Source organism: Schistocerca americana, chromosome 1, assembly GCF_021461395.2.
Source record: "Schistocerca americana isolate TAMUIC-IGC-003095 chromosome 1, iqSchAmer2.1, whole genome shotgun sequence".
NCBI classification, from domain to species: domain Eukaryota; kingdom Metazoa; phylum Arthropoda; class Insecta; order Orthoptera; family Acrididae; genus Schistocerca; species Schistocerca americana.
This window is the reverse complement of record NC_060119.1, coordinates 563,381,748-564,446,490: the sequence shown is the minus strand read 5'-3', so window position 1 is coordinate 564,446,490 and position 1,064,743 is coordinate 563,381,748. Positions and strand designations below refer to the sequence as shown.

General features: G+C 43.0%; 3 protein-coding genes, 1 non-coding gene and 1 pseudogene across 5 annotated transcripts in view; 3 read left to right on the top strand and 2 right to left on the bottom strand.

The window, feature by feature from the left end:
* Window positions 1-252,163: 252,163 nt before the first annotated feature.
* Window positions 252,164-252,281, top strand: LOC124554687 (annotated as a pseudogene).
* A 1,424-nt stretch (window positions 252,282-253,705) lies between these two features.
* Window positions 253,706-786,138, top strand: LOC124606469 (unextended protein). Of its 2 annotated transcripts, XM_047138462.1 has the most exons (14): window positions 253,706-254,251; window positions 619,333-619,687; window positions 626,882-627,183; window positions 638,228-638,582; window positions 740,564-740,735; window positions 741,028-741,219; window positions 741,350-741,496; window positions 745,186-745,320; window positions 751,105-751,241; window positions 754,284-754,422; window positions 766,540-766,769; window positions 774,557-774,631; window positions 777,561-777,637; window positions 783,583-783,719. In XM_047138462.1, the coding sequence occupies exons 1-13, from the start codon at window positions 253,707-253,709 to the stop codon at window positions 777,591-777,593; spliced, it is 2,817 nt and encodes a 938-aa protein (XP_046994418.1). In that variant the 5' UTR covers window position 253,706; the 3' UTR covers window positions 777,594-777,637; window positions 783,583-783,719. The 2 variants fall into 2 exon arrangements, with proteins under 2 accessions (XP_046994418.1, XP_046994410.1); XM_047138454.1 differs by lacking the exon at window positions 777,561-777,637 and having other exon boundaries at window positions 783,583-786,138.
* Window positions 750,045-750,119, bottom strand: Trnas-uga. The gene has a single exon. It is a non-coding gene; the product is annotated as a tRNA-Ser (tRNA).
* A 23,936-nt stretch (window positions 786,139-810,074) lies between the features above and the next one.
* LOC124624898 (heat shock protein 70 B2-like) lies at window positions 810,075-948,569 on the top strand. The gene is made up of 7 exons (XM_047149137.1): window positions 810,075-810,251; window positions 846,502-846,795; window positions 880,329-880,712; window positions 891,004-891,282; window positions 909,162-909,356; window positions 917,112-917,285; window positions 948,192-948,569. Exons 1-7 carry the CDS (start codon window positions 810,075-810,077, stop codon window positions 948,567-948,569), a joined length of 1,881 nt encoding a protein of 626 aa, XP_047005093.1.
* An 83,397-nt stretch (window positions 948,570-1,031,966) lies between these two features.
* Window positions 1,031,967-1,064,743, bottom strand: part of LOC124606458 (guanine nucleotide-binding protein-like 3 homolog) — an 87,380-nt gene continuing 54,603 nt past the window's right edge. The window contains exons 7-11 of the mRNA XM_047138443.1: window positions 1,059,009-1,059,192; window positions 1,055,116-1,055,258; window positions 1,052,494-1,052,740; window positions 1,052,024-1,052,201; window positions 1,031,967-1,032,146 (exon numbers count right to left, since the gene is read on the bottom strand). Coding sequence (XP_046994399.1) covers window positions 1,032,058-1,032,146; window positions 1,052,024-1,052,201; window positions 1,052,494-1,052,740; window positions 1,055,116-1,055,258; window positions 1,059,009-1,059,192 — 841 coding nt within the window. The 3' untranslated portion in view covers window positions 1,031,967-1,032,057. The remainder of the gene's footprint in view (window positions 1,032,147-1,052,023; window positions 1,052,202-1,052,493; window positions 1,052,741-1,055,115; window positions 1,055,259-1,059,008; window positions 1,059,193-1,064,743) is intronic.

Genomic DNA, 1,064,743 nt, shown 5'->3' with positions numbered 1-1,064,743 from the left:
CGTCGAAATGTCGCAGTTTGAAGACACCGCCACTAGGCTGGAAGCCCAAGAACTCTTCACAAGCTGTATAGCCGGGAAAACATACATTCACATTCAATTATCTTCATTTATATCTTGTTCTTACACAGTAGTTGTGTATCACATTTGCAGAAATTTATAATTAAGTAAATTAAGATTGTGTTCCTATTTCTATTCCTCAGATTACAGCGCCATCTGTGGCGAAATGAAGGAAATGCTTCAGACAAAACATATGTACATTTTGCCATAGAATCAAAATCTGCACTAAAAAATGGGGCTCCCATTGAAGATTTCAAAATTGCCAGCCAAGCACAGGGTGGGGTGATGGGTTGCGTGCAGTATTGTTGGATGTCCCCCACTGACACAAACAAGTTGGAAATATAACTTTTTAATCCGACGTGTAAGTTTCAAGGTATTTCAATGCTTTCAGTTAAAATGAAAACCTGAATATAATTTGTTTAACAGAAACCAATGATAATATAACTAAGTTCACCGTTATGGACTGTATATACCTCCGAAGGTTTCAACTGAAGGCTTTTTTATCTTTTTACCCTGCAGAGAAGTGCAGGGTGTATCAAAAACAATCATCTGATTCAAAAAAATCACAATTGTTCTGTTATTGGCGATATTTGTGTGAATAATTTATTGTTAGAAAGGGCAGTCTCTAAGAGTTCTACAACATTCCCACTAGGTAGGAGCAGTGCACACTCCCTTCAGTTCTAGTAAAAATTGTTTCGGAACAACAGAAACCATTTTGTGTTGTATGTTTTGCACAATGCGGGTTAGTAATAACTGTCCAGCGTGGCTTTCGTACTAGGTATCGTGTGGATCCTCCTACAGCACAGAGCATTAGATGATGGGATGAATATTTCCGAGAAACAGATTGTTTGTGTAAAGGCAAATGTCTGACACAGAGGTCTAACGCATAAGCCATTGTTTCACAAGGAGTCCACAGAAATCTGTTCACTATACAGCTCAACGTGCCCCCGATGTCCATCTGACATGTGTTCCGTCGAGGTTTACACATGAAACCATACAAAATTCAGCTACTGCAAGCTCTTTGTGAAGGTGACAAACAACAATGTGTGGAATTCTTTTATTTCGTTCTTGGCAAGGTGGAGGATGACAGTTTTCTTCCGCACTTAGTGTGTATTAGTGATGAGCCAACATTCCATTGTCATGATGAACCATCATAATATGAGAATATGGGGTGCAGAACAACTACATGAAGTTGTACAACATGAGAGGGACTCTCAAAAAATTTAATGTGTTTTGTGCAGTTTCACTGGAAAAGGTGTATGATCTCTCTCTCACTCTCACACTCTCTTTTTCCTGAAGCACATATCTTGATATGCTTGGCTGGGCACTGGCATCTGGAAGTGTGGGCGTTTTTAAATCGAAGGATTGCTGAGCAATGGATCGGTCACACTGGACCGAATGATTCAGCTTTACATTACTGGAGTTCAAGACCACTGGACTTGACTATATATGATTATTCCTTGTGGGGGATTAATAAAAGACTGTTCGTGCGCCTCTGTTACCAGCAACAATGAATGAACTGAGACTGTGGAAGCTGCAGTGTGCTGTGCTCACTGCAGTGCGTGAACAGTTTGAATAATGCATTGACATATGCTGTGCATCTCAAGGGGGCCGATTGAACACCTATGAAGAGGTATACAAAAAAGCTTTTTGAGCTTCCTGTTCATCAAAAAACAAAATTCATTGTATATGTTTATTGGTTTCAGAAACATAGACATGCCAGATAGTGATTCTTTTTGATACACATTGTATATTTTCCTGACCAGCCTTTATTCTTAAAGTTCAATATGTTTTGCCATTGGCACTAATCTCATAATAAATGCAAATTGTCGCAATAAAAATTGAAAAACATATAATGCCCTTGTATAGAAAACTAAATGGGTAGTTCTTAAAAAAAGAAAAGTAGAAAGAGCTTATGGTGTTGATCTTAAGTTGTTGCACCCTAGCTCCTAATGAGAGCGTCCCCCCTTCCCCACTACTCCTGTTTCCATCAGTAACAAAATCCTTGTAATTCACATGGACATAGAAGTGAATATGTGAATCTTCCAGATCATAAATGCTTGAGAAGAAATTGATGTTGAAGAGCTGGCAGCTTTTTTCCACGGTGCAAAATATGTATGTTGCATAATATATTCTATGGCTAGGGCTAGTCAAACAAAGAGGAAATTAATGTGGAATATGCTAGGACTCCTAGTAGCCTGCTCAGAATAAGTTTTCCACCACCCTCATGACTTGCTTAGTTTGTGTTTACATTCGTGACTGGAACAGTGCGGCTTGCTGTTGGGTTCTGTCTTCACAATTTTACTTTTTGATCCACATATTTAACCGAACACACCACGAGCGTGAAGTGCTGTGGATTTGCTCGGTAGGTGAATGTTAGTCAAAAGTTACACATCACTACCATTCCATTTTTTAAAGAAATAAGGCAGGGGAACTAAATGCTGGTTCTTAATAAAGAGTGCTGGCTAGTTTTCACTTGTTGAAGTAGATGTATTGTGTAATGCCACCGGTATTATTGTGTCGAGCATTAAAATTGCTGTGCTCTTTTTACCAAGACACTCACATGATTGCTTCTGTAAATAACAATATTTTATAAAGTAAACCCACTTAGCCTGCAAAAATGCACCTCCCATTTTTAAAGTAGAGATTATTACTGATGTCTAAATGGAGTGATTCTTCTGTTAGAAAAGATTCATTTTTTTATGAACTTCAATCTTGCAGTAAATTAACTAACTTTTCATTTTCTTTAATATTTAATCTTAAATAGTCTAATAATGAAAATAACATTAAATTATCTTGTTATTTAATATCAGATTGAGACTAAAAGGTTACTACCAGGTCACATTGCTTAAGGAATCATGGTTAAAATTGATAATGGTTGCTATCTATTTATTAGAAACTAGCAACCTGCCTGCACTTTGCATGTTGAGCACTAAGTATATACAGCTGGGTGACTTGTCTGCGTAGTGGTAATTTTGTTTACGGGTCAATGCATAGTTGTAAATATTAGGAGATGATATGAGTATCCTGCAAGTATCAGGTATCCAACCTAATTTTGCTGTCTAGCAAGATATTGGATAATATGTCAATGTCTATACTGAATTGTCATTAAAATATGAACATTTCGTAAAATTGACTAATTCACTTGTAAGATATACTCTTGTGTGCTGAGGGGTATAGGCAAAATGCCTGTTTTGAGTGAGATAGTCTTAAACGCACATAAAGCCACAATATCTTCAAATAAAAACACCATTTATTCTTCATTTTAACAATAAATAAATAAATAAATTAGTACTCTTGTGAACTAGAGACATATTATGATGAATGAACACCAATTTCTCTGCAGTAGGAGGTAATACGCATTTTTGCATGTGTTCATAAATGAGTCCACCTTCAGAAAAAAGTTGTTCACTACATACACCACTGCAGTGTGCTGAAAGATAAATTCTGGCAATCTGTGTCAAATTTGGGTGCTGTGTCACACTGGCTGACAACCAAATACAAGGGTTACAATTGCATTCAACTTGAACCGTCTTCAGATAATAGTCGGTCCTTCTTGCAGTCGTGTTTGTCTGTTTGTTTGATCACCGCACTGACTATTGTTATTTTCATTTGACACTTCATTAAAGCAATCCCTAAAAGTGTAGTGAGTTTCATGAGGCACAGTTGATTGAATATTGTCTCCTGTACTTCTATTAGTAGGCATTGATAGCAGAGATTACTAAAGATGTAGGCACGGCAGTGGCTCTACCTTTAATAATTGCACAGAATTTGTGTGGATATGTTGTTCTGAAAGGATTTTTCATAACTCATGTATCCATTAAACAAAGTAATATTACATCGAACTTAAGGTAGACAATAATACTAATAATAATAATAACAAAACCCGTGGAGGCCCGGGAAAAGAATAGGCCTCCGGTATGTTCTGCCAGTCGTAAAAGGCGACGAAAAGAACAAACCACTAATAGGGCTAACCCCCCTTTTAGATGTGATTAGTTGGTTCAGGACAGTACTAATTAAGCCTCGGACAAGTGCTGTCATGGTTGGGGACGACGCTTGAACCCTATGCCCGTCCACAATGGTAACGACACTGCTAGCCACATGGCAAATGATTTAAATCCAAATAGAGGTGTTTTGCAGGATATGCTTCCTGCAACCACTCTAGAGGGAAAACAAAGACAGAGGATGAGATGGTCGGATGAAGTTAACCGACACCTCATGTTCTGTTATTACCAAGCAACAAACTTAGGAACCAACACAACTGGATACAGATCACAAGTATACACAACATTTATTACCAGATATCCAGAATTAAATACAGTAATGGACTCAAACATCCCAGACCAAACAAAGAAAGAACAACACGCATCAATTGAACAATCAGAGGAAAACGAAATTTTAAGACAGCCACCAGAACAAGCACAAATAGAACATGAAGTAACACACATGTTAGATATAGAAGAAAAATTTCAGTTGACATATATAGAATACAAAGACACACATACAGACGTTAGACCATTCTTGCATAGACCACCAAATAACCCACAAGTTGAAACTACAATAACAACTATCAACACAATCATACACAACAAAATCAATGAAAATACAACTATGAAAGAGTTACAACTACTGGTTTATGTAGGAGCACTCACTACACTAAATATACACACGAGGCAGAGATCAGAACCAACCAACACACAGAAGAAACCCACCAAACCAGCATGGCAACACAGGCTACAGATCAGAATAGGAAAAACTGAGAAAAGACATCGGACAGCTAACACAATTTATAGGAAATGAAATATCAGACAAAAAATGAAAAAGGTTAGGTAAAATCACACAAAAAGAAGCGATAGAGCAATTAGATGAAAAGAAGCAGAAATTACAAGCATTGGCCAAACGACTTAGAAGATACAAAAAAAGTCTACCCAATCCTATTCAATACTTCCTCATTAGTTATGTGATCTACCCATCTAATCTTCAGCATTCTTCTGTAGCACCACATTTCGAAAGCTTCTATTCTCTTCTTGTCCAAACTACTTATCGTCCATGTTTCACTTCCATACATGGCTACACTCCATACAAATACTTTCAGAAACGACTTTCTGACACTTAAATCTATACTCGATGTTAACAAATTTCTCTTCTTCAGAAATGCTTTCCTTGCCATTGCCAGTCCACATTTTATATCCTCTCTACTTCGACCATCATCAGTTATTTTACTCCCTAAATAGCAAAACTCCTTTACTACTTTAAGTGTCTGATTTCCTAATCTAATTCCCTCAGCATTACCTTTCTTAATTCGACTACATTCCATTATCCTTGTTTTGCTTCTGTTGATGTTCATCTTATATCCTCCTTTGAAGACACTATCCATTCCGTTCAACTGCTCTTCCAAGTCCTTTGCTGTCTCTGACAGAATTACGATGTCATCGGCAAACCTCAAAGTTTTTATTTCTTCTCGATGGATTTTAATACCTACTCCGAATTTTTCTTTTGTTTCTTTCACTGCTTGCTCAATATACAGATTGAATAACATCGGGGAGAGACTACAACCCTGTCTCACTCCCTTCCCAACCACTGCTTCCCTTTGATGTCCCTCGACTCTTATAACTGCCATCTGGTTTCTGTACAGCTTGTAAATAGCCTTTCTCTACCTGTATTTTACCCCTGCCACCTTCAGAATTTGAAAGAGTATTCCAGTCAACATTGTCAAAAGCTTTCTCTAAGTCTACAAATTCTAGAAACATAGATTTGCCCTTCCTTAATCTAGCTTCTAAGATAAGTCGTACGGTCAGTACTGCCTCACGTGTTCCAACAGTTCCCCGAGGTCGGTTTCTACTAGTTTTTCCATTCGTCTGCAAAGATTTGCGTTAGTATTTTGTAGCTGTGACTTATTAAACTGATAGTTCGGTAATTTTCACATCTGTCAGCACCTGCTTTCTTTGGGATTGGAATTATTAGGTTGGTTGGTTGTTTTGGGGAAGGAGACCAGACAGCGTGGTCATCGGTCTCATCGGATTAGGGAAGGATGGGGAGGGAAGTCGGCCGTGCCCTGTCAGGGGAACCATCCCGGCATTTGCCTGGAGTAATTCAGGGAAATCACGTAAAACCTAAATCAGGATGGCCGGACGCGGGATTGAACCGTCGTCCTCCCGAATGCGAGTCCAGTGTCTAACCACTGCGCCACCTCACTCGGTTTGGAATTATTATATTCTTCTTGAAGTCTGAGGGTATTTCGCCTGTTTCATACATCTTGCTCACCAGACGGTAGAGTTTTGTCAGGACTGGCTCTCCCAAGGCCGTCAGTAGTTCCAATGGAATGTTGTCTACTCCAGGGGCCTTGTTTCGACTCAGGTCTTTCAGTGCTCTGTCAAACTCTTCACGCAGTATCGTATCTCCCATTTCATCTTCATCTACATCCTCTTCCATTTCCATAATATTGTCCTCAAGTACATCGCCCTTGTATAGACCCTCTATATACCCCTTCCATCTTTCTGCTTTCCCTTCTTTGTTTAGAACTGGGTTTCCATCTGAGTTCTTGATGTTCATACAAGTGGTTCTCTTATCTCCTAAGGTCTCTTTAATTTTCCTGTAGGCAGTATCTATCTTGCCCCTAGTGAGATAAGCCTCTACATTTTTACATTTGTCCTCTAGCCATCCCTGCTTAGCCATTTTGCACTTCCTGTCGATCTCATTTTTGAGACGTTTGTATTCCTTTTTGCCTGCTTCATTTCCTGCATTTTTATATTTTCTCCTTTCATTAATTAAATTCAATATTTCTTCTGTTACCCAAGGATTTCTACTAGCCCTCATCTTTTTACCAACTTGATCCTCTGCTGCCTTCACTACTTCATCCCTCAAAGCTACCCATTCTTCTTCTACTGTATTTCTTTCCCCTATTCCTGTCAATTGTTCCCTTATGCTCTCCCTGAAACTCTGTACAACCTCTGGTTCTCTCAGTTTATCCAGGTCCCATCTCCTTAAATTCCCACCTTTTGCAGTTTCTTCAGTTTTAATCTACAGTTCATAACCAAATACACACATTAAAATAGACAGTCCACCAAACATAACAGACATGGAACACTTCTGGAGCAACATATGGTCAAACCCGGTACAACATAACAGACACGCACGGTGGATACAAGCACAAACATACTCATACAAGATGATACCACAAATGCCTCAAGTGATAATTTTGCAACATGAAGTCACCCGAGCAATTAATTCTACACACAATTGGAAAGCCCCTGGACATAGCAAATTTCTGGCTAAAGTAGTTCACCTCATCACATTCACATCTAACTAAATTATTTAACAATTAAATTGCAGACCCATACACAGTCCCTGATACACTTACACAAGGAATAACTTATCAGAAACCTAAAGATCAAGCAGACACAGAAAACCCAGCAAAATATCGCCTCATAACATGCCTACCAACAATATACAAAATATTAACTTCAGTCATACACAGAAATTAATGACACATACAACACAGAACAAAATTATAAATGAAGAACAAAAAGGCTGCTGCAAAGGAGCACGAGGATGTAAAGAGCAACTGATAATAGATGCAGAGGTGACATATCAAGCTAAAACTAAACAAAGGTCGCTGCACTATGCATACATTGATTACCAAAAAGCTTTTGATAGTGTGCCCCACTCATGGTTACTACAGGTATTGGAAATATACAAAGTAGATCCTAAATTAATACAGTTCCTAAACATAGTAATGAAAAATTGGAAAACCACACTTAATATACAAACAAATTCAAATAATATCGCATCACAGCCAATACAGATTAAGCGTGGAATATACCGAGGAGACTCATTAAGTCCTTTCTGGTTCTGCCTTGCTCTGAACCCACTATCCAACATGCTAAATAATACAAATTATGGATATAATGTTACTGGAACATACCCACACAAAATCACATATTTGCTATACATGGATGATCTAAAACTACTGGCAGCAACAACTCAACCAATTACTAAAGATAACAGAAGTATTCAGCAATGATACAGGCTGTTTCAAAAATGACCGGTATATTTGAAGCGGCAATAAAAACTAAACGAGCAGCGATAGAAATACACCGTTCGTTGCAATATGCTTGGGACAACAGTACATTTGCAGGCGGACAAACTTTCGAAATTACAGTAGTTACAATTTTCAACAACAGATGGCGCTGCAAGTGATGTGAAAGATATAGAAGACAACGCAGTCTGTGGGTGCGCCATTCTGTACGTCGTCTTTCTGCTGTAAGCGTGTGCTGTAGACAACATGGTTTATTCCTTAGAACAGAGGATCTTTCTGGTGTTGGAATTCCACTGCCTAGAACACAGTGTTGTTGCAACAAGACGAAGTTTTCAACGGAGTTTTAATGTACCCAAAGGACCGAAAAGCGATACAATAAAGGATCTGTTTGAAAAATTTCAACGGACTGGGAACGTGACGGATGAACGTGCTGGAAACGTAGGGCGACCGCGTACGGCAACCACAGAGGGCAACGCGCAGCTAGTGCAGCAGGTGATCCAACAGCGGCCTCGGGTTTCCGTTCGCCATGTTGCAGCTGCGGTCCAAATGACGCCAACGTCCACGTATCGTCTCATGCGCCAGAGTTTACACCTCTATCCATACAAAATTCAAACGCGGCAACCCCTCAGCGCCGCTACCATTGCTGCATGAGAGACATTCGCTAACGATACAGTGCACAGAATTGATGACGGCGATATGCATGTGGGCAGCGTTTGGTTTACTGACGAAGCTTATTTTTACCTGGACGGCTTCGTCAATAAACAGAACTGGCGCATATGGGGAACCGAAAAGCCCCATGTAGCAGTCCCATCGTCCCTGCATCCTCAAAAAGTACTGGTCTGGGCTGCCATTTCTTCCAAAGGAATCATTGGCCCATTTTTCAGATCCGAAACGATTACTGCATCACGCTATCTGGATATTCTTCGTGAATTTGTGGCGGTACAAACTGCCTTAGACGACACTGCGAACACCTCGTGGTTTATGCAAGATGGTGCCCGGCCACATCGCACGGCCGACGTCTTTAATTTCCTGAATGAATATTTCGATGATCGTGTGATTGCTTTGGGCTACCCGAAACATACAGGAGGCGGCGTGGATTGGCCTCCCTATTCGCCAGACATGAACCCCTGTGACTTCTTTCTGTGGGGACACTTGAAAGACCAGGTGTACCGCCAGAATCCAGAAACAATTGAACAGGTGAAGCAGTACATCTCATCTGCATGTGAAGCCATTCCGCCAGACACGTTGTCAAGGGTTTCGGGTAATTTCATTCAGAGACTACGCCATATTATTGCTACGCATGGTGGATATGTGGAAAATATCCTACTATAGAGTTTCCCAGACCACAGCACCACCTGTTGTTGAAAATTGTAACTACTGTAATTTCGAAAGTTTGTCTGCCTGGAAATGTACTGTTGTCCCAAGCATATTGCAACAAACGGTGTATTTCTATCGCTGCTCGTTTAGTTTTTATTGCCATTTCAAATATACCGGTCATTTTTGAAACACCCTGTATAAATATGGCTTTTGGGACAGACAAATGTAAGAAAAATAGCATAGTCAAGGGAAAACACACTAAACAAGATGATTACATATTGGATAACCACAGCGACTGCATAGAAGTGATGGAAAAAACAGATGCCTATAAATATCTAGGATACGGACAAAAAATAGGAATAGATAATGCAAATATTAAAGAAGAACTAAAAGAAAAATATAGACAAAGACTAACAAAAATACTGAAAACGGAATTGACAGCAAGAAACCAGACAAAAGCTATAAATACGTATGCTATACCAATATTGACCTACTCATTTGGAGTAGTGAAATGGAGTAACACAGACCTAGAAGCACTCAGTACACTTACACGATCACAATGCCACAAATATAGAATACATCACGTACATTCAGCAACAGAAAGATTCACATTAAGCAGAAAGGAAGGAGGAAGGGGATTTATAGACATAAAAGACCTACATTATGGACAGGTAGACAATTTAAGAAAATTCCGTATAGAACGAGCAGAAACTAGCAAAATACGCAAAGCAGTCACTCATATAAATACATCTGCCACACCACTGCAATTTCATAACCACTTCTACAACCCTTTAGATCACATAACATCAACAGATATGAAGAAAGTAAATTGGAAAAAGGAAACACCCGTATCATCTAACACAGCCACACATCGATCAAGACGCATCCAACACTTGGCTAAGAAAAGGCAATATATACAGTGAGACGGAAGGATTCATGATCGCAATACAGGATCAAACAATAAACACCAGATATTACAGCAAGCATATTATTAAAGATCCCAATACCACAACAGATAAATGCAGACTTTGCAAACAACAAATAGAAACAGTAGATCACATCACAAGCGGATGTACAATACTAGCAAATACAGAATACCCCAGAAGACATGACAATGTAGCAAAAATAATACATCAACAACTTGCCATACAACATAAACTAATAAAACAACACGTTCCCACATACAAGTATGCACCACAAAATGTACTGGAGAATGATGAATACAAATTATACTGGAACAGAACCATTATAACAGATAAAACACCACCACATAACAAACCTGACATCATACTCACCAATAAAAAGAAGAAATTAACACAACTAATAGAAATATCCATACCCAATACAACAAATATACAGAAGAAAACAGGAGGAAAAATTGAAAAATACATCCAACTGGCTGAGGAAGTCAAGGACATGTGGCATCAGGGTAAAGTTGATATTATACCAATTATACTTTCAACTACAAGAGTCATACCACGCAATATCCACCAGTACATCAATGCAATACAGCTATATCCAAACTTGTATATACAACTACAGAAATCTGTAATTATTGATACATGTTCAGTTACCTGAAAGCTCCTAAATGCAATGTAACACATACTGTACAGTTAAAAGGAAGTCACGCTTGATCAAGGTCCACGTCACTTTCCATTTTTAACCAGACGTAACGTCTGAGAAAAGAATGATAATAATAATAACAGTAACAGTTTCACAGAAATGTCTGACATCTGCAACAACTTTAATTAAACAGAGTTTTTGGTAAATAGGTACCTACTTAATGATACCGTGTTGATCAATGTAATAGAACAATTCTAAGCAAAAGAAGAAAAGACATGCTAAGACTTTGGAACATACCTCCTTTTTCTTTTTCTCCACCACAGTCAGTTTGAACTCAGTACAGCAAAGAGCAAACTTACTGTTGTCACTGTTTATATCAAAATATTACCTAATGGCATTTTTGGTAATTTATCCTGCAGTTGTCAAATCATGTTCAGTAGTAGCCTCAAATAACGAGAAGTGAAAGTTCGCAACTCAAAATATGCAAGTAAGTCAATCAGTATGTCATTTGTTTGATTAACTCATGAACTGTGATGCCTATATCTGCCTGATGGTCTTCACCTGACCTCCATGGATTATCTCAGATGTTACAATGTGCTTCACGGCAATCTTCAGCCAAATATCCGGCTTATAGGATGGTCAGACTGTGGTATCCAGCCAAACAGCTGTCCGGTTCTTCTGTAATTTAAATTCAGAGAATAGCATCAGGTAACTGGATATCATCACATTCATATAATATAAACAGTTAAGTAGCGTGTGCCAGGAAAGTTCTATGAAAGAATGAATGTCATCTGTGTTTCAAGTAATTTCTCATGACAATGGTGGCAGCTGCAAACTACAGTGCCTCCTGGTCACTCTAACTACAGAACCAGTTGAGTGTGAGCTACAGCCACTTCCTGGCTGCCTGCTTGCAATGCCAATCCAGTGCAAGCAACAGATGTTTGCCTGACCTTTTCCCACATTTCCCTTCAACATAAGCTACATACTGAAAAATCTGTTCTTATCAGCTGAAAATCTGATGAACATTGCAGGTCACTTAAGAAGTTGGCAGTAGCTCACACTGGCCTGGCACTGCAGTCTGGTGGTCATAAGCCTATCTTGTGCACCACTTGATGGCAGTGGCATCGTTTCTCAGTGGTGAGGGACTGTAGTTTATCATAGTTCAGCCAATTTGCACAAGATATTGATAAATTATATACACAAACATTCCTCGTGAATGATCTGTCTGTTAGTAAAATCCGTACAGTAGCACCTGAGATAAGCCGAACATACAAATAGAGCCCGCAGTGGGAACTTTAATTTATATATGTAGGAATAGAAGATTCAGTTTTGCTACTTTAAATACTGCATTTATTAGTGCTTTCACCTGAAGCTACTGTGTAGCACTCTGAGTGATAAAATAATTCTGTTCCCACTACTACCTATGGCCTGTGCCTCATAGCTGCCCTACAAAATAATATAGGCTAACAAAAATTATCACAAATTGAAGGTGTTACATTTCTCTACCAAACGAAATTTTACTTTTGCACTTCTGGTGCGATGTGCCTACTCAAATCTTATCCCAAATATGCACTAAAAAATTAATCAGCTCAGTTGCTAACATTCAAATATCGGACAGACAGAAAACAATGTTGTGGTGTCCAGATTCCTGGAAAACAGTGCTAAGTCAGAGAATTATTTTGTTGTGGAAAACTCACTCAGAATTTTTGGATTTTGCCTAAAAATCCAGGAAGAGGCATGATAAAGTGATTTGACTTTTGGCAGAGGCGTTTGCTTGGCTTGATGCATTCGCCGTCAGCTTGGTGCTGTGCAACCACCCTCCACTGGTGCTTTGGCCTCCCCCAGTCCCTCCCCTCGGTCAGCCAGCAGCGCACCAGTCAAGCCCAGGTAAGCTGTGTGGCGATTTGTTGTTATGGAACAGTCACACGCCTGTCACTGCAACATTGCTGTGCTAACCTGGTTTGTTGCTGTGCCTTGGTTTTGTGTGTTTGTGATTTGATGTAACTAGCAAGGATCTGTGAAAAATATTTGGTGTTGTTTGCATTTACATCATTTCAGATTTATTCGTAAATATTGCATTGTTTGTTAACACCATTTGATCACAAAGACACGCTTTTATGGGATTTTGTATCCTATTCAAACCCATTTGTTTAGAACCTAGGATACAAATAAGATTGATTGTAAATCTGTAGTGGTAGGCTTAAAAGTGTAATTAGAGTACTGACAAGCAGTCATTGGGCTTTTGGCATGCAGTTGTTGATTTAATTAACATTGAGCTAAAGCCTGCAATGGGAACAGTGCAGTCCGGGTGGCCAGAGGTTGAGTGGTTGAATGGGGACCATTAGAGTAGGTGGGTGGGACACATGCGGGGGGGGGGGGGGGGGGGGGCTACTTTATATTGTCATTTCTGTCATTGGTGGCTAACACTTCAGATGTTGCTGTGCATCTTAGTCAACATATACTAATTTCGGTTACATGCAAGCAACGAAGATTTTATTGTCTTTCTTTGTGGATCCAGTCAAGCAGAAATGTAGGTGAGAGGGTGGGAATGAAGTTGCTCAGAAGACGGAAGGAAGGAAAGAAAGAAGTACAGGTCATGAGAATTTTTAGTGGCACTCCGTCTTTGTAAACTTTTGATTTGCTCACATCTCATTATATTGTTTAGGCACAATCCTGTCTTATGCATATGGTAACTCACGGCTAACTGGAACAAACTGAAAATGTATGTTCAACCCCCGCTGGACTGATGATCCATAATTTTGGTGAGCTACAGAGCACACATATGAAAAGTTCATTGTTTGGTTCATGCTCTGCAAATAAAACTCCTCAATCAACAATAGAGGCAAGGCAGTCATGAAGAGGAAAGAAGCATACTGGGCTCATGCTGCCAGGAATGTTACAGTGTTTATATCTATACTAATCGCTGCAAATAGCCATGGCTCTAATACTACTGCATCAGCCATAGATGGGGGAGTCGTGTATTGACCTGTGTGTGCTTTCTGTCCATTTGTGCCATTCGTTGAGGAACTTTGTTCCCTGCAATTCATCAGCTGTCAGGAAATGCATTACACCCCCTTGCATTTCTTTTGAAGCCTCAACTCCACTGTTCTCAACAGGACCGAGTGTAGTGGATGGTCGATGTGTACGCATGTAGCTTGTGTAGCTCTGTGTGTTTAGTAGCAAGTTTAGGACCACAGCACTCTTATAGGGCTTTTAGAACACGAACTTTTTCATGTTTTTGAATGCTCGTAATAATTAATTTGAAAGTGTTTTATAATTGTCCTACATATTTTTAATGTTATAAATAACTAAATTTTCTGTGTGTTAATGAAAACGAGAAAACGTTTCTTAAATATACCTACTGGAAAACGAAGTACAACGATGCAAAGATGATTAACTCAGTGTTTCAGAAATGAAATTCCAAGCAATATGAGAGAAGTTTCTTATGTAGTAAAGCCTCCAACCAGATAGTGTTTTGACTCATTTCAATTCAATGTATTGCTACGAATTTTTGAAATGTTATATGGAAACTCCAAACAGGTGTCTGTTACTCATGGTAACATACAGCGTTTCACGGTGTGTATGTGTAGTAGTAAATCATGTTAACAGCGACAAGCGGTAATATTAATGTAGAAATAAAACAAACCCTCTGAAAAATAAGAATCAACTAAAAAAATAAAATGAAGGGAATTAACTCAAGCTCCAACTTCCATCTTATGTTACTACATAGGTCGATCACGAATTAACAGTTCCAAAGGAACAGTTCACCAAGATGAACGGAAGGAGCGAAGAATGAATTCTAACGAATGGCCTTTCATAGTTCACTTCGGTCGCTGCTTCCTACTTCTAGTTCCTGGGAACGGGAAACAGTTGGTCTCGTTCCTGCAACGGCAAGTCGGCTGGTCTCATTCCAGGGTGCCTATTCTGTATCTTTCCGCGTTTCGGTACTCAAGAGCACCGAACGGTGCAGTACTCGAATTAGAGGCCCTGCGTTACTCAGTATGCATTTCGGTAGCGATACCTTTCGGGTCTAGAGAACCGGAGGGCTCGGTTCATGTCGCGCAAGCCAAGCAAAAGCAAGCGGCCCCAGATCCCCGCATGCGCACTGCAGCGCGCACAGCGCCACGAACACACAGCGGCTAGCAGACGACACAGGCGCGCTATTCTTCCAAGTACCGAAAACTGCGTTTACGTTGCCACAACGCATGAGGCCGCATTCCATCGAGCTTACGTGCTTCCATCATCGCTCTTGTCTCCTCCTTAACAGTGCAAGGCGCATTATTTCCATTTCCATGATTCTCGGCTGAAATGCATAGAAATTTTTACAGTTTCCCTGACTACATGTTTCCATGCATGCATAATAACGATAGCGTATTTGACTGCATTCTGCAGATTGTCGTAAATGCCGCGTTATGTCATCTTATTCTCATTCACACTGACATCGTGTTTTGGATTTTCCCTTTCGGAAAATGAGTTAGGAATAGTGTGTAGTACCGAATTGTACTAATACATCTATAAAAACACCCGAAAAAATTGATTCTGAGAATTTCAAAGAATAAGAAGATAAACAGAATGTGGTTATAACTCGCTCCTAGATATCCAAATTATTAAGTAGCCCACTTCCCTATACGATACGTCAACGATTTGGGTCTTAAAAACAAAATTGAAAAAACGCATTTTCGAGAGCTCGTGCAGTTCGTCGAAGTTTATAACATGCATCTCATGAATGAAAATGTTTCATATATGGTGCTACAGTCTAAAAATATTATGGCGGAGATCTTTCATCTCTGTTTACTGTTGTTGAGGATTCGATTGCAGAGAAATAGTTGTGACAAGCAAGATTATGAAGATGACTGCTGCTAGTTTCATTCCCAGTAATTTAAGTTGTGCTGTTAGATTCGTGTCTAACCGCATACTCGGAAATCGCTACATATTCGGAAAAAATGGTGAATTATTTCTGACAAAATATATAAATGTCACTGTCGGTTGTTTCACTCACAGCAGTTCATCTCCTGTATTTTCAGATTTCATTATTTAAACACACGAAATCATTATTTAGGAAGTGCGCTCTTACATGTAAGTAATAACGAATGTTGCAGAAAAATCTTAACTTACACGAATAACCATGCCTCAGAACGTGTTGCATATATGGAGAGGAAAAAAATTTTTTTGCACCCATCTTTTTTTTGTAACCATATATATTTATTTAAATTATTTAACAACGATACATTTTTAAAAAATATTTCTTTGTATTTACCTATTATATTCCTAGAGTTGGTTAACATCACTGTCGTTTTAAAGGTTTTCGTTTGTATATTCTTTTCTTTTTCGTTTTTCTGTTGTTGTTACTTGGACCCTTTTACATGGCGATTTGTCGTCTTTTTTGGGGGAGGGGGTAAAACATTGCAGGACAGGCATAATAATTTATAAGTAGCATCGACACACTGATTTTGAGTTCAAATTTGTGTATGTCATGCACTTGTGATGCCACAGGCACATTGTGCATGTTGGTTTGAGCTCTTCCTCTAGTTAGCACTGGTGGGACAGTATGAGGGAAAACATGAGCGTGACAGATGGAGCAGAAGTGTAAGATAACTTCTTTACATATGCTACAGATTATACACAAATTGACGAAGAAAAAAAAACTTGTCATATTATATAAGAGAAGCAGGGAGGAAACTGTGAGTAAATAGTATAATTTTGTAGGGCACGTAGTAAGAAAATCATTTTAAAAAATTATGAGTAGATCGCACTCTTCACTAAATAATGCTTGTATCTTAGACAATATATCACAAATAATGGAATAAAAAACACTTAGTATTATTGGGCATACTTTTGACTCTGATTTGGCTGTGAGCATGATAGAGATTTAGTGGGAAGCACTTTGTATTACTGATTTCACTATGAAGAAACACTTTAGAGTACAATACTTCACTATTTGAGGCGATAGGAGAAAACACTATTCTTTTTTTTTTGTTGCGCTTATTCACTATCACTGCACACTTTCTTCGTGTGGTGAGGTGGCTGGTGGCTGTGCTGAGGGTCACAGGCTGGGGAGGACTCTGGCGATCGCTGTCTGCAGTGGAATCTGCAAGAAGTTTCTGAAGTCCTCGCGGTAGCGCATGTGCTGCTGGGCCTTCTTGTTCTCCTCCCAGAGGTCCATGACGAATGCCAGTTGGTCGGTTTGCCTCCTCGCTACGATGGCGTGTGCCGTCATGGCGAAGATCCAGAGAGTCGCCAGTCGCGTGGGTCGTGGAAGTGGGTTGCAGTCTGGGGCGGTGATTGCTTCCACTGCGATGTTTCCCCACGCCGTTCTGTTGATGTGGGCCATCATCTGCTGGCCCGCGTCCCATATGTTCGTGGCATTCCCGCAGGTGAAACGGTGCTCGAGGATGTCGGTCATGGCAGGTAAGTCGCACTTGTCACTTGCGACGAGTTTTATCTCCGCCAGTCTTTGATTGGTTGGTACCGTTCTGTTAACTATTTTGTACCATGTCTCCTTTTCATGTTTAGGCAACACGTTTTCTGAGACATTTCCTCATATTTGTTTCCAATTGTATTGCTGGAGTATGTTTTCAATTTTGTTTTTTGGCGGCTTCCCCCTGAGGGCCCAGTATATTCTCTTGGCTGTTCTGTGACTGGTGTCTGCCACGGTTTCCAGAGCGTAACTTTAGTTGATGTAGTGCAGCGTGACGTGTCGCATTCTGAAGGGGATGTGCCTCGTGCGCCAACCCGTGTCCTTTCGTATCGTCGCGCGCGCTAACCACTTGGCCACGCCAAACAACACAAAAGCAGTGCTCAGTTCTTGTACTATTGCGTAGAGGAACGTAGGCTGACTTCATTGCCAAACGGTGCTGTATATGTCATAAATGCGTGATAGTTTGGAATGTTTCCAGTATCAGACTTCACCTAATTGCATTCCATTGTTACTTGAAAGTTGTAAACACGTTTCGATAATTACAAATGAAACCATTTGTGGGAAAAATACACAAAGTCACTAGTAACTTCAGTTCACACTCGGGTAACACATGTAAGCAAAGCCGATGTCTTGATACTTAATGATCTTTAAACTCTTATTTGCATAAAAAACACGTATTTTGAGAGAATATTGACCGAAAACGTTTATTTTTTATGTAATCATTCACAGTAACAACCTAACTTTACCATATTTCTAACAAAGGAAAATAGTCTATTATGAACTATAGATGCGTCCTTTGGTGATTCTTTAGTAACACAATCCCTGAATCCAAAGCTAAAACTGCTAGATATGTTAAATAACAAATTATAGGTGTACATAAACCACAGCTCACCGATCGACAGGGCCACACCGAAATCCAAAACCTCTCGGTACAATTGTTGTAAAATCGGTGGGAGGACCGTTCGGTAACAGGTCTCAGAAGCTTACTGAATAGGATATATGGATAAAGAACCGAAAATGACGTCACTACCGAGACTAACCTACTACACCGATCGGTATGGGCGATACTGAATAGCGCCCCAGCCTTGGTCCCGTTCCCGTCTCTGCCTCAGTCTCCCTCGGCCAAACTCGTCCTCCTTTGCATGGCCACTCGTCGCAGTTCCACTGCCGACTTACCCTAGTTAATTCAGTATCGAGTTGTTGTTCATTTCATTTGCTGCGCAGGCGCATTCTAGATCTGTTTCAAACCTGTTTAGAACTCTGGACTTCTGGTGCTTTTCGTATTCTATTCAGTGTCCACGACCAGTAATTAGAATATATTTTGTAATTACGAAAATTATATAAAAATTACGTTTTATGTAATGCAGGCAGCTTTTCAGGTAACACAAGTGCATATCAGCTTACTTCACTATTTCGATAAACAGCAGAAGACACACTTATAAAAAGACAAGTTTCTTTTGTTATTACACATGCACAGGAAATCGACACAGCACAGACGAGTGACCATTTTCCGACTTTTTTTGATCCAAGGTGAAACAGCATGTTAATTTTTATGGAAGGCAGACCGACTTACATCTGAATGAAGCCCATGTTCCACAATCGAGTGTCTTCTGTCACATTTTGTAAAGAGAACATGATGAATTCTGCAATACTGTCTCAGTGGTACAGGGTGACGTACGAAAAATCATCCTGAGCCCTAGACTGCTCATTGTCGCCCACCAATCGTCATCTATTGTTTCGAAGTTGTTGTTTGCATTACCTTGTTTGTTATTTCTTTACTGCCGGAGTATTACATGTTTATATATTCTGCTCGTAGTAGCGCTCATCAAATCGTGCGTAATTGGCGAGCACTCTGTACACGGGACCAGTTTCTGGTGCGCCACCTTATATTATTTCACTGCGATCAGCCACATTACGCTGCGGTTGGCTAAACGAGAGATTTTGCAGAATCACGAAAATTACTTCTACAAGTGTGTGGGAATTCTGTAATGAATAAAAACGCTGTACTCCAGGGGGGAGGCAAGCGCCCCCTATTGGCGCCTTCCATCTTCAGCCACCTATGCTACTAATTTTCAGTTTTTCACAAGAACCATATACTATGCACAAATGAACTGTGAACAAGTAAAATGAACGGTTCCCAAAAAAGAGCGTTCACCAGTGAACTAGTTCCCAAGGATGTGAACGAGTTGGCTCATCTCTACTATATACAATGAAGTGCAAAAACATTATGACTACCTGCTTAATAGCTTGTTGGGTCATCTGTATAACACTGTACAAATCAATTGTACAGTTTCTCGATAGATTAATGGAGCTATGTGGGACCAAGTATCTACACACGTCAGATAATTCCCGTAAATAATTGGCTGCTGTTTTGTGTACGCAGTGCGGTCGTGTACGCGCTGATGGCGCTCGATAACGACCCAGATGGGAACCATCGGATTCCTATCAGCTGAATTTGGTGGCCAAGACATTAACATGAATTAACCATCATGCTCCTCAAACCACCGTAGCATAATTCTGGCTTCAAGACACGGACAATTATACTCCTCAAAGATGACATCATCGTCAGGAAAGATATCGACCACATTTAGCAAAAATATGATCCACTCGAGGAGCTGACAAGTTTCCAGTGATACTAGGTCCGCCGGCCGCGGTGGCCGAGCAGTTCTAGGCGCTTCAGTCCGGAACCGCGCGACTGCTACGGTCGCAGGTTCGAATCCTGTCTCGGGCATGGATGTGTGTGATGTCCTTAGGTTAGTTAGGTTTAAGTAGTTCTAAGTTCTAGGGAACTGATGACCTCAGATGTTAAGTCCCATAGTGCACAGAGCCATTTCAACCATTTTTGATGGTAGGTCCAATCTAGATGATACCGAGTCCACTACAATCATTATTGACAATGTCATTGGGCCAACATGTGAACACACAGTTGTCGTCTACTGCGGGGTCCGTTGTTAAACAATGTGCACTGAATGGCATATCCTTGTGGGTGGCCATAGCATTCTTTTTTTTCCTATATATACAAGTTTCTGTTAATAAAATTTATATGTGCATATCATTATCTATAATTTAGGAAACACTTCTTATGACCTGTTGGTATTATTTTGATATTCAGTGTGTCCACTGATCTTATATACTGAAAGTTAAGTAATTGCCTATTAGATATCTGATGTGCTATCATATTGACTTTAGTCCACAAATTTTGCAAACTTAACGATTGTTTGCAGATCGCAGTCTAATTTTCTGCAGTCTCTGTCTACCTGAAAAAGGGGGTATCTGAGAACGACATGATCAGTGGGACCTTCCTCTCCACATTCACAGATTGGTGTGTTACTGCATACCACACTCTCGATGCAGATGTTTGGGATATAGACCTTGACCTTTTAATAGGTGCACCGTACCTGGAATAGGGATAATGTTGCACAGTTTGAGCCCGTTCTTGATGCTCAGGAATATGCTGTAACCATGCGTTGTACTGCTCCTAGTGTCCCAGTAAGACTGCCATTTGTAATGCTATGCGATCATCACTGCCTTTTTTTTTTTAACTAATTTGTGCCTGATTTTATTCTAAGTTCTAGGGGACTGATGACCTCAGAAGTTAAGTCCCATAGTGCTCAGAGCCATTTGAACCATTTTTGATAGTTGAGTGGTCAGCATGACGGGTTGCCGTCCTACGGGCCTGGGTTCGATTCCTGGCTGGGTCGAGGGTTTTCTCCGCTCTGGGACTGGGTGTTGTGCTGTCTTCATCATTATTTCATCCCCATCCAGCGCGCAGGTCGGCCAATGTGGCGTCGAATGTAATAAGACGTGCACCAAGGCGGCCAGACCTGCCCCGCAAGGGGCCTCCCGGACAATGACGCCAAATACTCATTTCCATTTTTCCTCATCCTTCAGCTTTATGACAGCCTGAACCCTGCTGAGGACACTTTCAATGTGGTATCTGCAAGTCTGTGGAGAAGGGGCAGCCCATTCTTCCTCTGAAGACGAAACCAGAGAAAGTACTGGTGTTGGATGCTGGAGTCTGGAGCGAAATCAATGTTCCATTGGGTTCAGATCGGGACTCTAAACAGGCAAGTCCATTTCAAGGATATTATTGTCCACAAACCACTGGCTCGCAGGTAAGACAGGGTGCATTGTCCTGCTGATACAAATAATCATCATCTCTGAACTTCCCCTAATATAAGCAGTACACAATGTTGTAAAATGTGTTTGTATCTTTACACATTAAGCATTGTCTCAAATGCAGTAAAAGGACCACTCCTTAACAAAGGAAAACAGTGCCATATCGTACCACCAACTCTTCTGTTCTACTCGTACAATGTCGAGTGTATGCGTGATAGCAGGTAAAAGTCTTCAGGCATTCCCAGAACACTCCATCAAATTGCCACAGCGTATAGTGTTATTGGTCACTCTATATCATTCAATTACAGTTGCCCGCTGTCCAGTGGCATCACTTGTTACACCTCCTTAGATGTCCCTGGCACTGAGTACAGAAATGTGTGGCATACGTGGAGTTGCTTGGCCATTGTGCCCCCTTCCTTTTAACTCCCTATGCACAATATTGCACTAGCTAGACTTCTGGTAACTCTTAGGAACACAAGTGATTCCTTCCGATGATTTCATGTGATTTTTTTTACACTCATCCTTCGCAATGCTTCACAGTCGCTGTTAGTCTGTACATGAGGTCTGCCTGGTCTTGGTTTATCTGTGGTAGTTCCTTTGCATTTACCCTTCACAGTCACATGACCAACAGTTGACTTCGGCAGTTTTAGAAAGGTTGAAATTCACTGATGGATTTGCACTCAGGTGACATCCAATAAGTAGCTCGCTTTCGAAGTCTCTGAACTCTACTGACCGATCCATTCTGCTGTTGCTGCCTCTATACTAACAACGTTACACTCCTTTTATTCTGGCGGGTCCACCTTTCATCACATCCAGTGGTCAATTCGCGTTACTAGATGGAGTGGGGGGTCTGCATACTTTTCATCAGACTATGTGTGTCTAACCCATTCGACCAAAGTCTGCAGGAATAAAGTGACAATGTTGGCACATGAATGATCCATCCGGCTGCATCCCCAAAAGACTTTCAAGCATGAATAAAATCATTGCGAATCAAAAACTCGCCCGACAAATTAAAAAATTTCCATTGTCAAATGATATAGTAGATAGATGTAATTTGGAAATTACCTACAACCAGTGTGCGCAACTTACTACAAGAACTAAAGGAAGATCGAAATGATGCTTGAAGTTTCACCCAACTGTTGGAATAACTAGTACGCTTATGCTGAGTGGGTGCACCAAGATTTACTATTTATTCGGCTGTTTGTGGGGATACTTGTCAAAACTGAGCGAATGTTTTGAATAAATGGCCTCAGAATGGAATAAATGTGTTGATATATGTGGCTATATTGTAGTAGCAACGAAAGGAAGAATGGACGGATTTCATCATAGAGGTAAATTTGTGAACTATCGTCCTCACTTTCCCTTTTTAGGATTCATCTAGAGGCTCTAGTGACACAACAATTTTGCTGATCTGAATGCTGTATCAGAATGTAATTAGAGTCATCAATCCAATCGTCAGTCATCTCTGATAAAAGAGCATCGAATTTGAGTGCATTTTTACTGCTTAAGGGCATCCAGTGGCTGTCAAGGGGATGTGCTCTGTAATAGCTTTCAGAGATTAAAAAAATAGAATGTTATTATTGTATCTAAATGTGAATTTCTTTTGTAGTGTAAACTGATTATTCGAGTTATGATATCAAGCAGTTGTACTTTAGGAAAACAAGTTAAGTATATCTCTCCAAGGAGAAAACACAAATGTATTTACATAAAATAAAATGGAAATGTCGTGTGGCTAGGGCCTCCCGTCGGGTAGACCGTTCGCCTGGTGCAGGTCTTTCGATTTGACGCCACTTCGGCGACCTGCGTGTCGATGGGGATGAAATGATGATGATTAGGACAACACAACACCCAGTCCCTGAGCGGAGAAAATTTCTGACCCAGCCGGGAATCGAACCCGGGCCCTTAGGATTGACAGTCTGTCACGCTGACCACTCAGCTACCGGGGCGGACATGTATTTACATGGAAACATAACATTCAGGCGTTTAGGAAGGACTTAAACTTTGGTAAGAATGAAGTGGAAAATAACTCTTCTTAAACCATTTCAAGTACTGACAACTTTTTTGGATAGTAAGTTCAATTTGGATTTAGATAAGCAGATCGAAACTAATTATTTTGTATATCTGGAAAACAATTTCCATATGTATGTACAACCTGAACTAAATAATCAGATAGACTGGACTCAGAATCACTTTTCTATAGGAATGAAACATGTGAAACATTTCTTGCTGAAATCTCAGAAAGAAGTTCTGTTGTGTGACTCAAATCACAAACTTGAAATCTGAAGAGAAGGAGATCAATGTTTAACGACCTGTTGACAACTAGATAACTAGAGATGGAATACAAGCTCGGATTAGGAAAGGAAACTGGCTGTGCCATTTCAAATGAACCATGCCGGCATTTGCCTGAAGCGATTTAGGGAAATCACAGAAAACCTATATCAGGGTGGCTGGATGAAGGTTGGAACAGTCGTGCTCGTGAATGCGAGTCCAGTGTGCTAACCACTGCACTACCTCGCTCAGTCTGAAATAGGAATTAAAATTTCAATTTTGGCATGGTGTTTAGCAATGAATGTTGTTCTGCCATCTATAGCTTATTTGCGTTTATCGTCATTTTAAACAGTTACTCCTAACAGGCCTCTGAAGACCCAACAATACCGATCGACAGCTATGTCATTCTCAGGCGATAGTCATACGGAAGGGTAAGTGGTCAGCGCACTGCTCTCCCGGCTGTTGTCAGTTTTCGTGACCAGAGCCGCTGCTTGTCAGTAAAGAAGCTCGTCAGTTGGCCTCACAAGGGCTGAAGTCACCCCTCTTGTCAACAGCAGTTGGCAGACCCAGACGGTCGGTCACGTATCCAGTTGCTAGACAAATCAAACAACGATTAACTTAAGTGAAGTGCCGGGAGCTGGTAGTACCACTGCGTCAAGGCCACCGGCATTTTAATCAGTGGTGACTAATGAATCAATATAGTGCTCAAGTCTTAATAACATCAAGAGTGTAATTAAAGCAGCAGTGATGGACACACTGGTAAGAGGAGGATTCAAGAATCTGGTGAACGATAGCAGAAGCTACTGGGGAGCTGATGTCAACAGCGACCACACTCTAGTTATGATGCGCTGTGAAGTTCAAAAGATTAAAGGTGAAATAAAGTAAACAGTGGGAGGTATCTAAGCTTAAAAGTAAGTTTACCAAAAATCAGTAAGCTGAGTGAGTGTAGAGGATGTTCCTGCACAACATGTGCCGGATTAGAGCCCCATCTACGACTGCAGTCATGTCACCCTGCAAAGCAGAATGTGCTTTGTCCATCCGAAGAATATTTCCCAGCCACATTTCATCCATTTCTTTGCATGCCAGAAAATAAAGCGTAAAGTCACGACGTTGTAGCCTATCTTGGGGTTTCATTTGATAAATATTCTGAATGTTGTAGGGATACCTATATAAAATTCACAGCAAAATCTGTTGAACCTTTGCCCATGGGAGAGGCAATTTCCGTGACAAAGCTCGAGAACTGGCTGGAGAATTTGAGGCATATGTTGCACAGTCGGCTATAGCTGTAGCAACAGCAACTGCTATGGAAGTGTGCCGCCTTCCCTCTCCCTGCTGCACCACCTTCTTCACCTGTTTCTTCAAATTTCCTTGTCATATCAGAACAGGGAAGAACGGATAAGTGAGGTAGTTGTGAATATGATAAAGGAAAGACGAGAGTACAAAAACTTGAAGGATGAAGAAGGAATGCAGAAACACAAGAGCTTAAGGAACAAGATTAATAAGAGGGCAAAACAAATTTGTGAACACATGGGAATAGCACAAAGGTGGAACAAACTAATATGGCGTACAGAGATGTAAAGGAGTTACTCGAAACAAGAAAGGCAGAAACAATGAATATGAAGGGCAAAGACTGGTTGTTAATATATGATGATGGAATTACAGTGAACCGATGGAAGGAATAACAGTCATACAGAAGAGACAACAGCAACCTATCAAGGAGGAAGAAGTATATCTACAAATTTTCCAGCGCAGCGATTGATGATATTCACATCGGGTCTCCAGCTAGGCTATAACTTCATCTTGACTCAATATTTAGGCGGTACACCTGGCCGCCATTTTCAGGTAAGTAAGTTGTTGTAAAAACTCGCCAGAACTGAAATCAAACCGTAGCGGCGGCTCCTTTATACACAGGCTGCAGGTCCGCTGTGCGTACGCGAACATAACCGCCCTCTAATGCAAAGCACGACATCGCAACTATGGTGAAAACTCGCGGAAATGATAAATCGATATCAAACAATGTTGACACCATTTGAAGACCGAAATAAAGACCATTGTTTTTTGAGGTCTAACAAAAGAGGGTCCAAAATCTTACTTAAAGGATACACCTTATCTCCGTTTATAATATTCTCAGATAGCCAGATTTCAATAACTTCTTTCACCACTCCGTCCCAATAATGTGACTCAGGGGCAACCACCTGTGTTTCATCATACAACATTGCATGTCCTTTAGTAAGACAATGTTGCAAAACTGCAGATTTTTCTGGCTGAAATAGATGCACATTGCGATGGTGCTCCAAACATTGATCCTGGACCGTACCTGTACGAATCGTTTGTCCAATATAGGCTGTCCTGCAGTGGCAGGGAATTTTGTCGACACCGGGCTGCCTCAAACTGGAATCATCATTCACTGAGCCCAGCTGCATCCTAGTCTTAGCTAACCGACGGAATATACTTTTAACATCAAATTTCTTTAAAATTCTTACTATTTTTGAAGATATGTTTCCTGTGAACGATAGGAACAACACTGATTCCCTTGTACCTTCCGTTGGTTCCCACAAAGGTCCAATCTGTAAAGTACAACGGATCTGATTGTCTTTATAAACGTTCTACTTGAACACTGCTTTCCTTACGATAAACACTGTGTCCTAATGCCCCATCATCGGAATTACAGACTATTAAAATGATCTAGAAAACGATGCAGAGCATCCCTCCCACGTGGCGTATCTCCATAAACAAGTTGGTTTTAAGAACGCCATCTTCAGTGCAGTGCCCTCAAAATCACCCATAAACAAATTGGTGACTATGGGGGATAATAGACTCCTAATAACAACTCCGACAATTTGTTCGAAGTATTTGTCATTAAATAAAATATATGGCGACATCAATACACGGGAGCAAAGCTTACTTGTTTCTTTGTCCATGTTTTCACCAATTAACTGCAAAGAATCTTCAAGAGGACCTTTTGTAAACAGTGACATAACAAACTAATGGGCAAATCCATGGGACAGACACAAAGACTTCAAACGCTGAATAAAAACAAGTGAATTGGAAATATGATGATCACATTTTCCGACATGTTGACTAAGAATTGGTGCTAAATACTCATCCAAGTTGTAAGTAAGAACACCCAAATTGCTAACAATAGGCCATAGAAGAACCCCTTACGTGTGTACCTTAGGCAAACCATGTAATGTCGTCAGGACCGCAGCACCAGATCGAAGTTTTTTAAGAATGTCATCAGATAATAAACTCTTCTTCAAAAGTGAAAGCGTCTTTCGTTTTATACATTCAGCTGGATCATTCTGTAATCTTCCGTATACCTAGTCTGCAATTAAAAGATCAGTTTTACCCAAATAATAGTCCCGCAAAACAAGAACTGTTACATTTCCCTTGACTGTTTGTAGAATTACTAAATCCTGGTCTTCTCTATTCGACCAGATCACAGATCTTTCAAGTGAGGAGGTATTTCTTCACAGGGGTGACACCCGGAGCAATGTATGCAAGACCTATTGCCTAACTTAATCAGCTAGATCCTTGGTAAACCTTGACACACTTGTTCAACCGCGGAAATGACTTACGTATGGGGGACATTCCTGGGTCTAGGGAAAAACTTTAATCCATTTTCCAATCCCGCCAGCATAGTTCCATGATGCTACTCCAGGCGGATGTAAACTGAATGTGCGCAACGGAAAATAATAAACTCAAAAATGTAGATTTGGCCCTGTCTGACTACCCCCTGAAACAGATCTTAGGATCTCTTAATTCTATAAACCACAATCTAAACATAAATGAATGATGAAGGCAACTTTGTCCCTGCTTATATTTTTATTGTAGATTAAAAAAAGCCTTTATATTACAAAGTTTACATTTCCTAAGTGAAATTACTAATCAGTTGCCCAACTGCGCGATCTAATATCAATAACGCGAAATGACTGACATCGTCTACGTACCAAACACTAGCAGACACTACTTTCAAAGATGATCTACGGTGGTGTGGAAACTCAGTGAAAATACACTAACGTGATCACCACTGTTTAGCTTTATAGCCCTAATAAGCCGAAGCAATTTGCAATATCACCGTAGGTACTGCGTCTGGTGCGTCGGCGTGCTGGTTCTCATACACATCTGCGTCAATGGAAGAACGCCAGCCACAAAAAAAAAAAAAAAAAAAACTCTTTCAAACACTAGAACAGCAGAAGGTGATCCTCTGACCAATATACTCTAATACTGTCTTCTCCTCTCTGTGTTCTACAGACAGAAGCGCGAACTCCCAGCCACAAGGACGGAATTCAGATAACGTCTCAACGTAAGTATAGGCAGAGGAAGTGCTCTCAATTACTGGACGCTGCATACTCAACGACGACTTCCAACCCGGACGTGAAGTCCAGAATCGTATAGGTTCGCAACAGTACAGGGCCTAACTGTTCTAACTACAAACTCTCCGGAGAGGAAAGACAGCAAGTCTGTCTGTACCACCAAAAGCTGATATCGAGCGACCGTCACACACGGGCGCTCACACCGGAAGACCCTCTTCTCTCCACCGCTGGTCTCCCAGCAAGGCTCGGCTCCCCACCATCGTAATTCCAAAAACGAATCATATTCCCGAAACCACGAAATATTCTTCCGAACGCCGACCAACCATATTTTAGTCTTTTGTCGTCCAGCGCGGAAAGTTTGCGAGGGAAAACCTATGCTCGTACAATGGTACGCTTCTGAATAAAAATCCTTGGAAATAACCCAACCTGCGTGGTTTCCGAGGTGCTGCTTCTTCGTTCCTCTCACCTGCGTCCAAGATTTCCGTAGTTTCCGAAGTATAATCGTTCCGGTTCGGCTACCCCACCGGCTGGTCGCGACTCTATTGCGCTCCAGCGCTTAGGTGCTACGACGTCCGTCTTGCTATTTCCTGTGTTTAAGCAGGACCATCACACCTGTGTGGGCCTTCCGTCCAGGACTTGAGTTCCGTCTGCCCTTTCATTTCCACTGTCATTCCAGCCTCTACTAGTATGATAATAAAGACACTCCATCACCTTTCATGCATAAGCGTTAACAATTATTTACAAGGCGTACGTGACAATGTCAGTCTCCTTTAAATATTCATATATACGAAGTACTACCTATCAAATAACACCTAATGTGGTTGTAGATCACGGCAAAGTATGTGGATGAGTACTTGTAAGGTGCGAAATTAGAGACACCTTACATAGTATCGTCCAGTTGTCTTGCTGTGAGATTAATCGCAACATGTCGATGGATGTCATCATCCATTATTGTAGACTGAGAAGAAAGCTGCTGAAATTTCGAAGATTGCCTACTGACGACGTTTGCATGGGCCCTGTCTGATACTGCCCAGGATGAACTGTCAACCATTCCCAGGATGCAGCAGACAGCAACACTGATACATCCAAATCCAAATAAAATAAATTCTTGGATATTAATTCCAGTTGTGTGCATGTAAAACGAATGTGCTCCCTTTCTAAGGCAAAAGTAGCACGCTTCTTAATGTATTTTTGTCCCAGTGTAATAGTTCTTGCAAATTTGTGTATAATACCTTCATTCTGACACCTCAGCAGAAAAGTGAGGGTCTCAGCAACTTCCCCTTCTTCTTAAGAAGTTTATCAAACTTCCTTACAGTTTCAAACATAACCTCCCCCTAGAGGCTATTTATGTGTCCCATAAACTTACAGTGTCAAGATGACACTATATTCCGGCTAGAGACCTGATACGAATTATCATCAATCACTATGCTGGGAAAGTTTAAGGAGAGACATCAAGAGCCTCTACAGGGAGAAGATGTTTGAACTTGTAAGGAAGTTTGATAAACTTCATAATAAGAAGGGAATGTTGCTGAGTGCCTTTGCTTTTGTGCTGAGGTGCCAGAATGAAGGTGTAATACATATATTTGCCACAATTGTTCATTAAATTGGGACCAAAATGCCCAACAACATTAACAAGCGTGCTAGTTTTGCCTTAGAAAGGCAGGGCATTCGTTTTACATGCAAGCAACTGGACGTCATATCCAAGGATTTATTTTATTTGCATTTGGAAGTATCGACGTTGATGTCTCTGCATCCTGGGAATCGGTTGACAGTTTGTCCTGGTTACATCAGACTGTATCCATGCAAAACCCACTAGTAGGCAAATTTCGAAATTTCAATAACATTCTTCTTAGTCTACAGTAATGGATGATGACGCCTGTCAACACATTATGAATAAGCTCACAACAAAACAACTGGACGATGCTATGCTGGTGGTATTGGAAAAGGCTTTAAAGTTTGCTAGCAATGTTATCATTACTAAATTCATTTCTCCAGTTGAACAAGCGGTGTCAAGGTTTCCCGAGGATCTAGCTGACGGAGTGAGGCAAGAGGTTTTGCATACACTGCTTTGACTGCCACCCCTGTGAAGTAACTTCTCAGATTGAAAGGCCCATGATCTGGTCCACCAGAGAAGACTAGGATATAATAACTCTACCAGCAGACAAGGGCAATGCAACAGTTCTTCTTTTGCAGGACGATTATTTTGGTAAAATTGGTCTTTTACTTGCCGACTAGGCATACTGAAGATTACAGAACGATCCAGCTGAACGTATAAAACACAAGTCGCTTTCACTTTTGAAGAAGAGTTCATTGTCTGACAATGTTCTTAAAAAACCTCGACCTGGTGCTGCAGCCCTGATGAGATTAAACGGTTTGCCTGAGGTACAAAAGCAGCCTATTGTTAGCAATTTGGGTACTCCTACTTACAGCTTGGCCACATCTCCAGCATCCATTCTCAGTCCCCATGTAGGAAAATGAGAACATCATATTTCCAATTCTCTAATTTTTAGTTAGCATTTGAAGTCTTAGTGTCTCAGAATCCCTGACATGAGCCTTGGTTTTGATGATGTCACTTTTTACCAGATTCCTCTCAAAGATTCTTTGCAGTTAACTGGAGAAAAATTGGACGAAGAAACACCTAAGCTTTGTCCCCATGTGTTGATGTATTTTTTATTTAATGAAAAATACTTTGAACAAACTGATGGGGGTTGCTATGGGGACTCCATTATCCCCCATAGTCGCCAGTTTGTTAATGGAGAACCAGCTTGTTTTTGGAGATATGTCGACGATGCATAAATGGTATGGCCACGTGGGAGGGATGCTCTGGATCATTTCCTAGATCATTTTAATTGTCTGCATCCCAATATTGAGTTCACGATGGACGTTGAAATGGATGGAAAACTTCTTTTTTTTATATGTCATGTTCTACAGGAGGGGTGATGCGACGTTAGGACACAGAGTTTATGGTAAACTCACGCCTACAGACCGATATCTTCACGCATCAAGTTGTCATCCATCGTGCCCACACAGAGGGGTCCTACATACACAGGTCAAAAGAGCTTACGCCATGTTGGATGCAGATAGTTTGACACGAGAACTGGATCATTTAAAAGCAGTGTTCAAGCAGAATGTTTATACAGACAATCAGATCCGTCATGCTCTATAGATTTGACTTTCATGGGAACCAATAGAAGAATTTTGAAGAGATTTGACATTTAAAGTGTATTCTGTCCGCCAGCTGAAACTAGAATGCAGCTGTGCTCCGTATAGGATGACTTCGGTTTGAGGAAGCCCTGTATCAACAAAATTCTCTACCATTGAGGGGAAACCTATATTGGTAAAACGACTCGTGCAGTCCAGGGTCAATGTATGGAGCACCATCGCTACATGCATTTATTGCAGCCAGAAAAATGTGCAGCTGCGGAACATTGTCTTACTGAAGGACATAAAATGTTGTACGATGAAACACTGGTGGTTGCCTCTGTGTCGCATTATTGTGACTTTGTATTGAAAGAAACTATTGAAATCTGGCTATCTGACAATATTATAAACAGAGATACAGGGTATCCTTTAAGTAAGATTTCGAACCCTCTTTTGTTGGACATTAAAAAACAATGGTCTCTGTTTCGGTCTTCAAAAGGTGTCAACAGTGTTTGATATCGATTTATCATTTCCGCGAGTTTTCACAACAGGTGCGCCATTGTGCTTTGCGCTAGAGGAGAGCTATGTTACCTCACATGTGGTGGACCTACAGGTGGTTTATGAAGAAGGCGCCGCTTTGGTTTGATTTCAGTTACGGTGAGTTAGTGGACAACTTTCTCACCTGAAAACGGCGGCCAGGTGTATCACCGCAATAGTATGTCAAGATTAAGTATGTTCCAGGTGGAGGCCCAGCATGAATATAAAGAAGTGGAGCTGACTGATATAGAGGCTCCTACCATGAAAGAAGAATATGAGAAAGTACTAAAGGACCTTAGAGAAAGGAAGGTTCCAGGAGCAGATGGGATACAAGAAGAACTACGCACATCAAAATACGTTTTGCATCACCCCAGTTCCCAGAACTCCTGAAGACAGACGTTGACTGTGGATATTGTCTCACAGACACAGACCCTTTGACTGTTCAGAGATGTCACTAAACCCGCCCAAAGATGTAAACAACCATGCATGAGCAGCGCCTATTAGACGGAGGGGGTCCGACAGCGATCAGTTCCAGTCACTCCACCAGGAAGGAGGTACACTGCTCGTGTTGGCTGTAGCTCAACCATGCCTAGACGGTCAATAGCGCTGTTAGATCGCGTCTACATTGTTACTTTGTGCCAGGAAGGGCTCTCAGCAATGGAAGTGTCCAGGTGTCTCGGAATGAACCAAAGCTATGTTGTTCGGAGATGGAGGAGAGATGCAGAGACAGGAACTGACAATGACATGCATCGCTCAGGCTGCCCAGTTGCTACTGCTGTAGTGGATGACAGCTAGCTGGCTCGGAGAAACCCTGAGAGAAACGCCACCATGTTGAATAACGCTTTTCGTGCAGCCACAGGACGTCGTGTTACAACTCAAACTGTGTGCAATAGGCTGCATGATGCGCAACTTCACTCCCGACGTCCATGGCGAGGACCATCTTTGCAACCACGACATCATGCAGCGCGGCACAGATGGGCCCAACAACATGCCGAATGGACTGCTCAGGACTGGCATCACATTCTCTTCACTGATGAGTGTTGTGTGTGCCTTCAACCAGACAATCGTCGGAGACGTGTTTGGAGGCAACCCGGTCAGGTTGAACGCCTTAAACACACTGTCCAGAGAGTGCAGCAAGGTTGTACGGGGTTCACCACCCTGCTGGAGCGAATGTAATTTCAATGTATTGCTCACGCGCTGCCTGCGACAGAAAATATCTTTGCTGCAATACAGTCGCCGGTCAGAGCAGTCTCGGCAGTTGTTGCAGTCTCTTGCTGCTACTGTGCAGTTGTAGTCTGTTGCTGGTACAGCGGAGTTCATAGTCATATATTGTAAGGTAAATTTTATTATTGTTATTGGCATGCTCGTAGTTAAGTCACTTGGCTGAGGTGTTAATATCAATTTTTTCTATCCTTCATGAATGTGATCACATATACTTTCCTTATTTGATAACCTTGCTGCAGCTGACTCATGACGAATGATAAATGATGTTAATCATTTTATTTCCAGCAGTAAATCAACATGCAATTAACCATTAATCCTAAAGCAATGCATTGCTAGTCCAAAATATAAGCAAAATTCCGTTCTTGTCTTATGTATAGATTCCATTACCTGATTGTATCATTAGGCTAGGCACCTTGATCACTAGGTTAAATGTCATACATTTTAGGTATCTCTTATGTTACTTGTACAATATTATATGTTCTTACTAGCAGCTCAATGCTACATGTAATAACAGCTGTTTCTGGATAATGATTTGTATAGCATCTATATCAGTTAATGACATTTTGACAGGCCACTGAGTGCCAACATTTCTCCAGCTAAGAATATATAAGATTACTACTGATGATTTCTATGTTACACTTATTTAGTTTTAATTTTATTGTTCGGCTTTTGAATGATACAACATTTTGTAAAATAGCCATGAAAACCTTCTTAAAAGCCACATAAATAACACAAAATTTTTTTTCTTGCTCTACTTATTATGTGAAATCAAGTATATACATATGTAACACCAGCAATGGAACGCTCATGTGAGCTTACCTTACATATGTTATGGGACAGAAACTCGGCTTATACTTTGTAACTTTGGATTGATGTCAATAACGTAATTTTCACGAAATGTGATAAGATCAAATGTATCCTTCAACCTCTGACCCACTTATCACTAATTAATGAGACTTTCCTATATTTTGCCCATCCTCATGGTCATGGAGCACTCTATTTGGGCTTTTTGCACTAATTCTACGTTGATGTACAGATTATGGATTCTACAAGAATGTGGTATTGTCATATCAACCTGTCCACCACACTGTCCAACAGAGATGCTATTATGGGCCTACTGCTTGGTGTACCTAATGTACTACCAAAAGGGCAACATACAATATTAATACTACACTTCAGTGCCTTGGCTACACTGATAAATGCTTCGGAAAAGAGACCTTCAGATTATCACACCTGGTGTTGTCTTCTGTGAAAAGGTATGGACTTTTCAATGCATCTATGTGCACCCCACTGTGCTACAACCATGATGCTATCCTTTCCATTCCTCACCTCCTTCTTATAAAAGATACTAAAGACTTATACAGTGCTTGTGCACTTTATCTGATTCTTAATATTCATAACTACTTTTGTATGTTCAGTACTTACTTAATTTGTCAATGATTTCATATATACTCTGTAATTATGTAAAACATATGTATATTAATTACCAAAACTCATTTTGTAGCCTTAGTAAACTAAATATTTCATATCCATTTGCAATAGAAAAATTTGTTGCTCATGGCAAGTCCAATTGACTCACCATCTCTGCCAAATTTTTACCCCCACTGGAGGGTTATGTAAGGGATTCACCACCCTGCTGGAGCAAATGTAATTTCGATATATTGGTTCAAATGGCTCTGAGCACTATGGGACTTAACTGCTGAGGTTATCAGTCCCCTAGAACTTGGAACTACTTAAACCCAACTAATCTAAGGACATCACACACATCCATACCCGAGGCAGGATTCGAACCTGCGACCGTAGCGGTCGCACGGTTCCAGACTGTAGCTCCTAGAACCGCTCGGCCACTCCGGCCGGCTCGATATATTGCTCATGCGCTGCCTGTGACAGAAAATATCTTTGCTGCCATAGACTCGCGGGTCAGAGCAGTCTCGGCAGTAGTTGTAGTCGATCAGTGCTACAGGGCAGTTGTAGTCTGTCGCTGGTACAGCACAGTTCAGAGGCATGTACTGTAAGGTAAATTTTATCATTTATATTGGCATGCGCGTAGTTAAGTCACTTGTCTGAGATGTTAATATGAATTTGTTTCAATCTTTTTTTGTGATTCGTCAGCACCAGTTGACCCAGATTTGTAATATTCAATTTTTCATATAATGGATGGCACATCTTTATCAACAATGTAAAAGATTTTCAGAATATAATTTTTACCAGTCAGCAAGAAAAGAAGGAATAATTGTGCCTTAAGTCATTGCCAGTTGCGATCCAGTCATTTATTTAAATTTAAATATTTCAGAAATATTCTCAGATCATAGTCATGTGTTCTTTAGTAATTAGACGACCAGCTGTGCAGCTGTGTCAATAAGCAAAGTCAGTTTTTCTAATAATTCAGATCTCAGACAAATGTTATCCAGTATTAGTAGATAGGCCAGCATTTCACCAAGCTGTGCCATTCAAGAGCAGATATATAGACGGCGTTATCCGGCGACACCACCACGAGGTAAGAATTTTTCAGTTTATACAGATTGATTTCACAGGGCCCTGGCGTAGCGCTCCTTCGTCAGAATTTATCAGTTTTCATGAGTTAAGACATTAAAAAAGTTATAATTTTGTACGGGAAGGTTACAAGGTGGAGGTTCCCGGATGTTTTGGGGTGGCATTATGTGGGGCCGACACACACTGCTGGTGGTCATGGAAGGCGCCATAATGGCTGTACGATATGTGAATGCCATCCTCAGACCGATAGTGCAACCATATCGGCAACATATTGGCGAGCCATTCACCTTCATGGACCACCTTTCACGCTCCCCATCATGCACATCTTGTGAATGACTTCCTTCAGGATAATGACATCGCTCGACTAGAGTGGCCAACATGTTCTCCAGACATGCCTGGGATGGATTGAGAAGGACTGTTTATGGACGACGTGACCCACCAACCACTCTGAGGGATCTACTCTGAATCGCCGTTGAGGAGTGGGACAATCCAGACCAACAGTGCCTTGATGAACTTGTTGATAGTATGCCAGGATGAATAGAGGCTTGCATCAATGCAAGAGGATGTGCTACTGGTTATTAGAGGTACCGGTGTGTACAGCAATCTGGACCACCACTTCTGAAGGTGGTACAACATGCAATGTGTGGTTTCCATGAGCAATAAAAAGTGCATGTTGATGTCTATTCCAGTTTACTGTACAGGTTCCAGAACTCTCGGAACCGAGGTGACGCAAAGCTTTTTTTGATGTGTGCATTTAAAAGGTTGGGTAATAAATCGGAGATGGCACTTTAGGACCTGGTAGGTGATATTTACAGGTCTGGAGAGTTATTAGAAAACTTTGTTAAATGCGTAATAGCACCATTACCTAAAAAACATATGCAAGGACGTGTGGGCAACATCAAACATTGAGCCTGGTGTGCCATGCACCGAGAGTAATCTCCAAAATTGCTCCCAGAAGAATGGAAAAAGAAATAGGGCAGTTATCTGAAGACCAGCATGGTTTTACAAAATATGTGGTAACAAGAGAAGCAACGTTGGCACTGAGGCAAGTGATAGCGAAACAGCTGAAGAAGCGTAAGGGTACATTCATAGCACTTATAGACCTTGAGAAAGCATTTGATGATGTCAACTGAAATGTATTATTCGATATTCCTTGTGAATCAGGAATCAGCTTTAGAGAGAAGACAGTTATATAATACTTACAAACATTAAATTGGAGCAGTTGACTACAGTAATAATGAAGAATCAGCTACCATTCAAAAGGCGGTATAGCAAGGTTGCTCCCTATCCCCATACTTATTCAATCTCTACATAATGAAGGCAATGAGAGAACCAGTAAACATATGTGTAATAATTAATGGAGATAATGTACGAGTAGATATGCTGAGATGTCGATGATATAACACTAGTTGCAGAAAGTGGAGGAGATATACAAAAAATCCTGAACACAATAGGTAGAATAATGGTGGACGAACTCCATACGGCAGGAAACACACATAAAACAGAAGCTCTAGTCCGCAGTAGAAACAAAGAAAACGAGACAGTGGTAAAGTTGAAAAAAAAAAAAAAACAACTGAGCAAGTGAACGAATTTAAGTACCTGGAAAGTAAAATCGTTTCACTACAAAGACCGGATGTATACATGGGCAAGAAACAAACATTCTGGATTTCCCAGTTAAAAATATACTTTCTCCCAGAAGAAAATACCCAACACCCTGGGTGAAAGTTCATTTTCTCCATGCTAAGTGACAAGACATTTTTCATTGGAGTTGTAAAGCTTATTAATCTTTTGATCGATAACCAAGATGGCAACTGTGTTGGAAGTGGGTTAACGTCCACTCCGGTTACACGAAGTGTTTATGGTGGAAAGCGGGAGCCGATAAAGTTTGCAATCAGTTAGCGAGTACAGGTAGTGCCATCAGTTCCACTGTGAGTGAGTACAATCCATGGAGATAAAATTCTAGTCACAAAAGACGTGTAAAGACTGTTAATGAATTTCGCCTGCATGTAACAATCATTCCCTGTGGCCTGGGTCGAGGGGTGGCATGTCGCTACAGACTGTTAAATGTCAGCAAAGCGTAAATCAGCAACAGCGCCGGCGTACCAGCTGACACGCCGTCAGCCACTGGGACATCTCATCCCCTTTTGGTGACAGACTCGGTTTGCGACGTCAGCGACTGTGGAAACAGCAGACACCCTGTGACTCCTGATTGAACTATGGTGGCAGTGTTGACATTAATTGATTCAGAATTGATCCCTTTTAATTAAACAGGGGTGCACATTGATGTTATATTCAGCTATTGAACACCAGATGCAAATGTTGAACATAAAATTAATTAAGAAAGTGACTTGGGAATTCAACTACTTGATTGAAAACAGATGCAGTCGATTAGCACAAATTTATTTTAACTCACGACCTTCAGTCATCACATTACATGACTCTCCTAACAGGCAGTGGGAATAAATTGCGTTTACGTGGAGTAAAGCGTGATAAATCAAAATTGATTCCTAGCGACTGACCCAGGCATAATGCAAAGTGCGAGAAGAATTCTACAATACATGGGCCATGAAACCCTTGTGCAAACTTTGCCGACGTGATCCAACAAATTAATCAGTGGCCTAACTCAAGCTGGAGTGGGTGGAATATCACCGAATTCAGTGTGGCGGGGCGTCATCGTCATGTGGACGTCGGCTGGCCTCGTGGTGCTGCAAGGCTGTGCTTGTCTATTCACTCCTAGCTATTTTGCTCAGTACATAGCTGAATGAAAACTTTCTATCTCCAAGCTCAATTGTTCCATTTGCTAAGTCCTAAACTGCAGAGATGCTCTCTCTCTCTTTCAGGCAAGCTGAGTAAAAAGCGCCACGTCCACATTCTGGGCAAGCTGGTAACGGAAAAAAAAAACCTCTACGGAGACTTTTGCCAGTCTGCTCTTCGCCTCATTTTCCCCTCCAGCAAAATCACTTACGCCAATTGCAGCGCAAGTCACGTTAATTATGCGTCGCTTCCCAGCAGCGACCAATGTCTGCTCTGGGAAGTGAACAAATTCTCACAAAATTTCCCTTCCTATCAACTTCTGCTATTTAGCTCCTCTCAGGCCACCCATCAGGGTTAGCATCTGCATAAAACACAAATTTTTCCAAAATTCTGACTCCCAGGAGAGTACTTCAAATTCCTCGGTCCTACGTTCCCATCGGAGGCTGGCACATTTCATTCTGTCGCTCTTCACCTGATTTACTTCAGACTCTGTGGACCGTAAATTCAGCGTGAAGTTGCTATAGTCACGAACATGCGTATTTCAGTCTCTGTTGACCGCTCCACCATAGCTTTCCGCGGCTTTCTCGCATGTTTCACTGAAAACGGGACAACAGACGTTTATCAATAGGTGTACAAGTTCTTCATCTGCTTCCCAGTACATCAGCATGGGGTCAACCCTCCCCCCTCACTGTCACTTATCTTAAGGCAGCTGGAGGCTGCACGCCGTTACCGATTTCTCAGAGTTTGAACCACCCTAAGCTGCCTATTGTCGCTTCCCTTCGCCGCTCCCCAGCCACGCGCCACCACCATGCCGCGGTCAACTCTGAATACTTCCCTGCGATAAACTAGCCTCCAGTAAATCGACGCATTTCCGCAAAGTTTTCATGCCGTGTGAATTACTTTAAAACCATCACCCAACGTTAATTATTCCAATACATCCATACTGTACCCTCTACAAGATGCATTGTACCTTGTCAGTCATTTTTGTTCAGCCCTACTGTTCGCTCAATGTGAGTTCGGTGACCTTTAATGACTTTATGTAAGGGGCATAGTTCTTGCCATCTTACATAAAAAATTGACTTCATGTAAGGGGCATAGTTCTTGCCATCTTACAAAGAAACTAGAAAAGATGTGGCCATTTATAACTGTATGGACACTGTTTTAAGTAATAGAGCTGTCGTAACAGAGACCTGGAGCAAACTCATAAAATCTCATATTTTGTAATACTTAGGAAGCGTGCAATAGGTTCTCAAATGGTCAACATCTTCTTGTTTGCATAAACAATGCAAACACTAAGAGCGACAAAAACCACAAAAGCTGGCTTTTGCAGCCATGAGCTTTGTAAATGTGAATAATACCCCCACTGGGGGCCGCAGGAACAGTCTAGATAATACCCCATCGGGCAGATTAACACGAGGGACACCACATAGACGTTCTTGTGGGGGATCTAATACTTAAACGAAGAGCCGGCCGGAGTGGCCGTGCGGTTCTAGGCGCTACAGTCTGGTACCGAGCGACCGCTATGGTCGCAGGTTCGAATCCTGCCTCGGGCATGGATGTGTGTGATGTCCTTAGGTTAGTTAGCTTTAATTAGTTCTACGTTCTAGGCGACTGATGACCTCAGAAGTTAGGTCGCATAGTGCTCAGAGCCATTTGAACCATTTGAACTTAAATGAAGAATCATGGAGATGCAAATGACAAAGGCTGTAGATGAGATATTGGCACAGTTGAGGAAAACACTTAAAGACAAGAGAGTGTCATTGATTATGCCTGCACCAATTAAGGACAAATTATGGGTATTGGCTCTAGGACATGCGAAGTTTTATGGACAGAATGAAGAACTGTGAGCAGAAAATGACAGGTTATGGAGAGAAACAGCCGCCACAAAAGACCCTGTGCTAGATCGCATACAGCGTCTGGAGGCCGAACTGAAAGCTGAAAGTAAAAAAATTGCATACAGAGACCAAACATACTACTACATCGTCTGCAGCAGTCGCTGCAACAGCCAATGCAGGAAAACCAAAAAGCAAGGTAGAGCAACGCATTCTACAAAGTAGAGCAAAACAAACCATTGTACAGTTCTTAAAATCAGAAAGTACCCAAAAATTCATAAATAATGAGACATAATTACTAAGATCTTAAATGGAAGAGACAACAAAATTAAGGTCAAAGCAATCAGAAAGACAACTAGTACCGTAATTTTGGAAACTGAAACTCAGGAAGACAAAACAAAAGTTATGGAAGAAACGGGAAACCCCTGGGACATCAATGTATAACGTTCCAACAACCTTAACAGATGATGACTTCTTGGAGGAACTGAACTAAATTAATCTTAGCAACCACACATCCAAGGGAAAAGTCGCAGAAGAGGTAACAATCAAATTCAAAACGGGTTCAAGGGTAAAACGAGCGGTAAATGACGTAACTGAGGTCACCCCAAGAGTCACCAGCAGTTATTACAAAGGGACAGAACCTACATCCAATCTGAATAACTTAGTGTTAAAGAGTTTGTGGCGGTTCAGAAATGCTTTAACTGTTTGGATATGGTCACCCAACGAAATGGTGTTACAAAGAGCAAGTGTGTGGTAAATGTGAAAAGCCTGATTACAAAATGGCTGGCTGCACAGAAGGTATCACTGTTGACTGTATACTATGCAAACAGCGCAACAGAACACGCAATAAAGCTGGGGACGAGATAGTCCTACATACAGGTAAATCTACGAGACACAGATAGTTAGAACCGACTATGGCTTCCTATAAAATGTTTCACAATATAACAAATACGAAACAGATGGAACAACATCCCACCCTGCCATTACACAGACAGTCCAGCACAGCTGTAACAGGAAATACAATACAGGAAATTTCAAATACAGGGAGACAAGCATGGAGGGGCGCAGTAGCCTGGAGATAATACTTAGGGTTATCACAAGCAATTGATTGAGTGGAACGTAGATCCACTTTCCTCATGAGTGCCATGGTAGAAGATAAATATTTTCGCATCGCAGATTACATTGACGATGCATGCACACAAGGAGCCATGGACTATTACGTAGCTTGGCAAATCAAACGTGAACTCTTTCAGTGGGCAACATTCCAATATGTAACGCTGTTACGAACTGAGGAACTAGAAGTAGATGATATGAGTGTAAATGAAGTAACATGTAGAAATATACACACTATAGATAAAATGAAAGTAATATACATCCGAGTCATGCAGAGAATGACATACGGCGCCACAGTGGCACACATGCCACCCATCTGTGTAACAACAGGAAAGCTCAAATGAGGAACACACGGGCTACAAGCACGCAATACGAAAATGTAGAAAATAAAATAGAATATGACACAACAAAACGTAAAAACAGAATAAAACCAATACGGTTTATATACTGAGACAGCATACACAGCCCAGACACGCTAAAGACAGGAAGCAAAGACGACCAACACAACACACGAGATACTCCAACACTCAGATTAAACACAAATGCTGTCAATGAAGACAATACCTCTAAAACAGCTAACAGTAAAACAAACCTGGCACAAGAACGAAAAGGTAACACAGCCACTATAGGAATACAAGCAGATACGAGGGTGGTTTGGAAAGTTCTCGGAATGGAATGGAAGAAAAGTACTTACATCACTGAAACTTTTTTTATTTTTCAGTGTAGTCTCCTTGTAGATTAATGCGCTTGGTCCAACGATGTTCCAGTGCCTTGATTCCCTCTCGAAAATGAGTTTCCTCCAGGCCTGCAAAATAGTTGTCAACTCTGGCTATTAATTCTTCATTTGAACTAAATCTTCGTCCACCAAGAAAAAAATTTCAGTTTTGGGAAGATATGGAAGTCTGACGGAGGCATATCAGGTGAATAAGGCGGGTGTGGCAACAATTCATACCTTGGTTCGTATAATTTTGCCATGGCGACGGCACATGTTTTTGACCCGTCTTGCAGATCTAGTTCTTCAGTTAAAATGTGATATACAGACCCACCGTGACCATTTTGTGCACTTTTGCAATGATTTCTGGAGTAGTGATACATCTTGGTCGCCGCTACGGTCGCAGGTTCGAATCCTGCCTCGGGCATGGATGTTTGTGATGTCCTTAGGTTAGTTAGGTTTAACTAGTTCTAAGTTCTAGGGGACTAATGACCTCAGCAGTTGAGTCCCATAGTGCTCAGAGCCATTTGAACCATATTGGTCGACCACTGCACGGATAATCATATCTACATCTACATTTATACTCCGCAAGCCACCCAACGGTGTGTAGCGGAGGACACTTTACATGCCACTGTTATTACTTCCATTTCCTGTTCCAGTCGCGTATGGTTCGCGGGAAGAACAACTGCCGGAAAGCCTCCGTGCGCGCTCGAATCTCTCTAATTTTACATTCGTGATATCCTCGGGAGGTATAAGTAGGGGGAAGCAATATATTCGATACCTCATCCAGAAACGCACCCTCTCGAAACCTGGACAGCAAGCTACACCGCGATGCAGAGCGCCTCTCTTGCAGAGTCTGCCACTTGAGTTTGCTAACATCTCCGTAACGCTATCACGCTTACCAAATAACCCTGTGACGAAACGCGCCGCTCTTCTTTGGGTCTTCTCTATCTCCTCCGTCAACCCGACCTGCCACGGATACCATACTGATGAGCAATACTCAAGTATAGGTCGAACGAGTGTTTTGTAAGCCACCTCCTTTGTTGATGGACTACATTTTCTAAGGATCTCCCAATGAATCTCAACCTGGTACCCGCCTTACCAACAATTAGTTTTATATGATCGTTCCACTTCAAATCGTTCTGCACGCATACTCCCAGATATTTTACAGAAGTAACTGCTATCAGTGTTTGTTCCGCTATCATATAATCATACAATAAAGGATCCTTCTTTCTATGTATTCGCATTACATTACATTTGTCTATGTTAAGGGTCAGTTGCCACTCCCTGTACCAAGTGCCTATCCGCTGCAGATCTTCCTGCATTTCGCTACAATTTTCTAATGCTGCAACTTCTCTGTATACTGCAGCATCATCCGCGAAAAGCCGCATGGAACTTCCGACACATCTACTAGGTCACTTATATATATTGTGAAAAGCAATGGACCCATAACACTCCCCTGTGGCACGCCAGAGGTTACTTTAACGTATGTAGACGCCTCTCCATTGGGAACAACATGCTGTGTTCTGTTTGCTAAAAACTCTTCGATCCAGCCACACAGCTGGTCTGATATTCCGTAGGCTCTTACTTTGTTTATCAGGCGGAACTGTATCGAACGCTTTCCGGAAGTCAAGGAAAATGGCATCTACTTTGGAACCTGTATCTAATATTTTCTGGGTCTCATGAACAAATAAAGCGAGTGGGGGGTCAGACGATCGCTGTTTCCAGAATCCATGTTGACTCCTACAGAGTAGATTATGTGTTTCCAGAAATGACATGATATGGACTAAAAAACATATTCTAAAATTCTACAACAGATCGATGTCCGAGATGTAGGCCTATAATTTTGCGCATCTGCTCGACGACCCTTCTTGAAGACTGGGACTACATGTGCTCTTTTCCAATCATTTGGAACCTCCCGTTCCTCTAGAGACTTGCGGTACACGGCTGTTAGAAGGGGGGCAAGTTCTTTCGCGTACTCTGTGTAGAATCGAATTGGTATCCCTTCAGGTCCAATGGACTTTCCTCTGTTGAGTGATTTCAGTTGCTTTTCTATTCCTTGGACACTTATTTCGGTGTCATCCATTTTTTCGTTTGTGCAAGGATTTAGAGAAGGAACTGCAGTGCGGTCTTCCTCTGTGAAACAGCTTTCGAAAAAGGTGTTTAGTATTTCAGCTTTACGCGTGTCATCCTCTGTTTCAGTGCCACCATCATCCCGGAGTGTCTAGATATGCTGTTTCGAGCCACTTACTGATTTAACGTAAGACCAGAACTTCCTAGGATTTTGTATCAAGTCGGTACATAGAATTTTACTTTCGAATTCACTGAACGCCTCACGCATAGCCCTCCTTACGCTAACTTTGACATCGTTTAGCTTCTGTTTGTCTGAGAGGTTTTGGCTGCGTTTAAACTTGGAGTGGAGCTCTCTTTGCTTTCGCAGTAATTTCCTAACTTTGTTGTTGAACCACGGTGGGTTTTTCCCGTCCCTCACAGTTTTATTCGGCACGTACATGTCTAAAACGCATTTTACGATTGCCTTGAACTTTTTCCATAAACACTCAACATTGTGTGTGTCGGAACAGAAATTTTCGTATTGACCTGTTAGGTAGTCTGAAATATGCCTCCTATTACTCTTGTTAAACAGATAAACCTCCCTCCCTTTTTTTATATTCCTCTTTACTTCCATATTCAGAGATGCTTCAACGGACTTGTGACCACTGATTCCCTGTTCTGCGCTTACAGAGTCGAAAAGTTCGGGTCTGTTTGTTATCAACTCTCCTGAACAAATTTAGATTCATTTGTCCACTTGGCAACAGTTGATATGAAGGAGCAGAGCCCCCAGTGTATTCTGGAAATCGTCATGAATGTCCTTTGATTTCATACCTTTCCTTACAAAGTACTTAATCACTGCTCGAATCTCGATTTTTCTCCATCTTCGCAAATCACTACGCAGGAACAACAACAGAGCCATATCACCGCCACAGCTCTCTTTCAGAGCACTGACGTGGCACGTGTTTACAGGCACACACACACACACACACACACACACACACACACACACACACACACACAAAACAAATAGCAACGCAACAAGCAACGAAGCATCAAGTAATAAACATGACAAACGAAGTACAACAGACAACAGCGAGCTAATATACGAAGAATTTGAAAGTAACCTGTCTCTCAGTAGACGAGAAAATAGACATTTTCCAGACAGCTCTAAATTTTAATACATTTCAAATATCCAGAAGGGGATAAAATGTTCTCCAACCACTGCACAATCAGATAGAATGATACTCTACCAACAGACCACCCCATCTTAATCAAACTCATTGGACAGGCATGCTCAAGAAGGGGTGGAGGAACAGACTGTACACGGATGTACAAGGATTTCTTATGTGCGCATGCACTTGTCTCCTGTGACCCTACAGAGTTAGGTCAGAGAAGCTACATCTGTAAAAATATCCACCAACAAAATGAAACTTTACCAACTAAACTGTATGGGATGTGATGTAGTGGGAACAGAGCTAATTAAACTAATAACACAGTAATAACAGGTTCCAAACATGCACAGGCGGCAATCGTGGTGGCAAAAGCACAGATAATGTCACAAATTACACAGCTGAAGATGGAACATATGGTAACAAAAAATGACACAGGAAAATCTCCTCCATATATGGTCAATACTCACTCGAAATAGAAGCATTCACAAATAAAATAAGAAAGGTAACACAGCTTGCCAGAGGCAGACGCTTCCTAATACACATCGACATCCATGCACGCTCGCCCCTCTGGCGTGCTGACAGAACGGGTGCCAGGGTGCCTATTCTGTATCTTTCCGCCATTGTGACGATCGTTTCGATACTCAATAGCACCGAACGGTCTAGTACTCGATTCAGAGTCTCTGCGTTATTCAGTATGCATTTCGGTAGCGATACCTTTCGGGTCTAGAGAACCAGAGGGCTCGGTTCATGTCGCGCAAGCCAAGCGGCTCCAGATCCCTGCATGCGCGCTGTAGAGCGCACAGCGCCACGAACACAAAGCGGCTAACAGACGACACAGGCGCGCTATTCTTCCAAGTACCGAAAACTGCGTTTATGTTGCCACAACGCATGAGGCCGCATTCCATCGAGCTGACGTGCCCGCCTTCATCGTCCTTGCCTCCTCCTTAACAATATCAGGCGCAGTACATCCATTTCCATGATTCTCAGCTGAAATACATAAAAAGTTTTAGTTTCTCTGACCACATGTTTCCATGGATGCATAATAACGATAGTGTATTTGACTGTATTCTGCAGATTGTCGTAAATGCCGCATTATGTCATCTTATTCTCATTCACACTGACATCGCGTTTTGGATTTTACCTTTCGGAAAGTGAGTTAGGAATAGTGTGTAGTACCACATTGTACTAATACATCTATAAAAGCACCCGAAAAAATTGATTCTAAGAGTTTCAAAGAATAAGAAGATAAACAGAAAGTGTTATAACACGCTCCTAGAGATCCAAATGATTAAGTAGCCCACTTCCCTATATGATGCGTCAACGATTTGGCTGTTAAAAACAAAATTGAAAAAAAAAAACGCATTTTCGAGAGCTCGTGCAGTTCGTCGAAGTTTATATCATGCATCTCATGAATGAAAATGTTTCAAATATGGTGCTACAGTCTAAAAATATTACGGCGGAAATCTTTCATCTCTCTGTGGTTGTGGATTCGACCGCAGACAAATAGTTGCGACAAGCAAGATTATGAAGATGACTGCTGCTAGTTACATTCCCAGTAATTTAAGTTGTGCTCTTAGATTCCTGTCTAACCACATACTCGGAAATCGCTACATATTCGGAAAAAATGGTGAACTATTTCTGCCAAAAAAAAGATATAAAGTTCACTGTCGGTTGTTTCACTCACAGCAATTTCATCTTCAGCAATTTCATATTTGAAACACATAGAAATCACGAAATCGTTATTGAGGAAGTGCACTCTTACATGTAAGTAATAACGAACATTGTAGAAAAATCTTAACTTACACGAACAACAATTTCTCAGAACGTGTTGCATATATGAAGAGGAAAAAAAAAAAAAATTCGCATCCACCCATGTGCGAACCCATGACCTTTAGTAACGCATTCCCGCGCGTTAACCACTTTTTTTTTATTCCACAAAAACAGTAACAAAAATGGCTACAATGAAATGACATAATGGCCACGCTAAACAACAGACACGCACTCCTCATTTGTTGTAGTATTGTGTAGAGGAACATAGGCTGACTTCATTGCCAAATGGTGCTCCGTAAGTAATAAATGCGTGATAGTTTGGAAGGTTTCCAATATCAGGCTTCACATAATTGCTTTCCATTGTTACTTGAAAGCTGTAAACACGTTTCGATAGTTACTAACCAACCTATTTGTGGGAAAAAGTGCACAGAGACACTAGTAACGTCAGTTCACACTCATGTAATATACGTAAGCAGAGCTGATGCCTTGATATTTAATGATCTTTAAACTCTTATTTTCATAAAAATAACACGTATTTTGGGAGAATATTCACCAAAAACGTTTTTTTTATGTAATCATTCACTGTAACTACCTAACCTAACCATATTTCTAACAAAGGAAAATAGTCTATTACGAACTTACTTTCTAACTGGATACGTTCTCTGGTGATTCTTTAGTAACACAATCACTAAATCCAAAGTTAAAACCGCTAAATATGTTTAAAATAACAAATTATAGGTGTACATAAACCGCAGCTTACCGATCGACAGGGCCAGACCGAAATCTAAAACATCTCGGTACAATTGTCGTAAAATCGGTCGGAGGACCAGCGGTCACAGGTCTCAGAAGCTTACTAAACAGGATATTTCGATAAATAACCAAAAATGACGTCACTACCGAGACTAACCAACTACACCGATCGGTATGAACGATACAGAATAGGGCCCCAGGGGCAGGATGTACAATAAACGAATGTAACGTTTTCGTACTGAATAAACCAGGACAGCCGCGGACCTTCTGTGGGCATCATACTGTGGGCATCATATCTGCAGCAGTACAATTTTTCGATAGAATATATCCCCGGCAGTCAGAACATTACTGCAGACGCCCTATCACGGTCACCGATCGGATTTGACCACAACATGGAAGAAGATCTGGAGGAAAACCACTACTGCCTTTTCTATATGCAAAAAGTAGCCTTTGAAAATTTTATTACCTGAAGTATGCAGGACATCAAGAAGGAGCAAGACAAGGACCCTGGCCTAGTGTTATTGAGACAGAAATGGATAGACAGAAGACACGCCACCGTCGGGCAGTTCTACCTCTTGCGGAAAGGCATAATCTTCCACCGAAATTATGCCAATGACACTGAATGGGGATATGCATCCCTGAACACCTAGTAAACAAGGTTATATGGCATACTCACCTCAGCTATGGACACTTCGGACCACGCAAGTGCAGTCTCAAGCTAAGGACCATGTGTTACTTTCGAAACATGGAGCGTCGAATTCGGAGGGTACTATCGGTGTGTAAAGATTGCCAAAAGGCTAAGCACACCACTGTGAGTATGCAGGCACCATTATACCCAATCGTACCGACCAAATTAAGACAGTTAGCGGCAACAGATTTGATGGGGCCTTTGCCAAGAACAAGAAGAGGATATACTTACGTATTAGTCTTTGTTGAACTAACGTCCAAATACGTTACCATTACGGCACTGAAGAAGGCGACAGGACGAGCTGTATCACGAGCCCTAATCCGGGATTTCCTACCACAGGTTGGTCATGTAAGTAGAATTATTTCTGATAACGGGCCACAGTTTAAGTCAAAAACATGAAAGGAGACGTTGCGTCGATGTAAAATTGATCCAATTTTTATATCATCACACCATCCGAGCTCGAATGCTGCAGAACGGGTTATTAAGGAACTCGGAAACTTGTGCCGGTTGTACTGTAAAAAACAGCACACGACATGGGACGTTTTCCTTAAAGACTTCCAGGAGGTGATCAATGAGCCACCCCATGGGATAACAAAATTGGCACTCATTACAGTACTGAAAAACCGGATTCCTAAGGACTTGATAACCGAGATCGTAAACTTCCCACCAAGGGCGCCGACACAGCACCGAGCTGTAGTGGATTTAGCTTCCAAGAGGATACGTGCTGCAGCAGAGATCAGGTAGAGACGTGCCGACAGGGGAGCTCGTGTACGACACTTCCAAATTGGACAAAGGGTGCTCGTGAAGTCTTTCCGACTCTCGAACAAACAAAAAATGAAATGCCAAAAATTCTATTCTGTTTACAACGGGTCGTACCATACAAGGAGAGCAGCTCACCACAATGCTTATGAATTGGGGACGCTGAAAGGAAATAAGTCCATAGGACTCCACCACATCTCTCACATAAAGGAGTTCGTGGAATAGTAGTGGTGTAAGTGGTGTACACAGTAGAATGGCCAAATACATGAACCTTGCTATAGTAGTAGTGTAAGTGGTGAACATAGCAGAATGGACAAATACATGAACCTTGCTACAGGTAACAATGATACTTGCGTTAATAGATTAAGATTGTTAAAAATGTATTAACACACTGTTTTGTCTTGTAAGAGAATTTACTGTTGCTAGCTTTTTTATTTATTTATTTATTTTTTTTTTTTTATGTTCGCGACTTCCAATGTCGATGGAGTAGGAGGCACTAACATTCCATGAGCAATGTTTTTGTCCTTTCCTTTCTGGTGTCCATGTTGAGGGATAATGATGAGCGACGAGATGTCGCACAAACGGGCGCATACAAGAACGTGCTCCTAGAAGCCTTCTGGGAAGTCGTGATACGCTTCATAGCGGCCACAACCAGTTCGCGAGACGTTAATACCAATGCTTGCAGGCACGCGTCAGTGCACTGCAAGATTGTGGTATATTGCGTGATTTCGAGGATGAATATGTGCAGTATTGTTTTGACAGTGATGCGCCAGCATCGTTGTCTTGCAAGTCGGGGTGAACCTGTGAGCATTTGACTCCAATGGAGCCCTAGACGGTAGAAATGCGGGCATAAAGCCTACTGTGTCAATGTGCTGGTTGGGGATATAGCGTGCTGCTCGTGACTGTCACAGATGAATAACCAAGGAATTATATTTGGAGATTCGTGACACTGTGTAGCTGGCGTGTGGTGGGCGACTGAATCCTCAACAGGAACCAGTTCTGACTTGGTCACATTACATTGCCTCTGGAAAGGTGCGCTTTGATCGCTAAAACTGCATCACGTACAAAAGGAAGCTGCAACTATAAATTTATTGTCTTGTATAGCCATGGCTAACCCAGTCTCTGGAGTTTCAGTGAGGCGTAGTGAGAACTCGGAGGCCGTGTCGTACATCACTATCGTCGTCAATAGAGGCGAGCAACGAGACGTCTCAGCGTAACAGGAATTATGTAAGAGTATTGTATAAGGTTAAAAAAACGTAACATATACTAGGATAAGTTAAACTTTAGGATTAAGCAGTAACTAGAGCCTTACTATTGTGGGGGTTTTCTACCACAAGTAGGAATGTTTGGCGCGCGCCTGTTGGAATGCTATTTTTCAGGTCACCAAACCACAGACCCGAGATGGAGGGACGACGGGCGAGCGAACGTAGAATAGTTGCATGTTCTTTATAGCTCAGTAAAACTTCAACCTGCATAATAACATAATTTATTCAAAAGACATAGAATATAGATCGTTGGCAAATGGTAGTTAATTCTTGAGCATGTCTACTGTCGATCTATATAAGAAATAGTGATATTAGTGTGGGCCCGCGCATTTAGTTGTTCATCCAATACATAGCGTCACACACCATGTACAGTACTGAGATCGGTCTCTACATAAATATCAAGATAAATTATTTCCATGTGTAGATTAGATACACCAAGATTTTGTTGTAATGATAGCCATAGATTAATAACTATGAAATTAAAATAAGAGTGTCTGAAATGACAAACCATCAATGTATCTGTGGTGTCACCGCCAGACACCACACTTGCTAGGTGGAAGTTGTAAATCGGCCGCGGTCCATTAGTACATGTCGGACCCGCGTGTCGCCACTGTGTGATCGCAGACTGAGCGCCACCACAAGGCAGGTCTCGAGAGACGGACTAGCACTCGCCCCAGTTGTACGGACGACTTTGCTAGCGACTACACTGACGAAGCCTCGCTCCTTTGCCGAGCAGATACTTAGAATAGCCTTCAGCTAAGTCCATGGCTACGACCTAGCAAGGCGCCATTAGCCTTACATAGCAATTGATACTTATCGTATAAAGCATGTCTCATCAAGAACGATGTATACAACAAGGATGGATTAAAGTTAAGTATTCCAAAAGCTACGTACTTTTCTTTATAGCATTCATTACGTATCCTGTTTCAGACCTCACGCCATCCTTCGTGTGTTTATAGCGTGCATTGCGGTCCCCTCAAATCACACTGTGTCGGCACTTCTGTCGACACATCAGTATCGTTATGTAGATTTATTATAACATAGAAGGTCATGGGAAAAAGTTAGGCATAAGATTTTTGTCAGAACTGTGCAGAGGACGGGAATCGTGGAAATGCAGAGCCCGGCCAGAGCAAAAATCAAGAGGTCATCGGCTATCTGCAAGTAGGGGAGCGTCGGCGCGCCACCTGACGAGAAGGGTGCGGCAGCGTCCGGTCCTACAAGCTGACAGTCACCGGGCCGTATACCTGAGGGATTAGGCGGCAGATAGCACTCGCCGGGCCACAAGCGAAAGTGTGGCTGGCCGTTGACACTGACACGCGACCAGCACACAACAGCCAGCTAGCTCTCCGGACGCGGCAGCCGTTTGGAGGGATTTCCTGCGGCAGACCACGTTGTCGTGAGTACACAAAGATCACATAAGGTGTCAGAACCCGCGGCTCATGTGCCTCAGGACAGAAAGGGACGCTATATACTCACCTGTTTGAGTTTTTACAATTCACTAGCATTGGCCGATCTGCATACACAAAGCAGTATCGTACCACAAACTCTGTAACTAACCTGTTACTACGGGTTATTACGTTATTATTGGGAATGTAAATACTTATTGCTTGTGAAGTTAACTTGAGAAGATTACGGTCGCCACTGACTCTAACCATACAACTAATCGAAGGTTTGGTCGACTCGGAAAAAAATTAATTTGATCACAGACCAAAACTCACAAAAATGCATACGTTGTGATGTCGCTCATAGCCCGCGCACTGTTCACGACAATCAAACATTTAAAATAAAATAGAAAATGCATGAACACTGCATAAGATCAGCTCCCAGAACACACCTGAAAATAAGACTTAATCTAAAGCACTTGTTTTAAAATTAAAAAGGAAACTAATCACTGGACCTGTGCATAAGGAAACGTGTTGGATGTGCTAACGGGAAAGCTATGAGGTGAGTGGCTTAGGTGCAAAAACGTAACCTCGGAACACAAGAGAAAATTGTGGATAAAATCATTTATTCCTAAGACATTAAGGAAAAGCATCGATACATTCGCCGTTATAATCTACTCCTAAAATCGTTGGTGTGAATCATTCATACCACTGCTGTTGTCTGATCGCAATAACCCGTAAAGCGGTACATGTTTTGCAGTACACCTGCGTGCCCACGTGGTTTGTGGAGACGCACTTCGTAGGTATTGTGCCCAAGTTGCAACAATATCACATCACACAATCATGAGCGGTTAACGTTCTTTAAAACAAACATGAGACCGGACAGTTAGTAATGACAGTAGCCCAACAAAACTTTAATGTTCAACCACGTGGTCGGCTCCACACGGACGAAAGACACATAAAGCAAGGAAAATTTATGAAAAGGCAAAGCTATTAATATTTAGAAAAATGAAAGCTTATACAGGCACAGCTGAAGGCAAACAGACATTCATACAGAAGCGAGCGCTCACTTCTTATCGACACCTTTGTGTGGCGCTCTTCCGGTGGATCCAAGTCTGCTATAGAAATTTACTAAGTGAAACATCTGCCAAAGTTTTGCATTCCTTGCTGCGACAAGGCAAAGCAATCTTTCAGAGTTGAAAAGCGAGACCAAAAGCTAACAGCTCTCCCCTCGCCAAGTGACAACTCACCCTTCTTCGACTGGAGCACAGCTGTGGACGCTTCCCGTACCGGCGGCAGACTGCCCTCCCGCTTCTTCCCCAGCCTCTTCCACGCTCCGCGTGGCCCGGAAAACCCAAAGGTGCCATTTCCGCCACCGACCTAACGCAGGTGGATTTCTCACAAGTAGCAAAAACCTCTTTGCCTACTTGACCACTACGCGAGTTGGCTATTCTGTACAACTGCTGCTGAATCTGTACGACTATCGCAGACTTTCTGCAGCAGACTACGCCACCGTCTAGCAACGTGACACACAACCACATTCATTCAATCACGCCACTATGAGAGTAAAGAGAAAAGAGAAACAAGGAAAAGGAAGAGAAATGGTAATGAAAATGGGCTACCGGACTAATGAAAGGTGGCTGCAGGATCCTTTCAACTCTAAAAAATGAATTGTCTCATTTCTAACTTCTCCTCTCACTTAGAGAGCAGTTGTAGCAATCGTCGCTCCTAGTTCGATCCTGTATGGATGACCTCACACACTTGTGGAGTCACTCCACGTGCCATCATCCCTCGTCTAACTGCAATATTGGAAAACGTAAAGTACTGTCCAGGGAGAGAAGAGATCTGGACTAGTGATGCATACCAACTAGTAGACCTCAGAGACAATTAATCAACGTGAGGAGGCCTATCACTGTGTCTTCCTACCGTACTGCCATGATCATATGCGTGGGTCTTGCTGCAATCTCAACAGTGTACTGCAGATGTTCCAGCTCACCCTATTGCTGTGGCAACAACGTAGCAACAACACCTGACGTTTAGCACTATGTGATGTCAGTACAGTGGTCCCACTCCAAAAGCCCCCTCCGATTCTCAAGACATGGAACCACGTGCATCAATGCATATGACTCAATAGACCAACCCCCTCAGAGAAACCAACGAAATTGTGAAATGCTTCGAATATTTCTAACAATGTGATTTAGTGCCTCATTATCAGCACAGACGTGAACATTGTGCAATGTGCAAGCACAACTTGACACCCCATGAACCTTGGTTTTTCTTAAATTTCTTTCTCTAGTGTTGTTTTTGTAATGTATGTTATACCTTGTATGTGTTTGTGTTTTTCATTGTAATTCTTATGTAAGTGATAGAGTAGGGCGCACAAATTACTGTATTGTTCTCTACACCATGTTTTTTTTGTATTCTGTATTTATTGTTGTATGTATGCAAACAGTGTGCCTGAAGTCCCCGTAAACTGAAGCAGATACCACCACTGTCATTGTGAATGGACCATCAGTTCAGGGAACATTTTGTAAAGGTTATTCTTGCTGCAGGGAGACAGAGCGAATTGGGGGTTGTAATTAGATTCTGAAAGCTCACAAAGAGATTGTTAACTTAAATAGTATCATGTGTGATTGAGTTCAGGTTAGTTTAATGATTGAAATTGTTGGAACATCTTGGGCATTTAATTGCGGAGCACTCCAACTCTGATTGTAAAGAATAAACTGCTCCAGATTTGGCTCGCATGCCCGGGCCCTATGTAGAGTGTGAATGTCTGTGTGAATCGGTGTTTGGAAGGATGTGTGATGTGAGTGTTAGATTTCCATATTAAGGAGGTGAAGTTGGCTACGTCATAATCAATCCTCCCTCTATGAGCTGCATCTTCTGTTGCAGTGATTTTTTTTTTTATAGAGTGCGGCATGTGGAGTCAGTCAGCAAGATTGTTCTTGGGCGATTGACTCACTACCTTGCACCTAAGTGAGCCAACCACGTACCAATTACAATCTAAAATGGCGTAGGGGCTATGAGAGGTGGCATGCTTTAGATGCACACAGTGACTTGCCCCCTCTCATATTTATATCTTACTCTGAGTAATTCGATTTGGGGAAGTATGGCCGAGTATTGCCATTACAAGGCTAGTACTGAGAACTCAGAAGATATGAATTTATTCCTCTCTAATTGCATGTGGTGAAAAGTTGCTATTGCTTCACATGCGGACTTCCCACGCAGCGTCTCTCGTCACTCGGGTGGTCCGGTGACAGGCGGGTACTGCTGATCTTGAATAGGTTATGCCGACGGGTGTGAGGGAGTCGAGTGGACGCTTTGCAGACGCAAACATTGTCAAAAGTGCGGGGGCGACACGCCCACAGAGGCCTGAAGGAGCGGCTGGGGCTAGAGATTCCGTTACTTCGCAGAAACGTAGCGAAAACACTTTCTGACGGGCTACCAGCGAGGTGTGGGAATGACTTGTGTTCCCAGGCAGTCTTGGTGGGCAAATTCCCGCGTTTTCTGCAAAATCATAACTGTGATTGGCTCGCTCAGGGGATAGTTCCGTGACGTAGCAAAATCGGCGCAGAAATTGGTGCCAAGTATCTCCATTGGTGGAATAGTAGTGCTTCGGCAATAGAGTGGGATTTTCCGCCGGTTTTCGAGTTGCTGATTGGAACGTTTAACCACGGCCACTGTCATGGGGGCGGGAATGTTCTGTGTTCGGCCTGTACGTGTGCTCTTGAGAGAGTCAGCTCTCGCCTTTCAGTCAGAGTTGGTTACAAGACTGAGCTCTCGCTGCTCTGGACAACCTACCTTCCGTTGGCTGTCTAATATACTTTCATTTAATTGTAACTGTTTGACGAAGTTGCTGAAGTTTCGACTTCAACATAACTTTCCGAGTACAGTTGGCAATTGAGAGTTCTGCGTACAAGTGGCCTATGTTGTCCGTCTTGAACAGTTTTGGCTAAAGTTGACTGTATCAGAGTTACTGTGTGACTTCGCTTGTTAATATCAATCACTGCACCGTCAGTGATTGTGTGGCGAGCCTTCTTCGTCTCCCTCAGAGGCGCATTTGTGTTGCTAGGAAGTCTTTAGTGTGGAACAACCAGACCAGGATAATTTGTTTCGGGCTATACTCGCGACATTATCATCACCACGACTGGACGTAGAAGCAGCCAGCCATCGCTTCCGGTACGCCAGATCGTGTCCTTGCAGTTAAGAAGACAGCTTGGTAATGTATGTCTGCAGCACCGGCAGATTAGGGAATTCAGCTATGTGACAATCAGAGCTCAGCAGAGCGCGCCTATTCCCGTCTTTTCTAACGTGGTTCTGTCTTGGGTGTTGATTGTCTGAGTTCTCACTACAGTAGCAGCAATTAATGTTGGGTTGGCTGGGTATTTCTCTTAAGATTTGAGTTGAAAGGAATTGGCTCCACATACTACTTGGTCATAAATGTCACAATCTAGTTTATCGACAACTTCACCTTCACAGCATTTATTTGAGTATCCAATTTGATGTATTGTAAATGTTTCATGTGTTTTGTTTATTATTTTGGAGTTTAGTCATAATAAATCAAATTGTTATTTTGGACAGAACTTTCATTCTGTTGATCGGTAGAGCAATCCTTTCATTTCTCACTACGTTAATGAAACTTTCCTTTAACAAATTAATTTCTATCAAATTAAATTATTGCAGGTGCCAAACTCTTTTCTACTCCACTTGCAGGGTCGGTTACAGTCAGTTCGCGTTTCTTCTTAGTCCATGTGCAACAACAAAAGTCGGAGATAGAAAACGAGGGGCTTAAAGCATCATTCCCATTTGAAGATTCTAGAAGAATTTAGTGTTAAATACACTGCTAGCCCCGGCACCTCGCAAGGTGAATATAGTCTGGGTATTAGTGAGCAGTGAGTTACGCTTCCTCAAGACATACATGCGGCTTCCAACTTTAAAACTTGTTTTATTTTGTTAAGCCTACAACGTAAGAAAATACACCGACCAGCCAAAACATTATGGCCACCTGCTCAATAGCTTGTTTGCCCGTCTTTGTAACGAAATACATCACTGATTCTGCGTGTCAGGGATCCGATAGTTTGTTGGTAGGTTTGTGGAGGTATGGAGGTATGAGGCATTGGACCTCTACGCACAGGTCACACAATTCGCGTAAATAGCTGGTTGCTGGTTTGTGTCGCGGTGATGGCGCTCGATAACGACCCAGATGGGAAGCGTCGGATTCACATCAGGTGAATTTGGTGGCCAAGACATTAACGTGATTTTACTACCATGAACCTCGAACCACTGTCGCACGATTCTGGCTGCGAGACATGGGCAGTTATACTGCTGAAACATGAAATCGTCGTCAGGGAAGACATCAAGTGTGACGGGAAGCAGTTGGTTCGCAGCTGAAAAAAAAAAAAAATGTGTGTAAAATCTTATAGGACTTAACTGCTAAGGTCATCAGTCCCTAAACTTACACACTACTTAACCCAAATTATCCTAAGGACAAACACACACACCCATGCCCGAGGGAGGGCTCGAACCTCTGCCGGCATCAGCTGCACAGTCCATGACTGCAGCGCCTTAGACCGCTCGGCTAATGTTCGCAGCTGACCTGGTGTCTTTGATTACTACCACAGGTCCCATGCAAGTGCAACAGAATATCTACCATAATATAATACTGTTCCCACCAGGCTGAGTCCGTGGTGCGGTGCACGTTTCGAGCAGCCATTCGCATGGGCGACTGGGTTTATGGAGACGACCATCGACCTACCGTAGCAAAAACGTGATTCACTCGACGAACCGACACGGTTCCACTGATACACGGTCCAGTCTAGACGATCCCGAGTCCACCACAGTCGTTACTGACGATATCGCTGGGCCAACATGTGAACACGAAGAGTCGTCTGGTGTGGAGCCCGTTGTTCAACAACGTGCGCTGAATGGTGTGCTCCAAAACACATGTGCGTGCGCCGGCATTGTTGTCTTTCTCCGGAGGTGCTACAGATCGCCATCTATCCTACTTTAGAGAGCAGACAAGCCTCCAAACCCCAGGCTGTGTGAAGAGTCGTGGACGCCCAATCACTTAGCACCTAGTGGTAGTTTCACGGCCCGTCTACCACTTTCTGTAGATGCTCACGACAGTAGCGTGTGAACCTGCGAACAGCTTCGCCGTTTTCGAGATACTCGTTCACAGGCTCTGCGTAATAATAGTCTGCCGTTTGACAAAGTCGCTTATCTCAGTGATTTCTCCATTTGCAGCCCATGTCTTCGCAAAGCTAATTCCCCATTCTCTTTGCTCAGCTTACATACTTTTCTTACTGGGTCACGTGCTCGCAACGCCACCAGAAGGCATCTAACCTTACAGAGGGCAGTGGTCATAACGTTTTGGTTTATCAGTGTATACGTACATCATTTTTCTAACATGACTCGATTCTTTCGCAAAGTGACTGACATTAATTTCATCAGTTAGTCCTGACGTAAGAACCTTATGACATCTGAGGAAAAATTCTTGATGCAATAATTTACCAACAGCCGTATGTATTGTAGAAATTTATTTTATGAACTTCTTATGTGCTACCAGTTTGGCATTACATTGATGCCATCTTCAGGCCCCACACTTCATAGTCGTAAAATCGCTATACACGGAAGGAGCCATAGAACTGGATCCGTGAATCAAATCGTTGTGCAACAGCTCTTGGTGACCAGGCGACACAGAAGTTTGATGATGTGTCTTTGTCGCCTGGCCACCAAGAACTGTTGCATAACGATTTGATTCACGGATCCAGTTATATGGCTCCTTCCGTGTATAGCGATTTTACGACTATGAAGTGTGGGGCCTGAAGATGGCATCAATGTAATGCCGAAACTGGTAGCACATAAAAAGTTCATAAAATAAATTTCTGCAATCCATACGGCTGTTGGTAAATTATTGCATCAAGAATACATGCCAGCCGTTGTCCCATGGTCCATAATGGATCAACGAAGATCTGAGGAAAAATGCTCTGCTGGCCACAAAAACTGAGACATCATTTCAGTGTAACTGCAAAAAGTGAGTGATAGCAATGCCATCTACCAGGGCCTGCTGGATAGTAATGCCTCCGAATTTTTTATTGTGTTCTCAATATCAGGTAAGGTATTACGTGTCATGCATATTACTCGGTCGACTTTCCCACCTCGCTGACGTGAGTGGCAATCCTCTGGCGCTAGAGGGCTCCTTCTGTAGCATGTATGGAATATGGCGGTGTACAGAGTAGCTGTGTCGGTGCGTGAGAAAAAGCATGCTATAATCGAGTTTGTAACGTCACGCACATGGGGCACCCTTTCCTTCAATACGGCGATGCCAGACCACACACGAGCGCTACAGGAATCCAACGCCTGGTGTTGACTGTCATCGACCGTCCTCCGTACAGTCTCGACGTAGCCCCATCCTATTTTCATCTGTCTCCAAAACTTATCGTACACCTTCAATGATGCCATTTTTATAGTGAGGAAGTGGTGCAAGCAGAGATGAGGTCGTCTCTAATTGAGAGAAATGTATTCGTCACCAGGATGATTAAGTTGTGAAACAAATATTTACACATGAAGAATAAAGATGTAAACTGTTGATAAAGTTTGTAAGGCACACATGTTGTGCTGTTGGGCGATCTGTGTGGTTGGAAATGAAGAACACAGTTGTATGCGGCGATCGCAGTGTAGGCAGTTTCATTGTTCCAAGATCACCAGTTTGAACAGTCTTATACTGTCATCATCTGATCTTATGGAACTTATTATAAAATTGCCATGTTACGTTACATTAAGCCAAAGCATAAAAAGCCCCGCCACACGTATACATATCTTGATAAAACCCAGTTGATAAAATCCACACAGTTGATAAGACACAAGCAGGTAATGAAATCCTCCTGCCATCCATTCATATCGGCGGCGAACGTAACTCCCCCAAGTTTGCCGTACAGCCGGCGTCTTCTGGTCGTAAATGGCGTACACGCATGAACCAGACAAACCAATGTGTATGCCTAACCACATAATCAGCTCGAGGAAGAGTACCACTCTGCGTGCATCTGTCATCTTACTCCTGCAGCACTGTGAACTTTGCGGCAAAGGTACAGGCAAAACTATGCTTCTCTAATCGATAGCAAAATTGTAGCGTAATCCAAAAAAAGTATAGTAGTGACATGAACCGCGAAACCTCTGGTTTGATCCCGTGAAACTTAAAATCGCATTTTCCTTCACATGAAACTCCGAATGGTATTGATCAAGGCAGTCGGGCAGATGCAGTATTTCTCGTTTTCGGAAAAGCATTTCACTCAGTACTACACCTACACTTATAAAGAAAAGTATGATCCTATAAGATATCAAACTTTACGACTGGAATGAACATTTCTTGTTAGGAAGGACTCAGCGTGTTATCTTATATGGAGAGTCATCGAGATGTGTGGAATAGAGATGGGCAAACTCGTTCATTCTTGGGAACTAGTTCACTGGTGATCGCTCAGTTTTGGGAACCGTTCGTTTTTACTCGTTCACCATTCATTTGTGCTTGGTATACGGTTCTTATGAAAAACTGAAAATTAGTAGCATAGGTGACTGAAGATGGAAGGTGCCAAGAGGGGGCACTTGCCTCCGCCCTGGAGTACAGAGTTCAGAGTTTTAATTCGTAACAGAATTCTCACACACTTGCAATTTTCGTGATTCTGAAAACATCTCATTTAGCCAACTGTAGAATTTTGTGGCTGATCGCAGTGAAATAATACGAGGTGGCACACGAGAAACCGGCCTCGAGTACAGACTGCTCGCCAATTACGCACGATTTTCTGACCGCCATGAGCAGAACAGATAAACATGTAATAATTAGGCAGTCAATAAATAACAAATAAGCTAATGCAAACAACTTCGAAACAATAGATGACGATTGGTTTGCTATGATGAGCAGTCTAGTACTCGGGGCCGATTTTTCGTGCGCCACCCTGTACCACTGAAATAATATTGTAGAAGTTATCATATTCTCTTTACAAAATGTGACTCCAGACACTCGATTATGGAACGCGGACTTATTCGGTTGTAAGCCTTCCATAACAATGAACATGCTCTTTCACCTTGGATCAAAAACAGACGGAAAATGGACACTCGTGTGTGCCATGCCGATTTCCTTTGCATGTGTAATAACAAAAAAAATCTTGCCATTTTACGGGTATTTCTTCTGCTGTTTATCGAAATAGTGAAGTAAGCTGATATGCCGTTTTATTACTTGAAAAGATGTATGTATTATATACCACGTAATTTTATGTAATTTACGTAATTATAAAATACATTTCAATTACCGGTTGGGGACGCTGAATAGAATACGAAAAGAACCCGAAATTCACAGTTCAAAAAAGGCTTGAAACAGACCTAGAATGGGCGTGCGCAGCGAACTAAACGAACAACTCTATACTGAACTATGAGCAGTCGGCATTGGAACTGCGACGAGTGGCCACGCGAAGATGGAAGAGTCCGGCCGAGGGCGACCGAGACAGAGGGGAACGGGACCGAGGCTGGAACGAGACCGACCGACGTGCCGTTGCGGGAACGAGACCGACCGTCTCCCGTTCCCGGGAACGATAATTAGAATGCCGAGACCGAGGTGAACTATGAAAGATCGTTCCTCAGGATTCGTTCATCGCTCGTTTCGTTCATCTTGACGAACCGTTCCTTTGGACCCGTTTGTTCGCGAACGACCCATCTCTAGTGTGGAAGTAACTTCAGGCGTGCCCAAGGAAAGCGTGCTGCGACCCTTGCTGGTCATATTCATTAATGACTTTGCAGAAAATATTAAGAGTAGCTCCAGACTTTTCGCTGATGATACGCTTCATAAAATGAAAAAAAAAAGGTGATATCTTAAGACCGCAGAATCAACGAGACGTTATTGGAATCGATGATCTCATACAAATACCTGAATATATAGCAGTTTGTAAAGACATGAAATGGTCGGATGACATAGGTTCAGTCGTACTTAAAGCAGGTGATAGGCTTCGGTTCGTTGGTAGAATACTAGGGAAATGCAATAAGTCTACAGAGGAGATTGCTCACAGAACAGTCTTGGGCGTATGGAAGAATATTGCTCATGTATGTGGGACTCGCCCAAATAGAAGTAGCAGAGGATAAGGAACGTATACAGAGAAGGGCTGTACGAATGGTCACATGTTTGTTTGACGCGTGGGAGAATGTCACAGAGGCGCCGAAGAAAGTGAAGTGGCTAACACCTCAATATTATTGCATACTATCCCGAAAAAGCCCACTTACAAGCCTACCTACCAAGTTTTAAGGACCAGCTTGAATCTAGGAATATATTACAACCAACCCACGTGTGATTCCTGTAGAGATGGCGAGGACCAGGTAAGGTTAATTACAGCGCGCAATGAGGCGTTTCGACAGCCATTCTTCCTGCGCTCCATACGTGAACGCATCGAGAAGAGGCCCTAATAACTGCTACAGTGGGAAGTACCCTGTACCATGCACTTCACAGTGGTTTTCAGAGTAGACTATAGATGTAGAAACTAAACTGCTTCCTCTGTCTGGTGATCTTACACAAGATACAATATTCTTTTAATTGTACAATAACTGAAAAGGAAAGCATTTCTCGACATGCTTCAATTCCCTGTACGAATATTCATATTTAGTTTTTCCTCAGGTATCCTAAATAGGTTAAAGCAAATGCTGGAGTATTTCCATTGAAGAGAAATCGACTGATTTCCATCCTCGTCCTTCCCAGTCTAAGCATGTGGTCCGTCTCTAATGACGTCGACGAGACGTTTAACCATAATCTCCTTTCCTTTCGTCAACCTTTAGGAACGAAAGCTGTTATCAAAACTACCCAGTATATTATTTTTGCTCTTGCATAAGGCTCTTAAACTACACTGGGAAGTAAAATGTTGCAGCCTTACGTAACTCAGAAGGATTTATGATGCGTGGCCCTTCCTGTATTTCCCCCCAACATTCGCCGAAGCAAAAACCTAGGACCTTGCTCTTCAGAAAGCGTGCAGCAACCATGTCTGTAATATTCCGCGTAAGCTGTCTTCTGTAATGACGTAATATTCGAAGTTAAATATTTGCTCGTATGCTCCTCTAGATAACAACTCGATTGCACGACTGAGTTACGGGCGTAATATACCGTGGCAAAAATGATGATAAGCAATCCTTCCCCAGACGGGGGATTACGTTGCATTACGCAACTCATGACAATCAGATATTTGACATCCACTGCTGGATAGTGATTTTCTCTAGATTTATCCATGAATTAAGGTCATCATGTTGACTGATTCTTCCGTCGTTTCTTGGTAGGAAACTTCATCATTGCAAATGAGAAGCACAATATTGTGCATGTTCTACAGAATTAATTTATTTGGTCAAATTATTATTGGGCTTACAAGGCAATCATCACAGTTTAACTAACTATCGTCATCAAGAAAGGTATAATATTCATGAACAACAGTGGTGGTGGTGGTTTTGGGGAAGGAGACCAGACAGCGTGGTCATCGGTCTCATCGGATTAGGGAAGGATTGGGAAGGAAGTCGGCCGTGCCCTTTCAGAGGAACCATCCCGGCATTTACCTGGAGTGATTTAGGGAAATCACGGAAAACCTAAATCAGGATGGCCGGACGCGGAATTGAACCGTCGTCCTCCCGAATGCGAGTCCAGTGTCTAACCACTGCGCCACCTCGCTCGGTCATGAACAACATTGAAAAAGATGTTACTGATCAAGAATAAGGTGGCAACTCAGAATAAATGTCATCTTTCTCATCATTGCCAGTGCAGTTGGAATGCGAGTAAAAAGTTGAAAGTTACGAAATATGTTCAAATGTGTGTGAGTTCCCAAGGGACCAAACTGCTGAGGACACCGGTCCCTAGACTTACACACTACTTAACCTATCTTAAACTAACTTACGCTAAGGACAAACACACACACACACACACACACACACACACACACACACATGCCCGAAGGAGGACTCGAACCTCCGGGGGGAGGGGCCGCGCAATCCGTGACATGGCGCCTCAAACCACGCAACCACTCCGCGAGGCTGGAAGTTACGCAGTAAAAAAATATAAAGGGGCCAAAGCACAAAAAAATTAACACTGAAGTCGAAAGAAGAACAGCGCCTATATAACAATTTCAGTTAAATTAATAGTCGCAATAATATGAAGAAGAATAGCTTGAAGAGGTATTACGTATGAAAAGTGGTACAGAAAAAGAGTAAAAGATAGAATTAATAATTGTAACAACTGACTATACCCATATGTTCTAATGTTACAATTGTCAATTCTACCTTTTACTCTGTTGCTGTACCACTTTCCATATTTAATAGCCTACATATCAAGCTTTTCTTCAATACTCCGCCGGCCGGTGTGGCCGAGCGGTTCTAGGCACTTCAATCTGGAACCCCGCGACCGCTACGGTCGCAGGTTCGAATCTTGCCTCGGGCATGGATGTGTGTGATGTTCTTAGGTTGGTTAGGTTTAAGTAGTTCTAAGTTCTAGGGGACTGATGACCTCAGATGTTAAGTCCCATAGTGTTCAGAGCCATTTGAACCTTTTTTTTCAGTGTTCCTGTCAGGTACAAATTTTCTTTTATTGGGGTTGTTAATTCAAATGAAATTGCTATATAGGCGCTGTTCTTTCAAGTTTAATGTTAATGTTTTTATCTGGTTTGGTGCCTGTACATTTATTTACTGTTTAACTTTTTGCTTTTTAATTACATTGCAACTGCACTGCTAAAGATGACATTTACTCTGCGTTCCTGCTTCTCTTTTGATGAGTAACGTCTATTTAATTGTTTTTGACGAATATTGTATCTTCTTTGACGACGATAGCCGGTTAAACTCTATTGATGCCCTTGTAAGGGGAAATCTGTCGAAAAAATATACTAATACTGTAGAACATAGACAATATTGCACTTTTTATTTATAATTAAGTTCGTCAGCTACACAAGGAGGTGACAAAAGTCATGCGTTAGCGATATGTACACAGATGGCGGCAGTATCACGTACACAAGGTATAAAAGGACAGTGCATTACTGGAGCTGTTATTTCTACTCAGGTGAGTCATATGGAAAGGTTTCCAATGTGATTATCGCCGCACGATAGGAATTGACAAACTTTGAAGACAGAGTTAGAGTTGGAACTGGACGCACAGGACATTCCATTTCGCAAATCGTTATGGAATTCAATATTCCGACATCCACAGTATCAAGAGTGTGCCGAAAATAATAAATTTCAGACATTACCTCCCACCATAGACAACGCAGTGGCCGACGGCCTTCACTTTTCTTGAAGAAAAAGACCTTTTTCCACAAAGAGCCCAGTATTCAGCGCACGTTTGTCTATCGATTATGGATATGATTTTGAAACGCATCCCTGTTGGTTTTTGAACATTTTTGAATACATTCCAAGTTGATTTCTCAACGGATCATTAACTGATTTTTGAATGCGTGCATAGTGTACGTAATGTCTCTGCCAGGGGAATTCCCATCGCATCTACAAATAAAAAACTTTCCAATGGGATTGGTTACTAAAAAGTTGGACCAGATTAAGATCAAAGACTTGTGTGGGGTTCAGAGGAGGAAACTTCTTAGAGAACAAAAGCTAAAGGAAGAAAATAGTAGCTTCCTAAACATAAGTGGAGCGAACTGAAAGGACCTCCAAGAAAAGACTGTCTCAGGGTGAAGGGGGTGTACAAGCCCCTCCTACATTGAGGGCAAGCAGTAAGAAAACAAGGGAGGAATCTAAGACTCCCACTTCTCAGGACAAGTGTATCCAGAAAAAGCCGAGGCAAGAAACAGGGAAACAGACCTATAGTACTGCAGTCTCGGTTTTTAGGATGGCGGTTATCCAGCAAGTCTACCCACTGGTCAAGATCACCTCGCAGCAGGAGGAGCTCATGCAGATGGCTCTCTTTGAGAAGATTTGGGGGAGGGGGGGGGGGGAGACGCTGGTCTAGGACCGAAATTCAGGAGAGTCTATCTAGATCATAGTGCTCTTATCTTTGTCTCTGAAGGCTTTGGTACAGTGGACTGTCTGAAGGAAAAGGTGCCACTAATATCACTGTGGGAGGATTTGAAGCTGCTGGTAAAGACAGCAGCTGAGCTCTTCAAGACCGCAAAGATATTAATTTGGGTACCGAAGGTCCTTAAGGATACCTCTCCAGAGACTCTGACTGAGAAAATAGGGTCTCAAAATCTGAGAGTCTCGACAGAGGATTGGAAGGTAATCAACTGGAAGGTTGCACCAAATGGCCAAACCCTTGTGGTGGAAGTTGGAGAGAAGTCCCTGAAGGCAATGCAGGAACAGGACCTCAGACTATTCTTGAGGTTCTTGCAGGTTGCTGTCAGTGTATTCAAAGACGTGAGAAGGGACAATGGCGGCATGATGGAGACTGAATGTGTTGCTGATAAATCTGCAACACAATAAAGGGGCCACTGCTGCCCTAAGTCGTCTTCTGTGAAGACAAGAAGTGGATGTGGCCCTGATTCAAGAACCCTATTTATATGAAGTGGGTGCATCGGGCCTCGGCGGCACTGGAGGTAAGCTGGATTATGCTACAAATATATGAAACTCCAGAACGCGCATTTATGTAAAAAATGGAATCCCCTTCATGCCGATGACGAATATTTGTTCTGGGGACTTAGTGACCACCAGGATGCAGCAATGTGAGGAAGGTATCACGAGGGATATGTAATGGCCTTGGCATTTCTTCCTTACAAGGACAGTGCTCCTCCTTCTCAGGAGGTGCGGAGACTGATGGAAGCGGGTGACCAACTACTTGGTTGGATGCATTTCTAATGCCCAGAACTTAGTGAGGGGCAGCACCGACACCAACAGTAGAGGTGAGTACTTTCTAGAATTTCTTCTAGCTAATAACTTAGAGATCCTCAATAGGGGCAAGGAACCTACATTTAGGAATATAAGAAGGGAACAGGTAATTGACATAACCTTTACTTCCACTTTAAAGGGTAGTTATGTCAAACAATGGCATGTGGCTTTAGAGCCATCCTTATCAGACCACATGTATAATTAGTTCGAGGTTGAAATGGGCATTAGACAGACCATGTCCTATAGGAATCCCAGGAAAACAGACTGGTAAGCGTATAGGAGGAACTTCAACTGAAGCCTACCAGAAGTCAGTACTTCGATAAGGAATACAGTAGAGTTTGAGGAGGTAGCAGAGGCAGTGAGTGACCTATGCCATCATGTCATACCATGACAACTGCTCAATCACCAAGAGGTGCACGTACGGAAGAATAACCTGGAATCACAGAAGAAACAGGTACGAAGACTGTTCAACCTTGTGGGAATGAAAGGACACTGGGCAGAATATCGGGAGGCCCTTGTCAAATACAATCTTGCAACTAAGCAAGCAAAGCTGGTCTCCTAGATGGTATTCTGTGAGAAGGTAGAGAGTACGGCTGTTCAGGCCAGACTTCACAAAACCCTCACTAGGATATCAACTATTACAGGAGGAACTTTAAGGAAAAAGAGTGGGGTGTATACAAGAACAGCACATGAAACGCTGGAACTACTCCTTCAAATGGTTCAAATGGCTCTGAGCACTATGGGACTCAACTGCTGAGGTCATAAGTCCCCTAGAACTTAGAACTACTTAAACCTAATTAACCTAAGGACAACACACACATCCATGCCCGAGGCAGGGTTCGAACCTGCGACCGTAGCGGTCGCGCGGTTCCAGACTGTAGCGCCAGAACCGCTCGGCCACCAGCGGCCGGCTGGGACTACTCCTCAAGACTCATTTTCCTCAATGTACTCTGACAGACAACATAGACCAGGACGAGATCCCTGTGAGATATCGGTTTTCAGGTATTCGAAGGAAGAACTGGGAATATGCCAGAGAATGTGTTGACCATAGTAAAATCCAATTGGCGGTGGGAAAATTCCAACCATTCAGGTCATCTGGCCTCGATGTAATTTTTCCAGAACTCCCGCAACAAGCAGGAGTGAACTTAATCAGATTCCTATACAGGTTGTTTAGGGTTAGCCTAGCAGTAGGAATCATTCTTAACGTCTGGAGGGCAGTGAAGGTTGTCTTCATTCCAAAGCCAAGGGGAATTGATCATACCAAGGCCAAAGATATGAGACCAATCAGTCTGTTCTTCTTTCCTCTTAAAGCTGAAATGCAGTAGGGAGCTGGTTTTGAGTGGAAAGGTACTGAGCCTTAACGAATTTATTAAAGTTTCTAAAAACACTAATGAATTTATTTTTAAAAGCAAACATCCAAGAATAACATTAATTGAACAGACTAATTTCAATAACCAACTGATGAAAAACACCTCAAAAGCCCTTCTTTTTCGTAAAGAATATTAAATGAAGTAAAAAGAAATACATTTACATTACAAACAGCAAAACATATGATCAAACGATTGTGTGACAAATATGACGATAGAAGTGGTGGCAGAGGCGACGCTAGTAGCAATAATTCCTCCTCCTCTACTAACATAGGCCGGCGATTGCCACTACCACAGTACTAAAAAGCTTCATTAAAAATTTCAGTCATGGTACCCAGGCATCTTTAACAAGATCACAGTTAACGAGAGATACAGTCAACTATCTTGTAACACAGAGACAACTCGTTAATTGCCGCGAGGGGTCTTTTCACAGTCTGCGCGGCTGCCTCCGTCGGAGGTTCGAGTCCTCCCTCGGGCATGGGTGTGTGTGTTGTGCAAAGCGTAAGTTAGCTGAAGTTATATTAGGTAGTGTGTAGGCTTAGGGACCGATGACCTAAGCAGTTTGGTCCCATAAGATCTTACCACAAATTTTTTTTTTTGCTCGTTGATTATTTAGTAAAAATTTACATACTACAAACATAGAATTTTTTTTGCAGATGCACACAATTTAGTAAACAGTTCGAGCTCTGATACTAGCGAACAGGTAACTATAGACATGCCTCAGAAATAAGGTAGCTAGATTCAACCATTTTCACTGGCTATAAAGTACAGTTCCTAAACCAGAAGAATTACATCTGCATTGTATAAAAATTGATTCAAATGGCTCTGAGCACTATGGGACTTAACATCTGAGATCATCAGTCCCCTAGAACTTAGAACTACTTAAACCTAACTAACCTAAGGACATCACACACATCCATGCCCGAGGCAGGATTCGAACCTGCGACCGTAGCGTTCGCGCGGTTCCAGACTGAAGCGCCTAGAACCGCTCGGTCACACCAGCCGGCTGCATTCTACACCCTTAGATTCTAAAATCATTTTGAGGTAGTGACAGCCACAAGCCCATACACATTGACAGAACTGGATTCACGTAGTACCAGGCAAAACCTTCATAAATAACACATTGATCTACATAACAACGAGCAACCAGGATCCGGAGTCAAAATAGCCACCTGAAGACACCAAGTGACGTGCACATTAATCGGATGCTCACCGTGATTTCTCGTAAAATCCAGCGCCCATTGCCAAACGCTTGCTTAGAGAGCGCGGAGAGAAGGATGTAACGAAGATTACTCGCAGTTGAAAACCCACGGCTATCATCCAGCAGACGCCACCGCGTACAGTACTTGCAAAGGTCACACCGGACTCCAACCCAGCACCACAATGGACACACAGCTTGCAACTTCAATAGCAGAGTACACGCCGAATACTGTGTGTCCTGCCGAAGTAGCTTTCAACGAGCCATGTTCTTGGCTGCGACCAACACTCGCCTCCGCCAAACGTGCAGTCAGCAAAGGCACCACTCTTGCTAACGGACCATGGCAGACGCTTGGCCTCACCAACACGCCGCCTCCCTTGCGCTCTTCGTCGCCTGTGTCACACTCTCCTTTTCTCTAGGTCGTCGTAGCTCTTAACTACCTTCTCCTCCGACCTGCCCTCTACCGGCGGTAATCCCACTCCACTCGCTCTTGCAGCCAGAGGGATTTCAGATCCTCGGGAATTACGCGAAATTAAACGCTGGCGCATTGCACAAAAACATTAGATAAACTGACCAACGTGCATTTCAGGGAAAGGAGGTTAACTAGTGTCCCTCTACACACAAACCAACATGCATACCAACCAGGAAAATCGTGTGAAAGTGCACTCCACCAACTTGTTGGGAAGGTGCAGAAAGCACTACACTTTCAGGAAATAGCCCTCTGCATCTTCTGGGACATGGAAAGGGCTTTTAGCAACACGACCTTCGAATCCATGGTTAAGGCAGCAGAGGTGCATGGCTTGGAGACCACCATTAAGAGATGGATTAGAGCCATGCAAAGTGGTAATAAAGGTAGAGGCCACCATGATGCAATGAAAAATGGTAATCAACACCACCAGAAGCTGTTCACAAGGAGGGGTCCTGTCCCCTCTACTGTGGAACCTTGTGGTGAATGAGCTCATTGTAGAATTAAACTCTAGACAGTACTTTTGCCAGGGATACGCAGACGATCTTGTCACAGTAACACTTGACACATTTTCAAGTACAGTCAGAGCCATGGCACAAGGAGCATTGGACATTGTGCAAAATTTGTGCAGGAAACAGGATCTAACGGTCAGTCGTAAGAAGACTGTTGTAGTACCACTTACGAGGAAGCAGATCAAACACACATATTGGACTCTCAAGCTTCTCGATGAAACTTTATCAGTGAAGGGGATAGCGCAATATCTAGGGGTAACCCTGGATGAGACACTATCATGGACCCCTCACGTAATGAGCAACTGTTCCAAGGCGAAAGGTACTCTAATGCGTACCAGGACAGATTGTGGTAAAGATTGAGGCTTAAGCCCCAAGAGTATGTACTGAATATACACCATGGTAGTAAGACCTATGGTCACTTATGGGGTTAAAGTATGGTGGAAAAAGTAGAACAGCAGGTAGCTGCGAAGGAGCTTGCTAAGGTGCAGAGATTGGCCTGCTTAGCCATTACAGGCGGAATTAGCAGCACACCCACTGCTGGGATGGAAACCATGCTAGACATGCCCCCATTACACCTGTGGTTAAAGATGGAGGCAGCAGCTGGACCACACAAGTTAAAGACTGGCAAAGTCTGGAACTCACTGGGGTATCCAGGATCTCACACTAAAATAAAATACGTATGGTTGGAGAAATGCCGACCAACTGTATAATAACTCCCGGCTGCTTCAACAAGTCTTTCAACGTAGTAACTGGAAGTAGAGAGCGCTGCGAGAACAAATGTCGACATAGTACTGAGGACATAGCTTGGTTCAGTGACAGTTGGAAAACAGACCAAGGTGTTGGGGCCAGGGTATACGGGGTGCAACCAAGGCTGCAAAGTGCAATCTCTCTAGGGAAGATGGCCACTGTGCTTCAAGCAGAAATATCTGCTATGAGGGCGTGCGAGGAGGAGAATTTGCGGAGGTGCTACAGAGGTTGTAGAATTTTCATTTATTCAGACAGCCAAACAGCCCTGTAAGCGCTGACAGCCTCTGCAAGCGTTTCTCCACCGGGCATTTTCTCTGATATTATGATCCACGCTTCATCAGCAGAGTTTAGTAGATGTGTTTTTGCAGCACACACGTGACAAAACAATCTAACTTCTTCCCTATCCCAGTATTCCTCTGTTAATCCCAGTTTTCGTATTTTCTTCCACAGACATTGGTTGAAGTGAAAAGTGCAACGAGAAAGGAATGTTTCTGAGAACACTGTTTTCATAACTTTAATTGCAGTCATTTCGAAGTCCAGTGCTGCAGTTTTCGGTGACCAACCTTGCATCTTGTTTTCCTGTCCAAAGAAAAGTCTTCCACATGTATTTTGACTTTTCTCTGGAAGCAAAACAAAGAAACCAGGAAACACCTTCATCTCTGCTGTGCTTCCAATGTTTCAGATATCTGTGAAATGTACCGTCCGTAAGCACAGTTCCATTTTCACACGGCTTTTCTCTGCTTCTTCACATCCAAATACCAGGATTCTTTTGTCAGGAACAGACCCAAATTCAGTTTTCAAACATCTACATCTACATCTACATTGATACTCCGCAAGCCACCCAACGGTGTCTGGCGGAGGGCACTTTACGTGCCACTGTCATTACCTCCCTTTCCTGTTCCAGTCGCGTATGGTTCGCGGGAAGAACGACTGTCTGAAAGCCTCCGTGCGCGCTCTAATCTCTCTAATTTTACATTCGTGATCTCCTCGGGAGGTATAAGTAGGGGGAAGCAATGTATTCGATACCTCATCCAGAAACGCACCCTCTCGAAACCTGGCGAGCAAGCTACACCGCGATGCAGAGCGCCTCTCTTGCAGAGTCTGCCACTTGAGTTTATTAAACAACTCCGTAACGCTATCACGGTTACCAAATAACCCTGTGACGAAACGCGCCGCTCTTCTTTGGATCTTCTCTATCTCCTCCGTCAACCCGATCTGGTACGGATCCCACACTGATGAGCAATACTCAAGTATAGGTCGAACGAGTGTTTTGTAAGCCACCTCCTTTGTTGATGGACTACATTTTCTAAGCACTCTCCCAATGAATCTCAACCTGGTACTCGCCTTACCAACAATTAATTTTATATGATCATTCCACTTCAAATCGTTCCGCACGCATACTCCCAGATATTTTACAGAAGTAACTGCTACCAGTGTTTGTTCCACTATCATATAATCATACAATAAAGGATCCTTCTTTCTATGTATTCGCAATACATTACATTTGTCTATGTTAAGGGACAGTTGCCACTCCCTGCACCAAGTGCCTATCCGCTGCAGATCTTCCTGCATTTCCCTACAATTTTCTAATGCTGCATCTTCTCTGTATACTACAGCATCATCCGCGAAAAGCCGCATGGAACTTCCGACACTATCTACTACGTCATTTATATATATTGTGAAAAGCAATGGTCCCATAACACTCCCCTGTGGCACGCCAGAGGTTACTTTAACGTCTGTAGACGTCTCTCCATTGATAACAACATGCTGTGTTCTGTTTGCTAAAAACTCTTCAATCCAGCCACACAGCTGGTCTGATATTCCGTAGGCTCTTACTTTCTTTATCACGCGACAGTGCGGAACTGTATCGAACGCCTTCCGAAAGTCAAGAAAAATAGCATCTACCTGGGAGCCTGTATCTAATATTTTCTGGGTCTCATGAACAAATAAAGCGAGTTGGGTCTCACACGATCGCTGTTTCCGAAATCCATGTTGATTCCTACGTAGTAGATTCTGGGTTTCCAGAAACGACATGATACTCGAGCAAAAAACATGTTCTAAAATTCTACAACAGATCGACGTCAGAGATATAGGTCTATAGTTTTGCACAACTGCTCGACGACCCTTCTTGAAGACTGGGACTACCTGTGCTCTTTTCCAATCATTTGGAACCCTCCGTTCCTCTAGAGACTTGCGGTACACGGCTGTTAGAAGGGGGGCAAGTTCTTTCGCGTACTCTGTGTAGAATCGAATTGGTATCCCTTCAGGTCCAGTGGACTTTCCTCTATTGAGTGATTCCAGTTGCTTTTCTATTCCTTGGACACTTATTTCGATGTCAGCCATTTTTTCGTTTGTGCGAGGATTTAGAGAAGGAATTGCAGTGCGGTCTTCCTCTGTGAAACAGCTTTGGAAAAAGGTGTTTAGTATTTCAGCTTTACGCGTGTCATCCTCTGTTTCAATGCCATCATCATCCCGGAGTGTCTGGATATGCTGTTTCGAGCCACTTACTGATTTAACGTAAGACCAGAACTTCCTAGGATTTTCTGTCAAGTCGGTACATAGAATTTTACTTTCGAATTCACTGAATGCTTCACGCGTAGCCATCCTTACGCTAACTTTGACATCGTTTAGCTTCTGTTTGTCTGAGAGGTTTTGGCTGCGTTTAAACTTGGAGTGAAGCTCTCTTTGCTTTCGCAGTAGTTTCCTAACTTTGTTGTTGTACCACGGTGGGTTTTTCCCATCCCTCACAGTTTTACTGGGCACGTACCTGTCTAAAACGCATTTTACGATTGCCTTGAACTTTTTCCATAAACACTCAACATTGTCAGTGTCGGAACAGAAATTTTCGTTTTGATCTGTTAGGTAGTCTGAAATCTGCCTTCTATTACTCTTGCTAAACAGATAAACCTTCCTCCCTTTTTTTATATTCCTATTAACTTCCATATTCAGGGATGCTGCAACAGCCTTATGATCACTGATTCCCTGTTCTGTACATACAGAGTCGAAAAGTTCGGGTCTGTTTGTTATCAGTAGGTCCAAGATGTTATCTCCACGAGTCGGTTCTCTGTTTAATTGATCGAGGTAATTTTCGGATAGTGCACTCAGTATAATGTCACTCGATGCTCTGTCCCTACCACCCGTCCTAAACATCTGAGTGTCCCAGTCTGTATCTGGTAAATTGAAATCTCCACCTAAGACTATAACATGCTGAGAAAATTTATGTGAAATGTATTCCAAATTTTCTCTCAGTTGTTTTGCCACTAATGCTGCTGAGTCGGGAAGTCGGTAAAAGGAGCCAATTATTAACCTAGCTCGGTTGTTGAGTGTAGCCTCCACCCATAATAATTCACAGGAACTATCCACTTCTACTTCACTACAGGATAAACTACTACTAACAGCGACGAACACTCCACCACCGGTTGCATGCAATCTATCCTTTCTAAACACCGTCTGTACCTTTGTAAAAATTTCGGCAGAATTTATCTCTGGCTTAAGCCAGCTTTCTGTACCTATAACGATTTCAGCTTCGGTGCTTTCTATCAGCGCTTGAAGTTCTGGTACTTTACCAACGCAGCTTCGACAGTTGACAATTACAATTACAATTGCTGCTTGGTCCCCGCATGTCCTGACTTTGCCCCGCACCCGTTGAGGCTGGTGCCCTTTCTGTACTTGCCCAAGGCCATCTAACCTAAAAAAACGCCCAGCCCACGCCACACAACTCCTGCTACCCCTGTAGCCGCTTGTTGCGTGTAGTGGACTCCTGACCTATCCAGCGGAACCCGAAACCCCACCACCCTATGGCGCAAGTCGAGGAATCTGCAGCCCACACGGTCGCAGAACCGTCTCAGCCTCTGATTCAGACCCTCCACTCGGCTCTGTACCAAAGGTCTGCAGTCAGTCCTGTCGACGATGCTGCAGATGGTGAGCTCTGCTTTCATCCCGCTAGCGAGACTGGCAGTCTTCACCAAATCAGATAGCCTCCGGAAGCCAGAGAGGATTTCCTCCGATCCATAGCGACACACATCATTGGTGCCGACATGAGCGACCACCTGCAGATGGGTGCACCCTGTACCCTTCATGGCATCCGGAAGGACCCTTTCCACATCTGGAATGACTCCCCCCGGTATGCACACGGAGTGCACATTGGTTTTCTTCCCCTCTCTTGCTGCCATTTCCCTAAGGGGCCCCATTACGCGCCTGACGTTGGAGCTCCCAACTACCAGTAAGCCCACCCTCTGCGACTGCCCCGATCTTGCAGACTGAGGGGCAACCTCTGGAACAGGACAAGCAGCCATGTCAGGCCGAAGATCAGTATCAGCCTGAGACAGAGCCTGAAACCGGTTCGTCAGACAAACTGGAGAGGCCTTCCGTTCAGCCCTCCAGAATGTCTTTCGCCCCCTGCCACACCTTGAGACGACCTCCCACTCAACCACAGGTGAGGGATCAGCCTCAATGCGGGCAGTATCCCAGGCAACCACAGTGGTAGTCCGATCGGGGGATGCGTGGGACGAGCTGGCCGTCCCCGACAAACTCCCATCCGGACCCCCACAGTGATGCCCATTGGCAACAGCCTCAAGCTGTGTGATCGAAGCCAACACTGCCTGAAGCTGGGAGCGAAGGGATGCCAACTCAGCCTGCATCCGAGCACAGCAGTTGCAGTCCCTATCCATGCTAAAAACTGTTTTGCAAAGAACGTCTGAACTAATCTACAGAGAGCGCAAACAAATCGACAAAATTTAAACGGTTATTAAAATACAAGATTGCCTAGTAAATGCAGTAATGCTGCTACTTGCGCACTGCTGACACTGCTCGGCGGCGGAAGGAGACTACGCGAATTTACACTATTCAGGTACTAAAACGCGATGCTACAACTCTCAAATACTATAATACGCCCGAAATTTACGAATTAAACAATGCAAGTACCAAAAACACGCAAAGAAATTAAGAATTAAACTATGTAACAAATGAGTGAGCTAGGAGTATACGACTTGCTGCTGCAGCTGCTTATCCAACGGCGGCAGGGAGCACACTGACTGTGACCAACCGACACTGGCCGTTCAAAACAAAAACAGAAGACAAACGACTACGCGAATTTACACTATTCAGGTACTAAAACGCGATGCTACAACTCTCAAATACTATAATACGCCCGAAATTTATGAATTAAACAATGCAAGTACCAAAAACACGCAAAGAAATTAAGAATTAAACTATGTAACAAATGAGTGAGCTAGGAGTATACGACTTGCTGCTGCAGCTGCTTATCCAACGGCGGCAGGGAGCACACTCAAGCTTCTCGATGAAACTTTATCAGTGAAGGGGATAGCGCAATATCTAGGGGTAACCCTGGATGAGACACTATCATGGACCCCTCACGTAATGAGCAACTGTTCCAAGGCGAAAGGTACTCTAATGCGTACCAGGACAGATTGTGGTAAAGATTGAGGCTTAAGCCCCAAGAGTATGTACTGGATATACACCATGGTAGTAAGACCTATGATCACTTATGGGGTTACAGTATGGTGGAAAAAGTAGAACAGCAGGTAGCTGCTAAGGAGCTTGCTAAGGTGCAGAGATTGGCCTGCTTAGCCATTACGGGCGGAATTAGCAGCACACCCACTGCTGGGATGGAAACCATGCTAGACATGCCCCCATTACACCTGTGGTTAAAGATGGAGGCAGCAGCTGGACCACACAAGTTAAAGACTGGCAAAGTCTGGAACTCACTGGGGTATCCAGGATCTCACACTAAAATAAAATACGTATGGTTGGAGAAATGCCGACCAACTGTATAATAACTCCCGGCTGCTTCAACAAGTCTTTCAACGTAGTAACTGGAAGTAGAGAGCGCTGCGAGAACAAATGTCGACATAGTACTGAGGACATAGCTTGGTTCAGTGACAGTTGGAAAACAGACCAAGGTGTTGGGGCCAGGGTATACGGGGTGCAACCAAGGCTGCAAAGTGCAATCTCTCTAGGGAAGATGGCCACTGTGCTTCAAGCAGAAATATCTGCTATGAGGGCGTGCGAGGAGGAGAATTTGCGGAGGTGCTACAGAGGTTGTAGAATTTTCATTTATTCAGACAGCCAAACAGCCCTGTAAGCGCTGACAGCCTCTGCAAGCGTTTCTCCACCGGGCATTTTCTCTGATATTATGATCTACACTTCATCAGCAGAGTTTAGTAGATGTGTTTTTGCAGCACACACGTGACAAAACAATCTAACTTCTTCCCTATCCCGGTATTCCTCTGTTAATCCCAGTTTTCGTATTTTCTTCCACAGACATTGGTTGAAGTGAAAAGTGCAACGAGAAAGAAATGTTTCTGAGAACACTGTTTTCATAACTTTAATTGCAGTCATTTCGAAGTCCAGTGCTGCAGTTTTCGGTGACCAACCTTACATCTTGTTTTCCTGTCCAAAGAAAAGTCTTCCACATGTATTTTGACTTTTCTCTGGAAGCAAAACAAAGAAACCAGGAAACACCTTCATCTCTGCTGTGCTTCCAATGTTTCAGATATCTGTGAAATGTACCGTCCGTAAGCACGGTTCCATTTTCACACGGCTTTTCTCTGCTTCTTCACATCCAAATACCAGGATTCTTTTGTCAGGAACAGACCCAATTCAGTTTTCAAACATCTGCTACCTTCAATTACTCCTAAGACGTCTTCTCTCAGCGGAATCTCCGATATAGTGCCACAGTTCTGGGCCGTCCCGGTAGCTTCTCTTCTTATTTCACACAATGTAGTCTTGGAGATCTCATAATTTGGCACATCTGCGATGAAATCTAAAGCTTTATCTTTCAAATCTTGAAATTTATCTTAAATATTTGGAAAACAGGCATTACCTTCGTGGACTCTTTTCGTGCAGTTCTGCATTCGTTTCTTAACTTGTTCATCTGCTTCGTCAGGTGGGCAAGAACGTTGCCGACATTTGCAATTTTTAAATAGACTCACTCCATTCGGAATTCATGTACAACTAGTTCGTACATTCATCACATTTTCTGTGTACCTGGTACCAATGACCATCCTTGAAAAGACACCGATTCCCTTCCCGTGTAATTATTTCCATGAATCACAGCGTGAAGAAATGAAGTAGCATAGGACTACAAAACTATGTGTTAACGAACGCTGTCGGCAAGGGTACTGCCTGACTAACGATAACAACACATCCGCTGCTACAGTAATGGTGCAGATCGAAGCAATGAGTTAAAATTTATTCCAGCATTGGGTTTCGAACCTTGGTGGCTAGCTTCTTAGGGAGATGCGTTATTCTCTGCGCCACATTGACATGATGGCTACCAGAACTACACACAATACTCTAGTACGTCTCCCTCGTCGATACAAATTGTAATGCACGCCTAACCCATTGCTATTCCCCTTCTAAACTCTCGTCAGTAGAGCAGAGTTTCTCCAGCATCGGAATAGAACCTTAGCGATGAACGAAATTGGGTTAATCTTGCCTGTACCTCAGTCGTAGCTGATATATTAAACATTTACCTTGGATGTTCCTGAGACGTATCAGTCATTTCCTCCATTAGTACCATCCATGTTTCAACAACACTGGCGTAAAGCAGCAGTAGACTCGATCAGAAAACCATGGCGAAAATCTGATTGGTCAGAAGCCCCCAGTACCTGCGACAACCCTAAAATCGTGGCAAACACCAAGGTCAGAAAGCCTATTTAGCCGGCACACCAGCCCCTGTAGTTAACCCGATTACCCTGGAGTTCAATCCGGGACTGGTGCGTCTCTCCAAATCCCGGAAGCAGCGGCTAACGCGCTTGTCGAGAAGCGGACGCAAATCGGCGCAATGAGCAACGCTCCAGCTCATTCAGGAGACAAAGCAGTGTTTACGGTCTGGCGGTAGTTAACCTTGTAGCTGTTTGCACAAGTTGCCGTAACAATCGGAGAACGGATGCGTATCGGAGCAGATGTAAACTTGTGACGTTGTTGTAATGTCTAATGTCTCGTTCCATTCAGTGTATTAGATGATGGTGTTAAATATGTTTAATTATATTCCTTACATTAGATTACCCCCCCCATGAACCATGGACCTTGCCGTTGGTGGGGAGGCTTGCATGCCTCAGCGATACAGATGGCCATACCGTAGGTGCAACCACAACGGAGGGGTATCTGTTGAGAGGCCAGACAAACATGTGGTTCCTGAAGAGGGGCAGCAGCCTTGTCAGTAGTTGCAGGGGCAACAGTCTGGATGATTGACTGATCTGGCCTTGTAACATTAACCAAAACGGCCTTGCTGTGCTGGTACTGCGAACGGCTGAAAGCAAGGGGAAACTACAGCCGTAATTTTTCCCGAGGGCATGCAGCTTTACTGTATGATTAAATGATGATGGCGTCCTCTTGGGTAAAATATTCCGGAGGTAAAATAGTCCCCCATTCGGATCTCCGGGCGGGGACTACTCAAGAGGACTTCGTTATCAGGAGAAAGAAAACTGGCGTTCTACGGATCGGAGCGTGGAATGTCAGATCCCTTAATCGGGCAGGTAGGTTAGAAAATTTAAAAAGGGACTGGATAGGTTAAAGTTAGATATAGTTGGAATTCGTGAAGTTTGGTGGCAGGAGGAACAAGACTTTTGGTCAGGTGATTACAGGGTTATAAATACAAAATCAAATAGGGGTAATGCAGGAGTAGGTTTAATAATGAATAAAAAAATAGGAGTGCGGGTTAGCTACTACAAACAGCATAATGAACGCATTATTGTGGCCAAGATAGACACAAAGCCCATGCCTACTACAGTAATATAAGTTTATATGCCAACTAGCTCTGCAGATGATGAAGAAATTGATGAAATGCATGACGAGATAAAAGAAATTATTCAGGTAGTGAAGGGAGACGAAAATTTAATAGTCATGGGTGACTGGAATTCGTCAGTAGGAAAAGGGAGAGAAGGAAACATAGTAGGTGAATATGAATTGGGGGGAAGAAACGAAAGAGGAAGCCGCCTTGTAGAATTTTGCACACAGCATAACTTAATCATATCTAACACTTGGTTCAAGAATCATGAAAGAAGGTTGTATACCTGGAAGAATCCTGGAGATACTAAAAGGTTTCAGATAGATTATATAATGGTAAGACAGACTTTTAGGAACCAGGTTTTAAATTGTAAGACATTTCCAGGGGCGGATGTGGATTCTGACCACAATATATTGGTTATGAACTGCAGATTGAAACTGAAGAAACTGCAAAAAGGTGGGAATTTAAGGAGATGGGACCTGGATAAACTGAAAGAACCAGAGGTTGTAGAGAGTTTCAGGGAGAGCATAAGGAAACAATTGACAGGGATGGGGGAAAGAAATACAGTAGAAGAAGAATGGGTAGCTCTGAGGGATGAAGTAGTGAAGGCAGCAGAGGATCAAGTAGGTAAAAAGACGAGGGCTAATAGAAATCCTTGGGTAACAGAAGAAATATTGAATTTAATTGATGAAAGGAGAAAATATAAAAATGCAGTAAATGAAGCAGGCAAAAAGGAATACAAACGTCTCAAAAATGCGATCGACAGGAAGTGCAAAATGGCTAAGCAGGGATGGCTAGAGGACAAATGTAAGGATGTAGAGGCTTGTCTCACTAGGGGTAAGATAGATACTGCCTACAGGAAAATTAAAGAGACCTTTGGAGAGAAGAGAACCACTTGTATGAATATCAAGAGCTCAGATGGCAACCCATTTCTAAGCAAAGAAGGGAAGGCAGAAAGGTGGAAGGAGTATATAGAGGGTTTCTACAAGGGTGATGTACTTGAAGACAATATTATGGAAATGGAAGAGGATGTAGATGAAGATGAAATGGGAGATAAGATACTGCGTGAAGAGTTTGACAGAGCACTAAAAGACCTGAGTCGAAACAAGGCCCCGGGAGTAGACAACATTCCATTAGAACTACTGATGGCCTTGGGAGAGCCAGTCATGACAAAACTCTACCATCTGGTGAGTAAGATGTATGAGACAGGCGAAATACCCGCAGACTTCAAGAAGAATGTAATAATTCCAATCCCAAAGAAAGCAGGTGTTGACAGATGTGAAAATTACCGAACTATCAGTTTAATAAGTCACAGCTGCAAAATACTAACGCGAATTCTTTACAGACGAATAGAAAAACTCGTAGAAGCGGACCTCGGGGAAGATCGGTTTGGATTCCGTAGAAATGTTGGAACACGTGAGGCAATACTGACCTTACGACTTATCTTAGAAGCTAGATTAAGAAAAAACAAACCTACGTTTCTAGCATTTGTAGGCTTAGAGAAAGCTTTTGACAATGTTGACTGGAATACTCTCTTTCAAATTCTGAAGGTAGCAGGGGTAAAATACAGGGAGCGAAAGGCTATTTACAATTTGTACAGAAACCAGATGGCAGTTATAAGAGTCGAGGGGCATGAAAGGGAAGCAGTGGTTGGGAAAGGAGTGAGACAGGGTTGTAGCCTCTCCCCGATGTTATTCAATCTGTATATTGAGCAAGCAGTAAAGGAAACAAAAGAAAAATTCGGAGTAGGTATTAAAATTCATGGGGAAGAAGTAAAAACTTTGAGGTTCGCCGATGACATTGTAATTCTGTCAGAGACAGCAAAGGACTTGGAAGAGCAGTTGAACGGAATGGACAGTGTCTTGAAAGGAGGATATAAGATGAACATCAACAAAAGCAAAACGAGGATAATGGTATGTAGTCAAATTAAATCGGGTGATGCTGAGGGAATTAGATTAGGAAATGAGACACTTAAAGTAGTAAAGGAGTTTTGCTATTTAGGGAGTAAAATAACTGATGATGGTCGAAGTAGAGAGGATATAAAATGTAGACTGGCAATGGCAAGGAAATCGTTTCTGAAGAAGAGAAATTTGTTAACATCGAGTATAGATTTAAGTGTCAGGAAATCGTTTCTGAAAGTATTTGTATGGAGTGTAGCCATGTATGGAAGTGAAACATGGACGATAACTAGTTTGGACAAGAAGAGAATAGAAGCTTTCGAAATGTGGTGCTACAGAAGAATGCTGAAGATAAGGTGGGTAGATCACGTAACTAATGAGGAGGTATTGAATAGGATTGGGGAGAAGAGAAGTTTGTGGCACAACTTGACTAGAAGAAGGGATCGGTTGGTAGGGCATGTTTTGAGGCATCAAGGGATCACAAATTTAGCATTGGAGGGCAGCATGGAGGGTAAAAATCGTAGAGGGAGACCAAGAGATGAATACACTAAGCAGATTCAGAAGGATGTAGGTTGCAGTAGGTACTGGGAGATGAAGAAGCTTGCACAGGATAGAGTAGCATGGAGAGCTGCATCAAACCAGTCTCAGGACTGAAGACCACAACAACAACAACATTAGATTATGCATAGGAAACAGAAGTAATTACTTTGACATCTGATAACTAAATATTCCTTTGACTATTACCTGTAGCCATTAAATTCAGTAGGTCAACCTAAAAGTTTATCTAGAATACAACATAACCAATGATCGACAAAATAACTGTAGGTTACTCACAAAAATAATTAAATGAATAAATATAAGTCATCATAAAAACACACAGGCTTGTGTGTTCTTATATATCTGAAACGTCATTCAGCAGATGATGTGGAGGTGTGCGTCTCTTTTTCACTGAAGAGTGTGAGTTGTATTTGTTGCGATCGATCTCGCAATTCGCAGAACTGCAGAGAGATGTGCGTCAGTAAGAGTGGCTGTTCTTGGAGATCTATTTATATTCGTTAGAGAGAGCAGTTTTTCACATAGACGTGTTTTGCCGAACACTCATAGCAGTTTGGCAGCCATTTTGGACATACTGGGAAATATTTTTGCGAAAAGTGTTCCTAAAAATGTGATAGGCTTGTTCGTGATTCATATTTAGTCTTCAATTCACTATCACATCGCCACAACCTCCGCGTTTGGTACAGCAAAGTAGTGTTCGATCCCGAGGACAAATGATGTGCCCTACACTGCAATCCAAGTCGGATTGTCACCTCATGACGATGAAAGAGCCATTTTGATGACAGGATCGGAATCCTCCCATACTTACACTGTGTACTTGAAGCGCCAAAGGGGTTGGAGGACTCTGATGGCGTGAATGGGAGAGAAAGTAAGTGACTGACTGAGGGAGAGCTTGTGCCGAATAGTATGGCTGTGTTATCATAGCATAAATATTGTACGTGTGTGATGTATGGTGTGCCAGCATGTGTGGGTTCTTATGTGTGTGTGTGTGTCTGTATGCTTGTGAGCATGTTTGAGTGTGGATGTCTGGTTAAATATGTATGCCTGCGTGTTAATATATTGCGTTTATTTTTTCTGAATATATGCAAGAGCATGTTAGCAGCATGTGCTGAGAAAAAATTATAAAAAATGATAAAATTAAAAATTGGACCAAAATCATCAAAAAGTTAAAAAATTGTAACTGAAGGAAAAAAATAATTAACTGTATTTCTCTCTTTTGTACTTCATGTGGGTGAGTGCTTGAGTGAGTGCCTGTTTAAACAGATTAGTTTTTAAATATCCTTCCCTCTAGCTGTCCAATTCATATTAGTTTTGAATGTCAGTTCCACCCACTTCATTTTAGAGCAGCTCTTTGGGTCGAACATTTTAGGGCCCTCCGCTTCATTGTATTATTAAATTATTTCAGCTGCTTGAAGTGGAAAATGTTTCGGGCCACCCAGCTGAACGTACAAATAAGTCTTCTATTTGGGTGGAATTTCACTAGTAACAGTAATAGCATTAGTGTAAGAGGAAGTGTGCATCTGCAACAGCTATAATCAGTACTGCAATGTAAAGTAAAAAACTTCTTCAACCACTAGCACTATTCGTAAAACCAAGAACTGTGAAGAAAAAAAAATTCAAGCAGTAACAAGAACTGTGAACTTAAAAGTAATGTTACTTAGTGTATTGTAAAAACAACAAGATTTGTGGATGTAAAGCTGTATTGCTACTGTGAATATTTATGTCTGAATAAAAAATTGTTATTCTTTGTTCTTATTTCACTAATCCCTACCATTACAAATGTATACAAAGGCTGTGAAAGATGCACAAGGTATTAGTTCGAATCATGAGGGAGGTGACGTTTAAGATAGAGGAAAACAAAATATATGTAATGAGAGCATGGGATTTCGCCTATCGTGCTACACATATAGGTTTTTGGGAACAGGCAGCACGTGATCGTGTCCGCTTCCAAAGGCATATAGGAAACATGGCTGAAATTTCTTGAACACAGCCTCAGACGTAGTATCTGGGCAAAGCGACGTACTATGTGACTAGAAGCTAGGTAGAAAGAAAGAAAACTACAGAATGTGAGGTAGAAAATTCATTTATTTCCATTAATCTGATTTAAAAGTAATAATACATTTTTATAAGAAGACGCAACAGTATTTTCACACATCTTCTTCTTGTTGAACTGATGGATAGTAGGACGCCCGTAGAGTTTCAGGTCTTGAATAGAAGCAAACTTGAAGATTCGCTGCATTCTTATGATATTCCCCTCGCCTTTGACGTAGCTGATGGTCTCAGGATGATCGAATATTCGAAGTTACTTCATAATGACTTTAAAAGGTATACCAGAACCGTCCCAGTGGAGTGCATGGAAGTAATGTGTGAATCACCATCCCTGAAAGGCCTCGGTGATGCAATTCTTGCTGAGAATGTCTCTATTATACCAGCATCTCCTGTGTATTCTATGAATGCAACATCTTTAAATATGAATTTTCTACACCCGTCATCATAGAAACCTTGAATGTCGGCCAAGACGTTCACACTGCAAGTTGTCATTGTGAAATTCTCTGGGTACGCCACCGCAGTTGATCATTTATACAGCACGCTGCACAATACCAGGAAGTGTGCAATAGTTGATCACACAGTCATGTAGAACTAGACCATATGCTGCAGTATATCCTGGGAAATTTGATGAGGATTCAAATTCGATTCGTATACCTAATGGTCCTGATTTAATTGTCTCATTCTGCTTAGAACAGTCTACTACGATGATTGATGCCAGCCACTCGAATTTTCGTGGACTGAGTAGGCATCCTTTTTCCTCTTCAACACCTTCAGAGTAAGAAGCACGGAAACTTGCATACATATCAAATGCTGAATTGTATACTTTCTGGTCCCACTGTAGCAGTAAATTGTCATACGGATAGAATTCTGAATTCAGGTAGATACTGGACTTACGGTTGACAGATACGGTGGAACCATTTACTAAATTCACTCTTCTATTGATCTGAAATGGAAGTATGATGAATCTCGGTGTTTCCAGCTGCACCGGATACTCAAAAATCTCCATGAGCGGAAAGTTAGTGGCAGATATGAACCGGTATTCAGAACTTTTAAAAGCTTCAAACGCTCCTCGTCTACCACAGTGATGTGCGGCATTTCCCGTATATATTTTACTAAGATGGTATCTGTTCTTTCGGACATGTTCGAAAGTACAAATACCATCTTAGTAAAATATATAGTTAAGGCTCACCGGCCACTTGACCATCTTCTTCTTCTGTGCGAATGCACAAACAGTGCCCGAACTCACACGAGAATCGGCAACGCGCCGCGAGTAATGAGTATAATGGGCGGGGGCACTACGAATGTAGTGCGGGACAATACATTGAGAATGTGGGTTTCGTGGGAGGCGTGCCAGAGATAAATCCCTGCAGTCGCGCTATCCTCTGTGTCCTCGGTGGCTCAGATGGATAGAGCGTCTGCCATGTAAGCAGGAGATCACAGGTTCGAATCCCGGTCGGGGCACACGTTTTCATCTGTCACCGTTGACGTACGTCAACGCCTGTAAGCAGCTAAGGGTGTTCATTTGATTGTAATTTTCCATATAACTTTACTGATGATAATCTGATCTCCTCTTTAGCTCCTTGAATGTATGAGTTGCTAACTGCTGCACTCCGTACCGGAATAAGTTCCTGTTTAGCATTCATAGTAATTCGCTGTACGTCCTCAAAGTACCCCATAAACATTTTTAGAGGTGCGCATGCAGTAAATCGGCGGTACTCTTCTGCTGTTCTGCCTACAGGCAATTCAGGTCCGAGGATGATGATTAGACAGATGTTTTAAGGGTTGATGCTATGCCAACATTACGTGTACAATCAACCACTACCCCATTAAGTTCATATCGTATTTCCTGGAACAGAAATGCCAAAGCATTGTGTGTAGGCTTTGATCCCGCTGTATGACTACCATCCTTTTTCTTAAATGATCCATCCAAATATACATACAGGGTGGTCCATTGATTGTGACCGGGCCAAATATCTCACGAAATAAGCGTCAAACTAAAAAACTACAAAGAACGAAACTTGTCTAGCTTGAAGGGGGGAACCAGATGGCGCTATGGTTGGCCCGCTAGATGGCGCTGCCATAGATCAAACGGATATCAACTGCATTTTTTTAAAAATAGGAACCCCCATTTTTTATTACATATTCGTGTAGTATGTAAAGAAATATGAATGTTTTAGTTGGACCACTTTTTTCGCTTTGTGATTGATGGCGCTGTAATAGTCACAAACATATGGCTCACAATTTTAGACGAACAGTTGGTAACGGGTAGGTTTTTTAAATTAAAATACGGAACGTAGGTTCGTTTGAACATTTTATTTCAGTTGTTCCAATGTGATACATGTACGTTTGTGAACTTATCATTTCTGAAAACGCATGCTGTTACAGCGTGATTACCTGCAAATACTACATTAATGCAATAAATGCTCAAAATGATGTCCGTCAACAATGCGTTTGGCAATACGTGTAACGACATTCCTCTCAACAGCGAGTGGTTCGCCTTCCGTAATGTTCGCACATGTATTGACAATGCACTGACGCATGTTGTCAGGCGTTGCCCGTGGATAGTAAATATCCTTCAACTTTTCCCACAGAAGGAAATCCGGGGACGTCGGATCCGGTGAACGTGCGGGCCATGGTATGTATCTTCGACAGCCAATCTACCTGTCATGAAATATGCTATTCAATACCACTTCAAACGCACGCGAGCTATTTGCCGGACATCCATCGTGTTGGAAGTACATCGCCATTCTGTCATGCAGTGAAACATCTTGTAGTAACATCGGTACAACATTACGTAGGAAATCAGCATACATTGCACCACTTAGATTGCCATCGATAAAATGGGGGCCAATTATCCTTCTTCCATAATGCCGCACCATACATTAACCTGCCAAGGTCACTGATGTTCCACTTGTCGCAGCCATCATGTATTTTCCGTTGCCAAATAGTTCATATTATGCCGGTTTGCGTTACTGCTGTTGGTGAATGACGCTTCGTCGCTAAATAGAATGGGTGCAAAAAATCTGTCATCGTCCCATAATTTCTCTTGTGCCCAGTGGCAGAATTGTACATGGCATTCAAATTCGTCTGCATGCAATTCCTGGTAAAAAAAAAAAAAAAAAAAAAGCACTCCGTCTTCAGGCCTACCGTGAACATCCGACCGCCGTGTCATCCTCCAAAGAGGATGCAGATAGGAGGGGTGTGAGGTCGGCACACCGTTCTCCCGGTCGTTATGATGGTATTCTTGACCGAAGCCGCTACTTTTCGTCGAGTAGCTCCTAAATTGGCATCACGAGGCTGAGTGCACCCCGAAAAATGGCAACAGCGCATGGCAGCTGGATGGTCACCCTTCCAAGTGCCGGCCACGCCCAACAGCGCTTAACCTTGGTGATCTCGCGGGAACCGGTGTATCCACTGCGGCAAGGCCGCAATTCCTGGTCCATAGAAATATGGTACGGGTGCAATCGATGTTGATGTAGCATTCTCAACACCGACGTTTTTGAGATTCCCGTTTCTCGCGCAATTTGTGTGCTACTACTTGGGCATCATCATCGTCGTGGTTGACGTCAAATGTGGCTGTTTCCTTAAATAACGTAACTATCCAGCGAACGGTTCGGACACTTGGATGATGTCGTGCAGGACACCGAGCAGCATACATAGTACATGCCCGTTGGGCATTTTGATCACAATAGCCATACATGAACACGATATCGACCTTTTCTGCAATTGGTAAACTGTCCATTTTAACACGGGTAATGTATCACGAAGCAAATACCGTCCGCACTGGCGGAATGTTACGTGATACGACGTACTTATACGTTTGTGATTATTACAGCGCCATCTATCACAAAGCGAAAAAAGTGGTCCAATTAAAACATTCCTGTTTCTTTACGTACTACACGAATATGTAATAAAAATGGGGGTTCCTATTTTTAAAAAAAACGCAGTCGATATCAGTTTGACCTATGGCAGCGCCATCTAGCAGGCCAACCATAGCGCCATCTGATTTCAGCCTTCAAGCTAGACGAGTTTCGTTCGTTGTAGTTTTTTCGTTTGATGCTTATTTCGTGAGATATTTGGCCCGGTCACTATCAATGGACCACCCTATATAATGTGGGAGTCGATTGCTCACTCTTTTGTGCTGAATGTCAGTACCATCACCATTGCTATTTCTTGCACCATTCAATAGAGGTCTTATATCCGATTTGTATTTCACATTGCTTCGGCTTTTTGCATTATTATGGAGATCATTTAAAAACAATATTTCATGATACATTTCCAGATCTTTAGGCGAATAATTTACAGTTTTTGTGGGTCTTAAGGAAAATAAATTTCAGTAGACCGGGTGTTCTTTGAAACTGTCTATCACCGATCTGCATTTTTTTAAATTTAAAGTTATAGGCTGCGCCCCCAACTTGTATGGTTTTCCACCACTGACATCGAATATTTTGTCTGTCCTAATGTCGCTGTGACGCTTAATGAAATCAGAAATAGCGTCATCGTTGTCGCTGTGAAATTTTGCTGGGATCATTGAACGACATATCTGTTCGTACATGAGCCTGTTAAAGGTGTTTTAATTTCAGATTGTCCTGTTTGAGTGCTATAATTAGATTTGCTTTATCCCTCAGCAGCTGTTTTGGGATTCTGGAATAAGTCTCACTCAGATAAAATACATCAACAGCCGTATGGCGACCGAAATAGAAATGTCGTCGAGTTTCACCTTAGTTTTCCACAGCAACGTCGTGAAATATGAACACTGTGTTTGACTCAACTTTTTCCGGTGGAGGGACATCACTGTTCTCACAATATGTCGTGTATGCCATACCATTTACACTCTGCAATATCTCTTTTAATAGTTGGTATTCCGGCTGAAACAGTGTTTCTGAAAATACACATACATGCTGAAAGCGGACTCCATCCGGATGTGTCAGCAGCGACATGAGAACATTTGTCTTGCCATAGTTGGATGGACCTACAGTTATCGCATGTATGATGTCGGGAAGGAGTGCGCCATTCTTCTTCTTCAGCTCTTCTTGCGCACCGTCACATCTCCAGTCGGTTACAAAAAAGTCGAGATGCTTCACCCACCTTGCCTTGATACCTACTATGTCAGGTACTCGCGTGCAATGGGTTTTTATAGACATTAATGAATACTATGCAATAATTTTTTGCTGTTGCATGTTTTCAGTGAAAATTCTGGGGTAATAGCTTTAGTACTTGCAATATAATAAGAGGTAAGAAATAAAAAACACATACATGGTTATATGCATTTTTTAATTCAGTAATCTCACACAGGATGCACTACGTCAACCAGTTTTTTCTTTATCTTAACGCCAGTAGAGAATACAGAAAATACGGCCTTCTTGTAAGCACAGAATTCAGCATGTATTTCTCTCAGACTTATTGGCAGTACATTAGTTTTCGCCGGCACCATACTGACCCACTGTTCGAAACCGTCTACATGTACACTGTTCATACTTAGATACTCTGCAATGTCTCTATACACAGCTTTAACACTAGGCAGCCATCTGTCCAGTCTTCCCAACACAACAGAGAGCATCGTCTGTATAATGGACAAGGTTGTAATGGTGGAGTGCTGCACATAAATGGATGTGTCAGCCGATTTCACACAAAGTGCAGAGTCATCGTATACTGTTGTAATGGATAGAATTAGAGCAGCACAGTAAACGTCCAGAGGAGGACGGCTCGAATGATACTCGCTGGTCAGCCGCTTTTGCAGGACATGGTTCACCCCATTCCACCTCCATAAATCGCCCTTTAACACTTTTAACTGCATTCTCGATCTCCATCACAACACGCCTGTCTCTGTCTGCAGTTGCTTCTATACCAATTTGTAAACGCTTCAAACCTGTAGTGGCTAAATTATACACTGAAGTGAACAGTAGCGGTGCTCAGACCTTAATTGATATCTTCTCATCCACTGCATCCTCACTTTGTCCATGCAGTATCACTGGAATACGGGGTCCAGTAAGACCTGTGTCATGCTGATCAGGACCCCTGGTACACTTCAGCGAGTCAGGGGCTGGCTCGGTGTCTTCAACCGACAAGAACAGCTGATTGTCGTGCTCCATCAAGCTGACCAGGTGCACGACAGGATCCCAGGATGCTGCCGCTGGTGCGGGTCCCGACTGGCTGGGACACGTCGCTGCTGCAGACCCCAACAGGCTGGAGGACGTCGCATACACTGATGAGCAAAGAAGAAAAACCGTTACATGTGATAATAGCAGCACTTGACTCATCTTCCTCCACAGCAGTTAACACAGACATTGAGCAAGGGGTACTTACTCTTCCATGGCTTCTTGCTATTCTGCTGCTGCTGCAGCTGGGCAGTGCAAGACGATCTCTGTTGGCGCTTCATGTTGACTGACTGACTGCAACTGAGGCTCCAGAGCTTTTGAGCCCGTCTTATATCTGCAGTGTGATTGGATGCTATGCTCATATTGGCGGCTGGCAATTTCAAAAGCCTCTGGTGGTGTAATTGTGTTGAGAATGGGCGGAGGTTGCGCTTGGGCTTTCCATCCAGAAGGACCAGGGTTTGAGTCCCAGAAAGAACACCACCATTTTAAATTTACTGTTGGAGGGGTAGGTGCGGGATGTCAGCACAAGACTGAGGCAAATAAATTCCCGCAAAAACTCAAAATTCATGCCAACACTCGTAACAGGGTAGCCAGGAGAGGAGGAGGGGGAAGGAGGGGGAGGGGACTGGGACCCACGTGCAGTCTGTGAAAACTCATGACGTCATCTGGGGATGGGGGTTGGGGGCACAGGGGATAATCAATTGTTTAATTTAATTAATTCACATATCAATTTGATATCAAATGTGGACTCGCACTGCCCTTACCCTACTACTTACCTCTACTTTAGTTTCTTCATCGTGTAGATTATTAAGAAGATTAAATTGTTTTTAATCCTCTACACATCCATACTGGTTGAAGTGACGTATTCTCTAGTGGCATTCTAAATTGCACTTTTTTATGCCTATGTTTTACCACATACCAAACATTGTGCTCCCCCTTCGCTTTCAGTGTACAAGTAATCCAACTCCCAACTATAGTTCAACTGCAAAGTAGAACGCCCCTTTACCGCATTGCTTTGACTAGCGATTTCAGCTACACAACACACTGTACCATAACATAATATACTCAGCCAGACACATTGCTGTGGCTATGCTTGGGCCTTGACTGCGCATATTGCCTTCTAGTCTTTACAGCACAAATCATTAGACAGACGTCAGCTGCTCTTGACTCCAAGGCTCTGCCCGAGCTCATGTAGGCGGCAATGTGAGCGCGGCTCCCTCTTTACCCGACTATGTGCTAGCCCATCTGGGCTCATTTCCCGTCTGACAATGTCAGCTACCATAATCAGGCCTTTTATTCCACTTTGATTCCTGTTCCATTAGTCTTTTTTCTTCTCTCGCCTCGTCATTCCCGACGTTTCTCACTTAGCAACCCTCAGTTTTCACTTTAATAGTTCGTGTCTCACTGCTGTAAGTCAAAGCTGGCAACATGCACTGTCTCGGACACATCTGTACCTGTACTCTGCAAGTCACAACTGTGTGTCGTGTGGGAGGGTACTTCTGAGACGACTACCGTCTCTCCCCTCTCCAGTTCCTTTCGCTAACGGTGTATGGGGAGAGCAACTGTCAGTATGCCCCTGTGGTAATCCGTAATTTCTCTCATTTTCTTGCCGTAATTGTTTCGCGAGATATATGTGCGTGACTCTTCTTGGAACGTACGAGGGCTATTCAGAAAGTAGGGGACGTTTCCGTCTGACGCCGCTAGGCGCGCGCCAATCGCGTATATTTCGGTATGTGCGTGCTCGGCAGCTCAGTTGGCATCCATCGGTGACAGCGGGAACGTCTCTGGGCGTCTGGTTTTCTCGATATTCGAATTTGAAATGTGTGCTGCATTCGAAAATCCCGCCAATTGTGACGTACGGTCTATAATACGGTTTTGTTGGCAAAAAACCTAAAACCTACAGAAATTTATCGTGAACTGTCGAAGTGTATAGAAACAACGTAATGAGTGAATGATCTTTCCGAAAATGGTGCATTCGGTTAAAAAATGGCCGAACCAACATTCATGATGAAGGGAAGAGTGGACGCCAGAGCATTGTGACTGTCGATTTTGTCGCTAAAGTTGATGAAACGTTTCGTGAAAACCGTCGCTTCACAATAACGGAGCTTTCGCTTTCTTTTCCACAAGTTTCACGGACTTTGTTGTTTGAAATCGTCACTCAAAAGCTAGGCTACCACAAATTTTGTGCACAATGGGTACCCAAAATGCTTACAGAGCACCAGAAAGGACAGTGGATGGGGGCAATGTTGACATTTCTGGAAGCCTACCACAAACATGGTGATTCATTACTGGATCCAGTCGTAACTGGTGACGAGACTTGGGTGAAACACGTCAATTGCGAGACAAAATTACAGTCCATGGAGTGGGGGCGCACGAGGTACCCCCAAAACCCAAGAAAATGTTTTCAAATCTTATAAGCAAGGAAGTTGATGGCGACAGTGTTTTGGGATAGGCAAGGTGTGCTTCTTATTGATTTTCTCGAACGTAGAGCAACCATAAATTCTGCCCCGTACTGTCAAACTTTGTTCAGCCTTAGAAGAGCAGTTCAAAACAAACCCCGAAGAAAGCTGACGTCGAAAATTTTGTTTTGCACGACAATGTCCGACCTCACACGACAAACTGCACTAAAGAACGCCTTAATTCATTCAAATGGGAAAATTTCCCTCAGTCGCCCTACAGCCCCAGTCTTGCACCAAGCGACTTCCACTTGTTTCCCAAGATGAAGAACTGGCCTACAACACAGCGCTTTGATGACGTCGCGGAACTCCAGGCGGGCATGACTCACTGGCTGAAGCCTCAGGCGGCAGAATTTTACGACGAAGGTCTTTCAAAGGTATGGCAAGTGCCTCAATGTGTTTGGTGGCTATGTGGAAAAGTAGAATGTCAGTCGCTTCCCTACTTTCTGAATAGTCCTCGTGCATTCTCGTAATTTCAAGTGTAAACTTCTCCTTAATGTACAGTACCTCTCTTTATTGTCTGCCACTATAGCATGATGAGCTTCTCTGTAATTCTCTCGTGCTTTCTAAACGAACAGTCCTCTACCTCCTCTATTTATCCTACCTCGTAAGTCACTTCCTTTGTGGACGAGTTGCATTGTTTTAGAATTTTTCCAAAGGTTCTCAGCCTGGCACCTGCCTTTACTGCAACTAATTTTATTCATCCATTCCACTTCTCATCACTCTAGTATTTTTCAGTTTTTTTATTAGCAGTGATTTATCATCACTGCTTCAATCTAACAGTAATGGGTCTGTCCACTTACGTACATGTGAAACATTACATTTATGTATGGTCAGAATCACCCACCAGTCCCTTCACAGATTGTTGATCCTTTGCAGGTGTTCCTTTCGCTAGTGTCATTTGGCGCTGCAGCCTTTCTTTCTACAACAGCATTCTTTGCGAACAATCTCACAGAAATTTGACTTTTACGAGAGTTATTCAGAAACTAAGGTCCGATGGGCCGCGAAATGGAAACGACAGTGAAAATCCGATTAAGCTTTGCACAGATGTACTGGTCAGTGTCTCTAGTATGCCTGTTCATGTTCGTCGCTCTTTTCAGTTCTGAGCAAACAATGAGCACATAGTGTCTAGAACAATTGTGTCTCCCGCCAAGCATGGGTGCTCACTGCGATTTCATGCAACCCCACATAACGCAACTGTCATACATTTCCTTTTTTATGACAGTTCTCGGCCACACACTGCAGGGTCAGTGACGACTCCCCTGCAGCATTTTCCGTGGGAATGTTTGATCACCCACCACACAGCGCGGACTTGGTTCCTCCTGATTTTCATTTCTGCTCGTATGAATCGCTGGCTATGCAGACAACATTTTGGTACAGATAACTAACGAGGGTATTGGAAAGTTGGTACAACGCTACGATAAATGTCTGGAGCGTCGATTTTATAGAGAACTGGCTGGAAACTGAAGCAAACTGCAGCAAACGAAACATTTTTGATTTTCACTTTGGTTTCCATTTCGCGACCGATCGGACCTTATTTTCCGAACAGTCCTCGTACATCTATCGATTTTCTCCCGTTAAAATCAACGTATGGAGTTCTATCTACTAGAAAGCTCTGAATCACTCACAAACCGAGCGAGGTGGTGCAGTGGTTAGCACACTGGACTCACATTCGGGAAGACGACGGTGCAAACCCGTGTCTGGCCATCCAAATTTAGGTTTTCCGTGATTTCCCTAAATCGCTCCAGGCAAATAGCGGGATAGTTTCCTGGCACGGCCGATTTCCTTCCACATGATTCACACAATTTCAGCTTGTGCTCCGTCTCTAATAAACTCGATGTCGATGGGACCTTAAACCCAATCTTGTTTCTTCCTGAATCAGTCACAATTCAGATGGAGTACTCGGTATCGTATTTTATTCACCAAGCGCCCAGTGGACTTGTATCGAAAGCGTTCCGGAAGTCAAGGACCATGATATCATCCCAGACACAGTCGTGTGTGAACTGTGAAATAACATGTCGACAAACAGAACGAGCTGAGTCTTAGATCTCCGTTTGTGGTAGCAACGTCAGGGGGATGTGCCTTCCTGCTGGACCGGTTCCATACATGCACATCTAGCTACATCTGTGGAACAGTCCAAGCCTCCCATGTCTTCGTGGGAATAGATACTTTAATATTCAAAAGGATCTGATTCCCGTGGGCTACCAGAGGCTTGCATAAATCCGTGGATATACGCAGTCAGGTGGATGCAATATTTCTTGACATCCGAAAAACATTTGATGCAGAACCAAGACTAATGTTTGCTGATGAAAATATGAAGATGTGGAGCACCAAACGAAATTTCTGACTGGCTTGAGCATTTACTTATGAGAAGGATGCTTCACGTTCATTTGAATGGAGAGTCATGGGTAGGTGTAGAAGTAGCTTCAGGTGTGTCCCAGGAATGTGTGTTGGGAACGTTGCTGTTCATCTTGTGCATCAATGAGCTGGCAGCCAAATTATTACTAATCTAATAAATTTTTGCGTATGATGCAGTTATAAAAAATGTTGCAGAATATTCAGAGCGGTATAAAACTGGCAATGTGTTTCAAATATTCAGAAATGTGAAGCTCTACACTTTGCAAAACGTAAAGCCGTAGTACCCTATCACTACAATATCAGTGTGTCACAACCGGAACCATTCAACCAGAGTGGAACAATTCACCGGGATATGAAACGGAAAACGGAATATTTACATACGCTCAGATCTATGTGACAGTCCCTTCGGTCATTGGTAGTATATTGGTAGAATTACTTATATGTCGTATGATGAGAGGAGAAATTACTGGATAACTATGTATAAAAAACTTACGTATTTCTACACAGGTAGACACACTCTCAAGTTCATAATGACTTCAAAGCTGTAAGTCCAGGTTTGAAATCCAGTCAGAAGTTTCTGCAAACAAACTGTGGACTTTCATTGCCCCTTTGAAAGCTATGAGGCAACTGTCAAATGTTATATGATGTACAGTTTGCTACTCTTCGTTCCAGTTATAGTGAGAGGAGTGCTTCCATCCCCACTGCTGCAGCAGTACACCGCATCTCTCCCAGTCAGCTATGATCCGATTCAGTAGGCACCAGTGTCGATGGGACAGGTGAAAACCTGCTGCTCACTCTCAGGGAGTTGCAGTTAGTTGGTGATGTGTCAAGAAGGTTTATGCATGCTATCCATTGTTTCAGGCATCTTGAATGTTGAAATTATGGTTCTGCAGACTGATTGTTAAGCGCCACAGTGGCTTTCTAGACCTCAGTCACTGCTTCTGATAATGAAAACTCTGAATGAACTGATACCTCTGGGTTGTTTTTGATTCCTTTCCACACGTTCAGCAACGATTGTAATCTCTTAGATGGTGGTGGAATATTGTTAAGAACCAGTAACCAGTGTGTGTTTGTGGGACAGATACACCCTGTGATGAGGCTCACTGTTCGACTGAGCTGTTTGACAATTATTTTAGTATGAACACTGTGTAGCCCGATGGAACAAGTAGTATTCTGCGACTGAGCATGAAAGGGCAAATGCTGATGATCTGACTGTTACAATGGCACTCCAGGCGGTACCTGTCAACTTCTGGACTACATGGTTCTGAGTTTTGATTTTAGCTGCCACATTCTGGAGATGGCTTTCTTAAGTCTGTGAGCTGACTTAGGTCACACCTAGTATTTTAGGGTGTTGCAATATTTTAGAGTCTGATCTGTAAATGTGATGTTTAGTTTGTAGTTTGCTTTTTCATTCGGTAGGTGGGAAGCTGATACAATGATATTTTGAGAATTCAGTCGGAGAATATTGTGTCCGAAGTATTTATCCAACATATTCAGGTCTGATGTTAGTGTTACGTCATCTTCCCTAAAGCTAAGCTGAGTGATCAAAGCATATATACATTTTCTTGACTTTGTTTCTGGAAGGTCGCATGTCCACACGCTAAGAAGGAGTGGGGCCAAAACAAAATCTTGTGTGATACTATAATTCATTTTGTAAACTCCACTTTTAGGGTTCTATGAGAACACCTGGATGTGTGTGTTGTTCAGAATGCTCAGTTTCCAATACAGAATAATAATGATGAATCTGAAGAGGAGTCTGTCATGCCAGACAGTATCATAGGCTGCAATTATGGCTAAGGAGACATCCCATGTTTATCTTCAACTTCTCTGAGCCATTTTCAATATGAATTTCTTCTAAGTAGGGAGAATGCAATGTTTCTACGAAGGAGATTACTTACAAAACATTTGTGTGACCGACCCCCAGAATACTGCTCAAATTTGTGGGTCCCACACCAAATAGGAATAAGTGAGGACCTGAACATAACAGAGAAGAGCAGTTTGAAAGGTTACAGGTATGTCTGAACTGTGGGAGATGTCATAGAAATTCTGTAAAATTTAAGCTGGCAGATGCTTGAATATAGAGGGCGGGCGAAACGCTTGCATGGAGGTCTGGCAACAGTGCGAGAAAGCACCACAGCTGGTGAGATGGGTGCGCGCAAAAGCAATGATTAACGGATAGAGTGTGACGCCGAGTCTGAGCGTCAGTCAGCCTCAGCGGATCAGTGAGCAGTTACCAATGGATTAATGGAAATGAAATGAGCGTTTGGCGTCATTGGCCGGGAGGCCCCTTACGGGGCAGGTCCGGCCGCCTTGGTGCAGGTCTTATTACATTCGACGCCACATTGGGCGACCTGAGCACCGGATGGGGATGAAATGATGATGAAGACAACACAACACCCAGTCCCTGAGCGGAGAAAATCCCCGACCCAGCCGAGAATCGAACCCGGGCCCGTAGGACGGCAATCTGTCACGCTGACCACTTAGTGCTTGGGGCGGACAATGAATTAATGGAGGCGGGAAAATAATTAGAGTTTACCTCGAGGTTTGGGGATTGCAACCGGCTGGCGTCGACTTCACCCGACCGTAAGCCCGAAACCTCTTGGAATAATCATTAAGCTGGGAGACTTCTAGATAGCCGGCCGCAGTGGCGAGCGATTCTAGGCGCTTCAGTCTGGAACCGCGCGACCGCTACGGTCGCAGGTTCGAATCCTGCCTCGGGCATGGATGTGTGTGATGTCCTTAGGTTAGTTTGGTTTAAGTAGTTCTAAGTTCTAGGGGACTGATGTCCTCAGATGTTAGGTCCCATAGAGCTCAGAGCCATTTGAATCATTTTTGACTTCTAGATACATAAATACATTTATGTAAAAGGAATAGTCACTTACTTTAAAGTAGAGGCTCATATACACATCCATTAAAGTAACTTACATTCCAAAGGTAGGCGTGAGGGACGCGAAGGAAGATAAAACCTGAACCTACCTACTAAAGTCTCCCAGACAACCTTGACATACGACTTTAGTTTTTCTAACGAGCAACATAATTAGCAATTTAGATGATAAACAATGGTAAAACTATACCAAGAGTCAGAATTGTGTTTGTGTTTGTGTGTGTGTGTGTGTGTGTGTGTGTGTGTGTGTGTGTGTGTGTTTGTGTGCATTGTACAACACTCGCATACTGATCGAGTCCGCCAGTAACAAATCTAGTAACTCGCTTCCGAATTGCTTCGAAGTCCTCCTTCAAACGGATCCGGTGAACATCCCAAACGCTCCACCAGTAATCGACAGTGGGCCGCACCAGTGTTCTGTACGCTGTCTTCTTTATAAGTGCGCTACACTTTCCCAGAACGCTCCCAATAAACAGTAGTCGGACATTCGACTTGCCTACAAAACTGAATTTATTTGATTGTTTCATTTCGTGTCGCTTCACAAATTTACTCCTACAGATATAATGAATGCGATTGTGTCAAGCAGCATATCAGTAATACCGTATTCGAACGTTGCAGGACTGCTCCTCCTACGCGCCCGCATTAGTTTACCACTTATGGCCGCATGCAAAGTACAACCTATGTAATATTTGACGAATACTTCAGTCACGTCGAAACTTTGCTGCAGATCGTTCACTTTTTATTTTCCACTAGTATGTAGTTTAGGTCTGTCCTTTGAGCGGTCTAAGAGTACTCACTCTCGTGTTAGTGTGGTCGTCTTAACGTTGTGATCATTCGTGTAAAGCGAAGTCTTTGGTACACTTAGTGCTTCAGTTAAAAGTTGACGCTTAGCCAGCAGGATACCCTGTTTATTTTCTCTTTCCCTTTGTATACGATACGTAATACAAAATAAGATATTAAAGAGGCAACCGATAACAATTGGATCACAGGAGTTTTGGCAACAAATTCAAATGAATCCCGACAGTATTGGTAATAATCTCTCCATTTCTCACCGTTTACGCTTGCCACACGAAACTCACCTCGTAGGATCGACTACTCCACTCATAAAATAATGTACCGGCTCCCGTTGTACTTGATAAGATTAGATTAGATACATTGCTCGTTTAACACAACCAAATAGTGAGGAGATACTAGCAGCTGTGGAATCCATACATATTATAATAATGTGTGTATTCATGTATGAATGTAAGTGTACGTATGTACGCTGTGTCCTCAAAGGTATCCGAACACCTGACTGGAAATAACTTGCAAGTTCGTGGCGCCCTCCATCGGTAATGCTGGATTTTAATATGGTGTTGGCCCACCCTTCGCTTCCACTCTCGCAGGCATACGTTCAATCAGGTATTGAAAAGTTTCTTGGGGAATGGCAGGCCATTCTTCACGGAATGCTGCACTGAGGAGAGGTATCGATGTCGGTCGGTGGGGCCTGGCACGAAGTCGGCGTTCAAAAACATCCCAAAGCTGTAATGTAGGATTCAGGTTAGGACTCTGTGCAGGCCAGTCCGTTACAGGGATGTTATTGTCGAGTAAACACTCCGCCACAGGCCGTGCATTATGAACAGATGCTCGATAGTGTTGAAAGATGCAATCGCCATCCCCGAATTGCTGCTCTCCAACAGTGGGAAGCAAGAAGGTGCTTGAAACATCAATATAGGCCTGTGCTGTGATAGTGCCACGCAAAACAACAAGGGGTGCAAGCACCCTCCATGAAAAACGCGACCACACTATAACACCACCGCCTCCCAATTTTACTGTTGGCTCTACACACGCTGGCAGATGACGTTCACCGGGCATTCGCCATACCCATACACTGCCATCGGATCGCACATTGTGTACCGTGATTTGTCACACCATACAACATTTTTCCACCGTTCAATCGTCGAATGTTTACGCTACATACACCGAGCGAGGCATCGTTTGGCATTTACTGGTGTGATGTGTGACTCATGAGCAGCCGCTCGACCATGAAATCCAAATTTTCTCACCTCCCGCCTAACTGTCATAGTACTTGCGGTGGATCCTGATGCAGTTTGGAATTCATGTGTGGTGGTCTGGATAGATGTCTGCCTATTACACATTACGACCCTCTTCAAATGTTGACGGTCTCTTGTCAGTCAACAGACGAGGTCGGCCTGTACGCTTTTGTGCTGTACGTGTCCCGTCACGTTTCCACTTCATTATAACACCCTATGGATGTTCAGGAGTGTGGAAATCTCGCGTACAGACGTATGATACAAGTGGCATCCAATCACCTGACCACTTTCGAAGTCTGTGAGTTCTGCAGAGCGCCTCATTCTGCTTTCTCTCGACGTCTAATGATAATGACTACTGCGGACGCTGATAAGGAGTACATGGCAGTAGGTGGAAGCACAAGGCACATTATACGAAAAGTGTATGTTTTTAGGGGGTGTCCGGATACATTTGATCACATAGTGTATGTATGTTCCTCATGTTATCATAAACCGGCGGACGGTTGTCAGCCAGACTCGATGCACCTATCCCTTACTGTCAAGTAAACATCACTGTAGGGGTAAGAACCACCTACCTATCACAGTTCAGTTCAGGCCATATCACGTCACACGCAATGAGATGCTGCGTCATTTAAATTTATTACTTCCGTCTTACTAACTCTCTTCGCAATAAATTTTTCAGACAGTATCCACATATTCGGCTAAATGCACCTACCAAATTATATCATGGTAGCATACATAGTTCAGCAGAGATGGCGCGCGGCGTAGCCTCGTGATCTGAGGCGCATTGTCACGGTCCGCAAGGCTCCCCCCCCCCCCCCCCCCCCCCCGTCGCAGGTTCGACTCCTCCCTGGGAGGGTGTGTGTGTTGTCCTCAGCGTAAGTTAGTTAGGTTAAGCAGTGTGACCTCAGCGGTTTGGTCCCATGGGATCTTACCACCAATTTCCGATTTCAGGAGATATGACGTCATAAACACTAAGATGAGTAAAAAACTGCGGCATTGAGCATAAAGTTTCGATTTATTTTTCCTTGGCTACTAACTCTATTCGCAGCATATTTCGCTGGCAGTATCCACATATGTCGCTGAATTTATCTACACAAATACATCATTATACGACACGTAGTTCAAGAGATATGACGTCATAAACACTGAGACATGTGAAAAATTCCGCATCATGCATGAAGTTTCAATGCATTTTTTATTCTGTACTAATAAGACACTGCTGCAGTCGAGTCTGAGCTGTGGCGAAATTGAGTTAGAAGTCTGTTCTGTCTGGGGCCACTGGCTCAAGTGTAGTATCGACTATATCTCTTGCAGCTCCATTGACGATATCTATGAGGAAGAGTTGGTCTCTGTGGGTTGTGTCCTTAGAAGGCCTTTGGTTGCCAATATATGTATGGGGTTCACTGGTCCGAGAGCGAGGCAAGAAGTTTGGGGATTGGTGGTAACTTCGCGACAAGGGGTGATCACGAGGTCCGAGCGGCCGAACCCACGAGCTGCGCAAGGAGGGCCTGCGCAGAGCGAAGATACCCGAGTACTTCGCCGGGATCAGTGTCGACTACAAGCAGCAGGCCGACATCCCTCCGGTTGGTTGCCAACATTCGTGTCGGACGACCGCTCGTGGCCTGGCTGCCCTCTTCTACCTGGCTTTCATCGGCTCCACTCAGTAGCCGCTGCGACGCACCGTGGATCCATGGAACTGCTTGCTGATAAAGGGGAGTAACATTCCGTAATCCTCGTGGTGATTTGTTTCATTGTCTACCTGCCCTTCTTATTATTCTCTGGTTTGTACCGGACCCTCAGAGTTTTACTCGGTCGGCTCTTCGCTCGTAAATACAGGCAGTAGTAGTACTAAGACACTAGTCGTTTGAAAATTTGTCCCGCTATTATATTGCCTTTCCTTTCTGGATGTACCCGATCATTAATGTTGTAATTAATCAGCTCTTGGTCGTAAATACAGCCAGAACAATTGTACTAAGGCACAGGTTGCCACTAAACAAAAGATATAGCATAATGTGCTTAGATATAGCTGTTAATCGGTTCAATTCTTTGATTGTAATTGCATTTCTCAGTCATTAGTTATAATCTGAGCAACTTGTACTAAGCTGTTCCGTTTCTGTGTTGCAAACATCAAATCAGAGAAATTCTGGCGTGTAGCAATTTTTAAATTGTCACGTTAGATGAATAATATTTGCATTAGTAAACCAATTTCTGTAAGTTCAGTGTTTGTAAGTACAGTGTACAGTACCTTTACTTCGGCCCGCCAGTAGCTATTTCACTTTCTGAACACTTGCTTGGACATTCTCTGTATCCATAGACCGCTGGAGAGGGCGCTTTGCACATTTTTGACGAGATGGAACTGATGCTAGCCGTAGCAACATTATGAGCAGAGTACAGGTTACACAGGAGTTTACTAAAGCAGAGGAAACGAAAGGAATAACAAAGAATGTTGTCTGTTTCGAGTGTGCTTCAGTTCCATTTCTGAGCACTCACGTTATCAAGCCCACAACTGCGCACGTTTGAACGCCTCGTAGTGGTCGTCACACTTTATCGACGCCTTAGATTAACGCTACTTCCCCACTTCAACTAAATGCCTGATTTCGTATTTTATGACTGTGAGACCGATAATACGAGTACAAAGATCACTCTAGAAGTTTTGAGACTTCCTGAGTTATTACTGATTGTTTTATTTCCATAACAGGCGGGTGACAGGGCTACACATTGTATTAGCCCGCTTCAGTTTAAACTTTCTCGGCCTTCTGGCTCAGCTCTTCATTTGTTTCGGTAAGCGCCTCGCAGCAATGAAGATGAAAGGAGAGCCTTTCCGCGCGATGAATTTTTATTATTTTTGAGCGGGTCTGAATGTAAATTAGTGTTTCAAGCATTTGCAGCAGGATTTTCGCCTTTCTACTCCTTGCAAAACAACAGTTTTCCGCTGGTTTCATGAGTTCCGACCCGAGAGGAACTCTATTTTTCTGTACAACCGGTAACAGTATAATCGCACTTACCGTTTAGTAAGCAGTTAGTAATTGTAGTGATGTAATCTAACAGTCAGATTATAAGGACGAGAAATGAATGACGTAAATCGGTGAAGCCTGTGTTGTAGGCCTATCTTTAATATGACGATACATGACCATGGAAAGATGATTAATCAGTTTTGTGCGTCAGAACCAAATTTGCAACAAAATGACGCTTATAAACCGGCAGCGGGATTCGTTCTCAAGTAATAAAATGGCGATAGTTTCGTTTTCTGGCCAACGGCCTTGCCGCAGTGGTACCACCAATTCCCATCAGATCACCGAATTTAAGCGTTGTCGGGCTTGGCTAATACTTGGGTGGGTGACCGTCCAGTCCGCCAAGCGCTGTTGGCAAGCGGGGTGCACTCAGCCCTTGTGGGGCCAGTTGAGGAGCTACTTGATTGAGAAGCAGCGGCTCTGGTCACAAAAACTGACAACGGCCGGGAGAGCGGTGTACCGACCACATGCCCCTCCATATCAGTATCAAGAGACGCCTGTGGGCTCGGGATGACGCTGCAGTCGGTCGATACCGTTGGGCCTTCGAGGCTTGTTCGGACGGAGTTGAGTTTTCGTTATGTTTTCTGGAACATGCTGTGAGCAATTAATACTATTACAATGGCGGCCGATCCATTGTATCGTCGCATTAAAACGATCACCAACGAATATTTGCCGAAAAACATGAAAAATTATTAGAGGGAAACAAGATGACATAGTAATAGTAAGTGGGACGGAAGAAGACGTAAAGACACAACTCGAAAACTTAAGTAAGGTAGCCAGAAAGGTGGGACTGAGGATCGCCTATAACAAGACAAAGACATTAAACACCACTGCAGACTGGGAAACATCGGAAGGCACTGTGCAAACGGTGGACAAATTTAAATACCCGGGAGAATTTATAACAGGAAGGAACAGGAGCAAGGAGGGAATAACAGAGAGGATAAAGAAGATGAGGTCATCCTTCTGCATGACGAGAGAGATATACAATAAAAATAATATATCCACAGAGGCAAAGATAAGCCACTACAAGGCAACAGTGAGGAATGCAGTATTATATGCTGCTGAGATGATGACACTAGGAAGAAATGGGGCAGAACAACTAGAGAAAGAAGAGAGAAAATACTGAGAAAAATACTAGGTCCCAAAAGAGGCGGAGAGAGGTGGATGTGAAGACCTAGGGAAGAATTGTACCGGAACATGAGAACAATATCCGGGGAAATCAGACTCAAAAGGGCATGGTTTGCTGGGCATGTAGTTAAGATGAGAATGGACAGAATGACGAAGAGAGTGTGGGAAACAACAGGGAGGACAAGGGGAAAGGCAGGAACCAAGTGGGTTGTTGAACTTCGGAAGGACTGGTTAGAATTGGGGATCAAGGTCGAAGGAAAGGAAAATTGGAGGAACAAATATACACCGACAAATGTGCCGGAGATCAATGACAGAAAAGAATACAGCAAAAGATTAGAATGTCACCAGTGGAGCCGCCAGGAGAAACGGAAACTGAATATCTCGGGAGAAGAGCGAGAGAGAAGAAGAGAAAGAATGAAGAGGTTCTGGCAGAAGAAGAGGAAAATGCAGTCCACGAAGGGGCTACCCGTGGTCCTACAGAGGCCGTAACGCAAGAAGAAGAAGAAGAAGAAGAAGAAGAAGGAAGACAAGGAGTAAATTAAATAATACAACTAAATAAAGTAAATAATAATTTTATTCCAATTCAGCTTATCTAAATTAACATCGTAAGACACAGCCTTTTATTACATCCTCTCACTGGGACGGCTACGACAAGAGAGAGAGTAGAAGATAGTAATGAGACACTAGCACTTTTCACAAAACAAAACACTTCGTAAATAACTCACAGAACATCTCTGAGATCGGGAGGCTGTGTTACCAACTGTGGGATTACACAGCCCGCTTGAATGGTGTTGGCACAATTCTCGACAATGAAACTGACAAGGCCATTAAGCAAATCACTACGTAACGTCTATTCATTCCTCCTTTCCATTGAACACTCAGTATATTTTATCAATACACAAACCAACAGATATAAGGATTTCATGTACATAGGTAGAAATTGTTCGCATAGATGGGAAAATGTTTTCTTTATTTTGCATAATTTTATCACTGATCGATGAAAATGTAGGCCACATGCTCGAGGATGTCTGGTGACCGGAGCCGACAAAGGTTGGCGAGCTGTTCCACTTAGAGGAATGGGATGCAGGAGTTTAGTTTCTTGTCCGTACTGTTCCTGTACGTCACACGATCAGGACGTCACTTAGGTAGTCGTCAAATCTTCCACAGAGGCTAGGATCGTGAGACAACTTGTATGACAGAATCAACGATGCTTTTGCACAAATAAAGACGTTTGTGCTGAAATAAAGATTTTAAAATACGAATGGTACACTATTTCCATTTCTAAAACAGCACGTAGATACGTATACACACATTTATATATACATTTTGATTAATCCTAGGACATCCGCTCAGTTTTATTCACACAGTACAAGAGGTGCCCGGATAATATAACATGTTACGAAAATTTACTTTGGACGAAGTTCATGTCTATATTAAGTTTGCACTTGTTGCTCATTTTATGAATTTCATTTGAATTTTCATAACTTCGCTGCGTATCCAATAGTCTGTCTCGACAACCAAGTCTGTATTGCATAGTGAGGATTGTCGTATAAAAAGTCAATATGTCATTTATTTCTCAGTCTTCTCCTTGTCCTGTACAAAAATATTTACATTCGACTTTCAATATTAATGAACAAACGTTCAGGTGAGGTTAAGCAAATGGCTCTAAGGACTATGGGTCTTACCATGTGAGGTCATCAGTCCCCTACACTTAGAACTATTTAAACCTAACTAACCTAAGGACATCACAGACACCCATGTCCCGAGGCAGGATTTGAGCCTGCGACCGTAGCAGCCGTGTAGTTCCGGACTGAAGCGCCTAGAACCGCTCGGCCACAACTCCGGCGAGGTTAAGCCGATTTTGCTTTAAAGTTTTCTACTAAGCGGGTTCGTCACTATTAACGGTTTGGGCAGCAGGCACTCCCTATACTACGAAGTAGAAAATATGCACACAGCAGAACAAGACACATACGTGCGAAAATATAGGTAAAGTACACCGTAAATAGAGAACAGGTCAAACTAACGAGCATTGCGCCTCAGCATATGTATAGTTTCAAAGTGAAATTTCCATCCATTCCTCATTATTAGCTTCAATGAATCAGTGTCTAATCTAAGCTCAAGGATTTCATTTTTTGAAAGCAGTTGGTAGAATATACTTCATCTACTTTTTAAGATACATATTCCATCAGAAATATTTACATTTAACTGTTGGTGCTCTTCTCTGTTCGTATTAGTTTCAATCAGTACAAGATCATGCTTAAGGGACCATTCTTCTGTATAACAGAACTTAAAGCCTTATATATACACCTACTTGTACTAACTGTCGACTAATGGATCAATAGTAACTAAGTAAAAAAATTAGGATTACTTATTACAGTTTGCCTACAGAGAACGTTAGTCCTTTCATAAATACACATTCTAGCTTGAGACTCCAATGCTTTTTCTCTCTATTCTTTGTTAATTTCAACATTTAAGCACACTGTACCTACAATAAGAAGAATGGTAAAATAATTTCTTTACAAATATAGCGTTTCATGTAATGATTCATAGCACCTCTGGACCCATAGTAATTTGTTCAGTAAGTAAAAGCAGTATTTGATGCATTCAACAGTACTTATTACAGCAGTATTACTTTAAGTAGTGATCTATTCCTTTGTACTTTTCTTGCACGTATTTGATTAATCTAAAATTCATAGCATAAAAGCATAGGTTTCGTTCTTTGTTTACTTCAGTTTTCTCACATGACATTTGTAAAAGATGTTAGTGCACCTAATGCTTTCTCAAATCAGAGAACAAAATCATTACTGTTACACATGCAAATGTCTTTTCAGATCCTGGTGACGATAATGGTCTTTAATTTTAGTAGGTTTAGGAAAGGCCAGAAGATAATTACTTGGATGTGGCATGTTGACTATTCGATAGGGTCCTGTATAGAGTAATTGCCTTTGATATCTCCTTTATGTAAAACAGACGATTTCAGATTAGATTTAAGTAGCTCTGTTTCTCCAGTTAAATATTTCTGAACATTTTTTGATTCTTGCATTATCAGTGGGTGCAACAGATAGGTTCCTTACCTTTTCTTCTAGAGCGGTTTCTTCTTTAGGCAGGCGTGGCAATTGGTTTATCCATTAGTTGGTCTCTTTACGAGGATAAAGTAATCCTGCAGGTGTGCATAGCGTTGTGTAAATGGGTAAATTATTTACAACATTTCCAACTGCTCAATAAATGCTATTCATCGTGTATGTTGTGAACTAGCATAAGTTCTTATAAATCGATCGAATTTTCTGAAAATGCGTTTAACCGTGTTACTTTGAGGATGGTACCGGGATTTCAAAATGTACTTAACACTACTGTCTTGTAGAAAATCTTTCGATTTCTTGCACGTAAAATTCGAAGCATTGTCCGTGAGTAGACTTGGCCACTGTTTCTATGTTTCGATACAGTGTATCGATACGTGGAACTGTTTCAGTGTTTCGGAACGGCTGTGGTTCACTGTTTCGAAACAGTGGTGTTTCATTCCGCCCCTGTCTCGGATATCCGGACCAGATTCGATCTCGAGCCAGACACAGAAACTGTATCGTTGTTTCAAAATAAAGCTGTTTCAGTCCACCTGTGCTTGGAACGGACTGATTGTATCGAAACAGTGATATTTCATTCCGCCCTGTGTCGGACGAGATTCGGGCTCGGCACAGGTACTGAAACACAACATACCACTTCGTGAAACACTTTCAAGAGTGTCGAAATCGTTTTGACAAGCAATAGCATGAAACTTAAGATATCCGAAAATAAAGCTTCGTTTCTAGGTGACTGTCCTATTCCGAAATGGCGTAACATTTGCTTTATAAACATTAACCAAACAATAAAACAACGCATACATTCAAAATAATAAATATGTGAAAATCATTCAGTTAAATTACACTTTTTTTTATAACATACATTTCTCTGTTCAAGTATAGTAATCATATTAAGAAACGCAAGTAAGCCTAGAACATTTTGAATAAAAAAAGGCGTAGAGTGACAGTTATTATACATACACATAAATTTAATGTAGGTATAATTGCAAGCAATCTGTTTGACATATCACTGATAGTGTAATGGTGAACGGGAATGGCTGGAAAGCATGGTGAATTTACAGTTACGGTTCGAAACACCTTGAAAGACAAAAATTTTCTGTTATATTTTGTTATTTATTCGAATTATTTGGCATTATTTGTGAGTCTATAGTCACTGTGCCTATTATCCACAATGATTCGCTTTGTGTGCATGGGAATTAGCAGGATGGGTATATTCCCATACTAGCGGAATGTGGGAATCCCAGTACCATATCCGTTGTTTCTGCAGTTCGCTCCCACCTCCAGTTCCGTTCGTGGTGGTTCTTCTGTCTTCAGCTATGGCTGTCCTCAGCCAATTGAAAAGTATGAAAGTCACACGACACGAAAGCAGCGCATTTGCTGCATGAAATACGAAACTGCTAAGACGCCTAAGTGATAGTTTCATACTTTCTGCGATATGATTAGCAATCTCGCACCTCATTTGTGTTTATATGGACATACCTATACAGTAGACATTCAAGATGATAAAATGTCTAGGTTTATTAGATTACAACACACAAACTGTTTCACTGTTTCGAAACAGCGTATCGAAACATTACATTGTACTGTTTCGAAACAGTTACGTATTTCAGTTTGCCCATCTCTATCCGTGAGGAATGTGACAGGCTTGCCAACAGTTGGTGCGTAATGTTTGTGAATCGTCCTAACAATAGCAGATGCTGATGTCGATCCTGAAGCGTACAACTTGACATATTTCGAAAAATGGTCAAACAAAGCTACTGAATACTTAACACCACCTCGTCCGGAGGGTACTGGTCCGCTGACATCAAGAGACACAGTTTGTAGTGGCTGTGTTAAGATATAGTGCTATTCTGTGTAGCGGCGCATTTTAGTAGCCTTTGCTTCTTGACACAGTAGGCAAGACAGCTGTTCAATATTCACATATTCAGAAGGTAGCAATATAAATTCAGTTTCCTTAAATATTTTGTGGCACTATAATGACCAAAAACGTAATGGGTATACCATACTAAGTTTTCTACACAAGTATCTGGAATGAAAATACGTCAGTTGTCGCCATAAACATTGTGTCTATAGAATAAAACGTTGTTTTGAGATTTGTAATGCTGTAAAATTGTCTCAGGTGGGTTTTTGTGTAAGAAGAGTCTTTATTTATGCCACTTAGGATCTGCATCTTGCAATGTAGCTATGTTGTTACACATACCGAAATGGTATTGTTTGTAATGGGTGTCTTTCATTCACAAAATTCAGTAATTAGGTATTTGTCCTGTTAAATTCGAAAGGTCAGTCTGTCGTTGCGGTGGACGAGGCAAAACGTCAGCTACATTGTTCTTACTTTTTACATGCATTGTCTCGAATCTTTATTCCTACAGAAAAGCTGTCTACCTCGCGATCCTAGGATGTAGTAGCTTACAGGTTAATAAAAAGCACCGAGCATGGTGCTCACAAAACACATTAACGTTCTTTCTGTTAACGTAATAACTGAACTTCTTAAACGCACACATTACGGCCAGAGGTCTAACTCAGTAGCCGAATATTTACATTCGCATCTGAAATGTTTCTACCAGCAAAATTAATCACGTTAACTTCAATCTTTCCATCATTTTTAGGCATTTGAGATAGACATGCACCGATTTCCGAAAAGGATGCGTCCATGGCAACGCAAAAATCTAAGTTCATGACAGGATGACATTAGATTACAGAATCTACTAAAGTCAGTGCCAAACCATGGTCTTGCTTAATAGACTCAGCAGTGCAGGACTTTTAAGTCAATTGTCCAGAAAGAAAACGATGGAAAAACGAACAAAGACCATGAAAAGATTTCAAATGTCATTTTTTGCTCTGAGCTGGAAAATTTTTCACTGCACTTATCTTATCAGGATCAGATGTTATTCCTGTAGGAGGTATAATACGACCAAAAAATTGTATTTCCTCTCGACCAAACTTTGATTTCTGCAAGTTAACTGTGACACCAGCCTGTGAAATTTACATAATGTTTGGTCTAATAATTCAAGGTGTTCTTCCCATGTATCAGTTGCAATCAAGACATAAACAACATACAGTGTTACTTTGTTAAGAAGATCTGGTCTGAGAACTGTATCTAGTGTCATAATGAATACACTAGAACTTACATTGTAAGAGGTCCGTGCAGATGTAATTTTATGCAAGACGTCCGAGCAGATGTAATACAGATGTAATTTTATGTAAGAGGTCCGAGCAGATGTAATTTCGATGTATTGCTCATGCGCTGCCTGCGATACGCAAGGTATAAGAGAATCGCTGACCAGAGAGCAGTGTTGACTCAGTACGAACTGTGTAGCTGTAGCAGTAAGTAGTTGCTAGTCTGCGCTGGTCTGGTCTGGAGTCTGCTCTGGTCTGGTATTATGTATCGTGTTGGCTGGTCGGTCGCGGTGCAGCGATGCCGGAGCCTGAGTATTATTGTATAAGGTAAAAAGCAGACTCGCGCATATCTAGTAATGTTATGTGAACTCCCATGCAAATCCTTTAAAAATGTCCTAATAATAATCTTTGTCATATAAAGTAATTTGCAACAAGCATTCATTTCAGTTTAAAGAATTTACTAATTTCTCCAATCCATGATCATTCCGATTGTTGCAAAAGAAAAATCAGTTGCTTCCTTTAATAAATGACAAATCTATCGGCCAGCATTGCACAGAGCTGTGCCGGAAAAAGTTATTGTAAGAGCAGATAGTTGGTGACTTTATTGAGGTAAGAATTTTTGCTTTTTATTCAGAATGATCTTACAGGGCCATGACGCATCACTGCTGTCGTCCAAAATTTACCAGGTTACTGAATTTATTTTTTATTACGAGGTTTAGGAATTTTTCTGTTTCGTGCTTACATTAAATGAGAAAAAATTTTGTTCTGAGGTTATACTAAAATTAGAATCATATTCATTATTATTATTTATTTAATAAAATTTTTTGTGGGGAGGTTACACTTGGCGACAACCGACCAGGATCGTATTTCTTTGTGAATCTCTGAGAAGTAGTCATATATCTGCTCTTATTTACTTAAATGTAGTTTGCATCTGGCGCAACGCATTTACTAATTTGTCACTCTTTCTTTCACATATCATCGGCAATTTATTGCTCTTTGTTGTAATTGTGTTTGTTCCATTTCTTGCTTTGTCTTTGTTTCATTTTGTGCTTAATTTTGATTTGTGAAAAATCCCGCGAAAAACTCTTTACAGTACATCGCGATGTGCAATGAGTGAAATAGCCGACTCGAATAATTTGACCGATAATACTTGCGACGCTCAGTGTCTTAATGATAGTCCTCCATTTACAGACAATCAGTGCGTACCGATCACTAGTAATGATTTTAATTCTAATGATGAGCAAACAAATTCAACTATGTCCACAGTAAATGTAACAATTGATGACGCGGCACGTTCCGATACAATGAACGCTGCTCAGTTTGACATACCCGGTTTGCAAAATTTGAATTGTGAACAAATAATTGTTTCTATCGAAGGTAAACAATATTCACAAAACACGTCAGATTTATTTGATTCCGATTTAGCGACCAACAGTGCTCATCCGATGGGCAAACCTTTTTGTGAATCACAGAATGACCAAATGGTTATACAAAACGTGACACACACAGATACATCATTACACAGCACAGAGAATACAGTAGCCAATTTTGGCATGGATCGAGTTATAGCATTAATGCTACAACTTAATGAAAATCTCAAACAGTCTAAAAAGAACAAGACAACAATTACAAACAACTTAATGAAAAACTAGACAACAATTCCAAACAGTCGAATGAAAAACAAGACAGGTCGATCGAACAAATTAATGAGAACTTTAAACAGATTGGTTGGTTGGTTTGGGGGATTAAAGGGACCAGACTGCCATGGTCATCGGTCCCATCTTTAAACAGATTAATGAACAAATTGCAGCCGTTGCCGTGCAATGTCATGATACTAAAGAACAATTACGTGAGGAAATTAAGGCTTGTGCTAGGAATAGTAGTGAAGAAATTAGATCTGTGGCTCAAGAATTAAATAATACACATGCAGGCACAACTAAATTACTTAGAGATGAAATTAATGCAGTCGCTAAACAATGTTCTGAAAACGCAACACAGTTACGTGACGAGTTTAAATTAATGTCAGCAGAACTTTCACGCACACTGGATGCGAAAGTAGACACGAAATTTAACCAACAGAACAGCCAAATTGACGAACGTTTTCATCACCACCTACAAAACAGTGAAACGCGTTACCGTTAATTTATACAGGAACAGAATAAAGTAAAGCAACAAGTGATGGAAACAATTACTGCACAGAGACAGGAAGATAAGCGTAAATTGTTTACGAAAGCAAAAACATACGTAGACAACAATATTGCTACAGTATCAGACGAAATTAATACTGTCAAACAGTTGAACACCGAATTACATGATGAAATCTCTGACCTTAAAACAAAAACAGACACACACACAGTAGACTTTCAGACAGTGACCGACAGACTTGAACAATTAGAACTAATACAGGATCCTGATGCCATCAAAGCAGACGTTAAGAAATTAAACAAAACCGCATGTAAAACAGAAGAACAAATTAATGCTTGCGATACTAAAAACGATGATCAGGTAAAAGTACTGACTGAAAAATATGATGAATTGGCCAGTCGTATTGATGTTATCGAAAGTAATAATGACACCAAATCAGACGATACTTCACCAATTTCGTTTAATCGAACACCTGAATTCCAAAATTTACAGCAGACGATCAGTGAGATAGGTTCGTCCAATAATACATTACGTAGAAAATTGTCAGCTTTACAGCAAGAAGTGACAGAGATGAAAAATGTTTCAGCCTTTAACACATCACAGCATACGCCACCTTGCCAACATTTGTCAGACTCACACAGCCAGTATAATTTAGGCAATTTACAGAGAATACGTGAGTTAGATTCCGAACAGTCACAGACAAATAGATTCTCATACAATCCTGAATCTGTTCAGACATACAGAGACAATAATTTTGATTACAAGCACTTTCTATCCATGAGAAAATTTAAGGTATTTAAAAATGACAGAGCACAGGTACACGCTTTGGACTGGATACGACAATTTGTTTTTGAATTTTCACCGGCATTGCCTGTAATGCAGAAACTAAAATTTATTTGCAGTGCATAAGTGACCTCGGGGGATTCATTACACTTTGATGAATATGTGCCGTAGCGTGCACAGGGCCCCGAGCCGTAGTAGTGCTATTTCCTCTTTAGTTTTCTGCACTGCTGCCTTCTCTTCTACTATCCTTTATATCTATCAAAACAACTCTTCAACTATCGATCTATCTAGAATTAAGAATGAGTAAAGAAAACCTGATACGACAAGTTTTACCCGAAAGTGACAGTTTTCATTCGACGCTCCAGGAATGACAATCACCAGCATTTCAATAACAGACAAATTTTAATCAGCAGTTCCCTCATAATTATCAGCAACAGCAAACACATTTGGCAACGATAGAGGTTTTTCCCCACAACATCAACAAAACCAGCCGGTTAGCATACCTAACCAACAATGTAGCCTGCAAGGTCAACCAAGCTTTAATGTTTCGCCGCCCACACGTATAGCGTCGGCTCCACCAAATAGTAACGCACAGAAGCAAGGAAATCACTACGTACAGAAGACACATCATTTCAACTCGTATCGCAATGATTATTATGACAGACGTAAAAGTAATGAGCACAGTTTTCAGCGTAACAGTCGGTCTTATCAACAGCAGAATCATCCGCAACAACAGTTTATCATGAATGAACCAGACAGTAGGTATCATCCCGAACCTAATACATCAGGAAGAAATAACAGAACAGTACAAATAGATGAAATGCCACAGCATCCTCCCGCAAATAATAGCACGTCGGATAGAATTTGACTAGATACAGTACAGGTTGCATCTTCCAGCAACGCAAGCAATACTTTTGACACAGAGAATTTTGTTCACGAAAATGTTATTACTTTGGACGACATCCGAGACACTCTTTTGAGGAAAAACCAGTTATTCAAAAAACCATTTCACACCCTGTCATTGAAGTAAAGATTGGATCATCCACATTTTCAGCAGTAATCGATTCTGGATCACCTATGTCAGTTATAAATGAGGAAACTTTCAACGAATGTAACAAAGAGAATACCTATCCTACATTACCATTAGGCAAAACTAAAGTAAAAGGTGCAGTATCTGGTAAAGGAGTAGATGTAAAATTACAGACACACTTATCATTTTGTATTGCATGTCATACTTTTCACTCAAATTTTTGGATTGTTCCCATATTGACAACAGGCGTTATTTTAGGTACGAATTTTCTGGTACAACACGACGCAATTATTGACTTTCAAAATTCCTATTTAATGTTAAAGGATGAAAATGTACAACTGGCTTTAGAATTTCAGCACTCTTTATCTGCAGAAGAACAAACAATTAATCGTACAGAGGTCATTTCCGCATCACGTAACATAGGCTGTCATTCCACATTGTTCACAGATACGTACATACACAACTATAATCTACATCTACATCTACATCTATACTCCGCGAGCCACCTTACGGTGTGTGGCGGAGGGTACTTATTGTACCACTATCTGATCCCCCCTTCCCTGTTCCATTCACGAATTGTGCGTGGAAAGAACGACTGCTTGTAAGTCTCCGTATTTGCTCTAATTTCTCGGATCTTTTCGTTGTGATCATTACGCGAGATATATGTGGGCGGTAGTAATATGTTGCCCATCTCTTCCCGGAATGTGCTCTCTCGTAATTTCGATAATTTCGTAATTTCCAGACGAAGCCGACTATGACGTTATGCAAATGATTTCTGATAAAGTTAAACAGAGCAGTGCAAATACAGACGACGAACGCACGCAACTACGCAAAATTCTTTTACAGCAAGCTCCAGTTTTTGACAACGTCCCTGGTACTATGTCCGGTTTTATGTATGGATTTCAAGTTAAACAGCACGACACGTTTAAAGCCAAACATTATCCCTTTCCGCATATTCACAGAGAACAAGTTAAGAAAGACTTGCAAGCTATGCTTGACCAAGGAATTATTGAACCGGCATTTAGTCCGTACATAAACCCACTCCATATTGTTAAGAAAAAGGATGGTTCACTTCGTCTCGTACTTGATTCGCATCACATCAACGACATTATTATTAATGAAACAGATCGCCCACAGACACTAGAAGAACTTCTACAGAAATTTCATGGTACTGCTATTTATTCCACATTAGATTTGAAATCGGGATTTTGGCAAATTCAGCTCCATCCGGACTGCAGAAAGTACACGGCTTTTCTCTGTTTTGGTGACTGTTATCAATTTTGTAAATTACCGTTCGGTTTAACTATTTCTTCAGCAGCATTTATTCGCGGTTTGAATACTATACTTCCGACAGAATTAAAAGACAGAATCACAGCGTATGTAGACGACATTCTTATTGCAGAAGCTAACTGGTGTGAACACAATCTGATTCTTGAACAACTGTTACGAACTTTTCGTGCACAAGGACTCACAGTTAATCTTAGTAAATCGCACTTTGGCAAAACTTCCATAAAATTTCTTGGACATGTAATTTCAGAAGAAGGCATTGCGCCTGACACGGAAAAACTTCAAGCCTTACGTGACATTACTGTACCTACGACGAAGAAACAACTGTGCAGCTTTTTGGGTTTAATTAACTTTTTTCGTAAATTTATTCATTACTCTGCTTTAGACACCCCTAGATTATGTCAATTGACGGGTAAAAACACTATTTGGTCCTGGGATAGCCAAGCACATTCTGAATTTGTCAATCTAAAACAAGCTTTGTTGAATGCACCACTTTTATCACATCCAGATCTTACTAGAAATTTTTCCATTGCCACCGACAGTTCTAACACCGCTTTAGGCGTACACATTTTTCAGGAAATTGAAGAAGATGGTTGTACAGTAATTAAAAACATCGCCTTTGCGAGTCGAATTCTGTCACCTGCTGAACGCAATTATTCTGTTACAGAACTTGAAACATTATGTGTTGTATGGGCATTTACGAGATTTAGGCATTTTCTTTATGGAAGACACACTACCGTTTACACAGATCATAGAGGTATACAGTTTTTACTTTCCGCTAAATTTACACACAACAGATTGAGCAGATGGAAGTTTTATTTACAAGAATTTAATTTTACAATTGTTCACATTCCCGGTACACAAAATATTGTAGCAGACGCACTATCCCGTTCTCTCAGCAACAATCAGCAAGACATCGCAACCAACTTCTGCAAAGCAAATTTCAGCGTCACGTATAGTCAACAAGTTGCATTTGAAAATTTCATTTCGTCGTCATTACGAGACATAGCACAAGAGCAGAGTAAACACAACGTATGGAAAGAAATTAAACACCTTTGGCAAGATAGGAATAATGTTACCATCAGAAACCATTACACTGTGCGCAATAACATTCTGTTTCGCCGCTCTCACCCTGACAGCAACAAATAGTTACTATGCATTCCTGACGACCTTGTTAACAAATTAATTTGGTATACTCATTTAAGTTACGCACGTTACGGAGCCAGAAAATGTTTTATTATACTGAAACAGAACCGTTATTTTGTCAACATGGAGAAACGTATTCGACGAGTTTTGGCGTCATGTAAAATCTGCCAGAAAGACAAGTCAGACACGACTTCACATATTCCTCCATTACATCCCATTGTACCTGTTAAATTGAGACACATGGCCGCTGTAGACATTTTTGGTCCGCTTCCCAGAACTAATAGAGGTTTTTGCTACATCGTTGTCGCAGTTGAACTCACTTCGACATTTATTACCTTCACAACTGCTAAATCTGTTTCGAAAGCATTTATAAAACATTTTCTGTTTCATGTAGGACATGTATTGAAAGTAATTTCCGACAATGGATCTCAGTTTCGATCTGCTCTATGGACATGTATGTTACGAACAAGAAACATTTCTCCGATTTATATATCCAAGTATCACGCTTCTTCGAACCCTTGGGAACGAGTAATGAAAGAAATTGGTAAACTGTGTAGAATATACTGCCATAAAAAACATATTGATTGGGACACACAAATACTCTCATTCCAGGATGTAATTAATTCCATACCAAATGAATCTACTATGCTATCTCCGACTGTTATACTGAAAAATGTTGAACCACCTAACAAAATTAAAGAATTAGTATCCTTTCCTGCATCTCGTCGACTACGACACCATGAAATAATTGACATTGCGCTGAACAACATCAAACGTGCCGCAGAGCGCTGGAGAAGACAGCAAAAACAGGTTTGTACACGCCGTGACTTTCACATTGGACAGAAGATATTAGTACGTACACACTATTTATCCAACAGAGGAAAGAATAGATGCAGTAAATTTGAGCTTCTATACGCAGGTCCATATCGAATCCGCAGCATTCCTCACCCCAATGTAGTACACGTCGAAATTTTGAGAACCAGAAAAAGCAAAGGCAATCACCATGTCTCCAATATTAAACCCTTTATTGAATGAACATATTTTATGATTTATCACACTGTAATGCCATTTCCTGATTTTTATATGACCACTTATGCAATTATATTTATATGAACACTTACTGATGATTATCGTATTTTTTCTTGGCAAGTGCCCGGCAAGGTAAGGTTAGCAGGTCGCTTTTCTTGTCGTTACACATCAGACCGTGCACATTTTTGCAGAAAAACTTACATATTTTATGACCACTTAAGCAATTATATTTATGTGACTACTTACTGATGATTATCATATTTTTTCTTGCCAAGTGCCCGGCAAGGTAAGGTTAGCAGGTCGCTTTTCTTGTCATTATATATCAGACCGTGCACATTTTCCATTTTTCATGTATGTATGATTGTTTTCCTGTTTTGTTTGTATGCACTACGAAATCTTTAAGATGTAACAAACACCAGTTGACTTTAACATTTTGCCTTATGATATCTCAACATCGTGACTATTTTACATTTTTTTTGCTACTACATTATGATATTCTGTGTACTTTTTTTTTTTTTTTTTGCACCTGAACACTCTCTGTGTTTTTGACATAATACGTTTTCTGTCATGCTATGCTGTATGCTTAATTATATCACTAGAAACCAGTTTTTATTTAATGGGTATATGATTTAAATGCAAAATATTAATCCTTATTCATCATTTTCAGAAAGCAATAACGTGTAAAAGAAATAAATTAAACAAACCACAGTGGATTACTATGAAATGGGAATTTCACCTTCGGAATGAACAAAAGAAGATGCAATACCATGTTGTGAAGAGTAAATGGATCAGAATTAACAAGCATTAACAAGAATATATTATACACATCGTATGATAGCAGTCTTAACTAATTATTTTTCTTTCAGAATAAGAGGCGATTGATGCAGGCTGTCAGACAGAACTACACACCTTAGTTTTAGTGATGAAATATGCTAGAAATAAGAAACTCTGTACTATGAATAGTTGTATGAAGTAAATGGTGATATGAATAATGAAGTGTCCTTTTTGCAGATGATAATGAATGGTGATGAATAGTTATATGAAGAATATGCAAATACGAATAATGAAGTTTTTCTTTGCAGGTGATGATAGTAATGAAGTTATGGTAATATGAATAATGAAGTTTTTCCTTGCAGATGAGAATAATGATGAAGTTTATATATTTACTATTAGTTAAGAGATGCTATGTAGTTATTTAAGTATTTGTTGCAGTTCGTTTTGACCGTATGTCTTATGTCGCATGGTATAATGACTGAATGTTTTGGAAAGGACAGCTAGAGTACATACATATTGAGTACATGTTTCATTACCTGTTAATTCGAAGTTCACTACTTTTCAGCATAATATGCGTTTCTTCAGAAGCTATTCATGAAATTAATGTGCTATAAGCAGTTAGTCATTAAACCTGATCTAGTACTTGCATTTTTTTTTACCCATTTGTGTGTGTCATTCATGAATGTGATCACATATACTCTACTTGTTTCATAACCTTGCTACAGCTGACTCATGACGAATGATGTTGCTAATCCTTATTTGCAGCAATAAGTCAAAAGCAAATATTTTCATGCCCCAGCAATTAATTATCGATCCCAACACATTGCATTGCTAGCAAAAAAAAATGTATTACCAGTCCCAAATAATGCTACCAGTTCAAGAGAGTTCTGAGTAATACTGAATGATGTTTTCTAATCACAGACCTTGTGTAATAGTTGCAGTGTGTTACATTTTTAAATATGTCTTATGTCACTTGAATGAAGAGTTCTGAGTAATACTGAGTGATGTTTTGTAACAATGTATAAATGCTTTGCCAATAATTTCTGTAAATAATATTTTTGTTATACTCTATAAATGCTATGCCAATAATTAACTCTCAATTTGAATGATGACATCTGAATAATACTGAATAATGTTTTATAAAAGTATATGAATACTTTGTAACTGACCAATGAGTGCCAATAATTATTTTAAATATGTCGTATGTCACTTGAAAGATGAAAAATGTTTTGTAATATTCAATACTTGCTACATGTTTAGTAACTGGCGAATGGATGCCACTGTTTCTTATATTTTAAATTTGTCTTATGTCACTTACATGCTATTATATATGAATACCAGTAGCTTGATGCTACACTCATTAGCTCCTGTTTTGAATGATGACTTCTGATGGTTTGTAACTGGCCAATGAGTGCCAATGATTACTATAACTAGATGAATTATGTTAATGTTATGCCATTAATTAACTCCTGTTTTGAATGATGACTTCTGATGGTTTGTAACTGGCCAATGAGTGCCAATAATTACCACAATCAGATGAGTTATGAATAGTGTTTTGTAATATTCAATACTTGCTACATGTTTAGTAACTGGCCAATGAATGCCAATGATTAGTATAAGTAGATGAATTATGTAACTGGTATGCCTATAATTAACTCTTGTTTTGAATGATCACTTTTGGATAATGCATAAAAATGGTTTGTAACTGGCCAATGAGTGCCAATGTTCACTGTAATCAGATGACTTATGAATATTATTCTGTAATACTTCATACATAGTACAGAAATGTTTAGTAACTAGGCAATGAGTGCCACCAATTACTCAAATTAGTTGATAGACTAGTGTAATTCTCAATCATGACTAGCATAAGACTTAATGTCCTTCACCTTCTGACCTAATTACCAGAAATTACTGCAATATCCGTTTGTCCTGTCCATCCTTATGATCATGGAGCACCACATTTGGTCTTTGCTCTAATTCTACGTTGGTGAAAGAGTGTGGTGTTGACACATCATGCTGTCCACCACCTTGAACAATGGAGATGTTATTATGGTCCCATTGTTTGGTGTACCTAATGTACTACCAAAATGATAACATTGAATATTAATATGACATTTCAGTGTCTTGGCTACATTGATTAATACTTCAGGGAAGAGAACTTCAGATTGTCTCACTTGGTGTTGTGCTTCTATAGAAAGATATGGACTTTCAGTGCAGCTACGTGCAACCTACTGTGCTACAACCATGATGCAATCCTTCCCTTTCCTATCCTAGTTCTTGTAAAATGGTAAAAAAATACTACAGTGCGTATGCACTTTATGTCATTTGTTAATATGTTTTGTACGCATTGCGTATACATTTTTTCATTGCTAGATATGATCTATACTACAGTGCGTATGCACTTTATGTCATTTTTAATATGTTTTGTACTCATTGCATATACACTTTGTAATTTCGTGATATGTTCTTTACTTAGTGCATGTGCACTCTATTTCATTTCATGTTCTGCACTTATATATATATATGTGTATACTCTGTGACTGTAAACTTAGTTAATTAAGAAAAATTTGTTGCTCATGGCAAGTCCAATTGACTCACCATCGCTGCCAAATTTTTGCCCCCCCAGTGGAGGGTTATGTAAGAGGTCCGTGCAGATGTAATTTTATGCAAGACGTCCGAGCAGATGTAATACAGATGTAATTTTATGTAAGAGGTCCGAGCAGATGTAATTTCGATGTATTGCTCATGCGCTGCCTGCGATATGCAAGGTATAAGAGAATCGCTGACCAGAGGGCAGTGTTGACTCAGTACGAACTGTGTAGCTGTAGCAGCAAGTTGTTGCTAGTCTGCGCTAGTCTGGTCTGGAGTCTGCTCTGGTCTAGTATTGTGTATCGTGTTGGCTGGTCGGTCGCGGTGCAGCGATGCCAGAGCCTGAGTATTATTGTATAAGGTAAAAAGCAGACTCACGCATATCTAGTAATGTTATGTGAACTCCCATGTAAATCCTTTAAAAATGTCCTAATAATAATCTTTGTCATATAAAGTAATTTCCAACAAGCATTCATTTCAATTTAAAGAATTTACTAATTTCTCCAATCCATGATCATTCCGATTGTTGCAAAAGAAAAATCAGGTGCTTCCTTTAATAAATGACAAATCTATCAGCCAGCATTGCACAGAGCTGTGCCGGAAAAAGCTATTGTAAGAGCAGATAGTTGGTGACTTTATTGAGGTAAGAATTTTTGCTTTTTATTCAGAATGATCTTACAGGGCCATGACGCATCACTGCTGTCGTCCAAAATTTACCAGGTTACTGAATTTATTTTTTATTATGAGGTTTAGGAATTTTTCTGTTTCGTGTTTACATTAAATGAGAAAAGAATTTTGTCCTGAGGTTATACTAAAATTAGAATCATATTCATTATTATTATTTATTTAATAAAATGTTTTGTGGGGAAGTTACAACTTTAAGTCGTAAAGGTAAAACACGTACCTGATAACTGCCACCAGCATGAGCAAAAGCTGTGTATTTCCCAAACTCTTTTGACAATAAGACCTGCCAATAGGAACACTGGAGATCCAGGCTAGTCAAATAGCATACTGCATGAAACTTTTGTAATTGCTTTTCTAGATTTTCTGGTTGCGTGCGGTCTGAAAAAATATTATTTTATTAATAACATGCGCATCCAGAACAAAGTATACTTGGCCATTAGGTTCATTTACTGCTAGTAATGATGAATGTGACGGTTCAGCTACTTTCCACTGAAGCATTCGTCTTATTTCTCTATCAACAGCCTCCCGTTTCCTCCATCTCCCTGCTACACAGGGCGATACCGGTTATTATTAAACGTTCTTCTGTTACTATTACCCGATTTACGTGCACGTGAATCTGTGCAACGCACAACATAGCAGGATGACGCAGAAGGTGACGTCTCAGGAGCGGCACAGTACTAGTTAGAACAGCCGTGTTACGATCCTTGCTGCGCGGCTGACTTGAATGCAGGGCGTTATTGTGGTCAGTAGTATTAGGGTTATTGACCTTCACGTCCTCGAGAATAAGGTCATCAGACTCTAGAGCAGGCATAAAATGTTCTAGATCCTCTTCTGGTACGTGTACAAGTTTCTCGCGAATATCGAAGGGCAACTTCGCCTTCAGAATTCTTAATACGTCTTTGTGAGAAATGGGCTCGTCCCAATAACGAGTTTTGTTTAAATATTTCTCAAAGTAGCAGGGAGACTACCCCGCTTAGTATGGAAAAGCTCTGTCGAAAACCTGTTTCTGCAATCTCTCTTGATAGCCTCTTGACCGATACTTAGATAGAAATGCTCTTTGAAACTGCTTATAAGCTTGACAGATTTCAGCTGTCTTTGCGGCCCACGGGGCTTCATCACCTTGTATGTACCCTGTAATGAAACGGGTCTTTTGCTGCTCAGTCTAAGACTGTGGTAACACACCTACGACCGCGCGGAGTGTCCGCACGGTTTGAGGCGCCATGTAAGGGATTGCGCTGCCCCTCGGGCATGGGTGTGTGTGTTGTTCTTAGAGTAAGATAGATTAAGAAGTGTGTAAGTCTAGGGACCGATGACCTCAGCAGTTTGATCCCTTAGTAATTCACATACATTTGAACACACCTTTGAATGCTCATATAAACACAATTGGATGCGAAGTATTTTTCTCTGATATGAAAACTTGGAATTGTATGTGCTTGAGCCAACTTTCTTCAAGCAAAACAGAAGAGAGTTACGATGCAGTTGCTATTTCATATGGTATACTAGCTGGCGATAGGTTGTTAGAATTTATGTCATTATAGTTTGCTGTCTGATTTGCTGCAGTAGGACTGACGTAATAATCACATACTTTATTGACTGTCAGTGGGGTGCCTTTGAACTATGCCCCTAACTGCAGACAATTCCTGTTTAATGGCCGTAATTTGGGCAGTTATTTATTCACACCATTGTGTCAAATGCTTTATTTAAAGTAACTTTTACTTGTTTTAATTCGGATTTTACGGATTTGCAAGAATTGTCTCGCTGGGACATAGCGGCCGTTACCGTTTCACCCTTGATGCGTTCTAGTTTTCGGTTTGTCATTAATTTCTACATCTTTGTGCGTAAGCCACTGTGAAAAATCGTCAATAATGTGCTTGCACTGATCACGGAACTGTTTATGTACTTTCATACCTTGTCCTTCTACGAAATTATCGACTTTTTCTTACTGCGCAACGGTATCTTTTAATTGTTTTTAATCTTTACACAAGTCCTTAACAGCCGACGAAATACCTCGATAAGCTTTCTTTAACTGCGAAACATCATTTGCTAGGGTATCGTACTGTAATGATAATATGTTCAAATTAGCAGTCAGTGTCTCTATGTTACTACATTTTTTTTTTAATCTTTGGATAGGCTTTGTAATTATTTAGATTGATTCACAAATTGCTTGGTCATATCATTACTCATTACCTTAAAATTTTGTAACAATAGAGCAATGTGGTCATTTTGTTCACCGGCTGTTTGTACGTTCGTTCCACGTGAAATACCACTCATCGGAACATTTACTTCACGTGAAACATTATCTCAAATTGATGACTTACATAATGTGAAAGATCACCTGATTGACCATAATTTTCACATACTAAGTAATCTGTCATAATATTTGCATGCACCAATTTCAGAGTGCGACCCCAGATAGGGTTCGAAACTCGCGCATTTGCAACTTCGATGTTGGCAGACTCGTTCTGCTCAGCGTTAAGCTCTAAGCTGCTATCTGCCTGTTTAGTCATTTTGGTCATTTTGGAAATCTTGCGTATTTTCAACATAACAGTAACAAAAAATAAAATTATTTTTGCAAAACTTTGATCTGAAAAAAACAACAACTATGGATAACGATATGCTACTCAGGAATGCTGGTACAACAACGTAATGCAGCACACGCCATTGCTGATGTAACATTATAGAGTTAGTTAGCCTTCACAAAGCTATTCACAAAGCCAAAATTTAACATAGAAAATGTTGGTATTGAATGACGTGGACCAAAATTTCAATACTACACGTTACACACAGCATGTAAGGCTAAAATTACACGTTGCAGATTGCCCTTCCCTCAAACTGTGATGCGGTGACGTTCTGAAAATGATTCCTAGATTTGACGTATGCCGCGCAGGATTAGCCGAGTGGTCTACGGCACTGCAGTCATGGACTATGCGGCTGGTTCCGGCGGAGGTTCGAGTCCTCCCTCGGGCATGGGTGTGTGTGTTTGTCCTGAGGATAACTTAGATTAAGTAGAATGAAAGCTTAGGGACTGTTGACCTTAGCAGTTAAGTCCCATAAGATTTCACACATTTGACGAATGGACTTCTCTGATGATTTTTCCTCCTTTTCTTTATCAATGTTTTTGTTTTTAAATGTGAATTCCCCTTCGATATGTGATATATGCAACAAATAAAAATAAACAATTTTAGATTATTATAAGTTCTTTCGCGATCTTGCCATTTATTGTCGCCCTTTCCGTTTAGTAAATTGTTAATATAGTTTGTAGTGAATATAAAAGTCAGAAGAGAGAAAGGGCTATTGTAAAGATGAGATAAATGATGAAAATCGGCGATGCCTGTATGTTGTAGGTCACGGAAAGATGATTAATCAGTTTTGTGCGTCAACACTTACTTTGCAATACAATGACATTTATAAATCAGCATCGGACTTCATTCTCATGTATTAAAATGAAGATAGGGTAGGTTTCTGGGACACGCTGTGAGCACTTAAGGCTGCGACAATGGCGACCGATCCATTGCATCATCGTATTAAGACGACCAACAACGAATATTTTCTGAAAAACTTTAAAAATCAATAGATGAGGACGCGGAGTAAATTAAATAATACAAATGAATAAAGTAAATATCATATTATTCCAATTCAGTTTATCTAAATTAACATCGTAAGGCACTATCTCTTATTACATCCGTTCACTGACTCGACTTGGACAGAAGAGAGGGAATACAAGACAGTGTTGGGACAAGTCTATGGTTGGGACAACAGCCGCTTTCAGAAAACAAAATCTCATCGCAAATAAGCCACAGATCATCTCTGAGATCAGGGAGCTGCGATACGAACTGTGGGATTACAGCGGCCGCCACTGAAGGAACTGAGCTTCGATTCTGGATAATGATTGCATGCGATCACCACTTCACTTACCAACACATTTACTGCACTCTTATGATCAGAGCTGCAGTGGTTTGTAAGATCCTGTATGACAAACGCGAGGTTAAAAACTGCAGTCGATAGTTACCACTTTTTCTAACACCAGAGCAAAAATTTCTACTGCCTGAATTATACGAGAAACGGCAAGATAAATTCTGTTTCGGACGATCGGAACCAGAGTCAGATATCGTAACTGTTGATGAAACGTGACTTTACCTATTCAACTGTGGACCTAAGTGACATTCATGTTTCTGTCTTCCCAGAGCAGCTTCGTCCAGCAAAAACAAAAGAATGCGAATTGTGTGGAAAAGAATGGTGTGGACGTACTTTGCAGCAAATGAAGGCAAAGAAGAAACTTCAGGTCGGTATTCCGGGTTAGCCTGTCCAAACTTTTTGAATGGACCTCAGGACCTCAGGTGTATCAGGTTTACTCTCTCTCTCTCTTTTTTTTTTCTAATCGCACTAACTCAACTCGAGACGACAGTGAAATATCTGCTTGACAAGTCACGGCTGCAGACACTTTCTCAGCCACCCTGTATGCCGTATGCCATATCTACCTGTACCTCCGAGCGACTTTGTTCTCTTCCAAAATGTGAATTCAGCTATTCGTAATCATCAATATAAGTCTCCGGAAGCAATCGTCCCAGCATTTGTGAGGTAGCTTTCCCTAATAGTTATAAGTAGGCTGTTTATGTTTTCTTATTGGCAACGTTACGTAGCGCTCTGTATGAAAATCACTGGCTGTGCTGTGTGCAGTATGTGCCTAGTTTGAATTGTGGTATGCCATTGTAGTGTTGGGCAGCTGGCTGTTAACAGCAGGTAGCGTTGCGCAGTTGGAGGTGAGCCGCCAGCAGTGGTGGATGTGGGGAGAGAGATGGCGGAGTTTTGAAATTTGTAAGACTGGATGTCATGAACTGCTAAATATATTATGACTATTAAGGTAAATACATCATTTGTTCTCTATCAAAATCTTTCATTTGCTAATTATGCCTATCAGTAGTTAGTGCCTTCAGTAGTTTGAATCTTGTATTTAGCTGGCAGTAGTGGCGCTCGCTGTATTGCAGTAGTTCGAGTAACGAAGATTTTTGTGAGGTAAGCGATTTGTGAAACGCATAGGTTAATGTTAGTCAGTGCCATTTTTTTTGTAGGGATTTTTGAAAGTCAGATTGCGTTGCGCTAAAAATATTGTGTGTCAGTTTAAGCACAGTCTTGTATAATTGTTGTACGGGGGCGTTTCATATGCCGACCCTTAGCCGAGGATACCTCACTGGAATCTTCTGATTTTTTCTTGTAGTTTGTGTAATTAGTGTAAATTTTGTTTATTGCTAGCGCGTAATTGTAGAGAGAATCTCCTTTGTAGTTGCAGTCTTTCATTGTTGTACACAGTTGTGGCATGCATGTAGATTTGCACCAAGTATTTCGCAGCTGCGCTTGCAATTAACTAGATATTATTTTCAGCGCTATGTTAATGTGTTCTCTTATTTTCTGTGTTATCGTGTGAAATATTGTGACAATAAAGGCGTGTGAAAAACGTAATACTAGGCTCCAAAGTAAACTGAGAAATGACAGTGAAGACGAAAGCAGTGTGTTAGCGCCACCATGTAATGAATTAACTAATATTCAAAGTAGTAATTTGGTAACTGTGCATAGGGAAATGGAGCGGGCGTCAAATAATGGTGTAGACAGTGAAACAGGTAGCGAACAGGGAACCGTTATCGATCGATCGGTCGGCAACAGCTCCCCTCAGGAATCGGGAATGACAGAACACAATATTGCAAATACTGTAGACTCAGGTTTTGGGTTCTCACCGATTTCTCAAATGAGTCAAGACACATTTTCCGCTTGTCAAAATGTGAATGTTGCCGGTGCAAATTCACTGCCGTAAAGCACTGAGGAACATGTTTCAGACACCAGTGCATTGTTATTACAATTAATGCAACAAATGGGACAATAGCTTCAAAAGTTAGACACAATGGAACAAAATCAGAGACAAACACAGCAAAAGCTTCAAAAGTTAGACGCAATGGAACAAAATCTTCACACCATGCTTGAACAAACACGCGAAGATTTAACTACTGAGTTACATAAAATCGAATCGAAATGTCAAAAAGTCTGTAACGGGTTAAAAACACAAATTTGTGAGCATTTTCAACCTATTTTTTCGCGGCATGAAAATGCATTACAGAATCACGAAGCAGCCATAAAAGAACTGCAAGTTATTGTTCATGAAAATCATGAGACCTTGCAAGCTAAAATTGACTCAGTTGCATCTACCGATTCGGTTACGCAACTTGCAAAAACTCAGGAAAACTTAAAGGACACAGTAGAAAGACACATGGAGGAAATTAGTTCATTATCAGAGAAAGTAGTTGAACTTTCGGATCAGCTAAATAATTTATCTACGAAGGTAGATGATAATCTGAATGACACAAAACTGGTAGTCTTTAATGACACAGAGGAGTGCGAACAAATTAGGAAATTCAAACAAAATCAGAATCAAATTAATACGCAACACCAAAGAGAAATCCGGGAAGTACAAGATCAGCTGACACAGGTAATACAATAATTACGTATTTCAGAGGCCACTCGCGCTCCAACACGGGAAGAGGGACTTAGAAATACGGAACAACCACAAAATAATAACACATGACACTTCGGAAATTATGAAAGAAATTGGCAAGGTACACCGAATTTTGAGATGGAACCGCCGAAACGACGTAACAATGACCGACATGTGACTCGCCGACGTGATGATTGTGACTATAAGCTGTTCATTACTACACGTAAATTCAAAACATTTAAGAATTCTGGCAACGACATTCATCCACAAGCATGGCTCCATTAATTCTCTCATTGTTTTCCTCCCAACTGGTCATTGCAGCACAGATTAGAATTTATGTGTGGCTATTCAGAGAATGAACCAGCTGTAAGAATGCGATCGATCATTCACGATTGTCACAGTGAAGGAGAATTTTATTATGCCTTCCTCTCAGCGTATTGGTCTCAAGCTACACAAGACAGAGTAAAACATAGCATCATGATGATGAAACACTTTGAACAATCTGAATTTTCCAGTCTTGTCAAATATTTTGAAGACATGTTGCATAAGAATCAATATCTTTCAAATCCATACAGCCCTTCAGAACTCATCCGCATTTGCTTACTGAAATTGCCTGAACATTTAAGAAATATTATTTTGGCAGGACGTTGCAAAGACGACATGAAGCTTTTCGGGGACTCTTACAAGAATTAGAAATTGACACAGACAGTCGCGGGATGCGAAAACAGGAAAACAATCACTACAGCTCACATCCGTCACAATTCCGTGACGACAGAAACAATAACTGGACACGACAAGTCTATTTTTACAACGCAAATCGTGACCAAAACAGACACCACTCATATGACAACCGTTGACAAAGTAGTAATAATTACAGAGAAAGATCGCATTTTCGTAGTAATGAATGTGACAGAGACAACCATAGAAACAGACAAGATGGGAACCAAAATAATTACTATCAAGGGAGACAGAATATCTTCAGACGCAACGGTCCACCATGCAGTTACGATTCCGGGAGAAATTCTCCACCACATGACCGACTAGAAAGAAACTACAGGAACTACCGACATGACGACAGACGATATAATCATAACGACAGACGTGAATTTCATCAGAACTGGCGGGATTCTAACAGAGCTGGGCCCTCTCGGCAAGGCGAATTTGTAGAAGTTAGGTCTCCTAACCCTAATAACGACGCGTGCCAACAAAGAGACAGACAATGACTCGCACAGCAGGCAGCCGCGTGCGCCAGCTGGCTCAGAGAAAAATAACATAGATGCTAACCTTGAGAAAAATTCCAGTATTCTTTACCGACATATACCACATGGTAATTGCGTTGAAGTTGAAACTCTGCGTACTAGGAAGAGTAAAGGTTTACACCACATTTCACGTGTAAAACCGTTTATTGAAAGATAATCTGCTTTTTAACTTTGTCTTTGCCATATAACTTTTCACTTTACATTACCAGTATGCTTTGTCAGACTTAGAATCTGTTAACATGCAACAATGATTTAAAGTTAACTATCCAGTCAAGAAACTGGGCAACTTATTTAGACGAGTATTACAAATGCATTATTATAGTGAACAGATGACACAGTGTTGTTATGGTTACATTCTTGCTTGTTAGTTGCACGATTACGTAACGACTATAAGGCTCACACACTTAGAACATTTACCAGTACTGCTAATGAGACTTTAATGCAACATTTTGGTTTACTTGAAAATACATTCTGGATTTAAAGTACGTTCTGTGAGACACCAGATGACACAGTGGTTACTTTATGTGACAGCTACACGATTATATCACGACGCTACTAATGAGTGACAATTTACAATGTTGCTTTTGCGGTGTATCTGTTTTATATCTGCACAGTTTTTCTGAATTCTTCTGTAAAGTAAAACGTGTTTTAATAGTTTTCCGTAGCACAACAATATGTTACGGCACAGCACTTTCTTCATCACGGCAATAAGCGTAATAACTAAGATATCTATACACAAAGCATTTCACTTTTGTTTATCATGAGGTAAGTACATTGACTTCTGCAGAACTTAGCTTTCGGAGGACGATAACTACGACACTTCCACAGAGATTATCTTGCAACAAGACGCACAGTTTAGCGCTACAGTGCACGTATTTGAGTGATTAATTTTATACTTAAAACATTTATTTTTAAAGATTTTTGAATTACAAAGAAAATTTTCCGTGATATATTTCATTCCATTGCTGTAATCTATAACACCTGAGGGTATAATTACATTAATCCTCAGGGGGGTACACGCTTACTTTGTGTACCACATGTTTGGCAAGCACAAGGAGCCCTAGCTAATATGGTATTTGCTTATGCAACTTTACACTTCGGTACCATATTTCTCTAACACATAAATTACACAGCTATCTGATCATTTAACTGAGAGACAAACATTTTTTTTTACTACATCAGTGACACATGTTACACAATTACACAGTTGGATAACTTCACACTTATGAAATTGTATTTTGCCTGTACTTTGTGAACTGTTCATATTTTTTTGGAATCATTGTGATACCATGAGAGCTTTGAATGATGTATTTGGTAAGGGAGCATGATTTTAAAGTATGTTTGAGGTAGATGACACTATTGAAATGAGCAGAGAATTATTTTTAAGTTTTGAAATTATTGCAGAAAACTACGACGTTTTTGAGATTTGACTGGGGTGTTATGACATTATTACGACGACGATGTGTATTATGCTGTTGAGGTATGTTTATGATCAATAAGCTGATGTTTCATGAAGAATTTGATTATGCTATGTATTTGTTAAGATGAAATATTGAAGAAGTGTCGACGAATATGTATATGTGCAATAAGGTAAGGAGTAATGAATAGTGGTTAGGGACTCCAACTTCTGAAAAAGGATGTTGGAAACCAAGAATCGTACTTTAAGAGTTATGAAATGTGTGTAAATGCGTGAATGTATCACAATGCCGGCGAAAATTTTTTGGACACTGTTATATTCATAAGATTTTGTTTCTACACATTTGCAACGCAAATTAAATTTTTTTGGACACTGTTATATCAATAGGATTTTGTTTCTACAGATTTGTAACGCAAGTTCTTGACCTGTGAAATATTTTTATATGAGACTGTCACTGTAGCGGAAACTGCAGTCGTAAATATTTCGGTAAGAAAGTTAAGTGACCACCTTCACGTAATGCGTCATAGGCACCCAGCTGCACGACAGACGCCTGGAAAAAAGCCATTAGTGTGTGCCTTTCAGAGGCTCAGGTGGAGAAAAAAAAAGAAAAAAAAAGGAGGCCATTATCCTCGCTATTGACATTCCTTTGTAGAAAGCATCGTAAATACGACACCTTCAAACTTGAAAACATGATTACACTGTAGAGTTCTTAATTTATGATATTTACTGAAATGAAATGATGAGAAAAATTTCGTGTCTATTATCTTGCTAGTTGAAAGATTGTTTATTGCATTATGAAATGCCATATGGCTAGTGAATGACGTTTCACGCCTTGCTTTGCCCATTTTATTTAATATCTAGTTCCTAGCTGCACTGCAGCATTGGTTAAAATAAAATTTTATAGATGTACTAATATAAATATTTTATGCCTACAGATCCAGTAAAAAATAACTTTATGATGGATTACTCCAAAAAAATGAGGGAGCACAAAAAGACATTTCCACTTCACAGGAATTGCATACATAATTTTTGTCAGTGACTTGGTAACCTGTCTGCTAGAGCAAGTTACAGTGATGCATCACTCTAGTGTTAAGATGTGACATAGGTATTAAACATGGCCATTCTTTTTACTGTAGTACTTTTTCTGCTTGAGCTTCGTCATGTTTAGGTATAAGTTATTGCATTTGCTGCTGCTGTTTGCCAGACATAATGTTACTGAATTTAACTTTGTATTACGCTGCTAAGCCAGTTTACTACTGATTTATTTTTCTTGTTTGCTGCTCATTGCCTTATATTAGTTGTAATATTGTTGCTTACTTTGCGAATTTGTATTTTTTTGTCCTTGCTGTTTGTGTTAATTTGTTATGTGCTGCTGCATTGCCTCATCCCTTGGTATATATATCTGAGCTCAGTAGATTTAAGTTAGCTTAAGAGGGGGTAGACTATATAAGAAACTAACTATGATGAATTGAAATAAATGCATTGAGAAGTTATAAGAAAATGGTTTGGCCAAAAAAGTAGTGCACAGTGGAGATAAACTATTTTTGAAAGAGGATGTGAACAGAATACAGAAAGCATGCTTGGATAGGATTTTTTTTTGGCTGGAGCAAATGTTGAAATAAGAGAGACGATATATGGAATGAAGTTTTGGGTTGGACTGCAGTACCAAATGTTACACTGAAAACGAACCCTGTCCTTTCGATTGTGTTATCCCCCTATGTGTTTGTGTACTCTTGTATATTTGTGTTTTTCCTGTCTTTATGTGTTTAGCTAATAAGAGTTATGTTGTAGAATTTTTCTGATAATATGTTATTTTCTTTGTAAAGATGTTTAGACATTATTTATTCTGTTTTGTTTTAATGCTCATGTGTGAAGTTGATGTTTCAAAAGTTATTCTGATCTTTTCTGTATTTACTTATGTCATAATTCCTGTAACACTGATGTATATGTTTATTTCTTTTCTTTTGTAAAGCCCCTATTACTACAAATGTTATCTGTATTATTATGTTTTAATGATGTATTTTGTACCTATGTAATTGTATTGTTATGTTATAAAATTGTAATTGACACCAGTTCATCATATTATTAACTTGTAAGTTCCATTTCACTGCACACATTTCTGTTGGTCATAGTATATGGACAATATGTGAGAAGTAGGGACTGTTAGTGTTTGCACGTGTGTTAATAATTCAGCAAGGGACTGGATAACAGCATTGCTGGTTCTAAGGACAATTCCAAAAACTTTGTGAGTGCACAAGTGGTGGCTAAGGACTTGCTATATTGACCGCAACACTCTTTGATGGTGATTGTGCACCTGCACAGTCGCAGCAGATGGCTGCTGGCCATTTCTACAAGGACTGCAGTGGGTCTACACCTTTGATGATCCATCAATACCATTATTTCTACAAGGACTGCAGTGGGTCTGCACCTTTGGTGGCCCACCAATACCATACTCTCTATCAAGACTATACTGGGTCTGCTCTGTGATGACCTACCTACCAATATTCTTGAACTTGGACTGACTCTGCTGTGGGTTTGCTCTGTTGTGGACCAATACCTGTCTGCATGTCAAGAGTCAGCACCGTCTTTCCGTTGGAAGGACAACACTACTTCTTCAAGATTGCATGGAAATCCACTACTTCCGTGTGCTTTTTCTTTTACTGCTCAGACTTTGAGAAAAACACTGCAATCTTACTGTGATGAATGATCAGGACTGTCTTTATGGACTGTGAGAAAATTTTAGCCTTTGACCAACATTGTATCAATAAGTGGGTGCATTTGATATCTTTGTTATTGTAATTATGAAAAATTTTATCAAATCATTATTGGCCACTGCCCACATCAATTTGTAAAATTTTTTGTGGGGAGCATGGGGGCTATGTAAGTATGCTGTTTATGTTTTCTTATTGGCAACGTTACATAGCGCTCTGTATGAAAACCACTGGCTGTACTGTGTGCAGTCTGTGGCTAGTTTGCATTGTTGTCTGCCATTGTAGTGTTGGGCAGCTGGCTGTTAATAGCAGGTAGCGTTACACAGTTGGAGGTGAGCCGCCAGCAGTGGTGGATGTGGGGAGAGAGATGGCGGAGTTTTGAAATTTGTAAGACTGGATGTCATGAACTTCTATATATATTATGACTATTAAGGTAAATACATCATTTGTTCTCTATCAAAATCTTTCATTTGCTAACTATGCCTATCAGTAGTTAGTGCCTTTCGTAGTTTGAATCTTGTATTTAGCTGGCAGTAGTGGCGCTCGCTGTATTGCAGTAGTTCGAGTAACGAAGATTTTTGTGAGGTAAGCGATTTGTGAAACGCAGAGGTTAATGTTAGTCAGGGCCATTTTTTTGTAGGGATTTTCGAAAGTCAGATTGCGTTGCGCTAAAAATATTGTGTGTCAGTTTAAGCACAGTCTTGTACAATCTTTCGAAGGGGGACGTTTCATAGTCACTGAGCTGCTTCAACTGATGCTGTGGTGGGTATTAGAAGAATACCATTCAGACTGCAGTGCCATGTGACCCTTTCAGATATGTAAACAAACCGCACCTGTCATCCTAGTCTCTTCCCCATCTCCCAATAGGTTGGAATTCTTTGTTTATTTAGGGTCTAGGCCAAGACGTTGTGGTATTATGCTATTGGCTGGACGGTAGATGTCAGTGTGCACTTAGGATTTAATTTATTACTCAATTACTATTATTATTATTATCATCGAATGCATCAACAACAGTATTACACATTTAGCAAAATAAAGAAATATATATAAAAATGAACATGTGAAATTATATATAGTACACAAGTTTTAAAACGGCTCAGACTACACTCGTATGTTGATGGACTCGATCCAACGGAGTGCCTCGTGGGATGCTTGATGGAGCTTCTCATGTCACCAGGGAAGCGTCTGATTGGACAGTCATTCACAATGTGGCTTATTGTTTGGGTGTCACCACAGTCACGCACACTGTCACTTGAAAAGCCCCACCCTCTTCAGTCCAATATCTGTTTAACTGCACCCACACCTCCCTTGGTTGGTGGAAGCCTGGAACTGGAACTGTTGGACTGTCTACAAGTTCGTGGTTTCGGGTTCTCGTAGCTTGCCACTCACGTTTCCATTTTGCGTCCTGGTCGAATCCTGTGGATAGCATTTGGACTCCCATTTCATATGCTGGTGTTCTAGATTTGAGGCATTTCCTGGGCAGTGATAGCTAATCCTCATGAAGAGGGATTAAGTTGTTTTCAGATACTTGCTGACAGAGGTTGTAAAGAGCAGCCTTTCGACGGAGGTCTGGTGGACAGATGTTTGAAAGCACTGGTAGCCAGCAAGGAGGTGTAGACCAGACTGTACCACTAATTACTCTCATACTCAATTAAACATCCTTATCGCCACCGAGATAGCTACCTGCATATTTGTGGCACTCTTATCTTTATCGCTTTGATTTGTGATCCAATATGGCCACTGGATGTTTGATCTTAAGTATAATTTAGGATCCCAGTCCAAAATAGTCGTTGCAGTTTCCATGCCGCTGCAGTTACCTACCCCCTCCTCCCCCCACCAAGCACTCATCTGCAGCGTCCAGGCACGCTAGCTGTCAGGTGGACTTCGTGCTCATGCTCTGTAGGCGATAGTGAAAGGTCGATTATCATGAAGCATGAGAAGATTTGCGATCTCCAGACAGAATAAAAAACTGACTTACATAGTCGAATGTACATATTATTATTAATCCTTTCCTCTCTCTCTCTCTCTCTCTCTGCTCATAATTATTATTCTCTGTGTAAATGTTTTACACTTAGTATTTCACCAGGAGTTCCCTGACGGAGTGGAGTAGAAATGTGCACTACCTGGTATATCGGAACAGTATATACAACTACTCCCAGGCATTAAGTTTCCATTGTCTGCACCAGTGGTCATTGAGCCGCTGCTAACTATATTCAGTATACTATCCTTCGTCACTGTTTGTCAGTTGACTACCTGCGGTTCGAAATATGTGAATATAGGCATAGCACCAGAGAGTGACTGCGAAGTAATAATCGAAATCCAGAATGTTCAAAGTGGTGCTAAATTGCAGTTAACCGAGATGGAATGGGATCATCTACGTACGAGGGTTGAATGAAAAGTAATGCCTACATCTTCGTTAATTCGGTTTGGGTGGGAATATATTAATAAATCAAACGCAGAAATAATCCTTAGAATGTGATCTTTAATTACCAATATTCACTTTTCCACATAATCACCAGCCAATTGGTACATTTCTGCCAACGATGAACTTTTTTTCTGAGGCCGTCACGATAGAAGTCGACGCTCTGAATCCACAACCACAGTCTCACAGTTGTCTCAACGTCTTCATCAGAAGCATAATGATGTCCCCGCAGATCGTCTTTCATTATCGGGAACAGATGGAAGTCAGACAGTGCTACATATGGACTGTATGGAGGATGCCGTACGGTGGTGAGATTCAGTCTCTAAAGTTCTGCTGTGGTGGCACGTGAAGTGTGTGGTTTGGCATTGTCATGCTGTAGGAAAACATTTCCCTTTTTCCTTTTGGACCTTGTTAGCCGTCGTTTAAGCGTTCGCAGCGTTGTGATGTAACGCTCTGAATTTATTGTTGTTCCACGATTAAGGAAATCAACATGGATAACACCATATGCGCCCCAGAACACTGTGGCCATGATTTTTCCATCTCAGGGCTGTGTCTTGAATTTCTTTTTTCGGCGCGATATTCCATAGACTGACGTTTCGTCTCCGGGTGTACCCACGTTTCGTCTCCTGTCACAACTGAATGGAAAAAGGCGTAACCTTCATTCTCGTAATGCGAGAGGAGTTCCTGGCAAATTTCAAGTCTGTGTGCTTTCATTTCAGGAGTCAGCATCCGGGGTACCCATCATGCACAGACGATCCGATAGCCAAACAAAGTAATAATGTGACCCACACGTTCTTGTGAAATGCCGACTGTGCTTGCAGTTTCTCTGAGTGATACGACTATCGTCCTGAATCAATCTGTCAACATTTCGCTTGTGAAACGGGGTGGTTGCTGTCACAGGACGTCCAACTCTTTGTTTGTCACGCAGGTCAGATGTTCCCACCTCAACATCTTTAATCTTACTCACCCAATGACGCACAGTACTCACATCAACACAATCACCATAAACTGCTTTCATTCTGCGATGAATCTCTTTTGGGATGAGACCATCTGCTGTGAAGAATTCAATGACTACACGCTGCTTGAATCGCATTGACCGACCGTCTGCTCAGGGTTCCATACTTTACACTGTAACAACAAAACCGTTCAATGCTAAGGCTTCCTGGCAACTGGAGCTGTAGAGAAGAGGCTACAGAACAAGCCAGTATCTGCTGCATACCAATGCTGCCAACTGTTGAAGAGTTACGAAGTTGGAGGCATTACTTTTCAGTCAACCCTCGTAAAATGATGAAATACATCGAGAGACAGATAACGGCTGTAAGTAGGCTGTTTAAGTTTTTTTTTATTGGTAACGCCACGTAGCGCTCTATATGAAAATCACTGACTGTGCTGTGTGCAGTCTGAGGCTGGTCGGCATTGTTGCAATAATCGCTATTGTAGCGTTGGGCAGTTGGCTGTTAACAGCGTGTAGCATTGTGCAGTTGGAGGTGAGCCGCTAGCAGTGGTGGATGTGGGGAGAGAGATGGGGGAGTTTTAAGAGCGGATGATCTGGACGTGTGTCCATCAGAGACAGTAAATTTGTAAGACTGGATCTCATGAACTGATATATATTATGACTTTTGCACACTGTTAAGGTAAATACAGTGTTTGTTCTTTATCAAAATCTTTCATTTGCTAACTATGCCTATCAGTAGTTAGTGCCTTCAGTAGCTTGTATCTTTTATTTAGCTGGCATTAGTGGCGATGTGTATTATGCTGTTGAGATATGTTTATGATCAATAAGCTGATGCTATATGAGCAATTTGATTATGCTACATATTTATAATGACGAAATATTGAAGAATGTCGACGAATATGTATATGTGTAATAAGGTAAGGAGTAATGAATAGTGGTTAGGGACTCTGGTATGTGAAAAAGGATGTTGGAAACCAAGAATCGTACTTTGAGAGTTATGAAATGTGTGTAAATGCGTGAATGTATTACAATGCTGACGAAAATTTTTTGGACACTGTTATATTTATAGGATTTTGTTTCTACACATTTGTAACGCAAATTCTCGACCTGTGAAATTTTTTATATAGGACTGTCGCTGTAGTGCAAAATGCTGTCGTAAATATTTCGGTAAGAAAGCCAAGTGACCTTGACGTAATGTGTTGTGAGCGGCCAGCCGCCTGGAGAAAAAGCCATTAGGTGGAGAAAAAAGAGGCCATTAACCTTGCTAGTGACATTCCTTTGTAGAATGCATCGCAAATGTAACACGCTATTACTTGGAAACATATGATTATACTGTAGAGCACGTACTTTGTGCTACTTGCTGATATGCTTATGAGTTGATAGGAAATATTCTTACATCTGCACACCTGATTATGACAAGTGTCTTTCTAAGAGACTTGAGAGAATTTCTACTAACTTACGAAATGCCACATGACTATTGAATGATATTGTTATGCTTCGCTTTACATAGTTGGTTATTTCATTTGATATCTGTTTTCCAGCTGTGTTGCAGCATTGGTTTTATAAAATAAAATTAAATGAATTTGCTAATGTGAACACTTTCTGTCAACAGATCTATTAAATAATAATTTTATGATCCACATTCTTCAAAAAAGGAGCACTTGGAAAGTAAAGAACAACAAGAAGGGACTAATAACAGTAACTGCATATATAATTTTCTTTTTCAAGTACTAGGTAATTTTTTGTAGAACAATTTTTTGTGGTGCACCACATCAATTACATAGACATTGAGATGTGAATATACATTTCCCTTATCTGCTTTGTTGTCTTTAGTGTACTATTTTTTCTGCTTGTGGGTTTGTCATGTTTAGATATAAGTTATTACATTTGCTGCTGCTGTTTTCCAGGCATAGTGCTACTGAATTTCACTTTTGTATTCCTCTGTTAAGCCAGTTTTACTACTGATTTTTTTTCTTATTTGCTGCACATTGCCTTATATTAGTTTTAATGTATCTTTTGTTTTGCTAACTTAGATATACTGCTGCTTCCTTTACCAATTTCCATTTTTTTTGTCATTGCTGTTGGTGTTAATTGTTTTGTGCTGCTGTATTGCCTCATCGCTTAGTTTAGCATCTGAGCTCAGTAGATTTACGTTAGCTTAAGATGAGGTAGGCTATATAAGAGAACGAGTTGTGATGAATTGGAAGAAATGCATTGAGAAGCTACAAGAAAATGGTTTGGCCAAAAAAGTATTTTGAAAGAGGATATCAACAAAAAAGTAGGGTTTAGGGACAACAGGTTTAGGTAGGATTTTCTTGGAAATAAATGATGAGGTAAGATAATGGAAAATAAATAATGAGGTAAGAAATATGTGAACATATAAATACAGAAAGCATGCCTGGATAGGACTTTTTTGGTGGAAACAAATGTTGAAATACGACGAAAGATCTATGGAATGAAGTTTTGGGTTGGACTGCAGTACCAAATGTTACACTGAAAACAAACCCTGTCCTTTCCTCCTGTGTTATTCTGCTATGTGTTTGTGTACTCTTGTGTATTTGTGTTCTTCCTGTCTTTATGTGTTTAGCTAATACGATTTATGTTGTAGCATTTTTCTAGTACTAAGCTACATTCACTATGATGAGGAATACTGTTATACTCAAATATAATTTGCATTAATAATATGTTATTTTCTTTGTAAAGATGTTTACAGACATTATTAATTCTGTTCTGTTTCAATGCTCATGTGTGAAATTAATGTTTCGAAAACTATTCTCATTATTTTATATATTTACTTATGTCATAATTCCTGTAACACTGATGTATATGTTTATTTCTATTCTTTTGCAAAGCCTGTATAACTACAAATTTTATCTGTATTATTATGTTTTTAATGATGTTTTCTGTATCTTTGTAATTGTATTCTCATGTTATAAAATTGTAATGGACACCAGTTCAGCAAATTCAGTAACTTGTAAGCATTCATTTCAGTGCACACATTTCTGTTGGTCATAGTATATGCACAATATGTGAGAAGTTGGGACCATTAGTGTTTGCACGTGTGTTGATAATTCAGCAAGGGACTGGTTAACAGCATTGCTGGTTCTAAGGACAATTCCAAAAACTTTGTGAGTGCACAAGTGGTGGTTTATGGACTTGCTATATTGTCCGCAAGACTCTTCAATGGTGATTGTGCACCTGAACAGTCGCAACAGATGGCGGCTGGCCGTCTCTACAAGGACTACAGTGGGTCTGCATCTTTGATGACCACCAATACCATTATTTCTACAAGGACTGCAGTGGGTCTGCACCAAGTATGACCCATCTCGTCATCCTCCTGAAAACTACATCGTTACCAAGAAGGGGAGTCATCATCGACATGAATGAAGCTATGACACTGAAGCTAATATCTGAAGACACTTCACAGTTCATTTATTTACATCACCCAAGTGTTGCGAATTTAATGGGCCGGTACTGTACATTGTGGATTGTTACATACAGGCTGAGTTGGTGGCAATTATATGTTACGCAGTGGATTGTTAACCAAAGGGGTTGGCTTCGATTCCTGGACAGGTCAGAAATTTTCTACGCTGGGGGAGTGGCTCTGATGTTATCCTTATGTTCATATAATAATACTGGATATTACACTATTGTGATGGTTGTATCGGCCTGTGCCAGAAGCCGATAAATTAAAAAGTACTGTATATTAAGAATTATTCAGTGATTTTGTGAGCCATATGCAGAAACATATTAGCAGTGGTAGAAGTGTGGCACTGCTAGATCTGGGTAGAAAAATTCTGACATCAGCATCAGCAATTTCTTATCCCAGTGTCATGTTACAGCTGAGACAACTGCACAAGTCATTGTACGAGTCATATTTAAATGAAGTCTGCATAAGCACTTCCTTACCCCTAAAGTCATTCCAGGAATCATGACAGCCTGATACATGCCAAGGTCGGGGAGGGAACACCTCTCCACCCCACTACACTCCTGCAAATTTTGCATTAAGCACACTCAACCCCATGTCCCACTCATTAGCTCTGCAGCCAATGGTATGTAAGCTCAGCTTCCTATCCCTTGAGCAGTTTTTTATGATAATTTGACAGCTTGCACATCATTATTTTCTCCTCAGAATGGAGCTCTGCCAGCAACAGCATACAGTTGGCATGAAGAAGAAGAATATCAGTAGGTATTAAGTCAATTCATCTCTAATTATTATTATTAAGTGTTTGTGCTTAATTTCAATTAGCTTTTTTTCTATAACTGTTACAGACTCCCAGTGGCAGCTGCAACCCACCGGATACTGAGTATTGTTAGATTAAGCCATAGCATGAGCACAGTAGCTGAACACTGACACTCAGTCCCAGCCCACAGTATGCCTTCTCGACCTTGCAGAACTAGCACTCCTGAAAGAAAGGATATTGCGGATACATGGCTTAGCCACAGCCTTGGGGATGTTTCCAGAATGAGATTTTCACTCTGCAGCGGAGTGTGCGCTGATAGGAAACTTCCTGGCAGATTAAAACTGTGTGTCGGACCGAGACTCGAACTCGCAGGAGAGCTTTTGTAAAGTTTGGAAGGTAGGAGACGAGGTACTGGCAGAAGTAAAACTGTGAGGACGGGGCGTGAGTCGTTCTTGGGTAGCTCAGTTGGTAGAGCACTTGCCCACGAAAGGCAAAGGTCCCGAGTTCGAGTCTCGGTCCGGCACACAGTTTTAATCTGCCAGGAAGTTTCAAGGCTTGTATAGTTTTTAACATGGATATCGTTAGCGATACTTGTGTGCCATCGTGTTTTTAACATCTGGTGGCTTGTGAGACAATTATGTCTTTCTTTCTAAGACACAGTGGTACCACTCGCAAGAAAAACTTATGAGACATATCCACCCATCGCTGATTTTCCCTCAGTATTGTTTGGTATCGCCAGCATTCGCTTATTGGCGAAGTATTATACTTAGTCGTAGGGAATTCGTGATAGATTCGCTGTGATCAGCGGGTTTGTAAAGAATGTGCATGTTCCGACGTGTGCAAAGAAAATGGTTTTGGTCGGTCATAAGGGAAGGTATGGATTTGACGTGAAAAACTGGGATAGCTGTAAGGGAAATGAAATATTTTTTTGTGTGTGGAATGTTATGTCCAGTCATAAGACTGCTGCAGAGTTTGATATTTTCAGGGCCGACGTCGTCAGGAGGGGTATTTCCGACACTTCGCTCATTGTCGAATATCGTCAGATTGAGTGATATTGCACGTTAAGTGTAATGCCTTCACTTTCCTGTTTCAAGAAATAAAATACAAAGTGAATGTAGGTAAAACTGACCATGCAAGAAAATTGGAATCATATCAACCCTTATCATACATTTCCACATAAATTTCTGATGTGAATGGTTTACAAAATCGACATGGACCATAGATGAATCAGTAAACGAGTACAGATGCCTCAGCACATGTATACCACTCAAGATGGTGATTTGATACAATGAGGACTTGAAATGCATTATCAAGAATGCAATCCAGGAACTAATCCTAGTAGAAAGTGCAACAGATACATCCAGGGATGGCAGTGTGAGCCCAAAGAAAATAAAACAATGCTTGAGAAATTAGTTAGGACATTTCCAAATATTTCTTAACCAGTGGGAAGTGTTTGAAATATTTAAAGGCGTAGGTGGAATACTGGTATTCAACTGTCATTAACTTTCTTTTCATGGAAACTGTTTGAATATACCATACTATCGACTGTTTGCAGGCAGACATGGACTATTAAAATAGCTGTTCAGTTAGAAAAAGGACAGTTCATTATACTGGTGCTGTAAATAAAGGGAATGAGAGCCTGAAATGTGACTGGAGTGAATGGTAACCTAACCATTGCTTAAGCCGACTGTAATTCAGAATTCTGCCAATATGACGATTTATAGTTGGAGTTAGGTGACAACGTTATAGCCTGTTGGTTGATATTTATGCAATGTTTCTCCTTCTTACTTTGAAGTAGTTAAAGAAGATGAAGTTGTATGTGTACTCATTCCACAAAAATTTAAGCAATTAACACCGTTTGTCATGATAAGATGCTCAAAACAAGAACGAAACTATGAAATCAAGGACAGTAAATATTCATATAGAATTTGCACAATTAGAAAATTTCACTGCTCATGGAAGTTGTGCAATGAATTGTATAAATGAAAAGGAGATGCTTCACATCTAAAAAATTTAATGATGACATCTCAAAGTGCAAACATCATTATAGATACTCAAGGCATTTACAATGAATATGGACAATTTGTACTTAAGGATATCGCTTTCTTTGCATTCAAAATGTTCGATGTGTTTTCACCAGATTCTCCTAAAATGTAACATTACCAAAACTATGATCCTGGGATAGCTCAGGAAGATATGCTGACATTGCTTCAAATTTTTGGCCACGCAGATATGATCGTGTATTTTAAAGGCACTGACAAGGATTCATGGACATATAATACGTATTTGCAAGCATTTTTCAATTTGGAATCATACAGTTTCCATGTCTCCAGAGGCTCAAGCAAAAGTATTGAGAAGAAGAAAGTAATGTTATGTGTACTGCAGATAATGTAAAATTACTTTGAATCTGGGTGACAAATAAATAACTTTTTTAAAATCTGGTTGTAACTTTCTCCATTCACAGTCATCAACCACTTGAACAGCTGCCTGCTCCCATGGAACAGTATGTCCTGCACTGTAGGCAAATTCCCATTTTGTTATGTTGTGAACTGAGTTACACTTCTTATCTGCAAACTGCACTTTCTTTGCACTCATGACAAACACTTTTCTTTTTACCGTGTGGTTTCAAATCCTTATACATCAGTTGCTCCTTTCCTACAGAGCGGTTACCACTCAGAGCTTACATATGTATGTGTGATTGGGCTTGGGAATCGAAGTATGGTCTTTTTGTAAATAAGGACGACAGCGATGTATGATAGAGAATTATTTTTGTTTTGTGCATATTATGTAATACTTTCTTTGGTAACAATTTTTTGTCCAATACGTTCTTGAGAATTCTTTAAAAATGTGGAAATATTAGAGATGATTTATACTGCTCATGAAAACTAATAATGACTAGTGACATGAACGAGTACCTCCAAAAGAACAGATGCTATTCATTCATATACAGAATGCAAGTCTCTGTTTGCAGTAGACAAAATTTTTATGTTTCTCATCTGAAGAGCGGATTATAACATGATACTTATTCCAAACATTTCTCCTCCTCTAATGGAACACATTTGTAATTGTGTGCACTGCATCAGTTAATTTTTGTCTTACACTCTCCACAGTCTCACAAAATCAGCTTTGTTAAAAGCTATCTTCAGTGCTATTCCGCAGCAGCGTTATCATGTACTTATCCTCCATACTAACAATAAGTTTTGCATACCCTTACACTCCTGCGTGTTGACGAGTGGGAAGTGACTGCAGCGCCGCAGTTCTCAGACCCATCATACTCGATGAACTACACATATCAAAAAAAGTTTTGCATCACCCCAATTACCAGAATTCCTAAAGACAGACGTTGACTGTGGATATTGTATCACAGACACAGTCCCATTGACTGTTCAGAGATGTCACTAAACATGCCCAAAGATGTAAACAACCATGCATGAGAAGCGCCTGTTAAATGGAGGGAGTCCGACAGCCGATCAGTTCGAGTCATTCCACCAAGAAGGAGGTACACGGCTCGTGTTGTCTGTAGTTCAACCATGTCTAGACAGTCAATATCCCGATTCGATCGCGTCCGCATTGTTACTTTGAGCCAGGAAGGGCTCTAAACAAGGCAAGTGTCCAGCATCTCGAAGTGAACCAAAGCGATGTTGTTCGGACATGGAGGAGAGACAGAGACAGGAACTGTCGATGACATGCCTCGCTCAGGTCGCCCAAGGGCTACTACTCAGTGGATGCCAGTAACTACGGATTATGGCTCGGAGGAACCCTGACAGCATCGCCACCATGTTGAATAATGCTTTTCGTGCAACCACAGGACGTCGTGTGACTCAAACTGTGAGCAATAGGCTGCATGATGCGCAACTTCACTCCCAACGTCCATAGCGAGGTCTATCTTTGCAACCACGATACCATGCAGTGCGATACAGGTGGGCCCAACAACATACCAAATGGACTGCTCTGGATTGGCATCACGTTCTCTTCACTGATGAGTGTCTCATATGCCTTCAACCAGACAATCGTTGAAGACGTGCTTAGAGGCAACCCGGCCAGGCTGAATGCCTTAGACACACTGTCCAGCGAGTGCAGCAAGGTGGAGGTTCCCTGCTGTTTTGGGGTGGTATTATGTGGGGCTGACGTACGCCAATGGTCATGGGAAGCACCGTAATGGCTGTACGATGCTTGAATGCCATCCTCCCAGGGATAGTGCAACTACATCGGCAGCATGTTGGCGAGGCATTCGTCTTCATGGATGACAATTCCAGTCCCCATTGTGCACATCTTGTGAATGACTTCCTTCACAAAAACGACATAGCTCCACTAGAGTGGCCAGCATGTTCTCCAGACATGAACCATATTGAACATGCCTGGGATAGATTGAAAAGGGCTGTTTATGTACGACGTGACCCACCAACCACTCTGAGGGATCTACGCCGAATCGCCATTGAGGAGTGGGACAATCTGGACCAACAGTGCCTTGCTGTACTTGTGGATAGTATGCCACGACGAATACAGGCATTCATCAATGCAAGAGGACGTGCTACTGAGTATTAGAGGTACTGGTGTATGCAGCAGTCTGTACCACCACCTCTGAAGCTATCGCTGTATGGTGATACAACATGCAATGTGTGGTTTTCATGAGCAATAAAAATGGTGGAAATGATGTTTATGTTGATCTCTATTCCAATTTTCTGTACTGGTTCCGGAGCTCTCAGAAACGAGGTGATGTAAAACTTTTTTTGATGTGTATATATTGGGAACGAAGGAAGGCTGTTAGCACTGATTTCACAGCGGCGCCTTAGTCTGTGAAGTACGCAACCCGCAACATTAGATTCGTATTCGCTCCACTTCTGATCTCTACCAGCTAGTGTGGAGGAGATCCACCATGAAACTACTAGTTCAAGATCTGAGTGTAAAAGAAATTCTCACCTTAAGTTTTGAGCGGCAAGAAGGAAAGATAGGGCGGCGACAATTTTTGATCACCAGGCTGTTGACAGTAGCACAGGCCTTGGAGGGCTCGGACTCTCTTCCAAATTGAGCAGTGGGACCCCGAACACCATGACAACTATCTCGATGGATTTAAATAGATTACAAATAGGGTAAACCTTGGTAAGTTCGTGGCATTGCTTATTTCGTGATACTTTGTTGATCCCTCTTCAAGGATTTATCAACCACGCTAGAAGTGCAGTCACTGACCCACAGATAGCAGCACATGTTCCCTCCCTGCAGCGGCATTTCACGCCACGCTACCAGCGACCTTGGCAACACAGTGAGTTGTTTTCTTCCGTTGGGGGTAGTTGTCTTTATCTTTCGCGCTGCAGAATCCCATGTGTTTTCAAAGTGCTGATTACACCTCATCTTAACAAGGTAACATTTTTAGATTTTGCACAGTTGTTTATATGATATAAATAATTTTTCCTGATTAAGGTTTGTGTTTTTGCGTTCGTTAGTTTACACGTAATAGCCATAGCTGCACTAGTAAAAATCTTAGCATTTTAACTGGCATCTTGCGCCACCCTAGACAGTCTTCACAAATACTGGTTAATAAACGTATTTAAAAGCGGGTATTTAACTATTTGTAGTAGCATGCCCGTGGTATAGATAGAACACTTCATTTTAAACCAGATAATATATTAAATTTACATATCACGAATTAATCAAGCTATCAGGAACTTAACCAGTTTTTGTTCTTCTGCATGTTAGATGCCTCCAAACTATCGCAAATATACCCACCAAAATATTATTACAGCAGCAAGGTTGGTAAACGAGGAGTACTCCATTTATAAGGCATCAAAGCAATGTGAAGTGCCATGTTCTACCCTGAAAGACTTTCTTAGCAGGACTGAAGGTGAATGTGTATGCCTACCTAAATTAGGGAAACCGTTTGTTTTATCTGTACAATTGGAACAAAGAATATGCAATTACATACTTTCCATCAGGAACTAGGATTCGGATTGACTGTAATTCAGATTCGAAAACTGGCATATAAGCTAGCTACAGCAGCTGGTAGGAAACATGCCTTCAATGAAGAAGTACAAGCTGCTGGGGACTGGTGGTGGAAAGATTTTAAAACATGTTATGGGCTTACCTTAAGAGTGCCTGAAAATATAGCTGCTTATAAGTCTTCAATGGGAAATAGGTCAATATTTACTGACTTTTATCAAAAATTAGAAGCATTAATCACAGATCTAAGAGTTCAAGACCGTCCAGATCTAGTATGGGATTGCGATGGGACAGGCTTTCATATGTGGTGAAAGCATCCAGGATCGTTACAGCAATTGGCAAAAAGTACGTATATAGCAGAACGTTTGCTGATCGAGGTGAAAATCACACATTGCTTGCCTGTGTCAATGCTATTGGTCACTGGATACCACCTATGGTGATATTTAAGGGTGTTCAAATGTCAGAAGATCTTCTGAAAGACGTAATTCCTGGCACCATTGTGAAACTATCACCAAAAGGGTGGATAAATGGAGAACTTTTGCTGGAATGGATCAATCATTTCATACAATTTATACCTCCTGCAAGACCTATAATTTTACTAATGGATTCCCATGGACCTCATATTATAGAGGAGGTCATTGATCTATGCAAGAAGAACCATATCTTTCTTCTGACATTTCCTTCTCGCACTACTCACATTCTGCAACCATTGGATGCAGGGGTATATAGGAAACTTAAAAGATCATGAGGAAAATCGTTAAATAGCTACATGATCAAGAATCCAGGTCTCAGCCCCAACAGATCTGATTTCCACAAATTGTTGAAACCTGCTTACTACAGTGCTTTCAGTCCTGAGACCATCATATCAGCTTTTAGGAAGACTGGGATATGTCCATTTAATCCTGCCGCTGTGACTGATGAGGCAATAGCAACATCGAAGCTGACAGACAAACCCGCAGAAAGCAATCTGGAACCAGCATTAGATGATTCAGAAAGTCATTCAGAGGTGAATGAACTTCTTGCTCTGCCTGTCTTAACAGGTGATGGGAACAAATGCAAGTGGAGGAGAAAGACAGATAGCAAGCCAAAATGTTTGACTTCAATTTAAGAAGCAACTCCCAAAAGAACCAGAGGTAGGCCTATGCATTTTCTAAAATATTATCTCACGTGCATCATTGAGAGAGTCGACAGTTGTTCCTTTGAGAAGATGTTTACTTATTTTAATGAAATTTATTGATTTATAGGTAGGCCACGAAAGGAAGATACATTAAATCCACAACCCAGCACCTCTGGAGTTACAAAGAAGAGGACGAAGGATGACAATAAATGTGGATCCTGTGGCCATGGTTATTTAGAAAACGTGAAGAAAAGATCAGGGGCATTATGGATTCAGTGCACTTTTTGTTTAATGTGGTACTATTCGAAGTGTCAACATACTTTTGAAGAGAGTGAGTACGTTTTTATATGCAACAAGTGTCAAAACCTTTCCGGTGAAGGCTAAAATGAGGCTTTCATTTAATCAGTAAAGTCAATTCAGTGTTTTTACTCATTACTTCGTCAGTAATTTATCATTATTATCATAAATAAGCCTCAATGTAATAAAATGTCAAAATAAAATCTTTTATAGAAATACAATGCTTTCATTATTTAATTAATGCATTATCAGAAAATTACCCAAGTAATGTCACAAACTTATCAAGGGGTATCACGAAATAACCTACAAGATTCTTAGTTGATGAAATCATAAGGGAGAGAATGTAGAATCAACTGATCATAACATTGTGCATATTGAGTAATGCGTTTAAGGACAGGCTTACATGTGTAATTCAGCAGGCTTTCAAAATATTTTTTATGTACTTTAACTTAATACAGAAATCCTCACGAAATTACCGAGGTTTACCCTACACCTCATTTCTATAATCGCTTTTTACTTCAGCAGGTTTGTGACTAAGATGAGAATAAAAGCTGATTAATCACTGATAATATTTTTTGAAGAAGCTTGTGGAGAACTCAGGTTGCTCTTTTCTAGCATGATGTCTTGTGAACTGTGAATGAAGCGCAACAGGCAGAGCCCATGTTCCTAGGTTTCTGAAAACCATTGGACACAGCGTGCAGTAGAGCAGATAGGGTTGACAGCAGTCTGTGACTGTGTTTGCTGACGACGCTGTAGTGTATGGGAAAGTGTCGTTGGTGAGAGACTGAAGGAATATGTGGAATAGCTTCGACAGATTGTCTATTTGGTGTGATTGACGGTAGCTTACGTTAAATGTAGAAAAAAATAAGGTAACGCAGATGAGTAGGAGAAGGGTCCTCTAATTTTCCAATACAGTGTAAGAGGTGTGCTGCTTGACAGAGTCATGTCAATTAAATACCTAGATGTAAAGTTGCAGAGTGATATGGGATGGAATGAGCACGTAAGGTCGGTGGTAGGAAAGGTGAATTGTCGACTTCGATTTATTGGAAGAATTTTAAGAAAGTTTATCTCATCTCTAAAGGAGATAGCGTGTAGAACATTAGTGCAACCCGTTTTTGGGTACTGCATGAGCGTTTGGGACCCCCATTAGGTTGGATTAAAGTACGATATCAAAGTAATTCAGAGTGTAACGTTAAGAGTATGTGGGTGAGTTATTCGTCCACCTAGGGCTGGTACTGAGGAGAACTGAGTTCGCTTGCATGGCTGCGTGCGAGTCGGTGGGGTGAGGACGTCACGCGGCCGCCCCAGTTGAGGTCAGCTGAAGAGGAGACGGGGACCGTGTGGCCGGAAATCTGTAAATTCCTGTACAGCCAACTTTGATGCTTAAGAGGACAGACAAAGCTCCAAGAAATGGTGGGGAGGCAGACTAACTGAAAGACGGCTTTTTCCAGCTCTTCAAGGATCTGCAAAATTTTATAGTCAAGTATTAAAGCAAATCTGCACACATTTGCAATCCCGGAAAAGTGAGGCATGGCAATATTTCAATGTCTTTGAAACTGCAGACGTTAATATTTCACAGTGAATAAGCATTTTCACTATGAACATGTCAATTAACAGCTATTAAATACTTCATGCGATTTCAGTGTACGATACCTCGGAAGTTAGCATTGCACTATAGGTATCATCTCTGAAAGCTATGTAACTGTATTAATTTTATTTCTTGATTTATTAGGTTTTTTGTGTCTTTTCATTATGCAAATCTTTGTCAGAACATCGTGCCCCTCACAATTACACAGAAAATTAGTGCGGCATTAATACTTCATATTTTGTCGTACTTGTGTATTTATTCAATGAACAGTGTATTATTTTTCCAGTAACTTTGTTTCAATATTAACTACAATTGACAATTAAAAAATCGTGATAATTTAAGAAGTGGTCAATCACGTGTGTTAGTTGACACCATCTTCCTGAAGGAGTGCCAAAAGACGCTTCTTTCAAGCAGACCTAAATAACTGTTTAGACATTGTTAATGACAATCTGTTATCATTTATAGTGAGCACATTTGTGCAAGAATATTGGCTTATTCAGTTATGGGCAAACCTTAAGTTGTATTTACTTGAGTCGTTTGAGTGTGGATGAATGTTAATAACACTCATTTATTTAAATATTGTTGTAATATATTAGTTTAGTCCGGGAAATGGTCATGTTGAGTCAAATCATGTCTGTAGAGCTTAAGAATGGAGCACTGTTCACTGAGACTGCAGACGTGTGTGCACGTTGTGTTTGCGTGAGTGTGTGTGGGTGCGTGTGTGTATGTGTGTCTACTGCTGACAAAGGCCTTAATGGCCGAAAGCTATAATTGCGTGAATCTTTTTGTTGTGCCTATCGCGACTCTGCATCTCCGCTATACGGTGAGTAGCAACTTTCCTTCTCTGGTACTGTTACATGCCATCCTGGATTTTCTATTGTTTGATAATGTACCTTCCGTATTTATAGGTGACGAAGGTTTTGCTCTTGATAAACACTTGATGCGGTCTTTTGCTAGATGTTTATTCCAATTCTCTGTACAGGTTCCGAAACTCTCGGAACCGAGGTGAAGCAAAACTCTTTTTGATGTGTGTGTATCACATTACACACATTTGCACATTATGAAATGGTACATGGGTTTTTCCAAAAATGTTTCTTTTAACTTTAGGACCTCAGGATATGAATGATGCCTTTAACTATGAGGATGATGAAGCGGAAAAGCATAATGAAGACATTGCACCGCCACCTAACACTGCTTTTAAGCCTTCCGCTCCTAAAGCAAACAGAGAAAAAAAAGAAGCTTCAGGACCCAACTGAAAGAGACTTGATAAGAGTTCTGACACCCAGTTGAACTTGTGCTGTTCCACAAGAGCAACGTGAGGAGCTTTTCGACATCTCGTTTGCTTTACTTAAAACAAACGACTATCCACGATAAACTAGACTTCCAAATAAAAACGTTAAAATGAATAAAATATTACAGCCGAAAGACTGTAGACAGCAGCACTACTACTGACTCCTTCATAATTACTGCGCTGTCAGGTACTGTACTTCGACATCGACAAGCACACAGAGCCTTACACCTGTGAATCCAGTCACTTGTTTTTCAGCAATTACTGGAGTGGCGGGTGAAGACTCGATATCATCATTTGAAGAATATTACAAGTGATTAGGCAGTTTACGTGAAGTTGTTTCATAAACTCCTTTAATGCAACCTAGTTTATATTAGTGTTATGTTAAATATATGTTCACGTTAATAAATTACCTACTTTAATTAAAGAAACATTCCTCAATGTTACTGCAAGTTTTTTCTTCGGCACCAACACTCTCACGTAACTTAGTATCCTTCTTTTGTAAGTTAGTTTCAATTTTCGACAGCGTTAGCCCGAAAGATGCTACAGATATGCGGTAATAGTCAGAGAATTTCTCCGGATAGCTCGTAAGTTTCTTGTGTAACAATACGAACTTTCCTTTACTTGCACAATTCATAGTAATTGGATGAATCCACCATTTTCGTTGGCGGTTACGCCTTCTGCGACGACGAACTACGTGTAATGCTACTGCAGCTAAATATTTATGTTTTGAGCGACAGCTCATCGTGCATGGTGTCTCTCGTGGTTGGTTGAAAAACAGCTGCAGTACCCACCGGTTTTTGTCGCTGATGCGGCGCTTCTCTTGGCGCGACTTCATCCGCCGCGACTGTAATCGTTAGAAGTGTGGCACCCTAGGTGACTAGCTCAGCCGCGATTACTATCGAGGGAAGAAAATCGCCTAGAGTGGCATTAGCCGAAGCAGGTTAAACTGGATACTCGTTACAATAGCTTCACAGAGACTAAGCGGCTTGAACTGGACAGTCTAGTGTGGAAAGCTGCATCAAACCAAATTCGAACTGAAGACAACAGTTACAACGTAACACACACCTGAAATTAGCTTTACGTCTGAACATTTCGCTTTGTTAAGAATGATCCTTCAGTCCAGTGACGAAGCTGGTCTGATATTCTCCACGCTCGTATTTAAATTAGGTGACAGTGCAGAAAAGTATAGAAGCATTTTCGAAGTCAAGGAACACGGCATCATTTTGGGCATCGGTATCTACCGCCCCATGGGTCTCGTGGACGAACGGATCTAGTCGGTTTTCAGACAACCGTTTTTTGTGGAATCCAAGTAGATTCCTAGGGAGGTGATTTTTAGTCTCCAAAAATGTCACACACAGCACTCGATCATAAAACGAGTTTTAAAACTCTATAACAGACTAATGTCAGCAAATTAATTTCCATTCGGATTCTTCATCTTCTTTTTCCCGTGTCTTCACGGCGTCGCCATGTTAATTATTGGATTTGGTATTGACAGTGGTAGAGGGTGGTCAGATTCCCCCCCTCCTGACGGAGATTGTGTATCACATGTATCTGCGTCTAGTGTTATCCCACATGAAAATGCACGAACGTTTTCTAAATGCCTGAGAATCATATAACTGAGGCGGGTCTAGGTTTCGTTCATTTTATTTCTGCATCTACATCTACATCTGCGTGGTTACTCTGCTATTCACAATAAAGTGTCTGGCAGAGGGTTCAATGAACCACCTTCAAGCTGTCTCTCTACCGTTCCACTCTCGAACGGCACGCGGGAAAAACGAGCACTTAAATTTTTCTGTGCGGGCCCTGATTTCTCTTATTTTATCGTGATGATCATTTCTCCCTATGTAGGTTGGTGCCAACAGAATGTTTTCGCAATCGGAGGAGAAAACTGGTGATTGAAATTTCATCAGAAGATCCCGTCGCAACGAAAAACGCATTTGTTTTAATGATTGCCACTCCAGTTCACGTATCATGTCTGCGAAACTATCTCCCCTATTTCGCGATAATACAAAACGAGCTGCCCTTCTTTGTACTTTTCCGATGTCATCCGTCAGTACCACCTGATGCGGATCCCACACCGCACAGCAATACTCCAGAATAGGGCGGACAAGAGTGATGTAAGCAGTCTCTTTAGTAGACCTGTTGCACCTTCTGCCAATGAATCGCAGTCTTTGGTTTGCTCTACCCACAGTATTATCTATGTGATCGTTCCAATTTACGTTATTTGTAATTGTAGTCCCTAAGTCTTTGGTTGAATTTACAGCCTTCAGATTTGTGTGACTTATCGCGTAATCGAAATTTAGCTGATTTCTTTTAGTACTCATGTGAAAAACTTCACACTTTTCCTTATTCAGGGTCAATTGCCACTTTTCACACCATACAGATATCTTATCTAAATCATTTTGCAAGTCGCTTTGATCATCTGATGACTTTACAAGACGGTAAATTACAGTATAATCTGCAACCAATCTAAGACGGCTACTCTGATTGTCTCCTATGTCGTTAATATAGATTAGGAACAACAGAGGGCCTCTAACACTTCCTTGGGGAACGCCGGATATTACTTCTGTTTTACTTGATGACTTTCTGTCTATTACTACGAACTGTGACCTTTCTGACAGGAAATCACGAATCCAGTCACACAACTGAGGCGATACTCCGTAGGCACGCAGTTCGATTAGAAGACGCTTGTGAGGAACGGTGTAGAAAGCCTTCTGAAAATCTAGAAATATGGAATGAATTTGACATCCCCTGTCGATAGCACTTATTACTTCATGAGTATAAAGAGCTGGAGAGCTGGCTGTGTTTCACAAGAACGATATTTTCTGAATCCGTGCTGACTATATGTCAATAAATCGTTTTCTTCGAGGTACTTCATAATTTTCGAATACAGTGTATGTTCCAAAACCCTACTGCAAATCGACGTTAGTGATATAGGCCTGTAATTCAGCGGATTACTCCTACTTCCCTTTTTGGGTATTGGTGTGACTTGAGCAATTTTCCAGTCTTTAGGAACGGATCTTTCTGTGAGCGAGTGGTGGTATATAACTGCTAAATATGGAGCTATTTTATCAGAATACTCTGAGAGGAACATGACTACTATACAATGTGGACCGGAGTCCTTGCCCTTATTAAGTGATTTAAGCTGCTTCGTTACTGCGAGGATATCTACTTCTATGTTTCTCTGGCAGTTGTTCTTGATTGGAATTCAGGAATATTTACTTCGTCTTCTTTGGTGAAGGAGTTTCGGAAAACCGTGTTTTATAACTCTGCTTTGGTGGCACTGTCATCAGTGACTCCACCATTGTTATCGCACAGTGAAGGTATTGATTGCGTCTTGCCTCTGGTGTGCTTTATATATGACCAGTATCTCTTTGGGTTTCCTGCCAGATTTAGAGACAGAATTTCGTTGTGGAAAAAATCACAGACCGCCTTTAGCCGCGGAGCAGCTCGGACTTGTTTACGTCCCGGCTGCGAACGATCGCGGAAAAAGCGGTGTTTACACCGTCGTCACTCGCGTGTGTTACTGTTTGAATCGAACGCAATGGCACACAATTTCCGAAAAACCACGATACAGTTCACGTTCTGTAACGAGTATGCACGACCGAAGGCTTTCGAAATCGAACGTTTCTTGAGGGACGAAGTGCAACTTGATTACACGGAGAATATTGGAATTCATTTATCGATCGTGAGCAGCACTCTTTACGTAAAGATGATTGACGACGCAGCATGCGATAGGATCATTGAAGCCACCAAACGAGGATTCCAGTTCCGACACTCCGATGGTCATATTGGCGAAGTTTTAGTCGCTCATTCGGGCCTGGGCGTGCGTACGATTCGAGTCTTCGAGCTGCCTTTCGAGGTGCCAGAATCATTGGTCACTGAATCACTCCAGCCATATGGCAGAGTTATTAGTCATACGGCCGAACGTTGGGCAAGTTTTAGCACGTATACAGTGCTCAATGGTGTCCGACAGGTGCGAATTGCCCTTACGAAACATGTGCCATCGTACATCAACATCGGCGGCTGTCGAGTTATCATCTATGATGGACAGCCCCGGACATGCTCCGGGTGTGGTGGTGAAGGACATCTTCGATCTGCGTGTGTGCAGAGGAGACTCCCCAGCGGAAACCTCCAGAATCCGACTACACCAACGTCACTGCCGATGATTTACGTGGCGGCGCTTCGCGGGGAGGTGACGCCGAGGTCGGAGCGCACTGTCGAACCGACGCCGCAGTTGATTGAGGCGCCTTCGGACCCCACTGAAGAAGGAATGGCTCCGACCAACCTCTGATCCCAGACATTACAGGTGGTGCAGAAAGAGGATGATAGCATCACAATAGGCATGGAAGCTGAAGTGGAACGGCCCCAGGGCGTTGTGGCGGCGGAGAGAACGCAGGTGATGCAAGATTCGCCAACACCAAAGGCCGAGGTCAGGGCCCGCAAACAACGCCCGCCAAAGCGCCGCAAGAAGCGCCGACTAAAGTCTGCGGAGACGCTCCCTTCTCTTCTTGGGAGCCCAGATGAGTCTAACACTATGGACCTGTCTGACTTGGAACCACAAGCTTCGGATGTCGCAGACCATATGAATTCGGACAGTGAAAAGATGTCATGTCGTTCAGACGACGCATCCCCTCAGGGACCTGCTACCCCTTCTGCGGTGGAGTCTAAAGCTGGGAAAGAACAACAGATGTCACACATCAATGCCGCACAGGAAATTTTGGAGCACCCCAATAATATCAGCTGGTATGAGCAGGACGACGGAATCACCGATGCGGACCATTCTACTGGTGGGGACTCGCATCCGTCCGCATCTCAAGGAACCTAATGCCGCAGGGACACGTCCGTCGGGCGACCCTCGGCGGATGTGCAAAGGGACTATCTATACGGCGAAACTTTGTCATTTTAACATCATGTGGAGATGACAGCTACTCGACCCCAGGCATACAGAATAGAGACAGTGAATGTAAATACCATTAGATCGCCCGTGAAACAGCAGTTGTTTAGGGACATGATATACGCGTCGGATGTGGATATACTGATGGTGCAGGAAATTTACATTCCTGAGTTCCAGGAAGTCCATGGATACATCTCCTACACCTCGCCGCACTCGAACAACGACAGTGGAACGGCGATATTGGTCCGGGACGGGATTCCGGTTCGCGACCTGGCTTATCTACCTTCGGCACGAGGACTGGCGATAACTGTTAATGGAATTCGCATTCCCAATGTTTATGCCCCTTCCGGCACAGACAACAGACGGGCGCGTGCGAGATATTATTCGGAAGAGATTGTGCCCTTATTTACCGGCAGATTCGATCATTTCATTATAGGTGGTGACTTCAATTGTGTTTTAGCCCAAAAAGACCAGACTCCACATTACAATACCTGTCGTGAATTGCATGTGCTATGCCGGGATCTGGAGTTAAGCGACACCTGGGACACGATTCATAGGAACCGTGAGGGATATACTTTTTATACCAGTCACTCGGCGAGCAGACTCGATCGCATATATGTTTCGGTTGGCCTACAGGATAAGGTGGTCGACGCGGAACGATGGCCTGCGGCATTTACTGATCATCTGGCTTACATTTGTACCATATCACTCCGTAGGCAAAGTGTGTGGAGAAGCTGCGGGACATGGAAGCTCAATTCGTCACTTTTGGCGGACCCCGAATGTCGTCAAAGAGTCGAGGAGGTATGGGCCACATGTCAACGCCGTCTGTCAACCTCCGTGCTTCAATGGTGGCTCGAGTGTACTAATCCGGCAATAAGAAGAGCTCTCATACAGTGTGGTCGGGATAAGACGAGATGGCAAAGAGACACTCTTGATTATTATTACACCATGCTTCGTGAGCTGTCCTTCCAGGTGCCGTCTGCAGAACATCATGCGGAAGTTCATCGTGTCAAGGCACAAATCCTATCGATCACGCGACGACGACTGGGTGGCATCCCAATACGGGCATGCTGTCTCGACACCATCACTGGGGAACGTACCTCGATGCACCCTGTGTCGCGGGAACATAAACGTTACTGCCGGGCATTGGTAACAGTGCTCCACGGTTTAGATGGCCGTCAACTGACAACACAACAGGACATTGCAAATGAATTTTTAGAGCATTTCCGCCACCTCTATGTCGGTACACCGACGGACCGTCTGGTGGGGGAAGAGATACTGCAACATCTGCAAACGACACTGACAGAGACGGATAAGGCAGCGCTTATGGAGCCACTCACAGAAGACGATATAAAGGTGACACTCACAAAAGGAGCGGCCCATAAATCACCAGGGCCAGATGGGATTACGCTAGAGTTTTATCGCTAATTCGTGGACATGATGATGCCACAGTTGGTGTCGATGTACAATGAGGCGATGCGTCCGGACATGCGCCTACCGCCGGATTTTGTGACGGGCTTTCTTCTTCCCATCCCGAAGATGGCGGGGAGTCGCAGTGTTAATCAATATCGGCCTCTCACTGTGCTAAACACTGACTATAAAATCTTTGCACGACTACTAGCGTCTCGTCTCAAGCTGGCGACATCCAGGACAATATCCCCTGATTAGGCTTGCCTAGGGGTGCGAAGCAACATCTCCTCGGCGTTAAGTGAATACCGTGACGTTATCGCCCTTGCGGAAACGTGTAAAATGCGAGCAGCGATGATATCTGTGGACTTCGATCGTGCGTTCGACAGGATAAACCATGACTTCTTGGCGTCAGTCATGAGCCGAATGGCGATTCCACCTGTTTTCATCTCCATCGTTATGTGGCTAATACGAGGGGCTACATCGAAGGTGATTGTAAACGGTCGGGAAGCGGGCTCGATTCCTATTAACAGCTCAGTCCGACAAGGGTGCCCACTCTCCATGATGCTGTTTGCGATAGCGCTTGAGCCGCTGATGTGTGTTATGAGGCGCTCACTTACTGGGATAGCGCTTAATGAGAACTCTTCCGTTTCTCGCGCATATGCGGACGACCTGATCCTTCTTGTCAGATCAGGACATGAAGTGCGTCAGGCTGTTGAACATCTAGACTCATACGGGACGGCGGCAGGCAGTGTCGTTAACATGACGAAATCCAAAATTACGCACATTGGACGGGGTCTGGAAGACGTACCGGGACCGTTTCAGACGGAGGAATCGCTGAGGTGTCTGGGGATTACATTTACCCGTTCACTACGGCGGTCAGCGGAGGCGAGTTCTCGGCGGCTTCTGCAGAATGTTCGTCTGACGATACGCAACAACTCACTGAGAGCCTTTGACATGATCCAACGTGTGGCATACACCAACGTTCACATAGCGTCACGACTGCCCCATTTAGCACAGATCACACCAATACCGAAGGGTTTTGCAGACCGCCTCATGGCTGTCTTTGGTTACTATGTTAGTACTGGGATGTTATTTAAGATCAAATATGATACGTTAACGCTACAGTTCCGGAACGGTGGCCTCAACCTCACAAATGTGCGAAACAAAGCTCTGCCGCTTTACATGCGAGCGATGATACGAAATTGGCAACAAAGAAAGCATACCATAACGTGAGCTCTGATAGAAGTACTTGTTCAGCCTTCGTACGAACCCCCTATTGCGGTGGGCAATATTTCTCCTTCTCTTGCACACACTGCCTCATTTCTTGTTGATTACAGTTATGTTCATCTGAAAGTACCTTCGACGAGAATACCCAAGATTCGGGAGATCTATAGATGCTTGATGGATCACCATGGCCGCAACATAATGGAATTCAAATACCCGTCGAGAACGTGGAACCACATTTGGTGTGCAGTGCATACTTCATTACTGTCAACAGCAGCGAGATCGATGTGGTATATTCTTATAAACCGTAAACTTGTGACCAGGAGTCGATTATATACAATTCATATGGTCGATTCTCCTCTTTGCACAAACTGTGGACTGTTAGCAACGGAAGAACATAGTTTAGTGTGTGGTGCAGCGAGGGACGTCTGGTGCTGACGCGTCGAATATTGGCCTTCCTTCGGCGCACTAACTACACAGAGATCACATCGGATGTACTTTTTCTACCGGACAAGACATTTTTTCCCAAACAAAAGACGTATGCGGTCAATTGGATCGCTGGACATGCGACGAAATATTTGTATTCGTACGATATTAAGTCCGTGATGGATTATTGGATGTATTTACAAGAACAACACGAGCTCATACGGAATCATACGAAATACAGGACTTACTTTTCCAATTTTTTAAGAAGTGTTTTTCACAATCCGCCCGACAGCTGGAGTGTCCCAGAACTGAGAAGACTCCTGCAGCGGAACGACTAGAGACAGTACTGCGCGGTTCAATTATATTGGCATATAGCACACTGAGAAGAAAACTGGCCCCTACCTGTTGGCGCCAGTTATGACTGGATTATGTTAACGTGAAAAAAACACACACACACACAACGATGGTAAACACCGAAACCGCCTCAGATAATGGTCATTCGAATGGTCGAGCAGGAGAAATACATACCGCCCACACTGGCGCAAATGGTCAAGATTATTTGGCTTTCTGCCACGTTTATGATGCGACACCGCGTGCTGCAGGGATTGTGATGCAGACGATAACTTCATTTTCACTCCCGCCCGTGACTAGGATTGTCATTTACTTTATTCCTGTTACAAAAAAAAGAAAAAAAAGAGGGCGGCCTTTGCGTTGATTTTATGGTTTCCAAATTGTTTTTGCTGTCTCGATACTTTTCTTATCCCTAGGACAGCACAATTGTACGAATAAAGATTGTTTGTTTACCCTGCCTTCCTGTTCCCAAAAAAAAGAAGTGGTCGCGTTGTTGGACCATAAAGCGGAGGAACCGCGTTTTTTTCTTACATCATAAAAAAAGAGAAAAAAGAAAAAAAAATTTAAAAAAAGTGGTCAGCGTGACAGACTGTCAATCCTAAGGGCCCGGGTTCGATTCCCGGCTGGGTCGGAGATTTTCTCCGCCCAGGGACTGGGTGGTGTGTTGTCCTGATCATCATCATTTCATCCCCATCGACGCGCAGGTCGCCGAAGTGGCGTCAACTCGAAAGACTTGCACCAGGCGAGCGGTCTACCCGACGGGAGGCCCTCGTCATACGCCATCATCATCATCATTTTAATCAATGACTGATGAGCGTAAACATGGTCCCTGCCAACCAGCCCTCGCTACTGGAGGAATGTATTGGGTTGGTGCATAAGTTCGTAGCGTTTTTCCATAAATTTAATAAACACAACAGACACACGTAACAGAGACTTAATTCATCAATAATATATTCTCCTTTACTATTTACAACAGACTGTCAATACTGGGCTAACTTTTAGATTCCGCAACTGTAGAAATCACATGGTCGTGAGGCTAGGCACTCGTCGAGCCATGTTTGGAGCGCATTTTCAACAGGAAAGGAAGTTCCTTGAGGGCTGTTCGATGGAGTGCGGAAAAGGTGAAAATCTGAGGCCGCAAGGTTGGGTGAAGAAGGTGGATGCGGAATGATTTCCCAACCCAACTCCTGTATAGTGTTTCTTGTCAGTCCAGCAGAATGCGGGTGGTCGCTGTTGTGGAGTAACGTCACTTTGCGCAGTCTTCCTGGTCGTGGTTCTTGGAATGCGTCTGCATGACGTTTCAGTTGTTGACAATAAATATCAGTAGTAATGCTTACACCCCGGGGAACCAATTCGTAGTATACCACACCATCGTTGTTGCACCGGATGCATAACGTTATTTTTGTAGATACGCGCAGGTCTTTTTATGGGGAGTTGCTGCTTTGTTTGTGCTCAGCCATTCCTTTCTTTTTCCTATGTTAGCACAAAGACACCATTTCTCGTCACCAGTAACGATACGGGATAATAATCGTCGTTGTTGTTCACGAGCCAATTGATGACGAGCAAGCAGAGATGCACATACGGCCAACCGCTGATTTTTGTGATTTTGACTTCGAGCATGCAGTAACCATACATATTTTTTATTTATTTATTGAGATATTCGTCTACAGAAAGGTTTTTCTCCAACATAACAAATATCCGGAAATTATTACATCTGTTACATTAGATCTTAATTTATCCCCTCAGCATGTCCCTACAGATGTTCTCATCTTGCATATCTTATTTCTTTGCTCCAAGTCTTATCATTGGTAATCGTACATTTTGGAGCCACGTGGTCATAGGGCGTTCTCTTCTCTTTTTTCCCTCCGGATCCCATTCCAGGATCATTTTACGAAATCTGGCTTCCTCCATTCTTCTTACATGCCCGTACCATTGTAGCTTCCTTTTATCCATCACGTCATGTATTCTTTCTCTTACTTCGATTATCTTTATTATTTCGTCGTTTCTTACGTTCTCTGTTCAGGAAATTCTTGTCGATCTTCTCCAGACGTCCATTTCTACTGCTTGCAGTATTTTATGTGTTTCAGATCCGTAGTCCAAGTCTCCACTCCAAACGTAATTATGCTCTCTAGTATCTATTTAAGTATGCATAATACTTTTAGTTCGGTTTATTGTACTTCTGCTCCAAAGAATGAGTTGAGCATCCCAATGACCTTCCTTCCACTGCTAATTGTTTTATTAATTTCTGCCTCTAATTTTCCCTCCATCGCTATAATGGATCCCAAATAACAGAAAGTATTGACCTTCCTAATCTTCTTTCCTTCTATGTGTAAGTCATCTGGATCTTTAGTGAGATATTGTATTTTCTGGTAATTAATCTTCAATCCCCAGTATCTGTATTCCATCGCTAATTGGTTACATATAGAATTTGCATCCTCCCTGTCTTGTGCTATAACTACTTTATCATCACCAAATAGTAGGTTATGTAAATAAACTCCATCTTTAATTTCTAGGCCCATCCCATTGTATTTACGAGACTATGTCTTAAGATTGATGTCTACATATATTTTAAATAATTTTGATGACATAGGGCTGCCTTGTTCTAAATTTCTGTGAAAGTGTACTACCAATTTTCACTTGACGTTTGTTATCTTTATATACTTCTTCTATTATTTTAATTAAAAATGGTTCAGATGGCTCTGAGCACTATGGGACTTAACCTCTGAGGTCATCAGTCCCCTAGAACTTAGAACTACTTAAACCTAACTAACCTAAGGACATCACACACATCCATGTCCGAGGCAGGATTCGAACCTGCGACCGTAGCGGTCTCGTGGTTCCAGACTGAAGCGCCTAGAACCGCTCGGCCACATCGGCCGGCCTATTTTAATTAAAGGACCTTTTATGTTTGCCATATGTAATGCTCCCCAACGTAGTTTTCTCGGAACAGTATCACGTCCTTTTCTAAATCTGTGTATGGGTACGATTTAGAAAAAGTACCCGTACATTCGATTTTTGAACCTTCCGCACTGCATGAAAATGCCGCGTGTTGGTGGAATGATCACAGTTCATCATATTTAGCACTTCTAGATTACTCTGACGAGGATTATTGTGGATTAATGAGTTCATTACATTACATTTATCGTTTTCCATGGATCCCTTGGAGAGGAGTCTCTGGGATGTGGAAAGAGTCAAAGTTAATATTTTTTTTTTTTTACTCAGATACATGGATATCGCACAATTCTAATGCAGACAGAGTTATGAACTATAATCCTTGTGAAGATATTCATCGATGGAGTAGGAGTTGGCCAATCGGAAGTTCTTTAATTCACTCTGAAACCGATCTTTATCACTTACGAGACCTTTGATATGATTTGGTAAGTTATTGAATATATGAGCACCCGTATATTTGACTCCTTTTTGTACTAATGTTAAGCTTTTATAGTCCTTATACAGATTGTTTTTGGTTCTGGTATTATAATCATGTTTTGCTCTATTTTGCGTAAAAAGAGACATGTTGGAAATGACAAAGGACAAAAGGACAAATGACAAACGATCTTCATCAGACCCCGAAGCTCTTCCTGAAGGTGGAGAGTCACTGATGTCAAAAGGATCCTGCTTAAGACGAGAAACCCATTTTCTTGCCTTGCCCTATCCAACGCCATTATCTACCTCCACGGTGCAAATGCTGCTGGCTGCCTGCACTGCTCTCGGCCCTCTACTGGACTTAATCAGAAGAATATGTCGGAAATGTTCCGATTTTTCCACTTGGCACTCCATTTTCAACCGTCCACATCTCCTCTCGCCATCTCCAAGTGACAATGAGTTAACTCAAATAGCAAAATAAAGCGTGACAAAATAAATAACTCCATGCAAAAAAAAAAAAACAAGCTACGAACTTGCGCACAAACCTAATATACCGTATAACAGTTTTTTTTATAATTCTCTTTTTGGCACATACATGCAGTCGTCATGAACTACCGTGATTTTTCCGCAGAATCAATTAAATTTTTGACTCGTATATTCGTTCTTTCCTGCTCCCAGGAGCCTGAAACTGACTAATTTGTGTACTTATGTCACCTGGCACTCTTCAGCGATAAGGCCGTAGCTCGTTCGGACTGGGGAATCGCGCCTCAAACCAGTTTTTGAGGGTGACGTGTAATCGGCGGAGTGCACCTGTCCAGTGCTAACTGGTGCATCGACCGCCGAGTCGCCAATTTTTGCCCAACCCGCTTCTCAAACGATGTCATTTGGTAGGCAGGGCAGTGTGGACTTTTAAAGAGTGTACAACAACCATCTACCAAAAGTGTGGTCCGCACATCACAGGATTATCCTGTTGTTTCTGCTGTGGTCTGACTTCATCTCATCTCACAACGGGAGGCCACGGCATTCGGATTACGGATTTACGTCAGACTCCCTATTGTTTTAGTAGTCCATTAGGACAAGACGATGGACAAGAAGTAAGGCGTTCTGGTTAGGCAGTTTGGAGAAAGTCACAAGAGAACTTTCACGCTTCGAATATGTACCTGTGCGTTACCAACTGTAAAAGGTGGTCACATGGTGAGCGTTAAAGTTTCGTAATCACTATATCGCTGCGTGGAATCCCGAAATTTTTAAAGGTGTATTTTTTAACACTGGTCATATTATTTCATACATACGACATTTGAAACGAAATGTAACGAAAAACATACGTATTTACATGAACTCTTATTGAATTTTCAATGGCATTTCACTGCTTACTAATTTCTGTTATTACAACCGATTTTATATTTATAATTACGACATGTAAACGACCAAACGCATAAAGTTTTCCTGATAATGTATGTCGGCCGCGATTTACAAAATCCCTTATTCCTGCAATCGGTTGAGGTACCCAGAACTGGTCTGCACCTGGAGGCTTCGACACGCAGTCACAGGTTTCAAGGACGAGGAACAGGCTTGGAAAGCCGAAGTCAGACGTCGATAAATAAAGCTGTAAATAACTTTATTGAATAACACGATGAGTTACAATACGCCAAAATATAAGGGTAATGTACAAATAATCGTCGGATGTCCTTTCAAGAATAAGTAGTGTACGTGCGATTTTTTTGAAACTCACAAAATTTACATTTTCACTGCAAAAATGAAGGTTACTTGCGATTCTTCGACTACTGCGGATGATGAATGTCATGAAGATTCAAAGCGTAATGCGCTTTCAAAAACTCGGTTAAAAGATGCATCTGTGTACCATCGTAGTCTTCTTCAAGAAGGCGACCTTATTCACAAATCACGACGGACGTACATTTTCAGGAGAAATTTGTGCGTTTTGTAATTTACTTGTCGATAGTTATAAATATGATAGTTGTTCTAATAATTACAGTTAGTAAACAGCCAAATAACACTGCAAACACTTGTAAGGGCTTCACGACGCTGCCGGAGCAAATGTAATTTCGATGTATTGCTCACGTGCTGCCTGTGACAGAAAATATCTTTGCTGCAATAGAGTCACAGGTCAGAGCAATCTCGGCAGTTGTTGCAGTCGCTCGCTGCTACAGGGCAGTTGTAGTCTGTCGCTGGTACAGCGCAGTTCATAGCCATGTATTGTAAGGTAAATTTTATAATTTCTGTTGGCATGCGCGTAGTTAAGTCACTTGTCTGAGATGTTAATATGAATTTGCTTCAATCTTTTTTGTGGTTCGTCAGCACCAGTTGACCCAGATTTGTAATATTCAATTTTTCATATAATGGATTGTAGATCTTTAATAATGATGTAAAAGATTTTCAGAATATAATTTTTACCAGTCAACAAAAAAAAGGAAGGGATAATTTTGCTCTAATTCATTACCAGTCCCGATCCAGTCATTTATTTAAATTTAAATATTTCAGAAATATTTTCAGATCGTATTCATGTGTGCTTTGGTAATCAGACGACCAGCTGTGCAGCTGTGTCAATAAGCAAAGTCAGTTTTTCTGATGATTCAGATCTCAGACAAACGTTATCCAGTATTAGTAGATAGGCCAGCATTGCACTAAGCTGTGCCATTCACGAGCAGATATATAGACGGCGCTATCCGGCGACACCACCACGAGGTAAGAATTTTTCAGTTTATTCAGATTGATTTCACAGGGCCCTGGCGTAGCGCTGCTTACTTCAAAATTTATCAGTTTTCATGAGTTAAGGTATTAACAAAAACAAATTATCATTTTTATTATTTCATACAGGAAGGTTAATCACTGCTATTCTCTCATTACGGTAGCTTGCACATTATGTTGTCCTAATGGACTACTAAATACGCACGAAGTCTGAAGTAAACCCGTGTTTGGAACGTCGTGGCCTCCCCCCGTCAGATCAGCACCACTCACATGGGATAAGACGAAAAGGGAATGGTGGAGAAGGAGGTTGCGAAAATATGTCGGAACTTCAAAAATAAGTTACAAAAGTCGTCCTATACTAAGAACATTACGCTATAGCACATTGTAAAAAGTGAGTACGTGTCCGTGTGTAACCTCCCCCTCACTTATCGACCTTAATGACAGTGAAAAATTAAACCGCGTGTACCTAATGGAAATTTGGGAAAAAGCAATCGTCACCGAAGTTAATCTGTCGGTAAAGAGGGAGGAAAGGGTTACATCTAAATGAAAGGAAAAATGCAAAGTTAATTTAGTGACTGAAATTAATAAGAAGCTTTCTTTCTTAAGCACATCGAAATTCAGTAAAATACGGTTAGTCTTGGACTACCTCAACAATCATTTCAAAAGCTACTTGAATCTACGCAATTTAGAAATAAGAGATTTAGCTTTGAACTTGAATTAAATGATTCTGAACAATAAACAATAGTAAAATTTTGTACGTACCAAGCTGAGCTGCAGTCACATGTAAGCTAAAATACGGTAACAAAATTCGCACTCTTAATTTGTGCTTGCGTAATCTAAATATTGTAGCCAGCTATGAATACTTAAGCTGAACTTTGAGATTAAAGCAGTGAAAATGAATTATATTATTTTAATGCTGGCGTTTGAATTTCAACGACACTCGGGTTCATTTCGGAAAAGGAAGGGACCCTGCTTGGTAATGCACTTGGGACAATGAGCAACAAAGGTTAATGCTAAGTAGCTGTAATTTTGTGATGCAACAATTTTAAAAATTTGAAAAGCTGAGGTCTGCCATACAGTTCTAAAACTTTACGTGCATCCAGTCTTCCTTGTTGGTTGATTGAAGGTTTGAAGCCGTCGATCGAGGATGTGGCGACAGTCACTCATTGTCGGCCGTCGCTGTTGCAGAAGCTGGATGTTGGCGCGCCTTCTTCTCGGCACGGTCACCAGACGAAACGGGCTCTGGATGTGCGCCAGCTAATGCTTCCCGTCCGCGACACCATGTCAGAAACTATCATCGCAAGTCGAGCGCAATTACATGCTGCCAAACCCCGAAAGCGCGGCAACTCGCGGGAGCTTCACACCACACACCTGCTCCACTCGCTACTCCAGCCAGACCCTCTCTGCTCTGCCCGCGCTCCTCGCGGCAGAGTTAACACTACCAAAGATCCTACACACTTTGATTCTTCACACGACCCATCGATGTAATCGTTCGATAGCAGTTTTCCCTAGGCAAGACCCAGCGTAAAAATACAAATAATATTTACGAAACAAACCAATTATACATCGACATAAGTGCATAAATATATATATATACAAACAGTAAAACAATTACAATATATAAAGAGACAGAAATGTCATATCTTGAGGTAACAAAACAAGGAAAAAAAATAATAGTACAATAGATGGAAATAGGAGGATATGCATTTCCGGCGTTACACGTGATACCTGCAGACGCAGTTCTTTCATTGTACGCATAATAGGTGCACTTCTTTTCCCTTTTCTTTTGCCTTACCCGGTATCGTCGCGGGGTCGGCTTGCTAAATCTGGATCTGGCATCGTGAGTGGAAAAGGGTAGCCAGATGCTCTTCTTGTCACCGCCACCCCCCCTCCCACCGGACTTAATTTGCGTGCGCCACCTGCTTGTGTCTCGTGTCATTGTTATTCGCGTGGAAGCTTAAGAACTCCTTGCAATTTTTTTTTTTTTTTTTTTTTTTTTTTTTTTTTTTTTTTTTTTTGCACCGTCTCTGTTCCTACGAAAGAACAAACACCACGCAGATCCAAAAGCTGTGAAATACTATATGTAAATTGAAGGGGGATGACCGCTATCAGCTTCAGCGGAACTTTGGACTGTGTCAGCGGCGACTAACGAAAATATGTACCGGACCGGGATTCGAACCCGGGATCTCCTAGTTACTAGGCAGGTGCGGCAACCACTGCGCCATCGGGAACACAGTGTTATCGCTACTGCGTGCACTATCTCGGTACGCCACACGGGCGATCCACACTCCCATCGAGCGCCATCTACCCGCAGTCTGTCCATTATACTCCAATTCGCTATTTACAGATTCCCACAGGAGGTCGGACGTAATTGTACATTCGCACTGAACGAAGTGGACCCATTGCCCAGCCAGGCTTATCAATTACACTGCTGGCCACCGTAAATGCAACACCAAGAAAGACAAGAGGTAGCACAACAAAATTTATTTTGTAGATAACATGTTGACCAAGTATCAAATGATTACGTTTACAGACGTCTGTGACATGTGGTTCCTGCCAGAATCAGTAGCCAGAGTAGCCGCCATTGTTGGAGATCACCGCTGCCACACGTCTCGGCATTGAGTCAAAGAGACGTTGGATGTGTCCTGGGGTACAGCAGCCGAAGCAGCTTCCACACGTTGCCAAAGATCATCTGGTGTGGCAGCTGGGGATGTAATCTGGGTCACTCGTTGAGCAACCATGGACCACATGTTTTCTATCGGCGAAAGATCCGGAGAGCGAGCCGGCCAGGGAAGCAATTCAATCTGGTTATTGACGAAGAACCTTTGGACAATGCGTGCCACGTGTGGTCGCGCATTATCCTGTTGAAATATGGCTGTGGCCGAACCCTGAAGGTAAGGAAGGACAACTGGCTCCAGCACCTCGGATATGTAGCGCCGGCTATTTAAAGTACCGGCGATGCGTACTAGAGGCGTGCGAGAGTAATATCCAATACCGCCCCATACCATAATACCCGGTGCAAGACCAGTGTGGCGGTGCATAATGCAGCTGTCCAGCATCCTCTCTGCACGGTGTCTCCACACTCGAATCCGACCATCGTGGTGCTGCAGACAGAAGCGTGCCTCGTCAGTAAAGACAACGTCATTCCATTCTGCCGTCCACATCCGTCTGTCATCACACCATTGGCGACGGAGACGTCTGTGGTTCTGCGTCAATGGTAGACGAAGCAATGGACGTCTTGCGGACAGACCACTCTGCTGTAAACGGCGTCGAATGGTACGCGCAGACACTGGATGATGCGTTACAGACGCAATGTGCTGTGCTATGGTTCGGGATGTCACTGAGCGATCCGTCACTGCCATGCGCACAATTTGCCTATCAGCACGTGCAGTGGTGCACCGAGGTGAATGCGATCGACCACGTCGGTCCGTCGTACCCTCCTGCATCCAACGGTCGCATATACGCATTACAGTTGTTTGGTTTCGTCCAACACGACTAGCGATTTCTCTGTATGATAATCCACAATCTCGGTAAGCCACTATCCTTCCTCTGTCGAACTCGGATACTTGATCAAACGATGTTCGCTGTTGTCCACGAGGCATAACTGACCGTCTTGTGAAACAACCACAAGGTAAACACACGTGCCGAACGTACACTCGTCGAAATCGCCAAACCTCAAAAGGCGCTATGAGGTGGCGCCACAGGCGCGCGTGATGTGCGTCTGCGCTGAAATTCTAATCAGTTGCATATCTCATCGCTGCAAACCCAAGATTTGCTCCAAGTATTTCGCAGCTGCAATTAACTAGATATTATTTTCAGTGCTATGTCAATGTGTTCTCTTAATTTTGCTCTTCAAATTGTGTTTTCTGTGTTGTCGTGTGAAATATTGTGACAATAATGGTGTGTGAAAAACGTAACACTAGGCTCCAAAGTAAACTGAGAAATGACAGTGAAGACGAAAGCAGTGTGTTAGCGCCGCAGAGTAATGAATTAACTAATGTTCAAAGTAGTAATTTGGTAATTGCGCATAGGGAAATGGAGCGGGTTGCAAATAATGGTGTACACAGTGAAACAATTAGTGAACAGGGAAGCATTATCGATCGATCGCTCGGCAACAGCTCGCCTCAGGAATCCGAAATGACAGGACACAATCTTGCAAATACTGCAGATTCAGGTTTTGGGTCCTCACCGCTTTCTCAAATAAGTCAAGACACATTTTCTGCTTGTCAAAATGTCAATGTTGCCGGTGCAAATTCACTGCCGAAAAGCACTGAGGAACATGTTTCAGACACCAGTGCATTGTTATTACAGTTAATGCAACAAATGGGACAAAAGCTACAAAAGTTAGACACAACACTTGAACAAAATCAGAAACAAATGGGACAAAATCTTCAAAAGTTAGACACGATGGAACAAAATCAGAGACAAACACAGCAACAGCTTCAAAAGTTAGACTCATTGGAAAAAACTTTTGAACAAACACGTGAAGACTTAACTACTGAGTTACATAACATCGAATCGAAATGTCAAAAAGTCTGTAATGACGTAAAAACTCAAATTTGTGAGCATTTCCAACCTATTTTTTTCACGGCACGAAAATGCATTACAGAATCACGAAGCAGCCATAGACGAACTGCAAACTATTGTTCATGAAAATCATGAGACCTTGCAAGCTAAATTTGACTCAGTTGCATCTACCGATTCGGTTATGCAACTTGCAAAAACTCAAGAAAACTTAAAGGACACAGTAGATACTCTGAAAATTGGTTCAGAAAGACACATGGAGGAAATTAGTTCATTATCAGAGAAAGTAGTTGAACTTTCGGATCAGCTAAATAATTTATCTACGAAGGTAGATGATAATCTGAATGACACAAAACCGGCAGTCTTTAATGACACAGAAGAGAGCGAACAAATTAATCTGAATCAAATTAATACGCAACACCAAAGAGAAATCCGGGAAGTACAAGATCAGTTGGCACAAGTAATACAAAAATTACGAATTTCAGAGGACACTCGCGCTCCAACACGGGAAGAGGGACTTAGAAATACGGAAAAGCCGCAAAATAATAACACAGGGCATTTCGGAAATTATGAAAGAAATTGGCAATGTGCACCGAATTTTGAGATGGAACGGCAGACACGACCTAACAATGACCGATACGCGACTCGCCGACATGATGATTTTGACTATAAGCTGTTCATTACTACACGTAAATTCAAAACATTTAAGAATTCTGGCAACGACATTCATCCACAAGCATGGCTCCATCAATTCTCTCATTGTTTTCCTCCCAACTGGTCGTTAGAACACAGATTAGAATTTATGTGTGGCTACTTAGAGAATGAACCAGCTGTAAGAATGCGATCGGTCATTCACGATTGCCACAGTGATGGAGAATTTTACCATGCCTTCCTCTCAGCATATTGGTCTCAGGCTACACAAGACCGAGTAAAACATAGCATCATGATGATGAAACACTTTGGACAATCTGAATTTTCCAGTCTTGTCAAATATTTTGAAGACATGTTGCATAAGAATCAGTATCTTTCAAAGCCATACAGCCCCTCAGATCTCATCCGCATTTGCTTACTCAAATTGCCTGAACATTTACGACATATTATTTTAGCAGGACGTTGCAAAGAAGACATTGAGGCTTTTCAGGGACTGTTACAAGAATTAGAAATTGACACAGGCAGTCGCCGGATGCGAAAACAAGAAAACAATCACTACAGGTCACATACGTCACAATTCCGCGATGACAGAAACAATAACTGGACACGACAGGTCTATTCTTACAACGCAAATCGTGACCAAAATAGACACCACCCGTATGACAACCACTGGCAGAGTAATAATTACAGGGAAAGATCACCTCTCCGCAGTAATGAATATGACAAAGACAATCATAGAAACAGACAATTTGGGAATCAGAACTATCATTATCACGGGAGACAGAACAACTTTAGATGCAATGGTCCAGCGCGCAGTTACGATTCAGGGAGAAATTCTCCACCACATGACCGACAAACAAGAAACTATGTAAACTACCGACAAAACGACAGACGTGAATTTCATCAGAACTGGCGGGATTCTAACAGAGCTGGGCCTTCTCGGCAAGGCGAATTTGTAGAAGTTAGGGCTCCTAATCCCAATAACAACGCGCGCCAACAAAGAGACAGACAATGACTCGCGCCGCAGGCACCCACGTGCGCCGGCTGGCTCAGAGAAAAATAATATAGAAGAATATTGAGAAAAATTCCAGTATTCTTTACCGACGTATACTGCATGATAATTGCGTTCAAGCTGAAACTCTGAGTACTTTGAAGAGTAAAGGCTTGCACCACATTTCACATGTAAAACCGTTTATTGAAAGATAATCTGCTTTTTAACTTAGTCTTTGGTATAAAACTTTTCACTTCACATTTCTAGTATGCTTTGTCTTAAACAGAAATTACGAATGCATTATTATTGTGAACAGACGACACAGTGTTATTGTGTGTGTACATTCTTGCTTGTTAGTTGCACGTTTACGTAATGACTATAAGGCTCACATACTTAGAACATTTACCAGTACTGCTAATAAGATTTTAATGCAACATTTTGATTTACTTGAAATTTGGTGTATCATGAGGTAAGTACACTGGCTTCTGCAGAACTTAGCTTTCGGAGGACGATAACTACGACACTTCCACAGAGACTATCTTACAGCAAAACGCACATTTAGCGCCACAGGACACGTATTTGAGTGATTAATTTTGTACTTAAAACATTTATTTTTAAAGATATTTGAAGTACAATGATACAAAGAAAGTTTTCCATGATACATTTCATTCCATTGCTGTAATCTGTAACACCTGAGGGTATAATTACATTAATCCTCAGGGGGGTACACGCTTACTTTGCGTACCATGTGTTTGGCAAGCACAAGGAGCCCTAGCTAATATGGTATTTGCTTATACAACTTTACACATCGGTACCATATTTCTCTAACACAGAATTACACAGCTATCTGATTATTTGACAGAGAGACAAACATTCTTTTTACTACATCAGTGACAGATGTTTACGTAATTACACAGTTGGATAACTTCACACTTACGAAATTGTATTTTGTCTGCACTTTGTGAAATGCTCATATTTTTCGGAACCATTGTGATATTATGAGAGCTTTGAATGATGTGTTTGGTATGAGATCATTATTTTTAAAGTACATTTGAGGTAGATGACACTATTGAAATGAGCAGAGATTTTTTTAGGTTTTGAAATTATTGGAGGAAGCTACGACGATTTTGAGAGTTGACTGAGGTGTTATGATGTTATTATTACGATGACTATGTGTATTATGCTGTTGCGGTATGTTTATGATCAATAAGCTGATGCTATATGAGTTATTTGAGTATGCTACGTGAGTTATGAAATGTATGTAAATGCGTGAATGTATCAGAATGCCGACGAAAATTTTTTGGACACTGTTATATCAATAGGATTTTGTTTCTACAGATTTGTAACCCAAATTCTCGACCTGTGAATTTTTTTATGTGAGACTGTCACTGTAGCGGAAACAGGTGCATCAACGGATGAGAGTGCAGTGACGCGGCAGCTGGTAATTTCTTCCAAAACCGAAGTACGGTGGACAGTACGATCCTTGCTGGCAAAACGGCTAAATTGCACACAAATTCACTGAGAAGGGCATCGACATCGACCACAGGCGACGATGTCCAAGCAATCGACGAATTGATCCACATCAGCTACGGGTTTGTCAATAGTAAGAATGTTCACAAAGCGGCTCTCAGATTGTTCTGAAACTAAGGAGCGGATTTCTATCGGCGAGGAACTGAACGATTGTTAGAACGTTTCGACCGTTGCTGACAAAGACTTCGGGAGTATGTTACAAAACAGTACCATGTATCTGAGTCACTTTTAAGTGTAGTGCAGCCTTAAATGAAAATGTGTAATTTGTTTCTTTGAAGTCCGCTCGTATTTTCTCTTAACATGCAAGCTACACTAAAATCGGTTTCTGATATTAGAGATTTGTCTTCCGCATAGTGAATCGTGTGTGAAAGCAGTGACTGATAATTTGCTTGGGACCAGGAGTCTTACTTGACTTGCCATTATAATGTGCAACCCACTGTTTGAATCCCCCTCGTATTTAAACTACAATGTGTTTCAAAAAGATTCATCCGATTGCATATGACTGTAGAGGTTTGGCACACGTTGGGATACACCGCAAGGGATGCATACTTGAAGATAACTGCGGATTCCAGCCAAGCCTGCAGGTTGCGCAGTCTACTGGCCATTAAAATTGCTACACCACGAAGATGACGTGCTACAGACGCGAAAATTAATCGACAGGAAGAAGATGCTGTGATATGCAAATGATTAGCTTTTCAGAGCATTCACACAAGGTTGGTGCCGGTGACGACACCTACAACGTGCTGACATGAGGAAAGTTTCCAATCGATTTCTCATACACAAACAGCAGTTGATCGGCGTTGCCTGGTGAAACGTTGTTGTCATGTCTCGTGTAAGGAGGAGAAATGTGTACCATCACGTTTCCGACTTTGATAAAGGTCGGACTGCAGCCTATCGCGATTGCGCTTTATGGTATCGCGACATTGCTGCTCACGTTGGTCGAGATCCAATGAATGTTAGCAGAATATGGAATCGGTGGGTTCAGGAGGGTAATACGGAACGCCGTGCTGTATCCCAACGGCCTCGTATCATTAGCAGTCGAGATGACTGGCATCTTATCTGCATGGCTGTAACGGATCTTGCAGCCACGTCTCGATCCCTGAGTCAACAGATGGGAACGTTTGCAAGACAACAACCATCTGCACGAACAGTTCGACGACGTTTGCAGCAGCATGGACTATCAGCTCGGAGACCGTGGCTGCGGTTACCCTTGACGCTGCATCACAGACAGGAGCACCTGTGACAGTGTACTCAACGACGAACCTGGGTGCACGAATGGCAAAACGTCATTTTTTCGGATGAATCCAGGTTCTCTTTACAGCATCGTGATGGTCGCATCCGTGTTTGGCGACATTGCGGTGAACGCACATTGGAAATGTGTATTCGTCATCGCCATACTGGAGTATCACCCAGCGTGACAGTATGGGGTGCCATTGATTACACGTCTCGGTCACCTCTTGTTCGCATTGACGGCACTTTGAACAGTGGACGTTACATTTCAGATGTGTTACGACCCGTGGCTCTACCCTTCATTCGATCCTCGGAAACCCTACATTTCAGCAGGATAATGCACGACCGAATGTCGCAGGTCCTGTACGGGCCTTTCTGGATACAGAAAATGTTTGACTGCTGCCCTGGCCAGCACATTCTCCAGATCTTTCACCAATTGGAAACGTCTGGTCAATGGTGACCCAGCAACTGGCTCGTCACAATACACCAGTCACTACTCTTGATGAACTGTGGTATGGTGTTGAAGCTGCATGGGCAGCTGTACCTGTACACGCCATCCAACCTCTGATTGACTCAATGCCCAGGTGTATCAAGGCCGTTATTACGGCCAGAGGTGGTTGTTCTGGGTACTGATTTCTCCGGATCTACGCATCCAAATCGCGTGAAAATGTAATCACATGTCAGTTCTAGTATAATATATTTGTCCAATAAATACCTGTTTATCATCTGCATTTCTTCTTGGTGTAGCAGTTTTAATGGCCAGCAGTGTAATTGATCGCGAACGACGCCTGAACAATCTCGTCAATACGTTGCAGGTGTCAGTCGTGGTCAGAGCAGAATTCTGTGTCGTTGCGAATGCGTTATGTAGGAACTAAGTGAATTCGACCATGGGTAAATTGCTGGTGCTCGTATGGTGTGTTATTCCATTACCAGGGGAGCCGGTGTGTTCGGAATTTCAAGATCAACCGTTTCGAAATTTTATACAGCATACAAGGTAAGCGGAAATATTATTCGCTAAGTTACAACGAGGACGAAAGTGTGTGTTGAGTGATCGTGAGACGATTGTTGAAGAGGATTTTGACGAAAAATAAGACGACAAAAGTTGAGAAAGCCACTTCAGAAGTCGATGTCGCCGTTGCGAACCCTGTCAGCACCGGATCAACACGAAGAGCGATCCAGAAGCAAGGAACTGCAGGGCGAGATGGCATTCCGAAACCAATGGTCAGGGATGCAAACGCACGTCACAGGAAGACGTGGTGACGAAGTCATGACACCTAGACCTTGCAGCAATGGGAGGATGTCATTTGGTTAAATTGGCTCTGAGCACTATGGGACTTATCTGCTGTGGTCATCGGTCCCCTAGAACTTAGAACTACTTAAACCTAACTAACCTAAGGACATCACAAACATCCATGCCCGAGGCAGGATTCGAACCTGGGACCGTAGCAGCATTGCGGTTCCGGACTTAAGTGCCTAGAACCGCTCGGCCATAGCGGCCGGCCTCGTGGCATGGAAGCAACGAGACCTTTGTAGGTCGCTGGAGGGAGTTTGCACCACATTAGCACACACATCACCCAACTGGTCGAGTTTACATCCCAAGAGTGACACATTTCGGAGCTTCGGTGGTGATTTGGGCACACGTATCGTGGTATTTCATGTGTCCCATTCTGCAAGGTCGCATCACTGCCAAGGATTACGTGACCATTTTGGCTGATCTGGGCCATCCCATGGTACAATGTTTGTTCTGCGCTGGTAATGCTGCATTCCAAGATGACAAGGTCCCTGCTCACACAGCTCCCATCATCCACGGCTGTTTTTGTGCACACCGGGATGAATTATCGCATCTTGTCTGGCCAGTACAGTCACGAGATCTCAATGTTACTCAGCCTTTGTGGTCTCCTTTGGAGAGAAGGGTGCGTGATCGCTATCCACCTACATCATCGTTACCTGAACTTTCCACACTTTTGCTGGACGGATGGTATAAGATTGCCTTGAAAATCGTACAGGATCTGTATTTATCCGTTCCGAGACGACTGAAAGCTGTTTTGAATACCAACAGTTTTCCTGCGCCGTTTTACGCATAGTAATAAGTTGTGTTCCTAGTGTTTCAGAATTGTAGTCCACCCTTTGTGTATCTTCAGCAGTAATGAATTTAGGAACTTGAAGTAAATTGTAACTAACGCATAGAAATTAATAGTTTATTTTGGCGCTAGTTGATGCAACTAGCATGCTTCTACGTTGAGTCCAGACGTCCTTAATGGAGCAACAAAAGGCGTTTTGCCTTCTTACATCCTATTCAGTTACCTCTGGGGGGCGTAGTTTTCGAGTGTGAGTTCGGAAGGGGCGTATGGACAGCGAACTCCGTCATTGGCCTCAAGCTTGTAGAAAAAGAATGGGTAGCTTTTAGGGATGAAGTAATGAAGGCAGCGGAGGATCTAGTAGGTAAAAAGAAGAGGGCTAGTAGAAATCCTTGGGTAACAGAAGAGATATTGAATTTACTTGATGAAAGGAGAAAATACAAAAATGCAGTAAATGAAGCAGACAAAGAGGAATACACACGTCTCAAAATTGAGGTCGACAGGAACTGCAAAATGGCTAAGCAGGGATGGCTCGAGGCAAATGTAAGGATGTAGAGGCGCATATCACTAGGGGTAAGATAGATACTGCCTACAGGAAAATTAAAGAGACATTTGGAGAAAAGAGAACCACTTGCATGAATATCAAGAGCTCAGATGGAAACCCAGTTCTAAGCAAAGAAGGGAAAGCAGAAAGGTGGAAGGAGCATATAGAGTGTCTATACAAGGGCGAATGACTTGAGGACAATATTATACAAATGGATATAGATGAAGATGAAATAGGAGATATGATACTGCGTGAAGAGTTTGACAGAGCACTGAAAGGTCTAAGTCGAAACAAGGCCCTGGGAGTAGAAACATTCCATTAGAACTACTCACAGCCTTGGGAGAGCCAGCCCTGACAAAACTCTACCATCTGGTGAGCAAGATGTATGAGACAGGAGAAATATTCAGACTTCAAGAAGAACAAAATAATTCCAAATCACAAAGAAAGCAGGTGTTGACAGATGTGAAAATTACCGAACTATCAGTTAATAAGTCACAGCTGCCAAATACTAACACGAATTCTTTACAGACGAATAGAAAAAAGATAGAAGCCGACCTCGGAGAAGATCAGTTTGGATTCTGCAGATATGTTGGAACACGTGAGGCAATACTCGCCCTACGACTTATCTTAGAAGATAGATTAAGGAAAGGCAAACCTACGTTTCTAGCAATTGTAGGCTTAGAGAAATCTTTTGGCAATGTTGACTGGAATACTTTCTTTCAAATTCTGAAGGTGGCAGGGTTAAAATACAGGGAGCGAAAGGCTATTTACAATTTGTACAGAAACCAGATGGCAGTTATAAGAGTCGAGGGACATCAAAGGGAAACAGTGGTTGGGAAGGGAGTGAGACAGGGCTGTAGCCTATCCCCGATGTTATTCAATCTGTATATTGAGCAGTAGGTAAAGGAAACAAAAGAAGAATTTGGAGTAGGAATTAAAGTTCAGAGAGAATAAATAAAATCTTTGTTTCCTAATGATACTGTACTACTATTAGAGGCAGCAAAGGACTTGGAAGAGCAGTTGAACGGAATGGACAGTGTCTTGAAGGAGGATATAAGATGAACATCAACAAGAGTAAAACTAGGATAATGGAATGTAGTCGAATTAAATCAGATGATACTGAGGGAATTAGATTAGGAAATGAGACACTTAAAGTAGTAGATGAGTTTTGCTATCTAGGGAAGCAAAATAACTGGTGATGGTCGAAGTAGAGAGGATATAAAATATAGACTGGCTATGACAAGGAAAGCGTTTCTGAAGAAGAGAATTTTGGTTAGATCGAGTGTAGATTTGAGTATAAGGAAGTCGTTTCTGAAAGTATCTGTATGGAATGTAGCCATGTATGGAAGTGAAACATGGACGATAAATAGTTTAGACAAGAAGAGAACAGAAGCTTTTGAAATGTGGTGCTACAGAAGAATGCTGAAGATTCGATGGATAGATCACGTGACTAATGAGGAGGTACTGAACAGAATTGTGGAGAAGAGGAATTCGTGGTACAACTTGTGCAGAAGAAGGGTTCGGTTGGTAGGACACGTTTTGAGGCATCAAGGGATCACCAATTTAGTACTGGAGGGAAGCGTGGAGGGTAAAAATCGTAGAGGGATACAGAGAGATGAATACACTAAGCAGATTCAGAAGGATGTAGGCTGCAGTAGTTACACGGCGATGAATAAGCTTGCACAGGATAGAGTAGCACGGAGAGCTGCATCCAACCAGTCTCTGGACTGAAGATCACAACAACAGCCATGAAAGTAAGCAGACAACGAAAAAGCCCCGTTTATAACTGAATGGAAGAGTTATTGAGAGTGTGCAACATTTTCCGTATTTGGGTCGTGGGATAGATTATAAAAACCTAGTTCGAAGTGAAGTTATAAACCGCACACATAAAGCTCTGCAGTCTTGTAATCAAGTAAGACATCTCCTTTGGGACAACTAGATACCATGTATGGCAGAACTAACAGTCTTCAGTAGCTACTGTTTTCCCATTCTGATCTACTCATCGGAGACCCGTGCTCTGACGGAGAATGCGAGGATAAGTTTGTGAAATGAAGTTTTTTAGGGAAGTAGCGACACAGGCAGAGTAAGATTGTCCAGCCACCCGAGAATATACTTACACATTATTCTCAAATTACTAATGACAAAAATAACCTTTCTCCGTCACAGAACAGTGAGATGTATCACTCAAGAGCCAAATAAACTGGTACACCTGCCTTATGTCGTGTAGGCCTAGCACCCCTTCGAGCACGCAGAAGTGCCGCAACGCGACGTGGCATGGACTCGACAAATGTCTGAATAGTGCTGGAGGGAACTGACACCATGAATCCTGCACCATAAATCCGTAAAGAGTACGAGAGAGTGGAGATCTCTTCTGAACAGCACGTTGCAAGGTATCTCAGATATGCTCAATAAGCTCAATAAGCACTTGCCCGCGAAAGGCAAAGGTCCCGAGTTCGAGTCTCGGTCGGGCACACAGTTTTAATCTGCCAGGAAGTTTCATGCTCAATAAGGTTTACGTCAGGGAAGTCTAGTGGTCAGCGGAAATGTTTAAGCTCAGAAGAGTGTTTCTGGAGCCACTCTGTAGCAATACTGAATGTGTGGGGTGTCGCATTGTCCTGTTGGAATTTTGCCCAAGTCCTTCGGAATGCACAGTGGACAAGAATGGATGCAGTTGATCAGACAGGATGTTTACATACGTGTCACCTGTCAGAGTCGTATCTAGACGTTTCAGGGGTCCCATATCACTCCAACTGCACATACCCCACACCATTACAGAGCCTCCACCATTCTGAACAGCCCCACGCTGACACGCAGAGCCCATGGATTCATGAGGTTGTCTCCATACTCGTAAACGTCCATCCGCTCGATACAATCTGAACGAGGACTCATCCGACCAGGCTACATGTTTCCAGTCACCAACAGTCCAATGTCGGTATTGACGGGCCCAGGCAAGGCGTAAAGCTTTGTATCGTGCAGTCATCAGGGGTACACGAATGGGTCTTCCGTTCGGAAAGCCCATATCGATGATGTTCCGTTGAATGGTTCGCACGCTGACACTTGTTGATGGCCCAGCATTGAAGTCTGCAGCAATTTTTGGGAAAGGTTGCACTTCTGTCATGTTCAACGATTCTCTTCAGTCGTCGTTGGTCCCGTTCTTGTAGGATCATTTTCCGGCCGCAGCGATGTCGGAGATTTGATGTTTTACCGGATTCCTGATATTCATGGTACACTCGTGAAATGGTCGTACGGGAAAATCCCTACTTCATCGCTACCTTGGAGATGCTGTGTCCCATCGCTCGAGTGCGCCGACTGTAACACCACATTCAAACTCACTTAAATCTTAATAATTTGTCATTGTAGTAGCAGTAACCGATCTAATAACTGCACCAGACACTTGTTTTCTATAGGCGTTGCCGACCGCAGCGCCGTATTGTGGCTGCTTACATATATCTGTGTTTCAATACGCATGCTATACCAATTTCTTTGGTGCTTCAGTGTAGTTCAAATCTTCTACGTCTACATCTACATTTATACTCCGCAAGCTACCCAACGGTGTGTGGCTGAGGGCACTTTACGTGTCACTGTCATTACCTCACTTTCCTGTTCCAGTCGCATATGGTTCGCGGGAAGAACGACTGCCGGAAAGTCTCCGTGCGCGCTCGAATCTTTCTAATTTTACATTCGTGATCTCCTCGGGAGATGTAAGTAGGGGAAGCAATATATTCGATACCTCATCCAGAAACGCACCCTCTCGAAACCTGGACAGCAAGTTACATCGCGATGCAGAGCGCCTCTCATGCAGAGTCTGCCACTTGAGTTTGCTAAACATCTCCGTAACGCTATCACGCTTACCAAATAACCCTGTGACGAAACGCGCCGCTCTTCTTTGGATCTTCTCTATCTCCTCTGTCAACCCGTCCTGGTACGGATCCCACACTGATGAGCAATACTCAAATATAGGTCGAACGAGTGTTGTGTAAGCTACCGCCTTTGTTGATGGACTACGTTTTCTAAGGACTCTCCCAATGAATCTCAACCTGGCACCCACCTTACCAACAATTAATTTTGTATGATCATTCCACTTCAAATCGTTCCGTACGCATACTCCCAGATATTTTACAGAAGTAACTGCTACCAGTGTTTGTTCCGCTATAATATAATCATACAATAAAGGATTTTAACAACGAACGGGACGACCTAGGCCAATACGCGCGCTTCTCTGAGGACCGATGTCCTTCGGCGCATTTGCAGCTGGTGACCAGCCACTCGGCACAGCTCGGTCTTTGAAGACGTCACGTGTTCTCCTGGTGATCACCAAATACATGAAACAAAAAGCACACAATTTTTTGTAGTTAGAAGAGAACTATACGTCTACTTTAAAACATAATAAATCTACATCTACATGGATACTCTGAAAATCACTCTCAAGTGCCTGGATGAGATTCCATCGAACCTCCTTCACACTAAATCTCTATGGAAAAAGGAACTCCTACACCCTTCCGTGCGAGTTTTGATTTCCCTTATTTTATTTTTTGATGATGACCATTTCTCCCTGTGTAGGTCGGCGTCAAGAAAATATTTACGCATTCGGAGGAGAACGTTGGTAACTGAAATTTCGTGAGAAAATCCAACCGCAACGAAAAAGTCTTGGTTTTAATGACTTCCGTCCCAAATCCTGTATCATGTCCATGACATTCTCTCCCCTGTTCCTCAATAATAGAAAACATGCTGCCCTTCTTTGAACACTCTCGGTGTACACCGTTAATCGTATTTCGTAAGGATCTGACACCACGCAGCAGCACTGCATAAGGCGACGGTTAAGCGTAGTGTAGGCAGGCTCTTTAGTAGACCTGTTGCATCTTCTAAGTGTTCTGCAATAAAACGCAGTCTTTGATTCGCCTTCCCCACAACATTTGCTGTGTGTTCTTTCCAAATAAAGTTGTTCGTAATTGTAATTTCTAAGTATTTAGTTGAATTTACGGCCTTGATTGATTTATTGTGTGATGAAAGTGTAAGGGATTCCTTTTAGCACTCATGTGGATGACCTCAAACTTTTCATTATTTAGGGTCAATTCACAACGTTCGCACCATACAGATATCTAAATAATTTTGCAATTGTTTTTTATCTTCTGATGACTTAACTAGACGCTAAACGACAGCATCAACTGCAAACAACCTAAGATGGCTACTGAGATTGTCTCCTTAATCGTTTATAAAGATAAGGAACAGCAGAGGGCCTATGGCACTACCTTGGGGAACGCCAGAAATCACTTCTGTTTTATTGGATGACGTTCCGTTAGCTACTACGGACTGTGCCCTCTCAAAGAGCAAATCACGAATCTGGTAGCATAACTGAGACGATATTACACAAGCACGCAATTTGGTTACAAGCCGCTTGTGAGGTAAGGCGTCAAAAGCTTTCTGTAAATATAGAAATATGAAATCAATTTGAAATTCCTTGTGGAAAGCACTCAACACTTCGTTTGAGTAAAGAGATAGTTGTGTTTCACAAGAACTATGTTTTCTAAATCAGTGTTGATTATATGTCAACAGACTGTACTCTTCGAGGTAATTCAAAATGTTCGAACACAATATATGTTCCAAAATCGTGCTGCATATCAACGTTGATGATATGGGCCTGTAATTTAGTGGATTACTCTTACTGCCTATCATGAATATTGGTGTCACCTGTGCAACAGTCCAGTCTTTGGGCTCGGATCTTTCGTCGAGAGAGTGGTTGTATATGACTGTTTGCATCAGTGTACTCTGAGAGGAACTTAACTGGTACACAATCTGGACCGGAAGGCTTGCTTCTATTAAGTGATTTAAGTTGCTTCACTACTCCGTAGACATCCACTTCTAAGATACTCACGTCGGCAGCTTTACGTCGACGTGCTCGACGTTACGTCGAGCGTTTCTTGATTCTAATTATGGAATATTTGCTTCGTCTTCTCTGGTGAAGGAATTTCTGAAGGCTTTGTTTAGTAACTCTGCCTTAGCAGCACTATCATCGACAGTATTTCCATTGTTATCTCGCAGAGAAGGCACTGATTGTGTCTTGCCGCAGGCATATTTTACATACGACTGGAATCCCTTTGGATTTTCTGCCAGGTTTCGAGACAATATTTGATCAAATGCATAGTACATACATTTTTTCGGTTGCTGCGGAAGAAAATTGTTACAAATGACTTTCTGACACTACAGAGGAACATTCTAAAGGTAAATAACTTCTTGCTCTGCGGAGTCACACACTTCTCTCCCCACCTCCACCTCCCTGTCATAGAATTTCCTGATCCTTGCGGCCAGTATGACACAGCGAGTAGGAACGGTCGTTTACTGATCAATTATGCTGTCTTAATAATGTGTGACAAAATTAACGAGCTGGACAAGTGTTAGATTCGTACTGTAATTCGGCTTTTGAATGCAGAAAAACCCATCTAACCTTACAGACAGATAACAGAAGTTTAGCGAAATGTGATGTATGAAGCTTCAGTTCGAAAGTAGTACTGTGGTGTCACGTATCGATACCACCCTCTTGGAATCACAGGGTTGGTAATGGAATTGCAGGCTTCTGTCTGATGCAGACAGTGGTTGCCTGGGACCTGGTGGACCCAATGGTGCGCACCCACTGAGCCATGGCTGCAGCGGCTCCGTACAACGAGTGCTCTCTGCCACCGCGATCTAGGATGGGCGGAGGCAGGCACTCAGCCCACTTGCATTTGGAACCTCAATTCTACGTCACCATCATTCGTGCTCAGCACAGCGAGCCTTATTCCAGTTGCTATTGTATGAGCTGGTCTTTATCTATTGCTGTATTATTTGTAATGAGTCTTCATGCGCCTGGAGAAATACAAGTTAAGTAATTCTTCTGTTTGCTGTGTTACTTATTCGATAATCATTTCTGCTCCTGTCAAGCTTTCAGCTTCCCTACGACAGCAGTTGCAGCAACAATCTGAAGCCCACCTCTCCCTACCACTGTATATGAACTTGTACTGTGCACAACAAGTGGATCATGTTTAATTGTGAACGAACGAGTGTTCATGATGAGGAACAATCACGTCATGCTTAAGTTGTGACTGACGAACTCAAATCAAGGACTGACGAAAACTTTAAACGCAATAGACATTTCACTCCTCACGTTTTCACGTTGTGCTTTCCTGAACTTTCACGATCGCTTCTTTATCAAACTGTTAGTGGCAATTTGGGCTACAGAAAAATGTGTCCCAAGTGGGTTCCTCGACTTTTGACAAATAGACCGGCGTGACAAGGGTGGTGAGGAGTTCTTAAACCTTATTGTTACTGGTGACGAGACCTGGGATTAGCATTAAAATTCAGGAGCAAATCGCCAGACACTGGAATGGCATTATTCACAATCCTCAACAAAAAAGCCAAACAAATTCTGAGAACCAACACTGTTATGGCTATAGTGGTCTAGGGTCGAAGGCGTCCTATTCTTCAACACTACAACAAGAGAAGAGACCATAAATGCAGCAGCCTACTGTCAGAACCTCACTGCACTGTTCAAAACAAACAGCTGTCCAGCGGCGTTGCGTTTCTCCAGTATAATGCTCGCTCGCATTCTTTGCGTTAACGAGGGATTTGCATCTGCAGTTTGCAAACGTTTCAAGTGGCTCTGAGTACTATGGGACTTAACATCTGAGCTCATCGTCCCATAGAACTTAGAACTGCTTAAATATAACTAACCGAAGGACATCACACACATCCATGCCCGAGGCAGGATTCGTACCTGCGACCGTAGCGGTCGCTCGGTTCCAGACTGAAGCCCCTAGAACCCGCTCGGCCACACCGGCCGGCCGGCAGTTTGAATGGGAATTTTTCGAACATCCACCTTATAGCCCCGGCTTGGTCCCGAGTGATTACCAGCTTTTTTCGAAAACTGATGGACTTCTTTAAGGCGCAAAGCACCATGGAAGTGACAGCAAATTGAAAGAGGACGTTAGCGACGACTGATTCAACAACTTGGCGGCAGCTGAGTGTGTGGAAGGCATAGAAAAGCTTATGGAATGCTACGACAAAAGGTTAAATCTGAATGACGTGTATGTAGAAAAATAACTAAGATATCAAAATATGTTGTAAAATAATTCTTCTGTAACCAAGAATAAAAGTTTCTGGAAGAAAACTTTATTAATTTTTAGAATGCTTTCCTATATCTTACGCTGGTGCAGCAGACCTTAACCCATTGACTTACAATATTTTTCCCCGTAGTCTACTCTGCATTGTCCGCTCGCTCCATAGGCTGAGTGGTCAGCGCGACGGAATGCTGCGCCAAGGGGCCCGGGTTCGGGTCCCAGCTGGATCGAGGATTTTTCTCCGCTCAGGGACTGGGTGTTGTGCTGTTTTCATCATCATCTCATCCATCGGGGTGGCGACCGGAAGAGCATCCGGCCACCCATTCAATTAACCTTGCTAAATCAGACGATAACAGTGCCGACCCTGCGTAATGCGGGACGCAGGCACAAGGGAAGAGAGGGAGAATCTGTTTTATTACTCAAATTTACAAAAATCAACATAATTTGTCACAGATACTTTTCTGAATATTAAATAATTTTTTGGTAGGAATTCTTGATAAATCTGTCCTTACTACAGGGTGTTTCAAAAAAGATCGGTATATTTGAAACGGCAATAAAAACTAAACGAGCAGCGATAGAAATACACCGTTTGTTGCAATATGCTTGGGACAACAGTACATTTTCAGGCAGACAAACTTTCGAAATTACAGTAGTTACAATTTTCAACAACAGATGGCGCTGCGGTGTGGGAAACACTATAGTACGATATTTTCCACATATCCACCATGCGTAGCAATAATATGGCGTAGTCTCTGAATGAAATTACCCGAAACCTTTGACAATGTGTCTGGCGGAATGGCTTCACATGCAGATGAGATGTACTGCTTCAGCTGTTCAATTGTTTCTGGATTCTGGCGGTACACCTGGTCTTTCAAGTGTCCCCACAGAAAGAAGTCACAGGGGTTCATGTCTGGCGAATAGGGAGGCCAATCCACGCCGACTCCTGTATGTTTCGGATAGCCCAAAGCAATCACACGATCATCGAAATATTCATTCAGGAAATTAAAGACGTCGGCCGTGCGATGTGGCAAGGCACCATCTTGCATAAACCACGAGGTGTTCGCAGTGTCGTCTAAGGCAGTTTGTACCGCCACAAATTCACGAAGAATGTCCAGATAGCGTGATGCAGTAATCGTTTCGGATCTGAAAAATGGGCTAATGATTCCTTTGGAAGAAATGGCAGCCCAGACCAGTACTTTTTGAGGATGCAGGGACGATGGGACTGCAACATGGGGCTTTTCGGTTCCCCATATGCGCCAGTTCTGTTTATTGACGAAGCCATCCAGGTAAAAATAAGCTTCGTCAGTAAACCAAATGCTGTCCACATGCATATCGCCGTCATCAATCCTGTGCACTATATCGTTAGCGAATGTCTCTCGTGCAGCAATGGTAGCGGCGCTGAGGGCTTGCCGCGTTTGAATTTTGTATGGATAGAGGTGTAAACTCTGGTGCATGAGACGATACGTGGACGTTGGCGTCATTTGGACCGCAGCTGCAACATGGCGAACGGAAAACCGAGGCCGCTGTTGGATCACCTTCTGCACTAGCTGTGCGTTGCCCTCTGTGGTTGCCGTACGCGGTCGCCCTACCTTTCCAGCACGTTCATCCGTCACGTTCCCAGTCCGTTGAAATTTTTCAAACAGATCCTTTATTGTATCGCTTTTCGGTCCTTTGGTTACATTAAACCTCCGTTGAAAACTTCGTCTTGTTGCAACAACACTGTGTTCTAGGCGGTGGAATTTCAACACCAGAAAAATCCTCTGTTCTAAGGAATAAACCATGTTGTCTACAGCATACTTGCACGTTGTGAACAGCACACGCTTACAGCAGAAAGACGACGTACAGAATGGCGCACCCACAGACTGCGTTGTCTTCTATATCTTTCACATCACTTGCAGCGCCATCTGTTGTTGAAAATTGTAACTACTGTAATTTCGAAAGTTTGTCCGCCTGAAAATGTACTGTTGTCCCAAGCATATTGCAACAAACGGTGTATTTCTATCGCTGCTCGTTTAGTTTTTATTGCCGTTTCAAATATACCGGTCATTTTTGAAACACCCTGTATTTATTTAAGTGATGAGGTGTGAAAATAATACTATTTTAGAACATTTTGTTAGTGTGATATACCCGAAAATATACAGGCATGTGCAACGCCACCAGAAATTTCTCACACTCATACCGTGTATCACTTTTCTTCTTCCTTGCTTTGCACACTACAAAATTTAGGGGGATAAATCTATCAAAACCTGAAAACGATCGCTTATAAGTCGCAAAATATCGAAAGAAATAGAGTGTGTTATAATCACTAAATAGATCGATTTCTCAGCTTTCCAATGGTATATAACATGTGATGCCATCTGTTATCAGAGAAGAAGAATACTGGGATGAATAGAGCAGCTCGGCTCGTGTCACAACCGGCATTGTAATAACGGGTTTGAAACCTAAGACTGGCTGTCAGCCGGCTGTATAAGCCAACAGGTTAACTGCCTCTAACAGGAGGACAACGTCTTACAAGACAGGATATGTCTTGCGTATGAGTAAGTCAAAAAATATTACACATATTTTACTGAAAAGGTTAGAACGAACTTGCCACAAAACATGTATATGTACAATACTCTGAAATGGAAATGGTAATACTTAGCGTATTGCAATACGCATCATCAAAGGGAAAATAAGTTTACAACACTTAGAAACACCAATCACATTACTGCGCTAAGTATATTCACTGTGTGATCAAAAGTATCCGGACACCCTCAAATATATATGTTTTTCATATTACGTGCATTGTGCTGCCACCTATACCAGTTACTCCATATCAACCACCTCAGTAGTCATCATCAGACATCGCGAGAGAGCAGAATGGGGCGCTCCCCGGAACTCACGGTCTTCGAACGTGGTCAGGTGGTTGGGTGTCACCTGTGTCATACGTCTGTAAGCGAGATTTCCACTCTCCTAAACATGCCTAGATCCACTGTTTCCGATGTGTTAGTGCAGTGGAAACGTGAAGGGACACGTACAGCACAAAAGCGTACAGGCCGACCTCATCTGTTGATTGACACAGACCGCCGACAGTTGAAGAGGGTCGTAATGTGTAATAGGTAGACATCTATCCAGACCATCACACAGGAATTCCAAGCTGCATCACGATCCACTGCAAGTACTATTACAGGCAGGAGGTGAGAAAACTTTGATTTCATTGTCGAGTGGCTGCTCATAAGCCACACATCACGCAGGTAAATGCCAAACGACGCCTCACTTGGTGTAAGGAGCATAAACATTGGACGATTGAACATTGGAAAAACGTTGTGTGGAGTGACGAATCACAGTATGTGGCGATCAGATGGCAGGGTATGAGTATGGCGAATTCGCAGTGAACGTCATCTGCCAGCGTGTGTAGTGCCAACAGTGAAATTTGGAGGCGGTGGTGTTATGGTGTGGTCGTGTTTTTCATGGAGGGGGCTTGCACCCTTGTTGTTTTGCGTGGCACAATCACAGCACAGGTCTACATTGATGTTTTAAGCGCCTTCTTGCTTCCCACTGTTGAAGAGCAATTCGGGGATGGCGACTGCATCTTTCAATACGATGGAGCACCTATTCATAATGCACTATCTGTGGCGGAGTGGCTACACGACAATAACATCCCTGTAATGGACTGGCCTGCACAGAGTCGTGACCTGAATCCTATACAACACGTTTGGGATGTTTTGCGACGTCGACGTCCTGCCAGGCGTTACTTACCAACATCGATACCTCTCCTCAGTGCAGCACTCGGTGAAAAATGCGCTGCCATTCCCCAAGAAACATTCCAGCACCTTACTAAACGGTGCCTGCGAGAGTGGAAGCTGTCATCAAGACTAAGGGTGGGCCAACACCATATTGAATTCCAGCATTACCGATGGAGGACGCCACGAACTTGTGAGTAATTTTCAGCCAGGTGTCCGAATACTTTTGATCACATGGTGTATGAAAGTCAGATTTTACATAATACTTTATCTGATATTATGAATAATATCTATACACATAAGTCGGTTCTACTACGAAATTCATTGATCAATTAGAAAGAGTAGGCCTCTAAAAATTTCGCTCGCATCTCGTGGTCGTGCGGTAGTGTTCTCGCTTCCCACGCCCGGGTTCCCGGGTTCGATTCCCGGCGGGGTCAGGGATTTTCTCTGCCTCGTGATGGCTGGGTGTTGTGTGCTGTCCTTAGGTTAGTTAGGTTTAAGTAGTTCTAAGTTCTAGGGGACTGATGACCATAGATGTTAAGTCCCATAGTGCTCAGAGCCATTTCTAAAAATTCCATAGGTTCGCCTTAAAGTGAACGGTATTAGTTGTTAAACCTTTTATGTCTGCTGGAAAGTCATTTAAAATGTGTAATGCTGCAAAACAGAAACCTTTCTGGACCACGGAAGTGGATTTAAATCTTTATGTAGCTTATTCTTACTTCTAGTTTTGATTCTATGAACTCAGCTGCTGGTTTGAAAAAGGGATTTATTATGTACAAAAAATTTCATTAAAGAATCAATATTGGGAAGCAGTAACTTGTACTCGTATCTGCTTTGTTAAGCGAACGTTTCTTTGGAATCAGTCCCATAACATACTCGTATGCAAAATCCTAACGAAGGACACATTAGATCAGATATTTAAACGAATGTGATACATAACAGTACTAACGATTGTCGGTAGCTGCCTGATGTAACTTACTATTCATTTACTCTCTTACTCGGATTTGCATGCTGTATATAAACGAGACAACGCCGAAAGCAAATTTGGGACAGTGCAGAAGTAGCGGGGCTGCCAGGGGAGTAAAGTAGGGCGCTACACGTGGAGTCGTTTAGCAGAAAGAGATGCTGGGAGACGCGTGGGCTTGCAGGCCACTGGACAGCCTTTTGTTATGTCGCACTGGGGTACTCGGAGTGTCGTGGACAAACACAGTGCAAAAAATGGTTCAAATGGCTCTGAGCACTATGGACTTCACATCTGAGGTCATCAGTACCCTAGAACTTAGAACTACTTAAACCTAAATAACCTAAGGACATCACACACATTCATGCCCGAGGCAGGATTCGAACCTGCGACCGTAGCGGTCGCGCGGTTCCAGACTGAAGCACCTAGAACCGCTCGGCCACTCCGGCCGGCTGTTAGGGAATGCGAAGGATTACTAGAGCAAAGGCTCGAAGTTTAGAACGAATGAGCGCGGTAGAGACGGAAATTACAAATAACTCAGAAACACTAAACAGAGGTTCAGATACGGAAGTACTGCAAGATAAGATTCAGGAGATAGCTAATAGCGAGCAGTGTGAATGAGCATCTCAGGACAAAATCGACATGATTAACGAGCAATACGAGGAACAAAGTAGTGACGAAATACAGGAGACAGAAATTAGGGGAGTAGAGGAGCGTAAAACTACAAGTGCGGGGGAAAATCTGAGATTACAGGATGTGAAAGTGTAGCGCAGAGTGATGCCCATCGAGAGCACGCACCGCCACCACTTGGAGCATTCGACCTGCAGAGCTTCGTGATTTAAAAATTTGAGAGAAATGATTAACAGCTTAAGAAAATCGAAAATTTGCTTAAGCAAAGTCAAGACAAGAATGACCAACACTTTAGGAATAACACAGAACTCTTCAAGAAGAGCAAAGGAAAGAATGGTCAATTTTTCAAGAAAAATGAGGCACAATTCAAAAAACTAGAGGAACGACTTGAAAAGAGCGAGAATTTTCTAAAGTACTGTGAGGATACTTTTAAGAAAAGTGACCAAATATGGGATACACAATCTGGGAAAAAATCAGCAACAATTCAAAAACTTAAATGGAAAAGTAGATGAACAGATAGAAGCCCTAAACCAGGAAGAAGAAGATCACATAAAGAAATGCGAAGAGCAGGGAAAAATTCTAAACAAGAAGCTAGATAACAAGATGCCAGAAGTAAATTCAGAAGTAAATACGTTAGTGCAGGACACTAAAGGAACAATACGAAAATTGAGGAAAGACGTCAACTCCAATGCTACACAAACTCACAAAAAGATACGATAGAGGAGGTGGTAGAGAAAGTGTAAGTACTAACCACCACTGTGGAGTAGTTATCGAATCTTAATTTACAGCGTACCAACAAATCTCAGTGAACATGCCGAAATAAGAGATTCAGAGCAATTTAAGAGTGTGCAGGAAACCATAATCCACAGGCACAGAGAAACGTTAGACGGGCTCACGAAAGAGAAGAAGGGTAGCAGATTTTCGACAAGCAGTGTCGGGATTGAGAACATGACGATTCAGAGCGAAGAAGATCGCAACAGAGAAGAACAAGAGACTCACGATCTGACCAAAAGACTATGCCGCACTAGGGGAGGCGTCACATTCTGATCCGCCAGTACTTACCAGCGTGACTGCCGCCACAATGCCACGTGACATGGCCGAGGAGGAGCTTAGGAAGCAGTTTCCACTGGGCCCAGACGCTGCGTACCACCTACACCCGAAGTTAAGCGCCGAAGAATTCCGTGAGACGTTATTGAAATGTAGGCTAATGTTTTGAAAATCAGATTCGTATGTCCTCACTTCAGAGAGAAGGCAGCGACAGAAATTCGAGAAACTGAGAGCAATGCAAGACTTCCACGAAGTTATGCATGCCTTTTTAGAAGAAAACTCAACGAGGTGCTGGGCTGGAGAAGTGTGCATAATACCTGGATTCAACTGGATTTCCATGATAGCTGCTCATACACTAAATTCTCCCCCCCCCCCCCCGTTAACTACCACCTTAATTTGTGCACAATGGAGAAATGAACGTTAAGACAATTAATAAAATGCCCCTGTAGATGATTAGTAAAAGGGCTCCACACAAACTATAAATTAATAAAGTTACTCATTAATCTCTAGTCTCAATAGTTATAAAGATGAACAGGAAATGAAATTTATCATCTGACTCCAAAATATGATAAACAAATTATCACAAAGGGATTCATTTTGCCTAATAAACATGTAAATATGCAATTCACCGAACAATGCTTTAATAGAACAAGGGCACAAAATAAAGGTGTTGAGAATAAGTAGTCGGCACTTCTTTTAAAGGGGCACCTATTCTGAAATACTGAATACTGTAACTTATTACTAGTGAGTCAATCAACAGTGATAAACTCCAACTCTGCGACGGAATGCCGATCGGAAATGAGAACGCTGCGAAAAATTCAGAACAAAATCGTAGTCACCGTAGCGCGAAAACGAGAGCAGACGCTGCCGAGAGTGTCAGACAAGAATTACAGGTCAGCATTAGGCCTGTGCTAATTACTTTATCACCAGGATCTCAGGCAGTATGTAGACAGCCAAACAGCAGTCGGATGGTGCAGCCGTTGACCTCTGTGCTGCTGGGCTCGGGCTGATGATCGCTACCTGCAGATACAAACCCGAAGATATAAATTCCGGAAAGAATTTACATTTCGGCCCAGATCGCCGAGACATTCTTACTCCTAGGTCTGCGCAGGCGTATCTCCAGGAGGAGACAGTATAGTACACCTACTCTCCCAAGAAGTCCAGAGGAGGCTCCCCATCTCGTGTTCAGAGCAACGACACCGAAAACTAGTGCTCTGCGACCCCACCGCTCTCGAACGTTTCCAATCGCAGGAGGCGGTGGAAGAAAGCGCCTGTCATGTGTGTTCAGTGCGCTCTGCAAAATCCCAGCTGGATAGCAACATAGCAACATTTCTTGTACCCTTCGTGGTCATTGACGTCAGTTTACAGTAGGACTCTCTGATGTCACGTCATGTCTTCTTGAATTGCCCAACCAACTTCTCGCATTTTGGTGGATGCGTGAAAGCAGCCGTGAAATCGCCGCCAAAAGCGAGCGAAATACCGCCTGGACGCTAGGCGCTGGTGCGCCAGGTGTCCCATGGCCGCAGTCCTCAGATTCTGAGAACCACTGAAAACAATACTAACACCGGGCGTCGGCCAAGATGGCAAACAGCAATAAAACGTTTAGCGCTGGCTCCAGAAAGTCACGCTCGTCGTCACTTCGTGGCTGGTACATTGGCTCGGAGCTGTAGCAGGTCGGCCGCTCTGAAGGGCCGCCACACGCTATTGCTCACTCCCCGTTATATTCATAGAAAAGCCGACCTGGCTCAGCCTCACATTTTTCTGTCACACTCAACACAGTTGGTGCTCGTCCAACCCCAGCTCACCCACACAAGGACAGAAGAGCAAGTACTCTCCCAATACCAGTTAAAATATTACAAATAAAATTCAGCGTCCTCATTACTGGTTTAGAGGAGCGGTGAGTAGCAAGAGTGTCAAGATAAAAGAGCAGGTGCGAGTTGGTTTCAAGTGCCAGAATCGTGTTACGGTAATTTTATGGTGATTCAGGGATTGACAATAGCGGCGATAATAGGGCTTGATTTCTTAAGAAGGTACGAGATGGTTCTGCACTTCAGACAAAATTTCGTCACGGGAAAAGTAGCAGATAAAAATGTCATTTTGCATTTCAATAATTATGTGGAGAAGGACAGAAGAGAAGTAGTCATGGCATTGAGATTATTAGAAACCCAGTGAGAAGAAATTGTGGCAATTTTTGGGGAGATAGACGCGAAACTTCAACAGATCAAATCCAAATATGCAAGAAACAGAACTGGAGCATGGTTTGAAGTCGTATGTAAGAGTGTTTTCACACGTGCCAGGGACCATTCAGACCATATTGTATAAATTTGAGGTTAAGGAACATAGCAAATTTTTTGTTAAGCCCCAAAAACTGCCACACATTAATAAGGAAAAGATACAGAACTAGTTGAAGGTGTTGAAGTAAGAGACCATAGAAGAGGCCATCAGCTCTTATAACAACCTGATGTGGTGTGTCAAGAAGAAGGATGAAACCATGAGGCTTGTACTTCGATTCCTGCAGACAAATACCAAATGGAACCAGAGGCAGATAGACCAGAGACGTTAGAAGAGCTACTTTAGTGTTTCCACAAAGTGCATGTCTTGACATCAGTTGATTCGTGGACTGGCTACTGGTAAATAGAACTACAATCATATTGTCATACGTACACAGCATTCTTGTGCTACGGACATTGCTTCCAGTTTAAGAAATTACCGGTTGAGTTGTACTTTTCACCATCAGCATTTATTAGAGGACTTGGATCCATAATCCCAGAGTTACTAAAGGATAAGGGTGTGCCGTATGGTGACAACATAATGATTGCAGGGAAAACGTGGGAAGAACACGACAAAATATTGTCAGTTACATGAAGCTGTCGATAAACATGGAGTTACCATCAATGTGGAGAAGTCAGAATTTGGATGTAAGGAAGTAGACCTTTAGGACTTGTAATATCTGCAGACAGAATCCGGCAACATCCACAGAAATCAGAGGCCATTGAAAAATATTCATCACTCAGGAAAAAGTTAAAAGTATGTGCATTTTAAGGACTCACAAATTTCTCAAGCAATTCGTAAAGGACACTGTAACCACACCTAGTCTTTGCTGTTTATCAGGAAAGAACGTCACCTGAAAGTGGACTGAAATAGAGCAATATGTGTTTGAAAGTTTGAAGGGAGCATTAATGAGATCGCAGTATTGTTCCTTCCCAACTGAGCAAAGTCTTTTGTGTGTGCACTGATGTGTCAAGATCAAGCCTCAGGTTGAATGTATTTCAGGGAATAGAACAAGATAGAGAGATAGCAAAGAGAACTATAGCAGTTGGAAGCCAAGTCCTGCGAAAAGCAGAGAAGAGCTACACCATGACAGAGCTGGAACCACTAACTGCTGTTTGGGGACTAAGCAAATTTATGTCCTCCCTGACAGGGAATTCTTAATACCAGACAAACTGACACATGGACGACCCTCGCTCTGGGCAACTTGTTTGGAAGATGTTCATGGTAAACAAATATGCCAGAGTTGTAAAATGTTTTATTGACCGAAGTCTTGCACAAGAGAAGTCGCTGCACACTACTGCAGTTTCGAGGTCTTAGCCCCATCAGCAGGTGTATCTGAAATCTGAAGTAAAACAATAATTTCAACCTACTCTATGAAGCAATTAAGTAATTTTTAAACAATTACAGATTGATGTTTAGAAACAGAAAAGCAGATAAAATGATTGAACAATAGCCTACCTAGCAGTAGTAGGACGTAATGTCCATGCCCAAACAACTGATAGGCAAACATCTACCGAAGTTGGACCGTTAAATAACTCCAACTTTCAGTCGCGGCCTGAGAAATTTTTTTTTGTCCCACAATTGCCACCGGAAATGCATGCAGTCTATAACAATAAAGCCACCATAGGACAGTAGGTGGAAGTCATGCGCTAAACCAATGTTAAACTAAATAACGACACTGTGTTGCAGAAGTAACATTGCGGGCAGTACTCATGGTAAACACCACGAAGAGGCGCATAACACGGCACGGAGAAGAACTAAGGTACAAGCACGTACAAATGCCGAGAAAATGCAGAAGCAATTTAGGTAATAACCGAAAGTAATGGCGGTCCATTACGAGAGATGTTCGCCTTAACAACCAAATAAGAAAAAGTAGCATGACTACCAGCAGAATAAGTGCAACAAAGCAACATACATATGGCATGGAAGGCGATTGAAAGTTGGAGTTCTTCGTGGCCACAGTTTGGGATGTTATTTGACGGTTCACCTACGGTAGAGGTTTGCCTATCAGTCCTACTACTGCTAGGGGGGCTATTGTTCAATCTTTTATCTGCTTTTCAGTTTCTAAATATCAATCTTTAATTGTTTAAAGATTTCTTAATTGCTTAATGCAGTAAGTTACAACTGTCATTTTATTTCAGATTTCAGATAAACCCGATGATGGGGCTAAGACAACGAAACTGTGCTAGTTTATAGCCACTTTTGTTGTGCAAGAGTTTGGTCAATAAAATATTTTACAACTGTGACGGATTTGTTTGCCATGAACACGTTACATAGCAGTTGTGGCTGTACCACAAATAAAAGTTTATGTTATTTGCAAGGGTTTCGTTTTTATGTGGTATACTTTGCCAGGAAGGAAAAGGTTGTGGCAGACGCACAGTCATTAGAACGCATGGGACCAACAGTGGAGGATGATAACGAGGTTAAAGATGCAAATTTTAATGCAGTTTACCTGAAGAATATTACGTTTTATGGAAACCATTCTTATCAACACTGAAAACGAATAGGATAAAGACCCGGTCTTAAGAGCACCAGAACAGAAATGCCGAGATTGATCTTCCGTAAGTATCAGATAGTTTTATTTCATAAGGATTGGCGTTTTGTACAAGTGCAGAAGCCAAACACTATATAACTAGCTAGTATGCATCCCGGAAGAGCCCATACACAAATTGTTTGTTACGTACTCTTGAGATGCGCACACTTTGTACCCTGCAAATTTATGCTAAGTCGGTACACTTCAAGAACCTGGGAAGACGAATAAGGAAGGTACTGAGCAAATACACACCCTGTCAGAAAGCTAAACCAATTACCGTTACACATCAGTCCCTCATACTTTTGGTAATGCCGAAGGGATTGAGAGACATAGTGTAAGTTATTGAGAGGATGATGTACTGATTTTATGCATCTCCAGGAACTAATGATATGACATACAGCTGAATGATCAACGACAACCATGTAAAAATTTGAAAAGAAGAGATGAAAGAGTTCACGACTCATATTCAAGGATGGAGTGTTTATAAATTTTGGATCTACTGCTAAACATGGAGACAGACACAGAATAATACCAAAATGTGGTTCAAGACAAAATGTAAAAATGAAGAGAGGTGAGGAAAGGGAACACCGTAATGTAAGGGTGTATAAAATAAAATGAAGTGACATAAAGTAAATTTCGTATGTGTTGAGAGTCAAATTATGGGTGTGATCTTATGTTACAGATTGGCAATTTTCCAGTTTGAAAAAATCCACAATGAGTACAGAAGGAAGTGAGATGATGGACAGACGTCACATAATAAATGGATGGACTGAGACAACTGGAACGAGCAAGTTTGGAGTAAACTACAGTGTGGCCACAGTAGTTCTGAAGTGAAGGATATTATATGGCAATGTGCGGATAATTGATAGAGTTTTGCAAAAATAGACGTAATCTCTTATGGGATAACAGCAATCAGTGATTTTATAATGTTACTTAAAATCCGTCTTGATTGCAGTTTTTTAAGCATGTTTTGTTAAATTTTATTTTCAAATTTTCTTTCATTATCTTTCTCCTAATACGTAAGAACTTCGTAATGTATCCCGAGGCCTGACGTGGCGCAAACTTTGCAAAAATAGACATAATGTCTTATGGGATAACAGACGGATTTTAAGTAACATTATAATTGATAGAGGACTGCTAAGTATCAATGGACCTTCCTGGCATAAATTGTAGCACATGAAGGTGAAAGACAACTGCGTGGACCACCAGTCACTAACACACTCACCCCTGAGCTTCCCCAACGAAAGTGATATTATACAATCTTTTCAAAATTTTTGTAGAGAGAAATATTTCGCATAAAAATTTGTCAGGATAGAAACTGCCAGTAATTAGAGATTGAGAAGAATATAATTTTATTAGGTGAAAAGTTAACTGGTAAAAGGACAAGAGTTAATTAGTATGTGATATATAACTAAACTGTAATTGAATGGTCAGTCAATTTCATTAAAAATTACCTTGACTCAATTTGAAGTAAAATTGGAATAGTAGTATGAACAAACGTGATTGAATCTTCACATAAAGAAAAATTATAGTAATAATTTAAAAATACTGATTGAGAACAATGTTAATGTTAATGGTAAATGTCTGTGAGAAATCATTGTAAGGTCAAGTTGTATAGTATTTGTATTTACATTTTTAATCCAGAACATTATGATCACCGATCTACTACCGATATAAACCCATCCAGGCGATAGCAGCATCATCTGACGAGGAATGGACGCTAGTCACATAGTATTAGTGAACTTGCTGTCCCTGTGTAGAATGGGGAAAGTGCGCGATCTGTCTGAGCTTGACCGAGGGCAGATTGTGATGGCCCGGAGGCTCGGCACGGGCATTTCGGAAACTGCACGACTTGTCGGATGTACGAGGGGTGCTGTGGTGAGTGCCTCCCGCATGTGGCGAGACCAAGGTGAAGCCACGTCCAGACGTCGTGGGGTTGGGCGCCCACCCCTCGTTACAGATGGACGTCGTGGGCTGATCTGACTAGTGAAACAGGACAGGCGGCGAACTGTGGCGGAACTAACATCTGACTTTCATGGTGGGCAGAGTGGAAGTGTGTCTGAACACACAGTGCACCGAGCACTCCAAACGATGGGCCACTGCAGCGGACGGCCAATGCATGTGCCAATGTTAACACCACGACATCGGCATGGACTAAGAAGGACACGTGAACATCGGCGCTGCACGTTGGCGCAGTGGTACCGTGTTCATAGTCTGATGAATCCAAATACCATCTTCACCATGTCGATGGGAGGGGGCGAAACTGCCTTCTTTCAGTGTAAACAGCTCCTTGACATCTGTACTGCAGACGGAGACGATCTGACGGCGGCTTCATTACGCTCTGGCGAACATTCACGTGGACATCCATGGGTCCAGTGGAGCTCGTGCAAGGCACCACGACGGCCAGGAAGTATCGTACACTGGCTGCAAACCACATACACCATAATAACCATGTTTGCAGTTTTCAACAAGGTAATGCGCCCTATCACAAGACCAGGAGTGTGATGGAATCGTTCGAGGAACACAGTGGCGAGTTCCAATTGATGTACTGGCCCTCCAACTGGCTAGATGTGAACCCGATAGCACACATCTGGGACGTGAATGAATGTGGCGTCGGAGCTCATCGCCCCTCCCATGAGTTTACAGGAATTAGGTGATGTGTGTGCAGATGTGGTGTCAACTCCCTCCAGCGACCTACTAGGGTCTCGTTGCTTCCATGCCACGACGCATTGCCGCTGTTATCCGTGCCAATGGCGGACATGCCAGGTATTAGGTAGGTGGTCATAATGTTCTGGCTAATCAGTATATACAAACTGTATTACTAATGAATGTTTTGTAAACTTGCTTGGATGGCGAACAAATCATACAGGAGCCAGAGGTATGAGAGAAATGCGGATGAGTGATGGCACAAATTAATGGATGGCCACTGAGCCGTGGGCAGATGCCAGTTGCCGGTAAGTAGCTCACCAGAAAGGAGTCAGCAAGCAGCACAACTGTGGCGCTTGGCAGAGTCATGGCTTGACAGTCGGTGGCGCTACTCACTTACTGGGGGGTTTCGGGTGTCAACAGGGGTAGGGGAGGCCCGGGACACCAGCTGCCTGCCCCGCACGAGCCTCCCTACAGCGGGCCTTGCCGCCTCGCCACTGGCCATACAATCGAGCAACAGCAGCGTCATTTGCATACACACTGTTTTCGACGCCATGGGAAACTTCAAGTGGCCTGTCGACTAACTGGTGAATGCTACCCAGACCCTATGACTGTGTATTTCATGCTGAAGGAACAATACGGGTACGTGATGCCACATTGATGAACTTATAAACTGTTGTGATTTGAGAGCAGATGCCTGATCACTTACTTTGCATTCACACTGGTCGCAGCCTGTAACCTTGAGCGCAGGAGGACATTAACCTCTCAGTATTAAAAAACAGTTTTGAATTCATTCCAAGACCAACAATTAAAATTTTAGTTAGCTAGGAATCATTTACTAATGTCCATGAATATTTTATTAACGGTCTTTCCAAAACTATATTTGGTTTGCTATTGACTGCAATCTTTCTGTCGTCTGAAAAAAAAAAACAGGCTTGACATCTGATTATGTTACTGATGACAGCTTATTGATATACGCAAGAAAAAGTAAGGTTCTTAAAATGGAACCTTGTGGTACAGTACATGTATTTAGTTGGATGATGCCTAACAGCTTAATACAGGTCTGTTTCCCGTATACAAGCTTTGTTCCCTGGCAGAGAGCTACGATTTGAACTATTCTGTAACACTTCCTGTTACTCTGAAATATTCAAGCTCAAAGGATATTGTGATTTACGCACCAAATGACTTTGATAGATAGCATAATCTACCAGAAACTTGTACTTTATTGTGCATTGAATTAAGTATATCCTTGCTGCATGTGTAAGTAGCCTTCCAAATATTAGAAACCTTCAGAAGCCCGAACTGTGACTTTCATAATATAAAATTTGTAATCAAAGGGTTAAGAAGCCGATAGAGTATTATCTTTTCTAAAACTCTTTATAATGGCGGCAAAAATTAAAATGGGCGGAAATTTGACGATATTTCTTTATCTCCTTCCTTAAAAAAAGTACAGCATGTTTCATACATTTGGGTAATGTTACAGAAATAACTTAATACGTTACTGAACTTAAAAGAACACTGTTTAATTAACTTCGTTTGTATTTCATGACTACCACTGAATAATTTTCAGTTTAATGATCTTTCTAGTAGACTTTACTTTACTGGTACAGTGAGGATCATTGTCATATCGCTGAAGTTATTTTCAATTACTGGTCTCAGATACTTCGTGGCAGTGTCTATCGATCATGACAGTCCCCTCTTTTCAGTAACAGTTATAAAATGCTCGTTAAAAAGTTTTGCAACACTACACACATCTGTTAACAACGTCTCATTTACTATTATGCTACCCTTTCTTCTTCATCTCTGCTACTACCAGTCTCCTTTTTCACTACACCTCATTTTTATTTTGAAAAAAATTCTTCAGTATGTCTTGCAGTGAGCTTTAGCATTAACATTGGAGCTGTTTCTGACTTATAGATACAATTTCATTTTTTTCTTAGAAGATACCTTTATTCCTCAACTAATCCATGGGTTCTTTGTAGACTTTTATCTAATCTGGGTTACTTTAGCAGAATAACAGCTTTCAACTAATATAAAGACTTTACTAATAAAAATGTTGTATTTTACACTCATACTATGGGCACGGTACAGGTCACGCCAGTTCATATGTTTTGAACTTTCCTAAGGTAATCAATTTTTGGCTTGCCGATCACCCTCTTGAACTCATAGTTGAATTTTCTATTCCGATCGTTATAATATTCATCAGAAGGAACTGGATATCAACGTCAACGAGACCATTGGGTATTAGTTTTCTGATATAATTTTGATCATTAGATCTTAATTTGAAACTATTATTAATGGCGTTTGTACACCAACAACCTAATCTGGCTGGGAAATTTACAGGAGGAATTGAGTGATAATGTGACTGACTGTAATAAATTCTTACTGCAAGAATTTTTTTAGAAAATCTCATCTCAACTGCAGTCTGTTATCTTTACGAGTTGTAGATAACTCATCGCTCCATCATAACTTCAGAATTTCAAAGAATTTCTTGCAATCAGTATTATCAAAACATATGTCTAAATCTATAAATCATATAAATGTATATTTGTTTTTCTTCAGTGTATCTCCTGGGGTCAGTATTGCTTCGTGGGAATGCTACATTTCTACTAGAACACAGGGTTTCCTTCCCTGAAGTCGGCTTCTACCAATTTTTCCATCCATCTGTAGATAATTCGTGTTAGTATTTAGCAGCTGTGGCATATTAAACTGTTGGTCCCGTAATATTGGAACCTGTCAGCACCTACCACCTTTCTTGAAGAGATATTATGTCCTCCTTGAAGTCTAAGGGTATTTCGCGTGCCTAATATGTACTCTAAGCAAAGTGGAACAGTTTTGTCGTGGTTGATTCTTCAAAAAAAAAAAAAAATGAAAGGTGTTTTTAGTTAGAACTTATATAATTTGTCTGCTACGGTGTGTCCATGATGTGTTTATGCCAAGTCATATAATTAACACACCAGTTAAGTTTCATCACACTAGGTACTAATTTTTTAGTAGTTGCCATTTCTTTGTTGTCATTTGTTAAAGTTACTGTAGATTACAGAATTTTAAAAAATTCGGTTATAGTTTCTCTGCCCTAGAAATTGTAGCATGCTAACATTATTTTTTATGTAGTGGAGGCTGGTCCCGGCGGAGGTTCGAGTCCTCCCTCGGGCATCGGTGTGTTTGTTTATCCTTAGGATAATTTAGGTTAAGTAGTGTGTAAGCTTAGGAACTGATAACCTTAGCAGTTAAGTCCCATAAGTTTTCACACACATTTAAACATTTTTTTATGTAGTGGAGCTACAAGATGTTTGCTATCATTCTTTCGATATTTCCAACGATACGAATTACCTTAATAACAATGGTCTCGTGAGTTAGAAACAATGTATACACGAAATACATAGACGTACGTTTGGTCGGGAGCATGTAAATCGCGTAAACATTAGTGGTGCAAAATTTTGCAGTATTTTACGCCGAAAAATGTGTAGTGCTCGAGCCAGAGTGAAATTAGGCCAAATCATCAATATCAAACGCAGAAGTATTTGAGAAATATGCTTGCAGACAATATTTTTAGAAGTAAACGGAAATCAGATGCAAATAAAACAACTGATGATGTCTTAAATGTATAAAACAAAACACGTACGGTGAAATAAGCAGACATTTTTGGTAGCTAGAAAGACGGATTTTAAATATCTTTAATATTTGTAAAGGAAATGCGGATACTATAGATACGCCAATGAGAATTTTATAAAAATGTCATGAGCAATTGCACAATCATGCATTCTGTAGTAAAATGTTCCTATCAATAAAATACAAATGAAGCATCTTTCGTCAGCATAAAGTGCCATTTTGTAGCAAGTCAATGAGAACCTTTATGTAATCAAGTCGTCAGGAAATGTACTCCAAACTAATTAAGATTTCAACTAGATTGCAAGCGCATTATCGAGAACAACAACTCAAGGGTAAGTGTGTATCAACGGTGTCAGCTCTTCGACGAAGGACGAGAACTGATGTATCACGGAGATATGTTCTTCGTGCTGCGGTGATACCACTTAATGCCGATTTAACATAAACGATTCATCCCTGAAAACCGGTGAACGCCAGAGTGTAAGACACTGGATGGAGTTGAACACGCAATAACGGAAGCTTATGTCCTGCAGATTCTGTGCAAAGGGCCACATTGGTAAGTGATAACTGAGCAAGTCACAAAGTTGCTTTAAATCTTAAGTTACAGAGTGCTGAAACATGAATGCACTGTTATATCCCAAAGCGTAATGCAGGCGTATTAAGGTATACCAAGGGAAGGAGGAGAGCTCACAACCTGGCACTGAGATGGAGTGATAAAAACGATATTTTCCTTGATTTCCTTTTTCGTGAATTGGTTAGTCTGTTTCTCAAGTTTATACGTCTTTTTAGGGTTCCACATCTCAGTCAGTAAAAACGGAACCCTTATAGGCTCCTTTGTTATCCATTTGTCTTATCTATTTCTCTGTCTGTCCGACTGTTAAAAACTCCTTTCCTCTGGAGTGGGTAAATGTATCAAGTTGAAATTTATGTCACATACTGAAGTCCACTGTTCCTTGGTGCTGTAAGAAATTGATGCATCTAAATCAATGCAATCAAAATATACGGCCATTTATGTCACATACTCGTATTTTGATACTGGAAAACACACTCATCAAAACCTGTAGGGTACCTCCCGTTGATCTGGAATCATGAAATTTGGCAAGAAAGAAGGTCTCACAGTACAAATAAATGAAAAAAATCCGAAGATTGTTAATTTGCAATTATATCGCACGAATTTTTTTTATCTTTTTTGACAAATGTAATGTATTGCGAATTCATAACAAGAAGGATCCTTTATTGTATGATTATATGATAGCCGGCCGAAGTGGATATGCGGTTAAAGGCGCTGCAGTCTGGAACCGCAGGACCGCTACGGTCGCAGGTTCGAATCCTGCCTCGGGCATGGATGTTTGTGATGTCCTTAGGTTAGTTAGGTTTAACTAGTTCTAAGTTCTAGGGGACTAATGACCTCAGCAGTTGAGTCCCATAGTGCTCAGAGCCATTTGAACCATTTGATTATATGATAGCGGAACTAACACTGGTAGCAGTTACTTCTGTAAAATATCTAGGAGTAGGCATATGGAACGATTTGAAGTGGAATGACCATATAAAATTAATTGTTGGTAAGGCGGGTGCCAGGTTGAGATTCATTGGGAGAGTCCTTAGAAAATGTAGTCCATCAACAAAGGAGATGGCTTACACAACACTCGTTCGACCTATTCTTGAGTATTGCTCATCAATGTGGGATCCGTACCAGGTCGGGTTGACAGAGAAGATCCAAAGAAGAGCGGCGCGTTTCGTCACAGGGTTATTTAGTAAGCGTGATAGCGTTACGGAGATGTTTAGCGAACTCAAGTGGCAGACTCTGCAAGAGAGGCGCTCTGCATCGCGATGTAGCTTGCTGTCCAGGTTTCGAGAGGGTGCGTTTCTGGATGAGGTATCGAATATATTGCTTCCCCCTACTTATATCTCCCGAGGAGATCACGAATGAAAAATTAGAGAGATTCGAGCGCGCACGGAGCCTTTGCGGCAGTCGTTCTCCCCGTGAACCACACACGACTGGAACAGGAAAGGGAGGTAATGCAGTGGCACGTAAAGTGCCCTCCGCCACACGCAGATGGGTGGCTTGCGGAGTATAAATGTAGATGTAGATGTAGATGTATCCGACTGTCTGTCTGTCCCTGTCTGTTAAGAGCTCTTTTTTACAGGATCAGGTAGACGCATCAAGTTGAAATTTATGTCACACACTGAGGTCTATGATTCCTTGGTGGTGTAATGATTGCTTCTAAGCCAATCAAAAGATACGGCTGTTTATGTCACACTTTGTCACTCGCAAACTCACTCACTGAAATCCATAGGGTACTTCCTGTTGATATAGAGTCACGAAATTTGGCGAGACACCAAGTTTCACAGTACAACTAAAGGAAAAATTCAAAAATTATTAATTTGTTATTATATCACACAAAAAAAATTTGTTGTTTGTTAACCAACTGTCTATCTGCCCCTCTGTTTGTTAAGAGCCCTTTTTCTCAAGAACGCGTAGACGTGTCAGGTTGAAATTTATGTCACATACTAAGGTCTCTGGTCGCTTGGCGATGTAAAAAAGTTAAGCTTCTAAGCGAACAACACAAAAATATAAGGCCATTTTTATCACATATTAGGATTAACAGAAACTCACCCCTCGAAACCTATAAGGTACTTCCCACTGACCTAAAATCACGAATTTTGGCAAGCAGCAAGGTTTCACAGTACAAGTAAAGCGAAAAACATCCGATAACTATTAATTTGTTATTATATACACATCAAAAAAGGTTCTGCATCATCTCGGTTCCGAGAGTTTCGGAACCTGTACAGAAAATTGGAATACAAATCAACATAATCATCATTTCCGCCCTTTTTATTGCTCATGAAAACCACACAGTACATGTTATGCCAGCATATAGCGAGGCCTTCAGACGTGACGGTCCAGATTGCTGTACGCACCGGTACCTCTAATACCCAGTAACACGCCATCTTGCATTGATGCATGCCTGTATTCGTCGTGGCATACTATCCACAAGTTCATCAAGGCATTGTTGATCCAGATTGTCCCACTCCCCAAAAGCCATTCGGGGTAGATCCCTTAGAAGATTGTCCCACTCCTCAAAAGCGATTCTGGGTAGATCCCTCAGATTGGTTGGTGGGTCACGTCGTCCATAAGGAGCCCATTTCAATCTATCCGAGGCATGTTCGATAGGGTTCATGTCTGGAGAACATGCTGGCCACTCTAGTCGAACGATGTCACTATCCTGACGGACGTCATTCACAAGATGTGCACGATGTGGGCACGAATTGTCCATGAAGACGAATGCCTCGCCAATATGCTGCCGATATGGTTGCACTATCAGTCGGAGGACGGCATTCACGTATCGTTCAGCCGTTTCGGCGCCTTTCATGACCACCAGCGGCGTAGGTCGGCCTCACATAATGCCACCCCAAAACAGCAGGGAACCTCCACCTTGCTGCAGTCGCTGGACAGTGTGTTTAAGGCGTTCAGCCTGACCGGGTCGCTTCCAAAAACGTCTTCGACGATTGTCTGGTTGTAGGTATATGCGACACTCATCGGTGAAGAGAGCGTGATGCCAATCCTGAACGGTGCATTCTGCTTGTTGAAGGGCCCATCTGTATCGCGCTGAATGGTGTCGTGGTTGCAAAGATGTACCTTACCATGGATGTCGGGAGTGAAGTTGCGCGTCATGTACCCTATTGCGTACAGTTTGAGTCGTAACACGACGTCCTGTAGCTACACGAAAAGCATTATTCAACATGGGGGTGTTGCTGTTAAGGTTCCTCCTAGCCATAATCCATAGGTAGCGGACATCCACTGCAGTAATAGCCCTTGAGGGGTTGAGCGAGGCATGTCATCGACATTTCCTGTCTCCTTGTATCACCTCCATGTCCGAACAACATCGCTTTGGTTCACTCCGAGACGCCTGGACGATTCCCTTGTTGAGGGCCCCTCCTGGCACAATGTAAAAATGCGGACGCGATCGAACCGCGGTATTGACCGTCTATGCATGGTTGAACTATAGACAACACGAGCAGTTACCTCCTTCAAGGTGGAATGACTGGAACTGATCGCTGCCGGACCCTCTCTGTCAAATAGGCGCTACTCATGCATGGTAGTTTACATCTTTGGGCAGGTTTATTGACATCTATGAACAGTGAATGGGACTGTGTCTGTGAAACAATATCCACAGTCAACGTCTGTCTTCAGGAGTCTGGGAACGAGGTGACGTAAAACTTGTTTTGATGTATCACGCGAAAAAAATATTATTTTTTTATCGTCTGTTATCCAACTTCAAACTTAAAATTGAAACGTTCTTGAAAGTCTTAGAATTCCCAGGACCGATATCTTGCCAGTATCAATATCGATAACAGGCAAAAATCGTCGAGATTCTCTATTCCTGGGATATCTGAACTGTCTATACATCTAATCAAGATTGTACGGGACCGTCAGCCGATGAGTACTACTCTCACCTGGCCAATTATTTTTGAAGATAATCTTGTTTTGTATGTTTCGTTAAGGCACACTCCTAGAAATCAAAACTGCAACACCAGGTAACGAGATTTTACTTATGATGAGTGTACTGTGCAGTGAGGAGAATACATGATTTGATTTGAGGATGATTTGTGATTTTTCAAGGGGTGAAATTTGGTACACTGACCAGCGACTCCAGCCAGCTACTACGATTCTAACTCAGCTAGGCATCGAGACGAAGTCAGGTGCTTCAGCTTTGTGGCAGAGTTCACCAGTCGTATTGGCTGGTCAGTGGTGGCATTCTGCTCTTCCAGCAACCCATGACCAGATGTTTTCGTTGGGTGAAATATCCGGAGAATGATCTGGCTGGGCCAACAGTCAGCCACACTCTGTACCAAGGTTGGCCAGGGCAGCATGGGTTGTCTCGATGAAAGACAGTGCGCATGAACCAGCGTCAGGACGCCAGAAATACAACACCTGCTGTCCACATTACTGGCTATGTCAACCAGAGGTGATCGTGTTGCTTGTACAATCCCACCCAATACCGTCACTCCAGCTCCTCTGCCACTACAACGATGACAAATGCAATCTGGCAACATTCATTCTCCTCGAAGCCCCCACTCAGGGTGTGCATCATGTTGTGCACAGAATGTGGGTCGCCTGAAAGCACGATGCGGCACCACTGCTGTGTCCAATGTTGTCGATGGACATACCTGTCTTTGCTGCAACGTCGCAGGGCGCCGCAACATTGGTCACTGTGCTGACAGTCCGTGTTCCCCTAGATGTTGTGGCATTCAACTTGTGGATACTTGTTTTCTTGCAATCAGGCTTGTTACCTGACTTATGTTACTGACACAGGGCGAATCCAACAATATGTCTATCCTCTCAGGAGCTAGTCGAGCAGGGCGGTACAGATTCCGCACATCACTGAGTATAGGTCTCCTGTTGAACCCATCGGTTCTGTATCCTAATGGAAATCGAAGATTCCCAACCAACTCCAGCAGTAATATCACTGGACGATAGACTACAGTCTCGATAGGTAACGAATCTGACACTTTTGAATTCCGGCACTTGCTGCTAGACATTTCTCACTGTTACACGACGATAACACGACCTGCTGACAAACAACTAACCCTCAAATGCGGTTTCTGAATGAGAAATCCGCTGCATTATCTACCCTTATATGCTGAATGTAGATAGCGTTACTCCTGTATTTGCGCCCAACACTTAAGGACGATTTAAGTAACTTCCACATGGTAGGTTACTGACATATGACAGCTCTAAGAAACTTCGACCATACATAGAAAGAACTGCTACAGTGTAGTATAGAAGGTAACTGAAAGAAATACGCAGTGAAACGAACAGAAATAACGCTGTTATTCGAAGACAGTAATTGCACTGAAGTCACCCCGCTTTTTGGTGGTCCCCAGGATGTTGGAGGAGTTGGGATGTATTTCTTAGTAATTTGTGTGATCACCTCAGAAGGCAATGCACGCTCTGCAACGTGCTCTCATGCTGGCCACTACGTTAGTAAGGAGTTTTGGTGCAAGGGCGTTCCATTCCTCTACCGGCGTAGTTGACAGCTGCAAGGTAGCAGCTGGCGCATGTTGATATTCTACAGTACATCTCCCCAATATGTCCCTCATGTGATCGGTGCGATTTAAGTTGGGGGAGTGGGCAGGGCAGCCCATTCACCCAATATCCTCTCATTTCACGAGCACGTTGAATTGCGCAATTCGATGCTCTCATCAAATGGTTCAAATGGCTCTGAGCACTATGGGACTTAACATCTGAGGTCATCACTCCCCTAGACTTAGAACTACTTAAATCTAACTAACCTAAGGACATCACACACATCCATGCTCGAAGCAGGATTCGAACCTGCGCCCGTAGCAGCAGCTCGGTTCCGGACTGAAGCGCCTAGAACCGCACGGCCACAACGGCCGGCGATACTCTCATTATCAGGGTTGAATACATCCCCGAAACGAATCACTTAGGGAAGGAGTATAGTGTCACAACAATTTCGACTGGTGAATGTACCGTGTTCAAAGATTTGGTGCTCAGTACACCCATGCAACATTTTGCCTCACCCTGTTTGACAACGTTCCTGGATGCGTTACATGTTCCTGTCTTTCACCGTATGAGAGAACGTCCAGCATTGTGGAAGATGATCATTCTGGTCGTCCAGGTGTTACGGTGTTGGAAGGCATAATGCTGGATGGGTGTGCTGACCTCGTAATCTCTGAACGCAGTGCACCAAAAGGTCAAAGTTATTGTGACACTTTACTCCTTCCGCATGTGCATCTTTTCAGAGGTGCATTCTATCCTGACTTTATTTTCACGGATGACAGTGAGCGAACACATGGAACTATGCAAGTTTTTATTTCTTCTCCATGGGTTACAATTCCTACTCTGAATTTTCTTTTGTTTCCTTTGTTGCTTCCTCAATATACAGATTCAATAACATTGGGGATAGGCTACAACACTGTCTCACTCCCTTCTCAACCACTGCTCCCCTTTCAAGCCCCCCCAACTCTTATTGCTATCTGGTACCCCTGCTACCTCCAGAATTTGAAAGAGAGTATTCCAGTCAACATTGTCAAAAGCTTCCTCTAGGTCTTCAAATGCTAGAAATGTGGGTTTACCTTTCCTTAATCCATCTTCTAAGATAAGTCGTAGGGTCAGTATTGCCTCGTGTCTTCCAACATTTCTATGGAATCCAAACTGATCTTCCTCGAGATTGGCTTCTACCAGTTTTTCCATTTGTGTTAATATTTTGCAGCCGTGACTTATTAAACTGATAATTCGGTAATTTTCACAGCTGTCAACGCCTGCTTTCTATGGGATTGGAATTATTATATTCTTCTTGAAATGTAAGAGTATTTCATCTGCCTCATACACCTTGCTTACCAGACAGAAGGGTTTTGTCATGGCTGGCTCTCCCAAGGCTATCAGTAGTTCCACCGGAATTTTGTCTACTCGCGGGCCCTGTTTCAGTTTAGATTATATCTCCCATTTCATCTTCATCTATGCCCTCTTCCATTTCCATAATATTGCTCTCAGGTGCATTACCCTTCTATAGACCCTCTACATACTCCTTCCACCTTTCTGCTTTCCCTTCTTTGCTTAGGACTGGTTTTCTATCTCAGCTCTCAATATTCATAAGAGTGATTCTCTTTTCTCCAAAGGTCTGTTTAATTTTCCTGTAGGCAGTGTCTATCTTACCCATTGTGATATATACCTCTACATCCTTACATTTGTCTTCTAGCCATCCCTGCTTAGCCATTTTGTATTTCAAGTCGATCTCATTTTTGAGACTTTGTAGTCCTTTCCGCCTGCTTCATATACTTTATTTTTATATTTTCTCATTTCATCAATTAAATTCAATATATCTTGTGTTAACCGCGGATTTGTACTAGCCTTCATCTTTTTACCTACTTGATCCCCTGCTGCCGTCACTACTTCATCTCCCAAAGCTACCCATTCTTCTTCTTTTATATTCCTTTCTCCTGTTCCTGTCAATCGTTCCCTAATGCTCTCGCTGAAACTCTCTACATCCCCTGGTTCTTTCAGTTTATCCAGGTCCCATCTCCTTAAATTCCTACCTTCAGTTCATAAAGAATAAATTCTGGTCATTGTCTACATCTGTCCTTAGAAATGTCTTACAATTTAAAACCTATTTCCTAAATCTCTGTCTTACCATTACGTAATCTATCTGAAACCTTCCAGTATCTCCAAGCCTATTCCACGTATACAACCTTCTTTCATGATTCTTAAACCAAATGTTAGAATAAACTAGTTGTTCAAATTATAAATCAACGTGAGTGACTCAATATTTTAAATTTCACCGCAATACCTGCCTGCATTTTCTTTTTATATTTTATTTCAGCTTAAAAAGTGAGTTTACGATAGGTGTGAGCTGGCACCCTATGTCGAAAACGTAGCCAAACACCGAGACCAGCCACGTCTCTGGGCCGCTCAATTAAGCTGAGTGTAACAAATATATATATTTTCGTGCCATAGCACGTGGGGGCTCGAGTCAAACCATTCAACTACAGTAGGTAGTGCCCCGTACTGTCGTACATATAATATATGTATAGGCAACTTTTTGAGAATTTTTTTAACAATGTTTCCCAATTATTAAATTTATATAATATTAAAGAGGAAAACACTTGCTAATGTTCTGCAAAATTGTACTGATTTTCTCACAAACCAGCTTTTGGCTTCTCAGGCCATCTTCAGGTGACAACTGAATGTGGCAAACACAGATAAACATGATGTGCGACTTACACAGATATTATTTGTACAGAAAATACAAAAGTGACAATGTGTTTACTTAGGATGCATAAGAAAAATATTACAGTAATAACATTAAGTAAGTAAGGGGGGCAGATAAACAAGGAAAGTAGAGATACATATAACAAACGATGAGAAATAAAATGAATTTACGATCTGAATCTAGTATTTGGAACGAAAACGTAACTTAACAATGGAGAAAATGGAAGCTGAGTCTGATTGTTTAGTACTACACTGGAATTCTATGTCATGTGTTTGTTTACTTCCATTATTTCCAGTAGTGTCATCATTCTGATTTTTTTTATAAGATCACATTTATGTTTTCTTTGACAGAATGTAAAATTTCATGTTCTATATCATGTGGATAGTTCTCTGTTGGAAGATGATCAGCAAAGGCCGAATCTTTCTTCTTTAATCGCCAGCTTCTCTCGTGTTCTCGTAACCTAACTGCCACAGCTCTGCCTGGCTGATCAATATAAACTTTTCTACAATGGTTGCAAATGACAAGGGTTGCATTTTGTCTTTACTATTGAATAAAAGTTTTGAAATGTTGTTGGTGTTATAAAATGTAGCTCTGCAGCTGCGAGACTTTAATTTTTTGCAAGATTATGTGAAATGTTGCCAAGATATGAAATTTTGCATCAGTCGCTGAAACTAACGAGTGATTGTTGTTGGCCAGTGTGTAGAAGTGGTCTAATTTTATCCATTTTCTTTTTGCATAGAATATTATCAATCATGGCAGAGCTACAGCCATTGCTGGAAACAATTTGTTTGACATTAAATAAAATGTTCTTGGGTTTCCAATCGCGTCAGTTGCTTAAAACTATACCTGCCCCATGAACTGAGCCACCTACGCAAGGTTTTCAGGAATAATGGCTACAGCGCCCATCAAGTGAAAGAAGTGATTTCTGGGAAATACCAGAATAAGACCACCGACGAAGAGCAGGAAAAGAAACTTGCTTTGCTGCCATTCTGTGGCTCTGTGTCGGGCAAGATAAGCCGCCTGTTGAAAAGACACAAGATCAAATCAATCTTCAGACCTCCAACGAAAACCCGTCGATTACTGAGACCAGTTAAAGACGCAGTAGGTCTCAGAACACCTGGAGTCTACGAAATACCTTGTGAGTGTGGTCAGAAGTACATCGGACAAACAGTGCTCACTGTGGAACAACGCAGGAAAGAACAGAGGTATTATCGCCTACGCTATACAGAGAAATCTGCATTAGCTGAGCATGCGTTAGAAAACTCAAAACATGCCCATATATGGCAATGTCACGGGCACCAGTGGCGTCACAGCCGGCAGCTAGGGCGCACCAACAGCCCACCGGCAGTCGTAACACTTGACGATGGCCAAGGAGTGCTTGTCCGAAAGCTCATGTAGTTTTAAGCAATTGACATGGTTGGAAACCCGAGAACATTTTATTCAATGTTATCGCCGCGAGACTCTGCATTCATACAATTTGTTTGACAGTTTGTAGTTCTGTTTGAAAGGCTGATTTGGATAATGGAACAGATATGATACGATGCACCATTGAATGGAAAGCTGCATGTCTGTGGCTGTGTGGATGCTGGGAGCTTATGTGAGCTTGTATCAGTAGCTACATGTTTTCTATAAATGCTATATACATGTTTACTTGCACTAACCTCTATATTAAGCTCCAAGAAATTTATAAAAGAGCCTCCCAGCTCCACTGTAAACTGAATTTTCTTATGTTGTGACTTCAAATGCTGTAATAATGTATCTGTCTAGTATGGTGGCTCTCAAGCGTTTGGAGCTTCGGTTGCATTTAAAAGACCACAATTAATTGTGGGCGCACTATAAACACATTTTTCAGGAATATTTTACGACAGTCAATACAGGAAATAAATACTGTGATAAAATAACAATTTAGTCATTTTATTTTGAATATCGCGTCCAGACTACAGAAAATACAATTTATATTTATATAAAACACATTATCACAATATGAACAAAAATTTTTGTATAAAAATGTGAGAATTTTTGAAGCACGATGGTCGCCCAAATGCGAGGGCCGAGCGCCATGTTGCCTCCTATCCTGCCAAGGTGAAAGGCAAGAGAAACTATTAACTGAAACGTATTGAGCTGAAATAATGCAATAAAACTAACGATTAATTCAGATTGTAGAGAAATGTAATAATGTAATACAAATGAAACGTACTTTACGTCTTCTTTTTTAGTGTTGATGACAAACATGAGCCTGAAGTGTCCTCGTGATTTCTTTAATGTTTGGAGATATAGTTGAAAGACAAAGTATCATTTCCTCGTCAATACATTGAAGAGCTAATCTCTTTTTACATTTAATTATGGTGAGAGCAAAAAATCCTAGTTCACATAAGTATGACGTCGAAAATTGAAGGAAAATGTTCAAAGCCTTTTTAGATACCGACACATATTCTTTTTTTATTGAAATCCAAAAGGCTTCAAGAGACAGTTCCTTATGCTTAATCATCAGTCCATAATCAGTAGATATAGCTCCCAGTTCTCTTTCTTCTGTTAATGTTAAGCCGAAATCACCTGAAGTTTCCATGAATGGGTTTCGAATCCAGTCATACTGTTCAGTGTTGAGGTATGGAAAATATGAACTCAGTTTTTCTTCTAAACTTATTAAATGATCTACTACTATTGGAAGTATTTCATTTACGCACGTGCTCCCTACCAACGGGAACATTTCCGAGTTACCTTGAACAGCTTTTCTTTTCAATATTTGCATTTTTCTGTGAAACCCTTCAATTTTGTCGGTGAATGTGAGAATATTTCCTTCTTTCCTTTACATGCTAGGGTTCAAAATATTCTACTGCTGAAATATATCGGCCAAATACTGCAATCAGGAAATCCAAAATTCACTTCGAAGAAGGTTGTAAAAATGTAAATGTTTCATTTCTTCGAAAAATACGAGAAGTTCTTGTCGTAGCTCGTGCTCACGGGTAAGCACTTTTCCCCTCGACAACCACCTGACTTCTGTGTGTAAAATCAGCCGTTTGTGTTCTGACTCCATATCGATACAAAGTTTTTCGAGTAAACGGGTTGTGACAGGACTTGTTTTAACAAAATTTACCATCTGATCAATTTGCTCTAAGACTTCTCTCAATTTTTCTCCCAATGTTTTTGCTATTAAGGACTCATTTTGAAGAAAGCAGTAAGTTATGATAACATCATCATTTTGTTTTTATACAAAAGAAATAAGGTCCTTAACACAGCCAACCATTGAAGGGGCGCCATCTGTACAAATGCCTACACATGACTCCTATGCTAACTACCACTTATTAAGATAATCATTTAAAATGGTGTAAACGTCCTCACGTTTAGTTGACACACTTAATTCTTTGCAAAAAAGAAACTGATTTAGTATATGTTCTTGATTAGTGAAACAGGCAAATGCTACAAGTTGCGATTAGTTGGTAATGTCTGTTGATTTATCAACTTGCAATGCAAAGTTTGAGTGCTTGAGTTTATTACTGCATAATTTTTTCTCAGTATCAGTAGACATTTCTATAATATGCGTGTGAACTGTATCATTTAACAAAGGAATCTTGCTTATTTTCATAGCTGCTTCATTTGCTAGCATCGTCATGACCATTTTTTTTGCAAGCAGGCAAAATAAGTGACTCATCTATAGTATGAGCTTTCATACTCTTTGCTATTAGTTCAGAGACCTGGTAGGAAGCGATCAGAGCTTTATCATAAACAGAAATTACACTTTCAAAAGAATTTGCTGCCCTTGTTTGCTTTTCAGACAATCTCTCTAAATAGTTTACAGGTTTATCTTGCAAATGTGAATGCATTGTTTTAAAATGTTGTCTCAGTTTACTAAGAAGCATAGATTCATTTGCCATTTTATACCCACATACTAAACATAGAGGGAAAGCAAAATCTTCACTCCCAGTCCAAATGAATCTATAACTTAAGTAGTTTTCTTTGTACTTACGAGTAGGCCGCTGTTTTATTCTTTTACTTATACTTAGCGTTTGTTCATTTTCAGAATCGGATTCTTCGACGGCATGCTTCTTTTTCAGAAATCTGTCCATTTTAATGCATTTAATTTTGCATATAACATTCACTTCCAGCGTTTTGAAAATAATTAGTACGCTGCACACAAAACACCTCACTGACATATCACTTGAAAGCTCTGCGATAACGTCAAGCGCGCGACAATGGAAACGTGTTTTCCTTCTGGGCCTGGATTCTTGTGCCTCTATGGGTTAACAGTGCTGCCAACGATAATTTTCAAGGTCCGTTATCTTTACTGGGAGCTTCTGTCAGGAATCCGCTGGATCACTAAACTGCAGTGGAAATGACGCTCAGAAGTAGCAAGGCTTCATGAACAATGACGATCATGATCACATGTGCTAGTCAACTGTAGCAAAGAACATGAAATGAAGTTCTTTCAGTGACGGTCAGCTCGAGGTCAAATAATAAGCAGCTCTCATAGATAATTTCCTCTCCCAGTTTCTCTTTCCAATAATATTTTATTGACAACAGAAAGGTATGTATTTTCAATAAAATATTAGTGGAAAAAGAGACTGGTTGCGGATGTTATTTTTAATTTTTTGATACACTGTCGCGGTACCTAAATAGGTCCTAATGGCCAATAATAATAATACGCAATTCACTTCCTAGGTGCTGTTTCAGCGCCACTCGGAGATAGATGGAACAGGTTCGCAATCATTGGGAACGACACGAAACCTTCCGAATTCTGTGGACAAGTTGTGAGCACACGCATAGCGCACAAACAGTGTTGCCAACAGTTAATGTGAGCTCTCTACCAGTTTCAAGTGCAAAAACCGCCAGCAAACCACTAACTCTCACAATCGTTAAATTTTTCCACTAAAAATATTTTTTAATTATTATGAAAGATTACAATAAGTATATTACTAATTAGTTTCCTTGATTATTAAGTAATAAAATATTCACAATCTTTAAATGAACATACGATAAGAAAATCAGCAAGTCAAGGTCAGGAACATTCAGAAAATTATATAACAATAGCTAATTATTTAAATGAATTAGTCTTCTTCAGATGAGTCTTTTTGTCTGCATCATCATCATCGTCGGTTTCAGACTGATATGATTCTTCGGTACCGATTTGTTTTACAAGGTATATTGGAAATTCATATTCGTTGCAGCATTTTCCTTCCAACCTCAAACAACAGCGTATTCGTAATATAGCAGTTAAAAGATTTAGCTCTATTCTATTCCTCTGCTTGTTTTTTATTACATACATACAGCTAAATAGTCTCTCAACATCGACGTTGGAATGAGTCAGTATTAGGATAGTAACCGCAAAAGTGGCTAATTCCTCAAATTTGGATCCCCCTTGAGCATCTTTGAAATGCAATACTTCATTCCAATTTTTTTTATCTTTGGTCACGTGAATCGTGGTCATGTTTAGTTAGTAGCATCTTTGGAAAGAACGCACACCAAGCTTCAACCATATTTGTCTATTTCTTTGTGTTTGGCATTCGTGTGAATCATGGAAGTCGAGTGATGGTCAAAAAATGGACGAAGAAGAATTTCGTGTGGTGATTAAACATTACTTTATGAAAGGCAAAACGCCTCAGGAGACTAAAGAGAAGTTTGATCAACTCTGCACCTTCGATTAGAACAGTTTATAAGTGGTTACAAAATTTTCGGAGTGGCCATATGGGCACAAGTGGTGCTGAACGTTCTGGGCGCCGTGTGGAGATTATGACTCCAGAAATCATTGATAAAATCCATGATGTGGTGATGGGTGACAGAAGAGTTAAGGTGCGTGAGATTGCTAGAACTGTGGGCATCTCGAATGAACAGGCACATATTATTTTGCATAAACATTTGGACATGAGAAAGCTATCCGCAAGATGGGTTCCGCGATTGCTCACCCTTGACCAAAAACGGAATCGTGTGAAGTGTTGCAAGGATGGTTTGTAGCTGTTCAGGAAGAATCCGCAGGACTTTAGGATGGAACATGGATACATTGCTATACTCCTGAGACCAAAGAACAATCTAAACAATGGGTTACCAAGGGAGAACCTGCACCAAAAAACGCGAAGACCAATCCTTCGGCCGGAAGGGTTGTGGCGACTGTCTTTTGGGATTCGCAAGGGACAATCCTCATCGACTATCTGGAAAAGGGTAAAACCATTACAAGTGCATATTATTCGTCGTTATTGGACCGATTGGAAATCAAGCTGCAAGAAAAACGCCTGCGATTGGACAGCAAAAAGTTCTTTTCCATCACGACAATCCACCAGCACACACGTCAGCAGTTGTGGTTGCAAAATTAATGGAAATAGGATTCCAACTCGTTTCACATTCTCCCCTATTCTCCAGACTTGGCTCCCTCGAACTACTATTTGTTCCCCAATTTGAAGAAATGGCTGACAGGACAAAGACTTTATTCAAGCGAGGAGGTGATTGCAGCAACTAATAGCTATTTTGAGACTTGGATAATTCCTATTATTCGGAAGGGATCAACAAACTAGCACAGCGTGGACGAAGTGTATAAGTTTAAAAAGAGACTATGTCGAAAAATGGAAAAGGTTCACCCCAAACAAGTAAGTAGTTTTTATTTTTGCACGGACTTTTCAAACGCCCCTCGTATCTACTGAAATTACCAGAGGTGCTCAGTTAAGCATGAACGTGTGGGTACCGCACCTCACACGAACATATTTGACAGCGAGATCCATCGAACTATGAAAGGAAAGTAAGGGTCATTATAACAATCTGATATATTTCTAAAATACATCCACTGAATCAATATCACAGACACTTTTTAGGCGAACAAGGGAATGAAAATAGTATGACAGCCTTGATACGGGTACAGAAACAATATAAAACTGTGTCATTCATATGAGCAGTGATTGCAGAAAAAGTTAATGGATTAAAGAAATGACCCGGATAAGCATGAACAAACACCAGTACTCGCGCCTAAGCATATAGCGGGTGCAGCTTGCTGACGCTGAAAACCCTGACGCAAGATAGAAGACTTCGTACTTGCCTCGTCTCTGTGAATGCAGATAGAGCCCATGCCTAATCCTCTGATGGTGTACGAGGGCAGAAGATGGCTGCGGTAACGGCTGAGGATTCTAAGTTAGCTGTGGCGTCTCATTTCTGTTCCAAGTTGAAGACATCTCGCCCTGCAACTCTATGGTGTCTCAAGGAAAAGTTTTCTCTCACGTGCGTTCGCAGCAAGTGCCCTTTGTGACACCCTGACGAGAAGTGTGTTCTTACTCTTCGCTACAATACTCAGCTGGTTTTACCTGCGCCAGAATCTTGCAGGCCAGTTGTAGCAGACCTTTCAAATACCGGCCAACGATATTTTAATAAACATGCTAACAACTTTCTACTCTTAAGGGTTTGGCCGTGGTTAACCGCTGAAGTATACACTCATGAGCCAAAACATTATGGCTACTGCCCACCGCGGCGTTGGATGCCGACTGGTGGCGTTGCGGGCACTTGACACGGTACAAAAGTACTGGGTGATCAAAAAGTCAGTATAAATTTGAAAACTGAATAAATCACGGAATAATGTAGATAGAGAGGTACAAATTTACACACATCCTTGGAATGACATGGGGTTTTATTAGAACCAAAAAAATACAAAAGTTCAAAAAATGTCCGACAGATGGCGCTTCATCTGATCAGAATAGCAATAATTAGCATAACAAAGTAAGACAAAGCAAAGATGATGTTCTTTACAGGAAATGCTCAATACGTCCACCATCATTCGTCAACAATAGCTTTAGTCGAGGACTAATGTTGTGAACAGCACTGTAAAGCATGTCCGGAGTTATGGTGAGGCAATGTCGTCGGGTGTTGTCTTTCAGCATCCCTAAAGATGTCGGTCGATCACGATACACTTGCGACTTCAGGTAACCCCAAAGCCAATAATCGCACGGACTGAGGTCTGGGGACCTGGGAGGCCAATCATGACGAAAGTGGCGGTTGAGCACACGATCATCATCAAGCGACGTGCGCAAGAGATCTTTCACACGTCTAGCAATCTGGGGTGGGACACTATCCTGCATAAACATCGTACGTTCCAGCAGGTGTTTATCAGCCAGGCTGGGGATGATGCGATTCTGTAACATATCGGCGTACCTCTCAACCGTCACGGTAGCAATTTTGCTGTCCAGCGCCATCTGTCGGACATTTTGTGTACTTTGTTTTTTTTTTTGTTCTAATAAAACCCCATGTCATTTCAAGCATGTGGGTCAATTTTCACCTCTCTATCTACATTATTCCGTGGTTTACTAAGTTTTCAAATTTATACTGACTTTTTGATCACCCTGTATGTAAGCGGAGCAGACACGGACGGAGGATCATCCTACATCTACATCCATACTCCGTAAACCACCTGACGGTGTGTGGTGGAGGGTACCTTGAGTACCTCTATCGGTTCTCCCTTCTATTCCAGTCTCGTATTGTTCGTGGAAAGAAAGATTGTCGGTATGCCTCCGCGTGGGCTCTAATCTCTCTCATTTTATCCTCATGGTCTCTTCGCGAGATATACGTAGGAGGGAGCAATATACTGCTTGACTCCTCGGTGACAGTACGTTCTCGAAACTTCAACAAAAGCCCGTACCGAGCTACTGAGGCTCTCTCTTTTTTGCGGTGTCTTCCACTGGAGTTTATCTATCATCCCCGTAACGCTTTCGCGATTACTAAATGATCCTGTAACGAAGCGCTGCTCTCCGTTGGATCTTCTCTATCTCTTACATCACCCCTATCTGGTATGGATCCCACACTGGTGAGCAGTATTCAAGCAGTGGGCGAACAAGTGTACTGTAACCTACTTCCTTTGTTTTCGGACTGGATTTCCTTAGGATTCTTCCAATGAATCTCAGTCTGGCATCTGCTTTACCGACGATTAATTGTATATGGTCATTGCATTTTAAATCACTCCTAATGCCTACTCCAGACCATTTATGGAATTAATTGCTTCCAGTTGCTGACCTGCTATATTGTAGCTAAATCCTAGCGAACATATGGGCTGCAAATGGGGAAATACTTTGAGATAAGCGACTTTGACAAAGTGCATATTATTATTAATTAGAGATTGTGAACGAGTATCTCGAAAACGGCGAAGCTGGTCGAATATTCACGTGCTACTGTCGTGAGCATCCACGGAAAGAGGCAGAACAGTGAAACTACCTCTGTGTGCTAAATGGTTGGACGTCCACGTCTCTTCACTGAATGTGGGGCTCGGAGGCTATTTTACTCTTTAAAATAAGAGGGATGGTGATCTTTGGCATCTCCACCGAATGAGCACAATACTGGTGAACGCACAAGTGTTTCAGAGCACACTCTTCACAGTACAGGGCTATTACAAATGATTGAAGCGATTTCATAAATTCACTGTAGCTCCATTCATTGACATATGGTCACGACACAATACAGATACGTAGAAAAACTCATAAAGTTTTGTTCGGCTGAAGCCGCACTTCAGGTTTCTGCCGCCAGAGCGCTCGAGAGCGCAGTGAGACAAAATGGCGACAGGAGCCGAGAAAGCGTATGTCGTGCTTGAATTGCACTCACATCAGTCAGTCATAACAGTGCAACGACACTTCAGGACGAAGTTCAACAAAGATCCACCAACTGCTAACTCCATTCGGCGATGGTATGCGCAGTTTAAAGCTTCTGGATGCTTCTGTAAGGGGAAATCAACGGGTCGGCCTGCAGTGAGCGAAGAAACGGTTGAACGCGTGCGGGCAAGTTTCATGCGTAGCCCGCGGAAGTCTACGAATAAAGCAAGCAGGGAGCTAAACGTACCACAGCCGACGGTTTGGAAAATCTTACGGAAAAGGCTAGAGCAGAAGCATTTCTTAAACAGGAGATTGGAAAACCGATGGATCGGTCGTGGTGGAGATCATGATCAGCAATTCATGTCATGGCCTCCACACTCTCCCGACTTAACCCCATGCGATTTCTTTCTGTGGGGTTATGTGAAAGATTCAGTGTTTAAACCTCCTCTACCAAGAAACGTGCCAGAACTGCGAGCTCGAATCAACGATGCTTTCGAACTCATTGATGGGGACATGCTGCGCCGAGTGTGGGAGGAACTTGATTATCGGCTTGATGTCTGCCGAATCACTAAAGGGGCACATATCGAACATTTGTGAATGCCTAAAAAAACTTTTTGAGTTTTTGTATGTGTGTGCAAAGCATTGTGAAAATATCTCAAATAAAAATAAAGTTATTGTAGAGCTGTGAAATCGCTTCAATCATTTGTAATAACCCTGTACTTTATTCAACGTGGAGGTCCGCAGTAGATGCCACTACTTATTCACACGCTGACTCAACGAGAACGTCAATTACGAGTGCAGTGGGCACGGGACCGTTGGGATTCGATCGTCGATGAATGCAAACGTGTCGGCTCTTCGGGTGAATCACATAGTATTATGCTATGGGAGACATTCTCCTACGTAATCGAAGACACGCTGACAGCTGCGAACTACCTGCATCCCTTCATACTTGATGTCTTCTCTGACGGCGATGACATTTTCAGCAGTATAACTGTCCGTGGCTCGGAGCCAGAACTGTACTGCTGTGTTTTGAGGAGCATTATAGTGGACTCACGTCGATGTCTCAGCGACCTAATTCGCCTGATGCAAATCCTAAGGAACCAATCTGAGTCGCTATCGGGCGCCATCACCGCGCACGCAGATCAGCGCCCGTTATTTAAACGAATTACATGACCTGTGCATAGGCATCTAGTGCCTCATACCTCCACAAATCTACCAACAAACTGTCGGATCCCTGATATGCAGAATCAGTACCTTATTTGGTTTCAAAGACGGACAAACAAGCTATTAAGCCGTTGGTCATAATGTTTTGGCTCATCAGTGTATTTCTCCCTTGGTGTGGGCAAGAAAACAGTAAATCTCCGCCACTATGTAACAGATTTCTAATACAGCCTATGAGAAAGTGTCGACATGGACATATGCGGGAACTCTCCCCCCACTAACAAACTAATTACTAAGAACCAATCACAGATCGCCTTACTGAATTTTGAACAAACATTCCAGCTGTCCTCCTCTGGGCTTGTCAGTTTCTCCTACATTTGTAGCGTCGTGTCTTCCCCTGACCTGAGGATATTTATCTTTGCTAAAGGGAGTTCTTTTCGCTTCGGGTACAATGAGTCTTTATGAGAGGCTGGCCGCCCTCGCTAGTCACTCCTGTTGCACTTAGTCGGCAGGCACGTTCTTCCCTGCGTTTGCCTACATGAGACTTCGGTTTTCAGCAGAAACATCAGCTAGTAGGCATATTATGCTTACTACCTGAGCCCCATCTTATTCTGTTACTCGCACCTGTGAACGGGAACGCGTGATGCAGATCTTGGTGCCTCTCGCATCCATCTAGAAAAGATAATCTGAAGATGCCTAAATAAGGCGAAACGCGTCGTTGAAAAATAAAAAACTAAAATTGCAACCAAGACTGTTTTTAACCAGTACTGTTAAGCACTGGTTTGCTGTATGTCACGTATGGATTGGGAGACTTAATTAGAATTGCAGTCAATGGCAGGTGCCATTATTGCTTGCAGTGTTCATGCAGCATTAGTGATTTGGTTTGATCTGATAGTCAGAGTTGCTTAATGGATTATTGAACAGGTTATGTGACAGTTTTTGGTAAAAGCTGCCACGTAAAATCACCCCTTCCCCAACTTCAAAGTGGATGCTGATGAAGTTCTGCTGAGACAAACCCGTAGCACAAGTACATCAAAACCTTTTTTGTTGGGCTACGGGTATTATTTTTGATTTTTATTTTATTTTGTCATTGTCTGATGTGCTTCGTTATGGGTGGAAGTGGTTTATCTGGTGCCAAGATGACAAAGATTGGCATTCACATACACAAGACTCTTCAGAGTCATTTCATGTACGCTGGGGTGACGGTAAGATTATTTGGATTACATGTAAGTAAGGGGAACACCAAATGAGAAAATTCCACAGACTCTGGCTAATCGTTTTTAGAATTTTATAAGAGAAGCCACTGCCTGGATACCGTTACACACACACACATGAATGACTTGTGTTCAAATACACTCATACTTAAAGTCATTTGGAATGTTATTTATTACATATTCACACTTAGTGTACTACAATTGCAAATCACTCATCCTTTCAGAAAATATCCTATCAACGTATCTCATGACAAATACACTGTACATATAGACCCATATAAATACGTTGACGTGTAAGAGCACATCGAATTGACATTCAAAATATTAGAAAGTAAGTCCGTACAAAACTTGTGTCATTGTGTGACCAGAGGCAAGTACAAACCTGTGGATTGTCAAACACGTTTAAACATATAGTTCTTGCTTCAGTTAAATATGTGTGTACATAGACAACACTGTTGACACTGAAAACATTAGAAAAATACTCATATAACGACGCTTGTGTCTCCGTGTGAAAAGGCTGAAGTACAGATATTTAAAGTAGTGTTTTCGCTGTGACATTAAACTGAACAAGACGTGACAACGACATGCTCAACATAAAACGAGATTACTATTGTGTTAGATCACTCACAACAAAATATCATAACGTTACAAACATACACAAGCTCCAACCGCGTTGGTGTTGTGCGTAAATATCATTTTACTAATTAAAAATTCTGAAATCACATTTATTCCGAAATACATATAACATATATACAGAAGCAATAAGAATGTCCCTGTAAAGGCACAAATAAAAACACAAAAGGAAAATGAATGCACTTCACTGTTCTCGGGCAAACACACCGTTCATCACACGAACTGTTTCGACCAATAGTTCAACACATGAAGTTACGTGTTTGCAGAAGGGTTAACGTTTAGACAGTTTTTACAGTTCTTCTCGAGAAAGCGCAGCACAATTTACAAGCTCCAATTAAGAATTACATTAACTAACTTGAGGCACACCTCGGTTATAATCAACAGGCTGGTTAGCATAAATGTTCATGTCTACAGCCCGCTCGCAGTCAACAACTGGATCACTCTCATCTCTATTACACTCACTCAGTGTCTCTCATCATAAAATACACACTTTCTGCACTAACGTATGACCAGAGCCCTAATTGTGTCAGTGAGTAACCATAGCAGTCTATACGCTTAACTCTAAAAATCGATACTGAGGTTAGAGGTAAGGGAATGCTCGTCATCATACACAAGTAACAGGAAATAATTCTATGTTAATTGCTAAATCAGTGTAATTACATTTGTGTAAAATTTCAGGGTAAGAGTAACACATGACAAATATTGTTCATTCATGTATCGTGTACTTTTATGGGCGACACAATAATAAGTTCAACAGCAGTTTTAGTGCAGACCCCACACAGACTCGCTGGTGTCTCAGGTCGACTAAAAATCTCCCTGGTATTTAATGATTTGGACGCAGATAATTTGATCTCTGAAGCGTGAGGTAGCTAAGCCTATGGGATTCGTTACTGCTTGCACTGCTCACAATGAAGGAAAATCGACAGAGTGGCTGAATCTTCACTCTCCAATCCCTGCCACTGTATATCTCTGCCATGCTTTGAGTACTGGTTAATCGACGTTTAAAGGCACCAGAGAGGCAGTTCTGACTCAACGGTTGATTATGCAAGCAAGTCTGAAGAAAAATCAAGACATCTTCGTAGGATCTGTCGACCTGAAAAAAGCGTTCGACAATATAAAATCGTGCAGATGTTCGAAATTTTGATAAAAATAGAGGTAAGCTTTAGGAACAGACAGGTAATATATAATATGTACAAGAATCGAGAGGGAACAATGAGAGTGGAAGACCAAGAACGAGGCGCTCAGATTAAAAATGGTGTAAAACAATGATGTAGTCTTTCGCCCTATTGTTCAGCCTGTGCCTCGGAGAAGCAGTGACGCAAATAAAAGGAAGGTTCGCGAGGTGCCGGGGCTAGCAGTGTATTTAACACTAAATTCTTCTAGAATCTACATATGTAAATGATGCTCTAAGCCCCCCTGTTCTAACTCCGACTTTTGCTGTTGCACAAGGATTAAAAAAAATACGCGAACTGACTCTAATCAACCCTGCCAGTGGAGTAGAAGAGAGTTTGGCACCTGCAATAATTTAATTTGATAAATAAGTTAAATAAACGAAGGTTTCATTAACATAGAGAGGAATGATAGGGTTGCTCTACCGATTAACAGAATGAAAGTTCTGTCCAAAATAACAATATGATTTATTAAGACTAAACATAAAATAATAAACAAAAACACATGAAACATTTACAATAAATCAAATTGGCTCAAATTGGATACTCAAACAAACGCTGTGAATGTGAAGTTGTCCCTAAACTAGATTGTCAGGATTATGACGAAGTGGTATGTGGAGCGAATTCCTTGCAACTCAAATCTTAAGAGAAAACACATAGCCAACCCAACATTAATTGCTGCTAGCCAAGACAGAACAAAGTTAGAGAAAGACGAACAGGCGCTCTCTGCTGAGCTCTGATTATCACCTAGGAAAATCCGTGTCTGCCGGTGCTGCGGACATACATTACCAATCTATCTTCTTAACTGCAAGAACACGATTTGGCGTACCGGAGGCGATGGCTGGTTGCTTCGACGTCCTCGACCGAAAGGCGAGAGCCGACTACCTAGAGCACCCGTACAGGCCGAACACAGAACATTCCCGCCCCCAAGACAGTGGCCGTGGTTCCAATCAGCAACTCGAAAACCGGCGGAAAATTCCACTCTATTGCCGGAGCACGACCATTCCACCAATGGAGATTCTTGGCGCCAATTTCTGCGCTGATTTTGCTACGTCACGGAGCTATGCCCTGAGCAAGCCAATCACAGTTACTATTTTGCAGAAAGCGCGGGAATTTTCCCGCCACAACTGCCTGGGTACACAAGTCATTCCCACGCCTCGCTGGTAGCCTGCCAGAAAGTGTTTTCGCTAAGTTTCTGCGAAGTTACGGAACCTCTAGCCCAGCCGCTACTTCAGACCCCTCCGGGCGTGTCTTTTGACAATGTCGGCGTCTGCAAAGCATTCACTCGACTTCCTCACACCCGTCAGCTTAACCCTTTCCAGATCAGAAGAGCCCGCCTGTCACCGGACCACCCGAGTGACGAGAGACGCTGCGTGGGAAGTCCGCGTGTGAAGGAATAGCGACTTTTCACTGCATGCAATTAGAGAGGAAAATCGTAAGATAGAAATATGAGGGGGGGCTCATACCACCTCTCAGGTTCAAGAGTGGGATTAAAATTCAAGGTGAAGGGATAGCAAGGATAAGATTCGTCGATGACGTTGCTGTCCTCAGAGAAAGTGAAGAAGGATTACAGGATCTGTTGAATGGAGTGAACAGCCTAATGAGTACAGAAATGAACTGAGAAAAAATCTAAGAGAGACGAAAGTAATGAGAAGTAGCACAAATGAGAACAGCAAAAAACGTAGTACTCTGCTAGTACTACGTGACAGTATTCTGCCACACCCGATGAAATAACTCCTGAAGCAGTCCGTGTTCAACAACAAAGGATATCCATGCGCTAGGGAAGGGAAGGAGGCAGGCCGCGAGTATTCCCAACGCGACAGGAAGTGCTTAGTGGCTACCGCTAAGCGCGTTGCCTCCCATCCAGCGGGGACGCGGGAAGTCTGGGGTGAACGACTGGCCTCTTCCGCTTCAGAAAACTGACTGACTGGATTGTTATTGAATGATCTACATATACAGCATGAGTTGCGAAGCGTAATTTAGCCCCATCTTCATTATTTCATGCCGGCCGCTGTGGACGAGCGGTTCTAGGCGCTTCAGTCTGGAACCGCGCGACCGCTACGGTCGCAGGTTCGAATCCTGCCTCGGGCATGGATGTGGGTGATGTCCTTAGTTTGGTTACGTTTAAGTAGTTCTAAGTTCTAGGGGACTGATGACCTCAGATGTTAAGTCCCATAGTGCTCAGAGTCATTTGAACCATTATTTCATGAAGCACATTCTTCTTCACCAAATATCAATACTATCGACACAGTCCTCAGATGTTAATACGCCCCTCCTTCTCCAGCACAGACATCTCGCTCATTGAACACGGTACACAATTATGTCCATCCTCCCAGTCAAATAGCTAGACACAGACTGTCCTTTTCCTACCGTTTTTTCCCAGACCGCCATCTTGAATTATTTCATGGGAGGGGAGAGGGGGAGAGGAGACAGCCCACTCTGGTGGCGGTATTGTAAACCAGGTCAGCTGAATTCCGGACCTCATGATGAAAGCACTGGATGGAGCTACTGTCTATGACTACTCAAATACACTCCTGGAAATTGAAATAAGAACACCGTGAATTCATTGTCCCAGGAAGGGGAAACTTTATTGACACATTCCTGGGGTCATATACATCACGTGATCACACTGATAGAACCACAGGCACATAGACACAGGCAACAGAGCATGCACAATGTCGGCACTAGTACAGTGTATATCCACCTTTCGCAGCAATGCAGGCTGCTATTCAGCCATGGAGACGATCGTAGAGATGCTGGGTGTAGTCCTGTGGAACGGCTTGCCATGCCATTTCCACCTGGCGCCTCAGTTGGACCAGCGTTCGTGCTGGACGTGCAGACCGCGTGAGACGACGCTTCATCCAGTCCCAAACATGCTCAGTGGGGGACAGATCCGGAGATCTTGCTGGCCAGGGTAGTTGACTTACACCTTCTAGAGCACGTTGGGTGGCACGGGATACATGCGGACGTGCATTGTCCTGTTGGAACAGCAAGTTCCCTTGCCGGTCTAGGAATGGTAGAACGATGGGTTCGATGACGGTTTGAATGTACCGTGCACTATTCGGTGTCCCCTCGACGATCACCAGTGGTGTACGGCCAGTGTAGGAGATCGCTCCCCACACCATGATGCCGGGTGATGGCCCTGTGTGCCTCGGTCGTATGCAGTCCTGATTGTGGCGCTCACCTGCACGGCGCCAAACACGCATACGACCATCATTGGCACCAAGGCAGAAGCGACTCTCATCGCTGAAGACGTCACGTCTCCATTCGTCCCTCCATTCACGCCTGTCGCGACACCACTGGAGGCGGGCTGCACGATGTTGGGGCGTGAGCGGAAGACGGCCTAACGGTGTGCGGGACCGTAGCCCAGTTTCATGGAGACGGTTGCGAATGGTCCTCGCCGATACCCCAGGAGCAACAGTGTCCCTAATTTGCTGGGAAGTGGCGGTGCGGTCCCCTACGGCACTGCGTAGGATCCTACGGTCTTGGCGTGCATCCGTGCGTCGCTGCGGTCCGGTCCCAGGTCGACGGGCACGTGCACCTTCCGCCGACCACTGGCGACAACATCGATGTACTGTGGAGACCTCACGCCCCACGTGTTGAGCAATTCGGCGGTACGTCCACTCGGCCTCCCGCATGCCCACTATACGCCCTCGCTCAAAGTCCGTCAACTGCACATACGGTTCACGTCCACGCTGTCGCGGCATGCTACCAGTGTTAAAGACTGCGATGGAGCTCCGTATACCACGGCAAACTGGCTGACACTGACGGCGGCGGTGCACAAATGCTGCGCAGCTAGCGCCATTCGACGGCCAACACCGCGGTTCCTGGTGTGTCCGCTGTGCCGTGCATGTGATCATTGCTTGTACAGCCCTCTCGCAGTGTCCGGAGCAAGTATGGTGGGTCTGACACACCGGCGTCAATGTGTTCTTTTTTCCATTTCCAGGAGTGTAGTTTAAATAAGCAGTCCATTCTTACGTCTGTCTTATCTGGCAGCCCAGCACATACTGAGTCCTTTTCCCGCCAATTTCCAGATGGAGCAGAGACTGGAGAGGAGGGAAGGAGGATTAGGTTAGTGGAGGTAGCACAACTGACCTATTTTCCCGCCAAAATTTGAGCTTCCCGCCATGACGTCACTGCCACATGGCCACATCTATTGCCACCATCTTGAATAAATTTGCCAACAATGCAGAGTGGAACCTGACGGAGTTTGCTTTGCTACTGATGCTTTGTGTTCCACTCTCTTTCCTGCTAATATCGCGAATGGCGCGTGGGATGAAGGATTGTTGTTAAGGCTCAGATCTCTCTAATTTCACTTCCATGGGCTTTCCGCAAGATAAGCATTGTAGGAGCAATATATTGGTGGACACCTTGAGTGCGTGGTCGCAAGTTTAGTCTTTAGTAAGGCTCATTTGAAAGTGTTAACAGTTATGGCAGGAAGAATATTAGCTGCTAATGACTCACCATGCGCATCAGTAGCGCATCAGGAAATGAGTGTCGGAAAGGCGCATACATCACCCTTCTATGATATATATATATATTATTCTTTACAAAATGAACATCGTCGACATTCAAGAAATGTTCAAAACAAATCATTAACTTACACTATGAACATCGAATGAAAAATGGTGCGTCACAGTTACCACAAAAATTCACACCATCAAGATCGAAGGCGAATTGCTTGGGAGTTACAAACTGTGTTCTGATCGGCATCCATTTTTAAGGAATAAATATAGAATCAAACTGGTGTAATGGAGTGATGAGAACTGATGGAATGTGATGGCATGCAACAAAATACGAAACAGCCTGTCTTGGAGCTTGTCATGAAACTGGCTATCCTTTAAGACGTAGCTGTAGATAGTTTTGCGGCAATATGTATTATAGACATGGAAAAAACAAACATCCAGAGTCTGAATTTGTCCAGTGGTTCCCGATGCTATGAACTGCAATGTCACAAACTGTTCGGGACGGATATTTTGCTCTAAAGGATTATGGTTTTTATATGCAGACCAGGAATCAAGCAAAAGTAAGTTATTTTGAGCAGTTATTGGCCTAAAGCAGTGCCCATATCATAGTTGTAGTTATCTTTCGCCCATTTTCCCACTCTTGCTTGCTGTGACGTAAATATTCCCTGCTACTCTAGCAAGATCGCGTACACGACGAAGAATCGTAAGGGGCTGAGCACCTCCAACTTCTCACAACGCAGTAAATAAGTCAAATCAACATCCAGCTTAACAGTCGGCATAATTGTATATGAATACGTTAAAGCATTGATGTTAGTTCATCTTGATACAACTCTCTTCGTATCTCTAATTTCCAGGGTTTCTTCAATACGCATTTCCTCTTCCAGTCGCAGTGAGTCGGAGTTGAAAACAATTTCCTTACTGAACAATGCGGTAAGTTTGTTTACCTCAACTGAAATTTTTGGGCCGATTCCGCAATTTCCACTGCATCATCAAGTTGACACTTTGTTTGAAATTTTATTATCTTACGTATTCCAATTCTGTAGCACTGTTTGAAGTTATTTAACCATCCACTGCTTCCCTTGAAACTATCGCAATCTTTGTCGCGGACATTTGAAGTGCATAACGTAGTAGGCCGCTATCACGCACATCCTGTAAATTGTATCCAGTAACCTTGAAAGGTGCGAATACCAGTTTTTGTAACAGATGCGCCTTGTCCTCCCGTGATATTCCGTAGTTTTTCTTATGCGCTGCTCGGTCATATTGCTGCGTATTTACTCGAAGCCTCTTCATAATTGTTTTTTTTTTTATTATTATGCTGCGGGCAACCTTCCATGTACGTAATCGTGTTTACTAGCCTCTCCTTGGACAACGATTATCCTTCACTTCGTTTCATTGGAGACGGGATTAGTGGCTCCCTGTCCAACTAGGATGATGAACTACATGTCTCGACACCTGTTTCAGTATCACTTTCGGTTGTTAATCACGGATCGTCATTATTTTACTCCTCATTTCATAGTCCGCACAGCCGAGCGTATACGACTCCACACATTTTACTGACTCGCCTTGCAAAAACGCTAATACTGACATCAAAACAAGTTTTGCATCACCCCAGTTCCCTGAACTCCTGAAGATAGACGTTGGCTGTGGATATTGCATCACAGACAGAGTCTCTTTGACTGTTCAGAGATGTCACTAAACCCGCCCAAAGGCGTAAACAACCATGCATGAGCAGCGCCTATTAGACGGAGGGGCTCTGAGAGCCGATCAGTTCCAGCCATTCCACCAGGAAGGAGGTACCCGGCTCGTGTTGTCTGTAGTTCAACCATGCCCAGACGGTGAATACCACGGTTCGATAGCGTCCGCATTGTTACCTTATGCCAGGAAGGGCTCTCAACAAGGGAAGTGTCCAGGCGCCTCGGAGTGAACCAAAGCGATGTTGTTCGGACATGGAGATACAGAGAGACAGTAACTGCCGATGAAATGCCTCGCTCAGGCCGACCGAGGGCTACTACTGCAGTGGCTGACCCTTACCTATGGATTATGGCTCGGAGGAACACTGGCAGCAACGCCACCATGTTGAATAATGCTTTTCGTGTAGCCACAGGACGTCGTGTTACAACTCAAACTGTGCGCAATAGGTTACATCATGCGCAACTTCACCCCCGACGTCCATGGCAAGGTACATCTTTGCAACCACGACATCATGCAGCACTGTACAGATGGGCCCAACTACATGCCGAATGGACGCCTCAGGAATGACATCACGTTCTCTTCACCGACGAGTGTCGCATATGCCTTCAACCAGACAGTCGTCGGAGACGCTGAACGCCTTAGGCACACTGTCCAGCGAGTGCAGGAAGGTGGATGTTCCCTGCTGTTGTGAGGTGGCATTATGTGGGGCCAACGTACGTTGGTGGTGGTCAGGGAAGGCTCTGTAACGGCTGTCCGATACGTGAATGCCATCCTCCGACCGGTAGTGCGACCATATCAGCAGCCTATTGGCGAGGTTTCGTCTTCATGGACGACAATTCGCGCCCCCATCGTGCACATCTTGAGAATGACGTCCTTCATAATAACGACATCGCTCGACTGGAGTGGCCAGCATGTTCTCCAGACGTGAACCCTATCGAAAATGCCTGGGATAGATTGACAAGGACTGTTTGTGGACGGCGTGACCCACCAATCACTCTGAGGGATCTACCCCTAATCGCCGTTGAGGACTGGGGCAATCTGGACTAACAGTGCCTTGATGAATTTGTGGATAGTATGCCACGACGAATACAGGCATGCATCAATGCAAGAGGACATGGTACGGGGTATTAGAGGTACCGGTGTGTACAGCAATCTGGACCACCACCTCTTAAGGTCTCGCTGTATGGCGGTACAACATGCAATGTGTGGTTTTCACGAGCAGTAAAAAGGGCTAAAATGATGTTTATGTTCGTCTCTATTCCAGTCTTCTGTACAGGTTCCGGGACTCTCGGGACCGAGATGATGCAAAACTTTTTTCGATGTGTGTATTTCATCTGCCACTTCTTTTTCAGTCTGCGAAATTCTTGAGTTTCTTTCTGAGGATGTGTCAACTTCGGCAACTGTTGTTGTAATGCAGTATTTGATTTGTTTACCGCCGCCATTGCTCTGCTTTGTGTCAACACCAGTAGCACTGTAGCACTTTTGTGAGTCACTGGTCGTCAATGCAGTTAAACTGCTCTCCGTAACCTCACGTGGTGCTCACCACTGGATGCTTTCTGTCCCGCCCCATGTTTCTACTAGCAGCTAGTGTTGTGGTTACTTGATAGACAATATGTGGGGCGTCGAATGCCGTAACCATTATTGGCTTTTGCGACCTCTCACTCTAGGGGTTCCTAGTCAGCTCTTAGAATTGTGACACACCGTGATATTGAATGCCTTTCTTCTAGCTTCTGCCACTGGATTTGGATGAGCTTTTTTTTTTTTTTTTTACGCTTTGTCACTTGCCAGACGAACCTTTGACGAAACGTACTGTCCTTCTCTGTCTCATCTGTCACTCGTGTCTGATGAAGTTTCTAGATTGACGAGCAAGAGTCAAGTGTCGGGCGAACATCTACCTTTCTTAGCAATAATTTTGTGTGGTTATTCTGTATGAAGTCTCTTTGTACGGATAGCAGGTGTGACTGCTTCGAGTGCTTACTCGGCAGTCGTGCAGTGATACAATAAAGTGTCTTGCCGCCTATTTATGGGCAGTGCGCAGCACTTATTTTTTCTGAGGATCAGCTGCCATCCATGTACCAATCGCCGATTCACTATAGATCTTCCTGCATTTCGCTACAACTTTATAGATTCACACCTTGTCTTTATACCACATCATGTACATAGAACAGCGTATAAAAAGCAGTAACATGTAGAGGGTGTTACACAGTTGGTAGCAAATACAGACACTGATGAAAGTACGTTTCAGTACACATGGGACAGCAAACAAAACGTTAGCAAGAAGATAACGTATGTGTGGTAACGGTTCTAAATGGCTCTGAGCACTATGGGACTTAACTGCTGTGGTCATCAGTCCCCTAGAACTTAGAACTACTTAAACCTAACTAACCTAAGGACATCACACACTGTAAGTAGGCTGTTTAGGTTCATATATTGGTAACGCCACCGGCACGTAGCGCTCTGTATGAAAATCACTGGCTGTGCTGTGTGCAGTCTGTGACTGGGTGGCATTGTTGCAATAGTCGCTATTATAATGTTGGGCAGTTGGCTGTTAACAGTGCGTAGCGTTGCGCAGTTGGAGGTGAGCCACCAGCAGTGGTGGATGTGAGGAGTGAGATGGCGGAGTTTTGGACAGAGACAGTAAATTTGTAAGATTGGATGACATGAACTGATATATATGTATTATGACTTTTGAACACTATTGAGGTAAATACATTGTTTGTTCTCTATCAAAATCTTTCATTTGCTAACTATGCCTATGTAGTTAGTGACTTCAGTAGTTAGAATCTTTTATTTAGCTGGCAGTATTGGCGCTCGCTGTATTGCAGTGGTTGGAGTAATGAAGATTTTTGTGAGGTAAGTGATTCATGGAAGGTATAGGTTGTTGTTAGTCAGGGCCATTCTTTTGTAGGGATTATTAAAAGTCAGACTGCGTTGCGCTAAAAATATTGTGTGTCAGTTTAGTGATGATCAGAACAAGTAAAGAGAGAAATGTCTGAGTACGTTCAGTTCTGCTGAGCTGTTGAAAATCAAATAACGTAAGGAATTTACCAGCACAATCATTCATAAATTTTTCTAAGGGGTCGTTTCATATGTCGACCCTTGGCCGAGGGTACCTCACTGGAATCTTCTGTTTTTTTCTTGTAGTTTGTGTAATTAGTGTAGCTATTGTTTATTGCTAGCGCGTAATTATAGAGAGAATTTTCTTTGTAGTTTTGTTTTTCATTGTTGTACAGTAAAACAGTTGTGGCATCCACAGAGATTTGCACCAAGTATTTCGCAGCTGCACTAGGAATTAACGTGATATTATTTTCAGTGCTATGTTAATGTGTTTTCTTTATTTTGCTCTTCAAATTGTGCTTTTCTGTGTTATCGTGTGAAATATTGCGACAATAATGGCGTGTGAAAAACGTAATACTAGGCTCCAAAGTAAACTGAGAAATGACAGTGAAGACGAAAGCAGTGTGTTAGTGCCACCGCGTAAGAATTAACTAATGTTCAAAGGAGTAATTTGGTAATTGTGCATAGGGAAATGGAGGAGGCTGCAAATAATGGTGTAGACAGTGAAACAATTAGTGAACAGGGAAGCATTATCGATCGATCGGTCGGCAACAGCTCGCCTCAGGAATCCGAAATGACCCTTGCAAATACTGTAGATTCAGGTTCTGCGTCCTCGACGTTTTCTCAAATAAGTCAAGACACATTTTCTGCTTTTCAAAATGCGAATATTGCCGGTTCAAATGCTCTGCTGAATAGCACTGAGGAACATGTTTCAGACACCAGTGCATTTTTATTACAGTTAGTGCAACAAATGGGACAAAGGCTACAAAAGTTAGACACAACGCTTGAACAAATCAACAGTCACAGCAACAAATAGAACAAAATCAGAAACAAATTAAAGAAACACTTCAACAAACACGTGAAGATTTAACTACTGAGTTACGTAACATCAAATCGAAATGTCAAAAAGTCTGTAATGCCGTAAAAACACAAATTTGTGAGCATTTTCAACCTATTTTTTCGCGGCATGAAAATGCATTACAGAATCACGAAGCAGCCATAAAAGAACTGCAAACTATTGTTCATGAAAATCACGACACCTTGCAAGTTAAAATTGACTCAGTTGCATCTACCGATTCGGTTACGCAACTTGCAAAAACCCAGGAAAACTTCAAGGACACAGTAGATACGATTTCAACACAAATGGACACTCTGAAACTTGGTTCAGAAAAACACACAGAGGAAAGAAGTTCACTATCGGATAAAGTAGCCGAACTTTCTGATCAGTTCACTAACTTATCTGCAAAGGTAGATGATGATCTGAATGACACAAGACCTGTAGCCTTCACTGACACTGAAGAGTACGAACAAATTAGAAAATTCAAACAAAATCAGAATCAAATCAATACACAGTACAAAGGAGAAATCCGGGAAGTACAAGATCAGTTAGCACAAGTAATACAAGAATTATATATTTCAGAGGACACTCGCGCTCCAACACGGGAAGAGGGACTTAGAAATACGGAAAAGCCACAAAATAATAACACAGGGCACTTTGGAAATTATGAAAGAAATTGGCAAGGTGCACCGAATTTTGAGATGGAACCACCAACACGACGTAACAATGACCGATATGCACTCGCCGACACGATGACCTTGACTATAAGCTGTTCATTACTACACTTAAATTCAAAACATTTAAGAATTCTGGCAACGACATTCATCCACAAGCGTGGCTTCATCAATTCTTTCATTGTTTTCCTCCCAACTGGTTATTAGAGCACAGATTAGAATTTATGTGTGGCTACTTAGAGAATGAACCACCTGTAAGAAAGCGATCGGTCATTCACGATTGCCACAGTGAAGGAGAATTTTATCATGCCTTCCTCTCAGCATATTGGTCTCAAGCTACACAAGACCGAGTAAAACATAGCATCATAATGATGAAACATTTCAAACAATCTGAATTTTCCGGTCTTGTGAAATATTTTGAAGACATGTTGCACAAGAATCAGTACCTGTCAAACCCATACAGCCCCTCATAAATCATCCGCATTTGCTTAATCAAATTGCCTGAACATTTACGACATATTATTTTGACAGGACGTTGCAAAGACGACATTGAAGCTTTTTAGGGACTCTTACAAGAGTTGGACATTGACACTGACAATCGCGGAATGCGAAAACAAGAACACAACAATTATAGGTCACATCCATCACAATTCCGCGCTGACAGAAATTATAACTGGACATGACAAGGCTATTCTTACAACGTAAATCGTGACCAAAACAGACACCACCCATATGACAACCGTTGGCATATTAGTAATAATTACAGGGAAAGATCACCTCTCCGCAGTAATGACTATCACAGAGACAATCAGAGAAACATACAATATGGGAACCAAAATAATTATTATCAAGGGAGACAGAATAACTTCAGACGCAACGGTCCACCGCGCAGTTACGATTCTAGGAGAAATTCTCCACCACATGACCGACAAAAAAGAAACTGTAAACTACCGACAAAACGACAGACCTGAATTTCATCAGAACTGGCGGGATTCAAACAGGGCAGGGCCCTCTGGACAAGGTGAATTAGTAGAAGTTATATCTCCAAATCCCAATAACGACGCGCGCTAACAAAGAGACAATAGGCAATGACTCACACCACTGGCAGCCACAAAACGTACTTATGGAGCTGACGACGTAGCTGCCGTGGCTAGTAATTACGTAAAAATGGAAGACATTAGGGACATCTTACTCCAGGAACACGACGTAAAACATAACAACATTGCATATCCTGTAATTCACATTACAGTAAATGACGTAAAATTTACGGCAGTACTTGACTCTGGCAGTCCCATTTCAGTAATTAGTGAAACAGCCTACTTACATACACTTTCTGTGGGATTAAAGATGACCTAGCACTTGGTTTCTTTGACAGCTACACGATTATATCACGACACTACTAATGTGTGACACAATTTACATTGTTGCTTTTGCAGTGTATCTGTTTTATCTCTGCACAGTTTTTCTGAATTCTTCTGGAAAGGAAAACATGTTTTAGTAGTAACTTTTGTCATATAGCTACAATGAGACAGCCTTTTTCGTAGCACAACAATACATTACAGTATAGTACTTTCTTGATCACAGTACTATACGTAATAACCACGATATCTATACTCTTAGCATTTCACTTTTGTTTATTGCGAGGTAAGTACATTGACTTCTACAGAACTTCGCTTATGGACGACGATAATTACGACACTTGGCACATTTTTACCGTTAAGTAATGACAGAGATTGTCTTACAACAAGACGCACAGTTTAGCGCTGCAGTACACGTATTCGAGCGATTAATTTTGTACTTAAAACATTTATTTTTAAAGATTTTTGAATCACAAAGATACAAAGAAAGTTTTCGGCGATACATTTCATTCGATTGCTGTAATCGGTAACACCTGAGTGTATAATTACATTAATCCTCAGGGGGGTACACGCTTACTTTGTGTACCATTTGTTTGGCAAGCACAAGGAGCCCTAGCTAATATGGTATTTGCTTATACAACTTTACTCATCGGCACCATATTTCTCTAACACAGAATTACACAGCTATCTGATCATTTAACTGAGAGAGACAAACATTTTTTTTACTACATCAGTGACAGATGTTTACGTAATTACACAGTTGGATAACTTCACACTTATTAAACTGTATTTTCTCTGTACTTTGTGAACTATTCATATTTTTTCGGAACCATTGTGATACTATGAGAGCTTTGAATGATGTGTTTGGTATGGGATCATGATTTTTGAAGTACGTTTGAGGTAGATGATTTTATTGAAGGTTTTGAAATTATTGCAGAAAGCTACGACGTTTTTGAGATTTGATTGATCTGTTATGATGTTATTATTATGACGATGATGTGTATTATGCTGTTGAGGTATGTTTATGATCAATGAGATGATGCTATATGAGGAATCTGATTATGCTATTTATTTATTATGATGAAATATTGAAGATGTGTTGATAAATATATATATGTGTAATAAGGTAAGGAATAATGAGTAGTGGTTAGGGACTCTGATTTGTGAAAAAGGATGTTGGAAACCAAGAATCGTACTTTAAGAGTTATGAAATGTGTGTAAATGCGTGAATGTATCACAATGCCGGCAAAAATTTTTGAACACTTATATTTATAGGATTTTGTTTCTACACATTTGTAATGCAAATTCTCGACCAGTGAAATTTTTTTGTATGAGACTGTCACTGTAGCACAAACTGCTGTCGTAAATATTTCGGTAAGAAAGCTAAGTGACCTTGACGTAATTCATTGTGGTCACCCAGCTCTGCCACCTGCCTCGAGAAAAAGCCATTAGGTGGAGAAAAAAGAGGCCATAAACCTCACTATTGATATTCCTTTGTAGAAAGCATCGCAAATACGACACATACAAACTTGAAAACATATGATTGCACTGTGAAGCTCTTAATTTATGATATTTACTAAAATGCCTAATGAAATGATGAGAAACATTTTACATCTATTGTCTTTCTAGTTGAGAGATTGCTCATTTTGTTTAATATCTAGTTTATAGCTGCACTGCAGCATTGGTTAAAATAAAATTTAATAGATGTACTAATATAGATATTTTATGCCTACAGATCCAGTAAATAATAAATTTATGATCTACTTCCAAAAAAAAAAAAAAAAAAAAAAAAAACGAGGGAGCACAAAAAGACATTTCCCTTCATAGGAATTGCATACATAATATTTACTGTAACAATTTTTCTGCTTGAGCTCTGTCATGTTTAGGTATAAGTTGTAGCATTTGCTGTTGTTGTTTGCCAGGCATAGTTCTCCTGAATTTCACATTATATTAAGCCAGTTCTACTACTGATTTATTTTTCTTTTTGCTGAACATTGGCTCATATTAGTGATAATCTTGCATTTGCTTTGCTAATTTATATTTATTGCTGTTTGCTTTGCCAATTTGCATTTTTGTCATTGCTGTTCATGTTAATTGTTTTGTACTGCTGCATTGCCTCGTCCCTTCGTTTAGCATCTGAGCTCAGTCGATTTAAGTTAACTTAAGAGGGGGTAGGTAGGCAATATAAGAGAAGGAGTTGTGAAGAATTGGAAGACATGCATTGAGAAGCTATAAGAAAATGGTTTGGCCAAAAAAATAGTGTACGGTGGAGAAAAACTATTTTTGAAAGAGGATATGAACAGAATACAGAAAGCATGCTTGGATAGGATTTTTTAGTGGAAACAAATGTTGAAATAAGAGGAAACATCTATGAAATGAAGTTTTGGGTTGGACTGCAGTACCAAATGTCACACTGAAAACAAACCCTGTCCTCTCCTTTTGTGTTATTCCACTATGTGTCTGTGTACCTTGTGTATTTGTGTTCTTCCTGTCTTTATGTGTTTAGCTGATAAGAGTTATGTTGTAGAATTTTTCTAATAATATGTTATTTACTTTGTAAAGATGTTTAAACATTATTTATTCTATTTTGTTTTAATGCTCACGTGTAAAGTTGATGTTTCAAAAGTTATTCTGACCTTTTATATATTTACTTATGTCATAATTCCTGTAACACTGATGTATATGTTTATTTCTATTCTTTTGTAAAGCCTGTGTTACTACAAACGTTATCTGTACTGTTATGTTCTTTAATGATGTATTTTGTACCTTTGTAATTGTATTCTCACGTTATAAAATTGTAATAGACACCAGTTCTTCAAATTAAGTTTCATTTCACTGCACACATTTCTGTTGGTCATAGTATACGCACAATATGTGAAAAAAAAGGACTGTTAGTGTTTGCACGTGTGTTGATAATTCAGCAAGGGACTGGTTAACAGCATTGCTGGTTCTAAGGACATGCCAAAAAGTTTGTGAGTGCACAAGTGGTGGTTTATGGACTTGCTATATTGTCCACAAGACTCTTCGATGGTGATTGTGCACCTGCACAGTCGCAACAGATGGCTGCTGGCCGTCTCTACAAGGACTACAGTGGGTCTCCATCTTTGATGGCCCACCAATACCGTTATTTCTACAAGGACTGCAGTGGGTCTGCACCTCTGGAGGCCCACCAATAGCGTAATCTCTAACAGGACTACAGTGGTCTGCTCTGTGATGACCTACCTACCAATATTCTTCAACTTCGACTGACTCTGCGGTGGGTTTGCTCTGTTGTGGCCCATTACCTGTCTGCATATCAAGAGTCAGCACTGTCTTTCCGTTGGAAGGACAACACTACTTCTTCAAGACGGCCACCCTGGCCGGCTGTGTGGTAACGGTCCGCCACTAATTTAAGTAGTCAGTGCTGTCACAGTACAAATGTTTTTTAAATGTAAATATTACGGTTAAGCCCACTTCTAATTTCTGTTTGGTGTGATGAATGGCAGCTGGCTCTAAATACAGAAAACTGTAAGTTAATGCAGACAAATAGGTAAATCAATGATGTAATGTTCGAATACAATGTTAGTGGTCTGCTGCTTCACATACTCAAGTCGATTACATATCTTTGCTTAACGTAGCAGAGCGATATTAAATGAAAACTAGTACGTAAGAACGGTAGTAGGAAAGGTGAATGATCAACTTTGGTTTATTGGGAGAATTTTTAGGAAAGTGTCATCTGTAAAGGAGACCGCATGTAGGACACAAGTGCAGCTCATTCTTGAGTACTGCACGACTATTTGAGAGGACGCTAGTACGACCCTTTCTTGAGTACTGCTCGAGTGTTTGGGAGCCTCATCCGGTATGTTAATGGTAGACATCGAAGTACCTCACAGACAGGATGCTAGATTTATTATCGGTAGGTTCGATCAATTTGCGAGTATTAGGGGGAAGCTTCATGACTCAGGTGGGAATCCATGGAGAGAAGTTTTTGCTAAACACTAATGAGAAAATTTAGAGAGCCGGCATTTGCAGCTGGCAGCAAAAGGATCTACTCACGCCAACGTGCATTTCACATACGGACTGTTAAGTCAAGATAAGAGAAATTAGGGTTCATACGGAATTATACACAGACGGAAATAAATTCTCAACGACAAGAACAAGGTGTGCAAAATAAACGAAAGTTAATAGGCATGTTTCTACATTTGAATGGTGATGTCTAGTTTATCTGACGGGTGGCTTGAATTTGCGCGCACAACGGCCGGATTAGCTATGTTATGTTAGCTGGGGACCTAGAAAGGATGGAGAGGATCCGTCCCCGCCGCAGCCGCAGTGGTCCACAACCCCACGACGACTACAGCGGTCCACTTCTGTCCCCTCCCCTCCCTCCCTCCCCCCCCCCCCCCCCCCCTCCCGCAGCCCCACACCGAATCCAGGGTTATTGTGCGGTTCGGCCCCCGGTGGACCCCCAGGGAATGTCTCCCACCAGACGAGTGTAACTCCTACGTTTGCGTGGTAGAGTAATGGTGGTGTACGCGTACGTGGAGAACTTTGTTTGGGCAGCAATCGTCTACATAGTGTAGCTGAGGCGGAATAAAGGGAGCCAGCCCGCATTTGCCGAGGCAGATGGAAAACCGCCAAAAAACCATCCAAAGACTGGCCGGCTCACCGGACCTCGACACAAATCCGGCGGGCGGATTCGTGCCGGGAACCGGCGCTCCTTCCCGCACGGCCAACCGGGCGGGCCCCGAATTAGCTAACTTCAATGCTAACTAAATCGGAAACGGCAGAGCGTATTGAATTTTTTACTTAAGAATTATTTCTCAGCATAACCCACCTTGCAGCATCTGACAAACTTTTCAGGCTGTTTGTGGTCACCCTGTATGTAGTGTCCCAGGAGAAATGGTCAATATTGGGGGATGTGACAGGAACGATATACAAGCAAAAATGTCCAGTAAACATGGGCTCTAAAATGCCCATCTTAAGAGCTACGAGCTCTTCTTCATCTTCGATACTGTAAAACAGGTCTCTTCTACTGGACGCTTTTTGCTTTCCATTTTTTGGGAGGAATTAGTATACACCAAAATAAGAAAAAATTCTGTGGTAAACGTGGTCTCTAAAATGCATAATAAAACCACATGTCATTCCAAGCATGTGTGTAAATTTGTACCTCTCTATCTACATTATTCCGTGATTTATTCAGTTTTCAAATTTATACTGACTTTTTGATCACCTGGTACTCATAGCTCTTAAGGTGTGCACTTCAGAGCCCATGTTTGCTGGACAGTTTTTCTTGATTTTGACCATTCTACCACCTCTCAAAATATGGAAAGCAAAGAGCTTGCAATAGAAGATATTTGTTTCGTTCTATCGAAGATGACGAAGTGTTTACAACTCTTAAGATATTCGCCTTTGAGCCCATGTTTACTTGACATTTTTGATTCAATGAACATCCCTGTCATATCCCTGAATATTGACCATTCCTCCTGTGACACACTGTGTATCTGCTTTTACCGTTTTGTAGTATCTTGTATCGATGTCATGTCTATTACTTGCGAACTATAATTCTGAAAGCCGCACACTAAATTAATAATAAATACCTAGTCCTTACTTATAACAAATTTAGTGGAACCTATTGCTGCTATCTAGGTAGCGGTTTTGTTACATTTTATCTTATTTATTGATTTTTTTGGTATTTTTTAATTGCCACTGCGTGTTTGTGCCGAAGGTGGTGTGTCCATCGTAGAGTGAACCGGTGCTCCCTTTGTTGCCCAGGTTTCTGATGTATATGTTTGTGGAACTAGCAGTCTCTTCGTAGAATTTCCTTGCAGTATATTGATGTCGTCCTTCCAGTTGCAATACATGAGCCAATAGGTGCAGTTCTCGGGATGGGTAGCCCTGAGGAAGGCGGAGAGCCGGTCGCAAACCCCTGCTCTGAATTCGTTGCAACGGTCGGACGTGGGTGTCGTCAGCATTGGCCGAGACAACTGCTGCATACTCGAGGAGAGGTCTTATGAGGCACTTACAGATAGCAAGCTGGAACTGAGTGCTGATTGAGAACTAGATATAGGTGCCTGAGTAGTCCAAGGGCCATGCCACGTACTCTTTCTATGTGTTGGTAGCACGTTAGACGTCTATCCAGTGTGACGGCGAGGTACCGGATGGACAATGAGCAGTTTCCGGCTTTTCCTCTGACGGTGACGGGTGGCAGGTCTGCTGAAACCACACTCTTCGTAATGGAGATGGTCTGTGTCTTGTTTGGATTGAAACAAAAAAGACAACACATTGGCGTGCTTAATACAGTGTAGAAAACCTCTTGACATTCAATACAGTTTCCAGTCGCGTTGAACTGGATAAATACAGTCATAGTCAACCATGTTTTTAAGGGGAAACAGGCGCGAGCCATCTCCCCTATGCCGGCAAAGCTATTAAATATAGAACCTTGAAACTTGGTATTCATGTTTTCAGTAATAATTACTTTAATCTAATGCATATTCCGGCACATCGAATTTGTAGAGACCGTTTGACATTTTTCAAACATTTGGTTTCGTTTTTTTTTTAAATTTCTAATTGTTTTTGGGCTACCTCCAAAGAAATACACGCACAGTACCAAATGTGCATGTGTTTGTTCACTTGTTGTCTTAGAACAACTGCACAAAATTTCAACGTTCTGTCACAAACCATTCAGGAAATAATGGAATCTACAGGATAAAAAATGTAGTTTTGAGCAAACTTGGTTTAAATATTTATTTGTGTATTATTTACAAATTTTTGTTACAGCACATACAATTAATATTTTCCTGCACCATATTCAGCATCACCTGAATTGTATGCATCCTCCCTTCTTTTATTATTTGCTCTTCTTCTATTTCTCTCTTCTTTTGTGCAATGGACAGGAGCTATTTCCACTTTACGAATTCTTGAAAAATCGATATTACGCAACGCCAGTCTAGTGTTTGCACCTGCATTTGCTCCAAGTCTCTCCAGTACCTCAATGTTTCTTGATGTTCCATCATTAAAACACAAAACAGCGTCTAATGCCTCAACTTTTAAAGTTTCATAGTGTACAAAGACCGTTTTCGGTAGGCTATTCCAAATTACTGAATTCAAACTTTCATTCAAATTTTGAGTTTTTCCATGTAAGCACTCCCAGAGTAGATCAGTACTAGCCAAGTCCCTAAATATAGGTTTTCTTGCACTCATAACTGCTAGAGGTAAAGAGTGTTCGTGTTTATAATTTTCACCAGAACATATATTTGCACCAAGTTTCAGGACCGGCTGTGTTGTGGGTCTGCAACACTTGCTACTTTATGTAAAAATATTGCCCATACAGCTCTTCTCATATTTTCCAATTTATTACAGTTCCTTCTTATGGCTAACCCACAGTAATCTTGCAGCTTGTCAGTTTCACAGTTTGTAAGACGTCCTTTTCCTCCAAGTTTTTTTTTCCATCTTCTAATTTATTTCCTGCCTTTTCCTTTAGAAGCTTTCTCAGCCTTGAGCCAAGTCTTTCTAAACATGTCCTATGCATTCTAGGTTTGTAATCTGAATGTCAGGGTCATATGGCTTTTCTTCACAGATTTTTTCGAAGGCTTTACTGTCGCCATCACCGAGATATTTCGTGTACGTGACACCTCTTGCACTGACAGAGCGCTGGAATATTTTTCGTACTCCAGCCACCTCCGTATCCCCACTTGGTCCACTATAATTTTTTTCGCAGATGTGTTTTGCTCCTGGGTCATTTTGACAAACAAAGCAAAATTTACTGATCACTTCTATATCTAAAACTTTTCCAGTGTCAAAAAATGTGACAGAAACGATGCCATTGAGAAACTTGTGCCCTCGTTTCTGTCATGAACCATCAAAACATGCTGTTATGTGTGTGGAAATATCCTCAGTGTTTTCATTTATCGGTTTCTGAGCTGCTTCTTTCATTGACAAGTTACACACCTCACTGACAGCTGAACCAATGACTTTTTTATAAACTGAAAATCGCGTGGGAGGCTGAGGAACATCTAAAAGTGCACAGAAAATCTTTCCAGCATGCATACCTTTACCTATTGATCTGAGGGCATATACAAGGCGTATATTATTGTCATATAACTTCGTTGGACCTAAGCTAGATGTCATTGTTGCCGCAGTATATTTGCACTTAGCGCATTCTAAAACTAGCTGACTCACAATACCCTTGAGAATATTTCTGTTCGCACCCAAAGATATAATACCACCACACTCCTTACACCGTGTATGTGAACTGATAAATTTCACTCAGTATCTTCGAGTCAACTATAATATTTCCATAGTTTTCTCTGTTTTGAAGGTTTATGTGACACTCAAACACAGAATCTAGTTTTACTTAAACTTCATTCTTGATGCACTTACGGGTTGCTTGTATGAAGTACGTGAAGCCAGACATTCCTCTTGTTTGCTGCTTTTATTACTTGTGTATTTATTTCCTCTGAATCTTGTCTTTGGTGAAAACTTCTTTATTCTCGGCATTTCCTTTGCAGAAATGAATCGCAACAGCAATTCACGTGTGTAAATAAACAAGACAAAGTGATCACCGTCTGTTGCCAAATGACGTTCAGTTGTCACCCTGATTGCAGTCTGGAAAAGCAATGAAATGTAAGTCAAAGATACTAACATCACAAGGATATACCACGAGGCCATATGCACGAAAAATTACAATAACATGAAAATGGGCGTGGCATTTGACGAACAACGTATTGTAAAATTGACAATATCTCGGAAAATTATCGTCAGATTTGCATGAAACATAGCTCATTTTACAAAGAAAACTACAAAGCATTTGAAATGACCATAAAAAAATTTCGAATTTTGAGCCGATTTCGCGCATGTCTACCCTGGCGACAAAGACACCGTTATCTCCCTGAGTTTGAAAGAGGTCGTGTAATAGGGCTACGAGAAGCCAGATGTTCCTTCTGTGATACTGCATAAAGACCAGGCAGGAATGTAGCCAATGTACATGATTAGTAGCAACGCTGCTCATAAGAATGTACAGTCGAAAGAAGAACGGGCTTCGGACGGCGACGTGTTACTATCGAGGAGAAAGACCATCGAGTTCAGCGTATGTCTCTGGCGCACCCTACTGCATCTGCAGCAGCAATCTGAGTAGCAGTTGGCACCACAGTGACAGAATTACACTACTGGCCATAAAAATTGCTACACCACGAAGATGGCGTGCTACAGACGCGAAATTTAATCGACGGGAAGAACATGCTGTGATATGCAGATGATTAGCTTTTCAGAGCGTTCACACAAGGTTAGCGCCGGTGGCGACACCTACAACGTGCTGACATGAGGAAAGTTTCCAACCGATTTCTCATGCACAAACAGCAGTTGACCGGCGTTACCTGGTGAAACGTTGTTGTGATGCCTCGTGTAAGGAGGAGAAATGCGACCCATCACGTTTCCGACTTTGATAAAGGTCGGATTGTAGCCTATCGCGATTGCGTTTTCTCGTATCGCGACATTGCTGCTCGTGTTGGTCAAGATCCAAAGACTGTTAGCAGAATATGGAGTCGGTGGGTTTGGGAGGGTAATACGGAACGCCGTGCTGGATCCCAACGGCCTCGTATCATTAGCAGTCGAGATGACAGGCATCTTATCCGCATGGCTGTAACAGATCACGTCTCGATTCCTGAGTCAACAGATGGGGACGTATGCAAAGAGGTTTCTATTCTTAGTATGGTCCCGTCCGTCCCTTGTCATGTTGGTATAGGAAGCTGCCTCTCTGGTCACTTCCGTTTGTATTTGTGAAGCACCCTCAGTAGGCGCCCACGCCAGTCTGTCCGTGGCGAGTGTCTGAAGTGGTAAGATCTCCGGCTAAGTGCCTCTGTGCTAAGTCCGTAGGACAATGGATTTCTTAAGTTCAGCCTAACTGAAAATTGAATCACCTTTATTTCAGGTTTAGATCTAAAATATCTTATGTTATCTCAAATTGCAACGCAGTGTAATTGGAGTGTGAAGTTCAGAATATCTTCCAGTAGTTGCTTTGTCACTACTTTGTGAGTAAAGTGGAACCACGTGTTGAAGATCCGTAACTTTAATTAAGATCATCAATCTTAAATGTAAATGTGTGTGAGATTATAACATCTCGTCTTGACAATATTTTCCAATATAGCAACTTTTCTTTATGTTCAACCCACGTGGGGTGTACTTTGTGAGGCCAGCACCACGTGCTTATACAATTGTTTGACCCATCAGGTTAATAGTGAGACGATAGTAACCAGTTCGAGGTTTTTCTTTTGTAAATTGCGTTTCGATGTAATTTATTTTAATTATCAAAATTATTGTGGAGTTACGCTCTTTGTGTAAACCAACTTGACCACGTGTAGCATGTGGTGTAATCATCAAAGAAGCCCTCAGCTATTGTTTTCGGGAAGATTTCACAGAGAGTTGGTATGAATTTAGTATACCAGTGTGTGGTAATTTCATGACGGACAGGATTGCGCTACGAACGTAACTTCTTTGGGTGAAAATTGAATCGGTTGGTTGTGGTTAATTTCCTCTTGCACATGTTTCAACGTTCTTCGTATGTTATTTTATGAATGCAGTGTTGTATGCAGTCTCCCAATCTTGGCTCCATATTTGATGTGTTCCGTAAGATTACAAACTCACATTTTCACAATCCTAAATAAGGCACCAGTTTAGTTCTGAATCAAGCTTAATATGCTGAAATTTTAACGGAACAAACATCAATGTTAAAATAGCTCACAGCTTGTAACCCGCTTTTATTGTCTTGAATATCAGCACCGCTTTCAGAACAGCTTAATGCATCAAAATTACAACACCACACATTCATATAACTGATACGCCTAGCTGGGCAATGTTTCCAGCATCTTTAGTGCGGATGCACAAATACGTCCGACCTCGGAGGAGAGACTACGAATAGGAGGCGCTCGATGGGAGTGTGGATCGACCATGAGGCGAGCCGAGATAGTGCGCGCAGTTGCGATAACGCCGTGTCCCGCATGGCGTAGTGTTTAACGCACCTGCCTATAAGCAGGAGATCCCGGGCTCGAATCCCGGTCCGATACACATTTTCACTCACCGCCGCTAATTCCGCGTAATGTCCCGCTGCAGCTGACAGCAGTGATCCCCTTTAATTTACATTCTTGGTACTTGACGTCTGTCACTTACCGCCACAGTGTTGCCACACCGGCTGCCGGCTACCGCTCGGTTATAGATGACTCACAACACGGCGGATTACTTCACAAATACTGTTAACATGTAACGCGAAGCAATGTTGGAAGTGAGCCGGCCGGAGTGGCCGTACAGTTCTAGGCTCTACAGTCTCGAACCTCGAGACCGCTACGGTCGCAGGTTCGAATCCTGCCTCGGGCATGGATGTGTGTGATGTCCTTAGGTTAGTTAGGTTTAAGTAGTTCTAAGTTCTAGGGGACTGATGACCTCAGCAGTTAAGTCCCATAGTGCCCGGAGCTGTTTGAACCATTTTTGAATGTTCGAAGTGGCCGCCGCGAAGTATGGCGGAAATGCGAGATGCTATGTTGACAGCTGATTTTAAGTGATCAGTGACTTAACTGCGGCGGACGACGCGTTTTTTAGCATGAATTTAAAGTCACGTCCTAAGCTAACCACAGCCTCGTGATATGCTATGTACCCGAAAAATGACGGTCAACAATCTGAAGCGTAATTAAAGTCACGATCGCTTTATTCACGGCGATGAAAAAGATTAACATCTACGAGAAAAATTAAAAAACACGAATAAATCAGTTTCAACGCCAAAAGCAGACTGTAATTTCTCGCTGTAATTAGTTACCTTAAACTATGCTCACACTGGCTACACGACCTGCCGCTTTACCAACGGATGACCAGTCATCGTTCGCACTTGGTTACAGATTATAAGCTACACAGGCAGATTCCAGACGAAAAATGAATAATAGGGAGACAAAATTAGAGCAAATAAAATAGTACACTGATGAAAATGACGCGGCAAGGAATCAGAAATAAAAAAATGTTTGTAAACGAATTAACTGAATAAAAATAATAATCAAAGTCTTTGATCAGATTTAGAAAAAAAAACTTCTATGCAATTAGCGAGATTCCAAACTACGACTTTCAACACAGCAGGTGAATACTCTATCCACTGCGCTGCGCTTAAAAAAAAAAAAGTGAATTAAGGCGTTATACACTGGTCTCGAAAACTAAAGCAACAAACAGAAATTTTACAAGGTTGCGATTATTTTGCCACAAAACAGTATAAGCAGGTGATTGAAAAATAGAAACAATGTAAAGAATGGAGAACCTAAACAGCAGCAGCTTGCATAATAGTAGACGAAAATGTTCTTCGTGTTTTCCGACTTAACAGATTTACACACACTTTCCGTCAACTGGTTAATGTGCTCTCTATGGAAATTGGAAATTTGTGGTAAGATCTTATGAGACCAAACTGCTGAGGTCATCGGTCCCTAAGCCTACACACTACGTAATCTGTCTTACGCTGTGGACAACACACACACACACACATGCCCGAAGGAGGATTCGGACCTCTGACGAGGGGAGCCGCACGGACCGTGACAAGGCGCTCGAGACCACGCGGCTGCCCCGCGCGGTGCTCAGTATGGGGTGTGGCCACCTCTGGCACCAATACAGGCCCGACAACGACGGAGCATGCTGTGAATAACGTCATCAATGTCATGTTGAGGCAACAATGCCTGTTCTTCCTGCGGAGCTGCTCGTAAGTCTTGGAGAGTGGTTGGTGGATGCTGACGTGATGCAACCCGTCTCCCTAGTGCATCCCAGACATGCTCTATGGGATTCAAATCGGTAGAGCGAGCAGGCCACGCCATGCGTGCAGTATCTTCCTTTTCCAAGAAAATATCAACCACTCGTGCTCTATGAGGTCGAGCATTATCGTCCATCAGTACGAAGCCTGGGCGCACAGCACATCGCAACAACCGTACATGAGACCCCAAGGCCTCGTCATGACACCTGTCAGCAGTTAAACGTTTCCGATTCACCCGTACAATTTCATGAAGAGATGTCCAAGTGGTCAACAAAAGTCCCTGCCCACACCATTCGCGATCCTCCACGATTTCGATCTCTTTCCACATTCCCTTCATATGCGAATCCGTATCTACACCATTTGCCTCGATGTAACACGACCAGTGGATGCTGCGAGGACAGATGCCAGTTGCTGCGCAGTACTAAGCCGGTACCGTCGTGCCCTTACAGCCACATAACGGTCCTCTCTTTCTGATGCCATATGTGGTCGGCCCTGTCCTGGTCTTCGTGATACAGTTTCGGTCTCTATAAACTGTCACCACATCCAAGAAACAACAGAATGATTCATGTTTCGCCATCGGACCACATGAGTTTGCGACTGTCCTACTTTCATTATTCCTATGGCCCTCTCTTCTCTGTGCCATAGTGCACTGTCTGTGACTGTGTAGACAGCAATTGCGGATGTGGGACTACGCAGCTAACACTACTCCGTTTCATAGGTGCCTTGACGCCATTTTTGGTGTCGTTATCCATTGACTGAAACCTCATCTGCATCTACATCTACATGGTCACTCTGCAATTCACACTTAAGTGTCTGGCAGAGGGTTCATCGAACCATTTTCATACTACTTCTCTACCATTCCACTCTTGAATGGTGCATAGGAAAAGGAACACCTAAATCTTCCCGTTCCAGCTCTGATTTCTCTTATTTTATTATGATGATCATTTCTCCCTACGTGGGTGGGTGTCAACAAAATATTTTCGCATTCGGAAGAGAGAGTTGGTGATTGAAATTTCGTAAATAGATCTCGCCGCAAAGAAAACCGCCTTTGTTTCAGTGACTGCCACCCCAACTCACGTATCATACCAGTGACCCTCTCACCCCCTATTGCGCGATAACACGAAACGAGCTGCACTTGTTTGCACTTTTTCGATGTCCTCCGTCAATCGTACCTAGTGAGGATCCCACACCGCGCAGCAATATTCCTGCAGAGGACGGACAAGTGTAATGTAGGCTGTCTGTTTAGTGGGTTTGTCGCATCTTCTAAGTGCTCTGTCAACAAAGCACGGTCTTTGTTTCGCCTTCCCCACAATATTATCTATGTGGTCTTTCCAATTTAAGCTGCTCGTAATTGTAATTCCTAGGTATTTAGTCGAACTGACAGCGCTTAGATTTGTGCGATTTATCGTATATCCAAAATTTATCGGATTTCTTTTAGTACCCATGTCGATGACCTCGCACTTTTCTTCGTTTAGTGCCAATTGTCACTTTTCGCACCGTACAGAAATTCTCTCTAGATCATTTTGTAATTGGAATTGATCGTCTGATGATTTTACTAGACGGTAAATTACAGCGTCATCTGCAAACAATCTAAGGGAGCTGTTCAGATTATCACATAAATCATTTATGTAAATCAGGAACAACAGAGGGCCTATGGCACTACCTAGCGGAACGCCAGATATCGCTTCTGTTCTACTCGATGATTTACCGTCTATCACTACGAACTGTGACCTCTGTGAGAGGAAGTCATGAATCCAGTCACACAACTGAGACGATACTCCATATGCACGCAATTTGATTAATAGTCGCGTGTGAGGAACGGTATCAAAAGCCTTCTGAAAATATAGGAATATGGAATCGATTTGAGATCACTTGTCGACAGCACTTATTACTTCGTGTTGCACACGAACGAAATTTTCTGAATCCATGTTGGTTATGCAGAACACAGACGTCTGTTGACAGTTTGTATGAGTATATCGTGAATTAGACTATGGACGGGGAAACAGCGGTTTGTTGCTTTAATGTTGGACACCAGCGTAGTTATTGAGCCAACGGCCTTGCCGCCGTAGTAACACCGGTTCCCGTCAGATTACCGAAGTTAAGCGCTGTCGGGCTGGGCTAGCACTTGGATGGGTGACCATCCGGTCTGCCGAGCGCTGTTGGCAAGCGTGGTGCACTCAGCCCTTGTGAGACAAACTGAGGAGCTACTTGACTGAGAAGTAGCGGCTCCGGTCTCGTAAACTGACATACGGCTGGGAGAGCGGTGTGCTGACCACATGCCCTTCCCTTCTCCGCATCCAGTGACGCCTGTGGGCTGAGGATGACACGGCGGCCGGTCGGTATCGTTGGGCCTTCCAAGACCTGTTTGGACGGAGTTTAGTTTTAGTGTAGTTATTAAAGTGGTCAAACAGTCGCAACGATGAACTGCAGCCTTTAAAAATTCGGCTTCAAGCAATTTCGTGCGAAGATTATTTAATGTAAGCCGATCTCGGGTTGGGTTGGATTGTTTGTGGGAAGAGACCAGACAGCGAGGTCATCGGTCTCGTCGGATTAGGGAAGGACGGGGAAGGAAGTCGGCCGTGCCCTTTCAGAGGAACCATCCCGGCATTTGTCTGGAGCGATTTAGGGAAATCACGGAAAACCTAAATCAGGATGGCCGGACGCGGGATTGAACTGTCGTCCTCCCGAAAGCGAGTCCAGTGTGCTAACCACTGCGCCACCTCGCTCGGTAAAGCCGATCTCGGTAATGGTTCTAATTTAAGATGTGACGCTGAATCGCAGCTTGTGCAGAAGTATCGAGTAGTTTTAGTTAGTGCTGTGTATGAAACGTGTGTATTGTACTGGCATCGTTGTGTGCGTGTTGTTCTTGGTGTGGTTATCGTGTGTAATGACATACGAAATAAAAGTGCCAAACACACCAAGAAAGAATGCCAGACAAGAAACTGTGAACTGACCATTTTTTTATGGCACTTTGTCAACGGTGAACGGTTGGTGCGTGACGCTGAGCGCTCTGATTGGAGGAAACCAGCTAGAACGTGTGAAATGTCAACTATCAAGCTTAATTCGCTTACCTTTTTATATTACATTAACGTGTATGATGCACATTAGTTTTTGATACGAAGGTAGATGGTTTAATTCTACCTTACGTAATTTTTTAATGAATGTAATTTTTATTTACTTTATTTACCCTATAGTTTTAATTAGAATTTAGACGAATTCATTTCTCTACATTAATTATTTTTAGATGTTGCGAGTCTTTTTTTATGTCAGTGTTTGACCTTTGCGGTACACCGGCGGACGGCCAAGGTGGGAAATGGAACTGTTTTCTAAAGCCCGGTCAGTCAGAGGCAAGGAGTGTGATTTTAGAAGCGCTGTTGTGGCGGTCGTGTTGACAGTGTGACGTCACGAGACGAGGTGGAGAGCAGGCGGCGCGATAAGCGCGCGAGGCCGCGGCGTGCGGCGCGACGCGGCGGGCTGCAGACAGCTGTTTGTAGTTGGCGCGCTGGCGAGGCAGCCATGGCGCCGGCCCGGCCGTCAGCTGGCATATAAGGCTGCCGCCGCCAGGGGTCTCGCCTGCAGTCGGCCGCAGTATGGCGCCGCGGAGCTGTCGCACGGCAGCGCGTGTGTTGTGTATTTTAGCGTTTCTGTGCCTGGGCCGAGTGAGCGTGTGCGCGCGACACGAACCCGCCCTCGAACGCGTCCACCTGCAAAATGTCGCGCTCGTCCCGGCGGGGGACACCGGCGAGATCTCGCTGCAGCTGCGGCTGCTGGTGCGAGGCACCCACCTGGACGAGCGCGGCGACTTGGAGTTCAGGGCAACGCCGCGCCGCAGCGGCGAAGCCGACGAGTGCCTGCAGGTGGACCGGGCCGCAGCTTCGGTGTTTCGCGATCGCGGGGGCAACGCCACGGTTACCGGTCTGACCGTCGTCGTGCCGGCGTCGGCGGCGCCGGCCTACGCTAGGATATTCCTCTGTCTGAAGACGAGCAGGCGGCGGCCCTGCGGGGCCGACGGGTCCGACAACAGCTGTGCGGAGCAGCGGGGAGATGCGCAGTGGGTGCACCAGCCGGACGGCGTTTTCGTCGATCTGCCGAAGGACGCCTTGCGGCGCGCGGAAACTGCTGCTGCTGCTGATGGGCAAGTTACCAGACACCTACTTTTCTACTTTAGCCGTTGTTCGGCGCTTGCTTGGATGCTGTGCAGATTTCTGGTGGTGGTTTTGTATTACCGAGAAATAGGGGATAGAGTGTCACGAAAATGATAAAGGATTTTCGTGCTCACGGAATATCGTCTCAGTTATGCGAATGGATTCGTAATTTTCTGTCAGAGATTACAGTTCGTAGTAACTGATGGACAGTCATCGAGTTAAACAGAAGTGATTTCTGGCGTTCCCCAAGGTAGTGCTACAGGCTCTCTGCTGTTCTTTATCCATATAAACGATTTAGGAGACGATCTGAGCAGCCTTCTTAAATTGTTTGGGGATGATGGTGTCGTTTATCGTCTAGTAACGTCATCAGCAGATGGAAACCAATTGCAAAACGATTCAGATAAGATAACTGCGTTGTGCGAAAAACCCGGCAATTGACCCTAAATAGTCAAAAGTGTGAAGTCATACTAGTGACTACTAAAAGGAATCCGTTAAACGATAAATCAGTCAAATCTATAGCCCGTAAATTCCACTAAATATCTAGGAATTACAATTACGACCAGCTTAAATTGGAAAGAATGTTGTCCAGAAGGCGAAATAAAGAAACTTTCTTGTTGACCGAACACTTAGAAGATGCAACAGATCTACTAAAGAGATTGCCTGCACTACACTCGTCCGTCCTCTTTTTGAGTACTGCTGCGCGGTGTGGGATTAACGGAGTACACTGACAAAGTTCAAAGAAGGGCTGCACGATTTCTGTTATCCGAGAAATACGGTAGAGAATGTCACGCACATGATAGATGATTTAGGGCTGAAATCATTGAAACAAAGGCGTTTTTCGTTAAGGCGGGATCTTATCGCGAAATTTCAATCACCAGCTTTCTCCTCCGAATGCGAAAATATTATGTTGACGCCGACCTAGATAGGGAGAAATGAGTCATAATGAAGTAAGGGAAATCAGAGCTTGAACGGAAAGATATAGATGATCATTTTTCCGCACGCTGTTCGAGATTGGAATAATAGAAAATAATTGTACAGACCTTCTGCCAGGCACTTTGGTGTGATTTACAGAGTAGCGATGTAGATGTGACTGTAGACAGTGGACAGTTCTAAATACGGGCTCTTCAAATGCGGCCCGAATCAGTATTCGTGCGGCGTGAGATCATCAAACGTGTCATAAAAAATATACACATAGCAAATAAGTCGAATTCAGAAACGTTCTTTGACGTTAACAGCTCACTGTGTAGTTTTTCTGCTCAACAACAAACAAAAATATTGACGAAGACAGCATTTTAAAGCTTTCTTTATTTTAACTGATGTGTGTGAATTCGGGCGCGACCGAAGTTAAGTCTGCCGCTTACCTCACGGGCAGAGGGCTAAGTAGCGCGGTCACTGCAGGGTTAGAGGATGTGAGAGAGGTAATCTATTGTTTGTCTTCCAGTACTCTGCCGATCAGCTGTTGTGGTGTAGACTTTGCCACGGAAGTAACATGGATTCCTAAATGCGCATTACAGAGACGTTTATCTTCAAATCCGATACACATTTGCAGCAAGGAATGTGAAATTAAGCTAGGTGTCATTCGCTCACACAGACTAGACAGCATTAGCCAATTTGTGTCAGGACTTTGGGCCCGCGGAGGGTGGCAGCAATCTAACATAGTGAACAGTCGACATGAAGTGTGCCAACTTTTTATGATCGCTATTTGTGGGCCAGTGGCTAGCTCATCTCACGCTTCTTGTCTGTAATGTATTGGGAGTTCCTAACATGGTAGCTTATATAGGTTGCCAACTAATAACGAGTCTGTACACAGGCGACCCGAAAATCCAGCGTAGAATGTCGATATTGGCTCTTGAGCAAAAATGTTTGACGACCACTGTTCTAAATGCTGCAATAGTCAGTGAAGATGGGAGCTCCAAAGTGACTTAACACCAATACTACCTCTGGCCAGTACCCAGTATCCTGCTACAAACATAAATGTGTAACTTCTGCATGCTTCATCTGAAAATCAGTCTCCAAAGTTTCGAAAACTAGCTTATGTAATGGAAAAAGCAGTTATTTCACACTTGATTGGCCGCAGTTCCGTGTGTTTATTGGCATTAAGTCCATTTTTACCGTGTTTGTATTCAGTTTCAGATACGGCGTTCTGCTATATCCGTAATATTACTTCGAATTGCAAGCAACCGCAGCCAAATGTCTACGTTTGTATAAGAAGGCAAAAAACACTTCTGAGGCTATAATGTTCTTTTTATTAAAACCGCGACCGGTTTAACGCCAATTTAGGCGCCTCTACAACATTGTTTTACGCTGTCTCGAAACCTCTCCCCGTCCTTCACGTCAATGATAAATTAAAATTCGCTATTGACAAACGCTTCTAGCGGATTTTAATTTATCACTGACGTGAAGGACGGGGAGAGGTTTCAGAACAGCGTAAAAAAATGTTGTAGACCAGACTTACATCCACCTGAGGAATCACCTAGATTGGCGTTAAACTGGTTGCGGTTTTAAGAAACTTTCTACGGCCAAGCAGTGTTCTTTGATTTCTTATAAAAAAAATCCCTGATGGTTGTCTTAATCTACTTTCTGGTTACACTGCTATATTGAACCCTTTCCCACCCCTCCCTCTCGAAAGTTTTGTGTCGTGACAGACTAGTCTGTGGCGTAGCCCGAGGTCTTGGTTAATTTGTAGGGCAATAATTTGGTTGAAAGTAGCCGAAGCCAACACATGCGAATGCTAAATTGAAAGGTTGTGGCAACAGACTGTGTAGCCTAATGTTTGCGCCATAGTTAAAGCACTTTGGCATGTTTGCCGCACATTTCGTCATGAAAACGAGAACTGTACGGTAAATGCAGAAAATCTGTATTGGATAACGGACTAGTCGCAGACTTCTATTCTGGTGCGTACTGTTGCACACAAACTACGAAAAGGGGGCAAGCTACGTAGCTTTTACCCTACTCGCTAATTATTGTAAATACTTTGTCAGACTGCGAGTGACTGAAAATGGCTGCGACCTATTGTAAAGTAAACAAAAAATCGTTGATTTACGCCTCCGTTACTTTTATTTGAAATTCCACCAGCCGTTTCAGTGGTAATTATATCAGATTATGATGTGACATGCCACGTGCAGCACCAGTGATGTACAAAACATCGAAAGACAGCTAATAGCCATGACAAGACCAGTGGTAGATTTGCTTATTTTTGTTTTTAAACACCGGCTTCAGCGGAACTCCGTGTATTTCTTTTTTCGCTCTTTATCCAAAACTGCTTACAGACCTGTGTGTCATCTTCACTGGAATTTATTTTATTCCTTAAGCTATGTTAATTATACAAGATGACCAGCTTCCATGAGTTTTGTGACTTGGCAGCTTGCCATGTATTCTATCGCGTTGTACATCTTTGGCGTGTTTGTTTATTGTTAGTGATTATATACATTGTTTTTCACATTTTTTCACTTCACTTCACACTCACGTGACGCGTAAGACACGCATTGTTTTACAGAAGGCAGATTTAAAAAATATTATTTCGCGAAAAGGGGAAAAATGTCAACAGCAGTTGACAACTCTAGCAGAATGATGTGTACCAGACTTTAAAATAAGTGATGAAGTCATAAGTCGACGATTTTTGTATTTTCTAATTACAGTGGATTCCACAAATGGGGCAGTCTTCAGATTTCAGTCTCACGATAACAATTAAAGTGTTTCTGATAGTTAGTAATAACCCACAGCACCAAACACTTCGCTGCACTGCCGATGCATGTAAGTTTTAATCTGTCCAGATAATGACATCTGGTGTAATGGTTGCCACCCCCCACTTCCAAAATCTTGGTTGCAGTGGCAGACTGTGTAGCAGAGTTCGCGTCCTAGCTTAATTTTGAAGGCGACAATTTTGACATGACATGACATGAGATGCTGTATTTTTCAAATGTGAGTGCTAAATAAACGTTGTGGTAATTGATTTGTAGCGTAGCCCTAGGTCTACGTTCGTTCTATATTTTACCCACTTTCCATTATATTACATAATATTTTGGTTCGGATTATGTACATATGTGGTAGGTAAACTGTGCAAAAACTAAGGGAGGAGGGGAAGAGAGAGATGGGGGGGGGGGGGGGGGGGGGGGAATTACATAACTCTTGTATTTCGTTCCCATCGGAGTCTTATCAGTATATCATAGATATAGGCGATTCTGAATTGTTCTATTAACTGAATCATTTATTTCTAGCTGCTATGGATAGGTGTCGCGTGGAATGTGTGGCACTTTGACTGTTTGGCGTATGGTATCGTCACTTTCTAGACAAATGTTCGCTGTACTTAGGGCCCTCTTTTAGGCACGATGGTACATTACTTTCACCCCCCACGACCCTCCTCGTCCTCCCCCCCCCCCCCCCCCACACACACACGTGAACGCTCTTCTGATTTCATAACTTGTCACAATATTCAAACAAGATCTTTTTTTTTAAATTTGATAGCACGCAAGGCAGCGACTACTTTTCTACACCAGAAATACTCGCAAGTTTTTAATCTGTCGGGAAAGTTTTTTTCAGACCACGGCAAGAGCTCTCGAATGTTGTTAATGTGTGTCGCAGATCTTACAAAAAAAATTAACACTGAAACAGCCACTTTTTATTTAGATTTGGCATCCACTATGCGCCAAACAATTTTCGCACCAAAATGTCGATGGTGAGGTGGCAATGTTGGCAAAATTGATAAAGTAACGCACTAGCCATTAGTCAGCTGTGCAAAAGTAAATTAAAAGTTTTATGTACTTTGGCACAGCTGTCTAACATCTAGTACCAGGTGTTATTTCATAAATTGTGTCAACGCTGACGTCTCAGCAAGGACATTTTGGTATGAAGATGATACACAGAAGCCGGCCACAAAGTACTGTTTACATAAAATGCGACATAGACTATTTATAAGGTTACGATAACAAGTGGCTGTACTCCTATAGACAGTATCTAAAATTTACGAAAAGTGCTATTATTAACTTCAGTATCTCAGTAAGTAGAGAGTATTAATCATATAAACAATAGCTCCTCTGGCTTACTAACACTTGCCGAACGGCACGGACGAAGTTAGCGATTGTCTACGTATAGTATTTCTTATGCTGAAAATTGTCAGGAATCTGCAATCATCCGCTTTATTTGCTTTTGCATGAAGTGTTTCGTAGAATTCTTAACAGTAACGTAAGGTGGAATCAGTTAAACTTGGGATGCAGTAACAAAGAAGTTGACGTGTGTGTGTGTGTGTGTGTGTGTGTGTGTGTGTGTGTGTGTGTGTGTGTGTGTGTATGTACGCACGCGTACGTACGTACGTACAAAGTAAATGTGTCACAAGATTCTTAAAAGCTCTCGGTGATCAATAAAGAAAAGTCACAGGTTGCACACAAAATCGTGCATAAAAAATGGAGCAGTTGTTGCGTTAACTATGACTGAATCCATATGATATTGAAATTTCCCGGAAGGTGTGATGTAAGCTTTAATAAAGTGACTGCTTCCAGATTTTTGAATATTTCAATTGATACGATTGTCATTGTTGTGTCCTTTTATAAATGGTCTTCTTATACACTGTTGGTATATCTACTGTGATAAGGAGACAAATCTGTGACAGTTCTGTTTCTGTACTTGGTGCGTGCTAGAGACGCCGGAAAGAGGCAAGAGATAACGCCCAGCCACAGCCACTGAGCAACGCGTGTGTTGTGTAACACGTCACCGAGGCGTGTTTTCCAGGGATGTGTTTAAATGACATAGAAATGTGGATTACTACTATGCTCGATCTTTCTTCGTGTTGTTTTTTCGCTTACCTGAACTAGGACGTAGGTTCGTTAAACCTGATTTCTTGCTATCACAATGCAGACGTTGATGAAAAGTATGACACCTCACCTAAAAGCACATGCAACTCTTACAGTTCGCAAAGATGGTGCCACGGTTCAAGGCTGCGATGTTTTTCGTCCTAGTGAAACTACAAGCATAATTCAGTCAATGGGAGTGCTTTCCAGATAAGGAATGTAAACAACGTTCGTTCAGTATCTCAAGGCGATAAAGCGGCTCTACGCTCTTGTACCACCGACGGTAGCAAGCTTTGTATCGAAATTAAAGACAGGTGCAATGTTGGGTTGTAGTGAAAAAAAGAAACAATATTGACATACAGAGATACGTAAACAAGCAGAATACGACGCTGCTGTCGGCAACGCCTTTATAAGATAACAAGTGTCTGGTGCAGTTGTTAGATCGGTTACAACTGCTACAACGGCAGGTTACCAAGATTTGAGTGAATTTGAAAGTGGTATTATAGTCGGCTCAGGAGCGATGGGACACAGCGTCTCCGAGGTAGCGATGAAGTGCGGATTTTCCCGAACGACCATTTCACGAGTGTGCTGTAAATATCAGGAATCCAATAAAACATCAAATCTCCGACATCGCTGAGGCCGGAAAAAGACCCTGCAAGAACGGGACCAACGACGACTGAAGAGAATCGTTCAGTGCGACAGAAGTGCAACCCTTCCGCAAATTGCTGCAGATTTCAGTGCTGTACCATCAGCAAATCTCATGAATTCATGGACCCTGTGCATGTTAGCAGCTGACTGTTGAAGCTGGTGGAGGCTCTGTAATGGTGTGGGGCGTGTGCAGTTGGAGTGACATGGGACGCCTGATACGTCTAGATACGACTCTTGACAGGTGACACGTACGTAAGCATCCTGTCTGATCACCTGCATCCATACATGTCCAGTGTGCATTCCGGCGGACCTGGGAAATTTCAGGAGCACAATGAGACACCCCACACGTCCAGAATTGCTTCAGTGGGGCTACAGGAACACACTTCTGAGTTTAAACACTTCCACTAGCAACCAGACTCCCAGATATGAATATTATTGAGCATTTCTGGGATGTCTTGCAACGTGCTGTTCAGAAGAGATCTCCACCCCCTCGTACTCTTACGGATTTATGGACAGCCCTGCAGGATTCATGGTGTCTATTCCCTCCAGCACTTCTTCAGACATTAGTTGGATCCATGCCACGTCGTGTTGCGGCACTTCAGCGTGCTCCGATGGCCTACACGAAATGAAGTAGTGTACCAGTTTTTTTTGCCGTCTCCCTCACTTAACGAACCTCAGATATCTAAGATTTTACTCCTACTACTCTCTACTCCTACTTCTTCTCCTCCTACTCCTACTTCTTCTCCTCCTACTCCTACTTCTTCTCCTCCTACTCCTACTTCTTCTCCTCCTACTCCTACTTCTTCTCCTCCTACTCCTACTTCTTCTCCTCCTACTCCTACTTCTTCTCCTCCTACTCCTACTTCTTCTCCTCCTACTCCTACTTCTCCTCCTCCTACTCCTACTTCTTCTCCTCCTACTTCTTCTCCTCCTACTTCTTCTCTTCCTACTTCTTCTCCTCCTACTTCTTCTACTCCTACTCCTACTTCTTCTACTCCTACTTCTTCTACTCCTACTTCTTCTACTCCTACTCCTACTACTCCTACTTCTACTCCTACTACTTCTACTCCTACTACTTCTACTCCTACTCCTACTACTTCTACTCCTACTCCTACTACTTCTACTCCTACTACTTCTACTTCTACTCCTACTACTTCTACTTCTACTCCTACTACTTCTACTTCTACTCCTACTACTTCTACTTCTACTCCTACTACTTCTACTCCTACTCCTACTACTTCTACTCCTACTCCTACTACTTCTACTCCTACTCCTACTTCTTCTACTCCTACTCCTACTACTCCTACTCCTACTCCTACTACTTCTACTCCTACTACTTCTACTCCTACTACTTCTACTCCTACTCCTACTACTTCTACTCCTACTCCTACTACTTCTACTTCTACTCCTACTACTTCTACTTCTACTCCTACTACTTCTACTTCTACTCCTACTACTTCTACTTCTACTCCTACTACTTCTACTTCTACTCCTACTACTTCTACTTCTACTCCTACTACTTCTACTTCTACTCCTACTACTTCTACCTCTACTCCTACTACTTCTACTTCTACTCCTACTACTTCTACTTCTACTCCTACTACTTCTACTCCTACTACTTCTACTCCTACTACTTCTACTCCTTCTACTCCTTCTACTTCTACTACTTCTACTCCTACTCCTACTACTTCTACTCCTACTCCTACTACTTCTACTCCTACTACTTCTGATGATGATGATGATGATGATGATGATGATGATGATGATGATGATGATGATGATGTCAAGGTGGTCCCATACTCAAGTAAAGGAATTAGGGAAACATTCCGGAGTCCTGCATAGCCGTTCTTGGCAAGTTACTAGTGAAGGTGGTTTGCCATTATCTTACTCCGACCAGTCATGAAAGGTCAAGCGTCTGTCTCATGTGCGTTACTGTGTTGAGTGCGTGTACAGCAGTGTTAGATCTGTATTGGTATGAATGAAGGGAAGGGAAAGGGCTGAACTTCGTGCGGTACACAACCCACTCCCCTTGAAAAGCACCAAGAGCGTTTGACGGACGGTTCACCACCAACCGTATCACATGCCCTCTTTTCACAAGACACTACGGAGTTCAATGCAGGACACCGGCGCAAAGACTGGTGACCAGGAACTTGACGCCACCACCTCCCCTCACTAGCCGGCCAGATACTGGTACCGAAAACTTTGCATTAGCAGGGACGAACTGGCTTGCCTTAGAACCGAACATCATCACATAGGCATGCGTTAGCGACCTGGTCTATGGAAGCGGACAAATTATTATTGTATTAAAACACATAATTTGTTCACAGCAGTACTTAATACAGTACATCGCTTCAGTACAAGTTCCAAGAAATTCCAGATGACGTGAATACATCATCTTAAAACCATTTGTACAAAACTTTGAGAAATAACTGCGTCTTAGAGTTGTAGGAACTACAATAGCAACACACTTTCAGAACTTTGGAAGCGTCATAATTTTTTTTGTATGCACTAACTGTTATATAAAAGAGACAGTGTCCTGGCTGACGCATCATCGCCCAGCCGAAACCGCTAGGGACAGGGACTTGAAATTTGGAGAAGACGTTGGCCGTAAGTTTTTTGAAAATGAGCCTTTATTAAAGAGGTACTGCAGTATTTTTAAAACTACATATATGAAATTTGGTATTTCAACACTCAGTTACAAATAAAAAAAAAATACCTGTCACAGTTCCTTAGGGAATTCAACCTCTAAGGTGGTGAAATGGGGACTGAAACGTTTTATGAAAACATTTCACTTTGAAAGCGTTTTTTAAAGCTGTCTTGGAAAATTGATATTTGGCTTCTCGGTTAGAAATAAAAAAAATCGTTTTTTACTGTTTCTGGAAATTCTGCCCCTAAGGGAGTGAAATAGATGATGAAAATTTTTAAGAAAATATTTCCTTGTATTAAAAAAATTAAAGCTAAATCTATGGAAATTGATATACCACTTCTTGTTAATACGTAAAGATATCTGTTGGGGTATGAAAGTTTCTATGGAAATATCACAAGGACGCAAAAGGTATGATTAACAAAAACCTTGAACTCCGGCTAACAGAATCATTTTTTGGTCAGAAGCTCATTCGGAAAATACCATGATTAATTAGCATGAAAATTTTAGAAGTTGCAATTTGTGAAGAACTTAAAAATTTGATGAGAGTAAAAAAAAAAAAAAAAAACTGTACAGGCCACAGTCTACACGAGAGAAGCAGTGGGCACTTAAGCTAGTTTTCAGTTTTACAGTTCGCTCTGACATTGTGTAGCGTACAATGTCCCGATGCTATATTTTCAGAATGTTAGCCGAAAAATTTAGGTATTTGTATAAACGTAAGTTTGTAGTAAAATTTTATTCGGAGGAGGAGGTGCCAACGTCATGTCCAAAATATGAGTACATCGGCCTAAGTATTGTTTTCTTAGATCTGGGATCCGATGGAAATGTAATGTCGTGTTCATGTCGACCAATGGTCTTCTGCTCCCTAGACTTTGACACTGCAGTTCGGCATAGAATAGACGGGCATAACGAACTCCATACTCTTTCATGCAGTTGTACATATTTGCCGTGAATGATACAGCTAAATATTTGTACAACAATGCTGTCAGCCTACTTGGTTGCCAAATATGACCGTGACAATACCATCGAGAAGAAAGAAGAAATGCAGGGCGACCAGGAAAAAGAGGGAACTGATACAAGCAGTTCGCACAGGCTGAAATGAGGCTAACGGTAAACTTAAGATCAAACTTGGGAACAACGAAATAGGCGAAATGAATAAATTCTGTTAGCTTAGAAGCCAAATGACATGTGATGGATGAAGTGAGAAGATAAAAAGCACAACATAAACAAAGTGAAGAAATTCTGTTAGTTTAGACGGAAAATAACGTATGATGGATGAAGCAAAGAGGACACAACTAGCAGGCTAGCACAGGTAAAGAGGGAATCCCTGGCCAAGAAGTGTACAAATACCAAACATCGACATTTATTTGAGGAAGAAGTTTCTGAGAATATACGTTTGGAGGGATAGCTTTGTACGTAAGGTAATCATGGAATGTTGAAAGACCAGTTAAGAGAAGACAAGGAGAGTTTGACAAACGGTAATATAGAAGGATTTTGAAAATTAGGTGAACTGATAATAAGAGTTTCTCCGCAGAATCGACGAGGAAAGGACCACGTGGAAAACATTGACAAGAAGATGGGACAGGATAACAAGACCTCGGTCAAGACATCAGGGAATAACTACCATCGTGCTGGAGTGAGCTGTAGAGGTTAGAAGTTGTAGTGAAAGACACAGACCGGAATATATCCAACAAATAATTGAAGCCATTCGGTTCAGTTGCGACTCTGAGACAGAGAGATCGGAACAGGAGAGGAATTCGTGACGGGCCGCGTCAAACTAGTAAGAAGACTGGAAAAAAAATTAACTAAGCTACGCTAGCGCCCCGGAATAGTATAGAAACATCACTGTCTGCTTACGAACTTAACATTAAGAAACCTCAGTTGTCTATTTTCAGCTCTGTGTTGGCAAGACAAAATGGCTCTGAGCACTATGGGACTCAACTGCTGAGGTCATTAGTACCCTAGAACTTAGAACTAGTTAAACCTAACTAACCTAAGGACATCACATACATCCATGCCCGAGGCAGGATTCGAACCTGCGACCGTAGCCGTCTCGCGGTTCCAGACTGCAGCGCCAGAACCGCGCGGCCACTTCGGCCGGCTGTTGGCAAGACACTAAGACACTGGGACGTAAAGAAAGGAACGATATGTATGTTTTTGGATAGGGTCCGCCTTTAGCAAAACACAATTTTGTTTTTTAACCCAAATATGTTTCACAGCAGTTGCTGCATTTTCAGTGGGCATTTATTTTTCATCTGTTAAAGAGTGTTTTTTTGCTGTTTGTACACCGTAGCTATTAGTTTTTAAATCGTAATTGCAGATGTTTTCAAATATCTGTAATTACGATTTAAAAACTAATAGCGGCATGTATATAAACAGCAAAGAAAACTCTTTAACAGATGAAAAATAAAAGCCCACTGAAGATGCTGCAACTGCAGTGAAACACGTTCGGGTTAAAAAAACAAAATTGTTTTGCTAAAGGCGAACTCTATCTAGAAACATATGTATTGTTAAAGCAAACACGGACAAAAGGAACTTCAACCCCAAGATGAGGAACGATATGGCTTACTGCAAAGATCGATACTGTCTGCTAAAAAGTTGTGGCACGACATTCGGTTTTAGACGATTGCTGTTGGACGACTTGACAAATGCCAACCTATCGACAGCTTCGTCCGCTATTAAGTGCCTGAATAGGCCGGCCGTCCGTAGCCGGCGCTATAAGTACGTTATCGACAAAACGTTATCAGTTACGAATCGATTAATCTCGTACTTCACGGCGCACAGCGTTCACTCCATATTGAGATCGCCAACGCCGATACTTGACGAACGGAGATAAGGTGACTGCGCGTGTATTACTAATTTTCTTGGATTGGGTTCACTGCCCAGCAAAACTTTTTGTAAGACATCATGTTCGCCTTCGACCGTTAGAATTATACATTTTAAAAACCTACTAGTACTGTCTCTGGCTTTGGTTATTATCAAGTGGAACACAACGGAATTAACGTTCTCTAAGGCACCATAAATGTGTTCAAAATTATTACGTTTCGACGTGTGCTAGAGCACGTAATTTTCGTTGTGTTGCGCTTGAAAAGAGCTAAATGCCGAAACAGCAGGTATGAATTTTTACCTTATTTTAAAGGTTGAAGGCGATAAAGATGTCTTTAGCAATGCATGTTCCTCGTTCAGATCGTCTAGTGCAGCGGTTCTTAGTCTTCGTGAGAAATTGTTCGTGAAGGAGATGAAACATAAAGCCAACACCAACAACAGAATTCGTCAGCTAACTGGAATTTAGATTTAAGAACAAATAATCAGCCTTCATTTGTAAAGTGAGGAAAGGCGAAAAACGCTTGGCTAAAGTTAGAACCAATGCGTGTTTGCAGGTAGTGATTATTAATCCAAGACATCTTTACTGTGACAGGTAGTATTGATTATTTCTAACAGCTTTTTTTGTTACATTCAGTTGAATATCTTAAGTAAAACTCCTTGTTTATTCTGATCGTAACTTGCATTTTCACTGCTGCCTTATTCCATAATCCACTTCTACCAGCTATACGTCGTAGCGAATTGAATCAGTATTCATGTTGCCTTTTTTCCGATAATAACGGATATTCGCCATCGACGTTGTATCAAAAATTTTGTCATTTCCGTTTTATCAAAGTCGTTTTCAGTGTGTCGTCTTCATGCAGACTAGGAAATTCTACTTTTGCTCGAATTCCGCAATCTGAAAATATTTCATCACTCAGTGAAATTAGTCTTAGAATCTATCAGGTCACTTGTTCGCTTCCCGAATTTGGAAAATAGATGCTTGTATAATTAAATACTGATTATGTTGCGAACAATTACAGCTAGATGCAGAGGAATTGAAGTGCAATGAGCGGGAGAGTAAATATGGAGCGCGGTGCTTTTTATAGTCTAAGCATGTCCCGTAATAATATCAGTTCTGCTAATTTGGCTCGGGTGAACCGACCATGGAAAGGATCTAACTTAAAAATCCACCACTATTTTCGAAACTTATCCTACTGGGCCCCTAAAATTTGCTCCATGACTATGTTTTTGGTCAAACTTCCTACAGCAGCCGGCCGGGGTGGCCGAGTGGTTCTAGGCGCTACAGTCTGGAACCGTGCGACCGCTACGGTCGCAGGTTCGAATCCTGCCTCGGGCATGGGTGTGTGTGATGTCCTTAGGTTTGTTAGGTTTAAGTAGTTCTAAGTTCTAGGGGACTGATGACCTCAGATGTTAAGTCCCATAGTGCTTGGAGCCATTTGAACCATTTTCCTACAGCAAAATTAAGTTACGTCACTTCGGACGTGAAACATTTCCGAAGAGTGGTCCGTCACAATCAAGGAATAAATAACTCTCCGTACTTCTCGTAACACTCAACAAATACAGAGAAAGCTGCACAGCTGTTTATTGAAATTAAATGTGATGACTATCACATCGTCACAAATATATTCTGATCATGCACAGAGCGAGATTGCGCAGTGGTTAGAACACTGGACTCGCATTCGGGAGGACGACGGTTCAAACCCACGTCCAGCCCTCTTGATTTAGGCTTTCCGTGATTTTCCTAAATCGCTTCAGGCAAATGCCGGAATGGTTCCTTTGAAAGGGCACGACCAACTTGCTTCCCCATCCTTCCCCAATCCGCTGGGACCGATGACCTCACTGTTTGGGTCCGCTACCCCAAATTAGCTAACTAACCAAACCGATCATGTAAAAGGAAAACAGAGTTGCTGAACAGTAATGTACCATTATATTTTTCCAGTAGTAATACACTCACTGCGTCTTGTGACAATATCTAATTATCTTTTAATGACAATCAAACAGTTCAAAGTTGAGTTAATCTGGTCTTGCGCGATAAAAGATTTACGCAAGTCAGAAACGAATGGAGAACAATGACTGGCCTTTATTAAGTTTAATGAAGTCTTCTTCTGGTCCAGCAACAGCATTTGTTGACTTCGTGCTATCAGACTCGTTGTCTTCTCCTCTCCACCCCTCACGCACCCTCAGTCCGGGAAACCAGACTTCTGTTGGGTTGTAGTGCGTAGCGCTTCGAAATCTCAACATATAACTGATTTTCGATTAATAGATGAATTATCCCCCACTTTCAGCCCATATTGTATCACTCAGGAAACATTTTTACTGCATCTCGTCACCACGTTTTGAGCTAACACTTTACCAGGGAATAAAAAAAAGCTAATGCACGGCGAATGTAGTCGGGCAGTTACAAGAGACGGAATGAAAGCTTGTATTGAGGAAGGGAAAAGGCCGTGGCCCATCAAATTAACTACGCCGAGATTCGCCTTAAGCGATGCAGGGAATTGACGAATAGCGAAATCTGGATGGCCCGACGTGGATTCGAACTGCCGTCTTGCAATTACACAGTGTTAATTACTAGTGGAGATACGAAATGACATACGTATCTGGGGACAGACTGGAGCGGAATACGTAACTGTAAAGTTCAAGACAAAAAACAATGTTCAAACGACGACCGAATGGATGGTGGACGGACGCCATTAAGACGTGCGGGGGAAGCGTTTGGGCGCAGTGCATACATAACTCTGACAGCGGCTTTTATCCAACAGTGAATGTCGGACGGATGACTGATGATTCCTATATGACAGATGATTTAGTAAACATTAGTCCGTCGGAATAGCGGCAGTAGATATTATCTATACGCAATAAATTAGTCCTTGAAGCGTTTCGATCCCTGAAGTGTCGAACTTCTCCGCCCGTTTCTCACTGCGAACTAAAAATCTAAAATCTCGACCGTGTTGATACCTCATAATATATAGTTGTGTGCCTGTTAACTGAAAATATTGTCTCGGATTGCTATTAGTGGACTGCTTATTCCTGCAAAGTATATAACATTGATCGTGCTAAGTAAGATTCGGAAATCGTCTCTGAGGACATAAACACTGATTGTTCACTGCTCAGCTGCTCACCGGCCTTTGTCCTTAAGTTAACACAGTCCTCGATAACTCCTATAGTACCACTGAGCGGTGCACTTTACAATCTTCTCGTAGGATTCTATTTATTTAGCCTAATCTTTCTTAGGACCATCAGATCCTCATTTACATCGGACTGGGATTTCACACATACAGTACCTATTTTACATCATAGTTACATAAGAAATAAGTTTTAATGCAACTAGTATTCAAATGATTTCAGTATTTGAAGTGGAAGTGTGAGTAAATTATACTGTCAACTAGTAATGTTAATACTGGCAGTACTTGTACTATTGCAGCTGCAGTACTAATAGTGATAGTAGTATTAACAACAATGGTGTTAGTGGCAAATATAAGAAAAAATTTAAAGGTGTAAAAAAATAGTTTCCTGATATAGTGAGTTCTGGGGAAAGTAAATTTAAAGAGACTGCATCGACTAAGAATATTGGGGAAATGATCATGTAGGAAAGAGGGATGTACAAGAGTAACGAGTGCATACGGGGAAAATGGTAATTGTTATTGTAATTACCTGACTTGGTTTGGTTTGTTTTGGGGGAAGAGAGCAAACAGCGAGGTCATCGGTCTCATCGGATTATGGAAGGATGGGGAAGGAAGTCGGCCGTGCCCTTTCAAAGGAGCTATCCCGGCATTTGCCTGGAGCGATTTAGGGAAATCACGGAAAACCTAAATCAGGATGGCCGGACGCGGGGTTGAACCGTCGTCCTCCCGAATGCGAGTCCAGTGTGCTAATACCTGACTTATCAGGACGATAGCGATTTCTGTACCAGAGACAAGAGTATCGTCAGGGGTGCCCCAGGGAGGTGACAGGACTGCTGTTATTCTCTATATACATACATGACTTGCTGGACAGGGTGGGCAGCAATCTGCGGTTGTTTGCTGATGATGCTGCGTTGTACGGTAAGGTGTCGAAGTTGAGTCACTGTAGGAAGATATAAGACGACTTAGACAAAATTTCCAGTTGGTGTGATGAATTGCAGCTAGCCGTAAATGTGGAAAAATGTAAGTTGATGCGGATGAATGGGAAGATCAAACCTGTAATGTTTGAATACATTATTACTAGTGTCGTGCTTGACACGGTCAAATATCTGGGCGTAACGCTGCAAAGAGAAATGAGATCGAATAAGCATGTGAGAACTGTGGTAGGGAAGGCGAATGGTCAACTTCGGCTTATTGGGAGAATTTTAGGAAAGGGATTCACCTGTAAAGGAGACAACATATAGGACGCTGGAGCGACCTATTATTGAGTACTGCTCGAGTATTAGGGACCCATACAAGGTCGGATTGGAGGAGAACATCGAAGCAATTCATAGGCGGGGTGCTAGATTTGTTTATCGGTAGGTTTGAACAGCTCCTAAGTATTACAGAGATGCTACTGGAACTCATATGGGAATGTCTGCAGGGGAGGCGACGATCTTTTCGAGAAACTCTATTGAGAAAATTTAAATGGCCGGCATCTGAAGCTGACTGCCGAACGATTCTACTGCCGCCAACATACATTGCGCTTAAGGACCACGAAGATAAGAGACGAGAAGTTAGGGCTCATACGGAGGCATGTAGACAGTCGTTTTTCCCTCGCTCTATTTGCGAGTGGAACAGCAAAGGAAATGACTAGCAGTGGTACATGGTACCATCCAACACCCTTGCGGAGCATCTTTGTAGATGTAGACTAGTATAGTCATTGTTGTTGCTATAGTAGGCAATTCGTCAACTATCTTCTGAAGCTGGAAATGTTGTGCGTTTCTATAATACAATGCGGGAGGCTGTACGACGGTCGGGTTTCTGCTACTGAGAAAGACTTAGAGAAAGCGGCTAAACGATGGAGTGCGACAGACAGGATTTGCTCTGACGGAAGCGGGTGTTCCCGCCATTTTGTTCAGATAAGAGCGTCAAGATCTAGGAGAGAGATGGAGGATAGTGTTCATCGATAAGACAGTCGAGAACACAGAGGGTATGGAAATCCTTGGGCTTGTCTGCACGCAGCCAGGATAGTTGTGCACATGGCGGATAAAAGTGGTAGAAGAGTCTGACATCAGAGATATCATTGACTGATATCGTCCGTACTCCCGTGAATACACTTCTAGACTGTCTCATCCGTTTTCGACCCCCGACTCTTTAAAGTATCACCCTTTGGCAGCAACTCGTAATTTCATGTTTCTTTGTCCTTTATAAGAAAATGATGCAGTAGTTAGAGTACAAAAGAGAATATTACATGGATAACCACATCTTATCTTTAGCACTAATTATTTCACGTTCCAAATGATTCCCTGTTTCAGAAAAACACAGGGCAGTACTTTATTCATATCGTAGTTTCATGCTGACAAAATGTTCCCCGGCTTCCAGTAAAGTGGCCATTTACAGTTCCTTTAGCAAAAGTTTAAATTTTGAAAATTTTTCCTTAAAATAAAAAAATGAGATCTATCATCAGTGTTCAGAAATTTTTGGGCTTCAGTATTCTGAAAACAGATAGTAGAAACATGAGAGGTTATAAAATACGGTTTGTCTTTCAATCCCAGTTTATTCAATAACTTTTGAACCACGGGAATTTAATGTTAGTTTCCCTAAATCAGGAACAATTGGTCTACAAAACTGACTAGGTTGTTTAGCTTGAATTTTGACAAATGTATTTTTCCTAGTAATGAATTTGCGACATTTTCGAGCCATATCTCCTGCACTAATTACCTTTAACTGAAAACCATTGTCCCACAGTGTTCAGTGTTGGAGGATAAATGATTGTACACTTACAGTGCAATCACCATTCAATAGTTGGAATAACGAGATAATATGGGGTGGCTGTAGCATGTGAGATGAATAGTCTAAATATGCTACTCTGGTCAGATTATAATCGAACTCTCTTTGTTTTTACCCCTCACAAAATTTCATTTTATTCACCATGCGCCGGCCGGGGTGGCCGTGCGGTTATAGGCGCTACAGTCTGGAACCGCGTGACCGCTACGGTCGCAGGTTCGAATCCTGCCTCGGGCATGGATGTGTGTGATGTTCTTAGGTTAGTTAGGTTTAAGTAGTTCTAAGTTCTAGGGGACTGATGACCTCAGTAGTTAAGTCCCATAGTGCTCAGAGCCATATTCACCAGGCGATAATTACCTCCGTGTTGGGAACCACTGGCCCGGAATGTTACGGAAAGCTGTAGTACGTGTCTAGCGAAACGGACCTCAAAGTTTTAAAAAAAGCAAGCAAACGAAAAATACCAGGAACTATTTTACACATAAATATTCCACAGCCTTGCAACCGGATGCCGTTGGACGAGACTCTGGTATCAAAAAGGTTGCAGGTGGTCCACCCCATTCTGGGGGAAGAAAGAAACTGAAGTAAAAAATTTCTTACAGCGATACTGGTCGATATCTGGGTGGCATTCAGGATCTGTCCTCTTGTAACAGCAGTGTGCCGTAGGTCGGTGGAGGAGCAAGGCGTTCGTAATAAATGGAAAAAAAGCACAGGTCGCCCCGATTGTCCAGAGAGGTCGGTGAACAGACGCACGAAACTGGGCATATGTCAGTTATGGGGACCAAAAATCTCGTCTATAGGAATGACATTGGTTTCTGGAAATAACCATCATGTGAACCAGCTCGCACTGTTCGTCCACGATACCCAGGAATCAGTAGATACCGGCTCTGGAGGTAGATGTTGTGTTGGTTACTTCCGGAAGGCGTTCGACACAGTACGCCTGGCCGCCTAATGAACAAATTACGAGAATACGGAATACCGTACCAGCTGTGTGACTGGGCCGAAGGATTTCTAGCTAACTGAACACAATATGCCTTTCTCAGAGAAATCTTAAGACGTAAAAGTAACTTACGGACTGCCCCAAGCGAGTGTTGTAACATCATTACTTTTCACAATATACGTATATAAATGACGTAGTAGATAACATAAGAACTTCCAGGAGGCTGTTCACGGATGTTGTTGTATACAGAGAAGACGCAACGCTGCAAAATTGTAGCGAAGTGCAGCAAGACCTGCAGAGAACTGACGCTTGGTGCAGGGAATTGCAATTGAACCTCAACGTAAAGGAATGTAATGGACGTAAATACAAAGAACGTCACATTTTTGTATGATAACACGATAGCAGAACAATCACCGAAAGCAGTTACATCGATAAACTATGTAGGAGTGAAGCGGATTAAATTGGAACAACCACTTAAAACTGGAAATGTAGGCCATCCACAAGGGAGGTAGCTTACAAAACCCTTGTTTGACCAATACTTGAAAATCACCTGTCAGTCAGGTAAGGAACCCCTTGAGTGCTAGATAGCAAAAGGCCAATGATAGTTACGGCATTCGGCGCCCCACATTTTGTCCACCATGCCACCACAATTTCGGCTGCTGACAACAATGGGCAGCGGGACTCGAAGTGTCCAACGGTGGGCACGGCGTGTGGTTACGGAGCGTAGTTGAACCGCTTAGTCGACGAGTAACTCAAAACAGTGTTACAGTGCTAGTGGTATTGATACAAAGCAGAGCAATGGCAACGACAGACCAAGCAAACATTGCATTATATCTGCAACAGTTGCCAAATTCGACATTTCTTCAGAAAGGAACCCAAGGAATTTCGCAGAGCGAGAAAGATGTGCCATATGAAATATTAGCGTTTCTGCAAGATGAGGCACCGGAATGTGTGGTGTCATACACGCTCGACTGAGCTGAGAATGTACCTGAGGAGTACAGTGACGATGATACGTGCTTAACAAGGGAATATAATATTGAGAAAGCTGTCTACCCGTGTAGGTGATCGCCCTTGTCAGCCACGGAGCCGTAAATCCCGTCTGCAATGAAACGTAGTAAGAGACAATCGTTGTCCAAGGGACGGGTACTAAACTTAATTACGTTCATTGATGATCGTCCTTAGCGTAGTAAAAAACAATTATAAACAGGTTTCGAATAAGTCCGCAGCAATATGACCGTGTAGCGCATAAGGAAAAAAAAAACTGCGGGTCTTTAAGGGTGGACAAGGCGCACTTGTTACCTGAAACTGATGTTTGCGTGTTTGAAGGATACTCGATACGTTTTGCAGACTGTGCGTGATAGTGACCTATTACGCTTGCACGTCAGATTGCGTACGGTGTAGATTACAGGGATTTCACGGGAAGCAGTGGATGGTTGCATAACTTCAAATATTGCTACAGAATTGAAAGAAGTAAGATAACGAAATTTCAAACAAAGCATCAACTTGACGTTGCACAGAAAACAGCGGAATTGGCCCGAAAATCTGTAGATGAGGTTAGCCCGCATCTCGTGGTCGTGCGGTAGCGTTCTCGCTTCCCACGCCCGGGTTCCCGGGTTCGATTCCCGGCGGGGTCAGGGATTTTCTCTGCCTCGTGATGGCTGGGTGTTGTGTGCTGTCCTTAGGTTAGTTAGGTTTAAGTAGTTCTAAGTTCTAGGGGACTTATGACCACAGCAGTTGAGTCCCATAGTGCTCAGAGCCATTTGAACCATTTTTTGTAGATGAGGTTAACAAACTTATCCCATCTTTCAGTAAGGAATTTGTATTCAACTCCGACCAATCTGGATCTAAAGAGGAAATGCGTATGAAAGGAACCCTGGAAATTAGATATGCCAACAGAGTTGTATCAAAATGAACTAACATCAATGCCTTAACGCATCGTGTACAATTATGCCGACTGTTAATCTAGATGGCAAATTGGCTGGAAAGTTATTTATTGTGCTGTGAGAAATTGGAGGTGCTCTGCCCCCTATGCTTCTGTCTCGTGTGCGTGACCTTGCAAGGGCAGTTGGGAATATTTACGTCACAGCAAGCAAGAGAACTACAATAAAAATCCTACACCCTTTAAAGTGACCTTCCTAAAAAGTGTGTGGCATTGCAGTTCATACCACCTGGAAGCACCGGAAAAATTCGGCCTCTGGATCGTCGTTTTCTCCGTGCCTATAAAACATCGTACAATCTGCTGTTACGCCTTAAAGGATAGCCAGTTTCACGATAAGGAGGAGGAGGAGATTACTGTTTAACGTCCCGTCGACAACGAGGTCATTAGAGACGGAGCACAAGCTCGGATTAGGGAAGGATGGGGAAGGAAATCGGCCGTGCCCTTTCTAAGGAACCATCCCGGCATTTGCCTGAAGTGATTTAGGGAAATCACGGAAAACCTAAATCAGGATGGCCGGACCTGGGATTGAACCGTCGTCCTCCCGAATGAGAGTCCAGTGTGCTAACCACTGCGCCACCTCGCTCGGTTCACGATAAGCTACAAGACACTGTTCCGCACTCGCTTGCATGCCATCACATTCCATCAGTTCTCACCAGCCCGTTACACCAGCACGATTCTACACGCATTCTTTAAGAGCGGGTACGTAGCAGAACGACTGCACGGTTTGTGACATCCAAAGAGCTCGCCTTGGATCTTCATGGTGCGAACCTTGTGATCATTGTGACGCGCCATTTTTCATTCGGTGTTCATGGTGCAAGCTAATGGTTGGTTTTGAACATTTCTTAAATGTCGATGTCTATTTGGTGAAGTTAATACGTACAATCCCATAGGTTTATCGCTACAGCACTCGGACACTAATTTTCTGTCGCCCTCCTGACGCACGTGGTGAGTCATTAGCAGCTAATAATTTTCTGGCCACAACTGTTAATACAATACTTTCAAATGAGCCTTACTAAAGAGTGAACTTACACTCCAGGGTTTCCTTGCGGGTTTCGTACCAGATCGGACAGATACAGGAAACAGACGATGCAAAGAGAAGCAGCTCGTTTCGTCACGGATTCAATTAGTAAGCGCGAAAAACGCACGGAGATGCCATCCCCAGTGGCAGACGCTACAAGAGAGGCGTTCTGAACCATGGCGTGGTATTGTACTATTAAGGTTTCGAGAGCGTACGTTCCTAGAAGAATTAACCAATGTACAGTTTCTTCCTATACATACCTCGCCAAAAGACCATGAAGGTAAAATTAGAGATATTCGAGATCACGCTGAGGCCTACCAACTATCATTCTTCCTGCGAACCATTCGCAAATGAAACAAGAAAGGTGGCAGGGAGGGGGAATTAGTGTTAAAAAAAGCTTTCTGTTTCTTATTTACATAAATGATACGCCTTCTAGTATTACAGGTGATTCTAAAATGTTTGTGTTTGCTGATGACACCAGCTTGGTAGTGAAGGATGTTGTAAGCAAAACTGACACAGTATCAAATAATGCAGTTCAATACATAATGTCCTGGCTTGCAGAATACAAAAAGCGTTGAGATTCATAATACGGTGTCGTAGAAAGTCCCCGTTCAGGATCTCGTTCAAAAACTAAATGCTGCTGTATTTACCATTACACAATGTCTGAAATAAGGGACAGTTCAGCACGACAAGTAGTCTGCTTTGCTTATTTTCATTCATTTATGACATATGGAATTCTTTTTTCTTTTTTTAACTCTTCTCATTCAAAAAGGTTGTTTTTGGTTCAGAAACGGTCGGTTCGAGCAATATGTGGTGTAAGTTTACGAACATCTTGTCGACCCTATTTAGTAGTCTGGGAATCCCAACATTGGCCTTTTAATACCTATTTTCTTTCATTTCTTTTGTTCTTAACAGTATCTGCTTATTCGCGAGAGTTAGCAGCTTTCACTTACTTAATACTAGGCACATATCCAGTTTGCATTTGGAATTCACCTCCTTGACTCTTGTGCAGAAAGGCGTGCAGTATTCAGTTGTGTTCATTTTCAGTAAGTTGCCACAAGAATACTAAAATCTTGCCAGAAATCCATTCAAGTCTAAACTGAAGAGTTTCCTCATGGCTCACTCCTTTTCTGACGAACACCTGGGGAAATTCAAAAATAGTCTTACGTTGTTGATTATATTCATTTAAACATACCGCTTGTCGTCTGCATAGTATTCATATGCGTCTCATTTTATCTATTATTACTCTCCTGTTATCATTTCATTAACTCAGGCGTTCCTTGATCATGGAGACTTGCTTCTCAGTTTGTTCTGCGGGACGTGACACACACACTGAAGAGACGAGGAAACTGGTACAGCTGCCTAATATCGTGTAGGGCCCCCGCGAGCACGCAGAAGTGCCGCAACACGACGTGGCGTGAACTCGACTAACGTCTGAAGTTGTGCTGGAGCGAACTGACACCATGAATGCTGCAGGGCCGTCCATAAATCCATAAGGGTACGAGGGTGAGGACATCTCTTCTGAACAGCACGTTGCGATGCACGTCAGACACGGCCAATAATGTTCATGTCTGGGGAGTTTGGTAGCCAACGGAGCTGTTGACACTCAGAAGTGTGTCCCTGTAGCCACTCTGTAGCAATTCTGGACGTGCGGGGTGTCGCATTGTCCTGCTGGAATTGCCCATGTCCGTCGGAATGCACAATGGACATGAATGGATGCAGGTGACCGGACAGGATGCTTACCTGCTTGTCACCTGTCACGTATCAGAGGTCCCAGACCACTCCAGCTGCACACGCCGCACACCATTACAGAGCCTCCATCGGCTTGAACAGCCACCAGCTGACATCGAGGGTCCATGGATTCATGAGCTGATCTCCACACCCGTACACGTCCATCCGCTCGATATTATCCGAAACTAGACTCGTCTGCCAGGCAAGAGATTTCCAGTCATAAACATCCAGTGACTGTGTTGATCGGCCCAGGCGAGGCGTAAAGCTTTGTGTCGTACGAGGGTACACGAGGACGCCTTCGGCTCCGAAAGCCCGTATGGATGACGTTTCGTTCAATGGTTGAAATCTGGAGCAATTTGCGGAAGGGATGCACTTCTGTCACTTTGAACGATTCTCTTCAGTCGTCGTTGGTCCCGTTCTTACAGAATCTTTTTCCGCCCGTAGCGATGTCGGAGATTTGATGTTTACAGAAATCCTGATATTCACGGTACAGTTGTGAAATGCTCGTACGGGCAAATATCCATTTCATCGCTGCCTCGGAGATGTCCCATCGCTTGTGCAACGACTATGACAGCACGTTCAAGCTCACTTAAATCTTGATAACCTGCCATTGTAGCAGCAGTACCTGGTTTAACAACTGCGTCAGACACTTATTTTCTTATATAGTCGTTGCTGACCGTGTGCTTGTCTGTATATATCTCTGTTTGAATACGCACGCCAACACCAATTTCTTTGACGCTTCCGTGTAAAAAGCTTCCGCCACACACCGTAAGATACCTCGTGGCTTATGGAGGTGGAAGCAAATGTGATGCACGGGAGGCGTGGCGTGCTGACCGCTGTGGATTCGCGTCGCTGGAGTCTCTGCCTCCCTGACCGGTAGGTTGGACTTCGCACAGCACGGCTGCCCGTAATTAAGCCGGCGGATAATGAAGACAGCTATTGGCTGGACTCGCCTCATTACTGTTTATTGCGGGCTCACGACTGGCAGGAGCCACCGAAGTCACGTTGAGGGCTGATGTCTGTGTTTAGCGCTGCCCGGTCTGTGGGCCGTCTGGCTGTTTGTATGGGAGTACAAGACAGATACGCCGATGAAGTGGCGATTATGTCCCATGTCTAGATAGGTGCAGCTTTTGTTGCACCTTTGAAGCTACACTGACAGAAAAAATCGCAGCAAAAAAGAAATAGACCTATGAAATTTCGGGAATACTTTTCACTACATAACAAAGTCATGTCATAGACACTGCAAGATCACAAGTTAAATAATCGCAAGATAAGTCATTACAAATGTGAAATGCTGTTTCATTAATAACCGGTGTAACCGCCAGTATGTCGAATGCAAGCATGCGAACGTACATGCATGTTCTTTTACTAGTGCTCGACGTCAGTTTGTATGATAGAGTTCCATGCCTGTTGTACTTGGTCGGTCGATACAGGGACAGTTAATGGTGGTTGTCGATGACGCTCGGCTTGTCGTCCGCTGATGTTCCGCATGTGCTAGATTGGACAGATCTGGTGATAGAGGATTCCAAGGCAACATGTCGACATTCTGTAGAGTATGTTGGGTTAGAACAGCGTTGCAGATGAGCGTTATCCTGTTGGAAAATACCTACTGGAATGCTGTTTATGAATGGCAGCACAAGTCAGATCACCAGGCTGATGTACAATTTTGCAGTGAGAGCGCATGGCATAAATTGAAAGTGCTCCTGCTGTCACACGAAATTGCATCGCAGACCATGACTCCAGGTGTAGGTCCATGGATCTAGAACGCCGGCAGGTTGGTTGCAACCCTCAACTGTTCTCCTCCTGATCAACACATGACCACCGGGACAGAACCAGCTTTCATCAGAAAACACAACAGACCTCTACTCTGCCCTCGAATGATCTCTCGCTTGACCCCACTGAATTTGCAAATGGCAGTGGTTTTGGGTCAGTGGAATACACGCTACAGTACGCCTGTCCCCTCGTTGTATCATTGTGGTGCCAACTGCTGCTCAAATTGCTGCTGCAGATGCAGTCCGGTCCTCGTGACCACCGCTCCCAGCAAACACGTACAGTGGCAACATTCCTGCCAAGTCCTTCTGCATTGGCGCAGAAGAAACATCCAACTTCACGTAGCCCTATTACACGACCTCGTTCAAGCTCAAAGCTCAACGAGTTATTTATCATGGCATCTTTGTCGTCATAAAGGCGTTCTTGGCTGACATCGACTCATCACGTCCAATGCGAAAGGCAACTATCGATCGCGACCCTTACAGCGTGTATTGAAAGCAAATCTGATTCACATACTCACAGTGGCGTTTCTAGCGCCACACTTAAGCGACTGAAACTAAATTTAAATAGACATCACCCTTCAGATGTAGAAACATGACTACAGTGTTTCGTTTCTGTCGCACAAATCCTTCTTGGTGTACAATTTCTTCTTCGTCACTGTTTTTACTATAGTAGAGCCTTGGTCAACCATCCACAATTTTTACTCCCCTCCCCTCGCCTCGCCCCTCCCCACGCCTACGCTTCTACATCTTTTACTCCTTCCCTCACCCCCCCACCCCACCCCCGCCCACGCTTATCCCTACTACCAAACCTACTATTTCTTGACGAATCAGGATGTGCCCTGTCAACTAATCCCTTCTTTTAGTAAATTTGTGCCATAAACCTGTATATCCCCGAATTCGGTCTAGTGCCTCATTATTTACTGTCCAAAACTACATCCATACCAAAGGTACCTCTATCATTTCCCCCACCACCCCACCCTCCCCTCCCCTGTCCCATTTGCAAATGGTGCATGAGAACAAAGACTTACAATAAACCTCCGTATGAGCTCCAATTTCTCTGATTTTTTGTTGTCATGATCATTTCGGGAGACAAATAGGGCAGGAAGTTATCCTGCACGGTAAGGGTCCCAAGCTGATCAACAGTACTAACGAATCGGTCGAACAAGTTCTTTTAAGCCACTTCTTACTTAGCATTTCCCTGAAATTCTTTCAGTGAATCTCTGTCTAGCATCTACTTTCTCTACAATTTGCTTTACATGGTCATTGCACGTGCGGTCGCTCCGGACGGTAACTCCTATGTATTTTACGGCCGTTAGTGTTTCCAGTGAGTTTTCACCAATGGCGTCGTCGAAAGGTAATGGATCTTTAAAATATTGAACAGTGCTGATATGGAAGCTGTATAAATATTTGGTAGTCACTAGATGTAAGGCGCATCTACTTTGACGCGTTTCGAATACACTCATCGTCAGAATATTTGGAAAAAGCGACAAAAATAAAGAGAGAGACAGTGACGATAGCTAAAAGACAAACTAGGATAATATAATGAAGGGTGTATGGAAAGTACTCACCTTGTCAGGGAGAAAAGCTTCATACAGGCAGTATGGGGTCATGTGAATATGAAACATTCCAAAACGTGACTGAGTGCACAAGGCTTGACAACGTCTAAGATAACAAACTGGCCAATATCTCTGATCCGTCGCGGATGCGGGACAGCGACCGGTCGGATACTTACCAAAGAAAATCACCAAGCAGCCATATATTTTCATAAGTTATTGTATTTACACGACCAGTTTCGGCGCCGGCCACTCTGATCGAGCGGTTCTAGGCGTTTCAGTCCGGAACCGCGCTGCCACTGCCATCGCAAGTTCGAATCCTGCCTCGGGCGTGGATGTATGCGATGTCCTTAGGTTAGTTAAGTCTAGTGGACTGATGACCTCAGATGTTAAGTCCCATAGTGCTTAGAGCCAGTTGAACAATTTGAACTTATTGAGCGCCCCCGCGTATTTTGGACGTGGTAGTGCCCGCCAAAACAAGAAAGTCCAATATTGGCTTTAAAATGCATACCTTTCGAGCGATGAGCACTTTTTCATCTTCGCTACTGTGAAAAACATGTTTTATGGAACAAGTGCTTATAGCTTTCAAGGTATGCATTTAGAGCCCATGTTTATTCGACTTTTTTCCTTGTTTCGGTGTGAACTAAAACCTCACTGTTAATGTCTCTGTTTATTTCGAAACGCTGCAAGCGAGACGCAAATTACAAAATGATAAACTGCCCGCTCTTGATGTTATTATCATTCGTGATACTTAACTACTGCTAAACGTCGATCGTGGTTACCCAATACCATGGCCTCCCAGCTTCTCCGACTTGAACCCGTTGTGCTGGGAATTTCAAAAGCTCTGGTGTATTTCAGCGCTACTGCCGCTGAACCCCGCGAAGGCATTGTGGATGGTTGTCAGTACATTAGGAATACGTCAGGGATTTCGGAAAGATTTCGGGCATCGATTAGGAAACGTGCTGAGCCCTGCCATCACAAGGATGGTGTCCATGTGGGGCGTTTGCCGCACTCCCAACATAGCAAGGCCATGTTGGCTAATATCACAAAGCCAGATTAGCCATATAGACTTTTGCCCTGTAACTACCGAATACACTACTGTCCCTCTTCGGAAGACATAGATTAGTCCGGCGTCCCCACAGATACCTCCCCCCCCCCCCCCCCCCCCCCCCCCCCCGATGTCGATACTCCCACCAGATGGCTGTCTTTATTGCTGAGGCAAAGAGGCAATCCCATGCGCCACTGCCCACGGTTTAACAACCTGATATTTTGCGTGTGTGTGGCCACGTCGCTTCACCAAGTTACCTGTGCAGTCCACAACCAACGTCTTCGGTATAAATGGAGGGTGACTGGTAGTTCAAAAACAGAATTAAAGTGGGTCTAATATTATTATGATCAGAAGTACACAGAGTAAAAAAACACTGATTTCATAGCCCTTGGACCGACCGATGTGCAATTACCGCTATTTGTCCAGTGACTAAACCAAGTCCAAAGAAGGGAAAAATCAAAGTGCCCTTGCGCTGCAATTCCCGTAAAAACACATTCCTCAAAACCATTCAATGCAGCAAAAGCTTTTCTTCTATTGTCTTCTGTCTCTTCTACAGACAGTGACCTCCCTCTCATGTGACTCCGTTTATGCATTGCTCTGTTGGTTGCAAACATGAGTCATTCGTTATGAAGCAATCTGAAGTGCATAATGAGTCAATTACGTTAATCAAAAGATACGGCGTTTTCTCGAAAGATAAGATAGCTCAAGAACTGTTGATGGGTCCTACTTGTGAAACAGTGGAGGGGCTTTTACATAACGGACGTAATCACAATATACTGGCGGGATTCTCGTTTCGGGCAGTGAGATTTAGATTAATCTCGGTTTATCTAGACTGTTTCAGCTGACTGACACGAAGGCCTCCCAATGGAGACTGAAGATAATTTCTTTCCATTTTCGAGATACCGCCATCGACACCACAGAGAGCAATAAAGTGAGCCAGTCGCTGGTGGCCGAGCGGTTCTAGGTTCTTCAGTCTGGAACCGCGCGACCGCTACGGTCGCAGGTTCGAATCCTGCCTCGGGCATGGATGTGTGTGATGTCCTTAGGTTAGTTAGGTTTAAGTAGTTCTAAGTTCTAGGGGACTGATGGCCTGAGGTGTTAAGTCCCATAATGCTCAGAGCCATTTGAACCATTTTTGCAGTAAAGTGAAGCCCCCCCCCCCCCCTTTCATCCTTCTATCATGTAAAGAAGCTATTTACACAAGGATAATAATAACACAACGTTATCCTCGTATTTTGTTAGCACTATATTCTCCTACTTACGATACCATTATCACAGAACTGAACCTCTCTGAGTGTAAGGATAACCGATGTTTCGGTGGAATTATAAATTATGGATTTCTCTAAACACGTGTCGTTCAGACCACTTCATCATTTTCCTGTCATAATGCCTTCCTTGAGTTGTTTCTGTTCATCAGCAATTTTTTTCTTTGGGCTTTCTTCCAATCCTTAAAAGGCATTTGAGACATACATTAGAACAAGTGTTTACACTATCGTAAATAGCAGAAACCATTCAGCTAGCCGTTAAAGTGCTGAACGCGTCTTCCGTTGAATAGGGGGTTTCTTCCGTTCTTTTGTAACATGTTAAGCGGGTTGCGTTCCATAGCAGTTAGTAGACAAACTATCGGCTGTCCTCACGATCGACCAAGAAAATCTGTCTTCCCCTACAGACCTGGTTAGATTTTCTTCGTCGCTATCATAAACTTCATGCCTTGGTCTGTGTATCCAGGTTTTACCTCGTTTTTACATGCCCCCGACGTCTCCAGATACCTCTCTCTCGCCCCCCCCCCCCCGTCCCCCCTAGGCCTCCCCAAGGTGTTCGTCGTATTAAATAAATTTCTTTGTTTTAGTTTTTACATCTGTTGAAAAATAATGTATTGTGATTGCAAAAGAAATAGTCTTGTTTAATTAATTAAACCTCGTTTTGTGATGTTCGTTGTTAATGTACTGAGCAGTCATTCAACTATGAATGGACCTTTCTGGCTTGAAGACTCTATCCGCGACGTGGAGCACGTGGCCCGTTCCCCGTCCTCAGCACTGAAAAATGCAGCCCGCTGTGCCTCCGTCAACGCGCCTTCTGTAAATACGCGACCCCTTTGTCCACTTTTGCCGGAGAACTGTGCGCGCTGTATTGGCTTGAGCCGGGGGACGTGCAGCGAATACGTCCCAGGCGAGTAATGGACTGGCCACGGCTTAGCTCAATAGCCCAGGTCAGGCCGCGCCGCGCAGCGCTTTCCACGTGGCTAGCGCACGTGGTCGCCTGCGCTGCAGCACAGTGCACGGCATACATGGTGATTCGTCGCTGTATATGCTACTTAGAAAGGGTGCATATTTTAAAGATTGCTTAATCAACAAAACTGTCGACTCGAAATAGACGAGCGTCGCGACTACTCAACAGATAAACTTATAGTTGGAAGTGTGTGGGGAGCCAATTGCCACAGATATTTCCTAACAGGCATTTGTGTGGTCTTACCTCATGAAGCAATGAAAGTATATCCGCCAAATTACTGCAGAAAAGCTCTCGCAAGTGATGTTAGTTTATAACCACCACCAAAATCATAATAATCGTCAGAAGGATCACCGCCATTATGGTTTGCATTGTAATCACCACTGTCATTATTTCGATAATGAACAGCAGCAAGGAATAAACCGTTTTGTGATATAAAAGGCTGCAAAAGTAAGAGGCTCCATGTCTTACAAACAGATAGGTTCATCGTAAAAGCAGAATACAGAGTAGTAAACCATTATTGTTGTTATTATTACTATCCATACATTGTTATATTATATGGATCCAACAGAAAAAGTATCAAACATCGAAATCGACATCAGAAAGAGACGAATGAAGTTCTGTGGACACCTAGACATTACCTGGAAACAGATTAACTAAATGTCTATTGGACTATGTGACCTCTCTTAAAGCATCAATACCTTGGTTAACTGAAGTTAAGGATTTGACAAAGGCAAAAATTGACGTAACAAAAACACATTAGACAGGGATACATTCAGAAGCAAAATTGATAAGTGGAAATTTATTCCATAGATGGAACAAAAACCATACCGGCCAAAGCGGACTGAAGAAAAAAAGGCCTTGGAGAAAATGAAGAAATATTGAGAAAATAAGAATACCCTAAGAAAGATTGAAAATCATCTGCTTATCGTTCTCCAATGAGGACATTCGCTAGTAATAATAGCAATATATATTATTATGAAAAACAACATACTGAACTTTCAGTAGGTCAATAGTGCACAGGAAGTGCTGAAATTGTTCATCATAATCTTCAATACACAGCTCAACATGTCTCAACACGTTTCTGGAACCTTTTGCCAATTCATTTGGTATGATTTCCGCAATCGCATTGCGAATGTTTGTTTTTAACTCCTCGATTGTATGCGCGTCGTTATTGTAGACCTTACTTTCTTAGATTACCCCACAGACAAAAGTCACAGACAGACAGATCAAGCCATCTGGGAGGCTATAAATCTGGGGAAACTACTTCCTTCTCCGAAAGATTCATGGGCGTTTGATACTGAAAACCGTGAAGTATGCGCCATAGCGCCGTAGCGCCATCTTGCTGGAGAAACGCATAGTCTGGTTCTTCCTCCGTTAGTTGCTCTATGAATGGTTGCAACAGTTCCGTTACATACATTTAAGAGCTCGCGGTGTTGGTAAAGAAAATGGACTGAAACTGCACACCAGAGAAACGCCTACGTTCAAATAATGCAGAGGCACATCAAAGCGTTCCCTGGGATTATCTGTTAACCAATAGCTTGTCCTTTCAGAGTTCACGTACCCGCTAGGGTGAAACCATGCTTCGTTTTAGTTGAAGTAAAGATATGGATTCAGATAACCATCAGCGACATGCTCGACTAAACATTTGCAATAATGTTGTCATTGTCTGTAATCCTTAGGCTTTAATGCTTGCATCACTCTTCTTTGTATGCTCGCATGTATTACGGCTTCAGAATGTTCTAGTATGACGTTAGTTTGATGTTCAGTTGGGAGTGTAGATGTCTAGTTGATTTCCATAGACTTCTTACCATTGACTCGTGAACATGTTCTCTGGCGAACGAACTGTAAGCGAATTTTATCCATAGTGGATGTGTTGAACTCTGTGACTATTCCTTTGTAGGGCGTAGAAAAATCTATGCTACCAGTCACAATAAAAGATTATTTATTCGTCACTCTACCAGTTTCGTGGTTGTGCCCATCCTCAGGTGTTTATACATTCATGTACATGTTTATAATGATGGAGATCACTGTATAAGCACAAAAAAGATTATTTGCTGGTGACTAAACAGATACAAGTGGAACAATTGTAAGTGCCAAGGCAGCATTTGTCGAAAATATATCCCTACTTGCACAAAGGTGAAGCACCATTATTATAATTACGCTATGGTGACTGTGCAACTAAGTGGAAGAACTGTCACCACAATGTATTTATACTGTTATAACCATCAATAAAAACATGTACGTGAATGTATATATACGTGAGGATGAACACAAGCCCGAAACCGGTTGTGTGACGAATAAATAATCTTTATTGTGACTGGTAGCAGGAGTTTTTCTACACCCTAAACTTTCTTTAAACGGTTGGCTCTGAGCACTATGGGACTTAACATCTGAGGTCATCAGCCCCCCAGACTTAGAACTACTTAAACCTAACTAACCTAAGGACATCACACACATCCATGCCCGAGGCAGGATTCGAACCTGGGACCGTAGCGGTCGCGCGGTTCCAGACTGTGGCGCCTAGAACCGCTCGGCCACTCCGGCCGGCTCTTTAAACAATTACATTTGGTGTTAGCGACTGAAACTGTTGATCTAAATTTAGTGATCAAATTCTGCACAACACTTTTTGCAGGAGCAGGTATTTCTGGATATTTTATCGTGAACCTTTCATGTAACGTTTTAAACGATTTGCGTCAAAAAAAAGTTTCACCAGTAAAAACTCTTTGTTCGATTGACAAACCCGTTCTGCAGAACTGGATTCACAAGCAGTTTCAAACTGACTACCGACAACGCATTTGCCGCTCGACATCACGTGACCTCGCGTGAGCTCAGCCTTAGCGTTGAAAAATGACTCAGATAGCTTCAGATATCGCGTTAAGTATAACACCGAGGTCTCTTCTGTCTTGGCCACCTCGAAATTCTGCAGTGACTCGGTGATCTGCTTTATTGCACTAATGGTGTTGTCAAATGAAAACGACGCAGATGGAAAAAAGTAAACTTTATTATTTCCAAAGTAATCGTCGTAACTGTTGACACACCTCACTATGAGACAAGATGGACTATGCCTTCATGTAAGAAAAAAGAAAAGGAAGAAAAAAAATGCAGTTGCCTACTAAACAAAGATTGCACCCAGGCGTACACCTCTTCGTCTGAAGTAAATCGACGGCCACGAACGTCTTTCTTCAGAGCTCCAAAAAATGGAAACCGCATCGGCACTATGTGGAGGATGTTTAAGAGATTACCAGCAAAACACACTTACCATACAGTCCTCATCTCTCCCTTTCCATATTTTTGGAATGCCGAAGAAAGGTATTCGTTGCCGTCGATTTGCTTCGGACGACGCCTGGGTACAATTTTGGTTCCGTAGGCAACCGCAAACATTTTTCCATAAAGACAATGACCGTTTTGTGTCACAGTGTGAGAAATGTATTAACAATTATGGTTATCACTTTTGAAGTAGTAAATAATTTACTTACTTTTTTCAATCTGTCTCGTAGTCATTTGACTGCCCCTTATATATGATTTCTATTTCTTCTTGTACTTAATTAATTTTTCATTCATATACAAAATAAAGAACATGTGCCAGAGATACTTCATCTATCCTATTGTGACAATATTAAATGGAAAATTCACGTATTCCATTTTAACCTGGAGTATGCAGATTTTTATTCTAGCGTGAATGGAGTTGTTCTGAAATGCTGGCAATTACTGATCCTTGCATAAGTTCTACATGCAGATTTGCCTAACGAGCTACAGATTTAGATGACACAACTTCCTCTAGTTCTTACTTACAGCTGGCGTCAGAATGATTTTACGTACAGCGCGGACCTCTTTTGTACTCTCTCAATAAAAAATATATTCCGTTAGCGATAACTGGGGACACTGTGAGAGCTTTGACAAAAGAGTGACCATCTGTTCAGATTGCAAAAAACGCGTTTGAACGATCACAGCTCCACTGTTCAGTGGAGTGAAAGGGTTCGCCATTACAGGACCACGTAAAGTTGTTTGTCGGCCGATGATTGTACCGCTTCAAGCCAAATAAGAAGTTCCTCGAGTAAATAAGTAATGACTTTGTCACACAGTCAGCTTAAGTGGTGTCGGAATGACATCTTGTTTTAGAAAGAAGTGGAGACCCTACGCGCTCGCACTTACGTGGTGACGACCACAAAAGTTCTACTGCACATCTGCATCGACGTACCGAAGGATGCGGAACTCAGATGTAGTCTACGCATCTGGCTGCTCACGCAGTGGTGGTGGTGGTGATGTTGGCACGACATGCTGCGAGCAAGGGCACTTGAGTCGAGGGCGTAAGTCTATGTTAGTAGTGCGGAAATCAGCGTTGTTGCTGGAAAACTACGATGTCTCCTGGGCCAGTTATTCCGATGTCTTGAGTGCCTGTGCAGTTAGGTTCATTGTGAAAGGCTTGCTCTCGTCTGGGAACGACACCACTTATGTTTATTGATGGCCCTGCAGTGCAGGAAAATTATCAATTCCTTTAAATCGCTGTAAGATGCTCTCCTCGTTGGGATATGTCCCATGTGTCTTATTTAGCTTCCACGTACTTCCTATGAAGCTCCATGAAGCTTGGGTTTTTACACTGTTAATGCCGTACACTATAATAACGCCGATTTTAAATAGCTTTCACTCGGTAAATGCATGACTCTCCAAGAAATGTTATTCTGGAGACAGCCCGTTCCCATTTGGAAAAAAAGTAAAGTTCGGTTGTAGAGGCAGTTTATAAATGAAGTCACACTTATGTCTTTCACATACACTACTGACCATTAAAATTCCTACATCAAGAAGATGACGTGTTACAGACGCGAAATTTAACCGGCAGGAAGAAGATGCTGTGATATGCAAGTGATTAGCTTTTCAGAGCATTCACACAAGGTTGGCGCCGGTGTCGACACCTACAACGTGCTGACAAGTTTCCAACCGATTTCTCATACACGAACAGCAGTTGACCGGCGTTGCCTGGTGAAACGTTGTTGTGATGCCTCGTGTAAGGAGGAGAAATGCGTACCATCACGTTTCCGACTTTGATGAAGGTCGGATTGTAGCCTATCGCGATTACGGTTTATCGTATCGCGACATTGCTGCCCGTGTTGGTTGAGATCCAATGACTGTTAGCAGAATATGGAATCGGTGAGTTCAGGAGGGTAATACGGAACGCCGTGCTAGATCCCAACGGCCTCGTATCACTAGCAGCCGAGATGAAAGGCATCTTATCCTCATGGCTGTAACGTATCGCGCAGCCACGTCTCGATTCCTGAGTCAACAGATGGGGACGTTTGCAAGGCAACAACCATATGGACGAACAGTTTGACGACGTTAGCAGCAGCATGGACTATCAGCTCGGACACCATGGCTGCGGTTACCCTTGACGCTCCATCACAGACAGGAGCGCTTGCGATGGCGTACTCAATGACGAACCTGGGTGCACGCATGGCAAAACGTCATTTTTTTCGGATGAATCCAGGTTCTGTTTACAGCATCATGATGGTCGCATCCGTGTTTGGCGACATCGCGGTGAACGCACATTGGAAGCGTGTATTCGTCATCGCCATACTGGCGTATCACCCGGCGTAATGGTATGGGGTGCCATTGGTTACACGTCTCGGTCACCTCTTGTTCGCACTGACGGCACTTTGAACAGTGGACGTTACATTTCAGATGTGTTACGACCCGGGGCTCTACCCTTCATTCGATCCTTGGAAACCCTACATTTCAGCAGGATAATGCACGACCGCATGTTGCAGGTCCTGTACGGGCCTTTCTGGATACAGAAAATGTTCGACTGTTGCCCTGGCCAGCACATTCTTCAGATCTCTCACCAATTGAAAAACGCCTGGTCAATGGTGGCCGAGCAACTGGCTCATCACAGTACGCCAGTCAGTACGCTTGATGAACAGTGGTATTGTGTTGAAGTTGCATGGGTAGCTGTACCTGGACACGCCATCCAAGCTCTGTTTGACTCAATGCCTAGGCGTGTCAAGGCCGTTATTACGGCCAGAGGTGGTTGTTCTGGATACTGATTTCTCAGGATCTATGCACCCAAATTGCGTGAAAATATAAACACGTCAGTTCTAGTATAATATATTTGTCCAATGAATACCCGTTTATCATCTGCATTTCTTCTTGGTGTAGCAATTTTAATGGCCAGTAGTGTACAATATTTTGGACACTTGAAAATTATTGATCAGCTTTAATCCAGGAAAGAAGGCACAGGGACCTCATACAAATATTGCCTAAATATTTCTGCAATCTGGGTAGCCCCAGGATGATGGTAATATCTGTTTTTAAGGGAAATCAATTATGTTTCGAGACTAGCAGGTTTCGATTAGATCAGTTCGATGATACGACTGGCAGATTTGACAAGAACTTACTGACTAAAAAGGCGTTAACAATTCTTGCTCTTCCGACGTCCCCAATAGCGCATAACCGAAACATTGATGCTGAGGCGTCTTGTCACCGTTCGCGCGGCTCACCCCGTCGGAGGTCCGAATCCTCCCTCGTGTGTGTGTGTGTGTGTGTGTGTGTGTGTGTGTGTGTGTGTTTGTCCTTAGCGTAAGTTAGTTTAAGTTGGATTAACTAATGTGTAAGCTTAGGGACCTCAGCATATTGGTCGCATAACACCTTACCACTTACCGAAACATTCAAGCCATTCTAAAGAAAACATGACACCAAGATGAGGTAGTTTAATCAGGTTGCTTGCCGTTTGAAGAAAGCATACTGGAATTACTGTATGCGCTAGTAAATTTTGTTGAGAGGTATACAGGAGTTCAAAATGCCTAGAATTTATTGTCCTTCACTTCATAAAAAAGGTCCCTTAGGCAGTTAGATTTCGTAACGAAAGCTGGCGATTCGTCTGGATCTTTAGTACTTTGTTGTACCGGCAGTGCGGTAAGTTGGAAGAAGACTCCTTGGTGTTCAACGTAATTGTTTCAGTCCCGGATGTTGCTGTGAATCGCCTTAGGTAGGGGCGGTAGCAGTTTTCTAGTAAAAAGCTTACTACTGCGTCGCCACGTGAGAACATACAGGGCTTCCGTGACCTGGTAACCTCAATGTCCGAAAACGCTGGGGGCTCTCAAAGAACGGCTCGCTACTACCAAGGCTATAACTGCAGCCTGTGCTTGTCTGTAACGGAAACTGTGAAAGCAAGTAAAACACAGCACAGCACACCTCTTAGAGATGTCGCACAGTGGGTTACATACACTGTAACTAGTAATGGCTCAAATGAAGGAAATCTTCTGGGTGTCCCAGGACGAATGGTCAGTATTCGGGGATATGACGGGAACGATCATTCGAAGCACAGAAGTCTAGTGAGCATGCGCTCTGAAATACATTGCACAAGAGTTTGAGTTCTTGTTCATCTTAGGTACCGTGAAGCATCTCAAATACGGAACAAATTCTCATAGCTCTTAAAGTATGTGTTTTACAACCCATGTTTACTAGATTTTTTTTTTACTTGGAATGATCGTTCCTGTCATATCCCAAACATTGACCATTCGTCATGGGATACTTCGTATACAGTGATTCAGCTACCGCAGCCAACCAATGTTATAGGTGGCCTTCATCAACGACACGGGCGAATATCTTCAGATTCTCTCGCTCGCTACGCGCAAACTGTTAGTCAAAATGAACAAGACCTTTTTGTAGGTAATTTAATGTAGCTAAATTTTGCACTGGGATGAGTTTTCGTTAGAGACCGTAGATTTGGAGTTATTAAAAAAAAAGAAAACAAAAAACTACAGAAGTTACCTTCAAACGCACCCCCACGCCCATACTCGGCCCCCATCGGTCAGGATTTCTAGTATGTTGTTCATGGCACTCCCTGCTATCAACGTACAAATATTTTCGATTTCACAAATTATTTTCCACCTTGGGCCTTTTTTGTTCTTCACTGAGTAGCCTTGTTAGGCCACCGGCGTAGTCGAGCATCCACACATTGCACAGTTGACGTTTGTGTAAATTTTATTATTTTGTCTAACGATTTTATGAACATTTACAGCATAAAATAAAAAAATTACCGTTGTATTTGTCAAGTCTTCTGCCTATGAAAATACTGTGCTTGTAAGGGTTAAGTTTGTACCGAATTATCAACGAAATTACTTTTAGTGTAATGTTTACAAAAGCCATTCTTCCTTCATTACCCTTTAATAATGTTGATGAAGTAGCCGATAGCGACTATGATAGTGGCGTAATAGCCCCATCAACAGAGACCAGAAAGGGTGTAATATCGAGAATAGTTCGTGTAATCGGAAATTTTTGTACAGTGGTAGGAGGAAGTGCCACGAACAACATACTAGAAATCCTGTTGAGGAATGAATCTGGGAGTGGAGGTGCATTCGAAGGTCACTTTGGTAAGTTTTTCCTGAGTAACTCGAAAACCGTGGCGTCTATCGGAAAGGTATCCCAATACAAAATTTAACTACATTAAATTTTCTGCAAAAAAGGTCCCGCTCATTTTTTTCTGCAGGACCAATAGTTTGGGCTTAGCTAGCGAAAGACTATAAAAACCTCGTGCGTGATTTACAAACGCCAGCATAACATTGCGGGTTGCACAAAACGACAGCGGTAGGGGCAGCTAAATCACCATGTATATTCGATAACAGACTAAAAATTTCACTCGTTTTCCGTATACATATGTAAATGACACTCCATTTCATGTTCATCAAGAAGAATTCGTACTTTTTGCAGACGGTACTAATCTTATAATAAAGTCCCATAGAGAGAAAGAAACAACAGAAATTCTTAAAGATTTTCAAAGAATTTTTGAGTGACTGTCTTAAAACGGACTCCCCTAAACTGTGAGAAAACATGCTATATTGAGTTCTATACAACAAATAGTCATACAAACAACGAAAGCAGCTAATGTATCGAGTAGAATCCTCCAAATTTTTGGGTGTACATGTTGACGAGTACTTCAACTGGAAGAAGCATATCACTGAGCTGGTCGAACAGTTCAGTTCAGTTACTTTGTCCCTTCGTAAAAGTGCTACTCATGGAATCAACATCCTTACTTATTTCTCAAATTTCCATTCTGTAATGTGCGGGTTAATTCATCACTTATAAAGGAAGTTCTGATTGTACAGAAGAGAGCAGTAAGAATACCGGCAGACAGCTTGTAGTAACCTCTTCAAAGCGTTAGGCGTTTTAAATGCAGCACCACAAAATACGTATTCGCTGATGAAACTCGTCATAAATAATAAAGTACAATCCTAGAAGAACATTGATGTCAACATCTAAATCACCAGAGAAGAAAAGACCTTTATTGCCCTATATTATAGGTGTTAGCGGATCAGAAAGGATTTCATATGCAACGACAAAAATTATTGATCATTTGCCCACTAACATACAATGTCTGACAGGTAGCAAAGCAGATTTTAAATATATCCTAAAATCCTTTATTTTGGACAACTCCTTGTATGCTGTAGATGGTTCAGTGTTTAAAAACTGGTAGCTTGCAAAAACTATTTTTAAGTGTAGTTGCAGAAGTAGTATTGAAAAATGATAATTTCTGTCAAAACTTACCGTGTATACTTACCTTATACAGTGACTCGTTCCACCTCATTTCAATTTAAAAAAAATCATTCAATTGGTTTATAGAACATGTAACTAACAGTACTGGAAGCCTTCTTTGCAATCAAGATTTTTGCATCCTTTCTTTGACAGCGTGCCTTCTTTCCTCTGTCTGCGTCATGTTCATTTCGTGTTTATTGCAAAAGCCTTAACGTTGACAGATTATTGATCTGTACTTAGTCTGGTTTGAGATGTTTCCTCGATACAATCCAACCAATTTAATCCTTCCTCACGCCCCTGAACCATTTGTCAATCTCTTTTATTACATTCTGAGCAGATTTACATAAAAAATGTTTTTTTTCCCGAAATGAGTAGACTAATATTTCACTAAAGTGGTGGAAGGGTTCCCTTTCTCGTAATCTTTAGTGCCGTCCATGATCTTTGGACCCATTATCTAGCGTAGGATCTTTCTCTCGAATTTCTTGTCTTGTGTTATGCGCGACTTTTTGTCATTCGGAGGTATTCACTAGCGTACAACCACAGTGCTGCAGCGTTTTACTGTGGTTCACTTTGAGGTGCCCTTTCTCTGGTATAGAGCATGTGTCGTCCGATTAGTAGTGACCATTATTATTATTATTATTATTATTATTATTATTATTATGGGAAAAAACAGAGAACCGTTCTTGATCAGTCCGGGCTTCTGCCTCGTCTATAAAGATTTCGACGTCAAACACATATTTTGCCTTTTACTTTTATCCATTGCTGTCAATCTTCCGAGACTGTATCACATTCGTAAAGTAAAATACAACCGCCCCTTGATCTTGCTTTGTTATTCGTTTTATCCGTTGTAGGAAATTGCGAGTTGATTCGCAACCTCAATATAATGAGGAAGACATTTTCACCTTCCACTAACTTAATGTCAAATTCGCAACCAGTTTCGGCCTCGTGGTGCATTACATTGACTGTGTCCTTTACTACGAAGTGTTATCCTAGGAAATGCTACTGAAACTGGTCCAGTGCTTTGTTTGACCAGAAATGATTGAACCCTGTTACTTTACGACATTTTTCGGCGCCACGCCAACCCGTATCCGCTCCCTGTGTGAGAGAAGCCTGCACGCTGACAGTGAACTGGAGTAAAGTTTAGTTACTACGCGTAAAATGAGTGTTTTTACATCCACGCTGTGTCGCTAGCACGATTGGATATTGTCGATCATCTCCGTACTTTCTTATATGACAGGCGTCGCTGAAATATTGCGGTAGACAGGACACAGCTCGTCCGCAGTGCATTCGAAAGCTCGTTGGACCTTCACACACAGTTCAGTCACCGTGCATCTCGGGCGTGGGCAGCTCGTGTCGCCACAGCATTTTTAAGGCGGATATCCACTGTGATCTTTCAAAAGTGCGTAATTATGTATCTCACGGCACGCGTTTAGTTTTATGTTTCATGGAATTCATGTTCTACAAAAAAGTGTAGAGATCATGTTTGATGAAGGGAATACAAGAAGAGTTGATAAATAATTGAAGAGAAAAAAGCTTCAGTGACGCGAGAGGAATCCTAGAATCGCAGAGGGTTCAATCTTAGGTCCATAAGTGTACCTTACATGATATGTTTATATGTTACACTCCACTTGAAATACATGCAGCAATGCAGCAGACGTATCAACTTGTGTAGACAACACAAGTGCACAAGTGTCATAATTGATTTTGTGGTGTGTGTGTGCGTGTGTGTGTGTGTGCGTGTGTGTGTGTGTGTGTGTGTGTGTGTGTGAGTGAGAGAGAGAGAGAGAGAGAGAGAGAGAGAGAGAGAGAGAGAGGGGGTGGGGGGTGGGGGAGGGGTTGGGTTGTTCGGGGGAAGAGACCAAACAGCGAGGTCATCGGTCTCATCGGATTAGGGAAGGACGGGGAAGGAAGTCGGCCGTGCCCTTTCAAAGGAACCATCCCGGCATTTGCCTGGAGCGACTTAGGGAAATCACGGAAAACCTAAATCAGGACGGCCGAATGCGAGTCCAGTGTGCTAACCACTGCGCCACCTCGCTCAGAGAGAGAGGAAACTAGTTTTTAAAGACTTGTTATGTGAAACTTCCTGACTGATTAAAATTGTGTGCCGGACCGGGATTCGAAATTGCTTTGTGATCAGTTTTGGTTAATTTGTCTTATTTATAACCGTCCTTGTAAAAAGAAAGATACACTGAAGAGAACACAATGTGGTGCAATAGCTATAGGTAAAGGCAGAATTAATAAAAGTGTGACGAATATTTTCTTCAATTATTAAATGCCGCGCAGGATTAGCCGAGCGGTCTAGGGCGCTGCAGTCATAGATTGTGCGGCTGGTCCTGGCGGAGGTTCGAGTCCTCCCTCGGGCATGGGTGTGTGTGTTTGTCCTTCGGATAATTTATATTAAGTAGTGTGTAAGCTTAGGGACTGATGACCTTAGCAGTTAAGTCCCATAAGATTTCACACACATATGAACATTGAATTATTAAATGATTTTCTGAAGACTGTTTCTCCCTTTGTTGATCATATTTGTGTAAACAAACTGGAAGAAACACAATATGGAGCTGCTCAAACAATTATTAGGCCTACAGCTCTGCTTCCGACATTTTTCCTCGAAATTCAAGGCATTATTGCGAAAAGCTTAAAAAAAATTGCGATTGAAAGTACTGGCCGTCGCTGGACATTAAATTTTCCCACTTTTCGTGCAACGTATGACCCCCCATAGCGGAAGAACTGACTGTCTTTTGACGAGATCCATTGAATCCATTCAATTTTGCCCATGTTCGTGTGACTGGAAGTGCTGCTCAACCAGGCCGCGGATCGAAAAGATGGTAGTCAGAGGAAGGAAAGTCTGGAGACTTCGGCAGGTGGAGTAGGACTTACCACTTCAAAGTTTCCAAGTATGTTTTGACGGGTTTTGCGACATGAGGCCGAGTATTGTCATGCCGAAGAATCACCTTTTCACTCCTATCGCTGTGTAGTGGTCGTTCCTCTTTCAGTGCTCGGCTCAAACGCATCAACTGCTTTCGATGACCATCTCCGGTAATTGTATCCATCGGTTTCAGTAGTTTCGAAAACCTCTCTTCTACCGCCACACCGGCCTTCGACGTCAAAATCACCTTTCCTGATGCGTTGAAACCATTCTATGGACGTTTATTCACTAATAGGTGCCTCACCATAGGTCGTATGAGTCTCAGTCGCGGATCTCTTTATGTAAAAGCAGGAAATAAAAACTTCCCGCAAATTATAACTGGGCGCGTAAGTTGACATATTCAATCGAGAATAACTTCATGATGCACTCACAAATTGATTAATATTTTGATGGCGTTATGTTTACAAACGCCTCAGCTTCTCGATGGCACTTACGAACCACCATCTACATCAACACTTGCCGCTACTGCTATCTGTTGGAAAATGGCGGAAGCAAAGTTGTAGACCCAATCAGTTCAGTTAGTTTTATTCCACGTTTAATATTTTTGGAAACAAACAAATCAGTAGGTTTTGCATGTTTCTACACATTGTTCCATAATTTTCTGGGATAACTCGTCATATACAAAGCACGGTGAGAATATTATGCCATGTTCACCAACTCTCATCATGTTGGCACCCCCTCAAGGAGTTAGGCATTCCACCTCTGCACATATACTCCGAAAGCCACCTTTTGGTATGTGATGGAGGGTATTTCTGGCACCACTTTGGTTCACCCCTCTCCTCCCCCATCCCTACCTTCCTGTTCCTTTCATGAACGGCACGTGGAGAAAGTGATTGTCGGTAAAGCTTCTGTAAGACATCTTATTTTTCTCATTGTCGTGATCATTCCGCGTGACGCGTATTGGGGAAAAGTAATATGTTACCTGCCTCTTCGTAGAACGTAAGCCCTAGAAATATCAACGGTAAACCTCTCCGTGAAGCACGACGCCTCTTTTGTAGCGTCTGCCACTGTAGTTGCCTGAGCGTCTGTGACACTTTCGCGCACTAAACTAACCTAGAACGAAACTCGCCGCTCTTCGTTGGATCTTCTGACTTCTCTGTTAAGCGGAATTGGTAAGGGTGCTAGACTGGTGAATAGTACTAAGGAATCGGTTGGACGAGTGTTTTGTAAATTATTTCTTTCGTGCATGAGCTACAATTTCTTGAAACTCTCACAGTCATCCTCAATGTTGCGTCTGTTTCTCCTATTTGTTTAATGTGCTTCTTGTAGTTTTAGTCGTTGTGCTCGAACAACAGGGGATCTTTTCGCCTATTTAGAAGCAGTACGTTACATTACCGTCCAGGATAAACTGCCAGTCTCCGCAGCAATTTTCGGCGCTCTGCAGGTCTTTCTGGCGTTCCAGTCTTCTCGTAGACACACCATCGTCATCCGCCAACACCCCGACGAAGCTGCCAACGCTGCCCAACAGATAAATTATATAAACAGTAAATAATACCGGCTTCACAACATTCCTTTGGGATACTCCTGCAATGACGTTTATATTCGCCGGTTTTGTTCCTTGAAGAACGTGTTGAATTCTATCTGCAAGAACGTCCTGCGTCCAATCTCAAATCTGCCCCGATACCCTGTATGATCGCGTTTTGTTCACTAAACCACAATGCGAAACTTTTATCGAATGCCCTCCGGGAATCGAGGAACATGGCGTTCTAACCGCTCCGCCACAGTATGTATATTCATTAATGACATTCTCATAAATAATACAGCACAATTCGAGAAGAAACATGTCTAAACATGTACAACACCGTGAAACGATCCCTCGTATCGTACTCGCTGCTTCGCGTAGTCTCGCGAAGTCTAATTCTCGGGCGCTGCCGGTTCCATGCTCTTCCGGCGCGCTACGTACTATTAGCGATGCTACGCTCCGGAGATTAACTCGGGAATATTTTTGGCGCACTGGAACCTGTGTGCTGCACTATTACACACACAAAACAGTATTAATAACTGTCACATTTCTCGCTTCGACCAGTGGAACATAGTTGCACTTATCAGTGTGCCAAAATCAATTATTAATGCCCGATAGCTGTGTAACTGCATGGAGACAAACAACATTATCCGACTGCTGGACTAGAAAAGGTATATTGCAGCAGCGGATCCATCGCTCACAGTTTCCTCCCAGCAGGAGGGCGTGGTGAACAGTAAAGCATCCAAATTTACGTGGAAATTCTTAAAGATTTTAAAATAAAACCAAGTTTATTAATTTTCTGCAGCTTTATTCTTCATGTCTACAAATTTCTCAAAGTAATCATCCTAGCAACGATCACATTTCTCTCAACGGCATACCGTTTTGTTGATATCGTCAGTGCAGAGTGTTTGATATTGTTGACGGAGCCACATCTCACCTCTGCTTGCACCAGTTTGACGCTATAGAAGTGAAGTCCTCGAAGGTGTGCTTCCTTTAAGTTCTGCAAACAGGTGATAATCAGATGGGCCCAAGTCCGGACTCTATGGAAGATGACCAGTGACAGTGGGCCCAAGGCAAATTGCTGCAAATGTCGCAAGCCTTTAGGCACGAATTCCAAATGCACCACAGCTTGAACGTCCCAGAACATCGTGAGCATGACTTCGCCTGCTTACGGCACGATCTTCAACTTTTTGGCGTCGGTGATCCTCTGTGGCCAATGTCCATTGATGCTCTCATCTTTTCGGGGTCAGAATGGTGAATCCAACTTTCACCATCTGTCACAATGAAGTTAAGGAACCCATCATCCTCACGCACAACTGTTGGCAGATGTCTCCAGTCTCCTCTATTTCACGTCAGGAGAGAGCATTCGAGGCACCCACCGTGCACACAGATTTCTGTACCACAGTTCCACAATAATAACCTATACACCCTCCCACGAGATGTCACATTTACCTGAGAGCTGTGTCTCTTTAATCTGGTGATTTTTCTCTGATGAAATCATCAAACCGACTCCGATGAGTCTCTTCGGTTGCATAATGCAACGCAGTCGTCCACTCAGAGCTCTCACACACGTTGAGGTTAACATAACCGTTTCGTTCATTACGAGCACGAACAACCAAACATCGCACATTACTGATGCCCATACAGTCTTCATCGTACACAGCTTTCATTCTTCTGTAAATTTCATGTTGGATGTGGGCTCAGGAGTGGCAATTTTCTGCGGCTAGAAACTCTGTCACAGCACGCTGTTTCCCAAGCTCCAGCAGAGTTACGTTGGACGTCACCATGTGACATGCAACAATTCTGATCCCTGTCCGGCAACGGATTGCAGACTCTGTCAGCGAAGCGTGAAAGTCGGCCGGGTAATATGCAGGACATGCAATATATGCTAAGACAGAAGAAAAACGTGTACCACGAAGGAATTATCCAAATGCGACGGAAATCGGTAGATGTGACAAATGGTTTCAGAAAAGGTGGATGATTTATTTGTAAGAAAGAGCTTCGCCAATTGAGCAAATCAGTAACGCGTTGGTCCGCCTCTGGCCCTTATGCAAGCAGTTACTCAGCTTCACATTGATTGATAGACTTACTGATGACTTTTTGAGGGTTATCGTGCCAAATTCTGTCCAATTGACCGTTAGATCATCAAAATCCCTAGCTGGTTGGAGGACCCCTGCAAATGTTACAACCGTTCTCAATTGGGAAGAGATCCAACGACCTTGCTGACCAGTGTAGGGTTTGGCAAGCACGAGGACAAACAGCAGAAACTACTGTCTCGCGCTGGATGGCAATATCTTGCTGAAATGTTAGCTCAGGTTGGCTTGCCATGAAGAGCAACAAAACTGAGTGTAGAACATCGTCGACGTACCGCAGTGCTGTGAGGATGCCGCGAATGCCAACCAAAGTGGCGCTGCTACGAAAAGAAATGATACACGAGACCATCACTGCTGCTTGTCGGGCCGTATGGCAGGCGACAGACAAGTTGGCATCCCACCACTGTGTGGGGGGTCTCCAGACCCATCTTCACTTATCATCGGGGCTCAGTTCGAGGCGGGACTTATGACTGAAGACAATTTTACTCCAGGCAATGAGATTCCAGACCGAAGACGTGTATGGAGACGTTCCAGACAGTGGTTGGATACAAACCCGACTGTCGCCCGCCATACGGCCCGACAATCAATTGTGATGGTCTGGGGCGCCATTTCATTTCATAACAGGACCACTTTGCCATCCTCTGTACGCTTATAGTACAGCGTTACGTCAGCGACATTCTACGACTCGTTTTGTTTTGCTCTTAATGGCAAGACGTTCTGGGCCCATACAACGGTGAGAGTTTCTACTACTTGTCTTCGTGTTTGCCAAACCCTTCAGTGGCCAGCGAGGTCGCCAGATCTCTCCCAAATTGAGAACATTTTTCGGTTAATGGGAAAGGCTCTCCAATCAGATTGAGAGGTTGACGATCTAACACGCCAATTGGACAGTGTTTGACAGCTTATCCCTCACGAGGACACCCAGTAACCATCAACCGACGCCAATCCGAATAACTGCTTGCGTGAGGGTCAGAGGTGAGCCAACGCGTTGTTGACATGCTTAACATGTGAAGCTCTTTCTGTTGAATAAATCATCCAGTTTTTTTGTAATTGTAATAATTTGTTTCTACATATACACCACATATACCGATTTCTGGCCCATTCGAATAATTCTTTCGTGGTGCGTCTTTTTTTAGTGTATCTGAATCAATATTGAGACAGGAATAAAAAATTCGTAGACATTACTTTTCAGCACGCCCTCGTACATTTCAAGTTTATCCGAAAAAAATACAAATTTTTGGGCCCGCATCTCGTGGTCGTGCGGTAGCGTTCTCGCTTCCCACGCCCGGGTTCCCGGGTTCGATTCCCGGCGGGGTCAGGGATTTTCTCTGCCTCGTGATGGCTGGGTGTTGTGTGCTGTCCTTAGGTTAGTTAGGTTTAAGTAGTTCTAAGTTCTAAGGGACTTATGACCACAGCAGTTGAGTCCCATAGTGCTCCGAGCCATTTACAAATTTTTGGTTTACTCTAGATCATCGCTAAGTGTGTCTCATCAAATGCAAAGTCCAGCTAGCTGATGTCTCCGCGATCTGCTATAAGTCCTCTGCATGTCTGCTGGGCATCTGCACACTCATTGAACAGCAACACTTGTCTAGAAAACGGGAAATATTTAGTATGAATTCCACCGTCCACACACAGGAACGCTCTTTTCCTGTCTTTGGGGCTTTTCGTGTCAGAAAAAGATGTGCTTGATTTTTTTTTTTTTTTTTTTTTTTTTTTTTTAGCAGTATGAATGATACACATAGAAAATCACTTACATTCCAATGGGCACGCGACTTGGCTCCTATACCCACAAGCTCCACGCAATTGTTTTTTACGTTCACGCCCTTCAGCCAATCAGTCCCAGAGACAGAATAAATTGGTCATTGATTGCTCCTGGTAATAGCTCTACTCTAGAAAGTACTGTTACGTTTTCATTGATGTTGCTAGTAAATAGGACTCATCTTGTTGATAAGAGCAGCCAGTGACAATCGCATATGTTTGGTGAGGAGCACAATTGTTTGTACTGTTCTCGGGTCTCCATCCGGGTGCAGTCGTTTTCAAACCACGATATTTAGACAGCGTTCCTTGCCGTCATCTTCATGTGATACCTGCAGGTATTACCTGAACATGACAAGGAACGCTATCGAAATATCGTGGTTTGAAAACGACTGCACCCGGCTAGAGACCCGAGAGCAATACAAACAGTTAATTCGCCGGGGAAGCCTAAGATCACACAGGAGCACAACTGTTTTTTCAGAGCACATCTTCAGTTTTCGATTACTTTTTTTTCTCATTTCCAGCCCTTTAGCCGCTACAGGTGTCTGACACGCAACCCTATTGGCCACCGGAGTGTTGCCCGTCTGTAGCCACCTGAAGGCTGGATGGTTCTGTGTGCTGTTACGATGGTTTACCATCAAAATATAGCCACTTCTAAGTATATAAGCGGAAAAATTGAATTTTAATTGCCCCTTAAGGCCCCTGCCACTAAAAGACAGTAAAAGCAATGGAAGGCTTGAGAAGAAACAGAAAAAAAGAAATCTTATTCGAAACGTTGTACTTGGCATGAGGTAGTCGGGAACTGAACGACGCTGGGGAGTGGCAGATTGCAATGTAGGCCTCTGAGGTCTGTGTCAGCCGCTGGCATTATTAAAGACCTGCTCTCGCCCTCACCCATACAAAAGAAACTACTTATTTACGTAATTTACATTTAAATAGTGGTATTCACAATACTAATAATGTTGCTGAGATGTTCAGGTACACCGGTTATCACGGAAAATGGAAAATCCGTCACCTCCTCATGGATCGTAAGGATATTCATGCATTTATAAAACAGTGAGATCGTAAAACATACAAGTAAATGTTCAATTAACAATGAAAAATTGTATGTACTTGAAAAATGAACTGTGTCAAGCGAGATGCTTTCTGTATACTTCGTTGATTTTTACAGATGATTCGTCGGAGACAACAAGGCTAAGTATGGCATGTGTTTTTCTCTTGAACGTCTGCATATTTAGGAAAACATTTGCAACTCCCTATTTGAAAACTTCTTTGGCATGTCACTGACCAACAAGCATAATTCTGGCTCTTGTAAAATTTCATATACACTTTTCTCCTTAAATAAGTCCCTAACGTCGCTATTGTTCCCTGATTATGACAATATATGGCGGCTAGCTCAGGTATATCACTATGTCCACTGATACATGTGACATCAATCCGTTTGTTTGTCTGTATTGGATAACTAAGTTTTAACGAAGTTTATCAATCTTATCAAGTGCTCCTCCCTGCTAGTACATTCCGAAAGATGATTTTATTTCCAACAGGTGCTGGACAGACATCCCTCTGTGCGGGAAAGTCTCAACGCCAGCCTGGTAGGCCGCGACCACAACCAAAGTAGTCGGAATACAGAAAGCCCGTGCATCACCTGGCTGTACAGACACCCCTCACAACGTGCGAGTCTGTGAATAAAAGTTAACAATGTGTAATTTAACACTATTAAACGTAAGCATTCAATGAAAATATAGCTGTGTATAAGAGTTTCAGCTCATATGCAGTTTAATACTAATTTTTTGAGAACTTCGATGAAGACCTACTGGATGCGGAATTTGTGCGCGTAGGCGGAGACACGCCTCTGACAGTTGCTCCCAATGAAACCGTCTTATCTGTTTGAGGGTGCTGGCAGCTGGGGAAGTGGGAGGAAGCCTTACTTACCTCTTCACAGTGCTGTAAACAAGTCCGGATCGCACTAGTTAGCGTGTAACCTGATGGCTTTTTAGAACAGCATCTTCTAAACGGCGTGGAAAATCATGTGGTAGTCACGTGCGAATGAACATAGCTGCTACTGTCGCTTTCTGTCTGTTTTAGCACTCGGAGCATTAATAATTTCGTCGCGCATTTCGCTCCAGACTGAATTTGGCGAAACCGGTATACCCATGTCACGCATAATTTACGAACACATTTTTGTTCTTTTACCTTCCGTCGTGAAGGAAGATGGTGAGGATATCAGCTGCTAATGCTAAAGCCATAATGAAAGAAAATAAAAACTATTTATCTCCTTCTTTTAATTTCTGTATACATTCAGCTGCAATTTTTTTCGCAATTGCTGCCGATTTCTAAGCCACAAGGCCCCATTATCAGACACAAAATGCGGAAATCAACGTATATCCACAAATACGTCATCTGCACGTGAGCGAATAGCTTCTCCGTCCACGTATCCACTGGGACGAAAGCACCTAAACAGACACACTCGAACTCTGTTGAAAGGTCCACTCGGTTGATGGATTTCGTACTTGATGGTAGGTGAAACACTTGAGGATGAAATGTCTAGATTTCCGTATTTTGTTCATTAAGACGGAGTTTTGTGGCTTTGAAATCGACATAAATCAAACTGCAAAGCGGTAAAAATAACTATTTGCCTGTGTAAATGGAAAGGTAGTAAACAATGTTTATTTTCCTCTGTGAACGTCTTAGCATTACTTGAGATTTCGTGCTTGCAGCCGAATGACGTTGACACCTTCTCACGATATTTCAGCTAGCTACCAGGTAGTCTTCGGGTGTGGTATGTCATCTGGAGATGGCTACATGGTTGTCAGCCTTTATTCAACGTCATCCGGCTGCAACTCCAGAACTTCATGGAATAATCATTTCGCCGAGAAATTCCAATGTCTTAGCACTATAGAAGCTACAAGATTATTTCATAGCAAAAGAAATCCACTACTGTACAGCTACACTATTGATGACAATCAGCTGGAGACAGCGTCTGCCGTAAAATATCCAGGCGTAACTATCCAGCTCGACCTTAAGTGGAATGACTATATAAAACAGATAGTGGGAAAAGCAGGCACAAGACTCAGATTAATCGGAAGAATCTTCAGGAAATGTAACTCGTCCACGAAAGAAGTGGCTTATAAGGCGCTTGTTCGCCCGATTCTTGAGTATTGTTCATCTATCTGGGATCCGTATCAGGTAGGACTGATAGATGAGATAGAAAAGTTCCAACGAAGAGCGGCGTGTTTCGTTACGGGATAGTTTAGCTGGCCAGAGAGCGTTACGGAGATGCTAAACAAACACTACTGGCAGGCGTTAAAAGAGAGACGTTGTACATCACAGAGAGATTTACTATTGAAATTTCGGGACAGCACTCTTCAGGAGGAGTCAGACAATATATTGCTTTCCCTCCCACATACATCTCACGTATTGACCACGAGGGGAAAATTCGAGAAATTAGAACCTATACAGAGGCTTACCGATACTCATTCTTCCCACACACTATTCACGAGTGGAACAGGGTTGGAGGGATCAGTTAGTGGTACCGAAAGTACCCTCTGCCACACACCATTAGGCGGCTTGCGGAGTATGATGTAGATGTAGATTTCACTAGTGTCTTCAATTTCTTGTTTGTTGTTGTGGTCTTCAGACCAGTGACTGGTTTGATGCCGCTCTCCATGCTACTCTACCCTGTGCAAGCCTCTCCATCTCCCAGTACCTACTGCAACCTACATCCTTCTGAATCTGCTTAGTGTACTCATCTCTTGGTCTCCCTCTACTATTTTTACCCTCCACACTGCCCTCCAATACTAAATTGGTGATCCCTTGATGCCTCAGAACATGTCCTACCAACCGATCCCTTCTTGTAGTCGTGCCACAAATTTCTCTTCTTCCCCAATTCTATTCAATACCTCATTAGTTATGTGATCTACCCATCCGATCTTCAACATTCTTCTGTAGCACCACATTTCGAAAGCTTCTATTCTCTTTTTGTCTAAACTATTTATCGTCCACATTTCACTTCCATATATGGCTACACTCCATACAAATACTTTCAGAAACGACTTCCTGACACTTAAATCTATACTCGATGTTAACAAATTTCTCCTCTTCAGAAACGCTTTCCTTGCCATTGCCAGTCTACATTTTATATCCTCTCTACTTCGACCATCATCAATTATTTTGCTCCCCAAATAGCAAAACTCCTTTACTACTTTAAGTGTCTCATTTCCTAATCTAATTTCCTCAGCATCACCCGACTTAATTCGACTACATTCCATTATCCTCGTTTTTCTCTTGTTGGTGTTCATCTTATGTCCTCCTTTGAAGACACTGTTCATTGCGTTCAACTGCTCTTCCAGGTCCTTCGCTGTCTCTGACAGAATTACTATGTTATCGGATATCCTCAAAGTTTTTAATTCTTCTCCATGGACTTTAATTCCTACTCCGAATTTTTCTTTTGTTTCCTTTACTGCTTGCTCAATATACAGATTACAGGAATAAAATGTATTCTTTTTTGTTGAATCACGCTGCAGTATAGAGTGAAAGCTGCTGTCATTCTTGATTCAAACTTACGGTGAATATTTTCTGTGAAAGGGGCACCATAATACCTAGCTTACGCTGTAAACACGGACGGAAAAAATAACATTACCAAGAACGAGTTATGCGACTCAAACGACAGTTGGTAGGTGTGTCTCTACATCTGAAAGACGATGTGTATTCCAACTTCCAGCCGGTCGCTAGGAGCGCCGCTATGAGGATACAAATCAGGTTTGCTTTAAATTCACGCTGTTACTGCCGTGAAAGTTAATTACTTATATTGCTACGAGAAGCTGGATGTTCCTTCTGCGATGTTGCAGAAGATTCGGCAGGAATGCAGCCATTGTACATGATTGCTGGCACTAGTGGTCACGAGAATGTACAGTCGTAAGAAGACTGGGCTTCCGACGGCCACGTGGCACCACCGAGAGGGAAGACCACTGTGTTCGGCATATGGCTCTGGCACATCGCACTCCATCTGCAGCAGCAATATCTACACACATACTCCGCAATCCACCATACGGTGCGTGGCGGAGGGTACCTTGTACCACAACTAGCACCTTCTCTCCCTGTTCCACTCCCAAACAGAACGAGGGAAAAATGACTGCCTATATGCCTCTGTACGAGCCCTAATCTCTCTTATCTTATCTTTGTGGTCTTTCCGCGAAAGTTCGCGGCAGTAAAATTGTACTGCAGTCAGCCTCAAATGCCGGTTCTCTAAATTTCCTCAGTAGTGATTCACGAACAGAACGCCTCCTTTCCTCCAGACTCCCACCCGAGTTCCTGAAGCATTTCCGTAACATTCGCATGATGATCAAACCTACCAGTAACAAATCTACCAGCCCGCCTCTGAATTGCTTCTATGTCCCCCCTCAATCCGACCTGATAGGGATCCCAAACGCTCGGGCAGTACTCAAGAATAGATCGTATTAGTGTTTTATAAGCGGTCTCCTTTACAGATGAACCACATCTTCCCAAAATTCTACCAATGAACCGAAGACGACTATCCGCCTTCCCCACAACCGCCATTACATGCTTGTCCCACCGAGCGAGGTGGCGCAGTGGTTAGACACTGGACTCGCATTCGGGAGGACGACGGTTCAATCCCGCGTCCGGCCATCCTGATTTAGGTTTTCCGTGATTTCCCTAAATCGCTCCAGGCGAATGCCGGGATGGTTCATTTCAAAGGGCACGGCCGACTTCCTTCCCCGTCCTTCCCTAATCCGATGAGACTGATGACCTCGCTGTCTGGTCTCCTTCCCCAAAACAACCCAACCCATGCTTGTCCCACTTCATACCGCTCTGCAATGTTACGCCCAAATATTTAATCGATGTGACTGTGTTAAGCGCTACACTATTAATGAAGTATTCAGACATTACAGAATTATTTTTCCTATTCATCTGCATTAATTTACATTTATCTATATTTAGAGTTAGCTGCCAATCTTTACACCAATCAGAAATCCTGTCCAAGTCATCTTGTATCCTCCTACAGTCACTCAACGACGACACCTTCCCTTATACCACAGCATCATCAGCAAACAGCCGCACATTGCTATCCACCCTATCCAAAAGATCATTTATGTAAATAGAAAACAACAGCGGACCTACGACACTTCCCTGGGGCACTCCAGACGATACCCTCACCTCCGCTGAACACTCACCATCGAGGACAACGTACTGGGTTCTATTACTTAAGAAGTCTTCGAGCCACTCACATATTTGGGGACCAATCCCATACGCTCGTACCTTAGTTAGGAGTGTGCAGTGGGGGGCACCGAGTGAAACGCTTTCCGGAAGTCAAGGAATATGGCATCCGTCTGATACCCTTCATCCATGGTTCGCAAGATATCATGTGAAAAAAGGGCGAGTTGCGTTTCGCAGGAGCGATGATTTCTAAAGCCGTGCTGATGCATGGACAGCAACTTCTCTGTCTCAAGGAAATTCATTATATTCGAACTGAGAATATGTTCGAGAATCCTGCAACAAACCGATGTTAAGGATATTTGTCTGTAATTTTGAGGATCCGTCCTTCTACCCTTCTTATATACTGGCGACACCTGCGCTTTTTTCCAGTCGCTCGGGACTTTACGTTGGGCGAGAGATTCGTGATAAATGCAAGTTAAGTAAGGAGCCAATGCAATGAGCAGCAGTTGGCACCACAGTAACGCAAAGAACTTCTACAAATCTGTTACTTCGAGGACAGATTCGAACAAAACGCCCTGTAGCGTGCATTCCACTGACGCCAATCCACTGCCATTTGCAGCTTGAGCGGTGCCAAGCGAGAGCTGATAGGAGGGCAGGGTAGAGATCTGCTGTGTTCTCTGCTGAAAGCAGGTTTCGTCTTGATGCCAGTTAGGGCCGTGTGTTGGTTAGGAGGACCTAGCTGAGGGCTGGCAACCAACCTGTCTGCGTGCTAGACACACTGGGCCTACACACTGAGTTATAGCCTGAGGTGCGATTTCGTATGACAGCAGCTTATCCCACGCACCCTCACTGCAAATTTATGCGTCACCCTGATGAGCCGACCTGTTGTGCTGCCATTCGTGGACAGCTTTCCAGTGGGTGTTTTCTAACAGGGATTACGCTCGACCACTTACTGCTGTTGTAACCCAACATGCTCTTCAGTGTGTTGAGATGTTGCCTTGGCCTTCTCGATCACCACATCTGTGTCCAATCGGGCACAAATGGGACATCATTGGACGACAGCTCCATCATCATCATCCACACCCACCGTTGACTGTACCTGTATCGACCGATCAAGTGCAACAGGCATAGAACTCCATCCCGCAAACTGACATCGAGCACCACTTTGCGTGCTTGCATTCAACATTCTTGTGATTACACCAGATATTAATGCACCAGTATTTCACATTCGCAATGGCTTAGCTCGCGCTTATATTAAACTGTGATTTTGCAGTGTTAATCACTTAAATACACTCCTGGAAATTGAAATAAGAACACCGTGAATTCATTGTCCCAGGAAGGGGAAACTTTACTGACACATTCCTGGGGTCAAATACATCACATGATCACACTGACAGAACCACAGGCACATAGACACAGGCAACAGAGCATGCACAATGTCGGCACTAGTACGGTGTATATCCACCTTTCGCAGCAATGCAGGCTGCTATTCTCCCATGGAGACGATCGTAGAGATGCTGGATGTAGTCCTGTGGAACGGCTTGCCATGCCATTTCCACCTGGCGCCTCAGTTGGACCAGCGTTCGTGCTGGACGTGCAGACCGCGTGAGACGACGCTTCATCCAGTCCCAAACATGCTCAATGGGGGACAGATCCGGAGATCTTGCTGGCCAGGGTAGTTGACTTACACCTTCTAGAGCACGTTGGGTGGCACGGGATACATGCGGACGTGCATTGTCCTGTTGGAACAGCAAGTTCCCTTGCCGGTCTTGGAATGGTAGAACGATGGGTTCGATGACGGTTTGGATGTACCGTGCACTATTCAGTGTCCCCTCGACGATCACCAGTGGTGTACGGCCAGTGTAGGAGATCGCTCCCCACACCATGATGCCGGGTGTTGGCCCTGTGTGCCTCGGTCGTATGCAGTCCTGATTGTGGCGCTCACCTGCACGGCGCCAAACGCGCATACGACCATCATTGGCACCAAGGCAGGAGCGACTCTCATCGCTGAAGACGACACGTCTCCATTCGTCCCTCCATTCACGCCTGTCGCGACACCACTGGAGGCGGGCTGCACGATGTTGGGGCGTGAGCGGAAGACGGCCTAACGGTGTGCGGGACCGTAGCCCAGCTTCATGGAGAAAGTTGCGATTGGTCCTCGCCGATACCCCAGGAGCAACAGTGTCCCTAATTTGCTGGGAAGTGGCGGTGCGGTCCCCTACGGCACTGCGTAGGATCCTACGGTCTTGGCGTGCATCCGTGCGTCGCTGCGGTCCGGTCCCAGGTCGACGGGCACGTGCACCTTCCGCCGACCACTGGCGACAACATCGATGTACTGTGGAGACCTCACGCCCCACGTGTTGAGCAATTCGGCGGTACGTCCACCCGGCCTCCCGCATGCCCACTATACGCCCTCGCTCAAAGTCCGTCAACTGCACATACGGTTCACGTCCACGCTGTCGCGGCATGCTATCAGTGTTAAAGACTGCGATGGAGCTCCGTATGCCACGGCAAACTGGCTGCCACTGACGGCGGCGGTGCACAAATGCTGCGCAGCTAGCGCCATTCGACGGCCAACACCGCGGTTCCTGGTGTGTCCGCTGTGCCGTGCGTGTGATCATTGCTTGTACAGCCCTCTAGCAGTGTCCGGAGCAAGTATGGTGGGTCTGACACACCGGTGTCAATGTGTTCTTTTTTCCATTTCCAGGAGTGTATAATACTTAGACAAATGTCTTCCCGAAATTTCATTACTCTACATTAATTGTTTTTTGGTGTCGCGATTTTCTTCCTTCAGTGTAGTATATAGAACGTGTTACACCTGCCACAATCACACCTACAGCAAGTTTCAGGGCCATGTTTCGAAAAAAGGAAGATTAGGGTTTAACGCCCGTCGAGAACGAGCTCACTAAAATCGAAGCGGAAGTTAGAGTTAGAGGGGGTTGGGGAAGAAAATTGTTGCTTCATATAAGTTGCGAAAAAAGGTAAACATATGTTTTCAGCAATTGTAGACTTAGTGAAAGCTTTTGGTAATGTGGCTGGACCACGCTTCTGGAAATTTTGAAGTTAGTGGTGACAAAATACAGGGATCGAAAGGTTTTCTACGACTAGTGCAGAAATCAGACTGCAATTAGAAGTATCTAAGGACACGAAAGGGAAGCAGTAGTTCACGCGGATGTGACACTGGGTTGTAGCCTATCTTCGATTTTTACTGTACACTGATAATTTTTACTTTATGGACCGTCTGACTACAACTGATTCTGTTTCATTCAGTTGTAGTCAGACGGTCCATAAAGTAAAAATTATCAATATACCTAATATTACACGCAACTAAGTAAGACATGACTACAAAAGTTGAAGATATATCCTCGATGTTATTTATGATATACGTGGAGCAAGCTGTGAAGGAAAGCTAAGAGTAATTTGGAAAAGGCTTTAAGATTCAGGGAGAAAAAATTAAAAACATTGAGGTTTGCCATAGCTATTGTAATACTGTCAGATATGGCAAAGGGCTTGGAAGAGCAGTTGAACGGAATAGGCAGTATCTTCAAAAGAGATTATGGAACAACCATCGCTAAAATCAAAACAAAGGTAAAGGAATGCTGTTTAAGTAAATCAGACGATGCTGTGGAATTAGATTACGAAGTGAAACACTAAAAGTAGACGAGTTTTGTTATTTTAACAGCAGGTTAACTGATACTAACATCTAACAAAAATTTAGTGTCAGGAAGACTGCTTTGAAGATTTTTGTTCGGTGGAGTGTAGCCTTGTATTGAAGTGAAACATTGACGATAGGCGATGCTGGCAAGAAGATAGCTTTTGAAACGTGGTGCTATAGAAGAATGCTGAAGATTAAATGGGTGGATGGAATCTAATACTGAATCAAATTTAGAGGAAAAATAAATTTGTGGCACAGCTTGACTAAAAGAAGTGTTTAGGTTGTAGGACACAACGAGACGCATCAAGGGATTTTGTAATTGATGGAAGTGTGTGGAGGATAAAAGTTCTAGAGGGAGACCAAGGCATGAATACTGTAAGCAAATACAAATGGATGCGGGCTGCAATAGTTATTCGAAGGCGAAGAGTCTTGTACAGGATAGACTGGAGTGGAAAACTGCATCTTCATTTCGTGTCGCTGCATCTTCATTGGTTTTATTCCCCTGTGTCCATCACTTAGTTGCAGTGAATAAAATTCATTTCATGAATCTAGATACCAAACCAGTATTTGAATTACGGTCGTTCAGAATGAAAGACCTTGTTGTAACCACTGTACACCTCGATCAGTGGGTGAACCTTTGCCTACCGACAGCATCGAGCAGAGGAATTTGTACGACCCATCTTCACATTGTTAAATGGTTTTTTTGTATTGTACCACAAAGTGGTAGTTCATTCGGTATGTTAACTCGGAAACTAGAGCATAGAAAACTGGTTATTACTAGCTATCTCGACAACGCTTTGCACGTGATAAATGTGTTGTTAATTGGATGTATGTGGTAATCTCCGTCTCTCTGTCCTCTCTTTCCCCCACCTCCGTTTTCCCTATTCATCACATCTACCCCCCCCCCCCCCTCTCTCTGTCATGGTCCTCCTCCCTCCTCCTCTCTGTTAATTTCCTTCCCACTCCCCATCTGTGACTCTGAGCTTTGTTTATTGGTGTTGCAAAGGAAATCTTGATTACGCACTGAAGTCGCTTAAAATGAATGGCTAGTTGTGACCATTAGTGTACAGAATATTAGAGAGACTTCTCCAGTTGCTGGATGGATCTGTGAACTTCAGTGACAGTCTTTTGCATGGTTTTATTCTGTGAACGGGTATGATTACAGATTTTCAGATGACACGGATTTCGTAGAAGTATTCTAATCATAAGCCGATAAGCCATAAATACAACTTTACTGTTGCCTGTTAAAACTGACTGCGAGGAATAAAAGGAAACAGAACATTATTGTTTACACAAATTTTCTTTGAAATTACACATGAGTAAAAAATATATACAGAAGAAACAATTCGTCTATTGGTTCAAATGCCTTGATAGCGTAGTTAAAATTGTCTGCGCGAATGAAGACTAAACCACATACTCGTATTTTCACGGCAACCGTAATTTTTTGTCGCAGTCAGGGAGAAAACCTGTGCATTGTTTTATATATATATGTTGTGCAAAAATTTGAAGTAAATCGATCAAGAACTTTCGAGGTTTTGGCTAACAACCATACCCATTTATATTCTTCTTCTGTTTCTACGGCCCCATTGGACCACTACAATCATTTTCTGCTCATCTTCTTAAATTGGTTTTATTTCCAAATTGTCCAGTATCTTTTCACTTGTTCTGATATTTTTTGTCGTCCCTCATCTGTAAATACCCTCCTTACTGTTTGTCGCTTGTCATTGTTTAAATCTTATGTTTATTCTTAAGTTCTTTAAATTTTCTGTTTTGTTTTTCAAAACGCACAGAGTTATTTGTAGCTCTTTCATATCTTCTGTGATTTACTTTACCCATCGTACTTGTCGCTTCATGTTCCAAAGTTTCTCTGCAATTTTCTTGATAATCTGGTTTCTGGTGTCCTGATAATGTGACCAAAAAAGAGATCGTTTCTTTCCGAATGGTACCTGTAACTGGCTCCACTTCGCTGTATACCACTTCATCTGACAATAGCCGCCACTGTCAATCTTTCTGACGCTTATTATTTACGCATGTTTTAACTATTCTTCACTCTATTTTCAGGATTTTGTCGATTCTGTTTTTTTGGGTCACTTCGAAACGATTTTTACATCCGTACGTCACCTCTAGTTGAACCATCGTCTTGTAATGTTTTAATTTAGTTTTAGTTGACAGACATTTGTATTGTATGTAGACTACATTAATTTTTTACCTTTTGTTGTTTTGTTAGTCTTCACTAGTCCTGCAGGTTTCTCGCCAAGTTTTACGTTAAAATTTCTCCTAGGTATTTAAATTGTTTCATTACTTTTACTTCTGTCGTTTACTGTTATGCGGTTGACTACTAGTGGATCTGTTACTGTTATCTCAGTCTTTCCGAATTATATCTGGAGTCCTATTTATGTAGTACACATACTTACAATATATATTAAAAATGTGTAACACATGTCCGTCCCATCGTTTGTTAGAGTTTCGTGTAGAAATCTAAACATAATCGGTCAAGAAGTTTCAGAGATTTTTGGTAACAATGTTAGACTACGACTTGTGTTCGTATAGTAGTATAGATTAATAAGAGTCTTGCCATAGAATTTAGAAGTTGGCACCTGCGGCTTCTTGCTGGCTGTGTTTTTCACGTGGCTCGGCGGATGAGGGCAAACAGAGATTGCTCGATGGCAGGAGGTCAGCGCCACTCCAGAGTGCCAGAAGCAGGGGCCAGAGGTCCGCCGTCCGCAGAAGGCTCGGCGAAACCGGTTTTAGCCTGACAGGCACTACAGGGAGCCGTGGCCAATCGTCTAGCGAGCGCCATGTTTTTGCCAGACCGAAATTTCTGCGCGTGAAGTACGGTTACGTTGCTTCCCAAGGTGAAACTCAACCATATGCTGGCAGTGTCAAGATAGGCATGTGGTGGTGGTGGTGGTGGTGGTGGTGGTGGTGGTGATTTCTCATACTCCGAGGAGCGTAGGGAACGATGCGGGGGACACGCACCGCTGTACTAGGCAATGTCCTAGCGGAGGTGGTTTGCCATTGTCTTCCTCCGACCGTAATGGTGATAAATGGTGATGATGAAGACGACACAACAACACCCAGTCCTCTCGAGGCAGGGTAAATCCCTTACCCGCCGAAAATCGAACCCGGGACCCCGTGCGCGAGAAGCGAGAACGCTACCGCAAGACCACGAGCTGCGGACAGCCACATGGTAACTGATACGAAATCAGTGCGTTTAATTTGGTCTAATTTGTTGCTTGATAACAGGTTAAAACAGCCGTCGTATCTACATTGTTGTCCGTAGGTGTTACGCCACCTTTCTGTAACAAAAAAGACAAGCACCAGTTGGATAAACAGACATTTAAGGTCAAGTAGTTTGAGGTGGGAAACTGGAAGAGCTTGTGAGGTTATACTACTAACGCGACGACCATTCTGTAAGCCGCCGTGCAACTCGTAATTTTCAAATGAAAATGAAGTCTCGTAAGGTGTTAAACGGAGAATTACACGTGAAAAATAATGATTTCTTTCATTTGAGCATTGTTTTATTCATTCTCTAATTACGTTGAACTTTGTACAGAACTAGGCAGCCGGTGGTGGTAACATATGAAGGCTTATATAGTATGTGCTCGACGTATTGTTTAGCTTCACTCCATTCCTCCTGGACTAGAACCACCACACGTATTGGAATGTGAGCACAATGATCAGCAGTTTGCTCCTTGCGGTGTTTATGAACGGCTGATCTCAGTCTGCCGTGAGCTGGGTCCAATAGGGCGCACTGGATTCGTACTGAACGATGCCAGAAGAGCGACCGAAGTTGTATCATCCGTAGGCGTTTTAGATCGTCCGGCTTTCGGTTTTCTTGAGACAGAGCAGGTTTCACGAAAAGTTTCTCTGCTAATGGATGGTCTGTCTGGGTGACGTTGTTAGAGATCCTCTGCGGTAACACGCGTGCTCCCCTCTCGTGACGGCAGCACGATCTCAGTGTCTTCGGGTTGTGTTAACGCCATCAGATTTCACGTCACTTGTAATGAAGGAACATCAGTCACAAGTCGAACATAAAGAGAGCTATGCCCATATAAGGACACAAAGGTTTTTATTGAGTAAGGGAACTCCCTAAGAGAAGTTTATCGCAAAGCAGAGTACATGTCTAACGAATTGTAGAATTACTGAAAGATAACTCATTGAATTCCGTGTTCTGGAAAAAATAAGTTTCTTTCGATAGAGGCTGAAGCGACTTCATTTTTTCCTACTTACATATGAATCCTTTACCTTAAAAGCCGTTAAGCTTTGGCAGTCATATTGTCTCTGCAATTTGTATTTTTCTGGTATTATTGTGGCTCTATCATCAGGGGGGAGCGGAAATAATGTTTTTTTATATTAAATTCAACAGGATAAATTGTTAACGAGTTGATATTTTTAATCAGTAATATAATCACCCTAGTTATCAACACGCTTTGCCATCTAGTGTGCTAATTTTTAGTGCCGGATCGATAAAAATCAATTAGTTTTTGCCGCAAAATAGGTGCAAATGGCATTTTCGAAATCCCCGAAACATTCAAATTTTTTGCCACTTCGAAAGTGTTTTGTGGACCGGAAAAATGGAAAACCGTTGGCGAATTATGGGGCGAATATGGTGGGTGAGGCAATACCTCCCACCCCGTCCATTAATTTTTTTCTAGGGCTCGTCTTGAGCATTACGATTTGCATTATCGTGTTGTAGAATAACGCCTTTGCTGTCGACATTCGCTGGACACTTTAATTCAATAGTTTGATTTAATCGATCCAACCGTTCACAGCAAAGATCTGCATCCAAAGTTGGTCTAGCTTTCAGCATTTCAAAATGAACGAGCCATCGAATACTCTACCAAGCGCATAAAAGCGCCTTTCCGGAGTGAAAATCTGGTTTAGCTGTGCTTCGTGGCGATTCGTTCGGAGAGAGCACTGACTTTTGCGTTTTGGATTATCATAGAGGACTCACTCTTCATCTCCAGTGATCAAGCGATAGCAAACGCATGTGTATTGTGCAGATGAAGCTACAAGTTGCGTGTGGTGGATCGGTAACCATTGTTGGTCTTTAAGACTCTGCTGAAAATGTTCTTGGATGGTCGACGAAGGTTGGTTAAGAGTGTTTGACAGTTCCTCGGGTCAGCTTCAACTTCCGCCCTTAATATTTCATTGTCTAAAATTGTTGATCTTCCTCATGGATACAGAAGGGTCAGAATTATCGCATTTGTAGAAAACCATCTAATGCACTTGGATAAACATCACAAATGCTTTTGGTAATAACTACTGCGTTACTAGACTTCTGAAACATAAATTGAAAAAAAATCAAGATTTAATTATTTACGAAGAAACACGTCAATCTAACAAATCTAACTTTAAAATGTCTCTGGCACATCTTTGAAGTACATAGTGAACTGATGACTAACGAATATCGCAGAAACGACACTATTTTCCGGTCCCCTAAATACCTGTTAGGTTGTATTTCGAATCACTAAATCGTAAATACCTTGATTCACTTCTATTCTAAAGGCATCCATCGCCGAAGGCATCAAAAAGTACGTAACAGAAATTATATGTAGCGTGCGTGCATGAGCGCGCGCGCCTGTGTGTGTGTGTGTGTGTGTGTGTGTGTGTGTAATTATGTAACATAAGATTAGTTGCTTATGAACTGCAGTGTTTATGTAGTAAATGAGAAACATACACAGCCCGAAAAAAATCAGTAAACCTAAACACGACGTCGATTTTGATCCTGGGATTGTATGTACACTGATGATGGTTTCAGCGTTGTCCACCAACAGATAGCGTAGTGACACAGCTACAGTGGTGCCATTGTGTCCACCCTTTAATAGAAAATGTTCACATCCAGAAGACTCAGTGTGATGAAAACGTGTGAAGCAAGGAGGCAACCTCGTCACGAAAGTGCACTTCTGCTTGCTACAGCCAACTGAGAGAGTTGGGAAGGGGTCAAATTGTAGTCTTCCGAGTGGCGGGACGATCCTTTCCGAGAACTGGCACCCAAGTTGGACGTGCTGCGTCAGCTGCGCAAAGATGCTGGTGTCAGTGGTCACGTGAACATTGTGAGACCAGTAGACGATGAACTGGACGCCCACGCAGCATAACGCCCACCGGTTCGTCATATTGTAGGGACAGCATTGGGAGATCGTTCAGCAACCACAGTACAGATACGAGGGCCTGAGAGCCCAGACGTGTCAACGCGAACTGTTGCGAACCGGTTGTTAGCAGTGGGATGTGAGTATAGGCGCACACACCTCTAGCCTGTCTTCCATTCAAGCCACAACTCTGACGTGCACGGCTCGACTGGTGCCGTCAGAGAAGCACTTGGAAGAAGGAATGGCGCGCCATGGTCTTCAGTGTTGAAAGCAGATTCTACCTGGACGCAAGTGATGGTTGATCGCGTGTAGAGTGGTGCGCGCCGTCTCGTAGGGTGCAGTCGTCCAAGACAGTCTGGCCCACCCCTGGCCTCATGGACTGGGGGTACGATAACCTACAACTCTCGTTCACCTATGGTGTTTCAGGAGGGGACACTAACTAGTGCCAGGTACGTGCAGAATGTTTTTACACCCGTTCTTTTGCCGTTCCTGCAGTAGGAAGTTGACGTGTAGTCCAACAGGATAATGCTCGCCCACACAGTGCCCCTAAACTCAATGTGCTGTGCAAGAAGTGCGGCAATATCCCTAGCGAGCACCATCTACGGACTTGTCTCCAATCGAGAGCTTGTAGAATATGATTGGACGAGAAGTGACTCGTGCGACTTGTCAACCAATAACTCTTACAGGAGTACGTGGACAGGTCCAACGGGCGTGGAATAACGTGACCCAGGAAGTATTCACCATCTGTACGATCGACTCGATGCCAGAGTCAGCACATGCATTCCCGGCCGTGGATACCACCACGTGTTTTCGAGCATGGGTCGATATTTGGTACCTCGGAACCGCTTGTGCTGTCGATCTATAAATGTAATCATTTCAGTTTGCACCACATGCACTGTTGCAGCAATAACTCTTGAGTGTACTGGAAACCTCTAAAAGGGTGCACAATTTTTTTTCCGGCTGAGTATTTTAACGGTACGGGTACCGCTAAGCTACAGCATGACGAATGTTTGGCAGTGAAAATATATGATTAGTTTTCCGTTCAAAACATAAAATTTGTAGAGTGCAAGTCTAAGTAGTTCTCGAATGAGAAATATTATTATTAGCTCGTTACTAATGCCACATGACAGGACAAAATATCCGGTGGATAATGCAAATATCTCCAAAAGACTATTAGCGGATGCTGCTGTTCAGTGCGGGGAAGCGGCAAATGCCAGATAATTGTACCGAACTGCAGGAACCCCCGCTGCAGGGGATCGATGCTTGGCTGCAGGGCCTGGCAAGAAACACTCAACGTAAATAAATGTAACCTATTGCTCCTGAATAGGCCAGGAGACGCACTTCTGTTCGATTACGCTATTGGCGTTAAATCACTGGGACCAGTTGCAACCATAAAATATATGGGAGTGTGCACCCCGAGAAACCAGAAGTAAAACGACCATATAAAAATATTTACCGGAAAAATGGATGCCGGACTAAGAATCTTCGGAAGAATCGTAAGTAAATGTAATTCAATCACAAAGAGGAGCTCACAAAAACCTTAGTCCAACTGATACTCGACTACTGCTCAATAGTCAGGGACTCTTACCACGTTCGTCAGGCTTTGGCATAAATTTCGCTTTCAACGGCTCTATTTTAACGCTCGTACATACTTTCGTAATCCGGTCAGATTCCTAGCGGGCGTCACTAACTCCAGATGAGCAACCTCTTGACCGAGGGATTGATGACTTCGCATGTTTAGTCCCTTAACCCAAACCAACCAGCTTGAATTAATAGAGGAGATACAGAAGAGTCATAGAAGAGCTGCGCGTTTCGTCACGGGTTCGTTAAGAAAGCGCGAGAATGTTGTGGAGATGATGATCAAACTCGAGTGGAAGATACTACAAGAGGAGCTTTGCATCATGAAGAGGGTCACCCTTAAAATTAAGAGAGGGTGCATTGCAAGACTACTTCGTCCAACATAAATCTCGAGAAACGACGATCAGAGCTCATAAGCAGTGTTACCGAATGTCATTCATTCCGCACGAGTGGATCTGGAAATGTCGGTCTTGCCCGCCCGGTTAGCCGTGCGGTCTAACGCATGGCTTTCCGGAGTGTGATGGAGCGCCTGGTCCCCGGCACGAATCCGCCCGGCGGACTAGGGTCGAGGTCCGGTGAGCCGGCCAGTCTGTGGATGGTTTTTAGGCGGTTTTCCATCTGCCTCGGCGGATGCGGGCTCTTTCCCCTTATTCCACCTCACCTACACTATGTTTGTAATTGCTGCGCAAACAAGTTCTCCATTTACGCGTACACCACCATTAGTCTACCACGCAAACAGAGGGGTTACACTCCACAATAACCCTGAAAGAGTGGTTCGGTGTGGGGCGGCGGAGGGGTGAAATCGACTGTAGTGGTCGTCGTGGGGTTGTGGACCGCTGCGACTGCGGCGGGGACGGAGCCTCTCCGTCGTTTCTAGGCCCCCGGTTAACATAACATACCATACCATACCATACAATACAATGTCCGTCTTAGCAGAAGTACCCGCCGCTACACACCATAAGGTGGCCTGCCGTCTTCAGTTGTGCCTCATTATTAACTCATTGCCGAAGGTGTATTAAACACATACACGGTGATAATTATTGAACTATATGGAAAAAAACGTAAATTAGTTACAAACTACGGCTTGCACACACTTTATTCCACATGTAAACGTTGCTACAGATATTGGGATTTAGGTTATGACATGTTCGATATGCCTGCCATCATTGGCGATGATGTCGCGCAGACGAATAGCGAAATTCTGCACGACCCGCTGAAGTGTCGAAACATCGATGTTGTTGATGACCTCTTGAACGGCTGTTTTCAGCTCAGTAATGGTTTTGGTGTTATTGCTGTACACCTTATCTTCAATATAACCCCATAAAAAGAAGTAGCATGTGTTCAGATCTGAAGAATATGGCGGCCAATCGAGGCCCATGCCAGTGGCCTCTGGTTACTCCAGAGCCAGAATGGGGTCCTCAAAGTGCTCCTTTAGTACATCAAACACACTCCTGCTTCTATGGGGTCGGGCTTCGTCTAGCATGAACCACATCTTGTCGAAGTCAGTGTCACTTCGGATAATGGCGAGGAAATTACCTTCCAGAACCTTTACGTACCATTCGCTAGTCACTGTGCCATCAAGAAATATCGCACCAATTATTCTGTGACTGGACATTGCACACCACACATCCATTGAGGATGAAGAGATTTTTCGATCGCGAAATGCGGATTCTCAGTCCCCCGCAAATGCGCCAGTTTTGCCTATTGACGAACACATTCAAATGAAAGTGGGCTTCGTTGCAAAACCAAATCACGCATGAGCATGCTGATTCCCATCGTGCCCCGCGTCCAACCTTGCAGAAGTTATGAGGATTTCATTTTATATAGATCAGTAATTGTCACCTGTACAATAAAGCTTGACATTCTTATTTACCTACTTTTGCTTAAGATACAACTGAGAAAAATATCGTAACGACTGGGCGAACTTAAATACTTGTTAACTACGAAGCATTCACATCCACTCACTGTATGAAAACTATTTCTGAAATATTAAATATTTTGCGTCTTAACTTCATGAAAATGCTCACTGTCAGAGGAAACAAGGGACTGGCGAATCTTCAGCCTAGCTGAACACAATTTCGGACTGTGGTAAAGATACTACATTGAAAGTATAATTTCTTATCATGTCCCCTGGTGACGCACGTACTGTGCAAACTCTTTCAGGCTGCTGATAAAGAGCGGTGGAAGCATTTCTAGTACAGATAACATGAGCCGTCGCTGAATAAATGCACAGTGGAAGTTGCTGCATCTCTGCTTCGGTTGGCGGACTCACTTCCATGTTGTATATCCAACGATTACTATCCGCCCGGGGACTACTGGCTGCTGTGGACAAAAAAAATCTTATTCCTTGAAACAGTGTGTTTCTCGTTTAGAAAAGGCAAAGCTCAAAAAAAAAGTATCGGTGAAACAAATTCTGCAGGTTACTGTATGCTACTCTCCTGTCGTTGTAGAACGTTAAATCCATCCAGCTGCAATCCACGCACACTTTCAAGCCTATATTCGGTGAGAACAGCTATTGTTACGCTATTACGTACCACATGGCAAAGGCTGTTTTCGTCCAATATTTTTATGCATATTTTTATTTTTTCCGACGAATTTCAGTCCCCACTCAGGATTTGCAACGCATCTTAAAATTCATTAAAAAAACGCTTGGAATGTTCAGCTGTGAGCACGTCCATAGCCCAATGGTCGGTGTTTCTGGACATTGACGCGGGAATCCCGTCTTCGATTCCCATCTCAGATTTATCTGTGGTTCAAAGATCAGGAACGGGATGCTCTCAGCAAAGTCAAAAAGGTTTGCACCAGACTTCAAACTCTCACGAAAATTATTTACTTGTTGTGAACTAGTGCCATGTAAAAAGACGACGTTGGTTTTTAAAGATGCAGCAGTTTACAGAGCCATATATCTTCATTTAAGTAATAACTGAATTTATTTTGCAGATTGTCCTTTATTGCAGGCCGTGGTAGCCGAGCGGTTCTAGCCGCTACAGTCTGGTACCGCGCGACCGCTACGATCGCAGGTTCGAATCCTGCCTCGGACATGGATGTGTGTAATTTCCTTAGGTTAGTTAGGTTTAAGTAGTTTTAAGTTCTAGGGGACTGATGACCTCAGCAGTTAAGTCCCATAGTGCTCAGAGCCATTTGAACCATTTTGTCCTTTATTGTTTGAATTATAAAGCAGTGAATGTAAATAATCTGACTGTAGTGTACATAAAAGTAACATAAGATACGGTGTGATATACAGTCGATGCGTGTGTGAAGCTTTGACTTATTAGTGGTAATCTTGGCATCAAAATAACGCATGAAAGTAGAAGGAAGGAGGACATAGGAAGTAGGCTAGCACAGGACAGAGTCGATGCATCGCTGAAACACGTCTAGTCGTACACTGATGAGCCAAAACATTATCAGCACTGCCCACCGCCACATTGGATGCTGCCTGGTGCCATTGCGGTCACGTGACGCGGTTATTGTTGTTGTTGTGGTGGTCTTCAGTCCTGAGACTGGTTTGATGCAGCTCTCCATGCTACTCTATCCTGTGCAAGCTTCTTCATCTCCCAGTACCTACTGCAACCTACATCCTTCTGAATCTGCTTAGTGTATTGATCTCTTCGTCTCCCTCTACGATTTTTACCCTCCACGCTGCCCTCCAATGCTAAATTTGTGATCCCTTGATGCCTCAGAACATGTCCTACCAACCGATCCCTTCTTCTTGTCAAGTTGCGCCACAAACTTCTCTTCTCCCCAATCCTATTCAATACCTCCTCATTAGTTACGTGATCTACCCACCTTATCTTCAGCATTCTTCTGTAGCACCACATTTCGAAAGCTTCTATTCTCTTCTTGTCCAAACTGGTTATCATCCATGTTTCACTTCCATACATGGCTACACTCCATACAAATACTTTCAGAAACGACTTCCTGACACTTAAATCTATACTCGATGTTAAAAAATTTCTCTTCTTCAGAAACGATTTCCTTGCCGTTGCCAGTCTACATTTTATATCATCTCTACTTCGACCATCATCAGTTATTTTACTCCCTAAATAGCAAAACTCTTTTACTACTTTAAGTGTCTCATTTCCTAATCTAAACCCCTCAGCATCACCCGATTTAATTTGACTACATTCCATTATCCTCGTTTTGCTTTTGTTGATGTTCATCTTATATCCTCCTTTCAAGACACTGTCCATTCCGTTCAACTGCTCTTCCAAGTCCTTTGCTGTCTCTGACAGAATTACAATGTCATCGGCGAACCTCAAAGTTTTTAATTCTTTTCCATGAATTTTAATACCTACTCCGAATTTTTCTTTTGTTTCCTTTACTGCTTGCTCAATATACAGATTGAATAACATACGGGACAGGCTACAACCCTGTCTCACTCCCTTCCCAACCACTGCCTCCCTTTGATGTCCCTCGACTCTTATAACTGCCATCTGGTTTCTGTACAAATTGTAAATAGCCTTTCGCTCCCTGTATTTGACCCCTGCCACCTTCAGAATTTGAAAGAGAGTATTCCAGTTAACGTTGTCAAAAGCTTTCTCTAAGTCTACAAATGCTAGAAACGTAGGTTTGCCTTTTCTTAATCTTTCTTCTAAGATAAGTCGTAAGGTTAGTATTGCCTCACGTCTTCCAACATTTCTACGGAATCCAAACTGATCTTCCCCGAGGTCCGCTTCTACCAGTTTTTCCATTCGTCAGTAAAGAATTCGCGTTAGTATTTTGCAGCTGTGACTTATTAAACTGATTGTTCGGTAATTTTCACATCTGTCAACACCTGCTTTCTTTGGGATTGGAATTATTATATTATTCTTGAAGTCTGTGGGTATTTCGCCTGTCTCATACATCTTGCTCACCAGATGGTAGAGTTTTGTCTTGACTGGCTCTCCCAAGGCCATCAGTAGTTCTAATGGAATGTTGTCTACTCCCGGGGCCTTGTTTCGACTCAGGTCTTTCAGTGCTCTGTCAAACTCTTCACGCAGTATCTTATCTCCCATTTCATCTTCATCTACATCCTCTTCCATTTCCATAATATTGTCCTCAAGTACATCGCCCTTGTAGAAACCCTCTATATACTCCTTCCACCTTTCTGCCTTCCCTTCTTTGCTTAGAACTGGGTTGCCATCTGAGCTCTTGATATTCATACAAGTGGTTCTCTTCTCTCCAAAGGTCTCCTCAATTTTCCTGTAGGCAGTATCTATCTTACCCCTAGTGAGACAAGCCTCTACATCCTTACATTTGTCCTCTAGCCATCCCTGCTTAGCCATTTTGCACTTCCTGTCGATCTCATTTTTGAGACGTTTGTATTCCTTTTTGCCTGCTTCATTTACTGCATTTTTATATTTTCTCCTTTCATCAATTAAATTCAATATTTCTTCTGTTACCCAAGGATTTCTATTAGCCCTCGTCTTTTTACCTACTTGATCCTCTGCTGCCTTCACTACTTCATCCCTCAGAGCTACCCATTCTTCTTCTACTGTATTTCTTTCCCCCATTCCTGTCAATTGTTCCCTTATGCTCTCCCTGAAACTCTGTACCACCTCTGGTTCTTTCAGTTTATCCAGGTCCCATCTCCTTAAATTCCCGCCTTTTTGCAGTTTCTTCAGTTTCAATCTGCAGTTCATAACCAATAGATTGTGGTCAGAATCCACATCTGCCCCTGGAAATGTCTTACAATTTAAAACCTGGTTCGTGACGCGGTAGGAGAAGTAAAAAACGTAACAAAAGCAGACACGACGGGGGCTCACCCTAGCAAAGATATGGACTGCAAATGGAGAAATCCATTGAGATAAGCGACTCTGACAACGGCAGGCTACTATTACGGAGAGCCTGTGAGAGAATATCTCGAAAAGAGCGAAGCTGATTGTTCACGTGCTACTGTAGTGAGCATATACGTAAAGAGGTAGGACAGTGAAACTACCACTAGGCGCTAAATGGTTGGATGTCCACGACTCTTCACAGACCGTGGGGTTCGGAGGCTTGTCTGCTCTGTAAATCAGGATAGACGATAACCTGTGGCATCTCTGCCAAGAGCACACCGTTCATCGCACGTTGTTGAACAGGAGCCCCACGGCAGACCACACCTACGTGTTTACACGTTGACCCAACGACATCATCAGTTAAGATTGCTGTGGGCAAGGGAGAAATCGGGATTCGACTGTCGATCAATGAAAACTTGTCGGCTCTTCGCGTGAATCACATTTTTGCTGCAATAAGTCGACGGTCGTCTCCACAAACGCCATCATCGACGTGAACGGCGCCTCGGAACGTGCAGCGCGCCACGGACGCAGGCTGGTGGGAGCAGGAGCAGTATTATGCTGTGGGAGACATTGTCCTGCTCTTGCATGGGACGTGTGGTAGTAACCGTAGATATGTTGACAGTTGCAAACCACCTACATCCCTTCATGCGTGATGTCTTCCCGGCGGCGATGTCATCTTTCAGCAGTGTCATTTCTCCGTGTCTCTGAGCCAGAACCGTGCTACAGTGGTTTGAGGAGCATTATGGTGAACTTACGTTGATGTCTCGGCGACCAAATTCGCTGATGTAAATCCTATGGAAACCACCTGGGTCGCTATCGGTCCCCATAAGCGCGTGCGCAAATCAGCGGCCCGTTATTTACGTGAATTACATGACGTGTGCGTAGACATCTAATTCCACATGCCTCCACAAACCTACCAACGAACTGTATGATCCCTGATACGCAGAATCAGTGATGTATTTCGTTCCAAAGACGGACTAAAACTCTGTTAAGCATGTCTTCATAATGTTTTGGTTCATCAGTGTATAAATGAGTTGTATAGGTTAACTACATTTTCTGAAACTATAGCGAATCTTGTAAGACCAAAAGCGTTTCGCTTTATTCTAAGACGTCTTCAGTGGTCATTGTAACAACATGTTTTTTTCCTCTTAAAATTTTGTTTGCTGGAATCACCAACAGTTCGCACACTTTACTTACTACAATAAAGAGCGTTAATTTTTATTGTTAGTCACTTTTTGTTGTTCCGTTGTTTACATCATTCTTTCTGTTCTTCCATATGTGTGTGTTTGATACACAGTACTTTCACAGCACTAAATATATTCACGTTCCTCTGTTGTGAAGAAGCACTGTCAATTCGCAGTTTCGTTCGTTTTATTTTGCTATTACGGTATGCGTTCATCTCTTGATTGTTTGGTAATGATGGGAGCGTCTGGTATTTCTCTCTCTCTCTCTCTCTCTCTCTCTCTCTCTCTCTCTCTCTCTCTCTGGAGCGAACATGGGTTTTGTGCTTTGTTGTGGTACAATGGTGCACCAGGTATTGCATAGTTTGTAATATTATTTAGTCATGTCCAGGGGGGATTGTTCTTTCTCTCCAGTATGTTTTATTAGTTTGAATAACGTCTGGTTGCTGATGTTCGTCATTTATTAGGTGTTTCTTCTGTACTATTGCTTTTTTAATTTGGAAGTTGTCTTGTAGGTTTAGCATTTTTCTTGTTGCTGTTGGCCGGAAACTGCGCTAGAAATTTCTGGGAATGTAGGTCTGGAGTACAGAATCGTATAGAAGTGAATCATCTGGGAAAGTCGGGAAAGATGATGATCATGGAAGTGTTAGTGAGGTTGTTACGGAAGAACACTGAAAATTAAGATGACTGGCGAGAAACTAGGTCGTTCTCCGCAGCATCGAGGAGGAAAAGATGATGACGCAACATTTGTTAGGTTTCCAGGGAATGACATCGATTCCAGTAGAGGGAGCCGCAGAAGACGGAAATTTAAGAAGACAAAGGTGGGATAAAATTGTGGAGCAGCCGCAAGCGGAATACAACCTTTTCTTTACTATGTGCTTTGCTAGTCAAACGAAAGTATCTTCAGAAATTTAGTAGGGAAAGGCCACACTTTAAAAACATTGGTTTGTGCCTAAGCTCGTAGCGTTTTTTTCTATTAGTTTAATAAATACAACAGATACACATAAGAGACATTAGTCATCAATAATATAGCCCCCTTCGCTATTTAAAAGTCTACCTACGCCAGGTTTTCGATTCTGCGGCTGTAGAAATCACGTGGGTTTTAGGCAAAGAACTCGTCGAGCCATGTACGGAGCGCAGTTTCATAGAGGTCCGTGAAGGTTGCGCTGAGGGCGCAAAATCAGGTGAGTACAGTGGGTGCGGAGTGACTTCCTAACCCAACTCCTGTATAGTACACTCCTGGAAATGGAAAAAAGAACACATAGACACCGGTGTGTCAGACCCACCATACTTGCTCCGGACACTGCGAGAGGGCTGTACAAGCAATGATCACAAGCACGGCACAGCGGACACACCAGGAACCGCGGTGTTGGCCGTCGAATGGCGCTAGCTGCGCAGCATTTGTGCACCGCCGCCGTCAGTGTCAGCCAGTTTGCCGTGGCATGCGGAGCTCCATCGCAGTCTTTAACACTGGTAGCATGCCGCGACAGCGTGGACGTGAACCGTATGTGCAGTTGACGGACTTTGAGCGAGGGCGTATAGTGGGCATGCGGGAGGCCGGGTGGACGTACCGCCGAATTGCTCAACACGTGGGGCGTGAGGTCTCCACAGTACATCGATGTTGTCGCCAGTGGTCGGCGGAAGGTGCACGTGCCCGTCGACCTGGGACCGGACCGCAGCGACGCACGGATGCACGCCAAGACCGTAGGATCCTACGCAGTGGCGTAGGGGACCGCACCGCCACTTCCCAGCAAATTAGGGACACTGTTGCTCCTGGGGTATCGGCGAGGACCATTCGCAACCGTCTCCATGAAGCTGGGCCACGGTCCCGCACACCGTTAGGCCGTCTTCCGCTCACGCCCCAACATCGTGCAGCCCGCCTCCAGTGGTGTCGCGACAGGCGTGAATGGAGGGACGAATGGAGACGTGTCGTCTTCAGCGATGAGAGTCGCTTCTGCCTTGGTGCCAATGATGGTCGTATGCGTGTTTGGCGCCGTGCAGGTGAGCGCCACAATCAGGACTGCATACGACCGAGGCACACAGGGCCAACACCCGGCATCATGGTGTGGGGAGCGATCTCCTACACTGGCCGTACACCACTGGTGATCGTCGAGGGGACACTGAATAGTGCACGTTACATCCAAACCGTCATCGAACCCATCGTTCTACCATTCCTAGACCGGCAAGGGAATTTGCTGTTCCAACAGGACAATGCACGTCCGCATGTATCCCGTGCCACCCAACGTGCTCTAGAAGGTGTAAGTCAACTACCCTGGCCAGCAAGATCTCCGGATCTGTCCCCCATTGAGCATGTTTGGGACTGGATGAAGCGTCGTCTCACGCGGTCTGCACGTCCAGCACGAACGCTGGTCCAACTGAGGCGCCAGGTGGAAATGGCATGGCAAGCCGTTCCACAGGACTACATCCAGCATCTCTACGATCGTCTCCATGGGAGAATAGCAGCCTGCATTGCTTCGAAAGGTGGATATACACTGTACTAGTACCGACATTGTGCATGCTCTGTTGCCTGTGTCTATGTGCCTGTGGTTCTGTCAGTGTGGTCATGTGATGTATCTGACCCCAGGAATGTGTCAATAAAGTTTCCCCTTCCTGGGACAATGAATTCACGGTGTTCTTATTTCAATTTCCGGAGTGTATTAGTCAGTGTAGCAGAATGCGGGGAGGTGTTATCGTGGAGTAGCATCACTTAACGCAGTCTTCCTGGTCGTTGTTCTTGGACTGCGTCTGCAAGACGTCTCAGCTGTTGAAAATACATGTTAGCAGTGAGGGTTACACCTCGCGGAAGCAATTCGTAGTACGCCACAGCATCTCTTTTACATCCGATGCATCACAATATCTTCTGTGGACGCGCAGAGGTCTTTGCACGGGGAGATGATGCTTTGTTTGGGCTCAACCATTCCCTTCTTTTCCTTAAATTAGCACAAAGACGCCATTTCTCGTCATCAGTAACGTTACAGGATAGGCACGGTCAGTGTTGTTCATGAGTCATTTGATGACGATGTCAAATGTCAATTCTGGAGTACACTGACATGTATCATTGTGGATTAATGCGTTTAACTGATTTTCATCAAACGCCGAAAGTCTTCCTGAACGAGGAGAGTCACTAATGTCTAAACGATCCTTCTTAGAAGTCTGGTCACTTCAACCCCCCCAACCAACCAACCTTCTTAAAACGAAAAAACCGTTTTCCTGCCGTCCTGTGGCCAGTGGCATCCCTATAAACGGCGCAAACGTTTTTGGCTGCCTCCACTGCTGTCACCCATCTGTTGAACTCAAACAGCAGAATATGTTCAGATTTCTCCACTTCGCACTCCATTTTCTAGTGCCCATGCTGCACTCACTCTTTCCAAATGAGAAAATAACTTTATGTAGACTTAAATAGCAACAATGAACTACAAATAGAAATGTCAGTCGATAATTAAACACACATCAACGGGAACAGCAACATGCGAAACAAAAACCCTACGATTATACGCTCCAATCTAATATCTCTCTCTCTCTCTCTCTCTCTCTCTCTCTCTCTCTCTCTCTCTCTCTCTCTCTCTCTCTCTCTCTCTCTCTCGCTCTGTGTGTGTGTGTGTGTGTGTGTGTGTGTGTGTGTGTGTGTGTGTACAGCAGCTCCGCCGGCGCTGCTGTGGCTGCTCCACAAAATGACTTTGTAACGGCCGCTGTTGCTCCTACAGGCGATGGCTGTGCTCGCTTAATATGGGAACATATCCAACAAATAAGTGAGAACGTTGGGTGCAAGACCTGCTTTGACAATGACATCAAGAGGTTGGCGAGGAATTTGTACAAAGCTGTCAGAAGAGCGATAATCAAGAGAGAGAAAAAAGAAACAGTTATAAACAAAAAGGATGGCCGAGTAGGCTGTTTCCCACGACAAGTAATAAGAATATCAGACTGTTATTGGGTTCCCGAGAAAAGTAGGCGCACGTGATGTAATACTGCCCTTGCAGCATACCTTAGGTGGTGGCTTGAAACAGGCAAACCTACATTTATAGCATTTATGGATGTGAGGAAAGCTTTTGACATTGTTGAATGGAATACATTCGTTGAAAATCTGAAGCTGCAGGGAGTGTAAGGTTATTCACAATTTGTACAGAAGCTAGATTGCCGGCCGGAGTGGCCGTGCGGTTCTAGGCGCTACAGTCTGGAACCGAGCGACCGCTACGGTCGTAGGTTCGAATCCTGCCTCGAGCATGGATGTGTGTGATGTCCTTAGGTTAGTTAGGTTTAAGTAGTTCTGAGTTCTAGGCGACTGATGACCTCAGACGTTAAGTCCCATAGTGCTCAGAGCCATTTGAACCAGAAGCCAGATTACAGTTCTGTGACAGGAAGAACTTGAGAGAGAAGGCAGTAATTGCGAAGGTAGTGATACTCGCTGATCTCCGATGACATTAAGCCTGTACATTGAACAAGATATGAAGAAAACAAAGGAGAAATTGGGAAAGAAAGACGATATCAAAACATTGCCAAAGAAACTGTAATTCTGTCAGGGACAACGAAAGACTTTCAAGAACAGTTGAACGGTATTGATAGTGTCTTCAAAAGAGGTTATAAAGTCAACAGCAAAAATTTGAAACAAGGGTGATCTAACCTAATTAAACCATTCGATGCCGGGGGAACTAGATTAGGAAAAGACAGTAAAATCAGTACCCATGTTTTGTTATTTGGGAAAGAGAAAAACTGACGATTGCTGAAGTGGAGAAGATATAAAATACAGAGGGGCCATAGCAAGAAAGGCTTTTTTGAAATGAGAGCATAGAATATAAATTTTACTCTATGGAAGTCGTTTTCTGAAGGTATTTGCATGGAGTGTAGCCTTGTAAGGGAAGCATGGACGACAAACGTTTTAAACTAAGAGAGACTAGTGTCCTTCCAAATTTAGTATTACAGAAGAATATTAATGATTAGGTGGGTAGTTCCGATTACTAATGAGAAGAGAACATATTCAGTCGAGTTGGGGGAAAATAAATTTATGGCACGACTTGAGCTCAAGAAGGGACTGGTTGACAGGACACATTCTCAGGCCTCAAGGAATAGTCATCTTGGTATGGAATGAAGTGGAGGGGGGGGGGGGGGAGGTGTCAAAGTTGTAGAAAGACAAAGGGTTAACTATGAGGAGGAGGATGAAATCGAGGCAGAGCTAAAGAAGTTGCACAGAACAATTAGCATGGAGAGCTGCCGCAAACCAGGCTTAAAGCTGAAGCCCACCTCAGCAGCAGGAACAGCAACAGCAACGACGACAGCAGCATTACTAACTCCTCTCCTCGCTGCTGCTGAAACAACCCACACGGCCGTGCGATGGCGAGATGGAACAGCGGAAAATTTCATGCTACGGGCGTAGCTTTGAGGCTTCGCACGCAACCGTTGCCGGTAGCGAAGGGTTGGAATTTCTTGGAATAGCGCAGCGTTCGGAGAAGACGCGGCTCCACTGCAACGTCACAGACGTCGTGGCAAGGTGCCAGGGCGCTGGCTGCCTGTCCGGAAGGGGATATGGGCCATTTCTGCCGGCTACGGCACTGCCGCAGTTCCACAAGCCTGCTGCACCAACTCAGCATTCACAACCTCTGAAGAGGGCTCGTACGCCGTAAGCCCAGTGTGCTCTCACAATGCTATTCAGTGTAAATGTGTAAAAAATAGCAGTTGCCACTGACGGAACGCTTCAGTTAAGTTTTCTATGTTGCGATATATTTCTTCAGTACTTCTTAATTTCCATGCCACTGAATTTTTTAGTGGACCGAGTAGTTTTCGAATGACTCTTCTTTCTAAGACTTAGTTTTATTTGTAATTCGATACTAAACATTCAGTTGCATAAAGATATTCTGGTTTTACTACTGTATTGTAGTGCTGTATTTTGAAATTTTTAGAGAGAATCGTTTTGTTGTAAATGTTCCTGGTTATACCTTATGCTCTCTCCATTCTATGTACTCCGTTCTACAGAGAATTTTTCCAAGTCATTTTCTTGAATCATTTCTCCCAAATATTAAAATTTATTAACCCTCTTTATCTGTCCAATACCTGTTACTAGGATATCTGGAGAATTTATGTTTTTTATTAACTTTTTCCTATAGAAATTCTTAAACCTGCTCTGTTGATTTTGTTTTCTTCTAAGAGATTGATTTATATTTCTGTATTCGTTCGGTTTTCAGAAAGAATATCAAGTTGTTGTTGTTATTATTATTATTATTATTATTATTATTATTATTATATTACCCACGCTACAGGCTTTTATTAGACCACGCGAAGCGTTTATGACTACTTGTTCTTCCTGTTCTTCCAGCGCTCTTTCATTCGTTCACTAAAGGCCCTCTTCCTTTCTTCGGCCCACTTTGGGCGCTGTCTTTTTTGACATTACTTGTGTATTTTGTGTCTGTAGACACTTTTGTCTGTGATGTCCGCTGAATCTATCTGTGCTTTTTCCAGATCAATTCTGACTTGTGCCATCCAAGGTATAGAGAGAGTGCGTGTGTGCGTGCGCGTGTGTGTGTGTGTGTGTGTGTGCGTGTGTGCGTGCGTGTGCGTGAGAGTATTCTGTTGGTGAGACTGATCTGTGGGAGTCTGCTGATGTGGCCATAAAATTTCAGTCGCCTTTTTCTGATGTCCGCTGCGAGTTTGGACCTCTCTGGTATCCCTGGAGTGAACCCTGTATCCTTCGTCTGTGAATTTCGGTTCAATAATTTTCCAGATAATTTTTCTTTCCTCTGTGAGGATCTTCTCTAGATCTCCCTTGGTGTGTGGCGTCAGTGTCCTGTGTTCTGTATAAGGCTCTCTTCATCTTCAGTAACCTTGTGTTCCGCGTCATTTTCTCCTTTCTTTTCGGTTCGAGCACTTCCCCTAGAAATGTTACTTTGTTGATCTTGTCATATTTTGTGTTTAAATTCAGTATGTTGAATTTCGTGCAGAGGAACGCTTTGAGCACTTCTACCTGCCTGATTGGTGTGGTTTCGTTGTCAGCAAGAAGTGCCAGGTCGTCCGCGAAGGCTAACAGCCAACTTCCAGTTTATCCTTGGGTCGAAGAAAATGGCTCTGAGCACTATGGGACTTAACTACTGTGGTCATCAGTCCCCTAGAACTTAGAACTACTTAAACCTAACTAACCTAAGGACATCACACGCATCCATGCCCGAGGCAGGATTCGAACCTGCGACCGTAGCAGTCGCGCGGTTCCAGACTGCGCGCCTAGAACCGCTAGACCACCGCGGCCGGCTATCCTTGGGTCGTCCTAGTCGCATCGGCTTCCAGTATCCTCTTGTAATTTCAGCTCTTTCTCCCATTGCTTAATGACTTCGTCCGACACTAGGTTGAAGAGGAGTGATGAGAGACTATGATCACGCCTGTCCTGATCTCAAAGGGTTCGGAGGTTTTCACCCCCTGAATTTCACTTTTGATGTGTTTGTCAGTGTCTGTCTAGTCAGTAGCAGTGTCTTGTCCAAACCTTGTTCGTATAGGATGTTGAACAATGACTGGCGGTCAACAGAGACATACAGTTTCTTAAAGTCAACGAAAGTGCATATGACTGGCGTATTTCTGAGGGCTCTGATTTTTAGGGTAGTCTTCAAATTGAAGATTTGTTCTGTGAAGGAGCGACCAGGTCGGAAGCCCGCCTGGTACTCGCCGATCTTGTGTTCCAGCTGGTCCCGTGTCCTTTTGAGTAGGCATACCGGAAGGATCTTGTCTGTGACATGTAGTAGGGAAATGCCCCTGTAATTATTTACATCTGTGCAGTTGTCCGTTTTATGTAATGGATGAATCAGTGCGCATTTCCAGTCATCAGGCAGCTTTTCTGATGTCCAGATGTCTGTGATAATCTGTGTGAGTCCTCTAAGTGAGTTTGGTCCGAGGTTTTTCAGTGGTTCGGTCACTATACCATCTTCACCAGATATTCTGTGGTTTTTTAGTTTGAGGACGTGTCTGTGGACCTCCTCTTGTGTCGAGGGGTGGTGCGTCTGTGTGCTTCTGTCAGTTCTTCCTCTAGGAATATCTCTGTGGTCCCTGGGCAGTTCAGAAGCTCTGAGAAATACTGTGCCAGTACCTTACAGTTACCCTTATTTGTTAGTGCCAATTTTCCACCACTTTTCCTGAATCAGAGGTTCGGTGGTGTGTACCCTCGGATTTGCCCTGCGAACGTCCTGTAGAAATGTCTTGTCTTGTAGTTACGAAAGTTGTCCTCTATGGAGTCAGTGTTCTTTCATGAATTTTCTCTGGGCGTGTCTGATAATTTTTGCGGTTGTTTTTCATGTTTCGTTGAAAGCCTGTAAATTTTCTGGGGACATTTTGCTATAGTATTTCTGGCACGCAACTTCGCTAGGGAAGAGTGCATTCTCGCAGTCGGTGTCTCAAGGGTGTTCGGAGTTCTTCCTCAGAGGAATGAGGGCTTGTGCTTTTTCTGCGATTTTTCGGTGGAAATTTTGCCAGTCATTTGCATGCTCTTCTTCCCAGGCTTCTTTCACTCCAGATTCAACGATCTCCTTTGTGTCAAATTTTGGCAAGGAGTTTTTCTTACTGAAAGTTCTGCTTGGGGTCAGTTTGGCTTTGACACGTGTGGGGTAATGATCAGAGTCGATGTTGGCTCCATTACACACTTGCACATTATGGATCTCTGTCTGTACTGGGTAAGAGATAGCCACATTGTCGATTTAGAACTCACCTAACTGCTGGACTGGTGAGCGCCAGGTTTTCTGTTTTCTGGGGTCTCTTCTGAGGGATGCCGACATGAGCTTGAGGTTGTTCTGAGGCGTGTGCCATTTGTTTTAGTAAATTTACGCGCTGGATAATTTCCTGTGTCAGTTTTCTCTGTCGATCTGTGAATTGCAGTCACCCAGGAGGAGTTTGACGTCACCTCTGGGGACTTTGGACATCACTTTCCCAGGGTCGACCAGAATTTTTCTGCAGCCTGTGGGTCTTCCTTGTTACTCTGGTCAGCGGGGACGTTGACGTTGATTAGTGTGTACTTTTTGTTGGCGCACTGAACCCGCATAGTTGAAAAATGGTTCAAATGGCTCTGAGCAGTATGGGACTTAACATCTGAGGTCATCAGTCCCCTAGACTTAGAACTACTTAAACCTAACTAAACTAAGGACATCACACGCATCCATCCCCGAGGCAGGATTCGAACCTGCGGCCGTAGCTGCAGCGCGGTTCCGGACTGAAGCGCCTAGAACCGCTCGGCCACAGCGGCCAGCGAACGCGCGTAGTCATCAGTTACTGGTGTAACTTCTTTTATGGATTCCACTAAGGTTCTTGTGAACCATGAAGACCATCCCCAGTAGTGGAGTGCGTTTGACAACGCTTTACTATTATTATTATTATTATTATTATTATTGAAATAGTAAGTACACTAAAAGTGGTGATGAGAAGCTCTAATAGAAGATGGGAGGGGGATGGGAAAAACAGTAATAAATACAATCATCCCCAGAACCAAAAATCGGAGTCCGGTGCACTCTAGGACATATAACAGTGTGGCAACCTAACTGTGAATCAGTACTCAGCAGATCGCTATGAAGTGCTTGAAAATGTATCCTTTTAGTGCAGTGAAGCAGGCATTAAAGCTTATAGGAAAATTATGTTTATGCAAGGTAAAACTGAACGCCACTAAGAATTTTTAGATGTTGAGTTTTTTCCGTGTGTTTTGGTATATGAGAACCTGTTCTCTTGTGCCTCGATACAGAGTAATAGCATTTAGTTTCATTTCTAACCCTCATTTACCAGCGGTCAAGTCACAGTAACGTGACCACCGCCTATTTTCGGCGTGAACGTGCAATAACCACTCGGAGACGGCAGTTGGTAGCACTACCAGTGGAAAACAGTGCAGTTGTTGTAATGTGGAAACGGAGCTATTTATCAGACGTCCAACACGGCGTGATCATTGGCTTTAGGGCCAAGGGTGAAAGTATTTCCGAAACTACTAATTTTAAAACTGATCACGTGCCGCCGTGATTAAACTATACCGTGCGTGGCAACATTGCGGTACCTAGAACCGGCGCCGTAGTAGGTGTGGTGCACCATGGGCTGTAGATTACAGGGGTGAACAACGGCAGCGGAGATGTGTACGGGCGAATAGACGTGCAACTTTGAGCAACTGACCGCGCAGATGAAACAAGGCGTTGCCAGATTCCTCAACGACCGTTCAGCGAACCTTGCTGTGTATGGACCCCCGCAGCAGGCGCCTGGTTTATGCAACCATGCTGACTGCTGATCAACGGCGATGAAGGCTGGAGTTTGCACGCCAATAGCGCAACTGAACGGCCACTGAGTGGCGACAGCTGGCCTCTCCAGATGAATCACGTTTTATGCTCCTTCGGACAGATGGCCTTTGGCGTGAATGGCCCTACAATACTCATCGTATTCTTGGCATTCCTTGGGTGATCTCGTCACACTGGAAGGAACAACTGATGAACAGAAGTATGCATCTAGGCACGGAGACTATGCCCACCTCCTAGAAGCAGTTTTTTTCCTCGGCACGATGGCATCTACAAGCAGGACAATGCAACACGTCACACAGCTCGCACGGCAGTGTACGTATGCGGTTCGAAGAGCGAAGAGAGGAGCTGACCGTAGTTGCCTGGCCATCACACTGCCCGGATTGAAACCCAGTCGAGAACCGGAGGGACTCCCAACCCAGAAACCTGGCGCAACCGGCCACGGCACTCAAAGTCGGGATACCTCCACAACACTGTCTGTACCTTCATCAACCTCATTAGGCCTCTTCCCGTACGTTCGCGCTGCAAAAGGTAGTTCTTCAGGCTTTTGATAGGTGGTCACATTTGACTGGACGGTGTATTTTGTATCTGTAGTGCACTTAAAATACGTCGACGGTAGGCGTTCCTGTCTTATTTGTAACAGTTCGCACTGAAATAATTCCGTAACAGAACTTGACGATACAGTGGCTTTGCACGTACTGGTCGAAATTGCTTGGTAAATCGCTCGTATGTGGCGCGGAGAAATGTCGCCAGTGACTTATCTCCATGTGAGGGAGCCATCAGTTATGCTAAACAGCCGCGGCCGCGCTAGTGGTGGCCTGTCGTTACTGTGGAATCCGGCAGGTGTGAGCCTACTCGACGTCACAGCCGCCTGCCTATTTATTGCGGTGAGTCAGAGGAGCGCTGCAGTCGCGTCGCCGAGACGGCAGACGCCGATTACGCAATGGTTACAAGCACCTCGGCGCATCACGCTGTTGGCAGCATTCGCAGACGCCACGCGCCGTACTGTGGAGCTGCCCGGGTAGCGACGTGACCTGAACAGATTCTGTACGCGGCGAAGTAACCAACTTGTAGACATGTCATTAATGGAATAATGTTTTTCATTGTGTCAATGGTTTATGATGAAACACCTCACGTGGCGGAAGGTAGATTCCAAGAATTCCGGGAGCGCCTACTTTCAATGTTTAGACAGAAAGTACTCAGTGAGAAATCTTAGGAATATACTACAGTCCCCTCTGTTTAGCTGCCGTACCGAGCGAGGTGGGGCAGTGGTCAGCACACTGCACTCGCATTCGGGAGGACCTTGGTTCAGACCTGCTACCGGCCGTCCTGATATATGTTTTCCGTGATTTCCGTAAATCGCTTCAGGAAAATGTCGCGATGGTTGCTTTGCTTTGAAAGGTCGCAGCCGACTCACTTCCCCATCCATCCCTAATTCAATTGGCCGATGACCTCGCTGTTTGGTCCCCTCCTCCTCCTCCTCCTCCCGCTCTCTTATCTCCCCTCTCCCCCCTCCCCCCCTCCCGAATCAACCAACCGTAGTTGCCATAGGGGCTACGAAAAGAGTCGACAAGTGTCGACTTTATCTGCACATGTCGGGCACTTGACGTTCGTAAGACCTGCCAGCCAGGCTTTTGTTAGGCTATTTAGCGATGAAGTAGATAACGCACAACAAAGGCCTATCTCAATCTAATGACGTAAGCACGCTAATTAAGTATAAGGAAGAATAAGAATATTACGCCGAGCGACCTACACACAATGACACAACCATGCTGTGCGCAAACCGAGATACACAAAGGAGAATGAGCTGATACCAGACCACCTCGCCTCGCTTGCGCCTCCCTTCTACCCGTTTTGAAACACGCAAGTGCACAACAAAGAATTTTATTTCGAATTATTGGAAAGAATATTACTTCGCAATTACAGGCCATAATGGCAACGTCCACGAAATGATTTCCAAGAAAAACAGAGTGGTTGATCAAGTAGACTCAAATGAGAAATATTAATGGTTAAATCTCCGTCTGAGCAGGTCTCTGAAAACCCAACGGTACTGACCAACCGCCGTGTCTTCCTCAGCTTACATGCGTCGCTGGTTGCGAATATGGAGGGGCGTGAGGTCAGCACACCGCTCTCTCGGCCGTTGTCAGATTTTGTGGCCAGAGCCGCTGCTTCTCAGTCCAGTAGCTCCTCAGTTTGCCTCACAAGGGCCGAGTGCACCCCGCGTGCCAACAGCGCTCGGCAGACTGGGCGGTCACCTATCCGAGTGCTAGCCAAACCTGACAGCGCTTACCTTCGGTGAACTGATAGAAACCGGTGTTACCACTGCGACAAGGCCATTGGCATTAATAGTTACCTACATATTACTTTTTTTTCTAAGTTTAATTGAAATGAGCAAAGTTATTGATCATCATCTCTTTTTCCGTCCCAGAACTATAGGTAACGTTGTTTAACGAAGACGTTGCAGTTTAATTTCTTCATTTGTGTGGCCGTATTGTTCACAGCTGCTTTACAAGCTGCTTTACAATTCCTGGGTCTATTCTCGTTCTATCGTTGTAACTGCAAGAAAATGCGTGTTTTCTCTTTCAACAGACGCAGAATAATCAGGTTGATAAAAGCCGAAAAATCGCGAAAAGTTAATGTGCAACCAGGTTTTTTCGACGTTAACCTCCGCTAATTACCAGTGAAAAAGCAGTGGACTTCAGAGGACATAAACAAAAGGGAAAAACAGAAATGACCACAGAAAATGCTTTGTGAAGATAAGCGAAACGCGTCTGGTGAAAAAATCCTTAAATTGCAGTAAACGTACGACGGGAAACAATAAATTATTTATACCAGTTGCTGCGGTACACGGCCTTGCAAAGGTACGTACTTGTTGAATCACTTGCTCGGTTGTGATGGCGGCGGAAAGTAACAAACCGTGGCAAAGAGCTTTTATGAGAAAACCCCTAAGGCATGAAGATCGGGGGAGTGCAAAGGCAGCCGCGCCACTACTCGCGTAATGTTTTTGATGAAGATATTTTTCTTCAGCGGTAGTCGGCATACCTTTCTACCACTGCCGGTGCTGCGTTTAGCGTTTCCTTTCACGCGGTCCCATTTGTGCGGCACTGGCAGCCCCGGTGTTTATACACCAAACTTGTTCAGAATTGCAAATCGCTAGCGGCGAACCGGCGGCGAGCCCCGAAAAGCGACTGTGCGTCCTCCTCTACGTAAACAGCGTCTGTTGTCGTACAACAGCCTTTGCTGCCCTCTTCCACAAGCGACAGCTGAACCGTTAAAACATCCAAGTATATAATTTAAAAAATATATATGAACAACAGTAAAGCGCAGTTTAAGGTGACAGTTTATGTGGAAATCTGAAGCATAGAGAGGATCCGACAGATAAGTGTTGCCTTACCAAGGTAGTGCAAATATCAACTTTATTTCATGGATGTAAGAGACTTAACTGTGACGGAAAGGAAATGAGCGTTGCAAAAATCAAAACGAAATGTTGCACCGTTTAATAGGCTGCACTGGTACTCGCGAGGTGCGCTCTAGACTTACACTCTACACACTACTTAAACCAACGTATGCTAAGAACAAACACGAACACACGCACACATGCGCCCCCCCCATCCCCCCCGCCCCCCCCCCCGCCCCCCCCAGGGAGGACTCGAACCTCCGACGGGAGCGCCCCCGCAGTCTGTGACATGGCGCCTCAAACCACGTGGCCACTCCAACCATGCTGGCAGTTGATGATTGGAGTGATGACGCATTATCTGCGAATCCAGTAACGCTGGCAACTGATGGGTTATGCATGGGGGTTGTATACACCTGTACCGCATCAAAACAGACTGAAGAAGCGTCGAAACTGGTAGCGACAAAATAAAATAAAATAATATCATAAGGACGGCTGTAGGTGTTCTTATTTTTTGTCACGATAGTAAACGGTCATCGTCCCAGAGACGTCCCGCTAAAAGGATGGACATACAAAAACCTAGAAGAACGTTCAAAAAATGGTTCAAATGGCTCTGAGCACTATGGGACGTAACATCTATGGGCATCAGTCCCCTACAACTTACAACTACTTAAACCTAACTAACCTAAGGACATCACACAACACCCAGCCATCACGAGGCAGAGAAAATCCCTGACCCCACCGGGAATCGAACCCGGGACCCCGGGCGTGGGAAGCGAGAACGCTACCGCACAGAGAAAATCCCTGACCCCACCGGGAATCGAACCCGGGACCCCGGGCGTGGGAAGCGAGAACGCTACCGCACGACCACGAGATGCGGGCTAGAAGAACGTCAGGCGAAGTAAACAATACGCCACATGAATACGTGCACCAGTTTAGAGGTGTTGCACGTGGTTTATCACCGATCAACAGCCTGCACTAAAAGCTAGGTGGTTCCTATTTGTTTTAGTGGTGTAGCAACATTGGGCGATCGCTCCCAAAACGGAAAAAATCGCGTGAGAATAGTAGCATGTTTGATGGTTGTCTGTGGTCTTCCCAAGCTTCACTGAAGCTTAAAAAATAGTAGCAATTTAAAGCAAGGCCTGATGCTACACAATATGCTGGATTGTAAGCTCAGTTTCCGCTCTTGCAGAACATGTAATTAACAGAGTTCGCCTTCTTTGCACAAACATGACTCATCATTGCCTTAGGATCATTATTGGGGTTGTATTTTATCTAAAAATACTAAGGCTGCTATTCTGTGACACTGCGTTATGTAGACATTTGGTTATCAGCAGTGGTTGCGTTGTAGAACTGCACTTGTATGCAAAACTTAAAGACGAAAGTAACCTTCGTATGATGTATCACTGCCGACTAACTTAGTTCGATGAAAATCGGAACATAAGTTGAAGGAACCGCTACAGTGTAGTACATAAGGCAAGGCAGCAAATACACAATGAGACGAACAGGGATGACAGTTTCATTCAAAGACAATAATTGCACGATTTGTGATGTTTCCCTGGATATTACGAAAGTGGGGACATGGTTCTTAATAGCTTGTGTACCACAAGAAGGTCTTACGAAACTAGTGGCTTGCATGGAAGCAAGTTGTACAGTATTCATTGCCGCCCGTGGTATCACTCACCACACCCTACTAAGAACCATGCCCCACCCTTTGTAATATCCAGGGGACCATCGTAAATCGTGGTGACTTCAGTGTAATTATTGTCTTTGAAGAAAAGTGTAATATCTCTTCTTGCAAAAAGATTCATCCAGTTTCACAAAATCATCTCCTACGACGTGTACGAAGATGGAAACTTGCGGTAAATCTTAACTTGCACACTGAAACTAAAAGTTCACCTTGGTGGTCCACGTAGCTGTCGGCAGAGGTCCACTGTAGCAATGGCGATAATACAGCTAAAAAAGGCGTTTTTCGTTCTCCGTGTCCGCGCGCAAGTGCAGTACTGTTACAACTGAGCGGCCGCGATTTTCATCGAGAGTACGGCATTTTTTTAGCCATCAGTCTTCTGACTGGTTTCATGCGGCCCGCTACGGATTCCTCTCCTGTGCCAACGTCTTCATCTCATAATCTCAGAGTAGCGCTTGTAACCTACGTCCTCAATTATTTGTTGGATGTCTTCTAATCTCTGTTTTCCTGTACAGTTTTTGCCCTCTACAGCTCCCACTAGTACCATGGAAGTCATTCCTTCATGTCTTAACAGATGTCCTATCAACCTGTCTTTCACCTTATCATCTTTTTCCACATGTTCCTTTCCTCTCCGATTCTGCGGAGAACCACTTCATTCCTCACCTTATCATTCCACCTAGTTTTCAACATTCGTCTGTAGCACCACGTATCAAATGCCTCGATTATCTTTTGTTCCGGTTTTCCCACAGTCCATGTTTCACTACCCTACAATGCTGTGCTCCAAACGTGCATTCTCAGAAATTTCTTCCTCCAAGTAATGCCAATGTTTGACAGTAGTAGACTTGGCCAGGAATGCCCTTTTTGCCAGTGCTACTCGTCTTTTGATGTCCTCTTTGCTCCTTCCGTCATTGGTTATTCTGCTGCCTTGGCAGCATGTCAATCAATCCTAATCTTAACTTTCTCGCTGTTCTCATTTCTGTACTCTCATTACTTTTTTCATTCTTTGATTTATTCTCAATCCATATTCTGCACTCATTAGACTGTTCATTCCCTTCAGCACATCATGTAATTCTTCTTCTCTTTCACTCAGAATAGATGTCACCAGTGAATCATGTCATGATATCTTTTCACCTTGAATTTTAATTCTACTCCTGATTATTATTATTATTATTTATTTTTTTCCCCCGTCGGTTCTTAGATGTACAGATTGAACAGTATGGCCGAGAGACTACATCCTTGTCTTACACCCTTTTTAATCAGAGCACTTCGTTCCTGGTAGTTCACTCTTATTATTCCCTCTTGGCTCTTCTACATATTGTATACAATATGTATATTACCACTCTCTCCGTATGGCTTGCCCCTATTTTCTCAGAATTTCGAACATCTTGCACCATTTTACCCTGTGGAATGCTTTTTCCAGGTCGACAAATCCAATAAAGTGTCTTGATTTTTCTTTAGTCTTCCTCCCATTATCAACCCCAACGTCGGAATTGCCTCTCTGGTGCCTTTACCTTTCCTAAAGCCAAACGGATAGTCATCTAGCACATCCTGAATTTTCTTTTCCATTCTTCTGTATATTATTTTTGTCATCAACATGGATCCATGAGCTGTTAAGCTGATTGTGCGATAATTCTCGCACCTGTCAGTTATTGCAGTTTCGGAATTTCGTGGCTGACATTTTTTTCCGAAAGTCAGATAGTATATCGCCAGACTCACACATTCTACGCACCAACGTAATAATAATTTTGTTGCCATTTCCCCCAATAACCTTAGAAATTCTGGTGGAATGTTATCCATCCCATCTGCCTTATTTGATCTTAAGTCCTCCAAAGCTCTCTTAAATTCTGATTTTAATACTGGATCCCCTGTCTCTTCTAAATCGATCCTGTTTCTTCTTCTATCAGATCAGACAAATCTTCCCCCTCATAGAGGCCTTCAGTGTACTCATTCCACCTATCCGCTCTCTCGTCTTAATGTTACCATCCTTGCTTTTAATTTCACCGAATATTGTTTTGACTTTTCCTATGTGCTGATTGAGTACTTCAGACAATCATTTCTTTTTCGATTTCTTTACGTTTCCTGCACTCATTTCGTCTTAGCTTCCCTGCGCTTCCTATGTATTTCATTCCTCAACGCCTTATATTTCTGTGTTACTGAATTTGACTGAACATTTTGTACTTCCTTCTTTCATCGATCAACTGAAGTATTTATTCTGTTATCCATGGTTTCTTCGCAGTTACATTCTTTGCACCTGTGATTTACTTTCCAGCTCCTGTGATGATCCTTTTTAGAGATTTCCAATCCTCTTCAGCTGTACTGCCTACTGAGCTATTCCTTATTGCTGTAGCTATATCCTTAGAGAACATGAAGCGTATCTCGTCCTCCCCCCCTCCTCCCTCCTCCCCCCCTCTCCCCACTTCTTGACTAGTCTCTTAAACTTTGGCCCACTCATCATCACTATTAAATTGTGATCTGAGTCTATATCTGTTCCTGGGTACGCCATAAATCCAGTATCCAATTTCGGAATCTCTGTCTGACCATGATGTAATGTAACTGAAATCTTTCTGTATTACCCGGCTTTTTCCAACTATACCTCCTCTTGTGATTGTTGAACAGAGTATTGCTAGCTGAAATTTATGACAGAACTCGATTACTGGTTCTCCTCTCTCATGTCTTGTCCCAAGCCCATATTCTCCTATAACCCTTTCTTCTACTCCTTCCCCTACAACTGCATTCCAGTCCCCCATGACGATTAGATTTTCATCTCCCTCTACGTAGTGTATTACCCTTTCAATATCCTCATATACATTCTCTCATTCTCTCTCTCTCATTATATCTCTCTCTCTCTCTCTCTCTCTCTCTCTCTCTCTCTCTCTCTCTCCGTCCCTCCGTCCCTCCCTCCCCCCTCCTCCCTCTCCATCTTTAGCTTTCAACTTCGGTATGCATAACTGAAGTATCGTTGTCCGTGTTGGTTTGCTGTCGATTCTGGTAAGGACAACCCTATCACTGAACTGTTAACAGTAATACACTCTTTGCCCTACCTTCCTATTCGTAACGAATCCCGAATCCTACTCCACTAGAGCTTCCCCAGTGTAAGGGGGGGTTCTTATCTCGTACGCTCCATTTGCCTCAAAGGGCGCCTTATCTCGCGGTAGCTATGACTCTTTGTCGAGGGGCGGAGAGGCGGGGGGGGGAGGGGGGAGGTGAGAGACTTCGTGTGTCCCCGTGGCCTCCCTTACCAACAATTTGGACTGAACAACGCCGCACAGCGACGCAGTGAATGCGCTAACTCCAGACAAGCTCGCAAAACTATGGGCTGGGACTATTATCTGGATGTTTGCCTGCGTCCGGTGGACGGTGCGTTGGAAATTTGTACCCCAACGTTTTACGTGTATGCAGGTAAAGATATACCTTTGCAAAAATAGGTTACTTTGTGCGAAAACAGAAAGTTCGCAGGTTCCTTTGAAAGAACGCGACCGATGTCCTTCCCGATTCAGAGCCTGTGGTCGGTCTCTAGTGACAGCGTCGTCGACGAGATGTTAGTCTTGCTTCCATTGTGCACTGACTTAACAACAGTAAGGATTCGGGAAAATATGGTTTTTGTGAAATATAACTGGCCTTTATTCACTCGAAGTAATCAGTGCTATCGACCCGGGATCTCAAGTTGATTCCTTATTTCTAGGTTTCCAGAAAGCTTCGGAAACAAGTGGCTTCCAACCGAATTGCGTGCCTGTGTAATACCGTCTCAGCTGTGTGTATGGTTTCGTGAAGATCACAATTTGTAGTAATTGCCGGGAAGTGACTGAGCGAAACAAAGTGATAACTGGGGTTCCCCACGGCAGTTTTTGTACGCCCTCTGTTTTTCAATCTATCTACATGATTTAGGAGACAATATGACCAGCCGACTTTGTTTGCAGATGATTTTTGCCGCCGAGGAAAGATACAGAAGATAAAAACGAATTGCAAAACGATTTGGATACTCTCTACAGTGCAAAAAGTGGCCGTTGGTGTTGAACAATAAAATGTGCGCTGTCCTCTACATGTGTACTATAAAAAATGTTATATTTCTGTTGCACGATAAATCACAGAAGTTTACAGGCTGTCGATTCAGCTATAAAATAGGGGTTATACTTACGATCAATTCACAGTAGAACGACCACATAGAAAATGTTGTCGAGGAGGCGAACAAAAGACCAGATGCTGCTGGCAGAATAGCAAATACATGCAACAGATCACCTACAGAGACGTGCTCTTCTGGAATATTGCTGCGCGTTATAGTTTCTTAACAAGATAGCATTCACAGAATACGTTCAAAAAGTTCAGGCAAGTGCAGCTCGTTTTCTCTTGTTATGAAATTAGGGAGATAGTGTCCGGGACCATCACGTGAGGAGATGACAGTTGCTAAAATAAGAGCGCTTTTCGTTGTGGATCTTTTTCACGATATTTCAATCACCAACTTTCTCTTCCGAATACCGCCCTCAAAGGGAGGAAAGACTACCGAAACAAAATAAGGGATATCAGATTTCGCACGGAGTAGTTTAGATGCACATTTTTCCCACGTCCCGTTCCAGATTGGAACGGTGGAGAAATTGTCTGAAAATGGTGCCATGAACCCTCTGCCAAAACTTACGAATTACGAAGTGGTCATGTAGATGTAGATGGTAACAAGTTATTGTTAATGCGGGGTACAGATTAGGGTTTGTGGTTCGTATGTCTTTTGTTAATATATTCAGTGACTCGTTCCACATACCAGAGGGATTTTTTCCTTATGGAATCCACGGAACACGGTGGGTGGATGAATAAACTGGCGAATCCTGAGGGATAAACAATTGCACAGTCTTCCTCCTCGTTACGGGCTGCGTGGAAGTTGTGGTCATTTGTGCGTGCATGTATTGACGAATTTCTGTACTCCGCGGTATAGTCAAATCACTGTGCCCACCGCCTATATTCGACGTCAACACGCAGTAACTACTCCCAAGCGGCAAGTAGCAGCACTAGCAGTGGTTTATAAAGCGTGTCAGGAGGATGCGGAATGCATTGCAGTCATTGTAATACGGAAACTGAGCGATTTATCGGTCGTCAGAAAGGGCATGATTATTGGCTTTCGCGCCGAGGGTGAAAGCATTCCGAAACGACTGAGTTCGTAAACAGTGCGCGGCCGCCGTGGTTAAAGCATACTGGGCATGGCAACGGGCTGAACGACGGCTGCGGAGATATGCACGGGCGAATAGAAGCGCAACTGTTGAGCAACTGATCGCCCAGAAGAACCATGGGGTGTCTCCCCTCAACAACCGTTCAGCGGTTGTATGGGCCCCTGCAGCAGGCGCCATGTTCATGCACACATGCTGACTGCAGTTCATTGGTGAAAAACGCTGGAATTTGGTCGCCAGTACCGCTACTGGATGTCGACTGCCGCATCTGGATGTCGACTGAGCAGCGAAAGGTGGTCTTTTCAGGTGAATTGTGTTTTATGCTCCATTGGAGAGATGGCTTTTGGCCTGTATGGCCGTAAAACACCGTCGTAAGGGTCCTCGCCGGAGGTGGGAGCGTGCAACTGTTGAGCAACCGACTGCACAAATGAGCCAAGGGGGCTACCAACAGTGTGTCCTCAACGACCGTTCAGCGAAGTTGCTGCGTATCGGCCTCCGCAGACTCATGGTTCTCGTACTCATAGTGACTGCAGTTCATCGGCGACGAAGGCTGAAATTCGCACGCCAGTACCCCAGATGGACGTCCATGGAGTGGAGGCAGGTAGCCTTCCAGATGAATCTCATTTTATGCTCCATCTGGCTAATGGCCTTCGGCGTGTGCGACGTGAACCATCTGGAAGCAAACATCCTGCAACAGTCTTAGAGAGGCTCTAAGCAGGAGGAGGGCGCTTTACGGTCTAAGGGATGTTTCCGTGCCATTCCTTGGGTGATTTCTCATTATGGATGGCCCAATAGATCAACAAGTATGCATCTTCTTGGGGACCACATACACCACTACATGCAGTTTGGCTATCCTCAGCACGACGGTTTTCTTCCAGCAGGACAGCGCGACGTGTCAAACAGTGTACGTGCACGATTCGAAGAGCACCAGGATGAGGTTACCGTACTCCAGTGCCCACCAAGCTCCCTGGATTTAAACTCAGTCGAGAACTGTGGAACCATATCGATTGGGTTGTCCGTGCCATGGATCGTCAACAGAGAAACCTAGAGCAGCTGGCCGCGCCACTGGAGTCGGCATCCCTATCGGTACCTTCCAGAACCTTTCCAGTATGTCTCTTAGCAGAATGAAATTTTCACTCTGCAGCGGAGTATGCGCTGATATGAAACTACCTGGCAGATTAAAATTGTGTGCCGGACCGAGACCCGAACTCGGGACCGTTGCCTTTCGCGGGCAAGAGCTCTAAGGCAAAGGTCCGGCACACAGTTTTAATCTGCCAGCAAGTTTTACGTCTCTTAGCAGTCCGTGCTGCAAAAGGTGGTTATTCGGGCCTTTAACAGGTGGTCGCATTAATGTGGCTGGACAGTGCAGCAGACGACGTGCGGCGTTGCTTCGAGAAGCCTACACCGCACAGTGAAGAAGACGGGGCTTTCCCGACGAGCTCTGGCGGCAGGTTGCGTGGTGTGTACCGGTTGAGGCTGGCTCGTGTCAGGATGACTAACCGCTCCACTACGAGCGAGTACACACACACACACACACACACACACACACACACACACACACACACACACACACCTGCTCTCAGAAAGTTACACAACAGAGTGCTCGCAGCACCACCACAGCTGCTCTCACTGCGTGGCGCGGCATGCTGTGCTGTGTACCTCATCTTTGCCCTCTCGCCCTCCAACTGAGCCTGTTGAGAAAATTCCCCCGTCTCCACAAAGAAAAACAGTTTAGAAAACGAAGTAACACAATATAGCGGTTTGAACAGTTCCGTTGTGTAGCTACCGAGGGCAGCATGGAGCAAACGGGCCATCGAATTTTGCTCGTATTTCACATTGTTGTCTAACGTACTGAAACCTAGCAACTGCTCTTCTATAAAACACATTTTATGTAGCGTTAACATAGGTATATGATAAGAGCTTGAGTCCTGAAACACATTACTGCGAGTTACGTTCCTAATAGTGCGTGTGTGCTAAAACAGTTACGATTAGGTTAACAGCCTCTACCTACGGTCCTTAAGATAGACAGTATTAGGAATAATAATAATGAACTCCACTGAGATGACATAATTTAATGTACACTGTATAAATGAAAAAGAGCAATGATCCCTACATAGAAACAGCATGTCAACATAGTGGGGAAAGATAGGTTAGTTACACAGGTAGTATATATGGGACGTTCAGAAAGAAAGGAGCCGGAGTCATAATTACAGAAACCAGTACCTGTATGTTAGAAGTATTGACCCTGGCTGCTGAGACACTTGTCCCACTGTAACACAAGGCGGTGAATGGCTGTCGTAAATTTAATGAGACAGCGATGTGAACCACTTAGGCACGTACAGCTGGACGTCGTCGTCCGACGTGAATCGTTAGTCCTTCAGAGCCTTTTTAAGGGGACTAGAAACGGCGTAATCACATGGAGAGAGGTCCGGAATGTATGGAGGGTGGCGGGAACCTCCCATTTGAATTTCTGCAGGAGTGCCGCGACTGTGTTGGCAGTATGAGGCTTTGCATTGTCGGGGAGTAGAATGACCCCACGGGTGAGATTGCCTGGTCGTTTTGATTTGATCGCTTGGCGAAGGGTGCTCAAAGTCTGCGAGTAACGCTGGGCATTCACTGTTGTCCCGTGCTGCAGGAAGTGAATCAGAAGGGGGCCTTCTTGGTCAGAGAAGAACGTCAGCATAACCTTTCGTGCACTAGTGTGGACGGCGACGTTCAGCTGTACGTGCGGAACTGGTTCACATCGCAGCCCCGTAAATTTTATGAGACAGCCATTCACCGCCTTGTCACTGTGGAACAAGTGTCTCAACACCCAGGGTCAATACTTCTAACATACAAGTACTGGTTTCTGTAATTATGCCTCCGGCTCTTTTCTTTTTGAACGTCTCTTATATAATGACTGCCGATCCCAAACAGCTAAGAATAGAAACTTGAAATTTGGAGAGGGCGTTCATATACTGTTAGCGTTGTTCAAGAAGGGATTTTTCGAAATACCACCCCTAAGGGGGGTGAAATAGGGGATGAAATTTTTATGATATTTCGTTATATTAAAAAAATTGTTAAGCCTACATACATGAAAACTGGTAAAAAGAAATGTGTGTTACGGGATGACAGTTTCTATGGCAATTTCACCAGAAGAACGCATAGGCGTGATTAACAAAAACCTTAGACTCCAGTTGCCAGAACGACTTTTTGGCCACAAAAGACGATGCGTCTATGTCTTAATCAGCGTGATAATTTTAGAAGGCGCTGCAGTTTGTCAACAACATAAAAATTCGATAAAAGGAAACCAAATAGGTGTGCATACCATACAGTCTAAGCGAGCGAAGCAGCAGGTGCTAAGCTAGTCAATTATACACCAAAACAAAAGGTTGTGTGTGTGTGTGTGTGTGTGTGTGTGTGTGTGTGTGTGTGTGTGTGTGTGTAGGGGGGGAGAGAGAGAGAGAGAGAGAGAGAGAGAGAGAGAGAGAGAGAGAGAGAGAGGGGGGGGGGGAGGGGTTCGGACGGCTTCAGTGAAGACGGAACAGTCTGCAAGTGAAGAACAACAACAAAAGTAGGACGAAGGCTATTGTATGGAGGGGATAATGCTGTTCATTTGGCGTTATTTGTTATTTAGAAAGAAATGAAAATGCAACCGATAAGGCAAAAAGGCACTATGAATCTTCTAAATACTGTACGATGTACCTGTATGCATCGAATCTCTTGCAAAGAAATATGGATGTTTTGAAATGTTTGGACAACACTGTTTCTGTTGTCTCTTCTCGGCAGTTAACCACACAAACTTGATGAAAATGCATCACGAATTTTGCCTTGTCCATTAGTAAACCTCATTGCTAGCAGTCTTGATCCTGCTACTACATTCCTACTTCCGCGCCACGGTTGGTATCTCGTAACTCTACTTCCGCCTTTCTGTACTGGGTTACGCGATGTAGAGTGGGTGTTGAGTCAAGCGAGATGCCACCACCACTGGACTGTGAGATACGCCTTCCTTTCTGTTTCGCTGACGTCCAGTGTGAGCCGCCCTTCGGGTTGGTAGTATTTGTAGCCGACCTAGAGGAGGCCTTCCTGTGGGAAAAATTCCCCAGCGGGAGTTCTCGGGAATCGGGGCAGGCCGGGTCTACCTGGAAGTGGACGAGGTGCGCAGCACACGGCGTTCCGGGGAAGGGGACGGGAAGACGAGGCCGAGAATAGGGCGCTCAGCAGGAAGTGCGGGGGCCGGTGCTGAGTTGCAGAGCGCCAGAGCGCCGTCTCCTTCCAGCTCTCGCTGCGCAGCAGCGGCGGCGGCGCCCTGGAGACGCCCACCAGAGCAGCCAATGGCAACGCTCCGTCAGCGGGCTCACCGCCACGCCCGGCGGAAGCGATAGCGGACAGCTGACATAGCCGCTGATAGCGGCCGGCCGGAAAACGCCCAGGATGGCGCCGCGAGCCACCGCTACATGATCTCTAAGTTTGCTATATACGAACGGCAGAAATAAATTCTTAACCCTAGGACGCCCAAGCCATTTTTTCTAACTTGGATGCCTAAGGGGGGGGGGGGGGGGGGGGTTCGGCGAGCCCACAGATATTAAATAAGTTTACTGACGAAAATTTACAACTTCCAAAATGGTTTATGTATTATAACTAAGGCATCGGTTTAATAATGTCAATTGTTATAAATATTGGGTTGAGTGAATAAAAAATTGACATATTACAATACAAAATACAGATGTGTTCATATACAATAGACTACTCTAAGTCCTCAACTTCAAGGCAAGAGTCACACTTCACAATTTTTTCTGAATGTGTGTTACACACGTTTATGACACTCTCCACAATACTGTTTTGGTTTACTTAGGTTTTTGTACTTCTGCTTCTTTGTTTTAGCTTTTCTTACACAAATATGGCACCGACCTTTCCCTGCAGGACGCTGACGTGCTTCTGTTGTCACTTCTTTGATTTTCTTTTGTAGAATAGTCTCCATTGATTGAACAATTTGGTTGGATAACCCTCTTACATTGGCACTTCTTTCTTCTACCTACAATTTCACTAGTTCCATCCCAGCTTGCAGAAGATTAAGTTTCCGTTTGTTGTGTTTCTTCTCATTCCATCCTGGGTATTGCTGGATGAATATGGTGGTTGCATTGATAGCACAAATGTCGATGAGAGAGAGAAATACAGATAGAGGCCATCTCTTTGTTCCCCTCTTGCAGGTGTACATACGCGCCATTTGATCAATGGTATCAATTCCGCCTTTAGTAGAATTACAATATGCATTTATCTCGGTTTTATTCTTCACATCAGTAAGTTTTTACTTGGTTTCGTTTTTGCTGTGTAGGACACCAAAGTTACTGGAGGCCTACGTGTTGGGAACTGCACTAACTTACTGCAAGTTTACAAGAGAAATAACAGTTGACTGGCATCAACAATCACTTCCTCTGAAAGTAAACCGATTGTTGTGAATATCAAGAATACCAACCAACAAGAAGCTAACTTGCATTGTTGTAGAGATACGGAATCCTACTAAGGGAAATTTTCTATAGCATGGAAGCCAAAGGGGGGGGGGGGGGTTGTAAGCAGGAATTTTCTATAAAAAATATTGACACTAACGTTTCATAAAATAGCCAACAAACAATAACTCAAAGGGAATATGTAGAATGTAAGTTACTTGGGCAAAAGCAGGAGGCATAAAAAAATTGAATTCAACGAACCCCCCCCCCCCTTAGGCGTCCTAGGGTTAACAGATTGTAGTGCCTTCTAAATTATAGATTGCATCATTCAGTCGTCCTTTTTAAATTTTAATATGCAGATCCAGATTTCGGCTAGAAGCTAGCCATTCTCAATAAGTTTGTTTCTGAATAAATAAATCTTCTGCTACCAGTCAATTTTTCTTTATTTTACTATCCGCACGACGCGTTTCGAGAAATAATTCCCATTTTCAAGTGCGTTTTTTGTGTGTATTAAGGCATTTCTTTTGATGTTGTCAGTGTGTGTGTGTCTGGTTCATTTCGTTGACTTTCACTGCAATACATAAGAAACGCGATTTTTTAGTTGGGTACCTTTCTGTGAAGTTAGAGGCGCAATTTAGAAGAAATGAAGCAGACTTACACACACACACTGACAACATCAAAAGAAATGGCTTAATACACACGAAAAATTCGCTTGAAAATGGGAATTATTTCTTGAAACGCGTCGTACGAAAAGTAAAATAAAGAAAAATCGTGACTGGTAGCAGAAGATTTATTTATTTATAAACAAACCTATTGTTTCTACAGTTGCAAGCTTTCAAAAACTATTTATAATGGATCAAACCAGATAGCCATTCTCAATTCGTTATTATTTTCGCTCAATGCATGTAAGTCCCTGTTGATCAGGCTTCACCCACAGTTCATTGAATACTCAACGAACTGTATGAGTATTCAATGAACTGTGGGTGAAGCCCGATCAACAGGGACTTACATGCATTGAGCGAAAATAATATCGAATTGAGAATGGCTAGCTTCTAGCCGAAATCTGGATCTGCATATTAAAATTTAAAAAGGGCGACTACTAATTGCTGCAATCTATAATTTACAAGTCAATATAACTGGCGCTGAGCGCAACCGCTTTCCGAATGGAAGTTCACCTGATGAAGATTGTAGTGCGATTAAAATTAGTGGCGACTTTTGACGTTTGAGTGACAAGAGTGAGAAGTGACGCCGTTGCCCAGGTAACACCAATGGCAAGCCGGCTTTCCCTCCCACGCCGCCAGCGGTTCGACTGGTAAAGCGCCTCTGTTCCCGCACCGCAAACAAACACCACCACGTGGTGCCGTGCATCACAGGCATCAACGTTCCCCAGTTCTCGTTGTAAAGTCGTATTTTCTGGCAATGAGGTGTTCTGTAGTCGTCAGGCACTGTAAACAAGTGTTTTGTGTTGGCGCTGCATTAATAACAGCGCAGTACATATGAATACTATATTTGCAGTAATAATCTCTTCCAGGTACACGTTCACCGGCTGGGAACGTAACGTCCTAGTGCAAAATGTTCCTCGAAATTCGACAGCAGTAATGGACAAAACGTCGTACCAGTCTGTTGCGATGAAGCTCCAATAATGCAGTGGAGGAAAGTGGATAAGTCCGGAACCGCGCTGCTGCTACGGGCGCAGGTTCGAATCCTGCCTCGGGCATGGGTGTGTGTTGATGTTCTTAGGTTAGTTAGGTTTAAGTAGTTCTAAGTTCTAGGGGGCTGATGACCTCAGATGTTATGTCCCATAGTGCTTAGAGCCATTTGAACCATTTTCTGCCAGGTTCCGCGTCGAATAGATATGGCGTTATGCCGTTGGTAACCTGCTGACGGGCCCAGCACATGCTGGCAACTACGCTTCCCTCCACTCGCTCTGTGCTGAACTGTCAAAAAGTCGCAACTTATTTTAAGCGTTTTACACATGGCTGCGTTTTCAGTGACCGTTACAAAGTAAAATTAGAACAGTGCAGCCCTCGGTCGCGAAAATGAAGTCTTTTAGACCTTGGTTTCGGCCACTTCTAACAAGGGAACCTCCCCATCGCACCCCTCTCAGATTTAGTTATAAGTTGGCACAGTGGATAGGCCTTGAAAAACTGAACACAGATCAATCGAGAAAACAGGAAGAACTTGTGTGGAACTATGAAAAAAATAAGCAAAATATGCAAACTGAGTAGTCCATGCGCAAGATAGGCAACATCAAGGATAGAGTGAGTACACGAGCGCTGTGGTCCCGTGGTTAGCGTATGCAGCTGCGGAACGTGTGGTCCTTGGTTCAAGTCTTCCCTCGACTGAAAATTTTATTTTCGCAAAGTTATGATCTGTCCGATCGTTCATTGACGTCTCTGTTCACTGTAATAAGTTTACCGTCTGTGTTTTGCGACCGCACCGCAAAACCGTGCGATTAGTAGACGAAAGGACGTGCCTCTCCAATGGGAACCGAAAACATTTGATCGCAAGGTCATAGGTCAACCGATTCCTCCACAGGAAAACGCGTCTGATATATTCTATACGACACTGGTGACGGCATGTGCGTCACATGACAAGAATATGTTGTCGACCCACCTAACTTGTACACTTGGCGAATGGGTAAAAAGATTCTTCTACCTTGCCCGATTTAGGTTTTCTTGTGGTTGTGATAATCACTCCCAAAAAAGTGATGAAAACATAAGAATTTGTCACATAAACTGAAAATAAAAAATTAAAGTTTTCACTCCAGGGAAGATTTGAACCAAGGACCTTTCATTCCGCAGCTGCGCACGCTAACCATGAGACCACGGCGCTTCTTCGTTTTCTTTCCTTTATGTTGCTTATCTTACACATGGACGATTCAGTTTGTATATTTTGCTTATTTTTTTCATAGTTCCACACAACTTCTTCTTGTTTTCTCGATTGATCTGTGTTCAGTTTTTCAAGGCCTATTCACTGTGCCAATTTATAACTAACTCTGACGGGGGTGCGATGGGGAGGTTCCCTTGTAAGAGTGCCTTCATCAGAAAGAAAACATTTAAAACTGGCATGTCACGTGTAAAATAAATATGAAGCGAAAACGCTTTAGTCACGAAATATTAAAATAGAAAGCGTAGAGGCAGCTCGACATGTGGTGCAGCCCTTAGTGGCCTGCCTCTGTGTTTTTGTGATGTCACCGCCAGACACCACACTTGCTAGGTGGTAGCCTTTAAATCGGCCACGGTCCGGTAGTATACGTCGGACCCGCGTGTCGCCACTATCAGTGATTGCAGACCGAGCGCCGCCACACAGCAGGTCTAAGAGAGATTTCCTAGCACTCGCCCCAGTTGTACAGCCGACTTTGCTAGCGATGGTTCACTGACAAATTACGCTCTCATTTGCCGAGACGATAGTTAGCATAGCCTTCAGCTACGTCATTTGCTACGACCTAGCAAGGCGCCATTATCATTTGCTATTTATCTTGTGATGCATGTACCGTCAGACCGATGTTCACCAACTATGGCTTAAAGTTAAATATTCCAGAAGCTACGTACTTTATTTGCTAGTCTCCATTACTTGTACTGTTCCAGACCTCACGCCATCCTGCGTGAGCTTAAACGCGTGCCTTTCGGCTTCCTCTCATTGTGGGTTGGCGCTCTGGCCAATCCACAACAGTTTTCTATCTTAATATTTTGTGACTAAAGCGTTACCGTTTCACATTGATTTTGTACGTGACATGCCAGTTTCAAAAATTTTATTTCTGACGACGGCACTCTTAGAAGTTGCCGAAACCTAGGTCAAAAAGACTTCATTTTCGCCACCCAGGGCTGCACTGTTTTAATTTTATTTTAAACTCACTATAGGAGGGTATTTTTCGTGCTTGTCCCTCTGCCTGGATGGGTCATATCCACCAGTGCTACTTGCCTTGCCATAGTCGCACAACGTGCCCTGTTCACACGTTTCACCCATAGATCAGTTTTACAAGTATATTGGACACGTTTTGGTATTACAATTTATGAACAAAAATAAAGTAATTCACTTGTGCAGGCATTTGTATACTTGCAGGTCTAATTTGACAAGTATGGGACACCATAGCCGGCCTTGGCCTTTCCGTAGGAACTATCCCAGCATTTGCCTTAAGTAATTTACGAAAACCTAAACCGGGATGGTCAGATCAACGTTGGAACCTTCACCTTACCAAACAGGCCACTCAGTTTAAAACTGTGCTAACTCGGTTCACCCCTAGTGTACAATGCTGTTTGACAGATAAGTTATTTAATGGTGGTGGTGGTGGTGAGTGTTTAACGTCCCGTCGACAACGAGGTCATTAGAGACGGAGCGCAAGCTCGGGTTAGGGAAGGATTGGGAAGGAAATCGGCCGTGCCCTTTCAAAGGAACCATCCCGGCATTCGCCTGAAACGATTTAGGGAAATCACGGAAAACCTAAATCAGGATGGCCGGAGACGGGATTGAACCGTCGTCCTTCCGAATGCGAGTCCAGTGTGCTAACCACTGCGCCACCTCGCTCGGTAGTTATTTAATGATATAAAGGGCTAATGCTACACTGTTCACCCATTTCTCACTCCCTGTGGCTATACACAATACGTACATTCCATACCTGTTGTGCCATAACACTACATAAACTGTGCTCACTATCTGGTGACGCCAGGACCATTTTTGTGCTTCACCTTCCCATTTGGTAGCTTGAAAACTGAGTAAGCATCCCTCTATAAAGAGTGAGGTGTTGAGCTCAGAAAGAGGATAAGATGTTAGCATTACACATTCTATAGCTTGGGAGTAACTTTTTCTGGAAAAGGAAAAATATAGTGTTAAGGTGTCACGTAAAATGACAGCCATTTTATTAACTTTATTATTATTTCTTTCATATTTTCCTTCTCTGTGTTATCCATGTTATCCTTCACTGTATAGAATGTGTTCCTTAACAGTTAAAAATAACTGTCTTTTGTTATATATTTGTTTTGGTAATGGTTTTAATCTCCTTTGGCAATATATTGTACAGTTCTGTTCCTTGGTACAAAACGCTGTTTTGAGTTTTATGTTGTTCTTCGTGCTAAATGTAAGCTCAGTGTAGATGTTGTTCCATGGAGATGAACCGAGCTGTTCGTCCAGTAACGGTCACGGTTACTTTTGATGTGTGCAACTGATAAGTAAATATTACGAAATGGATTCGCATTTTTCGAATCTGGATTGATGTAAGGTGTGTCCGATACAAGAAAATTTGTACCGGACCGGGACTCGAAACGGAATTGCTTGCTTATGGCGGGTGGCTGCCTTAACCACTTCTGCTCTCCGCACAGGCCTTTGGCACCCATCCAAAATTTCGTGTCACACAGACCACAACCCTTACGCTCGCACATATTTTATCGTCATTTTAATCCGTCGAGGCATGGATACATCAATGTCTATGTTTATGTATGTATGCCTGCCTGCCGGACTTTCTGATGTGAAAGCACCGACATTATATAAACATACATTGTAACCATCATCCATGCCTCAACAAGCTAAAATGACGATAAAATGTGTCTCTACCCCTGTGCAGAAATCATTAAATGTGCGAACGTAAGGTTTGTCGACTCCGTGACACGTGGAAATTTGAATCGGTACTGGAGGCCTGTTCGGTTAGCCGAAGTTATGGCGACTATTCACGATGAGCGGGAAATCCGGTTAGACTCTGTTTGGCACTAATTTTCAGGTGACGTAAACAGTTGACGTTGATTCAGATTCACAAAATGTGAATCCATTTCTTAATATTTACCACACCCGTAGTTGTGAGAATGTCTGTTCCTTCAGACAGGCGTGTTTGAAGGACGTTGCAATGTAAAGATGCAATCATTGTAACCATCAGTCATTGGCAAGTGTACTCACACATGAGAGATACTGGAAATTGATGCATAACCGATTTTTACTTCTTCCACTAACGCTTAGATTGTGACTCGTCGGTTTTCGAGCTGCAGGGTCTCCATTTCTCTTGGTGTTCGCGGGTCTTCACTGAGACTGTTCTTTCATTCTTCGTCATTTGAAATGTAGTAGGTCGATGCACAAGTTCGTCGCGTTTATCTACAAGTTTAATAAGTGCAACAGATACACATTAGAGACTTCAGTCGTAAATAATATACAAGGGTTGGAACTTAAATAGTGGCAACTATTTATTCACAACCGATACAAAAGAGTTACATGTTTGCGCCTGTTACTGTCCTTGATAGTAGTTACCAGTGTTGTGTAGAACCCGTTGCCAGCGATATGGAAGGCGTAGTATACCGTTAGCAGAGCCTGTTCTGTTGATGGTGTGAATGGAGCGTTCTAAAGTTATGGTGATTCTCCTGTATGACTGTGTTGTTATCCTAACGCATTAGGTTCCTCCACAGCAGACCGACAATGCACGGTATTACTGTTCGGTTTTGGAGCATCACCTGCGATCAGCTTTGCGAAAGAAGCGGCGACACTTTCTGCGCGACCCACCCATCATTTTGCACGACAATGCGCGGGCGCATACAGCACAAGCTGTGGCTGCTCTGTTCGGTCGATGGGACTAGGAAGTACTGTACCATCCACCATACTCCCCGGACTTAAGTCCTTGTGACTTTGATTTGATTCCAAAGATGAAGGAACCACTTCTGGGCATTCGCTTCAGAACTGTTCCAGAGATTCGACAGGTAGTAGACCGCATCATCAACAGAGCAGGCTCTGCTAACGGTATACTACGCGTTCCACATCGCTGGCAACGGGTTCTACACAACGCTGGCGAATGCTTTGAAGGACGGTAACAGGTGAAAACATGTAACTCTTTTGTATCGGTTGTTAATAAATAGTTGCCACTATTTAAGTTCCAACCCTCGTATTTTCTTTCAATATTTACAACGCTAGGGTAGCTTTCCGATTCCGCGACTGTAAGAATAACGTAGTTTCAAGGGGAAGAACTTGTCGAGTTGTGTTTGGAGAGCGTTTTCATCCGGAAAGAAAGTTCCTTGAAGGTTGTTAGGTACAAGTCGGAAAATGTGAAATTCTGAGGGCGCAAAATCAGGTGACTAAGGTGGAGTGCGGAGTGACTTCCTAACCCAATTCCTGTATAATGTTTGTCAGTCTAGCAGAGTGCGGGCTGGCGTTATCGTGGAGTGGCATCACTGTGCGCAGTCTTCCCGGTCATTGTTCTCGGACTGCGTCCGCTAGAGTCTGAGTTGTTGATAATAAATGTCAGCAATGATGACACCTCGGAGAAGCAATTCGTAGTACACCACACGATCGGCGTTCCAAATGCGTAACATTGTTTTAAGGGGGCGCAAAGGGAGTTGTATGGGAAGTTCTTGCCTTGTTTGGGCTCAACCATTCCTTTCTTTTTCTCGTGTTAGCATAAAGACACCATTTCTCGGCACCAGTAACGATACAGGATAGGAACGGTCGGTGGTGTTCACGAGCCAAATAACGAGCAAGCTGAGATGCACATATGGCCACCCGCTGATTTTTTGTTATCTTTGGTTAGGGCATGCTGTATGCTTACAGCCGAATTTTGAACCTTCCCCTTTGCATGCAGTTGTTGCACGATTGTGGAATGATCGCACTTCATCAAATTTGCCAGTTCTCGGGTACGCTGACGAGGATCGGTGTGGGTTAATGCGTTTAAACGGTCTTCATCACATCCCGAATGTCTTCCTGGACGTGGAGAGTCACTAAATTCAAAACGATCCTCCTCAAAACGAGAAAACCATTTTCTTGCTCGGTTCTATCCAATAGCATTATCCACACTGGATTAAAAAAGCATAATATATCAGCCATGTTCCGATTTCTCCACTTGACACTTCATTGTCTAGCGTCTACATCTCCGCTTGCTACTGGAAATGACGAAACGGCAAAATGTTAACTCAAACACAACACTGAATCACAAAAAAGGCAATCTTTAAGTAAAGCTACAGCAATCGATATACCAGCATGCAAAACTCTATGGATTTATCCACCGACCTAATAGAAAACGAACTACCACATGATGCTGTATTTATCAGCTTTTTCCGCCATTTTGTTTTGTGCGCGGACGGTTTAGTGTTGCAGGCATACAGGAACTGCTGATACGTCGCTGCAAACACCAAAAAAATTAAAGTCTCATGAGCTGTTAGGCCTCGTTATGTTACTCCTCAGTTTTTCACATGATCCTGACAGAGGGTGGCCGGCCGCTGTGACAGAGCGGTTCTTGGCGCTTCAGTCCGGAACCGCGCTGCTGCTTCGGTCGCAGGTTCGAATCCTGCCTCGGGCATGGATGTGAGTGATGTCCTTAGGTTAATTAGGGTTAAGTAGTTCTAAGTCTAGGGGACTGATGACCACAGATATTAAGAACCATAGTGCTTGGCGCCATTTGAATTGAACCATTCGTGTTGGCCGCCATCTTAAAGGTTCGATAACTCATGTTGGCCCTATTTGATAAGGGACTCACTCACTTTAGCAATTCTGGGATGGGTCGCACTTCTGTGATAAATCTTCTTTATAGTTTTACTACCCGAAGTCTACCACCTCAATTCGTGTAAGTTTAAACATTGAAAGCATACAAGAAAACATTCCAACAAAGTGAAAAGGTCTTCCAGTATGATAACACGCAGAATTTACAGTAATGAGGAGTATATTGTTACGGAAGTGTTGCAGCAATGCTGTACAATGGACTTCAGGTAACACAGCAAAAATGGGACCAACGTTTTTCCAGAAATGTACCCAAGATCTGTGAAAATAGCTGTCTTTAAGATAAGCCTAGTAACTCCGTAGCAGCAGCGTGTTGCTGTCAGTTACGCACCTCACGGGCGGGGGCGATGGCAGCCCAGGAAACTTGACTAAGCAGCTCTGACCAGCAGGAAGTGCCACGCGAGACTAGATACAAGTATGACGTCAGCTGTTAGCGCCGTGACGTACCGGAGGACGTAGCTGAGCTAATTAGCATCGATTAAAGACCGCTCGGCAGCAGTTGGCGCGTTTTCTCTCTGGCACGTACCTGTGAGAGGCACCACCGCCTTTCTCACGGCCTCTGATTCACTTCCATACGAAGGTGAGATTCGCAAGTCGAGTTTCCAGAATGTTTTCTTCAATTCTGTGTCAATATTTCATGGCAGGAAAGTGTACTTCATAGGATTCTAGTGTCCACTGGGAGGACCAGATTGGATACTGAAGAAATGTATGAACACGCGAGGCAATACTGATCCTGAGGTTTATCTTAGAAATGAGTTTAAAGAGAGAGAAACGTACATTTATAACATTTGCAAATTCAGAGAAAGTTTCCAACATTGTTGACTGGAAAAGTCTCTTCGTAACTGGGAAGGTAGCAGGAGTAAAATACAGGGAGCGAAAGGCTATTTACTACTTGTACAGAAACCAGACGGCAGTTATAAAGAGTAGAGGGGCATGAAAGGAAGCAGTGGTTGAGAACGGAGTGAGATGAGGCTGTAGCATATACCCAGTGTTGTTCAGTCTGTACAAGAGCAAGTAGTGAAGCAAATCAAGAAGAAATTTGCAAACGGAGGGAAAGTAAAGTTCGTGGAAAAGATGCCGATGATACTGTAATTTTGTCACGGATGACAAAGGACTTAAAGAGCAGTTGAATGCGATGGATGGTGTATTAAAAAACTAAGATGAACATTAACAAAAGTAAAACAAGAGTAATGGAATGTCGTGGAATTAAGAGGCGATGGTGAGGAAATAAGACTAGATAATAAGACTAAAAGTAGTAGATGAACTTCGGTATTTGGGAAGCAAAATAACTGATGATGACGAAAGTAGAGAGAAGATAAAATGCGGGATGACAATAGAAAAGAAAGGATTCCTAAAAAATGAAATTTGCGTACACTAACAGTAATATAAATATTAGGGAGTCGTGGACGATAAGCAGTTCACACGAGTGTAGAAGCTTTTGAAATACAGTGCTACAGAACAGCGCTGAAGATTAGATAGGAAAACTAAGGGGGAAGTACTGAGTCTAACCGGGGTAAAAATAATATCATTGCTTAGCTCCACTAAAAGTTGGTATCGTTTTAATAGACATCCTGAGACATCAAGAAGTCGTCAATTTGGTTACGGAGGGAATTTTAGGGGCAAAATATTGTAGAGCAGATGGAGGCGTGAATACAGTAAACACAGTCAGGATGTTGGGTGGAGCAGTTATTCGCAGATGAAAAGGCATGCATAGGATACACGAGCGTGCAAACCTACCTCCGGACTGAGGATTAAAACTACCTTAGTCTTTTCCATATGATCATAATGTACACAGACAAATCGTAACGCGGGAAATGCAGGATGATTTGCAGAGGACTGACCCTTGGTTCAGGTATTAACAGTGATATTCTATATAAAAAAAGTAACGCATTTCACATAAATAGACGGAAACATCCGTTATTGTATGAATGCACTATTGACGACCAAGTACTGGAAGCAGTCACATCCGTTAAATACTTGGGGGTATGTGTGAGGGGCGATTCAAAATGGAACGACCACGTAAAGCTAACTGCTGTTAAGTCAGATGCCCGACTGAGATTGTTTGGAAGAATGATCAGGAAGTGTAATAAAACCTCGAAGGATTACAAAACTCCCTTTTGAGCAAAGAATATTGCTTGTCAGTCTAGGATCTGTACAAGACAAGACTGACCGAGGAAATAGAGACGATCCAAAGAAGAGAAGCACATTTCGTTACCGCTCCATTTATTAAGTGCGAAAGCCTAGATGTGGTCATAAGCGTATGGTGGCAGACGCGTTGTGCATGGCTGAGTGTTTGTGTCAAAATTCAGAGGGCGTACGTTCAAAAGACAATCATTTTAGGAGGGGGTATCAAAAAGTCTTGAGACTATCTCTCTGAGCCGGCCGTAGTGGCCGAGCGGTTCTAGGCGCTACAGTCTGGAACCGCGCGACTGCTACGGTCGCAGGTTCGAATCCTGCCTCGGGCATGGTTGTGTGTGATGTCCTTAGGTTAGTTAGGTTTAAGTAGTTCTAAGTTCTAGGGGGACTGATGACCTCAGAAGTCCCATAGTGCTCAGAGCCATTTTGAACTAGCTCGCTTTACAAGAAAGTGCTTGACGTACCTACTCTTACACACTGTCACCTTCAAAGCACATTGAGGTGAGAAGTCGTGGGATAGCGATTTGCACATACACAGTTGGCGGCAGTATCCCAAACACAAGATGTAAAAGGGCAGCGCATTGGCGGAGCTGCCATTTCCACTCGGGTGATTCGTGTCAGGTGTCAGATGTGATCACCGCCTCACGAAGGGAATTAATAGTTTGAACACGGAATGGTAGTTGTGCCTAGACACGTGGGACATTCCATTTCGTAAATCGTGAGAGAATTTCATAGTCAGAGATCGACAGTGTCAAGAGTGTGCCGAGAATACCAAATTACAGGCGTTACCTCTCACCACCGACAACGCAGTAGCGACGGCCCCCACTTAACGACCGAGAGCTGCGGCGTCAGTTGGAAGCGCTAACAGACAAGCAGTACTGCGTGAAATAACCGCAGAAATTAGCGTGGGGACGAACGTATCAGTTAGGACAGTGCGGCCAAGTTTGCTGTTAATGGGCTGTGGCAGCCAGACGTCGAATGCAAGTGCCTTTGCTATCATACGACATAGTCAACAAATGGTTGCAAATGGTTTGTAGGTAGCCGAACATAACCATTGCCTTCTCAATTCAATAAACTTCACCAACCGCCATACACTTTATGTTATTTTATTTTAGTTCGAACGCAACCAGTTTCGGCCATTCATTTTGCCATCTTCAGGCCCAATACGCTTTTTTCGAATCAATGAGCTTACCGTATAGCGCCATAAAACTGAATACCGTGAATCCCAATCGTTGTGCAACTGATTCATACGAAAGGGCAAAATAAATGGCCGAAACTTCTTGCGTTCGAAATAAAATAAAATAACCTAAAGTATACGGCTGTTGGTAAAGTTTATTGAATTGAGAAGTACGTACCAGCCAATGTCCCCTGGCCATAATGGACCGACAGATAACCATTCCCGGTCAGCGATCGGTTCAATTGGACCAGAAGACTCAGTTCTTCCATGCGAACACAACCTAAACAATTACGGAGCCACCGACAGTTTGCACAGTGCCTTGTTGACGTAGATCCATGTTTCCGTGGCGTCTGCGCCATACTCGAAAACCTACCAACACCTCTTACCAGCCGAAATTGGGACTCATCTAACCATGCCAGGGTTTTCGAGTCGCCTAGGGTCCAATCGACATGGTCTCGAATACAGGACAGGCGCTGCAGTCGATGTCGCGCTGTTAGCAAAGGCAGTTGCATCGGTCGCCTGCTGCCACAGGCCAGTAAGTCCAAATTTCGCCGGACTGCCCTAACGGATACGTTCGTCAAACTTGTCACATTGATTTCTGCTGTTATTCCATGCAGTGTTGCTTGTCTGTTAACACTGACAACTCTACTTAAACGCCACTGCTGTCGGTCATTAAGTGAAGGCCACTGTATTGTCCGTGGTGAGAGGTAATGCCTGGAATTTGGTACTGTCGGCACACTCTTGACGCTGTGTCTATCGGAATATTGAATTTCCTAAGAATTTCCGAAATGGAATGTCCCATGCGTCTAGCTCCGCGTTCAGAGTCTGTTAACGTCCTTCGCGCGGCCATTATCACGTCGGAAAGCTTTCCACATGAGTCACGTGAATACAAATGACAGTTCCGCCGATGCACTGCCTTTTTATACCTTGTATACGCGATGCTACTGCCATGTACATATACAGGGTGTCCCATTTATCTTGACCACCCTAAATAGCTATTTGTCCAGATGCAATTACAAAATGTTTCAAGCAAATGTTCTTTAGCCGTCACGGGGACGTCAATCAACATGATTCCCTTCGTTGTAGCTTTGTTTTTTACAGAGATATGAACAGCGGAAAGACTTTTTTAAATGGCACCTGTACTTTTTATTCGGTAATTCATTTCCTCTCCTAAAGACCTATTCAAAAATATATCACAGTGTACCATTCACTGAAACACAACGTTATTAATTACATTACAGAACACTGACGTTGACGCTCCCAGTGCTTACTGCAGGGACTCCGGGTAATGGAACACATCCACGTGCTCACGTGGACAGAGGACAAATGTAAACATAAGTAGAATGCACCCCCGTCATCCCGTCAACCATCGTCAGTTGAAGTGTTGTGTGAGTAGAATGCACACCAACGAAGAGAAGGTAGAAATGCTACTCATCTGTGGGGGAATGTAAGTTTGCAGGACAGTAATTGCAATACTGTTTACTTACTGTATGTACGGTTACATTTAGTACAGTAGTTTAGTCCTTTCAAATAATGTTGTGTAGAGAAGGCATATAGTAAAGGCTGTCCTGTCTACAAACTGCATCGATATAACGTTTCTTGTGTTGTTGTTGTTGTTGTTGTTGTTGTAGAAGGTAGGCGAAATGCTGCTACACAAGCAGCGGAACTGTACAGAGAGCGGTATCATGACAAGAACTCACCTTCCCCACGGATTTCTCGCCTTGTTGCGACGCTTCAGCAAACGGGAAGTTTCAACCCAAGACAACGCAATCGCCATAGCACGCGCAGAGACGAAGCTGCCGAAGTTACTGTTCTCGCTTCCGTTGCTATGAATCAACATGTGGGCACACGACAGCTTGAACACGACATTGACATTCCTAAAACCAGTGTACATCGTATTCTTACACGTCACCGGTTCCATTCTCACCATGTACACCTACATCAAGAATTGCATTGGAATGATTTCCAGAATCGTATACAGTTCTGTCAGTGGGCACAGCAGCAAATCCTCGCCAACTCCAACTTCTTCTCCAATGTTCTATTTGCCGATGAATGTTCCTTCTCAAACAAAGGACAGGTAAATACACGGAACATGCATTATTGGTCCAGCGACAACCCACGATGGCTTAGACAGGTGGAACATCAGCGTCAGTGGAGAGTTAACGTCTGGTGTGGGATGTTTGGTGCTACAGTTATTAGCCCTTATTTCATCGATGGTAGTCTAAACGGCACAGCATATGCCAACTTCCTCAGACGAATTCTTCCTCCTCTTCTGGATGCAGTGCCGCTAAGAACCAGAATGCTTATGTGGTATCAACACGGTGGGTGTCCAGCACATCGTGTTCTGAACCGAAGGAATCCTGCCAGATGGATTGGTCGAGGAGGAACAGTTACTTGGCCTGCTAGGGCTCCTGATTTAAATCCTCTGGAGTTTTCTCTTTGGGGATGCATTAAAGACGCCGTCTGACGCGATATTCCAACAACTCCAGAGGACATGCAGGAACGTATCGTGCTTGTTTGTAATTCTCTTCAGCAGGCAGCACTGTAAGCAGTAAATAATTCTTTCATTCAACGAGTGGTATCGGTGTCCAGGGTCACCACTTTGAGCACCTGTGAATGTTCTTCCCCTGGGCAATGGTGCAGGAGAGTCAAAGTCAATTTTGTGTTATGTTTTTACTTGATATTCATTTGTTTTCTGACAACTCCGGCAAGTGGACGAGTTTGAGATCCCGGGCTCAAAGTCAATGTTTTATGTAATTAATAACGGTGTTTTTCAGTGAATGGTACACTATGATAATTTTTTTAATAGGTCTTTAGGAGCGGAAATGAATTACCGAATAAAAAATGCAGGTGCCATTTAAAGAAGTCATACCGCTGTTCGTATCTTTGTAAAAAAAACAAAGCTACAACGAAGGCAGTCATTCTGATTGATGCCCCCCAGACGGCTAAACATCATTTGCTTGAAACATTTTGTAACTTGCATCTGGATAAACAGTTATTTAGGGTGGTCAAGACAAATGGGACACCCTGTGTATGCATATCGTCATCCCATGACTTCTGTGACCTCATTGTATTAGTGCAGCAGTGTTCTGCGCTGTAGCGCTCGCAGCAGCAGAGAGAGGAGGGAGTCGGCTCCTCTGGTGAGGAAGCCCTGGCAGGCGCTGGCGGCGTCAGAGGCGCAGTCGCGAGGTCAACGGCCCGCGTTGGCCGGCTTCGCGACCGCTAGCTAGGCTGCGGAGAGGCCGCTCCTAGTCCGCGGCGACCAGCAGCCATCCACCAGCTTCCTAGCAGAAGGCCTACGACTTGTCAGCTTTCGAGCAGAAGGCGGAACGCAACATACATCAAAGTCCTATGAAGCGTACTACAAGCTTTGTTACGCAAATGCATACCAACTAAGCGCAGCAGCACCAAGTAATACGCCATTTTCAGCCTGTATACAAGTTATTGAAAATAAGTATTACGTCTTTTGAGAGATGGTATTGTGGACCAAAATAAGAAAAAACTGTCTACGCAACATGGACTCTTACATCAATACCTTAAAAGCTATGAGCACTTAATGAGTAGAAGAGGTGTTCCGCAGTAGCGAAAATGTATGTTTTGGTCCATACAATCACCCCTCAAAATAAGGTATACAGTTTTTCAGGACCCTATATAAGATGTCGCTCAGTTTGCTTCACGAAAGATAAAGGCACCAGAAAGACAATTCTGAAGTTGCGGTTGATAATGGAATCAAGACTAAAGAGAAATCTAGACACGCTCACATGTAGAATTGAGAAAAAGAGATGTAAGGTGTAGAGAAAGGTGAGTAATATACAATATGTACACGAGCTAAGTAGAAACTTTAAAAATTCGTGTACTTTCAGCACTTGGAGCTCCTGCCCACTGACGAAGTACATACCTCACTGAAAACTATCCTGGATGTTGAATGGGTCACCTAGGAGTTATTTCCTGTCCGGTGTGGTCACCTGATCTTATTCCATTAGATTACTGTTCATGGGAACGGCTCTCAAGAATCAAGTCTACAAGCACAGATTTGACACAAAGGAGTAACTTCTCGTTCGTATTTTGACGATGCACTTTCTTTGTGAGGAAATGGACACAATCAAACAAAACATTAGATCACAATGTTTCAGTTACTATCACATGTATTTGTCCTCTTCCTCATTGTTTCCAGTACTACCACGGAAACTGTGAAGAACAGGACTTACGTTCATATGGGGTTTTCTGATCAGAATCACCTAAAACCTGCAACGTAAATGTTGCAGAAATGGAAAGTGCTATTGATGTGCGGTTTTGACAGAATGACTTGTTAGTCAAGGGCTCGTATTGTTAGCCAATGAACGCTGTTAGAGGCGCCATGTCACGGACTGCGCGGTCCCTCCCGCAGTTGGTTCGACTCCTCCCTCGGGCATGGGTGTGTGTGGTATTCTTAGCATAAGTTCAAGTAGTGTGTAAGTCTAGGGACAGATGACCTCAGCAGTTTGGTCTCTTAGGAATTCACACACACTTTCTTGTTGGCCAATGAACATATTATAATAATACTTAGAAAACACATTTTTTGTGTAAACAAACACTTAGTTAAATGGAACAATGCCTACTGACACTAAAAAATTAAAGCAGTATAAATTAGAATGTTACTGGTTAGGAGGGGGTGGAGGGGGAGGAAGAAGGGGAGACAGTATTGTGCTATGGGGGATATTCACCTGGTCTTCCATGAGACCTGCTCAGATAAGAGCAAATATTTTGATACGTGGCTATGCAAAAGACTGTTGCAGATTAGGTGGGTGGTAATCATAACTAATAAGGAGATACTGAACAGAACTAGAGGCAAGACATCTGTGGCACAACCTTACAGACGGTAGGGAACCATTGTTTGGTGTTGGTGGGATGTCTGGGCGGGAGTTGTGGGGGGGGGGGGGGGGGGAGGAGGATTTTAGAGGGAGGCCAAGGAATGAGTATGAGGGGCGTTTGAAAAGTCCGTGCAAAGTCAGAGAAATGGCACCACCGGCGAGTATCGAGGTCATGTTTAGTTAGTAGCATCTTCGGAAAGAACGCACACCAATTTTCAGCCATATTGGTCTATTTCTTTGTATTTGGCATTCGTGTTAACCATGGAAGTTGAGTGATTGTCAAAAAATGGACGAAGAATAATTTCGTTTGGCGATTAAACACTACTTTATGAAAAGCAAAACGCCTCAGGAGACTAAAGAGAAGCTTGATAGACATTACGATGAGCTGCACCTTTGATTAGAAAAGTTTATAAGTGGTTTCAAACTTTTCGGAGTGGCCATATGGGCACAAGTGATGCTGAACGTTCTGGACGCCCTGTGGAGGTTACGACTCCAGAAATCATTGATAAAATCCATGATATGGGGATGAATGAGAGAAGAGTTAAGGTGCGTGAGATTGCTAGTGCTGTGGGCATCTCGAATAAACGGGTACACACTATTTTGCATAAACATTTGGACATGAGAAGGTTATCCGCAAGATGGGTTCCGCGATTCCTCACGTTTGACCAAAAACGTAATCGTGTGAAGTTTTGCAAGGATGGCTTGCAGCTGTTCAGGAAGAATCCGCTGGACTTCAAGTGTCGTTTCGTCACTGTGGATGAAACATGGATACATTACATTACTCCTGAGACCAAATAACAATCTAAATAATGGGTTACCAAGGGAGAATCTGCACCAAAAAAGGTGAAGACCATTCTTTTGGCCAGAAAGGTTATGGCGACTATCTTTTGGGATTTCCAAGGAATAATCCTCATCGACTATTTGGAAAAGTGTAAAAGTATTACAGGTGAATGTTATTCATCGTAATTGGACCGTTTGAAAACCGAGCTGCAAGAAAAACGCCGGTGATTGGACCGCAAAAAAGTCATTTTCCATCACGACAATGCACCAGCACACACCTCAGCAGTTGTGGTCGTAAAATTAATGGAAATAGGATTCCAACTCGTTTCACATCCCCCCTGTTCTCGAGACTTGGCTCCCTCGGACTACTATTTGTTCCCTAATTTGAAGAAATGGATGGCAGGACAAAGATTTTAATCAAACGAGGAGATGATTGCAGCAACTAAAAGCTGTTTTGCAGACTTGGACAATTCCTATTATTCGGAAGGGATCAACAAATTAGAACAGCATTGGACGAAGTGTATAAGTCTAAAAGGAGACTATGTCGAAAAATAGAAAAGGTTGACCCCAAACACGTAAGTAGTTTTTATTTTTGCGCAGACTTTTCAAACGCCCCTCGTACTGTAAGTAAGTTTAAATGAATATAGGTTGCAATCGAATGGGTGGACTGGTGAGCCGCATCAAACCAGTATTTGAACTAAAAACAACAGCAGTAACAACACTCAGTCATTAAATAAAAATTGGCCTACGGAATAGGAATTTTCCAAAATAAATGATTTTAGGTTACATTCAGAACTTGACCTATTCGCAGATACTTGTTACTTCGAAAGTGATGAGAAATTTTTGTTGCTGAACGTTGAGCTTCATTCTGAGCCACTTACAGCTTTACTAATGAGTAACAAACGTGAATTTCTTCTACTGTGGTATGTACAGATATCACGTTTTTTCTCAAATTGTGATGAATTATTTACGACGAATTTCATTAGCTGCAGTTAAAATGCCAAACTTCTTGAAGAGGAACATCATCATCGTTGTTTTCCCTCTATCCAACATCTGGTGGGGTTGGGGTATCAATGGTACTTCGCCACTTTAATCTGTCTTTCCACCATTCTTCTTCCACAATTTAGTTCCATAGCAGTTTTATCCTGCTTAAACTCATCTTTATTGTATCAGTCGATCTAGTTCTCGGTCTTCCTCTTGGCCCTCTTGGCCCTTGCCCTCAGTCTTGAACTCCATCATTCTTCCCTCTCCCATCCTCTTCACATACCAAAATCGTTTTAATTTATTCTTTTCAATTTTCTCAGTGAACTTCTCCACTGCAATTTCCTTCCTAATATCTTCATTTTTCACTCTCTCTCTCCTCGTCTTCCCTAGCATACTTCTCAGAAACTTCGTTTCTCTGGATTGTATCCTACTCTCCTCTCTTCCAGTCATAGTCAAAGTCCCTGAACCGTAAATTAGTATGGGTGTGAAGTAAGTCTTGTATAGTACCAGCTTGCACCTCATTCGCACTTCCCTTCCCCATACCAAGCCCCTCACACACTGGAAAAATGTACAACTCCGTTGTATTCTTTCGCTAATTTCTGTCTCCAAACGAGCATTCCCCATTAATACACTTCCCAAATATTTAAAGTTGTCCACTATTGCAATATCCCCTCCCTTAATATGAATTTGTCCCTCGCCCTCTCTTTCCCCTCTGGTTACCACCACGGTCTCTCTTTTCTCCAACCTAAATATCATTCCATATTTCCCGACCTTATCATTTAGGATGTCTATTCGTTTTTGTACCTCCATACTGCTTGTTTCCCAGACCACAATATCATCAGCAAATGGTAACAGCTTCCCTCTATGGGCTTCTTTCGTCTCTTTGACTATTTCATCCATCACCTTTATAAATAGTAGTGGTGATATCACACTTCCTTTTCTTAGTCCCGTAACATTCTTAAACCATTCAATTCTTCCAACTGGTGTCTGCACACAACTAGAGCTTTTTTCATAAATTTCCCGGATGATTTCAAGTGTTTGCTTTCTGACTCCCTTTCTCTTCAAGGTTGATACCTTTTCCCTGTAAACACTGCCATATGCTTTCACTAGGTCGAGAAATGTCATCACCAGATCTTTCCCATACTCCCAATGTCTTTCCATCAGCTGTATCATACTAAATATTGGGTCCACTGTTGATCTACCATGACGAAAACCACACTGCTCCTCTTCTAACTGACCTTCCACTTTTTCTCTCACTCTTCTTTCCAGTATTCTCTCCATTATTTTTGCTACTTGGGGTATGAGTGTGATCCCTCATAGTTGTCACATACTTTCCTGTCACCCTTTTTGAAAACTGGTATTATTATTTCCTTTCCCCATTCTTCAGGTGCACATTTCCGGGTCCAAATGCATCTTATTAGTCTATTATATAGCCACTGTAGCCCAACTGGTCCAGCTGCCTTTATCATATCCACAGTAATTTCATCTATCCCAGATGCCTTTCCTGTTTTCATTTTTCTCAGAGCTAGTTACACTTCTGACATCGTTATATCATCCTGCCGTACTTCTATTCCCTTTCCATTGCCGCTCTTCACATTTAGTAATTTATCAAAGTACTCTTTCCATCTTTTCCTTATCTCCTCTGGTTGCATTAATAGCGCTCCGCTTTCCCCTTTCACTAGCTTTGTTTATGTTTTTTCCTTCCCTATACTCTTTGTAATTCGATATATCCTCCTCTTACCACTAGTAACATCTTTTTTCCAACTCTCGGGTGAATTTCTCCCAGCTTTTCATCTTATCTTCTGCTACCATTTTCTTACACTTATTTTTACTATCCTGGTATTTCCTTCTACTTTCAGCCTTTCGGTCTCTGTTCCATTCATGCCAGGCTTTCTTCTTTTCTTTTACTGCCTTCTTCCGCCTCTCATTCCACCATGGTGTCTCCTTTTTCCTTTACCCTTCCGGACACTCTGCCACAAGTCTTCTCAGCAGTGCTTACAAGTGCTTCTTTGAACTTAAAGGTAGCTTCTTATAGCGAGTACTTAGCTATTACATAAATATATCAGCCATTTGACTTTCACTGCTGGAAGAGCGTCTTCCGCGTTGTTCCATCTTGCACCGGCATGTTTCCTATTACTCGTATGTAGCCATCTTCACTCAAGGTTATCATCTCGACAAACTGGTGACCTGTAAAAAAAGTGAAAAACATTCCAGTTTCAAGTGTAGCTGCATAAGTAGAACTGAATATATGTTCATTGACACAAAATTTTGAGAATGTGTGCCTTTTAGGAGTTTGTAAATAATGTGCATGTACCCATCCACTGAAACTAGTAGCCAGTTAGGTCACTCGTCTATGTCATTTCCACAACTAAGAAATCGTTCAGGTTATCTCTGAACATTTACTTACTTAACTATTTATTGTTTATTTTAATGTATTTGTTGATGCCAGAATCATAGTTTCTAATGATTACAATTCACTGTCGTAATAGCCGGAAAAACGGGCTAGCTACCATCTCTTTGATGGGCCGTAGCGTATTTTATTGCGAGCGTAAAATGCATTTCGTAGTCTAGCCGCTCGTAGCTTTCCTAATTCCCGTCCGAGTGCTCCACTTTCACATGTTTTATAGCCCACAGCTCCGTGAACTACACTCAGTCACATTTGCAAACTGGAACAGAAAACTATGAATGTTGAAAGTCCGCATTGTGTAGCTAGGAGAGAAGAGTGACTTTGTTTTATAACATTGTGAAAAATACACACCCTGGATCACTTTTCTATTACGACCTGTGTCGGATAATTATACGATCTTAATTGTTAAATACGAAATATGGCAGCTATAACAGGTGTCAGCTCGTATGCGTTTCTAGCACAAAAAAATAATCACGATCTGAAGAGCACATAATTTGCTCGAAACAGATCATCAGAAAAAAAAATCTGGGATCTGTTTGACTACGCAATCTCATATAAGTAGGTCTTACTAAAACCATTCGGAGTTCGTTTGCAAGATTATGTAAGAAATCATATAAGGATTATCGTAAGGGAGAATAAAAACCAAACGACATACTCAGGAAGTGGATGCGCTTCCCTTTCTACCGGTCACGAAATCGGATGACATAGTACCAGCTGCCAAAGACCACAGCAATGTCTGCGGTGACAAGTCATGGGACAGTGATATGCATACCACATATGGCGAAAGTATTGCGTACACAAGGTATAAAAGGGCATTGCATTGTTGGAGCTTTCATTCGTACTCCGACATGGTTGTGGCTACACGACGGGAATTACTATACTTTGAACGCGGAATGGTAGTTGAGACTAAACGCATCAGACATTCCATTTCGGAAGTCGTTAGGGAATTCAGTATTCCGAGACCAACAGTGTAAATAGTGTGCTGAGAATATTAAATTTCAGACATTATCTCGCATTCTGGACAACGCAGTGACCGACGTCCTTCACTTAACGACCGAGAGCAGAGGCGTTTGCTTCGAGTTGTCAGTGCTAACAGACAAGCAACACTGCGTGATATAAACGCAGAAATCAATATGAGACATCCGATGAACGGATCCGTTAGGACCGTGCGGAGAAATGTGGCGTTGATGGGTTACGGCAGCAGGCGACCTACGCGAGTGCCTTCGCTAGCAGCACTACATCGCATGCAGCGCCTTTCATGTGCTCATGACCATAGTGGTTTGACCCTAGACCACTGGAAAACCGTGGTCTCGTGAGCTGGGTCCTGATTTCAGATGGTAAGATCTGTTGGTAGGATTCGTGTGTGGCGCAGATCCCACGAACCCATGGACCGTAGAAATCACCAAGGCATTGTGCAGACTCGTGGTAGCTCTATTATGGCGTGGGCTGTGTTTACATGGAGGAAAGGACTGGCTTCTCTGATCCACCTGAACCGATCATTGACTGAAAATGGTTACGTTCGGCTAGTTGAAGTTCATGAATGGCTGCAAATGGTCTCCATGTCCCTAAACAACGTTGGAATTTTTGTGGATGGCAATGCGCCATATCACCTGGCCACGATTGTTGGCGATTGATTATGTACAATTCGAGCGAATGCTTTGGCCACTCAGGAAGCCCGGCATGAATCCTATCGAAAATTTATGGGACACAGAGGTCAGTTCGTGCACGCCGCGCGGGATTATCCGAGCGGTCTATGCGCTGCAGTCACGGACTGTGCGGCTGTTACCGGCGGAGGTTCGAGTCCTCCCTCGGGCATGGGTGTGTGTGTTTGTCCTTAGGATAATTTAGGTTAAGTAGTGTGTAAGCGTAGGGACTGGTGACCGTAGCAGTTAAGTCCCATAAGATTTCACACACATTTGCACAATTTTTGAACAGTTCGTGCGCAAAATCCTGCACTGGCGACGCTTTCGCAATTACGGACGCCTATAGAGGCAGCATGAGTCAACATTTCTGTAAGGGACTTCCAGGGACTTGTTGAGTGCATGCCACGTAGAGTTGCTGCACTGCGCAGCGCAAAAGTAGGTCCGACACGACATTAGGAGGTATCCCTTGACTTTTGTGACCTCAGTGTAGTCCTTCGATACTTGATGCACTTCTCACTATGGAACATATTTGCAGATTAAGCAGACAAAGTCGCTTAAAACACGGCAATTGCAATGTAACTGTTTGTACGAACAGAAACACACACTCTTAATTGTTATGTATCTGTAACAATTCGTCTAGATCGGTAAACAGAAGTTACGGAAGTGAAGATTATACCACAATCTGCAGCTTTTGGTTGTAGACGAGGCTGTTAAACAAAGCTAAGTGTAAATCAACACTTCTTCTAGTTCTCGAGAACACATTTCGCAGCGTTTCTCTTTTTAAAGGATTGTTCTTTCTTCGGAGAGCTTTGCAAATCTGACGATGAATAGGCTCACTGGACTATCATTCTCTCATTCCTCACTCCTCTTAAAAGAACAGCCTTCTTACTTCGAAGCCCTGCGGATGGTGCAGATCTGATATCCCACTATCGTGTGGCTCTGCACTGATGACGAAATTGTGGAGTGGGGTGCCTGTCCCAATCAGTTGTACAGAACCAGCCCAGTAACGTGGATCGACTTGGATGTGACAGAATTGCAGAGAGGAGCATTCATTGTGGGAAAACCTCATGACCACACAGTAGAACAAGTGGCCTGATTTGTTCGTGTATCGACGCGAATTGTTCCACGTGTGTACAGGGAATGGTCTACCACTCGTAGTCACGTAACAGCAGTGCTCCTAAAAAGTTCCTAATGGAGAGGAATCAGTGGCAGGTGTCACAAACTCAGTGACAACAGATTTCAAACCCATTTACAAACTGCATGTAATGGACATTTAGAGTTGCGTACAATTCAAGAGCTCTTTCCTTATAGTGGCACATACACATCTCAATCACGTTACTGTGACCACGGCCTATGTTCGACGTCAAAGTTTAGCAACCATTCAAAAATGGCAGGGGACTGCACTAGCAGTGGACGGTATATAAAGCGTGAAGGGGCACGCGGAAAACTGTGCAGCCGACGTAATGTGGAAACGGAGTGATTTATCTAATGTCCAAACGATCGAAGAGCGGAAGCACTTCGGAAACGGCTAAATTTGTAAATTGTTCCCGTGCCGCCGTGGTTAAAGTATAACGTGCCTGGCAAAATGGCGCCACCCAAAACTAGCGCCAAGGCTACTGTGGTGCACCACGGGCCACAGATGACAACGTTGAGGGACGGCTGCGGAGATGGACGAATATACGTGCAACTGTTGAGCAACTAACCGTGCAGATGAACCAGGGGCTACCAATAATGCACCCTCAATGGCCGTTCAGCGAACACTGCTGCGTATGAGCCTCTGCAGCAGGTGCCTGGTTAACGTCCCCGTGCTGACTGCAGTTCGTTGATGACAAAGACTGGAATTTGCACGCCAATATCGCAACTGGATGTCCACTGAGTGGCAACATGTGGCCTTTTCAGATGAATTGCATTTTATGCTCCATCGGACAGATGGCTTTTGGCGTATATGGCCTTGCAACAATCGTCTTAAGGGTCCACGCCAGAGGTGGGAGCGTTAAGGTGCTGAGAGAATGTATTTGTGGCAGTCCCTGGATGATCTCATCATTCTGGAAGGCACAATAGATGAACATAAGTATGCATCTATCCTTGGGGACCATGTCCATCACTACATGCTGTTCGTTTTCCTTCGAGGCGATGGCATCTACCAGCAGGACATTGCAACGTGACACACAGCTCGCAGTGTACGTGCGTGGTTCGAAGAACACCAGGTAGTGTTTACCATACTCCCGAGGTCACCAAACTCTCCCGATTTAAACCCAATTGAGACTCTGTGGGAAGATCTCGATAGGGCTGTCCTGCCACTGATCCTCAATCGAGAAATCTAGCCCGGTTGGCCGCGGCACTGGAGTCTGTATTGATCCACATCCATGTGGGTACCTTCCAGAGCCTCGCTGACTCCCGTCCTGCTCGTCCACACAGTGAAAGGTGGTATATAGGCTTTTGGCAGGTGGCCACATTAATATGACTGGATCGTGTAAAAGCTGCACTTTTTCAGTGGCCCGAACAACAAACTGGACAGTGGCTGACTGGGGCATGTAGTGCCACTGGTTTCCTGCCTCCGAATGGTGCAAGGCGTAGAGTACACCGACAGTTCAGTGAGGCGTTTCAACTTGCGATATTTGGATGGGGTCGTTCAGGCCTTACGTTATTCTGTGCCGTTTTGTGGGTGTTTTTCGTGCCGTAACTTGGACCTTACCATTCAGATTACCATGAGGATGAGCCAGTATGCTTTTTTCATCATTCTCAGTGGCCCACTGTTGGCCTTTCTTTTATGTGTTCGTGATGAGTATGCTGTGGAAATTCCCATCTTGCTGTATTTTATTTATTTACTCGTGTCCAGAACATTACATACATATATAGCCGATAGACAGCAATTTACAAACAATATAAGTACACGTTTAAATTCATATGACAACAATTTACAAACAGTATAAGTACATGATTAAATTCCATGTGGCATCCAAAATTCCGCCGTTTGAACTGAACTGCTGTATCACTGGCGATATCCAGACCGTCCATGGGGATAGGAGGTTTCTACAGTTGAGCAGGTGTTGATAATCTTGCTGTTCGCCACATTCGCATAATTCATCTACTGGAGAGAAACCCCATTTCTTCAAATTGAGCTTGCATGAAGCATGGGTATTGAACATAAATATGATCCACGAAACGAACGGCAGATTCTTGAGAATTCTGCTTTCAAAACTATGTACTTCGTTGAAACTAGTAAATGGACTGTAACTGAGAAAACAACCCTAGGACTTGCTTCTTCAGTATCAGCTAAGCGTGAAAAAAAAGTGGGAATGTATGAAACAGGAATTTTTAACTCTCTTTTGCGAAACTTTTCCATTCTCTCTACAAATGAATAACTGAAAAACTACAGCTGTCTTCACGAGGTGGATTACATATCATATCCTGCGATGAGTGCAGTAAATCATAAAGCAAATGAGAACATTATTCTTTCTCGTTAATTGTTACACGATAACTCATTAAACTGTCGGGAATTTTATTGTGTGTGAAATCTTATGGGCCTTAACTGCTAAGGTCATGAGTCCCTGAGCTTACACACTACTTAACCTACAGTATCCTAAGGACAAACACACACACACCCATGCCCGAGGGAGGACTCGAACCTCCGCCGGGACCAGCCGCATGTCGGGAATAGTGCAGTTAACATATCGCTCAGACTTTAAGTGAATGCCGAGATATTTCGTGCAAGAAAGTAATGGACAATTAGTTCCCTCCTCATTGTCCACCTTGGAGCCCGGCATCGCGACCCTAATGATGTCGCGTCGACGCGACACTAAGCCCATTGAAAAGACGACGGCAGTGGGTTACGGTGTGACTTCAGGTCGAGTCAGGTCAGCCCGAGCCAAGACGTTGCTGGAGAGGACAGCTGGCGACTCTTCCAGGACCACTCTCTTTAATTGGACGCCATCCAACGAGATTAGGGGTGCAGCTAGACAGACGACCCCGTCCCAGTACGAGACGCCAGTACCGACTCCAGTGGACTGAGGGCAGCAAATCACTATCAGGGGTCGAAAAAAAAAAGTCATTATCATTTCTTTCGTTCTAGCAGTTAAAGTGGAACAGCTTGCGCTACAGTCGGTGTAAAAATTAATCGTCCAATCTCAATTTGGTTTGAACATGAAAATACTTTAGCAGCTGTGGCCATAGCAGACGTGGTATGTCACGCTTATGCTTAAGCCGTCGGCACTCGCACCGTGCTTCGGACGTAAACTTTCAGCGTGCCGAGTTCAACGTGCTGCTGAACGCTCAGAAACGATGCGACTTTTGCATACGGTACGTGTGTCTCAGCGTCGTATACGCGATCGCAGCGCGCTCCAGCGGCAGTTGTCGGCTTTATCCGGCTCGCAAATCGAACTGTTTTTTCAAAATGGTTCAAATGGCTCTGAGCACTGTGGTAACATCTTAGGTCATCAGTCCCCTGGAACTTAAAACTACTTAAACCTAACTAACTTAAGGACATCACACACATCCATGGCCGAGGCAGGATTCGAACCTGCGACCGTAGCAGTCCCGCGGTTCCAGACTGCAGCGCCTAGAACCGCACGGCCACCACGGCCGGCCTCTTTTTTTTTTTTTCAAAATGCACGGCCATAGAATTCCCACGTTAGCTCTATTCAAATTCCCTCCCTTCACCATATGCTAGTCATGTTGTTCTGTCTGTAGTATACATAAATAAAAATGTTAATCTCCATGCACATATTATAAAGAAAAAAGGGAAGTACCATGTTCACTTTATAAGGACATCGGCTTATAAAAGTTCCATTGCAAACAGTGCAACACAAATTTACAATAATTCACCACATAAGATAATTATTTCGTCATTCTCTCTTTTTAGCAAAACCTTAAGGTCATTTCTACTTGATTAAGGTTCCTGTTCAATAGCGGAATCTTCATAACGTGTGAAATACAAAACTCAAAACAAGAAAGTGCAAAATAGCTACTGTAAGTAGTGCAAGTTGTGTTGTAGATTGAACCAATCGAACAAATCCAATCCTCAGAAAGAGCGCAATTATATTTACGTAACATCGAATATACTTTAATAAAAGTAATTAGAAAGAATCAAAGATATTAGAAAATGTGAATGTTGGTAAAAGAAAAAGGTTGAAACAATTCTTTAACCACCAAATTAACGTTTCTCGTCATTTTATTACAACAAATCATGCGACTAAAGACGGGTTTTCGAAAGATCCTCTGTTTGCTGTTTCCTAGAAAGTAAATATATACATATGGATTTGAACTGAAAGGCAACAAGGTGTCTCGTGAATAGAGAGACGGCATGCGTGTGACGTAAGTGGCGCTCTACCATGTCCTTGGTCCACGTGTAAACGCACGTTCAGAATATGTATATTTTTGTTGCCCATGCTTCATTCCCATAAGCAAGTATTGGTACTGCTGTTAGTTTTTTTATATAAAACTTCACCTGGGTTTCTTTAATGGCTTTACTTTTTACGACGGTTCCGCTTACGGAAGTAAATTTAATTATAGACGAAGTTATCAGCAAATGGAATATAAAAGGGGATTTTTTAGATAACGACACTAGACCAAATTTAATTTTATGCGTAGAGGACGTAATTTGACTACAGAGAACGAAGATGACCTTCAGAGGAGAGTCTAGAAGTTGTAGCAGACAGCCTCTGATTACAACCTAACATTGTCTGTAGGTAAAACTAAATTAAAGGCTTTGATAGTCAGACAACCTGTATGATTTAAAACAGTATTGTAAGATAAAATCTTGGAGCACGTAAAATGTTTAGGATGCGACATATCTTACGAATGTGTTTTTTTAAATATTCAAAGACTATTTTGGCCAAAATCTTGTGCTACACGAATGCGTTACACTTAGGGTGGGTTCCTAGGTCTAATTGAGGGTGTTTCCCGGCTTCATAGACAACCAGTGTCCTGAATCAATTTGTTCGTCTCCACTTTAGCAACAGCTATTTGGTTGGATGGAAACAGTTATCGCTTACTCCCCGTATAGACAACATTTAGTTTCTTGCTCATCTGGAGATGGCTAAAAACTTTTCTATTACACGTCCGTAACCTCGATAGTGGTGATGCCCTTGCAAGTTGCAAACATAGGCGTGAATAAAGAAAATCGCACATGGTTCGTGACTCCCCCCCCCCGCCCCCCCCTCACTCTGTGACATGTAAACAATGGTCATTTTAGTCCGAAAGTATCTTCTAGTGATAAGTCTTTTATGGTGGCGTGCCTTACTTTTATTCGATTTTTACGCTATAAATAGCAGTGACCCTTTATTTCTTCCACAGTTAGAGCAGTTCATACGAGTCAGCACAATCGATGACAGCTCATCACCTTGGCCAATTCTTGTTCTAATTTCAGAGTTTTCAGACACAAAGTTATCGTAGCAGTGATGCTCAGCTAATTTATGTATGTATTACAGTGTCCAGTCCTTTCGCGGGAAGAACATTCAGTAACATATTCTAGTCAACACTTTCGTAAGCTTTGGTTAAGAGCAATGCGGTCACTATTGTGCTTTAACGTTCCCTCTGACGGAGTTGTAATACCGACTAAGTTAAAAAAAATGTTCTGTACAGTTCATCGCGTTTTGGGAACTCTAAGAGCGAACATGACTTGACTGGAGCTGTTCTTAGAGCCTGCTCAGGAACAAGACGTATTATTATTACTGAAGAAAAGTAGCAGATACTGCTGTTTGTTGAGGAGATAAGGCTGAATGGCTTAACGTAAGAGAACGTATATGCTCGCATACTTGCAATAAGTTAATGCGTTAACATGAAGCGCGGGCTTATAACTGTAAAAAAAATCAATTTTTCTACCCAAGTAGGCAGCGCGAGCTGTTATGTCCTGTGGGATATCAGAATACACAGCAGGTATCACACGCAGCTGTGCTGTGAGTGGTGGGTGGCGTTATCTCTGAACGCTGTCGCCTCACCGCACTATATGGAAGGGTATAGGCGTACGATGGGCACACATATGTAACCCATACACAGTGCGAATACAATCGGAATTTTTCGTCTTACTCAGCATCATCATCGTGAATATTCCATTTTAACAGAGCGTTTGAAGTTAAGCTTTCATAATTTTTTATTGTTCCTTCGTTCTCTCCAAGTTCTCTTCTTACGCTCGCTGTGTTCTACGCTGCGTTCTTCTGACCGTTTATTTTCGGTTCTCTTTCTCGCGTGTTTTTGAGTCTTTTTTATGTCCTTCTTCTTCCAATAAATGGAAGACGTTAAACAAATAACAATCTTTTCTCTAGGTTCTCCTTGTTGGGCTTCATTCTTTCCGAGAAGGCTTGTTTACTTTCTTCCGACAACGTTGGTCTGTACTGCTTTTGTTTCGGTTGCTCTAATATAAAAGCCTATCTCTTTACTTTGTCTGAAGGTCTCTCGTTCTAAAATGTTGGTTTTTGAAGTTCTTTCGAATTTCCTTCAGCCAAGGTGTTGATATCTCAAGTGATGTTACATTGTCTGTCTTCCTCTTTGTCAATCGATTTTCTGGTAATCTGTTGAGACGACCAAAGAATTTCATTCGCTTTTTTTATGTAACTTTTGATGTTTGAAAACTTTTCTGCGCTTGCTTCCAACCAGTAACCGTCTAGAATATGTCTTGCTCCTAAGATTTTCCTAATGATATATCTCTCTCGTTTCTGATTTCTTGGAGTTCTTGTTTTCTGTTAAGTGTCAGTGTTTCGCTTGCGTAGGGCATTGTTGTTTTTGCAACTTTGTCGTAGTGGCGAATTGTCTTGACACGGAATTTTTATTCTAGAGGTTTTGGACTAATCCTGACGCTTTTTGAATTTTTGGAGGCTATTTTGCTGTGAGACTTTTTTTTTTTATTTTTTATTTTTTTTTTTTTTTCAGGGCTTGTCGGTTCTATGAATTCTCAGAAATATTCAAAGTAAGGGACCCTGTTGATTTTACCGTACTTCGTTTTCAGGCTTCAAATTTCTGTTGTTGAACATAATTCAATTTTCCCGAATGACATTCCGTAACGTACTTTCTCTGTACATTCGTTAAGCTTCTCGAGCTGTGTGATGGCAGTCTCTTTTTAAGAGAGGTATGTTATGTACTGTTGTTTTTGGGAAAGCCCAGTAGGGTTTTATTATTACTATTATTACTACTACTACTACTACTACTACTACTACTACTGTTATTATGTGGAGTTAAGACTGCGAGGAGAGGCAAGGGGGTGCAAGCAACGGTGCAGGGTCACGCATGCCTCTGATATGTGCACAGTGTTCAGTCATGTGTCACATGAGTCTCCCCATCCCAGACGGGGCAGTCGCAGAAATACGCGTGCTGTTCCACGGTTCTACTGGTTTGGTGTTTCTACTACACCTCACCGTTAAGAAAATCAGTTTTTCGCACGCATTCAAATTTCCAATTGAGTTATCATTTTGACAGAGTGGTGTAATGAAAAACACACGGAATTTCAAGAGCGTTATTTTGAGCCCAAAGACCTGTGTGAAACTTTGTGGTAGTGATCAGGGACTGTCAGTAGTACCAAATAATTTATATCTTCAAATTGCGAACATTTTTCAATTATTGTAGGTACGTTATGCCGAAGTAGCAATAGAGAAATCACGATACAAGACGACAATGACAAATATGTTTGTCGTTTCGGAGAGTATATTCGTTTAGAAAAATCAACTTGTAAGATGTGCAGAGATAATGGAATACCGCGGCGGTCATGGTTATTATCTGCGACAACGCTGTATACCAATTATCCAGTTAATAACTACTTTAAAACACTAGAGGCTGCACCGCTTCGCCACCGCGGCGCTCGGGGGCCACAGCACAGCTGCGACAGCTGAGGATGGGCTTATGAGAGCCCGAAACCGGTCGTGATAATAAAAGAAATTTACAACTGAAGCGGTATTTTCAACCTCTCGTATATGCTCAAATGCGGATGTTCGTCCAACAGGATTGTTTGTACTTCAGAACAAATAATGGTATTTGTAATAAGGGAGCCTCTTATTCAGGGGTAATAAAGCAGATTCGTAAAATATAGATATAAAGCTGGGCATCCAAGATGCATTTTCGCCTATAACAGCTGAGTCTGTTTTATGTTAAAATTTTCTGCAAATGATTTTTGCGCAAAATCGATATGCAGTGCCAGAAGCCGGTTAAAAAACGATACCTCATTCATCCCTGCACGATTGGTTTGTGTTTGGAAAAAGGGGTGTTGACTTGAGAAGTAGTAAATATGATTTCCTTTTTTGTGGCTGGTTGATTCCGCGGATTGTACAGACGGTGAAATGAAATGTCTTTCTAGATCCTAAAAAACAAGAACAACTGGGAAGCAACGACCCGAAGGTGAAAAAAATAAGAAGCCACCGTACTTTCTACGAATTCGTTTAGGAGAGACAGTGATTCTGGGGCTCGCGGCCTGCCGAAGGCGTCCTTGTTCCTTTACAACCTCTGTGATTCATAAATAGTGTGCGTCGACGGCAGCATATAAAAGAATACTGGTATCCGTAGTTATAATTGAAATCGGTGCTTCCACTGTTGTATGAGTTCTGCAGAACAATGTGTTTGCCTTCGAACCCCCCCCCCCCCCCCCAAACATAACGAGGAATTCGAACTCAATTACTTCAAAACCTTGCTCAACATTCAGGCGCACTGATGGGCTTTGACTGACGTTCGAGTAATTGAAAGTGTGTTATCCTTCGAGCACTTCGTCTCCACGTACCTCTACAAAGTTGCATCTTCAGCAATGAACACAATTTGCGTGCTCTTGGACCATTGACTATAAACGTCAAGAATGGAATACGCATTTAGATTTCTGTAGGTAGAAATGTAAGCCGTCATCAATTTAGTTTACTGAACTTTTCCTGGGCTTCTACCGGTGTTTGGAAGACTTCGGGGTTGGCGATAGATTTTTATGTGGTAGATACCTTGCTCAGGAACTCCAAAATGGGGTATTTGACCACTCTAAAAAGAAATCGAAGTGTCAGTTTTCCGCTGATATAGCCTCTCTATTGTATATAGTCCTTCGCCAATCTGTAACCCAACAGGACGAAGTTTTGCTATGAAATCACCAAGTACAAAAATGAAACAAAATACTCTTCGCCATTTTTCTCTCGTCTTCCACGCTCACACATGTTTTACGCATACCTAATACCTTATCTCGGTACTTGGGCTTGTTTCTGCGATTTAGGGTGTTTCTCAAAATACGCCTTCTGTCGCCCTTCGCTAAAGTCGCTAGCAAAGCGGACATATTGATCACTGTAACAACGTGCGTTGTTGTGTCAAGATGTGAATGGGATCGCGCATGCGCGCCTGTCGAGAAAGACGCCTGCACCTTCAGGCGTATGTCGAGAAAGAAGCGTGCACCTTCAGGCGTACCCTTCCGTCCTCACATGAGATGTTTCTCATCGTGAAGCAGGCCAGACATGGTGCCCGTTAGGATGTCTGCACACGCTGAAACGACCTCCCTACACCAGACGGAACGTGTTCCTCATCATCATTTGCGATCGCAGCGCTCTACAGCAACAGTTCTCGGCTGCATTTGGCGCAAAACCACAGGGTTTCCTTACGCAGATGGACATGGGTATAGCAGCTGCGTTAACTCTGTTAGCGAGCGTCGAAGAGGAGCGGAGAAGATGGCGAGAAGGTTTATGGACTTGGCACTGGCTGAAACATGGGAATTGCTGGTAGAAGTTTTTCGTCGTCTCCATCCCATTTTCGGTTTTAAAATGCATGGAGTTAATGTATAGTGTCTAACATCAGTTCGCGCATTCACAATAACCATATTCTCGATGTTTTAGAGAATTTCGGAAAGCCTTTAACTACCGATATGTGCTTTCCTTTCATTTTATTACAAGAAATCGTTCATAAAACCACGCTTTTCGCTATATCATCGATGTACTGATGCTTTGAAACAGTTTGTTTTCGTACCCAACTCTATAATACACTACTGGCCATTAAAATTGCTACACCACGAAGAGGATGTGCTACAGACGGGAAATTTAACCGACAGGAAGAAGATGCTGTGATATGCAAATGATTAGCTTTCCAGAGCACTCACACAAGGATGGCGCCGGTGGCGACACCTACAACGTGCTGACATGAGGAAAGTTTCCTACCGATTTCTCATACACAAACAGCAGTTGACCGGCGTTGCCTGGTGAAACGTTGTTGTGATGCCTCGTTTGAGGAGGAGAAATGCGTACCATCACGTTTCCGAGTTTGATAAAGGTCAGTTTGTAGCCTATCGCGATTGCGGTTTATCGTATCGCGACATTGCTGCTCGCATTGGTCGAGATTCAATGACTGTTAGCAGAATATGGAATAGGTGGGTTCAGGAGCGTAATACGGAACGCCGTGCTGGATCCCAACGGCCTCGTATCACTAGCACTCGAGATGACAGGCATCTTCTCCGCATGGCTGTAACGGATAGTGCAGCCACGTCTCGATCCCCGAGTCAACAGATGGGGACGTTTGCAAGACAACCATCGACGTCGTTTGCAGCAGCATGGACTATCAGCTCGGAGACCATGGCTGCGGTTACCCTTGACGCTGCATCACAGACAGGAGCGCCTTCCTGGGTGCACGAATGGCAAAACGTCATTTTTTCGGATGAATCCAGTATCTGTTTACAGCATCATGATGGCCGCATCCGTGTTTGGCGACATCGCGGTGAACGCACATCGGAAGCGTGTATTCGTCATCGCCATACTGGCGTGTCACCCGGCGTGATGGTATGGGGTGGCATTGGTTATACGTCTGTCACCTCTTGTTCGCATTGACGGCACTTTGAACAGTGGACGTTACATTTAAGATGTGTTGCGACCCGTGGCTCTACCCTTCATTCGATCCCTGCGAAACCCTACATTTCAGCAGGATAATGCACGCCCGCAGTTGCAGATCCTGTACGGGCCTTTCTGGATACAGAAAATGTTCGACTGCTGCCCTGGGCCAGCAAATTCTCCAGATCTCTCACCAATTGAAAACGTCTGGTCAATGGTGACCGAGCAACTGGCTGATCACAATACGCCAGTCACTGCTCTTGATGAACTGTGGTATCGTGTTGAAGCTGCATGGGCAGCTGTAGCTGTACACGCCATCCAAGCTCTGTTTGACTCAATGCCGAACCGCGCGACCGCTACGGTCGCAGGTTCGAATCCTGCTTCGGGCATGGATGTGTGTGATGTCCTTAGGTTAGTTAGGTTTAAGTAGTTCTAAGTTGTAGGCGACTGATGACCACAGCAGTTAAGTCCCATTGTGCTGAGAGCCATTTGAACCATTTGACTCAATGCCGAGGCGTATCAAGGCCGTTACTACGGCCAGAGGTGGTTGTTCTGGGTACTGATTTCTCAGGATCTATGCACCGAGATTGCGTGAAAATGTAATCACATGTCAGTTCTACTGTGATACATTTGTCCAATGAATACCCGTTTATCATCTGCATTTCTTCTTGGTGTAGCAATTTTAATGGCCAGTAGTGTAATAAACCAAATACGGAGTTTAACTATTTACAATATGGCGTCTCCTAAGTTCTGCTTTTGACGTCAAATCGATGCCGCACCTCATTGGCCACGTTCCTTTCCACAATGCAAAAATCTGACATGCCAGATTCTTGCTTTTGCTCTTTCCAGTTTGGTGGAACGTGGAATTCGACGGTGTGATGTCATCACCTCCTCGTCCACCTACGTTTTCACGTCGCGTGAGAGGACGATTTTAGGGTTCGCCCTGTAGACGTTCGAGCCAGATGACTAGTTGGATTCTGTGGAGTTTCTGTACGGCGGCGCGGTCTGTAATCGCTTTTTGTGGTAGTGGCTTGGTATGTAAAGCTGAAAGAGGGCACCAGAGCCGCCTAAACTATAATATTCTTATACTGGACGTATCACAATTAGCGGCGACGAGATTTTTGTACAGCACGTATCATGTTTAGTACTGACACCCGTAAAAGTGTATGAGGGAAGAGGCCGGCACCAAATGATGTCACTTGCGTGGAAAATGTTACCCAAGCGGCCCTTAGGGTAGCCCCGTGTCTGGCAGCCCTGCTGATATGTAGCTACGGCGCAGGGCACAGGTGCCTCTTGGCGTCGATTACTCGGCGTGTGCTAATGACAACCAGAGGTCGCTAACTACTGCCCGTCGTTACAAAGCGACCTTAAACCCAACACCAGGGGTACTCTCAGTTCATAGCACTCCTCCTGTCTGTTGCTTGTAGACTTCCATACCTCTAACGTTATCAACTCTGGATCTTCGGACGGATAAGTTTGTGACATACCATCCCTGTTTTGACCACGTGAATAAATTTCTTTACATTCAGCTGCCTCCAACATGATGTTGTGATACATGTCACCTGGAGAGGACAACAACTGACCAACTGCGATACCCCAAAATACCTGGAGTAAAGATAGACCGATCCTTCACCTTCAAAGTCCATTGCAAGGACGCAAAAATGAAAGTATCTGCTAGGAACATCATCATTCGGAAACTGACGGGTAACAATTGGGACGCACAACCAGATGTTCTTCGCACATCTGCATTGTCCTTATGCTTCTCCGCTGCTCAATATGCAGCACCCGTGTGGCAGAACTCCAACCATGCCAAACCAGTGGACATTGCCCTTAGTGAAACAGGACGCATTATCATTGGCTGCTTGCAGGCAACTCCTATTAATAAAATATATCATCTCATGGGCATGGCACCTCCACATATTAGAAGAACAGCAGCAGAAAAGGAGAAGCGGAAACAGGAGACAGATCCAAGATGTGAATAACAACATTCAAGATTAAGATCAAGGAAGAGTTTCCTCCGTTCAGCAGAACCACTTTTAACGTCACCTGCAAATCGTCGAATACAGCTTTGGCGTATCTCACCATCAGAGAGGTACTGGAACAACGCTAAAGAGGAGCTTGCTAAAGGACGTCACCTCCCATACAAAACATGGAAGGTCCTCAACAGGCTGAGAACGGGCGTATCCCGATGCAAGGTCAATTTGAAGGAATGGGGTTTCTCTCCAGTAGATGAATTATGCGACTGTGGCGATCAGCAAGATCATCAACACCTGCTCAACTGTAGAAACCTCCCATCCCCATGGACGATCTGGTTATCGCCAGTGATACAGCAGTTCAAACGGCGGAATTTTGGATGCCGCACGGAATTTAATCATCATGTGAATTTAAACATGTACTTACATTATTTGTAAATTGCTGTCTATCGGCTGTATATGTATGTTATGTTCTGGACACGAGTAAATAAAATCTCACCTGCCTGCCACTACCTGTAACAAGTGGAAGCCGGAGATGGTGATACCGTACTGTCTGGATCCGACTTATAGGCGTGAATCAAGCAGTCAACTACAACGTCGATTAATTAAACTTTATCATGTGCGTTTAGTGAGGGCCGTAACACAGACGGTACAGTTTGAATCATTAATGGAAATGTAGTCTGCGCTTAAGATCTGCCAACCAACAGAAGTACAGAACATGCTAGCGGCTTAAAAGTGTGCGTCGGAACCAGACTCGAACTGTGGACCTTTGCCTTTGCAGGCAAGCGCTTTAGCGAATCAGGTACCCAAGCATCAATCAGAACCCGTCCTCACAGCTTACTTCCTCCAGTATCTCAGTTGTGAGGACGGGTTGAGTCATGCTTGGGTAGGTCAGTCGGTACAGCAGTTGCCCGCAGAAGCCAAAGGGTCAGAGTTCGAGTCTCGACCCGGCATCCGCCAGGAAGTTTCATATCAGTGCACATTCCGCTGCGGTGGGAAAATTTCATTCTGGAAACAGAAGCACTGATATTAAGCGCTGAAGCCGCTGACGAAAGGCTACACTAGTGTTCACTATCAGATTTCACATGTGATCAAGCATCAGTTAAAAATTGTTTAAAAAATATTAAGGAAACAAGTATAGCGGTGGTCCCGAAGATGGGGTTGCTTTTAAACTGAGGTGTGGGTGAAGCAAGTGTCGCTAGGGAGAGGACTGGTGCAGGGGAAGAATGTTTTGAAACAAGTGTATACCTGCAGTGCGTGAATAGTGAGCTTTTTGCCTGAGAAGGCGTTGCAGATAGCGCTCGCGATACGCTGAGACTTGTTCCGTCACTCAACTTGTCCAGGTGCGAGTAAAACTCAGGCAATGAGGGCTCCGTAGAAACTTCATTACGTATACAGACAGTTAATCCATTCAGATAATCGAGGATATCGACGAGTTTTGCTTGTTGTTGACATCGATACTCGGAAGATATCGGTCCCAGGGGTTCCAAGACACTCTAGAATGTTTAAATTAAAAGTTTGAAGCCTGGTAGCAAGTGACAAAGTAAATATTTTTTCATCTGACGTAATTATAGATTAACAATTTTCTGCTTCTTTTCCTTTACTTGTACTGTGAAATCTTTTTTCTTACCAAATTTCATGATTCTAGACCAACAGGGAGTACCGTATAGGTTTTGACGAGTAAGTTCACGAGTATCCAAATGTGACATAAATGGCCGTATCTTTTTCTTGCATTGACTTAGCTTGTGTCTTTTACATCGCCAAAGGACTATAGACGCTACCATTTGACAAATCTTTCAGCCAGATACATCTACCTGTACCTGAGAAAAATGGATTTGGAAAGTCGGACGGACGGACAACAAAGTGATCGTACAAGGGTTCCGTTTCCACAGATTTCGTTGCGGAACCCTAAAAAAGATTAAAATTAGAAGGAAGGTCAGCATTTGCCGTAATTTTGATGATTTATTAACAGCAAAATCGATTTTCGATCACATAATAATCATCTTCAATGCTTTAGCGTACAAATTAAAGGTCGTAGGCACTGGTGTCTAATAACGAGTTTTAATTTGTACGCTAAGGCACTGAAGATGTTCATTGTGTGATCGAAAATCGATTTTGCTGTTAATAAATCATCAAAATTATGGCCAATGCTGACCTTCCTTCTAATTTTATTCATCATATGGTCGTTGTGCACAAAGCACTCTATGGAATCGCCAAGCACTAAAAAAGATTGTTACACATCAGGAATGCTTTGTCTCATTGACTGATTAGTTCCTGCTTTAATAATTATCATTTACCATTCGCCAGTGTAAAAACAAGTGTTCAGTGAATTTTTTTCGTTCTAAACTTCAGTTAATTGCTAATGTTGTTGATAGAGAGGGTGGGGTTGGATAGGGAGGATACTAGCTAATATCTGATTAGGCTCAGTGGTAATAATGGTCAGAACGAGAGCGAGTAACTTCCTAAGAGCAAGTCACCACATCGCTCCTGCTGTACACTTCTGGACCAACCAGCATCTTGTCAAAGGATCGGCAAACGACAGAAGATTGACATCAAATACAGTTCAACCAAAACAGCTAATGATTCAAGCCTGAGCTCCTCAGTCCACGTGTATCTACAGCAGATTTAAAGACTCCAGTCCACACTGGAGCTAAGCGACAGCAAAAATGCATCGAAAACCCACATAACGGGAGCATACACCAATGTAAATGTAATGAGAAGCCCTTCCATCACTTAATGGTTCACTGTGTTTGCTCAGATTGATGCCTGAGGTTTGTTTGTCTGAGAGACACACTTAGAAACTGAGCCCCTACTTGCATTTGGTTACAGCAAAGGAAAACTAAGAGTCCTCCATTTTTCTACGGGTAGAATTCCTTCTTCTCACCTATAAAGTAACTACAACTACTACGCTCTAGCACTTCAACGTACGCTGCGAAGACACTACAGCTTTTCCATCGCACCTTATAGAACTGTCAATCTCTTCCTTCTCTCTGCTGTACATACTACCTCTACCTCCTACTTCCAAATCAACTCCTGCCATCCACACTCTGGATGTCCCCACCAGCCAAACACAAATGCTCCTGTTTCCCAACACACTTTCCGGTTTTTTGTTGGTTGTTTCATACATACACCATCTGATCGAAGTATCGAAAAACTTGTTTATTTAGGTACTTGCAACCTTCGCCTTTATGATGGCTTGAACTCTGCAGGGGACCTTTACAGCGAGGTGTGTGGATGCCTGTGGAGGACTGGAAGCCCATTCCTCTTAAAGAACCAAAACCAGAGAAGGTCGTGATCTTTCAACATTCCAGATTCAGGTCGGGATTCTGGGCAGGGCAGTCCGATGCAGGAATGTGTCAACATACAATTGCTTCGCAGATGCATTGCCATGCTCATACAACTCTTCCTCTGCTGCATGCAGTACACACTGCTGTAAAATGCGGTCATGTCGTTCTGCATTTAGCGTTTTCTTAAACGTTTAACCACGAAACTACCCCAATATCGTAACACCAGCTCTCCGGTACTTCGCTGCTGGCTTTATACATGATTCAGGTAACGTCCTCGAGGCATTCGCCAAACCCGAGCCCTCCTGTCGGATTACCGCAGGCTACAGTGTGATTCAGCACTCCAATTCACTAGTTTAGTCATCCACAGTGCAGTGGCGCCGATCTCTGCACTACCTCAAGCATCGCCTACAAAAATGTGTAGCTTACGTGGAAATGCTCGGCCATTGTACCTTATTATTTTTAACTTCCAACGCACAAGTGGTTCAAATGGCTCTGAGCACTTTGCGACTTAACTTCTGAGGTCATCAGTTGCCTAGAACTTAGAACTAATTAAACCTAACTAACCTAAGGACATCAGACACATCCATGCCCGAGGCAGTATTCGAACCTGCGACCGTAGCGGTCGTTCGGTTACAGAATGTAGCGCCTAGAACCGCACGGCCACTGCGGTCGGCACTTCCAACGCACAGCTAGCTAGACTGCTAGTAGCACTTTTGAACTTAAGTGTGTCTTTCTTAAGGGCCCCAAAAACATGGAAATCGCATGAGGAGGGATCGCGATTGTATTGACAATCTGTAAAGGCTCCTCTCCAAAATTTCTGCAATGTAGTCGATAGTCGAAACAATCTGTCAACAAAATGCCCGCCCACTTGTTCCCATGGTTGTTTCCAGTACGCTTCAATAGTTTCGCTGGGAAGCCCTTACACAGCGTCCATATAGTCCCCATGTGATTTCCATACTTTGGTGGCCTTGAAGAAAGACATTCGTGACTGTCGATTTGCTTCGAACAGAAAGGTGCACGCCTGGGTACAATCGTGGTTCCGTGTGGCCAACCGCAAACATTTTATCATGTAGGCACTGACCGTCTTGTTTCACAGTGGGATAAATGTATTAAGAGTTAAGGCGATTGATTTTGACATAATAAACAGTTTACTTCTTTTCTTTCAATCTGTCTCATTTTCACTTCACTAGCATGTTCCATATCTCCTCCTAAACCATCGGCTTGATTTCAACCAAACCTTGCTGCATAAGACTTACGCCTGGAAAGAAACACCCCCAGTGGAGTTGGGGCGACATAGGAGGTGGAAAGGAGAGGACCGAGGAAGGATGGACAAAGAGATAGGGGGGCGGAGAAGGAGATCGACACACACACACACACACACACACACACACACACACACACACACACACACACACACACATAGAGAGATAGATAGAGAGAGATAGATAGAGAGAGATAGATAGAGAGAGATAGATAGAGAGAGATAGATAGAGAGAGAGAGAGAGAGAGAGAGAGAGAGAGAGAGAGTGGGGGGGGGCAAGGTAGAATATTCAACTAGACCAATATAAAGTTAAATATTGTCAAGTTTGTTCTGAAGGTATTTACCTACCTACAGTGTGGCCTTGTACAACTGTGGAACGAAGACAAGTGGTTCTGACAACAAGAGAATTGAAGCTTTTGAAATGTGATGCCACAGAAGAATACTGAAAATTAGGTAGGTTGATCGGATAACTAATGAGGAGTTAGTGAATGGAATTGGAGGAAATAAATAAGTTTATGAAACGACTTTACTGAAAGAAGAGATCAGTTGATAAGACTTACTCTGAGGCATCAAGAAATCATCAGTTTAGTAATGGAGGGAAGTATGGGGGCAAGAAACTGTCGAAGGGGACCAAGGCTCGAATACACCACGCAAGTTCAAATAGATGTCAGTTAAAGTAGCAATGAAGAGACTTGGACAGGGTGGACTAGCCTGGAAAGCTGCATCAAACCAGTTTTCGGACTGAAGACCACAACAACGCAAACAGCAACACTCTGCACAATGAGACGTACAAAAAACTTCCAAAGAGTGAAACATATTTTCGCCTGGTTACCGTCCAGCCATCTGGAAAAGCGACGTTACAATCCCTAAAACTGTGGGCGTGAGAGATGTCACACACTAAATTACCACTCGTTTGACGCATTGCATGTCTCCGTACAAAATAAACAAGTCCCCAATGAGATTATTGTTGCCCTCTCATTAGTACGTGATGTGCATTGCAATGACGTATGACACACTGATGTTCTGATTCCATACGAAGCTCACGCTGTTGAGCTCTCTCGCCAGAGGGGAGATCCGTCCACCATAGGGCAGTGCCCTACCCGTGGGTGGAAAGTGCTACGATGTGGGTGAGCAAATGTTTCTGTGTAGTCTAGTTTGTTATTCATACCTTTCAATCACCTGCCCTCCCGCTGACAAATGACCACGAGCCTCTATATGAAGGTAACTGCTTGTAAGAGAATGGACCAGCTCCGTCACTCTATGGAGCAAACAGGTACATTACATCTGACAGACGATATATGTCAACAAATCCTCCCTCGCATATAGGAGACGTCCATGAGTGAAGTCGTATGGCTGGTACTAAGCTGGTCTCGCAATAATTCATCACTGCTGCAAAAGGCGCGAGATGTCAGGGGTGGGTCGACTCCGCCCACGTGAAACGCAGGGCGTGGTTCTCGTGCTGCTTGCAATTTATGGCGCGAAAGGCGGGCAGCGTGCTGTGGCGGCCAGTCAGCTAATCAAACGGCACCCGTGTAGTTCGCCGCCGCTGTTGCTCCCGTCAAAAGTAATACAATTTCCCCCTCTTCCAGTAAGTTCGTCATCATCTTCTTAGTGTTCTCCATTGTCTTCCTCATAGCGTACTCCATCTTCCTCTTCGCATTCTCAATAATCTTCGCCAGTTTTCGCCACTACTGGTAAACAAATCCAGGACCACCCACCGCTACAATGGTTAATTTGACATACATTACGGTACTACTTGAGCCTCGAAAATGATGCAGACCTACTCTGTGACCACAGTGCAGTAGTCAATTGTCGTACTTAACAAAAATGGAACAAGGAAGAAAAGGATAAATGTGATAGCTATTCCAACACTTGCTTCTCAACACAGAAAAGAAAGCTGGATGGAACTCTGCAGGGAGTTTTTACGAGTCTTACTACTGTCACATAGATCGATGATGATGATGATGATGATGATGATCATGATCATGTAATAAGGACAACACAAACATCCAGTCCCCGGGCAGAGAAACCCCCAATTTGCCCGGGAATCGAACCTGGAACCCGTGATCCAGAGGCAGCAACGCTAGCCACTGGACCACGAGCTGAGGACCACACAGAGCAAGGAGGTGCAGTGCTGGACTCACGTTCGGTCATTTAGATTTAAGTTTTCTATGTTCATCTACATAAATCACTCCCGACAGACGCCGTCATGGTTCCTTTCAAACGATTTCCTGCTCTACCTTTGTCCATTCGACCTTGTGTTCTGTTTCTCATGATATCGTCATGATATCCTGCCCGCATGTGACAGTGCGTATTATCTAACCCGGCTTGTTCTCATATTTCCACGTCAGCAATATCGTTACTGCGTTCATAAAGTATTAACCCAATTTTCAGCGCAGGTATCGCAGATTCAGGAAATGAATGAAGATTCATATTCATAGTGTCTTTCTTCTACAAGGGCCAAAACCATTAGATTAAGTTGAATTTCAAAGTCTTGCTTGTGCTTGCACTGTAACTCTTTATCTCAAATAGTGCTGCTGTCGCAGCATTTTGATAATGACACGCATTGAGTCTATGTGAAAAGAGCTTACGTAAACCTGTAATAGACACTTTACAGTACAAGGAAGCGGGATAGCATCACTTCTTTGCCAGTTCTATAAAAATAGCTATTCCCCATGGGGTTAACTTCGTACAAAATTGGCACACTGAGACAGTTATAAAAGCGAGGAGAACGTAGCTAATAAGAGGGACTAGTTGCGTAATGGTATCACTTGGAACGCTAGAGGCACCCTGCACCTGGACTTTACACTTGTTTTTGCCGGCAAGCGAGCAGCAGTGAAGTCGTTATGGGCAAGTAGCTGCTCCACTGCACAAGCATCGAGCGGAACAGTGTGCTGTTTGATAGTCGTACTCCTAGAGCATTTCCCATACAGCAGTCAAATTTTATATGTACCTCAAAACATAATGGAAATATAGTGACGAATTACTTGTATAAACGTGTAACTACCGTATAAAGCATGCGAAAAAAATCAAAACTTTTCTCGAGCCGACGGTTAGTTTGAACACAGCAATGCTTCACTAGGCGTGGCCCTACTGTAAGTGGAATGCCCTTGTCTTCAGCATCTACATCCATACTGCAAAACCATTATACGGTGCGTGGCGGAGGGTAACTTGTATCGCTACTAGTTATTCCCTTACCTTTTCCACTCGCAAATTGGGCGAGGGAAAAACTACTACTGCTTCCGTACGAGCCATGATTCTTCTTACCTTATCATCGCGGTCCTTAATCGGAGACGTGCGTCGTGGCAGTGGGACTGTTCCGCAGCCTGTTGCAGATTCCGGCCTCGCAAACATTCTCAACAGTGTTTGGCGAAAAGAATGACTACTTCCTTTCGGGGATTTCTTTTCTGTCTGAACAATCAAAAAGAAAATTCACTTTCGACCGGACCTCCAGAAGCTAAAAACGAAAAACCAAATTATAAACTCAGAATCGTATCTCTTCTACTTGATAAAGCATACTTTAAATTAACTGTGAAATGCAAAATACGTTAAACATCCGTGGATCAACATAAGGTACATGTAGTTCATATAAGACGCGTTGTTATATTAACTAAAATAATACGGTAATGGTCGGCCGGAGTGGCCGAGCGGTTCTACGCGCTTCAGTCTGGGACCGCGCGACATCTACGGTCGCAGGTTCGAATCCTGCCTCGGGCATGGATGTGTGTGATGTCCTTAGGTTACTTAGGTTTAAGTAGTTCTAAGTCTAGGCGACTGATGACCTTAGATGTTAAGTCCCATGGTGCTCAGAGTCATTTGATACGGTAATGGATGTACCAGGTGGTTATGATTAAAATACAGCTACTCGTGGAGGTCCAGTGTGGGCTGAAATTACCTTTTGGTAACGAAACTGGGTAGATATGCTAATGAGTTACGGCATTATATCTCGTCGACGTCAGTGTAGCTCGTATGAAACAAGTTATGTAAGCTACGGTTAGTAATAAAACCAGCATTATGCATGTCTCATGTTTTTAATCTTTCTGCCCAAGTCCCATTTCTAACCCCTTACGTATGGGAACATTCCTATTTTCTTGAATTCACAGCACAACAGAACAGCTACCGTCTTCGTATGCAGATAGGCCCACAGTTGGTGAGTAGGTACCTCCTACCAATACTGGGCACATATTTCACAGTATTCTGGTTGGGCACTATTTTCGCGGGGCGTAGTTTTCATATATCCGGTCCACTCAGCCTGCCATCGAGTGATGACCGGACATCTTTCTGGGGTGGGCAGGGCGGCAGTCCCGACACCCTTCCCCTCTTACAAGGGGAGGCCACGACGTTTGGAACGCGGATTTACTGCAAACTTCGTACACTCGTAGTAATCCACGAGGACAACAACATGTGTAAACAGTAGCCCGTACTTCTCAAGCGTTACTGAGAAAATCGCAAGATAATTTCGGTCGTCAAATATATATCTGTGCGTGGCTATTTTAATCATAAAGCGGCTGCAGCCGAGTGGTGCTGGTACTGTAGCTCAGCGTGTTCGGTCAGAGCGTTAGCTTTCCTTTCTAATAAAAGAACTGAGCGAACGGATGAACGAAGAAACTGAACGGGTATCATCGGACGTCCGCCCTGAACAAAAACCAGCGAACAACATAAAACAAAATGTTCTTTGTGTTTTTTTTTTAAGTGCTTGGCGTTCAAGCCGCTAGATCGCTGGATCGAGTACCGTTCGTCAGTTTTGTTTTATTTTCAACACAGTCATTTTCTTTACTATTTGTATTACAATTGATATAATGGGAAAAATACGTGTAATCGGATGGACTTTTATTAAATTTACAATGTTATTTGGCAGTCTACTAATTTTTATTATCACAAATAATATAATATTCATAATTATCGACTAGTAAACGACCAAACGCATAAGTGATACTGAAAATGTATGCTTGTCCGTGTCTTCAAAACTGTTCGTATTTAAACCAAAGAGAACGAGAAATTGCTTCTTGGAAGACGCTATTAAAATACACTCGATACTGCATAACCAATTACCAGCGCCGATTTTTAAGGAAATACTGCGTTATGCCTGGTTTGCTTCCAAACTATCATCTGAAAGAGAGGTTTTTGAAAATGTTAACGAGGTTTGTTTTTCCACGGAAAACGTCAAAAGATCTTGCGTATGCGGAAACATAGCATTTATTCAATGCAGCTGGTGCCGTTTAACTTTGTTTTCCATGTTTTTACGAAAAATACCATTTTGCCACTTGTACTCATAAAGTCGAAAGCGGCGATTAATTGTACATCTTTCGAAAGCCGTCTGTGCCGGTCAAAACTTGGAGGTAACAAGTCGTTTCGGGCTCCTTCCAGCTATAAGGGATTTCTCAAATCACGGACAAGCATACATTTTCAATATGACGTTATGCGTTTGGCCGTTGACTAGTCGATAGTTATGAATATTACATTATCTGTGATAATAAAAATTAGTAGACTGCCAAATAACATTGTAAATTTAATAAAAGTTCATCCGATTACACGTATTTTCCAAATTATATCAACTGTAATATAAATAGTAAAGAAAATGACTGTGTTGAAAATAAAAAGAAATTGACGGATGGAACTCGATCCAGCGACTTAAACGCGAACCACTTTTTTTTTTTTTAATGTTCTATATTATTCGTTGAAGTTGTTCAGGGCGGACGTCCGATGTTACTCATTCAGTTTGTTCGATGGTCCGTTCGTTCAGTTCTTTTATTAGAAAGGAAAGCTTACGCTCTGACCGAACACGCTGAGCTACTGTGCCGCCACCACTCGGCTGCAGCCGCTTCATGGTTAAAATGGCCACGCACAGATATATACAGGGTGTTACAAAACGGTACGGCCAAACTTTCAGGAAACATCCCTCACACACAAAGAAAGAAAATATGTTATGTGGACATGTGTCCGGAAACGCTTACTTTCCATGTTAGAGCTCATTTTATTACTTCTCTTCAAATCACATTAATCATGGAATGGAAACACACAGCAACAGAACGTACCAGCGTAACTTCAAACACTTTGTTACAGGAAATGTTCAAAATGTCCTCCGTTAGCGAGGATACATGCATCCACCCTCCGTCGCATGGAATCCCTGATGCGCTGGTGCAGCCCTGGAGAATGGCGTATTGTATCACAGCCGTCCACAATACGAGCACGGAGAGTCTCTACAGTTGGTACCGGGGTTGCGTAGACAAGAGCTTTCAAATGCACCCATAAATGAAAGTCAAGAGGGTTGAGGTCAGGAGAGCGTGGAGGCCATGGAATTGGTCAGCCTCTACCAATCCATCGGTCACCGAATCTGTTCTTGAGAAGCGTACGAACACTTCGACTGAAATGTGCAGGAGCTCTATCGTGCATAAACCACATGTTGTGTCGTACTTGTAAAGGCACATGTTCTGGCAGCACAGGTAGAGTATACCGTATGAAATCATGGCGGTGAATCGAGGAAGTACAGTACATACTCACGAAACTAAAATGAGCTCTAACATGGAAATTAAGCGTTTCCGGACACATGTCCACATAACATCTTTTCTTTATTTGAGTGTGAGGAATGTTTCCTGAAAGTTTGGCCGTACCTTCTTGTAACACCCTGTATTTGATGACCGAAATTATCTTGAGATTCTCTAAGTAACGCTTGAGGAGTACGGGCTACTGCTTACACATTTTGTTGTCCTCATGGAGTACTACGACTGTACGAAGTTTGCAGTAAATCCGCGTTCCAAACGTCATGGCCTCCCCTTGTTAGTGTCGCGGCGAAACAAGGGGGTACTCCATCGGTTAAAGGCTGCGCGCCACGGACTTTACCTTGTACGATGGACATGGAGGAATTATGGGCAAAGTTTAAACTTCCTCCAACCTTCGAACTGACTTTTACTTAAACAGATCCCTATAGCTTATGGCGGACACGGAAGCATCATACAATTTGGTGTTTTTCACGGTAACCAATCACCAACAAAGCTGAAAGACGCGTTAAGTGGCAGAACGAATCGTAGTACAGAGTGAGGACTCAACGACAAATATTGAGATTCAGAGCGGATACCTGTTTAACCACAGAACTTCTCATACTAAGCCGTTTCTCCGCAATATCCTTTCTTCCATGAATGCCAGTCTAAGCAGTATGCGAGGTGTGGCTATAAAATGACGCGTCTATTGCATAAAACATTTTATTTCAAAAGATACATATTTAGTTATTGTCACCCTGAATATACTCCCCTCCTGAACCCCTGCAACACTCCATGCGAGTGGACGCGTGCCACTTTTTCTCCACTGCTTAAATGAAGTGAAATATTGTTCCTTTTAATTCAGTTTAATTGAACGGAATGGACAGTGTCATCAAAGGAGGATATAAGATGAACATCAACAAAAGCAAAACGAGGATAATGGAATGTAGGCGAATTAAGTCGGGTGATGCTGCGGGAATTAGATTAGGAAATGAAACACTTAAAGTAGTAAAGGAGTTTTGCTATTTTGGGAGCAAAATAACTGATGGTCGAAGTAGAGAGGATATAAAATGTAGACTGGCAATAGCAAGGAAAGCTTTTCTGAAGAACAGAAATTTGTTAACGTCGAGTATTTGTATGGAGTGTAGCCATGTATGGAAGTGAAACATGGACGATAAATAGTTTGGACAAGAAGAGAATAGAAGCTTTCGAAATGTGGTGCTACAGAAGAATGCTGAAGATTAGATGGGTAGATCACGTAACTAATGAGGAGGTATTGAATAGAATTTGGGAGAAGAGGAGTTTGTGGCACAATTTGACAGGAAGAAGGGACCGGTCGGCAGGACATGTTCTGAGGCATCAAGGGATCACCAATTTAGTACTGGAGGGCAGCGTGGAGGGTAAAAATCGTAGAGGGAGACCAAGAGATGAATACACTAAGCAGATTCAGAAGGATGTAGGCTGCAGTACCTACTGGGAGATGAAGCAGCTTACACAGGATAGAACAGCATGGAGAGCTGCATCAAACCAGTTTCAGGACTGAAGACAACGACAACAACAAATAATTCAGATTTGGTCTTGGTGAGTACAGAAAAGTCGTATTGTGTTAGGTCAGACAAATAAGGTGGGTGATCTAACAATGAGATATTGCTCTTCACTAGAAACCTCCTAACAGACAATGAGGTATGAGCTGGCGCATTGTCTTCAGTCAGAACCCATGACTTATTCTTCAACAATTCGGCGCTTTTTTTTCTTGTTTTGTCACGGAATTGAGCTTTAACTTCAAGATAGTAATGTTGATCAATAGTTCCACTTTGAAGAACCCAGTGAAGATACACAGTTCCTAAAATCGAAAAAATAGATCATAATCGCTTTGAATCTTGAATTGTTCACTCTAGAATTTTTCACTCTCTGTGAAGTTGGGCTCTTCAAATGCTTAGACTGGTGCTCTGTTTCTGGATCGAAAGTGAAAAAACAAAGATTCATCACAAATCGTCACTCTTTCCAGGAAATCGGGATTATTTTCAGTGGCATTCAAGGTATCGAGAATTTTCGACAAAAGTTTCGCACACACTTTCATCAAGTTAAATTTGTTATGCAGAATTTGCCTTCTGCGTTGTTTGTCAATTCTGACAGTCACAGCAATCGCTCGAACACTCAACCCGAGGGTCAGATCGAATCAGATTAACTACTTCTTAGAGATTTTCATCCGTTTTTGATGCTGGAGTGCGTCATGGGAGTAAGTTACCTTCAACATCTTCCCGGTCGTCCTGAAAACGCGTGAACTTCTCAAACTCTCGTTTACGTGATACAGTCTTCTTCGCCACACACACCTTTTACTGAAATATAGATTTCGGTACAGATTTTTCCAAATTTCAGGTGAAACTTCACGACAATTCGTTGCTCTCTTATTACAATTACCACTTTTCAAGCAAAACAAAATAACAGGTCTTACACAAATGAAGGTCGCGGCTACACGGACCTGTCTACAGGCACCAGAATGTCGCATTGACTGAGAACGCTTCACACTTCGCAGATATTAGTCGTTATCTTTGGCACATGCATAGCTACTCTGTGATAGCATCCGTAGAGTAAATATCTCCGAAGTGAGCATTCACATGCGCAGAACAGATTTTGTGTTGTCAACATACATTGCCGGCCTAGTCACGTGTTCTCGGGACGTCGTGTTTTTGTCCGTATTGCGCCCTGTATATTTGAAATGTCACTACATCCCTAGTACAGACGGATTATTTTCGTACGTGTCGTGGATTATCTATATATGTTGCGCCGACATTTTAACAGTATCCATTTGATACCGGGAATAAACCAGCTACGTAACTTTTAAGGGCAAGTGATATTGCATTCTGCTTCTTTGCGATAGGTGTCACAGTTCAGAGACACTCGATTTTTGGTAGTTTTCGGTATGATAGGGCACTTTATAGTATTACAGAGCCTGACGTACATTTTTGCAGTGAGAGTCTTGCAAAAGTACTAGCGTACTGTCAAGTCGTTTTGCAAGTGTCGGAAAAACACCGAATTTGCCACACATTAGCGATTATATCCCTGCTAATTCGTCCTTTTTTCTGCTATTTTCTCGTTTTTGCGACCTAAAGCACAATTTTTCTTACTGGTGACACTTTGAAGTATTTATTTAACGCATTTTACGTACTTGCTCCCAGTTTATTAAATAAATAGTAGACTGAGTGATCTATATACATAATCGACAAGTCACTGATAAATGCATGGAGGATAGTAATTGCTGAAACAACTAACCATTCCCTTTCCTGTTCCACAAGCAAATTTACGAGAGGAAGCGATTGTTTGTAAGCTTTTGTACGAGCCGTATATCTATTATATAGTCATAAAATCGTAGAAAAATAGGTCTACAGAATCAAGCCTTAATTATAATGCGTCACAAAATTTTTAAACATATACAGTGTCTCTTACTAATATGATAACTATAATTAGCGCTACATGGTATGTATCCATGAAAAGTTACTATCCTTCCTTTCACATATTTTTCTTTGCATCCGTAGCAACAACAGTAATTTACCATCGCTATTACACTATCAACAAACGCTGAAACACAACAAAAACTCCTAATATTGTGAACTTCAAACGCTGCGGAAAGCACACACGCACAGCGAAGTCCCCAAAACACGTGACAATCCTGGTTTAATGTTAACATGCACAGAACGCAATGCTCACTCCAGAGAAATTTACTCTATGATAGCATCAGTCACATTATTTTATAGCCACGCTTGGTAAGCAGGAGAACTTGGGTGAAATTCGGAAACTAGAAGAGAGGTACTGGCGGAATTAAAGCTGTGAGTGGGGGGGGGGGGGGGGGGGGGGTGTTCGTGAGTCGTGCCCGGAAAGCTCAGTCTGTAAGAACGTTGCCTGTGAAACAGTGTTTTGGGGGCCGAGCCTCGATTCGGTACACTGTGGTAAACCCATTAACGAATTATAAATTGGAGTTGTGTAGACTGGATCGTTATGTGGCAAGACACAGTCAAATGCCTTCTCTGCGCAATAACAAGGGAAATACTATCGACGACAGGGCTGCGAAAGCAGAGTTACTAAAAACAGCCTTTCGAAAGTTCTTCACGAAAGAAGACGAGATATATATTCCAGAATCTGAACCAAGAACAACTGCCAACATGGGTGTGATTCGATGAACCCTCTGCCAGGCACTTAAGTGTGATTTGCAGAGTATCTATGTAGATGTACATGTGGTGATGCACCGCGCAATAAGAGTTCCCAATCTCTTCACAGCCTCTGGGGAGCCTTCTTTCAGAGTTACCTCAGGTTTCACTATCGCAGTTTCTAAAGGGTCTCCCACAAAGAACGCAACCTTTGAGTGTATAATAACATGAAAATTTATTGGTGAAATTAAGTAATTTACATATCACTGAAGTGTATGCTGGCTGTGATTATGTATGAAATGTGTTACTCAAATGCCCCTCCACGACTCTGCAGGCAGCCACGAGTTATGAAATTACTCGCTGAATCTCTGCTTTGAACCGAGCGGTCGTGGTTTGTGGGCGTACAGAGGAGAGTCTAAATATCCCCATAGGAGGAAATCACATTACGTCAAATCACGTCACCTGGTAGGCAACTCACTTCACCGTTGGAGAGATAACTCTGACCAAAGAACCTCTTTAGTAACAAATCCGTTGTTGCAATACATGCGTGAGAAGTTGCGCTATCTTGTTGAAACCTAACCTCTTCAGCATTCACACAACCAGTTCACACCACAAAACACTCTTGTCATATTGCGACAGCATTCGCCGTCCGCTGTTAATACGTTTCCAGCTCTCATCGTCGTAGCAGGGGGCAAATTACGACCACGACCTCAGCCGAAGTACCACACTACACAGTCAGTCACTGCGGATGTAATGGCTTCTCCATAATTACACGAGGGTTTTTGCTGTCCCAAATTCTGCAGTCTTGCTTGTTTACGAAGCCATTCTGTAGAAAGTTCGTGTCATCAGTGATCATTACTGAAATTCCCCGAATATGAAATGTAAATTCATTGTAGACATATAGGTGACGCTGGAGTAGATTGTGCTGTCAAATTAACGTAAGCGGAAATAAAAAGGTGCACACCGCACATAGAGTTCTGACAAATTTTAATAGCACGGAAAACGAGAAACGTTCTCAACCGACACACAAGGCACTATATTGTGACACACAAGGCGCTATATTGTGACACACAAGGCGCTATATTGTGACACACAAGGCGCTATATTGTGACACACAAGGCGCTATATTGTGACACACAAGGCGCTATATTGTGACACACAAGGCGCTATATTGTGACACACAAGGCGCTATATTGTGACACACAAGGCGCTATATTGTGACACACAAGGCGCTATATTGTGACACACAAGGCGCTATATTGTGACACACAAGGCGCTATATTGTGACGCACAAGGCGCTATATTGTGACGCACAAGGCGCTATATTGTGACGCACAAGGCGCTATATTGTGACGCACAAGGCGCTATATTGTGACGCACAAGGCGCTATATTGTGACACACAAGGCGCTATATTGTGACACACAAGGCGCTATATTGTGACACACAAGGCGCTATATTGTGACACACAAGGCGCTATATTGTGACACACAAGGCGCTATATTGTGACACACAAGGCACTATATTGTGACACACAAGGCACTATATTGTGACACACAAAACGTAAAATATCTCCCAAACTAGACGTAAGCCGCCAAACTTAAATTTCTATAATTTTATACAAAAAACTATATATTTTATATTGCATGACTACTTGAAAAAATGGCAAATTGTCGAAACGACTCTTCGTATGTAAATGAGCGAATAAAATCAGTGAAAACTGAAAAATACATACCGTCATTCACTGACCTAAGGTATGCTGCGGGCCCACCTGAAAAGAATCTTTAGAAATATTATTTTGCTGATGAACTTGTTGCCCGCTCTTTGTTTCGCAAACATCGTGTGGGTAAATGCTCTGCTCGTTTCGTGATCGTTTGGCTCCAGTTCTTGTATCAGTTGGATTTTATAGGCCCAAAATACAGATAGTACAGAATTGGTTGCATGCTAGTTCTGGAAATATCAAATTGTGGTGAACGTCGGTGAATAGATTTCACCGGACTTGCAATAATGTTACCACCCACGATGGATGTTTTCCGAGAACGACTAACACGAGGGCGCCCCGAGGGTTTAATGTCCACAACCGAACCGGTTTTCTGAAATTTAGCTGTCAGTCTCAGCACAGTCGACATATTCAGCGCTGGCCGAACTCTCCAATCTCTGCACAACATTCGCAACAAGTTTTCAGTATGACAACATGCCGTTCCGCCGGAGCGTTAAGTGCTGTCGACTTCTTAGAATAAGTATGCGGGTATTTCGAAAGTTGCATTCTTTGTGGGACTTCTTTAGATCTCCTGAGTTGAGTCAAGTCTCGCATATTTCAGGCGCATTTTCAGTTTTGGAAAGAGGAAATGTTCCGAAAGTGACAGCTTTAGTGAATATGTTTTCTTGTGTCGCTGTTATAATTCTTTTACAGCGAGGAATATATATATTTATTGTGCCGAGTAAAGGACAATTGAGCTGTCCACTCTAGATGCACGATCCGCTCTCGCAACTGTACTTGCGCCAGTAACTTTGCGAACTTCACAGAAGCCTTCTACATAAATTACTAGACGCTAACTGAACGGATAGGAAGGGGACTGGCAAACGAAGTGTGTTCACTAAACGTAAACACACTACCTCTCACAGCCCAGCATCGGGCGACGAACCTTACGGTATGCCATCCGTAATAGAAAAAATCGGAATGTATTATCAGATTTAAGGAACTAGCATTGATGAACTGCCAAAGCAAAAGTCGTAACGGATGCTACTACCAAAGTTTGTCTGGTAAATTTTTCACACTGATGGAAATTATAGAACTGCCGAAGTATAGTCGAACATTTCAAAACATCAACATTGATTTACATCACGAAGTTTATACATACAAAAACAGCAAATAGTATTTGGAAGGTACTCAGTTAAGTTATGTTTTCTCTATAAGTTCAAAATAACATCGGAAACAACGTTTTCTCGTATGGTATAGCCGTTAAAACTTTTTTAATGAACATTTTCATCCATTATATTCGTGTTTATGCAGAGTGTAGGGTTTTTCTTTGTCCAGATAGTGTTTATACTGCTTATCTGGAGGGCCCGATCGAATTACGAGCCAGAGGGCTTTCTTTCCAATTTCGGAGCTGTTTACTTTCTCGAAAACTTGAATTTTCTCGGAGCAAATATTTGATTTCCAAGAGACCGTGCCTTTCTTCACTGTTCCAACAATACTAACTACTTTCTTTGCCGAGTGATACGTGAAGTATAAACACTTACGTCTTTCCCAAATAAAAAAATCTATTTAACTCGCCCACATGCAACAAGAGGAATGATATTTGCGTTCCGTTAGCGGCAACGCGACCAGTCGCTTAACAAAGATTTGTTTTATCCATAAAGTAGCTTAAGGGGATTACTGCCTTAATCTTCAGATGGAGCATGCACAAGTTAGATATTAGAGTTTGTAGCGTGATGCCGGATATTGACTCTGTGACATGAAGACGGGTAACATTTTAATGGCGCGCCTAGTGTGTTTGCTGTGTGGCGTCGACAAACGAATTTCTGTTACTTTGACAGTATGGGCGATTACTGGTTTTAATATCTATCTGGCAACTTTGACTTGCGTTGCCTATCGGCCATAGGAACTGGCATATGACTAACACTCAAGGCGACACAGTAAAGTGTTGAGATCTTCATGTCACAAAGAGAGTACCCAGCGTCATGCTGCTAGCATAAATGTGTAGCTTTTGCCTCGTCCATCTAAAGGTGAACCTCAAAAGTTTCCAATTTACATGCATTTCAACCTGCTTACTGTGCTCATGCCTAGGTATTCCTGTTCAGTTTCCACACTGCGCCCCTTCCCCACTTCGCTCCATTACCAACCTTAGTATTACTGCCCTGTAAACTTCATTTTCCCATTAGTTGCAATACCTCCTCACGTTATCATCAGCATTCTTCTCTACCACTACATTTCAAAAGCTTCTATTCTCTGCTTCTCTGAATTTATCATCATACATGTTTCACTTCCAAACAAGGCAACGCTGCAGACAAATACCTTCAGAAAAGACTTCCTAACCCTTACACTTACATTTTTATTACATGTTAACAAATTGCTCTTTTCAGGAAAGCTGCTCTTTTTATAGTCAGTCTGTATTTTAAATAACCTCTGTCCTTTGGCCCTCACCAAGTGCGCCCAAATAACAAAATTCATCTATTGTTTTTAGTGTTTCATTTCCGAATGTAATTCCCTCAGCATCGCCTTATGTAATTCGAGTACCTTACGTTGCCATGTTTTTATTTCGTTGACGTTCCTTTTATAACTTCTTTTTTGAAGAGACTACACATTACGTTCCACTGTTCTGCCAAGGCCTTTTCCATGTGACAGATGATTGGGAAACTTAGAAATTTTTATTATTGTTCTCTGAACACAAATCCTGTCTATAAATTTCTCTTTGGTTTTCTTTACTGCTTGCTCTATGTACAGATTCGCCAGTGCTTCCCTTGCGCGTCGTTGGACTCTTAGGACTGATTCCTGTGTACCAATTCGTGTCAGTATTTTGCAACCATGACTTCCGAAACGGATGTCTCTGTAGTATTCACAGCTATCAATAAGTGCTTTCTTTGGAATTTGGATTATTACATTCTTCTTGAAGTCTGAAGCCATTTCAGCCGCCCATACATCCTGGACTCCAGTATACACCGAGAATGTTGGGAGGTATTAGGATAACATCCTACACAAGCAAACGGAGCTGCCTGCATTGCTTGGCACACTGTATTTGGCTGGAGTCTAGGAGCGTGGAAAGGCACGAAGCAGGCGGGCGGGCGTGAAGGTGGGGTTCGCTAGCTTGCTTGTGTTCTCTGCGCCTGTGCTGAAAACCACCTCTGGCGTCACTGGCTACTCGGCCGCAGTCGCGAAAGCTCAGCCGACTCTCTTACAATCCCTCCGAAGGCGACCTAATGCTATGATGGAGGCGCTGTGAACAGAGAATCGTAGAACTATCTGTTCTTTTATTGTATCGAACAAAGCATTCGGCAAAATAAACAACATTGGTTGATGACTGGTGCGAGCTATGCCAGAGGGGTCCCCAAGATGCTATGAGAATAAAAAATATATAAAATATACTTCGTATGATAACAGATTTTTAATTTTGGCCGCTTCCTGCAAGTTTCAAGTTTGGGACCTAATATTTCAGAAATAATGGACTCAAAGGTCAGATTGAACTCATCTCATTAAGAACTGAAAATTATAACTGACTGTATACTGGTGGAGTACTATGTTGTAACTGTATTTTTTCAAATAAATAATACCTTTTATGAAATTAGTGTTTTCTTATTTTTCACACATGTCTACTCAATGCAATCTCAAGTGTAGTACACTTGAAAGACCAATACCCCCAGTTTAAAGTTTTTCCTGTCATTTTCAGTTCATACTCAATTTTTATTTTTTAAAGAGTTTGTCATACTAAACATCCATATTTGAAGACAAAGATTTTGAGCAATAATCAAAAATTTAACAATTACAACGATGGCTAAATTGAAAAAGTTTTAAGCTCAATATTTTTTCAGTAATGAATATGTCAATGTTTTTTCTAAGTACCAAAAATAGAAAACGCATAAAAAGACTCTTAATTTGCCTTTTCTAGGTACTTGGTACTGTGATATGTCAACGTACCAATAATGCTCGATGAGGGGGTCCTCGAGAAATTTTTTTTGGGAATCCCTGATGTAGAGTATCATTCATTTCGTTTCGCGTAGAGTACCATGCATTGTGCCCCCAACAAGGGGCAAAAAAAAGGGGTGGACAAAAATTTGCGAACACCACAAACACGATACACTACTATGCCTAAGTTCAGGAAAACCGTTGGCGGTTAGTACATCTTCAAATGGTTCAAATGGCTCTGAGCACTATGGGACTTAACTTCTGAGGTCATCAGTCCCCTAGACGTAGAATTACTTAAACCTAACTAACCTAAGGACGTCAGACACATCCATGCCCGAGGAAGGATTCGAACCTGCGACCGTAGCGTCGCGCGGTTCCGGACTGTAGCGCCTAGAACCGCTCGGCCACCCCGGCCGGCAGTACAGCTTCAATGGAAAAATACGGGCCCTCTGTGGCTTTTAAGGCAATCTTGTAATATTCAGTCTGCAAAACATTCGCAGATTCAGGTAGCGATGAAGGAGGTTGAGAGCGATCACGCGCCCTTCTGTCCAAAGTAAACCACAGAAGCTCTATAATATTGAGAACTGATGGGTATGGTGGCCAGGGGAGATACGCCAAGATATTCTCGAGCGCACAAAACCACTCTCGGACGATACGAGCTGTGTACACAGTGGCTCTGCCATCTTGGAACACATCACTACTAGTGATAAAACTTGTACCTTGAGATGGGTCTGATCAGCCAAAATGGTCACACAATCATTGGCAGTAATTCGACCTCGCAGAGTAACCATATAGGGCCCATGGAATATGACGATATGGCTGTCAAATCATCATCAAACATCCGCCATGTTTCACTCTTGGGTCATAAACGCGGCCAGAAGTTGGAAACAGTGTGCAGCAAGACTCATCCGACCAAATGACTCTCTTCTATTGCTCCATAGTCCAGGTTTGATGGCTTCGCCACCACGTTTTCCTGTTTCATGCATTTCCATCACTCATGAATGATTTTGGAATTCTAGCTCACCCTGCGATTCACAGTGTATGGAGCTCCCTTCGTGTTATTTTGGTGCTGACATGGTTCACGAGTGCGACATTCAGTTCTACAGTGTCTTTCGCAGCTTTCGTTGTCTTTATTTTCGTCACAATCGTCTCCAATGACCGGCCCGATGATTCAACACACACTTTCGTTCGCGCTGTGAGCTGTTGGATACTGTTTTTCCGCTTTTCCTGTATGCGGTGTAACTCTTCCATACCGTGCCTCTTGAAATAGCAAGCACTTCGGCTAACTTGGTTATGGAACTGTCCACCATGAGAGCACCAACAATTTGTCCGCGTCCGAAGGCACGCAACTCCTACGTAATGCGCTCACAACTGTACAGAACATTGTCCTGACCACGGCTGACATTTGCAAGGTATTGAGTACACTGCACAGGTGCTGTTAGTGGTCAAACACAAGAGGCGCAATCTGCAGGATTGGCTAGCATCTGCATTTATTTTCAAGCTTGCCTTTCTCAAGGTGCTTCCATATTTTTGTCCCTCCCCTTTGTCATTTGCGTTTTTAAACTCCGCCTTCCGCAAAACATAGTGTGTGTCCGTTTTCCATTCACACCGGTGTGTCATCTTCGGTGGGTCTTGATTGTTTCCTGTATAAATGTTTTACAAAGTTCATTGTGGTTTTACTATCTTAGGTCTAAAAACTATAACATCTGCTTCTTTTTGTTTCGACTAATCACCTGAAGTTGCATTAATTGTGAAAGTGTTTTTTCATGGTTCGATAGCATGTTACGTGCGAAATACTCGAAAGCGCCTGAAGAGCTAATAATTCTGAAATAATTTTACCAGCAGTATTAGCGGTGTATGTCCTACACTTTGAACTATGGTGTGAGTTTTTATGGCACGTTTGCTGCTGGAGAACTTACTTGGTGTGAGAAGGGGACAGGGGATTGGGCGGGATAGCAGCTGTTACTTAATCGAAGATTTTTGATATATCATGATTTCTTTCAGGTAGTGTCTTCTGTCTAAGTCCTTAAGCATTTCAAACAGTGTATGTTTGCGTAGTACTGTGTGTATTAGTTGAAGAACTTTTCATTGTATTACCGCTTTTTATGTGTTGTTTCTCATCTACTGTATTTTCCAATTCCACCAAGGATAGGTCTTGTCAATATAAATCATGGATTTATCAGGCAGATGGCACGCTGTGGTTGTTAGATGTCGTCGTGTACGGGTAAGTACCTTATTTATAGTAACGAATCAAAAATAAGTTTAACTGCATTTGAAAATGGTGTAGTGAATGGCAACTGTTTGTAAATGTGGACAAATGCAAGATACTACCCATCAGGGAAAGGATCCGACAGAACGAAATGGCATCATTCCTGGTCGACCTGTAGCATTTCAATACCTTAGCGCAATAATACGAAGCAGCATTAAAAGTGATCAGCGCTTCAAGATAGTTTTAGTGAAGGATAATGGAAAAGATAAGTTTGTTTGGGTGATTCTGGGGAAGTATGACGCATATTTTAAATAAAACACATACAAAATAAATTCATCTATGCAGCAGAGGTGAGGCAAGAAAATGATGAGTTCCTCCGCAGAATCGCCGAGGAAAGGAATATGTGGAAAATAGTGACAAGGAGGACTAGGACTATAGGACATGTGTTAAGACATCAGGGAATAACTTTCATGGTATTAGAGGGAGCTGTAGAGGAAGACATACTGGGATACATGCAGCAAATAATTGAAGACGTAGATTGCAAGTGCTGCTCTGAGACAAAGAGGTCGGCACAGAAGAGAAATTACTGGCGGGCCGCATCAAACCACTCGGAATACTGATGACTCAAAAGAAAATGCAGTGGAGTATGCGCAGTGTCAGACCGGGAATCGAACCCGGAACCTTGCCTTTTTGAGGCGATAATCATGCTGTCTGAGCTACCCTAGTATGACTCGGGACTCGCCCTCACAGCCTCCATCCGTCAGTACCTCATCTCTTATCTTCCAAATTTCGCAGTTCTCCTGGATACCTCGCAGGACTACCACTGTTTAAAAAAGAAATACTTCGGAAGAATGTGTTAACCACAGCCTGGAGAACTCCTTCTGTAATGAGTCTTTCGCTCTGCAGAGCAGAGCGGTAGTGGGCTTCACCGTGTACTATTCTAGAATCTCGCTCTATCCTGTAGTTCTTGTCAAGTGGCTGTGACGTAATAGGAGGAAGGAGTTCAGGAAACCGCTGCTAGGAAGGTAATAGGTCGGTACAGAACACACAAATATTCAGGAAACTTGAAACAGCGGCAGGTTGGCATAAAATCTTTTCTCTTGGTACATGTGTGAGTGTAAATTTGCACCAGTTTCATCCACAAAGCACTGTACCGTGGTTTCGGAGCTGTATGTGCAGTCTGTGTCATGTGAGAACCACCCGCCCCCCCCCCCCCACCCACCTTTAGCGCAGAATTATCCAATCAAATGTTCCTTAGATTATGCCTCACTTCCTGTCGCTTCTGTAACATCATCATCAGATACTTAGTATAACATCTTCAGTTAACGTTTTAACGCTAGACCTCTCCATTTAGTTTGCATGTGTTTCATTGGAAAATGATTCTGTGTATGCGACATGCACAGATCTACTAGGTACTCACATTCCACTGGATGTTGTTGTTGTTGTTGTGGTCTTCAGTCCTGAGACTGGTTTGATGCAGCTCTCCATGCTACTCTATCCTGTGCAAGCTTCTTCATCTCCCAGTACCTACTGCAACCTACATCCTTCTGAATCTGCTTAGTGTATTCATCTCTTGGTCTCCCTCTACGATTTTTACCCTCCATGCCGCCCTCCAATGCTAAATTTGTGATCCCTTGATGCCTCAAAACATGCCCTACTAACCGATCCCTTCTTCTGGTCAAGTTGTGCCACAAACTTCTCTTCTCCCCAATCCTATTCAATACCTCCTCATTAGTAACGTTATCTACCCACCTTATCTTCAGCATTCTTCTGTAGCACCACATTTCGAAAGCTTCTATTCTCTTCTTGTCCAAACTAGTTATCGTCCATGTTTCACTTCCATACATGGCTACACTCCATACAAATACTTTTAGAAACGACTTCCTGACACTTAAATCTATACTCGATGTTAACAAATTTCTCTTCTTCAGAAACGATTTCTTTGCCATTGCCAGTCTACATTTTATATCCTCTCTACTTCGACCATCATCAGTTATTTTACTCCCTAAATAGCAAAACTCCTTTACTACTTCAAGTGTCTCATTTCCTAATCTAATTCCCTCAGCATCACCCGATTTAATTTGACTACATTCCATTATCCTCGTTTTGCTTTTGTTGATGTTCATCTTATATCCTCCTTTCAAGACAGTGTCCATTCCGTTCAACTGCTCTTCCAAGTCCTTTGCTGTCTCTCACAGAATTACAATGTCATCGGCGAACCTCAAAGCTTTTACTTCTTCTCCATGAATTTTAATACCTACTCCGAATTTTTCTTTTGTTTCCTTTACTGCTTGCTCAATATACAGATTGAATAACATCGGGGAGAGGCTACAACCCTGTCTCACTCCTTTCCCTACCACTGCTTCCCTTTCATTCCCCTCGACTCTTATAACTGCCATCTGATTTCTGTACAAATTGTAAATAGCCTTTCGCTCCCTGTATTTTATACCTGCCACCTTCAGAATTTGAAAGAGAGTATTCCAGTTAAAATTGTCAAAAGCTTTCTCTAAGTCTACAAATGCTAGAAACGTAGGTTTGCCTTTTCTTAATATTTCTTCTAAGATAAGTCGTAAGGTTAGTATTGCCTTACGTGTTCCAACATTTCTACGGAATCCAAACTGATCTTCCCCGAGGTCCGCTTCTACCAGTTTTTGCATTCGTCTGTAAAGAATTCGCGTTAGTATTTTGCAGCTGTGACTTATTAAACTGATAGTTCGGTAATTTTCACATCTCTCAACGCCTGCTTTGTTTGGGTTTGGAATTATTATATTCTTCTTGAAGTCTGAGGGTATTTCGCCTGTCTCATACATCTTGCTCACCAGATGGTAGAGTTTTGTCTTGACTGGCTCTCCCAAGGCCATCAGTAGTTCTAATGGAATGTTGTCTACTCCCGGGGCCTTGTTTCGACTCAGGTCTTTCAGTGCTCTGTCGAACTCTTCACGCAGTACCGTATCTCCCATTTCGTCTTCATCTACATCCTCCTCCATTTCAATAATATTGTCCTCAAGTACATCGTCCTTCTATAAACCCTCTATATACTCCTTCCACCTTTCTGCCTTCCCTTCTTTGCTTAGAACTGGGTTGCCATCTGAGCTCTTGATATTCTTACAAGTGGTTCTCTTCTCTCCAAAGGTCTCTTTAATTTTCCTGTAGGCGGTATCTATCTTACCCCTAGTGAGACAAGCCTCTACATCCTTACATTTGTCCTCCAGCCATCCCTGCTTAGCCATTTTGCACTTCCTGTCGATCTCATTTTTGAGACATTTGTATTCCTTTTTGCCTGCTTCATTTACTGCATTTTCATATTTTCTCCTTTCATCAATTAAATTCAATATTTCTTCTGTTACCCAAGGATTTCTACTAGCCCTCGTCTTTTTACCTATTTGATCCTCTGCTGCCTTTACTACTTCATCCCTCAAAGCTACCCATTCTTCTACTACTGTATTTCTTTCCCCCATTCCTGTCAATTGTTCCCTTATGTTCTCCCTGAAACTCTCTACAACCTCTGGTTCTTTCAGTTTATCCAGGTCCCATCTCCTTAGATTCCCACCTTTTTGCAGTTTCTTCAGTTTCAATCTGCAGTTCATAACCAATAGATTGTGGTCAGAATCCACATCTGCCCCTGGAAATGTCTTACAGTTTAAAACCTGGTTCCTAAATCTCTGTCTTACCATTATATAATCTATCTGATACCTTTTAGTATCGCCAGGATTCTTCCAGGTATACAACCTTCTTTTATGATTCTTGAACCAAGTGCTAGCTATGATTAAGTTATGCTCTGTGCAAAATTCTACAAGGCGGGTTCCTCTTTCATTTCTTCCCCCCAATCCATATTCACCTACTATGTTTCCTTCTCTCCCTTTTTCCTACTGATGAATTCCAGTCACCCATGACTATTAAATTTTGATCTCCCTTCACTACCTGAATAATTTCTTTTATCTCGTCATACATTTCATCTATTTCTTCATCATCTGCAGAGCTAGTTGGCATATAAACTTGTACTACTGTAGTAGGCATGGGCTTTGTGTCTGTCTTGGCCACAATAATGCGTTAACTATGCTGTTTGTAGTAGCTAACCCGCACTCCTATTATTTTATTCATTATTAAACCTACCCCTGCATTACCTCTATTTGATTTTGTATTTATAACCCTGTAATCACCTGACCAAAAGTCTTGTTCCTCCTGCCACCGAACTTCACTAATTCCCACTATGTCTAACTTTAACCTATCCATTTCCCTTTTTAAATTTTCTAACTTACCTGCCCGATTAAGGGATCTGACATTCCACGCTCCGATCCGTAGAACGCCAGTTTTCTTTCTCCTGATAACGACGTCCTCTTGAGTAGTCCACGCCCGGAGATCCGAATGGGGGACTATTTTACCTCCGGAATATTTTACCCAAGAGGACGCCATCATCATTTAATCATACAGTAAAGCTGCATGTCCTCGGGAAAAATTACGGCTGTGGTTTCCCCTTGCTTTCAGCCGTTCGCAGTGCCAGCACAGCAAGGCCGTTTTGGTTAATGTTACAAGGCCAGATCAGTCAATCATCCAGACTGTTGCCCCTGCAACTACTGAAAAGGCTGCTGCCCCTCTTCAGGAACCACATGTTTGTCTGGCCTCTCAATAGATACCCCTCCGTTGTGGTTGCACCTACGGTACGGCCATCTGTATCGCTGAGGCACGCAAGCCTCCCCACCAACGGCAAGGTCCATGGTTCATGGGGGGAGGATACGACATATATATTGAGAATGCTAGATTACGGTATTTGCCTCTGAATTATTTCTAGCTAAGCAACTGGGCACATTCATTCTCTTGCGGCTGCAGGAGTTCAATATACATAGAAAATCTTAGTTGAGAAATAACTGTAATTGTTCGCCTTTAGTGACCGTTAAATTTTTATTATTCCATGACCGGTTTCGAATCGCGTAAACTTAATCTCCAAGTGGTACATACCTTTTATTGATTGTTTGTAGCATTGTGGTGTCGTGTAGCTCCTCCAAAACAGAAAAGACGAAAGCAAGCACTGAATGTGGCTAGGTATCAGGAGTTATTTATATCATAAGAGTGACTTGAAACGTTACTTATAATTATTAGGACCCATACGTTTAATACTTGTGCACATATTACTCTGGAAACATAGTTTATATTCTCCAGTTATGTCACAGCACTACACAAACTCCGCCACGAACAAAATTTCCCACGTACAATACAGTGTGGAATGAAAGAAAAGAGCGTTACTAAAACTGATGTCCAAAGAATTTGCATTGGAGCGGAGATTTTCTCTGGACAACACTAGCTTTTTCGAAAGCTGCACACTGATGTCAGTAAATACAGGGTCGACCAAAGGTCTCTCAGAAGTTTCAACTGTAAACAACTCTTTTTGATTAGTTTCCAGTTTCCATTGATATTGGCACGGACTTAAAAGACCAAGGATGGCCAGTCTCCCACCCTTCCTCCGTCACGATCTGAAACAAGAAAGGAGAAATGAATAAATATAAGATGGTATTCACAGTTATACCTGCTCGTAAAATATCTCTTCGTGAATTTTGGTCCATCCTGCATGTATAGCGATGTAAATTACATTCTTTATTACAAAAGTAACCCATATTCACAGTTTCAAAATAAACGTTTTTCAATTTGCAAAGTAATTAGTGTTCAGGATTATGTTTCTTCGATAATATTTGGTACTGCGATTACGTCTAACTTTTTTTCCCTTAGTTCTTGCCATCTTCATTTGTGGAATAAGGTTATATGATTATTCTAGAGCCAGAAAGACACAAATATTTAAGCTGACACAACTTGCTGTTATGGAAATGAACTCTCAAAAAAAAAAAAAAAGTTACCCCCCCTATAAAGGGCCACACTCGTCGCTTTGCAGCGCTATACATAATGTAGAAACTGTAATAAGCGATTGCGTTTAACATTGCTGATGATGTAAGAGGCGGCAGTGAAGTAGTGCATATGTGCGTCAGCTGTATGGAATCAGCGCAGTAAGATGAGTCAGCGCGGAGAAGTCACAGAATTGCAGAAATAAGCTATCGCGTTCGCACGTGCTCATAAAGACACCGCGAATTAAGTTGTTAGGTTTGTTGGTAGATCGTCGCTCACCGCCCAACGTGTCTTAATACTTTCGGCCAGTCGGCTATGATCTACAATGACAAAATAGAGTCGCACGCCTTGCAATCTTTCCCAAACGATTTTACAGAAACTATTCGGGGGAAAAAAATAAGTTTTTGCGTTGCATATGGTTTTGTATTGCAGCTTCATTATGACGTGCCCGTCATTCTATTAACAGCCGTAGTTATTGTGAAATTTCCATTTAAGTAACACACTTCGCGTAATTCGAGAAAGTTTGCGATGAAAAATAGAGGTCGCTATGATTTTTATTTGGTGCATATTACACAATGCGTTGCTGCAAATAGAATTCAGTTAACATACTGAAGTTTTCTTCAGACCTGGGTTGATGTCTCTTGTCACCAATCTCGAGAAAATTAGCACGCGAAGTAGCGCAGTGGTTAGCACACTAAACTCGCATTCGAGAGGATGACGGTTGAAACCCACGTTCGGCCTACAGATTTAGGTTTCCCGTGATTTCCCTAGATCGAGTGACGCAAATGCCGGGATGGTTCCTTCGAAAGGTCACGGCCGATTTCTTTCCCCATCTTTCCCTAGTCCGAGCTTGTGCTCCGCCTCTAATGACCTCGGCGTCGACGGGACGTTAAACACTAATCTCTTCTCCCTTCTCTAACTCCTCCTCCTCGAGAAAACTGGTGTGATGTAGCACACACATTTGCGATCCCCCGCGCCAGCGATAAAATCAGAATCAAATATCCATAACGTTCCTAATACTTCATAAACGGTTTGAGATATCGAAATGAGATTTTAGCAAATGATGGCATAAAATAGGAGAGTATTTTGCCATGTGGTCATTACGCAACTTATTTTCCTACCGTGTAATTCCGATAGCTACAGTATTTATCGATGAAATAATGTTAATTTTTAATTGTCACCTACAGCAGGTGAAACGGGGAATGCTGTGCGTTTTGAAACAACATAATAAACCACTGCTTCAGAATTCGCTCGCAATTGCATCTCCGTAAGATGTTAGTGTGGTGAGGTGACATTGTGTAAACTGTGTTGTCTTTTAGGGGGAAAAAAAAGCAGATTTTAACGTAGCAACAAGAGGAATGTACGTTTCAGTCAAAATTCGCCACCCCTGACGCTTCTCTGAAAGTTACAAATCGTTAACAAACCAAGCGAAAATAAATCGCTGCTTTTGTTGCATTTTCGGTGGAATTCTTTATAGAAACTAACCAAAGCAGATACTCTCCAAAAATCAAGAGTGTCCTTAAACTAGGGAGGTATCAACAACGGCGTCCCACAGGTTTCAGTCTTGGGTCCCTTATTCTTAATATATATTAATGACTTGCCATTCTATATTCATGAAGATGCAAAGCTAGTTCTTTTCGTTAATTTATAGTAATTACACCAAACAAACAAGAATCCGCTGAGGAAACTTTAAATAATGTCTTTCTGAAAATTATTAAGTGGTTTTCTGCAAATGGACTCTCACTAAATTTCGAGAAAATGCTGTACGTTAAATGGCACAACACCATTGATAACTATAAACTTTCAACAGAAGTCCGTTGCTAAGGCAAAATATTCAAAATTTTCGGGTGTGTGCATTGATGAGAAACTGAATTGGAACAAACACGTCGATGATCTGCTGAAACGGTTAGGTTCAGCTACTTACGATATTAGGATTATTGCAAATTTTGCTGATAAGCATATCAGTAAATTAGCCTACTATGCCTATTTCATTCACTGCTTTCATGTGGCATCATATTTTGGGGTCCCTTATCATTAAGAGGAAAGTATTCATTGCCAAAAGCGTGTAATCAGGATAATAGCTGGAGCCCACCAAAGATCACCTTGCAGACGTTTATTTAAGCAACTCGGGATATTCGCAGTACCTTCGCAATTCATATATTCAGTTATTAAATTTGTTGTTAATAAAACCCATCCCAATTCAAAAATAACACCGAAGTTCGTAGCTACAACACTACAAGAAGAAAGGATGATCTCCACTATTCTGGGTTATATCTTTTTTACCAGAAAAGGGTTAACTATGCTGCCACAAAAGTCTTTCGCCATTTGTCAAATAGCATTAAAAGTCTGACAGATAGCCTAGCAACATTTAAAAACAAATTAAAAGAATTTCTGAATGACAACTCTTTCTGCTCAGTAGATGAATTTTTAAATATGAAGTAATAACTGAAAAAAAAAAAACAGAAAAATATCTCATGTAAAGAAAACTTAAGATAATGCGACACGTTCCACATCATAATAAAATTTCGTAATCATGATCTGTGGAACATGTACGTATATATGTATGTATGCATGTATGTTTGTATGTATCTATGTACAGTAAACATTTTTGAATGGTCACCATGCAAGTGTGGGTGTTGAGGGACTCCACATTAAGTTCACAGAAAATGTAAGCATAGGCTTCAGTTTAAAACAGCACTTCCCCTCTGACGCTCTGTATTTTCTCTGTAGTGCCTGCCTACAATATCCACCACTACCCCTCTCCCTACGAGTGCCCTGCCGATTATGCATCTACCGGCTAAGTAAGCTATTCCGCGCGCACTCTGCCATTCATGCCCATGGAACACGGCGTAACAGTAACTGCAAAAATAAACGAACTGACAGGAACGAGAAGCGAGTGAAGACCTGTAAATCGGTTTCAAAATTGAGACGAATTGCTGCCGTCAGTGAACGCAGGCCGCTCTCAACCAGTTTCTGAGACACACTGCGAAGGGAACTGAATTCAGGACACAATTGGAGCCTAGTACCTCGGAAAAGGCCATTGCTCGTAGCGGCTATTAAATGGGCCATACAACACGGGAACTACAGACTAGTTGACTGAATGCGTGTAATGTGGTCTGGGGAGACGTGGCTTTTTCTCTCTCTTCAAATGATTTGAGGTGACGGCACAGTGATCAGCTGGGCTTCGGGGACACGAACTCCTAGACATGTCTAAGAAAAAATTTCCAATGATAAGCCACATTAGAATTGACATACATAACACGACTCCAAAGGCTGGTACGTCTAAAGGATCAAGTTCCTTCCCTCACACTGCGGTGCCATCGTGTCGATCGCTGCCCGGTATCAAATAAAGCTGCGATCAGCGCAAAAAAAAAGGAAATACTTGGAATAATCTATAATGCTTTTAACATTGAATATTTTTGCCTCATTTTTATGTATACAGGTTGAACCAAAAATCACACCACAATGCGATTCTTTGCATGCTAACAGGACAAACACGTTTCTACCACTACGTCGTCCCGTGCATATTTTCGGTAGGAAATGGTTGCCACAAAAGGCTATTTAGCAACACGATCATAATGAGGATAAGAAGTTTCTTCACTCAACATTGTGTAGCTAGGCCGCACAGTTAGAGCAGTGTTAGACTTTTGCGTTGGAACACTCGAGTTGGAGAGTTAGTCTACGACTAGATGCAGTTTTTGTTATTTTCTGATTTTAGATTAGGCGATATGCTATTAGGCTTCTTAATCGTTACACAGCAATTACAACGGTTCCTATACAAAACACGTGCAATTACTCGCTACTGACACAGAAATCAGGCTGCAATCGTATCTGTCGTTCCACTTACAAAACACTTTTCTGCTTTTAAACGTATACTCTGTTCTTCCATACATTGCCCATCTATATGCTTTCTAGTCCATTGACATTGCATCACTGATAGTGCTTTTAAAATATTAGTATTGCAACTGACCCATGTTGCATTCATTACGTGTTTCAAATCACTAACTTGATAAGTTTTCTAATTATTTCTGTCCTGTCCGCAGCTCGTGGTCGTGCGGTAGCGTTCTCGCTTCTCACGCCCGGGTTCCCGGGTTCGATTCCCGGCAGGGTCAGGGATTTTCTCTGCTTCGTGATGACTGGGTGTTGTGTGTCATTAGGTTAGTTAGGTTTAAGTAGTTCTAAGTTCTAGGGGACTGATGACCATAGATGTTAAGTCCCATAGTGCTCAGAGCCATTTTCTGTCCTGTGACAGGTAATTTACGTTTAACTAATTGATACTCTTCTTGAATATTTCTGGAACGTCTGGTCAATAACTGTTCTAGTCAACATTTAACAAAATGGAGGATACGTATTGCTTTAGAGACAATCTATACTACACCATTTTTGGATAGAGCAAAATTAGAAAAAAACGGAGCCGAAGTCTCGATCCCCCGAGTATTCTAATGCAAAACATTACTCACTGCACCAATTGCGCAGCACAGCTACACAGTATTGAACGAATATACTCGTCGTACATGCCACAGAAGTGTTGTCAAATTTCCTTTCTTTCACGTCTATTTTATACCGAAGATCCGCATGGGATAAAATTTTGTTACACATTTTTGTAGTGTTTGTAAGCAAGCAGTCGCACTGTGGTGTCAGTGTGTGTGAATTTTGGTTCACCCTATATAATCACCATCTGATACCGTGAACGAAGCCACGCGAAACAAAGATAATTGTGAAAAAATGAAACGCCTACAGCCGTCCTTACCATTTTAATTACTTTGTTGCAACCAGTTTCAGCGCTTCCGTGCGCCATCTTCAGGCTGTAGTTGATGAGGAAGGGGTTGACACATGCCCTTCCGCGTCAGCTACAGCCTGAAGACGGCGCATTGAAGCGCTGAAGCTGGTTGCAACAAAATAATTAAAATGATAAGGACGGCTGGAGGCGTTACATTTTCTCACAATAGTAAACGGCCGCAGTCTCAAAGACCTATCAAAAGGATGGACACACAAAAAAAAGATAATTGTCACTGGTCGTAGGACTGATTGGAGCTCTGAGGAAGTGTAATGAAAACAACCTCGGAGTTAATTCTTTCAACGCTGTGCTAGAAACATTCGAAGATTTTTCAGAAAGATTGTTTACCGTAAATTTATTAATTATTCTGCCTCACTTTTGCATTGAAATACTCCACGACATCGTCAGTAGGGACACTAACCCAGACACTTCTGATAATCATATTTCGACGGCCTTCCTTAGGCTCTTTACTAAATTGTCACACTTTGCCTTCACTCACAAGCGAAACTCCCCATCGCACCCCCCTCAGATTTAGCGGTAAGATGGCCCAGATGACAGCCCGTCGAAAACTGAACACAGATCAAGCGTGAAAGCAGGAAGAAGGTGGACTGAACCGTGAGAAAAAGGCAGAACAAAAACAGTGAACGGTCCAAGAACAAGAAGGGCAACATAGAGCTGCCTGGAACAGCCAAGGCGCCGTCGTTCAGTGGTGGCAGTGTTATGGAGTACAGAGCAGGCGAGCCCTGTTCAGAGCTCCTTTCTGCCAGTTCACCCCCCCCCCCCCCCCCCTCTCCCCCGCTGTTCGCCGTGTTCAAATTTGCGTGTGTGTCGTGCTGTAACGTCCATGTGCAACAGCAAGGAGAAAGGGAGGGGCCTATAATGAAAGTTGTGTGGTGTCACCGCCAGACACCACACTTGCTAGGTGGTAGCTTTAAATCGGCCGCGGTCCATTAGTACATGTCGGACCCGCGTGTCGCCACTGTCAGTGATCGCAGACCGAGCGCCACCACAGGGCAGGTCTCGAGAGACTTACTAGCACTCGCCCCAGTTGTACAGCCGACGTAGCTAGCAACAGACACTGACGAAGACACTCTCATTTGCCAAGACGATAGTTAGCATACCCTTCAGCTAAGTCAATTGCTACGACCTAGCAAGGCGCCATAGCAATTGATAGTTATCGTATGAAGCATGTCTCATCAAGAACGATGTATACAAATGATGGATTAAAGTTAAGTATTCCAGCAGCTACGTTCTTTTCTTTATAGCATTCATTACGTATCCTGTTTCAGACCTCACGCCATCCTGCGTGAGCTTATAGCGTGCATTTCGGCCTTCGCTAGCAGTATAACAAGTTGTCTGGTGTGTCATACACGGCATTAGAGGCAATACGTGTGTCATCTGATGGGAATCTATTATCGAAGCACCTAATTTGTACGGGATATAGGGGTTCGTATGAATGTGAATGTGATCACTCACAAGGAAATGATGAAAACATAATAGTTTGACACATAAGCTGCAACAAATGAACGCAACGGTTTCGCAATCACATAGTTTCTCTGTGCTCTGTCATAACATTTTTCACGTTTTTAAAGTTGCGCTCCGTTTTGGAAGTTTTGACTCTTGAATTATTTCCTTTTAACGTAGTTCACACCCGTTTATTTGTCATTTTTCATTTCTGTGAGCCGTCTGTGGTATCTCGCCTTGCTCACACTAGTCATCACATTTAATTGTTGCGGTAATATATTCTTACTACATGACTCATTCTATAACCGATGCATAGTATGACAACTGTCAAGACTACAGAAAGATTACAAACGTTTCAATGACCGGATAATGTTGTGAAAAAAAAATTAAAATAAATGGCACGATGAAGTTTTGAACAAGGCTCGTTCGCTGTGCAGTCAAACACCATGACCACTTAATCCTGACGCCATTGCTCTTTCGCTTCACTGGATGTTCAACTTGTTAGAGTTGGACCGTTCATTGCTTATATTTTGCTTTATTTTACAGTTCAGTACAGCATCTTCCTGTTTCATGATGGATCTGTATTCAGTTTTTGACGGGCTATCCATGGGCCATTTTACCAATAAATCAGAGGGGGATGCGATGGGAAATTTCCCTTGTTAGTGCGGAGCGTCCGTGTTTTTCACACCACCACCACCACCACCACCATCGTACGACCATTATTGGATAAAGACCTCGACCACACTCCTCCGTGCATCATGGTCATCATCTCTGTTTCCCTCTGCTGTCCCTGCGTATTTTGTTACCATAAATGTGACTCCTATTAAGTAGTTGTTTAAGTCTTCTCTTTTTCTTCGAATCCCGAAACGAGGGCTGTTGAATAAGTAATGCAAGAAATTTTTTCTCGGGCAATTTCGGCTGAACAATGCGGAATTTGTTGCGGGCCATCGTGGAATATTCCCACTTCAGCACACATAGTTCCATGGAATTCATATAGGCTATACACACCCTTCAGAATGACGTCTTTAACGGGAGTGTGTTTCGAGCACCTTTCGGCGGAAAACCAGAGCATCGCAGATGTTCATAGGCGCTTGCTGAACGTCTGTGGAGACATGGCGGTGAACAAAAGCACGGTGGGTTGTTGGGAGTGGTGTCTGCTATCATCGCAACAGAGTCGCGCAAACCTGTCCGATATACCGCGTACCGGCCACCTGCACGCAACTATGGCTCATGCAATGTTGGAACGTGCGGACACTCTCATTTGATGCGATCGACGAATCACACTGAAACACCTCGCTGCCCAACTAGACGTATCTGTTGGCAGCGTTGACACACTCGTCCACCAGTGGGGTACCCAAAAGTGTGGACTTGCCAGTTTCCTTGCCACCTAACAGATCGCGGTAAAGAACAACGAAAGACCATCTGCGCGGATCTGTTAGCGCGTTACGAGGCTGATCGTGACAACTTACTGTCGATCATCATCAGATGCAATCCGTGGAGTGGCGGCAACCATCTCTCTCCCGAAGAAAAAGTTGAAAGCCGCACGCTCAGCCGATAAGGCCTTTGCGACGGTCTTCTGAAACTCTGAACTGGTTGTTGTATTTGATGAACTCCCTAATGATGAAACGATCAATATCGAAGTGTATCGTGCTACCCTCAGGAACTTCTCCTTCTCCATGAAAAGACAAGCCCTTGCACAGGCCTGCGCGCCCTAGAGGGGCTCACTAAACTTAACTGGACTGTTCTTGCCCTTCCACCCTACAGGCCGGACTCCGCACCTCCTGACTTCTATGTGGTTGGACCAATGAAGGATGCACTCCGCGTGAAGCACCAAGGCGACGTCGACCATTGGAGTGGTACCGTGCGGGTATACAGGCCCTGCCAGAAGGAAGGCGTAAGGCTGTCTCACTGAACGGAGATTGTGTTCAAAAAATAGGATTTTCTGGCCAAAAGTGTGTAGTAATATGGTGTATAGGAATCCCGAATTAAACCAATTTGCTTAAAAAATTTAAAAGAAGTGTTGCATTATTTATTGAGCTGCCCCTTGTATAACTTCTTTCGTCCATTAACCATTCATTCACTTCGCTACATATTCCACCTATATCAATTTCGTTTGGCAGTTATAAGAGTCGAGGGACATGAAAGGGAAGCAGTTGTTGGGAAGGGAGTAAGACAGGGTTGTAGCCTCTCCCCGATGTTATTCAATCTGTATATTGAGCAAGCAGTAAAGGAAACAAAAGAAAAATTCGGAGTAGGTATTAAAATCCATGGAGAAGAAATAAAAACTTTGAGGTTCGCCGATGACATTGTAATTCTGTCAGAGACAGCAAAGGACTTGGAAGAGCAGTTGAACGGAATGGATAGTGTCTTGAAGGGAGGATATAAGATGAACATCAACAAAAGCAAAACGAGGATAATGGAATGTAGTCGAATCAAGTCGGGTGATGCTGAGGGTATTAGATTAGGAAGTGAGACACTTAAAGTAGTAAAGTTGTTTTGCTATTTGGGAAGCAAAATAACTGATGATGGTCGAAGTAGAGAGGATATAAAATGTAGACTGGCAATGGCAAGGAAAGCGTTTATGAAGAAAACTTTAACATCGAGTATAGATTTAAGTGTCAGGAAGTCATTTCTGAAAGTATTTGTATGGAGTGTAGCCATGTATGGAAGTGAAACATGGACGATAAATAGTTTGGACAAGAAGAGAATAGAAGCTTTCGAAATGTGATGCTACAGAAGAATGCTGAAGATTAGATGGGTAGATCACATAACTAATGAGGAAGTATTGAATAGGATTGGGGAGAAGAGACGTTTGTGGCACAACTTGACCAGAAGAAGGGATCGGTTGGTAGGACATGTTCTGAGGCATCAAGGGATCACCAATTTAGTATTGGAGGGCAGCGTGGAGGGTAAAAATCGTAGAGGGAGACCAAGAGATGAATACACTAAGCAGGTTCAGAAGGATGTAGGTTGCAGTAGGTACTGGGAGATGAAGAAGCTTGCACAGGATAGAGTAGCATGGAGAGCTGCATCAAACCAGTCTCAGGACTGAAGACAACAACAACAACAACAACAACAACAACAACAACAACAACATTACAGCCGTTACATGATCGATGTAATTTTCTTACAGTCAGTGCCAGCAATTCCCACTATATCTCACCGTGCGTCCGACCATTACCACTGCAGAATCCTTTGTGTTGAATAGTTCACCCGTAAAAATCCTGAGCGACACTGTCACAACCTAAAAGTCGTAATACACACTGGGAACTTTGTTTCAGACGCAGTGGAGGCTGATTCTTTAATGACTTGAAGGGATTTAAAATTCGTATCAGCAGCTACTAAAACGTGTATTTAAGCATACGCGTTTTAGTTTATCGATTTGAAACATCGTCGTTGGTCTATAATTATACGTATTTACAATTCTGATTTGTTTTCTAGATCTAAGAACAGTTAGTTACAAAAGACCTTGAAGTGTGATGTCTATTCACGGCATTTTTGTATGATTTCCGCTTACATCTGCAAGTGACAGCTGCTTGCACATTTGCCAGGTATTACTGCTTGTGGCGCTGATGTCTTTGGCTTAATTCCACGATGGCTTGCGACGCTATACATTTGTTGGCGTGAAACACGACCAAATATACAGGGGAGGGGCGATGGGGCTTCAAAAAGTAGGTTACACATGTCGTTCTACGCGAGGACGATAGCGTAACAAGAATGGCGCATTGTCGAAAGAAGTCATGTTCTGGGTTTCTTTCAGACACACTTCTGTTGCGGAGTGGATAAAAGATACATCACAGTGTGCGAGTGGAAGGCCGGAGCAACTGGAAACGTATTCCAAAGACGGGGGAGGAGCCAATAATTTGACCCAGGCCCCACAAATCTGGGTGATGCTGATCGGGAAAGAAGGCCATCCACAGCAGACAACATCCAGGCTATCGAAGAATTGATTCGCAGCATTCTCCGATTTTCTGAGTACGATGATGATCACACGGCCCTTTCCGAATGGCTCATTGAATAAGGAATGGATTTCTGTCTTCCAGGAACTTAATGAGTGCCAGAACTTTCCAAACATAGCTTCCAGAGGCTTAATGACTATGTTGAGAAATAGTGTCATGTATCTGTGTCACTTTGAAGTCTATTGCAGCAGTCAGTAAAAAGTTTCCTGCCCTGCCGTAATAGTGTGTAACTTATTTTTGAGGTCTTCTCATTGCACCACCAGAAATGAATTCTTTTATTTTTGAGTACTTGACTTAGCTTCCCTAATGCGCTGCAACCTACTCTTGTACTTCATTTTCTTCTTCATCCCGTCATCTCAGACTGCCGAAAGTACAAAAAAATTAACAAGTTCTGTGACATTTGTGCTGTTCTATTTTCAAAATGTTATTCATTCTTCATTCCATTCTTATTGTAACTGATTTCCAAGACCGTTGGCATAAAACATTTGACTGCCAATATCAGCAGCATTACTTCCTTCCATTTAAAAATCTAATCACTGAACGCATTTCCCATACGGCGAGCTTTGCTGCTACCGATCTCGTTTTAATACTCAGTCTTGTGAAGACAATCTTCTCTGAACAAACGATACTCCGGCAGGTTACATTGTTAACTGTATTACGCATTCGCGAAAAGCTTTTTATATGCAGTCTGAACCGCACTTGGCACACAGTCTCTTAGGTTTGCTTTTCCTTCTATTCTGGTCACCGTGATCCGGAGATTAAGGCTTTAACCAGTCCACCATACGTCAATGTTACGCAGCTGGCGTGGTGTTTTATAGCACGGTCCAGAAGATTGTTGCAGCTGCTCCGTCGTCGCCACGGCTCTGTGGTATCTTACCGCATGTCCTTAGACTCTGCGTTGCCTATAAATTCCGTAGACGACGAAGGACGGTGACTGGAGGTTCGCCAATCTTCTGTGTCTGAGCGCTTGCCAGCTCTTGTTAGATCAGCTGCGACCTAGTTACTAGGCAGAGCTTTGCGTAAAATGTTGCCTCATCAGTTGGCTTTTATTCCTGGGTGCTCAAAAGGAGTAAACCATAAAAAAAAGTCCTTCAGTACGTGTTCACACAACAGAGGCAGCTAAGATGTTCGAGCAACGCTCCGGTAACTAAACAGCAATGCTCGTTAGCATGTGTGTGTATGCAACTGGACAGAGAAGCGGGCGGAGAAACGAGAACATCATTGTAGTGTCGAACACACTAACTTGCAGAATATTTCTCTGCTGAGGCTTGGCGAATAAAGAGTGTGGCTAAAGGGAAGGAAGGTTAGTAGAATTACAAGGCTCTTCGACTATTTCATTATAAAAGGAGCACGAGTTGTGACGCAATAAATATACAAAAGGTAATTAGTCGTGTCCTTTTTTTAAAAAAGCCATCATGGCAGTCGTGCTCCATCATGGCAGTCGTGCTGATCGTTTTAAAATAACAATCAAAAACTAGTATCTGGATTGCCGGACAGAGATTTGAACCGCGCTCCTTTGAATGAATATCCAGTTAGTTATCTGCTTAGTTAGATGATCCATGTATCTCACAAAAGTTTTGTATCGAAACGATGTGGAACTAATCCATCTACAGCATATATATACATGATTAGTTCTAACATTAGTAAACATATTTTTAGTCAATTTCTCATCCACAATGAATAAAAGTTTTATGTTTTTCAGACCTCTTCATGCAACCACACTTAAAATCGGGCTACAGTTATTAAATTAAAATTCTCTGTGGAATAGAAATAGATCAAAATACATGATTTTAGATTAAATTTAAAATCTGCGTTGCTATCTGACGTTCAATTTCATCTTATTGTGCAAATGATCAACAATTTTTGTCGATGCATATTGAATTCCTTTCTGAGCCGTAGCCAGCTTTAGCAGTTGATAATAAATGTCATTTCCTCCCCTCCAGTGTTGTAGGTATGGACATCAATATTCGTTTCCAAGTGTGACTGGTTATTTATTGCAGATTACGTTAGCACGTCAAGAGGTAACAAGATGATGCCGGCTAAACAATGCATATTTCTTGCTGCTCGCTTTCGTGGAATCGATGCGGTCTTCCTGAGTGGCGAGTTACACCAGAAAATAATTCCGTAACACGTTACTGAGTGAAAATACGGATAATATGTTAGGAAGTTGATTCGTTTGTTTTTCAAGACTAGGAATTACATAAAAGTAACTGAAAGTGGAGCATCCTGGCAGATTAAAACTGTTTGCCGGACCGAGACTCGAACTCGGGATCTGCACCTTTTACGGGCTAGTGTTCAAAAGCATAACTTGAAGATATAGTCATTCAGTGACTAATTCTATTGGCTGAAATGTTACTGCTGTATTTCTGTACTTGTATTATCACAAATCAAAGGTACTGTCTTAGTATTAATTCAACTTTAAGCAAAGTCTTTCTTATTGGCACTTGGAACCTCTGATTCCCCAGTATAACACTCAGAACGTTCTTAAGAAACGCTCAAATGTGTGTGAATCCCTAAGGGGCGGGCGCGCGCGCGCGCACACACACACACACACACACACACACACACACACACACACACACACACACACACACACACACACGCACACGCGCACACGCGCACACACACACACACACACACACACACACACACACACACACACACACATGCCCGAGGGAGGGCTCGAACCTCCGGCGGGAGGGGCCGCGCAATCCCTGACATTGCGCCTCAAACCGCGCGACCACTCCGCACGGCTCAGAACGTCTTAGTAAATGCTTATTTTCTGATTTGTCTCATTCTTTTTTGCAGTCATGAGTAGCATATTCCTATGACATCAAAATACCTTCTCAATATTTTGGATATAAATAAGTTACGTACAAAAAGACACATTGTGTTTTGAATCTCTTCACAAATGTGAAATTTGGTGTTTATAATATTTGGCATTTCCACCTTTCAAATATCCTCGTCTTGCAAAGAAGGAGGTTGTGTTCTTTCACAGTAACGCACGTTCACGGAGGTTTCGAATCGTTGGTGCAAATCATCATCACCGTAGCTTCTAAGTGCTCTCCAGTTCGCCGAATTTGGCTGCACAGTGATTTTCTGTTTAAACCTCAAAGAAAGTGATAAGTCCACGATGAGTCAAACAATATAATGAAGGTGAAACTCAAACTTGTTCTGCACAGTAGATACTACTTTTTTCCTCGTCCTTAGTCCCGAACCGGCGCACGGTCGGCATGGCTATGAACTGATTCGGCATGGTTAATTCAAAGGGGTGGCCTGATGGCCTTCACTGCCGCCATCCCAATAACCCCACGCTCGGAATATGTATAGCCCACTTCTCTGCATATCCTGTCTTTCGCGTGGTTGGAAGCGAATATTGTAACTAAGTCGGGACTTTGGTACCATCCCGGAATTCACCCAGTGGGATGTGGGAAACCGCCTGAAAACCACATCCAGGCTGGACGGCACACTGGTCCTCATCGTTTAATTCGCCGGGTGGATTCAATCCGGGGCCGGCGCACCTCCCCGTCCTGGAATCTGCGGCTTAGCACGCACAACTTCCGCGAGGGCTACACAGTACGCTTACTATTAAAACAAAAGAAAAAACTGAATTACAAGTTGTTACGTTATATGAAAATTAAATCGTCTTTTCTTTCTCGATTTTAGGAAGGGAACATTTAACACCGCTTCATACATGTGATTTATTAAACGGCTATGGGCATTTTGTTGACTCATTCTATACGTTACTGACTCTGAACGTGCCAGTTTCCAAATCCCCCGTGAGCGCGTATTATACGGCACCCGCGTTGATAAACGTCCGTTGTGCTGCGACGCCGGAAGTTGTGGTACGCTTGCTAGCGACACACAAAGTGGGCAGAGGTTCACGGAATAGGCCTATCTCTTGTAATGCGTTCGTGTCGGCATGCATGAGAAGTGCGTTGTCACAGCTTGGCTGAAGGTCTCACACGAGCGGGACTAGGAGCTACGCTTAGAGCCGTGAATCTACACGAATGGCCGTCAGACAAGAAACAACCATATCACATCCTCTCTGGCACTTGGGTTCTCTCTGACGCACAGTCGTAAGTCACTATCAACTGAAGAACTGCTTTGTGCCTAAGGTATCACACAACAACGTGGATAGGCTTCCACAAAACGTAGGTCTTGGTATTAATAGAAAAATGTAAGTCAGCGGCAGATGAGTAGGAAAATAAATCTGGAAAGTTAAAATACAGCGTTAGTGGTGAGCTCCTTGACACAGCCAAGTCGTTTAGATATCTAGGTTGCAAAGCCATAGGAGTTTGATCGAGCATGTAAGATCGGTAATAGGGAAGGCAAATAGTCGACTTCCGTCTATTGGAGAATTTTTAGGAAAGTGCAGCTCGTCTGTAGAGGAGATGGCGTGTGCGACTCATTCTTACGTGCTGCGCGAGCATTCAGGATCCCCATCAGGTCGGATTTAAGGAAGGCATCGAAGCAATATTCAGAAGCGTGCTGTTGGATTTGTTACAGCTACGTTCGATGATCGTGCGAGTACTTCGAAGATGCTTCGTGAACTCAAAGTGAATCCCTGGAGAGAAGACGTTCTTTTCTCGAAACGCTGTCAGAGAAATCAGAGAACAGGCATTTGCGGCTGACTGCTGAACAATTCTACTTTCGCCAATGTATATTTCGCGTGACGACCACAAAGACAAGGTAAGAGGAAATTAGGGCTTGATGGCAGCTATTCGATCCCGGGTCTGATGCTGACAAGCCATGTGCGCTAACCACTACGCCATCTAATATAGTTAGAGGGCCTCTGTAATGTCAGAGTTTAGGGGGAATACCAGGTGGGCTGGGTTGAGGGGAAGATGAGTTAGGATAGTCCGTACAGTTCTGCAAAGCCACTGTGCCAGGATTGGGTAGTGGTTAGCGCATCTGCCACGTAATCAGGAAATCTTGGTTCGAATCCTGGCCTTAGCAAAAATTTTCATTCGTCGCTTCACGTTGCATATACTGTATACATTATAGATTCATTTTTCCCACCTTCCTGTTGCGAGTGGAAGAAGAGTAGCGGTGGTGCAAGGTACCCTCTGCCATGCACCGTATGATGGTTGCGGGCCAAGTGTGCAGATGCAGATGTAGATCACTGGATTCGTGTCTAAACTGTGCTCTGATACGGGCAAGCAAACAAGATGAAGCGACTGAAGCACCATAATCTTGAAAATAACCATGAATGTAGTGGATATACTATTTAGAATTTCTTAGGCCTAGACATTTTGTCGGCTTAAGAGTACAGCGACAGTTCCCATTATCAAACCGTAATAGGGAAGATTCGAAGTGTGTAGTTGGAGGTAAAAAATCCACAAGCTGGTAATTAGCATGAGTTTTCAACTAATCATACGTAGTTTGTATTCTTTAGTTCGTGTCACAGCCATTGGTCTCGCTGCACGTGGTGATCGGTTACCGCCAAGAGGCGTCTCAGTGGAAGCAGGAAGACCGTGATCAATATTACTGAATCTCACTCTCAAGAGTTGACAGTTCATCAGTGCATGGAAGGAGAAATTCGGGGTTTTTAAGAAGCTAATGAACTAATTCAAATGATTCAGGGTCGCTCATAAATGTATCTTACTAGATTTATCACTAATTTGATTGTGCGGAGCATACTATGCTTATGCTCTATACGTTATAGAAATAAGAGACACTCGCCAAAGATTCCTTTGGTATCTAGCAAACAGGATCGAGAAAGTTGTCCTTCACGGTCAACAAACTCTATCGACAAAACGTCGGAGGTTATTCATGGATATTTTCTGACTATTTTTGGTACGACGAACCTCTGGTCTCCGACTGCTCGTCACGGATTAATGATAGAACTATGCTTTATTCGGCTTGTTACACCAGTTACCTTAGTTCCTGTAACATGCAGTCACCAAAACGTGCAACAAAAGACAGCAGTAACAACTGAGATGCACCAGTACTGTAATGCGGTTGCCGTCTCTGCGGGAAAAGTTTAGCATGGCGTCGTTAGTACGCACATTCATCGCATTCAGTGAACCGATAGACAAAGGGCATATAGGCCAACTCTTAATCAGCAAATTTATCCACACAACTGTGTATCAGTGTTCACGTATAACTAACACTGCCGGAAAAACAACCCCGAGGCAGAACAGAGCAGTATTGAATGTAATGTTGAGGGTGAAGAGTAAAGTGAGAATTAATGTTGTTAACGCGAAGCACCGTTAGTGAATGGAACGAGTTGTTTCCAAAGAAGACACACTGTATGCCGTCGACAAGCAGATATTTTCAGTAGAATGCAGATACGCAGGTAAGTGGCGTAGAAAATCAAACCAAATGCAGCTACTTTGTAACCAGCCAGTAGTCGCTTATCGGTGTGTATACGACAATGCACGATACCAATATATTTCCATTTTTCAGCCGTTCATATCTCGAATTCTATTTAACACGGAGACCAAGAGTCAAGTGTCTTGGATAGCCCTTGGCCTAGTGACCATTTGCGTACATACAGGAAGAACGGGCGTACTATGGCTATCACACAGTACAGGGCCAAAATTTAAATATTGCTCTCTTTCTCCAGCCGAGGCAAACTGAGCAAATCGGTTGGTTGTTCTGCATTAGGTATGGTCCAGGGTGAACCGTAGAAGCCTTATAAAAGCACCATTTGTTCTTGGGTGGTTCCTCAGAAAACACCGAGAAACCATGATTTTTGGGTACCAAAGTACCAACTGTGAGTGGCCACTTCTATAATTTCTACCGTATGATCTTAAGCTGATGTTCTTGAGGGACCTTGAAACTCTTTTTCGATATTATCAATCGTTACCGAGATTCAGAGGTCAAAGTTACCGCATTTATTATGCATGTAATATCGAATCTGAGTGTTAAATGTAGTTTCAATTCGCGTAGTAAACACATGGGGTTATAGGGTCATAGCAAGGGTTGTGAGGTCACCAAACTTTGTTCTTAATCAGCATTTTTTTCACTCATAGATCTTTGTCGCACTCTCTCTGTATAATTGGCACTTAAAGTCCTCGCAAATATGCCCACAGTGTTACTGTCGTGACATAAAATGGGCTAAAAAGGGTCTTAACATAACTGAAAATAAATTGAGTGCCACAAATTATGTAAAACTGACAATACTGCGAATTTAGTAAATATTTCTGATATTTTTACTATTTTATGGTAAAAATCATAAGCGAGGCATTTTCAGTGAATTACAATCGATGAGCGAAGTATCTAGAAGAAATGTAAAATAACGATTTTGTCGTAACCGTGTATTATGCGTACTTATTTGTTGTTTACATATGTCAGTTTATAAATCTGTCAACACTTTACTAACCCATGGACTTCGTTTTATATAATCAGCGTATCCTTCTGTAGCAGGGCGAAGAACGGAACGAGCGGAAAAATGATCCTGTCAGAGCACAAGAAAGGAGAAAACGTTCCTCTTTAAAAGATTCATAGAAAATGGGGAACCAGCTGCTTCCGCCTTCCTCACCAAAAATTGTGGCATGCGAACATATTGGCTATTTTTTTGTGCTGAAAGAGAGTAGCGGAGGAGCAGTTACGGTGGAAGAAAGAGGGGAGAGTGTCAGTGGGAGAGGAGACAGTGCTGGTGGGAGAGAGAAAGTGGCAGTGAAATAGAGAGATGGACAGAGATAGAAGAGACAGTGGAAATGGAATGTACAGGTGAGTGGAGACCATGCACAGGCCTGGGGAAGTCTGGAGTCTCCCAGAACGGCAAACTTTAACAAGTAGAAATCGGTGAGGGCGCATATTGGACCTAGGTTTTAAACACTTGGGTACAAGTAGAAAAAATATGTTGAACATCACCAGAATTTTTGAGCTGCCAATGTATGGTGGAGACTGTGACAGTGGGAAAGAAGGACAAAAGGAGACAGAGAAGTGACAGAGAAGACAGTGGCAGTGTGATACGCTGTAAATCAGTGAGAAAAAGGAGACAGTGGGGGAGAGACGCATATAGACAGCGGCAGTGAGAGCTAGATGCTGAGTATGCATAACTTCGGAGACAGACTGGCTAGAAGGATGTAGACTGGTCTGTGTTAAAAAAGCGCGATTACATGTTCGCATCCTAAAAGTTTTGGCGGGAAAGGCGGAATATGGGTTGAGGCAGCTGGTTCCACATTTTGCTGTCAGTCTTTAAAGAGGAGCATATTCGTATTTGTTATGCTCCGAAAGAAGCGTTTTTCCGCTGGTATCAAAATACTCAGAACATATCCATAAAAATCTCAGAAATTTTGTCGGTTGAATAAGGGTTCGCCCTGTATAGTGTGTTATTTGTAACTGAACACGGATTTATTCAAAATTATATGGAAATGTACTAGCGGGTAACATCACCCCGCAGCCTACCGATAACTGCATCAGATCCGAATATGAGGTCTAACACGGAACTCACTCAAAGAAGCTGTTTATCTTCATAGGATGATCCGGTAAGTCACACTTCAAAAATCTCGGACTGGAGGTAGATGGAAAGCTTTGTTAGAAGCATGACATTCAAAATATTCTGTAGAAAAATAATGCTGTTGGCTTCAGTATGAGAATAAACTCCAGTGACAGATACTTAAATGGGAAGGCCCTGTATTTCGCTTATCTTATAGTATTATGTCCTCTGCCATCAACTCATGAATGCACAAATATTTGAGCTATTTGACTGCATTTAATAATATTGACGATCTTGACTAGCGTAACTTTCTTGTTTCCACAACTTCAGTCTCAAGAGAGGATTTTTTTTTAATTTTCTGATGTACATGTAAGGCGTTACTGCATGCGTTACAGTGAGACTGTTCTTAACTGCTAGAAGGAATTTGAACATAAAAATGTTTCAATATGTTGATTCGAAAGATAGAGGTAATATTTCATGCAAATAATTTGGGAAAAATTCTGTGTAGTAAAGGCTTCATATTGATATACGTATATTGTAATAGGGCCTAATCATTTATTTGAAAATAAATTGTTTTATTGACGTTGGCTTAGGAGACTGATGTCAGAGAATGGTAATAGTTTGAATTGGAACCGGATTAGAAAAAAGTACAAATGATAACGTTTATTACGTAATGTCTGAGATAGTGATTCCAATATGCCTCCAAGACGAACCCCTGTCCAGTTCTTCGGCAATTGGGAGAGTGCTCAGTTTACAACGATCTCCATGTTGGCAGAACGACAATCAAAGAGGTTACTTCCTCACTGGTATCACTGTGTTCCCTGTGGGGAAAAACGGGATCTGCATGGATGGAGATGTGCAAGCGCTTTCTTAGGCTGTACCGTGAACCTTAAAGCCAGTAGGGAGGTGAGGGTTGCTCCACTCTCCGATCGCAAGCCGGGAGCCGTCCCAGTTTTCGGTTGCGAAAGCTGGTGTACTGGAAAGACATCCTGGCGACGCCACGCGCCTTCTTGTCCGTATTGATTCTGGCTGGTCAAGGTTCCTCTTGCGACTCTGTCCGCAGGGAGCAGCCATCCTCCCTGTTTCGACCGCTGGAGACTTTCCATATCCAGCAGCGATGCTACGAAGTTCCCTCTCTGCCAAGGTGCAGTATGCAAGAGGGGAACGAAATCAAAGATGTTTGAAGAATACAAGACCACTAATATTGTTCTACGAAAGTAGATCCATTAGCAATAACAATGTCTGCCCACATCTGTTGGATCCGTGAATCATCTAACGCTTTCAGTGGCCCAAACCAGTCAGGATCGGTTGAAGATTATTTTCGCCTCCCATTCCGCCTACCACCGCCAGGATATTACTTGCTTTTCCTTGCGTGCTTGGGTACGACCTTAAAATAAGTAAATGAAATGTCGTGATCTTGACTGTTTTTATTTTAAAATAAGTACAAATCCTAGATTACTCTGTAGCATGAACAAAGTTCTGGATCTTATTCTAGCGTTAAATATTTAAGGTAATTTCTGACCTCATATAAGCTACTGTTAAAAATTGGGACAAGCCGGCTTTTGTAGTTTTAGCATTGATAAATAAGAAATTTCGGGTACTTTAGTTTAATAAAAAAATTTTTAATTCTGCAATTTACAAATTATTTCACTTCGCATTTGAGATTGGAGGCCAATATGTCAGCTTGAATGCGCTATGTCATGATATTACTGGATACTGTACGTTGTTGACACATGCAAGGGTTAAAGATGGCGATGTGGCAAATTTCTTGATTTTCTGCACAAATATACATTCGTCATGCTTCCGTCGTACGAGCAACTACCATGCGTCTGAGTCATTCCTGTTTCGCTGTCAGTCACAAAGGTCACTTACGTAATTACCCAAAGCTGCCACAAATTCACTTGAAGGCTGTTCTTGCGACAGTAAATCCTAACACTCTGCTTTCGATGCTTCGCTGATTGTGGAAGAGGGGCCTCCTTATAAAATAGCTCGTTGCCCCCAACAGAAATCCTCTCCGTAGGTCGCGGCTTATAACATAGCCATTTTCAACTTTGAAAGGAAGCGTGCTCATGAGAATGCTTTCTGCTGTCACTACAAGAATGTTCAGTTTCTTGGTGTAAGGAAAAGGATGTCACCGAATTTATTTGTACATTTGTGTTGAAAAAGGACGTGGTAAAATCACTGCCGCGTAACAGCCAGTAAATGTCCTCTAGTGACTTATGATCGGAATGTGTAATCAGAATATGGAGCACCGCATTGCTGAAACCTGAGGTCAGTGTCCCCTCTTGTCGAGCGGTTATAGGCGCTTCAGTCCGGAACCACGCGGCTGCTACGGTCGCAGGTTCGAATCCTGCTTCGGGCATGGATGTGTGTGATGTCCTTAGGTTAGTTAGGTTCAAGTAGTTCTAAGTTCTAGGGGACTGATGACCACAGATGTTAAATCCCATAGTGCTTAGAGCCATTTGAATCATTTGGCCTCTCTTGGTAGGCCAGTAGGTATCGCATCAAAGTGTAACTTTGATCTGGTTTTCTTCATAACTCGTTTATCTGTGTTGAGCTGCTGAACAACGAAAGTTGTGTAGTTAGGAAAATTCTGTCTGATAAATAAGTCGCCAAAGTGAAATTGTGTTACTACATTTTAATTAATTTCAACCAAATTAATGAGAAAGCCTGAACTGTGAACTAAATCAGCTGTTATGAAAAATTCTGTATTTTGCAGTGTAGTGAACAGTGCTACAATGCGTGACGTCACAAAGCGCGACTTGCAATTTCCAACACCCAAGTTAACAGGGCAGATGCTACATAAATCACCACTCAAATTTCTGAAAGAAAAGATCACCAAAATGCTTCTATAAAATGCACTGTAAAGTAAATTTCTGAACACTGAATAATACACACGCGATTGTAACATGGGACACAGAACAATTGTCTGACAAGAAATGTAATCATATCTGAACTTTAACTATGCCGAACGTGACAATTTCTAAAAGCAATGCTTAATGCTGAACGATCTCACTGTATCCTGACTGTAATGTAACTGGCCTTAAAAAGTTTTATGGCTTATCAGTGGCAATGGAAATGATGAACATAAAATATGCAGCGCAGCTGCAAGCAAGTTAAAGGAAAGAAAAGCCTGCACACAGTAGTGCGAAGATATGCAACTATTCTAAGCACCTCGTGCTTTAATCTGTGTTCTGCGAAGTGCGGTGTAGCGGCAAAAGTAATAAAAAAAGAGACTGTGGTGGAAATTTAACTTGCTGAATGATTGAAAGTAATATAATATTTAAGAAAACCGTATTTCATATTTCAAAAACCAGTAATCATTCATCGACAATTATACAGATTTTTATTAAATTTATTTTTATAACAAATTGCTCTGCCATGAAATTTACTGAAACTGGTAACGGGATGGTAAAACTAACTGCTGAGTGCAAGCAAGCAATATGAACTGTTAACTTCACGTATTCTCGTCTGAACAATGAACTATTTAACCCAAACCTGTAGAGAAAAATTCCATTAAAACTTTCTGTTATTCAAACGCGTAACTACGCGTAAGCAAGTAGTGTAGCAACATCACTACTCAGAATCTAGACATGTCCAATTTATCATTACGAAATCGTACTTCACAGTTGATGCTTCCCTGTATCTTTATCACTTGCTCAGCAACAGATTTCCATCCGCTCAGTAGCATAGCTACGCCCTTCTGACCCATTAGCTTAGCTCACAGTGCTTACTGCGACGACAATGCTGCTGACAACCAAAGATCACCCTGCTTGTACACACAACATCTATGGCGTAACATATCGACTATCGAAAACTACTGCTTGAAAAATGTTAGGCGTACAAATATGAAGTATATCACATACAATGAAAATATTATGCTCATATCACTTCCGTTGAATACCAAAAATAAACTAGCCACCTCACGATACTGCTGCCAGTTTTGGAGTTTTTCGGTCTGCCGTAGCTCGACAACGAATTTTCTTACCGTCTGAAACACTGCCACCCTGCGGATCAAAGTGTCTCATTCATCTGTCATAGAAGTGTAACTGACACACACAGCAAAAGCAGTGCAGCGTGGTGCGCCACTGGAGTTTCGACGCACTTAACGAGAAAATGTGATTCAAAATGTTTCGTGCTCAGCGAATGACGATCAAAACTTCCGCTCATTCCTGTGCACAAAGTGTAACGTATCACTTACGGGGTCACGCCCGACGGTTCCAGATATGTGAGTGGCTCGAAGACGTGCAAAATAACAGGATCTTGTACGTTGTTCTCGCCCGTGGGTGTCCTTCAGTCAGGGGTACCATCAGGAGTGCCCCAGGGAAATGTGAGAGGACCGCTATTATATGTTGTATGCATAAATGACGCGGCGGACAGGTTTCAGCAGCAATCCGCGACTATTTGCTGATCATGCTGTGGTGTTCGGGAAGGTGTAGTCGTTGAATGACATTAGGGGAGCATACAAGATGGCTTGGACAAAATTTCTAGTTGGTGTGATGAGTGGGAGCTAGCTCTGAATGTAGAAAATGTAAGCTAATGCAGAGGAGCAGAAAAAAAACAAACTTGTAATGTTCGAATGCACTATTAGTAGTGTGCTTCCAGACACAGGCACGTCGTTGAAATATCTGGCCGTATGAAATGGAGCGAGCACGTAGGAATTGCAGTAGGGAAAGCGACTAGTCGACTTCGGTTTATTGGGAGAATTTTGGGGAAAGTGTACACGTAAAACGTAAATTCCGTCCACAGGCTCTGGCGGGCCCAGCTGAACCGACCGGCCGCCGTGTCATCCTCAACCACAGGCGTCACCGGATGCCGATGTGGTCAGCACACCGCTCTCCCGCCGGAGGTCAGTTTCCGAGACCGGAGCCGCTACTTCTCAATCAAGTAACTCCTCAGTTTGCCTCGCAAGGGCTGAGTGCACCCCGCTTGCCAACAGCGCTCGGCAAACCGGACGGTCACCCATCCAAGTGCTAGCCCAGTCCGACGGCGCTTAACTTTCGTGATCTAACGGGAACCGGTGTTACCAGTGCGACAAGGCCGCTGGCTTTGGGAAAGTGTGGTTCGTCTGTAAAGAAGACTGCATACAGGACACCAGTTCTTGAGTACAGCTAGAATGTTCGGGATCTTTAACAGGTCGGATTAAAGGAAGACATCAAAACACTTCAGAGGCAGGGTGCTAGATTTGTTACCAGCGGGTTCGGACAACGCGCGGGTATTACAGACATTCTTCGGGAACTTAAATGGAGATCACTGGAGGGTAGCAGTTCTTTACAAGGAACACTATTGAGAGAATTTAGAGAAACGGCATCTGAAGCTGACTGCAGAACGACTCTACTGCCGCCAACATACATTTCGCATAAGGAGTACGAAGATAAATTAGGGATCGTACGGAGAAATTTAGGCAGTCTTTTTCGTCGCTCTGTTTGCTAGTGGAACAGGAAACTAAATGACGTTGTGGTACATGGTGCCCTCCGCCACGTACCGTACAGTGGCTTGCGGAGTATGTTTGTAGGTATAAATGAGAGATAAGAGTCTGGTGTTTCCTTAATCCGACTAAAGGGTGATGGACGGCCTGGTCCGACCTGGCGGTTCTCAAAGCCGATTGTTTCCTACGGGATGGCTGGCGTACGCTCATACCCTTTGCGAAACAATCTCCTTAAAGTGTAGGCAGGCAGCAGCGCGTAACAGTATTACTTCTAGTGAAATGAAATGATCGTATGGCATTGTTGGCCGGGAGGCCCCATGCGGGGAAGTTCGGCCGCCGTATTGCAGGTCCTCTTTAGTTGACGCCACGTCGGCGACTTGCGTTCGTCAAAGTGTTTTCAGGAAATTGCCAATCGCAGCGTGTACTTGCTGCTCTGGAGGCTGATTGGCCCAAAGGCCTACGTGGTAAAATAATTTGGCCGAGAGATAGGGATCGGACGAAGTCAAGCAATCGGGTGGGAGATGTTGTGGGGAGCAGGAGTCGGGTTCGGATCCCTATATAGCGGAGGTGGTATGCACTTGTATTTCAGAAGCCTCTGGTCAGGGGTTAGTAAAGTAGTTCTGTCTGTGTGCAAGTTCAACCAGTGATCGGAAGTGCGTTCCCGTCCGCGGGCGTGGGAACGTCTTGGTCAGTTGCTGAGCGGCTAGCTAGGTGGAGGTGTTGTCTGACGAAAGAAGCGGACTTAGTGAGAGTTACTAAAAGATACTAAATTGGGTTTTGCTGCAGTGGGAATTTGAAGTACGGAGCTCTCGTGTAGGCGAGGGGAGAGCCGGGAAAAATAGCCAGGTTAGGGTTATTACATTTTTTTAAAGCTGAATATCAATAGACGGAAATGCATAGAAATGACTGATGGCAATCTCCTGCTACTGAAATATAGTATCGAATTGTGTGATTACCTCAACATCAAATTAGGTATTTTAAGCAATTCAATTCTCACAAAGTGGCAAAATGTCTACTTTGCCCGACACGAGCAGGCTTAGTTTTAAACTCAAAAATAAGGGATATAAAAACTGTTGCATCAAAGAACAAAATGTATATTATTGTAAAACATAATTCGAATTAATTTGTTCTTTTCATAAATGAAAGTCAAACTGCGTTCAATTCCTGTACAGAATTCATGGGGCCGGAGGGAACGCAATTGGCACTATATCCACTGCTCTTCTGGCCTCGAATTTGAAAATTTTTCTTCGCAATACAGGCATATTCTGTCTTCATCGCTATCGTCAAAAACAGCTTCTCTAGGCTGGGTTTCCTGCTCTTCGGACTCTTCTTTTTACCGATTTTCTTCTCTCCGGCTTTTTTCGTTTTTTCTGCTTTTTACTATCTACTTCTTCTCCTTCTTTCTGTGCCGCTAGCAGATAACTCTTAGGACTTGCTGTATCGCCGCGAAGCGCTTCTTTCGGCCGCTGCGTTTACGTTTTCCCCCATATTCAAAGTGGCCAGAAGCCACCGCCGACGTTGCCATTTTGCCATCATTAACGCCTTTACACAAAAGCTATATACCCTCTAATAGCAAGACCGACATTTCAATAACTATAAGAGGATCATGCAGTCAAGATATCGATGGTAGGCAATGAAAACCTCGTAACGCCATCTGTTTGTCAGAACCTTGCAGTTCCAGCCAACAGTAATTCCATTATCAAAGAAAGATGTGAAAGTGCATGGATTTCTCCAATCTCTCAATGACTAGGCCTGAACATCACGCAGATCATACGTGTTATCCACGTAACCCCAGCATCCTTTTCGGAGGAAGTCTACGAAACAGTAAGTCACGTAATTTGTCCCGCTCACAGCACGGCGCCAAGGCTTTATCGATTCTGGCAACGGCCGGTAGTGGGACTTCATTCATCAAACGCTAGAGACGCTCCGAGACGACTGTCGAGAAGGAATGTTTCAAAAGTACTGGAGAAGCTAAGGGCGTGTGTGACGTAGAAGGGCGCAACCGAACAAATGAGTCATTAGCGAGAACAGCCGTCGAGTCGCTCGACTGCGGAGGAACGCCCTCGCCCTCGGCCACTGGTCGTTCTCCAGGTGTCAGCTGGCCGCCCCAGGCGCTGTAGCGCTCGCGGAAACAATAAGCACCGCTGGCGCTAGTGCTGCATCGATCCCCTCCCCCCTTCCCTCTTTCCATCCCTTCACCTCCCCTCCCGTGCCCTCCAGCGGCGCCTCAGCTGATGGACGAGACTCGGCTCGGCTGTCCGTGGTTATTCTGGGCCGGCGCACTCGCCACTCCCCATACAGCAGCACGGCGTGGCCAGTAAACACCGGCGCCCGCCGACTACCGCAGCGCCACGTGTTTGTTCTTAGGCCGGCTGCCGGGAGCAGGTAGCGCCTAAGTGGGCCGCACTCCGTAGTAGCGCTGTCTAATACACACGGAGGTGACGTAACTCGTGGGACACAGATATGCACTGATCCAAATGGCAGTAATATCGTTTAAGCAAGGTATAAAAGGGCAATGCATTTTCCGAGTTGGCATTTGTACTGACGTGATTCATGAGAGAAGATGTCCAATGTGACGATAGCGACACTACGGGAACGAACAGAATTTGAACGCAGAACAGTAATTAGTTCGACGCACGGGGCACTCCATTTTGAAAATCGTTAGAGAATTCAGTATTTTGCGATCCACAGTATCAAGAGTGTGCCGAGAATGACGAATTTCAAGGGTTACCTCTCACCACGGACAACGCAGTGACCGACGGCTTTCACTTACCGGTCGCGAGCAGCGGAGTTTGCGTAGAGTTGTCAGTGCTAACAGACAAGAGTGAAGTAACCGCAGAAATCAGTGTGGCGCGTTGATAACGTATCCGTTAGGACAGTGCGGCGAAATCTCCTCTGGCGCCGGCGCGTGTGGCCGAGCGGTTCTAGACGCTACAGTCTGGAACCGCGCGACCGCTACGGTCGCAGGTTCGAATCCTGCCTCGGGCATGGATGTGTGTGACGTCCTTAGGTTAGTTTGGTTTAAGTAGTTCTAACAAGGGAACCTCCCCATCGCACCCCCCTCAGATTTAGTTATAAGTTGGCACAGTGGATAGGCCTTGAAAAACTGAACACAAATCAATCGAGAAAACAGGAAGAAGTTGTGTGGAACTGTGAAAAAAATAAGCAAAATATACAAACTGAGTGGTCCATGCGCAACATAGGCAACATCAAGGATAATGTAAGCTCAGGAGCGCCGTGGTCTCGTGGTTAGCGTTAGCAGCTGCGGAATGAGAAGTCCTTGGTTCAAGTCTTTCCTCGAGCGAAAATTTTACTTTCTTTATTTTCGCAAAGTTATGATCTGTCCGTTCGTTCATTGACGTCTCTGTTCACTGTAATAAGTGTTTTGCTCGATTCATATTCTCCAAGGAATACATCTCACGTATTTAATGCACTCTCGTCCGAAGTAGCGCACAGTCAACTGACAGCCAGGGAGCCTCGTTAGCAGGAATACTCTCTCTTCCGTGCGCTGTAGTCGACTGACGTGTGTTTCGATGTTTGTTTAGGTGTAGCGTCCCCATACTAAGGCGCAGTTACCTCGCATCGGACGGACGGACGGACGGATAACAATTGTCTGAAAATTTAAAAAAATTATCTTTTTTCTCGAGGGAAGACTTGAACCAAGGAACTTTCGTTCCGGGGCTGCTCACGCTAACCACGGGACCACGACGCTCCTGAGCTAACACTTTAATTGATGTTGCTTATCTTGCGCATGGACCACTTAGTTTGTGTATTTTGCTTATTTTTTTTTCATAGTTCCACATAACTTCTTCCTGTTTTCTCGATTGATCTGTGTACAGTTTTTCAAGGCCTATCGACTGTGCCAACTTACAACTAAATCTGAGGGGGGGTGCGATGGGGAGGTTCCCTTGTAAGTTCTAGGGGACTGATAACTTTCGATGTTAAGTCCCATAGTGCTCAGAGCCATTTTTTGAAAACAGTGGCCTGGTCAGATGAGTCCCGATTTGAGTTTGGAATAGTTGATGGTAGGGTTCGAGTGAGCGCAGGCCCCACGAAATCGTGGTCCCAATTCTCAACAAGACAGTTTGCTAGCTGGTGACAGCACCATAATGGTGTGGGTTGTGTTTATATGTAATGGGTTGGGTTTCTGGTCCTACTGAACCGATCATTGACTGGAAATGATTACGTTTGGCTACTTGAAGAAGTAGTTCATGTTCCCAAACATCAATGGAATTTTTATGGATGACAATGCGCCATGTGATCGGGCTACAATAGTTCGCGATCGATTTGAAGAAAATCCTAGACAATTCGAGCGAATGATTTTTCCCACCCAGATCGCCCGGTATGAATCCCATCGAAAATTGTCGTTATAGCAGCAGTAACCGATTAACAACTGCTCCAGAAAGTATTACATAGGCGTTCCCGACCGCAGCGCCGTATTCTGCCTGTTTACATATCTCTGTATTTGAATATGCATGCCTATACCAGTTTCTTTTGGCGCTTCAGCGTAAAATAATAAATCTTACTTCAATGTAAACTTTGCCGGCCAGACGCAAGACTCGAACCCTGAGCCCCATGAGGTAAATTCGCCCACGTAGGCCCGGAGCGACACCGACGTGAACAGTTGACGTGGCTGGGACGATCAGGTGCGACAGACCCATAGGCTCCACCGCTGCACGTGCTGTGCTGTAAGTCATTTGGTGACGTCACGTTTTCATCATTTGGCATCCACTTCGGGGTATTTCCCGACATTTGCGGCCCCACGTGTCTCATATTAAATTACTTGTCTTAGCGTCATCTACGTACCTTTGGGGTTTTACAAACGTTAATGTATCTCTCTCTCTCTCTCGTCTGTCTGTCTGTGTGTGTGTGTGTGTGTGTGTGTGTGTGTGTGTGTGTGTGTGTGTGTGTCGACAGTACAAGAAAACGGGACTTGAGAATGAAGTGTACTCCCTAAATGCCGATTAATTATTGTAACAAATTTACAGCAGTCTTCGAAGAAGTTAAATAAACGGCTGATAGCCTGCAACATTCGCCATTAGCACTTTAACGGAAGCTGCCATGACAAAGAGAATCCACAAATAGCATGCGTTTTAGTCGCATGGTCATAAGATTGACGTTGCTCTGTACCATGTCAACATTTTCTTTTCAAGGTGCTCTCTCATGTTGGAGGTGGAATTAACAAGAATACGACCATTTTGTTTGCATTGGACAAACTTCGTATTTTTCCGTCTGAAGGGTCAACTGCAGTGTCGAACTTTCTTCCAGTCATGACTTTCCGGTAAATGAGCGCACTTGGAATTGTGTACGCTGCATCACTTCTTGCACCCCCCGCCCCTCCAACAGTCAGGGAACACAGCTTGGTTAGTGGCCATCTGGTCATTTCAGTCGGTTATTTCACCCTGACATTGCTTCATTACAACAGCAAGATCGTGCACCCCACTTCCAGTACTAAGTCGCAACTTTGCTTACACCGATACACGCTTCAGTTAAGAGAGGAGTCGACCGTTCTCAGACTTGTCGTACCAGCGGAACGAAAGTGTCTGTTTTCTTTCTTTGTGTGTGTGTGTGTGTGTGTGTGTGTGTGTGTGTGTGTGTTTCTTTTTCTTTCCCATCACCTCACGTGACCTCCGTTTCATCCTGTTGGGTTAGAGAGGATAGGATTTCTCTTCTTATTTCTTCGCTTTTTGGAGGTATGTATCAATTGAAGAGGAACTAGAATGGGAAGGAAAGAAACCAACGCTGAGTTAACAGTGGCGCCTTGATTTCTAAAGTACGTATGCAATCTTCAGTTTTAGTCTTATATTCGCTCCTTTTCTGACCCCAACTACTGAATGTTCCCATGTTTTATTATACGTCTTTTCGGGTCTTTTTTAAATTTTTTTTTACGCAATTACTGTCTAGGATGTGTTCCATTCCGCACACGGAACGTGAAATTACATGCTAGTGGTACCAAAAGTACTTTCAGCCATACAGCGTAAGGTGGCTCGCGGAATATGTATTCAAATATGCGCGTCGATTAAAACAACAAAGAGTTCTCAGATAAGTGATGACTAATTGACAACCTCAGCTACCGACAGGTGTTGTTGTTATACCTCGATGTGGACAGCTGAAAATGTGTGCCCCGACCGGGACTCGAACCCGGGATCTCCTGCTTACATGGCAGACGCTCTATCCATCTGACAAGGGGAGGCCGCCAATTGTAAAATTCAGATTCGATTCATACTGCGCATAATAAAAGCTCATGGCCAGAGGTGTAATGTGGCAAAGCACCAAGATGCACTTCTCAGCCGTTGTCGAGAAAATCGACAGTTAAAAGAAACCGTTGCCATGAAATACTCTACGATTAATAATTTTCTACAGCGTCGTGGCGCAGCGGTAAGCGCTCGGGTTCGTAATCCGAAAGTCGCCGGATCGAATCTCGCGCCATACAACATTTTTTATTATTAGTTTATTGTAATTCAAATATATATATATATATATATATATATATATATATATATATATATATATATATATATATATTAATGAATTGCTTATGCATGTTGGTGAAGGCGGATCGCTCTCCAATTGTACCGCCTCCATTTTTCCGTTTGTTTAACAGGGTGTACCAAAGCTCTCATGTCCGCATTGATTTTCGACGATGTTATAAGTTGCGCTAGGGACCGCATCTACCTTCTTTCGAAGTTAGCAGGCAAGTACGCTGTTATGCGGCGGCTCGTTTCGGCCCATTCAACATCTGTCCTTCAAGTGTAACGAGCGAGTAACGGAGTTTATATTTCATACCTGCCACAGAAAATTTGTGTTCGTGGGGTTTCTATTCTAATTGGAACGTTTGACTTACGCTATACGTATTCTTTTCGGAATATCGTTTCTACGTCTTCCGTTAACTATACGTGGTTAACATTATGAAGACAATTAATAACATTTGTGAAATACAACTTTGTTTGCGGAAAACATAATGATGTTCGAAGTCGCCAGATTTTCCACGACAAACGACTTTCAACAACTTATTATATGCATAATTGTTGCAACTGATTGCCGGGAATTATATATATATATATATATATATATATATATATATATATATATATATATATATATATATGTGTGTGTGTGTGTGTGTGTGTGTGTGTGTGTGTGTGTGTGTGTGTGTGTGTGTGTGTGTGTGTGTGTGTGTGTGTGTGTACACACATTTGAATTACAAAAAACAAATACAAAAAAAAGTTGCATGGCGCGAGATTCGATCCGCCGACCTTCGGATTACGAACCCGAGCGCTTACCGCTGCGCCACGACGCCGTAGAATATTATTAATCGTAGAGAGTATTTCACAGCAACGGTTCATTTTAACTGTCGATTTTCTCGACAACGGCTGAGAAGTGCGTCTTGGTACTTTGCCACGTTACACCTCTGGCCATGAGCTTTTATTTTGCGCAGTATGAATTGAATCTGAATTTCACAATTGGCGGCCTCCCCTTGTGAGCCACCGAGGACACAGGTGAATAGCGCGAGTGCAGGGACTTATCCCTTGCACGCTTCCCGTGAGACTCACGTTCCCAACTGTCCACAATTCTACATATGTATTGTACCTTATAGACATTTGCCCACCCACTCATTACTCGCGCACGCTTTGGCGATTCCCGTAAGAGTTTGGGCAACCTGTGCGCATTCGCACAGCCGAAGGTCAGTGGCTGGGTAGCCTTTAACTATATATGTGAAGACAGTAACTTGTTCTCGAAAGAACAGTTACTGTTGATGACCGTGCAGCTTTTCCCTGGAATAAATGATGACTAATTGACAACCTCAGCTGCCGACAGGTGTTGTTGTTATACCTCTGAGAGTCGAGCATAGAACGAAACTATGGTGTCCCGTTCGCGTGGCCTCCACGTACAGCGCGGCTGCGACTGTGTTGCTGTTTTTGATACATTCACACGCTCCCTGTTAACATACAATACTCACCTCTCTTTGGAGGTGCTAATAGCCTTGCCACTTTTCTGCACACCCTCTTTTTAGTTAATTGGCACATTCCGTTGCGTAGGGGAACACGTCAGTCACACAAACAAGTGAAACGACGAAAATGTATCGTAGGCGCCGTCTTCAACTGACTACAGTAACTGATAAATGTGTCAGCAGAGCGATGCGACAACGATGGAGAAAGCATAGTTAATGTCAGATTGGTTATTGCTAGCTTAGCAATCCTGTCAACAAGTCGCTTTGTTGCCGTGGTCCAGGCACAGACAATGGTGTCACCTGCGTAACGGTTCCCCTTTGTCTGTAGGTGGGCAGGTCCGGGTCACGGGACTGCTCTGCGAATTGCGGCGCAAACTGGCTGGAGCCGGGAACCGCCGAAATAGACCGTCGCTCCACGAGCCTTGCTCAACCCGTGGCTGCGAGGTTCCTCTCGTCGACCACGAACCGCTCCTATAGCCGATGCTCACCTTCACGATGTGCTTTCTTCTATCGAGAGATCGAAACAAACTTCGGCCGCTATCATTCGCGCGGTGGAATCGATGTGCGAGCCACACGATTTATCTTCGCGACGTACACTACTGACCATTAAAACTGCAACACCATGCTCACGGGGCGTGGCACAAAAGCCAAATTCGATGGCGTGGTTTTGCAGATATTCAGAATTCCAGTGCAACCACACAAAGCAGGCAGGGATAACTACATCAACATTTTGTATAAAGCGTAACTGGTTTCTAATTTAGATCTGGCATTTGAATGTTGGTAGTTTGTGAGAAGATCGTGCGAGGAGGATAAACGTCTTCCAACACGTATCGCAATTAGAATGCGGCAGGATCCTGGCCTTTTGTCGTTCAGCGATATTGCTGCTCGCGTTCGTCTGGATGCCACTATGCCGGCCGCTGTGGCCGAGCGGTTCTAGGCGCTTCAGTCCGGACCCGCGCTGCTGCTACAGTTGCAGGTTCGAATTCTGCCTCGGGCATGGATGTGTGTGATGTCCGTAGGTTAGTTAGGTTTAAGTAATTCTAAGTCTAGGGGACTGATGATCTCAGCTGTTAAGTCCCATAGTCCTTAGAGCCATTTGAACCATTTTGATGGCACTACCGTCATGTGAATACGGAAACGATTATGATCTCTCCATCGGCGGAAGATTCCAGATGCCATTCGGGTCTCTGGGAGAGTCTTGCCAAGGCACAATTTAATATATTATTTTTATTAATTATAAATATTCTTTATTTATTATAATAAATGTGCATTATGTGTGCTTTTATTTTAATTATTGATTTAGTTACTGATTGTAGTTCGTTTAGCTTAGCTCCATATTTCCATTTGTCTTATATCTTGACTCTCCTGAAAACTTGGAAAATATAAACAATTCGTTTTAAATACCACAGGAGAACCAGAGATGTACTCCGCAGAGCGATCTCGCGGAAATTCCTCGTCGTTATCTGATCCTCTTTAAATCTCAAAAGCCTTTACTCGTTACGCAGATCGTTCGGCACAACTGTGTGCTTTGTTGTTTGATGAGCCTGGATGATAGATCCAACAAGTTAAAGTTTATTAATTCGGAGATAATTTCTCGACGAATTGTGACCCTGGAAAATGCGGGTTGGCACTATCGTTCCAAACTTCACCTCCGAGCGGTCTACTTCTCGTAATATCTGTACCGTGATAATTAACTAATTTCCGCATGCAGATATACCACCTTCAGTGCTTGATGCTAGTTACTGGATTTTATTTTGTGCAGAAACTATATACCGTAATGGTGTCTCTCAACAATACAGTCTGTCTCCTCTTCTCACACCCCCGATCTCTCCATTTTCTTTACAGAGTTCGGAAAACAAAATCTTTGGTTTGGTAAGACACATAGCTCTACTGTTTCGCATACATTGATACGCCGTTACAAGCAACACGAGTGAGAAGATGGAACAACCAATGAAGGGGTAACACTAAAAGTCGGAGCGTGGGATGTCAGAAGCTTGAACGTGACAGGAAAGCTAGAAAGTCTGAGAAGGCAGATGGAACGGCTCAATCTATATATCGGGTCTCTCTCCAAAGGCACACTAGTTACAGATTCTCAGGTATATTGGTAGATATTTTCAATTTCGTTTTTGCAGTATGTAGGAGGAGTCGATCCAAAGAAATACTGCTCACCACATGCTTCATCCGACGTCCAGTCTCAACGGTAAGCGTCTGTCTGTTTCCTGTTAAAAACAAAATTACTTTTAAAACTAAATTTTGCGAACAAGTTCGACAGTGTGATCCCATATTGTGTCTAGTGCGTTATTCGGTTCAGAGATAAGAGCTAACAGGAACAACAAAATACAGTAAAACCTTTGTTTCGCACTTCTTCATTGTCCGACTCAATCCCGTCTCGTGTGGCGCCCTGGTCCACGTTGATTGGTACCGCCACGCAGCAGCGCTACGCAGCCGCTGCTGGGGTACTGGTTATTCTTAGTGTCTTATTGTCCTTGTTAATACATATCGCTAAACCGAATATCGCACTAGACTAATATAGAACGACTCCATCTAACTGGCGTGCAGAATTCTGCTTTAAAAATAATTTTGACTGAAATTGGAATCCAGCTGACGCTTTCGGTTAAGTACTGGGCCTTGCGTGAAACATGTGATGGCCAGTATTTCTTTGGGCAAACTCCATCTACACATTGTAACAATGAAATCGGAAATACTGCCGAAAGACGAGAGAAAATGCTCTTGACGACTCCTAGGAGAGACCCCATGTACACAGGGGGGTGGGGTAGGGGTGTCGGTGAATTGAAATGGAAGGAAGATTTTCTGGTTAGATGGTACATTGGATAGCCCGTCAAAAACTGTACACAGATCAAGCATGAAAACTGGAAGAAGGTGTACCGAAATGTTGAAAAAGAAGCAAAATAGAAGCAGTGAACGGTCCGAGCTCAACATGGTCAGCAACGAGCGAGTTTGAAGAGCCTTGGCGTCGCTGGTGAGTGGTCAGTCTTGGACTGCGAAAGGGGAGGTTTGTTCAAATGTGTGTGAAATACTATTGGCCTTAACTGCTAAGGTCATCAGTCCCTGAGCTTACACACTACTTAACCTAAATTATCCAAAGGGCAAACACACACATCCATGTCCGGGGAGGACTCGAACCTCCGCCGGCATCAGCCACACAGTCCATGACTGCAGCGCCTGAGACCGCTCGGCTAATCCCGCGCGGCGGAGGTTTGTTTCGAATCTCCCTCGAGTCCCATTTCTTTCTCATTAAATTAGGAACTGTCCGTCCGGTCATTGACTTGTTTGTTTACTGTATTGACATTTGTGTCTGTGTCGTGTTGTACCGTCCGTTTGCAACAGCAAGGTGTAAGAAAGGGACCTCCATACGTGCGTACTTCCTATTCGTTTTACACAAGTACAACATGTTACCACTCTTGCGTTCCGTTTTGGAAGTTTTGGCTCTGGAATTCCTTTGTTGTAACATGGTTCACACCCGTTTATTTGTTGTTCTTTCATTTCTGTGAGCGGTCTTTGCTGCTCCTCTCCTGCTTTACCTCTCTCATCATCACATTTACTTGGGAGTGTAATATATTCTTATCATATATTCTGTAAACAATGTGTAGTACGATAATCGGCAAGACTACAGAAGGAAAACACGTCAGTGACGTGACGGACAGTTCATAATTTTGTGGAAAAAGACATAGGGGGCACGAGGGAGATTTGAACCTGGCGCTCCTATTTTGTAGGCCAACGCCGTGACCGCTCAACCACGACGCTACGGATGTTCCAAGACACTTGATATTGCACTTATTGAGCTTGGAGCGTTCACTGTTTCTATATTGCTTCTTTTTGTTTTTACAGTGAAATACATCTTCTTCCCGTTTTCATGCTTCGTGTATGTTCAGTCTCTGATTGGCTATCCATTGGGCCATCTTACAACTAAACTTGAGGGGATTGATGGGTATTTTACCTTGTAAGAAATATCGTTTGGAATATTGAATATAGCGAAAATGTAGAGTGTAGCGAAAGACGGGAGTAAATAGCGTCTACAGCAGAAAGGGGCAGGTTTTCCATAATAGCCAGCCGAGATGTAGCGGCTGTATTCGTACAACTTCTCTGCAGGGTCTGCTACAGAAGTAGTTAGCAGCCATTAAGAACTGCCGGCAGAACGTCTTTAGGAAGATCTTGCGGAGCAAGTTTTAATTGAAAGCGCCTCACGGATTAAATACATTAATGGAGTGCGCATAGCTCTGAAAACGGCTTTAGCAATTGAGTTCGGAGAGTTACCTTTGCGCAGTTCTGAAAGGGGAATATAACTGCGTCATAGTACCCCACCTTAATCGGAGGAATTTTTAAAGAGCCGCGGTTGCTTACGCTTTATTCAAGATGGAATAACGATGATATTTTATCCCTCACGGGACAGGTGAACTTCATGCTCTATACGAAAAAGTTACGCGTTGCTGCCCCTTTTCTAAATTCCCCCGAAGAAATGAGTCACTTAGCCGTTACTGGAGGTGAAAACGTTGCTTAATAGTCTGCTACGATATTGTCCTCCAAAGTACTGCAGATGAAGAACAAATAATCATCTTTATTTAGTAAACCAAACTTATGAGTTTAACGGAAAGTACAGTAAGTGCGTAGACTTGTAATTACTTCAAATAACGTTTTATCATTATTTGCTTTCTTTAAATAATTGTCCTGCTTATGTTCACGATAAATTCATTGTACTCAGGGTATTTCAAAATTCCTAATTCAGGCTTCTAGAGCTCGTAGAGAGGACATAGAAATAGTAGAGAAATACTTGTTTTATAAATAAAACCGCCGTTTCTCGCTACAACTTAATTTATTTTTCCCAGACGCTTTTTGCCTTTCTCTTCCTCTAAGGCATCATCAGCGGGATCTGTAACGATACATTTTTATTATTTTTAGATTAGCAAACATTTCACGTCGCGATTTTTTTATGTAAATAAGTAATTACTTATTGTTTGCTGTGTTCTGCGTTTACTCTCACGTGGTCTCATGGTCGCATTACCACTTTATTACTGACACATAAGCATCATTTTGTATTCCGAACTTTTTCGCACTGTGCACCAAGTTTTTCTTTTTTTTTTTTTCAAATACGAAATGGTGCTTATGCGTCGGTAATAAAGTGGTAGTGCGACCTCCGGACCAGATAAGGGGAAACGCAGATCACAGTAAACAGTAAGTAATTACTTATTTACATAGGAAATCGCGACGTGAACTGTTTGATAATGTAAAAATTACAAACTGTATCATTATACATCCCACTAACGATGCCTTAGAGCAAGGAAAAGGCGAAGCGCGTCTGGGAAAAATAAATTAAATTGCAGCAAGAAAAGGCGGTTTTATTTACAAAAAAAGTATTTGCATGTTTGCTGCGAAGGATGGCCGCACAAAAAAACTTGACAGTAGCCAAAGTTTTTATAAGGAACCCATGTCCGGGTGTGCACAGTTTGGATACAAAAGAAGTCCGAAGATCGGATCACTTGAAAGTCTGCCCGCTTCACGGTAGTTACGCAAACTGAGAAAAGGGCGCCGTCGTCAGTCCCTGTTGTAATTATGACGTCACACATCGTTATCGTCGGGCTACAACAATGCCAGACGAGAAACTGGTACGTCCGCATCTAGGAGAGCTGGCTGCGGTGCTCCACGGTCACGCTGCGCTGTCGACTTTGAAGAGGACGGCCTACGTCACGTAGAAGAGCGCCCGACGACGAGGAGCGCTCGAAATACAGCCTATTCCAAGGGCTGCTGTAGACCACACAGGTGAGGCCTCATTGTCTCCGCTGTTTGCTTAGTCTGAAGCGACAGATTTCAGAGTGATCCGATCTTCAGGCTTATTTGACATCCGAATCGTACATTTCCGGACATGGGTCCCGTATCAAATCCCTTATCTACTAAGTCCCTCTACAAAAACTAGAAGTCTGTAACATAAATTGTGAAACATCCTGTAGATAACATTTTCAGTGGACTCGTCAAGAAGGGACTCGCCTAAGGCGTGGAACGAAATGGCCCGCCAGCTATCTAGGTGGTAATTCTACACATTTTCAGACGACAAGTGTTGCTCAGCTTCAATCCTTTCAGGAGCACGTAGCTACAGAACACTTCCCAATGCGTAACTGCGGTGATTCCACAAACCGAGAGAAAGAAAGGTAACAGAAAAGTAGTAAGATTCAAACTAAGAACGAATGATGGCCTGTACAATACGAAAGTAATGTTTGTACAGATTCTGAAATCCGGGATCAGCATTACTGACATGCAGTGTACTGAATCGTCTACTAATGAGTATATCCTTCCACAATATGAACCACATATGTTACGTTTTAATTTAACGTAGAGTGGAATCATTACACCCTACACCGTTCTAAGGAATAACATAAGCATCTAGAATGTCACCCCCATGTTTAAAAAGAGTGTCACATATTCCGCCAGAAGTTAATGTTGGTCCAAACTAGAAGAAAAGTTCCTATAATGATACACTTATCAGCCATAACATTATGACCACAGACCACCTAGACGTTGGATGCCGTCTGGCTGTTTTGCGGGGCGGACACGTGACGCGGCAGCAAAAGTAGGAGTATGTACGAGGAGCAGACACGGACGAGGGATCACCATAGCGAAGATATGGCTGCAAATTGGGAAATCCATTGAGATAAGCGACTTTTACAAAGTGCACATCTTGATTTAACAGTCTGTGAACGAGTATCTCGAAAACGGCGAAGCTGGTCGAATGTTAAAGTATCTACAGAAAGAGGTAGGACAGTGAAACTACCACTCGGCGCTAAATGTCTGGACATCCACGACACTTCACAGAAAGTGGGGTTTGGAGGCTTTTCTACTCTGCAAAACAAGAGAGATGGGTGACCTGTGGTATCTCTGCCAAAAGAGTACAATGCTGGTGAACGCACAAATGTCTTGGATCTCACCGTTCATCGTACGTTGTTGAAAATGGAGCTCCGCAGCAAACCACTCCTACGTATTCACATGCTGACCCAACGACATTGTCAGTTACGGTGGCAGTGGGGACTGGACCATTCGGGATTCGACCGTCGATAAATGTAAACGTATCGGTTCTTCGGGTGAATCACATTTTTACTACACTAGGGCAGTGGCCTTCTCCATAAATGCCGTCATCGATGTGAACGGAGGCTCGAAACGTGCACCGCGACACGGAAGCAGGCTGGTGGGAGCAGTATTATGCTGTGGGAGACCTTCTCCTGCGCTTGCGTGGGACCTGTGGTAGTAATCGTAGACACGCTGACAACTGCAAGCCACCTGCATTCCATCGTGCCTGATGACTTCCCGACGTCGATGTCATCTTTCAGCAGTATGTTGTCCGTGTCTCTGAACCAGAACCGTGCTACAGTGGTTGGAGAAGCGTTATACTGACGCAAGTTACTGTCTCAGTGACTAAATTCGCCTGATGTAAATCCTAGTGAGCCCATCTGGGTCACTATCGGGCGCCGTCATTCATGACCTGTGGGTAGACATCAGCGAGGGCAGTTCAATAAGTAATTCAACACATTTTTTTTCTGAAACAGGGGTTGTTTTATTCAGCATTGAAATACACCAGGTTATTCCCCAATCTTTTAGCTATACAACACTATTTTTCAATGTAATCAACTTGAAATGAGGGCCTGTATGCCTGCACGGTACCATTCCACTAGTCGATGTCGGAGCCAACGTCGTACTGCATCAATAACTTCTTCATCATCCGCGTAGTGCCTCCCACGGATTGCGTCCTTCATTGGGCCAAACATATGGAAATCCGACGGTGCGAGATCGGGGCTGTAGGGTGCATGAGGAAGAACACTCCACTGAAGTTTTGTGAGCTCCTCTCGGGTGCGAAGACTTGTGTGAGGTCTTGCGTTGTCATGAAGGAGAAGTTCATTCAGATTTTTGTGCCTACGAACACGCTGAAGTCGTTTCCTCAATTTCTGAAGAGTAGCACAATACACTTCAGAGTTGATCGTTTGACCATGGGGAAGGACATAGAACAGAATAACTCCTTCAGCGTCCCAGAAGACTGTAACCATGACTTTACCGGCTGAGGGTATGGCTTTAAACTTTTTCTTGGTAGGGGAGTGGGTGTGGCGCCACTCCATTGATTGCCGTTTTGTTTCAGGTTCGAAGTGATGAACCCATGTTTCATCGCCTGTAACAATCTTTGACAAGAAATTGTCACCCTCAGCCACATGACGAGCAAGCAATTCCGCACAGATGGTTCTCCTTTGCTCTTTATGGTGTTCGGTTAGACAACGAGGGACCCAGCGGGAACAAACCTTTGAATATCCCAACTGGTGAACAATTGTGACAGCACTACCAACAGAGATGTCAAGTTGAGCACTGAGTTGTTTGATGGTGATTCGTCGATCATCTCGAACGAGTATGTTCGCACGCTCCGTCATTGCAGGAGTCACAGCTGTGCACGGCCGGCCCGCACGCGGGAGATCGAACAGTCTTGCTTGATCTTGCGGCGATGATGACACACGCTTTGCCCAACGACTCACCGTGCTTTTGTCCACTGCCAGATCACCGTAGACATTCTGCAAGCGCCTATGAATATCTGAGATGCCCTGGTTTTCCGCCAAAAGAAACTCGATCACTGCCCGTTGTTTGCAACGCACATCCGTTACAGACGCCATTTTAACAGCTCCGTACAGCGCTGCCACCTGTCGGAAGTCAATGAAACTATACGAGACGAAGCGGGAATGTTTGAAAATATCCCACAAGAAATTTCCGGTTTTTTCAACCAAAATTGGCCGAGAAAAAAAATGTGTTGCATTACTTATTGAACTGCCCTCGTAATTCACATACCTCCACAAACCTACCAACAACCTGTATGATTCCTGATACGCAGAATCAGTAATGTATTTCTGTCCAAAGACGGACAAGCAAGCTATTAAAAACAATTAAGGGGCATCTTGTTGCAACCAATAAGCTTTTTCCTTTCGTGTATTCACGCGCTTATTGGTCACGGAGAATCGCTGATTACCGACTTTCGAAATGCACTCCTTAATTGTGTCTCCACCACAGAATCCAAAGGCGACAGAACTTAAGTCCTACGCGCCAAGAGGGCTCGCGACTGATTTCCCCATTTCGTGAGCGTGAAGAACCTCTCAATAACAAAGCAATATCATTTAATTCTTTCAGTCAAACAGATTCAGCAACAGAATTCAGGCATTTCCATTGGCCATTCTTTGCAAACTGCTAATTGCACTTGCTGTAAAGTGGTTTTTTCAGCCATGGTTTTCAGAAGTTTGTTTCCTAGCAGGTGCTCGGAAACGCATGGCATCTTGGGAAGTCGTTTCGCACTTCAGCTGTCTCTGTAGGTATCCACCGCAACCTACGAGGATTAGGGGAACACCCAATTGTTAACTTCAGGGTGGAAAAAGACATTTTGCCCCGGGCACTGGGGTCAGTTGTGGTGCCCACAATAGCCACAGGACCAACACAAAGGCGAGGACAGCAGATTATATCAAAAATCGGGCAAGACTCTGCGTGTGTGTGTGTGTGTGTGTGTGTGTGTGTGTGTGTGTGTGTGTAACTTTTTTAAGTTACTTCGAAATCGAGGAAGAGAAACACACTGCAAATGTCTAAGATGTTAAGCACATAAAATACCAAGTTTTCAAAATGAATATACGGGTTTTAAGGCTCTCTAGCATTTATTACATTAAACTTAGCTATAATCAACACGTGAAATGAAACAGCAACTCAGTTTTCCTTACAGCATAGATTGAACACCATTCATCACACGTAGAATCAATAAGCGAGTTCAGTATCTCTGGAGTAATTGTTGTAACAGTGCTGTTTCTAAAGTCGGGTAGATGTACTGGTAGCCGATGCACATACACATGATCCTTTATGGACCCCTAAGGGTAAAAATTGCATGGCGTGGAATTGTGTGTGAACGTAGTCATGCAAAACAAACTCTGTCATCTCGCGGACAATCCAGCGGTAGGGTAAAACATCCATAACCAGTCGTGTGAGCCAGTGAGGCGGCGCACCATCTTACTGCCTAATAAAGTTCTTTGAATCAGTTTCTTCCAATTGAAGAAATAGCAATTTCTATCACATAAAGGTAAGACTCCACTGACAATTGCTTCAGCAAAAAGAAAGCCTGATACACTTTCCACCGGGATATGGCTAAAAACAATCAATAAAGGAGAGTCTTGTTGCAACTGTACCATTTCGTGGGAATTCGCTGAACTCCAGATTCACATACTGTGTATGTGTGTGTTCATATTTCCACTTAGGTAAAATGTCGATTCATCACTGAAGACGACACGATCCAGGAAATCTTCATCATGCAGCAACATCATGTCGTTCGGAAAGTTGGCCTGTAAACCGCAGTCTTCGGGCTTTAGAGCTTGTAACAACTGCAAACGATAAGGACGTAGTTGTAAGGGTCCCCTTAAGTCTTCACACATACGTTACTGAAACTGCTAATTCACTACTAGCCTTCCTGAACTGATTTCTCGGGGCTGCGAGTGAAAGACTCACTCTTTCAACCCGCTCATCAGTAACTCTTGGTGGTTCCATACTTTTCGCTTTGCGCACAGGTATAGGCCTACAAACAACATTGCTTAAGTTTCTCTTTCAAAAAATGGTTCAAATGGCTCTGAGCACTATGGGACTCAACTGCTGAGGTCATTAGTCCCCTAGAACGTAGAACTAGTTAAACCTAACTAACCTAAGGACACCACAAACATCCATGCCCGAGGCAGGATTCGAACCTGCGACCGTAGCGGTCTTGCGGTTCCAGACTGCAGCACCTTTAACCGCACGGCCACTTCGGCCGGCTGCTCTTTCATTTGATGTATTTTTTATAATTGTATAAGTTGAATGTAATATATGCCACAAGCCTTAAAAACCATATCTTGAAACAGACTGTATTTATAATGGTAACACGTGCGTGACAGTGCCGGTCTGTGATTGTCCCTCTGTTGCGCTTCTTGCGTCGTCTCAGCCCGCGTGTGGGGGCTGGGTGGGGGGGGGTGGGGGGGGGGGGTGGGGGAACGGGCAAGGTAAGAAGTCACACAGCTGCCCGCACTGACGTGTAGTGGGGGTGTCAGATTACGACAGAGGCCAGCAGTGGGCGGAGTCAGCTGGTTAGTGTAACCATTAGACGTTCTGAGGTCTCAGTGTCTCATGTTGTCGCCTCGACGGAAATAACAGTTAGGAGTGCCGCCTGCTCCTCCACCCCTCCTAGCTTGTTTTAGCTCGTGGCACAAATTCTAGTCCTTGATGTAGTGCTGTTAGAACGACTTCCTCAGTTTCACGAAGTAAAACATGAATCATCACACATGCGTTTCAGAAGTGAAGAAAAGTCAGGAGAGGGTCTACGGCTGTAAAAAGTTTCATACACTACACAGAAGTAAAATTTGAAACCCGCCTGTGCCTCACTAGCCGCAGATCCGTCAATCCGGAGAGGCTGTGCAGAAAACAGGTTTTTCTTTCATCCTGAAACAACCCATGGGAACACTGTAAATAGATTAAATGTCATACTGTAGTGACGTCAGTTTTGATGACTTGGCTATCTTGTATGTACTCGTAAACGTTGTTTCATCCGATTTTCATTTTTTTTAATTTTATGGAATAATAGGTTGTAGGGATGCACTGTAATTTTTCTTTACTCGCTTCCTCAAATCTGATGTCGTCGAACAGAACTGTTGATTGACAATGAGAGCTCCATATGAAACTTCTGTGCATGCTGTCGACAGTATTTGCGCTGGACTTAGCCTTCGAATGCGCAATTTTCCTGGATTTGAAAAATACGCGCATTAGCAAAATTGTAAGCCCAACTTTAGACTGACGTCGCAGGGAACGCAAGACGTCGGAATTGGTGACTGGGTAATGATTGAAAGTGTTCGCCTCAGTATAAGAAGGTAGTCGTTGTGTTTAGCCGAGCATGTTTCGCTGCAGTCAGAGAACCGTCGGAGGGGTTTTCTTTTCTTCTAAAGAAATCATACACAGTCGACTCCTAAGTAATTAGGGGATCAGGGAAAAAATCAAACGACCGAAAGTTTGATTGAACTCTCTCGGTAATTTGAATTTTCGAAGATCCCTTTAGCTTAGCCGGCCGTTGTGACCGAGCGGTTCTAGGCGCTTCAGTCCGGAGCCGCGCTGCTGCTACGGTCGCAGGTTCGAATTCTGCCTCGGGCACGGATGTATGTCATGTCCTTAGAACTACTTAAACCTAACTAACCTAAGTCTAGGGGACTGATGACCTCAGATGTTAAGTCCCATAGTGCCTAGAGCCATTTGAACTATTTGAACACTTTAAGCTTCAGGTATTTGAGAATCGGCTGTATATTATTTCCTATGAAGAAAAGAAAACTCTGTTAACAATTCTCCAACTGCAGCGAGACATGTTCAGCTGAGAACAAATATTGCCTCCCTGCAAATAATTGTAGTACATATTTATGTACGTTCATCCTTGTTTTAAAAACGTGCAAAATAATGGAGGAGGAGGAGATTAGTGTTTAACGTCCCGTCGACAACGAGGTCATTAGAGACGGAGCGCAAGCAAGGATGGGGAAGGAAATCGGCCGCGCCCTTTCAAAGGAACCATCCCGGCATTTGCCTGAAGCGATTTAGGGAAATCACGGAAAACCTAAATCAGGATGGCCGGAGACGGGATTGAACCGTCGTCCTCCCGAATGCGAGTCCAGTGTGCTAACCACTGCGCCACCTCGCTCGGTCAAAATAATGTGCATAAAATATAGACACAAGTAGTACAAACAGTGTGCGAAAACTTACCAATGAAAATGTGACGCGTCATTCTGAAAAATAAGTCGGTAATTTTCTTTTGAGATCAATTTCCATGTAACACTGTCTAGCGAATTTTCTGTTATGATTAGAGCTGAGAAGAAATCTTCACTTGTTTCCCTACTGGGGACGTACGAGCGAGGGGCATGGACAGATGACCTTCCCTCGTTCAGTGTGACCGCAGTTGCTGGTTGTTCTTCGGTATTTTTCTCGTCCCCATCCTGACAGGCCAACGATTCAGCGTCGGTCAGAAGACAGTGGGCACAGGCACCATAGTCAACATCCCAGGTCAACTCACCGCCGCTCGGTAGACGTTCCCACCCCGAATCTGGCGGAACTGAATTGCTCAATTCTCTCGACTCTGGTGGTTATTTCGAGTTTCTTCTTTGCGTTGCAAAACCGCATTTTCTGCAGCAGTTGTAAAGAGTGGTAGACATTTTTCCAATCCTTATCAGTCACAGTTATAACGGTCAAAACTGTTATGTTCGCCTTCTTACGTTTTTCACTGCTACCCAGCACAGGTGAAACCAATTGTCTGCGATAGACAGTTTAAAAATTTTGTTTTGTCCCCTGTTCCAATGGTCTTGATGTCTCGTTGGGTGGGGGGAAAAAGTCAATTTTACGTCATCTACCAGTGGTGGGTTGTTACGCACGGTGTAGTTGTACAAAAACAAAAAAAATTTGCATTTCTCCATTTTCATATCACTATTAACCGAGGTCAGCCATTCATTAAACAATTATCTTGTCATCCATGGTTGTGGAAACCGATTTTATTTCCTTGAAACAACGTGGTTTCGCTGTGTTCCCTAGTATGAGTGTCTTCAACTTCTGATAACAGTTCACATTACAGTCTAGATCTAAGAGATAGATATTCTGACCTTGCTCAGTTTCTATCCGTGACAATTTCCGTTATTTTATGGCAGAGTGCGATCAAGAGGACATTAATAAAATAAGTCCTGTTTCGTCAGTGTGGAATACGCGGCGTGGGTCGTAACAATTTAGAAGCTGTTTTTGTTCATCACTCCATTCAGTACAAAAGAATTGTCCACGCTGGCACTGTAGCCTCAGACAATTTTTAACGTGATCGCTTGACTTTTTTTTTTTTTTTTTTAATTTTTGAAAGCCAACCTTCCCTCACTTGCCACAAGCTTTTTCTTTCAACATGAAACGACCCAAGGGAACGTTGCATCCTCCACACTGATTTATTCACCTGAGCAATCACTCCTGAAGATGGGAAAACTCGCCAGGACGTCAGGACTTGACCCCTTTTGTAACTGCGTGAGAGACTTCTTGTGGGACAATCCTAATTTTTTAAAATCATCGACAATGCAGATTGTAAAATAGTCAGCTGTTTTGTAACATCTCTTTACGAAATTCCTCTTTCCACAGCTTCAATAACAAGCTTTTTCTTCATTAATTGAAATGCATTTGTTCCCTTTAGCAAGTCCGACGATTCATAGTTTTAACATAAATGAATGGGGGGAATGGTTTTAAATTGATATGTAATACAATTTATTAATTAGTTGCACTCAAGAAAATAATTGCATAATACCTTTCTATCCAAGAGCTCAAAGGTGCTTGGAATAAGGATCGGGGCACCCAATAGGCAACCAAACCTTAAATCAGAAGTAATCGCTCCTGATCCGCAATGTATCTGGCCACAAAGTTAAATGGGCACCTGTGACTGACTGCGAAAACAATGGGAGCGAATTAATTGAATCTAACGCGTAACTCCTGAGACGAATCTGATCAAAATACATCATTAGATAATGCAAGCCTGAGTTGCATTGTAATATAGAATAAGTGAAGCTTGTTTAGAATTGCTCGTTCAGTAACTCCCTACGCCCTAATGGTTGCTGTTTGTCTCTCTTTATACTCGTATTACGGGTCGAGACGCCGATGCTTGAGATGGCTGCAAATTGTGAAGTATTACGCCACCTGGTGTGAACAGCCATCTCGCGAGGGCTGCGCTGGATTACGGCGGTTGACAGCTACGGCAGGTGACGAGGAGCGGCGCTTCTCGGAAGAGGTCAGCAACAACAGGTCTTACTACACGGCGGCACCAATAGTTATTTCTGAAGTTGAGATTTACGTTCCGGTTTGGTTTATCGGGCAAGCTGCCTCCCAAGTAAAGTGTGGTGAACTTCAGCGAATCAGACTTGTTGTTATTTTTAAACACTTCTGCTCTCTATACTTCAGTTTATTGTGATACCCCTTAGTTTTTTAGGGGGCGGAAATACCCTCTCGACTCCCTCTTCGCTGTCTCCAGCCTGTGGTTGGTTCGTTTCACTTTCTGAAATTTACTTCCCTCTCTATCAGCAGTCGTCTGGGTTACAACGATTTTCCGTCTCCCTCTACATATGTCCGCCCTCCAGTCGACGGTTTGTTGCTGTTAACGAATGGGAGGCTTGCATTTAAAGTGGAAAAAATCCCTGTATCCTGTCTCCTTTTCACATGGCTAAAAGTGGGAAAGTCCTATGTTTTGGGGACAACTTGCTGTCTCAAGAGGCGGCAGGTGTATACGCCTGACAGTCTTCCGGCTTGGGCATTTCCTTGCAGTAAACTGGGGAAGCGAGCTTTACTTCGGGCCAGAGTGGGTCCACTAATCTCTCGGGGTGCTGGCATGGCCCGGCCGCCTCGCGCTTCCGTGTACCTCGGGGAGTGTAAGCGTCCACACGGACGCACAGCTAAGCTTGGTTTTCCGATGGGAGTTCGCAGGCTATTTGTAAGTTGGAGATCAAATAAAATAAAAGAATCGTAATATTCTGTACTGTAGCTCTGACTTCCTATCAAGGAGAATGCATATCATTCTTCTCAATTTCGTATAACTTCATAGCACTGGGGTAGAATAATTCTGATGTACACTCATGCTCATAAATTAAGAATAATTGCAGAATGTGGTGCCACGCAACGTGTCATTACACAAAACTGGCGCTAATAGCATAGGCACATAGGGAACACACACGACACAGATCTGTAAGTCCACGGTACTGGTGATAAGTTGAGAAAACCGTCCCGAAACACATGTGCTACAAAGCGCCACTGTTTCCTGCGCATGTACTCCGACATCAATATGGGATATGCTCACCATGCACACGTACAAAAAGGCAGCACAACGGATTGGCATACTCTGGATCAGATGGTCGAGCAGCTGCTGGAGTATAGCCTCCCATTCTTGCACCAGTGCCTGTCGGAGCTCCTGAAGTGTCGTAGGGGTTTGAAGACGTGCAGCGATACGTTGAGCGAGAGCATCCCAGACGTGTTCGATGGGGTTTAGGTCTGGAGAACACTCGGGCCACTCCATTCGCCTGATCTCTTCTGTTCCATGGTACTCCTCCACGATGGCAGCTCGGTGGGGCCGTGCGTTATCATCCATCAGGAGGAAGGTGGGACCCACTGCACCCCTGAAAAGGCGGACATACTGGTGCGAAATGACATCCTGGTACACCTGGACTGTTACAGTTCCTCTGTCAAAGATATGCAGGGGTGTACGTGCACCAATCATAATCCCACCTCACACCATCAAACCACGACCTCCATACAGATCCCTCTCAAGGACGTTAAGGGATTGGTATCTGGTTCCTTGTTCACGCCAGATGAAAACCCGGCGAGAATCACTGTTCAGACTGTACCTGGCCTCGTCTGTGAACATAACCTGGGACCACTGGCCCAATGACCATGTACTGTGTTCTTGACACTAGGCTTTACGGGCTCTTCTGTGACCAGGGGTCAGTGGAATGCGCCTTGCAGGTCTCTGGGCGGATAATAAACCATGTCTGTTCAGTCGCCTGTACACTATGTGTCTGGAGACAACTGTTCCAGTGGCTATGGTAAGGTCCCGAGCAAGGCTACCTGCAGTACTCCGTGGCCGTCTGCGGGCACTGATGGTGAGATATTGGTCTTCTTGTGGTGTTGTACACTGTGGACGTCCCCTACTGTAGCGCCTGGACACGTTTTCTGTCTTCTGGAATCGTTGCCATAATCTTGAGATCACACTTTGTGGCACACGGAGGGCCCGTGATACGACCTGCTGTGTTTGACCAGACTCCAATCGCCCCAGTATTCTATCCCTCATAATGTCATCAGTATGTGTTTTTTGAGCCATTCTTAACACACAGTCACCATTAGCACGTCTGAAAACGTCTGCACACTTACTCGCTGTACCGTACTCTGACATGCACCAACACACCTCTGAGTATGTGGACTGCTGCCAGCGCCACCGTGCGACGACCGCAGGTCAAATGCACCTCATGGTCATACCCCGAGGTGATTTAAACACGCAAACCGCCCGCCAGAGCGTTGTTTCACCATGTACTAGCATTATCATTAATTTATGAGCACGAGTGTATTTTGAGGGATTTATAGCTGGAGATACTAGTGGGAATAATCGTAGTCCACAAATAACACAATACGAAAGCAGACAGTAAACAGAATGGGATACATGTCGGAGAAGCAAGCGATATGAGTTTGTGAGCCCTTAGTGTGAATCACAGAAGTAGAGGGACTTTAATCAAAATCACAGAAGTAAGTTATAGTGAGTGAGGGGGCTGCGATTTCAAATATTAAAAGATGCCATCACTACTACAACTTCAAGTTACCTAGAGAACCAAAACACGCTGTTTTTTTTCGGTAATCGAGTGTTTTTCAAGGGCCAGTGAAAAATTTTCACCTTATTGAGAGTTTCAAGTTATCTAAAGCCGACAGTAGCCAGTCAGGCAAAAAAATATGGATTATGGAGAGATTTAAATTATCGAAGTCTACTGTTGCCAGTGAGTAAAAAAGTGCGCATTTTCGTACACGTAGTTACTTTGGGTTATGGAGATGGATGTATACGTTGTGGTTCTGCCACCGACAAATTGCACGAACGGATCCTTGAGAGGATAAGGAAGGGAAAAGTATCATATGGACATCTACATCTACATTTATACTCGGCAAGCCACGCAACGGTGTGTGGCGGAGGGCACTTTACGTGCCACTGTCATTACCTCCCTTTCCTGTTCCAGTCGCGTATGGTTCGCGGGAAGAACAACTGCGGAAAAGCCTCTGTGCGCGCTCGAATCTCTCTAATTTTACATTCGTGATCTCCTAGGGAGGCATAAGTAGGGGGAAGCAACATATTCGATACCTCATCCAGAAACGCACCCTCTCGAAACCTGGACAGCAAGCTACACCGCGACGCAGAGCGCCTCTCTTGCAGAGTCTGCCAGTTGAGTTTGCTGAACATCTCCGTAACGCTATCACGCTTACCAAATAACCCTGTGACGAAACGCGCCGCTCTTCTTTGGATCTTCTCTATCTCCTCCGTCAACCCGATCTGGTACGGATCCCACACTGATGAGCAATACTCAAGTATAGGTCGAACGGGTGTTTTGTAAGCCACTTCCTTTGTTGATGGACTACATTTTCTAAGGACTCTCCCAATGAATCTGAACCTGGTACCCGCCTTACCAACAATTAATTTTATATGATCATTCCACTTTCAATCGTTCCGCACGCATACTCCCAGGTATTTTACAGAAGTAACTGCTATCAGTGTTTGATCCGCTATCATATAATCATACAATAAAGAATCCTTCTTTCTATGTATTCGCAATACATTACATTTGTCTATGTTAAGGGTCAGTTGCCACTCCTTGCACCAAGTGCCTATCCGCTGCAGATCATCTTACAATTTTCTAATGCTGCAACTTCTCTGTATACTACTGCATCATCCGCGAAAAGCCGCATGAAACTTCGGACACTGTCTACTAGGTCATTTATATATATTGTGAAAAGCAATGGTCCCATAACATTCCCCTGTAGCACGCCAGAGGTTACTTTAACGTCTGTAGACGTCTCTCCATTGAGAACAACATGCTGTGTTCTGTTTGCTAAAAACTCTTCAATCCAGCCACACAGCTGGTCTGATATTACGTAGGCTCTTACTTTATCAGGCGACATTGGTTGTGGAGGTAAAAGATCTTTGACAGTGCAGGTTTCAATGACGGAACGCACACATGATTGCTTATTTGGTTACTTTGCAGTGCGCCACTTCGCTAGTGTGAAGACCTCTTACTTTGCCACAAGACCGGTTAGCTTAAATGCCTGACAGTGGCGGCACGCTTTAGCAGGCTGAGAGGCTGTGCCGTCGGGAGTTCCATTCATCGCGCGGCAGCCGAGCGGACGAAACCGGAGCCGCGTGACTGCCGCCTGGTAAACACGCTAACAGGCTGCGCTGGACCCGGTGAACCGCCGTCCCCGGCTCCTGTTGCAGCGGCGCACTTACGTACCGCTACGTGAAGGCGCGGGCGGCGCTGGCCGGAAGTGACGTAGCGGAGAATGTGCAGGTGGCGCCGCGGGCACGTGACGCGAGGTGTCACGCTGTCTCGGCATGGCGCTAGATGACGCAATACGCAGCAGGCGTCTAGCCCGGGCCTACGATCCTCTACCCACAGCAGAAATGGGGACAGTCGGTTACTGAAGCTACCAACGGATCTCTCTGTTATCACGCACGGTCTCGTGATCGTAAACTGCGGAAGTATTCGCAGCAGATGAATTATAAACAAAGCCCATTACATCTTAACCCATTGGCGCCGTGCGTTGCCATACGGCAACGTTTGTAACACTTTTTTAAAATCGTTAATTCCACGACATCAACGAAGCGAGAGTGTTTGCAGCACTGTATTCCGTACCGCAAGACTGTAAAGATCACTACAATGCAACAGTTTTAACAATACATTTAAATTCTGCGGCGTAAGCAGTGTTGGAAGTCGTTGTTTGCTGAATGATGAAGAAAAATGGAGTATAAGTTCGAGTAAGCATGTTTTACACAGTAACTTAAGATATACAATTTGGGTTTTTTAGTGTCGTTGCGCTTTAAATACATATACATTCTTTGGAGGTTACTGCTTGATGTGAAATAAATTACGTTCATTTAGGCCGTTTGAACGTCGGCGTTACCATATGGCAACGCTAGGCGCTTGTACTCTGTAAAAGGTCGAATTTTCTCTTTCTTGTTTTAGAAGAGGTCTCTCGCTTGCTGAGGCGCTGGAGATTCTTTATAATGACGGTATTAAAGGTGATGTATTTGTTGAGCCCCAAAATTGTTTTCCAAGAAAGATCGGGGATATTTTGAGACAGCAATAGAGAAGAATGATGGATTATTGTATGTGCGGTGGCTGGACAACTCAGTTGTCACAATGATCTCTTCTTCATGTGGTGCACAAGAAGTTGGCCAAGTCAAGAGATTCTCGCAACTAAAAAAGCGAAATATGATGATTCCCAGACCAAAACAGGTAGCCAAATATAACATATATACGGGAGGTACTGATCAGATGGATCAGAATCTAGCATCCTATCCCATTGCAATAAGAAGCAGGAAATGGTACTGGTGTCTCTTTACATGGATGTTAGATGTCGCCATACAAAACATTTGGATTTTGTATAATAAAGCAAGAAACCAAACTATTTCTCAGCCTGATTTCAAGACAGAAGCAGCAACAGTGTAATTGCAAAGACATGAAGCTTTACCAAAAGGAGCCGGGAGACCATCTGCATCAAGGGCATGTTCCGACTGCCGCATATCAGATTCAATTATGTTTGGTAAGACTGACCACCTCGTACAGCACACAGATGGAAAGAAGAAGAAAAGGTGTGCACACAAGGACTGTAAATCTATTGTGAGAACAATGTGTTCAAAGTGTAATGTGGGATTGTGTTCTGACTGTTTTATTCCATTTCATGTAGAATAATGCTGAGTTCAAGATTGGATTTTTGATTATTAATTGTACTGTGTTATAAAGTATCAATTGTATGATGAAGACTGAATAATAGGTTTGCACAAAACTTGTATATGTAATAAGAAATCTCAATAACCTACTTATTTTAGTTGGATTTGTAATCCATATAAATTTAGGTTGTGAAAGCGCCTAGCGTTGCCATATGGCAACGTCAAATATCTCGCTAATGGCGGTTATGATTTTTGTCGAAACAACTGTGTTGTGTAATTTATGCCTTTTGCACATGTAATAACGCATTTTTTTAAAAAAATCACGAAAAAATTAATTCTGGCGCTAATGGGTTAAGTTGCCTTATTGTAGTATTAGCTATTGCTTGACTTTTCTTACTTTGAAAGGGAGAAACTGCCATCTTCATACTCGTTATTTATTAAGTGTTATGGTTCAAAACGGTTCAAATGGCTCTGAGCACTATGGGACTTAACATCTGAGGTCATCAGTCCCCTAGAACTTAGAACTACTTAAACCAAACTAACCTAAGGACACACACACACATCCCCATGCCCGAGGCAGGATTCGAACCTGCGACCGTAGCGGTCGCGCGGTTCCAGACTGTAGCGCCTAGAACCGCTCAACCACTCCGTGCGGCAGAAGTGTTACGATGACGAACAATAAGCTCTCCCAGTAATAAATAGATATGGCTATGGCTACATATTTTTTATTTCATGCGGTAAAACACATGAATACAATGAATACATATTAATGCTCATTTTCATGCATGGCAGAGGGTACTTCGCATTGTAGCATCTTTTAGGGTCATTCACGTAGGAGCGCGAGGAGTATGAGTGTTTAAAAACGTCTATGTGCATTAATCTTGTTCGCGATCTCTGCGGGAACGAAACGTAAAGCTGTCATCACACGGGACGTGGTTGGTGTACGCTTAAAAACAGGCTGCTGCGTCACACTGAACTTGCCCCTCGTGGTCATTAACTCTCTGCAGCAGTCTCCAGCGCCAGTTGCCAGCTGCTTCTTGCTCGCAGATCGCGCAGTTTGTTTACGAAACGGGTGTAAAATCCCTACGTTAACTCTATTAAAAACAACATTTACTCCACTTGCCTGTATGCTAATCGTATTTGTCCTGTCTGTAGCATACATAAATCACAATTTCCTTATCCAAGAGCATGACGTAAGGTAAAAAGGAAAGTTCCGTGTCTAGTCAGTACGGGCGTCAGCTTGTAACTGTTGCATTACAAATAGTGCGATACAGATTTAGGAGGGTCGTTCAAAGTATAATGCAACACTTTTTTTTTCTCAGCCAATTTCGGTTGAACATTTGAAATTGTTGTGCGATATCGCGCAATATTGCCGCTTCATCACCTATAGTTTCATGAAACTCCGAAATATGGCGGCGCCACACGTAGCCTTGAAAATGGCGTCTTTAACGGAAGTGCGTTCCAAGCAGAGAGCTGTCACTGAGTTTCTTTTGGCGAAAAGTCTACGGAGACCTGTGGTAAACAAAAGCACGGTGAATCGTCGGGCGGGGCGTCTGTCATCGTAACCAGGGCGCGCAACCTTGTCCGATCTCCCGCGTGCCTGTCGGCCACATACAGCTGTAACGCTTGCGATGTTTGAACGTGCGGACACTCTCATTCGAGGTGACCGAAGGAACACAGAGACCTCGCTGCTCAACTAGACGTTTCAGTTGGTAGTGCTGACACACTCGTGCATCAGTTGGAGTACTCAAAGGTGAATGTCCGCTGGGATCCTCGCCGCCTAACAGAGAAACAAAGGGCTATCATATGCGGAATTTCTTGTTCGTTACGAGGATAATCGTGCCAATTTTTTGTCGATCATCATCACAGGAACGAGACATGGCTGCTTCACTTCGAACGAGAAACAACACTGCCATCCATGGAATGGCGCCACACCACGTCTCCTTTAAAGAAAAAGTTCAAAGCCCCATTCTCAGCCAATAAAGTCATATCGACGGTCTTCTGGGACTCTGAAGGGTCTTCTGCTAGTCTCAAAAAACTGAAGGAACAACTTGAGTGTTTTCGTCGCCACAAAAATGCAAGCGAACTTCTCCTTCTCTGTGACAACGCAAAGCCTCACAAAAATCTGCGTGTACAGAAAGGAGCTCACAAAATTTCATGGGACTGTTCTTCCTCATCCACACTACAGACCTCACACCTTCGGACTTTCATCTGTTTGGCCCAGTGAAGGATACTCTCCGCGGGAAGCAGCACGTGACGTCATTGATGCAGCAAGACATTGGCTCCGACGTCGACTGGTAGATGATGATGATGATGATGATGATGATGATGATGATGATGATGATGATGATGATGATGATCAGTTTGTGGAGCGCTCAACTGCGCAGTCATCAGCGCCCTTACAAAGTCCCAATTTTATCACAGTCCAATTTTTTTTCACAGTACAATCTAGTCACTGTCACGAATGATCAGGATGATGATGAAGCCGCGCGGGATTAGCCGAGCGGTCTAAGGCGCTACAGTCACGGACTGTGCGGCTGATCCCGGCGGAGGTTCGAGTCCTCCCTCGGGCATGTGTGTGTTTGTGTTTGTCCTTAGGATACTTTAGGTTAAGTAGTATGTAAGCTTAGGGACTGATGACCTTCGCAGTTAAGTCCCATAAGATTTCACACACATTTGAACGTTTGAACATGATGATGAAACGATGACAACACAAACACCCAGTCCCCGGGCAGAGAAAATCCCCAACCCGGCCGGGGATCAAACCCGGGAGCCCGTGATACAGAGGTGGCAACCCTAGTCACTAGACCATGAGCTGCAGACGTCGACCAGTAGAGTTATACCATACTGTCATACAGGCCCTCACAGTAAGGTGACGTAAGCCTGTCGCGTTGAACAGAGATTATGTTGAAAAATAGGGTTTTGTAACCAAGAGAGTGGGGAATAATATGGTGTATTGGAATCCGGTATAAAACCGACCTTCTCTCAGGAAAAAGTGTTGCGTTGCTAAATGGCAGTATTAAATGCAACTAATCTACAGTAGTGGATGGAACTAGCTAAAACCTTGGACATATCATTGATAAATCGTCTCGTTTAACTAACACTCGTAGTCACCTTACAATGAATATAACAAACTACTGTAAGGTGCAATATTTGGTTCTAGGCGCTTCAGTCTGGAACCACATGACCGCTACGGTCGCAGGTTCGAATTCTGCCACGGGCATGGATGTGTTAGATGTCCTTAGGTTGGTTAGGTTTAAGTAGTTCTAAGTTCTAGGGGACTGATGACCACCGATGTTAAGTCCCATAGTGCTCAGAGCCATTTGAACCATTTGCAGTATTTGTTGTTTGCGTATTCTAGGATTGAAGACAACTGTGTAAGTTGAAATGATGTGTTTAATGGCGCAATATTAGCACAAAAATGCACGCTTTTACACAGTTTTCAATGTGACAACAAAAAACAGTTGTCGGGATAACTCATCTCGTCAACATCAAAAAGTGAAATAATCCTAAACACAATAATATTAACTCCCAGAATATTAAATTATCCTAAACACGACAATACTAAAGTTTAACTAGAAGTTGCTTTACAAAAGTGTTCCTACACTTATGTTATGATGTTGGTCAGTACTACGAAAATCGTCCGATTCCATTTCAAAGTTCGGTACTCTTTTTAGGATGACAATGAAGTCTTCAATCAATGGTTAGTTATGTGACAAATTGAGCAAAAGATTACCCAAAGTCACTAGAGTTTACAGTGGACACAAGCTGGTGAACCAACAAGTTTACCCCTCTGCACGCGGTATTTACCTTAAGCTGCAATGAGCTGTTGTCTGCTAGGCCGCTCCCTTCTGCTGAAATTCCTACAAAACTAATTACACCTTTGCTGAATTTTCCAGGAGAAACTTTCCCTATGTTTGTTGTTATGCGAGAGAACATGTACTCGTCCCTAGTGTTAGAATGTGGCTATATACACACACATGGTTGGAGCAGTGTGCATATTATAGTGCCCTCTCAGTTCTCACAAGAACAATTAACTGATTGGCTGGTTTGTTCCTCCACACTTGGAGCTAAATGATGCTACAGTTAATTTCTAGCTGGATATTAGCCGCTGTGAATGCAGTGTTCACACAAATTTCTCCTCTGTGTCATACAGAGCATTGGCGCTCCATTCTGCACATGACAGTTCAGAGAAGAGTCCCCAAAAATTTCCGTCTTGTCTTACTCATAGCCAAACTGTCTCCCCACCTGGGTTCTTTCGTTTTCATGTCACTGCTTTTTTCGACCAATAGGAGCGTTCCTCTTACTTTGTGGGGAACTCACTCTACCAATCTCAACGACCCTACCATTAAATTGCTTCGGAACCTTGGCTCTTTTCTCCTTCCTAGCGCGTTTCCGCCAATCGGACGCTTTGTACCTGTTCCAGACGCCTTAAATGCACGCATTGACTCTCTCACGTGTGTACCACTCGCAAGACATGTGATCGAAAATGTGTCACTGGTCTTGTTTCGTATCCATGTGGAATTCCGAAATGCAGTTTTCTAAAACTTTCTTTCCTGTCCTCCCTCAGATGGGCCGTTGTAGTCGCTCTCCCCATCTGAGTCACCAGGTGAGTCGTTGACTTTCCGCCTGGGACACCCCTTTTAGTGGTTTCCGTGGTACCTCCTGCAGTGCAGCCTTGCCTCTGCCCTCGTCCCTCTGAATTCCAAACTAAAACGCCTCTCGCTGCTTGTTTCACCTTCCACTCAAACATGCATTACAGAAATGGTGTGTTAATTACTGTCGATTGAGTGTCATCCCTTTTTGCATTACATACTGCTAGGCAAATTTGCGCATTACTGCTGAATTAAGTTAGGTGTCAGTCAAATTCACCTTCCCAGATGGTTCAAATGGCTCTGAGCACTATGGGACTCAACTGCTGTGGTCATAAGTCCCCTAGAACTTAGAACTACTTAAACCTAACTAACCTACAACATCACACACATCCATGCCCGAGGCAGGATTCGAACCTGCGACCGTAGCGGTCGTGCAGTTCCAGACTGTAGCGCCTTTAACCGCTCGGCCACTCCGGCCGGCTTCACCTTCCCTTTGCGATGTATAAAGCCCTTATGTAAGGTGCGAATCTGACCTTCATTTATTCTGCCACCTTACACTACAATAATCGATAAATGCGCGTGAAGAAATGTAAGAATGCCATTTCGTTGCTGAGTCGTTTCTGTGTCAAAATCAAATTCAGAAAAATCTTTCTTCCAATAATATACAATTCTTATTGTTCTCCACTTCTCGTCTTTAAAAGGGAACAACTTGCCCTGACCCAGAGCTCCTCAGCTGAACCAACCGTCCATCGTCATACGTCGCCCAAAACTCGACTAAGATTCGCTCTCCAGCTGTTGCTAGTCTGCCTACCGCGCCCTGTTTTTACTCAACAGTGCTTTTCTTAGTATTAAGACAATATGTCCTTTCATGTGTCGAAGCTTCACAAATGTATCTTCCTCATAAATCTTAGATACGCCATTGTTTTGAAACTGTAATTATAATACAAATCTAAGGGAATATGAAAATTCGTTGAGCACTGGTATATCGTTTTCCGTCAAAGGCTAGTACCTGAAACAACACATTTTCCAGAGACGCTAAACGTGCTGCTTATTTGAAAGGACGGGCATTCATAGAACATAAGGTATAATATAAAACTCATCAAATATGGGATTCAACTGAATACGACGAAATCGAATATAGCGTCTACCATCTTCTGCTTCTGACAGAGGCATCTTGCGCCTCATTGCCCGCGTTCCTCTCCACGAAACAAAAATCCGACTTGTCCTATTGAGTCGCTCGCGCGACGGAATGCTGTGGAACGTGTGAACTTCCACCGAGGCCGACGAGAAAGACCTCGACTTCCACGCTGTGACGTCACAGAACTCGACCAACTCCTCGTCCACGAACGCTTTCTCGTCCTTTGCGGGGGCGACTGAAGAGACTGTGGTGTAGTCCTGCATTCCTCACTTGATGCTGGTTCCTGAAATTTTGGAAGCAGGCTTTCCTGTATAAATATTGCCATTTCATCTAGTGTACGTTACTGACTTCGGGGCGTTCTGTGAAGTAGCTGAAAAGTGATTGGTTTCTCTGGAATTACTTCGGTATCATGTACAATGTTGTATTTACCAAAAATGTATTATGTTACGTACGTAGGATCAGACAGCATGGCTCTTGTTTATTTTCAATGTATCCGAATCCGTTCTGTAATTGAAAGGGAAAAAAAGTGGCAATGAGTAAACTACAATAAAAGATATAATTCTCTCATTTTTCTCTACTAAACGGTATGTCAAACTTCCAGAATAGTTAAGTGTATCTGCTGTTCTTATTTTCAGTAAGAAATATGTAAGAAATATCTCTCGCGCCCCCCCCCCCCCTCTCCCCCGTCTGCATTGTAGGTAAGATTAGACAGCGAGGTTACAAGTGACACATTTGAGGGAAGGTTCAGCTTTTTGTTGGCTCAGTAAGTCACAAGTGGGAATCTATTACTTAACTCCATTTTAATGTTACTTGCAGCTAATGAGAAACGCTTCTGCACGTGTTATCATGTTTGCTGTCGTGTTTCCGCTCATGGCGTCATTCAGCATTGCTAGGAACGGGGTGCGCTCAGCCTCGCGCTGCCAGTTGGAGTTACTTGAATGAGAAGCAGTGGCTCCAAGGTCTGAAAGTCGACAACGCCCGGGAGAGCGGTGCGCTGATCTCGTGCTCCTCAATACCGCGTCCACATGACGCCCCTTGGTAGAGGTTGACACGGCGGTCGGTCGACACCGCGTGATCTATAGGACCTGATAGCAAAGTTCGTTGTTGCCTCATCCTATTTTCTATTAAATTATTGCAAAACTTTTTTTCTTGGTTGAAAAACTGTTTTGTGTTAATTTGTCCGTTTTCAGGGGCTGCACGCGGATAAAGGCATATTGTGTGGACACAGGCAACAGATCAACTACTTTCTGTTTTTATTGTGTGCGATGAATCAACAGTTGTCAGCTTTTTAATGTATTAGTGTTACGATAATTTCGTTCTTCTTTTATTACTTCACAAAAATGGTAGGGGAATCTTTAATCTTTTTAAAGGTAAATGAAGCATTGTACTTTATTACTACGTCACTTCCTAAAAATATTTTCAGTCTAGGGTTGGTGCATTCTGTAATACAAAGGATGTTCGGCGACTACAACGGAAAACTACCGTGTAGATGAGTTGTGGCCGAGTCTTGCACACTGCACGTACACGCCTACCTTAAGCTACGACACACGACAGCAGGGACATTATTGTCTTAGCAATGATGTACAAATTCTTACGTCATTTGCTTGTTGGTCGTTTCTGTCGGCAATTCCTATCAAACGCAAATTTTACGAATAAAAATTGCTCCTTTTCAAAAACGAAAAATTTTTCCACTGCTGCCGTGGTTAGTTGATATTACGTTTTTTATTTTGTTATTAGTAAAAAATAAAGTTGTAACGGAGATAAAATAGATACCGAAAAATATCGGTTTCTTAGAACTAACATGCCGGTATCGGTTCCCATCCCCAAAGTACAGTCCAGAGCTACCTGTAGGAAAAGCAGATGCCAGGCTGACGTTCACTGAAAAATCCAAGTAATGTAATTCATTCGTGAAAGGAGGAGCTTACGAAAATTTCGTTCGACGGATTCTTGGGTATTGTCATGAGTCTGAGACCCTTAACAAGTAGCGTTAATAGAAGGGGTGGATACAAGAGTTACAACGAAGAGGGGCGTGTTTCATATCGGGATAGTTTAGTCGGCTCAAGATCATGACTGATACGAAAAACAAATTTCAATGGCATATGTTACCAGATAGGCCATGTGTATCACGGAGAGATTTGCTGCTGGTACTGGAAGAATGTACGTCCCAAGAAAAATCGGGCGGCATATTATTTCCTGTCACGTATGTTTCGCCAAGTGGCAACGACGAGAAAAATCGAAGTTCATACGGAGTTTTATCGACAGTCATTCTTCCCATGCACGATTCGTGAATGGAACAGGGAAAAGGGGAGGGGTGAGGTGGAGGAGGGAGGAGGAGGAAAATTGTAGTGTTACCAGAAGAACTCTTCGCCTCACACAACGTGAGGTGCTTTGGAGATTATACACTTAGGTGTAACGAAAATGATCCGTCCGGAGACCGGTTTCATTTACCATCTACATTTTATTCGTTGGCAGATTTAAATCTTGTGCGACGTAATTAGTGTTATTGTTTATCATGTCATAGATTCATTTCGGCGGAGAAGAGACGAAAACTTAGAGGCGAATGATACATACTTGTCGATTTATCTTGAGGGGGCTAGTACCATTGTCCTAAAATTGTGGTATGCCATAATTTACTTGTTCGGCTCGTCTTGAGCAAATAAAATAACAAGGCACTTGCTATCTGCTTTTTCAATTTTTTTTTCTCCCACTACGTTTTTGAAGCCGTTGAGCGTCCGCGTCGCACACCCTAGTTCTTTCGCTCATATCCTCTCGTCGCCGCCACAGCAAAAATGCTTCCTTCTTGTTCTGTTGCTGTTATCTTTCGTAAAACATTCAGCTTTCAACGAGCTTTTCATGCCAGAAACGGGAGAAAAAGCGAAAAGCAGTCCTAGGTGCGTCAGATAGACGCTATTGTTGCGCGCTCAAAAATGTCACAAAGACGCGGTGTCGTTCCCTTCTTCAGTATGGCAAGAAGGGCATAAACGTTTTTCACGTGGCGTAAAGGGACATTTTATGCGTAGTTCCAAACCAAGTAGAGCGGACATATGGCTGTTAGATGATTATTTGTGGAACACTTTGCTCTCTCTCTCTCTCTCTCTCTCTCTCTCTCTCTCTCTCTCTCTCTCTCTCTCTCTCTCTCTCTCTCTCGGTTTTTGTCACAAATCGTGATTTTTATTTCAATACATGATGCATTTCGAGTCCTGGGGATTACCTTCAGGTGTTGTATAGTCTAAATCATTGTTTTGAATTTAGGTTACTGCTGGTAATGCTAAGAGTACATAACACATACTGAACGATGGCGCATCTTGACTACAGTATGTTTACAAAATTTTTGTTTGAGTTTCATGTGCAAATGTGCTGCGAGATGAAAAGCGTGTATATGTTCGTAAATAAGTTTATTGATACTGTGCTTTGTAAAACTATACAACCACTGGTGGAAGCAGTAAGTAATATTTCGTTTTTGGCGTAGTTTTGTAAAAACTGTCGTCGCGATGTGCCGACTTGTAATACATAGGGTGGTTACAGTTAAACTTTATACTGTGTGGGTACCCTGAGTTACAGGAATGGTCTTCAGACTGCGCTGCAAGGTTTGCGTAGTAGTGTTAGTGTCACGTCTTGTCGCTAGACGGCAGTACTGGTTCGTGGAAGTAGTCAGTATGCACTCGTCGTCATCAGCTGATACTCGTATCAGAGATTTCATTTCTCTCCTGAGATTTCCTCTGTCACGGTTCAGGCGTGGAAGTGTCGTTGATAGCTTAGCAGTCCAATCCTAGCGTGGAACAGGCGGCCACAGACATTACAGCTGATGGAAGGTGGAGGACGTGAAGTATGCATTATAGTTGTGAATATTCTGCATGGGCTTGGATAAAGTGAGCCGGACTTACTCCTAAAATTACGGTACCGAAACAACAGCAGTAGTGTTGCTGCTCTTCGCGAGTGTTGACGCAGTAAAGGAATACGGAGAGGTCGTCTTTCCGCAAACGGGGTTGAAGAACTTGTTTCAGAAGTTCGAATTAAATGGCCGTTTATGAATCGCAACTGGGCAATGCCAATGGCGAGTTGCACTACAGATTGTTAAAGAAGTTCAGTGATGACATGGCTGAGAATGCTGGACGCAGCGTGCGATCTTCAAGCAGTGCACGAGCCCTGTCACGACAGCTGATCATTCCATGGTCCACCGTTCGTGAAGTGGTATTTCTTGTGCGGTTCCAGCCTGTCGCGGATGCAGACGGTCGTCACATTGGGCAACGTTTGTAACTTGCAACGTAAACATCGTACGCAATTAAAAATTGTTACCATCTCATGTGGAAAGTAAACGGTGTTTGTGTCAGTGGTTTATTCGTTACTTCTCTTCCGCATGTCCTTACAAATGTTTCCCGAAGCTTCATTGTCCTATGATCACACGTTTTTTCCTGGAGGTCCTCCCAAACGGCAAAAGTTTAATTAAAGCCACCCTGTGTCTACATACTAATAACATGCTAGAGATTATGCTTGAGATTAAAGTCACGATTTAATTTCCGTTTTGCAGGAGTTTTACAATTTTTTTTAATAAGTCAGAGACGTGAACAACGAAGAGGGCAACGAAACGACACGGCACATGTTTGGCTCTTGGTCGCGTATTGAAAGGAATTTTGTACGATGGCCGCTTCTGGGGACAGTTCGACGAAGAAGACAGAGATGTTTTGGGTCTCAAGTCTTGCACAAAATCGCCTGTACCACGGAACTTAACAGGGACAAATTCTTCTGTCGTTCCTGTGGGAAAACCACTGCAGCAGATTCTACGAAACTAACAAGAAAGGCCAGCGGTTGTTGGGGTGGAACACGAGCTCACTCCTAGACGAGGCAAGACATGCCGCGCAGCTGTCTCCCTTAAGATGGGCGTCTCTTTGCGAGGCGCACTAGTCCGTGCGCCGTGGAGGTGACTGGCTGGAGGAAACGAAGTGCGTAGCAAAACCGTGCCACAATTGTTATACAGTTTTCTCCCATGCTCGCTCGGTTTATGTGGTTTTTGTCATCGTAACTCGTGCCGTGAAATATGTTAAGAATAAATACAATTTTTACCAGGATTCCTGTGATTATAAATTCTTTCCCATCAGCAGCCCAAATAATGTATTTTTGTGTTCATAATGGAACTTTCATTCTGGAACGGAGTGTGCGTTGACATGAAACTTCCTGGCGGATTAAAATTGTCTGCCAGACTGAGACTCGAGCTCGGGACCTTTGCCTTTCGCTAGCAAGTGCTCTACCGAATGGGCTACCCAAGCACGACTCACGACCCGTCATCATAGCTTTACTTCCGCCAGTAACTCACCTATGTACCAAACGTCACAGAAGCTCGGCTGTGAAACTTGTAAGACCTTCTGGAAGCAGAATATTGCGAAGACAAGGTAGGAGATGAGGTGCTGGCGGACGTAAAGCTGCCTGGAGGGGTCGTGAGTCGAGCTTGGGCAGCACAGTCGGTATAGCACTTGCCGGCGAAAGACAAAGGTCCGGAGTTCGAGTCTCAGTCTGCCACACAGTTTTAATCTGCCAGAAAGTTTCGTACTGTGTTATTGCCCCAATTCAGCTCTGGAATCGATACACGTTTTCAATATTGCCGTAGAACTGTGCACATATGGTGGAACTGATGCCTTTTGAGCAATTCTGTTTCGATTAACGTGTACTGTTGATGTTGTTTCGATTAATGTATGCTGTTATTCTTTCAAAAAATTCGTAGAGTAACATTACGAGTAATATGTCGACCGTGTTTTGTGGAAGTACACTCCTGGAAATGGAAAAAAGAACACATTGACACCGGTGTGTCAGACCCACCATACTTGCTCCGGACACTGCGAGAGGGCTGTACAAGCAATGATCACTCGCACGGCACAGCGGACACACCCGGAACCGCGGTGTTGGCCGTCGAATGGCGCTAGCTGCGCAGCATTTGTGCACCGCCGCCGTCAGTGTCAGCCAGTTTACCGTGGCATACGGAGCTCCATCGCAGTCTTTAACACTGGTAGCATGCCGCGACAGCGTGGACGTGAACCGTATGTGCAGTTGACGGACTTTGAGCGAGGGCGTATAGTGGGCATGCGGGAGGCCGGGTGGACGTACCGCCGAATTGCTCAACACGTGGGGCGTGAGGTCTCCACAGTACATCGATGTTGTCGCCAGTGGTCGGCGGAAGGTGCACGTGCCCGTCGACCTGGGACCGGACCGCAGCGACGCACGGATGCACGCCAAGACCGTAGGATCCTACGCAGTGCCGTAGGGGACCGCACCGCCACTTCCCAGCAAATTAGGGACACTGTTGCTCCTGGGGTATCGGCGAGGACCATTCGCAACCGTCTCCATGAAGCTGGGCTACGGTCCCGCACACCGTTAGGCCGTCTTCCGCTCACGCCCCAACATCGTGCAGCCCGCCTCCAGTGGTGTCGCGACAGGTGTGAATGGAGGGACGAATGGAGACGTGTCGTCTTCAGCGATGAGAGTCGCTTCTGCCTTGGTGCCAATGATGGTCGTATGCGTGTTTGGCGCCGTGCAGGTGAGCGCCACAATCAGGACTGCATACGACCGAGGCACACAGGGCCAACACCCGGCATCATGGTGTGGGGAGCGATCTCCTACACTGGCCGTACACCACTGGTGATCGTCGAGGGGACACTGAATAGTGCACGGTACATCCAAACCGTCATCGAACCCATCGTTCTACCATTCCTAGACCGGCAAGGGAACTTGCTGTTCCAACAGGACAATGCACGTCCGCATGTATCCCGTGCCACCCAACGTGCTCTAGAAGGTGTAAGTCAACTACCCTGGCCAGCAAGATCTCCGGATCTGTCCCCCATTGAGCATGTTTGGGACTGGATGAAGCGTCGTCTCACGCGGTCTGCACGTCCAGCACGAACGCTGGTCCAACTGAGGCGCCAGGTGGAAATGGCATGGCAAGCCGTTCCACAGGACTACATCCAGCATCTCTACGATCGTCTCCATGGGAGAATAGCAGCCTGCATTGCTGCGAAAGGTGGATATACACTGTACTAGTGCCGACATTGTGCATGCTCTGTTGCCTGTGTCTATGTGCCTGTGGTTCTGTCAGTGTGATCATGTGATGTATCTGACCCCAGGAATGTGTCAATAAAGTTTCCCCTTCCTGGGACAATGAATTCACGGTGTTCTTATTTCAATTTCCAGAAGTGTATTTAAACAACCCATTCGGGTGCAGTCTGTGCCATGAGTAACTAATTGACGTCACATGGAGACCAGCAGAGGGGTACTACCAAACCTTTAATAGCTCTGCAGGAAAATACGCAGAATCGCCAGTAAATGCCTCACACATGTTCTTCATAAAACAGTGTACTGAAGATTCCTGAACAAAACGCACGCTGATAGTTTTGCTTAAGAGAGGTTATTTAATACTAAAATTTCAGAATATAATATTTCAGCTAAGGAATAGCTCAAATGACTAAAATAACGTTGTAACTGGGTACTCAATACTATATAATGTGATTTGATTAGAAGCTACTATTGATGTAGGGTGATGGATTTAAAGTATTAACACTTCATCCTAATGTGTACTATTCTTACATCGGCAGACAGATTGCGTGCGTGACGTGGTGGCAACGGGGAAACATCGTTTCTAGCGAGAACACCGAAGTAACTTCACGAAAGCAACCGCTAGTAATATCACGTCTGCATATGACGCATCGTCCGGAAAGACTAAAATCGAATGTGTCAAACTAAATTTCGCTGTCGCGTTTATGTGTGTATTAGCCCGATTCGTTTTTTGTAGGCCGATAAAATACCAGTTTTTCCGAGCGTCAGTTGTTTCACGCGAGTGATGCCGCCAATCAGCTGTTGCTGTTCCTTCAACAAGTGAAATGAGGTATTCAGCACTTCGTAAGATTTGTAATAAACAGAGTGTAAAATCTCCTTAGGGCTAATTGTGAAACGTTAAGAAGGAAGCAAAGATAAAGGACGAGAAAATGTTCGAGAAGAAATGCATAAAAAGCTTGTTATCGTCAAATCGTTGGGTGCGCCTCTGTTTTATGACACCCATCGGGATAGTGCCATCTATGAAAAAATGAGCAAGGTTATAAGTATTAAAAAATCATTGTGTTCTAAAATTTGTAGATTAATAATTGCTATAAGACTCACAGAAGAGTACAGACACCTTCCTATACCCGAGTGCGTAATCAGCGACTATTTCGTCACCAGTTGCTATGGATGTGAGCGCGACTAAAGGAGAATCTGTGTAAAAAAAAAAAAAAGTTCTCAAATTAGTCAGATCTGTAGCTATAGGTCTGTTCCCAGTTTGTTTGATTTTGGTAATCCAGGAAATATATCAGCATTTGTCTCTGTTTTCATTTAATAAAGGTAAGCTATGTTTCGATTCCGTTATAAAAAGAATAAATAACTGTGTGTTAAGCCTACTACTCGGGCTTTTCTTTCACTACACACACAATCTCTTCGTCCACGTGCCATTTTAAATGCAAGGAGCAGTCTGACAAAGCAATGGGGTCCCAGAAGCGGTTTGGTCTCAAATCCGGCACTAAACTCGCATATTCAGAAATGACATTGGAGTGATTGCACATTACAATGTCGCGTTTGAGTAGTTAATAACAGTGACACTTAAACCCAACTTTTCTTCTCAGCTATCGACAAATTTTTTGATTCCAGTTGTGGCAGCCCAGTGTAGTGTTGCAGTCTATTGATGGTCGTTGTCGAGAATTTAAAGGCATCTGCAACGAAAAGGAATCTAGTGCACATCGGAGTACAGCCAACCTGCGACGGTCATCACAGATTTCAGCCACGCAACCCGCTGCGCCCGTTAAGTTCTCGGATGTGTATCTAGCGTTTCTTTGTCCATCACGGTGCTCCGCTAAAGAAACTCGTTTTATGTATGTGGAGCAAAGATGTCGACATGCGGGAAGACGGTTACGTGCAAAGCGAGGCCTTGTTGTCGGCTGTGTCGGTTCTCGAGTATACAAAGAACAATTTCGAATCTAGAGATACTTCGTCCTCGAATTGGCCAACAATGCAGTAGTCAAGGCCTCACCGACCTCGCCGGCGCGGCCTGATTGTGTGTGTGTGTGTGTGTGTGTGTGTGTGTGTGTGTGTGTGTGTGTGTGTGTGTGTGTGTGTGTGTACGTACACGTGATAGACGTGACGAAAGCATGCCCCGTCACTCGTCAGTGGGGCAGCAATTGTCTCGGAAGCCGCAACTTATTAGCACCTTCTCGGTATCAGCCACAGAATGTCTTCAGCAACATAGAATGAAAATTAGCAGACATGTTACAGCTGTGTAACAAACTGTAAACTCGCTATGACATGGCAATAGACTGAAAATTCTGTGCGCGCTTAGATATTAAGCGAAGTTATTCAGTTAGCAGACGAATTATATTGAGAGGAGGTGATTTATCTTTTTCCTTCCCCCCCCCCCCCCCCCCCCCCCCACCTTCGTGCAGCATCAACTCAATTCGTGTAATTGCACACCTCACAGCAACATTGCATCACGCAACGAGTTTACCGCGGAACCTCCTGAAGTAGACGATGTTTATAAATGAACCCCGCGGTTTTAAATATTCATTATAAATGGATTTACTACTTTATATGGGCAAATCTTACAGCATAAGCAGCGGCCACCGTCCAATTTTTTTTTTTATGCGCTACCCGCTGTCTGCTTTTCATGCTTACTGCACAGGCGTTGCGTCCGTTTCCGAGGCGGCGTCGCAACAGGAAAAAGTTTTCCGTGTGCTCCGTTTTGAGGTATCCAGACGTGTGGTTGAAGTGCAGCGTGAGGTTCGCGTACTGTTCAGGAAAGACCCACCACGCAAGAGGAACACAGGACGGTGGTACCGACAGTTCGTGGAAGCCGGATGCCTACACAAGGGGGAGAGTCATGGTAGACCTCCTGTGGCTTATGCAGACGTCGAAAGAGCGCGCGAGCCGTTTCTCTGAAGTACTCGCACATCACTTAGTAAAGCATGCAGGGAATTGTTCACGCCGAAGATTACAGTGTGTAAGATGTTGCGTAAGCGGCTACGTTTTAAACAGTACAAAGTGGAGTAAGTGCAGGCCTTTTTACAAGCAGAGAAATTGGAAAAAGTCATATTTTTCGTGAAGAACTGCAGTTAAAAATTGAAGACGCTGGTGTTGTAGAAAGCCTTGTATTCTGCGATGAAGCCGCTTCCCATGTTCTCGTAACTGGCAAGGTGTTTTCGTATGTGGCAAGGTGAACACACAACGTTCATATCTGGACAAGCGAGAAACCACACACGCTGATAAAGTATCAATGAGACCCTGCAAAAGTGAACGTTTTATGTGTGGTGTCGCACGAGAGAGCACACAACGTATTTTTCTTCGAACAACAAACTCTGACGCGTAACTCATTAAGATACATGTTGGAAACCGGTTTTTACACCAGCTGAACACCAGTTATGATGGTTACGTTGTGCAACTGGATGGTGCTACGCCCCATTTTCTCAGGAATATACGAGAACTTCTTAATTGCGTTCTACTCCAGCGCTGCATGGGACGTGCTGCAACGGCAGACAACAGCCTTCTCCCTTCATCACCCTGTTCGCTGGATTTAACACCCTATGAATAATTCATGTGGGGGTTTGTGAAAGACCGAATTTATGTACCGTCAATAGCCGTGTTCCTTGAGGAGGAAGTATGTGATAAGCTAAAACATGCACTGTAGACCATCTCGGAGGATCTGCTGCACCGAGTATGGGAATAATTTGATTACTGTGTAGATGTTTGTTGTGTGACCAAGGGCGTACATATTGAAGGATTGTAATTAATGCATCAAAAACTTGGATAGTTGCCGCTGCTTCTGCTGTAAGGTTTGCCCATATAAACTAATAAATCGATTTATTATTAATTTTTAAAATAACACCATTCACTTATAAAGACTTTGTATCATCAAAGAGTATGGCACTAGATCCAGTTTTCACCTGTGTAATTGAAACTCCTCATTAGTTCTTCACCCACAACAGCACCTGAGTTCATGTACTGCTGCAGAGATCGCAAAGTGTGTGCTTTCTGCTGCCCACTTTCTTCCCTAAGCTTTGGTTAAGACAAACTTCTATTCTGCATCTGATCAACACTCACCGCACATATTTACAACAACGAAAATCTGTCATGCTATCGTGGAGGTTCACAGATTAACTTGCGACGTTTAACTTCGAAGACAACGGCCTTGCCGCTGTGGCAACACCACTTCCCGTCATATCACCGAAGTCAAGCGTTGTCGGGCTTGGCTAGCACTATGATGAGTCACCGCCCGGGTCTGCCGAGTGCTGTTGGGTAGCGGGGTGTACTCAGCCCTTGTGAAGCCAGTTAAAGAGTTACCGGATCGGGGAACAGCGACACCGGTCACGAAAACTGGTAACGGCCGGAAGAGCGGTGTGCAGAACACGTGCCCAAACTTATCCGCATCCAAGTGACGCCTAACGTCTGAGGATGAGACGGCGGCCGGTCGGCGCCTTTGAGCCTCCAAGGCCTGTTCGGACGGTGTTCTGTTTTTTGTTTACGTTCGATGATCTGTCTCACCCACAAACCCAGGATAGCTTTCGTGTTAAGAATTCCTTACCAGGTAGGATTGACAAAGTACATAGAGAAATCTTATAATTAAATGTTTCCCTGTGACATTTAAGTCTCTTTATTATCTATGATAATGATCGAAGCAGAGGAAATGAATTAAAATTTTTGCTGCAGTCGGGACTCTAACCTGGGTCTTCTTGCTTGCTAGGCAGAAATGCTAACCATTACACTATCACAGCACAATTGTCAACATTGCTGCACGAAGTACCTAAGCTGAGTGCCCTCCCCAACATAAACTTCAATTCATATTCCCTTATATATTGTCACTACTGCCAGGGCTCTCCGATATTGGCAAGCACCCCAGTAGTGACAATATGTAAGGGAAAATGTTGTGTTGGGGAAGGGCACTCAGTATAGGTAGTTCGTGCAGCAATGTTGACCATTGTGCTGTGGTAGTGTAATGGTGAGCATTTCTGCCTAGCAAGCAAGAAGACCCGGGTTCGAGTCCTCGCCGCAGCACAAATTTTAATTCATTTCGTCTGCTTCGATCATTACATCGAGAAAGTTCAAAGGAGGACAGCACGTTTTGTATTAGCGCGAAACAGGGGACAGAGTGTCACTGAATGATACAGGATTTCGGGTGGACATCATTAGAGCAAAGGCGTTTTTCGTTGTTACAGAATCTTCTCACGAAATTTCATTCACCAGTTTTCTCCTCCGAACGCGAAAATATTTTGCTGTCGCCGACCTTCATGGGGAGAAACGATCATTATAATACACTCCTGGAAATGGAAAAAAGAACACATTGACACCGGTGTGTCAGACCCACCATACTTGCTCCGGACACTGCGAGAGGGCTGTACAAGCAATGATCACACGCACGGCACAGTGGACACACCAGAAACCGCGGTGTTGGCCGTCGAATGGCGCTAGCTGCGCAGCATTTGTGCACCGCCGCCGTCAGTGTCAGCCAGTTTGCCGTGGCATACGGAGCTCCATCGCAGTCTTTAACACTGGTAGCATGCCGCGACAGTGTGGACGTGAACCGTATGTGCAGTTGACAGACTTTGAGCGAGGGCGTATAGTGGGCATGCGGGAGGCCGGGTGGACGTACCGCCGAATTGCTCAACACGTGGGGCGTGAGGTCTCCACAGTACATCGATGTTGTCGCCAGTGGTCGGCGGAAGGTGCACGTGCCCGTCGACCTGGGACCGGACCGCAGCGACGCACGGATGCACACCAAGACCGTAGGATCCTACGCAGTGCCGTAGGGGACCGCACCGCCACTTCCCAGCAAATTAGGGACACTGTTCCTCCTGGGGTATCGGCGAGGACCATTCGCAACCGTCTCCATGAAGCTGGGCTACGGTCCCGCACACCGTTAGGCCGTCTTCCGCTCACGCCCCAACATCGTGCAGCCCGCCTCCAGTGGTGTCGCGACAGGCGTGAATGGAGGGACGAATGGAGACGTGTCGTCTTCAGCGATGAGAGTCGCTTCTGCCTTGGTGCCAATGATGGTCGTATGCGTGTTTGGCGCCGTGCAGGTGAGCGCCACAATCAGGACTGCATACGACCGAGGCACACAGGGCCAACACCCGGCATCATGGTGTGGGGAGCGATCTCCTACACTGGCCGTACACCACTGGTGATCGTCGAGGGGACACTGAATAGTGCACGGTACATCCAAACCGTCATCGAACCCATCGTTCTACCATTCCTAGACCGGCAAGGGAACTTGCTGTTCCAACAGGACAATGCACGTCCGCATGTATCGCGTGCCACCCAACGTGCTCTAGAAGGTGTAAGTCAACTACCCTGGCCAGCAAGATCTCCGGATCTGTCCCCCATTGAGCATGTTTGGGACTGGATGAAGCGTCGTCTCACGCGGTCTGCACGTCCAGCACGAACGCTGGTCCAACTGAGGCGCCAGGTGGAAATGGCATGGCAAGCCGTTCCACAGGACTACATCCAGCATCTCTACGATCGTCTCCATGGGAGAATAGCAGCCTGCATTGCTGCGAAAGGTGGATATACACTGTACTAGTGCCGACATTGTGCATGCTCTGTTGCCTGTGTCTATGTGCCTGTGGTTCTGTCAGTGTGATCATGTGATGTATCTGACCCCAGGAATGTGTCAATAAAGTTTCCCCTTCCTGGGACAATGAATTCACGGTGTTCTTATTTCAATTTCCAGGAGTGTAAAATAAGGGAAATCAGAGCCCGCAGGGAGAGATATAGGTGTTCGTTTTATCCGTGCGCTGAACGAGATGGGAATAGTAGAGAATTATTGTGAAGGTGGCTCGATGAACCCTCTGCCAGACGCTTAAACGTGATTTGCAGAGATCCATGTATATGTAGACGTAGGTATTAGGCGAACAGCCTGTGCAAGCAAGAGAACCGTTTTGTCATTGTACTACACAATAAAACAACTACTGGGTGAGTAAAGATATGTTTACACGAGTGCACTTCGCGCCCAGCCGGCGTGCGACTGTTCTTTGCTCCGCCCCCCCCTCCCCCCCCTCCCCACCACAACCACCACCACCACCACCACCACCACCACCACCACACACACGCAAGAAGAGGCACGCGTGTAGTTGCAAGTCTATTCTCCAACATGTACTCGCGAGTGAGTGCATACCATTCACACCTGAGTTCACGCTGGACGCCCCAGATTCCGCGTGGGGTAAGCTACAACCGCACGGCGATTAGCCGCAAGGAGCACAGGTGTAAACGCAACTTCATTGTGTCGCTCTGTTAACTGTTACGTTTCGGTCGCCGTTAAATGTCATTCCCTGAACTGACTATGTAAATAATTTGACACTGACAGCCGTAATGGTGGCCAATACGTGGGAGTATTTTGACATCGTAATGACTCCAGACGAATAGGAGAATTTAAGTTAGAAACTTACTCCGGTCTTCGAAACATGTGCTTACAAAGCAGTCTTCCGCCATCGTTATAATATGACTGTCCAGTGAGTGAAGGGACAGCATGTAAACTGTTGACACCGTGAGGTAGCGCATGCTAAGGACAGTGCACTCCTATTCGATGGAATCAGGTGACGGATTCTCATTCGAAATATTGTGATTTCGGTTTTGCGTAGCGTTCGCAAACCACTTGGTACGAATACCACAGTCATTGCTGCTACATGGAGACGGCACGTGTCACTCTACCACTTCTGCCTCAGAGTAAGTCTAACACTTCGGAGCACAGGAAATGACCTTTTCCCTCGCGTTCACTGTCATTCTCTCACATGTTGCGGTAATCTTGCGTGTACTTGGTTTATTGTTACACCCACTAAGAATTTAGAGTTCATTTCCATTCTCGTTCGACTCTCAGCGCGTACCGACGTTCCGACCCTCGCCTTTCTATTAGTTTCCCCTCTACCCTATTAACTTCTGTTCTTAACAATACTTACTCATTTCCACTCCTTGTATTAGCTACTTTTTTTTTCATTTTCTATAAATTACCATTGTACGAGTGGGCAGTGTTGGATGACACAAACGAGAATTGGTAAATATCAAAACACATTTCTGTATGCAAATTGCTTTGTCGTTTTGTAACCTCTCATATTTAGGTTTCGTTGCTTCCTCTTGAAGCGAAACAGCAGGTCTTCGTTCTGAAGCGGTTCTTTGTTTACATAATCTCAGGTATGTAAATTTGTGTCTGTGGATAAGATTGTTTTGGTTATTAAGCTGCATCAACTCAAAGAAAGATTCTCGTCGTTGGATTTTTATGTAATACACACACACACACACACACACACACACACACACACACACACACACACACACAAAGAAATTGGATCACCCAAGTTCCGAGAACTCCAGAAGATAGACATTGAATGTGAATATTGTATCACAGACACAGTCCGTTTGACTGTTCAGAGATGCCAGCCGAAAGAAGTAAACAACCATGCATGAGCAGCGCTTATTAGACGGAGAGGGCGTGACAGCCAATTTGTTCCAGCCATTCCACCAGGAAGGGGGCACACGGCTCGTGTTTGTAGTTCAACCATGCCTAGATGGTCAATACCGCGGTTCGGTGGCATCCGCATTGTTACTTTGTGCCAAGAAGCGCTCTCAACAAGGGAAGTGTCCAGGCGTCTCGGAGTGAACCAAAGCGATGTTGTTCGGACATGAAGGAAATAGAGACAGGAACTGTCCATGACATGCCTCGTTCAGGCCGCCCAAGGACTACTACTGCAGTGGATGACCGCTACCTACGGCTTATGCCTCGGAGGAACCCTGACAGCAACGCCACCATGTTGAATAATGCTTTTCGTGCAGCCACAGGCCGTCGTTGTACGACTGAAACTGTGCGCAACAGGCTGTGTGATACACAACTTCACTCCCGACGTCGGAGACGTGTTTTGAGGCAACACGGTCAGGCTCTGAACGCCTTGGACACACTGTCCAGCGAGTGCAGCAAGGTGGAGGTTCCCTGCTGATTTGGGGTGGCATTATGTGGGGCCGACGTACGCCGCTGGTGGTCATGGAAGGCGCCGTAACGGCTGTACGATACGTGAATGCCATCCTCCGACCGATAGTGCAACCATATCGGCAGCATATTCGCGAGTCATTCGTCTTCATGGGCGACAATTCGTGTCCCCATCGTGCACATCTTGTGAATGACTTGCTTCAGGATAACATCACTCCATTAGATTGGCCAGCATGTTCTCCTGACATGAACCCTATCGATCATGCCTGGGACAGAATGAAAAGGGCTGTTTATGGACGACATGACCCGCCAACCACTCTGAGGACTCTACGCCGAATCGCCGTTGAGGAGTGGGACAATCTGGACCAACAGTGCCTTGATGAACTTGTGGATAGTATGCCACGACGAATGCAGGCATGCATCAATGCAAGAGGACGTGCTACTGGGTATTAGAGGTACCGCTGTGTACAGCAGGCTGGACCACCATCTCTGAAGGTCTCGTTGTATGGTGGTACAACATGCAATGTGTGGTTTTCATGAACAATAAAAAGGGCGGAAATTATGTTTATGTTGATTTCTCTTACAATTTTCTGTACAGGTTCCGGAACTCTCCGAACTCAGGTGATACAGAACTTTTTTTGATGTGTATACATACAATGTGTGTCTCCTAATAGCAGTCGGGCGCATTTTTTCTGGCGTTTCAGCAGATATTTTAAATTTCGTTTCTGCAGTATGTATCTGGACTCGGGCCAAACAGTTACTGATCCACGTATCTTTAAGGTGACGTGGACGGAAAGCGTCGGTTTGTTTCCCGTCACAAATAAAATTATTTTAAATCCGAATATTACGTGCCCATTCGATAGAGCGATTCCAGATTAGTGTAGTGCGATGTTAGTTTCTTCGGTTTGTATTGACAGGAGCAGTAATACTCTATGTATAACCAGTAGCGACAGTACAGCCTCAACCCGCGCTGCCTGATACCGCCAAGCATGCACCGCGCTAGTGAGCCGCTGCTGGATTGCTGTTTGTTCTTTGTTTTTTACGGTCCTTATTCACACATATCGGTAAAACGAATATCGCACTAGACTAACTAGGACCTCTCTATCGAGTGCGTACGTAAATTTCGGCTTTAAAAACCGTTTTGTTTGTAACCGGAAAAAACCAACGCTTCCCTTCTACACTGGACATCCCATGAAACACGTGGTGAGCACTATTCCTGTGGGATGAAATACCAGAGAAAATGCGCCTGACGACTCTTACGTGAGAAACTCTGTATACGGGGCGTAACGGATATGAGTGTAGATATTTCTGTTGGTGACTGAGGACGTCGTTTGCAGGCTAATAATTATGGGCATTAGAAGTAGTATGTATTTATGTTAGTGAGTACCTCTAAGTACCTTCATCAAGAGCAAGCCACAATGCTCATTTTCCCCTGGGCAGCAGATCAGGTTGTGCAGTGTGGACCTGTGAACGCAAAACGGTTAGTCTATAGTGACAGGCACATCCCACCTACGACCGTCGGGAAAACATCAGGCCGGTCGCTGTGGCCAAGCGGTTCTAGGCGCTTCAGTCTGGAACCGCGCGACCGCTACGGTCGTAGGCTCGAATCCTCCCTCGGGAATGGATGTGTGTGATGTCAAAAATGGCTCTGAGCACTATGCGACTTAACTTCTGAGGTCATCAGTCGCCTAGAACTTAGAAATAATTAAACCTAACTAACCTAAGGACATCACACACATCCATGCCCGAGGCAGGATTCGAACCTGCGACCGTAGCGGTAACGCGTTTCCAGACTGAAGCGCCTAGAACCGCGCGGCCACACCGGCCAGCTGTGTGATGTCATTTGAACCAAAACATCAGACAGTAAATGTGACGCGTTTGCGAGAAGACATAGACGCAGAGGAAGTGCAACCAACTCACTGACGCGTGTAGATATTAAGGTACCACGTATAAAAATATCTGCACTTGTACCCGTTACGTCTTGTGTATTCCGTTTACTATCCGCAAGGGTAGAGCGGGCTGTTCACGAGAGCTCGACAAATTCCACTGTCAGTCGCTAACAGTGGGTTGTGTCTCACTTAGAGTTTTTGACTTGGAATTCCGAGAGCGTACGTTCCGGGAAGAACACGGCAACGTGTTGCTTCTCCCGACAAGTCTCGAGAAATCACTGCCCTCAGACGGAGTCTCCCGGCCAGTAATGCCGTCGATCATTTAATTAAGACGACGGCAAAATCAGTGGTATGAGAGCGTATACGGATGTTTATCGACTGTCGACCTCCCAGAGGTTTATCGACTGTCGACCTACCACGCTCCGTTCGCGAATGGCAAACGAAAGGGGAGAAGCGTACGTGGTATCAGAAACAACCTCCACGACACACCATTAGGAGTACGGATGCGGACCTGAATCATGTTGAGCTAACAACAGGTTCTAACTTAGTGACTGAGTATTTTGTAGCGGTACCGTCTGCCAGTTGTTCGTGCCCACGCGACCTAAATTGCGCCCTAGCGAATCTGAGGTATTTTTTGTCCCGAGACAATATGTCGAGGTCGGTTCTCGCCAGGTTCCCGGTTCCCGCTGGTTGCAGGCGGACTGATCCGCACTCTGCACCTGCTGGCCTTGAGCCAGTGGCCAGTCTCCACGGAGCTGCCGCCGTCACTACCTATCTAAGAGCGACTTACTACTCTTTGTGGGTGCGCATGTAAATAACCACGTCGTGAGTGAATCAGTGACGTCAGTGATAGATTGACTGTACCGAGCGTAGAGTTCTAGAATGTTGATTATGCTGCATACTGCGCAGGGGACAGTGGTTTCGTCTGCTAACATAGGAATCTAACCTATTCCCGCCCAACTCTCACTCCTGTCGTAGTTATGGATTTCGTATCTCCTTAATCTTCTTGTTCTTTGCTTTGTTTTCGCGATTTATTGGGAAGTTCGGTCCTTGGCTTGGTATTGTTTCTACGAATACTCGTCCGCAGGAAAGAAGGAATATATGAAAGCGAGATATTTACGTTTTATGATATTTGGACAAAGAAAAAGTCTAAACTTTGCATAAATACTCCTAAGAACGTAAGTGGATAAACATTTTAATGAAAATTTTTTTCAACAGTGAACAAGTCAGAGCTATTTAACGAGAACAATTTTCGATGGTAGTCGACAGTTAGAGAGAAAACAAGGTACAAAGGGTAAAGTAAAAAGTCACTGTTTTCTGCCTAATAAACATTGTTTGATGTTTCTAAGTGTACGCAGAGATATCATGGGATAGGCACACAGGCAGGACTGCAGTGAGACGCCGTGGAAGTGAATCTACAAGTCCCTGGTACTCCTCTGGAAACAGCTGACACCAAATCGTTTGCAGAGCGGTAGCCACTTCTGGTCTGTTCGTGGGTGCAGGATCCATCGCACGGAGCCTGCGTTCGATGACATCCCAGATTTGCTCGACGGTGTTTAAAATCTGGCTCCGGGGTAGCCATCTCAGTCTTTGGATCTCCCCTGGAACAATTTCCAGGCGACATGGGAATTATGTGGCGGCGCGTTTTCATCTTGAAACGCCGTAGAACCGTCAGGGTTTTGAAAGGCCAAAAATTGATGCAAAAGGTCTCCGAGCAGCTCAGCATAACGCGGACCATTGGAAGTCCCTTCCAGAACAACAAAAACAACAATAACAACAACAACAACTAGCGGGCCCATTATATATCAGGAAAATGCACCCCAGAGCATGACAGACACACCACCGCCTTGGACCACACCTTCTTGGCGTGCGGGATCCTCCTATTCATGTGGTTTGTGCCACTCAAGGTGCCTCCTTTCGGCAAGGTGCAGTTGAAATCTTGATTCGTCCGGCCATACCACGTTACGCCACTGTATATCCCTGGTGTTTGGCGACAAATGCAAGACGTTGTGCCCGATGACGTTGAGTTGTGAGTGACACTAGAGTGCGGCGCCAGCTCCCACACCCCACGCAGCCCATTTTCCTACGGACTGTCCACTGAAAGCCGTGACTAGCACGTCCAGTGTTGAATTGAGCCGTGATATGTTACACAGTTGCCGTCGCGTCACTACTGACGATCCGATCGAGATGTCCCCCGTTACGGTCGTCGAGGGTGCCTTGAGGCAGGTAGCCGGTTCTGTGGTGGACTGTGACAGCCTCATTCAGCCATTGACGTTACACCCTGAACGCGGTTGAACGTGTGAAACCGAATTCTCGCACCACTGCCGAAATCGAAGTGCCCGTCCGTCGGGCACCTACCACCTACCAGCCATCTGCTCACGACGACTTTGCATGTTACACAAATGACGTGTACAGCACTTCTTAAAAGGTCCCCTACACAACTGCAGCTGGCATAAGGGGAGTGCGATGCGCATAGAACACACTTGTGTCATTTGTGCTCCACTATCTCATGACATTTGCTAAGTCAGCCCTCGAGCAAATAAATTTAGATTTTTTTGAAATGTTGGAGAGACACCTCCTATTTATTCAAAGGCATTTTTCATTGCGGCGGGATCTTCTCACGAAATTTCAATCACCAACTTTCTCCTCCCAGTGCGAAAATATTTTTTCGATGTCTACCTACACAGGGAGAAACGATCATCCTAATTAAACAAGGGAAATCAGAGCTCGCTCGGAAAGATATATGTTTGCTTTTTGTGCGCTCTGTACGAGAGTGGAATGATAGAGAATTAGTGTGAGGGTGGTTCCAAGAACCCTCTGCCAAGCACTTAAATGTGATTTTCAGAGTATCCATGTAGATGCAGATCAAATGTAGATTCTCTACGACAAATCATCTTTCTTCCTACATCCGTAATTTAATTACGGGTGTGGTTTCTGTTTATATGTTAAGGTTATCTCAGGGCTTTCGATCGGTTTTCACTGACAGCCAGCCAGACAGGCAGTGTGTACAGGAAGCTATATGTGTATAATTTATAACCGCTATGCCAGAGAAGTCGTCCTGCCGACTCATGATCTCTGTGCGAATTCGGGGCGGGTCGCTAGTGTGTTGTACACGTGTGTCCATCAGAAAGCCTAGCAGCACCATGAATACGTAGTACGCTCTCGGATCACTAAATACCTGTATTAACTTCGCTGCGGACCGAAACTAACACACCACTTTACAGGAAACCTCTTGGTCCAGCAGCACACTTGGGGAAAAAGCAACTACATTGCTAGGAACCCTGCACCGAATTTATGCCGCTGTGAAGGGAATTGAGTACAAAGCGGCCAGGGATAAATAAAAGTTGTAGAATGTGTGACAGCGTTGCAGTTTCGGCTTGCCTTTTTCCCCCAATTTGTTTCCTCTCGCAAATAGAAATCGCTTCGTATTACGCGAAAATACTATTCTAGGTGGATCGTGATCGTGCATCGCTGTCGCGGCAGTATTGGCTTCATCAGCGAAAATTTACACGTACAGTTGTTTTTTTTTTCAATAATTTTAGCATATTTGCTTCATTCTATGACATCTACGAAGATGATAATCACTCAGCTGTTCCACATAATTCTCACGAGCGCAGTTCAGAAGTTGCTATTTAAAATAAGGGAAGGGTTGACACATTTTGAGGCATCAAGTATGAAATCTCGGTCACCCTGTTCGTCGATGAGGGCATGAAGGCAGTGGGTACCGGCGTCTAAGTTGACTCCGTGTTCCTTGACTCAAAGAAGCCGTTCGAGAGCCAACGGTTTGTCGACTTGGTGAGTTGGAGTGAAGAGGTCCTAGCAAATAGAACGCAGCATGTCGTTATTAATGGAGGCAAATCTACGGAAGTAAAAGTAACGAAGTACGTTGCCCAAAGAAGTGTTAAAAGACCATATTGTTCCCAATGTATTCACAGTCCAGTCATATCAATATGTCTACAGCCTATGTTGGACGTCAGCGTGCGATAACCACTAAAAAAACAGCAGGCGGCAGCACTGGTAGTGAAGGGTGTATAGCGGGTGTGGAGCGGGTGCGACGCGGAAACCAGTGTAGTCGTCGTCGTCGTCGTCGTCGTCGCAATGCGGAAGCAGGGCGATTGGGCTGACGTCCATAAGGGTATGATCATTAGTTTTGCGGCCAAGAGTGGAAGCATTTCCGTAATGACTAAGTTTGTAAATTGTTCGCGTGCCACTGCGGTTGAAGTACAGGCTTACCGTGCATGGCAAAATAGACGCTACCCAAAACCGGTACCGGCCGCTGTGGCCGAGCGGTTCTAGGCGCTTCAGTCTGGAACCGCGCGACCGCTACAGTCGCAGGTTCGAATCCTGCCTCGGGCATGGATGTGTGTGATGTCCTGAGGTTAGTTAGATTTAAGTTGTTGTAAGTTCTAGGAGGCGGATGACCTCAGATGTTAAGTCGCATAGTGCTCAGTGCCATTTGAACCAAAACCGGCGCCGAGGTAACTGTTCTGCATCAGGGGCCATAGAAGACAGGGGGTGAACGACCGCACCGCCGAATAGAGGTGTAACTTTTGAGCAACTGACCGCCCACATGAACAAAGGGGCTACCAGTAGTGTTTCCCCTACGATAGTTCAGCGAACATTGCTGCATATGGGACTCTGCAGCGAGCACTCTGTTCGTGCCCCCATGCTGACTGGTGTTCATCGGCGACGAAAGTTGGAATTTGCACACCGGTACCACCACTGGATGTTCACTTAGTGGCGACATGTGGCCTTTTAATGTGACTCACGTTTTATGCACCATCGGGCAGATGGCCATTAGCGTGTACGACACGCAACAATTGTCCTAAGGATCCAGGCCGGAGGAGAGAGCGTCGTGGTCTGGAGAATGTTTCTGTGGCATTCTTTGGGTGATTTCGTCATTATGGTAGGCGCAGTGGATCAACGCAGATATGCATCTGTCCTTCAGGAACATCTCCACCGGCACGACGGCATCTACCAGCAGGACAGTGCAACGTGTCGCGCAGCTCACAGTGGGTGTGTGTAGTTCGAAGAGCACCAGGACGAGTTCACCGCACTCCCGTGGCCACCAAGCTCCCCGGATTAAAACCAAGTCGAGGATCTGTGGGACCATTTCAGTCAGGCTATGTGCGCCATGGATCGTTAGTCGAGAAACCTCGCGCAGCTGGCCACACCACTGAAGTCCGCAGGGGTCCACGTCGGCACCTTCCACAACCTCATAGACTCTCCCCCAGCACGTCTGGCAGTCGGCCGCGCTGCAGAAGGTGATTATTCAGGCTTTTGACAGGTGGACACATTAATGTGACGGGACTGTGTATAAATCACCTCCTGAGATATCATCGGGAGTTCCCTGGAGGTTTTAGCGGATGATCCTGTTGTACACAGAGAAGGCGCGAAGCTAGAAAATTGCAGCGAATCGTAGGAAAACCTGCAGAGAAACGATGCTTGCTGCAGCGGCAGGGAGTGACCTTCAAAATAAACAAATGGAACGTATTGCACGTGTACAGACGGATCACCTGTTATAACTGGAATCAGTCGCACCCATGAAGTATCTGGTAGTTTGTGTACGGAGCGATTTAAAGTGGAACGGCCGCATAACACTAACGCAGGTAAGGCAGATACCAGACCGGAAATCCTTGTAAGAATTCTCAGGAAGTGTATGTTACCCACAAAGGAAATGTGTTACAAAACCCTCGTTTAACCATCACTTCAGTATTGCTCTGCAGTTCTAGCAGGTAGGGTTGACAGAGGGGGTGGGAACATACAAAAGAAGGGCAGCGCGTTTCGTTACGTGGTTATTTAGTAAGCACGAAAGCGCCACAGAGATGGCCAACCAACTCCGGCGGCAGAAGCTACAAGAGAGGCGTCCTGCATCACGATGTGATTTGCTGTCAAAATCCGAATGCATACGTTCCAACGAGAGTCATTAGATGTATTACCTTCGTCTAAGTGTATTTAGCGAAAAGACCATAAAAGTGAAATCAGAGATATTAGAGCTCACGCAGAGACTTGCCAGCACCTGTTCTTCTGCGGATCGTGCTGTGACTGGAACAAGAAAGGGGTAAAGTGAGAGGAGTACACAAGGCACTCTCCGTCGCACAATGTAAGGTGGATTGCGGGGTATGGATATAGCTGAAAATCAACAGTAGATGTACACATCCGGAGGTATCAAGTCTGTCATCAGCAATTGGGGTTGAATCTTTGACAGCGCTAGCCACTGGTAAGCACAAAATGAGCAGGGTACCGAGACGTAGGCCAACGGGAAACATATCAGGAAATTTCCAATATAATCTCAACAGTTTTATACATTAATAAATAGTTACTTTGCTAATGGATGGCAGTGTGTGCGAGAGTAAAAAATTACGGAGAGGGAGCGTGCCTTAAGTACTGTAGCCAAGATCATAGGGTGCGGTAATTACGCAGATGTGAAAACTTTTGAAGAGGATAAACTGACAAGGACATTTGCACCGGAATCGTCTTCTCACTACTACTCGTATCAGTAACAAAACAGCAGCTGCCTTTTTAGTGCTGTGCTTAGATCTCCAAATGAGATGGGTTTTGTCACCGAGGTAGTTGCCGTTTTTATTCCTCTTAAAGCCAAGATGATGATCCGCATGCAGTGACCGTGGACTTAATTCATGAGTAGCAGGCTTCGTATGGCCGATCGGCCATCACTAGTTTTTTTTGTCTTTTTTCTGCATTCTTGAAAGCGAATACTCGGGTGGTTCCTCTAAAGAGACCGCTACTCATTTCCTCCAAATGCTTTCCAGTTCTGAAACAAAAAAACTAGGCTTTATACACTGTCCGATGAAAAGGAACCGGAGACCTATTACTGAACATTAATATGACCGCTTGAGCTTCGTTGTAGTCACTTTCAGAGAGGTATCTGAATGTCTGTTATAAATGGTAGCGCATTCCTCCTCAAGAGCCGAAACCAGAGAAGATAGAGATTTTTGACGCTGGAGTCCGGAGCGAAACTTATGTTCTTTCTCGTTCTAAATGTGTTGCATTAGGCACAGTCGGCACTCTGGGCAGTCCATTTCAGTAATGTTACTGTCCACAAACTATTGCTTCGCAGATGCTGCTTTATGACAGGGCGCATTGTCATTCTTATACAAACAATCGTCGTCTCCAATAGTTCCTCTACTGTATACTGTAATCAATGTTGTAAAAGGACCCGCCTGTCTCGCCGCGCGAGCTGATGCGATCGCTTCCGCTACGGGGAGGTATGCCGGCCTCGGACCGAATCCGCCTGGCTGATTAACGACAAGGAGTCGGTGTGCCAACCACCTTGGATGAGCTTTTTAGGCGGTTTTCCTCAGCCAATTAGGTGAATACCAGACTGGTTCCCATATCTGCCTCAGATACACGCTATGCAAAGATTTAGAACACATTTCAAACTTGCGCTCGCAATTTCCTATATGCATAGACAGATTGGGTACACTGACAGACTAATGACCCTAGCTGTTTGGCGTTTTCGAACACTTCAACTAGTTAAAATGTTTTCTTAAAGATCAGCATTTAGCATTTTCTTAAGCGCAATGGGGGACCAGACTGTAACCACGGAAGCATCCTCATACCACAACACTACCTATACTCCAAACTTCACTGTTGGCTCTACACATAAGGTGAGATAAAGTTCTCCAGGAATACATTAAAGCCACAGCTTTCTGCCAGACTGCCATAGGGTACAGCGTGGTTAATCACTCCACATCACTTGTTTCCAGTCATCCACTATCCATTGCCGACGTCCTTTGCACCACCTCGAGCGTTGCGTAGCCCTGATAACGGAAATGTGTGGCTTATGAGGAGGTGCTCTACCATTAACTCCCTACGTGCAGTCAGGACTCTGTGCTCCAATTTCAGTCGGTTTTTTTTTCTTAGAAATAACGTTCACAATCCTCGACGGTCCCAGTCCATCAGTAAACGAGGTATCTCATCTTGGGGTTGAGTTGTGGCTGCACCTTCACCTTCCCACTTCACAACCACGTCACCAACAATCGACTTGGACAGCTTTAGAAGGGCTGAAATGCCTCCGATGAATTGTTTACTCAGCTGACATCCAATAACTAGCCCATGTTCTGAGTCACGGAGCCCTCGTGAAAAATCCATTCTGTTTTCCTGTTTCACTACTGGTAATACAAATATTGGCGGGTCTGCTGCTCGTAACATCCAGTGGTCAGTTCTGCATTACACACTTTCGATAAGGTAGTGTATAAAGTCCTATTGACAGGTATCATCAGTCACAGAACACAAGCCCATGTTCGACAGTGTTACAGAAAGAAAACTGTAGAGTTCTGTTCAGAGAAACCACGACATTCGACTTATTCGATTTCGGAAAAGCATGGAAAATCCATAATGGCAGCCGGGCTGGATCTTGAACCCCGTTCGTCCCAGAAGTGACCCCACTGTTCTAACAAAGGCGTCACCTCGCTCGATACGCCTGTGAAGAGTTTCTGCTTCCGACGATATCTCCTCGTCGACGAGGCGTTTAAGCTTGATGTTCTCTTCTTCTATGATGAAGCTATCGGCGAGACGTTGAAATACCTCCTAAGAAAGTAATACTATTATATTCCGAAACAAAACTGCCATTGTACCTTTCAGTTTCGGTGAAACATTTTTTCCAGACTTTTGGAAAATAATCAATATTTTTGCATGTTCCCACACAGTCATCACGAAGTCTGCATGTAGAGCATTTTAAATCAGAGTTTTTGTATTAAAAGTGCGCGCAAACATTAGAATATCACTGGCAGACCTTAGATTGCTTTGAATAGATATGTCACTATCGACGAAATCTCACGAATTTTGTCTCCGCGTGGGCTAGCCGCGCGGACTATGGCGCCATGTCACGATTCGAACGGTTCCCCCCGTCGGAGGTCGGAGATTAGAGTCCTCCCTCTGGCATGGGTGCTTGTGTTGTCCTAAGCTTAAGTTAAAGTTGGATTAATTAGTGTGTAAGCTTAGGGACCGATGACATCAGTAGTTTGGTCCCCACAAATTTCAATTTCACGAAGTTTGTCCCGGGTTAAATTAAAATTTCCCGTAAATATTTTAAAAAAATGTATCTTTGTCGGACTCTAGGCGCTCCGAATAGACGTGCCAATATCAAAGAATTCTCACGAAGTCTGTTGTGGCCTGAGGGTGTTGTTGAACCGTGTTACTGTTCGTACAACATTTCAGTCCTGAGATCTCAGACGGAGGTTTCACTACGGAGCATCCTCGGGTCGTCGACTTTCGACGAAGCAAAGCGCCTCGTCAAACATGGACCCATCGCCTGCCCGCCCACTCGCTGGCGAACCGTGGAATCGATAGGCGAGAGAGCGAGTACAGCTGTAAGCGCGAGGTCGAGGAGAGAGAGAGAGAGAGAGAGAGAGAGAGAGAGAGAGGTAGGTAGGTAGGTAGGTAGGTAGGGGGCAGATGTCAGGAGCAACGTCGTTCGCTCCACACCTACCGTGCCCCGAGTTCTGTTGTATGCAAAGACTGAGGCGGAAGGTGTGAGCGAACTGAGAGGGGAACCCCCTCCACGTGCCGTGTCAGCCGAAGATGTTACGTCACCACGTACTAGACGTAACTTGGGCCATTGGCGCAATAACACATTCTGCTTTAAGGCACTGTTTTTTTATGAAGAAGATAGCAGAACACTGGTCAGTTCAGTGGACAGTTAAAATTCTCTGTCACCTTTTTTAAATATGAAACTGTTTTTGATGTTCTGACATCTGCATTTCCCCACAGTTAGCTTCATGAGACTGTTCTGTTCTACTTTAGTGTGCACCAGTAAAATACATTAAAACACTTCACATTTTTTACTATTTTACGGATGTAGTGTAATCGAACATTACTAGCTTTTACAGCTATTTATGCGCGATAAATAAGTTTCGCTGAGTGGCCTGTCAGTCCCGGCATCAAACCTCGATCAAAATGGTTCAAATGGCTCTGAGCACTATGGGACTTAACATCTCTGGTCATCAGTCCCCTAGAACTTAGAACTACTTAAACCAAACTAACCTAAGGACATCACACACATCCATGCCCGAGGCAGGATTCGAACCTGCGACCGTAGCAGCAGCGCGGTTCCAGACTGAAGCGCCTAGAACCGCTCGGCCACAACGAAACCTCGATCATTTGCAGCTTTTCCTGCGTTTCGCTACAGTTTCCTAGTCTTGTAAATTTACTGCCTATGACAGAATCATCTGCGAACAGTCTTGTGGTGATTCAGACGTTAGCCACTACGTCAGTCCCTCCAAGGTCCCCTTCGCCGCCCCCCCCCCCTCCCCGCCGTGACTTTCAACGTTCCTATGCCTCCCACTCGAAACATCAATGCAGGACGCGCCGACACTCGCTGCGTTGTTGCCGAGCGGTGGATACGAAGGGCCGTGTAGGAGCGCGCATCTATGCGTAGTGCTATCGAAATTGTTGTCACCAGGCAAAACTACTTTCGTCCGGCCACAACTGTGTGTTCGTTGATTGCCTTGGGAGAAGGCTCATGAAACTAGCACACACGAAATACTAGTTCACTTTATTACGCACTCGTAAATGATTGAAATATTCACTTAGCATTGGCACACTTCTTTGCCGCAGAAGTACTGGATATTTTTCAACCATTATGGACTGACAATCCAACTCTTGATGCACCAATTGACAAAGCGTTCTCTTGAGGTACAATGTTCCACATGTAAATGACCAGGTCCGTCAGAAACTTGAACTATTACGTTGGTCCTGTCTTTGTGGATTGCAGCGGGCCCTTGTGAATGCCTGCGATATCGATTCGCGTTGCCAACTTTGGTGTACAGTACCAGAAAAGTGGCTGTACGTTATTCAACATATTTAATGCTTTTTGATATGGTTTATTTTCACTGATGCAAAAAAATGTTTAATTCACTACATCACCCTCCTAGGATCGATTTTTTAAATCTTTCTTTAACCTGTGTTCCTCATCGGAGTTCAAGCTATCCTCAAGCCAAATTTCACCAAAATCGGTTCAGCGATTTAGTCGTCGTAATATTAGTATGTGCATGTAAGTGATCTGGCGGATAAAGCCCCACAATGGTGTTCACAGACGACACACTTGTGAACAGACGCTGCTGCAAATCCTGCTTTGTAAAAAGGAGAAAGAAAACTATTGTGCGACGGCGTTGCCACGGGGTGCAACTTTTTTTATGTGGCGCCATTTAGGTGACTTGCATGTCGGTGGTGATGAAACGATTATGGGGACAGCATAACACCCACTCCTCGCGTGGAGAAAATCTCTGAACCAGCCGGGAATCGAATCCGGGACCCTTTGGTTGGCATTGAGCCACGCTGACCTCCAGTTACCGAGACGAACGAAGGAGGAATCATCCTGCCGCGGCACGTTACTGTGTCTGTAAATGCTAAAGTTGTTATCCACGTGACGTTGCACTTGAAGGGCTACTTGGGTTAAACTCGAGAGTAAATCCTTTCATTCTAAACTCGGCTGGTTCGCCGATTCTTGGAAGAGAGCTCTCGTTACCTCGTGTCTTCTTACAGAGAAGAGTTGCAGTGGTGAGAAAGAGACATCTTCGGAAGTCGCATCTGCCATCACAGATATTTTCAACAGAGAGAGTCATGTGGTCATGGGGATCGCTACAGTTGACTCTAAAGAAAAGTTCACTCTCGATCTTGGATAGCTCAGTAGGTAGAGCACTTGCTACGAAAAGTAAAGGTCGTTGATTCGAGTCCCTCTCTAGCAGACATTTCTAATCTCCTCGGAAGTTAAGAATTAGTGCGCACTCCACTGCAAAGTGAAAATTCATGCCCTTATAAAACAGAGCACATATTAGAACCTACTTCGTAACGCTCATTTATTTTTTTGTGGAGTTAAATCACACGTCAGAATGACGAATGACCTCCTACTAAACTCACAGTATTTAATACTCAAATTAAGAAACGGGAATCTGACCATTTTCTGTTTTTCTGTTACAGGTAAGTTGCTGGAAGACAACCTAAGCGATAGCGGCGCGCCAGTGGTAAGTAGGTGTCTCCAAACGCATGCAGCGATTTCCCCGTTATCTAAAGGCCGCCTAAGGTGTAGCGGGGCTGTCTACTTCACAATGACTGCAGACTGGTGAGACGAGGTTTTGCTGCAGTGTTGGACTAAGAGGAACATCAGCATAGATGTAAAGGACAGGGTGCGTAGATAGTTTCCGTTACGTGTAAACATGATGTCGAGAGGAAGCGTCTTGTCGCCACGATGTAGCGAGTGAACTCCCGTGGCAGTTTCCTTCTGTGGCAGCCACCGCGAGCCTTGTGTGTTCCTGTAGAAGGCGACTGGTACATTGCTACTGCTATACGTATTAGCAAATGAACGATCATGCGCACGAGTGGAAATTAGGAGCGTCTCGTGCTCACTGGAAAATGCACAGTCAACGTCCTTGTTAACGAGCCTTGAACACGTCAAATTAATGGCAAAGAGCTTTGCAGTCCAGGTTCTCGAGCACACTCTGTGGCGCAACCACGCTGTCCAATCCCGTGATGAGTGATGCAGCCCTCCATTTAATCTGGTTATCTATAACGTTAATCCTAAAGGATGCTAGACCGAAGAACATTGTTTTGGTCGCATGAGTGTCTTGTAGTAGGGTCTGTCAAAAAGTAACGTCGCCGTTTTTTTAAATGCAACTACGTGGAATGAAAAAACAACATTGACGGCTAATTTATGACTTTTCAATATAATCTCCGCCCATTTTCATGGTTTTGGTCCATCTTTTAACAAGGGCATATATTCCAGTGTGCTAAAACGCACGGTCCTGCTCCCGGATCCACTGACGCACGGACGTTTTCATGGCCTCCTCAGCTTCAAAATGAACCCAGAATGAGCTACTTTTAGCGGCCCGAACAGATGGAAGTCTGATGGTGACAGGTCAGGACTGCATCGGTGATGAGCAAGACTTCCCAGTTTCCACTTCATCCTCACTGGTGTGACGAGTGGTGTGTGGTCGTGCATTGTCATTTGTACGAACAACATACGGCGTAGGATTTGTTGAGCGAACTCGCTGAAGATTTGTTCTAAGCTGTTTGACGGTTCTAACGTAGCGGACAGAATTTACTGTGCATCACTGCTCCAGAAAATCAATCGTAACCACACCATCTGCATCCCGGAATAATGTAGCCGTAACTTTCGCTGCCGATCGCATCTTTGAATTTTTTCTTTTTAGGCTAGTTTCTGTGATTCCATTCCACTGACTGTCATACAAAAGAAATGAACGTACATTTCGTTTCCGATCAGTTTTTTCTAGAAACTGCTCACCCTCCAAACGGATGCGCTGCAAGAGTTGGTAGGCACTTGTTTTTCTTCTCTCTCCATTCTAGTCGGTTAAATTCTTGGTACCCAAGTTGCACAAACCTTTAAGTATCCCAGTTCTTCAGCAATCATCACACTGCCTTTTCTGAAAGAGGTAATAAGATACAAATTATCTACAGTCGTCCGACCGTCAACACGAATGACGTCACGAACTCACTGAAATGTAATGTGAAGTACGCGAATGGAGTTTACACTTAAGTTCCGTTACCAGGACGAACCCTTTCTCTAACAGTGCTGATTTCCATTGTTGCATCATATATATTTTTCAGTCTTTCATGAATACGAATGGACGTTTCACCTTCTGTATTCAAGAATTCTAGCACAGAACGCCAGTACAAACATCGGTGTCGGCCATTTTGCAAGCGAGTGCAGTACTGGCATCTGTCGACGCTGAAATCTAAAACTGCAGTTTCGCGACTGCTACGGTCGCAGGTTCGAATCCTGCCTCGGGCATGGATGTGTGTGATGTCCTTAGGTTAGTTAGGTTTAAGTAATTCTAAGTTCTAGGGGATTGATGACCACAGCAGTTAAGTCCCATAGTGCTCAGAGCCATTTGAACCATTTTTGAACAACTGCAGTGGACTGGAGAAGCAGCATTTCGGAGTAGCGCCAAATTCAAATTTTTCAGTTGTTGTTGTTGTCTTCAGTCCAGAGACGGGTTTGATGCAGTTCTCCATGCTACTCTATCCTGTGCAAGCTGCTTCATCTCCCAGTACCTACCGCAACCTACATCCTTCTGAATCTGCTTAGTGTATTCATCTCTTGGTCTCCCTGTATGATTCTTACCCTCCACGCTGTCCTCCGATACTACATTGGCGATCCCTCGATGCCTCAGAACATGCCCTATCAACCGATCCCTTCTTCTAGTCAAGTTGTGCCACAAATTTCCCATCTCCCCAATTCTATTCAGCACGTTCTCATTTGGTATGTGATCTACCCATCTAATGTTCAGCATTCTTCTGCAGCACCACATTTCGAAAGTTTATAATCTCTTCTTATCTAAACTATTTATCGTCAATTTTTCACTTCAATATATGACTACACTCCATACAAATACTTTCAGAAACAACTTCCTGACACTTAAATCTATACTCGATGTTAACAAATTTCTCTTGAACCAAGTGTTAGCTATGATTAAGTTATGCTCTGTGCAAAATTCTACCAGGCGGCTTCCTCTGTCAGTCTTTACCCCCATTTCATATTCACCTACTACTTTTCCTTCTCTTCTTTTTCCTACTATCGAATTCCAGTCCCTCATGACTGTCAAATTTTCGTCTCCCTTCACTGTCTGAATAATTTCTTTTATCTCAGCATACATTTCAATTTCTTCGTCTACGGAGATAGTTGGCATAAAAACTTGTAATACTGTGGTAGGCGTGGGATTCATGTCTATCTTGGCTACAATAATGCGTTCACTATGGTGTTCGTAGTAGCTTACCCGCACTCCTATTTTTTATTCATTATTAAACCTACTCCTGCATTACCCCTATTTGATTTTGTATTTATAACCTTGTACTGACTTGACCAGAAGTCTTGTTCCTCCTGCCATCGAGCCGGCCGCTGTGGCAGAGCGGTTCTAGGCGCTTTAGTCTGGAACCGCGCTACTGCTGCGGTCGCAGGTTCGAATTCTGCCTCGGGCATGGCTGTATGTGATGTCGTTAGGTTAATTAAGTTTAAGTAGTTATGTCTATGGGACTGATGACCTCAGATGTTACGTCCCGTAGTGCTTAGAGCCATTTGAACCTCCTGCCACCGAACTTCCCTCATTCCCACTATATCTAACTTTAACCTAGCCATTTCCCTTTGTAAATTTTCTAACCTACCTTCCAGATTATGGGATCTGACATTCCACGCTCCGATACGTAGAATGCCAGTTTTCTTTCTCCTGATGACGACGCCCTCCTTAGTAGTCCCCGCCCAGAGATCCGAGTGGGGGACTATTTTACCTCCGGAATATTTTATCCAAGAGGACGTGATCATCATTTAAACATACAGTAAAGCTGCATTCCTTCGAGAAAAATTACGCTGTAGTTTCCTCTTGCTTTCAGCCGTTCGCAGTACCAGAAGAGCAAGGCCGTTTTGGTTAATGTTACAAGGCCTGATCAGTCAATCACCCAGGCTGTTGCCCCTGCAACTACTGAAAAGGCTGCTGCTCCTCTTTAGGAACCGCCTCTCAACAGATAACCCTCCGTTGCGGTTGCACCTACGGTACGGCTATCTGTATCGCTGAGGTACGCAAGCCTTCCCAACAACGGTAAGTCCATGGTTCATGGGGGGGGGGGGGGGGGGGATTTTTCAGTTAACGAACTTTATTTTATGATAAGAAAAATGAGAGGCATTACTTTTTGACTGACCCTAGTAAGTTACGGCTTGCGTGCGTGAATTGCTTCCATATGGTAACTGCAGTAAGTTTGAGTCTGGCATACGCCTTCCCGACGTCAGATTTATGTGATCGTTCCACTTTAAATCTTTCGCACTGTGTACTCCTTGATGTTTTATGATTGTGACGAGTTCCAATGACTGAGCTCCAAGTTTGTTGTCAAGTAGTATCGGCTCTTTCCGTCGATTTAACGCATTACGTTACGTTTATTTGTACCCAGAGTGAGCTGCCCGTCACCTGGCACTGATAATGCAGAGCTTTGCAATTTGTGACAAGTTTCTGAAGCTGACAATGCGTCTGCTTCGAACACCATCCTAATACTACAGAAATTCCTCGTCCAGTTATTCATATAATAATTAGCAGAAGAGACGTCACACAACTCATAGCTACGCCCGACTTAACCTTTGGTTACAACGATGCTTCACATTTACGAAACTCATTGAGTTTCGTTTGCTAGAGAGTCTTCAGTGCTAGGTTGTTCTTTACGCGTGAACTATGTCGAAGGCCTTCTGAAAGGCAAGGAACAGGACATCAACTATAGCGCCCTCTACAGGGTGTTTCACATACAACGCAAGCGGTATGAGGTAGAAAGCGTATCACTTCTAACCGAGACCGAGAGTGACTTTGGAACCACGTCCTGGAAAATCTTTGCGCCATTTAGCACTGTCCGTTCAGAGGTGTGCTCAAACTGAAACCTTAACAAAGTAACGGTAGTGCATCTCCAGACCCCTTTGCTTGGCATCAGTACTGCAACAGGGTATGCAGTCTGCGTATTATGAAGACGTTGAATCTGGAATACTCTTTTCAGGCGAAGAACGGCTACATTTATTGGGGTAAGTGAATCTGAGGAACGATCGACGTTGGAGTTCTCGAAATCATCATCATTTACGGCAATAGTTTCTGCATGATGTGCAGGAGCTCGGTGTGCAGTTAACGTCAGTTATTGGACTGGTGTTTCTTCACCAACACCATAACTTGTTTTATGTATAGAGCAACGTACAACGAGAGCACTTCCAAAATCCTGATGTCTTCTCCGTGCAAGCTGTTTTCAGACAGTTAACAACAAACGAAAAGACAGAATGTTGTTCAGGACAACGCAAGAGTATACACCGCCATTGTGTCTGTGACGGTATTATAAGGTGTGTTCTCCTGCGTTTCCTACAGGAAATAACCGTAGATGCTTTCCTTAGTTGTTCGCTATTTGAAGAAAACAAAAAAAGGGTACAGTATATTGCCCAATTGGTGAAAAAGGTCGATGCAATAATTCATGTTGCAGTATGATTATATATGCATGCGCAGACTGAAGTGAATGAAGATTTGTACCAAGGCCAGAAATCGAACCCGGGTCGTCTCCTGCTCACTAGGCAGAGGTGTTAACAACAACACCACCACTCCGACACCAAGTGAGATGAGGCGTGAATGGGAATTTGGATTGAGGAGAGCGGTGTGCTGGGGTGGTCCGTGCGAAGTCACTGTGCCATGGTGGCGTAGTGGTTGGAACATCTGCCTAGTGAGCAGTAGACTTGGGTTCGATTTATGGACTTCGTGTAAATTTTCATTTGTCACTTCAGTCTGCATATGGATACACCATGGATGTCTGAGACTTGAAAATGTTTCTGGAACCATGTAGTTTCATTTCATGTTGCACTAGTCGCGCAACACACTCCTTTCTCCACGCCATGCTGAGGGTTTCACTGTAACTGATCAGCATTTTCAGAACACAAATGTCGAACGTTTTGACATTTCACGTCCAACCCTCGATAAACCCAGCCAATGCACGAATTGCAACAGCTTGTTTCAATACTGGCGTCGAGCAACGCCACCTAAATGCACCAAGCGATGCGCTGCCGTTACTTCGAACTTTCAGTTTGAGTTTCTGTGTAGTCGTATGATCAGACACTCGTGATACACCAGTATGATCAGACACTCCTGATACACCAGTATCATCAGACACTCCTGATACACCAGTCTGAAGAGCTAAATGTGCAGCAATTTCCTCAAACTTCTTTCCAAGGCCGCTGCTGACTCGTCCAGTTTATTCTCGGTGGAAATAGAGACGCGACCTGTCATACAGTCCCGGAAACAGACCGGAGCATCGTGCAGTGCTTGCAGCGTGCCTGCGGGTTACTGGTTCCCGCACAACGCAGCAGACTGAGGCTGCGTCATACTGTAGAAACGTCTTGTAGTCATAATTAATGATCTTTAATTATGATGCAAGTAACTGCACGGAATGATACGCTTTCGTAATAAAACCCTTTCGTTCGCCGCATATCCAGAGCTTCGTTCGCAGTCCGTGAGGCAGCTACTGTTTTCGGTCTCTCGCTTCGCCAGTGTGGGGCCTATCTTTGCACCAGAGCCATCGCTGTTGGGCGCAGTGAAGTCGATAAGGTCGAAAACTGCAGGCGCCAGCAATGCCCGAGCCAATATCGGCTCTGACGCGATTGTCACCGAGGCTGCTAGCGAACTGGGCTGCCTCTTTTGTGCTACCATTAAACCATTCACACGTCATAGCGTTTCGTTGCATTCATCTGCATGCTCTTGTTCCCTTGCCAAGTCGTGACGGTGTGGTCGTCTGCGGACAAGGGAAGTCAGCATTCTGCCTTGCTACCTCACAGCAACACTCGACCTTACGCGTCATTCATTGTCAGTCAAGGAAATAAATCCCGAACGTGAGTTTCCACTCTTGGCTGTACCACTTATTCTCCACCACCCGACTAACCAACGGCAGCCAGAGACCTATTTACCGCTATCTCACGTTAGGTAGGGAAAGGAAATAAACCTGTGTGCGGTGCAAAGACAAACACATACAGTTTACTTACATATTACTGCTTATATAAATACAGTATACAAATGATAAAATAGAAATATTTGCAAATTCATTGTAACATTAATTAATTTAACACCAAACTATATAAATATATATATATATATATATATATATATATATATATATATATATATATATATATATATATATATATAGTGTTCGGGGTATAGGTGTATAAATACAGATATTGTGATCATCGGTACCTTAATATGTGTCCACTTCAGTGTTTTTTATCTGCGTCTGACAGCCTTCCTGCAGAGACATCACTTAAATTACTACCTGATGTTTTGTGTAAGATTGTATGTTGCTGAGAGGACTACGCCTGTCAGTATATGTTGTGTCCTGTATACGCGTCGTCGAGTACGGGGTGCCTAGGAAACCTGCTTTCTCGGATCGCTAGGCAACAATTCAAGCAAATCGTATTAATGAATTTTTATTACAGTAAGATGAATGAAATACTTACCTTTGAGAATTTACAATGATGTGTCGGAAGCAGTGGGCGACGGACAAAATAAGAAAATCTCGTCTGTATACACAACTCCTAATACAAGTGAAACAATACGGTTTCTAAGTCGCTGCTGTAGAGCTCATAGAACGGCTGGTCTTCAATTGGCGCTTATGGCCGCCTCCTTGTCGAGGGCGCTGCCGTCGGGTTGTAATGGAGTCGGTCAGCGTACTATTTTGGCTGGCGCCTTCTGCACACCTCTCTCCGCTCTAACGTTCGTGGCCTGGTTGCTGGCGCTTGACTTTACGCCGGAACAGAATAGACATCAGTTTTGTGTCCACGCATCCATACTTCGGCACCTGACCTGCTGCCCAGGAAAAAATAAACGTTAAAGCCCCTCATGCTACACTACTCGTAATAGCCATAATTATTAGCCTACAAATGAAGGAAATGTTAATTAAATGTTGTTCAGTAAGTCTCTTGAGTCATCAATAGAAATATGTCCACTTAGCCCCTAAAACAATGTAAAACAAAGATTTCCCTCCAGGTGAAAGAATAAATGAGCGTAACAACTTGGGTAATCTGCTCCTGAAAAAGAAACAGAAAGTGGCCCGTAGGAGAAATAAGGTGATCACAAATACACGCAAAAAGAAAAGTCTTAAGGTATCATTCGCTTGCAGACCCTGAGGGGGTAGGTTCAGTCGCCTAGTCAGGAAGGATTTCTCAGTCTGCCCTCAGTGGCAGCATTGTGTGTGTGTGTGTGTTGTGTGTGTGTGTGTGTGTGTGTGTTTGCGCCACCGTGCAAACTTTCCCATCTGACGGATGGATCACCATAAAAAGTGTTAAAAATCCTCATTCCATGACACACTTCGGGGGAAGGTACCGAATTTAATGAAAGAGATTGGAGGCATGTCTGCTGATATGGGCCGGCCGGAGAGGCCGAGCGGTTCTAGGCGCTACTGTCCGGAACCGCGCCACCGCTACGGTCACAGGCTCGAATCCTGCCTTGGGCATGTATGTGTGTGATGTCCTTAGGTTAGTTAGGTTTAAGTAGTTCTAAGTCCTAGGGGACTAATGACCTCAGACGTTAAGTCCCGTAGTGCTCAGAGCCATTTGAACATATTTTGCTAATAAAGAACTTCACGCCGCCACCTCTGCTTCGCTCGAAAATTTTTTTTTCCCCATTACTTCATTCGAATCCGCTGCTGTCGAGTGCAGGGCAGCAGCACATAGGGCAACGGCACAAACTTGCCTTATCGACCTCCGTTACGCCGACGGGTCAGTCTGTGGTATCTAATACATTGCTCGCCACTTCCCGCCCGTTTTTCCCGCCGTTGTAATTTTTTCTCGTGTTTAGTAAGTCATAGAAATACCACGTTTGCTCACTTGTCACCACTTTGTCCCTCCTCTCCCTTCTCTTAATTTCTCTTGTCCTGATGGTCCGTACACTAGTTATAAGGTAGAGCAAAGGCTACACTGTTTTCCTCAACGAATCTAAATTTACGGAAAACATTTAAGCGAGAACATCTCTCTTCTTCTAGGGATTCGCAGTTAAATTACTTGAGCGCCTCCTTGCATCATGAACATTGCAGGAGCAAATTGTATCAGATTTTTGAAAGCTAAGTAAATTTTGCTTTCTGATATTGGGTCTCTTTTTTTTTTCCTGTGGAAGAACACTTTGGGGAAAGTGAACAGGTCGTCCTGCATTCTTCGCAGTATGTCATAGAGACAAAGCAAGCTATAAAATAAAGATGAGTCACAAGAGCACATAACTCAGTACTTTACTACCATTGAACGGGGCAGAAATACAATCTTAAATAAATAAATAAATAAAAATAAATAAAATAAAATAAAATGTTCTATTCAAGAGAAAGAGCTTTATAAATTCAGAAAGTCAATAATGCGTTGATCCGCCCCTGGCCCTTACGCAAACTGTTACTCGGCTTGGCACTGGTTGACGGAGTTTTTGGATGTGCTCCTGAGGGATACCAAATTCTGTCCAGTTGGCACGTTAGGTCGTCAAAATCCATAGTTCGATAGAGGGCTTTGTCAATAGATTGTCCATACATTGTAGATCTAAATGTAGTTGCATGTGTAAAACTAAAAATTTTAGTAATATTAGCACTATTCACGTGTCTGTGTGTGTGTGTGTGTGTGTGTGTGTGTGTGTGTGTGTGTGTGTGTGTATATATATATATATATATATATATATATATATATATATATATATATATCTTGTAATCTGACCTGTTCCACATCATATCAGGAAAATGATCTACGGAACATGACATAATTAAAACTAACTACATATAAAGCGCCAAACGTTCTCAGTTGGGAAGAGATCCTGCGACCTGGCTGGCCAGGGTAGGGTTTAGCAAGCACGAAGACAAGCTGTAGAAATACATGCCGTGTGCGCGCGGGCGTTATCTTACTGAAATTTAAGCCTGAGCTGGCTTGGCACGAAGGGCAACAAAACGGGGCGTAGAACATCGCCAACGTACCACTGAGCTGTAATGGTGGCGTGAGTGGCAACCAAAGGGGTCCTGCTGTGAAAAGAAGCGGCACTCTGCACCACCACTGTCGGGGTCGTCTCCAAACAAGTCTTCGACCTCGAATCTCGTTGACTGCGGTCGAACTGTCTTCGGTGGTGAGTCCCGCTTCGAAATGAGCCCCGATGACCAGCGAAGACTTATCTGGAGTCGCCGCAGACAGTGATGGGATACCAGTCTCATAATCTCCCTCCATAAGACGGAACAACCAGGAGTGATGATCGGGGGTGCCATCTCTTTTCATAACAGGACGCCTTGGGTTGCTATCTGCGGTAGACTAACAGCATAGCGGTACGTCGACGATGTTCTACGCCCCGTTTTCTCACCCTTCATAGCAAGCCGTCCTGGGCCTAAATTTCAGCAAGAAAATACTAGCCGCCATAATGCGACAGTTTCCACTTTCTCTCCGTGCTTGCCAGGCAGTGCCTTGGCTAGCAAGGTCCCCGTATCTCTCCCCAATTGAGAGTTCCTAGATAACAGAACGCAGCATGTCATTCTCAATGAAGAGAAGTCTTCCGAAGTAAGAGTGATTTCAGGTGTGCCGCAGGGGAGCGTCGTAGGACCGTTGCTATTCAAAATATTCATAAATGACCTTGTGGATAACATCGGAAGTTCACTGAGGCTTTTTGCGGGTGATGTTGTTGTATATCGAGAGGTTGTAACAATGGAAAATTGTACTGAAATGCAGGAGGATCTGCAACGAATTGACGCACGGTGCAGGGAATGGCAATTGAATCTCAATGTAGACAAGTGTAATGTGCTGCGAATACAAACAAAGAAAGATCCTTTATCATTTAGATACAATATAGCAGATCAGCAACTGGAAGCAGTTAATTCCATAAATTATCAGGGAGTAGGCATTAGGAATGATTTAAAATGGAATGATCATATAAAATTGATTGTCGGTAAAGCAGATGCCACTGAGATTCATTGGAAGAATCCAAAGGAAATGCAATCCGAAAACAAAGGAAGTAGGTTACAGTACACTTGTTCGCCCACTGCTTGAATACTGCTCACCGGTGTGGGATTGGTACCAGATACGGTTGGTAGAAGAGATAGAGAAGATCCGACGGAGAGCAGCGCGCTTCGTTACAGGATCATTTAGTAATCGCGAAAGCGTTACGGGGATGATAGATAAACTCCAGTGGAAGACTCTGCAGGAGAGACGCCCAGTAGCTCGGTACGGGCTTTTGTTGAAGTTTCGAGAACATACCTTCACCGAGGAGTCAAGCAGTACATTGCGCCCTCCTACGTATATCTCGCGAAGAGACCATGAGGATAAAATCAGAGAGATTAAAGCCCACACAGAGGCATAACGACAATCTTTCTTTCCACGAAAGATACGAGACTGGAATAGAAGGGAGAACTGATAGAGGTACTCAAAGTACCCTCCGCCATACACCGCCAGGTGGCTTGCGGAGTATGGATGTAGATGTAGAACGTTTGGAATATTATGAGTAGGGCCATCCAACCAGCTCGGGAATTTGACGATCTAACTCGCCAGTTGGACAGATTTTGGCACAGTATCCATAGGAGGACATCGATTAACTCTGTCAATCAACGCCAAACCGAATAATTGCATGAATCAGGGCCAGAGGTCGACTAAAGCGTTACTGACATCTCACTTCGTGAAGGTCTTTCTCTTGAAATAATAATCGATTTTTTTGTGAAATTGTAATCATTTATTTGTCTTTACATGTAAATCCGTCCTGTTCGGATAATTCCTTCGTGGTGCGTTTTTTTTCCTCTTTTTCTTAAGAGTGTAGATTGACACCTGAAGCTAGCAGACACCACCACCACCGCCAAAACACAAGAGCCAGTGAGCACATACAGCCGCCATATCCATAAACGTATTGCTATTCAGTACAGCACTTGAAATGATGCCTGCAACATTCACAGAAGCTCGTTGTGTTTATTACAGATAGAATCGGCTAAAGATCTATGATTTCCTGTCGTTGAAGAAGAGAGACTGTACCCTTAACTTGTCAGATAAAGAGCTGGAATCATGATTATTGATCGGAAGGTTTCCAGCAGCTTGGCATTCTGCGAGCCAGCGCTCAAAGCGCTCCCTGCGCTTATGATGGCGGTGACGGCACTCCGTGCTCTGACTCGCCCATCCAGTTCCGTAGAGACAGCTGACTGTTTATAGCTATTGAGTCACCGTCGATTCAGCATGCTATTGTCTCGGAAATCCTACATTTACCCAAGGTTCATATCCTGCGAATGTTACTGAACTCCTTGCAATATTATCGCGATTTCCAGAAATAACTCGGACAGATGCGAAAACATCACTGGCAACAATGCTTCTGTTGCCTGATACAGGGCGCACCAAAACGATACCCCCTGTTAGATATAACTAAGATGAATTCAAGATTTATGTTCCCCGATAAATGGCTGTCAGTGACAGAGGACGAGGACTCTGAAGGGAGCGGAGGAGGAATTCACTTGTCGAAACCGTGTAACATAGAATTTCCTGGACACCCACGTGTTCGCTGTTTAGTCTTCTCGACCAGTTTCCGGCTGCAGGGGCAATTTCTTTTTTCCGGATTGCAGATGATGGATCGGTCTTTCCGTAACGCTGCTAAATGGGTAGTGGTCCAGAAAAGTTACCGCGCTCGAAGTATCCTCGGAACCAAGAACTGGCTGAAATCCGAAGTAAAAAAACTCCGAAATATTAAGCGAGAAATGGAACGTATATGGAAAAGGCAGATTAAATGCAGTAACAGGTGGAGTGTTCATTGCCGTCTAGAAAAAAATATTGTCAATCTAGGTGCAAAAATTGAGTCTGTTAACTGGACACTAGTAGCGCAGGCTCAGTGCAACTAAAGTTCGTTACCGCATATTTTTACCGGTCACCTGATTCTGCCGTAAATGTTGTAGAACAATTCGAGGAAAGTCAACGCTCAGTAGCGCGGAAAAAGCCACATCATACAGCGCTATAATTGGTGGAGACTTCAACCTACCGAGTATAGACTGGGACGTTCCTGGATTCACCTCAGTGGTTTAACAATCAAATTGGGAAACTGCTGTGGAAACGGATTGTTGTACTCTCGGTTCAAATGGGAACGAGCAAATGTTGACAGGGAAAAGTTAGTTCAAATTCATGCGTCCGCAATGAGATCAATCCGCGAAGCATTCAAATACTTCCGCATAGCGAAACATCTTACGGTGGTGATGGATGACAGCAAAAGGAAAACCGAAGTTTTAAATTTCACAGAAATCATTCTCGCAGGAGGATCGTACACACACACACCGTCCTTTAAGGTGTGATACAGACACTCCCATCGAATAAATAGAAGTAGGCATCCGAGGCTTAGAGAAGCAGCTGAAAGAGTTAGAAACAAATAAGTCGTCTGCGACATTGCCTCTTACTTAGCTTGCATTTATCGCGAATCTCTCGCTCAACGAAAAGTCTCAAGCGACTGGAAAAAAGCGCGGGTGACTCCTGTATATAAGAAAGTTTAAAGAACTGATCCGCGAAAGTACAGACCAATATCCTGAACATCAGTTTGCTGTACAATTCTTGAACATATTCTCAGTTCGAATATAATAAATTTCCTTGAGACAGGAAAGCTTGTGTCCCTAAATCAGCACGATTTTAGAAAGCAAAGTATCGCTCGTGCGAAACTCAGCTTACCCTTTTCTCGCAAGGATATTATACAAACCATGTATGGAGAGCAACTAACAGATTCCATATTCGTATATTTCCTGAAAAAGTACAACACGATGTCCCACTGCTGGCTGTTGACGAAGGTCCGAGCATATACAGTTTGGGTTCGCAGATATGTGAGCGGCTCGAAGATTAAGTAATAGAAAGCAGTACGCTGTCTTCGAGGGCGGGTATTAATCAGAGACAAGGATGTCGTCAGGAGTGCCCTAGGCAAATGTGACAGGACCGCTCTTAGTGCCTCTATACATGAATGATATGACGTAGAGGCTGTGCAGTAACTTAACGCCTTTTTGCTAATGTCGTTGTGGTGTATGGGAAGGCGGCGTCGGCGTCGAATGACAGCAGGATGATACAAGATGACTTAGTCAGAATTTCTAGTTCGTATTATGAATGGCAGCTTGATCTAAATGCATAAAATGTAAATTAATGTGAATGTATAGGAAAAGCAGTCCTGTAAAGTTCGAATTCAGCACTAGTAGGGTGCTGCTTACATAGATTAAATTTCTAAGCGTAATGTTGCAAAGCGACATAAAATGGAATGGGCTCTTCGGATTGACAGTAGGAAAGACGAATGTTCGACTTCGTTTTACTGGGAGAATATTGGGAAAGTGCAGCTCATCCGTAAAGGAGACGTCATAGAATGACAGTGCGACCCATTTTTGAGTACTGTTAGAGTATTTGGGATTCGAAACGGGTCGGATTAAGGGAATACATCGAAGCCACTCAGAGACAAGTTAGATTTGTTATCGGTGGGTTTGGTCAACACGGAAGTATTACAGAGACGCTTTGAGAACTCAAATGGGAAGCACTAGAGGAAAGACAACGCTCTTTTCGCAAGGATCTGTCGCGGAAATTCAGAGAACCGGCATTTGAGGCCGAATGCAGAATGATTCTCCTGCCGCCAGCGACATTTCGCTTAACGATCTCGGAGGTAAGACGCGACACATTACGGTTCGTACTGAGGCTGCCTATAGGTATATTTCCTCGCTCTGTTTCCGAGTAGAACATGAAGGGAAATGACTATAGTGGTACGGGGTACCCTCCGTATGATGGCTTGCGGCGACAGCGACGACGAATGCCCTCAGTGCCGCTACTTGGGCGCATCTGGATGCAACAGATATATCAGAGATTGCCTACACTATGCTTGTCCGTTCTTACCTGGAATATTGCTCCGCGGTGTGGCATCCTTACCAGATAAAATTGACGAAGGACATCGAAAAATTTCGGAACTCACGGACTTTGAACGTGGTCAGGTGATTGGGTGTCACTTATCATACATTGTAAGCGAGATTTCCACACTCCTGAACATCCCTAGGTTCACTGTTTCCGATGTGATAGTGAAGTAGAAACGAGAAGGGACACGTACCGCACAAAAACGTACAGGCTGACCTCGCCTGTTGACTGACGGAGACCGACGACAGTTGAAGAGGGTTGCCATGTGTAATAGGCAGGCATCTATCCAGACCATCACACAGGAATTCCAAACTGCATCAGGATCCACTAAAAGTACTATGACAGTTAGGCGGGAGGTGAGAAAACTTGGATTTCTTGGTAGAGCGGCTGCTCATAAGACTGATTAGATTCTGGTCTGTTGTCATAGCTATAGCGTCTGTCGTCATGTCGGTAATCTCTGTAATTTCTTTCTTGTGGATCACGTGGGGGAGAATTTCTCCCAGGATCGCAATTATGAGGTGGACCGTTGCGTCTGAAGTCATTTTGTCTCCCTTGATAATAGCTGTTCTGGTTCCCATATTGTCTGTTTCTACGGTTGTCTCTATCACAATTCATTACTATGGAAATGTGATCTTTCTCTGTTATTACTGTTATTCTGCCAATGGTTGTCGTACGGGTGACATGTGTTTTGATCACGATCTGCGTTATAAGAGTAGCCTTGTCCTCCCGGAATTGTGATGGATGTGACCTGTAATTATTGTCATTTTCCTGTTTTCGCATCATGCGATTGTCTGTGTAGATTTCCAATTCTTGCAACAGCCCCTGAAAAGCTTCGATATCATCTTTGCAACGTCCAGCCAAAATAATATGTCTTAAGCGTTCAGGCAACTTAATTATGCAAATGCTAATAAGTTCCGAGGGCCTGTACGGGTTTGACAAATACTGATTTTTGTGCAACGTAACTTCAAAATATTTTACAGGGCTGGAAAATTCAGACTGTTCGAAATGCTTCATCATTATAATACTGTGTTTTACTAGATCTTCAGTAGCCTTAGACTAATATGCAGAAAGGGAGGCATGATAAAAATCTCCTTCATTGTGACAGTCGCGAATAACCGATCGCATTCTTACAGCTGGTTCATTCTCTAAATAACCACACATGAATTCTAATCTATGCTCTGATGACCAGTTAGGAGAAAAACAACGAGAAAATTGATGAAGCCAAGCTTGTGGATGAATGTCATTACTGGAATTTTTGAATGTTTTAAATTTACGCGTTGTGATGAAGAGCTTGTAGTCAGTCATCATCTCGGCGAGTCGCAAATCGGTCATTCTTACGTTGTGTCGGCGGTTCCAGCTCAAGGCTCACTGCGCCTTGCCAACTCCTTTCAAAATCTCCGAAATACCCTGAGTTATTACTTTGTGACTTTTCTGTATTTCTAAATCTCTTCCCGTGTCGGAGCGCGAGTATTTTCTACAATATGTGATTCTCGTATCCCATGAGCCAACTCATCTTGTACTTCCCGCATTTCTCTTTTACTTATGTTGCGTATTAATTTCTGTCTGATTTTGTTTTAATTTCCTAATTTCCTTGTACTCCTATTTGTCAGTTACGGCTACCGGTCTTGTATCATTCAAATCATCCTCTAACTTCGTAGATAAAGTTGTTAACTGATCCGAAAGTTCGGCTTGTTTTTCCGATAATTTGCTGATTTCCTCCGTGTGTTTTTTCTGAGCCAAATTTGAGTATCTACTGTGTCCTTTAAGTTTTCCTGATTTTTTACAAGTTGCGTGACCGTATCGGTAGATGCAACGGTGTCAATTTTAGCCTGCAAGGTATCGTGATTTTCGTGAACAATGATCTGCAGTTTTTTATGGCTGCTACATGATTCTGTAATGCGTTTTCATGTCGCGAAAACATAGGCTGAAATTGCTCACAAATGTGTGTTTTTTACTTCTTCAGAAATTTTTTTATATTTCGATTCAGTTTTGAGTAACTCAGCGGTTAAACCTTCACGTGTTTGTTCAAGCGTTTCTTTAATTTGTTTCTGATTTTGTTCCATTTGTCGCATAACTGCAATAACAATGTATTAGTGAATGAAACGTGTCGCTTTGTGCTTTTCGGCAGTGCAGTGGCACCCGCAGTACACGGATTTTGAAGAGCAAAGAATGAATCTTGACTTAACTGAGAAAAGGGTAATGACGCAAAACCTGAACTATGGTATTTGCAAGATTTTGTTCTGATGTTTCGCATTCCTGAGGCGAACTGTGACCAACCGAACGATCGACAATTCTACTCTGTTCACTAATTGCTTCAATGTCTACCCCGATATTTACTGTCTGGTCCATGTCCCTATGCACTATTTCCAAATTATTGTCTCGAACATTTGCCACTTCATTACAAGGTGGAGCTAACACGCTACGCTCGTTTTCACTGTCATTTCTCAATTTACTACGCAGCCTAGTATTACTCTTTTCACATTCCATGATTGTCACACTGTTTCACTCGATGACACACAAAAAACAATTTGAATAGCAAAAATAAGAAGACACACTAAAATAGCACTGAAAATAATCAATATCTAATTAGTTGCAAAAGCGACTGCGAGATACTTGGTGCAAATTCACGTGCCTGCCACAACTGTTTTGCTCACTACAATACAGTACAACAATAATAAACTAAAACTACTAAGGAAATTCCATGTATACAATTACGCGCTAGCAGTAAACAACAACGAATTGCTAAGAAAATCAGAAGATTCCAGTGAAGTATCCTCAACTAAGGGTCGACAGGTGAAAATTCTACGTTTTTACTTAAACTGGTGAATGAAACTGAACGGACTGAAAGCTGCTGAGTGAAACTGAACCTACTGTCTCTTGACTTGTTTTTGTTATTTCAACACTGACCTACAGAATTTTCCCTGACAAATACAACTCAGACTTATCCAATTTGACTGCAAATAATTAACACAAAAGGACGGCCCTGAATTAAAAGAAATCCTAACAATAACCCATACATTTCATAAGTCATTTACCTCACAGAAAATCTTCATCACACGAACTACAGTAAATACTGCAAGAAGCAACTACGGCCAGCAAAATAAAAATATTCGAACTACTATAGGCTCTAATTATTAATAGACATGTGGATAGCAAAGGAAATATTTTGTTGCAGCGTAAAACAATGTATTTAGCAGATTTTACCTTAATCATGTGGCATCCAGTTCCAAAAATTATATAATCGTCAATAATTCCACGTCCCAGACGTTAGCACATACATCAATCCTCATTTTACAATCCATGTCCAACCAATACTAAATCTCCATAACGAACACACATTCAAACCGCTAAAACTGCTGACCTGCAACACCGCTAACGATTAACTCTCAACTGCAAGTTCGTCCAGCCACAGTGTGTCTTATCGAGGACGCAGAGCGCTGTCAGTGATCTTACTGCAGTCTACAGCGCTGCCAACAAACAAACATATAAACAGGCTACTTACAGTGTATAATGTATATGATACGCGAGTTGGTGTGGTAATCATTAAAATAAATCAAAGGAGTTTTTCGTTGCGGTGAGATCTTTTCACAAAATTTCTCTCATAAACTTTCTACTTCAAATCCCAAAATATTCTGTTGATTCCTACCTACATAAGGAGAAATGACCAGCGTAATAAAATAAGAGAAATCAAAGCTTGCGCGAAGACTTAGGTGTTCGTTTTTCCCATTTGGTACTCGAGAGTAGAGTTGGGCAACACGATTCTTTTTCCCGATTCGATTCCTACGATTCAATCTCACATTGCGAATCGATTCCTACGATTCGTTCACGATTCATTCTAGTCTGCGATGGCACGATTCGTGCGGAATGCAAAAAGTTCTACATCTTACTCACAGATGGCAGGACCTGTCTGAAATTGTCAATGGGGTTAGAATCGAACTGTCATGATATGATATGCCAGAAGTAGTTTTATTTATGACATGCATATGACGTTAAAAGTGTGATTCTCGATTTATACGTGTAATGCCTTAATTGATGAAAGGTCATGTCTGATTTGATTGCATTTATTGTTTTATTTCAGTATGCCAGGAAAGAGGAGTCGATTTGTGCGAAAGGTGGTGCAAAATTTCGTGGTATGCCAGTTTGGTTGTGGGGCTTGAACGTATCTAACTACAGACGTCTGTTTTATAGTAACAAAATCTAGCAGTGAGGCAGACGTGGTTTGACTCATCTCATCCTACGTTTTTTTGTGCTAAGATGTCTTTCTAAGTCCACCCTTCTAATTCATAATGCAGCTGACAGCCCTCCCACACAACAAATTTAGCTTAACTTTCATTTCTTCTAAATACAAAGCATAGGTATTTTGCTTTTAATTTGTCTGAGAACTTGCCGCTGTCACTACTATTTACGTGAGAAGACGACACCGCCAAGTGTCAGCTTAGTTTTCACGAGTAATATTACGGCCCACGAACTTCGTTTGTTCGTTACGAGCTTCCTTTGTTCACACGCATCCTCCACTTCACTGTCATCTGGCGGTCGTAATCATTCGGCACGACTCGGCATCATTCGGAAGTTGCCTTCGAAGCATAGCGTACTAACTGTAAGAATCGATGAATCGTTGGAACTTGTAATCGTCACGACTCGGAAACACGCAATCGTTCTTACGATTCTTTTGAACGACGATTCGTCCGTATCACTATTCGATTCTTACGATTCTTTATTTAGAGTCGTTCAAATGAACGACTCATTCACGAATCGCCACAACTCTACTCGAGAGTGCAGCAGTGAAGAACTATTCCGAAAGTGTCCTGTGATCACTCTGCCAAGTACTTACACGTGAACCGAAGAATTTTCATGTAGATGCTTTGTAAAGAATTGTACTAGCATCCCAGCAGCATAAGCGGACATTTACAGTTTCGACCAGTACTGGCAGTGGTCAAAGGCCAGGGTTGATTAACAAGGTTAGACATTAAGCAGACTGTCCTATTGGAAGCAATTAGTTCCGATCTTGCCATTATGTAGTAAAATTGAGCCATTAGTATGTGTGGCACATTTTTGCGAAGGGTTTGTCTTGCATAAGTTCTCCAACGAGACGTCCTCAGCATCCGCTTTCTTGCTTTCTTTGCTAAATTAGTATTTCGACTATGTTCATTTCATGTTTCTGTCGTTCTGTTGCACACGTTTCTTTTTAGATATGCGCTAAGGAAGATACAGAGGCCTAGGTTCCGAGAGACGCGAGAAATCTACGGGGAATAGAATTACCGTAACCCTGTAGGTTTTGCTACGAAGTTTTTTCGCGACGGAGTCCTTTCGTAAAGAGCTCTCAGTTTACTTGTCGCGTCAGTTTCGGATAAAATTCGAAGCTTTTGATGATTGCCTCCATCACCGTCGTCATGGGCTAAGACTGACTGACGACGATGATGCAAACAATTATCGAAAGCGTCGGATTTTATCGGAATTTGACGCGGGAAGTAAGCAGAGAACTTTTTATACATCCTGTAGGTCACTAGTGTGTGAGGTGCAGATGGTTCGCTGCTGTTGGTATCGCCCTATTTCAATGGTGTTTGCAGCGAGGTACAGGCACCACAGATAGGCTCTGTATCGGTCCTTTGCGAGGGTGCAAACGAAGTTTTTTCCCTCTTCTTGATGGGACGGTGAAGCATGACTAGCGGAAACTCGTCCGATACGTTAAACTATCTCGAAACTCGTGCAGGCGTCCAGGTACAGTTATGAAACTCTGCATGTCGTGATACGGTCAAAGCTTGTTTAAGAACAACCTTAGAAATTACACGTGCGGCATTCATATTACGTTGTATATACAAATCAGACACCCGTAAAACGTGTTTTTATGAAAGAAATGAATCGACAACTGTATCATTCTGTTTTATCGCATGTTTCAAAAAATGTTCAAATGTGTGTGACATCTTATGGGACTTAACTGCTAGGGTCATCAGTCTCTAAGCTTACACACTACTTAACCTAAATTATCCTAAGGACAAACACACACACACACACACACACACACACACACACACACACACACACACACACACACGCACGAGGGAGGACTCGAACCTCCGCTGGGATCAGCCGCACAGTCCATGACTGCAGCGCCCTAGACCGCGCGGCTATCGCATGTTTGAAACAATGCAGACGCTAATAGAATACAATACAATGCAGTCTAAAGGAGGACGAATCAGCCAGAGCATATCAAATTTTAAAAATTTTTGTCACGGTCATCTCGTCGACTGAAAGCTGCGGTCGGACAGCTGTCTGCACCGATCACAGTTCACTTTCGCTCACTGCCGGCTACAGATCGTACCATAATTACACGGATCCTTGACTAATTAGCGGGATCACAGCCTGCAAGCCGAGCGAGTTGAGAAACTGTGTAGATAACTTTCCGCTGTAAGCTCCCCCGCTCCTCACATTATTTAAACTCAACAATGAATGTAGTTTCTCTTAATTCATTAAAATTTAGGCGTTTAGTAGTGTAAACAGACATGAGAAAATGTAAGTAAATCGAATGAATAATAAAAACAAACCCATAATGTTAGGATTTGTTGTTGTTGTTGTCGTTTTCAGTCCTGAGACTGGTTTGATGCAGATCTCCATGCTACTCTATCCTGTGCAAGCTTCATCTCCCAGTACCTACTGCAACCTACATCCTTCTAAATCTGCTTAGTGTATTCATCTCTTGGTCTCCCTCTACGATTGTTACCCTCCACGCTGCCCTCCAATACTAAATTGGTGATCCCTTGATGATGCCTCGAACATGTCCTACCGACCGATCCCTTCTTCTAGTCAAGTTGTACCACAAACTTCTCTTCTCCCCAATCCTATTCACTACTTCCTCTTTAGTTACGTGACCTACCCATCTGATCTTCAACATTCTTCTCTAGCACCACCTTTCGAAAGCTTCTATTCTCTTCATGTCTAAGCTATTTATCGTCCATGTTTCACTTCCATACATGGCTACACTCCATACAAATACTTTCAGAATCAACTTCCTGACACTTGAATCTATACTCGATGTTAACAAATTTCTCTTCTTCAGAAACTTTCCTTGCCATTACCAGTATAGATTTTATATCCTCTCTACTTCGACCATAATCAGTTATTTTGCTCCCCAAATAGCAAAACTCCTTTACTACTTTAAGTGTCTCATTTCCTAATCTAATTCCTGCAACATCACCCGATTTAATTCGACTACATTCCTAGTTTTGCTTTTGCTGATGTTCATCTTATATCCTCCTTTCAAGACACTGTCCATTCCGTTCAACTGCTCTTCCAGGTCCTTCACTGTCTCTGACAGAATTACAGTGTCATCGGCGAACCTCAAAGTTTTTATTTCTTCTCCATGGATTTTAATTCCTACTCCGAATTTTTCTTTTGTTTCCTTTATTGCTTGCTCAATATACAGATTGAATAACATCGGGGAGAGGCTACAACCCTGTCTCACTCCCTTCCCAACCACTGCTTCCCTTTCATGCCCCTCGACTCTTATAACTGCCATCTGGTTTCTGTACAAATTGTAAATAGCCTGTCGCTCCCTGTATTTTACCCCTGCCACCTTCAGAATTTGAAAGAGGGTATTCCAGTCAACATTGTCAAAAGCTTTCTCTAAGTCTACAAATGCTAGAAACGTAGGTTTGCCTTTTCTTAATCTAGCTTGTAAGATAAGTCGTAGGGTCAGTATTGCCTCACGTGTTCCCGTCGGCTTCTACTAGTTTTTCCATTCGCCTGTAAAGAATTCACGTTAGTATTTTGCAGCTGTGACTTATTAAACTGATAGTTCGGTAATTTTCACATCTCTCAACGCCTGCTTTGTTTGGGTTTGGAATTATTATATTCTTCTTGAAGTCTGAGGGTATTTCGCCTGTCCCATACATCTTGCTCACCAGATGGTAGAGTTTTGTTCGGCCTGGCTCTCCCAGGGCTGTCAGTAGTTCTAATGGAATGTTGTCTACTCCTGGGGCCTTGTTTCGACTAGGATGTAGTATTGGTAATATCCTGTTCTAAACAGTCACGTCGTTTTAATATCTGGGCGTAATGTTGCAAAGCGGTATGAAATGGAACGAGTATGCGAGGACTGTATTAGGGAAGCCGAAAGGTCGACTTCGGTTTATTCGGAGAATTTTGGGAATGTGTGGTTCATTTGAAAAGGAGACCACATATAGGGCACTAGTGCGTCCTATTCTCGAATACTGCTCGAGTGTTTGGGATCAGCGCCTGGTCGGATTAAAGGAAGACATCGAAGCATTTCATAGGCGGGCTACAAGTTTTGTTACGGTAGGTACGAACGACACGCAAGTATTGCGAAGATGCTCCCGGAACTCGAAAGGGAATCCCAGGAGGGATAGCGATGTTCTTTTCAAAGCAACGGTATCGAGAAAATTTTAGAGAACCGGCATTTGAAGCTGATTGCAGAACGAACCTATTGCCGCCAACATACATTTCGCATAAAGAGCACCAAGGTAAGATACGGGAAAATAGGGCTCGTACGGGGGCATATAGACGGTAGTTCTTTCCACCCTCTGTTGGCGACTGGAACAGGAATGGAAATGACTAGTAGTGGTACAAGGTACCCTCCGCTATGCACCGTACAGTGGCATGCAGTGTGTGTGTAGAGAGGTAGCTGTAGAAGCAGTCACTGTGTGGGTAAAGTTCGAACAAAATTATCCTTCTGTCGGATGATTATATTAAAACGTTTCGTATGAAAATTTTCCCCCGTGACCGTTAGTTTTTACATTACTAATCGGTTTTTCATTCTTGTTTTTGACATTTTTCAAATGTTCCAATTAAACAAAAATGGAATTTACTATTTACTACCCTTCAGACCAGGAATGTTATATAACCCCTTAAATATCTGCATGTGGTATAAACAAAGGGCCGGCCAGAGTGACCGAGCGGTTCTAGGCGCTACAGTCTGGAACTGCGCGACCGCTAAGGTCGCAGGTTCGAATCCTGCCTCGGGCATGGATGTGTGTGATGTCCTTAGGTTAGTTAGGTTTAAGTAGTTCTAAGTTCTAGGGGACTGATGACCTCAGAAGTTAAGTCCCATAGTGCTCAGAGCCATTTTTATAAACAAAGATAGTAATACTCAGTATGTGGTTCAACCGTCAACTTTGACGCAGAGTCGAGCATTTCACGATTTCCACTGCAACCCTTCTGCTAAATGAAGAACGTGTGTTCTAACGAGATCTCTTTAACATGATACTTTTTACAAAACACTTGTACAACTGAAACAAAATTTCCCTCCTCGAACCATTTGTGGTCACGTCTGTCGCAGATATCTTCAGATACAAAGTGTGAAGTGTCAATTCCTGGTTCTGGGTTTGAAAATCTCGCAAAAACTCACTTTTAATTTTTATTCAACTTAATTATTAGTTCTACTTAATTCAGTTGAAGAGGTCATTTCTGGGTTCCACTGTAAGTTAGTGCGCTCATTAGGGAGCAGATATGTTGATACAGATCACCCTTAAAGTTTGTAACTTCACGTTGCAAACTGTGACCTTACCCGGAGCTGCAGCTACCGTACTAACGTTATTTCCACGCTGAAAGGGATTTCGAAAGTCTGAGTAGACTGAAGAAGTCATCGCTAAATTCATCTGCAAGAAAGGCCGATGGATTTTAGACACAAGTAAGCTATCGTTGAAGACCTTTGTTAAACAGCATTAAAGCGAGAATCTCAAAGAATTTAACAGTGATGTAAGACAGAAAATTTCTTCGTACCAGCGCATTTCTCCTACGTCACCTTTTTTTTCAGTTTCATATGCAGCAAGTAAGTGTGCTAATGTAATTTTGTTCTAAATTTTACAAGCTACAGATGTAAATACACTGGTCTTATTTTTCGGTATTGTCACAACGAACGACTAGTCTATCCAACGTCACAGCGACTACCGCAATCCCACGAAGCGCATGGGGCTGTGCGAATACTCAAGACTTGATTTCGGGAAGCCGACAGTTCAAATCCCGCCCCTGATATCCAGATTTAGAATTTCCGGACTTTCCAGAAATCATTTAAAGCGAATGTCAGCCTATTTTCCGCAAACTGTACTTGTATTCCGTTTCTATTAACATTATCGTCAATGGGACATCAAGGTTTTTTCGTCCTTCTTCCTATTACCACAAGCCACTGCTTCTTGTCAATTTTTGTGTTGTAACAGCACCGCACTGCATTGGCTTGCATAGCAGGTCGTTCTTCTGACACCTGATAAGATGGTGGTGATGATGATGATGCTCTATGATCTCAAGAACCAATAAGTATGTGTGATTCGCTGTTCTAATCTGTTCCTGATACGGTTTAGCGAAAGACAGCTGTCAGTTCGGCTGTCCTTAATGTTTTCATCTCAAACGAAATACTACTGTTATGGATTGCGCGAAGTCTCAAGATTCACACGATATATCTTCGCGTTTACTCTCTGGTTAATTCAAAGATATTAGCCCATGTCCTCGTCTGTGTACGGAGTGTTGACGTCTGCGCATTATGGTCAGTCGCGGATTAACATTTTTCCAATTCAAAAATTGTATGGGTTTGAGAAATTATGGTCCTGTGTGCATCTTTATAGTAGTGGGCGTGATCTTCATCAGTAGGTACGTACGACAATTGCTTTCAAGCGTTTAGTTAATGATTATCTTTCTCGTTTCATCAGTGTTTTCGTCGTAAATGTGGTTGTTGACAGTTTAAAATTAAAGACTTGTTTGGTAGTAGTTTAGGCTGTTGCCTTTTATTCTGTATATGTCTTGAACTACACGAATACAATCTGCGTAGTGTGATAGTGAAGTCCATTAGGATTGTCTTCCGTTACGTACTCGTCCACTCATAGTGACATTCCCAGAGTCTGTAGAATAAAATATTTAAAAAAAATTAATAACGCTTTCGACAGTAGATACAAAAGATGGATAGCTGAAACTATAAATCACTGAAAATAAATTACTATAGGAATTGTTAGTTAAAGGGGACAAATATGCCATCAGTGTTAGAACTCGAGGAAAGAATTCAAGCGGCACGAAAAGTGTGATACATTTGATCACAGTTTACTGCAGTCAATGTTGTTGGAATCTTCGAAGAAACATAGGAAATATACACCTCAATAAATGCATTTGGCTAGTCGTTGGTCTTAATTGTGTTTCACGATTACTTTAAGATTGTAATTGATGCGCGAATCTTTTTCCCCAACTAACTTCTCCGAATTGCCCTTCTCACCCCGTTAATCTCGCAGCTTAACAAGCAGTTCCAAAATTGACTGATTTTCGAATGCATAAAGATGTTTTTGTGTTCAGTTCAATAAAAGACAGGCTGTTTCAGTCCGCTAGATTTTTAATTACAGGTTTTAAGTCTAACAGAAAAAGTTACATCACGGGTCTATGGCAGAGGAGGGACATAAATTGATAGGGCTGTTTCTTTTTTCTGGGGTTAATGAATGAAGCACGTAAACCTTTCTTCACTAACCTTTATCAGTTTTCTGCCGAATTCAGAACAGTATTTTTGCGAGACTTGTCAGAGAACTCCTTGAAGCATAGTCGTAATCCCTGGAATGTGCTTTTCACAGGTGGAATGACATGACTTTCCGCAAAGGTTGTCCTATACCTTTTGATACAATGGACCGACATAAATGGGTGACCTCTGCAGCTCACAATAGAGAAATCTCCCAAAAGAAACTGCAGTGTTCGTATTTCCCTGAATTAAGTATTTGTCGAATAGCAAGTTCGCAATAATTTGGTTACGTTAGAGTGGCGAGGGCAAAAATAATGTAAAATTTGACGAAAAGTTCTTAAGAATTTTTTTTTTTTTCGCTAAGGGTCCAAGTAATAGAACTGTACTTGTGCCTTTTTTTCTTTGAACAGGATTCGTGCAGAAAAATTGTTTTATTTCTGAATAAAGTACTGGCATAGTTGCTGTAACGTAGGCTGTAGCTGGGCACTTAGAGAACACTTCACATTTCTACATTCGGCATTTGCATTACTGGTCAGCTAAGGCAAATTGTCGCACTCGAAGTTACAGAGCTCCAATATTCCATTGGCTGCCATGTCCTTTTGCATAATGACTGTGCTTTCACGTTTGTCGGATGATACGAAGTTCCAAGTGTGAGATCACCGATATACAACTCAGACGGTGGTAACCAGCGATTATGCGCTAAATTCCTGGCTGCTTTGAGCGTCTGAGAGTCTGTAATATGCAGATGTAATCTGTGTTTGTGTGTAAAAATTGAGTTCTAAAACAGCACCGCAATCTAATAGCTTTATTAACCAGTCCGTAACTTCCCAATTGGAATTCTGATAAAATTTTGTCACATGAAGATAGCGTCCCTCTATCTTCTGTCCAATTCTGAAATTTTTTTAAAGAACTTATATTATGCCTTTCACTTTCATAAATATTGTACAACGAAACGGCTGTTTTAAAGTTACACTCGTCCCAAAAAATTGTTTCTTCACTATCGCTTTTAATATGCACTATACACTCGTAGACAATCTATTCATTCTACATCTGCAAAACACTCAGCTAGCTGCTGCATGGTGAGCGGTGGTGGTTACTTCATACTGACATTAGTGATTTTCTGTCCTAAACCGTTCGCGTGCAGAATGAGAGAACGACTGTAGGGTTGTGAATGCGCACTAATATCTCATCTTGCTCTCGTAATTCCTACCCGAGTTTTCCGATGGTTTCAAGCAGAATGGTTGCACAGTCTTCTTCAAATGCTGTTTATCTAAAGTTAACCTACAGTGTTTCGCGAGAATGTCGCGTTTCTTCCAAAGAGTCCATAGAAATTCCGTGAGCGTATCCGTTAGACTTACACACGAGCTACGACGACCTGCTACATTCCGCAACAATTCTCTTAAGCACGATTCTTTACAGATGCGCTGCACTTCCTAAGAAATTTTCCAACAAATCGAAGATTTGCATTTGTCCTACATAATACTGTTTTAAAATGTTCGTCCCATGTCACACACCCTCTAAATATGTAAACGATATAACGTTCTCCAGACCTTCACCAACAAGCTACTGGGTTTCTTCTCTCTGTTATGGATGTTACATATCATTTACTCATATTCAGAGGTCTGCCATTCATGACAACAAAAGGAAATTTTATCCAAATCTTTCTGCATATCTTTCGGTTGCCCAACGGCGATGTTTTCCTCTAGACAACAGCACTCTCAGCGAAAAATGTTATATTGCTATTCACCGTATCTAAATAAATGCGTCGAACTGTTAGGTTTACAGGTAATATGTGTTAAAATATGTAGCATTCTTGTCCGGAAGAGTAGATAATCAAAACTTTGGCAATATGATCGGGAGTTGTAGTCACGTATCATAAATGTTTCTTGTGATGTCACACAGACTGGATCTCAACACTGGTTAACATTGATCCCATTTAAGTTCCGATTATTGTAATAAAATAGCAGTGCAGTAATGGATTACGAGAAATGTTCGGGGTCATGTTCTGTAAGTTGTGGAGTTACAGGAAAAGGCCGTATCGGTTTGCCGCAGACTGGATTGGAGCGGCTACGTTATCTACCAACGAAGGGCGTTATCACAGCCATACCAGTGCGTTAAAGGACACTAGCAAAGAGCGTCAGTGTCCGCCCACAAAATGGATTATCCGTGTAAAATATTTCTACAAGGTTCTTTCTACGAGGGGTACCAAAAAACAGGAATTATTTTTTAACAGTTATATGTTGTCAAATTGCATACAAAACAACTTTATCCCCTTCAGAATACTCCCCATTACAGCTAATACATTTGTCCCACCGGTGCTTCCGCTCTTCGAAACATTTTTGTAGTCATCTTCAGAAAATCACTCCCTCGTTTTTTCTTGACTTTTTCAGTGTCGTCAGATCGGTGTCCTTTCATGATCTTCTCATACGTGGAAATAAGAAAAAGTCGCACGGAGTCAGGTCAGGCGAGTAAGGTGCGTGGGGTAGCGAGACTATGCCAGTTTAGCCAAAAAACGTGTAACAGAGTTGGCTGTGTCGTGGTGGAAGAACCAGTCTCCTGTCTGCCACAAATCGGGTCTTTTCTAACGAACACTGTTGCGCAATCTTCTTATGCAGCTTCCAAATAAAATGTTTCATTGACGGTGTATTGTGACAGAACAAACTCTGAATGAACTTCGTTCTTGACATCAAGAAAGCAAATCACCATTGTTTTGATATTTGATTTGACTTGACATTTTTTGGACGGGATGACGATAACGTCTTCCATTGGCTTCACTGTTGCTTTGGAAAATGATATTTACCAGCAAGCTATGAACATGTGCCAGTTCATAAACCCAGAGATAGGTACATATATTTTACAAAGAGTTTCGTAACATCAAAAACTTCCACTGTGTAACTCGTGCTTACTTTCACACACAGCCTGGCAGTCACGTTAAGATTTATGAGCACTGGGGAAACATTCCAGTCGTTGGCCCTTGTAACAAGAACTACAGCAAGTTCATTATTCATAATAAAACCGGCTTCTGAGGTAATACTTGCATTAAACGAATAAGAAAGACCCAGAATATTGTAGAAAATGAAGTGTTAAAAAACTGGGAGGAGGTGGACGCGAACCTGCTACCTCAGTTGTTACAACTCATGGGCCCTCAACGCTATCTGTAATGTCGACACAGCAATCTTGCTTTTGTATATGAAATACATTGTCTCGAGCAGTGCTTCCCAACCTTTCTTAGACCATTACCTCTGAGGGTAATCAGACATTGGCTGTTACACCAGCCCACCCCCCTCCCTCTGTTGTCTGTTGCACTCCCTCCCCTACATTATTACTAATTTTAGCACCTAACTAAACTGTAGAATTATTATTATTATTATTATTATTATTATTATTATTATCTTCATGTTAGAAACATACAGGTTCATGTGCATACATTTTACACAGTTATTATTAAATTACTTCTGACCAAAACTTGGCAACTTTTAGTGCATTTTCAGTTGCTGGTTGATCATCTTCCATACAGGAGACTGGGCACAACCGACACCAAAGCATGTGCAGAACTGTCTGTTCTTCTCCATAGTCACACCGAATATCATTTGGATCAGTGTATCCCCATCTTGCAAAGTTAACTTTTGATCCTCCAACTCCGGATCTCAGTCTATTCAGGAACTTCCAAGTTCTCCATTCCCCATCATGCCCTAGAGGCCTTCAACAGTTCTTTTCCAACCAGGGGGAAGGTAGGTCGTAGTTGTAAACTAGTTTCTTCAGCAGTGGTTCTAAGTTCCTTTCATGTCCTAAGGAAACTCTTCCTTGCCTTCAGTCGTTGCGGATGCGGTTCATGCCCATACAGACACTGGGTAATTTCCTGTTCCACTGCCTTTCTTTCCTTGTTCGCAGCTCTCTCTGTTCGAACATGTGGTGATGCTATTCCTGCGAGGTGGTAAAGCCATTCGACTGGAGTGGATTTCAAGCAACCTGTTATAATTCTGAAGCTTTCGTTGAGAGCTGCATACATGTGTTTGGCATGAGCTGAATTATACCAAACAGGACAGGCATACTCTGCCACAGAATAGCATAGTGCCATTGCAGATGGTCGGATTGTTTCAGGTTGGCTACCCCACTGTGATCCGGCCAGTTTCCGTAGGATGTTGCTCCTGGTGGAAACTTTCGACTTGCATTTCATGCAGTGCATTTTGAAAGTGAGAGATCTGTCAAGTGTCACTTTTAGGTATTTTGGAGTCTTGTAGTGATTCAGTTCGACCCCCGACCTTACTATTTTCAACTTGCGAGTGACTTCCTTGTTTCTCAAATGAGAAGCACACACTTGGGTCTTTGAAGTGAAGTGTTTGGTTTAAGCTGGTTTGTTTTGTAGTATCTGGATAGATCTTCAAGGGTATTCGTGAGGTTTTCTCCACTGATTCAAAATCTGTGCTCTGGGTGGCTGGAGCGAGGTCGTCAGCATATAAGAAGCTCATGGTGTCTGGGGCTATAGGTTGGTCGTATTAAACAGAATTGGTGCCAAAACACTTCCTTGCGGGAGGCCATTCTTCTGAAGTCTCCATCGACTACACTGTCCTTGAAAGTCGATGAAGAACCTGCGATTCTGCAGAAGGCAGGCGACGAGTCTGCTTAGACCTCTCTTTCTGTCCTCCCCCCCCCCCCCCTCTCTCTCTCTCTCTCTCTCTCTCTCTCTCTCTCTCTCTCTCTCTCTCTCTCTGTCTGTCTGTCTGTCTGTGTGTGTGTGTGTGTGTGTGTGTGTGTGTGTGTGTGTGTGTGTTTTTTTTAGAATGAATGACGAAGGGATTCGTGGTTCATCGCATCGCACCTCCTTCTCTGATACGAAAGGCAACTATCCACAAACAACAGGCTTACTCTTTGTTACTCCTGTCCATTGCGGCACTTGCTTGACCTGCAACCCCTTTTAAAATCAAACAAGTTCAGCGGTGTGCACTATACTGATAGTTCGTAAATCTCTTGATTGGTGCGCTCCTTATTTCTCAGCTGGCAGTAATTGGACGACTGAAGGCTGTTAATGTTTTGTGTGTAACCACTGTTAATAATAATAATAATAATAATAATAATAATGTGTGCAGCACTATAGTAGCCCGTATGTAGTTAATGCTGTGTTGTGCTGTCAAAATAAATTACCTGTTTCGAAGCGAGTAATGAAGCAATATCTGGACTATTGTAGGTACTATCTGCAACTTGGAAGAGACGTTTTCTTGAGATATTTCGCATTTATTACGTATATGTCTCACTTTTATCATCAGTTTTAAAACCAATTTGAAACAGCTTATATCCGTACCATGCACTCTACGCGAAAGATAACCCACCAAATATGTTGTTTAAGACCATACAATATGACAGCTGCTATTATCTGCTTGCAACGTATGATGATGTTGCATCTCACTGGCTAGTTGCCTCTCCATGAGGAAATAATCAATGCTACGGTCGCAGGTTCGAATACCGCCTCGGACATGGATGTGTGTGATGTCCTTAGGTTAGTTAGGTTTATGTAGTTCTAAGTCTAGGGGACTGATGACATCAGATGTTAAGTCCCATAGTGCTTAGAGCCACTTGAACCATTTGAACGAAAATCAGACATGCCAGATTCTGTGTTTCGCGTTCCGTAATGTAGTGGAAAGTGGAATTCCACGCTGTGACGTCATCCGATCTTCGTCCACGCTTTATAGCCAACAACCTCTTTAACGCAAAAAAGTTGTAGTAAAAGAGAACCAATGTAGGTATGAGAGATGCTGCCAAACTGTGTGACAGTATTGAAGTCACGATGTTTTATGCAAGTACTTTGTCATGGACACACCGGTGATCGGTTAGCATACGAAGCAGGAGAGTCTACTGCGTGGCGCCATGGGCTGTAAAGTGACCTCACTGGGCGTGCGCTCGCTGGCATTCGAAGTGCTTGTACAAGCTACGCGATATTGCAGCAGAAGTATCTGTTTGACGTCCCAAGCAGCTGCGGTGTGTGTGTGTCTGTGTGTGTGTGTGTGTGTGTGTGTGTGTGTAGAGGCGACGCGTACAGCCGGGACGCGGTACGCAGTAATTGCTGTTCGCCAGCCGCTCGCCCACGCACGCCCGACGACTGTAATCAAACAGCGCGCTATCTGTAAAAGCGTCCGCAACACAGCCGAAGCGGGCCCCAACTCGTCGCTGTTTCATTTCCACCAACGGCCTGCAGCGACGCCGGCCAGCGTTGGCAGTCAACAGCCAGATGGAGCTGGGTTTAGCGACGATTGTGCTCTCGGCTGGAGTAAGTTCAGACGAATGAAGTGATAGATACATTTCGTTGTTTGACGAAAGGCAGCACTGTTACGTTCTCACAGTATATAGGGTTATGAGTGGTACTCTACATTTTAATTAACATCTCGAAACAATAAGTTACGTACAGTATAATTCCAGCTATCCGGATCATCATTTACTATCTGCATCACTTTGAAGAAAAAGAAATTTGTACTGTATGACTAAAATTGTTCTGTTCGATGGTTATTACAGTATACTGTACACTAGAGTTGTGACGATTCGTGAATGAGTCGTTCAAATAAAGAATCTTAAGAATCGAATCGTGATACGGACGAATCGTCGTTCAAAAGAATCGTAAGAACGATTGCGTGTTTCCGAGTCGTGACGATTCAAAGTTCCAACGATTCATCGATTCTTAGTACGCTATGTTTCGAAGGCAAATTCCGAGTCGTGCCGAATGATTACGACCGCCAGATGGCAGTCAAGTGGAGGATGCGTGTGAACAAAGGAAGCTCGGAACGAACAAACGAAGTTCGTGGGCCGTAATATTACTCGTGAAAACCAAGCTGACACTTGGCGGTGGCTGACGGGAACGAGCGTAAAGGCATTTCCAATTTACTATCGCTACCATCAGCCACCGCGCCGTCAGCTTTCATCAATTAAGGCATTACACGTATAAATCGAAGATCACACTTGTAACGTCATATGCTTGTTTACTCATAAATAAACCATTTTTGGCATATCTTATCATGACACAGTTCGATTCTAACCCCATTGACAGTTTTAGACATGTCCTGCCATCTGTGAGTAAGATGTAGAACTTTTTGCATTCCGTAAGAATCGTGCCATCGCAGACTAGAATGAATCGTGAACGAATCGTAGAAATCGATTCGCAATGTGAGATTGAACCGTAGGAATCGTGTTGCCCAACTCTACTGTACACTGTACGCTTCTTTATCCTTTTAAAATCAAGCTGTAGATCTTCTAGTGAACAATGAATATAGTACGCGTACTACGCTCATTGTTGTTTGTGACGTCCGTCATTCAGTGCGGCCTACGTCAGTCCATATCGTAACCTTAAGGTACACACTAAAACTAAACACCGCCCGAACAGGCCATGAGGACCCAAGGGTACTGACCGGCTGCCGTGTCATTCTCTGCCCACAGGCGTCATTGGATGCGGATATGGAGGGCCATGTGGTCAGCACACCACTCTCCGGGCCGTATGTCAGTTTATGAGACCGGAGCCTCTACTTCTCAATCAAGTAGCTCCTCAGTTTGCCTCACAAGGGCTGAGTGCATCCCGCTTGCCAACAGCGCTCGGGAGACCGGAAGGTCACCTATCCGAGAGCTAGCTCAGCCGGACAGTGCTTCAACTTCTGTGATGTGACTGGAACCGGTGGCTTAACGTGCACGCTGCTATGTCACTATCCGTTCCGTCGTCCTTGTCTAATGTTTTGTTATGTGCGTGTGCTTTAATTTGCTGGGCGGCATATGTCTTCCAAAAGGAAACTCGTTGTGTTGTTCTTGCCAGACAAAACAAAAGGCCTTGAACGATTAGACTAAACCGTGAATGGCGAGCAGTTAAGTGAGATTTTTAGCGTGGGAACATTAACAGTTTTTTTTTAAGAAAAAGAAAATGGTGAAGTGAGAGGATGACTCGCGCATTGAGGGTTCCGTACAAACTTAATTATGTGTATAGACAGTTCATCCATCCAGGGAGTCGAGAATCTCAGAGTTTCACCTGTTACCGATATCGATAATAGAAAGATTTTGGCCCCGGAATTCAAAGACAGTATCAAAATTTCATCAATTCCTCAGACTAGCCCGGATGGACAAAAAGAAGACAGCCGGGGACTTCAGTTTATATACGTAGAGAGAAAATATTTACTAAACATTACTTATTTCCTCATTAAAATATGACTACAACATGCATTTTCTGTTTGCACGCAGTAATATTCGTCTATTACGCTTTCAAAAGGTGGAGATTGCAATATGCGTTCTGATGGCATATATATATATATATGTGTGTGTGTGTGTGTGTGTGTGTGTGTGTGTGTGTGTGTGTGTGTGTGTGTGTGTGTGTGATATAATTACTATTTAAGAAGTTTCAGATTTTTTGCTTTACTTGTACTGTGAAACTTTTCTTCTTGACGAATTTCATCATCCTAGGTCAACGGGAAGGACCCTATAGGTTTTAATGAGGGAGTTTGCGAGTATCAAAATATGTGACCTAAAGGACCGATGTGTTGAGTACATTGATTTAGAAGCTTAAAGTTTTTACACCGCCAAGGGAGCATGGATCTTAATATGTGGTATAAATTTTAACTTGATAAGTCTGTTCGTTCCTGAGGATTAGGGATCTTGACACAAGACGGACAACAGAGCGATCCTCTAAGGGTTCCGTTTTTACAGATTGAGGGACGGAACCCTAACAACTCCTCAGTTTTAACCGTTGTGTTTTCCCTTGAGAATGAAGATGAGAATTCGTCGAGAAAAGCGACGAAAACAGCAGAAAACATATAGATTGAAGAGGCCATAGTCAAGCGCTTTTTGCAGCAGCGAGCAAATGGAAACCCTCTTTCAGAGCCGACTGTTTGCAAAAAAGCTGAACATTTAGCCAAGAAAATAGATAGTCTGTCTTCTTTTAAAGTGAGCAGTGTGCGACTACGGAATTTTCAGGCAATGCACGGTATTCGTGAGTTAGGTTCAAGTGATAGAAAGAACATCAGCAGACCGTAAAGCAGCAGAAAATTTTATTCAAAAATTCAAAATTGAAGCAGAACCTTATGGCACTGAATACAACGCAGATTTTGGACAGGCCTTATTTGGAAGGCTTTGGCTGAAACAACTTTAACTTCTAAAAGGGAACCTAGTGCTCCTGGCCATAAAGTTACTAAAGAACGTGTTACCGTGGTGAACTGAGCTAGCTCGACAGGAAACCACAAAATACCACTTTTGTTCTTCGGAAAATCGAAAAACGCTGTTTTTTCGAAAATGTTAAAATTCAAATTTTTCACAGGAATCCACCAAAGGCTTTGATGACTTTTACATTGTTTTGCGAAGCGTACGACTGAATTTTCATACATGAAATAAGAAAATATGAAAAGGCTATTGGGGAAAAAAGATAGTAAGGTGATCTTAACTCTGGACAGTGCACCGAGCCACAGAAAGCCTTCTTGTTAGAGAAGATGGACGTTTCAAAATACGCTTCCTGCTGCCAAACGTAACGAGTTTGCTACAGCCAATGGACAAATCAGTTATCGAAACTAAGAAGCAACATCACAGATCACAACTGTTGATGAAGCTTTCGATAGAAGATGAAATGAAGAAGGCATTGTGGCTCATCACCAAAAAATTAATTTAAAAGATTGCTCTTACATGATGTCGGAAGCATTTTGGAGGAGACGGCCACATTAAAAAGAGCTTGGAATAAACTGAAAGGCATTTCAACTAAAGACGAGGTACAGAAAGATGATCGAAAGAAACGTGAAAAGGAAGAGGAAGAGAGAAAAGCGCAAGAGTGCGAAATATCATTTCAAGACATAACGACGATCCTTTCGAAAATTCGTGGACGTTCCGACGGCAGTGCAGAGGATGTAGGCGAGAGGCCTCGTGGTGATTTCCCTGCATTCCAGATTCTCTGTGTCGATGAAATCATTCAAATTGTGAGAGAAGAAACTGATGGCCAGGAGGTTGACATTGTCAGTAAACCAGGTGTGGGACCGTGAACTGATAAGACGTTTGCCTGTCTTAACACTGCCCTAATATGGATGGAGCGACAGCGTGAGTGTGACCGTATACAGCCTTCATCCTCAAGGGATGCGAGACTTGGCTGCACGATAAAGATTTAAGACAGCAAAACAAGTGACTCCGACCGATATGGTTAAGACGTGACATTGTACATAAAAAATCTAAACACAATTGTTTTCTAGTCATTAAATTAATATTACAATAATATGTACACACAAATTTAGCCTCCTTTCTTTTTTAAAGAAATGACCTGTTTTTATCCAGTTATCTGGATATTTGATTACCCGAATCGGATCCGGTTCCGAGTTACCCGGATAGGTGGAGTTCTATTGTAATTAACACACAACCACACGACGTGGTATTGTAGCACGCCTTACCAGGAGTCAAAAGGAAGCTAATAACCACATCTCCACTTCATCCTACATTTGGTTCATTTAGTTTCGGCTCCGCCAGTGGCATGCTAACGTACTGTGGTGCGGAAATTTCAATGCGTGCCGGGAGCAAACTTCTACCTCAAAAAAGTGATGCCTCACTTTTGTGGAAAAAAGTCTTCTCCGATCGGCCCTGCTTGGCTTTTTACAGCGTTTACATTCTCTTCTGCACCATATTTCCTTATATTTCGTAACGTGGCCAAAATTTGGAACAAGTGGAGATAATCGTTTACAGCAACACTTAATTTCCCTGCACGACCGTAATAAAAGGAGACACGGAGCCTTACTTCTGGACACAGAATGACCTCCATTTTCTCCTGGGTCTGTCCTGGCAGAGAAGCTCCGGAGTAGCACACTCTCCAGCTTGTCTGTCTCCGCCTGTGGCTACAGAAATGTTCCACGGTGTTACACTAAAAACTGCTGTGCTATTCCTTTGTTCACTTGGATTGTCCTACCACATAGGACAGTGAAAGTTGGTCAACGAATACATGTGTGAACAGTTTCCACTTGGGTCACTAAAATTGTTGTCTACAAGATAATGCCAAATAAAATTTCCTACAGGCCTCCTATTGTAATAGGCTATTTGAAAACGCGAGCTATTCAGATTTCATTAACAAATATAACTATTCGACTGCAGAGAAATGAAGATACTATGTGTATGTCCCTCAATGTCTTACGTGCCCTCAATGGTACTTCTTGGGGTGCCGATCGAACCACCCTCCTCTGTTTGTGCCCGTCCCTTGTCCCTTGGCAATAAATAAATAAAAAAAATAAAAAAAATATGCATGCCGTATGTCTGCCATGCGTGGACACCCATCCTATGCCTCCTTTGATGTTCCTTTGATCGTCAGTATGGGGCGCGTCCCTCTTCTCTGCTACCTCCTGGAGTCCGCTTTCGGCTCTTGCTACGGTGACTTAACTTTACACTACCTGCAACTTTCCCGGTTGGTGCGAACGCTTCACGATCTTAGCTTTGTAAAGCAGCCCATGTTAACCTTGGCCTCCATTCGCTTCCTAAGGACACTACTTCAGCCTTGGTCTATCGCCTTCAGTTTCACGACCTTCACATGGAATTTCGCGATAGTACCTTTGTATACACTGATGGCTCTCGGACTGACCGTGGGGTCGGGTGTGCCTTCGCCATTGGCACCTGTGTCTTTAGATTTCAGCTTCCGGCACATTCCTCAGCATTTACAGCCGAGCTCTTCGCCCTGTATCAGGCCACGGAGTACATCCAGCGACACAGCTTTTCAATTGTGTCCTATGCCCAGACTCACTCGGTGCCCTTCAAAGTCTATGTGCGCTGTACACGGCCCATCCCTTAGTGCAGCCGGTCCAGGAAAACTGTCAACTGCTCACTCTTGGTGGAGCCAGTGTGATGTTTCTGTGGGTTCGTGGTCATGTCGGTATGCCAGGAAACGAGACTGCTGACGCTGCTGCCAAGGCTGCTGTCCTTGTACCTCATCCCACGAGTACCCATGTTCCCTCCGATGATCTCAGTGTCAGAAGGTGGTGTCCCTTTGGCATCACCAATGGTCCTCCCTACAAGGGAATAAGCTTCGGCTTATTAATCCTCTTCCAGCTCCTTGGACGACCTCCTCTCGGTTCTCCCGCCGGGAGGAGATTTTTTAAACTCGGCTGCGTATTGGGCACTGCCTTTTTGGACATTGTCATTTGCTAAGTGCCGCTACCCCACCACTCTTTACATATTGCGCCCAAATTTTAACTGTCCGCCACTTCCTGATAGAATGCCTTTTTTAAACCATTTACGTTCCTGCTTGGATTTGCCGTCTGATTTATCAGCGTTTTAGCGAATGACGCGCGATCTGTCTACCGCGTTTTAATTTTTATCCTCTGAAGCAATATGGCGAAGGCTATTTAATTTTTAGTTTTGGACCTCCGTTTCTGTATGGTGTTTTTTAGCCCTTTTTCCACGTGCCTGTTTTTAGCTGTCTTCTATTCTGTCAATTGGGACTGATGTATAGTCGGTTAACTCCTCACTGTGTTCGTGTTCTCTAGTTCTGACTTGGGCGCGTATAACCCCAGCTGTTTTTTGCGCCTTAAAGCAAAGCAAAACAAAACAAAACCAACTATACTGGCAGCCGATTCTTGAGATACTATGTCACTCCATCTGTTCGTCATCAGTTGTTCACCATGTTTCTACATGCGTCTTCCTCTGTTGATCATGAACTCCGCTGTACCTTCTAATACTCTTATCGTACTTAAAAGTATGGCCCCCTCAATTTCTCAACGCCTTCTAATTGTATCTGTTAGGCTGGAGCATAAGTTCGTAGAATTCTTGTTTTGCATGTTGGTATTCCGCTTGCTGTTTCTTTATTTACCGATTGTCATTTTTTATTTATAGTTCACTGTTGCTCTTTGAAGTTATATATTGTCATTGTGTCATTTGGAGATAGAGTGGAGCTGTGGATGCGAGAAAATGAAGTTCCAAGTGGAGAAATCGGAACATTTCCCATATATTCTTTTGTATGAGTTTAGTAGAGGGGTGGCAGCAGCGGAGGCAGCCAGAAATATTTGCGCTATGCATGGGAATAATGCCAATGGACAGAGCACAACAACAAAATCGTTTTCTCGTTTTGAGGAGGATCGTTGTGACATTAGTGACTCTCCACGTTCAGGAAGACCTTTGAGGTTCGATGAAGATAGTTTAAAAGCATTAATTCACATTGATCCACGTCTGTCTTCTCGAAACTTCATCGTGCAACATTTGCAACCAATGGGGAAGGTTCAAAAATTGAGAGTGGGTGTCGCATGCTCTAAGCCAAAACCACAAAAACCAGCGGGTGACCATATGTGCACCTCTGCTACCTCACCATCAATTAGCTCGTGAATAACATCGACTAGTCGTATCCTGTGTCGTTACTAGTGATGAGAAATGGTGACTTTTTGCTGACACAAGGAAAAGAAAGGAATAGTTGAGCCAAAAGAAAGCAGCATCCCTCCTTATGTAGACCTGCGCACATCCACGACAGATAGTGTTACGCATCTGATGCAACAGCGACGGTGTGGTGTACTACGAATAGCTTCCACGAGGTATAACCATCACTGCTACATGTACAGGGCTATTACAAATGATTGAAGCGATTTCATAAATTCACTGTAGCTCCATTCATTGACATATGGTCACGACACACTACAGATACGTAGAAAAACTCATAAAGTTTTGTTCGGCTGAAGCCGCACTTCAGGTTTCTGCCGCCAGAGCGCTCGAGAGCGCAGTGAGACAAAATGGCGACAGGAGCCGAGAAAGCGTATGTCGGGCTTGAAATGCACTCACATCAGTCAGTCATAACAGTGCAACGACACTTCAGGACGAAGTTCAACAAAGATCCACCAACTGCTAACTCCATTCGGCGATGGTATGCGCAGTTTAAAGCTTATGGATGCCTCTGTAAGGGGAAATCAGCGGGTCGGCCTGCAGTGAGCGAAGAAACGGTTGAACGCGTGCGGGCAAGTTTCACGCGTAGCCCGCGGAAGTCGACGAATAAAGCAAGCAGGGAGCTAAACGTACCACAGCCGACGGTTTGGAAAATTTTACGGAAAAGGCTAAAGCAGAAGCCTTACCGTTTACAATTGCTACAAGCCCTGACACCCGATGACAATGTCAAACGCTTTGAATTTTCGGCGCGGTTGCAACAGCTCATGGAAGAGGATGCGTTCAGTGCGAAACTTGTTTTCAGTGATGAAGCAACATTTTTTCTTAATGGTGAAGTGAACAGACACAATGTGCGAATCTGGGCGGTAGAGAATCCTCACGCATTCCTGCAGCAAATTCGCAATTCACCAAAAGTTAACGTGTTTCGTGCAGTCTCACGGTTTAAAGTTAATAACCCCTTTTTCTTCTGCGAAAAAAACGTTACAGGACACGTGTGTCTGGACATGCTGGAAAATTGGCTCATGCCACAACTGGAGACCGACAGCGCCGGCTTCATCTTTCAACAGGATGGTGCTCCACCGCACTTCCATCATGATGTTCGGCATTTCTTAAACAGGAAATTGGAAAACCGATGGATCGGTCGTGGTGGAGATCATGATCAGCAATTCATGTTACGGCCTCCACGCTCTCCCGACTTAACCCCATGCGATTTCTTTCTGTGGGGTTATGTGAAAGATTCAGTGTTTAAACCTCCTCTACCAAGAAACGTGCCAGAACTGCGAGCTCGCATCAACGATGCTTTCGAACTCATTGATGGGAACATGCTGCGCCGAGTGTGGGAGGAACTTGATTATCGGCTTGATGTCTGCCGAATCACTAAAGGGGCACATATCGAACATTTGTGAATGCCTAAAAAAACTTTTTGAGTTTTTGTATGTGTGTGCAAAGCATTGTGAAAATATCTCAAATAATAAAGTTATTGTAGAGCTGTGAAATCGCTTCAATCATTTGTATTAACCCTGTATTGTCAACAACTGATACGTCTTGCAGACGCAAGAACAACGATCAGGTAGACTGTGTGAAATGATGTCAACTCCACGATAAGCCAGCACGCATTCTCCTAGCCCGCGGTCGCTCGCGTATATTATTGTCACGCCATAATTCCCGTATTAGATTTTTTTCTAACAATGAGGTCTTGCACCTTTTGTATCTCTTTATGCGAGACAAAGTTACGTTTATACAAAAAATCATTTCTTTATTAGTACCAAAGAATTATAAATTAGTATAAACATGGCATGGAACATGTAATTTGCTAAACTTAAAAACATTTCAACATGCAAAGATTTCACAAACTTTTTTGATTACAATTACACCTGTGTGAACAGCCGTTCGTAATATTTACAGCAAGTGATGATTTAATGTTAACCACACTCTTTTTACTCGTCAGATTCAGATATGGCTTCTTGTGACATGCACTCCTCGCAAATAAGAACACTCGATGCTATGTTCTTTACGAATATGGCTGGAACAATGACGGCAGCGATGGTGTGTGAATCTGTTTTTCCATTTTGGGCAGTAGTGGCACCTTGTTTTTCTCTTCATTCATTTTCTTCTTTAGCTGTTGGTAGTTTGCAAATGTGTACAACACCTTTTATTCTCTCTTTCAAGCGCAGTGATATCGTCGGAATCGACATGCGGTTGACCATGTGGGCTTTTGTAAGAATCATACTCAATTCTGTGATGAATCTTCTCCGTGGAATTAAGTCATTTGTGTTTACGTTTTATATTATTTGAGCATTTATTGCTCCGATGTTCCACAAGCTGAAAAACAGTGTAAGAGGCCAACGGTTGCTTGTTCTTGAAACAGAATATTCCGATTTCAAACGGTCGACAACATCTACACCTCCTTTTACAAGATTGTAAAATGTAATGACTTCAGGTTCGTTCGCTTCACCGCTGTCAGCGTCTATAGCATTGTCGCTGTGCATGGTGGATAACATAAAAACATTCTTTTTCAGTTTCTTTTTTGGGACGTATGAGCAAATGAAGCAGTTGTTGCTTGGTTTTTCTCCAAATGCGAATATGCTGCTGTTTAGTTGCCTACAGCTTACGTCCAGAAGTTCCGATGGAATTTCTCTTTTATTCTTCCGTAGAGTACCTACTACTGTGAGTCGATGATTGGCGTACATTTTGTTAACCAATGGTATAGCTGTAAAATAATTGTCCATCGTCACGTTTCTGCCTACTTCGTCAGTCGGTCGAATCAATTGTAACACCACATTCTCTGCATCATTTGGTACTTGATACGGCCCAGTAGGCTGTTTGTCTGCATATACTTCCATATTTAACGTATAAAACGTTCTGGCATCACAGAGCGCATATACCTTGATGCCATATTTTGCAGGCTTGTTTGCTATGTACTGCCTGGATTTGCAACGTCCACGGAATGGTTCTGACATCTTGTCTATCGTTGTCAATGTACGGCCACTATAGCTCTTCTTGCAAACATCAACAGATTCGTCAAATACTTCTCTAATAGGTGCCAGATTATCTGTTTCCTTTCTCCGAGCTCTCGTAAATTTGTCGTCAAAATGTATGGCTTGGAGAAGTGTGTGGAACCTTCGTTTGCTCATCGATGCAATAAAGAAATCCGGTGCAGTCCCATCAGTGGCCCATAGCTCATAAGTTTTGAGATGCTGTGCCTTTTTCACTAGTGCGAGATATAATACACCAAAGAAAGCAGATAGCCCTTCAAAATCTGTCCGTCGGCAGTCTCGAGCACTCCGTGAATAAGATGCGGCCATTCTGTCAAACTCTTGGTTTGTGTATTCCACAATGCGACCAATTACACTATCTTGAGAAAATAATTTACAGCATTCCAAAACTGTTTCCGAATTTTTTACAACCCGCTTCACACCTGGCAGCTGTGTTACAGTATTTTGACGGGCAGTTTTTGCTGTGGGAGCGCGTTGCTTAAACCACTCTGTTATTCCATCCTTACCAAGAAAGGTTCCCGATCTCTATATTGAGAAACAGCTGTAGCAGAAGTATCTGATTCGCTGTCTGAACGATTTATTGCGGTATTGATCTCTTCATGCTCAGAGGGTGCGTCAGTATCTGATGACAGACCCTCTGTGTAAATACCCTCGTCTAGTGGTTCATCTAGCCACATCAATATCTGTTCCTCCGACACGACTTCTTCTCTGAAAAGTTATATATATTTTCATATCCGACAGAGAATGTCATGTACTCTGTACAAACAACTGCTTCATTCAGTTCGTAAAACCCAATAAGAATACTTACTTTTCTTATAAAAGACGTGCCGGCCGTTGTGGCCGAGCGGTTCTAGGCGCTGCAGTCAGGAACCGCGCGACCGCTACGGTCGCAGGTTCGAATCCTGCCTCGGGTATGGATGTGTGCGATGTCCTTAGGTTAGTTAGGTTTAAGTAGTTCTAAGTTCAAGGGGCTGATGACCTCAGATGTTAAGTCCCATAGCGCTCAGAGCCATTTATAAAAGACATAACATACGCTGAACACTTTCAGAAGAAAACAAACGAACACAGCCTCATGTTACAAACACAAAAAACAGATAAAAAGTGAAGCAAGGCGGTATTCCACCAAAGGAGTAGTAACTGTTACGTAAAGACTCCCGTGTTAGAAAAATCTAACACTGCGCACCACTTCAAATAATGGAACAACTGGCAGGCTGTTGTTGAGATTTGACTGTCGAGTAAATGATTAATTGAAGCACAAGATACGAAAGGAAGCATTTCTAGATCGTCAGTTCATTAGCTTTGAAATGTGCTGGAATATTTAACTAAAATCATAAATGTTAGATTTTTTCCTAACAACGCGAGTGATCGCGTGCTAGACTGACAAAGTACGCTGTACAGGAGATGGGTTTGGAAGTCATTCGGCGCCCACCATATCCAGATTTTCACCCTTCCCGCCCTCTATCAAACATTCCTCAAAAAAAAAAAACAAAAAAACCTTCCTTTCCTGATGAAAACGCGCTGCTAGTTTGGCTCGACGAGTTCTTCGCCCCAAAACCACGTGGTTTCTTCAGCCGCGGATTCGGAGAGTTACCCCGAGTTGGCAGACTTGTCAATGATGAAGGAGAATATATTATCGATTGCGAAAGTCTCTGTTATTTGTATCTGTTGCGTTTATTAAACTTACGGCAAAACCCTACCAGCTTATGCACCAACGTAATATTTTCAGTACCATTCGTCTTAATGCTACACATCGCCTTTCGAAGGCTAATTTCTTCTGTTAGACGTTCTCATTGTCTTCATCTTACTCCCAAACAACAATACGCTCCTCTCAAAATACCCAGCAGAGTTTTGCAGTCTGCGAGTTTAGTTTCCTCAACTTCTTGAAAACTCGTTTTGTTTACTTCACCCTAGTTACAAATTGTACTCCTACCATCACATTTTATATCGCATCGTATGTAAATAAATTCCTGTACATTCTCCGTTGCCTCCTATTTCAGATAATTGCTGACTCTATACCAGTTTTACTGAAGACTGAATTTTTCCCTTCACTTTTATTTAATTTCGGGTCGTATTTTGATTCCAGCATTGTCTCTATCAACTATCATGATTTTCAGCTCGTCCTTAACGCTGCCAATATTGGCCTGGCGAGTGCGAATCTAAACGTGTCTGTTCTGTCTTTTAAAATGTCTTCTGTTTTCTCTGATGTCATACGAAGTGTTTTTCATATAAGCACTGACTGATACTAGTAATTATACGTTTCCCAGACTTACACCTTATAATGGCACGTTAGTCATTGGTGTAGTAGTTTTTTTTTTTTATCTTGATAAACTAGCTCAACACTTCCTCGTCTAAAGGGGAACCTTTCCAAATCCCAGTTGATGTACTTTAAAAATCAATACTGCTGCTATGTTGCAGCATTATCCTAGGAACGAGAAATTTTTTAACAGTAATAACCTGGTAAAACGTAGTGACCATCACATTTCCAGTCGACGAGATGATTTTCGCTGGCTGAGAACAAAAAAAGCTTTAGAATGAGATTTTCACTCTGCAGCGGAGTGTGCGCTGATATGAAACTTCCTGGCAGATTAAAACTGTGTGCCCGACCGAGACTCGAACTCTGGACCTTTGCCTTTCGCGGGCAAGTGCTCTACCATCTGAGCTACCGAAGCACGACTCACGCCCGGTCCTCACAGCTTCACTTCTGCCAGTAAAAAAAGCTTTAGTTGAAAGTTTGTTGATGAATGTGAAAACGAACCAAAACACGTGCAAAACAAAGTACAAAAATCTTGCTTATCTTGCATAACAATTAAATAGTCGTTCAATTTTCCTGCCATGAATTTTTCCAATCGTTTCCTGTGTGATGCTGTGCACAATCCGACGTGGACACGCTTAAATATATTTACTTGTGCAACTTACAAGAATCGTGTTAAAGAGACATGGATAACAGTAAAGACTCCGCTAGGACGTCGTTCAAATCAGTTTCGATTTGTGCCGTTCTGGAATTCTTGAATTAGAGTGTTTAAAAAGCTTGAAACTAGTTTACCTCTATCTCCTACGCAACACAAGCTGACCACTTCATGCGGGCGCCTACTGATTACGGCACACAGTACCTACTGGATATTTTCAACCAAAGTCTAAAAAGAACCATACTTATCAACATTGGCGCGGGTTAAAAAAAAAACTCGCTCTTCATATAAATTGATCGCAGTTGTACGAGCAACAAAGAGGAGGAGGAGGATAGATCGCTACTTACCGTAAAGAACACACACACACACACACACACACACACACACACACACACACACACACACACACACACACCACACACACACACACACACACACCCCTCTGACTCGCACAGCACCGCGTGAGGTTTGTGTGTGTGTGTGTGTGTGTGTGTGTGTGTGTGTGTTCACTGACGAAGGCTGTGGCCGAAAGCTATATGTGAGTGTTTTTCAATCGTGCCTGTCTGCAACTTGACGTATCTTCTCTACGGTAAGTAGCAATTTATCTTTTCCTACATTGTTGATATTTCTAACTGGAGTTTCATTGTTTAAAAGACAAACTGAAACGCATATGTTGAACGAAGCGAAGACTACATGGCAGTATGAAAAAGATTAATTTATTTTCCCGTTCGTTATTCCACCAGTCTTTCTAGGCTCTGCATATGAAGAAATCAACTTTCTTTTGGTTTGGACAGAGTGGCGATTAAAGGTAATGAACCTGTCCATGCCATCCGCTGCGCCGACTGCGGAGCTACCGAGGCGGACTAACACATATTACGCTCATCTCCTGTTCTGATGAGATAAGGAGGAAATGTAATCAGCCTCTTCACATACCTAAAGGTCTCTTTGAGCTTTTTTTTTTGTATAGGAGTGAGTGAGAGGCACACAGTGGAACAGAAATCTGTGCCTCCGGAAATAACGCTTCACGACCGGCAAAAGCCTGTTAGAAGCAGTTACAAGCACTCACGTTTCCTATCGCATCTCAACCTGCGATATTTATAGGGATTGAGGCCAGTACGATGGACCGAAGACTTAAAAGCGGACCGAGAGAGACCAGGCTAAAGCAGAGCGGTCGTCTTCGTTACGGAACGACTGTGTGTTAAACGTTTGTTTATGTGACCTATTTTGTCGAACTCTAGTGGTGCGACCGAATGTAGTAGCTAAGGCTTTGGCCCTACTTTAAAGAACCTCATACACACACAGATAGGTTGCTGATGAAAAAAAATCGACACACTAAAAGTTTTGAGCGCATAGATCCTCATAAGGTACCATCAAATGTCAGGCCAACATACTTAACACACAACACAACGTTCTTACCAATAAAATATGATCCGTGGGATGCTATTATAGTCAATACCACTGATAAAAAAAAATCATGTAACACATGTAAGATGAGACATGTATCGTCGGTTACAAATTGTGAACAAAGAGATTCAGTGAAAAGCGTACCCACCGATTTCATCAAGGGAAAAATTTCATGTTCATGACTTTCATAGTGTGAATAGTTCATGAACATAGTTCTCGATGCCACGCTCTACATTAGCATCAGTGTCGCTGGCTATGGCTATAAATTGTGTAATAGAACCCCATAGACTTGACAACATTTTTGTGGACGGTGATAATGCTGAAACCATTAATTCATATCCAGTTGTTAGTCGGCTAGCTGATAACGATGTACCTGTACAATTAATAGAAATTATAAAAAAAATAACATCTTACAGCTTTGAAGCATAATCACACACAGTAGTGAGCTTTGCTAATGACAACAGCATACAGTGTTTTAAGAATAAGTTGAAAGGCGGTATGTAATATGGCACATAAGGAACGAAATGCTAATGGAAAATTCATTGTATTTCATAAAAACTTATGTCAGTATTTGATAGCAGCTTTCCTCAAAAGGTATCCGATAAGTCCATTAAACAACAGTAAGCGATGGACAACTGAAAGGATTAAAGTATCGTGTAACAGGAAACAGAGATTTTATATAAAGGTCGGAAAAAGCCAAGATCCGACGTTAATAACATTCTGTAAAAACTGTCATATGCACATACTGGCAGAAACTGATCACGCAGATAAGATTGCCGGCCGGTGTGGCCGAGCGGTTCTACGCGCTTGAGTCTGGAACCGCGCGGCCGCTACGGTCGCAGGTTCGACTCCTGCCTCGGGCATGGATGTGTGTGATGTCCTTAGGTTAGTTAGGTTTAAGTAGTTCTAAGTTCTAGGGTACTGATGACCTCAGAAGTTAAGTCCCATAGTGCTCAGAGCCGTTTGATGATAAGATTAAAACTCCATGTGATACTGAGAAACGGAAGACAGGACAACCAGACAGCTCACAAGATACTGTCACAATTACGCTAAATAGGTACGTTATGACATAATTCACAAGTTATATTTTCCAAGTGTGGCAACAAATATGAGAAGCTTCAGCTAAAGAAGCAGGAGAATATATTTAAAATGTTATTCAACAAAAATTAAAGTAACCAGAAACAGCACCAAAATCTTTCATTGAAATGAATGTACTTTCAAAAATTCTCAAAAACAAAAGCTGGTATCTTGTTGGAATTTCGGAATTGTTCTAACATAAGTAATGTCGTACAGTTATATATGTGCAGCATCACTGTCACAGTAATTTCCTCCAGAAGGATTAAGATATGCTATTGTTAAACGTCTTCACAAGAGCCGTCCGAAGAAAGTTTAAAATAATTATTGCTCAATTTCCTTACTGACGTATTTTATCCAAAATATTCGAAAAAGTAATGTACTCAGGAGTACTTTCACATTTAAACAGATACAATTTACATAGTACATCATAATTTGGATTCAAGAAGGGTTGCTCGACAGAGAATGCTATAGCTACAGTCTCTCGCCAAACATAACAAGCATTAAATAATAAAATATCGCCAACTGGTATTCTTTTTTATCTTTACAAGGAATTTGATCGTGCAGAAAAACTTACGTTTTATGGAACTGAAGGCTTTGCTCACCACCGGTTTGATGCATACTTAGCAAACAGAATGCAAGAAGTTGGGCTGAATAATTCAAATAACGTTGGAAGAAGAAAAAAATTTAGTGTCTCGGTAGATATTATGGAATCCCAAAGGTTAAGTTTTGGATCCACTTCTGTTCCTTACATAATTATATGAATGACTATCCAGTTAACAGTCAACAAGAACTGGCAACTGAAGCAGTTTTTTTTTCTATTAAGTTTCTACGGCTAAACCGTTTGAACCGGTTTAGGTGAAACTGAATCCTCATGAGACCATAGGCTACTTTAGAAAGAAAAAAAATCTACCCCTAAGAGAGGGTGTGTAGGGAATAGAACATCATTTTCTAAAAATCAGTGCCGCGTGGGGTAGCCGTGCGGTCTCAGGCGCCTTGTCATGGTTCGTGCGGCTCTCTTCCCCCTCCCCTCTCCCTCTCCCTCTCCCCCTCCCCCTCCCCCCCCCCCCCCTCCGTCTGAGGTTCGAGTCCTCCCTTGGGCATCGGTGTGTGTGTGTGTGTGTGTGTGTGTGTGTGTGTGTTGTCCTTAGCATAAGTTAGTTTAATTAGTGTGTAAGCCTAGGGACCGATGACCTTAGCAGTTTGGTCCTTTACCACAAATTTCCAAATTTTTCCAAAAATCATTGACGTTAGGAGACGGTTAAATTTATTGTATTCAGTATACATTGTATAATGTGTAGCTACTTCGTCAGGAGACTGTTAAATTTATTGCATACAGTATACACTGTATAATGTGTAGCTACTTCAATAGCACGATTCGTAGACGCGCGCTCGTGCCCACGCTGCTCCTCGCCCACCGTCCGGCAGTGAGGCAGCGCAAGCCGCTGCATCGTGGCCTGGAGCAGTCGAGATGGGGGGAGACAACAGAAGCTACACAGCTACACTTACCCGACCAGCAGACACATGAAGGCAGCTGACGTTACCGCTCATACAATAGCTTGCTTATTCACCATCACTCATCGTAGCAAAACTGCTGATTCACGAGAGCAGTCACAAGTAACCAATTTGTTGGTCGCTTTACTTTCAGTCCGCCATTGTACTGAAGACAATGTTTTACACTCTAACTTCAAAAAGTTTTTCCTTCAAAGGGACTTACTTTCTTTACTCTGCAAGACGCTTGTTTAACTACATAACATTTGAACTGTTAACGACATTTTGTGACATTGACTTTTGGCGTGTAATTTTCACTAATATCCTCATATAACTGAATCTGAACGTAAAAGATTAGGCTATTTCAGAGGAGAAGCGGTGAAGCATTTCGAGAAAGAGCAATGTCGTCATCTTTCTCCCTCCCCCAAGACCCAGAGCTTTACCTGCTGTATTTGCTGCTTAGTCATTCTATTGCTTGTTGTCGTTGCGCCGCCTCACAGCGCTGCCAGTTTTCGCGTGACAACCAAACTGATAGCGACAGGCAACATTACCACTGTGCAAGAACGACAGTGTGATCTCCGTACGGTTTACGGAAAAGGGCTAGACTATAAATGCAAAGCTGCGGGGTTCTAGCGATTGTTTCGTTCACCTATGACAATGCTTGTTAATGTGAAAAAGGCAAAGTTATAGCGTGATTCGGAGTGCACGTTAATCGGTAGGTGTTCCTATTAAATGGCTCGGTTTGTCAGTCCAGACGTCGGAGGAGGGCATAATACCACCACCAATAAGAGCTTGTCTAGTACTGCGCCCTGGTGTTCAAACCAGCCTTCAAACTTTATACCTGATGTTCCCATCTACAAATTCCGAACAGCAGTACCACAGCTTCTCTCGTCAGGAGTGTGAGAAAAGCATCACAGGAGGACTACTGTGACATTTGCGCGGTGTCAACCCAAACTTTGTTTACAGTTTGTAATTTTATTTTTTTAAATTTTTTGTGCCCCAAGTAAAGGAAAGGTGTAAAATATCTTTTTTAATGAACACACCGCCAGTTGACTGTATTGTTGTTATTTATGTATGACCCAAGTTTTGGCCTTTCATGCCATTTTCAGGCGGTTGAGTTTGTCATTAACACATATTGCGTAACATGGAGCTCAAATACAGTCAAATGGCGGTGTGTTCATTTAAAAATTGTCTGACTGTTGCTCAGCAACATCAAAAATTGTGTACAACATCGTTGGGCGGGAGACCCAAAGCAATAGATTCAGCTGCGCAATTGGAAATATTTTCTTCCTTAGTGTACACTAGACCTTGTCCTAAATTTACTTGTAGATGGTGTCGATTGAACGTGTCACGTTACTATTCTGAATGGCGATGAGACATAAAGGAGTGCGAGGAATCAGCTACCGGCATACAGCCCACTCCTCTCGAATAGCACCAGGGGGCTGCCGACCTTAACTAAAAACTGATCACTATTAACAGTGGCAGATGCGCCCACTCCAAACACCTGCGGAGAGGAATGTAACCCAGGGAAGTCTGGTGGTCGTGAACCTCGCCGGCAATCCACCGCCAATATAACCGGCTACCCCCTGGGGATCGAGCACCTCTGCACAGGCGTCCATTAGCGGCCTCGGCTACGGAAATATTACTGTACACAGGAGTTTCCTTTCCGTAGAAGTCATCATCGTAGGTGGCCCGCTCGATTGATGACAAACAACCTCATCACTTCCTTCGCAACAAGTAGCCCAAACATAGCACAGTTGAATGAAAGACAGCCTGCAAGATTGGTGAAGTAGTGCTGCTGCACACAGTTTCGTTCATTTGCAAATGTTCCCAGTTGCCCGGGACAAAACATAGGCGACGAATGGGAACTATAGAGCCGAGACCGCGAGGAAAGGTTAACAGTGTGGCGCCTGCAAGCGCGCTACCCACACGACAGCCCCGCCTGCTCCCCGAGCAGTCGTGTTGTTTACGCTCTCTCGTTAAAGCAGCGCCGCACTCTCTCAGCGCCCAATTGCTGTCAAACGGAACGCTGGCCCAGGCGGCGCGTGCCAGACATCTGGCTGCCGCTCTCACATGGCGAGTGCGCACAGAATAACGCGGTCGCTAGACGCACGATCGGCAGGGCACATGTGGGGAGCGGTAGTGGGGGTTGCGAGCAGGCGCTGTAGGGGAAATGCTGAGAGGGGAAGTACCATTCTGAACTGAACTAAACCCTACGTTCACATTTTTTGTAAATATTAAGTGGACTAGTAGTACCACAGGTGACGCAGTTACCTATAATGAAGTACAATATAAATAAAGCTGTACAAATATTTAGATTTTGTTAAGATTTCGAGGTATCCACAGATTGGCTGCTTGTTTTAAATGTTCAGAGATGTAAAACTGTGCGCTTTGAAAACCAAAAAACCTAGTATCTTATGATCAATGCCTGAAGTTGGACAAATCGTACAAATCCGTGCGTGCAACAGAATGTGGGTATACGAAATGCAATGAACATAAGTTTAGTCGTAGGTAAGGAGTGGCAGACTTAGCTTCATTGGGAGAATCCTAGCGAAATTTCTTAAGTAATGGCACCCAGTATGTTGGCCTCGACAGCAAGAATTCATCAGAGACAAGGATATCGTCAGGAGTGCCCCAGAGAAGTGTGATAGGACTGCTGTAGTTTTCTTTACACAGAAATGATCTGGCGGTCAGGATACGCAGCACTCTGTCGTTGTTTGCTGTCAACACCACAACTGTCCAGCAGTTGTTGCAACATGTCAGAAGCACACATCAAGTTTGGATATCTATGGTACCAGATACAAATACTGGTGCCTTATCTTATACGTTCATGAGTGGTGTACTTGGTCTCACTTGTGCGACAGCCCTGAAGACGACCTGATTGGAACTTAGGAATTGATTGCCTAATAAAACCATATGGAAATAACGGCTTTTGGTACAGTATTATTACTTTTAAATTTTATGGCAAGTTTCTATGAGACCAAACTGCTGAGGTCATCGGTCCCTAGGCTTACACACTACTTAAGCTAACGACAACAAACACACACACACACACACACACACACACACACACACACACACACACACACACACACCCGTGCTCGAGGGAGGACTCTAAATTCCGATAGGGGGAGCCGGGCGAACCGTGGCAAGGCGCGTCAGCCCGTGCGGCTACCCCGCGCAGCTACATTTTAACAGATAATAATTTGTACTGAAGTTCTGGGTTTGCCGTTGGAGTTTTAGAGAGAGTAATTAATCCTAGAATCGCCGTAATGGTTTTTGGAAAGTTCGCACAGACGAGTCGTAAGCTAGAGGACGAAACGTTGTTGGCGCAGTGTGACGCTGTAGCGGAGAGCTCAGGCTGCTGAATAATAGACAAGTGCGTTAACTTGCAGGCGTCGCTGCTTTGCCTGGCTGAGTGGTCGCGGCGTGACTAATTCCGTGGTGTGGCCACCGGTAATGGCGGACGCGTGTCGCCGCTAACTCGCTAGTTAGGCCGCGCCGGGGTTGCTTAGCGTCCGGCGGAAGCGAGGGTGTGCCGTGCACAGTACCCAACCAGAGATACCGAGGCGGAAATACAGCTACACACAGAGTTACGCTTCACCATAGTTTTTCTTGCTCTCTCGATTGCTGTCCTGATTATTAGAGTGTGAATTGAGAAGTTTGGCATATTTCTACAAAGCAGCGCAAAACGTCTTGTACACTGTCATAGTTGCTATCCGTGATCCATGTAACTATGTTATTAAGCCTTAAAACACATCCAATGCATAGTTTTCCGTTTGCAGCTCTCTCAGGCGATAATATGTCATAAAAATGCGAGAATAATTTTTTTGAAGACTGATACTTGGACACTCATATTGTCGAACGCGTTCACGACTTTCTCAACGCTGCAGAGACAGCCATGCGCAGTTCCGTCATCGTAGAAACTTAGGTTTGCTACCGTGGCATTTTGTTAGAGGCACGCGTACCTCATACTACTCACTGCTAGCTACACTGTACATTAATCCATGGCTTAAACAAAAAAAGGTCATTTCGTTGGTGTACAAATGAGCATACACCAAATTTTAATACAGTGGATTTTCCATTACCGAGGAAAAATTAGTTCAGCTGAAAAGGCGTCAATTTTGATGCGATGACGGCATGTGCCACCTGGGGTACTAGATGTCCTGATAATGCACGTCTACGGCGTCCGCCAACAGAAAGCATAGTGGTGTCGCCACCAGAGCTTCATTGGCGCCTATCTTTTGACGGGGAATGCTCACAGCCCGGAGGCTGTCTGGTGCACACGTGTGAAGCAAGCAGACAGCTAACCCACGGAGGCGCACTTGCGCTCCCTACAGACAACAGAGTTAGTTGGACAGGGCTCAAATTGTAGCCTTCCGAGTGGCGGGATGGTGCTTTCAAGAGGATTGCCACAAATGATGGACGTGCTGCGTCAGTTGTGCCACGATGATGTCAGTGGTCACGTGAACAGTCTCACACCCATAGATGATGATCTGGAAGCCCACGCAGCACAGATGCCCACCGTGATCTTCGTCCTGTAAGGGCAGCAGCGGCAGATTGTGCAGCTACAACAGCGCAGATAAGATGGCTTGTGAGCCCAGACGTGTCAACGCGGACTGTTGCGAAGCTGTTATTAGCAGCGGGGCTATGGGCACGCACATCTCCAGGCCGTCTTCATTCACGCCTCATCATCGACGTGCACAGCTCGACTGGTAACGTCACAGGACCACTTGGAAGATGGAATGGCGCGCCGTGGTCTTCAGCGATGAAAGCGAATTTTGTCTTAACCCAAGTGATGGTCATTTGCGCGTACGACGTAGACCACGAGCGCTGGCTCGTAGAGCACATTCGTCCACGACACACTGGTCCCTCCGAGGCCTTATGGTGTGAGGTGCGATAAATTACCGCTCTCGTTCACCTGTGGTGTTTCTGGAGGGAATGCTAACCAGCGCTCGGTACGAGTAGAATGTTGTTTGACCCATTCTTTTGCCGTTCTTGCAACAGGATAATGCTTTCCACACGCCACCCTTGAAACTCAACGTGCTCTGCTCCGCAAGACGAGCAGCAGCTTCCCTGGCCAGCACGATCTCTCCGGAATGTGTCCAGTCGAGCACGTGTCGGATATGACGGGACGAGAAGTGACTCGTGCGACTAACAACTCTTACAAAACTACGTGAACAGATCGAGCAGGAGTGACATAACCTATCCCAGGAAGTATTCGCGATCTGCACGATTGACTCGGTCCCAGAGTCAGCGCCTACATTACCGCCCATGGAGGCTACACTACGTTCTAATATACAAGGGTCACTCCAAAAGAAATGCACACTATTTTTGTAAAAATATAGTTTTCATTCTGCATGTGTGAAAGTTTTACAGTGTGTAGATACATCCTTCCCGCTTGTTTTCAAACTTAGTTCAACCTGTTTCCGTGAGTGGCGCGGTCACAGCATTTCTTAAAGATGCCTGCTACACTTGACGTTCGTCAGAAGCAACGTGCTGTCATAGAATTCCTGTGCTGTGAAAATGAGACCGTGGGAAACATCCACAAGAGGTTGGAAAAAGTGTATGGAGATGCTGCAGTACAGTTAGTCGATCGGCAAGCAGGTTACGTGATGAAAGCGGGCGCGGCAATATTGAGGATCGTCCTCGCAGCGGCAGGCCTCGTACTGCACACACTCCAGACAATGTGCAGAGTGTTAACGAATTGGTGACTGCTAACAGATGCATCACAGTGAACGAATTGTCACGCTACGTTGGGATAGGGGAAGAAAGTGTTTGCAGGATACTGAAAGCGTTGGCGTTAAAAAAGGTTTGTGCCAGGTGGGTTCCCAGGATGTTGACAGTGGCTCACAAAGAAACAAGAAAAACGGTATGCAGCGAACTTTTGGAACAGTACGAGAATGGTGGAGTTGAATTTCTTGGAAGAATTGTGCCAGGTGATGACACATGGCTCCATCATTTTTCACCAGAGATGAGGCAATCAATGGAGTGGCATCGTGCAAATTCACCCAAGAAAAAGAAATTTAAAACCACACCTTCTGCTGGAAAAGTTATGGCTACGGTGTTTTTTGATTCCGAAGGACTCTTGCTTGTGGACATAATGCCAAGTGGAACCGCCATTAATTCTGATGGATATGTGACGACACTGAAGAAACTTCAAGCTCGAGTGAGTCGTGTTCGATAGCATCGGCAAAAGCAGGATGTTTTGCTGTAGCACGACAATGCACGGCCACAAGTCAATCAAAAAACCATGGAAGCGATCACAAAGCTCGGATGGATAACACTGAAACACGCGCCTTACAGTCCTGACCTGGCTCCATATGACTATCATCTCTTTGGGAAACTGAAAGACTCTCTTCGTGGAACAAGGTTTGAAGATGATGACTCCCTTGTGCACACTGCCAAACAGTGGCTCCAACAGGTTGGCCCAGAATTTTACCTTGCGGATATACAGGCGCTGGTTCCAAGATGGCGTAAGGCAGTTGAGAGGGATGGAAATTATGTGGAGAAATGAAAATATTGTTCCTAAAGGATGCATCTACACACTGTAAAATTTTCAAACATGTAGAATAAAAGATGGATTTAAAAAAAATAGTGTGCATTTCTTTTGGAGTGACCCTTGTAGATGCATCAGCATGGGTCGATACCTTCTACCTCATAATCGCTTCTGAGATTTGTCTGTAAATGTAATCATTTCATGTAGTTCACATGCATTGTTGGAACAACAAATCTTGAGTGAATTGGAAACCTCTAAAATGGTATACTAATTTTCTTCTGGCAGTGTGTATTCTGACAATGTACGTAAGAAAGCAGATTTCTCAAAGGGTCTTTACTTTTGTTCCCTGTAATATTTCATAATCTCATGTCATTTGTTCATGGGACTTGGATATGGCGTTGTATGCGTCCAAAACCGGTTCTTTTTAGGCACTCTGACTAGACAGACGACGCACCACGAGGGAATTATCCGAATGGGGCCGAAATCGATAGATGTGGTGTACGTATGCAGACAAGCAACTGATCACAACTTCAGAAAAATCTGAATTTTTTCAAGAGAAAGAGCTTCACAAATTGAGCAGGTCAGTAACGCGTTGGTTCACCTCTGGCTATTATGCAAACAGTTTTTCGGCTTGGCATTGATAAGAGTTGTTTAATGTCCTCCTGAGGGATATCAAGCCAAATTCTGTCCAACTGACGCGTTAACTCGTCAAAACCCCCGTTGGTGAGGGGCGGGGGGGGGGGGGGGGGGGGGGCTGCCCTTAATGCTCCAAACGTTCTCAGTTGGGCAAAGATTCGGCGACCTTGTTGGCCAAGGTAGGGTTTGGCAGGCACGAAAACAAGCGGTAGAGACTTACACTATGCACAGGTGGGCATTACCTTGGTGAAATGTGAGGATTGCTTGTCATGAGGAGTAACAAAACGGAGTAGGATATCGTCGGCGTAACGGTGTGCCTTAATCGTGCTGCGGCTGGCAACCTAAGGGTTCCTGCTATGAAATAAAAGAGCACCCCATACCGTCACTCCTGGATGTTGGATCATATGGCGGGCGACAGTCAGCTTGCCATCCCATCGCTGTCCGGGGCGTCCCCAGACACGTGTTCGGTCTGGACCGGAGTAGAACTGCCTTCAGTGATGAGTCCCGCTTCGAATTGATCTGCGATGACTAGCGATAACGTGTCTGTAGAAGCACCAGACAGCGGGGGAATACCACCCTGACGGTCGCCCACCAAACGGCTCGACAACCAGCACTGATGGCCTGCAGCCCCAATTCTTTTCATAGCAGGATGCGTTTGGTTGTCGTCTGGTGCATCCTTACAGCACAGCGGTACATCGACGATACAGTACGCTCCGTTTTGTTGCCGCTTGTGCGAAGCCATCCTGAGCTTACATTTCAGCAAAATAATGCCATCTCGTATACGGCGAGAGTTTCTACTGCTTGTCTTCGTGCCTGCCAGACTCTTAGCCAGCGAGATCATCGGATCTCTCCCCAATGGAGAAAGTTCGGAGCATTATGGCAGGGCCCTCGAACCAACTTGGGTTTTTACGATCTAAATCACTAATTGGACAGAATGTGGCACTATGTCTCTCGGAAGGACATCCATCAACTACATCAGTCAATGCCAAGCCGAATAAGTGCTTGCCTAAGGGCAAGAGGTGGACCAACACATTACTGACTTGCTCAGTTTGTGAAGCTCTTTCTCTTGAATAATACTTCCAATTTTTATGGAATTGAAATCATCTGTTTGTCCGTACATGTTCATCACATCAATCGATTTTCGCCCCTTTCGGATAATTCTTTTGTGGTTCTTCAGTTCTCTTTTTCTTAGAGTGTGTAGAAACCGGAGCCAGTGCAGTTTCCTCTTACTTTTAAGTCGTTCATACTACCAGCATAGCAAGGCAATATTGATTAATGTTACGAGGCTAGACGAGTCAATCATCCAGACTATTGGCCATGCAACTACTCAAAAGGCTGCTGCTCCTTTCCAGAAAGCGTATCTTTGTCGGCCCTCTTCACAGATATCCCTCCATTGTGGTTATTCCTACGGTACAGCTACCAGCATCGCTGATGCACGAAAGACACTCCATCTCTGTAAGGCCCATGGTTCATGGGTCGGACGTAGGTATCTGCAGTTTGTCGGGAACAGTGAAATAGGGCTACGGAATCCAATGTTGTATACGCGGATGTGGATGAGTTTCTCTGTGAGACCGTAGTAATACGTGTCCTTTGTTACGACAGCGAAGCGTTGACATTAGATTGAAGAGAAGAGGAGAACGAGAGCTAGTGAACTGGTCATATGCCGAAGAGCAGGTTAGAAAAGACGGGGCAGCAACAGAAGAGATTGTACTTCAACTTGGACTGCAGTCAGTGTTGTAGTACATACATCACTACCTAGAAAAACTTCTGCTTATGTCAACTGGATGCATAGGCAGTCCTCAACAACAGTATCCCACTAAGAAGTGGAAAGATAACTTTTAAGTTGAACTATAACAGTCCTGCTCGGACTATGATCTGTGGTGGTGGTGGTGGTGGCCACAGTTCTCACATATTTGTCGTCAGAATGACAACTGGTTTCAGTACACTCTTGGTGCCTACACTGTATAATGCTTTTTAAATTTGTCCTGATAGTCACCATTGTCCGGAGTTTGTCACTGGTGAGCCTTGTTGTAGCAGTAAGGCAATTAACAATGAAGGCTTTGATGTTTGTTCCTCTATTGTAATGCATACGTCAGTCAACTATAACCGCCATTGTCTGGTAACAGTATATTGGTGAGTTATTAAATGAAATAACCAGCAGCAGTGTGTAAACCGTCAGTGGTGAACTCCGCCAGCTTAGCAACGCGCACAACATGCCACCGGCCTTTGCCTCGCATAGGGCTGACTGAATGGCGCCCTTTGAGCGGCCCTTCAAAGGTCACCCGCGAACGTCGTGGGCGGCGACCAGGCGACCAGGCCCCTGCTGGAAATTGGCACTCTCTCTCTCTCTCTCTCTCTCTCTCTCTCTCTCTCTCTCTCTCTCACACACACACACACACACACACACACACACACACACACACACACTCTCTCTCTCTCTCTCTCTCTCTCTCTCTCTTTGAAAACGCATGTCGAATTTTAGATTGAGCCTGCGTCTGTGACATTTTAAATGATTAACAAAATGAACTATTGCAGGATTCGTCGAATCTAATGAACAGAGTAATGAGCATAGTTTCGATTGAGAGTGAACGAAATGAAGGCGAAAGTCATGACATCTATTCGCAGTTGAGAATACGGACAACCATCAGCTGTGTCATGGAATGACGACAGTGAAAATTTTTTACCGGGCCAGGACTCGAACCCGGATTTCCTGTTTTACGCGAGCGGTCGCCTTATCCCCTTTGGCTATCCGTCCATTCATGCATGTTCGAAGGAACGTCGCGTCGTACGTCTTAACACCGCAAGCACTGAAGTATCGAAGGCGAAAGTACTGACAAGTGGCAGAAATGAGACTAGTGAAAAATGTAAATACGCAAAGTGAAGGAAGCAAAATTACATATGAAAGACGAAGGCGTTACTGGCGAAAAGAAGCCTGTTAGTATCAAATGTCGGTCTTAATTTTAGGCTGAAATTTCTGAGGTGGTTCGTCTGGAGCACAACATTGTATGGTAGGTGTTACACAAGAAAGCTGACAATAAAGTGGACGAACAAGAAATTGGGAATTTCTGTGCAAAATAGACGAGTAAAGGAGTATGTCGAAACACTATCTAGAACGAGGGATCTGACGATAAGAGAGATGCTGAGACATCGGTGCGCCACTTCTACAGAATTGCAGGTTGCTACAGAATGCAAAAATCAGTAGAAGGCAGAGATGGAATGTACAGAACAAATAATTGACGACGTTGAAAGTAATGGCCCCTCGGAGACGAAGAGACGGCCATTGGAGATATAAGCGTGGCGAGCCGTATCAGAACTGTCAGAAGATTGATACCTCCGCACCCCTCCCCCCCACCCCTCAACCCCCCCCCCCCAAAAAAAAACAGATTTTGCACCTTTCGTCAGAACAGGTCAACTTAGCAACGGTTTACTGCAGAAGTGCCGAAACGCTCCGACGAAAGATAATAGCAGAGCTGTTCCGCTGCGTTATGGTAACGACGAGCGGAAACGTTTTCGGAAGTGGAGGGAACGAATGCAGACGTGTGACCCTAAATAAATCGAACCAGTTAAGTAAGCACACTGGTTTGCAACACCAGTCTTGTTTCCTTTGGGTCAGCCCCCGCAATCGACATTTTCTGGCGGAGCACAAAAATAAATTTTCTGTAAGCTGCTCATTTATTGCCAACGTGCTGTAATTTTTCTGAACTTGCCGCCCTTTTCATAAATCTGGGATTGACTGCGAGCACTCGACCTATTCGCATGAATAAAACTGAGAAAACTCTTTACACTCCAAATTTCGTAGAAAATTCTCAGGGGAATTAAGCGAGTTGGAGAATATACTTTACCCGAGAATGTTCTCAGCGCGAGTAAAAGGATAAGTTGCTCAAATCAAAGAACATTCTCCTATTTAGTATGAATGAAACAAGAGAGCTTCTCATAAGCGGAGAATATTCTCCTTTCTCTGAAGTGAGCTCTGTTGAGGTTAAGCTTTACTGAGGTCTTTTACTAAAAAGGCAGAATTTATGTTGCTTGGAAGGAAAAAAAAAGTAGCACGAAGAAATGCTGAATAGTTAATCTGTAGTTTATACCCGTTTAACAATAATATTGATTATTTTCCTGGCGACGTTCCTTCCTGAAAATCGTGAAACAAGAGGGGGCTATTTTTCAAACGAAGTGAAAACTAAGGCATTTTTAATGCTATTTTGCCGACCTAAATCTTCAAACTTCTCTGCGAGAAGACTTATGTGTAGACCAGACAACTGTGTCAATGGTATTTTCAGATGTTCGTCACTATGTTTTCTCACGGCATAAATCGTATATTTTGTTATGTTAAAAATAATCCGGCGGCTCAGAAAAAATAACTGGTTTATTACAAATCTACAGATCTGTTTCTCGTAACGAATGGCGTGGACGACGGCTTATGTACTGACACCCGAGAGGACCATCATGCGTCTATTTAACCAAAATTTTCTCTTACTGGAAAACTCTGACAGTTTTCAGATTTAGAGCCACTTTAACCAAAAAGATTCCCATATGTCGAAAAATTCGGTAACATCACAAGAGATTGTATTTTCGTAAACTGTCCGTAATCGTCTTAGTAATTTATTACCGCACATAAAAGTGAAATTGAAACGTAGTGCAACTCTTCCAGAAGACAGATGCCAGTTCAATATCTGTAATCTGAACAGTTTGCCTGTTTGAGCGAGGTGAATGAAGTGTAAGGTTAACCGTGTTTTCTATGCTCCACACGCACCGAGAATCTTCTCAAGAAGAAACTCATCAGAGAATATGCTTCGAATGTTTTATTCGTATGAAATTGAGAACTCCCTCACAGAATGGTCTTTTGCTTTGAGAGTCTTCTCCGTGGAATGATCTCTTGATCTCTTTGTTATTCAAACAACTCATTCTGAACTATAGAAACTACAGGTTACCTTTAACATATGGTAGTTTTCAGTAGCTTGCCTGTGGGCCTGCTCATGTGGATGTGTTAGCAGCCTGACTAGTAACAGTCTAGCCTCGTCAAGGGGCACATCTAAAAGTTGATTGTACCTGCTGTCAACGACAAATCAGAAGCGGCTAGTGAGTCTACAAGTAGAAGCGGCAAACTACAGGAAGTTAAGGACGAGACAGAAATGGAAAACACGCTACTAAGAATAAGGAGAGGGGAACTAGGGGAGAGACAGTACCAAACTATGAACCCACTCTAGAACCGAATCGTGGATATGCGCCCGCTTTTCTAAGCTTCCGCACAGTAGTGCTCGTAGCTCGTGGCCCGAGGCGCGCACCACTGCGGCTGCTTCAGCATTGCTACGCCGTGGATGGTCCGAGAACTGCGAGTAGTGCCTTCGTGGGAGAGGCGTTTATGGTGCCTTACTGCGTCTCCCCTCCCCTCCCCCTCCCCCCTCCCTTTTGGTCAGTCGTAAAGCTTCATCGTTGCGGTTTCCGCCGCGTCGTGCTATTAACAGGTGCCTTCTTTCTTCCCCTTAGAGTTACATTGCGGGTGCTGTGCGAACATACCTGAATGACAGTAGCGATGCGACGTCTCATGCAGGGTAATGTCGTACTAGCGGTTGTGACCAACCAAACTACTCTGGTTCCGCTACACCTGTGAGTTCTGTGGGAGAAGGCTCATCAAACTAGAATACATGAAATATTGGTTCACTTTATTACATTAATTAATGAAACATTTTCTTAATTTTGACACTTCTTTGCCATAGGAGTACTGGATAATTTACAGCTGCAATGGACTAGCTAAACATCAATTCATTCAATAACAAACAAAATGTTCTCTTGAGATACGATGCTAAACATTTACTAAAGTAAAAGCCCATCGGAAATTTTAACAACTCGTTGGTCCTATATTATGACGCTGGCTCCTTCAGAGGAGGCCACGAGCTCTTGCAAGCTCGGTACTGTACTGACCCCAGCACGAGGGCGCTGCCAGGGAGGCGTGGTCTTCTCCTGTGTCTCCCATTGGTTGTTGCGGATTGTAGCAAGCCCTCGTTAATGCCTATGTTATGAATGCGCGTTGCCAACTTCGGTGTGGCTCCTCGACCTTTGGACGATACCACTCTAACTACTTCCTTCACTATAGAAATATGAGAGAGTATTTCCTCCCGAGCTTAAAAAGAAACTTGTAGAACAAATCACCATATTTGATTACGGCGATCTCGTTCTTCGAGCACTTTCGTACGAGAGTTCACCACTGGCAGGAACTGACGACGAACGCTTCTGAGAGACACATTTAGAATGGTTGCTATTTAAATAACATCTCCGTTGTCTTCTGGCTGAAATGGTAACATTGTGAACGATATGAGATGTTGCGATCTTGACGGAAAACCACAAACGATGTTTAGTCGGAGTAGCTTGGACCACACAATATGCAGTAGTGGAGTTAACCCCCGACAAATACGCTAGTCAGCTTTGTCTTTCGAACTATGTACACAATAAATCAATTTAGTACATTGTTCAAAGATTCATAGATTATTGTATCCCACATACATGTCAGCCTACAGCCATAGCGAAGTGATCTAAGACCACTGGCTGAATTGTGTAACCCGCGGCCCCCTCCCCCTCCCCCTCTCTCTCTCTCCCTGCTGTAAAGCTACCAGTCTGTAGTTTTCTTCTACACAGACTTACAAAATTTTATGATTTTGTAACTAGGTTTAATAAAAATAAACATTATTGAAAAGTATGACTTAAGACAACTACACACATCAAAAAAAGTTTTGCTTCACCTCGGTTCAGAGAGTTCTGGAACCTGTACAGAAAATTGGAATAGAGATCAACATAAACACCATTTCCGCCCTTTTTATTGATCATTAAAACCATACACTGATTATTGTACCACCATACAGCGCGACCTTCAAAGGTGCGGTCCCGACTGCTGTACACAGCGGTACCTCTAATACACAGTAGCACGTCCTCTTGCAGTGATGCATGCCTCTGTTCGTCGTGGCATACGGTCCACAAGTTCATCAAGGCACTGGTGGTCCAGATTATCTCACTCCTCAAAGGCGATTCGGCGTAGATCCCTTAGAGTCGTTGGAGGGTCACGTCGTCCATAAACAGCTCTTTTCAATCTGTTCCAGGCATGTTCGATAGGATTCATGTCGGGAGAACATGCTGGGCGTTCTAGTCGAGCTATGTCGTTGTTATGAAGGAAGTCATTCACAACTTGTGCACGATAGGGGCGCGAATTGTCGTCCACGAAGACGAATGCCTTGCCAATATGCTGCCGATATGGTTGCATTATCGGTCGGAGGATGGCATTCACGTATCGCACAGCCATAACGGCGCCTTCCATGACCACCAGCGGCATATGTCGGCCCCACCTAATGCCAACCTAAAAGAGCATGGAACCTCCACCTTGTTGCACTCGCTGGACAGTGTGCCTAAGTCGTTCAGCCTGACCGGGTTCCTTCCAAACACGTCTCCGGCGACTGTCTCATTGAAGGTATATGCGACACTCATCGGTGAAGAGAGCGTGACGCCAGTCCTGAGCGGTCCATTCGGCATGTTGTGTGGGCCCATCTGTACTGCGCTGCATGGTGTCGTGGTTGCAAAGGTGGACCTCGCCATGGACGTCGGGAGTGAATTTGCGCATCATGCAGCCTACTCCACACAGTTTGATTGTTAACACGACGTCTTATGGCTGCACGAAAAGCATTATTCAACATGGTGGCGTTGCTGTCAGGGTTCCTCCGAGCCATAATCCGTAGGTAGCGGTCATCCACAGCAGTAGTAGCCCTTGGGCGGCCTGAGCGAGGCATGTCATCGACAGTTCCTGTCTCTCCGTGTCTCCTCCATGTCCGAACAACATCGCTTTGGTTCACTCCGAGACGCCTGAACACTTCCCTTGTTGAGAGCCCTTCTTGGCACAGAGTAACGATGCGGATGCGATCGAACCGCGATATTGACCGTCTAGGCATGGTTGAACTATAGACAACACGTGCCGTGTACGTCCTTCCTGGTGGAATCACTGGAACTAATCCGCTGTCGGACCCCCTCCGTCTAATAGGCGCTGCTCATGCATGGTTGTTTACATCTTTGGGCGGGTTTAGTGACATCTCTGAACAATGAAAGGGACTGTGTCTGTGATGCAGTATCCACAGTCAATGTCTATCTTCAGGAATTCTGGGAACCAGGGTGACGAAAACTTTTTTGATGTGTGTATTTTGATAAAAAAAACATTTCGTCGTACCAAGTAAATTACAAATTGTTTAAGCTTTATTTTATGGCAGCTACTGTAGTTTGGACTTTAGATGCTTTCATTTGCAATAGAACTACAACAAAATAGCTAATAGGTAAGTGACACCCACTTCCAGTTGTCTTAGGACACCAGATATTTGGGCAGTCGATAACCAATGGTAGAGCATACGTTTCTTAACTCGAGCTTAGGTGAGGGTTTCCTGAACTAAGATTTTATTGTGATTTCCTGTTACAAATTCTCATTTAAAATTGGAGTGATAACTGAATAAAACAAGTTTTCCTAAATTTTTTAAAAAAATATTAACTTTCAAAACAAATAAGGGTTCCATCGATTTTTCTCCCACACGGCTTCTCCCTCAGTTTCCCAATGACAGCAATTGGCAAAAATCGCAAGCCTTTGCTTCTGCACCTGCTTATGATCTTTCGAGAATCTACTTTACGTTAGCGAAATAACAGTAAGAACTCCATTGTTTGACGGGAACGGATTGTGCAGCCATCATGTGTGAGAACCGAGGAGAGCATTGATGCCATATAAACCATTTTGGCGACTTCTGTACAATAGTGGTTGTTTCTTTGCTATGCTACTTAATAGAAGTGGCACTGTAGAAGTGGAACAGTAGCAACGACGTGGGTTTGGAGCTGTGGGCCGAGGGAAAGGCAAAAGACGGGAACACAAGGGGTACGAGAGACTACGTACCAATGCCGCTTAATTCTATGACTGTATTTCCTTCTTTCTTTCCGTTGTGTTTAGTTTTCGCTCCCCCTTCTGTGCCTGTGACTTTGGGGTCGACCTCGCTACTCCTTCGGTACGGTTCTGGGTTAAACCCCAACCTGTTTGGGTTCGTAGCTTCAGACCCCACCATTTGCAAACCAAGCTTATCTCAAAGTGATACATTTGTTCTTCTCCATCATGCTTCAAAGTTTATACCATAATCATGGTGGAAATACCCTGTATACTTAATTGCCATGTCACGTCCGGTGACACTCATCATGAACGCTATTAGAGCAGACATGCATATAATTGATGGTCATAATGCTCAGACTTGATAATATATAGCCACACGTATTACTTGTATAAAAATGAATGTACGTATGTACATACATACATTTGCTCCACATTTCCTCCTTAACCACTTCACAAAGTTCAGCCAAACTTGGTCCACATACTAGTTACTGTGTGGAAAGAACTATGGGGGTGAGAACCACCTAGCTTCCATAGGTATGGGAGTGGGAGCTGTTGTGAATATGGTTGGTACGCCAACATTTCGGCCGACCTATTGAACCAGAATGTTATGTGGGTAGTACCAGAAAGCATTCCAGGCAGTATTTCTCCGCAGAATAGAATAAAGGAGAAAGGGGGCGGTATTGTCTTTGTCTGCATAGTCGAGACGTTTGGCAGCATCTGCAGTGTTGGCTAAATATCTAAACAGGATAAAATAGCATGTCCAGGACTCACGCTCAATCTGAGCGATACCTTCGCAAGGGAGAGGCGGATGTTCCGTCAGCAATGGCAACCACTGCGACAGTTTAGAAGCGATTATGGTTGCAGTGCCACAAGATTCCGTTCTTTGACCTGTACTGTACTCTATTCGCGAAAACTGCGTTCCCGAGTGTGTAGTATGAGGAAATTACAACAGTGGTGTTCAAACTTCCTTGGTCAAGAACCCATTTTGACACTGTAGGGCGATACCTCTGCCCTCTAAGATAGAGGGTTTGGGGAGGGATGGTAAAGGAGCCATTCAGAGGGAAATTGAATTTTCACCAAACAAAGGTTATTGATAGAAACGTAACATTTACACATTTTGGATCACACCAAGTATATATTAGTGGAAAAGAAAATACTATGTAGAAACTATATGGATCCTTCTGAAGGCTTACATAGTGACCAGTTTTCCGTACCTAAGCGGGTACTGTGGCGAGTGCCATCGCAACGGGTTTCAAGTTTGTTGTTTCAGATTTCCAACCACATTTTCTAGCTCTCTTGACTCCCTACTATCTGAATACCAAGCAGACCGTTTTCAATCGGACTTTCGTATTTAGTTAAATTTAACAGGAGAGAGATCGTTTTAAATAATATAACTTTATAACTTCAAAATTGTCGCAAGGGGATAGAACGGCGGATGATAGTTTCATACATAAAAGGGTTTAGAAGTCAGTTTTATCTGTTGTCTTATGCTGGCAGAAACTGTCATTGAGGTGAACACCTTGGCGACTATTCGCGACGAGTAGTGTGGCCATTTTTCCCGACCGGTCGCCATGTCGGAGTTAGCTATCCACAGAAGAAACTACCAGGCGGAAAGGAAATAACAAGGAACTACGTTTGTAGACCAACACAGACGTTGTTTAAACATTGATATTGTAAAAATTACTATTCTCGATACAAGTAAGACAAGAAGAATAATACAAATGACTTACCTTACATCAGATAAATCAAAAAGCAGAAAAAAATTTACTCAAAAATGACCGAACAAGCTTCCTCTGCCAATCTCATTAATGACAATGGCGATGCAAGTATATTACAACTAGTGTGACCACTTCTCGGCTGATAGCAGCTCTGTTCAGTGCAAAAACTATGCAGTGACCACTTTTCCTGTCCTGACCGTTCTACCACACCTGTCCCTACCGACCTTGTTATTAGTTGGTAACGTACATAAATAAGTACATTATATTTACTAATAACGGTAACTGCAAATTTAAATACCATCACAGATGTTTAATAAATGTTTTGAATGTCATTTTTCTTTTACTCATTGCATTGTATTACAACAGCCTTAATTTGATTTCACATTATTGCTACAACAAGCATTTGAAGATGACGATCTTTATAATCCATGTTACTTCCATTTGACATATAGGGCGTAAAAAAGGTAAGGCCCAACTTTCAGGCAACATTCCTCATACACAAATAAAGAAAAGATGTTATGTGGACATGTGTCAGGCAACGCTTAATTTCCATGTTAGAGCTCATTTTAGTTTCGTTAGTATGTACTGTACTTCCTCGATTCACCGCCAGTTGGCCCAATTGAAGGAAGGTAATGTTGACTTCAGTGCTTGTGTTGACATGCGACTCATTGCTGTACAGCACATCAGTACGTAGCATCAACAGGTTAGTGTTCATCACAAACGTGGTTTTGCAGTCAGTGCAATGTTTAAAAATGCGGAGTTGGCAGATGCCCATGTGATGTATGGATTAGCACGGGGCAATAGCCGTGGCGCGGTACTTTTGTATCGAGACAGATTTCCAGAACGAAGGTGTCCCGACGGGAAGACGTTCGAAGCAATTGATCGGCGTCTTAGGGAGCACAGAACATTCCAGCCTATGACTCGCGACTGGGGAAGACCTAGAACGACGAGGACACCTCCAGTGGACGAGGCAATTCTTCGTGCAGTTCATCTACATCTACATTTATACTCCGCAAGCCACCCAACGGTGTGTGGCGGAGGGCACTTTACGTGCCACTGTCATTACCTCCCTTTCCTGTTCCAATCGCGTATGGTTCGCGGGAAGAACGACTGTCTGAAAGCCTCCGTGCGCGCTCTAATCCCTCTAATTTTACATTCGTGACCTCCTCGGGAGGTATAAGTAGGGGGAAGCAATATATTCGATACCTGATCCAGAAACTCAGCGTCAGAGAACTTGCTGCTGTACAAGGTAACGTTGACCACGTCACTGTATGGAGAGTGCTACGGGAAAACCAGTTGTTTCCGTACCATGTACAGCGTGTGCAGGCACTATCGGCAGCTGATTGGCCTCCACGGGTACACTTCTGCGAATGGTTCATCCAACAATGTGTCAATCCTCATTTCAGTGCAAATGTTCTGTTGCTGTGTGTTTCCATTCGATGATTAATGTGATTTGAAGAGAAGTAATAAAATGAGCTCTAACATGGAAAGAAAGCGTTTCCGGACACATGTCCACATAACATATTTTCTTTCTTTGTGTGTGAGGAATGTTTCCTGAAAGTTTGGCCGTACCTTTTTGTAACACCCTGTATATACCATAGTAGTCGATCGGTGCTAGCTGAGCTCGCTGGTGAGTTGTCAGCAGAGAAAGAAAAACAATAGGATATTCGCATTCTCACTTCTATTAACCCCGCATTGGCCGCACTTCGTAACACACTGCCCCTGACGTAAGCGTCAAACTTGACTTAGCTCACCACCGATTACAATTAAGCGCTTCTTAAAATATTACTGTGTCTGTAACTATTTTTGTTTATTACTGAGCAAGAAAAATACATTTCTAAGAAGCCTTAACGTTAGTTAATGTTTCTGGATTCTGCTGTTGCGTGATTGCTAGAATCATATTATGATAAAATACGGCTGAGAACCGCGGGCCGCAGTTTGATGACCACTGCTCTACAACGATGTCACTGCACTCTCCAAGAGATGCCATAACTTCAATTATGCAGGACTAAAGAACTCCCAACAAAGGGACAAGGAATCCTGTTCATTACGAAGCTCACGCACCTAAAACGCCAACTTGCAACAACACTCAGTCAAATTCCTTTGTCTCACATGAGACAAGAGATTGGCTTTGCGACCGGACTGGTTATATGCTGTCGTCACGAAGATTGCGACTTATGCTACCAATTGCACTCACTCTTTAAAAGTGGCGGACCGTTTGGCGGGCGGTGCATGTCTGTGAGATATCGTGAATGGAATTTGACAGTTACCTCCAGCATCTTCAGGTTCTCCAGAACAAAACTTTCAGTTACGGTCAACACTGACCGATATACTCTCAACACTCAAATTAGGCAACATTTTCGGCATCAATCAGTTCACTATGTAATCCAGCAGAAATCCATAAAGTTGTATGCTAAAACAATTTGTTCGCTCCTGTGATCTCATAAATACAGTAGACAAAGATCACTGAATTTTAATAGATTCGATATGACCCTCACACATTACGTTAGGGGGCTATTACATACGCAATCGACAAGAAAACTTAGTAGGACCTGCAATGTTTTCAGTACACAGAAACAATTTATCGGATAGGATCAGCAGCTCTGTGGAGTATTCGCCAGCGACGAAGTTGTCTTCGGGAATGTATCATCGCTGGAAGATTGTAAAGAAATGCAGAAAACCTTGGACAAGATTTCCGCTTGGTGCAATGAATGGCAGCTTTCTTACAGTGTGTGATACATGAAAGATAATGCCTATAAACAAGAGAAAGAACCCAATAGTATCGGATTACAAAGTTGGTGGGAATATTTGGTTCATGTAGCATCTTTTCAATATTTGAGGATAATACTAAAAAGAGATTTCAAATGGGAGGAGTGTGTAAAATCAGTAGCATTAAAGGCGAATTTGTTGGAAATAACTAACAGAATGCAGTGCGTCTCTACAATAATTTGCATACGATACGCTGGTGGCAGTAATCTTCGGGTAATGCTCCAGCGTTTGGGATCATTATCAAGTATGCTTGACGGAAGATATGGAACAGTTTCAGAGAAGTGCTGCTGGGGTCGTAACAGTTGGGAATTGTCTACACGGGAGTAGACCAAAGATCCTCGGGGACTTTGAATGGAAATCTTTGGAGGAAAGACGACGTAGTCGTGTACGAGACGTACTTCTGCATGACAGCTGAAGGGTCTGCGTAAGAGTGCTAAACCACGAGAACGTCGTTATATGTTATTGTACGTTATATGTTGCTTAAATTCAAAGACAAGAACATAAAAGCAGTAAGACAGAAGATGGTATACAGGATGTACCAGGAGGAATGGTCACTATTCAAGGATACGACAGGAACGATCATTTGAAGTAAAAAAACTCTATATGGACATGGGACGTGTTCCGAATGGTTTTCGAGACAGAACACGTGAAATGTACATTGGTATTTTCTCTGTTATTCAACACATTGTCAGATTTACACATACAGGCATGTGTAACAGTGCGTTTTACAATAGCACGTTCACATCTAAGCATTATCGTACACGTAACATTACAGCTCTTGCGCCAGTACACGGTTACGTTTGAATATCCCATTGTCAGCTTCACTGTATCAGTGCACTCTCGATAGAACATGTCGTGCTGCTTATCTGACAGCCTCTGCACGCTCCCTAACGGGCGAGCCAGCGTCCATGATGTGACCAAGCAGTTAGTCTCGTGTATTCTACTTCTACATCTACATCTATACTCCGCAAGCCAGCCAACGGTGTGTGGCGGAGGGCACTTTATGTGCCACTGTCATTACCTCCCTTTCCTGTTCCAGTCGCGTATGGTTCGCGGGAAGAACGACTGCCGGAAAGCCTCCGTGCGCGCTCGAATCTCTCTAATTTTACATTCGTGATCTCCTCGGGAGCTATAAGTAGGGGGAAGCAATATATTCGATACCTCATCCAGAAACGCACCCTCTCGAAACCTGGACAGCGAGCTACACCGCAACGCAGAGCGCCTCTCTTGCCACTTGAGTGCTAAACATCTCCGTAACGCTATCACGCTTACCAAATAACCCTGTGACGAAACGCGCCGCTCTTCTTTGGATCTTCTCTATCTCCTCCGTCAACGCGATCTGGTACGGATCCCACACTGATCAGCAATACTCAAGTATAGGTCGAACGAGTGTTTTGTAAGCCACCTCCTTTGTTGATGGACTACATTTTCTAAGGACTCTCCCAGTGAATCTCAACCTGGCACCCGCCTTACCAACAATTAATTTTATATGATCATTCCACTTCAAATCGTTCCGCACGCATACTCCGACATTTCACAGAAGTAACTGCCTGCACCAAGTGCCTATCCGCTGCAGATCTTCCTGCATTTCGCTACAATTTTCTAATGCTGCAACTTCTCTGTATTTATAGCATCATCCGCGAAATCCGCATGGAACTTCCGACACCATCTACTAGATCATTTATATATATTGTGAAAAGCAATGGTCCCATAACACTCCTCTGTGGCACACCAGAGGTTACTTTAACGTCTGTAGACGTCTCCCCATTGAGAACAAAATGCTGTGTTCTGTTTGCTAAAAACTCTTCAATCCAGCCACACAGCTGGTCTGTATCGAACGCCTTCCGGAAGTCAAAGAAAATGGCATCTATCTGGGAGCCTGTATCTAATATTCTCTGGGTCTCATGAACAAATAAAGCGAGTTGGGTCTCACACGATCGCTGTTTCCGGAATCCATGTTGATTCTGGGTTTCCAGAAACAAGAAGATACGCGAGCAAAAAACGTGTTGTAAAATTCAACAGATCGACGTCAGAGACATAGGTTATAGTTTTGCGCATCTGCTCGACGACCCTTCTTGAAGACTGGAACTACCTGTGCTCTTTTCCAATCATTTGGAACCTTCCTTTCCTCTAGAGACTTGAGGTACACGGCTGTTAGAAGGGGGGCAAGTCCTTCGCGTACTCTGTGTAGAATCGAATTGGTATCCCGTCAGGTCCAGTGGACTTTCCTCTGTTGAGTGATTCCAGTTGCTTTTCTATTCCTTGGACACTTATTTCGATGTCAGCCATTTTTTCGTTTGTGCGAGGATTTAGAGAAGGAACTGCAGTGCGGTCTTCCTCTGTGAAACAGCTTTGGAAAAAGGTGTTTAGTATTTCAGCTTTACGCGTGTCATCCTCTGTTTCAATGCCATCATCATCCAGGAGTGTCTGGATATGCTGTTTCGAGCTACTTACTGATTTAACGTAAGACCAGAGCTTCCTGGGATTTTCTGTCAAGTCGGTACATAGAATTTTACTTTCGAATTCACTGAACGCTTCACGCATAGCCCTCCTTACGCTAACTTTGACATCGTTTAGCTTCTGTTTGTCTGAGAGGTTTTGGCTGCGTTTAAACTTGTAGTGAAGCTCTCTTTGCTTTCGCAGTAGTTTCCTAACTTTGTTGTTGAACCACGGTGGGTTTTTCCCGTCCCTCACAGTTTTACTCGGCACGTACCGGTCTAAAACGCATTTTACGATTGCCTTGAACTTTTCCCATAAACACTCAAAATTGTCAGTGTCGGAACAGAAATTTTCGTTTTGATCTCTTAGGTAGTCTGAAGTTTGCCTTCTATTACTCTTGCTAAACAGATTCACCTTCCGTTTGCACATCTCAGACTTCATCCAACCTGATAAACAAAACTCTAATTGCGCAAAGTCTGGCGATCTTGGTGGCCAGTTAATTGAAATACCACCACCCCTCGTGCGAGTAGGGTAAGTGCGGTTGAGATGTTCTCTCACACGTCTGGTAAAATGTGAAGGGGGTCCGTCATGCTGAAAGTACTTGGTAGTCCGTGCGGCCACAGACACGTCCTCATGGGGTTCAACAAACGAATTCTTCAAAAAAAATCAAGTAATTCTGTCACGTCATTGGTTCTTATAAAATGAAATAGACCTGTCAACATACTAGCGACTATGCCGCACCAAACATTCACCGAAAAAAGAAAGAAAAGAAAAACTGAAATTGGTTTCCACTGCAGCCTGTCGGCTCTCTCTGACCTACATGTGTAGTTGATTCCATCCATTATCAACGTAGCTATATCAGTGAATACTACTAATAGAAGCAAATGACGATTTTTGTTTAACCGATGACAAAATTCAAGTCTCCTGGCAGTGTCGCCAATGTGAAGATCGTGGACACGCTGTATGTGAAATAGGTAGAAATTTTCCGCGTGTAATGTTCTCCATACACGTGTCCATAGGACAACCCTGAATATTGACCATTCCTCCTGGGACACCTTGTCTAGCAATCAGTTCTTAATACTCGTACAAAGATAACTGCAATACATTTTACCATCATGAAGTGCATCGAAAATACAACAGATAATACAAGACTAACACTAGGTAAATTGACGGTAGCGCTTCATTCCACCGACCCCTTCGTATTTGCTGCTACTGTAGTATATCTCGCGTAAGGATCATAAGGAAAAAATGGGAGATCACTGCACGTAGAGGCATGTAGGTAGTAATTTTTCCCTCGCTATGTACGCGAATGGAGAGGACAGAAAATCGCTAAGATGGCTACGAAGAAACCTCCGCCACCCAAAATACACAGTGGCTTAGTAGGATAACTGTGGATACACACATACACATACCTCGCTACACACGTACAAAAGTCATGGGATAGCTGTTAATATCGTGTCGGACCTACTTTTGCCCAGTACAGTACAGCTACTCGAACTGGTATGGACTCCCCAAGTCGTTGGAAGTTCCCTGCAGAAATAGCCATTTTACCCCCATAGTCCTCCATAGTTGGTAAAATGTGGTCAGTGCCGGATTTTGTGCACGACCTGACATCTCGATTACGTCCTGTAGATGTTTGATGGAGTTCATGTTGGGCGATGTGGGTGGCCGAATCAGTCGTTCAAATTGTTCAGAATGTTCTTCAAACCAATTGCGTAATACTGTGGCCCGATGACATGACATCGTTATTTTGGAATATGAAGTCCACGCAGGGCAGCAAATGGTCTCCAAGTATCCGAAGATAACCGTTTCCACGGAATGATCGATTCAGTTGGACCAGAGGTTCAAGTCCATTCCATGTGAACACAGCTCACACCATTATGGAACCACAGCCAGTTTGCACAGTGCCTTGGTGAGGACTTGGGTCCATGGCTTCGTGGTCTTTGCGCCACACCCTAACCTACTGTCGGCTATTACCAACTGAAATCGTGACTCACCTGACAAAGCCAGGGTTCTCCAGTCGTCTGGGGTCCAATATGCACGGTCACGTGCTCAGGAAGGAGGTGCAGGCGATATCGTGTTGTTAGCAAAGGCACTCACATCGATCGTCTGCTGCGTACCCCATTAGCGCCAAATTTCGCCGCACTGTCCTAAGGAATACGTTCGTCGCACGTCCAACATTGATTTCTGCGGTAATTTGACGCACTGTTGCTTGTGTGTTAGCACTGACGATTCCACACAAACGCCGCTGCTCTCGGCCGTTAAGTGATTGTCATCTGCCACTGCATTGTCTGCGGTGACAGGTAATGCCTGAAATTTGGTATTCACGGTGGTTCTTGACACTGTGGATCTCGGAATATTGATTTCCATAACGATTTCCAAAATAGAATGTCCAATGCGTCGAGCTCCATCTTCCATTTCGTCTTGAGTCTCCCGTCGTGCGGCCATAACCATGACAGAAAACTTTTCACCCGAGTCACCAGGGTACAAATGACAGCTCCGCCTACTCACTGCCCTTTTATGTCTTGTGTGTGCGATACTGCCACCATATATATATATATATATATATATATATATATACGCGCATATCGCTATCCTTTGGTATAAACTGTTCTGTTTCCACAGTGGGTACAGCGCTGTCAAAAGTGAGAGCGACAAAATGTCAGTGCAGCTTCTGTTGCCCTGGATCTGAACAGGCGCTGAGGCGAGTCTTTGTTACTTTGCGTCGTGGCCGCTGCTTGGGTGCGGCCAGCCATCCCAGAGTCTACGTCACGGCCTATTTGTGGCCAGCGGCCTAGCCATTTCCTCTGCAGATACTGTCAAGACAGCGACTGCGGGGCACATCTCGTGACCCCTAGTTTGCTTTACATCTTCCTCACAAACATATATATATATATATATTCCTGTGTTAGGATGTTTTTTGTTTTTACCTTCGCTGAACACCTGATAAAACATGGACATGAACCATCCATCGTGGAATATGACATGACAGTTATCAGAGTGAATAACCACCACAAAAACTCTTGGCATTACAAGAAAACTTTCACATACAACTAGCCACTCCAATAGAGAAGAAAGAACCCAACAATAACTGTCTGATTATACTGGCCACCAAAACAATAACAAATCGAAATGTAACCAGGGTAAATATTTAATGAATCTCCTTTCCCTCTTTTTTTGTTTTGGTGGCTAGCATGATCAGAGAGTTATTGTTTATATGGATTAGGTCTTTGGGTTCCTTGTTTTCTATTGCAGTGGCTCTTTATATGTGAAAGTTTTCTTGTAATGCCAGGAGCTTTTTGTGGCGGTTATTCACTCTGATAACTGTCATGTCACATTCCATGTTGGATGGTTCATGTCCATGTTTCATCATGTGTTCAGCGAAGGTAAAAACAAAAAAGCATCCTGACAGAGGAAGAGAAAAAAGAAAATAGCACTGAAAATATCGGGCCAACATGAGAACTATTAAATAAATAAACAACATAATCACCATGTCACAGAAAGAGCAAAACAGTTAACTTCAAACAGAAAAAACACCACTAAGAAAGTAAAAGAAAAACTGCAAGCTAACATCATACTCACTAGAGCTGATAAAGGGAACAGCACAGTACTGATCAATAAAGAACAATGTATAGAAAAAACTAAAGATTTCATATCTTCTAACAATATCACAAAACTAAAATCCGATAAACAGCACACTTCCAGACATACATAAAAAACAACCTCAAAGACATCAGGAACATACAGATAAACAAAAACAACACATCACACAGAACCCTAAAGCACCAACACTCAGAAGCCCACCCAAGGTCCACAAACCCCATATTCCATTGAGGCCTGTTATTAATTTCATGAATGCACAATCATAACATGTGGCAACACACACGAACAAAGTCATAATGCAGCATTATGAATTGGAAAACAGCAGAGCAGTGAAAAACACAAATGAACTCACAAAACAAATAAGTCTTACACATCCCACAAACAGCAACATTAATCTCTTTTGACACACAGAACACGTACACCACAATACCCACTACAGACACAATAAAACTAATTGAAGAAAACTTACTGACATACAACAAACTACGTGCAGACAATATTAATGAAATAACTAAAACCCTCAAAACAATAACATCCCAAAATTGCTTCCAATTTGACAGGGAATTTTACTTACAAGAAGATGGGCTTCCAATGGGACCCCCAATTTCAGGAACACTGAAACACAATCTTTGAGATACAGTCATCTCAAAGAAGGGATACAAAGTTCTTTACTGGTACAGTCACTGTATGTAGGCGACATAATCTGTATGGTTGATGAACCAACAGAGAAAATTGATAACCTTCATGCAGATATAAACAACATACAAAAAATATTCAATTCACCATGGAAAAAGAAACACAAAAGCAAATATGGTACATTTCTTGGATGTAACAATAAAGAGAGACAACAATAAACACATATTTGACATCTTCAGAAAGCCAACAGCCACAGACATAATTATACATGCTTTATCTAGCCACCTGCAAAATCAAAAATTAGCGGCCCTACGACACATGCTACACAGACTAAATAACATCGCACTCAGCAAAAGACACTATGTAAAAGAATTACAAACAGTACAATTCATAGCCACAAACAATGGTTACAGCACCCTGTATAGTACAAAACCTCAACCAAAAAATTAAAACCCTGCTAAAGAAAAATCAAAACAAGCAGAGAACACAAACACCAAAGAACCCAACAGACACTACAACAAACACGGAAACAGAAAAGGGTAACACTCGTGACATGAATAATAGAAAAAATGGGACACTCTTGCATACAGACACAAAGCAGTACATAAGATAGCAAATATACTAAAGAAACAGGGATTACACATTAAGTGATACATGCGATGTGACAAATGTATATGAAAGAACGCCAGAAATCGGCCAGCTGGAGTATGAAAACTAATAAATACATCTCCAGGACCACACACATGAGTTAACAACGCTGGAAGTCTTAAGTAACACCCAACGATACATTCACAGCATGGAACTTGTACTACAAAATTTTCTTCTAACCTAAAAAACAAGAGAAAAACACGACAAAATGTAATACAGCGGGATATTATATCTACTATATCTATTCTATCGTTTGCGCCTTGTCCCGCGGTTACGCAGGGTTGTTAATTGTATATATAAAAGAAAACTTGTATTTCAGGCCACTGATTATGCTTCACAAATACACTGCTGGCCACCGTAAATGCAACACCAAGAAAGACAAGAGGTAGCACAACAAAATGTATTTTGTAGATAACATGTGGACCAAGTATCAAATGATTACGTTTACAGACGTCTGTGACATGTGGTTCCTGTCAGAATCAGTAGCCAGAGTAGCCGCCATTGTTGGAGATCACCGCTGCCACACGTCTCGACATTGAGTCAAAGAGACGTTGGATGTGTTCCTGGGGTACAGCAGCTCAAGCAGCTTCCGCACGTTGCCAAAGATCATCTGGTGTGGCAGCTGGGGATGTAATCTGGGTCACTCGTTGAGCAACCATGGACCACATGTTTTCTATCGGCGAAGGATCCGGAGAGCGAGCCGGCCAGGGAAGCACTTCAATCTGGTTATTGACGAATAACCTATGGACAATGCGTGCCACGTGTGGTCGCGCATTATCCTGTTGAAATATGGCTGTGGCCGAGCCCTGAAGGTAAGGAAGGATAACTGGCTCCAGCACCTCGGATATGTAGCGCCGGCTATTTAAAGTACCGGCAATGCGTACTAGAGGCGTGCGAGAGTAATATCCAATACCGCCCCATACCATAATACCCGGTGCAAGACCAGTGTGGCGGTGCATAATGCAGCTGTCCAGCCTCCTCTCTCCACGGTGTCTCCACACTCGAATCCGACCATCGTGGTGCTGCAGACAGAAGCGTGCCTCGTCAGTAAAGACAACGTCATTCCATTCTGCCGTCCACATCCGTCTCTCATCACACCATTGGCGACGGAGACGTCTGTGGTTCTGCGTCAATGGTGGACGAAGCAATGGACGTCTTGCGGACAGACCACTCTGCTGTAAACGGCGTCGAATGGTACGCGCAGACACTGGATGATATGTTACAGACGCAATGTGCTGTGCTATGGTTCGGGATGTCACTGAGCGATCCGTCACTGCCATGCGCACAATTTGCCTATCAGCACGTGCAGTGGTGCACCGAGGTGAATGCGATCGACCACGTCGGTCCGCCGTACCCTCCTGCATCCAACGGTCACATATCCGCAATACAGTTGTTTGGTTTCGTCCAACACGACTAGCGATTTCTCTGTATGATAATCCACAATCTCGGTAAGCCACTATCCTTCCTCTGTCGAACTCGGATACTTGATCAAATGATGTTCGCTGTTGTCTACGAGGCATAACTGATCGTCTTGTGAAACAACCACAAGATAAACACACGTGCCGAACGTACACTCGTCGAAATCGCCAAGCCTTAAATGGCGCTATGAGGTGGCGCCACAGGCGCGCGTGATGTGCGTCTGCGCTGAAATTCTAATCAGTTGCATATCTCATCGCTGCAAACCCATGGTGTAAATTTCACTTGATTCGGATGCTTCCTTCAGGGTGTTGCATTTACGGTGGCCAGCAGTGTAGAAGAATCGAAACGCGTATGGCAATAAACAAAGTGCCTTCATTTAGTTGCATAGACGGTACATACCTCCACGACTGATTATGTAGGAGTCAACGAATAACCGTTGGCATTGGTGTAACGACTCACCTGGAATATGGTTACTCAGATATCCTGCATTTGAATACACACTGACGAATCCAAAACATACGTGAAAGATGGTTGCATATGCAGAGTATGGATAAAAAAAGGACATACAGCGAGAAATGCATGTTTGAAGATAAATGCAGATGGTAGCCCAGCTGGCAGGTTGAATTGTGGTATCTGAGCGTGAACAGCACCCGTTCAATGACCTCAGTACGCTGCAGGTGGTAGTCGTTGTGAGTGCATTATGTCGGACCTACGTCAAATTTAATGACGGCAAATTGTTGGTCCTCGTATGGTGGGTACTTCCGTAACCAAGAAAGGCGAAGTGTATGGTGTTTCAAGAGGCACCGCATCGAAGATTGACGCCGTATACAGGGAAAGCGGAAAAAATTCATCCGGTAAGTCACAACGCGGACGGAAGTGTTGTTGATTGATCGTGATGGCCGCTCAATGAGGATTGTGACGAAGAATAAGAAAAAAAGCTGCAAATGTCAGTGTAGAACTGAGGATCGCCCTCGAGAACTCTGTCGGCACGAAAACACGAAGTGAGCTCGATAAGCAAGGAATTTCAGTGCGAGCTTGAATTCCGAAACTACTCACCTATGAAGCAAATACCCGTAAACCTGGAGTATGGAGCAATAGAAGGAAGTCATTTGATCGGATTAGCGTTGCAGTACGCTACTTCCAGCTTCTGACAGAGTTTACGTCCCAAGAGTGAAACATGGCGGAGGTTGGGTGATGATTTGGGCAGCTAAGTTGTGGTATTCCATACGCCCCATAGTTCCTCTGGAAGTCGCATTACTGCCAAGGAATATGTGATCATCTTGGCTGATCAGGTCCATCCCACGCTACAATGTTTGTTCCCAAATGGTGATGCTATGGTCCTCTCTTCACTCAACTCGCATCGTCCGGAACTGGTTTGGTGAATCCGAGGATGAGTCGTTGCATTTTCACTGACCACTACAGTCACCAGATCTCAATAATATGTAGTCTTCGTGGTCTCCTTTGGAGATAAGGGTGTGTGATCGCTGTCCAACTTCATCATCGTTGCCGGAACCTGCCACTATTTTGCAGGAAGAATGGTATAAGATTTCTTTCCAAACCATACAAAACCTTTAGTCAACCACTCTGAGACGACTGGAATCTGTTTTGAATGACAACGGCTTTCCTACGCCGTTTTAGGTACGGTAAAGTATTGTATTTATTGTGTTTCCATACTTTCTTTCAAACTCCTGTATTATTGCCCAGTCTTACAACAGCGAGAAAATTTTCACTACCCCAAGTAAGTAGTCTTCTGTTTTACTACTGTTACTTTTGCAGTACTATTACGTTTAGTATGGAAGAAACGGAGCAAAACACTAATTGTGAGGCCGGCCGCGGTGGTCTAGCGGTTCTGGCGCTGCAGTCCGGAACCGCGGGACTGCTACGGTCGCAGGTTCGAATCCTGCCTCGGGCATGGGTGTGTGTGATGCCCTTAGGTTAGTTAGGTTTAAGTAGTTCTACGTTCTAGGGGACTTACGACCTAAGATGTTGAGTCCCATAGTGCTCAGAGCCACTAATTGTGACATGTACTTCTTCAAAGTTCAAGACCAGTTTCGTCCTCCACATCCAGATAATTTTCAAGTAGATTTAGAGATCTGTGCTGTTAAGCAACATCAAATGCCCAAATTATAATTTTACGGCGCTTTACAACAGAACAGCTTTTCAGATCCACTTGAATCTGGATGTGAATGCCGAAACCGGTCTTGGACATCGAAAAAGTACAAACAGGAACTGGAGTGCCTCTTCATTAATAAAACACTGACTCTTACAGATCCTAAAAGTGCGTTTGAACAATTACAGCATAGAAGTGAAAACCATGCATCAGTCTGACATGTTGGAATTGATGATAAAAGACAAGGAATATATTTAATATGGTTAAAGGGACTCATATACGACACAACGATATATTTAATGACTTTGCAAAAGTTAGTGTCAAAGCAGGAAACATGCTTCTTATGCAGGTTGCGTATTCGGAATTTCTCTCTCTCTCTCTCTCTCTCTCTCTCTCTCTCTCTCTCTCTATATATATATATATATATATATATATATATATATATATATATATATATACACCAGCAATGGGAACAAGCTATGGCAAACATCGTAGCAGGAAAATTTGGTTTAAGTATGCTCCACACCAGTGCACCATACCAACAAAATAGCGGTGCAACTGGAACAGTCTTCAGCCGGCCGCGGTTTCCGAGCGGTTCTACGCGCTTCAGTCCGGAATCGCGGGACCGCTACGGTCGCAGGTTCGAATCCTGCCTCGGGAATGGAGGTGTGTGATGTCCTTAGGTTAGTTAGGCTTAAGCAGTTTTGTTCTAGGTGACCACCTCAGATGTTAAGTCCCATAGTGCTCAGAGCCAATTTTTTTTGGAAGAGTCTTCCAAGGAGACGTATGGTATAAAGTAGTCAAACAACGTTGAGGTAGCACGTTTATCTGCGCTCCTCTATAAGTCGGAGTGATAGATTCTCCCATTTGAAGTAAATATATAAAAGACGACGGAGAGCTGAACCACATCATATTGAGATGTACTACATGCGCTCCACACGGAATATAACTGGGGCAAAGCTCGCGAAAATGCGACTCCCACTGCCAACATACGAGCAACAAAACCTTATATGGCAGAACAGTATTGAAATGAACGTTGTCATAGCACGTTATCTGTAAGGACAGGACATGGCAATAAAATATTAATGTTCGTTAATTTGTACATGTTTCACAGAGGAAGACCGCACTGCAGTTCCTTCTCTAAATCCTCGCACGGACGAAAAAATAGCTGACATCGAAATAAGTGTTCAAGGAATAGAAAAGCAACTGAAATCACTCAACAGAGGAAACTCCACTGGACCTGACGGCATACCAGTTCGATTCTCACAGAGTACGCGAAAGAACTTGCCCCCCTTCTAACAGCCGTGTACCGCAAGTCTCTAGAGGAACGGAGGGTTCCAAATGATTTGAAAAGAGCACAGGTAGTCCCAGTCTTCAAGAAGGGTCGTCGAGCAGATGCGCAAAACTATAGACCTATATCTCTGACGTCGATCTGCTGTAGAATTTTAGAACATGTCTTTTGCTCGAGTATCATGTCGTTTTTGGAAACCCAGAATCTACTCCGTAGGAATCAACATGGATTCCGGAAACAGCGATCGTGTGAGACCCAACTCGCTTTATTTGTTCATGAGACCCAGAAAATATTAGATACAGGCTCCCAGGTAGATGCTATTTTTCTTGACTTCCGGAAGGCGTTCGAACCAGTTCCGCACTGTCGCCTGATAAACAAAGTAAGAGCCTACGGAATATCAGACCAGCTGTGTGGCTGGATTGAAGAGTTTTTAGCAAACAGAACACAGCATGTTGTTATCAATGGAGAGACGTCTACAGACGTTAAAGTAACCTCTGGCGTGCCACAGGGGAGTGTTATGAGACCATTGCTTTTCACAATGTATGTAAATGACCTAGTAGATAGTGTCGGAAGTTCCATGCGGCTTTTCGCGGATGATGCAGTAGTGTACAGAGAAGCTGCAGCATTAGAAAATTGCAGCGAAATACAGGAAGATCTGCAGCGAATAGGCACTTGGTGCAGGGAGTGGCAACTGACCCTTAACATAGACAAATGTAATGTATTGCAAATACAAAGAAAGAAGGATCCTTTATTATATGATTATATGATAGCGGAACAAACACTGGTAGCAGTTACTTCTGTAAAATATCTGGGAGTATGCGTGCGGAATGATTTGAAATGGAATAATCATATAAAACTAACTGTTGGTAAGGCGGGTGCCAGGTTGAGATTCATTGGGAGAGTGCTTAGAAAATGTAGTCCATCAACAAAGGAGGTGGTTTGCAAAACACTCGTTCGACTGAAACGTCCCCTTTGAACAATTATACATGACTGTGCTTAACGTGACACACACTATTTTTAGCGCAACGCAATCTGACTTTCAAAATTCCCTACAAAAGAATGGCCCTGACTAACATTAAACTATACCTTTCACAAATCACTTACCTCACAAAAATCTTAGCTGCTCAAGCTACTGTAATACAGCGAGTGCCACTACTGCCAGCTAAATAAAAGATTCAAACTACGGAAGGCACTAACTACTGATAGGGATAGTTAGCAAATGAAAGATATTAATAGAAAACAAACAATGTATTTACCTTGATATCATCATATATAAATATAGCAGTTCATGACAAATTTTAAAACTCCGCCATCTCTCTCCCCACATCCACCACTGCTGGTGGCTCACCTCCAACTGCGCAACGCTACGCGCTGTTCACATCCAGCTGCCGCTGCCCAACACTACAATGGCGAGTATTACAACAATGCAAAGCAGCCACAGACTGTACACAGCACAGCCAGTGATTTTCATACAGAGGTGGCGTTACCAATAAAAAAACCTAAACAGCCTACTTACATAGCCCCCATGCTCCCCACAAAAAATTTTAGAAATTGGATTGGGCAGTGGCCAATAATGATTTGATAAAATTTTTCATAATTACAAAAACAAAGAAATCAAATGCACACACTTATTGATATTATGTTGGTCAAAAGCTCAAATTTTCTCACAGTCTATAAAGACAGTCCTGATCATTCATCACAGTGAAACTGCCGTTTCTTTTCTCAAAGTCTGAGCAGTAAAAGACAATGCACACGGAAGTAGTGGATTTCCATGCCGTCTTGAAGTAGTAGTGTTGTCCTTCCAACAGAAAGACAGTGCTGACTCTTGACATGTTGACAGGTAATGGGCCACAATGGAGCAAACCCACAGCAGAGTCATTCGAAGTTTTGATGAATATTGGTAGGTCATCACAGAGCAGACCCACTGTAGTCCTGGTAGAAATTACGGTACTGGTGGGCCACCAGAGGTGCAGACCCACTGCAGTCCTTGTAGCAATTGGTGGGCCATCAAAGATGCAGACCCACTGTAGTCCTGGTAGAGACGGCCAGCAGCCATCTGTTGCAAATGTGCAGGTGCACAATCACCATCGAAGAGTCTTGCGGACAATATAGCAAGTCCATAAACCACCACTTGTGCACTCACAAAGTTTCTGGAATTGTCCTTAGATCCAGCAATGCTGTTATCCAGTCCCTTGCTGAATCATTAACACACGTGCAAACACTATCAGTCCCTACTTCTCACATATTGTCCATGTACTATGACCAACAGAAACGTGTGCAGTGAAATGTTACTTAATTTGAAGAACTGGTAACAATTACAATTGGTAACATAAAAATACAATAACAAAGGTACAAAATAAATCATTAAAGAACATAATAATACAGATAACATCTGTAGTACAGGCTTTACAAAAGAATCGAACTAACATATACATCAGTGGAATTATGACATGAGTACATACATAAAAGATCACAATAACTTTTGAAACATCAACTTCACACATGAGCATTAAACAGAATGGAATTAATAATGTCTAACATCTTTACAAAGTAAATAACATATTATTAATGCCAATTATATTCGAGGATAACAGTATTCCTCATCATAGTGAATGTAGCTTAATATTAAAAGAAGAAAAAATTCTATGAAACTACACAGAGACAGGAAGAAAACAAATACACAAGGGTACACAAACATATAGTGGGATAACACAAAAGGGAAAGGACAGGGTTTTTTTTACTGCAGTATTTTGCATGGAGATCTCCCTTTGTTCATCATTATTCCCAAAAAGTCCTATCTAAGCCTGCCTTCTGTATTTTGTTCACATCCTCTGTCAATAATAGTTTTTCTCCACTGTACAGTATCCTATTTCTTATAAATTTATAATAGTTAGTTTCTTATATAGTCTACCCCCTCTTAAGCTAACTTAAATCTACTGAGCTCAGATACTAAACCAAGGGACGAGGCAATGCAGCATCACATAAAACAATTAATATAAACAGCAATGAAAAAAAAATGTAAAATCACAAAGCAAGCTACACTAAATCTAAATTACCAAGCAATGCAACATTACAACTAATATGAGCCAATGTGCACCAACAAGAAAAATAAATGAGTAGTAAAACTGGCTTAGCAGAGTAACACAATTTAAAATTCAGTAGCACTATGCCTGGCAAACAGCAGCAGCAAATATAAAAAATATAAAACTTATATCTATACATGACAAAGCTCAAGCAGAAAAAATATTACATTAAAGACAACAATGCAGACAGGGAAATGTATATTCACATCTTAATGTCTATGTAATTAAAGTGGTGCACCACAACAACTTATTGTAAAAAAAATATTACCATGTACTTGAAAAGAAAATTATGTATGCAGTTACTGTTACTAGTCCCTTCTTATTGTTCTTTCCTTTCCAAGTGCTCCTTTTTTGAAGAATGTGGATCACAAAATTATTATTTAACAGATCTGTTGACAGAAAGTGTTCACATTAGCAAATGCATTTAATTTTATTTTATGAAACCAATGCTGCAACACAGCTGGAAAACAGATGTCAAATGAAATAAGCAATTACGCAAACCAAAGCATAAAAACGCGAGGATAATGGCCTTTTTTTTTTTTTTTTCTACCTGTGCCGCTGAAAGGCTAATGGCTTTTTTTCGGGCGGCTGTCGCCCAGGTGGGTGCCCGCGACGCATTACGTGCAGGTGGTCACTTAACTTTCTTACGGAAATATTTACGACACCAGTTTCCGCTACAGTGACAGTCTCATGTAAAAATATTTCACAGGTCAAGAATTTGCGTTGCAAATGTGTAGAAAGAAAATCCTATAAATATAAGTGTCCAAATAAAATATTCGTCAGCATTGTGATACAGTCACGCATTTACGCACATTTCATAACTCTTAAAGTACGATTCTTGGTTTCCAACATACTTCTTATTCCTCATATATGGTAGCAACATCTTATTGATCATAAACATATCTCAACAGCATAGTACACATCGTCGTCGTAATAATAACATCATAACACCTCAGTCAAATCTCAAAATCGTCGTAGCTTCCTCCAATAATTTCAAAACCTAAAAAAAAATTCTCTGCTCATTTCAATAGTGTCATCTACCTCAAACGTACTTTAAAATCATGCTCCCTTACCAAATACATCATTCAAAGCTCTCATAGTATCACAATGATTCCGAAAAAATATGAACAGTTTACAAAGTACAGACAAAATACAGTTTCATAAGTGTGAAGTTACCCAACTGTGTATTGCGTAAACATGTGTCACTGATGTAGTAAAAAAATGTTTATCTCTCAGTTAAATGATCAGATAGCTGTGTAATTTGTGTGTTAGAGAAATATGGTACCGATGTGTAAAGTTGTATAAGCAAATACCATATTAGCTAGGGTTCCTTGTGGTTGCCACACACATGGTACACAAAGTAAGCGTGTACCCCCCTGAGTATTAATGTAATTATACCCTCAGGTGTTACAGATTACAGCAATGGAATGAAATGTATCACGGAAAACTTTCTTTGTAATTCAAAAATCTTTAAAAATAAATGTTTTAAGTACAAAATTAATGACTCAAATACGTGTACTGTAGCGCTAAATGTGCGTCTTGTTGCAACATAATCTGTGTGGAAGTGTCGTAGTTATCGTCCTCCGAAAGCTAAGTTCTGCAGAAGTCAATGTAGTTACCTCATAATACACAAAAGTGAAATGCTTTGCGTATAAATGTCTTAGTTATTACGCTTATTGCCGTGATGAAGAAAGTACTGTACTGTAACGTATTGTTGTGCTACGGAAAAGGCAGTCTCATTGTAGCTATGCTACAAAAGTTACTACTAAAACCTGTTTTACTTTCCAGAATAAAACAGAAAACTGTGCAGATATAAAACAGAAACACTGCAAAAGAAACATTGTAAATTTTCACTCATTAGTAGCGTCGTGATAAAACCGTGTAGTTGTCACATAAACTAACCACTGTGTCGTCTGGTATCTCACAGAAAGTACTTTAAACCCAGAATGTATTTTCAAGTAAACCAAAATGTTGCATTAAAATCTCATTAGCAGTACTGGTAAATGTTCTAAGTATGTGAGCCTTATAGTCGTTACATAATCGTGCAACTAACAAGCAAGAATGTACAAATACAACACTGTGTCGTCTATTCACTACAACAATGCATTTGTAATTTCTGTTTAAAAATGTTCCCTAGGTTCTAGACTGGATATTTAACTTCAAACATTGTTGCATGTTAACAGTTTCTTAAGTCTGACAAAGCATACTAGAAATGTGAAGTGAAAAGTTTTATGGCAAAGACAAAGTTAAAAAGCAGATTATCTCTCAATAAACGGTTTTACATGTGAAATGTGGTGTAAACCTTTATTCTTCCTAGTACGCAGAGTTTCAACTTCAACGCAATTATCATGTGGTATACGTCGGTAAAGAATACTGGAATTTTTCTCAAGGTTAGCGTCTATGTTATTTTTCTCTGAGCCAGCCGGCGCACGCAGATGCCTGCGGTGCGAGTCATTGTCTGTTCCTTTGTTGGCGCGCGTCGTCATTGGGATTAGGAGACCTAACTTCTACAAATTCACCTTGCCGAGAGGGCCCAGCTCTGTTTGAATCCCGCCAGTTCTGATGAAATTCACGTCTGTCGTTTTGTCGGTACTTTACATAGTTTCTTGTTTGTCGGTCATGTGGTGGAGAATTTCTCCCTGAATCGTAACTCTGCGCCGAACTGTTGCGTCTGAAGTTATTCTGCCTCCCTTGATAGTATTTATTTTGGTTCCCATATTGTCTATTTCTCTTATTGTCTCTGTGATAGTCATTACCACGGAGAGGTGATCTTTCCCTGTAGTTATTACTACTCTGCCAACGGTTGTCATATGGGTGGTGTCTGTTTTGGTCACGATTTGCGTTGTAAGAATAGCCTTTTCGTGTCCAGTTATTGTTTCTGTCATCACGGAATTGTGACGTATGTGACCTGCAGTGATTGTTTTCCTGTTTTCGCATCCGGCGACTGTCTGTGTCAATTTCTAATTCTTGTAGGAGTCCCTGAAATGCTTCAATGTCGTCTTTGCAACGTCCTGCCAAAATAATATGTCGTAAATGTTCAGGCAGTTTGATTAAGCAAATGCGGATGAGTTCTGAGGGGCTGTATGGGTTTGAAAGATACTGATTCTTATGCAACATGTCTTCAAAATATTTCATAAGACTGGAAAATTCAGATTGTTCGAAACGTTTCATCATTATGATGCTATGTTTTACTCGATCTTGTGTGGCTTGAGACCAATATGCTGAGAGGAAGGCATGGTAAAACTCTCCTTCACTGTGGCAATCGTGAATTACCGATCGCATTCTTACAGCTGGTTCATTCTCCAAGTAGCCACACATAAATTCTAATCTGTGTTCTAACGACCAGTTGAGAGGAAAACAATGAGAGAATTGATGGAGCCACGCTTGTGGATGAATGTCGTTGCCAGAATTCTTAAATGTTTTGAATGAACAGCTTATAGTCAAAATCGTCATGTCGGCAAGTCGCATGTCGGTCATTGTTACTTCGTTTCGGCGGTTCCATCTCAAAATCCAATGCGCCTTGCCAATTTCTTTCATAATTTCCGAAGTGTCCTGTGTTATTATTTTGTGGTTGTTCCGTATTTCTATGTCCCTCTTCCCGTATTGGAGCGCGAGTGTCCTCTGAAATACGTAATTCTTGTATTACCTGCGTCAACTGATCTTGTACTTCCCGGATTTCTCTTTTGTACTGTGTATTGATTTGATTTTGATTTTGTTTGAATTTTCTTATTTGTTCATACTCTTCTGTGTCAGTGAAGGCTACGGGTCTTGTGTCATTCAGATCATCATCTACCTTTGTAGATAAGTTAGTGACCTGATCCGAAAGTTCGGCTACTTTCTCCGATAGTGAAATTATTTCCTCTGTATGTTTTTCTGAACCAAGTTTCAGAGTATCTACTGTGTCCTTTAAGTTTTCCTGAGTTTTTGCAAGTTGCGTAACCGAATCGGTAGATGCAACTGAATCAATTTTAGCCCACAAGGTCTCATGATTTTCATGAACAATGGTTTGCAGTTCTTTTATGGCTGCTTCGTGATTCTGTAATACATTTTCATGACGCGAAAAAATAGGTTGGAAATGCTCACAAATTTGTGTTTTTACGTCATTACAGACCTTTTGACATTTCGATTCGATGTTATGTAACTCAGTTGTTAAATCTTCACGTGTTTGTTCAAGTGTAGTGTCTAACTTTTGAAGATTTTGTTCCACTGTGTCTAACTTTTTGAGATTTTGTTCCACTGTGTCTAACTTTTTGAGATTTTGTTCCACTGTGTCTAACTTTTTGAGATTTTGTTCCACTGTGTCTAACTTTTTGAGATTTTGTTCCACTGTGTCTAACTTTTTAAGATTTTGTCCCATTTGTCTCTGATTTTGTTCCATTTGTTGCATTAATTGCAATAATAATGTATTAGTGTCTGGAATTTGTTTCTCTACGCTTTTCGGCAGTGCATTTGCACCGGCAACATTCACATTTTGACAAGCAGAAAATGCGTCTTGACTTATTTGAGAAAACGGTGATAACCCAAAACCTGAATCTACAGTATTTGCGAAATTGTGTCCTGTCATTCCGGATTCCTGAGGCGAGCTGTTGCCGACCGATCGATCGATAATGCTTCCCTGTTCACTACCTGTTTCACTGTCTACACCATTGTTTGCAGCCCGCTCCATTTCCCTATGCACAATTATCAAATTACTACTTTGGACATCAGTTAATTCATTACTCGGTGGCGCTAACACACTGCTTTCATTTTCACTGTCATTTCTCAGTTTACTTTGGAGCCTAGTATTACGTTTTTCACACGCCATTATCGTCACAATATTTCACACGACAACACAGAAAAGCACAATTTGATGAGCAAAAATAAGAGAACACATTAACATAACACTGAAATTAATATCTAGTTAATTGCAGCTGCGAAATACTTGGTGCAAATCTACATGCATGCCACACCTGTTTTACTGTACAACAATGAAAGACTGCAACTGCAAAGGAGATTTTCTCTACAATTACGCGCTAGCAATAAACAAAATCTACACTAATTACACAAACTACAACAAAAAATCAGAAGATTCCAGTGAGGTATCCTCGGCTAAGGGTCGACATATGATACGTCCCCTTTGAACAATTATACATGACTGTGCTTAACCTGACACACAATATTTTTAGAGCAACGCAATCTGACTTTCAAAATTCCCTACAAAAGAATGGCCCTGACTAACATTAAACTATACCTTTCACAAATCACTTATCTCACAAAAATCTTCGCTGCTCAAGCTACTGTAATACAGCGAGTGCCACTACTGCCAGCTAAATAAAAGATTCAAACTACGGAAGGCACTAACTACTGATAGGGATAGTTAGCAAATGAAAGATATTAATAGAAAACAAACAATGTATTTACCTTGATATCATCATATATAAATATAGCAGTTCATGACAAATTTCAAAACTCCGCCATCTCTCTCCCCACATCCACCACTGCTGGCGGCTCACCTCCAACTGCGCAACGCTACGCGCTGTTCACATCCAGCTGCCGCTGCCTAACACTACAATGGCGAGTATTACAACAATGCAAAGCAGCCACAGACTGCACACAGCACAGCCAGTGATTTTCATACAGAGGTGGCGTTACCAATAAAAAAACCTAAACAGCCTACTTACACGACATATACTTCAATATTGCTCATCAGTATGGGATTCGTACCAGGTCGGGTTGACAGAGGAGATAGAGAAGATCCAAAGAAGAGCGGCGCGTTTCGTCACAGGGCTATTTGGTAAGCGTGATAGCGTTACGGAAATGTTTAGCTAACTCAAGTGGCAGACTATGCAAGACAGGCGCTCTGCATCGCGGTGTAGCTTGCTCAGGTTTCGAGAGGGTGCGTTTCTGAATGAGGTATCGAATATAGTGCTTCCCATACTTATACCTCCCGAGGAGATCACGAATGTAAAATTAGGAAGATTCGAGCGCGCACGGAGACTTTCCGGCAGTCGTTCTTCCCGCGAACCATACGCGACTGGAACAGGAAAGGGAGGTAATGACAGTGGCACGTAAAGTGCCCTCCGCCACACACCGTTGGGTGGCTTGCGGAGTATAAATGTAGATGTAGGAAATAACTATATTTTAGATTCAGTTGTCTTAACGCACTTTATAAACTTTTCGAAACGGCTTATGGTTTCCAGAAAAAACCACCAAAATAAAAAAAACCTAGTTTATGGATTCCTCTGCATGAGAACATGTCCATGTAAAAACGAATAGTTCTAATTTGTACCACATCACGTCGAGCGAATTGCTGGGTACCAGTAACTTGCTGCGACGATATGACAGTCATCCGGCGATTTTCAGGTGTATATTAGAAGTCTTCAGTTTCACAGTTCTAACTTGTTGCCACAGCGCGGGCAGGAAAGTATTTTTCCAGCAGTGGGCATTTACGGTCTTAGCCGTATAAGTTGAATACAGTAAATTTGAATGCCTAAATTTCTCTTGCAAACTACTAGAAAGTGTGGAGAGCACTGGGAAGACGCGGGTCTGAGTCGGCAATCATATCCGAAGTGGTAGTGTTTCCGAGCTGCAGGAAGACGTATGCAAAACGAAGTCTCCACCTCTTCCCAGCAACTGAGTGAGAGAACAGTTTGCAGTTTACTTTCGCACTTCTACTTAGATTCGTAGTCGACAGTTACGAGAATCATAACATAATAGACTTATCCAGTCAGATACGAAGACACATTTACTTCAGGATGGAATCCATTGTGTGAGATCAAAGTCGTGTTGAAAATCAGTCGGCAGATCTCGAGCGGAGAGGTGACCGGACGAAACACCTTTGCTAAATGATGGTTGCCAAGGCGTCAGAGACAAACACCAAGTCGGAAAAATAGTGTTAAAAGAGTAAGGCAACGTTACAAGAGAATGGCAAAGTTACAAAAGTTGCTGAAATTGCCCCCCATCATGCAAGTCACGTAGTTGAGTACCACGCTGCATGTTTTTAAACGCAGGTTATAGTGTTTGTCGGGAAATTGTAGTATCATACAGGTGAATAGTTTTCTAAAATTGCTTAATAGTGTGAGGGTCAGGTGGGTGTAAATCTCGAGACCGAGGGGGGCAAAACCTCTTCGAAACACATTGTCTAGGAGGAAGCTGAACGAAGGAAGTCATTGTTGGCTGCATGAGCCGTAGCATTATACAGCCAGAACCATAGGTGGTCTTCATGTGTAATGTTTGCAAATTGTTGCACCATCTGTAGGTAGCGCTCAGTTCACTGTTCCATGTATGTGATGCTCAAGAAAGACAAAGGTCCCAGGTTCGAGTTCTGGCCCTGCCCACAGTTTTAATCCTCTATGAAATTTCAGTGCGTTGAAGATGCGCCTAAACGATACTGCACACCAAACACCCTCTACATGTTCGTTCAGAAGGACTTCTGCAGCTGAGTGGGTTTTCAGTAGTCCCAATGGGTGAAATTCTGAAGGTGGAGTACGTCTCAGGTCAAAAACTGTCATAAGAGATCTACTCCATCGGATGTTATTGTGTTCCATATGGCATGAAGCACTGACAGAGAACTACATGTTTTCTGTTGTCTTCAGCTGCCGATGAATCGACACAACAAATTCTGCACGGATGCATCTTTACACACTTGCGCAGTGTCGTGTGGTCACTACGAAGAGCGAACAGTCTAGCTACATGGGTCCCGCAAAGATTTCGTGGTATTGAAAGGATGTGCATTTCCAACGTCTATCACGTTACCCAGTGTTACCACTTTTGGCCGTATCTGCCACATTCTCCGTCTTCTAAAACTGTCCATATAGCTGCTTGAAGCAGGATTTGTCTTGGTTCATCGTTACCATCATTATCTGTGAACGGATTCTAACTCTCGACGCAACTGGCAAGTCTAATATAATGGATTCTCCCTGCTGTCGCCGTAACCGTGTGACAAGACTGTTGCAGCGGTTAAGGACTGGACCCACATTGCGCAGTATCAGCCTAGGGTGCCCTAGGTACACTACTGGCCATTAAAATTGCTACACGAAGAAGAAATGCAGATGATAAACGGGTATTCATTGGACAAATATATTATACTAGAACTGAAATGTGATTACATTTTCACGCAATTTGGGTGCATAGATCCTGAGAAGTCAGTACCCAGAATAACCACCTCTGGCCGTAATAACGGCCTTCATACGCCTGGGCATTGAGTGAAACAGAGCTTGGATGGCGTGTACAGGTACAGCGGCCCATGCAGCTTCAACACGATACCACAGTTCATCAAGAGTAGTGACTGGCGTATTGTGACGAGCCAGTTGCTCGGCCATCATTGACCAGACGTTTTCAATTGGTGAGAGATCTGGAGAATATGCTAGCCAGGGCAGCAGTCGAACATTTTCTGTATCCAGAAAGGCCCCGTACAGGACCTGCAACATGGGGTCGTGCATTATCCTGCTGAAATGTAGGGTTTCGCGGGGATCGAATGGAAGGTAGAGCCACGGGTCGTAACACATCTGAAATGTGACGTCCACTGTTCAAAGTGCCGTCAATGCGAACAAGAGGTGACCAATGGCACCCCATACCATCACACCGGGTGATACGCCAGTATGGCGTTGACGAATACACTCTTCCAAGGTGCGTTCATCGCGATGTCCCCAAACACGGATGCGACCATCATGATGCTGTAAACAGAACCTGGATTCATCCGAGAAAATGACGTTTCGCCATTAGTGCATCCAGGTTCGTCGTTGCGTACACAGGCGCTCTTGTCTGTGATGCAGCGTCAAGGGTAACCGCAGCCATGGTCTCCGAGCTGATAGTCCATGCTGCAGCAAACGACGTCGAACTGTTCGTGCAGATGGTTGTTGTCCTGCAAACGTCCTCATCTGTTGACTCACGGATCGAGACGTGGCTGCACGATCCGTTACAGCCATGCGGATAAGATGCCCGTCATCTCGACTGTTAGTGATACGAGGCCGTTGGGATCCAGCACAGCTTTCCGTATTACCCTCCTGAACCCACCGATTCCATATTCTGCTAACAGTCATTGGATCTCGACCAACGCGAGCAGCATTGTCGCGATACGATAAACCGCAATCGCGATATGCTACAACAATCCGACCTTTATCAAAGTCGGAAACGTGACGGTACGCATTTCTCCTCCTTACACGAGGCATCACAACAACGTTTCACCAGGCAACGCCGGTCAACTGCTGTTTGTGTATGAGAGATCGTTTGGAAATTTTCCTCGTGTCAGCCCGTTGTAGGTGTCGCCACCGGCGCCAACCTTGTGTGAATGCTCTGAAAAGCTAATCATTTGCATATCACAGCATCTTCTTCCTGTCGGTTAAATTTCGCGTTGTAGCTCGTCATCTTCGTGGTATAGCAATTTTAATGGCCAGTAGTGTAACTTAAAATTGAATGCTGGGACGATTGCATTTATATGGTGTCGGGTGACGTGTTCGTTCCGATAGTCCTCCAGCGGTGCGGGAGCTCTGTCGGTAAAACCGTCTCAAACAGGCGGCGCCTTAAACTTCGACTGTTCTCACCGTTCTTCCAACCACGCGACGCGTTTTGCGCAGGGAGAGCCGAGGCACGGCGCCTCGCCCACAGGGCTGACGGAAGGGTAGGAATGCGGAAGGCGCCAGTCGGACGCTGCGAACGAAGTGCGGCTGCGTGGCCAACTGCGCAAGCACAGGGGAAGTACTAGTGTGTGGTGACCGTGACCTTCGTCGCTAAAACGCACTTGCTTTCTCTACACGCCGCCGCCATGGGCAGGGCGCGAGAAAGAACTTCCGGGTTGTGCGCAGTACGAAGTATTTCAAAAAGGGTGATGCAAAAGTAGAATGGACCGACGTCTCGCACACTGCCTACTGTGGCACAAGTAATTTACGATCCTTACACGCCGGCCGGTGTGGCCGTGCGGTTCTAGGCGCTTCAGTCTGGAACCGCGTGACCGCTACGGTCGCAGGTTCGAATCCTGCCTCGGGCATGGATGTGTGTGATATCCTTAGGTTAGTTACGTTTAAGTAGTTCTAGGGGACTGATGACCACAGCTGTTAAGTCCCATAGTGCTCAGAGCCATTTGAACCATTTTGATTCTTACACGTTTCAAGTCAACAAGTTTCCTACGAGTCTATGCAATTCATGCACTGTGCGTTTATCCATATACAAGCTGTAACCCGCCGGTTTTGTTACAATGAGTGATGGCCAGTAAGCTACTGTACCTGCAGTAACGGCATATGCCTTCAGTCGTCGGCCTGTTACCTGCAGTTGAGCTCGCGTCTCGTCATCGGATACAGCCTCACTAAAAGCCTTCCATGTTCAACACGTAAAGGCACGACGTGTCTGTCTGTTGTACAGCACTTAAATGACGCCGTCGTTGAGTGTGTTAAAGTGTCTCAGCGGTAACAGACGCGTGACAATCAACGGCTAAAATGTGACGAACTTCTGACTATTATTAGTATGCAAGCATGGGTTAAACATGTTGAGGATTGGTTCAAATGGCGCTAAGTACTATGCGACTTAACATCTCAGGTCATTAGTCCCCTAGACTTAGTACTAATTAAACCTAAGGACATCACACACATCCATGGCAGAGGCAGGTTTCGAACCTGCGACCGTAGCAGCCGCGTGGTTCCGGACTGAAGCGCCTATAACCGCTCGGCCACAGCGGCCGCCGTTGAGGATTGTATAAGTATTGTATTCATTACGTCGAATCGTATTATGTAGAAATGTCAGACATTAAAAGAACTTTCACTAATGTGATGGTCAAAACTCAAAGAGTAAGTAGCTTTTTCAAAGAACAATATTTCCCCTAGTTCGCTAAATATTCTTCAAATCAATAAGTTTGTATTACAAACTTCACTTTCTAAAGTAGTCTATGTTCTTCCTCAGCGTTCAAACTATGTCCAAAGCAAATTTTATCAAAATAGGCTCGGCGGTATAGTTGTGAAAGGGTATCAGGCAGTTGCTTTCGCATTTATAATACAGGATGTACATGAAGTACCGGAACACTTTCAATTATTTATTGCACAAGAACAAAACATCGTACAGATACCATAAATACGTCATTTTGAAGAGGAAACCCTGAAAGTTTTTTCTTTCGTGTGTACCCCCAACAGCGTAGTTTGGTAATTTGCCGATAGCGCTAGTCCCAAACATGGGGAGTTCAGGTGCGCAGCGAGCTTTCTGTGTGTTTAAGTCCGACAAAAACAAGTGTGCTACAGCTGTTCAACGGATGTTTAGAACCAAGTACGGTAAGAAACCACCAACAAGAAAGACCATTTACCACTGGCACAACAAATTCGTTACAGCGGGTAACTTGTGCCCGGCGAAGAGAAGCGGACGTCCAGTGTGAGTGAAGTGAATGTGGAGTGCTCACGAGACACATTCATAAGGAGTCCAAAGAAATCGGCGCGTCGTGCATTTCTTGAACTCGATATGGCTCCAATGAGAGTGCGGGAAGTCCTGCGACAAAAGCTGTCTACGAGACCATTCAAATTGGAGCTAGTGCAGAAGCTCAATGACGACGACAAAGACAAGCATTGTGAGTTTTGTTCGGAGTTCCAATAATTGGGTGGGGATGCCGTTGTTGATCGCTTAATTTTTAGCGACGAGGCCACTTTTCACACTAATGGAAAAGTGAACAGGCGAATCTGGGGTACAAAGCATCCACACGAATGCACTGAATTTGAGTGTGATTCACGAAAGGTAAATATTATTTGTGCCATGTCACCTCGAAAACTGTACGGGCCATTCTTCTTCGCCGAGGGCACTGTCACTTGGATTTTCCTACTTGGACATTTTGCAGCAATGGCTGATGCCTCAAATGCAATCGGACTCTCCGTTAATCTTTCGGCAGGATGGGGCACCACCCCATTTTCATCTTGAAGTCGGTGGGTACCTGAACACGGAGCTGCCGCATCGATGGATCGGCCGTGCTACAGAAGGGGACAGATGTTTCATGAAATGGCCTCCCCAGTCACCAGACCTCACTCCGTGTGACTTTTTTCTGTGCGGACACATTAAAGATCTGGTGTATGTACCGCCTCTACCACGTGATGTAGCAGACCTGCAGGAGGGAATACGGGAAGAGACTGCCACAGTCGACGATGCCATGATGGGTCGGGTATTCGATTTCACTTATTGATGTCTGCCGGGTAACTCATGGTTCGCATATCAAATGTTTTATAATAGAGTGTGTTCCCGGACTTTGTGTGCACCCTGTATTATCGTCAATTTCAGATGAGGTAAGGATGAACAAAACAAAGTCAAGCTTCAAGCAGCTGTACGGATAGTTCGGGAAGACAGGGAATGTGGCAGGTGTCTAGGCAGTAATACATTTCACCCCGGAAGCGTCTCATCGTTCTATTTCGTTCCGCTTCGACAACTACACAGGAAACAGTTCTGACCGTGACCGACACTTGCAACGTATTGCCGGCACCGCACTGGTGCCGTCAACCCTCAAATATAACAACGGCACTGCACGCTTGCTTAGTATGTTCAAGCACGCACTTCTGGCTGTGTGTTCATATTTTTGACCAAACCACTGTATATGTTAGCCGTCTAACGTGAGTCACGTAATGCATTGCATCCCATCTGCTTTGTCAACTGTTAAAGACAGCTAAGCGAGGTTTTTGACGGTCTCTCCCCGTTTAGAACGAACTTTCCGCACACTGTTAAGGTTTTCTGTCCAGATGCGCATCTTTTCTGCTGTTCTTCAAATATTATTTTATATAAGTTTACAAACAAAACCTTTTACATGTTGTTCTGTTGATAACAAATATAAACAATGCAGCACCGAAAAGGAGTTTTCTCTAAATTGATATTTATATAGCTGCGACGTAAAATATCTCAAAAAATGGTTCCAAAGGGACTTAACATCTGAGGTCATCAGTCCCCTAGACTTAGAACTACCTAAATCTAACTAACCTAAGGACATCACACACATCCATGCCCGAGGCAGGATTCGAACCTGCGACCGTAGCAGCAGCACGGTTCTGGATTGAAGCGCCCAGAACCGACAGCGCGAAAAATAGACTCTCCAACAAAAAAGCAGATGAATGTGTACTGGACGAAGGTGTGGAACCATAAACAAGATAAAAGGGAAAATAAATAATCTACCGATATTAGGTTTTCAACGTTTGAAGGTATCAATATGTGACTGTTCCTTTTTTGGATATATGAGGTCACATACGGTCATCCTATGCAACATGGCAGTCGTACTATTTTTCAACTTGAAGCAGTAATAGTAATAATAAAGTGCAAAATAAAATTGAAGTAATAATAATACAATGCAAAATAAAAATGAAATACAATCACTCGCACGCACGCACACACGCACACACGCTATAAGCCTTCGCCAGTTCTCAAACGACGAATTCTAATAAGGTTCTGTATCACACTTGGTAAATCTAGAGTCACAGTGCCTTCTATACTGCCTCTTGTTTAAACGTCGCCAATAATTTGGCGGGACTAGGTGAAACTGGAATCCGCATATCCCTTATGGGCTGCCGGTTGACAGGTTTTAGGATACACCGTATAAACGAAAATTGTCAAATAAAGCTTATTATATGCAAACCGACTCGCCTACATCACCAGTGAGTAGCATATCTGTTCAAAGTACAAGCAGTAGTTCGTTATATAAAAGGAGAATAGAAACGACTGTTAAGTATGTTGGTTGGTTGATTTGGAGCAGGGGTCCAAACAGCGAGCTCATCGGTCCCGTCGGTTTAGGGAGGAATGGGGAAGGAAATCAGCCATGTCCTTTCAAAGGAACCATCTCGGCATTTGCCTGAAGCGATTTACGGAAACCACGGGAAACCTAGATCAGGATGTCCGGACGCCGGTTTGAACCACCGTCCGTCCGAATGCCAGTCCAGTGTGCTTTTACTACTGTTAAACTTGAGTTAAATGCATTAGGTACCAGTGATGCTACCTCAGCTATTTGCACTCATCGTGCTCTGAACCTGAGCAGTCCCTTATGTTATATTTATCTGGCAATATTAATTAATATTGCCCAGCAATAAGGATTTTTAGATTCTAATACAAAATACGGTCCACATCTACCTACAATGTGGTTTCCTCTAATATCAACGTTCAGATGACACTGCAACACAACGTGTAATGGATCACACTTCTATAGGTGTCCTTATTGCTTCCTTTCCGTTGCCACCTCTCTGTTTTACACTGACCGATGTGGCCTAGTGATGATTACACTGGACTCGTGTTCGTGGGGGACGATAGTTCAAATCTGCGACCTGCGATCCTGATTTGTTTTCCGCGATTTTTCCAAATCGCTCAAGGCAATCGCCGGGATGGTTCCTTTTAAAAGCCGCGCGGGATTAGCCGAGCGGTCTTAGGCGCTGCAGTCATGGACTGTGCGGCTGATCCCGGCGGAGGTTCGAGTCCTCCCTTAGGGACTGATGACCTTAGCAGTTAAGTTCCATAAGATTTCACACACATTTGAACTTTTTTTTTTTTAAAGGGCACGTCCGATTTCCTTTCCCCGTCCTTTCGTAATCCGTGGTAGCGTTCCGTCCCTAATAACCGCGCTGTCGACGGGACGTTATGCTGGAATCTTCCCTCCTCCCTCCCTCCCTCCCTCCCTCCTTCCCTCCCTCCTTCTCTCCCTCCCTCCCTCCTCCCTTCCTTTGCGAACGAAACCGTGAACCACTCTCTGACGAAATAGGTTCTGGTTTTCCCACGATTACAAAATAATCGTTTGACAATTTATTCTACACAGCTTTAGCTGTTGCTTTTTGCAACGAGTATAATTTATTAAATCCTTTCCTTTCTTTCTGTTTCTAGAACTTTGAATGACCTCATTTGTGATTTGGTCCCCAGTGATCTGCCTCACAATCTCAGTGTACACTGATTGCAACCAATAGCATGCAACTCTATGACTCGCTATTACATTGCATCTGCAGCACACATTCCCAAAATTATTGGCAATACTTGTAGTGGTGTTTTCTTGTATGTGTCCTACTCTGCGTCGTGTACCCCGATGCATACCTGATAGGTGTTCTTCCGCACGGTGGTAATGCAACCGCTGGGCTCACACACATGCTGCGAATCTAACAGTGGCAATAAAGATGGCATTGTGGTATTGTCTTACTACTAATAATGATAGCTTTGAGTAATAGCTCCAACTCTAATTCGCTTGTGGGTGATTTGTAAATGGTCTTATTGTTTTTACTGAAGTGAAGTGAGCCGAAAAAAAAAATCTTTCTTTGGTTAAGTGCACTCCTAAATATGCAAGACACGGCTCCTGCGAATTGAAGATTCTGCTAGGTTGAGGATAAGATTTCTAGTCAGACTGCCACCTACTTTCAGCAGAAAAGAAGTTTGTCGTATGGGCATCTTTGTTGATTTTGCTGTGTACTCACCATTGCTGCATCATTGATAAAACATGTGATGCTTTCGCTTCCGGTTCTGCCCTCGATTCATTTGAGAGAAAGTACGAAAATGTCGACTTCGTGTGCAACAACGACGTCTGCAAGATATCACCACCCTCCCCCCTCCTACCCCCCTTACCCCTCGTCGCCTCTTCATCCCGTACGGCTGATTGGATAAGTTTCCAAAAAAATTGATTCGCAGGTGGATTGTAGTGCGAATTCTTTGGTAATGCGTCACCTTTAGCTGCTGTCCAACGTGTCATCCAACAGATAAGTGAGTGGGTGCCCCGTCTTGTTGAAAAATGAAGTTATCTTCGTGCATCCTCTGAAACCGCCAGTTCTGTAACATAGCGAGGTAGTGCTGACTGTTAACCGTATTTCCATCAAAGAAGAATGGGCCGTAAACAGATAATCGGGATACCGCACAAAACACATCGCCTTTCGGCGAATCTCGTACATGTTCAATGGCTGCCCCAAATTCGAACATTGTGTTCGTTTACCTGACAACTAACATGGAAAGTCGCTTCATCACTGAACACGATGCGTAGTACGAAAGTGTTATCATTGTCAATAGCTCCAAGAACATCTGTACAAAATGCCATACGTTTGCGTTTGTCATCAGGATGCAGACGTTGTAACAGCTGTAGCTTGAACTGCTTTATGATTAACCGACGTCTCAAAACATGCCACATTGTTGTTGTAGGCAGTTGTAACTCCCGACTGGCACGACGAATTGAATTTGGACTATGTTAGAAAGCAGTTTGAATTCGTGCAACATTTTCTTCAGGAACACGGGGGCGGCCAGGACTCTTTCCTTTACATACACTCCTAGAAACTGTCGATACCATCTGCGAATGTTCCACCCATTCGGAGGAACAATTTGGTACCCCAACCTGAAACGTCTGTGCACTGTAATCACGGAATTGCACTTCGCAAACTCGAGAACACAGAATTTCTGCTGCGAAGTAGCCATTTTAAACATATGATGGTTACCAAGCAAAACAGAAGACAACTGGCTCCTAGCGGCTATTAATATAAACTAGACTAGGTATTCCTTTCTCCAATAGCTGAGCCAGGGCCCAGCGATCGATAGTTTGGACAAAATAATATTTTGTAATACGTATATTCTTTTTCCCCACATGAACCATAGACCTTGCCGTTGGTGGGGAGGCTTGCGTGCCTCAGCGATACAGATAGCCGTACCGTAGGTGCGACCACAACGGAGGGGTATCTGTTGAGAGGCCAGACAAACGTACGGTTCCTGAAGAGGGGCAGCAGCCTTTTCAGTAGTTGCAGGGGCTACAGTCTGGATGATTGACTGATCTGGCCTTGTAACACTAACCAAAACGGCCTTGCTGTGCTGGTACTGCGAACGGCTAAAAGCAAGGGGAAACTACGGCCGTAGTTTTTCCCGAGGGCATGCAGCTTTACTGTGTGGATAAATGATGATGGCGTCCTCTTGGGTAAAATATTCCGGAGGTAAAATAGTTCCCCATTCGGATCTCCGGGTGGGGACTACTCAGGAGGAGGTCGTTATAAGGAGAAAGAAAACTGGCGTTCTACGGATCGGAGCTTGGAATGTCAGATCCCTTAATCGGGCAGGTAGGTTAGAAAATTTAAAAAGGGAAATGGATAGGTTAAAGTTGGATGTAGTAGGAATTAGTGAAGTTCGGTGGCAGGAGGAACAAGACTTTTGGTCAGGTAAATACAGGGTTATAAATACAAAATCAAATAGGGGTAACGCAGGAGTAGGTTTAATAATGAATAAAACAATGGGAATGCGGGTAAGCTACTACAAACAGCACAGCTAACGCATTGTTGTGGCCAAGATAGACACGAAGCCCACGCCTACGACAATGGTACAAGTCTATATGCCAACTAGCTCTGCAGATGACGAAGAAGTTGAAGAAATGTATGATCAAATAAAAGAAATTATTCAGATAGTGAAGGAAGACGAAAATTTAATAGTCATGGGTGACTGGAATTCGGTAGTAGGAAAAGGGAGAGAAGGAAACGTAGTAGGTGAATATGGATTGGGGGTAAGAAATGAAAAAGGAAGCCGCCTGGTGGAATTTTGCACAGTGCACAACTTAATCATAGCTAACACTTGATTCAAGAATCATAAAAGAAGGTTGTATACATGGAAGAATCCTGGAGATACTAAAAGGTATCAGATAGATTATATAATGGTAAGACTGAGATTTAGGAACCAGGTTTTAAACTGTAAGACATTTCCAGGGGCAGATGTGGACTCTGACCACAATCTATTGGTTATGAACTGTAGATTAAAACTGAAGAAACTGCAAAAAGGTGGGAATTTAAGGAGATGGGACCTGGATAAACTGACTAAACCAGAGGTTGTACAGAGTTTCAGGGAGAGCATAAGGGAACACTTGACAAGAATGGGGAAAGAAATACAGTAGAAGAAGAATGGGTAGCTTTGAGGGATGAAGTAGTGAAGGCAGCAGAGGATCAAGTAGGTAAAAAGACGAGGGCTAGTAGAAATCCTTGGGCGACAGAAGAAATATTGAATTTAATTGACGAAAGGAGAAAATATAAAAATTCAGTAAATGAATCAGACAAAAAGGAATACAAACGTCTCAAAAATGAGATGGACAGGAAGTGCAAAATGGCTAAGCAGGACAAATGTAAGGATGTAGAGGCTTATCTCACTAGGGGTAAGATAGATACTGCCTACAGGAAAATTAGAGAGACCTTTAGAGAAAAGAGAACCACTTGTATGAATATCAAGAGCTCAGATGGGAACCCAGTTCTAAACAAAGAAGGGAAAGCAGAAAGGTGGAAGGAGTATATAGAGGGTCTATACAAGGGCGATGTACTTGGGGGCAATGTTATAGAAATGGAAGAGGATGTAGATGAAGATGAAATGGGAGATTAGATACTGCGTGAAGAGTTTGATAGAGCACTGAAAGACCTGAGTCGAAACAAGGCCCCGGGAGTAGACAACATACCGTCAGAACTACTGACAGCCTCGGGGGAGCCAATCCTGACAAAACTCTACCACCTGGTGAGCAAAATGTATGAGACAGGCGAAATACCCTCAGACTTCAAGAAGAATATAATAATTCCAATACCAAAGAAAGCAGGCGTTGACAGATGTGAAAATTACCGAACTATCAGTTTAGTAAGTCACAGCTGCAAAATACTAACGCGAATTCTTTACAGACGAATGGAAAAACTGGTAGAAACCGACCTTGGGGAGGATCAGTTTGGATTCCGTAGAAATATGGGAACACGTGAGGCAATACTGACCCTACGCCTTATCTTAGAAGCTAGATTAAGAAAAGGCAAACCTACGTTTCTAGCATTTGCAGACTTAGAGAAAGCTTTTGACAATGTTGACTGGAATACTCTCTTCCAAATTCTGAAGGTGGCGGGGGTAAAATACAAGCAGCGAAAGGCTATTTACAATTTGTACAGAAACCAGATGGCAGTTAAGAGAGTTGAGGGGCATGAAAGGGAAGCAGTGGTTGGGAAGGGAGTGAGACAGGGTTGTAGCCTATCCCCGATGTTATTCAATCTGTATGTTGAGCAAGCAGTAAAGGAAACAAAAGAAAAATTCGTAGTATATATTAAAATCCATGGAGAAGAAATAAAAACTTTGAGTTTCGCCGATGACATTGTAATTCTGTCAGAAACAGCAAAGGACTTGGAAGAGCAGTTGAACGGAATGGACAGTGTCTTGAAAAGAGGATATAAGATGAACATCAACAAAAGCAAAATGAGGATAATGGAATGTAGTCGAATTAAGTCGGGCGATGCTGAGGGAATTAGGTTAGAAAATGAGACACTCAAAGTAGTAAAGGAGTTCTGCTATTTGGGGAGCAAAATAACTGATGATGGTCGAAGTAGAGAGGATATAAAAAGTAGACTGGCAATGGCAAGGAAAGCATTTCTGAAGAAGAGAAATTTGTTAACATCGAGTATAGATTTAAGTGTCAGGAAGTCGTTTCTGAAAGTATTTGTATGGAGTGCAGCCATGTATGGAAGTGAAACGTGGACGATAAATAGTTCAGACAAGAAGAGAATAGAAGCTTTCGAAATGTGGTGCTACAGAAGAATGCTGAAGATTAGATGGGTAGATCACATAACTAATGAGGAAGTATTGAATAGGATTGGGGAGAAGAGAAGTCTGTGGCACAACTTGACCAGAAAAAGGGATCGGTTGGTAGGACATGTTCTGAGACATCAAGGGATCACAAATTTAGCATTGGAGGGCAGCGTGGAGGGTAAAAATCGTAGAGGGAGACCAAGAGATTAATAAACTAGTCAGATTCAGAGGGATGTAGGCTGCAGTACGTACTGGGAGAAGAAGAAGCAGCTTGCACAGGATAGAGTAGCGTGGAGAGCTGCATCAAACCAGTCTCAGGACTGAAGACCACAACAACAACAACAACAACAACAACAACAACATTCTTTTTGAAACACCCTGTACTATATAACAAATTTTTGGAACGTGTTACATGCTGTGATATCGAAGATGTGTAAGTAGTGTACTAGGAGTAATATGAATTAGAGAAGCAGATCAATTTGTATTGGCTAAAATGAACAGTAAGTAAAACAGAGTGAATACAGTCGCATTATAAAGTTATGCATGTGTGTACATACAATTGCGTCGGTGCACATGACACTTGCATCTTTGCAATGGCCCTCTCAATACTGGGTGCTTGGAAACAGCCTCCGAAAGAGACTGCGGTCAGTTGGTCGGTTGAATGATTAAAGGGGGAAAGGGACTGTATTACACTCGATCTATAATTCACATCTCTCCGACTCGTCGCCATTACTCAATGTCACTTAGGTGGAAATTGATGTTTTGCCGGTTTAGGCACTCCCGGTTCTGCTTGGTGAGGCGTTTGGTTGCACACGCACATTCTCTAACACAAACTCCGGTATACGTAATCGCTCTCTACATCGTCCACTGCAGCAGTTTCATCTGCGCTACCATGTTTTCATTCGAATTAACGTTGCTGGATCGAGGGGATCATGATTTCGTGTCTTATCCTGGAATATGTTTGACACTTTCATCTTTGGAAATGGCTTCAGCGACATTATTAGATAATGTTAGATTACCTAGACGTTTGTCTCGATGTTTCATTATAGAAGTCGCAGCGAAAAATGACATCAGGTGATATCAGTTATAATTTTCTGTTGAATCTGTACATGTGAAATTGATATGCGCTGTGTCAGTAAGGCCGGCCGAAGTGGCCGTGCGGTTAAAGGCGCTGCAGTCTGGAACCGCAAGACCGCTACGGTCGCAGGTTCGAATCCTGCCTCGGGCATGGATGTTTGTGATGTCTTTAGGTTAGTTAGGTTTAACTAGTTCTAAGTTCCAGGGGACTAATGACCTCAGCAGTTGAGTCCCATAGTGCTCAGAGCCATTTGAACCATTTTTTTGTGTCAGTAAATAGTATACAAACACAATATGTACTACACGCACATATGATAGGTGGCCACTAACCTGAAAATGGGGAAATCGATGGAAGTCTGATGACTTTGGGTCGGTGCTTATTGCTTCTACCTGCTGACAACTCTAACAGGACACAAAGCAGTGCGCTGCAGCATTGACAGCGTTGTGATAGGCACTGTGAATGCAGTGTTGATTACAGCGTACTGGCAATTTGCAAGGCATCGACCGCGCCCTTAAGCTGTGGTCACAGTGACACCAACTTCGTTTGCAAGACTTCATTGCCTGACGTCTGGTAAGACACGACCGACAGCTTGGTCGTGGTACGTCCGACTACTCGGCGAAACGAATCCCTTAACATTTCTACAGCTGGAGACTTTGCAGGATAGCCTTTTTTACTAAAGAGGTGATGAATACAAACGTTTCTAAAAAGAATAATGTGCTCTTGCTGAGCTATTCGAACTACAGGACTGATTTTACGAACGCGTGATAATAAAGAAGAGAATGTTCTCCACATACTTGAGGTGTACAGTATATTCGCCTTTACATCACTCGCAGTCATTGGTGAATGCAGACAAATAGCATGATAATTTGACTTTCAAAATCTGTACTTACTTTCAGCGGAATTACGTAGGGAAGAAAATTTGGTATAAATCTTAATGAACGTAAATTTCTAGGAAGTGTTATTTTTCATCTCAATGCTTGACTAATGGCGAGATTCCAAACTGAAAATATTTATCTACGAAGGTAACATGTCACCCTCTCACGTGTAAAATGAACCGTTACGATAAATGAAAGATTTTTTAAAATTTTGGATAGGCGACATTCCAGGAATTATAGCTCGCACAGGATACCATGGGCGATGCACAGTGACCAGTTTTCGTCCAAAGCGCTGGGGTTTTTAGTCGTTTGTTTGGGAGCGGAGATCGATAAGTGTTTTCCACCTTTCGGCCGGTCACCTTTCTCAGACGATTTTACAGAAAATATTAGGTAAAAAAATCATTTTTGGTTTTCTTATAGCTTTAAATGTCAGGTACGTGATAATGTGCCCGTCTTTTCGTTAATGGTCATAGTTATTGTGATATTTACCTGAAGGTAACACACACAGCCAAATTCGGGAAGGTGTGCAATGAAAAATAGAGATCGCTATGATTTTGCGTTTGGGGCATATTACATAAAGTGTTGTTGCGTATGAAATTCAGCTAACATATCGAATTTTTCTTTAGATTTGGTAAGAGGCATCTATCTGTCACCAATCTTGAGAAAATTGATCTGAGTAGCGCGCTCATTTGCGATCGCGCCGCGCCATTGATATAGCTAGAGTGAAATATCCACAAGACTCCTTATATTTCATTAACGGTTTCAGTTATCGAAATGAGATTTTGGCAAATCATAGCATGCAAATTGGACACTATTTCACCGTATCGTTATTATGTAAAACTTCATTATCTACCGTGTTATTTCAGTAACAACAGACTTTTTCGGTAAAAGTTGTAATTTTCAAGGCCCATCGGTAGCTGCTGAAACAAGAAAAGCTATGGGTTTTTGAACAACGTATAAGTCATCACAGTTTTATTGTACCAAAGATATGCTTTTTCGTAAGCTACTGACTTTATTCTTCCTCAGTTCCTCACTTAATAAGCTTAACAAACTCAATAAACCACAGTTTCACAATCGTCTCGCAGTTGTGCCCGCACAACATGTTAGTAAGGTGAGACAGTGTAAGCTGCGCTGTGTTTTGGGAAAAGATGCGAATTTTGACATTGCAACCAAAGAAATCTATAGGTTTTTCTCAAAATTCGCCACTTACGGTGCTTTTGTGAATGTTACAAATGGTTAACAAGCCAGGGGAAAATGACCCGCTGCATTTTCGGCGGAATTCTTTTTAGATAGTAACGAAAGCAGAGGTGACAGTAGATCTTTTTGAATGGTCACCATGCAAGTGTGGGCGTGGAGTGGCCCCACTTACTATTTACAAATTATATGAACGTAGGCTTCACTTTAGGACGTTCTGTACGACCCCCCAACACTGCCACTCTCCGCACACATCCCCAGCCGACTGCGCAACTAGCGGCCGAGGTATTTTGCGCACACTATAAAAGAATCATCCACTGTTTTATTTGAAAACTGAAATATTTATTTCTTAAAAAGACTATAAATACGCGAGATGTACTGCCAGTTGTTACAAAATGTTTTGTACAGCAAGCTGGGTTTGGCGGTTCATCAGCTGTTGCAATGTATTGTCACCCGTATCCGCTGAAGAAAACAAACGTATTTGCATTCTTCTGACCACTATCCTATGGCAGCCGATGAAGTCTGTCTCAGACCACATAGCTGGCCGCTGTGGCCGAGAGGTTCTAGGCGCTTCAGTCTGGAACCGCGCTGCTGCCACGGTCGCAGGTTCGAATCCTGCCTCGGGAATGGATGTGTGTGTTGTCCTTAGGGTTTTCAGGTTTAAGTAGTTCTAAGTCTAGGGGACTGATGACCTCTGATGTTAAGTCCCATAGTGGTTAGAGCCAGTTGTTTTTTTCAGACCACACACTTGCTACGAACATGGTCGAAAGAATTGGCCAGCTTTGACCGACTGCTGGCGTCGTCCGAAGTCTGTATCAGCGTGACCACAGCCTCGAGCTTCCAAAGTCCGTCACGAAAAGTGCCAAGCAATACGGGGCTATTTTCACTCGTTTTCAAACCTCTATATTTTGTAAAGTACTACGTGTACAAATATGGTTTATACATGAGTAGGACCATAAACTCGCCAAGTTTGCGTTTGGCACTCTTTATATGTTCTATGACATACGTGGAAGCGGTAATCTAGTTCGTTCCACACCTTGTGTGACAACATCCTGTTCCAGTGATCTTGTCAGTGGACGTATGTAAAGACGGTTCTTAAAGTACAGTCCCTCCCTCTCCCCTCCAAAAGGAAAAAGTCGCTAGACGATAGGTCAGGCGACCTGGTGAGAGTGTCGGGGGGGGGGGGGGGGGGCGGAAGAGGCACTTCAGTTTCACTACGCACAATCCAGCGTCGTTTAGGCAGTGGCGAACATTCATGCTCCATTGAGAGTATGTCTTATTGGGAGATAAAGTTCTCCGATTCACTTGCGGAAACAACCACAAGTGCAACACACAAAGATTCGCGGTACCCTTCATAGTCTTGTCATGGGAGAAAAACCGCCAATAGGGCTGCCTCTGTGACACCGCGCGGAAAACGTTAACCTTCGGAAAATCCTGTTCATGCGCCACAATTGGATGAGTGACGCACACTCTCGCGTTCTGGCGATTAACCTTTCCACGTAACTAGCAGGCTGGTTCGTCGCTGAATATCAGCTTGTACTCGGAATGTTGATCCTCAAGTGCTTCCTGCGCTGTGATGCAAAATTGAAGGCGTCGGCCGTAATCTTCGGCTCTTAATTGTTACAAGAGCTGCAGATGGTAGGGTGTGAAGTGTAACGGCCTTCCCAAAGTGCTCCACACGGTTTTTTGCAGCATTCCACGTTTGAGGCTTGACCGTTGATTTTTTATTTTTTTTAACTGCGTATAATACTCCCTCCCCTCCCCACTCCTCGGTTGCATATGACATATTTGGTCGACAGGTACTTTTCTGATATGATACTTGAAATTTTACCGGCGTAAAGAGTACGCTGTGAAGTTTCGGGATTGCAGTTAGATTACGTAGACTACGTGCCACGATATTTCGCCTGGTAACCCAGATATATTGTTCGGTGTTAAAACAGAAACGAAACGAAAATATTCAAACACTAGAATATCTTACACGAAAGCTTAATATACACTAGCGCATGTATTGTAAAATCGCTTATCGTCTGGTAATATATTGTTACTGTGAGTGGAAGTTTAACATCTGTACATACCGTATTACAGTGGTCCATTGACACGCAACTGATTCCTACTTAACTGTTTAAAACATGAGAAATCAAATGGAAAACAGTGTTATGGTCTTAAGCATGACGAAAAAAAGTCTGTAATGTTCTTTTGCTTAGCAGACGACAGTTTAGATACTGACGCGATGTTCCACCATTTCCCAATGAAGAAAATGTCTATTGGGGTAGACGTAGAGCTTCGTTCGATGTACTGAACGTAAATGTCAAATGCTTCTTTAGCATGTGTACGTGATACTCGAGCCGTGGATTCAGTGTCTATGTTGTCATTATCTTTCTGTCATCGATTGTTTGAGTTCCAGTGTTAATGAGCTGAGCGTCAGTTAAATCTGCTTCCGTTGTGCAGTCAGCGTCAGCTATGATTTAAATAATGAAAACTGCACCAGTTACTTATTTTTTGTTGCGTAGCACTACGCGTTTCGAGGATTTATTCCCATTTTCAGGTGCATTTGTGCATTTGTTTTCATGAATATGTTTGGTGATGTTTGCATGTGTGATTTTCTGGCTCTCTTCCATCTTTTCGAAGTCAGACGTATTGTGCCACCTCCATAATAAAAATATCACACACATGCAAATCTTCATTTCCACTGTTTTGTTTACAAAACATGCAGAACATGACACAGCTGGAGAATTTCACAAAACGTCTGATACGGTGAACGAAATTCAGCATCAGCTATACTGATCAACTTACGTCACTGGGCTGGTTGTAGTCACCGTCACTTTTTACGTTTAGTTGGTGCCGTAATTCAGTATTGCACACTTCAGCGTGTAACAAGAACACTATCACTGATTTGTAAAGCAAATGCGTGCACAATGGCACTTATTGATGGAGTTAGAAACAAGTTATTTCATACTAAAAGTGATCGAACTATCTCAACTAGCAACGGTCTACTGCCTACTGATTCATGTCGCAGACGATGAGTCATAAAGTCCAGTCCAGACCGTAGCAGTGACCCGTTTAGGTAAACAAACACCAGAATTGGGATGGCGGGTGTCCGACCATCCGAGGTCGGATTAGCGACGTTCTGCTGTCGTAGCCCAGTATCATGCGTATTACGAGAGGGTACCCCAACAAAAAGAAAAAGAAGAAAAAAAGGGATAACATTGCCGTGGGCAGAGCTTGTGTGGTACGCATTTCCGCCGGTAGGCTTATTGTCAGTTCATTGCCGCCTGTGTCGTCGACCTGGTTTGTCGTGTTGATCTGCGGTGATTGTTTTTGCTAGCGCTCTTTTGTTCTTCTTTCTGTTTTTATGATGGCAAGTTCAAGTGAACAACTTGCAGCTGTGAAATTTTGTTTTTACTTAGTAGAAATGCTGCTGAAAGTATTTTAATATTGAGTAGAGCTTACCAACATGATATGGGGAAAATTCAAGTGTACGAGTGGTTTGTTCCAGTTGAAAATGGTAATGTGTCGATTGATAGCAGACCTCGTTCTGAACGTCCATCAACTGCCCGATTCGACGAAAATATTGAAGCAATTCGAGAGCTTGTCCTCAACTTTTATTTGGAAGTTTTAAGAAGATTGCCCAAGACTGTTCATAAACAAAGACCCTATTTGTGCAGACAGGAGGCTGATTCTTCCATCAAGACAACGCACTTGCAGACACAGCCCACGCACCTTACAAGCCTGACCTGTCTCCGTGCGACTTCTTCTTAGTTCCACGTATGAAAAGGGGCAGGAAAGGACAAAGATTTGATAAAACTGAAGAAATCAAGAAAAAAAAAGCGAGGGAGGAACTGCCAGCCATTTCTAAAGATGACTACAAAAATGTTTCGAACAGTGGAAGCACCGATGGGATAAATGTATCACTTGCAATGAAGAGTATTTTGAAAGGGATTAGGTTGTTTCGTAAACAATTTGAAAATATGTAGCTTTTTAAAAAAAATCCGTTGTTTCTTTGGGTACCCCCTGTAACGTCGACTCGGATCTTCGGTCTTGGCTAACACTCAGCGATAGAGCCACGAGATTATTTCGAATGTATCGGTATCGACGTTACAAACAGAACGTTCATGAACTGAACTCGTGACTTGTGCGAGATATTTACCTCACCAAATGTCGTAATTAAACCTTTTATAATCCATGTTTTATCAGTTGCTATTTAAATATTAATGATAAGTTCAGATTAGTTCCAACGACACCAAATTCCTACAGTCTGGAACCGCACGACCGCTACGGTCGCAGGTTCGAATCCTGCCTCGGGCATGGATGTGTGTGATGACCTTAGGTTAGTTAGATTTAAGTAGTTCTAAGTTCTAGGGGACTGATGACCTAAGATGTTAAGTCCCATAGTGCTCAGAGCCATTTGAACACCAAACTCCCTATAGACTGGTTGTAATCTCGAATCTATAATCAGTCGTAACAGTGTTATTAATTCCTAACGTCAAGGAGTTTCTATATAAGCGGCGAGCGCTTCAGTCAAATAATATCGCAGCACGCTGTCTCTCTAAATAATATTGCAAAACTTGAATGATAAATGCGTGAATTGACACGATATGCTGGTTTATTACACAATATTAGTCACTTCCCAACAGAGCCGAGAGGAAGAAGCATTCCCAGGTGTTGGGGGAATTATAAATTATAAGCTTCGTAACTATCGCCAAGTTCCATAGTCCATTAGTTATTACGAATGAAATTGTCAATCTGTGTTCACTTCCTAAATAGTGTTAACTTCAAGTTATCAAATTAAAAGTCACTTCTATCTAACATTTGCAAGTCCTCTATCTGAATTCTAAATAACGTAATATTTGACGTCAAAGTATCGTTTCACTGCGTCATAGTAGATCGCAATAATCAATTCTGAAAAAACAATCTAATTTCGCCTACATATACGAGCATTCAAAAGTATGACCTGCTTCGGTTAACTCTCGTAATGTAGTGACAATGGCTTGAATTATCCTTAGCCATTACTCACGAATCTCAAAGAGCACTCACACGGAGTATTCTTTGGGAACGTTGGTTCTACTTTGCGAATTTTAATTGTAATCATTTTGCGATTTACTATGATTTTGAATTTTGAGTTTGATTTTACTGGAATCCTATCTTTATTTCGTATGTTAATAAATTACTAACAAGGGAACCTCCCCATCGCACCCTCCTCAGATTTGGTTATAAGTTGGCACAGTGGATAAGTCTTGAAAAACTGAACACAGATCAATCGAGAAAACAGGAAGAAGTTGTGTGGAACTATGAAAAAAATAAGCAAAATATACAAACTGAGTAGTCCATGCGCAAGATAGGCAACATAAAGGAGTGTGTCAGCTCAGGAGCGCCGTGGTCCCGTGGTTAGCGTGAGCAACTGTGGAACGAGAGGTTCTCCGTTCAAGCCTTCCCTCGAGTGAAAAGTTTAATTTTTTACATAATCATCTTCGCTCTCCAAAATTCCAGGACATGTTCAGATTTGCTTGGATATATGCAGAAATTGACGGTCTACACACGGAAAAATTTGAAAACGTTAAAAGCATATGTTTTGACAGAGCACAGGGAAAACTGTGCGATTGTGAAACTGTTCATTTGTTGCAGTTTATGTGACAAAGTCTTATGTTTTCATCAATTTTTTTGGGAGTGATTACCACATTCACAAGAAAACCTAAATCGGGCAAGGTAGAAGAATCTTTTTACCCATTCGCCAAGTGTACAAGTTAGGTGGGACCACAACATATTCCTGTCATGTGACGCAGACTCCGTCACCAGTGTCGTATAGAATATATCAGACGTGTTTTCCTGTGGAGGAATCGGTTGACCTATGACCTTGCGATCAAATGTTTTCGGTTCCCATTGGAGAGGCACGTCCTTTCGTCTACTAATCGCACGGTTTTGCGGTGCGGTCGCAAAACACAGACACTAAACTTATTACAGTGAACAGAGACGTCAATGAACGAACGGACAGATCATAACTTTGCGAAAATAAAGAACGTGAACTTTTCACCCGAGGGAAGACTTGAACCAAGGACCTCTCGTTCCGCAGTTGCTCACGCTAACCACGGGACCACGGCGCTCCTGAGCTCCCATTATCCTTAATGTTGCTCTTACACATGGACGATTCAGTTTGTATATTTTGCTTATTTTTTTCATAGTTCCACACAACTTCTTCCTGTTTTCTCGATTGAGCTGCGTTCAGTTTTTCAAGGCCTATCCACTGTGCCAACTTATAACTAAATCTGAGGGGGGTGCGGTGGGGAGGTTCCCTTGTAAGTATTAAATTCCTGATTCAATTACTGGTTAATATCCAAATAATGGTGTTAACTGGAAATTTGTTTGCTCGTTCATTTTTCGTGGAATTTGGAACTTTTTTTGGGGAAATCTTTGGGAATTTGGAGCTAATTTTTGATTTTCGTTTCTCGTCCGAGGAAGTGGCATTACACCCCTCTACGATGTACCACACCGCATCTAGGTCTTAGTAGAGCAACGTCAAGGCTATCGCGCACATTACTAGTGTATAATAGCATTGGCGAATACGGTCAGGGTTGTGTTGTGAGCGGGGCTTGTGGCGCGGTGTTACAGGTGGGTGGTGCGGCGGCAGCGGCGCAACGTCAGCCTGCCGGAGTCCCGGCTGCAGCCGGCGACGGTGTCGCCCCTGGCGGAGGACGCCTCCGCCCCGGGACTGTCGCGGCCGCAGGAGGTGCGGCTGCAGACGGCCGGCTCCGCCGAGGGCGACGCCGTGGCGTCGGTGGTGTCGCTGCGCATCGAGGCGGAGAAGGTGGAGGTGGAGGAAGGCCGCATGCAGGTGCTGGCCGACTCCGAGGTGCGGCTGCGCCTGTTCGGCGTCGCGCTGCGCCCCGGCACCAACATGACGTTCACGCGCGTGGCCGCCGCGCGCGGCGCGCCCTGCAGCTTCCCGCAGCCGGAGGTCTTCACGGTCAGTCCGCCCCCCTCTTTCGCCCAGACACCGGCAAACTCGACGTTCAGATGAGCTCGTTGTTCACGAGACAAACTCCAGTCTTCTTTCTTTCATCCCTGCCTACCTTTCTTGCCTCCTTCCTCCTTCACTTCCTTTCTAAAGTGTCAGTTTGAGTCTGCCCGTTTCTGTGAGGAGACGATTCTGACACACCAGTCCAAAGTGCTAAGGGGTAGGACGTCAAACGGGCCGACTTGAAGCAGGAGAGCCACCACAGGACATTTTATTTTCTACTGTCTATACTTTTACAAATAAGTAAAAATTTTACAAATAAGTAAAAATTATCAATATACCGTAATTTTACAAATAAATTCATAAAACTTTGTCAGCATGACCAGGAAGGATTCAGGATTCACACTCATAGCAGTGGAAGTGCAAAACCATAACAAAATAAATTTTTTTTAGATATGAAATTTCATCATTTTTTCACTTACTGTTGACTACATTTGTTGCTATAGGTACATTTTTCTTCACAAGTAGGAGAGATTCTTTGATGAATTTTGTACAGCATACAAACCATACTTACAGGTGTATGAAACTCTAGAATTTACCAAATCTATTAAAAACTGTGGTAAAAATTGAGATAATTAACTACAAAATTTGATTTTTTTTCCAAACATAAGTTTAAAACGCAACAGCTCATTCATTTTTTCATAACTTAAATAGATTCTAGAGTTTCAAACACCTGTAAGTATGGTTCGTGTCCTGTGCAAAATTCATCAAACAGTCTCTCATACTTATGAGGAAAAGTGTACTTATAGCAACAAATGCAGCCAATAGTATGTGAAAAAGTCATGAAATTTCACACGTAAAAAAAATTATTTTGTTCGTTTTTGAACTTCCGCTGCTACGAGTGTGAACCCTGAATCCTTCCTGGTCATGCCGACAAACTTTTAAGAATTTACTTGTAAAAGTATAGACAGTGGAAATTAAAATGTCCTGTGATGCCTCTCCTGCTCCAAGTCGGCCCGTTTGACATCCTACCTCCATTAAGTGAGGCAACCATCTTCTCAGACTTTATTTTTCCAGTTGGCTCTGAGCTAAAACCTATATGGATCCTGCCACACAGCCCACTGGACGGGCCAGAGTGTCAGGCGGTGATAGGACGCCGCCTATGTGTTACTGGTTCCTGTGCTATCCCAGACACAGCAGTTGCGGCATATTATGCGGACAGTATATCGTGGCAGTCGGCCGCGAACGTAAACAAACGAGAACTTGTACTGCCCGAGGGCAGAGGAGCGGTCCGGGAAAACAAGCCCCACCTCCTTCTCGAAGGGCTGCCATCCTACATCCGTGTTCTGTGCTTCCACGAGAGCAGAACTGACATAACGGTCATAAAGATCGCTGATACGTTTTGTAGTTGTGAGGGTCACATTCGAATCCCTTTATGCACTGGGACTAGTCTCTTCGCTCATTTCAAATAAGAAGAAAATCAGTCTGCAACCCATGGAAAGCTGGAGTAACAAAGCATTTGGGAGAGGCTACAGCGGAATTGTGTGCTGGGGTTGACAGTGGTAGTTCAGGCCTGACTTCTGGCGGTATCTTAAACACAGTTCAAAACGCTCCGCCTAAAACTGCCACGATAGTGTCAGTATAATACAGCGAACTCGTTTACGTTCGAATTGGTATGGCTCACAGGTTTCTACACACTTCCTTGGTTGGTACTTTCTTTCTAGTCGTATTCCTTTTAAATCGGTCCAAGCAGTTTTGAGATATCGTTAGCAGGACGACAAAGACGCTGCGGCCCCACTCTGCATTGTTGCCAAATATATTCAAGATGACTGATCCAAGAAGGCGCCGATATATGTGGCAGTGTCGCAATGACGTCATGTCTGGAAGTTCAGATTTTGACGGAAAATAGGTCAGTTGGGCTACTTCCACTGACCAAACCCACTCCCCTCCCCTCAACCTCCCCCCCCCCTCTCCCAAGAAAATGGTGGGAAGTTCAAATTTTGACAGGAAAAAGGATCACTTGGGCTACCTCAACTAACCTAAATCATCCAGCCACCATCTCTACCTTGTAATTGCCAGGAAAACGACTTAGCCTGTGCTGGGCTGCTGGATAAGATGGACACAAGTCTATTTTGCATAGTGTTTATTTAAACAATTTCAGTTGTCATAGGCAGTAGCTCCATCCAGTGTGTTCACCATGAGGTCCAGAGTCCTACTGACCTAGTACACAGTACTGCCACCAAAGGGCACTGTCGTCCCATGGCGGTCTCGGAAAAAATGGCGGAAAAAGGACTTAGTCTGGTCCAGCTGCCGGAGAGAGGAAGGAGAGTACTTTATTTACTCTGGAAAAATTTATTTAAGGATGGATTTCACGTAGTTTATTACGCTGATGTGCCTGGGGCCACATTACCCCAAGGCGCGCACTCTGGCGCGGCGCGAGAACGTCACACCAGCCTGCGAGATGCTTCCAGCCACGCACGTGTTTCCCTAACTGCCGTTGCAGGTGCGAAGATGCACAGCCTTCGTACCTGTGGTCCAGCGAAAACCTAATTGCCAAACGACTCACCATCGCAAGTGCAGCTAAAAGGTTGTCAGAGTTGTACTGACGTCACAGGTCTATGTAAACAAGAAACAAGTCTCCCTCTCAACGCGATATAGAAACTGTTGCAATGCCTCAAAACCATTTTGTACAGATCGCCATATTGCACTGACAGTTAAACCTTGAAAAAGTGGTCTACAGATCGTCAAATATGGAAAGACACTTACTCGGTTACACTGCTCTGCCACTGATGACACTAGCTTGAATATTTCAAAGTGAAACAGATCTCCAACCAGGCTATATATCATCACATATCGTATCGATGTAGTAAACATGCAGTTCGTATCCTGCGCCATACAAAATCTTCGCTTGCGCATCCTGCATATAGCTAGCCACCACCAGATTCTCATACATATATTGCGAAGACTGTTTTACAAAGACTGGGTCAGTTCCCCTCGGCACAAAGGCGTCACTGTTTCTGGCTCCGACCTGCTTGCTTGCTTTCTACACCCATCTCCATCTTCTGGGATTACAAGAAAACCGGTATTTTCACATGATTTGCCAGAATACTGTACCATTTATGCGATACTTCTCGATATCAAGCACATAGCAGTATCGCTTGCACAGTATAATTCAGAAGATAGACTGGAAATTATTTCTCTAGAAACCTGAAACTTTAGCAAGGTGCAGTGTGCTGTAAACCACTGAGTAATTAGAAACTTATCCCATCTGCGAAGATCTTTGTCTGAAAACTCGAAAAAAATACCGGAAACTGGTATTTTCACTCGCGATTACCGATGTCGGTGATATAACAAATTCCATATCATCCCTATAATTTAGAGTCAACTAAGGTGTTTCTCACATCTAGAGAAAGTGCATACATGTATTCCACCCATCTTTCACCTACTAGATGCGCACACCACAATTGAGGTTCTCTCAACCAAATAAAGGCAGGAAATTTGCAGAAGCAGTCAGTCGACAGTTTACACCAGGGAATAATGATCCAGCGCAAACACAGGTCCATATTGAATCTTCACAAATTTCCATGGGGAACACACACGATCACGAAAGCTGTACGACACATAATGAGTATTGGTTCACTATTCAGCTGTCTAGAGGACGACACGGTTAAATCAGCTACATTTCTGTACCCCAACTGGTCATTGCATTTGGACGGTTCCTGCCGTTAGCTGGAAATGTGAATCATTCCCACCACAGGCCACCGCCGCCACGTACTCCTTGCACATCAGACAGAATCGTCTTAGGAAACCGGCTACATATATATTTGATCGCTATACTTACAAGTAAATGTTAAGATTGCGGTCTCATTTGGACGACATTCAACAATGAGTGAAGTATCAGAAATACCCTCTGCTCATGGCTGTGGCTCTGGAAACAGAAATATCCCTACCATTCTTATGACTTGACACACTTTTCGAAGTAAAAAAAGAATCTTCCATTCCCTTTCTTCGCGGTAATCCATGTTAAATCGCATAGCTTCCTTATGACAGGACAACACCATTTTATTTGCACATGTCGGAACACACACACACACACACACACACACATGCTTTATAAGCCAGATGGTCAAGGCGAAACTATTACTCATCCCTTACTACTAACAAGGGAACCTCCCCATCGCACCCACCATCAATTTAGTTATAAGTTGGCACAGTCGATAGACCTAGAAAAACTGAACACAGATCACTCGAGGAAACATGAAGAAGTTGTGTGGAACTATGAAAAAAATAAGCAAAATATGCAAACTGAGTAGTCCATGCGCAAGAGAGACAACATCAAGGATAATGAGAGCTCAGGAGCGCCGTGGTCCCGTGGTTAGCGTGAGCAGCTGCGGAACGAGAGGTCCGTGGTTCACGTCTTCCCTCGAGTGAAAAGTTTAATTTTTTATTTTCAGACAATTATTTTGCGAAGCTGCACAGGTACGCAGAGCAGTATTGTTCACGTGATCGCGTGTCAATTATGAAAGTTCGGGTACTCACACATAATCAACTTCGCGCTCCAAAATTCGAGGACATGTTCAGATTTGCTTGGACATATGCAGGATTTGACGGTCTACACACGGAAAAATTTGAAAACGTTAAAAACATATGTTTTGACAGAGCACAGGGAAAACTGTGCGACTGTGAAACTGTTGCATTCATTTGTTGCAGTTTATGTGACACTCTTATGTTTTCATCACTTTTTTGGGAGTGATTATCACATCCACAAAAATCCTAAATCGGGCAAGGTAGAAGAATCTTTTTACCCATTCGCCAAGTGTACAAGTTAGGTGGGTCCACAACATATTCCTGTCATGTGACGCAGATGCCGTCACCAGTGTCGTATAGAATATATCAGACGTGTTTTCCTGTGGAGGAATCGGTTGACCTATGACCTTGCGATCAAATGTTTTCGGTTCCCATTGGAGAGGCACATCCTTTCGTCTACTAATCGCACGGTTTTGCGGTGCGGTCGCAAAACACAGACAGTAAACTTATTACAGTGAACAGAGACGTCGATGAACGAACGGACAGATCATAACTTTGCGAAAATAAAGAACGTGAACTTTTCACTCGAGGGAAGACTTGAACCAAGGACCTCTCGTTCCGCAGTTGCTCACGCTAACCACGGGACCACGGCGCTCCTGAGCTCCCATTATCCTTAATGTTGCCTATCTTGCGCATGGACTACTCAGTTTGTATATTTTGCTTACTTTTTTCATAGTTCCACACAACTTCTTCCTGTTTTCTCGATTGATCTGTGTTCAGTTTTTCAAGGCTTATCCACTGTGCCAACTTATAACTAAATCTGAGGAGGGTGCGATGGGGAGGTTCCCTTGTAAGTATCATACTTCACCAATAACTGGTTACTGGTGATACGAAACAATACTGAGCGAAAATCAGTGGTGGGTGGACGTGTCTCCTAAGTTTTTCCTGAGAGTAGTACCACTGTGTCTTGGAAAGAGAGGCGTAATCGTCTTACAAACCGCCAGATGTTAAAAACACGATCGCAACGACCACGTTACTATTACAATCGGTCTTTGTTCTACAGGTTCTCACAAGTACCGCTAACGTATGTGTTGAACACTATACAAGCCATATAAATCGACGTATGGCATAGTGATCGCTTGAGTGTATATTATCAGACCAACAGTGCGAAAAATGTTAGCAATTTTACAGTCATTTCAACACTGAGCAATGATGTCACAGCATGCTTCCCAATTTCAGTATCATCGCTAAACCATCCCCTCGTCTACTTCGCTAGTACCATTGCGAATATAGATAGATCACTGTGCAATATGTCCATTCATTTTTAATTCTCGAGCATATACATCATCAAAGTATACCAAACAGCGATCTACATATTTCTAGCATCTCGAGCATAGTGCGTAATTTACGATCTCTCTCTCTGTGCAGGTGGGAGTCACAGGGCATTCTTGCATCCTTAGGATAAGGTCAGGGACTGAAAGTCCCCCTCGCACTGTCTTTGACCAACCCTCCCTGCAGCACTGTTACCGATTCAATCTGCAGCTGACGAGAAGTAGACCCCCCCCCCCCCACCTCCCAGAACCGTGCTAGAACTCAAACCCACCTTGGGGGAGCAGTGGGAGAATACCCCACCAGGACTCCACAACAGTTTGGTAGCCAGCATGTATGGTTGAAAATGTGCTTTATTACCTGAGGAAGGCATATTCTTTACTGAGAGTCCGTTATCGACCGTTATGTTGGGAAATGAATATGTGAAGATGGTATCTGTTCTTTCGGACTTGCACTCACATTTTTCAAACTCTAACGGGAATCGCTAGATTGGCTGCCGCGAGAAATGAGTATAGGATGCAGGGGCACCACAAATGTATTGTGTGGACAGTAAGTTGGAAATGTGGGTCTCGCGGGGAGCGTGCCAAGAGGTAAGTCCCTGCAGTCGCACTATCCTCTGTATCTTCTATGGCTGTGTCGGATACAGCCGGCACGGTAGCTCAGTGTGCTCGGTTAGAGTGTTAGGTGCCCTGTGCAATAAAAAAAACTGAGTGAATGGATCAACGAAGAACTTAAACGAACGTCATAGGACGTCCGCCCCGAACAAATGAAACAAACTATAACGAGTAAAATGAGGTCAAAAAAAAAGGTTACAGCGTCTGTTATGTAAGCAGAAGATCCCGGGTTCGAGTCCCGGTCGGTGCATACATTTTCAACTGTCCCCGTTGATATTTATCAACGCCTGTAAGTAGCCAATGGTGTGGATTTCATTGTAGTTTCATTTATGTTGGGAGTCTATAACATGAACGTTATTTGTGTCTGGTTATGCTGCTTTCCCATGTGGTGAAATCTATACCAGTTTTCGTTACAAATATTTCACTCTACCTCTATACTTACGTAGTATGTTTAATGTTGTCCACCATTGCCTGTGATTATTGCTGTCCGGTGATGTCTCTCTTCCTTAGCAATTATCAAGCAGTGCAATTATAGTACTTTTGCGACTTTTTTGTGAAGAAAGAATTATACAAAATCGCAACTGGGGTTTCTTTAGGAAAAAGGGAAACGCGAATGGCAGTGAAAAGAGATAGTAGCGTATGATTATACTAATTAGATAGTAATAATTTATCGTACTTGCTCGCTGGAGTGTAGGAGAGGGCTGTAATGCGGCGCTGTGCGGTGTGTGTGCAGATCAACCAGGTGTCGGAGGCCGGCACGTCGGCTGAGGCGGTGGTGACGGTGCCGTCCGTGGTGGGCACGTACTACCTGTGCATGGAGATCGGCGAGGGCCCCGCGTTCGTGCACCAGGGCGAGGAGCCGTGGGTGTCGCTCAGCGTGCACACGCCGCTGCTGCCCGTCTGGCTGTCCATCATCGTCATCTGCGTCTGCCTCGTCTTCTCGGCGCTCTTCTCCGGCCTCAACCTCGGCCTAATGTCCATGGACCAGACCGACCTCAAGATCATCTGCAACACGGGCACGCCCACCGAGAAGAGGCGAGTACCCCACTCCGTAAAGTCTCGCTTACACTGCGTGCATTTGCACACGATTCGCCAGTGAATTTCCCTTGTAACTGTGAACAAGCGTTTACACTGGACTGAAAGAAGAGAAGGCCTTTCCTCCTTTTTTATTTTTTTCTTCTTTTCCTTCTTTTTTCTTCTTATCTTTTTCTTTTTTCCTTGTTTTTCTCTTTTTTCCTTGTTTTTCTCTTTTTTCCTTATTTTTCTCTTTTTTCCTTGTTTTTCTCTTTTTTCCTTGTTTTTCTCTTTTTTCCTTGTTTTTCTTCTTTTTTTCCTTATTTTTCTTCTTTTTCCCTTTTTCTTTTTTCCTTTTTCCTTCTTTTTTCCTTTTTCCTTCTTTTTTCCTTTTTCCTTCTTTTTTCCTTTTTCCTTCTTTTTTCCTTTTTCCTTCTTTTTTCCTTCTTTTTTTCCTTATTTTTCTTTTTTGCCCTCCTTTTTTCTTCTTTTTTTCTTCTAGTAATAATAATACTCGCCTGCACGGGTTTTACTTGATACGTTTCTTACAGCCGCAGGGCAAAAATTTCATATTTTGATACACATTTTTTCCCTCGCGTGTCGTCTGTTTTTAACGAAACAAGAAAATGGCGTAGGTAAAGGAAAAACAGTAGGTTTGTGGATATTAACGCAACCGTGAAACGCGTGGGGATAGTGCACGTATCACCTAAATGTATCGCCAACCTTCATTAGTATTATTCTAAAATCTTGTACGTGAGTTGGTTGACACTTTTGTCTGGCTTCTCATTACAGTTGAGGGGGAAATTTAAAAGCAGGACACTAATTAATGATGGGAACAAAATCTGAAAAACTGCTAACATTTACACTGTGGTTTTTATCAATTTCAGACAGTTGCGTTGTTGTTGTTGGGTTGTTTTTGGGGAAGGAGACCAGACAGCGAGGTCATTGGTCTCATCGGATTAGGGTACAATGAAGTGTTACAGGCTGACGTGCGAGTGGATTTACCGTTGCCCATATTCTAAAATTCTGCATATTGACATGTCCTTGTATATGGAAGTCAGCTTCGTCTGTCCACAGAATGTTGCAATGCCATTCATTGTCCACGTCCATACAAGCAAGAACTTCCAGAGCAAATGATTATCTTGCTGGCAGGTCAGCAGTTAATAGCTCCCGAATAAGATTGATTTTGTATGGATAGAAATGCAGAATGTTTCATAGGATTTTATGCACCGTGCTCGCACGCAAGTCCAGCTCTCGGGCAATTTCACGTGTACCGCATATTTGTGCATCATCGCTCGATCCGTCCCGCAATGTCTTTTCGAATTTTGTTAGCTTTTCTTCAGACCCCTAACCAGACATCGGACCTGCCGGCCGCGGTGGTCTAGCGGTTCTAGGCGCTCAGTCCGGAGCCGCGCGACTGCTACGGTCGCAGGTTCGACTCCTGCATCGGGCATGGATGTGTGTGATGTCCTTAGGTTAGTTAGGTTTAAGTAGTTCTAAGCTCTAGGGGACTGATGACCAGAGATGTTAAGTCCCATAGTGCTCAGAGCCAGACATCGAAGCAATATCATTTTGCACTTGAGTGTTCGGCACTTCCGTAGGCTACCGGCGCACAGTCACCGTTCTTGTAAAGCTGCTTTACCAGCAGCGCGCCATCCTTCGTGGAGACAGTTACGTTAGATGTCTCGGACAGCTGTGTGCCACGCGTGTATTGGTGTGCATATTCTGACGTTTACAGCGCCATCTATTGGTAAAATTATCGTTTTCTTCCCCCATGACGTTTCCCTCTTTTTTTTTATAACATGCTGTTCAAATGTGACGCCATTCTGAGCAGTGGTTCTCTTCCTACAGCGCTTTGAAACTGGAATTTCAATTATGGACACCATGTGTGTCTGAGAGGGTTCCTGTCGTCTGCAGTGTCAAATGAGAAGCACTCAAGAATTCTATTGTAGTGCATATAAGAAAGATGTCAATGAAGTGTGATTAATAAAAGTGAGATATAAGCTATGTGATAGAAACTACCACGTAGTTTCTCGGAGGGGAGACAGCGTGATCGCGCGAAAAACTGTACACACATGTTTATTCCGTTATTCTGTTAACAGTACAGCGGAAAAGTGCCTCAAAATATCATTGAGGAAAAAGAGTAGTAGACGCAACTAACCTGAGTCAACATGTTTTGTAAGATGAGTTTGAATTTCTCTCTGAAGAACCCGAATAACAGCAGTGCTCCTGGTATAGACAACAGTCCAGCTGATCTGTTTGAATCAGGAGGAACTAAACTGAAAAATGATGTGTTTAATCTTTTGTGATACAATATACACGGTGATTTTGCTGAAGGGGACAAACTGCAGGAAACGAAAGTTGAAAGGGTTAGGAGCAAGGTCATATGGACGTATGGCCGGAAACTCATTTCAAGAACGGCACACCCCACACGGAGGTGGGATCTAAGTGACCCCGGAATTAGCACCAGGCAGATGGCACAGCCAGCATAGGATAATCCAGACGACCGTGTGGAACGTTTTCCAAGACAGTTGTTTGTATCCATATCGCTTACAACGCGTATAGGGCTTATTACGCACGAGCTTGCCTCTGTGGCGACGATTCTGTCGGTGGTTCATCACACAGGCTGTCATGGTGCTGGGATCTGTTTCATCCATTCTATTCACAGACGATGCTAGCTTTACCAGGGGCGGTATCGTCAACCGTCACAACATTCACCCGTGGGTTGCGGAGAATCCTGACGGTATGTTAGAAGTGAGCGATCGACACTAATTCGACTTCAGCGTGTGAGCGGGGATTATTGGCGACCGCCTCGTGGGACCAGTCATCCTTCCACAACGCCTCACAGGTGAGGCTTACCTGCTCTTGCTACGGTGACCCTGAATTCCTTGCTGGGACACGTGCTTTTAGTGCTAGGGAGGTCATTGTGGCTACTACATGATGGTGCTGTAGCTCACTGCTCCCTTTTGTGTGGAGCTAAAACACTAGTACAGGCACAACGTTCCCACTTGTCTGGTGTGTTCCTATGTGGTTTCTGCCAATGGATCCTACACTGTCAAATATCTTTTATCTCCACCTTCAAGTGGGTTTATCGCCTTTGGATCGTAGGTCCAGCAATATGTCCATATGACGGTCTCTGCTGCGTACCACGCCAGGCATCGTTTTCTGCAGTTTGTCCCCATTTAAGAGTGTCGTGCTATATGTGAGCGGGGAAAGCCGCCCACGGATTATGTGAAAGATGTTATGATACCCATCCCCAAGAAGGCAAATGAAAGACTGATAGCAAATATTAATAAATTGATGGTATGGATAAATTTGTTATTTCACAGATTTTTCGATATTACGAACAATACATGAGAGCACTACCTTTGTAAAAACTTCACATCTGTTGTCACGTAAAACCGGTTCCCAGATTGGCAAAGAAACTGGGAAAAACTAATCCCATTTGGGATTTGATTTTAGAAAAAGCCACAATAAATGTCACGTCATGTGCGGATGAGAGAACATACTTCCAAAAAGAGCATACTACATTAGACTTTTTCTGAAAAAAATAAAAATCTGGATTTATTTAGATGAACTGTCGATTCGTAAGCATTACACATTATACGTCAATGTCAGAATTACACCAATGGAAGTGATGTAATGACATGTCTCTCGATGGAGCAGACGCCATATTGATTTTGGAATATTTATATGCTTTGTATTACATGTTGCAATATGCCGTTTCAAGGCAATAACACATTGAGGATTTATCACAGACATGTCTCTTATAATTAAATTTCAGTTAATGACCTGTCAACCATACAAACCTTAAAGAGGCATTTGGGACACTGACAAGTTACCAGATGACTGGACATCTGCTCTGATCCACGCCTTACACAAGAAGGGTGATTTGACTGACATCAACAATTATAGAGGGATCTCATTGATACCAGTCACCTATAAGATATTATCTAAGGCGTTATTCAACAGAGCCGAACCCCAATTGGACCGAAAACTTGGAGATTATCAGGGTCGTTTTACAAAAGGACGTTCTTGTGCTGAACAGATCCTTAACTTGAAGTCAGCATTAAGTCAAATTAAACTAGCGAATAAACAGTACGTAGTTACTTACGTTGACTTCAAGAAAACATACGATTCCATCGACAGACATACTCTTATGAGAATTTTGCAGGAAATGGGCTTGGACCAGAAAACCCACAGCCTTATCCAGAAGACCCTGAATAACACGAGATCACGAGTAAAGTTCAGGGGAACACTTTCAGAAAGCTTCGAGATAAAGACAGGGAGACGGACTTTCACCTCTTCTCTTCAACTGTGCACCCGGCAAGGTGATCAGAGAGTGGCGAGAAGAAATGGAAGTACAAAATATACCGAGCGGTATTTACCTGGGACACAAATGGGACTAGTAGTACGCTGCTTAGCTTTCGCAGATGATCTGGCACTTACAGCCAGTTCAGTGGAAGGAGCAATAAAGCAGCTCAATATGCTCAAACTCCAGGCTCCCAAGATAGGACTTCAATTGCCACTAGAAAAGACAAAATACCTCACCAGCATCAGTGATACTCCCAGTGAACTACAGCTGGAATAAGGACAAATTGAGAAAGTTGACAGATTTTGGTATCTAGGAGAATGGTTGGAACATAATCTACCAGAAGGAACACTCCTAACAACTCGGGTTAATAAGTTACAATTAGCATATCGATTAACCAAGAACATTCATAATCTCGGTCAACTTGTTGATTGCTTTGTCTCCACCATGCTTCCACAGCTCTGCGACTATAACGTCTTCTCCTGGTGCTTTGTTATTCTTCAGAGACTGAATGTTGTTTTTCACTTCTTCTGTTTATTCATCATCGTTAGACTTAACCCTATTTGATTTCCTATTTAGAACGCTGTACTCATCTGACCAGAACTCTTACTCCGCCTATCACACCACTTCACTGATTCCCACCATATCTAACTTCAGCCTATGTATTTCCCTTTTTAAAATCTGTAAGCCATCTACCCAGTTAAGAGCCCCAACATTCCACCCAGCGAGCCGTGCAGCGCTATTTTTGTATCTCTTGATGTCACAGCGTACATCGCGCGTTTTGTGGCGCTTTTACACTTGTCACACCGCTCTTCCACCTGTGTTATACTGATCGACACCTGTTGTTCTTAATCACCTGTCGGGGAACTTTTTGCTAGCTCCTTACAACTGAGTCTTCTTCTCGAGAATATAGTCAGTTAACTACGAAATTAGCATAAGTGGTGTGTCCGGTATAGCTGCTCATGATATAACGTCAAAGAAACGTACAACGTATTACTATCTTTACGACGTTTCTCACCGAGCCGTATACGTTATCTCGCATTTCTAGCTGCTTCTCTCTCACAAATAATGATAAAAATACAGAAATTCGGGGTCGCCACCAGCCCAAGCCCTTCCTAACTATTTAGAAAAAAACGGAGCTGGAAAATTATTAGTTCTAATTAAATTATTAAAGTAATTAAAGTATGCAAATTTCTTTCAGTAGCCAGATAAATAGCACTTCATGCCGTGCATGAAGCAACTTGATTAAGGATTGGAAATCGGAGTAAGTGGGTAAGGTCAACACCACAGACTTTATCTTTCGAGTAGATTATTTATTGTATCTAAGTATTCGGTTGCACATCCTAACTACACATAACTGGTGCCTTACTAGAAATATTTAAGTAAGAATTACATGAGAATGTAACAGAGCACAATTTAACTACAGCAAGAAGAAACACAGAAAACGGGGGTGGGAGACAATGATACTATCATCTTCTTTGCGTTCATACCATAAAAATATCTCAATGAGATTCGAATTACGATTATACGCATGCACTATTCTGGACAGAGGTTTAACCCAAGCACGAGGTTGTGCGATAATTATTCAACAAACTAACTGCGTCTGCTACTTGCAAACGGCCGAACCAGAGCACGTGGTGCATTCCGAATCAAACTGTTGTGCTGCTTTGTAGAAAGAGCACGAAAGAACATATATTCATGTGGAAATTATAGCTCTTTAAACAAGCAAACTGTTAGAATAAAGTCTACTGCGGTGCCGTGGTGGACCAGAAGAGTCATTGATTACCAAACACGTGGCACAAAATCGACACACAAAGATAAAAGCAACTTCCACAAAATATAAGATTAAAAATCATTAAAAATCATACTCACTTCGACACAGTATTGCACACTCGTACGGTTGAAGTGATCCTAACCAGCTTTTCCTAATCGGATTTACCGTCTGAAATTCCACTTCATCGTTGTTCAAAATCAACAAAGTAACTTCCACACTTTAAACTTTAACACCCAAAAATCGCCTATTTAAAGCAATATAATTCAGTTAAGCTGAAGTTCTTAAGTATTTCGACAGTTACACATTACGAAGTCCTAACTCAACCTGCTTCCTATCACCTGAAACCCCAGTTAAAAGCTACGATCCGTACTCACCAAGCGTTCACCGAAGAGTGCCGCTGTCTCTCTCGATATTACCTAGCTCGCCGTGTAGCCCTCCGTCACCAACCTCACACAAAAAAAGCCTTCGACTAAGATGGATAAACCTCTCTGTTCAGGTATTGGAAACCTAAGCTGGTCATCCTGTGCCAATCTTGTGTGAATGCTCTGAAACGCTAATCATTTGCATAACACAGCATCTTCTTCCTGTTGGTTAAATTTCGCGTCTGTAGCACGTCATCTTCGTGGTGTAGCAATTTTAATGGCCAGTAGTGTATTTCCGAGTAGCGAGGAGAAATTTAGAAACTGAAATTCTGTGAAAATATCTCGCCGTGAGGAAAAACGCTTTTGATTTAATGATTGCCACCCCAAGTCCCGTACCATATCCGCGGCTCTTTACCCTCTGTTTCTCGACAATACAAAACGAACTGCCCTTCTTTGAACTTTTTCTATGTACTCCGCCAATATTATCAGTTAAAGATCCCACACCGCACAGCAGTAATCTGAGGAAGGGCAAGCGCAGTGTAGGCAGTCTTTTTAGTGGATTTGTTGAATCTTCTTGGTTTTATACCAAGAGATGCAGTATTTGTTTCGCCTTCCCCACAACGTTATCTAAGTGATCGTTCCAATTTAAAGTATTCGTTACCGTTATTCACAGGTATTTGCTCGAATTGACAGCTTTTAGAATTCTGCAGTTTATTGTTCAACTGAAATTTAACGGATTCCGTTTAGTACTCATGTGGACTATCTGCCACTTTTCATTATTAAGGGTCAGTTGCTACAGTAAGACAGAGATGGAAGCAAACAGAAACAAACACGCGTCCGAGAACAAAGAAATTTTACGAGAACAACTGATAGCTATTTTCGTTCTGGCCTCGAATGCTGCGTTGTTGTCGGATATGGTGCTGAAACTCTGGGCTTGAGTTCTCGAGAACGCGTTGGAATCGAAAGCTTTTCAGCTCTCCGATAACCGAACACAGCAGCCTGATTGAAATTAGTTCGTGTGATGTTGAAAGCCCACATCTGCGGTGCTGTAGCGACAATACCGTCTTCAGGCAGCCACAGGGCTCCAATCTCCGTGCCAATAGAAAATCGCTCTAAAGCCTTATATCTTACAAAATTACGTAAAAAGGAAAATCTGAAATTCAAATATGTTATAGATCTCTATAGTATCTCTATAGCATGTCAAAATTGTGTTCTTCATTTTAGTTACGGACAGCAGCATGATGATAGTTCCGTACGGTGATACTTTCACATCTTGGAAACAGCTTTACACTTATTTGTTTTTATCTTGAAAACTTTGTATGTTAGTGAAATATTTTTTTCGTTGATTTCCAGAATCGCTGGCCAATAAATCTTTTCAAAGTTTGGTATTACATTGCGTTTGGTATGTATAAGCTGTCGAAAGTTTAAAGTCTTTCTACAAACACTATTTACGAATTCTGAAATACAAGTATAGCGTAGATTCGTATGCAGTGTCTAAGTTTGTCAAAAATCTGTTGTTACTCCGGTTTTCTGAAAGAACGTGAAATTTTTACGTTCCAAAAGTTTCCTATTTGTGAACTAAAGGATATGGTGCTTCACGCAGCGGAAGCGGCAATATAGTTGGAGCTGTCTAAGGACACAGTACCGAATGAAAAACGTCCGGTACGTTACTCAGTAGCAGTAGTATTGTAAAAAAGGTATCGTTCTCATAAGAAGATTGATACCTTGAGCTATCGATATTACTTATCTTTGATAAAAAGATTAGAGTATGTACAAACTGTTGGCTCCAATCTCTCCATCTCTGTTTTCAAACAGAGGGATTCCAAGCCAAGTCACTTCGAACAAATCATTGCAAAGATCGGCAAAGTGTGACAAATGATTTCGTACACTCGCTCTGTCGCTCACGCGTACACGGAGCGATAAACTGTTGCCCTGCATGGAGGACCGCATCGTGAGGACGGCGAATACACACCGGCAAGGGCGCAGGAAAAGTGGGGCAGAAAACTGACCGAAAAAAAGATAGGAAAGACTGTTTAACAAATAACCGCGAGTGTTTCTATGTTCTGCCCACGACAAGAAGAGTTTCTGTCGGCCCGCGACTGTAAACACTGTGTCGTTTCGTCAAAGCAGCATCATAAGGAAATTACTGCAACCGAACAGACGTCTACCGCTGACATGGTTTACGTGGAAACAGTGCGCTTTGTCCATACAACTACTGCCTATATAGGTCGCTTATGTTAAACAGTGGAGTTACTGCTGCTACTTTGCTGCGGTATCGTAGGATCACAAAGCTGGCGAGCGGGTGTCGGAGAAAATATGCCATTAGACAGAACGCATTGCCGGTTTTTGCAAGTAAAGAACTGGAACGAGACGCGGCGGAGAAGGAAGTAACAAAAAAGGTGGAACAGGTACGTGATTCAGAATGTCTTCCAGGCAGTATTCTCGCCGCTATGTGTAAATAAAAAAGAATTCAATTATAAGCCTTCTGTAGCTGATGAATAATATTACGAGAGCTTTTGGTCATTAGGCCTATAGACACCTATACTCTCTTCATCGAAACGGAACCCTCTTCTGAATAAACCAGCGTCATCGGATTCTACGTTTACGTCTACGTTTATACTCCGCTAGCCACCCAACGGTGTGTGGCAGAGGGCACTTTACGTGCCATTGTCATTACCTCCCTTTCCTGTTCCAGTCGCGTATGGTTCGCGGGAAGAACGACTGCCGGAAAGCCTCCGTGTGCGCTCGAATCTCTCTAATTTTACATTCGTGATCTCCTCAGGAAGTATAAGTAGGGGGAAGCAATATATTCGATACCTCATCCAGAAACACACCCTCTCGAAACCAGGACAGCAAGCTACACCGCGACGCAGAGCGTCTCTCTTGCCACTTGAGTTTGCTAAACATCTCCGTAACGCTATCACGCTTACCAAATAACCCTGTGACGAAACGCGCCGCTCTTCTTTGGATCTTCTCTATCTCCTCTGTCAACCCGATCTGGTACGGATCCCACACTGATGAGCAATACTCAAGTATAGGTCGAACGAGTGTTTTGTAAGCCACCTCCTTTGTTGATGGACTACATTTTCTAAGGACTCTCCCAATGAATGTCAACCTGGTACCCGCCTTACCAACAATTAATTTTATATGATCATTCCACTTCAAATCGTTCCGCACGCATACTCCCAGATATTTTACAGAAGTAACTGCTACCAGTGTTTGTTCCGCTATCATATAATCATAGAATAAAGGATCCTTCTTTCTATGTATTCGCAGTACATTACATTTGTCTATGTTACGGGTCAGTTGCCACTCTCTGCACCAAGTGCCTATCCGCTGCAGATCTTCCTGCATTTCGCTGCAATTTTCTAATGCTGCAACTTCTCTGTATACTACAGCATCATCGCGAAAAGCCGCATGGAACTTCCAACACTACCTACTAGGTCATTTATATATATTGTGAAAAGCAATGGTCCCATAACACTCCCCTGTGGCACGCCAGAGGTTACTTTGTCTGTAGACGTCTCTCCATTGAGAACAACATGCTGTGTTCTCTTTTCTAAAAACTCTTCAATCCAGCCACACAGCTGGTCTGATATTCCGTAGGCTCTTACTTTGTTTATCAGGCGACAGTGCGGAACTGATTCGAACGCCTTCCGGAAGTCAAGGAAAATGGCATCTACCTGGGAGCCTGTATCTAATATTTTCTGGGTCTCATGAACAAATAAAGCGAGTTCGGTCTCACACGACCGCTGTTTCCGGAATCCTTGTTGATTCCTACAGAGTAGATTCTGGGTTTCCAGAAACGACATGATACGCAAGCAAAAAAACATGTTCTAAAATTCTACAACAGATCGACGTCAGAGATATAGGTCTATAGTTTTGCGCCTCTGCTCGACACCCTTCTTGAAGACTGGGACTACCTGTGCTCTTCTCCAATCATTTGGAATCTTCCGTTCCTCTAGATACTTACGGTACACGGCTGTTAGAAGGGGGGCAGGTTCTTTCACGTACTCTGTGTACAATCGCATTGGTATCCCGTCAGGTCCAGTGGACTTTCCTCTTTTGAGTGATTCCAGTTGCTTTTCTATTCCTTGGACACTTATTTCGTTGTATCTGGTAGTCATACTCAATTTATTAAACCTAATTAAAAATTATAAAATGTACTAAATTTACACATAAAATTGCAGAAATGCAGTTTTTGGGGGAAGGGGTGCAGCTTTGGCAGTTCGCCAGTGGCCCAGGATCACCTCAGTACGTCCCTGCCGGTTGGTGCTAGCACGTTCAGTTGTTGAAAGTGTTAGAACTGAATCATGCGGCTATAATTTTGGCTAACTAATAGAAATGTAATAAATAAATAGTAGGATCATTCGATACGATATCTGCTGTACAGTACTGATATAAGTATCAGTTGGAAAGTATCGAGTAAAAAGTGTCGGTATCGAAATGAAAGTACTCGATACCAAGAAGTATGGCTACTTTTTTCGTGTCCCTGGAGCCCACAGTGCCATCTCTTATTGTTGTGTTGGAGGCGGTAGCAATCTGCCTCGCTGTCAGTTGCCAGCTAACTTGTATTGGACTATCGTTCTGGCTGACGTTGGACCATTTCTGCGACAGGTATGCGCGCGCCATCATGCCCGTGCGCAAGATGGGCAACTACCTGCTGTGCTCGATCCTGCTGGGGAACGTGCTCGTGAACTCGACGCTGACGATCGTCATGGACGAGCTGACGTCGGGCCTCGTGGCCGTGATCGGCTCCACGATGGCCATCGTCATCTTCGGCGAGATAACGCCCCAGGCAATCTGCTCCAGGCACGGGCTGGCCGTCGGCGCCAAGACCATCTACGTCACCAAGCTCATCATGGGCCTCACCTTCCCGCTCTCCTATCCCATCAGCCGTGTGCTCGACTTCTTGCTCGGCGTCGAGATCGGGAACGTCTACAACCGTGAGAGGCTCAAGGAATTGGTGAGGGTAAGTGCCACGTTTCAGCAAATCGTTGTTACGAACGTGTCACCTTCTGCTATTGCTGTTGGTTCTGTATATTACCTGGACACGTTTTTATTACAAGCGATGGTCGTCCGCCGGTATGGTACTTTCCCGCAGTAGTGTTATACCCACAGAACGCAACTCAGCTATTCTATTGAACTGACCGTTATTTTTGTAAATCAAAGACCTATTGCGTCAGAAGGAAGGCCCTGTGTCTGTCATAACCTAATCTTCGCTTAATAAAAGTTCGTTCTGATGTAACATAACATACATTTTCTGCTGCTCCCTGAAATTTGTTGTTTTCGTGTGGTTAAATTTTCTATATCGGGTTTATCTTCTAAACATTATCCCCAGCAATACTAATATCTATTGCATCTCTGGACCATCTCTAATTCAAAATGACTTAATAGGTTTTGCGGGGGCAGCTTCTACTAAAAAATCCCACAAAGGCCGGTTTGGGAGCACCTTGTTTGAAAAAGCATTCTGAAGCAACTGAAGTATCGGTGTAAAAGGTCAAAAAACCTTGAAATAGGTAAGGTGTTTCAGCCAAAAGACCATTTAATTAACTGTAACCAAAAAAGATACAAGAGTATCGATTACATACAAAAAACCTAGTCTTGGGAAAATTCGAGTTCAGATTAATAATATACAACCAAAACCAATCTTTTGTTATATAGTTATGGTAACCATATTCTGTTTCATTTTTATTTTAATATTTTTGTAGCGATTTTAGTTTTTTGTCCACTTAGTTCTTCAATCGCCATGTCATCGCGGTTCAATCAATATATTATAAGCATAAACTTACTGCGAGCAGAAGCTTCAATCTGAGAGTTCCTGAATTCACCTTTGCGGAACTGAATCATACTGGAAATTGGCCTTCAGTGTCATCGGAAATTGTAAAAATGGTCAAATGGCTCTGAGCACTATGGGACTTAAAATCTGAGGTCATCAGTCCCCTAGAACTTAGAACTACTTAAACCTAACTAACCTGAGGACATATAACACGTCCATGCCCGAAGCAGGATTCGAACCTGTGACCGTAGCGGTCGCGCGGTACCAGACTGAAGCGCCTAGAACCGCTTGACCGCTCCGGCTGGCTACAAATGATCATTTATTCATAAGAAACCGTAATTGTGGTGTAGGGGTCTCGTTGACAACGTAAGAATCACATTCTACCATAGTAAGAAAAGAGCCATCTCAGCAGGAGGTGATCGATCATTTGTCGACAGCTCTGGAGAGCTTTCAGTGAGTTGGGCCAGTTCCTAGTAGAACGACATGAGCCTCTGTTTCAGATGATTATATTCTGCTAAATAGTGCGGTCGCAACACAGAATGGTTCAAAATGGCTCTGAGCACTATGGGACTTAACATCTATGGTCATGAGTCCCCTAGAACTTAGAACTACTTAAACCTAACTAACCTAAGGACATCACACAACGCCCAGCCATCACGAGGCAGAGAAAATCCCTGACCCCGCCGGAGTCGAACCCGGGAACCCGGGCGTGGGAAGCGAGAACGCTACCGCACGACCACTAGATGCGGGCCGCAACACATACGACGCCATATTGAAGTGGAGGAACATGTTGCTACTTTGAGCTCAATAATAATAATAATAATAATAATAATAATAATAATAATAATAAGTGAAAAATACGCAAACTGTCTGTTTATCATTAAAATCTCCTCAAACATTGTATGAAGCCGCGGATCTGCAACCTTGGACAAATCAGCGACCACAAGCTAACTTGATCCTACACGGCGTTGTGGATTCCAGAACCTACTGACAGTGTCTCGCCTCTTGTGCCAAAATAATGTACTTGGGTAAATCTCAACCTTAAGACAAATCGTTACGACGAAGTTTGTGATACATACAGGGGAAGCATACAACCAAAAGGTTACCGATCCCGCTTACTTTTTCCACTTTTGTAGTACATACTCAGATGAAAGGAATGATGGTTAAGAACGCTGTGCTTTTAAAGCATTTTCGAGACATCGAGATTGAAACTTTTTCGTACCTGTTGAATACCGTAAGAAACCGCAGGCTGTCGAGCAGTGGCATTATTACAATCCTCTAAGGCGTCAGGCCATGAGTCTCTGATTGAATCTCATCTTTTCTGTCCCAAATTTTCCGCCAGAAACTTGGGTCGCTACTGTTGCAAACAGTGCACTGACAACTTTTGTCACTTCGGGCGCACAGCAGGTAGGAAAGCAGGCAACTCCTGGCCCATGCCACGAATAAGAGACAGAGCTGATTTCTTATGTTGCTCCAAAAGCAAAGAAACATTGTACATTGTTCGAAACAGATAAAGTCCGGTATGACTTCACTGTGATCCGCGCATCAATGTACCGATAAATAAATAATTAAATCACTATTCCTTAACATACCTCGATAATATATCGGGTAGAATGTACGATTATGACTACCATCATTATTATTATCATATTTAACTGTGAAGAAACATGTTGTTGTGATACAACTGTTTAACGAAAGACTATAAAAACATTATGACGAGACTTGAATGGAGCACAGGCAGATTTTGTATGTAGCTTTTGTCTTCTGTGCTAACGCTGCAGCTCGACGACTGACGCTGTCGTTTGGTATTCAGGAGGACCGGAAAGCTTTGGACCGAGCTTCCTCAAAAGCACCTCGGAAGTGCATAATGTTAAAGCAACCTTTTGGTGCATCTGTGTATTACCACAGTCACGGAAAAGAAGAGCAAAATCGGTGACCCTCTGGGTGTGTGCTTCTATTATTAGATATTGCGACGGATATCGTCTTCGATCCTGCCAATTACGACGCGGTAGAATTTTCAGTTCAGTATCCAACCAGGAGTTCCGTGCAGCACTCTTAATGTTTCTGAGAATTTGGGTTGGCTTCTGAACAATAGCAAAAGTTTTCTCGACGACTACCGTGACTAAATCCTCGATATGTTCAATAGGCGACGTGCCAGTTAAACTGGCAAGTCAAGGAGAAAACGTAATTTTGGGAACAGTATTCATCTCGCAAACTGGAGAACAGTTTTTCGTGCTGGAGTACCGCTCTACGAATGTGCTGGATGGCACCTGTGAGCGTGCTAACACTTCATTGGTGTTGCGCGTCCACAGGGTGGAGCAGCATTGATCTCCTATGGTGCTCAAGGGTAACCCATATCGACATGTTAGGTGTGCGTTTATTGTTAACGTTGTATAATGCTCTTTATGTAAGGATCTTTGTTTCTGTGACGTCACACTTCTTATCTGCCACAGTAGTCCAAACTGGAGCTAAGTTCCTTGTAAACGTACGTTTCTGTACTTTGTGGGAGGTGTGGCCAACTTATATTCTTAATTTCGTTATTCATTTCATGTAAAAAAAACATTCGTTTGATTTATGCTCTGTCATGTGTGTTCTGTGTTGTTAAATTTACGTTGATATGTATTTATTTAACTAGCTTTCAAAATATTTCTCTATCTCTCTCACATAAATATATAAATAAATATTAGTATAAATGTTGACGTTGTAGTACATATGTGGCTAACGATTTAGGTAAGTTGGGTAATGAATTTAGCAGAGGAATTTACAACACTGCACACACAATCTGCACGATTAATATGATATTGTAAATAAGCCTTTGTGTACAATAGTGGTGCAATATTCAGTCGTATTTTGCGCCAGGGAGTGTGAAAGGCTTCAAGTAAGAGTTAAAAAAGGCTAAATAAACGAGTGCCAGGGGTAGAAATAACTGCCGATTGTGTAGACAGTACGTATGTGTGCAGAAAACAGATGAAAATGCAATGAGTCATGAATTACCCTTCAGTTATATTTTGGAACGAACTACTTTCAGATTTAGTAGTAAACCAAACTCGTAAATATCTCTGCATCTAGACTAGAGACTATGTTTAAAGTCAACAAAAGGAAACGACTATGGTAAAATAAATATGCATTTTCAGTAGTTACATATTCTGATTTGAAACATCCTGAGTAATCGTACAGCAACTACGATCACAGTAGCCACACGAATGAAAACTTTCAGAGAATATGTGTATGCCGTCGGAGGCACCAACCAACCCATTGTAATGGTTGGTATGTTTGCGTCAGATTAAACTTATGGACATAAATAAAATCATTGTGTCTACGTCGTAAAGTTACGTTGTGCAAGACGCGACAGTTGGCTGCGACTGCGACGCTGCCCCCTCCTCTTTCCCCACCCTGGCAGACGGCGACACGGCCGCAACACGACTGGAGTCGTCGCCGTTTCCCAAGCTCCGGCCGGCGGCGGCGGATTCAAATACATAAGAAAAATAAGAATTCCGATTTTCTTGCTGTAAAAAATACTGTATGTTAATGCAACAAAGTTACATCGGCTCCCAGAGTTAGTTTTTCGATACAGATTCTCCTTTTACTTTAAAAAATTGAAAAGTATCTCTTCCGGTTTTGCGTGTTTTTTTCGCTGTATATTACTTCTCAATCAATTGTGAGGAAAGTAAAAGGCACAAAAAATTGATGTTTGCGTATCTTACAGTTTCACATCACAGCTTGATAATGAGGTGTCTATTTTTCCGATATTCGTCACAGTTATCCCGATACTTAATTTACAAGTAACCTACTGCATAAAATTTGAATTGTGTACAGTGAAAAATGTGGTCGCTGGCTACTTTACGTATGGTTCACGTTAGGTCATACATCGTTGCCGGTGAAAAGAAGCTAACATATCGAAATTATTTTTTAAGTTGAGATCAGATAGATATCGATCTCCGTTTCCGAGATTTGGGCTCATATATCTCCGGGAGCGTCGCGACTAGCCGCCAGTTCTGTCGACGCGCAACGAGAATCGTGTGGTCTTCACACGATAGAGAATGCATTTGTTTTGTTTCGCTGACACATTTGGACCTAATGAAACCATTTTATGTCATATTCCTCCGGTATGAGTTACTAATATTTCTCCATATGTTCTTGACAATTTCATTTCAAATGCCACGAAACGTAGGTTTCTTAAAGCCAAGTGATCAAGAAGAACCCATTTTCTTGGTTTTGCTGAGGCATCTTAACCTGTTCCAAGCTTTCTTTCTCGTTTATTTCTCTGATACGAGTCCCGAATATTCCTCCATCTGTTTTTGCACATTTCACCTAAAGTTCCAATGAATGATAAGTTTATTAACAATAAGCGCACGCTAGCTTCATTGCATTGTTTCAAGTTCTTGACAACGAGATAGGGTTACACCTTAAACATCTCTAGAATTTTGATTCTGAACGTCTACAGTATACACTGGCAGAAATGTGGAAGAAATAATGTCCATGCTTGTTCACAAAATTTCCCCAAATTATACTTGTCAGTTTCTCCCATGCAGAAACTTTTGGAACAAGCTAAGGCAACTTTCATAGCCGACTGAATCTTTATTCCCATCGAAATGAACTTCCATATTCTTGTATTCTGACAGCATACATCGTTATGGATGACATCAACATTTAATCTTGCCAAGCTGCACTCAAAAGATGACTCCAGGATTTACAAAAGACGAATTTCAATTGTGAACTGTGTCAGGCCAGAAGGGCCTTGTAAAACAGTAGTGCACTTTTGGCACAAGTTTTTTGAGCACCATCTTCTACCAATGAATTGAAGTGAATGTGACAAATTACTTATTGCAGCATACTGTTTGCGCAATCTGTTGAGAAACGCCTTCCTCAAAAACGAACATCTATTGATTACAGAAAGCTGTACAACAATCTGGTGGTGGTTTTTCACAACTAGAAGGTATCATCAAGACACCAATCTACCGTTTACTTTCAAAGTGAAGGTATTGTAAAATGTAACTTTCTCGTTGTACTTTAGATTGTTCATTTTATAATGTATTTGCCGTTTTCAATTTTTATCGTCACAAAAAAGAGTAATGCGAAAATTGACCTTCAAGTTCATTTTCATCATTCTAATTCTACATCTGCATGGATTATACTGATTTTCATAACAGGCCTGAAAAATTTGCATTAATGGGAAAATATTGTATATTTCAGTCACCTGCCAGTTTCAACTGTGCACCAATTTCTTCCCAAATTCTGTCTCTGAACATAGTGTCTCTATATTTAGGGTTCTTCAAATCGTAAAGGCAAGGCTGTTGCGAGACCAGCTCACAGAGCATCACATCCTGTGAGTGGCTCATTTCAGTTTTCCTTGACTGGCTCGACATCTTTCTCGCAGCCGTACGTCTTTGTGTCGTGCGACTTCCGTCGCAACACTGCTCACTGGTGCAGTGCTGCGACAGCTGCCGCAACAGTCGCGCGTCGCATCCCAAACTCGAACTGCGCATGCGCCAGCGGACAACTTCTGACGTCACGTAGCGACCCGTCGCAGTCGCTAGTGTGCGTCGCGTCTTGGACAACGTACCTTAAGAGATGCCAAACTGCTGTGGGGAGGTTGTAACAATGATGGAACTCCACGCGTCGTACCTCTCATTGTTGACGAAATGTGCCGTCCCGTATTGATGTCGAAATTTCTTGGCTCGCCACAAGATCAAAGATTCGGTCGCTCCTCTTCCTCAGTCGTACTAGTGAAACACCCTTATTCGCCTGCAAACTTCTGTTTCACGGTACTGTGCACGAATACCAGATTTCACGGAACGGTTCCCGATTCTCAATCCGTGGAGTCATGTGCAGGTTTGGTATGCAGCGTTTACAACACGCAATCTTAAAGTTCTGCTTCATTCCTATGCCTATTTGTTTTTTTATTATCGTTCAATAGGTCCCCTCGGGCCACGGGTGCGTTATCCGTCAGAAAATGTTTTCAACGGCTTTGAATATCGTGCAGCTTTCATAGCGTTTGCATTTTACTGCCATATTGCCGCAATATCCAGAAACACTAGTGTACATGTCTATTGGTATGCCAATGTGAGCGCCTGTTTCGTTATATTCGGGCCATTTCCTATAAAATCTGCTCTTCGCCTGTCTATACTTCTTGAACACACTAGTGTGGCCGAGGGTACCTTCATGTAGTACCGTTAACGACTTCCCCCTCATCCTCTCCCAGCTCCTTCCTCCTCCCTATTCGGTTCGTGAATTGTGTACAGAAATTACGACTTAGGTAAGCCACTACAAGAAGCCGAAACTCTCTACGTTTACCATCAATCACTTCGCGAGAGAATATGTGGGCGGAAGTAATTTGTCAGCTGATTCTTGTTGGAATGTACGCTCTCGGAATACAACCTGTAAACCTCTGCGTAATGCAGAAGGCCTCTTCATGTAATGCCCAGTACTGCAGTTGCTTGTCATCTCTGCGAAGCATTATCACTTAATAATCGAACCCGTTTCGAAAGACGCCTTTTTATTTCGCGTCTTTTTTTGTGTTCACCAAACGTATGCTCCCCAACTGTTGTTTATTTTCAGAATTATTGAAAACTACTACATTCATCCAATTATTCCTTGTTGTAGGATAATAACGTGTGCCACTCCGCCAACAAGCTTGATTTGATACAAACAATAAACTGGCACTATTGGGATTTTGCTTAGAGCCTCATTTTTCACGCAATAATACGTACAATTAGAAACTGTAGCTTCACTATTGTGTTGTGCTGTACCTTAATTTATAATTTTGTGGACGCAACGGAATTTGTACAACAGGTTTCCGGTTAGCAATCTTTCTTATTCGAATTTTACAGTCGTTACATTGGGAACATTGGACGTTATGAGTCGTAAGGCATTTCTTAATGAAATTTAGTCTCGTGTATTCAACGATTGCCGTTAAACATTGTCCAACGTAAACAGACAGATTCTTTTGGCTCGTAAAGTTCGCTTAACACCTTAGTTTTATGACTGATTTGTTCTAATATTGTACGTTTCGTATACACATCGCCGCAACCAGGCGGTTTCTGTAGCAGCTTTTGTAGGTTGAAGGGCTCTATAAAGCGACAATTCTGTCGTTAATTTTTGCCTTACCGCTGGAGAATTTTGTAACTATTAAACTTCTCAAAGTTCCCTTAGGTTGTTTAAAAAATTTGCGAAGAAAGTGATTATGTTTGAAAGAGGACATAATTCCACCAGGCTATGTTTAAAATATTTTATTTGGACTACCAGTTTCAGGTGCTGCACATTCTCAAGCGCTTCGAAAAACATAAAGTAGCCTAAATAAAGAGTGCTAGAACATGAAAGTCGTAAAACTATATTTGATACAGCGTTAAACTAACATAGTAGTTCCAGTTGCAACATACGTGGTTACATCGTTGTTATTTCGTTAAAAAAAACACGTGCCGTTGATATGACAACGCTCTATTTACATAAGTTATTATAGGTGCCTGCTATCTTCGTTCAATGCTACATCCAATGTAGTTGTGTGACGTTCAGATTCTTGCTCTGTTTATGGAGTGTTACGTTTTTTAGATGCACTTGAGAACTGGCAGTGCCTGGAACTAGTGGTGCAAATAAAATACTTTAAACACAGCCTGGTGGAGTAATGTCTTCCTTCAGATCTGAGGCTGTGGGGCCCACCCAGAAGAAAATTAAAGTGGTTATGATACGTTTGTGAAGCTGAACTTCAGGAGCACGTTATGGTACTGATGAAAGCATTTTCTATAACCGAAGTAAGTTGCACCAGGACGTGGAGATTAGTTCCAGTAGTCTGTTAGTGTACGATGAAATAGAAGCTCTTTTGAGGAAGATTTAAGCATTTTCGCTGTTTAGATCTATTTTGGTCGTGACAGATAAGTGCTACGCTATGATATCATGTAGTCTCTTGCGAATGTTTGATCTCGAGAAACTTTTTTCCGGGGTCTCCGCTACTGCAGTTGGAGTAGGTGGTAGTGACTTGGCACTAATGAGCGACATCCGCGCAGTTTTGTGATTCAGTGACGTGACGTCATTCGCTGATTCGTCGCACCGAACGTCATCACAGCCTCTTCACTGCCTCGTCAGCGGCTGCGCAGATTCTCAAATGCAGTGCTGCCGTCTTCTTGTACCACGCTGGTAGTTCAGCTTTCACGACTTGTCGTCTGACTTCTTATTTTTTATTGCTGTTGAAATACTTTTGCGATTGAATAGGATTTGTTGTGTACTACTTCACACACAAAAGCAAAGAGGGGTAGGCTACAGAATGGTTCAGCAGCTGAAGTCGTAGGGAAGCTGGACAGTAGCAGAAATGATCAGCGCACACTCAAATATAGTAAACAGAAGTTTAACTCCAATTACAGCTTTCTCCAAAAGCAGTGAAGACACTTGACACAACAACAAACAGCAATAAAGTCCAGCTATTGCAAGAAGCAAACTGAAGTATCGTGCAGTGTGAGGATTCTACTACAAAGGGCGTTAGAAAAGTTTTGCGCAGTCGTCTCTAATTTTTATTTTTTGCAGGAGGAGAATGAAATTTTTTGTGAACATTCTTGGAACATTTAGCTATACATTGAGCCTACTCGTAGCCTCCATCGTCTGCCCAACGTTATTTCCACGGTGTAAATGCACTTTGGTAAAATTCTGGGGATTGAGTTTTACACCATCGCTTGACGCAGGAAATAAGGTCTTTCTCACTATCAAATGTTTTATCGCGCAGGTGGGCTTTCAGACGACCAAAGAGGTAAAAATCAGACAGAGCCAAGTCCGGACTGTAGGAAGGATGAGGAACAATTTTCCAACCCATTCTCGTGATTTTCTCCTGCGTCATAAGGGCTGTATTAGGTTTGGCATTTTCATGTTGTAGTCTGATAAGCTGACCCTGAAACTGTGGTCTGTGGGTCTCGATGGCACGTCGCAGCTTGTCCAGTGACAAACAGTAACGGTCTCAGTTAATTGTGGAACCAGGTTCCAAGAAGTCAATGAAAATGACACAACACTGATCCCAGAAGAAAGAGACCATCACCTTTCGGCCTGCTGTCCGTGAAAGTCTTGGTTTCTTCTTCCGAGGGGAACCCAGATGACGCCACTCCATGGATTGGGTTTTGCTGTCAGGTTCGGACAAAAACAACCATGTTTCATCCTGGGTAATCACGTCGTCAAAACACTGTTTCCACTCTTCTGTAAAGGTCTTCATGAGACCCTCGCACACATTCTTCCTCATCGTTTTCATTTATCTTGTCAGTAGTCTAGGCACCCAACGTGCACAGATTTTTCTGTACCCTGGTGACTACCAATGATGCCACACTACCCAATGACAAACTAGTCATTTCAGCGAGCTGTCGTGTTGTCACACATCCGTCATTTTGGATGATTTGATCAATGGTCTCCTTATTCACATCACTCACTGCCGTCAATGATCTACCGCGTCGTGGATTGTCCAGGAGAGAGAAATCACCTTCTTTAAAACTCGGCAACCTCCGCTGGATTCTGCTGCGATCCATAAACAGGGAGAAACTTCCTGTGAATCGATGTGGCAGAGTTATCGCCGGTCTTGAAGAGGAACTCCATCACCGACCGTTGTCGCAACCTGACATCTACTTCTCGGTCCATTATGGTTCACCTGTAAATAAAAGAAAATACTTTAATATACCAACTTATAGCTAAATATTCTAAGTATGTTCATAAAAAAATTTCATCCTTCTACAAAAAAAAAAAAAAAAAAAAAAGTAGAAACGACTGTGCAAAACTTTTTGAACGCCCTTCGTGCTAATGCACGAGCGAAATTTCGAAGGCTGCCTAAAACTGAAGACTGTCGAAGCCTGCAACTGAGACTGGGCGTTGTAGTTGCCGCTGGCCATCCTATATCGATGGGGTGGAAGAGCCACTGAAGGCATGGCTCAGCAGGTGCGCATCATTGCATCCGCCAGGTCCCCGAGCGACCGCTATCGGCATCTGTTGGGAACCTACGTTTCCATTGGCAACTGTGAGACGCTGGCGAGAATGGCATCGATCTACGATATCACGGGTCTTAGGTAGTTGGATTCCATCGATTGTTTGGTTAAGTACAACGATGGTAATCCACCGCTTCCCTTTCGACTACCTTCAAAGGTTTCTCTTCACTCTAAGCATGCTATGTCAATTCGTATCTGGCCCGGATCTTCATTTATGTTGTTCGTGTTGTTGTTGTTTATCTGAAGATTACATGGTTGCAGTTCTACATGGTATTCCAACTTGTCAGAGTCTTTTCATATCTGCAAAGTTACAGCAGCCTAGACTACATCCATTTGAGCCTGCTTAGTCAAGCCTTGGTCTCCACCTACAATTTCTGCATCACTAAATTGACTGTTCCTTGATGCCTCAGGATGTGTTCTTCGAATCCATCCCTTTTTTAGCCAAACTGTGCTATGAATTTCTTTTCTCTCCAATTCGGTTCAGTACTTCTTCCTTAGCTATCCTGTCTACCCATTTAATCTTCTGTACTGCTAAATTTGGAAACCCTCTATGCCTTTCTTATCTGCACTATTTATCGTCTGTTTCTTTCCCATGTAATTTAGTTCCTTAATGTGTTTTCATTCAAGTTTTTATTCTTTCTGTGAAACAGATTATCTGATCATGACGTTATGATACCATTTGTGTGATATGAGACTGAAACACTGTTACAGAATTTTGTTTGCAAGCCTGGCAAGCAGTAGATTCAATCTGTGTAAAGAAAATTTATTGATGACTACCAGAGCTTCATTATTGAGACCTTGTATCGCTCTCTGAATCCTTCAAGTAATGTAAATAGAGACACAATCCACGAGCTCACAGCAAACCCAATGTGTTGCACTTGAAAATGCGAGCGCACGCGATAATTTTTTGATAATTTCTACGAATTGCACTTTGTTTCTCAATAACTAGGGCCAGTTTGACGCAGATAGTGCTGAAATATGGTGACTGTACTACAAACGAGCAGCTATCAAGTTTTTCCATCACAGGTGTTCTGACACTCCACTACTTTTCACATTCGTCAGACATCAGCAAAAACACCCTGTGAGTGCGTTAGCGCCACTAGAATAAGTTACTGGGATTAACAGTGGACCCTTATTCTACGACAGAGCACATCGGTGTTTAACTGTACAAAATTTGTTTAATTTCTGTGTTGTTGTCAAAGAATCACATGGGTGACATGACAATTTCAGGACAGTTGTCAAGATAACGTACTACGTCCTGATTAGCAGGAATTACACTGAACACAACAATATCAAATTTAAATAGAAGGTTCTCTACAAGATTTTTCTTTCTTCTAGACAGTGAAGCACTGTCAGAGTTCGTTAATATTACGACAAATCATCCCATTCCGGTTCTAAGTTCGGTACTATTTAGGATGACAATCAGGTCTATAGATGATGGTTAGTTTTTGTGACAAGATGAGCAAAAGATTACTCAAGGTTGCTCATGTTCACAATGGACGTAAGCTGGTGATCTGATCATTTTACGCCTCTGCCAGCGGCATTTACCTTTAGCTGCGACGTGCTGTCAGCTACATGGCTGCTCTCGCACTCTGAAAATCCTATAAAAAGCTAATCAAAATCTTTACTGATTTTATGGGCTGAAACTGCCCTATGTTCCTCATTAGGCGAGAAAACATGCACTCATCCCTAGTCTGGAAAATCTACATCTACGAGGGTTGTTTTTTAAGTAAGGGCCGTTTTTATTTAAAAAAAAACATACAAATACTTTTGTAAAAAACTTTTATTTTCTGATTCTACACACTTTTACCTATTTTTCTACGTAGTTGCCTTGTTTATTTAAGCACTTGTCATACCATACAACTAAGTTTTTAATTCTCTCTTCAAAGAATTCGGCCGCCTGCTTCGACAGCCAAGAGTTCACGGCCGCTTTCACTTCATCGTCGTCATTGAAGCGCTGCCCGCCAAGATGGTTTTTCAGGTACCGGAAAAGGTGAAAATCGCTAGGAGCAAGGTCGGGGCTGTATGGTGCATGGTCCAAAACTTCCCAGCCAAACGAATCAATCAAATCCCGAGTCTTTTGAGAGGTGTGAGGCCTAGCGTTATCGTGCAGAAGCAAAACTCCTTTTGTCAGCATGCCGCGCCTTTGTTTTGAATTGCTCTGCGGAGCTTCTTTAGAGTTCCGCAGTAGGCATCTGAGTTGATTGTCGTTCCTCGTGGCATAAAGTCCACTAGTGAAACACCGCGCCGGTCCCAGAACACAGTTGCCATAATCTTGCGCTTTGACAGCGTCTGTTTGGCTTTGACCTTGACGGGTGAGGTTGTGTGTCGCCATTCCATCGATTGCCGCTTTCTTTCGGGAGTGATATGGGATACCCATGTTTCATCTCCAGTGACAATTTGACTCAACATGTCATCCCCTTCTTCCTCGTAACGAATCAAAAAGTCCAATGAAGTGGCAAATCTCTTCCCTTTGTGGTCCTCTGAGGAGTCTGGGTACCCACCGAGAACACAGTTTCTTAAAGTTTAGGTTTTCAGACACAATTTTGTACAAAACCGATCTTGAAACTTGTGGAAATTCCAAAGAAAGAGTGGAAATTGTGAATCTTCTGTCCTCACGAATCTTTGTTTCGACTGCAGCCACCAAATCATCAGTGATCACAGAGGGCCGGCCTGAGCGTTCTTTGTCATGGACGTTTTGACGGCCATTTTTAAACTCTCTAACCCACTGACGCACTTTACCTTCACTCATTGCATTCAAGCCATAAACTTCTGTTAACTGACGATGAATTTCTGCAGCTGATAGGCTTCTCGCGGTCAAAAAACGTATCACTGACCATATCTCACACGCGGCGGGCGATTCCATAATCGTAAACACTATAAAGTAGCACAGCGACGCGTACACGTCAGCTACAGAGCTGCAACTTGCATCGGTGTGAAAGGGAAGGATGCCGGCAAGTGGCGCGGTGGCTTGTTGCGGCGTCCGCGCGAACTACGGGACTATACACGCGAACGGCCCTTACTTAAAAAACAACCCTCGTACATCCATACTCCGCAAGCCACCTGACGGTGTATGGCAGAGGGTACCTTGAGTACGTCTATCGGTTCTCCCTTCTATTCCAGGCTCGTATTGTTCGTGGAAAGAAAGATTGTTGGTATGCCTCTGTGTGGGCTCTAATCTCTCTGATTTTACCCTCATGGTCTCTTCGCGAGATATACGTAGGAGGGAGCAATATACCGCTTGACTCCTCGGTGAAGGTATGTTCTCGAAACTTCAACAAAAGCCCGTACCGAGCTACTGAGCGTATCTCCTGCAGAGTCTTCCACTGTAGTTTATCTATCATCTCCGTAACGCTTTCTCGATTACTAAATGATCCTGTAACGAAGCGCGCTGATCTCCGTTGGATCTTCTCTATCTCTTCTATCAACCCTATCTGGTACGGATCCCACAGTGCTGAGCAGTATTCAAGCAGTGGGCGAACAAGCGGACTGTAATCTACTTCCTTTGTTTTCGGATTGCATTTCCTTAGGATTCTTCCAATGAATCTCAGTCTGGCATCTGCTTTACCGACTATTAATTTTATATGCTCATTCCATTTTAAATCACTTCTAATGCCTGCTCCCAGATAATTTATGGAATCAACTGCTTCCAGTTGCTGCCCTGCTGTATTGTAGCTAAATAATGAGGGATCTTTCTTTGCATGTATTCGCAGCACATTACACTTGTCTACATTGAGATTCAATTGCCATTCCCTGCACCATGCGTCAATTCGTTGCAGATTCTCTTTCATTTCAGTACAATTTTCCATTGTTACAACCATTCGATATACCACAGAATCACCCGCAAAAAGCCTCAGTGAACTTCCGATGTTACCCACAAGGTCATTTATATATATTGTGAGTAGTGGTCCTACGACACTCCCCTGCCGCTCACCTGAAATCACTCCTACTTCGGAAGACTTCTCTCCATTGAGAACGACATGCTGTGTTCTGTTATCTAGGAACTCTTCAATCCAGTCACACATTTGGTCTGATAGTCCATATGCTTTCACTTTGTTCATTTAAACGACTGTGGGGAACTGTATCCAACGCCTTGCAGAATTCAGGAATCAGGGCATCTACCTGGGAACCCGTGTCTATGGCCCTCTGAGTCTCGTGGACGAATAGCGCGAGCTGGGTTTCACACGATCGTCTTTTTCGAAACCCATGCTGATTCCTACAGAGAAGATTTCTAGTCTCCAGAAAAGTCATTATACTCGAACATAATACGTGTTCCAAAATTCTACAACTGATCGACGTTAGAGATATAGGTCTATAGTTCTGCACATCTGTTCGACGTCCCTTCTTGAAAACGGGGGTGACCTGTGCCCTTTTCCAATCCTTTGGAACGCTACGCTCTTCTAGAGACCTACGGTACACCGCTGCAAGAAGGGGGAGGGGGGGGGGGGCAAGTTCCTTCGCGTACTCTGTGTAAAATCGAACTGGTATCCCATCAGGTCCAGCGGCCTTTCCTCTTTTGAGCCATTTCAATTGTTTCTCTATCCCTCTGTCGTCTATTTCGATATCTACATTTAGTATTTCGGCCTTTAGTCTGTCATCCTCTGTTTCAGTACCATTTTGGTCACTGAGTGTCTGGACATTTTGTTTTGATCCACCTACCGCATTGACATAAGACCAAAATTTCTTAGGATTTTCTGCCAAGTCAGTACATAGAACTTTACTTTCGAATTCATTGAACGCCTCTCGCATAGCCCTCCTCATACTACATTTCGCTTCGCGTAATTTTTATTTGTCTGCGAGGCTTTGGCTATGTTTGTTTGCTGTGAAGTTCCCTTTGCTTCCGCAGCAGTTTTGTAACTCGGTTGTTGTACCACGGTGGCTCTTTTTCATCTCTTACAATCTTGCTTGGCACATACTCATCTAACACGTATTGTACTATGGTTTTGAACTTTGTCCACTGATCCTCAACACTATCTGTACTTGAGACAAAACTTTTGTGTTGAGCCATCAGGTACTCTGAAATCTGCTTTTTGTCACTTTTGCTAAACAGAAAAATCTTCGTACCTTTTTTTAATATTTCCATTTACGGCTGAAATCATCGGTGCAGTAACCGCTTTATGATCGCTGATTCCCTGTTCTGCGTTAACTGTTTCAAATACACTCCTGGAAATGGAAAAAAGAACACATAGACACCGGTGTGACAGACCCACCATACTTGCTCCGGACACTGCGAGAGGGCTGTACAAGCAATGATCACACCCACGGCATAGCGGACACACCAGGAACCGCGGTGTTGGCCGTCGAATGGCGCTAGCTGCGCAGCATTTGTGCACCGCCGCCGTCAGTGTCAGCCAGTTTGCCGTGGCATACGGAGCTCCATCGCAGTCTTTAACACTGGTAGCATGCCGCGACAGCGTGGACGTGAACCATATGTGCAGTTGACGGACTTTGAGCGAGGGCGTATAGTGGGCATGCGGGAGGCCGGGTGGACGTACCGCCGAATTGCTCAACACGTGGGGCGTGAGGTCTCCACAGTACATCAATGTTGTAGCCAGTGGTCGGCGGAAGGTGCACGTGCCCGTCGACCTGGGACCGGACCGCAGCGACGCACGGATGCACGCCAAGACCATAGGATCCTACGCAGTGCCGTAGGGGACCGCACCGCCACTTCCCAGCAAATTAGGGACACTGTTGCTCCTGGGGTATCGGCGAGGACCATTCGCAACCGTCTCCATGAAGCTGGGCTACGGTCCCGCACACCGTTAGGCCGTCTTCCGCTCACGCCCCAACATCGTGCAGCCCGCCTCCAGTGGTGTCGCGACAGGCGTGAATGGAGGGACGAATGGAGACGTGTCGTCTTCAGCGATGAGAGTCGCTTCTGCCTTGGTGCCAATGATGGTCGTATGCGTGTTTGGCGCCGTGCAGGTGAGCGCCACAATCAGGACTGCATACGACCAAGGCACACAGGGCCAACACCCGGCATCATGGTGTGGGGAGCGATCTCCTACACTGGCCGTACACCACTGGTGATCGTCGAGGGGACACTGAGTAGTGCACGGTACATCCAAACCGTCATCGAACCCATCGTTCTACCATTCCTAGACCGGCAAGGGAACTTGCTGTTCCAACAGGACAATGCACGTCCGCATGTATCCCGTGCCACCCAACGTGCTCTAGAAGGTGTAAGTCAACTACCCTGGCCAGCAAGATCTCCGGATCTGTCCCCCATTGAGCATGTTTGGGACTGGATGAAGCGTCGTCTCACGCGGTCTGAACGTCCAGCACGAACGCTGGTCCAACTGAGGCGCCAGGTGGAAATGGCATGGCAAGCCGTTCCACAGGACTACATCCAGCATCTCTACGATCGTCTCCATGGGAGAATAGCAGCCTGCATTGCTGCGAAAGGTGGATATACACTGTACTAGTGCCGACATTGTGCATGCTCTGTTGCCTGTGTCTATGTGCCTGTGGTTCTGTCAGTGTGATCGTGTGATGTATCTGACCCCAGGAATGTGTCAATAAAGTTTCCCCTTCCTGGGACAATGAATTCACGGTGTTCTTATTTCAATTTCCAGGAGTGTAGTTCAGGTCTGTTTGTCACCAGAAGGTCTAATATGCTATCGTCACGAGTCGGTTCTCTGTTTAACTGCTCAAGGTAGTTTTCAGATAAAGCACTTAAAAAAATTTCACTGGATTCTTTGTCCCTGCCATCCATTATGAACGTTTGAGTCTCCCAGTCTATATCCGGTAAATTAACATCTCCACCCAGAACTATCAGATGGTGGGGAAATCTACTCGAAATATTTTCCAAATTATCCTTCAGGTGCTCAGCCACAACCGCTGCTGAGCCAGGGGGCCTATAGAGACATCCAATTACCATGTCTGAGCCTGCTTTAACCGTGACCTTCACCCAAATTATTTCACATTTCGGATCTCCGTCAATTTCCTTCGATACTATTGCACTTCTTATCGCTATAAACACGCCTCCCCCTTCACTGTCCAGCTTGTCTCTGCGGTATACATTCCAATCTGAGTTTAGGATTTCGTTACTGTTTACATCTGGTTTCAGCCAACTTTCTGTCCCTAGTACTATGTGGGCATTGTGACCGTTTATTAATGACAGCAGTTCTGGGACCTTTCTATAGACGCGCCTGCAGTTTACTATTAGCAGATTAATATTGTTATTCCTTGTTGCATTTTGCCTACTCCTACCTTACTGCGTCTCAGGAGGTGTCTTGTCGGGCCTAGGGAGGGAATTCTCTAACCTAAAAAACCCACATGTGCACTCCACACGTACTCCGCTACCCTTGTAGCCGCTTCCTGCGTGTAGTGCACGCCTGACCTATTCAGGGGGACCCTACATTTCTTCACTCGATAGCGGAGGTCGAAAAATTTGGACCCCAGATCTCCGCAGAATCGTCTGAGCCTCTGGTTTAAGCCTTCCACTCGGCTCCAAACCAGAGGACCGCGATTGGTTCTGGGAACGATACTACAAATAGTTAGCTCAGATTCCACCCCGCGAGCGAGACTTTCCGCCTTCACCAACTCCGCCAACCGCCTGTATGAACTGAGGATGTCCTCTGAACCCAGACGGCAGGAGTCATTGGTGCCGACATGAGCAACAATTTGCAGTCGGGTGCTCCCAGTGCTCTCTATCGCCGCCGGCAGGGCCTCCTCCACATCTCGGATGAGACCCCCCGGCAAGCAGACAGAGTGAACACTGGCCTTCTTCCCCGACCTTTCCGCTATTTCCCTAAGGGGCTCCATCACCCACCTAATGTTGGAGCTCCAAATAACTAATAAAACTAATAAACCTCTCCCCCCCCCCCCCCCCCCCCCCCCCGTGTGCCTACCGAGCGAGGTGGCGCAGTGGTTAGCACACTGGACTCGCATTCGGGAGGACGACGGTTCAATCCCGCGTCTGGCCATCCTGATATTTAGGTTTTCTGTGATTTCCCTAAATCGATCCAGGCAAATGCCGGGATGGTTCCTTTCAAAGGGCACGGCCGACTTCCTTCCCCATCCGCCCTTAATCCGATGAGACCGATGACCTCGCTGTCTGGTCTCCTCCCCCAAAAAACCAACCAACCCCGTGTGCCTGCTCGGACCTTGCTGAAGGAGTGGCCACATGTCCTCTCACAGGCAGAGCGGGCGATGCCACACGGCCAGCCTCCACATTGACCCTCCGCCTCGTGCGTCGCGAACGCCGCTGAACCTGCCAATCCCCTTGGGGAGAGGATGGCCCAACCGCGACCGGTACCCGCGAAGATGTCTCGACAGCAAGGACAGTGGGTGAAGCATGTAACACCTGGGGTGTACCACGCGATGCACCAGACTTCCCACTGCCGCTACACTCAGAGGCAGCAGCCTGAAGATGGCTGACCGCAGCCATGAACACGTTCAGCTGTTCGCGAACAGTGGCCAGCTCCTCCTGCGTCCGTACACAGCAGTCACACATCCTATCCATCCTAAGAAATCAATTTACTGTAGAGAGTTAATCAACTTTTAACTAGACTGCTGATTCACTAAAGACGGCTGATAGTTGACTAAACTTTGGTTGCTAGACACTTCTTGTAGAAAACAATGAAAATAGCACTACCTGTCTCTGGACTGTATTCAAAACAAACACTAGTACTACTGGCACTGTGGCTGACTAAAGGGACTCTCTCTGACTGTATTCAAAACAAACACGGAATCAATGGACACACTGTTACTAGCACTCGACAATTAAAGCTTCCTAAAAGCAAAAACACACGAAAGAAGAAGTGACAAGTAATAAAAATACAGTTAATACTTAAAATTAACGTAGCTCGCTGCACAGCAGAAGTGACACAGACGGCAGTTAAGACGTGGTAAGCACGCGCATGGATGGAGCAGTGTGCATACTTCAACACCCTCTCAGTTCCCGCAAGAACAACTAACTACAGGGTGTGGTAGATAAGTAATGAGACTCAGTCTAGAAAAACAAATTTATTGATCCAATTTGTACAAAAAGTTAATATTCTTCAAAGTACTCGCCTTGGGCGTCGACACAACGTTGCCAGCGCATTTTCAAAGCTTCATAGGCCCCACTGTAGTCCGTTTGAGTTATCCCAGTTAGTGCCTTCGTGACAGCACGTTAGATGTTCGGAATATCGTCGAAATGATGACCCTTCAGGCATCTTTTGACCTTCGGAAATAGGAAGAAATCAGGAGGACTCAAGTCAGGGCTGTATGGTGGCTGTGGCAAAACTTCAACTCCGATTCGGGTCAAGTAGGAGGTCACGAGGAACGCTGTGTGCGCCGGAGCGTTGTCGTGGTGGAGACGCCAGCGTTGAGCAAGGTCCTGTCGCTTCCATTTGACTGCTCTGTGCAATCGCTGAAGGACTTCTTTGTAGAATTCGGCATTGACAGTCTTCCCCTGAGGGACAAACTCTTTGTGAATTAACCCCCGCTTGTCGAAAAACACAATCAGCATTGTCTTGATGCGGGACTTTGACATTCTTGCTTTCTTCGGCCACGGGGATGCCGGTGTGTGCCACTCCGAGCTCTGGGCTTTCGTCTCCGGGTCCTACTGGAATGTCCACGATTCGTCGCCTGTTACTACGTTGTCTAAAAAGTGTGGATTATTTTCCAAATCATTCAACATCTCACGGCAAACGTCCACTCGTTGTTGCTTTTGTTCGGCGGTGAGCACTCGGGGAACCAATTTTGCGCAAACTTTCCTCATCATCAAATCTTGCGTAACAATTTGGTGAACCGTAAATTTATTCACGGGGACCTCATCGGCGATCATTTTGAGACTTAAACGACGGTCGGAGTCCAGGAGTTCTTTCACTTTGGCCACCGTTTCATCCACACGACTCGTTGAAGGGCGTCCAGATCGTTCCATGTCTTCAACGGATTCCTTCCCGTTTTTAAATTCATTAAACCACCGGAACACTTGAGCTCTTGATAGGGAGTCTTCTTTGTAGGCCTCCGTAATCATAGCAAAAGTTTCCGAAGCAGTTTTGCCCAAGCGAAAGCAAAATTTGATTGCATACCACTGTTCTATCGAGCGATCCATCTTCAGCGTTTTCACAAGTGTCACGGGCACACAAACAACGTAATACGCGAAGCTCGACCCTCACTGCACCAGAGCTCTGACGCGACTGCGAACCGGTTCTATTGTTAGCTCAGATCCCCCACCACGTGACGTACAGGTGGAGACCGCCCTGCGAGCGACTGGGGCGCCGCGCGGCGGCCAGTCTCATTACTTATCTACCACACCCTGTATGTGGCTGTTTCGTTTCTCCATTATCGGAGCTCAACGACTCTTCAGATAATTACTAGTTGAATTTCAACGAAAGTAAACGCAGTGTTCACACAAAATTCCGTTTTTTGAGTCATGCAGAGCGTGATGCTCCCTGTTGTACACTTGATGCTGGTTCAGAGGAGAGACCCCAAAGTTTTCAGTATTCTGTCTTTCATGGGAAACCTCTCCCCCACCTGCGTCCTTTCGTGCTTCATGTCACAGCTTTTTCAGATCAATGGGAGCATTCCTTTCCTCTTGTGAAAACTACCCCGCCAGTCGCAAAGGGCCTACTTCTAAACTGTGTCGACATATGGCCACTTCTACTCCTTCCAAGTTTATTTCAGCCAATCGGACCTTTTGTTTCCGCTCCTGAGGCCTAAAACTTACACGCCTACATCATGAGAGCACCACGGGCCTTTCACGTGATCAACTGCATCTCTGGTCTGTTTGTATCCATCTGGAAATTGCTCAACACAGTTTTCTAAAGAATTTCTCCGTCGCAGGCAGCGCTGAGCCCCTACCTGCTCCCCTCGATGTAACCTGCACAATGCGCGTCTGTCCCCAAACCAAAACACTTTTTCCAGCAGCTTTTTTCATCTTTTGCTCATTGACATGCAGGATTTGGGTTAGGAGTGTTAATGCCGTCGAATCAAGTGTCATCCCTTTGGCATTACATACTGTACATTTTGATAGGCAAATTTACTCACGATCACCGAAGTATGTCAGATGACATATTCCTCTCCTTTTTATCATGTATAAAATCTTACATAAGGTGCGGAATTAACATTCATTCAGCCTGCCACTTTACAATGTGCTAGTATTTTCTTTTTGAATGGAGCATCAAACCTAAAACAGGAAACAGGTTGTATTTTAAGAAAATAAAGTTGGTTGCAACCATTGTATTACAAATGGGTAGCAAAATATAAAAAACTAAAACTTCTAGATGCACCTTTCATCAGTGCCTCCTTGTTGGGTAACACCTATGCATCCTGCCAGGTGCACAAGCCATGCGTGTATCATAATCTGCAGTCAGTGATAATCGTGTGTTCTGGCAACAGCAGGAGGTGACAGTGATAGTGGTGCATGATAAGTTTTACCGGAAATGAGTGAAAGATAACTGCACAAGACACTCATCATCAGAATGAAACTTAATAGGCTGTTGATTTATATCGCAGACTTTGAGATTCAAATCCTCCATTAAAATTAGTTCAATCTTTTTTTTTTTACAGAAAAATTAATCTATGCATGTGGAAGAACTCCTTATTTCCTCTTTTTTTTTTTTTTTTTTTTGTTAAAATACGCATCTAGGCATGGCATCCATACCAGTGAGACAATGCGAAAATAATTACAAGGGCCCTGTCACTATTGGCTGAGATGCAGCCACCCAGCAGCCACAGAAGGAATGCTAGCAGGAAAGGAATAGTAACGTAGACTGCATATACGTGCACTGAAGCTAGCATCCACGTATCGTGTATTCTAAGACTAGAACGACTATATAAACAGAGAGTAGCCAATGATATATCATCACTGACTGACTGGCTGAAAGCTGAAGACGCCATGTTGTTGTCAGTATTTTGTTTGATCCGGTTGTGTAAAGTGTTGCGATACTTTTTGTAGATCGTGATAACTCTCTGAACATGTATTTTGTGGTATGTTATTTGTATACGAAATTATGTTACGCCTCGAACTTTATTGCATCATTTTTGCCATTTAATTTTATGTAATTTAACATCGACTAACACCCATGCTTTAAAAGACGTATCGCAATGGTTCCAAATCAGTTTGTCGCAGCAGTTTTTGTAGGTAACATTCTGACCACAGGTAGTTTACTGATTGTACTGTGCTAGTTTAGTTCACGTAATTATGAATGACAGTCTAGAGCCTCGGCAGGTTCTTTCACTGTTTCAGCAGCAGCAGCAGCAGTTGTAGTAGTAGAAGAAGAAAATCGTAAAGCCAGCTTGCACAAACCCAGAAATGATTCTTTTTATGAAGGAAGTACGGTATGTTTCAAGTATGACGCAAGTGTTTACTCCAGTGATGAACGGGAAACAGTATCCTTGTAGGCAGGCTGTGGGCACTGCATGGTGCTCTAGTCTCTAACATGGACTTTGTGACAGGTGGCAAATTTGATCAGATACAGACCAGACGAGTCACGAGCGACCTTGGAAAGAAGTCAGGGACAATCGTTGCGCCGTTTATCACTTCAGATTGGTGCATCAGCAGTGTCTGTTCGAAGAGCTAAGTGGAAACTCAAACTAAAATATTAGAAAGTAAACTATAGTGCACTACCCGACCAGTCCAGATATTGGTGCCCAAACTCAGTACTACGTCCAGGCTTTGCAGTCTGTGATCCACGCAGAGGTAGATCGCTGGGCTCTTTATCTTCTGAAGCACTGCTGCATTCACAGAGTCCCGTGAACTCGCAGAAAAACTGACGTTGGATTTCCGAAAATCCTGATCAGTTACATCAAGGCCATCTGCATGACGTGAATTAGGTTTGTGGTATGGAATAAGTACATTACGATTTCCTGGGCCGATGCTTTTTCACTGAACCCTAACTTCTGATTAACAGTGAGCTTCCGGGTGTTCTGCCCAGCAGTTGTTCCCATTTTCTGCATGGCCGCCTTCTTCAGGTGCTGCGAGTCTTCCTGTTGTGTGTACCCAATGTCTGGATTCCAACCAGACTGTGAATTATTATTTGTCTCACGCCACTACTTATAGCCAGGTTCGATTCCCGGCGCCTAATACATCTTTCGATGTAGCTAGCGCTAATATCCCGTGAAAAGCGAATTCTCTTAGCGTTTTCCAACTCTGGTGGATGTTGTTGTCATAAACTGAATGCCGGATCCTAGCGTTATTTAAACTGAAACTGGCGACCCTGTTCATTAGATTTTCTGGCCTCGTAATTCTGATAAAGTCCATAATTGTGCTGTTTCAGGAACTTCCCATTTGCACCACGATACTCGTCTCGCCGTATTTCATTTCTTGATTGTGTTCAAGACGGTGCTGGACGACAGCTTATCTGCTCAGTTGTTTCAGTCAGATACGTCGCTGATATTTGTTACATGTCCCATCGACTGTTCTGGTAGTCTGCCCCACACAAGACATGCCACACTCGCATGGAACACGATGCACACCCGACTATCGGAGACGTATAACGTCTTTAACATTACAAAGAACACTCTTTACCTTAAAAGGGGAGGCCACGATGTTGCGGTCACAGCTTTACTTCAAACTTTGTAAATCTTTAGTAGGCCATTAAAACAAAATAATGTGCAAGTAGTAAGGTGCACTAATCTGGCAATTTCGAGAAAACTGAAAGAGAAGTTTTACGCATCTATTATATAACTAATGTATGTGTTTATGGGTGTCGTAAAACGAAAGTTCATGAGGCGACGGGTCAGCTCCCTCAACACCTTTTTAATCTATATTTTTTCATCACTGGTCATATTATTTTATATGACATCTGAGAGGTAATATAATGAAAAAAGCCACATTCATTTGCATGAAGTTTTAGTTCATGTTTTCCAAGTCTGACAAATACCATCCAGCAGCGTTTGATGTCAAGAGCACATCCTATGACTAATTGTGCTTTACTCTTGTCGTCTGGCAGAGTGTGACTTACTATATTACTGATTGTGAATAACGTCATTAGCATTATTATATATCGAGATTTGACTTGGGTTTTCCAAGCCTGACCTTCGCCCTTGAAAATTTAATTACAAATAGTCAACATCATATTCTTGCGCCTTTGTCCCACTTCAATGCGGGGTCGGCCTTGTTACTACATATGTGACGATGTTAGTGTCGGAGGGTGGCCGGATGCCTTTCCTGTCGCCACCCCGAACCCCCTGGGACGGAATGAGTGCACCCCAGCTGTCTGCATCTAGTGTAAGCCATGGAATGGTGCGAACGTTTTCAAAGGTGTGCGAGTTGTGTAACTGAGGCGGGACATGGGGACCATCCCGGTATTCACCTTGTGGGATGTGAAAACCACCTAAAAACTACAGCAGGGCTGACCGGCACACCAGCCCTTATCGTTAATCTGCTGGGCGGATTCGATTCGGGGCCGGCGCGGCTACCCGAGTCCAGGAAGCAGCTCCGTAGCGTCCTCGGCCAACCTGGCGGGTATCTCTCGATTTTAATTACAAATAGTAAATAGCCAAATAACCTATGAAATTCGGTACAACTCCATGAAAATGCACGTGGGTTTGTTTTTTCACTAATCCCCTCTCAAATCTCATATAAAGTAAATAATGTGACCAGTAATGAAAAACAATTAGATTAAAAATTAATATTAGCAGGATTCGAACCGTCGCCTCGTCCACGACCCCCTTGCAAAGCGCGAACACTAACGACTCTTTTTTTTTTCTCATTTTGTTCGTTATGTGTCGCTGTATTCGTTAGGGGCGGACGTGCCATGAATCTTGTTAAAATTCATCGTACATCTACTCATTCAGTTCTTTTTAACTGCAGTCGGCAGCTAACCCTCTGACTAAGTTCGACTTGACCACTGTGACTTCTTACGGGCCGCACCTTCACACAGATACATCAGTTACATAACAGGCGCATAAAACGTCTCTTGCGATTCTCCCGTAATTGGCAGAGTCGTGCACCTTAATACTTATACATTATGTCATTTTAATGACGTACTGAAGGTGCACAGAGTTTGAAGTAAATCCGTGAGCTCAACGTCGTGGCCTCCCCTTGTTAGTTGAAGGTAGCGAAATACGCTTGCTGCCATGTTTGCATCGGAGTCTACCGAAAATGAAAGGAACAACTCGCCAGAACGCCCGGAAGAACACTATTAATCAATTGCGCCGAAAGAAACCAGAGAGATCGCCTAACTTCCGATTTTTGTGTGGACAATATACTGCAGCCATTTTCAACAACTAAAAGAAAGCTCTACGTTTATCTCATACAGAAGAACAGAAGAGCACACAGCGCAAATGCCTCGGCAGTATGACGATTAAGAGATGCTTTTCATGTGAAGACATGGTTTCTATCATCAAAAACACCTTAATACTGTCGTCTAATAGTTAGCTGTTTCTGGCACGAGCAAAGAGACACGTTAAGTAAAGCTTGGAAAGAGATAAAATACGGTATACGCAGTTTGTATAATAATGGGAAAAGAAAACAAAATTAAAAGAGAATTCCACATGACTGACAATTGTAGGAAACAAAAGTCTTTGTCCTGGAACACACAACTAAGATATCAAACACAGGTAAGGCGTGAGGCAGAAACAATTAGACTAACAAGATCTGAGGATATTGAAAAACTGGAAAACTCAGAAAGAAGGAAGAATTCTACGGACAAGATTGGAACTTAAAAGCAACAATAATACTAAATACAAATCAAGGACAGACAGCTCTATTTGAAAACGGAAAAATTAACTGATATAATGAAGAAAAGAAGATTACAGTTTTATGGACACATATAACGAATAGATAAGACTAACCAAGCACACCTTCAACCTATTAAAAAGCGACAGGTTCAAACACACATGGTTCACTGAAACTGACAAGGATTTGAAAAACACTGCAATTAGAATGGATACAATAGATACCGGAACACTTTTTAGAGAAGCGACACAAAAAATAGCATTTAAGGAAAGCAAGAGGTCAGAAAATGAAGAAAAGTGCCCCCAGGAGAAAGGTAAGGTCACCTTCGAAGGATGAAGTAACGAAATTAGCTCTGGGAGCTAAGAAAATTACACACGAAGAAGCATAGTCAATGTTAATTTACTATATCCTCCAAAAGCGTTGTTGGAATAAATTGTGAAATAAGTGCGAGCGATGCAGCCATGCAATCACAATTTGAAAACAGATTTTGACTGCAGAATAAAATCGGGCGTCTGCAGTTCAGAGCGGCTTTGCCGCCGTCCTGTGCAGTCATAGCGAGCACACACGGGCCACGCAATGCTGCGAGCTGCCACAGCTGTTAGCAGGGCGCTGTTTTGTGGCCTTTTAAACGTGGCCACTTGGCTCCTCGCATGGTTGCGCAATGTGGCTGGAGACCACAAAGTTTCCGTTGTCTTACTCTCCCGTGTTTCACAACACAACTCCTTAGACTCAAGTCCACACAGTGAACTTCAATCACACTTCCATATAGCCAGTGGGAGACTGTACTCACCAGTGATTGTAGTTTGCTATGCAACACATATGTTACTTCTCCTTACCGATGTAAACGTCGATGGACAAGGAAAACGAAAATAATTGGAACAGGCGGACCCAAAGCCGTTCAATCGACAATTGCACGGTATAGATCGAATAAAATAACTCTGTGATCAGCAGATGGCATTGATGAGCAGTTGTTACCGTAGTGCGGTCACCAATGCTTCAGTGCTCTGGGCTGCATATAGGCTACCTGAAAAAGAAAAGGCAAGCAACGAAGGGAGCACGTGGCGCTAGAGAAGGAAATAAAATTAGTAGGGTGCCACTCGATCCGCAGAAATGTCAATTACAAGGGTATCTTAATTGCAGTAACAAAGATTTTTTTTTTTCTTACGGGGCATCCGCAACTTTACAAGTCACTTTGAAGAATGAAGAAACCACAGGACAGTTGCTTAATCCACGGTTTTTTCTGGTGTAGACGACCGGTTTCGGGACAAAAAATGGTTCAAATGGCTCTAAGCACTATGGGACTCAACATCTGAGGTCATCTGTCCTCTAGACTTAGAACCACTTAAACCTAACTAACCTAAGGACATCACACACATTCATGCCCGAGGCAGGATTCGAACCTGCGACCGTAGCAGCAGCGCGGTTCCGGACTGAAGCACCTAGAACAGCTCGACCACAGCAGCCGGCGGGTTTCGAAACACCTAAAAGTTCCATCATCTAGTGTAAATTGTGATTGGAGGGAAGAGGACCCCTACATTTAAAAAAAAAAATTACGTTATGTGGACACCCTAATCTTCCTGGTTAATTTCATAATTAACTACAATATTTTTGTGGTGGTTCTGTTGGTTGATTAATTGTATTGGGGGGTGGGAATGAAGATTTCTTATGATTTCAAGTTCCTCTAGAACAGTGAGTATCCAACCTTTATCTTTAGTGTATAAGACAATTTGTGTTTCCAGTTGCGCAGCACGGAGGAGCGGTTGTTATGGAATTTTTTGTAAGTAATTCCACGCAATATGTGATTCAAACCCCCCCCCCCCTCCCACCCCATTTAATGGGATTTTACATGTTTCATTATTTTGGTAACTTTTAGTGTCCGGTCGTGATATCCATTTATTCGCGGATTTTTCAGGTCCTTTCACTCTTTTGATACGAAACTTTTTGCTCGATGACAACCTTGGCGTGAGAATGACTTCAGAGATTAAGTGATTGTCTTTCTAAGTAACGTCCAGTTCTCTCTTTCAATTTGTTTGAATTTAGAAATTTAAGCCGCATAGTTCCTTATCTGATATTTCAGACTTGAGGATCCCCTCCCATCCGTGCGTAATTTGTATTATTACAGTTTACACAAGATGACGGAACTTAGAGTTCCGAAACCGGTCGTGTACACAGAAAAAAAATTAAGATTTAAGCAACTGTCTTGCGGTTTTTCCATTTTTCAAAATAACTGAAGTAAATTAATGCAATTCAGGAAATCAGGAATCCAGCGGCTGCGTAATTCATAATCGTTTATTCGTAGTTACTACGGAATAAGACTGAAACTAAATGTCTCCGAAACTCAGCACTGTATCGCGATGTGATATGATGAAGTTTAAAAGAAAAGTATAGGGTGCTTCAAAAATACGTGTCAGATTTCGCACGAATACAGTGTTAAAAAAAAGTATTCCGTCTTTTGGCAGGTGGTAGCATGGACCAAAACAAGACAAAACTGTCTAGTAAACATGGTGTTAAAATGCATATCGTAAGAACTAGGAGCATTGGTTCATCTTCGCATCTGTGGAACAGACTTCTTTACTGAATAAGTGGTCACAGCTCTTAAGGAACGCGTTTTAGAGCCCATGTTTACTAGACATTTTTTTCTTGTTTTGGTCCATACTACCACCTATCAAAACATGGAATACTTTTTTTACACTGCGTATCTTGTACATGAATAAAAATAGAAACTAGTGTAAATTTCAACTTGGCGCATAGAACTAAAATGTTATTTTCAAAAGAACCATCGTAATTTGCAAGGGTATAGCTTTCAGCTGCATGCTGGACGGCCTCTGTGGCCGACCGGTTCTAGGCGCTGCAGTCTGGAACCACGCTGCTGCTACAGTCGCAGGTTCGAATTCTGCGTAGGGCATGGGTATATGTGATGTCCTTAGATTAAGTAGTTCTAAGTCTAGGGGACTGATGACTTCAGATGTTAAGTCCCATAGTGCGTAGAGCCATTTGAAATAAAAGGTTGATATTTCCTTCAGCTACGTTTCTGATCAAAGTTTTCATTCATCTCTCACAAATGTTCAGAGTGCTCTCCACCAGAGGCACGACGGACTTCCAGTCGATAGTCAAACTCGTCCCATAATTTTGCGAATATTTGTTGGAGCTAAGGCAGTCATTGCCGTTGCCATGCAGCGAAGCAGTTCCCCCAAAAGTGTTGGAATGGGAGGTGCACAAACGGGGTCTTCCCCAGATCCTCACAAAAACAGTCACATACCTAGGGATCAGGTGACGTCGCAGGCTAAAGGTGCAATGATGCGAGATACTTACGCTTCAAGGCAGATTCACTGCTGATGGTACCTCAATGTGAAGAAACGCTCATCCAAGCACGTGCCAGTACGGTGGTGTTCCGTCCTGTTGCAAAATGGCTTTTTCGGCGTTTTCTCGCAATCGTGTGATAAACTAGCAAGGAAGCTATTGCCAGGGGATACTCCGTGCCCCCCCCCCCCCCTCTGCCCCCCTCAACATCATGAACTGGCAACTGGCAACTTACAACCGGTGTCAAGGTGAACTTTTAGTATTGGTGTGTGAGTTAAAATACAGTCCAGAGTTCTATATTAACTTCTGTAAACGATATAAGCTTATGAAATCAGAAGAAACTTTTTGAAGCAGACTTAACTCTATCGATGTCGTATGATCTCACTTTTCCGTAAAACGTTCAATAAAGTATACGAACTGGTAATATTCCATGTTGGAAACGCATGTACGGCGAATAGAAATTATACGCAATTATTAGCATCAGTCCAGTAATAGTTTCAAAAAATTTCGGTAATATTTTACGCAACATTTTCGTGTGGAAATAGCTGGTGCGCCGGTGCGACTCGGGCCCGCTGTGCTTCTCCATCACGACCATTACAAGTCGCAGTCTCCCTCTTTTCTTACATCTTGTACTCAAAAAGAACTTCCTTGTCCTCTCTTTCATCCAGTCATATGAATAAATTTTTCGTCCTCCTCCATTTCATTTTCATTACAGTCTTAATTTTGTCTTCTTCTTCAATCTGTTTCCTGATCCATCTGATTGTTTTGCTATCGTGCCTAGTAACACTCGCCAAGCATCTCTTATTCTTCGATGAATTGCCGTAATTGCTGGATATTTCTCCCATTATAAGTCCACTTGCCACTGCCATAAGTCAAAATTAATAATAGTAACCAAGCTGTGCGACGCAGATGTAAATTAGGGGAAAACATAACAAGAAAAATAGAGATCACGTGTTAGGTCAAGTGAAGTAGTTCTGATAGCTTCGGAGCAAAATGACGTTTGATGGCCAGCCAGGGTGGCCGAGCGGTTCTAGGCGCTTCAGTCTGGAACCGCGCGACTGCTACGGTCGCAGGTTCGAATCCTGCCTCAGGCATGGATGTGTGTAATGTCCTTAGGTTGGTTAGGTTTAATTCAGCCCCTCTGGCATGGGTGTGTGTGTGTTAATCTTAGCGTAAGTTAGTTTAAGTAGTGTATAATTCTAGGAACCGATGACCTCAGCAGTTTGGTTCCTTAGGAATTCACACGCATTTGACGTTTGATGGATGAAGCAAAGACGGACATAAGAAACTGACAAGCACAGCAGACAGTGTATTCTTGGACAAAATAGTCTACTAGTATCAAAAATATGCCTCATTTAAGACTGCAGTTTTTCAGAATGTGCGTCTGAAACACGAAATTCCCTGTTTAGTAGTAATTATGATGACTTCTATAACGATGTGCGGCTTTCATAATACACACATCAAAAAAAGCTTTCCAACACCTCGGTCCCGAAATTTCCGGAACGTGTACAGAAAATTGTAGTAGAGATAAACATTAACACCATTTCCGCCCTTTTTATAGCTCAGGAAAACCACACATTGCATATTGCACCACCATTCACCGAGACCTTCACAGATGGTGGTCCAGATTCCTGTACACTGTACGTCCTCTTGCACTGATGCAAGCCTGTATTCGTCATGGCATACTATCCACAAGTTTACTAAGGCACTGTTGGTCCAGATTGTCCCACTGCTCAACGGCGATTCGGCGTAGATCCCTCAGAGTGGTTGGTGGGTCACGTCGTCCATAAACAGCCCTTTTCAATCTGTCCCAGGAATGTTCGATAAGGTTTGTGTCTGGAGAACATGCTGGCCACTCTAGTCGAGCGATGTCATTATCCTGAAGGAAGTCATTCACAAGATGTGCACGATGGGGGCACGAATTGTCGTCCATGAAGACGAATGCCTCGCCAATATGCTGCCGATGTGGTTGCAGTATCGGTCGGAGGATGGCATTCACGTATCGTACAGCCGTTACAGCGCCTTCCATGACCACCAGTGGCGTACGTCGATTCCACATAATGCCACCCCAAAACAGCAGGGAACCTCCACCTTGATTCACTCGCTGGACAGTGTGTCTAAGGCGTTCAGCCTTACCGAGTTACATCAAAACACGTCTCCGACGATTGTCTGGTTGAAGGCATATGCGACACGCATCGGTGAAGTCAACGTGATGCCAATCCTGAGCGGTCCATTCGGCTTGTTGTTGCGCCCATCTGTACCGCGCTGCATGGTGTCGTGGTTTCAAAGATGGGCCTCGCCATGGACGTCGGGAGTGAAGTTGCGCATCATGCAGCTTATTGCGCACAGTTTGAGTCGTAACACGACGTCCTGTTCGTTGCACGAAAAGCATTATTAAACATGGTGGCGTTGCTGTCAGGGTTTCTCCGAGCCATAATCCGTAGTGGCCCATGGGCGGCCTGAGCGAGGCATGTCTCCGACAGTTCCTGTCTCTCTGTATCTGCTCCATGTCCGAACAACATCGCTTTGGTCACTCCGAGATGCCTGGATACTTGCGTTGTTGAGAGCCCTTCCTGGCGCAAAGTAACAATGCGGACGCGATAGAACCGCGGTATTGACCGTCTAGGCATGGTTGAACTACATACAACACGTGTACCTCCTTCCTGGTGGAATGACTGGAACTTATTGGCTGTCGGACCCCCTCCATCTAGTAGGCGCTGGTCATGCATGGTTTTTTACATCTTTGGGTGGGTTTAGTGACATCTCTGAGCAGTGGAAGGGACTGTGTCTGTGATACAATATCCACAGTCAACGTCTATTTTCAGGAGTTCTGGGGACCGGAGTGATGCTAAACTTTTTTTGATGTGTATATTATAAATTAAGAAGAAAAGACAGAGCTTGCAAATACAGGCATTTATGTACTTATAGGTCGTGTTTGAGAAGGATGGGACATGTAGTCGGCCGTGGCTTAATAACCGAACCAACAGGGCATATGGCTGAAGACGGTAGGTAAACCATGCAAAACCTAAATCAGGATACCAGATTAGTATTAGTCACCATCCTCCGGAATACAAGAATAGTGCCTTAACAGTAGCGCAAGCTCATTCCGTTTATCCACAGTGTAAAATACTGTTCTTCTACCTACCTCTCTGCAGATAAATTATTTCATGACTCCAGAATGAGATTTTCCCTCCACAGCGGAGTGTGCGCTGTTATGAAACTTCCTGGCAGATTAAAACTCTGTGACGGACCGACACTCGAACTCGGAACCTTTGCCCTGCGAGAGCGGGTCCTGAGTCGTGCTTGGGTAGCTCAGATGGTAAAGCACTTGCCCGCGAAAGGCAAAAGTCCAGAGTTCGAGTCTCGGTCCGGCACACAGTTTTAATCTGCCAGCAAGTTTTATTTCATAACTGTTCGTGTAGTTCTGCACGTCTCTGAAATAGTCTTCATCGCAAAAAAATTAGCAAAGATGTTGTTTCTCTGCCTCGTGATGACTGGGTGTTGTTTGATGTCCTTAGGTTAGTTAGGTTTAAGTAGTTCTAAGTTCTAGGGGACTGATGACCATAGATGTTAAGTCCCATAGTGCTCAGAGCCATTTGAACCATTTTTAGTAAAGATGTTGACCAGTTCCAGCTGCTAAGCCGTCATCAGAACTGTTTTGCTTGGTACAAGCCAAATAGTTCTGATGACGGCGTAGCAGGTGGAATTGGTCAACATAGTTACTAACGTTTTACGTTCAAGACTATTTGAATAAAAATATTTACGATGCTGTTTGGTTTCTATTTGCCGCTGCCTGAAAAACAGTGAGCATCCCTCCGTAATGAGTGAGTTGTAGGAGCTGAGAAAGAGGACAAAAGTTGGTGGTATAATCAGTTGCAGAGCTCGGGTGTAAGATTTTCCGAAAAGAAAAGGTAAAATGTGAACGTGCGTTATGAAATGACAGTGGTGCTTTTGTTCCACTTCACTGGGGTTATGTATTTTACCAGATTCCTACTCTGTGCTTCAAAAGCAACCCTTCACCGTATATAACGTATTGCTTAGCAGATCCTTGTAGTTATCACGTTAACCTGCTTAGGCAAAGAGTACTGCATAGTTTTATTTCCTGCTAGAACATTGTGACTGGAAAGAGCAGGATGATAGTTCATGTTAAGGTGTCACGCAATAACTTCTATATTAGTTGAGGGTCCTGTAGATGATAAAAACTGTACAGAAAGTCAGAGACTGGAATGTAAGGGACAAATAAGTAGGACGTTGGGTGTCTTGAGATTAATATCTTGGCACAGGGTAGGAAGTCATTGTGGACCGCGTCAAACCAGTCAGAAGACTGATGACTGAAAATAAGGAGGTGGTATCCGGATATGAAGGGTTTAGCAGTAGACAGGCAAAGTAGTTGTAGGATCGACAACTAAGAGGGCGCTTCACAGCTGCGGGTAGAGACGTTGCGGTATCACTGAAATGACTAACTATCGATTCCTTTAATATCAGTAATAGCAACACCAAATATGCAGCAAGTTTATAATACGTTAAGAAATGTTCAACTATCGAAAGGTGCGACGGGAAAGTAATAACCTTCCATTACTAGTTTGGTTGGAATTAAAATGATGGACATCTGTTACATCCATTTATTATACGGGAAACACAAGTACAGTAGAAAAACTAGATAAGATGCTTATTCCATAATATGTCAGCTACATATACCGGATATCAGTTATCTATACCAGAAATATTATGTGCCCACTACTTCGGTTAAGTAGGTCGAATATTGATTTTATACCCGGCATGGTTAATGCAAACATACCACGTATTCCAATTTTACCTCGCACGCTAATACTGGGACATAAGGGTAGCATAAAACTTATGGAAAGACCGATATTTAGTTTGTTGTTCGAATAATTGTCCCTTACTTCTCGCGTTTGCATTTTATTTTATACTAGCTGTTCCCGGCCATGAATTTCTCTGGCTCAGTCTGGTTAAATGAAGGAAAAAAATAATGAGGAAGCACACGTTTCTAATATGTATGGGAATTGAATGGACTTTCTAATCTGCCCACCCCCCCTCCCCCACCTCTGTCCATCTCTTCCTGCCCAATCTCTCTGTCCATCTCTCCCTTTCCGCTTTCATCCCATCTCTTTGTCCACCTCGTTTTCCCCCCATCTCTCTGACCTTCAGCCTAGTTCATTGTTCTTGTAAATTCAGTTCTGTAGCAGTCTGCTAATCATAAGCCTACGAGCCATAAAAACAACTTTGCCATTTGCTATCGACTTTTGCTATTATATATAAAAAAATATAGCCTACATGTGTCCATATGTTTGTTACAGTAACGCGTGAAAATTAAATCGGTCGAGTACTTTTGTCATTTTTGGTAACAATTTTGCTCTCTATATCTAACATATTTATTTATTTCTTATATAATACGCTGGTATTTGAATGTAACGTCGAGCAAAAATTTCAAAGGAATAGGTGGAGAACTTTCAAATATTGAAATAATCAGCAACCAGTTGCATTATCTGCGACTGTCGACAGTAAGATGCATACAGTGAAATGCCGTGGTCATGTGGGTCATAGTGCATCTACAAAAATGTGTGTACATGCACTGTGAATCACGTGACCACGGCATTTTATTGTCGACATTCGTAAATAATGCGATACGTATAATCTTCTGAAGAGGGGTAGTAAGGCCCGAAATCGGGTAAGAAATTAAATTTCTTTTATGTAACTGGATGCTGATTATTTCAATATATACAGCTAAAGTTGCTGAGAACAGATAAATACTACACTTTCATAGATTGAAAGTTTTGAACCAACGAACATTAACATTTTTACATGTATAGATTGAATTTCGTCTCAAAAAACATACGTTCTGCATTTCGTCTTGAACTACAAATACGTCGTTTAGTGTTCTAGAAAAGCTTAAAGATAGATAAGAACTCAGTATGTTGGGACATTGCCTGTAACCTGTTTCGGTATTATGCTTATATGGATATGGTGTCTGTTTTTTCGGACATGTCGGAAAGAACACACACCATTGCTAACCTGCAGCCGTCTAGAACGAAATTCGAATTATATTACTACCGTCAGCTGCTCACGGGTGTTGATATACACTCCTGGAAATTGAAATAAGAACACCGTGAATTCATTGTCCCAGGAAGGGGAAACTTTATTGACACATTCCTGGGGTCAGATACATCACATGATCACACTGACAGAACCACAGGCACATAGACACAGGCAACAGAGCATGCACAATGTCGGCACTAGTACAGTGTATATCCACCTTTCGCAGCAATGCAGGCTGCTATTCTCCCATGGAGACGATCGTAGAGATGCTGGATGTAGTCCTGTGGAACGGCTTGCCATGCCATTTCCACCTGGCGCCTCAGTTGGACCAGCGTTCGTGCTGGACGTGCAGACCGCGTGAGACGACGCTTCATCCAGTCCCAAACATGCTCAATGGGGGACAGATCCGGAGATCTTGCTGGCCAGGGTAGTTGACTTACACCTTCTAGAGCACGTTGGGTGGCACGGGATACATGCGGACGTGCATTGTCCTGTTGGAACAGCAAGTTCCCTTGCCGGTCTAGGAATGGTAGAACGATGGGTTCGATGACGGTTTGGATGTACCGTGCACTATTCAGTGTCCCCTCGACGATCACCAGTGGTGTACGGCCAGTGTAGGAGATCGCTCCCCACACCATGATGCCGGGTGTTGGCCCTGTGTGCCTCGGTCGTATGCAGTCCTGATTGTGGCGCTCACCTGCACGGCGCCAAACACGCATACGACCATCATTGGCACCAAGGCAGAAGCGACTCTCATCGCTGAAGACGACACGTCTCCATTCGTCCCTCCATTCACGCCTGTCGCGACACCACTGGAGGCGGGCTGCACGATGTTGGGGCGTGAGCGGAAGACGGCCTAACGGTGTGCGGGACCGTAGCCCAGCTTCATGGAGACGGTTGCGAATGGTCCTCGCCGATACCCCAGGAGCAACAGTGTCCCTAATTTGCTGGGAAGTGGCGGTGCGGTCCCCTACGGCACTGCGTAGGATCCTACGGTCTTGGCGTGCATCCGTGCGTCGCTGCGGTCCGGTCCCAGGTCGACGGGCATGTGCACCTTCCGCCGACCACTGGCGACAACATCGATGTACTGTGGAGACCTCACGCCCCACGTGTTGAGCAATTCGGCGGTACGTCCACCCGGCCTCCCGCATGCCCACTATACGCCCTCGCTCAAAGTCCGTCAACTGCACATACGGTTCACGTCCACGCTGTCGCGGCATGCTACCAGTGTTAAAGACTGCGATGGAGCTCCGTATGCCACGGCAAACTGGCTGACACTGACGGCGGCGGTGCACAAATGCTGCGCAGCTAGCGCCATTCGACGGCCAACACCGCGGTTCCTGGTGTGTCCGCTGTGCCGTGCGTGTGATCATTGCTTGTACAGCCCTCTCGCAGTGTCCGGAGCAAGTATGGTGGGTCTGACACACCGGTGTCAATGTGTTCTTTTTTCCATTTCCAGGAGTGTATATCAACTGGGACAGGTGGAAACGCTCTATCCATCTGAGCCACCGAGGGCACAGAGGATAGTGCGACTGCAGAGACTATCTCGCGCACTCCTCCCGCGAGACTCACATTCTCACCTTGTATGTCCACGCACTACATTCGTAGTGTCCCACCCCAACACACTCATTACTCGTGAAAGACATTCTTACCAAGTCCCGTAAGAGTTCGGGGAATATGTGTGCATCCGCACAGAAGAAGGAGGTCATGGCCGGTGTTGCCAGAACTATAGACTTATATGGATATGGTGTCTGTTCTATCGGACATGTCCTCTGTGCCCTCGGTGGCTTAGATGGATAGAGCTTCTGCCATGTAAGTGGGAGATCCCGGGTTCGAGTCCTGGTCGGGGCACACATTTTAGCCTGTCCCCGTTGATATATATCAACGCCCGTGAGCACCTGACGGTATTAATATAATTCTAATTTGTTTCGGTATTATCGAGGTATCAGTACAGTTTGTGGTTCAATGATATCTATACTCAATATTGTACGGTACCTGGTGACGTCCCCGGCTGTGTGCTGTGAGCGGAGGGAGCAGCCGCGGCCAGCGCCAGCCAGTAAACACGGGCGGCGCGTCGGCTGTGGATGTGACCTGCACGCCGTGGGTACCGGTTTGAACCTGATTCGAGCAGCGGCGGGAGTCGGTCGCGCGCCAACACTTGCCCCTGCAATTGAGCCAATGTGATTCTGCCAGTTAGGCGCCATAAATACTTCGCTAATGCGATAAGGCACTCAACACGTCGCTGCCGCGTGCATGTAGTACTGTGCAAGCGGCAGGCGATTAGGAGAGTGTGACAGCTGTGAACGGGGTAGGGGTTACTTGCATTTATTGAGGAAAAGCTGTGAATTGCAAAAGGAAGAGATAAAATCATCACTATGTTACTATCGTAAAGCATCCTCCAGCCTTACCAGTGACTCAGTGATAATTCTCGAGGGGTATAACCTCAGCGATATTCCGTGGAACAGGGAGCGTGTCTGGGGGTGAGGGGTTTGCACAGGGAGAGGGCAGCACTGCATCTCTAGAGTGACCCTGACCGTGCGCCACACCTCCCACTGATGTGCAGACATCCTCGACCTACGGCGTACGTTAATTACGAGGCGTGTTTTTTAAGTAAGTACCGTTTTGAAATTAAAAACAGACGTGCTAAGATATCTCAATAATTTTATTTTTACATGAAAGCCTGTACCCTTACTCTACTTTTCTACGTAATTTCCGTCAATATTGAGGCACTTGTCATAACGTTGTACCAGTTTTTGAATACCCTCCTCATAGAAGTCTGCCGCCTGACTTGTTAACCACGCCATCACCACTGTTTTGACTTCGTCAGCGTCTTGAATACGCTGACCGCCCAGGTGTTTATTCAGTGTAGGAACAGATGGTAGACACTGGGCGCAAGATCGGGGCTGTACGGAGGATGATTTCGAGTTTCCCATCGAAAAGATGTGATGAGATCTTTGGTCGCTCAACTTCCGTGGACTGTTGCTTTGATTCTGGTGTGACGTAGGCCACCCATGTTACATCGCCCGTAGCAATTTGCCTTAAGAAATCATCACCGTCATTGTGGTACCGCTCAAGGAAAGTCAATGCACTGTCTAAACGTTTGGTTTTGTGCACACCCGTCAACATTTTCGGTATCCAACGTGCTCTCAATTTTCGGTAATTCAAATGCTCGGTCACAAGACCATACAAAACACTGCGAGAAACGTTAGGAAAGTCATCCCACAAGGAGGAAATCGTAAAGCGTCTGTTTTCTCTTACCTCATTGTCCACTTCCTGTACCAAACTTTCATTAACGACCGAAGGACGCCCACTCCGTTGTTCATCATGCACATTTGTGCAGCCATCTTGAAATGCTCTCACCCACTTTCTTACCATTCCATCACTCATAGTGTATTCTCCGTAAACTGCACAGATCTCACGATGAATATCGAACGCTTTTAGGCCTTAGCACTAAGAAATCTTATAACAGCCCGTACTTCGCAGTCGGCAGGACTCACGATTATCGGAGGCATCTTAAACACTCAGTACACAACGTAAACAAGGAAGAATCAGACTGTAATGGCGTCAGTGTGTACATTAAGATACAGGCTTCCATGTAAAAATAAAATTATTGAGATATCTTAGCAAGTCTTTTTGATTTCAAAACGGTACTTACTTAAAAAACACGCCTCGTACATCTCGGCCGGTGCTTGTCCCAGAGCCTCGATGGCGATGCAACGAATGCAACCCGTGTTCTAACTTTTCTGCGGGAGAATAGATATTTCCACTTCATTTGAAACCAGTTATTTTGGTAGTCGCTTCACGGGACAAACGAGGGAATGGATTTTGCCCCTGGTAGATCCTTGTCTCCCTCCTCACCGGCCTGGACATGTACGCCAAAATTTGACTCCCCAGTGGAATAAGTAGGATAACTGGCATCCTAGGCAAACTTTACTTTTCACATCTCCTCTCTCTACCCCCACCCCCCTTTTCCCTCTCGCTGATATCCCCCAATTTTTTGTTTAATCCTCGTCGCCCACTAACTTGTCTATTCGTTTATTGAAATCGTTGTGACTTAAACGTTTTAATAATACTTTCTTGTGTAATACAGTTCAAAACGTGGGAGAACACATACTCGTAACCCGCATCGCTTAAGTGTTGCTCTTTACGTTGCTTCATTGCCGATCAATCCAATGCCGCAGGCAAACGAAACAACAGACGAAAAAAAGTACTCTTTACAGTTTCGTTGCGCTGGCTCGCTTGGTACCGTGGCTGTGCCTCCTAGTTGACGGAAACAAAATGCATCTCTGTACTAGGGAGACATGCACTTCAGTCTTGCGATGTGCTTCACCACATTACTTACTGTGTGTTGTATGTACCCCAGCATTGCAGTTGAATTTAAAATGTTGGTTTATAGCATGATACTTGTTAATACTTAAGATTTGTCACGTATTTGATTAAATAATGTCACATTATACCTGAGGATGGTCCGTTTCTGACTGAAACTGTTTGTTTAATAAAGTTATGATATAGCTGTGTGCAAACCATGATCTTCCAGAAATTCATAGATTTTATTGTTCAGAGGCATCATGTGGGAATGAAACTACATGGTCAAAAAAGACGTGTTATGAGTACGTTAGATTTTTAAGGAAAAAATGAAGCATTAGAACTAAAGTAATCCGTGAAACTTGCTGACACTAAAACTATGTGCCGGACCGAGACTCGAACTCGGAAACTTTGCCTTTCGCGGACGAGTGCTCTACCAACTGAGCTACCCAAGCACGACTCACGACCCGTCCTCACAGCTTCTTTTCTGCCAGTACCTCGTCTCCTACCTTCCTAACTTTACAGAGGCTCTTCTGCGAACCTTGCAGAACTAGCACTCCTGGAAGTAAGGATATTGCGGAGACATGGCTTAGCCACAGCCTAGGGGATGTTTCCAGAATGAGATTTTCACTCTGCAGCGAAGTGTGCTCTGATATGAAACTTCCTGACAGAGCACTTGCCCGCGAAAGGCAAAGGTCCCGAGCTAGGGTCTCGGTCCGGCACACAGTTTTAATCTGTCAGGATGTATCATATCAGCGCACACTCCGCTGCAGAGTGAAAATCTCATTCTCTAAAGTAATCCGTGTTTTAGTGAGAGCAAACGTAGATCTACACACACTACACTGAGAGGGTATGTTGACGCACTGTTAGCATTCAAAAGTGCTGGTCACTGTTCAATTGTTGCAGTGCGCCGGGCATTGGAGTCTTTGGAAGCGATCCCGCTGTGAAAATACTGAAGCACACACTGTTACAACCTCCTCTCCCTGTTTCTAGGGCGTAAAAACACGAGGCCTTTATTTCGCTCTGCAGGGCAGTACTTCGATGTGAGCAACGCGTGACACATTATGAGCTAATGCAGCAAGTGTTCATAATATGACTAGCACTTATTTTCTTTACCATTATAAATTGTATATTGTGAAAAGTATTTTATTGTTCTTTGATGATGCTGCACTTGACAGTAACACAAGTGTATAACGAGTGGCTCAGAAAGGACAGAAATGACAGAAATTCGCCATTTAACCTTATGGACGACTGGGAAAAACTTGAGAATAAATCCAAAAGCGAAATCAACTATTGAAATATGTCATCGTCGTCTTCAGTCCGAAGACTCGTTTGATGCACCTCTCCACAGTACTCTACCCCGTGAAGCCTCTTCACCTTCGAGTAACCACAACAACCTACATCCTTCTGAATCTGGTTACTTTCAACTCTTGGACTGACTCTACTCTTATTACTTCCCTGTAACTCTACACTGGTGATACCTTGAGGTCTCAGACTGTATCCTATCAGCCGATCCCTTCTTTTAGTTAACTTGTGCCACAGATTTCTTGTCTCCCCAATTCTATTCAGTACCTCCTCATTAGTTACGTGATCTACCCATCTAATCTTCAGCATTCTTCTGTAGCATCACAATTCGAAAGCTTCTACTCTCTTCTTGTCTGAACTCATCATCGTCTATGTTTCACTTCCATACATGCCTACATCCCGAATAAGTACCTTCAGAGAAGACATCCGAACAAGTCTATATTCAGTGGTAATAAAGTTCTCTTTTTCATAAATGCTTTTCTTGCTGTTGCCAATCTACGCTTTATATCTCTATACTGCAGCCATCATCATTTATTTTACTACCCAAATAGCAAGACTCATCTGCTGCTGTAAGTGTCTCGTTTCCTAATCTAATTCCGTCGGCATCACCTGATTCAATTCCACTACATTCCATTATCCTTCTTTCACTTTTGTTGATGTTCATCTTACATCCTCGTTTCAATACTCTGTCCGTTCCGTTCAACTGCTCTTCTAAGTCCTTTGCTGTCTCCGACAGAACTGCAATGCCATCGGCAAACCGCAAGGTTTTTATTTATTCTCTGTGATCTTCAATTCATACTCGAGGTTTTTCTTTTTTTTTTTTTTTCCTTTCCTGGTTGCTCAATTTACAGATTGAACAACATCGGGTATAGGCTATAACCTTGTCTCACTCCCTTCTAAGCCACTGCTTCCCTTTCATGGCCATCGACTCTTATAACCGCCATCTCATTTCCGTACAAGTTGTAAATAGCCTTCCGCTCCATGTGTTTTAGCCGGCCGCGGTGGTCTCGCGGTTCTAGGCGCGCAGTCCGGAACCGCGCGACTGCTACGGTCGCAGGTTCGAATCCTGCCTTGGGCATGGACGTGTGTGATGTCCTTAGGTTAGTTAGGTTTAAGTTCTAGGGGACTGATGACCACAGCTGTTAAGTCCCATAGTGCTCAGAGCCATTTGAACCTGTATTTTACCCCTGCTGCCTTCAGAATTTCAAAGAGGAGTATATAATGTATCTATTATATACTAAACTAAACTCTTCCCGCACAGGCCACGAAGGCTCAAAGGTACCGACTGGCCGCCGTGTCATCCTGAGCCCACATGCGTCACTGGATGCGCATATGGAGGGGCATGTGGTCAGCACACCGCTCTCCCGGTCGTAGGTCAGTTTCCGAGACCGGAGCCGCTACTTCTCAATCAAGCAGCTCCTTAGTTTGCCTCACTAGGGCTGAGTGCACCCCACTTGCCAACAGCGCTCGGCAGACCGGATGGTCACCCACCCAAGTGCCAGCCCAGCCCGACAGCGCTTAACTTGGTTGATCTGACGGGAACCGGTGTTAACACTGCGGCAAGGCCGTTGGTATCTGTTATATATAGTGTGTTACAATGTGCTGATATGTAAGAACTGAATGGGTTAATTGAAATTATATTATTTGCTGTAGAATTCTCTAAGAAAATCTAGGGAAAAATACAAAATACAGGATAGCAGTCTAAGATGTCTGAGTACTTAAAATGCTGGAAACAGTGGCAGAATTGCACGTCATATATTTTATTTCATCGTGACGTTACCAGCTTAATAATAAGATATCAAAGAGCGTACCAGTAAATATCTCTGTCGCACGTGATATAGTGCCGAACTTTCACTTCGGAGTAATGTGAGGCGTCAACATCAGAACTCTGTCTTCTGATTAACTACTGAAGTTTTTGAGTAAGTGAAGCCGACAATCTTCTCCTGGCATCACATTCGACGGCTTTGCACCTCGACCTTGGGTTATGCTATGGTCTGGCGTTTCACCACAAACTTAATTCCATAAACCTGAAAAAATATTATCGAAGCAAAATAAACATTGTTAGAAACCTCCTAGCAGATTAAAACTGTGTACTGGAAAGATACTCTAACTCGGGAACCTTTGCCTTTCGCGGGCGAGTCTCGTTCTGCCAAACAGTTTTAATCTGCTAGGAAGTTTCATATCAACACACACTCCGCTGCAGAGTGGAAAATTCATTCTTTAAACATTGTTAGTTTTGTGTTCTATCGCTGTTCGGTTCGTTAACATATGCCCGTAGCGAGACAAGTGCATATCGCAAATGACTGGCTGTGCTACAGTAATTGCTATTGTTTTCGAAAGAGACGCTGCAGCTGGCCCGAGACGTAGCTACTAACTTGTTTCACGCCTGCACTAAACTTGAATTTAGCCGCACGACAGCGTTCACAGTTTCGTAAGTACGCGTATTATCTCTCGCCTTAAGCAACGCGCGGGAGTGGGGATGAGTGCCAGGTGGTGGCACAGTTTTGGCATGTGCACGTGAGTTATGGGCGCCGTATTTCGCGCGCTTGTTCGCCTGACCCGCCGTATATCCGTCCCGCGCCAAGGCTGCACCCTTCCCCTGCCCCTCCCATCCCCCCGCCCCACACTCCGGTTGCAGCCGTGATCGACCCGTCAGCGTCGCAAATCACTTGGCGCTGTTTGTTTTTCTGCGGTGCCGCGGCCGGAAGACGCCTGTCGTCAGAACCAGCGTCAGCCCGTGCCTAACCGGGTCACCCACTGCTGCTTACGCCGCCGCGGCCCAGTAGTCTCTCTGCCGAGTTCCAGAGATTTCTGCCCGTCTGATGCGCCTGCTTCGACTTCGCCCTTGGAGCGCCGCTTCAGGCGGGTTAGCGTCTCAGTCACCAGCCAGCTTCCATTAGCGAGATTAAAATTAGCGGGACCTCAGAGTTTATTTTCCATCTTTTGATGGGAACGTCAAGAGTTTCTTGAAATACAAAGTGTGTCTTCATCACCATGATCAGCTGCTCCTTAAAAGAAAAGAAAAAAAAACTGGTTCCGATCACATAGGTCGTCAGGTAGCTGCATATATGAAAAATGATTTTATTTGAAATCACGAAAATTAAAATATTTGATCCACCTTTGAATAAAAAATATACCTAAAGTAAAAAAAAAAGCAGATCTGCATGCTTGGTTAGGTTATATATCATCGTAGTATTGCGTGGATGATTGTTTTATTGTTGTTATTATTGCAATTAAAACAGAGCTGTAATGAATCCAAAGTTTGGTTTGAATCCCACAGTGCCTTAGCAGACATAGTTCTATTGGAGATGTTACACTCACGATTTTCTCTGAGAATCGAACTGACTTACTGAGTCTGTTACAGCGAGACCTACAGTCCAACATGGATCCGAACCACAGTGCACTTTGTCATGTTTCACATTAACAGACATAGCCGCCCGTGAAATAAATGAAGAGTGACGAATAAAAATCCTGCGACTGACCAAGGATCGTTATTATTATTATTATTATTATTATTATTAAAATCCATCCACATTAATTTTATTATCAAGTTCATTGGTTTCATCTACATCTACATGGATACTCTCTATATCATATTTAAGTGCCTGGCAGAGGGTTCATCGAACCACCTTCACAATTCTCTATTATTCCAATCTCGTATAGCGCGCGGAAAGAACTAACACATATCTCTCCGTACGAGCTCTGATTTCTCTTATTTTATCATGGTGATCGTTTCTTGCTATATTGGTCGGCGCCAACAAATACTTTCGCATTCGGAGGAGAAAGCTGGTGATTGGAATTTCGTGAGAAGATTCCGCCGCAACGAAAAACGCCTTTGTTTTAATGATGTCCACCGCAAATTCTGTATAATTTCAGTGACACTCTCTCCCATATTTCGCGATAATACAAAACGTGCTGCCCTTCTTTGAACTTTTTCGATGTAGTCCGTCAGTCCTATCTGGTAAGGATCCCACACCGCGCAGCAGTATTCCAAAGGAGGATGGACAAGTGTAGTGTTAGGCAGTCTCCGTAGTAGATCTGTTAAGTTTTCTAAGGGTCCTGCCAGTGAAACGCAGTCTTTGGTTAGCCTTCCCCACAACATTTTCTGTGTGTTCCTTACAATTTCAGTTATTCGTAATCGTAATTCCTAAGTATTTACTTGAATTTACGGCCTTTAGATTTGACTGATTTACCTTGTAACCGAAGTTTAACGGATTCCTTTTAGCACTCATGTGGATGACCTCACACTTTTCGTTATTTAGGGTCAACTGCCAATTTTTGCACCATTCAAATATCTTTTCTAAATCGTTTTGCAATTTGTTTTCATCTTCTGATGACTTTAGTAGTCGACAAACGTCATCTGCAAACAGCTTAAGCCGGCTGCTCAGATAGTCTCCCAAATCGCTTATATGGATGAGGAACAGCAAAGGGCCTATAACACTACCTTGGAGAACACCAGAAATCACTTCTGTTTCATTCGATGACTTTCCGTCAGTTACTACGAACTGTGACCTCTCTGACAGGAAATCACGAATCCAGTGACATAACTGAGACGATACAACTTCTCCTTCGCTATTTAGAATCTAATGGTGGTGATAACTTTAAGGGCGACAAGGTAGGTCGGAGACTCCGCGTCAAGTGGACGAACTGTATGTAATAGGCTGGCAAGCTCCGCAATGAGCATAACTCACTGTATCTTGCTATTTGCTGTAACAGAGGTGTGTTGTGTCAAGTACCTTGTGCTCTTGTGTATAATTTCAGTGGAAATAATGGGCGGGCAGTGAGTCCTCTCGCACTATACGTTCATAACTTGAATGTACAAACACAGGAACCAAAGGCCAGCAATGGAAGAGTTTTCAACATTTTTTGACCCTACGAATCGGATGGCCCAGGTAGGCGCACTGAATGTAGGTTCAAGAATTTCTGACAAATACTAGATTCTACTGGACAGGTTGACCTGCCCAGTTGCAAAATGCAGCAGCAGAAGCCATTAACAGTAGCAAATGTAACAGAATTAGACAGTAGCATCGTAAGATATGGTGTGACTTCATAGAGATGTAGGAGACACTGCGTTCTCACTTAAATGTCGTCCGGCAGAATAGTGTGAACTGCAGGTGTCGGTTACTCAGTGGATCTAGTGATCTCTCTCCCACGCACGCACACGGGCGCCCCCCCCCCTCCCCCCCCCCCCCCAATACACACAGTGTTATTCTTCACTACTATAGCAATATTTAATTCAATGGCTGACCGGAGAGTTCGATTGGAGGAGTGACAGGTGACAATCCTGGAGGTTGAACGTTACCCTTCAAAGCTAAAGACACTGGACGAGAAATTAGTGGAGGGTTAGAAGTTACAGAGCTACCAACTTGCGCGGATGCTGAATGCTACGTTTCACGCGTTTTTCAAAATAGTTTCGGACGTAATATACGGATTAACAACACGTGATTTAGTGGGCCTGTCGAGGTATGTTAGATTGCCTGTTTGTTCGACAAACTAGGAAGGTACGCGTGGAGACCTCTGGACACGACTGTAGTCGTCTTGGAAGATGGTGTCCTCAGCGTGAGGATGTAGAAGAAAAGATACCACTTGCTCGGCAGAATGCTGAATTAATATCATTGTGCATGTTCACGATAACCTGAATAAGCGAGCCCAAGTTATGGCACGAAGACCCCCAGAACATAACAGAAGCACGTCCAGCCAGCACTGCACACTGGTGCGGGCTAACGTCTTCATTGGGCTGGTGGCATACTCGACGCCCAGAATCATCTGAAGAAAAAAAAAAACGCAAAGTTATGACTCGTATGTGTACCCTACTCGCTTCCAGTCACTTTTTGTGCAGTTTGTGTAGTTCGGTCCCACAAAGAGCAGCAGCTTCATGTGCCGCTGGCCCTTAGCGACATACCCCAGTGGCGGATACATATGGGGGCGTGCGGGGCGACTCCCCGCCCCTTGCGGGGGGCAGCCCGCATTGCCACCCGTGCCGCCCTCGCCAGTCAGACTGCACGCTATTCGTTCGTTTCTTTCGCCAGTCGACTCTACTGCATAGAGTTACGTAGTAGTTGTACTTTCCTATGTAGCCGCCTCATCGTACTTCATACGTTTCTGTCTAGCACATAGATAGCTAACGCATACCTACAAGAAAATTTGCGGCCATTCTAGTGCTCTCGATACGTTATTCTGTCTGGCATTTGTTCGAGAAAAGTCGCGAATGCTCTACTGATTTCTTTTACAGAGAATCTTCGATACATAGCGTTTTAAATACGACTGTTCGCCGAATAGGAAGCTAGTTTACATTCAAAAGCAGAAATATTAAGACTGAAGAATGAATAGTGTGCATCTACCTGCATCTGTTACTACAGTAGAATGAAGTTTTTCAACATTACGGCTCAGGTTACGGCTGAGGTCGACAGTGGAGGAGGATCGACTTAATGGCGTAGCTCTGTTGCACACTCATCCTGTCATTTATTGTCCTATTGACAGTGTAATTAACCAATTTGCCGGGAAGAATAAGCGTATAGAATTCATCATTTAAGGAAGAAACCACAACTGTAACTTTTTTATATCATAAGATGGCACTGCCTTGTACGTGTGTATAATCAGTTTGAATGAAACTTTCTTAAACTTTGCTTGTGACTTGATTATTTTTTTATGACGGTAAAAGAAAACGTAGCTCAAGATATCCTTAGCGCCCCCAACTTCTGGTTTTTCTGTATCCGCCACTGACAAATGTCAAAATGTGTGTGAAATCTTATGGGACTTAACTGCCAAGGTCATCAGTCCCTAAGCTTACACACTACTTAACCTAAATTATCCTAAGGACACACACACACACACACACACACACACACACACACACACACACACGCTCGAGGGAGGACTCGAACCTCCGCCGGGATCAGCCGCACACTCCACGACTGCAGCGCACTAGACCGCTCGGCTAATCCCGCGCGGCCGTCACTGACATGCCCGACCCCAAATGTCCAGTGTCTTTAGTTCCATTCCCAGCATTAGCTCGGAAACTGCTTAAGATAGACCTGGTTCACTGACAGCAGTAATTCCTGTCATGTCTGAAACAGAACGTCATTGACATGGAGGACGCTCGTCTCCGGTACCTGGCGTTTACCATCTTTTTACGACCACTATTTCTTAAGCCGCGAGTGGTACACCAGTCCTTACAGAGATGTTGGACAGTCCACGTTGGTACATCAATAAATACGACACTCTCATTCACGGTGTGGTCGTGGCCGTGTACAGAGACGATAGCTTCTTTCTCCCAGTGTCACATCTCCATGTCGATCTACCTTAATTCGTAGATTACATACCAGTGACTGGTACATGCACACAACTTCACTGTCATGACTTGAGACAGCGGTGGAGCGTCACGTGACCGTGAGTAGAAATTCAACACCGTCTTGAACGCCCCGAAGCGACCAGTGTGTTCCTTGAAGTGGCTGACTTAAGTTTTTATCCACTGTCCTTATTTTAACTGCTGTAGCGAGTTGTGCAAAGTGTTTTCCTCACACTGGAGATATTTCCTCGAAGCAGTCATCCCTGACACTGCCCGATAAAGATAGCACCGTTATCCCTTCGATGGCTCAAATTTATTTTGCATATGCACTGACGGAAAAAATCACAGCACCAAAAAGTAAAGAGTGCAGAGCAATAAAATTTTGGGATTGCACCTGCCTGGGTAACACATTTAAGTGATTAACATTGTAAGATCACAGTGCGGGATAAGCCATTGCAAATGTAAAATGCTGGTCTAACCGCCAGAGTGTTGCAAGCAAGCAAGCAAGCAAGCAAGCATGAAAAAGCGGATTTATTCAGTTGTACACATGGTGGCTGTCAGTTTGTGGGAAGGACTTCCTTCCCAGTTTCACTTGGTCGGTCAGTGCGGGAATGGTTAATGCTGTTCCGTGGACGATGCATAAGTTGCCGTCCGGTGATGTCCCATATGTGCAGCACTGGAGACACATCTCGCGATCGAGCAGGCCAAGGCAGCATGTATACACTGTGTAAAGTATTTTGGATTACAACAGCGGTAATCTGGCGGGCGTTATCCAGTTGGAAAACACCCCACGGGAATGCTGCTCATGAATGGCATCACAACAGGTCGAATCACCAGACTAAGGCACAATTTTGCAATCAGGGCGCGTGGGATACCCACGAGAATGCTCCTGCTGTCATACGAAATCATATCCAGAACCGTAACTCCAGGTGTATGTCCTGTGTGTCTAGCACGCATACAGGTTGGTTGCAGGCCCTCGACTGGCCTACTTCTAATCAACACATGGCCATCACTGGCTCCGAGACGGGACCAGTTTTCATGAGATAGAGCAATTTCCCTTGACACCACTGAAGTCACAAATGGCGGTGATAAGGGGTCAGTGGAACGCACGCTGCAGCGCATTTGTTTCGGAACCGCTCTTGAAGTAACAGATTTGTAACAGTTCGTTGTGTCACTGTGTTGCCTATTGCCGCTCAAATTGTTGCTGCAGTCGCTGTACGATGCGACAGAGCCATACGCCGAACACGATGGTCTTCCCTCGCGCTACTGCCACGTGGCCGTCCGGAGTCTAGTCTTCTTACGGCCGTACATTCTCGTGAGCACAACTGCCAGCAGTCATGTATATTGTCTATATTGCTGCCAAGTCCTTCCGCGGTATCGCAGAAGGAACATTCAGCTTCTCGTAGTCCTATTACACGATCTCGTTCAAAATCAGTGAGATTTTGGGTGATAATGGTGTCTTTTTCGCTGTAAAATTATTCTTGATGGACATCAGTCACCACGTCCAGTATGAAAAGTAACTAGCGCTCACGACCGTTACAGCGAGTATTTAATGATGAAGATGATGATGTCCCATACTCCGAGGAGCGTAGGAAACGATGCGGGAGACCCGCACCGCCGACTAGGCAAGGTCCTAGCGGAGGTGGTTTGCCATTGCCTTCCTCCGACCGCAAGGAGGATGAATAATGATGATGATGAAGACGACACAACAACACCAGTCATCTCGAGGCAGGGAAAACCCCTGACCCCACCGGGAATCAAACCCGGGACGCCGTGCACGGGAAGCGAGAATGCTACCTCAAGACTACGAGCTGCACACGAGTGTTTAAAGCAAACGTTATTTGCAACCACATAGTGGCTCACTAGCGCAACTCTTAACGCGACTGGCCCAAATCGTAAGCAGACTTCATCTTTCAGATATAGGAAAACACGTACAAACTTTCATTTATGTCGCACAACTCCTCCTCGGTGTTGCGATTTTTTCCGTCAGTGTGTTTGGAAAAATAAAAGGTCAAAAACTGTCTTCTTTTAGGATAAATAATACACTTTTACTATCAAAAGAATTTTAAGCCGACGAGTTTTGAAAATCGATATAGTCGGGGACGTGTTTTCGGCAAACTTAACTCGATCCATGCATTTTCAAAGTTAAATTTTTGTTTGTAGAATATTTTTACCAGGGTGGAAAATGGGGGTGGAAGGTGGGAGTATAAAAAATCCGTATCAAAGCACATTTGTTCTCGTGACGACGAAAAACATGAAATGTCCGATATAAGTTTTGAATATAAAGGATAAAAACGGCTTTTTTAACACACATCGATGTTTTCTACACTCTATGAAGTTTTCTGGGGCATATACGTCTCACTAAATACAATTTATGTAGAAACCAGCCAAGTTACTGAAGAGTATAGTAATGTTTTCTAAAAAAAAGTCTATGGTGCGAAATAGAAGACGGTTATTTGCTTCAGACATTCTTAGACCGGAGAATATGATCATTCGATCAGAGTCTCGTGAAACAGACACACTGTAAACACAGGCCGCCCCATTTGATCGCTCACAACCTTCTGTATATCCTCCCCTTGCTCCGTAGAATTTTTCTCAAAGTTCCGAAAGGATCCCTGCTAGCACTATACAGATATGAGCAATAGAAGTACCAACGCTCAAATTTGCGCATTACTTTGGATCACATGTGTCCCATCAACCACGGAAGGGTTAAACTGCTCGCTACGCAGGTTATTCCACTGCGACATTGATGCTAATTTATAAAGAGGTATGGCGAAAGTGTTAGGATGAGTCCTAGCTTTTGGCTTTTGTCGATTGCTAGGTCTACAAATGACGGAAGCAGATTGATTGCTTATTACCTAGTCTTTTTTGTATCTTCAGTTTGGGCACAGCATCATCATACCGAATAACTTACGAAACATTTGTCCTGTAATGAACTGAGTTGTCAGAACGCCCCGATAAGAGGGGTCTCACCAACACGAGTCTTACATCTTTCAGGCATTGAAGGTAACATACAGCAAACACTAAATATACCACAAATGAAAGCAATATTGGCTGAAGTGTTCAGCCGACAGTTTTATTGTAGAAGTGATATTTGCGTAAGAGAACGCGTTGGACACTGCATAAATTTTTAATTAGCCCTTTTAACTGACAGTCCTTTCCAGTACTTCTCGGCAGCAGAGAGTAGCAACGATGGGGAAGTGCAGTTCCATCGACCAGCGCATAAAGCGTATGCACTAAAGTGGCATAAGCCCGTGTCCCAGCCTAGACCATTGACATAAATCTAAGGATACGAGACGTGGCGGTTATATCAATGCAGCTGTCTTGACCTATCACTGTCACGGAATGTCCCATATAGATGTCTGATAAGGGCGATGGTGTAACGGGCTGACGCACTGTCGATTTTCATTTATGCAGTGTTCGTATCACTAAGGGTTTATTCTTAGGTATATTGATAGTTCGAACTGCAAAAATCTTGGACAACTCTTTCCTACCAGAGGTACTTTCCGCAGAAACTGTACAGCACAATCTTTGGGCAGAAGAAGCTGTAAGAAGCCCCCTAGTTGCACGTCTCATGTAACTCCAAATACGCTTAAGCAGCACCTAGCGAAACCTAAACAAGCGCCACTCTTGGCTGATAATGGTGTACCCAAAACGCGTTTGACGAGTCATACAGTCGAAACTTCGGAATGTATTACCAAGAACTGTCTTCTTCTTTTCCCTGCCGCTCATCTCGTCAAGAACACGATCCGCATTTTCGGGATTTGGCAAATTTTTCATTAATTCACTCTGTGGCCTAGTGCCCTCCGTGCCGCGACAGTCGTCAAGGCAACCTAAGGAAGGCACGTCGTGCGCACCATCTGTCTTTGAACTGTGTAAACTTTGTTCTGCCTGTTATCGATTTTAACTGTTTGTGTATCCTATTCTCTGAAGATGGAGTTCGGGAAATAGCCTGCAAACAGCACTAAGGTGTGCAAGTGTGCCGGCCTTCGGCGTTAATCCGCGGCGCGGATTCGATCTTTATGTGGCTCACCTCCCTGTCTCGCAAACTAGCCTGTTACAGTATATGAGCATACGTGTTATAGGTGTCGAGAAAAAAAAAGCGAGAGTATGCATACAACAAGATAACACTGACAGGAAAGGATCGAACAGTACGCAATACAAAAAACTTTTACTCGATAGTAAAGTTCTTAAAGAAATGCTGTAATGCAAGGACTGGCGCGATCAAAGGTCAAGCAGGACAACTGGTGACAGATGAAAGGAAAGCTATGGAGGAATGGGAAAATGTTTCGACAATCTCATGAATGTGGACGACACCATCGACAGCGTTACGACAGCACCATAAGAAGAAGAATTGCACGGAGAAAATAGAGTAATAATACCAACAGCGGAGGATGAACTGCCGAGCACAGGGCAGACGTAGAGAAGCCACAAAAATGGTGAAGAGAGGAAAGACGCCAGAAATAGGTGGCATACCTGCAGAGATGCTAAAAGGGGGGAAGAGGTATACTACAAGAGATAGTGTACCACCTAATCTGTTTAATTTGAAGGAGAGAAATGATCCCAACAGAATGGAAGCAGTTTGTCGTCTGCCCAATACTAAAGAAAGGAGACCTAATAAGATGCAGCAACCATAGAGGAATTACCTTCTGTGCGCAACTTGGAAGATCCTGAGTATGTTGTTGCTGAAGCGGTGAGGAGGTACTTGGATTCCAACAAGCAGGGTTTAAAAAGGACAAATCAACCGCAGCCAAACTGTATGTAATAAGACTAATGTTATCAGAAAACTGGGGATCTCACACAGATATTGACTGTCTTTTTTGTGGACTTCCAAAAAGCGTATGATAGTGTGAATAGACAATCGATATGGCAGAACTGGAAAGGACGCAACCTCCTAGTAAACCAATAAAACAGAAGCATGTATGCAAGAGAGAACGTGCATGGTGGAAGAAAATGGAAAGATGTCAGAGAAATTCGAGGTAAAGACTGGAGTGCGACAAGGAGACTGCTTTTCCCGTCTTCTGTTTTAGTTCGTCAAAGAGTGCTGAGGAAGTTAACAAGCCTGGAGGCAGGAATATAGCTGGTTGGCAGGATCAAAACCTTGGCCTATGCGGACGACGTAGCTCTAATAGCACAGAATGAGCAACGTCCGATTCAGTTGGCAAGAGTGTTAATGGAAGAGTCAATGAGAGCAGACCTGCAGATGAATATGGGTAAGACTAAACACCTCGTCGTGAATAGAGAGAACCATGACAGACCTCCAGATGCGCGTGGTAAAGTCTTTGAAAGTGTAAAAGAGTTCGAATATCTTGCGGCAGAACTCAGCAAAAGGAATGAGATGGACCAGGAAAAGATGGCAAGAGTCCAGACAAAGAAAGAAATCATGGTTTGCGCTCAGAAAGCAACTAGTCCTGGCTTCTATCGAGATCCACAAGGACTAGGGTCTGGACAACAGTAATACAACCTGCCCTCCTATACGGAGCAAAGTCCTGGAATATAACACAAGAAATAGAAATAAAACTCCTGTCATTTGAGAATGGTATTCTAAGACAGATTTTTGAGGAATGAAGGATGGAGACGAGTGGAGATAAAAATTGCGAACTGCAGCAGTTGTACAAATCGCTGGTCGTTGTGGCGCTGATTAGAGAGAGACGGCTTAGGTAGTATGGGTGCATAATGCACCGAGAAGGCCAGATCCCGAGGCAGATGTTGCAACAAGAAATCAGAGGCAATAGCCCCAGGGGAAGACAACGGCTGATTTGGATTGCTGGGGCCAGAGAGGATGTGTGTATGATCGTACAAGCCGCCCGCTAGGTTAGCCGTGCGGTCTGACACTCTGCTTTCCGGCGGATTAGTGTCGAGGTCCGGTGTGCCGCCCAGCCTGTGGATGGTTTTTAATGCGGTTTTCCATCTGCCTCGGCGAATCAGGGCTGGTTCCCCTTATTCTGCCTCTGTTAGACTATGTCGGCGATTGTTGCGCAAACAGTCTCCACGTACGCGTACACCATAATTACTCTACCACGCAAACATTTGGGTTTACACTGGTCTGGTATGAGACGTTCCCAGGGGGTCCACTGGGGGCCGAACCGCACAATATCCCTGAGTTCGGTGTGGGGCGGCGGTGGGGTGAGTGGACTGCTGTAGCCTGTTGTGGGGTTGTGAACCAGCGAGGGTTAGGGCGGGGACGAAGCATCTCCGTCGTTTCTAGGTCCCCAGTTCAATACACAATACAATACAGTGGTACTACCCGGGGAAGACTACATGGACCGAGGAAGATGGAAGAGGCTGACTGACGAGACCAAAAGCCGACTGTGGTTTGTGTAACAAACATTGTAAGTAAAGCTGTGGATTTTTATTAAGTTTAAAGAAAAAAGGATTGTGAAAATGTCTCCGTATATCAGCATTGGCGACGAGTAAAAAGTGTATTGAACCTCCATAAATAAATACTTCTAACTTTCTTGCTATCTGCTTCGCGCTCCTGAGTGTTGACCCTATAGTTACACGGGCCCACATGAATAAGAGAGATGCTATCGCGGATATTAAAAATATGTGAACTTCTTAAATCCATTCAACAATCAAGATCTCTGACGGTAGGATTGCGCCTGGCCTGAATCTTCGTCTGATAGTCGACCGCGTAATTCACATTTCGTTGACTGAGAAAGTAGAGTGATAATGATCACAATTATATAAAGTTTATCTTCTCATATTTTTGATAGGTCCCTCTACTTAAAAAGTTTCTGTTGCAATCACTGAAATGCATTTCTTTAAGCCGGCCGCAGTGGCCGAGCGGTTCTAGGCGCTTCAGTCTGTAACCGCGCGACCGCTACGTCGCAGGTTCGAATCCTGCCTCGGGCATGGATGTGTGTGATATCCTTAGGTTAGTTTGGTTTAAGTAGTGGGACTGATGACCTCAGCAGTTAAGTCCCATAGTGCTCAGAGCCATTTGAACAATTTCGTTAAATTCCCTGGAACATTTCCGCAACAGTTCGGAGTCAGTAAAGTCGTCTTAAAAGTTGCAGTCAAGTCGTACATACTGTTAAGACGTATTAGTTGCCGAAGTGGCATCAAATAAAGACTAGCACTAGGCAGCCAAATAACTGCAGGTGGGGCCTGTTGGCCAGTGATGCCAAACTATCGTTTCGTTTTAATAGTTATTCGTCCCAACTGCTAATACACAGATACATTTTTACAATCCCTATTCCTTATGTATATCAGGATTTAAAGTTAATAAAAATCCACTGCTGTACTTACAATGTTTGCCACACAAACCACAGTCGGTTTTTGGTCTCGCCAATCAGCCTCATCCATCTTCCTCAGTCCATGTTGTATTCCCCGGCTAGTACCATCGTACACATATCCTCTCTGGCCCCTGGTCTTCTTGCAGCACCTGCCTGGGGATCTGGTCTTCTCGATGCATTATGTGCCCATTTACCTAAGTGTCCTCTCTCTAATCACCACCACAGCGACCTGCGATTCGCACAACTCCTGCAGTTCGCAATTTTTCCTTCATCTCAGCTCGTCTCCATCCTTCATTGCCTCAAAAATCTTTCACAGTTTACGTTAATTTCATCACACTATTAAATCATTTGAACTTGCTTCATTTCTCGGTGCAAAGAGCGATGCCTACTACACATGTAAATATACTTAAGAGAAACGTTGATAATTCCATTAACTTTATACGAAACATTATTTATAGAGAGATGCGGACGGAACTATTAATACTGACACCGCTCTTCGACAACCCAAAGTAATTATCTTTCCGGATGTCTGCAGATACGCCAGTGCAGTCTTCTATTGGCAAAGTAACTGTTGCTGCATTACGACTGATATCCACGAATATCCGCATGTGCCCAAAAATCTAGCTATGGTGTTTCCGGCAACCTACCAGACCATCCGCCTACTCGAGGATAGCTGACTAAAGCCCTCTCCAGTGAGTCATACTGCATCTCCCAGTTGAACACAGCAGGTCAATGTGGCACGTAAAGAACTTTCGGCAAGACATGGAGGACCAGCACATCACCGCCGGTGGTGAGCGAACCCCTTTACTGCTGGTTGTTCAGCGTAAGAGTGCTGTGGTGAACGCTGAAACTGTCGTATTTTATGCTAACTACGAGCTCTTTAAATTTAATAGCCGTGTTATCCAGATCAACGTGCATAGTGCGGGAAGCAGATCTCAGCTACTGATCTTACGTCGCTCATTTCAAAGATGCTCTTTGTCTTGCAGTAATATGACAGTATTTTAGAATGTACGCCTACACAGGAAAAAAAATGGACTTGCCTTGTGTATAAATGCGAAGCTGGCCTTAGACACAAATAAAAGCGTTGTTGATGCGGTCTTAAATTGGAAAACTGATCTAATGCAGCTCTCCACACTATTCCATCCTTTCCAAGTTTCTCAAACTCCGAATAACTGATGCAGCCTATATCCACTGAACTTGCTCACCGTATTCATCCCTTGGTTGCACTCGACAGTTTTTGCCCTCTCACACTTCTCTCCATTACCAAACCGACGTTTCCTTGTGTCAAACTATACCATAGGACATTCAGTGATCCTTTTTCTTCTTTTTTATTATCAGTTACAAGATCAAGTACAGAAAAGAAAGAGTAAGTTATGCGTAATGAGGCTTGAATTCACCATTTTGAACCCGAGTCCAGAAGACAAAGCATGAAATGGAAGCACGCCAGCTCACCTGTCCGAAAGAAATTCAGATGGTATCAGCGGGAAGCCATGTTGATCGTCTTTTGGGATACCCACGGCGTTATCTGTTGTGATTATATGGAAGATCAGTGTACAGTAAACAGTGCTTACTACACAAACATGCTGATGAACAAAATAAAGTCAGCAATGATAGATAAAGGTCGAGAATCAAAGAAAGGCGCGATATTGGTGCATGGCGAAGCTTATACCGCACAGCTGAGTCAAGAAACCACCGAAAAAATGGGATGGGAGGTACAACCTCATCTTCCCTAAAGTGTAGATTTGGCTCCCTTGGATTTTAATGTATTTGGTTCACTCAGAGGCATTATTTAGAAAAAAGTTCCGTTATAACGGTGTCAAAGAATTTTGGGCAAGTGACTCAAACAACAAGCCAAAGACTTCTTTGCATCAAGTTCGTCATTGGGGCAAGTGTATTTGTACTGGTGGGGGTTCTGTTGAGAAGTAGTAAAAGCCTCATATTGTAAAAATGCAATGTTTTCTACATCAGTTTATCTCTTTAGTTACTGAATGTCCCTCATACAGTATACAATATACTATTTTGACCTAGGTGTACCGGGTAATTCTCGGACATAGGCAGTTTCGAGTCACGATCTCACACACTGACCGAAATGAAGACGTGTAAGTGCAAAAACGAAAGAAATTAAGTTTGTTCTGTTCCTTGAGTGCCACAGTTTCGGCAGACTCGTTGCACGTTTTCTGATTATATGGCCCAGGGTCTGCGCACGGTGGGAAGTCTTGCCGCGTGGTAGACTGTATCCGGCGTTAGCATCTTCCCTCTATTCCTGGCACCGTGCGCTGGACGCCAGCCAACCAGCTGCCACGCTCGTCAAGGATGATCTGGCGTAACCCGGTCATAGACGACGCAAATGCCGGTGATCGGGTCGAAGCTGATGACGTAGTTTCTTTTTCCCACTGTGTCGCCCCTCCGATAAGAGAAATGGGACAAAGAGTAGGGAACTTGGAACCGAGCATGAAAACACTGAGACAGTAACACTATGCGCTATACAGCGCAATGACATAGTGCCCATATGAACAAAACTTTTTTGCACATACTGATGACATTGCAGTATTGGCATAGTCGGAAGCTTAGACGGCGCAGGCCGGCCGCGGTGGCCATGCGGTTCTAGGCGCTGTAGTCCGGAACCGCGCGACTGCTACGGTCGCAGGTTCGAATCCTGCCTCGGGCATGGACGTGTGTGATGTCCTTAGGTTAGTTAGGTTTAAGCAGTTCTAAGTCCAGGGGACTGATGACCACAGATGTTAAGTCCCATAGTGCTCAGAGCCATTTGAACCATACATTGCGGATTACAAAGGACGACGATATGAAACTGTTAGTATTTGAAGATAAAAATCTTGAAATCTTTGCCCAATTATGAGAAGCGGATGGCTGAACAACGGGAAGAACTATAAACTGTACGGATTTATGTATCATCCTAAAATTATCCAGAAAAAAAAGGCAAGGCGACTTCAGTGAGCACGGAACTTGCTTCGCATGCCCGATTACAGTGCAGTCAAAGCAGAAACCCGAAGAAACAAGACCGCTTGGCAAACCCAAGAAATCATCAAATGGTTCAAGTGGCTCTGAGCTCTATGGGACTTAACATCTGAGTCATCAGTCCCCTAGAACTTAGAACTACTTAAACCTAACTAACATAAGGACATCACACACATCCATGCCCGAGGCAGGATTCGAACCTGCGACCGTAGTGGTCGTGCGGTTCCAGACTGAAGCGCCTAGAACCGCTCGTCCACATCGGCCGGCCAAGAGATCATCGATTGATCAGAGAAGTCCTACGATAGGCAATGACTCAACCAATGCTGTCACTGGAGGCAAAATTTTAAGACGGGATATGACTTTCATGGTCGATAAATGCAATGCCGGAATAAGAAATTTTGCTGTTGTTTTGAGCATCGTAGCCGCGAGGGGTAGCCGCGTGGTCTCTGGCGTCTTGTCACGGTTCGCGCGGCTATCCCCACGGGAGGTTAGAGTCCTCCCTCGGGCGTGTGTGTGCGTGTGTGCGTGTGTGTGTGTGTGTGTGTGTGTGTGTGTGTTGTCCTTAGCGTAAGTTAGTTTAAGTTAAATTAAGTAGTGTGTAAGCCTAGCGACCGATAAGCTCAGCAGTTTGGTCCCATAAGATCTTTCCACAAATTTCCAAATTTTGATCATCGTACTTGTAACTGTAGTCATTGTATATATGCCTGGTCGCGTTGACGAGTATACGAGGGTCACACTTAAAATCATGGACAACCGTTTGTTACAACTTCACTTCCAAAAATGTAATTGAACGACTGCGTTATCGAAATATACAGCTTCTTCACTGTGTGTTAATGCATTATGACTTAATTGACTTCTACAGTTTGATAAAAAGGCTATATTTACAAAATGGCCGATGTCGATGTTCCATTTCACCTTAAGGAGAAACCACCTGTTTGTGAAATTCACCTCAGAGTTAAGCGAGCATGTGGAGCAGGATGCTTGGCTACTAGTAGCGAAAAGTGGCAGTTGACCCTAAATAACGAAAAATGTGAGGTCATCCACAAGAGTACTAAAAGGAATCCGTTAAACTTCGTTTACACGATAAATCAGTCTAATCTAGAAGCCGTAAATTCAAATAAATACCTAGGCATTGCAATTACGAACGACTTAAATTGGAAGGAACACACAGAAAATGTTGTGGGGAAGGCTTACCAAAGACTGCGTTTTATTGGCAGGACACTTAGAAAATGTAACAGACCTACTAAGGAGACTGCCTACACTACGCTTGTCCATCCTCTCTTAGAATACTGCTGTGCGGTGTGGGATCCTTACCAGATAGGACTGATAGAGTACATCGAAAAAGGGCAGCACGTTTTGCATTATCGCGAAATATGGGAGAGTGTGTCACTGAAATTATACAGAATTTGCCCGCACTGGGGGGGTGGGGGGGGGGGGAGGAGGAGGAGGTCCTCCAAACGATACTTTTAAAAAAATCTGGTAAATTTTGGTTTCACTGTAAATCACAAAAATTGGACGCTTGTCGATCCAACTAAATAAGTAGGAATAACAATTACAAACAACTTTAATTGGAACGATCATATAGATAATGTCGTGGGAAGGCAAAACAAGGATTGAGATTTGTTGGTAGGGCACATAGAAGACACAAGAAACCACCTAGAGAGGCTGCCTGCACTAAACTTGTCCGTCCTATTGCGGATTATTGCTCCGAGATATGGAATTCTTACCAGAGGGTATCGAAAAAGCTGAAAGGAGGGCAGCTTGTTTTGTGTTAATACGAAAGAGAGGAGAGAGTGTCTCGAACATGATACGAGAATTAAAAGTCAGTCCTTAAAAGTATTTTTCGTTGCTGCGAAATTTTGTTTCAAGATTCTTCACTCAGCAATTTTCTCCTCTGAATGCGAAAGTAGTATGGTGGCTCCCACCAACACAGTAAAATAAGAGAAATCAGAGATCGCACGGAAGCATTTAGATGTTCCTTTTTATCCACTTGCTATTCGAGAATGGAATGCTCTAAAAATAGTCGGAAAGTGATTCTATGAACCCTCTGCAAATATTTACGTGTGATTTGCAGAAATAGTCATGCAGATGTAGAATGTCAACAGGTTTGGGCAAACTACACAAATTTAAATTACTCACTCAAAGTTTTGGCAAAGTTGTTCGTCTATTGAGACCAGAGTACATGTGGGCTGCTCTGCTCAAACCTACTGTCGTTCGTACTTCGGTTTTAATTGTAACCATGTTCTAATGACAATTTGTATCTACTGTCGCCTTTGTCAGATATAGCTGTGCAATAAATAACTACATTTCTCCCTGGAATTCACAGTTAACAGTATCGGAGTGGCGTTGACAAAATCGATGTTCACGAACGCCCGCGATACCGCCGCGACGCGGATGAATGTAGTGTCCACGGCACGGTAATAAAGCGAATGTCAGCAACGGGTGATATATTGTCATCTAGGGTACACTTCCTCTTGGGCTGATACTTCACACCAAAGCAAGTCCGCCCGTGCTCACGTCTCCCGAATGCCCCTCCGACGAGGGATATCGATAAATCCCCACGACACAACACACTTACTTGAAAGTCAATAATACAGGGTGATTCAAAAATACCACAACTTTAAAAATGTGTATTTAATGAAAGAAACATAATATAACCTTCTGTTATACATCATTACAAAGAGTATTTAAAAAGGTTTTTTTTCACTCAAAAACAAGTTCAGAGATGTTCAATATGGCCCCCTCCAGACACACGAGCAATATCAACCCGATACTCCAACTCGTTCCACACTCTCTGTAGCATATCAGGCGTAACAGCTTGGATAGCTGCTGTTATTTCTCGTTTCAAATCATCAATGGTGGCTGGGAGAGGTGGCCGAAACACCATGTCCTTAACATACCCCCATAAGAAAAAATCGCAGGGGGTAAGATTAGGGCTTCTTGGAGGCCAGTGATGAAGTGCTCTGTCACCGGCTGCCTGGCGGCCGATCCATCGCCTCGGGCAGTTGACGTTCAGGTAGTTACGGACAGATAAGTGCCAATGTGGACTCTCCATACAGTTGATTGTGGAATTTGCAGCTCTCTGCTAGCTCTGCGAGTCGATTTTCCTGGGCTGCGAAGAAATGCTTGCTGGATGCGTGCTACATTTTCATCACTCGTTCTCGGCCGTCCAGAACTTTTCCCTTTGCACAAACACCCATTCTCTGTAAACTGTTTATACCAACGTTTAATACACCACCTATCAGGAGGTTAAACACCATACTTCGTTCGAAATGCACGCTGAACAACTGTCGTCGATTCACTTCTGCCGTACTCAATAACACAAAAAGCTTTCTGTTGAGCGGTCGCCATCTTAGCATCAACTGACGCTGACGCCTAGTCAACAGCGCCTCAAGCGAACAAATGTACAACTAAATGAAACTTTATAGCTCTCTTAATTCGCCGACAGATAGTGCTTAGCTCTGCCTTTTGTCGTTGCAGAGTTTTAAATTCCTAAAGTTATGGTATTCTTTTTGAATCACCCCGTATTTATACAACTCATCATTCACATATTCCAGACGGAACACAGATATTCGAATCTATCTCGCCACCCTTTCGGCATGGCTCTGATTACACCAGCTGTATCTTTCGTGACTCATTGAAACGTGGCCGATAGAACTTTCTTGTTACCTATAACTCTGCAGACTGTTGAGCATATCAGTGATTTACACGATAACTAAACAAACCTAAGCTGAAACTCGCCGTTCTTTGAGTCTTCTCTATCTTTTCCATTAATCCAACTTCATAACTTCCTTAAAAATGATGTCTTGCTTTCAGCTGTTATAATTTTATTTTACGTTGTTGCCTCTGCTTAACGTAGACCTGTATGACAAAATCTTGTGATAGAAGATGACTTAATGCCGACGGCTGAAAGCAAGATATCATTTAAAAAATTTATAGAACAAGAAAGTAACTAGGTAACAGGTCCCGAGAAACGAACAATAATCAAGAATACGTCGAACGACATTTTTGCTGGTGACATTTTTTGTGCGCGAGTTACCCTGCCTCTGCAATCTTAAAGCAGAGCTGAGTCTGGCATCACCCTTCCCATAGCTAGATGTATGTGGTCGTACACTCCAGAGGAGACAGTTTACAAGACAGAAGTTTATTATTTATTTTTTATTTATTTACACATCAAGTTCCATAGGACCAAATTGAGCTGCAAATCTCCAATGTCATGGAATGTGTCAGTACATGAAATTACAACATAAAAGTAATAACAGATAAAAATAAATGTTTATGAACCTGAAAAAAGTCAGTCCATATTTTTAAGTAAATACAAACAACAACACAACAAGAATCAGCTTAATTTTTCAAGGAACTCCTCGGCAGAATAGGAGTGACCCGTGAGGAAACTCTTCAGTTTCGATTTGAAAGCGCGTGGATTACTGCTAAGATTTTTGAATTCGAGTGGTAGATTATTGAAAATGGATGCAGCAGTATACTGCACACCTTTTTAAAATACCCAGACTCGTGAACAGGGGTCGACAAGAGGTTCGTGAACTTTGCACTACTTATTGCACGAACCGCCCGTTTCTGACCCAAAAATATCCTTTTAGAATGGGAAGAGTTACCCCAAAGTACAATACCATACGACATAAGCGAATGAAAATAAGCAGAGTAGATTAATTTTCGTATCGAACAATCACTCACTTCAGATACCGTTCAAATAGTAAAAATGACAGTATTAAGTCTTCGAACAAGATCCTGAACGTGGGCTTTCCACGACAGCTTACTATCTATCTGAACACCTAGAAATTTGCACTGTTCAGTTTCACTAATCATATGCCCGATCTGTGAAATTAAAACGCCAGGTTTTGTTGAATTGTGTGTTAGAAACTGTAAAAACTGAGTCTTACTGTGATTTAGCGTTAGTTTTTTTTTTTCTACAAGCCATTAACTTAGGTCATGTACTGCACTTCTTGAAGCCTAGACAATGTTGCACAAAACATCCTTTACTACCAAGCTAGTGTCATCAGCAAATCAGAGTTAGAGTTACCCGTAATACTTAGAGGGCGTATCATTTATATAAATAAGGGACAGGAGTGGCCCCAACATTGATCACTCGGGCACCCTCCACTTGACAGCACCCCTCTCAGACCCCACATCACAGCCGTCTTACTTGGTGGAGAAGTGCGTTCTAAAAATTTAAGGCAACGGGACAACATTTTGACGAATTTGCGCAGCGAGCGTAATAGATAGATTTTTAAACAGATCTGTAAGTTTACGCTTCAAGCAACGAGCCTGCATGCTGGTGTGCAGAGTTAGTGATAGTCATGAATGAAAATCCAGAAAATACGTTATATCACTATTGCAAGTTACACGTAAATTCAATGAGTGGAATAATTACGCTGAGGTTGTAACCTCCCCCTCACTTACCGACCTTAAAGACAGTGAAAAATTAAACCGCGTGTACCTAATGGAAATTTGGGAAAAGCAATCGTCACCGAAGTTAATCTATCGGTAAAGAGGGAGGAAAGGGTTACATCTTAATGAAAGGAAAAATGCAAATGAAACTGGTGGAAATTAATTTTGAAAAGGGATAAAGTTAATAAAGAAAGTAAATGTGCGGCCGTTACGTTAACAATTAACTAGCGGTAATTAGATATTTGAGATTTGGGGGAAATTACGGTCGCCAGTCCTATGGACAATTACTATAATAACTGAAAAAGAAAGGTTATTACACATATAATTAGCACTAGAAGCGTGGCAACTGAAGGTTGACACGTGTAGTGTGAAAACTGTCAGAAGTAATAAATTTCGCTACACTTAATTTAGCAAAAGAATTAATGAAACCGGAAAATAGAAAGTTAATTTAGTGACTGAAGTTAATAGTGAGCTTTCTTTCTGAAGCACATCGAAATACAGTTAGTCTTGGACTACCTCAACAATCATTTCTAAAGCTACTTGAATCTACGCAATTTAGAAAGAAGAGATTTAACTTTGAACTTGAATTAAACGATTCTGAACAATTAACAATAGTAAAATTTAGTACGTACCAAGCTGAGCTGCAGTCACAGGTAAGCTAAAATATGCTAACAAAACTCGCACTCTTAATTTGTGCTTGTGCAATCTAAATATTGTAGCCAGCTGAACTTTGAAATTAAAGCAGTGAAATCTAATTATATTATTTTAATGCTGGCGTTTGAATTTCAACGACACTCGGGTTCATTTCGGAAAAGGAAGGGACCCTGCTTGGCAATGCAATTGGGACAATGAGCAACAAAGGTTCATGCTAAGTTGCTGTAATTTTGCGAGGCAAATGGAACAATTTGAAAAGCTGAGGTCTGCCATACAGTTCTGAAACTTTACGTGCTTTTAGTCTTCCTTGTTGGTTGATTGAAGGTTTGAAGCCGTCGATCGAGGAAGTGGCGACAGTCACTCATTGTCGGCAGTCGCTGTTGCAGAAGCTGGATGTTGGCGCGCCTTCTTCTCGACACGGTCACCAGGCGAAACGGGCTCTTGATGTGCGCCAGCTAATGCTTCCCGTCCGCGACGCCATGTCAGAAACTATCATCGCGAGTCGAGCGCAATTACATGCCGCCAAACCCCGAAAGCGCGGCAACTCGCGGGAGCGTCACACTACACACCTGCTCCACTCGCTACTCCAGCCAGACTCCTACTGCTCTGCCCGCGCTCCACGCGGCAGAGTTCACACTACCAAAGATCCTACACACTTTGATTCTTCACACGACCTATCGACGTAATCGTTCGATAGCAGTTTTCCCTAGGCAAGACCCAGCGTAAAAATACAAATAATATTTACGAAACAAACCAATTATACATCGACATAAATGCATAAATATATATATATCCAAACAGTAAAGCAATTACAATATATAAAGAGACAGAAATGTCATATCTTGAGGTAACAAAACAAGGAAAAAAATAATAGTACAATAGATGGAAATAGGAGGATATGCATTTCCGGCGTTACACGTGCCCCACATTGTCTGAGGATGTTCGTGTAACGTAAACAGACTCAGAAAATGTCCCAAAAAAGAAACAGCGGAAATGCATATGCTCAAAACATCAAAAAAATTTAGCATTCGTCTAATTAACCATAAACCAATTTGTAGACAATAATAATTGAGTGGAGAAACTCCTAATCTTATTCCACTCTGTCATCTTGCACAAAATAAAACAGGTTGACAACATATCAAAATTCATAGAAAACATAGAAAACGGTTTAGCTATTCCAAAATCATTAAAATTCGTAACACTATAAGAAATGGAATACTATTTGCAAAATTGATCAGAGTACATGGTCATAAAAAACAGGTATATCAAAATACGCAAACTAATAATTAATTACATAGAATACACATATTTATGTAACCTTTTCATAATTAATATTCTCGTCATGTCCAATTAACGCTAAACAAGAAAATAATATACAGCAGATAAAATAAAACATAAATATTGACAGCAGAATCCTTTCACATCAGCTGTCCGGGAAGAAAAGCAACTCCACATTCCGTACTCGCGAGTACAAAGGATGCCGACAGCGGCACAAGAGCCAACAGCGGCACAAGAGCCGACAGCGGCTCGCCTCGCCAGTATTGTTGCGCCCGCGTGTGCGGCACGCTTGATCTCACTCGCCCTTGTGACGGCGTTTCCAGAACGTCCGTTTCACTGAATTCTCTCGGAAAAACTCACTCCCCAGTAATCTCAAGGAGTCCATAAACACTATCACAGTGGATAACTCAACACTGTCCATCATCACACGCATGTACTAGCCTGAAACTTAAAACAGCGTCTAAGTACATCGGCAATGACTAGTAAATCACATATTTATGAAATCTTACAGCTATTTACAAAATCATATTTACATTCCTTAATCTACTGTGACTCAGCTGAAAACTTAAACTAGCAGCTTGGATTTTTCAGTTGGTTAAACGTCTAATCAAAATTAATTACTTGTTAATTACAAGTTCTTTAATGATCTCTAGGTCAGGCAAAAGCATCGCAACATGGCACATCCTTAAATCTTCTAACTCGCTCGATTTCTCATGAGCTTTTACAAGTACTAAGTCTCCGATTGCAAACTTAGCAAAACGCGCTTTAGCGTCATGACGACGTATGCGAGCATCGGCTTTAAGCTTCATTACTTCTCGCAAACGATCTTTTTTCACACCAATACTAATGTTAATTCGTGGAGGGAATTTGATTATCTCTTCCAATTCACTTTCTACACTTTTGTCAATGCCGAAATTCCTCATGTTACGGCAGTTCAAACCCTTTCCTACGTCAATGTCATTCGGCCAGTTAACAATGTGTATAGGCTGGTATTGCCTATGCACACCGTCTCCTGCCTCGTCAACACCAACTACCATTGTTTTATCTAGTGACACACATGTCAAAGTTTTGCTTTCGCAGTTAATCACTGCACGGTACTTTAATAGCCAATCTAACCCGATAATTACTTCCGTAGTTAAGTCTGGCACGACGACAAACTCTTGTTCAAATCGTGCCCCACATATCTCGAAGTTGACAAAAATCTGTTTTGTGACCGGTTTACTGGCCTTCCCAGTAGCACCGATAATTTCCACTCCTGTTACTGGCATAACTACGATGCCGGGTCTGTCTTTCAGTAACTCAAATATTTTCCCAGATACAGCACTCAGTTCTGCACCGGTGTCAATCAACACGTTTAGTTGTAGGTCGTGCATATTAACAGACACTACTATCTGTCTACACTTGTCCTCGACTGTTTCTTTATTTTCCCACAGTAAATCCTCGTCTATATCCAGGTCATTCCAGAAAAAACCATCCGGCTTTGATCCTAAATCCGGTTTATCTGGCGGCTTTTTCAGCCTCTGTTCACATACAGTTTTAATTTCAACACGTTTGTCCTGAGGCATAGTCTGTAGCTTCGCCTCCAATACCGAAACCTTTTCCTGTAACTCGTCAACTAGCGAGTGTTGCTTTGCTATCAATTCACTAATTGTCACCTTCGTTGATTCCTCTTTAGCCAGATTGATCTCATCTGCCAATCTACCTGGAGAAATGTGCCCAGTAGTATCTGCAATTACTTCCTCTAGATCTGCGCAACCCACACTGTTATCGTCTGACCGTATAACGTCAGCTCTAACCTCATACACACTGTAATCTACGTGGTTTTCTACCAATCGTGTCCGGCTATCACTAAAATTTTCGTAATCTTTCTCCTTAATACTCTCGCAATGTTTAAACTGGATGTTCGCGTCGGATGGGTCGGCTACTTCTACCACTACAACTTTCGGTAAAGTCTGCCGGTTAGGGCCAGAGCTTTCCGTTACTACTTCAACATTCAACTCTTGCGGGACGAAACACGACGCATCTTGCTCGTGCTCCCCATTAACATAAACTATTTCTAGTAAAGTCTGCCGGTTAGGGCCAGAACTTTCCATCACTTCACAATCACTATCTTCCTGCGGGACGAGACGCGGCAAATCCTGCCCGCGCTCCCCATAAACACTTCTCCCGTACAGGCCCCTATAATCTCTTAGTTCGTCGTATAAGCGACCGAACTGCCTTAACCAGACCTCATCCCTCTCTGCATCTCCTCGCTCGATGACGGACGTTTTATCCGACATCTGATCTTCTTTCAACACTTGCGAATCATTCTTAAACTCAATCTCCAGTTCCGCTGTGGGTATTACAGCTGCCACTTTATAATCGATTTCCGGAACACTACTTAAATTGTTCTCACTGACAGTGAATGTACTTCCTACTGCCGTGTCTACAGCTGATCTACTACTTGTGGGCGCACTCCTTTCTCCTAACACTGGCACACTCTCCCGCCGTTGATTATTCCATACGGAATTTTCATAACGACGACACCTGGGTTTTCTCCTGTTATTGGGCCGCCAAAATTTCTCCACGCCCGGTCGGCCCCTCACCGGCGCGGCTAATGGTTTCCCTGTCTCGTCCCAGCAGATACGCTCCCCGGATGCTGCTGAGGCGGCTGATCACCCCCTCTGGCGTTATTACTATTGCGCGAAGCCCGTATCACGCTAGTATGATACTGGTTTCCGTTATTCCTGTTATTATTTGCATTGTACCGATTGTTATTACGGTCCGAACCATTATTGTTATTGCTGCCATGGTTGCGGTATGCATTATTCCCATGGTTATCGTAGTTGTGGTACCCATTGTTGTTACCACGGCCTCTACCACTGTCGCGATTATTGCGCCAATTGTCCTCGTCCTCCACTCTTTTCAGGAAATCATTGATTGTCCTGTAATTGCTTCCTACGTAGCGTTTTGTATCATCTGGAAGCTTCATGTAGAGTTCCCAGACTACTTCGGATTCCGTGCGGCGATCACGCAAATATTCCAACTTGCGGATCCAGCCCTCACAAAACTCCTTCATCGAAACGCGTGAATTCGCATCGAAAGGCCTCGATACGACAAATTCGCGCCAGACGCCTTGCTGTTTCTGCTCTGACCAGTATTTAGCCAGAAACAAATTTTTAAACTCGTCAAAAGTCATGTTCGTAATGTTGAGGTTTAAGCCCCAACGCTTGGCATCACCAGCCAACACATCAATAACCGCATTAATTTTTCTCTCATTAGTCCATGATCTGGGTAAAACTCTTTCACAATTTTTAATGAAATCCGTCGGGTGTATACCGCCTTTTTTCAAGGGGTCGAACCGCTCCTCTTTCGTCAACAACTCCGAACTATGTGCACAGATTGGCACATAGCTCTGTTTTTCGTCAAGTTTCCTTTCTAATTCCGACACCCTCGTAATCACTTGGCAAGTGGTTGTCGCAAGCGTTTCCACTTCCCTCTTTTTCTCTTCGCAGGTATTAGCCTGCTTCGTCACTTTGGTATCTACTTCGGATACTAAAGCCTTTAAAGTTTCCACCTTCCGATGATCCTCTTTTCTCACTAATTGAATTTGTTCCGTCACCTTATTCTCGATGATCGGAGCAACTGCGTCTCCTACACTTTTCTCGATTCTGCTAATTTCGGAATCAAAACGAGTATTTATGCTCGCAATTTCCGCCTGAACGCCTATCATTTCCTGTTTAAGATTACCGATTTCGGTATTAATTACAACAATATCTTCTTTGATTTTATCAACTTTTGTGTTAACAACTCCAACATTGTTGATAACAACGTTAATAGCTCTGTTCTGATTGTCTAGCATCCGTTCAAATTTTTCAGACTGAGCTTCTTGCTTGGCAGCCTGAGCTTCTTGTTTGGCAGCCTGATCTTCTTGCTTGGCCGATTGACTCTTGATTTCGTTAATCAAAACATTCAATAAATCAGTTAAATTCCCGGAAACTACCGGTTTTACTTCCGCAGCGGCTTCCTCTTTAATTGTCCCCCCGTATTCTTCATCAAGGGATTCAGATTCGATTTTCACTTCCGATTCCGAAACAATTTCTAAAGTTTGGAATTCCATTTCTGCTCTTTGTTGCGTTTCGGCGGTCGCATCTTTCATGCTAGCCGCCTGCCCCGGAACAATGGGTACCGCTGTGCGCGTTTCCCACTGTTCGACCGATTGTTCCGTATCCAAGTCTACCAAATTTTGGTAATTGTTGCCTTCACACATTTTAATAATTTTCAATATAAATGCAAAATCTCAACTCTAATTAGGGTTCCTCCCACTACTTAATCTCGCTGACGTAACTATCTGTTCGTAACCAATACTTTGTTACGACATTTGCACCAAACAAAATTCGTGTCCAGAACAACCTCAAATCTGAAGATTGTCCTGTCACCAGGTCACCACGTGTAACCTCCCCCTCACTTACCGACCTTAAAGACAGTGAAAAATTAAACCGCGTGTACCTAATGGAAATTTGGGAAAAGCAATCGTCACCGAAGTTAATCTATCGGTAAAGAGGGAGGAAAGGGTTACATCTTAATGAAAGGAAAAATGCAAATGAAACTGGTGGAAATTAATTTTGAAAAGGGATAAAGTTAATAAAGAAAGTAAATGTGCGGCCGTTACGTTAACAATTAACTAGCGGTAATTAGATATTTGAGATTTGGGGGAAATTACGGTCGCCAGTCCTATGGACAATTACTATAATAACTGAAAAAGAAAGGTTATTACACATATAATTAGCACTAGAAGCGTGGCAACTGAAGGTTGACACGTGTAGTGTGAAAACTGTCAGAAGTAATAAATTTCGCTACACTTAATTTAGCAAAAGAATTAATGAAACCGGAAAATAGAAAGTTAATTTAGTGACTGAAGTTAATAGTGAGCTTTCTTTCTGAAGCACATCGAAATACAGTTAGTCTTGGACTACCTCAACAATCATTTCTAAAGCTACTTGAATCTACGCAATTTAGAAAGAAGAGATTTAACTTTGAACTTGAATTAAACGATTCTGAACAATTAACAATAGTAAAATTTAGTACGTACCAAGCTGAGCTGCAGTCACAGGTAAGCTAAAATATGCTAACAAAACTCGCACTCTTAATTTGTGCTTGTGCAATCTAAATATTGTAGCCAGCTGAACTTTGAAATTAAAGCAGTGAAATCTAATTATATTATTTTAATGCTGGCGTTTGAATTTCAACGACACTCGGGTTCATTTCGGAAAAGGAAGGGACCCTGCTTGGCAATGCAATTGGGACAATGAGCAACAAAGGTTCATGCTAAGTTGCTGTAATTTTGCGAGGCAAATGGAACAATTTGAAAAGCTGAGGTCTGCCATACAGTTCTGAAACTTTACGTGCTTTTAGTCTTCCTTGTTGGTTGATTGAAGGTTTGAAGCCGTCGATCGAGGAAGTGGCGACAGTCACTCATTGTCGGCAGTCGCTGTTGCAGAAGCTGGATGTTGGCGCGCCTTCTTCTCGACACGGTCACCAGGCGAAACGGGCTCTTGATGTGCGCCAGCTAATGCTTCCCGTCCGCGACGCCATGTCAGAAACTATCATCGCGAGTCGAGCGCAATTACATGCCGCCAAACCCCGAAAGCGCGGCAACTCGCGGGAGCGTCACACTACACACCTGCTCCACTCGCTACTCCAGCCAGACTCCTACTGCTCTGCCCGCGCTCCACGCGGCAGAGTTCACACTACCAAAGATCCTACACACTTTGATTCTTCACACGACCTATCGACGTAATCGTTCGATAGCAGTTTTCCCTAGGCAAGACCCAGCGTAAAAATACAAATAATATTTACGAAACAAACCAATTATACATCGACATAAATGCATAAATATATATATATCCAAACAGTAAAGCAATTACAATATATAAAGAGACAGAAATGTCATATCTTGAGGTAACAAAACAAGGAAAAAAATAATAGTACAATAGATGGAAATAGGAGGATATGCATTTCCGGCGTTACAAGGTGACAAAAGATGTGGGATAGCGCTATGCACACATTATAAGGACGGTGGTGGTCTCGCGCATACAACGTATAAAAGCGGAGTGCATTGGCGGAGCTGTCATTTGTACTCAGCTGATTCATTTGAAAAGGTTTCCGACATCATGGCCGCACGATGGGAAGTAACAGAATTTGAACGCGGAATGGTAGTTGGAGCTCGACGCATGGAACATTCAGTTTCGGAAATGGTTAGGGAATTCAATATTCCGAGATCCACAGTGTCAAGAGAGTGCCGAGAATACCAAATTTCAGGCATTACCTCTCACCACGGACAGCGCGGTGGCCGACGGCCTCCACCTCAAGACCGATAGCAGCGGCGTAGAGTTCTCAGTGCTAAAAGACAAGCGACACTGCGAGAAATGACGGCATAAATCTATGTGGAACGTACAACGACCGTGTCAGTTAGGAGAGTGCAGCGAAATTTGGCGTTAATGGGCAATGGCAGCAGACGACCGACGTGAGTGCCTGCTAACAACAGGATATCGCCTGCAGCGCCTCTCCTGGACTGGTGACCATATCGGTTGGACCATAGACGACTGGAAGACCATGCCTCGTCAGATGAATCCCGATTTCAGGTGGTAAGAGCTGATGACAGGATTAGAGTGGGGCGCAAACCTCACGAAACCATGGACCCAAGTTGTCAACAAGGCACTGTGCAAGCTCGTGGTGGCTCCATAACGGTGTGGGCCGTGTTTACATGAAATGGACTGTGTCCTCTGGTCCAACTGAACGATCATTGACTGGAGAAGGTTATGTTCGGGTACTTGCAGACTATTTGCAGCTATTCATGGACTCGATGTTCCCAAACAACAATGGAATTTTATGGACGACACTGCGCTATGTAACCAGGTCACAGTTGTTCGCGATTGGTTTGAGATAGATTTTGGACAGTTCGAGCGAATGATTTGCCCACCTAGATCGCCCGACATGAATCCCATCGAACATATACGGGACATAAGCCAGAGATCAGTTCGTGCACAGAATCCTGCACCGGCAACACTTTCGCAATTATGGGCGGCTATAGAGGCAGCAGCGGACTTCCAACGAGTGTTTGAGTCCCTGGTACGTCGAGTTGTTGCACTACTGCGGGCAAAAGCAGGTCCGACGTGATATTCGGAGGTATCTCATGACTTTTGTCGCCTCAGTGTGGATAACGGGTTCAAGCTAAATGTTGAAGACTGTGTGGGAAAGACGGTACTTCAAGCAAAAAGGCATATACGTGTGATTTACTGCAGGTACATTGTCACAGTAATTGATAGTATACATGTATGAGATAGTGCTTTTTGCTGCATGAATTTAGTCTTGAAAAATTAAGGAAAACGAAATTCTTAACTCAAGCCTGTGTTTGAGGCAGAAATGGTGAATCAAATGTGACGTGTTTCTATAAAAATCGTGCATTGGTTGCCAACACCTTATTCTTGTCTGTGGCTTTGTTCTGGTCTATTTGTCAAGAGTACAAACTTAAATACTAGGCCATGCTTGTGGACTATTTTCTCCTAGTGAGGCTGAAAATACTCATCAAATTTCCACAGCATGAATACAGAAATGGACGTGTTCATATTGATATTCTATTGAAATCTGCGCCTCTTGTCATTAGCACATTGGAAGTCCCTGCAATTAGTTATGGCAGATTACTTTCCCATTTTCATCAAAACTGTTGTTCGCTTCATATCAGGAAAGGAAGAAGAGAATAGGAGATAATTTATTACGCGAATGAAGTTTGTTACAAACACAATCTTACTGTGGTTTCTACAGGAACGATTAGGATCAAAGTTTTCATTTGTCTTCCACGAATGTTCGGTGTGCTCTCCTCCGGACGCACGGCAAACATCAAGGCAATAGTCAAACTCGCCCAGTGTCTTTGCTGTGTGGAGTCACAGTCTACCCAAAGACGTTTCTCATAATATTTCATCAATATGCGTAATACACTGATGGAAAAAGATCCCAGCAGCAAGAATTAATTCATGTAGAGTAATGAAATTTCTGGAATACATTGGTCTAGGAAACACATTTGATTAACATTGCAAAATCACAGGTTAAAATAAGTGCGAAAAAATCCATTGCACATGTGAAATGCCGGTACGTCAATAACCTGTGCACCCGCCAGAAAGCTAAATGAAAGCATGCAAAAGTGCATGCTTGTGTCGTACAGGTGCTGAATGTCATTTTGTGGGACGCAGTTCCATGTCGCTTGCACTGGGTCGATTAGTACAAGGGACCACCACTGCCAGCATCATGTACAGTGGCTACATCCCTGTCAAGTCTTCCTGCAGCATCGCGGAAGGAACATCTAGTTGCTTCTTGTAGCGCTATGACACGATTTCTTTCAAAATCATGGAGCTGTAAGCAATGGCGTCTTCGTCTTCTTAAAGGCATCCTTGACTGACATCAACTCAATACGCCTAGGTCAAAGGTAACTAACGCTCACGACCGTTACAGTGCGTATTTGAAGGAAACCTGATTCGCGTCCTCATAGTTACGTTACTAGCGCCGCTCTTACGCGACTGGCGCGAAATTTGAATAGACGTCATCTTTCAGAAGTAGAAACTCGCTTAGTAACTTTCGTTTTTCTCGCACAACTCTTATTTATTTATTCATTTATTTATTTGGTGTTGTGTTGTCGGTGTAAATGGTCACACATCTCGAAGGAGCGATCTCGGAGATAGTGGCGCAATGCGAGACCAGTACGCTTCTTACGCTGTAGATCGTGGGAGATGCAGTGCCGTACTCTTGGCCAAAGTCACGCTTCACAGTTGTAACTGAATTGTATCTCTTGACACGGAATACGCAAAACTCCATATGTAGCTGTGTTATTGAGACCTCCACGCCACCCCTACCTCGGGCAATGAACTGCGATGGGAATACCGAACCGGCAACCACATGAACCGGCCACTTAAGACTGGCGCTGAGGTAAGCCTATAGCTTCGACGCGTAAGTTACAATACAGCCCAAGTCCCTGTTTTCATTCGTGTAGAAGATGTAGTCAACTGAAATCGGATGACTCTTTTGAAACACACTGTATTATCATCTACTAAGCCCGCCCGGTTAGCCGTGCGGTCTAACGTACGGCTTTCCGTATTGGGAAGGAGCGCCTGGTTCCCGGCACGAATCTGCCCGGCGGACTTGTGTCGAGGTCCAGTGAGCTGGGCAGTCTGTGAATGTTTTTTAGGCGGTTTTCCATCTGCCTCGACGAATGCAGGCTGGTTCCCCTTATTCCGCCTCAGCCACACTATGTCGGCGATTACTGCACAAACAAAGTTCTCCACGTACGCGTACACCACCATTACTCTACCACACAAATATAGGGGTTACACTCGTCTGGTGCGAGACGTTCCGTCGGGGGGTCCACCGGGGGCCGAACCGCACAATAACCCTGAAAGTGTGGTTCGGTGTGGGGCGGCGGCGGGGTGGGGGGGGGGGGGGGGCGTGGACTGCGGTAGTCGTCGTGGGGCTGTGAACGGCTGCGGCGGGGACGGAGCCTCTCTCCGTCGTTTCTAGGCCCCCCGGTTAACACACAATACAATCATCTACTATGTGGTCTGTATATACAGATAAAAATTTTAGTCGTCACATGTTCCTGTTAAGTAATGTGGTGCTAGCTGCATAATACATACATGAATGGCCTATTATAAATCTTGTGGACCACAAGTGTGAAAATGATTCGACATTGGAAGATAGCCCCGCTTTTACGTACCGGGGAATGTTAATCGCAATTGATACACAATTGATTTGAATGCGAGCACTGGACAGGAAATCATTCATCGATCACATTCTCTGCTTACTACACTGCGGAGTTGTCTGTGGCAAGGACTCTTCCTCCTGCCTTAAAACTTTCCCGATGCAGCACTTGCTGATCAAACTGCTCCCAATATGCAACAATCGAGAACGCATTTTGCAACCAAAGGGCACAATCCCCTTTGGCGTTTGTCCTATATGCCATTCCATAATGCAAGTTGCCAGATTAGTCGCCACAGTAATATCAAACATGAATGGGCTAATAGCTTTCGAACCGGTTGGAGCAAAGCTCGACCAAAACTCTAAATTTTAACGCTGATCAAGCGAGCGGTGGCGTACACGGGCCGTTGCAAGGATGTGTTTTTGGTTTCGGAACCTTATTGTAACACTCGAGCGTCGAGCCAACGCTACATATGAAACTGCACGGTCCGGAATAGCCATTGAAACGTCCCCTTAGAAAAATTAATGAATCACTGTGCTTATAAACCTCTTACATTACTTGATTTTCAAACAGCTGAGCAGAACTGAACATACTCAGACATTTCGCTCTTTACCTATTCTGATCAACACTAAACTGACACACAATATTTTTAGCGCAACGCAATCTGACTTTCAATAATCCCTACAAAAGAATGGCCCTGACTAACATTAACCTATACCTTTCACAAATCACTTACCTCACAAAAATCTTCGTTACTCGAACTACTGCAATACAGCGTGCGCCACTACTGCCAGCTAAATAAAAGATTCAAACTACTGAAGTCGTTACCTACTGATAGGCATAGTTAGCAAATGAAAGATTTTGATAGAGAACAAACAATGTACTTACCTTAGTAGTGTTAGAAAGTCATAATATATATATAGCAGTTCATGACATCCAGTCTTACAAATGTACTGTCTCTGATGGACACACGTCCAGATCATCCGCTCTTAAAAATCCGCCATCTCACTTCCCCACATCCACCACTGCTGGCGGCTCACCTCCGACTGCGCAACGCCACGCGCTGTTAACATCCAGCTACCCAACACTACAGTGGCCAACAACAATGCCAACCAGCCACAGACTGCACACAGCACAGCCAGTGATTTTCATACAGAGCGCTACGTGGCGTTACCAATATAAAAACCTAAACAGCCTACTTACACCATGAGCACAAGATGGCGTTACTGACGTGCTGAAGTCATGATCCATTTGTGTACAAAAGTTACACATTTTAGTAGTGTGTTACTGTGGAACGTTTCATTCATCTCGGCCTTCGAGACTTCCGTGGCGTCGTGTGAATTCTCACATTGAGAAGTAGGACTCAGTCTGCTGAATGACTTCCTTCTATTGCTCCATATTCCAGGTTACGGCTTCGGCACCAAGTTTTCGCGTTGTAGGCATTTTCATAACTCACGTCTTGTTTTGGAACTCCAGTTCGTCCTACAATTCCCAGCTTTAGGAAATACCTTCGTGTTGTTTTGGTACTCACAGGTTCGCGAGTAAGATATTCAGTGCTGTAATGACTTTTGCAGCTATTATCCTCTTATTTTTCGCTAAAATCCTCTACAGTGAACGTCTGCCACGATTACTAACACGCGCTTCCATCCGCGTTGCAACTGTGCAATTGATATTTTCGTCAGATTTTCCTGCATGCGGTATAAGTCTTCAGCACGGTGCCTCTTGGCACACCGAAGACTTTGGCTATCTTTGTTACGAAAGCACCCGCCATACAGCACCAACAATTTGCCCACATTCGAAGTCACTTAGCTCCAACATAATGCACTCAGAACTACACAGAACAATTTTCTGACCATGACTAACGCGTGAAATATATTGAGAACGTAGCACAGGTGCCGTTCTTGGTCGAATACAACAGCGCAAGCTGCAGGCTTGACTAACATCTGCATTTACGTTCAGGCACGTGTTTCTCGTCGTGTTTCCTTATTTGTATCCAACTCTTGCATTGCTCCACAGATTTAATCGTAAACATATGCTGGCGGACGCGTACTAATTCCTGCACTGATCCGTTGTTGAACAATGTTCGCCAGCCTCGCTTTGACCCATGAGAGTGAGTTAACGTCTCTCACTACTCCTACGAACTAATATATGCCCATAGCATCCGACTATTTTCAACAAGATCCCCAAAACCGAACACTGGTGTGGAACATCTACACCGCCGACAATTCATACACCGCGTTAACGTGGCTCCATTCCGCCGCCAATCCCCATAAAAACAAAACAACAATTCAAAGTCAGTAGGGAAACAACTCTCTCTCTCTCTCTCTCTCTCTCTCTCTCTCTCTCTCTCTCTCTCTCTCTCTCTCACACACACACACACACACACACACACACACACACACACACACCAGAACAAATGTAATTTAATTTAATATATTGGCATTAAGTAAACCTCACAAAATTCGTTGCCACTTTACCAACCACTGCATTCAGTGCACTACTAGCTCCGCGGTCTGATAGCAGGCTCTGCATATTGACCACTCACGGAATCACAACACGAGTAGGAAACCATGAAATCACTAATCCAAATTCCACGCCCGCACACTGCAAGAATCTAATTCTTTCACTTACTGGCATAAAAACTTGATTCGTCACTGATGATCCACCACTCCCGATAACACACGTTCAGCATTCTTGCATCACCACTGGCTCCCCACAGGGTCCACTACTTGCCCGCTACACCGGCAGGGGCTGTTGGTCGATTCCTCGATTTCGCGTGCTCCGAGCAGCTCCACACTATTATTTCAACATTTAGGCCTTTCTGGCAGTCAGTTTCAGACGAATGCAGGCGTTTCAATTGGCCAACTCCTGCAACCAGTAATGACACGACTCTCCAGAGCTCTGCTCTACTCTGATTTCCATTTTCAACAGATGCTGAACATCCACAGCGGAGTGACAAAAGTATGGAAAACACCGCGAGGTATGTTTCTTGAACATAAATGAAAGTGCTAGCAAAGCGTGCAGTTCGCGCTTAATGCCGTATTTGACCACGAACGCTACGTGCTCAAGGCGTTGCGAGTGTCACTCGTGGTCGGAACGGTATTGTGTGCAGTTGTCAGTGCAGTATGAAGGAGCCAAGTGAATTCGAACGTGGGCAAATTGTTGGTGCGTGTATAGCGGATTCTTCTGTAACCAAGGTAACTTAAATGTTTGATGTTTCAAGAGGCATCGTATCGAAGATTTATACCGCACACAGGTAAAGCGGAAAACATCCGCTAATTTACAACATGAACGAAAGTCTGTTGACTTATGGTGACAGACGGGCGTTCAAGAGGATTGGGGAGAAGAGAAAGACGATGACAGTAGCAAAATTCAGTGCAGAACTGAATGGTCCACTTGCGAATCCTGTCAGCGTCAAAACAACTCCAGGGAGCTTCATAAGCAGGGATTGCAAGGCGAGCTGGATTTGCAAAGCCATCTGTCAGTGATGCAAATGCCCGCAACAGGAATATATGGTGCCACAGCCGTAAAAACCTGGACTGTGGAGCAATGGAAGAAAGTCATATGGTCCGATGAGTACCGTTTCACACTGTTTCCTACTTCCAGCCGAGCTTACGCCTCAAGAGTGAAACACGACAGGGTCCGGTGATGATCTGAGCGGTACTTCATATTTACTGTACAAGGTCGCATTATTGCCACGGACTATGTGACCACTTTGGTCGACCAGGTCCGTCCCAAGGTACAGTGTTCGTTCCCCATCGGTGATGCTGTGTTGCAAGACGACAGGGCGCTGCTCAAACAGCTCGAATCGTCTGGGACTGGTTTTGAGAGCACGAGGATGAATTGTCGCGTCTCCCCTTGGCACTACAGTCGCCAGATCTCAATACTATTGAGCTTTCGTGGTCTGCTTTGGAGAGATGGGTGCTTGATCACTTTCCACCTCCGTTATTGTTGTCTGAACTTGCCGCTATTTTGCAGAAATAGTGGCATAAGTTTCCTTGAAAACCATCGAGGATCTTTATTTATCCATCCCGAGACGACTGGAAGCTATTTTGAATGCCACCGGTATTCCCACACCGTATTAGTTGTGGTTACCTTACAGCAGCACAGCAGACCCTGATAACAACTAACTCCTAAGGACCCATCGTCTGCAACCTGTGCCAGACCCTCTTCCGCAGGATACCAGGAATCGTCCCTAGCGTCCACAATAATGCACAGGCGCAGCCAGGAACGATACGTCACACATTTACAAGCCCACTTGCGACGGTAAGATAAACCCATTTTTCGCAGACAGGTCATTCTGCTCTGTCCGAAGTATCACACATGCTTGTTACTTTAGCAGGACCGCTGATAAGCTCTCCGTTGAGCGCCCACAAGCTCCAAACCTACGCGATACTCTGGCCTTCGATGTCTAAAAGTCATCTCGGTACTTCCTTTAACGTTTGTTTTGTTTGATAGCTCCTCAGTGACTGATTTTGGCTTAATTTTGAGCTGTCCAGTCATGGTTGTGCTTGGCCCTCTTACTGCAGTATTTAAGCTCTTAATGCTGGTAGAATGTTCTACACATTCTCTCAGTTAGGTTTATAGTAGGTCTCTTGTTTCTGGGTGGTGAAATGTTCACAAACGTTAGCAGAAAACGCAAGCAAAATGTTTATTTTATGATACATGAGCGTGGCATTTTAAGTAGTGGCAGGTGGAACCGAGAACTGCAAGTAGTCGACCTAAGGAGGTGGTGCCGTTGTAAGATATTGTCCTTGTATTCGGGAGGGCGGCGGTTCAAACCTCAGTCCGGCCATCAAGATTTAGGTTTTCACTGAATCACTTATGCAAATACCTGGACCGTTCCCTTGAAAGGCTACGGTGGATTGCCCTCCTCATGTTTCACAATTTGAGCTTGTGCTAAGTCACTAATGACCACGTCGTTAATGGGAAGTTGAACTCTTCTTTCTTTCCTTCTTTCAAGAAGTCGTCACCTTTTACGAGCAAAGCTTTAGCCATGTAGACTCTTGAAGCTCTCGAATCTCCGATGTGTGCCTAGCGTGCCTGCGTCGGTAGTGTGAGGCTTCATGCCATCTGCTGTCTCCAAGGATACAGTCTTATGTAAAATAAAATGACGCTATACCTGTTTCCGACAATGATTTTTCGAATAACACCTTATTTCTTGTTAAAAAAGAAAAAAAAATTGTTTCATAAATTTGTTGCCTATCCTATGCTTCCATTCTCATTTCAGGGAAAATATTTCGTAAAAAATTATTTTGTTTATATTGTCGCACGTTGGCGCTTGTTAATAAAAAAAGGGGCTCTACGCACTATGGGACTTTACATCTGAGGTCGTCAGTCGCCTAAACTTAGTACTACTTAAATGTAACTAACCTAAGGGCAACACACACACACACACACACACACACACACACACACATCCATGCCCGAGGCAGGATTCGAACCTGCGACAGTAGCAGCAGCGCGATTCCCGACTGAAGCGCCTAGAACCGCTCGGCCACAGAGGCTTGTTAATCGTAGGTCCCTCATTTCTTTATTGCTAAAATAGTAATTATGATTATCCAAAATAAACCCACCGGCGTAATTTAAAGAATTTGCAGTTAAATATGTAGTCACTAAATACTTTCGTTTTGTTCGTATTAGGTCATACAGTATTGCTTGGAAAGATAGCTAACACGCCGAAATTCGTCCTTAGGGAGCTCCCTCGGCGAGAGTTAACAGAAAAGTTTTCTGCATATGGTGCTGTGCCATGTTGTTAATTAACTGTCACTGAACAAAACAGACGTTTCGACCACTAATGCAGTGCCTTCCACTAGATATAATCAGTATTATTTTTCAAGATGTTAATACTTAAATTTGTTGACGATACATGTGCAGTGAAAACGAAGCGACTTTCATGAATTTCGCCAAGGATCTATGGCGAAGCATGCAATCGCCCGCTAAGGTCGCAGGCTCGAATCCTGCGTCGGGCATGGATGTGTGTGATGTCCTTAGGTTAGTTAGTTTTAATTAGTTCTAGGTTCTAGGCGACTGATGACCTCGAAGTTAAGTCGCATAGTGCTCAGAGCCATTTGAACTACGCAATCGCAATATTCAGACGCGACTGCTTCTCTAGGTCATGAGGAAAACCTCCATGGGAATCTTGGAAATTCTGACGATGGAACTTTCGCTCCGAAATATCGAAATATGTATCGTAAATAGAAACGTAAGAAACCTAAATACAGACAGTCGACGTACTTATATTATAGGTATCTTTCGCCACCTGTGTGTGCCATGTGAAACTGTTAAAGATCGGGCAAAATTTCCGTAACAGGTTAATGTCGTTGGCCGAATTCTAGTAACGAGAGGCAGCTGGGAATAAACGAAACACGTTCTTGATACAGATCCGAGAACAGAGAACTTCTACGAGAACAACTAACAACCGTTCTCATCCTGGTGCAAGAGTGCTGCCGACTCGAGCCGATCCGCAAAGTGAAAAGGCAGGTCTTTTTTTTCCGAATGTGGTACTCAGATCTCAGATGTGTTGCAATGGCGGACCAACACTTCACACACATACCTACAGGGGCAGGATCAGGTCGAGCAAGTCGTAACGCTGCCGGTTAGATCTGGCGCACTTGACAGTTTACACGGGCGCCGGTGCGGAACGTGTTATATAGCAGGGGTGTGCCTTGCACTCCGCACCTCCACTGCCCTTGACCGAGTGAGAAGTCGGGGCAACAAGCGGCTGCGTGACCGTTTCTGCCCGCGACCGCTGCGGGGCGCTGCGCTGGCGGCTGCAGGGCGGTGCATTGCGGCCCCAGCCGGCCGGCGAGAGAGGAAGCGGGAACGCAATGCGGCCGCCGGAGCGTGCGCCGCAGGCACCGGTCCAGGATTCAGTTCTGGCGGACGGGGTCGCAGTTCGTTACTGTCTCTTCCCTGCCTCAAAATATAACTTGCGGTCCGTCGCCTTTAATGTTCCACGTATACTTAAAAATTGCAATAATTGTAATAAAAATAATATACATAAATGTTTTTTTTATTTTTATTTTTTATTTCGTTTCATGTCAGCTAGGGACCACATAAAGATAACTGTTTCTTTTCTTCATCCTTCTCCTAAACCTTTTTTTCGCAGAATGAGCTCATTTCTTCTTATATGATTGTTTCACAAGAGCTGTTTTTCTGTTGTTCATCTACTTTAAAACCGTAGAATTTATTGACTTCTAATATGTTTGTCTCTGTTGAGTAAGGACTCCTGATCAATATGAATTTCTTCTAAGTCCTGTTCCGTCTCGTCTCCCCTTCATTTCCTGTTTTGTTAGAATTTGAGGGGGATTTTCTTTGTTAATCCATGGCCCGCCAGGTTAGCCGAGAGCGTTAATGCGTTGCTTCCTGGACTCGGGTAGGCGCGCCGGCCCCGGATCGAATCCGCCCGCCGGATATACGACGAGGGCCGGTGTACCGGCCAGCCTGGATGTGGTTTTTAGGCGGTTTTCCACATCCCTCTAAGTGAATACCGGGCTGGTCCCCATGTCCCGCCTCAGTTACACGACTCACAGACTTTTGAAACACATCCGCACCTTTCCATGATTTACACTGGATGCAGACAGATGGGGTACTCTGATTCCGTCCCAGGGGGTACAGGGTGGCGGCAGGAAGGGGATGCCAAATCCGGTTTAACCACGCCAACCCCGTGCAAAATGTGGGACAAAGCCGCAGGCGATAGATAGAATTTCTTTGTTAATCCATGTTTCCTCGTTCTCTCTAGAGGTCCATAGAGTGAAACATGTCTAATCTCATTTGTTATTTAGGACAGAATGAATGTATTTCTTTATTTTGTCTCAGAACCAATTTTTTGTCTTTGTTCTCGACTGAACCTAATATTTTTCACAAGACGCTTTTCCGCATCTTATAATGTCATTTTGCATCCACGTATAAGTAGTATTTCCGACCCCTCGAGAACTTTTCCTTTTACAGCTGTATTACAATGCCTTAATTTAATGTCTTTAGTAAAACCTTTTTTCTTGTACATACATCTCACTTTCATGTATGTCCTTTCATTTTTTTTTCAGTTCAGAGTTTAACTGCTGCTTTTTCGCTTTTGATGTTTATTTTTCACCCCGATATTTAAAGTTGTCTCTTTTCTTGCTGTTGTCATACTTGCTTTTCGTAATTCTCAGTGAGTTAGTTTAACTGGTGATGTATTCTGTCCTTTCAGACGATGTTTGTTGACCTCCTTCAGAAGATCTACTGTTTCTTTGCATTATCTAAGGTTCCGTCTATTAATAAAAAGTGTTCTTCCAAAAATTGAATAAGTGTAGTTGTACAGACTCGTAAGTTTGACTTCGTCGTAATTTATACAATATCAAATCGAAGTGTGCACTCACCTTTGTGTTTCACTTACGCTACGATTGTGAGCTCAAGTGTGCAGGTGAGGACAATACTGTTTCTTTCAGTCGTTTCTGCCTACGTTGGAGAAGTTTCTCTTAGTGGGCGTTCTTCCTCCTTTCTACCTTGTCTTCCCTAAACTTCCTGTGCTTTTTCGGATCCATCTGCGGACTCACGAACAGTGGTCAAAGTTGTGAGAGTTTGTTGCAACTATATTTCTTAAATTTTTAATAACAGATGGATCATAATGCCAAGAAAAGACTACGTCTTCTTCAGAAGTCAGCTGAAAGGCACTTTTCAAGTGTTGTATGCTCTAAATGCAATTTCTTGGAAGGAACATAAAAATGGTTCAAATGGCTCTGAGCACTATGGGACTTAACATCTATGGTCATCAGTCCCCTAGAACTTAGAACTACTTCAACCTAACTAACCTAAGGACAGCACACAACACCCAGCCATCAAGAGGCAGAGAAAATCCCTGACCCCGCCGGGAATCGAACCCGGGAACCCGGGCGTGGGAAGCGAGAACGCTACCGCACGACCACGAGATGTGGGCGGAAGGAACATAGCACATTTTCTGTTGTGTAAACTACGAGGAGTCAGGTTTGTTGTTAGCAATGGGTGGAACCTGTGTAAGCGTGCGTTTTACTGTCCGGGAAGTCAGGATGAAGACCAGTCCACGTGAGCTAACCCTCAGCAATGCAGCTAAAAAGTACCCTCTACTAAAAAAAGGTAGTAATTTTTTTAGAATTTCACACCGTTTTGTAGACTCTAGTTTTCATGATACTAGATCCTCCTCCGTAAATTAGCTGAAAATTTTAAAATTAATACAGTAGGACCTTGATGCTCGGTGATATGTCGATGCCGAGATATCAAATATGCCAGATTATCAAGATCTTTTTCAAAAATTCCTTTAAAGAAGGATACAAGCTAATCCTATATGTATTACTTTTCTTAAAAATAAAATTGAATGAAGAACCGATTACTGTACTGCTTCATTAATTCAGTTTAAGGCTCAAAGTTTTAGAAAAGTTCAGTATACATAAATATATTTTGTACACCAGTTGCGAAATAAAATAACCACCGCTGATTAGAAGAGATCAACACCAAGTAAATTAGTAAGAAATGTTACCAAGACTTTGTTGCAACTGATGTGCAGATTTATAACTTCAGAAGCATTGTATTGTTGGCTACTCTCAACGAAATTGACAAGTGTTTAAGGCTTCTGAAGCGCCAGCGCAAGGGATGAGAGTTGTCATTGTTTCTACTTAGTCTCTCTCAGATTCTGGTACCTCCTGTGCATTGAAGACACTCAGTAATCTCTCCTTGGATAAAAATACTGGATACCTTCTGATGCATGTCGTACTCTTGGGTCTTCCAGATTATCGAGTGCCGGATTATAGCGGTCTTACTGTATATGTTTTTTTCCCCCTCCCCAATCAGTCTTCTGACTGGTTTGATGCGGCCCGCCTCGAATTCCTGTCCTGTGCTAACCTCTCCATCTCAGAGCAGCACTTGCAGCCTACGTCCTCAATTATTTGTTGGATGTCTTCCAATCTGTGTCTTCTTCTACAGCTCCATCTACTACCATGGAAGTCAATCCTTCATGTCTTAACAGATGTCATATCATCCTGTCCCTTCTCCTTATCAGTGTTTTCCACATATTCATTTCCTCTCCGATTCCGCACAGAACCTCCTCATTCCTTACCTTGTCAGTCCACCTAATTTTCAACATTCGTCTGTAGCACCACATCTCAAATGCTTCGATTTTCTTCTGTTCCGGTTTTCCCACAGTCCATAGTTCATTACCATACAATGCTGTACTACAGACGTACATTCTCAGAAATTTCTTCCTCAAATTGAGGTTGATATTTGATATTAGTAGACTTCTTTTGGCCAGGAATGCCGTTTTTGCCACTACTAGTCTACTTTTGATGTCCTCCTCGCTCCGTCCATCATTCGTTATTTTCTGCCTACGTAGCAGAATTCCTTAACTTCATCTACTTCGTGACCATCAATCATGGTATTAAGTTTCTCGCTGTTCTCATTTCTGCTACTTCTCATTACCTTCGTCTTTCTTCGTTTTACTCTGTACTCATTAGACTGTTCATTCCGTTCACCAGATCATGTAATTCTTTTTCACTTTCACTCAGGATAGCAATGTCATCAGCGAATCGTATCATTGATATCCTTTCACCTTGAATTTTAATTGCACTCCTGAACCTTTCATTTCCATCACTGCTTCCTCGGTGTACAGATTGAAAAGTAGGGGCGAAAGGCTACATCATTGTCTTACACCCTTTTTAATATGAGCACTTCGTACTTGGTCGTCCACTCTTATTATTCTCTCTTGGCTATTGTACATATCGTATATGACCCGTCTCTCCCTATAGCTTACCCCTATTTTTCTCGGAATTTCGAACATCTTGCACCATTTTGCATTGTTATCAGCAGACTGTCATAATACTTAGAAAGTGTATTTTTGTGCAAACATACACTTTTCTAAAATGGAACAATACCTGCTGACATTAACAAACTAAAAGCAGGATAAATTAGAACGTCATGGTGTTTACTGTAGGATTCTAGCGCGAGTCGCTTACGAGATACAGTGTTCTGAAACGTTTCCGCACCAACACTAGCACAAAGATCAACAAAAGTACTTACACTTGTTATGTGGATTCTGATCAGTAACGATACAATTGACCATCACAGGTAATGTTCAAAATGATCACCGGTAGCGACAATACACGCTTACAGTCTGTTATGGAACGAATGCTCTACACTTGCTAGCATTTCTATACTAAACACCTTTTTCCAAAGCTGTTTCACAGAGGAAGACCGCACTGCAGTTCCTTCTCTAAATCCTCGCACAAACGAAAAAATGGCTGGCATCGAAATAAGTGTCCAAGGAATAGAAAAGCAACTGGAATCACTCAATAGAGGAAAGTCCACTGGACCTGACGGGATACCAATTTGATTCTACACAGAGTACTTGAAAGAACTGGCCCCCCTTCTAACAGCCGTGTACCGCAAGTCTCTAGAGGAACGGAGGGTTCCAAATGATTGGAAAAGAGCTCAGATAGTCCCAGTCTTCAAGAAGGGTCGTCGAGCAGATGCGCAAAACTATAGACCTATATCTCTGACGTCGATCTCTTGTAGAATTTTAGAACATGTTTTTTGCTCGCGTATCATGTCATTTCTGGAAACCCAGAATCTACTATGTAGGAATCAACATGGATTCCGGAAACAGCGATCGTGTGAGACCCAACTCGCTTTATCTGTTCATGAGACCCAGAAAATATTAGATACAGGCTCCCAGGTAGATGCTATTTTTCTTGACTTCCGGAAGGCGTTCGATACAGTTCCGCACTGTCGCCTGATAAACAAAGTAAGAGCCTACGGAATATCAGACCAGCTGTGTGGCTGGATTGAAGAGTTTCTAGCAAACAGAACACAGCATGTTGTTATCAATGGAGAGACGTCTACAGACGTTAAAGTAACCTCTGGCGTGCCACAGGGTAGTGTTATGGGACCATTGCTTTTCACAATATATATAAATGACCTAGTAGATAGTGTCGGAAGTTCCATGCGGCTTTTCGCGGAGGACGCTGTAGTATACAGAGAAGTTGCAGCATTAGAAAATTGTAGCGAAATGCAGGAAGATCTGCAGCGGATAGGCACTTGGTGCAGGGAGTGGCAACTGACCCTTAACATAGACAAATGTAATGTATTGCGAATACATAGAAAGAAGGATCCTTTATTGTATGATTATATGATAGCGGAACAAACACTGGTAGCAGTTACTTCTGTAAAATATCTGGGAGTATGCGTGCGGAACGATTTGAAGTGGAATGATCATATAAAATTAATTGTCGGTAAGGCGGGTACCAGGTTGAGATTCATTGGGAGAGTGCTTAGAAAATGTAGTCCATCAACAAAGGAGGTGGCTTACAAAACACTCGTTCGACCTATACTTGAGTTTGCTCATCAGTGTGGGATCCGTACCAGATCGGTCTGACGGAGGAGATAGAGAAGATCCAAAGAAGAGCGGCGCGTTTCGTCACAGGGTTATTTGGTAACCGTGATAGCGTTACGGAGATGTTTAATAAACTCAAGTGGCAGACTCTGCAAGAGAGGCGCTCTGCATCGCGGTGTAGCTTGCTCGCCAGGTTTCGAGAGGGTGCGTTTCTGGATGAGGTATCGAATATATTGCTTTCCCCTACTTATACCTCCCGAGGAGATCACGAATGTAAAATAAGAGAGATTAGAGCGCGCACGGAGGCTTTCAGACAGTCGTTCTTCCCGCGAACCATACGCGACTGGAACAGGAAAGGGAGGTAATGACAGTGGCACGTAAAGTGCCCTCCGCCACACACCGTTGGGTGGCTTGCGGAGTATCAATGTAGATGTAGATGTAGATGTCAGAGTAGCCTGTAATAACTCGTCGTTGCATATAATCGGGTGCAGTAGTTATGTCCTTTTAGACAGCGTCTGTCAACTTTCCCTCTGAAAAAGGTCTACAGGTAAGTCCGGGGAACAAGCTGGCCAAGCGACAGATCGTTGCGCCCAATCCAACGATTCGGAAACAGTTGAAGACATGATGTAGTACTTAATGTACCATAGGCTGGGTAGCCATCGTGCAGGTACCACAGGTTCCTCCTAGTCAGCTGAGGAACGTCTTCGGCATCTGTGAAAGGTAGTCTGTTAGGACGCTGGTATATTTGCGCCCGTTCAGTGTTCCGTCTATGAAAAAACAGGCCTATGAGCTTATGTTTCACTATCACACACCACACGTTGACACTCCATGGACGCAAACGTTCCATCAGACAACGCCAAAGGGGATTGTCAGCAGATCAATAGTGCACGGTTCGGTGGTTTACCTGGCCATGATTGGTAAACATGGCTTTTTCACTAAACAAGATACAAAACATATCTGGAGTATATAACAATACGAGGCCCCCACCACCAATCCAGTATGTGAAAACCGCACATCAATAGCACTTTATATTTCCGCAATATTTACAGTGCAAGTATTAGGTGATTCACCATGTATATCTTGGATTTCCGATTGCAGTAAGAGTATAAGAAGACGAGTGCTGGGAAAGAAATCAGCGGCAGCAGCAGCAGCACACGTGTGGGCATGATTTACAGTACCAATGTAAACTTCCTTGGGTACTTGAAAATGGAGATAAATACCTAAAACGCATCTCTCTCGCATGAAAATCCTAACTAGTGCAGTACTTCATTATCTGAATAACTGTGATACACGTGCACGCTATAATATACCTTTTCAATGCTGCATTGAAGGGCGTACCTACATACTACGACACAAAGTTCTTACGTGGAAGATAGTGTTGATGATTTCGTCGTCGTCTTTAGAGACGTGATAATCTCCACAGGCTGGGTTAATACTTAGAAAATTGACAGGAGGACTGCGAATATCTGGTAAATCTCAGGTTACGATATTATCTTAATCTTTAAACATTTGTATTCTAAAACTTTTCAGATATTATAACGACAGAGTTTTAACAAATATCTAGGACAGTGTCTGATTTCTGCACCCTCACAAAATTACTTTACCACCATTCACAACTTCCCGTCTAGTCTTCACATAATGAAGATGTGCAAAGATGCAATAGAAAGCAAAGAGTTTGTCTTTTCAGGTACTATCACTGGTACAAATTAAGCAAAACTTACTAGAATATAATTTTAAAAAAATTATCTTACAAATTTCAGCATTGTTCCAAAGACATCGAATATAAATATTTTAAACATGAAATAATTATAGTTGACACAGTTTTAATATGACTTCTTCTTATGTAAACGTAAAACTCGAAATCTTCTGGGATCGTAGGAGTCACAATGTGTCTTGTCCTTGGTTACATTACAACACTTTAAAAAATAACTTGTTCCACTTCACTATAAACTAACATTCTATCATCCAAATCAGTAGAGCTGTGCAAACGATACTCGCGTTTGAACGGGCTGGAGATTCCCCGATATACCACTGCGTTCGATATTTTATCGAGATTGTGCAATCAATCAAGTAACATTTGACTCGCGGAGTCGCGCGGCGCGTGTGCAAGGGATAAGAAAGGAACTACGAACCAACCTCAATAATTAATGTATGGCTCTGCATAACTTCGACGATTGTGTGAAACAGTGGAGAACACAGCATTAAATCCTACTACTCCACAAATTTCTGATGTGTTCGAACAAATTTACAGTTAGAGTTCTTATACTGTACCAGTTTGTATAATTTTTATCGCGATGATAAATTACAGCGGAATGACCCGTCTTCGAGATAGTACCATTCAACCTCTTTAGATCGCGGGACGAGCGAAAACTAGAGAATTGAACAGAATCATGATTGCAATCTTTTATTTATTTATTTATTTATTTATTAGTTGCGAGTGTTACACTAGCACCCTAGAAGATACTTCAGTCTTCGTTTCACGTACTATTATTGTTAAAAATCCATAGTGCATAAAAAACAACAAGACATGCCGTTGTGATAGTACAAACAAAAGCCACTAGATCGTAGGCCGATGTACAGATCTAACATAACCCGAGATTTCCCACAGACTCAGATTCATCTGAAAAATCTTAAGGAAATGTAACTCGCTACGAAAGAAGTGGCTTATAAGGCGCTTATTCGCCTGATTCTTGAGTATTATTCATCTATCTGGGATCCCTATCAGGTAGGACTGCTGGGGGAGATAGAGAAGATCCAACAAAGAGCGGCGCGTTTCGTCACGGAATCGTTTAGCTGGCGAGAGAGCGTCACAGAGATGCTAAACAAACTCCACTGGCAGATATTACAAGAGAGGCGTTGTATATCACGGAGAGATTTAGTATTGAAATTTCGGGACAGCACTTTTCAGGAGGAGTAGGTCAACATATTCTTTCCCCCCCCCCCCCCCCCCCCCCACACACACACACACACACACACACACCTCGCATATTGAACAGGAGGAGAAAATTCGAGAAATTAGAGCCAATCTAGAGGCTTACCGACAATCATTCTTCCCACGCACTATTCGCGAGTGGAACAGGGTCGGAGGGATCAGATAGTGGTACCAAAAGTACCCGCCACCACACACCATTAGATGGCTGGCGGAGTATGATGTAGCTGTAGAAGGTAATAAGTAAGCAGTTACTGAACCAAGGGAGTTATAGAGAAGAGAATGAGAGTGCAGGCACATGAATGCATTGCTTACCACTGACCACTGACACACAGACATGCAGCACTAGATACACATGCGTATTGCTTTAGCAATCAGATATGCAGTGTGGATCTTCGACGAGCAACCAGGTACCTATCGTGAGTTTCCCTTACATATCTGACTTCCAGGTAATGAAGTCTAGCACACATTGCAACTAATACAGCAGCAGACTTGCCACCAGCACAGTCCCTGAGATGCCTGTCGTAAGAGGCGACTAAAAGGAGTTTCAACCGTTTCGGCCTTCCATGTGATGGTCCCCCTTGGGGTTTGACCTCAATTTTTCAAAGTTCTACAGAAGTACGAGCCTTTTGGGGAAGGACGCCTTACGTGGTGTACCACTGGTCCTCAGTGCACTAAGACCTTGGCACTCAGCATTGTACCGGCGTTGTTGCATACCCACTATTTCTCAAATTGGGCCTAAACGCCTGATGGGTTGTACAAGTTACGCCCATAGTGCGTCCCCATCTGCACCTACGATCATGATGGACTTTCCATGGCACCAGAAATCCAGCACGGTAGCCAGCCCGTTGTGGTGGGGTCGTCATGTACCCTCTAGGTTGTAGCCCCCTGACAACACAGGGATCATACTGCCGATACCTGAGCTGCACCCTCCCCACGTCGGCCAAGGAGTAGATGCCCGTCTCCTTGGGGCATCAGGACTCCCAGCAATGGTCATCCTGCCAGGTGGCCCTTGCTGAGGCTGGGTGGCGCCCGTGGGGAGAGCCCCTGGTCGGAGTGGGTGGTATCGGGGCGGACGGTTCGCAGATGAAACGTCAACACGTATCAGGTCGCTCTGCGGCCGAGTCTTTCAAAAGGAAAGGTACTGTTTCTAGTTCTGGTTCTCCTGCCCTTTCCCCTTGGCCACTCCCTGGGAGGAGGGACAGGCCCGCCGGCTTGGGGCGAAGTACTTCCCCCGCTATTTGGTCTGTTCTCGAACCGATGGGGGGACGTTCGCCACCTCCAAGCCCATGTTCTTTGTTCAGCACATTGAGGACATCTTCGGGGAAATCAAGGCTCTCAGTAAGATGCGTTTGGGAACCGTTCTTATAAAGACCACCTCCGCCACACAGTCGGCGGCGCTCCGGGCGTGCGACCGCCTAGGGGACATCCCAGTGTCCATTGTCCCGCATCTGGCACTAAATAGGACGCAGGGGGTTATTTTTCATCGTGACCTCCTGCTGCAATCTGATGAGGAGCTCAGGGCCAACCTGGAGCGCCGAGGCGTGCATTTCGTCCGGCGAGTCCAGCGCGGCCCCAAAGACCGTCGCATCGACACCGGGGCCTTTATCCTCGCCTTTGAGGGGGACGTTCTCCCGGAGAAGGTAAAGGTGATGTGCTACCGGTGCGACGTGCGACCTTACGTCCCGCCTCCTATTTGTTTTCGGTGTTTGCGCTTTGGGCACATGTCGTCACGGTGTGAGGCTGAGCCCCTTTGTGGCGATTGTGGACCTCCTCTTCGTGAGGAACATACACGCACCTCACCACCTCGGTGCATTAATTGTCCTGGCATCCACTCGCCTAGATCCTCAGACTGCCCCGCATATCAGAAGGAGAAGAAGATACAAGAACTCAAAACTTTGGATCGGCTCTCTTATTCTGAGGCCAGGAAGAAGTATGACCGCCTCCATCCCGTGCCGTTGACCACTTCGTTTGCCTCAGTTGTGTCCACTCCTTCCACGGTATCCTCACCCCTATCCTGTCCCCCCTCTGCCTCCTCCGCCCATCCGGGGTCTCTGCCTCCGCCTCCCAAATCCCTCCCTTCCAAATCCTCCTCCCCCATGGCCCCTGCCCCCTCTGCCCCAGGGGCCACCCTTCCTCCTCCCCCCCCCCAACCCCCCCGCGGCCTGAGAAGCGATCCTCTTCTCAGGCGTCCATCGGGGAAACGTTCCGGACCCCAGCTTCCGAGATCCGGCGTTCCAAAACGGACTCCGCACGTGAGGACCTTCTTCGGGTCCAGCCCACCATCCCTGTGCCTCCTCGGACTTCCAAGAAGGCCTCCAAGAAGAAGTTTCTATCCCCCTCTCCACCCCGGCGTGTTTTGTCTGACGCTCCATCCGTGAGTCGCTGCTCCCGGCTGTCCTCAGTTTCGCCGGGATGCTCTGCTGCCAGGCGCTCAGCTGGCCTCTCGTCGGCAAATGATGCTGCCCCTCCTACACAACCAGGGAAAGCGGCCGCAGCTGGCGACGACTCGATGGAACAGGATCCGCCTCCCGTCGGTTGTAGCGTTGTTCCCTCGAAACCTGGCCCTCCGCGGCCGTCAAGGTGACCAGCTCTTCCCCCGTCTCGTTCTCCCTCTTTTTTGACTAGCGGCGGCCTTGTTACATTGGAACGTAAGAGGTATTCGATCTAATCGGGAGCGCCCGCATCTCGTGGTCGTGCGGCAGTGTTCTCGCTTCCCACGCCAGGGTTCCCGGGTTCGATTCCCGGCGGGGTCAGGGATTTTCTCTGCCTCGTGATGGCTGGGTGTTGTGTGCTGTCCTTAGGTTAGTTAGGTTTAAGTAGTTCTAAGTTCTAGGGGACTGATGACCGTAGATGTTAAGTCCCATAGTGCTCAGAGCCATCTAATCGGGAGGAATTACAACTGCTCCTCCGCCTGCACTGTCCGCTCGTCCTTGGTCTCCAGAAAACCAAGTTGCGCCCGACTGACTGTATTGCCTTTACCCACTATACCTCGGAGTGATATGACCTCACCCCTGTGGATGGTATCCCAGCTCATGGTGGGGTCATGTTGCTAGTTCGGGACGATGTCTATTACCATCCCATCCCATTGACCACCCCACTCCAAGCAATAGCTGTCCGTATTACTCTTTCTGCTTTTACTTTTTCAGTTTGTACCATCTACTCTCCATCGTCATCTGCTGTTAGTCGGGCTGACATGATGCACCTGATCGTTCAGCTTCCCCCGCCGTTTTTATTGTTTGGCGACTTCAATGCCCATCATCCCCTTTGGGGCTCTCCTGCATCCTGTCAAAGAGGCTCACTCTTGGCGGATGTCTTCAACCATCTCAGTCTTGTCTGCCTCAATACTAGCGCCCCGACTTTCCTCTCGGACTCTACTCATACCTACTCCCACTTGGACCTCTCGATCTGTTCTACCACTCTTGCCCGTCGGTTCGAGTGGCATGTCCTTTCTGACACCTATTCGAGCGACCACTTCCCCTGTGTCGTTCGTCTCCTGCACCACACCCGATCCCCACGTCCTTCGAGCTGGAACATACTGAAAGCTGACTGGGGACTTTACTCCTCCCTGGCGACCTTTCCGGACCACGATTTTCTCAGTTGTGACAGTCAGGTCGAATACCTCACGGTTGTTATCATCAATGCTGCCGAACGTTCCATTCCTCGTACTACCTCTTCTTCACGCCGCGTTTCCGTCCCCTGGTAGATCGAGGCTTGTAGAGACGCTATCCGTGCTCGACGACGTGCTTTACGCACCTTTCGCCGCCATCCTACGTTGGCGAATTGTATTGGATACAAACGACTCCGAGCGCAATGCCGTAGAGTCATCAAAGACAGCAAAAAAGCTTGTTAGGCCTCTTTCACCAGCTCCTTTAACAGATTTACTCCCTCTTCCATCGTTTGGGGTAGCCTGCGCCGGCTGTCGGGCAATAAGGCCCACTCCTCGGTACCTGGCCTGACCTCAGGTAATGAGGTCCTCGTTGATCCTGTGGCTGTCTCCAACGCCTTCGGCCGGTTTTTCGCGGAGGTTTCAAGCTCCACCCATTACTACCCTGCCTTCCTTCCCAGGAAAGAGGCAGAAGAGGCTCGGCGACCTTCCTTCCACTCGCTGAATCTGGAAACTTATAATGCCCCCTTTACTATGCGGGAACTCGAACGTGCGCTTGCACTGTCCCGGTCCTCTGCTCCGGGGCCACATGCCATTCACGATCAGATGTTGGCACACCTTTCTCCGGCGGGCAAAAGCTTCCTTCTTCGTACCTACAATCGCGTCTGGACCGAAGGTCAGTTCCCCATGCATTGGCGTGACGCCGTCGTTGTTCCTATACCCAAAACCGCGAAGGATAGACACCTTCCTTCTAGTGACCGCCCCATTTCTCTCACAAGCTGTGTCTGTAAGGTGATGGAGCGCATGGTTCATGCTCGGTTAGTTTGGATTCTTGAATCTCGATGGCTGCTTACCAGTGTCCAATGCGGCTTTCGTGGCCGCCGCTCTGCTGTTGACCACCTTGTGACCTTGTCGACAGTCACCATGAACAACTTTTTGCGAACGCGCCAAATGGTAGCCGTGTTCTTCGATTTGGAGAAGGCTTATGATACCTGTTGGAGAGGAGGTATCCTCCGCACTATGCACAGGTGGGGCCTACGCGGTCGCCTGCCCCTTTCTATTGATTCCTTTTTAATGGATCGGAAGTTTAGGGTACGTGTGGGTTCCCTATTGTCCGACGTCTTCCTCCAGGAGAACGGAGTGCCTCAGGGCTCCGTCTTGAGCGTATCCCTTTTTGCCATCGCGATCAATCCAATTATGGATTGCACTGCACCTAATGTCTCAGGCTCTCTCTTTGTCGATGACTTCGCGATCTACTGCAGTGCCCAGAGAACATGCATCGTGGAGCGCTGCCTTCAGCGTTGTCTAGACAGCCTCTACTCATGGAGCGTGGCAAATGGCTTCCGGTTCTCTGACGAGAAGACGGTTTGTATCAACTTTTGGCGTTATAAAGCGTTCCTTCTGCCATCCTTACATCTCGGTCACGTTGTTCTCCCATTCGTGGACACAACTAAGTTTCTAGGGCTCACGTTGGACAGGAAACTGTGTTGGTCTCCGCATGTCTCTTATTTGGCGGCCCGTTGTACACGTTCCCTTAATGTCCTCAGAGTTCTTAGCGGTTCATCTTGGGGAGCGGATCGCACTGTCCTGCTTCGCTTGTATCGGTCCATAGTCCGATCGAAGCTGGATTATGGGAGCTTCGTCTACTCGTCCGCTCGGCCATCCCTCTTACGCCGGCTCAACTCCATCCACCATCGGGGGATACGTCTTGCGACCGGAGCCTTCTACACTAGTCCTGTCGAGAGTCTTTATGCTGAAGCTGCCAAGTTACCATTGACCTACCGGCGCGACATACTGCTGTGTCGGTATGCCTGCCGGCTGTTGTCTATGCCCGACCACCCCTCTTAAAAGTCCTTCTTCGCCGATTCTCTCGACCGTCAGTACGGGTTGTATGTGTCTGCCCTGCTGCCCCCCAGAGTCCGCTTCCATCGCCTGCTTCGACAATTGGATTTTGCCCTCCCTACCACCTTCAGAGAGGGTGAGAGGCCGACACCACCTTGGCTCCAGGCTCCGGTTCATATTTATCTCGACATCAGCTCACTCCCGAAGGAGGGTACTCCGGCTGCAGTGTATTGCTCATGGTTTGTCGAACTTTGCGCTCGACTTGCCGGTCACACCTTTATTTACACCGATGGCTCCAAAACTGACGATGGTGTCGGCTGTGCCTTTGTCGTCGGGGCCGCCACCTTTAAATACCGGCTCCTCAACCAATGTTCGAGCTTTAAAGCCGAGCTTTTTGCTCTCCATCAGGCCGTTCAGTATGCCCGCCGCCACCGCCATTCATCGTATGTACTCTGCTCTGACTCACTCAGTGCTCTTCAGAGCCTTGGAGCTCCCTATTCGGTCCATCCCTTGATTCAACGGATACAGCAGTCCCTCCATTCTTTCGCTAATAGTGGTGGTTCTGTCGGCTTTCTGTGGGTTCCCGGACATGTAGGAGTGCCTGGGAATGAGGCTGCGGATGCTGCAGCCAAGGCTGCAGTCCTCCTGCCTCGGCCAGCCTCCCATTGTGTCCCGTCATCTGACGTTCGTGGGGATGTATGTAAGAGGCTTGTGTCGTTGTGGTGGGATGCTTGGTCATCCCTCCAAGGAAACAAGCTCCGGGCAGTAAAACCGCTCCCAACTGCTTGGACAACATCCTCCCGACCATCTCGGCGCGAGGAGGTCCTTCTGACCAGGTTGCGGATTGGGCATTGCTGGTTTAGCCACTGCTACCTGCTCTCCGGTGACCCAGCCCCGCAGTGCCCTTGTGGTCAGGCATTAACAGTGCGCCATGTTTTATTGTCGTGTCCCCGTTTTAGTCAATTTCGTTTTGTCCTGTCCCTGCCATCTACTTTACCGGATGTTTTAGCTGATGACGCTCGAGCAGCTGCTACGAGCAGCGTTTTATAACTTTGACTGGCTTGTCCAAAGACATCTAACCTTTTTACTTATTTTATCTGCATCTTTGTCAGGTCTTTCTGGTGTCCCCCCGCTCCCCTTGAGTTTTACTAGATTCCATGTGCTCTAACAACGGTGACTGGGCGCTAATGACCTCAGTAGTTGAGCGCCCTTAAACCCCACCAAAAAAAAAAAAAAAAAAAAAAACAGTTCCTGAGATGGATCAAAACCAACCGACCCTATGTTGCTTTAGAGTGGGCATTGGGAGCGTATCTCCCTCTATTTCCTATGTGGAGTCAGTATGAAGTGAGTACATTGGTAAAAAGTGGTTCTTTGCAGCCAACTTGACCAGGGAGGCAGTGCTGATACTCCTACAGTGTTTCAGGTTTAGTGGTGGTAGGGATTCCCTGGCTTTTTTAGGTAGGTCATTTTGCAGTGGCGGCAGCCTAATGCCCCCTCGATAAAAGGCCTCCTCCTGCGGAAATGTGTTGGTGATGGAAGTTTTGAAAGCAATGTCTTCTGTCTTACTTTTCAATGAACAATGCCTACTCGGCATTATTTAACTAGACTGATTTCCAGAAATACAAAAATTGTGCAAACCTTTTCACTCCGTGATTATTTTTGATGGTAACACATCAGTTGGTCAGTTTGGAATTGTGAAGAAAATTACTTATGATGAGAAAAGTCTCCTATCAAATTTAATACCTCATTAACTCTGCATGTAGTCCTTCCAGGATAGTGTTCATTTGGTTTGTGATCTTTTCTACTGTTCAAATCTGTCCCCAAGTTTCATATTGTTTAAATATTTCTGTTTTTTTTTTTTTTTTTTTTTTTTTTGTGTAAGGGCTGGACGGAATTGGAATGGAATCTCTCCATATGCTGTTTGCAAAACAGCCTTAATTTGAGGAAGAAATTTCTGAGACTGTATGTTTTGAGCACTGCATTGTATGGCCGTGACTCATGGGCAGTGGGAAAACTGGGAAGGAGAGATTTGAAGTATCAGTATGTGGCATCACAGAAGTGTGCTGGAAATTTAAGTGGACTGTTCACGTAAGGAATGAAGAGATTCTCCACAGCATTAGATAGGAATGTAAATCTGGAAAACACTGATTAGAAGAATGGACAGAATAACTGTGCATTAAGTAAGACATCAGAGTGTCACTTCTGTGGTTCCAAAGAAAGCATTAGAAAGCAAGGCTATAGGAGGAGATAGGTACCGGAATATATCCACCAATTAGTCAGACATTCTGTGTAAATGCTAACCTGAGAAGAATAGGTTGGCACAGTAGAGGAATTCATGGTGGGTCACATCAAACCTGTTGGAAGACAAAAAAAGGAAGGTAGTAAAGACAATTTGTGTCAGATAGGAACATGAACCCAGATAGCCTCCCTAGTGCTGGCAGATGCCTTAACAATGGGCTAGTCGAATATGCTATATCTGCAGCGTGAGTTGAGGACAACTCTACAGAACCCTGTTCAAAAGATTTGGTGCACTATCAGCCATCACTATATTAACACATTTGGAGGGAACTTCATTTTGAACACTTGAAAATATTAGATTTTCACGACTCTTTTAAGTGAAATAAAAAGTAACGCTAAAGCTAATAATTTAGTTTTCTTCCTTACACTTTTGTCTCTAACAAATCATTTTTGTGTCCACTTCAGGTGCTCCCTGTAATAGCTGCACCGTGTAGAAAGATCGCTTGTAGCCAGAACATTGGTCATCGGTGAGAATTCCTGAAGCCCTTTTATGGGACTTGTAACACAATGATTTTTTGAAAGTCATTTTAACAATTTTTTGTCAGAAGAGCTAGGATAATTGAATATTATTAAGTTCTAACAAAATTGTGATATGGCGAGACAAATATCATTTTCTTTACGTGCACTGAAAATGGGCTTTTAAGTGCCACAAAACAGCTATGTATACTGACAGGTTTTGAACTGACAGGTTTTGAACTGACAGGTTTTGAACTGACAGGTTTTGAACTGACAGGTTTTGAACTGACAGGTTTTGAACTGGCAGCTTTTGAACTGGCAGCTTTTGAACTGGCAGCTTTTGAACTGGCAGCTTTTGAACTGGCAGCTTTTGAACTGGCAGCTTTTGAACTGGCAGCTTTTGAACTGGCAGCTTTTGAACTGGCAGCTTTTGAACTGGCAGCTTTTGAACTGGCAGCTTTTGAACTGGCAGCTTTTGAACTGGCAGCTTTTGAACTGGCAGCTTTTGAACTGGCAGCTTTTGAACTGGCAGCTTTTGAACTGGCAGCTTTTGAACTGGCAGCTTTTGAACTGGCAGCTTTTGAACTGGCAGCTTTTGAACTGGCAGCTTTTGAACTGGCAGCTTTTGAACTGGCAGCTTTTGAACTGGCAGCTTTTGAACTGGCTGGTTTTGAACTGGCTGGTTTTGAACGGGCTGGTTTTGAACGGGCTGGTTTTGAACGGGCTGGTTTTGAACGGGCTGGTTTTGAACTGACAGACTGACTGTAAACTGACTGATTTTAAATTGTTGGCATCAAATTCCAATCAAAATCTTATGTACCATTCACAAGCTGCATTTCCTGCCAATCTGAAAATTGGTGTTTTAAAGTCTTGGGCTATATTTTCTGTAGTATAATTAAACATACCTCTAATCAGCTAACCCTGGTGTATAGGCCTACAGCAATTCTTCCAGATCCAAAAGGGGCTCCTCCTGCCTTTTCTTCATGGCCGTGGTGGTCCTGTGGGCCTCTTTGCCAGCTCCTGTCACCTGCTGCATTGTTTGCTCAATACCCTTTACCTCTGCTTCTGTGCTGAAGATGTAATGGGTTGGTCCAATCTCAAGTTGGGGCATGTTCATAATTTCCATAATGCCTGTTAGTTATTTTGTGTTAAAATTGTGTGTCAACTATTTTGTTACTGCTGTGAAAGGTTTTCAGAGCCTCTTTTTCACAAATCGCCTTGTGCTTGATAATGTAGTTTCTTATGAACTTGGGATGAACACTACACCACACAGCAAATTTTAAACCTGAAAAATTAAAATAGATTTATTGTAATCTTCAAAGAGGACTAGCTCCCTTAAGGGGATTTGCTGTAAACAAGAAATACATTTCTTCCACCTAACAGCTCAGAGTACAGATTCAGTGTGAGCAATAAGAGCAGTCTACATAAGAAATTATTTTGGTTCAAGAAAAGAAAACTGTTATTCAGAAAAAAACTTCTTAATGATTTGCTCCAACATTAAACAGTTTAGTTAGTAATGAAGTAAAATTGAAGAGGAACCTGAAGGATTTATTGCTGACAAATTACTCCTTCATGATGGCAAATTTATTGATAGATCTGACTCTTATACGGTACATCTTAAAGAATATAATAATGGAAACAATCAGTTATTGATCAAATTACTTAATTGGATAGATAAAAAAATCTACTAACTAAGTGGTGGCAGAGCACAACATAAAAGACTGTTGTGACTGGCAAGCTTTTGGAGCCAGTGGCTCATTCAGGCAGAAGTTTTGAAGTGGAAGGAAGAATGGTGAAGGAAAAGCACTGGAGATGTCTAGGAAAAGGGGTAGATTTGGGAATGTCACCCCTGACCCGTGGTTCTGGGTGACATTCCTAAAATCTACCCCTTTTTCTAGACCTCTCCAGTCCTATTCCTTTACCAGTCTTCCTTCCCCTTCAACCCTTCTACCTGAAGAAGGAGCCACTAGCTCCGAAAGCTTGCCAGTCACAACTGTCTTTTATATGTGTGTTCTGCTACCATTTGGGGAGTAGGTTTTTTACCTATCCAATTAAATAATTTTAAAGAATATAATGGAATGTTTGTCTTCTCTACATTTAGCACAACTGTGATGAGTATAAGAAAATATTCAAAGTATTTTATTTTCTTGATACTTGAATTATTTTACACACTCCGGCATGTAATCATTTATATGTGTATGAAGATTATTATTCTATTAATTTGTAAATTGGTTGGTTGTTATGCATACCTGGTAACCACTTCACTCAATTTCTGTGGGATAATCAAATCTAAGAGTATCAGTTCTTCCATAAAATGTATACTGTGACAGTTTCCATGTCCATGTTGATCTTAGGAACACCACTTTCTAATCTGATCTTCATTTCATAACAGTTTTACTTAATAAAGCTTTTGCTATATTGTATCATCAAAGATTTTGCTCAAAACCAATGTTACATTGCAACAAGTGAATTTAAATATAATGGTCATATACAAATTTTAAATATTACTTCCAATCTGAATGTTGGATAATTTGGTTTATAAGTAAATCACTATCTTCCATATGTTATATCACATCCAAATTCATCATTCACTTGTCGTTTACCTCTACAGCTTACCACAGAATACAATGATCTGGAGAAAGATGAAGTTAACATCATTTCTGGTGCCCTGGAACTACGGAAAAAAACTGTTTTTGATGTAATGACAAAGCTTGAAGATGTCTTTATGCTGGATTATGAAGCCATATTGGACTTTGAGACAGTCTCTGAGATAATGAAACAAGGTAAGTATCTGGCAATTTCAGTAGCTACTTTTTCTCACATAAGAAAATGGTCTTTATTCCAAACCAGTTGAAAACTGTTTCTGCCTGTATATGTTAATGGTTATTTTGTTGAATTTGAGTTGTTGGTTAATAGTGATTCCTTTTTGTCAAGGAATGGTGTAGAAATGTCAACATTTCTTTATATCAATGATTTGTAGCATAAGCAGCTCACTTGAAATTAGAAAAAAAGTAATTTCTGGCTGCTCACATTACTGTTACTTGTCAACACATTAAAAGTTGTTCTTTTCTGCAGGATACTCCAGGATACCAGTTTATCAAGGAAGTCGTAGCAACATTGTGACTGTCTTATACATTAAAGATCTAGCATTTGTTGATCCTGATGATAACACTCCATTAAAGACACTCTGCAAATTCTATCAGAATCCATGTAATTTTGTATTTGAAGATACTACCCTCGATGTCATGTTCAAGCAGTTCAAAGAAGGTAATCGTAAATAATTACTTTTTCCTACAAATGAATGCACTCTGTCACAATGATGTTAACAGTCAGTGATATAATGTATATGCTGGAGTGAAATTTGAGAATAATATTGTGTGTGTTTTTGTCTTAACAGGAATAAAAGGACACATGGCATTTGTTCATAGAGTCAATTCAGAAGGTGAAGGAGATCCATTTTATGAAACAATTGGGCTTGTGACATTGGAGGATGTCATTGAGGAACTTATCCAGTCAGAAATTGTTGATGAAACAGATGTTTGGAGTAAGTATTTTTACCCTGTTCTTCCCAACATTTGGGTGAATGAGAAATTATACCTGAAACAAATTCTTTATTCTAATTCTATGCAGCATACAGCATAAAAATTCTGTCTCATCTAATTTACCAGCAAAATGTGTGAATTTCTATTGCCTATTAGGAGCATTTTTGTTTAGAAGTTCTCATGACGTGCCAACAGAGTTGGTCTTTCTTAATTTGTTCTTACATGGTCATAGTTGCAAGTCAGTCTCAGAGGTATAAACAAACACAGAATATGGACTGCAAAAATGAAGTCATCATCATATGGAGACTCTGGTACAAACTGAGGTCAGATGGATGTCATAAACAAAGCACAAATTGTAAATATAGTTTTTCCTGTGAAGATATGAGTTAGTACAGGGTGACACACAGGAGACGGACAGTTTTTAATGAAATAGTACTCAGCCAACTTTAAAATTAATGCATGTTTATTTACATAAAATCAAAGCTAATTATTTGCCATTTTAGTTAACAGAGTTATTTGTGAAAAATAATGTCATCAAGGTGATGTCCATCATTTCGAATGCAGGACTCAAGTCTCTTCTCAAAATTCTCCATCACATGGACTAAAATCTCTGCAGGGATGGCAGCAATTTCTTGAATGATTGCATACTTCAACTCATCCAAATTTCATTGTTTGTGGTTATAGACGCAGTTCTTAAGGTACCCCCACAGAAAAAAAGTCACATACTGACAAGTCTGCAGACCTGGGAGGCCAAGGAACATTGCCAAAACATGAGATAATCCGGCCAGGAAACATGCGTCTAAGAGCTGTCATTGAAGTGTTTGCGGTGTGCGATGTTGCCCTGTCCTGCTGAAACCAAACGTGTTTTAAAGGGATTCGTCGTCTTCTTAGTTCTGGTTTCAAGAATGTTTCAAGCATACGAATGTAACGAACCAAATTAACAGTAACTGTGGCCCCGTTCTCTCCAAAAAAAGGTACAATGTTTCCAACAGACCCAAGAGCACACCAGACTGTTACTTTTTCTGAGTGTAGAGGATGCTGGTGGATAAGGTGTGCACGGTCCCATTTAAATGAAAATGAGCTTCGTCGCTTATCAATAAAATTTCATTTTCATTCTATCTCAAAATCACTTGCATTCTGTAAGCGAAGTCTTCTCGTACAGCAAAATCAGTTTCCTTAAGTTGTTGGACAATAAGCATTTTGTAGGGATGGAATTTTAATTCTTTATGCAAAATTCATCTAACCGATTCACGATTGATTTGTAACTCACTAGCATGATGTCTAGCTGACCGTCCTCGGCTTCTGACTGCCGCTTACCTTACCCTTTCAACATTTTCTGGTGTTGTTACTCTGCATCTCGGGCCAGGATGCTTCTTATCCAGTATGTTTCCAGTTGATCTGAAGTTTTCCACCCATCTGAGGATTGTGTTACAGCTCGGAACAGCTCCATGTCAACCGACATTAAACCACACATGAAACAATCACTGCGTAGCAATAATAGACTCGCCACTTTTCACGAAACTGTCATAGACAAACACTTGACGTTGCAAGTCCCACTACTCCATAGTGACTGAGTAAATGAAATGGCACCTTCTGTGGATCAGAACTATCCCCGCCACAACCACCTCCCACCACTGCGCCCTCAGTACTACACAGTTCAAAACCGTCCCTCTCCCATGTGTCACCCTGTACTCCAGCGGAACGAAAAATTATACAATTAATGATGCAAATAAGAAGTTAACACCTGTTGCATATGAGTATTCTTCAAGTCAGGGTATTCGATTTTGCAACAAATGTACCATTTATCCTCATTAACAAGCTCACCGGACAAAAACTTAGTCATCCCAGTGCGCACGCACAGATGAATTGTTAAGGCTTTATAGATGATGCAGTGACAGAGTTATGTGCTTAACTGTGCACGCTCTGCCTTTACATGAGCATTAGGCAGTAGTGATCAGTTTTGAAAGTGGACATTGTATACAAACATTGGTAAATGTAAGGATGTGATAGAGACAAAAAGGGCAATTTTGTTTGACCATGTCCATGGCCATACGGTGTGTGAAGTTGCTGGATTTGTTGGTGCGTGGACTGTTCAACATGGTTAGAAAAAAATCCTGATTGAGAGGGACCGGATGTGTGTTTCATGCCTTGTGTATCAAAATCATTTCTAAAACTAATACGAATTGATGCAGGCAGTGAACAAAGATCCATCCCAACCTGTTAGCAAGGGAACATTGTGACGGGAACTGCATGCAATGAACATTTGGAGTCGGTCACCTCGCAAGAGGCCAGTACTCACTCAGACACTTAAAGATGATGACAACAACATAGTTCATTGAAGTTTCTGAACACTTTCCCATCGTATTACATCTTGAGTGGCCTGCAAAATCACCTGACTTGAAGCCCATAGAAAATCTGTGGAACATGTTGGAACAGCAGGTAAAATGCTGACACTACCATCTCTGCAATTTAGTGGAACTGTGCAGTCAAATCCTCAGCAAGTTGCTTAATGTGGATATGATGTACATGTGCAGTTTCATGGAATAATTTCCTAACTGAATCCAGGCTGTTATTAAGTCCAGGGGTAGAATTATATGGTATTAAACGATGCCTTTAATGATTTCTCTAGGGGTGACAAACTTTTTGTCCGCTGAGCTTATCTTAACAGTCATTCAATTAACATCAAATCAGTTTGCGTGTTGGCTGATGTCTGAAATAGATAATTTCACAGGTGGCTGTTTCACATTGTCAGTCTTACCAGGAGTAGTTTATGTACAAGAAGTTTTATTGCAAGTGTGGTCAAAGTATGTGAAGAATCGTAGCCCTATGCGTAGATTGGTTGTTTTATTCTAGCCTCATAGTACATTGTCCACTGTTGGATATTGGTAGTGTGTTACTCACTAAAATTGCCATAGAAGGATCATTGCCACAGTGTTAATAAAAATGTAATGCAAAACAATATAAGATATTGTTGTTTCACCTACACACCAATGATGCCATTGCTTTTTGTCTGTGTAGCGTAAGTAGCTGCTGAATGTCACACACTCAAGTATGTCATATCAGCAATACAATTTCCTTTTTGGTACTGGAAAAATGTAGTCAAAATAACTGGATATCAAAAGTTACATTTAGTGCTTAACAAGCATTTAAGAATTTTGTCCACGTTACGTTAATGAAATTAATTTTACTAGGTCTTGTAAGAAGTTTTTGAATAAAATTTTGTGATCATGGACTTCTGTCTTTTGTTCATTCCATAATTTAATCTGACCTGTGTGAGTTTTGAATGTTGTTGTGATAAATCCTCTGCTGCACTCAACAGTAGTAAAAATAATGGTGAAAAGTTTTTTTTCTGTAGTACGTTCAGTTTAGATGCTGAATTGATTAGTAGTTTGCTAAAAACAAAGGTATCATCTGAAATTCTCTCATTGCTCCATCTCTATACAATATTTCTCATGGAGTTACACAAGTCTTATTCCATATTCCTAATGACCTCAAAATCAGTAATAAAAATATAGTGCAATAACAAAGCAATTAATAGTTGAAGAGCTTAGCAAATGTCTAAGAGTGATTACCTACTGTACAAGAACTTTCAATTTGCTATATTTACATAATACATGAAATATCATGGTGTGAGTGTAGCTTGTGTCATGATCAACTTATAAACTAATGACAAACTTTGTTTCTCCCAAAGTGGACAACAGATCAAAACGCCGCAGGGTTAAGTCAACAAAACAAGACTTCACTATCTTCGCCGAGCGTCGAGAGGCACAAAAGATTCACATCTCACCACAACTAACATTAGCAACCTTCCAGTATCTGAGCACAAGTAAGTAATTTAATGGGGAAATACAGGGATATTTAGAATATATTAATTGCAGATGTTAACAAAAAAAAAGTGTGTTATGGAAACAAATATTGGTATTCACAGTGATTACATTTTTTGTTATGGCAAATTCACTTTTTGAAAGTGAAAGCATGGTGGAAATATCTGTTCCTAACACAGAGGTGACATTGATATCAATGAAATTTCATGCAGAAGTGTGAATCAAGTCTCAAATTGATTTGCAGAATTAGTTTGTTGTAAAAAAATTTATAAATCAGTCCTACTGTGAGCGTTTTGTCCAAACAGACAAACTGAAGTACCATTTATTTCTGCAAAAATTCTCCAGTTTTAACATTTTATGGCCAAAGAAAACTCATTTAAAGTCTCTGAACGTTTCTACAGTCCTAAAATTTGAGGTTCGATTGAAATGTGGCAAAATTATGTGAAGCACTTAATAAAACATCAACAACATTTGAAAAAAAATGAGAAAGTGCACAGTACACTATTCAACAGTAATAGGGTATTGGATAATCAGTGAGCAAAAGATACACGAAATAGCTGCTTGCAAGTTTCACAGGAGAACTTCTGTGAAGTTTGGCAGGTAGCAGACGAGGTACTGGTGGAAGGAAAGCTGTGAGGATTAGTTGTGAATTGTGCTTGGATAGCTTAGTCAGTCGAACAGTTGTCCGTGAAAGGCAAAGGTCCTGAGTTCTAGTCTCAGTCCGGCACACAGTTTTGATCTGCCACACACTGCTCCAGAGTGAAAATTTTGTTCTACTGTGAGATACTTTCATACAAGATGGATGTGATATTAATTTAATGCTGGCCAGAAGCAAATATGAAAAATGAGTCTCAACAAGATGTGGACCAATATACAGGGTGTATCAAAAAGAATCAACCAATTTAAAAATTTCATAACTATTATGTTATCTGAGATATGTGTGCAAACAATGTACTGTTGGAAAGAACAAACTCTGTGGTTTTACATGGTTCCCACTAGGTAGCAGCAGTGTGCACCCACTTCATTTATAGTGAAATTGGTGTCGGGACAGCAGAAAGTGTTTTGGGTTCTAAGTTTTGCGCAGTGCAGGGCAGTAATAACTGTTTAGAATGACTTTTGTACTAGGTATGGTGTAGATCCTCCAACACTACAGAGCATTAGATGATGGCATGAACAATTCTGAGAAACAGATTGTTTGTGTAAAGGCAAATTGCTGGGCCGTCCCCGAGTGTCTGACACAGACGTTGAACAAATCCACCATAATTTCAGGAGTAGTCTATAGAAATCCATTTGCCATGCAGCTTTACAGCTAAACATGCACCCGATGTCTGTGTGGCATGTGTTGCATTAATGTTTACATATGAAACCATACAAAATTCAGCTACTACAAGCTCTTCCTGAGGGTCACAAACAACAACATGTGGAGGTTTGTAATTTTATTCTTGGCAAGATGGAGGATGACAGTTTTCTTCCATGCTTAGTGTTTATTGATGAGGCAACATTCCATTTGAATGGAAAGGCTAACTGTTGTAATACGAGAATATGGGGTACAGAACAACCATATGAAGTTGTACAACATGAGAGGGGCTTGCCAAAATTTGATGTGTTTAGTGCAGTTTCACAGGAAAAGGAGTATGGTCCACTTTTCTTTACTTGGAACATTGTTACAGGAAGCACGTATCTCAGTGTGCGTAGGCTTAATGAATGATGGATCAGTCACACCGGACCAAATGATTCAGCCTTACATTACTGGCCTCCAAGATCACTGGACCTGACTGTTTGTGATTATTTCTTGTGGGGGTTTATAAAAGACTCTGTTTATGTGGCTCCCTTACCAACAACAATGAATGAACTGACACACTGCATAACAGCAGCTGTGTAAGCTGTGACTCAAGACTTACTCGCTGCAGTTTGGGAACAGTTTGAATACCACATTGACATGTGGTCTGCATTTCAAGGGAGAGGGTGGGGGGCATATTGAACCCCTATGAAAAGTTATGAAAAAAAGCTTTTTGAGTTTCCCTTTTATAATAATAATCAAAAAAAATTTTATTGTATATGTTTCTAGTTTCAGAAATATAGATGTGCCAAATTGGATGATTCTTTTTGTTACACCTTGTATTAATGATTTTATGTTGTGTCTATGCACAGCTGAATAAATGCAGTTTATGTTCTGCTTTATACATGCAAGTTTCTACTTAAATCATCCACTAGTGGTAGGTGTGTGCTACATGACAGTGTGTAAATCTGTCGCCAACTACACTATAATTGGGTTGGTGATTGCAATGATCAGCTGAGTGAGCCAGTGTACAGTTCTAAAATACTGAGTGTGGTGAACACTGTGCATGCTCAGAAACAATGTAAAGTCCTCTGTTAGCATTGGAATTTAACTGATTCTCACTGTGATTAATCACACAATTGTGAAGACTTTTTTTTTTTTTTGTATGTACTTGATATTTAGTTTGCTTTGTTTTTGCTACACACTGCAAATACAGCATGAGGATGTTATATTTTCCCCCATGATAGTGACTTAAGAGTGGAAACAAAATGTTACTTAGTTTTTCCAATACCAAGACAAAGAAAAACATACATACATAAGAACATAAAAATGTGTTTTGCAACGAAAATTACTTCACCAGTGAAAAAGTAGCATTAAAACAGCATAAAAATAGTTTTGTACATTAATCGACAGTTGGGAAGAAAATATGACTCAAAGGGTGAAGTTGAAAGAAATAAAACTATTTGTTACCTTCTAAATATCGTTTGGCCTGTGCACATGCAGATGTTTTCTCAGTCAAATAAATACTGATTACTTTTTTTAAAATTTCCATTCTCTCAATTCTTAGCAGAGTGGAAGATTTTCCTTAGAGCCTTTGTCAAAAACATATACTAGGAATTTTGCTTTGGTCATTAATAAACTCTGTCATCATTGCTGGTTTCTTAATTCTGCTATAATATTTCAACTTTCTGTTGAGACAATCTCTCATAGCCTCACATTCACTGTTCAGGTGCCAAACAACACTCACAACACATGGGGTTTTGGTGTCAATGTTTAAACAAAAATGGACACCCATGGCAGCCGATTCATTATGCCAGAGGTGCTGAACTACTCACTTGTGAAGATGTGAAGAGTAGTTGACTGACAAGGGGCCCACCCTTTCCAAAAAAAAAAAAAAAAAACTTTCCATAAAATGTGGCTCAGTGGAAATTCAGTTGATTCTCTGTGGACAGGGCTTCTACACAACAGGCAGTTTGATTCATACACATCTTACTAACAAACATTTGAAGGGTGAAACAATAACTGACAAGTATTTTGCAGGGCTTCTGACCCAAATGACTGGAAAAATATGTGTAAAGAGTCTGCATTCCAAATTGGGGTAAGAAAAAATCTTCCATCCAAGAAATGCACCTGTCTACAAAGGAGCTTTTTCAGTGGGATCTACAAAGGTGCTTAGCAGTGAGGGGGAAATGTGGTAGACTTGAAGTGAAAATTGTTGGAACATCACCCTAATTGCCATATTTCACATCCTGACAAATATGGTGGATGCTCAAGCACTTTCATCTCCATCACATGACCAAATCCAAATTTTACTCTCTCTCTCTCTCTCTCTCTCTCTCTCTCTCTCTCTCTCTCTCTCTCTCTTTCCGTAATAGGTGTTGTTGCAGTAAAGTACAACAGTACAGTGCATTACCAGTTTGTCCATGTGGGATGAAATGGCATAAAATCACTCTTCTAATGCCATAGGCTATTAACCATTAACTTAACAGGAAAGGGATTGCGACGAAATTTCTGCCAGCTTGGTGAACCTGGATGATACCATTACGCTGCCTGGCATTTCAGTTCTGGCTCTTAGCCCCTGGCCCAAAATTCATCTATGGCAATGATTCTAGCAATTCTAGCAACCATATTGTCTCCTTCCTCCTCATAATGTGCTACATGCACATGACAAGTTTCATAATATATCCAATTTTCCACTTCAATTTGTGCACGAGGCACCCACTTTGCTTGTAGCAACTTTACGCACATGTAGCTCATCGTATAAAATCCTGTAGATTGTTGTCTTCTCAATACAGGCATGGCACTGTAATTCCTGCAGCATTCACAGTCTGTTGCACTCCCAAGCATTGGGAAATCTGGGTATGAACACAGCCTGTACACACACTGACACGCCACCTGTATCGTCGGTGCATTTTGGCCATTGCAGCTCTGCTGTGCCTGAGCAACCCTTTGGTATGGTAGAGCAGCAGTTCCTACCACTTCCACAAGCTCCTCATGACATTGTTGCACATTCCTTATGCAGTGATCTGCATTCTTTAAGTAAGAACACTGTTAAAGGCATGTAACAATCAGCTAGAATGGTTGCTCAGTTCATACTGTGGTCACTCTTCATGCTGCATTCTCCTAGAAAGGACTGCCATCTAGCATCACATCACATTACCGTGGATTCTTTGGGAGACTCCTGATGCTGGGGAATGTGCATAGTTCATAATGTACTATTGTGTACTGTTGCAAGTAACAGTAAAACACTTTTGCAATGATGAACTTTTTTCATGTTTTTTCTAATGCTGAATTTTATGGTGGTGTGTGTGTTCATTCACCTCCCTACCTCTAATGTTTGCGTATGAACTAACCTTCCATTCATACATTTCAGAATTTTTTTAATTCGTTATCATTTTTGAGGCAAAAAAATAGTTGCCATGACACTTCCTGGCAGATTAAAACTGTGTGCCCGACCGAGACTCGAACTCGGGACCTTTGCCTTTCACGGGCAAGTGCTCTACCAACTGAGCTACCGAAGCACGACTCATGCCCGGTACTCACAGCTTTACTTCTGCCAGTATCTCGTCTCCTATCTTCCAAACTTTACAGAAGCTCTCCTGCGAACCTTGCAGAACTAGGTCCCGAGTTCGAGTCTCGGTCGGGCACACAGTTTTAATCTGCCAGGAAGTTTCATATCAGCGCACACTCCGCTGCAGAGTGAAAAATCTCATTCTAGTTGCCATGACCTTTGCAGTGACACTACACACATGGGTATTTACTAGGAGTGGTCAGTGAATCCAGCTATCTAGCAAGTCAGTCAGTTTTTCCAATTAGTGGACTTCTCATGGTTATATAATGATGCTTTCACATAACTGAAATAACTGAAAGTAGAACAGGAATATGTAACTCGTGCAAAATCTCAAATTGAATGTGCCCGAAATGGTAGATCCACACAGTTGTAATGTGTTTATTCTTAGTTATCCCAATTGCATCAGTCTGACAGAAATATATTTGTGGTGTTGATGCATTGTACTTACACTTACATATAGTGTATGCATAACCTGCTGTCACATGGAGGATATCACCCAATTGTGTGTTCAGAGCTTCTGGCCATATAGTGTATTTATTCTTACGTTTACCATTTGCCAAATCTTATGTCTAAAAACTGAGAGGAAGTTAAAAGTTCAGTGGTCACAATCTTTAAAAATTGTGTACATTTAACTTTTATGAAAAATGTGTGTTGTTGTTATATTGACTGCAACAAAAATTTCATTCAAAGAGTAAGGTAGTAAAGTATGAATTTATTTCTCTGGGCGATTAATCATTAGTCTAACAGAGAAAGGAAGTTACAGTGAAAAGTAAGCTCAAATCTACCCATATTTAGTGCACTTGTGACAGTTATGTACTAAGAGGTATATTGTAAATATTGAAATGTTGAGTAATAGCTTAGGTTCTTAAACTGCAATGGCATCTCCAACAAATTTCTTGTTCATTAATCCAATAATAACTGTGTATTTTCTTCCAGCTGTTGATGCCTTCAAACCAGAAACAATATCTGAAACCATTTTAAGAAGACTGCTCAAACAGGATATTATTTATCATGTCAAAGTTAAAAATAAAGAAAAAGCACGCAACGATCCTCAGACAATAATATATTCTCAGGTAAGAATGATTTTGAAAATATTTTGTGTTCACCTTTGGGAAAGGTGGTGATATAGTGTAATTCTTTATTTTACAGACATTCATTGGAATGAGCCAAAATATGCTAAATGAATTGGATCTGCCACTTATTACAGTCACGATTATCAGTTTCACTTTCTTTTAGTTTGTTTTATTCTTCTTAGCTTCTCTGTGTAATTGCTGAATCTGAAAAAGAAATTCCATTGAAGTAACTAAGGAATAATGTGGTGCAGAAAAAATGTTTGTTGTTTTTGGTTAAGGGTATAGATCACATGCCTTCATTTATGCACTGAGTAAAAGAGTGTGGTGTCTAACAATGAGAAACAGAATTCTAATAGCCATCACTTCTTAGATTCATACAGAGAATTATTTTTAGAATGTGGACTCCGTGAGGCAAGTGTACATTCACTATCAAATCAGTTTGGTTTCTGAAGGTGAAGCAGGGAAAATACCAGTTCTAAGAGTGGGTGTAATTGATCAGTTCAATACTAGATAAAGTTCAAATGAGGAGTGAATCTTTAATCATTAGCACTGCTATAAACTGATGAAACTGATTGATGGAGTCACTGGAAGGAGGAGACATTTTATGGAGACAATTGTATCTGATTTCCAGAAATTTTACAAGAAATTCCATAATTGTGTATAGTTGGCTGAGGTATTAAAAACTGAGTGTCTAGTAAGTGCTGATTATGGTGATGTGAAGCTGTGAAACAAAACAGGCAAGGAACTCTATAAATTCTATTGAAACACCCTAAGCTAAACATCACTGGCAATGAACCCCTTCACCCCTTGAAACCAGACACCATATCATCCACTAAAACTGTCAGCACTTGAACATCAATAGAGTACATTCATTAGAGAAACAATCAATGAATCTTCTTTCCCAGCAGTTGCCCTTCATAAAATGCTGTTTGATTTTATTTTCATGTAATGCTAACACACTCAATCCTACACAGTTTCTTCTGTTACCTGTCACTGAGTGCTATATTACATTACTAGAAATTTTACTAGAACCATACAGTTTCAGTATTGCAGAATGATTTGCAGTAAATATTAAAAAAGCAGTAACAGATAAGGATCTGTTGCTTACTATATCTGGGGCATTGCTAATTGTCTAAAAGTTACAGCTTTCTTACTTTTTTTTGCATTCATTTGTACCATGTGGTAAGCACCATAGAATTTAGCAATTGACTGATAGTTAATTGTTTACATAGCCTATAGAAGTAGTTCCTGAGAGTTAATTCTCTTCAATAGGGTAGACCTATACATTGATTTTACTTGTCCAATATGCTTGAAACATTCCTTCACGATGTCCTGAGCAGATCACAATTAAGTAATGTATTCATTTTGGTGCTTCAAATAGCACTGTCTTCTTTTATCAGTTACTGCACTTCCTCAATACTCAAGTTTACATTCGTGCTGGTCCCCTTCTTAGTTGCATTGCAAACATTTCATTGTCAGTATTTTTCTACTGTATTTTTAAAATTTTCGCGTTTATTCTCATCATATCTTTGATGTGCTATTGTTTCTTCATCTTTCTTTCTCTATTTATTTCATTATTTTTTTCTTACTTTCTTTTCCACTTCCTTTCTGTTTCATTTCCTTTCTATATCATTTCCTTTCCTTTACCCTTTGCATATACTTTTCTCCTTTAGTATTTTTGTTATTGTATTTTATCCATCTTGAATAATGATCTCAGGGTGTGAATGGGAATGTAAATATGCCCTTATAACACTTTTACCCCCACTTTCTAAATCATAATTATTCTTTTACTAAGTACTGTTTCTGTTTTGGATGTTGGTATTCTGATTGCTGCTGGATTATTTATCAATAGCAAATTTTCTGTAATTCACTCTTCCTATTTGAGTTTAAATATTGTCATTTTGTCATTGGAGATAGTGAGTGGAGCTCCAGATGCTAGAAAATGGAGTGCTAAGTGGTGAAATCAGGATATTTCTGAAATGTTCTTGTATTCTTATGTTTGAGTTCGATAGAGGGATGACAGCAGTGCAGGCAGTTGAAACATTTGCGCCATTTATAAGGGTAAGCCCACTGGACAGAGCATGGGAAGAAAATGGTTTTCTCAATTTAAGGAGGATTATTTTGACATTAGTGACTTTCCACATTCAGAAAGACTTTCGGGGTTTGATGATGATCACTTAAACACATTAATTTACAATGATTCACATCATTGTACTCAAAAACTGGGAAATATGATCAGCTGTGATCACTCAACCATTGAGCAACATTTGCATGCAATGGGGAAGGTCCAAAAATCGGGTGTATGGGTACAGCGTGCCCTAAGCCAGAATCACAAAAATCAGTGAGTGGCCATGCACGCATCTCTGCTTGCACATTATCAATTGGCTTGTGAACAATACTGACCATTCCCATCCTGTATCATTACTGATGACAAGAAATAGTGTCTTTACGCTAACAAGAAGAAAAGAAAGCAACAGTTGAGCCCAAAGCAGCAACTCCCCATGATGTTATGCATGTGGTGGAACAGTAACAGTGTGGTGTACTATGAATTGCTTCCCCAAGGTGTAACCATCACTGCTGACATTTACTGCCAACAAATATGTCTCCCTGGTGCAGTCCAAAAACAATGAACTCGTGCTACTCCACAATAACACCTGCCCACATTCTGCTAGACTGACAAAAAACATTACACAAAAGTTGGGCTGAGATGTCATTCTGCACCCACATTATTCATTTGATGTTGTGCCCTCAGGTTTTCATCTTTTTCACTCTTAGTCAAACAATCTACAGGGAACTTCCTTTCCTGATGAAATGCACTCCGAACATTGCTTGATGTGTTATTTACCTCAAAACAACATGGTTTCCACAGTGGCGGATTAGAAAAATTATACCAACATTGGCAGACTGTTGTAAGCAGTGAAAGAAATTTATTATTGGTGACTGATGTCTCTTCTATGTTTATTAAACTTATGTAAAAACACTATAAACTTATGCACCAACTGAATATTATAATATTTCATAAAATGTTTGCTTTATTTGTAGGGTAAACCAGTGGACTATTTTGTTCTAATATTAGAAGGCCGTGTTGAAGTGACAGTTGGGCAGGAAAGCATGGTATTTGAAAGTGGACCATTTACGTATTTCGGCACTCAAGCTCTGGCACAAAATGTTGGAGTTGTAGGTAAGCCATTCATGTAAACATATTTAAGCATAGTGATAAACACTTCATCATATACAGTACTACAATGAAGCAGTTGTATATACTACCTGCACATTTTATATTCATTGTTGGCCAGCATGCCAGTTTAACTAACACCACAATAGTCAGATGTATTGCTTCCCTTATTTGTGCCTTATTTAATAGAAAATTAATTCATCTGTACAAACAAAAACCTTGTGATTCTGAAAAAAAAATTAAGCAGCTCAACATGGACGAATAGTTGTATCAGGTGAGATGGATAGTGTTAATGCAGAACAGGTGATAGGTTGGAAGAGGAATTTACAACAGTGTATCAGGAAAGACTATGAGGACTGAGAGAGTTACACAGATTCTGGCAGAGCTAATGGGGAATGGTGCAGACATGTATACATGGAAATTTGTACCATATCTTTAAATAATGCTGTCAAGCTTGGCTAGCACTTGTGTGGGTCACCATCCAGATCTTCCGAGTGCTGTTGGCGAGCAAAGTGCACTCAGTCTTTGTGAGGCCAATTGAGGAGCTACTTGATTTAGAAGTAGCGGCATAGGTCACAAAAACTGACAAAGGGCCAGGAGAGTGGTGTGCTGACCACGTGCCCTGTGTATTTGTATCTGGTAATGACTAAGGGCTGAGGATGACACAGCCAGTCGGTACTGTTGGGCCTTCTAGGCCTGTTTGGATGGTGTTTGTTTGTTTATATCTTATTTGAACACTTTTTGTGACAGTAAGGGAATTTAATGGTGTAAGCAAAAATATCATTTACACTGACATAACAAATATAATGAACATTTGAATATTTACTTTATTTCTTCTCATAATTTTTTTATCTGCATCTTTCCTTCTCTATTTATGGCCTTTCCCTTTCTCCTTTTCCATATTTCTTATGGTTCTTAATTTCACTGTTAATTCCACTTCTCATTTCATTCCTCTTAATCCATCTTTATTTGGTACGCTATAGCGACCGAGCGAGGTGGCGCAGTGGTTAGACACTGGACTCGCATTCGGGAGGACGACGGTTCAATCCCACGTCCGGCCATCCTGATTTAGGTTTTCCGTGATTTCCCTAAATCACTCCAGGCAAATGCCGGGATGGTTCCTCTGAAGGGCACGGCCGACTTCCTTCCCCATCCTTCCCTAATACGATGAGACTGATGACCTCGCTGTCTGGTCTCTTCCCCCCCCCCCCCCCCCAAAAAAAAAAAATGGTATGCTATCTCTAAGTTGAAGCTATTACCTGTGTTCTAACGTGGCTTCATAATCTCTTGGATGCTTCCCACCTTTACCTTTTCTTCCCTCATCCTCACAACAGGTGGATCATTCGCATCCTGGGGTCTGAGTGACGTGCCCTTCTTTCGAGTCTTCCATAACCTATCCCTCTTTCTGCCCTTGCTCGTGATGTTTCCAAAACCTAGGTAGTGCTTTTGTTCTACTTTTAATTGTGTGCTGGCAGATCTTGGAATTCATCTGGTGGAAGTATGTGCTAACCATACATTTTGTATACTTGTAAGAAAATTTACTCCTGCATATAATATAAACAAATCACCGTTTCAACAGAGGAAATCCATAAGGCAGATATCTCATGTGTTGCAGAGTATTGTATTAGCTTAGAACACTGTGAAAACAAAACAGGCATTCTACAGATCGAAGTATAGAATGTTACCTCCCTTAATCAGGTAGGTAGGTAGGTGGGTGGGTTTGAAAATATAAAATGGGAAGTGGATAGAGTGAAGTCAGATATAGTGCGGATTAGCAATATTTGGTCACAGGAGGAACAGGACTTCTGGGCAGGTGAGTACAGGTTTTTAAATACAAAATCAGTTAGGGGTAATGCAGGAGTAGGTTTAACAAAGAGTAAGAAAAGAGGAATGCAGGTAAGCTACTACAAATAGCACGTGAAAGCATTATCACAGCCAAGATACACACAAAACCTACACCCTCCACAGCAGTACAGGTTTATATGCCAACTAGCTCAGCAGATGATGAAGATATTGAAGAAACGTATGATCAAATAAAATAAGTTATTCAGGTAGTTAAGGGAGCCAAAATTTAATAGTGGTGGGGGAGTGGAGTTGGATACTATAAAATTGAATGGAAGGAACAGTTGTAGGAGAATATGGATTGGGGGGGGGGGGGATGAAACAGGAAGTTGCCTGGTAGAATTTTGCACAAAGCATAATTTAATCATCACTAACACTGGGTTTAAGAATCTTGAGAGAAGGGAGGTGTGTATGGGGAAGAGACCTGGAGACGCTGGAAGGTTTCAGATTGATTATATAACAGTAAGACAGAGATTTTGGAACCAGATTTTAAATTGTAAGCCATTTCCATGGAGCAGATGTGGGCTCTGACCATAATTTATTACTTGAAAGAAACAAAGGTTGTTGAGAGTTTCAAAAGAAGAATTAAACAACAACTGAGTGAAATAGGGGAAAGGAATACAATAGACAACAGATGGTTAACTTTGAGAGATGAATTAGTGAAGACAGCAAGAGGATCAAATGGATGAAATGACGAGGCCTAGTAGAAATCCTTGGGTATCACAGGAGATAGAGGACATAACTGATGAAAGGAGAAAATGTAAAAATACAGCTAATGCAACAGGCAAAAGTGAGTATAAATGCCTGAAAAATGAGACTGACAGAAAGTGCAAAAATTGCTAAGTAGGGGCTGCTAGAGGACAAATGTGAGGTAGCATTTATTGCTGTGGGAAAGATACATGTCACCTACAGGAAAACTGATGTGGCCTTTGAAGAAAAGAGAAGCAGGTCTATGAATGTCAGAACTCAGATGGAAAACCAGTGCTAAGCAAAGTAGAAATAGTTGAAAGGTGGAAGGCATGTATAGAGGGATCATACAAGGGAAATGAACTTGAAGGCAAAGAGAAGAGGAAACGGATGAAGATAACATTGGTGATGTGATACTGCAAGAAGAATTTGACAGAATGCTAAAAGATCTAAACTGAAACAAAGCTCCTAGAGTAGAAGACATTCACTCAGAACTGCTGGTATCTTATGGAGAGACAGCCATAACAAAACTGTTTCACCTGGTGTAAAAGATGGATGAAGCAGGTGAACTACCCTCAAACTTCAAAAAGACTGTAATAATTCCAGTTATGAAGAATGCAGGTGCTGACAGGTGTGAATATTACTGACCTATCAGTTTAATAATTAATGATTGCAAAATACTGACATCCATTATATACAGAAGAATGTAAAAACTAGCAGAAGCTGACCACGGAGAACAGCAGTTTTGGTTACAGTGAAATGCTGGAACACACAAGGCAGTGTTGATGCTACTACTTGCCCCAGAATATGGGTTAAAGGGAAACAGACCTACATGATAGAATTTAGCCTTAGAGAAAGCTTTTGACAATGTTGACTGGAATACACTCTTTGAATTTCTGAGAGTAACGGGGATAAAATACAAGAAGCAGAAGGTTATATTCAAATTGCACAGAAATTGGACAGGAATTAGGATTCAAAGGGCATGAAAGGGAAGCAGGGGCTGAAACGGGAGGTGAGACATCACTGTAGCCAATCCTGATGTTCAACTTGTACATTGAGCAACAGAAAAGGAGACAAAAAAATAGGAGAGAGAACTGAAGTTCAGAGAGAAGAAATACAAGTGTGGTTTGAAAAGTTTTGAGGATGGAACAGAGAAAAAGTACTTACATCACTAAACCTTTTTTTATTTTTCAATGTAGTCTCCTTGTAGATTAATGCACTTGGTCCAACAATGTTTCAGTGCCTTGATCCCACCTCAAAAATGAGTTTCCTCCAGGCTTGCAAAATAGTTGTCAACTCCGGCTATCAATTCTTTGTTTGAAGTGAATCTTCATCCACCAAGAAAAATTATCAGTTTTGGGAAGAGATGGAAGTCTGACAAAGCCATATCAGGTGTGGGTGTGGCAACAATTCGTACCGTAGTTCGTGTAATTTTGCCATGGCGATGGCACTTGTGTGTGGGTGTGCCTTGTCTTGATGGAAGATGACTTTCTTTCTTGCTAAGCCTGGCCTTTTTTCACGTATCTTTTGTTGCAATTTGTCCAGGAGATTACCATAGTATTCTCCAGTAATTGTTTGCCCATCAAACAGATTGCCCATCGCATCCCAGAATTCTGATGCCGTGACCTTTCCTGCCAGAGGAATTGTCTTTGCTTTCTTTGGTGGCAGAGAATCAGCATGTTTACAATGCTTTGATTGTTGTTTTGTCTCTTTGGGTATAGTAGTGCACCCAAGTTTCACCCGTGGTCACGAATTGTCACAAATCTTGTGTGTTTCTCCTAAAATGGGCCAAACATTGTTGTGATATGTCCATTCTAATGCGTTTTTGATCCAGCTCCGCGAGTCGGGACGCTCATCTTGCCGATATTTTTTTCATTGCTAATTCTTTGGTTAAAATGAGATATACCCTTTCAGATGACATCTGGCAAGTGTGAGCAGTTTCACGCACTTTCAATCGACGATCCTCCATGACCATTTTGTGCACCTGTGCAATGATTTCTGGAGTAGTGACACATCGTGCCCAACCACTGTGCGGATCATCATCTAAGGTCTCTCGACCAAATTTAAATTCATTTGTCCACTTGGCAACAGTTGAATATGAAGGAGCGGAGTGCCCCAGTGTATTCTGGAAATCAGCGTGAATGTGCTTTACTTTCATACCTTTCTTTACAAAGTACTTAATCACTATGTGGGAACAACAACAGAGTCATGCCACCACCACAGCAGTCCCCCCTGCGGGTCTGGGGTAAGAATAGGCGCGAGGTATTCCTGCCTGTCGTATGAGGCGACTAAAAGGAGTTTCAACCGTTTCGGCCTTCCATGTGATGGTCCCCCTTGGGGTTTGACCTCCATTTTTCAAAATTCTACAGAAGTACGAGCCTTTTGGGGAAGGACACCTTACGTGGTGTACCACTGGTCCTAAGTGCACTAAGACCTTGGCACTCAGCATTGCACCGGCGTTGTAACCATACCCACTATTCCTCAAATTGGGCCTAAACGCCTGATGGGTTGCCCAAGTTACGCCCATAGTGCATCTCCATCTGCACCAGCAATCATGATGGACTTTCCATGGCACCAGAAATCCAGCACGGTAGCCAGCCCGTTGTGGTGGGGTCGTCATGTACCCTCTAGGTTGTAGCCCCCTGACAACACAGGGATCATACTGCCGATACCTGAGCTGCACCCTCCCCACATCGGCCAAGGAGTAGATGCCCGTCTCCTTGGGGCATCAGGACTCCCAGCAATGGTCATCCTGCCAGGTGGCCCTTGCTGCGGCTGGGTGGCGCCCATGGGGAGAGCCCCTGGTCGGAGTGGGTGGTATCAGGGCGGACGTTTCACAGATGAAACGTCAACACATATCAGGTCACTCTGCGGCAGAGTCTTTCAAAAGAAAAGGTACCGTTTCTAGTTCTGGTTCTCCTACCCTTTCCCCCTTGGCCACTCCATGGGAGGAGGGACAGGCCCGCCGGCTTGGGGCGAAGTACTTCCCCCGCTATTTGGTCTGTTCTAGAACCGATGGGGGGACATTCGCCACCTCCAAGCCCATGTTCTTTGTTCAGCACATTGAGGACATCTTCAGGGAAATCGAGGCTCTCAGCAAGATGCGTTCAGGGTCCGTTCTTATCAAGACCACCTCCGCCACACAGTCGCCAGCGCTCCAGGCGTGCGACCGCCTAGGGGACATCTCAGTATCCATTGTCCCACATCTGGCACTAAATAGGACGCAGGGGGTTATTTTCCATCGTGGCCTCCTGCTACAATCTGATGAGGAGCTCAGAGCCAACCTGGAGCGCCGAGGCGTGCATTTCATCCGGCGAGTCCAGTGCGGCCCCAAAGACCGTCGCATCGACACCGGGGCCTTTATCCTCGCCTTTGAGGGGGACGTTCTCCCGGAGAAGGTAAACGTGATGTGCTACCAGTGTGACGTGCGACCTTACGTCCCGCCTCCTATGCGCTGTTTTAGGTGTTTGTGCTTTGGGCACATGTCGTCACGGTGTGAGGCTGAGCCCCTTTGTGGCGATTGTGGACGTCCTCTTTGTGAGGAACATACATGCACCCCACCACCTCGGTGCGTTAATTGTCCTGGCGTGCACTTGCCTAGATCCTCAGACTGCCCCGCATATCAGAAGGAGAAGAAGATACAAGAAATCAAAACTTTGGATCGGCTCTCTTATTCTGAGGCCCGGAAGAAGTACGACCGCCTCCATTCCGTGCCATTGACCACTTCGTTTGCCTCAGTTGTGTTCACTCCTTCCGCGGTATCCTCATCCCTATCCTGTACCCCCTCCGCCTCCTCCGCCCATCAGGGGGCTCTGCCTCCGCCTCCCAAATCCCTCCCTCCCAAATCCTCCTCCCCCCCGTGGCCCCCACCCCCTCTGCCCCAGGGGCCACCCTTCCTCCTCCTCCTCCTCCTCCTCCTCCTCCTCCTCCCCTCCCCCCCCCCCCCCCCCCCACGCCACCTTAGAAGCAATCCTCTTCTCAGGTGTCCATCGGGGAAACGTTCCGGACCCCAGCTTCCGAGGTCCGGCGTTCCAAAACGGACCCCGCGCGTGAGGACCTTCTTCGGGTCCAGCCCACCATCCCTGTGCCTCCTCGGCCTTCCAAGAAGGCCTCCAAGAAGAAGTCTCTATACCCCTCTCCACCCCGGCGCGTTTCGTCTGACGCTCCATCCATGAGTCGCAGCTCCCGGCCGTCCTCAGTTTCGCCGGGACGCTGTGCTGCCAGGCGCTCAGCTGGCCTTTCGTTGGCAAATGATGCTGCCCCTCCTACACAACCAGGGACAGTGGCCGCAGCTGCCGACGAGTCGATGGCACCGCATCCGCCTCCCGTCGGTTGTAGCGTTGTTCCCTCGCAACCTGGCCCTCCGTGGCCGTCGAGGTGACCAGCTCTTCCCCCGTCTCGTTCCCCCACCTTTTTGACTAGCGATGGCATTGTTTCATTGGAACATGAGAGGTATTTGATCTAATCGGGAGGAATTACAACTGCTCCTCCGCCTGCACTGTCCGCTCATCCTTGGTCTCCAGGAAACCAAGTTGCGCTCGACTGACCGTATTGCCTTTACTCACTATACCTCGGAGCGGTATGACCTCACCCCTGTGGACGGTATCCCAGCTCATGGTGGGGTCATGTTGCTAGTTCGGGACGATGTCTATTACCATCCCATCCCATTGACCACCCCACTCCAAGCAATAGCTGTCCGCATTACTCTTTCTGCTTTTACTTTTTCAGCTTGTACCATCTACACTCCACCGTCATCTGCTGCTAGTCGGGCTGACATGATGCACCTGATCGTTCAGCTTCCCCCGCCGTTTTTATTGTTTGGCGACTTCAATGCCCATCATCCCCTTTGGGGCTCTCCTGCATCCTGTCAAAGAGGCTCACTCTTGGTGGATGTCTTCAACCATCTCAATCTTGTCTGCCTCAATACCGGCGCCCCGACTTTCCTCTCGGACTCTACTCATACCTACTCCCACTTGGACCTCTCGATCTGTTCTACCACTCTTGCTCGTCGGTTCGAGTGGTATGTCCTTTCTGACACCTATTCGAGCGACCACTTCCCCTGTGTCGTTCGTCTCCTGCACCACACCCGATCCCCACGTCCTTCGAGCTGGAACATACTGAAAGCTGACTGGGGACTTTACTCCTCCCTGGCGACCTTTCCGGACCACGATTTTCTCAGTTGTGACAGTCAGGTCGAATACCTCACGGTTGTTATCATCAATGCTGCCGAACGTTCCATTCCTCGTGCTACCTCTTCTTCACATCGCGTTTCCGTCCCCTGGTGGAACGAGGCTTGTAGGGACGCTATCCTGCTCGACGATGTGCTTTGCGCACCTTTCGCCGCCATCCTACGTTGGCGAATTGTATTGAATACAAATGACTCCGAGCGCAATGCCGTAGAGTCATCAAAGACAGCAAAAAAGCTTGTTGGGCCTCTTTCACCAGCTCCTTTAACAGATTTACTCCCTCTTCCATCGTTTGGGGTAGCCTGCGCCGGCTGTCGGGCATTAAGGCCCACTCCTCGGTACCTGGCCTGACCTCAGGTAATGAGGTCCTCGTTGATCCTGTGGCTGTCTCCAACGCCTTTGGCCGCTTTTTCACGGAGGTTTCAAGCTCCGCCCATTACCATCCTGCCTTCCTTCCCAGGAAAGAGGCAGAAGAGGCTCGGCGACCTTCCTTCCACTCGCTGAATCTGGAAACTTATAATGCCCCCTTTACTATGCGGGAACTCGAACGTGCGCTTGCACTGTCCCGGTCCTCTGCTCCGGGGCCAGATGCCATTCACGTTCAGATGCTGGCACACCTTTCTCCGGCGGGCAAAAGCTTCCTTCTTCGTACCTACAATCGCGTCTGGACCGAAGGTCAAGTCCCCATGCGTTGGCGTGACGCCGTCGTTGTTCCTATACCCAAACCCGGGAAGGATAGACACCTTCCTTCTAGTTACCGCCCCATTTCTCTTACAAGCTGTGTCTGTAAGGTGATGGAGCGCATGGTTAATGCTCGGTTAGTCTGGATTCTTGAAACTCGACGGCTACTTACTAATGCGGCTTTCGTCGCCGCCGCTCCGCTGTTGACCACCTTGTGACCTTGTCGACATTCATCATGAACAACTTTTTGCGAAGGCGCCAAACGGTAGCCGTGTTCTTCGATTTGGAGAAGGCTTATGATACCTGTTGGAGAGGAGGTATCCTCCGCACTATGCACAGGTGGGGCCTACGCGGTCGCCTACCCCTTTTTATTGATTCCTCCGTCTTGAGCGTAGCCCTTTTTGCCATCGCGGTCAATCCAATTATGGATTGCATTCCACCTAATGTCTCAGGCTCTCTCTTTGTCGATGACTTTGTGACCTACTGCAGTGCCCAGAGAACATGCCTCCTGGAGCGCTGCCTTCAGCGTTGTCTAGACAGCCTCTACTCATGGAGCGTGGCAAATGGCTTCCGGTTCTCTGACGAGAAGACGGTTTGTATCAACTTGTGGCGTTATAAAGCGTTTCTTCTGCCATCCTTACATCTCGGTCCCGTTGTTCTCCCATTCGTGGACACAACTAAGTTTCTAGGGCTCACGTTGGACAGGAAACTGTGTTGGTCTCCGCATGTCTCTTATTTGGCGGCCCGTTGTACACGTTCCCTTAATGTCCTCAGAGTTCTTAGCGGTTCATCTTGGGGAGCGGATCGCACTGTCCTGCTTCGCTTGTATCGGTCCATAGTCCGATCGAAGCTGGATTATGGGAGCTTCGTCTACTCGTCCGCTCGGCCATCCCTCTTACGCCGGCTCAACTCCATCCACCATCGGGGGATACGTCTTGCGACCGGAGCCTTCTACACTAGTCCTGTCGAGAGTCTTTATGCTGAAGCTGCCAAGTTACCATTGACCTACCGGCGCGACATACTGCTGTGTCGGTATGCCTGCCGGCTGTTGTCTATGCCCGACCACCCCTCTTAAAAGTCCTTCTTCGCCGATTCTCTCGACCATCAGTACGGGTTGTATGTGTCTGCCCTGCTGCCCCCCAGAGTCTGCTTCCATCGCCTGCTTCGACAATTGGATTTTGCCCTCCCTACCACCTTCAGAGAGGGTGAGAGGCCGACACCACCTTGGCTCCAGGCTCCGGTTCATATTTATCTCGACATCAGCTCACTCCCGAAGGAGGGTACTCCGGCTGCAGTGTATTGCTCATGGTTTGTCGAACTTTGCGCTCGACTTGCCGGTCACACCTTTATTTACACCGATGGCTCCAAAACTGACGATGGTGTCGGCTGTGCCTTTGTCGTCGGGGCCGCCACCTTTAAATACTGGCTCCTCGACCAATGTTCGAGCTTTACGGCCGAGCTTTTTGCTCTCCATCAGGCCGTTCAGTATGCCCGCCGCCACCGCCATTCATCGTATGTACTCTGCTCTGACTCACTCAGTGCTCTTCAGAGCCTTGGAGCTCCCTATTCGGTCCATCCCTTGATTCAACGGATACAGCAGTCCCTCCATTCTTTCGCTAATAGTGGTGGTTCTGTCGGCTTTCTGTGGGTTCCCGGACATGTAGGAGTGCCTGGGAATGAGGCTGCGGATGCTGCAGCCAAGGCTGCAGTCCTCCTGCCTCGGCCAGCCTCCCATTGTGTCCCGTCATCTGACGTTCGTGGGGATGTATGTAAGAGGCTTGTGTCGTTGTGGTGGGATGCTTGGTCATCCCTCCAAGGAAACAAGCTCCGGGCAGTAAAACCGCTCCCAACTGCTTGGACAACATCCTCCCGACCATCTCGGTGCGAGGAGGTCCTTCTGACCAGGTTGCGGATTGGGCATTGCTGGTTTAGCCACTGCTACCTGCTCTCCGGTGACCCAGCCCCGCAGTGCCCTTGTGGTCAGGCATTAACAGTGCGCCATGTTTTATTGTCGTGTCCCCGTTTTAGTCAATTTCGTTTTGTCCTGTCCCTGCCATCTACTTTACCGGATGTTTTAGCTGATGACGCTCGAGCAGCTGCTCGTATTCTGCGTTTTATAACTTTATCTGGCTTGTCCAAAGACATTTAACCTTTTTACTTATTTTATCTGCATCTTTGTCAGGTCCTTCTGGTGTCTCCCCCATCCCCTTGAGTTTTCCCAGATTCCATGTGCTCTAACAACAGTGACTGGGCACTAATGACCTCAGCAGCTGAGCGCCCTTAAACCCAACCACAAAAAAAAAAAAAAAAAAAAAAAACCACCACAGCTCTCTTCCAAGAGCACTGACGTGGCACATGTGCACAGTCCAATGAATATCATGTGAACAACTTGTTGTATAGCACTGACCTCTCGTGGTAATTCCAAGAACTTTCCAAACCACCCTCATAAATTTGATGTTTCTTGATGGTATTGGAATTCTCCCAGAGCAAGCAAAGGAATTGGAAGATCAGTTGAATGGCATGAATAGTATCTTGAAATGAGGATATCAGATGAACATTAACAGAAGTAAAACCAGGATAGTAGCATATAATCAAATTAAATCAGTTGATACTGAGGGATTTAGATTAGGAAATGAGACAGTAAAAGTAGTAGATGAAATTTGGTGTGTGGGCAGTAAAATAACTGATGATGGCTGAAGTAGAGAGGATATAAAATGTAGATTGGCAGTGGGAAGAAAAGCATTTCTCAAGAAGAGAAATTTGTTACCACTGAATATAATCATTCAGATGTCTTTTCCAAAAATATTTGTATGGAGTGTAGCCTTGCATGGAAGTGAAATTTGGATGATAAAAAATTCCCACAAGAAGAGAACAGAAGCCTTCAAAATCTGATGATACAGAAGAATGCTGAGATGACTAGATCATTTAACTGATGAGGTTGTACTGGATAGAATTGGAGAGGGAGAGGGGGAGAGAGAGAGAGTGAGAGAGAGAGAGAGAGAGAGAGAGAGAGAGAGAGAGAGAGAGAGAGAGAGAGAGAGAGAGGAAATGTGTGGTACAACTTGAGTAAAAGGAGGGATTAGTTATTAGGGCACATTCTGAGACACCAGAGAATTGTCAGTTCAGTACTGGAGGGAAATATGGAGGGGTAAAAAGTGCATAGGGAGTCCAGGAGACAAGTAAAATAAGCAGATTCTTTTCAGATTAAAGACAACAACAATAACAACAACAACAACAAAAATGTGTGTATCATTAAAGTCCTGTTGTTGGTTCACCGAGCTACTATTTAAGTATTATGTTTGCACTATAATCACTATTCACTAAGCAAAATGAGTAAAAATGTAGCAAAATCAGATAAGGTAAAAGGGACTAAATTTAGAAGAGAAAAGAGAACTGAAAAAGTTGTGATAATGAAATGTCATAACATGCATGAGTAGCATTTATTGTACTAGTATAAAATATGTTTATTACTTGCTGTGACAGAAGTTTATTTGATTTTGCTAGCTCATTTTAGATTTGTGACACATCATCTTATTATTAGTACTGTAACTGCCATCCTTTTTTGCATTAAAGTTGACCAACTTTATGTAAATATTTAAATTTAATAGCTTTGATGGAACTGCATCCACACATTCTCATTGCATCAGTGACAGTAGAGGCAAAGTAAAGAAGCAGATGTTAGAGCGTTGGTTCTTATATTTTTGCATACTTTCTGATTATGTTTCAGACTCTCCAACAACACAAAATCCACAGAATATTGGTTCTATTCAGTCAGTGAATCTGGACAGCATGTTGCGCCATTCATTTATACCAGATTACACAGTTAGAGCAATTACAGATGTTTTCTACATGCGCCTGAAGCGCTCACTTTATTTGGCTGCTAAGCGTGCCACACTAATGGAGCGTGATAAGACTGAGAGGCAGTCTGAAGATCATTTTGATGATGAAGTGGAGAAGGTATGTATCACTGCTATTAAAATCTGTAATCATTTTGTTGCATTTTATTTTTCTGTTTCAGATCACTCAACTTATTACATGTTCTGTAATTCTGTTTAATGGTACCCATGTCTAACACTTCTGCTGTTTAGGTAACAAGCTATTCATAGCAATTTCATCCTCATATTTTGAAAATAAAGGGGTAATGTTTATGATACACTGTTTCATTTTAAAACATCATTGCTAATATCACTGATCATTCCAGTGTTGCTCAGTTAGAAATACAGGGCATTAATTTTGTTTCTGTTATTGATACCAGTTACATGTAGAGGTTTTAGTGGATTGAACTGCACATAGACATTTGTAGCCTGGGCCATTTTCCAGGTACACATTTCAGTAGCAAATATTTGGTTAAACAAAAATGCACTGAAGTTCATCAATGAAAATATGTCTGAGAATTTCACAAAGGATGCAGATTAATCTTTCACTCGGTGGTGGAATATTTGATTACAAGAAATTTTGTGTGTGCGTGCACAGGTGCACGTTACTGGACTCAAACTTGAAGCCTTCTGCAAGCAGTACTGTGCCTGATGCAGACCTTCATGCAAGGCTCATGACGTGCTCTCACAACTTTAATTCTTCAAATATCCCCCTCGTGCTTTCCAAACTTCAGTCATTCTCCCTCATTCCTTGCTGGGCTAAGACTCCTGGAAGAAAGGATATGTGCACTGACTTAGCCACAGCCTTGGCTATATTGGTGGGGTTGTGATTGTGGCTGAATAGTTCGGTCATCTGGAGTGCTGCCACTGAAAGATCAAGCTCATGGTTAGAGTCCCAGTCTAGTACACACATTTGTCAGGAAGTTTTAAAAAGTAAGGTACAAGAACTGAGTATGACTCACCTTCAGTGTAAAGTGGTGAGCAACAGAGGAACAACTGGGGTAAAAACTGTTGGTAAGGTGCCAACCTTGTCTTTCATAGCAGAAGCAACAGAAAAACTGAAAAATAATTTTAAAAAGTGAAAAACGTTCTTAGGTGGCACCACTTTGGGTGATGAGCTCACAACACAGGCTGCTCACTCAAGGGGGAGGGATGTGACTTTGTTTTTCCTATGTAATGATGGAAAAAGTGGTAGCAACAGTGATCTAATCTGAAATAGGTTTCATGAAATGTGCATTTTACTTCATCAGGAAAGTGATAGTGTGTAAGTAAAAAGCAGGTTCACTTCAACTTGCCCACTTCTACATCCTATTATTTAGCTGAAATGAGTTATTTATTTTATTTTATTGACATGAGACATCTATAAACTGTGAGGTTGAAATAACTTAACTCTAGTATGATAGCATGGAACTTTTGTTGGCCTTTATTAAATGAAGTTAATAACTTTCACTCTGGCAGTAAAAGTTCTTAATTTTATATAAACTGCAGGCAAAATTTTTCCCGAGGGCATGCAGCTCTATTGTATGGTTAAATGATCATAATGGCATCATCTTGAGTAAAATATTCCATACGTAAAATAGTCCCCCATTCTGATTTCCACATGGGGAATACTCAGGATGATGTCATTATTGGGAGAAAGAAAAGTGTTCTACAGATCTGAGCATGGAATGTCAAATCCCTTAATCTTGCAGGCAGGTTAGAAAATTTAAAAAGGGAAATGGTTGTAGAGGGAATTAGCTAAGTTTGGTGGCAGGAGGAACAGGATTTCTGGTCAGGTGAATACAGGGTTATAAAATCAAATCAAATAGGGGTAATGCAGGAGTAGGTTTAATAATGAATAAGAAAATAAGAATGCAGATAAGCTACAACAAATAGCATAGTGAACACTTTATTGTAGCCGAAACAGAAACAAAGCCCACACGCATCAAAGTAGTAAAAGTCTATGTGCCAACTAGCTCCGCAGATGAAGAAGAGATTGAAGAAATATATGATCAGATAAAATAAATTATTCAGATAGGTAAGGGAGACAAAAATTTAATAGTGTTAGGGGACTGGAATTTGATGGTCGGAAAAAGAAGAGAAGGAAATTAGTAGGTGAATATGGAATGGGGGAAAGAAACGAAAGAGGAAGCCCCTTGATAGAATTTTGCACAGAGCATAATTTAATCATTACTAACACTTGGTTTAAAAATCATGTAAGAAGGTTGTATATGTGGGAAGAGACTTGGAGACACCGACAGGTTTCAGATTGATTTTGAAACCAGATTTTAAATTGTAAAACATTTCCAGGGCCAAATGTGGTCTCTGACCACAATTTATTAGTAATGAACTGTAGATTAAAACAGAAGTGAATGCAAAAAGGTAGGAAATTAAGAAGATGGGACCTGGATAAACTGAAAGAACCAGAGGTTGTTGAGAGTTTCAGAGGGAGCATTAGGGAATGATTGACAAGAACAGGAGAAAGGAATGTAGAAGAAGGACAATGGGTAGCTTTGGAAGATGAAGAAGTGAAGGCAGCAGAGTATCAAGTAGGTAAAAAGACAAAGCTTAGTAGAAATCCTTGGACAACACAAGAGATATTGAATTTTACTGATGAAAAGAGAAAATACAAAAATACAGTAAATGAAGCAGATGAAAGGGAATACGAACATTTAAAAAATGAGATTGACAGAAAGTGCAAAATAGCTAAGTGAGGGGGGCTAGAGGACAAATGTAAGAATTTAGAAGCATACACCACAAGGGGAAATTAAAGAGATATTTTGGAGAAAAGAGAACCCTCTGTATGAATAGAGCTCAGATGGAAAACCAGTCCCAAGCAAAGAAGGGAAAGCCGAGAGGTGGGAGTAGTATATAGAGGGTCTATCCAAGGGCATTGTACTTCAGGGAAACACTGTAGAAATGGAAGAGAATGTAGACCAAAATCAGATGGGAGATATGATACTGCATGAAGAATTTGAGAGAGTGCTGAAAGGTCTAAGTTGAAACAAGGCGCTGGGGGTATATGATATTCTGTTAGAACTACAGATAGCCTTGGGAGAGCCAACCATGACAAAATGTGTCCATCTGGGGAGCAAGATGTATGAGACAGGTGAAATACTCTGACTTCAAGAAGAATATAACAGTTCAAATTCCAAAGAAAGCAGGTGCTGACAGGTGTGAATATCGCCAAAATGCAAGTTTAATGAGTCGTGGTTGCAAAATACTAACATGTATTCTTTACAGCAGAATGAAAAACTGGTAGAATCTGACCTCAGGGAAGATCAGTTTGGATTCATGAGATATGTAGGAATATGTGAGGCAATATTGATCCTATGACTTCTCTTGGAAGATATGTTAAGGAAAGGCAAACCTACATTTATAGCATTTGTAGACTTAGAGAAAGCTTTTGACACTGTTGAGTAGAATACTCTCTTTGGAATTCTGAGGGTGGTGGGGGTAAAATACAGGATGTGAATGGCTATTTACAATTTGTACAGAAACCAGGTGGCAGTTACAAGGGTAGAGTGGCGTGAAAGAGAAGCAGTAGTTGAAAAGGGAGTGAGGCAGGGTTGTAGCCTATCCCAACTGACATGCCTTCTTTCTGGGTTGTTGGCAAGAGAAACAGTGAAGTAGGATTTATGTTGGTATTTACAGATGATACTGGGCAGTTTGTATTGAAAGGTTTGATTTCAACAATTAAATGCTCACTTATATTGCTAAAATAAGTATTGAACACATTTGCTATTTCTTTAGGATCATTAATTTCTTTGCAGTTACAATTCAATTTAATTTTGGAATTTTGAGGAGAAACATTGTATGTTTGATGATTCACTATACTCCATACAGCTTTCATTTTGTTATGGGAGTTATTTACGTAGCAGTCATTTGCCATTACTTTGGCTTCTTTGATCACTTTTTAAAGAATAATTTCATAATTCTTGAAATATCGAAGGAATTCATTGGGTACTATGGAAGACTAGGAGATCTAATATAAACTTCATTTTTCAGCACATGACTTTCTTATATACCTGTTGCCAACCAGCCTACTACACTTGGTTTTCTGATTTTTAACTGGAAATGACATATTAAAATAATGTGTAAATACATCCATAAATATGATGAACTTCTCATCTGTGTTTTCGTATCTGTACATTTCAGTCCATGTTTCCTTCTTAAGTAAATCCCTAAAGTATTCAATGTATTGATGGCTGAAGGTTCTCCCTATTTTTATTGTTTCTGTTTGTTTAATTAAGTTCAGCAATGAAAATATTTCAAGATGCTGTGCATAGTGGTTGCTTGAACTTGTGTTGAAGTATCTAGGTGCATATTCATGGCTTTCCTTGTTTCAGTATCATATCAATAGTGGTGCTGAATAAACTTTTAATTTATAATTGGGGGCAGATTGTATGTTGCACAAATAGCCATAAGATCATCTCTATCTTTTAAACTTTGTTAAAGTCAATGTTAAAGTCTCCACATATTATAACTGTTTTGTTTAGGTCCCTGATACTGTCAACACTACTGTCAAGTTGGTTAAAGAATATCTTTATGTTTGAGTTTGTTTTTATTGAGATTAGTTCTACAACAGAAATTTCAAAATAACCTTCTTTTCCTAACTTTTTGAGAGATTTTAGGCAGCAATAGCTGATACTGTCTTTCACAAATGTACATGTTCCTCCATGCGCAGTTATTTTTGTACAGAAACGAGATGTCATAACATAACCCTGTATACTTGTGATTACTGACATCTCATCAGTTAGCCAATGTTCACTAAAACACATTACAGATACTTCTTTTAATTGATATGGCAGTAATACTTTTAGATCATTAATTTTGTGTCACAATGACTGCACATTCTAATGGACAGTTATAAACTTGGGGTTTCTGCTTGGCATATCTGAATCATCACTTACCTTTATTTGTCTTTGCCTTCCTTTCACTTTAATCTGAAGAACACTTCCGGGATGAATTATGGAGGTGCTGTCTTCGTCTGTGGCCAGTAAAAATCCACACTTCTTGATGGTGGTTGTCTTGCTCTAGCAGGTTGTGTCCTTGTGGATATTTTTATTGTTATATCTGATGATGTAATTGTTTCTGTAGCTGAATATGTTGTCACTCTTGCTGTTTTCTTGTTCTCTGGTCCAAAATGTGTTGTTTTCCCTGCTACCACTGTTCTTATAACTTCTTTCTCAACACTTTGAACTGTAACCAATTCTTTTTGTTTTAGTACTGCTGTAGCAGGCTTTATTTGTAGGGAAGATATTTTGCACATCTCCTTTACAGCTGGCAGTAAAATTTTGTCACATTTCTGACTGTCATAAAAAAACACTTTCCACTGATTTTCTGGCCGAGTTGTGATTTGCCCCATTTATTTAGATGCATTCTGTGTGTTGTGAAATGCTTTCTTTCTAAATCCTCAACAGGAAGGAAAAAAGCATTTGAAGTGGGTTTGCAGATCTTTCAGTAACTGCTGTTTACTTTTTGAATCTCTTTATTTACACAAGCAGATTCTGTAAGGTCATGCCCGTGAGGTATACCAATCACAATCGCTTTTTGATCACCTAAAAGTGCATCTCTTAAGATTCTGTTTGCTGCATTTTTATGCATGTCGTTTGAGCCACCTAAAATGACAATACACTGATTCTGTGGCACACACATGTACTGATTTTATAGTCTTTTAGAACTTCTTGCAAACCTGCTCCAGGTTTCACAACGCTTGTAACATTTAAATCTTGCTGGTAATGAAGAATGTGCACAAGTCCTCTTCCATGGCTGTCAGCAAGCAAAACTGCACTAATACTGGTATTTTTTGTGTCACTTTGTTTACATTCTCGCGGCAGCCAGATTTTACTGACATACTGCTCATTTTATTCTTCATTCCTGGAGATTCAGATCGATGCACTTCGTCTGTGGTGGTAAACTAATGAGTTTGTTCTGAACCCATAATAAGATGTTGAAATAAATTTCTTAAAGGAACCTTAAATGTCTTTGAAATATATATAGATTTTGCACACGTATTCGGTTCACTGTATGTCTGAAACTATCAGAGTTCTTCATGTGGTGGTTCAGATGGGCTTTTAACCATGCTTTCCAGCAGCAGAAAATGTTCTCAAGTGGCTTTCAGTTGTTTCTGCAATGTTTCTAATACTTTAAGTTCACAATTTGCATGACACATTTCAGTTGCAGCTAAACAACTGTTACACTTTGTTCCAGAAGCACACGGTATGTTTTCATGGTCCACTTTTGCAAAGCAGAGTGAATGATATCACCTATGCACCACTGAACATACTCTAACACCACCTGATATGACTTTGTCACATAATATACACTTTATAGAAGCTAAATACTCATGATTTATGGAGCAACTTACTATTACATCTACACGCATCACCATCCTGTCAGCCCTTTGCTCCTCTGATTTCAATGAACATCGAAGTACTGCCTGAGGCCAGTTGAAAAAACTGCTCTGAAAGTCACTATGCCTGTGTTTTTGCAAAATCACGGTGAAAGTTCATAATGGAGAATTGATTTCAATCCAAGTAGAGTAATTAGAAACCTTAAAATTGTGGATATGTTACAGCCATTTATCAGGCATGCAGCATAGTAGTTTCTGAGAAATGGAATAACTAGTGAGTTTGAGCCATTGGAGATGTACTTGAGCAGAAATGGCCTTGTTTACTGGAACTATAGCCAAATGGCATAAGACCTGTATTTCAGATCAGATCCATGCATGTGAGTTCATATCATGTTTTGGAATGTTTTTTGCTCATTAGCAAGAGAATAAAAATTGTTATGAAATTTATGGATTGTTAACTCGAGATAAAGTAGTTCACTAAGAGTGTATGGTTGGACATCAGGGAGAGGTACTCATAATAATGAAGTTAACATATTGACACAGTTCTTGTTGAGGCTGAAAGTGCTAAAAAAATTTAATGTAATTTGTGACTGTGTCTCTATAATTTAATTGATTTTTAGCAATCCTAAAAAGGTCCAGGTATCAGTCAATAGCAGTCCATGGGGTGCATGTTGTCATTTCTTAACACAAATGTGTTTTTGCGTTTCAAAAGGCCTGGCACAAAAGAAAAGAGACTAATGCTGGAAATTTGTTTATGTGCGCAATACATTCAATTAATGGTCACCTTCACATCCCATTTAAGAGCCCACACTTATTTGACTAAAAACATTTCTCAAAATACAAAGGAATAATGGCATTAGCCCCTAGTGGCCATTGATTTAAATGAAAAGGGAAAGTTGAAAATTTCTCTCCAGATCAAAATTAAAACCTAGCTCTTCTAATTATTAGGCAGATGTGCAGATCACTGTGCCATCCAGACACAGTGGTCATCACAACTGCATGGACTACCGTAGCATGCCTCTCATCAGACCCAGATTCTCAACTTATCCACACTATTAATGTAGTGCCCCTTGTCCATTACCCTCATTACTCACAGCATTTTGCAGATTCCTGTAATAGTTTGAGCTTGGTGTGCATCTGTACTGAAGTTATCAACTGGTCATCCTCACCTTTAATTATGCATGTGGTGTTTGTTCTGTTGGACATCTCTGAAAGAACAGACACCACATGTACAAAATATTTCTTCATATTATCCAGCATGAGATTCCACAGGATCTCCACCATTTTTGCCCTTTGGTGTTCTTGATTAACAGTATCAGAGCATAATTATCTCGTTAAAGTTAAAAAAGCAGCCACTACAATGGCTACTTCCTTAGAAATGCAAGTAGTTTCTTGATTTGTTTGAGGTATCATACTTCAAATGATAAAATATTTTTATATATGGCATATTTTATTTCAATTTTGATCTCTAAAAGATGTTTTGTTTCAGTGAAGTCTTGTGATGCTATAATTAGTGACATATTTTCTGTTCAAAGCTGCTTCACTCTCTGGATGAAGATGACAAAAGCCAGGGACCAATGGACTCTCCTGTATCCAACTATTACTCACAGGTAAGCTTGTACTAAAGGAGGTACTAAAATCTTGGGTCCTGTACTGGTAGTAGACTATTGTATATGAAAGGCAGTGATTCTTATTTTAATCTGCCCAGACAGTTCTTTGTTGAAGTATGTTCTACTTCAATTCCTAATATTATTTTTCATTGTAAAAACAAGTTATTTTCATTAGTTCATATCTGATTTTCATATCAAAAATACTTCTTCCATTTTTAATTTTCTTCTTGTGGATCTGAAACCCAGGTCATTAGACACAGAGTATTGGTCACTACTGTCCAAAAGAAATGTACTAGAAATTTTGAAGCTTAATTTTTACCATCTCAACAAAGGAACATAGCAGTTGTCCATCAGTTGAGAGGTGCGGGGGGGCACATTCACAGGAGGCTTAAATTTTTTCCCACACATAAAAATACCAGACAATAACATATGGATCGATAAAATCTACATGCCAAGCAGCAGCAGGAGAAAAAGCTCATGAAAAAAGGTTATTGGTATGCAAGCTTTTGGCAGAAGAGTTGAAGGGGAAGGAAGAGGTGCGAAGGAAAAGGACTGGAGAAGTTTAGAAAAAACTGTAGAGTTCAGAAAAGTCACTCTGGACCCCAGGTCAGGGAAAACTTAACATGACAGGATGAGAGGGAAAGAGTCTTCCCTTCTCATCCTGTCCAGCAAGTCTCTCTTCCTTCCCCTTCAACCCTTCTGCCTCTGATAGCTTGCAAACCTTTAACCTTTTTTCATGTGTTTTGTCCTCCTGCCACTTGGTGAGTAAATTCTTTGGTCTATCCGTTAAATTATATTGCCAAAAATTGATTATTTTCAGTGTTAAAGACATTAACATTTGGTTAATGATTGATGGAATGTAATGATTTTTATCTATAATAATAATAATAATAATAATAATAATAATAATAATTAATTTTAACTACCATGAAATAACAGACGCTTGGAAATATTGAAGTGTAAATTATACTTCATAGTTTTTGAGTCTTGGAAATTAAATAATGGGCATGAAGGAGTGGTAACCACTTAAAAAATGTGATTCTTGAGTTTCTCCCAGCGTATTTGACAATCAAAATATCCACGGGTGTACTGCTGGTCTACAGTGTCCAACGGGCACAATATTTCGGCGATCATACATGTCACCATTATCAGGTGAACTGACGGACTGAGCTCCTGTAAACGTGCTGGCACGGAGATCCGTACGCTAAGGCTGCTCAGGGGGAACTGGGTTTGGTTGCAGCGGCGGCTGATTTAAATACCCTCCACCCACGGCGCACTCCCTCCGCCGTCCACGCCCCGCGCCACTGTCGCACGTTGGAACAGATTGCGACGGCGTCTGAGATTATGTCAGTGTGATGTATAGTTGTGACGACCACGGCGGACAGAGCCATCACACCGACGTCATCTCAGACACCGTCGCAATCTGTTCCACTGCGTGACCATGAGACGGGGCGCGGATGGCGGAAGGAGCGCGCCGCGGGCGGAGGGTATTTAAATCGGCCGCCGCCGCGACCGAACCCAGTTCCCTCTGAGCAGCCTTAGTGTATGGATCTCCGTGTCAGCACGTTCACAGGAGCTCAGTCCGTCAGTTCACCTGATGATGGCGACATGTATGATCGCCGAAATATTGTGCCCGTTGGACACTGTAGACCGCCAGCACACCCATGGATATTTTGATCACCTAAAAAATGATTTTGTGATGGTGGACAGCAAATTACATCCAGTAGGTCATCCAAAGATGATGACTGTCACTGATTATACATTGTGGCTATGTAGGACAATTGAAGCAACAATTTAGAAAGATCAAAAACCAAACGGTTATTAGCACTGATTTATACAACCAGTTTTGAGTGAGGATTTGTGATTGAGAGGAGAAAAAATGAAATTTATGCTGAAGCTGCAAGAGATGGAACAGAAGAAACACCACCTAGAAAACACTAAGACATGCAGAACAATTTAAATAGTGACCACAACTTGCTGAATACTATAATCACTGGTGATTAACTGTGGGTTTATGACACACCTTAGCAAAATGACAATTAGTCTTCAGTAAAGTGTAGACCATACATCAACAAAAATAATCAATGAATGATGGCCACATGGCTGATTTATCAATGAGCTGATATATCAGAAAGAGCAGTAGTCACATGGTTCAAAATATCAACAAAAATGACAACACAAATCTCATCCAGTGCAGTCTCCAATGATCAGTCTTTCCTTCTCATCCAATGCAGTAAATCTCCACTGACCTGGTGCTCTGGGAGACTTCATTGAACTCTCCCCATTACCTACGTCTCACCAGACCTCTTTCATTAACTCTCTTCCTTCTTCTTTAACCCTTGTGCCAGGAGGAGGAGCCACTGGCTCTTGCAGATTTTAGTACCTTTATATGTGTGTTTTTCCTGCTGCCACATGGTGATTAGATTTTTTTATCTATCGAATTACAAATTACAGATGATGAAGATCACTTTCTTTTGCTCTTGTGAGTGCATACCTTCCAAGACAAAATCATTACAAAGAAGTTCTACCATAAGTTTTATCATTATCTTAGTCATCTTTAACAGTGCAAATGATCAGACCAATGGGCAGCAGTCAACTTGGCAGCTCCATTAGTAATCATTATCTGCCTCTGATGCAGGATTTTGTAATTGCATACAGCTTTTACTGTGAAGTCCCCACTCTCCAATTTGACATCTTATAAATATTTTGGCAATTACATTAGCTGAAAAAGTATTAAAACAGATTTGTGTTGATTCAAGATAAAACAGTATCTTTTTGCATTATCAGTGACACTGCTCTGAAAGAAATTAGTTAGACCACAAAATGAATAAATGTGCTTACAGCAAATAAAGGATGAATATTTTGTGAATAAATCTGATATTTATTACTTATCAGTTGCAATTACTAAGAGGAATTTTATCATGTGCAGACTGGATTCAAGTACATTACGAACCGTCAGTAGGCATCAGGATGATTCAACAGGTCTTCTACACATCGTTGCCAATGGTGAGAAAGGTGTTGAATGCTATAACCTGCATGTGATTCATTAATGTATGCCTGTTATCACGGATGTGCTGTTAAGAATTTACCCTTGTGTGAGAACTGCTGATTGGACAATGGCTGCTTCGAATCCTGACTGTCATGAAAGCCACAAGGTTATATGAGCTTAAAGAGACCTTAATTGGTGACTGGTTCTGTGACACATTTTGCAATGAAGCTCAATGACAACATTACATTGAGTGTCGTATAATTTATTAGAGAATTTTCTTTACAATCAAAGCATGTAAAATGTATCGATAGCTTCAGCATAATGAATTATCTGTTGTTTGTTAAAGCCCCTCTGCATGGGAGAGGACAATGATGTCTTTTGTGTGACAGTTTGATATTTTTGTCAATTAAGAATATGAAATCCACATATGAGTCATCAGTCATAATGATTATAAATCCATTTGACTTCACTTCCTAAGCATATTGTAAGCACTTGTGCTCAATGTGTACTTTGTTCCTGATGGCCCATTGGTCTTTTAATATTGGACTTTTCTGATTCGTCTTTTGTGTAAATTTGGTTGCAGTTATCTGATGATGATTACTTGAAATGCATCATAAATAAAGTATTGAGTGATAAAGATGTTTCTGAGGACTTACTACATGCCAAGTCTGGATGGCTGCATACCTTACAAATGCAAAGAAGTCAGTTTCACCTACTGAAAAGGTTAAGATCATTGTTCCCTGTGTCTTATGAGGCACTCATCTTATTTGTTACCTAACAGTGAAAGTATGGATGAAGAAATGAGAAGCAGCTTGTAAAGGAAGACCTCAAAGCAATTTTAGTGACCTACTGTTTGATTTGTTACCAGTCAGTTCATTCAGTACTAGAATGCTACAAAAATGGTCCATGAACGTAAATATTAATCTTTAGAGAGAAGACAATGATCTGTCCATCAAATGGTGCTCCAGACAATGAGAGAACCCGATTTGTGAAAGACTGCGAAACAGTTATACTGACCACAATGTACATCTTGCGGACAGACCAGAATGATTATAGCCTGTACAGACACATACGATCATTTTCCCATCACACTATTTGAATGTGGAACAAGAAAGACAATGAGTAACAATGGCACAAAGTACCCCCATGATGCTTTCTACAGCGACTTGCAGAGTATGTAAGTACATTTAGGTGTAAATGTAGATCAGTAGGGAAAAAAAGTCTTTCCTCATGACACTTCACCTGCTCATAAATGTGTATTCACAATGAGAACACAGTAGGATTTGCAGTAGCAATTGTCGAAGTCTCCACCATATGCAGTGTATTTTGCCACCTCTGAATGCCACTTGTTCTCAAATGTAAGCAGATTCTTAATTGGCAAATGTTATGATTCCATTTAATATTCCATAATCTGCCACGTATTGATATTGTGCAGACCTTCCAGAATGGAATTTCATGGCAGAATCTATTCACTGGAAGAAGTTGGATGAAATGCAGGCCTTTAAGCATAGTGTGTCACAAATAATTACAACTTTAATGAACAAAACACAACTTTTACTACCAGACAGAGAAATTACAACATGTTATTTTTTGACAAATGAGAAACTTTACTAACAAAAGCAACTAGGAAAACTATAGATTACTATTCACTGTAAAGGTGACACACTGAGTTGCAGGCAGGCACAATGAAAAGACTGTTACACATTATAGCTTTCAGCCAAGCTGTCTGGCAGGGCTTGCAGGAGTAGAGTCTGCCAGGCCTAGTGACAGGAGGTAGGCGGTGTGGGGGTAGACAGGGAGTGGAAAAGGAGTGAAGCAGGGAAGGGAAAAGGATGAGCAGATACATAGGCAGAAGGAGCCACACAAAAAGAGTGAGGTAAATGTGAGAAGGAAGGAGGTGATAAGGTGAGGGGGCCGAAACTCTTGGTTGAAGGGCGTGGGGACATTAGGTTAACGTATGTTGAGGCCAGGATAATTTTGGGAGTGGTCCAGATGGCCTGGGCTGTGAAGCAGCCATTGAAATTCAGAATGTTACCCTCCAACTGCATGTTGTTCCACAGGATGATCTACTTTGCTCTTGCCAAAACCACCCACCCAGCACTTCCTCCTCTAGTCTTGTCTTACACTTAGCTTACTCCACCGAAGTCCAGGCCACCTGTGAAAGCAGCCATGTTGTATATCGGGTCTGCAGCAATCGTTAAATGGCATTTTGTGTTGGTATGAGTACCAACCAGCGGTCCACTGGGATAAAAGGCCACCACCAAACTGTTGCCAAGAGCAAAGTGGACTACAATGTGGCACAACATGCAGCTGAACATAAATACTTGATTTCAATGGCTGCTTCACAACCCGGGCCATCTGGATCCTCCCCTCAGCCACCAGCTTTTCTGAACTGTCCGTATGGGAGTTATCCTTACAACATATTTTCCACACCCAAAATTATTTTGGCCTCAGGTTATGGTAACCTACTATCCCCACACCCTCTAACCAACAGTTTCCACCCCTCATCCTATCACCTCCTCCATTTACGCATTTCCTAACCCTCTTTGTATGCTACCCTCTGCAATGTACTGGGCATTTCTTTCGTGTTCCTGCTCCTCTCGTTTTCTGGTCCCTATCTTTTCCCCCTCACACCCCACTTCCTGACACTGAACCTTGCAATCTTGAGTCCCTGCACACCCTGCCAGACAGTCCTCTTCTCTCCCCCCACCAGTATCCTGCTATTCCTCCCCCTCTCCTGCCCCACTCCAGATTGCTAGTCATGTGACAGTCACATTTTAGTTGGAGTCGCCAGTGGAAGTTGCACTAAGCAGTTGGTGGTACACACTTGGTAATACATATACTCCAGTTATTTCATACATATATTTTCCAGGAATGTAGCTGTATGATTACCCTCTAGTAGGAATGGGCTCACATAAAATGAGACATTATTAAAAGAATAGTTAGAAATTGCCAGCAGGTGGAATGAAGTAGGGACAAGTCATTCTACTTCTAAGAATGCTGAATGCGAGATACATGTACTGGATAACTAATGAAAAAGTACAAAGTCAAATCTGGAAAAAAGAACTTGTGGCACAATCTCACTAAAAGAAAGGATAGGTTGATAGGACACACCTTGAAATCTTGAAATGCCAAAGAATAATTAATGCTGAGAGAGAGAGAGAGAGAGAGAGAGAGAGAGAGAGAGAGAGAGAGAGAGAGAGAGAGAGAAAGGGGGGGGGGGGGGGCAGTCAAATTATAAGAGAACGATCAAGGCATAAATACAACAAGCAGGATGAAATGTATGTAGGGTGGATGATAATTGATACTGGTTAGTTAAGTCTGTATTCCGTAGACAATTTGCACGATCTGTATTTTATTTGTGCTGCTTAAAATACGTGCAATCAACAATGTGATGTAGTTAGGATCTCCCACCCATCATGGCAGTGATATATGGCTTGGTTCCAGGAGTATCAGGTGCAAAGAAACTTGTGCAAGCTTGTCACATTACAGCAGATGCCAAAAAATGTGGGCCAGGCAGCGACACGCTGTAGTAATGCTCAAGCTCAAGCAGCAGTAACAAGATTCATCATCTGTAACTGAAATTACATTTTTTAATTTAAAGCTTTGCTTTCAGCCCTTTCAGTTGTTTTGTGCCTCACATCCTCCTCTCATAAACATAACTGCAGTGTCATTATATGCTGCACTGACTGCATTTTCATGATCTGATGAATTCTGTGTATGACAGGCAAGCATTCGCACCAATTCCGAGATTGTAACTGTAACTGTAACTTAGAACTATTTAAATGTTTTGGAGAGTCAAGCACAACAAAAATGGTGTGTCAGATGTGAGACAGGCAAAATACTCTGAGTATAATAATCCCAAATCCAAGGAAGACAGGTGCTAACAGGTGTCACTCTTACAGACCATCAGTTTAGTAAATCGTAGTTGCAAAATACTGACACACATTATTTGCAGAGGAATGGAAAAAATGGTAAAAGCCAACCCTCAGGGAAGATGAGTCTGGCTCCAGATAAATGAGAGAACACATGAGGCAGTACTGACACCTATATTGAAGAAAGGCAAACCTTCATTTATAACACTTCTAAATTTAGAGCAAACTTTTGATAAATTTTCAAGATAGCAGAGATAAAACACAGAGTGCAAAAAATTACATACAACTTGTACAGGAAACACATTGCAGCTGTAACAGGTGAAGGACATCAGAGGGAAGCAGTAGTTAAGAAGAGGAAAGATAGTGTTGTAGACAATCCTTGATGTTGCTCAGTCTGTATACTGAGCAAGCAACAAATGAAAGCAAGGAGAAATTTGGAAGAGGAATTAAAGTTCTGGGAAAAGAACTAAAAACTTTGACAGAATTATAATGTGGTCGCAAATTTCATTAATGGAACAGATATACTAATAATATGAACGTCAACAAAAATAAAAAAAGGTAAATGGAAGCATCGATTTGAAAGGATCCACGCCATAATTTACCTTGAATGATTGAGGGGAAAATAGTGAAAGAAACTAAATATGGATGGTTGGACAGAGATTTGAATTGCAGTCCTCATGAGTGCAAAGTCAGTACATTAATTACTGCACCGTCTTTCAGCATATTATCGTACATGGGGGGACAATTAGTAAAATATGAATTTAGACCTAAATTTAATCTAAATGTGGAAAAAAATATTTGTGGAAAAAAAACTAGTATTTTCTAGAAGAGCGACTGAAACGTGTAAGCTTAACGAATCAACTTGCATGTTCTCATTGTAACAAACTGTCATGCATGAGGTGAATGGTACATGTTGCCAATTAATGGTGCTTGCATATACTTAACTTGTGAAAGTCTCTTTGTCTTCATTTAAGTATTTTGTGTATGACCTTTAACCTTTTGAAATGATCCACGAAGGTCAGAAAATTTATGCATGCAATTTCCAGCTTCTTTGTATGTCTGGCATAATGTTTGATTTACTTACTTAATTTAGCAAAAGTATCACTATGAATTACCAAGGAGTAGGGCACAGTGATCAGGATATTGACCTCAGATTTGAGACTCTGTTCCATAATTTTTATTTAAATTTCTCTTGATTTTCCTGAATCACAGCAGGTGAAATGCACAATCACCCATATGATAGGGCAAAGCAGATAGTATAACTCAGCCTTCTTCACTTGAGTAATTTCTCTAATTATCTTGAAAGACTTTAAACTTACCTTTCCGTCTTTTCTCTATCATCTTAATTGTATTATTTTTCCTTAATCCAGAATAATTTTTCATTATTTACTAGCTGTAGTGCAATGCCTCCTATGACACTAAACAGTAATTGCTCCATACTGGAATGGTTGAAAGATGGGGAGATGGGGGTAGGGGGATGTAGTGTGAGTGCAACTCAGCATCTCCGCTATATGGTGAGTAGCAACTTTCTTTCTCATAATATTGCTATATTCTATCCCGGATTTTCCATTGTTTGACCTTGTTGTCAACTACACATTGAGTTATAGCCCATTCTCAGACTAGGATAAGCTGAGAGAAAATATGGCCACAGATTTATTGAAGGGTCTACAAATGAAATGTTTTCAGAAACTGGGAAACAGAAACTTGAATGGTTGGATATGAATTAAACATTGCTCCTCCCAAATGAAAGTCCATTTTGCTCATCACTGTGCCATTTTTCCTGGTCAGAAATAAATATTTCTTTTCTGGTTGCTGCACTTTGTTTAAACTGCAGTGATGTAGGAATGGATGATATTCTGGAGTTTCATTGTTACTATTTACTGTCTGTAACAATGAGGAAAGTTTAGGTTGAAATTATGTGAAATATCACTGAGAAAAATTCCTGTATGTTTGCTATTAGCTGTAATGTTTGATATAATACTTAACAAATCTACATTTTATAAAGCTGGTTTTTTTTCTCCCGTTACTTAATATAATTCTCATGATTTATCAGTTTTTAATGAAGATTTAAATTTTTCATCTGACAGACCGATAAAAGCCTGCTGCAGCAATACATAGCAGAAGCAGAACGTCGCAGGTCAACAGGCAACACACCTGCCCGCAGTCCTCCAAATGGTAGTGCAAAGCCTGTGGAAGAAGTGGAAGGTGAAGTAGCAGTAGAAGGAGAGGAACATGCTGTGCTGCTGCCAGACTCTTCTTCTAAACCTAACTGCCCAGAGTGCTAGCACTTGCCCAAAGGCAGCCCACAAGAAGAGGCTGCCACTCAAACTAAGGTGCACGAGTATGAGGGGGGCTTGTGAATCCAGTAAAGAGTATTGTCGTAAACTATCGAGAGTCCTCATCATGCAAGTTCATATTTCTGGCACAAATTATGATATTCTATCAGTCTATTGCATTGATATTGCATCTGATAGTTCAGTAATTTGATTTGCTATTATTGTGGGGCAAGTGTGGATGATTTGTGTCATTTCATTTAATGTGTATTTGTGGCATTTCAGCTTGTTTGTCCTCCAATTGTCCTACTTCAGCGGTCCTGATGCAGTGTATGAAACTAATCGGAACATTGCCATGTGTGACACTTTATAATCTTTTGGTCATTAAATTATTTAATTCATTTACATTTAGTTAAGGCTCATTTGTTTTTATTAGTTGCCAAATGGACGGTAAAAACAAAGAAAATGAAGGAAAGTGTACACTCTGTATGTTGGTAAGAAATTCAGTAACTCTTCCCACATCTATTGCCTCCATAAGAACTGCCTCAAATTTCATGTAAGTTATGATAAACGTGCATTAGTAACTTTAATTCTGTGTATATAATGAGTGTTGGGATGAAAAATAGTTTTATAAGTGGAGACAAGGAAGAAGAAAACTTAAGAGTATTTTTTAATGCTGTGCTGTTTAGTAGAACCTGGCCCTTTTATACACCCTTTTATTATGGTAATACTGTAATTGTATCACCTCATATGAATCAAGTAAATAATTGAGAAAGTATGCTACTATATCTGTGTTAATGGCATTTTGTAGACTGTTTGCCTTCATCATAGCATTTTAATAACTTGTTGTAATTCACATGTGTGTTTTAAGAAAGTTACTATTTTACAGTTGTTCATTACTGTGTTTCATTGTTTTTTGTAGTACTTTCTTGTTGCTCGAATGAAAATGGGGGTAACTAATGCAGCAGTTTTGATTAATGTAAAATATTTCATGTAACTGTTTTAAAATGGTGAGATGTTTATCAGTGTGGTTATCTGTAGATTGTTCCTGTTTGTGGAATTAACACAACTGAAATTTATAAATTTTTAAGATTTGCTATGTTAACATCTTGTCCGGTTATTTGTTGTGGTGCAATGGGAGATTTGGAACATTTTTCATAGAATGTTGAAATATTTTTTGGTGCCGTGTAACTTGGTGATGTAAGTAGTGAACAGTGCCTAAATAACTTGAAAGATAATAACAAATTATGGACATGCCATATAAAAATCTGGACTCTAAAATGTGAAAAATCAAGTTCCATGTTGAGAGCTGTCACCAGCATATTTCTGTTTCATATTTCTTTGATGTCCAAAAATAATTTACTGGTGCATGTGTTACAGAAAGTGTTAGGAATTTTAAAATATAGACTGACATAAATTATCTAGCACAACAAGAGTCCTTCCCATAAATCATCCGAGTCTTCATAATCGAATAAACTAATTCAGTAGTTAAAACAACTTGTAATAACGGAAAAGAAACAAGCAGTATGATGTTATTTTTGTATTAATTATATAAGAATAATAAATGTTTGAGAGGTTTAAAAAGGTACAAAAGTGAAAGCCTATGGTAAGACAGTTTTTGTAGCTGCTGCAGATGTATTTGTATAGTAGCTAAGTTATTATTTTCGTAACATTTTGTCACATTGCATATGCTGTTGATTTTCACTTACCTTAGACATTATTTGTGTGTCGCTACTGCTTTGGTTGTGTTGAATAAACTAATAATGGTGTACGCAGGCTTCACACTGAAGCAATTGAATATGCAGTGCATTCTGTGTGAGTGCTCATATTGCCTGTGCTGAAGCAGCACACTACTTGATAAGAAACTTTATGGGACTAACTGAAGCAGTAAGTTTCTTTTACATTCTGAAGATATTTTTAGTTTCTGCCTTGTGATTCAGGCGCAGAAAAGCTTTTGAAAATGTGTATAGATTTTAGGAAGAGATTATATGTCATTGTTCTTGTTTACTGTATACTATTGCGTGTACAGTTGGTGTGTATTTTAGTATTCAGACAAATGGCAGATATTTTTAAGTAATGTACTAGAATGTTTTCCATAGATGTCAGTACTGTGATATTGTCAACATTTAGCACTTTATATTAAAAAGAAGGGACATATTTAAAGGACCAAAGTTCCAGAAGAAATATGTTATTACCTGACTTAGTGGCATAACCTGGGGTGAATATATTCTTATAGGTGTACTTAAATAGAAATATGTGTATGTATTGTAGCTTTAATTTTTATTTATTACTGGTGTACTTAAATATGTTGTTGTTTGATTATATTTCTAATATTTTTTTTGCAAAATAAAACTTGCCAGAGATCATTAATTTTAATTTTTTTGTGGTTTTAACCTCAGTGTACATCACAATCAGTTAGTACGTGCAATAAGGCAAGATCACAGAGTAAGTGGGGTTAATATTTCTTTGAGATTAATGCTTTATAGACCTCAATAGATCAGTGTGCCTCACTAAATGAACTTTATAGTTTGTGACCGGTTATAATATAATGTGTCATATTTTAGGCTCCAAAACGAAAAGCAACTGATATGAATGAAACTTACTTCTCAGGAAAATGAATAATACATCCATTATGCAAAATGTCAAGTTTGTATGGTGTCACAGTTTATTATAAAGGGTTGTAACAGCAACCAACAACATGTTACAATTACTACCTTGTCTTACCTAGGTATGAAACAATATAATCTGTTCCTGTTTTGTATTTCTTCATAAAAATTGATGGCACACATTATATTGTAGTTTATATATTTTTCCGGTACTAAAAATAACACACTGGCATAAATGATCGATAAAATAGTTGAGCTATAAATATCATAGTAATTTTGTAGTTTTTCTTGTGTCGTAATACAATCATCCCATTATAAGAAGCAGTATGCTCACTGCATTATACAAGAAAAGTGAACATGATGGTATAGGGTAATTGCAGTTACATTTTGAACCTTATGTCATCAGTTAAAATGGTTGTTTTGTGTTAACTTTATTAGAAAAACAATCAAAGTACAACACACAATTAACGTAATTCTCAGTTGTGGGAGTATGCAGAAAACCTCTTAGGAACAGATTGCAACTGTAGCAAGAAGGATTCAGTTGTTTATCTAGTTTTGCGAGCCATAAAGAAAATACACAATGAAGTCAGTAATTAAAGCAGTCAAATTTCTTATTTACCAGAAGCCGAGTGAAAGACACATTGTGTGGGCTTACAAAAATACATTATTGGCTGTCATCAGTTCTGCCAACATAGACTAATTTAGCCATGAATAAAGGAGGAACCCTGGTACAAAACCAATTTTATAAGCCAAAACTCTACAGGCTGTTGACAAAGAGGGATGTAGAACTAGTCTTAGTCAGAAACATACAGTGGGTGAAATAATAATGGAGAAACATGTGTATTTGGGCATATACGAGGCGGGACATGTGTATGTGTATGTTAATATTGACATGGGCCCACTACAAAATAAAGAACTTGCACGTATTACCAATATAATGAAAAGGATAGTTGCTACTCACCACATAGTGGAGATGTTGAGTCACAGATAGGCACGACAAAAAGACTGTCAGGAAATGAGCTTTCGACCAACATGGCCTTTGTTGGACACACACACACACACACACACACACACACACACACACACACACACACACACACACACGTGCCTCTCTCTTTCTCTCTTTCTCTCTCTCTCTCTCTCTCTCTCTCTCTCTCTCTCTCTCTCTCTCTCTCTCTCTGAAAGCTCATTTTCTGACAATCCTTTTGTTGTGCCTATCTGCGACTCAGCATCTCCGCTATATGGTGAGTAGCAACTATCCTTTTCATACAATTATTACATTCCATCCTGGATTTTCCATTATTGGACATATCATCAGCAAAAAATTCTTCATGAATTGCGGAGCTGAATAGTGGATTATAGCTTTCTATAAATGAAGGATCATTTTACACGGACAGCAGAGATAGCATGAGTAGAGAGAGAGATGTATACACAACTGAATGTGTGGGTAAAACTGGATAAATGTCAATTTTAAACAGCTGAACAGCATACTGCCATCAAAAGAGTTATGCTTTCTGTCACACTGATAATGGTGAATTGCTTAATGTGATTGAAAACACATCAAAAAGGAAAATACAATGAACCCTGACAAAAACTAATTATTGGAACCATTTTTACATCTCCAAAGTTTGGCATCAAATTCCTGTCATGCCATCTCAGGGATAGTTACAATAGTGATTTATACTACTGGGGTTTCACTTAACATCAACAAAATAAATTTCAAACAGAGAAACTACCATTCTGATTGAGTCTGTATATAGAAGACAGTATTTTTCAGAGATTGCTGTAGAATAATATTTAGTGTTAACACTTAGATATATACTGTTAAATAAAGGTTTCACACCAACAAAATAAGGTGATACATTATGTTCATATTAGTAGATCTTTATGAATATTGCAGAACATATTCTGAATGAAATTAAACTACTAATTTAAAGTTCTACACTGTTAAGCTTATAGAACAGATGAGAATGACAAGTGAGCCACTCATCAGAACTCTAAGATAGTAGCAGTTACCACTTGCAGAAAACCATTACACAGAGGAAATAACTAGTGCTTTTAAAATCACAAGGATACGATAAATGTTCTTATTTGATTCTAAAATATTGGTAAACATTATTTCTTACATGTGAAATTAATATAAAAAGCTTTGTTATTATTGTGGGAAAACTAGCATACAATATTACATTTGGGAAACAGTATTACATTTAATCAACAGTGTTACATTGAAAAACAGTATTCTATTTTTAAAAATGCAAAAATGCATGATAAAATATTAAATGTATTGGTGGGCTTCCACTCAGTTCAGTTCACTACTTCAACCAGCTAAAGAAATTTAACTATCAACTGGAGACTAAAACAAGTAAAGAGCTTCTTCAGCTTTCCTGGACCCTCTACTGATTTTACAGAATGTATTATTATTTTTTGCCCTGTTTCAGGGAGCTTTCTAACACTTGGAATATTAAAATCCAACAGTTGTTCAAATAAAATTAAGAGTTGGTTGGAATAAGTTAAAGACATTTAACATTGACAAATACTTGGGTATATATTATGGTTAATTACATGTAACAGTCATTATCAGGGTAGAACATTCCATGGAAAGTGAAATTAATATCAAATGATATAGGTCTTCTTATTTAAAAGACTCCCACAACAATACTAGCTACAGAACCACTGCTAATATGTTATTATAGGATTAATTAATACAAATATAAATTAATAAAATTTGTTGTACTCATGTTATCTTCTGCCAAACCTTTCTATTCAGGGCATCCTCCTTGCATACTCCCTGATGCTCCATTATTTTGTTGTGTGATCTTTCCAAGAATGCTATGGTGTGCTGCATTCATGTCTGTAAGTTGGTTTCCAGTCAAAAATTTTCTTTGGCCACCTATGCAACTGGTGTATTTAAAATATAATTGAATTTACAGTAACTAAAAACAAAAAAACACATGGCTAAACCACATGTGTATTTTCACTGGAACAGAAGGCCAGGTGCAGCTGTTTCTATGTTGTTTTGTTGTTCTAAAAGAGAGAACTTTGGATTCTGGTCAGACATCCAACAGATTGTATGTCTTTCTCATTCTTTTTTTGAGACTGTTCTCGTGAACATCTTTCTTTTACTTAGTGACCACTCTGCTTCATTTCATCTTTATTTTGCTCATGTTTAGGTTCTTCATTTTTATTTCTCTCATTTCTATGTTGTCTCACTCCACATTTCCTCTTCACTAGTTTCATTTGATGGAACATTGATTTCAGATGCAGCAGACTGATTATCTGCCTTGTTCTTTATAGCCATCTAATCAATTTTGAAGGTTGTCACTTACAAACACTGTCTCTGTCTGTGTACGAGCTGGTTCAATCACTTCTGAAAGAAGACATTGCTTCCCTTCTTCTGTAATGACAGCAACAGTTCTTATCCTCTATCATATCCCTTAGGTGGAGAGCTATCAGTAACAGCTAGAACTTACATCTGTACTTGCAGCTCTAGATTTACTGCAAGTTTTGTACCTGTGCTTGTACTTTTGCACTTTCCTCACTCAAATTCCACAGGTGTCTGATAAAACTTCAGTACTTACAGTAACCTGATTAGAATTCAAGAAACTCAATTCAGATACATCATGGATGTTGCTTTTTACAAGACCTGTGTTGAAGGTGTGAGCACAGCTGTTGCAATATTGTTCTCCAGATTCTGACAAATTTCTGTTCTTTTATCAACTCCTCACTGACACCAGTAGTATGAATTTCTTCTTCTCCTTAGAGTTCTGCTTTAGCTATTAAATCTTCAGGGGCTGTATTGCTACTACCTATATTCATTACTTTTCTCTGACTACCGTTGCCAAATGGTTTGTCATGTTCCTCTCACAATATCTGGTTCTTAGCTTTTACCACATTGGCTGCCACACACATATTGATGGGTATTTCACCACGAGGCCATCATGCATGAGGTTTTGCTATAGCTGCCAATGGGCATAAAGTCTTGGGCATAACACTCTGTTGTGGTTGCCAGTGGCCTTGTGGTGGTCAACATGTTAAGTCATGTTCATCACCCATTTCCTCCTCAGAAAATACGTGTGTGTTGTGTCCTTGTTGAGGAACTGTTATTACACGAAGATGCACAGATTACATCTGCAAAAATTCTCATTTTTGTTGAGGCTTCAGCAGCAAAATGTCACTCTCCCACAATTCTGAGGTATTCTTACTAGAGAGTAAAGTGATACCTTTGCTCGTCGGCTGTTTGGCAACATTTACTGTGTTACCATCAAATATTTTTATTGAATCAGTCTGTAATTAACTGAAACAGGTTCACTGTCATTAACAGACTAATTCTTGCTGATGATTTTTTTAAGCCTTTTTAGCTTTAAATGAGGAAACAGTGCCAGGTGAATCAAGCAGCTTGGCTTTAATCAATCCAACCAGTTCAGGCATCTTCAAAGCAGCAGGAAACTACTTTAATTCACCATTGACCTTTTGATTACTAACAATCTGGTTCCTGTCCCTGGGAGTGGTAGGCAAAACAAGAATGTGTAATGAAGTACGTTTGGGAGAAGAAGAAACCAATTGCTTTTGTTCAAATACCTCTATTGGTTTTACAGTCTCTACTGCAGGTTTGGATTTAAATTCTTCACTCATCTTTGAATCCGTGATGGTAACCTTCTGTCCCCACAGAATCCTATGTGATTAAGTACTGTCGGACAAAGCTATTAAATAATTGCTCAGTGACAACTTGTTTCATGAGATTTGGAAGTTGTACTGGACCTTTCTAATGCAGTGTTCTTACTGCAGAAGTCCAGGACTTTGCAGAAAACTATCTATGTTATTTATTTATCATCATTATTCATCAGTTCTGTACATTACCATTAATTTATATCTTCCTATTTCTTCTTTGTATTTGTACTTGTATGGAGTGAGGAAACTTGACATTAGAGTGCATACCTTCATGTATTGAGTTATATAAAAATATTTCATTTGATGATAATGTGGTCCCTTTAAGTACGATAATGTGGCAGGATTATCAAGACCACTCATACAATTCATAACTTTTGCACTGCTTTCAGGAGTTTGTACAAATGAAAGTAAATAATACTTTCTAATTTCTGATATTTTATTTCAAATGAAACTGTGCATGTTCTGTCTAGTTTCGTCATTTTGCAATGGATTCAGAATTTCAAGATAAAAAATAAGTCTTTGTCATTGTAGCTCAAAATGTTTGTAGATTGCTTATTAATATGAAGAGATTTAATTCTTAGTGAATGTTGTTGTTATTCATGAGAGGAGAAGAGTTAATACATGTCCATAAATTTGTGAGAGTTGATTGATTTATACCTTCATATGACAGAAGTTTTGAAGCTATCTGAGACAATGACAACGAAACATACTAATGATAATTGTATACAACAGAGGTTATTTTGCTAGAAAATACTAGTGTGTGTGTGTGTGTGTGTGTGTGTGTGTGTGTGTGTGTGTGTGTGTGTGTGTGTGTAAGAAATATGTACTAATTTCCTGAGGAAGGAAAAGCTATGTAGTGATATATTCATGTTACACAATTTTTCATCTTGTAAAATACATAAATTTTGTAAGTAATTTGTCTTCCAGCATCTCTCTGTAAGAGAAGTAACATATAATTAAATGAATTAAATATATTACATTTTAAAATTTATTTAGTCAGATACTCAGTTCAACAATGAGCGAACGTCATTGATGTTCTGTAGGCAGTGAGAATAAGTCGTGTGTCAATTGTCAGTCGTTTGATATCTTTGTAAAATGATGCCTGAAATAATTTGTTGTTGAGGCCTATTATTAAACACACATTTGTACATAAGTGACCTAGTTTCATAATTATTCCATTATTGTAAATAATATTTTAGTTTCTTTAGCTCTTCATATTTAAATTTTTTTACATTTATTTGTCCAGTATAGACATTATGGTGGTGTTTATCATTTCCATACATTGCCTAACATATATGTACATATTGATTCTGCAAATCTCTCAGTACAAAGAAAAAATTTTCTAAGCTGTATTGTGCCCAAAGCATATAGCATTTTGCTTTTCATTCAGCTAGTACTTCTGGATTGCTAATACAAATAGGAGCTGTTTAAAGAATGTCTTCTTATGCTTATAATTCTGACATGTTTGATAATACATTTATGATGCTTCCTTGTGTAAATGAAGTTACTGAATACTCTGGAGTTTATAAACTTGTTGACTGACACGGAAGGCAAATACATTGTCAGGCCACAACAGTAGTAACAGAATGTCATGTCCTAGTAATAATTCCAGCCTTTTCTTTGCCATTAGACAGTACTTGTTTCTACACATCACAGTTCATTCCATAATATTATGGATTATTTCATTACTTTTTCAGCTGGATTTTAATTCTGTTACTAACAGCTATGCATGCAGAGAAACAAAAGAGCTGAATTTTGTTTTGTTCATTGTTTTATGAATGTCTCACTAAAGGCAGAGTTTGGCAGTACTTAAAGAAATGAAGCTCGGTATAAAATCATATCTTCCCTATTAGAATCAGGGCAGTGAGTTACTATATGAACATCACAGTATTAAATAAGTCTAAGGTTAAAACTAATCACAAATATGCCCAGCTATTTCTCTATTTTGAGTTATTTACAAGCAGTTTTCATTTTTATATAATTATTTTCCATAGTTGGCATTATGTCTACCTTACAATTTCACAGAGCAAGAATGAACTGTGAAACAGAGTTTTGTATATGCTTCATTCTTTGATGGTAATTGTCTGTAATTATCATCAGATTCATGAGAACACTGTCATTTGCTGGGATTAATAAGACATACAAAATTATTAAACATCATTCTGTATTTATTACATTTATACCCTAAAATGTTCTTAGAATGCAAGTGATTGTTATATAGCCAAACATAGCTTCCTCATATGTTGTACAAGAAAAGCAGTATACTTCATACTCTTGGTTGTTGTAATGACCACAGTTGCTCTTCACCCAAAACATTAAACTGCTTCAAATATTCACATAAATCTTGGAATATTGTTTTTTGCCCAGTAAACTGACTCCTTAGTGGTATATAATGCTTCAACAAACTTGGGTAACAGATTATCGGTGATTGCCACAATCACAATATAAGATACGGTTGTGGACTTTGCATCCTAGCTTAAGATTCTGAGTGGGATTCTTTATTCTACCAACATTTTAACACTCTCTCAACACATACAAACCAAGAAATTGGGGAACCTTACAAATTAGAAACACGTCTGTAAATTATTTATGTATCTACATTCTAGGAAATAAATTTCATGTTAACTGCATGGTTGGTAGCAATATTGATTTTAAATATGCTTCTATTCTTACATCCCATAGAATGCACATGTCGAAAAATAAATCTCAACCTTGTCATGCAGATATTAATGGGTTTCTATCTAGTTTTACTGCAGATGTAATATGCGGAAAGGGGAGTGACTACATACACCAAAAAGTGGGTTAAGTTCTATGCCACAGACCTCAGTGCCCGCTGAAATTTACAAGCTGTTTGAGTTCTGTTCTTCAATAACAGTCTTGGAATCATAAAAGATAGCCCTGATGGTCTTTGAGGCCCCAACAGGAATTGTTTTAGACTTCATTAAGCAATTAGTGGGGGCCACTAATAATACATAGTAGAAATAACTGGACGTGGAGTTTCTCAAGATAGATCTCATCTGAAACACTTCTGATTGAGAACACCTCAAGTTACTGATGTCCAGTTTCAGTTCACCCCCACAGCAACATTCCCAAAAAGAACAGGAGGTCATCATGTAACAGCAACTGCTAATTTATTTCTTAATTTGAATTTCTTTACTGAAATAGATGAGAGTCCCTTAACAAATGGTTTATTTGATCATGATGGTCAAATGGCAACACCAAAGCATTCTCATAAGTCAGGTTTAACAAAGAAAGGAAAAGGAAAATTTCACAGAATCAAAACTGCTGACTCAGTTACAATATTTCAGGTAGAATTTACAAGATGAAAAATGTGGATAAGTTTACCAAGGCCGCAGTAGATGAGAATTTTTTTCTAAAAATATTTGTACAATGTATACAGTTGTCCTTTACTGTAGACAGTGACAATTACAATGAAAGCTTTGGGAAAGGGTGGCTAACATCTGAGATCCAAATATCTTGTGCCAAGAAGAGATCTTTATTTAACACAGAGGACTAGCTCTAATCAAGGCTTAGAATGGCCCACAAGCAGTATTGCAAAAGCCTCCAGTGTTTCACCAAAAGGGAGAAAACCATGTAACTACAAAGAAAAATTCAAAATTCTAAGAACAAGGCAAGGACAATTTGGAGCAATATTACCTATCAAGCATGAAAGAAATACACACAGTAAGACAAATGGTACCTAACTCTAAGATGGCATTAGCACTGGGACAGTCATATGAAATTCAGATCAATGGCTACTAAATTCAGTGACCGACACTAGGTCAAAACATGGGAACAAATGACAGTCTGCTTCCGGGTGTTCTGCTGAGTTGCTGTTTCCATTTTGGGCACAATATTTCAATGACTGACCCATCCATCTGCGAATTTTTCTGTTATGTGTATTTACTGCCTGGACGCCATGTAGACATAACAGCAAAACTTGCAGCACCTGAAGAAGATGGCTGGTTGGTCATCAGGATATTGTGCATAAAATAGAAACAAGGACTTGACAACACACCTGGAAGCACATTAATCAATCGTGCCTGAGAGACTGAAAAATGGTCTGTTAAAAGTGCATCCGTTATTCTTTATTAGACAGGCAATGCATTCTCCACTAGCAAACATCAGCTTTAAAGTGGTAAGAAAAAAAACAGGTCATTGAAAAACAGCAGCTCTTCTGGCTATGATAGGACCTCAACTACAGTTCTAAAATCTCATCTTATTTGGTTGTGCCACCCTTGAGTTGCCTTTGTAACCAGTTGATGAGTCAAAGGATATTTCCTGAAAGACTAAAGTGTGCTGTAATAATGCCTATTCATAAATGTGGATTTAAGCAAGTGATGTTTGATTACAGATCCACTACCTTCCTTCCCTTGCTCTCAAATTTTTTAAGAAGGTAGCTTACAATGGAGTACCATCTTTTTGAGAATAATGCATAAACAGCAGCTCAGTTTGCCTTCCATGGAGGATTCCTTATTGAGAGTGCAGTATACATATGGTCATGTGAACTCAATTCTAGCACAACTAAACAAGAAAGCTCTCCTTTATGACAGGACTTACAAAACATGATGTGTGAATGAACAAACAAACAAATTGATCAGATGCGGTCAAAAATCTAATTTCATTTTTAGCTCTTTTTCACAAAGTAGAAATTACAAATGTCAGGAAAATTTGTTTCATGCAAATATTTTTTATAGTTCTGAGTTGTGTTTAATTTCGATGTTCAAGTACAGCAAGCAAGCAAGGCTCTGCATTCTGGCTGTGATGGCCCAGTTGGAACCATTCGACCACTGTGTCATCCTCTGCCAATGGTGTCGCTGGTTGTGGTAGGTGTGACTCAACGTGGTTCTCTACATCCTTCTGTGGAATCTGTGTGTGAATTATTTTAGAACACAAATGAACACTCAATACATTTACATGGAAAAGTACCCTAAAATCAAAATCTGTTCTAAAGAATCAACATGGAAGCATGGTTTTGGCACATTGCAGTGCTACAAAACTTTGGTGTTATGTGAGTAAATAGTTGTGAATTATGTGATGGAGGCCCTTATAAAGACAAGAAAGCAGAGTAAGCAGAAAAAGTTGGAGAGGGGATGACAAAAATGAATCGGCTGTGAAGCGATATGAAAAGTCTCGAGCTTGTTTTCCATAACTGCAAATAATGTTTTAGTAGGTTTTGATTACATAAACAAACAGCGTAAGTGATGATTTGCATGTGTGACACTCTATGCAATGGAGGAAGCACAGTACCTTGTAACCTCAAAAAGGCATCTTCAATGAAAAAGAGCCAGGAAATCACACATACAAACATCACCAAAAATATTCAAGTAAACCTATGCATTTGAAAATGAGAATAAATTCTCAAAATGCATTGTGCTAAGCATGAAAAAATAAGTAACAGATGCAGTTTTTCATTATTTAAATCATGAATGACACAGATGGCAAGATGTCCTAAAACACTCACTGTAATGAACAAAAATAACTAATATTGCTTACTTCAATGCGTGAGGATAGTAGCTTCAATGACAGTATTTTGCATAGTTTCAATTTGCAGATGGGCAGGACTACAAAGTTTTAGTTCATTCCCAGTTTTATTGTAAAACAATTGTGAAGACGAAAACAATTTTTGTATAAAATTAGGTATAAGGACAAAGAATACCTATGGGAGAAACAATTTTTTGTGATAGTTAAAATGCCATGCTATTGTAGTTAAAACTGACTGCGAGAAAGAAACCCACAATTTTCACAGCACAGCATTTTCTTTCTCGTAGTTGGTTTTAATACAAGATGTGAACATTGTTATTTAAGAAAATGTATAGCTTACATTCATCTGAATATTTATTAGAGTATTGTGCGAAAATTCCAAATGCTTAGTAGAACATAGTTTAAAATTTTTGAAGTAAACTGGTTAGGAATTCTTTGTGATTTTTGCTAACAACATTTCCCCTTTTTTAAATCCTGTATCCGTCCAAAGTTTAAATCGTGCAAAAAGATGAAGTAAATCGGTCAAGAACTTCTTGAGATTTTTGCTAAAAATCTTAAACAATGACTTGGCTTTATATTGTAGTATAGATAAATGAGGAAGGAGCAGCAGGTTTTTTCAAAGATATGGCTTTCCTAATAACTATACTGTGATAAATTTAGCTTGAGTAAGCACAAATATTTTCTAACAATTAAAAGATAGTAAATTATTAATGCAGTTGCTAAAAATGCATCATTTGTTAATGGTTATATTGGCTCATTCTACTTTTCTGAAATACATTTCTCAAAACAGGATTTACAGACCGTAATAAAAGAATGAGTAGAGTGATACTTACCACTGAGTGATGAAGACACATGGAAACTGACAGGTAACATAGTCATGTAATACAATGGGGGAAGATGGACAGAGTGTTTAAACCTTTCCTGGTTTTTGGGACACAATTGTCCCACTAACTTTGGATTTGTAAGTCTATCTGAGGCCCCCTGCATTTTTTCCATTCTTTTGAAATGACATTACCATTCTTCCTGTCTTTCTTCCATTCCGTCCATAATCCTATGTTGGTTTTATGTTCTTTTTCTTATTTCCTCATTTCTTACACGGTCAAATCGGAAAATTCTACATGCTCTTCTCAAGTGGTCCAATTCTAGAACTCTAAGTATATTTATGTGAGTTCCCAACACTCCCTGCCACAACTGGTTATTGGTTCCATGATTGATTTGTATTGGCCTAAATGCATTTTAATCTTTCAACTAATTTTTGAGAACCAAAGTATCCCTGCAACTTCGCATAAGGCTTTTTGTATGCTAAAAGATGAAAGCATATCACCGCTGCCTTCTTCCCTCTTCAAAATTAAAAATGCTTTCCGGGAACTGAATTGTGTTCTCTATTTGTTTCAATTATAATTTTGATTTGTGTGGTCAGTATGGCTCTTGTTGGCTTTGATGTGAATATCACCTAAAGCCGTCAACCATGGACCATGCTGTCAAATGTTAAAGCCGTCAGCACACGGACCATGCTGTCGAACATTAATGTTGAGCGTGCCAAGTTCAATGTGCTGCTGAACACTCAGGAATGATGCAACTTGTGCATAAGGTACGTGGGCCCCAACATGGTATGTGCAATCGCAACGCTCTCCAGCGGCAGTTGTGGGATGTTTCTAGTTCATAAATCACACTGTTTACTCAACAGGCTGCGTAAAATTCCCACGTTAGCTGTGTTAAAACGCACATTTCCTCCATTGTTCGTATCCTAGTCATGTTGTTCTTTATGTAATATACACAAATAAAAACTTCAGTATTGATGTACATGTTTTAAGAGAAAAAGGAAAGTACCATGTCCAATCAATAAGGACACAGGTTTATAAAAGTCCCATTACAAACAGTGGGACACAAATTTGCATTAGTTCTCCACATAAGATAAACACTATTTTATCTTCCTCTCATTTTAGTAAAACCCTACAGTCATTCTTACTTGATCACTGTTCCTACCCAGTAGCAGAAACTTTACAACTTGTAAATCACGAAACTCAAAAGAAAAAGGAACAACATATCTTTATACAAGTAGCACAAGCTGCCCTGTAGATTAAGCCAACCGAACAAACTCACTCCTCAAAAAAGGTGAACTTATATTTACATAACATCAAATATTGTAGTATATACTTACATTAATCTAATAATAAAGCATCATAACCTATTATATACGTGAATATTATGAAAAAAATATTTAGATTTAGCGAGATGCGAACTGTCATCAGTTCGCATATCTGGCCTTGAATCGTCAACGCTACTGACTACGCTAAAGTGACAACAATTTTTTGTTTTTTTTTTCTTTCTTGTTTTCTTTATTTTTTGTTTTTTTAAATTTTTATCTTTTTTAATTTTTTGTGCATTTTTTTTTTTTTTTTTTTTTTTAGCATACTCTTCAAGTGGAACCACATTCTATTACTCAGTTCCTCTCTCTCTCAATCTCTCTCTCTCTCTCTCTCTCTCTCTCTCTCTCTCTCTCTCTCTCTCTCTCTCTCTCTCTCTCTCTCTCTCTCTCTCTCTAACTCTCTAACTCTCTTCCTTTTCTTTTCCTAATATGAACATATATATATTAGTTTATAACAGAGGGAAACATTCCACGTGGGAAAAATATATCTAAAAACAAAGATGATGAGACTTACCAAACAAAAGCACTGGCAGGTCGATAGGCACACAAACATACACACAAAACTTTAGCTTTCGCAACCAATGGTTGCTTCATCAGGAAAGAGGGAAGGAGAGGGAAAGACGAAAGGATGTGGGTTTTAAGGGAGAGGGTAAGGAGTCATCCCAATCCCGGGAGCGGAAAGACTTACCTTAGGGGGAAAAAAGGACAGGTATACACTCGCACACACGCACATATCCATCCGCACATACACAGACACAAGCAGACATTTTCCCTCTTTCCTGATGAAGCAACCGTTGGTTGCGAAATGTCTGCTTGTATCTGTGTATGTGTGGATGGATATGTGCGTGTGTGCGAGTGTATACCTGTCCTTTTTTCCCCCTAAGGTAAGTCTTTCCGCTCCCGGGATTGGGATGACTCCTTACCCTCTCCCTTAAAACCCACATCCTTTCGTCTTTCCCTCTCCTTCCCTCTTTCCTGATGAAGCAACCGTTGGTTGCGAAAGCTAGAATTTTGTGTGTGTGTTTGTGTTTGTTTGTGTGTCTATCGACCTGCCAGCGCTTTTGTTTGGTAAGTCTCATCATCTTTGTTTTTAGATATATATATATTAGTTTATACGTAGACATATAACAAAGGTAGACAGATACATGGAGACTGGTTATATTTCACCACCTGATGCTAACTATATATCTAGACTTATTTTTCTTAGAACAACATGTAAGACACAAGAATGTGATCAGTGTACGAATCATCAAAACTCAATTGCGATACTAAATGGACAATTGAGGGAAGTTGAGAGGAGCTTGTACACATCTTAGAGTTGTTTCGCATATGCATGATGCAATGCAGCTGATGAGAAACTGGCAAAATATTCATGGTGTTTTTCACTGTTTTTGATCTTAGCATATTGTTCTCAAATGTAAGTCAAAAAGGTGAGTCCATCGTGCATTTGCCGGTCTATGACGGCGTAGACAGTATGGCCCAACAACCACACAGCGGTATTGTGTTTTGCACATGGGAAATATTTAAAATCGGGTACAATGACACTATCAATAGAGACGAGGGTCGGCGTAGTTCGCATGATGAGAGCCACCATTAACTGGCAAGTCCTCCACACATCAGAAACAGCTTGACATTGCAGGCGGTCTTCTCTGGTGTCAGGCACACCACACCTGCCACAGTTGGGGGAGGCGAGAAGCTGAATATTGGCTAAACGCTGATTGGTGGGCAGTGTGTTGTTGACAAGTTTATACCACAATGCAGACACATCGGATGACAGAATACTATTATTCAATGAGGGCCTACTTATGAGATCTTGCCACTTGCTTAAAGCTTTAATCATAGATATGTTACTGACTGAAATTTAATTACAACAAATTGTACCAAGAACAATGTGTTTTTCGTGGATCCTCAGTGTGTTGCTAACTTCAAATGATATACTCTCATAATACGCAAGTTACAATAATTCTTTTGCCACGAATATTTCGTCTCTCATTATTTTATTGCAACAAATCACACAGTTAACAACAGGTTTTTGAATGATTTTCAATTTGCTGGTACTCAGAAATGACATATATACATGTAGGCTTGAACTGAATGCCAATATGGCTCCTCACAGCTCAATGCTGAAGGGAGATGGTGTGCACGTGGTGTTGTGCCATCTGATTGGTCAACATTCAGATGCACGCTCAGGATATTTGACATGCTAGATATTGCTCTGCATGTTCGGAAAGACTCCCAAACGTGCTATTCCACGCTATGACGTCAGAAACTCGGCACGCTCAACTCTCAACGTTCGGATGCATGGTCTGTGTGCCGATGGCTTAATGGTTTACCCAATTATTGAGAGAATTATAAGGCTCCCTAGATGCTCCAGGAGCAGCTAGGGAAAGGGCAGATGACCTAGACAGAGCTCCACTTATCACCATCACCATCATCATCATAATCTTCTTTTTCTTCCCAAGTATTAGAGTTTCCTTTCTTGGTAATACTGAAAATTTCTAAATCATTGTTCATGTGCCTAATTCAAGTAGGAAGTGTCAGATGCCCCAGTTGTTCCCACTAATGACAATTCACTTTAATAGTCACCCACTCCATTGGCTTAAAACTTAGCTGTAGCAGGATTTTTTCCTTATAAGAGTCAAACCATCCTCATTATCTGCTGAGTTAAAGGCAAGATATTCAGCTCTCTGAGGCATACTGAACTTCACTTTTATGCTGCCAAAGATGCTTGCTGAACTATGCTCAGTGTTTAAATTATCATATTAAACGACTGGTAGTGCAACAAGACTCTAGGTTGGGAGTCCTATTATATTAAAAAAAAATTTCAATTGTAGCTCGCAGAGTGTTTGTGATTTAAAATGACCTAAGGGACATATGTAGTTTGATTTAAATGATACAGGTATGGCAAGCATTAACTCCTTTGCCATGTTATGGGTTCATTCATCAATGGCAAGCATTAACCCCTTCCCCCCTGTGGGCTCGGGGGTTAGAATAGGCCAGAGGTATTCCTGTCTGTCATAAGAGGCAACTAAATGGGGTCCCATTCTATTGTTTGACCTGCCACTTTCAAATATCTATAGAAGTGCGGGCCATGTGGGGCAGGATGCCTTACGTGATGCACGAGTTATCTATAGTGCTCTTAGATTCAATCTCCTGAATCTCTTGTCATGGCTTTGCATCTCCACCTGTGTTTACACTATTTTGGCGAGGATACTTTTTGGGGTATGTCATCTTCTTCCACTGTCTCCTGTCCTCTTTCACCCCCAATGACAATATTGGATTTCTCTGCACACAATATCCAGCACAGTAGCCAGTCTGTTGTGGTGGGGCCGTCATGCACCCATTTGGTGGTACCCCCCTGACAACACAGGGATCACACTGCTGATGCCTGAGCTGTAAACTCCCCATGTATGCCAAGGAGTAGATGCCTGTCTTCCTGGGGCATCAGGACTCATGGCAATGGCCATCATGCCAGTTGGCCTTTGCTGTGGCTGGGTGGCACCCATGGGGAGAGCCCCTGATCAGAGTGGGTGGCAGCAGGGCGGATGACATGCAATGAAGTGGACTAAGTCATCTCTTGCTGGTGACTGTATGGCACCAGCAGTCTCTAAGAAGGGCAAGATCAAATACAATGCCCCTAAATGACCCTAAATTTTTTCCTTCCCTTGCTATACCATGGGAGGAATGTAGGGCTACAGAACAGAGAGAGCCATATTTGCCTCAGTTTTTAGTCTGTAGCAGAACTAATGGGGACTCCTTTCTACCTACGAAGCCTCAATTTTTCATCGAACACCTTGAGGATAGGTTTGGAGGAGTGACAGCACTGTCCAAGGTGCGAAATGGTGCAGTCTTGATTCAGACAGCATCCCCAGCCTGTGACAAGTTGGGTGATATTCCTGTTTCCGTCACTCCCCATAAAAGCCTCAACATGGTCCAGGGGATCATTTTCCATCGTGATCTCCTTTTGCAGTCTGACGACAAGCTCCTTGCCAATTTAGAACGGCGGGGTGTTCATTTCATCCAGTGTGTTTACAGGAGACCGAAAGACAACAGGGTTGCTACCAGTGCTTTCATCTTGAGGGTGATTCATTGCCTGAAAAGGTCAAGGTGATGTTTTAAAGCTGTGATGTTCCTCCCACTATGTGGTACTTTATGTGCTGGAAGTTCTGGCACATGTCTTCCTGCTGCACTTCCAGTGCCACATGTCGAGACTGCGGACGTCCACTGCACCCAGATACTCCATGTGCGCCTCCTCCCACTTGCATCAACTGTGGAGAGCACCACTCCCCCTGCTCGCCAAACTGCCCAGTACTCCAAAAGGAGTGGAAAATCATGGAGTACAAGACCATGGACCAGTTGACCTACACAGAGGCTAAATACAGATTTGAAAGATTACATCCCATTCGGTTGACATCGACCTAAGCTGCAGCTATGTCACCATCACCGTCCCAAGTGCCAGTGGTTCCTCATTCTGTGCCATAAACTGTGGTCCCTCTGGGCCACCAGAATACACCTGCCACTTGGTGGTAGGGGGCAAATCTTCCTCCAAACACAGGGGACATCGGTCCCCTACCCCCTGTCGCAGAAGCAACAGCCTCCTCCAGCTCCTCTCATGAGGAAGAGGCCCCCTGGGGCTCTCTCTCCCAAGGTCTCCACTAATGCCATGGCATACACATGCCAGTGGCTCAAGGAGCCAAAAGCTGCTGGACGAAGAGCTTCACAGTCTTCCTTCATGCCTGAAGCTGCTTCAGATGAAGCTTCCCAGCAAGCTTCTAAAGAGAATCGAGAGAGCAAGCAAACTAAGAAGAAGTCTGCTAAGGAACAGGACCGTCTGGTGGCCCCTACACCACTACTCCCTACCAGTCTACCAGTTCTGCATCTGATGATGCGATGGAGATTTTAGCATCCCCTGCGGACCAGGATCTCACTGACGCCCCATCCACCATAGAAATGGCTACAAATACTCGATCAGTGGCAGCAGGTGACCCTGAGGCATAACGTGCCTCCTTGCGTGCTTCAGGCCTTCCCAGCCTCATTATAATGTCATCCTCCAGTGGAATTGCGGCTGGCTGAGCTACAGTAACTGTTAAGCTTTACACCTGCTTTCTGCATTGCCCTCCAGGAATCCTGGTTCTCAACAAAGTGGACCCCTGCCCTCCGCGGCTATAGGGGATATTACAAGAGCCGTAGTGACTATTGGAGTTTGTGTCTATGTCCTGAATTCAGTATGCAGTGAACCAGTGCCTCTTCAAACCCCTCTTGAAGCTGTGGCTGCCAGGACAAGGACAACACAGGAAATAACTATCTGCAAAGTATATCTTCCTCTAGATGGTGCAGTACCCCTGAATGCATTGGCTGGGCTGGTTGATGAACTCCCTAAACCTTTCCTACTTTTGGGAGATTTTAACGTTCATAACCTCTTGTGGGGTGGCACTGTGCTTACTGGTCAAGTCAGAGATGTCGAAAATTTACTGCCACAACTCGACCTCTGCCTCTTAAATACAGGTGCCCCCACGAATTTCAGTGTGGCACATGGCACATATTCAGCCATTGACCTCTTGGTTTGCAGTCCTGGCCTTCTCCCATCAATCCACTGAAGATCACGTGATGACCTGTGTGGTAGTGGCCACTTCCCCATCTTCCTGTCACTGCCCTGGCGTCAGGTCCACGGACGCCTGCTCAGACGGTCTTCAAACAAGGCAGACTGGAACGCTTTCACCTCTGCTGTCACCGTTGAATCTCCCACACATGGCAACATCGATGTGTTGGTTGAGCAGGTAACTACAACGATCGTTTCTGCGGCGGAAAACGCGATCCCTCTTTCTTTAGGGTGCCCCTCGCGAAAGACACTCCCTTGGTGGTCGTCGGAAGTCGCTGAGGCAATTAAGGAGCTCTACAGCGGCATAAGCGGCACCCTTCCCTGGAGCACCTCATAGCCTTCAAACGGCTCCGTGCCCGCATTCGACAGCTTATCGAAATTCGGAAGGAGTGTTGGGAGAGATACATCTCGACTATTGGGTGCCATACGTCACCTTCCCACGTCTGGGTAAAGATCAAACGAGTTTTTGGGTACCAGACCCAACAGGTGTTCCCGGTGTCAACATAAATGGTGTGTTATCTACCAATGCAAACACGATTGCCGAGCAGTTTGCTGAGCACTATGCTTGTGCCTCTGGATTGGAGAATTACCCCCTAGCCTTTCAGACTCTCAAACCGCGGATTGAAGGGAAAGTCCTCTCGCCACGCCACAGTGAATCCTATAATGCCCACTTTACAGAGTGGGAGCTCCTTAGTAGCCTTGCACATTGCCCCGACATAGCTCCTGGGCCAGACTGGATCCACAGTCAGACAATTCAACATCTCTCGCCTGACTAGAAGCGACATTTCGTCGTGATCTTCAACCAGATCTGGTGCAATGGCATCTTTCCATCGCACTAGCGGGAGAGCACCATCGTACCAGAGCTCAAACCTGGTAAAAACCCGCTTGATGTGGATAGCTATCGGCCCATCAACCTCACCAACATTCTTTGTAAACTGCTGGAACGTATGGTGTGTCGGCGAACGGGTTGGGTCCTGGAGTCACGTGGTCTACTGGCTCTATGCCAGGGCGGTTTCCGCCTGGGTCGCTATACCACTGATAATCTTGTGTCCCTCGAGTCTGCCATCCGAACAACAGCTTTCTGGACGCCGACACCTAGTTGCCACCTTTTTGGTTTACGAAAAGCCTATGACACGACCTGGCGATATCATATTCTTGCCACAATATGCGAGTGGGGTCTCCTATGCCCGCTCCCGATTTTTATCCAGAATTTCGTGTCACTTCGTACATTCCATGTCCAAATTAGTGCCTCCCATAGTTCACCCCATATCCAGGAGAATGGGGTCCCGCAGGGCTCTGTATTGAGTGTATCTCTATTTTTAGTGGATATTAACGGTCTAGAAGCAGCTGTAGAGCCGTCTGCCCTACCCTCTCTGTATGCAGACGATTTCTGCATTTTGTACTGCACCACCAGTACTTGTGTTGCGGAGCGGCGCCTAGAGGGAGTCATCTACAAGGCCCAATTATGGGCTCTAGCCCACGCTTCCAGTTTTCGGTCGCAACGTCGTGTGTTATGCATTCCTGTCGACGTCGTACCGTTCATCCGGAACGAGAACTTTACCTTACTGATGATCCCCTCACTGTAGTGGAGACATATCGATTTTTAGGACTGGTTTTCGACACCCGATTGACTTGGTTTCCTCACCTTCGTCAGCTTAAAACAGAAGTGCTGGCAGCACCTCAATGCCCTCCACTGCCTGGGATGCAGATCGCTTTACACTGCTGCGTCTCGACAGAGCACTTTTTCAATCCTGCCTTAACTATGGAAGTCTAGTTTATGGTTCGGCGTCGGCCTCAGCTTTGCGTTTACTCGACCCAGTGCACCACTGTGGCGTTCGACTAGCGACGGGAGCTTTTAGGACGAGTCCGCCGGTGACCAACGTCCTGGTGGAGTCTGGAGTCCCTCCATTGCAGGTCAGGCAGGCGCAACTGCTCGCCAGTTATGTTGCACACGTTCTTAGTTCTCCTGGCATCTGAATTAGTGTCTCCTTTTTACACCCACGGTAGTTCATTCCGCCCCCCCCCCCACCCCCACCCCCACATCGGTGGCCCAGGTCAGGGCTTACAATTGCAGTCCGTGTCCAATCCCTTCTATCCGAAGTGGAGTCCTTGCCTTTACCACCCACACTCGAGGTCCATCCGTGTACACCTCCATGATGTACACCTAGGCCGCGACTTCACCTGGACCTTCCACATGGCCCAAAGGATTCAGTTCACCCCGCGGCTCTCCACCGTCACTTCCTCTCGATTCTTGATATGTACCAAGGCCATGAAGTGGTTTACACTGATGGCTCGATGGCTGATGGTTACATCAGCTTCGCTTATGTCCGTGGGGGACATATCGAACAGCATTCCTTGTCTGATGGCTGCAGTGTTTTCACTGCAGAGCTGATGGCTACATCTTGTGCTCTTGAGCACATCTGTTCATGCCCTGGGGAGTCGTTTCTTCTGTGTACTGACTCCTTGAGCAGCCTACAACTTATCAACCAGTGCTTCCCACGTCATCCTTTGGTGGCGACCATCCAGAAGTCCATCTATGCCCTAGAACGGTCCAGTCGTTCAGTGGTATTTGTGTGGACCCCAGGACACATCGGAATCCCAGGCAAAGAACTTGCTGACAGGCTGGCCAAATAGGCTACATGGAAACCACTTATGGAGATCGGCATTCCAATAACTGACCTGCATTCGTTTTTGCGCCACCAGGCTTTTCGGCTTTGGGAGACGGAATGGCACAGTTTCAGTATGCACAACAAACTGATCGCCATTAAGGAGGCTACGAACGTGTGGCAGTTCTCCGTGCGAACCTCTCGCAGGGACTCTGTGGTTATCTGCCGGCTCCGGATAGGCCACGCCAGGGTGACCCACAGCTAGCTCCTGCATGGTGATAACCCGCCTCAGTGTCGGTGCGGCGCCCGGTCGACAGCGGCCCATATTCTGGTGCACTGCCCCACTTTGACTGCCCTGCGCCGAAATCTTCGGTTACCGGACTCGTTGCCGCTTTTATCTGACAACACCTCTAATTCAGTTTTACGGTTTATTCGTGAGAGTGGGTTCTATCATCTGATCTAAGTTTTAGCGCATGTCCTTTGTCCCTCTGTGTCCTCCACCCTAATGCTTTTAGGGTGGAGGTTTTAATGTGTTGCAGTGGCTGGCTTCTCCTTTTTATTCTCATGGTCAGCCAGCCATGGTAATCTGTTTTGTCGTATTAATCTCTTCGAACTGTGTCTTGCGTTTCTGTGGTTTTCTTGTCCCCCTTCGTCCATTTAAGTGTTTGTTGACCTTCCGTCGTTCTTGTGGTTTTTCCTTTCTCTCCGTTTTGTTTTACCGAGCGAGGTGGCGCAGTGGTTAGCACACTGGACTTGCATTCGGGAGGACGACGGTTCAATCCCGTCTCCGGCCATCCTGATTTAGGTTTTCCGTGATTTCCCTAAATCCTTTCAGGCAAATGCCGGGATGGTTCCTTTGAAAGGGCACGGCCGATTTCCTTCCCCGTCCTTCCCTAACCCGAGCTTGCGTTCCGTCTCTAATGACCTCGTTGTCGACGGGACGTTAAACATTAATCTGCTCCTCCTCTTCCTCCTCCTCCGTTTTGTTTTGTCATTCGCGCTTGTTTTATTCTCACTCTTGTGGCACTGTTTTATTCGAAACAAGGGACCAATGACCTAGCAGTTTGGTCCCGTCCCCCATCTTTTACACCAACCAACCATTAACCTCTTCGTCATGTTACTGGTTCATTCATCAACACATGTTCCTTCAAACAATTACTTAGTATAACCTAGAAATCAGCAACTTTCGCCGGCCGTTGGTCTCGCGGTTCTAGGCGCTCAGTCCGGAACCGCGCGACTGCTACGGTCGCAGGTTCGAATCCTGCCTCGGGCATGGATGTGTGTGATGTCCTTAGGTTAGTTAGGTTTAAGTAGTTCTAAGTTCTAGGGGCTGATGACCACAGATGTTAAGTCCCATAGTGCTCAGGGCCATTAGAACCATTAGCAACTTTCCTGGTAATTCTCTTATGCCATTTGTAGTGTATTTAAGCACAAACTGACTGTATTTGATTAATTAAAATTGTCAGTTCAGTCTACAGTAGTTGACTCTGTTTGAAACTTTCCAATGACCTGCACTCTTTACGTATTCCAGAGGGTCCTCCTTCGTAATGGTTCCTACCAAACATTGTGAATGAATAAGCTATTGGTGCTTAAAGTTGGAATGTGATAATTTGGTTTAGAGTTGGCAGAGCCAACAAATGTGAAAATGAAATAAAAGTTGTGGTAACAACTTGTGGTAGATGATCCTGATATCTCCAAGAAAATGGTTCAAACGGCTCTGAGCACTATGGGACTCAACTGCTGCGGTCATTAGTCCCCTAGAACTTAGAACTAGTTAAACCTAACTAACCTAAGGACATCACAAACATCCATGCCCGAGGCAGGATTCGAACCTGCGACCGTAACGGTCTTGCGGTTCCAGACTGCAGCGCCTGATATCTCCATTTCCGCCATATGTATCGCATTTGTCGTTATAAAAGGTAGAACTGCAAGGTAAATCCACGAAATATGTGTCGGATGGTAGATAAACCTTAGATGAGTATTTTGGTGCATATATTGTAAGTAAACTATGAAATATGTAAAGATAGGGGATGGGGAGGCATTACATAATTCTTGTCATAGAATGAAAGCACAACAATTTTAGGGGATAGTACTTACTCATTTTCAGGTGTTTATTTATATTTATACTAGCCAGTAGTTAATAAATTATCAATGTGTAGCAGTGACGTGAATGTCACAGATACAAATATAAGTGCAATCATTTTGAAGATAAGCACATAATTCTAAACACCATCTCAAGACACATTAGTCTGCATTACAGACACAACAGTGCAGTTTTATGTTTGGACCCCAGTGGTACTGGCATAAAGTCACTCAAATCCTCTGCTCCTCCTCATTTGCTATCAAATGAAATAGTTAATATTCTTTCATAAAGAATGTGAACTTAAGCTCAGCAAACTGGAAAGGAATAATGTTAGACATAAAAGATTTATTTCAAAATTTTTACCGACCTTTACCCTGTATTATATCTTCGGCAGTAGGGCTAACTGTGACTTAAGTGGTACCGGTACATTACAAAGACTTCTTAGAATAAATTTGTTTGATTTCTCTCTTTAAACATTTGGACAACCATATTACATAACTTTATTCCCAGTTAGAAAATTGTTTTTGGAGATAACTATTTTTCCTTCGCACATGTAAATCCTGCCTGTTTCTTGTTCTAATCCTGTACATAATACATTGCTATTTGTCTAACAGCTATAAGCTTAGATCTATTTTTATATTCTTTACTGGTTGGTGAACACACGCAATGAAAGTAAGTGTCTCATATTTTTAAGATGTGGGACTAACAACTTTTCTGTATGCTCCAGCCTTTGAATTCACCCGCACAGATCCTTCACTAACTACCGAAAACTAGTGTTGTACCATAATCACGATGTAATTACTTTCGATATTGTAATATAAGATTTCCATACAAATTTATGCAGAGCAAATCTGTACCTGTAATTTTCTCAGCAGTTTAGAATTTTTTGTGCCATTCAACTGTTTATCGCAGTGTTAAAACATCTGTAACATCTGCGGATTATAAAAACTTCCATAGATTGTGTAATGATGACACTGAAATAAACAAATTAGGCCAATCAAATTTACAAGTATTCATGTCTCTGTTACGAAGACACGCTCAAAAACCAAAAGTAGCATACCTGATCGGGAGTATAAAATTGTTTGTGAGATAGACCAACCATCTGGCAATCATGTCAAGCAGAGCGCCTCCCGTAGGAATCGACTTGGGGACAACGTTCTCGTGCGTTGGCGTCTTCCAAGCTGGGAAAGTGGAAATCATCGCGAATGAACAAGGCAGCCGCACAACACCGAGTTATATTGCGTTTACGGAAACCGAGAGACTCTTAGGAGAGGCAGCCAAGAATCAGGTAACGTGTGTTTATGTTATGTGTTCAGTCCTTTGAATATTTTGAGACAATTTCTGTGTGCTTTCCTTCAAGTTCGAACTCAAGTATAGACTGAATTATTACGTATTACATTTTCCTTTCAACGGTGTTGATGCTGTCTGCAGCTCTGAGATTTTCTGTCTAATATGACTTGAACAACAACGGCCATAGACAAAAACGTGCGTCGTTTTATAAATGTTCCTTTACTGTCCAGATTTACCTCCCACGCCACTGCGAAGACGGGTGTTACGGTTAAAATTTACTTACGTCACCGACGACGTAGTGTGCTGATGTTGGAAAGGACCGTTGAATGCTGGGCATTATGTGACATTCATACCAACGCAAAAGTCTTATTACGAAAAGTTCGCTTTACGACGATAACTAATTTACTGAGCGGACAAGGTTACAAACAAGAACTTTTCAACAATAGTGCACGAAGAGCATTAATTACTTACTTCATGGGCGGTCGTTGCCAACGTCAGCACACTATGCCGCCGCTGGTGTACGTAAAATTTCACGGATGTGATTCCTATCAGATTCCACACAGAATTTGCAACTGTTTCAGCTCCCATTTTAACCATAGAACATTATACAACTCTCGGATTGGTAAGGAGGACACAATATATTATTTTAGATGAAGGTCATGGACACAAGCAAAAGCAACTTCAGGTATGCCGCAGGGAAGTGTTTGAACTCTGGCTGTTCATGTTGTATATTAACATCCTGACAACCAATGTTACCAGCAACCTCGGAGTTTTCGCATGTGATACAGTTATCAACAACAAAGTACTGTCCGAAAATTGTTGCAGAAATATGCAATCAGATCTTGATAAGATTTCAAAGTAATTCAAATATTGGCAGCTGTATTTAAATGCACGGAAATGTAAAATTCTGTAAGTCACAAAACGAAAAACCGTAGTATTGTATGACTTCAGTATCAACAACTCACAATTACAATCAGTCCCATCTTAAAAATACCTTCATTTAACGAATTGTAGGGATAGCAAGTGGCAGACTTCAGCTCGTTAGCAAAGTACTGGGAAAATACAGTCTAGAGAAGAGATTGATAACAAACCACTTGTGCATCCCATTTTGGAATAGTGAACATATGTGTGGGAAGCGTACCAAATAGCATTACAGGGGATACTGAACATACAAAAGAAGTGTGGCGCAAAAGAACGCAGTTTTTTTCCACGGGAGAGTATGAGGAAAATATTGAAAAACTTGAAATGAGAGACTCTTGAAAATAGACGTCAGTTATCCCGCAAAAGCCTACTCACAAAATTTCAAGAACCAGTATTTTTTGAAGGATCCAGAGATATTCTTCAGACCCTTACGTAAAGCTCCCTTAGCGTCCATGAAGACAAAATTAGACTAATTACAGCATGCACAGAGGCATTTAAACAGTCATTCTTCCCATGCTCATGACTATAGCATGAAGAAGCCCAAATCTGCTACGTATCCTCTGTCATGCATAGTACGTACGTATGTAGATGCAGGTATCAATCAGCATAGACGGGCAAGATTTCCAACTCGATTCAAATATTAAATGGATATCACGGAAATTAATTGTAAATGAGCTACAATATCGAACAAGTGAGCTTTTAGTCCGTGTGGTTGCATTGCTTTATACGGGAAATATTTTATCCCTCTCATTATAACATCTCAGGAATAATCACGTGCATTTTCGATTACAGCGCTTCAGGCTGAATGCAGATAAAACGGCATTCAGGTCGAGTTATAAATAGACTTTATTATTCGAAGATATGCAAATAATAGCAGTTCTTAGGTCTACATTGATACTGATACTGCATTGCGGCTCTTCCTTCAGATTTATTATTAGATTGTGCTTAGGCATGGCTGAGGAAAATAAACTGTCGTGATTATGGTTCTTACTGACTGTAGGTGATTTCACTTGTATTAATCCGTTTGAATCGTTTGAGATTGTTCTCACGCAGTTCTGGACAGTTGCCTAATACAAACCACTGGGGGAAATCGACATTGTTTCAAGTTATTGTCCTGAGTCTTCCAGGATTTTGACACATCTATAAAGCCGAACCATTTACATGACTACTTTTGTGCAGATGCTGAAGCTTCAGAGACAGTTCTTTTGAAACAGAATTTTATGCTGCATGTTGTTCCCTACAGTCTGAGGCTTCCAGAACATCTACAGACGATTGGCCTAACTAATAGATGGTATGGAGATGAAACGCGATACAAGTTGATTTTCTACATCTACATTCATATTCTGCGAACCATCGTGAAGCTCATGGCAGAAGTTACGTCCCACTGTATCATTATTAGCGCTTTTCCCCGTTCCAATCATGAATGGAATGCGGAGAAAATGATTTTAAAATGCCTTTCTGAGTGCTGTAATTAATCTAATCTAATCTTATCCTCATGACCCCTATGGGAACAATATGTAAGGGGTTGTAGTAGATTCCTAGAGTCATCATTTAATTTGTTGTTTCCTCTGTCACACCCAGCACATTCAGGCTCTTACAGAAATTAAATCACTTCTTTGTAGGGTTGCATCCCGTACTGTGTAGAATCCATTGGTGATTGTCCCTGTTGAGGTCCGTAGCAGAGCTAGGGAGGTAAACTTGTCGTCAACTCCAAGGTTTGTTTGAATAGCACAGTGCTTTACGAAGTATGATGGTACTGGAGGTAGTATGTACTGGCCTTCCTGTGACCTTTGAACTGATTTAACCGGTCAGCTATAGGGGGACGTACAGTATAAAGTGGACTTATAACTGCGTCTTCCATTCTGATATGTTCCCTCATCTACTTTTTTGTTTTCCTGTCTCAATTGTTCACTCAACAGCCGTCAGATTTTCAGAGGCTTTCGCATGAAAAGCCCATTGCTGACTGCCGTTCAGTCAAAACTCGTAATATACACTACTGGCCATTAAAATTGCTACACCAAGAAGAAATGCAGATGATAAACGGGTATTCATTGGACAAATATATTATACTAGAACTGACATGTGATTACATTTTCACGAAATTTGGGTGCATAGATCCTGAGAAATCAGTACCCAATACAACCATCTCTGGCCGTAATAACGGCCTTGATACGCCTGGGAACTGAGTCAAACAGAGCTTGGATGGCGTGTACAGGTACAGCTGCCCATGCAGCTTCAACACGATGCCACAGTTCATCAAGAGTAGTGACTGGCGTATTGTGACGAGCCAGTTGCTCGGCCACCATTGACCAGACGTTTTCAATTGGTGAGAGATCTGGAGAATGTGCTGGCCAGGACAGCAGTCGAACATTTTCTGTTTCCATAAAGGCCCGTACAGGACCTGCAACATGCGGTCGTGCATTATCCTGCTGAAATGTAGGGTTTCGCAGGGAGCGAATGAAGGGTAGAGCCACGGGTCGTAACACATCTGAAATGTAACGTCCACTGTTCAAAGTGCCGTCAATGCGAACAAGAGGTGACCGAGACGTGTAACCAATGGCACCCCCATACCATCACGCCGGGTGATACGCCAGTATGGCGATGACGAATACACGCTTCCAATGTGCGTTCACCGCGATGTCGCCAACCACGGATGCGCCCATCATGATGCTGTAAACAGAACCTTGATTCATCCGAAAAAATGACGTTTCGACTCTTATAGCTGCCATACGTTTAATTTTTCAAGGCCACTGAAAGCTGGTGAAATGAGAATTGCTGCGGGTTTTGCAACGGCATAAATGAAGAAATTACATGTTTATTTTCATACTACTGACCTATTTTGTCCGCCGTTGCTCGTTTAGTACTACACTGTTTCAGGATCCTGTCCCAGTTTCAACTACGTTAGAATGTTAGTGAGATGGTCTTAATAGACTCTGACGTTTTTTGGAAAAAGAAGCATGACTTTCAATGAATTTATAACCATATGTGGGGATTGCTGCAATCACGAACAGCATAGATTTCTGGTTATTGACAAAAGAAGAAAATGGAGTGAGGGGCAATACAGACAAACCTTACAGGAATTTCTGTTTAAAACATTGTGTACCAACCTGTAACTACGTCAGTACATTGTCTACTATGGGTAAGTTCATATGCATGTCATACACTCATTCTGAGGGGATAATCTGCAGGAAGCCTTAAAAATTATACTATGGAAATGAAAAAGATTAAATGAAACTTCTAAATTTCATACTATATGAAGGTAAACATTGGGAAATGCTAAGAAAATGGTGACCATAAATGCATAGGAAACTGATAAAAAAAGATCAAGTTGGAAGCAATAGTTTTATAGGAAATGTCCAGAGATGTATTTTTCTTTTTTACTTTAATAAGAAAGACTAGCAGCACTGAAATAAAACTAATATATACACTAAGAATCAAACCAAATTTCATGATGGTTTCTCATATTCTCCATTGTCTTGCTGGATATTGCGTTGTTTATGAGTTCACAAAAATCTTTTTCAAGGTCATTCATTGTAGAATCCCTCATGCTCGCTTAATATCAATATACTTCTTCAGCCAGCGTGACTAATTGAAGGTGATAGCGTAAGTGACTTCTAATCAGCTCATCCATAACTTAATGCACTACTGGAGGTTTTTGTTGTGTGTTACATATCTCTGTTTATCCTCCAGCATCGTCATCAGCCTGGAGAGGGAACCATTGCATGGAACTAGGCGCTCCAGATATGTTGGAAATGACTGTACACATTATGGAGACTATTACGATATGCCAGTTTTACTAACACAGCACATCCTACACCAGAATCCGTAAGCACATCTTTGAATTTACACAATAAACGATTTCGACATTGAATAGACTTTTCATCGGAGGGTTTCATTTCAACAGACGATAACTGTTGTAAACAAGTCTATCTCTCTCTAATATTGTTTTGACTGAGAAGTGTAACACACCACCATGGGAAATGTACTGTACATAGATTATTCTTAAGTGTATATTTTAGTTTTGTTTGAATGCTACTAGTCTTTACTATTATACCACAAAAGAAATATGTATCTCTGGACATTTTCTGTACAATGTTTCTGCCAAAATTAGATCTATGTATGTACTGTACAAAAAACTGTCACCAAAGAAAGAAATTATATATACGTCGGAGGGGGTTGTTGTTGTTGTAGTCTTCAGTCCTGAGACTGGTTTGATGCAGTTCTCCATGCTACTCTATCCTGTGCAAGCTTCTTCATCTCCCAGTACCTACTGAAGCCTACATCCTTCTGAATCTGCTTAGTGTATTCATCTCTTGGTCTCCCTCTACGATTTTTACCCTTCTTGCTGCTTTCCAATACTAAATTGGAGATCCCTTGATGCCTCAGAACATGTCCTACCAACCGATCCCTTCTTCTGGACAGTTTGTGCCACAAACTTCTCTTCCCCCCAATTCTATTCAATACTTCCTCATTAGTTATGTGATCTACCCATCTAATCTTCAGCATTCTTCTGTAGCAACACATTTCGAAAGCTTCTATTCTCTCCTTGTCCAAACTATTTATAATCCATGTTTCACTTCCGTACATGGCTACACTCCATACAAATACTTTCAGAAATAACTTCCTGACACTTAAATCTATTCTCGATGTTAACAAATTTCTCTTCTTCAAAAACGCTTTCCTTGCCATTGCCAGTCTACATTTTATATCCTCTCTACTTCGACCATCATCAGTTATTTTGCTCCCCAAATAGCAAAACTCCTTTACTACTTTAAGTGTCTCATTTCCTAATCTAATTCCCTCAGCATCACTCGACTTAATTCGACTACATTCCATTATCCTCGTTTTGCTTTTGTTGATGTTCATCTTATATCCTCCTTTCAAGACACTATCCATTCCGTTCAACTGCTCTTCCAAGTCCTTTGCTGTCTCTGACAGAATTACAATGTCATCGGCGAACCTCAAAGTTTTTATTTCTTCTCCATGGATTTTAATACCTACTCCGAATTTTACTTTTGTTTCCTTCACTGCTTGCTCAATAAACAGGTTGAATAACATCGGGGAGAGGCTACAACCCTGTCTCACTCCCTTCCCAACCACTGCTTCCCTTTCATGCCCCACGACTCTTATAACTGCCATCTGCTTTCTGTACAAATTGTAAATAGCCTTTCGCTCCCTGTATTTTATCCCTGCCACCTTCAGACATTGAAAGAGAGTATTCCAGTCAACATTGTCAAAAGCTTTCTCTAAGTCTAAAAATGCTAGAAACGTAGGTTTGCCTTTCCTTAATCCACCTTCTAAGATAACTCGTAGGGTCAATATTGCCTCACGTGTTCCAGCATTTCTACGCAATCCAAACTGATCTTCCCTGAGGTCGGCTTCTACTAATTTTTCCATTCGTCTGTAAAGAATCCGCGTTAGTATTTTGCAGCCGTGACTTATTAAACTGATAGTTCGGTAATTTTCACATTTGTCAACACCTGCTTTTTTTGGGATTGGAATTATTATATTCTTCTTGAAGTCTGGGGGTATTTCCCCTGTCTCATACATGTTGCTCACCAGATGGTAGAGTTTCGTCAGGACTGGCTCTCCCAAGGCTGTCAGTAGTTCAAATGGAATGTTGTCTACTCCTGGGGCCTTGTTTCGACTCAGGTCTTTCAGTGCTCTGTCAAACTCTTCACGCAGTATTATATCTCCAATTTCATCTTCATCTACATCCTCTTCCATTTCCATAATATTGTCCTCAAGTACATCGCCCTTGTATAGACCCTCTATATACTCCTTCCACCTTTCTGCTTTCCCTTCTTTGTTTAGAACTGGGTTTCCATCTGAGTTCTTGATGTTCATACAAGTGGTTCTCTTATCTCCAAAGGTCTCTTTAATTTTCCTGTAGGCAGTATCTATCTTACCCCTAGTGAGATAAGCCTCTACATCCCTACATTTGTCCTCTAGCCATCCCTGCTTAGCCATTTTGCACTTCCTGTCGATCTCATTTTTGAGACGTTTGTATTCCTTTTTGCCTGCTTCATTTACTGCATTTTTATATTTTCTCCTTTCATCAATTAAATTCAATATTTCTTCTGTTACCCAAGGATTTCTACTAGCCCCCGTCTTTTTACCTACTTGATCCCCTGCTGCCTTCACTACTTCATCCCTCAGAGCTACCCATTCTTCGTCTACTGTACTTCTTTCCCCCCATTCCTGTCAATTGTTCCCTTATGCTCTCCCTGAAACTCTGTACAACCTCTGGTTTAGTCAGTTTATCCAGGTCCCATCTCCTTAAATTCCCCCCTTTTTGCAGTTTCTTCGGTTTTAATCTACAGGTCATAACCAATAGATTGTGGTCAGAGTCCACATCTGCCCCTGGAAATGTCTTACAATTTAAAACCTGGTTCCTAAATCTCTGTCTTAGCATTATACACTCCTGGAAATTGAAATAAGAACACCGTGAATTCATTGTCCCAGGAAGGGGAAACTTTATTGACACATTCCTGGGGTCAGATACATCACATGATCACACTGACAGAACCACAGGCACATAGACACAGGCAACAGAGCATGCACAATGTCGGCACTAGTACAGTGTATATCCACCTTTCGCAGCAATGCAGGCTGCTATTCTCCCATGGAGACGATCGTAGAGATGCTGGATGTAGTCCTGTGGAACGGCTTGCCATGCCATTTCCACCTGGCGCCTCAGTTGGACCAGCGTTCGTGCTGGACGTGCAGACCGCGTGAGACGACGCTTCATCCAGTCCCAAACATGCTCAATGGGGGACAGATCCGGAGATCTTGCTGGCCAGGGTAGTTGACGTACACCTTCTAGAGCACGTTGGGTGGCACGGGATACATGCGGACGTGCATTGTCCTGTTGGAACAGCAAGTTCCCTTGCCGGTCTAGGAATGGTAGAACGATGGGTTCGATGACGGTTTGGATGTACCGTGCACTATTCAGTGTCCCCTCGACGATCACCAGTGGTGTACGGCCAGTGTAGGAGATCGCTCCCCACACCATGATGCCGGGTGTTGGCCCTGTGTGCCTCGGTCGTATGCAGTCCTGATTGTGGCGCTCACCTGCACGGCGCCAAACACGCATACGACCATCATTGGCACCAAGGCAGAAGCGGCTCTCATCGCTGGAGACGACACGTCTCCATTCGTCCCTCCATTCACGCCTGTCGCGACACCACTGGAGGCGGGCTGCACGATGTTGGGGCGTGAGCGGAAGACGGCCTAACGGTGTGCGGGACCGTAGCCCAGCTTCATGGAGACGGTTGCGAATGGTCCTCGCCGATACCCCAGGAGCAACAGTGTCCCTAATTTGCTGGGAAGTGGCGGTGCGGTCCCCTACGGCACTGCGTAGGATCCTACGGTCTTGGCGTGCATCCGTGCGTCGCTGCGGTCCGGTCCCAGGTCAACGGGCACGTGCACCTTCCGCCGACCACTGGCGACAACATCTATGTACTGTGGAGACCTCACGCCCCACGTGTTGAGCAATTCGGCGGTACGTCCACCCGGCCTCCCGCATGCCCACTATACGCCCTCGCTCAAAGTCCGTCAACTGCACACACGGTTCACGTCCACGCTGTCGCGGCATGCTACCAGTGTTAAAGACTGCGATGGAGCTCCGTATGCCACGGCAAACTGGCTGACACTGACGGCGGCGGTGCACAAATGCTGCGCAGCTAGCGCCATTCGACGGCCAACACCGCGGTTCCTGGTGTGTCCGCTGTGCCGTGCGTGTGATCATTGCTTGTACAGCCCTCTCGCAGTGTCCGGAGCAAGTATGGTGGGTCTGACACACCGGTGTCAATGTGTTCTTTTTTCCATTTCCAGGAGTGTATAATCTATCAGAAACCTGTCAGTATCTCCAGGCTTCTTCCATGTATACAGCCTTCTTTTGTGATTCTTGAACCTAGTGTTAGCTATGATTAAGTTGTGCTCTGTGCAAAATTCTACCAGTCGGCTTCCTCTTTCATTTCTTAGCCCCAATCGATATTCACCTACTACGTTTCCTTCTCTCACTCTTCCTACTACCGAATTCCAGTCACCCATGACTATTAAATTTTCGTCACCCTTCACAATCTGAATAATTTCTTTTATTTCATCATACATTTCTTCAATTTCTTCGTCATCTGCAGAGCCAGTTGGCATATAAACTTGTACTACTGTAGTAAGTGTGGGTTTCGTATCTATCTTGGCCACGATAATGCGTTCAGTATGCTGTTTGTAGTAGCTTACCCGCATTCCTATTGTCCAATTCATTATTAAACCTACTCCTGCATTACCCCTATTTGATTTTGTGTTTATAACCCTGTATTCACCTGACCAGAAGTCTTGTTCCTCCTGCCACCGAACTAATTCCCACTATATCTAACTTTAACCTATCCATTTCCCTTTTTAAATTTTCTAACCTACCTGCCCGATTAAGGGATCTGACATTCCACGCTCCGATCCGTAGAACGCCAGTTTTCTTTCTCCTGATAACGACATCCTCTTGAGTAGTCCCCGCCAGGAGATCCGAATGGGGGACTATTTTACCTCTGGAAAGGTGGGAAGCGATGGGGGAATCTGGCAGCAATGCGTAGTGAGCTTGAACAGGCTCTCCCCCACAACTTACTCAATATAGCTCATGTAAGCATGCGAGACAAAACATTAGTCATCCTCAGGTTACATTAAGCTGAAACCACCTCTAACCTAGACAACGGGCTCAGTTCGGAGAGGAAGAGTGTCCACTAGTTTCTTCCAGTATATGATACTGAGCTGAAGCCACTCATTGACGATCAGATCTCGCAAAGCTACTAAACTGGGAACATGTTTACTGGCAAGTTTCACCCACTGTACCAAACAGTCCCAAGCGTTTACTGTAGTGTTAACATCGGCTGATTTAAAGAGCCATTCGACGTCAGAGGAAAGTAGGCATGAAGACCGTTGAACATAGCTGTTGTCATCTTGAAAGATGCGGTAGCCACAGCATACTCATCATGAATGTGTAGAACAAGTGGCAGTACTTGATCACAGATAAGATAGAAATAAACATCCTGGTTCACATTTACTGTGACCTAAATGAGAGGGCCCAAGTCCTGGCACAAGGAACAGCACCAAAATAACAAGAAACCACTTCCAACCTGAACCACACCCTCACAATCTCCAGGTTAAACGCCTTCTTGGGCCGCGTGAGTTCCCTGCGCTTCGTATCATTTCAAAAGAGAGAGAAATCACGAATCATGGGACCACACAACACACCTCCAATAAGCTATTACCCAGTTTCTGAGTCGTTTGGTCCACTGAAAACATCCAGTTTTATGTGCTGCTGTGGCCAATGGCCTTTTATGATGTATCCGACTCATAATGTTTATTGGACACAGTTCCCTTTGCATTTTTCGCCTGGATACTTATTGAGATGATTTACATTCACTGACAGCAGCAGTTCCTGCGGGTTTGAAACCTCTTGTCATTGTCAAGGCGACACACTTCAGAAGATTTCCATCTCATGTGTGATGAAACGTGACACATTCCGCTAAACAAACGAAGATTTATGCAATGTACTCCATCCCCTTGTCGCATCTTGGGTATAAAATCGAGACTTCAGTATCATAACTAAGTTAGCGATAGGTGTTTGCGAGTCACTGCAACCCCCATGTATACATCTGCTTTACACAGTTAATGGCGGCATGACTTGTAATTTCACATGTCGGACGCCGCTGCTATGCGTTTATCTGTTTCCTTGTAAGTGATATTCCCCGTTACTAACGATCATTTTATATAGGACTGATGTGGGCATAGTATAATTTCTGATCCGTAATCGGATGTGAACAATGGACGCTATACATTTCTGGAAAGCTATACTGTTTTAAGGAAGTAGTTTTCTCGTTTTACAGTTTGTTACCATAGTTAATCGTAGAGAAACCTGCAATAAGGATGTATGTCATGCACTGGAAACATATTTCTTACATTAGAATATTAACAGCGCTGCATTCCACACGACTGATAGGTCGGAAACTGAAGCTATCTAATATTGTATCCTGTTTTAAGTGCCTTAGGAGTGCACGTGTTTATGTTCTCTCTAGCCAATATCCTCCTGGTACTGATCCCAGACACTAGAAAAACACTTTAGAGCTGATAGCATAGTTGAGTTACATAAAATGCTTCGAACTCCATCCATCTGGAGCTCCATCATGCATAAAAATCATCAATTTCTTGTTCTTCTTAAACGTCTGCTATTACATCACAACACTTTCAAATCTGTTACTATACAACGATAAGGAGTGCTAACCTCCTCGACATGGGCAAATCTTGTGCACTTGGATGGGCGAGGACTCGGCAAGCTCCATTCATTCATTAGACGTGGAGTGTAACAGTGTGCTTCTAGTCGGCTGCAGATTAAATCGATAACGGTGCTGCAGGGCAGGCTGGTCAAAGACAGTGCGATGGGGTCTTTCAGTCTCTAATTTTATCCTAAGACTGCGAGAATGCTCTCCGACTCCCATCTGCATAGACATAGATCGTAAATTATGCACCATGCTCGAGGTGTTAAATATATATAGAGTGCTGTCTGGTATACTCTGATGATATATGTGTTCGACAACTAACAACGAATGTACGTACTGCACAGTCATCTATCTACATTCTCGATGATACTCGCAAAATAGAGAAGGGGAGGTTTAGCTATGATACTGAAATTGAGGAAACATGCTGTCGCATCATTGGCCGGCGTTGAAATTACTGTAGGATTGCTAAAATTGTTCGCGCTACCAACTCTGATGCTTAATATTGTGGTACATCGATGGTGTCTTTTCCATCCCGTCCGTCCACTGGTACACTGTTGGTTACCACATAATGAATCATTGACATCGCTTGTTTGAATTGGAAAAAGAGTTTTGGTGGAGGGGCAATACTTTCTGGGAGTGGCTAGCACTGAAACAGTGATCGCGTACACGACAGCAATACAAGGAATCAGTCGAAATGGAATGCAACCCCATCAGCTATTCCGTCCTTGTAACAGATGAGTTTAAATGTAGAGGCCATCAATCACCTTCGGACTGCAGTTTGGAAACTCTCCACAATGACATCAAACTCTTCCCATTTCCTTAAGTTGTAACTGTTTTTTATTTAAAATCATCCAGTGTGTGTGGTGTGCTATGGCAGCAGCAGTAAGTAACAACAGAACTTATACCGTGAGACGTCTAGTTTTCTGTGAGAAACAATGGATCAGAACATCTTAACCTCAGTTTAGAGCTTGACACAGACCTCGAAGTCATGTCGGAAAAAACAAAATGTATGGCAGTGTACAAGGCGTGTTACAGCAGAAAAAAAGCTATGTTTCAAACAACAATGCAAAGTCACAGGGAGGGTCTCTTTGACTTATAGTATAGTTTGTGGGCTATGGTCATCCTCCTACAGTACAGGTGATGAAACTTTAAACTGGTCTGCGCAGTGGATCAATACCTGTATATTTAATAGGATCATCACATATGCTCAATGTATGGGTATTTGTTTTCGATATATGGTAGGAGACAGATGTGGGAAAATCTTATCGAGTTCTATATTGGATGAAGTTAGTGGAGCTTTTATAGTTCGTAATTTTTCTCTGTTGGATGGTGCAGAATAACGAAGATAGCATTTTGGACTGATAGACGTGAATGGATCCTGAGAGATGCGGATCAACTTGGGACTGTAGTATCTGTACATAGTTGGGGGACACACCACAATGCAGTAGCAAAATCCTTGTCCTCCTTCCAGTTCCCATACAATCTTTTATATTATCTAGTGCTGCACAGTAGGCTTCGTTTGGTGCTGACTTTACACTTCGTACTCTTTGGGAGAGCTATGACAACTTGTTCCCATTTCCACTGAATGGTCAAAACACGGTCGTGTCGCACTAACTCAGGTCACTCTGTTTCTACACGAGTTGCAGGAGGTGGTGGATATGGCTCTCTCTGACATCTGCTCAGTTCCGAATTAAATTGGAACGATCACATGCGCAAAGCTGCAGAAATGGTAGCAGTTGCAACATGCGTAGGGACTACCTAAAACCATGTTGGAAATATACTGTAGCAGATAGGTTCGAGAAAGGTGACTCGGTTCAAGATATGAGAGGCTAGAAGTATGAACGACTTGTGGCTGTAATCATTAAAGGACTTCACGATCGGATACAACGCAGGTATGTGGTTGAATGGAAAGACTTTATTCCTAATCATAGACATCATTTTTACTGAAAGCGTAGCACTAGAGATCTGAAAAGCTAGTGTACATTTCTTACGACCTCAATCAACATTTACTGCTGTTTTGTGATCATTTTCAATCAACCATCGCCTATAACTCTGTGAATATATCACAGAACCTCTGACATGGCATCGAAACAGAATGCATTACAAATACTGAAGGAGTATCTAGCACTGGCATGAGAGAGTTGCAAATACCATTTTCATACCACGCTCCTTAGCCAAATCACTTTCAAAATTCGGTTATTTTATTTCGAGGGTGCACCGTTGGAGACCTGTAACCACACCTCTGGTCTGATAATATACACTCCTACGATCACCGTCCATATTCAGTGTCACGGTATTTGTCTGGAAAAAACATGTCATTCGGAGGTAATGCCATACCTCGATTTATAAAGCCAGTATATCTTGTAACAGGGGTACTTTGATGCACCTGTAGAACCAAGGTCGCTTGAAACACTAACATACAGTAGTTGTTGCGATCGGGTTTGTTAACATCTGGTGGTTTGTAAGACGATTATACATCTCTTTCTAAGACATAGTGGTAGCATTCACAAGAAAATCTTATGAGACATGTCCACCCATCGCTGGTTTTCTCTCAGTATTATTCACGAGGTATTATACTTAGTAGTAGGGGATGCTTGATAGGTTCACAATGAGCATAAGGCTTATAAAGTATGTGTTTGTGTTCTGACACGTGCAAAGAAAATGACTATTTCCAGTCGTAAGGAAGGTATGGATTTGATGTGGAATACTGTGATAGAAAGGGAAGATTATGTCAGGTCATAAGAATGGTACAGATATTTCTATTTCCAGAGCCACAGCCGTCAGCAGAGTGTATTTATGATACTTCTCTCACTGTCGAATCTCATTCAACTGAGACTGCGATCATAGCATTTAATTATAAGTATAGTGATCAAATATGTTTGTGACCAGTTTTCCTAGGACGATTCTATGTGTGCCTGGCGTGCATCACCGGTGACCTGTGACCGGAAGGATTCACGTCTCCCATTAACGCCAGGATCTGTCCGAATGGAGAGTGCTGTTGGGGGTGTAGCAATGTAGCTGACTTAACCGTGTAGTCCTCTAGATGGCCGTATAGCGAAATAATACTCAGTATGTGTTGGAGAGCTTTCGTGATCGCGTGGATATTTGAGAAGATTCAATATGGATGTGTGTTTGCACTGGACCATTATTCTCTCCCATGTAAATTGTCTGGTTGACTGCTTCTGCACATTTCGCACCTATATTTACTTGAGGGAATATCGATTGTGGTGTGTGAATATAGCAGGTGAAAGCCACGTTTTCTAGACACGAGAAACATCTTAGTTGACTTCGTAAATTCTAGGGATGATTTGGAATCTGTTATATCACCAACATCGGTGTTCACAAGTGGAAATATCAGTTTCCTCTATTTGTTTCGAATTTTCATGTAAAGGTCTTTGCAGATGGGATAAGTTTCTAGTTACTCAATGGTTTACATCACACTCCACCTTGCTAAAGTCTTGGATTTGTAGAGAAATAATGTCCAGTCTGTATCTTCAGTATTATATTGCGCGAGTGGTACTGCTACACAAGCAATATTGAAATCGAGAAGTATCGCGAAAATAGTGTGATATTCTCACAAACCATGCAAATACTGTGGAATACTGTTTTTGTAATCCCAGAGTCTGGAGATGAGTGTAGAAAAGCAAGCAAGCAAGTGGGTCGGGACCAGAAACAGTTACGTCTTTGTATTGAGGGAAACCCACCCAGCCTTTGCACAACAGTTCTGAGTGAGACTTCAGTCCACTTAGGGCGCTCTGGTCATGCATCAGAAGTGGATGACCACCCGACCTCGTGGGAAATATCTAGTGCAGCGAGGAGTGTACTTACGGTGCATGTTCTTACGCTGTCTGTCTTCGCAGTATATATACAAATGATGTAAAAGTGGCGATTTTTCATCGTGCAGGATACAAACTGTATCTTTACTACATTGAAACAGTACACAGTGATATATTGCTGCGTTGGAGATTGGGTTCACGCACTAATATTCAAGCTCCCGTCCTCAGTGGCAGAGCAGTGTAATTGAATAAGAGTCTTTCTGTATTTGACGATCTGTAGGTCAATTTGCAGGGCTTAATTGCCAGTCAGTATGGTGATCTGTAAAAAATACAATCATAATACTCCATTCATTCACAAGACATCCTTTATGCCAGGACATAGGAGCATCTACAAAATGATTTGAACAAGATGGAGGCAAGGTATGCATGGAAAGTTCTGAGAAAGCAAGTGTTCAAAGACAAGCTGAAGCAGACCATCTATCTCTGGTGGGGATGCCGTCACTCATCCACCACTGTGGCATTAGGACATCTCCAGACCTGTAGCTGTAGGATACCGAAAATTTTCGCCATTTTTCTCTTCTGTAAGACAGTACTTCGAATTCTGTTTGTGTAATTGTTCTGATTTCTGTGCTTAGATGGTGCTCTCTTTCCAAACAACAAGAATGCTTTTACGATTAACAGTATTTCTGCGAGCGTGCACAGACATGATGAAAGCTCTTAGCAGTGAGAACGTTTAACATTTCTGAGATGTATGTTGACAGCAGGACGTCACGATTTCCAGGAAGGGAACACATGATGTCTCGTTAGGACCATCAGGAAGAATGCAATCGGTATTATTCTGGGCTATTTTCGTAAACAGGACCTGGTCACTGCGCGAACATTTTGTGGCGATGCATAAGGCATGCTGAGCAGTTAAGCACGGCTAGACGCAGCTCGCATGTCCCGTTAGAGTCGCTAGAAACAGTGCACCCTGTGCTATTCTGGAACAGATTTCTATAGTGTGAACGGCGACGTCAGAGTCCACTGGTATAGCATCAGCAATCATAAAGACCCATGCTGCCCAGAGGTGTCTTGCAAATGGGACCAGCAGGAGCTCACCTTGGAGTTCTGTGACGTCAGTATAACACTCGAAGAACTCTGGCTGTATACCTGAAAATAGACGCAACTTTCATCTGCTTGCTGTGGGCAGCAGTGGCGTGAGTGCGATGGCTCATGCTGGTTTGTGTCCGGAGGTGGCTTGTGGCGGCATCGACGCACGTGTGCCCTTGGAGCCTCTGATACATTGACGATAGTTCGAAAGCGTTTTCATGTGCAATGAGTGTTCGTGCACTACATTATTTCTGGCTGTTTAAGCGCTTTGAGTGTGTTGGCAGAGCGTTATATATGCATTTTTCAGTGATTTACGAGTAGTTTGCAGGTCTGTATGCTGTGTACAGCATTATTTTGACAATTTTGAGTTGATTTTCATGTCTGCACATGAGTGTACTGCATTATTTATGAGTTGTTTTCAGGTCTGTAGGCTGTGTATTGGAACCCCAAGCATCTCAGGGTGAGTGTTTTGTATCAGTGTAATAAATATACTATGTCAAATCCATCCCTAAATAAATTATTCCAAAATGAATAAAGTACAGTCCTTCCTCTCTCCAGCAGCTCAGCACAGGCTGAGTCTTTTCCCGCCATTTTCCCCTCCAGACCGCCATCTTGGATCACATCATGGAAGGGACAACAGCGCCCTCTGGTGGCAGTACTGTATACTATGTCAGTTGGACTCTGGACCTCGTGGTGAACACACTGGATGGAGGTATTGGCTCAAATTGTTTAAATACAGACTGCCTACAGAATAAAGACTTACATCCATCCTATCCAGCACAGGCTGAGTCCTTTCCCCACAATATTCCCCCACCCCAGACCGCCATCTTGGATTATGTTATGGGAGGGATGACAGTGCCCTCTGGTGGCGGTGCTGTGTACTAGGTCAGTTGGACTCCAGACTCCATGGTGAACACACTGGATGACGGTACTGCCTCCAATTATTTAAATAAAGACATACACCCACCATAGGCTGAGTCCTTTTCCCGCCATTTTCTCCACCCCAGACCGCCATGTTGGATTATGTCACAGAAGGGACGACTGAGCCATCTGATGGCAGTACTGTGTACTGGGTCAGGTTGGACTCCAGACCCCATGATGAACACAGTTGATGGTGGTACTGCCTGTAATTGTTTAAGTAAAGACAGAAAATGAAGACTTATATTCAGCACAGGCAGAGTCCTTTTCCCACCAATTCCTAGGAAGAGGTGGCGGTTGGTTGACTTAGGTTAGTGGAGGTAGCCCTAGTGACCTATTTTTCCGCCATTTTCTTCGGTTAGTGGAAGTAGTCATGGTGTGTTGGATTGTCCAGATGTAATTTGAACTTCCCACCAAGGGGGCATGGCACTTTCCCACTGAAAGCCACCATTTTGAATAGCAGTACTTGTGTCATCAGCTGACGTCATGGCCGCCATCTTGGATGACGTCATCGCCGCTATCTTGGCTACATCTAGCAGCAATGAAGAGTGGTGTGACATCTGCTTTGTCCCACTACTCATGCCTGAATGGGCACTGGGGGACGCCGGTTTGAACAGCAGTGTGTGAAATTTGTGCAAGTAAATGCAATTCATTATTAATGTACAGGTGACAGGATTTTCGGTCTCCCTGACATCAAGTTACTGTCGTGCATCGTTAGGAGCCCATCAACAACGGTAATTATCAGAGAGTGTTAGGGAGTATTCAGAAGGAATTTTGTATGTCAGACGAGGGTTCGAAAGATGGGGCACTTAGTTTGGTGCTTCCTGAGGCAAAGGCTGAACTGGTGTAGATTTTCACTTACACTTTTTTAGCGTGCCCTGCCTCAGACTGGTACACTTACCCTCCTCCGACATCCCTGAAAGTCTCCATTTACTGGGCTATTTACGCCACCTGCTTAAATTGTAAAACTGACATTTGTGTAAATTTTACCTAACAATTTTGTGAACTTAAGTAGCATAAAATTGACAAATCGTTTAGTTTGTCTGGTCTTCTTACTACGAAACTTCTGTTCTTGTAAGGGTCAAATTTAGATCGAACTGTTGTTGTAATTAGTTTCTACACAATGTTAACATAGGTTTTTTCTTTCACTGACCTCACGGAAAGTTTAGTTCTTAACGAAATAGCCGACCCCAAAAAGTGTCGAATATGGGAAACAATTCGTGTAGTCCCAAATTTTCGTGTAGTGGTAGGAGGGAGGCCATGGACCACCGGTGGGGGATGAGTGTGTGGCCGGGAATGCCTTTGAAGGTAACTTTTGTACGATTCCCAGCAAAAACGTATCCCAGTACAAATTTAAACTACATTAAGTTTCCTACAGAAAAGGCCCTATTAAATATTACGTTAATTTTTTAGTTCGCAAGAAGAGAGCGAGAGAATATTCAAAACGTAGCGCTACGCGTATGTGCTGTACCCTAGGTGTTTATTGTAGGTCACTTTGAGAAAGTCTTCCGACGTCATAGACTACAAGTGTCCTGTATCAAACTGTTCGTATCGATTTACTCTACACTACTGTGATACAACAACATCCTGTATATTTCACGTGCATTTAACATATTTCACACATATTTGTTCACGTATTTCATCTGTATCGTTAGCAAATTTTGCCCTGCAACTTCATCTGAATTTTGAGGTAACCTGTATTTCTGCCAGTAACTGACGGTTGCTTCGAGGAAAAGAACTGTCGCTGGCAACTGTGTGATTCTCCGCCGTTTTAAACTATACGACTCTAACAGGGCTTTAATTATATCTGCGGTATTGAGCCGTGTGGCATGATCTTTGGTCCTGAAACACGCTGGCACAATTATTAGCTGAGAGTAGTGCTCATTCTCATAATACAGCTGATGCACTGAACAACGCAAATAGGAGACAGGTTGCGGCTCATACTTTTAGAACGTCCTAAATCAACTACTTACATGAAAGAATTACCAAAGCTCGTTTTCGGGCTTTTCCACGTGTCACTCCTTCTCATCGTCACCCCGCACGCCAAGCAATAGTACGAGTATCTTACTTCCACCGCATTTTTATTTATACAAATAATGAGCTACGTATATACAAAATTTGTTGAAATTGCGCCAGGCCCTCCTGAATTATGCTTTTATGTCATCCCTTATCATCCCAGACCCTCAGCTACAGGGATGCAGAGAGTATTTTATTGTTACAGTAAATTTTTACAGATATTAAGTGATACGTGTTCCAAATTTGGTAGAAATTCCCTTCAGCGTTGTGGAGAGATGCTGATACGTAACTCTCTTTGCGTCTCTTCCACTCTTGACCACAACTCTTGGGGTAAAACGTCATTGTGAGTGTCGCCAAGATATCTGGCGACCACAAAAACGATGAATTTGTTGCATATTTAGGACGTTATCGAAAACTTGTCCGTGGCACGTATTGTTACCCTTACTTAGGGTATATTACCCCACATTCATACAGAAACAGTGCGTTATGTATACACAAAATTTGATTGATATAGCTCGAGACATTCCTGAATAAGGCCTCTGAGCCACTCCCCTTTTCACACCCACCTTTATTGGTGGTAGGTGGTTCTTCGCGGGCGTGCGCACAACTCACCAAAGTTTCATATTAATCGCACAAGTGGTATAGGAACGCATAGAAGACGTACAAGCAAACAAATATTCATGTTTAGGGTTCCGTGCAGCTCGTGGTCTTGCGGTAGTGTTCTCGCTTCCCGCCCACGGGGTCCCAGGTTTGATTCCCGCCAGGGTCAGGGATTTTTCGTGCCACGAGATGACTAGGTGTTGCTGTGTCGTCTTCATCATCATCATTCATCCCCATTAGGGTCGGAGGAAGGCAATGGCAAATGTTTTCCTCCATCTTAAACGTCACCTCCCTCATGCTTTAAACTAATATTTTGTACATCTTGCACAGCCTTTATATCTATTTCTAAGCGTAGGGATTTTTGAAATAACAACAAAGACGTATGGTAAAGAATAACGATTTTTCATTCAGACATAAATACTCACAATAGTAATACAGCTTTACATCACAAATCTTGTTGTTTTCACAGTACTCGAAGTAGTGATGCTTTTAAATTCACAGTTCTTCTTACTGTTTGAAATTTTTTTATTTACAGTTCTTGTGTTTTTAAAAATGATAGTACTGATTGAAAAAAAACTTTTTGTACTTTATTTTGCATTACTGTTTATAGCTGTGGAAGAGGTATAGTTTCTTTTACACTAATACTATTACTAGTGAAATTCCACCCAAACAGAAGACTTAATTTATACTTTGAACTGGATAGCTCTAAAATTTTCCACCTCAAGCAACTGAAATAATTTAATAATACAATCCCCATATCCCTAAAATGTTCATCCCAAACAGCTGCACTAAAATGAACTGGGTGGAACTCACACTTAAGACTAGTATGACTTGGATAGCTATTGGTAGGTGAAATTTAAAAATTAATCTATTTGCACATGCGCTCATACTATCACACACGCGCATGAAGTGCAAAAGAGAGAAATACAGCAAACTATTTTTTCCTTCATTTACATTTTTTAACTAGTTTCATGATTTTGGTTCAATTTCTTAAATCTTTTTCATAAAAATATTGATAATTTTTAATTTTTTAAATAATTTTTTATAATTTTTTCCCAGCACATACTGCTTATGTAGTCATGCCTAGACGTTATGGTATTTATTTATAAAAAAAAGAATATATTTACGCACAGGCTTACATATTTACACAGACATCCACACTCAAATGCACTCACAAGTGTACACACGGGCACACATAAGCACTCACACATGCAGGTGTGCCATACATTACACATACAATATTTCAACTATGATAAAAGAGCCATACTATTAGGTACAAGCTCTCACTCAGCCAGTCACTCACTCACTCTCCTTCACACCGTCGGAGTCCCCCACCCCCTCTCGCGCTTCAAGTAAATTGTGTGAGTACGGTAGGGTTTCGATCTTATCATAACAAATGGCTCTTTTATCGTCATGAAGTGACAATCCGACTTTAGATTGCAGCACAGTGTACACCTCATGACCTGGCGATCGAATACTGGTTTGCTGTACCAAATGCGGTGGTTGTGGCGGAGCAGCGCGAACTCCACCATACAGGCCTTGCAAGTAGTCTTCAACCGTGAGGACACGTGATGCCATACGTCGCACACCCTTACCCTGCCTCTGGGTGGTTCCGTCTATTGTACGATATGCATACATTTTGGATCTTAGACCCACAAACTCCACAATCGGCAATCCATCCGCCTCATCTTTTGTAAATTCGATAACCTTCTTATTCTGAGGTACAATACCGTAAGGATTATTGGCTGCTTATCACGATGTGTCGAATTAATTACCGTGACACCTAATTACTTCATATGGATTGGAGTTCTTCACTCAGTAGATGAAGCTACTTGTATCCACATAAAGTAACTTTGGTTCCACGAAATGAGTTTTAGCAGTACATGTGGAGTTTGGAGATGTCCAGTATACACATACCCAAATAGACTGGTTTCGTAAACTCTACTGGATCCTTCGACATTTTTACAGAAACAAAGTTCTCACTGAAAATTGTGACCTGCTTAAAGTTTGGTCTGGCATTGCATTTTCTTACGCCTCATGGCCCATCCCAATTGGTCCTAATCAAAATATCGCGTTCATTTCATACATTCTGCATGATTTTACCGAAAACGCAATTATTCACCAATTTGTAAAAATATTTTTCGAAATCACTAGTCGTTCCCTCCCTCTTTTCGGTATTTGATTCAATATACTCCTTCAACCAGGGGGAGTGACTGAAGGAGATAGCCTGGATGATTCTACCCAGCTTCATCACTAAGCTGAGACACTGCTGGAGGTTACAATAATGAATTACATACCTCTGCTTGTGTCCAACAGTGGTCATCAGTTTAGGTATAGTGCTTTTTTGTGGAGCTTGTTGCTCTGGATATAGTGGCAAGTCGCTTGTCACTTCATGCAAACTAACAGGGTATATGAGGTCTGCCTCCACCACATACCCTACATCAGAATCAGCTGCCAGTCCCAATATTTTTCCACCTAATCCCTCTAATTTGTTTTCGGGCACTCATTAAAACCCACCAACCAGCAGTGGCTACATCATGGCAGTTACTCACATCCAAATACAAAATATAATTTGAATCAAGAGAGGCGCTAAGCCCCACACTCACACGTGAATTATTTGCCTGGAAAAGTCCTCCACTGATCATGCGCTCAAAGAAAAGAAGCATATCGGCATCAGTCAAAAGTTTGATGCTGTGCCTCAGTTTCTTGAGCATTCCGTCCCAGGACAACCCAGGTCCCATGTAATAGAAGGCCGGGTACAGAGAGTACATGGCCATACATACACTCTAGAACTTCTCAAAAACATCCACAAGCAAGCGCTCATCGGTGTCCATGTATAGTCTTGCGTATTCACCCAAATTTGGAATGTTGAATGCCCGCCAGACATTCACGGCATGCTCATAATCTTCACTAGTTATAACATCGCCTGTGAGAGTTCTGGTAAATGCAGATATGTCGGGTAGCCTGGTTTTGTCGAGTTTCGCCATACTGTTCAGATACTCATAAGGGGAAACTCCTTTCTTAGTCACAAGCTGAAACTTTTCTTTGGCGGGGTAAGCAGATAAGGTGATATGCATATCCTCCAGAGGTAGAGTTTCAACGAGTTTCTGGAGTGGTGCCTGCATAAAACGTAGCGTGTCAAGGAAGCGGAACATAATTTTTGGCGTCATTTGTTTGGAGAATGAAATATACTTCTCAACACTCTCAGACAGGACATTGACCTGATTTTTCTCCTACCCGAAATTAACCAATTGCTCAACTAGAAAGCGAGCATCATACCCACTTAAATTATGGAAAAAACGAGTATGTGTCGTGGTAACTGATACTTCAAATTGCATGTGTTGTGAGCTACACCACAGAACTTCCCCATAAGATGACAATGACCTCTAGGGGGAGTTTCAGCTTTTCTGTCTAATGGCAGTCCACAAATATGACAGTTAACCGCATCATTGTATAATTTCAGTTCCTCCTCCGATTCGGTCTGGGGATATTGGTGCTATAAAGCCTATCAACATCCCATGAGAGTCCGCCTCTGGTAGCTGAGTGGTTAGCGCGACTGAATGTCATGCCTAAAGGCCAAGGTTCGATTCCCAGCTGGGTCGGAGATTTTCTCCGCTCAGGGACTGGGTGTTGTGTTGTCCTTATCATCATCATTTCATCCCCATCGACACACAAGTCGCCGAAGTGGCGTCAACTCGGAAGACTTGCACCAGGCGAACGGTCTACCTGGCGGGAGGTCCTAGCCACACGGCATATCCATTTCCATCCCATTAGAGTTTTTCAAGCTCAGTGAGCAACAAAACTGCAGGATTATCCCCGACTTGTGATTCATAGTGGTTAAGACTTGAACCATATGAACATGCAGTTTGGTACATCGCCACAGATGGTACGTGTTTTTGCTTGAAGGTGATATGTGAGGCAAGGGATTCCGTTCACAGCAGGTGCTAGGTGCAAGGAGACATTCAAAGTCGGCGTATACAACAAACGGACGTCGTCCCTGGTGGTGACCATTCTTGAATTTAATGAACTTGTTTTCTTGTGCAGATATTACAACATGTACTGATTCCTTGGATTCACAGCCTGTCAGATGCCTTTTTAAATACATTTCTTCTGAGAAGTTATTTAGACACCTGAAGCAAATGTGTTTCTTTATGTTTCAACAACTGGCTGCAAAGGAGGTGGGACATGTCTTTGATCCATACATAATGCTGATTACCAGCTTCAGAGAAGAGCAGCGTGTTTACATGAAGATCACGCTCACCTGCATATTTAGAAAAATGGAGTGGTCCCACTACAGCATGCTTGTTGTGCTCATCTGGCTTGCTTTTCTGCTTCTTCTTCAGGCCTTAAACGAGAACCGATATTCTGGGATTTTGTGCCTCAAATTTTGGGATGTCCTGAATCTTTACGGGGAACTCGATACCGTCGAAGTTAGGACATCCACAAATGTTAAGACTTATTCCATATCGAGATGTGCGCTCTGGATTTTGTTTAATTTTTCATTAACAAGCCAGGATTGACCACGCAAAACAAGCGCTATCATTTTCATTTTGAACGTTAATGCAAGTCTGCTTCTTCTTAATATCCTCAGGGAATTTGATATAGCTGAACCCACCATTTAACGGATTCGATTATTACCGATTGAGTCCCATACTTCTTTACAGAGCGTAGGGGAGCGACGCGGGAGACCCGCGCCGCCTTACTAGGCAAGGTCCTAGTGGAGGTGGTTTGCCATTGCCTTCCTCCGACTGTAATGGGGATGAATGATGATGATGAAGACGACACAGCAACACCCAGTCATCTCGAGGCACGAAAAAAACCCTGACCCTGGTGGGAATCAAACCTGGGACCCCGTGGGCGGGAAGCGAGAACACTACCGTAAGACCACGAGCTGCACGGAACCCTAAACATGAATATTTGTTTGCTTGTACGTCTTCTATGCGTTCCTATACCACTTGTGCGATTAATATGAAACTTTGGTGAGTTGTGCGCACGCCCGCGAAGAACCACCTACCACCAATAAAGGTGGGTGTGAAAAGGGGAGTGGCTCAGAGGCCTTATTCAGGAATGTCTCGAGCTATATCAATCAAATTTTGTGTATACGTAACGCATTGTTTCTGTAAGAATGTGGGGTAATATACCCTAATCACCAATAGGGGTGGGAGTGAGGGTAACAATACGTGCCACGGACAAGTTTTCGATAATGTCCTAAATATGCAACAAATTCATCGTTTTTGTGGTCGCCAGATATCTTGGCGACACTCACAATGACGTTTTACCCCAAGAGTTGTGGTCAAGAGTGGAAGAGACGCAAAGAGAGTTACGTATCAGCATCTCTCCACAACGCTGAAGGGAATTTCTACCAAATTTGGAACACGTATCACTTAATATCTGTAAAAATTTACTGTAACAATAAAATACTCTCTGCATCCCTGTAGCTGAGGGTCTGGGATGATAAGGGATGACATAAAAGCATAATTCAGGAGGGCCTGGCGCAATTTCAACAAATTTTGTATATACGTAGCTCATTATTTGTATAAATAAAAATGCGGTGGAAGTAAGATACTCGTACTATTGCTTGGCGTGCGGGGTGACGATGAGAAGGAGTGACACGTGGAAAAGCCCGAAAACGAGCTTTGGTAATTCTTTCATGTAAGTAGTTGATTTAGGACGTTCTAAAAGTATGAGCCGCAACCTGTCTCCTATTTGCGTTGTTCAGTGCATCAGCTGTATTATGAGAATGAGCACTACTCTCAGCTAATAATTGTGCCAGCGTGTTTCAGGACCAAAGATCATGCCACACGGCTCAATACCGCAGATATAATTAAAGCCCTGTTAGAGTCGTATAGTTTAAAACGGCGGAGAATCACACAGTTGCCAGCGACAGTTCTTTTCCTCGAAGCAACCGTCAGTTACTGGCAGAAATACAGGTTACCTCAAAATTCAGATGAAGTTGCAGGGCAAAATTTGCTAACGATACAGATGAAATACGTGAACAAATATGTGTGAAATATGTTAAATGCACGTGAAATATACAGGATGTTGTTGTATCACAGTAGTGTAGAGTAAATCGATACGAACAGTTTGATACAGGACACTTGTAGTCTATGACGTCGGAAGACTTTCTCAAAGTGACCTACAATAAACACCTAGGGTACAGCACATACGCGTAGCGCTACGTTTTGAATATTCTCTCGCTCTCTTCTTGCGAACTAAAAAATTAACGTAATATTTAATAGGGCCTTTTCTGTAGGAAACTTAATGTAGTTTAAATTTGTACTGGGATACGTTTTTGCTGGGAATCGTACAAAAGTTACCTTCAAAGGCATTCCCGGCCACACACTCATCCCCCACCGGTGGTCCATGGCCTCCCTCCTACCACTACACGAAAATTTGGGACTACACGAATTGTTTCCCATATTCGACACTTTTTGGGGTCGGCTATTTCGTTAAGAACTAAACTTTCCGTGAGGTCAGTGAAAGAAAAAACCTATGTTAACATTGTGTAGAAACTAATTACAACAACAGTTCGATCTAAATTTGACCCTTACAAGAACAGAAGTTTCGTAGTAAGAAGACCAGACAAACTAAACGATTTGTCAATTTTATGCTACTTAAGTTCACAAAATTGTTAGGTAAAATTTACACAAATGTCAGTTTTACAATTTAAGCAGGTGGCGTAAATAGCCCAGTAAATGGAGACTTTCAGGGATGTCGGAGGAGGGTAAGTGTACCAGTCTGAGGCAGGGCACGCTAAAAAAGTGTAAGTGAAAATCTACACCAGTTCAGCCTTTGCCTCAGGAAGCACCAAACTAAGTGCCCCATCTTTCGAACCCTCGTCTGACATACAAAATTCCTTCTGAATACTCCCTAACACTCTCTGATAATTACCGTTGTTGATGGGCTCCTAACGATGCACGACAGTAACTTGATGTCAGGGAGACCGAAAATCCTGTCACCTGTACATTAATAATGAATTGCATTTACTTGCACAAATTTCACAAGCTGCTGTTCAAACCGGCGTCCCCCAGTGCCCATTCAGGCATGAGTAGTGGGACAACGCAGATGTCACACCACTCTTCATTGCTGCTAGATGTAGCCAAGATAGCGGCGATGACGTCATCCAAGATGGCGGCCATGACGTCAGCTGATGACGCAAGTACTGCTATCCAAAATGGTGGCTTTCAGTGGGAAAGTGCCATGCCCCCCTGGTGGGAAGTTCAAATTACATCTGGACAATCCAACACACCATGACTACTTCCACTAACCGAAGAAAATGGCGGGAAAATAGGTCACTAGGGCTACCTCCACTAACCTAAGTCAACCGACCGCCACCTCTTCCTAGGAATTGGTGGGAAAAGGACTCGGCCTGTGCTGAATATAAGTCTTCATTTACTGTCTTTACTTAAACAATTAGAGGCAGTACCACCATCAACTGTGTTCATCATAGGGTCTGGAGTCCAACCTGACCCAGTACACAGTACTGCGATCAGATGGCTCTGTCGTCCCTTCTGTGACATAATCCAACATGGCGGTCTGAGGTGGAGAAAATGGCGGGAAAAGGACCCAGCCTATGCTGGGTGTATGCCTTTATTTAAATAATTGGAGGCAGTACCGTCATCCAGTGTGTTCACCATGGAGTCTGGAGTCCAACTGACCTAGTACACAGCACCGCCACCAGAGGGCACTGTCATCCCTCCCATAACATAATCCAAGATGGCGGTCTGGGGTGGGGGAATATTGTGGGGAAAGGACTCAGCCTGTGCTGGATAGGATGGATGTAAGTCTTTCTCTGTGGGCAGTCTGTATTTAAACAATTTGAGCCAATACCTCCACCCAGTGTGTTCTCCACGAGGTCCAGAGTCCAACTGACATAGTATACAGTACTGCCACCAGAGGGCGCTGTTGTCCCTTCCATGATGTGATCCAAGATGGCGGTCTGGAGGTGAAAATGGCGGGAAAAGACTCAGCCTGTGCTGAGCTGCTGGAGAGAGGAAGGACTGTACTTTATTCATTTTGGAATAATTTATTTAGGGATGGATTTGACATAGTATATTTATTACACTGATACAAAACACTCACCCTGAGATGCTTGGGGTTCCAATACACAGCCTACAGACCTGCAAAACAACTCATAAATAATGCAGTACACTCATGTACAGACATGAAAATCAACTCAAAATTGTCAAAATAATGCTGTACACAGCATACAGACCTGCAAACTACTCGTAAATCACTGAAAAATGCATATATAACGCTCTGCCAACACACTCAAAGCGCTTAAACAGCCAGAAATAATGTAGTGCACGAACACTCATTGCACATGAAAACGCTTTCGAACTATCGTCAATGTATCAGAGGCTCCAAGGGCACACGTGCGTCGATGCCGCCACAAGCCACCTCTGGACACAAACCAGCATGAGCCATCGCACTCACGCCACTGCTGCCCACAGCAAGCAGATGAAAGTTGCGTCTATTTTCAGGTATACAGCTAGAGTTCTTCGAGTGTTATACTGACGTCACAGAACTCCAAGGTGAGCTCCCGCTGGTCCCATTTGCAAGACACCTCTGGGCAGCATGGGTCTTTATGACTGCTGATGCTATACCTGTGGACTCTGACGTCGCCGGTCACACTATAGAAATCTGTTCCAGAATAGCACAGGGTGCACTGTTTCTAGCGATCCTAACGGGACATGCGAGCTGCGTCTAGCCGTGCTTAACTCCTCAGCGTGCCTTATGCATCGCCACAAAATGTTCGCGCAGTGACCAGGTCCTGTTTACGAAAATAGCCCAGAATAATACCGATTGCATTCTTCCTGATGGTCCTAACGAGACATCACGTGTTCCCTTCCTGGAAATCGTGACGTCCTGCTGTCAACATACATCTCAGAAATGTTAAACGTTCTCACTGCTAAGAGCTTTCATCATGTCTGTGCACGCTCGCAGAAATACTGTTAATCGTAAAAGCATTCTTGTTGTTTGGAAAGAGAGCACCATCTAAGCACAGAAATCAGAACAATTACACAAACAGAATTCGAAGTACTGTCTTACAGAAGAGAAAAATGGCGAAAATTTTCGGTATCCTACAGCTACAGGTCTGGAGATGTCCTAATGCCACAGTGGTGGATGAGTGACGGCATCCCCACCAGAGATAGATGGTCTGCTTCAGCTTGTCTTTGAACACTTGCTTTCTCAGAACTTTCCATGCATACCTTGCCTCCATCTTGTTCAAATCATTTTATAGATGCTCCTATGTCCTGGCATAAAGGATGTCTTGTGAATGAATGGAGTATTATGATTGTATTTTTTACAGATCACCATACTGCACTGGCAATTAAGCCCTGCAAAGTGACCTACAGATCGTCAAATACAGAAAGACTCTTATTCAATTACACTGCTCTGCCGCTGAGGACGGGAGCTTGAATATTAGAGCGTGAACCCAATCTCCAACGCAGCAATATATCACTGTGTACTGTTTCAATGTAGTAAAGATACAGTTTGTATCCAGCACGATAAAAAATCGCCACTTTTACATCATTTGTATATATACTGCGAAGATAGACAGCATAAGAACATGCACCGTAAGTACACTCCTCGCTGCACTAGATATTTCCCATGAGGTCGGGTGGTCATCCACTTCTGATGCATGACCAGAGCGCCCTAAGTGGACTGAAGTCACACTCAGAACTGTTGTGCAAAGGCTGGGTGGGTTTCCCTCAGCACAAAGACGTAACTGTTTCTGGTCCCGACCCACTTGCTTGCTTGCTTTTCTACACTCATCTCCAGACTCTGGGATTACAAGAACAGTATTCCACAGTATTTGCATGGTTTATGAGAATATCACACTATTTTCGCGATACTTCTCGATTTCAATATTGCTTGTGTAGCAGTACCACTCGCGCAATATAATACTGAAGATATAGACTGGACATTATTTCTCTACAAACCCAAGACTTTAGCAAGGTGGAGTGTGATGTAAACCATTGAGTACCTAGAAACGTATCCCATCTGCAGAGACCTTTACATGAAAATTCGAAACAAATAGAGGAAACTGATATTTCCACTTGTGAACACCGATGTTGGTGATATAACAGATTCCAAATCATCCCTAGAATTTACGAAGTCAACTAAGATGTTTCTCGTGTCTAGAAAACGTGGCTTTCACCTGCTATATTCACACACCACAATCGATATTCCCTCAAGTAAATATAGGTGCGAAATGTGCAGAAGCAGTCAACCAGACAATTTACATGGGAGAGAATAATGGTCCAGTGCAAACACACATCCATATTGAATCTTCTCAAATATCCACGCGATCACGAAAGCTCTCCAACACATACTGAGTATTATTTCGCTATACGGCCATCTAGAGGACTACACGGTTAAGTCAGCTACATTGCTACACCCCCAACAGCCCTCTCCATTCGGACAGATCCTGGCGTTAATGGGAGACGTGAATCCTTCTGGTCACAGGTCACCGGTGATGCACGCCAGGCACACATAGAATCGTCCTAGGAAAACTGGTCACAAACATATTTGATCACTATACTTATAATTAAATGGTATGATCGCAGTCTCAGTTGAATGAGATTCGACAGTGAGAGAAGTATCATAAATACACCCTGCTGACGGCTGTTGCTCAGGAAATAGAAATATCTGTACCATTCTTATGACCTGACATACTCTTCCCTTTCTATCACAGTGTTCCACATCAAATCCATACCTTCCTTACGACTGGAAATAGTCATTTTCTTTGCACGTGTCAGAACACAAACACATACTTTATAAGCCTGATGCTCATTGTGAACCTATCAAGCATCCCCTACTACTAAGTATAATACCTCGTGAATAATACTGAGAGAAAACCAGCGATGGGTGGACATGTCTCATAAGATTTTCTTGTGAATGCTACCACTATGTCTTAGAAAGAGATGTGTAATCGTCTTACAAACCACCAGATGTTAAAAAACCCGATCGCAACAACTACTGTATGCTAGTGTTTCAAGCGACCTTGGTTCTACAGGTGCATCGAAGTACCCCTGTTACAAGCTATACTGGCTTTATAAATCGAGGTATGGCATTATCTCCGAATGACATGTTTTTTCCAGACAAATACCGTGACACTGAATATGGACGGTGATCGTAGGAGTGTATATTATCAGACCAGCAGTGTGGTTACAGGTCTCCAACGGTGCACCCTCGAAATAAAATTACCGAATTTTGAAAGTGATTTGGCTAAGGAACGTGGTATGAAAATGGTATTTGCAACTCTCTCATGCCAGTGCTAGATATTCCTTCAGTATTTGTAATGCATTCTGTTTCAATGCCATGTCAGAGGTTCTGTGATATATCCACAGAGTTATAGGCGATGGTTGATTGAAAATGATCACAAAACAGCAGTAAATGTTGATTGAGGTCGTAAGAAATGTACACTAGCTTTTCAGATCTCTAGTGCTACGCTTTCAGTAAAAATGATGTCTATGATTAGGAATAAAGTCTTTCCATTCAACCACATACCTGCGTTGTATCCGATCGTGAAGTCCTTTAATGATTACAGCCACAGCCACAAGTGAATCATACTTCTAGCCTCTCATATCTTGAACCGAGTCACCTTTCTCGAACCTATCTGCTACAGTATGTTTCCAACATGGTTTTAGGTAGTCCCTACGCATGTTGCAACTGCTACCATTTCTTCAGCTTTGCGCATGTGATCGTTCCAATTTAATTCGGAACTGAGCAGATGTCAGAGAGAGCCATATCCACCACCTCCTGCAACTCGTGTAGAAACAGAGTGACCTGAGTTAGTGCGACACGATCGTGTTTTGACCATTCAGTGGAAATGGGAACTAGTTGTCATAGCTCTGCCAAAAGTGTACGAAGTGTAAAGTCAGCACCAAACGAAGCCTACTGCTGCAGCACTAGATAATATAAAAGACTGCATGGGAACTGGAACGAGGACAAGGATTTTGCTACTGCATTGTGGTGTGTCCCCAAACTATGTACAGATACTACAGTCCCAAGTTGATCCGCATCTCTCAGGATCCATTCACGTCTATCAGTCCAAAATGCTATCTTCGTTATTCTGCACCATCCAACAGAGAAAAATTACGAACTATAAAAGCTCCACTAACTTCATCCAATATAGAACTCGATAAGATTTTCCCACATCTGTCTCCTACCATATATCGAAAACAAATACCCATACATTGAGCATATGTGATGATCCTATTAAATATACAGGTATTGATCCACTGCGCAGACCAGTTTAAAGTTTCATCACCTGTACTGTAGGAGGATGACCATAGCCCATAAACTATACTATAAGTCAAAGAGACCCTCCCTGTGACTTTGCATTGTTGTTTGAAACATTGTTTTTTTTCTGCTGTAACACGCCTTGTACACTGCCATACATTTTGTTTTTTCCGCCACGACTTCGAGGTCTGTGTCAAGCTCTAAACTGAGGTTAAGATGTTCTTATCCATTGTTTCTCACAGAAAACTAGACGTCTCACGGTATAAGTTCTGTTGTTACTGCTGCTGCCATAGCACACCACACACACTGGATGATTTTAAATAAAAAACAGTTACAACTTAAGGAAATGGGAAGAGTTTGATGGCATTGTGGAGAGTTTCCAAACTGCAGTCCGAAGGTGATTGACGGCCTCTACATTTAAACTCTTCTGTTACAAGGACGGAATATCTGATGGGGTTGCATTCCATTTCGACTGATTCCTTGTATTGCTGTCGTGTACGCGATCACTGTTTCAGTGCTAGCCACTCCCAGAAAGTATTGCCCCTCCACCAAAACTCTTTTTCCAATTCAAACAAGCGATGTCAATGATTCATTATGTGGTAACCAACAGTGTACCAGTGGACGGATGGGATGGAAAAGACACCATCGATGTACCATAATATTAAGCATCACAGTTGGTAACGCGAACAATTTTAGCAATCCTACAGTAATTTCAACGCCGGCCAATGATGCGACAGCATGTTTCCTCAATTTCAGTATCATAGCTAAACCTCTCCTTCTCTATTTTGCGAGTATCATCGAGAATGTAGACTGTGCAATACGTCCATTCGTTGTTAATTGTCGAACACATATATCATCAGAGTATACCAGACAGCACTCTATATATATTTAACACCTCGAGCATGGTGCATAATTTACGATCTATGTCTATGCAGATGGGAGTCGGAGAGCATTCTCGCAGTCTTAGGATAAAATTAGAGACTGAAAGACCCCATCGCACTGTCTTTGACCAGCCTGCCCTGCAGCACCGTTATCGATTTAATCTGCAGCCGACTAGAAGCACACTGTTACATTCCACGTCTAATGAATGAATGGAGCTTGCCGAGTCCTCGCCCATCCAAGTGCACAAGATTTGCCCATGTCGAGGAGGTTAGCACTCCTTATCGTTATATAGTAACAGATTTGAAAGTGTTGTGATGTTATAGCAGACGTTTAAGAAGAACAAGAAATTGATGATTTTCATGCATGATGGAGCTCCAGATGGATGGAGTTCGAAGCATTTTATGTAACTCAACTATGCTATCAGCTGTAAAGTGTTTTTCTAGTGTCTGGGATCAGTACCAGGAGGATATTGGCTAGAAAGAACATAAACACATGCACTCCTAAGGCACTTAAAACAGGATACAATGTTAGATAGCTTCAGTTTCCGACCTATCAGTCGTGTGGAATGCAGCGCTGTTAATATTCTAATGTAAGGAATATGTTTCCAGTGCATGACATACATCCTTATTGCAGGTTTCTCTACTATAAACTATGGTAACAAAATGTAAAACGAGAAAACTACTTCCTTAAAACAGTATAGCTTTCCAGAGATGTATAGCGTCCATTGTTCACATCCGATTACGGATCAGAAATTATACTATGCCCACATCAGTCCTATATAAAATGATCGTTAGTAACGGGGAATATCACTTACAAGGAAACAGATAAACGCATAGCAGCGGCGTCCGACATGTGAAATTACAAGTCATGCCGCCACTAACTGTGTAAAGCAGATGTATACATGGGATTTGCAGTGACTCGCAAACACCTATCGCTAACTTAGTTATGATACTGAAGTCTCGATTTTATTCCCAAGATGCGACAAGGGGATGGAGTACATTGCATAAATCTTCGTTTGTTTAGCGGAATGTGTCACGTTTCATCACACATGAGATGGAAATCTTCTGAAGACAGAGAGGTTTACTGTTAACGATCGCAAGTAGACAGTGCTCCAAGTCAAATACAGAGCACATGGTTGTATATGAGTCAAATGCAGGCTATGTCACAGAACACATATTTAGACGTAACACGTGGTTGGTCTACCTGTGAGCCTTATCCCAGATGCGACGTGTGGTGGATCTGTCTCTGAACATTGGTTTGGATATATAGTGCACGGCAGAACGTCTTAATCTCAGTTTAGAACCTGACACAGACCTCGAAGCCTTGGCGGAAAAGAATGTAAGCTAATGCGGATAAGTAGGAAAAACAAACCAGAAATGTGAAGATACAGAATTAGTAGTGTGCTGCTTGACACAGTTACGTCAGTTAAGTGTCGAGGTGTAACGCTGCAAAACGATATAAAATGGAATGAAAACGTTAGGTTTGCAGTACGGGAGGCAGGTGGTCGACTTCGGTTTAGTGGAAGGATATTAGGATAGCCTGATTCATCTGTAATGAAGACGGCGTTTAGGACACTAGTATGACACATTCTTGAGTACTGTCCTCGTGTTTGGTATCCGCACTAGTTCGGATTAATGGGCGGCCTCGAAGCAATTCAAAGGCTAGCTGCTAGATTTGTTACCGGTAGATTCGAACAACACAGGCTGCTTCGGGATCTCAAATGATAATGACTGAAGGAGAGGCGACGTTCTTTTCGAGCAGCACTACTGAGAAAATTGAGGCTGACTGCAGAACGATTCTACTGCCGCACACATACATTGCGCGTAAGGATCATGAAGATAAGATTAGAGGGATTAGGCCTCATCTCGCTCTGTTGGCGAGTGGACCAGGAAGGGAATCGACTAGTAGTGGTACGGGATAGCCTCCGCCAGATGCCATAAGGTGGATTGCGGGTTATTGAAGTAGATGTAAATGTAGATATGTAGGCTCAGGCAAAGCTACAAGCAGAAAGGTAGTGTTACATTAAAATAACTACACTACTGGTCATTAAAATTGCTACACCAAGAAGAAATGCAGATGATAAACGGGTATTCATTGTACAAATATATTATACTAGAACTGACATGTGATTACATTTTCACGCAATTTGGGTGCATAGATCCTGAGAAATCAGTACCCAGAATAACCACCTCTGGCCGTAATAACGCCCTTGATACGCCTGGGCATTGAGTCAAACAGAGCTTGGATGGCTTGTACAGGTACAGCTGCCCATGCAGCTTCAACACGATACCACAGTTCACCAAGAGTAGTGACTGGCGTATTGTGACGAGCCAGTAGCTCGGCCACCATTGACCAGACGTTTTCAATTGGTGAGAGATCTGGAGAATGTGCTGGCCAGGGCAGCAGTCGAACATTTTCTGTATCCAGACCTGCAACATGGGGTCGTGCATTATCCTGCTGAAATGTAGGGTTTCGCAGGGATCGAATGAAGGGTAGAGCCACGGGTCGTAATACATCTGAAATGTAACGTCCACTGTTCAAAGTGCCGTCAGTGCGAACAAGAGGTGACCGAGACGTGTAACCAATGGCACCACATACCATCACGCCGGGTGATACACCAGTATGACGATGACGAATACACGCTTCCAATTTGCGTTCACCGCTATGTCACCAAACACGGATGCGAAAATCATGACGCTGTAAACAGAACCTAGATTCATCCGAAAAAATGACGTTTTGCCATTCGTGCACCCAGGTTCGTCGCTGAGTACACGATCGCAGTCGCTGCTGTCTCTGATGCAGCGTCAAGGGCAACCGGAGCCACGGTCTCCGAGCTGATAGTCCACGATGCTGCAAACGTCTTCGAACTTTTCGTGCAGACGGTTGTTGTCTTGCATAGGTCCCCATCTGTTGACTCAGGGATCGAGACGTGGCTGCACGATCCGTTACAGCCGTGCGGATAAGATGCATGTCAACTCGACTGCTAGTGATACGAGGCCGTTGGGATCTAGCACGGTGTTCCGTATTACCTTCCTGAACCCACCGATTCCATATTCTGCAGTCTTTGGATCTCGACCAACACGAGCAGCAATGTCGCGATACGATAAACCGCGATCGCGATAGGCTACAATCCGACCCTTAACAAAGTCGGGAACGTGATGGTACGCATTTCTCGTCCTTACACGAGGCATCACAACAACGTTTCACCAGTGAACTCCGGTCAACTGCTGTTTGTGTATGAGGAATCGGTTGGAAACTTTCGTCGTGTCAGCACGTTGTAGGTGTCGCCACCGGCGCCAACCTTGTGTGAATGCTCTGAAAAGCTAATCATTTGCATATCACAGCATCTTGTTCCTGTCGGTTAAATTTCGCGTCTGTAGCACGTCATCTTCGAGGTGTAGTAATTTTAATGGCCAGTAGTGTATATTTTAAGTCTGTAGCATGTTGTATTCCCTGGATTTAATATACAGACGAGTATCAGCTCATGCGGAAGTTATTAAGCAGGACGTGGTGGGCCTTTCAGGCCGCGATGAACCCTACGAACACGATTTTCGACACGAAGCGCATGGTGGGTCGGCGCTTCGACGACGCGGTGCTGCAGGCGGACCGCAAGTTGTGGCCGTTCGCCGTGGTGGACGAGGGCGGCCGGCCGTTGGTGCAGGTGATGTACCGCGGCGAGACGAAGCGCTTCTCGCCCGAGGAGCTGAGCGGCATGCTGCTGGGCAAGATGCGCGACACGGCCGAGAGCTACCTGGGCGCCCCGGTGCGCGACGCCGTCGTCACCGTGCCCGCCTACTTCAACGACTCGCAGCGACAGGTACTTAGCTCTCTCAGCCTGCTAGCAGCCTTCTACCAGCTTACAAACGTAACACACGCCTCGACAGAATCTTGCTGCCGTAGGTAGCAGTGTCGGCGTGACGTTTCGAAAAGGCCATCTGGCGAAGTACGGTGTATCACGAAACTTGGTAGATATGCTTATGCTTTAATATGGAGTGATATGTGCTGGAAAGAAAATTAGTTTCAATTTTAGCCACCAGGTGCAAATCTATCGCTAAAATTAGTTTCAATTTTAGCCACCAGGTGCTAATCTATCGCTGCGCGCTGTGAACTGCTAGAGAGCCTGTATAGAGAGAGAGTGGCCAACCGGACGATACGGCGGCCATTTTTCTGCCAAACTGCGGGCGAGACTTTTGAGTGGCCAGTAGTGGAGTAGTGGAGTACACACACACCGAATCAAAAGCACAAGACAATATGGCGAAATCATTCGTTAAATGCCTTTCTTTACAGCTATAATATACTCATAGTAGCCTATAACGTACAGCACAGGAAAATTTTATACAGTGGCTGTAAATATTATTCGTTACTTGCATTTATCTCCTTTAAAGTTCGTTTGCTAGACATATTGCAATGAAAGTAACGTAAATAAAGAAAATTGTGTATAGCATTTGTTTTGTATTGGAAGTGCATAACGCTAAAGATTTAACGTACCTGGATTACGTCAGATAAATGAAAGTCGTAAGCAGTTGTTTACTTGTGACATGCAAAAAGTGTGAGACGAATTAGTAGTTCTTCTCACGTCTTCAAACTTTTTGCATGTCACAAGTAAACATCTGCTTGCGACTTTCTTTCATATATATGTGTATATATATTTGGTCGTTATTACAGTAGCCTACATTTAACATTACCTGATTTTTGTAATCTTTTTCGTTTGTTATCTACGGGAGGTATTCAATAATATATATATATATATATATATATATATATATATATATATATATATATATATATAAAATCAGGCAATGTTAAATGTAGGCTACTGCAATAACGACCAAATATAACAAGAAAACTGCCGTATCCCTTCTACCCCACAGTAAGTAGGCCCATTAAAAACTGTCTTTAAGAGGACCTACAATTATTTACTACAAATAATGTTTCAGCAACCACGACAACTGTGGAAAACGTGCTTACTACTTGCCTGCGTCAACAGTCAGGCAATAATACTGAAACCAAAATAATGCCTAGTGTTCTGATTCGGAACGAAATAAAGTTTGACGGTATACGAGGTGCATTCAAGTTCTAAGGCCTCCGATTTTTTTTCTCCGGACTGGAAAGAGATAGAAACATGCGCATTGTTTTAAAATGAGGCTGCATTCATTGTCAATACGTCTAAGAGATGGCAGCATCGTACGGCGATGGAATTTTACCGCCAGCGGCGAGAATGAGAACTGTTTTAAATACTTAAAATGGCGACGTTTTCCTTACTTGAACAGCGTGCAATCATTCGTTTTCTGAATTTGCGTGGTGTGAAACCAATTGAAATTCATCGACAGTTGAAGAAGACATGTGGTGATGGAGTTATGGATGTGTCGAAAGTGCGTTCGTGGGTGCGACAGGTTAATGAAGGCAGAACATCGTGTGACAACAAACCGAAACAACCTCGGGCTCGCACAAGCCGGTCTGACGACATGATCGAGAAAGTGGAGAGAATTGTTTTGGGGGATCGCCGAATGACTGTTGAACAGATCGCCTCCAGAGTTGGCATTTCTGTGGGTTCTGTGCACACAATCCTGCATGACGACCTGAAAATGCGAAAAGTGTCATCCAGGTGGGTGCCACGAATGCTGACGGACGACCACATGGCTGCCCGTGTGGCATGTTACCAAGCAATGTTGACGTGCAACGACAGCATGAATGGGACTTTCTTTTCGTCGGTTGTGACAATGGATGAGACGTGGATGCCATTTTTCAATCCAGAAACAAAGCGCCAGTCAGCTCAATGGAAGCACACAGATTCACCGCCACCAAAAAAATTTCGGGTAACTGCCAGTGCTGAAAAAATGATGGTGTCCATGTTATGGGACAGCGAGGGCGTAATCCTTACCCATTGCGTTCCAAAGGGCACTACGGTAACAGGTGCATCCTACGATAATATTTTGAAGAACAAATTCCTTCCTGCACTGCAACAAAAACGTCCGGGAAGGGCTGCGCGTGTGCTGTTTCACCAAGACAAAGCACCCGCAGATCGAGCTAACGTTACGCAACAGTTTCTTCGTGATAACTTTGAAGTGATTCCTCATGCTCCCTACTCACCTGACCTGGTTCCTAGTGACTTTTGGCTTTTTCCAACAATGAAAGACACTCTCCGTGGCCGCACATTCACCAGCCGTGCTGCTATTGCCTCAGCGATTTTCCAGTGGTCAAAACAGACTCCTAAAGAAGCCTTCACCGCTGCCGTGGAACCATGGCGTCAGCGTTGTGACAAATGTGTACGTCTGCAGGGCGAATACGTCGAGAAGTAACGCCAGTTTCATCGATTTCGGGTGAGTAGTTAATTAGAAAAAAAAATCGGAGGCCTTAGAACTTGAATGCACCTCGTAAAGTCGAATGATCATGACACAACAATTACAGGAACTTTCCGTTTCCAGCAAACATGTAGGCCTACCGACTTCATCACAAAACGCTTCACTATTTCAACTCGTATTTAAGACAGCAAACGCTAATTACGTACTAAAACGATATACAACTAAATCGAACATGCATGCACAACGCATAACAAGTCTCTCAATAATTCAAATACCATTTAATCGTTTCAAAAGTCCTCTGAACTTCAATTCAACTCAAAAGCACGGCGAACATAGGAAGCGCGAGAGATGCTTGGCAGAAAAATGGCGCCAAAGCTAATCAACCAATCACGGGCAACTTCACCTATGGCGTCTCTCTCTGTATACAGGCTCTCTATGAACTGCGGCTCTTACAGTGCTGCTTTGCGAGAGTATTGTCGACAGAAAGGTGCGGGGAGGGGCCCGATGTCATTAAATGACTTAAAGAATATGGTAATGAAATTCGAAAACACGGGTGAGCTTGGTGTGGCACCTGGAAGAGGAAGGCATCGTATCCCGGTGGAAGTTAATGACAAGGATGCTGATGCTGTAACCGAACATGCAGCACGTGCCCCGGATAGTGCTAGTGCTCCCGCAGTGTCACGAGAATTGTCCACCCTACGGTCAACAGTAAGCGAAGTTTCGCCGTCTATTTTGCAATCGCACCTGTACAAGATCGAGACTGTGCAGCAACAGTAACCTTACGATCCGTAGCAGCGTTCTGTATACAGAGTGGTACAAAAAGGTACGGCCAAACTTTCAGGAAACATTCCTCACACACAAAGAAAGAAAATATGTTATGTGGACATGTGTCCGGAAACGCTTACTTTCCATGTTAGAGCTCATTTTATTACTTCTCCTCTAATCACATTAATCGTGGAATGGAAACACACAGCAACAGAACGTACCAGCGTGACTTCAAACACTTTGTTACAGGAAATGTTCAAAATGTCCTCCGTTAGCGAGGATACATGCATCCACCCTCCGTCGCATGGAATCCCTGATGCGCTGATGCAGCCCTGGAGAATGGCGTATTGTATCACAGCCGTCCACAATACGAGCACGAAGAGTCTCTACATTTGGAACCGGGATTGCGTTGACAAGAGCTTTCAAATACCCCCATAAACGAAAGTCAAGAGGGTTGAGGTTAGGAGAGCGTGGAGGCCATGGAATTGGCCCGCCTCTACCAATCCGTCGGTCACCGAATCTGTTGTTGAGAAGCGTACGAACACTTCGACTGAAATGTGCAGGAGCTCCATCGTGCATGAACCACATGTTGTGTCGTAATTGTAAAGGCGCATGTTCTAGCAGCACAGGTACAGTATCCCGTATGAAATCATGATAACGTGCTCCATTGAGGGTAGGTGGAAGAACATGGGGCTGCATCAAGACATCACCAACAATGCCTGCCCAAACGTTCACAGAAAATCTGTGTTGATGACGTGATTGCACAATTGCGTGCGGATTCTCGTCAGCCCACACATGTTGACTGTGAACATTTACAATTTGATCACGTTGGAATGAAGCCTCATCCGTAAAGAGAACATTTGCACTGAAATGCGGATTGACACATTGTTGGATGAACCATTCGCAGAAGTGTACCCGTGGAAGCCAATCAGCTGCTGATAGTGCCTGCACACGCTGTACATGGTACGGAAACAACTGGTTCTCCCGTAGCACTCTCCATACAGTGACGTGGTCAACGTTACCTTGTACAGCAGCAACTTCTCTGGCGCTGACATTGGGGTTATCGTCAACTGCACGAAGAATTGCCTCGTCCATTGCAGGTGTCCTCGTCGTTCTAGGTCTTTCCCAGTCGCGAGTCATAGGGTGGAATGTTCCGTGCTCCCTAAGAGGCCGATCAATTGCTTCGGACGTCTTCCTGTCGGGACACCTTCGTTCTGGAAATCTGTCTCGATACAAATGTACCGCGCCACGGCTATTGCCCCGTGCTAATCCATACATCAAATGGGCATCTGCCAACTCCGCATTAGTAAACATTGCACTGACTGCAAAACCACGTTCGTGATGAACACTAACCTGTTGATGCTACTTACTGATGTGCTTGATGCTAGTACTGTAGAGCAATGAGTCGCATGTCAATACATGCCCCGAAGTCAACATTACCTTCCCTCAATTGGGCCAACTGGCGGTGAATCGAGGAAGTACATTACATACTGACGAAACTAAAATGAGCTCTAACGTGGAAATTAAGCGTTTCCGGACACATGTCCACATAACATCTTTTCTTTCTTTGTGTGTGAGGAATGTTTCCTGAAAGTTTGGCCGTACCTTTTTGTAACACCCTGTATGCTCTTCGGTTTCTGGCATGCATCAAAATTGATGGCATGTGCGCGGATAATATTCCTCTGAGTGACGAGCCACATTTTACACTAAAGGGTGCACTGGATATATAGAAATGCCAAATTTGGCGTACTGTTAAACAGCGTGTGTCCGCCCCGATAGCTGACTGGTCAGAGCGTCGGTCTGTCACGCCAAGGGGCCCGGGTTCGATTCCTGGCTGGGTCGGAGATTTTCTCTGCTCAGGGACTGGGTGTTGTGTTGTCCTCATTATCATTTCTTCGTCATCAGTGGAAGGCAACGGGAAACCAGCACTGGAATCACTTCCCTAGACGCTCATGCGGTGGATCTTTCTGACGAGGCTTCCTCCATGAGAAGATCTGCCGTAAGGCAGAACACATAGTGTAGTATAAATAGCGTGTTGTATACGAAGAACCATTGCCCTCGCCGTATGTGACTAAGCAGTGTGGATTCTCGGTCCGTTCTTCTTTTAAGAGAATACACCTAGAAGACCTGTCAAGTGTACTGCGACGTCTGCACGCTATCAAGACCCTCTTGCAGAGCATGTGATTACTGTGTTGGAAGAACGCAAACGTGTTGGAATCATTGAAATGTGTGTGAATTCCTAAGTGACCAAACTGCTGAGGTCACCGGTCCCTAGACTTACACACCACTTAAACTAACTTATGCTAAGAACAACACACACACACATGCCCGAGGGAGGACTCGAACCTACAGCGGGAGAGGCCGCACAATCCGTGCGGCCACTCCTCGCGGCTGGGAACCATTGATTTCGTTCAAGACGGACAACACCTCATGTCGCTCACCCAGTGAAAGACCTGCATAATCCAACCTTCCACGAACGTGTTGTCTCCAGAGGCTTTCCTGGTGCATGGCCTGCAAGAGCACCAGATCTCAAACCATCTGACTTCTGTCTCTGGGGATATCTAAAAGAACGCATTTACCAATGACACGTTTGGTCTCCACCTGATCTGAAGGCTAGTATACAACAAGAAGTTGCTCAGATTCTACCGGAAGTGCTGCAAACAACGATCACGTCGTTTTACGCATACAGCATCTCGTGGACGTCTCCGGTGCTCCTATTGAACAAGTTGTGCAAGCGGTGGTCAGTAATAAAATCAACATTATATCTTTCTCACTTGTTTGACGTATTTTGCCCATGTCCCGTTCCCAACCCATTACATATGGAAACACTGCTATATGATTTTCTTGAATTCACAGTGCCAGATTTGCTTCTCGTAGCCAAAATCGGAACTAATTTGTTTTCCACCGTAAATCGATTCTGCATTAACGGATTAGAATATCTACTAAGTTTCGCTGCCATACACTGTGAGTAGCTGCACTTTAATTATAACCAACCAGTCGTAGCAGAAGAATGGCATGTAATAAACTAAAAACTTTCTATTTTTAACCCAGTCGTCTAGTATTTTTGAGAACTGATTTGTCATTGAAATATGATTATTTTTTACCATACAGTTTGTTTTTGGCATGTTTATGAAACATGAAAAGATATACTACTGTTGTGCACTTATAACACTATAATAATTCACTCATACTTCTATTGTTTATGGTACACCGTGAATCGTGTTTCATTTTCCGTAAATATACACACATAGGAGCGTTATTTTTGTTGGAAACTATCGCTAACTTTTGGCTTGAAGCCTTAGCGGATTTTATGTCTTGCTTGGTGGTCCCTTAAAAGTGTAGACTGGGGGAGTTACATTATTCAAAAGTTGCACTGCCACATTGAGCCGGAACATTCGGTTCTAGGTTCACTATGTGGTAAATTATGCTTCATCGAACATTGCTATGTCCAGGAGATATACACGTATCTTCTTACATTCCTTGAAGTATCTTCTCTTAAGTCTGCAGCGCGCTCTGTTGTCGCATCGGCACTCGTTTCTTGCGCCACCACGCTTTGTTGCCTATTTCCAGTTTCTCTGTTGTCCAAAATGCTACCGTTTTCATTAGTTGATGATGTACCGCTTGCACTGTCATAATCTTCACCATTACTCAAACTAATAAAATCGCTTACTTCCAAAAAACGCCGAATTCTGGTGGCTTCTATTTCATAGGGATGACCCATGTTATCACTCACTAAGCTGACGAAACAGAGACTAAATGCGTGTAATCTAGAATTAATGCCTGAATTTCGCGAACGTACAACTAAGAGTATGGATGTAGAACTAAGGGTGTGGATGTAGAACTACTGTAGGGGACTGATGACCTTAGAAGTCCCATAGTGCTCAGAGCCATTTGAACCATTTGTAGAGGTACTGCAGAAAGTAGGGAGCTACAGGAAAGTCGGATGTTAGGTCTACAATCTATAACAGGTGAAACTGTCTTTGTACTGTACAACACGGAACTGCTATAACGGCTGCACCCATCACTGAATGCGAATGGGTTAATACTCCTAGTTACAAATTTGACAGTCACTGAATGTGACGGTGATTTTTCCAACGAACAGGAAACCGTAATCAAAATAATATCCAGTCTTCTGTAATGTCAGCATGTAATAATGAGCTCCCACTGCACTGTAATATACGTAGTTCAGAGCAGCAGACTCTTAATCGAATCACTGAAAATCCTTTCAAACGACAAATGTATTTGAAGTGGTGTTTTAATTTCAACAAAAGCAACTGAATAAGAGTGTATTTGCGTGTTTTCCACATACTTTCTGATCTTTGCGGCGATTGTAGTTCATTTCACGAGTTCCTTTGCGAATTTCTTAGCGATGTTAACAATTCAAAATTAGGCACGATTTTTATATATTCTTGGAGAATAGCAGCTGCTTCTCCTTATAAACGCTCTTTCCGCCTTGTCCTTGCTTGTATGCCTTGCGTGTATTAACTATTTTTATCTATTCTGCTTCCCAGGTATCAAAATGTGTATGTATCTACAAGATTCTCTTTCCCGGCTGTGACATTTAGTCCTCCAGCATGTCTACAAGTGACGCTTTCTCCTTATTTTGTGCACATCTTAAACTACAGCTAGCACATGTTCCGTTACAGTTAGCATGTTCACTTTCGTCTACCAGTGCTGTATCATAGTTAATCGCAGTGTGCTAATTTTCTGTCCCTGACAAACATTAACAGCCTCTCATATACGGTAAATCGAAGGTGCTACAATTTATAGCGCGACCATGAACCCTGAAATAGACCTCGTTTCACTTCAAATGTACTTTTCCACTCCCAAATACAAAACACACAAGCACTTCGCAGTGTACTTATCCGTGCCACTCGCCACTCACCGTCGCCGTTTTCTTGCGCTCCTCGAATCATTTCCGGGCTGTGAGCCTGTCTACACTGATGGTTCCCTGGTTGATGGTCGCACTGCCTACGCTTTTGCTCACGCTGCCCATGTTGAGCAACGCTCCTTGCCGGCTGGCTGCAGTATTTTTACTGCAGAGCTGGTGGCCATCTTGCGCGCTCTTGAGCATATGCGTTTCTGCTCAGGTAGGCCCATCGTCATCTGCAGTGACTCCCCGAGCAGCCTTCAGGCCATCGACCGCTGCTATCCCTCTTCTCCTCTGGTGTCCTCTATTCAGGAGTCTGTTTCCGCCATTGCCCGTTCTGGACGTTCGGTGGTCTTGGTTTGGACGCCAGGTCATGTTGGCATCCCGGGGAACGAACGTGTTGACAGGCTGGCCAAAGGGGCGCTCGACGCCCCAGCTTTGGAGATCGGCCTCACGGCTCCCGATCAGCAGCTGGTGTTGCGCCGTAAGGTGCTTGGGATGTGGTCTGCTGAGTGGCGAGGCTTGACAATGCCTAATAAACTGCGGGCTGTCAAGGAGACGACCGATGTGTGGCGCTCCTCCCTGCGGTCTTCTCGCAGGGACTCTGTTATCCTGTGTCGGCTCCGCATCGGCCACACATACCTGACGCACGGCCATCTTTTGCGTCAGGAGGATCCCCCCCTGTGTCGGTGTGGGTCCCGGCTGACGGTCGCCCACATTTTATTGGAGTGTCCCCGACTGCGCACCCTTCGGCAGTCTTTTAATTTCCCAGGCACCTTGCCTTTGATTTTATGCGACGATGCCTCCATGGCTGACAATGTTTTACATTTTATCCGTGCTAGTCCTTTTTATGGATCCATTTAGGGGGGTCCTGCACTTTTCCGTTTCTGTGTCTTTTGTCCTCGCGTCTCTCCATATTTGTTGCTGTTTTGGTGTCTCATCGGATGGTTGACTCTTTCCCTTTTTTGTTGTCGTGGTCAGTCAACCAGTCTCCGGCCATCATCTTTTCTTCTATTTCTTTCTGTCTGGTGTTCGTCTGTACTCTTCTTTTCTGTAGTGTTCGTTGCCTAATTTGTGTTCTTTAGCACCTGGGGGGGGGGGGGGGCAGTCTCCTTCCCCTTGGGGTTTTATCTGCTCTGCGACTTTGTCTCGCTTGTTTTTGGAATGGGGGACTGATGACCTTAGCTGTTTAGTCCCCCTTAAACATCCCAACAACCACCACCACCACCACCGCCACTCACCGACGCTGCAGCAGCGAGAGGGAGGGGGGGGGGGGGAGGGGGGACTGTAGGAGTTTCGCGATTCACTATCGTGGACTATGGTTAAACAGCAGTCTTGCAGTCTTGCTTACCGAGCGGGACAGCGCAGAGGTTAGCATACTGGACTCGTGTTAGTGAGGACGGCGGTTCAAACTCACGTCCGGCCATCCTGATTTAGATTTTACGTGATTTTCCCAAATCACTAAAGGAAAATGCCGGGATGGTTCCTTCGAAAGGGCACGGGCGCTTTCCTTCTCCACCCTTCCCTAATCCGAGCTTGTGCTCCGTCTCTAATGATCTCGCTGTCGACGGGACTTAAAACACTTATCTCCTCTATCCTAGTCTTCATTTTTTTTTCCTGATATGCAGGGTGTTCCAGCACAGTGGTTACAAGCTTTCAGGAGAGACAGATTACACCTAGACGATGGAAAATCACATAGTAATGCATGGTCGGAAACGTTGTCTTGGCATGGTAGTAACGACACAAAACAGAAGAAAAGAATAACACGAACAGGGCGAAAAAAATGTTTATTACACTTAGTAGAGCAGAAACCAAGATAAAAGAACAAAAACAGTCAACGATCGTTATCAGAGAGGGTCTTCGCAATTAAGACTCCGGACCGTGATGCAGGTCTCACGTCTCCAGCGCATGCTACGTGATTTTCCAGCATCTAGGTGCACTCTGTCTCTCCTGGAAGTTTGCAACCACTGTGCTGAAACACCCTGTAGATATCAGCGGCGGGCATTCATATCTCGCAAAGGCTGCCCGGCATCGGTTTAACGACAAGGCCTGTACAAGCTGAATCCACATTCCACTATTGTGACAGCCAAATTGTCATAATAGTTGTCCCAACCCCATAGTTGCAGCAATTGTCGACGTTTTGTTTCGGGCGCATAGGAGCAGTCGTAACATCGTGATGGTATGCATGAAAGGCCACTCTGGGATACCTGAAAATGAACAAGTAGATGCCCTACCAAAACAGGCATGGGCTAATTAAATATGATAAACTCCAGTTCAAAGACATGATACTCATGCTCAGAAAGCGATTGTCCTCAGACTAACGAGAGGAATGGTCGCGGATATCTAAAACACAGACAGACACTAGGCACTAATTCATCCCACGATTACAACTTCAACAAACACCTCTATCGGCTCAGCCTAAGCGCTGCCCCTCTATATGTTTGCAGAGAGGAAGAAGATCCAAGCCGTATATTCCTACCTGTTTCTCGGAAAAAGTACCTCATAAACGCCCTTGCAAGTAATATTCGGCCTCTAGGTCATCAGTTTCCAGGCAGCCTCCAAACCTTGTTGGCATCCAGTGATGTAGCAAATCTTAAGATAATGTACGATTTCGTCAATAGTGACAACGTCCCGATATAGTTCCCTGCGCTGCTTTTCTAATGCTCCTGGTAATTAGAACGCCAGGGGACGACCAACGCTTAAATAACTGACTCTAGTCCCACAGGCCACTCAGCAGGATACGGAAAGCTCAGGCTCTGAATGTATGTCACTATACACCTCCTATATGTATGTGGCTGAATACTGGTGTACCTACGCGTATGACTGTAATACAGAAATATGGTTCTTGTATACTACTGTCATGTGGTGTCTAGATGACACTTATAGACCTGTATAAATGTACAATTCTCTGTCCGGCGCTTTTGAAAGAATTGTTACTAGACATACAAAAGAACATTCTATTGTTAATTTAGATACGTAGTCATTAACCTTAGAACAATAAAGGGGGCAGAACGTTACACTTTTACTAAGCCAACGTAGCTTTACTGTTCCATATTTTATTCAAAGGAAGTTATAATTTATAGTTTATGCACTAGTTACCTGCAATTATAAGGTCTCCAGTGGATGTCACATACAAAATAAGTAAAAGTTACGCTGTTGTACACCCTATACTGACAATTCTACGTTGATGGGAACCGCGAATTAGTATCAAATACAATCGTAAATTTTTCGAGTCTTTTGTAATCTAGGGTTAAATACTAACATTTTTGGTTAGGCGTTACCGTGACTGTTACTGTTATCGAACAACGGGTTTACTGTTACGTGCCACTATTTGTTTATGCCCACTAGGCGTTTCGGAGGTTTAAATCTCCATCATCAGACGGATTTATGTGGATTAATATGGCACGCGTGTGCTATGATGCGACTTTGGAGTGACCTGTTGCACGATCCAGGGTTGAAAAAAACGACGTTATCTTTCACGCTGCCCAAAAGACTTTAATTATAGGTGGTCGAAATATTGGCATCATACTTTCCTTAGATAGAGCTCGGCCGATTGTTGTGGAAGCTGCAACAGCGTATGTCAGCGAAGTAATCTTCTGTTCTCATTCATATTTTTCCCTTCACCGATCTTGTCGTTGCGTCTGTGTGCCCCCAGCACCTTCTTAATTTCTTCTTTTCAGTATTCGTTAGAAGGAAATCGTTTTTTTTGACAACCCAACTCTATCGGTAAGAGGCAATCACCACATAAACAAGCTTTCATGAACACATAATATACACTTATTGTAAGGTGGCTATAATATCGCACCTTACAAGCACTCATCTACATACTTTGCTGTGAACTATCACAATTAGGTATCATTTATAGGTTGTACATCGTATATATGAATATTTAAAGGAGACTGACAATGTCACGTATGCCTTATTAACGCTTATTGCATGACAGGTGACGGAGTGTCTTCATTAACAGAACGGTGTAATGAATGATTACCTATATTAGTAGAGGTTGGAACGCCAGTGGAGATGAAACGGCGGGCAGAACTCAAGCTCTGGGTGGAAGGCCTGCACAGGTGTTGGTCCTGCTTAAAAACAGGAAGTAGCTAGACGGACTTTGTGGCACCTGAGCTCTGGAGCACATTAGGGTGATGGCCGGCCGTTATTGTAGCAGGACCGTAAGGATAACCGGGAACTCTGCAAATCTTGGGCGAAGAGGGGAGGAACGAAGAAGCGGCACCTCGAAAACCATGCAGGCCGGGTTATTTCCAAGGATTTTTACACAGAAGCGTACCATTGTACGAGTATAGGTTTTTCCTCACAAACTTTCCGCGCTGGATTACAAAGTCCTTACGATGGTTGGTCGGCGTTCGGAAGAATCTGTAGACAGGGAGAATATTCCGTGGTTTTGGGAATACGATTCGTTTTCAGAATTACGAGGGTGGGGATCCGAGCCTTGCTGGGAAGCCAGCGGTGGAGAGACGGGGTCTTCCGTTGTGAGCGCCCGTGTGTGAGGGTCGCTCGGTATCAGCTTTGTTGGTATAGACGGACTTGCTGACTTTGCTCTCAGGAGAGTTTATAGTTAGAACAGTTAGGCACTGTAGTGTTGCGAACCTATACGATTCTGGACTTCACGTCCGGGTTGGAAGTCATCATTGAGTACACAGCGTTCAGTAATTGAGAGCACTTATACGTATACTTACGTTGAGACGTTATCTGAATTTCGTCCTTGTGGCTCGGAGTTCGAGTTTCTCGTCTGTAGAACACAGAGAGGAGAAGACAGTATTAGAGTACATTAGTCGGAGGACCGCCTTCTGCCGTCCTAGTGTTTGAAAGAGTTTATTTGTGGCTGGAGTTCTTCCATCCTCACAGACGAGTACGAAAACCATCACTTCGACGCACTGGACGCAGTACATACGATGATATCGCAAATTGCTTCGTCTTACTATAGACAGCTATAAAGCTAAACAGGTGTGGTCACATTAGTTTGTTTCCACTGAGGTTCCACACCACCGTAGATCATCTTTGAAAGTAATGTCTTCTAGTGTTTGGTACGTAGATGATGTCAGTCATATCGTGTTAGTGATATTAGACCGCACAGTCATAATAAGGGGCAGAATTGGGTAATTGATTAATAATTTTAGTTAGGAAATACAGACAACTGTATTTAAAGGATTGATTTTAATCTATACTAAATGTATATTGAACAACAACGTTTATCATTTAGTAGTATTAGTTGCCTTCATCATTCATTTATGTTTGGATTGTAATTTATATGTAAAAAAGAGGATTAAGAGATCCTAAGATCTGCTTCACGGGGTAGTCAGACAGGGCCAAATTATCATTTTAGCATATTATTTTCCGTTGCACACGTTCATTTTTACACTCGCCTGGAGTAGCATCTTGGATTATGGCCATTAAAATTGCAACGCCCTAAGGCGATATGAAAAAAAGTCAAATTGACATGAAGAGTACTACATGCCTGGATATGCAAACTACACGGGTGCGCAAAACTTAAGGTCGAAAGTGGCTTTCGCACGATGTCTCACTGCCAAGTAACATAGCTCGATAAAACTTGGACCATATGTAGAAAGAACTGCTACAAAGGGTAGTCGGAAGAAATAAGCAATGGGACGACACAAGAAATGACACTTTTATTTAAAATCAATTACACTGGACTCTTGGACATTACAAAAGTCGAGAAATGGTTCTTAATAGGGTGTGTAATTACACGAACGGCAATGTATACTCTGCAGTAAGCTCCCATACTGGACACGAGGTTGGTAAGGATCTCCTGAGGTAGGTTCCATTCGTCCACCAGCGCAGCTGACAACTGCTGGAGTGTCGCTGGTGCATGTGGACACGCTGCGATATGCCTCCCCAGCGAGCCGCACAAGTGCCTCACGGGATTTAGTTCGGGGGGACCGGCAGGTCACTCCATTCGCCGGATGTCTTCTCGTTCCAAGAGCTTCTTCACCTGTGCAATTCGTTACGATCGCGCATTGTCATCCTTAAAAGTAAAGTCAGGGCCGAATGCCCTCCTCAAATGACGCCTATGGGGAAGGAGCACAGTGTCGCAATGAAGTTCAACAGTGAGTGTACCATGTATCAGTAGCATGTACATGTACAAAATAGCATTATAGCTCTCCACAGCATAACACCTGAACCAGCAAAACTATCACGTTCGACGATGTTCCTGGGTGCAGTATGTGTTCTCACTTCACGCCACATGAGGGTACGTCTAAGACTGTCGAACATGATCGTTTTTGTGGTCCATGTGTTACTGTGTGTGGAGCCATAATGTGGCGTTGAAGATACATCCTCAAATATTTCACTCACTGGCCAGCATTATTGTGCCACTGTACTCCTTCCCCATATGAATCTTTTCAGGAGTGCGATTTTGCCCTCACTTCAATTTTATGGATGACAATGTGCGACCGCATCGTTCGACGCAGTTGGAGAAGCTCTTGGAGCGAGCGGATATTCGGCGAATGAACTGGCATGCCCGTTTCCCCGACTTAAATCCCATCTGGAACATGTGGGACGCGTTGGGGAGTCGTATTGCAGTACGCCCACATACGCCAACGACCATCTACACTACTGGCCATTAAAGTTGCTACACCACGAAGATGAAGTGCTGCAGACGCGAAATTTAACCGACAGGAAGAAGATGCTGTGCTATGCAAATGATTAGCTTTTCAGAGCATTCACACAAGGTTGGCGCCCGTGGCGACACCTATAACGTGCTGACATGAGGAAAGTTTCCAATCGATTCCTCATACACAAACAGCAGTTGACCGCCGTTGCCTGGTGAAACGTTGTTGTGGTGCCTCGTGAAAGGAGGAGAAATGCGTACCATCACGTTAGTATTGGGACAGGGCCGGCACCATTCCAAAATACCGAATGTATCCGACACGTGTTGCCTCTCTAGTCGTTATTACCGTAGCGGGTTGCGACATAGAGAGAGTCCATTCCAAAGCATCGTTAGTAGACAACAACAAGGTCGCACGCAGTGTATCCGGCAAGTGTTGACTCTCTAGTCGTTATTACCGGCGCGGGGTTGTGACATAGAGAGAGAAACCCTTCCTGGAACTCGAACCCTGCTCCTCCTGGGTGGAAAGGCCAAGTGCTCCCACCTAACACAATTAAACCACCAGACACACATGGAATTGATGGGAAATTAAAAATGCCGGAGCCCTTTCTGGGACTCGAACCCTGGTGCTCCTGGACGGAATGCTCAAGTGCACCCCCAACACATGAAACCTGTCTAGATGCGGGAGAGGAAGGTTAGGTTAGTGTACTTTATTTATTTTGGTCGAGAAACTGACGCAAAGATCGATCCTAATTGCGTAATTAATCACAAAGATAGGTCCTAATTACACAACTATATGCAAAGCACTACAGAAGGACGGCATAAAATCGCAATACGCCGCGAAAACTGACGATACCATACAACTGGTGTTATCCTGCCAAGAAAAAAATTCGCAGAACCACTCGAAACCAGCGACAGAAACATCGAAACTCAACCCTACACCTACAAGCTGCCAGAGTCGATATTAGCTAACTTTGAGACGAGTGTATTTCCTGCTTTTCATGTATGCGTGTTTCTACTGCATTACAGAGAAGTTATTATCAGAGTTTTTTTTTCTTTGTATACGTCTACGGCATTGCATGTTTCGAATTCTTTAAGTTCAGTGGGCTCCATGTACAATTAATCTTAAATAGAGTGATGGTAGTACTGCTGTCTGGACGCTTCCATATGAGGTCTACTTTTTTCGTATTTGATCTTCGTGGTCCTTATGCGCAATTAATGTTAGTTGCAGTAGAGTCGTTTGGTAGTTACCTTGAAATGAGGGTCTCTAAATTTTGTGTTTACAGTTCCTAGGAAAGAACACCGTCCTCCAAGGACTTCTGTTTGAGTTCTGAAAGCAGCTCCATGGCACTTACAGGTAACAAATCTAGAAGCCATTCGCCGAAATTCTTCAACATGACCTAGAACGGATCAATCCTACCAGTGAAGTAAGCAGGACGATAGTAATACTTCACCTGAAAGTTACTGGTTTATTATTCCTACTCATCAGCATTAACTTGCATTTTTTCCGCATTTAAGGCTAGCGACCATTCATCACACCAAATGGAAATTTTGTCTAAATCGTCTTGTGTCCTCCTACAGTCACTCAGCTTTGATGACTTATCGTAGACCGCTGCATCGTCGGCAGACTACTGACCCGCCAAATCATTTAAGTATAAAGAGAACAGCAGCTATCCAATTGCACTGGGCTGCATATTGGATAGAGCCACTCTCTTATCTCTGAGCCTGTCACATATGCTCGTGCCTTCGTTAACGGGCTGCGATGGGAGATCGTGTCATATACCTTCCTGAAATCTAGAATATGTAATCCACCTGTTACCTTCCTTTATAGTTCTAGATATATCACGTGAAATAAAGGCATGCCGAGTTTTGAACGAATGATGCTTTCTAGAATCAAGCTGATTCGTCAACATAAACAGCTTAGCCTCAAGAATGTTTATTATATTCGAACTGAGAATACGTACAAAGATTCGGGAGCAGTCCGAAGTTAGGGATATTGGTCTGTAATTTTGCGGTCTGTTCCTTCATCTTTCTTGTATACTGGAGTGACCCGCGCTTTCTTTCTTTCCTTTATACCATTCGTTTCGATCTTCGTGTTGGACGAGAAAGAAAGAGAGAGGGAGAGAGAGAGAGGCGGGGTGATGGACCAATTCCCTGGAGTACTCCTTCTAAAATCTAACAGGAATGCCATCCGGACCAGATGATTTGTCTGTTTTTCAAATCTTGACGGTGCTTCCTTATGTCAGTTACACATCTTCCATACGGGGGTCCGTCCGAAGGTCAAGAGACTGCATGTTTGTACGGTTTTCATGCTTGAACGATGTCTTAAACGTGAAATTTTAAACTTAGGTTTGGCTTTTGCTATCTTCAACTGCCGCACCAGACGTGTCAACAAGGAACTGAATGGAATCCTTAGACTCGCTTACCGATTTTACACACGGCCTGAAAGTTCTCGGCTCCCTGCCAAATCTTTTGCTAAGTTGTGACGGTGGCAGTTACGTGCTTCACGCATTAATATTTCGGCAGCAGGCTAATGACTTACGAGGCCTCGATTCAATCTATTAAACGTGCTTGATTCGATTATTCTATTCCCTACAGCTTACAGCCATGAAATATCGGTCAAATTATACATCATCTTCGTTTTCCATTAATGTCGATGGTACTTCATTCCTAAATATACGGCTTACAAGTAGTATTGTTTAGTGCTCGTCGCAGTTATGAGTACCGGTAACTACAAGCGAGGTTCATTACAAAAGCGATTCATTACAAAAGCGATACTGTCTGACTCGAAATAGCCAGGTATCTATGACAGGGTATGCTAATACACAGAAAATTCGGTGCATAACTGATTCTTTGCCTATGGGATGCACAAACTAATTTCATTTTGTTTTGATGTTATTTATTTATTTATTGATTTTAGTTTCAGAAGCTATCCCCGATAGCTCCTCATCGCCGTCACCACTACCATCACTGCCAAGATGGTACTTACTTCCGGAGGAGGGGTATGGGAAAGATGATAATGATGACGATGATGATCATGTAATATTTCTCTGTGAAATAATAAATATCGACTAAAAGCACTACATATTTTGGAACACAACCTACGAGCAGCTTAGAGACAGAAGTGATGACACTTTCTGCGGGACCTGACCATCATTTTGCAGAACAATGCTCAAGCACGTAGAGTGCAAACTGTTACTGATTTGTTTGACTGATGGGAGTGATGAGTGCTGTACCACCTACTGAGGTCCCCTGACGTAAGTCCTCGTGAGTTCAACTTGATTTCTGACTGAAGGAAACACTTCACGGCATTTGCTTGACGACTGCTGCAACTCATCAATTAACAGACCGCGCCACTCGAACTGTCGACACATGTGACACTGCTAAGAGCATCACTGGCAAGGGTTATACACTATGCTGGAGACTACTTTGAAGGTCAATAAAACTTTGAAAGACATATTTATTTTGTACGAGCTGTAAGTAAATAGTTTCCACTGTTAAATTTACAATCGTCGTATATAAACTCTCTCCTAGTATCCACCATCTTCTACAAGACGAGTCCCTTACAACAGAGTATACCACAGAGGTGCATGTGTGTTTGATGCTTTAGAAATACGCAGTGTGTTGCCTCTACAGTTGCTAAATTCATCATAGCATCCACAGTGAGTAAATGATACACTGTCACTGTTGCGACCAAAGATGCCAATACAGAGATAGAACGTATTGTACTTAAACTGCCAACAGCCTTGTTCAGTCTATTTCAGTAATGTCCAGCCTCGTACCTATCCATATATCCTCAATTTACACTATAACTTTGATGCCACTGGCTGATCTCCATGACAGCAGCAATATCTCCCTCCCTGTAATACTATTACTTGGAGTGCAATAAGACTCTCTTCACCAACTGTTCGGTGTTGTAATTAAGGAAGAAATTAACCGCATATTTACCTTCTCAGAGGAACCGAAAGTATAGGACCACTCGAATTACGTTTCGCAGACTCATCCATCATTCAATTAGATTTCGTTTGGCTCCCATACAGCTCAGCTGATGACGCCATTCTTACGTGCTCTCCGTCCCACTCAGCAACTTGTGTGATGAAGACGCTCGATCTGCTCACCACACAACGAATTCAACCACTGATGGTGTTAAAGATTAATATGTTTTAGAACAGTTAGTCTAATTCTGAAGACGACGCTAGTTTGACTGATTATGGCATTGGTCTTCCGCTCCTAGTCTGCTTCTATCTGTAACGGCAGGCTCAATTCAACGTCATGCTTATCTGTTGAACAAAACAAGAGTTAGTTTTACACGTTACAACAAGTAAAAATCAGTGATAGTGGTCAAGGTTCATGGATGGACTTGAGAGCATCTATCTTTTGTGATGACCTTCATTATCATCCTTTAAACTGACTGGCGTGTTGTTTTAGCGTCTCTGCTTAACTCAAATAGTTAAGCCTAGACTCGGCTAGCGTCGCTAATACGTCTCTACAACACTCCTACTGCCCAAATCATCAATAAGCTCTGTCGATCACGCTATTGCGTGCGACCAGCCACCTGATTTACGTCTTTCTATGACGGCTCAAAACTCGTCTTTTCACACAACATCCTCATCGCACCGATTACGAATTATCCATGTTTGATGCGTCCCTATCGCCTAATTTCGATTGACTGGCCACCGGATAGTCGTTTTGATCACCGTACTCACACTATCAACACAATTGAGATAACAGGTGCGTCTCGAACACTACTGCGTCGGACAGACCACCTCATAATTATCACCCGAAACACCCACAATCGCCATACGCCGATAACGCAACGGGTGGGTCCTGAACACTACCGCATCGGACGTCATACCCTGCACTCGTCTCAAGAAACGCAACACATTCGGTGGGACGCAATATCCACCTACCACATCACAACACGCTCAACACACCCCAAATCCATCCACCACAGAGCCAGATTTTATCCTGAAAGCTCTCCTGTCCAATAGCCTTGCCATAAAATTTTGTATAGGAAGTTATCTACATAAGATAACCGCTTCTATAATTAATCTAATACTTCTAAATATTGTTTGTGTCATAGCTGAAGCAAATTTTCTATACTAAGCGATCCAGTGCTCCCCATACAACAAAATTTAACATCAAACACATAATATACACACAATCCATACCAAAATAAGACAAGCACATGAAAATAGGAAAATAAATACACACAACATAAAACAAATAATCACAAAACACAAATAGAACACTGCCTATACTAATACAAATAAACATCGCCAACAAATCACAAAATCTAATCTAATTATACACTACTTTGTTCCCGGCCGCGTTCTTCCGCTGCCGAGTGTGCCGCCCTAGTCATTCTTGTCTGTTTTGCGCAGTTTGCGTACGGTCAGGGTTCGCCGGACGTATTTTGGTTATTTGTGTAGGTTCTGGATTGCGGTCTTCACTCGCTCTCCAGTTCTGCACTGGTTGATCCCTTCCATTTTTATTGGTTGGTTTCCAGTTATTATTACCCTGGTTCCACCTACGTTCCTGTGACGGATAATGTTTGTCCTCTATTATCGCGTCACTGTGGATTGTTTCTTCAAGTTGCATGCTTTGTGGGATGCACTGCGGAACTTACCCGTAAGATGACAATGGTCTCTACGAGGAGTCTCAGCTTTTCTATCTAAGGCCAGCCCGCAAATATGACAATTAACAGCCTTTTCATACAAGTCATCATTTTCCTTTGATTTGTTCATGGGAATATTGATGCTGTAGAGCTTGTGAACTTGCCATGAAAGTTTTCCAAGCTCAGTGAGAAGCCAAACCGCCGGATCGCCCCCTACATAAGACTGATAGCTATTAAGTTTTACAATCATATGCGCATACAACTTGGAACACAGCCGCATAAGGTACGTGTTTTTGTGTGAAGGTTGTGTGTGAGGCTAAGGGGTTCCCTTCACAACGAGTAATAGGAGCCAGCAAGCATCAAAATCGGCGTACACAACAAAAGGACAACGCTGCTGGTGGTGAGCATTTTTAAATTTAATGAAGTTATTTTCCTCAGTGGGCATAACAACATGTACCGGGTCCATGCATGCACAATCTAATAGATGTGTCGCTAATAACTCTTGAGATGAAAAATAATTCAAACACCTTATACAAATATGTTGATTATGTTCATTTTTACTTAACTGGGAGGAAATGAGTCAGGACATGTCTTTGATCCAGACGTAGTGATAATTATCACGTTTGGAGAAGAGCAGCATGTTGACATGCAACTCTCGCTCACATGCAAATTTTGAGAAATGGAGGGGGCCTACTACTGTATGCTTGTTCTGCTCATCTGACTTGCTTTACCTCTCCAAGCCACAAACGTGGACCGATATTGCGGTATTCTGAGCTTAAAACTTAGGTATATCCTGGATTCTTAAAGGGAACTCTATTCCATCAAAGTTGTACTGTCTCTTAATATCTTTGACTTTGTAACTGCTGGGACGCTCGGGATGATGTTTGTAATTGTAATTGTAATTGTAATTTCTCTCGCAAGCCAGGACTGACCATGCAAAACACGCATTATCATACTTATTTTGAACATTAATGCACGCCTGCTTTTTCTCAATATCTATAGGGAGTTTAATATAACTGAACCCTCCATTCATTGCATCATAGACATGTATATGGATGTCGAGGTGTGGTATACTGCTGAGCGCTTTAGCGGATCCACGTACTTCCATCTCGGAAAATCGGGCCATAATAGCGCTCAAGGTGGATTCTCGGTACAACTCAGCAATCGATGTGCTCCGAGAAATAACACCATTTTCACCCCATATATAATGCAGAGTAGCCGTCTCCGCGTCACCTTGATGTTTAGGGGGGTGACTCAGTTCACTGCATAATACCGCACTGCATTTAAAGGCGTTAAATTCCGGATCTTCTAAGAGTTTGAGGAGCTCGGTCTCCAAGACGGGGAGGCACACCTCCAAAAACCTTACAGGATCGCGATACCTCCCGCATGGATTCTCAATTCTGGTGAAAGAGATTCGCCCATCAAACTCTCTAGCAACTGCTGAGTATTCTAAGGGAGTCATTACGCCGTTATTCTGATCGAATTCGTTATCGATAGGACGGGGGAGAGAACTACCGCTAGCCATAAGGAAATTACTATTATTACTGTTGCTACAACTAGGAGTCCATCCGATAGATGAATGGACTGGTGATGAGTGATCGTAACCATCATCATTTGCGGGGAGAGGTATACGTCTCGGAACACATACCCTGCGTGGGCGGCGAGCTGCTGCTTCTAGAGGAGGAGGGGGTGACAGCCGGTTTGAAGGGCCAGGCTGTGGCGACGGCGGATGGGCTGCGCAGCCAAACGGTTGCGACAGCGCTGGGGGAGGAGATGGCGCTAACTCTCTCTCTATGTTACAACCCCGCGCCGGTAATAACGACTAGAGAGTCAACACTTGCTGGATACACTGCGTGCGACCTTGTTGTTGTCTACTAACGATGCTTTGGAATGGACTCTCTCTGTCGCAACCCGCTACGGTAATAACGACTAGAGAGGCAACACGTGCCGGATACATTCGGTATTTTGGAATGGTGCCGGCCCTGTCCCAATACTCACGTTTCCGACTTTGATAAAGGTCGGGTTGTAGCCTATCGCGATTGCGATTTATCGTATCGCGACATTGCCCCTCGCGTTGGTCGAGATCCAATGACTGTTAGCACAATATGGAATCGGTGGGTTCAGGAGGGTAATAGGGAACGCCGTGCTGGATCCCAACGGCCTCGTATCACTAGCAGTCGAGATGACAGGCACCTTATCCGCATGGCTGTAACGGATCGTGCAGCCACGTCTCGATCCCTGAGTGAACAAATGGGGACGTTTACAAGACAACAACCACCTGCACGAACAGTTCGACGACGTTTGCAGCAGCGTGGACTATCAGCTCGGAGACCGTGGCTGCGGTTACCCTTGACGCTGCATCAGAGACAGCATCGCCTGCGATCGTGTACTCAGCGACGAACCTGGGTGCACGAATGGCAAAACGTCACTTTTTCGGATGAATCTAGGTTCTGTTTACAGCATCATGATGGTCGCATCCGTGTTTGGCGACATCGCGGTGAACGCACATTGGAAGCGTGTATTCGTCATCGTCATACTGGTGTATCACCCGGCGTGATGGTATGGGGTGCCATTGGTTACACGTCTCGGTCACCTCTTGTTCGCATTGTCGTCACTTTGAACAGTGGACGTTACATTTCAGATGAGTTACGACCCGTGGCTCTACCCTTCATTCGATCCCTGCGAAACCCTACATTTCAGCAGGATAACGTACGACCGCATGTTGCAGGTCCTGTACGGGCCTTTCTGGATACAGAAAATGTTCGACTGCTGCCCTGGCCAGCACATTCTCCAGATCTCTCACCAATTGAAAACGTCTGGCCAATGGTGGCCGAGCAACTGGCTCGTCACAATACGCCAGTCACTACTCTTGATGAACTGTGGTATTGCGTTGAAGCTGCATGGGCGGCTGCACCTGTACACGCAATCCAAGCTCTTTTTAACTCAATGCCCAGGCGTATCAAGGCCGTTATTACGGCCAGAGGTGGTCGTTCTGGGTACTGATTTCTCAGGATCTATTCACCCGAATTGCGTGAAAATGTAATCACATGTCAGTTCTAGTATAATATATTTGTCCAATGAATACCCGTTTATCATATGCATTTCTTCTTGGTGTAGCAATTTTAATGGCCAGTAGTGTCCGAGCTATTAATTGCGCTTGTGGGGGAATGGAAAACACTACCTCAAGAGCTTCTTACCAATCTTGTGGCCAGCAGGAGAGCACGTTGTAGAGCGTGCACTGCCGTCTGTGGTGATCACGCATCCCATTACGAACCATGTCCCGCTTTTTCCGATGTCCAGGGAACCATCATAAATTTGGGTAACTTCAGTGTAATCGTTGCCTTTGATTAAAAGCGTCTGCCCCGATTGCTGAGTGGTTCCGAGCGGGAAGGCGTGCCGGTCATTGGCACGAATTCGCCTGCTGGTTTAGTGTCGAGGTCCGGTGTGCCGGCCAGCCTGTGGATGGTTTTCAAGGATACAGGGTACTTATAAATGGTGGAAAAATCGAAATTTTATACCGGCACGGTAGCTCAGCGTGTTCGGTTAGAGGGTCAACTACTCTCTGTAACAAAAAACTGAGTGAACAGATCAACGGAGAACCTAAATGGGTGCCATCGGACGAACAATATACAACAAAATGAGATTTAAAAAAATAGTGTTCAGCGCGGCGGTCTGTCACGCCATTGGGCCCGGGTTCGATTCAAGGCTGGGTCGGAGATTTTCTCCGCTCGGGGACTGGGTGTTGTGTTGTCCTCATTACAATTTCATCACCAGTGGAAGGCAACGGGAAACCACCACTGGAATCACTTCCCTAGACGCTCATGCGGTGGACCTCTCTGACGAGGCTTCCCCATGCCAAGACCTGCCGTAAGGCAGAATACAAAGTTAGTGATTAAAAGCGTCATTTCTGTTAGTACCATTGCGTATTTCTTTCAGTTACCCTCTGTACTATACTGTAGAAGTTCTTTCTATGTACTGCCTTAACGTTTGCACACCAGTGTATTAGCATACCAGTGCAACCGCAGAAAGTAGGAGTAACAACATGTGCGTTGTGTATTATAGGACGATTATCGACAGCGTTTTCTCATTCAGAAATGGCACGTGAAAATCGTGTTATACCTCAGAAAACAATGAGAAAAGTCTGTCAACACGTGTTGCAATTCGACAGCGGGAGGATCGTGACGTGTCGAGGCTGCAGTGTATTATTCAAATGGTTGAAATGGCTCTGAGCACTATGGGACTCAACTGCTGAGGTCATTAGTCCCCTAGAACTTAGAACTAGTTAAACCTAACTAACCTAAGGACATCACACACATCCATGCCCGAGTCAGGATTCGAACCTGCGACCGTAGCGGTCTCGCGGTTCCAGACTGCAGCGCCAGAACCACGCGGCCACTTCGGCCGGCGCAGTGTATTATTCCGCCACCGTACTGCTCGTGTTGATCGGAGAACATACGACTGCTATGGAAGTATGGAATCCATATGTTCAGGAGACCAGCCAGGATCTCATCGGCCCCGAGCGACACCGCCTGATAGGACTTATTTGTTCGCCTGACCGTGGGGAATCGCGGAGCCACGTAAGGCGCCTGGAGCCAGGAAATGGTAGGCAGACCAGACGTCCCGGTTTTTCAGGGACAGTCCCGGTTTCCACATATATGTCATGGTGTCCCGAAAAAATCATTCGGGACACACAATTGTCCCGGTTTTTAATCGAAAAACAAAAATGCGTGCAATAACATTTCTCACTAAACTAAACATATATGAGAAACAAGTTGGACTGTGCGGCTGGTCCTGGCGGAGGTTCGAATCCTCCCTCGGGCATGGGTGTGTGTGTTTGTCCTTAGGATAATTTAGGTTAAGGAGTATGCAAGCTTAGGGACTGATGACCTTAGCAGTTAAGTCCCGTAAGATTTCCCACACATTTGAACTTTTTTTTTTTTTTTTTTTTTTTTTTTTTTTTTTTTTTTTTTTTTTTTTTTAGAAACAAGTTTCCTAGAAGTAGAACGGCATAGAAATGTCTATTTTCACATTACTCACTAGAGGCCTACCGCATTTGGTTTAACTCCTCTTAAGCATAAAGAAAGAGTAAGAGATACATTGGAAAGAAAAACAGGTATTACCTATCCTCGCCCCCATCTAGCCAACCTTCCACTTTACGGCTCTCGAGAAAAGTAAAACCACAGCAGAAAGCGGTATAAAGGAGCACCTCTTAAACCATTTCTCCTAACGGAACTGTAAGCATATGGAAGTTAATTCTGTGAAGAATATGAGTTTTGCGGAGTGAGTTAGCAATGATTACTGAATTCTAATTCGCATTTAAGCAAGCTTGCCCTAACAGTCTGAAGTCAAACGAAATTCTAAATTTTAATATAGAAAGTATAATTTTTATCTGATTACTGATTAGTAATGTGACACAGGTTTTAGTGTTATGAAATTATACCTAAATATTTCGTAAGTGACTAAACAGTGCAATCAATCACTATAGTTGATGATCTCTGGCACAGAGCTGAAGCAACATGAAATGACTTAACCGCATCTGTCATCACAGTTTAGTTCGATTCGATGGCCAGCCAGATTAGAGCAATAAAATGTCGCTGCCGGAGATGGCTGGTAAATTATACTAAATTTCGTAGCCTATATATTCCCGGATCACGTAAAATTTGATCACATATTCTTTCTGCTATATTGTATACACTTACTAGCGAGGAAAACACAGCAAGTGCCATAACCCGACGTCCCAGAAACTTGGTTCATTGTAACAGGGGTCAAAATGACCAAACACGTGTCTCGGCCAATTCGTAGATATTCGGACCGTCTGAGAAAACGATGATCAAAAGTATCGAGGTGCTTTATTTGTCTTTTAGCGAATAATCGCGGCTTAAAACTTTTGTTCGAAACCCGATTATTGTTTTTACGTTTGTTTCTCATTACATACCCATGTTCGTGGAAGATTACTACACGACTATCTTCCAACAAAAGCAAAACGAGGATAACGGAATGTAGTCGAATTAAGTCGGGTGATGCTGAGGGAATTAGATTAGGAAATGAGACACTTAAAGTAGTGAAGGAGTTTTGCTATTTGGGGAGCAAAATAACTGATGATGGTCGAAGTAGAGAGGATATAAAATGTAGATTGGCAATGGCAAGGAAAGCGTTTCTGAAGAAGAGAAATTTGTTAACATCAAGTATAGATTGAAGTGTCAGGAAGTCGTTTCTGAAAGTGTTTGTATGGAGTGTAGCCATGTATGGAATTGAAACATGGACGATAAATAGTTTGGACAAGAAGAGAATAGAAGCTTTCGAAATGTGGTGCTACAGAAGAATGCTGAAGATTAGATGGGTAGAAGACATAACTAATGAGGAGGTATTGAATAGAATTGGGGAGGAGTTTGTGGCACAACTTGACAAGAAGGAGGGACCGGTTGGTAGGACATGTTCTGAGGCATCAAGGGATCACAAATTTAGCATTGGAGGGCAGCGTGGAGGGTAAAAATCGTAGAGGGAGACCAAGAGATGAATACACTAAGCAGGTTCAGAAGGATTTAGGCTGCAGTAGGTACAGGGAGATGAAGAAGCTTGCACAGGATAGAGTAGCATGGAGAGCTGCATCAAACCAGTCTCAGGACTGAAAACCACAACAACAACAACAACAACAACATCTTCCAATGAATACTGAAATAACGTTATCCTTATTCGGCCTACTAACTGTACGTATGGTGAATGAATTAAAACATAAATAAACGAAAAAATTATTTGAAATTGTTTTCCGTGGAATTCCTGTGTCTATCTTTGTTCATAATCAACTGCGAGCGCCAGCTTTCGAAAAAGTGATCCATTATGCATGGCTTGCCAACGCGTGAAGTCGCCAGCAGTGTTGACGATGTTTCTCTCCCGAGTAAGATTCTTATGACGAAATGTCAGTATGGCAAACCTGCCTTCGCGTGATGTTCGTGCTGTCCAGAATACCTGTGTTTCGAATGATGTATAATTGTTATCATCCAATGGAATGTACGCAAACTTTCTGAGCAATAGCCACAAGAATAAAATTTTAATTGAATTGATAAAAGAATGAAATATAAGAATATGAGAATTTAAAATGATTGTAACCCCAGACAAGAAGAAGGGCAGGATGACAGGACATTTGTCAAGACATCAGGGAATAACTTCCATGGTACTACAGGGACCTGTAGAGGGTAGAGCAGTCGCAGATTAGTGTAGTGCGATATTTGTTTTATCGATTATTTGGAAATTTTTGGTAAGATCCTATTGGACCAAACTACTGAGATCGTCGGTCCCTAAGCTTACACGCTACTTAATGTAACTTAAACTGACTTACGGTAAGGACAACACACACACCCAAGCTCGAGGGAGGGCCCGAACCTCCGACGGGGGTAGCCGCGCGAACCGTGACAAGGCGCCCCCAAGACCGCGCGGCTAATCCGCGCGGCTTTATCGGTTAGTATTAACACGAACGGTAAAACACGAACAACCAGTATCCCAGCAGCGACTTAGCAGTGCATGTCTGCACGATGGTGCAAAATGGCTCTAAGCACTATGGGACTTAACATCTGAGGTCATCAGTCCCCTAGACTTAGAACTACTTAAACCTAACTAACCTAAGGACATCACACACATCCGTGCCCGAGGAAAGATTCGAACCTGCGACCGCAGCAGCAGCAGCGCGGTTCCGGACTGAAGCGCCTAGAACCGCTCGGCCACAACGGCCGGCTCTTCACGATGGTAGTAGTCAGCGCGGTCCAGGCGGCGCTGTCGTCGCTGGAGAACTGGTTGTTCTCCGTGTTTTACTGTCGCTGTTAATACTAATGGATAAAACAAAAATCGCACTAGACTAATCTCCGACCGCTCTACGGAATGGGCACATAAAATTCCACTTTATAAATCATTTTGTTTATAATGTCTGTCGACACTGGGCGTCTTGTGAAAAACCTGGCAAGCATTATTTGTTTGGGCTGACTCCAGCTACAGATGCAAAAACTAAATTACAAATATCTGCTAACACATCAGAGAAACTGCGCCTGATGCCTCTAAGGTGAGACACGCTGTATATTACCTACATAATAAACGTATGCCACTTATTGTGAAACCCAGTTGTGATTTTACAGCTAATATAACGCCCTTGTATCCCCTAATTTGATAAGAAACATTTATCTAATAACCTTTCACGGACATGGGTAGATAAATGAAACAAGCTTAAAGAAACTGAAAGCAATAATTGGGTTTCAAACACGGGACACAAAAACCACAAGCAGCGACCATTAGCCATTACTTTTTTAAAGTTTTTTTTATTTTATTAGGCTCACGGTCACCTACAGCCTGGAGGACAACAAGGCGGTCGGGGATCGAATCTCGAGGCCTGGACCCCGTGCTCCCCCATTCTCATCGCTGTGCTACACCCTGACACGCTCATTTTTTTTTTTTTTTTTTTTTTTTTTTTTTTTTTTTTTTTTTTTTGCACATACAGGGTGTCCCACTTAAACTTTTCACCGCCAATATCTCTGGAACCACAATAGATATTGACAACGGCTTTCACGGGTATGAATGTACGGCAGGGGCTCACGCAAATAAATACTATGAGACATTCTAAACCGTGTGCAAATACTGGTTTCAACAAAAACGTATGTTTTTTTAAATGGACACCCCAAATTATTCCACACGCAATCAGTAACATGAGAAATGAAAATGGTAATGGGATTGTTGCATCCCGAGGAATTGGAACGTGAAGGTGACGTGTGAAATGAACGAACTGTGCCGCTGTTGTACTTCCTGCGATGCAAGCATGACCCTCGCGCTGCTCGTAATTGCAATGTGATTGACGTTCTACGATGCGAAAAATGCTGTACTCAAGTATTGCTACGTACACTCTTAGTGCGTGTGGGAAACATAGGATGTGCAGCCACCACAATGAAAATAAGGACGCGGTTTACTTGCACGTGCTTTATTGAAGTTTTCGACAGTACTGCAATGGACATAATGGTAACGTAATGCCGACAACAACCGGCCAGAATAAACCAAATTAATGGCTGTCTAAGGGCTGCACAGAGGGATATATGCTATTTGTACGTAGTTGTACATCAATTACACAGTGGAACATGCCACGTGCAGGAGATGTCACTGAACATTTTTAATGACTGAGACACAATTGAACCGTTGCAGATGGTGCAACGAATACATTAACGTGCGATAGTAGAAACGAAACAAGCATACGTCTTCTCCGTAATACCGGGTGATCAAAAAGTCAGTATAAATTTGGAAACGTAATAAACCACGGAATAAAGTAGATAGAGAGGTAAAAATTGACACACATGCTTGGAATGACACGGGGTTTTATTAGAACCACCCCATATTGCTAGACGCGTGAAAGATCTCTTGTGCGCGTCGTTTGGTGATGATCGTGTGCTCAGTTGCCACTTTCCTCATGCTTGGCCTCCCAGGTCCCCAGATCTCAGTCTGTGCGATTATTGGCTTTGGGGTTACCTGAAGTCGCAAGATTATCGTGATCGACCGACATCTCTAAGGATGCTGAAAGACAACACCCGACGCCAATGCCTCACCATAACTCCGGACATGCTTTACAGTGTTCCTCGACTACAGCTATTGTTGAGGAATGATGGTGGAAATATTGAGCATTTCCTGTAAAGAACATCATCTTTGCTTTGTCTTACTTTGTTATGCTATTCTGATCAGATGAAGCGCTATCTGTCGGACATCTTTTGAACTTTTGTATTTTTTTGCTTCTAATAAAACCCCATATCATTCCAAGCATGTGTGTCACTTTGTACCTCTCTCTCTACATTACTCCGTGATTAATTCAGTTTTCTAATTTATACTGACTTTTTGATCACCCGGTACATAAAGTGTATGCCTGTGGGCAATCACATGTCTCACAGCATGTTCGAAGAGAGCACCATTTGCTTGGCAACACCGCTGTGTGCGCTTCATCACCGTCCCACTCACGGCAGTAGGTGTTTGTGGTGTTTTTGTAGCACGTGCAGCTGTGATACGGGCTTTCGTGCAGGCCATTGTTGTTTGGACCTGCTGATAACCACATCTTTCACATATCCCTAGAGAAAGAAGTCCATGGGGGTAAGGTCTGGCGACCGTGCTAGAAATCCCAGAATGGCACTACCCCATCCAATCCATTGATGTGGAAATTATTGGTTTAGGGCCTGTCATGCCACCTTGGCGTCATGCATAGGGCATCCATCATGTTGATATCACAACATTTTACGCAAATGAAGGGGTAGGTCTCCCTTCAGTCCAGGTAAGGTACATCACAGGAACTGCCCATACTATCGCCTGTAAAGAGTGTCATCAGTGAAATATGGGTCAATAGTGGTGTCCTTCAATACTGCACCATAACATTGACTCTCCACTGCCGCTGTTGTTCAACCTGGCGAATCCAGGGTGGGCTTTCTGCTGACCAGTAGAGCATACTGTGTAAGTTGATGTTCCCATGATTTGTTAACGTGGCCTCATCAGTAAACGGTACCACACATATGAAGTCATGGCCTTGCTGGAGAAGCCACCGACAGTATTCCAGGCGATTGTGAATGTAGTTGCCACGGAAGCCTTGAAGTAGCGCCACGTGATATGGGCCTGCCTGTACAGAATATGCATCTTTCTTGTTCGAGGGTTTCCCATCCGCCTCTCCATTTCACGAATACTTGCATGAGGGTTTATTGCAGAGGCCGCCAGGACACCTACCTCTGCTGCTTCATGTGTTACGCCTCAGCTCTGTATCTGCGTTTCTGGAGACAACCGCGTTGTGAGAAGCGCTCTATCAATGTTCACGAAGGTAGGGCGGGTCGGACGACGTCTATTATGGTACCGCTAGGCATACACCAATGCCGCACGTGTGCCATTTTGGTACCAGTCTCCGTACAGAAGTCTCATGTCAACCATTTCCTCGTTTGTGAATACCATGTCAAATGGCTAAAACGGATGGACAGGTAAATTAATATCAAGATTATAACACTGACATCAATTACTGTGTACATTACACTGGTGCCATGAAGCTGTATGTACTTCCACACAAAACAACTTGCTTCGTAGTGAGCCACTCCCACACAGAGCTCCGATTGGGGCCCGTTCCTGTGCACAACTGCAGAGGTCGAACAGTTGAGCTGGGCGGTGTAACAGGGTGGTGTACACCGGCCGGTATTGTTCTGCAGTCTGTAAGTAGACAAATGTAATACACACATAGGACTCCGTTATGCACATATCAATGGTTGCAGTAGGAATCCCTATTATTACTTTCGGCCCTTGAGATAGCAATGAAAGTAAGAATATGCACGTTAATTACATCGCGATTACGAGCAACGTGTGGGCCACGCTTTCATCGCGGGAAGTGCAATAGCGGCGCGTTTCGTTCATTTAATGCCCCAACTTCGCGTTCCAATGTCTCGGGATGTAAATGACGTATTGCAATACAGCCAATACCATTATTATAGCGATTTCTATTTTATTGATTGCGTATGGAATAATATGGGCTGACCATTTAATAAAAACACATAAGTTTGTGTTGAAACCAATAGTCACACACGGCTTAGAATGTCTCATAGTATTTACTTTCGCGAGCCTATGCCGTACATTCACTGTGAAAGCCGTTTGTCAATATCTGTTGTGGTTCCAGAGATATTAGCGATGAAAAGTTTACGTGGAACACTCTGTGTGCGAAAGCAAATTAAAACCAGTTCATCCATCCGCAACCCTGGAAACCCCCCAAGTGATAAAGAATGGCAGGCGGCCCGAGTCCAAGGTGTCGGCACGTCATATTTCGTTCCCAATCGAGCGGGCGCCTGCCACGTGGGGAACACACCAGCTTTTAGTGGTGTGGAAAAACGCTGTTAAGAACATTAGCGAGATAAGCGCGATAGCGGGAACAGCGCCCAACCTCCGCATGTGCAGTCTGCAAGTACTACCAAATATCAAGGCACGAGTGATGAGAATCTCCATATAGATATGCTAAGGTCCAGCGCTCTATCTAGAGAAATGCCCGAGACTTTGTGGCACAGAAATATTCCATCACTGTGTAAAGAAAGGTCTCTGGGCAGTAACATGTGGTGGCATGTGTAGAAAACGCGACCATTTGTTGCCCCAATAACCAGACACCCGTAAAGGCCACACAGCTGAATTGGTGATGCCAGCATCGCCTGGATTTCTGTCTCACCCTCGAACGCCATGCACTCTGCCTCACTTTCCGTATCTGCCTCCCATCCCCACTTGGATCCTCTGTGACCTCAGCCCCTTCTCACATCATCTCCTTTTCCTTGAACACATCCGTACACTGCACATTATCTGCTGACTCGATCTCCCCGTCCCCTGGCGTCACCTCTCCCCTCTAGTCCCAGCCCACTGCTGCGCCTTTACCGTTGTGTTCCACCCAGTTTTCATCTCCACGCCCTCCACCTCTTTTAACAATGTACCTTCCAGCGCCTACCCCTCCCAGATGTTGAGATCTATCCCTCCTACCAAGTCTAACCCCACTTTCCCCCTTTCCCTCCTCAGGGCTCCCTCTCATGGCCTTTTCCCTTCCCCTGAGCGGTTTTTCCTCTCTCCTATGCCCCCTCCCTTGCCCCTGCACCCCTTCCACATCTCTGCGCTCTCTCCCGAACTTGCCTTCCCTCTCCCTCTCCAACCCTGCCCGTCTCCTGCTCCTCTGTGCGCTCCCCGATCCCCTTTCTTTTCATCCCCCCCCCCCCTCTGCCTCTGCTCCTTCCTCTCCCCTCTTTTTCCTCCTCTCAGGCCTCCCCTCCCTCGGCAGGTCCCTCCTAGCAGTTTTTATTCTTTGTCGTGTGTGCTCAGTCTCGTGCAGTGCTTTTAAAGTGTTGTCCTTCTGGTGTTTTCTAACACTGGCCAACATTTAATTTGTGCGCGTGACTTCAGTGTATTTTACGTGCTCTGCAAATCGCCAAATGTGTTTTTTATCTTTATGTGGACTTTAAAAGTCCCACAATCAACGTCTCTGTGTAAGTGTATTTTTTAACCCTCACTGTTCCCCTTATTGTGTTTTTATGTCCACCTTTGTATCGTGTTTTATATGTATTGTTTTCATCTTTTTACTAACTGTATCACTCGGCTTAAGAGCGGCCCACCCCTACCCTTATGGAGCGGGGGAATGAAATCACAATAAAGCCAAAACAAATCGAGGTTTTTAGTGTAAATTGTGACAGGATAATGCACCGGTCCGCAGGCGACGAAGGACGCGGGTGCGATCGCGGGGCTGAACGTGCTGCGCATCATCAACGAGCCGACGGCGGCAGCGCTGGCGTATGGCCTGGACAAGGGGTTGAGGGGCGAGCGCAACGTGCTCATCTTCGACCTGGGTGGCGGCACGTTCGACGTGTCGGTGCTCACGATCGACGAGGGCTCGCTGTTCGAGGTGCGCTCGACGGCGGGCGACACGCACCTCGGCGGCGAGGACTTCGACAACCGGCTGGTGGGGTACCTGGCCGAGGAGTTCCGCCGCAAGTTCAAGCGCGACGTGAACGAGAACCCGCGCGCGCTGCGCCGCCTGCGCACCGCCGCCGAGCGCGCCAAGCGCGAGCTGTCCGCCACCACCGAGTCCACCATACAGGTCTGCCACAGTGCCACGTGCCTGCGTCTCCGTTTGTGGCCATCCTTCCTAATGACGCTACATGTTTTGCCGTCAGGTACATCGGCCAGAATCTGAAGCCACTTTCTCCACCGCCTCCTCTTTCCTTCCACACGCAGGATGGTGCCGTGCTGATGCTACAAACTTTGAGTGGTGATGGAGGAGGGTAAATAAATCAATTTGAGGCAAGGGACCCTGGTCTGGAAATGGATGAGTCGAAAGTTATAAGCGAAAATCGTTCTGCTGCTTCAGACACTAGAATACGTGTACCGGCACTGTAGTTTCTAAGACTGTAGGTTAGGCAATTTTCGGAGGTGACAGTATGGACGAAAACAAGAAAAAGCTGTCTGTTAGACATTGGCACTAAAATGTACATCTTAAAAGCTGTAGGCACTTGTTCCTCTTCTCTACAGTGAATGGTCTAGCGGTTCTAGGCGCGCAGTCCGGAACCGCGCGACTGCTACGGTCGCAGGTTCGAATCCTGCCTCGGGCATGGATGTGTGTGATGTTCTTAGGTTAGTTAGGTTTAAGTAGTTCTAAGTTCTAGGGGACTGATGACCACAGATGTTAAGTCCCATAGTGCTCAGAGCCATTTGAACCATTTTTTTCTACAGTGAAACGCGTCTCTTCTACTAAACAAATGCCCATAGCTCTTAACGTATGCATTTTAAAATGGTTCAAATGGCTCTGAGCACTATGGGACTCAGCTGCTGAGGTCATTAGTCCCCTAGAACTTAGAACTAGTTAAACCTAACTAACCTAAGGACATCACAAACATCCATGCCCGAGGCAGGATTCGAACCTGCGACCGTAGCGGTCTTGCGGTTCCAGACTGCAGCGCCTTTAACCGCACGGCCACTTCGGCCGGCGTATGCATTTTAGAACCCATGTTTATTGGACAGTAATTTCTTGTTTTGGTCCATACTACCACCTCCAAAAATATGGAAGTCAAAGAGCTTGCTGTAGAAGAGATTTGTTTCGTAATATCGAAGATCAACAAGTAGTCAAACCCCACAAGGTATGCATTTTAGGTCCCAGGTTTACTAGACCTGTTTTTGTTTTGGTCCGTACTACAGCCTCAGGAAGTTGTTCAATCTACCATCTTAGTAATAACAGAACTGGCACAAGTACTTCACTGTCAGAGATATCAAAACCATTTTCGCTTACAACTTTCAACCTGGTCGTTTCCGAACTAGGATCCCCTCCCTCAAATTGAGACATTCTCTTGTCTGTCATCCCTAAAAGTTATATGTATCATCTCGGAATCATGCTCTATACTTGTAACAAGCGCGTCTTATAGACTGACCCTTTCTAATGTTTCTCATTCTTATACGATCTGAAAGTCACTGCTCGGAGTTCAGTTTCCTAAAGATGATGATGATGATGACGTCTGGTTTGTGGGGCACTCAACTGCGCGGTCATTAGCGACCGTATAAAGTCCCAAATTTTACATGGTCCAGTCTAGCCACTGTCACAAATGATGATGATGATGAAATGATGAGGACAACACAAACACCCAGTCCCCTGGCAGAAAAAATCCCCAACCCGGCCGGGAATCGAAGCCGGGACCCCGTGAGCCAGAGGTAGCAACGCTAGCCACTAGACCACGACCTGCGGACAGTTTCAGTACGACGCAATTCTCCGAAAAAAGACTCGAAAAAATTGCCCTTGACGATTGACTAATAATGGTGAGTGCATTCTTCGACTTTTTACAGTATAAATTATTATTCTCGTTAAGCTAAAGCGATGCACTAAACATCAATGTAAACTAATTATTATCATTATTATACTAAAGCATTTTACAAATTTTGTCATAATTATTATTAAATACTTCTTGGAAAAGAAAAAAGGAACTGTAACTCCCTCACCCTCGAGCTTTCAACCCTGGATGCGTGCCTGAAGCTACCAAATAGCCATCTAATCAAAACGAAGCTAAAAACACAGACGAAACCCAGTAAACACGCGACAATGCTGAGGATGCTAAAATAGCCGCCGTTAAATATCTTCTGAGCGAATACCACTTTCAGTGCTTCAGATTCACGTTGCATTTGACACGGACAGACGGAACGTCACCAGTATTCAGTAAAGAATATGAAACAACTGTCTGCTAACCTGATGCTTTTCATCTACCAGGCAGAATCGGTCAAGAGGTCAAAACTAATAAGGAAGTAATAAATTACGTGGAAAGCAAATGGTCAGATTTTTTACATATGTGTACTGATGATTCCCAAACTCATTGGGACTTGGTTGCGAATATTATTGCCCTAGGCTGCAGACAGCTAAACATTTTTTTATTATCTCCATTAAGCAGCATTTACATTGCAGAAGTAACAGCTATTAAAGAAGCAGTTAACTTTGGAACTGAAAACCGAAGCAAAACAATAATTCTGGCTGACTCTAGAAGTGCTTTGGAGCAATTAGAACATCGAAAGTGGAAAGTTGTTTCTACCATGTGATGGATTTAGTAATGAAAGCCAACAATAAAAATAAATCCGCATATTTAATAAACGGGTAAAGGGTAAAGGGGCACTCGGGTACTCGGCATAACGAAGTAGCAAAGAAGGGGCTTCCACTAAAAAAAAAAAAAAAAAAAAAAAAAGGCGTACGATCAATGGAAGCAGGAGTGACAAGTATCTCAGCAGAAAAATGCCTTTTCGTTGGCTTCAGTGGAGTGCAGTATACCAACAAATCCGTGATACGGTCAGAAAAATCTCCCAAGGATATGTGTGTTATTAATCATTAGAATAAAGTTGAGACATGCATGTTTCCCTCCACACCTCTACAGGATTTGAGTGGTAGACTCTCCCACATGTAGTGAATATCCAGGAGGTGACGCAGATCCTGATCGTATCATTTTGAGACATTTCAAATACGCTCCACATCAAAATAAGCTGCGGAAAAAACTCGCAGAAATGAAGAATGCTTTGTCAACAAATATTAAAACATTCACGAGTGATAACAACCGCAAAATCAATGGTTTGATAGTACATCAACTACAAGACACGGAGACAAAACTCTGACACAGAAAATACTGAATTTGTATTTTGTATATGCATAATGTAGACGTGTACTAAAAATGTAGTTGCACTCACTAACTGAAGCATTGTAATGGCTTCACAGTTTGCCACCGAAAGCAAATAAAATTAATTTAAAAATTATCTTCTGGCTGTGGTGTAAGCAACGGTGCCTCTGTTGATTAGTTCAGGAACTGCCGAATACAACGCTTTTCAAACACCTGCAGATTTGTCTGACGTGGCGAGTAGGTCCCAGATGACGGTACACGAGGAAACGTGTTGGACTTCCTGTGGCAACACACGAGGAAACGTGTTGGACTTCCTGTGGCAACAGGGCGGGCGATAAAAAAGTAACCAAATGCGATTTGCCGGATGTTATGCGGCACTGAACCCAAAGCGAAAAATCAGTATATTGGACGATGTCCAACACTGGAGTTTGGGAGACTGGAGACTAATTTATATACAGTCATCGAGATTTACGTTTTCCATGGTTTCCCTAAATTGCGACAGTCACTCCAAAATAAATGCACAACGGTTTGTTAAACATCGAATTTATTGTCCATACCTCTGATATTTTTGCAGTATGTTGATATAACCTCAGAGAGAAAAGGTCATTTTTCCATACAATATGCGTCCCTTTGAAACGCCTTGCGACGCTAAAGTACTAAGGCCCATGTGTCTGCGCGGTAGGAGTCAGGACCAGCACGTCTGAGCCACTGTTTGGCATCCTTCACAAAGGAGTTATCGTCTTCAAATATCATTCTGCGAAGATATTCCATCAGTTTACAAACGAGGAGGTAATTACACGGTGCCAGATCCTGGCTGAGCGGTGGGTGTTTCAGTTCTGTACACCCAGGCTTCATGACCTCCCTGGTGGTTTTCTCACTGCCATGCGGCAGGGCGTTATCATGCAACAGCACAACGTCGTGGTTTTGTCGATTTTGTCGAACGCGACATGTTGAAGCATTAAGGTTTCAAAGGGTTGCACATACGCGTCATAACTGATAATGGTTCCGTGTGCCACAAACTCCACAAGCAACAGTCCTTCTCTATGACTTTTCCTACTGAAGGCACAATGTTGAACTTCTTCTTCAGCGAGTTTCCATGATACCATTCCACCACTGGCTTCTCGTTCCCCCTTCAAAACTCCCGCAGTGCCAGATTCGCCGCGAAGGCAAAAGTCAGCAAATGTTCTAGGGGGCCCCGCGCCAGAGTGTAAAAATATCAAGTTATGTATGATTGGTATTCTACCTACCGACCAACAGAAAGATGGTGATGTCTAAATCTGCAGCGTGTAGTAACAATTTTAGCGGCCGGCCGGTGTGGCCGTGCGGTTCTAGGCGCTTCAGTCCGGAACCGCGCGACTGCTACGGTCGCAGGTTCGAATCCTGCCTCGGGCATGGATGTGTGTGATGTCCTTAGGCTAGTTAGGTTTAAGTAGTTCTAAGTTCTAGGGGACTGATGACCACAGATGTTAAGTCCCATAGTGCTCAGAGCCATTTTTTGAACAATTTTAGCTCATTTATAAAAGTGAGCGCTGGGCACACCACACATTATGCGTCGTAAGCTGACAACACCGCAACACCTACGGAGGAATCCCCTAGTGTTGTCCGAGGTAGTCGCAATAACCCGATCAATTACAGTAGGGGTCCATTGATTACCAATAAGAAAGTAATTCAAGTACTACGTATTTATTGTTCTAAGTTTACTATTAGGCTCATTCATTTCTTCTGCAAAGTATTTACTTTTCTTACAGTACTTTTGCTAAGAATCACCTAGAGTAAAGGTTACTTCCTTGTTGGTGGACAATTGTTGTACAGTATGTTGTAGTTTCTTGATTCATGTTTCTTGTCAGTCGCTGTGGACTGACAGGTTACAATATTACTGTTCAACAAGAGAAGAACGTATTAAGAGAGTCATATATAATTTCATCTAGTGAATGTTAAATTTCCCGACAGGGAAATGAAAAGCGCTGAGGAATAAGGTAAACTTCTTTTGTTTATGTGTGCCACCAAGGGTCTATGTACAACGCATATAACTATGTTGTTATAAATTGTCGGTATTTCATCTGATAATAAAATGTTATCGTTACAATTAATTTACTTCCGAATACAATAAAGAGTTATTTGCCATTGAGACACTAGGCGTGGCATTGATTTTTTGAGACGACCCATAAAATAGCATAGGATTCGGTGCCGAGTTTCAAACAGAGCATCCATCCACGCTGGTGGATCCTTGTTTGTGAAAATACGAAGAAAAAAATTTCTTCTGTGGCACTAAACCTTTAAAAATAACATGAATTGACTCAGTATCTTCGTAGGTAATGGCTAAGGTTCTAGCTATGTAAACCAGAGGCGCGATTTCAATCTTTATAGCACGTTAATTTCTTTTAAATGGTTATCAAAATGATTGTGGTCTTTTTTATTCTTTTAACCTGATTTTAAATAAAATTCGATTCTTAAATTTAATATCTGATCCGCGAATATTTCATTTCAATTACTGCATTAACTTTTTTACTTTGCACAAATTTAATGAAGTGAATTTGTAATTAAAAATTTGATTGCAGTAAGGTAGTGTTCATAAAGACTCAATGTTTTAAATGTTTTTATGACGATAGCCATCCAAGAAATTGTACATATCGTTTTGAGACAAAAGTAAAGTGCTGTTTTATTTTTTATCCTATACTTTAAGGTCCAAAGCAAATCAATGGCCTTATCTTAGCATTTGCTAAGTGCCGCGCATTAGCTGACCTCTCACCACATTCTTGCACAGAACGCATCTCCAGAAGTCTCGTAACGTCACAGAATATCACTGAACAGTGTTTGCGTGTTTCTTTGCGAAATCCATCAACTTCCTCGGAACCCACCTGGTGCAAATCTATTCAACCTCAACTGCACACACTCCCTTCTCCTACGGTCATTCGTGTTGATTGTTCGCTCACTGCTTTTTGTTCGTCATCAGAATCAGATTTAGAATACAGTGAATGTTTTCAGGAATCTGTGTAGTGCTTCGTCAGGCACTGCACATGTGGGCGCGAGTATTGGCGCATCCACTTTCACCAGATAATCCGCTTGTCCAACAATTAACTGTAGTGCGATCAACAGCGTTTGCTCTTGTGAATGTTTCTCACAGTCTCGTCCTCAGAACACAGGAACTCTATAACAGCATGATGCCTCAGACAAACATTAAGTACAGCAGTCATCTTGACGGAGTTCTACGACAGTGCGCCTTGCAGAAACAAATTGAATTATGAGGGGTGTTCAGTGAGTAATGGAACACTTTTTTTCTTCACCAATTTCGGTTAAAGAATACGGAAATGTTTGTGAGATATCGTGAAATATTCCTGGTTTTGCCCCTATAGTTTAATGAAGCTCTGATAGTGGCGGCGGTATACATAGACTTCAAAATGGCGTCTTTAACAGAGGTATGTTCCAAGCTGTGGCGTCTGCGTCAACTTGGAGTTCACACGACTCGGTAGTGATAGTTGTCCCAGTCGGTACGGCGTGGAACGGCGTCCGTCGGTCACGACAACGCCACCCTGTAACTAGTAGAAAAACACAAACTCCTTGCGTGGTTTTCTTTTGTTGTGAGTCCGCGACGGACTTTTCAGCTTGCTCGAACTGGCTAGCTTTAGTTCTTCTTTTTATTACACCCGTTTAGATACTGGATATTGAATATTAATAATATAAAGTCTTGAATCTTCAATGCATCGACCAAGTCGTGGCCACATTATGGAACTGCGAGGATGTTAAGCTGATAAATTGTTATTCTGTCGTCAAGACGTCGCTACGTCGCGTGTTCAATAACTTCACGATGCAGTACCAGAGATAACATATAGAGGGTTATTACAAATGATTGAAGCGATTTCACAGCTCTACAATAACTTTATTATTTGAGATAATCTCACAATGCTTTGCAAACACATACAAAAACTCAAAAAGTTTTTTTAGGCATTCACAAATGTTCGATATGTGCCCCTTTAGTGATTCGTCAGACATCAAGCCGATAATCAAGTTCCTCCCACACTCGGCGCAGCATGTCCCCATCAATGAGTTCGAAAGCATCGTTGATGCGAGCTCGCAGTTCTGGCACGTTTCTTGGTAGAGGAGGTTTAAACACTGAATCTTTCACATAACCCCACAGAAAGAAATCGCATGGGGTTAAGTCGGGAGAGCGTGGAGGCCATGACATGAATTGCTGATCATGATCTCCACCACGACCGATCCATCGGTTTTCCGATCTCCTGTTTAAGAAATGCCGAACATCATGATGGAAGTGCGCTGGAGCACTATCCTGTTGAAAGATGAAGTCGGCGCTGTCGGTCTCCAGTTGTGGCATGAGCCAATTTTCCAGCATGTCCAGATACACGTGTCCCGTAACGTTTTTTTCGCAGAAGAAAAAGGGGCCGTAAACTTTAAACCGTGAGATTGCACAAAACACGTTAACTTTTGGTGAATTGCGAATTTGCTGCACGAATGCGTGAGGATTCTCTACCGCCCACATTCGCACATTGTGTCTGTTCACCTCACCATTAAGAAAAAATGTTGCTTCATCACTGATGAAGTCGGCGCTGTCGGTCTCCAGTTGTGGCATGAGCCAATTTTCCAGCATGTCCAGATACACGTGTCCCGTAACGTTTTTTTCGCAGAAGAAAAAGGGGCCGTAAACTTTAAACCGTGAGATTGCACAAAACACGTTAACTTTTGGTGAATTGCGAATTTGCTGCACGAATGCGTGAGGATTCTCTACCGCCCACATTCGCACATTGTGTCTGTTCACCTCACCATTAAGAAAAAATGTTGCTTCATCACTGAAAACAAGTTTCGCACTGAACGCATCCTCTTCCATGAGCTGTTGCAACCGCGCCGAAAATTCAAAGCGTTTGACTTTGTCATCGAGTGTCAGGGCTTGTAGCAATTGTAAATGGTAAGGCTTCTGCTTTAGGCTTTTCCGTAAGATTTTCCAAACCGTCGGCTGTGGTACGTTTAGCTCCCTGCTTGCTTTATTCGTCGACTTCCGCGGGCTACGCGTGAAACTTGCCCGCACGCGTTCAACCGTTTCTTCGCTCACTGCAGGCCGACCCATTGATTTCCCCTTACAGAGGCATCCAGAAGCTTTAAACTGCGCATACCATCACCGAATGGAGTTAGCAGTTGGTGGATCTTTGTTGAACTTCGTCCTGAAGTGTCGTTGCACTGTTATGACTGACTGATGTGAGTGCATTTCAAGCACGACATACGCTTTCTCGGCTCCTGTCGCCATTTTGTCTCACTGCGCTCTCGAGCGCTCTGGCGGCAGAAACCTGAAGTGCGGCTTCAGCCGAACAAAACTTTATGAGTTTTTCTACGTATCTGTAGTGTGTCGTGACCATATGTAAATGAATGGAGCTGCAGTGAATTTATGAAATCGGTTCAATCATTTGTAATAGCCCTGTACTTAAGCACGGTTCAGAATGCGTCGTAATCTTGGGACAAATCGATGACTGTTCACTGTTGTATCATCATGAATTCATTCAGTTCATAATATTGTAATAGTCAATTTTCACTAATACCCATGATCATGTCTATTCAATTATGTAGCCGACACGAAGAATTAAAGTTTGAATCCAATATTATTGTTCCTTTTAATTAACTGTCCCTACACTGAGCACACACACCGATTTCTCACTCAGGGAATTGCTTCCATTTGCATCAGTAATCCTGTCGTTGACGACAACTTCTGACAACTCGGCGCAGTTGTACATTCTTCGTGTTTGTGTTTGTCTATTATCTACTCGAGACTAATAATTGTTTTTCTGTTGGCGATCTTTCTTTTTCAATGTCCTTGAATGTTCGTGCTGATTCAGCATCACGAAGGCTAAGTCCCATCACAAATCTGACACGATTTAATTTCGTCGCGAATCTCCCTATCTCAATATCTTGCTAACGGTAAAGATGACTTTGTTTTTCTGAATAATAATTCAGTCTATATCGCAAAACTTTCAAATTTCCGATTAGCTTAAAACAATCTAGTTGCGCTTACATGCATGCTACTATCGCAATAGTACTAGAGCACGACTAGATAGCTACTAAAGCTAACATTTCCATTTCCGAGTTACACTGTAGTCACATCGAATTACCTTTTGGATGTGGCTACGACTCTCTTCTATGGTAAATGTTATCTTTGAGCAATTTACCATCTGGGCTTTAACCTTCGTTATTAGTTATTTTGCAATTCTTTCTTTGATGTTTTTGTTGCGTATCTTATCAAATTCTTTCATTCAGTCTCTATTTCATGATAAATATTATTATTCACCTGACATTCCTGTTAATCAAATTATCACAAGTGTAAAATTTGTCATTGTAGCTGCCATCACTATCAGGATGACTAATTTTCCTACTTCTTTTACCACAAGGGGTTGTTTATTAGGGTTTCTGTAATTTGGGTGTTACAAAGCAGAGAGCTGTCATTGAGTTTCTTTGGCGGAAAACCAGAGCATCGCAGATATTAATAGACTATGAAGACTTAGCAGTGAACAAAAGCACAGTGAGCCGTTGGGCAAAGCGTCTGTCAACATCGCAACAAGGTCGAGCAAACCTGCCTGATCTCCCACGTGTCAGCCTGCCACACTCCGTTGCGACTTCTGCAATGTTGGAACGTGCGGACACTCTGGGTGGTCGACGGATCACACTCAAACTCCTCTCTGCTCAACTGGATGTCTCTGTTGATAGTTTTGACACTCTCATCCACCAGTTGGGGTACGCAAAGGAGTATGCCCATTGTGTTCCTTGCCGCCTAGCGGCTGGGCATAAAGAGCAATTAAGGACCATCTGTGAAGAATTGTTTGTGTAATTCACGGGGAGCAATATGCAACCGATGTGAAGCTTATTGATACAGGAAGGCGTTGGCCCTGACGTCGACCATGAGGGAATACAGGCCCTCCAAATAATGTGGGGTAAGGCAGTCGCATAGAACGGAGATTATGTTAAAAATAGGGTTTTGTAGCAAAAAAGAGTGAGGAACAATATGGTGTATTGGAATACTGAATAAAAGAAACCGGCTTTCAGAAAAAAAAGTTGGGTAATTTATTGAACGCCCCTCGAAAATTTGAATACAAGTGGGAATAATGTTTTTCTAACCTCTGTGAATGGCAAAGATGCGCATTTCTTTTGGAGTGACCCTCGCAGTTCATCCTGGGATCTCATACACGACGAGCAATGCACAAGCCGTTGAAATCTTTGTCACTGGGTCATAGACAGTATAGATACATCTGTCGACAGGTGGACGCGCTGATGGACGGCATCGACTTCTACACGAAGATCTCGCGCGCGCGCTTCGAGGAGCTGTGTATGGACCTGTTCCGGTCGACGCTGCCACTGGTCGAGAAGGCGCTGGCGGACGCGCACCTCAGCAAGGCGGCGGTGCACGACGTCGTGCTGGTCGGCGGGTCGACGCGCATCCCGCGCGTGCAGTCCATGCTGCGCGACATGTTCAACGGCAAGCAGCTCTATGCCTCCATCAACCCGGACGAGGCCGTCGCCTACGGTGCGGCCGTCCAGGTCCTCTCAGCCGCTTCTTCTCACTACGAACTTGCTCTGTAGGCGTACGCTATCATGACTCTCTGGGCGGTGGTTGATGGGAGTAGCGGAATGGATACACGAGGGCTGTTCAGAAAGTATCCGACTTTTATTTATGAAATCAGTCTTTATTCGGGTACAATTGTTGGACACTAGCCACATTCGAGGTAGTCCCCTTGAGCTTATACACAACTCTCCCAACGCTGCTGCCACTGATGGAAGTATGCTGGAAAGTCCCTGTTGGTATGGTGCGCAGCTGCTTCAATGACTCTCTGGGCGGTGGTTGATGGGAGTAGCGGAATGGATACACGAGGGCTGTTCAGAAAGTATCCGACTTTTATTTATGAAATCAGTCTTTATTCGGGTACAATTGTTGGACACTAGCCACATTCGAGGTAGTCCCCTTGAGCTTATACACAACTCTCCCAACGCTGCTGCCACTGATGGAAGTATGCTGGAAAGTCCCTGTTGGTATGGTGCGCAGCTGCTTCAACGAATTCTGCATAGTGCCTTCCCTGTTCCGTAATCTGGTCCCTTTCAGAGTATTTTACAGTTTACGGAAAAGCCGGAAGTCACTTGAAGCTACGTCACAGGAACAGAGAGGCTGACAAACCACAGCTCTGAATTAATTCAGAATAATGAGCGGGTGCATTATCGTCGTGAAGTTACCAATTGCCTGCTGCCCACAAGTCTGGCCGTTAACGTTGAAACATCCACTCAGAAAAATTATGAATTACTGTGCTGGTAAACCTCTTACATTATTTGATGTACAGACAGCTGAGCAAAACTCAACGTACTCAAACAGTTTTCTCTTTACTTATTCTGATCATCACAAAACTGACACACAATATTTTTAGCGCAACGCAATCTGTCTCTCAATAATCCCTACAAAAGAATGGCTCTGACTAACAATAACCTATACCTTTCATGAATCACTTACCTCACTAAAATCTTCGTTACTCGAACTACTGCACTGCAATACAGCGAGCGCCAGTACTGCCAGCTAAATAAAAGATTCTAACTGCTGAAGACACTAACTACTGATAGGCATAGTTAGCAAATGAAAGATTTTTATAGAGAACAAACAATGTATTTACCTTAATAATGTTCAATATTATATCAATTCATGACATCCTTCTTTAGAAATTTCCTTTTTCTGGTGGACACACGTCCAGATCGTCCGCTTATAAAGTCTCGCTGCTTCACGTAGGCGACGCAGATCCTCTTGGTAGTACTCCTTATTGACATTAGTATCTTCTGGAGCGCACTCGTGATGGACCATGCCATTGTGCTAAAAATATTAAAATTAAAAAAAAAGGATGGTCAGCATTACTTTTACATTACTGCGGACCTGCCTCGATTCTTTTGGTGTTGGAGATGATAAACCCGTGGCTCATAACCAATCATCACTGTGTTAAGAAAGTTAGGGTTACTGTTCACAGTACATGTCCTGTGCGATCTCCGAACGAAGTTCCTTCTGCTCAATTTTTTGCAATTTGGGCACAGATTTTGCTGGCACCCTCCTGACGTCCATATATTCCGTTAAAGTGGAACGAATAGATTCAGTATTAATTTTAACCTCGTCTGCAAGTTTAGCGATTATGATTCGTCTATTCTGCAACAGGAGGGTCTGTACGTGATCAATAACAACTTCATTTGCAGATGTTATGGATCGTCATTATTCACTGATGCTCGGTTATCTTTGAAACACTTGTTATTTGTGTGGTAACCATTGCTTTGTCGCTACTTGTCGAATCTTGCGGATTGTTTTAACTTGAGAATCGCCAAGCTTAAAGCAAAATTTTAATGCGACCATGTTGTTCCATTTTTCCTGGCATTTTGCCCACGACACAAAGTCAGAAGACTGCCACTAACATGTGTTCACTTTTCAACGGCTATCCAGCAACTGTTTGTTTCGGCAGCTGCGGAAAAAATGCCTACCAACATAGAGAACGCACACGCCCCGTACCGTAGTTGGTTTCAACAATAAAAAATAAAGTCGGATACATTTTGAACAGCTCTCGTACTTTTTATTCTTTGGTGCCTCGCAACGTACCCTTGTAAACTATCCCTTACTTTAGTCGAACACTATCCTAGATTTACTTTTTCTCCGATTTCATCCAATTCCTCTCCACTGATTGTCCAGTCTGCCACCCATTATTCAGCGTTCTTTTATAGCACCACATTTCAAAATCTTCCGTCCTTTTCTTGTTGGTGCTGTTAGCTGCCCATGTTACATTTACATACAAAGCAACACTCCAGACAAAATACCGCCAGAAATGAGTTTAACTTTTACGTTTTATGTTTAACAAATTCTCGTATATTCCAAATTGGAGCTAGTGAATTAAGGAAGTCCTCGGACAGTCATCTCGGATGTAGCACGCTAGTAGGGGACTCGATAGGGCGCGGATGATCTTTTAAGAGAATTGTGCGTATCAAATCAAGAGCTGATCTCTAGAGATCAATCAACTTGTTCCGCCACTATGGGAAACTTCGAAAGAGTTCGCATAAGAGAACACTTCACGATTCTCCGTGAGCTCCCAATAATTCGGCCACCAAGAAAAGACACAAAAACTTCTAGCTAGCAGAGTAGACTGTGTGTTGTCTGCTTGTAAGTAGTCTGTGAAAAGTTTGTAGTAGCTGCCCATTATTAAACAAGTCCACTGAATATTATACAGACAAAAAAAGCTATCTGGAAAAGGGTCAGCCGGCCGTTTCTCCCTGCGTCAATAATATGCCGTTCAAATCTGACGCCGGCCACTGTGGCCGAGCGGTTCTAGGCGCTTCAGTCCGGAAACGCGCTGCTGCTACGGTCGCAGGTTCGAATCCTGCCTCGGGCATGGATGTGTGTGCTGTCCTTAGGTTGGTTAGGTTTAAGTAGTTCTAAGTTCTAGGGGACTCATGACCTCAGATGTTAAGTCCCATAGTGCTCAGAGCCATTTGAGCCATTTTTGAAAAGGATCACTATTTTGGGCGGCTGTCCAATAGCACTAACACAGTAGCAGTCCGGTGAATACCTAAGTCCTGGCACCAGAGACCAGTGAGGCTAAGGTCGCAGGTCTGCTTCTCTGTGTATGGCTGGCAGTGCAAGGTCGGCTTCGTAGGGAGGCAGCGGTGGCTTCGACTGCTGGGCACTGGTCGTTTAAGTACAATGCCGGCAGAAAAATATGCAGTGATCTGTTTGCGAACACTTTATAGGGTAGAAGCAAATACGTGTAGGGTGTCCATAATTAAAGTTCAAAACGCTGTGGGCAGAGAACCATTGCGTAGTATGACATCAGATTTGATTCAAAAATGGTTCAAATGGCTCTAAGCACTGTGGGACTTAACATCTGAGGTCATCAGTCCCACAGACTTAGAACTACTTAAACCTAACTAACCTAAGGACATCACATACATCCATGACCGAGGCAGGATTCGAACCTGCTACCGTAGCAGCAGCGCGTTTCCGTACTGAAACGCCTAGAACCGCTCGGCCACATTGGTCGGCATCAGATTTGAACGGCATATTATTGACGCAGGGGGAACGTGTTGGAATAAAAAAAATTTAACGAAAATTTTACCAATAGATGGCGCTGTAGGCGTCTTATCGTAAATGAGGTCGGCTACAATTGGCGCATGAATCGCAATACGACTGCTCTGATTTGAGTTGCACATTACATCATCCGCACTGTTGAATTTTCATGACTGCACGAGTTAGGCAGTCAACAGTTGTGGCACAGTTAGTTAAGTAAAGCTATCCATCACAGCAAGGTCGTACCACATCGGATGGGAAAAATCGGTTTTTAATTGTTCTGAGACAAAAACCGCATAAAAAGCAAAATGACGTCAGTTTTTAATCGTCCTGCGGCCAAAACACGCATAAAAAGCAGAATGACTGGTTTCTAATTGTCATAAGATAGATGCAATACATATTCAACATGCTGTCCACCGTTACCTGCCACAAGCTGAAATCGAGAAACAGCATGTTCCACGACAGATCTGTGTGTCTAGGGGGTCACGTTAAGAATGCGTTGCACAGAGCGTGCCTTCAGTTCAGCTATGTTCGCAACTGGAACACCGAACACGACATTTTTCAGATAACCGCACAGACAGAAGTCATACGGATTAAGATCAGGTGATCTAGACGGCCAGGGGATCTGGAAGGCTAGGAAAATGACGGCTGATACTTCTAGTATTCCCGAAATGCCTCTGCAGCGGCCGCCCCACTGGTTGCGCAGTGTGCGGAGGAGCGCCTTTCGTGCTGTTGAAACATTGGAATGACGTTGGTGCGCAAAATACTCTTATACAGTTACCAGTGTGGTACAAGTAACAAGACACGCGGGTCTCATATGCTCGAAAAAATATGGGCCTGCGATAAACGATGCCTACAGAATGAAGTAGCACTAGTTGATGCACATGAGGATTTTCCGTTGCCAATATTCTGCAATTGTGCGTATTGACATCTGTCCACAGAATGTTCCATGGCTATTCATTGTCCACTTCCGTGCGAGCAAGAAAATCCAGTGGGAATGTTTGTTTTGCTGGCAGGTCAGTAGGAAACAACTCCTGAACATGAATGATTTTGTAATAGCAGCAATGAAGAATACTGTTGTTGTTGTGGTCTTCAGTCCAGAGACTGGTTTGATGCAGCTCTCCATGCTACTCTGTCCTGCGTAAGCTTCTTCATCTCCCAGTACCTACTGCAACCTACATCCTTCTGAATCTGCTTATTGTATTCATCACTTGGTCTCCCTCTACGATTTTTACCCTCCACGCTGCCCACCAATACTAAATTGGTGATCCCTTGATGCCTCACAATATGTCCTACCAACCGATCCCTTCTTGTAGTCAAGTTGTGCCACAAATTTCTCTTCTCCCCAATTCTGTTCAGTACCTCCTCATTGGTTATGTAATCTACCCATCCAATCTTCAGCATTCTTCTGTAGCACCACATTTCGAAAGCTTCTATTCTCTTCTTGTCTAAACTATTTATCGTCAACGTTTCACTTCCATACATGGCTACACTCCATACAAATACTTTCAGAAACTGCTTCCTGACACTTAAATCTATACTCGATGTTAACAAATTTCTCTTCTTCAGAAACGCTTTCCTTGCCATTGCCAGTCTACATTTTATATCCTCTCTACTTCGACCATTATCAGTTATTTTGCTCCCCAAATAGCAAAACTCATTTATTACTTTAAGTGTCTCACTTCCTAATTTAATTCCCTCAGCATCACTCGATTTAATTCGAGTACATTCCATTACGCTCGTTTTGCTTTTGTTGATGTTCATCTCATAACCTCCTTTCAAGACACTGTCCATTCCGTTCAGCTGCTCTTCCAGGGCTACGGTCGCAGGTTCGAATCCTGCCTCGGGCATGGATGTGTGTGATGTCCTTAGGTTAGTTAGGTTTAAGTACTTCTAAGTTCTAGGGGACTGATGACCACAGAAGTTAAGTCCCATAGTGCTCAGAGCCATTTGAACCATTTTGCTCTTCCAGGCCCTTTGCTGTCTCTGACAGAATTACAATGTCATCGGCGAACCTCAAAGTTTTTATTTCTTCTCCGTGGATTTTAATTCCTACTCTGAATTTTTCTTTTGTTTCCTTTACTGCTTGCTCAATATGCAGATTGAATAACATCGGCGATAGGCTACAACCCTGTCTCACTCCCTTCCCAACCACTGCTTCCCTTTCATGCCCATCGACTCTTATAACTGCCATCTGGTTTCTGCACAAATTGTAAATAGCATTTCGCTCCCTGTATTTTGCCCCTGCCAATATTAGATATGATTTTATGCAGTGTGCTTGCAGGCATGTCCAACGTTTGGGCAATTCCCCGTGCACTGCATGTTTGCAAATCACCGCTTACCCCTTCTGCAGTGCTGTGACCACATCTTCGACACATTTGGTATTAAGTGTTTTCCCCCCTTTGCCACAGTGCACTGCGAAAGAACCTGTCTTTTAGAACTTTGTAATCATTTTCTCCAGATCCTTAGCAGATATCGGACCAATACCTTTCTCACACACTTGACTCTCCGGAACTTCTGCAAGGCTACCGGCGCACAGTAATCGTTATCGTAAAAGAGCTTTACCAGTAGCGCGCGATCCTTCATGGAGACAAGTCACAATGGGCATCTCGCACCAAATCTGAGCATCAACCGCGGGCCGCGCGTCTGTAGGTGTGCATATTCGGACGCTTACAGCTCCATCTACTGGTAAAATTTTCGTTAATTTTTTTGTTCCATGGCGTTTCGCCCGGCGTCAATAATACGCTGACGCTGATCAAATTTGACGTCATTCTGGGCACAGCTTCTCTTTCTGCAGCGTTTTGAAACTGGGACTTCAATTATAGACTCCCTGTAGATCGGCGCTAGGAGCGGCTCCTAGGAGCGATGTGGCTGCCGCCGGTCAGTGAGATGAGCGCCTCTGCTCGCAGCAGCGGCATCCATAGGTACCCCTGACAACACGCTTTTGTTGTCGTTGTCGTCCGGAACTACACCGAAGAGCCAAAGAAACTGGTACGCCTGCCTAGTATCGTGTAGGGCTCGCGCGAGCACGCAGAAGTGCCGCAATGCGACGTGGCATGGACTCGACTAATGTTTGAAATAGTGCTGGAGGGAACCGACACCATGAATCGTGCAGCGCTGTCCATGAATCCGTAAGAGTACGAGGAGTGGAGATCTCTTCTGAACACCCCTCCAGATATGCTCATTAATATTCATGCCTGGGGAGTTTGGTGGCCAGCGGAGATGTTTAATTTCGGAAGAGTCTTCCTGAAGCCACTCTGTAGCAATTTTGGACGTGTGGGGCGTCGCATTGTCGTGCTAGAATTGCCCAAGTCCGTCGGAATGCGCAATAGACATGAATGGATGCAGGTAATTTGACAGGATGCTTGCATACGTATCACCTGTCAAAGTCGTATATAGACGTATCAGAGGTCCCATATCACTCCAACTGCACACGTCCCACATCATTACAGAGCCCCCACCAGCTCGAACAGTCTCCTGCTGACATGCAGGCTCTGTAGAGTCATGAGGTAGTCTCCATACTCAAACACGTCCATCCGCTCGATACAATTTGAAACGAGACTCGTCCGACCAGGCACCATGTTTCCAGTCGTCAGCACAACAATTTCGGTGTTGACGGGCCAGGCGAGGCGTAGAACCTTGTGTCGTGCAGTCATGTACAAGAATGGGCTTTCGGCTCCGAAAGCCCATATCGATGATGTTTCGTTGAGCACGTTCTTGCAGGATCTTTTTCAGGCCGATTCCTGATATTCAGGGTACACTCATGAAATGATTGTACGGGAAAATACCAACTTCATCGCTACCTCAGAGATGCCGTGTCCCATTGCTGGTGCGCCGATTATAACACCACGTTCAAACTCACTTAAATGTTGATAACCTGCCATTGTAGCAGCAGTACCGATCTAACAACTGCGCCAGACTCTTGTTGTCTTATACAGACGTTGCCGACCGCAGCGCCGTGTTCTGACTGTTTACATATCTCTGTATTTGAATACGCGTGCCTATACCAGTTTCTTTGGCGCTTTAGTTCTCACTGCTGTGGCCCCTACGAGCCCGCTTTTCATCTATCCACGGCGCTGTCCTGTCATGTTGATGGTCTGTGTTTCCCGAAATATCAGAGTTCCCGTGTGTGAGTATGAAATTCTAATTAATTACTCTTGGTGCTTGGTAAGCAGAGCTATTATATCAGATCGCAGATCCAGTAGCCTATTGAAGGTGGTATTGGATAAAAGCGGTGGGATTGACGAATTTTAACTGAAGCCAGTAAGTTAAATTTGGTTTCGTGTAAACTGAAGGTGTGATGTTATGGTGTCATCTTTTTACGTACAGGCATTGCCTTTGAGCTGTTATCTTGTTTTGTTTCTGGTGGAGATTACAGGCCGTAGTTGCCAGCAGCCAACTAGACGCATGAGTGAACTGTTAGCGGTGTACATCTTCCATCCAGAGATCGTATTGCGAACTGTTTCTGAAAGTAGTTAGATGGTACAGAGCATTTATTGGTAACATAGAAAAAGTGATAATTTTAATCCTGCCTCGCGGGCCAAACAGAGACTGGCGACCCTTATTTCTTACTTGAGTACTCAACAGTGGTGAGATTTAATCCATATCCGTCAATAAGTATTTCCGAGTAAATGTTACGAGCAGTACATGTGTAGTTTGTCTCACGTGCCGCACATCAGAAACTATGAGTGGATTCTGGCCGAGTCCACGAGTGTGACATCATGGAAACGCCAAGGACGAAATCGACAGGATATTTCAGAGTTAAAGCTCATACTGAGAAATATAAACAGTCACTAATCTCCTGCACCATTCGTGAATGTAACAGGAAAGAGAGAAATTATACTGATACCAGAAGTATCCATGGACACACATTGTAATGCGGCTTGAGGATTATACACTGATGACCATTAATGCCGCAACATCAAATTTTACTTATTGTGCAAATACAGTGTGTCTCAAACCGTTTGTCAAATTAAAAATAGGTGATAGTGGGACCACAACCGATTATATTGAGATAGGGAGCCAGTGGTCGTAAATGCATAGTTATTGTGTTGTGGACATACACACTATACATCGCATATCAACAGCGTAGCTCATAGTAAGTGTTGAAAGCGACGACCGCCCTTCCCAATACACGTATTGCAAAGGCGCATGCAGTTCTTGGAGGCTGTGCCCGTTGTTGTCCACAGAGGGATGTGGTTTCAGCACGACTGTGCACCAGCCCACTTCGATGCCAGTGCTCTCGAGCACCCGAAAAACACGTACGCTCACCGTCGGATTGGAAGGGAAATTTTTGGAAATTTATGGTAAGGTCTTATGGGACCAAACTGCTGAGGTCATCGATTCCTAAGCCTACACACTACTTAATCTAAATTAAACTAACTTACGCTATGGACAACACACACACCCTTACTCGAGGGAGTACTCGAACCTCCGACGGGGAGAGCCGCACCGATCGTGACAAGGCGCCTCTAGACCGTGCGGCTACCCCGCGCGGCGGGAAGAGAAGGTCCTGTCCCATGATCAGCACGATCGCCGGATCTCACGGCTCTGGACTTTTTCAAGACTTTGGTGTATGAAACGCCCGTTGAAATGGATGAAGACTTGATTGCTAGGGTCCAAGCTTACTGTCCGCTGGTACATCAGACACCGGGGATCTTTGAAAGAAACGTCACGGACTGTTGCCGTGCATTCACTAAGATTGACGGTCGCCCCTTTGAACAGTTACTATGAGCTACGTTGTTGTTACGCGGTTATGCTGTGTATGTCCACAACACGATAAATATGCATTTCCAACCACTCGTTCTCTATCTCACTGTAATCGGTTGTGGACCCACTACCACCCGTTTCTGTTTGACCCAAAAACTTTGAGACACCCTCTCTACTACATTAGGGAGAATACACGGTCAAATTTTCGGGTGATTTTCGGGTGTGCAGGATGTGAAATTTATTACACAAAGCTGCCACCTCTTGCAGCAGCAGTGGCTCTAATACTTCTGAGTGTAGAATTAAACTGACGTTGGCTGGCAGATACTGGTACGTCGTTCCACACGGCTTTGATTCTATGCCACAGTTCATCGACGATAGTGACTAGCGAGTTGTGGTGGGACAGCCTCTCGTAAACCCAGAGAGAGATCTGCTGCCCATGATAAAAGTCGAACAGCCTCTGCATTAAGGTGGGTGAACACAGCATGGGCAAGATGTGGTCTTGCGTTATCTTGTTTGGCGATGGTGTCATGGAAACCTCGAAGATATGGCACTGTCATCAGTCTTAATACATCAGAAATGTATCAGTCCAAATTACCGCTATGTGAACCGTAGGTGATCTTGTCGAGTACTCAGTAGCATCCATACTATCACTCCAGGGTGCTGTGCCCATGTGACTGTGATGAATGCTGTACGTGGTGGACCCCCATGCCAAGCTGAAAACGTTATTGTCAACTAAATTTTTTTTCTTTTCAATTTTTCATTCTGAGGCAGTGATGCTGTGTTTCACTGCTGAGAGATGTTCCTGAGTCTGGGCTGGTTTCATACTGGAGCCTGCTGGATATGGCCTATTACTCACATTCAGTTAACGTGGATAGCTTTCTCATAGTGAGTACTGATGACTAGGCCATACTTGCAAAGTCCCTTCTAACAGCCAATCAGATGGTTGTGAACGGTCACGTGAGGAGCCCAGAACCGACTTGTGAAAGTACACTGTCAGCGCCAAGACGCTCTCTTGCTAACCAGGCCTTGAGCCAACTGCAAGTAGCTTCCTGCTTCTCCTTAATCGGGTGCTACAACCCTTTAGTCTGGCTCTCGGTAATCTGCCACTATCTGCATCTTACAGCTGTATATATTCAGGCTAGATTTAGTGGAATAAACCTGCAGTCAGTGTTTTCCATTTCTGTGTTCTTTTACTCACCCAGATGTCCACATTCTTCCTCCCTCACGCCATTATCGGCATATCCTGTACAATACTATATAGCTATGTTCGTTCTGCTGGGAGCCTTCAGACATGTCCATCATATGCTGTGGTGGAACCAGGACTCGTCTGAAAAGCGGACGTGGTGGCACTCCTGTATCCGCTGTTGTTGTTAGGCGAACAACCATTGGCCTGCCTTTCTGTGCTGCAGTGTCAAGGGAAGCTGCAATAATAGTTGCTGTGCTAACAATACAACGTGCTCCACACATTGTTGCATTGTCCATATGAATTCTTGTCTTCCTATTTCCTGACTCGGTGTACAAGAGGTGGCAGTAGGTAGGTAATGCTGGTTCAAGCACAGTGTGTGTCCCTGATTACATCATCGATGACCTCATCAATGGCATGCTCTGTGCTTGAACCGGCACCACATACCTACTGATGGCTGCAAAGCCAAGCAAACAATGTAACTGTCTTGTAGGATGCTTTTAGCCAGGGTGTTGAGCATTGTCCTTCTATGAATTCGACATTCGTATAACAGTTGTGAGATTCAGAAATGAGCAGTAATATTATGGAGTGATAAACCACAATCTTTACAGGCCATGATCCTGTCATTCCATCCCACAAAAACATAACATGATCTTTGAACAAATAAACAACATTTGGGTGCATAGTAACATCTTTAACTTTTGTCATGGGATAGCGATATTCATAAACACAGATGGCAGTAGTATTTCACGCATAAGGTATAAAAGAGCTGTGCATTGGCAGAGCTGTCATTTGTACTCAAGTGATTCACGTGAAAAGGTTTTTGACTTGATTGTGGCTACATGACAGCACTTAACAGACTTTGAACGCAGACTGGTAGTTGGAGCTAGATGCATGGGACATTGCATTTCGGAAATCGTTAACGAATTCAATACTCCAAGATCCATAGTGTCAAGAGTGCGCCAAGAATAATAAATTTCAGGCATTATCTCTTACCACAGTCAACGCAGCGGCCGACGGCCTTCACTTAACCAAGAGCAGGCGTTTGGATACATTGTCAGTGCTAACAGACAAGCATCACTACGTGAAATAACAGCAGAAATCAACGTGAGACGTACGACAAACTTACTCATTAGGACAGTGAGGCGGAATCTGGCGTCAGTGGGCTATGGCAGCAGACAACATACGCGAGTGCCATTGCTAACAGCACGGCATCACGTGTAAGCACCTCTCCTGGCCTCATGACCATATCGATTGGACCCTAGACGACTGGAAAACAGTGGCCTGGTCAGATGAGTCCCGATTTCAGCTGGTAAAAGTTGATGGTATGGTTCGGTTGTGGCGTAGACCCCACGAAGCCATGGACCTAGGTTGTCAACAGGGCAACTGTGCAAGCTGGTCCTGGCTCCACAATGGTGAGGCCTGTGTTTACATGAAGCGGACTGCGACCTCTGGCTCAACTGAACCGATCATTGACTGAAAATGGTTATATTAGGCTGCTTGGAGATCATTTGCAACCATGTATTGACTTCATGTTCCCAAAAAACAAAGAAATTTGTGTAGATGACAATGCGCCATTTCACCAGGCCACAATTATTCGTGATTGATTTGAAGGACATTCTGCATAATTTAAGCGAATGATTTAGCTACTCGGATCGCCCGACATGAGTTCTATCGAACATTTATGAGACATAACTAAGAGGTCAGGTCAGTACATGTACAAAATCCTGCACTGGTAACAGTTCCGCAATTATGGCCGGCTATAAGGGCAGCATGACTCAATATTTCTGCTGGGAACTTCCAATGACTTGTTGAGTCCATGGCACGCCGAGTAGCTGCACTAAGCTTGGCAAAAGGATTCCGACATGAAATTAGGAGGTATCCCATGACTTCTGTCAAATGGCTCTGAGCACTATGGGACTTAACTTCTGAGGTCATCAGTCCCCTAGAACTTAGAACTACTTAAACCTAACTAACCTAAGGACATCACACACATCCATGCCCGAGGCAGGATTCGAACCTGCGACCGTCAAGCATTTCCTGTCAACAAGTAGAAAAAATACAAGAAAATAGGTCTGAGGCTCCACAAAACGATGCAGCACATAACGTTCAACCAGACTTGTAAGAGGAACAACGTAAATCGAAACCAGCCACAGAAACGTTGAAATTATATGCAGAAAAGTGTTGGTTACTGAATGAGGTTAAGAGGCTATATTCGCAAAGGCAGTACCAGAACATGATACTGTGCGAAACATAAAATGCACACAACACACATACACAACGACAACAGCACACAGAAACAAAGTACATGTTATACTATGACTTACATACTTAATTGAACACACGGAGTGGCAAACTCACTAAAGAAACAGGGTCTCCATTCAGCATATAAAACTGTGCAAACTCATCCAACAAACTTACGCCAACCAACAATCAAAGGTGAAAATTCTAGGGATAAAAAACATACTGATTTTAATGTCAAAGTTGTAATGCAGTATACATAGGCGTGACATGCAGAAATTTTAGAGCAGTACAAGGAACATATCAGGTATTGGATGTATGAAACAAACCATTTCAGATTTGTAGAGCACTTAAAACATCATCTTAGCATCTTGCAACAAGATATGAAAATCATCGAGATAGCTAGCCACAACAAATGCATTATAGCAATGCAGGACAACTTCCACATTCAGAATCTCTTCGCAGAGAACGAACACATGATAAATGACAAGACACATATCAACAAATGCTTTGCTAAACTTAATACAAGAAATGATAGCGTAAAACAGTATCCGTTTGTATACCTAACCGTGTTAATACAAGCCCACACACTTACCCACCCAAACACCGACCCCACCCACCCACCCACCCAGACACACACACATACACACACACACACACACACACACACACACACACACACACACACACACACACACAGATGGGGAGAGAGAGAGAAAGAGAGAGAGAGAGAGAGAGAGAGAGAGAGAGAGAGAGAGAGAGAGAGAGAGGGGGAGAGAGAGAGAGAGAGAGAGAGAGAGAGAGAGAGAGAGAGTAAAGAGGGGGGGGGGGAGGGGAGAAGTAATCTGCAGCTAAGCGGCTGTGTGTCCATATATTACTATATCACTGACGTCACAAACAGACTTTCGATAGTTGGCTATAACATTCAATGGCTGGTAACAAGTGCAGGCCGGCCGAAGTGGCCGAGCGGTTCTAGGCGCTACAGTCTGGAACCGTGCAACCGCTACGGTCGCAGGTTCGAATCCTGCCTCGGGCATGGATGTGTGTGATGTCGTAGGTTAGTTAGGTTTAAGTAGTTCTAAGTTCTAGGGGACTGATGACCAAAGAAGTTAAGTCCCATAGTGCTCAGAGCCATTTGAACCATTTGAACAAATGCAGGAATAACAACAAGCAATTAAGTGTTCATTTCCTAGGGCAGTGCAAACTAAATTTCGTATGGCAGTAACCAGAAGAAGAACAGCTGTAAAACGGGAAAAAGAACGCATGTAGAGCAGCATCTCCGAAATCTGTAGGTAACGTGACACAGACGGAGTGTGGCCTGGTATAGACGAGTAATTCTCTACTCTAATGCAGGAGAAGAAAGCAGTCCATGGATACAAATGTCCTTTATGTTTATTATTTGTAAACATTCAATCTTCTTGTCACAGCTGTTGTCCACTTGAACACTGGTGAGTGTGACACACATTCCCTCACAGAGTCTCCCTGCAGGTTGACCTCCTAGCACCGTTCCCGTCAGCGACAGCGCATGTCCTCTGACGCTGATTCAAGAGACCTGGCGCCATCTCAAGTGTCCGGGCCCATGTGCACAAAAGATTCAAAGCCGAACTCTCAGCCGGTAAAGTCATGGTGACGGTCCTGAAGGAGGTATTCTGTTTGACGCCCTCCCTCAAGGATGGCTGTGGCTGGCCGCGTGAGGCCCAGCGCCACATGGCTGAGGATCTCAGTTCAAGTCTCTGAACTTGCGAAGGTGGCTCGACTTCGACAAGTAGGCAGCACAGTGTAAGGCTGCCAACGCACTCAGGCAGCACTAGGGCATTCAAAGCTCGATGATGGTGTGGGCTGCTGCATCAAAGGCACGAGGAGCGGTCAATAAGTTATGCAACCCTTTTTTTCTCGTCCAATTTCAGTTGAAGAAAATGTCGAATTTGTTGTGGGACACCTTGGAATATTCCCACTTCAGTCCCTATAGTTTTATGAAGTTTCGACAGACGGCGGTGCTATACATAGCCTTCAAAATGGCGTCCGTAACGGAGGTGTGTTCCAACCAGAGCTGAGTTTCTTTCGGCGGAAAACCAGAGCATCGCAGATATTCACAGGCGCTTGCAGAATGTCTACGGAGACGTGGGAGTGAAAAAAAGCAGGGTGAGTCGTCTGTCATCTTCGCAACGAGGTCGAGGAAACCTGTTTGATGTCCAGACGGACGGCCGCAGGTGGCTGTCACTGCTGCAGTGTTGGAACATGCGGACACTCTCACTCGAGGTGATCGGCGGATCACAATCAAACACCTCCCTGCGCAACTGCGCGTCTCTGATGGTAGTTCTGACACAATTGTCCATCGATTGGGGTACTCACAGGTGAGTTACAGGTGACGAAACATGGGTTCATCACTTAGAACCGGTAACAAAACGGCAACTCGTGTAGTGGTACCACACCATCTCTGCTCCGAAGAAAAAATTCAAAGCCGGTATAGTCATGACGACGGTCTTCTGGGACTCTGAGAGAGTTACTCTGTTTGATGTCCTCCCTCATGATGTGACGATCAACTCGGAAAGTGTCCCTGATACATTACCCTCAGGAAATTGAAGAAACGACTTCAGCGTGTTTGTCGTCACAAAAACGCAAACGAACTTCTCGTTCTCCATGACAATGCAACGCCTCCAAAAATTCTGCGCACCCGAGAGGAGCTTACGAAACTTCATTGGGCTGATTTTTCCCATCCACCCTAGACCCAGATCTCGCACTTTCCGAGTTCCACCTGTCTGGCCCAATGAAGGTTTGCGCTCGTAGCAGTACGTGGGTGACTGGGAGGATATCGATGGTGATCATGAGGAGGAAGAAGTTCTGTCGCATTCCTCCATCTCGCAAAAAGTTCTCGGATAGTGTCAGAATCGGTGGCCTCAGTCATTGGCTTCGGCGTCGATCAGTAGAGTGGTACCATGCGGGTATTTAGGCCGTCCCAATACGGTGGCGTAATGCCGTCACATTGAACACAGATTACGTTAAAAATTAGGGTTTTGTAGCCAACAGAGTGGGGAATAATATGATGTGTTGGCATCCTGAATAAAACCAACCTGCTTTCAGAAAAAAAAAAATTGCTACATTACTTACTGAACGCTCCTCACACATTGTCGTCTTGACGGTAGCATTCCACACAGGCGAGACATCATAACATAGTCCAGTTGTCCAAAGATGACTGGCTGGCTGTGTGGATATAAATACTGTTATCTGGAGCTGATCATGAGGAGGAAGAAGTTCTGTCGCATTCCTCCATCTCGCAGAAGGTTCTCCGTGGCCCCAGTCATTGCCTCGCGCAAGTAGACTGAAGCACGGAAGCTGCCCACGCTGAAGGGCGCTGTATCAGGCATAAGTCATTGGCTGCAGTGATCAATGCCTGAAACTGGGCGTTCTGGCTACAGGGTGTGTTAGTTCATTGCAGTAGAAACGTAAACTACTATTACATATCAGAAAAGCAGAAAATCCCAGAATAGTTTATAATTTCAGTGTGTAATGTCGAATATGTGAAAGGAAATAGTACGCATTAACACAAATTTGTCTATATCTCAGGCCACTGAAGATCCCTTTCATTAAAAAAGATGAAACACATGTGGCACAAGAGATTTCTTTAATTCAGTTGTAATTAGATGGATACAAAGTAATAATTGTCAACGTGATATTCAAATGTCATTTCCGAATGAAATTTCCACTGTGTAATCTTTCCTTATATACAGAATACGGATGATGTTATTGCTACATATTTTGTACAGTTCCGCTATAATGATAATCATTTGATTCCAATGTGTATGAGGGGTGTTCAGTAAATAATGTAGCACATTTTTTTCTGAAAGCAGGTTGCTTTTATTCAGGATTCCAGTGCACCATATTATTCCCCACTCTTTTGACTGCTAAACACCATTTTTCAACATAATCTCCGATGAGTGCGAGGCGTTACGCTGCCGTACTGCGAGGGCCTGTATGCCCGGATAGTACCACTCTACTGGTCGATGTCGGGGTCAAGGTCTTGGTACATCAATAACCACCCCACCATCCACGTACTGTTCCCCGTGGAGTGCATCTTTCATTGGACGAAACAGATCCGGGTTGTGGGGTATAAGAGGAAGAACAGGCCTCTCGGGTGCGAAGAGTTGTGTTAGGCCTTGTGTTGTAATGGAGAATGAGGACTTCGTTTGTATTTTTGTGGCGACAAACACTCTGAAGTAGTTTCTTCAGTTTCCTGAGGGTAGCACAATACTCTTCTGCGTTGATCGTTGCGCCATGAGAGAGGAAATCAAACAGAGTAACCCATTCAGAGTCCCAGAAGGCCTTCCCCTTCACTTTACCGGCTGAGGGTACGATTTTGAACTTTTTCTTGGGTGGAGAGACGGATTAGCGCCACCCCATGGATCGCCGTTTTGTTTCCGATTCGAAGTGGTAGACTGACGGTTCATCGCTTGTGACGATGTTCGATAAAAAATTGTCACGATCAGCCCCGTAACTCACAAGCAATTCGGCAGAGACGGTCCTTCGTTGGTGTTTATGGTCTTCTGTTAGGCGACGAGGAATCCAGTGGGCAAACACCTCTGAGTGCCCCAACTGGTGGACGAGTGTGTCAGCACTACCAGCAGAGATATTCAGTTGAGCAGCGAGGAGTTCGATTGTGATCCGTTGATCACCTCGAATGAGAATTTGCGCACCTTACCACACTGCATGAGTGACAACTGTGAACTGCGTGCGGCTGGCGGGCACGAGGGACATCGGACGGGATTGTGCGACCTGTTGCGATGATGACAGACGATTCGCACAACGACTCACCGTGCTTTTGTTAATTGCTATGTATCCGTAGACATTAAGCAAACACCTGTGAATATCTGCGATGCTCTGGTCTGCCGCAAAAAGAACTCACTGACGGGCCTCTGCTTGGAACGCACCTCCTCTACGGACGCCATTTTGAAGTCTACGTATAGCGCCGCCACCTACCGCAACTTCATGAAGCTATAGAGACTAAAGAGGGAAAAATTTCTTAAATTGGCCAAGGAGAAAAGTACTGCACAACTTATTGAACGCCGCTAGTAGTACACTTGAATGCTATTTTAATGTTGGTTTTTTGCGTTCTACCTTTATTTACTGTGTTGTAAATTTGATGGCCAGCAGTGTCGATGTAGACGTAGAAGGTAATGCGGAGGTGTACGAAAGAGAGGCTGCACGTGGGGTGCGCAGGCGGCCATCATCAGCGGGGACAAGAGCGCCAACCTGCAGGAGGTGCTGCTGGTGGACGTGACGCCGCTGTCCCTGGGCATCGAGACGGCCGGCGGCATCATGACGGCCGTCGTCGAGCGCAACACGCGCGTCCCCTGCTCGCTCACCAAAACCTTCTCCACCTACGCCGACAACCAGCCCGCCGTCACCGTGCAGGTGAGCGCAAACCGTTCACGCTATGGACTCAGCTAGAGGCGCTGCGAAGCCGCGAACGCACGCAGCTAAAGCGTCGTCACAGCTTGTGGCACGGTGAGCTTCACGTCTCTCAGGACGCCACAAATTATACGCAGTGACGAGGTTTTTAACTGTCCTGTCAGCTCAAATCGTACTGGGGGTATCAATGTTATACTGCATTAGAGCTAAGATGTGAGTTAAATACTAGGCAAAGTAACACAAATGATCGATCGAAATGCATTTCGTGCAGGAATGAAATGTTTGCAACCAACATACTTACAGAAAAAATCGCATTCGAAGATGAAAATATAGCCTACCATGAAAAACCAACCAAAAACTGGCTTGTAAACATCATCTGCGGACGCACCACTATTTTGGGATTATAGAACTTTATTTATTCGTTAATGTAGCCATTACTAATACTTATAATTTTTTACTTTCGCAGCTATTATATCTCACATACAGTACAACAGGGTGTTCCGTGGAACACTGGTGTTCCGTGGGAAATGAATAAGTATTCCACGAAAAATTATTAACAACGTAGCGTTTCTTTCTCGACATTTTTTCTTATTTTTTATTTTGGTTTCTGTGTTATTCCTTATGATTTAAAATTGAAGTTATCACTGAATAAAACAAGTTTTTCTTATTTCTTAAAATTTCATATTTTATTAGCCTTACAAATAAATAAGGATCTCCATGGAAGTACAAGAATTAAAGTATTCTGACAGAGGAAAAGTTTGGGAAACCCTGCAATACACGGTTTGTACAGTTCTTGGTGTTTCAGACCATAATCTTCATGCGACTCCCATTTTTGGTTTCATATTTAGATTTATTCATTCACCCAAAAATCTTTCCAGACTCATTTATAACTATTTTGTGTGAATGTGGTCGCACACAAGCGCTTCCTCCTACGCACAATTTATCAGTAACATCAAGTCGCTCTTCATATACTTCCAGAAACTGCAAAACTGTACCTGCTGACCAATTTTTTGGCCTTTTTCTCAATAAGAAAACTAAAACATTCGTAAATCGAACGACCTATCGCAGCATTTATTCCACAGTAACTGGGCGTTGTTTCGCAATATAAGGAGCAGTCAAATGAAAACGAGATACATTGGAAAAAAGTAAGTAAACTACACTCCTGGAAATGGAAAAAAGAACACATTGACACCGGTGTGTCAGACCCACCATACTTGCTCCGGACACTGCGAGAGGGCTGTACAAGCAATGATCACACGCACGGCACAGCGGACACACCAGGAACCGCGGTGTTGGCCGTCGAATGGCGCTAGCTGCGCAGCATTTGTGCACCGCTGCCGTCAGTGTCAGCCAGTTTGCCGTGGCATACGGAGCTCCATCGCAGTCTTTAACACTGGTAGCATGCCACGACAGCGTGGACGTGAACCGTATGTGCAGTTGACGGACTTTGAGCGAGGGCGTATAGTGGGCATGCGGGAGGCCGGGTGGACGTACCGCCGAATTGCTCAACACGTGGGGCGTGAGGTCTCCACAGTACATCGATGTTGTCGCCAGTGGTCGGCGGAAGGTGCACGTGCCCGTCGACCTGGGACCGGACCGCAGCGACGCACGGATGCACGCCAAGACCGTAGGATCCTACGCAGTGCCGTAGGGGACCGCACCGCCACTTCCCAGCAAATTAGGGGCACTGTTGCTCCTGGGGTATCGGCGAGGACCATTCCCAACCGTCTCCATGAAGCTGGGCTACGGTCCCGCACACCGTTAGGCCGTCTTCCGCTCACGCCCCAACATCGTGCACCCCGCCTCCAGTGGTGTCGCGACAGGCGTGAATGGAGGGACGAATGGAGACGTGTCGTCTTCAGCGGTGAGAGTCGCTTCTGCCTTGGTGCCAATGTTGGTCGTATGCGTGTTTGGCGCCGTGCAGGTGAGCGCCACAATCAGGATTGCATACGACCGAAGCACACAGGGCCAACACCCGGCATCATGGTGTGGGGAGCGATCTCCTACACTGGCCGTACACCACTGGTGATCGTCGAGGGGACACTGAATAGTGCACGGTACATCCAAACCGTCATCGAACCCATCGTTCTACCATTCCTAGACCGGCAAGGGAACTTGCTGTTCCAACAGGACAATGCACGTCCGCATGTATCCCGTGCCACCCAACGTGCTCTAGTAGGTGTAAGTCAACTACCGTGGCCAGCAAGATCTCCGGATCTGTCCCCCATTGAGCATGTTTGGGACTGGATGAAGCGTCGTCTCACGCGGTCTGCACGTCCAGCACGAACGCTGGTCCAACTGAGGCGCCAGGTGGAAATGGCATGGCAAGCCGTTCCACAGCACTACATCCAGCATCTCTACGATCGTCTCCATGGGAGAATAGCAGCCTGCATTGCTGCAAAAGGTGGATATACACTGTACTAGTGCCGACATTGTGCATGCTCTGTTGCCTGTGTCTATGTGCCTGTGGTTCTGTCAGTGTGATCATGTGATGTATCTGACCCCAGGAATGTGTCAATAAAGTTTCCCCTTCCTGGGACAATGAATTCACGGTGTTCTTATTTCAATTTCCAGGAGTGTATTTATTATTTCAAAAGTAATCACCATAACTGTTAAGACATCTATCCCACTGTGAGACAAACACGGTCAATGCCTTCATGGAAAAGTGTTTTGCGATTGCTTACGGAACCATGATTGTGCCCACGCGTGCACATCTTCGTCCGAAGCAAATCATCAGCCATTAATGTCTTTCCTCTGGGCACCAAAAATATGGAAATCGCATGGGTAGAGATCTGGACTGTACGGAGAATGTGCAAGGGCTTCCCAGCGAAACTCCTGCAGTGCAGTGGGAAAATGTGGGCCCACCCACATGTTTCCGAGACTGTGTACACTTTCTGCGTATCAATTCTACACCTTGATCGTAAAGACTGCATGAAGCGTTCAAGAGTTTATTAAAGGTTGCGTAACATTAAAAATTTACACTGCCGTCTAACTTCTGCAGTTTTAATAATGTTACTGATATTAAAGTGTCAGTACAAGCACACCAGTGACGCGATTACGATGGTATGCTTAAATCTGCACTGCAGTGAATCTGCAATGAATCTCCGTAAAAATCTGTAATTTGAAATATTTCTTAGTACCCATTGTTTGCCACTCTCCCAGAAGCTGCCATGTTTGGGATCATCATCTCAACCGATAAAGTCCAAGATTTGTCGCCAAATCCAACAGACCGGACCCCCTCCCAGCTACTTGGGCCCTGGGACATCCAATCTAGGATCCTCGAGCTCGCCCTCAGGCGAACGCTTGCCCGCCACTGCAGCCAGCCCATTTCGGAAGAAGGAAAGAAACCCAACGTTTAACGTCCCGTCGGCATCGATGTCATTAGAGATGGAGTACAAGCTCGGATTGTGAAAAGGGTCGGGAAGGAAATCGGTCGTGCCCCTTGACAGAAACCATCTCAGCATTTGCCTGGAGGGATTTAATTAAATATTGGAATGGAGGGCCAGACGCGGGTTGGAACGGTCGTCCTCCCAAATGCGAGTCCAGTGCGTTAACCACTGCGCCACTTCGCTCGGTGCTGGACCATTTCGACTAGACTCCCTCACTCGTGTCGATCCTTATGACATCAACAATTCTGTTTCAGATGACAGCTTGGCGGCATGCGCGGTAACTTAAAAGTATTATTAAACTGTTTCCACAGTAGATGCTGAAACCGTAAACAAAAATGGATAATTTGACAAATATCAGTGCATTAGTGACTCCTTACATCATCTCGACCAGTGCTTCCCACGCAATCAATTGGTAATAATTGTCCAGCAGTCTCTTTATGCCCTTGGCAACAGTGGACGTTCAGTGACCTTCATTTGGAACTCAGAACATGTCGGGATCTCAGGCAATGAACTTGCAGACCATCTAGCCAAACAGCGTACCGGTGAACCAACTCTGGAAATGGGCATGCCGGAAACTGATCTCCGATCGGTCTTCCACCCTAAAGTTTTTGTGATCTGGGCATGGCGCACCAAATAAACTACGTGTTATCAAGGAGACAACGAATATGTGGCAGTCACCCATGTATGCCACTCGCAGGAACTCGCTTGTCTTTTGCCAGTTCCGCATCGGCCATACTTGGCGAACACATCACCCCCTCCGTCGCAAGGACCCACCTCGGTGTCGCTGTGACTCCCACATGACAGTCGTCCAAATTTTGTTGGACTGCCCAATTTTAACCGCTCTGCGGCGGACTTTTAACGTTCCTGCCACACTGCCAACGGTGTTGGGAGACAATGCATCGATGGCAGATGTTGTTTTACGTTTTATTCGTGTGGCGGGTTTTTATAATACAATCTAAGGGTGGGTGTCTGGCTTTCTCTCCCAAGCATCCAGCCTCTCTCCATTTTAACTCTTTCTCACACTTTCTATGCTGTTTGTTTGCCTTGGCATTCTTCTTGTCCCTATGTGTATTCATCTCGCCTTCTCTTTAAGGCCGGAGATTTTAGTATGTTGCAGAGTGACTGGTTCATCCTTTTTTTATTCTTGTGACCAGCCAGCCTCAGCCATCTGCTATATTATTTTAATCTCTTCCACGACTTTTCCTTTAGTGTACGTTTTCCACTTTTGGTTGGCTTCTTTCGTTTTTCTTTTCGTGTGGTTTCCAGTTAGTTTTCTGCCCTATTCCTTTCCGCGACTTCTTTTGGGAATTGTTTTAACTTGAGCCTTGTTTGCATGAGGATAATGGGGCTCATGGCCCTGTGGTTTGGTCCCTTTACACCCCAAACCAACCAATCGACCAAGAGATGAATAGTTCGAACCTCATCAAGTCAGTCGTTCTTACAATGTTGACAGAAATGTTTTTAGAACGGTGCATACTATTCTGGCTAGTAAATGTCACAATGCAGACCCGACTCTGCCACATTTCAGTCATCCGCATCTTTCTCAGCAGCGGACAGTGCTTCGGTGTTTTTATGCCTGCGTTGAATAAACAACTGTGCATGGTTTTTCAAGTGATGTCTTCTATAAATTTCACAACAAAATCCTAAAAATACATTTATTTCACTCTTAAATACTACTTACTTCCGATTAAACACTTGAAACAATTCTGTCACTTTCGCACGAGTTAACAATCACTCTCATTGGAACCAGGCAAATGCACTGACATGATCGACCTGAAAAACTGAAAGCCACGATAAAAAGCTGTTGGTCTGCCAGATGGCAGTATAGGGACACAGCGACGTTTGGACGAATGCCGTACTCATTATCCTCAAGCGATCTGCCTACATATTCCAGAAGATGGCTGATGACAACGTCCAAGCCTCGCAGTGTCCGAGCACTCGAAGCCCGAGGGTTGTTCATCAATAGTATACTCCAGGCGAGTCTACATTCACACCATTTAAAGCAACAATGGTTGGAATTCGAGTGCTATTGTTTCTTACAATTTAAAATAATTTTTTGTAGAGACTGCCCCCAGCCCGAGTTCTTTGATACCTTTTTTAAAATTATTTAATACTGCAACACGTTTTGAGATATGATCTCGCGGTTCGGTAAAAAATGACAATACAAAAACATTCAACATGAATACACCAGGGTCGTAATGTAATAGTTTTCTGTATTGGGTACGTGTTTTGGTCTGCCTATGGAGCAAGAGAAGCATTTACTTTGCTGCTCGTAAACATTTCGGGGTGTAAGGTGGTAGACCACGAAACTCTTCTGTTCCCAACGTTTCGTCCAGAACTGCGCTGGACGTCTTCAGAGGTATTGCTCCTCCGTTTACTCTTGCCGACTGACGCATCTGACGTCTGAGAACGACATTTATACTGTAGAAAAAGGAAACGTGATCGGAGTCACACGTGATAAACAGAAATGATCATTATCAAAGATAAAACTTCAGTATCGATTCTGCAGAGCTATTGTCCATTTGTCGCTAATTTCAAAGTCTCTTCTTTCTTATTAAAATTTTCGTCGTTAGACATAAAACTTTTGTTTCAGAAAACCTCACTTCGTGACTTCCTGACTGAAGAGCATATTCTGCTACAGCTGATATGTGTACTTTGCCTATGCTAGTCGGCAAAGACTTTGTGTTCCTTTAGCGAATTCTATATATGCCACATGCTGACAGAGGATGGCGTTTAACCTTTACAGATCGGAGTGCTTGACCAATTTTTTTTGTTGGTCTAACAACCGGTATAATATCATATTTCTGTGAAATCTTTCCGATCCGATCCGTTACTTTTTTAATACAAAGGAGAGAAACACTCGGACTTCCGAGCGTCGGTCGGCAAGACCCAACAGAGGAGCAACGCCTCTGACGATGTGCAGCGCAGCTCTGGACGGAACATTCTGAACGGAACAGTTTCGAGGACAACGACCTTATACACCGAAAGATTTACCAGCAGCAATGTCATCCGGTCGTGAAAGCTTTCGTTCTATCAACATTTACTTCGTTTGCTGGTCTGTTGCTAACATTAAAAAAAAACGTAAATCATTACTGACACTCTTCATTTCTGACTAACAGCGTGAGTCAATATTCACGTTTTTTGTGCTAGAAACGGACCATCAAAAGTAGTAAATGATATCTCTAATGGCTTATGCTTCTGTTTCTCCGCAGGCAAACCACGACATACAGGGTGTTACAAAAAGGTACGGCCAAACTTTCACGAAACATTCCTCACACACAAAGAAATAAAATATGTTATGTGGACATGTGTCCGGAAACGCTTACTTTCCATGTTAGAGCTCATTTTATTACTTCTCTTCAAATCACATTAATCATGGAATGGAAACACACAGCAACAGAACGTACCAGCGTGACTTCAAACACTTTGTTACAGGAAATGTTCAAAATGTCCTCCGTTAGCGAGGATACATACATCCACCCTCCATCGCATGGAATCCCTGATGCGCTGATGCAGCCCTGGAGAATGGCGTATTGTATCATAGCCGTCCACAATACGAGCACGAAGAGTCTCTACATTTGGTACCGGGGTTGCGTAGACAAGAGCTTTCAAATGCCCCCATAAACGAAAGTCAAGAGGTTTGAGGTTAGGAGAGCGTGGAGACCATGGAATTGGTCCGCCTCTACCAATCCATTGGTCACCGAATCTGTTGTTGAGAGGCGTACGAACACTTCGACTGAAATGTGCAGGAGCTCCATCGTGCATGAACCACATGTTGTGTCGTACTTGTAAAGGCACATGTTCTAGTAGCACAGGTAGAGTATCCCGCATGAAATCATGATAACGTGCTCCATTGAGCGTAGGTGGACGAAACTAAAATGAGCTCTAACATGGAAATTAAGCGTTTCCGGACACATGTCCACATAACATCTTTTCTTTATTTGTGTGTGAGGAGTGTTTCCTGAAAGTTTGCCCGTACGTTTTTGTAACACCCTGTATAGACGATGGCCGTAAGGCATACGGATCTCACCGAGCGAGGTGGCGCAGTGGTTAGCACACTGGACTCGCATTCGGGAGGACGACGGTTCAATCCCGTCTCCGGCCATCCTGATTTAGGTTTTCCGTGATTTCCCTAAATCGTTTCAGGCGAATGCCGAGATGGTTCCTTTGAAAGGGCACGGCCGATTTCCTTCCCACTCCTTCCCTAACCCGAGCTTGCGCTCCGTCTCTAATGACCTCGTTGTCGACGGGACGTTAAACACTAACCACCACCACCACCATACGGATCTCGCCCCTATTGGCCTTGATCGTTGTGTCCCGTTTGTTATCGATCAGAACGATTGTTTGGATGATGTTTTTCGTTCGGCAGATATTCGAAGGCGAGCGCGCGCTCACCAAGGACAACAACCTGCTGGGCACTTTCGACCTAGTGGGCATCCCGCCCGCGCCCCGCGGTGTGCCGCGCATCGACGTCAACTTCGACATCGACGCCAATGGCATCCTCAACGTGTCGGCCCGAGACGCTAGCACTGGACGCTCGCAGGTACCTCCTCGTTGCCTCTCCAACACCACTCACAGTACGAAATCTCTTCGTAGAATACACTGATCAGCCAGAACATTGTGACCACCGATATGATCCCGTCCAGGCGAGGAATGACTGCTACGCATGGTGCCTGCAGTGTTAGGGAGCGAGCTGTCCATGTATAGAATGGGGAAGGCGCGCGACCTGAGTTTGACCGAGGGCAGATTGTCACGGCGTGGAGGCTCGGACCGAGCATTTCGGAAACTGCACGACTTGTCAGGTTCAAAACGGTTCAAATGGCTCTGAGCACTGTGGGACTTAACTTCTGAGGTCATCAGTCCCCTAGAACTTAGAACTACCGTAGTGGTCGCGCGGTTCCAGACTGTAGCCCCTAGAACCGCTTGGCCACCCCGGCCGGCACTTATCAGGTGTTCGAGGAGTGCTGTGGCGAGTGTCTTCAACGCGAGGCGAAACCAAGGTGAAAGCGCGTGCAGACGTCGTGGACTTGGCTGGCCACCCCTCATTACAGATGTCGGGCATCGTAGTCTGGCCGAACTGGTAAAACAGGACAGGCAGTGAACTGTGGCTGGACTAACATCAGACATTAACACTGGACAGAGTACTGAGCACACAGAGCACTGAACACTCCTGACTATGGGCCTCCGCAGCCGGCGACCCATGCATGTGCCGACGTTAACACCACGTCATCGGCAACTATGACTGAAATCGTCACGTTGACCCAGTGGCAGAGCGTTCCATGGTCTGATGAATCCCGACACATCCTTCACCACGCCGGTGGAAGAACGCGGATCTATAGTCTTCCAGCAGAACAGCTTCTTGACACGTATACTGCGGGACAGAGACAAGCTGCTGGCGGCTCCATTATGCTCTGGGGAAATTCACGTGAACATCCGTGGGGCTAGTGGAGCTTGGGCAAGGCACCATGACGGCCATGGAGTATCGTACACTGATTGCAGACGACGTACACCCCCTTTATGACGATCGTGTTTCCCGACAGCAGTGACATTTTCAACAAGACAATGCGCCATGTCACAAGGCCAGGAGTGTGATGGAGTGGTTGGAGGAACACAGTGGTGAGTTCCAATTGATGTGCTGCCCCCCCAACATGCCAGACCTGAACCCAATCGAACACATCTGGGATGTGATTGAACGTGGTGCCAGAGCTTATCGCCGCCTCCGCGGAATTTACGGGAATTAGGTGACTTTAGTGTGTACATGTGGTGCCAACTCCCTCCAGCGAACTACCAAGGCCTCATTGCTTCCATGAAATCGTGCGTCGCTGCCGTTATTCTCGCCAAAGGTGGGCATACCAGCTATTTGGTAGGGGGTCATAATGTTCTGTCTGATCAGTGTAACTTGACTTGCCAACGAAGCTTCCTAACAGCGATATTTAATGGTGCTATTTAAATAACAATTCTTTCCATTATAGAACCTAATAAATTTTTAATACCCTAGGATTCACCAAAATAAAAGCGAGTTTCTGCCATTCATGACATTTTCTGGTAATTGGTCAAAACTATTCACTTTTTATTACAATTAAGAAACCTAGCGTAGCTGTTAGGCCCAGAGGTCTACGCAGTGATCACCCATCACTGCCTCATAATGTGCCATAAGGCTTCATTCTGATGCAGTATGGAAGGCATGTGGTTAGCACATCAGACTCCCAGCCGTTGTCGGTTTTCGAATGTTGAAATATTGCATCTAGAGGCTCAGTGGATCACATTATAAACCTCTCACCAAGGGAAAATCTCTGGTAGAACCTGAAATTAAACCTGGGTCCACTGCACGGCAGCCATATATGCTGACCTTTCACCTACAGATGCGGACGTGTTCACTGAGCTGACAAAAGTCGTGACACGGTCACATGCACGTATACAGATAGTGGTACATCTACATCGGCATGGATACTCAGCAAATCACATTTAAATGCCTGGCAGAGGGTTCATCGAACCATCTTCACAATTCTCTAATATTTCAATCTCGCATAGTGCGTGGAAGGAACGAACACCTGGATCTTTCCGTAAGAGCTCTGATTTCCGCTACTTTATCGTGGTGGTCGTCTCTCCCTTTGTAGGTCGGTGTCAACAAAATATTTTCGCATTCGGAGGAGAGAGATGGTGATTGGAATTCCGTGAGAATATTCCGTAGCAACGAAAGACGCCTTTCTTTTAACGACGTCCAGCCCAAATCCTGTATCATTTCAGTGACACTCTCTCCCATATTTCGCGAAAATACAAAACGTGCTGATCGTCTTTGAACTTTTTCGATGTAATCCGTCAGTCCTATCTGGTAAGGATGCCACATCGCGCAGCAGTATTCTAAAATAGGACGGACAAGTGTAGTGTAAGCAGTCTCCTTAGTAGGTCTGTTATATTTTCTAAGTGTCCTGTCTCTGGTTAGGCTCCCTCACAACATTTTCTATGTGTTCCTTCCAATTTAAGTTGTTCGTAATTGCAATTCCTAGGTATTTAGTTGAATTTACGGCCTTTAGATTTGATTGATTTATCGTGTAACCGAAGTTTAAGGAATCCCTTTTAGCACTCATGTGGATGACCTCACACTTTTCGTTATTTAGGGTCAACTGCCAATTTTCACACCATTCAAATATCTTTTCTAAATCGCTTTGCAGCTTGTTTTGATCTCCTGATGACTTTATTAGTCGATAAACGACAGCGTCATCTGCAAACAACCTAAGACGGCTGCTCAAATTGTCTCCCAAATCGTTTATATAGATAAGGAACAGCAAAGGGCCTTTAACACTGCCTTGGGGAACGCCAGAAATCACTTCTGTTTTACTCCGTCAATTACTAAGAACTGTGACCTCTTTCACAAGAAATCACAACTGCAGTCACATAACTGAGACGATATTCCATAAGCACGCAATTTCACTACAAGCCGCTTGTGTGGTACAGTGTCAAAAGCCTTCCGGAAATCCAGAAATACGGTGTCGATCTGAAATCCCTTGTCTACAGCACTCAACACTTCATGCGAATAAAAAGCTAGTTGTGTTTCACAAGAACGATGTTTTCTAAACCCATGTTGACTGTGTGTCAATAGACCGTTTCCTTCGAGGTATTTCATACTGTTCGAACACAACATATGTTCCAGAATCCTGCTGCACATCGACGTTAATGATATGGGCCTGTAATTTAGTGGATTGCTGCTACTACCTTTCTTGAATGTTGGTGTGACCTGTGCAGCTTTCTAGACTTTGGGTACGGATCTTGCGTTGAGCGAACTGTTGTATATGATTGTTAAGTACGGAGCTAATGCAGCAGCGTACTCTGGAACCAGCATACTCTGAAAGGAACCTAATTGGTATACAGTCTGGGCCAAAGACTTGCTTTTATTAAGTGATTTAAGTTGCTTCACTACTCCGAGTATATTTACTTCTACGTTACTCACGTAGGCAGCTGTTCTTGATTCGAATTCTGGAATATTTACTTCGTCTTCTTTTGCGAAGGCATTTCGGAAGGCTGTGTTTAGTAACTCTGCTTTGGCTGCACTGGCTTCGATAGTATCTCCATTGCAGAATGTTGAGAAAGCATTAATTGTTTCTTGCCGCTAACATAGTTCACATACGACCAGAATCTCTTAGGATTTTCTGACAGGTTTCGAAACTGTTTCGTTGGTGGAAACAGTTATAAGCATCTCGCACTGAAGTCAGCGCTAAATTTTGAGCTTCTGTAAAAGATAGCCAGTCTCGGGGATTTTGCGTCTGTTTAAATTAGGCATGTTTGTTTCGTTGTCTCTGAAGCAGTGTTCTGACCCGTTTTGTGTACCAAGGAGGATCAGCTCCATTGTTCAGTTTATTTGGTATAAATCTCTCAATTGCTGCCGATACTATTTCTTTGAATTCAAGCCACATCTGGTCTACATTTATATTATTAATTTGGAAGGAGTGGAGGTGGTCTCTCAGGAAGGCGTCAAGTGAATTTTTATCTGCTTTTTTGAATAGATATACTTTTCATTTATTTCCGGAGGATTTGTGGGTTACAATATTCAGTCTCGCTACGATAACTTTGTGTTCACTAATGCCTGTATCCGTTGTGATACTCGTTATTGACTCAGGATTATTTGTTACTAAGAGGTCAAGTGTGTTTTCACAACCGTGTACTATTCGCGTGGGCACATGAACTAACTTCTCGAAATAATTTTCAGAGAATGCGTTTAGCACAATTTCGGATGATGTTTTATGCGTGCCTCCGGAATTAAACATGTATTTTCGCCAACATATCGAGGGTAAATTAAAGTCACCGCCAATTATAATCGTATGAGTGAGATACGTGTTTGAAATCAAACTTAAGTTTTCTTTGAACCTTTCAACAACTGTATCATCTCATCTGAATTAGGAGGTCGGTAAAAGGATCCAATTATTATTTTATTCCGGTTGTTAATCGCGTAAACAAGATAGAAAGGGCAATGCATTGGCGGAGCTGTCGTTTGTTCAAAATGGTTCAAATGGCTCTAAGCACTATGGGACTTAACATCTGAGGTCATCAGTCCCCTAGAGTTAGAACTACTTAAACCTAACTAACCTAAGGACATCACACACATCCATGCCCGAGGCAGGATTCGAACCTGCGACCGTAGCAGCAGCGCGGTTCCGGACTGAAGCGCCTAGAACCGCTCGGCCACAGCGGCCGGCAGCTTCCTTTTTTACTCACGTGATTTGTGAGAAGGGTTTCCGACGTGATCATGACCGGACGACGGGAATTAAGAGACTGAACGCAGAATGGCAGTTGCAGCTAGACGTTCCTTTACGGAAATTGTTAGGAACCAATAATCCGAGATCCACTGCCTCAAGTGTGTCTCGAGAATAACACATTTCACGCATTACCTCTCACCATGGCCAACACAGTGGCCAACGGCCTTCGCTTAATAACCGAGAGCAGCAGCTGTGTTAACAGACAAGCAACACTGCGTGAAATAACCGCTAAAGTCAATGTGAGACGTGAAACGAACAGAACCGTTAGGACAGTCCCGCGAAATTTGGTGTTATGGCTTATGGCAGCAGACGACCGAGGCGAGTGCCTTTGATAATAGCACATCACCTGCAGTGCCTCTCCTGGGCGCTTCACCATATCGGTTCGACCCTAGACGACGGGAAAAACCATGGCCTGGGCAGACGAGTCCCGATTTCAGCTGGTAAACGCTTATGGTTCAACTACCTGGAGACCATTTACAACCATTCGTGGACTTCATGTTCCCAAACAACGACTGAATGTTTATGGATAACAATGCGCCATGACATCATGCAAAAATTGTTATCGATTGGTTTGAAGAACATTCAGGACAATTGGAGCGAATGATTTGGCCGTCCAGATCCCCTGTCATAAATTCCATCGAATATTTAAGAGACAGAATCGAGAGATCAGGTCGTTCACAAAATCCTGCACCGACGTCTTCGTAATTATGGATGGCTAAAGAGGCAGCATGGCTCAATATTTCTTAAGGGGACTTCCGACGACTTCTTGAGTCCATGTCACATCAAGCTGCTGCACTACTCTTTGCCAAAGCAGCCTATGACTTTGATCACCTCAGTTTGTATCCTAATGCTGTTCTTAATGCCTTTAAAAAGTCGCTAATTTTAAAGAAGTGAAATGGTCCTATGGCCAAGAGACACCAGCTGGGGTTTTCAGCTATCTGGTGCAAGTCTTTCCATTTGACGGCTCTTCGGCGACTTGCTCGTCTTTGTGAGGAGGAAGAAATGGAACAATTGGGACAACACAAATATCCAGTCCCCGAGCGACGAAAATCTCTGACTCAGCCGGGAATCGAACCTGGGACCCTACTTTGTAGAGGCGGCAAGGCTATCCACTAGACTGTGAGCTGTGAACAGTTTCAAACGAATCAATAACGTTCGAGCCTCGTCACTGTGGTATTCGTTTATTCAGAAGTATTTCTTGTTACACTGCAGCCGTTACTCGTCAATACCACCACACGGGCTGTTTCTTAGAGCGCGCAAAAAATAATTTAGCCTGTACGGTGGCCACACTAAGGGAGTGAACAACTGCAGTGGTGAGGGCTCCGTTGTTCACGACCACCATGCGGTAGGGGAGGTGCGGTTCGGTACCTGAAGCCTACGCACAAACGTATTCCTTGCATGCCCTGTAAGCTACAGTTAGCGAGTCTTCATTTGGTGTTATTAGTTAAGGGGGCCAGCCGTCCCGGATTCTGCGGGGCCGTCCCGGATTTTGCCGCACCGTCCCGCAAAATGCCTAATTTGTCCCGCATGTCCCGCGTTCCGGTAATATTTTCACCCCTGCAGATTATTGCCACGTGTAGTAAGCACTACGAATCAGGGTATGAACTTACGATTTATGAGTGAGATTATGTGCAGTTCCTTTCGTTGTCTCGTGTACATAAAAAAGAAATAAATATATAGTACGACTGGGTGAAACACCACTTGCTGTTAGCCCGGGGTGACCACTCTTTAGTTCTGTGAGGTTGGCACCGATCTGAAACACGATAGGTTCCAGACGAAGCACTCCGGGTGATCCGAAGTTGAACGGTGGACTGTTTAGGTTGTAAATTAGTCCAAGCGGAGACTCACATTGTTGATTTGTGTTTGCGTGCTTCGTCGGGGTCCATGAACTAATTTGCTTGTTTTACTTAGCAATGCCGCCGACTGTTAGAAAACTTAAGTTTTCAATTCACGAAGGACCTGCAAAAGGAATTCCCCTTTTTTTTACAGAAGTGCGCAACACCTTCAGAAGTGCGGTGCACAAAGTGTAATGGGGTGTTCTCCGTTGCTCACGGCGGTAAACACGATATACAAATTCATTTAACATCTGACAAACATAAAAGGGCGCAGACTGCTGCAGGTACATCATTACTCTCAACTTATTTCCGTCAGGAAAACTTCGCTGACTACGAAGAACTTGCAAGAGACATAGGTTTATTGGCTTTCCACGTGGTAAGTCACAGAGTTTTAGATCGGTGGAATGTACTTGTAAATTGATTCAAAAAGTGTTTCAAAAGAAGTTTCACTGCGGGAAAACCAAGTGCGAAGCAATAATAAAGAATGTGATTACGGCTTTTTCTTTAGATAAACTACAGACAGAACTTAAAGACGTTCCATTATCTTTATCTGTACAGGCGTTTCAAACCACAGAGACCTCAAAATATTTCCAATACTAGTGCGATACTTCCATCCAAACACTGGAATTATGCAAAAATATTAGATATCCTGAATTTACCTGGTGAAACTGCAGTTATTATATATGATTCTTTAATGGTTATTCTGGAAAAACATCAGCTTAAGGAAAAGTTATGGGAATTTGTGCAGATAATGCCAATACAAATTTTGGCGGAGTTCAACGTGAAGAACAATGTAATGTTTTCCGGAAACTTCGAGAGGGCTCATGGAGAAAAATAGTTGGTGTGGAGTGCGCAGCGCATATTGCACACAACGCTATGAAAACATCAGCATATTTGTTACCGTGAACGTCGAATGTATTGTTACGAATATTTATTCGTACTTTTATATATACACAGTGCATGTAGAAGCTCTCAAACATTTTTGCGAAGAAGCAGAAATGCAATACAAAAGAATTCTGATATATAGTAAAACACGATGGCTTGCATTTTTGCCGGCAGTAGAGAGAGCCCTGCAAATGCATGTACCATCGAAATCTTACTTTCTATCACAAGAAAAATGCCAGCTGCGCTACATGCATTCTTTTCCAATGAATGTTCGGAGCTTTGTACATGAACAAGCCGCTTTATTTAATGACTCTGTGGAGATGATGGAAGGAGTTAGAATTTCCTTTACGGAAAGTTTACACTTGTTTATGGATCTCAAATACAAGTGCACAAAGCGCTTAGAATAAGATTATATTCCTCTGAGCATACGAAATAAGTTAAGAAGTCTTGTGGAGAATAGGCAAATCGACAAAAATTATTTTATGGGACATATACGTAACTTCGATGATAGCTGCATTTAGTACCTACAGAAGTATGTGCATCAGTACAATGATTTCAAAGCGTATGACTGGATTGAGTTAAAAGTAGTCTGAAATGGGCTGATGTGGAACAGCCGTACCAATAATTAATTCTGCAGATGCCAACAACGACAACTAACAGTAGCTGAAGATAGATTGTTTGACGAGGTAAACTGCATTGCAGATTACATCAGTCACGATGTTCTGAAGAGATGCGAAGATATGAAGAGCAACACGGAGGAATGGTGGTTAGAGCTGTTCAGAAACTTAATGAACTGCACATACCACATACAAACTACCTGGCCATCGTCCAATATGTAGTCGGCTTACCAGGGACGAACACACCTTCAGAACGAGTATTTTCGTTGATGAACACTATGTGGAATCACTTAAAGTTGAGACACTACATGCAATGCTGATTGTAAAATTCGATATGGGAATTTGTAAAAAATTTTATGAAAAAATGTCACTCATGACAGCAATATGATTTTAAAAATAAATGAAAACTTAATAAATTATATTTCATTTGTAATTTTAGCACAGTCAGGATACATGGTCACTTACCCTCAATTCCCATCCATATGCACAAAATGTCCTTCATTGACCTTAGCCGTCTTAAGCAAAAACCATTCAAAATTTGCCAGACTCCAAAATTTAATATAGGCACTTACGAAAATATTTATGAAACTGTAATACGAGGTGCATTCAAGTTCGAAGGCCTCCGTTTTTTTTTCTCTGGACTGGAAAGAGATAGAAACATGCGCATTGTTTTAAAATGAGGCCACGTTCATTGTCAATACGTCCCAGAGACGGCAGCACCGTACGGCAGATGGAATTTTACCGCCAGCGGTGAGAATGAGAACTGTTTCAAATACTTAAAATGGCGACGTTTTCCTTACTTGAACAGTGTGCAATCATTCGTTTTCTGAATTTGCGTGGTGTGAAACCAATTGAAATTCATCGACAGCTGAAGGAGACATGTGGTGATGGAGTTATGGATGTGTCGAAAGTGCGTTCGTGGATGCGACAGTTTAATGAAGGCAGAACATCATGTGGCAACAAACTGAAACAACTTCGGGCTCACACAAGCCGGTCTGACAACATGATCGAGAAAGTGGAGAGAATTGTTTTAGGGGATCGCCGAATGACTGTTGAACAGATCGCCTCCAGAGTTGGCATTTCTGTGGGTTCTGTGCACACAATCCTGCATGACGACCTGAAAATGCGAAAAGTGTCATCCAGGTGGGTGCCACGAATGCTGACGGACGACCACATGGCTGCCCGTGTGACATGTTGCCAAGCAATGTTGACGCTCAATGACAGCATGAATTGGACTTTCTTTTCGTCGGTTGTGACAATGGATGAGACGTGGATGCCATTTTTCAATCCAGAAACAAAGCGCCAGTCAGCTCAATGGAAGCACACAGATTCACCGCCACCAAAAAAATTTCGGGTAACCACCAGTGCTGAAAAAATGATGGTGTCCATGTTCTGGGACAGCGAGGGCGTAATCCTTACCCATTGCGTTCCAAAGGGCACTACGGTAACAGGTGCATCCTACGAAAATGTTTTGAAGAACAAATTCCTTCCTGCATTGCAACAAAAACGTCCGGCAAAGGCTGCGCGTGTGCTGTTTCACCAAGACAACGCACCCGAACATCGAGCTAACGTTGCGCAACAGTTTCTTCGTGATAACAACTTTGAAGTGATTCCTCATGCTCCCTACTCACCTGACCTGGCTCCTAGTGACTTTTGGCTTTTTCCAACAATGAAAGACACTCTCCGTGGCCGCACATTCACCAGCCGTGCTGCTATTGCCTCAGCGATTTTCCAGTGGTCAAAACAGACTCCTAAAGAAGCCTTCGCCGCTGCCATGGAATCATGGCGTCAGCGTTGTGAAAAATGTGTACGTCTGCAGGGCGATTACGTCGAGAAGTAACGCCAGTTTCATCGATTTCGGGTGAGTAGTTAATTAGAAAAAAAATCGGAGGCCTTTGAAGTTGAATGCACCTCATAAAGATCTAGAATTTAAAAAATAGAACCTCACTTATATTTGATATATTACTTTAAAAGTAAATGAGTTCTTTTGTCACCTACGTTTCTTTCCTACTCTCAGAATAACCGACAAACTGAGTCACGTGTTCATAGTCCGTATCTACATCCTCGAAACGTCCCGTACTGGGATTTGAAAGACTAGGCCTCATTATTAGTCATGTCAGTACAGCCAATAATTCGACAAAAGTTCAAAGCCAATAGTTCCCCACTAAAGTACCGTAAAAGGAGTAGTCATATAAAGGATCAACCAAAACTAAACAAGATTGACCACACATTATCACAACAAGAACTCATGAAACAAAAAAAGAGGTAAAAGTGTTGTGTAGTAGACAATGTCACATACTACGATACTGTCGATATAAAAGAAAGAACATGTGTAATAAGAAATCCACTGACCACCTATCTCGCAATATTATCTAAAAATAACATTTACTTTTCCTTCATCCACATCTTTCCGAAGTAGTGAGGTTTTGACAAGGCTTGTAGTTATGCCTTTTTGAGCGACTAGAAAGGCCAATCGTTTCTGCAGCTCTTTCAAGTGCAATATGTAATGAGAGTTTTGCTTTCTCATTTGCCCCTTCCGACAGAAATTTGTTGGAAATAGATATACATGGTGGTTATAACTAAACTTTCGCTACTCGAGACAGCTCCAATGAAAAATGAGTGAAACTTTGTGGAAACATTTGTAAGGAAGTGCGCAAGGGAAATAACGAATAAACCATTTAAAGAAACACATTTTAATTTCCACCAGAGGGCAACGTATGTTAACTGCGTACCACGTTTACATTCAGGTTACAGAGTTTGCTAAATGTGACGACCATTGAATCCACGACAGCCTGGAACCACACTAGAGACTGCTTCCTTACGTCTCTACATCCATCTTCGACCTCCAACTTGTGTTAGTCTACCATTGATAAATCCTATCCATCGGTTAATCCCAGTGCCAGAGATCACATGGGTAGCGATCTTGGTGGCACACAGTTTGGAGCGATTGACCAGTGATTCGGTTTTCTCCAAGCGTGTACGGAGTAACCGTGTTACCTCGCGGACAGTGTGAGGTGGCGGAGCTCTATCGCGCTTCAAAACAGTCGAGTCCAAAGCACCTCTCTCCCATAGAGCAGGGAACACATGTGGTGAAGCAGACCACAGTATCGTGTGCCATTCGCGCTGCGCATCCTTGGTCCTTGAAGCCCGAGTTTCTCAAAGGAAAATGGACCAGTCATGAACTTCGCCGTGAAGCCACACCACGCATTGATGCGTTCACTATGCGGGGCAACATCATGAACGTTCGTTGGCAACGACGTTCCCAAAATGCGAAAATTGTCAGCGTTCATCGCCCCGGTGAGCGTGAAGTATGCCTCATCACTCTACAAAATGTCCCAAGGCCACAGGTCGTCAGATTCAACCCTAGCAAGAAACGTAATAGCAAGTCTGCTCGAACCTCCTCTTCATGTGCCAAAGTTGGTGCATAGTGTGTAGTTTGTACGGATACCATTTCTTAATTGTTCGCAGCACTTTTCGAATGGTGGATCATTGAATGTTCAGCTGTCGTGACACAGCTCATTAACTGCTTGAAGACTTCACATTGCATCCAGCATTCTCAGCCATGGCAACAGTGACTTCTTCAACAGTTTGTGGCACAACTGACTATCGGCCTCTCCCAGGAGGAATTTACGGACCGCCAGTTAATTCGAACTTACGAACCATGTTCTTCAACCCCAACGCAGAAAGAAGACGCCTCCATATTCCTTCAATGCATTGACACTCCCTCTACTGCTAATGTTTTGATGAACAGCTTTACGAATAAAGCACTGCTCACTTTGTACAAACCCACGTTGACTGTTTGCTACTATAATTCACTCTGATGCTTGTGTTTCAACCCTGCGTCGTCGTACCAGTATCGACACCTAAAGAAAAGTCTTGACACTAACTCTACTAAAAACACAAATCCTTCAGCGCACAGTCTGAACATGACTCCTATAAATTTGGGTATCCATATGGTTAAACGTCTATACTGGCACAAGTAGCGAAATTTTAATTATAACCGCTTTGTACTTGGAGCCATGATGTGGGGAGCCTTCGGATATGACTTAGATCACAGCTGGTGGTGACGGGCGAATCTTTGGCATACTGGTACGTCATGGACACCCTGCATCCATTTTTGCGACCTTATTGTGATACCATTTTTCAACAGGATAATGCTCGTCGACATGACATGTGTCTCTATGAACTGTCTGCGTGGTGTTGAGGTAGCCCCATGGTCGGCAAGGTCCAGAGAGCAGTCATTGAAACAACATGTGTGGTACCCACTCGGACATCAAATCTGTTCCAGTCACAGTATCGAGGATTTGAAGAACCTCCTAGGACAGTTTAGGACCACCTTGACTCAGGAGAGAACAAAACGACCTGATGATACCCTTACCAACTGTGTAGTGTTGAAGTAGCTCCATGGTCAGCAAGGTCCAGAGAGCAGTCATTGAAGGAACATGTGTGGTACCAACTCGGACGTCAAATCTGATCCAGTCACTGTATCGAGGATATGAAGAACCTCCTAGGACAGTTTAGGACCACCTTGACTCAGGAGAGAACAAAACGACCTTACCAACTGTGTGGTGTTGACGTAGCTCCATGGTCAGCAAGGTCCAGAGAGCAGTCATTGAAGGAACATGTGTGGTACCAACTCGGACATCAAATCTGTTCCAGTCACAGTATCGAGGATATGAAGAACCTCCTAGAACAGTTTAGGACCACCTAGACTCAGGAGAGAACAAAACGACCTGATGATACCATTACCAACTGTGTAGTGTTGAGGTAGCTCCATGGTCAGCAAGGTCCAGAGAGCAGTCATTGAAGGAACATGTGTGGTACCAACTCGGACATCAAATCTGTTCCAGTCACAGTATCGAGGATATGAAGAACCTCCTAGGACAGTTTAGGACCACCTTGACTCAGGAGAGAACAAAACGACCTGATGATACCCTTACCAACTGTGTAGTGCTGAGGTAGCTCCATGGTCAGCAAGGTCCAGAGAGCAGTCATTGAAGGAACGTGTGTGGTACCAACTCGGACGTCAAATCTGTTCCAGTCACAGTATCGAGGATATGAAGAACCTCCTAGAACAGTTTAGGACCACCTTGACTCAGGAGAGAACAAACCAACCTGATGATACCCTTACCAACTGTGTGGTGTTGAGGTAGCTCCATGGTCAGCAAGGTCCAGAGAGCAGTCATTGAAGGAACATGTGTGGTACCAACTCGGACGTCAAATCTGTTCCAGTCACAGTATCGAGGATATGAAGAACCTCCTAGGACAGTTTAGGACCACCTTGACTCAGGAGAGAACAAAACGACCTTACCAACTGTGTGGTGTTGAGGTAGCTCCATGGTCAGCAAGGTCCAGAGAGCAGTCACTGAAGGAACATGTGTTGTACCGACTCGGACGTCAAATCTGTTCCAGTCACAGTATCGAGGATGTGAAGAACCTCCTAGAACAGTTTAGGACCACCTTGACTCAGGAGAGAACAAAACGACCTTACCAACTGTGTGGTGTTGAGGTAGCTCCATGGTCAGAAAGGTCCAGAGAGCAGTCGTTGAATGAACATGTGTGGTACCAACTCGGACGTCAAATCTGTTCCAGTCACAATATCGAGGATATGAAGAACCTCCTAGAACAGTTTAGGACCACCTTGACTCAGGAGAGAACAAAACGACCTTACCAACTGTGTGGTGTTGAGGTAGCTCCATGATCAGCAAGGTCCAGAGAGCAGTCATTGAAGGAACATGTGTGGTACCAACTCGGACGTCAAATCTGTTCCAGTCACAGCATCGAGGATATGAAGAACCTCCTAGGACAGTTTAGGACCACCTTGACTCAGAGGAGAACAAAACGACCTTACCAACTGTGTGGTGTTGAGGTAGCTCCATGGTCAGCAAGGTCCAGAGAGCAGCCATTGAAGGAATATGTGTGGTACCAACTCGGACGTCAAATCTGTTCCAGTCACAGTATCGAGGATATGAAGAACCTCCTAGGACAGTTTAGGACCACCTTGACTCAGGAGAGAACAAAACGACCTTACCAACTGTGTGGTGTTGAGGTAGCTCCATGGTCAGCAAGGTCCAGAGAGCAGCCATTGAAGGAACATGTGTGGTACCAACTCGGACGTCAAATCTGTTCCAGTCACAGTATCGAGGATATGAAGAACCTCCTAGAACAGTTTGGGACCACCTTGACTCAGGAGAGAACAAAACGACCTGATGATACCCTTACCAACTGTGTAGTGTTGAGGTAGCTCCATGGTCAGCAAGGTCCAGAGAGCAGTCATTGAAGGAACATGTGTGGTACCAGCTCGGATGTCAAATCTGTTCCAGTCACAGTATCGAGGATATGAAGAACCTCCTAGAACAGTTTAGGACCACCTTGACTCAGGAGAGAACAAACCAACCTGATGATACCCTTACCAACTGTGTGGTGTTGAGGTAGCTCCATGGTCAGCAAGGTCCAGAGAGCAGTCATTGAAGGAACATGTGTGGTACCAACTCGGACGTCAAATCTGTTCCAGTCACAGTATCGAGGATATGAAGAACCTCCTAGGACAGTTTAGGACCACCTTGACTCAGGAGAGAACAAAACGACCTTACCAACTGTGTGGTGTTGAGGTAGCTCCATGGTCAGCAAGGTCCAGAGAGCAGTCACTGAAGGAACATGTTTGGTACCAACTCGGACGTCAAATCTGTTCCAGTCACAGTATCGAGGATATGAAGAACCTCCTAGAACAGTTTAGGACCACCTTGACTCAGGAGAGAACAAAACGACCTTACCAATTGTGTGGTGGTGAGGTAGCTCCATGGTCAGAAAGGTCCAGAGAGCAGTCGTTGAATGAACATGTGTGGTACCAACTCGGATGTCAAATCTGTTCCAGTCACAGTATCGAGGATATGAAGAACCTCCTAGAAAAGTTTAGGACCACCTTGACTCAGGAGAGAACAAAACGACCTTACCAATTGTGTGGTGGTGAGGTAGCTCCATGGTCAGAAAGGTCCAGAGAGCAGTCGTTGAATGAACATGTGTGGTACCAACTCGGATGTCAAATCTGTTCCAGTCACAGTATCGAGGATATGAAGAACCTCCTAGAACAGTTTAGGACCACCTTGACTCAGGAGAGAACAAAACGACCTTACCAACTGTGTGGTGTTGAGGTAGCTCCATGATCAGCAAGGTCCAGAGAGCAGTCATTGACGGAACATGTGTGGTACCAACTCGGACGTAAAATCTGTTCCAGTCACAGTATCGAGGATATGAAGAACCTCCTAGGACAGTTTAGGACCACCTTGACTCAGAGGAGAACAAAACGACCTTACCAACTGTGTGGTGTTGAGGTAGCTCCATGGTCAGCAAGGTCCAGAAAGCAGTCATTGAAGGAACATGTGTGGTACCAACTCGGACATCAAATCTGTTCCAGTCACAGTATCGAGGATATGAAGAACCTCCTAGAACAGTTTAGGACCACCTTGACTCGGGAGAGAACAAAACGACCTGATGATACCCTTACCAACTGTGTAGTGCTGAGGTAGCTCCATGGTCAGCAAGGTCCAGAGAGCAGTCATTGAAGGAACGTGTGTGGTACCAACTCGGACGTCAAATCTGTTCCAGTCACAGTATCGAGGATATGAAGAACCTCCTAGAACAGTTTAGGACCACCTTGACTCGGGAGAGAACAAAACGACCTGATGATACCCTTACCAACTGTGTAGTGTTGAGGTAGCTCCATGGTCAGCAAGGTCCAGAGAGCAGTCATTGAAGGAACATGTGTGGTACCAACTCGGACGTCAAATCTGTTCCAGTCACAGTATCGAGGATATGAAGAACCTCCTAGAACAGTTTAGGACCACCTTGACTCAGGAGAGAACAAAACGACCTGATGATACCCTTACCAACTGTGTAGTGCTGAGGTAGCTCCATGGTCAGCAAGGTCCAGAGAGCAGTCATTGAAGGAACGTGTGTGGTACCAACTCGGACGTCAAATCTGTTCCAGTCACAGTATCGAGGATATGAAGAACCTCCTAGGACAGTTTAGGACCACCTTGACTCAGGAGAGAACAAAACGACCTTACCAAATGTGTGGTGTTGAGGTAGCTCCATGGTCAGCAAGGTCCAGAGAGCAGCCATTGAAGGAACATGTGTGGTACCAACTCGGACGTCAAATCTGTTCCAGTCACAGTATCGAGGATATGAAGAACCTCCTAGGACAGTTTAGGACCACCTTGACTCAGGAGAGAACAAAACGACCTTACCAACTGTGTGGTGTTGAGGTAGCTCCATGGTCAGCAAGGTCCAGAGAGCAGCCATTGAAGGAACATGTGTGGTACCAACTCGGACGTCAAATCTGTTCCAGTCACAGTATCGAGGATATGAAGAACCTCCTAGAACAGTTTAGGACCACCTTGACTCAGGAGAGAACAAAACGACCTGATGATACCCTTACCAACTGTGTAGTGTTGAGGTAGCTCCATGGTCAGCAAGGTCCAGAGAGCAGTCATTGAAGGAACATGTGTGGTACCAACTCGGACGTCAAATCTGTTCCAGTCACAGTATCGAGGATATGAAGAACCTCCTAGGACAGTTTAGGACCACCTTGACTCAGGAGAGAACAAAACGACCTTACCAACTGTGTGGTGGTGAGGTAGCTCCATGGTCAGAAAGGTCCAGAGAGCAGTCGTTGAATGAACATGTGTGGTACCAACTCGGACGTCAAATCTGTTCCAGTCACAGTATCGAGGATATGAAGTACCTCCTAGAACAGTTTAGGACCACCTTGACTCAGGAGAGAACAATACGACCTTACCAACTGTGTGGTGTTGAGGTAGCTCCATGGTCAGCAAGGTCCAGAGAGCAGTCATTGAAGGAACATGTGTGGTACCAACTGGGACGTCAAATCTGTTCCAGTCACAGTATCGAGGATATGAAGAACCTCCTAGAACAGTTTAGGACCACCTTGACTCAGAAGAGAACAAAACGACCTTACCAAGTGTGTGGTGTTGAGGTAGCTCCATGGTCAGCAAGGTCCAGAGAGCAGTCATTGAAGGAGCATGTGTGGTACCAACTGGGACGTCAAATCTGTTCCACTCACAGTATCGAGGATATGAAGAACCTCCTAGAACAGTTTTGGACCACCTTGACTCAGGAGAGAACAAAACGACCTTACCAACTGTGTGGTGTTGTGGTAGCTCCATGGTCAGCAAGGTCCAGAGAGCAGTCATTGAAGGAACATGTGTGGTACCAACTCGGACATCAAATCTGTTCCAGTCTCAGTATCGAGGAAATGAAGAACCTTCTAGGACAGTTTAGAACCACCTTGACTCAGGAGAGAACAAACCGACCTGATGATACCCTTACCAACTGTGTGGTGTTGAGGTAGCTCCATGGTCAGCGAGGTCCAGAGAGCAGTCATTGAAGGAACATGTGTGGTACCAACTCGGACGTCAAATCTGTTCCAGTCACAGTATCGAGGATACGAAGAACCTCCTAGGACAGTTTAGGACCACCTTGACTCAGGAGAGATCAAAACGACCTGATGATACCCTTACCAACCTAATCAGTACGTGCATCAAGGCCTGAGGGAGTGAAACATGATCCCGATAATTGTAGTCATACTGCCGAGTTCTTTGTAGATCTGAATGAATCGCTGAAATAACATTACATACCCTCTCAGCTCACGAAGTTTCGTTTCCTCCTTCATTTCTAGGTGCTTCACTTTTTCTTGTCACTTCTTCTTGTCACTTTTCTTTGTATTATTTTCCTAAATATGCTGTTTGTTGCGTATTTTATATGCACGACTTCGTTATGTGATCATGCGCGAGAATTCTTGGATTTGCCATGGTACTGCCATTCCACTTGGTTCCACAGTCGGCAGATTAAAGATTTGCATTGGTTGTAGCATCACGGATTAGTACAATTAGCAATAGGTCTCCTTACCTGAACCTTGCATCAGTCCTCTTTGAATGCACTGATGGATGTAAATTTTATGTATTTTCCAATCTGTCCTTCTCATGTTCTCTTTGACGTCGGAAAGTGTGTCTTTCTTGAGATAAATCTTTAAAGTTAATGCGATGGAGAAGTGGTCTGTAAGTATGGGATACGGGCGTAGGGCATACTTCCCACTTACTTCGTTGCGCGATATTTGAAGGGTAAATTGTGAGGAATGTCGTCCATGATCAGTGGCCCGGAAGTAATGTGAATATTGGCGATCCATCATTGTGAACGATTAAACTAACCTGGCTGACGATGTTCAGTACATCCTTCTCTGTACGTGTTAACTGTGACATGAACCATGCTGAAATCTTCGCAAACCACGTATGGCGAGTCTAGACAGTTGATTAGAGAATAGCATTCCTCCACTTCAGTCGCTTTTGGTTTACAGTATATTAGCACAGTAGTTATAACAGTCTTAGAAGACGAATTCCAGCTGCTATCACTTGAAAGGTTTTTATGGAGGTGTGGGACAATTACACCCACGAATCAATTAACAGTGTTGTTCCTTCTTTACTATCCTGTTGAACGATGTATGAGGCACCTACTAAAAAATTAGAATGGGGCTTAAATCATGTCTCAGAGAACGCAGGTATGATAATGTCTTTGGAAAACAACTCTCTTGTATAAGCTCTCTATGTGCCATGGCTGATCTAGCATTTCACTGAGATACAACCGTTGTTATCATTTGGTGTGTCGAGGTGTTATAAGACTTTCCCGATAGAACAGACTGAATTTTAGTTATAAATTCCATAAATGAACGGAAAAAGTTTCTTGTTGAAAGGTGGCTACACTGTGCCACTGCGCCAGAGATTGCGCCAAAGAGTACTATTAAGCCGCCTCCACAGTGCTTGTGAAGAGATCGTAGAAGTCAGTGCTTGTTATGAGATTGTAGAAGTCAGTGTGGTTGTCGAGAGTTCATGGCAGTCAGTGCTTGTTATGAGATTGTAGAAGTCAGTGTGTGTTAAGAGATCGTAGAAGTCAGTGCTAGTAGGGAGCTCGTAGAGGGCAGTATGTGTTAAGAGTTCGTACCGAGATGTGCTAGTGGGCACTGCTTGTCGTGAAGTCGGAGTGAGATGTGGTAGTAAAGAGTGTTGTTCCATGTTTTATGCAGTTATTTGATGGGAGAGATAGCAGATGTTATTGTAATGAGTGCATTTCATCAATATATATGAAGGTAAAAATTACAATGTTCTTTTATTAATTGTGTGTCTGAAATAATGCGTCACTACAGGTTCAGTCAACAAAGCATCTGGCTTGTGTTCTTGCATTAGAGTGTAATTCTGGTTTTCTTGCGTAATTATAGTTTTTCTAAATTTCTTTTGTCACGTCAGCATAGTTGATATTTAAAAATTCTTGTCTTGTTGGAAAAGAACCGTGCCAGATGTGGACGTTGAGTCACACTCCCACATACAGAACAGTTACATTTGTGCTTGGATTTTGTAGGTTTTATAGTTGCTGGGGACTTAATTAATTAACTGTGTTTACGAAAATTTTCTTACATTGTTCTTTGCAGTCAGATAGCGTAATAATACTAGTCAGGGCCAACCGTTTACGAAACAGCGTAAACGGACATCACAGCTACTAAATACTAAAAATATTTTCAATCAATCTTAAATTTAATTAAGCCCCCATGCACGTGGCGACCCTGCCAGGATCGTCCCTTGGATTCTTCTGATTGTGAAAATTGTAGACTGTAGTATTGTTGTAGCAATTTGTAGTTTAGTAATTGTAGGTTATATTGCATGTGTAGATTTGGTAATTGGCATTCTTCTAATGGTATTTTTCAAAATTTAATTTTTATTGCCTTGTATACGCGGTTGACAAATTAGTGCAATTATTTCAATTGTTCGATTGATCGTGTCTGAGGGAGACATTTCATGTGAATAGTATTGTTGGAGATAAAGAGTCATTGGGTGTAATTTTCGTACAGTGACGAATCTTTCGTATATTTTGTAAATGATTACGCGGTCAATGAAACAGGCAAAAATGATGAATAGTCAGAATAACGAAATTGTTAACATGGCGAACTCGCCAACAGAGGAAGACAGTGTCATGAATAATGTAGTGGAAAACAATTTAATAAGAAGGGAAAATAGTCCGGAAACAGTTCAAAATTTTTCACAATCAGAAAATTCACAGATTACGAGATTAACGACAGAAGAGATAGAGCAGTTGATGGGTGCAATATTAAATCTGGGATCACAAATGGGAACAATGGAAACGCAGTTAGACTCTTTACGATCTGAAATAAAAACATTTAGAACTGAGATGAAAGCAATGACAACACGGTTTTGCTCAAAAATAGGAACAATTGAAAAAGAAATAGGAACAACTAAAACCGAGATGAAAGCAGTGGGATCACAGTTACGATCTGAATTAGAAACTGATAGGGGAACAATGGAAACTCAGTTAGGCTCACGAACAGGGACATGTTTCAAATACATGAAAGACGAATCAAATAAAGAAATTAGAGAAGAAGGACAACCGATTTTGAAGGCTCACAATAATAGTTTAATTTCAACAGGAATTAGACAAGAGGAACAGGACAGGGAACAGGAAGAAAAAGATCGCGTGATAGTACAAAAATTTTCAGAATTAAATTTACAACGTGCACACGATAAGGAAGAAATAATTGAGAGAATCGAGGAATCCGTTCCAAATGACAGAATAAATAACTTAACGCAACAGTGTGAACACTTAACTACTAAATGTGACAATACCGAAACCCGAGTCGCGACACTTACGGAAGACGTAAATAAACAGAAAGGACAATTAAGTGACTCATCGGAAAGAGTTGAGGAGATCTCAGATAAATTGACAAGTGTTAGTTTAGCAGAAGGGTGTGAAGAAAATAATTTGTTTCATTTACGGGATGCAACAAGAGAGCGCCAGGCGCGCGAACTTTACAATAATCGACATTCGGACTGGGACAGATGCGGTAGGTCTTTGTCGCCACGAGGCGAAAACTTTGATTATAAACACTTTTTGACTGTACGGAAATTTAAGATATTTCGTAATTCTAAGAATGACATACATCCATGTTCATGGTCAGGTCAATTTGCGTACGCACTTCCGCCAAAGTTGCCATTAAGTCACAAACTTGAAATTATGTGCAGTTATTTATGTCCTCAGGGGATTCACTACTCTAACTGAATATGTGCCGTAGCGAGCATAGGGCCCCGAGCTGTAGTGGTGCTATTTCTCTTTTAGTTTTCTGTACCGCTACCTACTCTTTTACTATTCTTTGCATCTGTCAAACCAACTCTTCGACTATCAATCTATCTAGTGAGTAATTAAACAATAACCGGATTTGACTATTTACCTAAATGAGATGTCGAGAATTACTGTTTGGACTTACTATATTTTCTGCAGCAGTCATTTGTAGTTTAAATGAATTTTTTCTGTTTATCTTCGTGACAACATTACTTCATATGTTGACGATATTATTATTGCTAAACGTTCTTGGAGTGAGCACAACAAAATTTTGGATTCATTATTACGTATTTTTGCAAAAGTGGGCATTACAGTGAACTTGGAAAAATCTGAATTTGGTCGTTCTCAGGTGAAATTTCTCGGTCACATTATTGCTACAGAAGGTATTCTTCCTGATCCAGAGAAACTAGATGCTATTCAGTTCGCAATGACATTCTTTTTAAACGAAAATCGGTCGACAACTTTGTTTGGTTAGTGTGTATTCCTGATGAGTGGGTCAATAAATTGATTTGGTATACGCATTTCAGTTATGCACACTTTGGTCCCAGAAAATGCTTTCATAAATTACGAGAAAATTGTTACTTCAGTAATATGGAAAAACGTATTCGATCTGTTCTTGCCAAATGCAAATTATGTCAAATGGCTAAGCCTCCAACGATTTCTCACAGAGCACCGTTGTTTCCTATCATTCCAGCGAAATTAAAGGAGATGGCTGCAGTCGATTTGTTTGGTCCAGTGGTTCGTTCTACTAATGGTTTTGCGTACATTTTCGTAGCAGTGGAACTGACATCAAAATATGTGTGTTTTACACCTTTACGCAAAGCAACAGCTCGTTCAGTATCTAATGCTTTCATCAAACATTTTCTTAAAGAAGTTGGTCATGTTGATAAGGTTATATCAGATAATGGATCACAGTTTCGTTCTAAAATTTGGCTTCGTACTCTACACCGTCGTAAAATGAAACCAATCTTCATTTCACTTTTTCACCCTCAATCTAACGCTTCAGAGAGATGGATGAAGGAAATCAATAAATTGTGCCGTCTTTATTGTCATCAGAATCACAGAACTTGGGATCAGTATCTTCATATTTTTCAAAATATTCTGAATGAACTCTCTAATGATTCAACTTCTTTACCGCCTATACTGGTATTAAAAAATAAAGTACCAACAAATCGCATTTCTGAAATCGTTCCTTTTCCGCCTTCACGGAAACTGCGGCATTCTGAAGTTGTCAACCTGGCTCTACGAAATATTGCATCTGCGGCTGCTAGAAGAGAGAAATCAGCTAAGCGTCCTGGTCGTTTAAAAATTTTGTCAGTTGGTCAAAAAGTGTTAATTAAGTCTCATCGTTTGTCGCACAAAGGAAAAGGCTTGTGTCGCAAATTTTTTCTGCTTTATAACGGTCCATATAAAATTCGTAAAATTATACATGATAACACTGTTGAAGTAGAAACTCTTAAATCACGACGCTCTAAAGGAATACATCATATATCTAACGTAAAAATTTTTGTGGAATGACATACTTTGGAGAACTAACAGCTACATGTAAACATGCGGAGAGTACAAGGATACCGCGCTGTGTTTTGGCGGCGGCACATACTCAAAGCAACAGTCAAGTCTGCGCGCCGCACAAGGCAGTCGTTGACCGCGAACAATAGCTTCCTACGTCACGCGCCCACAGCTGATCGAGCGCTCAGTGCGAAGACACTGACAGCCGTAAACAAATACACAGTCTAATTTCTCCGACTAAATTCTGTATAAAGCTATAAGGACTTGTTGAATTGTGTTATTAACATTCAGTATTTTGCAGGATACGGTGTATAAAGTATTTAAGACCTTCAGGTAAATTCTGTGCGTGTCCGACGTTAAGACGACTTGCTATCGAGAAAATTTCAGGAAGAATGTAATTTCGAAGAAGAAAGTAATAAACTAAAAAAAAGGTAACTATTAATTGAGTTTATTTTCAGGTAACAAATTTCCACCTAGGTACGTACTTTAGACGTAATTTGCTGCTCGCGATTACGTGATTCATGCTTTGTGCTAATTTCATGTTCTATGAATTTACGTGTGAAGCGACGCGCTTGCATTTTTCGTGAGCAATTGAAATAGGAAGTGACACTTGACACAAAAAATACTCCACATGTTTGCTTCTGCTATGATTCTTGAAGTGGTGTACACACTGTGAAATATTATGATCATTCACACTCCGTAATCGTACTTAATTACTGAGAGTTATTCGAACTAAGTCTGTTAGAGGTCAGGTATGCATTTCTTTTATTTAATGATGGACAAGGAACCAAAATGTATCTTATAATTTATAATGAGTAGAAAATTTGGGTCAGATGGATTACACAGAGGTTGTGTGTGGACACTGTGTCTTCGGATTGTATGGGAAGATGAGGTTTGCATTAGGATTTTATCTGTACTTGTTTGAGGAGACTGACTAGAGGAAAGAGTTGTGTTGGAAGTGAGATGATATTGGCAATAAGGTTCACATTTATCGACGTATTATTGAGGTATTGAGAGTATATGAAGTTGATGATTATTGGAGTTTTTGTGGACAAGAGGTAAGGTAAATGATATTGATGATAAGAGTTATATGTATCGATGTATTGAAGAAGTATTAGTGACGTATTGAGATTATGTGATGTTGATGATTATTGGAGTTTTGGTGTATAAGAGGTAAAGTAAGTGAGGAGCATATTTTTTTTGTTGGTCTTAATGGAACAAGGAGGATGAAGATAGCAGACTAGAACACTAAAATAGAAGGAAGATAGTCTATACACACACTTTGTTAAATCACTAAGCAGTATATACTTTTTTTTGAAGAGAGGAAGTAATTGCATATCTTGGCTCACTGACAGTTGTTCAACAACAGTACATTTTGATCTGGCTTGGCAAACATTGGTCTTGACATGATGACTATGACGTTGACTAACTATTATTGACTATTATACATTGCTGCCAGTACTACTTGATATACATGATGAACATCAGATTTAGACAGAATTTCATTTACACAATTAACACTATTCAATTACACAGTAGTATTTAATGTGAATGAAAGATGAGTGAGTGTGTTTTGTGTGTTTTCCTTTCCTAATCCTACCCACCTATCTCGTAAATATTATTTTATTGTTGGTAGTGGCTTGCACTGACACCCATGAATATTATAGGTTTACTGGTATTTGTGTATTGTAATAGTTAATAGGACAATTATCTGACATCATTTGTGTGTTTGTTATGATTTGTATGTTAGTGTAAAAGCACTGTATGTGTATTCAAACTATTGTTCATGCCTGGACTGTCTGATTAGTGAAGATAAATATTCTGAACTGTTACCTGCACTTTTTCAACATGATGTGTGACATTTAGTCATGTTCAATTGCTGCTGATGAACTGTGTGATCAGTGATTGCAAAAAAATTATGGACTGTTACCTGTACCTTTTCTACATGATTGGTGCCACTAGGACATGTTTAATTTCCGCTCATAAACTCTGATGAACAGTGTGATCAGTGCTAGTGAGTTTTATGGAACTGCTTCTGCTGAGAGATGTGACCTTTTGCTGGTGTCTGCACCTACTCAACATTGCTGGGTGCAACTGATGAACTGTTTCTACTGAAAAGATGTCCCCTGTTGCTGTGTGCACCTGATCAACATTGCTGATGCCACTAATGGACTTCTTCTACTGAAATGATGTCACTTGTTGGTGTCTACACCTGCTCTCAACATTGCTGGGTGCAACTGATGAACTGTTTCTACTGAAATGATGTCACTTGTTGCTGTCTGCACCTACTCAACATTGCTGGGTGCAACTGATGGACTGTTTCTGCTGAAATGATGTTGCTTGCTGGTGTCTGCACCTGCTCAACATTGCTGGGTGCAACTGATGGACTGCTTCTACTGAAATGATGTCACTTGTTGGTGTCTGCACCTGCTCAACATTGCTGGGTGCAACTGATTGACTGCTTCTACTGAAATGATGTTACTTATGAACTGCTTCTACTGAAATGAAGTCACTTGTTGCTGTCTGCACTTGCTCAACATTGCTGGGTGCAACTGATGGACTGCTTCTACTGAAATGGTGTCACTTGTTGCTGTCTGCACCTGCTCAACATTGCTGGGTGCAACTGATGGACTGCTTCTACTGAAATGAAGTCACTTGTTGCTGTCTGCACCAACTCAACATTGCTGGGTGCAACTGATGAACTGTTTCTACTGAAAAGAAGTCACTTGTTGCTGTCTGCACCAACTCAACATTGCTGGGTGCCTCTGATGGATTGCTTCTACTGAACTAATGTGACTTGTTGCTGGGTGTACCTGCTAAACTTTACTGGGTGCAACTGATGGACTGCTTCTACTGAAAAGATGTCACCTGTTAGTGTTTTTTTTTTTTTTTTTGTATAAACTAATCATTGAAAGCATTTTATGTGAACATTTGTATAAACTGATTTTTTGTATATTGTGTAAACTATTATGTAAAGTCACATGTATGAAAAGAAGTTGTATTGCTTACTGTATTTCATATATTAGGTTAGTGAAAGGTCAGTGCAAAGCCAAAATTTTTAACTAATTATGTGATATTTAGGTATTAATATTATCTTTTATTTTGTCTGTATTTTTCTGGACGAATTTGGTGGTATTTTCACCACCAATGCTGGCAAAAATACCATCAAATTCTGGCCTGTGGAGGAGGGGCATATGAAAGGTGGCTACACTGTGCCACTGCGCCAGAGATTGCGCCAAAGAGTACTATTAAGCCGCCTCCACAGTGCTTGTGAAGAGATCGTAGAAGTCAGTGCTTGTTATGAGATTGTAGAAGTCAGTGTGGTTGTCGAGAGTTCATGGCAGTCAGTGCTTGTTATGAGATTGTAGAAGTCAGTGTGTGTTAAGAGATCGTAGAAGTCAGTGCTAGTAGGGAGCTCGTAGAGGGCAGTATGTGTTAAGAGTTCGTACCGAGATGTGCTAGTGGGCACTGCTTGTCGTGAAGTCGGAGTGAGATGTGGTAGTAAAGAGTGTTGTTCCATGTTTTATGCAGTTATTTGATGGGAGAGATAGCAGATGTTATTGTAATGAGTGCATTTCATCAATATATATGAAGGTAAAAATTACAATGTTCTTTTATTAATTGTGTGTCTGAAATAATGCGTCACTACAGGTTCAGTCAACAAAGCATCTGGCTTGTGTTCTTGCATTAGAGTGTAATTCTGGTTTTCTTGCGTAATTATAGTTTTTCTAAATTTCTTTTGTCACGTCAGCATAGTTGATATTTAAAAATTCTTGTCTTGTTGGAAAAGAACCGTGCCAGATGTGGACGTTGAGTCACACTCCCACATACAGAACAGTTACATTTGTGCTTGGATTTTGTAGGTTTTATAGTTGCTGGGGACTTAATTAATTAACTGTGTTTACGAAAATTTTCTTACATTGTTCTTTGCAGTCAGATAGCGTAATAATACTAGTCAGGGCCAACCGTTTACGAAACAGCGTAAACGGACATCACAGCTACTAAATACTAAAAATATTTTCAATCAATCTTAAATTTAATTAAGCCCCCATGCATTGTGTAGATGCGTTTTTCTACCAAACTTTACTAGTTTGCGGAATTTTACGGTTTCATTCTAATTTCACTGCGACGATCTTTATCATGTTCAGTATATGAAGTTAAGAGGGGATACGGAAAACTGAGAACAGGACACAAAGGGAGCGTACTGGAGTGAAGAAGAGGAGGGGTCTTACACTTTGAGACAAATAGTGGGCCGGCAGTGGGTCGGCGTTGTTAGTGAGTCGGAATCCTGTGGTGCATTTTATAAAAGATTTGGAAAGCACATTGGTCGTCAGGTGATGGCGCTCTTCGTGTTGTTGCTGCATAGGGAAAGCCACTTGTTAAGCTTTCAGCTTCCTTGAATATTGTCTGCTGCTTCGTTGCAATTACCTTGGTCTGACGTCAACGAGCGTATTCAGGGAAGATCCTGCTCAATGCAGCATGCATATCGCGGGAATGATTGCACCGGTTTTGTATAGATTGGTATTCAGTGCGAAAATGCTCTCTACAATTAACACAGTTTTGGGCAGGTTAGAACTGGCTTCTAATCTGATTGAATCGGAGATAATTAAAACACTGAGACACCGGCGATGTGTCCGTCTGTACAGAACTACGCCTCCAATACACCATGAGGTACTCAGGCAGCCTTTGTCAGTCGAAAGTGACTACGAATGTTTTATACGCCGTAACTGAGCTCTTCCCATTTTTCTTTTTCATCGTATCATGTTAAATGCTGTAATAAAAGACGCGGCAGCATTTAAAATTATTCTTCACTAAGACGACTGATCACATTCCTTATTACGCTCTGACACTGAATTATGTGATCAGGTATGCATGTTTCAAGATTTCGTGCCAGAAGCAGTGGGGACTGCACAAATAAGTTGGCTGTCTTTGGCGCATCTAATTCGATTTTAATCTTGTTTCTTCCCAGTAAGATTATGTTTTGACATCCTTTCTCCACTGTGGATTTGCTGACAACACGAGTTTCCTTAATGCCACGAGGTGAAGCTGTCACGTATTTCCAACGCGACACTCTACATACATGACAGAGGGGCCGACACCGATATCTCTGTGACGTTTACTTTTGTTTGCTTAACAAGGCATTATCCATGTCTGTCCACCAGTAAAAAAAGAGTGATTTGTGTCCGTATTCCATACCACAGCAATGCTCACTTTCTTGACTGCATCAATAGTTACTGAAGGTTCTACCTGCGACATCTGCTCTGTGGCACGTTGCGGCCAGTGCCTGCGACCTCGCCTGTTTGTCTCGTGAAGCTTGTCCCAATAGTTTCTGCGCGTTTGCCGCTCTTTTTCTCTCACGTTCCAATCTGCATTGAAATAATGACCATGGTTTCCATATCGATATCCGTATCGTATGCTGCGTCGTTCAGAACATCCATTACTTCCTTTACTGCACTGCGTAACCGCTGTCTCCTGTGTTGGTCGTTGTTCTGCTGACCTATGTAGGTGAGGCTCCCTTCCTTCCGCATACATGGCACTGTCCATGTCGTCAGAGAATTTGCTCCACTCATTGTAAGGAGATTACTCACAGTTTCTTAAAATACTCTAAAGATTACTGCGCCACTGAATATGTAGTAAGGAGCTGCTGTGCACTGACAGAGCTGGTTCGTTCTGTGTTAATATCTGCACATATAATGCGGCACTGAAACCACAGATAGAATGGCCTGTTCAGAGAGACCTCTCCATTTTGGCTGAAGCTGCGGTACAGCTATCGATGAAGCGCCCAAAAGTAGACGAGGTAACGAAATGTAACTTCACAGGTTGAGAGGGTAAGTGATGTTATTTCAGTGATTACAAAATCGAGTCAAATGTACAAAGCACTGTGCAGTATGAACCTACTTATTATTATGACGTTGTACCCCATCTGGCTTGGATGTATGCACTAACTCAGTTGGAACATAAGGCTGTTGTATCATTCCTTACGCGAAGTTTCCCCACAACTGTTCTAACTACTGCTTGACACTTGACATCCTGGATACTGGGACTGGGATGGGATTGATGTGAGAGCTGGTCCCCTGCTGGGGACAGGTCTGGGAATCTTGCAGGCCATGGGAGTACCTCAACACCATGTGGAGAGCACATGTGTGGATGATTATTTTTCTGGCGAAACATGGCATCGCGATACTGTCACATGGGAGGTAGCACATGAGGACATAAGATCTCCGTGACATACTGTTGCCCCGTGAGGGTCAGCCATTGCCAGCCGTGACCTGATGTCAAATCCCACGGTACCCCAGATCGTGATGCCGGGAGTAACGCCGTTGTCTCCCACCACAAAATTGGAAGAATGAGACTTCTTCCTAGGTTGCGGCCATATTCGCAGGCAATGGACATTCAGGGTAATGCAGAACGTGATTCATTTCTGAACATAATTTGATGCCATTCATCACGACTCCGTGCTTCCCACTGACTACTGCACTCCAAAGACAGCCTTGGGTGTTGAGGTGTTAACGGCAGCCTGTGCGTGGAATAGTAATTCCCTACTTTGGCTACTGCTAGTATCTGACCAATTGTGTGGGATGACACAAAATGATTCAGGGAATTGGACAACAGGAACAGATGGGAAGGGGTCACGGTGTGCACGAAGCACAATACAGTGATCCTCCCTTGTGGTGGCGAGCTGTGGCCGACGGAAACCTTGATGACGAGTCCGCCTGCCCTCGTGTTGCCGTCCAGTCGGAGACTGGGCCTCTGTCACAACTCTGCATGTTGTACGACTCTACACCTGGCTAAATGGAGACCCACAGTGAGGCCCTTTCAAACTCTGTTAGATGCTGATTGCACTTTTCACTTGAATACGCCACATCTCTGTGTCCTTCACAATTATCATTCGATATATGATGCTTTTTACGCCTAGCGTGTGTTCTGCCAGGCCTGGTAATGGCACTGAACACTAATAATACTAATGCAATCTAGAGGCCGTTGTGTTAGGCCTGTTGGTCGATTTTGGAATAACCGTGCTGGGAGGCAGCGCAACAGCTAACACAAAGAGTATGAATCAGCATGAAATTTACGTAATGAGAGATTGCCGTACTGGAATTAAAGCCTGAATTCTTGTTGTAACTAAACTGGTGCCATGAACAGTCTTCCTTATAGCGTAAGAAAATACAAGGAAACGTACCAATACTGAAGTCACACAAATCGTATTTTGCAGCAAACTTGGTACTTGGTGCTTACCAAAAAGTCAGTTGCTCGATTATTACACACACACACACACACACACACACACACACACACACACACACACACACACATATATATATATATATATATATATATATATATATACACACACACACACACACACATATATATATATATATATATATATATATATATATATATATATATATATGTGTGTGTGTGTGTGTGTGTGTGTGTGTGTGTAAAATAGTTAAGCTGACAACATTAATTTACCTCTAATTTTCTGTGCTTGCCAATCATACAGTTCATCCACTAAATCTTGATGATTAGCATATATAAGATGTCTTGCAGGGTGGAAGAAATTACTACTTCTTATGATTGCAGGCAAAAATCATGCTTGTGAAACAATATTGGCGTAATAAATAAAAATATTCTTGCATCTATGATACCTCTTAGTATAAGTATTTTCTTGCATTTTTTGTGACACATATCACTTACTTCAACATTGTTGATGCACGAGTAAAAACTGCACGTCTTTTTGTGTGAGATCTAAGACATGAGTATTCTCAAGCGAGACTGAAATAAAAGTTGATAAAAAAATGTGGATATTCCCCGGACATTGCTCCTTTGTTACGGTGATAATTTTAAAAGCCTATCTTTGCCGTCTTCTGCGGCAATGTACAAATGTCTTATTACTAAGGAGAAAAGAAAACATTCATAGAAATTAATAACGAGGAAAAAATAAAAAGGTATGATATTCTGAGAAAAAATTAAAAGGTATTACCCACCGTTCTACGTGTTACAGACACATCCATCAATGATGTGTGCATGTACGGAGTTACATTGATACCCAACCATATCTTCCGCGTGCTTCACTTTTTTTTCTGGAAGTGAATATTGCTGAAACACGCTCAGTATTACCCGTCCCTACAGGTAAACGTATTGCCTGCAGGCGATCACGATCCGGAACGACAGCGGCCGGCTGACGCGCGACCAGATCGAGCGCATGGTGGCGGACGCGGAGCGATTCCGCGCGCAGGACGCGGTGGCGCGCGAGCGCGTGAACGAGCGCCACCGGCTGGAGGACTACGCGCTGGCAGTGAAGCGCGCACTCGACGAGGTGGGCAGCCGGCTGGGCGACGAGGGGGCGCGGCAGCGCGCCACGGCCGCCTGCGACGAGGCGCTCATGTGGCTGGACGCCGTGCCCGACGCCAGCAAGGACGACGTCCAGCGCCGCTTCAGGGAGCTGCAGGCCGTCTGCATGCCCGTCATGACGCGCCTGCACCAGACTGGCCGCAACACGGGGCCCACCATCGAGGAGGTCGAATAGGGTGTTAGGGCTGCCAATCGCCTAGCCCGGAGATAGGCAACCGCTCTGACGAGCTGCTGGAGATCCCTATGCACGTAGCACTCTGCCCGAATTTCGCCGGCGCAGTTTGAGGCCCGTACTTGCCATACGACAGGAGGTCGATACTGGTGCTGACGAACTAGGTGCGTCGTGCGGGGAACGTGTGAATGTCGTTCGATTTTCCACAAATTGCTGAAGCTCTCTGCTTGCCTCACATTGGAGGTGACCAAAATTTGGAGTGTAACATATTGGGGATCGATTGTGTTGACTGGAGTACCCACTGCTCTGGTTGGATGATGTACATAACGCTAACTGTACTGCTGTCAACTTACACTACACCAGACAGTGGGAGCTCTGTATGTACCCTGTGGTGTGCCTGCAGTATGCCATCCCTGGAAAAGGACTGGCGTAGCACTGAAAGAGATCCACATTGGTGTCTGAGCTACCAGCTATCCAGGCTAAATGACAGCTTCAAAATACTGAAGTTTAGGAGCTCTTTAAACATGTTTCAGTATCCCTGCAGCATATCAGCACAATCCGAGATTTGTATTTACCATACGGGAAATTAAGTGTATGTCTGCAGTCCCATGTTTTGAGTGGAAAATATGTGTCAAGCAGAGCTTCAGTGAGCTGTAGGAGTTCTTCAAATACACTATATCAAGACTTGGGGGAACTCTAAAAAGGGATTGAAAGTGGTTTACGAATTACCAAATGCTGTAGTTGGCGATATGCTCAACACTGGTGTTAAGTTCTGCTGCAGTGAAAAGCACAGATTTAGGGCACACACCATACCAACTTTAGGCATTAATGATATATAGTGTCGTCCGCCTGCGCTTTACATGAAAACTGCCTATGTTGAGTGTTGCCACAGTGAGCTGCGTCATGATGACAAGCTACAGGATATGTCATTTTAGGAGTCTGTAGTATTACCTGCTCTGAATGACGAAAATGAGCCACTCCAACAGTGACAAAGTCAAGTGCCACTTAGCAAGTGTTAAAAGTTCTTTATGTGCAGCTCGGTATGCCAAACTTTAGCAGGACAGACATGCTGCCAACACTGGTGTTTTCAACTGGTCGATAAAAAAGCGTGTGAGCTCTTTATTAATGTTGTGATTTACCTGTAGTACCCCATCCCTGGAAAAGACCTGAAGTACATATTAGAAGACACCCACTTAACTGCCTGGACTACCAGCTAACCAATCTCTATAATGGTGTTAAAAATATTGCACTGCAAGACTGATTCAAACGTATTTCGGTTTCAGTGCAGCATGCTAGCGTAATCTGAGATTCTACATCAACTATATGGGAGAGTGACGATGGCGCCTTCAGTACCAGCTACTTTGCGTGGAGTATCCATAATTGTATACTGAAGCTCCATCGAGCTGGAGAGCCTCTGCATGTACGATATATCGAGATTCGGGAAATACTATATAGTGGACAGTTAGTGGTGTTGTATTACCAGATGTCCTGATTGGAGATGTGCTGTAAACTGTCAAAGATGATATCAAGTACAGCTGCAAGCAAAATGACGCTCTCTTCACGCATACACACTATAGCAACTTCAGCCATGGGTGATATATAATGTGTTCTGCAATAACAACTGCCTGTGTTTTAAGTGACAACAGCTGACATCGTGTATTTCTCCTATGAGCTACGTCATGATGTGTTCCCAGTATGCCAATCTTGAGCGAGACAGGAACACATTATAGGACATCAACCAATAAACCTGTGGCATCAGCTATGCTGACAAGAGTTGGTGCTCAAAACGACTAATGAAACTGCCTACTTCTGTTTCACTGTATTGCAGGTATCTATGTATCTTTCTCGGATGTCTACGCATGTCGACTTAGGTCAAAACAAGAGAAGCATTGGAGTTGTGTAAGAGTCATCTGCGCTGGTTGAAGAATGTGATCCACACTAGCAATGAGATGTCAGGCGACATTTACCAAACTGTAAGACCTCCTTATATGTATCTTGATGTGCTTGCAGTATACTGATCCTAGCCATGAGTTGGGATTCACTACTGTCACATTGTTACCTGTACTGACTGAAGACTTTGCCATTACACACACAGTATTACTTGCATGCAGCATACTGACCCCTGCAAAGATTTGAAACCCGATGTACAAGGAATTGACTGATGATAAATTGAGTACGTGCTGCTTTGTGTCATGGTACTCAAGAAGGAATTGCAAATTGCAGTAGCAGTTCAGTTGGTACAAATGTCTTCAGTAAACGAGTTGTTCATTGCGTTTTTGCGAAAGGCTCATCATACACAAGCAACCTTTTCTTAAAGCTCCTACAGTCTTGCATAATTGTATCACAACCATGCTACGAAGAAAGTTGCATTGTTTGTGACTAGCCTCGCGAGCACAACTTGCCGACAGAATAGAGGAAATAGACAGCAATGTTCGCCAGAGTGGCGCTCTAATGTGGAAGAAACTGGCTTGTTCTGCCGCGGATAAAATTTATCGAAGGCATTTTGTCAGATTGAGAATATATTTTACAGTTAACTAAAAGAGGCCTTCACATTTTCAATTAAATCTCATACATCCAGAGATTCATTAATGTAATGTACGCTGTTACAGACTTTCCTATCTATGAAATAAACTGTTGGAGGACGTTTCGCCTCTGCTCTATAATAATCTCATCTTCCTATTATTTCTTATAGGTTTTAGCATTAATTACCAGGTGCGGTCTGCGTCGTGCTCGGGTTGAATTTCGAGCTCATGGAAGGCTCTTTTAGAACTTCTCAACTGAAGTCTCTGCAGGTAATCTAAACACTAAGACCACAGTTAAGAAGCTAACCACTGGAGTCTAAAGCCGCTAGTATGGGGCGAAAATAATGACTACGACCATGAACTAGTATTTAATTTCTAAAGCAACGTCAATACCTGTGAAGGCAACGTAGGTTTCCTTAATCTTCAGGGACTGTAACGAAATTCAAGTTTCATTCTTCGTCGTATACTGATGTTTTAATAACATGTGATACATTACTTCTTCCTAGTCAAGCTGGATGATAGAACGCGGCCTCTCAGGTTTTATTAGTGTTATCGGTCTCTCTTTCTATTCCTACTCTCTCTCTCTCACACACACACACACACACACACACACGCACACACACACACACACAATTTCCTTCGCGCTGAATCTACAGTACGGGTAGGACGACCGCTCTTCCTTGTTGGTCGTACAAATGTAGTGGAAAGCATATGGTTTCTTAGGGCAGTTCACATATATAAAGACCATCCACATCTATAATTATTTACAAACGTAGTCACAAATGAAGGGCATCTTGCGGAATTGAGTATGCAAAGTGCTAAGCGTCTCAAAACCTAACAACATTCTGTTCGAATAGGCAGATTTATATTGTTTCTCGCATTAGTTAATGTGAAAAGAAATATAAATCTGCAGCAATATAAATTTGCAGCATCAGATTTAGTGAGCACAAGGTAAAAATTACTTGGAATGGGAAATGATGTGGAAGGAAATCAGCTGTGTCTTTTTCGAAAGAACCATCCCATGTTCCCCCTTAGCAATGTGAATCTGACTCACCGAACACAGGTCTAATCCTTTGCCCTACTAAATGAGAATCAAATATCTTAACTATGCACGATCTTACTCGTTTGTAGGGGGGCGATAGAGCAACACAGGATATCTTCTATGAAAGCAATATTTCAATAAAAATTACAAGATTCCTTAGGATGTGCAAAGAGAGATACATGTTTATCGGTTTAAAAACGGGGCGTTACACGGTCGTTAATGTATGTCAAAAGTACGAGAGGCGTTAATAAGTGATACAATCGGTTTTACTCCACCAGCTTCTGTTGAAAACATGCGAAATTAGTTGAAGGGCATCGTGGTATATTCCCGGTTCAGCCTCTATACTTTCATGAAGTTCCGATAGGTGACGCCGCTATACGTAGCCTTCAAAACAACGTCTGTAACGGAGGTGCGTTCCAAGCAGGGAGCTGTCATTGAATTTCTTTCGGCAGAAAACAGAGCATTGCAAACATTCATACACTTGCAGGATGTCTACGGAGACCTGGCAGTGAACAAAAGCACAGTGAGCCGTTGGTAGAGGCGTCTGTCATCATCGTAACAAGGTCGCCTGAATCTGTCCGACCTCCCGCGTTCCAGCCGGACGCTCTCAGCTATGACTATTGGAATGTTGGCACACGCAGACGTCTCATTCGAAGTGATCGACGAATCACACTAAATACTTCGCTGCACAACTGGACTCTCTATCAGCAGTCCTGAAAAGCTCGTCCACCAGTTGGGTGCTATGAAACGAAATGGCATATACAATGTGTTGTGATGAATACGTGATTAAATTTACAGGTGATTTTGGGGTATGCAAAGCGTGAAATGTAGTACACTTTGTTGCCACATCTGGGAGCAGCAATGACCAACCTGACTGGGCATGGAGACAGACGCAACTTGCGGACGGATACGCGAACGTCATTCAGTTCTGTACTAGAGTGATGGCATGCCAGTCTCTCGACAACCCGTGATTAAATGATTTTAGTGGTCATAGGCGTCCACAGAAATTTTATCGAGAGGGGCCAAGCTATTAAATCTGCCAGTTTTAATATAAGTAATTCAGTACGGTTGCAAGCTTCTCGTGACTTGAGAAATAAATTTGATGAGAAGTGTGCAAAACTTATTGTACCTCAAACGATTCATTTCCGCTTAATATTTTTAAGAAGAATTTCTTTGATACCTAAACAAAAACCTTGTCTCATCAGCTTATCAGTATATACACTTTAAACGCTCCAGAAGGAATTATCCGAATGGGACGCAAATCGGTAGATGTGATGTACATGCAAAAAAAAAAGATTACAATTTAACAGAAACTGGATGATTTATTCAGGAGAAAGAACTTCGAAAATTGAGTAAGTCAATAAGGCATGAGTCCACCTCTGGCCCTTAGCAGGCAGTTATTCGTGTTGACACTGGTTGATACAGTTGTTAGATGTCCTCCTCAGGGACATCGTCTCAAATTCTTTCCAATTGGTGCGTCAGAACGTAAAATTCCGAGATCGTTGGAGGGCCCTGCCCATAATTCTCCAAGCGTTCTCAATTGGGGAGAGATCCAGTGACCTTGCTAGCCAAAATAGGGTTTGACAAGCTCGAAGACAAGCAGCCCTGTCATCCGCGGTACCCTTACAGCACATCAGTATGTTGACGACATTCTGTGCCCCACTTTTTTGCCCTTCATGGCAAGCCATTCTGGGCTTATGTTTCAGCAAGATAATGCCTGCCCAACACAGTGACGGTTTCTACTGCTTGTCTTCGTGTTTTCCAAGCCCTACCTTGTCCAACAATCTTGCTAGATCTCTCCCCAACTGAGAACATTTGGAGCATTGTGGGTAGGGCCTTCAAACCACCATGAGATTTTGACGGCCTAAAGTGCCAATTGGACGGAATTTGGCATGATATCCCTCAGGAGGACGTCCAACAACTTTATCAGTCAATGCCAAGCCCAATACCTGCTTGCATAAGGGCCAAAGGTGGACCAACACGTATTGATTTACTCAATTTTCGAAGCTCTTTCCCTTGCATAAATCGTTCAATCTTCCTAAAATTGTAATCATATATTTATACATGTACATCACATCTAGCGATTTTCATCCCATTCGTGGTACGTCGTTTGTTTTTCTCTTAGAGTGTACAAAGAACATCTTTGAATGTTATACTAGCCAACAATGAAAATTTAACTGGTATAAAATAAATGTTCGTTAATTATATCGCCGGCTGGAGTGGCCGAGCGGTTCAAGGCGTTTCAGTCCGGAACCGCGCGACTACTACGGTCGCAGGTTCGAATCCTGCCTCGGGCATGGATGTGTGTGATGTCCTTAGGTTAGTTAGGTTTAAGTAGCTCTAAGTTCTAGGGGACCGATGACCTCAGAATTTAAGTCCCACAGTGCTCAGAGCCATTTGAATTTTTTTAATTATGTAGAAGACGCTGGTAACGAAAACGACAATAACACTCGAATTAGCTCTCGTTTCCAAGATAAAAGGGGGGGAGGGGGTTGAATATCATTATATTTTATTAGCATTCATTGACAATCCCTTCCCATGGAGGCTTCGAGATCACTCTGATAACAGTGAGATGAAGTTTCAGGCAGCAATAGCTGTGTGTATTTTGTCCACATTTTTAGGCCAGGCTCGTAGCAATAGGGGGAAGGGGAAGAGGAAAGCAGGAGCGGAGAATGTTCCATTTAATCTGTTACAAGCTGGGCTCTGTTTTAGCGCCGGGAGAACTTGTTACCGAAGTGCAGTTAGTTCTTGTGGTCATTGTAATTCCTGTGATGCAACATGGTTGGCAAATGCGCAAGCAGTGCTGCTAAATTTGCACACAGGCTTTATTAAATCGCAGAGCAGGCCAATAATCCCATATATTATGAAGGCGAAAAGAATGTACTTTGGCTGTGAAATTGGGGACTCTGGGCTCCTTATGTACGTGTGTTGCATGTCTCGAGACTTCACTCGTGGTTGAATTGTAAAAAGATCTGGCGAGAACCATCAAACCACCTGAACGGTTGTTAATTTTGTAAGACAACTCCATTAACACACGGTATTTCCAAGAAGAAAAAGTCTTCATTGACATATACTAACATAACGTCGACTACGCAGCCAGTGCCTCACGGAGACAGACATGATTGTGATTGTGATGAGGGCGGTAGCGCTTGCACCATCACCTTCAAAATCCAGTTCTTCGAAAGATCCTGGTATTGCGTGTAACGATGAGTGTACGGAGATCCACAAAAATAACACAGAGTGAACTTAATGTCCTAGTGAGAGATTTGGAATTGGCGAAAGATAAAGCTGAAATTCATTTTTCGAAAGTGAAAAGAACTTGGTGTTTTGTAGTGACGTGGAGGGACTACTGCATGGGCATGGACTATAAAAGCGATCAGTGGAGGTTGTTCGTCAACTCCACCAAAATAAATCTTGAGTGTATGCTGCTGCATAATGGTAACGTTTTACTATCGATTCCGATTAGGTATGCACCTTAATAAAAGAAATGTATGATAACATGAAACAATTGTTATTGCGATTGAACTATGTCAAGTTTAAATGTACATTTCTGGGGTCTGAAAGTCATAGAGATATTACTTGGGCAACAACACGATTACTCTAAATTCTGTTGCTTCATGTGCCTCTGGTATACCGCGCCAGAACACTTCATTAAAAAAGGAAGATTGGCCAAAGCGTCGGTCACTTGAGCCAGGATCTCACAGTGTCAGGCACGAAGCACTTGTCGAATCTAAAAACATATTCTCCCTACTCTCCATATAGAAAATTGGGCCAAATGAAAAACTTCGTTCAGGCCAGAGACGAAACTGGGTAAGCATTTCTGTATTTGCTCGAGAAATTTCCACATCTTGCGCCTTCAGTGACCTTTCTCCGACGGATAACATCAAGGTAAATAAATGCTTAAGCATATATAGGCATTAACGTAAAGTTATCATAACTTCAAAACGAGAGCTAATCTTGGATTTTCATTAACATTTTAGTTATCATTACACATGAAAACATGAAGATTAGCTGTTTTTGTGCCAGTTACAGAAAAAATTAACATTTTGTTGGCTACTTAGTGTTATTAAAGTGTGTATATGGACGATACTAATTTGATCCAACAATCTGAAATTACATCTTTGCGGTAACTGAACCCGCTGTAGCCAACAAGATAAAGCAAGAAAATAATACAAAAAATATTTCCATATGCCCATAACGTTAGGTTGAAACAGAACATTCGAAACATGATGCAGGAAACCAAGTTGGAACTTCTGAGAAAACCTGTTGGATATCGACAAAAACAGCCAAAAGTAGATACACCTCGAAGTGGAGAAACAGAGAATAAACAAAAAAGAGCCCTATCCAAATTGTATTCAATCTTCAACACTTGGTTTGATAATAGTACTTGACATATGGTCACGTTACTGGATTTACGGCAATATTTTCATACCCTCTATATTTTTTCGTAAGAATATTGGAGATGGGCGATTAGTACAAATACTGCTGCCTTGTTTAAATAGAGGTGAAAATGCGCACGTCAGAGTATTAGAACGGTTCCTTTTTGCAGCTCGATAACGACGTTATGACGAAGTGCCAGAGACAAAACTGAAGACGGTGTTTCGGCACTGTTCTGTAAAGGCTTGCTTCCATCTTAATTGCAAGACGGTGCCACAACCGCCGCCACTCCGAGGAGTCGGTATAATTTACCGCGAACAGCTTCACAACTAAAAAAAATCCAAGATATATAGTGACTGCTAAAGCACAGTATTTCGTGTCGTTCTCGGTGATGTTCAAAACACAGTTCAGTAGAGTCGCAGTGAAGTATTGCTAGTCACTGGTGAGAAATCTGTAATGAATAAAATTCCTGTGCGCAGGTTATAGGAAGAAGCAGGTGCCCCTTTAGCCCCTCCCCTCCACGGTTTTTGTCGACGCCTATGACAATGGGCGAGAGGTCTGGAGAATGTGCTGGCCAAGGCAACAGTCAAACGCTATCTGTATGAAGGTAGACCAGAACAGCAAGGGCAACATGTGTTCTTGCATTATCTTGTTGAAAGTTAACGTCTCGGATACCACAAAGATAGGGCACAGTCAGTGACCATAACACGTCGCCATGGATATGTCCACTGTGATGTTATACTAAGCAACAGCACTCGTCCAAAAAGACGGCGTGATGCACCTCCTATGTCCAGCATTGCCGCTCTCTCTACTACGTCAAGGAACGCTGCAACAACTGTCCCATTGCTGACGTTTCCTGACTTAAAACGTGCGTGACGTGGCTGGCCGATTCTGTATGGCTGAGCGAATAATGTGTCTGTCCCCTCTCGGGCTCTGACAGTGAGCAACCGATGGGATCCTGCATAGCCTTGAGTATGCCCACCTTTACGTAACATTCGTGGGATCCCAATGAACCCCTGCAGCTACACTGAAGTAATAAAAGTTATGGACAACGATATACACAAATACAAATGGGTGTGTTATCACGTACCCAAAGGACAGTGCATTGACGGAGCTGTCATTTGTATTCAGGTGACTCATGCAAAAAGGTTTCCGGCGTGATTATGGCCGCACTATGGGAATTAACAGACGTTGAACGAGAAATGGTAGTTGCAGCTAGATGATGGGACGTTCTTCCTCGGAAATCGTTAGGGAATTCAATATTCCAAGATCCACAACATCAAGAGCGTGCAGTGAATACCAAATTTCAGGCATTACCTCCCACCACAGAAACGCAGTGGCCAACGGCCTTCACTTAATGACCGAGAGCAGCGGCCTTTGCGTACAGTTTTCAGTGTTAACAGACAAGCAACACCACGTGAAATAACAGCAGACATCAATGTGGGACGTACATCTTCATTAGGACAGTACGGCGAAATTTGAGTTATGGGCTATGACAACAGACGACCGCCGAGTGCCTTTACTAACAGCACTATATCACCTGCAGCCTCCCCCCCCCCCCCCCCCCTCTGGTCTAGTGACCATATCGGTTGGACCCTTGACGACCGGAAAGCCGTGACCTGATCGGATCAGTACCGATTTCACTTTGTAAGAGCTCATGGCAGAGTTGTGTAGTGCAATCATTGGCTGGGAACGGCTATGTTACGCTACTTGGAGACCATTTGCAGCCATTCATGGGCTTCAAGTTCCCAAACAACGATGGCATTTTTACAGTTGACAATGCAGCATGTCACTGATCTACAAATGTTCGCGATTGGTTTGAAGAACAATTCGAGCAAATGATTTGGCCACCCATATAATATTTATGGTACATAATCGAGCACCAGCAACACTTTCGCAATTATGGTCGACTACAGATGTAGCACGGCTCAATATTTTTGCAGGAGACTTTCAACGACTTGTTGAGTCCACGCCACATCGAGCTGCTTCTATACCCTGGGCAAAGGAGGTCCAACACGATATTAAGAGGTTTCCCATGACTTTCGTCTTCTCAGTGTATATCACAGAACAATGAACCACAACCTTGATAGGTCACAAACCTGCCACTGACAAATTTTAATAAGTGCTGGTATGTGCTGTTAGATGCTTCTCCTTCTTAAATGCAGTATAACACCATCATCTCACAAACCAACAACATTCAAATGCAGTTTCTGAATAACAACCAGCCACATAATCTTTTCTTGTATATAGAATGTAGATGATGTTACTTCTACCTAATTTGTGCAGTTACACTGAAATATTAATCATCTGCATACCAACTTGACGTTTGTTGCACGCAGCCTTCTTCATACAGCAGTTTAAATGGTCAACTGAGAAGCCAAAACATCTGCATACCAACTTGACGTTTGTTACACGCAGCCTTCTTCATATAGCAGTTTAAATGGCCAACTGCCAAGCCAAAACATTATGACCACTGCCCACTGTGACGTTGGATGCCGCCTGGTGGCGTTACGGGCACATGTTGCGGTAAACGAAGTAAGCAGAGCAGACACGGATGGGGAATCACCCTAGCGAAGATATGGCTGCAAATGAAGCAGTCCATTGAGATAAGCGACATTGACAAAGCACATATTATTATTTCGCACAGTCTGTGAACAAGTATCTCGAAAACGGCGAAGCTGGTCAAATGTTCATGTGCTGCTATCATGAGCGTCTAGAAAAAGAGTGAAACTACCACAAGTTACTAAATGGATGGACGTCCATGAGAACGTGGGTTTTGGAGTCTTGTCTGCTCTGTAAAGCAGGGTGACCTGTGGCATGTCTGCCAAAAGAGCATAAAGCTAGTGCACACACAAATGTTGTGGAGTGCACCACTCATTATACATTGTTGAAAATGGAGCTCCGCAGCAGACCATCACTACGTGTTCATATGTCGACCCAGCGACATCATCAATTACGGGTGCAGTGGGCACGGTACCATCTGGGTTCGACCCTTGATTCGTGAAAACCTGTCAGCTCTTCGAGTGAAACACATATTTGCTACATTAGCTCGACAGTAATAGTGGGACAATGGCGGCGCCACCCCACTCTGCATTGTTGCCAAATTTATTCAATATGGTGGATCCAAGAGGGCAGCCATAGATGTGGAAACACTGCAGTGACATCATGATGGGAAGTTCAAATTTGAACAGGAAAATAGGTTAATTGGATTACCTCCTCTATACTAACTGCAGCGCCCCCTCCCATCTCCTCCTCCCCTCCCCTCTTCCATCTCGAAATTGGTGGGACAAAGACAGCCTGTGCTGGGCTGCTGGATAGAATGGAAGTAAGTCTTTATTTTATATGCATTGCAGCATATTGTTTATTTAAACAATTTGAGTCATCATAGACAGTAGCCACACCCAGCGTGTTCATCTTGAGTTCTGGAGTGCAACTGACCTAGTTCACAACACCAGCACCAGAGGGCGCTGTTGGCCCTCCCCCTCCCCTCTCATGATGATATCCAAGTTGGTGATCGAATGAAAAATTGGCAAGAAATTCACTCACTCTGTCTCTAGCTGCTGGACTGGGAGGCTGGATGTAATTGTTCATTGTGTACTAGGTTTCAATGAATGAGATGCCTGTGCTGGAGAAAGCACAGATTAATGGGTATATTAGCTATAATCGTGCAGCTGAAAACTGCATTGATAGCCATTTGTATGATGCTTGGAAAGAAACAATATTTGGTGAATGTAAGAAGAAGACAAATACACTTCATCAAATAATGAAGATCCAGCAGGATGGGACTAAGTTACACTTCGCAAGTCATACTGATAAATTCATGTGCTGTAACTGTACATCATTTGATAAAGATCCCATCGGTCTTCCAAAGCGCAAGAGGCAACATGTTTACCCACTCCGGCAGATGCACTTCCTGCCCCAGAGTCTCTGCACCCTGCTGAAAGAGGCCACGTACCAGGCCCGCAGTGCCAGGAAGTGGTAGCCAAGGGTAGCCACGAGGTAAGCAGGAAATACCTCGGGCTTCTCTGTGGCGGTAAATGACCCTTGTCATTGAACACAAACTGCCGCAGAAGTTACTATATCTCATGTTAAGCAATGTGTGGTATATTGACACATACATATCTTGAAAGTGTCAGAGGAACTAAATGCACCATTGCAAAAAGAACGAGAGCTTTGCAGATGATGCAAGGCTATCTAAACAATTTGTGATACAAACACACGTTATATTTCGAGGTATACCACCACCACCACACTTCACTTGAACACGGGCTCTAAAAGAAGATCACAGTACAGTTGTGAAGGTGAGACACTTCATGGCTTTTGTAGGAAATGCCACATCATTTCCTTATCTTTGAGCACCAGCTGCTTCGGGAGTTACTAAACCCAGCTGAATATTATTGGAGAGATACACCAAATAGCTCCTTAAAATAAGTACTCTTTATTTATGACAGTTTGTTTAGGCTTAATCGCCATTTTCAAGTACCTGCAATTACAATTTTGGTGAGAACAGAAATGGATGCCAACGTCATTCATATTAAAGTAGCTCTATTGTACTCAAAGTCTGGATTGCTGTGATGTCCATATGAAACATCCCCTTATAAAAATTAGTGAATTACTGTGCTGATAAATCCCTTACGTTATATGATTTTCAAACAGCTGAACAGAACTGAACGTACTCAGACATTTCTCACTTTACTTATTCTGATCATCACTAAATTGACACACAATATTTTTAGCGCAACGCAATCTGACTTTCAATAATCCCTACAAAAGAATGGCCCTGACTAACATTAACCTATACCTTTCACAAATCACTTACCTCACAAAAATCTTCGTTACTCGAACTACTGCAATACAGCGAGCACCACTACTGCCAGCTACATTAAAGATTCAAACTACTGAGGGCACTAACTACTGATAGGCATAATTAGCAAATGAAAAATTTTGATAAAGAACAAACAATGTATTTACCTTAATAGTGTTCAAAAGTCATAATATATATATCAGTTCATGATATCCAGTATCACAAATTTACTGTCTCTGATGGACACACGCCCAGATCCACTCCCAAAACTCCGCCATCTCTCTCCCCACATGCACCACTGCAGGCGGCTCACCTCCAACTACGCAACGCTACGCGCTGTTAACAGCCAACTGCCCAACACTACAATAGCATATACTCCAACAATGCAAACCAACCACAGCCTTCACAGAACACAGTCAGTGATTTTCATATAGAGCGCTATGTGGCGTCGTCGTTGTTGTCTTCAGTTCTGAGACTGGTTTGATGCAGCTTTCAAAGCTACCCTATCCTGTGCAAGCCTTTTCATCTCCCAGTACTTACTGTAACCTACATCCTTCTGAATCTGCTTAGTGTATTCATCTCTTGGTCTCCCTCTACGATTTTGACCCTCAACGCTGCCCTCCAATACTAAATTGGTGATCCCTTGATGCCTCAGAACATATCCCACCAACCGATCCCTTCTTCTTCTCAAGTTGTGCCACAAACTCCTCTTCTCCCCAATTCTATTCAATACCTCCTCATTAGTTATGTGATCTACCCATCTAATCTTCAGCATTATTCTGTAACACCACATTTCGAAAGCTTCTATCCTCTTCTTGTCCAAACTATTTATCGTCCATGTTTCACTTCCATACATGGCTACACTCCATACATATACTTTCAGCAACGACTTCCTGACACTTAAGTCTATACTCGATGTTAACAAATTTCTCTTCTTTAGAAATGCTTTCCTTGCCATAGCCAGTCTACATTTTATATCCTCTCTACTTCGACCATAATCAGTTATTTTGCTCCCCAAATAGCAAAACTCCTTTACTACTTTAAGTGTCTCATTTCCTAATCTAATTCCCTCAGCATCATCCGACTTAATTCGACTACATTCCATTATCCTCGTTTTGCTTTTGTTGATGTTCATCTTATACCCTCCTTTCAAGACACTGTCCATTCCGTTCAACTGCTCTTCTAAGTCCTTTGCTGTCTCTGACAGAATTGCAATGTCATCGGCAAAACCTCAAAGTTTTTACTTCTTCTCCATGGACTTTAATACCTACTCCGAATTTTTCTTTTGTTTCCTTTACTGCTTGTTCAATATACAGATTGAATAACATCAGGGACAAGCTACAACCCTGTCTCACTCCCTTCCCAACTGCTGCTCCCCTTTAATGCCCCTCGACTCTTATAACTCCCATCTGGTTTCTGTACAAATTGTAAATAGCCTTTCGCTCCCTGTATTTTACCCGTGCCACCTTTAGAATTTGAAAGAGAGTATTCCAGTCAACATCGTCAAAAGCTTTCTCTAAGTCTACAAATGCTAGCAATGTAGGTTTGCCTTTCCTTAATCTATTTACCAAGATAAGTCGTAGGGTCAGTATTGCCTCACGTGTTCCAACATTTCTGCGGAATCCAAACTGATCTTCGCCGAGGTCCGCTTCTACCAGTTTTTCCATTCGTCTGTAAAGAATTCGCGTTAGTATTTTGCAGCTGTGACTTATTAAACTGATATTTCGGTAATTTTCACATCTGTAAACACCTGCTTTCTTTGGGATTGGAATTATTATATTCTTCTTGAAGTCTGAGGGTATTTCGCCTGTCTCATACATCTTGCTCACCAGATGGTAGAGTTTTGTCAAGACCGGCTCTCCCAAGGCCGTCAGTAGTTCCAATGGAATGTTGTCTACTCCTGGGGCCTTGTTTCGACTCAGGTCTTTCACTGTTCTGTCAAACTCTTCACGCAGTGTCGTATCTCCCATTTCATCTTCATCTACGTCCTCTTCCTTTTCCATAATGTTGTCCTCAAGTACATCGCCCTTGTATAGACCCTCTATATACTCCTTCCACCTTACTGCTTTCCCTTCTTTGCTTAGAACTGGGTTTCCATCTGAGCTCTTGATGTTCACACAAGTGGCTCTCTTTTCTCCAAAGGTTTCTTTAATTTTCCTGTAGGCAGTATCTATCTTATCCCTAGTGAGATAAGCCTCTACATCCTTACATTTGCCCTCTAGCCATCCCTGCTTAGCCATCTTGCATTCGGGAGGACGACGGTTCAATCCCGCGTCCGGCCATCCTGATTTAGGTTTTCCGTGATTTCCCTAAATCATTCCAGGCAAATGCCGGGATGGTTCCTCTGAAAGGGCACGGCTGACTTCCTTCCCTAATTCGATGAGACCGATGAACACGCTGTCTGGTCTCCTTCCCCAAACAACCAACCAACCACTTCCTGTCGATCTCATTTTTGAGACGTTTGTATTTCCTTTTGCCTGCTTCATTTACTGCGTGTTTATATTTTTCCTTTCATCAATTAAATTCAATATTTCTTCTGTTACCCAAGGATTTCTACTAACCCTCGTCTTTTTACCTACTTGATCCTCTGCTGCCTTCACTACTTCATCCCTCAGAGCTACCCATTCTTCTTCTACTGTATTTCTTTCCCTCATTCCTGTCAATTCTTCCCTTATGCTCTCCCTGAAACTCTCTACAACCTCTGGTTTAGTCTGTTTATCCAGGTCCCATCTCCTTAAATTCCCCCCTTTTTGCAGTTTCTTCAGTTTTAATCTACAGTTCATAACCAATAGACTGTGGTCAGAGTCCACATCTGCCCGTGGAAATGTCTTACAATTTAAAACCTGCTTCCTAAATCTCTGTCTTACCATTATATAATCTATCTGATACCTTCTAGTATTTCCAGGATTCTTCCACGTATACAACCTTCTTTTATGATTCTTGAACCAAGTGTTAGCTTTGATTAAGTTATGCTCTGTGCTTCATCTTTTTTTTCTCTCCCCCAATGCATATTCACCCACTATGTTTCCTTCTCTCCCTTTTCCTACTCTCGAATTCCAGTCACCCATGACTAATAAATTTTCGTCTCCCTTCACTACCTGAATAATTTCTTTTATCTCATCATACATTTTATCAATTTCTTGATCATCTGCAGAACTAGTTGGCATATAAACTTGTACTACTGTAGTAGGCATGGGCTTCATGTCTATCTTGGCCACAATAACGTGTTCACTATGCTGTTGGTAGTAGCTTACCCGCACTCCTATTTTTTAAATTCATTATTAAACCTTCTCCTGCATTACCCCTATTTTGTATTTATAACCCTGTATTCACCTGACCAAAAGTCTTGTTCCTCCTGCCACCGAACTACACTAATTCCCACTATATCTAACTTTAACCTATCCATTTCCATTTTTAAATTTTCTAACCTACCTGCCCGATTAAGGGATCTGACATTCCACGCTCTGATCTGTAGAACGCCAGTTTTCTTTCTCCTGATAACAATGTCCTCTTGAGTAGTCTCCGCCCGGAGATCTGAATGGGGGACTATTTTACCTCCGTTATATTTTACCCAAGAGAACGCCATCATCATTTAACCATACAGTAAAGCTGCATGCCGTCGGGAAAAATTACGGCTGTAGTTTCCCCTTGCTTTCAGCCGTTCGCAGTACCAGCACAGCAAGGTCGTTTTGGTTAGTGTTACAAGGCCAGATCAGTCAATCATCCAGACTGTTGCCCCTGCAACTACTGAAAAGGATGCTGCCCCTCTTCAGGAACTACATGTTTGTCTGGCCTCTCAACAGATACCCCTCCATTGTGGTTGCACCTACAGTACGGCCATCTGTATCGCTGAGGCACGCAAGCCTCCCCACCAACGGCAAGGTCCATGGCTCATGTGGGGTGGCCGGGGGGGGGGGGGGGGTATGTGGTGTTAGCAACATAAAAACCTAAACAGCCTGCTTACATAGCCCCCATAGTCTCCCCACAAAAAATTTTACAAATTGTTTTGGGCAGTGGCCAATGCAGATTTTTAAAAAAAATTCCAAAATTACAATAACAAAGATATCCATTGTACACACTTATTGATACACCGTTGGCCAAAAGCAAAGATTTTCTCACAGTCCATAAAGACAGTACTGATCATTGATCACAGTATTAATTACAATTTTATGCACAAAGTCTGAGCAGTAAAAGAAAATGCACACAGAAGTAGTGGATTTCCATGCAGTCTTGAAGAAGTAGTGTTGTCCTTCCAACGGAAAGACAGTGTTGACTCTTGACGTGCAGACAGGTAATGGGCCACAATTGAGCAAACCCACAGCAGAGTCAGTCGAAGTTGAAGAATATTGGTAGGTAGGTCATTTCAGAGCAGACCACTGTAGTCTTGTTAGAGATTACGGTATTGGTGGTCCACCAGAGATGCAGACCCACTGCAGTCCTTGTAGAAATAATGGTATTGGTGGGCCATCAAAGATGCAGACCCACTGTAGTCCTTGTAGAAATAATAGTATTGGTGGGCCATCAAAGATGCAGACCCACTGTAGTCCTTGTAGAGATGGCCAGCAGCCATCTGTTGCGACTGTGCAGGTGCACAATCACCATCGAAGAGTCTTGCGGACAATATAGCAAGTCCATATACCACCACTTGTGCACTCACAAAGTTTCTGAAGTTGACCTTAGAACCAGCAATGCTGTTAACCAGTTCCTTGCTGAATTATTAACACACGTGCAAATACTAACAGTCCCTTTTTTTTTTTTTACATATTGTGCATATACTATGACCAACAGAAACATGTGCACTGAAATGAAACTTAATTTGAAGAACTGGTGTCTATACAATTATAAACTTACATCATAAGAATACAATTACAAAGTTACAAAATACATCATTAAAGAGCATAATAGTACAGATAACATTTGTAGTAATACAGGCTTTACAAAAGAATAGAAATAAACATGTGCCTCTGTGTTACAGGAATTGTGACATAAGTAAATATATAAAATAATGAGAACAATTTTCGAAACATTAATTTTACACAAGAGCATTAAAATAGAACAGAATAAATAATGTCTAAATATCTTTACAAAGTAAATAACATATTATTAATGCAAATTATATTTGAGGATAACAGTATTCCTCATCATAGTGAATGTAGCTGAGTATTATAAAAATTCTACAACATAAGTCTTATCAGATAAACATATAAAGACAGGAAGAACACAAATACACTAGGGTACACAAACACATAGCGAACTAATACAAAAGGAAAGGACATGGTTTGTTTTACTGCAGTATTTTGTTTTGCAAACAAAACTTTCTTTACTTCTTGGAGATCTCCCTTCATTCATCATTATTCCCAAAAAGTCTTATCTATACCTGCTTTCTGTGTTCTATTCATATTTCTTTGAAAATAATTATTTCTCTGTGTACAATACTCATTTTGGTACAAATCTTTTTCATCTAACTTCACAATTCATTCTTTCCCTATTTTCCATAGTTAATTTCTTATGTAGTCTACCCCCTCTTAAGCTAACTTAAATCTACTGAGCTCATATATATATATATATATATATATATATATATATATATATATATATATATATATATATACACACACACACACACACACACACACACACACACACACACACACACACACTAAGGGACGAGGCAATGGAGCAATACAAAACAATTAACACAAACAGCAATGACAAAAAAATTCAGATTGGCAAAGCAAGCAGCAGTATATCTAAATTAGCAGAGCAAATGCAACATTACAACAGATATGAGCCAATGTGCAGCAACAAGAAAAATAAATCAGTAATAAAACTGGCTTAACAGAGTAATACAAAGTCAAATTCAGTAACACTATGCCTGGCAAACAGCAGCAGCAAATGCTATAACTTATACCTAAACATGGCAAAGCTCAAGCGGAAAAAACATTACACTAAATACAACAATGCAGATAAGGGAAACGTCTATTCACATCTTAATGTCTATGTAATTAAAGTGGTGCACAACAAGTTATTCTACCAAAAAAATACCAAGTAGTTGAAAAGAAAATTATGTATGCAGTTACTGTTATTAATCCCTTCTTATAGTTCCCTTTCCAAGTGCTCCTTTTTCGAAGAATGAGGGTCATAAAATTATTATTTAACAGATCTGTTGACAGAAAGTTTTCACTTTAGCGAATGTATTCAATTTTATTTTATATAACCAATGCTGCAACACAGCTGGAAAACAGATATCAAATGAAATAAGCAACTATGTAAAGCAAACCATAAAAACATCATTCAATAGCCATGTGGCATTTCATAAGTCAGTAGAAATTCTCTAAGTCTCGTAAAAAGACACTTGTCATAATCAGGTGTGTAGATGTAAGAATATTTCCCATCAATTCATAAGCATTTCAGCAAGTAGTACAAAGCACGTGCTCCACGTAGTCAAGCCCAACACTGGAGAGGGCTTGTACCGAAAGGGGGAGAAGGGGTTCGGTTGCATTCACAAAAATGCAGGTGACATCACTGGAAATGCTTCGCACAACCTCACTGATGCAATCTGACAGAGGGACAAAGGTGAGGGTATAAAACTGCCAGTCAGCTCTTTGAATAACCCATCACGTTAAGTATACTGTCATTGCGGGCTTTCAAATAACTACGCACCCTCCGACTCAGAGATGAAATATTAAAAGTTTTGGCTGGTTTCGCTGTCTATGGGCTGGGATACGTAGATGCCGCATTTCAAGCTAAATACTGCCGAGTCTACAGTATACGATAAGAATACACACATGAATCGAATGGTCGAAGGTTTCTATCAGTCGGCAATTCTGAATTACGAATGTAGCATATAAATTTATAAATGAAAGATTGCAATCAAATAAAATCTGCTGGTACTATCTTAATGACTTTAAAATGATGAGTCCGATAGTAGAAGTATTTTTGAGAATGCGGTATATTTCTGCAAAATACTTATTGGTGTCCATGGTCCAGCAATTAAATAAAATATAAGTTGAATAACAGGTAAACAATAGATTCCTACAGCACATAATTAGTTATGAACAACTACACAGCTCGCGAGATATTCACTTTTAAACACACACTATGTCTTCACTGTAGAAGCCACGGAAATCTCACAAGTGCCCAAGTCGGCACTCCAAAGTATTTCTTTCTGCCGCGACCACACGCAATCCACTTCACACCCCAAGTCCTTCCGCCAGCTCTGTATCCGTCGCGTCCAGCATTTCCCGTGTTGTGTGCCGTACTGTCCAGAACTCCCTCCATTCACTTCCGTAGTCGCCTCCCATAGTAACGAGCGCTGTGATTGGCTAGAGCGCTCCCTCCATGTCTCCAAGCAAATGTACACTCACAAACGTATTGAAAAACATTCGAAATACCGGATTTACATTTAAATGACTTGAAATTAAATAAATATTCCTACAGCTGGACCATAAACACGCTCTAACGCACATCATTAAATACATAAACAAATCAAATAAACATATATCAAAGGGATAGAAATACAAGGTAGACCAGTAGCCTAATGTCTCTGTGCTTTCGAAAACACGGTAAATATTTAACCAATTTCTTCATTAATATTGTATCTCCGATATAAACAAAGATACAGATGAATAAATATATTCATAAGCATGCTGCTACCGTTTTTTAATGTCACTCTGGAGTATTTATGGCCTGACGCGATTGATAGTAATCGGTCACTTTGATCTCCAATAACTCGTGTATTATTCAAGTTACATGTACGTAATTCATACCAATTTAGGTTTACACTAATAGCTTTCTAAAGACATGGCGATCAACAAAATCGGATGAAGCGTTTATATTTTGGAAATTAGTTGCTGCGTGTTACTTGTGTAATTTACCGTCAGATACCGAACTTTTTAACTAATAAAGGTATTGAAACCTGATTACGCTCACAGAATCATCGTGCAGATAATAGTAATGTACATGTTTCCTTTTGAGGTATCATGATTCATCTGGCTACTATTAATTTCTTTACAAACTGTGAAGTGTCTGCCATTAAGGTTTCACAAAGTCCGTCATCTTTGCACTCCCGGCATAGACATCTCCTTCACCGACACAAAGCACCGTACTCATCACAGCAGAATTCCCAGCCACATGGCTGGACCATGCGCTGGGGCTACCCCTCTCGTCCAGCTAACGTTCAGCACTGGATACTGGTGTGATCCATTCTTAAGTACTGCTCAAGTGTTTGGGATCCGCACCAGGACGGATAGAATGAAGACACCAAAGCAACTCAGGCGCAGGCTGCTAGATTTGTTACCAGTAGGTTCGAACAACACACAAGTGTTATGGAGATGCTTCAGGAACTCAAATGGGAATCCATGCATGGAATGTGATGTTCTTTTCGGGAAACACTATTGAGAAAATTTAGAGAACCGGCATTTGAAGCTGACTTGTGTTGTTTGCCTGCTTTATTCCCAATTTGAATGTCCTCGGTGTTCATGTACTGTGTTGCGATACTGGCTAAAAAAGTGTGTGTGCGGGGGGGGGGGGGGGAGATGGAATTTCAACACTGACTACTGCAAATAATGTAGCCGACAGGTGCAGAGTTGCGTTTCACAGTTCTTTACTTTCACTGTTCACAACCGCCCCCCCCCCCAATAATACACAGTTCTATGACCAGTGCACAATAGATTAACTTTCGATAAGTCTCACGAATAGGTTGCCAGCACACTTCAACATACTGCTACAATGGTTTACTGCTGAACATCCACAAGCAGTGAAAACCTAACCACACAGTTCTTGCCAAATAATACAGTACGTATTGGACAGAAACTGTCATTGTTTTAGCACACTGCCTATTACACTTATTTCACAGTTAAGTGGATGCACTGTTGTTGATCTAACTGGTTCAGGTTCCTCGTCTGAAACTAGGCTGTGGACTGACTGTCTCGGGATCAAAAATTGGGCCTATATATAGATAATCACAATAATAGGCATTGAAACTATACACTGACATTTAATTTACAGAAATTACAATTAAAACTTAACTCATTAAATTAAGTGAATACATCGAAAACTTCCATCTTTTTAATAGTTTCTTCTACTACAAGAGTTAGGTTGAATTATTTGTTTAAATGATGAAATTAACATATACAGTTACGCAAACAATACTTTTGACAAAACTGGTAATTACTTTAGAATTAATTAAGGGCTGGCTTTGCTAACATGTTTTCGAATAGAGCCAAATGGATATTTAAAGACTGCTATTGGTGGTTCTTCCAGAAGTTCATAATTATTACAGAACTTTTATAAGTCAACAATAGAATCATACTGATTTTACCTTATAACAAAAGAATTAATTAGGAATAGTCAAAATAAATTATAAAATCAATTACATACATAAAACTAAGCACAAAATTAGGTCTGGTGTTATATTCTTTAAGATTCAGAGCCAACCTTTCTCTTCTATGGAAATACAGATTATACTCACATATGTTAACAGCAATAAGTCAAAATTGAAAAAATGAATTTTAAGGTGGCAGATGGCAAAAAAAGAGTGGAAGTAAAAATATCCCAGCTTGCTTTGTCACAGACTGCCAAACGACTATGCTGCCGCCAATATACATTGTGTGTAAGGACCATGATGAGAAGATACAAGAAATTACGGCTCATACTGGGGTATATGGACAGTCGTTTTGCCTTTGCTCTATTTGTGAGTGAAATAGGAAAGGAAATGGCAAGTAGTGGTACAGGGTACCCTCCGCCATGCACCCTACGGTGGCTTGCGGACTATCTATGTGAATGTAGATGTAGTGTTAGTGGTGGATTAAGGGGGCCACCTCAAGGTATATATGTGTCCTGCCTGGAGGTCAATAAATGTCAACATTGTGATACTGGGGATGTTTGTACCCACACTGCTACTGTTCACAATACAGTACAGAATGAAATCCACTCACTGATGATATCTGTGTGAGCCAAAGTACAGACCCTTCCGGATGCTCTCTTGGTGCCAGTACAGTTCCTCAAAGAGCTGGAAATCAGTTGTAGTTACCACAGGCAACAGTAATATTCATTGCAGTTCCATTGGATTACTGTGTTGGAAGTGTCCTAGTTATATGTGTACAGGAGAACTAGTCACACCCTGGGATCACTGTCTGTCATCAATGAACATCGAACATCAAAAAACATCAGTTCAGAACCCTACATCCTCAGGAGATTCTTCATCTGTTCAGGTATAAACCAAGAACTGAGGGGAGTAAGTGTCTGCAAGCCATTTGGTTTTGTTCTCAATCAATGGCACAGCACATGAGGGAAAATACCTAAGGTCATGACTGTACTGAACTGCAGTCTGTCTGAAGAGACCGCTGGAGAGTTGCAGTCAGGTGGTGATAAATTTGGTGCTTTCATGACAGCAAATATAAGCCAAGATGCCGCCTACTCCAAATAAGGGTTCTCTCCATGGGTGACACACAACCAGAGCAAAGACCACCTGGTGTGATGGCCAGTACCAAGAGTCCTGATGCCCTCAACAGCACAGTCATCTGCTCTTCAACATGCATGGGCATGTGACAGCTTTGGCCTCTATCGTGCTACACTTGTATGGTCAGGTGCCTTCCACCAACTAACAATCCTGCCCCCCCCCCCCCCTCACATGGACTACTGCATATGTTTTGCATGTGCAGAAGCCACGTAATCACCCTTGCTCATGGATGTTTTGGCAACAAAGTAAGATCAATCACTATTGTCAGGCTGCCGGAATCCCTGTACATCATCTATTTGCCAAACTGCGCCCATTGCCACCTGGCTGCACGCAGGTGGGCATTTGAGTGGGAACACTCTATGAGGTATACTTCAGCCCAGTGCCATGGCTGAATGCAGATATTCCATGCTCAGGGATTTTATTTCACTGGTCACAGCTTATTGTACTTCAGCCACACTGATTTTGTACCAGAATTGAATTCTGGATATTTTAGATCATCGTCACTGCTGGGCACCTGCTGCATTTTTTTCCTTTAACTTGGGAATTGAAGCAAATGAATGATCATGCATCATCTTCTGCACAGGCTCCTGAAAAGCACACAGTACTCATTTCAGCAAATCCATTGAGAAGATAAATCTTGGAGCCACTTTGAACCATTCCAAATGAAATTACTGGACATTCTACGTTCTGAAGGTAAGTTTTACTCCCATCAGTGAGTAAATGAGAACTGTCCACGTCTCTGTTTAAAAACATTAAACACTATGCACATTATCATCCTTACAAAAATATTCAGAGCAAATGTCATTAACACAAAAACTAATGGAGATGAACTCTTAATCATAAAATCACATACCGTATTTACCCAAGCATACGATGACCCAAAATATAAAACGACCTACCCTTTTTTTATAGGCTCCTTGAGAAAAATTTATTTTCCACACATTCTGACTAATCAAAGTAACAAACTGCTTTACTGACGTAAAGTATCTGCCAAAAAGTTAAAATTATGTTTATTCTAAACTTATGCCATTTATTGATTGTCAGCATTTTGATAATGCTATGAGAAACAAAATAAATGGTTATGTTATTTTTCAGACTGTTTTCTTTTCTACCTTTTTCGTTTACTAACCCTCTAGTCTGTGGTATCACGTTTTTATCCTTCATCGTGCTAATAGCACAACTGCGAAATTTATATCTTCATTGTCATAAATACTTGTCAGTTTCTTCTGAATATGTTGCTATTTCCGAGGTGGTTGTTACGGTGGGACCAGAGAACACAGCTGTTTCCGGATTTCGCTTCTATACCGACGTGGGAATTTACACAGTCTCTCACTTCCAAGCTTATCGCCCATCCGCCAATCTCTCACTGGCTGTGTAGAAAAAGCTGACCACCTTCTGTAATTCCTGTCATATGTTACGGCGAGCGTCAACAACATTGCAACAAGAAACGTGTAAGTACGTCACTTGCCCCCATCTTGATTTTGCAGAAATGAGTACTCTTGTTGAGTATTTGACCAGTTTTAAAGTCAGCCCAATTCCGACTGCAAATGGATTCACGCTAACCACAGTTTAAACGAAGCAGATGTTCATAACAAGACAAATTGCATAGTACAGATTCCCATGGTTGGCAACACGACAAAATGTGCTGCACGCTCTCCGCTATCCTCCCAGAAATCATCTTAGCTCTCAGCCAAGATGGTGTCACTGTACCTCTTCCAATGCTTTTGTAGTGGTGACCTTGAACATCTGTGGAAAACAAACTGCAATACCTTCTAGTGTGCAGGTCATATGCAACAACACCAACTAATACATAAATAAAAGATCGCAATTACGATTCAGACCCATTCTCAACCTTTCGCTCGTCCCGCGATCTAGTGATGTCTGTTGGTACCATCTCCAAGACAGTCTTGCCACTATAATTTATTCTCGCGATAACAATTTCAGTCAGTTTAATATAATTTTTTTCCTTTGTTAACATTACATTCTGGATTCATTTTCCTCCTTGTTTCAACAGAATGTCACCGTGTTCTAAAGCTGGTAACGTTCTTATCCGGTATTCTAATGTGCGCAGACTGACCGAATTTCTCATTTCCAACCCACTCAGTAAATCATTACAGTTTCTCATACCCAAAGAAAAATATTGGTCTGGGTTCTGGATCAGCTAATGTTTTTTGAAGGCAAACTTTCCATTTTTGAATTTTACATTACTTAAAATGTGGCATTCATGTTTGTACACGGTGTCTATGCATGTTTGAGAAAGTGTAACACAAACCTTCTCAAATACAACAAAAGTTTGCAAAAAGATAGAATTTAATGCTATTTTCTCCTGGGTTTCACAAAATTATCAAATGTTAACAGGAGCAGTAGACTGCTGTAATGGCTGGTTCATAGTTTCTCGCGTATCTCTTGCACAAGCGCAGCGCGGATCAGTGGCACGTGGTCGTTCAAGCAACGCTGATACTGTATCGAACACTTCGGCGTATTGGGAAATCTCGAACCTGCTGGAATGCAAATAATGTATGCCGAGCCGTGACCATTGGAATTCTTAAAAACAGGTATAAACGTGACCTCAATAGCCAAAGATTCATCTCTAACTGTAAAGACGACCTCTATAAATGTAGCACTAGTCTTATATGGTCTACTCAACAACGTAAAAATGTTAACCTCAGGAGCAATAGTACGATCTGTGAATATAAGTCCACCTTGCATTTTTCGAATGACAAAACTGGGAAAAACCTCGTCTTATAATCAGGTAAATATGGTAATTACTCTTTTTCTCAACATCACACGTATTCATCTTACTGTCATATTGAGACTCCAACATAAAAATTATTGCTGCCAAATACACTGAAGCGCCATAGAAACTGGTATAGGCATGCATATTGAAATACAGAGAGATGCAGAATACGGCGCTGCAGTCGGCAACACCTATATAAGACGACAAGAGTCTGGCACAGTTGTTAGATCTGTTACTGCTGCTACAATGGCAGGTTATCAACATTTAAGTGAGTCTGAACATCGTGTTATAGTAGGTGCACGTGCAATGGGACACAGCATCTCCAAGGTAGTGAAAAAGCGGAGCTTTTCCCCATACGACCAATTCATAAATGTACCGTGAAGATAAACAATCTGGTAAAACATCAAATCTCCAATATCACTGCCATCGGAAAAAGATCCTGCAAGAATGGGACCAATGACGACTGAAGAGAATCACTCAACGTGACAATAAGTGCAATCCTTCCGCAAATTGCTGCAGATTTCAGTGCTGGGCCATCAAGTGTCAGCATGTGAACCATTCAACGAAACATCATCGATATGGGCTTTTGGAGCCAAAGGCTCACTTGTGTACCCTTGATGACTGCACGACGCAAAGCTTTACGACTTTCCAGGGCCTGTCAATACTGACATTGGACTGTTGATGACTGGAAACATGTTGCCTGGTTGGATGAGTCTCGTTTCAAATTGTATTGAGTGGATGGATGAGTACGGGTATGGAGACTACCTCATGAATCCATGAACCCTGCATGTCAGCAGGGGACTGTTCAAGCTGATCGAAGGTCTGTAATGTGGGACATGTGCAGCTAGAGTGATATGGGTGCCCTGATAAATTTAGATACGACTCTGACAGGTGACAAGTACCTAAGCATCGTGTCTGATCGCCTGCTTCCATTCATGTTCATTGTGCATTCTCACAGACATGGGCAATTCCAGCAGGAAAATGCAACACTCCACATGTCCAGAATTGCCACAGAAGGACTCCAGGAACATTCTTCTGAGTTTAAAAACTTCTTCTGGTAACCAAACTCCCCAGATGTGAAGATTATTGGGCATATCTGGGATGCCTAGCAGCATGCTGTTCAAAAGAGATCTCCACCCCCTCGTGCTCTAACGGATTTATGGACAGGTCTGTAGGTTTCATGGTGTCAGTTCCCTCCAGCACTACTTCAGCCGTTAATTGAGTCCATGCCATGTCATGTTGTGGCACTTCTGCGTACTCCCAGGGCCCTACACGATATTAGGCAGGTGTACCAGTTTCTTTGGCTCTTCAGTGTAAGTTGTTAATAATACACACAGTAACAGAATATACACTAAAATAAGGATTCTGAAAAAATGGCTAGGTAATCGTCTACAAAAATATGGATATATATAATTCATAACACACAATAGGTGATTCACCAGTAAGCTGATCACTGAATACTACATTATATAAAATACAGTTAATTCGAATTTAGCACACTGAAATCTGTATGTGACAACCACTACACCTTGGTGAGTACACTCACAACAACAAGAATAAACACACCAAAGAGCAACAAACAGTTTGGAGGGATTTTAGAACTTGTACTGTATTGTGTTGAATTGAACTGGGGACCAAGAAACGAGGGAGAGGCTTCATCCCCGGTGTAGCCCACAGTGGTACAAAACCCCATGACAGGCTACAGCAGTCCACTCACCCCTCCGCCCGCCCCACACCGAACCCAGTGTTACTGTGTGTTTCCGTTTCGGCCCCCAGTAGACTCCTCCTCCCTCCCTCCCTCCCTCCCTCCCTCCCTCCCTCCCTCCCCCCCCCCCCCCCCCCCCCCCCCCCCCCGGGAACATCACACACCAGATGAGTGTAACCCCAGTGTTTGCGTGGTAGAGTAATTATGGCGTACGCGTACGTGGATATGTTTGTGCAGCAATCGCCGACATAGTGTAACTGAGGCGGAATAAGGGTAACCAGCCTGCATTTGCCGAGGCAGATGGAAAACCGCCTTAAAAACCATCCACAGACTGCCCGGCACACCGGACCTCGACGCAAGTCCGCCGGGCGGATTCGTGCCGGGGACCGGCAGGCCCTCCCACCCGGAGAGCAGTGTATTAGACCGCACGGTTTTAGAACTTAGTTAATCTTACCAGTGCAAACAAAAGCAGCTCCACCTTAACCTGGTTGTTGAATTCATTGGTAACTCTGACCCCTCCCTCCCATACAACTTTCTGCAATGACTTATCCTCCTGCTAATGCAGTGATCCCATACCTTATCAGCAATGTCATTGCACGCTGCAGAGTGGTGCACTGTGTCAGAGTATCAACCAAACAGCCTTTGGGTAGTACAACTGCTAATTCATTTCCTTGAATTCATGTGCACTGCAATATCTCATTCTTCAGCTTTTGCAAGAAGAGAAGGTAATTGTCAGTTATTGATTTGTTTCTCTGTGGGGAGCATGTACTGTATAAATTTGAGATGTGTAAGTCAACGGAGAATTTTCATGGCTCACATTCATCTCATCTATTTTCATGCTCTTGAGGTTGTAACTCTGTATCACATGCATTAAATTTACATGGTACGCAGTTCTGAAAACACATTCAGTAAAAACTATGGAGCAGACAAAGTGGCCTTTCCTTCACTCCTATAACACTGTTGAACAATATATTGTTTGAAACTTCCTGGCAGATTAAAACTGTGTGGCCGACCGAGACTCGAAGTTGTTTTTTTAACATATATTTCTGGGGCTCTAGGCAACGAATACTGTAACTCTTAATGGAAACAAGCCTACCTACTCTTCTTCAATGTAAATTAAGAATTGGTACTTAGTGAAAAATCGTCCAGTATGCAGTGAACACAACCCCTCCCCCTTCCTCCAGACCTCCCCAGCTCTTATTTTTATTCCACCTTGTTAATATTTGTTACACACACTCTACACGTTGTTGCTAATATGGATTCCAAAACGCATCATTGCTTTGTTGGCAAGTATTAAATCATCGTTGAATGGTGACAAAGAATGATATTATATGTATTTTGAAAGGTTATCATTATTGGCACTCTGAATAAACATTAACAGTAGCATCTCATTTCCTGTGGCTGTGATGTCATTGATATTCCAGGTTCTGGAAGTTACAGTTATGTGCTAGCAGTTGGGGAACTCCAGGTGGACTGCACGTGCTTTCAAGACGTTGGAGTGAATTTTGGCTAGTGGACAAGACTGATGGTTCTGCTGTGGCCCAGAAGCTCACGCAACAGTTTAAAATTGAAGTATAATGATTCTGGTGGTCATAAGGAGTATATACGTGGTGCTACCCCAAAGTCCCCCCATGAACCATGGACCTTGCCGTTGGTGGGGAGGCTTGCGTGCCTCAGCGATACAGATAGCCGTACCGTAGGTGCAACCACAACGGAGGGGTATCTGTTGAGAGGCCAGACAAACGTGTGGTTCCTGAAGAGGGGCAGCAGCCTTTTCAGTAGTTGCAGGGGCAACAGTCTGGATGATTGACTGATCTGGCCTTGTAACAATAACCAAAACGGCCTTGCTGTGCTGGTACTGCGAACGGCTGAAAGCAAGGGGAAACTACAGCCGTAATTTTTCCCGAGGGCATGCAGCTTTACTGTATGATTACATGATGATGGCGTCCTCTTGGGTAAAATATTCCGGAGGTAAAATAGTCCCCCATTCGGATCTCCGGGCGGGGACTACTCAAGAGGATGTCGTTATCAGGAGAAAGAAAACAGGCGTTCTGCGGATCGGAGCGTGGAATGTCAGATCCCTTAATCGGGCAGGTAGGTTAGAAAATTTAAAAAGGGAAATGGATAGGTTGAAGTTAGATATAGTGGGAATTAGTGAAGTTCGGTGGCAGGAGGAACAAGACTTCTGGTCAGGTGACTACAGGGTTATAAACACAAAATCAAATAGGGGTAATGCAGGAGTAGGTTTAATAATGAATAGGAAAATAGGAATGCGGGTAAGCTACTACAAACAGCATAGTGAACGCATTATTGTGGCCAAGATAGATACGAAGCCCACACCTACTACAGTAGTACAAGTTTATATGCCAACTAGCTCTGCAGATGACGAAGAAATTGAAGAAATGTATGATGAAATAAAAGAAATTATTCAGATTGTGAAGGGAGACGAAAATTTAATAGTCATGGGTGACTGGAATTCGAGTGTAGGAAAAGGGAGAGAAGGAAACATAGTAGGTGAATATGGATTGGGGGACAGAAATGAAAGAGGAAGCCGCCTGGTAGAATTTTGCACAGAGCACAACATAATCATAACTAACACTTGGTTTAAGAATCATGAAAGAAGGTTGTATACATGGAAGAACCCTGGAGATACTAAAAGGTATCAGATAGATTATATAATGGTAAGACAGAGATTTAGGAACCAGGTTTTAAATTGTAAGACATTTCCAGGGGCAGATGTGGACTCTGACCACAATCTATTGGTTATGACCTGTAGACTAAAACTGAAGAAACTGCAAAAAGGTGGGAATTTAAGGAGATGGGACCTGGATAAACTAAAAGAACCAGAGGTTGTACAGAGATTCAGGGAGAGCATAAGGGAGCAATTGACAGGAATGGGGGAAATAAATACAGTAGAAGAAGAATGGGTAGCTTTGAGGGATGAAGTAGTGAAGGCAGCAGAGGATCAAGTAGGTAAAAAGACGAGGGCTAGTAGAAATCCTTGGGTAACAGAAGAAATATTGAATTTAATTGATGAAAGGAGAAAATATAAAAATGCAGTAAGTGAAACAGGCAAAAAGGAATACAAACGTCTCAAAAATGATATCGACAGGAAGTGCAAAATGGCTAAGCAGGGATGGCTAGAGGACAAATGTAAGGATGTAGAGGCTTATCTCACTAGGGGTAAGATAGATACCGCCTACAGGAAAATTAAAGAGACCTTTGGAGATAAGAGAACGACTTGTATGAATATCAAGAGCTCAGATGGAAACCCAGTTCTAAGCAAAGAAGGGAAAGCAGAAAGGTGGAAGAAGTATATAGAGGGTCTATACAAGGGCGATGTACTTGAGGACAATATTATGGAAATGGAAGAGGATGTAGATGAAGATGAAATGGGAGATACGATACTGCGTGAAGAGTTTGACAGAGCACTGAAAGACCTGAGTCGAAACAAGGCCCCCGGAGTAGACAATATTCCATTGGAACTACTGACGGCCGTGGGAGAGCCAGTCCTGACAAAACTCTACCATCTGGTGAGCAAGATGTATGAAACAGGCGAAATACCCTCAGACTTCAAGAAGAATATAATAATTCCAATCCCAAAGAAAGCAGGTGTTGACAGATGTGAAAATTACCGAACTATCAGCTTAATAAGTCACAGCTGCAAAATACTAACACGAATTCTTTACAGACGAATGGAAAAACTAGTAGAAGCCAACCTCGGGGAAGATCAGTTTGGATTCCGTAGAAACACTGGAACACGTGAGGCAATACTGACCTTACGACTTATCTTAGAAGAAAGATTAAGGAAAGGCAAACCTACGTTTCTAGCATTTGTAGACTTAGAGAAAGCTTTTGACAATGTTGACTGGAATACTCTCTTTCAAATTCTAAAGGTGGCAGGGGTAAAATACAGGGAGCGAAAGGCTATTTCCAATTTGTACAGAAACCAGATGGCAGTTATAAGAGTCGAGGGACATGAAAGGGAAGCAGTGGTTGGGAAGGGAGTAAGACAGGGTTGTAGCCTGTCCCCGATGTTGTTCAATCTGTATATTGAGCAAGCAGTAAAGGAAACAAAAGAAAAATTCGGAGTAGGTATTAAAATTCATGGAGAAGAAATAAAAACTTTGAGGTTCGCGGATGACATTGTAATTCTGTCAGAGACAGCAAAGGACTTGGAAGAGCAGTTGAATGGAATGGACAGTGTCTTGAAAGGAGGATATAAGATGAACATCAACAAAAGCAAAACAAGGATAATGGAATGTAGTCTAATTAAGTCGGGTGATGCTGAGGGAATTAGATTAGGAAATGAGGCACTTAAAGTAGTAAAGGAGTTTTGCTATTTGGGGAGCAAAATAACTGATGATGGTCGAAGTAGAGAGGATATAAAATGTAGGCTGGCAATGGCAAGGAAAGCGTTTCTGAAGAAGAGAAATTTGTTAACATCCAGTATTGATTTAAGTGTCAGGAAGTCACTTCTGAAAGTATTCGTATGGAGTGTAGCCATGTATGGAAGTGAAACATGGACGATAAATAGTTTGGACAAGAAGAGAATAGAAGCTTTCGAAATGTGGTGCTACAGAAGAATGCTGAAGATTAGATGGGTAGATCACATAACTAATGAGGAAGTATTGAATAGGATTGGGGAGAAGAGAAGTTTGTGGCACAACTTGACCAGAAGAAGGGATCGGTTGGTAGGACATGTTCTGAGGCATCAAGGGATCACCAATTTAGTATTGGAGGGCAGCGTGGAGGGTAAAAATCGTAGGGGGAGACCAAGAGATGAATACACTAAGCAGATTCAGAAGGATGTAGGTTGCAGTAGGTACTGGGAGATGAAAAAGCTTGCACAGGATAGAGTAGCGTGGAGAGCTGCATCAAACCAGTCTCAGGACTGAAGACCACAACAACAACAACCCCAAAGTTCCCAGAATGAATGTGTAGTTGGTTAAGTCTAACCAGGTGGTACCTCATACATACTTTGAGAATTGGTGGCTCAACAAGTTTTGTGGTAGGTTGTATTGTTTAGTTTTTATGGACATTGCCCCATTCTCGTGTTTTGCATGTCATGTGAAATTGATAATGGTAGGTGTCTGGGAACAAAATGTATGCATAAACTTTTGTTTCCAACTCAGAAAAAACTGCTACATAAGCAAGTGAAATGTTGAAGCAAGCATTTGGGGAAGACATCTTAGGTCACACTTAAATTTATGACGGTTTTAAACATTTTTCAAGATGACAATATCTTTTGACGATGATCCCCTTTGAGGACAGCTGTGAAACAGCATTACTCCTGAAAATGTTCCTGCTGTTCGGAATATGGTGCTGGAACATCTTAGGCAGACCATTCATGACGTATGCCAACGTCATGGGCTGTCTTACAGGACGTGTCAGAGGATTTTGTCTGATGAAAGTGGCTCATGGGCAGTTGGTTCTCCCATCACAACAATGTGAGTTTACACACTTTGTTGAGCACCCAGGACTTCATGGAGGAAAAAAAAAGTATTAAACAGAACGATATTTTCACCCTGCAGCGGGTGTGCGCTGATATGAAACTTCCTGGCAGATTAAAACTGTGTGCTGGACCGAGACTTGAAATCGGGACCTTTGCCTTTTGCAGGCAAGGCTCTACCATCTGAGCTATTCAAGCATGACTCACGCCCTCTCCTGACAGCTTTACTTCTGCCAGTACCTTGTCTCCTACCTTCCAAACTCCACAGTAGCTCTCCCGCGAACCTTGCAGAACTAGCACTCCTGGAAGAAAGGATATTGCGGAGACATGGCTTAGCCACAGCCTGCTGGATATTTCCAGAATGAGATCTGCATCCTGCAGCAGAGTGTGCACTGATATGAAAGTTCCTGGCAGATTAAAACTGTGTGTTGGACTGAGACTCAGAGCTTCTGTGAACTTTGGAAGGTAGGAGATGAGGTACTGGCAGAAGTAAAGCTATGAGGACGGGGCATGGGTCGTGCTTAGGTAGCTCAGACAGTAGAGCCTGCGAAAGGCAAAGTTCCCGAGTTCGAGTCTTGGTCCGGCACACAGTTTTAATCTACCAGGAAGTTTCAGTATTAAACAGGCTCATGAAAATTCATTCCAAGGAGCTTTCAGTTCCTGGAAAAACCATTAGGAGCAGTGTGTACACATCCCAAGTGGACTTCTTCGAAAGTGATGGTGATAAATATGATCCATGAAAAGTGTAATTTTATTTATTGGTGTCTCTGTTTTGAGTGGCACCTCAAATTTTAGTAATTTTGTGAAGTAAATGTGTGCAAAATTGTGTTTTGAACAGACTGAAGATAGAGTTACGTGAATGGCAGCACATGACAAATTAATTTCTTGGGTGACCATGTATAAAAGTTGAACACTAGACATAGTGTTGAACAAATCTGAGTGAAGTAACTAGATTATTCATACCTTGAAATTGTTGAAACAAAATGATTTTTGTGACTAAACACGATGAGTGATGTTTGTTTGGAGAGACTGATGAAGGAGCATAAAACTGCAAGTGAACAAATGAACTGTGGCTAAACTGAGGAACTTTTTATCATACCAGAACAACCATTAGAAAATATGTAAACACAGGTTCCTGTGGCCATTGTAACAGTCAATAAAATTCTTTTGGGTTTGTGACCACATTGTAAATGTGTAAAAATTCCAACGTTTTGGCCACTGTTACAAATGGCCTTTGTCTGGATGTTTTTCCTAACCACAGAAACATCAGAAGTTCTACACATTGATAATACAGTCATATTAGGGAAAACATCCTGTGGAAGGCCATCTGCAATAGTGTCTGATAAATGAGAAGTTTTACACATTGACAGTGTGGTCACACATCTAGAAGCATTTTAGTGACCATTAGAAAATAGTTCCCTACACATATAGAACACAGTGTGCAGGTTGGTTTAGGCACATGGTTCAGATTAATAGCTGCTTGCATATCTGATGTCACGAACTCCTTTCACTCATGTGATTGCTGCAAACTTAAATGAATGCTTTAATAAAGAAGTAGATGGACGGTTAAAACTTTGTGCCAGACTGAGACACGAACTCGAGACCTTTGCCTTTCGCTGGCAAGTGCTCTACCATCCAAGCTACCCAAGCATGACTCACAACCCTTCCTCACAGCCTTTTAATTCATCCAGTGCTCATCTACTACCTTCAAAGCTTCACAGGAGCTCTGCTGCAGACCCTGCAGAACTAGCACTCCTGGAAGAAAGGATATTGCAGAGACATGGCTTAGCCACAGCCTGGGGGATGTTCCCAGCATGAAATTTTCACTCTGCAGTGGAGTGCGTGCACATTCAGCTGCAGAGTGAAAATCTCATTCTAGATGGAGGGTGTTTACATGATGCATCAGAGGCAAGAGTATACCTTGTATGTTTGTCCCATTGGCAATTCATGCCACATGGTAGCTTACCTGTTTTCCTTCATAGGTTTAGTCGTTAGTCAAAAGAGCCAAGTATCAACAGTACACCCACTGAAGTTTCCTGTGCGAGACAATTTTTTAAAAGTTAAACTATATAGGTACGTACCTTGTTACTAACTTAATGGTACTCTTGAGCAGGCCATTACTAAACATATTCTCTATCTTACTATTTTAAAGGCACATTTGCATGCTGAGCTTTTCTTAGCAGAAAACGTAATTATAAGTAATGAAATAAATAATTTGTGCCATAGATATGGTCCACGGTTGTATAAATATTGTATGCAGCTGCTGGAAACACTTGATCGTCATATTACTGGCAAAAGAGGAAGAGTCACCTTTTGTTATCTAGGTCTTGTCCAGATCGGGCGTATTTAGGCGGGCCGCCATTAATACTACAATTATTTCATTATTTTATTCACGAGTCGCAACCAAACGGCAGTCGTAATCATATAATGTAAGTGAACTTTTAAACTGTATTTTATTTCAGAATATATTGTAATCACTAATCTAAAAAAACGTTGAAACTTCCTGGCAGATTAAAACTGTGTGCCCGACCGAGACTCGAACTCGGAACCTTTGCCTTTCTCGGGCAAGTGCTCTACCATCTGAGCCACAGCCTGGGGGACGTCTAAAAAAACGTTAATTAAACTGGCGACTTCGTGTCTGGACGCATTGTTGTATGTACTGTACTGTCTTCCTATTGTTACATATTTATTGCAAACGACATACGAGACGGAATGTAAATTAAGAGTTGGTATTTAGTGAAAAATCGTCCAGTATGCAGTGAACACAACCCTTCCCCCTCCCTCCAAACCTGGATTCTATGTCGACACCTGAAATTACGCTGTAATCGCGGATACAAGGTAAGTCACAGCACCTTTACATCAGCAGTCTTGCCCAAGCGCTTTATACTATCGTAGATCTGTCACAATTTACCGTTTCCGTAGCAGTGATTTCAGGCTCCATCGCGGTTTCCAAAATTATTTTTATTATTCATACAGTGCAACAATAGAGTTTTATCAGTTCACAATATGACCGCCTTTAGTTCTGTGCGACGTAATATGGCGTGCAGCCATTAGTATTCAAAATTCCACCATTAGTTTCGACAATTAATTTTCTTGTTCAGGCATTGTTGCACAGCGAGATTAATTTTTACATTTATTCTGATTACACATACGACTTTAAATTTCTATTGTGTCATACACTGACAAGAAAACAATGGAGAACCAGAGACTGCAAACACAGACGAAATCCGACTCTCACATGCCATTAAATAATGAAAGTGACGTTACGGTTGACTCGAATACTAACGAGCGACATATTATTGACTATTCTGGTGACGCAAATTTAGAAAATAGACCGTCTACCAGTAATATGCCTTAAGCTAGTTCCGAACCCATTTTGGCGAGGCCTCGCAATTTGGTGTCCGACGTCATGTCTTACGACGTGGCGGGGTGGAACAGTTGCATATCACTAGTATTGCCCGAATGTTCGATGCTATTATTACACAACATGACCAACAAATGACTCCTATCGCGCCACTTTAGAAATAGCTCATGACGAGATGAAAACACGACATGATGAAATTAAATCAGATGTAGCTGCACTTAAAACGCCAAAAGACATTTTGTGTAGCCGTGTTGAGGAGATAAATAACAGACTGACTGGACAAGTGTCCGACCTCAACGCGAAATTTTCAGAGCTTTCATTACAACAAGAAAACACAAATAAAGATGTGACATATATGCAAGCACAAGTGAACAATCTCAGTGTGGCGTCGATAGGTCGTATCGACCACGATTAACACCAGCTTTGGACTCTTGATTGCTCTGCCGAGCCTCCGTGCAGTGCTGCCAATTTAGCGACTTTGTCGCTAGAAATGGCGACTTTTGCCTTCGTCTTAGCGACAAAAAAGAACTTTTTAGCGACAAAAATTATTTAGCGACTTATCTGGCGACTTTTGGAGTACTGACGACTTTTGAAATACAAATCAAAACTATTTTGGGCCAGTATTTTCATTAACAAAACTAAGATTTTAACTATGGAATGGGTACTACACTGACTTTGTTCTAGATTTACTAAGTTAAATTAAGTTCTTAGCAGATCATGTAGCATTGTTCAGTATTTAGTAAACCTGAATGTGGGAATTGCCTACAGAGTAAGAAAACCTTGACTGTAGATCAATTCATTATTCATTACCCACTAGCGTGTTATCGTCGATAGCGTATCGATCTATAATTCTTCAACTTTTGAAGTCCCTTTATTTTCGAATTGACAAAAAACATACGTAATATCAAGCATAATAAAATATATTTCTGTCCAGCAACCTCTAATTTTTTCGAAATGTTAACTCGCAGTCAAATTATTACCACATGCACAGTGGTAACGCAAGAACAATTCGGTGGGGTATCCTGGATGACCGAGTAAGCGAGCACAAAGTACGAGATGGGGCGAGCACACCCTAACTGGATAGGCTGCCCGCACTAGTTCTAGTGACCGAGCATAGAAGCTGTGACAGAATACGTAGCACATAACTTCAAACACATTACATGTATCATTATCCGTGAGAGACTGCAGCCAGTACGGGCTTCTCATTTGTGGTGTCTCTCTCTCTGTAATCATGCAGCGCGAGGAAGCCAGTGCAGCAAGACGTAAGATTGAAACCAATATTTACACATTGAAGAAACGGGAAGGTCTAAAAAGCCAAGTATGGAGTACATTTCTATTGGTTGTTGACGAAAACAGTGCGTCTACTGGGTACGTATCGTGCATAAACTGCTCCACATTATTGTGTTTCCAGTCGGGAACCGCTCATTTAAAGAAACACAGTTGCAAGAAACCTCACAAAGATACAGCTCCTTCAGGGATAGGGGTAGTAATAAAAAATAGTACTACAGCAAAGTGTGTTGCAATGTGTGCTAAAGATATGAGACCATTTAATGCTGTTTCCGATTAAGGTTTCAGGGAACTAGGCCAAGAATTAATACATCTAGGTGCACATTATGGAGAAGTTAACGTGGCAGATGTTATGCCACATCCCTCTACTATAAGCAGACTTGTCAAAGAACAAGCTGATGCAATACGATACAGAATGATGCCTCCCGTTATTGCGGAAGTATTAATAAAACATGTGCTGCCACAGTTGATATGTGGACTGATTCGCATAATTAGGTGCACTATTTGACACAACACATTACATTAACCAGATTGGTCTCTTGTAAACAATGTTTTATTTATAACAAAATTCCCGGACGTCAAGAAGACTGGAGTAAATACTACAAAAGAAATTGAAGAGATGATGGCTGATTGGAACATTTCGCCGGACATGTTGCAGAGTTTTGTTTTTGTCTCCGATCAGGGTGCCAATGTAATAACGGCTTTGGAAAATCACGGAAGGATTCCTTGTGGTGCTCATTGTATAAACACAGCACTTAGCCATACTTTCGATGAAGATAACTTCATGTTAAATCATGCCCCGAACTCAACTAAATGGTGTAACCTCCACCTCACACCGGCATGTGTTCGATGGGCCACGACCCGCCATACACTGCAACTACAAATGGTCGCTCACTTACACGCTCGACCCGCTACCTATGCACATGCGCAAGACAAGGGAAGTTACTTGAATGCGCATGCGCATTCAAGTAATTTCCCTTGTCTAATACGTTAAAGTTTATAAACTTTCACGTATTAGTATGCGCATGCGCATTCAAGTAACTTCCCTTGTCTTGCGCATGTGCATAGGTAGCGGGTCGAGCGTGTAAGTGAGCGACCATTTGTAGTTGCAGTGTATGGCGGGTCGTGGCCCATCGAACACAAGCTGGTGTGAGGTGGAGGTTACACCATTTAGTTGAGTAACGGTTTAGACTTTGTACATATGTACTGTTTGTGTTTCCCTTTTTTCGTTTAAAAATGTATAGCCATGATGTTCTTTTAATAATTGACAAAGGTCTTTTTAGGCAATTGGGGGTTTTATTGTTCTGAAGAAGGTGTAGTTATCTACGCCGAAACCTAGGTAAACACCAGGTGCTTTTTTCGCAGTCGAGGCGGGTTTCTAGTTTTTTAATATATTAACCAACGACTGCTGACGCGCTGCAGTGTTGAAGGTTCTTACATTCAGAAAAGTGCCCTTGAAATCAACGTTGAAACAAGAGGTCTGCACACGCTGGAACAGCTTGTACACTATGCTGGAATCCTTACACACTCAGTATAACGAAGTTGCTGCTTTGCTGACGAAAAAGGACTCCGCTTACAGATTGCAAGGATACGATAATGTGCTTGCAGGAAAAATTGCGCATTTTCTGAGACCATTTAAAGAGGCCACAGACAAATTAGAAGGCGAAAAAGAACCGACACTCCAGTTAGTTCTTCTTTGTTTTCACAAACTGCAATAAATTTGCAGTGTCAATGGCAGTGACTGTCAGGTGAGTAATTACTGCATTACTGATAAGCGATAGATTTATATTTAACTAGCGTAATTGATGTGTGCTAACAGATATGTATATTTCAACAGGAGGTACAAAGGATTAAAAATCGAGCCTTGATTTTCGTTCGTGAGAAGATTGTGATCACTTCCAGACATAAAATTGCTACGTTTCTTTGCCCGTCATTCCGTGATCGTAATATGCTTGAAATATATGAAAAGCAGGAAATTCTTACCAATGTGCGACAAATGTGTGCTACTTACGCAGGTACAACTTACAATCATTAACATGATCGTTTTTGCATAATTAGAGGATAGTGTATTATAGAGAAACGGGAACGTTACAATTCGTATAATATTTCATTAACGTAAAACACCTCGTTTTTAGGGTAAAGTTTCGATGATTTCCACATCAGTTATGTATTGTCTCATTTGTTGGGAAATACGGAAGCGTCCGATCTAACCCGTCGGCTTTGACCCATGACGTCACAAATATAGCGGAAACGACAATTCCAATATGGCGGATATAGAAACGTTGCATACGTATCACAAAGACGAAAACACATAGAAAAACAACACACACAAAGGTTTCACAAGAACAATCTGCTAACATTGATAGCAAACAAAGATAATAATAAACAAGTGGTACTCAAGGCCAGGCAGGGGGGGGGGGGGGCTGCGCCCCCCCTGACCTCCCCCGCCAAAAAAAAAAAACTCCCAACCTAACCTCGTATTCAGGGCTACGCTACAGATCAATGTGTAGGTCAATCAAAAGATAAAAAAAAGAAACAAATAAAAAAAAATAAAAAAAACAATATTGATTCATTAGACATAACGAGTAGCGACAAAACATATAGACCATAAAGATTGAACAATCTAATGGCAAACTGATAAAAGCCTCATAGACGACGTTAAAACAAAAAGTACAGTAAAAAGGTAAACTATATATTACAGGCCCTAAAACTCCTACTAAGGTAACGTCAACGAGGCAACATCTACAAACACGCCACACTCACAAACCAAACTCCGCGCCGTAATGACGTCACACACCACAACACCCTTACGTCACGGGTCAAAGCCGACGCGTGAGATCGGATGTTTCTGTTGACCCATTTGTTTATTATAATCGATCCTTCAAGTACTGTGTCATCACCACCCAGAGAGAGAGATCGTTTCAAGGAATGGATGAACAACAGATCATCCGCAGCAGATGAAGTAGATCTCCACATTGTAATGCATCCCGGAGATGATGATGACATCTTAAAGTGGTGGAGCAGACATGAAACAGATCTGCCAGGCCTGGCTGCAGTTGGAAGTCGTATTTTATGCATCCCAGCAAGAAACACACCTAGTGAAAGATGCTTTAGTAAAGCCGGCATGTTACTAACAAATCGCCATAGCCAGTTAAATCCGAAACGCGTTAGTGATTTAGCGCTGATCAACAATAACTATAATTTTGTTTCTGTTGCAAAAAAGTAAAACGTATGACAAGTTACGTCTGTAAATGTTTAATGTTATTTGTATGCTTTCTTTATGAAGATGGTTGTCTTCTAGATTACAGGGACAGCACTTATTTAATGTTTCCTTTTAATGAAAGGAAACATATATCTTCTGTCTGGAAATGAGATTCGTCTTCTACCCGCGATTGTATTGAAATATCATTTTACTTTCTAGGTGCTTTATGAATTTAGCTGTGTCACATACCCGTTCTTGGAAACGTTACTTTTGTATTAAAAGAGAGAGAGAATACATTGTGTGTGTGTGTGTGTGTGTGTGTGTGTGTGAGAGAGAGAGAGAGTGAGAGAGAGAGAGAGAGAGAGAGAGAGAGAGAGAGGGGCGTTGGATTTGTACAGTTCAGTGCAGCGAGCCGAGGCGAGGTGAGACGCAGCGGTGACCGGTCATGTCTGGAATCCGGACATCAGACATGGGGGCGAGTACGTGACGGAGCCGAGTCGTGTGGGGCCGGACACGAGCGGCTCGGTCCCCCCTTCAACAGGCGAGCCGTGACCGGTCAAACATGGAGCGTTGCAGCACTATCTCAGACATTATTACGTTTTAAACAATGAACAATAGGACTGATATCGAGTTACCGAGTGAGTAGATTGTTTCATGACCTCTAGTTTGCCTGAGTTTTAATGTATTTTCAGTGATTATAAATTGGTGAAACTTATGTTGTGGTGGCTTACATAATGGATTTACTGCAGAAGAAGAAGCAGTACGCTCAAAAATATCGGCATGCGTGGGAAGCAGAAGCTGAATTCAATGGGTGGCTGAAACCAGTCGTTGGAGACTTATCCAAGGCAAGATGTCAAGTATGTGCAACAGAGTTTTATGCTAAATTGTGTGATATTAGAAAGCATTCGAAAACTATTAAACATAAACAAAAAATTGATTAAAAAAACACAAACCACCTTACCTGTGAAAATTGTTCCGAAAACTACAGTTAGAATAGCAAGCAGAGCGGAAAGCGCCCTTTCTTTATTTATTGCTGAACATTGTTCTATTTAGATCATTTAGGAATACTGAGCAAGAAGGTGTTTTCCGGTGACGAGGGCGCTAAAAACAAGCAATTACATCGTACAAAGTGCACTAACATTATAATTGAAGTTTTGGCTCCATATTTTACACAATCATTGGTTGAAGATATAGGTAACCAAAAATACAATGTACTAATAGATAAATTCACATATGTATCAATATCTAAAATGCTAGGTATCGTTATACAGTACTATAGTGTAAACAACCAAACCATTAGATCAGCGTTTCTCAAACTCGCTGTAGTAGAAACTGCAGATGCAAGAAATCTGGCTGCTGTTGTTGTGAATTCTTTGAAAGATCTCAAACTTCCAATCGCTAATATGGTAGGAATTGGCACAGATAATGCTTCTGCAATTGTTGGAATAAACAATGGGCTTTTCGAACAACTCAAGAGAGAATATGGTTTGAAGCATTTGGTATTGATCCGTTGCATTTGTCACTCTCTTCAGCTTGCAGTTTCGCACGCCTCAGTGAATACCATACCTAGAAACATAGAGTTTCTTGTATGGGAAACCTACAATTGGTTCTCCATTTCACCCAAAAGACAAGAGGAATATAAAAAGGTTTATCAGACAATAAATTGTGGAAAACAGCCACTAAAAATTTTGAAAATCTGTGCAACACGTTGGCTTTCAATTGAACCAGCAATACGAAGAATTCTGGAGCAGTGGGAAGAACTAAAGCTACATTTTTCACTTGCCATGGTTCAAGACAATTGTTACACTGCCGATCTTTTGTACAAGGTGTATTGTGATGACTAAAATCATCTTTACATGTTTTACCTTAAACATGCTTTAAAAGACGTACAAATAGCAATAAATGCTTTTGAACAAGAAGACAATGACCCCACTAAATTACTAGATACATTTGTATTTCTCATGCAGTCACTCGGACGAAACATAGTTTTTCCAACTTTTGATTTGTTGACAACACCAGTTCCAAGCGAATGTATGTATGCAAATCCGAACCTTGGCTTTATGTTTGAACAGAAATTGTCTGAGTCAAGTTTGTCTGAGGAAAATAAGGTTTATTTGAAGAAGAGATGCATTCAGTGTAGTCTGAAACTCTTAAAAGAAATTCAACAAAGACTGCCAAGTAACGTTACGATCCTGAAAAAAATGTCAATGCTGAACGTTGAAGAAACACTAAAAGTGAATAAAAATAATGCTGTAGCGGATGTATCCAAAGAATTGGTTTTAGTGGCGATTTCATAGACGGTATGCTGCAAGAATAGCATAATATCAACTTATTAGGTGGAATAACACTACTAACACTGTTCGATTTTGGATTGAGGTTTTTGCAGTATAAAAATGCCGCAGGGGAGAATCTCCTTTTTCTTTGATATCACAGCTAGCAATGACTGTTCTATGCCTACCGCATTCAAATGCAGAAGTGGAAAGAATATTCAGTTCTATGAACATTATATAAACTAAACAACGTAACAGATTATCGTTAAAGACAATTAATGCTTTGATCATATTGAGAGACCAGCTGAAGAAACAAAATAAAGATTGTGCATCTTTTGACATACCGTCAGACGTATTGGAGCTTATTAGAACGAACAAAAGTTACTCTTTTGCGACAAAACCAGTCGAACTGCAACATCATCTTTTGAGCGACGTTCAACCCTCTACATCAACTACAGTTCCATCAGAGCATGAAGCAGATGAGTTATTCGATCTTCTGAGTGACGACGATGAATAGCTTACATACCGGTATGTATATATTTTGTAACCTAATTTGAGTTCTTGCTTTCTTTTGTTACGAATACAGGTGTATATTTCTAGTATATTTGACTACTGTGATTGAAACAACAATTTATGTGTTGTGTCAATCATGATAACATGTTTAATTAAACGTTAGCGTATTCTATATGTATGTTGTTGCAAGCGGTGCATCATTTAATTAAGACAATTTAGCAATTACATATGAGACAATTTTTATTAATATTTTATTACCCCCTCCCCACTGGCTTATTGCACCATTCACAGCACGAAATTTTCAGTACACCCCTAGTAAAATCAGTTTTAGTGACTTTTGATATCGAATCTAGTGACGGGTTTTTGTTAGAGTTGGCAACACTGCCTCCATGTTAGTTGTGAGTTCTGTTCTGTATCTCAAGCTGTGTACACTGTACACGTTTATGACTGACTACGAAATATGTCTATATGTGGAATTTAATGGGGATAGTTATTGCGTTCGGCCGATAATCGTATCCCGTTCCCAAAACATGCGAGTCTGTAGTTACTCAGATTATATCTTATGTGGTAGTGATTAAATCTTATGTGGCAGTGCATGATGATATAAAAACGCGTATTGCCGATGTCGAAAACAAGGTTGACACAATTGACAGCTTTCTGATAAAGTAAGACTACGCACTGACAACCATTTCTCATGTATCAATAGAGAATTTCACAGTTGGATAGAGCAAAACGACAAATATTTTGACGAGTGCTTACAAGAAAAACTGCATGCTGTTGTCCACGCCGCTGTCGCGGAATTTATAAATAACAACAGACACGTAATCAGTCAAGCAGCACAATGTGCCTTTGTGCAATCGAAACAGTTTGACAATTACGTACAACCAGTGTGCAATGACGGTAATAGTAACCAAAGAACACAATTTGACAACAAACACAAGTACATTCAAGGCGCATACACACAGCACACTATGCACTCACAACAACAGTACATGACACACTGCATTGCAGTCGTGATAAGTATCAACAACATTTACCTTGCCATTCGCCAGTTGAACCATACAGTAATCATTCTGAAACTAAACATTACTATAATGCCAAGGAAGAGGAGAGCCTAATAAAACATAGACAATTTCAGCCATTTATACCTGAAAAAACAATCGCACATCCTGTCATCTTTCTTAAAGCCTTTAGAAATACATTTCCTCGTACGTGGAGTGATCGTAAGAGGATTTCTTATGTTGTCGGTTATACCCGAGGCGACGCAACTGTATAGGCGTATAATGAAGCAGACAGATGCGTCACGTACGAACTATTTGAGAGAGCCTTTTTATCTAAATTTTGGTCACAATATGTTCAGTATTTTGAGAAATATCTAAATATGGACACTTCCTTGACGAGCTGGTTGCAACGCGAGACAACCTCCGCGCATAGAAGACAGACTGCCGTTTAATATCAAAGAAAAACTTCTGCACATCCCAGACAACGACGCAAAGTATTTTCTCACAGTGCTCTATTCTGTTGTCATGCTTTACGAGGACCAGCGTTTCGTACTGCAAAACAATTGCTACAATGTTTACACCACCGCCATGCAAAATACTCAGGGTAGCCAACCCAATTCCGGCGCGCCTGTTGCCGTCGGACACATACGCCAACAGATTCTAACGCTTCACATGGGAAATGTATATACACAACAGAACCTACATGCTCAACACAGCACAAACAGCAATAATAACACTTCTTATTCTATTGGCGGCAATCCAAATAAGAGACAGCGCAACAGCAACAACTACTACTACTACTGCAACAGTAATAATAATTATCAGAATGGTAACAAAAATTTTAAGAGAAATAAAAATAACCATCAGTCCCTACCAAATCAGCAACAGAGATGGAGTAACAACAACTACGCTGCCCTGTGTCAAAACACTGCGACACCACCACAGCAAAAGAATAATACAGGCCAGTGGTAACTGCCGCCGCCGCAAACGCAAACTCAGAACTGGAACGCATCTAGAATCTGTAGGCGAGTCAAAACATGAAAACGCAACGACCGCCACAGTTCGGAGACTGGAATAAACAATACCTAAATGTAAATATTATCGAAGTAACTAGTGATATTCCACCTCCATCTGTAGCTGCACCCACTACAAATGTGGCGACGTCAAACTAAAAACAGTCATTACTGTTCCCCAGGTCTTGGCTGTGGAAGAATTGGGGGGGGGGGGGGGGGGGGGGGGGCACCTTCAATTAAAATTTATTATTTAACACACCCACTTTGCAACGGCACAATGATCATGAACCTGACACTTGTATATAGCAACCATTATTACTCATAAGATATAATCATGACGAAAACTTGCCAGATGAACTGTTCAAGAGAACACACAACGTCGTTCATCATCCAATGAAATTCTTTTGGCTTCAACTACTGGTGTTGTGGGTGGTATTCCCACTACTATTATTCTGGACACACGAGCAGCTGTCAGTGTCTTGTCCTATGATTCTTACAAGAAAATGTGCAAGTTTGAACCCGTACCAGAGTATCCTATCCAGAACTGTAAAATTTTAACTGCTGTAGGCAATAAGTCTTCTAGGGTTAAGAAACGTGTTATTTGTGACAGTCAGGGTAGGTAATGGAATCATACAATGGCCATTGCTCGTCGTCCAAAACATGGTAACTAATTGCATTTTAGGTTTAGATATATTGTGCAAGACGGGAAGCACTATTAACTTCTCCCAGCGTAAATGTATACTTAGTGATAAGGACAGTGAAATTTCAATTGACCTGGATACCAGGACTCTCAAGCACGATAAATATTGTACAGGGTACAAGATTCAGTTAATACAGGACACTGATGATGTTGACAGAGACACACACGCACCTGATGCCGAGTTTGAGGACTTGAAAACTTTAATTAGTAATAAGTTATCAGGAACCACAGCTGTGACACATGATGAACGTAATGAACTTTATGATGTTTTGTCCAAGTATATACAAGTATTTAGCAAACGACAAGGTGTGGTCAACACATGTGTATAAAATAGAAGTTAAGCCTCACCAGATTTTCTTCCACAAAAGCTACAATATGCTACTATCCCAACAACGTGCTGTGTGGCATGGGTTGAAACCTTCCACGTCACCTTACTGCAGCCCTTTACTTGTTGTAAAGAAACCCAACCGGAATATCAGAGTTGTTTTGGATGCTCGTGCAATTAATGAGATTATTTTACCTGTCCGCACGAAACCTGAGATTTAGAGAAGCAACTTCAGAAAAGATTGACAGATGAAGCAATTTATAGATTGCAGAGGTATTATGGGTGTGCAATTAGGCAAAATACATGAAGCATTGAGCATATGAGGAGAGCAGTATGAACATTATTTTTCCATACTGCATCAACAAATGAGCACCCACAACATGCACTGTGCCCCACAGGTGATGGCTCATGGCGTAAGTACCAATCAGGAAAGGAATATGCCCATAAAAACAGTTTGCCAAATGCTGTAATTGATGTAATTAAGCCCATATTCAGAGATTTATCACAGCCAAGTTTATTGGAAAAGTGTTTACATGGGAAAACGCAAAATCCAAATGAACGTGTAAATAATTTAATTTGGATTAGGATTCCCAAAAGAGTGATTGTACAGATAAAAACACTGCGTTTTTGAGTGTATGATGCAGTGGCAACATACAATGAGGGAAACATTATCAAATGAGATGTGCTGAAACGTTTAGGTTTCCAACAAGGACATAACACCGTTTCCTCAGTGCGCCTAATTGATGAAGAAAGACTAAGAGGTGCAGGAAGAAGAGACAAAAGGCTACAACATGCAGCAAACGGGAAGAAAAGACCAGTGAAAAGGAAACTAGCACTGGAAAAAGAAGAAGATGCTGATAATCCATCATATGGGGCAGGAATGTATTAAAAAACTTTGGAAGCCATTTCCCGTAACAGGATATCAATGAAATTTATACACAATATTGTTTACTTCTTTTTCTTCATTTTTATAACAAATTGTAAAAAATATTGTATAATTCAAGAGTTATAGAAGAAAAACTGCAAAATTTTAGAGAAAAAATAAGCATCTGTTTAAAAAGATCGTAAAACAAAAACTAATAAATATTTCTTAACATGGTTTTATAACTGTGTAGATAAATATTCACTGAACATGTAGTCCAAATTTCAGAGCAATATGTTTAATGGTTTTAGAAAAAAACATTCCCTCTATTTGCTAAAATTAGAGATGAATCGTTCCAGCTCCCCTTAATACTACAATTATTTCATTATTTTATTCACAAGTCGCAACCAAACGGCACTCGTAATCACATAATGTAAGTGGACTTTTAAATTGTGGTTTTATTTCAGAATACACTGTTATTAATAACCCTATGTATGTTTTATTTTGTGTCTTTAGTCATTGTAAGATTATTGGGTAACTTTCATAGCAAAAGGTTCCGTACTTTTAAGCAAAAGGTCGTCCAGCTCAATCCACCGTCATCTTCGGATGCTGTCATACTACGAAATCGGATTTTTGTGAAGGCACAGGAAGAAGAAACACAGTTAAAAATACATGAACGGACCTTTAACAGAAAAATGGGATGCTCAAGTGCCAAGACTTTGTATAAGTGTGTGTGTGTGTGTGTGTGTGTGTGTGTGTGTGTGTGTGTGTTTTTCTAAAAACATTGTCACATGATGTATTTAAAAACAATGTCACATGATGATGGTAAGCCTACAAAATTATACTCATTCACATTGACGCACACAATCGCTCTATCTCATGCACCTTAAGACGACAGGGAAAGGGCAAAATGTGCTATACTTGAGAGTAAAACATAAGTAAAACAACAGAGGAGCGACCTTAGGTCCTAAAATGAGAGTAAAACATAAGTAAAATGACAGAGGAGCGATCCTAGGTCCTAAAATGAAATTAAAACACGAAATGTGAGAGGAAAGCTAAAATAGCAGCATAGGGAAATATGACTGGCTGGGGGGAGGGGGGAACCTGAGTTGGCCAATCGCCATGTGAACACATTAAGAATGCCCTCTAAAATTTTAGGAAACAAACTGGACATATCACAAATCGTGTAAACCTTAACTACATTCGTTTGAATGTCACTTAAAATTGAGGGCAAACCTGCCATTGCCCTCTGGTCTGAAAATAAAACACAGTCTAGTAAAAACTGTATCACTGTATGTCACAAACACCACAAATCAAAGGGTCCTCTCGCCAGAGAAAGAAGCCACTCGTCATAGAGCTGTGCCTGCGTAGCTGTAAAACAATAGACTCATTCGGTTGAATTATTCGTCCATGCTTTTGAATGAAACCAGACTGTAGGATCTACCGAATGAAAACAATCGTTCAGTTGGTAAGGCTACTCTTTCATTCATTTAAATGAAACCAGTCTGTGGGGGCAGCTGAATGAAAACAATCATGTCAGTCAGTAGCAGTTTTACCTGGTGGTTGGATTATTATTTATTTATTTTAGTGACAGCAGTCACTGGAAGTAATCAACCGAAAAGATTTGCATATTGACTGAATTATCCTTTCTTTCTTTCTTTCCAAGTGAAAACGATCAGTAATTTTTCTGTCAGTTGAACCATGTATTCATTCTTTTAACGTAAACCGCTCTTTAGTGTGTTCACTGACAGAGCTATCCAGCCATTCTTCTAAGTGAATCCAGCCTGCCATACTTCAATTAACTGAACTAAAGCAGTGTTGTATTATACTGACAGAGGGCGGTGCTAAGAGAAGACATATCTCAGGGGTATGCCAAAGTTAACATAAGCAGTGAACATGTTCATTTAATTATGTACTGAACAGAGTAATTTTTCTTTTCGTCATTTAAAACTGATTCACATAGTGTTGTGGATTAAACTGTTCCAGGTGCCAATAATGTGTAACTAATTAAGCTGAGGTGTCACTGTGGTTGTCCTGCCATCACTTAAATTGCCGATCCCAGACAAAAACTTTGAAAACCCGGACATCTATGTCCAATCAGATTATTTTCTAGGCCATAAACAGTCTGTAGACAATAAGCTGCACGATGTTCCGCGAGGAGCGGGGACGTGAGGAGCGGGGACGTGAGAGGGGGAATGTTCCCTCACTTGCGTTTCAGTGCTGACAATGCCAGCAGGTGTGTGCCTCCTACCGATCGGCAGATATAAATTACACGTGAGAGCACCGGCGCTGACTCCATGGGGCCTGAGGGGGCCCGAGCCCCCTCAAAAATTCATTTGGGGGGCAGAGATCCCCCAGTAATTTAAGAAAATTATCAGTTATATTATGCTTTGTAAAATCACAAAATTATGTTGGAATTTTTTATTTTCCTTGTTTGATGATAGTTACCTTTTAAAACACATTCAGTCATGAGTTAAACAAATTATGATGATGTTGTAAGCAGGTGCTGCAAGCATACGTAGAATGTGCGCAAACCTTCAGGTAAAGGCTGGCGCCAGCAGACCAGTGCTGCGGCTGTGGTGACATCAAAAGGACTGGAGCAGAAGCGCCTGGAACCCTCCACCTTGCATCGCCTTGACGCTTTGAGACATTATGATGCCGTGGCTATATAAAGCCCACCCTGCTGTCACAGTCATTCAGTGTGGATATTTTCATTCAGTAATGCTGCAGACGTGTTTCGTCTTTAGTGTCTAGCGGACTATTTTATATGACTACATTTTATTCGTTTGCTTCAGTCTCTTAGTGTATTGTGAATTAAGTTCGCAATGGATAAATTTGTTACCAAAAAGATGCGCTTGGAAGTTGTTGATACTGCAAGTCAACCTCCAGCAATTATTGTGTCAGTTGCTTAATTGTCTTCAGGTGAGAACTGTTCACAGCCAAAACCTGGATAATCCAGTAAGGGAAGATCATTTCAGAAGTCTTGGTTGATCAAATATACATGGTTAGAATATGAAACATCTACCAAATTTTTTTAGCAAAACCTGCAAAGAGGCAGATGCTAAAAATCTATTACAATTTTCTTCAAAAAAAGACGATGCATTTACTTCCGCAGGGTTTTCTAACTGGAAAAAGGCTTAGGAAAACTTCTGTCTTCATGAAAACATGTTTACACAAAAAGAAGGTGTTCTGAAACTAAATTCTGTCACTAACCAAAGTGTGGCCTCCCAACTGAATGAACAGTTACACAGTGATATGAAGAAAGGCCATTTAGCTCTTGAGACAATTTTACTACTGTGCAATTTCTATGTCAACAATATTCAAAATGAGATCATTGATCTACTAGGAAAGTCTGTGTTGAGAAAGGTGTTGACTTCAGTCAAGAAGACTGAACTTTTTTCTGTCGTGGTTGACGAAACAAGTGATTCTTCGATTCACGAACAAGTGTCATTTTGTATTCGTATTGTCAATGATTCCTTCATCATCAACGAAAACTTTATTGGCTTATAAGAGACGCCCAACACTGAATCACAAACTCTGTTTAGTATTTTAAAAGATGTTTTTGCTTGTCTTGATTTGTCAATGGATAACATATGAGGACAGTGCTGTGATGGTGCCTCAAATATGAGAGGTAAGTTCAAAGGACTAAAAAGTTTTGGATATACAACCAAAAGATGTTATGTGCACCACACTGCTCACAACTTGGCAGTTGTAGACAGTCTCTGCCATCTTACGTCTATGAGGGATATTATGGCTTTAGCCAAGGACTTAATAAACACCATAGGGGAATCCAATAAAAGGATGGGACTGTTCAGAAGCATATGCTGTGAAAACGCCAACAACCAAGCTGGTCTATGACTCCTTCGCCCGACTTGATGGACTATGGAAGATTCTAGAATCTTGAGAATATTGAAAATCTTTTAAGAAATTCTAGAGTTTTTTGCAACATTTTCTGCAGAGGACAAAACAGAGGCAGGTTACAAATGTGCAGGTTACCTTGAGTCTATGTTACTATTCAAGACTTATTTCTTTTTACGTCTTTATTGCCATGCTATGAACCCGTAGAGGATGTCAATGAAAAAAGTCAATGCCCTCATCTAAGTGTTGCTGATCTGGTAAAAATATATGAGGGCTTGATTTGTATATTGAATGGAAGGCGTGATAGTTTTGAACACTTTTGGGAATTGTGTTTAATGGAGAAACCTTCACAAGTTGATGATCCTTGAATTCCTTGGAATTGAAGTATACCAAAGAAGTAAGAAAACAATGAAGCCAGCTCACTGCACGCTTTCAAACCCCCAAAGGAATACTACAAAGCTATTTACATTGAAGTTTGTTTTGTTGAAGTTTGTGAAACATACAATCTTGCATTACTGAGCGGTTTGCTTCAACTGGACTCGCACAGGTCATTGCAGTTGAACAAGAGTGCTTGCTTTAAAAAAAAAAAAAAAAAAAGTGATGTAAGAAAGTACATTACACAAGAGCCTGCAGTTGGAGAAATGTTATGTGAAGTAGTGAAGCTTCTCCAAGTAGTTCCAATCACGACAGCAACAGCTTAATGGTCATTTAGCACCCTTAGACTTCAGAAGTCATACCTCTGATCAGCAATGGGACAGAAGCGATTGAACAACTTGGCTGTTCTTCATACCCAACAAGATGTTGATGATGAATTGAACAACTTCATATTCAGTAATCCAGTGTGACGGTCGACATTTGCGCCTTTGTAAAGACACTCTAGCCCTAATAATGGTATTAAGAGCAATATTAAAAATCTTTATAAAATAGAGGTATTAAATACATACATAATGTTAAATTTTCAGCTTCAGAATATTAGTACTAGTTTAGTACTATAATACTGTATTAGTTATTTTCAAATACTTAAATATTTTTAGGGTGTAAGACCCAATTAAAGCCCACTGTTTACGTTCTTTTTGACTGACAGTATTAGGCATATTGTATTAACTTTATTTACTGTATTAAAGTATTAACTTTGAGATATTGTTTTTATTTAATGAAGCACGAGCCTTATTCAAAGTAAGCTTAAATTAGCTACTTCTTTATTAATCAAAGTGCTATTACTGTGTGACAGCAATATTTTATGTTTTATTCTCTTAATGATAGTTCAGGATTTATTCAAATATAATTTCAGTCTTTTCAGGGCTATATATTCACTGTTCTGTAATAGTCTATAAGAATGATTATTGTTGTTGTTGTGGTCTTCAGTCCTGAGACTGGTTTGATGCAGCTCTCCATGCTACTCTATTCTGTGCAAGCTTCTTCATCTCCCAGTACTTAATGCAACCTACATCCTTCTGAATCTGCTTAGTGTATTCACCTCTTGGTCTCCCTCTACAATTTTTACCCTCCACGCTGCCCTCCAATGCTAAATTGGTGATCCCTTGATGCCTCAGAACATGTCCTACCAACCGACCCCTTCTTCTTGTCAAGTTGTGCCACAAACTCCTCTTCTCCCCAATTCTATTCAATATCTCCTCATTAGTTATGTGATCTACCCATCTAATCTTCAGCATTCTTCTGTAGCACCACATCCCTCCGCCACACACCGTTGGGTAGCTTGTGGAGTATAAATGTAGATGTAGATTTCGAAAGCTTCTATTCTCTTCCTGTCCGAACTATTTATCGTCCATGTTTCACTTCCATACAAGGCCACACTCCATACAAATAATTTCAGAAACGACTTCCTGACACTTAAATCTATACTCAATGTTAACATATTTCTCTTCTTCAGAAACGCTTTCCTTGCCATTGCCAGTCTACATTTTAATATCATCTCTACTTCGACCATAATCAGTTATTTTGCTCCCCAAATGGCAAAACTACTTTACTACTTTAAGTGTCTCATTTCCTAATCTAATCCCTCAGCATCACCCGATTTAATTCAACTACATTCCATTATCCTCGTTTTGCTTTTGTTGATGTTCATCTTATATCCTCCTTTCAAGACACTGTCCATTCCGTTCAACTGCTGTTCCAAGTCCTTTGCTGTCTCTGACAGAATTACAATGCCATTGGCAAACCTCAGTTTTAATTACTTTTCCATGGATTTAAATGCCTACTCCAAACTTTTCTTTTGTTTCCTTTACTGCTTGCTCAATATACAGATTGAATAACATCGGGGACAGGCTACAACGCTGTCTCACTCCCTTCCCAACCACTGCTTCCCTTTGATGTCCCTCGACTCTTATAACTGCCATCTGGTTTCTGTACAAATTGTAAATATCCTTTTTCTCCCTGTATTTTACCCCTGCCACCTTCAGAATTTGAAAGAGTATTCCAGTCAACATTGTCAAAAGCTTTCTCTAAGTCTACAAATGCTAGAAACATAGGTTTGCCTTTCCTTAATCTTTCTTCTAAGATAAGTCGTAGGGTAAGTATTGCCTCATGTGTTCCAACATTTCAACGGAATCCAAACTGATCTTCCCCGAGGTCGGCTTCTACCGGTTTTTCCATTCGTCTGTAAAGAATTCGCGTTGGTATTTTGCAGCTGTGACTTATTAAACTAATATTTCGGTAATTTTCACATCTGTCAACACCTGCTTTCTTTGGGATTGGAATTATTATATTCTTCTTGAAGTCTGAGGGTATTTCACCTGTCTCATACATCTTGCTCACCAGATGGTAGAATTTTGTCAGGACTGGCTCTCCCCAGGCCGTCAGTAGTCCCAATGGAATGTTGTCTACTCCCGGGGCCTTGTTTCGACTCAGGTCTTTCAGTGCTCTGTCAAACTCTTCACGGATTATCATATCTCCCATTTCATTTTCATCTACATCCTCTTCCTTTTCCATAATATTGTGCTCAAGTACATCGCCCTTGTATAGACACTCTATATACTCCTTCCATCTTTCTGCTTTACCTTCTTTGCTTAGAACTGGGTTTCCATTTGAGCTCTTGATATCCATGCAAGTGGTTCCCTTTTCTCCAAAGGTCTCTTTAATTTTCCTGTAGGCAGTGTCTATCTTTTCCATATGCCTCTACATCCTTACATTTGTCCTCTAGCCATCCCTGCTTAGCCATTTTGCACTTCCTGTCAACCTCATTTTTGAGACGATTGTATTCCTTTTTGCCTGCTTCATTGACTGCATTTTTGTATTTTCTCCTTTCATCAGTTAAATTCAATATTTCTTCTGTTACCCAAGGATTTCTACTAACCCCCATCTTTTTACCTACTTGATCCTCTGCTGCCTTCACTACTTCATCCCTCAAAGATACCCATTCTTCCTCTACTGTATTTCTTTCCCCCATTCCTGTCAATTGTTCCCTCTGGTTTAGTCAGTTTATCCAGGTCCCATCTCCTTAATTTCCCTCCTTTTTGCAGTTTCTTCAATTTTAATCTGCAGTTCATAACCAATAGATTGTGGTCAAGAGTTCACATCTGCCCTGGAAATGTCTTATAATTTAAAACCTGGTTCCTAAATCTCTGTCTTACCATTATATAATCTATCTGATACCTACTAGTATCTCGAGGATTCTTCCATGTATACAACCTTCTTTTATGATTCTATGATTAAGTTATGCTCTGTACAAAATTCTACCAGACGGCTTTCTCTTTCATTTCTTAGCCCCAATCCATATTCGCCTACTATGCTTCCTTCTCTCCCTTTTCCTACTCTCAAATTCCAGTCACCCATGACTATTAAATTTTTGTCTCCCTTCACTACCTGAATAATTTCTTTTATCTAATCATACATTTCATCAATTTCTTCATCATTTGCAGAGCTAGTTGGCATATAAACTTGTACTACTGTAGTAGGCATGGGCTTCGTGTCTATCTTGGCCACAACAATGCATTCGCTGTGCTGTTTGTAGTAGCTTACCCGCACTCCTATTTTTTTATTCATTATTAAACCTACTCCTGCATTACCCCTATTTGATTTTGTATTTATAACCCTGTATTCACCTGACCAAAAGTCTTGTTCCTCCTGCCACCGAACTTCACTAATTCCCACTATATCTAACTTTAATTTATCCATTTCCCTCTTTAAATTTTTTAACCTACCTGCCCAATTAAGGGATCTGACATTCCACGCTTCGATCCGTAGAACGCCAGTTTTCTTTCTCCTGATAACAATGTCCTCTTGAGTAGTCCCCGCACAGAGATCCGAATGGGGGACTATTTTACCTCCAGATTATTTTACCCAAGAGGACGCCATCATCATTTAACCATACAGTAAAACTGCATACCCTCGGGAAAAGTTACGGCTGTAGTTTTCCCTTGCTTTCAGCCATTCGCAGTACCAGCACAGCAAGGCTGTTTTGGTTAGTGTTACAAGGCCAGATCAGTCAATCATCCAGACTGTTGCCTCTGCAACTACTGAAAAGGCTGCTGCCTCTTTAGGAACCACATGATTGTCTGGCCTCTCAACAGATACCCCTCCGTTGTGGTTGCACCTACGGTACGGTCATCTGTATCGCTGAGGCACGCAAGCCTCCCCACCAACGGCAAGGTCCATGGTTCATGGGGGGCATGATTATTACTGTAAATTAAATTAGCTCTTTATGAAAATACCGTACGTGTTTATGTTTTGTTTCTTTTTTCAAAGTGAAAAAATGTGTCAGGCTTGTCGAGTTTCCTGGAGTGTTGAGTTATCGAGAGTTCAGTTTTCGGTATTCTAATGTTGATCTTATGACACTAACATGCTTAAAAAACTTTAAAACTCACTATTTTTCCATCTAAAATTTAGAAAATTTCCCGAGGCAAGACCTCCAGTATGGGGGCCCCAATTTATTTTGTAAGTCAGCGCCCCTGCGTGAGAGTAACAAGCACAGCTTTCAAGTTGTACTTCCTTGCTGCAAAGTGTAATTCTAAGGATTTTGACTGCACAATGTTAATGTAACATCTGTTAGCGAAGTCAGTTCTTCAGACAGACAGTAAAGGAAGTTAAACTGAAAATCTCATAACAATGAGAAATCAATGTACTTACGAGGGCGGTTCAGAAAGTAACCTCCGATTGGTCACAGTGCGGGTTGTGGGGGGAGTAGCGACGCCATCTGTGCGCTCACGCACTCAACAGGTCAGTCGGCATCAAGCCGTGGTCGAGTGAACGTCGTACCTGCGCTAGTTTAGTTTTTGTGGCAGTTTGAAATGTGTGCTGCAATAGAAAACCCCGCCAAATGTGAAGTGCGTGCTGTCATAAGGTTTTTTACAGCCAAAGGATATTCTGCAGCAGCTATTCATCGTGAGCTTTGTGCCGTGTATGGACCAAGAGTTATGAGTGAAGGAGTTGTCCGTGAATGGGTACGTTTATTTAAAAGTGGACGAGAAAACGTTCATGACGAAGAGAGGAGTGGTAGACCATCATTGGTGACTGACGAACTCGTTCAGACAGTTGATGCAAAAGTTCGTGAAAATCGACGTTTCTCAATGTCGGAGTTGTCTACTGGTTTTCCACAGATTTCTAAGACTCTCTTGTATGAGATAGTGACAGCAAGATTAGGTTACCGTAAGTTCTGTGCACGATGGGTGCCCAAAATTCTTACCGACCACCACAAAACTCAAAGAATGGCCTCTGCATTAGACTTTCTGTCACGTTATGAGGACGAAGGAGAACCATTGTTAAACAGAATCGTGACCGGTGACGAAACCTGGATTAAGTACGTGAACCCTGAGACAAAAGAACAATCAAAGATGTGGGCACATTCAAATTTGCCTACCAAACCAAGAAAAGCCTCGCAAGATTTTTCTGCCAGAAAACTGATGGCAACGGTGTTTTGAGATGCCAAAGGGGTGTTGTTGGTTGAATTCATGGAACGTGGTACGACCATTAATCAAGACGTGTACTGTGAAACAATAAAAAAGTTACGACGGGCTATACAGAACAAACGCCGTGGTATGCTGACTTCCGGTATCGTTTTTTTGCACGATAACGCCCGTCCTCACTCAGCTCGCAGAACAACGGCCCTTCTTGAGTCCTTCAAGTGGGACGTTATCAACCATCCACCTTACAGCCCAGACCTGGCGCCAAGTGATTATCGCCTCTTCATGCATTTGAAGAAATGGCTCGGGTCACAGCGGTTTGATGACGACGAAGAGCTCAAAGATGCGGTCACAGGCTGGCTCCAGGCACAAGCACGTGATTTTTATGCAGAAGGAATTTCAAAGCTCGTGAAGAGATACGATAAGTGCCTCAATCGCTATGGAGACTATGTAGAAAAATAGTGCAAAGATGTAGTTGTAAGATGTATATATTAAAATATTTTTATTTAACTTGGTGTATTTTTTTAAATCAACCGGAGGTAGCAATTATGTCTCAGTTTTATGGATTTTCCACAGTAATTGCCTTGATGCTTTGTGTCACAGCTTTCCCAGTATCCTCGAAATGATAATTCTAGTTGTCCTAAAAAGCAGGTGGCTGCTTTCAATCTCTCAAAGTGTTCCCAAGTTTTACTTCACTGGTTCATTGCACTTTTAAAATCCTTGCACATTTCTATTCAACTAACTGCACATCAGTCCGACTTTCAACCAATGTGCACCTGCTATTCATGCATGGATACGAGATCCTGACTTTTCATACAGTGAAATTGCAATGTGAAGACTGTCAAGGACCGAATAAGCACTATATTTGCTGTTCCAAGGAGATTTGCCCTTTCTGAGAAACAAACATGGCCAACAGAAGAGTTTACACAATGTTTCACTGTCACATTACCAAACCACTTTGTTCTAATGATCTGGATTCAATGTTTGTATGAAATTGCTGGATTTGTTCTCCCTTTAAACTGCTAAGACCTGCAGTTGATTGAACATCCTTAACAAGCTCTAATTTTTCACTGAATGGAAGTGATTAGAAAGTACAATTAAAAATACTTACTGTACACTATTATGAACACTATGTCTGAACTCACTCAATGCATGCTGAACTCAGGGTAGCAGAAGAGAAAACATGCTGAGCGCAACTTTCCTATTGCATGCATCTACCCATGTTTCACACAAGCTTGGTGAGATGTCACAAATGGAAGTTGATATTACCACAGCACCTTGCTTATGTGTTTCCAGAACAATTACAAGGAAGCACCCATGCAGGTGCACCACCTCTGGTGCAGCACAGGAACTTGCTGTTGGTTCAAAGGAAAGAAAAAACCAACTGTGAAATAGGTACTGTATTATATTATGACTTAACAACCCATATATTTAATAGATCATGCATTGTGTTCATGGGGCACACACCCAATTCTAACCTGCAACATGCATTCTGTTACTAAAAGCTGAACTACCTCAAATAAATACAGAATCTGGAGGAGTCGTCATCCAAGGCCTCTTGAGAGATTAGGTGTTGACACGTATCAGTGCCCATTCCCATTCTGCTGGGAGGTGAAAGAGAAAATTTTGAGGGATCCACCTCAGTCCCATAAAAACGATAAAAAAATAAGGGTCCACTCAGAGCCTCAGTTGCCTGAGTATGCCTTAAGCAACTTAAGTGTAGCAGTTTCCCCAGAGGTTGCCTGTTAATGACTGTTCCATGTCAACACCCACGCTTGTCATCAGCACATACCAAAAATCTAGACTGCCGGGTTTTTCATAGAGGTAATATGGGTGACGCCAAGATCCCCATTCCCTGTGGCACACCATTCCACCACTGTGAAGGGAAGAACGGTAAATGCTAGTTTTTTAAACTTATTACATGAGTCAGGAATACTATTCCAGGTGTTAAAAACCCACATATCTTCATTTTCGATGACTTTCAAAGCAAACCACTTGTTCTGTGAAATAAGTTCACATTTGATTATCTCCTATATTTCTATATCAGTACAAAGAAATTCAAATTTCAAGCACCACGTTTCTTTGTTTTTTAAATTCAGCAATTACATTTCAAACTTGCCAATGTCAATATTAAAGGGAGAAAAATTTAATTTAGTTATGGTACCATTCAAAAGTTATTTAAAAAAAAGTTCAAAGGCTAACACTGCTTTGCAATTTCTGAATTCCTCAAACCTGTTAAGAGAACACTCCCTCATTTAAATGTATAATTTTAAAATAGCAAACCGTATCAGAATTATTTTCTTGGTGATGTATAAACAGATTTGAAAAGTGAATCAAAGTTTCTCTTTCAAAATCTTGAGCAGAACAAGATAATTAGTTTCAAAAGAAAGAACATATTCTAACACCAAAAAAAACTGTCCCTTTCTCTTTACCATTAAGATGATTTAGATGATATAAAAGTCTACCATGAAATAACATTTTTGGATCCACTGATCATTTGTTAGTTCTAGATAGCAAACACCATCCTCAAGGATATATGCTTTAATTTCTGTTCATAACTAAGAGAAACATTCCAAAATGATTTTTTTAACCAGCGTACCTTCTTATGCAACAGAATATCTGGGCACTCACTCTCCATTTCAACTGAAACTTCTTTAAATTGGTTATGATTAATGCTGTAGCTATAATGAAGTTGATAATAATGAATTCCATAACTTTGTAATTTTCTTCTGGAAATTTATGTCCACAAAGTGTTTCTTGATGAATGAGGCAATAGTTACCTGTTAAGTATCTCGTGATTTCTTTCAAAATATCAACAAACCCGTTTCTTACGTTGGTCATATTTTTCAGCCCATCTGTTGAAATTGAGAAAATTTATCAAGTGGTACATGATGTTTTCAATGCAGTCAATTATAGCATTTGTTGTACAGTAGTGGAAATCAGTACAGGCAGGGTTTCACATAAGTAATAGCACATTGTCTGAAACATCCAGGTATTGAATTAACTATGAAATTAGGAGATACCTATAAGACAAACAATCATGACAAAATTAAATAGTTTCTTTAACAAAATGAGTAACGAAATAAGGCATCTGAATTTCCTCGATGGAAATTGGCATAAAGGCACTCCCTGGTTTTCCATGGGGTTCAAATCCGGGCTACATCCAGGCCAGGGCAATACATTGACATCTTCAAACCAGTTTTGGTTATAGCAAAAAATTACACAGATGCATTATCTTGCTGAAAAATTGAATTGTCATCCCCTAGGTCCTTATAACAAAGGGTGTTCAAATCTTGCACAGTCGTCTCTAATTTTTCCATATTTTGCAGGAGGAGAATGAAATTTTTTGTTAATGTACTTGGAAAATTTATCTATAAGTTGGTGTATAAAAGTATTTTCTTGTATTTATGGTGAGCCATAATGGACCGGGAAGTAGATGTCAGGTTGTGACAACGGTTGGTGATGGATTTTCTCTTCAAGACCGGCGATGACTCTGCCACATTGATTCACAGGAACTTGCTCCCTGTTTATGGGGAGGACACCGTGGATCACAGCAGTGTCCTGCAGTGGTTGCAGAGGTTTAAAGAAGGTGATTTCTCTCTACTGGACAATCCATGATGAGGTAGATCATCAACGGCAGTGAGTGATGTGAATAAGGAGACCATTGATCAAATAATCCAAAATGACAGATGTTTGATGACATGACAGATTTCTGAAATGTCACTGGACAAGCTGCGACGTGCCATCAAGACCCACAAACCACAGCTTCAGGGTCAGCTCATCAGACTACATCATGACAATGCCAAACCCCCATACAACACTTACGACGAAGAAGAAATTCAGGAAAATGGGTAGGAAACTGTTCCTCATCCTCCCTGCAGTCTGTACTTGGCTCCACCTGATTTTTACCTGCATGGCAAAACATTTGACAGTGAGAAAGACCTGTGTCGAGCAATGGTGCAAAAGTCAATCACGAGAATTTTACCAAAGTGCATTTACATCATGGAAAGAACGTTGGGCCAGGTATGTCACAGATGATGGAGGCTACATTGAGTAGGCTTAATGCATATGTAAGGGTTTTAAGTGCGTTCACAAAAAATTTCATTCTCTTCCTGCAAAAAATAAAAAAATTAGAGACGACTATGCAAAAGTTTTCGAACGCCCTTTGTACATTCTAATCAGTTCTGTCTCTAGCATCTTAGGATTCATGTTAAAGTTCAGTCTAGTGTTCAGCCAAGCAATGAATGACTTACCTTTAGTGCAGGAGGCTGTGCAAATCAGAACACTTCCACTGATAAAGTTTCTGCTCATTCTTATCTGCTGTCCTGTTCTCAGATCATGCCAATATCACTGAAATCCATCCTGCCCATCTCAAATAAACTACTTCTCATCACTGAAGATCACTTAATCCTATTCTGATCGCCATGACATATAGTTTTCAGCAAACTCCAATCCAGCCAGTTTATGTTTGGGTGTTAGAGTGGATTTCTCGTCGTTTCTTGAATGCTGGATGTTTGTTATGTGACAAAATTTGTCGTACATGTCTGATAGTTACTGGCAACTGTAAATCAGCAACAAGTTGAGACGAATGACAGTTTTAGATCTTCCTTTGTGCAAAAGTAACCCTTTATAGGCATCACATAATTTTCTACTTTGTCCATATTTTCCAATCTGTCCATATTGTGTGCCCAATCTAATGGAATTACCAGTCACTGTACTTGAACAGTTCATCCTCTTGGCAATTTAATGATTAGTGTCCCATTTCCTTATTTGTACCAATTTTTCCTTTTTTGTCACATGATAACGATTTTCCGTGTGGAACTTGTGGCAGTCGTGGTTTATGTACACTACATGCACTATCACTAATGGTGTCTGTTCCCTATCTGCACGAGGAATACACACACATTGCTGACTGCCTTTATACAGGATTCCATCCTCTACCACCTGAATCATTAATGTCTTGTTATATTTTGTATTACAGTCATCAAATGCAATACTATTTGACTGCATTTGGTTCAAAAATGCTCTGAGCACTATGGGACTTAACATCTGTGGTCATCAGTCCCCTAGAACTTTATTTAGAAATACTTAAACCTAACTAACCTACGGACATCACACACATCCATGCCCGAGGCACAATTTGAACCTGTGACCGTAGCAGTCGCGCGGCTCTGGACTGAGCGCCTAGAACTGCTAGACCACCGCGGCCGGCTGACTGCATTTGTCAGTCAGTCTATTTGATTTCATATTATTGCTTATACATTGTACAAAATTATTCCAACTGACAGTGTTATAATTGGAGTCATGGAAGATGGCGGTCAAGTTTAGACTTGTTCTGTGCACCTACGTGACGTATTCTCTAACAGTCAATGAATGCTCAGTAGTGTTCTGAGCACTCTGCTGTGAATCCTGTAGCTAATGCCAGCATTAAACATGATTGTAGCGAGTTGCTTAGTGAATTTAAATTCCATTTGTTTTGAGTTGTCATTGCTGATTGTGGTGGTCAGTGATAAATATGCGCATGCATGTACTGCAACTGTTGGTTGGAATCACTAACAATGCAATCCCCGTCCGTGCCTCGACATGTGCAATCCGCCATCGTTCGTGGATTGGACTATAATTTACCTGCAAATATCAATGCTTTTATACCGATTTCCACTACTGTGTCCTCTCCACATGTTTGACCTTTGAGTGGCAACAAATGTAAAAGTTCTTGTTTGGGACATTTAGATGAAATAAATCATACAAGAAGTGAAACTTGCACTGTATCATTTATGTCACAAGACTTGGCAACTGCTATCTTTAAAGCCGAAAATAATTTAAGATCTTCAACCTGCGTGTTGGCTATATTCGAAGATATTTTGAATGTTCCATTTTTCCTGATTAGCAGTCAATAGTAACTCTTTAATTATGTTTTAAGAATATCAGCTTTGTTCTTAAAATCCCAAAACAGCTTTTCAGATGCATTTATATAAAAAAAAACTGTTTATGAGAGGACTTCCGAAAGTTTGTGCTAAACTACACTTCAAACTGACACAGATAAGGGCATTATTTTTCCAACACAGTCACCAATTATCAGTAAATAACTATCAAGACACTGTAGCAAGCATACAACTCCTTAATGATAGAAATTGCTCCTGGGTCACAGAGCCTCAAGAATCACTCTGTTAACATTGCCACCATTAGAAAAACGTGAGACTGCTGTGAATCAGTTCCTCTATTGCCTGGACATTGTCGTCTGTGCCCAATGTTGATGACATTCCTTCCAGATCAGCATCACTAACATCTGTGCAGCCTTGATCAAATTTTTGACACCATTTCACTTTGGCTGGACATGATATTACATTTAGTACCATATTTTTTGAAGTCCTCTTGTATATATATTCACCACCTGTATACAATTTCCCTCTCTCAGCAATCTTTTAACTAACCACGAAGCCTGCAATATTAATATTGTTGTAAGATTGCAGGCAGTAATTAAACACAGAATTTAGTTTTTGTTGACTCTTCTGAAGTTCCTTACTTTATCTTCCTTGCATCACTGACAGGATTTTGAATGGAAAATGCAGGTTGGAATGTAACAATATTATGAAAAGGAAAGTTGCTACACACTGTACAGCAGAGATGCTGCCTCGAAGATAGGCACAACAAAAAGACTATGACAAATAAAGCCTTCGGCCTGTAAGGCCTTCGCCAAAAATAGACAACCCCCCCCCCCCCCCCCACACACACACACACACACACGCGCGTGCAAATGCAACTCACACACACGACTGCAGTCTCAGGCAACTGTAGCCACACTGCGAGCAGCAGCAACTATGCATGATGGGAATGGCGACTGGGTGGTGGTAAGTAGGAGGCTGGGGCAGGGAGGAGGAGGGATAGTAGGGTAGGAATGCAGACAGTGTAGTGCTGCTGGGAAGCGCACAGGGATGAGGTGGAGAGAGTAGGGCAGCTATGTGCAGTCGGGAAGTTAGACAGAGGGCAGGGGAGAGGTGGGGAGAGGGGGTAGTGGAAAAAGAGAGAAGTAAAAAGACTGGGTGAGATGGCGGAATGAGGGCTGTATAGTGCTGGAACGGGAACAGGGAGACTGGAAGGGTGAGGAGAATGACTAGCAAAAGTTGAGGCCAGGAAGGTTATGGGAAAGTAGGGTATATTGCAGGGAAAGTTCCCACCTGCGCAATTCAAAAAAGCTCATGTTGGTGGGGAGAATCCATGCAGCACAGGCTGACAAGCAATCATTGAAATGAAGGAAGTCATGTTTGGCAGTGTGCTCAGCAACCGGGGTGTCCACTTGTTTCTTGGCCACAGTTTGTTGATGGACATTCATGCGGACAGACCGCTTGTTGGTTATCATGCCTACATAAAACACAGCACAGTGGTTGCATCTTAGCTTGGAAGCAGGGGTTGTGTAAAAAACAACTGGGGTCATATGTGCCCAAGTAAATGACTATATGTCAGTCCCAATTGACAGAATAGAAGACAGCTAAAAACAGGCATATAGGAAAAGGGCTACAAAAGACACCATACAGAAATGGAGGTCCAAAACTAAAAATAAAATGGCCTTCAACATATTGCTTCAGCAGATAAAAATTAAAAGAAGGTCGACAGCCCGTGCATCATTCGCTAAAATGGCTCATAAATCAGATGGCAAACCCAAGATGGAACGTAAATGGTTAAAAAAAAGAGTATTCCATTAGGAAGTGGCGGACAGTTAAAATTTGGGCACAATATGTACAAAGTGGTGGGATAGCGCCACTTAGCAAATGACGATGGCTTAAAAGGCAGTGGCCAATATGCAACCAAGTTAAAATAATCTCCTCCCGGCGGGAGGTCATCCAATTCACTATGCGAGGCTTAATAAGCCGGAGCTTATTCCAGTGAAGGGAGGATCATTGGTGATGCCAAAGGGACATCACCTCCTGACAGACGGCAACAAAGAGATCATCGGAGGGAATATAGGTACTTGCAGGCTGAGTAACGAGGACTGCAGCTTTGGGAGCAGCGTCAGCAGCCTCCTTTCCTGGCAGACCGACATGGCCAGGAACCCACAGAAACATCACACTGGCTCCACCAAGAGTGAGTAGTTGACAGTTTTCCTGGACCCACTGCACTAAGGGCTGGGCAGTGTACAGCGTACATAGACTTTTAAGGGAATTAATGAGTCTGAGCAGAGACACAATTGAAAAGGCTGTGTCGTCAGATGTACTCCATTGCCTGATACAAGATGAAGAGCTAGGCTGTAAATACTGAGGAGTGTGCCGGAAGCTGATATCAAAAGACACAGGTGCCAATGATGAAGGCACACCTGGCTCCACAGTCAGTCCAAGAGCCATCAGTGTACACAAAGGTACTATCGCGAAGTTCCATGCGAAGGTCGTGAAACTGAAGGCGATAGACCGAGGCTGGAGTAGTGTCCTTAGGAAGCGCATGAAGACCAAGGTTAACATGGGCTGCTTCACGAAGCCAAGTTGGTGAAAGGTTCACACCCACTGGGAAAGTTGCCGGTAGTGTGAAGTTAAGCTGCCGTAGCAGGTGCCGAATGTGGACTCCAGGAGGTAACAGAGAAGAGGGACAGGCCCCATACTAACGATCAAAGGAGGAGGTATAGGAGGGGGTGGCCATGCATGGCAGACAAACAGCATGCATACCTGCTGAGGAGAAAGTCGCGGCAGTAGGACAGTGGTAGTTGAGCAGCTTCAGCATACAGACTCTCAACCGGGCTGGTGTAAAAGGTGTCTGTGGCCGAACGGATGCCATGATGATGGACTGTGTTTTGGACATGCACACGCATAAACAAAGCACTCATCGTCAATTTTTGAATGAACAAGGGACCAGTACAAACGGAGGAGGGTGTTCGGTTGGCACCCCAGGGAGTGCCATTGAGGACACGTAACAGCGGGCTGCCAGGTAAGATACATGGGAGGACCAACAGTTTTTCCTATCAAGCCTGAGCCCCAGCAATTTCATAGTTTCAATGGACGAAAGGGCAACAGAGGTGTTGGGAGAAACCATTTGCACCACCAGAAATTCATACAGATGGTCTTGTCAGTGGAAAAGCTAAAGCCATTGTCGATGCTCCAGGAGTAAAGACGATCAAGACACTGCTGAAGATGCCACTCAGTGAGAGAGGTCCGTGGAGAACTGCAATAGATGGCAAAATCGTCAACAAAAAGGGAGCCAGAGATGCCCTGTGGGAGACAGGCCATGATAGGGTTAATGGCGATAGCAAAGAGGACGACACTCAGGACGGAACCCTGGGGCACACTGTTTACCTGGATAAAGGTGTCTGACAAGGCACACACACCTTGAAAATTCGGTCTTTTAAAAATTCCTGAAGGAAACAGGGCAGACGGCCACGGAAGTCCCACCTGTAAAGACTACAGAGGATACTATTCTTCAAATCGAAAAAACAGCCACAGTCTGGTATTTCCACAGAAAACCATTCATGACAAGCGTGGAGAAAGTAACTAGATGGTCAACTGCAGAACACCACACTCTAAATCCACACTGTGCATTCGTCAGTAAATTGAGAGACTTGAGCTGCCATACCAGCCCGGCATGAATCATACGAGTACGTTCCATCACCTTGCAAACGCAGCTGGTAAGAGAGAAGGGGCAATAGCCAGAAATTGGGGAATGGATCTTGGTTTCAGAGAGCCGTTGGAGGTTGGTCCACATGACAGAGGAAGGTGTGGAACTCTTAAGAGAACTAGTGATTGAAATCCAGCTAGCTCTTTTGCTACCCCAAAGAACGCGACAACACTTTGCATACAACCGTTTATAATGAATGCAGTTTGCCAGCGTAGGGTGGCAGTTAAAAACGCAGAGAGCACATCTCCGTGTGCGAATTGCATCGTGGCATGCCTCAGTCCACCAAGGGACTGGGACAGAACATGGTAAAGAGGAAGTGCGGAGGACGGAACATTCTGAAGCAGTAAGGATAATGTTTGTGAAATATTCTACCTGGTCATCACAACTGGGGAAATCTTGTTCTTCGAAGGTCGCCAGGGAGGAGTAAAGCTGCCAATCAGCCTTGGGAAGCTGCCATTTAGGTGGCCTGCAGATGGAGTAGGAGTCAGCAAACGTATAGCACACTTGAAATGGTCGCTTGAGTAGGTGTCAGAAAGGATGGACCACTCAAGAGGAGGGGTAAGCTGGGCAGTGCACAAGGAAAGGTCCAAATGGGAATACGAGGAGTCGGAAATCAAAGTGGGTGCTCCAGTGTTAAGGCAGAAGAGGTTAAGTTGGTTAAAAAGGTCAGCCAAGAGGGCACCTCTCTGACAGGTCCTGAGAGAATCTCAAAGGGGATGATGTACATTAAAGTCACCGAGTAGCAAAAAATGGGGGAGATAACTGCCCAATCAGTTGAAGGAAGTCTGCCCTGGTGACACTGAATGATGGAGGTACATAAACGGTACAGAGGGAGAAAGTCAGGTGGGGAAGGAAAAGGCGAACTGCAATAGCTTGAAGAATGGTAGTCAGTCTGAAGTGTACTATTATTCAAGTAAATGTTTTTGCATTGTCATATTTACCTTGTATGTTTTCCAAATTTTCCATTTTGATTTACCTATGACGTCTGATATAATTGTCTTGTAGATAAGTTTCGTAAGTGAGTTAGGTGGAATACGTTTCTCGTAAGCTTGTATATGTGTTCCTTTTTTTGGTCGATAGATGAGCAGTACCATTTACATCAATTCCTACATATGAATCTACTGGAATGAGACAGCTGGTCTATTGGCTAAAAAAAGAACGTATACAAGCTAATAAAAAAAGCTGTTACACCTAACACTTTTGGAAACTATGAATGTCATCCTGTATGAGCAGCATGACACCCCTGTGAGATGGCATGCCAACCTCAGTGGGAAGGTCAAAAAGAAGTAAGAAATGTGAAAGCTCAAGGCAGTCATGAGGGCACAATTTCGTTTCCTGAAGGCAGAGCACAGGGGGATCCTGTGACGCTAAAAGCAGTTGTAAATCCTCTTTGTGGGACCGAAGGCCGCGACCATTCCATTGGAGGAGAGTCATGATGAGAAAGAGGTGTAGGAGTGTCACCTCAGCAGCTGCCGAGTGACAGCTGGGGAAGAAGGACGCAGAAGCAGGAGGATCCTGCTCCATGGTGTCCACAGACACATCAGCTTGCTTGTGCAGTCAATCTGTGGAGTCCAACACTGAAAAATGGTTGTTGGTGCACAACACCGACACGGAGGCTGGCTGGGCTACAGTATCATGTGGTGACACCTTTGAAGAGAACCTTCAAGATGGCAAAGGAGAAGACCATTTGCCTTTGGTGGACCTCTTCAAGCCTTTCTGGTTAAATGAAGACTCGGGTGTTTAGCTCCTGTCCTTTCCGGCCTACCGGTTGTGTAGCTGGTGGCTTCGCCCCTTGAGGCGAGAGTTCGATGGCTTGTTGCAAGCTGGATGGGGCAATGGCGATGCTACCTGGACACTGGGCGAGTTCACAACCTCAGAGCTGAATTGGAGGTCGCATGTCTGCGTTGCCATGTCCTTCATGGAGTGAGGGGTCACAAGAACAGAACTATAGGTACCAGACAGGAGAACACAGGGTTTGTGACTAGCCAGTAACTTGCGAGCAACTGGATAAGGCAGCTTTTCCTTTACTTGGATCCCTTGAACACACCGCTCATCAAGATACTCTGGACAATCCCGACAGGGGGAGGCATGGCCACCATTGCAGTTGATACAGCAGCGAGGAGGTGGTGGACAATCGGCCTCAAGAGAATCCCTATCACAGGCGACACATTTTGGCTGGGTGTCGACAAGGCGTTCTAGTGTGGTTGAAACGATGACACTGGTAGCAGCGCATCGGGTTTGGAATGAATGGCCGGATGGTAATAATTTCATAGCCTGCTTTGAGCTTGGAGGGAAGCACCACTCTATCAAAGGTGAGAAACAGAGTGCGGGTGGGCACTAAGGAGAAATCTACCGTTTTCATTACATGATGGATGGCAATGACACCTTGATCAGAGAGGTAAGATTGGATTTCGGCCTCAGTTAGACTGTCAAGCAGCCTGGTGTAAATTACACCACAGGAAGAATTCAAAGTTCTATGGGCCTCGACACGAACGAAGTAACAGCGGAGAATCAAGGCACCACACTGTATTTGTGCTTGAGAATCAAAAGTAGTCCCCAAAAGCAAAGTGCCATTCCATAAATTAGAGCAGGATTTCACAGGGCCAGCAATTGCATCTACACCTTTCTGAATAGTAAACAGATTTACAGTGGCGAAAGGCTAACCATCTTCAGTATGTGAGACCACGAGGAACCACGGTGCAGTGGGGAGGGTCTCTGAATTATTAGCCTTATTAAGTTTACGTTTTGTAGGCACTGAGTGGGAAGATGATTGACTCATCGTGAGGGAATCCCCCATGATTGCCAGCATCTCCGATGGCGCGCTCCTTCCAACTGGGTCCACCTTCACAAGGGGCGCACCCGCCTTAGGTGATTGTTCACACCTCCCGAACACCTGACAGAGGGACCAATCAGGTATTGGGAAGGTTACAGCTCAGGCAATCACCCCTCCCTGGGCCTGGCCTGTACCAGCAGGTACATGCGAACCCTACGTCGACACAGGGCTGGGAATTACGCATTACCCAGTCACTTGTTACGCGTCAGACAGCCTTCAGGAGTGCACAGGGAGAAAGAAGAAAAACGAGGATCCTCAAACGCCAAGGCAGAGGAACGAGAGGAGAAGGAAAACAAAGAAAGGAAAAGAGAGCAAAAAACAAAGGTGAGACTTTGCACGTCAGTGACAGAATGCAGAACATTCCCAATAACACCACATGTGCCATCTTTGTGATGATAGTCAACATCTAGGAGGGTGGCTTGTTGGATTGCGTAGGACCAGGTGAAGCAAATGGGGGAGAAGTTATTGGGGTTCTGGAGGAATGTGGATAGGATGTCCTCACCCTTGATTGAAAACGCAAAGATGTCATCAATGACTCTGAACCATGTGAGGGGTTTAGGAGTCTGGGTGTTTAGGAAGGATTCCTCTAGACGGCCAATGATCAGATTGGCACAGGATGGCACCATGCAGGTGTCCAAAGCCGTACCTTGGAGCTGTTCACAGGTAATGCCTTCAAAGGAGAAGTAGTTTGGGGCGAGGGTATAGCTGGTCATGGCGACTAGGAAGGAAGTTGTTGGTTTGGAATCCATCTGGCTTTGGGAAAGGCAGTGTTCAATAGCGGTAAGGCCATGGGCATGAGGGATGTTAGTGTAAAGGGAGGTGACATAAACAGTGACGAGTAGGGCACCGTGTGATAAAGGGACAGGATTTGTGGAGAGTCGGTGGAGGAAATGGTTGGTATCTTTTATATAGGATGGTAGATTCCGAGTAATAGGTTGAAGGTGTTTATCTACATGAGCAGAGACTCTCTCAATGGGGGCACAATAAGCGTGATGGGTGGTTGGGTTTATGGGCTTTAAAATGTATCTAGAAGGTAGGAGTGCAGGAAGTAGTAGTGGTGAGCGGAGATATGGACTCCAGGGAGGGGTTCTGGGATGGGTATAAGGATTTGAGGAGCGACTGGAGATCCAGCCAGATTTCTGGAATAGGGTCACTGTGGCAAGGTTCATAGGTGGATGTAGGATGTGAGCAGGGTGGACAGACCTCAAGAAGTTCCCCACCCTGCTCACTTCCTACTCTCGCCTTGGAGTACCACTGTCCATCACTTCAGCAACAACCTCCAAACCTGCTCCATGTTCCCTCATAGCTGACAAACCCTGTTTCACAAACCTACTACATTTACCCCACCCTCCAAAACTCCTTCCCACCACCACACGAAATCCAGAACCTAAACACACTCGAAACACTTTCATGAACCTTTCCTCCAGAAGCTTTAGCCCCACAGAAGTATCAGTCCTTTCCAATGGCCTTACCTTTTATCCCACTTCCAAATTCAATCATGTTGGACTTCCTAAAGGCCTTCTCTTCTTCTCCCGGTCCCTACAGAGGAAACACTTTTTTGCCACCAAGACTACCAATCAGACTCAACCAAAAACCAATGTTGAACTCTGCTGTCTCAATTCACTCCTCCATCCAACTGTGATCCACCTCCACTGCCCCTGAATCACTCCCTCATAACTTTCCAGAATTTCTTAACCAAATCCCTCTACATGCAAATTAACCTTACATCCACAGAAAGAACGACAGTCCACCCACTATAACATGATCCCGGCTTTCTAATTCTGCCTGCAGACAAATGCTCCACCACTGTTGTTTTGAACTGCATGGATTACCTCGTAGGAGGACTGCCAGCTGCCAGATACATCCACCTACAAACCTCGCCACAGTGACCCTATTCCAGAAATCCAGCAGGATCTCCAGTCGCTCCTCAAATCTAAAAGACCCATCTCAGAACCTCTCCCTGGAGTCCATCTTCCTGTACACCCACCTTCTAGATGCTTCCCAAAGTCCATACGCCCAACCACTTAGGATGCCCCATTATGGCCACTTACTCTGTCCCCAGTGAGAGAATCTCTGCTCTTGCAGACCAACACCTTGAACCTATTACCCGAAACCTACCCTCCTATATAAAAGATACCAACCATTCCTCCTCCAACTCGCCACAGTTCCTAACCCTTTACCACACAGTGCTCTGCTCGTCATTATTGATGCTACCTCCCTTCACACCAAACTCCCTCATGCCCATAGCCTTACCGCTATTGAACGCTACCTTTCCCAACATCCGACGGATTCCAAACCAACAACTTCCTTCCTAGTCGCCCTGACCAACTATATCATCAGCCATAATTACTTCTCCTTTGAATGCATTACATATAAACAAATCTGAGGTATGGCTGTGGGCTAACACATAGCACTATCCTATTGCGGTTGGGCGGATTATAAAATGTTGCTTGCTCGTTCATCGTACTGTTCACTGCAAAAGTTCCAGCTACCTCAGTACGGAATCAGTTCACCATTCCATTTCTATGCAAATGTAGGTACTATTAGTTCATCGAAAATGTTGATGAAACAATGCCCATACTTACACTGCAAAGCCCGCGTAACTCTAGTAGCCAGCTATCCTGTAAATATCTTATAATAATTTTTGGGCTGAAGGTGGTTGTGTCATTCCTTTAGTAAAATGTCAAAATTCTAATACAAGTCTTTTTATTTCCTTTAGCTCAAATGAGGAAAACCTGCAATGAAGTCCAAATGCACTTAACTGAGACCAATGGTCTTGTTAGTTAACAGTTCATGAAATCCAGATCACACGCAAAGCAGCCAGAAATATACATAAGTCCGACCCAAATAATTACGCAATTTCACAGTTACAGTTTTGCTACTAATAGTGAGTTTCACTCTCGATCATTTTCAGTGGATTTCTTTAACAGAAACTGCTCGCCAAATATTCCATATATGAACACGAAACATTCCATGTGGAATTTATACAAAATGGAGAAAGTTCACATGCAGTCATTTTTCCAACAAAACAATTTCAAAACTTCCAACTTTCACCAATCTGTCTGTAAATGCACCTGCTTTCACGGCAACACAATATGGACGCGAGAAACAAAAAAATTAATCTTGAAATTTAATGTATGCTTCTCATACACTCTCACATTTACTCTCATTTATTTCCACAACAACATAAGACACAAATAATAATTTTATCTGATTTTTATATTACACAATTGAAAAGTAGTTAAAGTTTTTAAATTAAAATATCAATTAAATAATTCTCCCCATTGAGAGTTCTGGTTATGTTTTCAAATGATACCAAAAGATAAACTGTTATAGTTCCTAACTGAATTTAATTCCCTAAGTGGCAGTTTTTTACTTTTTAAGTAATTTTCTCTATCTCTGAAACCACAATAGTTACAACATTGAAATTTTTATTCAGTCTTCTCCTGAATAACAAAAACTAGTTTACCGATTTTGAAAACAATTGAATAATATTTAATATAGTTTATTAAGGCTCATTGGGGGTTTGAATATATGGCCTTTACTAAGTGACACAGATACCGCTTCTCACGGCTAGCAGTAGTGACAGGTGCGAATGACTCATCGCTAAGACACTGTTTGCTGTCTCCTTCACAGCCTCCAGTGCCAATACTGCATGCTGTACTGCAATGTAGCTTACTGCAATAAATGTTATCGCATAACAACTTGCGCTGTCACACTATGCCGGCCTATTCATGGGCCATCTATAGGAATCCTTCCTGAACACCCAGAATCCTAAATCCTTCACATGGTTCAGATTCATTTATGACATCTTTTGGATCTGGATGGAGGGTGAGGACACCCTATCCACATTCCTCCAGAACCTCAACAACTTCTCCCCCAAGTCCTACTCAATCCACCAAGCCACCTTCCTAGATGTTGACCATCATCTCAGAGATAGCACAATCAGTACCTCAGTCCATATCAAACCTACTAACCATCAGCAATACCTCCACTTCGACAGCTGCCATCCCTTCCATACCAAGAAGTCCCTTCCATACAGCCTAGCCACACATGGTGGTTGTATCTGCAGTGGCGAGCAGTCTCTCTCGAAATATACCGAGGGTCTCACTGAAGCCTACAGAGACCCTAATTATCCTCCCAACCTTGTACAAAAAACAAATATCCCATGCCTTATCTTTTCAGTCTCCCACAACCTACCAAAGACCCACCATCCGGCCACAGAGGAGCAGCCCCCTCGTAACTCAGTACCATCCAGGACTGAAGCAACTGAATTACATTCTCCGCCAGGGTTTCGACTACCTCTCATTGTGCCCTGAAATGAGAAATGTCCTGCCCACTATCCTCCTCCCACAGTGGCATTCTGTTGTCCACCGAACCTATACAATATATTCGTCCATCCCTACACAACACCTGCTCCCAACCCCTTACCTCATGGCTCATATCCCTGTAATAGACCTAGATGCAAGACCTGTCCCACACATTCTCCCACCACTACCTACTCCAGTCCCGTCACAAAGATCACCTATCCCACCAAAGGCAGAGCTACTTGTGAAACCAGACATGTGATCTACAAGCTAAGCTGCAACTACTGTGCTGCATTCTATGTGGGCATGATAACCAACAAGCCCGTCTGCATGAATGCCCACTGACAAACTGTGGCCAAGGAGCAAGTGAAACCCCCAGCTGCTGAGCACACTGCCAAACATGACTTCCTTCATTTCAATGATTGCTTGTCAGCCTGTGCTGCATGGATTCTCCCCACCAACATGAGCTTTTTTGAATTGCGCAGGTGGAAACTTTCCCTGCAATATACCCTACTTTCCCATAACCTTCCTGGCCTCAACTTTTGCTAGTCATTCTCCTCACCCTTCCAGTCTCCCTGTTCCCGTTCCAGCACTATACAGCCCTCATTCCGCCATCTCACCCAGTCTTTTTACTTCTCTCTTTTTCCACTACCCCCTCTCCTCACCTCTCCCCTGCCCTCTGTCTAACCTCCCGACTGCACATAGCTGCCCTACTCTCTCCACTTCATCCCTGTGCACTTCCCAGCAGCACTGCACTGTCTGCATTTCTACCCTACTATCCCTCCTCCTCCCTGCCCCAGCCTCCTACTTACCCCCACCCAGTCGCCATTCCCATCATGCGCAGTTGCTGCTGCTCGCAGTGTGGCTACAGTTGCCCGAGACTGCAGTCTTGTGTGTGTGTGTGTGTGTGTGTGTGTGTGTGTGTGTGAGAGAGAGAGAGAGAGAGAGAGAGAGAGAGAGAGGGAGAGGGAGGGAGAGAGAGAGAGAGAGAGAGATCTATTTTTGACTAAGGGCTTACAGGCCGAAAGCTTTATTTGTGACAGTCTTTTTGTTGTGTCTATCTTCGAGGCAGCATCTCTGCTATATGGTGAGTAGAAACTTCCCTTTTCATAACATTGCGACATGATATGGAGTACTAAGCAATATGTTTAATTGTCAACTTTCTCTCCAAAACTGATGTCTTGTTATGAGCCAATTTTTCATGACAAATAAGACAGGTTAGAGGGCCATTTAAATTCCGAATAAAGGCAATATTCACGGTCTAATTTAACTTTAAATTCACAGTTTTCATCTTCTATTTTTCTCTGCTGCTTCTTTGGACCCATGCCACTGAGGCACCTCATAAAATGTTCCATTTATACCTCAACGGTAGTGAAGACGGAGATGAAGATCATCGGTACGGCGGAACTGGCGAAAGAGGCAAGCATTATCAACAAGATAAAGCATATTGAAAAGCCCAGACACGTCTGTGTGGCAACCACCGGTACTCTGGCCAGCGTCTGTTCACCATGTGAGGTGCGGCTGAACACCAAGCTCCAGGAACTAACAATCCCTGGTTCTAACTACCCAGCATTAGCTGGAACTTAATTACAAGCAGTATGATTCGTACAAGTAAAATTAATATTACCCCAGGTGGCCAATCCACTCGCCCTGTGGCGACAACCAAGCTATCGGATTCTGGGGAGCTTGGGCTCGTACGACAGAGAAAGTCGGAGTTCTCTAGTAAACGTCCACGAAAGTCCCATACATTTATTGGCACTTTTAACATTCAGACACTAATTCAGACAGGCAAACTTCATAATCTTACAACAGAACTCAACAAACAGAAAATTCAAATCCTTGCTCTCCAAGAGACCAGATTCACTGATTCAGAAACAATAGACTACAACAATTACCGTATCTTTAAAAGTAAAACAGACAAGAAAATTGGCAAAGGAGCTGCAATATTTGGCATGGCTTTTATTGTAAATAAGGACACCCTTGACTCTGTTATAGACATGAATCAAATCAGTAACAGACTAATGACCATGCGAATCAAGCGCACCAACAAAATATATACATTTATTAATGTTCATGCACCTACCAACATTGCCAACAAAAAAGAACCGGAGAAGACAGAAAAATTTTGGGAAAAACTCGAAACTGAAATGTCCAAAATTCCAAAGGAGGATGTAAAAATTCTTCTAGGGGATTTCAACGCGCAAATTGGCAAAGAGAGGAAATATAAAAAAACAGTCGGTAATTACCCTGCACACAAATTCACAAACAAGAACGGCATGAGACTCATCGAGTTATGTCAGCAAAACAACCTAAAAATCGTGACAACATCACTTCGAAAAGACCCCAAGAAACAAAAAACATGGAGATCACCAAACCTTCAGCTTGGTGAATTTCAAATAGACCATGTTGCGATCTCCTATGACTTCCAGAAAGAAATACACGACGTTCAAGTCCGCAGAGGGGCAAATATAGATTCTGACCACTACCTTACCAGAGTTAAAATTAAATTCACTCCAAAAAGGAAACGCCAAAGGAAATCACCACTAATTCCCAAATTTGACTTGAAAAATATCAAGGAATCAGAAATTACAGAAGCATGGGATAAACAACCAACAAACAACTGGAAAGATTTCCGAACGAAAATTATACAGAAAGCAAGAGATTTGATTCCGTTAAAGAAAATATCCAAGCATCCATGGTGGAATTCGAATTGTGATAACGCATTAGAAGAGAGACAACAAGCCTTTTTAAATTACAATTGTGACAAATCAGAAACCACACAACAAACATTTTTCAAAGTGAGAAAACAAACAGCTAAAATACTTAGACAAACTAAAAGAAAATACCTTAATGAACAGCTAAACACAATTGAAGAAAACTTTAAGAACCACAACACTCAAGATTTTTATAAAATATTCGCAAATCGAATCAAAGGATACACTCCACAAAATCTCTGCTTCCGGAAACAGAATGGAAAATTGGCACTAACTAACAAAGAAAATTGCCAAGAACTAGCTAAATATTTCTCACAACTCCTAAATTGCCCACAACCAAGTACAAGATTCCCCAGATTACAACCAGAACACACGAATGAGACTTCACTACCACCATCTCAAGAAGAAATTTATAGTCACATTAGAAAACTCAAAAATAATAAATCATCGGGAGAAGATGGAATTGTAGCTGAACTACTGAAAAACCTTGGTCCAAATTCGTTAAAAGAGATCACTAGCATCATCAAAGAAATTTGGCAGACAGAAAATATCCCAGAGGAGTGGAAGTGTGCACTAATTCACCCATTGCACAAAAAGGGAGAAAGATCAGACGTAAACAACTACAGAGGCATTTCACTTTTACCAGTTACCTACAAAATTCTATCTGCATGTCTCCTAAAGAGGGCACAAGAACAACTAGAACATACAATTTCAGACTACCAAGCAGGCTTTCGTCCTAATAGATCATGCCCGGAACAGATATTCAACCTTAAAACTATTTTAAAGATTAAAGCAATCAGGTCAAAACCAATAATCTGCACATTCGTTGATTTCAAAAAGGCATACGATTCCATAGACAGACAGTCTCTATGTCACATTCTCGAAGAACGAGGCCTAGACACTAAAACCCGAAAACTAATTGAACAAACACTAACAGAAACCAAATCAAAAATTAAATTCAGAGGGGAAATTTCGGAACCATTCTCAATTAAAACAGGAGTAAGACAAGGAGATGGGATCTCACCACTATTATTCAATATAGTTTTGGACAAAGTTATGAAAGAGTGGGAAGTAACACTAAGGAAACAAAGCTTTTGGAAGCCAATTGAACTAGGAAGAGGTAAAGGAAAATTGAACATCCCTTATTTAGCGTTTGCAGATGACTTGGCAATTATAACTGACAGTGAAGAAACAGCAGTAAAACAAATTGAGACACTTAAAGAATGTGCTGAGAAGGTTGGCCTGCAAATCTCCTTTGAGAAGACAGAATTCATCTGCTCAAAATTAGATATTTCGAAACTAAAAACAAAGTATGGTGAAATAACTAGAGTCAAGCACTTTAAGTATCTCGGTGAAGTTATTGAACCAACAGGACTTGAGAAAATAGCACAAAAAAACCGATTACAGAAAATCAAGAAAGTATTCGGACTTATTCAAAATATATATAACAAGAAATGTCTATCAAAAGGCACTAAAATCAGACACTACAACACAGTCATCAAACCAACAGTCACATATGCAAGTGAAACACTCTCCCTGAATAGAAAATTAGATTTACACGAAATTAAGAAAGTAGAGAGAAAAATTATTAGAAAAATCCTAGGACCACGATACACACAAGATGGATACAGGCTGCAGACTACCGAGACAACCGAAAAAATATCAAACATCGAGGCAGATATCAGGAAGAGGCGGATGAAGTTTTATGGACATATAGACAGATTACCTGGAAACAGGTTAACTAAACGTCTATTGGACTATATGACATCACTTAAGGCAACAATACCCTGGGTAACTGAAGTTAAGAAGGATTTGAAAAAGGCAAAAATTGACATAACAAACACATCAGACCGGGATACATTCAGAAGAAAAATCGACAAGTGGAAGTTTACTCCAGAGACGGAATCTAAACCTTTCCGACCAAAGTGGACCGAAGAAAGGAAGAAGGCCTTTAGGGAGGCAATGAAGAAATACTGGGGAAATAAGAAGAACATTAAGAAATGTTAATCACCTGCTTATCGTTCTCCCATGGGGACATTCGCTAAATAATAATAATAATAATAAAGACTCCCACACAAAATAATTGTAATTCTTAAATTTTGCTAAAAATATCCGGAAAATACACTCCTGGAAATGGAAAAAAGAACACATTGACACCGGTGTGTCAGACCCACCATACTTGCTCCGGACACTGCGAGAGGGCTGTACAAGCAATGATCACACGCACGGCACAGCGGACACACCAGGAACCGCGGTGTTGGCCGTCGAATGGCGCTAGCTGCGCAGCATTTGTGCACCGCCGCCGTCAGTGTCAGCCAGTTTGCCGTGGCATACGGAGCTCCATCGCAGTCTTTAACACTGGTAGCATGCCGCGACAGCGTGGACGTGAACCGTATGTGCAGTTGACGGACTTTGAGCGAGGGCGTATAGTGGGCATGCGGGAGGCCGGGTGGACGTACCGCCCAATTGCTCAACACGTGGGGCGTGAGGTCTCCACAGTATATCGATGTTGTCGCCAGTGGTCGGTGGAAGGTGCACGTGCCCGTCGACCTGGGACCGGACCGCAGCGACGCACGGTTGCACGCCAAGACCGTAGGATCCTACGCAGTGCCGTAGGGGACCGCACCGCCACTTCCCAGCAAATTAGGGACACTGTTGCTCCTGGGGTATCGGCGAGGACCATTCGCAACCGTCTCCATGAAGCTGGGCTACGGTCCCGCACACCGTTAGGCCGTCTTCCGCTCACGCCCCAACATCGTGCAGCCCGCCTCCAGTGGTGTCGCGACAGGCGTGAATGGAGGGACGAATGGAGACGTGTCGTCTTCAGCGATGAGAGTCGCTTCTGCCTTGGTGCCAATGATGGTCGTATGCGTGTTTGGCGCCGTGCAGGTGAGCGCCACAATCAGGACTGCATACGACCGAGGCACACAGGGCCAACACCCGGCATCATGGTGTGGGGAGCGATCTCCTACACTGGCCTTACACCACTGGTGATCGTCGAGGGGACACTGAATAGTGCACGGTACATCCAAACCGTCATCGAACCCATCGTTCTACCATTCCTAGACCGGCAAGGGAACTTGCTGTTCCAACAGGACAATGCACGTCCGCATGTATCCCGTGCCACCCAACGTGCTCTAGAAGGTGTAAGTCAACTACCCTGGCCAGCAAGATCTCCGGATCTGTCCCCCATTGAGCATGTTTGGGACTGGATGAAGCGTCGTCTCACGCGGTCTGCACGTCCAGCACGAACGCTGGTCCAACTGAGGCGCCAGGTGGAAATGGCATGGCAAGCCGTTCCACAGGACTACATCCAGCATCTCTACGATCGTCTCCAAGGGAGAATAGCAGCCTGCATTGCTACGAAAGGTGGATATACACTGTACTAGTGCCGACATTGTGCATGCTCTGTTGCCTGTGTCTATGTGCCTGTGGTTCTGTCAGTGTGATCATGTGATGTATCTGACCCCAGGAATGTGTCAATAAAGTTTCCCCTTCCTGGGACAATGAATTCACGGTGTTCTTATTTCAATTTCCAGGAGTGTATATATAAGTTTATGCTTCAAGTAGGTGTTTTTGTCAGATGTGTCCAGTTTGCAAATGCGATCAGCACTGACATCCAGAACGGCAGCAAGTAGAGGGCATAAATATCTCTAATGGTGGAAACTGCAGGGGGGGGTGTCTAAGCACTTCTGGCAGAGGAGGTGGAATTGCCAGCTGCCGAGGCATGGATACTTAAAACATGCACTTGGTATATTACATTGTAGAATACGATGCAAAGATACAATGACATGCATCATCAAGTGTATCAGAAACTGGAACAATTTAGACTATTTAAAATAAAAAGACAATGTGGTGTTTGAGACTAAAAGGACAAATTCTTAAGTTGACCTTACACCATCATCAGCTCAGCTACAGAATAAATAAATTTTCATTGTGAGGTTTGCACTTTCTGCCCACAATGAAAATTTCTTTGTAGCTTACAACAGTCTTAACCTGCTGCACTCTGTAATGTAAACACATGCCGCACACTTATTTAAATCTTAGCCATCCAGGTGGTTAGCATCACACAGAACTGCACGAGTCTTTGCAGAAATAATGAGCCCACTGACTAACAATAAGGGTATAGATTAAAACAAAAAGAGTGCTTTCATTCACACATATTTACATTAGCATTACAATAAAAAACTTTTCATTGTGTGATGTTTTTTGAAACTCTTCAGGGCAGACTGTTTCCATTGTCATTTCATTCTAATAGTTTACAAATGAATCACTGTCATCATATATACGAGGGTAAGTCAATTATTATTCGCAAAGTAGTTACAAAATTTTATTATAATCAAATAAGAGACTTACAAGAACATCATTTTTCGACAGTCTCCTTGCGTTTCAAAGCACTTGGTCCATTGTTGTACAAGCTTCCTGATGCCCTCATAAAAGAAGGTTCTCAGTTGAGCTGCAGGCCAGGAATGCACCACTTCTTTCACTGCTTCATCCAAGGCAAATTGACAGCCCCTTAATGCCTGTTTGTGTGGACCAAACAAGTGACGTCCCATGAGGCAAGATTGGGACTATACGGAGGATGATCCAGTACTTCAAATTTGATTTTCTGGAGTGTTTCAGCAGTGTGGGCAGCAGTATGTGGACGGGCATTGTCGTGCTACAACACAACACCTTTTGACAGCAATCTTCAGCGTTTGCTTCGAATTGCAGGCTTTAGCCTGGCAGTAAGCAACTCACCGTAACATACACTGTTTATTGTTGTGCCCCTTTCCCCATAATGTTCCAGTACTGGACCTTGTGCGCCCCAAGAAACCATAAGCATCAGTTTTCCTGCGGATAGTTGGGTCTTTAACTTTCTCTTGCATGGAGAATTTGGATGTTTCCATTCCATACTCTACAATTTACACTCTGGCTCATAATGATGGATCCATGTTTCATCAACAGTAATAATACTGTCTAAGAAGTTGTCCCCTGCATTACCATAGCGATCCAAATGTTTTTTTTGCAGATGTCCAAGCACGTTTGTTTATGCAACTGTGTGAGTTGTTTTGGGACACATCTTGCACAAACTTTATGAAACCAAAGTCTGTTGTGGATGATTTTGTAGGCAGAACCATGACTAATTTGCAGATGATGTGACACTTTGTCCATAATTAATTGTCTGTCTAAGAGAATCATTTCACATGAATGCTCAATGGTTTTTTTTTCATTTGTGGCGGTAAACAGTCGTCCTACTCCTTCATTGAGCGTAACACTTGTGTGACCATTTCGGAATTTTTTCAATACATTTGTAGACACTCCGCTGTGACAAAACACTGTTCCTGTACTGTACCAAAAGTCTTTGATGAATTTCGACCCGATACGCCTTCCCACCACATAAAAACGTATCACTGAATGTTGCTCTTCTTTGGTGCAAACAGACAGCGGAGCAGCGATAACAAAACTAACCTAGCAGCTTAAAAATTGCAAAGATATAACAACAAATAAACAAAGCATGCATCATCAATGCAGTACTACCAAAATAAACAAAAATATAACTCAATTGCAGATAATAACTGACTTACCCTCGTATCATTGTGACTCTTGTTTTCACTTACACATTCCTATAAAAGCTCTACAATGTCTTTCTCAGAAAGGATTGTGCATGAAAAACTAAAAAATGTTGTGTCTTTTATGTTCAATATAATAATTACATTTCTCTCAACACAACTGGTACAGTTCCAGACCGAGTTAACACAGGCTTCTCTAAATCAGGGGCTCCCAAACTTCTCCTCTGATGGAATACTTTGAGAATCCTGGCATTTTGATGGAACACCTCATTTATTTTGAAGGCAATAAAATTTAAAACAATGAGAAAACCCTGTTTGATTCAGTGATTACTTCAGTTTTAAATCATATCTAATAACAAAGATATCATAATGAAACTGTTTAAAAACTAATTAGTTATGTCAAAATGTTGAATTCTTAAAAACTACCATGTTATTAACAGTTTTTCAAGGAGAACTTATTTACTTCTCACAGAAGACCAATGTTCTGCGAAACACAGTTTGGGATCAGTGTTCTAGATGGCAGTACTATTCAGCATTGATTCCTAGTACAGTCAGATTCAAAAGTGGAGCATGTGAGAGCTATGAAAAATTGTGTCAAATGGGGCTTGACATCAGAGTGGAAACTGTTAAGTATAAAATTCATTCAGACTGATGGATTGTTTATATCTGAGTGCTGCTCTCAACAAATGCAAGTTTTCTGTGAATGTGGTGTTCTGTGAAAAGATATAAAAGAAAGTGGAGAAGATGCAGAAAGACTGAAGGGAAGCAACTGACAGTGCGGAGATAAGGATTTCAAAAATGGGTGCACACACCAGCAATACTGTAACTATGAACCAGACATGTAAAAGCTATATAATGTTATCTAGATTCAGTTGTATTCAGTTTCCAATTTGTGGCAAACTCCTCATCCTCGTTTGGTTCAATGTTACATATTAAAATACTGTGCAGAGTAACAGCTAATTCAATAAAAATTTATTCAATTATCAAAAATAATAGCAGTTATTTTCTGCTCTTACATCCACTGTGTATCAATTAAAGAATGAATGTAAGGCTCTTTCAGTTTATTCACAGTACAATATACATGGTAAAAAAATACCAGAAAGCATCACTATGTGTTGCTAGCACTAGACACATGTGTTACACAAAATCTTTTTCAAAACTGTATGCTTCACCTTGGCTAATGCTAATACCTTCGAGATCTCCAGCCAGCCCAGTTGCCTTACGCTCTGTGAACAGAAACAAGCACAATGTATTTCAAATTAAAGCAAAAGGTACGTAGATCAACAAGTTTATTATTACTACACATCATGAGAAAGTGAAACTGAACAGTGGTCACTAGATTTACATGTGTGACAAGACTGCCTCACGAACATCGCTGTTCCTTTACACTCCGATTCGAATGAATAAAAATGAGCCCCCTGATCAAATTAAGCATATCAAAGTTATAATGATTAACCGCACACACTGTGATTGTGGGCATGAAAAACGTACAAAACACTGAACGTTTAGCACACTTTTAAGGAGGAAAGGAGAAGACATAGAATTATAGCAGACATTGTGAAGAACAGGATGCCTTTATAAGATCCCATATCAAAACAGGTACACAGATACAAAGATGGATGGATGGCATTAAAGGAACCAAACTATGAGGACATCGGTCCCTTAATCCTTTGTGTGTCAAGCCGGGAATACAACCCAGAGAGGAAGTACATGAAAGACAGATTCCAATGGACTCTATTCTACGTGAGAATCAAGAAAGCCAAGAGACAGAAGCAACTAGAAGTGAGAGAGGAGCAAAAGGGTGAAGGTAAGGTGCAAGAGTTCTCCACCCACAAAGCAATATGAGACTGGGGAAACACACTCAGTATCTGAGAAGGAGACTAGCTACATGGACAACATAAAATCTGAGGAAGGAGAACAATGATGAAAAATCTGTTGACCAATGACAGATGTAAAAGAATAACAAGAATTAAAATGGCAGGAGGTAGGCCAGACCACCAAACAAGGGCAGCCATGGGCTCCTCCGGTCAGAGCAGGCAATGGGGCACCCCACCAATCCCTCAATTGGCCAATGAGGCTAACACACCCTATGTCACAGGGAAGAGTAAAAACCATTTTTACGGGTAAAATATAAAACCCAATCTGCCATTTAGGCATCATCCACTAGCACCAGAGGTAATGTCTCAGCAAGTTTAAGATTTCGCCATAAGGAGGCCACATTAGGGCAGTCCTGTAGGATGTGGACCACACTAACAGTGCGTTGGATACTCACAAGTGTGGCCAGAAGCCAACACAGGACAATAAATTCCCTGCAAGAAGCAAAGAGGAAAGACTGTCTCAAGGTCATGGTCTCTTTTACAGTTCGCAGTTTATTCAGAGAAACCAGGGCAAACTAATATGCTTTCCAAGCCTCGAATAATTGTCAGCACAGAATCAACCGAAGGTTCAGTTCTGCTAGCTCAACTTCCAAAGTCAGCATCCTGGTTGCAAACTAGGCCAACCGGTCAGCATGCTCATTTCCTGGGATTCCAACATAACAGGGGTCCATATTAAGGAAACTGACAGTCCAGCATGATGGAGATCACACAAGAGGTCCTGTTTAGTCGCAACCAACAGGCGTCGAGGGTCGCACAGATCTACAGCCTGAAGACTACTCAAGGAGTCACTGTCAATTAAGAATGACTTGGCAGTGCAAGAACGAAGGTGTACGAGAGCTTGACCAATAGTCACAATTCTGCAGTGTATATACACTGCATCTGTTTGGCAGGGAGCTTAGTTGACTGTCTCTTGCATGTGTGTAGGCAAAACTGGTTTGTCCGTCGACAATAGAGCCATCAGTGTATACTACAACTGAGCCTGGAAATATGTCAACAATATCCAGGAACAGGCAGCAAAAAATCAGTGTCTCTCGAGTCTTCATGGTGAGATTCAGGCAGATCCAAGCATGGGGTACACACAATGGGAGCACACTCGATTTCTTCCTGACAATAGGCAACAATGGGGAAGGATGGAGTTCACAGCTGATACTCTGAAAATCAAGTGTGAACAAGACTCCAGACCTTGACCTCTGTTGTGTGGGGTAGATCTTCCTACCAGAAAAAAGGACACGCTAGTTTGGATGCTCAGTGGTGCAATGAACTTGTATTGCTTGGTTGAGCAGCAGTTGTTGACACCTGATCTGTATGGGAGGAACACCAGTCCCTGCGAGAAGGTTGTTCAAAGGGCTGGTCAGAAAGGCATCTGATGCAAGTTGGAGCCCACAGTGGTATATCGGGTCCAGCATCCACAATGCTGAAGCCGATGCTGAGTTATATGCCCGGCTCCTATTATCAACATGTGACAGGATGAGAGCTTTGTAGAGCTGCAAAAGTTTAGTGTGGTCTGCACCCCAGCTGGTATACTGAGACCACAAAGAGCATTAAGATGCGATCAGCATGGTTCCTTAAGTTGGCAAAGATGGGGAAACCATCAGGCACTGAAGACAAATCCCAAAAAGTTATGACTCTCCCACATCGAGTATTTGGTCCTCGAGGTAGAGTTCTGATTTGGGACAGAATATTATGACAGTGACAGAAGTGCACAACATGTCTTGGCAGCAGAAAACTGGTTCTGTGTGTGTGTGTGTGTGTGTGTGTGTGTGTGTGTGTGCACGCGCGCTTGGATCTGATGGGCACCCAACGGCGACGTCATCAGTGCCCTTACACTTATATAAAGAAACGAATGTGGAGATGAACTAAAAGTGTTGTACATGCATGCACTCGAAATGACCAGTCAGTCAGTCTGTATCACATGCAATCTCACATGTACTAAAAACAATTAGCAAGGAAGAGAGCTAATCAAGAAATTAAAAACACAGATGAACTAAAAGAAAAGCACAGGGAAATGTGACTGGCTGACCACTTACAAAAATCTAGGGTGGTGAGCGACCCTTTGACACATTAAGAACGTCTCCCTAAAATCTTGTTAAAAATGTAATTCACAAAACTTTAAAAAACCTAACCACATCTGTTTGATCATTACATAAAAAAAGACAGCAGATCCACCGCAGCCCACTGGTCAGCAAATAAAATGTGGCGTACTGTGATCTGCACACCACAAGCACAACACACTTGGGGGTCCTCTCACCAGAGTAAGAATCCATGTGTCATATGGTTGTGACCTATGTGAAGACAAGTAAGAAGGACCATGTCCCACTGACGTGGCTGGAAGGACGTACTCCAAGGCTCTGTTGTGGGCTTGATGACACGGAGGTTGTTATCGGTCACCTGCCAGCCACTTGTCTTCCCATCAACACATAACTTTGTACCTCAACAGCGAGGTGATAGCAGGCAGGGGGATAGCACACTGAAATACCAGAGGATCACGACATGCCTCCTTGGCTGCTCGATCCGCCCTTTCACATCTCCTTCCCCAGTCATTGTAGTGGAGGGGGGCATCCTGGATATTCTGAGTTTCTGTATCTGCTGGGTACAAGTGTTGAAGAGAGTAAAGGACACTCAGAGAATCTGAGCAGAAGAGAAATCTAACACTGGGAGAATGTCTCATTTGCTCCAATGCTAGCAAGATCGCTTATAATTCTGTGTCTAAGATGGTAAATTCTGAAGGCAGTCTGACCTTGAAGACACGATCCGGGAAAACAACAGGGCAACCAACAGAGTCCCCCTGCTTAGACCCATCTGTAAAAACAGCTACAGGGTTGTGGTACTCACGATAAAATATCAGAGAATATCGCATTAAAAATGAAAGCAGAGGCACTAGGTGTCCTGTACAGCACCAAATCTAAAATTACTCTGGGCCTCTCCAGTAAACAGGTAAACCCTGGACTTGGGGTTGTACTGGCTCCCTACTGAGTGACTCCAGCACACACTGCACATGGATTCCAGATGGCATCGTGGCTCGTGGACGGTTGGAAGAAAGGCATTCCAGAGGTGGATGAGCAACAGTATGGTGTGCGGGTGAACTTGGAGTTGCAAGGAACTGACACACCTGAAGAGCTGGCGCCAGATGGTAAATGGTGGTTCCCCTGCATCAGCACAGATGTTAGGTATGGGACTGGTCCGATAAGTGCCTGTGGCCAGCCGAATCCCCTCATGATGGACAGCGTCAATGGCACGCAAGTAAGAGGGCCTTGCTGACCCATACAGCATGCAACCATGGTCCAGCCGTGAACGCACAAAAGCCCAATAAAACTGAAGGAGATACACCCTGTCCACTCACCAAGACCTGTGGCTAACGCACTTGATGATGATGATCAGTGCCTTTTGGGTTCTGGCTTTTGGGTCTCGCAGGTATGGTAACCACAACAATCAGGAATCAAAAATGAGGCCCAGAAACCACAGTGTCTCTAAAATGTAGGATTGTGTCCCCCATATTGAAGGCAGGAAAATTAAAAACACGATGGGAATGATTAAAATGAAAACACACACTTATCTGCAGAAAACTGAAAAACCATCTTTGCAGCCCACTCCTCTAACTGCTGCACTGTAAACTGCAACTGACTGCTCGCCATTGCAACACGGGAGGAGGAACAGAAAACAGCAAAATCATCTACAAATAAGGAGCACTGTACAGGATTCCTTACTGTAAATGTGATATTGTTGATGGCTATGGCAAAGAGGGTAACACTTGAAACACTCCCCTGTTGGACACCATTCTCCTGCTCAAATCGATCAGACAGCGTGTCACCAACTCGGGTCCTAAAAAACCGCTGAGGCAGGAAGGACCATATGAAGATGGGGAGGCCACGAGAGCCCCGTTGATGCAATTGTGCGAGAATACAGTGTCTCTAAGTAGTATCGATGCCTTACTTACATCGAAGAATTTGCCGACACAGAGATGCTTACAGAGGAAGGCCTGCTGAACAGCCATCTCTAGGAGGGTCAGATTGTAAATAGTGGACAGAAATCTTCAGAATCCACACTTACAGCGGCTAAGGAGTTGCCTGGCCTCTAACAAACAGACAAGACGACGGTTAACCATTTGCTCCAGGGGCTTTCCTGCACAGTTCGTTAAGGCCATACTCCGATAACTACTGGGACACGTGCAGTTCTTTCTTGGTTTGTGAAGAGGGATCAGAATTGCCTCCCTCCAGGAGTTGGGAAAGTTGCCTGTCTGCCATATTAGATTAAAAGATTCAAACAGGATTCCCTTTGATGCCGCTGGCAAATGTCGAAGCATGCAGTACCAGAATTGGTCATGACTGAGTGCAGTGTCATGAATCTCAGTCAGTGGAGAGTTTGTAGACCTCAGAAATGTTGGACCTGAAGTCCTACTTTTCCCTCTCTACAGTCGCACGAGAGCGACAAAATGCTGGATCGTGGCTTGCATTGGTAGTTGTTTGTGCAAAATGTTCAGCCAGTGTCCGAGCAATGTCTCTGGGTGGCGTTTGGAGGCACCTTTGTTTCAGCACTGCTGCTATCGGTAAATGGTTGCATTTACCGGAATTCCTCCGGATGGCTTCCCATACTTTTATAGATGAAGTGGAATGATTGATGGAGTCCAGGAACACTTGCCATGACCTTTCCCTACTCTCCCTAATGATGCACTGAGCCCTGGTCTTCGCGATTCTAAAGGCTCTAAGATTGTCTGCTGCTGGTCAGTATTTAAAATGTCAAAGAGCTGCACACCTTTTCCAGATTGTGGAACGGCACTTATCTGTCCATCGAGGTACTGGTCGCCACCTAAAGACGACCTGAGGACTGTGGGACGGAGAAGTCAGTGGCACGACGGATCACTCGTATGATATGGTCCACCCACCCTTGGACGCTGTCACAGTGTTCAAACATAGCCAGTTGGCTGAAACGCGTCCAGTTAGCACTGCTCACCATCCATTTTGGGGGGCTTAACTTCAGGTGTTGAGCCATGGATTGAGAAGTGGTCACTGGAATGAAGGTTGTCAATGGCTTCACACTGAACAGAGTCAGTGAGGGTGGGAGAACAGAAAGAGAGGTCCATGGCTGAGAATGATCCAGAGAAATGTGAGTGAGTATCTGTGTTGGGGATGCACAGCTCATGAGATGTCATGAGGCCCTTCAAAACCCGACCCCAAGGGCATTTTCTGAGCATTGCTGGTGAATTAAATAAAAATTTAGTTTCTACAGGGAATCATATAACTCTGTTGGAAAATGCCCTTCCGAGACTGATGTCTGAAATATTCCTTTGTGATACTGACAAGGGGGAAATTGAGTCATTAATTAAATCACTGAAGATTAAGGACTCTCATGGATATGATGGAATGCCAACCAGAATATTAAAGTACTGTGTTACACATGTTAGCCTGTATTTAGCCATATTTGTAATTTTTGCTTTAGGAATGGTCAGCTTCCTGAATGATTACTCAGTTGTAAAGCTGCTTCATAAAAAGAGAGACAGGGAAACTACAGACAATTTTAGACCTATTTCTATGCCATAATTGTTTGCTACAGTTATTGAAAAGGCTGTCTATGTAGGGATAATTGATCATTTTGTACCACATAATTTGCTATCAAATGTACAGTTCAGCTTTAAAAGCAATTTAACAACTGAAAATGCTATATTCTCTTCTCTCTTTGAGGTACTGGATGGGTTAAACAAAAGTTTTTGAATGCTAGGCATATTTTTTGGTTTAACTAAGACATTTAATTGTGTTGATCACAAAATATTGATCTAGAAGTTGGACCATTGCGGAATACAGGGAGTAGCTCACAGTTGGTTCACCTCTTATTTTAAAAACAGGCAGCAAAAGGTCATTATACACAGAGTTGAGACTGGCTGTGATGTGGGGTATGAGTGGGGTATAGTCAAATTGGAGGGGGGGGGGGGGGGGGGGAGTGCCCCATTGATCCATTGATTAGTGTTGGGGCCACTCCTGTTCCTTATTTATATAAATGATATGCCCTATAGTATTATGGGTAACTATAAAATATTTCTGTTTGCTTATGACACTAGCTTAGTAGTAAAAGATATTGTGTGCAACATTGGCTCAGTTTCAAACAGTGCAGTTCATGATGACATAATTTCACAGCTTGTAGAAAATAACCTAACATTCAATCACAGTAAGACTCAGTTTTTACAGTTTACAACACATAATTCAACAAAACCCGATGTTTTAATTTCACAGAATGGGCATATGATTAGCGAAATTTAACAGTTCAAATTTCTAGGTGTTCAGGTAGATAGTACACTGTCGTGGAAAGCCCACTTTAAGGATCTTGTTCAAAGACTTAATGCTGCCATTTTTACTATTCAAACGGTTTCTGAAGTAAGTGATCATTCGACACAAAAATTAGTCTACTTCGCATATTTTCATTCGCTTATGTCATATGGTATTATACAGGGTTATTACAAATGACTGAAGCGATTTCACAGCTCTACAATAACTTTATTATTTGAGATATTTTCACAATGCTTTGCACACACATACAAAAACTCAAAAGTTTTTTTAGGCATTCACAAATGTTCGATATGTGCCCCTTTAGTACTTCGGCAGACATCAAGCCGATAATCAAGTTCCTCCCACACTCGGCGCAGCATGTCCCCATCAATGAGTTCGAAAGCATCGTTGATGCGAGCTCGCAATTCTGGCACGTTTCTTGGTAGAGGAGGTTTAAACACTGAATCTTTCACATAACCCCACAGAAAGAAATCGCATGGGGTTAAGTCGGGAGAGTGTGGAGGCCATGACATGAATTACTGATCATGATCTCCACCACGACCTATCCATTGGTTTTCCAATCTCCTGTTTAAGAAATGCCGAACATCATGATGGAAGTGCGGTGGAGCACCATCCTGTTGAAACATGAAGTCGGCGCTGTCGGCCTCCAGTTGTGGCATGAGCCAATTTTCCAGCATGTCCAGATACACGTGTCCCGTAACGTTTTTTTCGCAGAAGAAAAAGGGGCCGTAAACTTTAAACCGTGAGATTGCACAAAACACGTTAACTTTTGGTGAATTACGAATTTGCTGCACGAATGCGTGAGGATTCTCTACCGCCCAGATTCGCACATTGTGTCTGTTCACTTTACCATTAAGAAAAAATGTTGCTTCATAACTGAAAACAAGTTTCGCACTGAGCGCATCCTCTTCCATGAGCTGTTGCAACCGCGCCGAAAATTCAAAGCGTTTGACTTTGTCATCGGGTGTCAGGGCTTGTAGCAATTGTAAACGGTAAGGCTTCTGCTTTAGCCTTTTCCGTAAGATTTTCCAAACTGTTGGCTGTGGTACGTTTAGCTCCCTGCTTGCTTTATTTGTCGACTTCCGCTGGCTACACGTGAAACTTGCCCGCACGCGTTCAACCGTTTCTTCGCTCACTGCAGGCCGACCCATTGATTTCCCCTTACAGAGGCATCCAGAAGCTTTAAACTGCGCATACCATCACCGAATGGAGTTAGCAGTTGGTGGATCTTTGTTTAACTTCGTCCTGAAGTGTCGTTGCACTGTTATGACTGACTGATGTGAGTGCATTTCAAGCACGACATACGCTTTCTCGGCTCCTTTCGCCATTTTGTCTCACTGCGCTCTCGAGCGCTCTGGCAGCAGAAACCTGAAGTGCGGCTTCAGCCGAACAAAACTTTATGAGTTTTTCTACGTATCTGTAGTGTGTCGTGACCATATGTCAATGAATGGAGCTACAGTGAATTTATGAAATCGCTTCAATAATTTGTAATAGCCCTGTATTTTGCGGTAACTCTCCCCATTCTAAAAGCATATTTTTGACCCAGAAACGGGCGGTTCGAGCAATAAGTGATGTACGTTCACGAACCTCTTGTCGACCCCTGTTCAATAGTCTGGGTATTTTGACATTGGTCTCTCAATATATATATTCTTTACTGACATTTCTTGTTAACAATTTCAGCTTATTCCCAAGAATTAGCAGCTTTCACTCAGTTAATACTCGGCAGAAATCCAACCTGCATTTGGATCGGACTTCATTAACTCTTATGCAGAAAGGTGTGCAGTATACTGCTCCATCCATTTTCAATAAGCTGCCACAAGAATTCAAAAATCTTAGCTGTAATCCGCGCACTTTCAAATTGAAACTGAAGAGTTTCCTCATGGGTCATCCTTCTATTCTGTTGAGAAGTTCCTTGAAAAATTAAGCTGATTCTTATGTTATATTGTTGACTACGTTTACTGAAACTTATGGCTTGACTTTTCTTTTGGCTTCATAAACATTTTATTGTTATCTGTGACTACTTTTATGTTATAATTTCATGTACTGACACGTTACATGATCTTGGAGATTTGCTCCTCAATTTGGTCCTATGGAACTTGATGTGTAAATAAATAAATACAGGTATTGGTCAAGCCCCACATGACATGACAGGCATTGAAGGCTCCCACGAGGAATGGTTGCGGGAGTTGTGCGGTAAGATCCATGAGAGACTCAGAGTCTAGTGCATTTTGCGGAGGTAAATACAGTGAGCAAACAGTGATCCTTTAACACACATGAATTTGAACTGCAACTGCTTGCAAGTCAGTAACCAAGGGGAAAGCAGAGGAGTGCTGCGCATTAGTGACTAACACTGCGACATCTCCCTTGGCCCTTTCCACCCATAGGTCATACTTGCAGTATAACGTATATCACTGTAGCCAGGGAATCTGTATCTTTAAAATGTGTTTCTTGTAAACAAAAGCACAAGGGACGTGCCTGTGCTAGGCATTTCAGTTCCTCCACATGAGTCCTGAACCCATTCATGTTCCACTGTAGTATGGAAGCCATGTCATCAGTGTAGTTATAATTTGCCCCTATCTTTCCACCAGGGAGTTTGTAACACTTATATCGATTAGAAGTAGGGTTATATTATGTAACTGTGTATCTGTAATTATGAAGTGTGTATTCTTTGTTGATTAAGGTCATTGATTTGTGACCCAAATTTAAAGTATTGTAATGTATATATGGAAAAAGCTAAATGATGTTTAAAATAATGAAATTTTATAATATATGTAAGTTTATAAGATGAACAATGTGTATTGGAAGCTGGTTCATGCTTAGGGCGTTTGTGTTTGTAATATGTGAAAGACGTATGGAAGTCCCTCCGCAACAGAAGTGGCTTGGTGCGATGCAAAAGGTGGTTCTGGCGATCGAACTGGACGCCTACTTGGCATGAACGGTACACAGTCAATGGCTAGCCGTTGCATGGTACACATCGACAGTGCCAAGGAAGGCAATTGGAAGCCGCTTTGCAAGGAATTTTTCCTCAGATGTGGATTTGGCTGTTGCATGGTGCTCTCGGCAATAACGAATGCTCTAACATGTTAAAAATCCATTGCCAAGAACAAATTGTATAGAGCATTCAAACATCAAGAGCCTTGAGTACAATTAGCTGTCATGTTGCTTGCCACCACAATTTCCCCACTGCTCCACCGGCTTCATGCATACAGATATGTATCAGAGCACAGACCAGTTAATTTGTGTAATTTCAATAATAATCCAAGTGCTATAAACCTGTGTTTAAAACCATATCTTCCATCCTGATCATGAACCTATGCAGGGTCCTCTTCCAGGTGTTTATAAATCCAAGTTCAAATGGTTCAAATGACTCTGAGCACTATGGGACTCAACTGCTGAGGTCATTAGTCCCCTAGAACTTAGAACTAGTTAAACCTAACTAACCTAAGGACATCACAAACATCCATGCCCCAGGCAGGATTCGAACCTGCGACCGTAGCGGTCTTGCGGTTCCAGACTGCAGCGCCTTTAACCGCACGGCCACTTCGGCCGGCATAAATCCAAGTATCATGTTTAAAATGAACTAGTGATTTATTCATGTTTGTCAAATGTGCAAGGATTAGCAAAAGTTGAAGTTAGTTAGAATTTTACTAAAATACTCTCAACTTATTGCAAAGTTTTGTTTTGCAAAAATTCAGTTCCAGACTGTGTAAATGTTACTGTCTAAAATACCTGCTTCACAGGTGATGATAAAAGGCAAATAAGTTATACTCATTTGAAATTTAATTTAGTTTTGATTGTCATCATAAACAAATTTTTGAAGTTAATTGAGCTCAGTGTTGAATAATTTGCCTTGAAAAGGATAAAAACATAAACTATTCCGAGCGAAGCCAAGAATTAAATTTTGCTACTGAAATAATCATAAGAGTTTGACTAGTGATACAGTATCAGTTTATGGGTCCCCACCATATTCTTCTCATATTATTGCTACAAAGGAAATCTGATACATTTCTAGAAATGGAAGTATAAACAGTGTAATTGTGATTTTTTTTTTTTTTTATTACTGGTTGTTACATGTCAGTTATGTTAGAAGCCCCTCCACGCCCAACTTTAGTTTGGCGCTTCCTGCAATAACACCTCAGTACTGAGTCACATAATGATCGTGATTGTAGCTGTCATTATTATGAGTTGACTACAATTTTGCTTTCTGTGATTACTGGTTTGTGCATTACTGGTAACTACTGCTACCCTCAGCTTAGATAGCCCTATGTCTGTTTGTATCCAGTGTGCTATCCAAAGGAAATCTTATGAAAGCCACTTCAACAACTAATATTCAATTTTCTTAAATATGTATTTCCAAATTCATGTGCTTAATTGGGCTAGCGACCACTCATTGTTTCATTCATATACAAAACTTACTACTTTCATTAAACTCCAAAGTTTAAAGCCTGTTTAGTTTTTCTGTTAAATTCACCATATTCAAAATTACTGTCCGATACCTTCATCTGTTAGACATACACGCACGGTCAAAATTATAAATCCTCTGATAGGCTAACATTAGTTTGTGTCACGACATGCTAGTATTGTAACTTGAAGCACTTGAAGAGCGAGGGGGAGTGGAGCGGCTGCCTGGATCCAAGGCATCTAACTCCATGATGTCCTGCTCATCAGTCAGATGGAAAAGAATGACGTCTGACAGCACTCGGGACAGCCTTTGACCTGAACGATGTGAGACTTTCCCTGCCCCCTGTCCTTCGAGGATGAGGGGGAAAGGGGGCATTGAGAGGCACTCTGCTTTTCTTGTACCTTTTGGATGCTGCTGCGTAACTATTGGTGGTCTTTCCTGGTGCAGCTGCCTGGACTGCTTTGTCCTTGACATGTACATATGCAAGTACATGTGCTTGTGGTGGATACAGGCACACTAGGTGTCGTCTGTGTCAAAGCATCCACCTTGGGAATGGGTTTCTGCACTATGGAAGAATATGAGGTGTCAAAGACAGGGGGTTCCATTGCCTTATATTCTTTTTTGGCTTCGGCATAGGGGATCCGCTTGGTCACTTTTATCTCCTGTATTTTGCATTCTTCAGCAAAAACAGGGCAGTCCTAACTCCAGACTGGGTGGTTCCCAGAGCAGTTGATGCAGATAGAGACAGGCTGTAAGACCCAGCGTCATCAGCGGATTTTCCGCAGTTCTCGCAGATCACATCACCTCCACAACTCATAGTTGTATGCCTGAAACGCTGGTATTTATAGCACCGCTTAGGATTTGGAATGTAAGGCCAAACCTTAAGTTGAAGGAACCCCACAATACAATGTTCAGGCAGTGTTGGAGAATTGAATGTGACAATGAAAGTGGCAGTCTTTCCAGTTCCATTATTCCTACGCGTTTATTGCTCCAAATAGACCGTTCCCTGGGATTTCTTGCTTCAGTTCTGCTATGTCCATGTCCATGATATCTCGGCATGTGACAATGCCTTACTGGAGTCGAGAGAGGTGTGTATCTCAACAACAAAATCACAGTCACCCAGTTTCTGTGATTTCTTAAAAAGGTCTACCTGCTTTGACCTGTTAGTTTCAAGCAACAATGACCCATTACGTAATCGTTTTATAGATTTTAATGTTCCAGCATGACCTTCCAAACCCTTATAGATATAAAAGGGAGACGCTTTTTCAAATGTCCCCTCCTTCCTCTGTATCACCAGAGACACATTGTTATTCACGACTGCATGAGGCCTGTTACTGCAGTCCGAAGTACTCTTATTATCAGGAGGACTAGCCTCTCTCATTCTTTTGGATGAATGGGTGTGAATACTCCCAGGTGGTACATCCTTTCTCCTGGAAGGAGAAGATGATGATTTCGAGGGTTCTATCTCAGTCACATGAGCGGCTGGGGAAATAAGGGCCACTCAGACAGAGTCCAACATGCCTGACTAAGCTTTATACAACTTAGGTACAGCAGGTTCTCCAGAGGTTGCCTGCTAATGACACTAGACCCCACAGTTGCAGCTAGTCCATTGACAGCTACTGCAAAAAGGGGCACACTCAATGCAGAGCCTTGTGGGACCCCATTCTCTTGTATATGGGGAGTACTATAGGAAGCACCAACTAAACCCAGAAAGTACATTGAGATAAGAGGTTCTGGATAAAAATTGGGAGTTGGCCCCAGAGATCCCACAAATGGAGGGTAGCGAGCTTGTGGCGATGCTGTGTGGTGTCATAGATCCAATGTCAAGGAAGACAGTAATAAGATGCTGACACTAGGCAAAAGCTGACCAAATAGCACAATCCAGGGAGACCAAATTGTCAGCAGTTGAATTGTCACAACAAAGACCACTCTGAGGTTGAGCCAAAAGATACGGAGACCCATGGAACCAACACAGCCATTAACTCACCATACATCTGAGAGTGAGGCTAATTGGCCAATAGTTGTCCATCTTAAGGGGATGTTTAGTCAGTTTCAGTACTGAGACAATTGTGCTTGCTCGCCACTGAGACACGAACTCATTTCCACTTCAGATATGGTTGAAAATGGCACGGATGTGATGTTGACAATCCGTTGATAAGTGTTTGGGCATTTGACTGTGGATTCGGTCTGGCACTGGAGCTGTGTCAGAGCAAAGGGGTAGGTCACTAAGGAATTCCCGGTCACTGCAAGGCTCATTATAATGTTCCACCTGACATGTAGTACAGGGTAAAGGGCGTCACTCTACCCACAGTCTGAGGATATAAAATGCGGGCTGGTAATTCTCAGATGCAGAGGCTCAAGCATAATAAAAAGCAAGATGTTAGGCAACAGTGTCTGGATTCACAGACACACCAAATACACTCGCGGGGTACTGGAGTCCATAGAGATGTTGAATCCTCCCCCAACCTCCGAAAGAGGGGTATGTGGTCCAATGGTAGCAACCTATCCATCCCAGCGTTTCTGATTCTGTCCTTCGATGAGGTGGCAGACCTGGTCATGGAGCCATTTAAAAGCAATGAGATGCTCCATTGATGGATGTCACTTATCTCTAATGGTCTAGGCAATTTCGTGGGTCCAGCAACGGAAGAGGGTATCGCTGAGTCAGCTGCCGACAGAATGGCTGCAGTTGTGCTCTGGGCAACCGCATTGATATTTCCGTGTGGTGGGTTTTGTTTGTTTTGTTTTGTTTTTGGGTGCAAAAACAACTAGGGTCATACGCAACCATGTCAGAACCATAGAACACTAAGGAGAGGGGCGGGGGGGGGGATATGGAGTTAAAAAGAACTGCACGTTAAGCATCAACAGAAGGAAACACAGTTAAAAACAAGGTCTTGGAGAAAGGTCCATAAAATACACCATAGAGAAATGGAGGTCCTAAACTAGGGATCAAATGTCCTTTGCCATATTGTTAAGACACACAAAAGTAAAACACAGTCGACAGCCTGCACATCGTTTGATAAAACAGCTGCTAACTCAGATGGCAAACATAAATGAGAATGTGAGTGGTTAAAAGAGGGCCACTCCAATCAGAAAATGTCAAACTGTCAGCGGTTGAGGGCAATGAGCACATAGTGGTGGGGGAGCACCACTTAACAAATGGCAATGGCTAAAAAGACAGTGCCCAATACGCAACCTAGCTAAACTGATCTCCTCATGGCGAGAGGGCCGAAAGAAGGGCGTCGAAGCTAATGAAAGAGGCTTAATTTCCCGGAAATTGTTCTCATGAAGGAAGAACCAGTGGTGACGCCAAACTGGCACCACCTGCTGACAGACAGTAAAACAGATATCATCAAAGCAAATGAAAGAACTAGCGGGCCGAGGTACGAGGACTACAGTCTTGGCAACAGCATCAGCAGCCTCATTTCCCATCAGACCCACGTGACCTGGAACCCACGTAAACATCACAGTGACTCCATCAAGACCAAGCAAGAGGCAGCTTTCCTGAACCGTTTGCACTTAGGGATGGATGGTGTACAGCATACTGAGGCTCTGAAGGGCACAGAGAATCGAAGCAGATGATGCAATTGAAAAGCCTGTGTCTCCAGATGTACTGCGGGGCCTGATATAGGGCGAAGAGCTCTGCTGTAAATACTGAGCAGTGTTCTGGAAGCCAATACCGAAAATCATCAGTGCCAATGACAAAGGTACACGCAATATCATGGTCAGTCAGAGCCATAAGCGTACACAAAATGTGTACAGAAAGTTACTATCAAAAAGTTCTGTACAAAGGTCGTGAAATTATGACGATAGAGCGAAGCTGGAGTAATGTCTTTAGAAACTGAATGAAGGCCAAGGTGAGCACGGGCCGCTGCATGAAGACAAGATGGTGAAGGCTTCACACCCATTGGGAAAGTGGCGGGTAGCGAGAAGTTAAGCTGCCGGAAGAAGAGCCGAAAATGAACTCAAGAAGGTTACAGAGAAGAGGGCCGTGCCCCATACGGGCAATCCAAGGAGGTGTCAAAGAAGGAGGTGTAGGATGGGTGCCCTGGCATGGGAGACAAACGGCATGCATAACTGCTAAAGAGGAAGTCATGGTACTATGACATTGGACGTTTGGCAGCTTCAGCATAAAGACTCAATTGTGTCTAGCATAAAAGGCGCCAGTGACCAAATGGATGTCATAATGGTGGATATTACTGAAAGAACGTAAGAGGGATGGACATGCACATGCATAAATGAAACACCTTTAGTCTAGTTTTGAATGGACAAGGGACCGATAAAAATGGATGAGGGTGGTCCGATTGTTCCCCAGGAGGTACCAGTGAGGACACGGAGGACATTGACGGACCGTGTACAGTGGACAGCCAGGTAAGACACGTGGGAGGATCAAGAAAGTTTCCTATCGAGCATGAGCCCCAGGAATTTCTTAGTTTCAACGAACAGAAGAGCAACACGCACAAGATGTAAAGACTGTGGAGAAACCAACTGCGCTGCCAGAAATTCATACAAATGGTTTTGTCAGTGGAAAAGTGAAAGGCACTGTTGACGTTCCATGGGCAAAAGACAATCGAGACATTGCCGAAGATGCGAGAGAGGAGCCAAGTCCATGGAGAACTGCAACAGATCACAAAATTGTCAACAAAAAATGAGCGAGAGATGCCTGGCCGGAGACACGCCATTGTAGGGTTAATGGCGATAGCAAAGAGAACACTGCTGAGGCACGTCGCTTTTTTTTTTTTTTTTTTTTTTTTTTTATAAAGGTGCCCGACAAGGCAGAATCCACACATACCACGAAAACTCTGTCTTAAAAATTCCTGAAGGAAACGGGGGATGCGGCCAGTGTCATAGGCTTCTCCAAATCAAAAAATACGGTCACAGTCTGGTATTTCCAGAGAAAACCATTCATGATATGGGTTGACAAAGTGACGAGATGAGATGACCAACCACAGAGCAGTGAGCTTGAAATCAACACTGTGCAGTGCTTAGTAACTTGCAAGAGTCTAGCCACCATACCAGCCAGGCAGGAATCATGTGTTCCATCAACTTGCAAACACAGCTGGTGTGAGAAATGAGGCGATAACTAGAAGGAAGGTGTTTGTCCTTGCTGGGGTTAGGTATGGCAATGACAATGGCTTCACGCCTGCGTCTGGGAAACATTCCCTCTGCCCAGATGGGATTGTACATATGAAGAAGAAAATGCTTGCCTGCAAGAGAAAGGTTCTGCAACATCTGAATGTGAACACTGTCCGGCCCTGGAGCGGAGGATCGGGATGAAGTGAGAGCATGATCTCGCTCCCTCAGAGTAAAGATGGCATTGTAGCACTCACGATTCTGCAAAGAGAAAGGTATCGCCTGAACCTTCTCCACTCACTTCTGATGGAGGAAGGCAGGGATATAGTGCATGGAGCTCGGAATCTCCGCAAAATAGTGGTCCAGGTGATCGAGATGGACATCATCTGCTACTGTCATGCCGGAAAATAGGGGAATGGTCCATGGTGCCAAACAACCGTCGGAGGTTGGCCCAGATGATGGGTGGAGGAATGGTACTGTTAAAAGAATTAGTAAAGGAAATTCAGCTAGCTTTTCTGCTATCCCAAAGAATGCGGTGACACTGTGCATGCAACTGTTTGTAATGAATTCAGTTGGCCATCATAGGATGATGGTTAAAAATGCGGAGAGCATATCTCTGCATGCAAACTGCATCGCGGCACACCTCAGTCCACCAAGGGACTGAGACACGGTGCGGTAGAGAGGAAGTGCAAGGAATGGAACGTTCTGTGGCGGTAAGGATAACGTTTGTAAGATATGCTACATGATCACCAAAACTGGGGAAATGTTGTTCATCGAAGATTGCCACGGAGGAGTAATGCCTCCAGTCGGCCTTAGAAAGCTGCCATTTGGGTGTGCAGGTAGCGTGAAGTTACAAGTTGTAGACGTGGACAAGAAAAAAAAAAAAAATCCCCGATTTCCCGGTTAAAAAAACACTTTTTTCCACGTGAAAATACATTTCTTCCAAAGTGACAAATACAGTTTTTCTATAAGTCACAGTATACTTTCCCTCGGAGCTGTAAAAAGATCAATCCTTTGAATGGTAAAGGTTGTATACAGCAGCGTTGAACTTCCTGGCACTTCAGGGAACGAAAAATCTTGGAAAAATAAATTTTGGAAAGATCTTTGATGTGCAGTAGCATTTACGCTCCATATTTTCGTATTTTTATTACGAAAGTATAGATTCTTATCCCGCCAAACACAGCATGTTAGTTTCTGAAGCGGGCGGGCGGGCAATACATTTTGAAAGACTTTTGATGTGCAGCTTTATCACAGCCAGAGGTCATAGTTCTACCCTATAAAGCATTGCGGACACTGAAGGCACCCAATGTTAGGAAGGGTGGGAGGAGCTGAGATAATAGTGCAGAAAATGCGTTCTGGGACACTTCATCGTCTGGAGGCAGATACACATTACATATGGTAAATTCCAGAGATGTATTCACACAAACAGCCACAGCATCCAAACCGATTCCAGAACATACGTGCAAACACCACCTGATGCTCTTTCATCATCAGTGCAGTTCTTAAAACAGCCCTGACAGCCACAGAGGGTAGGAACTGCGTCGCTGGGAAACAAGTTTCCTGCAGGGCAATACAAGAAACAGAGGAATTGCACAAATAATGTTGTAGCTCAGCCAAGTGGCAGAAAAAGCTGCTATAGTTCCACTGGACGATCACGCTACAAGTATCCTGTGGTGGCGTGAAGGGACCAAGGAGGCAGGTCATGTCCCAGTGCTGCCTGCTACCAGTGGTTGTGAAGATACACCGTCAATACATGTTTGTTCCGAATCAGGATGGGTGTGTGTTTGGGGGGGGCGGGGTGGTGGGGGGACTATTGGGGCCACCAGGAATTCCTCGGAGACGCAGATCTGGGGTCTGACAGCAAAGGGGCCATCAAAATTCCCCTCTTTTTGGAGGACTACTTCTTGTCCTTAAGATGATTTAGACTCCTGTGAAGGCTTGTCTAACCCCGATTCTGGGACAGAGGAGCTTCAGAAGAGACTGCTGGGGCCATGCAGCCACCAGCAACAGAAAGTTTAATTCACTTCATGTACACACCATGATACCACCCACTCCGAATGGGGTATCTCCCCAGGGGCACCATCCAGCCACTGTAACAGTTCATGTTCAGTAAACTGTTGCCCAGAGCCTCTTGCCCCAGCCCTGTCAGGCATATACTCCTTAGCTTGCGTGGGGAGTTTCCAGCTCAGACTCAAACAATGTGATCCCTGCATGATCAGAAGGCTACCACAGTGCAGGTACTTGATGATATTCCCCACACCCACACCCACAACAGAATGGCTACCTTGCTGTGTTTTGGGTGTAGTACTGATACAAGAAAGAAGGGTGCAAAGAGAAAAAGGCACACAGATGGAATAAACGTTGTGCTGGGCAACCTTCCCTGTGTGATCCGCACTTCTGTACAGTTCAGAAAAGAAGAATAAAGTCAGACCCAACAAGGGGACCGTATAATTAATAATGAAAAGGTGTACAAGGTTGGAAGGTAAGAAAACTGTTGTTCAAAACACAAAGCAGATCCGAGCACAGTTGGCAAAAAGAAACCCATCCAATGGAAAGGTAGAGAGGAAAAAAGGAACAGAATGATAGACTTGCAGCACAGAAAGAAAAGTAGCACTGCAAGGTTTTGGGGCCCTATGGTGGTCTTGCACTTAATCACAAAAGAGATGAGAGACAAATACAAAGAAGCCTGAATTAATTTTGTCCAATAAAACCATGTGGCAGTCTAGCCATCACACCATTTTAATACTTCTGTCCACAGAAAATTATTTATAATACTTGACAAAGTGCAGTACCCCTCATGCAGGCTCTGTGCTGACACAAAACTAGAGATATCACAAAATTACACAAGACAGCAGAGACTGTGGTATTTCTTCTAGTATCACTGCCTTAGATTTGTCACATAATGCAACCAAACAAAATTTGAGTTCCAAAACAAATTTGGTTCTTATAACATATTGTTGTTTAATATGCTTCCCTGGCTGAAAGTAAGTTGTGGCAATTTATTTACAAAGCACATTTTCTTTCATTTTGTTCCTCATACTCAGTCCAACTTATTTACTCTCTTTTGGTCACCTTTTTAACATTTCTTTTCTCCTCTCCCCCTTCTTCTTCTTCTTCTTCTTCTTCTTCAATGTGCTTATTGCTATATTCCATCCCCAACTTTGTTACCTTTCTTTACAAGAATACCTGTTTTCTAGCCACTATTCTTCATTGAGGCCTTGTTACAAAAACTCAATCCAAATATACTTGTTAATACTATAAGCAACGGCATACTTTGTTTGATTAAGAAGGGAACACATGTCATGTCCCAATAGTTAGCATCACTGTTGGATTATCTGCAATACTATGAAAATTGTTTTTGAAACCATACTACGCTTTCACTTTGTTTTTATTTAAATCAATGGGAATATTTTGAATGAGAGGTAAGACACAGAAAAACCAGAAAGGTGCGCTGTGAAGCAATAAACAAATATAATTACCATTCCGAGCTCTTTCTTTTTTCAGTTTTTTAAATTGCAGTTTCTTAAAGTTATTCAGTTTCTCATTCCCATCAGCATTTGCAAAAGAAACTTCTTTCTTTTTAGTTGTTTCCTTTGCCTTTCCTTTCCTCCAACGTAGTTTTTTCTTATTAGATGCAATGGATACATTGTCTGGAAGCTGAAATAAAATATGGAGTCAAACATTAATTGATGCAAAAATAACTGCACAAATTTTAATGTAAACTCCCATAACAGTTATTTCCTAATATTTCATCAGCCTCTGTACCATTAGTAAGCTACGCATTTTGAAAATAAAAAAAATTATTTTGATGTAAAGAGATCTTTTCTTAAAACTAAAGAAGGCAAATATTTTCTGCTGAAGCAGACAATGGTAGACTTCTAAATTTTATCAGAGGTAACCGACATAAGTACTGCTATAATACTGAAAGTAAACACCATGCAATACATACAAGTTCACTCTTATTCTCAACTTCCATCTTCTCAAAGACAGAATTTGCGTCAACAGGTCCACTGGATTCCATTCTAATTTCTGCTACAGATTGTTTCCTAGAGGACTCCAATGCGCCCAGTACTTCCGTTTCCATAGCTTCAAAAGAAGCTATGTCAAATTCAGCAACTGCTTCCTGCACAATTGCAGAGCTTACATGTGCATCTGTGATGTCCTCTGGTGGAACTGTGTAGTACTTAATTTTACCTCTAAAATCACAAACAAAAAGATACATGAACTAAAGGTTTTAACTAAAAAAAATATATGTTGAAACTTCTTCTCATTCACTAATACAAAAAGAATATATTGTCGCACTTAAAACAAATGGTTTCTGGTTGCAGCCACATTAAAGCAATAAAAGATTAAACACATGATAAGCTTCAAAGAATTCATTTGCACACGTGGTGACAACTAACTTCCGCTCTGAAAATGGCTGAGATTCGTACAATTTATAACAATTATTTGGGCATTATTATTCTTACACCAAGTGTCAAAATCAATCTTGCTTACTATTAAAGCTTGTGGTTTGCTGACTGGTACGACGAGCATTGAACTGTTTGTGAAGAAACAGTTGTCACACAAATAAATGCAATGAAAAATAAGCAAAAAATGAATTCATTTGGACCTGATTTCTTGTTTCACAATGATCAATTTGGATTAAATTTATTACCTAAATCTTTATTGTTCCATATACATATGTATGTTTAAAGCACGTAAATATTAATGTGGTTTTGATCTAATCTAACAATAGGACATGTGCAACTGCAGCAGAATATCTTGGAGAGGAAGGAGGGAGGGAGGGAGGGAGGGAGGGAGGGGGGAGAGGAAGGAGGGAGGGAGGGAGGGAGGGGGGAGAGGAAGGAGGGAGGGAGGGAGGGAGGGGGGAGAGGAAGGAGGGGAGAGAGGGAGGAGGGGAGAGAGGGAGGAGGGGAGAGAGGGAGGAGGGGAGAGAGGGAGGAGGGGAGAGAGGGAGGAGGGGAGAGAGGGAGGAGGGGAGAGAGGGAGAGAGGGAGGAGGGGAGAGAGGGAGGAGGGGAGAGAGGGAGGAGGGGAGAGAGGGAGGAGGGGAGAGAGGGAGGAGGGGAGAGAGGGAGGAGGGGAGAGAGGGAGGAGGGGAGAGAGGGAGGAGGGGAGAGAGGGAGGAGGGGAGAGAGGGAGGAGGGGAGAGAGGGAGAGAGGGGAGAGAGGGAGAGAGGGGAGAGAGGGAGAGAGGGGAGAGAGGGAGAGAGGGGAGAGAGGGAGAGAGGGGAGAGAGGGAGGAGGGGAGAGAGGGAGGAGGGGAGAGAGGGAGGAGGGGAGAGAGGGAGGAGGGGAGAGAGGGAGGAGGGGAGAGAGGGAGGAGGGGAGAGAGGGAGGAGGGGAGAGAGGGAGGAGGGGAGAGAGGGAGGAGGGGAGAGAGGGAGGAGGGGAGAGAGGGAGGAGGGGAGAGAGGGAGGAGGGGAGAGAGGGAGGAGGGGAGAGAGGGAGGAGGGGAGAGAGGGAGGAGGGGAGAGAGGGAGAGAGGGGAGAGAGGGAGAGAGGGGAGAGAGGGAGAGAGGGGAGAGAGGGAGAGAGGGGAGAGAGGGAGAGAGGGGAGAGAGGGAGGAGGGGAGAGAGGGAGGAGGGGAGAGAGGGAGGAGGGGAGAGAGGGAGGAGGGGAGAGAGGGAGGAGGGGAGAGAGGGAGGAGGGGAGAGAGGGAGGAGGGGAGAGAGGGAGGAGGGGAGAGAGGGAGGAGGGGAGAGAGGGAGGAGGGGAGAGAGGGAGGAGGGGAGAGAGGGAGGAGGGGAGAGAGGGAGGAGGGGAGAGAGGGAGGAGGGGAGAGAGGGAGGAGGGGAGAGAGGGAGGAGGGGAGAGAGGGAGGAGGGGAGAGAGGGAGGAGGGGAGAGAGGGAGGAGGGGAGAGAGGGAGGAGGGGAGAGAGGGAGGAGGGGAGAGAGGGAGGAGGGGAGAGAGGGAGGAGGGGAGAGAGGGAGGAGGGGAGAGAGGGAGGAGGGGAGAGAGGGAGGAGGGGAGAGAGGGAGGAGGGGAGAGAGGGAGGAGGGGAGAGAGGGAGGAGGGGAGAGAGGGAGGAGGGGAGAGAGCTGTGTATCTCTATGACACAGAACAATTAAAGTTTAAGAAGGGAGCTCGAAGAGCATTATAAGGAATATCTACTGCAAAACTGTGTGTGTACCAACAGACTGTACTGCCTGCAGAGAACAAAAATGAGACAACAAATGAAAAATAGGAACAAGACATTATCTGACAAAAAGACAGAAAGAATGTAAAGTAAAGGACAAACACAGCTCTTGTATAAGCAACTGCATGAATAACCTTCCATCGTATCCTATTACTCCTAACTTTTCCTTCTGCTAATATTCGCTACACATGGTTTTTCATTTCTGTGCGCCAAAACAATAACTATTTGTCCTTAACATGATCACATTGTCTTTTAATATTTTGGTCTTTTCATTGACCTATACCATCTGTCCAAAAAACACTTAATTTACCAGTTCTTAGTTCTCCAATAAAAAGAACTAGTTATATCAAAGCTGCCATTCCACATTTATTTAATAATAATAATAATAATAATCCTGAAAACAACATCAAAGTAGGACTTTCATTACCTGTTCCAATCATCAATCAATATCCTTGCAGCAACTTCTGGGTCTGGTACACCTCCTTTCTTGAACCTGCCCATTCGCTTGGCCAGAAGTGAAAAAAATTCCTGTGGTGTAGAGTATTCTGGAATGTTGTACAGCTCCATCATCTGATTGTAAGTAAAAAGTATTGTTAAAAGTAACACAAGGAAGCATGACACTTAGCGTACGTTATTATTTAGGGAGGCTCTTTTTCTCAAAAATCATTGTAATCATGACAATAATCAACACTTATTATAATAAGCAACTGACTGAAGCCCGGAAAATTTGGGCTTCTGACAAAAACAAGAGAATGTGATTTGGGGGGGGGGGGGGGGGGGGGGGGGGGGGGAGCGTCTTTCTAAAAATAAAAGTAAAGACATTTGTTTTCTGGACATTTTTATTCACGATAATGAAAGAACCCTTATTTCACAATATATTTTGACATCTTCAAACTCAAGACATTTGTGATGCACTCCACAAGCTTTCCTACCCCTTCTGCTTACTCAGCTGTTGTCAAGTTGTTGAACACAGCAGAATGCAGGTGTCTGTTATCATGGAGAAGGGCAATGCTTCTGGACAAAAATCCATGCCATTTGTTTTGAATGTTGTAGCATAGTTGGTAAAGCCTATTGGCTGCTGCATTTATGGTCTCTCCTCTAGGCATAAAGCTGATTCACAGAACACCCTCTCAATCTCAAAACACTGTGACCACAATCTTTTTGGGGCTCAGAATTTCTTTGGCTTTTTTGTTTTGTTGGGGGTTGTGAATTATGCCAGTCCATTGACTGGCACTTGGCTTCTGGACTTTCATGGTAAACCCATGTCTCATCACCAGTAACAAATTTTTTATTTGACTTTATCTGGGACCTGGAAGTGCTCAGCAACCACATTTATTTCAAATGATGAGAGAAGGTACAGCAGTCAGAACTTGTGTTTATTGTAGAAGATTTAGATTTCAGTTATAAAGTGTTTTTCGTAAAATGAGTGTTTCTGTCATATCACAATCCATCTACTGCCAATATAAGTTTGGCAGAATCTACAACTGTGAGTCCAAGTATTCAGATGTACTGCAGAAGGAGTGGCTAATGAGATATTCTTTTATTTTTTGTTTAAATATTTGAGTGATTTTCAGCCAGTATGCCTGATGTTCAATGACAATTTATTATAAGCTTTCGTACCAGAATATAAAAATCTATTCTGAAGCCTAGAAAGGGATTGATTATCTACCTGTAAATTCCAGTAGGGCAAACCATTTGCCTGTATTCAGAAATCTTACTACACAATGAATCTCACACTTGGTGGGATCATTAATTTTGTCACACATACTAAAATCACACAAACAAACAGTCAACAACTATTTCTGCTAGCTGTTAGCACCCTACTGGCACCAATGATTAGGATGATTATGATGCAGGTGTGGGAAGAGAATATTGTGTCTTCTAAGATCAAAATATTCTGTTCTTAAAAGACCTTTGCAGCAATTCTAAGCGCCCCCCCCCCTTGCCCGCGCGCGCGCACACACACACAAACTGGCAACTGTCTTTGGTCACAGAGGCTGGAGTGCAAGCAACTGCGCCCGATAGGAGTCGCAATCTGTGGATAGTTGGGGATGAGGAGGAGGCTGGGGTGTGGAGGGGCAGCAGGGCAGGGAAGGAGGAGAGTGTAGTGCTGCATCTAGGAATATGTGGGGACAGGGTAGTGCTACTAAGTGAGGTCAGGAGGTTGGGAGATGGGGCAGGGAGGGGGGGAGGGGGGAGGGAGAGAAGTAGGGGAGGGGGAAAAGACTAGTGGGTGTATTGGTGGAATAGAAGGCTGTCTAGTGCTGGACTGGAGTCAGAGAAGGGGATATATGGGCAAAGGACACAGACTAGTGAAGGTTGAGACCAGGGTAGTTGGGGGAAATTAGGTTATGTTGCAGGGAGAGTTCTCACCTGCACAATTCCGAAATGATGGTATTCGTAGGTAGGATCCAGATGATGCAGGCTGTGAAGCACTCATGGATGAAGCAGACTGTGTTGGACAGATTGTTCAGAAAATGGGTGGCCGAGCTGTCTCTTTGACATGGTTTGTCAGTGGCCATCCATGTGGGCAGAAACCTTGTAGGCTGTCAAGCCCAAGTAGAAAGCAGTGCAGTGGTTGCAGCTTAGGGTTGCAGCTTAGTTTGTAGATTGCATGACTGCTTTTTAAGATAGTCTTGCCTTTGACGGCATAGGTCATTCCTATGATTCAACTGGAGTAGGTGGTGGCGCGAGGATATATGCCACAGGTCTCGCATTTACATCTGTTCCAGGGATATGAGCCATGAAGCAAGGGGTTGGTAGCAATGTTGGAGTAGGGATGGACAAGGCTATTGCATAGGTTTGGAGGGTGGTAATATACCACTTTGGGAAGGGTGGAAAGGTTAGTGTGTAGGATACTCCTAATTTCAGGGCACAATGAGAAGCAGTTGAAACCTTGGTGAAGAATGTGATTCAATTGCTGTCACTAGAGAAAGGCATGGGAAATCTGTTTCTGTACAAGGTTGGGAAGGTAATTTCAGCCTGTGATGGCCTCAGTAAGACCCTTGGTATGTTTGGAGAGGGACTGCTTGCCACTACAGATGCCCAGTGTGGCTAGGCTGTATGGAAGGGACTTCTTGATATGGAATAGTTGGCAGTTGTCAAAGTGGAGGTATTGCTTGTGGTTGGTAGGTTTTATATGGATGGAGGTATGACATAGCCATCTTCAAGGTGGATAAGGTATCCTCACCCTCAGTCCAGATCACAAACATGCCATCGATGACTCTGAACCAGGTAGGGGGTTTGGCATTCTGAGTGTTAGGAAGGAATCCTTTAGATGGGCATGAACAGGTTGGCAGAGGATGGTGCTATGCAGTTGCCTATTGGTGTGTCATGGATTTGCTTGCAGTTGATACGTTCAAAGGTCAATAAATTGGGGGTGAGGATACAGTTGTTCATGGTGACCAGGAAGGAAATCATAGGTTTGGAGTCAGTCAGCTGGTGGGAAAGATATTGTTTAATAGTGGCAAAGCCTGGGGATGGTAGTGCAGAGGGAAGTGGCACCAATAGTGACAAGCAGGCGTGCCATGTGGTAAAGGAACTGGAATTGTGGACAGTCAGTAGAGGAAATGGTTGGTGTCTTTTATATATAAATATATTAATATCAGCCATTTCCTCCACCGACATGCTTCACTTCAATGACTGCTTCACAGCCTGGCCATCTGGACCCTTTCTTCCTTTTCCTAGCTGCACAGGTGGGAAATCTACCTGCAATGTCTCCTCTATTCCCATAGCCCCCTTGCCCCTGTCCCTGTCCTTCACCCATTTATCCCCTTCCATGCTCCCACTCCAGCACTACACATCCTTCCGTTCCACCAATGTACACACTAGCCTTTTCCCTCCTCTACATCTCTCTCCTTTTCTACTTGCCCCCAGCCCCCTCAAATGCCCCAACTGCACTTAGCAGGCCTACCCTTTCCCCGCATCCCTGAATGCTTCCACAAGCAGCACTACAACCTCCCCCACCCCTACCCTGCTACCCCTTTCTGCCCCTGCCCCTCCTTACTCCCCCCACCATTCACAGATTGCTTCTCCCATTGGACACAGTTGCTCGCAGTCCGGTTTCAGCGGCCAGAGACAGCACCTATTAACAGATGTACCCTGCAATAGCAAATACTGCCACAGCAGTGCCACCTTACAGATAGAGGGGGGGAGGGGGATTCATTTCCTCATTAAAAAACATGTCGAATACTTAATATGCTAAGGTTAGATAATTTAAATCATTAAGTGGTACATGACTTTCCTTATGAATGTTTATCAGCAGGCCAAGACAGATGATATAAAGAAGTGACTTTCATACCAACCTGTAGGCTCTCTTACCTGTTCCCTGTTTGCTCTTTGAAGAATTGCTGAAGCTGGTGTCATTGGATCCATTAGGCTTTCTACTCTAACAGCATTCTTCAATGCAACAGATGCATCACCACGTCCATCAGATGAAGCAAACACAATTCCAGGACTATCTAATAGTTTAATTTTAGAATCCAACTGAACTTCTTGCATGGCCCTACAGAAGAAAAAGATATTTATTAAAAGGAAGTACTGCTATGCAGAAAACCACAGGAGACCAATAGATATTTATTGCTGTCAAAATGGAGGAATAAATATAAAAGTAAAGGCAATTCTTTCCAAGGTACACAGAATTATTTCTCAGTCTAGTTTCCCATAAGAACCATGAACACTACTACTTTTTTTCTTTACAAACCAATAAAGATATCTATTCTCACTGGAGCAATGGGAACCGTAACACGAAGTGCATTGTTGGTCACTTAAATAATAATAAATCAAATACACAGAAAACAATTTAAAATCTGCAGTAAAATCACTGCACAACAAACACAAATGTCGAAACAAGCCACGAAATTGCTTAATGAACTGAAACACAAATTTTTGCCCAAAGCAATTTTAGAAAAATGCAAGCAATAACTTTAGCAGAGGAAAATGAAACTAAATGTATTAACCAACTGGAAAAACAGGAACTTGATGAGGACCAGAAAAAAACTGTAAAATGTGGACAATATATGCAAACATGCTTGAGGGAAGGAAAAGTCATTACACATTCTGATCACGACAGAGATATAAAGCAAGGCAGCAGTCTTAAGCAGTGAGCAGATCCTTCGCACTGTTTCTCTCAATTCAGGAATTGGAATGACACTCCAGTCTCTTTGCATATTTACATGTCACCCTTTTTTTTATATATATATTCTGAACCTTCCTCCTTGTCTTGGCGAAGAAGCTGTGAAAAATCTGAAATGCAAAGTTCTTTCTGCCAGTCCATCTTAGTTCCTATTTTGGCAAAAGATAACAACACTTATGTCTCACCTGTTGTTAACATTCATTCTCATTCTGATTTCAATTAAAGTTTGTCGACTTGATCTTAATGCAAAACACAATATTGTTCACTTACATATCTACAACCATATACTGAGGTGACAAAATTCATGGGATACCTCCTAATATCATGTCCGTCCTCCTTATGCCCCACACAGCGCAGCAAATGGACATGGTGTGGACCCAACAAGTCATTGGAAGTCCCCTGAAAAAATATTGAGCTATGCTGCATCAATAGTTGTCCATGATTATGGAAGTGTTGCCAGTGCAGGATTTTCTGCATGTACTGAGCTCTCGTTTATTCAATGGGTTTCATGTTGGACAACCTGGGTAGCCGTATCATTTGCTCGAAATGTCCAGAATACTATTCACACCAATTGCAAACAATCATGGCCCAGTGACATGGCGCACTGCCTTCCGTACAAATTTTCATCACTGTTTGGGAACAAAGTCCATGAAGGCCGCAAATGGTCTCCAAGTAACTGAACATAATCATTTCCAGCCAATGATCAGTTCAATTGGACCAAAGGACCCAGTTCATTCCATTTAAACACAGTCCATACCATTATGGAGCCATCACCAGCTTGCACAGTGCCTCATTGACAACTTGGGTCCACAGCTTCACGGTCTGCACCACACTCTAATCCTACCGTCAGCTCTCGCCAACTGAAATCAGGACTCGTCTGATTAGGTCACAGTTTTCCAGTCATCTAGGGTCCAACCAACATGGTCACAAGCCCAGGAGGGGTGCTGCAGGTGATGTCACACTGCTAGCAAAGGCACTCAGGTCGGTCATCAGTTGCCGTAACCATTAACACAAAATTTCACAGCACTGTCCCAACGAATACGTTCATTGTACATCCACATTGATTTTTGTGGTTATTCATGCAGTGTTGCTTGCCTGTTAGCACTGACATTTCTAAGCAAATGCCATTGCTTTCAGCCATTAAGAGAAGGTTATCAGCCACTGTGTTGTCCATGGTGAGAGGCAATGCCTGAAATTTGTTATTCTCGGTATAATCTTGACGCTGTCGATCTTGGAATATTCAATTCCCTAAAGAGAATTTCCAAAATGGAATGTCCCACGCATCTAACTCTAACTACCATTCCAAGTTCAAAGCCTAAATTCCTGTCATGCGGCCATAACCACATCGGAAACCTTTTCGTATGAACCACCTGAGTGCAAATGACAGTTTTAGCAAATCACTGCCCATTTATACCTTGTGTACGCGATACTACTGCTTTCTGTATATGTGCATATCACTATACCATGACTTTCGTCATCTCAGTGTATTTTTCAGACCACTCAAGTACATAGTAGAGGGTACTCTCCACTGCAGCTTATTCAGTGTCTTCCCATTTAATTTGTGCATAGAGTGTAAAAAGAACGAATGTTTAAATGCCTCCACACACACACAGTAGTAAGTTTAATCTTGTATTTGCAATCTCCACAGGAATGATATATAGGTAGCTGTAGTAACACCTAGATCTTCATTTAATACGGGGTTTTCAAACTTTGTAAATAGGCACTTGCATTCATGGGATAAATGGCATTATTTCATTCAGGACTTTCAGCATTTCCATCACACTCTGCTGCGAGTCAAACAAACATGTGAACATCTACACTGTCCTCATGTTCAATATATCCACTGGATTCTCTCAGTCCCACACATTTCAGCAATGTTCTAGAATGTGTTGCACACATTTTTTAAACAATCTCCTTTGCAGCGACTGTGTTTACCCAATATCCTTACCATATATTGAAGTCACTCACCTGCTTTACCTATGATCAAGCCCATTTAATCATTGTATTCTATAATGCCACAAGCTGTGTTGTATGCAGTGCGGTATTGTTATCAGCACTGCTGTCTGCCTTGTGGTTAGCCAGTCAAACCCAATCACCAGCAGTTATTTGTTATTTTGTATTTATTCATTGTGGAAGCTTCTCGAAATTTCATATGTTTGAACACTCTGGAATATTCGATGTTTGTGTAAATAGAAGCACTCTCCATCCAGGAGTTTGGTTCTGTTCTGAATGAGTACTGTAGTTCATCATCACAGTGTTTTCAGTGCTAAGCAATGTACTTCACTGACCACCTTGTTTTCCAGTGTGGACATGATTCTGGTTACAACAGGACATTGTTTGGTGGAGACATTGAGTACACGAAGACACCTGTACCTCCGTGGCTCCAATTAGGCAACATAAAAGCCGTCACCTACACAGACAGGAACTGGAATACAAGCAGTGGTCCATGTATTCAGGCGAGCAATCGATTCCAAATCAACTGTAAGTCAGCTGCACATCTGTCAGTGTTTTCCGGAGACGCTGGTCAGGACATGACAAAATGGCTGAAAAGATTTGAGCGAGTTGCTGGATGACAGAAGGTGTTTTGCAGATATGTACTTTTACTTTTATGGCCAGTCAAGTAGTAGTTCAAGAACAACAAAGAGAAGCTCAGTAGCTGGGTGAATCGACATATGACAGAAGCTGACAAAATGAACAGAGTCACACAAGGCATGTAATAAACTTCTGGTTCAGGATGTCATAACACAGGAATTCATCAACTGATGCCAGTGCATCCAGAAAATGACACAGAAAAATCAGACAGCAGACACATGACTGGCTCCCAAATGTCGTCCCTCTATGGCTGTAGGGGAAGCCCACAATGACACTGCCTCTCTCTCATACATGAGGTGGTGAGAGAAGAGATACAGCATTTTATAGCAACTACAACCGAGTAAGCAAGAGATAGCAGCTATAAATGTCAACCCTATACGTTGGAGGTGATAGAAAATGTTGAAGAGTAGGTGTATCAATCTTTAGCACCTATCTCCACCACCAGCTGAATGCACCAGGAAGAATGGACCAACTGTTTCACCCTGCAGAAGAACAGACATTTGGAGGGCAGAGGATAACAAGCTTGTATGTTTCCACTGTGCAAGCCCTTGACAAGCTGTACATTATTGCAGAGAAAGAAGATAAGTTTTTAACATCCACTAAGCCACCAGATGTCAACCAGAACAACAATTCTATTCAGGCCCGTCGACTGCAGATGAATACTGTCAGTTGTGGGGTGAAGCTCATCACCATACCCTCAATGAGATCATTCTCCAACATGCCATAACTGTTGAGCATTAGCATACAGAAGTACCACCCAATCACTGAGCTGCTGAATTCAGGGGAATTAAGTGAGGTTATTATCTATGGAAGTGAGATTGTCACAGGTGAAAATCCTCCACACATGACTATCACCAAGATGTCTGGAAATTCGTTGATGTCATTATTGATGGCCAACACCTCAGGGCACTAGTCAACTAAGGGCTCCCTTCTGTGTAATGCTGAATGCTTATCTTTGCCAGCAAAGGAGATCTATGTTTTTTGATAAGAAAGCAACTGAACTGAAAGTCACTAACGGGAAATACATCCATGAACATGTACTGCAAGAATAACTATCAATAGCAGAACATAGCCATTTGAATTTTATCATAATATAGTCATAGTGTCATTTTCAGATGGGATTTCTTGTAGGCATTGCAAACAGTCATGGACTGTGGAAGATCAGAGTTCCAGATAGACAAAACTATTTCAACAAGCACACATAGCAAAGACTGTCCTGGTTGGCTGTTTGCCATTGATGACATTGTTATCCTGCTGTCATGAACAAGACAAGTTCAAATCGTCAAACTGTGAAGTTTTTGTACATGCCAATGACAATCATAAGCATTGTAGGTGGCCAAGGGAAATATGGGTCCCGAAATGCCACAGGCAACCACAACTCATCCCTAAACATATATGCACAGGGGAACAACCAATCCAGTCCACGAAGGGCAGCTTAATGCCACTGATGAAAAATCATGCCCCAGTACCACTACAGACAAGGCAAGGGAGGCAGCTACTATCAAACTGCATGTAGGACCTGGACTGACAAAGGATTCATATCAGTGAGTGTCATATGTTCTGCTTCAGTTTCTGGATGTTTTCAAATCTGCAGTGGAGAAAGACAGACCATAAGGGTCATGATCAAACACTGTCCCAACACTGGGAATCATTCAACAACTGGCCAACTATTACACAGGATGGTGCTGGATGAACTACAGATAATCCAGGATGAAGTGGAGATGGTGCTGCAAGATGACACCATTCAGTGGGCTCTTGGTCCTCACATGTGATTCTTGCAAAAAAGAAGGATGAAACATGGCATTTCTGCATCAAGAATCAAACAACTGAACAAAATCACAAAATAAATAAACAAATATAATGAGGGAAACATTCCACGTGGGAAAAATTATATATAAAAACAAAGATGAGGTGACTTACCGAACGAAAGCGCTGGCAGGTCGATACACACACAAACAAACACAAACATACACACAAAATTCAAGCTTTCGCGACAAACTGTTGCCTCATCAGGAAAGAGGGAAGGAGAGGGGAAGACGAAAGGAAGTGGGTTTTAAGGGAGAGGGTAAGGAGTCATTCCAATCCCGGGATCGGAAAGACTTACCTTAGGGAGAAAAAAGGACAGGTATACACTCGCACACACGCACATATCCATCCACACATACAGACACAAGCAGACACATTTTGTGTCTGTATGTGTGGATGGATATGTGCGTATGTGCGAGTGTATACCTGTCCTTTTTTCCCCCTAAGGTAAGTCTTTCCGCTCCCGGGATTGGAATGACTCCTTACCCTCTCCCTTAAAACCCACTTCCTTTCGTCTTCCCCT

Bases quoted from the DNA above. Each gene is read 5' to 3' on its own strand.
- LOC124606469 (XM_047138454.1), top strand. From the start codon at position 253,707: ATGGCGCCGCGGAGCTGTCGCACGGCAGCGCGTGTGTTGTGTATTTTA. The intron at 751,242-754,283 runs GTAAGAATGATT...CTTTATTTGTAG, and splicing joins AGACAATAATATATTCTCAG to GGTAAACCAGTGGACTATTT. The intron at 774,632-783,582 runs GTAAGCTTGTAC...TTCATCTGACAG, and splicing joins TATCCAACTATTACTCACAG to ACCGATAAAAGCCTGCTGCA.
- LOC124624898 (XM_047149137.1), top strand. From the start codon at position 810,075: ATGTCAAGCAGAGCGCCTCCCGTAGGAATCGACTTGGGGACAACGTTC. The intron at 846,796-880,328 runs GTACTTAGCTCT...ACCGGTCCGCAG, and splicing joins TCAACGACTCGCAGCGACAG to GCGACGAAGGACGCGGGTGC. The intron at 880,713-891,003 runs GTCTGCCACAGT...ATCTGTCGACAG, and splicing joins CCACCGAGTCCACCATACAG to GTGGACGCGCTGATGGACGG.